At 41.0% G+C, this 1,153,433-nt stretch overlaps 2 protein-coding genes across 23 annotated transcripts; both read right to left on the bottom strand.

The window, feature by feature from the left end:
* Positions 1 to 303,536: 303,536 nt before the first annotated feature.
* On the bottom strand, positions 303,537 to 1,023,471 carry RYR2 (ryanodine receptor 2). 19 transcript variants are annotated; one of them, XM_075126918.1, is made up of 108 exons: positions 1,023,233 to 1,023,471; positions 846,168 to 846,287; positions 812,926 to 813,030; positions 784,386 to 784,406; positions 766,329 to 766,343; positions 760,150 to 760,224; positions 759,255 to 759,333; positions 757,292 to 757,404; positions 742,725 to 742,824; positions 738,803 to 738,899; positions 716,037 to 716,111; positions 711,027 to 711,183; positions 698,951 to 699,115; positions 697,203 to 697,324; positions 692,655 to 692,838; positions 691,497 to 691,632; positions 686,615 to 686,710; positions 658,396 to 658,514; positions 658,056 to 658,189; positions 656,091 to 656,332; positions 648,816 to 649,008; positions 646,473 to 646,689; positions 642,903 to 643,007; positions 637,411 to 637,514; positions 630,917 to 631,000; positions 614,762 to 614,921; positions 611,605 to 611,700; positions 603,389 to 603,536; positions 595,610 to 595,818; positions 592,885 to 593,059; positions 585,113 to 585,321; positions 583,058 to 583,404; positions 581,830 to 581,944; positions 580,834 to 580,994; positions 579,060 to 579,219; positions 578,703 to 578,789; positions 576,120 to 576,346; positions 573,001 to 573,802; positions 571,025 to 571,225; positions 569,872 to 569,977; positions 566,762 to 566,905; positions 565,764 to 566,037; positions 557,398 to 557,512; positions 556,457 to 556,589; positions 554,518 to 554,621; positions 552,358 to 552,493; positions 551,175 to 551,361; positions 550,113 to 550,215; positions 547,984 to 548,104; positions 542,281 to 542,450; positions 540,004 to 540,224; positions 538,145 to 538,235; positions 531,496 to 531,636; positions 529,870 to 530,033; positions 525,729 to 525,807; positions 524,865 to 524,954; positions 523,720 to 523,857; positions 517,495 to 517,572; positions 513,793 to 513,868; positions 508,876 to 509,002; positions 506,783 to 506,898; positions 501,195 to 501,259; positions 499,796 to 499,917; positions 496,538 to 496,587; positions 485,551 to 485,611; positions 483,665 to 483,903; positions 481,195 to 481,276; positions 476,851 to 476,981; positions 475,021 to 475,341; positions 473,032 to 473,272; positions 466,488 to 466,575; positions 458,103 to 458,195; positions 454,908 to 455,078; positions 452,854 to 452,913; positions 447,214 to 447,348; positions 439,437 to 439,471; positions 438,128 to 438,241; positions 436,558 to 436,654; positions 428,748 to 428,851; positions 427,959 to 428,010; positions 427,771 to 427,824; positions 426,985 to 427,008; positions 416,165 to 416,264; positions 414,610 to 414,689; positions 403,193 to 403,269; positions 398,594 to 398,667; positions 396,971 to 396,988; positions 385,866 to 385,946; positions 384,795 to 384,883; positions 383,979 to 384,107; positions 380,940 to 381,044; positions 378,667 to 378,748; positions 375,941 to 377,244; positions 374,884 to 374,951; positions 371,472 to 371,619; positions 368,825 to 368,911; positions 367,609 to 367,827; positions 361,900 to 362,030; positions 354,966 to 355,008; positions 352,957 to 353,090; positions 332,054 to 332,114; positions 329,853 to 329,999; positions 325,104 to 325,238; positions 320,239 to 320,395; positions 311,273 to 311,337; positions 309,736 to 309,836; positions 307,915 to 307,966; positions 303,537 to 304,825 (listed from the first exon to the last, which is right to left on the bottom strand). In XM_075126918.1, exons 1-108 carry the CDS (start codon positions 1,023,278 to 1,023,280, stop codon positions 304,730 to 304,732), a joined length of 15,039 nt encoding a protein of 5,012 aa, XP_074983019.1. In that variant the 5' UTR covers positions 1,023,281 to 1,023,471; the 3' UTR covers positions 303,537 to 304,729. The 19 variants fall into 19 exon arrangements, with proteins under 19 accessions (XP_074983019.1, XP_074983018.1, XP_074983022.1 ...); XM_075126917.1 differs by lacking the exon at positions 396,971 to 396,988 and adding an exon at positions 387,343 to 387,375; XM_075126921.1 differs by lacking the exon at positions 396,971 to 396,988.
* A 49,978-nt stretch (positions 1,023,472 to 1,073,449) lies between these two features.
* Positions 1,073,450 to 1,145,266, bottom strand: MTR (5-methyltetrahydrofolate-homocysteine methyltransferase). Of its 4 annotated transcripts, none has more exons than XM_048843781.2 (33): positions 1,145,092 to 1,145,266; positions 1,141,272 to 1,141,486; positions 1,137,960 to 1,138,049; positions 1,136,833 to 1,136,902; positions 1,135,735 to 1,135,827; positions 1,135,507 to 1,135,613; positions 1,134,891 to 1,134,950; positions 1,134,000 to 1,134,094; positions 1,122,495 to 1,122,595; positions 1,121,282 to 1,121,343; positions 1,119,813 to 1,119,880; positions 1,118,263 to 1,118,342; positions 1,116,213 to 1,116,325; positions 1,112,191 to 1,112,331; positions 1,111,164 to 1,111,349; positions 1,110,100 to 1,110,279; positions 1,107,124 to 1,107,240; positions 1,106,887 to 1,107,027; positions 1,102,513 to 1,102,602; positions 1,100,503 to 1,100,655; positions 1,099,741 to 1,099,848; positions 1,096,740 to 1,096,840; positions 1,094,973 to 1,095,040; positions 1,092,826 to 1,092,946; positions 1,089,238 to 1,089,319; positions 1,083,237 to 1,083,335; positions 1,082,052 to 1,082,127; positions 1,080,310 to 1,080,465; positions 1,078,767 to 1,078,963; positions 1,077,008 to 1,077,208; positions 1,075,814 to 1,076,006; positions 1,074,896 to 1,075,008; positions 1,073,450 to 1,074,751 (listed from the first exon to the last, which is right to left on the bottom strand). In XM_048843781.2, the coding sequence occupies exons 1-33, from the start codon at positions 1,145,126 to 1,145,128 to the stop codon at positions 1,074,665 to 1,074,667; spliced, it is 3,801 nt and encodes a 1,266-aa protein (XP_048699738.1). In that variant the 5' UTR covers positions 1,145,129 to 1,145,266; the 3' UTR covers positions 1,073,450 to 1,074,664. The 4 variants fall into 4 exon arrangements, with proteins under 4 accessions (XP_048699738.1, XP_048699739.1, XP_048699741.1 ...); XM_048843782.2 differs by lacking the exon at positions 1,145,092 to 1,145,266 and adding an exon at positions 1,144,687 to 1,144,803; XM_048843784.2 differs by lacking the exons at positions 1,141,272 to 1,141,486; positions 1,145,092 to 1,145,266 and adding an exon at positions 1,139,330 to 1,139,511.
* Between the last annotated feature and the right edge of the window lie 8,167 nt (positions 1,145,267 to 1,153,433).

The following is a 1,153,433-nucleotide window of genomic DNA, read 5'->3' as shown; positions in this document are numbered from 1 at the left end:
ACTGAGGGCTGCCGAGAACCTCTGAGGCGAGAAAATCCGCCAATAAGCGCAGGACCCACCAAGGCAGAGGAGGAACTTTGTTACAGTATCTAAGCCAAATTCTTTCTAAATAGTCTGGTTCTCCAGGTTTCCTAGAGGCATCAGTGCATTTGTAAGCATAAATCAAATTGTTATTCACACTTTTTCTCCTCATGAGCAGCTCAAGTGTTTTTATTGAATTCAGTCATGGATAAATGACAAATTATAAAAAGTAATTAAATATTTTTTATAAAAGTTTTTTGCTGAGTGACTTAAATCACTTTAAGTTATGAATATGTGCTTTTATGTAGGGCTTTTTGGCTAAGAATAAACTAAAGTGTGTATTCAGTTAATCTGTTCTGTTTAACAACCTGCCAACAATGTTAATAAAGGTATTTATGACATTCAAGTGGACAGCTGAACATAATGCATTATAATTCTGACTGCTTAGGGGTAGGTATACGTTATGAAGAAAGTATGCGTGAAGGATAATTTGATTCTATTACATCCACAGTCTGTAACAAACAAATACAGCAGCCAGGCTGCTACATTTTGTAAAATCTTCTCAAAAAAATTTACCTTTTGCCCTATAAAACCAGAACACACCTTTGAAACAGAAGCTGTGACTTAAAACGACCATCACAATTCTAGGTTTTGTTTTCACAAAGAACTTGACAAGAGAAAAAGAATCAAATGACAGCTGTTCCTCTCTTCCCTCTGATATGTTTACAGAATCAGGCTCAAATTATATTAAGTTCAGTGTAACTTTTCCCTGCATAAGGACTGAAATATATGGTCTGTGATGGCAGAATTGTCAGTTGTACAACTGAATGGAAATTCCCTTGGAAAGATGGTTTGTGAGGTTTTCCTAAGTGACTACTTGGAACATGATGTAAAAGGTAGTATTTTTTAATGTAAGAGGGTTCTAGAAATTGTATAAACTGGGGATGTTGATATTCTGTGAGTATCTTCCTCTCTCGTCCAAATACTTTGCTTACCCATCAATACTGGTGAGGAAACACAGCCAAATTCTTCAGTCACTTATAAACGTTTAATTTTCATTAAAGTACATGGGAGTTGTATGTACATACAGCTGTAGGCAGAATTTGGCCCACTGGTGATATATGATTCCCAAATGACCAATAAATTGGTGTCCGCTGGAAAAGAAGTGATTTTGAGACTGTACCATTATTGGTCATAATTTTCAGACAATACCCTAGCTTGCCCTGAGCCTTGTAAACATCTCCATTTTCAGATGTATTTATTTGGTTTCTAGGAAGTAAAAGGAAACTCAAAATTTAGGATTACAAATGCAAAAACAAATATGAAATTCCACTTTCTCCAGGTTCCCTTAGAAGAGTTAATGTTCTTCACACAAAATAATATACAAACACATTGCAACATATTAAGGTTCAAATGTTGGACAACATTCAGAGGAAAAGACAAAGGTTCTATTCAGGAAAGCAGCTAAGCATGTGCTTATGTCCCATTGAAGCCAATGGGACTTAAACACATGCTTAAGTGCTTCACTGAATTTGGGTCAAAATGAGAGGGACCTAAAATGCTAATAAAGCAGAAGTCCCAGAATGATGTGGGATTACTATAGCATACAGCCAAAAGCCTTTTCTATAACCTCAGTTTCATGTTTAGGCTTTTGTGGTAGCAGTATTATTATAATAAGTTGAAATAAAATCAAAATGTTGAAAGATCGAGATAGGTAAAAATCTAAAATAAGGTACAGATCCTAAGTATGAATATACTCAACAGGCTGTCTACAGAACTGAAGAAAGCACAAATGTATTGACTGTGTCTGGAAATACCAAAAAAAAATAAATAAATAAAGGGGGAAAAAAAAGGTTGGGCAGCTGTATTCAACAGAGAGCGTTAGAAACAAAAAAGACAAAATACTGATGACCCAGATTATCATATTTCCCAGACCTTATCAGAAAATCAACAAAATCCCAACTTCTTGCCAGCAAACATTTCTATTTCTTTAATAAAATGAATCTTCTGCTGAAGAGGTACCTCTGTGTCTGAAGGGTGGTATCTGATTTTAACATCTATGCAATTCTATGCTGGTTAATGTAATGACAGTATGTGGCATAATTCCTCAGTTAAAAGGTTTTTTTGCGGGGGGGGGGGGGAGTTTTGTGTGTGTGTGTCAGCTGGGACATCTGCTATCATGCAAAATGGCAGCTGTCCAACATGAACATTTGAAGTAGATTGGAGCATCACGCATTTCTGGTGTCTGACTGATGCTAATTTATACTAATATATTTCTTCTGCCTTTTTTGGTTTTGGAAGGAATACGCTGAAGCAATGCTGTCACTATCCTCAGTAATCCACAGTAGAGAGCAAATAGATATTAAGCAGTGAGCAACAGTGCTGCAATAGCTTATGTCCAAACATTATCATCATAAGTTTGCTTATTATACTTCAGCATCAGTTCCAGGTGCTATACATAAAATTGCATAACATCTTCTATTGTAACCCCGGTTTACAATCTCATAGATTTATAGACTTTACGGTTAAACGGGACCATCGTGATCATGTAGTCTGACCTCCTGCACATTGCAGGTCACAGAACCTCACCTACCCACTCCTGAAATAGACCCCTAACCTCTGATTGAATTACTGAAATCCTCAAATCATGGATTAAAGACATCAAGTTACAGAGAATTCACCATTTACACTATTTTAAATCTGCAAGTGACCTGTGACCCATGATGCAGAGGAAGACAAAACCCCCCAGGGTCTCAGCCAATCTGACCTGGGGGAAAAAGCCTTCCCAATCCCAAATATGGTGATCAGTTAGATCCTGAGCATGTAGGCAAGAACCCTGGCAGATACCTGGGAAAGAATTCTCTCTAGTAACTCAGAGCCCTCCCAATCTAGTGTCCCGTCTCCAGCAATTTAGGATTTTTGCAGTCACTCATAAATTACCTAACACTTCATCCTGTATGCTGAAATATTCCAGGTTTAGTGTCTACTTGAAGGGTTTTTCCCTTTTAACTTCAAGCAAAAAAAGTTGAGCTGTTGTACATCACAAGAAAAGAGTTTTAAAACAAAAATGTATATTTAATAGCCCTAGAGCCAAAACACCCAAGTTAAGCATCTGTTTAAGTGCCTTGCTGGAATGAGGCCAGAATTTGGACTGCACCCTTTAGGGAAATTCATGGTTTCTTAATGAGAAGGAAAATTGACTAGCAGAAAAACATCAGTGGTTTTCTGTAATTATTTCAAATTAATCCCATGAATTATTATTTATTGGTATTTTTGTAGCACCTAGGAACTTTCAATCCTGAATCATTGTACAAACAAGTCACAATAGAGACAATCCCTGCCTCAGTTTATAGGCTGCAGATAGGACAGATAAAATGGGATAGATGAACAAAACAGACAAATTGGATAGGGGAGGGTTGAGAAGATGAGGCATCTGAAAAACTAACAGTTGAGCAGAATGCAGAAGTCACAGGAAGATATCATTCCTTTTATTAGATTGAATACTAGAGCAACAGATCTTGGGAGAGTTCCTAGTATTTTATGCTAATATATACCCTGAATCCCTTTGTTTTTTAACGTCACTGTCACGCTCACAACTGTGAGTGCCTACCTCACAAGCGGACAGTGTCTATCCACATTGGCTTTTCACTGATGATGGTGAATGAAGAATGTACTTTTGAGTCTCTGACCTCCAGTCCTCACACACAATGGCCATTTGTTTTGGAATTAGCATTTTTTCTGATAAAGTCCTTTGTTAGCATTCCACAAGGCTTCTTTGATGTCTAATGAGGTCTTTAGTCACAGGAGTATTCACAATGTAAATGTTTGCTATCACGTTATGTCAGGACACAGATAAATATAAACAATGTATGTAACATCCCATTAGTTTTATGAAGTTTAGACACCGAATACACTTTTTTTTTTCTCTCTCTCTCTCTTTTTCAGCACTCTGGAGAGTAGGAGATTTAACAATCACTTTGATCTATGCTAATATGCAAGTGAATTGGCCTGAATACACTCTGACATGACCTGATCTGCCAGTGTCATAATCATCATAATCTTTCATATATCAATGTTCTGCAGCTTTTTCTAATTTAGATTGAATTTAGTAATTGTGTATTAAATTATCATAGGTGCACTCCTGTTTCTACAATTTCAAGCTCACCAGAGTGAAAATCACCTCTGGTGCTTTTCTTAAATTTGGAGACTCTTCGAACACACGGAGTCCAAGGATCGTGACCATAGACACAATGACAAGTACAAAGTCTTATCTGTACTACAGATTTTATGAAAGCAATAAGTAAAGTTGCAATACCCAGGCATATAGAAATCCTACAAAAAGCCATGCAGTGACTAAGAATGTGGTCATACTCACATCCTCAAAGATTTTCTAGGGTCTGGTGGATCTCTCAACAGACAATCATGCCAGAGGGATGGTTTCTGCTGGAGTTTTCCGTGGGGTCATCCCATGGGGTTGTCCTGTGGGGTCTTCCCACTTCTACCCAACCAGAGAACCTCTTTTATATTGTTGTTCTGACCATACCTAATAACTTATGCATTTGCATGAGAGGTTCAACCCTCTTTTCCTTATGTGTACTTCCATAACCCATGAATGTTGGGGTGTCCCATTTTTCATAAGTTGTTTCTTAGTTCCTCTTATTCTCACTAGCATCTATACACAACATGTACCCTGCAGTCAGGACAGGATATTCCATTATGGTATAATCAGGTGTCTCATGATCTTGGACAATATCTGGATGCTTATTGTAATCTAGTTTTTTGTAACTTTACCTATTGGCACATCTTTTACAGTAAACTTGTGACCTTACTGGCATAGGGTTATTACTAGGTCATCCACTCATGTCAAGCATTCTTAAGCTTATGGCCTAATATGGCTAAGCTAAAATGTTACAGGTTTCAGCCCATAAGCCTTGCATTCCAGCCCTGCTTCACTTATATATCTAGTACACATTTGTCACTCCTAAATACTTGTAAATCTTATACTTCTACAATCCTACAATTTAAATCTATTTATTTTACATTAATTATATATGAAATAACTTATGAATTGACCATAAGACTACATAACACACTGATAAATGGGTGATAAAATGAATAAATTGGCTACTGTTCTTATGAGAAAACTCATTGCACAGTGGATACTCTAACCAAACAGCATATCATCTTTGTGAAGAAGAAGAAGAAGAAGAAGAAGAAGAAGAACCTATGGTAAGGTTTGCTAATCTGGGCATAATTTATTGCCATTCCATGTGCAAATAAAAAAAACCTGCCTGACAAAATAGCCAATAATTCGTAAATTATGCAAGCAATTGCTTTTGCATTTTGGACTGCTTCATGCATATGCCCGATTTTAAAAACCAGATCCCTGGGGGCTACATCTGATTTCATTTACATCAGCGTAAATGATGCATCTGACGAAGTGGGTATTCACCCGTGAAAGCTTATGCTCCAATACATCTGTTAGTCTATAAGGTGCCACATGACTCTTTGCCGCTTTTCCATGGATATCAGTGAAGCTACTCCTGATATATTTTGGCATGAAGCAGAATCTTCTCTATGAATTGGAATTATACATATCTTTAGCATATAAAGGTATATTCTGTGTATACAAAAATGGTTAAAAATATGTTATGCATTAAAATTGCTTAAGTAGGGGGGAAAAACCACCAGCCATGTGATGATCACAATAGTCATGTTAACCTAACCATTCACACCTGCTCTTTGCAAAACAAAATACGATTAGGACTAACTGTTCCCCCTCCTAAGATTCATAAACCTACACAAGGCGGCTCTGCCCTGGGATGGGAACTCTGAATGGGATTCCAGGCTCTGAACTGAGATTAGATTAATTACAGCAATTAATTATCTCAGTGGGGGCAGCACATGTATTCAGCATTACAAATTATCACAGTTATGGATTGTGATACCCCTCTTCACCTTACTTCATAGGTCCTTTCCTTGACTTTAGTGGAACAACTCATGGCCCATGGAACTATTCACGGCGGGGAGTGGGCGGGGTGTGTGTGTGTGTGTGTAGAGTTATTTGATTTAAAATATTTGCACTGATTACAATAAAGTTTTATAATGGTGAAAGAAAATTAATTCTGCAAAACTGACAATTGATGATAGATTTCCATATACCTTAGCACAGGTTACTTGAACTTCATCACGCCGCTTTCAGATGTACTGAGTATGCCTTTAGATTGTAAGGTAGTCCCACAATAGACACTTTTTATATAAAAATCGTTAATTAAAAAAAGGAAGGCTGATAACCATTAGTTATTTTGAACATCCTGTGAAATGTTTCCCTCCTTTTCTTCCCCTTCTTGCCCCCAGAAATGAATATGGCCACAGTTCTTGTCACTGACTTAGTTAACCTGCTCTGCTGATCCTCTGCAGTAAAGCCCTTTAAGATTTCCTGCTGCTTGTGAATAAACTAACTCCATGTGTGAGTCAAGAACATGAGTAGCATGAAACAAATATCATGTGGCTCTCTTGATTACAGGGAAATCTAAGTGAATTCCTTTGAAAAGCTTCCTTGCAAGAGACGGCAGGAGAGCTCTGCAGTGAAAACATGAGGAATCTCATTGAAACAAGGTATTTATGTTCCCATTGAATACATAGCTCCGTTCCAAAACAGAGCAATTTTTTTCCATACCTCTTAATAATACATTCTGAATTAATTAGCTACACAATAATAAATGCAGCAGGAAATGGAGAAGAACCCACAGACTAAAAGAAATTAGCTTGGTTTCATTTGTCCTGTTATCACTTGCTCCTTTTTGAGTAACCTCCTTTACTAGTTGGTTGTAGTCTCTGAAACTGTCTCTCCAACAGAGAACTGAATGATTCCTAACTGAACTAGTGGGATAGAAATAGTTCATTGTGTCCATACTAACCCTGATGATTCATGTTCTGAACCACTGCAGGTTTGCCCCACCCCACCACTGGTGCCATTCCGAGCTGTTACAGATGCAACACGATGTGAGCACCTTTCTCATATTTCCTGGCATTGGTACCAGACGCAGATGTATAGTTTCTATGGTATATAGTGCACATTAGCATCTGTTCACACTTTATTGTTCTAAGTTTGTTATTTTGCCTACTTTAAATGACTTTGTCCAGCACAAGGAGCTCTACTTGCCTTATGAAGGGCAGGGGGCATGCCCTACAAAAGGCACAGTGGATCCCTTAGATCTCCTGCTGGACCAACTCTGGAGCTAAATACATTATGAAGAGCACATCCTGCCAGAAGGGGAAGAGTCTGATTTTATCATTTTTCACTCAGTCTATATTTTTGTTTTTTTCATGTTGTTCTCTTTTATTGTCTTTGCTAGTTATGCTTATGGATGCTTTGTTTTCTAGCTGATCTAACTGATCTTTTCTCACTTGTGTACCCTCCTGAGAGTCAGACTTGGGAGTGTCTGAGTCCAGATCTGGCTAGCATGCATCCCTCCAGGCCCCTCCATGTGAACCATATAGTTCTACTCACTTTCCTTCCCCTACCTATTTTGGCAGAGCCCTGGTATCAGTCCTGGAGAGATGAAGAGAGGCAACACATGAGTGCTGGTGCAATACAGGAAAGTAGATTAACTTGAGGGGAGAGAGAAGCGTTACTGTGAAGTCCATTGATTACCCTGCTTTGGGATTTTTTCTCTCTCTTTTTCAGCACTCTGGAGAGTAGGAGATACTGCTCAGAAAGGGTCTGAGTCTCCTGGGCAACCCTGACTAAAAGGAAACATTTGGGTGGGAATGACTCTATGCATGTGTATGTGTGCTGGTCTCCATAGGTGTATCAGTCTCTCCATGAATTAACCATCTTTTGTTGTTGCTGTTTGTATTTTCCAGATGATCCCCTGTAGGATCCTAACTAAAAAAGTTTTTAAATTGTTATTTCACAGTTTTGTTGTTGCTCCGTTAGTTAGGGTGTCTGTTTTGGGAGGTTTATTAATTTCATTTTTGGAGGGGGTTATTGTGAATAATTTTTGAGTTTTATGTAGATGTCCAAAAAGCAGTGGTTTTCAGGGGTTTCTCTATTATATACATTTCTCATTGCAGTAGTATATGATTAACATATACTTACGCAGGCCAAAAGAGAATTTGAAGAGCAACTAGCAAAAGATACAAAAAGTAATAGCAATTTTTAAAGTACTTCAGAAGCAAGAAGCCTACCAAACAATCAGTGATTCCACTGGACAATCAAGGTTTTAAAGAAGCTCTCAAAGAAGACAAGGCTGTTGCGGAGAAGCTAAATTAATTCTTTTCATTGATCTTCACTGAAGAGAATGTGAGGGAGATTCCCACACTTTAGCCATTCTTTTTAGGTCACAGATCTGAAGGACTGTCCCACATTGAGGTGTCAGAAGAGGAGGTTTTAGATCAAATAGACAAATTAAACAGTAATGAGTCATCAGGACCAGATAGTATTCAACCAAGAGTTCTGAAGGAACTCAAATATGAAATTGCAGAACTACTAACTATGGTATGTAACCTATCATTTAAACCAGCCTCTGTACCAGATGACTGGAGGACAGCTAATGTAACACAGATTTTTAAAAAAGGCTCCAGAGGCGATCCTGGCTATTAAAGGCCAATAAGCCTAACTTCAGTACCAGGCAAAATAGTTGAAACTATAGTAAAGAACAGACTTATCAGACGCATAGATGAACATGATATGTTGGGGAAGAGTCAACATGGCTCACCTCACCAAACTATTGGAATTCTCTAAGGCAGTGGTTCCCAAATTGTTCCGCCGCTTGTGCAGGGAAAGCCCCTGCCAGGCTGGGCCGGGCCGGGCCGGTTTGTTTACCTGCTGCATCTGCAGGTTCGGCCGATTGTGGCTCCCAGTGGTTGCAGTTCGCTGCTCCAGGCCAATGGGAGCTGCTGGAAGCTGCAGCCAGTACGTCCCTTGGCCCGCGCCGCTTCCAGCAGCTCTCATTGGCCTGGAGCAGCGAACTGCGGCCACTGGGAGCCGTGATCGGCCAAACCTACAGAAGCAACAGGTAAACAAACCAGACTGGCCTGGCAGGGGCTTTCCCTGCACAAGCGGTGGAACAATTTTGGGAACCACTGCTCTAAGGGCATCAGCAAACATGTGGACAAGTTTGTTCCAGTTGACATAGCGTACTTGGACTTTCAGAAAGCTTTTGACAAGGTCCCACACCAAAGATGCTTAAGCAAAATAAGCAGTCATGAGTTAAGACGGACAGTCCTCTGATGGATCAGTAGCTGGTTAAAAGACAGGAAACAAAGAGAGGAATAAGTGGTCAGTTTTCACAGAGGAGAGAGGTAAATAGCAGGGTTCCTCAAAGATCTGTACTGGGACCACTGCTGTTCAATGTATTCATAAATGATCTGGAAAAGGGGGATGAATAATGAGGTGCAATATTTGCTGATGATACAAAATTACTAAAGATAGTTAATCCAAAGCAGACTGTGAAGATCTACAAAGGGAGCTCACAAAACTGGGTGACTGGGCAACAAAGTGTCAGATAAAATTCAATGTTGATAAATGCCAAGTAATGCACATGGAAAACATAATCCCAACTATACATATAAAATGATGGTGTCTAAATTAGCTGTTACCACTCAAGGAAGAGCTCTTGGAGTCATCATGGATAGTTCTCTGAAAACATCAGCTCAACGAGCAGCAGCAGTCAAAAAAGCGAACAGAATGTTAGGAACCATTAGGAAAGGAATAGATAATTAAACAGAAAATATCATAATGCATCTATGTAAATCCATGGTACACCCACACTTTGAAAACTACATACTGTTCTGGTTGCCCCATCTCAAAAAAGATATGTTAGAATTGGAACAGCTACAAAGAAGGGCAACAAAAGTGATTACGGGTATGGAACAGCTTCCACCCAAGGAGAGATTAAAAACACTGGGACCGTTCAGTGTAGAAAAGAGTTGACTTAGGGGGGGATCTGATAGAGGTCTATAAAATCATGAATGATGTGGAGAAAGTGAATTGGGAAGTGTTATTAACCCCTTACACAACACAAGAATCAGGTGTCATTCAATGAAATTAATAGGTATCACATATAAAGCAAACAAAAGGAAGTAGTACTTCACACAATGCACAGCCAACCACTGGAACTTGGTGCCAGGGGATGTTGTGAAGGCCAAAAGTAAACTGAGTTCAAAAAAGAACTGGATAAGTTCATGGAGGATAGGTTCATCAACACGTATTAGACAAGATGGTCAGGGATGCAACGCCATGCTCTGGGCATCCCTAAACCTCTTACTGCCGAAAGCTGGGATCAGATGACATGGGATGAATCACTTGCTAATTGCCCTGTTCTGTTTTTCCCTCTGAGGCATCTGGTGCTGGCTACTGTCAAAAGACAGAATGCTGGTCTCGATGGACCATTGGCCTCACCCAGTATGGCCATTCATTTACTGTAATAAGTAATCTCTTTGTAATGTCCCCTAGTGCCCTTCAACATAGTACAGTTTCAAACAGAACTATGTTAAAGTGCACTAGAGAACTTTTAGTGTACAGCAGCATGGTCTACACAGAGCAATTAATGTTCAACATGTTAGCGTGCTTTACAAATCATACCCCCGTAGTCAGCATTACTGCTCCGTGGAGACAAGCCCTTAGATACCAGTAACCATTTCTGCTGTTTTTCTGGTGTTTATTGGATAAACACAGATTTCTTTTTTGTTTGTTTGTTTTGTATCAGGCTTGTTTTATTAGTGTTTACTAGTTAAAACTGAAAAGCAGAAGCCCTATCTTCACTGCACAGGGATTCATGTTCAGAGGGTAAAGGACTGGGTAGAGCCAGGAACAGCTGAGCTCCATGTCAGTTGCTCTTGGGCCTGGCTTGAATGGGGTACTTGAGGGGCTAGGAGAGTAGAAACCAGCTCTGGGTTCTGCGTGCAGCTAGCCTGACAGGTGACAGAGCCAGTATTCTGAACAGTCCCAGTTGCCACTGAAGAATGGGCCAGAGCATTCTTGGATATCCCTGGGAGGACTTTTGGAATGGTTTGCGCTTCAACCTGTCCACACTGACACTAAACCAGGGCAGGCTGAAACAGTTCTTACTGTATTTAGTCCTACTGAAATAAAATCCAGTCTAACTAGTATACAGCATGCATGTAAACCATTGGAGGCATATTTGTATGTGGTTGTTAGGGGGATTAGCACTGATCTTTGAATTGTATATTTCTCTAGCGTAGACAAGGTCTGATTGTGTGGATGTTGTCCACCAGCACAGAATTTGTTTCTGTTTGTCCCAATTTCAAAGTTTTACATTTCAGACAAGGGTAGGACAAAGTCATGTTAAGAATTGTAATATTTCTTGATCCAAGCTTGAACACGTACTGGTTGATAGCGTTTAAGCATTTTACTGGCAGGAAATCAGAGATCACCTCACCAGTGACAACTTTCATAAATTAAGCATTCTCTTCTAGGGAATGTTCATCATGACTTCCTGGCATCAAGGCTGTAGTGATGACCAAATAGATATAACGTATAATCTGGCTGCCCCTCTAACTGCTGCTCCTAGCTCTACCGCTGTGGATGGTGTCCTGGCAACAGACCTTGTGCGTTCCCCTGCACAGGGGAGGAGGGCAGGCTTTAGAAGACAGCAATAAATCCATTAAACCCTCTCCGAATATTACCCATTTGTGTGAGCCATTATTGTTGATGCCATACAGATGTTTTGCAGTCACAAGTGGGAGATGGTGGTGCTTGCAATTATAAATGATAAGAGCACAACAAAAGTTTCCTAGAGTTTTATCACACAACAGAGCCAGGAAAAAAAAATTGTCGCCACTGAGCGACATGAAAAAAATACTACTGTTTTAATACCTCCTAATTTCATTTTCTTCCCAGTAAAAGCTGGAGAATAGCGTGACATGTACTTTGGAGGATTTTCTTTTCTAATTTTATTACAATTGCTACTTAGTAATTGGATAGCAAGATAGAAAGAGAGATAAATATGACTATAAACACAGCAAAAGCAAATGAACTTCAGCATTGCTATGACACAGAACAATAACAATCTCCTGTTATTTATGGCATCAGCACTGCATTATCCCTCTGGACTGTTACTGCAATAATGGACTATACATTTTACTTCAGCTTCAGTTACTTGAGTAATACATCAATATTTGCTACGACCGCCAAGATTTTCATAAAGACAAGCAGTGATAAATAAAGCACCCATTCCAGAAACATACATCAGGAGCATGGCTATGTGCTCCATTTCCAGCTGACTTAGAGGCACTTATTAAAAGGAATCCCAAAAGGAGGTGGTGCAAAAAAATGATAAATTGAATCAGAAGTTTAGGAACATGAGATATAATTAGAATGTTAAATCAGCTTGGGACTGTGTCTTAATATATAACTGTGATTGTCTAGTGTGCTATATGCGAAGAAGTGGAATCTCAACACTTTCCCACACGAGCAGTGGGGATAATGCAGTCGGGTGGAAGAGGAGAAGCGGGCTGCAGTTTGCAAGTATAGACCTGGGGGTTTTTAAAGCCACAGCCCATCCTAAATCCATTACATCCATTATACTATGCGTCACATTCCTTCTAACAGATACATAGTGTCTCTGTGTGTATTATATTAGTATATAAATATATATGTTAGTAAGTGCAATTTTGCCTGATTCATGAAGATGGCCAAACTGATTCAGAGTAATTCAAATTCCTCCACACATAGGGCTGGTTGTTTACCTGCAGATAGATTTAGAGCTGGTTCTACTCTGTGCTTCAAGGGTTATGTGGAGGCAGAAGGGAATCCCCCTGTTCCTGGCTTTGTCAAGCAGCACCCCCTAGAGCTTTCCCTCCTCCGTGTCTGGTATAATAAAAGTTCCCCCTCCTGTTTCAATCTACTTTAACCACTGACTCTACTATATGTAGTATATTTTATTGCCTAGGGACAGCTCCATGTTTGATGAATGTTGCTGGTGTGAGTGACTGCAGGCTATTGAAAGACAGACATTTTCTAGTTTGCCTATGGCATATAAGTCCCTAAAGCAACATTTTCTCAGCAAAATTCTCTCAGTAGCCTCCTTTAGTATTTTTTCAATAGGGTGCCACCATGCCTTTGCTGAAGCATTGAGTAACTCAAAGGTTGAACTACTGCCAAAAAACTCCCAAAGAAACAATATGAATCTGTGTCAATTGTTAAGATTTCCTTGGCTTTAAATATGTTTTCCTTTAAAAAAAACAGGCAAATAGCATCAAATGCTTTCTCATTCCATTTAGCATCTCTGACAACTCTCATTTGCTCTTTCCATGTAAAGCAAAAATCCCATTAATTTCAATTTGGAGTTTCAGAGGAAAATTGCAAGGATCTGTGGGAAGGGGAAGGAGCCCACATTACATTTGAGTAGAAACATTTTGACCTGCATATGACCTGCAATTTGAGATCTCAGATCAAACATTAAATTTTAATGGTACATCCTGGGAGAACGAAATATTTCAGTTCCTACAATCTGTATACCAACTAAGCCAAGCACATAATGCATCTTCAGGCTTATGGAAACTAAAATCCTGACCCTGCACTCATTAAGTCAATAACAGTTTTGCCATTGGCTTCCTGGGGAGCAACATCAGACCCTAAATGCAGAAATCTTATTTTTAGTGCATTGCAGAGACTTTTTCCCCAGGCATGCCATTTCATGACACTATAAATTGGTGTAACTCTGCTGTTCTGTTACTACCAAAACAGAAGGGAGAAATAGAGATAAAACTAAGAAGCTGATAATACATCAAGAGCAGTCTTTTATTTAAAAATGTGTTAATCTCAAAAAGTTCAGGGGTTTTAGCCTCTGTTCTTATATATGGGACTATTTGTATGGAATGAGTCATATATCCATCAAATTCATACCCAAGAGACCGCTTCTCTGCGGGTACTACCAGAAATTAGAGATGAGCAATAATGCACAATCAATAATTTAGTCATCACATTTAGTTTGTTGCTAAGCTCATGAAATAGCCACAAATAGATCAAATATGTTTCTCATTTGGATACCTTTTTAAAACCTTTGTCTGTGGCTCAATCACATATTATTCTAAATTTGAGCTAGATGAATAGCTTCAAAGATTATAAAACCCAAAGGTATCCTTGTGACCATCTATTCTAACCTCCTCCATAACATAGGCCTTAGGATTTCCCTGAATTAATTCCTGTTTGAACTAGAGCAGATCTTTTAGACAAATCATCCAATATTTCCAGTGACTGAGAATCCACCACACCCATGGGTCAATTCCAATGTTTAATTACCAACACTGTTAAAAATGTGTGCTGCATTTCTAGTCTAAATTTGTCTAGCTTCAAGTACCTTGTTATATCTTTCTTTGCTAGGTTGAAGAGCCTTCTATTATCAAATTTCTGTCATTCCCCCCCCCCTCCCATGTAGGTACTTATAAACTGTAATCAATCACACTTTAACCTTCTCTCTGATATGCTAAATAAGTTGAGCTCCTTGTGTCTTTCACTAAAAGGCATGTATTCCAATCTTTTAATCATTCTTGTGGCTCTTTTCTGAACCCTTTCAAATTTCTCAACATCCATTTTGGAGTATGGACACTAGAAATGGGTGCAGTATCCCAACAGCAGTCACATTAGTACCAAAAACAGAAGAAATATAACTTCCCTACTCCTATTCTCCTGTTTATACATCCAAGGATCACATTAGTCCTTTTGCTCACAACGTTTCACTGGGAGCTCATGCTCAGCTGATTATACCCCACATCTTTTCTCAGAGCCACTGCTTCCCAATACAGAGTCCCCCACCCATCATTGCTTCATTACAATTGATCAGCTAAGTCACATGGTTTTGTCTGAGTTCCCGGAAGAAAGGAGCATGCAAGCATTTTTATACTGATGACTGAAATCCATTTTGAAATTTATTTTCTGTGACCATCCTGTCAGAAAACCAGAAGAGTTGAATGTTTTGTCAGAAGCAAACACAAATGGTGTAAAAATGGCCAAGGTTATTTCATTTTAAGTTAATATTCGTGCATGTTATTTGGCTTTATTAACTCAGCATGCAAATCTGGATAACACAGTGATAACAACAAATTAAATCTAATCTCTTCAAGAAGGCAAACAATCTCAAGCCATCTCTGCTAAATCCAAAAACACTGAGTCCACTCTGTCACACTAGTGTCCTCATGCCTTCCACTTATTTTTTATAATGAATGAGTTGATGCAGAACTTAAATCCTTACTCATATAACCCCCTTAGGTACTTATTTGTTTATAAAAATCAGATTTCCTCATCTTCCAAAAGTTTATAATTTAATAGGAAACAACCCAAGCAAGAGGAGAAAACACTCTAATTCTGTCTTTTGATGTATAACAAGTGCATCTCATTATATGTATTATTAATTGGTTGATAATACAGACTTAGTTAAGTAACTATTACAGAATTATTTAATTTTCTCTCAGTATTCTCTCTAGAAAAAATGTAAGGCCAAATTCTCAGCTGATATAAATCAGCATAGCTTCATTGCAGTAATTACAGCTACACCAGTACATACCAGCTGAGGATCTGGTCCAAAGAATTCATACATTCTGGTTGCTGACTATGCTGTTGCAGAGTAAGCTTGGTACTTCTTTCTGTTTCCATTTGGCTGCAATTTCACAGTGAAGAGTTATTAACAGATGAGAAATGTACCTCCAATTTTTATTTTCATAGTTCTCTTTCAGTGGGTGCCCTTGTAGGATAATCCAAAGGATACACAGCAAGTATGTACTTGTGTATTGTCAAGGCTGAAATGGTAAACTGCTGTAAAGTATGAATCAAGAAACACAATTTGACTGGCCCCTTCACCCAAACAGCTTGGGCTCCTGTAGACTTTCCTTTTTCCTCCTTTCACTTTTCCTGACTATTCTGGAGTGCAAAGCCTGACTCCCTGCCTTTGCCCATAGAGATGACATACTGAGAAATGAATTGAGAACATGCTGAGGCAAAATTTTCAGAGGCATATTTCACACAGAGATTTTCTGGGAATATTTATCAGGTTTCTGCTGAACGGTATTACTAATCTTTGGATCATGAAGATCTTAATTCACTCACTGCATTTTTACCATCAACTGCCTGCCTAGATAGAAAGGTCAGATAATGTATCTTCTGTATTCCCACCATCCCTTATGCTGTCAGATAATGGTAAGGGATCTCTCACAGAAGCAGCAGCTGTAACATATCTGGAAGTAACTATAATCATGATACAGTCAGGTTCCCAACATATTGTCATTGTTTTTTTTAAGATTTGGGGGCACAGTTGCAGTGCAGTTTGGGGAGTACCTCAAAGGAGAGGAAACAAACAGGACTGGGCATCTGGTCTCAGGAAGAAGAATTTTGATAGTGAGGGACTTGAGGACAATGTTATGCAGGGAATGTGTCCTCCCATAGAGCAGCAATAGGTGCAAGTAAAACCCTGAATAAAGAGCAACACTTTTATGAGGGTAGGAGAAGAGCCAAATGTGCAGGAAGTCTACAGGGCAGTGTTGCATTGGGAGTTCTCCCCTGATGCCAGATATATGCCTCTAGCAGGGGGATGATGTGTAATGCATGATGCCACCATGGCGCTAATGGTGAGACCTAGCCTCACAGTGGCATCATGAAAATAGATATTGCACTGCATTGACTTCCCTGGAGCTACACTATTTTACATTAGCTGAGGATCTGGCCTATTATTTTTATTCAAATGGATATTGAGCAGGAGCAGCATGACCAATGCAAGTTCTGTTTTCAGGTGGTTACGTTTCTCAGAACAAATGTGAAACTTGCGATTTCCCTCCATCGTATCATGGCCGGCAAGGGCAAAGTTCTGGAGGGCTTATCTGAACAAAGTCCCTCTACAAACTGAAAATATGACTGATGTGGGTGTGTGTGGGGGGGGGGTAAAGGGGTCAGGGCTGGGGTCTGGGAGGTGCAGGGGTCAGGGCAGAGGGCTGGGTGTGTGTGAGGGGGGTGCAGAGGTCAGTGCAGAGGGCTGGGGGCTCATGGCAGGGGGCTGGAGGGGATATGCCCTAATTCCACCCCACTTCCCCAAGGCCCCGTCCCCACCTCTTCTCTGCCTCCTCCCTGGAGCAGCAAGAGCACTCCAGCTCTGCTTCTTCCCCTCCCTCGCAAGGGCCATCAGCTGATTGGCGGCAGGGAAAGAGAGAAGGGGGGGCAGGAACCCAGCATGGCAGGGGAGGGGGGACCTTGGCTGCCCTGCAGCAGCAGCCAGCAGGACCAAGCTTCTTCACCCTGACCCCGCGCGGAGGGCGAGTGGAAAAGAGCAGGCCGGGGCAGGCAGGATTTTTAATGGCACGCTGCTGCCTGCCGCGGTCCCGGTCTGGGTTCAGCAGCGGGCTGAGCAGGGCCAGGCGGCTGGGACCTGGCAGACACCAGTGTGCCGTTAAAAATCGGCTCGCGTGCCATCCTTGGCACGCGTGCCATAGGTTGCCAACCCCTGCACTATTCCCTGATGCAGCATGTGGTGAAGGCAAATAAAATGGGACTATTTTAGTTTTACATGCTGCTTTCTGCAGACTGTGTTATCAAAACAAACAAACAAAAAATTCAAAAACCTACTCATTTTCTCCAAGTGTAACCTAGAATACAAGCAAAACCAGTATTATTTAGAGTAATACTCATTTGCATTAACTCTAAAGAAGAATTAGTAAGAACTTTGAAATTCTGATTGTCTTGTTAAGAGTAAACACACAATTTAGATTCTTGAAGATCGAATTAATAAATCCCTGATTGACACATAATTGAAAGTGTGATCAGCTGAACATAGCTGCTGGTTGTGGTGTAGCTGAGCCATCCTAGTGGTACGGTACAATACATGGTATAAAACCGTCATCATAATATTTTAGTGGTTATATGAAATACAATTATGCAAGCAAATTCCCAACAGAACTGTCTGAAAGCAATTTGAAAGGTATTTTTATTAAAAGCTATTTTCTTCCAACTTGCTTATGTTATGGTGGGAAAAGCTTTATGCCTTGAAGGATTTCTGAATGAAAGGGACAATTGTAGGGTATGTCAAGCTTTCCTCAATTATTAAGAGCACATCTGACACTTCAGTGAGTTGGTTCTCTCCTCTCCTTCCCACTGAATAACCAAAAAATAAAAATAAACAAAGACTCAGGGGGATTTTCCTGTGTTTGATAACTGGAAAATATTGATCCATTTCACTTTCTGTGTAGACACAATGTTACTGTTCGCAAGAGTGACCTGAACTATATCTTCTGATCTCCAGTCTTACACCTTCTAATTAAAGGCCTGCTCCTGCAGGATGAATGGGAAGCCCTCATCTAACTTGAGTCTGGGACGCTCAGCATCTATCAGGAAGCATTCAGAACCTTGCATGATCCAACCCTAAACAAATAGATGTTAGCAGACAAAATTAAAAGCATCAAATCTCTTACTATTCTGATTAAAAAGTGGAGTTCATAGTTAAGGGACTGGGCTATCTTTCTATTTAGATTGTTCATCACTGTGGTAGTCACAAGCTCCTCTTTAAAATAAGCTCAAAGTAAGTTTAAAATGCTACAATTCTAATTTGGTGGCACTTTGCAGTCACTTTGCAGAGAAATTCATTCCTACATGGGGTGCAAGGCAGCAGAGAATCAGACCCCAAATGTGTAGTAGCAGCAAACGGGTATTTCTTGGAATGACTGGAATTGTATCATTATTATTTATTTGTATTGCTTTAAGCACGTAGAGGCCTCACCTGAGAGCAGCTGGTAGGCAGAGGTGGGCAAACTACGGCCCGCAGGACCATCCTGCCCAGCCCCTGAGCTCCCGGCCCGGGAGGCTAGACCCCGGCCCCTCCCCTGCTTTCCCTCCTCCCCCGCAGCCACACTGCCGCGCGGGCAGCACCCTAGCCCACAGCTCCTCTCAGGCAGCACAGCGGCGTGGCTGGCTCTGGCATGGTAAGGGGGTCGGGGGGGTGGATAAGGGGCAGGGGGTCCCCAGGGGCAGTCAGAGGACAGGGAGCAGGGGGCAGTTGGATGGGGTGGAGGTTCTGGGGATGGGCAGTCAGGGGACAGGGAGCAGGGAGAGTTGTATAAGGAGTGGGGTCCCGGGGAGTGGTTAGGGGCGGGAGTGTGGATAGGGGTTGTGGCAGTCAGGGGACAGGGAGTGGGGGGGGTTGGATGTGGGGGGATCTTGGTGGCGGTTGGGGAGGTCCTGGGAGGGGGTGGTTGGGGTCAAGGAGCAGGGAGGGTTGGATGGGTTGGGGATTCCGAGGGGGGCAGGAAGTGGGACGGGGTGGATAGGAGGCAGGGGCCAGGCTGTTTGGGGAGGCATAGTCTTCCCTACCTGGCCCTCCATACAGTTGCGTAACCCCAGTCTGGTCTTCAGGCCAAAAAGTTTGCCCACCCCTGTGGTAGGCACTGTACAAACACATAACGCTTCAAAAAGCTTCCAGTCTATATGGACAAGACAGACAAAGGGGAAACAGAGACACAGAGAGGTGAAGTGACTTGGTGAAGGTCACACAGCGAGTCAGCAGCAGAGTCAGAAACAGAATCCAGATCTCCTGACTCCCAGTCCTGGTCCCCACATCCGTCAGAAGCATCGGATCTGTCTGTTATGGGCGGTGTCACCTTTGTCAGTGTTGTACCGTTCAGGGTTTCCCTATACCAAGAGAATTCCTTGCTGGCTGCTTACGCACCCCTTGAGTGGCTAGGGTTGACAACAGTCCCTTATTACAAAGGACATCCCTTATTTTGTCATCTCTGTACAAGACCAGGAGTTGCTGAGTGCTGCAAAAAGAAGCAAAAAATACCCCTGGCAAATGTGTATGAGTACTGCTTATGATAATTAATTATATCAGGAGGAGGGGTGGGGCAGGGGTGCTAAGAAAATAGTCCCTTATTTTTGAAATACAATGTTGGCAACCCTAAGTGACACAGAGGGATTTAGTCAGTAGAGAATAGTGGAGAAGCCGGCCCTGAATTAATTTTAGAATTCCAAGGACCCAAATTATCACCTACTGGCAGTGAGTCAAACTATACTTGCCTCTGGCTGTACTCAAGTCACTCTGATGGAAAAGCTGCACTTTCCGGGTTAATTGAAACCGTTTTCTCTGCCGGCAGAGAGATGGCGAGTGACAGCACTGGGATGTTGTGCGGCTGGACGCTAGTTATAGCAATTATGCTCTTGAGTAGTTTGGGTTTAAATAACTCTATCAGCCCCTGAAAAGTCAGTCTGTTGTGTGTCAAGTAAACTTTGTCCGCTTTGTCTGCTTTGTCCTCTTCGGCAATGCTTTTGTATTGCTTTTTTCTTTTTTTTTACATTATATGGTACATACAGACACATTGGGTCAGATTCCCTGGTAGTCTCTGGTTGCTGTGTGGTGCTCTGGCGATGTCAATGAGCTGTAAACCCAGTTAAACTGTCCAACTGAGCCAGGTTTATGATTATGCAAGGCACTGCATTTAGTCATATGGAATGGAAATCCATCAACCCCATGAAAAAACTCGTACTATGTGTTCCATTCTGTGCATCTGATGAAGTGGGCTGTAGCCCACGAAAGCTTATGCTCTAATAAATTGGTTAGTCTCTGTAGTGCCACAAGTCCTCCTGTTCTTTTTTTTATGTTTATGATTGTGTGCCACTGACGCAGCACAAAGCAGCCAGAGCATACCAATGAATCCTGATCCATTGTCATTGTGTATTATTCCAGACAAGATCTCATTTTCCATCAGCCTCAATTTGCAGAGTGAAAACTAAACAGTGATGAAGACAGAGCCCAAACATTTTACCTTGGTCACAGTATGTTTAATCCTTTTTCAAATCTGCACCAGGAAGGTGTTTGCTTCTTCAGACCCCAAATCCATCTTGCACCATCTGCACCTTCCCCAAGGTGATTGTGTGATTTCCACAATAATATTTAGCATTATTATAGATTAGGGAATAGCTTAAACTCATTTTAATTACTGGGTCAAGATGATTAGTGCTTTAAATACCTTTAGTCCTGAAGTATAAAGAGCCAGCAAGATGACATGCCCATTTTTATGTCCTGTTTTATGTTTAGAATCTCCTAAATACAATTAGATAATTAGCACGGACGGCCTTGCAGACAGTATTTCAGCAGAGTTTTAGCTATATTAATGATTACCCAGTGCTGTGCATAATGGTTTAATGAATCTATGATCCATAGAAAACAGGGCAATTTTTTGGCAGCATTCTCTAGCTCACTTTGGAATTGTGAACAGGGAAGTTAAACAGGGATTTCCAGCCTGTATATGGAAAGTGGATGGGGTAGACTGGGCCTTTTAGCTCATAGTCTAATGCCAGTGTTATTTTGCTAATAGTGATTGGGGGAATGGCATTCTTTTTGGATTACAAATGGAGAAGAATATGCAATATACAAGGGGCTTTTGATCATGGTGAGAAGTTGGGATGGGGGAAGATTGCCTGGTCTATATATACATAGTAACAGGAAAGATATTGATCTTGGTCTTCTACACTCTGCACCAGATGAAGTGAGAGGGTCGGAACCTTGAGCACCAAAGGCAGAAAACAAAGTTTTATACAGGCAGGCTGAAGCGTAAGTAATTTCTCCAAGACAATGCTGAGGTGCTGTGTTATAGGCCAAGAGAACCTTCCTATTAGCCTCCATTGAACCTGTTTAATTCTGCCCTAAGGAGCCATCCAGGGCAATTAAACTTGAGTACCTACAGTTCACAAGGGAATCAAGCACTACAAGGAATTGTCATCCTACTTCACTGAAAAGATCATGCACGTTTGGGAAGGCTTCTCAAACAGCCTGAATTTGCCCAGAATCACATTCTGAGAGGTCCAGAATGTCTGCAAAATTCAAGCTGTTATTTAAGAAAACATTAAGTTCCTAGCTTTTAGGGTTTCTGGAAAATCTTCCGGGTATAAAATAGTAATAGTACCTGTAGACAGAGAGCATGGAGCAATAACTCAAAGAGAGATGCAAACTTCCCATATTCATCTCAATGAGAATTTAACCCTAGAGACTACTGATGACAACTTAATTGCAAAAGAAAAGGAGTACTTGTGGCACCTTAGAGACTAACCAATTTATCTGAGCATAAGCTTCCGTGAGCTACAGCTCACTTCATCGGATGCATATAAATTCTAAGACTCCATTCCTGTTCTGTGATGCTTTGGCCGGGGACAGAACAGGAATGGAGTCTTAGAATTTATATGCATCTGATGAAGTGAGCTGTAGCTCACGAAAGCTCATGCTCAAATAAATTGGTTAGTCTCTAAGGTGCCACAAGTACTCCTTTTCTTTTTGCGAATACAGACTAACACGGCTGTTACTCTGAAACTTAAATGTCAACACTGCTCATAATTGTAGCAGAAATAACTAATTAATGTGCTTATATCCATTGTGATTGGATACTGCAGATGTTAGAAAAGAAAAAAACCTATTGAATATATTACTTAGTCCCCAGATTTGTTATCTCTCGGGAGAGACAGAGTATTCCTGAGACTGGGCAGAGTTGGAAAGGAAAGAACATCTGTGTGAGCTGATCGGTGGGTTGCTTCAGCAGCTGGGTGGGTTAGCTTGAGGAAGACATAGTTTGCAGGTAATTTTGCAAGCTTTGCTAGTCTCTGAAAAGGTGATTGAGGCTCTGCAAATCCTTTTCTTCACTTTTAACATCTGGTAAGCTGCTATTTTATGTAATTAAGAATATTAAACTTTGGAAGGGATTGAGAAATTTTACTTACAGCTGCTAGGGAAGGAGAATGGATGAAAAGTCTTTGCGTGAGGTTGGGGCAGAATAGAGGTGAAAGGGAATTATGGCCTTTGTCTTTATGAAAGGGTGGGTAAAGTTGAGAGAAGGTTAGCATGGCTTGTTTGGAGGATGTTAGGAGAGGCTAGAAATAAATGACAAGTGCTTTTGCCACAATAAGTCCCTGTGCAGGGCAAATTTAATTGACGCGATGCAACATGATTATGACAACAGTACTGGCATCTGGAAGCCTGTCTGCACTGGAGCTCAGGTGAATTGGTGTTATAGGATATCATTGTTTACTTGACTTAGGAGGGGTAAATCTATCCAAGTAAATTAAGAAATGAACCAAACTTTTAAGTGACTAATATCACAAGTGTCCCCATAATTCAAAAATGTAGTGAGACCAAGGGGATCTTATCCAGTTCCTCATAGTATTAACTTTGAGTTTAATGGAAGTGTCAACAGAGTGAAGTCTGTAGATTTGGCCTACTACATAGATAAATAGATAGATATAAACATTTAAAACTTCACAGCAAACCTAGTAAAAGAAGCATACATGATTATGACTGCCTGTTTTATTGCTTTTGTTGCCACTGTTGTGTTCTCTCTCTTACACTACAATTTCTCACCTTTGTATCTTTCTGCATCTTTTTTATTTCTAAAAAGCAGTGACACACATAAGCAGTTACTTTCAACATTGGTTTAGCTTACCTAAAAAGTGTCCAATTCTTTGATTCTTTGAACAGTAATCCTAGCCTCTCACTTGATTTCATTACCCACAAGTGCTTGTACAGTAGCATGCTTCCCATATAGTAACAGCATATGTGGACTGTAATTCAAACAATAAAAGTTATGGAAGTTTTATACAGATGGGAAAAGGGATTGTTAGACATAGATTGGCTTGTAATTATAATCCATTTTTGTACAAAGTTGTTTTAGCATTAACTAAAACTTGGGTTTTAGCATAAAAATTGTATGTAAGGGATGTTTTGTTTTTAATTTGAAAAATATTTGTTGATTGCAGAAAAATATTTTAAATGCTTTTGGTTTTGGTTTTGCTGCTAGGGACTGAACAAAATCTTTGGAGGTTTCCAGTAACTAATCCTACTGTTGTTTAAAATGTACGGGAGATTTTTTTACTGTCTGACCATTTGATACTGAAGGGTTGTGTTTATAAAATTAAGAACTAGTACCATGAGGACTCATTGTGTAGTATTCTTGGGGCAGTGCTGCAAAATGCAATGTGAAGAGGAACATGTGAAAGGGCTGCTATTTTTAATGTGATTGGAGGATTAAATTTAACCAGTAGGAGAGGTTTTGAAAATGTAATTTGTCTCCCGTATCTTGAACCATATTCTAGCACACATGCAAAGTTAAGAGTTTGGATCTGAAATCCTGATGCTGCCGTTGGGTGGCCTGCAACTCCCTTATCATTTTCAATAAAGTTGGTGCTTAATTATTTAAAGAAGGTGACCTTGCAAACCAAAGAAATCTTGATAGCTGTTAAAAACAAATTGCTGCATTGTTTATTCTTCAGCAATAGAAAATCAAAAGTCAGCTTAAATATTTAAAGACCATATTCGTAAATTTATTTTAAAAATATTTGCACAGACAGGTCACGTTCTTTCTTCTCTGTGTTTGTGTATGTGTAATCCTAATGCAGACTATACAGAATTTTGTGTAAAAGAAAAAAATAATGGTTTAGTTTGCAGTTTCTAGAGAGATACACCGTGAATTTAATGTGGCAATAAAAGAACGAGCATGGGGTAAATACATTTGCATGCAGTCTGGGTTTTGTAGTTCAGATGGTTTCTATACATCAATATATAAAACAGTCTGTACACATCATTCAAATGATTATTTTTATTCTTTGTTTTTATTGCCATAACATTTGGGAGCACTCGTCATGGAGCCCATTATGCTAGGTGTTGCACAACAAAAAGATGAAGGTCAATATTCAGGATCACAGATTTCTTAGGAAAAAAGCAGGACAACAAAAGCATAGTAGGAGTTCCTCTCATCAAAATGTATAGTGGCTGTGTTCCAAATATTCAGTTACACATTTCCCAGCACTTCTGTGGGTGTCGGAATGGCATGTCTCTGATTCAAATGAGTCATCCATTGCGGACTGTGACAGACATCTGGCATGTATTCTAAAGCATCTGTTACAAGTAGCCACTATACACATATATATATATTCTCTCTGGGGACCACTAAAATGTTAGCCGTGCAGAAGACAACTGGTGCATCATACATTCCAGGAGTCTTTTAAACAATTCCTGTATAGCATCAAATGTAATTCTTTAGAGGAAAGGTTACATTCCGTCCACAGTTCATTTTGTAATGGAAATAAAGAATAAGACAATAGAGTAAGACAGTATATCATTCAAAGCAATTTGGTTAATGCAAAAATATTTTTTTTAAATGTTAGAAGGCCTTGAACCCAGCTCTCCCACATCCTGGGTGTGTGCACTAACTACCGGCATAAGGAGGGCGAGGAGAAGGGAAAGAGCACCACCACCTCCTCCTCTGTGTCTGTGTTTGGCACCTCTCTCTCCTGCAGGGCCCAATCCTGTAGACATTTTCAGAGGCTGCCTCCTGGATCAGACACTGCTGACGAGATAGGAAGCTAGCTGGAGGATCCTTCCAGATCTTAGGCATTGAGCAATTTAGTGATGTCAACACTAAGACATGGCCACTGGCAGAAACTTCGTTGTCTAGGGAATTTAGGTACCTACAGTATTAGGTGGCAGCTGAGAAGGGGTTTTGAGGATCTAAATTTTGGATTTAAATGCCTAAAGTGGCAGTTAGGCCCCTAAATCTCTTCGTGGATCCTGCCCTCAGTGTCTAAAATGAGTCAGTAGGATACCGAGCTGTTTTGAAAAACGGGATCTCTTTTGAGAGTCTGATTTTTAACCTTGTTTGAAAGGATTGCAGGGTCATTCATGTACAGATGCGAAAATTATAGACATGTAATCCATAATCCTCAAAGGTAAACCAAGCATTTATAAGTCAACAGTGGTATAAAGGCCATGCAGAACTGATGTGGAGGTATGCTAGACATATTTGCTAAAAGTTGAAGTATAAATGTTCAGTTTACATTTAAGGATTATGGATTACATTTCTATAATTGTATAGTATTTTAAGTCATAATTGTGATTCATTCTCCACAACGCATAGAATACAAGCAGTAAAAGAAAAAGCAGACAGAAACCGTTAAAATCTTGGATGCACAAATATTTTCTAATTTTTTTTGTTGGGATCGTAATTTTTCCCAGACTTAGACTTGATATTTTAAAAGAATATTGTATAATTGTACCAGCAGCTGAAAACTTAGAGTGCAGATAATAATTGAAATGAGCCTGTCTTTCAATGCAGAACAAAAACCTAACTACTTACAGCTAATTGGCAGCATTTATACTTTCTTCTCTGGCAACACACTCTGAAAATTACCATCATCTAACCCTTTAGGTATCATTACACTGCTTGCACCCACTTTGTTTTAAGTGTGAACCTCATTCCTAGGGGAACCATCATTTGTCCCATCTTAGGAAAAACTGCTGGTTTTCAGGTCAGTCCTGGGCTCCAGGTCGGATGGCTAAGAAAAAAATCAATTCTTGGTGTTTGCTCAGCTCCAAGACACACAGTCATGGAGCTCCTGTTACAGCTGTGCTGGCTGCCTGGGCCTGCACTGCCAGGGCCTAACTCAGCACACAACCTGCCGTCCACTCCATTGCAGCACAGGGAATGTGGCCCATAGCCTGCCTGCTATAGTGAAAGGTTTCAGAGTAACAGCTGTGTTAGTCTGTATTTGCAAAAAGAAAAGGAGTACTTGTGGCACCTTAGAGACTATGAAGTGAGCTGTAGCTCACGAAAGCTCATGCTCAAATAAATTGGTTAGTCTCTAAGGTGCCACAAGTACTCCTTTTCTTTTTGCTATAGTGAAGTTCATCCAGTGTCCACCTGGCACTGACTAAGCTGGGATCAACAGTTACCATTCTTCCCTTCTCAACTCAGCATCCCACATCTCCAATCTCAATTACCTCCTCCCTCCATTCTTCTTCCTCCAGACCTTCCAACCCAGCAGCATAAACTGCTTGTCACTATTGTGTAAACACCAGAGGACATCGGCCTGTATCCACCATGGCCAGCAAAGACTGAAGAACACCCATGGACTGCCCCTGCTGCTGCAGGTAGGGGGACACCTAATGGAACCTCCATCAGGTGCTGGGGAAGGAAATATGGTGGATCTAAAGGAGTTCAGTTGGAAAGGGTGAGGAATTTTGGAGAAGAAAGACTATGAAGTACGTGTTTTTTTGGAGTAAGGGAGGGGAATATTTTACTTGGGGAATTTAACGTGTATCACTGGAGGTGGAAAATGTTTGGAGGATTCTCTTGTTAAACATTTGCCAATACATCATCATCAGTTGATACAATAAGATCCTTAGTCACTGCCATGAACTTTTACTGTCACACATCTAGATTTGTTTGTTACTTGCATATGAATCTTAATCCTACTTGTGTACCTTGAAAAAATGTCTACAGTAGCAACCCTTCTCCTGCTGGCCAACTTTTCTGATCAATGGGGCCAGCCTGTCACCCCCTGTTCCAGCCACTATGCATCACTTAGACTGTGTAGAGTGGCCAGTCTCTGGCCCCGACTGGTGTAAATTTCCACAGTGTTGGTGCGCTCTAAAATAAATTACCACTATGCTTTGACGGACTAGATTTGTACTGGTAAATGTCAGTAAACATTGATTTCACTATGCACACACAAACTAATGAAAAAACATTCTCATCAATATTAACTGAAATGTACAGATAGGCAAAGTAAGAATAAAGCTGCTTGAGAACTTATGAGAGTTTGATTTAAGGATATTTACTTTGTATTTGTTGACATGTGATGTTGACAGTTTGTGTTTTAAAGGTTCTAAAGCTTTAATTTTTTGAATCTCAACATCTGTCATTAAATAATTATTGTCTGACAGCCCCATAATTCCCCACAACTGTGAAAATTTAAAGAGATACAAGTAATTTTAAAAATGCTTACAACTCATGATTTTGCACAACGGTGAAAATGTAAATTGATAAAAATGCTTAAAAATAAACAGCAACATTATCAATCAGAATTATATTTAAAAAAATTCAAATTCTGCCACACATAGTTACATCTGACAACTCCATTCCCCCAATGGCCCAGGTAACATGCCAAGAGCAGGAGAGAGCATTTCATGGGAAGGTATGGGGCAGAGTGTACCCATGGTGCACCAGTTCTCAATGGCATATGGTCCCTTGTGGACAATATCCAGCTGGCACAAATTAGATCAGAACTTCAGCTGCTTTAATTTATGCCAGGCCTGGGCAGTTTATGTTCTCTGATTGCTCCATCATTCTCTCTGTCTCCTGTGTCGAGTGAATTTCTGTGCAGGGAAGAATCTGGAACTAAATATTTTGACTTTTCTAAACTGCTGATATTGTTTGTTAACATAAGAACTCCTGGTTCTGCCTGAAAAGAGCAACAATCTCTGTTTTCAGTCCTGACACGCTGCCTCTTTCCCTCACACTGACAGGTAATTTCGAAAGCTTTCCCTACCTTTTTTCTGTCTGCCACATAAATGAATACAGTCAAGAAGGATCAGAACGTCAGAACAACTAAACCAAGTGAGAGAAGGAAATGGCACTAAAAAAGGGAAGAGGGTTGAGGTTCTTTAGTCACCAAAGATGATCACCTGAAAGGCAAATCCCTAACTCGAGTGCTCTTCCCCATCCTGCAATATGACCTATTATACGCATCTCACACTTTCTGACTTACAGTTCCATTTCTGGAGCTCTGACAATCTTATAATTTTCTCATCAGTGTGATGTGCAAGAAACATTTATTTTTTTAAGTAAATTTTCTACATTCAAGAGAAATATAACCCAGCCTGAGTAGACAGACAGCAGGATTTTTGCCTTTAAATATTTATTCACCAAAAATCTATTTTTAAGAATATGATTTTTATTTATTTTGATGCCCTGCCTCACCTTTTCTTTTTAGTTGCTGTCATGTTTTATGTTAACTTCTACAAGCAGGCAGCTGAAGTTATGTTAATGCAGGGCATGGGAACCAACATACTGCCTCTTCCTAATAAATATTGCAGATGATTTGGGAATGGGGTAGTGATTAAAGCAAGAATTATAGGACCAGGCTACAGTCTATTTTAGCTGTCACACACCTCACAAAGATGTCTCCCTTGAGACAGATTTCACAAAGAAGATTCTTTAGTATTCTAATAAAAAGCAGGAAGCAATAGAGCAGTACACGACTGCAATACTCTACTAGTGTATGTTGCTGCAACGCAGAAATTGAAACAGTCAAGGCGTGGCGGGGGTGGGGCCTCGGAAGAAGGGGTGGAGTGGGGGTAGGGCCTGGGGCAGAGCAGAAGTTGAGCACCCCCTGTCACCTTGGGAAGTCGGCACCTCTGCCATATAGCTAACTGTACAGGTAGCCCTGTGACACAAACCATCTTGTTTCAGAAGACCTGACTTTCATGTGTCTATATTTAGGCGAGGATTTGCTCGTACATGACTAGGGCTGTCTATTTTAGTAATTATACTCAAAACAGATAGGTAGGACAGAGTGCCAAAAAGAGAGAGGGCCTGATTCTCTACTGCCTTGAACCATGTATAGTCTGACCTGTGGGTGTGGGTCACTACTGTTCAGATACAATAACATTCTACACCTGCTTTCCATTGGTGTAAACAGCTGAGCTTCATATGGTACAGATCAATGAAGAATCAGGCCCATGGCCACAAGCTGGGATGCGTTGATGTTAGTGCACTGGACTGGCAGTCAGCACACCAGAATTCTATTCCTGACTCTCTGTGTGACCTTGGCAGGTTGCTTGACCTCTCTATACCTCACGGTACTCATCTGTAGTATGGGTCTAATAAAAGTTATCTATCTTGCAGAAGTGGTGTGAGGCTTAATTAACATTGATAAAGCACTTGGAGATAGTCTTGAATGAAAGGCACTACACTGATGCAAAGTATTATTGTTAAATGGCTAAGCAGGAACATCATAATTACCAAAAATATTCCACATTGATTAAATAGACTGCATGTAAATTAACTACCAAAAGTACTGAATGTTATGGTATCATCTTATATGCATAGTTTACTATAATTTTCTTAGAAATCTACATATTCCTTTTAGATTTGATATAAGAAGAGCCTAAGGACATATTTACACCTTATGTAATTGTAATACACAGCAGCTACTATAATATAATATAATATATTTTCCTTTCAAATAATGGGGGAAGTGGCAAAAGGAGTTCTTGTTTGCCCACAGCTTCCTCTCTACATGAAACTCCCTTGCCTTGAGCCCAGTGTTCCCCTCCCTCCAACAGACTCAGGCTTAAGTCTTCTGAGGAGGTTTCTCAAAGATGTGTAACTTCCCCTCCTGCTTTGATTTACTCTCTTCTGGGGTTGGTGGCTCCTTTCTTGCTCCTCAGGATCTAGTACTTAGTCTCTGCACCCATCTTGTGCCTTGAGGGTCAACCTGCTGATCTTATACCATCCCAGTCCTGGAAAAGTCTTTTGTGGTGGCTGTGAAAACTGTGGTCCACTGTATAGCTTGCTAAAAAAATTGTGTCTGAAATTTTTTTTCAGCAAAAATTGCAGATTCAGCTACACCAAAAAGTTTTGTATCAGTTCGACCAAATTGTTTGTGTTGAACCCCCACTCCTCAAAATTCCAAAAATGTCCAGACATTTTGTTTTGACAGTTTCAAGATGAAATGTTCCAATTTTTCAGTTCAAAGTGGCTTTTTGTTCAGAAATTGTCTTCAAATTATTTTTTAAATGACACAATAAGCTCAAAATTGAAACAGAAAATAATGTTCGACCCAAATATATATTTTTTTTACTTTTCAATTTGCCAAATGTTTTAAAAAATTCCATTTTCCATTTGACCCAAAACTATTTTTTTCTCCAGAATTTCCAGCAAATTTAAAAATCCGTTATTCACAGAGCTGTAACCTAGTGAGGCTAAATCACTTGCCTTGTGGTCTTGGGAAGAAGCCTATTAGCCAGAAGACCTTGGTTCTAAACCCAGTCCTGATATTAGGTTGCTGTTCAACATTGAGCATGTCAGTGAAAAATCATTTGTTAAATGGGGTGTGATGCAGTGTAAATCCCACACAGGTCAACAAAGAAGGGTTAACAGAAGTCCCATTAGCTTACCTTGATGCACCTGAAGGGTTTGTCAGGCTCAATTTAGTATCAGATGCCACTGAGGAGGTCTGGGTGACTGCCATAAAGGAAGGAGTTCCGAGAAGTAGTAGGAGGAGATTCAGAGGTAAGGAGGTCCTGTGTCCTTTCTGTATGGAGCAGGCCCTGAAGAGAAACAGGATAAAAATCTTCTTCTATGTGGAGCGGCTAAAGAAGGACCCAGTTGTGAAAAGGTGCTATTTTTTTGCTTCATGTCTCTTGGTGAAGACACAGGAAGTAAAGTAAAATCCCTTAAGTGGGGCAGAAACTTTTGTTGTTATTCACTACCTGTATTTTAACACTGGTGAAGGACATTTTTCAGGACTTTGATGCCCTTGATACACTAGAGGGACCTGGCTGGAGGAGATGGATAACAATGCCATAAGGGGTTCTCTGCAATGGTAAAACCATTATGTGGGAATAACGATACTCACCCAATTCAAAGAGGCACTGTGACAAGTAAGCTAAATAATATTTTAGAAGTGAACGTAAGTCAGGAGTTCCTGGCTTCCAGCTGTCTGCTTGATCAAAAAGATCTGGTGCTCTCTAGGGGCCAGCTGTCATCATTGGGTAAATTCAGTCCTGCACATTTTCAAGCAAAAGCGTCTTCCCTGTTTTGCACCTTTCAGTGTGAAGCAATTCCAGTCTTCTGATGTTTTGCAAAAATAATGGAAACCTGGTTGAAAACTCCATACTGTGTTTTTTCTCCACAGTGTTTCATCAATTTCATCCCACTGGAAATATCTTGGCTGTTCTGACAAGGGAAAGAGACCTGAAAGCACAAAAGGAGTTAGGCACCTAACTCTCAGTTTTGGAACACACCTGCTGAGCCTGGTAGGTGCTTAAATGCACTAGGTGTCGATGTTTTTGCAGTAAAAGTTCCCTGCCTGCCTATGTTTCTGCCTCTGGGCAAGTATACTGCTACCTCTCTAGACACCCAGTCACCTATCTCTTGCCTAAGCCACAGAGTGTGTCACAAAATGCGGATAGATAGGCATTTGGCCACCTAGTTTGCTTATGGGGCCTGATCCATACAGCCTTGAAAATTTGCAGCTATCCATGGACCATGTTTGTGGCTCAGATGCAGATATTAATTTTGTGTCCACACAGGGTTCTACTGATCCAGTAAGTGTTCTTGGGGGGAACCTACCAGATCAGGCCCCTTAGGAAAGCTCACACAAAACAGGTAAGGGGAGGACTTTGTAATAACTCTTAGCCCATTTGTTAGTGTACTCACATGGGATGAGGGAGACTCCTGGTTCAAATCCTTCCACTCCCAGGGAACTATTTGACACCTCTCAGGTGAGTTCCCTAACCACTGGGCTATGGGATAGTCCCATATGGAGTCTCTTGTGTTGAAGTTGTTACACTTTTTGGATAAACAATGGAAAAGAAATTGGAACCAGGGGACTGGATCCTTGGTCTTCCATTGCCTAGATGAGTGCCCTAATCACCAGGCTATAGAGTCATTTCCATCTTTCTCTCTGGCCCAAGTGACTCTTTAATGGTGTCCCACATCAGACTATCCCATAGCCCAGTGCTTAAAGCACTTATGTGAAAGGTGGCAAATCCCAACTTCTCTCAAGTGAAGTGGGGGACTTGAAACGTGGCTCTCCCATATTCCAGTTGAAGAATCTAAACACTGGGCTACATGTCTGAGGGATGCCTACCTTCCCTACTTCCCTCTCTTCACCCTGATTGTTGCTAAAATGGTGCAGGTACCTAACACCAAGAGAGGGTTTGCAGCTGAGAATCCCAAACAGAGATAAGTGCTTCCTTGTCACCCAGATTCGGGTATCTTGCTCGAAGAGAGAGGCGGAGCTAAGCACAAACATGCCGCTGGTCAGCATCTCCCATTGGGTAACTTAGGCAGTTCCCTGTTTTGCTTGCTGGCTTTTGTGAATTGCAGTCTAAGGCACCTCTTTCTCCCCAGTCATTGTACGAGGCTTGGGCTTCTAAACCCAGGCTCTGTGAAGCCCAGTACATTTTCCAGGTGCCTAAAAATTAGGCATGGTGACCTCAGCATTACAATGCCCAACTCCTTTTGTGGATTCAGACCGAAAAGCCTAGTAATTGTGAAGACCTAGAGACAGATTCTGAATTTACATATAACAGTGTGAATCCAAGTAAATCTATTGACATCACCTGTCAATAGAGTTTACTGGTTTTACGTGAAAGAGAATGTAGGCCTTAGAGCCTTGGCAAGAGAATTGTGTTTCAATGATGTGTCATGATGGAGTGCTTTTGAGATCTTGAATTCAATCTGCGGTCAGTGGAGTAAGACTTGAAATAATGGTCTCTAATTAATCAACCAATGTTTGAATTGGGGTGTAGATTATAGCATATCCCTATAACTTGTTGAGAAAAAGCTGAAACACATGAGCGGGGGGAAATAATTTGAGGGCTGGAGTATACTGGGCATAAGAAGTAAAACTTTTGTGAAGTATGTTCGTACTCATTAAATTAGTTATTACAGCTGGGTGAAAATTTGTTAAAACATTTGTGTGTATTGTTTTCACAATTTCACACCCATGACATTTCTGTCTTTTGTAAAATTTTTCAAGATTGGCAATTTTCCTCACTTTAATCTCAGAATCTGACCAACAGGGTGGACTGTTGGGTTAAGATAAAAGAAACAGGAACATCCTTGTGTGAATAGCTTTTAAACATCTGTATATTTATTCAGCAAATTGGGCTTTGCATTCTCCAGTGGGTCCACAGACGGTTCAGTATCTGAACAGGATTCTTTACTCTAACTACTGATCTACACTACGAAGTTTTAATGATAAAACATGCCTTATTTTCACTTATCTTTAACCACCACAACATAGAAAACCCCAAGCTGAAGCTTGAATTTTACCTGTTTTCCAGCTTGTATGGACTTCAAGCTCTTAACCTCCCTAGCCAGACTGGCATTAGCACTGTGTACTGGAACTTGATGTCTGAATTACTTGAATAAGTTTTCTTACAATGCTGGCTTGGGCACCATATCAAGTTTCAATCGAAGAATGTGAGTATCTGAGCCTACTGACATGTCAGCAAATACTTAGAGCTTGTCTTCATGTACAGCGGCACTGCTGCAGCAATTTAATGAAGACGCTACTACACCCACAGGAGATCTGCTCCCATCGGTGTAGTTAATCCACCTCCCCGCGAGGCGGTTGCTCTGTCGACGAGATAAGCTCTCCCGTTGACATAGCTCTGTCTACACGGGGGGTTAGGTCGGTGAAGGGTGTGAAAAATCCACACCCCTGAGCGACGTCGTTATACCGATGTGGGTCGGTTGTGTAGACCTGGGCTTAGTTTGTACATGCCTCATTCCTTATTTGAGCACAGTTGATTGTATCAATACAGTATTCATCAGGATCAGAAACATTATCTTCTGCCACCAATAATATGAATATATGTGGGATGGATCCGAATACATTTGGAAGTGATTGTATTTATTACACTTTCACAGCGGTGACCTTTTGCAGGACCATTTTCTGCATCAATAGCTTTTTGTGTTTTGTGGCTTAATATGTTAGAAAGATGTTCCTTGTGTTTTTCCTCCCTGATTATTGCAAACAAGATGAACTTGATTTGGCTGAGCACCAGTGTTGTGTGATTCAATTTAAATTACTATAATCTACCAAAACTTATTTTAAACTTTCTCAGATAAGCATTCCTCTTAACCAAACATTCTAATTAGCACTTTGTGTTTAACAGCTGTTTTCCCTCCGGTCATCTTAAAAACCATAAGAGTAAACTCTTGTTTTCAAGTCATTTTGTCTTCAGATTTCCAACATTTAATTGCCTTTCTCATATGTTCTTCCCTTTAGCAACAAGGCTACTTTCCTCTGCTTTCCTGTTCCCTCTTAGCATAGTTCTAAATAAGATTGAAGCATTTTGTATTATTTTTAAGCAGCCAGTACTTAGTGCACTTTTTTTTTTAATCAGATCACCTCAGCTTGGCCATTGCTCTATTCAAATGAACACATAGGCCTTGAAGTTGGCCATCGAGCACATCTATTGCGTTTCTCTTAGATTACCCAGAGGATGTTGTTAATTAATTCAAAAATACTATACTACATTCCTGTATAATAATAGGAACTGTTATATCAAATGACAGGAACTGTTCAACAGCTCCTTAAAGCACTAAAGACAAATTAAATTGACATGCCAAAATACGATATATTTTTTTTCAACAGAAAGTACTGGCCAGAAAATCGCCCTTGGTAGACTGCATTCTGTCCAAAAGGGCTGAGATGAGGGAATTCTTATTTTGAATATGATAGTATCCACTGACTCCAATGAAGTTTGGGGAGCTGTTGTGTTAGGCACTCTTCAAACACATAGTAAGAGACAGTCCTTGCTAGAAAGAGATTACAAGCTATCTAGACAGAGTAGACAAATGGTTAGAGGGGATACAGAAGCACAGAAAGGTGAAGTGACCCACGCAGGGTCAGATTGCACATCAGTGGCAGAATTAGAAATCAAATTTACGCCCCCTGACTCCCAGTCCAGTTTCTTCTCCACTAGAGTTTTTACCTGGCTACCACCTCTATTTTATTTTGAAAGCACTGCAGTATGCAGAATGACAGTAGCTGATGAAGAGCGGCCTGAGGCTGTGCTGGTACTGAGTTGATTATGTCTTGGAGGAGAATAAAACTGCACCACCTCCATATCAGAACTGCCAGTTGTTAAGAGTGAGGTCTTTAACTGGGACTGCCAGCAAATGAATTCCAGATATTATACAGTATAGTAAGAACTGATTTACTGTACCAGGCACACTCATGCTGCTTTGGGAGCTGTGATTGCAGCAGGTGTTGACAATACCTGAGCTAGCTTTGATCTAGCAGGGCCTACAACACAACCAGTCTCTGGGCAACCTAACCAGCACAATTGGCTTGCAGTAGGCTGCCTAATTGGCTATATCGCCTGATTGGTTAGAAGGTTCAGCAGACCGGCCCTTAAACACAGCAGCAGTTCACTGGCTGCTCCCAGCATTTGCCTATGGCTGAGATTGGACTCAGCCTTGCCCGATTCCAGGTAACCAGGTTCTGGCCCTCAAATCTGATTCCTTGGCTAGTGATGTCTGCTCTAACCACTAGGCATGACCACCCGCAACCCAGTCACTGAGAGTAGGGAGGATGGGACAAATTCATGCAGTCCTCTGTGCAGCTGCAGCTTTGCTGCTATTTCAAGAATCTGGCCTGAGTTTTTTGCGGGGGAAACCCACAGCAGACAATCTGGCCTGAGTTTTTTGCGGGGGAAACCCACAGCAGAAAATTACTTTCATGTAGTTTGGGATTTCATTGTGAAAATTTCCCACAGCTTTACTAATACCTCCAAGATTACTGAAAATGAAAGGTTTCAGAGTAACAGCCGTGTTAGTCTGTATTCGCAAAAAGAAAAGGAGTACTTGTGGCACCTTAGAGACTAACCAATTTATTTGAGCATGAGCTTTCGTGAGCTACAGCTCACTTCATCGGATGCATACCGTGGAAACTGCAGAAGACATTATATACACACAGAGACCATGAAACAATACCTCCTCCCACCCCACTGTCCTGCTGGTAATAGCTTATCTAAAGTGATCATCAAGTTGGGCCATTTCCAGCACAAATCCAGGTTTTCTCACCCTCCGCCCCCCCCCCCCCCCCAACTCACTCTCCTGCTGGTAATAGCTCATCCAAAGTGACAACTCTCTTCACAATGTGTATGATAATCAAGGTGGGCCATTTCCTGCATAAATCCAGGTTCTCTCACTCCCTCACCCCCCTCCAAAAACCACACACACAAACTCACTCTCCTGCTGGTAATAGCTTATCCAAAGTGACCACTCTCCCTCCAATGTGCATGATAATCAAGGTGGGCCATTTCCAGCACAAATCCAGGTTTTCTCACCCTGGATTTGTGCTGGAAATGGCTCAACTTGATGATCACTTTAGATAAGCTATTACCAGTAGGAGAGTGAGTTTGTGTGTGTATGGGGGTGGGGGGGTGAGAAAACCTGGATTTGTGCTGGAAATGGCCCACCTTGATTATCATGCACATTGGAGGGAGAGTGGTCACTTTGGATAAGCTATTACCAGCAGGAGAGTGAGTTTGTGTGTGCGGGGGCGGAGGGTGAGAAAACCTGGATTTGTGCTGGAAATGGCCCAACTTGATGATCACTTTAGATAAGCTATTACCAGCAGGACAGTGGGGTGGGAGGAGGTATTGTTTCATGGTCTCTGTGTGTATATAATGTCTTCTGCAGTTTCCACGGTATGCATCCGATGAAGTGAGCTGTAGCTCACGAAAGCTCATGCTCAAATAAATTGGTTAGTCTCTAAGGTGCCACAAGTACTCCTTTTCTTTTTGTGAAAATGAAAGAACATTGCAAATACTCATTTACTTTTCACCATTGACACTGTTTGTTTCTGGAGTAAGCTTGGCTCATTTTGGACAGTGAAATAACTTGGATAGCTTCACTTTCTGGTTCTCATGTGCTGTGTGCTGTAAGACCCAGCTCTCTACATATGCCTTTCCCTAACAGCTGCAGAATGGACCAACCACATTTCTCTGGTAAACAGACAACTGCAGAAAATATCCACCTGAGAAATCAATGGTGTAAGGATGGAGGCATGGAGAGCCTAAACCTTTCAGACAGAAATTATGCCTTTTAACTATAGGAGTTCAACAAGACATAGAGGCAAAGAGGTTTGATTCAACACCACATTACTCCAGGTTTATGCCAGCTATGATTATGGGTATATTATAAATATGTAGGGCCCAATTCTGCTCTCATTTACACCAGTGTAAATCTGAAGTAATGTCCTGTGTTACCACAGACTTACACAAATGCAAATTAAAGAAAGAACTGGCTCATATTGCTAGTTGTAATAACAAAATATTTTGTTTGTGTTTCCAGCAGCACAGGGTAACATGAAATAAAAAAAATATTACCACAATCTCTTTAATTGACTTTTTAAAATTATTGGAACCATTGTAATTAATATTATTACCTTGGGACAGAAGAATAGAAACAACGAACTACAGTTTTTTAAAATAGTAAATAATGTGCCTACATGCTTAACAGTGTCTCTTTTAAAAGTTATCAAACACATAAGAAATCATTAAAAAAGATTAATCCTTTCTATAACTAAATATGTCAAATTGTAGAACAAGTGACTCACCTCATTTTGGTAAAGTATCTGAGGATTATTTTTATTGTCTCAATTTAACATTTGAGCTGCTTTTGTAATTCATATAATTTATTGCACTAAGCTATTTTAATATATATAATGACTGACATAAGAGTTATTTAGCAAAGGGAAATGAAAATAGCATCTATTATGAAAGTTGACTTTTAACGTTCATTTTTTTTCTTTTGATGTAATTTACCTTTTATTTGTTTTGCTCAATGCTGTAGTAGGCTAATAATGTAATGATGGTGATGAAACATGCCAGAATGTGTCTCTGTAATGAGGCTAATTTAACATCTTGTGCATTAAGTGAATGACATGTGACTATCTGTTTCTCATAGGTGTTAATAATATACTTCTGTCAACATCCTTGGCTAAATGAAGTGAATTCATTCAATGAGTTATTCTTATTATCTGTCTGTGTTATTGTCTCACTATATTTTAAATGTTTGTCTAATTTTATATGATCCAGAATACACATATACATGCGCTTAGGTTTATACTTTGTGATTACTGTAGTTGAAGTAATCGTTACTACTTCCAGTTCATAAAATTAAGCATGTGTAACACTTCGCAGGTTCAGGGCCTAAATTATTTTACAACAGTCCATCTGACTTTTAAGTTCTCTAGACATAAGAGAGTGGCCATCCAGAGCACACTATAGACCAGATCTTGCAAACTCTCACACACATACTTAGCTTTACTCATGTCACGTAGACCTCAGTGGAAATGTTTTCATGCCTAAAATTAAGTATGTGTGTAAGTGGTTTGCAGGGCTGACGCCTTGACTGTGATACAAACAGCAAGACATATCTGCAGTTTGTATAAGTGTATCAGCCTCACAATGGTACTTGTACATGCAATGCATAGGTTAATAACACTTTCAAATAAGTATTAAATGTAGTTTTAATGTATACAAACAAAAATTACATCCAGCAGTGAGGTCAGGCTGAATTCTGCAACATATGATATGATCAGAAGTTACACAGGTCCTCTGATAGCCAATGCTGTGCCCTGTCCATAGGATCATGCCGTAAAAAAAAAAAAAAAAATCTTCATGCTGGGAGGGCAGAGAAATCAACAACAGATGATGCACTCTGGTTGAATTATAGTGAATAAATAGGAAAGGAATTTAAGAACAACCTCTGAACTGAGGAAGCTAATCTCTGATGTGTAGGAAGTACTCACAAATTATTGTTTAATTGAGTAGAGTCTGGTTTAGGAGTTAATCACTGATAAATCCAACAAAACAGAAATTTAGGGAGAAACTATTAAAGAAAATATCCAACAAATTATTATTTTTTTTCTCAAATTTGGATTAAAACATGTCAGTGTTTCACTTTGACATTTTTTATTTAAAATAAAACATTTTGACATTCAGAAATCAAAAGGTTTATTTTCATTTTGTGGAACTGACCTGAAATGCTGGACCTGAAATGCTTGATTACAGAAGTCCCGAGGTGCCACCCCCTTCCCATCCCCCACCCCCCGCACATGGGGCAGAAGCCCCGATTTCCTCCTTCCCCTCCCCCCACGGTGGCTGAAATCTGGAGCTCTGAGCTCCCTGCCCCAGCTGAAGCCCCAAGCCCCGCCACACACCCAGCAACCAAAGACCAAAGCCCCGAGACCTCCCTGCTGAGCCCTGGAGGTTTTTATAATATTTGGGGGGCCCTCAGAACCAAACAGTTATGAACCCCCAGATTAAACAATCTTAATGAAAAATCAATGCAACTCAACCACTCTATTTTTAAATAGCTAGGGCTCAGTTGTCCTCTTACGTACACTAACATAAACAGGATATAATACCTTCAATGTCAATGTAGTTGAAGTGGTGTAGAACTGCTTTGACTGGAGAACTGGGCCTTTAGCTAAAGTGCTCCTTCCAGCTCTATTAAATAACTTATGAGCCAAACATTTCTTCTTACAGAAGGATTCTCTATGAATTCTCTTCTCTTGCCTCTGAACCACTATAAGCCCTTTTCTACTTTGTGAACAGAACTAGATGGCTCAGGGGACAAGGGCTGGCCTACGAAGCCTTTGATAACCACTATGGTTCAACAATTCAAGCTGGCTGACAGGTTGGTTGTGACTGAAACTGTTAACATGTGATGGCTGTTTCACGGCATATGTGAAATTAATTGGTATTGTCTCATTTAGTCCCTAGTGAGAAGTTCTCTACATCATATGCTCTAGCATCACAATTGACACTAATTGGCGTCCTTATTGGAACTTTGGAAGTCTCAGAAGAGAACCCACGGACTGAATGGATAGAAAGTCTGAACTAAATTTTCACCCTTCAAGGTGCCCCTCCAGGGCACAGAGCTGAGAATACATTGGAAGTGTATAGAGAAGGAACTCTGCACTGCTGTAACCTGTCCTATATGTTAGATGTGGATAAACAGCGAAGTTCAAACTACAGGGCTTGCGAGGCACAGTTCATGTGAACTAAACACACCATAGATTTTTTTGGAGAGATTTTTGCCCTACCAATTGATAATTCCAGTCACTTCTGTCTAAATCAGAAATTGCTAAGGATCACAATACATCAGCGTTTGGACTTTTTACACAAGCCGTACAGAACTGCTAAGTAGATATTAAGTCACTGATTAGATCTAGCAATCTGATTAAGAGAGGTGGTCACAGAGCAGAATATGCTTTGTCTCTGAATTAGTAGAGACTCCTTGCTTTGGGGAGTTTGCAGTCCAAGGATCAGATCATGTCTGCTCATGTATAAGTGTAAAAGGGGGTGAGGAAGCCATCAGGAACCCTCCGACTGTATTTTTTTCCAAGAGTCATTTAGATTTTTGGTGATTATTGCCCCAGGCTGCAAGTGCCAGGAGAATCATAGCATGGCCTGTGACAGTAAAAGATATGGTGGGTTGCGGGTAGTGCAGTGGCCCCACCTCCCATCAATTGCAACCAATGGCCAGGGTTTGACATTTGAGGAAGCACACCTTGCACTCTTACAGTGTGTGGCGGTTGTGTGCACTCCCCTGGTTCGCTCAGAAGCATTCTGCTTGCCTGTCCCCTATGCCTCCAGCTGCAACCACTGGTGCACTGTACTGCAACACACACCTATTGGCAGTGACTACTGGAGCCATAATCTGACCTCTAGCAGACATTAATACACACACCTAGTGCCCAGTGTCCAGGAATATTAGCTTCTAATAGCTGTTAAAGCAGATAAGAGAGCATGGAGATCACAGTTACTGAATTCTGAGTAAGGCTTTTGAATGGAGTGCAGACAATGTGACTGGAAAGGCCAGTCTACAACAATGGATTACACTTGGTCAAAGTTTTGTTTGGAAAAACTATGCAAATATTTAATTGATGAAAGGCACAACTTTTCCATTTATTTTTAGATTTATAAAAATATGCAAACAAAATACAAACAAGTTGACCAAAGGCAACTTCAGCTATAACTGCCCAGCCAAACCTGCCCTCAGACAATGTATTCAGAACTGGATAGCAGAAATGTGCTGGAGAGGGTTCTTGGGAGTTCCTTTTTTCAATTCTACCAGCAAATTGAAATATTTGTATACACTCCAGAGATAAATCCTCTCTTGCTGGAATGATTTAGAGATACATAAATGGTGAACTTCATCAGAGTCAGTGAAATCACCCTACCAGACGAGACTTATCTCTGGAGCTCATAAAAGTGCTTCTGAAGAGCATATTTTTTTGTCCATAGAGGGGTCAGATTTCACCAAATGGCAGACATTTTAAAAAGTCTTGCTAATATTAACCATATTTGTTAAATGCCAACAATGTGTTCAGAGCTGTACAGAACACAAAGGAAGACAGTCCCCTTCTGAGGGAGCTTCTAAACTAAGCCTTTACACTGCCAACACTAAGGCATGTGTTTAGCTTAAAGCATGAGAGCCGATCTGCAACAAGATCATTGACATAATGGGCCACCAAGTGTGCAGCTTCCTGGGTTGCCATTTTTATGGTAATCAGTATTGTATATTCCCAAACCTGTATTTTGTAATGAAGTCCAAATGATGGGTCTTACCTTAACTTGATTTAAGATATAAACATTTTTGGATAGGTTCAGTTAAGCTACCCAGAAAAAGGGTATTTTATCACTTATAGGTCTCCACAGCTATGCTTGGAGGAGAGGTCTATAAAACAAGTGATCTGTTTTATGCCACTGGGACTGTTGCTATCAATCAATGAGAGAATCTGCTAGTTGCTCTATGTTACCAGGATGCATTCTTATGGGTAAATGTGGAACATGCTCATCTGTAAAGATGCTTCTGCTACTTCAGAGGCTGATACATCTTTTGACACTGATGATGATGAATGGTGTGTAATGTCAATCAAAGAGGAGAGGCTACCAAGTCAGAGGCTCCCTGAACACCAATCAATCTCATGGCTCTGAAGCAGCCCTTTAAAGCCTTGACTTGTCTAACTAGCAGTTGACTAGCTAAAAGGCCATAGCATTAATTAATTATCATACTTTTGTTTTTACCATATACAATAGTATTCTGTTCCCCTTTATACATCACTTTTAAGTGACATTTATTTTGATATCGGAGATTATGATTCTGACTGGGATGGAATGCTGTGGAATATCATAATACGCGAGGGAGTCTATTTGCATGACTTGGTCACATTACTTGGAGGGGCTCACAACTGTGAATGCCAGAGCAGACTGTCAGAAAACAAGGGCAGACACCCCAAACTGGTGGTATGTTCTATAATTAGATTTCACCAAACCAGTAACAAATATGAACTCCTGCATCATTATAACAGACTTACCATAGAGTCAGACAGTCCCCTCAGACTCTCCACTTATCTTGCCACCCACACAAACTTTGTGATAAAAGATCACTTAAATGAAAAATCCCACCACATCAGGTTTCTCCCAGTCCCAAAAGACCAGTCACTTACCCCAGATCAGCTTGTACTCTGGATCTTACACCAAAGGCAATTCTAGCAGCCAATTCTACTGTAAACTAATGAAAGGTTTATTGGCTAAGGGAAAAGAATGGGAGTTACTGGAAGGTTAAAGGAAGTAAAATATACATACAAGTGAATCACAGTCAGTAACTCCAAATGGTGGCAGTGATCTAATAAACTGCCAGTTTCCCAAAAGTATTTCAGGGTGTCTCTGGGGATCTCCACTTTCTATTGGTACACTTCCCTGTAAGAGTCCAAACAGTTCAGACATGAATCCATGAATGAACCTTTTTTAAATCCATTCTTATATCTTCTTTTGACAGGAGACAAGCTCACAGTGTCTCTCACTACCCATATGTACTTTTCTTTTGATGACGCTGAGTGAGGAATGTACTTTGAGTGTTTGACCTGTGGTCATCCCACACAACAGCCATTCTGATAAAGTCCTTCATTGCATTTCACAAGATTTCTTTGATGTCTGATGAGTTATTTAGTTACAGGAGTATTTACAAAGTAAATGTTTGCTATCACATTATGTTAGGACACCTATAAGTAAAAACAATCCAAATAACATCTTTTGAAGTTTAAACACCCAAAACACTTATACATTGAACAATCACTTTGATCTAATAAATGAGTGAATTGGCCTGAATACACTATGACATGACCGGGTCTGCCAGCATCACAACCTGCTGACAAAAGTGAGTAGCAAATTGTGCTTGTCAACCGCACATATTCTTCTATCACAAGGGGGGTTGGCATCCATTTCTAATGGGAATAGTAGAATCTGATTTCTCAGAATTCTAAATACCACCAAATTCTAGTGGTATTTGGGATTCTGTGAAATCTTTAGAATTCCTCTAATGTTGTGGTTTTGTGAAACTTTATTGAATTTGGAATGAAAACGTTCATTATTTCACTCTATTACAGTTGCTCTAGATATTACTATATTTTTTATATTTTAAAATTAATAAAAACTGTCCAATTCTGTCTCAAGTTATATGCACAATTTTTAACAAAATGACTTTAATTTAAAGTCTGTAACAGTACCCTCACCTCACCCAAAATAAAATTATTCACCCACCAAGACTTATACTCCTAAGTCACTTAAGTACAATTGGGTGGTTGTTGTTTAGAAAATATGTATTTCTGCTAAAATGGAAGCCTACGCTGTGAAGACAAGGAGGTCTGGAAGTAACCTTTTGCTCAGATTCAGATATTAAAATGGGGAGTAGCCAAGAATTTACATTTTCCACACTCAAATGAAATTTGAAACTCAAATTTGTGGTTGCGTTCTAAATCTAGAATCCGCAATATACAAGAATGTTCTAAACATAATATTGCAATCTTATTTAGAATTCTTTTTCTGTAGATCTTAAGGCACTTCACAGAGGAGGATAAGTATCACTGTCTTAATTTAACAGGTAGGGAATAGTTGGGCAAAGAGAGGTGATGTAAAATGTAATAATTATGGGCTGGGATTAGCCCACAGTTATCTTGACTCCAAGTCTAGTGATTTCGCCACTGGACCACATTGCCTTCCTAAAGCAGGCTGAGTATGTTGCTACATTGCAAATTCTATATTCATGATATTTGACTTATAACAACTTTTAACACTTAATAAAGTTACAACGTGGGTTTTGTTGTTGGTTGTTTTTTTCCAGCTACTAGTCTATATATCTTTATTTAAGGACCACTAAAATGACACAAAAACTTAAAAAACAAGGAAGATTTATGGAAATAAGTGAATCATGGGTGATATTTCAAATTCCAAAAGGGGTTACAAAATAGAACCACATTTTTAGTTGTTATTGCGAGCATTTCTGACAGCAGAAGGAAGAAGTTTTGCTGAAATGTGGTATGTTTGTATGTATTTAATCCATGCTGGGAGTGGAATAATGATGCTTTAATAGCTTAAAAGACAGATCAGTGGAGAATGTAATGAGAAAATGAGGGCGATATAATAAATATACCGTAATTATAAACTCATGCTGTATTAAATTTAAGCTTCTGCTAGCCTCTTGACCACGTCTTCTGATCTTTCATTAGTACTGTAATGGGGCCAGCCTTTTTTTTATAGTAAGTACTATTGATTCATGACTCTGTGTGTGTGTGTGTTTGTGTGTGGGCCTATATTCCCTCATCAACTTTTCTCTCAAAAATAGAGCAAGATAAGATTAATATATTTACAAATATATGATGTAAAAATATATGATGTAATGTCACCCCCATCAGGTGGTGTGGTGGCACTGTGACAGATGAGTATACCTAAGAAAGCAATTCTGATTTTGCTTTTCATGTGGAATCTATAATGCAATACTGAATTCTCTCCATGTTGAGGGTTTAGTTTAAAGCAGCCGTTATTTCTCTTCACCACATGATTGACTTTGAAATTATTTCAACCAGAGTAGTGCTACAGGCTCCATTCTCACCAGAAAAGATAAGCCCTCACAAGCCAGAAGGCGGCATTTCCTCTTGCTGACCTCATCCTGTGCTTCAGAAGCACCTCTTCCACATGTGAACCCCACCGATCAAATTCAGTGGATAGAGATATTCTCTTTGTTACATTTTTTCCCCCTTTATGGCTGCTTCAGAACTCAGATATTCCTTCTTTATGGCTGCTTCAGGACTCAGGAGGACTGCAAGTAGAACCCTGCACAGACTCTTGACAGCACAACCGAAGTTCAAACTACATTAGTCATAATATAGTGATTTTTTTTCAATATATATGTGATTTGTGTTTACAGGACACATTGTCAAAGGCACAAAGGTCAATTGATTGTGAGTTGTTTCATTGTCAATGGGAGTGAGATGCCTAGCTCCCACCTGTGCACTTGAAAGTCTCCCCATACACCTTTTATATAGTGTATAATGTAGACAACCTTAAAAGAATGACAGTTTTTAGGCCACATTCTCTCCTATTCTACTTGGAGTCAACGTTTCTGACTGACAGATGTGCTGAGGTGTAGCAATCCCACAAGGGGTTAATGGGCTGCGTGGGCTCAGGCAGCTCCACCCCACCTCATCTGCAAGGCATGCAGAGACTGGAGGAGGAGCTTAAAAGGGGAGAACAGGAGTTTGCTTGTTACTAGGCTGGAAAGAGAACAGATCATGAGTCCTCAGCACAGAGGAAAGGGCTGACTGAAAGTGCTGCCCAAAGTCCCCTCCCTGAGGGATGGGAGGGCCAGATCCTTGATTTGCCCTGAGAGGGAATCAGTTCTCTCTGTTTATTTATGTTAATTCCCCTTTCTTTTTGTTGGTGGACTACTGTGGAAACAAAGAGACTTAAAAGTGACCTGGATGGAGGGCCAATCACAGGAAGAGACAGATGAGCTACTGGCAGCAGACACCCAGTCTGGGGAGCTGCAATGACACACCCAGACAGAAGGAGGTACCAGAGGTGAGTCAATCCCTTCACAGAGGTCAAAATGTAATATACAAAATGTGAAATAGTGGTTATTAATAAGCAATATTTCCCAGCTTAGAATATTACACAATGGAACTCAGGTAATATTGTGTATTAATTGTTAGTAAATATTGAATCTTTAATGGTGACCACTACCGCCAACACTAGGTGACAATCCATGCATTACACATGCCATTGAAAAAGCTGCACGCGGTTGTTAAGTTGCATATGTTTCAAGCTTGTATGTGTTAGTGTGGCAATGGGTCTTGATTACTGTGAAGAAGTTAGCTGTGATGCTTTCTTAATCATACTTCTTTTTCTGAAGTTGTTCAGTGTATGTATTCATTTTTCTAAGATTATCACTCTCTCCCAGAAACACAGAGTAGCTTTTATTGGCACCTGTTTGTTTTGTTTTTGTTTTGTTAGTTTTGCTTCAAACCAAACATAAGGCTTAATTTTGATAAGCACCTCCATTTCTGCAGGTGCAGTCGTTCAAGTAGTTAAGCATCCAAATAATAGTATTTATATCAACAATTAATTGTTTGCATAAAACTATAGGTACAGATATTGTAGGGGCAAAATCATGCCCATAAATTGGAGACTTTTCAGAAAAAAATCACATATTTTCAATGGTCATCACCCAGTTCAATGGGGTACATAACAAATAATTTGTGAAGCAATTCCAGGTATTACTTTTCATTTGTCAAAATTTCATCATGCTGCCTCATTGCCTAGCATTATCTTAACTATCCTGAATAATTTTGTGTCCTCTGCTAATTTTGCCATCTCACTGTCCACCCTCTTCTTAAACACTAATAAATATACTTTAACAAGTTCTCCTAGTATGGAATCTCATGGCTTCCCACCGTTAACATTTTGTCAGAATACATGTTCAATTTTCATTATTACTTGTAGATTTCTGTCTCTTAGGGCTAGTCTAAACTGCTAAATTAGGTCAGTTTAAATATAGAGCTCAGGGCAATGAAAAATTTCATGCAACATAACAAAATTGGATTAAGCCCCATGTAGACGCTGTTGGGTTGACAGAATAATTCTTCCATTAACCTAGTTGCCACCTCTTGGAGAGATGGATTTACTACCATAAGAACCCTTTTCGTTACTGTAGTAACTGTTTACATGCACTCCAGCAATGCCATTTCTAGTGTAGACATACCCTTAGCCAGTATCTAATCCATAGCAGAACTTCATCTCTCTTTCTAGGACTACTTAGTTTCCTTTGTAGCCTCCAGTAATATACTTTGTCAAAGACTTTTAATTTTATTTACCAGCTTCTTTTACAATGTTTTTGTTGACATGTTGAATGGATTTTAGTAAATTGGATAGGCATGAATCCTATGGTGGATTGTCCTAGTCATAGTGTTTTTATCTAGGCTGTTTAAAATGCTGTTTTTAACTGTGTCACACAACTTTCTGGGTAAAGAAGTAAGGTTCAGTCCTCTGTTATTCCTAGGATCACCCATAATGCCTCTTTAATGACAGGTAGATAAAACACTTGTTAGCGTCAATTACAGAACAGAAACTGAATTTTAATTAGTGCATTTTTATAGTCACTTCTTTCTTAAGTTCCTTGATTACACTGGGATGTAAATCACCCATTAGTGTTGGTTGTCAGCAGTGAATTTATCAATTTATTCTGGTATCTTCTCCTGTGACATTTAGTCTTCAATTATCCCAAAATTGGATTGATCTTAAACCAGGAAAATTGAAACACAAAAGGAATTTTGGAAAGTTACCAGCAGCTGAAAAAGAGAGTTAAAATGAAAATTGCCACTAAGATTGTTAGTGATCAGTATTACACCAATATAGGAGAGGCTTGGCTTTAGAGAACATGAGAGTCACTGATGAAAGCTATGTTCAGAACTCCATAGAACCACAACAATGTAATACTTTAGACATATACATATAAGAATTAGAAAGAAAAGGAGGACTTGTGGCACCTTAGAGACTAACCAATTTATTTGAGCATAAGCTTTTGTGAGCTGCAGCTCACTTCATCGGATGCATTCCGATGAAGTGAGCTGTAGTTCACGAAAGCTTATGCTTAAATAGATTGGTTAGTCTCTAAGGTGCCACAAGTCCTCCTTTTCTTTTTGCGAATACAGACTAACACGGCTGCTACTCTGAAACATATAAGAATTAGTTATACAAATGTGAGGGAGGGGGGACTTGATAGGTGGATCCCTCTTTACACTCTTTAATTATTACAAGATTTTTAACACCTGTTTGTACTTATGAGCACACAGAGCACTGGTGTGAATCTGCATAAATCCATCTAAGTCAATGTTACAGTAATTTACACCATCTGAGGATCTTGTCCTATATTAACAAAGCTGGCTGAAAGGTAAATTTTATGTGTTATACAGGCTTTACCATATAATTGTAAAGAATCACTGTCAAAGAATCATTGATGCTTGCCCAATAATCACTCATGTATACTCCAAATGACTTAATTAATGTATCTCCGCTGTCCCAAAACATATGAACTGTGGAAATTAATTCTTAAACGTGTTTGCAAGTGATTCGTCTCAAACATCATCTAAAAGAAAACATCTGTGTTTTGCTAGAGGCAGATGCAACATTTCTTTAATTATTATCTCTGTCACGTCATTTACGGAGGGGGTAGAGAGGAAGAAGGAAATGATGTAAGAGTTTGGGGCATTTTGTTCCCGGTAAAAAGCTCTTTGCTTTCACTCTTATAAAAGCTTCCACTGTATCCTCTTAAATTGCTGCTTAAACGTACCTTTGTTCTGATGCCTACAAATCACTACCTTCTGGCATTTGTTAGGAAAGTAGTAAGCTGTGACTTCTGCTTTTGTGCTAAACAGTTCATTTTATTTTTACTTCATCCTTCCGGCTGACCAGTCTGTCTGCTTTGCCTACCTGTTGCCTTATTTCTGATCAGAAGATAGTGAGCTCTTGGGGTAAGGACTGTGCTTTCATTAATTTTCTATATGATAGGGTGGTTCCCAAGAGCTACCCTCATAGAAATAATTATCATTGTCCCTAGGGAGACAATATGTAGTCCATTGCTATTTAGCAGACAGGTCTTGACCTGGAGCAATTATTAGTGACTGCGGGGACTCTGGTCGGATCCTAAATCAGTGTAAATTGGCATAGCTCCACTGAAGTCAATGGAGTTTTGTGGATTATACCACCTGAGGTTCTGGCACCTCATCTTCAGTTAAGACAAACACGTCAGACCTCAGATCTATGTATCCAGTGCTTTTTCTGAAACCATGGCTCCAATTTTGATCCCAGTGAAGTCAACAGGACTTCTGATCCTCTTCGCTCTGCATATTGTGTTGGCAATCTCATTAAGTAGGTTAACTCGTGAGAATTCCTGCCTCTGGTAACATCATGAATGCTAGGAGAACAGGCTTTCTCACAGTATGTCAGTACTTCTGGCACTTGTCTGAAGCTAGGAAGTGCAGTGATATGAAAATGAAAACTAATGGGGCGAAGAAAGTGTTACTCAATTTCTCGACTTCCAAAAAGGTTCTGGATAAAATCAGAAATGACTTGAATCTTTCCCACAACTCAAACAGATTTTTTTTTAAGTTGGAAGTCTTTGGATATATTAAAACTGGCTTGCAGATCCCTATCAACCTTTTCACCACTAATATTTCCTGCACAATTTCTTTTATTTGTTGTATAACTGTTTCATGGTAGAATTCCAATTTATATTGTGGGCGGGGGAGTTAATCAAAAAATGAATTTCCTCCAACTGTTCTCCCTGGTGTTTTTATTTTATTATTATTTTTGGGATGTGCTCTAATAGACATCTATTAAATGTTCCAGCTGAATACCTCATTTAGTAACATAAGTTTAAAAATATCCCCTTGATTGTCTTGTTTACACAGTACAGTTTCACTGCATGAATGAAACAATAAGGGTCATGACTTTGACTTCCTTTGATATAGTTGTTGACAAGGCTGGAGTCACAAATGGAAGAATTGATCAGCTATCGTATAGATTTGGTTAAATGCATACAGTATCTATTGTACCACAATCAGGTTGATTGTGATTTAATAACAATAACAGTTAGTTAGAAAGTCTACTTTCCATTTCAAAATATTTTCTTTCTTCTAGCTCTAATTGTGCTCTCCAAGAGGAATAATGCATGTGAAGATTTTAAATTAAATATTCATGAACTTGGCATGACAAACTTCAGATGCCTTAAAACTATTTGAGATTAATGGTCTTCATCACACCTATGTTCCCTAAAAGTCTTTGTAGCAAGAAGGCAGTTCCAGGCCAGCAAGCTGAACAGTGGTTCCCACCCTTTTTTGCTGGAGGCCCTGTATTGAGCTGGATTGCTCTCTAGTTACCTACTCGCTTCCCCTGATCACCATAATACCCCTATGAGGTACGAGTATTATTATCCCTCCATTGACACAGGCACAGAGTTCCTGATTCAACGAAGTACTTTAAGCATAAGTCAGAAACGTGCTTGAGTCATCCAATTGAAGTCAGTGGGTCTACTCACATATCTTGCTGATAGAAAGCCAGAGAGATTAAGTGACTTCACTATGGTCACAAAAGTCTAGACTAGCAAAAGTGGGAGCCCTGTATACTGTAACTGTAATACTTTACATTCATACAGTGTCTTTCCTTTGAGGACTTCACACTGCTTTTAACAGGTGACTATCATCATGTCCATTTTTCAGAGGTGGCAACTCAGGCACAGAGCTTTTCATTGATTTGCCAAAGGTCACACCCAAACCAGTGCTCAAGTCAGGAATAGAGCCCCAAAACTGTCTTACTTCAAACGTCATTCCTCTCATGTGCAGGTTCGCTAAAAATTACTGAAAGGCAAGGTTTGTGCTGAGGAGAGTATAACCAGGGGAGAAGCCACAAGGAAGGAGTAAAGTGGCCATATATTGGATGTTCCTCTTTAGAACGGTCTTTCTCCCCTACCAGCAAATCAGTGTTCATCATTTCTGCAGCAAATAGGGATTTAACCTGTGGTAAGGAGAGGAACCATATTTTTTTACTTCCTCCTCTAAGAGTTTTAACCTATTGCAAGCCGTGGGATGAAGGCAAACAGATCTACTTCACTCTGATGTTTATCTTTCCGTTTTGTCATTGAGAATACTCTCAGCACATTTGTAGCAGACCCTCCACTGCACACCACAGGTTATACTTTTCAAAAGAACATGGCACCCCCAATGGGGACCAGACTTTCAAAACAGCTTAGATGCAAGATAGCCATCAGAACAAGTGTGCTTCTTTCCCAAAAGATCGCAGCATAATGGGGGGCTTTTGGATGCTGAGCACTTCTGAAAATCGGTCTCTGAACTCTTTGGAAAGTCTGACCAGAAGAGGTCTGTTTCTGTCCAACCACCACAGCTCTATGTGGTCATTCCCCCTCAGGCAGGTCACATGGTAACTGGCTTAGCCATAGTACCATTGCTAATGGGAAGAAGGGAATGAATGGAAGCATAGACTGAGAGTATCTCAACTGTGCACAACTGGGGATAGGTGGGGTTTGGAACTAAAAATCGGCAGTTCCCTGGCTTCTGCAGCTTCCACTGGCCCTTCTCACTTTGGAATCCTTATGACTGCTGGGATGACTGGAAGGCAAGTGAGAACTCTGGCTTTTACAGAGTTAAACACCCTGCATGTAAGCTCCCCTTTGCACAACAAAAGAGTAAACAGGCCTGTGTATTGTTCTTGTAATTATAAAATATTTGTTGAGAGTAAATAATAAAGTTTGTCCAGCACCTACTGCTACGGGGTCTTAGTCCATGAGTAGGGCTCCTAGGTGTTACACTAACACAAATAAATAATAAATATGGTTGCTTTTTCTTGCCCAGCAACTTACTCTAGAAGATATCTTGTGCTTAGGAGACTCCTGCTGTCTCAGATTCTATCAGATCATTGCAGAACTCAGTCCTTCAAAACAAAACAAAACAAAAAGACAGCAACGTAATAAAAATGCCTCTCTTGGAATGCTCTCGGACAAATCCAATCAGTCATTCTATCCCCTGGAGATTCAGGATGCGCTGCCAGTGCAGAAAGAGACAATGTTGTGGGTAGGGATAAGAGGAGAGAGGGCGAAGGCTTATAAGGGGAAAAATAAAACAGGGTTTTGCCCATGGGGGAGCTAAAATCAACTTCCTCTATTGTCTTCATATAGTAGGTACCTGCGAGACAGACTCTTCTGTAGCTTCTCTAACTGTTTAGAGTCAGGCCATGAAAAAGGTTTCATCGCCCTTCAACTAAAGCTCTGCTCGTCATCAGGAATGAGACGCAAAAATCAGTTCCCCTTAGAGACACTGGTGATGGGAGAGAGTCCTGTGGATCCTCCAGGCCTTAGGGAAAGGGAAGCAATGAACACCTTTCATACCACTCCGGTACTTTGCCTCAGCAGTCACACAGCTAGAGCAAAAGATTTCTCTTCCACTAAGGCAGCCTATGAGGGGAGTGGAGCACAGCATACACAGATCCCACACTGTTCAGCAGCAAAAGCTCCTCTTAGCTCTGGCCTGGTATTTTCTTGTCTACTTCCCTCTATTTTGACAATTATTTTTTTGAAATGAACTAGCAATTTCTAATGTTTTTATACATCACCCTTACATTTTAAATAATGGAAGAGGTTTTAGGGGGGGTTGAAGGTGGGAGGTTACCTGTGCTTTGCAAAGGCAGCCCTTAGTCTTAAAAATATATCTCTATAAACACACACTGAAACCATATCACATTGTGAATCGATTCCATACCTTTATAGATCCAAAATCACAAGCCTTGTTTAAAGCTGAAGGAGCAATACAACAAAAACAAATGCAATTACTATGGCATATAAATCAACGCATAGAGAACAATGGCTAGAACTGGTTCTTCAACTCCAGGGGAAAAAATTCTTCCAAAGGAGCTAAAGGATGCCTCTAGCTGCTAGTAGTAATAACAATAGAATAATACCTAGCTCTTATATAGTGCTTTTCATCAGTAGATCTCAAAGAGCTTGTTAAAAGAGGTCAGGCCTATCATCTCCATTTTACAGATGGGCATAGAGAAGTGAAGTGACATGCTGGAAAATCACTCAGCAGGCCAGTGGCATAGCTGGTAAAATAATCCAGGTCTCCTGAGTTCCAGACCCGTCCTCTACTCATAGGTCCCTTGAATCTGTGGGCTAGCCACTAGAAGGCAACCTTACATCTTCATCTATATTTGGCTTCTCCTGTCTCAAATGTGTGCAGCCAAAAGCCCTGTGGGGAAAAAACCCCACCAGCTGGGTAGGTTGATCATTATACTGCTCAATAGCCTCTACTGATTCTGAAATGACAAGTGTTTGAGTAGTTAAATTTTAAATACATGTTCGTAACTAACCCACACTCTCCAATCTGTCAGCCATCTGACACTTTATTGTAACAAACTTTGCAATGCATGACAGATCATTTTACTGTTTCTTAAGACATTTTTGCAGCCCTTACTCCACAGCTTTATGTATTTGACTATTACTATCATTAATGAACAAGAATGCAAGTAGCAGTGGATTCAACAAGCCTGGTAACGTGGCAGAAAAATACAAGTTAAATACCTCACAGGATAGAAGGGTCTGAGGCTCATGTAAGGGGCATAGTAATTTATTAGAGCAATATGATTTTTAAAACTTCACTGTAGAATTCTTGGGAAAGTCTTTCTCCCTTTCTTGTGAAAAGACAGTTCTTTAGACAAATAGCTATGGCTCTGCATTTCAAATGGCTGAAGAGAGTCGGTTCCTTTACAGAGTAATTACTAGATAACAAAATTATAATCTCTGTCTGGACCATTGAACCTTGTTAAAGGTGACTTAAGTAATCTCAGGGAAACTGAAAGCCTATTTAGAGAATAATTATTGCTGCTTAATATCTAAGTAACACAGTGGGAGTGCAAATCCTAGGTAGAAATAGTATAATAACACCACCATTTCAATTACTTGTGAGTAGCCCCTATAGTTTTCTTCAACAGAAATCTACCGCCATTTGTGATCTCCAAGATCATATTGGGCCAAAGAATATATGGTCTGATTCTGCGCTCTTGAAGTTAATGGGAGTTTTGCTATTGGCTTCCATAGGAGCAGAATAGTGGCCTTAAAGTATTGCTTGCACACAAGTGCATCCGAGAAATTCTGTGTTTGTTTTCTATATGAAAAACAAATGGAAACTGCTTTTTCATTTGTCTTATGTTAAAAAAAATTGGCGCAGTGGGGCATATCCTGGCCTGTGTTCCAAGCCTGAAGCTATGTCTATACTAGGAGTATTTTACTGGTATAGGAATACCAGCATACTATACTGGCAAACATCTCCTAGTGTAAGCACAGTTTTACCAGTATAATAAAACCACTCCCCATGAGAGAACAAGCTATGTTGGTAAAAGTGAAGTTTTTCCCAGCATAACTGTGTCTACAGGAGGGGGTTCTGCTGGACCAGGACAGCTCCGTCAGTCAGGGATCACACCTCCTCCCCCACTGATCTGCAGGCACAGCTATACCAAGTACGTAGTATATTCACAGACTGAGCCCCACTCCTTGGTGTAAGAACTCTATAAGATTCAAGAGAGGAATCTGCTCCAGCCACTTCTACAACCCATAAGGCTACAGTAGCTTCTGTCCTGCTGTGCCTTACTCTGTTTGGAAGGTGGGGAGGAGGTCAGTGTATCCACATAATCATGGGTCCACCAGGACCCACACTTGTTCCTACCCCCCTCCTCAAAATGACTCACTACACCAGCATGGGAGGAGCCTTTTGCTAGGGTGGGCTCAACCTGTAGAGTGCAAATTCCCTACGTCAAGGTTTCAAACACCTTCCCTCCTTTCTGCTAAACAGATGCTGTGGATAGGGCTCTCTGTGGCTCTACTAGTATTTCCTCAGTAAGAAAAAATTACAGACCAGATTCAACGGTATGTGATGCAAAGTAGCCACAAACCTGGCTTAGCTAGACACTCTAATTGCAAATCTGGCCTGAAATACGTTTAAGTGCAATAATGCACTGTTGCAGAAATAAATCAGAGCAGCTGAGCTGTTCAGCTGACAATAATAGGACATGTATTTACCATTTTGCTAGAAGCTACAGCCACTGGCAATTTTCCCAGCACAAAACCAAATAGGTTTTTGACTCAGTTGTACAGTTTTTATACAGGAAAACAGATTCCTTCTGTCATTAATAACATTAATTGTATTTCCTCCAATGCACTTTATTTTTAGAGTCATACCAAAATAGATCTGATTAAAATAAATCAGCGTTTGGTGTATGGCTGTTTGCATGATGAAGTTGCTGAAGTGTTAGTGTATCAAGCAAATTCTGTTTACTGTTCAAACATAAATTCTTTGCAATATAGACCACAAAACATGCATAATCAGATATGAAGAAAATCTCATTTTATGGTAACCTTAGTCTACAATTGTATCCTGACACTGCACCCCATATTCTTCATAGTGATATTATGATATGAGTATAGCATAATTATGACGTATTTTATGCAATACAGGTTGCATAAGGTGTTTGGAAAAGTTATGATTTGCTGAATATGATTATCCTATTTGTATGCATGTATCATTTTTGTATCTGAATTTATAAATACAGACTATGTAACTGTACTTCAAATGTCAGTATTTTTCCACAAACTGATCTGGGAACCAAGTTTTGAAACAAAGGGCTCCGGTCATATGCTAAAGCTATATAAGGCAGGGAGTGACATCTTCTGTTGTTCTTCACTCCCCACACAAGAAGACTTATGGAAACACCTGAGAAACAAAGACTGAACTGGAGGAAGTACAGTACTTAACCCAGGCTAAGGGAATTTCTAGCCTGGGTGGGAAAGACCTGGGGATTCAAAGCTGTAAAGCCAGTACAGCTTGTCCCTTAAGAATCTGTAGCCTGCTTGTATCATCAGCCAGGTGAGAATTTGCTAATTTCTATCCTATGTTTCTAATAGTTTAGGCTCAGGTTGTGTTTTTGTTTATTTGCTAAGCAATCTGATTTGCTCTGTTTGCCATCACTTAAAATCTATCTTTTGCAGTTAATTTGTTTTATGTTTTAATCTAAACCTGTGAGTTTGGAGTGAAGTGCATGAGAATCGTAGCTCATGGGGCAAAGACTGTTGCATATTCCTTTCCACATTGAAGGGGAGGTGAACTGGATAACAAATTCATACTGGTTGGGATTTGGACCAGAGCAGGATGGTACAGCTCTGGGGTCCTAGGCTGGAAAGCTGGTCGTTATTTTGGCTGTAGCCTCTCTATGGTGGGTTCACATGCAGTGGCTGGTCCAAGAGCCTTCATGTAACTGCAGCTGGGGGAAGTGTGGGACTGGGAGCAGGTCTACAGCTTGTCACAGCAACACAGTGAGAGAAGGAGCCCAGGCTGGTGGGTCAGAGGGCTCAGTGAAACCCCAGTTCCAGGTGGCACCCTGGGGGGAAACCTGTCACATGCATAACAAGCATCAGTTTCTTGCACTTACTTTCCCGACATTGCCAAGAAGTGTTTTTTGTTTTGTTTTTTGTTTTTTTCTATGACAAATTCAGATCTTGGAAAACCTGCACAGGATAAACTTTGACAAACATCTTCAGTTATGAGACAGTTGGACATTTCTCTCTGCCACACCTGCGCAGGCAGCTGAGTAATGTCATGGGAACAACATTCTTCCTGTCAGGATCAGGATTAGTGTTCTCAATATGTGCCCTATGATGACTTGACTTCAACTCCATGTTTTTTTTAATAAAAGCAACTAAGCTCTCAAGTAAAAACCTTAGAGGATGGGGTAGGGAAGAGAGTTTCAGCCTTGCTCAGATGAATGGAATAGAGGATGGATGGAGACACACTTCTCACAAACAGAGACATTAGAGATGGACGAGCAGCGCTAGATTACTCAGTCCCATCTCCTGCCACTGCAATTTGTTCTAGGCAGCTAAATTCCCTGTAAGCTGCGAGGCCGCACCGCAGCCTATTTAGCACCATGCAGGTGCTCAGGGAACCCGCCCAGGGACCTGCTGTGGCCGAGGGAGGGGCGCCTCTGCCACAGCCCCAACTTACCCTGCAGCCTGGACCTGCCGCAGCCAGAGCGGCCCGGACCCAGATGTGGCCAGATCGGCCCCAGGTTCAGCCAGGGTGGTGTGGCCAGAGTGTCACGGACCCAACCACAGCCGGATCAGGTCCAGGTGCAGCCCCAGGCAGCCTTCCCCCAGCCCAGACCTGCTGGGGCCAGGGGAGAGGTGCCTATCCTGCTGCCCCAACCACAGAGCTCCCATGGCACGAACACGTGCCTCTTTCCCCTTGCCCCCCTTCCCCCAGCCCACGTGCTGCTGTGGGGAGAGAGCGCTGGAAGAAGTCCTCTCTTCCCACAGGAGCACCCTCCTGCACCCCAAACCCCTCATCCTGTCTCCACCCCAGAGCCCGCACCCCCAGACAGAGCCCTCACCCCTTGCACCCAACCCTCTGCCCCAGCCCTGAGCCCTCTCCCACAAGAACCCCTCGGCCCCACCCCCACCACAGGAATTTTGTGATGTGCACCAATATATTGAAGGTGATGTGTCACACATCACCTCCATATTGGTGCACATCACAAAATTCATTCTGCACATGGGTGGGAAAAATTAGAGGGAACATTGCTATACAGGGGTTTTTTTGTTTTGTTTTTTTTAGTGACTTATCCAGTTTAGTCCTTAAAAGTCTAAGGAATGGACCTTTCATTCCCCACATCTTATGGGAAACAATTCCATACCCTCATAATATCAGGTAGGTTTTCCTGAAATTCAACTAAACTCTCCTTTCTTAATTTCACCCCATACTATATATAAGGTATTTATATGGCCCCCCATTACTATACAGTCTGAGCACCTCACAATCTTTATTGTATTTACCCTTATAATGCAGCTGTGAGATAGGGAAGTACCTACTATCCCCATTTTACAGATGGGGAACGGAAAGGCAAATTAAGACTTGCCTCAGGTCAGACAGGAAGTCTGTGGTAGAGCAGGGACTTAAACCTGGTCTTCTACATCCTAGACTAGTGCCCTAATGACAGGAACATCCTTCTTTTTTAGTTTTCTCTCATAGCTGTAACTCTTATACTGCAATTTGTTTAGTCCTTTTGTTGGTGCTCAATAGCAGCCACAGCAGGAACCCAGAGACTGGTAATACAACTCTCGGCAATTTTGCCTCCCGCTCTTATTTGCCTGTGGAAATAATGTGGCTGCACTGGAGTGCTCAACAGTGCTCACCTCCTATGGCCCCCACCTCTGATCTCTCTCTCTCCATCCTCCCCTGAATTCTGTGGTGCTCTGTGTTTACTGAGCTCTACTGGAAATAGATCCATGAGGCAAGCAAGAAGGTAGTGATGATTCAAAGGGGGCACTGCCTATGGATCCATTACACAGATATCCTTTCTGTGCATAGAGGACCGTCTCCATGCATGGATCCAGGGAGCATCAGCCAGACCACTAACTCTTCTTCACTGGTTTCCCAGATGCCTCACTAGTACAGAGTAATATCCAATCACTCATTCAGGTGCAGAGACTGAAACTGTGTGATGCTCGGCATGAGGGACCCAAACCCATGAGCCACTATGTTACCCCTCTCAGCCTGAGCAAGTGAAAGCTTTGCTGCTGCTAAGCTATGTGTCAGCTTCCTGACACACAACTGGTCACCTGCCCCTGCCAGCAAACTTCAGGATTCTGCAAGGTAATGATCAGTGAACCCCAATTCCTGAGTCCTCTTGAGACTTCTCTCTGCAGCGTCCAGTCCCTCTCACTGGCCACTCACAGAAGTTATTACTAGTTTTGCTATGGCCAAAGAGCTTCTACGCTTCTGCTGGGTCCAAAGAGCTTCTTCGCTCCACCTTAATCCATGGTACTTAGATGATTTGTAGCAAAACTAAGAATAAATTGCTTGAAATTACTTAATCTATATTCTTTGCCAATAAAGAGTGAAAGATATATGATTATGAACAAAACCAAAAAACCCCTCCCTTTCTAGTGTCTACAATTCTAGTAAGATATAGCTTTGCCTAACATAGTTTCATACTCATACCAAGTTATTTGCATTCTCCAGCCTGGTTAGCAGGGGGAACCATCTTTTATAGATATGAAGCACTGGCTTCCTTGTTCTCTCAGGCGATGGATAATCCCAAGTCTTTCAGCCATTTCTTATATCCCCAAAGTTAATCTCTGTCTTCAAAGTGAGGAAGGCCTCGTGGGGACTCCGCTTATTGCATCCACCATGGAGCTGACACCATGTTAATTTTGCAGTCTCCTGTGATTTACAATGCAAATGATCTTTCTGCCGGCTCCAATGCAAATGAATACCTTTTGTCTCGGTCCTTGGCCACACCTGGCTCAATTTGCAATGGAGACAAAGAGGTGTTTGTCTTTCTCCTTTGTCTAGGGAGGAAAAAATCCTGTTTTGCCTTCTGTGTCTGTTTCTAGATTCCAAATCATAATATCGCATATTATCCATAATTTCATGCACAGTGTTGTTACATACATTTCACACATTAAATGACCATCATGTTGTTAGTTTCCAAATAATATATTACAAGACCTTTAAAATAAATATCATGACAAGAGTGTGAGAAGGGTATTGAGCTGGTCAGGTCAGCTGAGATTTACTGTTACACATGAGGGTGCCTCTTGCCATCCGGCACTGGGGTGCTCTTAGGGTCACACTATGATAACTATGATATGATAACAGGGTCTCAGTTCTTCCCTTATCTGTTCCTGAAGCTCCATTGACTCTAATGGGAATTTAAATCATTCAGATGCAAATATGACTACACACATTTACTAATAGAAACAAGGAATCACAAATAAGTGATATTTAAATATATAGGGCCTGATTTTCTTTTCTTTTTTTTTTTTTAGATGCCAGGATCTTATGTTGTGCCTGCCAATAAATGTATGTACAAATAAATATGGATGGAGTTCATAATATAGATGCTTCACCAGGTTATTTGAAGGTGTCTTTCGGTGTGTGTAACTATTATGAGTCTGCTTTTATGTACTACACCTCAATGTATGTTTTAGCCGAATAAAAAGGTCTTGGACTAGCCTACCAACACAGCAACCAATATGTTCTGCACTTCAGTTACAGTAGGGATGAAACTCATCAAAATGCAGATGCCCACATTAGGCTCTTGGCCTCTTGTGTGCCACACTCAGTACCCCAGCATGAGAGCATACAGGCAGAGTGACTTCAGAGGGAGTGTTTTCCTGGCTGCAGTGATGGATTCCGTGATAGAAAGGCCATAACTCATGGAGCCAAGGGGGAGGGAGGGGCGGGAGGGGCGAGAGGGTCACCAAAGGAGGGGCTAAGAGATCTAGTGGCCACAAATACTCACTCAAGGGACACAAGGAGGCAGCAGCCACTGTTTCAGCCTACAATGTGGAACAGCAAATATGGATGGGCTGTGCTACACCTCTGCATCCTGCTTATAAGTTCCAGTGGAGTGAATTAAATTCTCTCAGCCCCTGGAGGTTCCCTTCCCAAAGTCTGATTATTCTGGCCTCGTGCAGGAGAGTTGAATTGCACTGCTTATCTTTTAAACTGATTTCTTATATACATTTAAACTAAATGTGGCCAAATACTCCTCTCACTTCCACAAGAGTCTTTTCACCAGTGGAACTCCACTGATGTCAGTGGAATAACTCCTGAGTCACACTGATGCGAAATCAGGCTCTGACCCTGTTTTGTGCGTTCTGCCATACATATAATCAGCCTCACTGCTACAATTTTACGCAGACATTTTGAAAATACTCTTGAGGCTGTTGCATGAGGTAGAGTTCAGAGAAAACACTTCTTAATTTTCAGGTCATCACATTCCAACAATCAATATTTTAATTTATTGCGAGACAAGTACCAGTGTGTCCAGTGCTGTGATCATTATACATGTTCTTATGATGTGATGTTGTTTTATTTATAATTTCTAGTCTAAAAGAAATTATAAGTAAAACAACATCACAGCAACATTAGAACATGTATAATGATCACAGCACTGGACACACTGGTACTTGTCTCGCAATAAAGGGACAAATTCTGTCCTGATTTACATCGTACTAAATTCCATTGGAAAAATGTAAGGGAAAAATCTGGCTCAGAGGTTTACAGCATTTTTAATATTTACAGGCCGGACAAAATTCCATTGTTCAGTTGGGGGCAGCTCCACTTGTTAGGAACTGCACCCAAACCTATTTGAACAGACAAGGCTTTACCACACTCTTCAAGCTCCCACTGGCCTCTCCCCCTTAAGCAACCTGGGCTAGGTTTTTCTTTAACATGCCAGAGAAGAAGATGGAGAATTAACAGGAGAATAAAATAAATAGATCAGGCACATAATCCAAATCCAGGTGTTATAATGACTCGGGAAGCCATTCCACGACAAGAGGAGCTAAAAACCTCAACAAAAATATGAACAAATGGGAGGTGATATAATCTATCTGACTCACAGCTATCTTGACACTGCCTTATCTTCCCCTTTAGACCTGTAAGAATTATGACCTGTAAGAATTAAAAACCTGGGACTTATCAGATAGTTATAAATACCTGTGACGATTTATTTATGTCAAACAGAGGGTAGATGGTAGAATCAAAAGCCTCATAGGTGGATGCATGCATATTATTACTGCTATCAACATAATAATGAATATGGGTTATGCTCATTATATGGTGATCACCTCTGGTGCCAAAACAGTTGTTTTAAAAGAACTGAAATTACTGCACTGGGAATTCTGAGGATACCCAAGGGCAAATACAGGCATCTATAACTGAAATATCCATTTAATTTCTTGTCTCTCTCTCTCTATATATATATATATATAAAATGTCTATATATAAAATATGGACTCTTTATTTGTTTTAACTGATAAATACCAATAAAACACCCCCAAAACCAAAAAAGTATGAAATTGGCATTTATTTAATAAACACCTTTAATGGTTACCTATATCTAAGGGATTGTCTACACAAAGCAATAATGCAACTGGCGGGGATGTGATTTCTAAAGTGCACTATTGTTTTGCAGGTTGATTCGTTCATGTAGACCCTGTTGGTGTCCCCTTAAGTTGCCCTAGTGCGCTTTAACATAGTGCTGTTGAAAAGAGTAGTACGTTAAAGTCACTAGGGAACATTACAAACAGATGATTCATTACAGTATATATTACTGCAAGGAGTAATGTATATAAATTACTCATTACAGAATATAAAGAGCCCCTTCTAAAACTTCATGTAAAGTGTATTTTTGTACATAGCTAAAATGGTTTTTAACTATTTCCATGGCAAGCATAGGATTTTCCATGACTGCTCACCCGGCTGACTTTCTATGCAACCACTATACAGGGCCCTGATGCTGGCTCTCAGCACATGGAGTGAATTTCATACTCCTGTGAGTAGTCCTATTAAAGTCCTTGGCAGTTTTCAGTTGCTTGCAAATTAAAGTGTTCTTCAGTCTGCCCCAAATTAATTAACAATTGCAAATTGCTTGGCAGAGGAAACAACTTTGCAAGTGCTGATTGAGAGAAAAAAAGGGAATATGAGCCATCTCAAGTAACTGGTTTTGGACTTGGGTGGCTGTAGTAAAGGTATGGCTTTGGTACTTAGTGGTAAGAGCAATTTGTATTGTGCTGTTTTATGTGCCATGAATAAAAATTAAATCAAGTGACCCTGTTGTAAGACTAGTTTTAATAATTCAGCTGGTATCTCACTAGTCATCTCTTTCAACTAAATCCTAAAACTAATTGTCACATCTTTTGGTAATAGCTGCACTAAGACAGACACTGATCAATTAACAAGGGACACCTGAGTCCAGTTAAGGGCTGCCTGGGACCTTTAACACCCCACCCCTCCCCCAGTTAGAGAGGAAGAGGAGAGACAAGTTGCTGTAGGGCTAATGGTGGCAGTGAGAAAGGCTTCTCCAGGGTGGAAGGTAGCTTTCCTCCCTACAAGGGAATCTAACTGCATGCTCCCTTAAGGGAAGGACTGGCACTTGGGACAATAACAAGGCCACCTTCCACCCCCAGAGAAATGGGGGTAGAAAAAGGTATTTCAATTTGTTTTTTGTTTGTGAATTTGTTTCTTTTTGTTCAGTGGAGGAGCTTTTCTTGGGCCTGCCCTGAAGCCTACCTGGGAAATATTGAGACATAAACCCCAAGTGGGGAAGTAAACAGCATCTGGAGTCAGATTTCAGAGGAACAGCCGTGTTAGTCTGTATTCGCAAAAAGAAAAGGAGTACTTGTGGCACCTTAGAGACTAACCAACTTATTTGAGCATGAGCTTTCGTGAGCTACAGCTCACTTCATCAGATGCATACCGTGGAAACTGCAGCAGACTTTATATATACACAGAGAATATGAAACAATACCTCCTCCCACCCCACTGTCCTGCTGGTAATAGCTTATCTAAAGTGATCAACAGGTGGGCCATTTCCAGCACAAATCCAGGTTTTCTCACCCTCCACCCCCCCACACAGGAGAGTGAGTTTGTGTGTGTATGGGGGTGGGGGGGATGTGAGAAAACCTGGATCTATGCAGGAAATAGCCCGACTTGATTATGTAAAGAGTTGTCACTTTGGATGGGCTAGCACCAGCAGGAGAGTGAATTTGTGTGGGGGGGTGGAGGGTGAGAAAACCTGGATTTGTGCTGGAAATGGCCCACCTGTTGATCACTTTAGATAAGCTATTACCAGCAGGACAGTGGGGTGGGAGGAGGTATTGTTTCATATTCTCTGTGTGTATATAAAGTCTGCTGCAGTTTCCACGGTATGCATCTGATGAAGTGAGCTGTAGCTCACGAAAGCTCATGCTCAAATAAATTGGTTAGTCTCTAAGGTGCCACAAGTACTCCTTTTCTTTTAGCATCTGGAGTGTGGCTGACTTACTCCAGGCCCCCGGGCCAGAGGAAGAAGCACTGAGCCGGAGGAGGTGCCTTGCCATGTGCTCTTATTCATATCTCCCCAGAAATCAAGATAAAAATATGAAACAAGCAAGTGGCAATTATCATTTGCAGACCACTCATCCAGTCTAATATGGCTAATATCACCAACACAGCATCATTAAAATATTTGTGACAACAGACAGAGCTTAGAATACATGGAGTTAATGGTAGAGCTGGTTAGAACCTGAAATTCCCCTTCTGCTGGGAATTCCTAAAAATATCAATTGTGTTTTTGTTCTGAATCTGAAATAAAAAATTGACATTTCAAAGTTTCCCCTGGAACAAAATTCACTATAGAAAAATCTAAGTAACACTTTGTTTTGACCTTTATTGAAATGTTCTGACAGGGGGTTGGAGGTGCAGATCTGAAAGCTCTAACTGTGTTCGCATCGCATGTAGGGGGTTGTTACACTAGTTACCCCAGCTGGTGTAAATTGGCCTATCCCCACTGAAGTTAATGGCACTAGGCAGATTTATGCCAGATGAATATCAGGCCTACACTCAGTGTCTCTACTAAATTGATAAATAAAGTAAGATGAAAGCCAAAAAAACCTCAAGACAAGATGTTATAGTGTAGTCTTTTTAAGGGAAGATGCTGAGGAGAAGGTTGGAGGGCCTACTGGAAGGGCTGGGTTTTGAAGGAGAGAGGTTGCTTTGTGGCTGTCAGGATGGCCATTCCAAGTGCAGGAGGGAACATAATAGAAGAAGTAAAACTGAGCATAGGAATAGAGCCTGATTTTGGTATACTTTAGCTGAGCAATTGAGAACCTAATTACAGCACAGAATTCCCATTACCAGTCAGAGCAAAATTAGTCCCATTCATTTACTAAGCAGTGCTTCTGCCGGGGGGGGGGGGGGAGAAAAGATGGTTGCAGAGGCTGGAAGCAGCAGGTGGGAGGGGGTGTGAAGTGTGATATGGCAGTAGCCACTATGGAGGCATCAGTGCAGTCAGAGAAGAGACGGCAGCCTGGGACACATAACCGTCTTCGGGAAGAGTCTGGTAGGACAATTCATATTGAAATTGCATTGGTGTTTTGGGAGTTTCTTTCATGGTTTTGGAGGGTAATGTCTGGCATTTCTTTCACAGGCTTTTGCAGGGCTTTACTATTTTTTGTAGTGATTTCCCTCACGCCCTTGAAGACTCTCTTAGCAACACTGGTTGATCTGATTTTATTCAGTGTATAAGGTGAATCTGAAAGTGATGCAATGACAGGAGAGGAGATTCTACTTTTCAAAGCAGGGAGAAAGAGAATAAGTATAGCTGAGACCAGTCAACAAAATGGAAAAGAAGAAAATGTCACGGAAATGGTTAGAACCAGCAAGAAAAGATTAATCTTCTAGGTGAAACAAGGGCTGCAGTTTCATGCCCTAAATTACTTTAAATCATAGGTTTTCAAATTGTGGGACATGTATGTCCCCCCACCCCCATGCAGGGACCCAATTAGGTTATCAGGGGAGCAAGCACCTGATATGAAGTAGAACATTCCTACATCCTTGCTACTTTCTGTGGCGCAGGAGTCAGCAGAGGTAACAGGTTTCTGCAGGCAGGTGCAGTGGCAACAGCCAGAGCACAAAGGGAGGCTCCAGAAAGAGGGGTTGGAGAGTTCCCACCCCTGCAGTGCTTGTTATTCCCTGCCCCCTCACACAGAACCCGCACATGCCATGGACACTAGGCTGGTGGCAGCAGATAGTAGCACAGGGAGCGGGGTACAGGCAGCAGCAGTACAGGGGAAGCAACTGGAGCCAATGAGTAGAGTCAGCAGGTTCCTGATGAGGATTGTGGCCTGGCTGTGGGAAGAGTGGGGCTGCAGGAAGGGAAAACTGGGTGGTAGAATGAGAGAAAGAGGGCTGGGAGGAGCTAATCAAGGGAGTGGGGACAGGGCCCCGGGGGAGGGGTGCACATGGGATATGAATCTCCAAAGGAGGATGCAGTAAAAAAGTTTGTGAATCTCTTCTTTAAATGCTTGCAAATAAATGGGTATTTGGGGCACCCATATTTTTTTAAATAATTTGATCCCAATTACAGTGTGACAAATTCACAAGGGAATGAAGATTTCATATGCTTTATGGCCCAATTCTTTAGGTTTTGGGAGTCATAGCAGTAGAAGGGTGCTGAGAACCTCACAAGATTGAGCTGATTGATACTAGAATGATATTCTACCACTGGGCTATTTCAGTTCATCCACAATCTGATTGGAGCCTTGTTCATATAAATGCAATATTGCTGGCTGCATGGCACTGATTCTATTATTTAAACCATGTATTAATAAATACCTCTGATTTATTCACTTTTCAAGTACATTTCTCTAGGTTGGGGAAGTAAGCTTTGTTTATCTTGTTTTATGAACAAGACTCAAGGATGCAGACATAGATCTGACTTTAATGCTATTTCCTATATTTCCATCCTTTTCATCTTAAACTCCAAGCCCTTGTCTTGTATTGTGACCTTTGGCTATGTTGTTTAAGCCTATGAAGGTATGACTTTTTGAGAACAGGTCATATTTTATCCACGCCCACGCATGATGACTAATAAATTGTCTGATCCAAGCTTCATTCACATTCTTTAAAAATTTGGAGCAGCAAAATGCTTGTTTTCTCTTTTAATCTAACCTATTTGTCTAATTGCAAATTGTTAGACTGAAAAGTTAAGGGTCACACTTAATTTTTTTCTTTTTTACCCAATTTGGGCAAATAATCTACTTGCATACCCAGAGTCTTTGGTGCAGCTTAATGGACCTAACAAGTCTCCGAAGATGTTAAAGACAAAGGACATTATTGTTAATGTTTTTAATTAGATTTCATCACTGATTTTTAGTGGGAAGTTCTGATTTACAAATGATGGCATAACATGGCCTCAGAGATGGTTTAAGTGACTAGAAGTAGAGGCATAGAATTAAGAAACCTAAATATGAGAGAAACTTCCTGCTAATGAGAATTGTTAAATTGTGGAACTGTCTTCCAAGAAAAGGGGTGGAAGCTGCTGCAACTGGGAAATTTCAGAAAAAAACTGGACCACAATAGTCAATGTACAAGATGGAATAGGGGCCCAACCTTGCAGCCAGGAAAAACACCTTTGACTTCATTGGGTACTATGTGTAAGAAAGAACTAATGGATTGGCAGAGAGGTACTAAATGACCTAACAGGTCTTTTCCATGTCCTTCTGTATAACCTGAACATTATCCAATTCAGACACCCTTCCCAAAAAAGTTTTTTACCACGTATGTCTTGACCCTGTTGTGACATGGGCAGACCAGATGCCAGCTCAGGCCAAGGTCCCCCTCTCTCAAATGGACACTGACAAATACATAGCTGGAATCAGTCTAACTCACCTTTTTTAATATTGTTAAAAAAATTAGAATTAGAATATATTTAGTGTTTAGACTTTTTTGAATGCTTCTGGGTGGCTGCATGCATTAATCTCACTTATAATATCTGAGCATTTGTATTGTGAGTCTCTGACTGTAAATCACCAGTCAGGAAAAGACATTAACTTGTGTCAGTTGCTGGGCTCCAACAGAAGGTGTTTATTGCCCAAAAGGGATGGCCGGTTGATACCAGATAGGCTATTGTGGAACACTAAAGAGGACAAAAGATGTTTGTTGCTTTTGCCTCCTCTCTTCCCACACCCTACGTAAAGATGAGTCATGCAAGTAAATTCCTCCCATCAGGTCAGAGCACAAGTGAGGAAAGGCATAAAATTGCTAAGAAGGAACTGTATCTCTATGCTGCTTGGACTCTGAGGGGTCAAGTTTCTAGACATAAGCAAGGGATCCTCAGGTACTTATGGACATATAGAGCTTGCTTATTATTGAAGCATCTATTACCTTTTGAAATTTAAGATTTGTAATTCATTTTGTATATGTGTTGCCTGCTTTAACCTCATAAATAACTCTCATTTCTTTTTCCTATTTAACAAATCTTTACATTGTTTACTGTAGGATTGGCTACAATCTTTCATGTAACTCAGGAAAAAAGCCCACTGTCTTCTAACTGGACTGAAAAATCAAATCCACATCTAATCCATGTAGCTGCTAATTTGTATATGAAAAGAAAAAATTCTTACAGACCTTATAAATGTAGCTTTTATCAAAAATAAAAGATCCTGTCCTGCAGGATTCATTCCTTATTCAGGCAAAAGTCCCATTGACTTACCCAAATCTGCACGATTTGGCCCAAAGTGCCTAAATTACTTAAATTATTTTAGTTTTATTATCACACAAGTGTATGAAGATCATTATATCCTGTTGCATTTGTTAACTGAACAAAGAGAAATACAAATGGGAAAAGCTTTATTCCAAAAATTACTAACATGATGGAAATATATTTTCAGCAAAACATGGAAAAGGTTGGTAATTTCTACCTTGAAATACTTGCATCCTGTACACATAAGAGTCTCAAATACCCTATTTATCTTCTGTTAAAAGCTATCAACGTTCTATAGAGAAGTCGCATTAGCAGAATCCTTTCCCACACAATACTAGTATTCCAGCAGAAATCCATACAGTAGTATACACTGCATTTTCATTTGCCCATGCAGGAAATTCAGCTTGTTTCAGAACATAAACAAGATTATTTGAAATAACTTTTTGGGACACTTATCCTTGCAACAATGCATATGTACTTTTCTATTTAAAGTTCTGTGAGGAAATATGGAACCCTTTCATTCTTAATATAGAGCATTCATCCCCAGAGACTCTCAAGGATCCATAACTGACAGGTTGCTTAAATGGTAGAAAATTCCCTGTTAGCATATATTCTTCACCAATTACAGGTTTCAGAGTAACAGCCGTGTTAGTCTGTATTTGCAAAAAGAAAAGGAGTACTTGTGGCACCTTAGAGACTAACCAATTTATTTGAGCATGAGCTTTCGTGAGCTACAGCTCACTTCATCGGATGCATACCGTGGAAACTGCAGCAGACTTTATATACACACAGAGATCATGAAACAATACCTCCTCCCACCCCACTGTCCTGCTGGTAATAGCTTATCTAAAGTGATCATCAAGTTCGGCCATTTCCAGCACAAATCCAGGTTCTCTCACCCCCTCACCCCCCTCCAAAAAACACACACACAAACTCACTCTCCTGCTGGTAATAGCTCATCCAAAGTGACCACTCTCCCTACAATGTGCATGGTAATCAAGGTGGGCCATGTCCAGCACAAATCCAGGCTTTCTCACCCCCCACCCAGAACCACTAACCCAGGAACTTATCCTTGCAACAAAGCCCGTTGCCAATTTTGCCCACATATCTATTCAGGGGACACCATCACAGGGCCTAATAACATCAGCCACACTATCAGAGGCTCGTTCACCTGCACATCCACCAATGTGATATATGCCATCATGTGCCAGCAATGCCCCTCTGCCATGTACATTGGTCAAACTGGACAGTCTCTACGTAAAAGAATAAATGGACACAAATCAGATGTCAAGAATTATAACATTCATAAACCAGTCGGAGAACACTTCAATCTCTCTGGTCACGCAATCACAGACATGAAGGTCGCTATCTTAAAACAAAAAAACTTCAAATCCAGACTCCAGCGAGAAACTGCTGAATTGGAATTCATTTGCAAATTGGATACTATTAATTTAGGCTCAAATAGAGACTGGGAGTGGCTAAGTCATTATGTAAGGTAGCCTATTTCCCCTTGTTTTTTCCTACCCCCCCCCCAGACGTTCTGGTTAAACTTGGATTTAAACTTGAAGAGTGGTCAGTTTGGATGAGCTATTGCCAGCAGGAGAGTGATTTTGTGTGTGTGTGTGTGTGTCCCCGGGGGGAAAAAAAAAGGGGGGGGTGAGAGCCTGGATTTGTGCTGGACATGGCCCACCTTGATTACCATGCACATTGTAGGGAGAGTGGTCACTTTGGATGAGCTATTACCAGCAGGAGAGTGAGTTTGTGTGTGTATGGGGATGGGGGGGTGAGAGAACCTGGATTTGTGCTGGAAATGGCCGAACTTGATGATCACTTTAGATAAGCTATTACCAGCAGGACAGTGGGGTGGGAGGAGGTATTGTTTCATGATCTCTGTGTGTATATAAAGTCTGCTGCAGTTTCCATGGTATGCATCTGATGAAGTGAGCTGTAGCTCACGAAAGCTCATGCTCAAATAAATTGGTTAGTCTCTAAGGTGCCACAAGTACTCCTTTTCCATTCTTCACCAATGTCATTACTACATGATACATTTGGCTAATGTAAAAAGGTTTATCATTCCGGCATCACTTATCATTTTGTAATACTTGTTTGGTTATTGTATATCTTGCACAAAGTACATACAATACACCTGATGCATAAATGTATACATTTACCAATGAAGGAGCAAAAGAAAACTAAGTATTTAGTAAAAAGAAAAGGAGGACTTGTGGCACCTTAGAGGTTCCGCCTTTTCTTTTTACGGCTACAGACTAACAGGGCTGCTACTCTGAAACCTAAGTATTTAGTGGTGCCCAGAAAAGGATAGGAGAAGACTAATATAGAAATGGGGCTAAAGAGATTTAGGTTCCAGGCCAGGGGTAAAATTTTTGAATGTGCCTAAGTGATTTAGGATTGTTATTTCCATTGACTTTACATGAAATGTTGGCCTATGTTCATATGTTCCTAAGTAACTTAGGGCTAGAGTCATAAGAAAGTCCCAGGAACAACACTTTCAAGGCAGGTATGTAGGTTCCTATACATTTCTGGTGTGTGCAGATGTCTGTTGCCTTCCTGCTTATTGAATTCCATGTTTTAGTTCTGGTGTGTGTGTATGCAGCATTAGGTGTGTGCAGTTACTCGCAGCCTGCTGCTGCATGCCATTTGGACTGTTATGTTTTGTTCAGAGTGTTGCTGACTTAACTGGTTTCTGTTTATTGCATGTTTTGATTGACCACCTACATCTTGCATCAATTTCCTTGTGTTTTGGGATTGCTGTTCTGGGGCCTGTCAGAGTGAAACAACAGTGAATGGGGACAGATAGGCTCTATGATTCATCAAAGCCAGCAAGTTAAGCAGGCAACTACCTAAACTAGCCAATGGAGATGAGGATGAGAGGGGTGTCCTAAGCCTCACCCCTCTGACAGAGATAGGGCCTAAGTCCAGAGAGTTGCCCATCTCCACTAGTGATTCACAGCCTGGAACCCCTCTTTTGGAGCCAGATGACTTAAGTGTACCTTGTGAGAATAAGCTGGGCACTACCTCCAGCTGACTGTTGGGTGGAGTGAAGAAGGCACCTATCTTTTAACTCTTAGCCAGTGATCAGAGCACTCAGCTGGGATATAGAAGAGACAAGTTCAATTCCCCCCTCTCTGTCAGACGGTGGAGAAGTTATTTGAACAGGGCTCTCCCATCTCACAGGGCAGTGCTCTAACTACTGAGTTTTAGGACATTCTGATACAGGGCTTCCTCAATCTCTCGTGTTGACCCTGTTCTACTTTGGATAACTCACTAGAGCAGAGGGACTGGGTCCTAGCTCTCCCAACTCCCAGGTGGGCTGTAGAGTCCTTCTCTCTCTCTTGCCCAGTGACTAGATTCATACCAGCACTTTTGTGATAAAAGTATTCTATCTAGGCAGTGTAACAGCCAGCAAAAAGGAAATTCTGTCTTAAACCAGAGACTGACCTTGCCTTGAAGTGAATATAAAATTGTGAATATTTCCCCCCCTCCCTTCTAAATTAATATCACCACATCCTTCTGAGGAAACCAGTCTTGTTTGTATACTATAATTGAATTCAAAACAAACCCAGTTCTTGTGTCAAAACACACACCTCCTGAGAACAATCAGAAAGCAATTAAATTACAAGGTGAATGTTAGCTCTTCAGAAACATGACAAGACTTCGGTATGGAATCTCACTGAGAAGCCCGCAAACTGTCAAAATCAGCAAAAAGAAAAGGAGTACTTGTGGCACCTTAGAGACTGACCAATTTATTTGAGCATGAGCTTTCGCTCACGAAATAAATAAATTGGTCAGTCTCTAAGGTGCCACAAGTACTCATTTTCTTTTTGCGAATACAGACCAACATGGCTGTTACTCTGAAACCTGTCAAAATCAGGACAACCTTTTCCCCTTCACATTGAAATTGCCAAGGATGCCAATGCCCACATAGGGGGGGGGGGGTAATAAAATAACATATAGGGTGCAAATGTACTGACTGTAGTAATAACCCTAGAAAACAAAGACTAGTCCTTGCAGCAGCAGTCAGCTGCAGCTGGGCTCCCAAGAATAGGACACACCTTATTGTAAATGATAATAAGGAAAGTTGAAGGTTCTCTCTGGCCTGATTGTGAACTCACTTAGCCATAACACCTACCATGGCCTGTCCCCTGGCTTGGGTCTTAAGCCAGCCAACACTAGACCATTGTCATCATTAAGAAGGCTCAAGTAGCTCTGGAGCATACACCACAAGTCTCTTCTGGTGAATGTTACTCTCCTGCAGTATCACAACCGCAATCTCCCAATGGCCATAGTGGCAAACAAAGATCACCATGCCTCCTGGGCTTAATAATGAATCTGGTTTGGAAACTTTCCCATCAAGAAATATTCTGCAAACATTTGAAAATGTAAACTTCAATGAAGGAGAGGATGGCACAGTGTGATGTTGTGTAGACCATGCACATTGCACACACCAAGAGCTCCTTGCATTCCTCTATTCTGCCCACCCTGCACACAAGGTCTTTGTGTGCAACCTTCCCATCCCCTTCTATTTCAGGGAATCCCTGCAACTTCCCAGTCTCTCCGTCTTGCCAAGTTGCTCTGTGTGTCCCCTGTTACCCCCTCTTTCCATGCCAGGGGCTCTGAATACTTCTCATTGTCCTGCTATAACATGGTTCCTCACTCTCCCACCCCATGGTAGGGATTTATGCACCCATTCATTTCCACTTTCCTCCCCTGTGCTGCTCGTCTCCCCATAACAGGGTCTCCCATTCCCATCCCGGCCAGGGGTTCTGTGTGATACCTATTTTTCACATGCCAGGGGCTCTGGGTGCCCCTATAACCACCTTCTTCCTCCCCCCCGCCCCCCAGGGTCTCCAGTTATCCCCTTATGCTAGGAGCTGTGCAAACCCTGTTCCTCCTAATTTTCTTTCTCTTCTCTCTCCCTTTCCTGGTGTCAGCATTTTTAAATACTATTGCAAGGATGGGCAGAACTGAGATGGGGGAGTATTTTTATGTAAGCAGGATCTGAATGAGCTCTCCAGTGATATCCAGTGATGCACTGGGAGAAAAGACTTAGGAGCAGACTGTGTTTACATAGATGTGTCTACTCTGCCTAGGTGCACAGTATGATGGAGCTCCTTTGCCAAAATGATCAATTCTGGCTGACTTCAAGTTACAAATCACTCTAGTATTCGAAGGCAGGATTAACGAAATGCTATCCTTAATGTATGAGTGAAGGGCAGCAGAACTGTGCTTTGCATATCTTGATTGAGGGGGTCCCAGTGAAGATGAGAAGGGGCATGGGCATGTGTATGTATACCTACCTTGTGATGTGGATTCTGCCTACAGAGGCCTGGACACCATTTGACCTTCTCCTCTACAGTGTTTAGTCTAATCAGCTCTGTCTTTAAACTCAGTCATTGTTTCGGTTCAGTGATTACCAGAGCTGACTCCCTGATAAGCAGCTCTCAGGGCTATGCCTTAGACCTGGTGTAGGGACAGGGGTGAAATGAAAGACAATGCGGAGGCTGTACTGGCAGTGAGGTTCCCTGCTACATAGTGAAATCATTAGGAGCTGAAGTCACTAAAGACCTGGGTTAAGCAGTGAAGGAACCTCAAAACAAGGCATGGCAGAAGTAGCAGAAAGTGTCCAACAGAAGCAGCCCACAACCGGCGGCAGCAAGCAGCAATCGCAGAAGCGCAGTGACCCCAGAGACAATGCTCAACACCCCTTTCCCCCCACTTCTGGGGTGGGGGATGAACCCCTATAAACACATCTCTGAACTCTGGGTCTTTGCTAAACAAGGACAGCCAACTGTAAGTGGGGTGCAGTGCAGGAAGAGGGGAGTAATGTGTTAAAGCAAAGTTTATTCATTGGACTTTGACACCACAAGGTGGGAAACTGAGACAAAGGACACTGCCCAGCACATTGTGGGGTAGGGTTTTTGCTTATGGTCGCATGCTTTTGAATATGGTTGTAGTGTTTTCCCAGACTAATGCTTGGTTTCCCTTTCCTTGTATTAAAAGTTCTCTTTTGTTATACACAGACGCAGTGCGTGTTCTCTCTGTGTGTGTGTGTGTGTGTGTGTGTGTGTGTGTATAAATAAATATATATATATCAAAATATCCCCTCAAGCCCCTTCACCCCCTTTTCTGTTTTGTTAAGAACCTGATTGGTTTTTTAGTGTCCTAAAAATCCAAGGAGCTGGTCTGTGCTCACGTTGGGGGTAAAGGGGTTTGGGGGGATATTTTGGGGAACAGGAACTCCAAGTGGTCCTTTTCCTGAATCTTTGTCTAACTCCCTTGGTGATGGCAGCGATACCGTTCCAAGGACAAGGAAGAATTTGTGCCTTGGGGAAGTTTTTAACCTAAGCTGGTAGAGATAAGCTAGGGGGTCTTTCATGCGGGTCCCCACATCTGTTCCCCAGAGTTCAGAGTGAGGAGGGAATCCTGACAGCACCTCTTTCTCTTCTGCTGCTAAGAGTTGTGGGAAGCCGAAGGGGATAATAGGGGTTTATTCCTTCACCCACTTACTTCCCTGGTCCTTCTTGCATGAACAGAGAACAACAATACCCGAAGTCCGAAGGTGCAAACAATTCAATGTTTATTGGGGTGAACTTCCAGCAAGCAATGATTCCAGTTTCCTTCCTTAGTGTCCCCCTTCCCAGCTCTGACGCCACCAAGTTTTGCCTGTGTCCCTGTTCCCATTCCCCGCCCCCTTTAGCGAAACATGATTCCAATTCCCCAACCCCCATTCCCATTCTCCCACTTACTTCCTGATTGACTGCGGACTATATAGTAAAACTTGAGTTCTGCTTACCATACCTTAACCAATCACTTTTACTGAAATTTAATTAACCAATCCTAACATATTGTAACATGATTATTGAACCAATTATATCCCACCGACTTCATTGGTTAACACCCAACAAAAATAATTATACAGCAGACAGAAACAATCACAGAACCTGACGGAGATTATACAGACAAAGAATAGGGAAATGGGGACTACAGTGATAGAACAACAAAGAAATGAGGATTTCACACCCCAGCTATTGATAAGTGAGTTCTTGCCAGATAGGACGCTATCAAACTAAGTTTTCTTTAAATCTTCTAGGCTCTTCCTATTCTCTGGAGGTGATAGATTGGATCACCTTTTTAACAGCCCAAAACTACCTTATTTCAATGTGACTAGTTTGGAGTGTAATGATGTGACAATACACTTCCCAGTTTATGGCTGCCTCTGCTGCTTAGCTAAAGATCTTAGCCTAAGAACATGGCCTCAGACTGTCACAGTAAGAGAAGGCCCTTAGATAGGCAGACAGTGATTTTGATTCTTGTTTTGTACCTCTATAACTAGCTAAGTGATAAGAGTACACCTAAATTCTTAAAGTATAGGTCTTTACAGACAGGTCTGAATATCAATATCGTAGCAGAGGGTAGCGGGGCACTGTGGGTCCTTTCCCAATCCCCCGTGATGCATTGCTTCTCATCCCAGCAATCCTTGTCCTTCCGTCCGCATTTACCATCCGCTTTCAATTGTTTGTATACTGCGGATCCTGCCTCTTTGGGATCCTGAATTGTTGACCGGTATGCTGTTCGCTCTGACCAACACGTCACGAATGGCCGTGGAATTATTTCTAAAACTACAAAGGCAAGTGGAGTGCGACATTGATCTCGCCATGCGTAGTAGCTACAACATGAGATTGTTTGTGGCATTCACGGAGGTGCTGACCACAGTGGAACGCCGCTTTTGGGCTTGGGAAACAAGCACTGAGTGGTGGGATCACATCGTCATGCACGTCTGGGATGCCGAGCAGCGGCTACAGAACTTTCAGATGAGGAAAGCCACATTTATGGGACTGTGTGATGAACTCGCCTTAGCCCTGCGGTGCAAGGACACAAGAATGAGAGCTGCCGTGCTGTTGGAGAAGTGCGTGGCGATTGCACTATGGAAGCTGGCTACTCCAGACTGCTACCGATTGGTCACTAACTAGTTCAGAGTGGAAAAGTCTACTGTTGCATCCTGAGCCGAAAGACCATGACTCTGGGTAACGTGCGTGACATTGTGGATGGCTTTGCACAAATGGGCTTCCCTAACTACATAGGGGCAATAGATGGCACACATATTCCAATTCTGGCACCAGACCACCTAGTCACCACGTACATTAATCGCAAGGGGTATTTCTCAATGGTTCTCCAGGTGCTTGTGGATCACTGTGGGCATTTCGCAGACATTAACACAGGCTTATCTGGAAAGATGCATGACGCACACATCTTTTGGAACACTGGCCTGTTCAGGAAGCTGCAAGCAGGGACTTTCTTCCCAGACCAGAAGGTCACCCTAGGGCAAGTTGAAATGCTCATTCTGATTCTGGGAGATCTCACCTACCCCTTAATGCCATGGGTTGTGCAGCCATACATGGGGAACCTTGACAGCAGCAAGGAGCGGTTCAACAACAGGCTGAGCAGGTGCAGAATGACTGTTGAGTGTGCTTTTGGTTGTTTAAAAGCCGGATGGTGATGCCTGTATGGGAAGCTGGACATGGCCAATGACAATATTCCTATGCTTATAGCCGTGTGCTGTACACTCCATAATATTTGTGAAGGGAAGGGTGAAAGCTTCACTCAGGGCTGGACCACAGAGGCTCAGTGCCTGGAGGCTGAGTTTGAACAGCCAGAGACCAGGGCTATTAGAGGGGCGCAGCACAGGGCCATCAGGATCAGGGATGCCTTGAGGCAGCAATTTGAAGCTGAAAGCCACTAATATTTGTCTCTATGCTCAGACGTGCAGTGCTTGTAATTCTAGGAGGTGATTGGTGCAGATGATGCAATATGTGGGTTTAACATAATTGAATGTTGCTTTGCAGGGCTCTGTTTCCTTTCAATTAATAGAATAAAGATTGCTTTCAAACCAACACAATTCTTTTATTAAACAACAACAATCAGAAGAGAGAGTCAAACCAAAAAAAGCATTGGCAGTGAGGGGGATGGGGGAAGGGAAGGTCCCAGGAGGAGGAGGGGTACAGGGACAGCTAAAGATTTGTGTAGGTCCAGATAAAACCTTCTCCTTTTGAGTACAATGGGTACTGTACTTCAGCAGGGCCAAACTGCAGAGGGATGGGTGTTGAGTGCAGTTGATTGTCCCGCATTGCTGGACTGTGAGGGGGGAGGAGTGGAATGCTGCAGGTATAGATTGGAGCCAGGAGGTTGTTAAGAGTGTGTTGGTGTCTGGGGGGAGCATGGGAAAGAGTTTTTTGCGACAGCAGCTGCAGGGGAGGGCAGGCGCGGAGCTGCTCGGTTTGAAGAGCTAGTGTCTCCTGGAGCATCTCTGCTTGGCTCTCCATAACCTTTAAGAGCTGCTCCCAGGCTTCATTCTGGCTTGCAGCATTCTCCTTTCAGTCCCTCATCTCACTGTCCCGCCACTCCTTCAATTCCTGTTTCTTAGCGGCAGAGTGCATTATAACCTCATGCAGAAAGTCCTCCTTACAACTTCTTGGCCAATTTCTAATTCTTCGCAGCCATTCACCATGATGACACAGTGGCACGGGAAAGTTAATGGGGCAAGAAACAAAGCATCTCTGCCAAAGAACCATCTACATGAGTTTCCTGGAGATTTCTGAGGGAAATTCCCATGAAGTGCGGGAGTCAATCAACAGCCTATTCTGCTGCTCAGACGAGGCATGCGGTGGGAGACAAGCCTGCTTTCTGCAACCCTCCTGCCCCCAACCCTCGTGCCCCCAACTGCTTCAGCGATTCCCAAAATCAAATCCACTTACCAGAGGCCTCTCTCCTGTTTGCGCTTCACCAGCGTCTGACAGCTGTGACTGGGTAGCCTTCTCTGGGGTAGAAAAGAGCTCCTGGCTACATGCATCTCTGACCTCCAAGTCATCTTCTGCCTCTGGGTCCCCCTTCCTCTCCCCGTGCAAGATTTCCTCCTCCTGGTGCGTGAGCCACTGAAGTATCTACAGTGGTCTTCACAGTGGAGGTGGGGTCACCACCGAATATTGCGTCCAGCTCTTTGTAGAACCAGTAGCTCAAGGGCACAGCAGCAGTTTGCCTCTCCTGCCTTCTGGTAGGCATTCCACAGCTCCTTCACTTTGACCCTGCACAGCAATTTGTCCCAGTCATGGCCCCTTTCTGTCATGCATCGTGAAATCTGTCAGTGGGTATTATAATTCCTACGGCTGGAGTGCAGCTGGGACTGGACAGCCTCCTCCCGCACAAATGCCGATGAGGTCCAGCAGCACGGCATTGCTCCAAGCACGGGATCACCTGGTGCGTGGAGCAGGCATGGCCACCTAGAAATATGCGCTGAGACCATTGCTCACATCACCAAGCAAACAGGAAGGGGACTTTCAAAATTGCCAAGGAATTTAAGGGGTGGGGATGACGGTTGGTCACCTGAGGGCAGGGCATTAGAGTTCAAACCGATGACCAGAGAGGCAAGAACAGGCATTGTGGGACACCTCCCGGAGGCCAATCCCAGCGCTGTAATCGACCACAGTGTCTACACGGGCACCACAGCGCTGTAGCCCCGGAGCAGAAAGCTGTACCCCTCTCAGCGGGGTGGTTTGTTTTTTTAAAGCACTGCAACGGTGCAGTTTCTGCGCACTGAGTGGCGTGGCCGTGCGTACACCTCAGGAGTTACAGCGCAGAAAGCTGCTTTACTGCCCAGAAACTTGCCAGTGTAGACAGGGCCTTAGTCTGTGTCTACACTACCACTTTCAGCGCTAAAAATGTAGTCATTCGGGGGTGTGAAAAAACAGCCCCCTGAGCAACAAACGCTTTAGCGCTGAAAAGCGCCAGTATAGACAGCTACCACAACTCGTGCGGGGAGGGTTTCTTTTATCGCTAGGAGAGGACTCCCCCGGCGATGAAGCATGACTGCGCTGCCCACTTCACAGCACTGCCACAGCAGCTCTGTAATGTGGGCAGCGTAGACATGCCCTCAGAGTGGTGAAAGGGGTATAGATAAGTGTCATAGGATAAAATTAAACAGAGGACTGTTTGGCTGAACATACAGCTAAGTGTTCTAACTGTGAGGTCTATTAAGCTGTGCCTACAAGATAATAGGTGAAGGTTTAAATGCTTGGCAAGGCCAGAGTACTATACACTACATTGTAAAGAACACTCCTACACTGATTAAAGTGAGGAATAAGTGAGGAGACTGAATGAAAGGCAAAAATAGACATTGCATCGGATCCTCAATTTGTATAAATCTGCATAAAGCCAAGGATTTCTATGCTGCCTTCAATGGAGCTACTGTGATTTACATTAGGTGAGGATCTGACTCACTGTAATGTCTCTTTGTTTGTTTTGTTTTGTTTCCCCCAAAAAAGATTTTATTTCACTTCAAGCTGTGGATGCTCAATGTGACTAAGTGGGAATGTTTTGAGTCCTGTTTGTGCCTCAGTTTCTCCTATGTGCTGCATTGTTATCCAATGAGTGGAAGGGGATTGTTTGCTCTCTGGGAAGGCTGAGAGACATAGGCGTGGGTGTCGCCCAGCTGTCTGAGCCTTGGTCTCCATATCAGTGGAGCATAAGACAATGGCAAATCCAATTGCCAGGACATTCAGCAATCCCCAGCTTGAGATCAAAGGACTGGAGGGGTATGAGGTGGGGGACAAGAGCTGGCTGCTGGAAAGAGGAGGGGCTCTCACTTGGAGTCTGACAAAGGAGGCCAGGCGGGGAGACAAAGCTTGAACCAAGGGGTTCACTACGGTTTGGTGGGCTCTGGGCTAACCCGAATGGACTATGCTTTCACCTTCAGTTCTTTGTACTAACATAAGGACCTCCTGTGCTGTGTCACTACTAATAAATCCAACACTACTGTCGTGTCACTGCAAATGCTGGGTGAGGTGGATTAATTCCTGAAGAGCGTGCATGTCTACATCACATGTCTGTCTCAGTTAGACTCACTGAATGAAGCTCATGGTGTGAAGCAAGAGTATTGAAGGTCCAGAGGTCCATTCTGAGGAGGCAGTGAAGCCACATGGCTTACCTTGGAGGAAGAGTGAGAGACATGGAGGGCTCTGGCACACTGAAGGGGCTCCTCCAAGAGCAGTGGTTCTCCACCTACAGGCTGCTTGCATATGACATCCTCAGGGTCGTAACTAGGGCAGGGCAGGAGGGGCACTTGCTCCAGGTGCAGAGCCAGCCAGGTGGGTGTGCAAAAATGGGGTGGCATAGGATCAGGCCCAACAGCATCAGCCTCCCCCTGGCGGGATCAGGCCCAGCACATCTGCAGGAGGCAAGGGTGCTCTGTTCCCCCGTCCCCTTCCCCCCATAGGATCGTTGGTCCAGTGACTGCAGCTGGAGAAGGCTCCCTGGCACTAGGACAGCTGAGCTATGTGCAGCTGAGGTAGGAGACCAACGAGCAAGAGGAGGAGAGATGTAGGAGGAGAGATGTAGAGATGAGAGATGTTAGGGGTGTGGGGAGGAGGGTGCAGCTGGTACATGAGGGGGACTAGTGGCTGGGGGCAGTCCCTGGATGGGGGTGGGGTTTGAGTGCATAGGGGCTAGTCCATGGGTAGGGAACTGGATGCTGGAGGGGACCGTCCCTGTGCGGGGCGCCCTGGTTCTGCAAGGCAGGCATGTTTCCAGCCCAGTGTTGGGGAGGGGGACAGTCTCAGGGGGTGTTGGTGATGCGGGGTGGGAAGTCTGGAGAGGGGTTGAGGGGCAGTCCCTGGCAGAAGTAGTCTCGGTACATGGGTGACAGCCCTTGGCCGGGGTCTGGGTGCATGGGAGCAGTCCCTGGCTGGGCCGGGCGGGGGGGCGGGCAGTCTGGAGACAGGTTGAGGGGTGGGCCCTGGTTGGGAAGGTCTGTGTACATGGGGGGGCAGTCCCTGGTGGGGGGCAGTCTGCGGAGGTGCTGGTGGGCAGTCCCTGGGTAAGGGTTCTAGGTGCATGGGGGGGGGGGGCGGTCCCTGGTTGAGTGGGCACCCCGCATCAGGCAGGGCTCCGCAGCCACGCTTTCCGGGCACTCAGCCCAGCTGCTCTGCCATCAGTAGTTTGGATGTGAGGGTGGCAATACACTATGTCATGCCACCCTTACAGTAAATTAATTAATTTTAGCAGTTAACGTTTTGACTTATTTTGCTCATTTAAAATGCTCTCGGTAGACATTTACCAGTGTTGAAATGAAAGGCACTATATTGATTTGAATTGTATTGCTGTCATATAACAAATATTAAACTTTTTTTTTTGTAGGTGTACAGGTAGAATCATAGAATATCAGGGTTGGAAGGGACCTCAGGAGGTCATCTAGTCCAACCCCCTGCTCAAAGCAGGACCAATCCCCAACTAAATCATCCCAGCCAGGGCTTTGTCAAGCCTGACCTTAAAAACGTCTAGGGAAGGAGATTCCACCACCTCCCTAGGTAACGCATTCCAGTGTTTCACCACCCTCCTAGTGAAAAAGCTTTTCCTAATATCCAACCTAAACCTCCCCCACTGCAACTTGAGACCATTACTCCTTGCCCTGTCCTCTTCTACCACTGAGAACAGCCTAGATCCATCCTCTTTGGAACCCCCTTTTAGGTAGTTGAAAGCAGCTATCAAATCCCCCCTCACTCTTCTCTTCTGCAGGCTAAACAATCCCAGTTTCCTCATCCTCTCTTCATAAGTCATGTGTTCCAGTCCTCTAATCATTTTTGTTGCCCTCCGCTGGATATTTTCCAATTTTTCCACATCCTTCTTGTAGTGTGGGGCCCAAAACTGGACATAGTACTCCAGATGAGGCCTCACCAATGTCGAATAGAGGGGAACGATCACGTCCCTCGATCTGCTGGCAATGTCCCTACTTATACATCCCAAAATGCCATTGGTCTTCTTGGCAACAAGGGCACACTGTTGACTCTCATCCAGCTTCTCGTCCACTGTACCCCCTAGGTACTTCTCTGCAGAACTGCTGCCTAGCCATTCGGTCCCTAGTCTGTAGCGGTGCATGATAGTATGTGTGTGTGTGTATATATATAATAATATATCCACACAATATATATAATATTATTATTGTGTGGATGCAGCCCACATAACATACAGAAAGCCACATGTGTGGTGCCACAACGGTAAATAGATTGAGACTAGAGACTGTTCCGAAACTGGGGCCATAGCACCAATCCTGTGGATCTGTGACACTCCACACTTGTAAAAACCAGCCTGCTTGGTATCTAATTATGGAATTATTTCCTGAATTTTAGGCACCTAAGTTTGAAACTGTTGGCCTTATTTTAAAGGTAGGTAAAGATACATAAATACATTCCCCTCGTGGTGGTGTTCTATGTAAGCTATTGCCTGTCCTTGCCACAGGGATGATAGGTGATTGTGAATGAGAGGGAGGGGAGAGCTATGTTTAAAGTCAATGGAAGAAGAAGTTGTCCACATGACTGCAAATGATAGTGAAGTGTCCACAGGACAATCTCTCTGTTACAATGTGGGGCCAGGTTTACAAAGATGCTTGGGCACCTAAAGATTCAGAAGCCTATTGAGATTTACAGACTCACCTAAGTGAGTTAGGTGCCTAACTCCCATTGACTTTCAATAGCTTTTTAAATAGCTACATAAGTCTGGCCCATGGGCCATACTATGAAAACATTTGAGAAACCCTGGACCAAAGGACCAGTTGCATAGGTCTTTTCTTTTTTAACTTCTATGATGTTATACTAGATGTTATACTTCTATGATGTTATACTACATATTCAATTTGACTATGTGGCCGCCAGTATAACTCTTCTTTATAATGTAACAAGGTTCATTTCCAGGGGACATGATTATACAAAAGAATCCCATATTGGATGGGGCACAAAAGGAAGGTGGCACAAACATAGATATTGTCTGATGGAACTTCAGTGTGCAAAGCGATCACTTTCAACAGCACTATGCAAACTGAATGTTTTTAAATTGGGAAAAATATTGGGGTTGGGGGGAGAACCTACTGCATATCAGCTAATTAAAATTTCTCCTCAGTTCTGACAGCCTTCATTGCCAAATGAGCTTACCTTGAGGAGGAAGGAAATGTGCAAAGAGCATCAATTATGAGGATTAAATATGTTCAGTCGAGGGCATCAGAATTAATTTCAAAAGTTTGAATGACAGACAGTGAAATGCTATGAAGAGTGAAAGAGAAGAATTGATTCATATGTGGTCTGCATTCTTAAATGAATGAATATAAAAGGCTATGTGATGAGACAAATTAGTTTCATTTGTCCATCAGGGTAAAATCCCAAGCTTTCCACACCAGCTCTTTTTTTTTTTCTTTTCCCCTGCCCAAAATCAATGTAAAGGGGGGGGGGGGACACTCCCTAACTCCTTCCGTATAGCATTTCATTTCAAATTGATTTGCTATTACTGACTGAAATAGATGTATCAACCACCACCCCCAACATCAGTAATCTTATGGCATTAACCCATTCCCTGGTCTGAAGTGCTTACATGGAAGGGGAATGCACTGATCATCCAGAACTGTGTAGCTTGTGAACAAATCAGAGGATGAGTTAATTAAAAATGAGAACTCTTAAAATTCCCAGATTGTAGTTAGAAATCTCTCTCGCCTGAATTATTCTTTTAAGGATGGGAGATTATTAATTAAAGATTATCTATAAATATGGTTACAGGTTTAGATAAAAAAGCAGCTTCCTCAAAGCAAGAAGTTGGCAAAAAAGTAACATTGATATCAAAATGCTGATTGACACCAGTGATTTAAAATTCTGGCTTTCACCCAGTTGCTTGATTAAACAAAACCATCAACTTCCCTGTGTAAAAGATGAACTTTAGGACTTATGGAAAGGACTTATTGCATGATTGGAGCCAGATTCACCCCCTGATACACAGAGCACACTAACAAGGAAACAGGAAAAAAACACTAATAGGTACTCATCACATATCAGTCTGGCATGCCAATATTCCCAGAAATACATATTTGCTAGGACCGGCATCCCTGATAGGATTCAGCACAGATAAAAGGGCCAGTTTTTCATAGGACCAGCATCAGAGGAAAGAAACTGTTCCAGCTCCAAATAAAGCAGATGTTGCCAGATGCTGAACACTGCCTTTTGATGTTTAGATGGGTACTCAGTTTTCCATCACTCTTTTATCTCTTAACCTTCAGAGGCCCAAATGGGATGTACAGGTATTTGAAACAGCCAGGGTTGAGACTTCTAAAGTTCAAGGTTTTGCTAATTACATTTTTGTGTGCAAAACTTAGCCCTTAATGTCACAATGGGAGCTGGATACTGAACTCTTTGCCCCCCCTTCCCTCCCACACACACACCTCAGATTTTTTATTTGATTTTATTCTCTCTCCCTTTCTCTTTTTTTTTTAAATGCTCCTTTTGTGGTTTTCATTCTGCCTCCCACAGTTTTTGTGAGTGGCTTTTTTTGGTTTCTGTTTTGTTGTTGTTCTCCCAAAGGGACCCCAACAATAATAAAACTCTGTTTGACTTGAGCTTGCAAACCCACCTTGTCTGAGTAAGTATGAAATTAGATAAAAGTAGTTGAACATGCCTACTCTTAAATCTGTGACTAAAGACATTAGGCCAGATCTTCACTTGGTGTAAACTGGTGGTGAATAGATTCTTCTTACAGATTGAATTATTTAACAGGCAAGAAAGTTCCTTCTCCTTTCAAGAAGTGGTTGCTTCTGATCAGCATCCAGGCATTTAGGTAGAGAAGTGTAGTAAAGTTTTACTCCTGCTTTGACACTTCTATGGATAAAGAGTTTGCATCATTTTTCACTGCTCTCTATCTGGCACCATGAATAAACACTACAAATAAAGTTCAAATGGTTCATGCCCTTATACAACGCTATTTCAAATATGTCTACTAGAATATTGTCCCTTTTCACAGTTTCAGGACTAGATTCTTCCCCCCACTCACCCCCTTTACACTTGTGTAATCCCATGGAAGTCTGTGGAGTTCTATCAGTGACACTGAGGGCAGAATTTGCCATTAATCACATATCAAAATAGCTAATTATGAAGATTGAGCAATGCATTTTCTGAAATGTTTTCTATAGAAGATTGAGGGCTGTCATGCAGCACAGCCAGTGACTGCAGCCAATATGATGGATGTGATGATATATTGTTGCATGTCTAATTGTGTGCAGCCTCTTTTGAACATGTTCCCAGGTATGAGTTGCCCAGTTAAGTGCTTATGTGGAATTTTCAGAGTCCGAGATGGAAAGGCTCTTCCAGTTAAACTCCTTAAAGTAGTGGGAAGATTTGCACAAGGAATTACTCAGGATAGCTTTAAACATTCCATAGGGTTTTTTGCGCATAATAGCTCCACACCTAGTCCTTTTACATAAGACATATAAGTGCTTCGTCAGCAAGCCATCTGAAAAACAGAGCATTAGAAAATCAGACTTAAAGCTTTAAATCTTTGCCAGATTTCAAACAAACGAGAGAGAGAAAAAGCGAGTTAATGGCTCCCAGTGTGACAAACTATCCATAATCTTGATGCTGAATTAAAAGTGGACCTGAAGTGCCAAATGTATAATACTCCTGCTCAGTCAATTTGCCTATCTATGTTCTTTACTAAACGCATCACTGTGTTATCTGGTCTACCAAGGTAACAACTGCCTGGGGATTCCTGGCAAAGGGATCCTTCCAACCAATAAGGAGATCTTACAGGTCGGATATTATCCAGTCAGCCATGTTTTACTCCATTAGGTATTTCTTGGTGATTCTTTAATCACTGTCCCACAATGCTTCTACTTTTCAGCAGCTTAATGGGCAAAATCCTCAGCTGGTCTAAATGGAAGTCACGGGAGCTAGGTCATGTTCTCAGTTGATGTAAACTGGCATAATACCTCCAGACAATGACATTCAGGAAGTGCAATTCCTTCTGCTCCGCAATGAGGTAGAGGGCCATAACTGAGCCCATATTCTGTAATGTAGTATATCCAAATATAATGAAAGGGTTAAATAATATTCGTTACTAATCAGGTGGGAAATAAATGAAACTCCTGAATTTCTGTGTAACCCCCACTTGGAATTCTCCAACTCCTAGACTGACAGACTGAGCCTCCAGGGGGTCCTACCCTATGGGCCACAACAATAATGGCTACCAGAGCCTCTGACAACATTGCTCAGGATACCTGGGTTGAGGTGGAGGAGAGGTTAGGTTCTGGAAGGGACGGATGAGTCTGTGATTCTATGATTCCAGTTGAATTGTCTCCCAGTGCTGTAAGCCTATTTCAGCAAACTTTTGATGTAGTAGAAATTCCAGCTGGGTCATGAGGTTTAACAACAGTGCAAATATGCTTGGTCCACTTTTGTAGCTGACCAAACACCTCAATTCAGCAATATATAGAGGGGTGACGATTAGCAGAAAATCCAGTTAGCACAGACTTCCAGGGCTCACCCACAGGACTGGAAAGCCACCTCTTTTGCATTCTGGTACCTTGAAAAGTAGTATGTTCTCCAAATGTTGGCCAGCCTTTAAAGTGGAATATAAGCCCTGGAAGGAACTGCATCCCTCCCTCCCTCCTCCCCCCTGCCCTCCACCTCCATATTCGCATTTGAGACACTATGAGCATTTTGATTTTAAAAAAACAACTAGTACATGTCTCTTAGCATCAGGGGCTGCAAAAGTTGTCTGAGAACCAAGGATTGTCTAACAGCGGAATCGTGTAATGCTGAAAAGTATCAATATTGTGACCTTCCATAGCAAAGGTATGTTATGTGGGGGGATTGCTCAGCTTCTTACAAAGGAAAAAAAATGCTACCCTTGCCTTTGAACTGGCAGGACCTTTGGCTCTGGAGAGGAAAACCATTCTGTTGGAAGGGCAGGAGCAGCACCCCAAAAACTTCAGTGACCGACTGAGAAGGAGCCTGGAGGATCTGCTCCTGGAAGAACCAGGAGCTGTTTGAGTTTCAGAGGGTGAGAGGATTGGGATCTTCAGTAGGAAGAGAGACAGAGGAATTGTTTCATGGAGCAGCAATCATAGGGAACAGGAACATTCCCTGATGGAGAAGTTGATAGAACTAGTGGCTGAACAAGTGCAGGGTCTGCCTGCTGCCGTGGCCACTGCACCTCTCCATTCACTGGCAACTCCTCCTCTTCTTGCTCCTGCCCAGTCTGCTGTTGAGGCAGAGGCCCCAACCCCCGCCCCAAGTGACCAGGAGGAACCTGACGGACTTCAAGGACGCCATCACCTTAAATCCCTCACAGAGGAACCCTCTGCCTGTCTAGAAGGGGAACGATGAGCCTGTGGTGCCTGCCCCCCAAACTGGGTACAGGAGACATCCCCAGTTGTCTCTAGTCATTTCTCCTTGTTAGGGTGACAGGGAAAGCAAGGAGATGGAGTCAGAGATGTTAACATTAGGCCATTGTTCACAGATTCAGTCCCGTGTTGTTTCGTTGTTACATTTCCTTTTAAACATATTTCAATTACACTTTCCATGTACTACTTTTAATAAACATTACCGTTTTCTTGACTTAAGATGGACTCTCCTTCCTAAGTATGATGAACATAAGATGTATTTGGGTGTGGGAGTGGTCCCCATGATTCACAGCACATGAATGGGAAGGTGTAACCGTGTGGTGCCATCATACTGCAAGCACTAAGTTCCCTCTAAGCTGCGCAGCTGTGTGGCGGTCCTCAGGCAGCTCAACCACTGCCTATGGTTAGGAGTGAGCATGCAGGGGGTCACCCAAAAGAACAGCTGGTACAGTCACATGATAGACAACCATATCATTCTGGGGAATAGAGTTCCTTCTTCTCCCACTTCAAGTACAATCCTCATTTCCTCAGCACTCTGCCATCATGAACCTTTCCAGTGTTTCCCACTTTTGGTATTCATGCATCTGCCTCTGTGGTCTACCAAGCCTTGCAAAACAAATGAAGAGTAAACTTCTTGCTTCACATTCTCATTCCCTGCGTGTGGTGGGCAAAGTATAGGTATGGGGTATTGGGAGCCCCTGGGAAATCCCATCCTCTGAAATCAAGCGATTATTGCTGGAACTTTGCAGCAACCACCCATGGGTAGATCACAGTGTTAATTTCCTTGCAAAACTGAGCAACATGACCCTGGCAGTGGACTTGCCAACCCCGAAGTTATTTGCAACTGATTGATAGCTGTCAGGGTTTGCTGGCTTCCAGAGGGCAATAGCTGTCCTCTTCCGCATGGCTTCCCAGAATAAAGTATTCTGGTGCTGGAAGTGGGGTGCAAGCTCCATAAAGGTCTCTTTCCTCATTTGGAAGTTCAGACACCACTGCTTAATACTCCAGATTTCCAAAATGATGTGATCACATCAACCAGTCTGGTTCCCCTATACCAGAAGTGACGCCCCACCCATGGCAATACCAGCAGTCACCATATCTGGTTTGTATTAACGTTCCCCCTCAAGGTCAGCCATCTTCCACCTGCAAATTCCAGCTTGCATGTAGCCAACTGCCTTCTCCACCACATAAATATTTTTCCACAACAGGAAGCTGACACAGAACAAGGTCATCCATCATCCAGTTACAGCATGCCTTCCACCGAGTTTTGCAGGAGGGAGATGTGAGCAGGAGCTGTGATCAGCAAATGTGTGAAAACGGGATAGTACCATCTACTCATTACAAAGTGGTGCCAAGAGTGTCTCTCTGTGAGGAGTACCATTGCTGAAAGGGTAGCATCAACGTCGTGTAACAGTGGCCGTGTGAAGTGTCTACAGCTTTACACCCATATCCAGCAAGCATATGGAGACACTCTTGCAGGCACTGGCAGATTATCTGGCCAATTTAGGAGTCCACACATGAATGCCAGAATGCTGACCCTGCCATCTGCGCCTTCTCTTCCTCCTGAGGCCCCAGCCCCGGCCAGGCCAGAAGCCGGAGCCTGGCTGTAATAGGATGAGCATATTCCCTCTGCCTCCCTGCACAGAGCTGACCAAGCCACCTGCCGCATGGAGCTGGCCGAGCCACTCTCTCCCCCACCCCACGTGAGGAGCTGGCCCTGATCATCAGTTGGCAAGAGCAAACAGGACAAATGTCCAGTTTTGTCAGAAGAGTCAAGAAGGCTGTGGCAGGGCTTAAAAGGGGACTGTCCTGGCCAAAATGGAATGTATGGTCACTGTAGGTTGTAGTAAAAGCCACCCAGGGAGCCTGGACGGCTGTGGGGTGCCCTGGACCATCCACTTGCCCTGGCCGGGGGAGGGGGGAGGGTTGCCTGAGAGCAGCCCCCAGGCCGTGTCCTTGGCCCACCCAGGGCACGTGGAGGGTTCCCAGGCAGCTCTTACCCCAATCCAGCTTCCAGCCAGGCCAACAGGTGGGGCCATGGGGGAAGAGAAGGAGCAGGGCCTTGTGGAAGGGGGTTGGGCAGAGGATCCAAATGCTCTTTGTGCCCAGGGCCCCAGTAAATGTTAATCCATTTCTGTTTGCAGAAAACATATGCAAGTATGCACACAGTCTAGTAACCACATAAGCATGCCCGTGTACAAGGCCAGCCTTAGGGAAAATGGTGCCCTGGGCAAATGTGTATGTTGGCTCCCCCAGTTGCCCCACACCCTCTTCATCCCTAATCCCTGTACCCTTCACCTCTGCCCCCTAACCCCTGCACTGTGTCCCCATCATCCCTAACCCCCCTTCTGTGCCACTAACCCTGCACTGTGCCCCCTTTGCCCCAACCCCTGCACCACTTCTGTGCCCCCTTCACCTCTAACCCCTGCCAACTCCTGCACCCCTATCCCCTGCACTGTTCCCTCTTCACTCCTCAGCCCTGCAGTGTGCCCCCTTCACTCTTCACCCCTAACCCATGCACCTCCCTGCACCCCAATTCCTGCATCCACGTAGGGAAACTAACCTGGGTGCATAGAACAGCCAGCATTGCTGCTCACTGCCCCCTCAAATGCTGCTCCTCTGTGCACCGCTAGGGGGTTGTGAAGGGTGGGATGCAAAGAGCTATGTTAGGGCTCCCTGCATCCAGGTCACTTTCCCCACCTGGGCTGCTGCTCTTTTGTCCTCCCCTTTCACAGCCTAGGTGGGGAAAGTGACCTGGACGTAGGGAGTGCTTGGTGGTGGTGTTCCTTGCTCCTCTCCGCGCCCTCCCCCCAAGCCCCTTATGAGGGCATGGAAGAACTGTGGGGTGCGGGGGCAGTATCTCTGTGTCACTGCTCGCCTCCCTCCCCGCCATGTTTCTCCGCTGGGAGGAAGCAGGTAGAAATCTGGTGACCCCCCCACGCAGTGCTTCCCTGCCAGCCAGGAGCAGCGTCTGACGCTACACCAGTAGTGTGCACCTCTGCACTGCCACATGGAGCGCCTGGGTGTTCAAGCAGGTGGCCCATCCTGACGGGTGTGGAAACATAGCCAAAGAGACGAGTTTTAGTTTTTCAGCTTTGAGTTTAGGAGGTGAGAGAAAAGCAGAATGATTCAGAGAGTCTCCAATTAACTCCCCCTGTCCACAAAGGGAATCTTTCAATAGTGGTGGGATCTAGTGCACTGGCTACTGACAGCCAGCCAAGACCTTCACAGGACTCCAAGCCTGCTAGGAGCCAGGAAAAGCCATGCCCAGCCCAGGGTTGAAGATACAGTAAGAGAACCCTTTTTGTGTAAGCCGGCCACCGTTCAATGTGCTGCAACATCCTCAGGCTGCCATCTGCCTGGGAAGGTGCCAGGGAAGTAGTTGTAGGTTGGGGAGTTTTAAGAGTGCTGGGAGGTGAAGAATTTGTTGACGTGTTAATACAGTGTTGCTATAGTCATGTCTGTACCAGGATATTAGAAAGACAAGACTCTTCCTCTGGTCTGGGCAAGGTACTCTGAGTATTACAGCTATATACAACATGGAACAGATCGTTTCGCGTAAGTAGTTAGCACATGTTGTAAGGGACTATTCACAGTAGAGTGGACCCTTAACACCTCTGCAGTTTTAGGACAAAAACAGGGTGTTAATAGTCACTCTACCTAGAATGGTCCCTTACAATATGTGCTAGCTACTTATTCTAAACAATCTGCAAAAAGAAAAGGAGTACTTGTGGCACCTTAGAGACTAACCAATTTATCTGAGCATGCTCAAATAAATTGGTTAGTCTCTAAGGTGCCACAAGTACTCCTTTTCTTTTTGCGAATACAGACTAACACGGCTGTTACTCTGAAATCTAAACAATCTATTCCACTTTGCATTTCGGGAGTACCTTTCCCAAACCTGAAGAAGAGCTCTGTGTGGCTCAAATGCTTGTCTCTCTCTCTCTCACCACCAGAAGTTGGTCCCACCTTGTCTCTCTTATGCTTAGCTACACTTATGTTTTATAGCGCTCTATAAAAATCACCCCCCAAGCGCAGCAAGTCAGAGCGCTTTAAAGTGCTAGTGTAAACAGGCTCCGAGCACTGGGAGCTAATCCCCTCGTGGAGGTGGATTACCAGGAGTGCTGGCAGAGCTCTCTCCCAGCGCTCACGCATGACCACACTCGCACTTCAAAGCGCTGCTGCGGGAGCGTTCCCGCAACAGCGCTTTGAGGTTTCCAGCGCAGCCATGCCCTAATAGCCTGGGACCAAAACAGCTACAGCTATACTGCATACATCAGTTTAGGTTAAGCATTTATGGACTGGTCTAAGGGCACGGCTACACCTGCAGATGTGGAGTGCTTTGAGTTAAACCAGCCTTCAGAGAACACAGTAGGGAAAGCGCTGCAGTCTGTCCACACTGACAGCTTCAAGCGCACTGGCGTGGCCACATTTGCGGCACTTGCAGCTGCATTGGGAGTGGTGTGTTATGGGCAGCTATCCCAGCATGCAAGTGACTGCAATGTGCTTTTCAAAGGGGGGGGTGGAGTGTGACAGGGAGTGTGTTGTGTGTATGTGGGGGGAGAGAGAGTGGGTTTTGGGGGGGCTGAGAGCTTGTCAGCATGCTGTCTTGTAAGTTCAGACAGCAGCAGACCACCCCTCCCCCGTGCCTCTCTCTCTCTCACGCAGCATTCCCCACTAATGGTTGCTTTGTTTCGGAGCAGATAAGCAGCCGGCTGTCAAAAATGGAGCTTTCAAAGGGCATATCCGCATTCCTGCAGCGATCAAAAACAATGAGAAGAGTGGCCACTTGACTTAAGGGGATTATGGGACGTTTCTGGAGGCTGATCAGAGCACAGTAATGCAACACCTCATTCACACTGACATCCAGGTGTTTCAGCCAAGACAGAGCAAGCACTAATCTTCTCCCCGAGGTGGAGTATCAGGAGTGCTCTAGCCGTGGAGTCAGAGCACTCTATGTGTCTTGCCAGTGTGGACAGGTAGTGTGCTAGGGTGCCCGGGGCTGCTTTAATGAGCTCTAACTTGCAAGTGTAGTCAAGCAAGTGTGATTATAGGCAAATCAAAGCGGACCAGTCAGGAGAAAGCTGGGACCCCTAGAGAGTCTGCACCAAGAGCAGTTGCCAGGACCCCACATGGCCATACACTACTCCAGCAAGTTTTCTGGAGGCTTTGGGTCTGAAATGTTTACAATACTTCCCAAGGCACTGAGGGAGCACAAGTCAGAAGGGGCCCCTCACACATTCTTTTAGAAGAAGATGCCTCATGACCCAATGTCTCCTCACATTTGCACCCATGCAAAGTCTGATACAGTATGGTCTGAATCTTCATGATAGCTCCTGATCATAAAGAGCAATACATCTTTTAGAAGTATGTGGCCACATTCTTTGCTCCTTACTGGCCCCTGTGCACTGCTCTGGTGGCATGAAGAGTCCAGTAAGCAACTGAATCTCCCCAGCTAGGGACTCCCATCCACTTTTGAAAATTCTGGACAGGATATTTCAGCATAGATTAGCTGTGTAAACAGTACATACACAATCAGCAGCTGTAATCAAAACTCGCCACCTCATCTCTTTCCAGAAATTGGCCAGTGGCTTTTAGTTTATCCTTAAGAAATCGCTGCATTTGCATGCAAGTAACCTTCCTCACAGCCTCTTGGTGCATTAGGTTTGCTGTGGCTGGCAGTTTAGCAGTTAGTGAATCAACACTTTGTGAGTTGTTCAAAAACCTGTCCAGAGACATAGATATTGATTTTCTATGTATTTCAAATATCTTTGGAATTTTTCTTTAAGAAAAACAACAAATGTTAAATGCTGCTAGTTTCCCATTTAGTCTGCAGTCACTTCATAATGTGTAACATATATTATGTTAGACAGAATACAAAAGGTTTTGTTATATTAAACAGAGACGAGTTATTGAGAAATAATCCACTGATTGGCTGGTGAACAGAGAGCTCTTGTGAAATTAAAGGCACACTCTTTCCTCTAACCCACTCCATCTGAACTCCAATGGGAATCGTCTATGCATTTCTGAGGGCAGCATTTGGGCCCAGATCCACAAAGGGGATTAGGTTTTGAGATGCTGAACGTTGCGATTCCTAACTTTCAGATGCCTAGAAAATCACAGGAACATCACTGTGATCCACAAAGCCTGAGGGAGGTGCTATCAGAGATTCTTAGACAATAATAGGGAGAGATAAATGCCTTCAAATGTGATCCACAAGCCGACACGCTAGGCAAGGAGCCGCCTAAGTTAGTCAGTGAGAGACACTGGTCAGATGGGTGCGTGCTAAGACTTGCACCTCTCTTGGAGATAGGTGCCTGAGCACAGGCTGCAGGGAGGCACCTATCTCTGCTTGCGATTCATGGAGCGAGGGAGAGAGGTGTTCAGCTAACTAAGTCACATGTGGGAACCAATTAGATAGGCATGCTTAGAGACCACCCAACTCCACAAAGCAGTCAGGGGAGGAAGACGGACTCACCCAGGATATGGAAAACCCCTGTTTCATCTCCTCCTCCTGAGGGGAAGAAGGGATTTGAACAGGAATCGGTCACCTCTCAGTTGAGTGCCCAAATCACTAGGATATAGAATTATTCTAACTCTTTTACTGGCCCAACTAATATTTAATTAAAGTGGAACAGCTGGGAATTTCTCAGACTCTCCCATTGAAGCCCTTCCACTGTGAATTAAATACTTAAAAAGAGTCACTGGGCCAGCAACAGGGTACAAGTGAGTAAGACACTATTGCCTGGTGGTTAGGGATCCCATGTAGGAGACCCTGGGACTAGGTTCCCTGCTTCCGTGACTATTTAATGATTTAGCCAAACTGGAATTACATCAGACAGGAGAGAGTGAAAGCGCTCCACATCAAAATATCCCATAGCTCAGGATTTCCAGTAATTGCAATGGGCTTTGGATCAGGCACTTGGGATGGTATTTTTTCAAAAGAATTCAGAACCTAATTATTACTTATTTTCAAGTGCTCATCACCCACAACGAGGCCATCCCACATGCTGACATTTGAATATCTGGCCACTATGTTGGTGCTTAAACTGAACCTGAGATCTCTTGAAAATCTGGTCCCTCCCATACAGGGTTGGAGGAAAGAATTGAGCTTAGGGATCTGACCTCCTCCTCCCAGAAGCAGCCAGGCAAGATAGTTTTACAGCAGACAAAACTGCAGTGTGAATTGAAGTGTCCCACGTCTCCAAGGCAGCTCGCCTGGTTAAATCTGTATGGCATATCCTGCATGCATAGCAGCACGGTATGAATTTGGTGGCACTGCTGAACAGTGAGAGCGTTTGACAGCACTGGAGGTATGTCTACACAGCAAAAAAAACCCTGTCACAGTGAGTCTCAGATCCCAGGTAGCCTGAGTGACTTGGGATTGCGGGGCAAAAAATAGCAGTGTAGACATCCCAACTTGGAAGCCTGGAGCCCAGCTTCCAAGACTTGGTGGTGGCGGAAGGTGCCAGATCCTAAGCACAAAGTCTACATTGCTATTTTTAGCCCTGACGGCAGCATCCCTACAAACTCGGGCTCTGAGGCCTTGTCTACGCTGGCAAGTTTCTGGGCAGTAAAGCAGCTTTCTGTGCTGTAACTCCTGAGGTGTACACAGTGCCACTTAGTGCACAGAAACCGCACAGCTGCAGCGCTGTAAAACAAACCACCCCGCTGAGAGGGGTACAGCTTTCTGCACCAGGGCTGCAGTGCCGCGGTGCCAGTGTAGACACACTGGTCAATTACAGCGCTGCGATTGGGCTCCGGGAGGTGTCCCACAATGCCTGTTCTCGCCTCTCTGGTCATCGGTTTGAACTCTACTGCCCTGCCCTCAGGTGACCAACCATGAGCCCCACCCCTTAAATTCCTTGGGCATTTTGGAAGTCCCCTTCCTGTTTGCTCGGTGACGCATGCAGTGGCCTCCGCGCATCTTTCCAGGTGGCCCTGCCTGCTCCACGCACCAGGCGATTTCCCTGCTTGGAGCAATGCCGAGCTGCTGGACCTCATCAGCATTTGGGGAGAGGAGGCTGTCTGGTCCTAGCTGCACTCCAGCCATAGAAATTATGATACCTACGGACAGATTTCACGATGCATGACAGAAAGGGGCCATGATCGGGACACACTGCAGTGCAGGGTCAAACTGAAGGAGCTGCAGAACGCCTACCACAAGGCGCAGGAGGCAAACCACCAGTCTGGTGCTGTGCCCATGAGCTGCCAGTTCTACAAAGAGCTGGACGCGATACTTGGCGGCAACCCCACCTCCACAGCACAGGCCACTGTCAATACTCTGGTGGCTCGCGTGCCAGTCGAGAGTGGACTGAGCCAGGAGGAGAAAATCTTGGATGAGGATGTGGAGGGGGACCCAGAGGCAGAGGACAACTCGGAGGTCAGAGATCCATGCTGCCCGGAGCTCTTCTGTACCCCAGAGGAGGCTAGCCAGTGACAGCTGTCGGATCTTGGCAAAGTGCAAACAAGAGAGGAGGCCCCTGGTATGTGGATTTGATTTTGGGAATCGCTGAAGGGAATTGTTGGGGGCAGGAGAGGCGCAGAAAGCAGGCTTGTGTCTATATGATGCGCATACCACCACATGCCTAGTCTGAGCAGCAGAACAGGGTGTTGATTGACTCCCTCACTTCTGGGAATCTGCCTCAGAGATCTCCAGGAAACTCTCATGGAGATACTCGTCAATCCACTGCAGCAGGTTCTTTGGCAGAGTTGCTTTGTTTCTTGCCCCATTAAGGGTAACTTTCCCGCACCACTCTGCCATCACTGGGGTGGGGGGTAGAAACTATTACTGCACACAGGCAAGCTGCATTAGGGCCAGGGCAGAAGCCACAGTTTTGAAGAAGACCCTACCTTGATTCCCTGCTCATCCTCAGCGGCAAGATATCTTCCATAATCAGCACAGTCTGTGGAAAATGTGGGGACAGTAATGATTATAAGGCCACCCCTTCAGTGCTGGCTCTCCCCAAGGGCCATGTGCCCAGTATACAATAGGGTCCGGGAACAATGATTTTCCCTGCCCCTGCAGTTACTCACTATTTTGGGGGTCTTGTGGCTCATGTGTGCTTGCTTAGGGTCAGCCAGTTAGTGATAGGTATGTGAATAATGGCTGTGTTTTAAATCACTGAATCAGTGTTCTGTGTGTTGCAAACAATACTGTTTCTGTAAAATGTTGCATTTGGCTTCACAGATATACCCTTGGGAGCCCAGCCTCCCTCTATGTTATCACGGGCTGAACAGCTGCACAGAAATAGAAAGTGGCTATGAAGAACTAAAGAGGACTTTCTGTGTGACGTTATGATGCACTCATTGCACTCTGTGGCTGAAAAACATGACTTGAAGAAGAGTCAGTGAGAAGAGAGACCGAAAGGAGAACGTGGCACACCAGAATGAAGCCATGGACAGGCTCTTAAACGTTATGGAGCACCAAGTGGACACACTCCAGGTGCTACTAGCATTGCAAACAGAGCAGCTCCCCCGCAGCTGCTGTCACAAAACTCTTTCCCAGGTGTCCCCCAAACACCGCCAACACACTCTTATCAACCTCCTGGCTCCAGTCTGTACCCACTGCATTCCACTTCTGACCCATCACAGTCCAGCCCTGCAGACTCCCAGTACCCACTGCACTCAACACCTGTCCCTCTGCAGTTTAGCCCTGCTGAAGTACAGTACTCCAGAGGACAAGATTGCATATGATACCTGGACATACACAAGTCTTTAACTGTCCCAGGACCGTACCTCCTCCTTGGACCTTCCCTTCCCCCATCCCCCACAGCGCTGATGTGTTTTTTGGTTTGTCTCTCTCCTCCGGTTGTTGTTTTTTAATAAAAGAATTGTTTTGGTTTGAAAGCAATATTTATTCCATTAATTGAAAGCAAACAGAGCCCTGCAAAGCAACAGGCAATTTTCTTAAACCTTCATAGTGCATCATCTGCACCAATCGCAATCATCTCCTAGCATTACAAACACTACACACCCAAGCATAGCAACAAATATTAGTGGATTTCAGCTTCAAATTGCTGCCTCACGGCATCCCTGATCCTTATGGCCCCGCGCTGCATCCCTCTAATAGCCCTGGTCTCTGGCTGTTCAAATTCAGCCCCCAGGTGCTGAGCCTCAGTGGTCCAGCCCGAGTAAAGCTTTCACCCTTCCTTTCACACATATTATGAAGTGTATAGCACACGGCTATAAGCATAGGAATACTGTCATCGGTCAGATCCACATTTCCATATAGACAGCACCAATGGGCCTTTAAATGGCCAAAAGCACACTCCACAGTCATTCTGCACTTGCTCAGCCTGTTGTTGAACCGCTCCGTGCTGCTGTCAAGGTACCCTGTGTATGGCTTCATAAGTCACGGCATTAAGGGGTAGGCGGGATCTCCCAGGATCACAATGGGCATTTCGACTTCTCCTAGGGTGATCTTCTGCTCTGGCATTCACAATCGATATTTGTATTAATTTGTCAGCATGCTAATATCTCCCTTTTAACGTGATTCTATGTGACAGGAATTGTTTTAAGTCTTACCTGTGCTAATCATAACTGCTTAGAATCGTGCTGAAAATCCAGTTTATAGTATTTCATGTGATTTTTTGTTTATTTGTTCCTTTTTTCACATATCATCCAACTTGGAAAAACACACTAGAAAAATCAAGTTTTCTCTCTCTCTCTCTTTTTTTTTTTTTTTTTTGTAGTAATCATTTTCAGTTCCTGGTTCTCATGCACTTGCAGAATGACGTTTAGGTTCCTAAAGGAGAACATTTTTACACACACCCAGTCTGGCCTCCAACACAGTCCCTGTATGCTGCTGTGTTGGTTTGGAGGCTGTAGAGCTGCCCTAACAGATAGGGATTACCTCAGCATAGGTGAATGCTATGTCGTGAAAACATTTAATATTATTATAATATAATATTATTATATTATAATAAATCTAATTACATTATAAGAAAATTTGGGAATGAGAGTGTTCAAGCTACATGACAGTATCCCTTAAACCTATTTATTCTGTGGGGTTTGGGCACTTGGAAAGGTAAGACTGGCTCAATATTTAAACACACATGCAAGAAAACTAACGATAGAAAAATTGTTGTTATTTAAAACAATACTGTCAGATCCCAGCTTGTGTGAATCAACACAGTTCCACTGACTTCAATGCAACTATGCCGATTTACATCAGCCAAAGATGATGGTCACCCATTCCACATGGGTGGGGCCCAGGCTTTAAAAAGCACTCAGGCTCCCACTGGCTGGTAAGACAAAGGCAGCTGGGAGATTGGGGGAGTTTGCCAGCAGAAGGCAGGGAAGTAGGGAGTGTTGTTTTCTTTTCTTTTTCTTTCCTTACCTTGCAGGTACTCTACAAGGAAGAACCTGCAATGGGAGAAAAATGGTGTGTTGCCGGCACCACTGCTCGCTCTTCCTCTGCCTGCACCTGTGGGGCCCCTAGGCAGACAGGGGCATCCTGACCTTGGAGGCTTCTACCCAGGCTCTGGTCTTGACTTGCTGAGAATAAGGCCTGTGTCTCCCTAGCCAGGAGTGATGAAAGCTTCCTAAAAGCATGGGCTGGGGGGGCACTGGCACCAGAATCGTGGTGTGTCCCCCCACATTGCCCATTCCCCCAGCCCCCTGTACCACCTCTTCCTCCGAGCCCCCACCCTTGTGCCACCCCATCTCCCTGAGCCCCTCCGTGCTGCCCCTTCTCCTGAGCACCCCCCCACGCCACCCCTTCCTCCTCAAGATCCCACCCCCACTTGCTCCTTTTCACCCCTCCCCCATCACTCACCCTTACAGCCCATAAAAGGGGGGGCATGCTCCCCCCTTTTCTGGCATCCCTGTTCCTACCAATGAAAGCCAGATATGGGGTACCACTTGGTGCAAGTGTCATCTGTTGGTGGAGTTGCTCAAGAAGCAGGGTTGAGAGCTGCAGGAAGTTGCAGCTTATCTGCATAATCTGGAAGCACAAGGACTTCATCAACAGGACACATCCAGGATGGAGAATGCTAGCTGACTACAGATGACACAGCGGCATACCCCACCCAGGTCCCCTGTCCATCGCAGTAAAGAACCAGTATGCTGTACTGGCCACAGAAGCAGACCTCAGTGGCTGAGGAGGAGGAGCCGCTTGCCCCCAAAGCTCAGAGGCTCCCAGTGACCACGCCCAAGAGGAGGACGCATACAGTGCTAATAGTCAGGGACTCCCTTATGAGGGAAACAGCAGCATCCAACTGCCAAACTCACATGATATCCTGGGGTGTCCAGGATAGATGGATGCTGCTGTTTTCTTTTCTTTTGGTAGATGGATGCTGCTGTTTACCTCATAAAGGAGTCCTTGACTATGCTGCTTGCCTGGAGCCCACATCCGAGATATTACAGAAAGATTACTGGGGCTGAACCACTACCCCATACGACTCATCCACATGGGCAGTAATGACACTGCCTACTACGATCCTGAGCAGATGAGCATCAACTACAGGGCTCTGGGAGTGAGGATGAAGGAGTTGGTTGTGTACTTGTCCATCCTCCCGGTTGAAGGTAAGGGCCCAGGCAGGGACATACACATCCTGGAGATGAATGCATGGCTGCACAGATGGTGCCAACTGGAGGGCTGTCACCAGCCTATAGGAGCAGCAGGAGGGAAATCAGTGGGAAAATCTGCTCAACATCTTACATGTCTACATACAAATGCAAGGAATGTGGGAAATAAACAGGAAGAACTGGCAGTATTAGCATGTAAGCTAAATTATGACTTAATGAGCATCAGAGGAACTTGGTGGGATAAATCTCATGACTGGAATATAGGTACAGCTTGTTCAGGAAGGACAGGCAGGGAAAGAAAAGAGGAGATGTTGCATTATACATCAAGAATATATTCACTTGTTCTGAGGTCCGGCAGGAGGTGAGAGACAGACTAGTTGAAAGTCTCTGGGTAAAGATAAAATGGGGAAAAAATAGGAGTGACATCATGGTAGAGGTCCACTCTAGAGCAGCAAATCAGGAAGAGGGGGTGGATGAGGCATTTCTAGAATAAGAAACAGAAATATCCAAATCACAAAACCCGATAGTAATAGGGGACTTTATCCACACACCCGTTGGAAAAGTAATATGGCAAACCACAAATTTTCCAATAAGTTTTTGGAACGTATTGGAGACATCTTTTTTGTTTCAGAAAGCGGAGGAAGTAGCCAGGGGATAGCCATTTTAAACTTGATTCTGATTGATTGGTTGCTAATCTGAAGGTGGAAGGCAATTTTGGTAAAAGTGATCATGACATAATAGATCTCAGGATTCTTAGGAAAGGAAGGAGTGAGAGCAGCAGAATAAGGACAATGACTTCAAAACAACAGACTTTAACAAACTGGTGGGTAAATGTTCATGTGAAGAAAATCTAATGGATGAAGTAGTTCAGGATTGCTGGCAGTTCCTCAAGCAGAAAATATTAAAGGCACAACTAACAAACTATCTCACTGCGAAGGAAGGTTAGGAAGAACAGTAAGAGGCCAATATGGCTCCGTCACAAGTTCTTTAATGACCTGAACATCTCAAAGGAATCCTACAAAAAGTAAAAACCTGGATGAATTGCAAAGGAGGAATGTAAACGAATAAAACAAACATGTAGAGGCAAAATCAGAAACGTTAAGGAACAAAATGAGATACACCTACCAAGAGACATAAAAGGCAATAGGAAGACATTATTTAAATACATTATAAGCAAGAGAAAGATGAAGGAAAGTGAAGGTCCTCTACTTAGCAGGGAAGGAGAGCTAATAACTTATGACATCATGGCGGCTCAAAATGCCTATTTTGCTTCATTTTTCACTAAAAAGGATAATAGTGACCATATAGTCAACATAATTAATATTCACAACAAGAAGGAAGGAACACAAGCCAAACAGAGAAAGAACTGGTTAAAGACTATTTAGATAATTTAGATGTATCTGAGTCAGCAGACCCTATTGCAATTCATCCTAGGGTACTTCAAAAAAACTAGCTGAAGCAATTGTGGAACTATTAGCAATTATTGTTGACAACTCATGGAGGATGGGTGAGGTCCTAGAAAGGCAAAAATAATACCTATGCTTAACAAGGGAAACAAAGAGGTCCCGGGGAATTATAGATAAGGCTAAGTTTTTGTCATGAATATTTTTAGTACAAGTCAGGGACAGGTCGCAGGCAATACACAAAATTTCACGGAAGCCCGGGACCTGTCCCTGACTTTCACTAAAAATATCCCTAAAGAATTGGGAGGCGGGTTCAGCACCCACTGCTCCTGGCTCCCCGACCATTGCGGTCAGTGGGAGCTCCGGGGTCCCCAGCCACTTTAGGGAATGGGAGCTGTGGGGTCCTCCTGCCTTCAGGGTTGGGCTGCTGCAGGGTCCCCTTGCCCCTGTGGCAGCTGGGCACTCATGGGGGTCCCCCAGCCACTTCCCATGGCTGGGCAGCTGTGAGGGGTCCCCTCCCTACCCGCTGTAGCTGGGTAGCTTCGCAGGGTCCCCCACTGCCTGTTGTGGATGGGCAGCTGCGGGGAGTCACCACTATCAACCACGTCTGGGCAGCTTTGGGGGGGTTCCCCGCTGCCTGCTGCAGCTGGGCAGCTCCAGGGGGTCCCCACTGTTCCCGGCTGGACAGCTGAAGGGTTCCCCCACCAGCGTGGAGGCTGGGAGCTGCAGGGCAGGATGCAGGGAGGGGAGCTGGCTGAGAGGTCCAGCCCAAAAGAAGAAAATGTCACGGAGGTCAGTGGAAGTCATGGATTCCGTGACTTCTGTGACCTCTGTGACATAATCGTAGCCTTAATTATAGACCAGTCAGTCTAAATTCTATACCTGGAAAGATACTGGCACAAGTTATTAAACAATCAGTTTGTAAGCACCTAGAGAATAATAACTTATTAGGAATAGCCAGCATGGATTAATCAGGAATAAATTTTGCCAACCTAATCTAATTTCCTTCTTTGACAGAGTTCCTGGGCTACTGGATGGGGTGGAAGCAGTAGACTTGATATATCTTGATTTTAGTAAGGCTTTTGACACAGTCTCACATGACATTCGCATAAGCAAAATGGGGAAATGTGGTCTATATATGTTACTATAAGATATGTGCACAACTGGTTGAAAGACTGTAGTCAAAGTATAATTATCAATGGTTTGATATCAAACTGAGAGGATGTACCGAGTGGAGTCCCACAAGGATCTGTTCTGGATCTGGTACTATTCAATATTTTCAGTAATTACTTGAATAATGAACTTTGCAGATAACACCAAGCTGGGAGGAGCTGCAAGTACTTTGCAGGACAGGATTAGAATTTAAAAGGACCTTGAGAAATTGGAGAATTGGTCTAAATTCAACAAGATGAAAGTCAATAAAGACAAGTGCAAAGTACTTCACTTAAGAAAGAAAAATCAAATGCACAACTCAAAATGGGGAATAATTTGTGAAGTGGTACTACTGCTGAAAAGGATCTGGGTATATAGTGGATCGTAAACTGAATATGAGTCAACAATGTGATGCAGTTGAAAAAAAAAGCTAACATTATTCTGGAGTGAATTAACAGGAGTGTGGTATATAAAACATGGTGGGTAATTGTCCCGCTCTACCAGTTACTGTTGTGGCCTCAGCTGGAGTCCTGTTTCCAATTCTGAGTGCCACACTTTAGGAAAGATGTGGACAAATTTGAGCAAGTCCAGCGGAGAGCAACAACGAAACAGGTTGACAGAACCCGACCTATAAGGAAAGATTTTTTTTTCAATTATAATCACTACAATTGCAAAATAAGAATACAAATATGTAAATCTTCTAGCTCTAGTTTAATTCATTAAAACTAAATTAAATGAAGCCTTCATTTCTTTTGCATTTAGTTATAGCTACAGTACCTGCAATAAGAAAATCAGATTTAATTGCACAAATAACACTGGATAATCTGAGGATAAGCACAGTAATAAAGGAAATGATACACAGTGGGAATTTGGTTCCCTATACTGAATTAACTATTAGCTATAAAATGCTAATGAATAAATGCATTTCATTAGGACTCTAACGCTGATTCCCAACAATGGTGCCATTGAATTATACAACAAAAACAGCAGCGTTATCAGAAAGGACATATGGTGGACATGAAATTCCCAGGAAGGTTTGCCTCGTTAGCAATATGTTGTTTCTGTGGAAACACAATCATAACATTTAAAAAAAGTAAAGAGCACTATAGTATTAAATGCTGGCTATTCTATTATTTCCTAGTGCTGCATGGAGGTAAATATAAATAAAGCATCAAGGGTGTTACAGGTCAATGAGTCATGCCAGGTTTTTTGTGTGAATTGCATTTTTCCATTTTAAATCTGGTAAATTTAGGGTATAGGTTTTTGCATTTTCCATCAGGCCGACCGTATCTTTGTTTTGTTTCATGCATTGTGCCTCTAGTTCTGTGCACAAAATGTTTTTCTGCCACTCATGTTTAATCCTGAAACTGAAAAACATCCCTTACCCAAAAAGCTTTTTAACTTCAAAAGTAAATTCTGATTCTGAATCAACTCATGTGTACGTCATTAATTGTCGCTGCTTGCAAAAAAAAAAAAAATTACTAAAAATTTCAAGAGAGTGAGAGACACAGTCTTATGTGAGTGCTTTATCTTACATACCTGTGAGTAAGTTAGCAATATTCCTGCACGCCCACTGAATGCCACTTTTCTGAAATTACATGTCACTGTACCGCTACGCCCTTCTGATTCCTCAATAACACCATACAGGTAACTTAGGTCTGATGGACAGTAAAGAAATTCTGTGAAACTATATCAGCATAGTTATACCAGTGCAAAACCATAATGTAGACATGCATCACTGGTGCAAAGTGAAGCTTACACTGCTATAGCTTACTTTGATACACGGGTGCATCCCAAACTACCTTGATGTAGGTTCATGCAAGGCCTTACACTGTTTTTAGCCACCATTAATTAGTTCCAGACCCTAGCATGGCAATTGTATTGGCTTGAAATTGTCTTCATGTTGTCACAGATATCCTATAAGAACTAGACTGATTTCCATCCACAGCCTGTATAAAGCCCTTCCCGAAAGGCTAGACCCATGTACAAATGAAAGTACAATGCTATCTGTGGTTGGTATCACTTCTCATGTCTTAATGAAGCCCACTTGGTAACAGTAACTACGTGGCTGTAGTTAATACTCCATTCTGTCTTTGTTTTGTAGCGTTATGGTTGACCAGGTTTTAGAGCCCAATCCAATTGAATTCGGCAGATGTTGGACTGGGCACTTAAATCACAAGCTCTCTGGGCAGGGGCCGGATGGGGGCACCACGGCCCAGGTGTCGGGCGGCAGGCACGGCTGCGCTGGGGCGGCACAACCTCCCCTTGCCTATTATATCTGCCACCCAGTCAAATCAGTAGATTTCCTCTTCCTCGCTCTGTGCTTGACACTGTGCTTCACACCGTCTCCCCTGTTATGTTCTCCAGCAAGACCAATAACGTCAACATGGTGACAGACCGGCAATTGACCACCTCGTGGTCTAAAAGCAGCTCAAGCAACAATTATTGCTCTGTGACTGTCTGAGCAAACCTGATTCTCATGAGTAGTCCTCTTGCCAGATGAACTTGGCATGATCTATGGTCTTTTTTCCCCACATTTCTGAGGGATTTCTTCCTTTCAAAAAGAAAAGGAAAAACATCTTTACATGTTCTCCCTATTCGCTAACAAACAAATGCCCACCTCTAAAACCACAGGTAGAATGGACAACAATACAGAAAACAGGTAATTTTCATCTCTCTGTAGTAAAATGCTGGGAGTTATTTCTCAACTTCTTTTCCCTGAAATGCACGCACAAACTCTTTGCTCCCCAATTTTTCTTATGGCAAATGTATGTGACAGATTGACAATATCCTGTAATATTCTGAACATATTTTTGAAATTAAGATAAACTTTATTGAATTAAGTTACATGTTATTGAATTAGATTTAATACCTTTGGGGTACACTGTATTAAAATGTAATTACATATGTGTTATGGTGGCATGATATGTACCTTCTCTAGTAGGAGGGGGATGGTAATGTAATTACTTGGGTTATCAGCCCTTTGAAGACACCCCTGGGGACATATGCATATACTAGTTCAAACTGGATTTTCCAGAGACCAACAGCCAAAGAATGAAGTTTTGGAAAACTAGCCTGGGTTTAACCTGACAAAGCGCCTTCTTTCTCATCCAGCAAATGGACAGGGTCCCATGTCCATTGAGGGCCCCAATTCCTAGGGTAGGATTGGAAGGACTGGGCCTACTGAGGTCTCATAAGACTGTGTTTTGTTCTAAGTTGAAGCTCTCTTGAACTTGTAACCAAAACAAAGCTCCTAATTTGGGGTGTTGAAAGACTGCTCCTGCCAGACCCATGTTAGGTTTGGGGTGATCTCTGGTAAATCTACTAGCATGTAGATTCTTTTACTGTTGTTAATTTGGTTTCTCTTAAGAATAAAAGAGGCTTGCATAGGAAGTGCTGTAACAATTACAACTGTTAACCATCTCCGATGAAAAAGCAGGCAGGTGTGCTTGGGCAACCTGTCTGTGCTGGGAGTAACACAGTGACAGCAGGGACTTGTTACCATGTGTTAGAACACACCATGTGTTAGAACACGCCATATTTTAAAAATGTTAATTCCCAAAGAAACAAAAAAGCAATGTGACACATTCTCCTCTAGGTTCATTTTGCCTCATTAAGGTTTGCCACATCTGTGTGTGTGTTCTTACCATGTGTGTGTGTTCTTACCATGTGTGTTCTTACCATGTGTTAGAACACACCTTTTTTTTTCCTAATGAAGATGCAGACACAAGGGCAGGACACAATCTAGCCATACAGCATGCACACAATGTTTCTGAAACAGTCTCTTTCATCTAATACACATCATTTTCTTTGCACTGCTACGATAGTGCGACATAAGTAGTCTGGTGGCCTGAGCTCAAGGGAAGCAGCCGTGCCTCCTGTTCTAATTCTAGCTCCCACAATTACTCACACTCTGTGCTATGGCAAGGCCCTGAAATACCCACACAAAGTCTTCCCCTCCGTAAAATGGGGATAATAATATTTACTTATCTGTAGGGAAGGTGACTTATTTACTCTTTGTCATGTTTCTAGTCATGTTTGAAGTTCTAAGGTGCTAAAGAACATTTAGTCAAACCCTGCAGTCATTACTTCACTGGAACTGCCTTGGAAATCGGTGAGAGTTTTGCCAGAGTAGGGACTGTGGAAGTTGGTCCACTTTTAGAAGCCCAGAAAGCCAAAGTCAGTAGCTAGTATAGTCCAAAGGACTAGAAGGCAAATACAATTTTTAAAAGCCCTTCTTTCTCACCTGCCATGTTTAATATTTATGACAGCCTAAACAATAGAGATGTGTCACTATTCAGCAGACAGCTAAGCTAGCAATGCAGTGAACCTTACGCACATAAACAGAGCTTGACCTCAATTAATTAATTATGCTTTAGTCATTAGATAGTGCACCCCTCACTGTGAAGCACCAAACTAATGAGGCGCAAAAGTGACAAACTCTTAATCATCCCAAGAGATGTGGCAAACCTTAATGAGGCAAAATGAACCTAGAGGAGAATGTGTCACATTGCTTTTTTGTTTCTTTGGGAATTAACATTTTTAAAATATGGCATGAAAAGAATGAATGTACAGATTGTTATACTGTCAGGTTTATTCAAAGTCTGCATTTGTATGCAATTAAATTAGATGTAATAGAACCTAAATGATACTCATTAGGAAACTGCAGCTACCTAGGGCTTGTCTTTATGAACCGCATTGCAGTGGCTACAGTGAATTTTTCATACCCCTGAACAATGTAGTGATACTGATATGGGTCTGTGGTGTAGACCTGGCTCTAGAGTCATTGGGAGTTAAGAGGACTACACATTGTGTGTTTGTGTAGTATGTCTGAGAGCATCAAAGAAAGTTAAATGGGCGAAGCAGGGCTGTTTGGAGTTTTACAATCAAGTAGCATTTTATCACCTTACCAAAACTCTTCATTACTAAGCAAATGTTGTCCCCACTGAGTAATACACACATGAGGAAGTACCACGCAACAGCCCAGAGTCTCCCCTAATAGAGTCCCCTTATGCCACTCTGCATTGAATGCCAGGATATACACCCATGAGGCTTTATGTAGACAAGCTTTGGAAAAATTGGCCCAGAGTTTCATTTTGCTTTGTTTTTCCTTATCATACACCAGTCAGTTCATGGTGGTGTAAAATGAGAATAACCAAAAATATAGGATGTGCACTGTATCTCCCAAAACAGGATAATCTGCACCAAGTGCGTGGGCTGGTACCTTCTTCATTGGAGATGAGTGGCACAGGAAAGGCGGCAGGGCAGCTGGGTTCTTCACAGGCACACAAGCTGTAAAGTTAGTTTGGTAAGCTTAATAGTAATCATGCCTAATAATGCCTGGTCCAGCTCTGCAACTTATCTCTGAGGCCCTGGCCAGATTGCCAAACGAATGCACTGTAAAGAAGGCTGAGACAGCTGTAACTCATGCTTGAAGTATAAGTGCTCAGCCCTCCTCCAGCACATGTGTAGCACAGTTAAAAGAGATGTCCATGGACATGACCAATACTGCACTGGCCAAAAACCCCAGGGAGGGAGGCAATGCAAAAAGGACCAGTGTCTGGCAACGGTATATATGAGTCTCCCCAGAATACGGGTAATATACAGATTTCTCTGACTAAGGAATAAGAATATATATTCCAGAATATCACTGTATGCTTCTGTACTTCCCTGAGCGAGAAGTCTTAGAGGAATGGAGCTCTCTGCTTCCCCAATAGGGGAAAAGAGAAATGGCCAGCATTAGCCAGCTTCATTTACATGAATTATAATGTTGCTTAGCCATAGTTCCACCTTCTGTCTTTATGTTGCCTTAGTTGGAATTTATCTATGTTCCTATTATACAAATAATGGATTGTTACTATGAATGCACTCATAAAAGGCAATATGAATTGTGCAAGATGTGCCTTGAGGTAAGTGGGTCACCAGGCCTGTACAGGGAGTAGATCCTGGTTTAGGAATGGGATTCAAGCTTACCAAGAGGGATATAGAGTGTTGTGTCCGAGGCACAAGGAATTCATGGACTCAGGCAAAGGATCCCATTTTACTCTTAGTTCCTCACATGGAGATTCTGAACCCTGTGTAGAGAGATTCTGTGGGACTGGACTAGGCTGACCTGGGAGCAGTGGTGCAGAGGTGACTTTGCAACAAGGCCTAACTGGATCAGTCGTGATGGCACAGATCTGACTTCACAGTAACCTGACAGTGAAGTGGGGTGATGCAGAGCTGACCTACCAGCGAGGATCAGGCCAGCACCAGCAGAACTGATGTCACAGAACAGGACCAGGTAGCTACACATCGGAGCAGGACTTGCTGGTGCAGCCTCCTGTGGAGTGGAGCAGACAAGCAGAGGAAAGCCATTCTCTGGTGCCCCCTGAGTCTGATTGGGCCCTGAGTGGGATTTTAGATGAGTGGGGATTGTTTTATGTGCAGGAGGTCTGGACTTCAACAAACCGGACAATTAATACTTGGATCTGTGAGGATGGCCACACTTCTCATAGAATAAAATGAGCAAAACCCAATTAGTGTACGTAAATATCTATATGGTGATTCTTCTGTTTGTTTTATCCTCCAAATAAAGAGTTCTAAAGATTCCTGAGTGCATGTTCTCAGGTGTGCTGACAAGGAGCACTCAAGAAAGCAGGATTTATGGGACACCAAACTATCAAGGGATTACAATCAAGGATAGCAAGGTTATTAGGCCTACCTATTGTGGTACCATCTCCACAATGAAGTGTAACCCAGCAACAAGGTCCATATTCAATTTTTCTAGGGGTCCTTCTCTAAAAGATTTGTGTTCCCTTCGTATTCCCCATCTGCCCTCTCTTTTCCTACAGAAAGCTCAGTTTAAAGTGTTTTCACCTTTTTTTACTGGTGAAATGAAGTATCAAGAACACCCACTCAGTAATGTCCTACCTACAGCTCAAATGGTGTACAAATATATTAACTAACTGTGCCCACTGTGTATGGGCCTGTTTGTGCTATACACTGTTTACAAGGGATGAGGGATTTTGGATGCTGGCCATTTCAGTTCAAGTTTTTGATTTTTTTTTTTTTTTTTTTTTGTAGAGTGGGGGCGGGAAGTGGGGTCAGGATGGTCTTCTACATTCTAGGAGGGAGTGTAAGCTAATGAGTGAAACAGGCCAGGATATCTGGTTTCTTTCCCCCTCTTCTGGGAAGAACTTTGGCATAATGGTTTCAAATCTCTTGCTCTGAAAGCTTTCTCCCCTCTCTAATGCATGCAATCTGTGTTGTGTCCTTTAGGTCTGCAGTCTCAGTCATGCTGTTCAGTCTGTTAGTTGGAGGCAGGGAAAGAATAGGTCTGGGAAAGGAATGAGTATGTGTAACCCATGCCTGCTTGGTGGGGCACTCTGTCCCCCTCTAGTGGCAGCAAGACCAGCTAGAGCTTGATGAGCCTGCTACAGCCTTGGCTAAGAGACATATCTTTTAACTCATGCAGTAGAGGCTCAGGCTCATGCGTCAAGCTCGAGATCCCAGGTCTGAGCTCAGCAAAGGCTGCAGCAGGCTCATGCAGGACTAGCTTCCACTAGAGGGGGACAGAATGAAGATGAACATGACTCTATTTGATAAGGCTGTGGTTTAGGAGTTATTTTGGTTTTTGAAACAATCTCTTAAAAAGAAAATCTCAATTCTTTTCCACTTAGAAAACAGGCAACAGTGATTTCACTATTGCCTACATATTTCTGCGGAATACATTTAGTGATTTAATAGCTGTGCTTATATTATAAAATCTACCATGGTGAAATGAGCCTTAGAAATAACATTTTTATCCAACAAGTCCCTCTTTGCATGGTAAGTGTCACAGGCATTGTCCTGCATTGCAAATGACCTTGCCTGTCCCAGTTTAGTTCCACCAGCTGAGCTGTGTTTCTGCTGTAATATCAAGGGGCAGTTGTGAACAGAGCGACTGCAACACCAGAGCCACATTCTGTAAACCTGTATAAATAATTCTTTAGAAATCTCCAAAGGGCTGCTGTTGTGTAACTACCAACATGTTCTATTGAATGTACAGGATGTTCTTGCAATCTATGGACACGGAGAGGATTGGAGTTAGAGGGACAGAGCCACTTGCAACCGAATGTGATTCATAAAGCCCACTGGATGATACAGTTACACAAAAAGCTTATCAGAGGCAAGAATGGGGGATAATCTACTGCATAAAGGTATACAGTCTCCATCTCTTGATGCCTTCAAATCAAGGCTGGATGCCTTTCCTGAAGATATGCTTCAGCTAAAACACAAATTATGCTTTAGTCAAACAAGGTTTGGGGCTCAGTATAGGAAATCAGACCAGATGTTCTCATGGTTTCTTCTGTCCTTAAATGCTATGACTAATTCTTAGAAAGGAGGTGGGTGGGAAGGGAAATACCTTATACAAGTATCCTCCCTCCAAGATGGATTCTATGTTAAGTATTTGCTACATGGTCCAATTCTGGTCCAAAGGGAAAATCAATGCTCCTCAGAAGTATTTTAATAAGCCTTGGAGTGGGGAGTGAATTAGCAGGATCCAGAGGGTAGAAGACTCCATCAGAGTCAGGGAGAACACTCCGATGATTCCTTCAGCTCTGGTACTAGAATTTTAACAAGTGACGCCTAAGAGCCTCCTCCATTTCATAGAGGTGCCAAAATGATAGGAGGAGGAGTGTGTGATGGACTGATAGATTATGATTTTAGCAGTTCTAGATGTCTCCTCTTTCTTTATCTAAGATACAATAAGCGCGCTCCTGTACCCTGCCAAAGAAATTTCAGCTGCAGATGGCCCAGAATTTGAAAAGGACCTACTCAAGTCATTACACCGAGGTCTAAAATGTACAATAAGGTCTTGCTATTTGCCATTGAGTGAGAAATACTAGCCAGCTGTCTCTGAGGAAAGAAAAATGCCTTGATATTTCAAGGCCAGTAATTTAGGCTATTCTTTCTGTCCTCTGCTAATTTAGTAAGACTTACAGATGTGAATTTTCTTTAATATTAATTTTTAAATTTATGTTTGTATCATACAGGTTGTGCATAGGAGTTCTGGGGAGGAATTAATGTGATCCTTAAAACTATCACACACAAATCAGTATGGAACTCAATTGCTGATAGTACTTTCACAGATAGCTAGCTTTAGTCCACTCATTTGTGCTTATAATTCTAGCAGTTAATAATAAAAAGGGAGTCATAAAGGCAGGTTACTCAGATTTGTATATATTTATCAAAATAAAGGTTTTAATCTTGGGATTGTGTTTAACCAAGAAAAGAAATTGTGATGTACATCAGCTGAATTTTAATTCTAGGACCATATTTCACCTGTCTGTCCTGCAGAAAGGAAGTGTGTTTTTTTTTTATGAGAACTTAATGTTTCTCATTGGACAAAACCTTGTAAGAAAGGAGGAATTCAAAGGTTCCAGGGCTGTACATTATAAATAAATAAAATCTCTCCACCCAACCCAGTGAAAAGGTCTGAACCTAGTGAAATAATCATGACATTTGGCCACTACCTCTGCAATGAAAAAAGTAGTAGGGCAAAGGAGTTACATAACAGGGGTGAAGATCACCCATAATCCACACACCTGACATATGAAATTTCCAATATCAGTCATGCTAGGCTAATTCATTAATTTTATTGACACGTCCTAAGTTTTAAGGATAAATATAAATGTTTTCCCCACTACCAGACCTCAGGACACAATTAACATCTATTTTTCTTGATCTATAATTATAGAGCTAGACAGGAAGCATAATTTCAGTTTCTCAAAAATTGAGTTTCCTTAAAATTTTTCATTCCAAATTAGGACATAAAGCCAAACTCTTGCTTGTAACCTTTAAGATTAACCCCAAGAAAGCTGTTTTGGGGGCTTAATTTTTGTAATTGTTTCTTTTAAGATCTTGCAAAAAGCCTGAGTTCCAGATGTACTTTTTCCCTTTTTGTTTTTAATAAAATTTACCTTTTTTAAGAACAGGATGGGATTTTTTGTGTTCTAAGAGGTTTGTGCATGTTGTTTGATTAGCTGATAGCCACAGCTAATTTCCTTTGTTTTCTCTCTCAGCTCTTCCTCCGGACGGGGGCCGGGGAGGGGAGGCAGGGCTTGAGGGTGCCCCACAGGGAAGAATTCCCAAGTGCTCCTTCCTGGGTTCAAAGGGGTTTTTTTGCATTTGGGTGGTGACAAGGTCAGAGAAAAGCTGTAACCTTGGGAGTTTAATACAAGCCTGGAGTAGTACGTATTAATTTTTAGAATCCTTGAGGGCCCCCACCTTCTGCACTCAGAGTGACGGGGGGGGGATTCTGCCTTGACTGGGGGTTCCAAACTCTTCAGCTCTTGGTGTGACCTCGACTTTTATACAGTAGGGGCTGGAACTGCAGTCAAGCAACCGGACGGTGACGATCTGCTGGCACAATGCTTCTTGTAATGGGTCTCCTTCATGTGCATAGAGAGATTGTCAAAGGCTGGAATGGCCTTGCTGATGCTCTTTTGACTTCCTTTCCCCAAGATGACTGGTCTTGGAGGTTCTGGAATTTCAGTCTCCTCTCAGGTGGCTTGTTGACATGAAAGGCAAAGTTCTCACCTTCCCCTTGATTCTTGTGGTATTTGGACTCTACTTACTCCCTCCAAGGGTTTCAGACAAATCAGAAGGGAGGTCTACCTGTAAATCAGTGACCACCGCTAGCCCCACTCCCCAAACAATGAAATATCTGGGCACATGACTGGATACTTTTGAGGAAGTTATCGTGGTATTATCTGGGTGAAAGGTCTTGAGCTGACACTCTCACCAGTTCATGGAAAGTTCAATACAGCTTTATCAAAATAGCTGATTGCAAAAGAAACCCTAACAACCAGTCACACAATATTCATCCAGCAGCAACATTAAAAATATGTTTGAACAAATTTATGATCAGTTTCATCACCCCTAGTTCCTTCTTAAAAACAAGGTATTTACAATAACTGGAAGAAATACAGGCAGAGTAGGGGCTGGAGAAGAGCTCTGTGTAAGCTCAAAAGCGTGTCTCTCTCACCAACAGAAGTTGGTCCAATAAAAGATATTACCTCACCCACCTTGTCTCTCTAATATCAAGAAGAAACTCACTTAAAATGTACAATTTTACATATTATATAATGCCTGTGTTCCCATAAAACTATTCTCTCACAGACTACATACATATTACATTGTGGGATTCCCTGCTTATACCTCCAGTAACTCCACCTGGTATTTGTTCAGTTTATAAGTAAAACATAAATAAATAAAAATATTTCTCTTAACTGCTGTTGCAGAAACTCAGCTTGAGATCTGGAACTCAGGTGTTTTCCTTTCTGTGCCTCACATCATCACTGGCATTATAGATATTTTTTGTTCACAATTCAAGATCAAAGGTAACCTTACTCTCTGTGGCCTACATCCTGCATGCCTTTGCATGGCGCATGGCAGAGAATGCAAAGCTCTTGCGCTCCAGTGCAAGTATGACTGGAGGCTGTGGATGGGAGCAGGTAAGTTTAAATACTAGGAGCCATATTCTGCACCGAGAATTAAGTTCAAGTTCCTCCTATATTCCTCCTTTCTGCTCAAGAGTGCAAGGTACAAGGGTGATAGAATGGATGCACCAAGCAAGTTTGAATTCCTTTTCAGTCCTCACCATTAAATAAGGAAGTCCTTCCTATCTGAACACCTTCCACTTGGTAGTAGAGCACAGGTATGTGGGGGATGATGGGACTTTAAACATAATTCTATACAATACCAAAGTTATGCACCAGTGATGCATCTACTGAATTGCTCTAAACTGTACTTAATTTAATTTGTCCTCTGTGGAGAACAGCTTTGAGATGTTAAATACACCATATAAAGAATTGTAGAGTGACTATAAAAGCTTACATTCATCTATGATCTTTGTGAACTTTGCCGGAGCATTAAACTAGAGGTGGTTTGAAAAGCCACTGACAACCCTGAAACTTAAATTATAACAATTAGTCTCTGCTGCCTATTGAAAGGCATAGGAAATTAACTACACACAGTTTGAAGACATTTACAGCAACTGAATTGTAATGGTCAATCATTTTTAATGCATCCAGTTAGAATTTAAAAAGTTTTATACTGAGCTGCTTTATAAATGTTATTCAGTCACTTTATAAATATTTATTTTACAGAGTATTATTTATTCTATGACTTATAAACCTATTTTGGGTACTAATCATTGATGTGCCAACCAGTTTAGAGAAAATAAGAACCAACCCTGACCTCCTCCCTGCTCTCAAACTGCATTTGGCGCAAGAGCTGTGACTATTTTAAAACTTTTCGTTTTGCAGTTCTGATCAAGTTTCAGAGTAACAGCCGTGTTAATCTGTATTCGCAAAAAGAAAAGGAGTACTTGTGGCACCTTAGAGACTAACCAATTTATTTGAGCATGAGCTCAGCTGTAGAGCACAGGTATGTGGGGGATGATGGGTCTCTAAGGTTAGTCTCTAAGGTGCCACAAGTACTCCAGTTCTGATCAAGAGTGGAAGGGAGGCTATTTACGCTGTATTTCCAGCATGACTGGAGTAAGAAGTCACAGAAATATCACAAGATTGCCCATTAGTGCCAATAAAAAATTTTCTGTCACAAGTGCCTTTCAACAGAGAGGGACTTTAAAAAAAAAATAAAATAACCGGGAAAAATTCTCTTTTCAGAAAAAACAAATCTTTGGTTCCTGGGGGATGGAGGAGGTTAATGAAAACCTGAAATTTCAAAGAAAAAAAAAGATTTTGGTCATTTTGGATTTTCATGGGGAGGAAAATAATAGTTTCCCAACCAGCTCCATGGCCTATGCAATTTGCAGACTACAGAGGGGCTTGAGTAACTGTGGCTAAACATCTGAACTTCTAGGTGCTTGATCCTTGGGTCAGGCTGAGGTCTGCTTAGCGCAGGACCCCAGGAAGGCAGGAACAAAGGGGGTACATTGTCTGCATCATGATCTAGGGATTGTCTGTCAGCTGCTTTGTCTCCTTGCTCAAATGGAGCAACACGAGGGCTTCACCAATCTGTACTGGCTGGTAACAGCCTCCACAAGGGATCTTTCAGCAGCCAGTGATCACCAGAGGACAGCAGCATTCTAGCTCTATCCAATTCCCTGGCCGTGCCCCCAACATGCCAACTTCAATGCAAAGGGAGGAGGAAGTGGCATAGAGTAGCCTCTATTAGCTTTACACCTCTTGGAGAACTTGCCTGTACTGGGTACTGTTAGAGAGCTTATTCCTTCACTCTCCCACTTCCCTGGTCCTTCTCGCATGAACAGAGAGCAACAATACCCGAAGTCCGAAGGTGCAAACAATTCAATGTTTATTGGAGTGAACTTCCAGCAAGCTTAAATCCAAGTTCCTTTTTCCTTATTTTCGAATCCCAACTTACGTCCTGTTTGCCCCTAATTTATATAGTAATATTCTTAGCTGTACCTTAACCAATCATTCTACTGAAATTTACCTAACCAATCCTAACATATTGTAACATGATTAGCTAACCAATTATATCCCACCACCTTAATTAGTTTACACCCAGCAAAATGAATTATACAGCAGACAGAAACAATCACAGAACCAGACAGGGACCATGCAAATAAATAATAGCAAAGTGGGAACTATAATGACAAAACAATACAGAAGTGAGGATTTCACAACTACATCTATAAAGACATAAGGGTTTCCCAGCTGTGTCTATTTATAAGTGAGTTCTTACCAGACAGAAAACTATCAACCTAAATTTCCTTTTACATCTTCTAGGCTCTTCCCTTTCTCTGGAGGTGATAGATCAGATCACCTTCCTAACAGCCCAATATTGACTAGTTTGGAATGTGAGGATGTGACCGTATGCTTCCCAGTTTATAGAGTAACAGCCGTGTTAGTCTGTATTCGCAAAAAGAAAAGGAGTACTTGTGGCACCTTAGAGACTAACCAATTTATTTGAGCATAAGCTTTCGTGAGCTACATCTGATGAAGTGAGCTGTAGCTCACGAAAGCTTATGCTCAAATAAATTGGTTAGTCTCTAAGGTGCCACAAGTACTCCTTTTCTTTTTCCCAGCTTATGGCTGCCTCTGCTGCTTAGCCAAGGGCATTGGCCTAAGACAGGGCCTCAGACTGTCATAGTGAGAGAAAGCCCTTTCACAGATTCTTTCTTGTATACCTCTATTAGTAGCTAAATGATAAACATATACCTACATTCTTATAGGCCTTCATAGGCAGGCCTGAATATCTATATCCTAACAGGTACGTACTCAGCTGGTTGGTTAAGACAAGTTATGGCCTCTTTATACCACCAGAGTTGTGCAAAGGGGCGATACTAGGGGCCAGAATCTGGCCTCAAATCTCTCATGATCATGAGACAGCTATAAGTTCTAATGATTTCAATGGGCTCTACTCAGAGCAAGGTACTACTCACAGTGAATAAGGGTGGCAGTACTGTGTCCCTCAAAAAGTTCAATGGTAACAGGATTGAGCCTTTCATGAGCCCGAGAAAAAGGTAATACACAGAAAGATTTCTTTGGTTTCCCCTAGAATCCATTAATTGGGATAAAGGGTCAGAATTTCTAAGCTCAGTCTGGAGATTTAATAAAAACATTAAGTCAGTCTAATCAGACGCTGGCGATACTGAAAGTTATACTCATGTGGAAACAGTTTTCACAGGCCTTTATCACTTTGAAGCTGATTACAAAGCCAATTGAAGTAAATGGGAATCTTTCCACTCACTTCGATTGGCTTTGGATCAGGCCCAAATTTAGTAGCATCCCACAGGTCTGGTTTTACTTCATTTTTATTACTGCAAAATGTTTACACCAGGAATGCTGGCTCATGAAGCAGATGAGTGAAATGCTCTTTAAGAAAAAAAATTATTCCCATACCATTTTAAGCTTCAGTTTCTGACCATCATTTGATGTGTGTGTGTCTCAGTGGGTACTTAAAATATTGCTTTTTGCATGTTTATTTAAAGTTACAGCAAGTTTATCATTTCACACACTTAGCTGCTGGAATGTCTTTAAAAGCTTGTATGGGATATTAGATTACTCCTAACTGATCAAGCTTGCAATGTAGTTAAAATCTATTGGAGGAGTAACAGAACTATTTAACACCCTGTCTTTTCAGAGCTGGCATGGTATTTGTTCATCTACAGTGCCTGAATCTAAATTTCCGTTCCATAAACTTGCTGAATTTGGCTCCTCTCCAGAACAAACATCCTTTGTTGATTTAGGAAATAATGACCCCCGCCACCCTCTTTTCTCTCTCTAAATACTGCAATATAAAATGGTTACCACGCTTTCTATAACTGTTGTTCTTTGAGCTGTGCTGCACATGTCTATTCCATTGTAGGTGACTTACAAGTAAACACGTATGGAGGTGGGTTCGCAGACTATCTGAGTGGAGACTGTAGGACAACCCATCCAAAACTGGCATCATCTCTGGACTGATGGGAAGTAGTATTACAAGAAGCAGAAGTGTAGACTGAAGACCAAGTGTCTGTGATAGGCGCTTGCACCAAGAAAGCTGCAGAAGATACCTGTGCTCTGATAAAATGTTCTAACTGGTAGGGTTATATTAGCCAGATGGTAGCATAAACAAATACATGAAGAGATCCAGGATGAGAGTCTCTGAGCGGAAACTGGTGGGCCCTTAGCACTGTCTACAACCACTACAAACAACTGCATAGAAGATCTAAAAGATTTAATCCAATTCAAGTAAAAAGCTAAAGCCTCTCTCACATCCAATGAGTGAAGATTTTCCTCCTCTCTGTGCTCATGGTATTTCTGAAAGAGTGTGGGAAGTAGATTGCTTGATTAACATGAAAATTAGAGACTACTTTCATGAGAAATTTTGGATGTGAGTGGAGATAAACTTTATCCTCATAGAAAACTATGTAGGGGGCTCGGCTAGCAGAACTCTCAACCGGCCTATGCTTCTGGCTGAGATAACTACCACTAGAAATGTTTCAGAGTAACAGCCGTGTTAGTCTGTATTTGCAAAAAGAAAAGGAGTACTTGTGGCACCTTCGAGACTAACCAATTTATTTGAGCATGAGCTTTCGTGAGCTACAGCTCACTTCATCGGATGCATACCGTGGAAACTGTAGCAGACTTTATATATACACAGAGAATATGAAACAATACCTCCTCCCACCCCACTGTCCTGCTGGTAATAGCTTATCTAAAGTGATCATCAGGTGGGCCATTTCCAGCACAAATCCAGGTTTTCTCACCCTCCACCCCCCCACACAAATTCACTCTCCTGCTGGTGATAGCCCATCCAAAGTGACAACTCTTTACATAATCAAGTCGGGCTATTTCCTGCACAAATCCAGGTTTTCTCACATCCCCCCCCACCCCCATACACACACAAACTCACTCTCCTGCTGGTAATAGCTCATCCAAACTGACCACTCTCCAAGTTTAAATCCAAGTTAAACCAGAACATCTGGGGGGGGGGGGGGGTAGGAAAAAACAAGAGGAAACAGGCTACCTTGCATAATGACTTAGCCACTCCCAGTCTCTATTTAAGCCTAAATTAATAGTATCCAATTTGCAAATGAATTCCAATTCAGCAGTTTCTCGCTGGAGTCTGGATTTGAAGTTTTTTTGTTTTAAGATAGCGACCTTCATGTCTGTGATTGCGTGACCAGAGAGATTGAAGTGTTCTCCGACTGGTTTATGAATGTTATAATTCTTGACATCTGATTTGTGTCCATTTATTCTTTTACGTAGAGACTGTCCAGTTTGACCAATGTACATGGCAGAGGGGCATTGCTGGCACATGATGGCATATATCACATTGGTGGATGTGCAGGTGAACGAGCCTCTGATAGTGTGGCTGATGTTATTAGGCCCTGTGATGGTGTCCCCTGAATAGATATGTGGGCACAATTGGCAACGGGCTTTGTTGCAAGGATAAGTTCCTGGGTTAGTGGTTCTGCTGTGTGGTATGTGGTTGTTGGTGAGTATTTGCTTCAGGTTGCGGGGCTGTCTGTAGGCAAGGACTGGCCTGTCTCCCAAGACTTGTGAGAGTGTTGGGTCATCCTTTAGGATAGGTTGTAGATCCTTAATAATGCGTTGGAGGGGTTTTAGTTGGGGGCTGAAGGTGACGGCTAGTGGCGTTCTGTTATTTTCTTTGTTAGGCCTGTCCTGTAGTAGGTAACTTCTGGGAACTCTTCTGGCTCTATCAATCTGTTTCTTTACTTCTGCAGGTGGGTATTGTAGTTGTAAGAAAGCTTGACAGAGATCTTGTAGGTGTTTGTCTCTGTCTGAGGGGTTGGAGCAAATGCGGTTGTATCGCAGAGCTTGGCTGTAGACGATGGATCGTGTGGTGTGGTCAGGGTGAAAGCTGGAGGCATGCAGGTAGGAATAGCGGTCAGTCCACCCCCACGAACATGATAAAGTTCTGTGCTGACCTAGAATCCTATTTTCGACGTCTCCGACTCAAGGAATATTTCCAAAATACCTCTGAACAACATACTAATCCACAGAGGTCTCCCTACCAACACTACAGAAAGAGGGATTCTGGATGCACTCCTCCTGAAGGTCGAAACAGCAGACTGGACTTCTACATAGAGTGCTTCCGCCGACGTGCACGGGCTGAAATTGTGGAAAAGCAGCATCATTTGCCTCATAACCTCAGTCATGCGGAACGCAATGCCATCCACAGCCTCAGAAACAACTCTGATATCATAATCAAAAAGGCTGACAAAGGAGGTGCTGTTGTCATCATGAATAGGTCGGAATATGAACAAGAGGCTGCTCGGCAGCTCTCCAACACGAGTTTCTACAAGCCATTACCCTATGATCCCACTGAGAGTTACCAAAAGCAACTACAGCATTTGCTCAAGAAACTTCCTGAAAAAGCACAAGATCAAATCGGCACAGACACACCCCTGGAACCCCGACCTGGGATATTCTATCTACTACCCAAGATCCATAAACCTGGAAATCCTGGGCGCCCCATCATCTCAGGCATTGGCACCCTGACAGCAGGATTGTCTGGCTATGTAGACTCCCTCCTCAGGCCCTACGCTACCAGCACTCCCAGCTACCTTCGAGACACCACTGACTTCCTGAGGAAACTTCAATCCATCGGTGATCTTCCTGAAAACACCATCCTGGCTACTATGGATGTAGAAGCCCTCTACACCAACATTCCACACAAAGATGGACTACAAGCCGTCAAGAACACTATCCCCGATAATGTCACGGCTAACCTGGTGGCTGAACTTTGTGACTTTGTCCTTACCCATAACTATTTCACATTTGGGGACAATGTATACCTTCAGATCAGCGGCACTGCTATGGGTACCCGCATGGCCCCACAGTATGCCAACATTTTTATGGCTGATTTAGAACAACGCTTCCTCAGCTCTCGTCCCCTAAAGCCCCTAATAATAATAATAAAATAATAAAATAAAATAAAAGCCCCTAATAACATGAGCCACACTATCAGTGGCTCGTTCACCTGCACATCCACCAATGTGATATATGCCATCATGTGCCAGCAATGCCCCTCTGCCATTTACATTGGTCAAACTGGACAGTCTCTACGTAAAAGAATAAATGGACACAAATCAGATGTCAAGAATTATAACATTCATAAACCAGTCGGAGAACACTTCAATCTCTCTGGTCACGCAATCACAGACATGAAGGTCACTATCTTAAAACAAAAAAACTTCAAATCCAGACTCCAGCGAGAAACTGCTGAATTGAAATTCATTTGCAAATTGGATACTATTAATTTAGGCTTAAATAGAGACTGGGAGTGGCTAAGTCATTATGCAAGGTAGCCTGTTTCCTCTTGTTTTTTCCTACCCCCCCCCCCCAGATGTTCTGGTTTAACTTGGATTTAAACTTGGAGAGTGGTCAGTTTGGATGAGCTATTACCAGCAGGAGAGTGAGTTTGTGTGTGTATGGGGGTGGGGGGGGATGTGAGAAAACCTGGATTTGTGCAGGAAATAGCCCGACTTGATTATGTAAAGAGTTGTCACTTTGGATGGGCTATCACCAGCAGGAGAGTGAATTTGTGTGGGGGGGTGGAGGGTGAGAAAACCTGGATTTGTGCTGGAAATGGCCCACCTGATGATCACTTTAGATAAGCTATTACCAGCAGGACAGTGGGGTGGGAGGAGGTATTGTTTCATGTTCTCTGTGTATATATAAAGTCTGCTGCAGTTTCCACGGTATGCATCCGATGAAGTGAGCTGTAGCTCACGAAAGCTCATGCTCAAATAAATTGGTTAGTCTCTAAGGTGCCACAAGTACTCCTTTTCTTTTTACCACTAGAAATGTTCCCTTCATGGAAAGGTGAAGGGGAATGCAAGATGCCAGAGGCTCGAAACTAGGCCCCATCAATTTTGCTAGGACTAAATTCAGATCCCAAGGAGGAAGGGGTCTCATACATAAGGGTATAATCTGACTAAGCCCTTTAGGAATCGGGTGGCAATGGGATTTGAAAAAAGAGATCTAATATCCCCCAACACGTGGAAGGCTGAAATAGCCACGAGATCCATCCTTATAGATCGAATGGCCAAACTCTGTTTTAGATCTAGAAGAAAGTCCACCATGAGGTCTAAGGGTGCCCACTTTGGGGATACACCTTTCCTACAAGACCAGATGGAGAAGCGCTTCCACTTAGTCAGGTAAGTATTCCTAGTTGAGGGTTTTCTACTATTTAGAAGCACTATGAACTATGGAACTATGAAACCCTGAGTCAGCACTCTGTTCACAGCAGCTTCAATCAGGCATAGTAGATTGGAGCTGACGAGGCAGACCTGTGCCTAATTTGTGGATGGGGAAGAGCCCACAAATAGGCACAGGAAGGGAGTGAAAAGGGGGAAAGCAGGCAGTGAGGAGAGAGAGAGAGATTGCTCTTTTCCCCCTGCTTGTAAAGGCATGAGGTATGTTGTGAAGTTGGTTGGACTCAATTATAAACAAACTGCACAGGGTATTGAACCAGCACAAGGGTCGCTGCGTGGTTTGTCGACTGAGACAGAAGCAGGACCAAGGAGGCCCTGTTATAGTCCTTCAAACAGGACTTTTCAAAGGCTGACAGCCATGAAGCATCCATGCTGTCAGACGGAGAGCTCAGAGGTTGGGATGGAGCAGGCACCCCTGTTCCTGGGAAATTACATCTGGATCCAATGGGGGCGACAGGGGAGGTTCGACCAAACAGGATAGCAGAGTCGAATATGAGTGCTGATGAGGCCGTGGCAGCGCTATAAGAATGAGGTGAGCATTGTCTTGTTTCACCTTGAAGACAACTCCAGAAAATAAAGAAATCGGAGGGAAAGCATACAGGAGGGATTTCTTCCAGGATAGGAAACAGGCATCGGTCAGTGAGTCTGGGCTGAGCCATCCCCGGAAACAGAACCAATGACATTTTCTGTTGGTCCTTATTGCAAACAAGCCCACCTGGGGAGTCCCCCAGAGTTGGAACATGAACCTGGCTACGTCTGGGCATAGTGACAACTCATGGTGATCAGAGAAGGATCTGCTCAGCTTAACCACTAATGTGTTCTATTTCCTGGAAAGTAAGCAGCTCTGAGATTCACTGAGTCGGCTATACAGAAGTCCCAATTGCGAACTGCCTCCTGGCAAAAGTTGATTCAACTGTGCCCCTCCTTGTTTGTTTATGTAAAACATGGTTGCTGAATTGTCTGTCAGAATTTTAAAAAATTCCCCCACTATGTGGGGAAGGAATGCCAAGGAGGCCAGATGTACCGCTCTTAACTCCCTGACATTTATATGAATCTCTAGAATCTTAAGATGACCAAAGACCTTGAGTCTGCAGGGACCCCAGCCTGGAGCAGATGTGTCAGGGTCTAGAGTGAGGGTTGGTAGCAGGAGGAGAAAGGGAACCCCCCCACTCAAACTTTCAGAGGGTCCACCCACCAGTCTAGAGATGACAAAACTGGTAGAAAGGCCTTGGCCTTCATGAAGTCTAAGACTGTCCCCGATTAATTCTATTGTCTGTATCAGTTTTAGGATTGATTTGTCTCGATTTACTGGGAGCCCCAGCGTGTCAAACGTTGACAGGACAGTTCATATGCTGGGTAGGACTTGAGCCTCAGACTGACCTCTGATCAACCAGTCAGCTAGGTATGGGAACACATGGACACCTTATTTTTGTAGATGAGCTGGTGCGACTGTCATGAACTTTGTGACCACTTGATCCACTACTACATCTGCACAGATGCACTTGGGTTAGCTCCTGGCATCAAAAAGAGTAACTGACGCTTAAGTCCTTAAAGTTAATAATTTCCTATTTTGGAATATGAATTGTCACCAACTGTTAGAACAAAAGCTCCCTACTGTATTTGGAAATAAATCACCTTTCTGTTTAAAGGCTTTAAAAAAGAGCTTGCTTCAGAATCACTGCTAAAAGAAACTAAATCTACGATCAACAGAATAAATGACTGTATCATGTATACAGCCTATTGTAATCTTGGACTTCTTGTCGTGGTTTAAAGCAAATATATTTTTGTGGGTCGATAAACTGAATCTGGTGTAAACTCAGACAAGAATTACTAGAATATAACTCATGCTACTGTTCTCTGTAGATAACCAAAGCACACACTGCTTCTCCAGTAATGATGATAAGCATGCAGACATACAATGTATTTACTTCAGTTGGAAGAGGTACTTAAGCAGAAGCGGTGGCAGGTCTTCAGTGGCGGGTCCTTCACTTCAGGTGTGTTCTGCGGCACTGAAGGACCCGCCCCCGAAGTGCCGCCAAAAACTCTCGTGGGGGCCCCTGTGAGGCCCGGGACAAATTGCCCCACTTGCCCCCCCACACCCCTCTGGGTGGCCCTGGGTTATAAGTAGGCTTGGCAGAACTTGATTTCTTTTCTTATTGCAACAATTAATATCGATTTTTATTTTTAAGATTTTTCTATTTTTAACTTATTTTCCAGTTGCTGGAAATTATAGGGAAGTAAGGTTGGGGTTCGGACAGCTCTGACACCAGAGCTGCAGGGGGGCTCACTGCATGGCTGAGGAGCCCAAGAAAGCCAGGCACAAGGTGCAAGGCAGGCTGCAGTCTTGGCCTGGTAGAGCAGAGTCTCCCACCATGGCTGCAAGGAGGAGAGGGGAACAAGCCCCTGGCCATGGGGTGCTTCTGAAGAGTTCCTGGCTGGTGAGTGAGTGGAGCTTCACAGGGCTCCCTGCACAGCTGGGGGGGGGGGGGGGGGCAATGACATCTGATCCATGCAGGCAGAAGGTGAGAGGAAGGCTGCTGTCCTGGCTGGGCAGAGCAGAGGATTCTGGCACTCTTAGCTGATGAGCGAGAGAGCAGGTCCCTGACAGTGGGACTGCAGAGGGCTCCCTGCACTGCCACAGGAGCCATTCAGCAGCAGGGTGACCTACCCAGCTGCTGGGGGTTCATCCTCACCATGCCCCCACCACACCTTGCACCTTCAGGGTCTGGGTGTCACTGGCCCTGCAGCTATGCAGGGAGCACTCTGCAGTTTCGCTAGGGTGACCAAATGTCCCAATATTATCAGGACCGTCCCGATATTAGCGGCATTGTCTTATATAGGCAACTATCGCTCTTTCCCCACCCCCAAAAATTTTTTCCTGATTTTTCACACTTGCTATATCTGGTCACCCTAAGTCCTGCTGTCACGCACCTGCTTGCTCACTTGCCAACTGGGGTTTGCACGCTGTCTCTGGGCAGCAGCCGTTAAGCAGCAAGATGCCTTCCTCCATGGCAAGGGGCTACTCCTTTCCTTGCAGTCCTAGCCAGGAGTCTCTGCTCTGCTCTGCTCTGCTCTGCCCTGCCAGGACCGCAGCCTTCCCCATAACTTGTACCTACAGGGATCAGGTGCCACCAGGCCTGCAGCAGTGCAGGGAGCCCTCTGCAGCCTACTGTCATGGACCTGCTCCCTCCTTCCCTCTCTCCTGTGACAGTAGGGCTGCAGAGGGCTCCCTGCACTGCTGTGGGGCTGGTGACACCCGCTCCCTGCAGGCGCACTGATGGTTACCGATTTTTTTTTGGTTGATTTATTGTATCAGCTGAAATCTATGTTTATTGACATTTATTGACTGGAATCAAATCCTAACAAGTCTAGTTATAAGGCTTTACTGCTTAAGCAAAAGAAACTATATGAACAATCAGACAGCCTTTTACTGGAAAAGGGGAGATGGTCTTACCCAATGGAGTCCCTCACACTTCTTTTATCTTTGGGAGTGGAGAGGATATTTTTCATAAGGATCCTTTTCTTATTTTAAACACTCTGTGTAACACAGCAATGGGTAGCCATTCTTCCAATACTATTTATGCCTTCTATGATTAACCCCAGTGGCAAAAAAGACAATGATTATATATATAAAAACACATCATTAGTGTAAACAGCTACTTAGAAAATAATCTGATCATAAATAGTCTATTTCACCAATCCTGCCAAATGATATGAAGCAAAAAAACGTGTGAAGTGGAACACTCACAACGTAACACTTAAGCATCTGCACCCTGCAACCTACAAAACTGTTGGTGTCAGAATATGGATGGGAGGTGAGCAGTCAAGAGAGAAAAGTCATAAGAACAATGAACTTTTAGTAACAGAAATATAGTAAGTCATTTGTTTTCAAGTACTCAAATTATAATATGATAATGTTAATTAGTAAGATATTGGAGGTATTCTCACACCCCAGGGTCAGAGAAGTCTGTATTTAACTCAAAGATGGAAAAAGTCCAATTAGATCATCTTGTTTCCGCTTCTCTCATTAGCACTTTTAAGAAAAATAAAATAAATCAAATGATTTAAGAAGGGGCTTGGCTCTGATAGCCACATTTTCTCATCATTATCTCATCTTGCAGGTATTTGTTTCATTGTGTGAAAATGTGTTAGATGTCGCTGTGGACACAAATATCGTCTGCAATCTATAAATGGCTAGAACCACCAGAAAACTCACTTCCACAGAAACCAAAATCTGATAATGGCAGAAAGGGGTGATCATTCACAAGCTTCCTCTCAACCCTACTGCAATATATCTATAAATCAATACAACTTATAGTACAATGTTTAAATGGTATCAGCAGGGAACCCCAGAATTTATCATTTCAGATTGTAACAAGAATAGGTTACTTTTTCTGTTCTCTTAACACTCAGTGACACAAGAAAAGGGATTCATTTTGTGATGGTTATAACCTCATCTCATAATCCCAGTAGAACTACAAACCACTTAGGATGCTCAGCTACGAATGGCTTAAATACTTCACCTTTTAAAAAATCAGCTCCATCACCTGGATGGTTTGCTCCATTTTTTTTTAATTGAAAAAAAGAAAAGAAAAAACCCACCCCAAAAAAATGTACTCTAGCCTTTGTCAGTCTTCTATGCCTCATGGACGGCAAGCATGTTTTGCTGACTGAGGACAAAAAAGATGTCAGTGATCCCCTCTCAGACAGTGGATAATACCAGATACTTCAGAAGAAGATGCAAGGAAACCTTGTCTTGAACAAATATAGAATAACCTGTCCATAGAGCTGTTTCTTCCTAGCCTTCATAAATTAGCATTTGGTTTATGCCTTGAAAAATGAGGGATACCCTTCTATACTTACAGGTTTTATTTTGTCATTTTTTAATGCAATATAATATAACTGTGGCTATTCCTTAATTAAGTAAGGGGCCTAATTCTTTTCTTCGAAGCTTAATACACACTTGGCCTCAATATCTAGTGTCAAGCAGTACCAAGGCTTAATTACAACACATTATATAAAAATCTTTGCTTTCAATGTGTTACCTTTCATGGGATGTGCTCTATTTTTTTATTTTTAAGAGGAAGCTTTCCGGTGTGAATAGCTGTTTGTAAGTATTTGTCAACAGAAACTTACTTGGCTTGAGTTTTAACATTTATCTCTCCTTTGTCTCTTATTAAACATTCTCTGTCTTTTTGCCCTATATTCCATCTTCAAGAGAACTATGGAAACGTAGTACAAGTCATTACTCTGTCACACTCCTACACATTCTTTTTCTTATCTTCAGCAAAGAAAGTGAGTTACTTTTTTATTTGACAAAAACACAAATGCAAATTAGGCAATTTACCCTAATTAATTCACATTTTTTCTATTTCTCAGAGGTCTGACCTGAAGCTTCCCCGAACTTTCTCTGTTAGCTCTCCCTGTTGAGAGTCTTAAGTGCCACTAATCACATAGTTAAGAGTCAGCGAGGAAAACATGTTTCCGAGTAGCAGCCGTGTTAGTCGGTGTCCGCAAAAAGAAAAGGAGTACTTGTGGCACCTGAGAGACTGACAAATGTGTTAGTCTCTAAGGTGCCACAAGTCCTCCTTTTCTTTTTTCAAGGAAAACATGTCACAGTAAGCAAACGGCCCTTTAACATTCAACTCTGCTGTGTTGCAGAGGTTTCTTCTTTGCTAAGCAAAGAACCCTTTTCAAAAACACAAGCACAACTGAAAAAAAGTGGTCTTTTCAGTTGCCTTTTAAAATTTGTTTCCCTGAAGTTTCTATAGTGAAAAATTAAACATACAGCACCGCACAGTAAGGACTATATGTGTACATGCAGATACAAAATTAGATAAATGCCTGAACTATACACACAATTAAGATTATCTGTTGGGATTGATCTTGCTCTCATTTATACTAGCGTAAATCTGGGGTCTACTGGAGTCAATAAGAGCAAGGTCAGGACCAGGTTTCTCTGATACACGGTGATTGATAATACAATTACGTGAAGGTAGATGCAATAGAAGTGTTTGAAGCTTGAAAGTGCGAATCAGGGGTTGAAAGGAAATGCTGCCCAGTGTATACTGGGGCATCTGCCACCCCCCAGAGTTATAGGGCCAGTGTCAATAGTGGGAACAGCAGTATTTCATTCCTGTTCGCTGTTTTTGGTAAGAAGGAAATTCCAAAGTGGATCTAAGGTAGGGGATAAAATAGGAGTGTTGGGGGAAATGGGTCAGCTGGCCACCACCCAAAGAAGTCAGGAGAAAAGAAATGGCTTATCTGCAACTCCTCAGAGATATTGGATGAACTTGTAAAAGATCATGAAGCCACAGGAAAATAAAAAGGGTTGTAGGACCTTTCACAGTGTCTTATCTCCTCACTGGGAATGGCCTATTCCCCAGTTTCCCCATCTTGCTGTGCTTGAGTTTCTCTTTTTCTGGGGTAGTATAGCTTTCAGGCCAAACTCAAAAGTCCTTCCTTTTGGGGTAAATAAAGATCCAAACAAAAGAAATCCAAACCTTCTCCTCTTGGGCATGGACTCCATGGAGTCCTTTGCCCTCAGTAGGCCAAAGTCCTTAGCATCTCTGCAATCTTGACTTTAACCCCTTACATTGGGGTTCACATTGGATTCTGTCCTCCCTCTCAACTACATACCACCTCCAGCCCTAAGGTCTGAGGATCAGACAACCCTATTCAGAACCCATTAGAGATAGTCAGCTTTGGTGAAAAATGGGTGGATGCGCTTGTTAGGGGCTGCCTTTAAGGGATTATAGGAAAGTAGGCCAAGAGAGAATGAACTCTCCCTCACTTCAGGAAGGACAGAACACTGCTGCTGTAGTAGTGGCTGTGTCCTCCTTCCAAGATGGAGCACTAGATTTTCACTGGAAGATGAGTCAATTGGTCCTCCTCCTCAAGCTCTACTCAGTTTCCTAAAACAGGGAAAGCTAGAGCATAACCAAAAAGCTCAGGGATTGCTACTAACCTCACACTAGCAGACCGTAAGGCAAGGATTGGCAAACAGTCATTCTTAAATTGAATAATCCGATCACACTGAGCTCATTAGCTAGCAATAATAACTGGTTTCAGAGTTGCAGCTGTGTTAGTCTGTATCCTCAAAAAGAACAGGAGTACTTGTGGCACCTTAGAGACTAACAGATTTATTTGAGCATAAGCTTTCGTGAGCTACAGCTTCATCAGATGCATAGAATGGAACATATAGTAAGAAGATATATATATACATACAGAGAACATGAAAAAGTGGAGTAAGAGACTAATTAATTAAGATGAGCTATTATCAGCAGGAGAAAAAAACTTTTGTAGTGATAATCAAGATGGCCCATTTAGACAATTGACAAGAAGGTGTGAGGATATTTAACTTTAGGGAAATAGATAACCATTCTCTTCAGCAAATTTAATATGAATTCACTCAGCAGCAGGTCTTCAGGGAGATCTCCACCCTTCACTTAGTACCCACACAGTCAAAGCAGAAGACTGAGGGGCTGACAGGCTGATTCCCACTCTGGCACTTTGAGTGCAGAAGGTGGGGGCCCACAAGGACTCTAAAAATTAATATTTGCTACTCCAGGCTTGTATTAAATTCCCAAGGTACAGCTTTTCTCTGACCTTGGCTTGGTAGATGCTGCCACCAACCAAGTGCAGAACCCCTTTGAGAGACCAGGAAGGCTCACTTGGGAATTCCTTCCTGTGGGGTACCCTCAAGCCCTTTCACCTCCCCACCCCCACCCCTGGGAAGAGCTGAGGAAGGAGAAAGAAAAGAAATCAGCTCTTTTCATCAGCTAACTAAAAAAACATGCGCACAACCTCTTAAGACATAGAAATCCCATCCTCTTCTTAAAAAAATGTAAATTTTATTTTAAAAAAGAAAAAATACATTTGGAAGCTCAGGCATTTGCTAGATTTTAAAAGAGTAACTACAAGGATTAAGCACCAAGAATGCTCTCTTGAGGTCCCGCTTAAAGGTTACAAGCAAAACAAAAGCACATGGGGTTAGCACAGAGGAGTCCACAAAGTCCATAAAGAAATAAAAAGAGATAAACCTAATTCTGTCTTCTTAGACATTTCCTGATCTACTTGAATATCTGGGGTTACAAATGAGTAGTTTTTAGGTACAATACCGATAATTTTTTCATACCTGGCCCAAGATTCTTACAAAGTAGTTCTACCCTGTCTGCCTCTCCCCCCAGAGCACAACAGACAGACAAACAAAAGGGGAGTCTTGTTTCAATTTTAAAAAGTTCTAACCTTCCCATTGGCCTACTCACTTCCTTTTACCTGTGCATAGTAGTGAGACTTTTTAACCCTTAACAGGTAAAGCAATTAGAGAACAGCTACTAAGAAGGTTTTTATAGCTGCTAGCTGCATGTTCATAAAAGGGAGCTACCCCTCACCCCTTCATTTATTACAGGGGCCCTCTTGAAAGGGCTCCTAATTAATGAGAGAATGGCAGCTAAGGAAGATTACAATGCCCACCTGCTGTTTTGACTTAAAACTGACACTGTTTGTGGAATCAAAGACCGTTTTCACACTAGTACAGAAATATTTATAGACGCTGAGGAGGTTTTCCCCTGCACCTTCACAATCACAGAAAATCTGTAGGATATATATGGGATACACTGACCTTATCCTAACACATGATCCCTGACAAAGTGCCTACATAATTGATTTATGTTAACTCAGTAAGGTGGTGAAATCTCCTTCCTTAGATATTTTTAAGGTCAGGCTTGACAAAGCCCTGGCTGGGATGATTTAGTTGGGGATCGGTCCTGCTTTGAGCAGGGGTTGGACTAGATGACCCCTCAGGTCCCTTCCAACCCTGATATTCTATGATTCTATGATTCACTACTATCATACCCATACTGCCACCTCCGTTCCAGCTTGGTTTTCATGCAGTCAACATTCATGTTCAAAAATTAAGCTTTACAGCTTTACAGGAAAGAGTAAATAAATGGCAAGTGCAGCATTTAGTTTAAATAGACAACTAAAGCTTATGCTCAAATAAATGTGTTAGTCTCTAAAGGTGCCACAAGTCCTCCTTTTCTTTTTGCGAATACAGACTAGCACGGCTGCTACTCTGAAACCTGTTACAACGCAAAGAAAAGAGAGCAATTGTTTCTCCAAGGGAGCCAAAAAACAAATTAAAGAGTTCTAACCCCATGAAGTTAAAGGCATGATCCTTTCCTGTTTTATATGTGATGCTTCACCCACCATGATAAGGAGCTATAATTCTAAAATGAAAATAATTAATCAAATTTCAACGGGAAAAAAGAGCAAAAAAGTTGAATGCAAAAGGGCTGTCTTGGTTTAAAATCCTCCTGTGATAAATGTGTATTTTATAAGGCATGTACTATACCATAGTTAACTTTGCAATTGAGTGCTAATCTGTGTGGCTTTGTAGGAAACAAAGCAATCAGCAGCTGCTGTGGTTGATTAAATGCTGAAGCAACTCTGAGGCTTTAATCAACTTTAAAAAAATAGCTTTTTCATATCCAGTTGAATGAACATTTAAAATTAAGAACAAAATGGGTCAAATTAGAACCAAAAACACTGGAAAATATTTTCGGAAGCCCATTTATTGTCATGGAACGGGGGGGGGGGGAAGAGAAAGACAGACGGAAAGAGAAACATAAAAAAAGCAAGATACACTTCATAATGAGAAGAGCTAACTTTTGTTTGTTTGTGGAGAATATGTGACACTACAGCATTGTTCCGCATGTGAGTTATTGTTTGGCACCTTTAAGGGTAGGTTTGTGCAGCAGTGTGCAGAGTAAGACATTGCTCACCCAGCTAACACAGGTATAAATAGCAGTGTAGATAGCAAGCCACTGCCTAGGTGAGGGTGTGTGCCCTAAGGCCTAGAAGATGGCTCTCTACACACACCTCCCATATCTACACTGCTACTTTTAGCTCTACCGTGTCTCACTGCCTCGAGTCTGTGAGAGCCTTTCCCTGCCCAATGAAACACTTTGAGGGGAGGTAGTATGGAAAGACTCCAGCAGTGGGGAGCTGCAGGAGCCTTCTTCCTATGCCTTCCCCCCGCCAGAGCCTTTCACTGCCATATGTAACTACACATGGCAATGAGCATGTTCGCAACCTGCCTTTTACTGCTGCATATAGCTACATGTATTCTAAACAATGTGAAACGTGTAGACAAGACATTTGAAGCATCCGGTGAGCATCTCTCACATCAACATTGCAGGTTTCAGAGTAGCAGTCGTGTTAGTCTGTATCCGCAAAAAGAAAAGGAGGACTTGTGGCACCTTAGAGACTAATCAATTTATTTGAGCATAAGCTTTCGTGAGCTACAGCTCACTTCGTCGGATGCATAAAGTGGAAAATACAGTGAGGAGATTTATATACACACAGACCATGAAAAAATACACATTGCATATTCACAGCATCCTAGGAAAGGGGTCTTCTCCACACAGTAACAGATAACTCTCCAGAGTAACAATAAGACAATGAATGACATAAGTTGCTCTAATACACACGGGGCCAAAATCATGCCTCTATAACAAGATCCAATGGCTGGATACTGAAGCAAGATAAATTCAGATTGGAAATAAGGCATAAATTATTAACAGTGAGGGTAATTAACCACTGGAACAATTTTCTAAGAAATGAGGCAGAGTCTCCATCACTGGTAATTGTAAAATCAAGATTAGATGGGTTTTTGGGTGGGTTTTTTTTAAATATGCTCTAGTTCAAACAGGAATTAATCCAGGGAAGTTCTTTACAGGAAGTCAGATTAGATGATCACAGTGGCCCCTTCTGGTTTTGGATTGTATGAAATTCTATTTGCCTCAACAATTTTAATATCCCCCAAATGAAAAGAAAGACCACCATCATACTACAAATTTGCATATGTTTGGTCTTGGTTATAAATACAAATATAATTTAATGTTGCCAATTCATTTTACAAAAATTAAAAAAGAACAGTATATGTACATTAAAAAGAACATTAAAAAGAACAGTATATGTACAATAGGTCTGAACCTTTGCACGGCTTCAAATGTTGGGTACCCAGGAAGAGACAGGAGGACATCTTGAATACAGGGAAAATAAAAATTTAAGATGGATGCTTGGAGTTACAGGGATAGATCATGTTTGGAGTGAACGAATTAGGGAAAGTGTGAAGGTGGTACCAACTATACAAAAACTGAGGGAATCCAGGCTTAGATGGATTGGGCACGTGAAGAGAAGATCAGAAGAATATATGGGATACAGGATGTTAAACTTGGAGGGGAGTGTAAGAGAATGGTTTGAAGACCCAAAATTAGATGGATGGATGTCATACAAAAGGATATGACAACCTGCAGAGTTTCCAAGAAACAGCTTCAAGACATACTGTAATGGAGAAAACTCAAATTGCCGACCATATATAGATGGGACCAAGTCTAGAAGAAGATGATGCACAATAGGAATTTACAATCACTAGCCCCCAGCCCCTCCCCCACTGTTCCTCCTCCCCCACAGCCTCAGTGCACTGTGCCACCAGCACTCTGGCCCACCACTCCTGCTGGGCAGTGCGGCAGCGTGGCTGGCTCCGGTATGGTAAAGGGGCGGGGAGAGGGGGTAACAGGGGGCAGACAGGGAGCAAGGGCGGTTGGATGGGGTGGAGTTTTGGGGGGGCAGTCAGGGGATGGGGAGCAGGGAGGGTTGGATGGGGGTGGAGTCCCGGGAGGGCAGTTGGGGTCAAGGAGCGGGGGGGGTTGGATGGGTCAGGGGTTCTGAGGGGTGCAGGAAGTGGGAGGGGGCGGATGGGGGTGGGGGCCAGGCTGTTTGGGGAGGCACAGCCTTCCCTACCTGGCCCTCCATACAGTTGTGCAACCCCGATGTGGCCCTCGGGCCAAAAAGTTTGCCCACCCCTGCACTAGGATACTTATTGGAAAGGGATCTATATAAGCATTTTCATAAATTGTAAGGCCAGGAGAGACCAGAGGCCAGAAGATCATCTAGTCTGACCCATAGAATTTCACCCAGCTACCCCTGTATTGAGCCCAATAATCTATGTTTGGCTAAAGCGCATCCACAAAAAGAACAGGAGTACTTTTGGCACCTTAGAGACTAACAAATTTATTAGAGCATAAGCTTTCACGGGCTACAGCCCACTTCATCATGCACAGAATGGAACATATAGAAAGAAGATATATTATATTACACTGACACACACACAAATAAGTTGGCATACAAACTGTGAAAGGCTAATTAGTTAAGATGAGCTATTATCAGCAGGAGAAAAAAACTTTTGTAGTAATAATCAAGATGGCTCATTTAGACAGTTGACAAGAAGGTGTGAGGATACTTCACCTAAGGAAATAGATTCAATATGGGTAATGACCCAGCCACTCCCAGTCTCTGTTCAAACGCAAGTTAATGGTATCTAGTTTTCATATTAATTCAAACTCAGCAGTTTCTCGTTGGAGTCTGTTTTTGAAGCTTTTCTGTTGCAAAATTTCCACTAATAAATCTTTTACTGAGTGCCAGAGAGGTTGAAGTGTTCTCCTACTGGTTTTTGAATGTTATGATTCCTGAAGCCAGATTTGTGTCCATTTATTCTTTTGCGTAGAGACTGTCTAGTTTGGCCAATGTACATGGCAGAGGGGCATTGCTGGCACAGGATGGCATATATCACATTGGTAGATGTGCAGATGAACGAGCCCTTGATGGCGTGGCTAATGTGATTATGTCCTATGATGGTGTCACTTGAATAAATATGTGGACAGAGTTGGCATCGGGCTTTGCTACAAGGATGGGTTCCTGGGTTAGTGTTTTTGTTGCATGGTGTCTGGTTGCTGGTGCGTATTTGCTTCAGGTTGGGGAGGGCTGTCTGTAAGCAAGGACTGGTCTGTCTCCCAAGATCTGTGAGAGTGAGGGGTCATTTTTCAGGATAGCTTGTAAATCTGTGATGATGCGCTGGAGAGGTTTTAGTTGGGGGCTGAAGGTGACAGCTAGTGGGGTTCTGTTATTTTCTTTGTTGAGCCTGTCCTGTAGTAGGTGACTTCTGGGTACTCTTCTGGCTCTATCAATTTGTTTTTTCACTTCAGCAGGTGAGTATTGTAGTTGTAAGAATGCTTGATAGAGATCTTGTAGGTGTTTGTCTCTGTCTGAGGGATTGGAGCAAATGTGGTTGTATCGTAGAGCTTGGCTGTAGACAATGGATCATGTGGTGTGTCCTGTATAAAAGCTGGAGGCATGTAGGTAAGTATATCGGTCAGTAGGTTTCTGGTATAGGGTGGTGTTTATGTGACCATCACTTATTGAGCACTGTAGTGTCCAGGAAGTGGATGTCTTGTGTGGACTGGTCCAGACTGAGGTTGATGGTGGGATGGAAATTGTTGAAATCATGGTGGAATTCCTTAAGGGCTTCTTTTCCATGGGTCCAGATGATGAAGATGTCATCAATGTAGCACAAGTAGAGTAGGGGTGTTAAGGGACAAGAGCTAAGGAAGCGTTTTTCTAAGTCAGCCATAAAAATGTTGGCATACTGTGGGGCCATGCGGGTACCCATAGCAGTGCCGCTGACTTGAAGGTGTAAGTTGTCCCCAAATGTGAAATAGTTGTGGGTGAGGACAAAGTCACAAAGGTCAGCCACCAGGTTTGCCATGACATTATCAGGTATACTGTTCTTGATGGCTTGTAGTCCATCTGTGTGTGAAATGTTGGTGTAGAGGGCTTCCACATCCATAGTGTCCAGGATGGTGTTTTCTGGAAGATCACCGATGGATTGTAGTTTCCTCAGGAAGTCAGTGGTGTCTCAAAGATAGCTGGGAGTGCTGGTGGCGTAGGGCCTGAGGAGGGAGTCTACATAGAGTCTACCCTGCTGTCAGGGTGCCAATGCCTGAGATGATGGGGCGCCCAGGATTTCCAGGTTTATGGATCTTGGGAAGCAGATAGAATACCCCTGGTCGGGGTTCTAGGCATGTATCTGCACAGATCTGTTCCTGTGCTTTTTCAGGGAGTTTCTTGAGCAAATGGTATAGTTTCTTTTGGTAATCCTCAGTGGCATCAGAGGATAATGGTCTGTAGAATGTGGAGTTAGAGAGCTGCTTAGCAGCCTCTTGTTCATATTCCAACTTATTCATGATGACGACAGCACCTCCTTTGTCAACCTTTTTTATTAGGATGTCAGAGTTGTTCCTGAGGCTGTGGATGGCATTGTGTTCAGCATGGCTGAGGTTATGGGGCAAGTGATGTTGCTTTTCCACAATTTCAGCCTGTGCATGTCGACAGAAGCAATCTGTAGAAGTCCAGTCTGTTGTTTCGACCTTCAGGAGGAGTCCACGCAGAATCCTTCTTTTTGTAGTGTTGGTAGGAAGGATTCTGTGGGTTAGTATGTTGTTCAGAGGCGTGTTGGAAATATTCTTTGAGTCAGAAACATCGAAAGTAGGATTCTAGGTCACCATAGAACTGTATCATGTTTGTGGGCCTGGAGGGACAAAAGGAGAGGCCCCAAGAAATGACAGACTTTTCTGCCAGCCTAAGAGAATAGCTGGAAAGATTAACAATATTGCTGGGTGGGTTAAGGGAACTACTGTTGTGACTGCTTGTGGCATGTAGCAGTTTAGATAGTTTAGTGTCCTTTTTCCTTTGTAGAGAAGCAAAGTTTGTGTTGTAAATGGCTTGTCTAGTTTTTGTAAAATCTATCCACGAGGAAGTTTGTGTGGAAGGTTAGCTTTTTATGAGAGAATCCAGTTTTGAGAGCTCATTCTTAATCTTTCCCTGTTTGCTGTAGAGGATGTTGATCAGGTGGTTTCGCAGTTTCTTTGAGAGTGTGTGGCACAATCTCTCAGCATAGTCTGTGTGATATGTAGATTGTAATGGATTTTTCACCTTTAGTCCTTTGGGTATGATGTCCATCTGTTTGCATTTGAAAAGGAAGACGATGTCCGTCTGTATCTGTACGAGTTTTTTCATGAAGTTGATGGATTTCCATTCCATATGGCTAAATTCAGTGCCTTGCATAATGACAGGTTTCAGAGTAGCATCCGTGTTAGAAAAAGAACAGGAGTACTTGTGGCACCTTAGAGACAAACACACTTATTTGAGCATAAGCTTTCATGGGCTACAGCCCACTTCATCAGATGCACAGAATGGAACATATAGTAAGAAGATAGATAGATAGATAGATAGATAGATAGATAGATAGATAGATAGATATTTTGTGATACAGCTTGGCCAGAGGGCAGCAGGAGAGTGTTAGAAGGGAGCCTTCTTTCCTGTAGAGGGAAGAAAGTTTGCTATAAATTAATTAAAGTACCTGAAGCCAATTAAAGCACCTGAAGCCAGTCATGATAAAAAAAAAAAAACCCTGCTTGAGTTGGCATCTACACCAGAGCAAAAGTGAAGGAGTGTTAAATGCTTTCATGCTGATTAAGTAGACCTTTATATCTACTTTGCACATGTATAAATGACTACACAAGGTGCAGGGCAATGGCAAATCAAATGCCAGGATTCTAGTGGGCCAGATTCTGCTCTCATTTACATTGGAATAAATCAGGAGTAATTCCCAGTTTACACCAGTACAACTGAAAGCAGAATATAGCCCAGCAGGTTTAAAATCAGATAACTTCAAGCTGTGCGATCACCTTGCACTGGGTTCATTTTTGTCATACTATTATTATTTATAACGTTTTTGTTTGGTTATTTGGAGACTGCAAAAGATATTGACACTCACTCTGTCCAATAGAAAGAAGATTACAAATTCTGGAGGGCAAAATTCTGCTCTCAGTTATGACAATGTAAATGGGAATAACGCCAATAGAACATCTCCAGCTGAATTCAGAATTTGGCCCTAAATATGTTTATACAGCTGGGTCATATTCCCAAGCCACACAGAGGGTGCAGGTGGTTATCAGAGAACTTGGATTTCAACTTGTGAAAGAAAGATATTCTTTCTGTAGCAGCATTTAATTTCTTGGCAGATTCCGCAAGCCTTTGTGTTGAGAGCTAAGAGATTCCCTCCCTCTGGGCTGTCATGTGACTGAATCAGAAACAGCTTATCTCTCTTGCCCTTTCTACAAGCCACACACTCTACCTTTTCAGTCACCTTATGTCCTGAGACTTGGTTTACTTTAGCCTTTGGAAATGGAGTCCCTGAGTCATATCTATTTACGAATGATGTACCAAATTTACTTTTACATTTCTAGGTGAAAAAAGCCTCATTCACACGTTGTGGTTTTCCCCAATCTTACTGAGCCCTACAGTTTCATTAACAGAATAGGTTGGGGCCTCAAATTTTATAGAAAATCGTATGCAAAGGATTGAAAATAGCAGAAGAAAAAGAACAATCTCCAAATATTCCTTCCTCTCTTCCTCAGTAAGAGCCACAGAATCATTATCGGCTGAGCTATTCCAAATATTTGCAGTCAGCCCAGTTTGCCTTCAACCCACCTCAGATCCAAATGCATCCTGCTGTGAAGAGCTGTCATTGTACTTTACTACTGGAAAGATTAACAACATCTGAAATGACTTCACCAGTCCTGGTTCATTCTGTTCTGTGTCCCCAATTACATGATGACCTCTGAAAATAATTATAATTAATCAAAACTTGGCCCAGACACAAGCCATAATTTGGGATATCACTTGTCCCATTCAAGCTAGATCTTTACCCTGAATGGCTGGTAAAATCGAGTGAAGAACCTCAATGCAACCTGGGAGTATAAATACCTCCCTCAAAGGGACTCTCCTAGTGACCCCACAGCATGCAATAGTCAGACTGTTTCTCAAAAAACACATAATTAACAATTGCTATTTCCTGACCCTTCTCTAATCTCACCTTTTTAGGATGTCAGATAGAAAGTAATGGTGAATAAAATCTAGCAGTTCCTGATCTTGGCAATTGTGCTGGCCCACCCAAGCGGGGCTTCACATTTAGTTGGGGCAGAGTCTTGCTCTACTGAAGGTTCTTCTTGAGTCATGGACAAAGGAGAAACATCTACGCTACTAAGCATATCAGCAGCCTTTGGCATACTTATCAGGCTAATTGCTTTAAAAGTTGAAAAATAAATAATCCTACAGTGTGTGGCTATCATTAACAGTATCGACATTAATTTCATTCTGTTTCTTTAGCTTTCAACAAGAGTAAATATAACCAAATCCTGCTTATCTTATTCACATCACACAATGAACAGGGTTGTATGATAGGTTTGCCTACAATCACAGGGGACTGGACTTGATGCCCCAAAAGGTCCCTTCCAGTCCAATGTCCCTATGACTTCTGTGAGATTATTCATGGGTAAAGTCACCTATGGGTTAAATTCACACTTGTGCAAAGTCTCAGCATGAGGTCTATAAACTAATGTCCTACACTAAGATCCTAAGTGGCTCTGATGTGATGGATAGTCCTTGTGCTGCCTTCCCCTTGCCCTTGGAACTATAGCCCATATGAATCTTTATTCAAATAGGATTTGGTCACAGTTTGTAACAAAAATACTGTATTTCCACTTGCTCAAACTTGATTAAATATGTTCCTGGTCCAAATTCTGATCTCACACAGGTGAAAATTTAAAGTGATTCCATTGACCATGTATCAATCTCTGGCTATTTGTGTCTGTTCTGTGTTGTCCCAGTGACACAAAGTGTGTTTGTATAGCTGCTAGCACAGTAGAGCTAGGATCTTGGAATGGGTCCTCTAAGTGCTACAATAATATACAATCAATAAATAAATGCAATTTAACTGGCTAGATGAGATGGGTTTACGGCTTTTCTGTTCATACGAGTGATGCATAGTAGCTAGAGTATACTGGTGAATCTGCCTCCGAATGTATTCAATGCGGGGGTCACACCACACCACAATTACATCAGTACAAGAGCTGAATGTGGTCCATTGTTTGGTTAATAATCATAGGCTAGATGACCATGTGCACCAGAGCAGCTCTTGGCACACCCTGTGGTAGAAGAACTTTAGGCTGAGGTCTCTTGGGTCCCAGAAAAAGGCTCCCAAGGAACCACTCTGCTGGCCCAGATCACCAGAATGCATCTCAACCTGACCCCACCTCCTCACAGCCCTGATACATCAGAGGCATCTGGGAGGGCTTGTCAGCTATCTGAAGTTTCTGCTATGTTAGAAGAAATCTTCAACTATTGATTTAAGGTAGCTTTAAATCCCCTGAAGTAAAAAGGGGACTTCAGAGGAGCTGAAAAACTTGCCCCATACATTGATAAAGAAAAAAACTGGCATTTTTTTACCTGTTACAAATAGTATTTTGGCTTATCAATTAGTAGGAAATTTTTAAATGGTTTACTTTTCACAGTTTATTCTGTTTGTTTGCTATTTACATTTCACGCCACTAGAACAATTAAACCAAACTAGTGCAGGAGGTTTTTCTACAATCCCTTTGTAGTCTATTTTGCCTCTTGGTGCTCAGTAGTAGGGAGATGTTGCAAACACTCCTGGGATTGCTCATAGCCAAAATGCAAAGGTATCACTTTTAAAATTTCTAATACATTTGAGACAGCTTGAAACACAGCAACAAATAATCCGCAACATCTAAATTTTGGGCTTAGTCTACTTGTAAATATGTTTCATTACAATTAATAATCTGTCCAATGCTGTGTAGATGCCAGAATACAAAATTCTCCTAAACATGAGAACAAGTCTAGCAACTGCTCAGCTGTTTTTAGGAGTATCATTACCATTTTGCCAAGGTGTTTTTCCTTTACTGCAATCATGGATTCAGAGTTTATTTATTATAGGCAGAGCTGGTAACATTACTTATAGTTAAGCTTTCCTGACACTTCATTATAAGCCCGTTTTCAGTGCTTATAAAACTGTGTCACATTTTAGCTATTCAGACTGAAACTTTGCATGCTGGGCAGTCTGCCTAAGGCTGAATTTTTGGGGGAAAGTTTCAGCTAACATAGTTCAGCCATTTCTGAGAAAGGTTAGAGAAAATATGCTGTTTACCACTCATCTAAAAACCTTCCAACTGTTTCACTGAGCAACCCCAGTGCCTCCCAGCTTTGAAGCAGGGTTCTGAAGTTTGGCACAGGGGTGCCATTGTGGAAATGCACCCATATTTCACAAAGTTATAAGTCTCCGAACAATTTCAGTTTGCACATGCTTGGTAAAGACTTGATAGAACTTGGCAGGTAAATTCTCTGAAGAGTCAGTCTGCAATGAAAATGCTCCACTCCTTCACAGCTCCTACCTGCAGACCAGACTGTGCACCTGCCCTCCATACATAGCAAGTGATCCATACATGCTTCATGCTAAGTCTGCAGGAACTGAGCAGGACTTTCCATGGAATAATTCCTCCCAGCTGCAGGGCTGCACTCTGCCTCTGGGCACCAGAACTGAGAATACTGAGTGCTTTCAGTGCTCACCCTGGCTGGCATCCAAGCAGCAAGGAGAAGGAGGAAGCATCTAATTTTAATACAGAAAGGTGATAAATGGAGTGGATATGCACTGGGGTGAAGTGCGTGTGTGGGGGGTGGAGAATAGGGAGGTAGAGCCAGAAAATAGGGGGGTGGGTAAGAACAAAAGACGTTAGGAGCTGGAATTGGGGCACAGAGGTAGAATGGTCTATACCACAAAAGCACACTCCGCTCCCAAACCTGGAATTGAACCCAGGAGTTCTGAGTCTTAACATCCCTCTGTTGTCAGCAAATAGCTATGAAAGCCACAAAGTGAGAGTCTCATCCCCCTCTGCTGGCTGATCTAGATAAAGGATAACACTGAACTATTGCTACCACTTACTTCAGTAAGCTAAAATGGTAGAGATCTGTGCCGTGGACCTAAAGTTCTGAACCCATCTGATGACCCACAATGGCTGTCAATATGGTTCCACATGATAAAAGTTACGTTTTTCATCTTACTTTTTTTAAAAAAATATGAAATTACATCCAAAAACTATGCTAAAAGAATGTTAAGGTTGCGAAGCAGGGAAACTCCAGAAGTAAAGCTGCCTGGGCATTAGCATACAGTTTATTACATGCTCACACATTTTCACCACAGGACCCCTGCCTCATTTAGTGCACAGGATGAACCAGCCCTGGGATGAATCAGGTTGCATAGTGAAAGAGACTGCTGTCTATAGGACCCCTGTCTCATTTGTTCCAGGAGTTGGGAAGTGTGCAGCAAATGTGTCATTGAACTGAAGGAAGAGAAAGGATAGTCTTGTGGTGAAGGAAGTTGAATACGACCCTGGAATTTTATCCCTGCCTGGGCCACAGAACTGTTGAGTGATAGCAGGCAAGTCACATAAGTCAAAATGTTCAGTTGGCCACTAATTGCCTATTCTTTATTTTCTGATTATCGTGAGACATCTGGGGCTAGATTTGCAGAAGTGCTGAGGGTTCACAAATGCAACTGAAGTCAGCAGGAGCTGTACTTCGAACAAATAAAATACTATAGAAATGCAGAACCCTCTAAAAAATTAGGTCTACAGTGTCTGAAGTTGGGCACTCAAAATTAGTGGATGCCTTTGACAACTTTAGCTTTAATCTCTCTGTGTCTCCATTCCCCAGCTGAAAATTGGGGATAAATAGCACAACATAAACTCACTGAGCTGCTGTGAAGATCAATTAATTAGTGTCTGAAGAAGTCAGACACGAAAGTAAGGATCACCATAGAAATGCCCAGGAGGAAATAAATAATTCTGTATTCAGCGTAGGGTGTTAAATAAGGGCTGGAGCCACACACCAAATGAGGAGGCTAAAAAGAAATATTGAATAGCACTAGAGACAGCTGGAAACTGAAATTCCCATTCCAGGGGAAATTCTGAAACCTTAAAACATCCTTCATCCCAAACCAGAACAAAAACTGAAATTTCAAAATTTCCTATGGACCCCAAAATTCTGAAAAAGTCAAAAGAACATTATGTTTCAACCATTTCAAAATGTTTCCAAAGTTCCCCAAGTTGCTCAAAGCCTTGACAGCCCACCAGGCAGGGAGCTGGGCAGCTTGTGAAACCTGGGAACAAAGGTTGAGGAGCCATGAACCTTGGAATTCCTAGGAACCCTGCCTCCTACGCAGTTTGCCTGGCAAGCTGCCCTGGAGTCAGGAGTCAAGGAGCCAAGAGTCTGGAAGTCTGGGCTGCTGAGGAGCCAGGAAGGCAAACCAGCAGGGAACCAGTCAAGAGTTCCATTGTAATTTTGTCAAACTCAACACACTCCTGTGCAACATTTCAATCTCAGCAAATCAGCATTTTCCAACAGATAAGCGTTCTGATGGAAAATTTCCATTAGTTTTAATAACTAGGCTTTCACTTATTGAGACAGGGGTCCCGAGGAAAAAAATTGCATGAGATCATGTAATTCAAGACTGTCACAATGCACATGCAGAAAGTGGCTGAATTTAGGTCATACAGGTCTGTGAGGGGCAGGCTGTGTCTTGGGAGAAGAACCACAGCAGAGTGGAGTTAATTCTGGTGTTGGGTCTCTAGAACAAGGGGCTATGTGCTCAGGGAGGTAGCCCTGGGGCTGGTGTTCCAGAAGGGAAACAGAACTAGCTATGAGAAAGAAGGTGGCTGAGAAGGGAAACTGCAAGAAACAGGACTACTAGAGATCCCTGGGAGAGGAGGCTGTGAAACTCTAGGGCTTGGTCTACACTACAGAGTTAAGTTGATGTAAGGCAGCTTATGTTAACTTAATTATGTCAATGTCTACACTTCAGTACTGCTTCTGCTGAAGTAAGTGGCCTGCTACACCAACATAACTCCTTCGCCACGAGAGGTGTAGCGCTTATGTCCATATAAAAAGAAAAGGAGTACTTGTGGCACCTTAGAGACTAACCAATTTATTTGAGCATAAGCTTTTGTGAGCTACAGCTCACTTCACTTGAGCAAATGCTGTAGTTTCTTTTGGTTACTCTCAGTGGGATCAGAGGGTAATGGCTTCTAGAGAGTGGTGTTGGAGAGCTGCCGAGCAGCCTCTTGTTCATATTCCGACCTATTCATGATGACAACAGCACCTCTTTGTCAGCCTTTTTGATTATGATGTCAGAGTTGTTTCTGAGGCTGTAGATGGCATTGTGTTCTGCCGGCTGAGGTTGTGGGGCAAGTGATGCTGCTTTTCCACAATTTCAGCCCGTGCATGTCGGCGGAAGCACTCTATGTAGAAGTTCAGTCCGCTGTTTCAACCTTCAGGAGGAGTCCACCTAGAATCCTTCTTTTTGTAGTGTTGTAGGGAGGTCTCTGTGGATTAGTATGTTGTTCAGAGGTATGTTGGAAATAATCCTTGAGTCGGAGACGTCGAAAATAGTGTGACCTAGAATCCTATTTTCGATGTCTCCGACTCAAAGAATATTTCCAACATACCTCTGAACAACATACTAATCCACTTTCTACAAGCCATTACCCTCTGAGCTCACTGAGAGTTACCAAAAGAAACTACAGCATTTGCACAAGAAACTCCCTGAAAAAGCACAAGATCAAATCCGCACAGACACACCCCTGGAACCCCGACATGGGATATTCTATCTACTACCCAAGATCCATAAAGCTGGAAATCCTGGGTGCCCCATCATCTCAGGCATTGGCACCCTGACAGCAGGATTGTCTGGCTATGTAGATTCCCTCCTCAGGCCCTACGCTACCAGCACTCCCAGCTACCTTCGAGACACCACTGACTTTCTGAGGAAACTACAATCCATCGGTGATCTTCCTGATAACACCATCCTGGCCACTATAGATGTAGAAGCCCTCTACACCAACATTCCACACAAAGATGGACTACAAGCCGTCAAGAACACTATCCTCGATAATGTCACAACTAACCTGGTGGCTGAACTTTGTGACTTTGTCCTTACCCATAACTATTTTACATTTGGGGACAATGTATACTTTCAGATCAGCGGCACTGCTATGGGTACCCGCATGGCCCCACAGTATGCCAACATTTTTATGGCTGACTTAGAACAACGCTTCCTCAGCTCTCGTCCCCTAACGCCCCTACTCTACTTGTGCTACATTGATGACATCTTCATCATCTGGACCCATGGAAAAAAAGCCCTTGAGGAATTCCACCATGATTTCAACAATTTCCATCCCAACATCAACCTCAGCTTGGTCCAGTCCACACAAGACATCCACTTCCTGGACACTACAGTGCTAATAAACGATGGTCACATAAACACCACCCTATACTGGAAACCTACTGACCGCTATTCCTACCTACATGCCTCCAGCTTTCACCCTGACCACACCACACGATCCATCCTCTACAGCCAAGCTCTGCGATGCAACCGCATTTGCTCCAACCCCTCAGACAGAGACAAACACCTACAAGATCTCCATCAAGCATTCTTACAACTACAATACCCACCTGCGGAAGTGAAGAAACAGATTGATAGAGCCAGAAGAGTTCCCAGAAGTCACCTACTACAGGACAGGCCTAACAAAGAAAATAACAGAATGCCACTAGCCGTCACCTTCAGCCCTCAACTAAAACCCCTCCAATGCATTATTAAGGATCTACAACCTATCCTGAAGGATGACCCAACACTCTCACAAATCTTGGGAGACAGGCCAGTCCTTGCCTACAGACAGCCCCCCAACCTGAAGCAAATACTCACCAGCAACCACATACCACACAACAGAACCACTAACCCAGGAACCTATCCTTGCAACAAAGTCCGTTGCCAACTGTGCCCACATATCTATTCAGGGGACACCATCACAGGGCCTAATCACATCAGCCACACTATCAGAGGCTCGTTCACCTGCACATCCACCAATGTGATATATGCCATCATGTGCCAGCAATGCCCCTCTGCCATGTACCTTGTTCAAACTGAACAGTCTCTACGTAAAAGAATAAATGGACACAAATCAGATATCAAGAATTATAACATTCATAAACCAGTCGGAGAACACTTCAATCTCTCTGGTCATGCGATTAAAGACATGAAAGTTGCAATATTACAACAAAAAACTTCAAATCCAGACTCCAGCGAGAAACTGTTGAATTGGAATTCATTTGCAAATTGGATACAATTAACTTAGGCTTGAATAGAGACTGGGAGTGGCTAAGTCATTATGCAAGGTAACCTATTTCCCCTTGTTTTTTCTTACCCTCCCCCCCCAGACGCTCTTGTTAAACCCTGGATTTTTGCTGGAAGTGGCCCAACTTGATTATCATACACATTGTAAGGAGAGTGATCATTTTAGATAAGCTATTACCAGCAGGAGAGTGGAGTGGGGGGAGGTATTTTTTCATGCTTTGTGTGTATAAAAAGATCTTCTACACTTTCCACAGTATGCATCCGATGAAGTGAGCTGTAGCTCACGAAAGCTTATGCTCAAATAAATTGGTTAGTCTCTAAGGTGCCACAAATACTCCTTTTCTTTTTGCGAATACAGACTAACACGGCTGTTACTCTGAAATATGTCCATGTAGTTAGGGCAACACAGTGTCCAGGCAGACACTGCATTATTTACCTCAGCTGTTGGCCGAATGAGGCTGACAGCTGGAGTCCTCCTCCCCCGCCCCAGCACTGATAGCCCGAGCTGTCAGCGGGGTGCGGTGCTCACCCGGTGCCTGGTGTCAGTGCCAGGGCAGGGTGTGGGGACTCCGCTGAAATCATGCCTGTCAGACAGCTCTATCTGTCAGCACTGGAGCGACTGTCAGCATCAGGGAAGCCAGCTGTGAGCCACAGGCAGGGCTGAGGCTGTCAGCTCCAGCTGTTCGGGTCCCACAATGCTCCACTTCAGTCAGTGGAAGTGCTCTTCATGAGGATGCATACCGTGGACAGAAGGAGCAAGTGTGGATGTGAACGACCAATTTCATGACTGCAGTGGCTTTATGTCAACTTAACTTAAGTCAACTTAATTTTGTATTATAGACAAGCCCTAGGAGCTCACAAAGGGTGAGCTAAGGAGCTGTATTTTGTCTGTTATATGCGTATAGTTGGACAATAAACTCAGTTAAAAGGAGACTAGGCATGGGGAGAAGCCCTGCCATGTCACAATCCCCATTGTCACTTGGCACTGTTCAAAAAAACACTGAGGGATAGTCCCTGCACCAAAAAGTTTACAATTTAATAGACATGGCAGACAATGGGTGGGAGGGGAAGTGACCTGCCCAAGTCACACAGCATCTTCCAGCCTACTGCCCTATCCAATGAGGGTGCTCTGCCTCTCTCTCTCTCACACACACACACATCTTAAATCTCTATAGATTAATTTATTGAATTTTAAGAGGAAAAAACCTTATCCTTGATTAACCCTATTTCCCAAAACATAAATGGGCCATGTTCCAGACTTACATACCTGGACCCATTAAGAGTTTGCTCATTTGTTAGAACAGCTAATTTGACCCCTTCACTGTACTATCTGGTTCTGGATTACAAAATGTGAATTAAATGTTTCCCTTCAGATTCATGCACACCCCTAGTGCTTGTTTTGGCACTTCCCTCCCAGCATTCTGTGTATCCATGTCAATAGAAATTGCACAGTGAGCTGGAGAGCAGAAAGTATGCTAGAAAAGATCCATAGTGCAGATTAAAGCACAGAAGTTCCCAATTAAGTAAATTTTAGTAGTAGTTGTTTTTTTCCCCAATGACTTGAACTGCTTTCAAGGACAAAAGCAAATTCATATTTATTGTAAACTAAAATATAGGACCTGATTCACAATTGCATTCTATCTGCTTTATGCCACAAGCCAATCATTAATCCAGTGTAAGCATTTAAATAAGCTCATGGTTGCTTGCATCTCTGGAGTGGCAAAAGAAACTGGAGTGTGCCAGTGAATGCAGCCCTTAATTTTTTGTCACTATATTACTAGTGACCAGATTTAGCACGCTCAGACATAAAACTAGATATGATAAAAAATAAGCCCCTTTTCTTACTAGGTTTTAATTTAGGCATCATGACTGTTGTGATTCTTCTCATCTCTGTGTTTGTGCACCTCTTCTGATATGCATAAATCTTTTTTCCAGATTAACCAGGTCAGCCAAACAGAAGAATGCCCTCTATATTTTCTTTATGCTTTAGTACATCTAGGCATTGGGTCAGAGTCTCAGCTGAGGTAAATGCTACAGTTTATACCATTGCTTTACACCAGCTGAGGATGTGGCCCCTTTCTTTTAAATGGAGATTTTTTTAAGGAAAGTTCTTTGTATCAGGGAAATGTAACAACTACATTGGTTTAAGCTTTTTGGTCTACCAGTCAGCTTGGATTTGTTGATATTTGCAGTAATAATTTCTCAAAAGGCCATAACCTCGGGTCAGGTACTGGATAGAGCCTTCGGTGATGAAATGGAAGGGAGTGTGGCTTATGTCTCCCAGTATGCCTGGTTTTTGTCACATGATCCTCCTGTGACCTGACTCTGGTACTCATTTTCCCTCCTCCCCATGTGCAGAGGTAAGCAAAACCTGTGACAGCTATGGCTGACCCTGAACCCCTTGAAGAGTCAGCTCACCCTTTGACAGTGCGCTTCTTGGTAATAATTTGTTACTAGTTATTAAAGGGACACAACTTCAAAAAATACACACCTCTCTCTGATGACTTTTTACATACTATTGTTACAAGTTCCAGCTAAATTTACTTTCAGAAGAAAATATTTTCTTTATTTATCCATTTGCTTACTTTATGAAATTGATAGTGCTATGTACCAGATTTGCTTTATCCCCTGTACAGGTGGCTAGTCAGTTTCCTTTGCTTTTTGGGTCTCCCCTGTTGCACAACAAAGGGCTTACATTTATATATATCCCAGTTTTGTTATAAACCTCCACATGGTGCCAGAATCACACACTGAATAATAAAATGAGGTTATAAGATATTATAGGGGAATATAGAATATTTGGCTGCAAATGGATGCTAAAATATGCTGCCTAAGGTGCTTTGATTTCAGTTAGCCTGGGACTGGAAACAGAAGATCATCCATGACAGGCTTGATGTAAAGCTGAGTGAGGAGAATGGACAATATACTCTTGGACAGAAAAACCAGACTGGGAGTCAGGAAACCTGACTAGAGATGAGCAAAAGTCAAAATTTTCATCCCAGGAGAAATTCTGATATTTCAACGATTGTTTTCATTTAAAACAGTTATGAAAAGTCAAAATATCGATTATTTTCACAGAACAAAAAGTTTCAAATAATTTTTATTCAGAAACGTCAAAACATTCTGTTTTATCAAAACAAAACATTTCAACACTCTTGGATAGAAACCTTTCATTTTGCTTTGTTGAACTGAATCAAAATATTTGTTTCAGGTCATTTCATGATTAAACTGCATCTGCTTATGGAGCTGTAGTACCTTATGGGAGTTATGGTTCAGGTGCTCCTTGCTTTCATTTGTCCATTCAGTCGCAACTCCTTGGCTGAACTATATTTCCCATGATGCACCAGTCACCCGACCCTCAACTTGGACAGTGAAGACACCATGGTGCATCACAGGAGATGTAGTACAGCCAAGAAGTCCAGCCCAGAGGAGAGAATGAACTTTTACAGAAACTGGAGTTAGAATGTGTCCTGATTTTAGAAAAGGTTTGACAGACAGCACAAAATGCTCAGTGTGTGTAAAGCTAGCTAAAATGATAAAGCCATGAAAGGACTGAAAAACCTCAATAAAAGGGTAAAAGTGGCAGATCCTCCTCAAATTCAAAACACTGGTTTTCAGCTACACCCTACCTGATTCCTGTGGTTGCCACCTGAAGCCATATGTGGCAGTGGTTTAACAGGTAAAGCATGGCACTTGACGCATCCATGTACTGGATGTCCACCCGCTGAGTTGACACTGAGTTTGTTTGTGCACATTTCCCCCCTCACTTTTCAGAGTATTTGTAGATGATCAGCCATTTTCCTATTCCTCCACTCAAAGTCTGGAGAAGAGAGTCTGAAGAAGTCTAGTAAATGGAAAATCAGGAGAATGAGAGAAAACAAACGTAGGCTCAATGCCTTAGCTCTATGAAGGAAAAATTAGCTTCTTCTGTTATCTGTCAGCTGCTAAATGCCTTAAAATGGAGATTTATAGCGGACATGTATAACTTGGTCATAAAAAATACTGCTTGAAGATATAAGATGATGAACTCCTGAAAGGTTAGGGATGTGTTAACTCTCTTTTTAACTCATCTGCTCTAATTGCCAGAACATCCATCACATTTCCCGGTATCTTAGGGGATATGACTTACTGGGGGATCAGTAAGACTTGGCAGCAGGGAGGGGAAGAGAATGGATGCACCAGGAAACTAGAGGGACAGAGGAAAGGGCTGAAGAAACTAAATAGCAATAGTCAAAAATTTAAAAAAAAGTTTGTGAAAACTTTGAAAGTTTCTATTTGAAAGTGTTCTCAAAGAACTGATTTTGAACATTTTCACAAAAGGTCCTCCGTTTTTCCTTTTAACCTCCCCCCCCCCCTTCCCCCATTTTCTATTTTGTCACTATAAAAAAGGAAAAGGGGAGAGAGAGGAGGAGGGGAGCCATGGGGGGAAGGAATGGAAATTTTCTAAAGACAAACATTTTTTTAAAGTATCTGTTTCTGAAAAAAGGAAATTTTTCATTCAATAGTATTAGACCTTGTCAAAATCTAAGGGCCAAGAGGACAGCTAGAGAAGGCGGGGGGAGAATCTGATGCAAGGGAAAGGACATAATCATAGTCAGATGTTCTAGAGATCCAGAAAGGCAGCGGAAAGACTCCAACACACCAGGCATTGGGAAGTCGGTGAATAGTGAGAGAAAGGAGGGAAAAGGATCTGATCCCCTGGGGGGCTTGGAAAAGCAGTTAGCAGGGATAATAGAAAGAAGGTATTAAGACACACCAAGGATCAGGAAGGGCTGACAAATTATGTTAAGGTAAGGAAGACACAGGAATGGATGGATCATGGATATGGAATACCAGCTAGGAAAGAGAAAGGAGCGGGGGGGAAATCACATATTTGTCTGGTGCTGTCCCTAAGAGTAGAGAAAAAAGAAGAAAAAGTGAGAGAGGAAGAGACAGACAGGAAGAAAAAGAAAGGAGGTAGACCCAGAGAACAAACATACTCTTTAAGTAGCATAGCGACCCAGCAACTCAGCTCCACTGAGTGCTGCTAGGACATCAGAGTTGGAATGGTTAAACTCCCTGGCTTAATTCCATTGTGAATGTGGAACTGTGCATAAAACGCAGGCATAATCAACAATTGTATCATAATATGCCAAGTAACTGCTCCCCTGGATCAGTCAATTAAAGAATCCCCAGGTTCATATTACCATAATATACGCTAACTGCACCCAAGGAACCGTTATGGTGTACCATGCTGCAGTCTAAGGACTCCCCAAGTAGGCATTGTCAGGATACACCCTAAGGTTATTCATTCAAGTTATTATAGCATAGTGTTTAAAATCTATGTATTAAACACTCCCATAATAGGCACTGATGTGATAGAATGTAGCAGCTACTGCCAATAATGTCAGTCACCCATGGGTAACAGGAGAAAACAACACACTTTCAGTGAAATTGAAGAACCACAATCAAATCAAAGGAAGATACACAATCACTATCAGCGTCATTCGAAATTGTAATGGGAGCAGTTTTTCCTACTAGGATTTAAATGACTGAATTTGTTTTACATTGCATTATTTTGAGAGGTTTTTTATGGAAGACTGTGACAAAAGCTCACAAAATGGAACATTCATGTCTCTCTCAATCCTCCTGTTGTAAAAATGTGTGAGAGACAACATTTTTATTTCTCGGGCAATTTTGCACCATCGTTCTACATTATCTTTAATTTCCTCACCCTGATTGTTAAACACATGTAAAATGTAAAACGCCCCCAACCATGAAGCAACCATGAAGCAATCCTCACTTGAAAACAGGTTCATTTTTAAAAGTGGTTTTACTTCCAAAATTTTCTTCAACATTTTTTTTCAAATAATTCCAAAATTTTCCCCTAAAAATGATTACTTATGCTAGTGCATAAAATTGGGGGGGGGAGATTTGAATACTTTTGCATTTCATATTTTGCACTAATCTATACTGCTTTAAAAAACCTGTACATATGCAAGATTATATAATGGTTCCCAGTCCCTACAACAGGCCACTGTATTACATCAGGATGATTTAAGACTGGAATTATGATCAGCACCATTCTAGAAATCAACAATTACATTTTAATATAAAACAGAACAAGACAATTTAGGCGCAAGCACATAGTGATAGCCCCCACAGTACAGACAGCATCTACACAGGTCTAGGGTAGTAAATATGACTGTGCTCTGTCCACATTAGCCCTCCCACCATTGCTAACATGGGTGAAGCAAACTGCATTGGTGGTATTGCAACAGTGGCAGATTCCACAAAAATGCTTAGAGAAGTCACCAGAGTGCATTGTATTTCTAGCTCTTTCTCCCCCTCCCCCGACAGTCCTAGCAGTTACAGTCCTAGCTTTTGCTTCTGTCACTAAAGATAATGACTTTGGCCCGGTCAACACTAAAAGGGTTTGCCAGCATAGCTATACCAACACTCTCTCCTTGTGTAGATGCAGCTTCAAAGGGCAAAAAAATCCAGTGAGCAAAATAAACGAAAGCTCATGCTCATATAAATTGGTTAGTCTCTAAGGTACCACAAGTACTCCTTTTCTTTTTGCGAATACAGACTAACACGGCTGTTACTCTGAAACCTGTCATTATGCAAGGCACTGCATTTAGCCGTATGGAGTGGAAATCTATCAACTGCATGAAAAAACTTGTACAGATACAGACAGACATCATCTTCCTTTCCAAATGCAAACAGATGGACATCGTACCAAAAGGACTGAAGGTAAACAATCCATTACAATCTACATACCACACAGACTATGCTGACAGCTTGTGCCACACGCTCTCAAAGAAACTGCGGAATCACCTGATCAAGATCCTCTACAGCAAACAGGGAAAGATTAAGAATGAGCTCTCAAAAATGGATACTCTCATAAAAAACCAACCTTCCACACAAACTTCCTCGTGGCTGGATTTTACTAAAACTAGACAAGCCATTTACAACGCACACTTTGCTTCTCTACAAAAGAAAAAGGACACTAAACTTTCTAAACTACTACATGCTACAAGGGGCCACAGCAATGGTTCCCTCAACCCACCTAGCAATATTGTTAACCTATCCAACTATACTCTCAGCCCAGCAGAAGCAGCTGTTCTATCTCGGGGCCTCTCCTTCTGCCCCTCCACCCCCACGAACATGATACAGTTCTGTGGTGACCTAGAATCCTATTTTCGACATCTCCGACTCAAGGAATATTTCCAAAATACCTCTGAACAACATACTAATCCACAGAGGTCTCCCTACCAACACTACAGAAAGAGGGATTCTAGATGGACTCCTCCTGAAGGTCGAAACAGCAGACTGGACTTCTACATAGAGTGCTTCCGCCGACGTGCACGGGCTGAAATTGTGGAAAAGCAGCATCACTTGCCCCATAACCTCAGCCATGCGGAACGCAATGCCATCCACAGCCTCAGAAACAACTCTGACATCATAATCAAAAAGGCTGACAAAGGAGGTGCTGTTGTCATCATGAATAGGTCGGAATATGAACAAGAGGCTGCTCGGCAGCTCTCCAACACGAGTTTCTACAAGCCATTACCCTATGATCCCACTGAGAGTTACCAAAAGCAACTACAGCATTTGCTCAAGAAACTTCCTGAAAAAGCACAAGATCAAATCCGCACAGACACACCCCTGGAACCCCGACCTGGGATATTCTATCTACTACCCAAGATCCATAAACCTGGAAATCCTGGGTGCCCCATCATCTCAGGCATTGGAACCCTGACAGCAGGATTGTCTGGCTATGTAGACTCCCTCCTCAGGCCCTACGCTACCAGCACTCCCAGCTACCTTCGAGACACCACTGACTTCCTGAGGAAACTACAATCCATCGGTGATCTTCCTGATAACACCATCCTGGCCACTATGGATGTAGAAGCCCTCTACACCAACATTCCACACAAAGATGGACTACAAGCTGTCAGGAACACTATCCCCGATAATGTCACGGCTAACCTGGTGGCTGAACTTTGTGACTTTGTCCTTACCCATAACTATTTCACATTTGGGGACAATGTATACCTTCAGATCAGCGGCACTGCTATGGGTACCCGCATAGCCCCACAGTATGCCAACATTTTTATGGCTGATTTAGAACAACGCTTCCTCAGCTCTCGTCCCCTAAAGCCCCTACTCTACTTGCGCTATATTGATGACATCTTCATCATCTGGACCCATGGAAAAGAAGCCCTTGAGGAATTCCACCATGATTTCAACAATTTCCATCCCACCACCAACCTCAGCCTGGTCCAGTCCACACAAGAGATCCACTTCCTGGACACTACAGTGCTAATAAACAATGGTCACATAAACACCACCCTATACCGGAAACCTACTGACCGCTATTCCTACCTGCATGCCTCCAGCTTTCACCCTGACCACACCACACGATCCATCCTCTACAGCCAAGCTCTGCGATACAACCGCATTTGCTCCAACCCCTCAGACAGAGACAAACACCTACAAGACCTCTGTCAAGCTTTCTTACAACTACAATACCCACCTGCAGAAGTAAAGAAACAGATTGATAGAGCCAGAAGAGTTCCCAGAAGTTACCTACTACAGGACAGGCCTAACAAAGAAAATAACAGAATGCCACTAGCTGTCACCTTCAGCCCCCAACTAAAACCCCTCCAACGCATTATTAAGGATCTACAACCTATCCTGAAGGATGACCCAACACTCTCACAAATCTTGGGAGACAGGCCAGTCCTTGCCTACAGACAGCCCCCCAACCTGAAGCAAATACTCACCAACAACCACATACCACACAACAGAACCACTAACCCAGGAACTTATCCTTGCAACAAACCCGTTGCCAACTGTGCCCACATATCTATTCAGGGGACACCATCACAGGGCCTAATCACATCAGCCACACTATCAGAGGCTCGTTCACCTGCACATCCACCAATGTGATATATGCCATCATGTGCCAGCAATGCCCCTCTGCCATGTACCTTGTTCAAACTGAACAGTCTCTACGTAAAAGAATAAATGGACACAAATCAGATGTCAAGAATTATAACATTCATAAACCAGTCGGAGAACACTTCAATCTCTCTGGTCACGCAATCACAGACATGAAGGTCGCTATCTTAAAACAAAAAAACTTCAAATCCAGACTCCAGCGAGAAACTGCTGAATTGGAATTCATTTGCAAATTGGATACTATTAATTTAGGCTTAAATAGAGACTGGGAGTGGCTAAGTCATTATGCAAGGTAGCCTATTTCCTCTTGTTTTTTCCTACCCCCCCCCCCCAGATGTTCTGGTTTAACTTGGATTTAAACTTAGAGAGTGGTCAGTCTGGATGAGCTATTACCAGCAGGAGAGTGAGTTTGTGTGTGTATGGGGGTGGGGGGGATGTGAGAAAACCTGGATTTGTGCAGGAAATGGCCCAACTTGATTATCATGCACATTGTGTAAAGAGTTGTCACTTTGGATGGGCTATCACCAGCAGGAGAGTGAATTTGTGTGGGTGGGTGGAGGGTGAGAAAACCTGGATTTGTGCTGGAAATGGCCCAACCTGATGATCACTTTAGATAAGCTATTACCAGCAGGACAGTGGGGTGGGAGGAGGTATTGTTTCATATTCTCTGTGTATATATAAAGTCTGCTGCAGTTTCCACGGTATGTATCCGATGAAGTGAGCTGTAGCTCACGAAAGCTCATGCTCAAATAAATTGGTTAGTCTCTAAGGTGCCACAAGTACTCCTTTTCTTTTTGCGAATACAGACTAACACGGCTGTTACTCTGAAACCTATTCTGGCAAAAACACTTTTATGCCATTATAACTGTGCCGACACTAGTGCGTTTGCTGGTACAGAAAGGTCACAAAAGAGCCCGAACAAAGTCACACCCCAACATTATTATACCAACAAAAAAGTTTGGGTGGGTGCAGACCTGGCCTTAGCAAAAGAAGAAAAGTGCTTCAGCACAGTGGTGAATTCTCTTGAATGCCTCCAGACACCTCTACTGGGGTGGGGCGAGTCTCACCCTCACCAGAGCCATCAGTAAGTCCTGGGTCTCCAAACCTTATATAAATATCAACTAGAATTATGTAAAGAAAAGTATCCACTGCTGGAGGGGGCAGGGGAGAGGGGGGAAAAGGTACTGCTAACCCCACACATTCATAAATCTGAGTCAAGCCTCAAAAAAAGTGAGGTTGTTTCTTTTAAATTCTCATGATTTTTAAACCAGTGATTTGGTGGGTTCTTTTTATTGCATTCTGATTTTTGAGCTTTTAGAGGTCATATTTTCAGGTTATTCCCTGGTAAAGGAGGCTACTCCTCACAAGTGCCCCCTTGTGGTCAGACACAGCAGGGCCACTTTTCAGCACCTCCCCGGTGGCAGCTGCCATGACCCTGCAGTGGTTTGCCTCCTTGAGCCCCATCCTCTGGCTAAGCCATGCCTTTCTGTCCACCACTTTCAATAATATAGCAAGTTCCATAATAGGGTAGCCCTGTTGGTTAGGTGATGAGCCATCTGTGTCTTCCCTCGCCCAGATTCTCCCATTAAGGGTGGGGTTTATGCTTTCTTTGCATTCCCTGGGGGTTAGCAGAAAAACCCAGGCCTGCCCTCTCCACCAAGTTCCAATTCAGGGGCCAGTGGTATGCAGCTAAGGCCTGTGCCCAAAAGTGTTATACAGCTAAGGTTGCCAACCCTCCAGGATTGGCCTGGAGCCTCCAGGAATTAAAGATGAATCTTTCAAGATTATGCCATGTGATGAACTCTCCAGGAATACATCCAACCAATATTGGTAAGCCTATATACAACCCCTGGATCACTTTGCCTCCAGTCCCCTCTTTTCCAACAGGCAAAGTAATGACCTAATAACTGAAATCAAAGATAAAGTCTCAGACCTGACTGTTACGAGTTTCTCCCCTAAAGGTTTGGTAAGGTGTCTGCAACCAAAGCCTCAGGCAGCAGGACCTCTTGCAGTGGTCCTTCCCAGGAGTTCAGCATGTAGGTCAGTTCATCCCCACTATCTGCTCCTCTATTGTGCTGGCCTGTTCTCCTTTCAAGCTCCTCCTCCAAGCTTTGCAGGTGTGGTCAGGGTAGGGCCACTTGGACTTAGAGCTGCTGCTTAACCCCTTCCTTACCATAACAGGGTTTGTATAACCTGTCACATCTCTGCAGCTAAGAGGGCTAGAAACTTACTAGAAAGAAAGAAAGAAAGAAAGAAAGAAAGAAAGAAAGAAAGAAAGAAAGAAAGAAAGAAAGAAAGAAAGAAAGCTCTCAGCATTTAGTACATGCCTCCAGGAGCGGGGCCTTTAACCAAAACACCAAATATCATGAGACTTGTGATAAATTCATGGAATATGGCAACACTGAAAATGACAAAGTCCATTTTCAAGTTCCTTGGAGATCTGGAGGGAATTTTTATTTCACTACATTATTCTCCCCAGCAGGAAGCTCCCCCCTGCAGGACACAAGGGACCTGCATGAATAGACCCTCAGTGACAGAACTCAATTGAGGCATTTTTTGTTAATTCTTTAATTTAAAAATTATCAAACTAACAGTGGAAGAAACCTTCCGCCCACGCACCCACACTTTGAGCCAGAATTTCATAGATTCCATGCTTCAGGACTTTGCCATCAAGTGCCACTGCAAATCTCTAAAAAATGCAACACAGATTTTTATTTTGTTTCAATTTTAACAAACCTTGATCAGGAGTGCTCTGAATATTCTCAAGCCTCTTTAATCAGGCAGAGTCTGTGAAACATGTCAGGATGGCTTCTGACACTTGTGGAGTTAAAATGAGCCATGCTACTTTGTAAATTAAAGGAAATGTTTGGTAGGAAGATACAGGTTGAACTTCTAACTTGAGCTGAATTACTGACTCATTGTGTCACTTGGGTGAATCACTTATTCACCTTATGCCTCAGTTAATGGTAAAATCTTACTAAAAGAAAGGAAGAATCTCCCTGGAATCACCATGCTCCATTCTTAGCTGATTATCCTAGATAAATACATTTCCTAATAAGAAAGCTCATCCAGAAACATTTGCTAACTGGCAAAAAGAGACATTTTCCAAAGTGTCTAAATGACGTAGGAGTCTAAGTCCCATATTTAAAAGTGACTTGGACAATTAAGCATCTTCGTCCCATTGACTTCATATAGGGACTTTACAAAATTTTATCCTAAACCCACATAAAGAAATGTGTCAAAACAAAACAAAAACCACCCCACAACCCTCTGAAATGTTTATGACCACGGCTACAAACCACAAAAATATCAAACAAGAGATTTTCATATTGAAGGAGGAGATACAGAATGAGCGGGGAGAAATTTTTAAACCAGACTATGTGCTATAACAGTTGTAAAGCATCTGTTTACACTGAGACTTGAACTGAGACTTCATCTGCACAAGTAGCAGCTCAATTACTTGAACTAAAAGAGAAACTTAAATTAGCTCTGGCAGTCACACTCCTTTTCTCCCACGCAGGCATGACTGCAGAGTATGCTTGGTCATGTCCCAAATATCATGCCTTGGCTGAGGTACGAGCAGTCTGAGATGATAGGTTTGAGCAGGAAGCTTGGTATTTACTCAGAAGTATTTTGTGAGCCTGTATTTTTTGCAAAAACTTCTTACGATTAGTACTTCAGGTTCTATCAGTGCACACAAAGCTGCCCCTCACCAGTAGACAGCCTGGCTCTCTACTGGCTGGAGGCCTAAAGAGGGTGTGGCTACTGTTTCTAATTAAGATACTCCTTTTCAGAATGAGATAGGGCTTGGTTTCAAAAGAAGCAGAGGTCTCAGTTCAAGGGAAGTCAACTTCTATGGTCTTTCCCTCATTTGCCCAGCAGAACCATAGCAATGGTGGTTCTGCTTTTTGGACCAACAACTCCATAGCAATATTTGGTCCCTAGAAGGCAAGAACAATGCTTAGTACACAGTGTGCGAACGTGGCTATCTGAACACCATAGAACAGAAATAGTGGAGGCAGAACCAAAGAGAAAACTCTGCCATTCACTGAAAAGTGTGGCACTTTGGGGCCACAGGTGAACATTTTTCTTAAGAATCCCAACGCCACTGATACCTCACATCCAGGGCACAGAAGAGCTTGACTTCTGTCAGCAATAACATGGTAATTGCCAGCAGCCAGTCGCACTGGGGGGAAGAGGGGGGAAATTAGGGAAGAGAACCATGATCTTTCACACATATGACAGCATGCAGCTAGAGCAGGTCATACTTTTTGGGGGGGGAAAGCTGGGGGGGATGCAATGTAAGACTTTCATCCAAAAATGAGGTTTTGGCAACACCATACTTTTTAGTGGTTTTTTTTAAAAGAAATTTCAAATGAAAAATTCTCAAGACTTTTTTTGAGGGGGGTAACAAACCCTCTTACTCCCCTCCCCCCTTTTCACTAGAAAAGGTTGCAAAAGGAGAGAGAATTTGGAGAAACTTCTCCCCCTCCCCCTCCCCCCCTCCACCCACCTGCACTTTCCAGTAGGGAAAAGTGAAATTTTCCCCATTTTCTTTTATCCCCTTTAAAGAAGTGATGGGGGGAAAGGGATGGTGATGGGAAGGAGAACTATGGAATGGTAATCAGGAGAACTGATTCTGTCTCCACTTTTGACACTGATTTGTTATGTGACGGTGGGTCGATTGCTTATGGCCTGATTTTAATTGTAGCAAGTTGATTTTAAAAGGAGCAGTGGGAAATCAGGCCATTATACTTCCTGTGGCCAGTTTCTTTGACTGTAAAATGGGAATAGTGTTGCTTATGCATTGTGGTAATTTTGAGGCCAATAGATAAAAATGCTGAAGAGAAATGGAGGATGAGTTTGTGGTTGAACACACAGTGCTTGGACTCAATTCTCAGCTCTGCCACAAACTCCGTGTGACCTTGGGCAAGTCACTTAGGACCTGATTTTCACAGCTCGCAGTGAATTTAACTGGGGTTTTGGGTATATGCACCTTTGAACATCAAGACATTCATTTTTCTGGGCTTTAATTACCCATCAGTAAAATGGGGATGATAATCTTCTCCTTCTCCGACACTTTCTGTCTAGTCAATTTACATTTAAAGCTCTTCATGGCAGGGACTGCTCTTATTGTGTGTTCCTACAGTTGGACATATTGCATACCATGGGGTTCTGATCATGTTTGGGACCTCTTAGATCATAATCAATATTATTATTACTAATAATGGTTACATGTTATTTGACAGTTATCCCAAATATGTGCATGACATTCAGTTTTCAATATTCAACCTTTGTAAAGGCATGAATAAAAAAAAATCCAAAGCATGAAATGCTGGGGTTTTGTTCAAATTATACTCAGTGTATAAGTGAATTATGCCTTTGAGGCAGCTGCAAGACCTCCCTGTAGAATGTGCTCAGGTATCCCTGTTGCATACAATTTACTCTTTGGCAAAGAGAGTATACATTTGTTTTGCAATCTACTAAATTTGCAAGCATTAAATGGTTGTGCCCTGTTCCAATTTGAGAAAGTGTAATGGTGCACTGCTATTATGAAAAATCCCATATTTTGGATGGACAGAAAGACTGACAGAGAAGGTTTCATTTCCTGTGTTACTAATAGTTATAAACATCTAGGATAAGATTTTCAACAGGACTCAGCATCAGTCCAGTTCTTCCCTCCTTGAAGTCAAATACCAGCTTTGTAATTTTCATTAGTGTAGTCTACTTACAATGATTGTAGCTATCTGAATTAAACATGACTTCAGGACTTCACAAGAATATCTTCTTGTGAGACTGTGCAAGGTTTGATTTCATGAGCCAATTTTAAAAAGACTAAAGAGCCTGGTTCCCATTTGCATTAAGGTTCCTTTACACTGTTCTAGAAATGTAAAAAGAGACCTTAGTGTAGAGACTTTAACAAACAATAACCACCCTCAGACAACCTGATCACACCTGTGTGCCGAAATCTGAGGACCACTCATCTTGTGTATCCTGTAGTCCAAAGGCTCTCTACACTATGAGCTAGCATGTAACAAAGAGACAAAAGTAGCCTCCTTTCCCCAAACTCTGCTGCTGCATAAAGGCAGGTACAACTGCATTCCTTGTATTCAAGGAGTGCCCAAATCTAGCACCCACAACAACAATAGCTGGTGGGGAGGAGTGGGTGAGGAAAGTACAGCTGCTCCCACACAGGGAGGATTGTCTGCTGCACCCTTTCAAAACGTGTATGCATGCAGCCACTCTCACCCTGCACTGCAGGAGCCATTATATTGAGGGGATATGCCCACCCGCTATCAAAACTGAGCACACTCTACGGGCCCTTCTAGATCCTTCACTGATACTGTAACCAGGATGTCTATAGTTGCTATAAATGCCTTCTTCCATATGGCAGGACGGGAAGCTATAAACTCACCTGACAGAGAAGGATCTGGCCATGGAGGTCCATGGTTGTCACCTTCAGGCTTCACTATTCCAATGCACACTACCTGGTAATGAAAATATCCAATTAATTTAAAATGTATTAACCCAACTGGTAAGCATCACAAGCTTCCACAAATATATCAGCCTGGTGCTTCAGATCCTGCATGGTTCTCCTGAATAGTTCCTGGAGCTCTAGGAGATCCTGCAAGTGCATGTACCTAACAGGAGCCATCTGAGCCTATATATTTGGTAGTCTCATTTTAATGTCTCCAGCAATGGTGCTGCCTCTTACTCACCTGAGAGATTATTCCACAGCCTACCAGACTCCCACCATCAGAAATAGTTAGCCTAAACTTTGCTTGTGTGCATTTCATCTCAGTACTCCAAGTTATGCCCCTCTAAGCCTTGCTAAACGACTCCTCCCCCTTTTTGTTTCCTCCCTTTCCAGTTCTCAAGCACTCACTCAAGCACCCTAGAGCCACAGGTGAATGTTTCAGTCTCCACGTAGAGAGCACTTATTTTCATTGACTTTTTTAAACTATCATGCAAACATTTCAATTACAATTTCATTACAATTTCAATTTTTAAAACCCCTATTTCTAACAAACCATTAAAAAAAGGGGGTGTCTCGTGTCAGACTGGAGTTGTAAATGTTGTTTGTGAGTCATCGATGCTAAAAATATGGGCATGACAGAATATTGATATCCAGATCAAGTCTCCTTGGTAGCAGTCCAATAATAGATGTAAGCATGTATGTACTGAGAAGTATCTCTAAGGCCAATGAATGTTGTACTGTTCATATTAACAATGTGAAACCACACAGAGAACTGTATGCTACTAAATCATGTTTGTCAGATGGGTAAAGCAGAAACCATTTGTGGTCTGTCAATGGAGTTGTGTCCTATACATGAGATAGAGACCTGATTACCAATTGCCTTGCACCTTCTGAGTTCCCTTATCCCTGTGCAAAGCATGTATCACACACTATCATTGTGATTATTAGCATTTTATACCCACTTTGCACAGATGTAAACAATGGTGGTTTCAAGGCCATGGGGAATCTGGCCCTATAACTGTGCCATCCGTTGTGCTTCTGTAGTAATTCAGGCTCTGCTGGTTAATTTCAAAAAGAAAAAAAATCAGCTGGCTCCTGGGCACTATATAGAGTATTTATGACACAAGTTGGCATCAGAGGCATGAAGGGACGCAACAACTTCCAGGGAAATTCAAAAATACGGGGGGCAGGGGAGAGAAAGGAAAGCAGACTGCTACCGTTGTTACTCAGCTTAACTAACAACAAGAAAAGATGACTGACTGAAATTCTCAAGGAAGAAGGCATCAAGGCAGTAACTTTGCAAAACCCAGCAAGCTCCAGATGGTTGTCACTACACAGGGCTGCCTCAGCTGTTTGTGACATGAAGCGCACATTTGTGCCAAGCTTTCAGAAATAAAGTTTGCAGCGGTCGATGGGAATCACAGATGCTCTTTCTGAATGTACAGTATAGAATGTTAAATGTGTTCTTGCAGCATAGCCTCAAGAAAGAAAATGCTAAGATGTCAAAAACACACATATCTATCAAAATGCTTCCTGGGGGATTTAAGTGGTACAAGAATTATTCACCCTACAGTATGATTCACACCGAAAAATTGACCTAACCTGCTTTCAACATACTCTGCCAGGGGTGAACTCTCTCACAAACACACACACTATTTAAGAAGTCTCATCTAAGGGTCTTGTTATTTTACATAGATTTCATGTACCACCCAAATGTGTTTATGAGCAATGTTTACAAGAAAATTCTTAGCATTGGTTTAAAAATTCCCAGATTGAGAGACACGGAAATTATCTACAGAATCTATACAGCATGGGCAGCCGCAAAACAAGTCTCCCTCAAATGATCTACCAATATCTTTCATCCTGGACCCAAAAGACACAATCTGCAGGGTTAGAATAATTCCTCACAGCTATGTGTGACAGTAGCACTGAGTTATGCCAGTCATAGCTGCAGTTCTGTGATGGGAATAACTACTCAAACAAACGTTGGGTCCCCAACTCACTCCATATAAGGCACCAAAATGGTACTCGTGTGGTAATAAATTTTGGTCACTACCATTGCAAGATGGATTTAAACAAGCAACCTAGAACTTCTGATAGTCTCTTTCCAAGCCCCCTGTGTTATCTTATGTTCTTATAGGTTCTAAACGTAGCCAGCTGGGTCAGACCAATAGTCCATCTCACCCAGTATCCTGCCTCTGACAGTGGTCATGCCAGATGCTTCAGAGGGAATGAACAGAACAAAGCAATTTTGAGTGATCCATTCCCTGCCATTCAGTCCCAGCTTCTGGCAGTCAAAAGTTTAGGGACACCCAGAGCATGGACTTGGATCCCTGACCATCTTGCCAAATAGCCATGGATGGAACTATCTTCTATGGACTTATTGATTTTTTTCTGAACCTACTTACACTTTTGGCCTTCACAACATCTATGATGGGGTGGGTGTTCACCAGAAATCAGCACTGAAGGGATTAAGGTGGCTCAGAAAGGGTCAATTAACCTTATAGGCATCACTGCTAAACCCTAATTGAAGATGAAGTCCAGCTGGGCAAGAAGCTGAGGTATAAAGCCAACAAATTTGTCCCAGAAAGGGCTGGGTGGGGTAAGCTGGAGTGAAAATGGAGGATTTTCTGACCTTCAAATGATGATATCAGCAAAAAAGCAAAGCCAAAGAAGGAAATAAACCAAAATGTTATAATTGTAAGATCACTAGTCAAAGTAACACGATTAAGTGATGTTAACCCTATGAAAATAGCAGACTGGATTAAAAAAGCATAGGGGATATAGTAAGAGCCATGAACCTGCAAGGTGGAAATCTTATAGTTGAATGTAAAAACAAAGAACAAGCTGATAAACTGCTAAAAAAACTAAAACACTAGGACAAATTAAAATAAGTTGCCAGCTACCATAGGGAAATGAAGGGAGAAGTCTTTGGGGTGCTGTTAGAATGGAACAATGATGAGATAACCAAAAGGATAGGAGGAAAATAAAGTGATAGCAGGTAAGCAACTAACTAAACGAGGAGGAGAAAGCAAGCCATCAGCACCAGTGCTGATTACATTTAAGAGAGGGACTCTACATGAGAAACGAACACTAGGGTATCAGATGTTCAGAACTATGCCATATATCCCCTATCCCATAAGGTGTTACAAGTGCCAACTGTATGGGCACGTAGCTTCTGCTTGCAAAGGGAAAACAAGATGCAGTAAATGTGAGGGAGAGTGTCCCTCTGAAAATTGTACAGAAGGGACAGAGGTCAAATGTAGTAACTGTGATGGTAATCATCGTCCAGCATACAGAATGTACTGCAGAAAGACAAGCTAAAGAGATATAAAAGACAAACATTGTTAACAGATATTATGCGGAAGCTGTAAGGCGACTCTCAAAGTATTAGGCAGAGAAGGATGAGAAAATCAGCACAGAAAAAAATGGAACTGCAGACAGATTCTCATTCTGTAAAGATTATGATAAATACGGTGGAAGGAATAGGCAATAATATATTAGTGGTGGAAAAAAGGTTTATTGCATTTAGGAGAGCAGTGATAAATTGTACATCACAAATGGGAAAAAAATGAAAATTATATCAAGGGCAGTGGAAAAATACTTGTATGTTAGCAATTTGTCAATGAACTGTATTCATGCAAATTTTAATGAGGTTAATGGTGAAATATGACTAGTATGGGAATCACAATGTTTTGCTGGAATGTGCACAGTTTGATAGAACATGGTCAAGAACTAAAAGAAAATATCTTGGAAATGAAAACTAAAATCAGATGTTATATGTATCCAGGAAACATGGTTGATTGAAAAGCTTGCTTTTAAAATTCCAGGGCACATTGCCTCTAGGCAAGACTGACAACTAGGAAGAAGAGGAGGCATTTGTACTTTCATAAGGGTAAGACTGAACTACATAACAGTAGAGCATGAAGACACAAGCCTAGGATATAATGCTGTTGAGTTCCCAATGAAGAGAAATATTTCTTTAAGAATTTATAATATCTACAATCCATGTGGGAACTGAGAGCTCAGAGCTACAAGAAATAATAAAGAATGCTAAAAGACCATATATTATATGTGGTGACCAAACCAGAATAAATTGTGGTGAAGTAAGACAACTGATTAAAATGGTGCATGCTTACAAAACAAATGTAGTGGTTTCAAACGATGGCACTCCGACTAGATCGAATGCAGCAGGGTTTTTTTCCTGCTTAGACTGGGGAATTGTAACAGCAGATGTTGCAAGTAAATGCAGCTGGAACATATATAAGGAAGAAGGAATGGGGAGTGATCATTTCTCTAGACTTATTACTTTTCAAGGGCAATAAGGTAATGGAAAATTACCCACCTGGAATTTCAAGGAAGCCACCTGGGAGCTATTTACAAATTAATGTACTGAATTTGTGAATAATCATGTGATGACATGGAAAATTTCAGTGATAATGGAATAATGGGATTAATAGCAGTAGCTACTGTAGCCATACTTAAGATGTTGAAGTACTTCAAAACTAAAAAACTCACTTCCATGGTGGATGAGGAGTACAACATGGCAATTAGAAAAAGGAACAAAGCCTATAAAAAAAGCAAAAAATGCAATGAATGCCAAAAGGAGTACTTGTGGCACCTTAGAGACTAACCAATTTATTTGAGCATGAGCTTTCGTGAGCTACAGCTCACTTCATCGGATGCATACCGTGGAAACTGCAGAAGACATTATATACACACAGAGACCATGAAACAGTGGTGTGGGAGGAGGTATTGTTTCATGGTCTCTGTGTGTATATAATGTCTTCTGCAGTTTCCACAGTATGCATCCGATGAAGTGAGCTGTAGCTCACGAAAGCTCAGGGCAGTTTCGGGAGCAGTGCGTCTCATGGCAGTCTCTTCCTTGGATGGACTCCCTCTGTTGACAGCAGTCCCTAGGCAAAGTAAGCTTCTTCCTATTCACCACCCTGTCCTATGGTAAATTCCCCCCTTTAATCTCCTCCCCCTCCAGGCTGAACCAGCCTTGCAGGTGTATCTCATTAGCTTAGAACAGGCCCAGAGGAGCTCGTTGGCCTTCTACATACCAGGGTGAGGTTGTCCTTTCACAGTACACCATTGACCACATTATTAAATTAGAAACAGAAATGCAAAAAAGTAGGAGTCACAAAGATTTCGTGCTAACTACCATTCTAGGTATTGAAAGGGCATATGACACGTTCTGGAGGGACGGCTTGTTGTACAAAGTAAGTGGACTAGGGAAAGGGGAAGAATGTATGGATGGATTGGAGAATTTTTGTGTAAAAGAACATGCAAGTGAGAGTTGGGAAAGCTATGCTGAATATATATAATATTAAAAATGGTACACCACAGGGAAGTGCTACCATCCTGACCCTATTTAATATTATGGTAAATGATCTTCCAAACCAAATCAGTTAGGTATCACTCTAATTCCCAGGTTTCAGAGTAACAGCCATCTTAGTCTGTATTCGCAAAAAGAAAAGGAGTACTTGTGGCACCTTAGAGACTAACCAATTTATTTGAGCATGAGCTTTCGTGAGCTACAGCTCACTTCATCGGATGCATACCGTGGAAACTGCAGAAGACATTATATACACACAGAGACCATGAAACAGTGGTGTGGGAGGAGGTATTGTTTCATGGTCTCTGTGTGTATATAATGTCTTCTGCAGTTTCCACAGTATGCATCCGATGAAGTGAGCTGTAGCTCACGAAAGCTCATGCTCAAATAAATTGGTTAGTCTCTAAGGTGCCACAAGTACTCCTTTTCTTTTTTCTAATTCCCAGGTGACTGTAATCTGTGGGTTCAGAGTAGGAATACTGAGTGGCAGAAAGGAAAATCAACAAAGTGTTAGGGGAGACCTCTGACTGGGGAAGTGCATGGGGTTTCAAGCTCTCCATTGCTAAATCCAAAGGATAGGGTCTTTACAAAAAGGGGAGTTACAAAGAAATGCAAATTGTATCTATATGGAGAACAAATAGATATAGATAAAGGGTTTAAATTCTTAGGAGTAATATCTGATACTAAATTACTTTGGAAAGATCATATAAATTACATTAAAGATAAACGTTCAGGAAGGATTAACCTGCATAAAAGCCTTGCCGAGACTAACAGGGGTGAGGGGCAGATATGTAAAAACGGCTGATAGTATACAGAGCCTTAATCAGACCAGTTATTGACTATGGATGCCAAGCCTTTGGGTCAGCATCAAAATCAGAACATACAAAATTAGATTTAATACAAGCCCAGGCACTGCAAATTGCAAATGGTGCATTTATTACAACACCTGTATGTGCTACAAATAGCTGCTAGTGAAATGCCAGTTACACTACAAATAAAACTACTGAACCTTACTTTCTGAACCAGAGTTAATGGGAACTGCAATGATGAAAGGACCAAACAAATATAGACCAATGGATCCAAAAAAGAAAAAAAAAAACAGAAGAGGTAGTTATGACATATTGTATACCAACACTGGGAATTAGTACATCTAAAAGAATATCTGATTCTGTTTCTGTCATGGCAGCCAAACTTGTAGCAATAATGCTACCATTAAATTGGATCTGGGATATACCCACAGCAGCATGGGCCATTTTTTTAGATTCAATCTCAGGCCTGATACCCTTTTTTATTGCTATCTCAGTATGCAGAAGTTATTTAATCAATCAAATGATATTTCTAATAACAGAGTTAGTACTGATAGGGACACAGGTAGCATTAGCTTGGATCCCAGAGCATATTGGGATAACAAGGAATGAAACAGTGGTCAAAGCAACTAAAAACATCATTGGAAGGGTTTTCACAGAAATACCCTGGGTAAAGAGGAATTCAGAAGTCAAGTACAGAAAAATGTAAAAGAGGACTGACAAAAAAGGAGGATTAATGAAAGAAGAGAAAGAAGATTTTTTATTCAGTTGTGCCCTACCGTTGAGGATAATGACATACTTCAGGGTCCGGATAGGAAGGATGAAGTGCTTTGGTTTAGAGTAGTATCTGCCCATTGTGGCTTAAAAAATCATTGTCTAATAAATAGACACAACGCTAGACTATGTACACCCTGTAACGTGGAAGAAACAATTGATCACTTTTTATAGGTGTGTGAGGGCTTTGATAAAGCAAGGGAAAAGCTTTCTAAGGAATTTAAATGTCTAAGGTAAAAAAATACATTGTGTTATTCAGTAAAAACATTGGGGAAATGAGGTATTAAAAAGGGCTTGTTACATTATCTGAAAGATATAGGGCAGAGCGAGAGGATATAAACTGCTAATTATTGAAGCTGGTGGAGCCTATAGACTATCCAGTCAAATCTGCTTTGCCATAAAAATGAGAAAAAAGGAAAAAAGAAAGGGGCTCCAGGTAAAGTGTCTGCAGCTGCTCTCTGGGCACAGAGAGGTAGGTAGGAGGAAACCCCAGGGGAGCAAATGCCCTGGGAACCTGTCCCTGATGGAAGGAGTTTGGCAGAGGCATTGCAGGGAAGAAAGCCTGTGGAAGGCAGAGTAGGAAGAAGCCCAGGGAAAGAGCAGCAAATGGTTGCGACTGTGTAGACCTTGGTTGCTGATGTATGGACATTTGGTTAGGAGGGACTTTGATACACTCAAACGGGAGGACTATACTGACCAGCCGGAGGGCCAAATCAGGAAGAAGGAAGGAGGGACAACACAGGGTGAGCAATTGATGGGGGGGGTGCAAACTGGGAGAGAGCTAATCCCCAGATGTAGCCACATGGAGATGCCTCATGCAGCGACGTGTCAACCACTTTACAACATCCCATGACAATAAGTTTGACAGGTTGACTGTGTGTTGTGTAAAGAAATGCTTCCTTTTGTTTGTTATAAACCTGCTGAGTAGTATTTTCATTGGGTGACCCCTGGTTCTTGTGTTATGTGAAGAGTTAAATAACACTTCCTTATGCACTTTCTCCACACCCATTCAAAATGTTATCATATCTCCCTCTATTATATCTCTGTCATATCTCTCTCCCCCACCTTGTCATCTCTTTTATAAGCTGAACAGTCCCAATCTTTTAAATCTTTCCTCATATGGAAGTTATTCCATACTCCTAGTCATTTTTGTTGCTCTTCTTTTGACATTTTCAAATTCTATTTTTTTTAAAAAAATGAGGCAACCAAACTGCATGCAGTATTGAAAATGTGGCCATACGATTTGACTCTCAGTCAGCAGCACTCGTTAATTTTTACAGTCAATCATGGATGCAAATGGAAACAATGGATTCTTTTCTAACCCCTGCTGAGAGCATTTGAAAATCAGAAATAATTTTCTTAGGACTCAAGAAGGTTGCCATATGGATATCCCTAGAGATTGAAATCTTCATTTTAACTACCAAAAAATACATCAAGTTCAGTAAGAGCACACACTTCCCTGAACTGTGTATTCCTCGCACGCTTCTCCATACTCCAATTCTGGCCCTACAAGAAGGGATATTCTTTTTCATATGTACTCAGTGTTGATCAGTGGAATACACCCTACAGAAAATCCTCTGCAGGACAGTTGGAATTTTAAGAAATTTTGGAATTGTGTGGAAATCTCTATGCCTCAGTGTCTCCCCAGTTCCAGATAAAAGACAGGTCTCTCCCCATGGCCCATTGGCTTCTCTGCTGACGAGGATACCAATGCAATGGAAGTTTCATGATGAACACTTATCCATGAGGATCTGAAGTAGGTTCACCAACTTATTTCACATAGGTTTCCAAAAGGATGTGTGTTTTCTTTTATACAGGGAGAAGAATCTAGAGGAAATCAATGGATATTTTGAAGAGGAGGTAAAAGCTGATGGGAGAGTATACCCTTCATTTATACAGGATGCTACAGTGAAAGATGAGTACATGCAGTTTAAATCATTTTTAAAATTAATGCTAACCCTGGTGTACATGACATATGCTACTATCTCTTCTGTAATCAGTCAGTCCAAGAGATGGTTCCTGACATGGCCACTTCAGTTTAAAATAATGACAGAGATCCCTGCTGTATTCTCTGGGGAATGCTTGTTGCTAAAAATCATCTGAAATTCAGCCTGAAGTCTCCTGTAAATAGAGCAGCACTGAATAAACTGGAGAGAATCCCCGGGCTCCTGATGACATGATGTGAATTGAGCTTCAGAAAAGGATTCTAACATGGATAAAGAAGACTGAAGTAACCTCTTGAAGTTTGCTGATTGAAGGATATCTATCTAGACATTTATACCAAGCTCATCACCTTCCTACCTGAGCCTCTTACAATTTCTAAAAGTAAACAAAGCCAGGCCTCGCAGAATCCCACCAATCTCAGTTTTCAAGATCTTTATTAAGCCATTGGGGAAGCTTGTGGGACAATAGCAGACAAAAGTGCCAGTCGTTCCTGGATGACACCCAGTTTTATGTCTCCTTTATGTTGACTGTAACGAGCACCATCTCTTAGGTTTCTGGTGCCTAGTATCGATCAGCACATGGATGAAGATCAGCTGGCTAAAGCTGGATTCAGGAAAGACTGAGGAGATGTTGGTGGGAAGAGGACCCTGCTTTGAAGAGCCCACTTCCTCTCTTAAATGCCCATCTGCCCTCAGCTTGTCAGTCTGCAATCCTGAGATCTTATTGGACTCCTCAGTGTTACTAAATGCCCAAATAGCCATATCAACAAAAAATGCCTGCAGCCATCTATGATCAGCCAAATGATGGCACTGTCTCTGGTTGGACACAGATCTGGCCATGGAGATCCACGCAATTTATGACATCAAGACTTGATATCCCGCAGCTTAGTATACCTAGGACGGATGGCCCACACCAGCTGGTACAAAATGCAGCAGCTCATCTACAGTAGTTGCACCTTAAAAGTTCCATCCACTTTGAAAATTGTTACCTTCTTGAGAGGTATTCCCCACTAGTACCAAAAGTACTAGTAGAATGGGTAATATGTCAAACAAGCTGAAAATTTTAAAGCAGACCCACAGTAGTCACAGGCAAAAATTGCTGTGAAAACATCATTCTGATGCTCCTCCCTCTGCATTGGCTCCATATTAAATACAGAATCTGGTAGAACTTGCTACCAGACGAGGTAAGAATTGCCATGAGACTTACCATATTCAAAACTAATGCAAAATTCATTTCTTCAAACTAATGTTCTCACAATAAGTACTACTTTCAGGGCTTACATTCAGCTGAAGCTTGCAGGGCTTCAGCCCTGGTGCCCTCTGTGGGGCTAAAGCCCCAAGTCCTGGGGCTCTAGCAAATAGTTTATGAAAATTTGAGCCCTGACTACTTTCTCTCTCTCTGTCACATACAAACACACACACACAAACCCCAGAAAACCAACAGAATTTTAATTCTGTTCAAGTATTTACTCCTGGCTGTGGAAGGAAGGACGGGGTCTTATTGCTGTCTTTTTTAAATATTTGGAAAGTGCCTAGAGAACACAATGACAGGCACCAATATAAGAACCCAGATAGATATTTGTTCTGTATTCTTTAGTAACCTTGTCTTACACCTGCTTTCACAGCATGAAATTGCCTCATTACATTGACCTTCAGAGATCAGCCCCTGAATAGAAAAGAAGGCTGCATAATATTTAATGTGTATAGGTAAGATTATCTAAAGCACCTGAGTAACTTAGGAGCCTAACTTGATTTTCAATGTAATTTGGGCTCTTATGTCACCTAGATGCTTTAGAAACGTTAAACTTATTAAACCACAGATTTTCATTTATTTACATATGGTCTGAAAATCTCTAGTTTGTTAATCAGTCTTCACGATGGGGCAGTTTCTGCCTCCCTTACTCGCACAGGACCTAATACAATGTCATTGATCAGACACAACAATTAAATTGGACAGTGATGGGGAGGAGATCAGTAAGGAATAACTGAACAAAAGCACTGAGTTCTAAGAAGAGATGTGAAAGAACACATGGTGATTGCTTGGAACATAAAATGAGAGTATTTTTCCAAACTGTAAGAGTAGCATGAAAAATGGTTCAGATGTGAGTGGAAGGAAACAGGTTATTTACAAAAGCGTACTTGCTGAGAAAACAGTTACATTATATGTTTGCTGTGAAAATAACTTGTGCTCTTAAACCAGATATGAGCATAAATTGGAGATCTATGTAATATTGCAAACTAGTGATAAAAGTAGTGATCTAGATTTATTTTGCATATTTCAGACAAACAGCTCCTAATACTTTGACATACTTTACTTATTGTACATACTATATATCAGTCATATATTTTATACACATGTGTGCGTACATATACAAACACACTACATAATATATGAAATATATGATTATGTGGTGTGGTATAAAGGTTTTATCAGCATAAATTTGGATTTGTGCCATCCCTACCCTGTGGGAAATCCAATAAGTGATGCAATGAGTGATGCATGTCTTCACAAACAAGTGCTCTTAGAAACGTCATACCCCCCATCATGTATTCTGTACATAGAATGTGTTGACATATTCAGACATGTTCTAGAGAGTTTTTCCAAAACTAGTGGGATTATTTTTATTTTATCATATTTTTTGAGAAACACACAAAGTTTTTGATCCTGCAAGGTGCTAAGAACTGTGATCCAACCCAGCAAAACACTTAAAAACATGGGAGTGTTTAATCACGTGAGTAATCCCACAATGGAGCAGTTTGCATTCTGAAAATTAAGCAGGTGCCTAAATGTTCCACTGGATGGGGGCCAGAATGCTCCACATTTAAAAAGCACAGCAATTCTTTTATAGTCAGAATGACTTTTTTAAATTATGAGACATGCAAAGTACAAAAGAAGAAAAATAAAAGGGCATATCCAATGCCTGCTTCCTCTGAGACAATCTACACTAAGCTAAATAAAAACAGGGTCTCTGTCTGTAGAGTCCTTGGAGGATTAAAGAAACAATATAGAGAAAACGGATGTAACAGTTAGGTGGCTCAGCAGTGTTTGTCCAGCACCTAGCATGTTGGGCCCCAACCCTGAATGAAGCCTTTTGGTATTACTGCAGTACAAACAATAACAAATACATGACACTTCCCACTTGCAAAGCCATGCTCCCTTCATTATCACATGTTCAAATGTGCGGTACTCATGGCATGATAAATATATGTAACTCCCCTACCACTGCTACAAGTGTTATAGGAGCTTTAAGGACCAGAGAGTCAGGAACTAGGGCTACATATCATCCCAAAGTGGTTTACACGCTATATTTTACTAGGCAAAACACTGCAGGGATACAGGGAAAATATACTGCAGGGAACAAACCTGCTTTGGCAGTGGGATGGACTTGATGTAGGACTTTTCCATCAGTGAGTCCTGGGATTTATTATTCATTAAGTATGTGAATTGCCTGATATGACAGTTCTGAATCCTATGCTATCTGATTCCAGCAGATGTAATTTACAATTAGACCTACAACTCATAAAAAGCAAATGATTTCAAATAACTGTACTTATTCCAGTACACAAACAACATTTCAAAGGACTCCAGCTCCTACATTTTTAGGATGAGAGTCCTAAAATGTTATTTAAGGGAATGGGAAATTTGGGAGTGCTCGTTATTTTTCATAACGAAAGCTTTGATATTTTCTTTTCTTTTGGTAGATGGATTTGGAGAAAAAAACATCAGCAGCTTGGAGAATGTTAATTATAAAACCTTCCACCTTGGAATGTTTCCTGAATACAGAGTCCTGTGATTAAAGAGAAGCCAGTTCAAAGAAAAGGTTTTTGCTGCAGGAAATGAAATAATTTTAAAATATAGAAAAGGGAAAAGAAACAAAGGTGAAATTTGAGATAGCTTAATCTATGGAGCTAGTACAGGCGTACTCTTCTAAGAAATATAAAAGAGGAAACAACCAAAAGAAGAACCTCTAATTGGGAACACTGCATTCGCTCTTTCTCAGCCAACAGAATTCTTGTGCATGATAAAAATATTTCTGTATAGCAACTGAAACACAAGGAATGAGGAACTAATGTTGAAGCGGATAGGAGATTCAGTATGGATAAGTCCCCCAAAGTACAGACGCTTATCAAGACCTCTAGCTATCGATCTCTTCCCACTTCTAACCCATTTGCTGTATCTCCCCCTTTCTTCCACTGCTTGCCACTCTAATTCTTCACTCCCTCCGTTAAAGGGTAGTAATCTTTATGGCTGACCCCCCTCCAACACTGGCCTAAAGTTGGTGTCTCCCTTTCAGAGACTCCTAGTGTTACTTTTCTTTCTCACTCCTTTCCCCATCCAATAATTCTGTACCAAGCCCCCTTTAATAAAGCCAGTTTATGTCAAGTGGTGATATAAAGTACCCCCTGCTATCCATAGGCTGAGCTAGTACAGTCCATTCTGCTTCTAGTCCATCTACCCAGTGAGAATGAGAATGAACTAGTAAGTGAAATCTAGTTGCCCAAATGACACTGAAGTTTACTATACCTCGGCCAATTCATATTGTCTTTTTTAATTTGCTTAGCTCTCTTCTGGTCCTTAAAATCAATTTATTTTTGGACAATATTTTCATAAATGTTCTAACTCTGTACTCACTGAAATCAGTAGGCATTTTGCCATTAACTTCTGTTGGAGCAGTTACACCAACACTGGGTGCTTTTGAAAATCTTACCTTTTAACACAATGTGTGTGTGTGTGTGTGTGTGTGTGTAACATAAGTTTAAACCGAATCACATTGTGGGTGAAGTCTTCGGCCTCACTGACATCAGGATTTCACCATGTGTTTATTTGTCTTAAGTATAATATACTTTAGGTATCAATGCACCTCAGGAAATTTGGGATCTAATTCAGCATGGTTAGGCCATGAAGTTCTGCAGAATCAGAATTTGGAAACCCAAATCTTGTTGTGCGTTTCACAGTGTGTCTCTGTGAAATGCCTTGGCATCCTAAACTGCTTCCTACATCAAAACATTTTGCTAGGCCCACAAGGCTTCCATAGCAAATCATCCCTGCTAACATGTCCCTTTCCCCTACCCCCAACAGTTTCAGAACTTCTCCTAATTGCCTCACTAATTGAGAATTTCAGAGTCCAGCAATAATTCTATCAGTGTGTCCCAGAATCCCTGAGATTTCTAACTATGGTGAGAGGTAAGGTGAAAATGAATCAGAGTAGTGATGGGTGGACCTCACACGGCTTGAAGGTTCAGTTTAGATAAACATCCAAAAGCGCAGATGCTTTTCCAAAGTTGGCCCAAATTATTAGGAACATTCTAAGTCTCCCAACTGGGCCCAAGTTGCCAACTTCCACATACCCTCCCTTCTACAATCTCACTACTCCTGCCCCTGAAGATCTGCCACTCCAACAACAGGTTCTGTCTGGAGACTAGAGTGATGTGCTTCTTGCCTTACCTCATCTGGCAAATGTTGGTTTGTGGGGGTGTCATCCACCCCAGTCCTCCCCTTGCATAGCAGGTCTTCTGGGAGATGATTGACTGGCTCTCTCCACCTCTTTTTGTGGTCAAGTGTAGGTGATGGGACATAGCATCTGCTCCTTTAGGTCCTATGCTTCTTCACCATTTATTCCTCTGCACTCTGAGAATTTCTTAACATTTAGGGCCATCCAACAGTCATAATTTTTAACCCTGAAGAGGTGGTTTAACAAAAGATCAGAAGCTTGTTGACTGGTACCATATTTGACATTCATTTCAGTGCAGGATAAATAGATGCTAAGCTGACTTTTGATGTATCATAATTAAGGATCTACTTGGATTGCGGGATGATCTTCAAATAATTGCGGGTGAGTTGTGGACAAGACATGGAAAATTGCAGAAATGTAATAATGGAGCTTTATTAATAGTGGTAATTTGGAAAAGCTAGAGTAGACCTATTTTGTTTAAGAAAGAAATGAAGGAACAATATAAACACTCAAGTATTATGTTATGCCTGCTAATTTTTTTCATAACCAGACATTTTGCTGCAACTATATTACATTCATTTGGGAAAAAAAAGTGATGGGTACAATATAAATTTCAGAAGACTAAAAGTCTTAACACAACGGCTATAGAAATTGAGTCCAGTCACTTTAGCCTTTTACAGGCATTGAATGTTAATGCAGTACTAATTGCATATGCAAAATTGTAACCTCTGCCATATGAGCTAATTAAAATCAAAATTGTAGTGGAAGCCTAATATTTCAGGAGCCGCAATTTCTGCAATATCGCAAATGAAGTAGGGCCTTAATCATAATATATATACTTCTAAAATACTTTACCTATAGTATAGAAAAACAACATTCAAAATGTTTCAGTTACATTATACAGTATATATATAAATATATTGTACTCTGATGGCCAAATTCTACCTTCAGTTACACCCATGTCAATGCAAATAAGTCAATGGGACAAATTCAGAGCTGGTGTAAGCAATTGCACCTCCACTGAAATCACTGGACCAGATTTCCAGCTGGTGTCAGTAGGCATAGCTGTACCGAAGTCAATGAAGGTATGCCAATCTACAGCCGCTGAGAATCTGTCCCACAGTATCCAAGTCACATGTCCTTTGCACTATGGTTTCACCCCTTTCACAGATGCAATCTAAATTTTCAGTCCATGTGAGAGTTAACATTAAAACACTTGAAAGGCAAGTTAGACAAAATTATTTAATTTAGCCTTCTGTGAACATGTATGCACACACACACACACACACACACTGCGGCTTGGGTCTTTTAATCTGGTAGTGGTGAATGTAGTTTAATTTCAGAACAAAATATGATTGGAAGCAGTGTTGTCTGAAGCTCAGTAAATTAATGTAGCCAAATAGATTTATTTTATTTATTTATTTATTGGCACAGAGATTTTGTGACTTTGACACCAGAAAAAGCTGAATAACCAACTTTATTCATTTGCTCATTTGGTGGCAATTCACACAAGAGACTAGAAACAAGTGTTCAGCACTATGTTTTGACATTATTTTATGTACCATAGTTAAAATCTCATCTCAAAGAAAAGTTCTTGTGAAAGGTTTTAATTAAAAAAAAGGAATATATAATTCAATTTAGGAAAGTATTTAATTATTCTCAAACCTCCTCTAGGGCTTTTTTTTTTTCAGTTGTGTTTGTGTAATGATGATTTCCAATGCAAAATAATAAAGACCTCTTATTGATGTACTGTGCACAATTTATTTAGATGGAATATTTAGAGTTTTCTCTTGATCAGTTTGAATTGTATACAACACAGAATCCTCTGAGTATGTCTAAGCAAGGTACCTGACAATTTTTCACATCTTTATTGAAAAGCCTTTTTTCTTGATTCAAATACTACTCTAATATCATGAATTTCTTAATGCTTCTAGGCTATAATTCAGACAGACGGGTCCATTTTTGCCAGCAGCAGTTTGTGTTCATTTGATATAACATTTGTTAAGCTTGAAGACTGTTTGTTTCGACGTAAACACCTAGCTGACCTTAAAGTCATCGTGACTTTTGTGTGTGTTACCCATTCCCCAGTAGTTAGAAGTGATTATCCCAGGTTAGAATATGGACCTATAGAACAATTATTTTATTTGTTCTGTCAGCTGAGCTACCCCTGTTGTAAATTAAATAGTTTGAGCCTGATTCTGATCTCACCTATGTTTATTTTATACCAGTTTGACCCCCATTGGGCCAGATTTTCTGGGACATTTCAATTGCTTTGTTCTACTGCGTCAATGTGAAACAGCTTTAAACCCAGCTTTACTGAGGAGTTAAACTTGGTTTACAGCTATTTTGTACCATGACAATAGCACAAATCAGTGGTAACATACTAGTCCCTGCTAGTTAAGGGAATGGAAACAGAGCCTAGGAGCAGATGTACACTTGAAATGCTTCATTGATGCAGCTGTGCTGTGCCACTGTAGTGCTTTAATGAAGACAGGCTCTTCTATTGGCATAGTTAATCCACCTCCATGAGAGGCAATAGCTACGTTTGCGGGAGGAGTTCTCCCTCTGATATAGCGCTGCCTACACCGGTGCTTAGGTTGGTATAATACATCACACAAGGGTGGGGATTTTTCACACCCCTGAGCACTGCAGTTATACCAGAGTAATTCTGTAATGTAGATCTGCTCTAATATTCAAATCCTTGTAATAAAGATTAGCTATATTAGGAGGATTTACTCGGCAAGTTTTATGACTAGAAGAGTTTTAAATTATTTACCCCATGTAAATCACAAATTGGTATCTACTTTCCATGTGAGATGTTACGTTTTCTATTTGTCATGTGTAGGCTATCAGGATGACCTGAAAAGCTCAACCTAAAACAGCATCACATCTTGAGGTCTCTGAATCACCATTATGACACGGCATTGCATGCATTCAGGGATGCACAAGCTTCATTAACCAGATTGTTTATATATGAAATCTAGATGTCATTATGCTTGTTTCCCATAGTTTTCCATTTTAACAAGAAAAGAGAAGAGAAGAGAAACTAAATGAAACCACTCTACGGTCTTCTTAGATTTTGACTTATTTCTCCACATCCTGATGTGTTCTTCCTCTTGCTGATCCACAGTCTTCTTCTGGTGATGGGACAAATTAGCTGCTTTAAATAGTTCATGCAGTGCACAGCCAGTCCAGACTGGGATAGTACAAATATGGTCAAAAGCTGCTGGTAAGGATCAGGGCCTAAAGTTTTCTACTCACTTGGAAAACTGCCCTTTCAATCCTTTATCCTCTCTGTATTGTGTCATATCTAGGAGTTTTATTTCAGTTCCGTTTGAACACTTGCATAATCTTTTCCTTCTATGTGAAGATTTTCATCATCTTTTACAAATTCCTCTGACAATCTGAACTGATTGGACTTATAAATTGTTCAGGGATTTTGTATTTCAGTACATTTCTGGATGTGGGTAGCTCATTAGCTTCCATATTCAGACATTTACAACTTGAAACAGGCTCTCTTACTCTGGAGGGAGTATCAGTATTAAATCCTTAATTATCTGTCATCCCTGTCAATGTATTCCCACAAATTCTCAGCCTGTCCCTATAGCTTTTACTTCCTGATCTGTATAACCAGCTCATTTTAAACTTTCATGATCGGGGAAACCAACATCCTTGTCCTCCTTAAGTCATGAAGTCTTTCCTACGACTCTCCCCTGCTTCTCTCTAACATATTACTATGGCATGGTTTAAATCTAATGCTTCCTTTAAGAGTTCAGAGGTCTTGTATGAGTTTAGTCTTTGGGATTCTCAAGTCAAATAATGTTGCCATATTTGGGTCTTCATGTCGTGACATAGTATCAGAGCATGATATTACAACATTTTGTGTAAATATGGAGTAACACCTTGCTGTGATTCTGAATTGTGACTCACCACCATGTCACCATAATGCTTAAGATATAATTTCAGAATGGGTAGAAACCTTGTCTGATTAATGCTCAATTAAGTTAAAACCAACCCAGCCGTAATGAATTAAGCCACATAAATTGAGTATAGTTCTCCTCTGCACTGGTATGACCTTACTAAAACCAATGCAAAATGTCAGTGTATATCTCCAAATTGAATACAACTCAAAGACTTGTCTAAGACCTACCATGCACCGAGTACAACTGCACTATCCATTTAAAGTGACATATTACAGTCATTCTTCAGAGTATGGCCATAATGTGGGGTTGCATAAATAATTTCTCTCAGCAGCTTCCATAGCTGATTTCTTCAGTTCTGAATAAAATTGTGATTTTTTGTAACTGTCAGCCCTGCAAAGTCACACTCGGGCATATGAAAGTCAGGCACTGGCATTTCTGGCTGGTACATGGGCACCAATAATAATAGTTCTGCACTCTGGGGGTGAGGTCACAATTCCTTTGGCTGTGCAAGAGGTTGGATGCAATCCAGCTCCCTCTCCTATAGCTGTACTGACTCTTCAGGGCTGCAGAAGTGATACACATTGTTTTTGTCAGTAGAGTGGAACAGATAGTACCTGGACTACAAATAGGGAGAAGATCTGTAGAATAAGGAGGTGTTCTTCTTCACGCATTAATTTATTATAATAACAGCATGTGAATACCCACAAGAGACTGATTTTCATAACAGGCCAGATTACATCTCATCTTAATGACAGCGTCCAGGGGAAAAGAAGGCAAAAGGAGTCACAATCCCTCCCAAAGTTTCCCTGGGGTGTTTTAATTCCATGCCATTGCCAGATTCACTTACACAGAAGAAAGCTTCAAGTGGTCATTTCTGCTGGCATTCCGACTGCTTTGAGAAATCGCTTGGCAAAAAGTGTTTGGAGAACTAGGGCTATTTTGGACAGTGACAAGAGAGTTTTTTCCAGTAAATCAGGGAGACCTGTCATTACAGGATGATTGAGGTTTTTATATAAATATATAAACATGGCCACTTACAGTGCAGTTTGGGACATCTGAAGGCATCTCACAGGCAGCCCCAAGTTTGATAATGATGCCAAGACAGGCAGAGAAGCCACTGTTGAGTGATGAAAGGTTCCCCTCCCCCTCAGACTGAGCACAATGCCTCTGCATTGCTCTCACATAAACAGGGAAAGTCATGAAAATATCAGTTGCTTCAAGGGTTTTTCCTTAAAGGGAGTAAAATTCAGCATATTATGCTATTCAGCTTTCCTGACCAGATAAAGCTGCTCCTTCTCCCTTTTCTAGACGGCTCACGCACTGGGTAATACTCAAGCAGAGAACCTATCTGAAGCAGTTTCTAATTTCAGACCCAACTCTTAAAGAAAAAAATGTACACACCTTGAAATATTTGGAGCTAGAATGTGGCCCTTTTACTCACTTTGTGACATTTACTCATGCAAGCAGCCTCACAGAAGTCAGTGGGAGGAAGTACCAGTATCACCCACACTGGATGTTCAAAAATCATGAGTCAGGCTCCCACAAAACCCAGGAGAATGGACTAAAAAATCATGTGATTTTCAAAAAGTAATAAATGTTGAGTTCTTTTGATTTGCCTGCTGAGCCTTTAAGGTGCAATTTGGGTCATATATGCAGTCTCCTCAAACATGAGAAACTTACAAAAAATTATGAGATACTGATCTAATCACAAGATTCCAGGAGTTGGGGCTTTACATAAAGCATCAGATATCACAAGGCTCTCAATAAATCATCCAGAACTGGCAACACTGAGGCAACAACTTTGGCAACAACTTTATTATCAATAAAATAAATGGAGTGCATAGAATCATAGAATATCAGGGTTGGAAGGGACCTCAGGTGGTCATCTAGTCTAACCCCCTGCTCAAAGCAGGACCAATCCCCAATTTTTTCCCCAGGTCCCTAAATGGCCCCCTCAAGGATTGAACTCACAACCCTGGGTTTAGCAGGCCAATGCTCAAACCACTGAGCTATCCCTCCCCCCCAAAAATAAAAAAAAGTAGTTATCATAGAGTACCAGGGTTGGAAGGGACCTCAAGAAGTCATCTAGTCCAACCCCCTGCTCAAAGCAGGACCAATCCCCAAAGTTGCACAATACAGTCTTTAGTTCATGTATGTTTCCTCTGCCCCCCCCCCCCCCCCGCAATATGTTGAACTTCCTTCTAGGAGATGCTGCCTTTCTTGTCAATAAAGTTTCTTCCATTTCACACTTGAGAAAACAAAAATGATTCTCTGAGCAGAAACAAATCCTGGGTCCATGCCCAATGTGGCGTGAAAGAATAGCCTTTGCCACAGTCTATGCTCCTAAGACTAATAGTGCTATTTCTTTATATAACTTTTTTTTCCCTATTTTGACTTTTAGACTTACAATGATGGTTCTGATTGCAATCACACTGTAGTTTATGACACACTACTATTACAACATAATTATACAGTTGTTATGCCTTGGGATATTTGTAATTTCAACTAATTCATATTAGCAGGAGATTATATGATTGAATAACTTAGTTTGGAATCCTAATTAATATGTTACATTGTAATTACTCTGAAGTTACACTGTTTGACATGTGTACTTAGTACAGTATCCTGAAACAAAAAAGTCAATATACAGGTTTCATTTAATGGACCAAACTCTCTACAGATGTAAACTGGTAGCGTTCCTTTTAAGACAATAAACCAATTTACACTGACAGAATATTTGGTCCAATAAGCTCAGTGCAATTACAGCATAATTACAGTAATTATATTATGTTACCCTTACAACTGTACAGTTGTTATCCCATCCATTATTCTTGTTTATGCAAGATGGCAAAGTTAATATGAATAAAACCATTTTACAGATTTTATTAGAGAAGCAGATAAGGACAAGAACAGCACACACAGAAACAAATATAAAGCCAAGTTCATGTCTCCATAGTAAAACTCTGCATATCGACCTGGCTTTTGCCATAATAAATAATTCAAAACACAAAGCTAGCTCTTAATCCCTTAGTCAAGGAGGCAGAGGAAGTTGGATACTAGGTAACATCTGCTATATGTCATCTGTCTAAGAAATGTAATCCAACCCAAATTCCACAAATCTTGCCTTCAAACTAAATTGGCAAATGAATGTCAGTATGTGTCCAGTTTCTGGGTTCACTTTGTCTTTGGGAAACATTGACTGTTTTATATTATTTATATTTATATTCTTTTTTATCACTCACAATGAACAATTTAGTACAAAATGAAATACTTTTACTAGTCTGCTAGGTGTACATTTAATCAATTTCTTACAATAACTGACCAAGAAAATTCTTAATTTCAGTTCCTATTTTAATACATTTCCTCTGCTTGTCTTCCTTCTGTTGAGCAGTATTTACTCATATTATCACAAAACTTTAAAATAAAATAAAATAAAATAAAATAAAATAAAAGGAAAAAGTTGATCTTTCCCACAGGTTTTGCTGAGAACTTACATTTTGAGCACAGCCTCAATCAAAAAACATTTGGATCTTATCCAGTTTGGCATTAAAATTTTTCTTTGAATGAAGGAATGCAGCTCTAGGGGTGTTGAAATAATAGAGTGGCAGAAATCCTAAACACAGAAGCATTATTAAGATTTTTCTGCTCACTCACATCACTGTATTACCATTCTTTAAAAATGAAATCCTATGCACAAAAAATGCATCCAACTTGCACTTGGGGGAAAAAAATGTTATTCGCTCTCCAAATCAATAACCAGAGGAAACCGTGGTAATTTCAGAGCTCACTGAGTACCCTTTGGTTATAAAAATGCTTTGGTCTACTCTTTTCATGTGTTCACTTCTTTTACAATTCAGCAATTGATACAGGAAATTCAGGTCACCAAATCATATACAAATGTATATTTAACAGTCCATTTTTTTTCAAATAAAATCCCAATCAATTAAAAAAACTCTATCTATTATGTCACCCTCTCAGATGTTTCAACAATGAGCAATCTATTATATAGCATAAAAGGGCACCTAAGCAAAGAAGAAAGTTAACGCTGTGGGTGCATTCTGTTTTACATTGTTTAATTCTTTTAAGTCCTGATTCAGTGCTCATTGAATTCAATGGAAAGATTCCCTTTGACTTCAGTGGGAATTTGATCAACCATTTAATATCTTCCTGAGGATTTCTTTAAAGAATCATTGCATTAAATTGTACAGTAGATACAAAGGTCAGTAGATTAAACTGCAAAGTCTACAGAGGTGCTCAAGCCTGCAAAATATAGGAGTGAATTTCAAAAATGTCATGCTTTTGAAGTATTCAAATTGGGAATTTTGATTCAGGCACATCTCTGAGAAAGAAGTCTCAAAATATTTCCATAAAGTGTGTTTCATCAATAATGTGCCTGCTAGCACAGGGCTTCAAAACAGTACGCTTAGCCATTACTGCTCTAGCACAATGGCTTGTTTTCATTTTCTTTCCTGTGGCAAACATTTGGCGTAAAATCATAGACCCACTTTGTACTCTTGGTGGTAGTTTTGTGAGTTTATATGTCGTGTGTTACAGGCATACCATTGAATTACAATGGCAGTTTTTAATACCCAAATTCTCTCGTGCAGACAGAAAATGTGTTCTAGGAAGGTTTAATCCCATTCAGCCTGGCCAGCCAAATTCTGTTAGAAACTGATTTAGCCACAACAAAATTTAAACTGTGCATAAGCATAGCGGATAAACTCACTTGAAAGCCTTGTGAAGATGGGGCATCACATTGCCCGAAGAGCAACTATATCTCCTTGCAAAGTAATCAAGCTGGTCTCTCCAGTGAAGTCTTTTCATCAGAATACATACTCTCCAACAGCAAATGTGTCATGACAACAAAGAAAAAAATTATTGTTCTGCTTTAGAATTTATTGTACACTATGGCACCTTATACATAATCTTTTTAGTACATTACCAACAGTGACTTATTTTTATTGCAACAAACCACCATATGTTGGTTGTGATGAACTGTTCCTTTACACACAGCTAGAGCAGGATATAAACCAAAATCTGAATATCCCCAAACTTTGGGGGGTATTTGGAATCCACACCTGGATCCAGATCTGAATTTTGCAGCTAGGCTCTATCTCTAAAATATGGTAAACTAAATCCAAGATTCACACACCCCTTCATTTTGAAGGATTCAAAGTCTGGATCCTACTCTTGTAGCCTGGACCTGATTTTAGTCTCAACAGCTGCAATTGCTTTCTTTATAAAATAATAATCAGCAGTTGGTTTTATATGCTTTGTTGCTAAACCTGTTAAAAAAATGGCTAGTGCACTGATATTACCATTGTAATTCCAGTGACTTTGAACCTGCAGGCGCTGATAGCTCTCAAAGAAACAGATTTTTCAAACTACAGCTGGTCTCCCTTAATCTGATGCATTCTAGAACTATTGGAATGCCAGTTCCTTTGGTTTCTTTCATGCTTAGAAGGGAATACTACCAGAGGATTGAAACTTTTTGTTGTCTTTTATCAGTCCTTGACTTTTATCTTAATCAGATTATCAAGAATTCTTTCTTAGGGAGGATGATGTGGCCACTCGATGTATCACTAGAACAGGAATATGAGCACTTCTGATTTTTAGTTCAAGTGAGTTCATTGCTACTTTAAGGAGACTGATGTGGAGTGGTGAAGAGAACAGAGAAGCTACTTCACGGATAAAATTTATTCTTATGACAGAGACATACATGAAAATAGGGCAAAAGCTTCTTCACCAAGGGCAGTCGACGTAGTGGGACCTAACAAGATAACAGAACAGATACAGGAAACACTGAGCATAATGTAGACATCTCAAGGACTTGGACAAAGACCGCAAAGATCTACGCAGTTTAGCTATTAAAATTTCTCTTTCCACTTTATTTTGATTGGATCAAGCTATTTTCAACCTCAAAAAGGTGCTATGGCTTGAATTTTATATATCTTAAGGCATGGATACGATTTTCCAACCAACCATGCTACAGTGAAACACTCTTATGGGTCCAAATCCTTACTCATTCTCCCTGTGTGCATGGAGCCTGGCCACAGCTCTACATCCTGCCTCAGCTTGCCATGGAGCAGGGCACATAACCAGAGGGCACAGGATTCCTCATCAGCCATGGCTCTGTGCTTACCCAAACCCCATCGCTCCTCCAGAAGAGGAATCCCAGACTGCTCCCTGCAGTGTCAGATATTTATGGAGTGGCACTGAGGGAGGCAATGCCTACCCAAGGACCCTGTGGGAGGGGGAAGGCAAAAGTGACTATGCACAAAGTGCTATCAGATACACCAGGTAAACAAACTGAGAAAATAACGTCTCCTTATCACAAGTTGGATTGGGCTCCCCCTGATGGTCACCACCCCTGATGGCTGTGAGGAGAAATGCAAGCCTCTGGATTCACAAGTGTTTTAAGCTTCCATTGGTCTCAGGAGACTGCAGCACTGTTTCCTCCCTTGGCCTCTCTGGCATATTTCCTGGGCACCAATACCCAATCAGCTACCCCATCATGGAAATGGAGACCCTCATCCAACTGGCATTGGGACCCCAGGATCAGCGTTCACCCCCAAAGTACCCTAGTAGCTTAAAAGAAAACCTTCCCCAGAATCCAACTGAAAGAGTGAGCCTTCTGGATTCAGTTCAACTCTTTCAAGGGGCATATGGGAGTTTTAGCGTATAACACACAGAGAGACACTTTCCACAGAGACTAACACATTCTTTGCTTGTTACTTAATCACATGAAAATTACACAGACCCATACAAAAAATAATAAACCCTTGTGCATTTCCCTTCACTGTAGCTCACCCTTCTCTTGGGGGTTCTTGGGGGACCATCTGTGTTTAGGTAGGGAGGATTGTTTCCCCCAGCCATGGTTCATCCAGCTCCTGTAGCATCTTACCTCATCTTAACACAGTAGAAAATGTCCAAAGGAGAAAATAGAGAAGCTTCTGCCCTTTTATACTGTCCAATCACTCAGTCAGGTGTATCCCTTGTCAGCCTCAACAGGTGACCACAGAGTTCTAGGAGGTGACTTCATTGCTAAGAGAGCACTGAGAAACCAGTTCCTCTGGGCAGAAGCTAGCCTTTTGTCTAGGGTGTTTCCTTTTTGAATAGAGGACCATCATGATTTAATAATGCTCTACTATTAAGTCTTTGCCACTAACACTGTTGCAATTTTAGTCCAACATGCAGGTGAAAAGAAAACAGGAAACAAAAGACTGCACTTCCAAAATAGAGTATGCAGCTTGGTAAAGATATATACAGAGTTCATAATCTCATACAGAATTCACAAATTGTACAGACAAATTCCCCAGTTCATCACACTCCTAACCTCTTTCAGGTATAATAAACTGAGGTGCTACTAGCAACAACAGAATTTAGAGCATTCTAAATACCACCATGTGATTACAGAGTTGGCATTATCCCTTTAACAGAACATAATATGGCACTGGCAACTCAGATTAAATATTACAAATAAGTAGCAAGTAAAATTCCTGGTTTTATTTTGGATTTTTCCATAATATTTTGGTCTCAGATTCCTAAAAACACAAAAACATGCACTTGGAATTTCAAAAGTTGCCAGTCCCAGACTCTCCTATTACTATTTTTCTTGCCTCAAACAGAACTCCACAGCTTCCCTGATTTTGTTTGCTCTAGGCATCACTAATAGTAATGCTCCTGCATGTGGAGAGACATTATTAAGGGGAGAGAGACAGACAGACACACACACACACACACAAAGGCAATTTGTTGTTAAGCATTCTTTGTCCATAAATTTCTTTTGTAATTAGACTTACCTGAAGAATGCAAAAGTGATAAGATAACAAAAGGAAGGGCTGTATTAGAGCTGAGTTGAAAGGTATATTCTGTAATCAAGTATCCTTATCATCCATAGGGATGACTACTGAAAGTTATATGCACCCCTCAAAAGTTGTTTGTCCATTGCCTGTGTACCTAGCATGCACTATTTTTTTTTAAGTATTACATAATAATTATAGGTCATCAGAGGATTTCCTGTCCAGAGCACTGTGAAATAAATTGCATAAACCTATGAAATTAGTAGCTTTAATTGTGATATACATATATCTTTCTGGATTATTCTAAAAAACAGTAGCTGAACCTTAATGTTGTTTACTCATTGACATTTTCTGTTTGTTCTACAGTAGCATCAGAGACCCAATCTGAGATCAGTCCCCATTGTTCTAGGCACTCTACATACTCATGCCAAAAAAAACCCTAAAAACCTAAAGAGAAAAGAGAAGCAAAGGGTAGAAGAAAAGGGATCATTATTTTCCCAAATTTACAGAATGGGGTTTATCAGTGAGACATAGGCCCAGATTATCATGGACACCAAGGCCCTTCTTTTCCACCACTCTGGAAATGGAAAGTGGCTTTAATGGGGGAGTAAATTACATTTACACCCACTTTACAACTGCTTTCCACTGCCTGAGCAGTGCAAAGTGACATTTGGAGTACATCAGAATTCAAGCCTAAGGTTGTATCCTCTGAGATATTTGGGCATCTAATGACCACTGATTTCTTTTGAGAATGTGGGCCAAAGTGACTTGCACAATATCACATGGGAAATCTGTGCAAGAGCCTAGTGGTGAACTCAGATCTCCTGTGTCCCATCCCAGGTCAGGCCAGGCCAGGCCAGCCCAGGCCAGCACCTGAACCACAAGCCCATTCATCCGCCTTCCCCACTGGTGCCCCCAAGATGGCTATATTTTACCTAAGCAAATTACCAGTACAGCAGTCTAGCCCAGCCATGACAGATTGGTGTGCTACAGATAAGAAATTTCACAAGTTTCTTGCAAGGTTTACAGTCAACCTTCTTCCAAAACATATTATTTTTCTAAAATAGGTTTTGTTGCATTAGCATCAGATAGTGTCTCAGAAGAAATGCTAACACACTTGGCATAAAAAAAACTTTTGAAGGCTGAAGTTAAAAGCTGCCTTTCAAACAACTCAGTGAAAATCTCTCTGGGAGAAATCATAAAAATATTAGAAATAGCTAGTGTATCTTTACAGGTCATGATTAATTCCAGACAGTATTTTATATTTGATGTATACTCAAATAATAACCAAGGCCCACCCCAAATAAGAGGTCTAATCAGGTTCAGTGCTTACTTTCAGTTAAAGCTTTCTGAAGGTCAGGCTACATGTTGTTTCAATAAAGAACCTTGCATAGAAAAACGGAAGAAAAGTTTTACACTCAGGAAATGTAAGAACCTGTTACCCCAACTATCATTTCTCATTCTCCTTATTAGCACATTGCACACAATGAGAAGCCGGAACCATTTGGTAACCAAGGCTAGAAGTTTTTTGTACTATGCATTCATAGTTTATTCATGTAATGTAGAAATGAATTCACACAAGTGTTCTGAACATTCACTGATTCGACTCACCTAGCCTTCTGGATACTCTAAGCATGTTCATCCTCTGGGTATTGAACTGAAGGACAAGCTGAATTTACTTAGAACATTTCCAAATATCACTCCTTTCTTTTAAAAGAACATTTCCATCCTATCTTGCCAACAGGGCTTGGTCCAGCAAACAACCTCAGAACACATCTAGTAGTATCTGTGTATTTTTCAAACATATTTATCACATTTCTTTGAGGTAGGGAACTATCTCTCCCTTTTACAGAAGGGAAAACTCAGGCACGGAGTTTTGGTGACTTGTCCAGGGCTATATGGCTCTCTGAGACAGGCAGGAACAAACTTCAGATCACCCCACTGCCAGTCGTGTTTGTAATTTACAAGGTAGTCTTCCCTCCTTTGGAATATAACAATGATCAGTGCATGTGTCCTCAGCAGAAGTGTGGCTGAGGTAAATAGTGCTTCGTGGAAATCCCATTCAGGACTGTTGCAAGTAAAGGTTAAATTGGGACACTTTATTTTATAGTAGACATTTGACCCATAATTAGTTTACACGTGTCCTACCAGGTTGCCAGCAGCTTCTCTCTCCTTACTCCCGCACCATGCACAACTGAGGAAGAAGATACTTCAGGACCACATGAAAATGGCAGCATGGACTAGCTGCTCACAGCATCAGCCAGCTGCAAAACAGTTTAAAGCAACAATTCCCTGGGTGCAGGAAATGAGGAGCAAATGCATAGGCACAGACTTCCAGTTTTCCCCAGGGGTGCTCCAACTCCGCACTGCCCTGAGGTCCCACCCTACCCCCACCTCTTCCCACCCCCACTCTGCCCACTTCCCCCATGCCCCACCTGCCCGCCACTCTCCGCCCTCCCCAAGATACCAAACAGCTGTGGCTAGTGGGTGCTGAGCATCCACTATTTTTTTCGGTGGGTGCTCCAGTCCTGGAGCACCTATGAAGTCGACGCCTATGAGCAGATGCAACCTATATCCAGTTGTAATTCACCACTCTGAGACTCCTTCCATCTCCTCACTCGGCAGCAACCACTCTCTCCATCCCTCTCTACACAGCACTCCTTCAACCAACAGCACCTTGTCCCCTCTGTCACTCCAACCGACATCCCACAAACCACCCCCACCCACTGATTGCCAACAACTCTTCTGTCTTATAAATTATAACATAACACAGAGATCCAAATAATGTAGTCAAAACAAAATATTTTGACCTTATGAGATTTCACCTTTTTGTCTTTTTGATATCTTGGCTGGTGACAAAGTCACGCATTCTCCATACGTGTTCAGTCCTTGCACTCAGATGAGAACAGGGCTGATTATCTGGGCATCCTTCTTTTGGGAAATCCTGCATTTTCCTCATCCAACATGCCCTCCAAACTCTGAATATTGTATTAGTGTGACATCTACTGGAATACTGTGTCCAGTTCTCGTATCCACACTTCAAAAAGGAGGGCTTGGATTTGGGGTCTAAACCCCAAACATTCAACACAGGGTTAATTAAATTGAAATCCATAAAGAATTTCCAAGAATAAATAGATAATTCCAAAGTGCTATTTTGGTGCTGGATTGCCAAAGTAACCTTCTGTCCCAAGTACCACAGACTTCAAGGGCACCTTGTAGGACCTGGCCCTCCCTGACTGATTTCACCCTCAGATATCTGCAAATATTCAGATATCTTCCAAATATTCCCCCACCTAACTAGAAAATAGCAATGAGTGGTGCCAACCTTTCCATGAGAGACCACTTAAAGGACAGAGACTTCATCATATTTCGAGCACTGTGTCAGCCTCACTGAAGCACTATAGAAAAGATTAATTTCTTTTATTTTGTCTTAAAACATGGCTCTAAGCTTTGTTGAAAGGAGCACAGTGAGCCATCACAGCTCAGTATCTTTCACAGAGTAGCAATGGATTTTTCTTTTAGCCTCATTCAGCTACTGCTGTACCTACTCTCAACATGTTTTGAAGTTGGCAAGTTCTTGCTTCCTGTCGGAGTATCACTGCTGTGCCTCTTTCTACCGCCAGACTTGACAGAACAGTTCAGGTAGCTTTTTGAAAGAACAGGACTTTGCTTTACTTTAAGCGGGTAAAGGAAGGGATGTGAGATCAGATCCTGGTTCCATCTCCTTTGTGAATTTGGAGAGCTCCCCTAACATAGTTCATGCAAACAGAATCCCTGGATAGCATAAAACTGACTTAGCCAGCGATATGTGACCCAATCAGAAGCATGCTGAGGCAAGCAGGGGTGTAGTAGCAGGGGTGAAGCCAGAGCACACAGCACTCTGCCTATTCCCAGCCCACAGAGGAGTCCCTAAGGGAACACTCTAGATAATGTAAATTAGAGCAGCACTTAGGCTGCTCTAAATTATTCTTGGGATTCAGTTCAGCCACCTCATTGGCCCAAGGATCAAGAATGTGGAAAAGCAACCTAAAGACACCTTTCCCTCTCCATCCTAGAACCTGCACCAGGCACTGTTCACCCAATCCCAGGGTTCTGGCCCATGGACTTAGCAGCATCCATCCCCCCCCGAAAAAGGTTAGGTACAGTTAATGACACTATAAAATAAACATCTCCTCTGCCCCAGACAGACATATTAAAATCTCACTAGACAAATGTATATAGTTTATGTTTCCTGGAGACAACTAATTTTCATTCACAGATTCATTGTTTTTAAGGCCCAAAGGGATGATTTTGATGGTTTAGTGTAATCTCCTACATAACACAGGCTCTGAACTGTTTCCAGTTGAGTTGTGGACACAGAACTGGACACAGTATTCAAGTAGCAGTTGTAACAGTACCAAAACACAGAGGTAATGTAACTTCCCTACTCAAATAATCCACTGTTTATACATCCAAAGATTGCATAATCCTTTGGGGCACCAAGTCACACGGGTTGCTCATGTTCAGCTGATTATCAACCATGACTTCCAAGTCTTTTTCAGAGTCACTGCTTCCCAGGATCCTATAAGTATGGCCTGCATTCTTGATTCCTAGATGTACAAACTTGCACTAGCCATACTGAAATGCATATTTTAAAACACATTTTTAAAAATGTGTATGCCTCAAATCTCCAATGTGACAAAGTTCCTCCTCTACCTTGGTGGGTCCTGCGCTTATTGGCAGATTTGCTCGCCTCAGAGATTCACAGCGGCCCTCAGTCTGGCCGCTTTCATGGCTCAAATCTGCCGTTCACTCAGATAACCTCATCACTGGCCAGCATGGGGAAAAGGAGAAGAATAGTCTCTGCTGAACCACCATGTGGGTCAGGGAACAACCCAGAGACTTCCCCTGTGGCAGAACCCACAGTCCAGGTCATCTTCTCCAGTGTCTGATCAGGAATTGGGAGGTTTGGGGAGAACCCAGGCCCACCCTCTGCTCCAGGTTCCAGCCCAGGGCCCTCTGGATTGTAGCTGTCTACAGTGCCTCCTGTAACAGCTGCGTGACAGCTATAACTCCCTGGGCTACTTCCCCATGGCCTCCTCCCAAAACCTTCTTTATCCTCACCACAGGACCTTCCCCTGGGTGTCTGATAACGCTTGTACTCCTCAGTCCTCTAGCAGCATGTCCTCTCACTCCCAGCTCCTTACGCACCTCTCCCTAACTGAAGGGAGGTCTTTTTTAAACCCAGGTGCCCTGATTAGCCAACCTGTCCTAATTGATTCAAGCAGCTTCTTCTTAATTGGCTCCAGGTGTCCTAATTAGCCTACCTGCCTTAACTGATTCCAGCAGGTTCCTGCTTGTTCTGGAACTGCCCCTTACTGTCCCCTTACCCAGGGAAGAGGGATCTACTTAATCTGGGACTAATATATCTGCCTTCGATCACTCTTCTGTAGCCATCTGACCTGACCCTGTCACACCAAGTAATTAAACACCAATTTTTCCAATACTCTCAATAAATTTATTTCACAAACAGCAGCAAACAAATCCTGTTCAACTAATCTCCTGGTGGAATTTCCATGAAAGCTGACAGAAGTGAAAATCTACCACTTATGCGGTTTCACTGTGGGCCAGTGAATCGGAATTTAATGAAGTTTAATATTTTACTAACTCACTTTTGCATTTTTTAATATCCCCAATGCAATGAGACCCCCTAGGAGAGAGATTCAAGAGCAACATTTTAGGACTTTGGAAAATGCCACATCTAGACCTCCTGAGACAGAAGAATACATTACTCTGACCTTTAAAGATGAGGATGAGATGAAAATAAAAGGAAAAAAAGGGAGTAATCTTCCTGGGGTGGGGGGAGAAAGACAATTAATCCAATCAGATTTCAAGGTTGTGCTATTTGGAAGTTCCAAATGATGAGGAGTGACACCTGGAAACTACTTGATTAAGCTTCACTTGTGCCGCCATTGGCTGTATAATGAGGGTGTCCACTGCAATCTGACTGTGCTTATAAGAATGAGAAAGAGGTAGGATGGGGATGAATTACACTAATTGAGAGTGGCTCTGACTGTATGAGGTAACAGCTACGCCAAATAAACCAATCAAGCCCAAGCAGTTACATCGAGAAGAGTCTCGTGTGAAGGCTGCCAAAGTTGCAGCCATCATGTCTTCCTAAAGATTCTGATGGCAATAAATGAAGCTCCGGCTAGTTCATATGTTTTTATCAGATTTCTTCTAGGTGAGAGATTTTGTTATCAAGCTGTTGCAGAAACGTCCTAAAAGGCATCAAGATATTGACTTAGATAGACTGAGCAGAGATTTATACTTGATAGACGTTTGATTAAAAAAAAAAAAAAACACAACCCCGTCCTTTTTCTTAGAATAGCTATAAAGGTTGAGGCTTCCTGCGGTTAAATATTACAAAACGTACTTAATATCCTTAAGACATGAGAGGCAAACAGAAGGGTATTGGCAGAGTCCTGATGATCTCTCAATGATACAATGGGGCAAAAAGCTGCTTTAGCCACAAACTAAGTCAGGCTCGAGGGCCACATTTTAATCTGTCATTCAAATCTAATTCTGATTTCACACCAGCATAACTCAATTGACTGCAGAGGAGCTACTCTACATTTCCATGGGTGTAAATTAGAGGACAATCAAGCCTTTAAGTCAGCTCCCAAAACACAGATGGACCAAGCTTACTGAAGTTGTTGAAGAATCACATTTTAAAAACTGAACACATTTTGACAGGTTTCAGAGTAACAGCCGTGTTCGTCTGTATTCGCAAAAAGAAAAGGAGTACTGTAGCTCACGAAAGCTCATGCTCAAATAAATTGGTTCGTCTCTAAGGTGCCACAAGTCCTCCTTTTCTTTGAACAAATTTTGTCACTTCTGCAGAGACCTCTTGCTTGACATCTGGTTTCCGCACTCCAAATCAGATAACACAAACCTCAGGGATTTGCCAGGGGGAAGGGATTTAGAAATTGTGGAACAAAGAAGTAAAGGCAGAGAAGCCGACACTGCAACCCAGAGCCACAGAGGGATTTCTGCACCTAAATCCCAGATTTAAGGCAACATTCTGACCCATAAAACCACCATTTAGCTGCTGCCTAGCCCTGCAGGTGCCTAAACTCTCCCTCGTCCTTCCTGCTGAAGCTGTTCCACTTTGGATAAATAATTAAATAAACATTTGCACAGGGGGACTGGAATGCAGGTTTCCTTCTTCCCAGGCAAGTGCCCTACCCACCAGGACAGAGTCATTCCCATAAACTCTCTCTTTCTGGCCCCCTTTACTATTTAAATATTGAATCCAAAGTGGAACAGCTTCAGCAGGTGTGACCGAGGGAGCCCCACATCAGAATATCCCATAGCTCAGTGGTTACAACTTTGTACTGAGAGGTGGGAGACCACTGTTTAAATCCTTTCTCCCCATCAGACAGAAGGGGGAATTGAAACCTGGTCTCCCACATTTCAGGTGAATGCGCTAACCACTGGGATAAAAGTTACAAGGGAGGCATTGATACCACCACTTTCTCCTCTTCTGGCATTTCTTGCAAGCAAAGCCTAGGTGCTTAAGCCACCTGACTCCAGGAAAGGGTTTCCGGCAGTGAATTGCAAGCAGGCAAGCACTTCCCAATAGCCTGCCTAACTCTGTGAGTGAGGCAGATATAGGACCCACCCTTCTCATCAGCATCTTCCATCATCTATATTAGGCAGCTCCCTGTATAGCTGGCTGGCTTTTGTGGATCCTATTCTTAGGCACCTATTTCTCCCCAGGCATCGAATAGGGAGCCTAACTCGGGCTTTGAAGATTCCAGTGATTGTGAAAGCACCAAAAAGTTAGGCATTGCAATGCGGAGTGCTGCCCCTTTGTAGATCTGGGCCCCCTTCCTTAGGGCCAGTGCCAGTTTATGTCTGGCCCTTACTCAGCTTTGCAGAAAGAGGGAGGACAAAGGAGCTAAAATCTTTGTTCTGCCCGCCTAAGAATTAGCACTGGTCCCACCCACTCCCCCCAAACTGGGTACACCACAGAGAGAGGCCTGCACTATCCTAAAAGGCCATGCAAGATACTGCACACATGACCAGATGTGGGTAAAAGAAATATTAATCTCTGTCTCTCAACAAAAAGGTCTAGCCTACAAATACAAAGGAAACCCATTGTGTCTCCTGGGCATTAGAACAGATTTAATTAGTGGAGTCTCCGTCCCCAACCAGTGGCTGGAATAAACATTACTGGTGACAAACTCAACCTGGGACCTTCATAATCTCATGAGCAGGAGTTTTATTAAATGAGCCAAAAGGAATACTCCCCCAGCTAAGTCCACCAGGAGCTCCTTTAAGCCTGTCCCAGCTAGAAGTCACTCTTTGAATATATTAATATGCCATGGCTACAGGGAGTATTGTTTTTTTAAAAAGTCACATGCTGAAAAAAAAAGAGAGTTTAGTTTTACCTCAAGAAAGTCAGCAACATAAAATCCCTTAAAGAAGAAACTGTAGGGCAGATCCTCAGCTGGTGTTAATCAAATAGCTCCATTGAAGTAAATGGTGTTACACTGTTTTCCAGCTGCTGAAGATCTGGCCCACTATATTCAGAATATAGTTGTGCTTACCAAATCTGAGCAGCACCGAAAGAAATAGGAGGCATGAACTCATTTTTGCATTTACATCCTAATTACTCAATATAGAGTTCTCGCACTTCATGTGCCAATCCAATGCTCTGCTCTAGTACTGCAAAGGCGATCGCCCTACATGGGGATTCCTGCGGTGTGAGAGAGTCCCCAGTTGGCATAGAGTCAGTGTGACTGGTTCTTATCCCACTTACCAGCATTCCTCAAAGAAGAAGGTATGTTGGAAGCGTCAGGGGCCAGGACCCAAAACCTACAGTCTATTGGAGACAATGGGAGTTGAGGAAGCTCAAGCTGCCTTTGAAAATCAAGCCACTTATTTAGGTGGCCAAATTATTTATAATAATTAATTAATTAATTGTATCACCATTGAACAAAGTATGGATTCTGGTGCCTAACTTTAGGGATTGATTTTTAAAAATTTTCACACAGTTCCCTAAAAACACTTTGCACAACTTACTCAGAATTTATGTTACTTTTAGAGCTCCAGCAGACAGCATCTCTGCCTGCCAGATTGCTCATCATATACAGCTACACATTCCCCCAGTGACAGAAACCTGCCTCTTCTAACTCCACTCTAAACACATTACAATTTCTTTTTAAGAACTTGTGTGTGGTTCTCTCAGAAATATACACTACACATATTCCCAGCTAGGTTGAATGCAATTCAGTGGTACTCTCCAGGTATAACACATTGCATCAGCATTACCATGGTGTAAGAAAGTGACAGAACCATTAGCTATCTGCCCAAACAGTGAGACCTTCACAATGTGTTTGAAGTTAAAGCCCCTGTATTTATTTCTCATTGCTGTCCATTCCTGATTGAGCGAGAGGTTGCTCCATAGTGGGATGCCATTGCAGACATCTCTCTTACCCCATGGCTAGGCACATCACTCTCTGAAGTAAAGTCTTTTATCATTCCTGATCATTTAAAAAAAACCCTTTTCTCACATTCCCTCTCCTTGCTGACATTGGAGTATAAAGTCTCTCTCTTTTTCAACCACATTGGTGGCATAATCATGTTTTCTGGGTTTGAACTGTGTTTTTTGTCTCTGCGGGCTTGTCTACATGAGTAATTCAGAAAAGTTTACCAAATTAACTAATGGTAGAAATTTAAAGTGGGTTAGGTAAACCGCATTAAGCCCCATGTGGACATTTTTAGGCCTGGTCTACACTACAAAGTGAATTCACTTTGCATTGACCTAGTTTGGCATGTGTTTAAACTCAAATTTGTCTCCACCGATGTAAGTGCCCCATTATAGTGACACCAAGTCTCCAAGTGGCATTGAGCCGTGGTCAGCAAATTGAGATTGACGCAGTGCAAGTGTAGACACTGCATGACCTATGTTGACCCTAACAATCCTCCAGCAGCTGTCACACAATCCCGGACATTGACCACTCTGGTCACAATTGTGAACTCCACTGCACAGGGTTTATGGAGACTGGAAGTCACACATCCCCATTTAAAGCCCAAAGTATTTTTGAAATGCCTTTTTCTGATTGCTCAGCTTGGTGAGCAAGCCTCACAGCCCTTCCTTGTTGTGAACAACTACCCAGCAAACCATGTCAGCTTCACGCTCCAGACGCCCTATTGCCTGGAGTAGACACGAGATATTGGATCTCCTGGGCTTGCAGGAAGAAGAAGCTGTATAGGTACAGGCTGCTAAGGGATAATCGTAGAAATGTGACTATCTGCGAGCAGAGGCAGGCAAAGAGGCATGACAGGGATCAGCAGCAGAGCCGCATGAAAGCAAAGGAACTGTGGCAGGTGTACCAGAAGGCCAGGGAGGCCTATAGTTGATCTGGTGCTGAGCCACAGACCTGCCACTTTCCCAAGCTGCATACCATGGTTGGTGGAGACCTCACCATCATCCCACAGGATGGGAGGAAAATGGGAGACATGACACCAGGGCATCCAGCTTTGCCATGAGCCAGGACCTCTTCAAGACTCCTCTGCAGTCTAGTCAGTTCTGGAAGCTGAGCATGGGCAAGTCCGATGCAGGAGAAGGAACCTCTGGTAAGTGTGTAAATGCATTTCCCATTGCAATGTTTACATGTACTGATGGAGCCTGATCCAACATAGCAGGACCCAGGTAGCAACTTTTCATTAATTTACTCATACTAGAAAAAGTAGCAGTACAACAAACAGAGGTAGAGTTGGCATCTGCTTTTCATTCCCCTCTATAGTTAGATGGGGTGGGGGTATGTATGTACAGGGGATGGCCCTTGAATCCTTCTGAGAGATCTCAATGAAACTCTCTGGAGGTACTCAGCAATCCTCTCCTGAAGCTTTCTAGGGATGGCTGCCTTATTTCTTCCTCCACAGTAGGACACTTTCCCACACCATTGTGTGATGACTTCGTCAGGAACCATTACTATAAATAAGCTAGAGGCATACAGGCCTGGGCAGCTTCAGGACACCAGCAGCCACTCTGCTTTCTGTGCCTTTGTTACCCTCAGGAGCAAAATATCAGCTAACATCACCACTGCGTGTGGAAAATAGTGCCTGCACTCAGGGCCATTGCCCTGCATTCATTGTCATGGAAATAGGGACCAAAATTGTATTGTTTTGTGCAATTAAATGATTCCCTCCCTTCCCCTCCACCGCTGTTGGACCATACTCACCAAGACTTGGAATGGAGAGCAGTACTGTGGACAGGCACTTTGAAGCTGTAGTGTCAATAAGCATGTCTTGTTTAAAACTTTAGGGGAGTAAGAGAAGGGAGTTCTAAAACTTAACTTTCTCTTTACTTTCCAACTACACTTATGATATCTCTGTGTGTTTTATCTGTAGCTGCTTCTGTTGTGGCTTGGAAGGGGTCTCCCCTCCGCACCTGTGAAATGCCTGAGCCAGATAAGGAGGAGAAAGAAGAGTGACAAGCCGTCTGGTGTGGCTCACAACCAGGAGTGCCAAACTCAGGGCAGACTGTCAAGAAACAGAGCACAAACCACAAACTGGCTGTGAGTTCTTAACTTAGATTTCACCAACAAACAATGATTGTTAACTCCTCAAGCACTACAGCAGCCTTAACAAGGAGTCATAGACAGTCTCCTTCAGTACTCTGGTTTATCTTGCCACCCAGGCAAGCCTGCCTTTGTGAAAGATGGTCCCTTACACCAAAAATCTCATCAATACTTAGGTTACTTCCAGTCCCAAAAGACCAGTCACTTACCCCAGGTCAAGTCTGTGATGGGTTGGATCACAGAACCCCACTGGGGGCTGCCAACTGATGTGCCAAGACTACGTCTGCCCCACTTTCCCTGCCAGCTTGAGACTCCAGCACCCTGTCTTGTGGCACGAGACAAACCAGTCTGCTCCAACACAGACCTGGGGTCTGAAGCATGTGCCCCAAAGCTGCAGACTTAACTCAAAGCAACTTAAGAAGTGTTCCTGTCTTTAACACTCAGATGCCCAACTTCCACTGGGATCCAAACCCCAAATAAATCCGCTTTACCCTATATAAAGCTTGTACAGTGTAAACTCATAAATTGTTCACCCTCTATAACACAGATATGCACAACTGTTTGCCCCCCACCCAGGTATTAATACATACTCTGGGTTAATTAATAAATAAAAGGTGATTTTATTAAATACCAGAAGGTAGGATTAAGTGGTTCCAAGTAGTAACAGACAGAATAAAGTGAATTACCAAGCAAAATAAAATAGAACACGCAAGTCTATGTCTAGGAAAACTGAATACCTATAAAGCCTCATACTGAGAGGAATTACAGTAAGCTTCCTTTTACAGACTAGTCTCCTTCTAGTCTGGGTCCAGCAATCACTCACACCCCCTGTAGTTACTGTCCTTTGTTCCAGTTTCTTTCAGGTATCCTTGGAGGTGGAGAGGCTCTCTCTTAAGCTAGCTGAAGACAAAATGGAGGGGGTCTCCCCTCCCCAGGGTTTAAATAGACTTTGTCTGGTGGGTGGACACCCCCACGCCCCCTGTGTAGAATCCCAGCTACAGTATGGAGTTTTAGAGTCACATGGGCCAGTCACATGTCCATGCATGACTCAGAACTTACAGGTAGCAGCCATGGGTCGCATGCTACCTTGAACATCCTCAAGTAGACTTCTTATGTGGATTGGAACATTCCAAGATCCATTGTATGTTAAGTGCCTCTTGACTGGGCACTTAATTTGCACATTCCTTTCTCAAGAAGCTGACCAAATGCTTTACAGAGGCTACTTAAAAATCAAGCCAGTACACAGCCAATATCCATAACTTCGAATACAAAAAGGATACATATATACAAATAGGATTAATAGATTCAGTAGATCATAACCTTTACAGAGATATGTTACATGGCATATGTAGCATAAAACATATTCTAGTTATGTCATATATACACTCATAAGCATATTTCCATAAAGCCTTATGGGGGGCACGTCACAAAGGGGACCCTAGATCTCTTACCAAAGATAACACTTGTAGCTAATCCTATAATAAACTAACTAAAGGTTTATTAACTAGGAAAAAGAAATGTTTTATTTACAAGGTTAAAACTGGTAAACAAAAAAGTGATAGTGTTTTAGATTACAAAAGTTGATAGTAGCTGCTATAATAGGCAAGTTTTATATGGCTTTTGGGCTAGCCCAAGCTGAATAGCTGGGGATCCCTTGCTTACGCTGAGAAATCTTTGCCCCAAGAGTTCAAGCAACATAGGGATAAAGTTCCTTCTGGTCAGGAGTTCAAACTGATGGGACCAGAGGAGCATTTTTGCACGTCTCCTCTTCATGGGCATGGGGGGAGAAATCAACAAAGTCTTTGGTCAACTGATGTTCCACAATAGCTTGTCTGATGTCTGTAGACTTTCTTTTGTTGGTCAGGAGATGACACCCCTTGTGGTGAACTAGTATGTCACACTTGGTAATGCTTCTGTCTTGACTGTGGGCATTTCCACTTTCAGAGTAAACACTATAGTTGTATAGTTACAGAGAAAATACTTAAAATATTATCTTATAACATAGGATACAGATATTATAAGTGAGATTAATGCATGCAACAACTTTTAAGCATTTCATAAAGTCTAAAAAATAAACCCCTTCTTATGACTCAGATAGCTATCAATACTAACCCAAAGGTGCGTTAGACTGGTTTCCAGCTATGTATTTGTCAGTGTTCAGTGAGGTCTAGGGGCCTTGGCATGAGGTGGGACCTGGTCTGCCAGAGTCACAAAGAGGACATGGGAGGATATCTTTTCTGAGATTCTGCAAGCCAGCACTGCTTCAGACCGTGAAGAGAATATTTTAGATGCTATGGAGAAGGAAAGCGCAGACAGGAGAAGGCCCAGGAGTCTCAGCAGGAAAAGGAGAAGGAAATGCACCAGGATATAATGGGGCTTCTCTGGCAGCAAACACACATGCTGCAGACTCTTGTGGACCTACTGGTTCAACAAGCACGTGCTTGCATCCCTTTGCAGTCAGTGGAGAACTCCATTTTAGCACCTTCCTACACACCCCCAACATTCCACATGACATCAGGAGCCACTTCCCTATCCCTACCCCTACCATTCCATGCCGTGAGCAGTAAGGACAGCCACAGTTTTACATACACTGTTCCCTGAGAGCCACAGTCACTGTATGTGTAGCCAAAATGGACATCAATATTCTTTGCCATTGTTAAGTTCTGTTAATTTATTTCAGAAGTTTGTATTGTATTATTTTTTAATTGTACAGAGTTTCCATGCACTGGTTTTGGTATTGTGACAAAGTTCCTGCTCTACCTTGCGGGTCTTGCGCTTATTGGCGGATTTGCTCACCTTGGAGCTTCACGGCAGCCCTCAGCTTGGCCATTTTTCTGAACCCACAGTCCAGGTCAACTCCTCCTGTGTCTGACCAGGAGCTGGGAGGATTTGGGGGGAACCCAGGCCCGCCCTCTACTCCGGGTTCCAGCCCAGGGCCCTGTGGAATGCAGCTGTCTAGAGTGCCTCCTGGAACAGCTGTGCGACAGCTACAACTCCCTGGGCTACTTCCCCATGGTCTCCTCCCAACACCTTCTTTATCCTCACCATGGGACCTTCCTCCTGGTGTCTGATAATGCTTGTACACCTCAGTCCTCCAACAGTCCGTGTTCTCACCCTCAGCTCCTAGTGCCTCTTGCTCCCAGCTTCTCACACGCACACCACAAACTGAAGTGAGCTCCTTTTTAAAACCCAGGTGCCCTGATTAGCCTGCCTTAATTGATTCTAGCAGCTTCTTGATTGGCTGCAGGTGTTCTAATCAGCCTGTCTTAATTGTCTCCAGAAGGTTCCTGATTGTTCTGGAACCTTCCCTGTTACCTGACCCAGGGAAAAGGGACCTACTTAGCCTGGGGCTAATACATCTGCCTTCTATTATTCTCCTATAGCCATCTGGCCCAACCCTGTCACAGTATGTAATAAAGTTATATTTTTTGGAAAATAATTCATCACAACATATGCTACAGAATGCCTAGTGCTACTGAAAGCAGCCACTATTTGTTATTGCTCAGGGCAACAGAACTCAAACAATCAAGGACAAACACAGTGTAATAATTACAAAGGTACAGGAAGCACCGCAAAATTAATAGGTACAGTAACAAACAGTGTTATCATAAATATGCATAATTTCTAACAGCCACATCACATTTCTGTGTTTGACTGGCAAAGTGTTCTTCCAAGGCATCCCTCAGCCACACAGCTCCACGTTCACTATTCTAATAGCCCATGCATCTGGCTGTTCAAACTCAGCAAAGAGCTGATCCACCTGGGTGGCAACTTCTCCCCCCTTTTGCTTCACAGATATTATGCAGGACTCAACAGGCAGCTATAACCATTGGGATATTTTTCTCACTGAGATCCAAACTTATGAGTAAGCAATGCCGACATCCCTTCAATCTACCAAAAGCACATTCAACTGTAAATATTCTGCACCTGCTGAGCCAGTAGTTGGATCTTTCCTTTGTGCTGTTGAGGTGGCTGTTATATGGCTTCAGGGGCGAGGGGAGCAAGAGATAAGCTGGTTCCCCCAAAATCACTATTGGCATTTCAATATCATCAGTGGGAATCTTCCAGTCACAAAAGAATATCCCTGCTTGCAGCTTTCTGAACAGGCTTTTGTTCTTAAATATACAAATGTCATGCACTGTCCCCGACCAGACAACATTAATGTTAGTGAAGCTTCCCTGGTGATCAACCAACACTTGCATAACCATAGAAAAATAGCCTTTCTGTTGATGTACTCCGCAGCATGTGGAGGCAGGTGGAGGGGCTCAGGCTCCGCAGCCCAGCTCCTGGCTTGGCCAGGGGAATGGGGCCGCATAGCCACCACCACCACCGCCACCACCACCACACTTTTAGGAAGAATCCGTTGCCCCAGCACGAATGCTATCAACAATCTTGAATTGGTTTTCACTGTGTCCCACAGCAATCTGCCCTCCACCAAATCATCATGGCCCCTGCTGCTACTACAGTTCTTCTTGCAGCTCTGCAGCAACCAGCAAATTGTTCATCCTGGGTTTGCAATGCTCATTACAGTAGTGTAAGCCCATGAGGGCTCCATGCTTCTGTCAGAGAAGGCAGGCATCAAGAAACGAGGCACGGTTTAGCGGATTTTTTTTTAAAAGCACAAAATAATGGGATGTAGATGACATTATGGGATGGAGAATGTTGCATAATGGGAACTCTCCCCTGGCTCCCAATCACCCCCTGTGCAATTAGTTTCTGGCCCACCATGCATTGCCACAATTTCCCGAAAGACAGCACATCAGACCATGGCAAGATGCACATTGGGATACCTACCTATGGTGCACTGCACTGTGCATCAACACAAGCATTCCTGTTGAGTATGCTCAGTGTCAACATAAGGAGCCAAGTATGCATGTGCATGAATGATACATTGACTGTGGTGGCTTATGCTGACGTAATATATGTCAACCGAGTGTAGCCATGACCTTATTCACAATTAAAATTGCCTTTATTCAGTTTACTTTGATTGTAAGTGACTTCAGACAAACCAAATTAAGGCCACTTTAATTCTGAATAAGAGCAGCCACACAGGGATTTAATGTGGTTTACCAATACACTTTAAATTCACATCTTTAATTAATTTGGATGAACTTTTCTGAGACCCCCTTGTAGACAAGCCCCCAGTTTCTTCTTCTTCACTGATTCTATGCTTGGTAAGAATCTGCCTTAGCTTTGTGCAGTTCATCAGCGTGAAGTAGTCTGGTCATGTCTCAGTTCCTTACAGTCTAGCTTGTTGCTGGTTTTGATTTATTTCTCCTATTGCCTTTCATATTGGGATTTCATATGTGGGCATAGTAGCATAAGCAGAGAGGGGTAGAATTGTTTGATCTGCTTGTCTGGAGACTAGTGTTGCCAAAACAAGGAAATGATGTTTTCATTTGGACTTAATTTTTGAAGTGAAGGCAAAATTCACTGTTTTGGATGATGGCACCAGGAGTTGAATGTTATTTTCCTGTATGTTGAGTGGGATGGGAGAATAGATGCATTTCTGCTCAACAGCCGTTGTTGCTGGCATTCCTGTGTACATGTAATGTTTGTTTGGAGAGCTGAATATGTAAGGTTCACGGAAAGAGGAACTGTATTCTAGTAATCCCTGGCTGCTGGAAAAGCATGCCCTCTTAGCAAGTGGAGCTCAGTCCCATTTGAGAATCAGGCTCTAAATTCAATATTGTAGGGTCAGTCACACTGCTGTCATTTGCTGAGCTAAAGGTTCATCAACCTAGGAGATCTGCTCTTGCTTTGCCATTACAGACCAAGACTTTTCCACTTACACAGTAGATTAATGCCACCCACCATGACAAAGCTGTGAAAATCCTGTGCCTTTATTTCAGTGGGCTGTTGTGGCAAGGTGCATCATCTCCAAATATATGCTTATTCCACCTAGTGGGGGGTAGAATCTGGTTCTCTGCCTGTGCACATATTTATGTCTCCACAGATCTTTCCAGTGCTGGAGAGCCGATACTTTCAATTTTAGGTATAACCTTGAACACAGCAGGGAGATTCTGTAGGTGGAAGATATCAGAGTGCAGAGAGTCTTAGGTTAGGATATTTTGACCCACAGGTGTGTGTTTGGCCCTTTTTTCAGTAGCGAGGGACTATAATGTATTTTGCTTGTTCTTAATCCAGGCCACTGGAGCTGGTGGCCCAAAGCTCTGTGAGTAGGGTAAGTGCATCATTCTCCCTGTCTAGGGCTGTTCTCCAACATTAAAGAAAACACCATTGAATTTAAAGACAAATTACCCTCACTTTTAAACACAAGAGCTGAAGTGTTGGCTGCTAATGGCCCATTAATCTCTCAAGTATTTATTGTCCTCATCAATTAAGTCTATTTGATCTTGCGCTAAGTGGATCTGAGCTGTTTTAACCCTTCCTGTTCCAAGAGGGAGACATCACAAATAGGAGCTTATCTAGCAAGCTTTATTATTTTAATGTTTTCCAGCTGCTCCCATTACAGGGCCACTCCTTCCCCGTGCCATTCCCACATGGTGAACAAACATCAGCAGGTGGGAGGAGCTTGTTTTGGGTGGAATGCAGCATAGTCCAGTGGATTGGGCCCTGCCCTACAACTGAACTAGGTTCTGTTCCTGATTCTGCCACTGAATCACTGTGTGACCATTTCATTTAACTTCTCTGTGTTCAGTTTCCCCATCTGAAGAAATGGGGATATCACTACTTACCTCTAAAAACCACTTAGAGGCAGTGCATCACACTGGCCTGAGCTTTAGAGCACCTGGGTTCTAGTCCAAGTCTGCTACCAGTTTTCAGAATGACATTGAACCAATCACTTCTACTTCCTGTGCTTCAATTTCCCCACCTGTAAAATGGGAATAATGATAGCAACCTCCTGTGTAAAGTGCTTAGACATGTATGGATAAAAAGTGCTACATAAGAGCTAAGTATTAGAGAGAGATGAAAAGTGTCTTCTTTCCAAAGCACCTAGTGTCTACAGATACATTTTGCCTCCTGGCAGCAATAGATTCACTACAAACCTCTGTTGCCTTAAGTTTGAAGGAACCAATCTCAAAAATGTTGAAATAACAACTTATGATAATAATCCCATTTTGTTGACATGAGACCCTTTACCATCAATTTTTGCCCAGCCATTTATCAATTCAGTTCATGAATATGGACATCTATCACTATCTTGTGTAAAGTAAGATGAAAAAGACCCAAGTGCACTCATCTCCATGCATTTCTGAGGCACATAAACTAAACTCCAGAAAGGAATGGGTTTTTTTCCACTCAGATTTATTTTTTAACTAATGATATACATACGATTGAGTGTTTACAAGAAATTTAAGGAAGATTATCTTAAATCTATAGAAAGGAATGTTATTAAATGCAATCCTACTTCTGTAATAAGTAACAGCAGCTAACCTCTCTCAAAATGTTACTGAATTATGAAGGCAATATTGGAAGTTCTTTGGGGCACGGACCCTCTTTCTGTTCTGTGTTTGTAAAGTGCCACAGACTAGCATAATGGGATCCTGGTCCATGACGGGGTATCTAACCACAAAATAAACATATATAATAATAATTAATAGTAATAAACTATAAAACATCAAAATATTCACCAAATCTTTACAAAGATTGTGGAAAAGGCACTGCTAAACCCTATAGTTTTTGTTGACTGCAGAAAACCAGATACAATTTATAAAAGTTTTAAATTATGCATTAAGGCTATCTTTGTTGCACACATTCATAGGGCAGGTATCACCATGTATCTGCTCGCACATTACATGGCTTAAAGCTGTGTCAATTAACATTTTTTCCAGGTAAGAAGAGTAGACATACCACACTCCCCTGCAGGCCACAGCTTTAAAGAAAGACATGGCCAGTTTACTGAGTTCCCAGGATTTCCTTGTTATTTGAAAGCCAGAGCAAAGAGATGCATCTTGCTCAGGTTCAATTCCCATTAAAAGCACTAAGTGACCTCACTGCAGGGTGCTACACTCTTGTGGTGACACTTCGCCTTACCGGTAGCTACAAGTTTAAAGACAGGCATGGTCAGTGCTCCAAAAACTGTGGTTAACAAACTCCTGCCCTTATTGAGTTCCCTTTTCAATACACCACTGAGTTTCAGAAGCACTCAAATGCAGTGGGTCTCAAGTTGTGTGCCTGCGGGAGCACTTGCTCGTGGTCCCTGGCAAGCTGGCTCCTCAATGTCCAGCTGCTAAATCACATTTAAGGAAGCCCCAAAAGCATTACATTTTATTAAATTTATATCTGTATTTAAACGTTATTAATCTTCCATGGAAGCAATTGGTGCAGCTTCACAGGAATGTTATGTGAACATAAATGTGAGGGACCCTAGTCCATTAGAGAGTCAATTGGATGAGACATGTCCATGAAACATTCTGACTATTAACTTGTCACTATGAGGAAAAAAATATATAAAACAACTCCTGCTCTAATCATAAAGCTGAACTGATCACGTCATATTCACAACTGTACCAACACATGATCTCACAAATGCAGAATGATGATATTCATTGAAGGATCATGCAGAAGAGGCAGCTGGGCTGTGAAGGAGAAAGTTATTAAAAACGTGAACATCTGACATAGTAGCAAAAAGAATAGAAACAATGACTGCTCTGAGGAAATGACTTTCTATAATGATATTCTCTTGTAGCAAGATTATTTCAATATGAAAGTCTCCCTATAAAATTTTGAGCTTAACTCATTCCCTTCTATTTCCTTGAAAGTAGGGGAGGCCACTCAGGTAGATCTTGCTGGGGCTGCAAAAGTGGAAGAGAGGTTCTACTTCAGTGTCATCATTCCTCATGCCCTCCCATAACCTTACAAAACCCCAGGGTCAGAGTTCTGCAGAGCTTTCTGGGGGGATGGGGTGGCAGAACAGATCCTCACAGAATTCACCCTTACTTAGATAGCAGATATCTATGGGTCTACATTGCAATAGGAGGTATGATTGCAGTTCATGTACACATCAGCAAACTAACTTTAATCTACCTGGCTCAAGTACTGGACTCAGCAGTGAAGCCATGGCAACATAGGCTGTACAAACCCATCTGGAAGCCTGGTTAGTTACCTGAGTGGCCGACCCGCATTGAGCCTGTACTAGTGCAGCTTCATTCTTACTGGTACCCGAGATAGCTAGATAGTTAGCTCACGTCTGTCTACACAAGCTGCAGTCACACCCCTGGGATTGCAATGTAAGCACATCCGAAATGAATGCTTCTTAAATTGGCATTACCGCATTTGCACATTTGGACCCATCTCTGAGAAAAATATTGTGCACAGGAGGAGGCTCAGCAGGTATGCGGAGAAGGAGGAGTGGAGAAGAGGAAAACAGGAAGGCGCCAATGATCAGTTATGCAGGGGCTATCCTGGGAATTCCAGACGGCTCTGAGGGAGGATACTGTTTAGGCTGGTTGGCTGTTCTATCAGTGGTCTGGTAGCATTTTATAATCTTTCGGCATCAGAACCGTAGCTCCTAAATACCCTTTTCCCTGGCTTTGCTCTCTTCGTTCACAAAGTACTTGTCTACACTTGAAATGCTACAGAAGCACTGCGGCACTACCTATGCTGATAGGAGTAGGGTCTCCCATCAGCATAAATAATACACCTCATCTAGAGGGGGTAGCTAGGTCGATGGAAGAATTCTTTCATCAGCCTCGGTCGGTATAGCTACATCTCTCAGGGGTATGAAGACATAGCTATGCCAATGTAAGTTCCCAGTGTGGACCACCCCTAAGTATCAGTGATGACCTGAGTGAAAGGAGCAACAGGAAAGATAGCTACAACATCTATGGGGGAACTCTTGTGCTGAGTCTGATCATCAGCATCATCAGGAGGGGTTTCAAAATATTATAGCTAGATGGTGCAGCTATAGAAACAGTTCCAGGTGGTTGGTAGCTTGGTAAAGTTATGTTGCTTCCACTCATTTACGAGGTTGAGTTTTCCCAGTGACAAAGAAGGTTTCAATAACTTTGCAGTTATTTTATTTTGCTGAGTCCATTTGGTTATTTGCATGGGTGGTTAATTAAAAGTGTGATAGCTAGTTTAGAAATAGTGTAAAGCTACCAAGGCTAAGGATGAGTGTTAAGAAGTATCAAAAATAATTTAACTAAATAGAGCCTTTGCAGAATTGAGCTGCCCTTCTTCCTGGGGATCAATAGGGTAAGGAAACAGACCCCCAACCTACTCCTCTGCGGGGTTGACTTGCAGGAAAATTTCTGTGAGATGAACCTTGCAGTTTCTTTTCTCCTCCTGTGGGCGTATCTCCAGAAGGATACAATCTGGGCCTTGTTTTATTTTATTAAAAATCAGGAAACAAAATGTTCACTGCTTAGAAGTAATATAATCTACAGATAACAATATAGATGCAACTTTTTGTACTGCAGTAACCTTTTGTCTTTTACATTTCCTTTTGCAGAATGTCTTAATTTCAGCATGATCATTGAGGCCAGAACTTTAGCCTTAGCATTTCTAAAAAGATTTAAACATTATTGGCCATCTCTGAATGGTAAACTCACTACAGCACCAGGATCCTGGATGATCATTTGAACTTTGTTGAAAAGGTTTTTTTCTATGCATTTTATTGAGTTTCTCATCATTGTTTTTATATTATCTCAGGTTATCCCCTTTATCTTCATTACAGTTCACAGAGCCTAGATGACAGTTGATGGGTATGGAGGGAGGGGACGGCTTCACAGCTATTAGTCTGAAAAGGTTTTGTGGGCTTCTTTAGATCTGCCATTAAAGGGTCTGATTTTCTACTGGTTTTCACCTTGTACAGTCACAACTATGTAAACTATGTGGGTATAAATCGCTGCCATACAAGACTGACAGCACTGCTGTAAGTAGCTACACAAGCTGCAAGGCAATGAAGAATTAAGCCTCTTGTGTCTATGCTTAATACTTCAGCTCAAATTCCTCAGTAGTAATTCATACAAATGGCTAGAATCTCATTCAATAACTAGATCTGTACAGCTTTAGAGACAAAGAGGAAAGTTTTCAGAAGCATCTAAGAGTCTCAGGAGATTCTGAAAATTTTACCCAAAGCAAGATATTAGCACTTCTAGCAAAAGAGAAGAAAAATATCTATCCACAAAAGTATAGCACCATTACATTTCCAAAATTTAAGAACTGCAACCCTTCAATACTTTTACAATTTGTACAGTGAGCTACTATCATGGCAGTTAATCTATTTAATATTTTAGCGACCAACTAAACGTTTAATGATGCCATTAAGTCCCATGCATAGATGGAGCAAAACATTAGATGGGATTTGCTATACAGAAATGGAAAGGGAATTTTTTCCCATAGATCAGAAGCCTAAAAGTAAGACATTTTTCATATTTCTGTGTTTTTCCCAAATGCAAAAATCAGGCATGTACTTTCAAACTTTATTTAATATAGAGAACAAGAAAGAACAAAAGTAAGGTCTTCAATACTGAGAGCGCTCAATGTAAATCTCTTCTATAGAAAGCTACATGTGATCTCAGAATATTCTGCCTCTGTAGCAGAAAGGGGAATCTTAATTTAAAAGTGTTGATTGCAAACCCAAGTCATAATGGATTTAAGTTTCATATTCCACACACATACACATGCTATATGTAAATTCCTACAAGCAAAAATCAGGTATAAAACAGTTAAGGTTGCTTAAGGAAACACCCACCAATACTAACCTCTAAAAAAGCAAGAAATGCCCAATTAAGATATCTTCTCACACACATTGACCCCTACACACCACAGTCACCATTTTTAGTGACAGTGTCCACCCCTATAAATAGCTCCCATACACTTCTAACCTGTTGTGACATACGAGTGTTCAAACCAGACTGAGTAAGGAGTGTCACCCCTACCCTGTAACCTGGGGTGCCCTTCACAGTGCCTTGCTGTTGTAGCTTCCAACCTGGACTGCTCTCAAACAGCTTCCAGCATGTAAGTCAATCCCAACTTTGTCTGTATGTGTGCTGTAGCCAGCCAGTCATACCTTGGCTCTTACCAGCCTTAAACACACTTCCAGTCCCAGATTTCCCCCCAGAAAAGTATATCCTGTACTGCCCAGTGCTCTCCTGGGCAGTACAAATAATTAAGTCCATTATTTCTTTAAGGGAAAATCCAAATGGAGTCAACTTGAACACACCGGATTAGATAAAACAACAAAAGTTTATTAACTACCGTCCCACATAATTCACCTAATCAGCATGTTAGATTGCCAGAGTGAGATTCTTTCCTGACTCCTCAGCTTACGCCTGAAGCATGGGATTTGATTTCCCTTATGTTTCTCTGGATAATGTTGCTGTTAATAAAATTACTCAGTCATTTTTTCAAATCAAGCTCAAGTATTTGATTTGATGGCCTCCTGCGGCAACATAATCCAGAACTGATGTCTTGTGTGAAAATAATATATGTGTAAGGTGATATATTTGTTGTATATGCACCATAAAATTGGCTAGGGTATCCATGGAATAAACTGCTCAGCCATGTGATAAACTGTATTTATTATGCACCTTTGACTATGTTTTCTTCTGCCCATCAATCAATCTGCTCCAGAGCTAATTCTAATATTCTAAACCACTGAGCAGTTTCAAAAAGCCACCATTTAGAAAAACCCTGCCATAAAAAAGAGTTGCCCTCTTTCCCCCAAATATAGAATTACACACATGCCTAGAGACAGATTATATATACTCCACATATAGCACACTACACACTTATATCAAAACCTGCTGATCCATTTAAGACAGCTGGTCTAACCTACTACTTTAGTTATCATGCACCATAAAGCCTACATTGCTATCGTTGTAACTCAGAATTTGCTACTTTTATCTTAGTAAACCAGTTAAAAATATGTGGCTGACAGTAAATTTACTGAAAAAAATTATCTTGTTCTTCACCTAGTGAGACTCTTAACTACCACTCATATTTTACAGCTGCACATCATTTTTCATCACAAAGAGCTTTATGACCATGACTTGAGAAGCCTGAAATCTGAGGGAGTTTTTAGAGTGCAAGGAATGCAGTTACACCCCTGAATAAATTCAGCTTTTCACCCGCTCTAAGAGATAGAGAGGGAAAGTTTTGACTGAGGTTCCTACAGGACTACATAACCACATATGGTTTGACTTCGTCTGGGGTATCTGCACTAAAAAACACAATTGCAATTGTAGTCCTTCCCATTCTGTAGTTTCTATGTAAATTAGATAAAAAATTTCAAGTTGCGAACTGAAAGAGTCCTGAAATTATGCTTTTTTCAGTGAATTCATATGACATGTGTCATCCTCAATAACTAGAAAGAAACCAAGGTCTCTAAAGTTATAAACATTTTGCCTTATAGAGGAGGGTGAATATTAATTTTTTCTTCTTGTGTTTACACTTTTATTCTTTCCCCCCACCATAGTTTATGAAGAAAAAGTGATGCCATCATCATGTTAAAAAAAGTCAATTGATGGTTGATTTTGTGCATAAGAAAAGAATAAATTAAAACAACTAATTGTTGTCAGAGACCAGGATGTGGGTGGTCGTAGCTAGTGACTGGAGCAGGAATCAGTAGCCAGGAATCACAGTCAATGGTCAGAAACAGAATCAGAGGCCAGATGCCAGAGCCAAGGGGCAGAGCCAAAGTCAGACGTCAGGAATTGGAGCTGAGAGTCAAAGCTGGAGCAGGCAAGTCAGGGGCAAGGCTGGAGCAGGGTTGGCTCCAGGCCAGGAGCTGGAGCTATCTCAGCTGTGGTCAAATGCTTTGAGCAGCCACTGAACTACTCCTGCTGCTGGGCTTAAAAGCTGGTCTGCTGACTCTTCCCACCAATCAGGCAGTGTAGCCAACCAGGCAGTCTGCTACAAGCCAGCTGTGCTCATTCCCTCACCCAGAGACTTGCTCTGCTGCAGGCCTGAGTCCTGACAATCTTTCCCCAATAAGCAGTTAAAAAATTTGTTTTATAATTTAAAAAAGTCAGTGTACATTTTTGATTGTAAGAAAATGATACTTGGGAGGTTTTTTATCCTGTAAAGTCTTTTTGAGCTGTAAAAATGCTAAACATAGTGGAAATAACATTTCTCGCTTCCACACTATAAAACAAGATGCTATTTCCTCTTGGAGGAATAATAGTGTCTTTGTGATATATAGAGATGTGCGAAATAAAATAGATGATTATGGACTTGGCTAGGTCGGGAGCAATGGTAAATTAATGGGTTTTATATCAAAAGTAATTTTTAAACAGATATCTCTGTCTGGAGGCACTCTCTATCACTTCTGTTCCAAAATACTGAAAGTGCATCCATCATCCAAAAAAAATTGTTATGATACTAAGAAGCATGTTCTTCCTGTTTACCCTGAAGAAAATAAGCAGCACTAGTGAATAATATGGAAAGAAACCCAGTTCCATACTAATAACGTTTTATTTAAGCAGCTTCTGGAGTGCCAGAAGAGTATGTGTTCAGAGGTGTCAACATTTGTCTTTAACAGTTTCTACAGCAGGTCACAAAATCTCAATGAAACATGAAGACCTGGGGTGATCATTCAGTGAGACACATGGTGGCTGCTACTTTATAGGTGGGTAGGTGCTCTATGTTTACGTGGCAAGGAAGGAGTTAAATGTAATATTCATGCCGGTAGGGAGAAATGTAGCCATATAGCTTGAAACCAAAAGTTGAGAAAAAAATAATGGGAGAAAATTTTCACAAATATATAAAACGGTACTGTGTCTTGGAGATGAGGAGAAAAACCCAGTATAACTAAAATAAAGTGAACAGGCCAAATTTATCCCTGGGTAGCTACTGGTTGCAATGGAGTAACACTTTGGATGCCTTTTGCCCACCAATTATAATATTGATTTTTTTAAGATAATTAGCTATGAAAGGGTGTTGCAAAGAAAGAAATAGCACCAAAGCCATTTTACCTGCTGTAAACTCTCTATGTGAAGGGGGAGGGGATCAGAAAATATTAATATTTACATACATTTTTCACAACAGAAAATAAGCTGAAGCTTTTCATTGCTAATACCTAAATGTATAACATTTCCAAGAGTTATGAATTGCAATAGAATTTTATTACTATCTTAACTAACATTAAAAATCATATTCATTATCTTTGTAACCTTTCTGCTGGGTGCTTCTCCCAACAGAAGGACCAAGTTAATTAGAATATACCTGACTCATATCACCAAGATTTCATCCTAATGGAAACAACCCTGCAAGGCCCTGAATTTTGGCTAACTACTCAGGTCAAAGGGGCAACAATAGCAACACAGAATCGCAAATAGGGCTAATTGAGAAAAATCTAATATTCTGGCCATAAATTAGCAGTTACAGCCTTTTCCCGTCACACTGCCTGTTAAATCTGCCCATAGGGTACAGTGGCTACCTCCCTTTGAAGTACCTGCCCTTCAAAAGGGGAAAAGCCACCACCCTGTCCCAAAGACAGAGGGACCAGGATGGGGAGGAAAAGATCCAGAGCCTGCCTGTGTTAAAACAGAAAGTCTAAAGAGACAAGAGCATGGATGACACAGATAGGAGCGCAGACATTTAGTGAGCAGGCACAAGCTCAAGTGACAGATCAGCTACCCAGGCCAAATCCTCTCCTGGTCTCAGGCCAGTTCCTTCCACTGGGCAGATGTACACATTGCAAAAAACACTATCAAAGTTGTCTGCCTGGACAGAGATGGCAAATGAATGAATCGACATGGAAACTGAGGTATCCTGTCATGCCCACAGCGTGATGACCTCTTTAGGTCCAAGTAATACAGCTTGCACTGCTGCTGTCTGGGCTTTACCTGTTATTTTGGTAAAGGAAGATGTAAGTTTTTAGTGCTGCCAGTCAAGCATTAAATTCCATTTCCCCAAACATTCCCACCCCAATACCTCTGAACACGATTGTAGGCATTATACCTCTTCTTCTTCTGAGCTTCTATTGAGAAAACAAATCATAAGATAAGCTCTACCAGAGAAAAGCAATCTTTTCAACTTTTCAAATCTTTTCAACTCTTCAGCAAATACAGATCCTTCTTTACCAAAGGACCAGAATCTTTTCCATCATTATAAATTACATTTGGGGAGGGAAAGGTAGATATGTTGTATGTAGAGGGAGAGAGGTAAAATGTGGTTGTACTGTCATGTTCTTAATTTTCTGTTCTGGGGGGAAAATGGTATTTTGATTAACTTTAATTATTAAGACGAGCAGATTGTTTCACTCTGCCCAAAAAGACACTGTAATATTCATTTTTCATGAACAGCATTTTAATATAATGTGTGAAATATCCCCACAAAGATGTTTATCAAATCAGTGCCTATGTGGGGGATTTTAATAAGCCTGGCCCATAGTATCTCATAGATTACATCCATTCATTATCTAGTGTCTTGGCCAACTTTAATCTCAGTTCCCTAAACAATCTGCCTCCAGCTGTTATCCAACTTTGTCCTTGCAAAAGGTTTTCATCAATCCTGAAGAATTTCAGAAAACAGGCTAAATGTGTTGCATGATTAGGATGGGCATAGATAGATAAGAGGAAGAAAGCATTTGTAGCAGAAATAGTATAGGCTCCAATTCAGCTATACGTAAGGCTTTCCCTGTTCAGTAAATCACTTAAGCATGTGCTTAACTGTATGCAGATAGTTAAGCCCCACTGAGGAACCTAGAGAGTGTTTAATTAATTTATTTTCCAAACAGGTCAGAATAGCAACAGCATAACAAAAAGGAGTACTTGTGGCACCTTAGAGACTAACCAATTTATTTGAGCATAAGCTTTCGTGAGCTACAGCTCACTTCATCGAATGCATTCCTCATGAAGTTGATAGGTTTCCACTCCATACGGCTAAATTTAGTGCCTTGCATAATGACAGGTTTCAGAGTAGCAGCCTTGTTAGTCTGTATTTGCAAAAAGAAAAGGAGTACTTGTGGCATCCGATGAAGTGAGCTGTAGCTCACGAAAGCTTGTGCTCAAATAAATGGGTTAGTCTCTAAGGTGCCACAAGTCCTCCTTTTCTTTTTGCGAATACAGACTAACACGGTTGCTACTCTGAAACCTGTCAACAGCATAACGATACTCTCTGGATTTCCCCCCCCCCCCCCCCAAACTTAGTGAAGCCTGTATTTAGCCAATGCTGTCTAACCACTACATTCACTGTCACAAAGCAACATTTCGGAAAGTCATTTAAATAACCGTTTTCCAAATGTGAAGGCTGAGCCATTTAGTTTGTTGTGATTCAGGAGAAGAATGCAACATCAGCTTATTGGAGAAATGGGATATGTGCAGCAACTGGAAACCATTATACATTTAGAGTCCAGAAATGCTAAAATAAGATGAATGGTGTCACCTTAAAATGTAAAACATTGCACTTAATAATATGCTTGATAAAGTGCACTTATGTACATCATATTCAACTTCACAAGCTAGGAATGCAAAGAAGAGGATTGCCAAGAATTCCATGTAACTGATGACAGGAATGACAAACTACTTAAAATAATCAGAATACTATAGTCCAAATCCAAGGGAATTAAGCCATAAAATTGTAGATCCAGAAGATTTCTGTTAATGTCTTTGGTAGCTATCAGCTTTGTCTAAAGGAACAAATATCCTTATTTCCTCTCTAGGTCCCCCAAACTCTTTCAGTATTCAGACATACTAAAAGCTCAGCCCTTTCTATTCCAGAACAATTACCTGATCTCAGATACTTCCTTTCCAACTGCCTCTTCTCTCACCCCATTCACAAACTCTCTCCCCAGCTTAGTTTAAGTTGTTATTGGTGTTTTTGTCTCTTTAGAAAGAAACTATTTCACATTTAAAAAATTAGTTAGATGAAATGAAATTTTCTGCTTCTCCCAAAATAGAATATAGTTTAATATCATACTAAATTTCCCTTTTACTGACAAGTATTCTTTGACCACTAAGATTGGTGGATAGCCAGAGTGCTATGGGCTCCCATCCTCTCAGTTACCCTGGCACAACCCCCCTGCCTTCAAAAAGTTCTGAGAAACTCAGTGATTCACTGAATTCATATTGGTCCATCCCTTTAAATGAGATGAGAATTTGGCCCAGTGTCAATAGAAATATTCAGCAGTAATTAGAATGTGATCATATTTGTTTATGGTGTATACTTATCAAGTAACATATCAAATACTACTAACGTGATTTGTTTTAAGATTTAAGGTTTTGATCTTGCAAGTCACTGCCCCACTTTATAGAAAGTCAACCACTGCGTCTGCCTGAAATGAACTGAAGGATTAAGACTTCAGATCATATTTCATTTCCCACACACACACACACACACATTTTAACTAAATTGAACCCGTTCTAGGACGCTTGCTCCTTTGTAGAGCTCACTGGATGACTGGTATCTTGAAATCAATGGGGTTGGGCACGTAAATCTTTGAGGATCTGATAGGCCCAAAGGCTGGTACTACTGGCACTGATAAGGGCTTCTCATTTGACATGCACAAAGTGTAAAACTCTTACCTGACTGCAACTAAGTGACAAAGAGCATTTCAAGAGCTTATTCAAACGAGCCAAATTGTACTGACTGCATGATTGAACACATTCACTGGGACCAACCTATTGAAATCAGTGAAAGTTTTGACATTGACTTCAAGGGGATCACGGTTGTGCCCTTAATCAGAAAGTAGCATGGCAATTTGTGGAACTTAATGAACATCTAGAGATGTTTATGTGCCGAGGTAAAGTAAAGAGCCCTTTTCCCAGCCACTCATTAATTTACAGGAAATACTTCACCTGGAGGTCATGTTGCTATGAATATGATTTAATACATTAGGACCCTGTTCTGCCTTCCGTTAGATGGGAGTTAATTCCCATCAACTTCACTTGCCATTTCATTAAGATAACTGAGGGCAGAATTGGACCAGTAATCTATTCATGGCAAAAGTGTGAATCTTTAACTACTATGAGAAAAGTAGGACTTTATTTTAAATGTTCCATTAGGTTCATAAATTGAATTATGCCCACTATTATTAACACCTTTATTACTGCCACTATATGACTCAGTGCAGAAAAATATAGAGTTAACCTATTCTATGAATATACCTGTTTTACAAAAATATTGATTTATTTAATTTCAAACTTTAATACTTTTGAAATGAAGGAAAACCAGCCTTAGAGTAAGCATTTAGATAATAGATTTTTCTTTTAAAATTGATGTATGCAATTATACCTCTGGATCTTAAAAATGCTGTTTCAAGCAGGACTCTGTTTTGTAATGATTCATTATTTGCAGATCTGCCAGACATCAGGGAGTTTATAATACCTGCTTGGCAGCATCAAATATGATATATTGGGATGATTTCTTAGTACTCAAACAAATATTGTTAGCAAATTAAATACATGACTTGACTCAGAGGCAGTTGCTGTTTCACAGTCTAGATTTTGAAATGAAAGTATATGATTGACATTTAATAAAAAACTTGGATACCGTGGGTTTTGTGACTGGGCATCATCCTAACAGGATCTCATAAAGCAATACTCCTTATATTTTGTAACATCAACTTACACATCAACTTATTTAAGTCAGACAGCACCCATGGATCCCGGGTCTAAAAAAACCATGCCCATTCTAATGAAACAATGCAGGGGAACCTGTCTGATTTCCTCCATACTGGACTTCGTTCTCCTGTAAGTTTTTAATAGGTGGATGCAGCCTGTCTCTAAGCAAGCATTTTCAGATTTGCCTCCATTTGGGTAGTGGATTTCATTTTATTAAAAACTCAGTTTCAAAGAGTTAATTACGGATCCAGAGCCTGCTCAGTTGTTGTGAAATGATGTAGCTCCATTGGCTTCCCTGGTGCTATGCCAATTTACACCAGCTGCGGATTTGGCTCATTCACTTAGATATTGTTTCCAAGTCATTTTTTCTTAGTGTACAAGGTCTCCAACGGGGTCTGTATTAATTTGCATCATATTTGACCAAAATTCCGCTTGACAATTTGTAATGCATGTATGAAAAGGAAGGAATTAAACTTGATGCCTACTACTGTAGTTGCAATCATAGCTCACATTAAAATGTTTTTATTTTTAAATATGTTGTTTCAGACACCCAGTGCAATAAAGAGATTCAAATTAGACTCAGTTATACCTTGGCAATACTATTTATGTCAGTATATTTGCGTGCATGTAACTGATGACATAATTTAAACTTTTTTAAATTGCCAAGCCACTTTATTAGTGTTTTAAAGCAGTTTACTGTGTATGCAGCAGTCACATTTATTGTGCAAAACCACAATTGTAGTGATGGCTCTATGTTAGAGTCTGATAAGATACTAAATACAAGATTTCAGCTGATATCCATTATGTTTTCTATATTAAAGAGGTTTTTTTTAAAAAAAAGGTCTACCCTGATGCAAAGCAGAAGCTCTAGACTATTGAATAATGCATGTTTCAAAAAGCCTGCCATAATATATTTACATGAGTGTAACAGCTCCAGTCAAGTAACTGCTCTGCATGTTTAAAAGTCTGTCATGTGTAAACAGTCTGCAACAGTTTTGAAATTGCATTTGTGGTCAATTTTGTGAATTCAGTTCTGTCATGCCACCCCTTTCCCTTTGTTCTTTTGTGGGGTTTTTTTCCTCCATAGTTAAAGGTAACATAGTTAAACCAGATTTAAGTATGTTAAGGATCTGATTTAAACCCAGAAAGGAACAATATTTTTTGAGTTTTTTAGCTGTTGATCCAGATTCATGATCCAGGCTCTTTCATTCATAATTTTTTAAAAGAGCCACTCTGACCATTAAAATTACATATCAGTTTAGGTATTTATACATCATTTTGCTTGTTTTAATTTTCTAAATGTATGTCATACTCTAAACCACATGGTAATGGCTTTAGCTGGTCAAAAAATGCGTGTCAGTAACAGGCTTGACTGCACCTTCGACCCATCTCTGTCTTGAAGTGCACCCTCCTAAGATATCAGGCTCTGACTTTCACCTGCCCTGATGTGGAATCTCACTATGTTCCCACTTTCTTATATTGAGTCCCTAGGTTACAACACTCCTGTTTACCAACCATGGTAAATCAACAGGCCCAATAGGATTTGGCTGCCCCTGCGTGACTTCCCTTGTCTAGTGAGCCTAGGGTAACTTTGAGCAGCTTCTGAGTCACCTGCACATCTACCAATGTGATATACGCCATCATGTGCCAGCAATGCCCCTCTACCATGTACATTGGACAAACTGGACAGTCTCTATGCAAACAAATAAATGGACACAAATCAGACATCAAGAACTGTAAAACCAGTAGGAGAGCATTTCAATGTCCCTGGACACTCAATAGCACACTTAAAAGTGGCAATTCTTCAACAAAAAAACTTCAAAAACAGACTTCAACGAGAAACTGCAGAACTGGAATTAATTTGCAAACTTGACACCATCAAATTAAGCCTGAATAAAGACTGGGAGTGGGTGGGTCACTACAAAAAATAATTTTCCCTCTGTTGATACTCACACCTTCTTGTCAACTGTTGAGAATGGGCCACATCTACCATGATTGAATTGGTCTCATTATCACTGACCCCCACACTCGGTAAGGCAACTCCCATCTTTTCATGTGCTGTAAATATATACTGTCTACTGTATTTTCCACTCCATGCATCTGATAAAGTGGGTTATAGCCCACAAAAGCTTATGCCCAAATAAATTTGTTAGTCTCTAAGGTGCCACAAAGACTCGTTGCTTTTACAAAATAAAGTATTATTTAATCTTAGCAGTAGGAACAAAGCATAACAAGAAACAGGGTTTTAACATACTAGGCAATATGCTTCTCCTACCTAAAGCTTAGCATTTCCCTATAAACATAGGCAGGTCTAGCTCCTTAAGATCCATTCAGCAGGGCCTGTGTCTCTGTGTCACTCTGCTCCCCTCAAGTAATACCCAGGGGTGGCACAGGGGTGGGGCATCAGGGGGAAGGGATGGCACTGGGGGTGGGGCCATAGTTCAGGCACCGGTGGCCCCCCCACTTTTAGGGACCTTCTGCCTCTCCTGGTAGCACCCCAACCAAGTCCCTCTCCCAGGTCCTTGGGAACAGTCTTTATCTGTTTCAATGCTCTTTGTTTCAGTTTTCCTACCTGGAATGACCCAAATGCCACCACCTTGTGCCATGCAGATTGCTGGAACCAGCATGGACAGGGGTTAAACTTCAAAGACACTAAAACCTGTATTGTCTTTTGAGCACTGCTGCTTGGGTTATCTATAGCCATTGTGTGGTTACTTGCCAGATATTCAAAAAATATCCAGGTCTGAATTAAACCCTAGTAATCCTGTAGCAAACACCATAACAAACAGAACATATAATATTCATTAAATATTACAGTCATCTTCCAATTTCTTCACATTATGTGTCATTTTTAAATATATTTTTGTCCATTTTGTTCAAAATTTTTCATGAAACTTTTCATGAAATTTTGGTGGGGAAAATCCCCTGATTTCATTTTTATTTTTAATTTTCCCCCTTTCTCCCCACTACAAAAATATTTTAAAAAGTAAAAAGACACAGAAAGTGGGATTTTTCCCCACAATTTTGAACATTTTGCAAAACAATGCATATTTCTTGAAATTTTTCATTTCTAGATTTCTTTGAAAAATTCTGTGAAAAAAAATCTGTCATCAAAATCCCATTATTTTCAGTAAAAACAAACCTGTATCCAGAAAATTTTGAATAAGTTCTAATAAATGAGTACCCTCTCGACCAGTGACAGTGCTAATAAATCAATACCCTTATTAACGATGACCAAACTTTTGATGCCTATTTCATGTGAACACCCAAAATTTCAGGCAATCAGAATTAAAAGCCAGTTTTGAAAATGTGGCTCTTTCTCTCTCTCCATGGCTATAATTGTTCTTATTTCTCTAAAGCAGGTAGGCCCCCCTGAGAAACAAATCTCAGAGGAAAATGTAATAGACAACGTTAAAAGTAGATATCTCCTTCAAATGAGAAGCATTCTGCTTGTGGCCACCACTGCCACGCAGCCCTCTTGTTCACGATGAGTATCTGTGACACAGGTGGAACTACTCCAGAAGATGGAACAGAAGAGCAGTTAGGAACACAACTGCTGAGAAAGGAGAGCTTCACATACTGAGTTGTGCAGTGGCAGCAATGAACTGATACCGGTTTGGGTTCCCTTTACAGCCCACAGAGCATAGCGGGCATTTATATGAGTGGCAATGGGCCTCTAACCATGCTCCCTCCTGGCCTTCACTCCTACAAACCCATAAGTCTTCTTCCTCCCCCAAGGAATTTTCTCTCTTCACAAATGACCTGGGTCACATCTCTGCCCACCCAAACCACCTTGGCCCTGGTCCACAAGTTGCCCCTTCAGTCTGAGGGATTTGCAAAGCACTACTAGTTGTGAGCCTTGTCTGCTCCCCCATGGCAGCAGTTGCAGCCTGTGCTTCACAGCAGGGTTGTGAGTGGGGGAGGTAGTGTGAGGGAGCATTAATAGCCCCAAGGCTTAGATATCATCGGTCCCACCCCTTTCAGGATCCTGGTTTTGTTTGGAGAGGATGTGTGAAAGTTATAGCTTCAGTTGTGCGAGGAGTGCAGTTGGCAGCTGTGCTCCTACTGCAGCCCCTCTAGCTGGAGAAATACTTATTGGTGACCAGCTGAGCCCTCCCACCCCGCTTTTCTCTGCTTTCCCAAAAACCCCATGGCAGCCACGCAGTTCAGCCTTCTTCCTTAGTTTAGGAGACTCAATGTATCAATATAACAGTAAATAAGGAGGGAATTCAAATTCAGGGCAATTTGTAAAGACAGTTTAGCCTGAGTAAATATTACAGGATTGGGCCCTACATTAATATTTACACTAGATACTCCAAGAACCAACTTCAGCATGTCAGTAAAGGGATCTATGTCACCTTCATGTAGATATTGTACTTTTGTAAATGTACTTTATAGAAAATGTTCAGTAGATAGGTCTCCTCAATAATTCTGACCCTACATCATCTCTTGCCTGTGATCCTTTGTCATTTGTACTGTGTTAGTTTGAGTTACGTTGTATTCTTTTCAAGGCAGGGATTGTCTTCTTAACTGTTTTAAAATGCTTTCCACACCTCTGGTGCAAGGTACTTCTTGAAAATCCTCTTACACGTATATTCACAGAACAATTTCATTATAAGTGGAAACAAGTATAACCAGAATTGTAATCTGCATATTGCCATGCCCTAAAATAATTCCAGATTCTCATTTTACTTCTCTATAAACAAAATTTCACCCTATCCAAGTTTGCTGTGGATGAAATTAATTCCAGTTCAGAGGCTCCAAGCTAAAACTTCCCATACTACTTAAACTCAAATCCTGAGCAGCAGAGCACAGCCTGGATACTTGGCTCTGAGTTGCTCTAATGCATTGGTGAGTGGGGAAGGAGCACTGCACAAGTTATCACCCTGCCTCCAGGAGCCTGCAATTTAAAACACAAAGCTGGATCAAAAGAATCAGAGAAACCGAAGGATGGTGATAACTTCGACTTTTGACAGATACATGGGAATGGTGACAGAATTATGTTTATGTGAGTTAGGCCTGGTCTACCCTAAAAAATTATGTCAGTTTAACTATGCTCACCAGGGGTGTGAAAAATCCACACCCCTGAGCTACGTAGTTGATCTAAGTCCCTGTGTAGACCGCATTAGGTTAACAGAAGAATTCTTCTGTCAACCTAGATACCATCTCCTGGGGAGGTGGATTACCTACACCATTGGAAGAACCTCTCCTATCAGCACAGGTAGTGTCTACGTCGAAGCACTGCAGCTGAGCAGCTGCAGCTATAGTATTTCAAGTGTAGACAAGCCCTTAGCATTTGTCTTAAGAGAAGACATAGGGAGTTCTGTCATTGAATTCAGTGGGATCAGAATTTCACCCAGAGATTCTTATGTGAAGAGAGCGTGAATAACTGGAGCGTTATGTTAAGGCGGTCATTTGAGGCATAGGGGTCTTTTGGGGCACAGATGACAGCAAAGAAAGACTTGAAGATGAGATGGAGGGAAGAAAATGAAGGGAGCAATGAGGCTTTGCAAGTGATTAACATTATTATAGTAATATGTTGTCTCAGTGGTTAAAATAGGTTGAAGCTGGAGGGGAAGCACTCATTATACCAGCTATAGAGGACAGTAAGCTGTGCACGAGTGCAATTTACCCAAGCCAGGGAGAGAAAAGGAAGTTCCCTGTGCTTTAATCGCTAGGTATTCCTTACACTAACTACAAAGTAAGATAACACTATCTCTTTGCAAAGCCAGTTTTTTAAAAAATAAAGGTTAATGTTAGCCATTTTACACACAAACATTGGGTTTAACTGTTGGCAATGACTACAGTAATCCCTGCCTTTGCAGGAGGACCAAGATTTTAACTTTTCTCTCCTCTGAGCATAAATCATTTAAAATGGTCTTACTGAATAGGTCAGTTCAACTAATAATTTCCTTTATGTAACAGATGATCCCTGAAATCACACCAATAGTCCATTAACAGCAAGTAATTAGGTAAGTGTATCGATGAATTCTAAGGGGAATGAATCTGTTATAGAGAGTGTAGAGTTTCAAAAGAGATGGCTGAATGAGAATTTACATACATCTTTGAAGGCAGGTGTTAGCATTTGTGATAGGTGAACTGATGTGAACGCCATTTCCAATGCTGTGAAATTGATCATTGTGTCAATAATGGTGACTACCTCATTTTGGAGTTATGCATTTATTAACAGAACACTTGCCAGGCTAGATCAAACTACTGGTTCATTTAAACCAGTGTCTTGTCTTTAACAATGATTTTCAGAGCAGTGTTTATGTCTACCTATGATTTGTACATCTCCTAGCACAAAGGAGTTTCCAGTGGGCCCCAATTTGGGTTCTACCATAATAGATATATAAACAACATGTTTCAGAAGGTGTGAACTGCCATAACATTCAGTCTGTAGCAGCTTGCCTATGGCAGAAAGCACTTCCTAACCCAGAGTAATTCATACTTTATCTCTTGAAGCATGAGGATTGATAAATACATTTTTATATCTAGGTAATGCAATCGTAATAATATTCTTTTCCACCACAAAGACTAATCTTTTAAAATGTTATTAAACTCTTGGCCTTTATGATATGTAGCAATGATTTTTGCAGGTAAATTTTGTATCATGTAAAAAAGCATTTCCTTGGATCAGGTTTAAATTTGTTGCCCATTAATTTCATTAGTTGTGCCCTAGTTCTTGTACTGAAAACGTTCTTGTACACTATTAACCTGCTTCTATGGTAGGGTGACCAGATAGCAAGTGTTAAAAAATCGGGACGGAGTAATAGGTGCCTATATAAGAAAGAGCCCCCAAAAGCAGGACCGTCCCTATAAAATCGGACATCTGGTCACCCTAATCTATATTTAAAAACTGACCATTTATTCCAACATTTTTTCCTTTCTCTTCACCAGCTCTTAATCCAGCACCCTTACTCAATGACTCAAGATGCCTGTACACATCACTTGAAAGGCTTTTCCTTCAGAGAATTGCCCTCACTACCACCACCAAGAATGGTTTCCAGACCAGACAGAAGATGTGCACACTAGTCCTAGATGTTACTGCTAAATAAGATACAGTCAGGCACACAGACCTGCTGTAAAAATTATCTTTGAAGCTATTGAAGTGGGTTGTTGTTGTGGAACCATTGGTGATAGGCTGCCAGTTCCAAGTTTTACTTGGACAGAAAAACAGCTCCTAGAGGTCCGAAAACGATGGTCTACTGGAGGCTCAGTTCTAGCGCTGACACTTCTTAACCTCTTCACAAATATCCTTCCCGACACCATTGCCGAACATTTTACCGATTCAGATGACATCTGTCTGGCAGTACAAGACCAGAATATTAGTTACCTTGACGAGGTTCTGAATTCTGAAATGAAAAAGGGATGGCTATTGTATTCACTATCGTAAAACATGTCGACTTAAACCTACTACCAAAAAGACAGTTTCCAGCTGCTTTCATCTATACCACAGAAAAGCAAATAAACAGCTCAATATCTTCCGGAATGGACACAAGCTGGATCAGGACCCAAAGTCTGTGTATCTAGGTGTTACCCTGGACCGTATCTTTACTTTTAAGGAACACCTTACCAAGACCTTGCTGAAAATAAAAGACCAAAAAATAACCTGATCAGCAAATCAGCTGGTTCTATCTGGGGAACCAATGTGTAGACATTAAGGATGCATTTACACTTGGAACTCAGGGTGTGATTCCCAGCTCGAGGAGACATACTTGAGCTAGTTCTAATCGAACTAGTGTCTTACAGATAGAACGTAGCCGCAGCAACACGACAGATTAGCCATCCCAAGCATGTGTCAGTTAGAGACTCTCGGCGTGGCCAGCCCATTCCATAGCTGATGCTGCTACATTCTACTTTTAGCTCAATGAGAGCTAGCATGGTTATGTCTCCTTATAGTTGAGAATTAGACCTCTAGCTACAAGGGTCAACATACTCTAAGAAAGTCTGGGCTTGCCTTCTGCTATTTTGTAGCTAGTACGGCTCAGTTCTTTTCACACAGGACTAGTAGATATTCAGCTGAATGAAACAGTACATATAACAACAGGTACCATGAGATCAACCAACCTGTCCTGGCTGCTGATCCTATCCAATATTGCCCCTCCTGATATCAGGTGACATGCTGCCCTGCAGAACCTGCTCCTGAAAGTGAAAGATATGTCACATGTCTAAAGATGTGTTTAATTCACTGAGCTACAGTCTCAGCTCAAGGCACCCATTTTGGGCAATTCCCCTAAGGAACCCTGATATCACTGCAAGGTGGCATACCAGCTGGCAAGAACAAGCTTAGTCAATGCCTGTCTTGTGACAGACTCAACAGTCCAGACTCCTGGTTTTGACTTTTCACAACATCTTTGGGTGAAGTTCATTTGCTTCAGATGTGAAGAGATCAGAGGTGCCACGGAGGACTTACCAACAAACATGTGCAGTCTCATTCATGTCTCATAATTACAGTTAAAACGTGCTCTTAAGTGCTTTGCTAGATCAGCACCAATTTGAGGTGTAATCATTTCAAATATTCTAAGTTTTTGCAATATTTTTAAGCTACTGAACATAAAATAAATATACAGAGATTGAGAAAAAGAGCTAAGTCTGATCAGAAAAGAATCTATGAATTCAGTAATTCAGGTAAGCAGTGGGGGCAAAAGATCTATCTGGCTTTAAGATTAAACTTGATACGTTTATGGAGGAGATGGTATGATGGGATAACATGGTTTTGGTAATTAAATATTCATGGTAAATAGGTCCAATGGCTTGTGATGGGATATTAGATGGGGTGGGATTTGAGTTACCCAGGAAAGAATTTTCTGTAGTATCTGGCTGGTGAATCTTGCCCGTATGCTCAGGGTTTAGCTGATCGCCATATTTGGGGTCAAGAAGGAATTTTCCTCCAGGGCAGATTGGAAGAGGCCCTGGAGGTTTTTCACCTTCCTCTGTAGCATGGGGCACAGGTCACTCGCTGGAGGATTCTCTGCTCCTTGAAGTCTTTAAACCACAATTTGAGGACTTCAATAGCTCAGACATAGATGAGAGGTTTTTCGCAGGAGTGGTGGGTGAAATTATGTGGCCTGCGTTGTGCAGGAGATCAGACTAGATGATCATAATGGTCTCTTCTGACCTAAATATCTATGAACAATCTGGCCTACAGAGAGTATTTAATTTCCAGATAACAACTAGAGCAGAGTTTTAGAGTTATGTGGGCAATACAGAGCTTGATCACCTATAGAATGTCTTTATATTTCCTTTGATACCATCAGGCCTGATGCTTTTTCCCACTGTCAGGCAAACATGAGCAAATACCAATGAAACTGCACATGGCAAGCACAGAAGTTGAAGCATAGCACCCCGTGCACCCCAGCTCCCTGCCCTGAGCCTCCTGCAACACCCTGTACCCTTCCTGCACCTCAAACCCCTTCCCTGAGCCCCCTGCTGTACCCTGCACCCCCATGCACCCCAACCCCCTGCTCTGAGCCCCCTGCCACACCCCGCACCTCTCCTGCACCCCTCTTGCACCTCTGCCCTGAGCCCCCTCCTGCACTCCGCATCCCTCCTGCACCCCAACCCCCTTCCCTGAGCCCCTCATACACCCCGCACCCCTCCTCTGCCCCAATCCCTTGCCCTGAGCTATTCCTGTATACCGCATCCCCCCACACACACCCCGCACTCCCTCCCACACCCCAGCCCCGTGTCCCGGTCCTGCAGACAATTTCCCCACCCAGATGTGGCCCTCGGCCCAAAAATTTTTCCCACCCCTGACTTAGGGAGTGATCCAAAGCCCAACTAAGCCAGCGGAAAGATTCCCATTGACTTCAATAGCCACTGTTTTATAAATAGATTTCTCATCATAGTGGACAGCAGTTGACAGTTAAATGAAGGGGTTGAGCATAAATAAGCAAAAGGCTGTCCTACTGTAATAACTTAAGTGTCACTCTCAGAGGTGTTCCTGTTAGAAGAAAAAATATGTATTTTCTCTTATTCATAACGTTTGTGAGGCGATGCTTCCTCCATGATGATGATGACGACAACCTTTCACGCAAGGGGATCTTAAATTACTTACCTTACTGCTTGTACAGTCTACATCCTGTGTTCAGAAATCAGTTTGCTGACCACTGAAGTATAGTCACAAGAGGAAACTGAGGCAAATGGGAAAGCAAGTTAAGTGACTTCTTGACACAAAATGAGCTCAGTCTATTAAACCATTCTGTTTTCTTCCCTAAAGTAGCTGAAGTGTAATGCCTTCTGTGGGCCACAGTTTCTTCAACTCAGCAAACTATACATTATGAGATTTTTTTTTTTAATTTCTTGAAGAAAACCTGGCCCAGATTCTCAGCTATTGCTGAGGAACACTCATGGCAGCCCACTACTTCTGGGCTGGCTGTGTACCAGCCTGGCCTCCTAGCGTAACTTAGAGCAGCCTGAAATAGGGCTTGGCTGGCATCCACTGTTGTAGGAGCTAGAGGTCACTTGTAACTCAGCTGTTCAACTTTTCAAAAGTTTTATCAGAAGAAGGTTCACTTTTCCATTTTGACCCAAGCCATTTCAAAACCTGCTTTCAGTTCCTTTACCTCTTGTTAGCAACAACCTGGAACAAACGCTGCATCCACATTCTACTACTTCCCAGTTTTATTTGACAAGTTTTTATTTTGGGCTTCCGTTTCTATTACAGTGGTTCTAAAACAATCAAGGTATTTCAAGCTCATCTCAGCAAATCAAGCTGAATTTTACTGTGCACACTCATTCTTCAATTTATTTGTTCAAATCAGCAATTTGTTGCTTCATGACTTGTTTCTTCTGTATTTTCCTACCTAAGAAATAGTCTGTCCATGATAAATGAACAATCAGATACTCTGTTACTCTTCCACTCACTGTCTGTGAGAGTCTTCCTTACACCTAGCAACTCTGCTCTGTTACCATATTCCCATCTGCCAGCTTCTTTCTGCTGTATCCCTGACTATAAGCAGTCAAGTCTCCAGAAACATATGATCTAGCTCAATTCAAAATATGATCATGGCCTTCAAATAGTACCCATGCAGGTATAATCTTCACATAACAGTGAATAGAACATAGGGGCAGTATTATGTGGAGTCCTGGATTTGATCTTGTCTTGAAATTGTAAAAGGTCACTGTCATGCGGTTGGTTCCCCTAGGGTGCCCCCAAAGGGTGTGACAGCATTCTGAGCTCACCCAGCCTTCAGTCTTCAGTCTCCAGGTGGCCAAGAGCACAGGTCCCAGTTATGGGAGACAGCCCTCTGACTAAATCTGTTAAAGTCTACCCTTTCCGGGGTTATCAAAGATCAGAAGCAAAACCAAACAGAAATGAACACACATAGCATGGTAGGACTTTCTTCATTCAGAAAGCCTATGGTATCCTATAGCCCCATTCAATGCCCGCTGGCAAATCTCTAGTAATAGTCCCAAAGTAATGGTTCAGCCTCAGGCCCTTCTTTCTCTTGAAAGGGGTCACTTGAACAGCTCCTGCCCTCATCCAGGATCTCTTTAGGAGCTGGGGACTGAAAATCTGCTCTCCTACCAGATCCGCCACCAGTTGAACTGGGCTTTTCTCTTTTACAATTTCTCTCCAGGCCTGACACATCTTGCAGGTGTGTGGGGGGGGGGAGGGAAGAGGAGGGGCAGGGCTGCTTGATCCCAGAGCGGTTCATTAATGCTTGCCTGCTCAATGTGGGATTTATACACCCCATCATATTCACATTGAATTTGACCTCTACCACAACATCAGGGCTTCTGTGTGCACCTCATTTCAGGCCTTTGGGGAATCCCTTTCTATCAGCTGACTCCACCCTGAGTGGCAAAACTGTACTTCAAAAAGGCTGGCATAGTTACCAAGCTAAGGTGTATTTAATGCAATTTTTGTAGTTGGACAAACATAAAAAAGGAAATGGTATTGAGCAAAGCTGAAGCAGATGCTGAATTTTAAATAGAACAATCAAACAACATAGTCACATGTTTTATCTTTGATCACTGACTGCAGGAGGATTTTAATTAATAAAAACCCAGCAGCAATAGTCAACTGCATAACCTCACAAAGCAGAACACATTAGTTACAGCATGGTTTTTGCTGTTTTATTGCGTTAATAATTTACAATTGTCCCCCCACACAATGGGCCTACTTCATCCTAGTCTCATTCCATGGAAGTCTGTAGAATTAGAAAGGAAGTGAATTAGATTAATTGTGAATAAAACACAATAAAGTGCAGACAGAACAACTATTTTTGATGAAATAGACCTCTTAACTTCATACGTTAGTGAACACCATCCAAGGTGTGCTATAATCTTCCAAAAATTGTAGTCGTTATCGTGTATTATTCCTTAAATAAGAGTGTTGCTAAAACCTGAGAGTAACAGAGAACTTAATTAGTAGTGCTTTTTTCTTCACATAAATCAGTAAATGAGGTATGTGTGTGGCACACTCCATCCAAATTCCTAGGAAACCAAACCAGAACAACCAGAATGGAAATGTACACACTGTGCTATATGACACCAATGCAATTAAGGAATTGGCCACTGCAACCAACATTGAGAGGGGAACATCATGCCAGTCTTTTGTTTTGATGTGGACTACCTTTAGTGGAGAAGAATATTTAAGTTGGAACAAGCTATTGTAGGTATTGGACTGTGGGTCAACTCCTGCCATGAATTGGAGGATAGGCATTAAACAGAGAAACCACAACTAATGGGCAACATCAATCCTCATGATAGGCTGAAAGGCTTTTATTTAAGTCTGTGAAACTGCATTTCGCTGGCCTGAAGTCTATTAACCTTTATTAGTGCAGGGGATAGTTGACTCAAGTGACTGAATTTTAAAAGCACCCCTTAACACACATTCACACAGTAGATGAGCTCTGAATGAAAGATGACCAGAACAGTAAACTATATTTTCAAAACAATTTTGATCATGTACTTATTAAAATTCAGGAGATGTGTTTAAACTGTCTAAAACTCACAATCTGCCGTTTGTCTATTATGGTCATTATTCACCATGAGCCTGGATTTGCCTAATATATAATCCAATAATATAATGTAATGTTTTCTATACAAATAATGGAGACACTGTTGGAAAATAGGCTTATAATAAGATAAAGTTTAAACTAATGGTCAGAGGCTACTTAAGACAATCTGCCGCCCTAGGCAAAATTTCAGTGTGCCATCTCCACCTACGCCTACAGAAGTAAACGACAGACCCCAGCACTTCTGCTGCTGCTGCTCCCCCCGCGCACACACACACACACACACACACACCCAAACCAAGTGCAGATGTTTGGAGGCTGACAGGACAGAACGGGTCCTGGGGCGGCAGAGGGCACTGGTGACAGACTCCCCGCTCCCTCTGGAGTGGGAACAGTCTGAAACCCAGGTGGGCTGAGCCAGGCCAGGATGAAAGTCCCCTGGGCCTCAGCACTAGGCCTTGCAAGCTGCTGAGACCCACACCCTGACTTGGCAATCCCCCAGCTGTTTTTGCCCTTCTCAATAACCCTTTCCAGAAGGGTTGGCACAAGATGCCCAGAGCTCGAGATGGAAGTACTCCCCAGGTCAGCACCCCTTGACAGCAATAGTTCCTTCCTCTGGAGGCACTCAGCTCAACTCAGCAGGTCTTGGGCACGGGCAAGGGGCAGCTCCCAACCTGTCAGGCCCATTTAATGGGCAGGGCAGACCCCCTCACCTTGCATAAAGCCACCCAGGCTGGGGTTGCTGATCCCCCTAACACAGGGACAGGCTCCTTCCCAGTGGAAGAGTGGGGTTCGATGCACCTCAGCCCCCATACTTCTGGCATGGCTTTGCACCTGACTCCCCCAGTTCAGCCTCACATATCAGCCTCTGCACCACTATTTGCCCCTATTCTGCCCCCTGCTCCTGGCCTAGTCCTCAGCAAGACCCACACCTCCCAGTCCACCCTACTGCACCTTTCCAGGTGAGCTCCTTGCTGATAGCCAGGCTAGTGGCAGCGCCTCCAGAGCCCCGACATAGTGGAATTGAAGCAGCGGCTGCAGTTGCAGGTCAGGGTGGAACTAGGAGCTGGGGCAGGGTCTGAGGCCTGTCCAGGCAGCAGGGCTTGCAAGGGCCAGATGCGGAGCGGCATGGGCACCAACATGGAGCCAGGCAGGTCGCTGGGCTCGTGGCTGAAATGTGAAATGCAACCTACATGGAGCTACTATAAGGTGGGTGCAAAACCATTTTCAGAGAGTAGTTATCAGTGGTTCACAGTCATGCTGGAAGGACATAATGAGTGGGGTCGCACATGGATCGGTTCTGGGTCCGGTTCTGTTCAATACCTTCAGCAATGATTTAGAGAATGGCACAGAAAGTACATTTATAAAGTTTGTGGACTACACCAAGCTGGGAGGGGTTGCAAGTGCTTTGGAGGATAGGATTAAAATTCAAAATGATCTGGACAAACTGGAGAAATGGTCTGAAGTAAATAGGATGAAGTTCAATACGATTTCTGAGGATGGCAGTTTTCTGGGACTGTAGACTTGCGCCTTTAGGGCTGCCAATAGGTTGATCTATCTTGTGACCCCTATACCCAGCCTGTTGTCTGGGGCTGGTCTCCTGCTTTTGAGGCCTCTCAGCCTGGGCACAGTCTCCCTCCAGAGTTGATATTGGGGGCTTTTACCCCGCTCTGGGCAGCATTATAGTTGCTGAAGTATTGAGCAGGGGTTGCACTGGGAATGACTGATGCCCATCACCGCCCTATTGGGGCTCAGCCTGGCTTGCGGGAACCAGCTCAGAGCCAGGTGAGAGCCTCAGGTGCCCTGGCTTTCTCTACCCCTCACACCAGTTCAGCTTTCCACCTTGGTTCACTCCATGGCGGTGGGAGATGAGGCTGGTGGGGCTGCCTGAGAGAGAGAGTGGTCACCAACCAGCTGGGGCTCCAAGGAGCAGGAAGTGGCTACCAGCCAGGCTTTTGGGGAAAATGCTACTGCCCCTCCCCAGCTGCTCTCTGCCCCCAGCATAGATAAGATGGTGGCTGTGTGTGTGGCACAAGTGTCAAGCAACTCAGGCCTGCTCCTGGGTCCTGACTGCGGCCATCAGCACCAGCTTCTGGCATGAGACAGGCATAGAATCAGGCCCGCCGATGGGGAGGGGGGAAATTGCCATGGGGCCGAGGCGATTTAAAAGGGCCTGGGGGCCCCAGCTGCCACTGGCAATGCAGCGGGGCTAAAGAAGGCTTCCTACCCGCCCTAGCTAAGTACTCCATTTAGGAAGGAACAATCAATTGCACACATACAAAATGGGAAATGACTGCCTAGGAAGGATTACTGTGGAAAGGGATCTCTGGGTCATAATGGACCACAAGTTAAATATGAGTGAATAGTATAACGCTGTTGCAAAAAAAGAGAACATCCTTCTGGGATGTATTAGCAGGAGTGTTGTAAGCAAGACACGAGAAGTAATTCTTCTGTCTGCTCTGCGCTAATTAGGCCTCAGGTGGAGTATTGTGTCCAGTTCTGGGTACTACATTTCAGGAAAGATGTGGACAAATTGGATAAAGTCCAGAGAAGAGCAACAAAAATGATTAAAACATGACCTATGACAGAAGATTGAAAAAACTGAGTTAAGGTAGTCTGAAAAAGAGAAGACTGAGAGGGGACATGATAACAGTTTTCAAGTACATAAAAGGTTGTTACAAGGAGGAGGGAGAAGAATTGATTGGCTTAACCTCTGAGGATAGGACAAGAAGTAATGGGCTTAAATTGCAGCAAGGGAGGCTTAGGTTGGACGTTAGGAAAAACTTCCTGTCAGGGTGGTTAAGCACTGGAATAAATTGCCTCGGGAGGTTGTGCAATCTCCATCATTGGAGATTTTTTAAGAACAGGTTAGACAAACATCTGTCAGGAATGGTCTAGATAATACTTAGACCTGCCATGACTGCAGAGGACTGGACTAGATGATCTCTCAAGGTCCCTTCCAGTCCTATGATTCTATGCAGGTGCGCTGACAACGACTCCGGGCCCCAGGGCAGAACAGTCAATAGGCCCCCCCATGCACGCACAAGCTGCACCCGCGGTCCACCTCACATTTGGGCAGTGCTGAGCCTGTGCTGGCTAGTGCCCAGCAAGCTTTTCCGGCATGGCCAGGGCTTCCACATGCCTGTCTGGTAAGGTTGCCAACTGTCTAATCACGCAAACCCAAAGACCTTTGCCCCACTCTCTCAGTTAGACCATGCCCCTGTCCCACCCCTTCTCCAAGGCCCCACCCCTTGCTCACTCCATCCCCCCTCCCTCCATCGCTCACTCTACCCCACCCTCACTCACTTTCACCAGGCTGGGGCAGGGGGTTGATGTGCGGGAGGGGGTGCATGCTCTGGGAGGGAGATTGGGTGCGGGAGGGGGTGCAGGCTCTGGGAGGGAGTTTGGGGGCAGGCTCTAGGCTGGTGCAAGGGGTTGCAGTGCAGGAGGGGGTCAGAGGGTCGGTGCTTATCTCAGAAAAGCTCCCAAAAGCGACCGGCACACCCCTGTGGCAGCAGGTCCTAGGCAGGGGGCCCAGAGGGTCTCTGCATGCCGCTGCCCACTGGTATCACCCCCGCAGCTCCCTTTGGCCGCAGTTCCCAGCCAATGGGAGCTGCAGAGTCGGTGCTCAGGGCGGGGGCAGTGTTCAGAGACCCCCTACCCAGGGGCCGCAGGGACATGCTGGCCGCTTCCAGAAGCGGTGTGGAGCTGGGGCGGGCAGGAAGCCTGCCTTAGCCCTGCTGCAATGCCAGTGGTGGCTGGGGCCCCCAGGCCCTTTTAAATCGCCTCGGCCCCATGGCAATTTCCCCCCTCCCCATCGGCGGGCCTGATTCTATGCCTGTCTCATGCCAGAAGCTGGTGCTGATGGCTGCAGCCAGGACCCAGGAGCAGGCCTGAGTTGCTTGACCCTTGTGCCACACACACAGCCACCATCTTATCTATGCTGGGGGCAGAGAGCAGCTGGGGAGGGGCAGTAGCATTTTCCCCAAAAGCCTGGCTGGTAGCCACTTCCTGCTCCTTGGAGCCCCAGCTGGTTGGTGACCACTCTTTCTCTCAGGCAGCCCCACCAGCCTCATCTCCCACCGCCATGGAGTGAACCAAGGTGGAAAGCTGAACTGGTGTGAGGGGTAGAGAAAGCCAGGGCACCTGAGGCTCTCACCTGGCTCTGAGCTGGTTCCCGCAAGCCAGGCTGAGCCCCAATAGGGCGGTGATGGGCATCAGTCATTCCCAGTGCAACCCCTGCTCAATACTTCAGCAACTATAATGCTGCCCAGAGCGGGGTAAAAGCTCCCAATATCAACTCTGGAGGGAGCCTGTGCCCAGGCTGGAGGGCCTCAAAAACAGAAGACCAGCCCCAGACAACAGGCTGGGTATAGGGGTCACAAGATAGATCAACCTATTGGCAGCCCTAAAGGCGCAGGTCTACAGTCCAGAAAACTGCCATCCTCAGAAACCTGCTGTCATGGACAGCTGCTTAGTTTGCCTATAGCTAGAGCAGCCTCTGTTAATGACTGAAAATAGCAAAAGCGACTATGTCAGAAATTGATGCTAGATCTGAAAAGGAAATCTGGCATGAGAGCGAACAGAAACTTAAAACCATCAGCTCAGTGTCGAGCAGTGAATTAGAAAGCGGAGACAACCAGGATGTATGAATAGGTAGGCAAAGCAAAAATCTGAAGAACACTGTGGAACTGTATGACAAGTAACAGGAAACTCATTCAAATAAGAGTTAGAAAACTGAAGGGAAAAATACAGTAGAGGACGAATTTCAGAGAGATATATAGGTGGGTGATCTTGAAAAGCTTCAGTCTACTAAAAACCTGAGAGAAAAAGAGAGAATAAAGCCAAAGTTAAAAGAAAATTTCAAGTCAATTTGAAGAGAAGCAGTGATTCAGTGACTGGCAGGTGCCATCCAGAATAGCTGGGGCAGCATAAGTTAAAGAACAACTCCACAAATGTGAAGATTTAAAACCAAACACTGGATCCACAAGATAAGGTGGTTCAGGATAATTTAAATATGATCTCAAAGTGATATTCTATTATCTTTCTGTGTTTAGTGTGAAGTATCTTGGTAGTCTGGAAGAAGTGGGAAAAAAATCCTGTTTGTACAGCTCTGAAGAAACCTGTGCAACCCCTGCTCAACCCCTACAACCACAATAGGCCTGATATAAAAGAATGAGCACATATCTCTTTTTATGAGATGATAAACAATATTGTTTCCTGACATGAGACATCACCCATAAATATTAATAGGATTGCAAATGGCAAAGTATGGCAGTTACTTGACATAATATAATCCCTGATTCATCAAGACATTTAAATCCTTGTGAAGTCCCACTGAAGTCTAAGTGTTTAAAGTTAGGCGTGTGCATACTTACCTTGCTGAACAGTACTATGATCTTGACAGGCAACACTGAGAATTCTCATTGTTCAATCTGATTTCTTTTCTTTTCCTTTTTGGTCTCTAGTTTCTTCCTAGAGTCTGATTCTCATCTCACTCACAACAGTGTGACTGTGGAGTAACTATTGGAGCTCATGGAGTTACACTAGCATAAAACAGATGTAAATAAAGGAAGAATCGGGCCCATCATGGGCTGTTTTCCTTGCATTTCTTTCTGTTCCTTAATATAGAAGCTTCCACTCTTATTAAATTTGGACAAAGTTAAACAGTTTATAACTCTTTGGGGGCAGGGATCATCTTTTTATTCTGTGTTTGTGCAGAACCTAGCACAATGGAGTCCTGGTCAAGGACTGGGGCTCTGAGGTGCTACAATAACACAAATAATAAAGAAGAAGAATATAGTGCAGAGGAATGAATGCCTAGAATTATTTCAATTCATTGCAATGTGCAAGTTGCAGATCATGTTTGTGTCACAGCCCAGATCAGTAAGGGATTGTGTCACTGCCTGCCCTGCACCTCTGGGTGCCTGAAATACCACGCTTCAGTGGCTCACAGCCTTGACACCAACAGCTAGCATACAAGCATGCAGGTCACTTCTGGGCTTCCACCACCCAATAACTGTTTGCAGGATGATCCCAACACCCTCTCAGTCCCAAATGTCCCCAAAACCATCTGCTGTGTAGTGTCCAGCCCTCTAGCAGAACACTTACAGAAGTTATTAAATTCACTGCTCCCTTAGAGAGACAGAACCCAGCAATTAATTACTTTGAGTGTGGGGGGGGGGGGGATTGACAAACACTCAGTTTTAATCAAGAGTAAAACAAGTTTCATAAACAAAAAGTCATACATTTAAGCGATACCAAGTAAAAGAAATAAAGATAGAAAGGGTTACAAGCAAACAAAAGTTAAAATATGCTTCTAAGACTAAAACCTGATTTAACAAACTAGAGTCTCTTATTCAAAGAAGTGTTTTTCACCAAGTATCTTTTCCAGCATGGCTGACCAGACTCTCCAGCCAAGACCCTTCACAGAGCTCAGATGCTCAGTTCCTTTGTTTCCACAGGTGAAGGATGCCAAAATGGCTTTTCCTCTCTCCTTATATCTTTCCTAGTTCATTGCTCCTGCTTCAAGAGGCAGACAGGCTTCCTGTAGGTGCTGTCTCCACTTCTTCCCTCCCTCCCACATCAACATTACTTTCCTCACTTGCTCTCCTGATGGCTTTGTTTACATTGCATGTAAATGTGCTTTTCTTTGGTCACACCTAGTTTAATTTACATCAGTGATGCATTTAAGCAGGGGGAACCACCACATTCTTTTTCTGGAATGTATTTGGCATGGCTTAGGCACTGTCTGTCAGACACATTTTAAGAACATATTTCCAGCACATGTCTATAAAGTCCTTTCTGGGTTTACCGTACATACATCATACAAGAATATTAATGATCAGTGAGTTATTAGTTTTCCAGCAATATATTAAATGCCATCTTTTGAGTATATATCATGACAACAGTGTGCCAATTGGCATTGGGGTGCTCTTATGGTCACACACCTATAATAGGAAGTTGTGTGAAATAAATGACATCATTAAGGGGGTGGGTGGTTTTATTGAATTTTATCTGTTTAACAGAAAACTAAAAATGCTAAAGGGACTGTTGAAATATTATGCTTCGCCCTGCACATGCTGACAAGTTATGTACTTTGTAGATCATTGCTCTGTGCTTATTATATCAATGGCATTTAAAGCTAAAGATTTATTAAATGTTCAGTACTTCACAATATGTTATAATTTACAGCACAGTGATTGGAAAATACAAATTGTTATCCAAAAGCCCTTTGCCTAGCACAGATATTATTCTGTGTGGAAAAACACAAGATAAAGTGTTTTGTACAATTCTTCTTCTGCACTAAAGCTTCATCAATTTTATAACTACAGTGTTTATACACAGTGGCCCTATGATTTTTTAATGATGGAATTTACTTCACTCCCACAGGAAGCTTTCCTAGTGACAGATTACTGTCATCAGCCACCATCTTCTCTTGAATTATAGATCACCCAAAGGGAGAGACAAAGATGGTCTTCCCATACGAAAATGCTTACTGATGAAAGTTCTTGTCTACATGGCAGAGCCATGTGGTGTTTGACAAATATCGGAGCTAAATACCAGATCCAGGCACTGGGGTATCAGGAGCACACTTTAGGCAACAGTGGTTCTAGACTTGAGTCCTTTTTTATTTATTTATTTACACTAGGGACAAGAACCTACATTTTTTTCCTACTGAAGTTAACAGAAATTTTGAGTGTGCAAGGATTGTAGATTGAGGCCCTGATGGACAAATTTGTTCTTTGTTACCTTCACCTGTGCATCCCTATTGACCTCTGAGAGCGCTGTGGGTGCAACTGAGACTAAAATATAGCCCACAGTTCCAAATTCTGTGTCCATTACACCATTGCAACCCCACTGACATCAACACCAGTGAGAATGAGAGCAGAGGTTGGTTCCATGGGCTAGATCATCAGATCCTGAGCCTCTGACCTAAATTTAGCAAACCTGAAGTGATGGAGGAGCACAGGTGACTTTCTGCCCCCTTTCTCTCTGACCCTGGATGATACCTGTGGGCCATTCTAGCCCCTGGCACAAGTTAGAGCAGTATCAGTGCTATTTGTAGTAACTGTCCCCTGGAAGCAATCAATCAATCAGCCTTGGTATTTATATCATCTCCAATGCCATGGCTCTGAGTGACCATATGGCTGTGCAGTGCCTTGATTCCCTCTCTGAAAATGGGATGGGGTTGGGCAGTATCGTGTAGTCTGAAATAGCCCCAGTTTATTGATCTTAAAGGTAAACTGCAAAGCCCATCTTCTCTCCCTAAGATTTTGAAGAGGCAAGAGAAATATGAGAGCGGTTAGTAATGGTAGAGAGGGGATTGTTTCACTCTTAAATATGCCAGGTTTCTGATGGTTGGATTAGATGGAATTGCTGGAGCAGCAATGAATGGTATATTTTGATGATTGTATTGTAAATTATGTCAAGGGTGCCTAGAGCAAATGGAGAGGTGTTCTTGTTATAAATCTAAATTCATAAATAATAAGCACTAGATGGCTGCCTTGGGTTGCTGGGTTTTTTTCTTCCTCTGCTGAGCTCTGCTTAAAGAAATAAAAATTGCAAATCTTCTCTCGATATAATTTAATATTCAGGGACTAAATCATCCCTTCTTGTGAAAAAACTATGGGTGGTGTAACAACGAGAAAAAATGTCAATAGTTTTTGAAGCTGCAGAAATTCCATTCAGAAATCTTCCCTTCTGGGGAAGAGATTTGTAAGGACATTTCAAGAGAAGAAAGCATGACTAATTATACGTGTGCAATAATCTCTAAGGAAATCCCACAAGTGCAACTAAATGAAGGGCCTGTCCTTCTGTGCTGCTTTTGGGGCCCCTCCACATGCCCTCAGAGCTCACTAATGAGCTGTAGGATCACTAATACCCGTGTAAGTTCGGACGGTCTCAACCTGGAGACCCCAGCACCACCACTACCACACAGTGACCTGCATGGAACTCAGTTTAATCACTTTGTGAGGATAAACAGCAGGAGTTAAAATTGGTTCCATGGAATCGAGGGTCCTGATCTGGGTCTCACGTGCACTGGATTAATAGCAGTGCACCTTCACTGCCTTTAGTGAAGGTAACCCTGGATTTTGTAACTGAAATCAAAATCAGGCCCTATGTATTTCAGACTTGATACTTGGACAGCAAGCCACTGTCTGCAATTTCTCCTAAACAGAAAAGGTAGAACATTAAAGAGAAAAGAATCAGTCACAGCTTTTGAATTCTTGAGTGTTGATAAAATTCTTATAATGGATTATCCACGATTAACTGTAGTTAAAAGGAGAGTCAAACCCTGCTTATGCTTAATTTTAAGTCTTAAAAAGAAATGTGGTATTATTTGTTGTTGTTATACTTGCATTGCTCATTTTTCTTTTGAGACATAATTGGCTTGATTCTGACCTCACTGATACTGGTTTTACCATAGTGTAGGTGTAAACTTCAAGCAGTGCAAATTGATGTAGCATCATTTATTTTAATGGACCTACACTGATTTACACCAGCTGAAGACCTGGGATTGTAACTCCATTAATTTCAGTGGAGTTAAAACTCATTTTCATCTGCATAAGCAAGATCAGAATCAGGAACGATATGAAAATTGATGAGATTATTTTTCCTTTTGTTGTTCTTTATTGTTTATAGTTTAGTAACAGGGTACTTTTTAAGCCTTTGATTCATTAGTATTTATTTATGTAATATTTTAAAAATAACTAATACAATAAAGAAATGTTACTGTCTATTAACTACATTGATCTTTAGTGAGGTTAATGCTTTCACAATGAAAGTTCAGCTGCGGAAGTCACGCTTCAAATCTTTCCACTGATCTGAGAGACATTTCCTTTACATAAAGCATTTTGAAAAGTGCCCAAGAACTAGACCACAAGGGACTTAGACTTTGCTATGCACTTTGACGTGCCAGTTAGGTTGGGTCAATTAGGCACCCAACCTCCCTATACAATGCATAAGGAGCGTCACCTAACAATGGGATCCACAAAAGCCAGCACACTGGGCAGGGAGCCACGTAAGCTAGCCAGTAGGAAATGTCAAGGAGAAGGGTGGGTCCTAAGCCCTGTCCCTCAAAGGGACTTAGGCACCTAAGCCCAGGTCAGACTTTCCACTTGGGATTCAAACTCATAAATCCCTAGGCTGGTTTTTGGCCAAAAAAAAAAAAAGGTGGAGGAGGAGGTGGTGGTGTCCATACCCTCCTCCCCTTTTTAACTTTTAGCCTAGTGGTTAGAGCACTCATGTGGGATATGAGACACCCAGGTTCAGTTATCATCTCTGCCCAGTGTGGAGAAGGGATCTGTACTAGGGTCTCTTCTCGTCCCATGAAAGTACCCTAACCAGGCTCTCAATCTCTCCTGTTCCACTTTGTATAAATATTTAAACATGCACGGGTTGGAGAGAGAGTGACAATGACTCTATAACCTACTCTTTCCGCACCTAATGGGGAGAGCCGGGATCCAGTCCTCTTAATCTCATTCATCTTTAATTAAACATTAGACTAAAACATCTAGTTGGGGGTGGGGATAGCTCAGTGGTTTGAGCACTGGCCTGCTAAACCCAGGGTTGTGAGTTCAATCCTTGAGGGGGCCATTTGGGATCTGGGGCAAAAATTGGGGCTTGGTCCTGCTTTGAGCAGGGGGTTGGACTAGATGACCTCCTGAGGTCCCTTCCAACCCTGATATTCTATGATCTGTGCACATGTTCACTGGCAGAAACATAGGCACCTAAGAGATTTTCACAGAGGAAATGTAGTCACCGACTGAGTTAGCTGGTAACTAAGTGGAGGTTTTTATGTTGTCAGTGGTTCCTAAATGTTGGATTTAGGCACCTCAGGTGGCAGTTAAAGAGCTATGTTTTTGTGTGGATCTAGCACTAAGTGATTTATGTTCTTAAGTCCCATTTTCAAGAAAGACTTTGACCCTTAAGAGCTTAACTCATTAACTGTCAATGGGACTTAGCATCCTAAGTAGGGTGACCATATTTCCCTACACTGAAAACAGGAAACCCAGGGTGTATATAGATCCTTCTGCCCTAGAAGGTTTCCCCATCCCCTCCTCTCTGTCCCTCTCCCTGACCCACTCTGCTTCTATTTCCCTCATCCCCTGCCCTCTGCTCACCTCTCTGTACTAAGAGAATATGAGTTGCCTGGTGTAGCCACTGGCCCGAGCCCCAGCACCAGCAGCCGCTGCTCTCCGGCCACCCAGACAGTGCTCAATTTGTCCTAGGGCTTAGCCCCAGCACGTCTCTCATTATACATTAAGCACTGCACGGATGTCACAACTTTTTTTGGCAAAACTGGGCACCTGTCCCGTTTGCTCTTGCTTGAACGTTCCTCTGCACCTCCATAGGGCAAGAGCAAATAGGACAAATGCCCAGTTTTGCCAAAATGTCATGACATCCAGGACAGATCTTAAACAGCGGACTATCCTTGCCAAAACACGACATATGGTCACTTTACTCCCAAGGGCTAGATTTTCAAAGGCATTTAGGCATGTAAATATGCAGATAAGCACCTAGCAGGATTTTCAAAAGGGCTTATGTAAGGTTAGGCATTAACTCTCATTAGGATCATTGATGGATTATTTGAAAATTCCACTGTCACATATCTGCACCTTCAAGAATCTAAACACCTTTGACAATGTAGCCCTAAATATCTAAGTCATTTTAGAAAAATATTGTGGGATTCCAGGTATGTCCCTCATTCCAGGTGAGTGGCCTTATGACTGGTTATAAGCTATTTTGGCCTCTCTTTCTCTAGAAATTCCACCCTGGACCTGAAAGAAGTTTTGGTTTTGACAAATCAGCATTTTCCAACAACAACAAAAACTTAGTCTAAAAGTACCCAATCAGCTCTAGCGGGCAATTCTGCATAATGCATAATTCATAATGCATAGTGCACAATTCTGCACAATAATGCTGCACTACTGCTGTTTCAACTCCAGGCACAGATTTGTCTCATTACAAAGTGAAGGCTGAGAAATGAAGCAGTCAGTACTGAGGTGTAGACTGTGCCTCCTCGTAGTCTGGTCTGCTAGAGTACTTCTCACAAACAAAGGAAAGGGGAATTAGCAGTACGCAATGGGCCCCAGCCTTCAAGCAGGGCAGGGCAGCAAACAGTCAGGGCTCTGGCCTGCAGTCAGACAGAGCTGTAGTAGTTTATATGCCCAGCTTTCAGGTAGTGGGAGGCAACAGTCAGGGCTCTGGCCTGCAGTCAGGCAGGGATGAGCAACAAGCCCAGTCTCAGGCAGAGGTGACTGAGGAGAGGAGGCCTCCTGGCCTATGGAGGGGAAGTACTGCCACTCCAGGGGTGGTGTGGAGGGGTAGGGGGACACAGACCCACCCAACTCCACCATGTCCCGGCCCAGAGCCCTAACAGTGGCAGAGTGGTCTGACACTTGGTCAGCAGGGAATCCACCTGCAACACACTTACCATGTTTCTGGTGGCACCACAGCCAGACGGTAGTCTGATTCCCTTGAGCTGCTTCCTATTCTCCCCCTCAGGTGTACCTGCATCTAGGCTTCTCCTCAGTCTCCCCTGGATACACCACCAAGGATAGCAGTGACAGCCCCTCAGCGTCAGGAGTGGCACGGTTCTCTGGAGGGCTCATGCAGGTCCTCGGGGCGGCAGCAGTTCTCCTTGGCATCCCACTCCAACAGCGGGGAAGAAGCATTTGTCTCCTTTGGCAGCTCCCTCGCTCAACTGAGTTCCACCCCTCTGCTTCCAGCGTGGAAGCATGGCCGTCTTGGTTCCACCCACCAGGCGACTTGTGGCCTCCCCTCTGCATCTGCCTCTGAGAAAGGCCACGCCTCCTCGCTACATCAGGTAATACAGATTTAAGACCGACAGCTCAAATTTACCTCTGCCTCCCTATGCTTATGCCTTAAAAGAAATTATCCTCTTAGACTGTTCTAAATTACTGGTAATTTATAATTTCTATACAAATGCCAGTTTCAAATAGAACCTGTCACTCAGTGATTTACAGAATCATACACATTCCCCAAAAATGGAATTTAATTGTGAATGTCTACCAACTCAGGGACAGATATATTTCTCTCTCACTCAGCTGTCAGTGGGAGGATTGATTCTGGACACATTTATGAGATAAAACATTGATTTTCCCCTCACAGAAGGAATTTCTTTGTATTTGACTCCCTGCCCTCTCTCCTTTCACTCCTCTTCAACATAGTGAATTAAATCAAGGTGCTCTTAGAGACAAAGAGCTAGCTTTTGCCACTCTTCTGTGACCTGGACATCATGGGGCTAGATCCTTTATAGTACACAGCATGGTGACTCTCCAGCTGCTTTCCCTGAGAGACCAGGCACTGCTGTCTATCCTCCATCGGGGTATGCCCTGTTCCCCCTCATAGTCGACCTGCTGGTACAGACTGGACAGTCGCCAAAAGGTGAGTCCTGCTGTCTAGGTTCAAAGCAGCAAATAGTTCTACTGGGAAGCTTCAACCTGTTACTCTTATGGGGAATGTGAAGGAGGTTTTATTCAGCCCTACCCATTATGGTTATATGTAGTCTCTTTTGCATTACACGTGTGAGATTATGGGTTGTGAGCAATTTGATTTTAATGAGATTTATTGTTAGGAATTCCAGTCAGAACAATGTTTTGTTTTCAGCTCATGATGATGACACTCTCACTATTAGATTTTGCATGGAATTGCTCTGCTAAGTGTCTTGGATAGGCTTGGACTTTCTGAGGGACCATCCCCTCCACTCCCTCAGGATCAACTCCTGATGGCTCTGTGAGGAATTAAGCTCTCTTTACTTCAGTAGGTGCCCTAATTAAATGCCAGTTTAATGGGTAAAGAAGCATGGCTTCTTACAGGCAGAGTAGACAAAGGCTTAGCTCAAGAGTAGCAGACTCCCCAGACACCCTATAGGAACCCACCCTAAATCAAACTCTGTATGACATGAATCCTCATCTCTTTCTGCTCTACTTTTTCAGCCAACCTCACCAAGACATTCACTTGAAGCCTCTTTTTCACTTTGAAGCAGAACAGATGGAACACTGAATTTTCTATATAATATCTTTTCACAGATTTGACCTCAGCCCTACAAAAAATTTCCAACCCCCTCAATAGGGGAGAATTGCATTTTTAATTATACAATTAAATTGGAACTTGTAAATAACGAAAATATACCCATATCTGAAAGAAAATAAATGTCCTAATTCTCTCCCTTCAAATATACCAGGACAATGGGCATAATTCCCAATTTATTAACCTCACTGATATGCTATTAAGCACTCCAAATTTAAGGAGATGACTGATTCAGGTGTAGGACCCCAAACTAGCTCAGCTGTGCAATAACACTTGGGCTTTGCTGATTTGATATTCTTACTAGAGCGGGGCTGAAGAGGAGAAGAAGCAGGTGTCATCAATCATTGTTTCCAGCTGACTGACGTGCAGAACACTCACTCTAACGGTAGGGGGACTGTATAATCTATCATGAGGCCACCATCTCCTCTGAGAATCAATCCAGTAAACAGTGATTCCATGCTTCTCAGAATGAAGCACCCATGTTAATCAAATGGTGTGACACTGATGTGTCAACGTCTGCTGCAAGCAAGTTTCTGTGGAGATAGATTTCAAAGTCTGTCACCAAGCTCAGATTGCCAACTTCTCAATCAGATCCCCTTATCTGAACCAGTATGCCACTGGCATAGTTGAAGAAACAGACTAAGTCAGACTGCCAGAAGGTGGGTCTGGACAACAGATCACTCAATAATTGCACTGTTCTGTTTGTTTCCTCTGAAGCATCTGGCACCAGCCACTGTCAGAAGGCAGGATACTGGGCTAGATGGACGACTGGTCTGATCCAGTATAGTCATTCTTATATCTTGGATTGATAGTTGTCTCACTTCTTTCAGCAAGAAATCTCTGTTAAACAAAGCACTATAAGAGGTGGAAGCCACTCTGCTTACTACGCTGGCTCCCCACAGAAAACCAGGTCAATTTCAAGGTCTTAGTACTCTTTTTAAGGCTATCTTTGGCATTGGCCCATCTACCAAAATCTACCAAATCTACCATTTCACCTTGAGATCACAAGCTTCCTCTTCAGCCATGTTTCAGCACAGAATAATTCAACCCTCAGCACCATGAGAGGGTTTGTAGACTGCTGGCCCAAAAGTATGGACTTCCCTTCCAGAGGAAATGAGAATAACCATAGATTTTATTACTTTCCAAATTAAGTGTAAAACACACTTCTTTAAGCTTTCCTACAATATAATCAGTGAGAGAAACTACGAGGAAGAGGAGCCATACAAACACACACACAATTTTAAAAAAATCCAACGTTCAGCTACCTCCTAAGGAGAAATCTAGCCCACTTGTTAGATTAATTCTGGCATTTGGTGCGTTTGTGAGGTGTTCAGATACTACGGTAATGCATATTAAATAGATCTGGATACAGGGTTGGAGTCCAGGTCCCTCTGAAATGAAGGGGACAGGACAGAATAGTTTATAAACACAAGGAATGGCATATGAAGAAGAATGGCTTCTTCTTGTCACCCCATTCTCCTCACAGTTTTTCTAAAACTACGACCTTGAGGCAGGCTGCAGCAAAATTAAATTGCATCAGCACTAGAAGACCTACATAAATCACACAAGCCATCTAAGTAACAGCAACAGGAATAAAAAAGAAAGAAAGAAATGAAAGCAGTGTTATTGATTAGATCATCAAGATTTACATATGCTCCTGAGGCCCAATACCCAAGCAGCCGGTTTTAAAACTAAACATTTCTCAGTCACACATTTCTACTAGGCTAAGCTAATTGTCATTGTGGATAGGAGAATAATGGAACCTCAAATTAGCCTCCTCTGATAGCATGCCACATCTGTTTATCTGTCAGTGTGGTAATACACCAGGAGTGTTGAGTAATTTGTTTACAATAAAAGACCAATTCACTTAAAAGTTTTGCAGCTGAAGAAGTGCATCAGGAGAATAGCAACTTTCCACTGATTGTGTTGCAAAGTTAAGAGTTAATCAAACATCATTTGCAGACCATTAGTCTACATACTAGTAAAAACAATGATGCTCTTTCAAAATGATCACAAGCTAAAAACTGCTAACATTTACAATTGGTGGTTCTAGCAGTCACAGAATGTCCTTCTGCCTATCCCAATTCCTATCATTGCAGCAGTGGTTCTCAACCCACTGGCCTTCGGGCCGGGATGGTTTGTTTACCTGCAGCATCTGCAGGTTCAGCCGCTACCCTCGGCCAATGCCACTTCCCGCAGCCCCCATTGGCCTGGAACGATGAACTGCAGTCAGTGGGACTTGTGATCAGCCAAACCTGTGGACACTGCAAGTAAACAAACTGTCCTGGCCTGCCAGCAGATTTCTCTGACTAGCTGCATGCCAAAGATTGCCGATCCCTGGATTAAGTGAAAGAGAGCCTATCCTGGCAAGCACCCCACACTGCAGAGAAAGGTAAAAAAAAAAAAAAAAACCCAAGGTCACAGCTAATCTGACCTGAGAGAAAATTCCTTCTCTACCCCATATATGAAGATCAGTTTGACCCTTAATCATGTGAGCAAGAACCAGCCAACCAAATACTGAGGGAAAATTCCCAGGGCTAGCTCAGTACCATATGACAGGGTGAATATCAGAAAGTTCAGATAAATATCAAAATGTTTGGGGATGTTTATCTTTACCTCATCTAAACCATTTGAACTCATTAGATCTGCAGAACTGGACTGAATATTTTGAGAAGAGATTTCCTTGCAATGTTTTGATACTTCTTCCAGGAAATACAGAATTTCCAAACTGTAAAATATAATAAAAAGGAAAAATAACTTTTTTTTCAAACAATAGACAAAAGTTCCATTCAGATTCTGATTGAGTCAAGAGGGGAGATTATTATTTTATCTCAAGATGGGTTCGCATCAAAATATTCAAATCCAAATTTCCACCCAAATTTACCCAAAATTCAGGGTATGTAGATCCAGAATTTTGCTTCAGTCTGAATTTTATCAAAGCCCCACCCCTAAATTGAGATTTAAAATACAAGGACACAGACTTTCATGAGCTACATGGTGAATCAATCGTTCCACTCTACCCCCAATCCAGCTCCATTCCATCCCCATTCCATTTTGGCAGTAGAAGCCCTATTATAGAAAAAAAAATTGTAATGCAGTGCAAGGGTTTTTTTATTTTATTTTTATTTTGAAAGAGTCAACAAATGACTAAAAGAGGACAGGACTGCAAGCCATATACCTGTAGCACAGAAATAAGAGAGAATTATATGACATTTTGACATTCTTTCTTTGTGTCATACTTTATTAATTTAATCCTTATGTTTTTATCTGTAAACAGTCCTTAACTCGATAATACAGTAGCATAATACTTTAAATATGTTAATTAGCCAAAGCAATTTGTTGTTAAATAATGTATTTTCTGCTTTGGGGAATTCTTTCTTGGATACATGTCCCTCCCCCCCTTCCCCAATCCCATTTCATAATCAAGTTAAAGCAAATAGAACAAATCCTGAAGCCTTTACTCAGTTTTCACCCACTCCTTACTCAAGCAGACTCTGTTGAAATGAATGTGACCTTTGCCTGAGTAAAGTATGAATAAAAATGAGTAAGAATTTGGGCCACTGTTAAGATGAAATATCTTCCATTAATTTTCTTCAGTCTATTAAAATGCTGCAGGTTTGTATGGATGAGTTAAGACACACTCAGGAATGTTAAGATTTCTTCCTCAGCGTGGTACATATTTCACTTCAGGAGTTTTAGTCAGAGGCAAAACATTCCACAGTGTCAGTCTCCGCCACTGAAGGTGGGCTGAGAGAAATATCTATTCCTGTTTATCTCGGGCTTGGTTAATCATCAGGAAATTGAATCAAACCTGGCATGCTCACCAATCTCTCTGGGCAGATTTCTAGATGCAGTAGAATAATTGTATATAAAGGGCACTTCTATAGAGATGGAAGTACTACTAGAGATATCAGCTTTAACTTCAATAGGAAATAATATTAAACTTGGAAAAAAATACCTTAAACACAGAATAATAGTAATCCCTAGTGTAATGAAATCTTGAGGATGCTTCCTAATTATAAAATAATAATTGGGCTGAATAAACTTCAAGGAGAAAGGACAACTGCCTTGCTGACCTATAGGGAAGTGAGGAATATCATGCCAGAAAAGGGCTGATCCTGCTTCCATTGCTCAAAACTCCCATTCACGTTCATGGAGAACAACACTCTGGCCTGAGGAAACTAATGAATCAAAGCACCCTTAAAAGCTTTATTTAAACTCCTTTCCCTTTGAGCAGTTTGACAGCTTCACTTAGTTTTTCTAGTAGTTTCTTCCTCTCTCATTTAAAAATGATAACTTCCCAGTAACTACCCAGAGGGGTGTTGACTATCATATGAAAACTGATGAAGGACCAGAAAGCAAGACCCACCAAATCCACCATTATGCCCAAACATTTGGTTCTGACAGACATTTATCCTCAGTCTCTATTATGCCTTGATCTTTTTCTATCTATGTCCCTAGAGCTCCTTAACCTGTTTGTTTTCTTGTGTCTCTCCACTTACTGCAAGAGCACTAACTCACATCCTACAGCTTTGATCACAGCTTCTACTGATACTGACAGCAGGAAAGCTTTCCGGAGTGAAACAACACTGGCAAGCAGCAGGTGGAAATACAAACAAAGAGGCTCAGGTGTTCTAGGGACATCAGTGACACTACAGGCCAGAAGACAGCAGCTGGAGTACAAACGGGATCAGATGCACCAGCAAGAGCAAGAAAACACACAAATTAGTGACCTGGAATTCCACATATTTAGAACAAGAAATAAGAGGGCAAATTATACCAGGATGCCTGTCAAAACAATTTAGCAGACTAATCCACTAAGACCCTAAGATACCTTATCCAAATCCTGGATACTGCCAAAGCTCTTAATACTCAACAAACAGATAAAGGAAACCTCTTTCCTACAGTGCAGAGGCAGACTACACTTTCTGTAAGCCAGTGCATCTTGGAAATGTCGTCACTCGTTGAGCCAGTTTATCATCAGTTTCATTTCCAGCAGTACCACAAAGAATAGAGATACAAACGTAGTGGTATTTTTATGTAATTGTAGCATTCACTATGTGCCAGGCATTTTTTAAACATTCAAGAAGGGATGATCCCTATTCTGATGAGTTCACAGTATAAAGGACAGATAGACAAGCAGACACAGGTTGAGGTAAAATAATTGTCATTGTACATACAAGTCAACGTGATTCACTGTAAACAGCATAGCAAAAACAAGAGGGGGTTAAAGGTGGACAGATTAGGAGCCTTGTAGATAAACTCAGGGAACAACAATGGAATAGAGGGGATGGAAATGGGGGCTGCACAAAACTCAAGAAAGATAAATAGGGAGAACAGAGTCATTTAGCGTTTTGAAGACAGTGACAAGTGTCTGGATCCACAAAGGTATTTAGGTGCCTCAATCCCAGACTAAGGTACCTGAGTCCCAGTTTTGGCTCCATTGCAAACCACAAAACTCAAGCCTAACATCTGTAGGAGCCTTAATTCACCTAGCACCTAAGTTTTTGGAGGAAAAGGTCCCTCAGTGCCTATATTTCTGCTTCTAAGACACGCACATTGCAGTCTCCCTCTAAGCACTCAGGTGCCTATCTCCTACCAGAACCCCGGAGTGATTCACAAACCAGGCATTTGGTTGCCTAAGTGGCTGTGGGGCCTGATCCAGTAGGCATGCTCAGAGGTGCCCAAACTATTGGACTACAGAGCCATTTATTCTCACTCCCTCCCACTCTGGCCCAATGACTATTCCACTGTGGAAAAAAATACTTAAATAGTCATTCATTCAGAGAGAGAGAATGACTCTGCAGTCCAGTGATTCAGGCACCCACTGGGAGGTAGGAGACCCTGGGTCTAGTCTCCCCTGCTCCAATCACTCTTTCATTGTTTATTCACAGTGCAAAAGCCTCAACAAGCCCCACATCCGTTTATTACATTCCCCTGAGAATTGGAAGAGCCCTGTTCAAATCCTCTCCCTGACTTTGGATGGGACAGAAATTGAAGCTGGGTCTCCCACAACCCAGGCAAATGCTCTGACCTCTGGGCTAAAAGTTTTAAGGTGGACACCACCACCACCACTTCTTCCAGCTTGCTGCAGAACAGCATAGGCACCGAACTCTAAAGAGGGCTCCTGACTGTGACTCACAAGCCGAGATAGGCATCTATATTCATTAGACAGGTGGGTCTTAGCACACAGCCCTTTCATCAGTGTCTCCCATTGGCTATCTTAGGAGGCTCCCCACCTAGCATGCTGCTTTTTGTGAATCTCAGTATAAGGTTCCTATCTCTTCCCATTCATTGTATAGAGACTTAGGTTCCAAACCCAGGATTTGTGAATCACAGTGATTTTCCAGACAGCTAAAAGTTATGTGCTGTGGTACTCAGCTTCATAATGTCGAACACCTTTTGAGCCTGTGGGCAAAGAAGTTCTGATACGATGTGGATGGAGTCATTGGATGGATTTAAATAATCAAACTGATGAGCAAGGAAAATGACTTTAGCAGTTACAATTAGAATGGACTTAAGGGGACAAAGGGTATGTGTGGGAGGCAGGGGAGCAAGATGTTGTAATAGCAGATGATATAAAGCAATATGATGAGGGCCTAAATGAGATAAATGAGATTTGGCTGTGAGGATGGGGGAAAAAAAGATGGACTCTGGAGATCTTGAGGGGGAAAAGGTAGCAGGATTTAGATATGGCCTGGATGTGTGGAGCCAGGAATAGGGAGGAGCCAAAGGTAACTCCCAGAAGACTGTCGTAAGACAGTGATAGGGAAATTAGTAGTGTTGTCAACAGTAATAAAGAGAGGAGGAGGAGGAGGCTGGGGAGGATCTGGTCTGCCCATGTAAAACAAAAGTTGATAACAAAGCATGCAAGAGGGGATACCAGAGAGACACACTAAGATACAGGGTTAGATGCAAGTAGACAGCTCAGTGCTGGAGAGATCAATTTGTGATTCATCAGCATAGAAAACATAGCTGAAGCCCCATGTGCTAATGAGATTGCCAGAGACAAGGTGGAGAAGAGGATGAGCAAAGGACCAAGGACAGATCCTGGGTACAACTACAGAGAGTGGAAGAGAGTGGAGGAAGAAGGAAATGGGAATAATCAAAAAGAGAAGAGATAAATCAAGAGGACAGTCTTCCAAAACCCTGTGAAGACAAGATGTCAATAAGGAGAGGATGATCCAACTGCATCTAAAGCAGAGGATAGACCAAGGAAGATGAGGAGGATGACTTATATGGAGCTTAATGCAGTCTAAAGGGTCCACCCACAGAGTTCCAGTTGCATAGCTGACACTCAACTTTCTGACCTGAATTTTACCTAAGGACTTTAGAACTGGGCTCCAAATTATTTGAGACCTAAAAGTAAGGGAAGTTGTGTCATTCAAACATGGTAGTACTGCAAATTACTATTACTCGTCTAATAAAATGAAAATAACTGGCATGCACTCGCATAAGGTTTTTAAAAATCCTTTCTGTGATCATCATTGATTTATTCAGCCGGCAACCGTTACTTTTCAACTGAAAAAAAAAGTGCTGATGGGGCAATTACCCACTAGAAAGAGTTTGCAGCGCAACTCTGTGATTTACAGCAAAGCACTGATGATGAACGACCGAACCGCACAAGTATCATTATTATAGGGACCGTAACAAACCATTTTGCATTCCAAAATAATGGATTAATATTGGGAAAACATTGCTGAAGCTGGACTCTAACTCTCCAGCTGATAAAATACATAACAATGTGATACCAAATTATCCGATTATTAAATGAAAAACATCCATCTTTTTTTTTTTAGTTCAAGAATATTTGAAAGGGAAGAATAAAAAAAATATTTTCATGTGATGATTAATTTTCTTGGTATGAAATACCCTCAATGCATCGCAGAGAACTACAAACCTTAATACATTTAGAATTTCATTTGCAGAAAGACAGACAGGAGAAGTCTGATTCTTATTTGACAATATAAAGGGGCCTTACAGGGGGTAATTTACATCCAATTCACACTGCCAGAACTGTGTAAAGAGACTTCAGAATAAATGAGAATGAAGCTTTAAAACATTTTTTCAGAATTCTCTTACTGGCAATAAAACTCTCAAAAATCTATTTGACAGTCTGAGTTGGCAAAACTTAGGATCACACACATACCAGGAGCCAACATCAAATTCATGAAAATGTGCACCATATAAAAGTTACTCAGAAAGAGGGGAGAGAAAAGCATGATGATAACATGCTTTTGAAAAGGGTGGGAGTGCTGCGGCTGGTGTTGATGTACTGGGTTGTATTGTATGGCTAGGATTAGTTGGTGGGGTGAGGGTGTAGAGTGAAGCATGTGTTTATGCTCCTCTGGGCAGGAGACAGAATTCTCTCAGGGGCTGGTCTAAGATTATGGAATGAATTCCCCCAGAAACTAAGGACCATCACAAATCTCACCACCTTTCAGCTCCAGGTGCAAGGTGCATTTTTTTGACCTTGACATCTCTAACATAACCATAGGGGAGGAGTATATAAACACCCTACTAAAACAAGACATTCCACCGCACATGCTTCACCCATGGGGACCAGAGGAGCGAACAATCAATACATGACTGTCAAGGTTCCTTCCCCACTCTGAACTCTAGGGTACAGATATAGGGACCTGCATGAAAACCCCCCAAGCTTACTTTTACCAGCTTAGGTTAAAACTTCCCCAAGGTACAAACTATTTTACCCTTTGCCCTTGGACTTCCACTGCCACCGCCAAACGTTTATCTGAGTTTATTGGGAAAACGTTGTTTGGAAACGTCTTTCCCCCCAAAATCCTCCCAACCCTTGCACCCCACTTCCTGGGGAAGATTTGGTAAAAATCCTCACCAATTTGCATAGGTGACCACAGACCCAAACCCTTGGATCTTAGAACAATGAAAAAAGCATTCAGTTTCTGAAAAGAAACATTTTAATAGAAGAAACAGTAAAAAGAATCACCTCTGTAAAATCAGGATAGTAAATACCTTACAGGGTAATTAGATTCAAAACATAGAGAATCCCTCTAGGCAAAACCTTAAGTTACAAAAAAGACACACGGACAGGAATATTCATTCTATTCAGCACAGCTTATTTTCTTGGCCATTTAAAGAAATCATAATCTAAAGTATATCTAGCTAGATTACTTACTAAATTCTAAGACTCTATTCCTGTTCTGTCCCCGGCAAAAGCATCACACAGACAGACCCTTTGCTTTTTCCTCCTCTAGTTTTTGAAACTATCTTGTCTCCTCATTGGCCATTTTGGTCAGGTGCCAGCGAGGTTATCCTAGCTTCTTAACCCTTTACAGGTGAGAGTATTTTTCCTCTGACCAGGAGGGATTTTAAAGAGGTTCACCCTTCCCTTTATATTTATGACACGCCCCCCTAATCAGAGCTAGGGTGAAACACTGGCTGGGATTTCTTCCTGGAGCTCTAGGAAAAAACAGAGTTAATAAGACACATGCACCTCTAAATATACTACCAAGTACATAAAGACTAACAATATTTTCCACCTCAAGGACACTTTAACCAGTTGATTCTGGGAAACTTTCATGGGAGAGTGCATCAGCCACTTTGTTAGAAGCTCCTGAGATGTGTTGGACGTCGAAATCAAAATCTTGGAGAGATAAACTCCACCGAATAAGTTTTTTGTTATTTCCCGTGGCGATATGAAGCCACTGTAGTGCAGCATGGTCGGTTTGCAGGTGGAAACGCCGTCCCTAAACATATGGGCGTAGCTTTTCCAGAGCGTAGACAATGGCGTAACATTCTTTTTCACTGACTGACAAGTTGCTTTCCCTCTCAGACAGTTTTTTGCTGAGAAACACTACAGGGTGGAATTCTTGATCAGGTCCTTTCTGCATTAAAACTGCTCCCACACCACGCTTGGACGCATCTGTGGTTACTAGGAACGGATTGTCAAAGTCTGGGGCCCTTAGTACAGGGTCAGACATGAGTGTCGCTTTAAGCTGGTTAAAGGCCTTCTGACACTTTTCGGTCCACTGAACGGCATTTGGCTGTTTCTTTTTGGTTAGGTCTGTCAGTGGGGCGGCGATTTGGCTGTATTGCGGTACAAATCGTCTGTAATAACCGGCCAAGCCTAAGAAGGATTGAACCTGTTTCTTTGATCTTAGGACAGGCCACTTTTGGATAGTATCCACTTTGGCCTGTAGGGGGCTGATAATTCCTTGACCCACCTGGTGTCCAAGGTAAGTCACTCTGTTTAGGCCTATTTGACACTTTTTAGCCTTAACAGTTAGTCCTGCCTCCCTTATGCGCTCAAAGACTTTTTGTAGATGTTCCAGATGTTCTGCCCAGGAATCCGAAAATATGGCCACATTGTCAAGGTAGGCGACTGCATATTCTCCTAATCCCGCTAGGAGACCATCTACAAGTCTTTGGAAGGTGGCGGGTGCATTTCGCAGCCCAAAAGGGAGTACATTAAATTCATACAGCCCGAGATGTGTGGTGAAGGCTGACCTTTCCTTGGTGGATTCATCTAGCGGTACCTGCCAGTACCCCTTGGTTAAGTCCAAGGTAGAGATGAACTGGGCCCATTCCAGTTTCTCTAATAGTTCATCTATGCATGGCATTGGATAGTAGTCTGGGCGAGTTACAGCATTTAGTTTACGGTAGTCCACGCAAAAACGTATCTCCCCATCTGGTTTGGGAACTAGAACCACTGGAGATGCCCATGCACTGCCAGATTACACCCATCTGTACCATATCTTGGATCTCCCATTCTATAGCAGTTTTAGCTTGAGGAGACACCCGGTAAGGTTGGACTTTAATTGGGTAAGCATTACCTGTGTCAATGAAGTGGTATGCCCATTCAATCAGTCCTGGGGTGGCTGAGAACGTCGACACGTAGCTAGAGCACAGCTCCTTGATCTGCTGTCACTGCATACGCCCAAGGGTCATGGAGAGGTTCACCTCTTCCACGCCACCCACACTTTTCCCTTCGTAGTAGACACCTTCAGGCCACTCAGCATCATCTCCTCCTGTAAACTGACAAACCTTTAATTCTCTGGAATAAAAGGGCTTTAGAGAATTAATATGGTACACCTTAGGCTTTCGGTTGGAGGTGGGGAATGCTATGAGATAATTAACAGCTCCATGAGAATGACAAATAAGTAGTCATGTTGTTTAATACGCTACTGGAAGGCTCTCAGATATTACAGTGATGAGCATGATATAAGCACCTACATAGAACAGAACAGAAATGCTGTCCTGAATAGGTTCCCTTCTTGCATAAGGGCCTGAAATACAAGGTCTTTAGGGAAACACAATTACCCAGATTGGAATTTGGCAGGACACCAGTGTTCATACTTCTATTCCTACAATAAAAAAAAAAGCATTAATATTTTTAATTACCTAATGTGAACAAGTTGTATGTTTCATCCAAAAGACACATAAGGATGTTTGATGGCCCACAAATTATTCAGATTTTTTTTAATTGTCTCTTCACCTGCCGTTATGGGCGTCCCTATATTGTTCACATCACTGCAGGATTGTGAGACTTGTCAGGGGCTCACCAAGCAGATAATAATGCACCATAGTCCACCCTGTGTACAGGAAATCACCATCGAATAATCAAAAACATGTCTACCTCCACCATTTTCAATACATGTATAAATGGTATCTCTCGTGGTGTTTCATGGGCTATGCAAGGTTCAGACTCAGACTCAGTTTGGAGCCTGGCCTCTGGGACCCTGTGATGGGGTTAGCTCTCAGATCCCAGGCTCTGATCCTTCCCTAAATGTCTACACCACAATTAAAGAGCCACATAGCCCAAGCTCCATGAGACCAAGTCAGCGGATGCAGGCCAGCCGCGAGTGTTTAATTGCAGTATAGACATACCCAATATGGCTATCCAGATGAGTATGGACATATTAGGGCTATCTAAATTGCAGCACCAAGTGGAGGTAAGGGTCTTAAAACAGGGGCTGCACATCGAATATGTCCATATTGCAGCAATTGGACAGGAAGGTTGTGGCGTCTCCACCACCATATGTCAACCAGCAGAGATGTTAAAGTCCAAAACTAAGGGAAATAAGCTGCATTTGAAAAATGCAAGAGGTAAGCAGTGGAGGAAATATAAACAGGGACACACCTCTTCCTTTCCCAATGCTCCTCCAAGGGTGGTGCCTCTCCACACTGCCTTACTCCTGAAGTGAAATCTAAAAGCCTTAACTTAATATGAAGTTTGCATATTTAGTAGTGAAAGCCAAGGAACTGACTGATTTCTGGGATTCTTATGATGTTATCTTCATTGTTTCTACTATTGTATTGTTTGTTTTCCCCCATCTTCTGTGACATATTGAACTTCTCAGTAAGGGAAACGGGAGTTTTAAAAGCTTATCTGCATAATAAAATATGCTATCAAAAGCAGTAAATCTCTTTCTTCTATCCACTGTAAAAAGCTCTAGGGTGAAAGGTGGGGGCGGGGCATTGGGGAAGGGCGGGAATCGGGGTATACCCCCTCCAGCCCCCTGCTGTGAGCCGCTCAGGGCTGGGAGCGACCCCAGTCCACACCCGCAGCCCTCTGCCCTGACTCCTGCACCCCCCTCACACGTCCATGACCCCAGCCACACCCCCAGCCCTCTGCCCTGACTCCTGCACCCCCCCCCACATCCCCACCCCCACCCTGAGCACCAAACGGGAGCTCCTGCAACCTCCCCACCCCACATACCCACCTGCACCCCTTGCACCGAATGGGAGCTGCCCCAGGTAAGCGCTCCACACCCCAACCTCCTGCCCCAACCCTGAGCCCCCTCCCTCATTCTAGCTCCTGGACAGACCCTGCACCCCAACCCCCAGCCTGCTTCTGCACCCTAACTCCCTCCCAGACCCTGCATCCCCAGCCCTGTTCTCAGTGCACCCCCACCCTCAGCTTGGTGCAGAGAGAGACAAAGAGAATGGGCTAGAACCAGGGAGAAGGTAGGTACCCGCTCTGTGTGGGCAGGGGTGTGGGGGGGGGATCCTGTTTATCCCCTCCCCAGTCCTGCTGCCCTTGCAGTTTACCCCCAGCCCCTCCCTTGCTCCATGGCCAACTCTAGCTCCTGCCCCACTGTGTTTTTGTCCCCAGCCCCTGCCTTGATCCAGTCAGCAGGGACTAATTCTCCCCCCATGCCTCACTGCGCTCTTGCCCCTGGCCTCTTCTTTCCCCAGGGGGGCCCTCAAATATGTTTGGCACCAGGCCCACAAAAAGTTAATCTGGCCTGGGCCCTTTAAATTGTCCCCAGAGCCTTGTTGCCAGAGCCCTGGGGTAGTGGCAGTGGGGCTCCAGTGGCAAGTTAAAGGGCTGGGGCGGTAGCGGTGGCCCCAGGCCCTTTAAATAGACCCCTTTAAATCACCCCCAAATCCCAGGGCTCTCAGTTGCCTCTGCAGCTGGGAGCTCAGGGGATGATTTAAAAGGCCAGGGGCTCCCAGCTGCTGCTCCCACAGCCCTAGCCCCAGGCCCTTTAAATCCTGATTTAAAGTGCCTGGGGATTTAAAGGCCCCACCTCTTCCGGTTGAGGCCCCGCCCCCTCATCAGGAGTCCGGAGTACCGGTAAATCCTTTAAGTTACTTTCACCCCTGTATAAAAGAAAAGATTCTACCAATCCCAAGGGATCAGACACATTACCTCCCAAGTTAATGAATGTTTCAGATCTTACTCAGATACATGCTACAGCCAATTCTTATTAACTGAACTAAAATTTATTAAAAAAACAAGAGAGAGAGTATGGTTAAAAGATCATTGTACATACAGACATGAGTTCAATTCATTGGGGTGCAGATTCATAGCAGAGATGGTGAACTTCGTAGTTGCAAAGAGTTCTTTCAGAAATAGTACATAGTTTATAGTCCAGTGTCCAAAACTCATATTCAGGGCATACCAGCATAACTGGGACCTCAGTCTAGTGACTCAAACTTCCCCTGATGAAGCATAAACAGATCTGAGATGACAGAATCAGGACCCAAGGATCCTTTATACAATTTCATGTCTTTTAACAAGTTGGAGTTTCTCAGGGAACAAAAGATAATTAGAATGACTTTGAAGGAGGTCTATCACCAGTACTTAGCTATACGAATTAACATAAGGCAGTTTGCTTTTTCCTCCACCATTCACAGTACATTTCAAAGAGAGATGAATACTGAGATATCCCATGTTTACAATTCATTTAAATGCTAGGATCTTCTTTGATCCCTAAATTATCAGAATACAGCATAGACAGTGACTGTTGATTCCATTGTCCACCCTACTCATACATATGTAAATACACAGAAACACAAACATTATCTCCCCACATGTCTTTTGAGGGTTATTTATTTTGCAGGATGTTTAACCCTTTCTAGCCATGTGTCACACAGTTTATTTGTGTTAATTCCCCTTGCTTTTTTGTTTGTGGATTATTCTGAAAGGGGAGAGTCTTTAAAATGAACTGGCTGGAGAGCCAAGTCACAGGAAGAGGCTGGTCATCACACAGTCAGAGTGACCATTGGCAAGAGACACCCAGTGGGGAGAGAGAGCCTATTACATGCCTGGCCAAAAGTAGATGCCAGCTGTGAGTAAACCCATTCACACCAATCTACAATATAGATGAACTCATTTAAGAAAATATCTAAATTTGGCTTTGTGAGGAAAGATTGAAGAGCGTCACTGAGCTTTAGAAGTCAGACACCAAACAATCCCAAACCCGACAAGACCTGGATCACCCTTATTCATAAACTAGCTTGAATACAGAGTGCACATAAGAAAGAATTGACAAGAGACTTCTAGCAGACATGAAACTCATTCCTTGATCCTCTCAAAGAAATATGACGAAGATATATTACCGCTTAATCAGAGCAACTGCAGTCAGTCTAAGTTTATAATATGGTCCCATCTTTACATTTCCAGCTTTTCATAAGTTTCCTTAGTTTTCTTTGTAGTCGCCACTCTGTATCTAGAATCTTCCAGTTTTTAGTACTCCCAAGTTTCTGGACTTAGCATGCCTAGAGTTCTCCAGTTCCTGAATCCTGCAGTTCTTCTCAGCTCCAAAAGTTTTACCTTCTGTATGTAAATGAGGGGTACACAGGCAATTATTCTGATTAGCTTGTAAACAACTCGATCCTGGGTGTGTCTAGGGCATCTATTGTCATAATACTTACTTGCCAAATACAGTAATTGAGAATCTGAAAGCTGTGCATAATGGACACTGCTCTTCACCTCTCTAGGATTTTGCTTACTAGACTTAGTTTCTGGTTATGTGTTGTTAATCATTCCTTTTCAAATCTTCTTCTTGGTTCATGCTCTGGTTTCACTTTCCGATATCATAGATAGTAAATGTTCTCTTCTTGTTTATACTTATGTAAGACTGTCATAAATGTAAAGGGAAGGGTAAACCCCTTTAAAATCCCTCCTGGCCACAGGAAAAAATCCTCTCACCTGTAAAAGGTTAAGAAGCTAAAGGTAACCTCGCTGGCACCTGACCAAAATGACCAATGAGGAGACAAGATACTTTCAAAAGCTGGGAGGAGGGAGAGAAACAAAGGTTCTGTGTCTGTCTGGGTGATGCTTTTGCCGGGGATAGAACAGGAATGGAGTCTTAGAACTTTTAGTAAGTAATCTAGCTAGGTATGTGTTAGATTATGATTTCTTTAAATGGCTGAGAAAAGAACTGTGCTGAATAGAATGAATATTCCTGTCTGTGTGTCTTTTTTGTAACTTAAGGTTTTGCCTAGAGGGATTCTCTATGTTTTGAATCTAATTACCCTGTAAGGTATCTACCATCCTGATTTTACAGAGGGGATTTCTTTACTTCTATTAAAATTCTTCTTGTAAGAAAACTGAATGCTTTTTCATTGTTCTCAGATCCAAGGGTTTGGGTCTGTGGTCACCTATGCAAATTGGTGAGGATTTTTACAAAACCTTCCCCAGGAAGTGGGGTGCAAGGGTTGGGAGGATTTTGGGGGGAAAGACGTGTCCAAACTACGTTTCCCAGTAAACTCAGATAGAGTTTGGTGGTGCCAGTGGAGATCCAGGGACAAGGGATAAAATTAATTTGTACCTTGGGGAAGTTTTAACCTAAGCTGGTGAAAGTAAGCTTAGGAGGTTTTCATGCAGGTCCCCACATCTGTACCCTAGAGTTCAGAGTGGGGGAGGAACCCTGACAAAGACAAACTTTTAAACAGACAGAGGGATAAAGAACTAAATCCTAAACCATTTTATGTCAACATAATTATATCCAACTAATGTGCCACAAATAAAACAAAGCTTAACCACACAAGAGTTGCATTTGCCCTCGACCAAAACACAGTTGCTCCATCTAGTGACCTGGTGAGGTATACTTTAGACCTAAGTTTGCAGAGATTTCACCGTGGGTCTTTTATGACAGCCAAGAATCCAATGTATGGATATATGGTACTACTGCACTCATCAGTTCTTCTGATACAAACCCCATGTTTATTTTGATGTATATCCCATGTGATCTTATTGACCTCCAGGTGGTTGTAGTCAGAGCTCAGTCTGATCCCATGTCTGAGTTACAATGTGCATGGTGGTGTGTTTTGATACATCTATCTTGGAAAATAAATACACACACACACTTATTTAAATAGGCTTTATCCTTTACACAACAATAACATTGTTATTATAGGAGCAAAGTGTAAAAGAAATGTAGGGTATTCAGATGGATCAGGAAGGTGTCACATTCTAGGGTGCAATCCAGACCACTGAGGGGATGCCAACATCTGCCCTGTAACCTTGGGTGCCTCACAATGCTTTGCTGTTGTAGCTCCCAAAATGGGCTACTCATAACCAGCCTACAGACATACAGGTCACACCCTGAATCTGTATATAGTTGCAGCCCTGATTCAGCAGCTCTAACCCAGCAGCCTGCCAGCAACACACCAGTCACCATCTGGCTCCCACCAGCCTTGGTTACAACCATCAAGATGACCCCAACACACTCCCAGTCCCAAATTTCCCCAGAACTGTGTGCCCTGAAGGGTCCAGCCCTGTCCTGGACAGCTCAGAGAAATAAGGTGTGTTGCTCCTGTAAAGATATAAAAGCCACATCACAGTTTATTAACTTGACTGGGAGTAAATACAGAATTCCCTTCAAACACAGAATTGGTAAAAATGAAATAAATTTATTAACAAAACTTACACAGGATTAAATGAGTTCAAGTATAAGGAATGAAGATACAAAGAGTTACAACAAAACAAAATACACTTCTAGAATTCTAAAACTTAATCTAGTAAGGTACAATCTGCCTAAGCAGGTCTCTCACCTACATTCAACCAAGAAGGGGTTGATGTCTCTGGGAACTGAAGGCAAGGGCTCTGAACCTTGTGTCTATCTACTGAAGGATGCCAAAGATGGCTTCTGTCCTAGTTTATACCTTCCAATGTCCAATGAACTTGTTTCAAGAGGCAGGATGGCCTCACACATTTTTTCCCTTCTTGTGGGTTTCCCATCTTCCTGTATGATTTCTATGCAAATGGGGCTTCCAGTTTTTTCCTGATTCCACCATGCTTATTTTACGTAAAAGACAAGAAGATAGCCGTGACATCTCTTACTGTCTGGGCGGACTGTACAGCCTAATTTCAATGAGTATCCAGAATTCATTATAGAATGTTAATCCATACATTTCACTATATTAATTACCTGTTGTCATTAGCTTTCAGTAAAAAAAAAACCTCACTTATGCACTCTTATAATACAACAATATTATATACGATCATTTGATTCAATTGCTTATCACTTGAAGTTCGGCCCCCATCTTCATAGACCAGTAAACCTTTGAAATGGATTCTTCTGAGGTTTACCCCTTAAAGTCAAGTTCATTCAAACCGTGATGAAGGAGACATGGAGTCTGGTGGTGAAGAAAGCTCCATGTTTTTTCTTCCCCCACTTGTTTGCTGAAAGGCAAATTGTTCAACTTCCTGCCATCTCCTTCCCTTGCTGTCTTGATAGTCCTGTTTCTGCTTATATGTAAATACAGACCTTCATTGTCTTTGCCTGAATATTGGGCAGGTCAGAGAATCAAAGACACATTCCTTTGTCTAAGATAGACCTATTTAACAACTCCCCCTGACATACTTGATTTACACACACCTTATTGATAATTCCAGCATATATTCATAACTCTTAATACACATCACATACATACATCATGAAAGAATATTAATTATCATTGAGTTATTAGTTATCAGGTGAAAATGGGCAAGAATTATTATAATAGTGTGTAGGGTGTGAATACAGGGGCACTTAGTGTCACAGAAGGATAACTTGATTTTTATCCTTGACTCTCCAACTCTTTTATTGTGTTACCTTGGGCAAATCTCTTACCCTTCATCACCTTAGTTTTTCCAAGTATGAAGTGAAGATAAGATACTTACCCATTTTATAAAGTGCTTTTAAATCTACAAATGAAAGGCTAGTTGAGTGCCAAGTATTGTGATTAGAGTCAAAAGTAACCTTACGCATAAAATTGCATGCAAATTGGACCATACCTTCCAACAGCCTGACTCCTCTCACCTGACTGCTGAAATTCAATGCATGTCACTCACCAGCTGTTGCAAAATGCAAAGTTTAATATAGAAAAACATGAGTATCTTTTTATATTCCATTTAAGCAAAGAAAGCTGCTTATTTCTTTTGGAAAATAGGGACCTAGATGTGCATCTCCAAATTATGTTCTTGTCTTGCCAATGGCTGTGCTCTCCACCTGTACATGAATGTCTAAGGAATTAAACCAGTATTGTGAATATTTACAATAAATTATTAAATAGCAGTGACAATTTGAGCCAATGGGAAATTTATAGAGATTGATTGCTGCTTTACAAAAATGATTTGCATTCTAACAGGTGTTTTATTATAATGTCTGTGAAGCTTTCAAATGTAGGCACCAGGAATGTGCTCCATGCCATCAGATTCTTCTAAATAAATGTATATGATTACAAAGAAGTGTAACGAAGCCAGTGAAGTAGTGCTTCATGACCTCCATTTTGCCAGTGTATGAATCACTCATTCAGCAGTATCTTGGGCTGCGGTTGCCATGCCAAATGAGGTTAATGAACAGCCCACTGTGTTTCTTTGCCTTTGCTACCATATGGAACAGAACAATACAGCGCCACTTGGACGAGGCAGGTGCTGAAATGTGTCCAAGTGAACGAGTCTGTATACCTGAAAGAGTACAGCATCTATTATGCTCAGTCCACTTTTCACTTCCTTTTTAATTCCATCTCTGAATATTTCTTCTTTGCTTCCTTTGGTGCTCAGAGATCATTTGCATTTTGTCAACAAATTGCAGTGGAAAATCTGTTTAATTTCTTACCTCTTTCTCATGGGATACCATTAAATAAAGATGTTCTGGGATTTCCTTGAATCTAAGTTCCCACACTCCATCCATCACTTTGTGTGCGCGCACCTGTAATGGGGGGTCACTCACCACTGGGGGGCCCCTGTGGGGCTGGATCTGTGGATCAGCTCTCATCTGGTCTAGTGCCGTCCTCCGTCACTCACTCATCCCACAGCCCTTCTCACTTTTCAGGACTTGGGGTGCTCTCTGTGGCTCAGCCCTCCAGCCAGGTCACTGTATAATCCCCTCTTTCCAGAGTATCAAAGCTCCTCCAGACAAACTTCTGGATGCTGTATCAGACAGTCTGCTATGCCTGCCAATTCCAAGTCTATGCCACTTTTGTAGTGGCTGGCAGGGGTACCCAGGCCCACCTGCTACTCTGGTTTCCAGCCAAGGTCTACATGATCTCAATCCTCACTGCTCTTTCCCTGGGCTTCTTCCTACTCTGCTTTACATAGGCTTTCTTCCCCGCAACTTCTCTGGGTAAACGCCTTCCAACAGGATCCAGGACTTTTGCTCACTCCTTGGTTTCCTCCTACCCACCTCTCTGTGCCCAAAACCCAATTTCAGACACTCTCCCTGCAGCCTCTTCCTGGCTTTATACAAGCTCAGCTTGCTCCTGCCCAGCTTGGCAGCAGCATCAATTAGACTTCATCAGTCCCTGACTCTCTTCCAGGTGCAGCTCATAAGGTTAACTGGTGGGAGGGTGGACTCCCCATCACAGCACCTTAGGGTTGTACTAAAACTAATTTACATGGAAATTAAAACCAAGCTATATTAACAATGATTGTCAAACTTTCACTTTCTATTCAACCTATACCAACTATTTTAAAAATGTCTTATTTTAGGACACCAGTTTCACTGCAGTTCAGCTCATATTGGCCCACAGTGAGTGAAATTCACCCCATATGTCACAACCAGGATGTGGGCAGTCAGACCTAGTGGTCAGAGAGGAAGTTGGGCCAGGTCAGGTACCAGAAGGCCAGAGTCTGAGATAGGCCGGAGGGTAAACAAAGAGGTAGTCAGCAGGAGGCAGGCAGGGATGGACGACTGAGTCTGAAGTTTCTTACATGCAGGGTGTGAAGCAGACATAGACAGGCAGTCTGTGCTGTTGCTCAGACAGCTCCCCATCATGGCTTCCTGGCTTAAATATTGGTGCCAGCTAATCAGTGGGCTGTGAGGAGCTCCCACTCAGGTCCTGTTGGGCGGTACTTCCTGATGAGCCCTGCCTCACGGGGTCCTCCTGCAGGAGTTTAGCTTAAACCTCCTGTGGTGATGTGGAGGCATCAGTGGCCCAGAACCCCTCCCCCGCTGCCATGGTACCAGATTCTAGCCCTGCAGGATTGCACATCAGGCAGAGGGCCAGCAAACAGCCCACTTAAACCCTATTTAAATCCTCAGTTTAAACCCTCAGGTGGGATTTAGGTTATGCCTGCAGTAGGGGTATGATTCCCTGCTTGTGTACATCTACTCATGTTGCTCAAGAACTAGCACAGGTATAAATAGTAGTGTAGCTGCAGTAGCACGGCAGCAAGGCATGGCTGTGCTGGGCTGAGTGTGTATCCACCAGTTTCAGGCAGGTTTGTACATGGTATGGCTTAGACATGCCTCCGCTGCCACTACCAGTGTATATACTCACCCTAGCTCAATGAGAGCTAGAGCGAGCATGTGTATCTCAGCGGGGGAATCAGATCCCTAGCTCCTAGTGTAGACATAACCTTAACTGAGGCATAGGCCTTGCACTTCTGCAGGAGGTGAATTTCACCCAGTTTGAGCAGCCAGGTATAACTGGAGAGTTCCTCCACGGAGAAGGAAGAAGAAATCCTCCACCAGGCCACTGAATATCAGCGCAGCTCTTTCACAGTGACCAATCCACCATCAGGGCTGAAGTAGCCTCACTAGTGGTTTCCTTTCCTTTAACCACACATTGGGAGGGGGCTGCTGGATCAATATAATGACATGTCAGACTACAACTTACACCGGATCCATGAATCCTGCCTAAATGCAGCAGAAATACTCCTGCTCCACCACAAGATGGTCTTTCTTGACTACTTGCGCCTTCTGGGAAACCTTGATGCTAAGAACAAGAAAAATAAACTTTTAAGATAAATTGAGCCTTTATATGACAGTACTGGCCTCAATTTTTGAAAAGGGCTCCCCTAATCTGTGTGCACAATTTTTGTAATCTGATACACCATTTCTGATATCCTGAATACCACCAAATAATCTAGATTCCTCTCTCCCCTTATTTAAAAGGAAACTAATGTCCTCACTTCTTTCTATCTAGCTTTCTATCACATATCTTCCACTAAAACTCAATTTGACTTCTATGGGAGCATAATCAGGCCCACTATATATTACCTACACCCATGAAACCAGAAATCAGCAGTTACATTTTTATTTATAAACCAAGTCAGAGAATGTGTGTCTAAATCATATTATGTCCAGCTCTTATTGTAGATTATTTGTTGATTTGTTTTGTAACATGAAATGCCCGTCAGGGTGTACAAGAGGAGAAAAATCACTGAAGAGAAGAGATGACTATAATCAAGTTTAAAGACATCAGCTGATTCGTACATTTGACAAACATTGACTCTTCTTGGATTCTGAATAACTATGTAGAGCCTGAAGTTTGCAGATCGTTATAGACATTTTAAAAAGAAGAACAGAAGCAAATAAAAATAGTGGAAACTTAATTACCAAAGCTCAACTACTATATAATATTGATTCAGAAAATTATACTGTACTTATAAGCTGTATTTCTCATACATTGTAAGACCTTATTTTTTCCATAATTTGGTCCACTCATCTACATTGAGGGGGGAAAATCTATGTTGAAAGCATAAGCAATATCTGGCAAGTGTAAGTCAGTTTCTGAAGTCTACTTTATGTCAAATGTGATCATAACCATAAGATAAAAGCATAATTCAGATATGTGTGCAAGCATACTCATAGTGGGCTCTATTAATATCCCAGTGCAGAGAATTCAAGGAAGACTTATGTACTAATCAAATTCCTCTATAAGGACTTAAGTGGTAGCTGGTCAAAATGTTTCATTTCAAATGTTTATCCAATGAAAAACACCTTTTTTTGTCTAAAAGGAAATTTCTACTGGAAACATGAGTTTCTGATTACATATTTTGGTTTTTCATTGAAAAACCAAACACCTAAAAACTGAATTTTCAGGCAATAATCAATTATTGCAGTTTTTAACAATCAAAAAAATTCAGCCACAAATATGGTTTTCAGCTGAACATTTTCTGTTTTCGGGTTTCCAGTTTTTCAGCAACAACATGAAAACTTTTAAAGAAAATGGTCAAAGAAAACAAACTTTTGTTTTTGTTAAACTTCTCAGGAGGGAGGAAATATTTTCTGATCAGTTCTCTTAAGCACTACTTAGGCTTTGTGCTATGCTGGACCTTCACACAGGAGTGAATTTAATTCAGCCGGAGCTTCCACACACTAAGAGAGGTGATTAGGCCCCTAGAGAGGATAGTTCCTTTCTTTTCCTTAGAGATGCAGATTTTAGTCACCATTCATTCTTTGGATAGATCCATCGAAGTCAAAATCCTGGCTGTAGATTGGAATTGAAGCTCATAAAAGTAATCTCTTTTCATAGTGGCTAAATCTGAATACTCTCAACTTTATGAAAGTTCAAACACTTTTGGCATCCAGATTTGTGTGCCACATTATAACGATTCAATTTAGACCGAGATCTGGAAATAAGATTCTTGAATACTCATGTTATTGCCCGGACAAGGAAGTCAAGACAGGATTCTGTTCTTGTCCTTGCCATTGACTTAGCATCCAATACAACCCCTATTGAAATCAATGAGGATATTTCTATTGCTTTCAATGGGAGTTAGGTGCTTAACATGCTTAAGCACTTTTGAAAATCCCACTAGTTGGCTATCTGCATCTCCAGGTGCCTAAATATCTTTGAAAATCTGGCTCACTCTCTGTCTCTTATTTTCTCTCTAAAAAGGGGGTTAATAATATAGACTTACTCAGCATTGTAAAGTGATTTGATATCCTCACATAAAAGGCTCAGTGGAAATTATTATTATAATAAAATGTAATTGTCTTTATGAGCCTGACATATCACCTAGTGATGACTTCCTCATATGCTTCATCATATATCCAATTATATTTTTAATCAACTTAATAAAAAACAGCATCGATTATAATGCAAGTGAGCCTGTCACTTAGGTGGAATCACCCATTTGATAGCAAAGAATAATTACTATTTATTAGAACTGCATTAAAATTTTCAGAGTAGTTTTATAAGGTTCCATAAGGTCATATATTCACTCCAATCATTAATCTTCTCTAGGCATCTTTAATCAGGGGGCTCGATTCAGAGCCATTAAGTAATACGTTTGCCCTCAGATCTTAAATTATAATGCCCAGATTAATTTAAAAAAGAATCAACATGATTATTGAAGGATTCCCACATGTAAAGCTGCTCCCTGCTTCAAGTGAAGGATGACATAAAATTCAGGTTCACACTACACAAATTATAATATAGGCATTAAAAATAATTTGGGAGTCTGGGAGGAAAAGACCACAGGATTATATGCCTCTAGAATTTAAAATGAGGTTGTTGAAGTCAAGAAGTCATGAGATGGGTAGAGAAGCTTCTTGTAAAGGCGAAGAAAAGCACCAGGACTCAAACTTGTAACATCTAAGGTTGTCAGCTAAATTGTATGGAACAAAGAGATAGAATATAAATCTTTATTTAAAAACAAAACCGAGTGCAAAGCTTTTAGATACCATAGTGATCAACAAATTGTAATTTGAGCTGGGCAAAATTTTCCAACTAAAACTCTTTTTCACTGAATGATGAAGATTCAGGTCGACATTTTGAATTTAGCCCAAACAACAAAAAAGTGGAAATGCCTAAATGTTTTAACAGCTCCAAAACATTACATTTAGTGTGTGTGTATGTGGGGGTGGGGGGAACAGATTCACAAGGGGATTTAGGCACCATTCACAAAATGGAGGCGGAGGCACCCCCTGTTATAGCCAATAGCCCAGTGTTTAGGGCATTCACCTAGAATACAGGAGACCAATGTTCAGATCCACAATCTAGAGCAAGGACTTGAATCCAGCTCATTCCGCTCTCAGAAGAGTGCCCTAACCACAAGTCTATATTCTAAGGTGGGTGTCTCTTGGTCTCTCCTGTTGAAGCTGCTCCACTTTGGATAGCATACCTGAATAGTCATTGGGCCAGAGAAAGAACAAATAGGAATGACTCTGTAGCATGGTAGCTGGGACACTCACTGCAGGGAGGGGAGGGGACACCTGGGTTTTAGTCCCTACTCCAAGAATGTAAGATCCAAATTATTAACATTAACTATAATTATTTACTTCCAAATACTCCCTTTATTAATGTTTCTAACTCATGAGTTTAGAATTCCTAGTTTACCTTCCAATAGTTAATAACGATAATATTTCACACAAACTATTCCAGGCAGCACTCCTGCTGAGTGCAGCCCCAAGAAAGTGTTCCCACCTGTTTCTCACACCTTGCTGATGGCTTCACTTGAAGCTGAAGAATCTCAGCCCCACTGAGGACCAGGACCAATGATTGTAAACTCTTTGGAGCATGGCCTAGCTTCATTTTGTTTTGTTCTGAGTTGAGCATGACTAATCCCTCCCCCTTCCAGAAAAGAAAAAATGCAGAACAGTCATGGCAGAAAATAAGCCTGAATTCTTGCTCCAAAAATTTATTCATCTTAAGATTTCTAGAAGTCCCTGTTTGTTAGGTTGAAACTATAATAGTCTCAGATTGTATTTCAGCCAAAACGAGTGCAGAAGAACCGAAAAAGTAAGTTCAAATTTGAGTAACTTTAGAGATTCACATGTGGGTCATTTTAAGGGCTGGGCAAATATTTCTACAGGTCATTATTTTATTATTCAAACCAGTTTTCCCACCTTTAAAAGAGTGACAGGATTATGTTTTGCTGCAGTATGTAACAAGGTGTGGTACCACCTCATGCAAATAAACTGCTGGCTCATTTGGCAAGTATAAATCAGTTTCCAGCCTGAATTCAACAGACAGGAGTAGCCTTTTAGCAGAGGGAGCTAAGGACAGCAACATCATCTTCAGTGATTAAAAGGGATGACAAAACAGTTAATCAGTAATCAGTGTGATTGCCATTTGAAGCCTACATTTGCCTATTCTAACTATAGGGAAATAGTGTAGTACCTCCTACCACTTTGTGTTAGCTGTTGGCAAAGAGAGACCACTATACAGTACTTATACAGCAAAGGAAAATGCAAATGACATTTCAGACACTAATATGAGCTCATAGAGCCACTTGCAGCCCATTGCCTCATTCTGTATCACAGGTAGCACTAGTCTGATGTTTTTTCCACTTTAACTGAATTAAAAGCCATTGAGATTCTCAAAGACTCAGGCTGCAACACAATCAAATTATTCCACGTGTGGCAATAGATGTTTGTCTCACAGCACAATATGCATCATGCTGAAGGTTATCAAAGGCCCTGCATGTTTTGACAGCAGGACTGTCTGGCTATGTAGACTCCCTCCTCAGGCCCTATGCTACCAGCACTCCCAGCTACCTTCGAGACACCACTGACTTCCTGAGGAAACTACAATCCATCGGTGATCTTCCTGATAACACCCTCCTGGCCACTATGGATGTAGAAGCCCTCTACACCAACATTCCACACAAAGATGGACTACCAGCCGTCAAGAACACTATCCCCGATAATGTCACGGCTAACCTGGTGGCTAAACTTTGTGACTTTGTCCTTACCCCATAACTATTTTACATTTGGGGACAATGTATACCTTCAAATCAGCGGCACTGCTATGGGTACCTGCATGACCCCACAGTATGACAACATTTTTATGGCTGACTTAGAACAACGCTTCAGCTCTTGTCCCCTAACGCCCCTACTCTACTTGCGCTATATTGATGACATCTTCATCATCTGGACCCATGGAAAAGAAGCCCTTGAGGAATTCCACCAAGATTTCAACAGTTTCCATCCCACCATCAACCTCAGCCTGGTCCAGTCCACACAAGACATCCACTTCCTGGACACTACAGTGCTAATAAACGATGGTCACATAAACACCACCCTATATCGGAAACCTACTGACCGCTATTCCTACCTGCATGCCTCCAGCTTTCACCCTGACCACACCACACGATCCATCGTCTACAGCCAAGCTCTGCGATACAACCGCACTTGCTCCAACCCCTCAGACAGAGACAAACACCTACAAGATCTCTATCAAGCATTCTTACAACTACAATACCCACCTGCGGAAGTGAAGAAACAGATTGATAGAGCCAGAAGAGTTCCCAGAAGTCACCTACCACAGGACAGGCCTAACAAAGAAAATAAGAGAACGCCACTAGCTGTCACCTTCAGCCCCCAACTAAAACCCCTCCAACGCATTATTAAGGATCTACGACCTTTCCTGAAGGATGACCCAACACTCTCACAAATCTTGGGAGACAGGCCAGTCCTTGCCTACAGACAGCCCCCCAACCTGAAGCAAATACTCACCAGCAACCACATACCACACAACAGAACCACTAACCCAGGAACCTGTCCTTGCAACAAAGCCCGTTGCCAACTGTGCCCACATATCTATTCAGGGGACATCATCACAGGGCCTAATAACATCAGCCACACTATCAGAGGCTCGTTCACCTGCACATCCACCAATGTGATATATGCCATCATGTGCCAGCAATGCCTCTCTGTGTACATTGGTCAAACTGGATGGTCTCTACGTAAAAGAATAAATGGACACAAATCAGATGTCAAGAATTATAACATTCATAAACCAGTCAGAGAACACTTCAATCACTCTGGTCACACGATTACAGACATGAAAGTTGCGATATTACAACAAAAAAACTTCAAAACCAGACTCCAGCGAGAGACTGTTGAATTGGAATTCATTTTCAAATTGGATACAGTTAACTTAGACTTGAATAGAGACTGGGACTGGCTAAGTCATTATGCAAGTTAACCTATTTCCCCTTGTTTTTTCCTACCTCCCCGCCCAGACGTTCTTGTTAAACCCTGGATTTGTGCTGGAAATGGCCCACCTTGATTATCATACACATTGTAAAGAGAGTGATCACTTTAGATAAGCTATTACCAACAGGAGAGTGGGTTTGTGGGGGGGGGGCTATTTCCCCTTGTTTTTTCCTCCCCCCCCCGCCCAGACATTCTTGTTAAACCCTGGATTTGTGCTGGAAATGGCCCAACTTGATTATCATACACATTGTTAGGAGAGTGATCACTTTAGATAAGCTATTACCAGCAGGAGAATGGGGTGGGGGGAGAGAAATCCTTTTGTAGTGGTAAACACCCATTTTTTCATGCTTTGTGTGTATAAAATGATCTTCTATACTTTCCACAGTATGCATCCGATGAAGTGAGCTGTAGCTCACGAAAGCTTATGCTCAAATAAATTGGTTAGTCTCTAAGGTGCCACAAGTACTCCTTTTCTTTTTGATAATATTACTGCTTGTTCATAGATCAGAGGATATGTCAAGGGATGACTGCAGTGATTAGTAAGATTATGAAACCCAAGAGTCAAGCATCACTAGGGGGTTTAGAAGAATCGCATGTGGTTTTATATATTGCCCATAATAATTTTTTTCTGATGGACATAATTCCCAAGCAGCATTACATGGAATCTTTTGCTACTAGTAATATGCTTTGTCTGTGTTAAGTCTTGTCCTATCATTAATTGTCACCCACCACAGTGGAGCTGCCATTCACCTTGGCAAAATTACTTTAGTAAGATATTAATATAGCTAATATCATTGGTAACATGCAATAAAGAAAAAAGTCAGGAGGAATTGTGAGACATTTTCTCTCAGTAAAATGAATGCTAACATATGTGCTCTAGTTTACTTCCTAGTGCACAGCCCTTGGGTGCAATGCTGTTGAAAAATTCCATTGCTGTGGTCTCTACTCTCTTCCTCTTGCCAAACCATTGAAGATATTTTAAAAAATCAGTTTCTGTGTTTATTTTATTTTAAATGTTTCTAAATGAATGTAGTGCTAATGAAAGGCATGAATGGAGACTGACATCTTCTGTTCATCCACTGTATAGTACAGGTACAGCATTGTCAATAACTGTGCAAGCTTCCATACACAGGTCTGGCTTCAAGCCGTCTGTCCACAGCTGAAAGGCAATGAGAGTCAGTTGCTAATCACCTGAGCCAGCTGGTCTCTTCTAACCTTTATTTGCTCTTTTTTCCTGAGTTCCTTGCTGCCTTATGAAAAACATACGGCTCTGATTCTACACGTAAGCCAAGGTTCCTTCCCCACTCTGAACTCTAGGGTACAGATGTGGGGACCTGCATGAAAACCCACCAAGCTTACTTTTACCAGCTTAGGTTAAAACTTCCCCAAGGTACAAACTATTTTACCCTTTCCCTTGGACTTCCACTGCCACCACCAAACATTTATCTGGGTTTATTTTTATTAGGAAAGCGTCGTTTGGAAACGTCTTTCCCCCCAAAATCCTCCCAACTCTTGTACCCCACTTCCTGGAGAAGGTTTGGTAAAAATCCTCACCAATTTGTATAGGTGACCACAGACCCAAATCCTTGGATCTTAAGAACAATGAAAAACCATTCAGTTCTTGAAAAGAAACATTTTAATAGAAGAAACAGTAAAAAGAATCACCTCTGTAAAATCAGGATGGTAGATACCTTACAGGGTAATTAGATTCAAAACATAGAGAATCCCTCTAGGCAAAACCTTAAGTTACAAAAAAGACACACAGACAGAAATATTCATTCTATTCAGGACAGCTATTTTCTCAGCCATTTAAAGAAATCATAATCTAACGCATATCTAGCTAGATTACTTACTAAATTCTAAGACTCCATTCCTGTTCTGTCCCCGGCAAAAGCATCACCCAGACAGACACAGACCCCTTGTTTTTCTCCCTCCTCCCAGCTTCTGAAAGTATCTTGTCTCCTCATTGGGTCATTTTGGTCAGGTGCCAGCGAGGTTACCTTTAGCTTCTTAACCCTTTACAGGTGAAAGGATTTTTCCTCTGGCCAGGAGGGATTTGAAAGGTGATTACCCTTCCCTTTATATTTATGACAGTGTACTTTATTGTTCCATGGGGCAGATCCTCAGTGGGTATAAGTTATCTCTGTTCAATTCAATGGAGTTATGACATTTTACATTAAATGAGACTATTTCCCCTTTAAGTTTAAGCTTGTGGTGGAATTTCAAAAGCTAAAATTAATGAATGAAATTTGGACCATTGAAGTCGATCACAAAGCGCCCTTGACTTCAGCGTGCTAGGATTTCATCCTGTGAATGTATCATTCCCTCTCTCCAGATTGAGGAAAATTGGGGGAAGAAGAGGGAGTTAAATAAGGGCTATTCAGCACATTCTAGGACTCAATTCTCTTCTATAGTCGTATGTCATTAAGCATGGTGATTGCTTACACTAGGATGTCTCTAAAACTCTCTGTTTATTTTTCACATTGGTTTACATACATCAGAAAGGTAATGACAGTATGTGATAAAGAAAAGGGAAACTTTTCTGAAAGAGGAATTATTCATATTTGAAACCATCAGAAACTCCCCACTCAGCTATTCAATATTGGAGCGGGTCAAACTTTGTTTTAAAAACGTTTTTCATCAAAAAATGCCCCTGGCAACAAAATCTTTCCCAAAAGTTTGTCATGATTGTCAAAAAGATTTCATTTTCACCAAAAAAAAGTACTAATTTTTACATCTCTTTCAAAATATTTATCATAAAAGGGTTTCAAAATGTTTCATTTACTGAGCACTAGTCCTCAGTCAAATACAATTTGTAAAAAGTTCAGTAACATTCAATAAAGCTTTTAAATACCATAAAATTGTGAAACATTTTGGGGAAAAGAGATGTCCATTTTGAAAATTTCAAAACAAAAAACTTGAATTTTTTCCCTAAAACAGATTTTCATTATTTCTATTAGCTCTATCTGAAATTAAAGCCAACGTATGGGCAGAGAAGTTTTCTAAAAGTTTGAATGTTTAGTGCTTCTGAACATGCTGGTCTATTTGAATTCTAGAAGGCAGTGGGCGGAGCCCACCAAAGATTTGCCCCCTCTTGTGAGGGAGGATCCACAAGACCCAACTGGAAGTGCTGGTTTTATAGATTTAGCCAGGCCTACACAAGAAACTTTTGCTGATACAATAATGCCACATAAGGGTGTGATCTTTTATGACACTTTTATACCAGAAAAAAGCCCCCATGTAGATGCAGTTATATCAGCAAATAGAGTTCTTTTGCTGATATAGCTTATTTCATTTGAGGTTTGGTATAAATTATACCAGCTAAAAGAAATGTTTTAAAGGTATATGTTGTGTCTTCATTGGGCGGGGGAGGGGAAGTGTAGGGAGTGTTTGCTGGCATAGGTATACCAGCAAACCCTTTCGAATGGAGACAGGTCCCTAGAGACTGAAGTCAAGTTTTCAAAGTAGTACAGCCAGAGCAGCAATTATACAAGTTACCCCACATCACCTAGTGTGCCTCCAGTCTGTACGTGCGGGCCATTTTGCGACTGAAAGGACAGTTTAGTCTCTATGCTGAGGCAACCCAGTTTTCTGCTCTGATTGCTGCCAAAGGGGCCAGTTAGTGCTAATGGTAATGTGGAAGGTTTGGGGATATTGATGGTTAGGAGCTTATCCTAAGAGATTAACTCTCTGGGTATGGTAAAAGCCACAAAGGGAATCCTAATATTTATCACTGATGCTTACTCCCCCTTTCCTCTCTCACACACGCCTTCTTTTTTATTTGTTTTTACTAATTTCCTGTAATTAATTCCTTGCTGATTAGTTGTCTAATTTTGTGTCTTTAAAAAGTACATCATTGATCACCATACTTCTCAACATTACAAACAACAAATCTCAGATCACAGTATTGTTTCACTTGGCAACAACTGGAAAGGAAAGGCAGGTAATTATACACTGCTGTTATCAAAATCCCTTAACTGCATTCTTTAATGTTCCTTGGATTGCTAGATGACTGAGCTGTTTAGATTATATATTAATGTGACATTCTCCTATCTTCGTCCTCATTTACCAGAGGTAATACATGCTCATCTTCTCCACCAGTATGGGCAATGTATGTGTAGAAAACAATTCCTTCTACTTTTTAATGAACTCTTAATGGGCACAAGCTGGAGAGGCTGCCTGTCATCAATTTATATTTATTACACATTTACCTAAAGTGGTGGTGAATCATAAGAATAACTGTTTAAACTGCAGTGCCAACCAATCTCCATCATCTGTGTCATTACCTCCTGATTTCATTTGTCGCACGACTGTGTCCGATTGCATTAAATGCAGTAGTGTATGGGTCTTCAGTAAAACATTTTGGCTTTTGCAACTCCACAGATTTATTACATATTAATTCAAGATTTTAAATTTAGAAATGGGCACAGATCAAATGTTAAATCTGCATTTCCAAAGCCTGAACTTGTGTAGAGAGTTTTAGCTCAGGGGTCAGAGGCCCTAGATGTCAGTAACCGGTATGTGGGTGCTCATGCCTAACAGTTGGAGTAGGAGTCAGGAATTGGTAGTCAGAACCAGAGCCAAGGCCTAGGAATCTGAGTCAGGAACCAAAGCCCGGGGTCCGAGCTGAAAAAGTGAAGCAAGGTTGGACTGACTGAGGCACTGGTAATGTCAGAAGTAAGGCAGGCACAGGAGAGATTGCAGCTGCGGGCATGTGCATTGAGCAGCCACAGGTATGTTGCTGTTAGGATTCAGAGCAGCACCAAGCAGGTGGAGTGGTCAATCAGGTCGCCCTGCTATGGCTCAGCTGTGCTCATAGGCTGCCTGGAAACTGGGCAGGCACAGCTGCAAGATCTCGCTGCTGCTATTAGAAGCATGAGGAAAAATCTCAACCTGCAATTGTCATCAGATTTCATCCTGATTTTTAAAGCAGCCACAACAATATAATCTGAACTCCAAATGAATTGCAGACATAAAATAACACAACATAAACTTACAAAACACAGGCCATTTCTGAATATCAAGCCGTAAGTGTCCTTTCCAGTACTGTGCTTCTCATGATCCTATCAATTTAAATATTACAGCCCAAAATATCAATGCACTAACCTTGAGGTCATCATTTCAGATGTATTTGGTGGGTAAGGTGTAAAAAGTAATCAATTTTTTTCTATGGAAGTGAAGTAATGTTTATCCTAATATTCAACTGTACTTCGCTGCAGCTGCCTGTTGGGTCATGAATGACCCTTGATGAGTCCTGAGCCTTTTTGTATTAAATGTGGTTACAGTTTTTAAGCACTGTGCAAACATTAACAAATTTATACTTACAGGCTTTCTATAAGGTAGGTATTTTTATTCTTGATTTACTAATGGGGAAATTTAGCAACAAAGATGTTATACGGCTTACCTCACACAAATCCATGGTTGTGTCAGGAGCAGAACTCAGGATGCATGCCTCCCAGCTCTGTGCTCTACCCACCACACAGTAATGTCTCTCCTGAACTGGCTACCGCACAACAACATAGAACTCATCTTGTGCTACCAATCAACAACCAACCAAACAAACCAAAACCAGAGTGCTAATAAACAGGTAAGAATTTGAATGGAAATGCAAGGTGGATATGCAAAACTGAAGGAGAAATTAAACAAGTAAAAAAGTACATTCTAAATGTCAAATTGCACTCGAGAGGAATTCAAAGGAGGGACAATAACAGATAAATGAAAGAACCAGCTCCTTTAAAGATAAAGTGTCATCAAAGGAATAGAGGAATTGTGGCCATTCAGAATATAATTTTTAAATCGAATAATCAGTCCCTTTGAAGCAACTTGAAAAGCTCCAAATTAAGTTCTCATTCCATGTTAACGAAGTTGCTAGGGATCAGAACATCTAGAAGTCATTACAAAAAAAGTCCTCCAAACACAGAGATGAGGCATCAAGCCATTTTCTTTGGTGGGAGTCTCCTATGCTAAATGAGTACACAAGCAGTCTCCTTTATTCAAGTATGTCCCCTTGCAAGTGTAACTTCCTAAGCTGATGTGCAGGGGCAATGGGAGGGGTTAAGTACATTTCATTAAGGTCAGTGATATTGCCTTACCCTTACACGGAACCTCCATCATCCTTCATTCACAGCCAATAAGTGTGGGTAGGAAGGAGGGAGAGTAAAGGAAAACGAGGAATAAGATTGAAGAGAAAAAAAGGCGGCAAGGGGGTGGATGAAATTCTCCCTTTTGCTTAAAGGGAGCTTGGGGCGTTCTGAAAGGGAGAGGGAGGGGGGCTTTCGGATGGAATGCTGATGCCCAAAGATTCCAGGGCAGTGGGTGCAGGTTGTTGTGGGGAGCTGTCAGATGGAATGCTGATGTCCAAAGTTTCCATGGCAGTTATGAGTGACAGGTTAGCTGAGCGAGACGAGGGAGGAGAAACTATTAAGCACTGCTCTGTCCGCTTGGGGGCTCTTCCTCTCCCAGCCCGAACGAGAGAAATGAAGTCTCACAAAACCTCTGAGCACTTAAGCCAGGTGTGTGATGGGGTGTATGCCACATCCACATGGATGAAGAAGGTGCCAGAGAGGTCCTGGGAGCGGAGCAGGCCCTATCAATCATGTATGATAGGAAGGAAACTGCAGTCAGCATGAAGGGGTGCGTGGCAGTGATCGCCCTAAGCAGCAAGCTGCAGGAGTGACTCCTGAAGCCACGGGCAGAACTCTGAGCCCGGAGACCTTCAGCTGGACCCTACGGAGAGTGCAGCGAGCTCCCAGGGTGAGCCAGACAGATTAAGCCTGACTCAGTAGCCTAGCAGGGAGATATTTCAAAACACACTATGCAGGCACTGTATTGTTGGCAGCACTGTGAACTTCCCCACGCACACACACGCACTTTTGAGGGGTCCTGGGAAGAAGTTGAATGCATTGCGGTTTGTGCCTTTCCTTTTGATCACCCCATCCAGAGAGACGTAAGAAGGCCCACAAAGGGCAGGGCCACTTTGCCAGTAGGTAAGGAACTGGGGTGCCACACAAAGCAAATAACTGGGTGCAGTCAGGCTCTCTCACCATCCGGGAGAAGAACGGCAGGGGACTCGGTTATAGGATGAATAAAGTCAGTGCTAGACAGCATATCCCATGAACCCCTCACCAGCATGCTCAAAGGGCAGGTGAGCAGAGTTAGTGTTAGTAACTGTCCTGCATCAATAGATTTCTCCCAGTGTTATCAAGACCAGTGAATCCATTTCCCTCTCAGTGCAGAACAGAGAATTTTTTCCCACCTCACAGACACCTGCTGTCTCCCAGTAGAAGTAATTATCTTATTACTATTACCTCGTGATACAGGCATTTCTTGGGATACATTCACTCCTGCACTAGTGGGAACAACTGCACCTCTTGTAGTGTGACAAAACACATGGCATTTGTGCTACTTTCCTCTTCCCAGTTTCTACCAAGGCAGTTACAAAGCATTTTCTGGTCTCCCCAGGAAACTAAGTGCATCCTCCAGCCAACATTTGGGTGCTCCTTCCCAAGCCAGCCCCATACATTTTCTGGTCTATACTGTCCAACTCTGGGCTCCCATCAAAGCAGTGGTCACTGATCCATGCTGCTGATACGCCCCCTTTCTTGCAGATTGTCTACCACTGGGGATTTGGTATACAAAATGCTGTAACTGTTAGGATTTGTTTCCTGTGTACTGTACTTTTCAATTTTTTAGTAGGCTGTCAGTCTGCAGGGCCAGTGCCCCAGGAAGGCACATAAGTGTTAGTTTGTTTTATATACAGAGAAAACAGGCACAAAGAGATATTTAAGAGACTTATCTAATGTCACACAAGTCAACTGTAGTGTCAAGAATAAGCTCCCTGGAGTCATAATGTGCTGCTCTAGATATACCAGTTGCAAACTATCAATATGAAATAGTCCAAGATTAAACCTAGTGGGGACTTACTGAAGTTCAAAGAACGTATTATGTGTAAACCTAATAAACAAAATGTTAATTTCCCAGAAGATCAAAATGTAGGTTGAGCAAGTCATAAAAATGGCTTTCATTTCAAACCAGAAGAGTTCTTATATTATGTCAGTATTCAAAAAGGACAAGTGGGGTGAGCTGGAGCAACTGACCTCAATCCATGGCAAAATAATGGAAAAGCTAATATGGGCCTCAACTAATAAAGAAATTGAAGGATACAAATATAATTGGTGCTGATCAACATGATTTTATAGAAAATAGGTCATTGCAAGCAAACCTGATTTCATTTTTTGAGGAGCTTACAAGTTTAGTTGGTAAAGGTAGCTGCACAGTTGCAATCGGCTTTTGAAGACATTTGAATTGGCACAAACCACATCCTTATTAAAAAAAGATAGCACTAGATGGTGTCAACAAACCATGTTAAATGGATTAATAACTTGGTAACTAACTGATAGATCTCAAAAAGTAGCTGTCAATGGGGAATCATGATTGAATTGGAGTGTTTCTAGTGGTTTCTGCAAGGATTGGTACTATGCCAGATGCTCTTCAATATGTGTATCAATGAGCTGTAAGTAAATATAAAATCACTGCTGATAAAATCTGTGGATAACCCAAAGATTGGTGGAGTGATAAATAATGAGGATGACAGGGCAGTCACAGACAGAACAGTCTGGATCTCTTGGTAACCTGGGCCCATTCAAGCAAAATGCAAGGTCAAACATCAAGGTACAAAGAATGCAGGGCATACAACAGCATGGGGGGGACTGTATCCTGGAAAGCAATGACTCTGAAAAGGATTTAGGTGTCCTAATGGACAAACAACTCAACATGAGCTCCCAGTTCAATGTTGTAGAAAAGTTAACATGAACCTTGGATGTATGAACAGAGAAGTAGAAAGTAGGAATAAGGAGGTGATTTTCCCCCCTGTAATGGCATTATGAGCAATAATGGAATACTGTGTCCAGTTTTTATGTCTTTATTTTTTATTTTACTTTCATTATATTACTTTTAATGGATGTTGAAAAATTGGAGTGGATGCAGAGAAGAGTCACACAAATTATTTGAGACATGGAGAAAATGCCTTATGGTGAGAGACTGAAAGAGCAACATCTGTCTAATGGTGAGAGACTGAAAGAGCAACATCTGTCTAGCTTATCAAAGAGATGATTCAGAGGTGGCTTGATTACAGTGTATAAGTGCCTTCAAAGGCAGAAACTACTAGGTACTAAAAGGCTCTTTAATCTAGCAGAGAAAAATATAACAAGAAACAATGATTAAAAGGTAAAACCAGACACATTCAAATTGGAAATAAGGCACAGATTTTTACAAGTGAGGGTGATTAACCACTGGAACAAACTGCCAAGGGAAGCAGTGAATTCTCCATGTCTTGATGTCTTCAAATCAAGACCAGAAGATGTGCTTTAGTCAAACAAGGTATTGGGCTCAAAAAGGGGTAGCTGGGTGAACTTCTATAGTCCTAGCATCCACTTTTACTGCCATTTCTTTGAGTACCCGTTCTAGAGTATGAGGAAGCTGAATTCTCATTCACTGGAGACAAGCTTGCACTCATGCATTCTGTCACAGCCACCTAGTATTGTGAAATGGGGATTTCAGATCGCAGATGTGATGACAGGAAAGTGCACATGAAATTGACATCAGGCAGTGCTCCCAGTTTGAACTTATTATTAGAACTTTCCCCACTAAGAATTAGTATCTCAATTCCATACAGAAAGGAGACCAAATCTATTCTACCTCAACCCTTTTGGAGACTTTCCCAGAACATTTTCAATGAACAGTGAATTACATCAGAATTATACTGCATAACCTTCAATATTTGGGAGTTAAATGAACCATGAAAGGAGCTGTCTAAGTACAAGTAGGTAAATTACGACTCGTTTGTTCTTTTCTCTTCTAGTGCTTTTTTCTGAAGCGTGGCAAGGATTCCTATAAATGTAAATAGGTTTAATTGGCTTACATTTTAAGGTTTAAGTGGAAAATGTTGGATAAGACACTCCGCATACAGCTAACATTAATAGAGTGGCAAGGCTATACCATAATCTACTGATGCTCCATGTTTATTGCAGCTGAAAGTACCTGATAACATTCAGACTGCAGTACTTGCTGGAATTAATATTGTACTGGGGAGGGAGGTAGGCTATTTGTTTTTAATTATTCTCTTCTACTTTGTCCAATATGCATTATACTGGCTATCAGTAGCACATATTTTTTCTTTGATGTTTTTGCTGTTAGGAGACTTTAATGTCTCCACATCTTAATTAAAAGATGTTGACTTTTGGCAATGAAGTAAAATACAATTTAATACAATTTATTTTTATAGTATCTATACAAACAATATCCCAAAATACAGTGTTAAATACATGGTATAAATAATTCATAGCAATGAAAGAACGGCAATAAGAAGTATAGACAAAGGAGATGTAGTTGTTTTCAGATGGGATTTGAAAAGAGGTGGCAGTCAATGTTGCAAAAAAGCAAAGGAAGGCTTTTTTAGATGGCAGAAATTGCAGAGGAGAAGGCTCTCTCAGCAAAAGTAGTAAAATTATATGACATGACAGAAAGGAGGGTGGTGTTTTAGAAAATGGGATGGAACAGGAAGGGGAAAAGAGAACCTGCAAAGGAAACTGGTAGAAGTCCACTGAGGGCTCTTAAAACAAGGAGCGGCAATTTTGATCTGGATCCTAATATGACTTAGAGAGCTAACAGAGTCATTTAACAATATGGTCAAGCTTGTTTTAACATGTTGAAAGCCAAGAAGCAGTAACCAATAAAATCTCTTGGCAGTAGACGGCGCTTGTATGCAGTAGAAGGAAATTTTAATAAAAAAAAAAATCAAGAGAAAAATGGTAAATGTTGTATAGTAACCTAAACTGCAAGGATACAGATAACAACAATCACATATAGCCAGGTTTTCACACATGTTGAGATGTAATCTTCCATAAAGCTCTAGATAGGCTTCATATTACAGACTCATGTGAAACTGATGTTATTGTAGAATGATAACTCTTATGGGCTTCACAAACAAATTGGTTTGAAACTGGTTTCAGAGTAACAGCTGTGTTAGTCTGTATTCGCAAAAAGAAAAGGAGTACTTGTGGCACCTTAGAGACTAACCAATTTATTTGAGCATAAGCTTTCGTGAGCTACAGCTCACTTCATCGGATGCATACTGTGGAAACTGTTACTTCAGGTGTAAATACAGTTGTCACATCACACATGGCTTGTAATTTCAACAGGTAAATCTTGTGTCCCTAAAGACTGAAAATATAATGATGAGCATACAGAGGGTTTCAGGAGATGTCAGCACTGAAGTTAACTAGGGGAGAACACTTATCCCACAGAAAGCAGAAGTGGTTGTTCAAGAGGTATATTATTAAAAGAAAAAAACTAAAATCTTCATCATGACCCTGCTTCAACAAAGCATTTAAGCATATGCTTAACTTAAAGTGCTTAAGTTCTTGCGGAGTAGCAATGCACTTAAGCATGTAGTTAAGAGCTTTGCTGAATTGGGGCCTGTGTGATTATGTATAAAAATTTCAAAGAATGGTGTGTTTTGCTTATTTCTATCCCTTCTCTATTTCCGTTCATCTCTGATTTCTTTCCATCTTGAACTCTTTTCCCATCATCCTTATGTTTTATTGTCCTTCCACACCTCCTGTCTCACTTTTTCAACTCTTATCGCCTCTCCCACAATACGTTACAGAATGAAAAAAATAAGTGAAGGGTTAAAAGGGGAATTGAAAAATACATTAGTAGCAGGGTGTCAGGTTGCATTACCCCAGTCTGATGCAGGCCAGAATATCAGCCAAAGGGATTCTTATATTCTAAGTCAAGCAATTCAGAAATGAGCCAGCTCAAGGCTCCAAGTCAGTGTTGTTGGGGTTTTATCCAATTCTTTATTCTATCCTGCCATTTACCAAAATTCCCCCCTGCAGTGGCAATAGGATACAGTATTCTTTACTTCTCCTCCTTCACTGATTTTTTTTAAATTGCTAAGCACTGTTATGCAATTGCCATCTTTCACCCCCAAGAAGAAGGGTGTTAGAGGCAGTGTATGATCTGTTATATTGAAAGCACTTTAGGATGAACCACAACGTGTTATGTAAATGTAAAAACATCATCAGATCCATGACACTCCAGTCTGATCTGCAAGAGTCCAACATTATTTTGGAAACTCTCTCTTTCTGACATAGCAGAAGGATGGGCTGTTTGCTGAGCAATCATGCCCCTATTCTGCCACCTCACTCACATTGAGTACCTTATTGTATAATCAGATATACTCAGTGAGAGTAAGGGTGGCAGAATTTGGCTGTTGGTACTTACATGGCATCCATCAGGGTAGAATATGAGTGCCTCCTAAATATTAAAGAATGTATCCTCACAGCACAAAATTGTCATTATCCCCTGTTTACAGATGAAGAACGGAGAGACCTAGGATAAGTGAACTACCTGAGCTACAACGGGAAGCATGTGTAAAATCAAGGAACAGAATCCAGATCTTCTGAGTCCTAGGGCAGTGCCTATACCACCAGCCTTTCCGCTCATATCTTTTAAAATAATAAGTAGCATATTTGTGTTTCAGGCATCTCATTAAGCATGTATGTAGAGACCACTGATGTTTAACTCACTCTCTTTTTAAAGGTGATCTCCGTATAATAATCTCTGCATTGATAGTAACACAGATATGGCTCAAATGAAGAACTGAACCATACCCACAGTGTTTTTTTCTTTAAATAGGAATATTAGTTACCTGGTGACTTTATGGTATTTGTTCTTTTTACTAAGAAGTAGTTTTTTATGGTTGTCGTACTGATACTGGAGTAGTTATCAAACTAAAATCAGCTGATGAGGCTAAAAGGCTACAGGATGTCCACTCGTAACTATAAAAGCTGTTCATATTTATATGGCCCCAATCATCCCCAAAGCTGGGAATACACTCTTCATAGATTGGAATCTCTGGCTCACATCATTCCTTCCCATGTTGAAACTCAAGAGAGGAAGCAGTTAGTAGGAAGTCTCTGCAAGGATTTCCTAATGGAGAAATCCAATATTGCCCTGTCAGGGGAGAGAGGGAATGTTCCCCACATCTCTTTCCACATGGTAAAAGTCATAGCCCTGCCTTAAAACTTGGCAGATCCGTAGAAGGTCTCCACCTCTGCACTGGTTTGCCTGTCTTACCAGCCCTGCATGTACCTAGCACCGAGGCTCCATTTGAGTTGCTCTACCATGGATTCACCCTGGCTACTGCAGCCCCTAGAGTTCCAAGTGGGGAAACTCTGCAGATAAACTAATCTGGCCTCAGTATCTATTAGGCCAGGGAGGGGGCAATGTTCTTTTTTCTCTGTCTAACCCACTGGCACTGCTCATTTTTCTCTCTTTCACTATGCAAAGTCTCAAACACTGTGACGGGCCTCAGTTGGATCAGGGTAGTGGGGATGACAGTGGTACAGAAAAAGTTGAGTACTCCTCTCTGCACAGATCAGATGAGGTACAGTTCAGCTTTTGCACTTCCTTATTTCATCCAAAATCAGAAATGGCACTGAAATTTCCCAACAAGAATGGAGTTCATGATATACCTTGCTAACGAAAACAGCTGGTACCGGAAAGCTTGCAAGAAAATCTGTTCTCATCAGATTTCCAGTCCCATTTTGCAGGATCAGATTAGTATGATGGGTGGATCCTATGCTGCTTAGAGAAAGAGAATTCTAAAAGCTTTATACAAAGCCTTTATTTTAAAGTGTTTTCCTTAAGGCAGCAATTAAATTTTAGAGCCTTAATTACTTTATACATGAGCTTTGATCTCTCGGTTGTGACTGCCTTCAGTTCTGTAGAAGATGTCTAATTATCTTATCTAAGTCATTAAATATGCATTTGCTAAAGTCATTTTCTTTTTCCCAAAAAGATGTTTTCATAATTATTGATTTTCTTTCCTTCACAGATTATGATTTGTTTGTGTATTGTTATGTTTTATTGACTATCTATTTATCTTTGTGACCAAGTGAAGTCTTACCATCCTCCTTTAGAGACACTTTTCTTATAATGTGAACACTTGAAGTTCATGATTGCAGAACGAAAACAACATGACAATCAGTGAATTAACACCAAAGGAGGATACCTTTCCATCATCCTCTTTTTTTTTTAATTGTGTGACCCTTTGTGCAAAGTTTAAGAAAAGAAGACTAAGAAGAAAAAGAGTAATACTATATAGAGAAACAATGTGTGCATTTAGCAGCACTCACTGACCACTAGAATAACTCCTCTTCCATTAGTGGAGAAAGTGATCTGAAAAACAAACACTAGCTGACTCACTGACAGCTCAGATATAGCGTAAAGGAAAAACATAAGTCTAAACTGAAGACCACTTTGAACTCTACCTTCCAAATCTTTCCACCTCTCATGGGCACAGGGAGCTGGAAAAAAATCCCAGGCTGAGTGCTGATCCCTGAAATGAACTTAGTTAATTCTGCTTCTCTGGACTTTTGTATGGAATTTATTCTTTCTGCAAATGTATATGTTGTAGTGTTTTGGAAAAAATAATTTAAACTGTATTCAAAATTCTACCCTTGTTTATACCCTTGCAACTCCCACTAAAAAGTGCATAATTGTAACAGAGGGGAGAAATTAGCAAATTCATTCCTATTTATCTATATTCCTATCATTTATATGTGCACAAGTCATTTAAAGTCCAATTTAACTTTATGAAAATATATGGTCTTGATTCTGATCTCATGCCAGTGTAAATAATGAGTAACTCCAGAGCAATAAATGGAGTTACACTGATATCAAACCAGTGGAAAATCAGAATTTGGTTCTGTAATCTTATGATTTAAGACTATACCAATTTATTAGAGTTTTGAAGATTATCCCCTGTACTACATAAAGCCTCTCCTTCCTTAGGAATTTTATTCATGCTAGTGCCTTTTAATTGTATTATGCAATATCATTGACTGATGAGGCTCTCTGTAATGTACCATAACTTGAGATGCTCACAATTTGCATTACTTAAATTATTTATTTACCATTTCAGCTGGTTGTCCATTTCAGATATAACTATTGAAAGGGCTATAATGAGATTGGAAGTGATGGATCATGGGATACTTCCTGGGAAAGTACAAAGTTAAAGGTCGTGACAAATGACAGAAGATAACAAAAGAACTATAGATTGTTTGGCAAATGTGTTACATAATAACATTCTGTTTCTTCACCTTTCAAAGGGTGCCAGCAAAGGCATAGCTAGAATCCCTTTTGAGACAGCAAGAAACCGCAGTATAAACTTCAGCTGCGGCTGTCTCATGTGAAAAATCATGTAAATTGCCCACTTCAGTGGTATCCTGCAAAGCGTGTGAACCCCTTATGCATAACAATCTGTCCCACCTTGCGTTTAGCTGATTTCCTTCTTCGGACCCGAAGAAGAGCTCTGTGAAGCTTGAAAAATTTATCCTTACACCAACAGAAGTTGGTCCAATATAAGATATCACTTCATTTGCTTTGTCTCTCTCATATGAAAAGGTTACAATGATAAATTACCTGATGAGAATAAGCAAGTCTTTTTTCCTTCATAGCTTTGGTGGAGATTTCATTTCCTTAACATTTCAGCCATGAAAGTCATAGCTGATTCCTATACTGGTGACGTTTTGCTGAGGATCCAAAAAATGACTTTTGGTAAAATTTTTGAAAGCACTTAAAATGACTCAGGAGCCTAAGTCCTGTTGACTTTCAATTGGCCTTAGATTCCTAAGTCACTCAGGCACTCTTGACATTGTTTTATAGTCCTGTAGTCTTAAAAATTCCTGCAGTACAGGAGTGCTTTTTTTACAGGAACTCATTGCTATTCAGGGCTCCTGCAGGGCAAGAGCAATTTTCCATTCATGTAAGCATGAAATAACCAGTAGGATGTTTTTGTAAAGGACAAAGAGCATACTATGTCTATGGAACAAGTTTCCCAAGGAAATCAAGTGAATCCAGAGTCTGACTGTCTTTAGGAAACTCTACAAAACCTTCTCTCTCAAAAAGGTGTATCCAACGTAAGACGGACACATCGTTGACACTGCCTTCCACCCAAAAAAACCCAACTGGCCAAAACAAATAAACCTTGAAACAAATCAAGCTTTAAAAAAATAATTGTAACCCTTCTACCAGATGGTGTAGGCAGCAACAAAAGCTGGGTTCAACATGTAAGGTTTCCTCTTAACAATACAAAACAGAACTGGCTCCCATACACTCAGAGCATGGCAAAAATGTGCTGGTGGGACATGGATCCAAAACAATTAGCCAGATCCAGCCATGTTATGGCACATTGCTTCCATGCCCTCCTGGCCATGTCAATGGCAGTTTGAAGGACAAAGTTGTGTTTCCAACAGTCTTCACAAGACATGTTGTCCTTCTTGATGGAGCTGATGGCCCTTCCATTCATTGACCAGTCTATAATCCTAGCCCCAATGCAGCTGGCATACAGTTTGTACATGGTGGAGCAGAGAGAGATGGGTCTCCAATCCATCAGAGACTTCTTCCAGGAGCTGGGAGTGTGACAGAAGTGTTTGCACTTGATGAAAATGGCAGTTAGAACCAGGCAACCTGGATCTTGTTTTTTCAGGAAGTCGTAGTGAATGCCATCTTTCCTTGGGGCTGTGTTTTTTGTCTTCATAAGTCTGGTCATTATTTCCTGTGATGTAAAGATTTCTTCCAGACCCCCTTCATAGCTAAGCTGGGACAGAGGATGAAGGCATCCTGGACTACATAGTCGAACATACCACTAAAGTACAAGAGGCGGTTCTTGGATGGGATAGTACACTAGGATGAGAGCCTGTCCAAGATCTCTCTCATAGCCTTACAGCAGTTTGACTGGTATGGCTTCTGAATCCTGGATGCTGCTGCCAGATCGTACCAGCAATTGGTATTTCTTCTCCCAGCTTCCCTGCTGTAATTGTTATAGCTGGATGCAGGGGTTCTGTAAGAAGTCAGTGTGTTCTCCTGATTTCTCTCCCCCCCCATGCAATTTCTGCAGACAAGTCTTTAGTGAATCTGTCTAGAAGGAGGTCAAAGTCATCAAAGGAGTCTGTCCTCACCAACTCCTCCATCCAAGCAGCTTGCAATGGTGTGGCAACTCCCTTTCTAAGCTGCTGCTGCTCCTCTGGCTGCTCCATCTCAGAAGACATAGGCTGTAGGATTAGCCTGTGGCCACTGCGCATGACTTCTTTGTACTGAATCTTGAGGGGAGATCTCCAGTACAAAGAAAATGTGGAGGAGAGGGCATCCAGTGTTGCTTATTGAATGAGAAGTGACACAAGATTGTCTTGCGTTAGGAGTGGCAGGAGAGATATCCCTGTACTGCTAAGTAGGAGATCCCCCTGCACAAAAATCTGGGAATCTGAGGAGGAGTTCTTAGCAAAGGCCAAAGGAGAAGCAAACAGTGGAGGTAGAGATGGTTGTCTGCCTGGTTCAGAAGGTACCAGAGAACTAGCAGGTACCAAGGAAATATAAGATCTCAGTGATTGAATGGGGCATCAAAGCAGTCATTGGTGGTAATGAAGATAGCATTTGCTTTGGTGGTACCAACCTAGTAGATGGCATTGGTACCAAGGATGTTGACACCTTCAGAAGTACCAGTGTAGTAGTTGGGGACACCTGTTTAGGTCCTGAGGGTAGCACGGATTGCTCTGGACATGGTACAAACTTTAACAATGCAGAGAGTTTAGAGTCTCTGCTGATTCAATCCTGACCAGAGCCCTAGTACTGAAGTATGCTTGGTACCATGGTTCTTTGAAGAGCTTGAATTCTTCAATGAGCTCCAGGGAGCAGAGAAGTCCAGAACTTCAGTGGTACCATTTTTCCAAAACAGTCCATTTCTGTAGTGGCTGAGATTTTTTGAAGCAGGTTGTATGGGAGGAGCTCTGGAACTCCTCTTGCTGGGTGCTTTGCCAGTACCCTCCATGTCCTAATCCCAGGAAGATCTAGGCAAACAGGATACAGCAGTTGACAGGGCAATGTGCTTACACGAAGGCTGATGCACAGGGGAGCATCTGGACCTGGATCCAAGGCTGGTTGAAGGGAGGGCTCCATCATAAGTAGCTTCAGTTTTAATCTCCTTGTTTTTCCTGGATCTGCTCTTAAAGGACAAGCAGTTCTTGCACTTGAATGGTGTGGGTTTGTCTCCCAGGCAGTGGATTCAGAAGGCATGTCCATCACTGACCAGGTAGAATGCTGGCAGATGAGGCAGTGCTTGAATCCCGAGGATCTGAGCATACCACAGCAACTATTCATCCCAAGGAGAAGCCCTTATCAGGAAGGGGGAAAATGGTTGTTTAACAGAATAAAACCCCGAAACCAAATAGAACTATAAAACTGTAAAGTAAAGGGAAACTAAGTAACTGAACTAAACTAAAACTAAAGAATCCTAAAGGCTAAGGTCTAAACTACAGTCTAAGGTTGACATGCACATGCTGGATGCTCCATGTCACACCACAGGGCAGTTGAGAAGGAACTGAGTGCGGTTAGCCTGCGCAGTTCTGTATATTCTTGGTGCAGTGCACGGGGAAGTCTAGAGTGTGTGTGTGTGCAGGCTGAACAGGCACTGCTATCAAAAATCTCCCATCAAAGGCGCCTGTGTACATCAACTGAAGCACCCATATGGACACTACTCAAAGAAACAGTATTGCCTTCCTAGATGTGTGATCTGCCTTTGACAGGTGTTTGTACACATATGGTAGGTTCTAGTTCAGGGGTGGGCAAAGTTTCTGGCCTGAGGGCCACATCGCGGTGCGACACTGTATGGAGGGCAGGGTATGGTAGGCTGTGCCTCCCCAAACAGCCTGCCCCCCCGCCCCCCTCAGAACCCTCCATCCATCCAACCCTCCCCCCCGCTCCTTGTCCCCTGACCGCCCCCTCCTGGGACCCCACCCCTATCCACACCCCCTGCCCCCTGACAGGCCCCCCAGGACTTCCACGCCCATCCAACCCCCCCATTTCCCATCCCCTGATTGTCTCCCCCAGAACCTCTGCCCCATCCAACCCCCCCACTCCCTGCCCCCTTTACCATGCCACTCAGAGCAGCAGGAGCTCGCAGCCACACTGCCCAGCAGGCCAGAGCACCGGCAGTGCAGCAAGCTGAGACAGCGGGGGAGGGGCTGAGGGCTAGCCTCCCCGGCTGGGAGCTCAGGGGCCGGTGAGGACAGGCCCACAGGCCAGACGTGGCCCGCGGGCTGTAGTCTGCCCACCTCTGTTCTAGTTACTGCATAACTGCAGAATGGCTAGGTACAGTAGGTGTCTTTCCACAGTTTCATGGTTTGTCAATGGCTCTGGACCTGACCCTTTGTATGGGGTAACAAGAGAAGGAATTCCTCTCAAGCATTTTCCCCGAGAAGCAAAACATTGATCCATGACTTACAAAGACTATTACTGAGATTGGCCTTCTAAGGACTTGTCTTCACTAGACTATTTTAGGCAGTTTGAGGCCTACTGTTAAAAAAATAATAATAAAAAAAGCATACAGCCTGGATCAAATGTGTGGGGAGTATACACATGCCTTTACAAGCATGTTAATTACCTCAAGCTAATTGGTAATCAATTATCTCAATGTAAAAAGCTTGGTGTAGTCATACTCCAATTCCAGGTTGTCCAGGGTTAGAAGGTGTCTTAGATGTCCCCTGCATTTCTGTGCAAAGGCTAATCACAATCCATCTCTTCACAGAATATTGACTCATACATATAAAACTAATTAAACCATGAGTTAGGGATCACAATTTCCCTACTTACTGGTTCTGTATGATCACACAGCACAGGGAATTCTCTAATTAGCCCAGATTTGCACATCATTTACATGCGAAGGATCAGATAGAAAGGCCAAAATGCAGAGACACAAAAAAAGCATGATTTCCATCTATTTGGATATTAGTCATAATAGCTTGTGACTCTCTAGGGGAAATCAGAGGGTCTCTGTTATTATTTCTAAAAGCAAAAACTGAATCAGAAGAACAGGAGCCTGTATACAAAGTGGTCAGTTTAAAAAAATTACATCTTTGAAATATTTTGTCTTAACTAATCAGGAATTTTTGGTGTTTTGTTTTGACTTTTTTGAATAGTTGTTTCAAAGTATTGCAGCAAACCTCCTTCTGCAGGAACGCAGAAGTGTGGATCGTTGGAAAGCATAAATCAGGCTATGTGCCTGGTGATAGTAAAGAATAAAGGAGAATACCTTTCTAAGATTGATACAGAAAGGGAGGTAAAAATCTAAGAGGACTTGCTCATCGCTTTATTGTCATAATATTTTAGACTTCTCTGGCATCTTCCATCATAGTTGTCAAAGAACTGTAGGGAGCTGGGTTAATATTTTACACATGTGATAACTGAAGCAGACTGCTTGTGACTTGCCAAAGTCCACAGAATGTCAATGGTAGAGTGAGGAACAGAACTTTCAAAAAGGATGTTGATAAATTGCACAGGGTTCAGGGATGAGCCACAAGAATGATTAAAGGGTTAGAAAACATGCCTTATAGCAGTGGTTTTCAACCTTTTTTCATTTGCAGACCCCTAAAACATTTCTAATGGAGGTGGGAGCCCTTTGGACTGACTGAATAGAATTCAACTATAAATGCTGCATGTGCTCAGCATGCCATTTGATGCAGTGACAAAGGGCACCAGAAGTGGTGTTTTACCCACGAAAGCTTATGCCCAAATAAATCTGTTAGTCTTTAAGGTGCCACCAGACTCCTTGTTGTTTTTATGGTAACAACAACACTTCTCTATTTTGACCTGTAGGTGGTGGTATTCACATACTTTTGATTGATCAGAAAAATGGAATGCCTTTTCTGGGTTCTAAAACTTTATTTTCATAGTCACCTTTCGTGGGCCCCTTAGACATAGTTTGTGGACCACCAGTGTCCGCGGACCACAGGTTGAAAACCATTGCCTTATAGTGATAGTCTTAATGAGCTCAATCTATTTAGCTTAACAAAGAGAAGGATAACTCTAGGGTCTATAATTGCCTACATGGGGAAAAAATGATAATGGCTCTTCAATTTAGCAGAGAAAGTTATAACATGATCCAATGTCTGGAAGTGGAAGCTAGTCAAATTTGGACAGAAAATAAGGCATTCATGTGTTACCAGTGAGTGTAATTAATCATTAGAACAATTTATCAAGGGTCATGGTAGATTCTCCATCACTGGCAATCTTTAAATCAAGATTAGGTGTTTGCGCTGGGAATTATTTTGGGGAAGTTCTATGGTCTGTGTTATACAGGAAATCAGACTAGACGATCACACAATGGCCCATTCTGCCTTGGACTCTTGGAATCTATGAACTTTGGTCTCTGGACTTCCCATTGCATGCTCATTCCACTAGATCAGTTATCCTAAATAGCAGAGTGATTTTTGGGAGCTCTGTGAAGGACATTGTAAATTCTTATATTTTAAAGTTTTGTGGGCTCCACAGCAAGAAAACTAAGCATGTTGTATGTCATGTGACCCCAGTTTAAGGAGGGTGAATAAATTATGTCAAGGTCAGCAATCTTTCTACATACACTGTAACAAAAATAATTTGGAATTAAGGCATAATTTAATAGTAACTGTTGTGGGCCATAAACATTTTCAGATAACACACGAACGACTTAAAAACTATTCTCAGTAGGCATATCATATATATTAGGCCACTCACTGTAACATGTGCTAGAGATGCCTAGAAACTAACTCTTTCCTGTCGTTAAGTATTAGTGTTGGAAATCTTATCAGCTGCAATGAAGGAAGTCAGAATCTATTTCCTACTACTACAGTGGTGCCTGCTATGTTTCCCATCGCAACTTCAGTATTTTTCCTCGTTATTAGTAAATTTTCTCCCTTCATTGATTTAACAGAGTTGGTGAAATGGAGTCAATGGATTTATACTGAGGAAGAATATGGCTTGTTGTCAACAATGAGCAAATTGTCAGAAAAAGGATCATGTGATAAATGTAGCCTTCTTTTTTGCTCAGGAAGTGCTCGCAAATATTTTAGTAATTTGTAGTCTGTTGCCAGGTAATAGACAAAAAACAAATACAAATAATCTATTGTCATCCTTTCTCTTGCATTGAAGAGGGGAGGGAAAACATTCCTTCATAGCTGGCAGCATTCTATCTGACTGATGTCCATTACCACAGCACAGAATAGCAGCTGCATTAGATGTCCTCGTAAAAGACAGCAGTACTCAACTATGCCATTTCAATTTAGTGTGGAACTACAGAGACTACAGGTGTAAAAAATAAGTGTGTTCATTAATCTGGTTCATAACAAGAGATACCACCTTCTTCATAATTACTGCAAATGATCTCCCCAGTGATACTAGAATAGATCATGCACCTATCCATCTTAAGCATATCCATGGCATATATTTTCTAGGATGGTATTTGATGGAAGATTTATAATAATTTCAAGCTTCTTACCATAATTCTTCTCTTCCTTAAATAAACTATGCAAGAGCTAAAATAGAGGTGACCTTTTGAGAACATTCTCTCAGATATTCATTTTACCAGAACACACCAGTGAGTTTGATATTAATGGATGTTACCTAACTCCACTATGTGTTTTACAGTAATGATATTTTATAAACACACAAAATTGAAATTAGCTACCTTACAATGCAATGCCTACTTATCTGTAATACGTGCAAGACATCTCTGGACAGCTTTCAACAATCAAGTCATTTTCCTTTTGCATGTCTGTATTTCCACTACAGATACTTTAATCTTTGTTTTCTATTGTTGTTGTTTAAGAATGCTATACAGAAAAAACTGCTGAAAAAAAATTCATAAGGGTACACAACAGCACAACAATATCAATATTTGTTAAGTACTGTGATCATGCTTGACTGCATTAGGGATTTTCTGACTCAAATTTGAATGTGTGGATTTCATGCCTGGGTAGACTGGACCAATGATGTAAATGAAAAGTACTTCCATAGAAGTCAAAGATGGATGAAGCAATCACCTAGTGAGGAACTGTACAAAACCCATCAATTATTTTCATGAAGTGGTACATTTATATTTAACCCCTGGAAACAGGAGAAAAATCAATATGCATATTTTCCAGGGGGAAAAGACACTAAAGCCTGTCTACACTGGCAAGTTTCTGCACAGTAAAGCAGCTTTCTGCACTGTAACTCCCGAGGTGAACACACTGACACACCACTTAGTGCACAGAAACTGCACAGTTGCAGCACTGTAAAAAAAACCTATCTCGACGAGAGGCGCTGTGATTGGCCTCCGGGAGGTGTCCCACAATGCCTGTTCTCGCCTCTCTGGTCATCGGTTTGCACTCTACTGCCCTGCCCTCAGGTGACCAACCATGAGCCCGCCCCTTAAATTCCTTGGGAATTTTGAAAGTCCCCTTCCTGTTTGCTCGGTGACTCATGCAGTGGTCTCAGCGCATATTTCCAGGTGGCCCTGCCTGCTCCACGCACCAGGCGATTCCCCCGCTTGGAGGAATGCCGAGCTGCTGGACCTCATCGGCATTTGGGGAGAGGAGGCTGTCCAGTCCTAGCTGCGCTGCAGCCATAGAAATTATGATACCTACGGACAGATTTCACGATGCATGACAGAAAGGGGCCATGACCAGGACACACTGCAGTGCAGGGTCAAACTGAAGGAGCTGCGGAACGCCTACCACAAGGCGCAGGATGCAAACCACCAGTCTGGTGCTGTGCCCATGAGCTGCCAGTTCTACAAAGAGCTGGACGCGATACTCGGTGGCAACCCCACCTCCACAGCACAGGCCACTATCGATACTCTGGTGGCTCGCGTGCCAGTTGAGAGTGGACCGAGCCAGGAGGAGGAAATCTTGAATGAGGATGTGAAGGGGGGCCCAGAGACAGAGGACGACCCGGAGGTCAGAGATGCATGCAGCCAGGAGCTCTTTTCTATCCCAGAGAAGGCTAGCCAGTCACAGCTGTCGGAGCTTGGCAAAGCGCAAACAGGAGAGTAGGTCCCTGGGAAGTGGCTTTGATTTTGGGAATCAATGAAGTGAGTTTTTGGGGGCAGGAGAGTTGCAGAAAGCAGGCTTGTGTCTGTATGATACGCCTATCACCCAGGCTGTGGGTTTATAAGAGTCCCCTTTAGACAGTTGCTGGCGCTCCTCCAATCAGCTTCCTCTTTGTCCTATCCCAGCTATAAGCTGTTCCAAGAAGCCATGGTGATTCTTTTAGAGGAAATAGAAACAAGGCTGGGAAAAGAGCTAATTAAAAGGATCCCACCTCACCATCAAAGGCTCATGCCAAGCCACCAGCCTTTCTAAGATCAGTGGTTTGCTATCCTTTGCCATAATGCTTACAAATATTTTAACAGTGGTTAGGCTCTTGGTGTGCTGAGGCTGCCTATCATGCTGGTCAGTACTGTTTCATTGTTCACTTGTACATCCCTGTCTGTCTATATAATTTCTGCTGTCTCTCGTTTCATACTTAGATTATAAGCTATTTGGGGCATGCACTTTTTTTCCTGCTTGTACAGCATCCAGAGCTGGGGTTCTGTAGCGGGGTGGTCACCCACTCCTGCCTTAAAACTGCCCGGGGAGAGGGCTGTGGCAGGGAAGGAAAAGCGGGGCTGATTGGGAGAAGCAGCCTCAGCTGGGGCCATGCCCCAATCAGGCCATAACTGCCCTAATCAGGGCCCAGCTGGCCCTTATAAGAGGGCAGTGGGCCAGGAGCAGACAGAGTCTCCTCTAGCTGTGGAGGAAGAAGGGCCTGGCTGCTGGGGAGTGTACTAGGGTACCTGAGGTGAAGCAGGGCTGGGAGGCTCCAGACTGGAAAAGCCCCAGGCTACCGGCCTGGCAGATGGCCTAAGACAGGGTACTGGGGTTGCAACAGGGAAGCCCAAAGGTAGGCAGAGGCAGCAGGTCCAAACCCCCCTTGCCTATGATGACTGGCTTATACAGACTGCAGTCAGACCCAGTGAAAGGGGGCTAGATGGTGACTGGCAGTAGCCCATAGGCTGAGGCGAGGTGGGGATGGCGGGGGTTCCCCCAGGGAGGGGAGACCAAGATCTGTGGGGTATTGCCTAGAGTGGCAGCACCCTAGGTAAAAGGGCACTGGGGTCCAGGAGGGACACGGGGGCCAGCGATGGCAAGACACTGGCAGAGGGTGCTCTGGAGCTGGTAAAAAGAGCTAATTCCCAGACAGCCAGCAGGAGGTGCCGCTGGGTGAGTCTGTGCCCCGTTACAGGCTCCCAGAGTGGAGAAGGGAGCAGCTTCCTCTCTGCCCCAGCTTAGGGCTCCAGCCTCCTGCCCTGCATCCATGGTCTCCACTTCCAGTCTTCCCTGGCCTGGTCAACTCATATGGAGATCATTGCAAAACTGAGGCCCAAGAGCAGAATATTAAATCTGAACTTGTTATGGTGTAGCCCTTCTTGTGGTCTTCACAATGAAACATTTTGAGGAAAAAACCAGCAAATGGATCAGTGGCAGAGCTTATTGCAGGGTCAGTGTTTTAGACTGTACCTGTGATTCCCAACATACCAAGGAAATGTCTATTTCACAATGATTATTTCTCATATTAACATCTTCTATTTATTCTGCTAACTCAACATTTTCCATGTTTCCACTCTGCCCCTTGTTCTTCTAATTTTTCCAACAACCAATTCATTTGAGTCATACTGCTGCAATCCCATTCTGCTAGCAATGTGAAAAAATAAGTCTTTTATTCAGAATTTTTCATTCAATATAAACTTCATACTACATGATTCAGCCCTATTTATTTACCTTCTTTTAAACTGTTCTTAAACTCGCCTCCCATTTAATGTATTCCAAACAGAGATGCACTTAGATTCAGATAACTGCAGTATTCACTTTGAGTATTTAGTAGAAGCTCAGAGTTAGGAACATCTCGGGAATGGAGGTTGTTCGTAACTCTGAACAAAACTTTATGGCTGTTCTTTCAAAAGTTTACAGCTGAACTCTGACTTAATACAGCTTTGAAACTTTACTATGCAGAAGTAAAATGCTCCTTTCCTTTTTTCAGTAGTTTACGTTTAACACACAGTACTGTCTCTGCTGCTGCCTGATTGTGTACTTCCGGTTCCAAATGAGGTGTGTGGTTGACTGGTCAGTTCGTAACTCTGGTGTTTGTAACTCTGAGGTTCTACTGTATTATATGCAGTAATTTACCTTACACAAATTTGCTTTGGAAACATATAAAGGCAGAAAAGAAGAGGTTACTCACCTTGTGCAGAAATTGCAGTTCTTAGAGATGTATCCCTAGGGGTGCTCCACTTCAGGTGAACATGCGCCTCTTGAGGGGTATGCACACCTGCTGTAGAGCACCCATAGGGACAGTACTCAAAGAAGGTGTCATGTCAGCAGACAATTACATCTTTCAGTTAAGTGAGGAGGATTTACACAAGGGATTAGTTAGGTCCAATTTGGTTTTGTTTGTTCTTTTTACTTTTAGGAAATTTAAAGGCTGATATGTCAAGTGTATTTTGGCCCAGATCTTCCCATCCAATACCTGATGATATAGCTCCAAGACCATGTCATTGTAGATCCACGCCTGGTTGTACTGGTATGCAGGAAACTGTTATGGTGCTAAGTTCCACACTGTGCAGACTCCTGGCCTCCATTTGCACAACAGATACATGAAATTTGGCTCCCGGAGAACTTCAGCATTGGTGGAGAAAGTTCCTTTGTCCACTTATGTCAGTCATGTCTTTTTTGCCTGAAACAAGATTCCATACAAAAAAAACCCCATAAAGACAACCAGAAAGAACAGATAAATTGCAGAGATACCATTAAAATATCACAGGGACTACATAGAAAGATGTAGAAAGAAAGCCATAGGGAGGAGACAGCAAATTAAATATGAGCTTTTAGTGCAAAGCTATTGTGAAAAGCCAGTATTATTCTTGGATGTATTTGTAAATGATTACATGTAAAGTAAGAAATATGAGTGATACTCTATTAGCCTGGTGTGGCTCCATGTGAAATATTGTATGCAGCCTTGCCCGCAATTTTTTCGGAAGACTGTAGGAGAACTAAGGAAAATAAAGAGGGAATCAAAAAACAAACAAGGATAAGAGATGGAGACATATGAGGAGAGACTGAAGGAGCTACATTTATGATAATTAAAATTAGACACAGAACAGACAGTCAGCAAACAAATCTACCCCTGCTTTCTGAAATGCCGGCTACTGTCTCTTAATTGAGGTTGTACCAGATATTAAACTGATACTACATTTGGTTAGTTAAGAAAGAAGGAAATTCTTATCTTTGTTTTCTAGACTATAATATATCTAAGGACTGGAAAATTATCACAGCCAAGAAATATTTCAAGGTAATACTGTAAATGAAGGGAATTAATCACAGTCTCAGAGGATCGTAGCAGTTGTACCACTGGCCTGGAGATGAAAAATGAAAAAATTATTAAAGACAAAGAAAATGCTACATTAGTAAGAGTAACTTGATGGTGGTTCACAATGCACCATACCTGCAGCTCTTGAAAAATGGCTTAGACAAGACATGAGAGGGAAATATATAGGGATCAAACTTGTAAAATACAGAGGATGACAGCATCAGCCTTAAAGGACTAAGTGGATTTGTTCTTTCTGTGATTCTCTCATGTCAAAATCACTAATAAAATGACAGATGGATGTTCGTGATTGATAAGAAGAGACTGCTAGTGCTTGTGAAAGGTGCTACAGTGATCACAGGTACAACATAGATGGGGGCCTCCTAAGGTTCCTGAATCCTGACCACGAAGCAGGAAATCCCTTCCAACATCTTATAGAATCATAGAAGATTAGGGTTGGAAGAGACCTCAGGGGGTCATCTAGTCCAACCCCCTGCTCAAAGCAGGACCAACCCCAACTAAATCATCGCAACCAGAGCTTTGTCAAGCCGGGCCTTAAAAACCTCTAAGGATGGAGATTCCACCACCTCCCTAGGTAACCCATTCCAGTGCTTCACCGCTCTCCTAGTGAAACAGTGTTTCCTTATATTCAACCTAGACCTCCCCCACTGCAACTTGAGACCATTGCTTCTTTTTCTGTCATCTGCCACCACTGAGAACAGCCGAGCTCCATCCTCTTCGGAACCCCCCTTCAGGTAGTTGAAGGCTGCTATCAAATCCCCCCTCACTCTTCTCATTCCCCCCTCACTCTGCAGACTAAATAACCCCAGTTCCCTCAGCCTCTCCTCATAAGTCATGTGCCCAGCCCCCTAATCATTTTTGTTGCCCTCCGCTGGACTCTCTCCAATTTATCCACATACCTTCTTATAACGAGCTAGTCTTGAAATATTTTGTATAACTTGTTCAAACCTTAACCACAAGGGAGGGGCTGAAACATAAAAATGCAAATATTAATGTATGTACTTACAAATGTAATTGGACCTTAAAATATCTAATGGTACATTAGGTAAGTACTGTAATGGAATTCTTGGACATAATACAATAATGCTTTTTCAACGGGTGCATTGTCACATAGCCTTGTACTTCAGACTGGAAGTAGCTTTCTCCCATGCCACATTTCTGACTTCATTTTAATGTTTAATTCTTTCCAGACAGTTGCAAAAGAGTTAATTCTCTGCAGAATTTGGCAGCTGTCATGTGAATAAGCTATTAGTTATGCTGCATTCCTTTTTTACAACATCCCATTTCAGAAGCTTGCCAACAAAAATCTCAGGAAATCAGTTTAATCAGTGAGAAATAGTTTGTTAAAAGCTATAACATTTAAAGATTTCCCATCCTTTTGGAAAGAATCCAAAATGCAGTACTTGAATAGCTTTCCTCCCTTTTCAGTATCTGACAGATTTGTTTGAAGGATTTCATATTTGAAGAACTGAATATCACCATTAGAATTAGAGTGAGTTACTGAAAATTCACAATTTAATAAGAAAAACATAACACTCTCATTACATGTGTTTCCATTTTCAACTTTTTGGAGTTTTCTTATGAATTTTATGTTTTGAATACCGAATCCAGGTCCCTGTAGCAAAGTGTGGGCTTGTATCTCAGTGGAGGGAGCAGGGGATGCAAAGTAGAAGACATTCACACCCATGTTCCACAGTCACTCCATGAAGCATACCTCCACCCACTTCCAACAATGCCAGCCAAATCTTGCTCATGTGAATGAACCTGTTATCAGCTGGGAGGAGGCATATGTCCCTGTGAATGGGGGGTGGGTGGCTGGGCAGATTTACTCAGTAAGTGCAGATGTATATAATGAAATGTTAAGCAGGGGGAAGGATAGCTCAGTGGTTTGAGCATTGGCCTGCTAAACCCAGGGTTGTGAGTTCAATCCTTGCAAGGGCCATTTAGTGATCTGGGACAAAAATTGGGGATTGGTCCTGCTTTGAGCAGGTGGTTGGACTAGATGACCTCCTGAGGTCCCTTCCAAGCCTGATATTCTATGAGTATATGCTGGATCTGTCCCACCACCAAAGATTGGCCCATTGTACTTTAACCTGGTTTCACACACATTGGGTGCTACAGAGACTTGGGCTCAAACAGTAGAGAATGCAGCAGCAGCTTTCTGATGTGGAAGGTCGAGATTAAGGAGATATCCCTCTTCTATTCATATAATCTGTCTGCAAAGTCCATATTCTTCCTTCTGAATTTAGTTTTTGAAACAAGTACTTCATTGATCTTTAAAACTAAGTCAACACCATCAGCCTGGCTCTCAGGAGCAAAATCTATAACAAACCATTGCATGTACATATGTGAGAGGGAAAACCTCTTCTGCTAACATCTCAGGAGGACAGTAAATAAGAAAACAAATCAATTCCTGGCAGCTGTTTCCTATTTTTATAATCATAATTATAAACCAAAATCCTGGGTTCGAAGAGCCCTGGAATGTTAGGGTATTTGAAATCTGAACCCTGCTCTGCATCCACATTTCAAAATGACACCTGTATTTCTAGTCAGCTGAACTGAAAGCTTACATCTGAACAGTCCTGAAGGTTGGGAGGGATTGAAATATGTTTTTTGTGGCTTCTTTTCAACATCATATTCATACCAATTACTTCCCATTTCTCTTAGCTACAACTGAGTGCTAGTGAAGATACTAATTTGCCTTTATGACCGGATGAAGTTGTGGGCTAGGAGTGAAAAAGATGCAAAGTGGGATCACCACAAAGCACAGGAGAACAGTAATTTCAGCAGAAAGATGGCAGAGTGATCCTGATTGTTAAATCTGGTGTTAACTAGCAAACTCAATAAGAAAAGGCTCAAATGTTAGCAAAACCACCTTGCTTCCATTCTGAATTTCTCTTTTTATTTGTAAAGACTGTCATTACAATTGAAAAGGACTCAAAATGGACTGATGTACACATCATTGGTGCTTCATGATGGACCTGATGACTCCCTGAATGGATATTGCTTCAGCTTTGATTTTAAAAAATGGTCTAACAAGAAAATCTTTAACTCCACTATTGATCACAGGTGGCAAAAATGAAAGAAAGAGAAAAAGAAATTAAACCAAAACTACCGTTAAGTTCATAACATATACATTGTTGGCTGATGACACTGGTTCCAAATGTACAATAAAGCCCACAACACTTTATTACTATGAGTATGATTATTGTGATTGTTTTTCTCATGTTGATCAACTTGCTTTTGAAGGTTGTTGTTTTTGTTTCTTGGTTTTAAACTTGCATAATAAACATGCAATGAAATATTTCTTTTTAAAGTGTTTTTCAGTCTTTCTGTTTTCATACAAAGATTTCATAAAGTTGCAGTGTTGCATCAGAGCATTACCAAAATAAGAGCAAGAGCAAAAGAGGAAGGTAAATGTGAATTTAGCTTGATGAGAATAACCTACTCTTGTCCTGAGACACGCCACTGTCTTATTAAAAAGGTGTGCACAGTCAAACCCCTCCCCCCACAACCTCACCAAAACACAAAATAAATATTAACTGGGGAGAAAGGGAGGGCACAAAGAAAAGATAAGATGTCGTCATGCACTCATCTTCTGCATAGCTCAACCCACATATAGTAAGGCACTATTTCCCCACAACTTAGTGTCCAAAACAATCCTTTACAGTGCTTTGTGAACTATATAGTTTCTTCCAGGATGATGAAATAAATAGATTGAATAAATGTCACTACCACATTATCCCACGTGTATTCTCAGAGTCAAGGGATTCATCTGGCAGTCTCATAAAATAATTGCCTCTTTGTGTGCGTGCATGTTATGTATGTGGATTTATGTGTGGGTGTATGTTTTCCCCCCCATGAGTTGCTGTTTTAAGTTTTCATTGTTCTTTGCTCCATTGTTCTCAAAGCAAATAAACAGGAAAAAAAACCCAGCAAAGTCAGGTAATCAGAAACACAGCTTTGGTGCTCCAAAAAGCACACAGCTTTGGAGAATCGAGAAATCAGTTATTCCCTAAAGAGCTGGGAAATGGATGGACATATTTTCAGTGGTGATCCTCATTCGTATTTAGTTGAGCTGGTCTTCATACTGTTTTCGGAAGCAGTCACCAGCAGGGAAAAACTCCCAGCACCGTTCTTGATACATTTTCCATACATAGGATTCCTGCAAGACACAGGAGATTTAAATAATTAATCTGATTCAGTGAGAGTACATTAGCCACCCATCTTTCAAAAAAGTCTACACGCTGCTCTAAATTTTCTGATTCAATTCAAAATTGATCTGCTGTATTTGAACCTACATGTGATGGAACACAGTAACAACTGAGTTCATTTTAGTTTAGGCTTTTGGATTTCTATCTCCTGGATGAAAGTATTATAGAAACACATATATGTTAGGCTAGGGAGTAGTTTAAAGAGACTCTTGAAGAGCTCAAGAATTTTGACCTTTCTGGTGAAATAAAAAATAGAGACAAAACAATTAGTTTTGCTCTTTTATGTCCAGGAGAAACTTGAAGCTCAAATACAGTTGCCTGCAATACCAAACTGTAGCTAAGGATTAGTGTTTTAATGATCCTTAAAGGAACCCCAGCTGAATTTCTACATCAGCATTTCCAACATGCCTGTGTACAATGTATAAAATAATACAATGGCTTTAACGATATCAGTTTCTGGTAGAATCCATAAATGGGAGCAGTTCCCCCTAACTATAGGTTTTATCCCCACCTGTTTTAACATATAGTTCACTGTCCAAGGGCTCTAGTCTTGTCCTGATGTAAAGCGCTTATGCCAAATATATCCCTACATTCATTGAATCTGGTGTATTCCACATTTTAAGGGTGACTCTTCAACTTTTGAATAATACAGTAAAAACAAAACAAGACAGCATTTTATTGTAGCAAATACCAGAGCCAGGAGGATTCAGTTGATTAGATAGCTCAGAGGCCTCTCTCATTCCCCACCTCTAAATGAAAGCATCGTATAACTAACCAGACTGGAGTGATTATTGGTAGTCACTGTCTGGACTCAGTGTATACAGTGGGTCAAAACACACAATAAGTAACATCAAACAATGGAGCAAACATAAATGCAGCAGTATTTTTCCATAACAAATATTATCAATTTACAAAACAGAGGTAAACATCCTAGTCTAGTTTAACATGTCATTGTCCCAGGACAAAACACATATTCAGAAATAGTAAAACAAGTTTATAAAATGTGCACCCAGTCAAGACTGACAGGCTGTATATAGACAGAACATGATAATTGTAGTTCAGTATATTTGTCAGATTTCAAAGAGAACAGCTTAAACAAACAGAGCAAAAATGTGCTGTATGCCTGTGGTGTACTGCAATTTGTTGCTCTGACAGCAATCTGTGTGTGTGTAGGACCTGCAACTACCAACCACTTTACCGATCACTCTTACACAGCTCTCAGTGGGAATTCCAGCTGTCTGAGCATGTCTGGCACACTTTTTTCCTGTTGACAATTGTAGCTACAAGAGGCTTCAGGAAGTGTCAAAAGGTTTGGAAGAACATTTCGAAGAGCAGTGAAGGCAAGAAAAAAAAATCTTGGTAAAATAAATCTTTGGGGCTTCATCTTCCAAAGGGTTTACCTTTTATCTGCACCCAAAAAAGCATGTAGGCACCTACATCTGGACTCAAAATGTGAATGTTTGTATAGAAAGCAGATCTTTACATTCCAGTTTATACAATTCATGCACATAGATGCTCATTCAAAAAAGGAAAATGTGGCCTGTGAAGCAGGCCTAACAAGCATCCTTGCCAAAAATATGGCTTAATTTTGGTTGCCCTTGTGGAGGTGTAAAAGGAACGAGGGCGAGGAAAGTCTCTTCTCATCATGTGCACCTGTGCAAGATGCAACCCATGTCACAATGTTTGTCGATTTTGAACGCAAGGAAGCATTAGTGCCAACAGTGTTTCACGTAACAGGGGTGTTGTGAGGAATAATACATGCATGACTACTACAGTGAGGTGAGCTTTATAGGTACGTAGCTAGATAGAAAGACAACCCAAAGAGGGCATAGGCAGGGCTCCACCTCACAGTAGTGCAGCTGGTCAGCACTGTGGGAGAACCTATGATACACTTCCCAAAAAAAGAAGTAGGAGGAGGCTCTGAGTACACTCGCCTCAGAGGACATTCTCTCTGGCCACATCCCTCTGGTATGGTGTATCTCTCACCATCCATGGCTGTGCCATCTAAAGCCCCTGCAGAGTCCACTGAAATTAACAAAAAATAAACGAGAGTCCGCCATTCTCATCTGTTCAAGAGTGATTTGGAGGTGGTGTGCAGCAGTGTACAGTGTCTCTGCACGGCCCCTGTGCTGGATTGTTCCTTGGGTGAGCCAGCCCTATTCTGCATGGTGGTGATAGGGGGGAAGGGAATGGATCCACAGTCCTGCCTCCTTGCTCTCCAGGTTGGGGAGACAGAAAGTGAGCATAGGGACTAATAGGCTGAGCTGAGCAAGTGGTTAGAATTTCATTTTGGATAAAATGTTGTGAAATTTAAGAAGCTTTAGTTTTATCTGTTCTTCTCTTAAATGAATGTCACCTGCCTGAATTTCATGTGTATCTGGGTTGTGTGTCATTAATGGACACACTGTTACACATTGTACATGATGAGCAAATTCTCCTTCCCTTGCCAAATTTGTGAATGCTTATTCCAATCTAAAAGTTAGAATCCAGTTTGTTATCCTCATTAAAAGGTGCCAGCCTCACTATGATTGTCCTTATGTCTAATAAGCCTGTCTCTTATGGAAATCACCAGCTTTCAATATTGCTTATACAATACCATGAGAGACAATGGTATTTTACAGAGAAGGATGGCACTGTCCTGGCTTTGAAAAGAATACAATATAAATTACAAATGACCAAGTAAGTAATAACAATAACAAAGGAAGCAAGGAAGATAGTCAATAGGAAAAAGTCTAGTGACTCGTTATTTTAATGGGATGTACGTATCTTGTTAGTTGCAATTTTTCTTTCCTGCTTATTTTGGGGAGAAAAGTTTTAAGGGTACCAGAACAGGTGCAAAGGTGCTGAAGAGGAGGTTAACAATCAAACTCTGGCCAAAATAAATGAGTTTTAAGGAACGTTTTGAATGAGGTCACTTGTTCCACAGGGAGAGCTTCACACGATTGGTAAGAATTCTCATCTAGTTGTGCCATAGTGAACATTCCTAACTTTTATCACTAGCACGTTTTAAATAGTACTGGAGTAAACAGTGCTCACTTACCTGCCCTGTATGCTCTGTTTCATCTTTGTTAATGAGATACATCAGAAAAAATCTACAGACAAAGGTATTTTCATCAGAAACAAGCACAGGGAAAGATCAGAAAACCAAGGTCAAATACAGATGGATGTTTACCATTATATTTTATAGAATAAGAATAATTCTGTTAATGGATATACAATATACGCATGCCATTTAGAATTTTAGATATGTATTAAACCACATACAATCTCAACACTTCTGAGGTTCACTCATCATTCATTTTTACAAGCTGATTACAATTAATAATGGATGACCCTCAAAAGAGTAAGAGATTCAGGTTTGGTTTACTATAACCATACAGCAGTTATGATGCTTAGATGAAGCTTTCCCAATGCTTCTAATATGAAAATTATTACTGCATTTTCTTGTCCCAGACCAGTGAATTAGGGCCTTACTGTACACACTTATGCTGGTGAATAGTCAAGCATTATTCAAGATGATTAAGGGTTTCAGAATCAGTTTATTAAACAGTTTATTAAAGAGGGTGCTTTATTAGACCTTGTGGTTCAAACTAGTCAATACAGATAAAAATCTGACAGCAGAATATAACCCTGTGGTTTTATTAATACTCTAGGCTTGATGCTTTGGCATATTTACACACAAGTTGATGATTTCATAATCTAGCTCATTTTTATATTAAATCCATTTCTCTAGACATGACATCTCTCTCTATAAAATATAAACAAAGCACGACCACTAATTTTGGGTGCCCAATTTGAGGTACCTAGGACCTGATTTTTCAGAGTACTTAGCATTAGATAGAACTTTATATATTTAAATGCAGCTTCCATTGACTTTAGTTGCAGCTGTAAGAACCAAGCACTTCTGTCTCAAGTTGGGTATCCAGACATAGGCGCCGACTCTGTGGGTGCTGCGGGGCTGGAGCACTCACAGGGAAAACTTAGCGGGTGTTCTGCCCCCACCGGCAGCCAAGCTCCCCCCGCCCCTCCAAGCACACTGCATCCCTGCTCCTCCCCCTCCCAGCACTTCCCGCCCACTGCCTAACAGCTGTTTGGCGGCGCTTAGGACTTTCCAGGAGGGAGGGGGAGTGGGGATGCGGCACGCTAGGGGGAGGAGGCGGTAAAAAGGTGGGGCAGGGACTTGTGGGAAGCGGGTGGAATTGGGCCGGGGCGAGAGTGGTGCAGGGGCAGCCAGGGGCAGGGACAAGCACCCTCCGGGCAGAGGAGAAGTTGGTGCCTCTGCATCCAGATAATCAACAATACACAATTAGTGACCACTTGTGAAAAAATTAGTTCAAATGGCTTGATTAGCACCACACAGGAACTCTATAGCATAGACAGTGATAGAATCCAGTTCTCCAGGGCTGCATTCCCTGCCTTAACTGTGAGGCTGTCCTGTTTATTCTAGCTGTTCCCTGCTTCATTTGCTATACACCTTCCAGTTTCTGCAACAAGTAACAGTTTCTTTCACTACACAGTGCTAATTCATTCCCAGAGCAGGGCTCATCCTGTGCACTGAATGAGATAGAGGGCCTATGGAATAAATACTGTGCAATCATGCAATTAAAGACTGCATCATAATACATATGCATAGTGGGGCTGAATTAAGGTTGCACAGGCAACCTTTAAACTGGCATTTCCTATCACAATGAGAAAAATGGAAAGGAATCTTTCTCTGTATCTCTCTTGTTCACTCATACAGCATGAGTGCATATAAAATCTATACAGTGGTCTTTCTCCCTTATTTTGTGGGACTGATTAGTTAGTTGCAAGGGCTGATGGAAGTAATGAGTTATTGAAGAGTTCGTAGTTCTGTACTTACAGATAATTGGCCAAGTTGTGCTCCTGCAGGGTGTGTGTTTCAAAGCCATGGGGCACTGTGTCAAAGTAGTCATTGCCTATCCCACAGATAAAGCATTTGGTCTAAAAAAAAATCCAGAAAATATACACGTTGTTGAAATGCTCTATAAGAGTGCTAGCTTCTTTGGAAAAAATACCCAATAAGCACACAACAATTTATTTGGAAATTCTGAAACATGAAGTATAATGTGTGCTTAATAAAGACTTTTGCTTTAAGGACTCAGCCTGAGCCTCAGCCAAGCACATGAACAGAAATGTAATTGCTGTCACAATCACTTCTTGATGTTTGGTAAAAAATCTTTGGCATCAACAACTGAATGGGAATAGATTGGGAGAAAGGATGGCATGAATTAATCAAGGCTGAAAAGCAATTTTTCCTTCTTATTCTCTCCAGGCTACCTAAACGAATATAAGAGTCACTGTAGTCCACAGCAATCTTTACCTCAAAGGCAGTTATGTTTACCCAGCTGAAACTGAATACACCCTCAGTTGAGATTACAGAACACAGCAGGTACCTGATACCCTTCTGGACTCTGACAGTCAGATTTTAACAAGAAAATGGGAACTCTGCAGGAACAGAATACTTTCACTTAGGATATCCAAAGAAAATACACAAGTGAGATTAACCATAACAGGGGACTGGACAAGGTGACCTCTTCCAGTCCTATGGTTCGTAACCTGGTTTCATTAATGCTGAACATTGGGAACCTCCAAGCTAAACTCAAAAGGCCTTCACCAACCACTGAGGTTAGTTTTGTTCTATTCAGGCACAGCTGACAAAGTTAAAATAAAATAAAATCCTTAGCATTAACATAAAAAGACACATGAAAATAAATTGGTAAGGGTTTTGGTTAGTTTTGTTAGTTTATCACCTATAAAGAGCCAGACGTACCAAAGAGCCAACTGAAATTGCAGGTAGTGGACAAATAGGTCTAAATTTGTCCAGAGCAGAATATCAGTTTTGATGAACTGTGACTGTGTCCTGTGTGATTCTAACTAGTAGTGCCAAAGTGCAGTCAAAGATCTCTCTCTCTACTGTACCCCTTTCACAGTCAGAAATGGGCAACAGTGAACACTATTCTGTAACCTGGCTGTTAGCAGAGCACATTGATTAAAAGGAATGGTACTAAGACTCTTCTACTGAATGCTACAGAATTGTTTATGTAGGCTTGTATATGATATAGTAATATCTTTGCTCTAAGTCCATATTTGAAAAGTCAATCCGTCGAAAAGTCAGCCATGGAAAGTCATCTCAGCAGACCAGACTCTTAGTTTTATTTGTGTGACTTCAGTATAGTTTCCCTTAGGTGTAACGGAGGACAGAATCTTGGCCAGCATGCTGTTTGATACCGAACCCTTTGCATACTGCATACTTTCCTGTCAGTTTAAAATTACTCTCTGCTGAATCATCACATTTGGATAACGAATGGACATTCCAGCAACCAGCACTTTACTTAAGTATGCTATGGTGAAGCAACTAGGAGCTTATAATTTCTTACCTCCATGTCTTCTTTAACTTGTTCTTGTTGGTCTCTTAATTCTCCAAAAGCATCAATAATTAAACCTGGTGTTTAAATAAAAATGATACTTAACATTCAAGAGTACAATATGGCGAAATGTGCATACCCGTGGAAACCAAGGTTGAGCTCGGACGGAGTAAGATCAAATGGGAAGTTGTCTCCTGAAGTAGCAGAAACCTTCATATATTTTGAAAATCACTCTAGTGTCTAAATATGTGAAACAAAGCTGACTACACAAAAAGGAAACGAGTCCCTTCAACTAGGCTGGCAGAGATTTTGTAAAATACTTTTTAATTGGGTGCTATGGGACAAGTGGATTCCTGTTTTATATGTACAGCCCTAGCCTTTTCTTTTATAGAGTAGGTAAAAGGTAGACACACATTTGTAGGGTAATGGAGTCTTTATTAAAAAAAACCCCACTAAACCCACTAAGGATACTACTATATACTTAGCAGAGTTCATAGCTTTATTATATGAATACCATATATGAGAGATGGCCAGGGGCTATGTGCATCCTGCAGCTCCTGCGCTCACTATGCTTGTCGCTTAGTAATGGAATTCCATTAACAGAGCTCCGAAGAAGTAATGGGCCATGTCTTAGAGAAACAGAAAGGGAAAAAACATCCTAGGGTCAGAGACCTATATTATAAATACAAAGGGCCCGATTCTTCCCTCACTTGCACTGGAATAAATCAGACCAATGCCACTTAAGTTAATGGAGTTTCCTGCTGTAAAATTTGTGAAAGTGAGATAAGAATTAGGCTCAGGTTTTACAGTTAAGACCTGTCAACATATATTCAGTTAGTCACAAACAGGGAAACCAAACTGGAAAAGCAAACAGCATGAGATACACTGCTTGAGGATATCAGAACATGGAATTCTGTTCTTTACAAATGCCATTTAAAAACAAAAGTTTGCTTGAATCTTTGAGACAACACATCAGAATTGTAAACAATTTGCCACACAGCTGAGAACCCTTATCTAAACACACCTATAAGAAACTGGGAAGTATCCTCTCAGAGCAAAACTCATCATCTAACTAAATGTTAGCTGGTACAAGGCAATCGAAGATCATTATTTATAAAAGCAGTGAAACATCAAAGTCTTGGCTTGTGTTACTCCAAAAGGATGTATTTGTTGATTTGAATTTTTACAAACTAGAACTATCATAAAAGAATATCCTCTCCAATGCTCTGGGCATCCTGGACAATTTTGCACCACTACACCTTCTCTGGTACTTTTAGCCTGAACCAGCTAGGTTAAAATTAGCATGGGTATGCCTACACAAGCTGCAATCACACCTTGATTACATAGACACATTGTAAACAAACAAAAATCTTTTAAATCTCCTAGAACAATTAATACCCCAGCATCAGCATAAATACAATAAAAAATAAATGACTACCCACAGTCTCCAGAGTACCAAAGCATCACAACTAGCTCTATCCAACCCTCCATCTCCTCACGGCAAAAAAGGAAAAGTGGGTCTTGCAGAGTGCTCTGAAGGCTGACAAATTCAGGTTGTTATGGACTTGAGGGAAAGCAAATTCCAAAGATCCAGAGCCCTGTCAGCCACCTCCTCTCTTATAATGATTGGGCTTATGCTCGGGCATCTCCACTGACTACCTTGGGATAGTTTGCCACTTGGAGAAAGAAAGTCTCTGAGGTAGGTAGGTCGCAGGCCACTTTGGGCTTATAGGTCAAAACCAACCATCTTAAAATCCAGTAACCAACAGTCAGCCAGTGCAGATCATGGGGTACAGGTTTCCAGCTGAGTCTCAATCTACACCCTATTCTCTCTCAAATAATGAATAAGGCAATGACATCTCCAGCTGGGACAGTTTAAATGGAGATATAAAGCTACATGTCATCAGCACACTGAAGACATTGCAACCTATGCCTCCTCACTAACCTTTCCAAAGGCCTCATGTAAACAATGAACAAAAGAGCCGACAAGATGGAAACATGTGGAATTTCCCATTGGAGAATGCCCTCAGGCAAAGAATTGTCCAACATGTATGAGCAAATCAACCTGACAAAATGACAGATGGCACTATACTATGTAGCCTTAATTGCAACATCCCACCTCCCAGAACCCAACTATTTTGGCTGCATGGCAAATCCTTCAACTAATGATCTCAGTACGTTCATTCTAACAGGCACGCATGTTCATCTCTTCCCATCTGATATTGCTTTTTTAAAAAGTAAGCTTAGCCTTCACAAGAGACAATGGTGAAAAAACAGTTACCTACCCATAACTGCTGTTCTCTGAGATGTGATGCAGATGTGTATTCTACTTAGGTGTGTGCACACCCAGTGCAGCAGAGCCCGAGAACTTTGCCTGGCACTCATGACCTGTCCCCTTAGCCCTTCGTCTGGCCATATGAGTGGCCTGACCCTCTCAATTCCTTCACACTAAACGTCAGAACTACAGACTCCGATGCAGAGGGGACAGAAGGTGGATTGTGGAAAACATGTCTGTGCCACATCTTGAAAAACAACAGTTACAAGTAGGTAGCCTTTTTTTCTTCTTCAAGCAGATGCAGCCATGTAATTCCAGTTAGGTAATTTACACACACTACTTGTAGGAGGTGGGGCTCTGATTCTCTTTTAACAAGGGCTGCAGGACTGCCTTCCCAAAGTTTCCATCTGATCTGGATGCAGCAGTAATGGCACAGTGGCTTTTAAAAGTACGTACAGAAGACCAAGTGGCAGCCCTGCAAATGTCCAATATTGAAATGCCATTGATATTGCCTGGGCTCTTGTGGAATGAGTAGACATAGTCTGGGCTACTTCGTTTGTTGTCAGGAAACAAGAATGTATCCACCTGGAGCTCATCTGTGAAGAGACTATGTGACCGTTCATTCAGTCTGCATATGAAACAAATGAGATGAGAAACAGAAATGTTTGGTTTTATCCAGATAAAAAGCTAAATATCGCCTGACATCCCGTGTGTGAGATGTTGTTCCTCTGGGGTTGAATGGGGCTTAGGGACGAACACTGGTAAATATAAGCTCGGTTCAACTGAAACTGGGAAACCACCTTGGATGAAAACTTAGGATGCAGCATCAGGGTTACTTTGTCTTTAGAAAACTGCATGTAACGGTGCTCCATCGTCAAAGCCTGCAACTCACGCACCCTCCTTGCAGACGTTATCGCTACAAGGAAGGCAGTTTTCTGACACAAAGGGAGAAAGAAGAAGTTGCCAAAGGCTTGACAGGAGGTCTCATAAGGGCCGCTAAGACAGTATTAAGGCCCCACACAAAGGAATCATTCTTTAAATAGTGGGTAGAGACAAGTGATTCCTTTCAAGAAACTCACTGCCATGGGGTTTGGAAACACTGACTTCCCATGGATTGACAGATAAAACACTGAAACTGCTGCCAGGTGGGCTCTCAATGAACTAAGTGCAAGACCAGAAGACTGAAGATGTAACAGGTACTCCAAGGTTTCCTGGATACAATCCAACTTCAGTTCAACTCCCTGGGCTCATGATCATATCAAAAACCGCTTCCAATTGGCTGAATAGGTCACTCTGGTGGAGGGCTTCTTACTAGTTAGCAAGACTTGCCTGACTGCTCTGAAGATAGTTCTTCCTCCTCGTTAACCATGCAGCATCCACTCTGTGAGATGCAGGGAGCTGAGCATTGGGTGCAAAACCTGACTGTGCTGCAGAGTCCGGAGGTTGGAAAGAAGGGATATAGGAGGCTAAACTAATGACGCAATATTGTCTCGGTCATGCTAGAGCAATGATAAAGAGCTTGGTGTGGTCCAATTACATCTTGAGAATGACCCGCGGGATGATCAGGATTAGAGAAAAAGTATATAGGGGTGCTGATTCCCAGCTCAGGTGAAAAATATCGGTCAAGGAGCCCAGACTGAAACCCCCTCAGGAGCAAAAGAGCTAGCATTTCTTATTCTTTCTTGTGGCAAACAGGTAGATTGTCAGAATGCCCCAAACTGCAAAAACGAACCACCTGATGCTGGGGTTCAGAGACCATTTGCGATTCAGTGAGAAATCTCTGCCTAGGTGATCTGCCGGGTGATCCCAGGTAAGTGGTCAGCAATGGGAGTAATGTTTCCTCAGTGAAAAACTGCCAGAGTTTGATGACTTCCTGACACAGCATGTTGGAGTGTTCTCCCCCCGTCTTGTCACATAATACATTGCAGTGGTATTGTTGGCAAGGATGTGCACCACCCAGTCCCTGATGAGATCTTGAAGAGCCTGTAGATGGCATGTAGCTCCAGGACATTGCAGATGGCATGAAGTTCCAGGACATAGATATGCCGAAAAGCTTCCTGTTGTGACCACTGCCCTTGAACTTTCCAAGATGAACTCCCCAACATATTAAGGAGGCATTGGTGACAACAGTCTTGGTCATTGGGGACCAAGCGAAGGGAATGCCCTGGCACACATTGCCCTGAACCACCCACTATCATAAGGCATCTGCCGATCCTGGATCAAGTCAGACTAGTCTGTCCAAGCGATGACGATTCAGATGATAGACCAACTTCAGCCACATTTGAAGAGAGTGAAAGTGCATTCTGGCAAATTGGACTACCTGTGTGCATGCAACCAGATGACCTAGTAACCTCAGGCATGCATGGGCTGAGGTTGAGGGTTGAGACTGCAGTTTCAGACATAGGTGGCAAATAGTGTAGAATTAGTCAGTCGGCAGAAATGCTCTTGAACTTGTAGAGTCTACCAGGGTCCCAAAGAACTCAATTCTTTGAGTTGGAACCAATGTTAATTACCCATTGTTTAGGATGAAACATAGACAATCAAGAAAATGTAGCATGAAGCGAACATGAGAGAGGATTTCTTCCCTGGACCTGCTCTCAGGAATTAATAGTTCATATGCGGGAAGATATGAATGCCCTCTTCCTGAGATATGTTGTCACTACAATCATGTATTTAATAAAAATCCAGGGAGTGGAGGACAGACCAAAAGGGAGCGTGGTGTACTTACAATGACAGTTCGCCATGACAAACTGGAGAAACCTCCTGTGACTCAGAAGAATTGCTACATGGAAATAAGCATTCAGAAGGTCTAGGACAGCAAACCAGTCATTATGATTTAAGGCAGGGAAGATAGTTGATAGGGTAACCACACAGAATCTCACATATCTGATGTATTTGTTGAGATCATGGAGGTCAAGGATAGGTCTCAACCCTCCTTTGGGCTTGGGGATCAGGAAACATCAGGAGTAGAATCTCTGTCCCTGATGCTGTAGGGGGATCTGTTCTACAGCTCCATGCACCAGAAGAGACTGGACCTGCTTGAGGACCAGTGTCTTCTGAGAGGTGTCCCTGAAGAAGGATGGATTACGGGATGGGGAGGAGGGATGGAGAGGAACTATATGGCATATCCCAACCTGACGGCGCTTAGGACCCAGATGTCTGTGGTATTCGAGTCCTAATATGGGACCAGCATTGGGAATGAAGAGGAACTGAGGATCAGCACTGGTGGTATTGAATGAGACACACTCCCATTTGGTACTGAGGCTAAGTTGGTACGAAGTTCAATGAAGGGATCTGCCACCAAGACAATGATGGTGCTGAAGTATGCATCAGTGTCTACGGGGCCTTCAGTGCCAGGCCCAGTGTTGGCCTCCATTAAACAATCTGAGGCCTGGGCAGCTCTGTGACACAGCCAGGAGGTGCCAAGAGCACAACAGAGGATGAGGCAGTAGAAGTGATGGCACCAGAGCGCTCATGAATCAGTGGAGAGTCTGGGATTGAGAGCAAAGCAGGTCTGATGCCACCCAGTATGCTGCTGGCATGGAAACAGTCACTGCTAGTATCAACATCATGGATACCGCACTCAACAGATGCCCCATGGCCGAAACCAGAGTTGATGGTACAGGCTCTCACTGATTTCAGTCCGATACCAGGGAGAAGTTGGATAGACCTGCTCCATTCCACATGCCAGAGGGAGTATGGTGCAGGTCATCACTCCTCTTAGGAAATGAGGAGGAGTCTCCCCAAGCCCTGGAATGATCCCAGTTCATTTTATCAGACCCCTTCCTCACTGTACCAAAGGAGAGTGAATGACCTCTCTTCCTCTTGAGGGAAGTGCCAGAGCCCGAACACGGAATGGAATCGCTTGTCAGATCCAAAAGTGACCACTTATCAGATAAAAAGATGAAGGTCTCAGAGCTGAAGCAGTCTTCACGGTCTGCTCTACCAGGTGCCAATTCATCTGCAAGTCTCTCGCCACCAGAGTCCTTTTTGTGAATGACTTGCAGATGGATCATAACTCTCTAAGCTATTAGAGAGTTATGATTATATTAGCTTTAGATAAGCTATTACCAGCAGGAGAGTGGGGTGGGGAGAGAGAAAACCTTTTGTAGTGGTAAACACCCATTTTTTCATGGTTTGTGTGTATAAAAAGATTTTCTGTACTTTCCACAGTATGCATCCGATGAAGTGAGCTGTGGCTCACAAAAGCTTATGCTCAAATAAATTGGTTAGTCTCTAAGGTGCCACAAGTACTCCTTTTCTTTTTGCGAATACAGACTAACACAGCTGCTACTCTGAAACTCTCTAATGTTTTCTTCACTGAGACACAATAAATAGCTTGCATGGGGATCACTATTGGAGATGGTTCCCTCCCACGATGGACAATGCTTGAACCCGGCTGACGGCGCATCACAGGGCAGCTAACTACTCTAACTAAAACTTGTACTAACATGAAACTTAACCAAAGAAAAAGTTCTCAGAAATGGAGAACAAAAATCTGAGGTGAAGACACTGCAAAGAGCTCCAAATCTAGCCATGGGTAGTAAGAAGAAACTTATTGAATGGGTCAGAGGGCACTGCCCTTATATGGCCAGGGGAGGGCTAGCACTGCCCATACAGATACTGCTGGGCAAATTTCTCCAGCTCCGGTGCACTGGGTGCACCCATGCCTAAGCAGAATACACAGTTGCATCTACTCAAAGAATGCAAATGATAGGATTCTTACTGAAAATTTGACAAAAAACAAGTATTGGATATTAAAAGCCTTGATTTTGTATTCCTTTTACAGGAGAGACTCTGTCTTCATTGGAAAAAGATTGAAAGGCTTGTTTACTATGGGCCAAACACTCCCCTTTGTTCTTCAAAAGGCACACAGAAGGAGGGCAGATCTATTGCCTCTGCTGCTCCTCCATATCTTCTCTTCTGTTGTATTGAACTTCTGTACTGCACTCACTGTGCTAGTATATGAGTGCCTTGAAAGTGGGACAACTCATGGAACGGATCCAGAAGGGATAAGGGCCAAAATGGATTGGAGGTCAAGCTATACTGGAGAGAACCTCAAGAGTCAGTAGTCTTTTGCACTACAGGATCCTGCCTACATGCATCTCCTCCTTCATATCTGTGGCAGTGATATGCGGTACACCCATCTTGGATGTGTGGCCCCATTCTCTGAAGAGAAAAGCCACGATGGAGGAGCTAGTATTGCTCTTAGTGGCAATAATGCATTGTGATTAAAGCACTGTAGCTTGCCACAGACTTAAAGAGAAGCATGTCCCATTGTGATTGTACCTCAAAATGACACCCTGTACCTACATATTCACCACGGCTATGTGATTATGACATGTTTTGTCCAAACTATGCCTTGTGAGGTATCATTTGAGAAGTCATGATCCATTGAATATTACTATCCTATTGAATTGTATGTACTACCATGGTATGTGAAATTATGAAGTTTGCTATATGGTTGTTATTGAAATATATTGTGAGTCTGGGAGATGCCCACAACTAGCCTTCAAGTGGCAACAAAGGAACAACTAACATCTCCAAGACAGATTTACATTAGGACTAGCCAGTCATGTATTGAAGGCCCATTAAAAAGAATCCACTCTCCCAGTGAACCCCTCCTGAACCACGTAGACAATGCAGGCCCAGTGTCTCAGCAGGGTATCTAGAACACATGATCCCTGACTCCATGTTTTAGACAGTATATTTCCATTTACATTGTTTGGGGGTTATAAATTGGAGATTGTGACATCAGCCCCGGGCCTCTCTCCTCCCCCACCTACTCTGAAGGCAAAAAGAACATTTGAAAGAAAAGACTTTGAACTGGGGAGATTGGCTCCAGGCTGAGCAAGGAATTCAGCCTGTGAATTAAGAACTGTGAACTGCTTATAGCGTCTAGTGGGGTGAGAAAAACTGCTTGATGCAAATCTTTCTTAGTCCGACAAAGTTTAGAATTTAGACTGTGATTTTACTTTTATTTCTTATGTAATTAACTCTGGCCTCTATGCTTAACACTGATAATCACTTAAAATCTATCTTTCTGTAGTTAATAAACTTATTTTAATATTTTTTTATTTTTCAGTGAGTTTGTCTTAAGTGTTTGGTGAATCTGCTCAGATTACAAAGGCTGGTGCATGTCCACTATCTTTTCATGAAATGGCAAACTAATTAATGAGCTTACATTGTTCAAGAGAAGATCTTGAGCAGTGTAAGATGGTACATTTCGAGAGTGCAAGGCTGGGAAGTGTGGGGGATTTTCTGGTGTTTCCCTGTGTATGGTTCATGAGTGGCTTAAAGGGCATTCATGCAATTTAGCTGGGTGTGTCCCTGCATTTTGTTGACTGAGTGATTACAGCCTCTGGAGGGGTTTGCTGTTTGTCACTAGCAAAATATCATGACAGACAGGCCAGACTGGAGATTTAAGTGGGCACAGCAGTCCCACAATTCGAGGTTGTACCCCAGGTTGTCACACGCATCAAACAGTTTTTCCTCTGAATCCCCCTCTCCTTGCCCTGTCCTCACTTCTGGGGTTATGTGGAGTTGAGGAAAACATCCTACCTAGCCATTATCACCCCTCTTTGGTGAAATGTTGGTCTTTTAGTTCCCATTAACATCATGTATGTGGAGGGATGACTGTGGCACTAAGATTCCAGTGGTTTCAAATATCACTTCCCTGTGGCCACAGAGTATGAACACATACCTTGTATGATGGCTAGCAGAATGACAATTACAAAGAAGAAGAAAGTAATGTCAAAGATGATCCGATAGATCTCATATTCATCTCCTGCTGGATCCTCAATTTCATCACCAATGCCTCCGCCCGCACGCACTCCAACATACATATGAAACATGTAGCACTGGAAAAAAATGAGAAAATGAAAGAACACATAACCATTTAAAAAACCCATTCTCCAAGATTTTGGCTACTTATTATTATGTATTTGTATGACAGTAGTACCTAAAAGCCCCAACTGAGAATGGGATCCCATTGGGAGGTCCTGTAGAAACAGAGAGACTGTTCCTGGATTGAAAAGCTTACAGTCTAAATAAGCAAGGAAAAGAAAGGGCAAATTTGTCTATCTTATTTATTTAGAGAAGAGGAAGAGGAAACAGAGGCACAGAGAGGTGAAATGAAATTGCCCAAGGTCACACAGCAAGTCAATGGCAGAGCTAGGAATAGAAATGCAGTTTCCTGATTCTCAGTCCAGTGCCTTATCTATTAGACCATGCTGGCTCTCTTTTTTCCCCTCTTTTTTTTGGGGGAGGTGGGGTGGGGGTGGGGGTAATTTTACAGCAAGATTGGAAATGCTGCTGAGATTCAAGATGCAAAATTTCATGTTTTCCAATTGCACCATAAAACAAAAAGGAAAGAGTGTTACAACAATTTTACCTGATTGAAAAAAAACTGCTAATTGCTCGTAAGTTATATGGTCTTATTGTTTGCATAGCATGGCCTGGTGAAGTAAGCATGAGGCGACAATGCAGGCACTGCTATATTCTAATTCTGGCTCTGCAACTGAATTGCTGTGCCACCTTTGATACCGAAGAGTCTGACTCTGTGTCTGTAGATATAAAGTGGAGATGAGAATACGTATTGCAAAGTTTCTCTGAAATGTAAAGTGATAATTATTACTATTACTGTAATCTGTTGCCTTTTAAATAAAATTGTATTTCTTTATTCTTTCCCCATCTTCAGTACCTCAAAGGAAAAACAGCTCCTGAGAATCCTTCTTCAGAGGACGTGTTAGAGATGCATGAGATAATTAATGTGCACTTCCATTCTGAAGAGTGACTAGTAATAGCAATGTGGGGTGTCTTGTTTACCACATCACAATGATCTCATATCAAATGTGCTCAGTTTAAGAGTTAAAATATTTTTTTTCTGACTCCCAACCCTACAGACCCACTCTGGGATCTTAAGATCAAGCTGGGCTCTTTTCAGGAATGACCACAACTTCACAAGTCATGATGATTCTACAGTGCGAATGATGTTCTCATTATACTTGCACAAGACCTTCCAGAGCCTTGTACAGGTGGTACTGAAGGCACTGTGTCACCTGCAGGATCATTATTGCTGCTGATGAGGCTGCGTTAGAAAGAGAAAGCTTGTCTTTTCAGAGCCCAGGTTGAGTTTTGGAGGGGGTGGTCATTTTTATCTGTAAACTGAGTAAATGGGATATCAAATTGGTGATATGTAAGAAATACGGAATCCCAAAGGTGCCATTTACATAAGAATTTTTCAGAGTACAAATCATACTTTAAGAGAACAAAATGAAAGTTTTAAAAATGAGAAATCTGGATTAAAATCCTGCATCTTTGAAAAGCAAATCAAGATGTTACACACTGATATTAACTCATTTGGTCCGGAGGAAGGGGCAACAGTGACAGGTGGTAGAATTAGTATATGGAATTGTGCTCTGTGCGGTCCCAAATGCACATAGGCAGGTAAAGAACATAGCTAGCTGTGTGCAAAAGTTCCAGCAGACGGATTTCATGCCTGATTCTATGACCATTGCTTCCACTGAGTATTATTTTACTTCAGGAGTAGTCACATTTAGATCTGGGGGCTATATGCAGACTAAGTTCCTCCTCAACATACATAAGGATAGCAGAATCTGACCCTTTCTGATTAAGGGCAGTGCAAGAAGCTGCAATTCAGGGCAATTACTGTAATTTTTTTTTAGTCTGCAGGGGATGGGGCAGGAAGAAATCTATTTTGTTCAGGTTCATATACCACCTTTGTCACCTTGCAGAGGAACAGCCGTGTTAGTCTGTATTCGCAAAAAGAAAAGGAGTACTTGTGGCACCTTAGAGACTAACCAATTTATTTGAGCATGAGCTTTCGTGAGCTACAGCTCACTTCATCAGCTGTAGCTCACGAAAGCTCATGCTCAAATAAATTGGTTAGTCTCTAAGGTGCCACAAGTACTCCTTTTCTTTTTGTCACCTTGGTATCTGAGCACCTTCCAGTCATGCATTAAACAATTTCACTAACATCTGTCACATGTGGTTCAATTTCTTTCTCATCCTCCCCGCAGGGAGAAAATTGTATGTGTTTTGATAGCTTTTTGGTTTGGGGGGGCTGAATAATCGGCTTACATGTGTCATGCTATCTTATACAAACTGTTCCAAATCAGAATTTTTTCACTCTTTGAATTTTTCACTCTTTGGATTATTTTACACTTTCCCCTCCTCTTGTACTATGATCAGAATAGGATCACATCACATCTCCATGTTGCTATCATTAGAAATGTAACCTCAACACACATCCTAAAAACATTCTTCATTTGATCCAATCAACAAATATGGCAAGAAAACTAGGAGCCACTCTGCAAACTGCACAACTGCATAGTATTTCAGACAAATGGAACACCTTTGAACACGAGGGCTTTCCCAATCTGAAGCTTCGTTTGCAACTTGGGCATACTATTGTAGAATGGCAACAAACCCTGCCTGCTTATAAACTGTATTAGGTCCAGAATTATGTTGTTGGGTTTTTTTGGCACGATGGGGATGAAATTTATTTTTCTTTTGTGATGGACTGCTACTTGAGGAACCAGTTTCACACATTTGTCTTCCACTTGTAAGCACTGAAATAAAGTGGGCTTGATTGTGTTTTTGCAGTCTTCCCTGTATAAGTGGTGCATATGGTGCTGAAGAAAGACCAGTGCAGTAAAGACATCAGGCCTGAGAAAGTCATGTTTCCTTCCTTCATCCCCACTTTCTCCTCTGGCACTTTCCACTTGCAGAGGACAACCCCATAGCACTTTCAGTTTAGTTGCATTGACCAGTGCATTAGGAGAGGTGGCGTCAATGTTCCAGCCATTTCCACCTCTCCCCACCCACTTACATGGTCAGGGAGCATCAAGTCCACAGTCCCCATTTACTGCTATGCATTTAGACCCAAGTTCTGGGAAGGCCAAGCAGTTTCTTATTCCCCCTTGAATCCCAGTGTGGCCCTGTAGCACAGGCCACAATCTATCCCATTAGCAGTTTATCTTTATTCCTTTGATTTATCTTTATACAGAAAGTGTCCATTCATTGCATCTTGCCTTGCCTCCCTCCCATCCCTACAACCTCCACTCCCGACTGGATCAGAGGATTCCGAAATGCAATCGATTCATTTCTCTCTGAAATCAATTGGAAATTCAAAATGGAATTAATTATGTCAAGCTACAAAAGTGCCAAGGAGATATCGCACTGTCGGTTATGGTACTTATACTTGAAAGTGGATGTTCTCTACTGGCTAATTTACAAACATGCTAAAGCTAAAAAGAAAACCTTTCCATTTCCTAATGAGTATTCCTAATGTATTTCAAATCAAATGGACTTCAAAGCACAGAGAAAGCTGACAGGTATTGTGGGCCAAATTCTGATCTTGCACTCTTGTAAATCAGTAGTAGCTCCATAGAAATCAGTGGGATTACTCTGGATTACACTGGCATAACATAGAAGAATCTGGCCCTGTATGTCATTGCTGTACAGCTAGTCAAATTATGCTCTGGGTTGCACTGATGTAACTCTGCATTAGTTCCACTAAGTCAATTTTGTTCCTATAGTTTTCACTATAGTTTAAGCCAGTGAAACTGGGTGCAGAAATTGGTTCTTAAGAAGTATCCTGTGGAGAGTGTAAGGCTACTTCATCTTAATAAAATACCTGTAGAATGTACCAACACCAATAACTAGGTGCTAAGAAAAGGCATGAGAAATCCAAGAGCCATAATGTGGTATACAGTAACAGGAATGATCTTATAATTATTTTGTTCACAAATAGTTCACAGCACAGCAATTTGAGACTTACAAAGCCACGGCCAAAGGAGGAAAGTGCACTCCCATGGAAAATACCATAGCATTTTTACAAGGGTTTTTAGTAATGTTATTTTCTTTTAAATTTTTTCTGATTATTAGAATTTTTAAAAAATGTGGTATTGGTTATTAGGAAATGAGGTAAATAATATGTAAAAAATACATCAGAAAGTCATTACATTCCTTAGATTTTGTAATGATCTAGGCAACGTCTTCTGAATCAGCAAAATTTGACACTATCAGACCCTTTCAAATGGCAATTTGAAACAATTGGTAAATAACTGTCAGGCTAACATGCACCAGAAAGTTTCCAGTGACAGAGATGTCAACGGAAGACATCTAATCAACCAATTGAGGTTAGTGGGAATCATTGGTAACAGTTTACAATAGCCACACAACTGTCTGTATGGCCTGTAAAACTGCAGCATTCAGAAGTACTTTCATGCAACTTTTGAGAAAGCCTCATGCAGTGAAACAACTTTCTGAATTTGTTTGATTTTTTTAGTCTCACATAAATCATATCAAAGACTAATGTCACATTATTTCATCTTCATTTCATTTGTGGTCACGTTCTCTAACTCCTGCAGGTTTGTATTACATTTTTTATTCCTTCATGCTTCACTGATAATCTTCCTGTTGTGAGCAGCCATCCTTCTGGCTATAGGTATTATTCAGGAACAGTTGCATGAAAATAGGGGAGGGGAATAGGAAATATCATAATAACTTAAGTAAAGATGAGCAAAAAGCAAACAGACTTACTGTTAGCATATCATCACATTTCATATCTGGCATATCTCCATCTTCACTCTTGTTGTAGAATTTACGGAAAAAATTGAATGCCACTACTGTGTACAAGTAGACTACCACTGCCAGTAATCCCACTGTTAACACAAGCTAGAAGAGAGAATTATATGATGGATGTATTAATACCATGAAAGCATGCAGTGCAATTTTCTTATATGATGGGGAAAAGAGAGAAATAATAAACTACATTTACTGGCGAAGATAAACTCACTTTATTCACCCCCATCTCTCTCCCTCCCCAATCTGGCATTTTAAAAAGGAATTTTTGTTTTATTTTAGTAAAATATAAGTGTATTTTATGCAACGTTAGAGCATTTAAATTGGCTCATGAATGTTAAAATGTTTCTAGAACTCTGAGGCAAATGAACAAAAAAAATTAGCAAAAATGTAAATTCATATCCATACCGATATGTGCTCACATACAGACAGAAAAGAAGGTATTTCTATTCTGTAAGCTTAAAAAATACATTCCTGTTTCCTATTTATAGTATCAGTGCAGGTCACAAGTACATTCCAATGCAACAATTATTAAATTAAATACCAAATGTCTGGGAAATTAAAACGGTTGTAAGTCAATTCTGTGTACATACAGCATGTTTTGAGTTTGCCAGATACTCACTTTGAGCTTCTATCCAAAGATCTCAAAGTATTTTATGAACATCAATTATGTAAGCCTTTTACCTACCTATCCATGGATTTTAAGTATTATTCCCATTACATAGAATGGGAAGCTGAGACAGAGAAAACTTTCCCAAGGTCACAAAGCAAGTGTGCTGCAAAATAAGAAAGTCTCCAGAATATTCTAATTTCCTTAGCTTTTGTATGGAACAGTAGAAAATATGAGATCTTCGCTTTTGTGTTTGAAATTTTAAATGAGCAAAATTTGTAATGAATGTAGATTTAGAATGGAAGACAAATTTTTCTAGAAGTTAAAACCAGTTTTAGATTTACTGACCAATTAGATTTAAGAGTATTCTTTGATCAATCTGTAAATCAATGCCACTATTTGAAAGTGTTATTTCATCTCCATGCACTTCCACTTTGATGCAAAACTACACTTCAGAAGCAAATTGCACAGACCCGACTTGCAAAATTTGGTGCATCTTGGAGTTTGTGTAGAAAAGTGGCATTAAAAAAGTTTGCTATCTAGCTTGGTGGCAATCTCATAGTGACACAGTTTCAGTTATACCTGAGGGATCCTAGAAAAAACAGCACATTAATGTTAGTGTAATATCTTCTCTCATAAATGGCAATAAATCCCCCCAAGTCCTCAATTGCTAAAGCATTAAAATATTGACTTGAGCCAGATGAAAAGTAGTTAGAAGTGAATTACAATTTCCTGCAGCAAATATTTGAAAAGAATGAATATTTTAACAAATAATTTTCATAACTATCTGAATTATGAAGTACTATATCACCTTACATTCTATGTACTTAACTTGTAAAGGCTTCATGTAAAAGCTGCAGATCTGCTCAATCATATCTGGACATTTCAAAGGACATGTGGCTGGAACGCTAAAATTTGACCAACCTAAAGTGAACGTAACTCAGTATTGCAAGTCTCTCCAAACTTGCATGCATCAACCTTGCAAAATTCTACCTGCCCATTGGTCAAGGACAACTATTTTTTTTTGGGGGGGTGGGGGGGACGACAACAGGCAAGTAAAAGATAATAGTTTTTCTGTATCATTAGTCATCATTGTAATGGGCAAACAAATAGATATTGTGCTTCCCTTGGTAAATATGAGTCACAGTAAATGAAAAAACTTAGCACTGGTTTGTAATTCTCAAGTTGAAACCAGAGCAGGGTTTGCTTTTCTAACATATAAATTATCATTGTTTGCAACCTTTTAAAAAAGCAATTTTCTAGGCCCTGCAAAGAGAATCATGCAATTTTTCAAACAGGTTTAACTTTAAGGTCTAGTAATCATGTCAATGAGTGGCCATTGATCTTGTGTGACCAAATGTGCTTCTAGTTACCGGGCTAATCCTGATTTAAACAGGATTGACAGAGTACTGAATTTGGCTTTCTGTGTACACTAGTGATACTCACTATCTAACTGGGATGGGGCCTTTCTTAAATCATAGCAAGGGATATCAGTCACTTGCATTCACTTTCCTATCTTACATGCCACATCTCTGTGGCTGTCCTGTCCCATCTATTTTAAAAAACCAGAAACTTAATGTTATCTATGGTGATATTATAGCAGAGGTATGTACAATGTATGTCCATGAGCCTGTAGGGGTTGTTACTTTCCAGGACATAACTTTAAGACCTCAGCCCTTCAGTAGTAGCTGTATGAGCACTCTTTTGCCCACACAGATTTGACCTCATTATCAGGGCCTAAAGTGCTGCAATATAATAGTAATGCAATTATAAGCTCCCCACCAGAAGCTAAAGTATAGGGTAATTTCATTTTATTCATGCTCACACTCTATTTTATTATTCTAAGAGCAAAGGCTGCAGTAGGTTGGCTTGTATACCTGTGTGAGACTCACATTTTCTACTATACAAACCAAACTCATTTATTTAGTTACATCTTTAAAAAGCTCTTCTCCAGTGCTCTAGGCACTTGTTCAAACATTACAGTAAATAACTTGTCCTTTTGGAGAGTTGCTTCAAAGTGTTCTACTGGATAGCCATCTGTCAGGGACAGATTTCAACTCCCAGCAGCCACTGTAGCTGCTATGAAAAATAGATTAAAACACTTGTTTAAACATTTGTTGAAACACATTTAAATGAAGTTGTAGTGGCTACTGAGAGTGTTAACCATCCCCTGCACAGATCATGGAATGGAAACACAATGGGGACAATCCACTGTCCTACAAATATTTGAGGGACTCCAGAAAGACAAAGCAGAGACTTAGGGTGGCCACTCTTTCCTTTGCCTTAAAACATATTCCCTTATATTTCCTTCAAGTTTCAAGCAAATAGAACTTTGCACACATGGGGCCTACATAACTGTACATAGATCAGGCAAATAGATAGTTTTGCCCCACAAGTTTCCTAGAACAACAAATCTGAGATGAGAGGCAGAAAAAAAGTGATTTTTCACTATGTATCCCATAAAACTATTGAGAGGGAAGTCCTGGGTTTTCCTCAACTGGAAAATAAATTTTTAATCTGACAATTTCATATAAAACAAGGAAATATTCTCAGTTCAGTCTGTAATATCACTTTACTATAATCCAATATTGTGTAAATACAGTCTCTGATTAGCAGTATTTGAATTTTATCCATCATTTCCCAATTAAAGCAGCATTTCCAGGTCAGTGTTCTCCAACCCCCTAATTCTGAACCTAATTCTAATAATGAACCTCCCCTCCCAACATCCCAAGAACCCTATTGCTTCACTCTCAAAATATTTAGTTCTACAGACAGACTTTGTGAGCCCCAGAGGGTTTGAAAATCCCTTTAGATAAGAAACCTGATTAATAGCTTATCAATGTGTGTGAATAAGCAGGACTGTCTCCTGCCTTTCAATATGAGGGGCTGCCTCACTGCATAATTTAGACTATAAACAGTGCCTGTAAAATTGGTGATATGGACAACCTAGCTGAGGGCAGGATTCACCTTGCATCTAATAGCTACTCACATCACACTCATTCACACAGATGAGGAGCCTGCTAAAGACTTACATTCAGATTGCATTAATTTGCTTAAAATAAAGCATAGTAGTCCATTTCTATAAATCACTCAACAATTAAACTGGAGCCAGATAGATATAGTTTAAATTGAAATTTTTGTGATGCAAAATGCAGTCTGCCAGCTGATGAGTTACTAACAGCAAAATCATGGAATGCTGTTTTTGTGGTTTACATTGCTGTGGTCAAAATCACGCGTAGCCAACTTGAACAGTGTTGTGTTTTGTCAATAAAAATTTTAAAAAAACCCAGTGACTAATCTATCAGGATCTTTAATCCTGATGTGCATTGTAGGTGAAATTAACCCAAGCTCAAAGGGTCATATGTAAAGAATAAGCCATGCTTAAACTCTGCATTAAGGTACAAAATTTCAGCCCAGTCCCCCAACCTGTTTAATTTAGCTCGGAGCTGGATATATCCATGGCTGGGGAGGAAAAGAAGGCTACCGAGTAAATACATTGCCATTCTATGGCTATTTATACAGCTCCGACTGTAGTAACCACTAGAGTTCTAACACACCCTCTGCACAGAGAGGCATAATGGAAGGATCCATGTAGCAGCAGATCCTCTGGCCCTCTCTCTGCCTCACCCCTAGAATGGTTGTACACAAGATGACATTGCAGAGAAAGCTCCCAAACCCTTTCCTATCCCTCCTTGTATATCAGAACTGCATCAGCTGAGTTGCTAGGAGGGTGTCTGCACCCACAGAGGATGACCTGTATTTTCCCTGAAGTAAGTACTTGTGTGGGCCTTTTGCACTTGTTAGACTTTCAATATACTAGAAGCCAAGGATCATAGAAGAGTGCTGCTATAACAGAACTAAATTGACAGTAAAACTTGGTTATTTTCTTTAATATATGTCTGAAATATAACTTCAGACATCATGATTATCCTCCAGCCCAGCTTCCTCATCAATACAAGACTAAACTGCAATTAAAGAACATTTCTCCTTTCAATCCTTGAGAAAAGTTTTCCCCAGTCAGTTTGAATTCAGCCACGGGATGAACCTAACTGAGCATTCCTTCAGCAAAAAAGGGAGAGGGAGATGAAGCTTGATACCTGTTTGCCATTATGGGTTACTGATGACAGAATAGTTCGTAGTGTCTTGAATCCCATTGCAATGTCAAGGAGATGAGCAGCAAAGAAAAAGTTGTTGTAATGGCCAAGGATTGACATAGTCATATACCAGGCTAGGTAAAGGAAAGACTATTAGGAAAAAAAGAGAGAGAATTGCATTAGGAAAACAGGAAATGAAATCTACAGCCTTTGAGTAATAACCAGTCTTACCTCAGTCACAAAGTAAAAGAGAGAATTATATTAGAGCTCAAACTTGCCTTTCTGTTGGGTATTCAGGTATGGTGGTTTACTACAGTGATGCTTGCTAGAGCTGGTTAGGAGTTTGATGACAAAATATTTTTTGTCAAAAATGCCAATTTGTCAAAACTCAAACCTATTCAGAGGAAGAGTAAGTTTTTACAAAATTTTCAACTTGAAAATTTTTTGAAGTGAATTTCAAAATTCTCCTTACATTTAGTTTCAACATTCTCCAACCAAAAAAATTGTTCTTCTGATTCCAAATTACTTTTCGTTCAGAAATGCAAACAAATTATAGTAAATAAAATACAGAAAAATTAAAAATGGTTGAAACAGAAATGAAATATTTTGAATTATAGAAACAAAAAGTTTGAATTGACCTGAACCATTTATTTATTTATGGATTTTCAGTGTGCAAAAATTTTGAGATTTTTACTTTTCATCCCAATTTGGGACAGGAAAATCACTTCCTACAAAGCTTTAATGTTTGGATCTCTGCTATTAAAGAAGGACAAACCTTAGATCAGGCTTGAAAACACATGGATATTTATAAAATAAGTTCAGGTTTGTCAGGGTTTTATTTTTTATTCTGAATGCTGTTGTTGCAGATATTTATAACGGAATAAGAGCTTACGACTCCACAACCCAACTATATATGATATTATAGCATTTTGCTCTCAAATGGTCAGGATTATAATTTCACCCAGCATTCAGCAAGAGAAGTAGATAGAAGCTGAGGGAAGAAATATCTTTCATAGTTGGCAAAAGAGGTAAGAAAAAGTATGAGAAATATACAAGAAAATGGATGCGTAGGCGGGCTTACATCCAATCCAGCACTGGTCATGTCACTGCTTTGGTTTACCTTCAATTTCACATCAAACCAATCACCACATCTGTTTTTTTCACGGTACTGCTCCCCTTCTAGGTGTGGTTTATTACTATAAAATAATACTCTAAACCTTCCAGACCTCTTCTCTGGGCTCATTTAGTCCTTTCAATTTATGATGGACTTTAGCTTCCATATAACCCTCCCTCTAGACTCAAAAGTCTTTACAGTCCTCAATCAGAGTTTCCTCTTGCTTATAGTTCTCCCTTCAGGCTCACAGTCCTATGCACCCCTCCGACCTCAGCGGTCTCTTGTTCCCTGCAGGTCCCTAAGCCTGGGAAAGCAGGAGAACTGCCACCTGCCCTTTCCCAGTAAGCTCCCACCCCAAACTCAGGCTCAGCAGGCCTGCTTCTCAGTCACCAGTTCTCCATCCTTTGCATGCATTCCCTTTATCTGGGGAGGTGAACTAGGCCTGGGATGGGGGAGGCTGAGTCCTAACCCTCAAAGGTCGAGCTCACCCTGTGACAGGATATCATTTGATAGGTTGGGTATTTTTTTAACATGGAAATGAAGAAGAGTAGAGTTAATAAATCACATTCTGTGCCATATTCTTCTACTTCCAGATATACCAGTGTAAATCCAGAGTAACTCCACTGAAATCAACTATCGCTATCTGTACTTGTTCTAGTAATTCTCAGTGGCTCCACATATAAAATGGAAATAGATCTAAGCCTGGCATGAGAAATTGTGATTAAAGTTGATACCAACACTAAAATAGTTCAGATTCACTCTTTTCTAATTTTTACAAAATACCACACACAAATTGTTGCAAGTTTCTGTGCACAACTGAGGTGCACAAAAACAAATCAGAGAAAGACCCAGCTGAACTCTACTGAAGTCAAGGAAGTTTCTGCAGATTTTTACCTGTATAACTGAGACAGGAGTTTGGCTTCCTGTCCAAGTTCACAGGTCAGGGTTAAAAAGCAAAATTACCTCCCTTATCAGATTAGTAAATTGTTATCAGTAGCATACAGAAGTAATCAGATTCATACATTTCAACCAATTTCTCATGCTTAGAACTCTGTTTTATTTTATTATACATGTAGTAAAATGAACTTACATTATCAGTGAAAACAACTCCTAATTTCCACATCTGATACTTTACGTCAATGGAATTTAGCCTGCAAAAAAAGCAGATGCATATAAAAGTTCAGTGAGAAATCACACAGCATCCATTCTACTGTAAGTGCATTATCCTGTAGGTATAATAAGCTACAATTGTCCTGTTTCTCCTAAAGTTGAAAGGAATAGTAGAATTTATATAGAGAACATGCTGTTATTGTGGGATGTTCCTATCTGAAACGTTAGCAGGAAAATGTTTATATAAACAGATCTCATGTGTCTTTGTCCTACTGAAACCAGGGATGAGGGCTATTGAAAGAAAGGGGTATTAGGATACTACAAATGAAGCTGGGAAATTTATGAGAGAGGAAGATGAGAGGGTTTAATCATGGAGGAGAGCAAATTTAGTATGTTTAACAACAGCAGCAGCAACAAAATGAATGGCAACTCTCTGACTGTGGATTAGATTGTGCCATTCTGGCATAGCCCTGCACTGGGGGCAGTGTGGAACTCCATGCCAGCCAAAGCAGCATAACAGAAACTATCTCAGAGAGGCAGAATGCCACTCGGAGTTCCCCAGTACACAGGGGCATCACACAAACTGTTACACTCCACTTTATGGGCTGCAGCATGTAGCTTCTCAACCAGGCCAGCCAGTTCCACTGGCCAGCTCAGCTTCCCATTACTCTCTACAACTTCCCTGGTCTCTTAAGGCAACCGATGCTATAAGGGAAGGAATTAGGCAACAGTTTCTACATTTGAGTGCCAGGGTTGTCATTCTGTCCAGTCATTAGAAGAGCATAGAAGATTCTTTACTTCCTTCTTTACCACTACACACCCTTTAAAGGCTAAGTCAGAATCCAGTCTATACATGTATGTTGCATCCCTTTCCCCTCACTCATTGTCTGTCTTTGTCCTTTTTAGTCTTTACACTCCATAAAACAGGGAATAAGTCTTCTGTGTTTGGAGAGCTCCCAACACACCTTGGGTTCTACTGCAGTAATGATTGTGTTAAAACAGACACACATGAGAGATTTAAAATTAGGGATATTCATAGATAAAAATGAAATATTCATTCAGAAATCTACACCTGTTAGTATTTTAGTAAAATTATTTCCAAGGAATTTTCAATTACAGTTAGCATTCTATTACCAGTAAAAAATATTGTATATCCACTCTACAGTATTTACTCATTTGCTGTATTGCTACCAGTTACCGGCCGTTTTCATAAGAACGGCCATACTGGGTCCATCTAGCCCAGTATCCTGCCAGGTGCTTCAGAGGGAATGAACAGAAAAGATAATCACCAAGTGATCCATCCCCTCTCATGCTGTCCTTCTCCAACCATTCAACCCCTTCAGTGGCACAGCATCACTTACCCATGACCACTATGCTTCTCTCCTTCTTCCCCCTGAGATTGATTCTGACTTCTTACTCCAACAATCTCTTCCTCTCAACCCTGATGCTTCTTCCCCCCAATAGACCCCAAAAACTTAAAGCTACATTTTTTATAATACAAATAAACCATTTTTTGTAAGCAGGTGAGACAAGAAACTAACAAGAGCCATCACCATGGCTGCTTGCTTGGGCATTAAGCCCTATTACATGTTGAGCCACTTTCTGGTTCTTTATCTTTATGGAGTGGAAATTATTTGAGCTATCTGTGAAGTGTTTAGCACAAATAGACCCTATTCTGATTGGGGACTTTGTGGACAATTATAATGTAGATAATTATATTAAAATATTATCCACCTTCTCCATGTAATTATGAGCCAATTAAATGCTCCTTCAAATAAAGAGCAAACAACAATTATTAGTGTTAGATATAGTGTAGACAGGTGTAGTGCCCTTGTCATCTCAAATTGTGTAGTGGTTCTCTAATGGGTGCTTGTGAGAGTTTTACCTAAGGCCACTAACATAATGTAATCTACTCGGGGCTTAAACCCAGGTCTCCCAAGATTAGAGCAGGTTTTGTTAGATTCTCAATTTCATAGACAGGACAATTCACCAAAAATAAAATAATTTCTCTGCTTTGATTAAGTGTTAACCATTCAGAGAAGATTTTGCCATCAAATCAGTTGAACTTCCATTCGAAGTAGTAGTAATTATTATTTATATAGCGCATAAGTCTACAAGGAGATTTACAGGTCAATAAAAAAGCAGAAGACCAAGTTCTATCTTATGTGCACTAGTATAAATCAGTAGTTATTTCACAGAAGTCAATGAAGTAACAAGGATATGAAACCTATGTTGAGTGTGATCAGAATCAGGACAACATTCTCTGTCCAAAGGAACTTACAACATATTTAATTGTGATTCCGCTGATTTTACTTATAACAATGCCAATTTACTTAACACAGAGGAACTGTAAAGGTGGTGGTTGTTTGGATTAGTGGGAAATTTGTCCTTTGACTCATTCTCACACATATTTTTCACTATATAAATTTAATTTTACCACAGAAATGATACAGACGATACAGTAAATCATATACCATATTAACACTTATTTAGTCTCTTGCCACACGCAAACACGCATTGATTTCCATAGGACTGCTCACTGTGAGTAGAAATGGCACCATTGGATTTTTAATAAACAATCTCTGCTGACAGAAATAGAAATAGTTTTAACACAGAGAGAAGTATGGCCTAGTAGGCCACACATGGGGACTAAAAGTATTTGTGTCCTAACCCCAATTTTACTACTGATTTGGTGTGTGGTCTTAAACAAGTTCATTGACCTCTCTGTGATTCAATTTCCCCACCTGTATACTAATTATCTAGTTCACAGCACTCTAAATCATGTGAAAATTAACGTTTTTATGCAAAATACAAATGTTATTAATGTTTTTTTAAAAAATGTGTTGTTACTTACCTTCATACCCATAGCAATTTGTTTTCCATATCATCTCTTTACCCTATTTATTTCAAGTTTGCACATCACTTGATATAGTTGAGAAAATTAATAGAATGTTATCATATAAAAGTTACATGGGGCATGCTACTGCAGACACAAATCAAAAGGACAAACTTGCATGGTTACTAGTTCCCCTTGGAATATTATTGGCTAAGTTCACATTGTGTTTGATAGGCCTCTTGGTCAGAAAAGTTTTGTATAATGTAACTTTTTCTCCCCAGGACAACAAAATTATGCTGTCTTTGTATCTGACCACCTCCAAACTACTTAATGAGATCTCAGTGTCTGTCATACTTGAATGCACATTTGTTGCTCTAACATTCAAAAAGAATAAGCAATTGTTGCACTCCTATGGGTTTGAGAGCATCCTTGAACAGTGCTTCTGACATGGACACTGGCCTAGGAACAGAGAGCTTTAGATGACTTTACCTGGAGGGAAATAATAGATTCCTCTGAGGACTAGTTATTTTGGGTCTTGAGTCCTCCAACTAGATGACTGCTAGAGAGTACTCTGCATACGATGACCAGATGTCCCAATTTTATAGGGACAGTCCCAATTTTGGGGTCTTTTTCTAGGCTCCTATTACCCCTCACCCCATCCCGGTTTTTCACATTTGCTGTCTGGTCACTGTAACTCTGAACCTTAGTACAGTGAGGCAACAATGGAAGGGTATTAGGCTAGATTCTGCTGCCATTTACACTGGTGAAAATCTGAGCAACCCCATTAAATCTGTGCCATTGTTTAGAACATATCCTTCAAAACTACAAGACTTGACCCCTGCAGAGGAGAAGAGCTGGGCCCTATCTTGACTGATCAAAATAACATATTGCAGTTTGTCTTTTGGGATGTGATCTGTTTTCCTTTCAGAGTTGAAATATAAAATCTAAGAGCCAATATTATGGTTCAAAGCTGTTCAACTGTTATACAACCTGGTCTCTTGCAGTTTCCAGACCATGAACTGCAAGGTGACACTCCGACCCTAAACTGGATGAAGAAATGGGAACAGTAGAGCCAAAAGGTACTGCCACCGTCTGAGGACAATGTATTTAGGAATAACTCTCTTCACTGAGTGAAGATGATACAACAATATACCATGGATACTAATGGAAACTTAACTTTGACTGTAGAAGCTGCATTCTTAGATTCACAAAAGGGGTGACAACGATACAGGAAGGCCATCAGAACCCATATTGTTATTTAAGATCTGACTATTCCTACTGGTTGCCCTATTGCCTTGACAATGGCTTTTCTTAAGCTTTCAAGTTATCTTGCTGAAGGAAAGCAGAATTCACTTTAGAGTCTATAATTGCTTCCAGAAAAGTTAATACTTGTGTTGTTTATCCTGATATCTAATTTCCTGAATAGAGACTAGGTATGTGTAGGATATGGATTAGTCTTTGAGCCAAACAAGCTCTGATGATATAGATGTCAAAATAAGGGCATACCAGGAGCTCAATATGGTAAAGATAAACTCTTTTCAATCCCAGTCACTTTGGGTTGGATTTTAACCTTACAATCTAGCCCAATTAAGGGGCAGCATTTAGTTGAGCAGGAGCAGGGCACAAACCGGACTGAGATACAAATTCCTAATCATTCCCTGCTTTTCTCTTGCTTGGGGCAGGAGGTGGCATGGGGTGGAGTAAGCTGTGCCATTCCACTTTCCACTCATTCCATTTTGCATCAGTTCAGCTGTACAAAGCCCCACCCACTCCCTGTCAAACTCTGCAGGAGTGGAAGTAGGAGCCTAGTGGCAAGATGGGCAGCCTGAATAAGGGAGTAAGCAGCTCCTTACATCCCCCTTATTTTTCTGCATGGGCATGCACCCACAGAGGGCATGCACTCATTCGTGAGGCCAAGGTAAAAATTGAGGCTCTGCAGATATACTTAACGAAAAGGAGCTGTTGCCCAGTTAGAACATAGGAAACCTACTGTGTGAATCCTAAAGGTCAGGAGAACTGAACCAGTCCTAAAGGAGGGGATTATGCAGACCCTAGAAGCACCATTCAGAACTGGATGCTTCTGATAACTTAGGCCTGGTCTACACTGGGGGTTGGAGGGATTGATCTAAGTTATGCAACTTCAGCTATGTGAATAACATAGCTGAAGTCGACGTACTTAGATCTACTTACCGGGGTGTCTTCACTGCAGTGAGTCAACTGCTGACACACCCCTGTCAACTCCACCTGTGCCTCTTGCCCCAGTGGAGTACCGAGTCGATGGGAGAGCGCTCAGCGGTCGATCAATCATGTCTTCACTAGATGCGATAAATCGACCCCTGCTGGATCGACCATTCCAGGGGGAAGTGTAGACATGCACTTAGTGAGTACACCTCTCAAAATGCCCCTCATTTTAGTCCCAAAGTTACCTCTATTTCAGAAAAAAATGGTGTCCTCTCACTTTTCATGTTGACATTTTTTTAAAATCAAAAGTAAAGAATCAAGCAACAGAGGTTACAAAAGCATTATTTACACTACATAAACGAATCCTACAGCATTTTAGTTTATTGAGTGAATAATTTGGTTTCTCTCATTTTGGGTCTTCTTTTGCAAACTGCACCCCACATTTGGGCCTTGGCAGGTCAAGAGGCATTCTCTTGAATCCCGGAGGATCTGGTATTGTATGAAGACCCAGTTTCGGAGGATAAGAAAAGTAACGGCAGTAAAAACTTCCATTGCTTCAAGTCTTGTGTCCGTCTACTCTTCCTGCCTTGGATGTATCACTGGATTAACAGATACTAGAGACTTTTCATGAGGAGAAGAAAACGCAGTCACCTTCTTGAGGTGCATGGGAGAAAGACTAAGTGGAGACCAAGTAAGATCTTTCTGTCCGCTACCGACTTGGAAAGTCAATAGAGCTTTTTGGGTTCTGGATTAGGGTGGTTACTCTTTTTGGTTTGTGTTAGGGATGACCTATTTGTGCTTAATGGTTGTATGTTGTCATAAATATAAAGGGAAGGGTAAACCCCTTTAAAATCCCTCCGGGCCAGAGGAAAAATCCTCTCACCTGTAAAGGGTTAAGAAGCTAAAGGTAACTTCGCTGGCACCTGACCAAAATGACCAATGAGGAGACAAGATACTTTCAAAAACTGGGAGGAGGGAGAGAAACAAAGGGTCTGTGTCTGTCTGGGTGATGCTTTTCCCGGGAATAGACCAGGAATGGAGTCTTAGAACTTTAGTAAGTAATCTAGCTAGGTATGTGTTAGATTATGATTTCTTTAAATGGCTGAGAAAAGAACTGTGCTGAATAGAATGACTATTCCTGTCTGTGTGTCTTTTTTGTAACTTAAGGTTTTGTCTAGAGGGATTCTCTATGTTTTGAATCTAATTACCCTGTAAGGTATCTACCATCCTGATTTTACAGAGGTTATTTCTTTACTTCTATTAAAAGTCTTCTTGTAAGAAAACTGAATGCTTTTTTCATTGTTCTCAGATCCAAGGGTTTGGGTCTGTGGTCACCTATGCAAATTGGTGAGGATTTTTACCAAACCTTCCCCAGGAAGTGGGGTACAAGGGTTGGGAGGATTTTGGGGGGAAAGACATGTCCAAACTACGTTTCCCAGTCAACCCAGTTAGAGTTTGGTGGTGGCAGTGGAGATCCAGGGACAAAGAATAAAATTAATTTGTACCTTGGGGAAGTTTTAACCTGAGCTGGTGAAAGTAAGCTTAGGAGGTTTTCATGCAGGTCCCCACATCTGTACCCTAGAGTTCAGAGTGGGGGAGGAACCTTGACACGGTGGCAGAGTGGTGGGATTAACCTGAAATCATTTTGAGATCAATTTGAGATTTTTTGAACCAGAAAAACAGATTTTAAAAAGGAAAAACATTTTTTTCCTTTGAGGCTGCAGGAAAGGAGGTCCAACTGAAAGCAGCTAGTTTTTTCTATGCTTTGGGGCCAGAGCAGAGACAAAAGGGGATTATCTTTGTGAATTGCAGGTTTTCTTTGCCAAGAGGCAGGGTACTTAACTCCTGCAGGGAAATTCACAGTCTTCCAAACCAGACTTTTTTTTCCCCCTAAAAGTAAACGGGGGGGGGGGGGTGTTCTACCCATTTGCCTGGAGACAAAAGTGGGAAGAGGTTTTTTTTAGGATTTTGATTTTTTTTTTGTTTTACAAGGAGCACAGGTTTGAAAAGGAATTTTTTTTTCCTTTGGGCTGCTGATAAGCAGGTTTCCAAGTAGTTGGAGGTTTTTTGCTTTGATTTGAGGCCAGAGCAGAGACAAAGGGAATTGTCTTTTTCTGTAGGCTGACAATCACTATCAGAGAATAGGTATCCTATTCCAGCATAGCAAAATTTTACAGCCAAGTTTTTTTTGTTTTATTTCTAAACCTCGGGTGTAAAGTTAATTAAAAACAAAGAGGTTAGGACGACAGGATCCACGGCTCAACAAGAGCTGGAATTAGTCAGATTTCAGGCTGAGGAAAAACAAAAGGAACATGAAAGACAGACAGAACTCATGCAGCTGGAGAAGGAGGTACAGGAGGCTGCCCACAGGAGGGAAATGGAGGCGAGGAAGCATGAGGAGGAGGAGAAGGAAAAAGAGAGGAAGCATGTGGAGGAGGAGAAGGAAAAAGAGAGGAAGCATGCACTGGAGATGGAGAAGGTAAAGGCTCAGCAGAATATACCAACAAACCCTAGCAATCCTTCTCCAGGTACCACTCCCCATCCCAGAAAGTTCCCCACCTACAAGGCAGGCAATGATACTGAGGCCTTCTTAGAAAACTTTGAAAGGGCCTGCCTTGGGTACAGCATCTCTACCGACCAATACATGGTAGAGCTGAGGCCGCAGCTCAGTGGACCCTTAGCTGAGGTGGCGGCTGAAATGCCCAAAAGAACACATGAACAAGTATGAACTGTTTAAATCCAAGGTGAGAGTCAGAATGGGGATAACACCCGAGCATTCTTGTCAGAGGTTCAGAGCCCTAAGGTGGAAACCAGACGTGTCATTTACCCGACATGCCTACCACATTGTGAAACATTGGGATGCCTGGATATCAGGAGGAAGTGTTGAATCTCCAGTAAAATTGCCCTTCCTAATGCAAATGGAACAATTCTTAGAGGGTGTTCCTGAGGAAATAGAAAGATACATCCTAGATGGGAAGCCCAAAACTGTAATTGAGGCAGGAGAGATTGGAACCAGATGGGTGGAGGTGGCAGAGAAGAAGAAAACTGGTCACAGTTGGAGCGGAGACCAGAAGGGACAACCCCAGACCACACCCTATTACCGGGGGCCGCCCAAAGCCCCACCTACCTCCCAAAGAACCCTCCAGACCCCTTATCGTCCCACCACCCCGTTCTCCAGCAACCCTCCTCGCCCCAGTGACCCGTCAGCTGGACGATGTTTTAAATGTAACGAGCTGGGGCATGTAAAGGCCAACTGCCCCAAGAACCCCAACAGATTACAGTTCATTGCACCGGAATCACACCAGAGGTCCGCAGGCCCAGATACCTCCCAGATACCCTTGGAGCAGAGGGAAACTGTGAGTGTGGGCGGGAAGAAGGTCACCGCGTGGAGGGACACCGGAGCACAAGTGTCAGCTATCCATGCTTCCTTCATGGACCCCAATTTAATCAACCCAGAGATCCAAGTGACGATTCAACTCTTCAAGTCCAACTCTTTCGATTTGCCTACAGCCAAGTTGCCTGTCCAGTACCAGGGCTGGTCAGAAACGTGGACTTTTGCAGTCTATGATGATTATCCCATCCCCATGCTGTTGGGGGAAGACTTGGCCAATCATGTGAAGAGGGCCAAGAGAGTGGGAATGGTCACCCGCAGCCAGGCTAAACAAGCCGTGAGGCCTAGCTCTGTTCCGGAAACTTCTATCAGGACCCGGTCAGAGGTGATGGACCCGGACCCCAGGCCAATGTCTGTAACAGCAGTAGTGGATCTAGTCCCAGAGACCCAGACGGAACCAGTCCCAGAACCGGAACCAGCCGAACAACCAACACCAGACCCATTGCCAGCACTGAATCCAGTACTTGCAACCTCAACACCAGAGGGCCCCACCGAACCTGAACCGGCAGCAGCCCATAACCCTACACAAGAGGCTTAGCCAGAGCCTGAACCCCAACATAGTGTCCCAGCGGAGAGCGGTTCACAGTCAACGGAAACAGCCCTCTCCCCTACATCGCTTCCAGAGGGACCAAGCATAGGTCCACAATCCAATGAGTAACTGATGTCTCCAGTGTCAAGGGAACAGTTCCAGACTGAACAGGAAGCAGATGAAAGCCTCCAGAGAGCTTGGACGGCAGCACGGAGCAACCCACCGCCTCTCAGCTCTGCTGTAGAAAGAGGACTTTTATACAAGGAAACTCTTTCTGGTGGACACTAGGAAGACTGGCATCCTCAGAGACAGTTGGTAGTTCCAACTAAATACCGGGCCAAGCTCTTGAGCGTAGCCCACGATCACCCTAGTGGCCATGCTGGGGTGAACAGGACCAAAGACCGTTTGGGGGGGTCATTCCACTGGGAGGGAATGGGCAAGGATGTTTCTACCTATGTCCAGCCTTGTGAAGTATGCCAAAGAGTGGGAAAACCCCAAGACCAGGTCAAAGCCCCTCTCCAGCCACTCCCTATCATTGAAGTTCCATTTCAGCGAGTAGCTGTGGATATTCTGGGTCCTTTTCCGAAAAAGACACCCAGAGAAAAGCAATACATACTGACTTTCATGGATTTTGCCACCCGATGGCCGGAAGCAGTAGCTTTAAGCAACACCAGGGCTAAAAGTGTGTGCCAGGCACTAGCAGACATTTTTGCCAGGGTAGGTTGGCCCTCCGACATCCTCACAGATGCAGGGACTAATTTCCTGGCAGGAACTATGGAAAACCTTTGGGAAGCTCATGGGGTAAATCACTTGGTTGCCACTCCTTACCACCATCAAACAAATGGCATGGTGGAGAAGTTTAATGGAACTTTGGGGGCCATGATATGTAAATTCGTAAATGAGCACTCCAATGATTGGGACCTAGTGTTGCAGCAGTTGCTCTTTGCCTACAGAGCTGTACCACATCCCAGTTTAGGGTTTTCCCCATTTGAACTTGTATATGGCCGTGAGGTTAAGGGGCCATTACAGTTGGTGAAGCAGCAATGGGAGGGATTTACACCTTCTCCAGGAACTAACATTCTGGACTTTGTAACCAACCTACAAAACACCCTCTGAACCTCTTTAGCCCTTGCTAAAGAAAACTTACAGGATGCTCAAAAAGAGCAAAAAGCCTGGTATGATAAACATGCCAGAGAGCGTTCCTTCGAAGTAGGAGACCAGGTCATGGTCTTAAAGGCGCTCCAGGCCCATAAAATGGAAGCATCGTGGGAAGGACCATTCATGGTCTAAGAGTGCCTGGGAGCTGTTAATTATCTCATAGCATTCCCCACCTCCAGCCGAAAGCCTAAGGTGTACCATATTAATTCTCTAAAGCCCTTTTATTCCAGAGAATTAAAGGTTTGTCAGTTTACAGCCCAGGGAGGAGACAACGCTGAGTGGCCTGAAGGTGTCTACTATGAAGGGAAAAGTGCTGGTGGCGTGGAAGAGGTGAACATCTCCATGACCCTTGGGCGTATGCAGCGACAGCAGATCCAGGAGCTGTGCGCTAGCTACACGCCAACGTTCTCAGCCACCCCAGGCTGACTGAACGGGCATACCACTCCATTGACACAGGTAATGCTCACCCAATTAGAGCCCAAACTTACCAGGTGTCTCCTCAAGCTAAAATTGCTATAGAACGGGAGATCCAGGATATGTTACAGATGGGTGTAATCCACCCCTCTGGAAGTGCATGGGCATCTCCAGTGGTTCTAGTTCCCAAACCAGATGGGGAAATACGTTTTTGCGTGGACTACCGTAAGCTAAATGCTGTAACTCGCCCAGACAACTATCCAATGCCACGCACAGATGAACTATAAGAGAAACTGGGATGGGCCCAGTTCATCTCTACCTTGGACTTAACCAAGGGGTACTGGCAGGTACCGCTAGATGAATCTGCCAAGGAAAGGTCAGCCTTCACCACACATCTCGGGCTGTATGAATTTAATGTACTCCCTTTCGGCTGCAAAATGAACCCGCCACCTTCCAAAGACTTGTAGATGGTCTCCTAGTGGGATTAGGAGAATATGCAGTCACCTACCTTGACGATGTGGCCGTATTTTCGGATTCCTGGGCGGACCACCTGGAACATCTACACAAAGTCCTTGAGTGCATAAGGGAGGCAGGACTAACTGTTAAGGCTAAGAAGTGTCAAATAGGCCTAAACAGAGTGACTTACCTTGGACACCAGGTGGGTCAAGGAACTATCAGCCCCCTACAGGCCAAAGTGGATGCTATCCAAAAGTGGCCTGTCCCAAAGTCAAAGAAACAGGTTCAATCCTTCTTAGGGTTGGCCGGTTATTACAGACGATTTGTACCGCAATACAGCCAAATCGCCACCCCACTGACAGACCTAACCAAAAAGAAACAGCCAAATGCTGTTCAGTGGACCGAAAAGTGTCAGAATGCCTTTAACAAGCTTAAAGTGACACTCATGTCTGACCCTGTACTAAGAGCCCCAGACTTTGACAAACCGTTTCTAGTAACCACAGATGCGTCTGAGCGTGGTGTGGGAGCAGTTTTAATGCAGAAAGGACCTGATCAAGAATTCCACCCTGTAGTGTTTCTCAGCAAAAAACTGTCTGAGAGGGAAAGCAACTGGTCAGTCAGTGAAAAAGAATGTTACGCCATTGTCTACGCTCTGGAAAAGCTACGCCCATATGTTTGAGGACAGCGTTTCCACCTGCAAACTGACCATGCTGCACTACAGTGGCTTCATACCACCATGGGAAATAACAAAAAACTTATTCGGTGGAGTTTATCTCTCCAAGATTTTGATTTCGACGTCCAACACATCTCAGGAGCTTCTAACAAAGTGGCTGATGCACTCTCCTGTGAAAGTTTCCCAGAATCAACTGGTTACAATCGTCCTTGAGATGTGGAAAATATTGTTAGTCTTTATGTACTTGGTAGTATATTTAGAGGTGCATGTGTCTTATTAACTCTGTTTTTCCTAGAGCTCCAGGAAGAAATCCCAGCCAGCGTTTCACCCTAGCTGAGATTTGGGGGGTGTGTCTAAATATAAAGGGAAGGGTGAACCCCTTTAAAATCCCTCCTGGCCAGAGGAAAAATCCTCTCACCTGTAAAGGGTTAAGAAGCTAAAGGTAACCTCGTTGGCACCTGACCAAAATGACCAATGAGGAGACAAGATACTTTCAAAAGCTGGGAGGAGGGAGAGAAACAAAGGGTCTGTGTCTGTCTGTATGCTGCTTTTGCCGGAAATAGACCAGGAATGGAGTCTTAGAACTTTAGTAAGTAATCTAGCTAGGTATGTGTTAGATTATGATTTCTTTAAATGGCTGAGAAAAGAATTGTGCTGAATAGAATGACTATTCCTGTCTGTGTGTCTTTTTTGTAACTTAAGGTTTTGCCTAGAGGGATTCTCTATGTTTTGAATCTAATTACCCTGTAAGGTATCTACCATCCTGATTTTACAGAGGTGATTCCTTTACTTCTATTAAAAGTCTTCTTGTAAGAAAACTGAATGCTTTTTCATTGTTCTCAGATGCAAGGGTTTGGGTCTTTTGTCACTTATGCAAATTACTGAGGATTTTTACCAAACCTTCCCCAGGAAGTGGGGTGCAAGGGTTGGGAGGATTTTGGGGGGAAAGACGTGTCCAAACTACGTTTCCCAGTCAACCCAGTTAGAGTTTGGTGGTGGCAGTGGAGATCCAGGGACAAAGGATAAAATTAATTTGTACCTTGGGGAAGTTTTAACCTAAGCTGGTGAAAGTAAGCTTAGGAGGTTTTCATGCAGGTCCCCACATCTGTACCCTAGAGTTCAGAGTGGGGGAGGAACCTTGACATATGTACATTTGGGAACATATTTGGTTGTTCCCAGTCTTTCATTCCTGCACTTCTACACTTTTGTTATGGTAACAATTAAAACACCTTATATTTTATAAAACAGATTAAGAACTAGTTCTTCTCCAGAACTTTGCTTTTCTAAGAACCATTGCCACCACATTATCTAATAATTTCCATAATTAAAGAGTGAAATGGCATTATGAAATGATGGAGAAAATAGTTCTAAAATCCTCTCAAATACAGAAAAGTAGAAACTAAGACTGGTTGTGATGGTGAATTTTTAAAATTTTCAGAATGCTTATATTGGTGGCTAGTATGCAAATATCACCTGAATGATTAACTGCTTTAAAATAGTTGCAGGATTTCTAAGACACAATGTATAACTGAAGTATCAGGGGGTAGCCATGTTAGTCTGTATCCACAAAAACAACAAGGAGTCCGGTGGCACCTTAAAAACTAACAGATTTATTTGAGTATAAGCTTTTGTGGGTAAAAACTTCACTTCTTCAGATCAACACATGCACAAATCTACAACTCCATTAAGAAAAAAGTTAAGTCTGGCGCTTTTACCTTAGTTTCAAGTGAACATTTGCCTAAACACTATGGAACACAAAACCACTATGGCAACAGAGAGCCAAGTCTGCAATAGCTGGGATGTCACAGGTCATAGTACTGATGAACTTGCAGAGTCGTGCCATAACAGTTGTACAGAACTTGCCTGCACTATGTTTGGCAACCACCTGTGCTATTTCTCCATCACCTTCAAAAGCACCAGTATAATCAGAGTTTCTTTAAAGGTCCATTTCATTCAGCTACTACATGCAAAAGGTTTTTCTTTTCCAAATACTACATTTTTTTTCCTCCTCAGGAGGTCTACTGATGCTGTAATGTTAATTGGAATTATAACTCTGAACTTTTCAGCCTGAAACATCTTAATGTGCATAAATAAAAACTGTTCAAAGCACCTACAGGGAAGCACCAATTGAAGAATAACTATCAAGTTAAAAAAAACTTTTCATCTTTTAACATTTTCCTAGAATGCTGTCCAAATCAAAACTGTGAAGAGCCATTTTCAATCAGCAAGGCATATACATTAACTTTTTTCACAGGTGCAGTCATTTTCTGTTTAGTGGAAAGCATGTTGGTGGTGGTTTACATATAAATAAAACTGATATGAATTTAAAAAAAAACAACACAAGTATGTAGGGACAAAATTAGAAAGGCCAAGGCACGCAATGAGATTAAACTAGCTAGGAACATAAAGAGTAACAAGAAAGCATTTTACAAATACATTAGAAACAAGAGAAAGATCAAGGACAGGTAGACCCATTACTCAATGAGGAGGGAAAGACAAAAAGAGAAAACACAGCAATGTCCGAAGTGTTAAATGTCTTTTTTTTCAGTTTTCCCCAAAAAGGTTAGTAGTGATTGGACAACTAACACAGCAAACATGCATGTAAATGGGTAGGCTCAAATAAGGAAAGAACAACTTCAAAATTACTCAGACAAGTTTAGATATCTTCAAGTTGGCAGGGCCAGATGAAAGACAACCTAGAACATTTAAGAACTGGCTGAAGAGATCTCTGAGCTTGAGAGATCTCTGAGCCTAATATCCTTCTCTGAAAAGATACCAAGCCTTGTGATGGGGAGAAGCAGTAGATGTGATATATATCAACTTTAGTAAGGCTTTTGCTACTGTCTCACATGACCTTCCCATTAATAAACTAGAGAAATATAGCCTAGATGAACCTACGATAAGGTGGGTACACAACTGGTTAGAAAACAATACTCAATGGTTATCAACGGTTCACAGTCAAGATGGAAGGGCACGTGGAGTCCTGCGAAAATCGGTTGTGGGTCTGGTTCTATGCAATATCTTCATAAATGATTTGGATAAAGGCATATAGGGTACATTTATAAAGTTTGTGGATGAAATAAAGTTGGGAGGGATTGCAAGCACTTTGGAAGACAGGATTAGAATTCAAAATGATCTTGACAAACTGCAGAAATGGTCTGAAATAAATAGGATGAAATTCAGTAAGGACACATTTTTTTGTCTAAACTAAGAAAACATAAGAACAGCCATACTGGGTCAGACCAATGGTCCATCTAGCCCAGTATCCTGTCTTCTGACAGTGGCCAATGCCAAATGCTTCAGAGGAAATGAACATAACAGGAAATCATCAAGTGATCCATCCTGTTGTCCACTACCAGCTTCTGGCAAACAGAGGCTAGGGACACTCAGAGTATAGTGTTGCATCCCTGCCCATCCTGACTAATACACATCGATGGACTTATCCTTTATGAACTTATCTTGTTCTTTTTCAAACCCTGTTATAGTTTTGATCTTCACAACATCTCCTGGCAAAGAGTTCCACACGTTAACTGTGCATTGAGTGAAGTACTTTCTTTTGTTTATTTTAAACCTGCTGCCTACTAATTTCATTGCATGACCCCTATTCTTCTGTTATGTGAAGGAGTAAATAACATTTTCTTTCACTTTCTCCACACTTTCTCCACACCAGTTAAGACTTCATAGACCCCCCTTAGTCTTCTCTTTTCCAAGCTGAAAAGTCCCAGTCTTTTTAATCTCTCCTCATAAGGAAGCTGTTCCATACCGCGAATGATTTTTGTTGTCCTTCTCTGTACCTTTTCCAATTGCAATATCTCCTTTTGGAGATGCGGCAACAGGATCTCCACATAGTATTCAAGATGTGGGTGCACCATAGAAGTATATAGAGGCAATATGATATTTTCTGTCTTACTTCTATCCCTTTCCTAATGGTTCCTAACATTCTGTTAGGTTTTTGACTGCCACTGCACACTGAGTAGATGTTTTCAGAGAACTATCCACAATGACTCTAATCTCTTTCTTGAGTGGTGACAGTTAATTTAAACCCCATCATTTGTATGTATAGTTGGGATTATGTTTTCCAATGTGTATTACTTTTCATTTATCAATATTGAATTTCATTTGCCATTTTGTTGCCCAGTTACCTTTGTAATGCTTCGCAGTGTGCTTTGGATTTAACTATCTTGAATAAGTTTGTATTGTCTGCAAAATTTGCCACCTCACTGTTTACCCCTTCTTCCAGATCACTTATGAATATGTTGAACAGCAGTGGGCCTAGTACAGACCCCTGGGGACACCACTATTTATCTCTCTCCATTCTGAAAACTGGCTATTTATTCCTACTCTTTGTTTCCTATCATTTAACCAGTTATTGATCCATGAGAGGTCTTTCCTTCTTATCCCATGACTGCTTATTTTCCCTAAGAGCCTATGGTAAGGGACCTCGTCAAAGGCTTTCTGGAAGTCTAAGTACACTGTAGCCACTGGATCACCTTTTTCCACGTGTTTGTTGACCCCTCAAAGAATTTTAATAGATTGGTGAGGCATGATTTCCTTTTACAAAAGCCACGTTGACTGTTCCCCGACAAATCGTGTTCATCTATATGTTGGACAGCTGTTCTTTACTATGGTTTCAACCAATTTGCCTGATACTGAATTTGGGCTTACCTCCTGTAACTGCCGGGATCACCTCTGAAACCTTTTTTAAAATTGGCATCACATTAGTTATTCCCCAGTCACCTGGTACAAAAGCTGATGTAAGTGATAGGTTACAGGAAAAATCAATTGCACAAACAGAAAATGAGAAATGATTGCCAAGGGAAGAGTACTACCGAAGAGAACCTGGAGGTTATAGTGGATCAGAAACCAAAGGTAGGTCAACAATGTAATACCATTGCAAAAAAAAAGCAATCCTCTGGGATGTATTGGCAGGAGTGTTATAAGAAAAACACAAGAAGAAATTCATCCACTCTACCGAGCACTGATAAGGCCTCAGCTGGAATATTGTGTTCTGTTCTCAGCACCACACTTCAGCAAAGATGTGGACAAACAGGACAAATTCCAGAGGAGAGCAATAAAAATTATTAAAGGTCGAGAAAACATGACCTATGAGAAAAGACTGAAAAAACTGGGTTTGTTTAGTCTGGAGAAGAGAAGACTGAGGGGAGAACATGATAAAAGTCTTCAAGTACGTAAGAGGTTGTTATAAAGATCAGGGTGATAAATTGTTCTCCTTAACCTCTGAGAACAGTACAAGAAGGAATAGACTTAAATTGCTGCAAGGGAGATTTAGGCTAGACATTAGAAAAAACTTTCTAACTATATGGGTAATTAAGCACTAGAACAAATTACATAGGGAGGCTGTGGAATCTCCGTCATGGCAGGTTTATAAAAACAGGTTAAATCAGGAGCCCCATATCCTTCATAAAAATGGAGGGTGCATGAGGCCCCACCGCTTTTGTGGCCCCACGTGTTCCCCCGTGGCCCTACCCCCCATCAGGCCAGAAGCCGGGTGAGGTAAGAGAAACCCAGGGGTCCCGGGCCACTGTGGGGAGCCCTGGACCATCCACCCAACTTGGGCAGGCGGCCCAAAAGCATCCCCAGGCCCATGTCCCACCCACCCTCCCCCTGGGATGCACCACTCAGAGCAGGTGGAGGGTTTGGGACACCCCACAGTGGCCCAGGTCCCCTGGGCTGCTCTTACCTTGGCCTGGCTGCTGCTCTGAGGCCTCTGAGGCTCCACCCTCTGGCCAGGCCAGAAGCTGGAGCCTGGGGCACTGTGGGGTGCCCCGGACCCTTCACCTGGCCTGGCTGCGGGGCCCAAGAGCAGCCCTCAGGCCATTTCTCCACCACTTGGGGCTCTTTCCTTCTGGCCTGGTTGGGGGGCAGGGCCTCGGGTGAAAGAGGAGGGGCAGGGGCCTATCCCACCTCCCCTTTCCTCCCCACGGTTTCGGCACCACTGGGTTAGACAAACACCTGCCAGGCACGGTCTAGATAATATTAGTCCTGCCTCACTGGAAAGGGACTGGACTAGATGACTTATTGGAGTCCCTTCCAATCTTATATTCCTCTGTTTCTATAAGTGGTAACTAGATACAGCAAGATACAGCCTGAAATCCATGTTGATATTCTTTGCTCTGCTAGTCCATGAACAGTCTAGGTTTTTCCTAAAGGGTTTTGTTCTCTGAAGGCAGAACAGCAATGCTCAACATACATCCAGAGAATGACAGGTTTCAGAGTAGCAGCCGTGTTAGTCTGTATTCACAAAAAGAAAAGGAGTGCTTGTGGCACCTTAGAGACTAACAAATTTATTTGAGCATAAGCTTTCATGAGCTACAGCATCTGATGAAGTGAGCTGTAGCTCACGAAAGCTTATGCTCAAATAAATGTGTTATCCAGAGAATGGAATCTCTGGTCTTTACTGATAATAAAAGTTTAAGAAGTATGGGCTGGATGAATGGATTATAAGGTGGATAGAAAGTTGGCTAGATTGTCTCGCTCAACGGGTAGTGATCAATGGCTCCATGTCTAGTTGGCAGCCGGTATCAAGTGGAGTGCCCCAAGGGTCGGTCCTCAGGCCGGTTTAGTTCAATATCTTCATAAACGATCTGGAGGATGGTGTGGATTGCACCCTCAGCAAGTTTGCAGATGACACTAAACTGGGAGGAGAGGTAGATACACTGGAGGGTAGGGATAGGATACAGAGAGCCCTAGACAAATTAGAGGATTGGGCCAAAAGAAATCTGATGAGGTTCAACAAGGACAAATGCAGAGTCCTGCACTTAGGACGGAAGAATCCCATGCACCGCTACAGACTAGGGACCGAATGGCTCGGCAGCAGTTCTGCAGAAAAGGACCTAGGGGTTACAGTGAACGAGAAGCTGGATATGAGTCAACGGTGTGCCCTTGTTGCCAAGAAGGCCAATGGCATTTTGGGATGTATAGGTAGGGGCATTGCCAGCAGATCGAGGGACGTGATTGTTCCCCTCTATTCGACATTGGTGAGGCCTCGTCTGGAGTACTGTGTCCAGTTTTGGGCCCCACACTACAAGAAGGATGTGGAAAAATTGGAAAGAGTCCAGCGGAGGGCAACAAAAATGATTAGGGGACTGGAACACATGACTTATGAGGAGAAGCTGAGGGAACTGGGATTGTTTAGTCTGCAGAAGAGAAGAATGAGGGGGGATTTGATAGCTGCTTTCAACTACCTGAAAGGGAGTTCCAAAGAGGATGGATCTAGACTGTTCTCAGTGGTAGCTGATGACAGAACAAGAAGTAATGGTCTCAAGTTGCAGTGGGGGAGGTTTAGGTTGGATATTAGGAAAATCTTTTTCACTAGGAGGGTGGTGAAGCACTGGAATGCGTTACCTAGGGAGGTGGTGGAATCTCCTTCCTTAGAAGTCTTTAAGGTCAGGTTTGACAAAGCCCTGGCTGGGATGATTTAGTTGGGGATTGATCCTGCTTTGAGCAGGGGGTTGGACTAGATGACCTCCTGAGGTCCCTTCCAACCCTGATATTCTATGATTCTATGATAATTTGAGGTTCAGGAAAAATTCAGGTAAGTGTACAGTCTGATTTATGTGGAAGTCAGAGACTACTCTGGGGATGAACTTAGGGTACAGTCACTATGAAACTATCCTGATGGAATACAAAGTTGTGGGTTAGCCATAAGGGCCCACCTTACTCTTCTAGCCAATGTCATGACCACTAAGAAGGTAACTTTGATAGACAAATGGTAAAGTGAGCATGTTACTAGTGGTATCAACAAACAACTACAACCTATATTTGATGGTGACCTCCTCCTGAAAGAAATTTTTCCTAACCACCCCCTGCCCCATTTCTGGCCTTCAAACAACCCCCCCCCCCAACTTCTCCAAGCTCATCATCAGAAGCAAGATCCCCACAGACCAAGATAACAATCTGTAACCTCACTAATCCCCTCTTTGTCCTATGACTCCAGAGGTGTTAACAGGCCACTCTACCTTGAATGGTCCCTTACAATATGTGCTAAAAGAAAAGGAGTACTTGTAGCACCTTAGAGACTTACCAATTTATTTGAGCATGAGCTTTCGTGAGCTACAGCTCACTTCATCAGATGTATACCGTGGAAACTGCAGCAGACTTTATATACACACAGAGATCATGAAACAATGTTTCATGAAACAAGTCTGCTGCAGTTTCCACAGTATACATCTGATGAAGTGAGCTGTAGCTCACGAAAGCTCATGCTCAAATAAATTGGTTAGTCTCTAAGGTGCTACAAGTACTCCTTTTCTTTTTGCGAATACAGACTAGCACGGCTGTTACTCTGAAACCTGTCAATATGTGCTAACTACTTCTGCTAAACAATTCATTCCACCTTGCATTTTGCTGGTATGCTGGGAGTTCCTTTCCCAGACCAGAAGAAGAGCTCTGTGTGGCTCAAAAGCTTGTCTCTCTCATCAACAGAAGATGGTCCAATATATTACCTTACCCACCTTGTCTCTCTAACATCCTGGGACTGACACGGCTACAACTACATTGCGTAAAACAAATGAAGTAAAGTTTCTAAGACTACACATCTAATTTTCTAAATTATACAGGATTCATGGCATTAACCACACGTAATTTCTTTTCACTTGTTTTTAAAATCGGAATGTATGATGTACCACAGTGTCCATTTTTTCTGGCTGATTAATATTGCATGGAACCATCAAACGAAGATAATAAAACTTCCAGCACTGCTGTCATTAGGTCTTATTAAAATAATGGCAATATTATGCATTCAAACACTAATATAACAAAATAAATCCACAGCCCTAAAATAATTTGCTGTCCTATGACTTCTCTGTCTACCGTATCTCTCTAACTTCTGTTTGTCCATGACATTCACTAAATCATAAAATCAAGAACATTTATCATGTACAGAATAAGTACAGCATAGGTGCAGACTCATTTTCCTTCGGAGTGCTCCACCCCCCTCCGCCTGAAGCCTCGCCCCTCGACCCCGCTCTCGCTCTGCCCCCACCTCTCGAGGCCCCCATCCACCTGCTGTCCTCCCTGAGCCGCCAAACAGCTGATTGGGGGCAGCGCTGAACAGCTGTGGGTGGTGGGTGCTGAGAACCTGCTATTTTTTTCCCTGGGTGCTCCAGTCCCACAGCACCCACAGAGTCAGCACCTATGAAGCGCAGCCACAACATTCAAAGCTAAATAACAAAATTCAAATCATTGGTTTTAATTTATACACAAAAACAGAAGGAAGTACTTACACAGCAGATAAGGAGCTATCTTTCTTTGGTTTCTTTTTTTCTCGGGCATCGCTAAAATCCAGAGCAGCCTTGTCCATTCCTAGTAACTCACTGATTCTGTCCCGGCCATAGAACTCCCCATATTTATCCATAACCTAAAGATTAGAGGAATGTTCAATACAATCAGTTGGGTGGGAGCATGGTAATGTTTTCATTATTATTTTTTTTTACATCTTATTAAACTAGATATAATTGTTTCCATCTTAAAATAAGTTACTCTAAATATGCTTATACAGCTGGTTGCAAAAACAATTAATTTATAATTTTTTTCAACCAAAAAGGGGACAATAATTTTTGCACAAATGTTCACAATTTTTTCAATCAGCTCTAATGTTTAATTATATAAACACATTTAATATACTTTTAATAATGTGTACAAAATATGTATTATACATACACATGTATCAAACAAAAAACCTCATTAACAGGACTTACAGTTGAAAATGAGTTTCAGTGAAATCCAGCTAACACCCAAAAATATTATTACGTCTATGCTCACATAGATTCTGCCCCTTTCACAAAATAGCTGCAAATATTAAAATAGCTGGACATGAACAATTACGGGATGTAACCAGTTCCCCATCACTTCCGAATACTTTATTTCTCACTCTTATCGCACAGGATTTACTTATTTTTAACCTTTACACAAATATACCCAAAGGAAAAAACTACAGACTACAGGCACATAACTGAATAAGAAATAGTATTGTATAGTCTCCTAATAATTTGTGGTTTAGACCTTGGTGGATATTTTTTGTGCATTTTAAGGTCTTTTTTTTTTGTACATGCATAAAAACAGCTCTGCATGATTGTGATTAAGGCAGTATCCTGGGGAGCAGAAAAGTGTGTGAAACAAAGAACCCTTCCTTAACACCACATTTTGCCTCTTTAAGACACGTCTGTTCAGAGTATTTCTCTACCCCAGCATACTAAACCAGGCATTCTACAATCTGATTGAAAACATAATCCTTTCTTTTTCCCCTCAGCTTTCCATTGGCTACTTTTTAATACATTTTCATTTATGAGCCCCTGATTAGCCTTCCCAGACAACTTTAGTGCAGACTTTTGCTATCTATCTATCTCCCAACAACCTTCAAATGTACAAATGGCATCTTCCTCAGCAAGGCTAACAAAACATAATTTTTTAGCCAAGGTAATAATTATTACAAGCCAAAAAAGTGAGAAATATTTTAAAAGTCAATTTCTGATAAATTTTCAATAAAAAACATTATTTCTCTGAAATCAGTGGAGTCACACCATCATGAAGCCTGTGTGACAGACATGAAACTGATCCAACAACTTTAAAACTCCTTTTTTGATCTTTATCAAACTCCTTAGAAAGATTTTTTTCCTGTGAGGATATTGTGATCTATAAAATTATCAGGAAGATCAGGGTTTTTTGGTGGGAACTGGAGAAGTGGCTGACAGTAATATTTATAAGAAATTAGCATCAATGTCCATATTTAAGCAGCTATCACAACTCCTTAATATTATCTATCTGTTGATGGATAATCTATAAATAGGTAGATATGTATGTACACACACACAAAACATACGGTTGCGTGTATGTAATATACACACATACAAAATTTCACACGCATCTTACATTTCTGATTTTTATTTAAAAAGGCAAATAGACTCATCGACTTATAGACTAAGGTCGTAAGGGACCATCATGATCTGTAAATTATGTGGAACACATTTTCTAAATTAATTGCCCAACCTGTATGCAAAAAATGTGTAACTACATATACAAAGTGGGTAAGAAATTTAAAATAGTGTAGAATGGTAGACACTGTAATCTACAGTGCATAAGCATTTTATATATATATATATATATATATATATATATATATTTTAGAGAAATGTACCATCTTCTATTACAACAAAAATCAGCACAAAATTCCAATAAACTTAAAAAAAATGAAAATAAATAATAAAGCCTATTGAAAAACAATATAAAGCATTACCTTTCTTTTAACAAACTTGTCCCAATAGTTGTTAGGAAAAGATCTGAAAAAGACAGAGGAGAAAATATACTTTGGAGGATTATTAGTGGACCGAGAAGTATAAAAAAATAACAAGAGAGAGAAAATACACACACATTGGTCTGGTCTTGCAATCCACAGACAGGCAATTCCTGTTGAAGGCAGTTAAGTTCTCCTATGTAGGGGCTCCAGAAACATTGTTGGAAAGTGATGTAGAATTCCTATATCTGCAGGGTTAACCTAAATCAAATACAGAGCGTACCTAGCTGGCAATTAAAATGTTGCCATAAAAATGATGGTGGCATTCGCCCTGTCTAATGTGTAGAGTTTATAAGGCTTGATCTTTCCCCATCAACATCCACATTAAGCCATTAGAGAACACTGCGATATGCTATGGGCTCACTTATCATCATTATTTTTATCTATTATTTGTACTACCATAGCACCCCAGTCATGGATCAGGCACTGTACAAACACTGAACAAAAAGATAGCTTTGCAGATGTTTATGGGGGCAGGAGGATCTTCTCCTAAGCATGAGGGGCAGCATGAGAGAAAGGACAAAGTTGCTTGTTTCAAAATTTTAAAAGTGGGAAATAGAGGTCTGATTAGAGTGGGAACTGACATTTCAGTATTGAATGACAGATGACAGGAATGTAAAGGATTGATGGTAAAGAGTCTTAAAAGTGAGGACCAGCAGCTTCTCTTTGATGTGAAAGAGAAGGGGGAGCCAGTAGAGGGATTCAAAGAGAAGGGTGACATGGCCAATGCAACAGCACAAGAGAATTATCCTTGCCAAATCATATATAAGCGGGGCAAGACTGCATTTGTCAAGTCCAGAGAAAAGGCTGTTGCAAATACTGAGATGTGAGATGAAAGCTTGAACAAGAGTTTCAGTTGCGTAAATGGATAAGAAAAGCCATATCTTACATATGTTATGCAGAAAGAATCAACAAGATGCAGACATCCTGGATGTGAGGACCTAAAGAGAGGTCCAAATCAAAGATTATGCCCAGGTTATGGGCTGGGGTGACAGACGAGGAGTGCTGTTGTCCATGGCTAGACATCAACTAAGATATCCTGAAAGAAACCAGTGAAGAGAGAGAAGTGGCGGAGGGGAGGGTCTGAGGAGACTAAGGTAGCAAAAAGGTGGCTGGAATTGTAGACATGTAATTCAATTAAGTTGAAGAAGTAGAGTTGTTTAGCTAGGAAGATGGCAGAACTGAGAGGAGGGAATGAATTTGTAGTGGAGGAAGTAAGTATGGTCACAAGATTTCTGCCAGTGATGGTCTGTGGGAACAGGAGTGAAGGACATCCTTCACATGTAAATGAAACACAGCTACACTAAATGCATCTGCTTCATCTGGAACAGAAATTTTTTTCACCACAAATATCATAGATCACTTCTAATTCAGGATACAAGTCAGAAGAGGAATGCACTTTGTAAATCTAGCAGAAATCATAACTGTCCCCTCAATCTAGGGCCTCAGCACATCACCTTGTCAATCAGTGGGCAATCTTTGATTAATATTCAATTCAGTTCTCTGTCTGTCTATGTATACATGCATTTATAGGGTCAATTACTGTAGTATCTAGGTGACAAATACAAGAATTTAAGCTTCAGCATTCACTGTGCAGGGCTGCATGCTCACCTAACCTGCTGATGATGTTGTATGCCATGCGATGTCTTTTCTTTTGGGTGGAAATCTACTGGGAGTGGAAAGTAATTTGGTTCATGATAGAGTTGGGTTAAATGATGAGAGTGCAATGCTCTGAAGGAAGAAAGGTCAACCTGAAGTAGGAAGTTTCACAGTTAGACTTTTTCTCTGAAAATTACTGGTATCTAGATCAGATTAGCCTTGTTTTGGATACCAGCAACTTCAGTGTACCTGCTGATGGCAATATTTGTTGAATGGAAGAGGGAGAGGTGATCCATTAGGCAGTTTATCCTTCCCCCACAAGAGACTTAAAGATGAGAACTAAGAAAAGTAACTATAAGAAAATAAAACAATATATAACAAATGGGAAAAGGGGTAAACTGATAGCAACGAATATAAATTAGAAGCTAGCAATTGTAGAAAATTGATAAGGGAAGGAAAAAGACACAGAGAAATCAATGACCATCAAAAGCTGGGAATGGGTGACAGGGGATTGATCACTTGATGATTACCTGTTCTGTTCATTCCTTCTGGGGCACCTGGCATTGGCCACTGTTGGAAGACATGATACTGGGCTAGATGGACCTTTGGTCTGACTCAGTATGGCCATTCTTATGTTCTTATGTTCAGAGCAAGAAAAATAAGAAGTTTAAGTATATTAGGAACAAAAATGAGCCTAACAATGATACTGATCCATTGCTCTATGGAAATGGTTGAATTGTCAATAATATTATTAAAAAAGTCAGATGTTTTGAATAAATATTTCTGATTTGTGTTTGGGAAAAAGCCAGATTATGTATTCAGACCATAAGATGATGATGACGACATACTTTCCATTCCAATGGTAACACAGGAGGATACTAAACAGCAACTACCAATGTTAGACATTTTTAAGTCAGCAGAACCAGATAGCTTGCATCCAACAGGTTTAGAATAACTGGCTGAAGAGCTCTCTGGACTGCTAATGGTCATTTTCAATGAGTCTTTGTACACTGAGGAAGTTCCAAAGGACTGTAGGAAAGCTAATGTTGTGCCAATATTTAAAAAGGGTAAGCAGGTAATTATAGACCTGTCAGTCTGATATCAATTCCAGGCAAAATACTGGAATGGCTAATATGGAACTTGATTAGTACAGGATTAAAGGAGGGTGACAGAATCAATGCCAATCCAAGATGGGACTGGTTCTTGACCCTGTGCTATTTAACATTTTTATCAATGACCTGGAATAAAACACAAAATTATCACTGATAAAGTCTGAAAATGACACAAGGATTGGGGGAGTCATAAATAATGAAGAAGACAGGTCACTAACTCAGAGAATCTGGATTGTCAGGTAAGCTCAGTGCAAATAAACGATATGCATTTAAATATGGTCAAAGGTAAAGTCATACCTCTAGGAACAAAGCCTGCAAGCTCTACTTACAGGATGGGGGCTCTATCATGGGAAGCAATGACTGTGAAAAAGACTTCAGGCTTATGGTGGATAATCAGCTGAACATGAGCTCCTAGAGTGATGATGTGGCCAAAACGGCTAATATAATTCTTGGATGTATAAACAGGGGGATATCAATTAGGAATAGAAAGATAATATTACTTCTGCATTTGGCACTGGTTGAACTGCAACTGGAACACTGTCCAATTTTGGTGTTCACAGTTCAAGAAGGAAGCTGAAAGATTATGGGAGTTCAGTGAAAAGCCACAAATCAGTAAAGATTTGGAAAACACGTCTTATAGTGAAAAAGTAGAAGAAATCAATCTATTTAGTTTAGCAAAGAGATGGTTCTGAGTTGACTCCATCACAGTCTATGGGTGTGTCTACTTGTGATAAAAAAAATTAAATAATCGGCAGCACTGAGTTTCAGAGCCAGGTCAGCTGACTTGGGCTCACAGGGTCAGGCTGTAAAGCTAGAAAACTGTAGTGTAGACATTTGGACTCAGGTTGGAGCCCAGGTGCTGAAACCCCACGAGGGGGGAAAGGTCTCAGAGCCCAGGCTCCAGCCCAAGGTCAAATGTCTACACTGCAATTTTATAGCCTCGGAGTCTGAGCCCCGTGAGCTCAAGTCAGCTGACCCAGGCCAGACACAGCCATGCCACAGATCTTTTATTGCACTGTAGACGTATCTTATAAGTACCTACACGGGGAATAGTAATTTGATAATAGAGGACTCTTCGATCTAGCAGACAGAGATATAAAATGATCTTATAGCTGGACGCTGAAGCTAGGCAAATTCAGACTCAAAATAAGGCACAGAATTTTAACAAGGTTTGGGACAACCCATTAGGGTTGTGGTGGATCCTCCACTGGAAATTTTAAATCAAGACTGGAGTTTTTTTCTAAAAGACAAGCAAGTCTTTAAACAGAAATAAATAAATTCAAGGAAGTCCTTGGCCTGTGTTATGCAGGAGGTCAAACTAGATGATCACAATGATCACCTCTGGCCTCACAATTTATTAATAAGATCTTGAACTGGACATGATACTCAATGGGGAAACCAGCATACTAGGAAGAGCACTAGCATGACATTTTCTCAGTTACTTTTATGCTTAGGAGACAGAAAGCTGTATTTTGGACTAATTGCCATGTCAATGCAGCTTCCGACAGCCCTAGGAAACAGGTATTGCAGCAGTGCAACTTTGAGTTAGCCCAGGGGGTGATCTCTGTGATCAAGTTAACCAGGAGTGGGCTTCGTTTTCTTCTTAACTGGTGGTATAAAAACAAGTTCCCAGCCTCTTTATCAATTTGGAGTAATTCTGGTGTAAAACTAGGTTAAGTGTGCCTTAACATCTGAGCATTTACGCCACAGTACTTGGACTAGTGTTCTCAACTGAGGGGACTGTCACAGCCATGAGCCTCTGCTAGATCTTTGAAATAATTTCACCTACCCACTAACTTTGTCTTCCTCATCCACTTAGATGACTAGTTGCAGCAGTGGACAGAAACACTTTTCCACCTCTCACAAGCAAGAAGACTGAAGACTTTGTTATTGATCTATGTCTGTGTTACTTCCATGCTGGATTACTGTAATAAGTTCTACATAGCAGAATCATAGAGTCACAGAACTGGAAGAGACCTCGAGAGGTCATCTAGTCCAGTCCCCTGCACTCAAGGCAGGACTAAGTATTATTTTCAAATGCCTGTCCTCTGAGTGAGATGACACACAGGAATATATTACTTCAAGTCCCTGTGTGCTGCACATGGCTCCCATTTCATTTTAAGTATTTGGCTCTCATTTTCAAAGCCCATAATGAAACAAGGGGCCCAACCACCTCAAGAACTGCCCTTTCTTTGCTAAGACCTTCCCCTCAATAAAGGTAGCAATAAACTAACAGGTAAGCTCTCTCTTTCTCTCTGAAAAAAAATAACACAACAAACCCACAAAGGAACAGAGAAGAGAGTCCTACTTGGATGACAAAGGGAATTTTAATTCTTCCATTGATGGCTACGTATCACAATGATCAGCACACTACAAATAGATACATCACTGTATCTAACTTTCTGTTTACCACCATTCATCTTTCTATTTTCATATCTCTCAATTCCTTTTTCCTGTTATCTTCCCTTTCCCCCCATGTCATCCTCTTTCTGGACCCTTTTTAAATGTATTTTTCCCTTTGCTCACCTCTTCTCTTCACTCTTCCCTGCTTTTATATATTTTTCCCTTTCTTGTATCTCCCTACCACTTCCTTTCTTTTATTTTCTTTCATTCTTGACCTGCAGACTATAGAACACTCTGTAACCTAACAAGAGCCAGAAACTACTCTTCAGTTCTGGAGAGAGGCAGGCCACAGCAGAGGAAGCTCTGTAGCTTTTTAATAATGTCTGAACAATTTTATTATATCTGAGTTTTCCAGATACTGTATATGTCTTCAAGTGTTATTCTTATTCAGTTAAACAATGCAAATAAAGTTGCTATGTTAAAACCATTTAATTATCTTTTCAAAAAACATAACAAGAAAATCAAGTATTCTGAGAAAGCAACATCTGTTTCTATTTCTCACTCTTCTTACTCTGCACAGCAGTACAGTACATTCTGAAGGCAGACTTTAGCTAGCTTCATTGTGTGTGTCAAATTTAAGGATTTTTTCCCAACCTGAAGAAGCTTTATTTTGTGTGCATGTTTTTGCCCAATATTTTTCTACTGTTTTGTGTCCTGGTACAGTGTTAGCACAATGGTGATGAACTGGGAAATAACTTTTATGTTTCATGAATATTGCACCTCCCTCTGTGTATATGTTTACGATGAGTTACTTGTTATAGAATTAGCTAAAAAGGGGTTGTTAAAGCAACCAAGTGGGAAAGAGAAAACTACGATAGAGCACTCAGAATAGCCAGTTTTATAGCTGTGAAGAGGTGACACCTCAGCCCCGATGACATAGTTGTTTTGCCAAGGTCAAGAAGAGAGAGGTAAAAAAAAACCCACTAAGCCACCGAGGCCTAGACAAGGGTGGGAGGTTAATGAGTGGCCAGAGGCGGCCCTGGGAGTGTCAGCGACAGCTGACAGGCTGGCAAGGGAACACAGGGAGATAGAGAAAGCCTGCTGGGAGCAGGACAGTCTGTTTCTCCCAGCAAGAGAGGGGGATTAGCTGGGTGAAGGGAGTTTACAAAAATCTGGCAAGGAAAGATTGATGTGTAATACCCATGCCATTTATTGGTTCTACACTTTGTTCTGCATGCTTTGTACCTTTGGGGGAATGAATAAATAATACTTTGTTTGGAAGACATTGTTTCTGAGTTGCTTTAGTCAACTTGACTGATCACAGGTCCCCAGAGCGAAAGGGCTTACAGGTGCCAAATTGAGTTTGGCTTGTCACATCAACACAATTAGGATTGATGTCCAGAGACCCAGTCCCAGAGTGGCTGGACCATGTGGTTCTTCCCAGAATGAGGTGCAGGAACCTGGGCCTGTCACCTGAGGGGTACACTCAAGGCAGTCTAAAGGGTTCCAAAGTGCAGTTCACCCAGTATCTATTGCAGTCACACTTGTTAGTAAATATAACACTCACCAACTTGAACTTTATTTTGCCTTGTTTTTTTTGCAGGACAAAAGTCATTTCAGATTCAGGCCCTCAGAACACGGACTAATAATCATGATCTACAACAATTCCTACAGATGCTTACAGTCTATTAGATTATTTTGCTGGAAGCCTAAACCCCATTGCCATCATCCTCTTCTGCAAAACTTGAGAGCTAGCTATATACAATGTGTGTATTCCAGAAAATTCTGTACACAGCTCTAAAAGCTAAAGTAAAAACACTCACTGTGTGTTGATGACGAGCCTGTCCCACTGCCCTTTAATATCATCTTCTGAAGGCTGTTCTGTAATGTACAGCCCATCAAATTCCAATTTCCTTGCAACTTCCTTTTCACGCTTAAAAATAACCAGGGGAACCTGCAGTAGAAAAATAAACATATTAAAAATTAGTTCAAAATCAGTGACAGCTCTGGGAGCTACTATCTTTTAAGAACAGCTAGCAGCTCATAAAAATTGCATGCACAGATTGAATAAGCTAAACCAGCAATCAGAAGGAAAAATTACATACTGCACATAACCTACGGTAGTCTTTCAAACAGTCAAGTATTTGACTAATGCCAGTAACCTGAGTATGTATAGATGAATGAGGCCCAGACCCTTTCGTGCCATACAATGACTTTGCACTGCACTGTTTCAATACTGTGGCCTCAGGAAGGCTCAGACAAATGCAAGGGGGCTCCTACAGTGGCACAGAGCCAATATAAGGGTTTGTAGATCACATACCTTCCCTGCTGTCAGCATAGCAGGGTGAAAAGGGACATGGCTAAAAAGTGAGCATATTGGGCATGCTCCTATGTCAGGCTCATCTGGGGTTGCATTAAGGCACCTGCGGCTGTTAAAGATTGGCATGAATTAAAGTAGTCCTGAGGCTGCTCTTAAGACACAGCAGGGGAAACAGCTGCACTGGGATGAAAGTAATGCAAAAGACATTGTTAAACTACTTTTGCACACCACCTCCTTGAGTTGTGCTCGGTGAACTTTGCCTGCCCCTGAGGATCTGGACTGCAAGGCTCTGGAGCAGGGTTGGCCTTACCATGAGGTGAACTGAGGCGGCCACCTCAGGTGCCAGACTGTGGGGTGTCGGGGGGCACCAGTAGGACCCAGAGTGTAGACAATTGTGTCTGCTGCTGGTGAATATGTATTCTCTCTGCTCCAGATGCACAGAGATGGTGCAGTGCTGTGCCGGAGGAAGGAGGGCACAAGAGACATAACAGGCAGGCAGGAGAAAAGGTGAGAGGAATAACAGAAAGCAGCAGGAGCCGCACGGAGAGAGAGGAGGAGGAGCCTCTTAGGTACCTCTCTAGTACCCCCAGGAGCCTGGACTGATTAACACCAGCTTCTCAGGGAGCTTCCTGTTTCCTGCTGCTTCCCTGAACCCACTTAAGGAGAACAGGCAGTCAACCGAAGTAGTAGGAGCCAGTTAGGCCCTTAAGACACCGATATCTTCCCTCACTCAGGCCCTGCTACCAGCCTGCTTATTTGTCCCCTTCAATTGAGTGTTGAGAGCCACTATAGCTGGCACAGAACAGCAGTCATGAGTGAAAGAAGAAAATGCCCCTCTGGGGCAGCATTCAGAAAAAGAAAGAAAGGAAAGGAAGGTTTTCTATCTAAGCAGGAAGGAGCTCTCCTGAGATACATAGACACACATGTTCACGGTGAGCCTTCCGGCCCCAGTGAGGATGTGAGTGGTGAGGAGATGCCTGATCTTCCAGTTAGTCAGACTGCAGGTGAGCTGGCAGCTACTGCAGCATCCATATCTCCATCTCAGATGGATGTAACCATGCACATTCCTGAAGAAAAGTGTAGATCAGAGAAGACTGTGGCGGAGGTGCAAGAAACAGCTGCTGCTGAGTTTAGTTCCTTAAGTCTCAATGGTCCAGGACTGTGGACCCACTTGATCAGTAGCCTGACGGACTTCCTTGTACTGCATGGGCCACAGCAAGTGAAAAACTTCATGTTCCCCAAAGACAATGAAAATAGACGTTTCCATCCAACACATTACTGGTGTGAAATCCCCAATGGTGACAAAGTGGAGAGGCCATGGCTTATGTACTCAAAAACCCAGAATGCTGCATACTGTTTTTGTTGCAAACTCTTCCAGTCTAGTATTCCAGCCACATTGGGTTCTACAGGAACAAAGGACTGGAAAAATCTATCTAGAAATCTGGCATGCCATGAGAAGGCAACAAATCACCAGAGAGCATTCCATAGGTGGAAAGAGCTTGAGATGAGACTAAGGTTAAAGACCACCACAGATGATCAGCATCAAGAGAAGATTGCATCATAGTCTCTTTACTGGCAAAATATTCTGAAAAGGCTCACTGCCATTGTTAGAATGCTTGCTACCCAAAACCTAGCACTGCGTGGCACTTCAGATCAGCTATATATGCCAAACAATGGAAACTTCCTTAAAATTGTGGAGCTGATGGCTGAGTTTGATGCTGTACTCCAGGAGCATCTAAGAAGAGTGACAAGCCAAAAAATGTACACACACCACTACCTTGGAAAAACAATTCAAAATGAGATCATACAGTTACTGGCAACAAAAGTCAAACAGAAGATTGTGGCAGATCTGAAGTCAGCAAGGTATTACTCTGTTATTCTGAACTGCACACCTGCCATCAGCCATATGGAACAAATGACTTTAATGGTGCGTTTTGTAACAACAACAGAACCTAGTGAAAATGTCCCTGCAATGGTGACTGTCAGAGAGCATTTTCTAGAATGTATTGACATTGATGATGTCATACCAGGAGCTGGTATGACAAATGTGCTTCTTAAAAAGCTAGAAGATATGGGAATTGCGAGAGCTGACATGAGAGGTCAGGGCTACGATAATGCTGCCAACATGAGAGGAAAGAACAGAGGAATACAGACACGGATCTGAGAGTTAAAACCTTGAGCTTTTTTTGTCCCATGCAGTTCTCATTCATAGAACCTAATGGTCAGTGATGCAGCATCAGTTTCTAGTGAGGCTGCTGAATTTTTTAATGTAATTCAAAGCATCTATGTATTTTTCTCTGCATCAACTCATCGATGGCAAATTTTGAACATCTGGGAACATCCTCTCTGACACTGAAACCACTGAGTACCACACAATGGGAAAGTTGAGTGGAGGCGATAAAGCCTATCAAACAGCAGATAGGGAAGATAGATGATGCCATAGTTGCCATTATGGAGGATAATGCTATGACAGGAACTGTTCGTTGGAGAATAATAGCACACGGAAATGGAATCACCAGAAACATACATAACTTCAAATTTATGTGTGGCATGACATACTATTTGAAATAAATGTTGTAAGCAAGAGACTCCAAGGTGTTGACCTATACATATATCTGGAGCAACTGGACAAAGCAAAGTCATACCTACAGTCTTACCGGTCAGATGAGGGATTTCAAAAAGTTCTGAAGAGTGCACAGAAGATGGTACAGGAACTTCACACTGAAGCTATTTTCCCACCCATTCAAGAATACAAGAGTCACTGAAGAAGAAATTTTGATTATGAGGCACAGGATAATCCCATAAGAGACCCCAAACAACAATTCAAAGTAGAATTCTTTAATCAGGTGCTAGATTGTGCAATACAGTCAGTTGAACATTTCATGGAACTCAAGGAACACAACAATACATTTGGGATGTTGTATGATATTCCAAAATTCCTCACTATACCTGAAGAAGACCTACACCAGCAAGGCAGGGCACTAGAGACAGTGTTGACACATGATGACATGCGTGATATTGATGCGAGTGATTTAGGTGATGAACTGAAAGCCCTTTCAAGATACATTTCAGCAGGACCAACTCCAAAGGCTATTCTGGAATATATGTGTACAAATAAGATGACCACCCTCTTTCCAAATGGTTTTGTTGCTCTGTGCATACTTCTAATGCTTCCTGTAACAGTTATCATTGGAGAACGCAGCTTCTCCAAGTTGAAGTTAATAAAAACACATCTACACTCCACAATGACACAGGAAAGGCTGGTCGGCCTTGCAACCATCTCAATAGAGCATGAGCTGGCCCAGACTGTGGACCTTCAGCAGGAAGCAGTTCAAATCTTTGCAACCAAGAAGGCACGGAAAGCACCACTTTGATTATTCAAACAGATAAAAACACCAGTGTTTACTATGTAGACAAGAAAAGTTACATTTGCTGTTCAGGCATTTGAAAGATAAGTGTTACTTAAAATTTTTGAACAAGGCATTTTAAGTTCTTAGTTCTCCTTTATTGAGGGAGGTAGCAGAGCAGTACCATAAGAGGAGAAGAACAGGAAGAAGGCAGAATTGAGACCTTTCAAAGTTTTGGCCCAAGCGAAGGGGCATGGGGGCATCATTTGAGCTCCCCGACTCAGGTGCCAAAATGTTTTGGGCTGGCCCTGCTCTGGAGGCCTTCCCTAGAACAGAACTTTCTCTAATGAGCTGGGTGACATTCAAGAGAAGTGCCTCCCATTGGGACTGGATGCGGCTGGAAGATCTTTAAGTTCCATTTGAATGGACTTTCCTCAGAAAACTACATTCTGGTTGCACTAAAGCATTAATTACATATGGAGGGCTGTTTTATTGAACTTTTATTTTGAAAAGTGATTCTCAGCATTATTTCTGAATTTCCCCAAATTCACCTTTTATTTATCCACCCCACATCAGTGACTCTGCACCTAAACCATTCCCTACAGCTGGACAGCATTATATTGGAATGATAACAATTAAAACTATATTGCCTGATAATAGGGTGGATATTACATTCGATATAATAACTGTAGTTCAAATATTATTTGAAGACAGCTTCATAAAAAGTGTTTAGTGGATTTTACTCACTCCCATTTTAACAGCAATTTCCAGACACAAATCTTGCACACATATAAAAAGCAATACAGTTGAGATGGATTTTTTTTTTAAAAGCAATGTGTGTCTACAGCGGCCACAGGCCGAGACTAGAACTACTCCTTTTAAGGACAATGTCTTCCATTCAGGGCATCAGGAACTGTTGGAAATCATCATGGCAAACAGTTACTTTAATAGTTTTTTAATTCATGTCTACCAAGAGGATAAACATAAAAAATTATTTTTTGAGAGACATTCCATAAAACTCACACAGAAAAAAGAAAGCCATATCTCAAAAGGCAGGACGTGGAGATGGTACTGTGTTTGCCACCTGACACCCAATCATGGAAAATGCGTTTCACTATGTATTGGTGTTGTGGAAGTATTTAAAGTGCATAAGGAAATCTGCCACCTAGTAACCATTTGCCTTCACTTGCAAAGCAGATCCTGTCTCTTTGGCAAAGAAAAGGTAACCGATTAAAGATAAGATGGAAAAATAACTAGAAGCCAAATAATTTCCTGCAGCATAAAAACCTGTGCAAAGAGAAATGCTATTCATGTGCCTCCTTTGAGTGGAGCTGCTGATCTGTTGCATTCCACTCCTGATAAAACATGACTGGCAGAGGTGTAAAAGGGACAATAGGAAGGCCTTGATCAGTCAGAAACTCTAGTCCAACTACCACACACCCTTGGCAATATACGCTTCTTGTGCAGCACAGCCGGCTGACATGCAATGCTGCCATTGTAATCCATCCTCCTCTGGTCACATGTATTCCCCTCTACTTTTATTTGAAAGCCACAGGTGGCACCTCAGTCAGAACAGGGCTGGATTAATGTACATGGCAAATGGCCATGTGTTGAGCCTATGAGAACATGCCATACGGAGGGATTCCACCTCTCTCAAATGACAGGCCTCACTTTCTGAATTCTTGTGAGGTTCATCACATGCATAACTTATTTATAGGGGAGGCCAGCAACATAGTGGCTCTTCATGGGAGTCCCCACCCTGTTTGTGCAAAATTTCTGTGATTTTGTTCCACTGCACATCACTCAATAGAAAGGAGCAAAGAGGCCTACAAAAACAAACAGTGTTAAATTCCTCGACCTCTTACTTTCAAACAGTAATATCCAATGATGCAGAAAAAGGAGATGACTGTGTGTAGGATAGCCAAAATCCGCAGTGTGGGTTCCATATAGCCACTGCTTTCTTCAAGGACATAGTGCACAGCGATGATCCTATGGGAGCCACTTTCCAGGCTGTTTAACTTGGAGTCTTCCTCAGCATTTACCACAAGAACTTCCTTTTCTTCTATCACAGCAGAGGTGGAGACCTGTTCAAATCACTCACAGTCAGTGGGACAACTATTTCATTTGACAGGAGTTTTGCATTTCTACAGGCTAGGTACTATAAATCACAAGAGACAAACCAAGGGTGATGTAAATGGGGGGAAGGGAACCTTTTTTTGTGACAAAATCTCCTCTAGAAATACCTCAGAGATCCCTCCACTTTATTCCACTGGGATGACTGGTTTTGCCATTCCCTCACCATAGAAAAGCTGCCCCGAACTTGACGGATCACTTGGGATCCATGAGAGGCCATGGTCCTCTTGGTGGAGGCCTTGTAACACACACTGTAGTTCTGACCAACCCTGATCTGAATCCCTGATAGCATGGCTCTGCCAGGGACTCGTCTAGGTATGGCAGCTTCCAGGGACAGGAGAGAGTCATCAGTGGAAAAGCGACTATAGCCTGGAGCAGCATTATCTAACTACCTTTTGAAGGACTGATTTATGCACTCCCTCCACAAATTGCACTCCCTCTCTTTGTGCAGTCTCTGAACTATGCAGACCAACTGGGGCAAGGTCTAGTGTGCGGGCCGAGAGGGGCTGTGCTCTGAGATGGACTTCTGTGATGAGGAAGGTGAAGACCCTCAGTGTGCAGGCCCAGTAGGCTCTAAGTAGCCTTGTGCCTTATTTAATTTGAGTATTTAAATCGTTAACCCTTTCCTGCCTTGTCTCTGTGTGGAGAGGTCAGACATATAGATTTTTGGTATGTGTGGCATGTTTTATATAAGATTCTCTGATTGTTTAGAATTGTACTGATGGAAAAAATATTAACAGAAATTTTAATAGAGGTATCACTTTAACAAAATAAGCACTCAACACATTTGAAATATTAAGTCGACCCTTAATCCACTAGGCTATGCATTCTTTGGCTAGTTTTAATTGGAAGTTAGTGTGTTAATTTGGCTACGCAGTCTCCCATATTTTTCAAATTCATGTAATTATGCAGCACAAGGGTTGATTAGTAATAATACAACAAATTTACCTTATAGAAGAGCAGGATGAAGTTGATGGCAAAAGCAACAAACAAAGCCAACATCCTCATGTTATAAAAATTGCGAGCAAAATAGTTCTGAAAATAAAAATAAAAAATACAGTTTATCTATAAATTATTTATATATCGAGTTTCAGAGTAGCAGCTGTGTTAGTCTGTATTCGCGAAAAGAAAAGGAGTACTAGTGGTACCTTAGAAACTAACCAACTTATTTAAGCATAAGCTTTTGTGAGCTACAGCTCACTTCATCGGTGAGCTGTAGCTCACGAAAGCTTATACTCAAATAAGTTGGTTAGTCTCTAAGGTGCCACTAGTACTCCTTTTCTTTTTATATATTGATTTAGTCAACTTTGATGAACTCATAAAAATTACTTCTAAGAACCTTATGTTATAAAAATTATTCAAAGTAGCCAAATCTAGAAAACTTGCAGAGTTTTACTGTTAAAAACCCTCAGAAGAACACCTCTTCCCACAATCCCCTCCAAAAATTGCTTGCATGTTTACCAAGGTTTTCAGTTAGAGTGGGAGAATCATAAAACCCAGCTGAATTTGGAACCAAATCTTAGACCTTGTGAGGAGTGAAAAGCTTGGATAACTTGGTCTTGAAATTATGTTGTAAGGCCACTGTACTTTCTAGTTCCAACTGCAACAGGATTGAAAGTGGAAATATAGTACTTTCTAGTTCCAACTGCAACAGGATTGAAAGTGGAAATATGGGAAATCCCATGGAAATCCTGCTCCCATAAAGTCTGTAGCCTGACGTGGTTTGAACAGTTCAGGTAAGTTTCAGATGTGCAGCTAAACTTGTAACCTAACTAAATCTTTTGGATCTTTCCAATGGCTAATTTTTAAAACATCCATAGTTGCTACTCTTATCTATCTCTACACGTATATAAAAAAAATACAATAAAAGAATGCTATAGTTGCAAAGTGAATCACTCAAAAAATCAGGGAATGTTGAAGATAAGGCTGGACGTGTAACTGTAACTCTCCACCCCCTTTTGTGAATGCATTACAATTTACAAGATGGCATAAATATGTATTTAAATGGGGGGGGAACTGTATTATTTGAGAAATATGTTCCTTTAATTAGTCTTATTTTCCATATATATGAGCTTTCAAGACAGTTTTAAAAAAGTAAATATTTCATGCAAAATGTACGACATCTCTTTTACACAGATTTAAATCTAGTTTATACGAAGTACTGGGTTTTCAAAAATTCTTTAAATTGGTTTGTCATATGCCTCATAAATTTCTATCTCTCTCTCAGTAAAGGTAAAATTCTGCAGTCCCATGTGCTGCTGTGAAAGGTCTCACATACAAGGGAAATTGTCTATCACTGCCCTAGGGGCTAGAAAGCAGAGAGGCAGTGAAAGGTGACCCTGAAGACCCTTGAACACTATGGCCTCAGTAGTAGCTCTTTTTACAGGAATATGTGTGGTCGAGTTGTCATGCAGGCAGGTGCAGAGCTAATGGATTAGAGAGTTGCTTGGATCCATGGGTGGCTGGGAGAGAGCAGAGGAAACCTGATATACCTTGTGGTAGTTGTCATGGAAAGGCTCTGTAGCCACTACCACAGGTCTGAGACCAAGTTTCTTCAACCTTGTGCCTTTCAGATATTGAGCAAAGCCTCTGAATAGTGCCGGAGCCTGAGAGACAAATGTAATTTACCTGTGAGAGAGGATACTGCCATGCTTCTGAACTCATCAAATTTTGCTCTGAGTTCTGAGATCTCTCCACTCTAATTTTCCCCTTCATAGATTCCAAGGCTGTGGGAAGTGGCGGCCAGTACATCCCTCGGCCTGCACGGCTTCCCGCAGCCGCCATTGGCCTGGAGCGGCGAACTGTGGCCAGTGGGAGCCACAATCGACCTAACCGGCAGACGCGGCAGGTAAACAAACCAGCCCGGCCCACCAGGGGGCTTAACCTGGCAGGCCGTGGGCCATAGGTTGCTGATTCCTGATCTAGTTTGACCTGTTGCATAACATCAGCCACAGAACTTCCCCCGAACAATTCCTTTTGAACGTCAGTATATCTTTAAAAAAAAATCTTGATTTAGAAATTGCCAGTGATGGAGAGTCCACCATGATCCTTGGAAAACTGCTCCAATGGTTAATTACCCACACAGCAGACTTGTGCTGCTTACTAATAGGACTTCACAGCTGCAATGCAGCTATGAACATTTGTGGCAAATAATTTTCAAGATTGCATATAATTCTTCCACCCCCTAAAAATACAAAATACATGTGCATCCATTCCCAGCCACAAACCCCCACATTTGCATTCACAAATTGGGTAACTGCATATACAACTAACAGCTTGTGGGGAAAAAAAAAGAATGGTTTTGTGGTTATGAAGAGTGTACACGCATATTTAAAGGCACACATTACACGCAGCTTTGAAGAAGGCCATTAATGTTTTTCAAAAAAAATATATAATTTTGCCTAGCACATTGGTATTTTCACTGTCATTTTGTTTTTATGCCTTTTTTGGGGGTGGGTTGAGGACAGAGAGTGAGTGAAGGTTGCTACAGCTTTCTCAGATGCACAGACACTTTCTGCAGTCCTTTGTAACAAGTTCCTGGTACACATAATTGGCTAACATGCAAGTACTCAGTCCAATGTAGATAACATCTTACAAGAAGTTTCTGCTGGTATGCTATGATTTTCTTCCAGAAGGCTGATTCCTGCACTTCTGGTTCTCCATATCTGTGTGCATGAAGCTGTCTCAGCTTCTGTTTCCCTTTGTCTTCTTTGGCTTTTTCTTCCTTTTCTCCATCTTCTCCCCTGAGAAAAAAAATGAGCTCATAATGTGTGCTGAGTCACTGAAGATGACTAGAGATCTATTATAAACTTTTTCCCCGCCCAGATGTTTACAGTCAGGGGTTGGCACCACCATGTTGTGCGACGGACACGTGACAAAATGCCCATACTTAGTGACGGACATTGGGGGAAGGGGGAATTATGTCATTCAGTCATTCAATTTTTTGAAAAATTACCATGGACATCAACATTTTTACCACGGACACATTACTGACTCCTGTTTACAGTCCCACCACAGTAAGGGGGAAATCCTGTCCCCTCATGAAGCCACAGTCGCCATGATTCGTGCAGGGAAGAAGACGTGAAATGAAGAGGAATTCTCCCTCTCAGGCCACAAAGAAATGGCAAAAATGTTCTGTGGGTGATACTGCAGCCACTGCATTACAGTAGCCTCTCTTAAATGAGGATATTTGATTGGTGAATCCAGGTAATTATGGATCCATCTGCTCCACCCTTCCTATTCCCAAGCCCCACTCCATATTATTGTAGTTAGTACCAATAGAACTAAGCTCTGTAATGCACTTTGGGTGGCTCTCCTCTACCCTCAGCACTACATCACATCTGCTCTGGTGAGGACTCCATGGTGCAGAGAAAGCAGCAGGATAGCACCATAACATAATATAGTTGACTTAAAACTTACAATACATTTATGTTTTGAAACAGAATAACTGAAAAGCATTTCCTCCTCTATTTACGAACCAAGTCTTGAGTTTAGGATTCTGTATTTCCTCTCCAACAGTCATGGATACCACAAGCACTTACTCAAATGGAGGAAGGAACAAGAATTGATTGTTGCAATTTCAGGTGTTTGTCATGTATCAGCTATACTAAGGAAAACGAGGAATCCTGAACTATGGGATGTAGTTTCACTCTATGTTACCAGTTAAAACCAAACACTGTATTTTGTATTCCATTACATTTATTTGATTTTTAACTCAGTCCTTCATTCTATTACTAATTTGGGACCTAAAACAGTGTTGCACTAATTTAGAAAAACAAAAACAAAGAGAAAGGCTGAGTTGCACATTTGAAGAAAACTGACAAAGTTTGTGCTGCATAAAAATTTAAGAGCACTGAACTGTGATCCTGCAGTGAGCCATGCCCACACAGAATTTTGCTAAAGCCAAAACAATATTGGACTGACAAGGTTTGTAAAATCAAAATCACCCTGGTTTACATACCTAGCAGCTGCACACAGTTCATTAGGTGAACCTGTACCCAAAGACTTTGCCAAAGACCGTACACCTTACTATAAAATTGTTCTCTGGAACTTATGTGGTTCTGTCTGTATGTTTAATGCTTCTAGCCACTGTGTTTGCCAAGAAAACTTTAGATATGGACTAAATAATGCTGGTCAAACATTTTCTGATGGAATCTTTTTCTCCATTGGAAAATTCTGATTTTATGGAATCAATATATGTTGTGGAAACATTTTGACTCTGTCAAACCTTTTGATGGAAACCAGTCAGGCAAGCAGGTTGACCAGCCCATCTGGTTTCCTCTCTGCCTGCCTACAAGCTGACTGGAGGGTCGGCAGGCAGACTGCTTGGGTCCCCAGCCTCCCAGCACACTGGGCAGCCTGTCTGGTGATGGCTCCCTCAGCTGCCCGGCTTCCTGGGCTTACCAGCTAGTCGGCTCCCTGGGGTGCCCATCTGGCAGTTGGGCTGCCTGGCACCATAGTTTACATCCAATAGAAAATTTTCATTTTCAACTTTTAATTCCAAGTCAAAAGGAAAAACATTTGGAAATGTGACATTTTTCATAGGACAGGAATTCTGGTTCTGGCACAGCTCTAGAGTTGAATGTAAATCAAAGCATTTTCTTCCTTAATCAGCAGATAGCCTGGAACAATAGTTCTAGGAGTGATAAACTCCCTCTTCCATCTTAAAGGGGTTTTAACTCTGAACCTTAAAAATAACTATTAAATTTCAGGCATGTTCGCTTTTGTCCCACAATCCCACTCTGCCTCCCAAACCTGCTCAAATGCCAAAGGCCCTAACTATTCTCTGCCAAAACCTCCAGGGTTCCCCTTGGTGTGTGTGATGACATGTGTGGAAGATTGAAAAGTGAAATCTTTGGAACAGCATACAATCAATTGCATTCAGTATCACAAACAAATGCACGCGGGGCTACTTACATATTTAGCCTTCTAGTTTTAAATTCAAATGCTCCTGTAACTATGAGTCCGGTGGCACCTTAAAGACTTACAGATTTATTTGGGCATAAGCTTTTGTGGGTAAAAAACCCACTTTTACCTATGAAAGCTTACGCCCAAATAAATCTGTTAGTCTTTTAAGATGCCACCGGACTCCTCATTGTTTTTGTGGATACAGACTAACACAGCTACCCCGCTGATAAATGCGCCTGTGGAATTTCTGCACCAGAATGCTACAGAAGCTGGGGTTGTTGAAGTAGACATTAGGTTCAGTTTTATGTGGAGTACATGGGGCCTTGAACACAGGAGAACTTAGTTCCAAGTGATATTGGGAATTTGTCTGTTCAAGCAGCCCAGCCCTGGCTTGTACATACAGTGAAAGTTACACTCTTAACTCTCCTGGGAAGGGAGGGAGGTAGTGTGAGACTATATTATGTTAGGTTTCAGAGGAACAGCCGTGTTAGTCTGTATTCGCAAAAAGAAAAGGAGTACTTGTGGCACCTTAGAGACTAACCAATTTATTTGAGCATGAGCTTTCGTGAGCTACAGCTCACTTCATTCAAGCTGTAGCTCACGAAAGCTCATGCTCAAATAAATTGGTTAGTCTCTAAGGTGCCACAAGTACTCCTTTTCTTTTTATATTATGTTATGGTACTATCCTGCTGCTTTCTCTGCACCCTGGAGTCCTCACCACAGCAGATGTAGTGTAGTGTAAATTCTAGTCATTAAAAGACTTATCATAGAGCAGCACTATAGAGAAAGCTGACTGCTATCCCAGGTGTCACATAAATACAGTGATCACAGTCGGAAACAGGACTGGGAAGGATGGACTGGAATAAAGAAAGGCATAAAACCACCATAATGGCATCAATTTTATGCTGGTTTCACTGCATTGGGACTGTGAGGGGCTCCTTTGCCAGCGAGGATGATGTGCGAAAGGAAACCTACATTCAGACATGTGAGATGTCTCTATGACACAGAAATGAAGTAGCAAGGGACTACCTGTAAAGAAAACTGACTTCTCAGAAAAACAAACTACAGTTCTTAGGAGCAAGATCTAGGGTTATACCTACTCTGCTTTTTCAGGTTCCGATTTAGTTTCTTCTTTCTCCTCCTTTTCACCTTCATTCACTTTCTGCTCCTTGAATGAGTCAGATAAAAAATGTCATAGAGTTTAAGGCCAGAAGGAACCATTAGAACATCTGGTCTGACCTCCTCTATATCACAGGCCACCAACACCACTTATCACCGCACACTGAACCCAACAATCAAACTGAGATCCAAGTATTACAACCTACAGGATACTAAATTGGTAAGTGAAACAGGAAGAGACTAGGAAGGGCTGACATGTACCATTGATCCAAGCCCTGCAATGGCAGGGAAATGATTAAGTGATACCCAGATAATCCTGGCAAGTGACCTGTACCCACAGGCTGCAGAGGAAGGTGAAAAGTCCCCCAGGTCACTGCCAATATGACCTGGGGAACAATTCCTTCCCAACCCCATGTATGCTGATCAGTGAGACCCTGAGCACATGAGCAAGAACCAACCAGTCATGCACCTGAGAAAGAGAATGCTCTGTGCCCTCCATGTCCAATGTCCCATCTCCATTCCTGATGCTTCAGAGGAAGGAGATTGAAACAAAACCCTCCTAGAATACCTTGATGAAACCCTGAAGCATGAACTTTAGGAACACAAGACAAAACAGAAGTGTGCCCCAGGTTGAGCTCTTCCCCTTACCAACACAAACAACCTCATCTACAAAGTCTAAGCAGCATTATACGGTATGCAGCCTCCAAAACATGGCTAAAAGGCAACAGTCATACTGCTGAACATCAAGGCATTTTTTATTAACCAACGCTACAGTGAGGGAAAATGACATTTCCTTTTGCATTTACAAAAGACACACTGAATTTTGAATTTAAAAGCAAACCAAATAACATTGACTAGTCTGAGCAGCTTCAAGCTCGTGATCCCAGAAAGACTAAACTTTGGTAATTCACTGTTCTTCTTTAAAAAGCATGCCACACTTAAGAAAAAAACTAAAATCACACAAACATAGCTGTAAGTTTTATTTCTGATCCACACAGAACAGACTGAAACACGGTGGGTAAAAATATAGTTTGTTACCTGAATTTTTTCCTGCATCTCAGGTAATGGAAGTAAGGAAGGTGTGCTCAACAAATCACTCAGACCAGCATTTGGATTATGAGGAATCAGCTTATACTGGCCTCCTTCTCTTTTCAAATCCAAGCCAAATATGTCTGAGAGTAGGTCACCATCATCTGATAAAGCTGTCAGATCAGTCAGATCTTCTGCTGGCAATGCAGCTTCTGTGGGTTTCCTCTCTCCCTCTTCCCCTTCGCCACGTACCTCATCCTGAGTGGGATCTGGCATATTGGCTAAAAGTTCAGCTACCTTGATCTTCTTAGCCCCTTCTACCAAGCTTCCTCCGAGTAGCAAACTGTACATGATGCGAAAGAAGCCTCGGAAAACACTACAGGTGAAATGCAGTAAGCCCATCAAGATGCTCCAGTAGGAAGAAAATAAAGCCATGAACATGTCCTTCATGGTCATTTTCTTCATTTTCTTCATCTGCTTCTTTAGACTCTTCATGCTGAGCATTTTTGTAAGAGTCATTATATTATACTTGAGGGCTACCAAGGCTGACTTGACAGTCACAAGGGAGAAGAAGCCCATTCTAGGGTCCTGTTCCTCAGGCTTATCTTTTTCATTCTCTTCTTTATTTGTGGACCTCTCATTCAAATCTGACTCAGAGATCTGGGCAGCTAGCTGCATTTCAAAGATGGTATCCTCACAGAAATTAACAAAAAGTTCCATCTTTTCCTTCTCTCCTCCTTCATTTACTACATCAAAGATAAACTGCCTCTTTGACTCTTTAACCTGAGGTTTCTCCCACTGAGTTCGACTTGACTCACTTATTTCAAAGTAAACTCGCTCAATGCGCTTTGCACTACCCATGATTTCTATGCGTCCAAGGAAGGGCTGAAAATAATTCAGAACGCTCTCTGCTAGCTCAAGAAAAGTCTGTAACCGGGTATCATGGCGCATGTGCTCTGAAAGGTTGGTCAGGAGAACAGCAACATTGAAACCAATGTCTTTGGCAGGTTCATGGAACCGTTTCACAAATTCCTCATAATCCAGAGTCTCATTCTCATCCGTCTCAGTGCAAGATAGTAGAAACTCAGTTTCAGACTGGGTGTAGTGCTTATGGCTTTCCATGGCCTTCTGAAAGTCCCTCTTTGAAATTATACCCTTACCATCAGGGTCATATTCCTTGAATGCATCAGATGAAGTTAAATCCTTCAACTTTAAAAACATATCAAAAAACTTCAGAATCATCTCCACGTTGTTGGAAGACTCCACTAGCATGTCAACCATCTGCTTGCCAATAGTTCCATTCACAACATTACCTAAAGGTGGCAACATGCAATAACCAGTCATTGGTGACAATGAACATTTTGGCAAATAAAAGCATTTAATAATGATTACTGAAATCATCACATGGTAAGATTTACAAATTACTAAATGATCTGGTTGCATGCAAGTCTTCAGTGTATAACTATACAGGTTATCATTTAAAAATACTATACCAAATCAAGATCTATGCGGAAAGACTGAAAAAACTGGGTTTGTTTAGTCTGAAGAAGTGAAGACTGAGGGGGCCATCATGACAGATTTCAAGTACATAAAAGGTTGTTACAGGGAGGAGGGTGAAAAAATTGTTCTTGTTTGCCTCTGAGAATAGGAAAAGAAGCAATGTGCTTAAATTGTAGCAAGGCAAAATTAGGTTGGACATTAGGGAAAACTTCCTGTCAGGCAGATAAGCACGGGGACAAATTGCCTAAGGAGGTTGTGGAATCTCCGTTATTGGAGGTTTTTAAGAGCAGGTTAGACAAACACCTCTCAGGAATGGTCTAGTTATTACTTAGTCCTGCCTTGAGTGCAGGGGACTGGATTAGCACTGCTTTTGAAAGAAGGAGATAAATGTCAGTATGTATACATCAAAGACTTCTTTCACATTTAGTAGAGTGCTGAATGGGAGATGGAATTTAGGAGTGACATTAAGACTTTTTTTGCCATTCCTCTGACGAGCTTAGATATGCTGTGGAGATTAGGCTTTCTGGTTCTGAGGGAGAAAATAGGTATCTTTGGGACGATCTTTGTTCATTCAATGCCTAGCACAATGTGGTCCTGGTCCTTGACTGAAGGTCCCAGTGGCCACTGCTAATCAATAAATAAAGCCATATTTTACAATGGCTGTATGCTACTGCGTGAAGTTGAGGTGCAATAGCAGCTTTTGCAAATGTTAAACAGGACAATCCCCCAGAGCCATGATAGACCTACCCAGGTGAATTCAAAGCCCATTCTTTCATGGTTATGGTAATTGTCAATACAAAAAAAGTGTGATGTTAAATGCAGCACACTGAAGTTGCTAACACACAGTAAATAAAACAACTGATAAATAGTGAAGCTTCCTTCTGTAGCAAGAACCTTGGATTCTAGCTTCACCAGCAAATAGCATCTCATTTGAACCAAAACAGAAGCCAAACACATGGAAATAAGTAAATCTTTGTAATGATTCAAACTGAGCTGGCATGTGCATAATTAACACTGATTTAATTAATTTATACATTATTGCTCACCATGTAAATTATAGTTATAATAATTCCCATGAGCCTTTAAAGATCAACAACTCTTCTGATAATAAACTAATGAACATTAAAATACTAAAAAAGGAAGAGACATTGGTTTTGCTGTGAAAAAAAATATGCAGAGGAAAAGACAAAGTTATAATACTTGCAAAATAAACTTTTAAAATAAATTAAAATTACCTTCCAGCATAGACAACAACATGACCACCATATCCTTCTGAAGATCCATTAACTCTTTCAGTAATTCAATTTGACTGGAATCCTGCAAACATGAATCCATTGTAAATAAGACTATTTTGGGCCAATATTTTTAACAACCTCAACCCAGCCTCTGATCTTGCATGCACATATTTTGCACAAATAGAAACTTGTCCTTGTAAAACAGGTATTTTACACATACAACTGCCAACTTGAACTAGTGTTTGTGTGTGCACATGTAGGTTTCATTTAGGGAAAATCAGACTGAGAAGCTGAGAGGCCATTAGTGTATTTGGCCCTTTATGTCAGATCTGAAAATAAAAGGAAAACACATTTATCCAACTATTTACTCTCATATAGTAGCAAAACACATACACACACTCTTATATGTTTAGAAGAAACAGCAATTTAATACAGCCATAGTGCAAGTTGAGCTACTATGGAGAATAAAGAAAAGAAAAGCTTTTCTGATAGTATGCAGCTGTGTTGGAGTTGAAGAGATGATGTCTATATAATACTTTATGTTTGCTAAACTGATGTTAGTGTTGGGATGATCAGGTTCCCACCCACATGGCCGTAAGAAAAGTGTCATGACAGCAATAGCATTGAGTTACAAAGAGCTCAAATAAGACCAAAAAAAGTGACAGATCAGTCATAGTTGGGAACATTTTATAAGAAGTAAAACAAAGTTATTAAACTTCAATTACATAGAACTTTGACAATCTTTAACGATTTCATCTGAAATTTCCCCATGTTCCCCATGTTTGTGCCTCATGCATATATTTCACCATAAAAAGTTCAGTGGCTTCCAACTACAAAGTTAGGGAAAATGAGTAGTTTTGCTGACGTTCAAATCTATTTCCAACCATTCTTGGAAGAGCTCTAGGGCCAGCCTCTATGAGGTACACCAAAGAGGTACCATTTGCCAACCCCAATGAAATCCACCCAGATTTAGTCAATTTATGAAAGACTCTGAAAATCAGTATTTACACTTGTTCCGAGGAATTTATTAAAACTTTGCTATGAAAATACCTGAGCATCCCATCTGCATTAGGCATGTTCAAAGCCTCAAAGATCTCTCAATATGTCAACTATACTGAGATACTGAACATGCTCCCAGTCCCCAAGAGCTTGAGCTCCAAATGGGAAAAAGACATTGCCACTGTCCCGTAGACTAAGAGGAAACCATCAGGTCTAATCTAGCAACTAATATTAATAATTCTATAAACTTCCCTCGCCCTATTATTAAGCAAAGCCTCATGGCTATGACATAACATGATCACATTTTTTTTTACCATAGGAGTCCTGCATCATTCAGTGCAAAGGATGAACAGTGAATAAAGCAGAAAGCAGAAACTTTTAATAAGAGAAAAGGATGTCTTCTCATACTTAAAGCACTGCACTGGGACCCAAGAGGATTTTACTCCTGGCTTGGCCACAGACTTTCCACACGCTGTGGAACAAGCCTACTTTTTCATTCTTAAAATAAGTATATTTTGGTAACCATGACAATATGTGTAGGCTTTTGGTACACCTCTATTTTTGTACGCGTCTCCTCTTTATCATTTAGGAAAGGCTGCACTCATCACAGTGCCACCTGCTGTGAGAATATGCCTATTCATGAAGACAAAGAATGTCTATAGCACTAAGAAGTTCAGCAGAACTAAGAAATCAACCTTCACTCGACACTAAATCCCAACTTTCATCTCTGTGGTACATGCAAAGACTGGATTCTTAAATCATATCAGAATCTAAAATAATAATAAAAATAGCCAAAATCTTGGTCTTCAGAGCTCTATAACTTTAAATATTATAAAAGTAACAACAGAGATTAAAAATAATGATAACAACAATAAAAAAACATTTCCCACTTGTTGGGCACCTTTAATCTGAGTACATCAAATTATTTTTCAAATATTCCACCACACCCCCCGAGACAGGTAAGAAGGTATGTATGACTCTGCTTTACAGATGGGGAAATTGAGGCACAGAGTGACATGCCCAAAGTTACAGAGGAAGTTGGTGTCTGAAGAATGGGTTGGATCATAGGAGTTGCTGTGTCATTCTGTAATCACTTGGCCAAGTTTCTCTCCCACTGGTTCATAGCCTATACTGCCTCAATTCTTCTATATTCCCTTGCATTGTTGTTCTGGTCACGCTCTCTTAATATGAAAATAATTTGTTCGATCAACAATTCAGCTAATGTATTGTAAAAAGTTAGTAACTAAAAAATAAGAAAAAAAAGTACATGATACCTGAGATAGTTTCATCTGCATGTGGGCAAACACATGAAGAAAACCAACCACTGCGTCCCACAGCCTGCTGTGTGCCAGACTCTGCTGGTTCCCTGTACATGGACCCTACCATGCAGATGACAAGAAAAGGAGAACAGGGTTTATATGCAAGAGAATTACATCAAACATTAGGATAAAATTAGAATCAGGTTACCTAAAATATGACCAGCTGAGAGCTGCTACACAAGCATTTTAGGAACTGTTAAGGAAAGTGGAAACATAAATGGAATGACAATTTCATTTGATAACAATTACTGTAGAATATCCCTACCACTTCCTTTGCTTTAAGGCAACTAAAGCCACATTTTCAAAGTTCTGTGTAAAAAGGGAGCAACAAAAAATGGATCTCAATGTTCACGGAAGAGTACCAGTTTGCACCTTTAAATTGGAATCTCATGAGGGGCACAGATGTTTAGTCTAATTCTCCTCTACTTAAGCAAGTGTAAATCAGGACAGGTTTCAGAGTAACAGCCGTGTTAGTCTGTATTCGCAAAAAGAAAAGGAGTACTTGTGGCACCTTAGAGACTAACCAATTTATTTGAGCACAAGCTTTCGTGAGCTACAGCTGAAGTGAGCTGTAGCTCATGAAAGCTTATGCTCAAATAAATTGGTTAGTCTCTAAGGTGCCACAAGTACTCCTTTTCTTTTTGTAAATCAGGAGTAACAATGATGAGGTTCTGGTAAAATTATTTTAAGAAGAGTTGAATCAGGCCTCTTGTTTTTTGTTCAGCAAGTTTCACCTGTTGTAAAACATTGTCTGGTGTTACAATGCTATAATAATATTTTTACAAAAATCAGATGATATTTCAAAGGACAATGAATAAGATATTTATTAACACTGTGAACAGAATAGTTTGGGTGTAGCGGGCCAAATCTGTTAGAGCTGTGTGTATACATTTGCATATCACCAGCCTCTGCTAATACTTATTCAAGCTAGTACTTTCACAATTCACTCCTATGAAGTCTAAAATAATACAGATTTCCATAATGAAGATTTGAATGTGAATAAAAAAGTATAGTCTGTATGCTCAGTCTTTAAATAAATCCTTCCCAAGAGAAATTACAATGATTAGGGGCCTGAATCTTCACTCATATAGGTTTCATAGTCCTGTAAGTCCATTTAGTTTCAGTGGAATTACTCCTGACATATAATGTGATCAGAGTCTGTCCCTATCTTTTAAGCATTAATTTTTGGGATAATTTCTCAAAAATAGTTATCAGGTAAAGCTACTTTTTGGCTTATCAAAATGATCCTTTCATTGATTAATATAATTGCCATGATTTCATATAGTGTAGTTTTAAACACTCTCCTGACAGTTGAACCTCAACTTCCATAATGAAAATATTGTGTAATCAGCAAAAAGGCCCCAAATTATTTTAAATCACTTCATATTGTCATAAGCAGCATTTCTCACTCGATTATTTTACATGGGAAAAGACTAGTATATTGTAGCATACTGGTAGTGACATTCACTAAAAAATAGATGAATTATATGGGACCTCAATCTGCACATAGAGTGCCCACTTATGGGGAAAGAAGTTCTGTACATGGATAGAGGATCCAATATAGTATAGGATGAATGGCAGTGAACCTAACACTTTCCACTAACATTTATCACACATCCTTTTTTAAGAGAACAATAAAGGGTACATTAAAATTAAACCTAGGAGAATTTGATTGCCATTTTTTTCTTTAAAAATTCTAGCTAGTTACATAGAAAAGAAAAACTACATTAAATAACGTTATGAAGATTGCAAAGTCAAGTACTCAAAAGTTAGGAAATGACAGAATTCAAGTTTTTCCATAGGACCGAGCTTCCAAGGGGAGTAGTGGTGACAAAAAACCTAACTGGCTTCAAGACTGAACTTGATAAGTTTATGGAGTGGATGTAGCCGATCTGCAACTGCTAGTAGCAAAGACCTACAATGATTGGTGATGGGACACTAGACTGGAAGGGCTCTAAGTTACTACAGAAAATTATTTTCCAGATGTCTGGCTGCGGAGCTTGTCCACGTGCTCAGGGTCTAACTGATCACTGTATATGGGTCCGAAAGGAATTTTCCTCCAGGCCAGACTGGCAGAGACCAGGTTTTTATTCCCCCTCCTCTGCAGCATGGGGCATGGATCACTTGCAGGTTTAAACTAGTGTAAATGGTGGGTTCCTTGTAACTTGAAGTCTTTAAATCAAGATTTGAGGAATACAGGAACTCACAGAGGTTATGGGTCTTTTATAAGAGTGGATGGGTGAGCTTCTGTTGCCTGCAATGGGCAGGAGGTCAGACTAGATGAACATGACGGTCCCTTCTGGCCTTAAAGTCTATGAGACCCCTTGCCTTAGTCAGTGCACAGAATGGATGGTTCTCCATCCATGGCATGGAGACAGCTATTCCATTTTTTTCTTATCCTTCAATGTGGCGCTCCATATTTTGTTGCACCCCTTCCAAGCCCTGCACTCAGTACTGAATTATTAATTTCTTCTAGAACTTTTTTATGGTGCTCATTACATCCTGCCAGCAGTTTCTTCTTGTTTATTGCAAAGAGGGTCCAGGTCAGGCAAGTCTCTGCAGATCTGAAATGTGGCAATATGTCATGGGGAAAGAGTTTTCTCAAGCAGTGTATTCAGAGCTTTATAATCAAACTGACAAGAAGCCAGAGCACTGACTGAATATGCCATGATATTCCACTTACTAAGCACACAGCCACATTCTACATTAGTTTTACTTTTCAGATAAAGCAAACGTGAAGAACATAGTATGATACATTGCAGTAGTCCAGTCTTGAGGTGCAAAACAAATTATAATGGCAAGGTTCCTGTTGGAAAGAAAAGGACACAACTGGCTACATACTGGGACACAAGAAGTCTTGGTTAGCAAAAGAGGAGATAATTCAATGATACGTGGGAATCTGCTAGATTCTTAGTTTGCAAAAAAATAACAAATGGCTACTACACATATTTCAAAACATTATTTCTTACTAATTTCATGCAATGAGCAGTTTACCTGAATATACTCTGTGAGAGTATTGAAGACCTGTTTTGCAACTTGAATTGCTTTGGAGAAATTACGTTGTCCTTGCTCATCAATAACATCCTTCCCAGAATAATACCAGTAGAAATCACTAATTGATTCCTATAAAACAGATGTAAGAAACAACACATGCAGGTCAGATATTCAAACTGCCACTCCTGTGTTCATCAGCATTTTCATAAAGTAGACTTTAAAAGCAAACTTCGTTGTGAGCAAAAAAAATATCCATTTATTCATATGGATTTAAAATAATCTCAGACATTTTAGGTATCATCAACATAATGCATTTTCTCTCTCATCTCCAGTGAAACCCACAGGGAAAAACAAAACAAAACCAAAAATCCCTTCAAAATCTAACTTTTGTCTAGATTACCTGGTCTTTTTGTTTATTTCAAGTTTTACATACACATATGGGCCCTTAAACTGACTAAATCATTAACACAGTGCTGTGTGCTGTTCATGTGAACAATGTGTCTTTATACTGTCTGCCTGCCAGCTAGCTAAATCAAGGAACTGAATATTCTTTGTGCACAGAATTCTTCTTTCCATCTCCCTTAAAGAATGTCAGCTGAAACTTCATCAAAATGAGCTCCAAAACATAAAAAGGTTTATTGTTATTACCACCGAGCCTCTAAAGAACTTGCAAGGACACACAGTAATACTGACAACAGCAACAACAACTGAAAAAAAGGTTGATTTTCCACATACTGGAATTTTTAGAAACAACAACAAAAATGCTAAAATACAGCTACCTGTATTTATTTGCAATTAGTATGTAAGATGGTTTACCTGAACTCTCAGTAAGTAATCCACAGTGGAGATGATAATATTGACAGTTGTGTTGTTACCAGTTTGAGTTCTCAAATAATTCTGAAAATCTAAAATGAGAGGATGAGTTCAAATTAACATTTATTTAAATCTCAAATATTTTCAGAATTATTTATTAAAATAAATTCTGGTACAATCCATTGGTCAAAGCCTACTTTAAAGGACTGAAACATCTTCTAAGTAACTTTCCTGTTTAAATCCATATTTTAATTCACTGAACCGTTTACATCTGCCTGAATGGTACCATCTTATTGAGGAGATCAAGTAACAGTTTACAAGTTCTAATATCTGGTTTCTCCTGTGAACATATTATAAGTCTGACTTTGATCTCACTTATATCAACTTTACACTGATGTCACTACATTAACGTCACTAGAATTATTCCCGATTTACACTAGTCTAAATGAAATCCGAATTAAATCTTATGCCATTACTGATGACAATGATATGAATATGTTTGACAGCTATAAACTGGAATCTTTTTTTTATAATACCACAAAGTATATGAGTAAGTGAACTAATATTAAAAATACTTTAAAAGAAATTGCTAGTATTTCCTTATGTTATATATGAAAAACTATTGTTCCTCCTTCAATGAAGATCTCCCATATGCTCCTGGGATGACATTTAAGCCCCCTAACCACCTTCAGTGAGAACCAGAACTCTAAAAATACTTTGCATGCCAAAGTACAATATGTTTGCTGCAAAGCCCTCCTTTAAGACTTTCCTCCCATTTAGTGATCAGGAGCTAAAACTAGAGTAAACTTCATTTTCTATTTAATTTACCTTTCACATAGTTCATGCTCCAGGAGTTTTATCATTTTGTGAGCCATTTTTTTCTCCCAATGTTTAAATGAACAAGGAAACTTGACATTTTAACTCCACATAAATATTTTTCTTTCATGTACAGTTCAGCTACTCAGGAACCTTTCATAATATTTCCTTAAAACTTGCCAAGCCTTCAGCACTGATGAGCTTTTATCCCTGGTTACCATCACCTTGGCTCAGCTGACTGGCAGCCTGCCCACAAACCTGAACTGTGTCCTTCACAAAGCAACTGGAGGAATCGGAAGAGGTCACAGGTGAATTCGTCATCCTGCATTACTTTTTCTCCTGTGGAAAGCCCAGATGGAGGTACAAATTATCACAGACTGTCAACTAGCTCCCCACTTCCCTTACCAAATCTCCATATTTAATCTAAAGTCACCATTAACAAACATATAAAATGCAATTTATAGCCACTATTCTATCTGAAGCATGGCATGTGGCTGGCAGATAGGTGCTATTTCTCTTCCATAAGAAAAGAACATTTACATTTCAAGACACAAATTTCTCTCTATAAAATGCAGCAGCATGGGCTTGGCAACATTTTAGAAAAAATCCATCTTTTACACTCTTCTTTTATTTTTGTTGGCATGAAGTCTGCATCATGTACAAAGCTTAATACTGGATTTACTTTGTTCCAATGTTTGATAAATATTGAAAAGCCTGAAAAATTAATCAAGTATTGCAGAAAAGAAGACCTCTAAAAATATATTTTTAAAAGCAAACTAAGCCAACAACTTTATAGACATTTATGTTCTCAGAAAACACTTAACCTGGGATTTTCAAATGAGTCTAAAAGAGTTAGGCAACCAATTCTCATTGAAAGCCAGGGGATACTAGCCACCAAATTCCCTTAGTTCTGGTTAACCAAAGCACTAAGTATGTGCTTAAGTGTTTTTTCTGAATAGGGATGGACTTCAGCGTGTCCTTAAGGACTCTTGCAGAACTTGGCCCTACAGCCTAGTTTTTCTATAGATAGCGGTTATCCAGGTGTCTAGAGCTGTAAAAGATCTTCAGAATTGCTGAAGAAAATCTGGTACACTAACATGGTATCCATTCAATTAATTGTATCAGTACAGAGAGTCAACCTGGAAGTTTAAATGAGAAAAGGGGAAGCATTAGTGGCTCTAGGAAAGATCAGGGATTAACAAAGTAGAACTGGAAGCTTGATAAATTCGCACAGAGGGAAGACATAATAGCAAGCAAAACTACACTGGAGTATTAAAGGCAAATGATTTCATTATTAGGGCTTTATACAAATATTTTGGGGACAAATGGTTTCTTGGCAAAAATGGAAACAACTTTTTTTTAAATATAGAGAATTTTAATGTGCAATCATTTGTTACTTGTAGATGATGGCATAAAAATAAAAGACAAAAATGCAAGTAAATTGAAAAAGTACAGTATATTAATTCTGAAAGTTTTCTTAAAAATAGGAGGCATTTTGGACTGGTACCTGAACTTCTAAATCCAATGTGATATTAAGAACATTATCCTTTTCAGTTGGTGAATAAAAGAAATAATGAGAGTTAAACAAAAATATAAAACTTCTCCCAGACTGGGAGTGCTTGAATTAGAGAGATAATATATATGCATATATAATGTATAAACAGGAATATGATTGGATGCTTACTGTACATAAAAATTATGAATGATTACAATTACAAATAGCCAATGGACTTACCAGTCCGCAGTCTGTGACTTTCAAAGTGAGAGGCTTCAGTATAATGGTAGGGTTAGGAAGCAAAACCATTTTGAAAACTAATGTGAACATTAAAAGAAGTATATAAAATCATTTCACTCTTTTCCCTGTTGGCCAGCAAGACACAATATTTGGTGACCAAACCAAGTATCACCAGGTGTATATAAAAATGCGGCAAACATAGGGAGACTTAAAATATCTTTTTTTCCTCCCCCTAATTCTTGCTGCATTCTCACTGAAATGGCAAAAAGAAAAAAAAGGCATAGTCCTCTCCCTGACAATGAATCAAGTACTACAGATGATGTTTAACACAATTTGTCTCTGGGTCAGACATTAATACCAGATATATAGCTTTTCAACTGTACAAGATTGAAAATCCTTTCAACTAATTAAATAACAAAACACAAAAGACTAAAAGAGGCTCCTGTGCATACAAGTAGTATATTAATCAACAGTACTATATATGAGCTCAATTCTGCAAGATGCTTAAACACTTTGCTGGACTTGGAATGTTCAGCATCTTGCAATATTGAGCATTTTATTTTTATAACTCAGTTGGATTCCTCATGTTTTAATATTAAGTATGTGCTTAAGTGCTTTGCTGGATTGGGGCCAGAATGCTCAGAACCTTGCAGGATCGAGTATTACTTTTGCAGAATCTCAATTATCTCTATGGAACCTGAGCCTGCAAAAACATATGCATGTAACTTTACTCACGTGAGACTTCAATGACTTCAAGGGGACAACACATTTAAGGAAAATTAATCATAGATAAGTGTTTCCAGGATCAAGCCTACAAAAGGCCTAACCACACATTCCTTGAGTATCCAAATCTCTCAGACTTCAGTGGCAGTTTGGCATAAACAAAGAACACAGATCAAGACTATTAAGGAAATATTAAAAAAAAAACCTACCTGCATTAATAATTTATAATAATTCCAGTAAAATTTATTTATATTACTCTTACAGTTAAAGATAGGTTCAATATAACTTTTTTTTAACAGAGCAATATTTCACATGTATTTTATGTAGCCCACCCCACACGCACCTTTAAAAAAAAAAGTTTGCCAGGTGGATATTTTCTTTTTCTTCTAAGTGAAATTTAACTCTGCCATGTGGGCTAACTGACCACTTTCACTTGGAAAAGGTGGGCGGTGGGGGAAGGGCATAATAAAAAGTGACAGGAAAAATAAGTTCAGTAGACGCAGCAAAATTAGGCCCTCAACTGAGGAAAATATTTAAATATTTAAGCACATGAACACTTCAGCATGCTTTCCTGAATTAGGGCCTAAATGAGATGTGAATGTTAAAGAAGTACAGTCACAAGAAAAAACAGTGGCTTTTCTAAACAAACTACTGTACAAAGCTTGGTAGGAGCTTTCAACAGCACTTAACTGCACTGGTTTCTCACTTTCATTTCTCACTCAAAAAGTTTCTCAAAAACAATTAATATTCATATTGACTTTGATAATACAAGGTGCTGAGCACTCCAGACATGAATTTTAATGGAATATTCATGCTTGAACAGAGCACATACTTAAGTCCCTATTTCAGCAAAGCACTTAAAAGCATATGCTTAGCGAGACCATAGTGCTTATAACCTGGCAATACTGAGTGTCCCAGGCCTGACTTTTAAGTGGTTGTGTGTGTGTGTGTGTACTGAATATTAAAAATATATATTAATAAAATACATAAAAACAACACTAGATACAAGTTTGGTGCTATTAAAAACTTCAGCATCACTTTGACTATGGTGAGAGGGAAAGTCCAAAGTAAGAGGAATGGTTGAGGAGGACTTTAAAAATATAAATCTTTTGATAATGTCCTTTAAACTGGCTGAAAATATTTATTTTCCTTTCCTCTTCTACCATTTCACCTCCCTCTTAGTACCTCTTCACTTTTGCTTTTCTTTCTTTTCCCCTTCTCAGGTTTTGGAGACATTCAGGGAAGGTGGGGAGGGACAGGAAAGCCTTGAATTAAATGATAGCAATATTCCTTTATAATGAAATCATTTCCTGACACATCAACTTCACTATAAGAATCAGTTTGCTGTAAAAGAAATTGCAATTTGCACACTGCAAAGCATTTGGGTCTTTCATTCAATGTCTCTATACAGAAGGTTTCATAATTTGAGTTACTGTAAGTGGGTTTCAGAGGAACAGCCGTGTTAGTCTGTATTCGCAAAATGAAGTGAGCTGTAGCTCACGAAAGCTCATGCTCAAATAAATTGGTTAGTCTCTAAGGTGCCACAAGTACTCCTTTTCTTTTTGTAAGTGGGTTTTCATTGAGATAATGCGTATTCAGAAAGACTGTCTTTTGAGGTTTTACTGTTTCAGTTTTATCCTCCCTCCTTCTAATATATTGGATCTGATCATTCACAGTACCTCATGGAAAATGTATTTACATCTGTGTAAAATGAGTACAAATCATACACAAAATTCTACCAAGTCAGAAAGGTAGTGTTGTATGCCCCCCATCACAAGGAACAAAGGCAGTGGTGAATCAGACCCATAGATTCCTTTTTAAAAACAAATGATATACATGTTTCAATGTTAATCACAAGCAGTTTTGAGCAGTATGCCTGTACTGATTACAGAGATCAAATTCTTCTAACCAGTAAAATATCTGACTCTCTTTTAGAATGACAAATCCTTGGCACTAAAAAAACAGACCATAATCTGACTCAGAAAGAAATGCTGGTAACATCAGCATTTTTTCAGGATAAAAACATTATTTAATAACTACAGAGAGGAGTCTCTTTGGAAACTACAAGTGACACCTCTGGAATTCAGATCCATTTCTTTGCTTAAAATCTAAGCAAGCCACTTTTGGCGTCACATACACAAATTCATGCCTCCACACACAAACATTTATACATATAGTGTACTTACAAATATACATATTGCATATAGCATGACTTAGGGAGGTGAGTCACTGCTTAGGTTAGCTGCAATTGATGTGATGTATATACTATAGTACATTTGCTTAAACATGTAACTATTTGGTTAAAATGCTGCCATTGCCCATGTTGCACATAAATGGTATGGTTACACACATGAATGGCTTTATGCCTACAGTGTGTGCAGTTGCGAGTCTGATAATATGATGTATACAAACAGAAGCAACGTCTGCAGTAAAATAAAAATAAGATTGAATGTAACAAGCATATGTATCTCCTTGAAAGTGTTTGATTCTCAGTTCATTAATTCTTTCATACCCCCCCATTTTGAAATCCCCACTGCTACTAATAGTTAAATAAATCTGTGGGACATTATATATTAAAAATATTTACCATTCTAAAAGGCACAAAGGCCCAATTTTGATGAATGCACAATTGTCAAACAACAAAGATCTGCCATAGTAACACCAGTTAATTTATTTCCACTAAAAGATTCAGAAGTTGTTTGGCTGAGTTACCAGTGCCACATGTCTGTCATTGTCTCTTTATTGCCCCACAGTTACAATAAATCTCATAGGAAACAGATCATTTAAGAGCTCAAACCAGATAAAGTAACCTACTCCCCCCCCCCCCCACTGAGCCACGCACAACTACCTCTGCTAGCCCAAGCAAACTAGTATTCGTGTAAACAGAAGTGCAGGGCCCTCATAGCTGGAAACTCTGCTAGTGAGATGAGAAGATGGAAAGGATTGCTACAGCACAGGCTGAAGCAGGCAACTCTCCCAAGCAACAGGATGCAGTAATGCTAGCAGGAAATACACCGATTCAGAACACTCCCTTATCAGCTTCAACAGCTTATAAATATTGCTGATATGAATTTAATTTCAAGATGTATGTGACTGCCACTAACACGAGGTCATGTCCTGCAAAAACTTAAGCACATGCTTAAAGTTAACTGCTAAAGCAGTACGAATGGACCTCAGTGTAATTGAGAATCAGGCTCAATGGCATTAAAAACATGCTTAAAGTTAAGAGAATGAGTATGTTTTTGCAGGACTGGGGCCTATTTAACTAATTTGTACTATTATTGATTTTTAACAGCTCTTCTGTATTTTATTCTATCTGTGTTATCAAATGGAATGTATGCCAGTCATGCAGATTGGTGAAAGGCTAATCTTTAAAGGGACAACAATCAGGTCACATTTCCCACAATATTTAGATTTTATAAAAATAAGCTTTTTAAGAACCTAAGACAAACAGAAATAATTCCATTACATTAAAAAAATCCAACTGAACACTACACACTTTATTAATCAACATTTCCCTGCAGTGTTTTTCCCCCAAAGATTCCAGCACTGTACTGGTATATAAGACTATCACAATAAAATTGGCTAGAAACTAACTACAATTGTTCAACTGGGGAGAAATTAAAAAAAGCACCTAACAACGTAAAAAGAAAAAATAAATTTTGATATTAAAACAATTTCCTTTTTATAATTTACATGTCATTCACAAAACAGATAAAAAATTTTGTTTTTGAATTGATTTGGTTTTGATTTGAATTGATTCAAAATTGATTTTCAAATTTACAATATCTGTTTAAGAGATGTCAGCAGATTATAATATTAGATACTTTGCAAACTGTATTTAAAGGTATCTTTTAAAAAGTGGAAGTTAAATCCTATTGAGGAAAACAGAACGGACCATAAACTCTGGCAAGTGAAGTGTAAAACTATAATTAGGAAGGTCAAAAAAGAATCTGAAGAACAGCTAGACAAAAACTCAAAAAGTAACAGCAATTTATTTTTTAAAGAACATCAGAAGCAGGAAGTCTGTTAAACAACTAGTGGGGCCACTGGACGATCAAGATGCTAAAGGAGCACTCAAGGAAGATTAGGCCATTGCAAAGAAACTAACTCTTCATGGCTGAGGGTGTGAGGGAGATTCCTGAAGCTGAGCCATTCTTTTTAGGTGAAAAATCTGAGGAACTGTCCCAGATTGAGGTGTCATTAGAGGTGGTTTTGGAAAAAAATGATAAATTAAACAATAATAAGTCACCAGGACCAGATGGTATTCACCCAATAGTTCTGAAGGAACTCAAATGTGAAATTGCAGAACTACTAATTGTGGTATGTAACATACCATTTAAATTAGCTTTTGTACCAGATGACTGGAGGATAGCTAATGTGATGCCAATTTTTAAAAAAGGCTCCAGAGGTGATCCTGGCAGTTACAGGCCGGTAAGCCTGACTACAATACCAGGCAAATAGTTTGAAACTATAGTAAAGAACAGACACATAGATGAACATGATTTGTTGGGGAAAAGTCAACATGTTTTCTGTAAAGGGAAGTCATGCCTCACCAATCTACTAGAATACTTTCAGAGGATCAACAAGCATGTAGACAAGGGTGATCCAGTTGATATAGGGTACTTAGATTTTCAGAAAGCCTTTGACAAAGTCCCTCACCAAAGTCTCTTAAGCAAAGTAAGCTGTCATGGGATAAGAGGGAAGGTCCTCTCATGGATCAGTGATTGGTTACAAGATAAGGGAACAAAGGGTAGGAATAAATGGTCAGTTTTCAGAATGAAGAAAAGTAAATAGTGGTGTCCCTCAGAGGCCTGTACTGGGACCAGTCCTATCCAACCTAGTCATAAATGATCTGGAAAAAGGGATAAACAGTGAGGTGGCAACATTTTCAGATGATACAAAACTACTCAAGGTAGCTAAGTCCAAAGCAGACTGCAAAGAGTTACAAAGGGACCTCACCAAATTGGGTAACTGGCAACAAAATGGCAAAAGAAATTCAGCTTTATAACTGCAAATTAATGCACATTGGAAAACATAATCCCAACTATACATAAAAAATGATGGGGTCTAAATTACCTGTTACCACTCAAGAAAGAGATCTTGGAGTCATTGTGGATAGTTCTCTGAAAGTATCCACTCAAGGTGCAGTGGCAGTCAAAAAAGCTAACAGTGTTGTGAATCATTAGGAAAGGGATAGATAATAACATAGAAAATATCATATTGGCTCTCTATAAATCCATGATATGCCCACATCTTGAACACTGTGTGCAGAAGTGGTCACCCCATTTCAAAAAAAGATACACTGGAATTGGAAAAGGTTCAGAAAAGGGCAACAAAAATATTAGGGGTATGGGACAGCTTCCATATAAGGAGAGATTAATAAGGCTGGGACTTTTCAGCTTGGAAAAGGGACGACTAAGGGGGAAATATGATAGAGGTCTATAAAATCATTACTGGTGTGGAGAAAGCAAATAAGGAAATGTTATTTATTCCTTCTCATAACACAAGAACTAGGGGTCATCATATGAAATTAATAAGCAGCAGGTTTAAAACAAACAAAAGGATGTATTCTTCACACAATGCTTTCAACCCCTGGAACTCTTTTCCTGAGGATGCTGTGAAGATCAAGACTATAAAAGGATTTTTAAAAGCACTAGTTTAAAACTTTAAGTTCATGGAGGATAGGTCCATCAATGGCTATTAGGCAGGATGGGCAGGGATGCAAAACCATGCTCTGAAGAGTCCTTGGCCTTTGTTTTCCAGAAGCTGGGAACTGGCGACAGGGGATGGATTACTTGATGATTACCTGTTCTGTTCACTCCCTCTGAAACACCTGGTATTGGCCACCGTAGGAAAGCAGGATACTGGGCTACGTGGACCATTGGTCTGACTCTGTACAGCCATTCTTATGTTCTTAAAGAACACCATTCTAAAAGTTAACAATTTTAACAATAGTTTTATGCATCTCTCTAAACCTCATTCCATTTTATAGTTTAAAAATGAATGGATTATTCAATACGGCTGAGAAAACAAGTAGAGTTTTGCCTGTGAAGCCCTCAACTACTGTTTAAGTGTCCTTTCTATAGAAATGCTGTTGTGGAAATTTGAGAGTCTTCTGAAGATAAAAATCAACTGGCCTTGAACCAAAGGTGACACTGTAGCACATGACAAATATTGTCAGGCATCAGAAATAAAGTATTGTTATCTTTTGTAATTTAAAATTACATGGCAGTATTTTAAAGCTGTCTCTCAAGTGAGATCAGTCAAATGCAATTACAATATTCCTCTAACAAAGGGCAAGATTCACAAAAGGTTTAATGAAATGAAAAATGGGTCTAAAAATCTATTTTCAATTAGTAAAGAAGTTCCTCTAAATCTTAGTATTTTTTTCAAACATACTACTATTTAGTAGGTTGTAGAGATTGTATTAAATGAAGAATATGAATATTAACTCCAATTAAAATAAAATCAATCTCAGATAATTGTAGTAAGTCTATGTTTTTAAGGAGACTGCTAATCAATCTTCTATTGAAACTCTTAACAGGATAGCTGCACAGTCTGATGGTTAAAGGAAGAAAGTGGATGTCAGAATTTCTGGGTTCTTTTCCCAACTTGGGTAAATGACTTGCTATGTCATCTTGGGGAAATCACTTAATTTCACTGTTTTATTTATCCATCTATAAAATGGGTATAATTATGGTTACCTATTTTAGAGGGGTTTGTGGGGCTTAATTGTTTGTAAAGCCATTTAAAGTTTTCAAATAAAAGGTGTCAAGAGTATTATTGTTGTTAATATCAACAGATTTCAAAGTGATTAGTATTTCAGGGATATTGTATTTGGCTAAAGCAGAACTCCAGTAGCCTGACCCAAACTCTCTTTTCCTTGCTGCATTGTAAGTTTGATCTATTTAACCATACATCACAAACAACAATAATGATTTTAGGCAAACCACGCCAGTCATATAGGAGGGTATGTGTTTCAAATGGCAAGTAAGTTTTACAGAAGTTTCCTCACCAGCTAATTGTGAATCAGGTTTAGGAAAAATCATTCTGACCCAAGAACATATTCAAGTTTCTTTGTGAAGTCTTGTTAAAAGAAAAAAAAAATCCTGTACGAGAAGAGTGCCCAACAATAGCAAGATAATGCAAGTGTAGATTAAGCAAATGCATTCCATTATCTGTTAACTAAAGAAAGGGCTTTGGGAGGAGAGAAAAATTGCACTTTCAAGGTTATCATGATCATGGTGAGACAGTATAGACAGAGAGAATTAAATGAAAAATGGAAAACCATCAGATGGGATAATGAACATTTGTGCGACTTTGATTCTGAACCTTTTTTTGTAAAACAAACATGACAATCAAAACAAATATACATACAGAAAGATACAACATTAAGTACACCACAAAAACAAGTAAGAAACACATTTGCTGAAGAACCGTCAGTGTTTTTACCAGTGGGGGTTCCAGGATTTTGTACAGGAAGGTGGTACTAGTGAAAGAGGAATCAGGACAAGGAGCTTAGGTGGTGATAGCACAAAGAGAAGAGTTGGAAAAGGGCAATAAATCTTACATCCATCTTAACTCACTGCAGGATTTTCTGCTAATGCCAATGTGGAGATGGGAAAAGAAATCGAGTTTTACAGAACACCACCGCTAGCTAGAGGTCAAAGCCTACTCCCATTGAAGTCAACAGGAGTTTTTAGAACTGACTGGAGTGAAAACTGATTCAGGCTCATAGTCAGTAATAACAAGTTAATAACTCACTGAAAAATGCCTGCATCAAATGTAGAAGTCGTAAGGAACAGGTTATAGTATGTACTCTGGACCTCACTCCATTCCCCTAACAATCAACCACATGCTTCTGAATCTTGGAGTAAGTATCTGTCCTGTAAAACGGAATGGAAAAAATATATTCTCCCTGGGTCACCCAGTCTAAACCTTGGTGCTGTCTTGGAAGGACTTTTTAGATGGGTATTTGTAGGATTGCTAGCAATTATGAGAGCTCAGCTACCCCATAAAATATAGAATGTCTAGCAATCATTCACAGCAGAATCTATCATTTCTCCTCCAGACACAATGGCTGGGCTTTCATAATGCTATCAGGCATTAATACCAGTGGCATTGGGCTGCCTATAACTCACATTCAGTGAATTAAAGTGAGCGTGCTCAGTGACAGATGAATTACTGTTACTCCTTGCCTCTAAGGGATACACATTTTCTCTGTTGTATGAAAAAGCTCTCAAAGTGGCAAATTATCAGGAATAACTGGTAACATCCTGATATAACCCTGAAAAGAAATAGCAGAGGTGTTTTTTGTTTTGTTTTTAAACTATCAGCTACTTTGGCAAGTACTGTAGTAGAAAATGAATTCTGACTGCATAGTGTAAACCTAGCCAGTGGCAGCCAACATCTCCTTTCTATCCCAACCTCCAGCCCTCTCTGGATCCACCACTGATTTCCTGTGATTGCACAAAATCAATGCAGCGATAAAGCCACATTAAATGCACAACAAAAATACTACAGCACAAGGGTTTATATATACAGATATATACTTTTTTAAAAAAACATCCAACCATTGCAAATACTGGGCCCACTAAAAAAACAACAACCAAACAGAAAAATAAATCAAATAAATTAAAAAAAAAGCTTGCTGCTCTTACATCTAGTGTGCCAGTTACTGTGCAAATCCTGAGAAAGGGAGGAAGAACAAAGAAGTGGGGAAAGTTGGCATAAAAACGGAAGAGTTTGGAGTACACAATTATAATAATAGAAAAGAATCCACTTGTTTAAAAGCCACATAGGAACAAAAAAAAAAACTCATGGTGTTCAGGAGCTGTACAGTGCTGACACAAAGCTAACAACAGGAAAAAATAAATAAAAGGCAGCTTGTTTTAATAATTACCACGCTCATGAGTGATGACTGAGGAAGGGAGGACAGGACATTTAGTTAAAAGAAAACAGGAAAAAAGAAAAAAAAAGTTGAGAATTTGATTTTAGCAGATACAAAACATACTCAGTATTGGTTTTGGCGAATTAGTTCTGCACTAAAGAGAAAGAGCAAATACAAACAAACAAACCAAAAAATTCTCAGATGAGGCAGCATGAAAATACCTTGATATGAGAAGAGTCACTTATGCAGTTGTCAAAGGGTAGTTTATAGTTGCATGCCAAATTTGTAATTTCTAATAACTTTGGTAGATGATTAAAAGAAAAATGATCCTGTATCAAAAAACCCATTTCAAAAGCCAAAATTATTAATAATAATTTCAAAATATATATATTAATGGAACTTATGCCCAGAATGTCCAAACATTCTGGAGAATAATTTGCAGAGAAACATGAAAGCAATGGTCAAACCAGCCTATGCCTTACAAGACAGACAGCACTTCGTGAATGCACAATCCAGAGTCACGGGGTCAAAGTTTATTCATGTAAATTGACTTTAATGAGATTACTCAAATGAGTCAGGCAAGGAGGATATGACCTACAATTTATTAAGCTATGGGAGCACTTTTGCTGTAAGAGAAAATAATTTTAGAAAAGTACTTGTGATCTGTCTTAAAGGCATTCAGTCAAATTAAACAATGTGATGCAAGAACTTGAACAATCAAGAAATATGTCATGTAAAACAGCTACAGGCACACTAGCCAAAGACATACACAGTGAAGCAGGTATGAATTACGACCTCCAAAATACAATAATGAATATACAGTCAAGCTTTTTTTCCCTTGTTTTTAAGAATTAAAACATATAACAGGATTAGCTAGTTGTAGGATTTAAACACACACAAAATATTATGAATGAAGAATGTAATTGGGAATAGAGAAAATGTGCTTTGGTAGCACTATTATCACATAAAAAAATTACCCTATTGGTTCCAGACAACCACACTAATAGGATGACAGAACACATTATGTGACAAAAGAAAGAAACTAGCAATGAACTGACCACACAGAAGGTAGAAAACCCAAACTGTTTCAAAATCAGAAGTAAACATAAAATATCAGAATATTTCCCAAAAAGACAAATTACACTGTAAAACAGAAACTTTCACAACCAATGTCTTCCAAACAGCAGCTACTGTTCCTCGGACCTCTGATATTTAATGTATTGCTTGCTAAATTGTCTATTTTTCATTCAACCAGAGATAATTTAATAAATCAGTTGGGAGCCCTTCATTTTATTTTATGCTGAAACTGGTTAGCGATTTCGAAGCTGTTTGATATAAACACTGCTGTTTGTGATTGGAATCTCCTTTCAAATTTATTCATAATATTTTTTTTGCTACTTCAAAATGTTATCCTGCATTCCTCTGAGACATTCCCTCACTCTCAAACGTGCTCTACTGATCTTTTATTGTCTAGTACAGTCTAAAGTAGGCCAGTTAAATTATAAACTATCTGAAGAAATAATATCTCAACTTCACGCTTAAATATCTTGGTGCAGATTTACAAGGGTCCTTGACTATACAGCTTTGATGAAGAACAGTAAAAAGAAAAAGGTTATTTTCATAAGATGATAATACCTGATCCCTCTTCTGTCACCATGCCAAGGCCCTCTGCTTTGTTTTGGCGTTCAAATGCATTTAGGTCAAGAACGCTGCAATGAGAAAAACAATATAGCATTTAGATTCTTTGACAAATCCAAAATTGTATCTTGTTGATTTTCAAAATTATGGAATTAAACTTAGAAATATAATTATCATCTTAGCTGGAAGATGGGAAATAGAGTTTAGGAGATAACTGAAATGTAATGTCACTAAAGCCAGGTACGCCATTCTTTAACAATGGGCCAAATTCAGTTACATGGTTGCACATTTGGAGAAATTCCAGTAAGTCAATTAAATTACACTGGGTTTACTGTGGAAATGTTAGCAGAATGCAGCTCATTATGGTTTACTGAAAAAGAAAGTATATGTATATTATCTACATATCTCACGTCATAAAAATAATACATTATTATTTGCGTGTACACATAGTCCCCCATTATCTACTGGGAAATTACATAGTTGTGTAAGCCCACACAGGTCACTGTCTTGCCACACCGAAAGGAGGACAGGAAACATTTTATATGGATTTAATCAGACCCCAACTTTATTATGGGATGTCTGGGACTACCTGGCAGATAAAACTGTACAGTGCAGGTTTATGCCATAATTACTGGGGAGCTTCCCCCTTTTTCTTACTGTTCTGTTCTACATGGAGCCATGCGGCTGAGACATGCTGAAGTGTTGTGTGCCCTCCTGCTTCAGCCTGCTCCATGTAAAAGGGAGACTTGAAGCGCAGAGCTGCCCCTTTTAAACCCTGCATTCCTCGGGGCTTTTGCAGCAGTTTTCAACCTCTCCCCCCCACCCCACCCCCAGCCATAAAGCACGATTCCCTTCATTTCACCCAATGTATTTTTACATTTTCAATTTATTTTGGTTTACTAAGATGTTTAAAGGTCTGTAGTACCATGCGGATGTACTCTGAAATCCAGATGGCATCAGCACAGCAGGCCAACATCTCTACATTGTTATGGTAGAGATAATTAGATTTTTTTTTTTTACTGAAATATTTTTCCATCAATGTTTTTTTTGTTTGTTTTATTTTGGTGGAGAAAATGTAATTTGCTATAGAATTTTTCTTATTATTGATGGGAAATTAAACAAGTTTGCATTTTGTTTCTGTTGGGGGGGAAATCAATATGAATAGAAAGAAAAAAATATAATTTCATTTTGAATTTTCCTAGGAAAAATCTAAACGTTTTGAATGAACATTTTCAAATAACTTTGAATTAAATATTTTTCAATGGGTTGGGGAAAGACGCCTGTTTTGCTGACAACCTCTATTCTCTAGGCTGCTTAATCCCAAGCAGCAAACTCCCGAGGGAGCTGCGTTACTACTGGCGCCCCCACCTCACCATCTTCTGCAAAATAGACATAGCCAAAGGGGTCTCTATGGTTAGTTATGGTGTTTTTGGAAGTATTTACTATCATGTGGATTTCCACTCGTTAATCTGTAGAGACCGGAAGGAAACATTCAAGGTAGAGAAGCTTTTCACCAGCTCCATCATTGCCCTCAGGGTGCAAAAAGTGCCATGGAATTCTATAGGTTTGGGGAAGAGAGAGTTCATGCCATAATGGCTCCATCTCCTGCCTTCCCTGGGTTTAGTTCATTGTGCCCTACTTTACAACCTGCTCTCCTATGAGCCACACAGAGAAGAAATTATACAGCTCCATTTATCATAAATCTGTATACTTTGTTGATGGCTCATCTACCTTGCTGCAGGGATTCTCATTGTGACAGCTATTTTGTTCTTTGGATAACATAACAAAGGTGATGATCTGCAATCCCAGATGGGTTGTAACTTTCTGATGAACACTTCATATTTTATTTTTTTCTTTGCCAAATTGATCTTTATATTTTTCCAAAACTTCATAACCATTGTTATCATTCCAAAATATTCTACTTTTAATGAAAAAATACTTAAAACAGCTATTTATTTTCAGGAAGAAAAAAATAATATAGTAGTTAGTCCAAGCCCTAGGACATCTGTCATGCAGCAGATGGTGCAAAAGAGAATCTTCCAGCAGCCAGATAAATCAGGATTAGGGATGTTTTTCACCAGCCTGGAACATAGCAGTCATAATGTAACAGTGACTTGGGCTCAATTTTAACTTTCTGTGCAAGTGTCTTTATACAATTATTGTATTTATTTATGCACTGCATGCTTATTACAAACACATTCAGAAACACGAACCTGCAAAAAGACCATAGAATGTCCTCCTGTCCACTCCAAATCAAATGACTCAGTTCCCTTCCCCACCTTCCAAAATTCTATTAACTCCCTCCCCACACAGAGGCCTCCCTGGAATTCTTGAGGAAATGACCCTTGTAGAGTTCCTTGAAGGTATTCAAATCTGGGCTCTGTTGGAGGATGGGAGTAGATGAGTTCCAGAGTCAAGGACCCCTCAATGAGAATGCCTTACCACTAACTCTGCAGGCTATTATCTTGGACACATCAGTCAATTACAAATGTCATATCATGTGAGGAGAGAGTTTGTGGCTAAGGTAGACAAGACCCAAATCATATGTCATTTATATGTTAGAACCACCACTTTAAATTTCACCCCCAAATTAAATGGATTCCAATTCACATCACAGGCCCCATGTGCAGTGCACTCTTTGCACAAAACATCCAAAAATCCAATATCCCTAGACTGCAAATGTGAGTGGGAAATGGTGAGCAGACATTTCCAAATGGTTTAACAGCCTGTAAACATCAGTGGGACAACTCAGAAAATAAGGTACTATTTGTTGTAAGGGTGGCAGAATTGGGTACACTGAAATCAAGGAATAAGTCATGGCAGCTGGCAAGGTGAGTAGCTGTGTAATTAGTCACAGGGACTCAGAAGTGGGGTACAAATATTCAAAAAGACAATGATTTACATAATCCTGCCTGAAAGCTGGAGATAAGCATAGCCCCAGGACAGTCTCACTATCATAGCATCATAGAAGATTAGGGTTGGAAGAAACCTCAGGAGGTCATCTAGTCCAACCCCCTGCTCAAAGCAGGACCAACCCCAACTAAATCATCCCAGCCAGGGCTTTGTCAAGCCCTGGGCCTTAAAAACCTCTAAGGATCAAAATTCCACCACCTCCCTAGGTAACCCATTCCAATGCTTCACCACATTCCTAGTGAAATAGTTTTTTCCTAATATCCAACCTAGACCTCCCCCACTGCAACTTGAGACCACTGCTCCTTGTTCTGTCATCAACCACCACTGAGAACAGCCTAGCTCCATCCTCTTTGGAACCCCCCTTCAGGTAGTTGAAGGCTGCTATCAAATCCTCCCTCACTCTTCTCTTCTGCAGACTAAGTAACCCCAGTTTCCTCAGCCTCTCCTCATAAGTCATGTGCCCCACCCCCCTAATCATTTTCTTTGCCCTCTGCTGGACTTTCTCCAATTTGTCCATCTCCTTTCTATAGTGGGGAGCCCAAAACTGGATGCAATACTCCAGATGTGGCCTCACCAGTGCCAAATAGAGGAGAATAATCACTTCCCTTGATCTGCTAGCAATGCTCCTACTAATGCAGCCCAATATGCCGTTAGCCTTCTTGGCAACAAGGGCACATGTTGACTCATATCCAGCTTCTCGTCCACTGTCACCCCTAGGTCCTTTTCTGCAGAACTGCTGCCTAGCCATTCGGTCCCATCCTAAGTGCAGGACTCTGCACTTGTCCTTGTTGAACCTCATCAGATTTCTTTTGGCTCAGTCCTCCAATTTGTCTAGGTCACTCTGGACCCTATCCCTACCCTCCAGCGTATCTACCTTTCCCTGCAGCTTAGTGTCACCCATGAACTTGCTGAGGGTGCAATCCATCCCATCATCCAAATCATTAATGAAGATGTTGAACAAAACTGGCCCCAGGACCGACCCCTGGCATACTCTGCTTGATACCAGCTGCCAACTAGACATCGAGCCATTGATCACTACCCGATAGCCAGCTTTCTATCCACCTTATAGTCCATTCATCCAATCCATACTTTTTTAACTTGCTGGCAAGAATACTGTGGGAGATTGTATCAAAAGCTTTGCTAAAGTCAAGATATATCACGTCCACCGCTTTCCCCATATCCACAGAGCCCGTTATTTCATCACAGAAGGCAATCAGGTTGGTCAGGCATGACTTGCCCTTGATGAATCCATGTTGACTGTTCCTGATCACTATGGCTACATTCCAGGCTTATAGGAAAGGCTTTTCTCTCTGTGGTCATTTCATGTTCCTTTTTCTCTCCCACAAAAACGTTTTTGTATTTGTATTTTATTTTTGGCCCAGTTGCTGTTTAGCTGGGAGGGTTCTCTGGGTGCTTAGCCCAGCTTGGTTTAATTTTTTCAGTTATTATTTATAAAGACCCGGATATTGCTTTGAGTTAGTGGTTTATACATTAAATTAATTATTATTGTTTTGAAACCCTAGGAATATGAAAGGAAAACAATTTTGTGTGTGTCTATGTGTGTGCATGTGCTCCTTCCTGTCTCACCAGGTAATTCTTCCAACATTCTACTGATGTTACAAATCCTGTAGAAAAGAATCTAGATACAAAATAATAGATGTATTATAATAGATATTGTCTTACCTACATGACTGCATAAGACCAGCAAGGCTCTGAAAGAAGCCCACATCCTTTTTGTCCTTGAGGTAGTCGAGCATTTTCTACAGCAAACAAACCACATAGTATAAATGTTAAATCATTGGATATCTGTTATTCTATGCCAATTAGGCAGTCTTGTGAAATAATTCTGATGGCATTTATAAATTAGATAAAACAGATCAGTTGACTAAAACCTTGGTACCACAAGTCATGAGGATATTTTGTTACTGACCAAACCTTCCAGAGGAGGCTGCCATCATGACATGGACACTTTTAAAGGAATTATAGGAAATAACAACATTCACTAACCTCAGCACATTCAGAACTAAATGCAAACTTTAATCTTTGACTTAGCTTTCTGCTAGTTCATTCTACACATGCACACACACAAACTATAACTTAATCTATTTCTCTAACAAGCTGGAAAGGAAGAAAGAAGGAGAAATTGTTATTTCTTTTTAAAGGCATTTGGAAGGTTCTCTGACGTTTTGGTGATGACAGTTTAGATAGAATTACCAATATGAAAAAATAATTTCCATGGAATGATATTGCAGTGTTACAAATTCAGATTAAATAACTGTGATAGAATGTATCCCTCTGTCCACACCCTATTATTATAATCTTTGTACAAGGTATGTCTTGTAAGGTATCATTTGAGGTCTCACAATCTGCTGGTCAATATTGTCCTGATAAAATGTGTATGGCAACATTGTTTGTGAAGTTACAAGATTTCCCTGTATGATGTTATTTACATATGTTCCAAGCTGAGATTGGCAAACAAGTCAGTCTCAAACAAAAGAATGTATGCTCTGCTTAATTTGCATTTAAGCAGTAACCAGACCATCAAGCATGCATGCAGGAAGGGAGACAAAGGGAGTTCAAACAGGTGAGAAAACCAGCAGGAGATATCCTTACATGTAGATTCCTGAATCTCAGCTTGAAATAAGAAAAGGAGTACTTGTGGCACCTTAGAGACTAACCAATTTATTTGAGCATGAGCTTTCGTGAGCTGTAGCTCACGAAAGCTCATGCTCAAATAAATTGGTTAGTCTCTAAGGTGCCACAAGTACTCCTTTTCTTATTGCGAATACAGACTAACACGGCTGTTCCTCTGAAACCTGTCAGCTTGAAATGTTTTCTAAGAGAGGGACCTCCTCTATAAAAAGGATATAAATGCCTCCAAGGGACCCCCCTTTCTCTGTCCATCGATTTACTACACAAGACAGGACAAAAGAAGCAGCCATCAAACTGAAAAAGGGGTCCTGGCTCAAGAAGTTTGGCCAGTAAGACTGCTGAGAGCATGTAGTGAGAAAAACTTTGCTTTGAATTTACCATAGTTTGTTAAGTTAGATACTAGCTGCATTTTGTCTTTATTTCTCTTGTAACCATTTCTGACTTTTATGCCTCATTATTTGTATTCACTTCAAATCTCTCTCTTTGTAGGTAATAAAAACTCGTTATTAATCCAGGTTTCAGAGGAACAGCCGTGTTAGTCTGTATTCGCAAAAAGAAAAGGAGTACTTGTGGCACCTTAGAGACTAACCAATTTATTTGAGCATGAGCTTTCGTGAGCTACAGCTCACTTCATCAGATGTTTACCGTGGAAACTGCAGCAGACTTTATATACACACAGAGAATATGAAACAATACCTCCTCCCACCCCACTGTCCTGCTGGTAATAGCTTATCTAAAGTCATCAACAGGTGGGCCATTTCCAGCACAAATCCAGGTTTTCTCACCCTCCACCCCCCACACAAATTCACTCTCCTGCTGGTGCTAGCCCATCCAAAGTGACAACTCTTTACATAATCAAGTAGGGCTATTTCCTGCATAGATCAAGGTTTTCTCACATCCCCCCCACCCCCATACACACACAAACTCACTCTCCTGCTGGTAATAGCTCATCTAAACTGACCACTCTCCAAGTTTAAATCCAAGTTAAACCAGAACATCTGGGGGAGGGGGGGTAGGAAAAAACAAGAAGAAACAGGCTACCTTGCATAATGACTTAGCCACTCCCAGTCTCTATTTAAGCCTAAATTAATAGTATCCAATTTGCAAATGAATTCCAATTCAGCAGTTTCTCGCTGGAGTCTGGATTTGAAGTTTTTTTGTTTTAAGATAGCGACCTTCATGTCTGTGATTGCGTGACCAGAGAGATTGAAGTGTTCTCCGACTGGTTTATGAATGTTATAATTCTTGACATCTGATTTGTGTCCATTTATTCTTTTACGTAGAGACTGTCCAGTTTGACCAATGTACATGGCAGAGGGGCATTGCTGGCACATGATGGCATATATCACATTGGTGGATGTGCAGGTGAACGAGCCTCTGATAGCGTGGCTGATGTTATTAGGCCCTGTGATGGTGTCCCCTGAATAGATATGTGGGCACAATTGGCAACGGGCTTTGTTGCAAGGATAAGTTCCTGGGTTAGTGGTTCTGTTGTGTGGTATGTGGTTGTTGGTGAGTATTTGCTTCAGGTTGCGGGGCTGTCTGTAGGCAAGGACTGGCCTGTCTCCCAAGACTTGTGAGAGTGTTGGGTCATCCTCCACTCTCACAAGTCTTGGGAGACAGGCCAGTCCTTGCCTACAGACAGCCCCGCAACCTGAAGCAAATACTCACCAACAACCACATACCACACAACAGAACCACTAACCCAGGAACTTATCCTTGCAACAAAGCCCGTTGCCAATTGTGCCCACATATCTATTCAGGGGACACCATCACAGGGCCTAATAACATCAGCCACGCTATCAGAGGCTCGTTCACCTGCACATCCACCAATGTGATATATGCCATCATGTGCCAGCAATGCCCCTCTGCCATGTACATTGGTCAAACTGGACAGTCTCTACGTAAAAGAATAAATGGACACAAATCAGATGTCAAGAATTATAACATTCATAAACCAGTCGGAGAACACTTCAATCTCTCTGGTCACGCAATCACAGACATGAAGGTCGCTATCTTAAAACAAAAAAACTTCAAATCCAGACTCCAGCGAGAAACTGCTGAATTGGAATTCATTTGCAAATTGGATACTATTAATTTAGGCTTAAATAGAGACTGGGAGTGGCTAAGTCATTATGCAAGGTAGCCTGTTTCTTCTTGTTTTTTCCTACCCCCCCTCCCCCAGATGTTCTGGTTTAACTTGGATTTAAACTTGGAGAGTGGTCAGTTTAGATGAGCTATTACCAGCAGGAGAGTGAGTTTGTGTGTGTATGGGGGTGGGGGGGATGTGAGAAAACCTTGATCTATGCAGGAAATAGCCCTACTTGATTATGTAAAGAGTTGTCACTTTGGATGGGCTAGCACCAGCAGGAGAGTGAATTTGTGTGGGGGGTGGAGGGTGAGAAAACCTGGATTTGTGCTGGAAATGGCCCACCTGTTGATGACTTTAGATAAGCTATTACCAGCAGGACAGTGGGGTGGGAGGAGGTATTGTTTCATATTCTCTGTGTGTATATAAAGTCTGCTGCAGTTTCCACGGTAAACATCTGATGAAGTGAGCTGTAGCTCACGAAAGCTCATGCTCAAATAAATTGGTTAGTTATTAATCCAGTGTGTTTAAATTGAAGTGTCTGCAGAACTATTTGAAATAACAAGTTGGCATATTTTTATCTTAAGAAATAACAGACTTAACACACAGTATTTGTATTGTCCAGGAGAGGGCTGGGCAGTACAGGACATACGTTTCTGGAGGAAAAGCGAAGACTGGTATTGAATCGGGGTTACCCTGCAATATAGTCAAGGCTGGGGAGAACCAGAGTGAAACCCAAGTGTGGCTGGCAGGCTGCAATTACGCACAGGCACTGACGGTGTGCCTTGCATGTTGGAAGGCTGTTTCTGAGTGGCCCATGTGGGAACTCCTTCAGCAAGGCATCGTAAGGCACCCAAGGTTACAGGGCAGGGGTATCACAGCTACTCATCAGTCTGGATTGTACTCCGGTGTGTCACAATGACCATGTACTGTGACAAAAAACTAGCATTCAGGAGGTGGTTTTTATCGATAATGACATCACAAGGTAATTGGTCAGAGTATGTATTTTTAAGGTTCATGAGTACTGACAGGTATTTCCAGTCAATCCCATCACTACACAGAGAGATGAAGAAACTCATTTTCTGGCCTAATCCCGCCCAACACTTTTTGTAGCAAACCTTCCCCCTTCTCTCTAGCAGCACAATGAAGAAAGCAGCAGAGTTGTGGTGGGGCAACGGGGAGGAAGGGCTGGCAATATTCAGCCCTTTCAGTGCAACAGTACACAGTGCACTCAGGGGAGGGGGGCAGCTGGGACTGTTAGAAGTCGAGATCCCCACGAGAGCTCCTCTTTCCATTGAAAGTACCGTTGCCCTTCAGCTAAGGGGCAATCAATTTCAGGATCTTGCAGAGGGTCAGTTTTTTATGTTGGTGAAAAACTCGTCACTGGGTTAGGTCTGGGGTAATTTTCACGTACAAATATGTTTTTATCTACACTGTGTCTTGTTACTGCTAAAATCAGATAGACCCAATCACACACAGGCAACCCTGAAAATCCCAGCTCAGTCACCCGAGCTATCACCAAGAACAGTTGCCTTGATCACTGTCCACATCTCTCAAACCATCCTTCCCCCTGCTACACTACTGTCCTCTACCCCTTCTTGAAACACTACCACTCTCCACTGAGGAGCCAGAAGAGCATCAGCAGATTCATCACACGACCCTTTGCTGACCTATTATTGTTCAGAAGATTTATTATAGGTGGTGAAGGAAACACTACCTCTAGTTAAGGTTGCCAAACACTTTCCTTTATCAGTCCCTGGTTTTGGTTGCTTATAACTTCACCAAACTAGAAGAGTTCAGCATCTCAGAGAATGAGGTAGGCTTAAAATATCTTACTGCTGTTTCTTTGAGAAGCCACTACATCTTCATTCTTGGGAGCAGGGACTTGAAATTTGGCAGCAGGGTCACAGAGGTATCAGGGATGTGTGTTTTGCCATCCATACAAAAATTCAACCAAATTTGACCAAATTATAAGCATTTGCTAAGTAGAAACTTATTATAGGATGCTATCTAAATCATGTCAATTTTGTCTGGACTGCGCATGCTCCATCCTCTCACAGCTACTATGTGTAGACTGGTTAGTGCCACCCCCACTATCAAAGTGTGTGTCTCCAAACCTCACTAGTGGCAGGTCCACACAGAGGATAACAAACAGTTATCCTACAAGTTACTCTGTTAGCTCAAGTGGTAGAGGGCTCTGCTGTGGTTCTGAACCCTGCCAAGGATCCATGTTGGGGGGACAATATGGTTCCCTAGGATGAAACGGTTATGTTTTTAAGGTAGGTTTTTTGCACAGGCAACCTTAACTCTGGCATTTAATTAACTTCTGGGTGCTTGATTCTGCAACCTTAATGTTGTTGTAACACAGTTTGTCTAGATGTAATTATAGGGCAGTACTCAGACTGACCCATGCTCACAGGCTTCCTATTCAATCCCTTTTAGGGCTAAAGAACTTTAGACACAAAGAGTATAGAATATACTGAGCACTTCCAGCTCAGACCTCTTCCCCACCTCCGGAGCAGCATCCAGACCTCCTCCCCACCTCCGGAGCAGGGGCCCAAACAGGGGAAAGCTGCAGCTGAGGGAGTAAGGAACTTGCCAGTCTGTGATTTCAAGGAGGCAGCAGGTAGGTGCCTGTGACTGAAGGGGAAAGGAAGAGCAGAAGGGCCTCTGGCCTGGCAAGGTAGGATTGAAAAAGGAAGCAGAAATCTGGGGGGGGAGAGGGGGGCAAAAGGGAGGGGGAAGTGCAGAGAATGGCTGCTGGCTCATTTTCAAGAGGAGCAGGCGACCAGTGGTTGGAATGGCAGAAGAGAAATCATGGAAGGGGACAGAATTTATGTATTGAGGAAGAGGGAAGAGCTCTCAATTGTTTAGTTAGCTGATTATATTTGGGAAGTAGCGGGTGAAGGACAGTGTAACTAATGGTCAGCCATAGCACACCCACACCGCTTATTTTGGGCACCAGATACCAGTACTCCAGTTTTTTTGCAAGGATAACGCCACTGAAATCAATTGGAATATCTGGGCTACACCAGATATAAGTGGAATAATACAGTGGTGAGTCAAGCCAGATAAGCGTAAAGAAGTCATGAAGTTCAGAGCCAAAAAGAAGCAAATATAAATATAAGTGACACCCTTGGGTTTGAATAAAAACTGAAATACTACAGTCCTGGCCCCAAACCAGTATTGCTGTTAAAAGTACCCATCTATATTTAAAGCTGAAATTCAATCACCTACTAACCTAATGCTAACAATAGTATAGTTTCTTATGATTCAAAATTACATTCATTTGGCAATAAACCTCTTAGAGATCCTTTCATTCATTTCATCATGTAAAATTAGAAATTGTAATCTTTGTGTTAGCCTTATCTCTCTTTTAAAGGAAATAATAATTTGAACAGTCTGACCAACATTGAGGAAACCCAACCTGGATAAATTGTTCTAACCAAATACTACCTAGTGCCAAAGCTCCAGTTCTCGAGCAAATAATGAGAGAAGCTAGCCAAAGCCAAACTACAATCTCATCTAATTGAAGCTAATATTCTAGACCCAGCACATTCTGGATTCAGGCCATGACATGGAACTAAGATTGCTTGAACAGCAATGATGGATGATCTTCTGCTATCAATGGATACAGCGCAGACATCCATTATCATCCTTCAGGACCTCTCTGCAGAGTTTGACACTGTCAATCATCAGATAACACTTCCTTGGCTGAGAAGGGGTGGTAGGGATCCAGGGTAATAAATGTCTTCAGTCCTTCATGAAGGGACACATCCAATGAGTAGTTATGGGACACTACACCTCCATTACTAGACCCCCTCTCTTGTAGAGTCCCACAAGGATCAATATTCTCATTCTCTCTGGTCCTTTTTAACATCTACATGAAGCCACTAGGTGAACTCATCAGTTGACATGGACTCAAGTATCTGCAAAATGGAGATGACATACAGATCCCCCTATCTATCCCTAGGAGGTGCTGTAGCCATAATCAACAGGTCGGATTATGAACAGGACGCTGCCAGGCAACTCTCCAACACCACATTCTACAGGCCACTATCCTCCGATCCCACTGAGGAATACCAAAAGAAACTACGCCATCTGCTCAAGAAACTCCCTGCTATAGCACAGGAACAAATCTACATGGACATCCCCCCCTCTCCCGAACCCCAACCAGGGGTATTCGATCTGCTATCAATGATCCATGAACCTGGAAATCCTGGACGCCCCATCATCTCAGGCATTGGCACTCTTACAACAGGATTATCTGGCTATTTGGACTCTCTCCTCAGATCCTAGGCTACCAGCACTCCTAGCTATCTTTGAGACACCACCGACCTCCTGAGGAAACTACAATGCATTGGTGAGCTTTCTGAAAACACCATCCTAGCCACCATGGATGTAGAAGCTCTTTACACCAATATTCCTCATGAGGATGGACTACGAACTGTCAAGAACAGTATCCCTGATGAGGCCACGGCACACCTGGCAGCTGAGCTTTCTGACTTTGTCCTCACGCACAATCATTTCAGATTTGGGGACAACTTATACCTTCAAGTCAGCGGCACTGCTATGGGTACCCGCATGGCCCCACAGTATGCCAACATTTTTATGGCTGACTTAGAACAACTCTTCCTCAGCTCTCGTCCCCTAGTGCCCCTCCTCTTCATCATATGGACCCACGGGAAGGAGGCTCTTGAAGAATTCCACCTGGATTTCAACAATTTCCACACCACCATCAACCTCAGCCTGGACCAATCCACACAAGAGATCCACTTCCTGGACACTACAATGCAAATAAGTGATGGTCACATAAACACCACCCTATACCGGAAACCTACTGACCATTATACATACCTACATGCCTCCAGCTTCCATCCAGGACACACCACACGATCCATTGTCTACAGCCAAGCCCTAAGATACAACTGAATTTGCTCCAATCCCTCAGACAGAGACAAACACCTACAAGATCTTTATCAAGCATTCTTAAAACTATAATATCCACCTGGGGAAGTGAGGAAACAGATTAACAGATCGAGACAGGTACCCAGAAATCGCCTACTACAGGACAGGCCCAACAGGAAAAACAACAGAACATCACTGGCCATCACATACAGTCCCCAGCTAAAACCTCTCCAGCACATCATCAACGATCTACAACCTAACCTAGAAAATGATCCCTCACTCTCACAGACCTTGGGAGGCAGGCCAGTCTTCACTTACAGACAGCCCCCCAACCTGAAGCAAATACTCACCAGCAACTACACACCACACCACAGAAACACTAACCCAGGAAAAATCCCTGTAACTAACCTTGTTGCCTACTCTGTCACCATATCTACTCTAGCGACACCATCAGACGACCCAACCACATCAGTCACACCATCAGGGTCTCATTCACTTGCATATCTACCAATGTGATATATGCGACCATGTGCCAGCCATGCCCCTCTGCCACGTACATTGGCCAAACCGGACAGTCTCTATGTAAAAGAATAAATGGACACAAAACAGACATCAGGAATGGTAACATACAAAAGCCAGTCGGAGAACACTTCAATCTTCCTGGACATTCTATAACAGATTTAAAACTAGCCATACTTGAACAAAAAAGACTTCAGAAACAGACTTCAAAGAGAAACTGCAGAACTAAAATTCATTTGCAAATTTAACACCATTAATTTAGGCTTGAATTGGGACTGGGAGTGGCTGGCTCACTACAAAAGCAACTCTACCTCTCCTGGAATCGACACCTCTTCATCAATTATTGGGAGCGGACTACATCCACCCCGATTGTATTGGCCCTGTTAGCGCTGGTTCTCCACTTGTGAGGTAACTCCCTTCTCTTCATGTGTCAGTATAATAATGCCTGCATCTGTAATTTTCACTCCATGCATCTGAAGAAGTGGGGTTTTTTACCCACGAAAGCTTATGCCCAAATAAATCTGTTAGTCTTTAAGGTCCCACTGGACTCCTTGTTGTTTTTGTGGATACAGACTAACACAGCTACCCCCTGATACCAGATCCTCCTATCTTTCACCATATATGACCACTCCATCACTACCACAGTGGCCCAGTGCTTGAACTAGCTCAGATCATGGAGGAAGAATAGCAGGTTGAAGCAGAATCTGAGGAAGACAGAGGTAATGCTAGTGGACAGACAAAAGCATTTTGAATAGCATGCAGCCACTGCACAGTCTCCATTAGATGAAGGCCCACATCCACAACTGGACAATTTAATCTATAGTTTAGCAGTGCACTTGGATTCCTCACCGATGCCAGAGTCTCGCATAACAGCATCCACAAGTAACACTTTCTACCTCCTTTAGTTGACCAGAAGAGACTGTGCCATCCTGGCGGACAGTAACATGGCCTCAGTTATTCACACTCTCATCACTGCTCGGTTGGATTACAGCAATGTGATGTATTTGGGAATGAAACCTTTTGTGTTTAGGAAACTTTAACTAGTACAGAACATTTCCTCAGCAACACTGGCTACCAAGGCCCATCAAACCCACCTTCCACTGTCTACGCTGCCTTCTCTAGAATTTCAAATCAGGTTCAAGGTCTTGGTCCCATCTTCAGGGTGCTCCATGGCCTCGGACCAGGATATCTAAGACTACCTAAAGATCTGGGATGAAGACTGTGGTTGACAGCTACACTCCTCTGGCACAATAAAACTTTGTATATGTAAGCAGAGTCAGGATGAGCTCCACCCTGACATCTGGTGGTGAGGTGTGGCAAGTTGTGGAAAAGAACTTCAGGGGCTGATCTCATTTGCATAGGCACACCCACCCCACCTAGAATGAGGCCATAGCTGCCCAAATGGTCACTTTGGCTGCTGTGGGATCCCCAGTGTCTTTGTTATTGGGGCAGGAAGAATAAATTGTTATTACCCTGATTATGGGAACTGTGCTTGGAACTGTACTTGGCCTTTTGTTATGATGGAGGGACTCACCATCAACTAAGTAGCACTCGCTCGGCAAGGGTCATGGGTTCCAAAACTCTGTGAATTGAGAGATGCTGGGGACAAGTATTAATACTTGGTGGCATGGGCCCCTTGGTGAGGGCCTTACATGCTAATTGCACTTCCTCCTCTCTCCACTGTGGAATATCAGAGCTAATTTTGATTTCATTAGAAGTCTAGTTACATGCTGCTGAGCTCACTTTGGGCTAATAGTGCACCAGCACTGAGGCTCCCCTACTACAAGCTGAATTCACCAAAGAGCTGAACTGACTAAGAGCTGAAATCACTGAACATTGTGTTAAGCAGTGGGGGAGCCTAAAGATATATTGCGGAGCCGTTTGTGGGACAGCTGGAGTGCCTCGTGGACAGGCTGGTGGAGCAGTTCATAGGACGGTGGGAGCTGCTTGTGGACCGCAGAACGGAGCTGAGCGAAGCAGTTCGTGGGGCGGCGAGCGGAGCGAAGGCCTATGGAGCTGTGGGGCGGTCAGCTTCAGATCATGTAAGGTGCCTCTTACCTCCGCCCCCATCTCCACCCAGGTTGGGAGGTAAAGCTCTGTAGATTAACTTTTGAACTCTGGGGCTGCCCTGACCAGGGACAGAGACTTTTGGGTCATTGGACTTTTGTGTCTTTGGGTGATTTGGGGTTGCTGGACTCAAGAACCAAAGGGAAAGGGCATGCCCCAATTTGCTTGGGGTGGGTTTTTTGCTCATGGGTTGTGTTATGAATCCTGTTGGTGGTGTTTCCCCAACATAAGGCCACATTGTTTCTCTCTGTTATTAAAAGACTTTTTGCTACACTCAGACTATGTGCTTGCGAGAGGGGAAGTATTGCCTCTTGGAGGCACCCAGCGGGGGTAGTATATATTTGTCCCAGGTCACTGGGTGGGGGCTCGAGCCGGTTTGCATTGTGTTATTGGAATGGATCCCCTAGATATTGAACCCGGCCCTTGTTGCTGCCAACTCTGACGGGCAGAAGGGTTACATATAATAAAGGTAAAGCTCATCTGCGAGTGGGATAAAACTGCCTAAGGGAGCCAGTCTGAGACTTTGGTGTTAACTCCCCCAGGAGCTAAGGACCATGACAAACCTAACTGTCTTCCATTCCAAATGTTAGCTCCATTTCTTTGACCTTTTCTGCTTTCACATAAACACACAGCAACATGTATATTTAAAAAACAATAAAAAAACAAACCCACCAAAACAAGAAACTCCACTGCACAGTTCTCCCCTCGGGAGAGGAAGGCAGAACACATAACACATGACCAATGTTAGTCACATCACGTAATGTGCTACTGGAAGGCATTCAGATACTACAGTGACAAATGTCTATTAAGAACCTACATGGAATAGATTGGATAGAATGGAATGGTTTACCCTCAAACACTTTACCTGTTGAACTGTAGAATTTCCTCCATTTAAGATGGCAATCCCAAGCTTTAAGGTGGCTGCAACCATGGGACCCATCTCACCTTGAAAATATTAAACCATTATTTTAAGTTCATATTTAAAAAAACAACCAACCAACCAACCTATTCTAACTTACCCTGCCTTAGGATGTGCACAGCATGGAGTGATTTACATGGAAGTTTACAGGAGAGGATCATTTAAATAATCTCTCTTGTAAAACAGACACACACATTTTTCCTTCACCATATCTATTGTGTGATTTAGGCCAGGTCTACACTACTGCTTGTCAATATAACTTTTGTCGCTCAGGGGTGTGAAAAAGCCACCTCCCTGAGCAACACAAGTTACACCAACCTAAGTGCCAGTGTAGACAGCACTATGTCGCGAGCGATGCTCTCCTCCTCTTGCTGAGGTAGAGTAATTATGCCAACGGGAGAGCTGTCTCCCATTAGCATAACGCATCTTCACCAGACATGCAATAGCGGCACAGCTGCATAGATGTAGCGCATCTGGTGTAGACTAGCCCTCATACTCACTAAGAATACATAGATAAAGACTGTATTAAAAAGGAAAGAAAAAGATGAAAGACATGAAGAATTGTCATCAAAGAATATAAATTACTCTTCAGTCATGACAGCCTTGAGCAGCTGGTTCTGAGGTTGGATGCATAATTTAAAACTGCCTTTTCAGTTTAACAATGCGTTCTTACTGTATGCCCACATAGACAAAACTTTGATACTTCCTCAAGGACTAACTGTGCGGTGAAGAATTTAAATATAGTAGCTAGAGGAAAGTTGGTTAGTTTTGCTTATGAAGGAGAGAGTTGTTTAAGTAATAGTGCAGTAGACACAGCACAGAAAGGTAGATGACAAGGAGAAATGATTGGTGAAAGAAGGGGCCTAATCATAGGTGTAGTTTGACTTCTATATTTGGTGAGACAGCTCCAGTCAGCCAATAGGGCCATGCATGGAAGGGCAAATTCCGCACCTGCCTGAGGCTTGCCGTTTTGGGGGTGGGCAACACCCCCCTACTCCCTCCCAAACTGCACCTGTAGGCCTGATGAACAGAAGCCTAAAAAGTTATACTTCTTAGCAATATACAGTGAAAGGATATCGACGAGGCAGGGGATGAACTGATTATAAACGGGCATGGGTGAACTTGTTCAGAAAAAAATCAGAGCCTGTGCTAAGTGCACAGACATATAAATCCCGGTAATTCTGGAGCCTCACTTTGTCATTACACATTCCCAGTGCACATCAATGACCTCCCCACCATCTTTCACTCATTTCTACATCATCTGGGCTCCAGCCAGGGCCAGGAATACAAAAATACCACAAGAAAATTTCTTGTGATTGTTTTTCAGCAAACTTTTGCAGAATCAACTTCTAATCATCACCTAAATTTGGGGTATTTATTTGAAAATGAACCTAATTTAAGGTGTAGCCACCAATAATTACAAGGAGCAAGTTCTAGAGCCAACAAATCTTCAAAAAATAATCCCAAAGATTGTATATGTACATAAGCGGTAGGTCTTTACCTTTGCTGGCGCTGATTGTTTGAAGCACCATCTCTGCAGCACCCCGATCATGCAGTCTTGCTTGCTGGTACAGAAGCTTCTGTTTTTCCATTTCTTTTTCCTGAACAGAAATGCCAATCATTTAAGTTGAGGACTTCAATGACCATCAGCTCGCCAAAGATATTTTGTTATCTCTTAGTATATGGGCTCTAATGCAACATCATAGACCTATTCAACGCACACACAATGCTACTGAACAAATATTTAACATGTTCAATACTTCCCTCTGTGTTTTTCTTTTTATCCTTTTAGTCCTTTGTTTATCGGGAAGGAGTTCTCTCAATTGTAAATCATTTGGTTAGTTCAAAGCCCATATTCACAGTATATATGTACTGCATGTATCAAACTTGCACTTCTGTGCTATGTTTTGTGCAACACTTTATACTCTCTTAATAATCTTCTACAGCATGACCATAACTTGATACTGCTCAGCACATGGCTCTTGATGTGCAAGTTGTCCCTGAATGATAGAATAGCTTCATCGGGAGCTTCATTCATCTGGGAAAATTTGTTCAAGAAAGAATAATAGGCAGAGTTGTATATTTCAAGTAAGATGCTGACTTATAATACGAGATAGATTTCCCTAACCCACAACATATCCCAAAAGGATATAAGACAGAATACATTGTGCCTTTATATTTTGCATTCTCTGGTGGCAACAAACAATACTGCATGGTGCTGCTTGAGCAATGGCTGAAGTTTGCTCTTCATTATTTAAACTACTGAAAACATAAAGAGAAAACATAGAGGCACAGCTAATTCCAGGTGGGTATGAGCTTTCACAAGGATAACTGAAGGTTGCTGGAGAATTGAAAATGACTAAGCAGCGTAAGTTGCAAAATGGAAGTTGCATAGAGCCCTATGACTACGAGTCCATCGGATGGCGTGGTAGAAAAGCGTAGTCAATGGGGCATGACACCATCAATTAGTATCATGCCCAAAAACACAACGGCCAAAACACATATGACCTAAGAGCAGGAACAGCTGCAGCAGAGGTAGCCAGAGTGACAGCTTTGCTGCCATAAACTTTCCATCCAAAGTACAGAAAATAGACACTGGAAGATGGAAGAGGTTTAAAAAATGAAGGCTTGCTAGATACAGACCATGAAAAATAAAAACTAAAAAGAGGTAAAAAATAAAATGGGTTCAAATGAATGAAAAAAGAAACTTTAAAATCAAAAGCAAACCAACACAGACATTTATGCTGTTACCAGAGAGTTCTCGCTGGGGCTGGCAAATTTGTTTCTTAAATCTTTGATAATATCGTGCTGCGGAAACAAAATTCATCAAGTTTTTTTTTTCATACTACAGTTAGAGCTCCTGTGGTTAAACTTTTCCCTTAAATTATGTAATAAGTCGAAATGGAGGCACAGAAAAGAAAAAGAAATATGGCAGCTTTGCTTCATGTGCAGCCATGCTAACGTCTGAAAGGTTTGCCTTCATGTTTAAACCTCTTCCTGTGAATTAAAAAACAGAACAAAACCATACACGTACACACAACCAAATAATCATTATACAAAACCAAATAATCATTACAACACAGTTTCAATAAAGCTGCAACAAAATATTTTCATCCGCTTCAGAGGTCATGGAAAATCGATTAACATTTGATTTTTCTTTACATTTTCCTTTGTTTATTTTTAGACCCAACAATCTTTTCTCTCTCTTCCATTGCAAGAGTCACTTATTTACTTTTGTCTTCAGTCCTAGGTTTATTATGAAAGGACCTTTCGTTGGTAGCCGGATGAGGAAAGCACAGTAACATGGAGCTCTACCTCCATCATCTACAGACCAAGAGAATGGGTAAGTATGATGCCTGCAGTTGCACAACAAAAGAGAGGCGGGAAGATGCCTGGTCAAAAGGGTTTAAAACCAGGCTGGAGAGAAAGGAACTTCATGGGTTTTTGTATCCCGCTCTGGGAAACTCAGACATATAGATAGTTGCCAATGGCAGAGTGGTTCAGCAAAAACAAGATATGAAGACGATCAGTCCTTGGATAAGAGCTTCTAAAACTCACATTTCCCCTCTCAGTCTGGCTATATTTTCTGGTGCACCTTTCTCTAAAAAATGAAGGAGCAAGTGTGTACATGGGCTCAGGAGAGAAGGCAACCTGCCAGGAGTACAAAAATATGCCAGACCACTAGGTGTCCTGTTCAGGTATTATCACTTCTCTGAGGTGTCCACATTCCTAGATACAGTTGCTACTACTGAGGCAGCTATAAGGCTGGCAGTTGTATTTAATTGTGTTCACTCAAGCTGATCTGAAGGAATCTTGAGAAGGTGTTAGCTTAGTGAATTAATTTGACCTCATTCATCACACCATCACAACCACACACAAAAAATCATGCTAAAAGAAAAGTTTGGGATAATAAAAAAATTAAACATTTCACAGAGAGGATATTTTTAAAACTCTGACACTAAAAAAAATCAGTTATTTCTTGTGTGATCTTAATTTATATCATATAAATGAATATGAACACTGAGAAGTGTACATATGTGGATTTTCACCCTGAAGGCTTTCCCCAGCAAAGCTGTGCATGAGCTAGGAGTCTTCTTCATCATTATCTTCATCAGAAGTAGAGTCTGTTCAAAACTTAGACATTTTTTCTGTTTTATTCTCAAAATTTTAATAGGTAAAAAGCAACCACATGGCAAAGGCAGATGCTAAATCTGCCCTGTATTTGTATCACAACTAAAAATTAATTTACTTATGGTTATGCTACAGTGGTATCTGATAGATAAAAGTATAATATATCTTAGAATATGTAATAATTACAGTACATCAAAATATTACAGGTTTGTAATTGCTGAGAAATGTTGACATTTTTAATGTTAACCACCAACTCTCCACTACAGGAAGACCATTTGTATTGTCTAAAGTTTACATGCCTATAAATATTTTTTGTGGGTAAGCATATGACCAAGATTTATGATGTTACTTGCTCATTTCTTTGTATTGCATGCTTGGCTTGTTTCTTTCTTGTACTGTGGACTATAGATATTCAGAAGACTAAGATAATATCAAGAGGAGTTTGCTCTTTTGTGACGTAGCTAGTGATTTTGGATTCCTAATGGAGGAACTATATTTTATTCACCGAGTTGGATGCTAGAAGAAAGGAGTCTTGTTTAAAGGCCACTGTTGTCAAAGATTTCAAAATTAGGATGTGGCACATGCAATTAGTCTGTAAGAAAAGCGGCTACCTGCAAATGCTTTGGGACAGGCTGGTTTTAGAGTATGAGTTCTAGGTCCCTGCTGAAAAGGAGATTGACCAGAATTATTAGAATGGGAGACTATTACCAAGAATGTTACTTTTATTTGACTTTCCCTCTTAGTAGTGGTATTGGTCATTGTAGGATAAGCGCCTCCGGAATCTGTGCAATCAGCAGACAATCAGCAGACCCAAGGTAAGAGGTCTGGATTCTATTTTCATTTCATTTTGGTTTCAGTCTCTTTTCCAAGGACCACAGATGTGACTGAAATTCCTAGTTCATGGTTTATTAACTTTCCCATTTTCAGTAGTCTTCTTTCAAGCCACCAGCACTGCATACTGACAAATGGTCTTGAAAAATTCCATAATTTCTCTGGTTACTTACCTATTATCTGAGAGGAAAGACTGTGATAGATGTTATGTTGTTTACAGCAACTTGTGGGTTTCTAAGGGCTTTACAATTTTACTTTCTTCAGGAGGCATAAGACATTCATTTTAAATGATAGTGTAGTTGACTGAACCCGACAGGAAGATATACTTACGCTTCTCTCTCTGCATAAAGTGTAATTTATTTTTTAGTAGTTCTATGGGGGGAGGGATAGCTCAGTGGTTTGAGCATTGGCCTGCTAAACCCAAGGTTGTAAGTTCAATCCTTTAGGGGGCTGTTTAGGGATCTGGGACAAAAATGGGAGCTTGGCCCTGAGGTCCCTTCCAACCCTGATATTCTATGATTCTATGACTGCTTAAGCCTAATTCTTTGTAGTTGTTATCAAGGGACTGAAGAGCAAATTGGATTTGATGCAGGTTTTTTTGTAAGTAAATCTATAAAGCCTCATAGGTCTTTCAAATCAAAGAGCTGGGGTCATACCTGGGATTAATTTGGACCAAACTTTCATATTTGGCTAACATGGGTGTGGTAAAATTTTAACTTGAAATATTCAAGCAGGAAGGTACTGTAGGGAGCCAGGTGATATTACGCGTGAGCAGGAACTGACAAGAGTGGAGCTCTGGAATATTATATACTAACACAGCATGGCTCTTTGTCTCTTTCTAGTAGCTATCTCGCATAGGAAGGTTTGAGTCTACTACTCATGGAGTACTACTGCCTTTGAGCTCATGGATCTGGCCCGTTAGCTCAAGCAGTTGACACTTGTGCTATTAGATCCAGAGGCCTAGCTTCAAGTCCTAGAGATAGCCAACTAGGGATTTTGTTATAGTAGCAGGAGCTAAGTACCAATAAATCTATAATACTTATATAAAAAGTTATGAACATGTTCTGAAAGTCTGAAATAACTGAAATACATAAATGAAGATTAAAACAGAATAACCTGAGAGAAGATAAAAAGGAAAAGAAACAGTTACTTTAAGCTCATTCTGCAATGATCATATCTCCTTTAATTTATCCTCAGTTATCTGCTTTCCAAGATCTCCTCTGTCCTACAGCAGTAAAGGTCTCCTCCATCTTGTATGGTGTAGACAAGCTAACGCAGAGAATAAATCCCATTGCAGTTCTTACACAAGCAAAATGTTCATTTATGTCAGGGGTTGCTATGCATGGGGTCTTAAAAAAGTCTTTATGTTAAACCTTTAAATTTGCTTCATTCTACATTATGTTCTCTGGAGTAAGTCTGTTTTTAATCCTAAATTACACATGTTGAAATATACATAGGGAAAGTAAATGGACTGTAACACAGTGACTACTCAAAGCTTAAAATGTAGGCTTCAGAAGTGTGTGTGTGCACGCATGTGTGAGATAAAATAAACTTTTCCCATTCTGCTTGACAAAAATAATTTAAGTATTGCAATCTCTTGCTGCTGGAAGTCTGGTCCCACCAGATTTAGCTTTTCTTCTGGTTAAAAGTGCATTACTGGGATAATACCCAGCTGAGTTGAAACATCTTTTCTACACTGGAGTCCTGCTAGCATTATACAAAATAACATAACACAAAAGGAATTTTTCAAAGCACAGATGACAAAGAATGAGAATGAGGGAGGTAAAAGCAAATTCAGAAACTATCTAATTAGCACCTACAGGCAGGTACATGTATCATTAAAGTACAGTAGATTCATCTTGAAAGCAAAATTCATAATAAAAAAATTCTCTGCAATTATAAAAAATGATTTCCTCCTCTACTTGCAAAGCTCTCTTTTTTATACTTTGTTTCTTCTGTTTAAATTCTTTCCATCTTTTCTCCCCAGAAAGACAAATTATTGGCAACCGCTCCATGATGTCAAAATCTTGATAGAACTGCGGGGTGTGGGGAATGTCACTAAACATGCAAGTTTCAAAATATTGGTACATGCATTATTTGTGGATCGGTGACTGCCTCAAACTTTGAAGATGTTCCTTTGGGATTTTTAGTTTGATCTGGTGCACTGTATACAGTATAAATGTGGTAGGGGATTGGGTACTGTAAACATATGATTTGTGAACAATTCAGTTATCAGGACCGTATGTATATGGCAAGGAAAGATAGAGTTATATGTGTAAAGTGGAGAAAACTCTTTAAGGTTACTAAGACCATTCTTATAAGCTTCTTGGAGCACAACCAGGTCTTCCTTTCTATTTTTTGCCACACATGCTGATACTCAACAAATATTAATGATACAATGAAAACGTGGCTAGTCAAGCCATTTATGGCTACTTTTACCAGGCGTGCTGAGAATGCCTACGTGCTTGATTTCCTGGGTCTTAATCTGTGGTAGTTGCAAGGAGATGAGAAGGGAGAAAATGAAAAATAACATTCGGTCATAGGATATTTTGAAAAAGGAAGAAAATTGGGTTGAACTTTCTACTCCTGAATTTTTAAATTTTGCACCTAAAATAGCAGAAGAAAGATAATACTTCTTTGTATATAGTAGAGAAAGGAAAGATACTACAGTGCCAATTATTGTGTGTTAAAAAGTTATATGTTTTTAAGATGTGTGTTGACAAGCATCAACCAGCAGTACTTAGTGTGTTACTAGTGTCATTGGCTCTGTTGATCCTATCCCACAATAAATGCATTGATAGAAAATTTTTATATGATATTATATAGTTAGATTTTGAGAAATAGTATGTGACCATGTATTTATAGGTTGTATAGGAATGCACCTGAGGGCGGAATTAGGGTTGCATAATCAATCTAATTGTTTGCATTTCTGGATTTTGAACAGTTAAACGGAAAACATTTTTATTGCACGATGTTACATCTATATTATATATATATATATATATATATATACACACACACACACACACACACATATATATGTGTGTGTGTGTGTGTGTAGATACTTGTAATTTAACAAAGACAACATAATATTAAACAAAATACTACTCTGAATTCAGTGAGCATTAAAGCAGAGGTAAAAATCTACAGGAACAAAGAAATTCAGAGTTAAGACTCCCACTGCACACTTATTACAGCAAAATGGGACTGAATTGTCTCCACGTAGACTTGCCTCAACATCTTTATTGCTTTCATTTTGACATTAGCATTGCCATGCCATTGCAACCTCATCCCCATAGACTTACATTGATATTGTTTTGTTTCATGTTTCCTGCATCCATATACTGGTTTGCAATGTTGTAGCAGTGTTATACTTGCAGTGTTGGTCAAATGAGATCACTCAAAACACTCATTCCTATTCAAATAGATAGGAATGTACAAGATTACAAGCATGCTCTGAAAAGAAACACACTTGGCTAGCAAGCTTGCAAAGCTATGTCTTCTGTGTTCCAATATTTTTTTCCTAAAATACTGAAAAGATAAATTCCCTTAAATAACCTATAGAGTTATACATTATTTCAATTAATCTCTTTATTTACACCATGGGGTGGAAGGGGAGAGTGACATCTTTGAAATAGTTGCAAATTATGTTTTTTGCATCTGTATTATTAAAACAGTCCAGTGAAATTAAAAGATTTTTACAATCCAAGTTGGGAACCTATTTAGCACATCTGAGTCCGCGGTAATTTGAAATGGTTAATATCTCAAACTCTCCTTCCAGGCTGGGAGATGCTCAGCAAGTTGGGATATGCTCAGTAAGATAATTACGTAACTACTCTGTTAAAAATAATTAGGGGACAAATAAGGAAGTTACCAAACTCATCACTTGATTATCGTGGCATGTTTGTTTGCACCATCATGGAGGGGCAAAATTGTCCTCTTCTCTTTGACCACTGAGGGCTTAGCCAGAACCAGTTTGGTTCCTAAGTGCTGCAGTATAGGATTTGAGAGCCCATATAGAAGGTTTGAACCACCAATGCCCCATGCAGCCCAGCTTCACAGGGGATCACTCCATGTCCCCTCACTCAGTGACATGAGGTGGTCAGGATTGGTGAATTTTGCATATTCACTATCTGTTGCTCCAGACAACATGCAGCAGACAAACAGCAACAACAACAGGCCTCAGTATCAGCTTTGGAGTAGCTCCACTAATGCTGTCTAGCCTATGACAAAAGGATCTCCTCCCCTAGTACTCCTTCGCCCCCGCACCGCCCCCACCAGCATGTTGCTAGGGTCGGGGGATTGGGCTATGACAGAGTAAAACTTTTGGTCTTTTTTGTCAGCTTGATCTTGCATTTGTTATACAGGCAAAATATCCATTGGCTTCAGGAGTTTTTTTCTAAGTGCCAGTATGGGGTCCTTCGTTCAGAACAACTTAAGGATTAAGCTGTGCATAAAGCTATGCAACAAATGTATCCATTTGTCTCTTCAAAAATGTTTCATGCAGACTCAGAATGGCAAATTCTGCATTCTCCCTTTGACCGTAAGAGAAGATGTGAATATTTAGTAGCAGATTTTTGGCTCTAGATTTATATAGGATTTGTAGGGTGACATTTCACCATTTCTGTCAGTGAACACAACTTTGCTCAGAAATTCAAATCTCTTGCAACAAATTACAAATTTGCCACACTATATTTTCTTCAAGGAAATATTGGTTGTTTGCACAGATCCATTTCACTCTAGAATTTGGTATAAAGAGGTCCATCATAAAAAAACCTTGAAACTCCTAAACATAGAGGGGAATCTTGAGCTGGAATTTGTGTTATGTTGATATTAGTTTCTTTGTTGATAAAGTCAAGTCCCTGGGATTTGGCGAGTTTGACTCTATAAAGTGTGTGCAGACTTTATTTGTAATAGGGTTGTACCTAGAATGTGTGTAAAACTGATGAATAAATCACTGAACCAAAATGAGAGATTTTAGAAAAATAAAATTGACTAGATAATAGAAGTGACAACTGGGGGTGTCTAAGTACCTTAATTTCTATATACAAAGCCTCTGGCAAGAAATCAAATTCAATGTGTGGATCATTTCAATGGGACGAACCTTAGTTACATAAAATAAATTTGAGAGAGAACCTCTTCTTAAAATGCCATACAAAAGTCTCAGGATAATGTCTCCTTCAGCTATCAAGATAATCAACAAGTGAAACAAATTCTCCTCCAGATATACATACTGGGCTCACACTGAAGTAAATGGAAGTTCATCATGCAACATGGGAAGGCAGAATTTGGCTATTAGTTCCCCACCTTTTTACAGCCCTTAACAGGCAAGTTTTCTGCATATTTCTGCATCTTGCTCTGTTGGCCAAAAATCACTCACATTCTATTAACGAAATCTTACTAATGAAAAATAAATTCCAAGGGAGCAAATGCAAGAAGTCTGCATGCCAATATTGCACTGGGGTGCAAACAGGCACTTACTAAGGCCTGAACATCATTACTGCGGGTTTATATTCTGACCTGTGTGCTGCTCATACAGAGGCCCCAATATAGATTATTCGTGCCAAAAAGCAAGAGTAAACTGCACAGGACATGGGCTGACCATGTCCCTTGACTTAAAGCTGTGTCAAAGAATGACCCTTCTGAGGTTCTGATTGAGAAGGAATTGCAGAGAGTTGAACATCAACCACATTGTACTGTCACTATTTTTCCAGACCCACAGAACATGGAATCAGTGGACGGCATTCAACATTGGGATCCTAATCAGACAACTGTATTTCTAAGCCTTAACATTTCCTCTTATCCTGCAGGAAAGGAGTGTGGGTATTTTAGAATTTATTGTTTCCTTGCTTTTGTGGGTTTGTGTCATGCATGCTGTAGGTGGATCAACTGCACCTGCTTCCACACAATGTTTTTTGTGTATTAGTTTCCTAGGCTTTTTTAATGCTTTATTTAGTGGCGATTAGACAAAAGTGTGCAGACTTGTGGGAGGAAGAAATGCAGCTGATCATGGAGTATATTTTATCTGTCAGCACCTATGAATAAACTTTCATGTATTAGCAGCTGCACAAGAAACTCCCTCTTTTGTAAGATAAAATCTGACAGAAAAACATAACTCCCGATGGAGCAGGTTGTATGTGCTCTCAGTCCCATCATGTGGCTGGAGTCCTGTGCCTGCTGCCAGGAGCCCAACCATCAGTCATGTGCATTCCTAGTCCCAATCAACCATCAGATTTGTATGCACCGTGCATAAACTTGAAGTTATCAGGAAAACAGCAATTAAAAATGGCCCTAAATCCAACAATCAAATTACCTCTTACTCTAGATCTACCCTGGACACACCAATCTAGCAAGTTTTTTGTAGATAGACAAAGTTTTTTTAAACAGATTTCAGTCAACAATGAAAAGTAAGACTGCCAAGCAAAAACTTCAGCTGGAGCTGAAATACAAAGTCTTCTGTTAAAAATGTATGAAGAGAAATCATACAAAGCCTATGTAGGAAATTCAATGAGCATAAAAACTAACTCTATGTGAAGTTGCACACCACCTGGCTACACACTTTTTGAGAAAAACAGAAATAAATGCCCCGTTTTAAGCTCATTTTAGATTGCAACCCTAACTATAGAGTTTCTACCTGGTGCCCCATAATGAAAGATAACAACCACCAACCATTTTCATTGAACATGTTACAAATATTTTAGATTAAATGACCAACAGTCACTTAATCTACAATTCTATATTTAGATCTTTCAATTAGTGAAGAATTCGGAAAAAGTGTCAATTCACTCCAAAGAATTTAAATTGCAGAAAAGGTAACACACTTGATATTAGGCTGTGAACATTGGAACGACGACTTTGTTGGATGAATCCTGGATTAATGTGATGCCACACAAAGTTGGCTTGTTAAAAGAAAGCAAAAGTATGACAGTATTCCCTTCCGATCTGAAGAAGAACAGTTTCAACTATAGAAATTAAAGAGTGATAACTGGAAAAGAAGGAAACTGACATTTCTTGGAATAATGCCAGCAATCATTTTTTTAAAAGTACCATTGGCAAGAAGATTAAGATAATTATGAAAAAAATAAAAAATAAGTCAAAGGTCATTCCATTTTCCCTAGAAGGGAAAAATGTTTTTGTATTTAATGGGGTCAAAAAGTTTCATATTAATCAATCCTTGAAGTTTTAAGATGAATACATTTTTGTTCAAAATGAAGGGTGCTGTGAAGATAAGTTATGCGAAAGCTGAAAATAGTTAGAAATATTTTAGACCTTTTACATGAACTTATCCAAGATGTTGGATCTAAAAGCTAAAAGTCACAAAATTAGACCCAGACAAATACACACACTTTTTTTTTTTACCTTGCTGCGTTGTGATCCTGTGACCTTAAGGAAGGGTGAGGACAAGAAGTGAAATAGCAGTAAGAAAAAATATCCAGAAATATTTTGCAGATAAGTGATTGATCAAACACATATGCAGATCTCCTGTCTCTCATTTCTGTGCTTTAGTCACAAGACCATGTACCCCCTCATATAGTAATCACGATTACAAAGTCAACATTAATCTACAGTAAACGTAGAGTAGTGTCTGAGTTAGTGCAGTTACTTCCTATTCTAAACATCGGAAATAACATGCTACCTGTGGATAAATATTGACCTTTTCTTAACATTGCTCTATAAACAGAGATGCAAATAATGTACTAATTACTGCTACTATATATATATGATATTATTGCAATAAACACTATTCTTTCAATATTTCTTACCCATCCAAACTCAGTCACCATTGAAAATCTTGTCAGACAGTTCTCATCAGAGTTTCAGAATGATTTGTGGTTCAGGATAGCAATTGAACTGTTACATGTTTGTCCAAATGGACTCTTTTAAGGTTCACTCATCAATATATATATATATATAAAATGTGTGTGTGTGCTTGTATGTATATAATTATGTAACACTATCTTTTCTCCTTCTGTTTTACTCCTATGAATCTGATTACTCATATTTGTTAATCCATCTTGTGACATGCAGTTCATTTACATAATAAGTTGCAGGAAGCCATGAAGCAAGAAACATAAATGTCAGTTAGAAGCTATGGAATAATGTATAATATGAAACAAGAAACAAAAAAGAGGACTTCAAACTTACTTCAAAACTCTTCACTTCTTCTTCACCATCATCATCCTCTTCATCATGACAGCTCTGAGACCATGTAAAAACAAAACATTCACAAATAAAGTTTGCTTTAAAAAAAAAAACATGGCCACCAAAACTCTTTCAATCTCCCTTACATTCTCTTATTAAAAGGTAAATGCAAAAGATGGGGAAAAAGTTACCTTTGCCATAATGTCAGCATATGCCATATACAAGTAATCTTCCTCCAGTTTGCTAGGGAATAGAAGGGAAGAAACACTGTAACCATCAATGTAATACAGCATCTCCATAAACAATTGAAAACCTCAAATATTCAGAAGAGGACCAGAAAATTGAACATTTTTAAATAATTCTAGTTTCCAAGAGCACACCTTTTAAATAGGGTGTCCTGATTTTTGTTTTTAACCTCCTTTAATTTTTTATAAGGGTATTTCTACTCTCTTGTTAATTATAAGGGTTTTTTCAGGAAAAGAATGAACTAATAAACTAATACAGGCTGAACAGTGAAATTGACTACACAAATAGAGCTGAACAAACTGAAAACACAATTTTTTTTCTAACTTCTTTAGTTGTAGGATTGTGAGGAGTTACTTCTAGCTATATTGTAAATCCAGCATTTTCAGATAACATAATTTTCAAGCTGTGGGTATCCCTTTCAATGTGGAATACAGACATTACTGAAGACACCACGGGACAGATTTTCAACAGCAACCATAAATGTGACATTGACATTTGTAGGCATATCTGTTTGTTTGCAGAAAATTGTATGTACCCGCTTCTCAGTTATGGTAAGGCCTCTCTGGCAATATAATAAAGAATCAGGTCTCACATGTGCGGTCACATGCAAATCTGTCAGTGCTTGCTTAGCACTTTGAATATGTGACATATTGCATGGCAAAGAGATGCAATTTAAAAAATGGAAGCAGCTAGAAATTTTGCAAAAATTTCACAGCCCCTCACACCAACCTTACCATTTTTCAGTTAAGGCTGTTCGACTGAAAAGCAGAATAAGCTGATGCAGCGGATCAACTCTTTTAATGCCTTCATCCTCCTCTGGTGGCTCCGCTCCAGGTTTCTGTGGAGAAAGAAAATTGGAATAGAAAAAAATATGTGCATTCTAAGTTATTTGTTGTGAAATCTGTCAGACTGTGAAAGTCGTATTAGATATACTATAATAATACATATCATTTGGGCTCTTTGAATACATGAACTGAACCTGTCCTAGATAGCGAGGATTTAAAAGTCCAGCTCCATGGAGTACCTTTGGGAACAGGTAGGCTAGGATCCTGAACACACTCAAACCATGAAAGTCCACAGCCCTGGATCACCCCATTCCTCATAAAAGCTACCCCCCCCTTTCCTGGATACCACCCCAAACCCTGCCACTGCTGTTTTCAGGATTAAGTTGGGGGGTAGCCTGAACACAGTATGGGCTACCACCCTAAGGCTGACAAGGCACTAACTATCTGCTCTACCTTACTGTAACCGCCTGCCTCAGCAGAGTGAAGAATTTTTCCTTGTTCCTACTACTTTATGGTGATTATTGTGACCTGCCAACCATGCTGCTTCTTGCTCCCTAAAGAGCCTGATGCATTGTGCAGTGGGGGAGGGGCTGTAACCTAAACTTGCAGGCCTCCCCATCATTTTAAGATGGGTGATTTCATGTCTACCAATAACACTCTTCAAGTTGGCAATGGTGGATCCTTTGACTAGTCCACATTTTTACTGTTAATGTAGATTTTTCTTCTCCTCGCTTTAAAGCTCTACATTGGCCCAAGTTTTTACATGCTTAGAAAAGGGCATCTTTGTCTGGTTGGTAATTTTTTCTTTTAGGTTTACACTCCTCTAGCTAGGGCTGACTTTTCTTTTAACAATTATTAATAAAGTGGCAGTTACCAGAGCAGCCCCTGAAGGTTTGGATTTGAAAGTATCTTCAAAGCATAATATTTAACCTGGTTTTATGGCCCTCCATGAATTAGGAGAAAGCCAACTTTCAATTTGCCAGCATAGTACTTCAGATAGTTTCAGTCTGCAAACCAGGGGTCCCCAAAACTGTAATATGTTGACCATCAGTGTTCCAGAGAACACTTGGTGGTGGTTCAAGGAGAACTGCCTAAGCACATAGTGCTGGATCCTCCTTGTTTCCACCTGCTCAAATACATTAAATTACAGATAAAAATATGCCCAATGCAAAGCTGAGATTAATATTCCATGTCAACAATTGTTGCCACAGGCATGTTATTTGATCACAGTAGGAGGGGGTTGGCCATATGATGATTGCAAGGAGATTAGTGTTCAAAAGATTGTCTCTCTGTTAAGTGGCACACATTATGAAAAAGTTTGGGAATCCCTGCTTTAAACTTCAGGAAAGAAATCCTCAAGGAAAATACACTGGAACCCTATTTTACTCTGAGATATACACGTGCAACTCCCATTGAAGTCAAAGAGAAGTGAGTAGCACATTGGGGCAGAACAGAGCAAATTCTATTTTAAACAACTTTGATTATATATGAACACTTTCACATTTCCCTTCCTTTGGTCTTTATTATTGAGGGTATCTGCTGATAATTAATCTACTCCTGAGATTTATAAGAACTTATGTAAATCTTTTTTGAACCCCATTATACTTTTGGCTTTTACAACATCCCCGGCAATGAGTTCCACAGGTTGACTGTACAAAGTGTGAAGAAGTACTTCTTTTTGCTTGTTTTAAACCTGCTGCTTATTAAATTTCATTGGGTTATCCTGGTTCTTGTGTTATGTGAAGTAATAAGTAACACTTCCTTATTCACTTTCTCCACACCATTCATGAATTTATAGACCTCTATCATATCCACCCTTAGTTGTGTCTCTTTTCAAGCTGAATAGTCCCAATCTGTTTACTTTCTCCTCACACAGAAGCAGTTTCATATCCTTAAATGTTTTTATTGTCCTTCTCTGTACCTTTTCCAATTCTAATATTGTTTTCTGAGATGGGGCAATCAGAACTGCACACATATTTAAGGTGTAGATTTATATAATGGCATTATGATATCATATGATTATGATATTTTCTGTCTTATTATCTCTTTCCTAATGGTTTCAAATCCTTATTCCTTCGATAAATGTTTAATCCTCTCTTTCTGACTGTGAAGCATGAATTCAGTTGGGGAATAAGGAACAGTAACCATTCTTATTTTTAAAACAAACACTGATCCAGTTTTAAAATGTTTTTAGTCACAAAGAACACACAGGATACATAAGCAATTTAAATGTAATTAGAAAGTATTTCATAGTTACTCACAAGGAATCAGTTGTTCACTTTCGACTTTTCAAAGAAAATGGGGACTTTCCCATACTTACAAATTAAAGCTGAAATTCACCTATGCAGAATTTCAGCAAGAGCTTAAGGATCACTTGAGACCACTTAAGACCTCAAAATAGGTGCTGGTCCTACACACAAAGGTGAATTTCACTCAGAGAGATTTTTCTCACATAATAATATAGTGAGTTACTAGTAGCTATATTTTCTATAACTTTATTAAAAAGATGAACACGCAGTATAAATCTTCACTTCACCGAATTGCTTTTAAAAAGAAAGGTTTCAGAGTAACAGCCGTGTTAGTCTGTATTCGCAAAAAGAAAAGGAGTACTTGTAGCACCTTAGAGACTAACCAATTTATTTGAGCATGAGCTTTCGTGAGCTACATCTGATGAAGTGAGCTGTAGCTCACGAAAGCTCATGCTCAAATTGGTTAGTCTCTAAGGTGCTACAAGTACTCCTTTTCTTTTTAAAAAGAAAGTACACTTTGTAAATTCCCACAGATAATTCTATTTTTCTAAAAGGAAGAGAGATGTAAGATCTAAACTGCTTTGTGAATTTGTTCCTGAAGATCTTACTCAGGCAAAATACCAGATGACTTTCCATTATAAGGACAAAGGAAATCACCCTGTCAGGAAAAGGCAGCTAAGCCTGAAAAAGGACACCATATTAAATTCACAAACAACAATTGTCAATTTTCACTCCAAGAAACTCAAAGTACTTATGCGCATTCATAAACGTATCCTCACTGCTTCTTTGTCATCCTCATTATTCGTTTTACAGATGAGTAAATTGAAATATTAAAAGATCATGGGTGAGATTATCTGATCTGCTCCAGTCTCTTCGCAGAGGAGCTGGAAAGCCAGCTTTGACGGCTAGCTGTGGATTCCATACTCGTATGGCACAGAGATGGCTTCTAGGCTATCCACTTCTAGCCCTTCTGGTATTGAGGTTGCGGCTAGGGTGCTGCTGCATTCCTGTTATCCCCAGCTAGTTTACCAGTCATTTGGGCAATAGCTAGCAGGTGTAGTTTAGAGCAGACCAAATACTGCTCTAAATTGTGTGAGTGATTGGATCAGTATTGAACTGGGCCAATTATCAGTGAGCTACAAATGGCTCATTCACAACTCGCCCCCCATTCAACTGTACCAAGTACTTACTGGATGTGGGTTTGGCTCCTACCTCGTCAAATATGGCAGTGCCTGTCTCATAATGCCTTTAAATTAGCCCATTTTCAGTGAAATAAGTCACCATTGTTATTATCCAGGACCAGGAGTGTGCACAAATGTTTAACAATACAAATCAGTGCTTACAATAGATAATTATGTCTGAATAATGCAAATTATAACTGCAGTCATATTTGATCATCATAGTGGCACTTTATTCTCTTTAATTAAATGACAACTTTCTATAACCCATGATTTCATCATCCAAAATACCTGCCTAAAGTTATAAAAACTGATCAAGCTAAAGAATGGAAGTTATGTTCATTTTTTAATCCACGATATTGGATTTCAAAGGCCTACTACAAATTAAATGTAGGATCAAATTTACCAATGACTGTGTTAAGTGGAATTCATTGCATTATTATACTGTAGCATGACAACAAGAACAAATGGATTTTCTGGTGTTTCTGGAATGCAAGGGTTCTTAATTTTCAATGTATTAATTAATAAAGTTGTGATTTATATTTATTTAAATCTAAAATTCACTACCTGTACAAACTTAACAAAAGTGGGCAAAACAAATACTCTAGGCATTATTTTAGGGAAGTTCTATGGCCTGTGTTATATAGGACTTCAGACTAGATGTTCACAGTGGTCCTTTCTGGCCTTGAAACGTATGAATCTATGAAAAAAATTAATTGGGAACATTGTAAATTATAGTGTTTCTAAATATTGAAGTGCCACATAATATAAGTTGAGTTACACTAACATTAATTGATTCAGTATCATTCCTGTTAAATAACTGCACTCAGTAATAGTTCCTCAACATAGTTTATTGCCAGAAGTCATATAATATCTAGTGTATCCATATAAACACAGGTGCATATATGATCTGTGTCTTTTTATTAAATATAGGAACAGTGTTTTTTGTAACAGTAAATTAAAAAAAGGAGGGCATGGTATGCCATCTGATTTAATTTCAGATAAACCCCCATTTGTAGTAGGGCACCACAGTCAAAATGTTAAAAAATAAATTCAAAATCTCAATTTATTTTTGTGATACTTTTCAATAAAAGTAAACTTTTCCTTGCTACAGCGTGACCCTGGTGAGAGACTTCAGGCTGAAACCAACATTGTCCTTCTCTTTGTGAAGGGAGCGGCACCCTGAAATGTATTGATGCTGATATCATTACCTCATACATTAAAATGTGACAATGTTGAAACATTCACAAGAGGAGAAAATGCAGCTGTGGCCAAATTGCTAGTGTCATCCTTTCAATGTAGGGCTGTGCTTTTCTTTTGGGTTTAGCAGTTGTGGCAACTCTGTCAGACTGGAATAATCACAATTTGAACAGCAAAATGTTGGCCCATCCGTGGAATTTTAAGAAGCCAGGGAATAAGGGGCAAGAAAAGGTGAATTCCATTTCTATTATTGGAGGAAATAAAGTAGAAATACTGATTTCCTTTCATGAGAAATTTTCCAGATTACTTTGGTTTTTATAGCAAGTGTCTGACACCCTTGGCTGGCCTTCTGCATGTGAACAGGGTGCCTGAGCCTGCAAGGAGCTTCTAAGATTGGGAGACTGTATTGTAATTTACGGTGCTAACTTCAACAGTTCCTTCCTCCTCCTACACCAGCAGCAGAAAGAAGCTGGCATGGATGGAATGCATGCTGCCCTCTATTAAAGGGCACTGCAGGAGCCAATCTGCTTTGTGTTCCCCAAAAGGCATACTGGTGTGAGCCTTCTAGCCATCTGCTGGCACAGAGTTTATTTTGATCTTCCCAGAACATACACACATATCATGCTGAGATGAGGAGGAAAGGTGGCTAGATAGTGAAGAGAGAGCCTTTCATGTTATTTTAAGTTAGTTACTGTACCAGATGTCTGCATACACACCCACACACTGCTGCCACAAAACTGTCACTTCTTGCAATTTTGGGGAATGTCTCTGGGGTCACAAAGTAGTTCTGACAGCAAGGGTGAGTGTAAAGACTTTCTGTTATATATTTTGGTTAATTCATCTATGAACATTTTGTGTTTTCTTTTTCCAAGCCCTTACAGTTATTTTTTCTTTCCCCTTCTATTCTCCAGGCCATTTTGCCTTGCTTTTTTAATTTTTGAAAATACATGGGGGTGGATATCAGAGAAATAAACTCGTACATGAAATAAATATCACCAGGGGGTGTCTATTTCCAGTCTTTCTCTTGGTCAGTGAATGAATGTTGCAGCAGGAGCCCCCTCCCCCACCCAAGAAGATGTGCTTCTGTGCTCTCTCCTGGATGCAAGGTTAGTTGCACATAAGTGGATTTGAGTTTTAAAGATTTTGCAGGAACAGTGGATGTCAGGGCACAGCATGTTCAGTAGTTCAGAAGTTGAGCAGTCTGCAGTTAGGCTGTGTGTATTGCGAAAAACAACTACAATAATTTATCCATTGTTTACTTCCAAAGATCAGGAACAATTCCTTAAGTGTTCTTTCTAGAGGTTTCCATTTGTAATCATTTTAAAGAGGCACTAGCTGCTATTAAATGCATTACCCTCTTTGTGTATGTGAATTTATTAAGAGTTATATCTGTAATAAAAAGATTTTTTCAAACTCTTCTGTGCTATCATCTGTCTAGGGAATATAACTAACAGCATGAGGCCAAAATAGACAGTCAAGTCACGGAACACTATACACACAAGGGAGAAAAGGCCCAACATTATGCATAGGTGGAGGAAGCAAGGACCAGTTATGCATGGAGAAGGGTCTAATTATGTTCTAATCACTCTAACATCTTCTACTCTTTAGTTTATGACAGGTTTCAGAATACCAGCCATGTTAGTCTGTATCCGCAAAAAGAAAAGGAGTACCTGTGGCACCTTCGAGACTAACAAATTTATTTGAGCATACGCTTTTGTGAGCTACAACTCACTTCATTGGATGCATTAGTGAGCTGTAGCTCACAAAAGCTTATGCTCAAATAAATCTGTTAGTCTCGAAGGTGTCACAAGTACTCCTTTTCTTTAGTTTATGTCATTTTCCAGCTTCTCATAACCACAATAGATCCTACCAATAAAAAAAAATAGGGAAAGAGAAATGCCTGACATTAAAGTGTTAAATTTGTGATACTTGAGCACAGGAGGTTATATAAGTGTTTAGACTCTGAATAGACTGGCTGTCTAATCCTCACAAAATCATAGTTAATCACGTAATAAATTAAGGCTTTTTTGGGGTTAATATCTTATTATATTATTCTATTCATTTCTCTTTTTAACAATACTTCTGCAATATTCTGTTTCTCAAATTCTGGATAATCTTCAGAAATCTTCGGAATTGCTCAAAGCTATTAAAGACAATATCTACAAAAATCATTGTTAAAATATGCTTTTCAACTGTATGTTATCTTATGACTATATTACAAAAAGTGGAGAAATTTAATTTGTTGTTATAAAGTTGCTGAAAGCTAGATTCTGAACTGATTATTTTTAAATAGCCTGTTGTAAACAATTATTGTAGACAAGCAAGAACATTGTTAAATATTTTCTTTTTTTATAACCACTGTTCAGTGAATTGCAATTCTAACCTAATCAGGAACATTTTATTTTACGCTGACAATGTAATGCATTGCACAAAAAGGGATCTACAGAAAACTGACTTCAACAAAACTAACTAGTTTTTAAAACTTAGGCAAAAAACTATTTTCCTGCCTACTACTAGTAGAAATCTCATTTACATTTTGGCAATTTACTGATCGTATTCCCTCTTCTGTTTCAATCTTTGTCTGCTTTCAAAACAGTTCACAGTCTCTCTCAGCATAAACTCAAAACAGTTAAAATTAAATTAAACATTTTATTTCTTAATAATAGCATTTTATTTCTTAATAATCCCTTACCTTTGTGTATAGAGGGGACCCTTCACAAAATGTTACGACTCATACCTGACTTCAGTGTGCACTGCATTGGGCCCTCAGTGTGAAAGATGGGGCTGAGCCATCTCCTCAGGACTGGTGCCCTTCACCCAGGCCCTACAGAGTGGGAGGAGGCTCAGCAGTGGACAAGAATACAGAGCCTATTTGCCGATGGCTCCCAGGATCTGACGGGTTTGGAGTAGGAACCATGGCCTTTTCTGCAGGGCTCAAGCTCTCCCTCCCTAATAGATTTCCTTTCCCTAAGCAACTTCTGTGGGTGCTCCTAAGGGAAGGTCTGGTCGGGGCCAATACTAATACCCTGGTTTTATATTTTGTTCTTTTTCCTTAAATACCTGTCTGTTCATTATACATGATTATCAATAAATATAATCTACAATCCCATTATCCCGGCACCCAGAACATACTGCTAAATCTTCTATCAGTTTATCTTCAAAGTAATGCTCTTCTGTTTCAATCCAAGACTTTTCGTAACCTTGAAGAAAGAGATTGACAGCTCGATGCCTAAAAAAAGAATATTTAAAACAAAACTATTAATCTATAAAAAGAAGATTTGCTCAGTATAAATTCATCTTATTCAGAGAATTGTGCAGCGAGTACAACAACCACTTGCACAGGGGGGTAATATTTCCTGGTAAGACCTGTCAAAAAATATCCATTTGTTTAATTAAGACTGCCCTAGAATTTTCAATGATGTCCCCTATTCAAAAGTGTCTGGCATTAAAAACATCTACACAAACTAGCATCAGAATTTTAATAAATTATTCCAAGATCTAATCATTCAAGTATCTTTTGAAGCAATTAAAAATAGTAATAGAGAAATACAATCCTTTCAGCGACGATGATCTTGTGGGATTACATTAGTGTGTTTCATCTTGACTGTAAAATTTTCATTTAACACTATACTGCTGGGACCAGCAGCCATGAATGACTTTTTGTTTGGACTGGTGGCCAACTAACTGTATTTTTAATTTTCATGATTAAACTTGCATATTCAAAATCATAAATTAATTTATTCCAAAATAAGTAAAATTAAATCAATGCAGAGTAAAGTGAATTTCGCACCATGTTTTTATTTCAGAGATACTTGCAAGATAATAAGCAAAAACAAACTTTTTGTGTTTATAATTGAATCAACGGCGTATACCCAACAGAATAATCTTATGAATCCCCTCATTCATTTCAGCAATCATTTTCAAATGTTTGGGGTGAATGAAGAATGAAACAGAATTAACAAAAATATACAAGTCCAGAATGCATATATGCAGAAGCCCACTGAACCACTTTTAAAAAGTAAGAATAAATTAGTGGCAAAGGTGTCTCAGCCCCTATATCTAACAGTAGTTTCCTTTTAGAAGCAGGTACATAAGGCCAGAATCAACCCAATGTGACAGCCCAAACCATTGCCACCTTCCCTGGGGCGGAACCACAGACTCAGCCTCTGCAATTGTCATTGCTTTTGTGCTTGATACAGAATTCCCTTTTCCTGACTGAGCTTGGCAACAGGCCAACTGATTTCTTGGCAGTGGTAGCATGCTGTACAATGGACACACACATTCTAGAAATACTTTTAGCTGGACTTGGCCAAACAACAATGTGTCTAGGGGAAAATCCTTCCTCCACAGCCACTGAGATTTCTCGAGTCATGGATTCTGAACTTCTGCTACACAAGGAGGAGTAGGGTACACAATCCTGCGTTTGGGCCATGAGCTCGATCATTGCATTTGGGTGTAAAAGCAGACCAATAGGAAAGAAATTTATACCCAGAGGAATGTAACAGAAGGGTTCACAGAGAAGGGAAAATCATGATCAGCTTTTTTTCACTTAGCACTTTTAGCAGCTCTTTTCAAAAGACGTATGACAAGAATGTAATAAATCATTGTAAATTTTCATTTTGGAGATAAAAACAGAAAGCAACATTATAGAACCTTGGTATGTGTATTTTCCTTTGTTTGAAGCTTGCCACTTCATTCTTACCTTGGCAGATTATACAATGGAGCCATTCTAAAGCAGGCCACTACTGCTCTTTTTCTCTGTTTGGACAGCAGTTTGTGCCACACTGCCTTTTTGGACCTCTGAGGATGCTCAACCTGGTAGACAAATTACACAATGAAAAATAAACAATGCTTCTTTTCCTTGACTGACTTTTAATAAAAAACTAACCGGGGCACAGTCAGAGAACAGATAACAGAAAGTAACTGGCAAAAATGTTTTCTACACATTATTCAAGTGACCAGACAAATATTATGTGACCGACATGATTCAATGTCCCGTCTGGACTCTGCATTATTTTCCTCCTTTACTCTTACCCTAACCCTAGGCCATTTGAACTAGAGATTAGTATGTCACTGAGGCCATCTCTCATGTAATACTGGAATTCAATGAAAAAGAAATTACTTTTACTTATGTTTAAAATGTCTCTGTTTATACTACTCTAACTACACTTGCTGTGGCTGGCATTGAAAAGTAATGAACTTATCTATCGATCCCAATAACCCTGTATCCCCTTCCTTAAGCATGAATGGTCAGGATGAACATAGGGTGACCTAAAACACCTCAGTTGTGCCTGTGAATGCTGGAAATTAACATAGCTTTCTTTGTGACATATCAGTTAACATTTTCTCCTAAAACAATTATTTTATTCTACTCAAAACTATGTAATTCTTACTCAAGAATCTATTTTTTTTCCCATGGACCACCAATTCAGACAGAGTCATCATGCTGTTTGACTGTGCGCCAGTGTATTCAGTTTCTCTACCTCCTCACATCATCAAAAAGGACAATGGAAGTTAAATGTCACCTTAATGAAAGGTTTGATGCTCTCATGCATAATAAAGGAAACTATAGTACTTTGAAATGCATGACAATGAGAACATTTTTAAGGATACAAAACTGAATTTAGGGAAAGCAGTTATTAAACAGTATTTTATTAGTTTAGTGACCCATTCAAAATAAATAAAACTCACAAACAACACACCTAGCAGCTGTGAATGGAATCACTTAATTTAACAGGCAAAGAAATCACAGGGCATCCACAGCACAGTGGAGAAGAATTAATCTCAGTGAAAGACAGATTAAAGGCCACAGCCCCTTCCAAAAGAATGAGTAAAGTGAACCAAAGTTGTTATGAGAAAGGGTATGAAACAAATCACTCTGTTGCATTCATACTGAGAACCACAAAACAAAATGAAGCCATCAGAGCTATTAATACTCAGCCAAGCACACCCCAATGTGAAACTCATTAATAATATATTTACAAACTACAATAAAACTCTCTATACTTCCCAAACAGAAAAATCTCTGGCGCATTTTAGAAGATTGCTGGAAGTAATAAAAATAGAAAAAATTAGACATGCACGAAAGAAAAAAACCTGATGGCACCTCCCTGCAGATGCAATAGGCAAAGCTTTCTGCATAATGACATCTGGAAAGCACTGGGATTTGCTGGGCTATAACGAAGTACCATAAAAATTAATGGAACTGATTGCTCCCATGGCTAATATTTTTCACACAAGATTAAAGAAATGGAACTACCCATTTAAATGAGGGAAGCAAATGTATATGAAATACATAAAGAGAATAAAATACACAAGGCCATACAATGAAACATAATATGAATTTAAAGAGAAATGCATTAGAAAATAAGAGCAGGGATGTATGCAGACTGATCAGTTTAAAAAAATACACAGATTTCTTTTAGGGCTGAATGGTAAAGGGCAGCTACTGGTGTGAAGGAGAGAGAGTCTCAAATAATGATCTCAGTGGATCCAAAACAGGATGTGATTTGGGTTTTACAGTTACTTTAGTGTAGGAGTGTTAGAAAAATTTAAAGTAACAGAGAATCCCAATTCAGCAAGGTTCCTTAGTCTCTTGACATCCATCGGACTATTCACTTGTTTAAAGTTAGGCTGTGCTTAAGGGCTTATGTACACAAACATTTAGTTCCTGGCAAGTTGCAGTATGAATCTACCATGCACTAGCCTGACATGGAATGTCTACATAGACCCTATTAATACAACTGTTTGTTAGTGTGCTTTGATCTTCTGTTTCAAAGAGAACTAGATCAAAGTGAATTAACAGATTGTTAAAAGGCATCAGCAGGGTCCATGTGGACAGTTAGTCCACAGCAAGCTAGTGTGAGGCAGGTTCACACCCCAGCTGGCCATGAATTAATTGTTTGTGTAGATAAGCCCTGAGTAATTTGCTGAAGTGGGACCAGAATTCACATTGATAAGTAGAGTGTTTGCAGGATCAGGCCATAAATGGATACAGATACTAAATCTAACTAATGTGCATCATGAAACCAAACTCCTGAACAGAGAGAATTCATTGCTAGACGTTTTTGGCCAGTTCCAGTCAACGTTGTACAGACTGAGCTGTGCAATGTACATTCAGTGGACCAGAGAAGCTTACCACTTATATCTACTTTAAGCGGAGCATGGTAAATTAAGTGGGGGAAATAGACTCTCAAATATAATCCAGTGAATGAAAAATGCGTGAAGAGTCCGTATTTAGAATTTTCAGTTACTCCTATTGCCTCAGCCAGGAACAGTGAGACTTCAGTGAACCCCCAGTCCACGTCAAGACTGGACAGATATAAAAGTCCCTCTTGGGTCCTATACCATGCACAGCTTGACCTCACTAGAGAATGTGGGCTATAGTTTATTATCTATTACAATGTTAATAAAAAAAGGTCACATGAACTTATAATATAAAGCAAAATACTAGAAAACAAGAGAATATAAATACTGGTTGAATTCTAAGGTGGGCAGATCCCAATGGTGAATTGTGTGACTTTGCACATGCCGCTCAATCTCCAAGGGCACAATCAACTCAGCTAAACACAGGAAGAAGACAAGAACTTGAAGAAAACCAAATGTCTGTAATTACGTTTGCTGAAAAAAATTTAAAATATTATTGAAACAAAGAGGGAAAGTTATTGTGGTTAAATTTGAAATGATGAAAATTCCCAAACTTTCATGAGAAGTCACCGAGATAACTCATCGTTTTGAATTACATTGTAATAAAGAAAATTACTATTACCAGTAGTTGTTTCTAATAGCTGCCTCTCTGATCTCAGGAGATAAGTTACTATAAAAGATTCCCACCCTTGGGTCCAATTTTTCAGAATAAAGCTACTGAATACTCTCCTAGTTCTAATTTTAAAGCTACTACACTGCCTCATCAAAAAGTAGTATCTACTGAGGAACAGCTATGGTCCCAAATGCCTTTAATAGTCAACTCATTTTCTGAGGAAAGTAATGATAAATATCACCAACACTGCAGGGAAAATAGATGGGTGAAATGGGTGAGTAAATTGGCACCTAGTATAATAACTACAATAACTTCTGAGAACAAATATTACAGGTATTTTTCCTTTTTTCAAAGGTATTTTTTTCTAATATAACCCTATTCCTGGGATCTAAAAAAAATGCAAGTAGTGCCCTAATATATGTTGCTATTAAACATAATAATAATAAAACTGAAACCAGAAACAGACATATTTTAATTGCATGTCAACTTAAGAAATATATCACTAACAGAAAAAATAACAAGATCAGAGGATTTTAATGATGAGAATTATAAAACACTTCTTAACAGATGTAAAAGATCATAGAATCATAGAAATGTAGGACTGGAAGGGACCTCAACAGCTCATCTAGTCCAGTCCCTTGCACTAAGTGAGGACTAAGTATTATCTAAACCAGTGGTTCGCAAAGCCGGTCCGCCACTTGTTCAGGGAAAGCCCCTGGTGGGCTGGATTGGTTTGTTTACCTACTGCGTCCGCAGGTTCGGCCGATCACGGCTCCCACTGACCGCGGTTCGCTGCTCCAGACCAATGGAGGGGGGTGGGAAGTGGTGCATGCCAAGGAACGTGCTGGCCGCCCTTTCCGCAGCCCCCACTGGCCTGGAGCGGCGAACCGCAGCCAGTGGGAGCCGTGATCGGCCAAACCTGCGGACGCAGCAGGTAAACAAACCGGTCCGGCCCACCAGGAGCTTTCCCTGAACAAGCGGCGGACCGTCTTTGAGAACCACTCATCTAAACCATCACTGACATGCGTTTGTCTAACCTGTTTTTATAAACCTTTAATGATGGAAATGCCACAACCTCCCTAGGCAATTTGTTCCAGTGCTTACCTACTCTTACAGTTAGGAAGTTTTTTCTAATGCCCAACCTAAACTGTCTTTGCTACAATTAATTAAAGTTTTTTTCTTCTTGTCCTATTCTCAGAAGTACCAGGAGCCAGCTTCCTCCCTGGGAAGGAGCAGTTTCCTCCTCCCTGGTGGTGCTACTGCACTCTTCTCCAGCTAATGACTAATCACAGAAGCATCCTAAAAATGCATTAGCAGGGTATGATCTGAAAGAGCTGACGTACTTCCGGAACCAGAATTCAGGCCACGATGCTATCCAAGCAATAATTCTTTGTAACTATATAGAGAACTCTATGTGGTTTACCTGTAAATCTCCTGGACAGAAACAGATCTGAGGCTAGCTACCAACTCTGCCACTTTTGTGCGCGCGTTAACATACCCACTAGTTTCAGGCCTGTGAGAAAACTGCAGTGACTGATGCAGTCAGACTGCTATTTAGACATGGTTTCCCTGTATGCAGCTTGACCTATTGTAGAAGCAAAACAAAACACAATGTGGATTTTTGTGTAGTACACTCAAATGATTTTTCAACATCTAATTCGTAAAGAAGGACCTGCCAGATTGTGCATGATGACTTGGACAAACTGTTGGGGTTCGTGGGCTGCTGAAGATGAAATATTGTCATGCTCTTGGGAAGGAATTTCAGATGAATCTGTAACACTACCTAACTTCTGAAATTTAGCATAAAATCTATCAACTTGCAGGAGAGAAGCTCTTCCTGCCCTTTCAGGGAGCTGTGAGATCCCACCCCTTCTGCAGCCACGAGTTCAGCAAAGAAAGAAACTGCTGGGAGAGTACTCCCAGAAACTCAGCCATCAGAAACAGACGCAAGCAGCTGCAGGTGGTACAGCTGCCCTATGGGAAAAGAGGGGAGCTGAGACCCAGCTGGATTTACCAAGGTTATCTCAGGACCCAGACGCAAAACTGCAGGGAGATACCCAGTTCTGGGACAACAAAACCAATCTGGTCTCACTCCTTCCCACCAGTCATGGGAGCTTGCAGAAGAAAGAACCTCCTGAGAGGGGCCTCCCAGAAACCTGGCCAGCAGGAGCAGAGAAAAGCAGCTGCAGCAGGGACCTTTGGACCCTGATGACCTCATCAGTGCCTGATTGATTATTTCAGTTTTCACTCTGGACATCCTTTTCCCCAAGTGGCTGTTATGTACAACTCCTTCACTTACAGCCTCCTCACTTTAGCCTCACTACATCTGCCCTCCTTCTTCCCTGGCTCTCCTCTTTTCTCCTAGTCCCTTTACACCTCACTTCCATGTACCTTCTCCTTTCCTTCGCCTCCTTTTTTAGCGAACATTACATTTGTTAATCATCATTGTTCATTCTGCTTGTATGGTATATTCCTTTCCTCTTGTCTACTTAGACTGCTATCTCTTCAGGGACAAAATAGTCTCTTACCTGTGTTTTGTACAGTGCTTCTCACAATTTGTGAAAAACTGACAGGGGAAGCCAAGTGACACAAGAAGAACTCTACAGCCTGCAGAGTTAAGGACAGTAAGAAGGAGTTTTCAAGATATTTTAGGAACTAAAAGAATCCTGACAATGGCATTGGTCTATTACTAGATGGAAATGATAGAATTATCAATAATAATGCAGAAAAGACAGAAGTGTTCAATAAATATTTCTGATCCGTATTTGGGAAAGAGATGATATTCTCATCATATGATGATGACGACGACGACGACACCATTTGCATCCCACTACTACCTCCAGACAACGATAAACAGAAGCTATTAAAGTTAGCCATTTTTAATAAGCAGGTCCAGATAACTTGCATCCAAGAGTTTTAAAAGAGCTGACTGAGGAGATCACTGGACCGTCAATGCTGACTTTCAATATGGTTTGGAGCACTGAGGAAGTTCCAGAAGACTGGAAGTAAGCTAATGTTGTGCCAATTTTTAAAAAGGGTAACCAGGATGACCCAGGTAATTATAGGCCTGTCAGTCAGACATTGACCCTGGGCAAGATAATGGAGCAGCTGATACAGAACTCGAGTAATAAAGAATTAAAGGAGGGTTATGTAATTAATGCAAATTAACATGGTCTATGGCAAATAGTCATGTTAAACTGACTTGATTTTTTTTATGAAGTTACAAGTTTGATTGATAAAGATAATAATGTTGACGTAATATACTTGGACTTCTGTAAGGCATGTGACTTAGTAACACACATGTTGATTAAAAAACAATCATGTAAAATTAACATGACACACATCAAATGGATTAAAAACTGGCTAACTGATAGGTCTCAAAATATAACCGTAAATGGGGAACCACCATCAAGAAGGTGTGTTTCCAGTGGGGTCCCACAAGGATTGGTTCTTGGCCCTATGCTATTTAATATTTTTATCCATGGCCTGGAAGAAAACATAAAATCATCACTGAAAGTTTGTAGATGACACAAAAATTACAGGAGTGGTAAATAATGAAGAAGATAGTCACTGATTCAGAGTGACTTAAGAGTGCTTGAAAAACTGGGCACAAGCAAACACTATGCGTTTTAATATAGCTAAATGTAAAACTATGCATCTATGACCAAAAAAATATACACCATACTTACAGAATGGAGGACTCTATCCTGGGAAGCAGAGACTCTCAAAAAGATTTGGGGGTCATGGTGGATAATCAGCTGAACATGAGCTCCCAGTGGGATGCTGTGGCCAAAAGAGCTAATGCAATCCTGGGATGCATAAACAGGGGAGTCTCAAGGAGGAGTACAAAGGTTATTTTACCTCTGTATTTGGTGCTGATGTGACCACTGCTGGAATAGTGTGTCCAGTTCTGATGCCCACAATTCAAGAAGGATGTTGAAAAATTGGAGAGGGTTCAAAGAGCCACGAGAATAATTAAAGGATTAGAAAACATGCCTTATAGTCATTACAGTCAATAAATATCTACATGGGGAACAAATATATAATAATGAGCTCTTCAGTCTAGCAGAGAAAGGTATTGTAAGGATCCTGGGATTCATTAAATAACAAACCAGTGAATGAGTAAGGAATAAAACTTTTATTAAAACCTAAAGCGCATCCATATTGAACTACTGTACACAGTTACCCTTTGTTCTCAACCCCCTGCTTCCAGGGCACATTTCAAAATTCCTATATTCATAATACTGCCCCTTCTGAGGGAGCCTCTCTAAATTATAATATTTCACAAACATACCTCTAAAGATATAACATGACCCAATGGCTGGAAGTTGAAGATAGATAAATTCAGACTGGAAGTAAGGCATAAATGTCTCATGGTGAGAGCAATTAACCACTGGAACAATTTACCAAGGATCACGGTGGATTCTCCACCTCTGACAATTTTTAAATCAAGATTGGATGTTTTTCTAAAAAATCTGCTCTAGGAATTATTTTGGGGAAATTCTTTGGCCTATGCTATACAGGAGGTCAGACTAGATGATCACAACAGTCCGTTCTGGCCTTGGAATCTACAATGGGCCCCAATCTCTGTTGGGTTCCCTCAGCACTAAAGTAATGCAAATAATAAAAAATAAATCAGTAGGTAAACCTTTAAACTCATTCACTATGCAAACTCATATTTTAAACTCTAAGTGTAAAGTCTTCCATATTATAAACTGGAAGCATACAGCCCAAAGGGAGGCTTCCTTCGCTGACCAAAAACTATGTATAGTGTAAATTATCCACAAAACCATCTACTAGCATTGAGGTCTCAGACACCTTTTATTCTTCCATGTCCCATCATTTGAAGTTATGATCTAGGGTCACTGAATTGTACATCTGTCCAGCATATACCCCCATTTTATGGGCTTTCTGGGCCAAACTCACCCAGAGATACAAGTGGCAAAAAGTGGTAGAGGGAGAAAGGATACGTACATAACTTAAGGAAGCCCCCAAAATGGGAGGTACTACAGTAAGGGCATAAGGGGAATGCACTCACTAAACATATCCCCTAGGCACTTTGCCAGTGGGCTTCAATGCAGACCCCAGCAGACATTCTCATTTGAATCCCCACTGGAGTGCAGCAGGCCAAACTGGCACTGAACAGTGTAGTCTGTACTCATTTCTGTACCAGCAAGAGTGAATTTGACTCCTGTCTATTGACTAACAGTTTGTGGAATTATTATCAGAACATAGCTTGTGTTGCCAAGCAGTTTGGATAATCAAGAGTTTATTGTATTTCACAGGAAATTTAATTATTTTTAAATGTACATATATTTACTCAGATTCATTTTACCAGCAGCCCTCACCTGGATTTTGAAAGTTATAACAGATACTTTATCAACAGGGTATCTCTTTTAAAAGCTATTTGAAAAAACAGTTTACAGTAATTAGTTCTTTAAGATTACAACAGGACAAGAAATCTATTGATAATCTGAATAGCCAAACTTCATATTAATACACAGCTTGTTACCAGAGGTTTGGGCAGTTTGAGATTAAGTATCCTTCTATGTAGAAAATCTACTGGGTCCAGGAAATACTAATGGGAACAAAATGAAAAATGTACTGATCTTGAGAAACTTCCATATTTTGTTATTTAACATAATGTTTATCAAATCATGGTCCACAGACCATTAGAAGTCTGTGGAGCATTTTTTGGTGGTGAATAGACAGATGGCTGGTCCGATAGTGCCAGCTAAAAGGCACTATAAGAGTTAAAAATACACTTTCCTAATAATACTTTTCCAGGCAAACAATTGCTGGAGGTGCTGCAAGGAATTTATGTGATCACAAAGGATGAAGATTGCCAGAAGCTAATCTGTCTGTTAAGAGATGGTTCATACTATGAAAACATTTGAGATCCTCAGGTCTAAGCAGAGGATGCTTTTTTTAACCCACAGTTAAGAGTGTGAAACATTACCTGTGATTGCAAATACTTCCCATCATCTGCTTTTTAAAGTAGGATGTTATAGGACTGAAAAAAATCTAACCTGTTCCAGGTGGAAAAGTACATTAGCTATATGCAGAACTCTTTCCACGGTCTTCTCTGGATCTGAAGTATCTTCGGTCCTGTTTGGTAAATCTTTGTAAAGGGCCATCTGCCACCTAATGGCAGGATCCTCGAGCTGCAAGAACAAGATATTTCACACATAATCTAAACAAAGTACTCCAAACACAAGGCTCAAACAGTTTATGAAGTATTATTAACACTGCTTCTAAGACAACAGAAGGTCTTTTTCTTTTGCTAAACCTTTCCTTTTGAGTGTCTAACTGTAGCAGCCGGTACTGCTGTAATGTGGCACTGTTCCTTGTAAAGCAATGGGGCAATGTATGCAAATAGAACTACTTGGCTACTGATTTGCTGAAAGTTTCTTGAACACTTAAAGGGGTCTAAAGAGATAATATACCAAGGAGGATGCCCAGTCATTAGGAACAAATCACCACCAGCAGAAAAGGTGATAAGCATTGTTTATATGGGATGTACAGCAAAATACTACGTTGTAGAGAAACTTTTATACGTTTGTCTCAACATCAAATCAAAGAGTACTGACTATGCTGCTGCATTTGGCACTGCTTAGCACTTCCAACTATACTGCTTTTCATTATGACTTTATTTATAGTCTTTGCACATTAGCAGTGAACAAGATTAAAGATTTTTGACTTGCTTTTGATTGTTTTCTTGAATTTTACCTTTTATCGTTAATGGCAAATTTCTAACATGACAGTAGTAAAATTAAAAAGATTAAAAGATTAAAAAATGTAGCCTGATGTACAAAGCAAAAGTGTTCTTTTCACCAGTTGTTTCTATTTTAGATGTAATTTTAAGGGAAATAAGTAGTTTTCTGCATTTCAATGATTTGCAATTTTACACCAAAATTAGCAATCTCACTTTAGTTCTTTTGTCACCCCAGTATTTGTGCTAATAAACATTGATGCTTGAAACACTTCACACACACAGCTATCATTAATTTTTGTGTAAGTGACATTGGTGATAGCAAGGCAGCCTGGTACATCTGATAACAGATTTTACTGAGAGTTATGAACCTGGGTTCTATTGCTGGCTCTGCCATCAACTGTGTGTCACTTTGGGCAAGCCACTTTATTTGTCTATGCCTAAAATGGGGATAATAATGCTTACTCACCTTTACAACACTTTTTATGATGTATGGATGAAAAGCGCTATAAATGTGCTCAAATTATTATAAACTTATAGGTTTGCTCAGTAATAATTGATTATATCCTAGAATCTACCTTTCGGTTTTTGCATTTCTTAACAGCGGTCACATCCACCACAGTCTTTGTGTGAGCATATGATTGGATCATCATGACTGCATAGTCCACCAAAGACTTATTAATTGCAGGCAGAGTGGTCTTTTGAATTGAGGGCCCGCTGCTTTCAAGCAAGCTCTTTTGTTTAGGTAGTTTTCTATGGACACAAATGATTGATATTTCAAGGATCGAGTTAGCATGCTTGGAGTAAGACTTTGGTGACTGGATCTTCATCCATGTCAAAATGATGATGAGTCTTGTCAGCAGTTTCTTGAAAGAAAGGCTTGGTACTGAGTAATAGCATGCAGGCATGCAAGGAAAGGGAAGGCAGAAACAGTGAGGACAGGGGAAGACGAATGAATGATATGGACAATGCAACATATAAAACAAAAGAGACAATTTATCTAAGAAGGTCCTCAACCAATGCAAACTAACAAAGTGAAATAAAACAAACAGAAAATTACATTTAAGCATTAGGAGATTTATTGCACAGAACATGGTATCAAGTGAGAAGTGTAAGTAATACCATTTGGGCAACACTATAAAACATTTATTAAGAAAATAATGCTGCTGTTGTGGAGGAACTTTCTGCAAGCAAGAAAACTAGCCTTCCCACAAGGAATGAGAGTCAGTTGAGAAAAGCAGCTTTCCAAAAACAGAAATAAGTCCTAACATAAGAGATCCTGGATCATTAGGCCTATGTTTCTCACATGTGGATCTAGGTTGAGAAAGAAAAACAGGCAATTCCATGAGAAAAACAAGTAATCTGCCATTCTCTATTACAATAGAAACAAGATGTTTTGAAGGCGTCAGGGATACCTGAAGCCTTAGCATAACCGAAGGTTAATAAACTCAGAGAAACATGAAATTACCTACACAGATAGTTCTGCTCATTTTGAAAATTGTAAATATGCTTTAGTGTAATTAATATCAGGGCAAGTCATTCAAATATAATATTTTAGAAGTGTTAATTAATGCAAAGGAATCATACATTTTAAACTAAAATCTCCTTTTAAAATTTGACAGTGTTTATTGGTTTCAGAAAGAAAGTTCTTTAAGGCTATGAGGCACAAAAGTGTTTAAGAAGAACAAGTTTTGAAAATTAGGGTCTTGTATTTAATATGAAGTTACAATTGTAACTACACGTTTTTTACATGCAGTTTAAAGGAACAGTTTGAAAATATAGTTTCCACTGTCTAGTGATGAGAGATGCATATTGATTTAGGATAAACTTTATTCATTATGGTGAGCAAACACTATTGTTCTAATCCAAACTCTCCTCCTCATCCTCAAAACCATTTTGCAAATAGGAAAAGAAAAGCACATCCCTGGAGAGTTTGTCAATGGAAAATCTATTCTTTTACTTTAGATTCACTGAGGTTACTCTAGCCTTTATCACCAAGACAAGCTTGGATTTCATTAATAGGAGAAATCAAGAAATCATTTTCTTTCAATGGGTTTCAAACACAGGACACAGTATGCTAAACAGCAGCAGACTTCACACTAAGAAAAGGAAGTTTCTTGAGTGAAAGCATAGGCTGAGGTCAAGGTATTAGCAAGTGTCATTATCTTAAGTCAATCATGAATGCAAACATCTTAATGGGGGCATACAAAATAAAACCCAGAAGAAATTAACTGAAATTGAACACACAAAAACTACTGGAAATGGTAGACTCAGAGCTAGAAATCAGCATGAAATGAACAACACTTAGAACTGGGAAAATCATAGAATGGATTGAAAATGTCAGGATAGAAATACCTCTTCTCATTAGGGAAAAAACGCTGCTCAACTTTATGCATAAAATTATGTAATAAACACGCCAATTTGAAATCTGCCAGGTCGTTTATTTAACAGCCATTTTGCATGAGTTTTACCAAGGATCTCCACAACTCCCTTTTTCATTGCCTTCTTAGATTGCATATTCCTCTTTGCTCCTCAAAGTTAAATAGCTTTTCCATATCTAAAAGGGCCATTATCTTAGGCACTTTCCGGCTCAGAAGATGGTACTGCTACCTCTGGGGAAACTGGGAATCTCCTGTCTCAAATGGTATAAGCTTTCAGTGTCTAGTCCTACAGAGTCAACAAGATATTGGACCTTAAAATTTGGTGTGTTTTTAAATCATACTAAGATATACACCTTAGTCTTGTGAGATTCCCAGTATTCCCACCATCCATAAATCTTACATCATTACACTTCAGTGCTATACAAACAACACAGGACAATGTAAGAATATTATCAAGAAGATCTACGGTAATTTCATACTCACTTAAGTGATTTAGGAGCCTAGCTCCCATTTTCAAAAGTGACATACCTATTTAGGTTCTTAAGTCCCACAGGCTTTTGTCAAGGCTGAATCTCCACTCTGTCACTCCAAGTGCAGAAGGTGGGGGTCCGCAAGGATTCTAAAAATTAATACTTGCCACTCCAGGCTTATATTACACTCCCAGGGTTACAGCTTCTCTCTGACCTTGGCTTGATAAACACTACCACCGCCCAAATGCAAAAAAAAACCCCTTTGAACCCAGTAAGGAGCACTTGGGAATTCCTCCCTGTGGGGTACCCTCAAGCCCTTTCACCCCTCCTCCCCCCCCAGGGAAGAGCTGAGAAAGAAAACAAAGGAAATTAGCTGGGGCTACCAGCTAATCAAACAATATGCACAAGCCTCTTAGGACACCAAAAATCCCATCCTGTTCTTAAAAAAAGTAAATTTTATTAAAAACAAAAAGAAAAAAAATACATCTGGAACTTAGGCTTTTCCTGGATTTTAAAAGAGCAATTCCAAAAATTAAGCACTCAAACTAGCTTTCTTGGGGGTACAGCTTAAAGGTTACAAGCAAACAAAAGCATCAGGGGTTAGCACAGAGGATATCCACAAGCCAAAATAAGAAATAAACCTGATAGCGTCTAACTAAACATTCCCTATCCAAATTATTTCTTCTAGGTATGGAAGTTACTTTTTCATATCTGGTTCAAACCTTACACAGCATTGCTGCTCTGTGTCCCTTCAGCCCAGAGAACAACAGACAAAGGGAAAGTTTCTTTCCCCATCTTAAAAAGTTCAAGCCTTCCCACTGGCTCTTTTGGTCAGGTGCCCACTTTTTTTTCTTTACCTGGGGGACTTTTTAACCCTTTACAGGTAAAGCAAGTAAAGAACAGCTACCAAGAGGGATTTTACAGCTAATTGGCTGGCTGGGTGTCCATCAAAGGGAGCTATCCCCCACTTTATTTATCACAGCTTTCAATAAGACAAGCTTCTCACATTATTTTGGTACATAAATGCCTAAGGCTCCTAAACACAAAGCTGTTTTAAAAATGAGACCTAGGCTCCCAAATCCCTGGGCTCTTGACTTTTTTCTTAGGTGCCTAAATTACTTCGAAAATGAGATTCTGGCTAATAAGTCACATTCATGCGTTTGAAAATTCATTCCAATCATTTCACAAAAATGTTAAAAAACTAAACACTTCGACTCATTGAGCCAAATCTGCTGTTCCTTGGGGAGGGAGGCAAAAGTGAGTTTAAATCAAATTTGAGCCTCCAGCCCTGGAAAAAATTAGAGCATCTCAAGTCTACCGTACTTTGTGTCAGTTTGTAGCTTCTCCTGGGCCAATGCGCTCTAGCCACACTTCCCTTTTTCTATCACACCCTCTATTCCAGGGCTGCAAAGCAGGGGCAGTGTAGTGTCATTGTGGCAACACTTTACCAACCGGGAAACTCCCTTATACTGGGAGTACTCCAAAAGGGCTGGTTCTGCTTTCTTTATAACCCAAAATGTCATAAAGAGGCCTCAGCATTCTGCAGATTCTAACCCAGGTACGGGATGGCAGATTACAAATAGAAGAGCTTTTTCAATCTCAATTGTCACATTGCTATCCACTCTGAGCATATCACATTGCTCTACACTGCATCATTTAAGGCAGTGGGATCCTGGGGGTCTGCAGATTATGTCTAAGATTTACAAAGGGGTCCGCACCCTCATTCAAAATGTTTTAGGAGTCCGCAAATCAAAAAGGGTAGAAAGCCGGTGATTTAAGGTGTCAGTGTGATGAAATAAGAGATTCACCCTAAAGGGCCATGCATTATTATATATCAGATACATACTGTTAATATAAATGTAGCAGCTACCAAATAATCTGAATTTCTGGCAGAACATTTACAAATACTCTCTGAGCAAATAGCTGGATTTTTGGGTGCATAAATTAGGAGTAACGTGTAGGCAACATCAGATGAAGCTGAGACACTTGACAGCCTAGAGAAAGGGTATTCTAAATACACATTGGCTGGTCTTGAACAACTGAAGGGTTTCTGTTAGTTTTATGAAAAAAGAAAAAGAGCATACTTAAATATTGCATTTAAATTACCTTGCCCTGCAGATGAAGATTACTGTGGATAATATCCCTAACTTCATCTTCAGTGTCTTTCTGTGAAGGAAAAATACATTGTATCACATACATCATACAGAACATTCACTGAAATAAAGCAATTACTTGTGTTAAACAGGGACGTCCTAGGCTATGCATACCATGTTAAGGAGCATTCTCTTGGGATTAAGATAGGCCTCAGAACTTCAGGATTCTATTCCCAACTCAACTGTGCTGACCTAGACACTTGACAGCCGCTATGTACCTCAGTTTAACAAACTGTACACTGGGGATAACAATATCTGCCTATCCAGCGGGCATGTATTGAGGGTTAAGTATTATTCATATCAAGTACTTTGATATCCTCAGAGGAAAAGCACTGTATAAATGCAAAGTATTATTCTGATGATGTCTTATTCAAACACTGGGCAAGATTATGACTTTTATCCTTCTCTAATGTAGGTAATGACTTAAAGAGAGCTGCATACCAGCTGCAGTTCCTGAACATATTGTGCTGGAAACTGGTACAATAACTGCAAGTATTTGGAAAGCAAGAGCATAAAGTGGCCCCTACATACATCCTTTCACTGGTGTATGCTTTCTTTGCATCTGCACAGACGAAGCTGTTTTTGTCAGTGTGGAGGAAGGAGAGGCATTGTACCCTCCTTGTCCCTACTCTCTTTGGGGTGTCTAGCACCACTGTCCACATTGGTCCCCTCTCCTCTTAATTCTTATACACTAGGAGTGGCAAGACCAAGCTTGTGTCTGGACCCTGCACCAAGTGCAACTGAAGGCTCCCGGGGCCTACCTCTTAGGTATCTGGGTATGGCTAACCCCATTTTAGCTCTCCGGGAGTAGGTCTAGATTCCATCATTTATATCTGCAGTTATATTTATAGCTACCTATAGTCATTCAGCCCGTTGCACGATCATTTGCATTAAAATCATCATCATAAATACAGTCTGGAACCCTTTGCCCAAATCAGTGTAATGAATGGTACCATATGTAATTCTTTGTTGCCCACTCACCACTAAACAGAGAAGGACGGTCTTCTCAGACTTGAGTTCCCTTCCCCTCATCAAAAACCGGTCATTTTAAAACAGTATAGCTGTCTGAAGGTCATATATGCTTCTATGACATAAAAGCATTGCAGCTGCACTGAATTGTGATCATACTGTCAAACAAAGCTACTTGACTGTGGAATCATTCCTAAAAGTACCATCTGTATGACAGTGAAACCTCTAGGCCAATATAAAACTATGTAACCAATTGGGAGTGGTGAAAGTAGTACTGTATTTGGGAATCAGTTATGTTAGTATATTTATAGTTTCTATCTGTATTTCTAACTAACCAAAGTTTGTTAATATCTATTACTGGCAATTTTTCATAAAAAAAAAATCAAACAGAAATAACTTTGTTATAATTGAACCAAAAAAAGTAGTTTAATCTTTGCCCATTCCAAGGCTTAGCTAGAAAAAAATACACTTACACAAAGCAACATATCCAAAAAAACATTTTTTTCAGCAAATCAAAATAAAATTAAGAGGTGTAAATGAATAACCATGGTGGTCATCCATGGTAATTTTTTACATAAGAGAGTACTGTACACTACTCAGTTATCACTGGGAATCCTTACAATTATGTCCACAAATCAACATTTAAATAATAAAAAACAGGTTTTAATGCTTTGCATTTAATTGTAGTCATAATTTCTTACTCTCTTGTCTGCAGGGTTGCAAAGACAGAACACTCAGCCCCAAGAAAAGAGTCTGAGAACGTCTCACATTTCTTACCGATCAATTCTGGAATGTTTTGATAGTCCTCTAAATTGAGTTCCATCTAATCCTTTTAAGCATGATCATTAGGGTCTGATCCAAACCCCACTGTGGTCAATCAAAAGACTCAATGGGCATTGGGGTCAGGTCCTGAGGATAGAGAGGATTAAAGCAAGAAAAAGCAGGGAAATCTCACAGAACTCTGTTAGAGGAACAGTGTAATGTCACTTCTCCACTGCCCCAGATCTAGAAGAAAAAAAACACATGAAGAGGACCTACCATGCTGAATCTGTTTTTGGCCAGTGCAATTAACTCTTGGTCTCTGGGTGCACAAATATTTAGACCAATAGGTAGTAATCTCTTCAGTGCTGCTACAATGAGAGATGTCTGCACAGAATACCGGTCCCCTTTTCGCTTCATTTTCTTTCTCTCCTGATCAGAAAGAGCTGCCTAGAGCATATAACAAATATTTTATTATTATTAAATATTTACATCTGCAATGACATTTTAATTTACATTTTTCTACTGTTGCCTAGTTCTGACAATTTCATTACCATCTATCCAGTTCCATCCTCATCCAAAGATATTGCTCACTATGCCACACTGCCCTGTGTTTCACTCAAATACTTCATAAACATGAATATTTTCTAGAACAACTGTCTTTTTACTTGATCCCACACACTTATTTCCCTTCCTATATGTGACTGGACACTGTTCTTCAGTAGACACACTTGTCAATAGTCCTTTTATGTCTTTCCTCTTTGCAAAAATGTGTCATTTCCAATTTCCAGTCTCTGAGTCCTGCCTTCTCTGTTTTTGTTGTTGCTGTTTAAATACCGCTACCTTTTCTGGGGGAATCACCATAGTTTACCATAGGAACCACTGAGTTCTGGCTGAAAAAGTGGTGACAGTAAACAAAAGTGTTGTCTGGAACCATGGAAAAAAGTGTTGTCTGGAACCATGGAAAAAATTGAAGTATCTGCAGCAGAATTTTCTGAGCTGAACACTAAAAACCATAAGAACATTTCTTTATAAAACACAGCATTGTCTTCTGGACTGAACACAGTATTGAGAATCAGACATTCCAGTGCCAGTTCTGCCACCAGTTTACATGCTGTCTCAAAGGACTTACTTCGGTTTACGTCAGTGTAAAGGAGACCAGGAAGGTGGCCTTCCTCACCACGGGGGTGTTTTCAAAATGAATTCATTAACATTCATTTCATGCTTTGATTATGTAAAGTGTTATGTAAATACTGAGTATTATTTTAATTATACATCAAAAAGTGGAGTTCTCATCGGCTTTTGTTTGATGAGATTTTGCCATGTAGGAAACAGCAAGGCCATGTGAAATTAATGGGTCATAGAAGCTGGATTGTTTAGCTGTCTGGAATTTCAAAGAATCATGTGCATTTCAAAAGATGACATTCAATAGTTTTCTCCTGTTTGAAGACAAACACACATAAAGGGATACATGAAAAAATAAGCTAATGGGTGAAAAATAAGCTATTGTATGAAATGTTTGACATATATATGTGAAAAATACAAACTGATTAATTAAATTCAATGTTTATTAGTGGATATGCAGCTTTTGCAAAAAGAACCCTTTGAAGTGACACTTATTTAAGTGACTAAAAAGGAAATGGAGAATAAAATATAGTTTCATCATAATAATGCCTTGTCTGAATCAGGGTTGACAGATGAAAAGCTGTGCATCCAGTTTCATGTACTCAGAGTACACTGGTACATTTAGAAACTTCTGACACTTCCATAGCAATTTAACTGTGCTGTAACTGAGAGAACCCATTCACATTTACATGTTTGACCCGAATGTAGTCAATGGGGTGGCATGGGTGCAACTGAGATCAGAATTTGACACAATTTCTGGGAAAACTTGTTCACATACACTACATTTTTCTGTAATAAAACAAAAACTATAGAATACATGATAAAACTGTAGAGTTATACTTAACAATTAGACAATAACTGTCTAATATTTCTACCTTATTAATTAAGGGGAATTAACACATACTGCTAATGGGAGACAAGAGAACAGAGTATGTAAAATATCCTGGAAACAGGAACTGGGTTTTAAAATATATTGACTGTGTGTCCAAGGAGATCTGACTGACCCACGCCGGTAGATGCACACGGGTACACTATCAGCATTTCCCCAGAGAAGACAGGGTATTTGGACATTTTATCTGATTGAGTGAGGAGAGAAGATGAAGGAGGATCACTAAGAGGCATAGGAACACAGGACCATACAAATTGCCATATTGGATTAGACTAGCGGTCCATCTACTCTGGTGTCCTGTTTCTGACACTGACAAATATTAGATGCTTGAACAAAATATGCTAGAATCCCATGAAAGGATAATTATGTAACAACCTACAGGGAGGAAAGGGGAAGTTAAATGAAAAGTTAAGTTAAAAAAATTGTTTTGATTCTCTGTTCAGGTTCTGATGCAGCCCTCTTCACCATTGTATCTCAGCACCTTGCAGAAGTGCATTAAATGATGTGACTAGCAGTTGTCATATGTGACGTTCTGTCTTCCCCATATTTTCTCTCCCAGGGGAAAATTATGTGAGGTTTTATTGGATGGGGAGGGGTGTTAATTTAAAAAAAAATTAATGTCTACTGTGCTATACATGTTTGTTATTGAGGACCACATCAAAGTAGTAAACCTTGCACTTGGACCAGAAAGCTGGGAAGTTTGTGGAAGTTCATTCTACAGCCTTGGACTGGCCCCAGAAAAATCTCTATTCCTGATCCTCCTAGTTAGTGATTTGCTTATTCCTTTAAGGATGAGGGATTATGTCTCGCTGAGTTCTGCTCAGCACAGGACTCAAGAGTTGGGGAAGATAAGGAGGCATTATACCATCTTTCTAAATCTCCCTCTCTCCCCTCCCCACACCGAGTCTGGCTGCTCCAAGCTGTAGCCAGCTGAAATGCCTGCTCTCTCTTACCTTCATCCTGGTAACTACAGATATTCCCTGTAATTATAGTGGGGAATAACTCTAGAAATGGAAGACATGCACACACACTTTGCCCACGGTAGTAGGCATAATTGCATCCCATCATGCACCAGAGGCCAGATCCTGCATTGTTAGCCTACCCAAAACTCCTGTGGACTAGGACATTGGAGTGCAAAACTAAGGATCAGGTCCAACACCAGTAAAGAAGATAGATCAACTACTGTGATATGTGCAGCCAGTGATATAATAATCGCATGGCCTTTAAGCACACCTGATATTTCTATCCACCCTAGCCAAAGCAAGTAGCAGCAGCACAGTGAATTTTCAGCACTACCGGAGGGACCATCATAAATGGCAGGACCCTGAAATTTCACAGGAACATTGAATTTAAGGGATTATAAATGCGGAGACTTGCCGTTACAACCTACAAAGCTAAAACACTAAGAGGAGAGAAAGCAAGACGGGATAACAATATTTAAACTTTGCAGCTCATTGTACCTTAGACATCTTGGATTTGGTGTCAGTAATAAGGAAAGACATGTTGTTGATTTCATTCTGTACCACAAAATTCTGCTCTTCCCTTTTGAAATTCTGAAATGTTACACAGGAGATCTCAGTTAAAAGCACTTATTACATGTGAGAAATCTGTCCATACAAGTCTTGAATAATAAATATGGGTTCACTGGAACTCTGTAGATTCCACAAAGTTACAGTCTCTATGTTTTTAACGGATTCTCAAGAATATGCTAAATTCTGGCATTATTTATATTGGACAAATCTCAGATTTTTATCCACTCTGAACATAAAGTGGATCTACAAACAGATATCCCCTGATTTAAATGAAAGAGATGTATTTTTATTCTCGGAAGGGTCTGGTGCAGCTTTGAAAATCTATTAGGGAAAAGAGAAGGAAGGCAAAGAATTACCAGGAGCGAATGATATCAAAAGATATGATTGAAATTTTAGCCACAGTGCTTAGAAAGCTCTTCAGAAACTATTGTTGTATAAAAGAATATGATTGTGCAACATAATTAATTTGTATAAATGAAGTGAGCATTTTTATATCTGAAGTGAGCTTTAATTTCAATATTTTTTTCTCTAACACCTAAGGGAATATAAATTTCCAACGCGATATTAACATTTACATCTGAGCAAACAATATTTCCAATAACCTGACTCATTGAACTTAAACTTACCCTTTTAACATATGCAATAAGACTGTCATTACCAGCTTCTTGAACTGACAAATTATGTTTATCAGTTGTTGTTTTTTTAAATGGACTTTTCATTGTGAACAACAGCCCACTGTGGATATTTGAAATTCCAGCTGTTAGTTGTGATGAATCACATAAACCAGCGGTTCTCAACCGGGGTCCAGGAGTCCTTTCAAGGGGGCCGCAGGGCCCCGCAGCTGAAACCCAGAGCCTGATACCCGGCGCCCCTGCAGGGCTGAAGCCGGGAGGCGCGGGGCTGAATCCCCGAGCCCTGGTGCTCCCTGTGGGGAAGAAGCCCTGAGCCCATGGGCAGAGTTGGAGACATGGAGGACATTGTGCCCCTCTCCCCCCAACTGCAGTGCAAGAGCAAGGCAGTCCCGGTGGCAGCTCCACACCTCCCCTGCACCATCTCGTCTCCTTGCTCCCTGGCCAGCTTGGAGGCGGGAAGCCGGAGCTGGGCAGTGCAGGACAGTTGCTGCTCTGGTTGGTGCTATGGAGCAGGGAGTGGCAGCATTCCCTTCTCTCCTCCTGGTGCCCCGGGTTGAAGCTGCTCCTCAGCTCTCAGCCCCCTTTGCTCCTGCAGAGGCAGGCGGTAAGAGCCACCCAGATGGGGAGACCCGGCTCCGAGGCTGGCAGACCCTTCTGGGAACAAGGACCGCAAGGGAGCCCTCCTTGCACACAGCCCCTAGCTACTCTACTCCCTGCCCCCTGAACTACCCCCCTGCCCGCACACAGCACCTACCTACCCCCTCCCTGCACCCACAGCCAGTGTTCCCTCTAATTGTTCCCACTCATGTGCAGAATGAATTTTGTTATGTGCACCAAAATGAAGGTGATGTGTGACACATCACCTTCATATTGGTACACATAACAAAATTCATGTGGTGGGGGTGGGGCCTAGGGGTTCTTGTGGGAGGAGGCTCAGGGCTGGGGCAGAGAGTTGGGGTGCAGGGGTGTGAGGGCTCTGGCTGGGGGTGCAGGCCCTGCGGGGGGCCAGGGATGAGGGGCTCAGGGCTGGGGCAGAGGGTTGGGTGCAGGGGGTGAGGGCTCCAGCTGGGGGTGCAGACTCTGGTGTGGGGCTGGGAATGAGGGATTTGGGGTACAGGAGGGTGCTCCAGGGCTATTGCGGGGAGAGAGGACTTCCCCCAGTGCTCTCTCCCCACAGCATCATCTGGGCTGTGGGGGAGAGGTGCTGGGGTAGAGGTGCCTGTCCCCGTTGTGGGAGCTCTGGGGCTGGAGCTGCAGGATAGGCGCCCCTCCCCTGGCCCCACCAGCTCTGGGCTGGGGGAGGGCCACCTGGGCCGTGCCTGGGACCGGGCTGCTCCAGCTGCGCCTGGGGCCGGCCTGGGCCATGCTGACCTGGCCACGGCTGGGTCCGGGCTGCTCCGGGCCACAGGGTGAGTTGGGGCCAGGGGAAGGGCGCCCCTACCCCACCAGGTTCCCGGGTGGGTTCCCTGCGTGCCTGCACAGAGCTAAATAGGCTGCTGTGCGGCCGCACAGCTTACAGGAAACTTAGCCCACAGATACCCCATGTGCACACAACTCCTAGGTACCCACTCTCTGCACTACGTGCTACCCCCGTGCCTGCACACAGCTCCTAGCTACCCCATCCCTGCACCCTAAGCTGTTTTCAGACTTTCTGAGCTGAGCCCTCCCACCTTTGAGTGATCATTTTTGGTTGTGTCTCCCCGCAACCCAGACAGGCTGGGTGGCCTGATGACGTGAGTCGGGGGTGGAGGTGGCGCTCCCTCCCTGAACCCAGCCATGCAGAAGGGACTTGAGCCTTGCTGGCCCCTGTCCTCTCAAAACAGAAGTCAAACTACGCCTATGCCCAAGGCCCCTGCCCCAAGGCCCTCCCACTCCCACTGGGCCCTGGAGTTTTCATCGCGTGTTGCGGGGAGCCACAGAGAGAAAAAGGTTGAGAACCCCTGATATAAACCACATGGTTTTACTTCTGTCCTCTGGCTGAACTAGTGTAATTTTTATAATTTGGAAGAAGGTTTAAGGAAGCCACGTTGTCTTTTAATCTCCTGTAGAGGTATCAGTTGATAGAGAGGCAGCAAATAAACAGGATTAAGGAGTTTTAGATAACTAAGCACTTTCTACTCTTGCCAACAGTAAGTTTGGCTCCAGACATCCTGCTTAAAAAAGTCCGATTACTGTAAAATATATAACCCGAGTGCAGAAATTAAATTAAATTTTGTCTTCTGACATTCACACACAGTCATTGTGTTTACTGAACTATAATTCAATGTCACTAAATAAATGCATGTGTACACATGGTCCAATCTATGAAGGTTGCCATCAGATCTTTATCTAACTTATTTAATTAACTCTGTGCTATGGCTCTAGTGAGGGATATTTGGAACACTGGATACTATTTTGTACGACAGGGAGGCAATCTCATATAGTATAGACCACTATTAGTGTGAATGCTAGAGTATGTAAGCTTCCAAATTCACTCTGTGAGCATTCATGAGTGTGAAAATTGATCTCTCAAACATTCAAAGGAAGTGAGCACAAAAATGGATGCAAGCACCGCCAAAGCAAATTCATTTTAAAGTTTGAGAGAGTATTCACAAAATTGTTCTCTTTATTCTCTGAGCTCTAATTATATGACATATTTGAAATATATAGATAGGAATATTGTAGAAAGATCTAAAAATACAATGTCATTACTAGGGCTGGCTGGAAAACAGGAGTATTTTGTGAAAATGTTTCAGGTTTCAACATTTGCTTTTGTTCTACAACAGGACAACACCAAGACCCTTTGGAAAAACAGAGCAAGAAAGACAGCCGAGTGATTATGGCACAACCCTGAAATATGACAGGTTTCAGAGTGGTAGCTGTGTTAGTCTGTAACAGCAAAAAGATTGAGGAGTCCTTGTGGCACCTTAGAGACTAACAAATTTATTTGGGCATAAGCTTTCATGGGCTAGAACCCACTTCATCAGATGCATGGAGTGGAAAATACAGTAGCAGGTATAAATACACAGCACATGAAAGGATGGGAGTTGCCTTACCAAGTGGGAGGTCAGTCTAACGGGACAATTCAATTAACAGTAAGATAACAAGGGAGGAAAAATCACTTTTGTAGTGATAATGAGAGTGGCCCATTTCAAACAGTTGACAAGAAGGCGTGAGTAACAGTAGGGGGAAATTAGTATGCGGGAAATTAGGTTTAGCTTTTGTAATGACCCAACCACTCCCAGTCTTTATTCAGGCCTAATTTGATGGTGTCCAGTTTGCAAATTAATTCCAGTTCTGCACTTTTAGGTCTGTTATGAGTGACCAGGGAGATTGAAGTGTTCTCCTATTGGTTTTTTGAATGTTACAATTCCTGATGTCAGATTTGTGTCTATTTATTCTTTTGTGTAGAGACTGTTCGGTTTGGCCAATGTACATGGCAGAGGGGCATTGCTGGCACATGATGGCATATATCACATTGATAGATGTGCAGAGGAACGAGCCCCTGATGGTGTGGCTGATGTGGTTAGGTCCTATGAAGGTGTCCCTTGAATAGATATGTGGACAGAGTTGGCACTGGGGTTTGTTGCAGGGCTTGGTTCCTGGGCTGGTGTTTTTGTTGTGTGGTTGCTGGTGAGCATTTGCTTCAGGTTGGGGGGCTATCTGTAAGCGAGTACTGGCCTGTCTCCCAAGGTCTGTGAGAGTGAGGGATCGTCCTTCAGGATAAGTTGTACATCCTTCATGATGCGCTGGAGAGGTTTTAGTTGGGGGCTGCAGGTAACGGCTAGTGGCGTTCTGTTACTTTCTTTGTTGTGCCTGTCTTGTAGTAGGTGACTTCTGGGCTCTGTCAATCTGTTTCTTCACTTCAGCAGGTGGGTACTATAGTTTTAAGAATGCTTGATAGAGATCCTGTAGGTGTTTGTCTCTGTTGGAGGGATTGGAGCAAATGCGGTTGTATCTTAGAGCTTGGCTGTAGACAATGGATCGTGTGGTGTGGTCTGGATGAAAGCGGGAGGCATGTAGGTAAGTATAGCGGTCAGTAGGTTTCCGGTATAGGGTGGTGTTTATGTGACCATAGTTTATTTGCACTGTAGTGTCTAGGAAGTGGATCTCTTGTGTGGACTGGTCCAGGCTGAGGTTGATGGTGCGGTGGAAATTGTTGACATCCTGGTGGAATTCCTCAAGGGCCTCCTTCCCATGGGTCCAGATGATGAAGATGTCATCAGTGTAGCACAAGTAGAGTAGGGGTGTTAGAACAACGCTTCCTCAGCTCTCGTCTCCTAAGTCAGCCATAAAAATGTAGGTATACTGTGGGGCCATGCGGGTACCCATAGAAGTCCCGCTAACTTGAAGGTATAAATTGTCCCCAAATCTGAAATAGTTGTGGGTGGGGACAAAGTCACAAAGTTCAGCCACCAGGTTTGCCATGATAGTATTGGTAATGCTATTCCTGACAGCTTGTAGTCCATCTTTGTATGGGATGTTTGTGTAGAGAGCTTCTACATCCATAGTGGCTAGGATGGTATTTTCTGGAAGATCACCAAAGGATTGTAGTTTCCTCAGGAAGTCAGTGGTGTCTCAAAGATAGCTGGGAGTGCTGGTCATTGGATCATTACAAAACCTAAACCTAATTTCCCCCATACTAATTTCCCACTACTGTTACTCACACCTTCTTGTCAACTGTTTGAAATAGGCCACTCTCATTACCACCACAAAAGTGATTTTTCCTCCCTTGGTATCCTACTGTTAATTGAATTGTCTCATTAGACTGATCCCCCGAAATATGAGACACCCAGGTTCAAGTCCCTTCTTCTTGATTCAGAACTCGCATCTTTGTGAAAAGTTTCAGTTTTTACAAATTGGCATTTTCCAACAAAAAATGTTTTGAAAATTGAAAATTTGAAAATTGAAAATTTCCCAACCAATTCTAGTAATTACACGTCTTGAATTAAAATATTAGAAAGTGTTCATATTGAAAAAAAATCACGTACACTTGATTAAGCACTATAAAATACTACAACAAAACTTCTATATATTTTACCTTAGCTATTTTCGTTTGTTTTACATCAAATATTGTCATTGACAATAAAAAGATTTTACAAAATATGCTGTTCAGTTTGCACACCTTAAATGATTTTCCACATAACAAAATAATAAGCTAACCTAGCTAAACTTTGACGCAAACCTCCAAGGCATAAAATCAATTACTGATGACAATGACTTTGCTGAACTCCACTGCTTACCTACAGGCAAACAAACTTTCTAAATTCAATCAAAAGTCTTTGCATTTGAAAACTCTGACAGATTATAATAAAGCGTAAACTTATCCAGTTTCCATTTCAAATATTAATTATATTAGATAAATGATTGTTTCCTCACATTTGCATAGTGAAATGGCATAAAATGCAAACTGCATCACAATTAGATAAAAAATAATTGCCTAGATATTATCATATTGGTAATTCTGTCTATCTTAGGTTTTTCTACAGTGAGCATCACTCGAGTACCACTATCTAAAATCCTGATCCAGCAAAGCACTTAAATATGTGTGTAAATTTAAGCATGTGAGCAATCCCTTTTAACTGGCATGCTTAAAGTTATTAACATACTTATATGTTTTGCTGAATCAGCACCTAATTGTTGAACAGGTAGTTAGGTTGTGCCTGGTGGGCTTCATAGATAATGTTAGGTAAAATACTTCTAAGTACAGAAATGCTACAATACTATCACTCAGACTTGCTGGTCTGTGGTTATAGTGGTAAAAGCAATTTATGTAAAGATAACACTTCTTCGCTCACCTATTCCCTGTGAGTGTTCAGTCTCATCTTATCGGCAGTTTTCTGTTAGTAGTTTTACTGCTTTTTACTCTTGCACACATCGTGAGCTGCATTCTATTCTAAAGCACGTATCATCAGTGAAGTCCATAGCTTAATTCTTAATGCACAATCTTTGTTGCTGGTGTATAAGCCAGAAAAAACCCAGGTTGAGATCCCAGGACAAGTTTTGCAGGAATGGCATTAAGAGGAAATCTCCTAACTTGCAATTTAGCAAACTTCAGCTAGAAGTCACCAAAGATATGTTTATACTGCAATTAGGCACCCATGGCTGGTCTGTGCCAGCTGGCTCGGGCTTACATGGCTTGGGCTGCAGGGCTGTTTAATTGCAGTGTAGACGTTCCAGCTCAAGCTGCAGCCTGAGCTCTGGAATCCTCCCACCTTACAGGGCCCTAGAGCCCAAGCTCCAGCTGAGCCCAAACACCTACACAGCAATTAAACAGCCCTGCAGCCTGAGCCCTGCAAGCCCAACTCAGCTGACACAGGCCAGCTGCGAGTGTCTAGCTGCGGTGCAGACATACCCCAAGAGGCAAACATGGAATGCCAGGATGTCTTTTACAGTGACTTTTTAAAGCAGAACCCTGATTTAAAACATGCTGAGCTATTTGTCTGTCTGCTCTGTGCACAGAACTCCCATTGACTTCAGTCAGACACCTTCTCATACAGAGCAGTTACTGAAATGGCAAAATAAGTGAAATGCTTTCCTTTAAACTCTCTTAAAGAAACAGAAATCTGCAATGCAGTGTTAAGTCAGTGGAAGTAAAGTTACACACTCTCTTCAAAGAACTTCTGGATTTCATGTGTGCCAGTCTCATCGAGGATTCTTCGGTTACATACATTGTATCATAACCATGCCTATAGATTGAAGGAGGCTGGATATCCAGCTGTGGTGGGTAGATTTTATCATTTTGTGGTGAGTTACAACAATTTAAACTGATTGATTAGCTACATATTCAGACAAAGAAGGGAGTTCGGGGGGGAATAAAAATATAAGGCTGGTGGCAAGAACTCAGTAATGACCATCTGTATAGGAGCCTTATGAAAGAAATATGAGTTCTCGTGAAGAAATACATATTGTCAGAACTACAAGACACGACTGTATTTCTTCAACTTCACAGAACTTCAGAAGTGGCAGGAAATTAACAGACTCCTTGTCCACAGACTCCTCTCCATCATTGAGTACGTTTTCCCATGCAACCATTCAAAGATCATTATTACTGGTGGCAAACCGGAGACCCAAATTAGGACTACTCATAGCCCTTGCAGCTCTCAAGTGGAACAGACTGGCTACAAGGGATGACACGTTTAGCATCTTACAAGAAAAAGAGGATGGCAAACTCCTCATGATGAAGCACTGCTATCTGATTAATGGGGAGACAATAATGCCAGCCTCAACAGAGAAAGTATGATCCATCCTCACGGCCAGAAAAAAATGTGTCAATGGTGATTTATAAGCAAGGAGGATAAATTGCGTTTGAGTCTATCTTGGAACGTTGCAAAAGGAAACCTCAAGTCAGGCAATCAGAACCAGCTTCCCCACACACTGTGGGATTGTTACAAATTATCCCATGATAATTCCCCCACAACCAGTTTTGCTTGAACGACGCACCCAGCTGTATGATCCAATAAACTGATTTGCATCAGTAGAGCTATATTGCATTGCACTATATATCTATCCTTTTTGTGTCATATGGTTAAAGCAATTGGAATACCGTTAAAGAAAAAAAAGAAAAAGGAAATTGACGTGGGCAGGGAGTAACACACAACTTGCACCTCCTTCTCAAGGGATGGACATTGCTGTTAGTTAAATAACTGACCTATCTGCCAAGAAAACCACAGTAAAATAGAAATTGTAAAAATTTACTTACGTGGGATTTTGACCAATAAATGAATACTTCAGCCACCATGCGGAACAATTCCTCTGCTTCTGAGTTGGGTTCTTTCAGCCATTTTGCCCTAAAATTAGATAACAAGAAGGAAAAAAAAAAACTTGGCGATGATCCTTTCTGGCTTGGATAACGCAATTTTAACATTTCGCTTTGAAATCAATTTTTATATGACATCACCAGGAAAAAAGCAGAACGTTATGTGCATGTGTTTTAATTTATGCTAAAGTGGTCTTTTGATGCCCTACTTCAACATCTGAATACAGTTTTCCCATAATATCAATGTGGCAGGCTCCGACCTTGTCCCCGTGGGTCCCACACTTCCAGGCGGTTTAGGCTAGCTTCAGAAGCTCACTGCAACCCTCCATGTAGCCCTTCTCTCTCTAGGGCCAGGGATACAGTCTACTGAGCCCTTTTCATCATAAGCCAGCAAGTAGGTTGGTGAGAGAATTCCCACAGTCTCTGTTGCTCCTACGGCCTTATACCAAAACAGTTTAGCCTCCTGTCCTGACAGGGGCATGTATCCCCCTCCCAGGAGGTAGTTCTGTAGTGGTGGGTTGGGGGGAACCCGGGCCTGCCATCTACTCCGGGTTCCAGTCCAGGGACCCTAATGGTAGCAGCTGTTGGCAGCCAACCTTTCACTGCCAGAGTTGCTACATTTCCCTGGGCCACTTCCCCACCGCTCTCCTGTTTCTCCCTTCTTCACCCTTACCTATGACTTGAGGGTGTCTTCATTAACCAGCCCTTCAGCCTCACTTCCTCTCATCTGGCTCCCTGGCTCTCCTCTGCCTGACTGGAGTGAGCCCTTTTATAGTATTAAAGGGGCCTTAATTAGAGTTAGGTGGTCACATTAGCTTAATGGCCTGACCTGACTCTTTGTAGGTTAATCGGAGTCAGGTGTTCTCATTAGCCTGGAGCAGCCCCTGCTCTGGTCACTCAGGGAACAGAAAACCATTAATCCAATGGCTAGTATATCTGCCTTCTGCTACTCTGCTGTACCCAACTGCCCTGGGTCTCTCACATATCCCTCCCCCCTGCTCAACACCAAGGGGTTGGGCAGCGTGGGATGCCAGATAGCGTATGCATGATAAGCCATTGGCGTTACCATGGCAACTCCCTGCTCTGTGCTGTATGCGTAACTGGAAAGGTTGGAGGGATAAGAACCACCTGGTTACCCTTGTGTTCCTTTCCTTGTTCCATTGCATCCATTGAAGAGGGGCATGGTTGGTCAGAAGGATAAATCAGCGCCCCAGCAGGTAATAACGCAACGTTTCCATGGCCCATTTTACGGCAAGGCACTCTCTCTCTACCACTGCGTATTTTTGTTCCCTCGGAAGGAGTTTCCTACTGAGGTAGAGAATTGGGTGTTCCTCTTCCCCAACCATCTGCGACAGGACGGCCCCTAACCCCACCTCGGATGCAACTGTCTGTAGGATGAATTCCTTGGTGAAATCTGGGGCTATCAATACCGGGTTACTGCAGAGGGCAGTCCGTAGGTCCGCGGATGCCTTCTCCGCTGCATCGGACCATCTGACTGGATCAGGACCACGGGCCTTCACTAAGTCCGTTAGGGGACTTGCCCTTGTGGCAAAATGGTGGATGAAATACCGGTAAATCCCCACCACCCCTAGGAATGCTCGGACCTGCTTCTGATGACTCAGCCGTGGTCAATTTTGGATGGCCTCTAACTTATTCAGTTGGGGTTTTACCAGACCTTTTCCTACCACGTAGCCAAGGTATTTGGCCTCCGTGAACCCTACGGTGCACTTAACACGGTTCACCGTAAGGCCAGCTTGCCTGAAGGTATCAAGGACTGCCCCCACTTTTTCCAAGTGGGTCTCCCAGTCTGGGGTATGAATCACATCATCCAAGTAGGATGCAGCATAACTGGCATGGGGGCATAATAACTTGTCCATGAGGCGCTGAAAGGTAGCTGGGGCCCCATGTAGTCCAAAAGAGAGGACCGTATATTGGAAGAGACCCTCTGGTGTAGAAAACGCCCTCTTTTCCTTTGCATCTTCGGCAAGGGGAATCTGCCAGTACCTCTTAGTCAAGTCTAGGGTTGCCAAGTACTGGGCATTCCCCAGATGGTCCCCTAGTTCATGTATGTGGGGTATAAGGTAGGCATCAAACTGGGATATCTCATTTAGTCGACGGAAGTCGTTGCAGAACCTTGTGGTGCCATCAGGTTTGGGCACCAACACTATTGGGCCGGACCACTGACTGTGGGATTCTTCTATGATCCCCATCTCCAGCATTTTCCTGACTTCCACTTTTATTTCCTCCCTTTTGGCTGCTGGCACCTGGTAGGGCCTCATAGTTACTCCGGCCCCAGGGTTTGTAATGATGTGGTGATATGTCCCGGTTGTGCGACCCGGCTTTGCTGAGAATACATCTTGATATTGGGTGATCATCTCAGTTATCTCTTTCTTCTGGGCTGTCGTTAGATCAGAAGACACCCTCACCTGTTCAGGATTTTTGGGTCCAGCTCTTCTCAAACTACTGTGCATGCCTCTCGCGCATGCCAGGGTTTCAGAAGGCTGACGTGGTATATCTGCTCTAGTTTTCAACGTCCCGGTTGTCACACCTTGTAATTTACTTCCCCTCTGGGTTCAACTATTTCATAGGGCCCTTGCCACTCAGCCAACAGCTTATTTTCGGCCATGGGTACCAGTACCATTACTCAGCCACCAGGTTGAAACTGATGAACCTTGGCTTGACGGTTGTAGTAGGTTCTCTGGGCCTTTTGGTCCTTCTCTAGGTGCTCCCTCACTATGGGAGTGACCCGGGCTATCCGGTCCCTCATCCGTAGCACATGATCTATTACGTTCTTCCCCTCAGCTGGTTCCTTCTCCCAAATTTCCTTGGCTATGTCCAGGATGCCTCGGAGGTTGCATTATGGAATCCAGTGGAAGCTTGGGGGACCTCATGGATGGCAAACATGAGGTACAGTAGTAGGTTGTCCCAATCTTTCCCATCCTTGCTTACCACCTTTCTTATCATGGCCTTGAGGGTCCAGTTAAATCTTTCCACCAGACCATCGGTTTGTGGATGGTAAACTGAGGTCTGCAGGGTCTGGACATGTAGCAGGGAACAGAGGTCCTTCATCAACTTGGACATGAATGGTGTTCCCTGGTCTGTGAGGATTTCTTTTGGTAGCCCTACCCGGGCAAAGACTGCCACTAATTCTTTGTCAATGCTCTTGGAAGCTGTGTTTCATAAGGGGACAGCTTCTGGGTAGCTGGTTGCATAGTCTAGGATGACAAGCACATACTGGTGACTTCTGTTCGTTTTCTCTAGCGGCCCCACAAGATCCATGGTGATCCGCTCGAACGGAACTTCGATGATCGGCAGGGGTACCAGAGGAGCTCTTAGATGTGGACGAGGGCTGTGCAGTTGACATTCGGGGCAAGAGGCACAGTACCGCCAGATGCTTCATGTACCCCTGGCCAGAAGAACTTCTGTAAGATTCTCCCCTGGGTTTTCTCCACTCCCAGGTACCCTCCAAAAAGTGACTGTGAGCGACGCTTAATATTGCCTTCTGGTGTTTCTGGGGTACAAGGAGCTGGTGTACCTCTTGCTCCTGCATTTCCACGACCCGGTATAGGAGATTCCTCTTGATCACAAAATAAGGCCCTGGCCCCCGGGCCTCTCCCTCTATAGGTACCCCATCTATCTCAGCCACCTCCTTCCTGGCGTTCTCGTACCTTGGGTCTTCCACCTGGTCCCGTCCAAAAGTCTCTCTCCCAGGGCTTATCAGCCCGCACTCTGAGGGATGTGTCTCTGCCCTCTCGGCTGGCTCCATGAGGTTGGGGTTGGAAGCGGTCTCTGACCCCTCCTCCATCTCGAGGCCCTCCCCTTCGGTTGCCCGTGTAAGTCTGCCTACAGAGGCGGCCCTCTGTCTTTGTATCAGGATTTGGGTACCCAAAGCCTTGGCCGCCCTTCTTTCTCTCTTGGTCTTCCTGCCTTTCCACGGGACAGGGAATAGCTCCTGGGAAATTTCCACAAAAAATGGGAGGTGACATTCTGCCGCAGAAGCCTCCTGAAGTTCGGGGAGCTCCTCTCCCTCCAATTCCTCCTGTGGGAGCAAGTTTCCAAACCTGGGGAAATCTCTACCTATGAGCACGGGGTACGGGAGGTTTGGGACTACCCCTGCTTTTACCCCAGTGACATTTCCCTGAATTTCAATTTTCACTGGTATGATGGGGTAGCAACTAACAGTCCCATGGACATGGGTTACCCCCGTATGCTTACCCTACATTAACTGGCTGCGCTTCACTAATTTACCAGAAATTAGGGTGATAGCACTCCCCGAGTCTACGAGTGCCATAGTTTCTACCCCATTCAACTTTACCTGCCTTGTATATTTATGTGGGGTGACTGCAACCCCTACAATATTGAGTAGGCTGCATGGGTCTAACCCATCCCCCAGGTTACACTGCATGGACTCTAGACATTGGGGCACTGGGCCGCTATGTGCCCCAACTCCCAGCACCTGTAACACTTATAATTACTTCTAGTCACTCCCCTATCACGTGAGTTAGGGGTTTATTCCCAGGGTCCCCCCCTCTCAGGGCTTTTCCTTCCTTCTGGGTTCCCGGCTTGTTTTTGGTCCCCCTCTTTTTCCACCTAGGACTCCCTGGGGATTTGGCTACCCGACCCGCCAGGGTCAGGGTCAAGTGTTTGCTTCGTGAGGGCCTTCCTTGGGGAGTTGGGTCAACTCCCTGTCTGTCATCCGTCTTTCCACCAATGTGATCATTTCGTCGTAGGTGGATGGATCATTCTGGCATACCCATTTGCGGAGATCTGGCGGCAGTCCCTGCATGTAATGGTCCATTACCAAAGTCTCCAAAATCTCCTCTGGGCTGCATGCCTTGGGCCATAGCCACTTCCGAGCGAAGTGTATGAGGTTGAATAGTTGGGACCTCGGAGGTTTATTCTCCCTGTATTTCCACTCCTGGAACCTCTGGGCCCATACCGCTGCCGTCACCCCGATCGTGCTAGGATCTCTGCCCTCAGCCGGGAATAGTCAGCGGTGTCCTCGGTGGGCAGATCAAAGTAGGCCTTCTGGGCCTCTCTGCACAAAAAAGGGGTGAAAATGCTGGCCCACTGCTCCTGGGGCCAGGCCTCATGCTGAGCAGACCTTTCAAATGAGAGGAGATATGCCTCTACATCATCCTCTGCTGTCATCTTTGGCAAACAACCGGTTGCCCTCAGGGTTTGGGTCCCATTGGACCCCCAGGCCTAGGTGGTGAGGATCTTGAGCTGGTCCATTATCTTGCGCAGGAGGGCTCGATATTGGGTTGCCTGGCTCATTAATAATTGGTTGGTTTCCTGCTGTAGCCTCATGGACTCCTGTTGTGCCATTGCCTGAGCCCGGGTTGCCTCCTGCTGGGCCGCCGTGGCTTGCACCAGCGCTCTCACCACCTCCTCCATTGTGGTACAAACAAAAACCCCAAACCAAAAACCCTAGTACACTTTTTTTTAAAAAATCTCTTTGTTCCGCCATGCTGTGAACAATCACAATCCCACTACTGACACCAGTTGTGGCAAAGCTCCGACCTTGTCCCCGTGCGTCCCGCGCTTCCAGGCAGTTTATGCTAGCTTCAGAGGCTCACTGCAACCCTCCATGTAGCCCTTCTCTCTCTAGGGCCAGGGATATAGTCTACTGAGCCCATTTCATCATAAGCCAGCAAGTAGGTTGGTGAGAGAATTCCCACAGTCTCTGTTGCTCCTACGGCCTTATACCAAAACAGTTTAGCCTCCTGTCCTGACAGGGGCCTGTATCCCGCTCCCAGGAGGTGGTTCGGTAATGGTGGTTTGCGGGGAACCCGGGCCTGCCATCTACTCCGGGTTCCAGTCCAGGGACCCTAATGGTAGCAGCTGTTGGCAGCCAACCTTTCACTGCCAGAGTTGCCAAATTTCCCTGGGCCACTTCCCCACAGCTCTCCTGCTTCTCCCTTCTTCACCCTTACCTTAGGGCTCCCTCACCAATGACTTGAGGGTGTCTTCATTAACCAGCCCTTCAGCCGCACTTCCTCTCATCTGGCTCCCTGGCTCTCCTCTGCCTGACTGGAGTGAGCCCTTTTGTAGTATCAGAGGGGCCTTAATTGGAGTTAGGTGGTCACATTAGCTTAATGGCCTGACCTGACTCTTTGTAGGTTAATTGGAGTCAGGTGTTCTCATTAGCCTGGAGCAGCCCCTGCTCTGGTCGTCAGGGAACAGAAAACAGTTAATCCAATGGCCAGTATATCTGCCTTCTGCTACTCTGCTGTACCCAACTGGCCTGGGTCTATGTCACCAGGTAAAATGCAATGGGAAATTATTTTTTGTGATTTTGCTCCAAATCCCTTCCCTAAAATTGAATGAAGTCTGCAATAAGGTACCATTAATTTCACTTTAAAATTGATTGTGTGAAGAAAAGTTATTTAAATTCAGTGTAGAACATAATTAAGACACAAAATGAAGTATCAAGAAACATAACTAGGTTTTGAAAGGATTCACTAAGTTGTTTCTTTCCACGTACCTGTTATAGTCCACAAATCTAATCAACAAAGGGTAGAAGGCATAGAGGTCCCGTGCCAAAATGGTGAACTCATCTAGGATAAGCAGTTCAGCCTCAGACATGTCACCTCTGCCTTCTGCTCTTAGATGGTCTTCATCTGATACAACCATTGCTGCTTTTTTCTTCAACTTATCCATCAGTGGCAGGAAGTGGGTCTTTAAGAGCTGGGGCTTCACTTTGCTTATGATAGGCTGGGAAAACACTATTTAAGGCAAATCAATACTATAATAAACACTTGACCACAAAGCGTAATCTAAAACCTTTACCTTTTTTATCGTGTATTTTATTTTAAAGAACTAGGGTGAAATCCTGGTCCCATTTAAAGTCAATGGGAGCTCTGCACGGACTTCAGTGAGGCCATTTGCGGCAGGGAACATGTTTGCCTATGTTGTTTTACAGTGACTATCAAAATGGGGTTCCAGTCCTGGATGTTAACAAAAACATAAGCATCAAAAACAACAGAAAGAAGACAGTAAGCATTGAAAACTCATGTGAAATTGAATCAGAGGGCAAAAGTGACTTTTCCAGGGAGGAGAGAAAGTTTTACAGGGTGACAAATCAACTGTGTTTTCAGCCTTTCACCTTTGTGATTTTGAATAAGACCCAATGTAGTATCATCTTTCTTTAAAAAAAAAAAAAAAAAAGCCTAACAGTGAGCTTTGAACTGCCACCCATCTCAAAGGAGTGTGTGCTGAAGTGGAAATTCTGATAATATTTTTATGATTCCTATGAGTGCCTCAGTTTCCCTGTGCTTTGCATTGCTATGCATGGAGTGTAAAAAGCTGTCCATGGGGCAAAACAGAGGATATGAGGTGTTGAGTCATGCAACTGTTAGGGTGATATGAATGGGTCATTAAAGGATTGGCTGAAACCAACCCATATCAATGGAAGATCCAGAAAGAGAATGGGAACCCCAATGGCCAAGACATTCACATTTAGCAACCAACAGCCAAGAAGAAGGAGATTCCCTCCCATATCTCTGCACGGAGAAGCAGAGCAAAGGCTCCAGCTGGAGAACAAAGGGGAAAGGAGTCAGGTGGCTGGGTTAAGAGCTGGCCTTTGGAGAGACACAGGAACACACACACATGGGACTAGGAACTGAGACTGAGAGAGAGCCTAGATAGCTTTGATGGCAGCATGGCTCAAGGGAGTCCTGGCCTAGCATTGGCCATGCTGAACTCTTAACCTTTGCCTCTCTACCCTAACCTAAGGACTTCCAGATTCTGTACATCAGGTGATAAATAAATTGTTGCTTTGTTTGGAAAAGGCTGCCTGGAGTCGCTGCAAATAATCACTAAGAGCACTGCACCCTGAAGGGGCACAGCACAAGCCTTCTGCAGGAGTCTGGCTTTGGCTGGACTCGCTGCAGGGAACCATAGAGACAGATACAGTTTGTGGGTGCCTGAAGGCTCAGTTCTGGATTCTTGGAGGCCACAGGCCTGCCTCTGTGGAACTGTGTGCATCCTTGGGGCCCAAGCACACTAAAGGGGTCATACTCCCAAGGAACTAATTAGAAACTGGGGCACAGAACAGACCCTGTGGAATGGTGATAGGGTGTTAGTCATAAAGCCTTATGACAACACTTCAAGAACCAGATTTTGTAATAGCACGCAACTGCCTTCTGTACATATAGATAAATGGTGGCACAAATATAATTCTTTTAGTTCAGTAAATGGCATATTACAATGCAGTGATGGCCATGGCTTATTATGAAGTTCAACATGATATATACCAATTATTTTAAGATATAGTATCTCTCTTTCAAAGAACTGCTGTTTTATTGTCTCATTTAATTAGACTTTATATTATTCAAAGCGGCTGTAGAATATGGGCTTGATTCTCCTCCAACTTCAAGTGGGGTAAATATACAGTAAATCTATTGACATCAATGTGAACTGATGTAAGAGACAGAAGAATCAGACCCAAATTATTCATATCTTTAAATCTTACCTGCTAATCTCTTCATCCAGGCTCCCTCATCAATACCCAGGTTGTTATAGATGATTTTCAGTATGTTACCCAACAGAGTGTTCATGTGCTCTGAGGTCAAGGCTGTGCAGCACATTTCAGCCTTGTCGGGATTGTTTTCTGGTCCATGTTCCCACCAGTGTGACATGTAGCTACACAGCATAGGCAATATCACTTCCATTATATGTGGCATTTGTGTGTAACGGATACCAGACTCTGCCAATTCCACAATTTCTTCCATTAACTTCTCCAGGGAAGGAATTTTTGGACAAACCTCTTCTACACTGATTGGCAAATTGAGAGCTAGAAAATAATAAAAATAAAATGTATCACAAAGAGAAAACACATATAAAATATTTATATCCAAATGTTTTTCCATTCTACTTTTATTTTCTCTTTCACAGCATGTCCATCTGGCAGATAAAGCTTGCGATACAAAGAAAGAGTGCTTTTATGGAACTGAGTAGAGAGTTATACATTAGCTTCAATGGAAGTGTCAACTTGTGTAGTAAGATTAGTGCCAGTACTAAAGTTGGAGCCAAACTGTTTGTATCTGCCTATACTCTGGGCTGTTTTTCAAAATCAGGCTACGTCTCATTTTAATACTGAATACATCATACATATTTGTTCACAGAGCTGCATTAATGCTTGCTTAATTGAAGTTTGGAAAGCATTCTGAAATCCTCAGTAAAAGTATATTCAAATTATTATTATTACTATTAATAAAAGGATATTTCTTTCCACAAGAGATAGTATAGGCTAGTGTGGATGTACTAAAATTACCAGAACATATTACCTATTAATGTAGACACTGACATTTGCCAGATAGACTACTGTAGCTCTATAGAAGAATGAATCAGTTGCTCTTCTTTTAAAATTGAATGGCTGAAGTTATACATAAGATGCCATTAAGTAATTGTTGTATACTATAGCATAGTGTTTTTCATTTTGCAATATTTGTAGTATGCATTATATTTAGAATGAGAAATAAAATAAAACTATATTCTACTACTATGAAAGGTAGCTGTCCAGTTTTTAATTTCACCCATGGTAGTTTGAAATAATACAAGTTAATCAACAGAACCTCTAAAATATTTGCAATAGGAACAGCATAAGGCACAGCTTTAATTCCCCAATTATGTTTTTATTAAATAGCCCTCTGAAGGGGGCTCTACATTAACAAATGTTTACTTATTTATATTTGCCTTTGCTGTGGTATTTCCTACACTTAAAATACAGAATACACCATAGCAAACAATTTATGTCATGCTATCCTAAGTATTTACTTGTTAAGGGCATACAGTGTATCAAAATATTTAGTCCCAATTAAAGATACGGGTAAGTCCCAGAGATGGAAGTAAGAGTTGAGGCTGAAAATGAGAGATGAGGAAATAAAACTGTTCATTAGGATATGCCATTTTATTACATGATAGTAGGCAGTATTAAAATCTCTACCTGATTTGCCATATAAAATAAACCTTATATAAAACCACTTATTTATATACAATACAAATAGCTTCTGTGTTGCAATGTATCAACGTGATCAGAATGAGGAGGAACTAGTTTGGCAAGTTAATTCCAAAATAATAATAATATCTCCATATGCAACACTGGGCAGCTCAAAAAGGAATGAAAAAATTGAGTTTTGCAAGATTTAACCTACCATCTAGCAAATGAATATAAACAGATCAATAAATGAAAGGGAGGATTGTTGTAATAGAAAATGCATGTAAATATGCAGTGAGTAAGACAACCACAATTGTGTGTGAAATCCAGATGTTAAAATGCCTGCCTGCGAGGGTCTGGATATACCTGCTCTGTCTCTTGAAGACTTGGTGTTGTAGATAGAGTAGGTATTATGTTTGTTCAGATGAGTTTCCAAAAAGGCCACAGGGAAGGCACCAGCAAAAGCAGCCAAACATTCTCCTAAGGCTGAGCGCTGCCTGTGAATTCACAAATGCTCATTGTTATTTATACACACATATTTTTTTCTGAATATACTCAGAGCTAGTTCAGTATCATCCTTACTTTTATTATAAACTATAGTCTTCTCAAAGAGAGAATCTGCTACATGGTTATTACTACTAACACAGTAACAGAAAAATCCATTTAACAGATATCAGAGAACATCAACTTTCTGCCATTACACAAATAAAATGTTATATATAAAATGTCAAAGCTGGGCCTACTTATATTTGCCGAGAGCTACCAAGGAGCACACAAGGAAAACACAGCACTAGTATAATAACAATAACGATAGTAATCCTATTATTTCCTCTCAATTTCAGATAATACTGACTAAACAGTGTCTCCTATTGACCGAAAGCTACTGAATAAACTGATGGATCAAGAGGCCAAATGTTACCATCATAATATCTAAATCAGTGGTTCTCAAAGTCGGACCGCTGCTTGTTCAGGAAAAGCCCCTGGCGGGCCGGGCGGGTTTGTTTACCTGCCGCGTCCTCACGTTCGGTTGATTGCGGCTCCCACTGACCGCGGTTCACTGCTCCAGGCCAATGGGGGCTGCGGGAAGGGCATGCCAGCACATGCCTCGGCCAGCGCCGCTTCCCGCAGCCCCCATTGGCTTGGAGCTGCAAACCGCGGCCAGTGGGAGCCACAATCGGCCGAACCTGAGGACGTGGCAGGTAAACAAACCAGCCCGGCCCGCCAGGGGCTTTCCCTGCACAACTGGCAGACCGGCTTTGAGAACCATTGATGTAAAGGGTACATTAGATCCCACAGGCAAGTCAATTTTATTGTAGTACGTGACTGTCAAAATGACTATCAGGTGTTGTACCATTCTGAAAAGCTTGAGGGCAGCTTTAAATAAAGATGGCTTAGTATCAAGAGATGAACAAGCCATTTCTAATTTCTTTTGGACTAAAACATGCACGAGGAAGTAACAATCAAACTGGAGAACTTGAGGAGATTCCTAGAAGTCACAGAAATTCTGCAGTTTTGTCAAAATCCTGCCTTCCTTTCTGACTCAGGAGAAAGGAGAAACCTGGAATTTCTGCTGTAACAGACTGCCATTGAATTCCCAATCCATAATACCCACAATAAACATAGGAACTTCAGCTTCTGACTCCATCATATCTAACTCCACTCTCATAGCTATTTACCCTCCTGATTTCCTCCCTGACCCACATTATGTCCTCATGAAAAGAACATGTTTCACATATATCTGTAAGATAGCATGCTATTCGCTTTCTATATGCATTGATGCTTGTGGACTATAATAGATGAAAGAGGCCACTTCACTTTCACAATAGCTCTTGTATGAGTCAATATATAATTTCATATAAGACCAATATGTAAAATATAAGCCACTTAGAAAGCATTCACATATAATTGCATATATTTTTATTTCACATTGGAGAGTAATTATTTTTAAACTTAATTCTATTTGTGATTAGATGGGGTGACAAGTGGGGGTGAGGTCAAAGGCTGAGGTGGCCATGTTTGTTATGAGCACAGTGTTATAGATAGATAGCAGTTCTGAAGGCAGTAGCCATTTGGAGTACAGTGACTATGTATGTCTCTCTGGAGTTACACATCCTTCCACTCTTATTGGATAATAATGGCTCTTTGATAGAGTACAGAGATTTCCAGACTAAGGGCTACTGAGAAATAACGTCGGTCATCATGCAAATCAGAGCCCTTTTACCAGAATGCAGTGGTTTGTAAAAGAAACAAGTTTACATAGTACAGAATCCCTGAATTTTGATAGCTGAAACAATGCAACTTATTTGACTTGACTTTAATTGACTTGTTGCAACCTTACATTCTGACTCCCAAATTGGTTGCCAGGAGTCCGGTTTTCGAACGGAATACCCAGTCGAAAAGGGACCCTGCAGGCTCTGGTCAGCACCGCTGACTTGGCCGTTAAAATTCCAGTCGGCAGCGCAGCGGGACTAAGGCAGGCTCCCTGCCTGCCCTGGCTCCGCGTGGCTACCGGAAGCGGCCAACATGTCCCTGCAGCCCCTAGGCGCAGGGGCAATCAAGGAAGCTCCACGCACTGCCACCGCCCCGAGTGCTGGCTCCTCAGATCCCATTGGTGAAGAACCGTGGCCAATAGGAGCTGCAGGGGCGGCACCTGTGGGTGTGGGCAGCATGCACCATGCACAGCTGCCTTGCTGCTCCTATGCCCAGGTCAGGACCCCTTCCCACACCCCAACCCCCTGCCCTATATCATAACCCCCTCCTGCACCCTAAATCCCTCCCAGAGCCCACACCCTGCACTGCCTCTCACATTGCAAACCTCTGCCCCAGTACTGAGCCCTGTCCTGGACCTCAAACCCCTCATCCCCGGTCCCATCCCAGATCACACCCCCAACTGGAGCCCGCACCCCCTCCCACACCTTGCCCTAGTCCAGTGAAAGTGAGTAAGGGTGTGGGAGAGCGAGCAACGGAGGGAAGGGGGATGGAGTGAGTGGGGACAGGGCCTTGGAGAAGGAGGAGGCATGGGTGGGGTCTCAGAGAAGGGCAGGGGCGAGGTACAGGTGTTTGGTTTTGTGCGATTTGAAAGTTGGCAACCCTACCCGTATACAAGCTATGAGATTTAATGGAAAGGGGTAGAGAAACAGACACCCTGGCAAGGAAGTGGTCATTACACTCCTCAGTGCTATTCTGGGTCTGCTACTGCTTTGCTGTGACCTTGAGCAAGTCACTTGATCTCTCCTATTTGTCAGTTTCCCCCCTGGCAGACTGCAGATCAGGGTGTGCAAACTAAGGCCGAGGGCCAGATCCGGCCCCTCAGGGCTTTGGATCCGGCCCGCAGGATTGCCCCCCGTCGTGCCGCAGGCCCCGTGCCGCTCTCAGAAGCGGCCGGCACCATGTCCCTGCGGTCCGGGGGCAGGCAGAGGGCGTGGCGTGGGGCCAAGGCAGGCAGGCAGGGAGCCTGTCCTGGCCGTGGTGCATGCCGCTGCCACCCCGGAGCTGCTTTAGGTAAGCGGCGCCAGGCCAGAGCCCAAACCCCTCCTGCATCCCGCCTCCCAACTCCCTGCCCTGAGCCCCCTGTAAAATCCTGCACCCGTCCTGCACCCCTCCTCTGCCCCAATCCCTTACCCTGAGCCCGTTCCTGCACACCACACTTCCCCCCACACCCCGCACTCCCTTCCGCACCCCAACCCCCTGCCCCGGCCCTGCATACAATTTCCCCACCCAGATGTGGTCCTCAGCCCAACAAGTTTGCCCACCCATTCTGTAGATAATTAAACCTGCTGGGATGTTGCAGAGTGTTGTAAAGTTTAATTAGTGTTTTGATGAAAGTACACACGGTTATGAATAAAGTTCTCTCTCTGCCTTGCTTTATGGCCTATCTGACTGATTCTGTAGAATCACTGATTGTTTTCAACAGTGATTTTTTGAGAATGAGTCCATCCAGACCTGATTCAAGAGTCTTGAATTGTATAGCTCAGATCCACCTCTACTTGAAGTACAAATGCAAGAAATACATTTTTGATGCATTATGATTTTTTCATTTGATTTGTTAATAGAATCATGAATGAACAAAATTCAGTAATTCTGACTGGGTGTCTTACCCATTAGAATGAAATTGCAAAATGAATAGATAACATTTTATTTACAAAATGTAAAAACACCACGTTTCTGTAGAACAAAGGTAAGTTTTTAACATCAGTCACGAACAAAGATAAATGAGGGATAACCATAAAGTACAGTGAAGTTAATCAATCTACAAGGAACAATTATAACAATAATTGAAATGAAAATTTGCGTTTTCCCCTTCTAGAACTCATAAAATTCTCTAAGTTCTCCTTGTAATTATACTTGTATACTGCTTGTATTATACAAAAAAAGTCAGATCCTGCAGTCCCAATGCAAGCATGAAATATATTTTAGAATAAGAATCTCTTCGGTTTTAATTGAAGACTATCTTTTTACATAGTTATATGCGAATATTTAAATTTTATTATACTAAATCCAGTATTCTCATTATTATCACAACTCTCTTTTCTATTAGGGGTACTTGATTTTGCCCTGCTCTCACCCACAACTTCTCTCTACACTCCTTTTTGTGCTTTATTAAAGCTTCCACCTGAGAAAACATTCTAACGAAGAACACATGTGGTGACTACTTATACGATTAAGTGTGTATATGAAGATTCCAATTATGTACATGATTTTTCATCTTACCGCTCCACATAGATACTCTTGCTGGTTCCTAGAGAGTACAAGCTGGCCAATATTCTGTAACAAGAGACCTGAACATCTTCCACTAAGGGAAAGAGACAAGGAAGAAGTAAAAACAAAAAAAAAAGGTTTTAATGCATTCCATTTTAGTCTACACAGTGGGTTTAAAATATAGAGACAATCTAATTATATTTAACTTGACAACCTGCATACTAATGAGTTCAAGCTACCAAACACCAACTATAGAAATCACTGTGTAAATCCAAAAAGTAGTCCTATGGCCAGATGCTGACATAGCTTTTTATGAAAAAATGCCACTTAATTCAATAGAAAGCATATACTGAGAACAATATCATATTTAATGTACCATAAACGCTCTCTATTTTGCTGTGAAAAATGGCAAACCATCTTTGTTAGGATAATGCATAGTTATAGAAGCTGAGACTTGATTTATTAAATAATCTATGCACTACAGTGTACTGAATCTTTTCCAATTGCTAGCAGTGCTTTAAAAGCAGGGAATTCTCACAGCAACTATCTAAAGTGTTAAATGAGTAAAAGGAAAATATAATCAGAGAACTAACCAATTTAAGAATGCATTATGCTTTGTAAAATATACAACAGTAGAAAAATACTCTTGCGGAACAGATTTTTAATTTTGTAAATTATAGTTAATGATTAATGATAGTATCTCATTTTTAGACAAAGCTACAGGTAAATAGCATCTAAATGATGTATTCATTAGTCAGGCAAGGGAACCAAAACACCTGATCCCCAAAACAACTTTTCTGTTCATTGCTTGTTTTCAGGAATAACAATCATCACATTATGCATTCTAGTGTAAAGACCAACACTGTTTTTCTATGTGCAGCTGTAAAAAACTGAATTGATCAAATTGGAGAGTAAAACAGTAGAGATGGTTTTTCAGTCCCTCACACAGTATGAGGCAGAGGCAGATATTTTTGATTGGCTGGGCTGACATTCTAGCTAACTCCTCCCACTTACGAGCCACTCCAGAGAGTCTCTTCTAAAGCCAATAACTGTCATATCTGAATAAAACACTTTTTCAAAATTTATTAACAACAGATAAAACTGCCCAGCATTAAGAAGTAACTGCCCAACTGAGGGAAAAAATACACAAACTGGGATGACAAGGAGGGCCATCTCCTCCACAGCGAAATGGCTGTTATTCCTAAAACACAATGTGAAGAGAAGTGGTGCTTGTGTGCATTACATAAAATAGGTAAGCACAGTTTAAATTAACCAACAATTCATACTATTAGTGGGTTTATAATAACTGAATAACAATCAGATAGAATAGGTGATTAAAATCTTGTAAGTAATAAAGTATCAGAGGCTACTGATGAAATTCTATCAGGATCAGAAAACAAAAAGGAGTAGGAGTATACCTGATATTCTATAGGTATAGTCCCACAGCTTTTAAGTTTTGGATTATGTTAATTAGACACTGAAATTAAATGTCTTCAGCCATCATTTATAAAGAAATAAAAATTATAGTATAGCATCACCCAGTCAAATTATAAATATCAGAAAACCATTTTCCACAGAGCTATTTTATATTTTCTCAGGCATAGAAAATGCAGATGACTGACTCTGATCTTTTTCTAGATCCTCCCTGAGTGGACTCCTTCCTCGAAGCTGGCCAGCTCAGAAATGGAGAATTGTTGAAAGAGAAGAATTGCTGCCCACAATAGAAGGGGAGCTGGCTATTAGAATTCCCATGGGGCTTCTAAACAGTACAAGATTGAAACTCTGCTTTGTGGACTGTAAGAGGCACTGTGAGAAAACAGCTTTAGTCTCTCCAAAATGAGGTGATTTACAAAATGTACGTTCTACATCAACTGTGCTCCTACACTCCACAGAAATGGAGCTTCAGAAGTACCTCCCCACATCAGACCCTTGCAGATGTCTTCAGCAGTTCCTCCTGTTCTGCCTCATGCACCCATTTGACACCCCATCAACTGAAACAAGGTCATGTTTGCAGCTAAAGTCAGGTGACATAACCTTGCTTGAAAAGTTTGAATGAATGAGGTTGCATTACAACAGATATCATCAGAGAACTTCAAAGTTCTATACAAAAATTAGGTTTGCAACACGCCTGTGTGATAAATATTATTATTCCCATTTTACAGATGGATAAACTGCTGCAGAGTGAGACTCTGTGATTTATGCCAGATCACATAGCAAGTCTATGGCAGAGCCAGAAATATAATCTAGATTTCTAATCCTATCTTCTAACCACAAATCCACACGCCTTCCCAAATTTGTACACAATGAGATAAAACCTGCATACCTTATTCTAAGCTTAAGACAAATTCTCATTTAAATCAGTGAACATTTTGGCAGAGTTTTGTCAGGATTTGTCCCCATATATTAGAAGCCAATCTGTAATAACCCTCAGTACAAAACAAGAAAGATCATTAGCTGCCTGGCATTTCTAAATAATACATACATATTATGTCTTCTCCAAATTGATGCTGTCCAATGTGTTCAAATAATGAAGAGAGCACTGGAAGGAGAGCCACTGTGGTGTAGTTAATGATTTGTGTCACTCCTTTTGGCTGATTTCTTGTGTGTGTAAACTGGCCTTGCTTAAGATTTTCCATTGTCTTCTCCAGATCTTCTGCGGCATTATCCAAAAATGCTCTCAATGCCATTTTAACAGACTCCAGACCAGTCTTCATCACAGTCCTGTGCATTACATATAAAAGAATTAAAGATCATATTCTGTTAGAGAAAGCACAAAACAAAGTCTATTCCTGACTGATATAAAAAAAAGACACACAAGATCTTGGGAAAACCTTCCTATTGGGTAAAATCTTCTTTCCCACAAGAAAGCAATTCAAGCAAGCATGTTCCAATTGAAAAGCAGTGTCAGAGTGTCACTCTGCAGACCAGAAGGGATTTCAATTCATTTTACATTGACTCGGCTTCTTAAGGAAAGGGCTTAAATGCTTCATAAGAACAAGGAATGAGGAAGCCTGCTAAATCATCAAAATAGAAAGCTTATGGTTGTTTGAAGCTGCAAGCCAAAATGCTACCCATAGCCAGATTTTGCTTCAGCAATTTTAAAAATCAGAATGGGTTTTCTGAAAGCCACAGTTAAAATCTGTAGTAGAAAAAGAGCAACATGAACATGTTGGTCATATAACTACAATCACTTGTATGCAATATTGTAATTCAGTGTCACTGTCCTCAAACAGAAACACAAGGCTAGCTGAGTTGACTGTAGGGGTCCTCTATTCATAGCAAAGTACAATTTCACAGAGTTTTCATTGTGATTGTGTGAGAGAACTCAGCCCAGGTGAAAAACGCTAGATTGACAGCCCAGGAGACTAAAGTAACCTCTTTTATTCACAGAATATGTACTGCATGGGTGGCAGCAATGCAAGCTTCCATATACAGCTATATAAAAGTGCCTCAATCCTGACCTGGAGGGACCTTTCTATGGGTATGCCTTCACTGAAGAGTTAACTGGGTGACTGGCACCTGAGTTAACCTAGCCTAAGTGTGGGCAGCCATACTGCAAAGCCATACTCAACTCACTATATCCTCACTGCTACTGCACTCACCCATGTGTCACCAGGCCTTCTGGGGGGGCACATGCCACGGTTCTTAGCGCTGGTGTGAGCTGCTCTGTGATTCTTCTACCTAGTGAATTGTGGGAGAACTTGTCTGTGCTTCTGGACATGTCAGGGGGAACTGTGAGGAGGGCATCCGAGGACTATCAGCACTTGAGTGGTTGAGTGGGCACTTTACTGGCTTGAACAAATGCAACAGCCACACTTTAGCCTATAGACCCAGCTGAGTCAGCTAGCCTGGGCTGAAAACACCACTAAACTCAGGTCAGAATTTTTGTGTTTGGACAGGTTAAGGGCAAATCTCAAATAATCACCCGAGTTAGCTCAGCAGTAAAAACATACTCAAAGAGTGAAAGCATGCCTCACTCTATGCCAATTCAATTCTTGACTTCTCTGATCATGAGGTTGTAAGCAAAACAGTAATTTATTTCCAATAGTTATGACAGTTTTTGAGACACTTATTCACTTGAGACAAAACCCATGAATAGCCAGCAGTTTTTGGTCACTACTGAACTGGCCTGGAGTTGGAACAGTGAGCTAGAGATGAAAAGCTCCATGTTCTATTATCAAACCCTTGGGTTATCAAGAACAATAAAGAAACAACATTCAGTATAGGAACTATTTCAGCAGGACAACCCTTTTTTATTTTAGAAATTCTGTGGCCATGTACAGCTAATCAGCCCCCCAATTCTACTGTACATGTGCTATTCAGTTTTAAGTGATTTTTGTATACTTTAGAAAATGTATTCAGCATTACCTTGCATCCAAAGTCTGGCCAAGTATATGAAGACAGTTGACTATTGATGTTGCATCATTTCCTAAACAGGAAGCAAAATGATCCACCAATTAAAATGAGTTTGCATTAAAGCATTCCTATTTTTGTTAACTTTTGTCATTTTCAAAGAAGCAGTAAATGACACAGCAGGGGCACAATTCAGCTTCTGCGTGATTTTAACAGTCAAGTTAAAAACATGCAGTTTGTTGCATTAACTTTATTTACACAGACAATAAAGCATTTCTGATCAAATAGCTGAGGCACTCAAAGCATCTCTCCCTCAAACATCTGAGGCACTCATGAAGCACTTAGATGTGATGCTAATTAGAGCTGCAGTGTACTATTTGTATTTCATTTAAGTTGTTGAAAATTTCACTTTAATTGATTCCAGTTTATCTGAGCATTCATTTTCTTTCTCTCAGGTAACAAAGGTTATCTAATGCTCTCAGTTTGGTGCTGCCTCACTGATACAAGAAACAAGCATTCATATAAGATGACAAAGATGTTAGACCCTGAACATAGCAGCTAAGCTGAAGTGATCTACTACGGGATCTTTGAAATCAGATATATCTTCCTGAAAAGCAACACAAATACTTCTCACAACTCTTGCAGTTCTCCACCTAATGCTCTATAATAAACTTTTTTATGATGAAGTATCAAGCACAAATTCAGACATTGGCATAAATGGATATCATCCACTAAAATAAGGAGTCTCATTAGTTAACACACAGGGCAGAATTTGGCCATACATACATGATCCATATATATTATTTCACTGTTTTAGAGTTAATTCCCCCACCTGTTTACAAAGATGGATTTCTCTCTCTCTTTCCTTTCTACACTTCTAAAATTACTTGGTCTTCAGGAACCAACAATTGAGTAGTAGTATGTTTTTAAACATTGATTTGTACCTACAATGAAAAATTATGTTTTTCAGTGAAATAGAGATTTTCAAAAGGCAGACCATAGAGAACTAGATGCAATGGTGGCATTTGGGAGGGCTTCTTTACATTACTCATAATTAAGGCTCCGATTTACTCACAAAGATCACAAAGATCCATGACTTTACTGGACCTCTGTGACTTCTAGGGCTTCAGGAGAAAGAGTGGGGACTGTGCGCCCCTGCCCTGCAACTGGGGCTGGCTGGAACCAGGACCCTGCAAGCCCCAGCCCTGCTGCTTCCTCCGGGGGGCTGCAGCAGGGGCCAGGGACTGTAGCCGTAGCCCGAGACCCACAACTTCCACATGTCTGGGGCTTGGTGGGAGCCAGACCCATGCGCCCCAGCCCCACAGCTTCCGCCAGTGGCTGCAGCCAGGCCATGCTCCCCAGCCCCAATATGTCCTGGGCTTGGCGGGGGCCATGGGCCACAGGCCTGTGGTGTCCCGGGCTTGTGGGGGCGGCAGCCAGGCCGTGCACCACAGCCCGTGGCGTCCCGGGCTTGGCACAGGCTTGGTATGGGCCATGCGCCCCAGCCCCACGGTGTCCCGGGGCTGTGCGCCCCAGCCCCACAATATCCCAGGCATGGGCGGACTGCAGCTGGGCCTGCCCCAGGGCTTCCACCAGCGGCTGCAGCCAGGCTGTGCACTCCATCCCCACGGCGTCCTGGACTTGGCGCGGGCTGCAGGCCCCGGCCCCATGGTGTCCCAGGCTTGGCAGGGCTGCAGCTGGGGCCGTGCACCCCAGCCCCAGGGCTTCTGCCAGCAGCTGCAGCCAGGCCATGCGCCCCAGCCCTGCAGCTTCCATCGGTAGCTGCAGCTGGATCCATGCACCCACTCCAGCCCCACAGCATCCCGGACTTGGTAAGGGACACATGCCCTGGTCCCACGGCATCCCAGGCTGGCGGGGCTGCAGCCATAGCAGTGCACCCTAGCCCCACAGCTTTCACCAGGGGTTGCAGCTTGGGGTGCACGTGCCCCTTGCGGCTTCCCAGTGTCATGTGCCCCCATGCTGGGGCTTGGTGGGGGCTGCAGTGGGAGTCACTCACCTCTGTCCCACAGCTGGGCCAGCTCTGGAGCAGGGGCTCTCTGCTGCGGCCATATGGTGGGGGGCTTGGCCTGTCAGTCCCCCCACATGGGACTCCACTCCTTCCCCCTACCTAGCCCTGCCCCCACTTATTTGTAGTAAAGTAATGGACAAGTCATGGGCTCCATGAATTTTTGTTTATTGCCCGTGACTTGGTCATGATGTTTACTAAAAATAACCATGAAAAAAATTGTAGCCTTATTCATAATCTCACAGCAGGAACTGGTTGATACATTCTCTTATTTACATTCACAGCAAGAGTCCTGTGCTTTGCCAGGGTCAGCTAGTCTCTATAGTGAGGGTCAGTAGGGTGGAGTCTACTATAGTCTAAACATGCTGAAAACTAGCCAATTTTTAAGACTACCCCCCCACGAGTTGTGTGCGCGTGCTTTCTTTCTGATAGTAAAAATAGGAAAAAACTTCACTGGGTCATATCAGACTTACACTGAAGTAATATTAAAAGATTAAGAAATTAAAGAAAGTTTAAAAATTCCAAAAATTCTAAATTAAGGCCCTGCCTGAAAAAAGTGTATTAACAGGATTAATTTAGCTTCAGCAGGACCATTCACGTGCACAAGTCTTTGCGGGAACTGGGACTTAGGTAGAAAAACCAACCTTAATTCACTACTCTTCATTTAGTTATTGTTATATAATCACAATTCATTTGGAAACCTCTGCCCAACATGTATTAAACATGTTTAGAAGACAACAGTGGTTACACCACTGATGATCTGTCTACACTAGCACTTCCACTGTTCCTATTACTTGTGGGGCCATATATTTTTGAGAAAGACATCTAGTGTAGACATAGTCTATGATAGCTATATTTTTGCAACAGAAAGGGGTGACTTTTTTTTTTTTTTAAGAAAGCTTAGCAATTGTGGAGAGAACTAAAAATCACAAGATCCGTATTGACATCTTTTGACATCTTTTACTATTCCTAATGGTAAGCAGAACATATTTTTGGAGGATTGTGGTGTATGTGCTTCAGTTCCACTCCTATAACCTTCCTCATGTAAATTAGCACAGCAGCAACTGAAGGGTACGGCCTTCCTCCACAACTATGCTTTCCCAAATAGACCATAGCATCACCAATGTCTACCGACTTTTTAACTTCAAATATTTGAGATATTTGGAAAAGCATCCGAAGTTCAGATGCTTATCTGAACCCCTTTGGTCTGGAAATGTGCCTGGAAATTTTACAAGAATGAGGTCCATTATGAGATTTCCAGTACTTCCTTATTTTGTTTTGCCTGGAAACATTGTGAGAAGAAACTTTCATGAGGTATTTTCAAAGCCCAGGTACTGATTCTGGATGTAGCTAAGGAAAATTGAATTGCTAACACTGTAAAAAGCAAACTAAACATTTTTGAACTTCACATATATGTTTTGTTTGGACCTAATTTGGAGAAAAGTATTCAAAATAACTCAGTACTTATTACACTCAAAGTTATAGTAAAACTACTGCCAGTAATTGGGAGACCCATTATACATGAGAGAACTTTGTGGATTAGCATGTATGCTCCTTTCCTCCTGGATTGTCTGCCCTAGGTATGTCAGGAAAAATTATGCTCTTACTTACATTGGTGAATTTGGCCCAACATCTTCACAGCACTATTTGCTTCTCAAACATAGGAGCAGGGACAGTGAGAATTCTGGGCTTTGCATTTCTTTAGACTTAGAGCATTTAGTTGTTTCCACTCTGTTTTCAACACATATAAGCACAAAAAGCAATTGGGGTGCCCTCGCTTTTAATTTATGTATATATGCCACTAAATTAATAAAGACCAGACCAATCTTTTTTTATTTCAAAATGTGGGGAGACTATTTTGCTTCTAGGCTGAGACCACATATCAAATTTCAGATCACCATGATTTTTTTAAATGAGTTACAAATACCTGAAATTAGGAGTTTCTAATTAAGTGAATTCTACTGATGCAACACAAAGTTCTACAGCAGTAACACAACTGTGGCAGGTCTGCCCAAACAGACCTGTAGCCAGAGCACAGTACTAGAGCCTAATGCAGAACACATTCTTCTAATCCATAACATAGCCTTTCCATTATAAAACACTTTAAAACAACAGGGTACAGTAAATCAAAGCTAAGAAACCACTAGACCTTAAAGGAACTGCATACTTAAGTAACTGCTAAAGGAACAATAAAAATTGCAAGTGCAAAAACATTTTCACTTAAAGAGTTCAGGCTAAAAGCATCCTAGAAGTTAGTGTGATCACTAGGTATCTGAATGATTGTTCAACCCTGGGCTACAATCACAACAGATCTCATAAGCAAAATGATTGGGTTTAATCAGCACTTGGATGGGAGACCTTGAGGAAAAAATCCTAGATACTTCAGGAACTGATGTTAGTGATTAAATTCAGTGTTAACACCCTGCACTCAAAATCCCATGGATACTCATCTCCAGGATGCCTTAATGGAGGGATTTGTGCCGGTTCCCAGGAAGGAGCAAACAATCAGGCAGAAACAGCATTCCCTCCCCCTTATAACACCACAGAGTTTTCCTCCTGAGTAATATCCTCTCTGTTCATGAAAGTGAATGGGATAAATCTGGTCAGTTAGCAGCATGACTAACATTTGTTTCAGACAGTATGTCACTTTGTCATCAATAGTGAGAATAAAGAATTGGGCTGATACACTGATAGCTCTGAAAATAAAGAGAAAGCATCTCATACCAGAGTTAAACAATATTGAAAAGTAAATTAAACTATTCATAGAAAAAAAAATTTAAATGAGGAAAATATAATTTCAAAGGCTCATTCCACTGCAAATAATTTGTGGAAAATTCAACCCATTAATAATAATGAAAGTGCATAAATGTACTCTCCTGAGTGCACAAATACAGCTCTCAAACAGTAAATTATCCTTGTTAAATCTCAGTTATCCAATAATCAGCATATAAGAAGTCCATGCTGAAGAATAACCTTAACAAAAATACTAGTAATTGTGACACTGGCAGACCAGCCAACCTGTGTATGACCCATAACAACTTAATGAGGCATTACAATTGTATCAGGATTAGGGTGACCAGATAGCAAGTGTAAAAAATTGGGAGAGGAGGTGGGGGATAATAGGTGCCTATATAAGAAAAAGCCCCCAAAATTGGGACTGTCCCTATAAAAATCAGGACTTCTGGTCACCCTAATCAGGACAATTCACTTGTATGTGAATTTCAAAGAGATGTATTAGACCAGCAATCATTAACCCATTCATTTGCAGTAATAGAAATCAAGGGTAGATGCTAAGTCTGTGTTTACCTGTATCCTGAAAGAAGTTTAACAATGTAACCCAATTAGCTTGTAGATGCTTATTCCTTTCATGTCTCAATTGCTTTTACATTGTGTGTGCAACTGTGTTCAGTAGACCTTAAGATCAAAGATGTGAGACACTGCATGAAATTAACAATATTACATATATTGTCTTCATCTTATTTATCCAGGATATAATCTATGATCGCATTCACCTTACATTAATCAGTATAACTAGATTACCTGTGTATGCACCGTAAATAGAATGTTAACTTCAAAGTGATGGGACAGTGTGCTCTCAACAAAGAAGAAACCTCAGTCACATGTTGTGCTCAAAGCACTTGAAAAACCTGCTTCAGCTATAAAGAGAAACCTCATGCCTGATCCTTTCATCTCTAGTCGGCTAAACTTTGAACATGGAAAGTTTAATCTGTGGGACTGAGATCTTCCAAGTAGTTACATGGAATACTCTGGAAAAGGCATGGAAAGACTCTAGCAGACTCTATATCTAAGCTGCATTTGGATTCTAACCTTTTAGGATAATTCCAAAGAGACTTTTGCAAGCCAGCAGATGGATCAGGATCACAGCAGTGATGTTATATGAACACTGAAAATCACTTGTATGTATATGATTCCTTAACCATTTAATAACTCCCTTCTTTTCTTTTATTAATAAGTCTTTAGTTAGTTTACAAAGGACTGGCCGCCAGTGGGCTATTTGGGTAAGATCTGAAGTACATTTTGGCCTGAGGGTAAGTGCCTGATCCTTTGGGATTGGTAGAACTTTAAGTATGATTAATAGGGTTTTCAGGAACCTATCACTATATTACACTAGACTGTCTAGATGGGAGCCAAGGGCTGGAATGCCTAAAGGGGACTGTGTTTGGCTTTTTGTTAACCAGTGTGCTACTGCAGAAGCTCTTTGGTAGGTCTAATTATAGCATAAAATACCATTTTGGGGGATTGTCTGTCCTATTTCTTGCAGTCTGCCCTGAGTCTGGCATTCTCAGTGTGGTCCATCCAGGCACCCAGTCACAGTAATCCAGTGTGGTTAACACACTTCAGGTTCTTCTGTATGGCAAACCATCATGCTTAGCTTCTGATTTTGTGTGGCACTCTCCTCAAAATTAAGGCAACACAGCTTTTACAAATGTCTTTCCTTTTACTATACACAATATGCTAATCTATCTTTGGGAGTAGTGTACAGATCCCATACCACTCATAAGAACGGACATACTGGGTCAGACCAATGGTCCATCTAGCCCAGTATCTTGTTTTCAGACAGTGCTTGGTGCCAGATGCTTTGAAGGGAGTGAACAGAACAGGGTAATTTATCTAGTGCTCCATTCCCTGCTGTCCAGTCCCAGCTTCTAGCAGTTGGAGGTTCAGGGACACCACTACAGTACATGTAGTTAATATCCAGCTAGTAGCAAGTCCCATACTGAGGCTACAATTAAGCTTGTTTTGTTCATTCAAACACACATTCCAAAACACATAAGAAGCAAAGTAAATTCCTAGGACCTGACTATATTCCAGATCTGCATGTGGAGCTCTTCCTCTTCCAGACAGGTCTTGTCTTCACTAGAAAAAAACGTGAGTTCTTAAATGAAGTTAGCTAACATAAATTCTAGTGAAGAGAAGGCAGTTGGTCGTTTTCTCGTGTGTTAGCAGCCCCACTGTATAAGTAGGGGCATAGCGAGCAGATCGAGGGACGTGATCGTTCCCCTCTATTCGACATTGGTGAGGCCTCATCTGGAGTACTGTGTCCAGTTTTGGGCCCCACACTTCAAGAAGGATGTGGATAAATTGGAGAGAGTCCAGCGAAGGGCAACAAAAATGATTAGGGGTCTGGAACACATGAGTTATGAGGAGAGGCTGAGGGAGCTGGGATTGTTTAGCCTGCAGAAGAGAAGAATGAGGGGGGATTTGATAGCTGCTTTCAACTACCTGAGAGGTGGTTCCAAAGAGGATGGCTCTAGACTGTTCTCAATTGTAGCAGATGACAGAACGAGGAGTAATGGTCTCAAGTTGCAGTGGGGGAGGTTTAGATGGGATATTAGGAAAAACTTTTTCACTAAGAGGGTGGTGAAACACTGGAATGCGTTACCTAGGGAGGTGGTAGAATCTCCTTCCTTAGAGGTTTTTAAGGTCAGGCTTGACAAAGCCCTGGCTGGGATGATTTAACTGGGAATTGGTCCTGCTTTGAGCAGGGGGTTGGACTAGATGACCTTCTGGGGTCCCTTCCAACCCTGATATTCTATGATTCTATGAGGTGAAACTCTAGGCTCCTCCAGTCTTTATTTCAACCTACTAATACACATGAAAACTACAAACTGCCCTATATAGTCATGAGGATTTTACTTTGTGGTATTTACCATATGTTAGCTAACGCAGATTAAGAACCAACTGTTTTTCCTAATGAAGATGCACCCACAGTAGTTAGGCTCAGCTGTTTCTGTGGCACCTATACCCTCCATCACATAGATCCAGCAAAGCCCTCTCCACACAATCCACAAATGGAGGCTGGTTGGGCTGGGATGTACAATGCAAACTGTCTTCCGTCTAGCATCACAGACCTTATATGAAGTTCACAATCTCAGTTTTTACAGTTTGCCCATTATCAATCCTACAAAAATAATCCAAGAGATTAATCCATGAAAGACTACTCCTGAAAATATTTCCCCAAAATGTAAAATAATAGAATACTAAGCTGGACAATCTATCAAATCATGCTAACTGTGACTGTCTTGGTAAGCACCAAAATAAACCAACAGAGGTTGTAACATTCTGTGGAAAAGCAGCCTACCATACATGAAGAGCAGTGGTGTGACACACTTTACACTTTACTGACATTACGCCACAAAAAGATGAAACAATCTCTCACATTTTGGGCATAGAATCATAGAATATCAGGGTTGGAAGGGACCTCAGGAGGTCATCTAGTCCAACCCCCTGCTCAAAGCAGGACCGACCCCCAATTAAATCCTCCCAGCCAGGGCTTTGTCAAGCCTGACCTTAAAAACTTCTAAGTAAGGATATTCCACCACCTCCCTAGGTAACGCATTCCAGTGTTTCACCACCCTCCTAGTGGAAAAGTTTTTCCTAATATCCAACCTAAACCTCCCCCACTGCAACTTGAGACCATTACTCCTTGTCCTGTCATCCACTACCACTGAGAATAGTCTAGATCCATCCTCTTTGGAACCACCTTTCAGGTAGTTGAAAGCAGCTATCAAATCTCCCCTCATTCTTCTCTTCTGTAGACTAAACAATCCCAGTTCCCTCAGCCTCTCCTTGTAAGTCATGTGTTCCAGTCCCCTAATCATTTTTGTTGCCCTCCGCTGGACTCTCTCCAATTTTTCCACATCCTTCTTGTAGTGTGGGGCCCAAAACTGGACACAGTACTCCAGATGAGGCCTCACCAACGTCGAATAGAGGGGAAAAATCACATCCCTCGATCTGCTGGCAATACCCCTACTTATACATCCCAAAATGCCATTGGCCTTCTTGGCTACAAGGGCACGCTGTTGACTCATATCCAGCTTCTCGTTCACTGTAACCCCTAGGTCCTTTTCTGCAGAACTGCTGCTGAGCCTTTCGGTCCCTAGTCTGTAGCGGTGCATTGGATTCTTCTGTCCTAAGTGCAGAACTCTGCACTTGTCCTTGTTGAACCTCATCAGATTTCTTTTGGCCCAATCCTCCAATTTGTCTAGGTCCCTCTGTATCTTATCCCTACTCTCCAGCGTATCTACCACTCCTCCCAGTTTAGTGTCGTCTGCAAACTTGCTGAGGGTGCAATCCACACCATCCTCCAGATCATTTATGCAGATATTGAACAAAACCAGCCCCAGGACCAACCCTTGGGGCACTCCGCTTGATACTGGCTGCCAACTAGACTTGGAGCCATTGATCACTACCCATTGAGCCTGACAATCTAGCCAATTTTCTACCCAACTTATAGTGCATTCATCCAGCCCATACTTCTTTAACTTGCTGACAAGAATACTGTGGGAGACTGTGTCAAAAGCTTTGCTAAAGTCGAGGAACACCACATCCACTGTTTTCCCTTCATCCACTGAACCAGTTATCTCGTCATAGAAGGCAATTAGATTAGTCAGGCATGACTTGCCCTTGGTGAATCCATGCTGACTGTTCCTGATCACTTTCCTCTCATCTAAGTGCTTCAGAATTGATTCCTTGAGGACCTGCTCCATGATTTTTCCAGGGACTGAGGTGAGGCTGACTGGCCTCTAGTTCCCAGGATCCTTCCCTTTTTTAAAGATGGGCACTACATTAGCCTTTTTCCAGTCGTCCGGGACTTCCCCCGATCGCCATGAGTTTTCAAAGATAATGGACAATGGCTCTGCAATCACATCCGCCAACTCCTTTAGCACTCTCGGATGCAACGCATCCGGCCCCATGGACTTGCGCACATCCAGCTTTTCTAAATAGTCCCGAACCACTTCTTTCTCCACAGAGGGCTGGTCACCTCCTCCCCATGCTGTGCTGCCCAGTGCAATAGTCTGGGAGCTGACCTTGTTCGTGAAGACAGAGGCAAAAAAAGCGTTGAGTACATTAGCTTTTTCCACATCCTCTGTCACTAGGTTGCCTCCCTCATTCAGTAAGGGGCCCACACTTTCCTTGATTTTCTTCTTGTTGCCAACATACCTGAAGAAACCCTTCTTGTTACTCTTAACATCTCTTGCTAGATGTAAGTAATTTCGTTTCTCTCATGGTTTTGTAAAACGATTAACAGGTGAACTGTGTCCACTTTGCTTATCCCAGAAGTCTGAAACTTCAAAACATGATGCCAAGCTACTTTCCATTTTTTTTTTCATTTTACTGATTACAAGAAGGGTTTATAAACTTTTGGAATATCACAGTGCGGCAGCAAACAGATATTTTCCCTTCAAATAGAAAGGAATATATGGGAACTGGGTTAAGAACTGTATTTTTTAATCAAATTGGAATCATCCAGATAATTATCCAAATGGATAATGATGGATGCTGAAGTCCTCACTGCTCCCATTATAGAAGATACGTACATAGGGACAGATTTTCAGCTAGCCTTCTATCAGCATGACGTTAGAAAAGACTGCAGAGAGTGAATGATTGTACCATGGGTGTAGAATAGACAATGAAGTGATTTTCACCAGGCAGAAATTAAGGACTCACCCGACCACTTTTATAGTCAAGTGATGTCTGAAACATGATAGACATGCAGATCTAGAGTTAAGCACATTTGGGAGAATGGAAGAATTCCATGGAATATCAGCTAAGCATTTCAGCCCACAACAGACTTTGCTTTAGTGACTTTCAGAGATAAAAAAATGTGCAAATGCTAATCTGTTTCGACTTTAGCAGGCCAGTACTGAATAGGTATACAGCAGCAAATACTTTTATAATGATCTTGTTTGAATTCTGTTCCTTGGTAGGACAATGAGCCTGAGAATCGATCTCCTCTTAATCAGATTTACACACACTTTTTTTTATTACTACAAAAGCTCTTTTGTCCATCTAAAAACTGCTGTGATCTAACAACCTAAAGGATCATTAGTAGCCCATGAAGACCATGCATTGAGCCATGCAACATGCAACAAGGCAGTACATAACACAGCGTAAAAATGGCAAAGTAAACCAAGTGATGGCCATGCTAGTATTTGTCAACGGTCTCCTTACCAAACAGTGAAATCCTATGCCTGACAAGAACTCCAAGTTTGCAGAACAGGCTGAAGACAAAAGAAAAATAAAGAGAAGAAGGGGAAAAAAGAAAAAAAAAAGGGAGAAGAAAGAAAAATAACAGCTGATATATGAGCAGGAAAAAGCAACATGATGTCACGCAGAAATTCTCTGAGCAGAATGTGGGACTGAGAGTACTAAAGAAAGAGATTTAAAGTGCATATCCTTAACGAACACGGTTAAATAAGCACATATTCTAATTAAAGAAACAAAAAACTGAAAGCAAAGCTAAGTAATATAAAAGCGTTCTATATGAAAAACCACAAGGAAATAATCATTGAAGTGTTACAAACTAAAATGCAGTCAGTGGGCTATTCAAAATATCTTTGAAAATTTGCAGGGGAAATGTAAGGAAATCAGATTAATAGAAATGTCTGATGGTAAATGTTTAATTAGTCCAATTTGGATCTCATCATATTTAATAGATTAAATAATTAAAATGAAGTCTTGTCCATTAAAACATTTAACTTAAATGATTTAAGATTAGAACTAAATAAACAATAGTTTAAGTGGTTAAATCAAACAAAATATGGATATGACCACTGGTTTTGTTTAACATGTTTAAATTAATTTTAGCACTGATGAATGGTGCCCAGTTGAGAGCAATGGGTAATAAAGTTTTATGTTTATTCATAGAAAAGGGAACAGCAGTGCAAGCTTCCCCACACTGCCCCCCAACCATTGACTCAACCTTCATCTCCATCTCCACAGAGAGAGTAGTTCACTCTTCTTGGCCCAGTTCAATCCTTTGCATCTTTTAGGAGAACATCACTCCGGGTGTATGTTGGTGTCTACTGTGGTGTCATTTTCTGTGGCAAGGACCTTAGTCCATTAGAAACTGTATTAAGAATATCATCTCATTTTACTTTGGCCACCAGCATCCTGGGCCTAATTCCAACCACTGATGTCAAAGTGAAAGACACTATATGTCCCATTATCCAGCCCCTGACCCATCTAGTCCACTATGAATAGTTTTTCAAAAGTATCTTATCATATATAATTCGTTTTGATTTAAACAGTAACACATTAAATAGAGGTCAATCTATTCCTCCTGCCAGTGTATGAGCACAACACTCATCGACTTGAGTAGAAGCTGTGCTCACATAGTTGAGGCTGGAATTGAGCTCATGAAGCATGTCTAGCATGCCTAGTGTGACCCAGCTGGCAACAAAGCCAAGGGCCTGATACTTGGGCTCATATGCAGAATCGATCCTACAAAATTGCAGTACTAAGAGGGGCTGTCTTGCTAAGTAGGCTGGTCTTAACAGAGCAGACATTAAATCAAAGTCAATGCCATCAGACTCTGGTCACTAATAAGGTAGAAGTTAATAATTCCATGGTACTTTATATAAAATGCTGGGGATAACCTCAGTGTCTTGGCCCACATTCACTCAATTAACACATCAAGATTTAATGTCCAAGGCCATGTGTGTTTGCTGAGCACTAAGTGGTTGTTGGATTTGCCTACACAATTACTACATTGCCATTATCAATTCAAAACTCATCTACTTTACTACCAAAAAGAAAACGTAGGTTTTGTTGGGTATTTCAAAAGACAAACTGTCTTTCCGTCCTGGGAAAAACCTACATGAAGCCAGGGTCCAAAGGAAACTGAAAACAATTAAGAAATAAAAAACAGCTTTGGTGAATCTCATACCCCTTCCTAAGTTCAATACTGAAATTAAACCTTCCCTCTTGAGTTTTACCTTGCCTTTCTCAAGGCCCCTGAAATCTTTGAACAGCTAGTAGGATGGTTCATGGCAGAGGACTGTAAGATGGAGTTCCTATAGCCCTCGAACATTCATCATCAAGAATTAATTTTGCAGGCTAGTAATAGATGGTTGGTCAGATGTGTTACGGTGTCTTTTAAATTCCTTGAAGGACTCCAGACAAAGCAATGTTAGAAACAAGATGTCAGAATAAATGGGCCATTAGTTTGCTCTAATATGCCAACTATTATGAGTCATGTTCAATAAGGCTACCAGAGAATAGCCCTCATGTAAACACGTCAGCCCTCCGTATCTGGGTCACCTACTGGGGTGTGTGTGCTGATCTGCAGAGAACATCAGTCTGTGAAAGCCCTACCTAGTGAACTTTGGCTCAAACTGTAGCAGCTCATGCTTGCAGCTCTGGAGAGCCCCAGTCCGTTCTCCGGCATCAGCCAAGATGGTGGCTAAATATGCTGACTGATTCCTGCTGACTCATTGTGACTGGTGTGGCTTTTTTAACTCCACCCTTAGTTTAGAGCAGCAGTCCCCAAACTTTTGAGGGTCACACCCACCCTCACCCCGTCCACACCCTGGGGTGGGGGGCAGTGGACAGAGGTAAGGGGACTGCAGCCAGGTGCAGTTCCACTCCCAGCTCACCCCAGCCTTGGCCTCGGCCCCAGCCCTGGGCCAGGAACTGAGCCGCAGCTAGTGGCTGAGGTTGAGAGCTAGTGAGGTGATGGGAGCAGAGCCACACTGAGTCTGGAGATGGGGTCAGGCACAGGGCTGGGAGCCAGGGACACAGGTGGGGGCGGGACCAGAGCAGAGCTGGGAGGGGCTAGTGGCGCTACCTCCCTGCCCCCTGTAGGGGCTGGCATGGGCCTGCCACATCCCCCTGATAGTGCGCCCCACACTTTGGGGACCTCTGGTTTAGAGGAGGTGGAAGTGACAATTTAGCAGGAGTTTACATAAGACAAACAGGTATCTGGAGGTAAAGCCTAAGAAGAGACAAGCTTCGGGAGAAGGGTTGGGCTGAGACTTATGTTGTGTTACTATTATTAAGAAAGTCCCAGAAAAGATGTGAGTCAAATTATACACAGAACATCTTGACTCTTCTCAGAGCAGGGTGAGAATATGTTCTCACAATCTGCCATGGTTAAATTTTGTTCTTGAAAGTATTTGTGAAATTTTGCATGAACAGCAATTTTTGCACAGTCTTAGTACTTGTCTGTACTGTACATGAGTAAATTTAGATTCCTGTCCACCTGAATAACAACCACTGCTTTTTAAAAGTAGTATTGGATTCAGAGTCTGAAACACACACAGACTTTTGTGTGTGTGAATTCTCCCTTCTAACATCAATGAATCATCTTAATACAAGAAAGAAAATGAAAAACATTAGATCACTTGTGTTTCCATAAGGCTACTTTACCTCCCCTAACTAAGCTAAAACCTGCCTACACATCAACTGTTGTTCTTTATTTATTTGTACCTTGTCACCATTTCTTTCTCCTTGTTAGAGGCATGTCCCCCGCTGCTCAGAGGCCTGCTTGCTGCAGATAGGAAATACAGCCGATGATTTTTGAAATACTGATCAATTAAAGGGAGCACAACCTGAAATACATCAGAGAAAAACAGGCACGGTCAACTCAGGGCTTCTTGTGCTCTAGTTCATAATATTCATTTCACATCACAGTTTCATGGCAAGAGGGATTTCTTAACATGTAACATTTTTTTTTCTCTTTAAATTCTGTTTATCCTTAAATTCCCCTTCTTTTTAAACAAGTATTTAGGATGTCAACCAAAAACATGAACTAAAGTGAATTTCTACTTTCCTCCTGGATTTTTAGGAGGGATATGAAGGGGGAAAGGTTATTTATTTATATTTCTAATAAAATATATCTATAATTACTCCAGATGCCTTTGACATAGCTTAAAAAAAATCTAATCAAAACAGCAGCCAGCCTGAGAGCAGCTCCCTGCAAAACTCAGTCTCCAGCAAAACTAACTGTTCTCCCCAACGAACATCTTTTCCCATCATTCCCCCTTCTCCTGCAAAAACCTCCCATGCCACCAAATGGAGTTTAACCCATAAACAGAGCCTACTGTTCAGTGCCTATGGCTGATCCATCACCAGGCATGGATTCAAAAAAATAAAAATAAAAAATTCCAAATCTTATTTCATTTGAGAATAATTTTGAAAGGAAAAAGCAACATGAGTTCCCCAGTGGATGAAATTGCAGATGGTGATATATTTTGTGACAGCACTTTATAGTACAAAGACTATAATTTACTGCTAGGGAATCAGGGTCAGAGAATGTTGCAACACCTGTCTGCTTATTCATTAATGGATTGAAAAGGCACCTTGAATATGCACACACCAGGCAAGCTTATGAGTGCCAAAGGTGTAAGCAGAATTTCCTAATGTACAAAAGATAAATCCTTTTTGGCACAACCAGACGTCAAGATAGTTTTAAAACAAGGAAAGAAAGCAGGAAGGTGACATTGGGAAATATCTAGTTGTATTTTCTCCAAGTATAGCTCACATTAACTGTCTAAAGATTATATAATAGAGACACAGTCTACCCTCCTTCATAACTGGGCGAAACCAGTACAGGGAGAACGTGGGGAGCTTATGAATACCTAGCATGATATGCTGTATACTGTAAAGAAAGAAGATAAAGGGAATTTAAGGAGAAAAATGTAATTTTTTTCATAGATATATTTCATGTGATAGTCTGCTCAAGCTGTGTAGCTTTTCATCTGTCAACAATATAACAATAAAATTCAATACACATTTAATGTAGACCAATGCAAATATAACAAGAACAAACATGCTTCTTAACAAGCAGTTTCTGCACTGAAAAGGGATAAGCAAAGATATACTCTACTTTGGCAAAGAACTTGATTTCTTGCTCATAAGGGAACTGTTCTCCTTTGCCTCTGCTGCCACCATCTGTGAGTAGGAAGAGTTTAAGATGCATACTAAATAAATAAAATTACATGCTATTCTATACTTTAAATATGCACACTTCAGAGGAAGTAATTTGCTTCTCTTCTTTAGGGCTAGGTTTTAATATGCTTCAGATAATATATATTAGTTACATATGTATTTTAAGACTGCTTCATCCGATATAAGATACATTATAAAAGGGGGGTAAAAATCAGGAGCCAAAACCTCTGGTGGTGTATATCAGTGTAGCACCCTGGAAGCCAGTGGAGCTATGTCTAGTCAAGAATCTGGCTCAATGTTCTTATTTTTGAAAAAGCTGGTAATGTCCTATAAAGACCTTGCTAACATATATAAATAAAGCTAAAAGTAACAAAAAAAGAAATCAGAGTAGCTTTTAATTTACTTCATTTGATACAAAAAAAGCCCATCCAGAATTTGGGGCCCCTACTTGATGTAGCCAACTTTTTCCCCATTATAAAAGCCTGTCTTGGGAGCCACTTCATGACTTTTTCTGTGGAAAGGCTGTGTCTAGGACAAGAGTAGCAGGAAAGGAAATTTGACTCTGTGTTTCAATCACAGATCTAGCACTCAGTTCTCGTGGCCTGCTGTTGTGGTTCTCTTGTTCAGTAGCAGTGCTCAGTATGATGCATACTGAGTGTAAGCACAGAAAAAAAACATAAGAAATAAAAGAATAAAGGAGAGAAAAATCTCTCTCTCTCAAATCACATAACTGAATTCCACAGAAAGAATTAAAGTTAGATTAGGGAAGCTCAATACCTCAAAAGAGTAATTATATATATGAACTACAAAGATTATGATTAAACCAGCTTTCCCCCATAATTTACAAAACTATTGGATTTTGATTGCATGGTTAAGAATTTTCTGTCTAAAGAATGCAATTAATTAAGAAGTACTCACTGGAGAGTAAACTTACTTCACTTGCCACACTACAATGAAACTCAGATACCATTTGATAAACACATCTGTTGCAATCTGCAAAATCCTGATAAGCAATTAGTGTTAGACACATGTCCAAGTGAAGCAAAAAACCTGTAACTTTTTCCACCCCATTTGTTTTGCGAAGAGGAAGGGAAATAAATCATTCTTTTTTTCAAGGAGTTTGAAACATTTACCGTGATCAAATGAGCAACAACTGTTCATTGCACAGAATAAAACACATGCTGTTTTAGACGGCTCTGAGCAGGTAAGAGTCTTCCTCACTTTAACAGTCCAGAAGGTTGAAAAAATTTAACCGGGGCTTTGATATTGTCCAACCAGTGTGGCAAATTACATGCACCAGGAGTAAAACCTGTGATAATGTAAGAAGTTATATGAACGAACTGCATCCTTTTTTAAAGTTTATTAGTGTGCTCTTTCACGCATATTCAGGGTTGGAATGCATCTTATAGGATCTGTCCTGTATAGGGAGCATTGAAGAGCTTCACTGTCCCAGTGGAAGCACAATTCCTCCCAGACCTTATCTAATTAGGCATTTTTCATCTGATTCCCCCAAACAGTGTGGTGTAGATAAGCTGAGAGAAGAAATTATGGGAGCACTAGTGTAGACAAGGTACTTGGGGCCCTCTGGTATTTTACACCACTGTGTCCTCCAGGCAGCGGCGTATTAACGCCTAGGCCAACAAGGCCTAGGCCTAGGGCGGCAAATTTGCAGGGGCGGCAAATTTATAATAGCAGCCAGAGGCTGCTTCCCCCGGTGCCGGTTCGCGCCCTCCGCCCCCAGCCCCGCCCCAACTCCACCCCTTCTCCGCCCTCATTCCCCACCCCCTCCCTGTCCCTAATGGTCCCCTTCCCCAAATCCCCGCCCTGGCCCTGCCTCCTCTCCTGAGTGCGCCACGTTCCCCCCTTCCCCCCTCCTTCGCGAAGCTGTTTCGCGCACAAGCACTGGCAGGGAGCGGGGAGAAGCAGGACCTGGGGGCGAGCTCAGGGGAAGAGGCAGAGGCGGAATCGGAGCGGAAGTGAGCTGGGGGGGGCAGCAATTATTTCTGGGCCTAGGGGCGGCAAAATCATTAATCCGCCACTGCCTCCAGGACTACTTTGACCATGGTTAAGACAACACAGCAGTTAAAATTAGGGTGACCAGATAGCAACTGTGAAAAAATGGGACATGGGGTGGGGGGTAATAGGCGCCTATATAAGAAAAAGTCCCAAAAAACGGGACTGTCCCTATAAAAACGGGACATCTGGTCACCCTAGTTAAAATGCTAGCAGTTACTACCCCGATGGATGTGTGCTAGTGTATGTCAATGATAGGAAATTTGAAGAAAAATGCTCATGCAAAGAGGGTGGATGACTGGGCACTAACCTGGGACATGGGAGACCTGGGTTCAATTCTCTACTCTGCCACAGACTTCCTGGGTGACCTTGGGCAAATCATTTAATCTCTCCGTTCCCCATCTGTAAAATGGGGTCTACCTACCGGCATGTTGTGAAAATAATGCTAAAGACAGTGAAGGACTCATCTACGATGGTAATGGGGGCCACTGAAGTGCCTAATCTAGATAGGTAGATAGCCCTAGAGCTCCTGTGAGCAAGGGGAGTGCAGAGTGGATGCACTACAAGAGGATACAACATGTGCTTTCCTGAATAGACGTCCCAAAACCAGGGGAACTTGTTCCACCCTCCCACTCTACAGACTTGTGCAGAAACCTCTATCTAGGATCAAATTCACCCAGTTAACTAAATGGGTAAAGTGAAATCAATGGGAAATCAGCAGACTGATCTGTTTCTAAGGGCTATATAGCCCCACAGTTCAGACTGCGGGGGGCCTGAATTGCAGTGTGCACTAGCCTGCGGCACTGTAACTCCTCTGTGTGGACTCTATGGGCACAGACTAAAAGGTACCAAGTTTGCATTAACTTAGTGCTGTTTAAATAGGACTACATTACCATGAACTAGGTTTGTGCCTACATTGTCCACACAGGGGAGTTACTACACAGCACACTAGTGTTCACTGCAGTTCACACTCCTATAGCCCAAATTGTGTGTAGACAAAGCCTAAATCTCAATGCCAGACTACCAATCATAAATTAAATTTCCTTCTCTCTACTTGTCTACTCATGGAAATGTATTCCTTAGAGGTGCATCTCTAATCTGTCACTATTTATGCACTGTGCATCTTTCACTTACATTGTGCAAAAACTGGCATGAATTCTTTTTCTACTTAAATGATGTCAAATCTTTATTCTCCTGTTGGCATAACTCCATCTTGCTGGAAAGGCATGCTGAGGTGAGCTCACTTTTTATGACATTTCTGGGGTTATGCATGCAGGGCTGAACATTCAAGCCTTGTGTTCAGCCTCAGAAAATGCTTGGGGTGGGATGAGGGGGAGAAAGGACATTCCTTTCATATGCTCATGGACGTTTCAGAAGCCATTGTGCACATGTTCCACTGCCAGTAGGATTTACATGGCAGCGCAGGTGCCTGGTTTGATTTGCTCCTTTAAAAGCAGATGATAGTGAACCTTGACCGACTTGGAATAAATCGGGGTTAGAGAGTCACAGTGTTTTGTGAATTAAGGAGAAGGGAGTTTACATTGAATGGAAATTGGAAGTTCTTCATCCCAGCTGGCCAGCCCTCCCTCCCTCTCACCAATAGTTGATTCCCTCTAGTCAAGTCCGAGAACTCTCTACTGGTGTGTTTAATGAGGGCCTGATGTCTCCTCCCTCTCCCATTGCCTCCCAAATGAATCTTCCCTGGGTTCTATAACTGCTAAATAGGGCCGATACACCTCCCTAATCTCCAAGGTAATTATGGAAAGGAGAGAAATTGGCCAAACTCGGCCAGGTATGGCATATGGCTCTGTAAAGCAAGCAAAGCCCTGAAGAAATAGTGCAATACTGTAGCTAGCAAATCCTCAGAGGTTCCCTCACAGTCAACACTAGGAAGTGAAGCCCCATTATGTCCTTTGTGGTTACTAGAGAAATCTTGAATTGGAACACTAACACCATGTGGAAACTGAATCTAGCCACGAGTGTGGTGGCTTACTTGTTTAATGGAATACATTGGCATAAGCACAAGGAATCTGAACTTCCATGAGCTACACTAGTTGCCTGTGGGGTTTTGAGTAGAGTGTAAAATATTGATTTTCATGTATAAAACTGTAAATAACTCAGGAATGTGGTTCACAACCTTTTCTATACTGGGCCTTTCCCCACTCCCCAGAGCCTCCCCCTCACCTAGCTGGGATTCCTCTCACGTTTAGCAAGATGGAAGGTGCAGGGGAGTCATGACCTCCTGACATCTGGCTGTGACCCCCAGCTTGGCTTTGGACTTATCGACCACAGACACCACTTCTCTTCCCTTGCCTTACTCCACAGATGAGAACAGCAGAGCCACTTGAACCAAAGTCTCATTGGTGTAGATGAGAGGTGGATGCTGGTTCTCTGTGAGAAACCCATAGCTTTGGAGTTCACTCCTCCCTACATGCTCTTGGTATAGCCTGAATTGGACGGCCTGCAGGGCACGTGAAAGAGCTCATTTTTTCTAAGCTTTTGAAAAAGGGGGGGGGGGATTGTGAGGGAGGAGAACTGATGAGGAGAGAGGCAGGTTTCATTTTTATTTTGCCTGGTTTGCTGATTGGGGGATTTTATGATTTAGAAGTGATGTTGAATTATGGTGGAGTTGATATTTGTATTTATATTTTATGGAAAGGACGTCTATATTTATTTATTTATTTAAAAGTATAAACTAGGGGGTAATTAGCTCTGAAGCTTAGTGTAGCACCATCAGAGAGGAAGGTTTACTTCTACTGTTACCCTCTGAGAACTAGGAGTGGACAGGCTATTTCCTCATCTGCAAACATGATACTGCCGAGGTTTTTTTTGAGGGAGTGGCCAGCTGGTGTCCCAGGAAGATGGGGTCACCAGGTTCAGTAGGCAACTGGAGTCATACAGAATTGTAAGTAAGATGTTCCAGAATATGATGGAAGGTTCCAGAGAATAAGAAAATTATAGGTTTGAATTCATCGATCTGAAGGGGTTGGTTTGTGGCCACCTGCTGCACACAAATATGCAGAATATAGATTATCACCACAGAGCAAAAATTGCAGTTTTTTCACTGCTTTATACGCAGAGTCAGGAGACATAGTTTGTATTCCTCACTTCAGCTCTAGCTCTCTGAGACTCTGGATAATGATATATTCATTAATGTTATATTACTACTGTTGATAGTAATATTACAAATCTTAAAGATGATATGATTCAAAGGATTTAAGTTATCATATGGGTAGGCTGAAAGCCTTTTGTCTCAAACCTATACCTCAGGAGTGACTAGATGAAGTCTGAAAGGGCTACCCCACAGATAAGATGTTAAATCAGTCTACTATGCTAAGTTCTATTATAGCCATTGTACTGACACCTTCCAAAAAACATAATTAATGTCCTTCAGAAAAAGACCATACACTCTAAGAAAAGGATATTTTTGGAAACTATACATTTGTTTTTAATTTTTTCAATGCAAATTTCATCAGTTAAAATATTTAGTAAAAACATAAGTAGGTACTATACCAAACTCCAGAATGTACTGATGGGCTTCATCCACGTATCTTATCAGCTGCTGAAGGAAACTGTAAGCGAATCGTTTCTCAATGGAAGGTGTGTCTAACTCCAGGTCCTTTAATCCTCTGAAATAAGAAATAAATAATTTCTCACACACTGAAGGATGACTCAATGCAGTCTTAATTCACTAAATAGCCCAAAGCTACCTACTCTGGTACTTCTCAACTGTCTGTTAGGATAAGAAACATTTCTTATTTGGAGCCAAATTTTCTTCTGTCACACAAATTTGTCTTCTTTATACCTTTACTTATACTTTAGCCAGTTACACAAAAATACAGATTCCTCAAATAAGGCTTATGGAAAAACGGTTTTGCTGAAGATATTGCTCCCACATTTTAAGCTTCTTTCTCAGTTATGTGTTACTGTCTTACATTGTTTCCTAAGCTTTGACCCCTCCAAGATGAGTAATTTTGAAGCTACCAAAATATTCATATTCACAGAAAAAAAATTCAGTAATAACAGTGCATCGAAACTCAAGTTTTATTTAATCTTTCTCATTGAATTTTTGCCAAAATGGCACTAAATTTTTGTCAGCAGTTCACTCTTTTAAGTTAAACTCATAGGCTAAAATGTCCATAACTGGATGTCTGAGGTTAGACACCCACACACACATTTATATCTTGGATGGTTTAGACACAACAAATCCTGCATGTACGCAGAGAGTTAGACTAGATGACTCTTGTGGTATCTTCTAACCCTATGATTCAGATAGCTAAATAACACCCTTAATTTTCAGAGGGAGTTAAGTGAATAGGACATCTGAGGATCAGGGCCCCTTACTGAATTGTGATTCCCAATCTGGGGCACCCAATTTTGAATTGTTTTACCTTTGACAATCCTATACAGTATACGACTACTTCCCAATGATTGTTAACTACAATATAGCAGTAAATTTAATCTAAAGTACCATATATTCAACTACAATGTAGTTTGAATTTTAAATGCCTCTCCCCATCTCAATGGAGAGAAGTTTGGTTGGATCAGCAGGAAATGGCTAACTCCTAGAAAGGAAAAGAGAGAGCTCATGCCGACATACTGGAGCTAAGCTTCTTCATGCCTCAAAATGCATGTAGGAATGTGCCTCAAGGAGGGTGAGAGATTTTTCTGCCTCTCATCCAGGGGAGATGAGGGGAGGTGACTGGCTCTCTCAGCCAACCCCACCTCTATGTAAAGCCTTCTTGGGCCTCCAGAGACTGCTATTTCTGCAGAACAAACAGCAGCTGAGCAAAATGGAGCAATGTCTGGAATGACAAACTGCAGGAGAGCTCACAGATGTAGCAGCTAGGGACAATTCTGACTTCCACATGCCCCCGGGAGAAGAAGAGGCAGGACACCCCACTCCACGAGTTAGGGACTGGGCAGCAGCAGTGGCAGCTGGAGCAGAGGCCAGCCCTGAGGCAAGAGGTAGAAGATCAGCAGCAGCAGCTGGGGATGAGTGGAGACAACCTGGCAGAAGCAGGAGGTCAATTCACAGGCTACCTCTAAGCCACAGAGGGATCTAGCCAGGCTTTCCTAGAGGGAAATAGAGTCCTGGCCAGCTGAGGTGGGCAGAAACGATTCCTTGGTACTGGGGCAGGGAGGAAATTGTAGGCTTGAGGCCTGTTTCCCCTCACCCTCTGGATAAGACAGTCTCTCAGCATCCCCAGGGCAGTGGAAGGGGCTGGGAGTCCTCCCCTAAGTGTGGGATATAGAGTAGAAAGCAGGAGATGGAGCAGGGGAACCCAATGGAGCTGAGAGTACTCAGATACAGGGGAGCTTTCTGAGGAGCACTGAATAACTGACGTAGAATACCTCCCAGAATTCCCCAGTATACAGGGATTAGAATTCGGCCTGGGCTCTGTAAGCTAGGTTGGGAAAAGTTTCTGTTTCCCCACCCTGCCCTTACCATGTACTCATGTAAGGGCCAAGCAGATTTGTTCCCTCATTATCTTAAAAAAAACGCTTAAGCTTAACACTCCTTTAGATCCTTTTATATTAAACAAGATATTAAGGAGGGTTAATTATCTGCTGTGAAGCAAATTCTGTATTGGATGTGAATTTACCTGGAGACAACATATCCATTGATCTGTAGAAACTTGAAAATATCCTGTGCTTTCTCTCGGTCTTTGGCTTTTTCTTTGGCTGTCAGCGTGTCATAGGGAACCAGCAGAGGATGGTTGCCTCCTCCTACTACAAAATGTCAAGAAAATGACAAAGTAGTTAGAAAACATGTGGTTAGATGGCACGTCCTTGTTTGTAACAAGCCTGTGACAACATGCAGTGCTTTGTAGGTCACTCTAACAACTAGTAAAATACATGATAGGTTCCTCTTTACTCTAAAGTACCAATAATTTACTTTTTTGTTTCACTAAGCACATTGTTTTCCCACACGGAGTATCTGAATATACATCTGAAGTATATTTATAGACCTGACTACATACATATTTGTAACTTAGTCAAATGTTCCCAAGACCTGCAAACCTCATGGTAGAAAGAAGCATCAACATCCTTGATAAAAAAAAATTCTAGTAGGGAAAAAGCACTTAAAAAGTTACAATTATGACTTCTCATTATGCCAGTGATTACGCTTCACAGCACATCACCACTCCCTCACTGCTAAAACTTGTGTCTGGTTAGATTTTACATTTTTGCTTTTTTCTCCTCTTTCCAAAGAAAATGTCCAACATGATCAGCTGTAGTTATCTTTAAGAGCTCACTATAGTATAATTAGTATATAAATAGTATAATTCAAAAACACTGCTGCTAAATACTGTGTGTCATTGGCTAGTCATACTGAAGTCACTGGCAGAAACTTCCAGGGGGACCAAAATTTGCCCCTTTGAGAAGCAGAGTTCTTTGCTTTTTATAAATACAGTGGTAATAACAAAGGGCTCACATTTTTAGCAAAATAAAAGTGTATCGAGATAAATATCAAATTGTGATGTGGATCTATTTTATAGTAATACAAAAGTCAATACTACATGGAAAAATGTGCAAAGCATGATATTCAGGGATAATTCAGACAACTGCTCACTCTGACCAGCTTTTTGTGGTGGAGAGAGAAAAAAAGATAATTAAGGAAATAAAATTTAAAATTTTCCAGAAAAATATGGCTTTATAATTTCTCACTGGTTGCACATACAGTCAGTTTTTCATGAGTATAAATCCATAAGATAATTATTACAACTACCAGTGTGCATATTTACATAAAAACATTATCTTTGAGTTTTTCTTTGGACTTAAGAATTCATTGGCTCTCAGTCCTTATTTCTCACCCAAAGTCACTATTCTTTAACAGCCCACAATTAATTACTGCGGAAATTACTATGACGTCACAAAAAATGATAACTTCAGGTAAGTATTTTGCTACCACAGCAAGTCTCTAATGAAAATATAACAGCAAGGAAGCAAATCCAATTCAGAAAACACTACACATAAGAAGAGATGTTTTCAAAAAGGAGATTCTTTAGAATTTTTCAGGAGGTCTGAGTAAGGTCTTTAAAATGCATGAAAAATGAAATCCTGGCAGACAAATCTATGTTTTCTCCATTAAAACAAATGGGTGCAGATACTAAATTAATGTCAGGAATTTCTGGTTTTCGTGTCATGTTTCACACATGCTGCTGAGTTCTCACTGCTATTCCTTTAGACAGACATGAAAAACACATACAAAATAAATAGACATCCAAATCCAATGTAAATCATAAGAAAGCAAAACAACCGAGTTTTTCATTAGTAAGAAAAGCTTGTGCATTTGAGGGAGATGTGCATACGTGAAAAATGTTTAATAAAATATAAAACTGTATTTTCTGACGAAAAAGTGTCAACATACATTATACAGCTGACTGCATGAATATCAATTATAGATATTGGGTGAAATCCTGGCAGCACTGCAGTCAATGGCAAAACTCCCATTGACTTCAACAGAGCAGGGTTCAACCTTTATATCTAAGGCCCCAATCTTGTAAACCCTTAGCCACGTGAGTGGTTCTTATTCATATGAGTATCTCCAGAGAAGCAAATGGGACACCTCATGTGAGTAATGGTTACTCATATTTATAGGAGTTTCATTTACATGTTGCTATTTTTACTTTCTTACCATTTACAGAGTCAAATTTCTAAAATGGAAGTTTTGTAATTTATTATTAGTTTCTTAATTGTTTGTAGATTTCATACAAACTTTTTACTTAAGTTTCACATTTAAAATGCTTATTTATACTAAAAAAACCAAGCTTCATTACCACCCTTATTGCAAAAACAACTCAAACACGAAATTAATAAGAAAATATACCATACCAAATTTACATCCAGCACTATCTTTCTATATATTGAACTGCCACAAGTCAGGAAAAATGAAATTCTTTGACCAAGTTCCATCAAGGTTTCCAGTTTGAAGTCAATGGCACTTGTGCTTCTAAGTCACTTAGGTGTTTTTGAAAAGCTCACCCTTAGGTACCTAAATATAAGCTTAGAAGCCTAATTTTAGACTCCTGGGGGCAGATCCTCACCAAGTATAAACCGTACTGTACCATGTACTGAAGCACAGGATCTTTCCTTTATTTTTGAAAATTTTGAACTGTGTATAAAAAAGTTCACAAAAACTTAACATGCTGAAAGTATTGATGACTTTTCACAAGTTATCAATTTTGTTTAGAAGTGGCCAAGATTTTGTGTCACTAAGACAAAAACTTTTGATGAAAATACAGTTTTGGCCCCTGTTGCTGCAACACTTATGAACATGCTTAAAGTTTGGCAACATATGCAGCTGCACTGTAGTGAGTGGGACTACTCATGTGAGTAAAGTTTTGTACTAGCCTAAGTGGTTGCAGTGTCAGCGCCTTCACTTTCAACATTTTTGTTTCCTATATCAGTTTTATAATATTCAAGGTAGGGAAATTTTCAAAAATTTCCAGCATTTATGATTTAGTTGACTATGAATTTATATCTACAATTGCAATAGCACACATTTGAATTAGGTTTATAAAGTCTCTATCTAATTTAAATTATTTTTCCAATCAATGATTTAAATTGCTCTACCTTGAATGAGATGCTACATATTCTGTATGCAATGCATGGAGAATCTCACTGGATAAAATGCTCTACAAAATTAACATTTTAAAGCCTCCCAGGAAAACCAGAAAACTACAGCTTTCTGGAATCATGCATTTTCCCTCTGTGAAATAGCAACCCACATAAATATGCCCACACATCAAAAAGACTCATATTTCATAATTAAAGACAGTGAAAAGATCCACATGTACAAGGCGAGAACTCTATAAAGAATATTATTGTACTGAATGTACCTGACCATTAGGTGACAGCAGAGGATCATAATTTGAAAGATCTTTCTGCAAAAAGATCTTAAAAAAAACATACAAGATAATATAACCCTATGTATATACATGACCTGTATCAGACAGCTAAATTATTAGTCTGCCATTTTCATCTGTGGGAAAACAGATATATTCACTATATCACAAAATGGCAAATATATTGGAAAATTGTAACCATTTTTCACCTGCCAAACCAATCCACACTTCTTACCAAGTAGCACATACCCTCTCTATCATTCATCATAACTCCCTGCAAGGTTTTCAATAAAAACACACCCCTCTTTATGCTGCCTTCCTTGCCTGTAAATCCCCTTAGTTAATGAGTGCACAGCAGCAACACCTCTGCCTTTTCAGGTGTCAAATACACCTCCCCGTTCCAAATGTCTAATCATCCTGCAACATTCTTCAAAAGTCCAAATCCCCTCCCCGCAAACTGGCTATTTAGGTTAGATAAATTTTATTTTAAAAAAATCACAAAGAAACTGAAATGAGGGGAAACATAATGTAAGATATGGAAATTCATTCTCTTATTTATCCAACACAAGGTCACCCAGATAAGGCCTTACTGCTCAGTAATACTAAGGCTTCATTTACACATTCACTGACAACGGTTTCAAAATTCTGCCTTCAGTCATACCCATGCAACTCCATTTGAGTCCGTAGGATTGCATATGATTAACACAGTGCAGTCAGCCAATATCTATAGAGCTCTAGTTTAAATACGTGAATAGTGGTGTCAAGCCATCATTAAAACACTAGCTACCACTGTACCGTAAATAGAAACTGAGATAAAAAGGAAAAAAAACAATTTCCATATTAGCTCTTTGCCTTGACATCTTTTGATGAGAAAAAAAACCTAAATTCCAGTCAGTGAAATGTACAATGCCATCACTATTTTTTTCCATGTAGCAATTAAACAATTATAACATCTACAGAATAAAATGTTAGCATTAAGGCGCAAAAAATAAAATAAATAAAAACCTTAACTTTCTTTAACACGGAAGAAAACATAACAGGTAACAACTATCATGTATAGTAATATTTACCATCTGGACCAGAAGAGATTAGACAGAGTACACTATTTTCCTTGTAAAGCCAAGGAACTAATCTAGGTTTAATCATGTTTGTCAATTTAATCTGTAATGAATATAATTCTTGATTAATACATTGCTGGATAACTTGGCAATATGTAGAATAGTATGAATGAAGTCTAATTCCTGTGACCAAGAGTCTGGTATCACAAGGGAAATAAAATAAATAAAAGAAACCAAATGCAACACAACCATCAAGATGTTTACAAGTCTTAGTTAAACAAGCTCTTGCCCTCTCTTTTTCCTTATTGAATTAGTCTAATTCTCTGGGTATGGATGTCTCATTCTGTATTTCCATGAAGTGTCTAACACGTTTCTGGATGTTCAAAAATAATAATGATCATGATAATAAAGTAATTTGAAAATTTTGAACAATTGTTCTGTCTCGATGTCTGATTTTTCAGGTCAAGTTTAAATAAATGGTTTAATTTCTTTTTTAATTTGACCTTTTTTAATACTGCATCATAAACACATAACCTAAGTTGAGTCACTTTGAACTTAAAACACCTCAAAAACCCCCCCAAAAACAAACAAGCAAAAAACCAGAGATGATTACCTTTTGCTTCCAGTTCCATTTTCTTTTTCTTTGCCCATATGTTATGGTAGTTTTCAGCCATCATCTCAGCCATTGCCTTAAGAAATTGGAGAAGTTAATGATTAATGTTATAAATCTCAAAGAAAGGTAATTTTACAGTTTATATTTAATATCAAGATCTTGCAATGGCATTGTAATGTAGGTAATATATAAAATTACATTTAAATGTTCACTCGCAAACTATCATTTTTATTGATAAGTCAAGCTGACAAATCTGGAACTCAACAGCTAAACCCAATACAGTTATTTATTCTACACTGAACTTCTCCCTCAACCTTGCACAAAAGCCAAAGAAACCAGTTTTGTATGAAATACTACATCAGGCGGGGGAATGGAATCCATCCCCAAGCTGCAAGTAGGCACAGAGAAGCTCTCTCCCTATGTTCCTGCTGCTCCAGTACTTAGTCTGTAGTGTGTCAGCAATGACTGTGCACCCCTTACATGGGTGTTTGTATTCACTGGATCCAGGTAATTGTGGATCTGCTGCCACAATCACAATTTCACTTCTCATTCCTTTAGGGGACTGGAGAGCTCCCATATGGGCTGTACCCTTAGATGCTCCTGTATCCCTGGGGTGAGGCAAATTTGTCCTTCTTGTTTTAATGTTCATCTCATCACAGTTTTAGTATGTCTTGATTAATGTTGTAATACATGTTTAGGTTCCACATTTCTCACCAGTAGAGGGAGCTATAATGAGGCTGTCTGGGCAGGCTCGGCAAGTGACCTACAAGCCATGTGTATAACTTGAGAGAGATGGGGTGGGGTTAAGTGCTTCTGTGTGTTGAGAGGTGACAGACTTTGAACAGAGAGGAAGTTTTGTCTGCAGGCATCTAGTACGCCTTGCCCAGCTTACTTACTTTAATGGTTGTATTGTAGCTTAGGAGCATTCATTTGGATTCTATTGTGGTTTTCAGTAAATAGTTAAAACCTACCCAGGTCTCTCAAACTTAACTGAATTGCTCTAGGGGAAAGAGCAGTTTGTAACATTCCTTTTGGGCTATGATATGTAGACCTGGTGCACAGTTCCTATTGCCTTCAATGCAATGTTTCGTTGCCCAGAATATATGAAAACCAGTCCACTCATTTAGGGGACTATCTATGGATTTAGATGCAAATTTTGGCCATAACTTGTCTGCATACTAAGACAATCTCTAGGAAAAGATGGGTATAGTAGAGCACCTTCATAGGACAAAACACATTATTTATATATATTTAATTTAACAATTCCAAAAATCCAAACACCCACTTTTTACTACTGTCAAAGCAGTTGCCTTTCCAAAAGCTACCAACTTAAGTCAAAGTTGGAGTATGTAGGCTAAGCTCTTACTTAAGATACATTAAAACCTCAAGTTACACCAAAATGAATCACACCTCATATTTCCCCTTATCTCTCACAAATGCATTGCTCATGCGCTTGAAAATTACAAGAGAAATTGTAACCTGACATAATGATGCAAATGAAATTTTAGTTAAATTTGTTTAGTTCTGGTGATGTTATTGATTGCGGAACAAAAGTAGGCTTCTAACCGAAAGCTAGCTTCAAACATAACTGGTGAAACCAGTTACTCTCGATCATAAGGACCGTCAGTATTGACTTCTAACTCACTGGAGGGCTGTAAACAAAGGGAAATTATCAGTGACAAACGGCAGATAGTGTGATGTAAAATCATGAGTATGGGATTGGTATTCACAAAGTCCTGAATTCTAAATTCAGGTCTAGTTCTAATGCCAGTTATTTGCAGTTTGGCCATGGGCAAATCACTTAGCTCCTCTGCTTTAAGTTTCCCAATCTGTAATACTGTGATAAATGCTTATCCACATCCCAGCAGTATTGTGAGGGTTAACTAATGCTTGTATGGCTTTTTGAATATGTGAAGTCCTGTATAAGTGATAAGCATAGTTATAATAATGGAGTAAGTCCCCAGTGGAATGCTGCAGGAACTAGTGTGACTCAATTTTATTCACCATCTTTAGTAAGTATTTGGAAGTTTAATGGCTTACTAGTTAAAATATAGCAAGGATACTTAATTGGGAGAAATTGCAAACGCCAGGGAAAGATACACAGAAATCTACAGTGGTTAGAAACAGAGACTGGAAACAACAAAATAATATTTAACCTGAGAAAATTCAGCCTGAGACTTTGGGGAAAAATAAGCTAAAACACAAATATTCGAAGTGACAAAGATATTGAACTTGGAAAGCAGAAATGCCAAGAGACAGCTAGGATTGGTAGTAGACCTGAAACTAGATCTATTAGAACTCTGCAGTACAATAGTTTATCCACTAAGTGATATTTTAGGATTGCATATGCAAAAAAACCAAAAAACAAAAAAACAGAGAGACCAGGTAATAGTGCCACTCCATACAACTCTGTATAATGCATTCAGTTCTGGCATCTCAATGCCAGAAATACACAGGAAACTCAGAGAATAGTAATAAACATCATGAATAAGCCAAAGGGATATAACTAAACTACAAACGAAAACCTAATTATGTGTAGACTGACCACATAACAGCCAAAGGAGAAATGATAATCATCTACAAGTGCTGTGCATCTGACCTGTGTTCAGTAAACTCCAGAGCAGGAGAGAAAATGCTTAGAGGAGTCACAGGGGATATTAATTAGAAGTAATGGCATGTAATTAAAGGGGAAAATCAGAAAAAATGAAATAGCAACAAATCATATATTTTAATACCCATAAATACTCCACTGTCAATACTTGTTATGAAACTTACATAAATTTCTGCATCCCCCGTTGTATCAAAGATACATAGGAGGTTTAAGTTAGGCACAGAGAAAGAGGGATGCTGAGATTGTGGATGTGCTAAGTACCACCACTTCTCTTTTCCATTTCTACAGTGTTTCAAAACTTTCATTTTGTTATTAGAATTGCTGGGCAAAGAGCCTTGAATTTCATTTCACAATGGAAAAAACTAGAGCACCTTGTTCTTGGTACCTGACTTCAAGTAATCAACCTGGTGACTAATCTGGATATGACACTTGCAGGAAGTTATTTCTAAGGGAACTGTGTGTGGTGGCCATCCTGATTTATCAGATGATAAACAATATTGACTTGGTAGTTCTTAATAGTAGTGGAAGCATTGGTATAGGTCTGTAAATCAACCACAGCTGATAATATTTCTGGAAAAAATAAATACTTTTAAAACACCATTGTCCATTTATTTATCACTTCAAAAGTTATTTTATTTTTACTGGCTCCTGATTATAAATCTGCTGAAAGATTAAAATTTAAAATCATGCCCCAGTTAATTTCTCTTTTTCCTTCTTCATAAATACAAGATGGTTTTTCATAAGGCTGACTCATGACCTGGCATTTATTTATTTTAGAAAGAAGAGTAGGCGAGGCATTTATTTTGAAAAACATCATACCATGAACTTTGCTAATAGCTACACATAAAAATTAAAGACTGATCCTGCAAGCCTTTGTGTGCGGAACTCCCATTAAAATCATCAGATTCTCTGCACACAAGGGCTTCCAGGGTCAATTGTCCCCTATATAAAACGTTAGTTTTTCAGTGCCTTAACAGTGCCTTTTGAACTGACTAAAACTACAGGACGCTGAACTTTTGTTTTACATAAATCCACAAAAGAAAATTTAAGTAAAAAAAAAATACAAAAGCACTAACTACAATAAGACTTACATGCAGATCTCTGGAGAGGGTAACATTGCTCATGTCGATAGCTCGAGGGGTGTAACCATGGGCAGCATCTACAGACACCTGAATGACAGATGTGCAAAAAAGCAATGAAGTATTACAAATACTAGGTCCTAATAGATTCATGTCACCTAGATATTTGAGGCAATCGAACAGCTAAAGAAAAAACAAACTTGAGGTAGAAAGGAGCACTTACATATCCATTGGCGGAAAAACAGAGAGCATTACATTAGAGTTACATGAGTTTTCTTTTTTTGCCTAACAGCAATAATACTAAAAATGGAACAGATTAACTGGAACCACGGGTAGATTTAAGAACGCAGATTAGTCAGATAACTGGCAATGTCTGCATTGTAACTATTTCCAGAGAAAGGTCACAATCAGGCAAAAATCTCTCCCCTTTGTCATAGGATGTCCTGGAGGACATCTTCAGAATACAACGGCTGGCGCAGGAGGTGTGACTAGGATGTCCTATGTCTTGGCAATCCCTGGCAACCATATAAGCTCCTCTGAGCCTCCACTAGTCAGTGTAAATTACAGCAGCCTTTAGGGTATGCTAATATACCCCAAGAACTAGCCTGGCACTCAGTGGCCAGTATTGAGGGGGGAGACAAAAGGACACATTTATATCACAACCCTTCACGGAAGCTGTGCCAAGCACTTACAAAGCTGACAAGGAGCCTAGCCTGCATGTAGAAATTGGTATTGGAGCTATATTGAATTGAAGCTATATTGTCTTTTCTACAACCTTTTGTATTGACAAAATACTGAATCCATAGTAACATTTCATAATGACAAAGCCTAATGCTTAAGCAGTGTGTTTAAACAGAACTGAGTTCTCTCTGATTACCCAAGCATGACTTTAGAAATGGACTTCAAAATCTGGATGAATTCAACAATGTGTCGAAAGGCCATGATATTTTCTCTCAGACTTGTATTCTAGGACAGCATTTTTGATTCTGAAAAGACCAATACTTCCATGTAAAATTAGGGCAATGTGAGTGTAAAATGCTACCACATTTCTTGTGGTGATGTAAATGACTATCCATAGGGTAGGGCAACACAGAGCAAGGCTCCTACTTTCTGCCACGTGCTTTTCTATTTCATCAGGCAAAATTAATACATCAAAGAAAGGCAGAAGTATGAAAATAGTTTGTATTTTACTAATATATCCAAGTCAATGTCATCTAGCAGTGTTGCAGGCCACATGTCTTTTTTTAAGTGAGAGTAAAACTGAGATCATCAATACTGGTCTTTCTTTTAAAATTATTTTTAATTTTAGTTTTGGCTGTCCCCGAGACTCTTCTGTGGCACATTTAGAGGATGCCTCCTCCCACATTCCCTACATCATCAGAAAGAAGGAGCACCTGGGACATACTGACAGCTTAAAGACAAAAGATTGCTTCTTAAAATGGCAGCTTCAGCAGCCTAAGATGCCCCTGAAAATATTTTGGCAGCATGGGGAACTAGGGAAAATACCTCTTCTGTCACAAGAGGCAGACAGTTTCATGGGGGGAAATCAATCGTCTGGCTATGCAGACTCCCTCATCAGGCCCTACGCTACCAGCACTCCCAGCTTTCTTTGAGACACCACTGACTTCCTGAGGAAACTACAATCCATCGGTGATCATAGAATCATAGAATCATAGAATATCAGGGTTGGAAGGGACCCCAGAAGGTCATCTAGTCCAACCCCCTGCTCAAAGCAGGACCAATTCCCAGTTAAATCATCCCTTCCTGAAAACACCATCCTGGCCACTATGGATGTAGAAGCCCTCTACCCCAACATTCCACACAAAGATGGACTACAAGCCGTCAGAAACAGAATCCCCGATAATGTCACGGCAAACCTGGTGGCTGAACTTTGTGACTTTGTCCTCACCCATAACTATTTCACATTTGGGGACAATGTATACCTTCAAATCAGTGACACTGCTATGGGTACCCGCATGGCCCCACAGTATGCTAATATTTTTATGGCTGACTTAGAACAACGCTTCCTCAGCCCTCGTCCCCTAATGCCCCTACTCGCGCTACATTGATGACATCTTCATCATCTGGACCCATGGAAAAGAAGCCCTTGAGGAATTCCACCATGGTTTCAACAATTTCCATCCCAACATCAACCTCAGCCTGGACCAGTCCACACAAGAGATCTACTTCCTGGACACTACGGTGCTAATAAGCGATGGTCACATAAACACCACCCTATACCAGAAACCTACTGACCTCTATTCCTACCTACATGCCTCCAGCTTTCACCCTGACCACACCACACGATCCATCGTCTACAGCCAAGCTCTACGATACAACCGCATTTGCTCCAACCCCTCAGACAGAGACAAACACCTACAAGATCTCTATCAAGCATTCTTACAACTACAATACCCACCTGCGGAAGTGAAGAAACAAATTGACAGAGCCAGAAGAGTACCCAGAAGTCACCTACTACAGGACAGGCCCAACAAAGATAATAACAGAACGCCACTAGCCATCACCTTCAGCCCCCAACTAAAACCTCTCCAACGCATCATCAAGGATCTACAACCTATCCTGAAGGATGACCCATCACTCTCACAAATCTTGGGAGACAGGCCAGTCCTTGCCTACAGATAGCCCCCCAACCTGAAGCAAATACTCACCAGCAACCACATACCACACAACAAAAACACTAACCCAGGAACCTATCCTTGCAACAAAGCCCATTGCCAACTGTGTCCACATATCTATTCAGGGGACACCATCATAGGGCCTAATCACATCAGCCACACTATCAGGGGCTCGTTCACCTGCACATCTACCAATGTGATATATGCCATCATGTGCCAGCAATGCCCCTCTGCCATGTATATTGGTCAAACTGGACAGTCTCTACGTAAAAGAATAAATGGACACAAAGCAGATGTCAAGAATTATAACATTCATAAACCAGTCGGACAACACTTCAATCTCTCTGGTCACTCGATTTCAGACCTAAAGGTTGCAATATTACAACAAAAACACTTCAAAAACAGACTCCAACGAGAGACTGCTGAATTGGAATTAATTTGCAAACTGGATACAATTAACTTAGGCTTAAATAGAGACTGGGAGTGGATGTGTCATTACACAAAGTAAAACTATTTCCCCATGTTTATTTCCCCCACCCCCCACTGCTCCTTGGATGTTCCTGTTAACTGCTGGAAATGGCCCACCTTGATTATCACTACAAAAGGTTTTCTCCCCCCCGCTCTCCTGCTGGTAATAGCTCATCTTAAGTGATCACTCTCCTTACAGTGTGTATGATAACACCCATTTTTTCATGGTCTGTGTGTATATAAATCTCCTCACTGTATTTTCCACTGAATGCATCCAATGAAGTGAGCTGTAGCTCACGAAAGCTTATGCTCAAATAAATTGGTTAGTCTCTAAGGTGCCACTAGTACTCCTTTTTTTTTGCAAAGCTAAAGTGCTGTCACAACGTACATAGAATAAAAAATTAATGTATATTTCAGATTTGTTTACAGTTGCAGTCAATTTAGTTGTTACTTGTACCACTGAGAGATAACAATATTTCCAGAAAGAGGCATGATTTTTAAATTTACAAATTCTATTTAAAGTTTAACCCACTGGTACAACAAAACAAAGTTACAGCTTAAGTTTGCCACTTGTGTGGATAACTTGAAGGACAAAAGGAAGCTGGTTAACTGAGGCAGGTTCCCTCATTTGACCATGACCATTTATCTATTCTCTTTTCCTTCCCATAATCTACATACTGTTATTTGACAATGGCATTATTACCACTAGGCAGATTTCCCCATATTCCTCACTGATTTTTAAAAGATGTGCTTTATGAAGTGTGACAAAGTTCCTGCTCTACCTTGGTGGGTCTTGCGCTTATTGGCGGATTTGCTCGCCTTGGAGCTTCACGGCAGCCCTCAGCTTGGCCGTTTTTCTGAACCCACAGTCCAGGTCGACTCGTCCTCTGTCTGACCAGGAGTTGGGAGGATTTGGGGGGAACCCGGGCCCGCCCTCTACTCCGGGTTCCAGCCCAGGGCCCTGTGGAATGCAGCTGTCTAGAGTGCCTCCTGGAACAGCTGTGCGACAGCTACAACTCCCTGGGCTACTTCCCCATGGCCTCCTCCCAACACCTTCTTTATCCTCACCATGGGACCTTCCTCCTGGTGTCTGATAATGCTTGTACACCTCAGTCCTCCAACAGTCCGTGTTCTCACCCTCAGCTCCTAGTGCCTCTTGCTCCCAGCTCCTCACACGCACACCACAAACTGAAGTGAGCTCCTTTTTAAAACCCAGGTGCCCTGATTAGCCTGCCTTAATTGATTCTAGCAGCTTCTTGATTGGCTGCAGGTGTTCTAATCAGCCTGTCTTAATTGTCTCCAGAAGGTTCCTGATTGTTCTGGAACCTTCCCTGCTACCTTACTCAGGGAAAAGGGACCTACTTAGCCTGGGGCTAATATATCTGCCTTCTAGTACTCTCCTATAGCCATCTGTCCCGACCCTGTCACAGAAGTTAGATAACTTTGCCTCATGGCAGCACTGGCTCAGATTTTCAAACATGAGAGTTAAAAAAAAAGACAGCCATTTATGTGATTGGGTCTAAAATATCATCAGTCTTCATAATGACACATCTTCTGAAAATATTTATATGTATGTACTGGAGAGTCAATGGACCCCTTTGAAAAATGCCTCCTGTTTATCCTTAAGAATACCTTTCAGGGCAGTGTACTTAGAATTATGCACACAACTCCTATGAACAACGGAATGTAAACATATTCCTTCATTTCTCTCTGATACAAAATAATATTTTCCTAATTACAACAGTTCAAACAGCGCTGTACATAAAAATGGCCACATTGGGTCAGACCAATAATCAATCTAGCCCAGTATCTTCTGACAGTGGACAGTGCCAGATACTTCAGAGGGAATGAACAGAACAAGGCAATTATAGAGTGACCCATCCAGTCGCAGCTTCTAGCAGTCAGAGGACACCCAGAGCATGAGGTTGCATCCCTGACCATCTTAGCTAATAACCACTGATGGAGCTATCCTCCATGAACTTACCTAATTGTTTTTTAGCACAGTTATTCTTTTGGCAACATGTTCCACAGGTTAACTCTGCATTGTGTGAAGAAGTACTTCCTTATGTTTGTTTTAAACCTGCTATTATTTTCATTAGGTGACCCTTAGTTCTTGTATTATGTGAAAGATGAATTAACATTTCCCTATTCACTTTCTCCACACCAGTCATTATTTTATAGACCTCAGTCATATCCCCCCCCGTCATCTCTTTTTGAAGCTGAACAATCCCAGCCTTTTTAATCTGTCCTCATATGAAAGCTGCTTCATGCCACTCATCATCTTTGTTGCCCTTCTCTGTACTTTTCCAATTCTAATATAGCTATTTTGAGATAAGAATTCAAAGTGTGGGCGTACCATGGATGTATATAGTGGCATTATGATATTTTCTGTCTGATTATCTATCCCTTTCCTAACATTCCTAACATTTTTACCTTTTTTGATTGTTGCTGCATACTGAGAAGATGTTTTGAGAGAACTATCCACTGTGACTTCAAGATCTCTTTCTTGAGTGGTAACAGCACATGAAGACCCTATCATTTTGTATGTGTAGCTGTGACTATGTTTTCCAGTGTGCCTTACTTTGCATTACATTATCATAATTGACTCTAAACAAAGTGAAAAATTTCAAAAATTGCATAAATTTTTCAATCTCAATTTAAAAAAAATGTTTAATACCAAATTATGTGGGAACTACTATTGGGAGATCTAACAAACTGGACATTTTCAGCTTGTTACTTCAGTCTCTTTGAGATGTATTTTTTGTTTACACAAAGTTTTTTTTCCCCTTTTTTTAAAACCACAAGCATTTTTTCACCCTGGCACAATTTGTAAGCATGGTAACAGATTTTGCTTAGATTTTCATGTTTGGGCTATGGCCAAAAAGGGAACATTACAACTGAAAAGGAGAGTTTTCATGAAGTTTTTGAGCATGTGAAACAAGACGTTAATAGACGTGAACTTTACGTTCAAGTGAGTGCTATAATAAAGACACATGGGGGAAGCTCAAGAACATCTCAAGCAGATTTTGACACTTACATTTTAAATACACCATTCCGGTAAAAAGACAGAGACACACACAATATCAGTACATAGTCTTTAATAAAATGGCTTGAAGCCTGTCACAGTACTCACCTGACTTGTCTGAGATATGCGACGTGTCCGATTATAAAGGGCCATACTATCTCCTTCCCTTGTCCTTTCAATCCGCCATCCCCAAGCTAGCATGGTTTTCAAAGATTCTTTGATTGGCCACCGATAAATTTCTTTTTCCTAGGGTAAGTACACATGGGAGTGACTGACTATCTTGATGATTGTATAACTGAATGGAATAAAATCTAATGCACTATTACTCGCCCTCTGCCCTGTTGTGTAGCACTGCAAATTTACATCCATTGAGACAAATTGCAAACAGCCTGCTGTGGGATAGAAACAGCAAAGAAGCAGTCTGTGCATGGATAAGAAGGCCAATTAAGAGAAACAGTAAGGACAACTATTTATTCCTGAACCACTTATGCAAACCAAATCATATGGACATGTGATATATGCATTTTTTCAGTATCACGGATGAGTAAGGCTACGTTTTAGTCACTGGTATTTTTAGTAAAAGTCATGGACAGGTCACGGGCAGTAAACAAAAATTCACGGCCCATGACCTGTCCATGACTTTTACTATATACCCCTGACTAAAACTTGCGGAGGGCTGCCTGGGGGCATCATGGGTGCTGGGTGAGGGTGGCCTGGGTGTTCGGGGTGGGGTGAGGGTGGGCGGCAGCTCACAGCTCGGGACCTCCGCTGGTGCTGGAGGGCGGGGGGGGTTGGTGGGGCCAACAACCTGGCTACGTGCTCTCCCCACCCGCACCCCCTGCACCAGCGGAGTTTGGGTGTGGGTGTGGGAGTGGGCAGGGGGTTGGGGACAGGGTGAGGTTTGCTATCACATTGTAAAAACAAAGCGGAGACAAGGCACTTTAGTTTTAACACAAGATAAACTCAGTGAGGTCAACCATGATTGGGGGCTATGGTGCTGACCTCACCTAGCTACCTCGCAATAAAAACTACAAGTGTTTTGTCTCCATTTAGGATTGTACAGTGAGGTAACAACCACATTAGTTATCTTGCTGTGTAAAACAAAACAAAAAAAACAAACAAAAAACATCTTTGTGTCAGTGAAGACAAAGACAAAATGCCAAATTTCACAAACAGCCAGTTGCCTCTTACCAAAGATAGAGAAACAAATGTTTAGAAACATCTGTGTAATGAAGAATGAACAAATTCCTCACCTTTTCTGATAATAATTTATATTGTTTCATTAATGGCTGCACCTTGGAAGACTCAGAATATGTTTCACCATATATCCATCCATTTGCAAACTGAAAAAAGTGAAGGAAGAAAGGAAAAAGCAGTGAGAATATGAAGAAAGAATAATCAGAAATCTTATATTTATTTACTTATAAAAAAGAATTGGGGTAATGCGTCTGTAAGACTATTTTCTTATTCAAGTCTAAATCTTTTGCTCCCTTCCCCACCACTCCCTCACAACCTAACCTCCTGCCCTCCCCCCCTGCGTGCACGCACACAAACACAAACACACACAGTGGAATCAGTTAGGTCCAATGTCATTTTTATTTCTGAATGTCCAGACTTTTGTTATTTTATCACAACATTTATGTTATCTTAAAGTAAATACATTTGAATATACTTTCTTATTTACTATTCTGCCAGGGTGTCTCTATGAATAGGGACAACACTCTTTGAGGCAGACAGCAGATTTTAACACCAAGCCTGTGGTTTTTACAGAGATATAAAATGTCTTTTGAAAAAATAAAACTTAAAGTGTGAAGTAACAAAACTACTTAAAAATCTACCAATTATATTTTTCTCAAAACAAACACACACACACACACACACACAAACAAAATGCTGGTATGTTCAAGTTCTGACCAGATGAGTGCAGCTACAGAACTCTTGAAAAAAGCAACTCAAGATAAAAATGATGATACAGTCTTAGCCAGACATCACTAATGTAATGCTACAACAACCCCAAAAACTTGAGTAAAAACTTAAGTAGAATCCTCAGAAAATATAGGTAGAGCGTTAATATTCTGAATGCACCTCAGAATATTAAGAAAATAATATAATGTTACCTTTTCCATTGACCATTTATCATGAGAATGTTCTGCATATTTGTTAATGAAATATTCTAGCTTTTCAGGAATTGTAATACTGAAAAAGAAAAAAAAACAAATTTCAATACATTATATATGTTATAATTTGAAAGGGTTCTTTTAAAGAAAATTTCTGAAAAATTATAGAGCACTATATACTGCCAGTTAGAGTGTACTGTTGTGCTGCATTCCCCATACAGAAAAGGAGGACTTGTGGCACCTTAGAGACTAACAAAATTTATTTGAGCATAAGCTTTCGTGAGCTACAGCTCACTTCATCGGATGCATCCAGTAGATATAGAAAAATGTTAGGACCATTATACAAGGCACTGATGAGACCTCATCTTGAATACTGTGTGCAATTCTGATATCCCATGTTTAAGAAAAATAAATTCAAACTGAAACAGGTGCAGAGAAGGGCTACTAGGATGATCCAAGGAATGGAAAACCTATCTTAAGAGAGGAAACTCAAAGAGTTTGGCCTGTTTAGCCTAACCAACAGAAGACTGGGGGGAAATATGATTGCTTTGTATAAATACATCAGACGGATAAATGCCAGGGAAGGAGAGAAGTTATTTAAGGTACGTGCCAATGTTGATACAAGAACAAAGGGCAATAAACTGGCCAGCAACAAGTTTAGGCTTGAAATTAGATGAAGGTTTCTAACCAACAAAGGAGTGACATTCTGGAACAGCCTTCGAAGGGGAGCAGTGGGGCAATAAACCTAACTGGCTTTGAGACTGAGCTTGATAAGTTTATGGAGGGGATGGTATGATGAGACTGCCTACAATGGTGTGTGGACCATCAGCGACTGCTAGTAGGAAATATCCTCAATGGCTGGAGATGGCACACTAGATGGGGAGGGCTCTGAGTTACTACAGGGAATTCTTTCCCAGGTGTCTGACTGGTAAGTCTTGTCAATGTGCGCAGGGTCCAACTAATTGCCATATTTGGAGTGAGAAGGAATTTTCCCCTAGGCCATGTTGGCAGAGACCCTGAGAGTTTTTCACCTTCCTCTGCAGCATGGGTCACTTACAGGTTTAAACTAGAGTAAATGGTGGATTCTCTGTAACCTGAAGTCTTTACATCATGATTTGAGGACTTCAGTAACTCAGCCACAGGTTATGTCTTTATTACAGGAGTGGGTGCGGGAGATCCTGTGGCTTGAGATGTGCAAGAGGTCAGATTAGATGATCACAATAGTCCCTTCTGGCATTAAAATGTATGCGTGTAATGACGTACAAAATGTGCTGAAGTTTTCTGATATGGATTTAGATTATTAACATCAACTTATTTGTGTTTTAACATATATTTCAGTTCCTATTTTCCAGAAATACAGTGCATATTATATACATAATATAAATTCACTGTCAACCACTTCTTGTTAAAGCAATTATAAACCTGCAAATTTCATTATATAGTTGAAATACTGCAGTTTATAGCCACTCAAAAAGGTACAAATTTCAGATCCCATTGAACGCCTAAAAGCCATTCAATATGAAAAATAAAAAAATCAATATGCAAATAAACTAGCGATCTTTCAGGTGCGCAAGAGGGTACTGAAGTTGAGATTGATTTACCACTACAGAAAGAGCAGTAATACTTTTCTTTCAAACAAAAACAAATACTACAGTACAGTGGTCACCAACCGGTCGATCCCGATCTCGGGGCTGCCACTAAGACAGGCTCCCTGCCTGCCCTGCCCCCACACTGCTCCCGGAAGCAGCCAGTGCAGCCCTGTGGGCGGAGGGCAGGGCTCTTGCAGAGGGGGGCAGCATGCGGAGCCATGTGCCGCCCGCCCCCTCCCCGGGACCACAGAGGCACGTTGGCCCCTTCCAGGAGCGGGGGGGCCAGGGTAGGCAGGGAGCCTGCTTTAGAGATAAGTGCTACCCCTAACCCCAGCCCTGAGCCCCCTCCCGGAGCCAGCAACCCATACCCCCTCCTGCACCCCAAACCCACTCCTGCACCTCAACCCCAGCCCTGACCCCCCTCCCAGAGTCAGCATCCCCACGCCCTCCTGCATCCAAACACTCTGCCCCAGCCCTGACCCCCCTCCCAGAACCAGCACACTGTACCCCCTCCTGCACCCCAACACTCTGCTCCAGCCCAGAGCTCCCTCCTGCACCCCAACCTCCGGCCCCAGGCTCAACCCAGAGTCCCCTCCCACACTGCGAATCCCTTTGCTCCAGGCCAGAGCCAGCACGCCCTCCCAAACCCTACCTGAGCCCAGTGAAAGTGAGTGAGGGTGGGGGAGAGTGAGTGACGGGGGGGTGGGGAACAGAGTTAGTGGGGTGGGGCTTTAAGGAAGGGGCAGGACCTCAGGGAAGGGGCAGCGTAGATCCTGGGTTGCCCTTACATTCAAAAAGTGATCTTGGGTGTAAAAAGGTTGGAGACCACTGCTACAGAACATTTTCTAATGAACAATTTATCATATAAAGCAGTCTCCTACACCTGTGCTCTAGAAAAGGGAAATTGCTGACTGATAATTGTACCCTCTTCTCCCACTCTATGACAGCGGATTAAGGGATAGACAATGTTATAGTGCCGTCTACTGGGAAGCAAGGAGAGTCTGTCCTGTAATCCTTTGTCATAGGGTCAGAGAAAAGAGAGATGTACACCAGTAATTATTCCAAGCAGTTAACAATTAGTGTAGTACTGTGCAAAAATTTATCGAGGTATGAAGTAGGAAGAAGCCACAAAAGATTCATCATGTGTGCTCAGCAGGGAGCTTGGGGGGGGGGGTTTAGGGGGCACAATACAGTACTCTGCATGAAGTCACAAATTGAACAAATTACAGCCTGCAGCCATATCACCTATAATCACTTCTAAACGGGGTCAGGCCTGGTTAGTACTTAGATGGGGGACTGGCAGGTAAACAGCTCATGACGGAGGTGATATTGGTAAGGCAGTACTTTCTCTTTGAACCAATACCTCACCAATGCCTTAGTATGGCGCGAAGGGGAAACTGTGATGCTTCAGATGATGTCTTTTGAAAGAGGTTAAAAACCAGTCTTGACAAATTATTGTCCTTGAAAGTCCCATAACAACACTTTTTCACAGCCAGGAGTGTGGCCACCAGAGAGTTGGGCAAACTCTAATTATTTGGTTATTTATATTCTGTCTACCTAAAATTCACTCCAGCAATATCAACTGGATAAAGTAATCTTCATTTCATGTCCTAAATGGTTGTGTAGGACTGTTATGTAGTTAGACACTTAGCACATTACACTTCAGAGGTGATTGTACTTTAGTGGTGGGCAACATGATTCCTCTATTCGGGCTAGATTGTGGCTTTTGCAGCCATCGTCACATTATGGGCGTGTGTGTGCATAAGCCCAGTGCACCAGCGGCAGCTCTTTGAGGTATTCTGCCTGTTGAGTGCTGAGATAGACAGAATGTCTATAAGGGCACTTGCGAAGCCATGCCTACAAGTAATCTTGTTGAAGAAGTAGCGTGGTGGTCTTATTTCTGTCAAGTTTTTATCATCATTGTGTGTGCAGAAGTATGGGGCTATGGTCACATCCAGGATATTAAATCCATTTGGGCTTTGTGCACTTTGGGTGTATAAAATCACTGGCTCTTGCACTCATAGGACACAAACAGTGGGATTCTGGCTGCCCATTGCAAAGATGTGGCAAGCTAAAGAGAGCGCTCCTTCTGGCCACTCCCCATCTTGGCACACCTGTGCAAAACAGCCAGAACATGGGCTGTAGCTTGGAATCCTTCTGGATAAAAAGGCATTACATCAATGTACAATCACCACCACATTTTGCAGAGTAATATTTAAGTGGCAGTCACAGGAATTTAGCACTTGGCTCCTGTTAACTATTAATTACTTTTACAACTCCCAAAAGTGTGCTAGGTGCTTCTGAGAATGAATGGGTTCAGGTAATTTAATTGCCATGCTGAAAATTTATCTCATTTGTGGTAAGGCGTCCAAGGAATATATAGTGAACCACTTGTGGCTTTCATGTTTTACAACCAAACAAGACCCCCATTCTATCTTAAGGATGGTAATTCAAGATGGGCATGCACTTATGTGTTTTCTTTACTACCATATTTCAATTACAGGCTTAAACTGTTCATGGTAAAAATGAGCTGCAACAGAAAAAGTTCATACTTTGAGGTATCAACAGGTTGTGGGTTAAAGTTCCCATCTGAATCCATTGAAGCCTGTTTTTCCATCATACTGACATAATTGGATTCCATGTAGTCTGGGGGTAAAGCTCCTGCAACTGCACTCAGGCAGGGCAAAGCCAGTTTGAACAGTTCCTGTTCATACTTCTGTGAAGAAACATGGGATAAAAAGACACAGTGGTGAATGGAGATTATTTCTGTTATTGCTGAAATTGACTCATCATTATAGCCATACATGAAGCCAAATTGTAATGGAACAACTTTTTTACTCAATGTGAAACAGACTCTCAGTTCTGAAAATAAAAAACTGACGTCTCAACTACACTGAAATACGACTGAATACTGAAGCTGGACTTAGGACCAAATCCTGCTTTCATTGAAGTCAAATGGAAAAACGATTATTCACTTTGGTGGGAGCCGGACTGGTCCCGCACAGGGTGCCAGAACAGAGTAAAGCAAAGGAATATCCAACACTTGTCCAAGAACCTGGATTTTCTATACCAAATGGCTTCCCATCATGGTGAAATCCGCATCAGGTTGGGGGAAAAAAACACTATATAATGTCCAAATGCATTATCTAAGTCTTGTTCAGCAAAGGTATAGATGATATTTCAAAGATAGTTGAGCTCATGTTTAAAATTTTTAAATGATCATGAAAAAACAGCTGTAATAAACATTTGCATGATTTAAATTTATTAAATTATCAATAGTTTTTCTTCCAAGGAGGAAACAAGTCCTGAAGAGATAATATGATGGTACTTATAACAAATTAAACTTAACTTCTAGATACATTTCATTAGCGCTACTATAGTGTATAATATAGGGCCTGATCCTACAAACTCATACTCGTATAAGTAGTCCTTATTACAGTGAGTGGGTGCATGGAACTAAAAGGTCCTACTGTGTAAGCAAGGATTAAGTATGCTTCCCTTCTTAGACTATAACAGCCAGAGGTTGTTAACCTTCAGGACACACTAAAAGGCCCATTTTTCCTCCTTACCTGTGATGAGATAGGTGACGGGGAGGACTGAATAGAGGTGGTGTAGGACTCTGGTGGGGATTTGGTGAAGAAGTGAATTAACATTTGTTATATTAATGCTGTTGCTGCATGAATTGATTTCACCTGTGGTAAGAGATGGGTCTGTGTATCGGTGTGTTTTTAAAGATTGTCAAGGTAAGATCATTGGAAGGGCTCTCTTTTACTGTACAGTAATAAGAAGTCATATAAACAAAAAGACAAATAAAATGTAAGGGTATACAGGATTGGACCCCTACAGGATTGCATGGATACTGTTTTATTTTTTAAAATGATTATATTTATCATGGAAGCAGCATATTCCTTGACAAATGGTTAAACTTAAGCATTTTGAGGATCTTATAAGTGTACACTATTATTAGCGATTTGATTAAATAGTATTAAAAACACATATAGCTTTAGCACATTCGATGTTTGCAGCATAATCTGTTGTGCATGTATTTTTCTTAATTGATGCAGAAGAATTTATAATGTAATTACATAATTTTGATGTAATTAATTCAGTTGAAATAAATACTTTGAATAGAAATGATCAGCGTACGTTGTGATCATGGAGAACTACATAAAAATTACCTTTTGAGACAGGGCATCAAAGATACCCCAGAACAACTTTCTGGATAAATGAAGTTCTTCTTCTGATGCAGCACCAAAGTTGCCCCACCCACTTGGCAGGCAATAATACTTCCAGCATCTTTCGTAATGATTTGTCAGCAACTAGAACACAAATATTTTGAAAGCATCCAAAATATATAACATAATTGATTGTGTTTATCTATCTTGACTTTCAAACACTATTCGATCCACACAATAATTACAGACTAGAACAGTCTCTCAATTCATTCAAGAAGTTCATGTTCTAATATACTGTTTGCCTTTACAATCCAATAAGGAAAATTATTAATAATAATTACAATTTAAAAACAGTGGCTAAGCATTTTACAGTTTTCCAATTCTTAATATTCTGTAATTCTTTTAGATTTCAGATTAATGTTACTGCTTAACCTTAGATGGCACTTGTTGTAACATCTGTGGTCTAGTGCTTAAGCATAGGAAAGAAGGTGAGGTCCTCACCCTATTGAAGTCAATGGCAAAGTTCCAACAGACTTCAATAAAGCCAAGATATCACCCAGAGTGTTTGCATCCTGCATTTTATTCTGGACTCTACAATGACTGCTGCAGGAAGAAAACACAAGACATCAGGAATGTGATTTAACTAGGCAGCAAAATTATTAAGCAATACATCTTGGAACTATCCAGCAATAACTCATCCAGTGCAGGTCATCCTTCCTTCTGTAATCCGTACAATTTGGTAGAAGGCTTCTGTAAACCCCCAACCCCTCTCTTCTGCCTGGTTCCAGCATCCCCTTGTATGAAGGATAAGTGGATAGGGAAGAAGGGGTTGTCTCCTTACTGTACCGGACATTAGGAGCCCCATCCCCATTCTCCACCTTCTTTAGGAGCTGCCTTCTCCTAATCTGCTTCAAATTCTAGTTTTTCAGGGAACCAGACTGTCTAGTGAACAAACATTTGCACTGGACACCTGCAAAATTGTGACAAAATGAATTTAAAAACCTAACCTCTTTCCACCAGCTCCCTCGCCTGCTGAGAGGAAACTGAAAAAAACCCTACATTGCCCACACCAATTTGGCACTAAGGGAAAAATTCCATCCCAACCCCAAAATACATCTAGTATGATGCTCACAGCAAGGCCCAAAAACCTGGTCCTCCTCTAATTCCAACTGGCAGAAATGGGCACAGAATGGTGCCCTGGAGAGGGGGAAGGGTTTATAAGCTCCCCCTTGGGTGCACAGTGGCTAATAAGTTTATGTTGCCCCCTTCTGACCCAAAACGTCCCCCTCTTCCTGTCCTCAAGTCCACAAAGAGACTGGGTTCCCATGAGAAGGGGAAGAAACAAGGGGGAAATCTTTAAAGGGGCCAAGGGATTTATTTTCCTCCCTGCTCATCCTTCCCACCTCTGAGGCTGAGGAACAGTGAGCATTTTGTGATCTTTGTCCAATCCGTTCACCTCTGAGGCACTGAGTTTACCCACCTGTGAAACAGGTATAAATATTACTTACACCTCGTGCATCTCAAAGGTGCATTCTTAAACTTAATTGAGATAAAGTGCTCTAAGAATTTAGATGAAAGATGCTATAAAAAGGATAAATAATTTTAATCCTTCATGATTCACTTAAAAACTGAAAATTAAAGGCGCTCAAAGAAATAAACTCCTTGAAACATGACAATTTTTGCTTTTAACTTTAACATTGATTGTAAAAGTTGAAAACAGACTGCTGGAGATTATTTTATTTCTGCACATAATTTACTTTCTATACAATATTTTTTCTCAGAAATCCTGGGGCAGTCTTAAATCTAAAGAAGTTATTTATGTTGAGAGCAGCATGCCATTTATCATCCTGAAGGCATATTGATAGCATTGTTCTATGACAGAAGTTCTTAACCTTTTCAATACCATGACCCTATCTTACACCAGCAAAGAGTTTCAGGATTCCCCTTTCCATCTCGCTATAAATGAAAAGGAAGGGTGGTCAGAGTCCCTTGGACCTGTTTGCCCCACCCTGAGGATCATAACCCCCAGGCTGAGAATGTACGCTCTATGAAACTTTTGTGAAAGGCAACAAAAGTGAATTCTTGATATTTTGAAATTGCTTTCACCAGGAGGCCAGCAGCTATAAAGTAAAATTTTTGTCAGCACTGCAAAAGTTGCTGAGTCAGACTCTTAAAAGCAATAACAGAACATCAGGGGGCTGCATTATAAAAGCATGATTCCATTGTGTCTGGAATACACCTTTTGGAAAGCTCTTGGTCCCTATTTTCATTCTATTTTAGTCTTCTGGGCTGGAATCTTGAGATTATCATAGCTTCAAAATAACGTCACTCATGATGTGTTAGGATATAGATATTCAGGCCTGTCTGTAAAGGCCTATACTCTAAGAATTTAGGAGTGTTCTTATCACTTAGTGAATTATAGAGGTATAAAAGAAAGAATCAAAATCACTGTCTGCCAGTGTAAGGTCCTTCTCTTACTGTGACAGTCTGAGGCCCTGTTCTTAGGCTAAGATCTTTGGCTAAGCAGCAGAGGCAGCCATAAGCTGGGAAGCGAACTGTCACATCCTCACATTCCAAACTAGTCATGTTGAAATAAGGTGCTATTGGGCTGTTAGGAATACAATCCTGTCCTGATAATGCCTATCGCCTCCAGAGAAAGGGAAGTGCCTAGAAGATGTAAAAGGAAACTTAGTTTGATAGCATCCTGTCTGGCAAGAACTCACTTATCAATAGCTGGGATGTGAAATCCTCATTTCTTTGTTGTTCTGTCACTGTAGTCCCCATTTCCCTATTGTTTGTCTGTATAATCTCTGTCTGGTTCTGTGATTGTTTCTGTCTGCTGTATAATTAATTTTGCTGGGTGTAAACTAATTAAGGTGGTGGGATATAATTGGTTAAATAATCATGTTACAATATGTTAGGATTGGTTAGTTAAATTTCAGTAAAATGATTGGTTAAGGTAGAGCTAAGCAGAACTCAAGTTTTACTATATACTCTGTAGTCAATCAGGAAGTAAAGGGGAGGAAATGGGAACAGGGAATGGGAGTGGGGAAATTGGAATGATGTTTTGCTAAAGGGGGGACATGGGAACAGGGACACAGGTAAGGCTCTGTGGTCTCAGAGCTGGGAAGGGGGACACTAAGGAAGGAAACTAGAATCATGCTTGCTAGAAGTTGACCCTAATAAATATCGAATTGTTTGCACCTTTGGACTTTGGGTATTGTTGCTCTCTGTTCACGCGAGAAGGACCAGGGAAGTAAGCGGGTGAAGGAATAATCCCCTAACACGATGTATTGTCACTAAAGTGGAGGACTCTTTAGAATATCTAAAGAACAGTTGTTGGCATGGAAGTTAAACAACAGATATATCGTTATCTCTTTACTGGAGAGTTCCAGGGAATAAAAGAAAAAAAATATTAAGCTAGATTTTTTTGTTCATCTATTTCAACAATCTTGCAGAGAGAGAAAAAGTTCCATAGTTAGATGACTCAAGTAAACAAACAAAATATTCTGAATTACAGCCAGTATACAAGGCACTGGACCTTCATCTTCTCATAAGTCAGAACAAGTCACGAGACGCAAAACTTAAAATGTTCATAGTACATTATAATAGAGATACTAAATTCAAAGTTATAACTCCCTAAAATCTTCAGAAAGTCCTGTAGAGAACAGACGAAAGGAGGATTTTGACTCCAACCAAAAATGTAACTATATATCTGAAGTCCAGGTGTACTGCTCCCATGGATTTAAAAAGAGAACCCAATGTTGTAACTATTTTCATAACTAAACAAAGATCAAGATATGTAATGGGAATCACCTAATTCTTCATCACACCTGTTGAATCATAGCTGTGACAGATCTGACAATTTCCTGCCATATCCTTATTGAATTAAGTTTAAATACCTTTAGCGTCCATTGTATTAAATGAATGAATTAGTGGTATTGTGGGGCAAGACTGTATGTAACCTCTTGAGGAGGGAGATGTGACAGATGTGAGAACTGGGGGTTCAAAGGACCACATTAAACAATGTGCCAGACAAGAATGGACTTTTTGGAACAAAAAGCATTACGTGGTTTTCCTGGGGAATATTTAGGGGGAGGTGAATGCAAATCCCTCAACTCCAGTTATGCAAAAACCCAGTCTTTTGGGGCTATGCCCTGTGTGCTGCTGATCTATTACTGAAGACCAAGATCAAAGGCCTGAGCTGTAAAAAGAAATGGCTGCTCTGCCCAACCCATGTGCAGGTTCTGAGACAGTCATGACCTTGTAACCACTGGGACAATCCAGCTATGGGTTTTGAAGGACTGACACCTACCAGAGCCCAAGCTTGGAGCTGGGGTGATCTCTGGTAAGCTTTTAGAACACATGTAGGTTTTTATATTGTTTTTAATACTTTTTCTCTGTAATGCTTTCACCTTAAGAATAAACCTGCTTGCTTATAACAAGCTGTGTGGTTCCTTGTAATTGAGGGCAATCACATTGTTCATAACCTCCGGAGAGAAAGCAAAACGCAGACACTGGCCTTCCATGCACTCTGGCTAGCTGAAGATACCACAGTGCAGGCAAGAAACTCTGCAGCCTGGAAAACCCCCAGTCAGGAGGGAGAGAGGCACAAGTCTCTACCCAAGAGAGGTGACAGATGAAATTAAGTATGACCTGCTTCTTATAAAAGGAGGGAGAAAAGGCAAAATAAAAGGAGAATAGCTGAATGCCTTGCCGAAAGCTGTGTTGGGAAATCATCAGAAGTGATTTTTCATAGTTCACTAAAAAGCAGTAGCATATACAGTGGTGAATGATTCAGCTCTTGGCACACTAAGGCTTTACTCTGAGGACTCTGTGTTGGGGATATTGTCTAAGTAAGGATATAAGTGTATGCCTTCATGGAACAGAGCCGCAACCAGTATCAACAGGAGACGATAAAACCTTTGGAGCCCGAAGACAACCTGAATGGTAGGAAAAAGATCTGGATTCCTCAGACGTCCCAGAGTAGCCCACTATCAGGCCTCATCCTCAAAGGAAACCTGCACAACACTTCCAGAAAATGAGCCCGGGAGCTCAAAATTCATAACTTTGCTAGACACTAAAATTCACGGTCTTAAACAAGACACTCGATTTATGGCTTATTACAAAATTCTATAACCCACTAACCTCCCTTTTTGTCCTATGACTACAGGGGTGTTAACAGGCCACTTCACCTTGAATGGTCTCCCTTAGAGTATGTACTAGATACTTATGGTAAACTATCAGCTCAATCTTATATTTAGTGGTGACACTCTGAGTTCCTTTCCCAGACCTGAAGAAGAGCTCTGTGTAAGTTCAAAAGCTAGTCTCTCTCGCCAACTGAAGTTGGTTCAATAAAAGATATTACCTCACTCAGCTTCGTCTCTCTAATATCCTTGGACCAACACAGCTACAACACTGCATACAAAGAAAATGAATCAGTTTTCTGGTAGGAGAGAGACTAACACAAGAACCCAAGCTGGAGATCCTGGGGAGACACCCAGAAATTTACATGACCTTTGTTCTATTTATGCCTTGGAATCATCTCTCTCTTACCCTCTCTCCATCTTGTTTCTTTTTTACAAGGTGTCATAAATATAAAGGGAAGGGTAACCACCTTTCCGTATACAATGCTATAAAATCCCTCCTGGCCAGAAACAAAATCCTTTCACCTGTAAAGGGTTAAGAAGCTAAGGTAACCCCGCTGGCACCTGACCCAAAATGGCCAATGAGGAGACAAGATTCTTTCAAATCTGGAGCGGGGGGTACAAAAGGTTTGGTCTGTCTGTGTGATGCTTTTGCCAGGAACAGATCGGGAATGCAGCCTTACAACTCCTGTAAAGTTCATAAGTAATCTAGCTCGAAAATGTGTTCGATTTTCTTTTGTTTAATGGCTTGTAAAATAAGCTGTGCTGGAGGGAACGTATATTTCTGTTTTTGAGTCTTTTTGTAATTTAAGGTTTTGCCTAGAGGGATTCTCTATGTTTTGAATCTGATTACCCTGTAAAGCATTTAACATCCTGATTTTACAGAGGTGATTCTTTTACATTTTCTTTAATTAAAATTCTTCTTTTAAGAATCTGATTGATTTTTCATTGTTCTTAAAATCCAAGGGTTTGGGTCTGTGTTCACCTGTACCAATTGGTGAGGATTATCATCAAGCCTTCCCCAGGAAAGGGGGTGTAGGGCTTGGGGGGATATTCTGGGGGAAGACGTCGCCAAGTGGGCTCTTTCCTTGTTCTTTGTTTAACGCTTGATGGTGGCAGCATACTGTTCAAGGACAAGGCAAAGTTTGTACCTTGGGGAAGTTTTTAACCTAAGCTGGTAAGAATAAACTTAGGAGGTCTTTCATGTGGGTCCCCACATCTGAACCCTAGAGTTCAGAGTGGAGAAGGAACCTTGACACAAGGGCTTGAAGAAAGGACAGAATTGGAAGAGGAGTCAGAGATGAGGCATGAACTCTATGCTTCCATGTGGACTGATCAGAAGTGAGCGTTAGAGGCTGTCACAAAGAATACTTTTTCTCCTTGCTTCCTGCTAGAGAGATAACATGATATTGTCTCATCTACAGGATGGAGGCAAGGCAACATACAGGAAATAGTACATTGTATAGAAGAAAATTAAAATATACTTTACGGTAAACCACACATACCTTCAGAGGCATCTTTGTTTGCTCGTTTAATAGAGGAACATCAAACACTAATCTCCTTAGCAAGTGTTGCATCATGGAAGGCCTCAATTGGCTGCAGGTAGACAGACAGTTTCAACAAAGCATACAAGTAGCTTTTATGCAATAAATAGACAACCCATTAAAGTAACCACACACTCCAAGGATCTGTGCCAATTGTCCTACTCCTTATGGATTTAGGAATATCTGAAAGTGATGTAATTGACACAGCAAATTAAAAATGCGTGGGAAGGAAATGAAGAGCAAACAATAACAGATGCATACTAAACAAAACTTCCAGAATATGCTACTTCCAGTGTGAACCATATAAAAAAAACTGTGAAAACACAAGCTCTAAAATAGAGAAGAGAAGGACAGGCGCAAACCAGAAAATGTAATATTCTGATACTGTATTTGATTATCACCGTGCATACTGTAACACATAAAAAAAGCACATAAGAATAATCTTTTGTATTGTATTCTTGCATTGAAGAAGCCATATAAACTAAGTTTTGACACTGTGGATGTACTATATTAGGGCCCAAAGAGTATTGGGCATCAGCTGGAAAGAGAACAAACAACAGGGATTTATCTATATGCCACTCTATAATAGGCAGAGAATATACATATAAAAAGTCTCTCAATAACAGCAAACCATGAACATATATGATATTGACATTATCAAGATTAAAATATTATTATTAACTACATTGAACTAAGGTTTAGGAAAAATGACCTTTGAGAAAAGGTTAAAAAAACCGAGCATGTTTAGTCTTGAGAAAAAGACAACCGAGGGGGGACCAGATCACAGCCTTCAAATATGTTAAGGGCTATTAGGCAGTAGGATAAGTCGTAATTGGATTTATATGCATCAAGAGAGATTTAGGTTACATATTAGAAAAATCTTTCCAACTATAAGGTTAGTTAAGTACCAGAATAGGTTACCAAGAAGTGTTGTGGAATCCCCATCACTGAAGGTTTTTAAAAACAGATCAGACAAACATCTGTCAGGGATTGTCTAAGTATAATTGGTCCCGCCACAGCATGGGGGATGGACTAGATGATCTCTCATGGTCCCTTCCAACCCTATATGTCTATGATTCTATAATATATGGCATAAAGAATTCAGTACACTGCTTTTATTTGCCCTGAATTTCTTTCAGTGGGACTTAGGTTCCTGAATGCTTGCACATTTTGAAAATGAGACCTGGGCACTTTTGAAAATTTTGCACTTGGGCTGCTAGATTGAGAAGGGAGAACATAGGCAAACATTCCAAGATGGAAAGAAGGTGACGCTAACGCAACTGATAGGTTGGAGAGTGTGCTGATCATGAACTACTATGTAATTAAAGATCAGCTAGGATTTAAAATGTAACTGATAACTGAATAGCTTCAGCAAGCAATATAACCTTCTATAATAAATCACAACATGGAATTATCAGTTTGCAATGTTAAAAATGTTCTTAAAAATAATACTCTATTATGTTCATAATTCCCTATTTATATAGACTTTTGTCCCCAGTACAGTGCATTCTTTTGGTTTTCTTACTGAGGTTAATTAAGAAGAGTCTGTTAACAGAACAATAACTGAAAAATCTACATGTAATTACCAACTGTGCAACATGAATATAGTCAAGTATATATTTATTTAATACATCTTTCCCAGACTTCAGCAAAATGGAAAAATACAGTCTCTAAAGGGTGACAGTGTATTCAATAAAATCCATAACCATGCTACTGATAAAAGGTGATATGTAGTTAGCTAATCTGCCTTCGTGCTCTCGTATACATCACATCTCAGTATAGCAACTCATCTTTCTATGGAGTCTGGTATATTCGCTTACCCACAAATAGACAGTAAACATTCTTCAATGGAATCCCGCTGAGCTTTGGTAAGAGAGCAGCCCTTGGAGAGTCTGTACACAGTATGTAATAAGGAATCTATGAGGGAGGCATGGTGCTCTGTGCCAGCAAAAAGAGGAGCACATCTGGTCAACAAAGGCAAGACTGCAGTACAAAGGTATCGATTCAGAGCCAAGGCCATGTCTGTAGCACTCAGAGCAGCCTACGAAACAAATTAAACCCAAACAATGAGACTTGTTTGATAAATATTGTTACAAAGGAAAATAACTACATTTTTCAGCTTTTGCTTATATAGTAGATATAAAAGGAATTAATTTTCAAAGGCACAAAGGGAAAACTCTCCTCCCTACATGCCATGTATGATACAATTACACACTAATTTTTCAAATATACTATAATTATTTTGTGGAAAATGTCAAAGAAGAAGGTGAAAATTGGATAAGCAATGAGACTTAGTACACGGAGAGACAGACAATATACATCCTACAGCATGCACACTCCATTCTAATCTCCTATATTCAGTCACTTGTTACTTTCCAAACATGTCACTTGATATGTAGAGATTTTTCCAGATGAAAAAAAATGAAAAAAAAATATTTAAAAAAATTCGATTATATATACTATTTTTTCCCTGAAAAAAACATGCTATAGAGAGTTGGCAAAAATGGGGATCTACAAAATGTTAATCATTATTCAACTTATAAACTGTATGATATATAGATACACAGATATTATATATATAAGTGGGCTCAAGCTGCAGAAATTATTTTGAACTGTCTAAAGTTCATGAACCATTTGACAAGGGGTTTAGGGTCAGCCATTAGGAAGACTAGAGCTGCTTACAAAATTCAGATGCATTTTTAGATTTTGAACACACCACATATTGAGGTACAATAGAAGGCTTTGTTTCAAGTCCATTCTCTCTCTTTTAAACACACAAGGCAGTGTGTTTAAAGTATCACCTCTGGGTATTCACATCTCTGGCAATGTTGAGCTTTGAAACCTTCTGGAAAATAAAGGCAATTGAGGCACTGAACAATCAAAGTTGAGGTTATGCATTTTCCAATTGCCTTGATTCCTTCTGCAAAACTCAAGCATCCTATGAAGTCAAAATTCCTGGAAAGGTTCACTTCTTGGAATTGATGTTCTTGGTGTTCATAATAAACCTGGGCCCTACAGCTCCAAACCATCCAATAGTGACTTGTCTGGCATTTAAGTCAAAAGCAGCTTTCCTTGTTTCTTCACAAAAATGCACTTGTTTATACTTCATTCACGTTTGCAAGTTCTTTTCCCATTACTCTGAGGACTAGAAACTTTTTTTTTAATAAAAACTTAAACTCTACAAAATCTGATCATATCAAATATACATCCAGTGGACTATGTTTCTGATACCTCTGCTCTAGGGTGCGCTCTTCCTGTTGCCAGCACAATTGTATATGATCTGTTTTCTGTAACTATAGAATGATGATCTGTTTAAAAAACAAGTTTAAAGTTCCTGAAATGAGACTACTAACATATAGTACCTTCTCGTTCAAAGTATCTGCTTCGGATGTAGAGAGTTATAACTTACTGATTAATGACAAATATTTTCCCTTTTAGCCTTGCAGAACAAACACAGCCAAGAATAATATGGATTTTATTCCTTATCCTTCAAAAAAGGGCAAAAATTCTGTGCCACTGGTATTAATGCTCACTTCTCTTCAGACTTTTTTGCCACCTTCCATCTGGAATCTTGAAGCCCAAGTCTCAGCCCTCAGACTCCCCTTTTTCCTTCTGGTCATATAGGAAAAATTACAAGGGACAGACGTCTGAAAATAGGAGACGGGTGATTCCAAAGCAGAAATAGGACAAGGTCAAGAGAGTTCGAGAGGTAAGAGGCAGACCCAGATCACAGAATTCTGGAAAAGAAATCCTTTATTCCTGTTCCCTAGGGAGAGGCCCTTAGTTATATCCACAGGCACCTGATCTGATTTTAGATCCAGGACTCCGGCTCTGAAAGTTTCTTTGCTGGGAAAGACACTGAGCCTCTGCGGGCTGGGGCCCTGGGCTTGAGGTGTGAAGGCTCTATAAAACAAGCATAATTTCTGGAGAATATGCATCTTTGCTGTTTTTTCAAATGTTCTCAAAGGTCAGCAGCACCATGGGATGCATCTAGCAAGTGGGAATGGACAGAGGCCACCTTGAAAGAGAAGAATGTCATTTTGTGAAGTGCTTGACAAGCTGAGGGAACTGACAAATCAAAGAATTTAAATCTTTACCGTGTCTAAGGAAGCAGCGGCACGGAGATCTGGCAGAAAGCCAACTTCAAGGAGATGTAGAAGGAAATCCTGGTCCTCAATTCCATAGACTCTGTCAAGGAACAAAACCATGGCTGCCTTGTGATCTGGGCAAAACCCCGCTGACATGTCAGGTTCCACCACAGTACCATCTAAAAGGAAGCAATAAGGCTTCAATAAAAAGGATTATTCTGCATAGGTAAGGGTATTGAGTATCTGTTAATATCTGAACATTTTCCACATGTTTATGTTACACAAAGGCAACCAGTTCATAGCTTGACTGAATAAAATGCGTATGGCAACCTAAATCCAGGTAAACCTTATAGTATAAGTATGTGGTCTCATACTCTGGGTGTCAAAGCAGTCACGCTACCTGACTCTCTTATGTAGCATAAGAAAAATACCCTGTAATATATAGTGTTCACTAAAAAGGTCCAATGAAAAGTGAGCAGCAAAATGATTCTGACTTGTATATCCCTGGAATGCAGCACTGGTGAGAATACCTGAAAGGCAGGTTCATTAACAAAGGGAATGAGAACAAGAGATTACAAGAAAAAAATCTCAAAAAGGACCATTTACTAGAAGATCTTAAAAGGTGATGGAAATTCAGAGCTATTTTTTGAGCTTTAGGAAGTTTATACATGAAAACTATCCTTTGATAACACAATCAAGATGCTGGTAGTAAAGGATCTGTATAGTTATGTTTGAAAACATAACAGAAATGCTAATCCTTTTGATATTTTCTTTCCAAATAATTCTTTTTATTCCTGTATTTTATAGAGTGCTGTTTAGTTATAACTTCTGTCTATAATATGTTCTTATTTGTAAGGTAAATTAGCATTGCTGTGTTTATAACACTGTATTAGAATCAGGATATTCTTGTGCTGTAAGTGCTGCACTGAACCAAGCTGCATCCATGCCTGCAAATGCAGTGATAATTCTACTAAATGCCAGCAACATGGGGCTGACCCTGCTCCTGCCATGAGCCCTATGTGGGCTGACTTGGAGTCCCATTGAATTTATTGGGTCTCTGGTGTGACTGGAACAACAGAGACTTGGTGGGGTAGCTCACATGACTGGAGCGCTGGATGGGTATAAACTGTTCAGGAAGGACAGGCCGGGGAGAAAAGGAGGAGGAGGAGTAACTGTATGTAAGAGAGCAGTATGATTGCTCAGAGCTCAAGTATGAAACTGGAGAAAAGCCTCTTGAGAGCCTTTGGGTTAAGTTTAGAGACGAGAGAAACAAGGGTGATGTCGTGGTGGGCATCTGCTATAGACCACCAGACCAGGAGGATGAGGTAGACGAAGCTTTCTTCAGACAACTAACAGCAGTTTCCAGATAACAGGCCCTGGTTCTCATGGGGGACTTCAATCAACCTGATATCTGCTGGGAGAGCAATACATTTTTGGAGAGTGCTGGAGGAAACAACTAGGGGACATGCTCCTCTTGACCTGCTGCTTACAAACAGGGAAGAATTGGTAGGGGAGGTGAAGTGTGTGGCTACCTGTGCAGCAGTGAGCATGAGATGGTTGAGTTCAGGATCCTGACAAAAGGAAGAAAGGAGAGCAGCAGAATACGGACCCTGGATTTTAGACAAGCAGGCTTTGACTCCCTCAGGGAACTGATGGGCAGGATCCCCTGGGAAGCTAATATGAGGGGGAAAGGAGTCCAGGAGAGCTGGCTATATTTTAAAGAAGCCTTATGGAGGGTCGCAGGAACAAACCATTTCAATGTGCAGAAAGAATAGCAAATATGGTAGGCAACCAGCTTGGCTTCACAGAGAAATCTTCGGTGAGCTTAAACACAAAAAGGAAGCTTACAAGAAGTGAAAACTTGGGCAGATGACTAGGGAGGAGTATAAAAATATTGGTTGAGCAGCAGGGGTGTAATCAGGAAGGTCAAAGGACAACTGGAGTTGCAGTTAGCAAGGATGTGACGGGTAACAAGAAGGGTTTCTACAGGTATGTTAGCAACAAGGTGGTGGTCAGGTAAAGTGTGCTACCTTTGCTGAATGAGGGAGGCAACCTAGTGACAGATGATGTGGAAAAAGCTGAAATACTCAATGCTTTTTATTGCCACGGTCTTCACAGACAAGGTCAGCTCTCAGACTGCTGCACTGGGCAGCACAGTATGGGGAGGAGGTAAGCAGCCCTCACTGGTGAAAGAATAGGTTAAGGACTATTTAGTAAAGCTGGACATGCAGAAGTCCATGGGGCCAGATCTAATGCATCTGAGGGTGCTGAGGGAGTTGGCTGACGTGATTGCAAAGCCATTGGCCATTATCTCTGAAAACTCGTGGCAATCGGGGGAGGTCCTGGACAATTGGAAAAAGGCAAATATAGTGCCCATCTTTAAAAAAGGGAAGAAGGAGAACCCGGGGAACTATAGACCAGTCACCCTCACTGCAGTCCTTGGAAAAGTCATGGAGCAGGTCCTCAAGGAATCCATTTTGAAGCACTTGGAGGAGAGGAAGGTGATCAGGAACAGTCAACATGGAGTCACCAAGGGCAAGTCATGCCTGACCATCCAGATTGCCTTCTGTGATGGGATAACTGACTCTGTGGATATGGGGAAATCAATGGATGTGATATACCTTGACTTTAACAAAGCTTTTGATACAGTCTCCCACAGTACTCTTGCCAGCAAGTTAAAGAAGTATGGGTTAGATGAATGGACTATAAGGTGGATAGAAAGCTGGCTAGACTGTCGGGCTCAAGAGTTAGCAATCTTGGAGCCGGTTTTGTTCAACATCTTCATTAATGATCTGGATGATGGGACGTATTTCACTCTCTGCAAGTTCGTGGCTGACACTAAACTGGGGGGAGAGCTAGATACACTGGAAGGTAGGGATAGGGTCCAGAGTGACCTAGACAAATTGGAGTATTGGGCCCAAAGAAATCTGATGAGGTTCAACAAGGACAAGTGCAGAGTCCTGCACTTAGGACAGAAGAATCCCATGCACTGCTACAGGCTGGGGACTGACTGGCTAAGCAGCAGTTCTACAGAAAAGGACCTGGGGATTTCAGTGGACAAGAAGCGGATATGAGTCAATGGTGTGCCCTTGTTGCCAGAAGGCTAACAGCATACTGGGCTGCATTAGTAGGAGCATTGCCTGTAGATCGAGGGAAGGGATTATTCCCCTCTATTTGGCACTGGTGAGGCCACATCTGGAGTATTGGTTCCAGTTTTGGGCCCCCCACCACAGAAAGGATATGGACAGATTGGAGAGAGTCCAGCAGAGGGCAACAAAAATGATTACGAGGCTGGAGCACATGATTTATGAGGAGAGGCTGAGGAAACTGGGCTTATTTAGTCAGAAGAAGAGAAGAATGAGGGGGGATTTGATAGCAACCTTCAATTACCTGAAAGGGGGGACGTTCCAAAGAGGAGGGAGCTTGGCTGTTCTCAGTTGTGACAGATGACAAAACAAGGAACAATGTTGCAGTGGGGGAGGTCTAGGTTGGATATTAGGAAACACTATTTCACTAGGAGGGTGGTGAAGCACTGGAATGGGTTACCTAGGGAGGTGGTGAAATCTCCATCCTTAGAGGTTTTTAAGGCCTGGCTTGACAAAGCCCTGGCTGGGATGATTTAGTTGGGGTTGGTCCTGCTTTGAGCAGGGGGTTGGACTAGATGACCTCCTGAGGTCTCTTCCAGCCCTAATCTTCTATGATTCTATGTTGGGCCCATATGTGGGTGCAGGGCTATGCCCAGGAGGAGTTAGTTGCAGGATCAGGATCACAGTGTACATCTAAACTAGAGCTGGAAGGTGTAAATTCCAGTTTGAGGAGATATACCGGCACTAGCTCAGATCAAGCTGGCACACTAAAAATAGAAGTGTAGCCACTGTACATGGGCCATGGGAGGGACTAGTCACCTCAAGTACAATCTGATCTGAGTACATACTTGGGGCAGCTAGTCCCTCTCACCTCTGTGGCTACACTTCTATTTTTAGTGTGGTACCTCAATCAGAGCTAATGTGGGTATGTTAGAATTTTAACTTACCTTCCAGCTCCAGTGTAGGCATACTATAAGTTCTGCTGGAGATAAAGAACAAACAACAAGATTGTGGTGCCAGAACTAGGGGTTAGATTACCAGTCTCTCAGGAAAAGAGACGGCGAGTTGGATTTTTAAAAAATTTTTGTAGAAAAATAGAGAAAATATGTTTGTGGGTATAAAGACATGGATTGTCCCTATGTTCCCATTGGGGAGCTGCCGATGTGCCACACCTTAATTTCCCCTGATTGGGACAGCAATAAATTCCCTTCAACAGCCCAGGGCAAGGACAATCCAACACACACTAACAAAATAGCATGTCCCTTCTAACAAGCTTTCTGGACAGGAGCCGTCACAATAAACGGTTTGTAAGGTTCTCACCTCAGCACCCTAGTTCAGAACTCCCAAATGTTGAAGTTGACAAAACAAAATCTGACTTTGGTGTGGTTAGTCTGTCAGAGAAACCACCACCCACTGCAACCTGCAGGGCTCCTTGTCCCCCCACCCTCCCAGGCTCACTTAAGCTTTCTGCTGAATGCTGTTTAACGCAGCCTCACCCTAGGGCAGGGCAGTTCCTCCTTGATTACACCCCAGGCTGTCAGGGTCCTGTGCTCTAGCTTTTCCTTTAAAGGAGCAGCACACTCCATCACAGTGGGATTATTTTAAAAAAGGTCTTAAGGGGTTCTTCGTATCTATTTGTTAGTATTTTCCAGAAAAAAAGAAAAAAACTTTATCTGAAACCTACCAAAAAAGAACAGCATCTTAAAGGCTTAAAACAAAAAAAAATTCCTTAAAAAGCAAACAGAATGTGCTAAAAGTAAATAGTATGTGCTAAAGTGGGGATCAAGCTCCAGTTTCTGGTGTCAGCATCACAGCCGTACTGTCACCCTTCCCCTCCAGCAACACAAACATGGAGGAGCATGAACAGCCTTTTGATACTTGTGCCCAGTGCACATACTTCAGGAAAGAAGGTGCTCCCAGTGCTATTATAGATTCAGAAATGGTAATGTTATGGCACTGTGATAAAAGTAGGGCTCTATAGTAAAAAGTGAGGGGCTTGTTCCATTCTCTGAGTGTCAATATATTCTGAAAATACAGAAATGTTGTGTTTTATTTGCCAAGAATGAAAACAATAAATAATGTTTATGGTATATTAAATGGAACGGTTTAAATTAAAAAAATCAGATAGACTTTTTAATAAAAGCCAGATATGAACAATAGAACCTGTCTTAAGTGTTACCACAAGAAGCCAGCTAATTTTGCTTGCTGAATAAATTGCACAGGAAACCTAAAGGATACATTAAACTAGTTCCTTAAAACAGAGGGCGCTTAGAAGGTGATCCTTCATGAAACTTATCTTGTTCTATTCCCAGTAATTAGCCTTCTCTACTTTCCCTCCTGTGCACCTTTAAAATTCCCACTTTGTCTACCATTATTAGATCTGATGGCCATTGTAGACCCAATGACGATCCCACTGAAATCAGTGGAGGTTTTGCCACTGATTTAAAAATGGACATAGAATCACTATCTAGAAAATCAAAGAAAGTGGTATGACTTTTCTAGTTCACATCATGAATAATTAAATTCCCCAGTGTGGGAAATATGGATATAAATATTCACATATTAATAGCAAAATTCAAAAGAATGAGTTGACGCGGGAGAAAGAAATGCACTGCAATCATCTTACCTTTAGCTATTGTTGGCATGTGGAAAGGAATGCTAATTACACCCACCAGATCTTCCAGGGGAATCAAAGACCGCAGAATTGACCTGATCCTAATGGCTTCCCCTTTGCCAGCATGGATTAGCTAATGGAAGAGTAACAAAAAATTAACATTTTTTTCCCTGTAACTATATTTGCCTGCATACTCTAGAAACCTTCAGAAGTACACATTTACAAGAATGAGTGCTGAGCCAAATGATAAAAAAACATACACATTTCACACAATATATATTTCATTTTTTTTACCCAGATGCAAATTTGTGGGACTTAGTGCTATAAAGGTTTTATTATTAATGTAAAATGACTACATTTTCATGGTGAAATGCTGAGACCCCTGGGAAGAGGGCAGGGTGTCAACGTGTAGTAGGCTTGGTGAAAGAAAATCCATGAGATGCTGATGAGTTCAGCTATTCTATCATCATCAGCTTCACTGTCTTAGTTAGCTTACGGCTCCTTCAGGGTGACCATGGGTTTATGAAAACTAGTCAAAATAATGACAGGTTTCAGAGTAGCAGCCATGTTAGTCTGTATCCGCAAAAAGAAAAGGAGTACTTGTGGCACCTTAGAGACTAACAAATTTATTTGAGCATAAGCTTTCGTGAGCTTTTATTTTATGCTCAAATAAATTTGTTAGTCTCTAAGGTGCCACAAGTATTCCTTTTTTAGTCAAAATAATGTTTATTCTTCAAACAAAACAACACAAAAACACATACAGAGAATTTATAATATAGATACTTCCAGTTTTTGAGGATGCCTAACCCTGTATAAACCTGACATTTGGGGGAACCTGTGCAAGACAGTGTTATTTAGAGAAATGAGGCCATAGTTTGAACTTCAATGAGCACAAGTGGTTCCTACCTTATACTTCCCACTCCCACTTGTTAGTTTGCCTCATCCACTTGTTGCATCTAGTCATAACCCAGGCCCCAGTAATGAAAAAAATTACATACATATTTAAATATGGGAGTAGCCCTAATAAATTTGGCGAGACCACTGACATGCATCAAGTTAAGCATATGCATAAGCCTTTGCAGGACTGGGGCCTAGACTGTAAACTCTCCGGGGTGGGGTCTGTCTGTTTATCATATATCTGTATAGCTCCTAGCACAAAGGACCCTGATCATTGACTAGTATCCCTAGGTGATGCTAATACAGTACAAAGATCATGGTGGAATACCACAGTCTATCTTTGGGAGTGGAATTGATTGTTCATGTTTTAATGGATGGCAACATCATTTTTACTTTCTTTTATATGTGAGTGATGTGAGTTCAAGTGTATGTAATGCGAGTAAAAAAATACTGCTTGTTGTTTAAGAAATAGTTTACAGCTGTGAAAAGAGAGGGCAGTTTGGTCTGGATAGTCTCACTACCACATGGGAGAACTTAGTTCAAGAGTATCTCTTTGATGCTTCAGGCAACTTTATGGGATATTTTCAGTCTCCTCGTAGGAAAGGAGGCAACCTGACATTTTGCTTTGTTCCTGTTAGCGACTGCAGAAATGCACAATGGGTTTCAGTGAGAGACAAAACAGGGAAGATTCAGGGGTTCTCCAACATTTTTCTTTGACTAAACCTTCTCGTGTATTCGGGCAAAATGGTGATCTTAGAGCCATGTGGTATATCTTGACTGATGATTCTCTGCTTTCCCTACAAGCCCATACATACTGGTACACCCATTGGAAGTTCTGCACATGTAATAAGGGAAAATTACTGGAGCTCAGATGTGCCACACAGATTCTGAAGGCAGAATTTTGCCTCTGCACAGGTTACATGGAAATCCTTAAGAAACTGGTTTCAGAGGAACAGCCGTGTTAGTCTGTATTCGCAAAAAGAAAAGGAGTACTTGTGGCACCTTAGAGACTAACCAATTTATTTGAGCATGAGCTCAACTGGCAACTGGACATTGGTTTTAACTAATATCAAAATGATCCCACATACAGTTTATTTAAATCACATCTGCACATTTAAATATTATACTGGCATAACATTGTTTCAATACTAAGGGATAACATGTATTGCAGTGAAAAGGCCAATGAACTAAAATACCAGACTATCAGTAAGAAAACAGCTGTACTTGCAGAGACAAAAACTTACATGCATTTCAGGGGCACAACGTCCTAAGAGGTCAATCAAAGCAGCATAAAAGGTCATGATGGCATTTCCCATGTGGATAGTGTCATCTTCTTCTTCCATCTCACTTTTTATTTATTTGTGACAGGAAACAAAATACAAAAAAGACAAGAGTTTTTCATCAGCTATGAAATCAACACAAAGTTGGAGCCAAAGTCAGCTCACACTTACACTGGTTAAAATCCAGGGAGACTCCATCACCCTCAGAGAAGTTATTCTGGATTTATACTGAAGCAATTGAGAGCAGAATTTGGTCCTCAGTGATCATACTGACATTTCCATTCTTACTTTTTAACCTTTCGTTTTCTACTGTGCAAGCTATGTAATCCAATTTCAAGCACTCCTCTTTCAATAGGGGCAGCATTGCAGCAAGAGTAAAGTAACTAAGAAAGAGAATCTGTGTTTGTGGAGTAAAGATGCATTTTTTTTAACCTGAAAATATCTAAGGCAGCCATGTTGAGGCTTGGGCTGGATCCCCGGCTCTAGGACCCTGAGAAGTGGGAGGGTCCCAGAGCTTGGGCTGCAGTCTGAGCCCAAACGGCTATACTGCATTTAAGCAGCCCCTTAGCCTGAGCCCCACAAATCCTAATCAGCTATTATGGGACAGCTGTGGGTGTCTAACTCCAGGGCAGACATACCCTAAGACTCCATCCAGCCCTATGGTGTTTGAGGAGAACAATAGAGGAAGCACAAGCTACATGCAGTCTCTCCCTAACTCCACAACAGGAGACTGGTTCCTACCTACACCTGACTGATAGGAGCAAGAAGGAATCCTAAAGATGCTGTGCATCTTGAAAATAGTCATCCAGACTGACATCTGTGAGTTCAGGGACAGTTGCAGGGGCCTCACTTGGCTGAAGATGCACACCCAATGGAATTTTGGGAAGAGGAGAGAATATTTCCTGCCCCACATCGTCAGATTATGTGATAATATTTTAAAAATATGGTAAAAAGAAATACTGAATTCCATAAATAGGATTATAAAACAAAAGGTGTAGGTAAACTGAACAGCCCCATTGCACCTACAGAGTTTTACTGGATCCATTACTTGGGGAAGGTCCATCTCTAGTAGAATCTTCTGATATTTTTATTGCTTCCTCCATGGCAGCAAGTAACCCGTTACCTCCTTCCCCTCTCAATGCTGGACCAAAGCACTCAGGACGACGAATAAGTAGCCTGACCACAACATTAGCATTCTCTTCAACACTCTCTCCTAGCATCATACAGAAAAAATATTGGTAAATGGATCCATTCAGTATACATCTGAGATATGATCTGATATAAGGTGGGTGATGAATACACATTACATATGCATCAGTACAAGGCAGATTGGACTTAAATATGAAAGACAAAATTCAACTTTATTCAGCTGTTCTTAAAAAAAAATCAGATGTATGAAATTGTGTAATGCCAATAGAAAGAAGCAAAGAAGATTAGTGTTTACATATTTAAATTCTTTCACTCTTCTGTTGTTCAATTCTGCCTTCAGAAATTTCATATGATTAACACTTACTTGATATTGTGAAATCAAAGAGACGGAAAGTGTTAGACCTTGTGTGAATTTCATCAGCATATAGCTAAAAGATTTATAAATGAAACTCAACAAATCTAGTAGCATGGTTATAAGCTATTAGACCAATAGGATGAAGCTGAATTTTATATTACACGCACACAACTTCTGATGATTATTGCAATGAAAGTTAAGTATACATTAACAGAATATTTATTTCACTTAATTTTAAATTAAGTTATGGTCCAAAAAGTGACTAACACATATGCCATTCACCTGTGGTAAAATTCGTACCAGTGCCAGAGGGCTAGTGCAAGAATCAATGCACCAGTTAAACACTTAAACCAGATCTTATATAGGCTTCCTGAGCCATATAAGTTTACTTTGTTCGTAATGTCATGACCTTTGACTGTATCTGTAATTTAAGTGCCTGTCTGTGTGGCGATTTAGCGCCCAGCAAGCTGGGGCATGAACCTAGAGTGCTCCAATCTGCTGTGTACTAAGAGGCTGTGCGGATCCTGCTGCTATGCACTACAGAAAATTTAGTGTGCTATAGCAGTCCACATAGCAACTTAGTGCATGGCAAGCTAGAGCACAGTAGAGTCAGACCTCAGCTTTCTGTGCAATAGATCACCATGTAGACAAGCCCTCAATGACAAATTTTACATATACAATTATTTAAACATTACAGAACAGTACCATTGCAAAAAACTGCAAAGCGAAGAAAATCCAGATACCGCTCTCCTTCAACTGGATTCCATCCAATGTCTGGATATCCCTTAAAAACCAGCAAAGGGCAGCTTTGCAAACCACATCCAGCCAAATAGCGAACTACCTAAAAATAAGGTAAGATGAAAAAAGACAAACATTTATTGTTGAAAAGGAGAAAGTTACTGTTTTTAAAAGGTAGTTTACTCAAACTCCCTCCAATCTGGCTTCCACCCTCTAAGCTCCACTGAAATGGCTCTAACTAAAGTCTCGAATGACCTCCACTTGGCCAAATCTAAGGACTAGTACTTCATCATCATCATCATCCTCAACCATCATCTACCAAACATGATCTACATCATGAAATCTTGTCCTCTCTCTTCTCTTCCTTCTTCTCTCATCATTCCTTCAGCACTTTGTTCAGCACTTCTCATTTCTGCTCCAACTTTCAGCGAGTGTCCCAAATGACTCTATTCTTAGTTCCCTCCTGTTCTCGCTTCACACTCTATCCTTATTCAAAAATAAGTTTACAACTAGTCTCTTTATCCTGACACCTTTCAGATATGCTCTTCCATTCTAACCAATCTCCTTCTGTCCAAACTAAACTCTTGGCCTGTTGTTTTTTTGGACATCTTACCGATATCCAGGCATCAACTTAAATTCAATGTACCCCAAAATGGGCTCTCATTTCCCTCCTGTCCACCAACCTGGCCTCTTCCCACTTCCTCATTTCTCACTCACCATCGACAACAATTCCATCGTCCCTGAGACACAGTCCTGTCACATGGGTGTCATCTTTGATTTGGCCATTCCTCTAGACCCACAAATCCAGGCTACACCTAAGTCATCCTGCTTCTTCCTGAACATCTCTAAGATCCAGCCTTTCTGTAAGTGCAGATAAAACTCCCATCCAAACTTTCTTCATCTCAGGTCTTGACTACTGCAATCACCTCCTTGTTAACCTTGGAAAATGCCATCTTGCCCTTCTTAAATCCGTTGATGCTGCTGCAAAAATCATCCTCCTGACTTGGAGTTCCAGTTATCTCACCCTCCTACTTCTCTCCACTAGTCCCCCTCCTTCTCCACATCAAGCACAAATTACCTGTCTACACTTGTATGGCCCTTCAGAACTTAGCGCCATTCTACATTTTATGATACTGAGATGTCCTCTCTGCTTTATCACCAACCTTTAATGACCACTAGTTGAATCTTCCTTTAAACACATTTGCACTTACTCTCAGGCTGCTCTCACACATGAGAGGAATGCCCCAAAAAAATCTGCAAAGCCCTTAACATTTTCTTCTTCATGGGAAGATCTATCGTAGAAAATTTTGCCAGTTTGACTACACCAGAACACCTGAACCAACAAAACCCTCCCAGCGCAGACACTGTTATATCAGTATAAAATTGCTTATACTCTTACAGCTTATGCCAATTTGGGGAACAAGCATAAGCACTTTTATGTCAATATAACTATGCCTACATGAAAACAATGAGGAGTCCAGTGGCACGTTAAAGACTAACAGATTTATTTGGGCATAAGCTTTCATGGGTAAAAAACCCACTTCTTCAGATGCATGGAGACTACACTGCAGCTTTTACTGATTAGCTATGTCAGCAAAAAAATCACTCCCTTATCCAACATAATAACTATGCTGGTAAAACTTTTAAGTGTAGATTAAGTCCCAGTACCTCCTTAAAACTCACTTCTGTTGTGATGCCTACAAAACACTTGACAGCGGCTAGGCAGCTGTAGTGCTGTAATGGTTGCTTATTAGGTTAATCATAATTGCTACTTTGTGCATCCCCATATGTGTTATCTTTTGTCTCATACTTTAAAATGAAGCTCTTTGGGACAGGGACTGTATTTTTGTACTTGGCCTAAGACAATCTGGTCTGCACCAGGACTGGGGTCTCTAGGTACTACTGCACTACTGCTACATCATAAAATTTTTCCACTGAGTAAATGTAAAGTTTTCAAATTGAAAATGTTCGAAAGCCTAGCATAGATAATACAAACAGAAGTATCACATGTCCAAGAAATATATGACTTCAGGTAATCCATTACTTGTAGTTATAGATGCTTGTTGATTCATATTTTATGTACCTACACACACCCTGGGAAAATGCTAGAAAAATACTATCATTAACCTTCTCCAGGTCAGGCTCCCTTAAAGCTAGTGCAAGTTCATTGTTATCCATCACAGATGCTGCTGCAACATCTAGAGGGGTTGATCCTCGCATAGAAGGGGAAGCTGTTAATAAAACAGTTGCCAAAGTTAGTAATTTAAATAAAAAATAATAAAGATGCAATAGCTTATAAAAATACAAACGTATCCAGAGGACAAATATATTTACCATTAAAGTTATAATAAACCATGGGGCAAACATCTGAGGTTTGGGCATTAATAACCAACTAGTAGCTGAAAGTCCATGCAGTTGTATGTGTATAATTTGTAATATCATGTGTGAAGAATAAAAACAAGAGATGGCTGACAACTCAAAAATGTGATGCTAACAGACCACGAACCCCAGTGATGACTGAACCTGGTGATATTCTAAACAAAAAGGGCTCTCAGCTGTGCCTGCAGGGAGGGGCTATGCATGCCTGTTCTATGTATTTGCCTGTTTGTGTATGCTGGTTGTGTTGTTTTGTGGGTGGTTGCGTTTTGCTGGGAGGGTTATATGTATGGGGAATGAAGCAAGTGTGTTGCCATGAGGGGCTTTCAACAATGCTTGTAGCTGTTTTTATCACTTCATACTGACAAACAGACATTCTAGACGCACTCCAGGGACAATCCCAGAATTTTATTACACAGATACCACTTAACTATTTTTTTTTACCAATACCATTATTAACACTATAATATAAGCGTTCATGGTGCTGAAATTTCCAAGTGTGAGGCCCATATCAAGTCCCCTTGTAACCTTGTGTTTTCATTCAATGAGAACTTTATGCAAAATTATCTTTTTAGTCTACAAATACAAATGCTTCATTTCAGGTGGAAGATGATTATTGTTTTAGAGGGGAGGGTGAGTGGGAAGTTTAAAGAAAATCCATTTAGACATGGTTTGAGTTATGGATAATTGGGAAATATTTTTCAGATTTAAAATAAAAGGTTTTTTTTCCCTTTTCTTAAAAAAAATGGAAATTAAATGAAACCTCCCCAATGTTAACATAATATTAGCAAAAGATCTCACAGTAACATTGACTAAGTCCAGTACAAACACAATTTAACTGTTTTCACTCTAAACATACTTTTGGGCTATGCTTCTGACATGTAAAAATATGTTAAACATGAAAAATTTGGTAACTAAATTTTTGAGCATCAAAATAATCAGATACAACTATGTAGTCCAGAAGAAAAGCAGTAAAATAAAACAAAAGTGGCATTTCACATTTCTGAGCCTCAGCATAAGCATCGTGGACAAGCTAATGTTAGCACGAAAACCTTACATTGGGATTCAGTTGTGAACTGCCTACCACACCCATGTAAGTGAACAAGCACCAGCTACTCTCCCACCCTCCTTGTACAGGTGGGCAGGCTCTTGGCTCTGCCTCTTCCCTGTACAACCCAGAGCGTCTTGGCCTGTGTGGGTAGGGAGAAAAGCTGTCCCAGGAAAATCCCGGTAGAAAGGGGGAAGCAGGCATTGAACAGTGACTCTTACAGTTAAACTGTTCTGTTAAAGATCTTCAGCTCCTAGAGCAGCACAAATAGACTCTGCCCTTTACATGGGGAGGAGGGAAGGGGGTAATTACAAGGTGCAATCCAACCCAAAGGCATGAAATGATATTTTTGCTGAAATTGTGTCCATAATTTTGAATTCATGTAGGGTGGGCGGTTGTTTATTTATGGGGTTTTCTGCATTAAATAATACAATTGCATAAGGTCTTTTTCACATTTAATAATATAGAAACTTCAAGTTTAAAAAAATAAAATCATGCTACCAAGCAGAATGTTGTGTTTTAAACATGGAGTTTGAAGGTTTTTGTACTGTTTTTCTGTTTGTTCATAACTTATAAATCAATGAAAACATTTAAAACTGTATTTTACACACAATTTAGGATACATTTTATGTTACTACTCACCAAGTCCAACACTGCTGTTTTCCAATAAGTAACTAAGATGATCAAACATAGCCTTTTGATTCTGCCTGCTGATGCGGCAGAAATAACATAGAAAACGACAGCAATTTGCCACCATCTTAGGAAACGTGATTTCCTAGACAAACAAGACTAAGTTAGAGTTGCAAAAATGTCTAAAAATCACCAAAAAATCATCATATGCTGGGTCCTTTTACATATTTGTCTTCACATACTTTTTTTTTGTGTGTGTGTGTGTGTGTAAACACAATTAGGTAGGTACCAATCCCACAAAATGATCTTCCAAGGGCAGATCCCATTGAAATCAACGGGACTCTGGGCAAGTGCATGGTTCATTAAGTTTAGTTGCACAGATTGTGGCCTTAACAAGAAAGAGAACTGGATTCACACCTAAACCCTAGATTCAAACACTGAAATATGGGAAAGTTCAGATGCAGAGCCTGATGTTACAGCCATCTCTAATCAGATGTTTCCAAAAAAAATCTTACTCTAAAACACTCTTCATTTTGGAAATCCCTAAGTATCCTTTTTGGTTTTTATATATATTAGAATCTTTTCCACATACCATGCAGATCAAGAATCCTTTGAAACCAATACCTATAAAACATAGTAGGTTATAAATGCTTTTGGCTGTCCTTCCTTTCCCATGTGAGAATATAGTACTGCTCGTATCCTATTCTAAATTCACAAACAAAAATGGAATCCTTGTAATGTAATATTATTAGGATAATAATTAGAAGATATACAACTTTTTCAGGAAAAGGTGATTCTACTCACTAAGAACTTGACCTTATATTGTGCCAATGGGAAAAGAACAGGAGTGTAGGGCTCTCAGCACTTCCATGAGTTTCTGAGCACCTTGCAGGATCAAAGCTTTAAAAGGCCACATTCTAAATTCCCTCTCTTCTGCCAGTGAAATTCTTTACCTTGGATTCTCCTCCTCCGAGTACATTGACCATCACATCCATGACAGTCTCATGCATTCCTAGAGCCCTCATAAGATTAGGATGTTGGTAAAACACTTTATTATTCATGATGTCTCTATAAAGAAACATAATAAGAAAATGGATTAAAATGTACTGTTCAGGGAACACATTTTAATTTCTCTGTCACATGATACTCACACAACTACCAGTCTGAAGAACAAGCCTGCTCTTGCAGTTCTTACCTAGGTATACCGCCCTGTGTTTGCACAGGGACAGAAGGACTGGGCACAAATAAAGTTAAGTGTTAGAAATTATTGAATTTTATTGATTGATTTCAATCCTTGTAATTTAATGAAATTCTAGAAAATGCACAAAGGATTGAATGCTTATTTCACTGTGTATTACTTACATGGAATGTTCGCAAAGCCACATGATACAGAGATCATAAGTCAAGTTAGAGGCCTTAGTTCAAATCCAGTGGAAAATACCTCGTCATGATGATGGCATATTTCCTCTCCTAACAGGTTAGCTGGATTTCAGCACATTCATACAGTTTGTGCATTCAGTGCACCTGAATTACATACATACCAATTTGATAGAACAAAACTCCTAGGGCTGTCAGAGGGAAGGGAGCAGAGCCAAAGAGGTATCATTCCGCCAGCCTCCGACTGCGTGCTGGACACCATACAGTCCATGGGCTGAGGGGTAATGTGACTGGATGGCATAGAGGGGGGTGACAAGTAGAGCTATTCTCTGCTGCATCATTCCAAATAAAACCCACAAGGAAATTGGCCAAGGGGCAGGCAGAGAGGCATTTAGTTCTGAGTGGGTGGAGGAGATACCCAAGGGGTCGTGCCAAGGTCTAGCACCTTTCACAAAGGCCCCAGAATTAGTAGCATTTCCTCATGGTTTTAGGACATCCATAAGGTTAGAGGGTCATGACCAAGGACATTGTGGATTCTTCATCACTTGAAGTCTTGATTTAAACACTGGATGTCTGTGTAAAAGATATGCTTTAGCTCAGACAGAAGTTATGGGCTTGAAGTAGGAATTATTGAGTGAGGTTCCATGGCCTATATTATGTAGGAGGTCAAACTATATCATCATAATGGTCCCTGCTGGCCTTGAAATCGGTGAATCTAACATTTCCCTGACATTCCCACCCCATAGTGTCACCCTCTTCTTTTTTTTTTTAATAACTAAAGCCTAAATCTGATATTTACTCTAATTTATTTTCATGCCACATAAATATCGCTTAGTACTGTATACTACATAATTTACATAGATGTAACCAATATGATAATTCATAATTATAACATCCTGGATTACCCCTATAAAATTGGTCAGACTGCTAGACGTGTTTTTTAATTAAAAAAAAAGATTTTAATAAACAACAGTCATAGTGGAATAAAAACCAAATACAGTTATCTCACAGAATAGCAATAAGATTTCCACAAAGAGGAAAACAATGCCGCAAAACAGGAGCTGTGGGTAAATGATATTAATAAATTAACCAGTCTAAGCCCAGTCCTTCAGTCCTTACTCCCACTGAAGTCATCGTGATCTCAGCCTGAGTACAGAATGGAAAATGGAACCCGAAGTGATGTGACAATGGAAGCTTCAATTATCCATTAAATAACAATTATTCTGCAGTCAGAGTTTCGAAGATTCATTCTGTCTAATTAAAAGATTGTACTATACAGGACAGAAGTGAAGGAATTTTTTTTTCCAGTAACAGAATGCACATTTGCAAACATTGCCCCAAATAACAGCACTAACAGTACTTGTACCATAGAAATGTGCCAGTTACATCTCCAAGCCTTAGACGTTTGCCTGTGGAATCTCCTATCAAGATCAGAAAAGAATTTAGAGTCTGGATAGGAAAGAGAATTTACGACATGTCTACACCGCCACACAGTTTGGACTACAGAGGTGTGAATAGCAGTACACACCAAAGTACTGTGCTGTAACATCCCTGTGTGGCTGCTGCAGGCATGAACAAAAAGGTTCCTAGTTCACATTAATGTAGTTCTCTTCCAACAGGACTACACTGATGCAAAATAGGAAACCTTTAGTTCATGCCTGCAGTAGCCACACACGGGAGTTACAGTGCTATTCACACCCCAACAGCCCCAACTTCAGGGCAGTGTAGACATGTCTTTAGTTCCAGTTATCCTCCTGTCATCAAGTATTAGCCACATAAAGAACAATAATCGTAAGAACTTTACTGGTTTTCCAATAAATGTTAACTTAAGTGAACTACTGCTCAAGAGAACATTCTTTCCTTTCTAGTGCACTTCAGCAATGCAGCTTTAAACATGAGCACCAATTTTGAAAATTATGGTGTCAATATTATTTTACATAAAGATAGAGATGTCTAATAAACATGAATATTTTTTACAGTACAATTTAAAAGCTGTAGCAAGCCTACAAATTATATACAACGTAGAAATAAATTTGAAAGCAATGTGCCTCAGGTCAGAGGAAAAATGACTAGATAATTATAAATGAAGCAACAGTATTGTTAATTCTCCTGCTAATATTGTGAGTCTTGTGATATTTGCTGTTCTTCTTTTAGCTTCTGCTCCTGGAATTATATGATTATGTAACTCAGCTTTAGTTAAAAAAATGGTTGTGAAGAAAAGCTTGAAAACATGAACACTAAAATCTAAAAACCAGATGCATCAGCCACACTACACAATCTCTGTAGTGTAGCTGGCAGCTGTGTCATTACTAATAGTGCTTAACTCTATTAGCCCCTAATGACTTAGGTGCCCCCTCTGCCTGTTCCCCAGACAAGCCTTCAGGTCAAAGTTGCTATGGGATCTGTACCAGGAATCTCCAGCCAGGAAAGCTGCTCCTGCTACGTGCCACTACGTGCCTGGCATCTACTCTGTGTGCCCTGGGCCATGACCTTTTTAAAAAAGAGGGGCAAATCAAATCTTTCAGGGAGGCCACAGGCAGGCTGCTTTGGCTGTGTTCAAGAGCCTTAATTGCTTACTACTCTGAATAGCCATAAACTCTTCTATCTCTACACCACACCATGGCTTAGATTTTCCTCCTTCATTGGGAACTGAGCCGTCCTGGACATATAAGACACTTCAAGGATGGGCCAGTGGTATCAAGGACAAAGACTCTTTGAAAGCATAACTCTTACAATACTTGGCATAATTACTGAGCATATTATAAAGTGTGACAACTGAAAGACTCTGCTGTATTAGCTTATCTGCTGTATCTCTGAAATAACACTGTGATGAAAAAGACCTGAAGAAGAGCTCTGTGTAGCTCAGAAGCTTGTCCCTTTCACCAACATAAGTTGATCCAATAGAAGATATTATCTCACCCACCCCGTCTCTTTATTATGATGAAAAAGAAAATTGTGCCTTTAAATGTGATTGAGCAGTGCTCCCATTTATCCACTGGAAGAGACAGATAGTTGACACTAAAAGAACAGGAGTACTTGTGGCACCTTAGAGACTAACAAATTTATTAGAGCGTAAGCTTTCATGGGCTAGAACCCACTTCATCGGATGCACAGAATGGAACATATAGTAAGAAGATAGATAGATAGATATACACATTACAGATAAGTTGGAAGTTGCCATACAAACTGTGAGAGGCTAATTAATTAAGATGAGCTATTATCAGCAGGAGAAAAAAACTTTTGTACTGATAATCAAGATGGCCCATTTAGACAGTTGATAAGAAAGTGTGAGGATACTTAACTTTAGGGAAATAGATTCAATATGTGTAATGACCCAGCCACTCCGAGTCTCAATTCAAACCCAAGTTAATGGTAGCTAGTTTGCATATTAATTCAAGCTCAGCAGTTTCTCACTGGAGTCTGCTTTTGAAGCTTTTCTGTTGCAAAATTACCACCCTTAAATCTTTTACTGAGTGGCCAGAGAGGTTGAAGTGTTCTCCTACCAGTTTTTGAATGTTATGATTCCTGATGTCAGATTTGTGTCCATTTATTCTTTTGCGTAGAGACTGTCCAGTTTAGCCAATGTACATGGCAGAGGGGCATTGCTGGCACAGGATGGCATATATCACACTGGTAGATGTGCAGGTGAACGAGCCCCTGATGGCGTGGCTAATGTGATTAGGTCCTATGATGGTGTCACTTGAATAAATATATGGACAGAGTTGGCATCGGGCTTTGTTGCAAGGATAGATTCCTGGGTTAGTGTTTTTGTTGTGTAGTATGTGGTTGCTGAAGAGTATTTGCTTCAGGTTGTGGGGGCTGTCTGTAAGTGAGGACTGGTCTGTCTCCCAAGATCTGTGAGAGTGAGGGATTATTTTTCAGGATAGGTTGTAAATCTGTGATGATGTGCTGGAGAGGTTTTAGTTGGGGGCTGAAGGTGACAGCTTGTGGCGTTCTGTTATTTTCTTTGTTGGGCCTGTCCTGTAGTAGGTGACTTCTGGGTACTCTTCTGGCTCTGTCAATCTGTTTCTTCACTTCAGCAGGTGGGTATTGTAGTTTTAAGAATGCTTGATAGAGATCTTGTAGGTGTTTGTCTCTGTCTGAGGGATTGGAGCAAATGTGGTTGTATTTTAGAGCTTGGCTGTAGACAATGGATCGTGTGGTGTGTCCTGGATGGAAGCTGGAAGCATGTAGGTAAGTATAGCGGTCAGTAGGTTTCCGGTATAGGGTGGTGTTTATGTGACCATTGCTTATTAGCACCATAGTGTCCAGGAAATGGACCGCTTGTGTGGACTGGTCTAGCCTGAGGTTGATGGTGGGATGGAAATTGTTGAAATCATAGTGGAATTCCTCAAGGGCTTCTTTTCCATGGGTCCAGATGATGAAGATGTCATCAATGTAGCGCAAGTAGAGTTAGGGGACGAGAGCTAAGGAAGTGTTGTTCTAAGTCAGCCATAAAAATGTTGGCATACTGTGGGGCCGTGTGGGTACCCATAGCAGTGCCGCTGACTTGAAGGTATATGTTGTCCCCAAACGTGAAATAGTTATGGGTGAGGACAAAGTCACAAAGGTCAGCCACCAGGTCAGCTGTGACATTATCGGGGATACTGTTCCTGATAGCTTGTAGTCCATCTTTGTGTGGAATGTTGGTGTGGAGGGCTTCTACATCCATAGTGGCTAGGACAGTGTTCTCTGGAAGATCACCGATGGATTGTAGTTTCCTCAGGAAGTCAGTGGTGTCTCGAAGATAGCTGGGAGTGCTGGTAGCGTAGGGCCTGAGGAGAGAGTCTACATAGCCAGACAATCCTGCTGTCAGGGTGCCAATGCCTGAGATGATGGGGCGTCCAGGATTTCCATGTTTATGGATCTTGGGTAGCAAATAGAATACCCCTGGTCCAGGTTCTAGGCATGTGTCTGCACACATCTGTTCCTGTGCTTTTTCAGGGAGTTTCTTGAGCAGATGGTGTAGTTTCTTTTGGTAATCCTCAGTGGTTTCAGAGGATAATGACCTGTAGAATGTGGAGTTAGTGAGCTGCCTAGCAGCCTCTTGTTTATATTCCAACTTATTCATAATAACAACAGCACCTCCTTTGTCAGCCTTTTTGGTTATGATGTCAGAGTTGTTCCTGAGGCTGTTGATGGCATTGTGTTCAGCACAGCTGAGATTATGGGGCAAGTGATGCTGCTTTTCCACAATTTCAGTCCGTGTGCATCGACGGAAGCAATCTATGTAGAAGTCTGCATCCCTCACAAGACTTGACACACTTATGAGAATGACAGTGAGGCTTGAGCAAAGATTAAAAACCATCAGCCTTTTCATTAAGCCAAATATCTTGGTCTGAGCTCTCAGATGGTCAAAAGCTATTTTACTGCTTGCTGTACTCCCTGGATACAGGAATGGCTAGAGGCAACAGAGACATATTTGTATCTTCTTTACTGGTGGAACATAATAAGAATGGAATTGTTTTCCTTATTCCTTTTAAACATCTAGCTATGATATATCTGCCTCACATTTGGGATAGAATGTAATTGGTCACTGCACTTACAATAATTGATACATTGCTTTCTTTTCAGTGAGCAGCTATTACGGACTCTGCAAGTGTTTGACTTTGTGAATCAATTAAACTATAATCTCTGGTTTCAACTGCATAATTTAGTTAGAAACTAGCCATCTATCAATCCCACAGAGGTGCTATGTACATGGCCCTACAGTTACCTCTTGAACTGTTAAGACAAGGTACTTTGAGCTCTTTCCCATGTGCATAGATCACTTAAGGGCTATCTTAGCAGTGTGTGTGGATTTAAGAATGGATATAAGATGATACATAGAAAAAATGTTTAGGGCAATTTGAAAACGTATATTCCAAGCTTTGGTAAAATTATACTAATACATCAGATATGTCATGGGCTTAAACTTGTAGATAGAACTTTTTTGTGGATAGAACTTTTCTGAAGAGGTTGAGACAAGTCAGACACAACATTTCAAAAATATAAGAGTTCAAAACTGAGCTGATTTCATTTGAGGTGGGATCACCAAGGGCAACCCTATAGGCCCTCATAGGAGACTCCTCAATCAAAGGTAGGTGGAAGAGTCAGAGGAGATCATGGTCTGCTCATACCAGAATCTCATACCAGATGGGCAAAGTATCAGACCTCCACAACAAATATAGATCATGGAATGCTGCCTCCACGAGGTCCTGTTCAGAACCAGGACTACATATGGATACAGGAGAACTGTCAGGGTAAAGGGAGCAAAAATGACAAACAGATCCCTGACAATGAGTTAAGGCATCCCCCAGTTCCAACCTTTCTTGGATCTGGAGGTCTGCTTGGAGCAGACAGGTGCCTGGATCTGTGGCTTTTATGATACCTACAAGTTCCAGTACCTGGGCCTGAGAACTCACATGTTTCTCTTACGGCAGAGGGGACTAGATCTGAGGACTCCCTATGGTTATTAATCGTTTACCTACAGGGAAAAGGTCAGAGTTTTAGTGGCTTACTTGGTAATTCAAATAATTAAAATAGTACTAACTACATTTTGAGAATTAAATGATTAAATATATATGAATAATGAAATGCAAGTATAATTAGACCTACACAGAATTACAAATGGAAGAAAATGTAGGGAAGTTCTAATTCAAGTAGACAGATGCTATCTCATTAATTTAAGATCATTTTTGACCATACTTATCTACTGACTGTCATACTCTGGAGGGAATCTCACTGCTGCTCATAAAAGTACATTGCAATAAAATAATGTCACCAAATATATAATGCTTGAATCCACATAAAAAGAGAGAAAATGTAAGAGGCAAGCTGACCAGCACTTCCTGTGAGGTACAGAGCATGCTCAACTCATCATGCAGAATCAGAGTTAAGAGATGTGTACATAGTGTAATTGCTACTGAAAAGTCAAATATATTTCACTAGTTACCACCAAAGGCATTTTTGAGGAACTAAAATGTTCCCAATGTGTCAAAACAATGGTGCAACTTCATACATAAAGTTGGGGTTATTTAACCAGGACTGACAATGCTCTGGGTCCACAGTCAACATGAGGGGGACATAAAAAAGGGATGTGCATTCTAGGTGTGCTCTACTAGGTGTAAGGTCTAATAGTGGGCAAGCTACGGGAGTGGTAGAGGAATCGGTGTGGGGATTAAGGCTGGGTAAAAACTTCTTTCTTGTTCTCCTAGACAACTAATGGCTGTTACATAGCATTCAGGGCTATGCTGCTTCAAGAGGAGAAAAAACACTGCCTCAAGCAACAGTAAAAAACAGAAGTGGAAAATCCAATTTTTCCCTTTTAGTGAACTCAGAAACATGAATTTGTGCTGGCAGTTAGAAGATTTATGGAATAAACTGGTCTGAGTGCAATCATCACTCTTTTGGTAGCTGGTTCCAGCAACGACAAAGCCCATTAACATCTCACAAATAAATGTATTCTCCTTAAACTCAAGTGGATGAAACCTCTGGCTTTGGTGTTGAAAGTCCCAGGGTGATCTTTACTGATGGCAGGGCTACTTATATGAATATGCAGCCTCTATCCATTCAATTTATAGAAAGGTCTAAATGCTGAACCTGATTGTATCCTTTAAAGTGAAGTTACAGTGTTTCAAATAGGACTGATATATTACTGTAGAACTGTAATGCTCTTCACTTTTGCTTCTCCCTTCTATGAATTTTCCAAAAAGATAAGACCTTATAGTGCAGTTTACTACTATTCAAAAGACATCTTTGTTAACAATGCTTCAAAGCCTAGATCTTAGAACTACTGAAGCTCCTATCTATTTCAACCCAAAACTTCCCTTTTAGCCTCCTTAAACCACAGAAATCATATTTACAGTCAAACAATATGCTTAACCCAAGTGATAACAATGAGACAAATAATTGGAAAGTAAGAGATCTGTCAATCAAATGTTACTGTACTCCAGTGATTTACCCTAATCCACGAATCATAAGCTTCTCTTCCTCCTTGCCCATTCTGACGCTAAGCAAGGAACGGATCTGGCCCAGGGATGCCAAGAGGTTGATTGTATCTTCCACTGATACACCATTTATGGTGTAGGTCTTCGGTAAGCTTCGAACCAGACCACCGATACCATCATACTGGCGATGCAGCAATACAAACATGGCCCTCACTAACTCCGGATCCTCTATTATTGACTCCTGAGCCCAGCGTACCATGGTCTCTGAAATCAATTGCTGAAGAGTGGCTAAAAAAGAATGAAGAATGAAAAAAATCAGAATTAATTTCTCATGTTTCTAATAACAGTCTCTTTGAATGCATTATGCAGCATATTAGAATTAGCACAATCAAGAAAAAAAATTATTTTTGTTTTCTTAACAGGCTGAGGTACAATGTAATACATTGTGTCAAGAGAAAAATATGCCATTATAGGGAAAACAAGCAGTAATATTTTGCTGCAAGAAGCTAGCTTTAAAATAATAGATATCACTTCCACATATGACAGTGTAAAAGAGCACGAAGATGTACTGGATCCTCACTGGAGAGTGACTTTACAGCAGTGGCCAGCTCCACTTCCAGATACTTTTTCCATGAGTTTTGAAAGCATGAGTTTTTATTATTATTTTTTTATTATTATTTATATGGTAGTATCACCATTGTCAGCTCCTGTGTATTGGACTATTAATTTAGGATACAGCAATACATATCTTATTTTAAAAAAAGTAAGTGTTTTGGCTGACATTTCAGACAATAATTGGGTTGAAGCAAAGATCCCATTGAAAAACCAATATTGTACACTCCGAAAACTTCAGTTAAGCCTGCTTTGAGTCAGAGCCATAAGCTTAAAGGTACACACAGAAGCTTCCCTTAAAATCTAACTTCCTATGACACATAACATATACGGAGATGCCAGAACTTTCCACCCCCTTCCCCTTCAGAGCAGGACTACACTGGACTTTAATTTTACTTACAGGGCTTCTTAGCATCATTATCAGCTGGTTTCTCATTTTGTTTCTTCTTTAAATATGTGACTTTTTCTACTAGGTACATCAGGCGACCTCTAATGGTTAAATCACTGTTTCCATCCAGGGCTCCATCTTCATCTAATTCAATTCCTGAAAGCAACAAATATTAAATCGCTAAAAAAATACAGTTGAATAGATGACAGCTATGCTCAGTGTCCAAATGTGAAAATATACCAAACTGATTTTGTTCTGCTCTGTTAGCTAAGTGTCCCACAAACAAATACATATATAGTACTGCTTCAAAAGTTATACCAGTTTAAAGGTTAGAGTAGAGGACTGGGAGCTGGGAATCCTGTCTGCTGCTGTCATTTAGTCAGTGTGTGACTGTGGGTCAGTCTCTTAGCCTGTGCGTGCCTTAGTTTCCCCATCTGCAAAATGGGATAATACCTGTATTCCAGGGGATTTAGTGATGCTTGACTGAGGTTTGTATTTTGAGATCCTCAGTGGAAAGGAATTATAGAAATGAGGGCATTGGCATGGCTGTTAATTCATTTTTCAATGAGTAGGTATGAGCAAGTAACTCCATTCATTATATCATGGCACATGTGATAGGCAGCTATAAGGAAAAACAAGGTGTGAAAATGCAAAATATGTTGATTTGATGCAAGATTTGTTCTTCATTTTTATGGTTTCATCTAAAATAATGTAACTGAAACCTAAGGGTTTGGTCCAGGATGATAACTAATATTAAAGTGTCATGACTATATGAGTTCAAAGTAAAAATGACATTCAGTATTTTTTTTCAAATTCAGAATTATTCAACTTTTAAAAAATATGATGGTCACTTTTACAGCAGGATTCTACCTCACATTAGATCATTCTGCTTGCTCCTTTGGTATTTTTGATAAAGAAGTTGGGTTGTTTTTAAAATACATTTGCCTTTTTTCCATTAATCCCTTTGTGGGATGTGATCTATTCTCTGTTTTCTTGCTTTTCACCCTAAGGAAAATGTTAATGCATAAGTCATTGATAAGACTACAATTAAGACATGGGTATTTTTTAGTAAAAGTCACCTGTCCATGATTTGTACTATAAATACCCCTGACTAAATCTTAGCTGGGGGCTACTGCTCTGGGGAGCCCCTGGGAGGCTGCTTCTCTGAGGGGCCCCTGGGGCCAGCCCCACTGGCTGCTGCTCAAGATGTCCACGGGACCAGCAGCACCAGCTGCCGGGGACTGCTGAGCAGCGGCTGCTTCGGCCGCCCCCCGGACCACTGCTCAGGTGGTCCCCGGGGCCAGCCATATCGGCCGATGCTCGGGAGGTCCCCCGGGCCAGCTGCCGGGGGCCACCGAGCAGCGGCCGGTGCATCTATCCATGGGGCTGTCTGGGCAGCTGGCCTCTGGGCCAGCTCCTTTGGCAGCCCTGGGGTCAGCCACACTGGCTGCTGCAGAAGTCACGGAGGCCACGGAAAGTCACGGACAGACATGGAGCCCTAGTCATCAATAATCACATATTTTAAGAATTATAAACTGGTTTGTAAGGAAATTGCAATCTGATTGGTGGAAATTCCTTTTAATTTAAGTAATTAACAATAATGTAACTGAATTATCTAATCCAGTTAGAGTACAGAAACACTCCTACAGTTATTGATGCAAAAAAAAAAATGCCAGTTCCATGTGTCTGATTTGCAGAATATCAGAATGATTATTTCTTAACCAATACACAACATATGAATTCCCAAATTATGACTGGTTGACAGTCATCAGTAGCCAGTTATCTACAACCAAGAGTTGCATAATCTGTGTTTGTTTCCTCTTGACTACATAAATCTATGTACTCTGCCCTACTATAATCCCTCTTCTCATTGGCTTCTGTCTAGGTCTTTCGGTTTTTTGTAGCTTTTCTTTTCCATTTAAAATTGGAATATTTAATTTGAAATGTCATAACAACAACAAGAGTCCTTGAAGGTCCCTCCTGTTAAAGACCCAATCCTGGAAGAAACTCAAGGCAAAAAAATCAATTGGGTTCTAGACAAGTATGAAGGCCTGAGTAGCAGAGTCCCTTCCAGGATCAGGGCCTGAGTTAGGAAAAAAATAATAATCACATGACTCAGCTGCAGCTTTCTCCATGCGGGAGGGGAGGAGGGAGAATTTAAATGTGAAGCAGCTCAACTGCCACCTCCCTCTGCTGCTTGTCAACTGCTGGCTCCTTTTACAAACTGAGCAGCTAATTTTTCCTGTTTTCTACAGGTGATTTACAGAAGAAGGCGGCATGAATAACTTTAAATAGAGAAGTGGTGATTAACCACAGCTTTGTCTTATCAGTCTCTAGGAGACTGAAGCAAAATTTAAATGGAAGGAACCTCTTCACTGGATCTGCAGTGTCCACAGATGCGTGTTTAACATTTGAAAAATTATTTTGTTTTGGTTTCTTGGCATTTACTTTATTTTCTTACAATGGTCAACATTTCGACACTAAAGAGACTGTTGCATTTCATGTAATTATTGTAACAAAAATATTTGGACTGAGCTTAAGCACCATTTTCTCTGTCTGTCTTCAACAAAACCCCCAGCCTCAAAGTTTTTAGTAAGTGAACTATAATGTTTTTTTAGCATGTTCATTTTTCATTTTCATTTGCCTTTGGAGAACTGGAACAGCTGTTATTGTGGTTAATAGGACCACAGTTATTTTGATAGAGTGAAATTCACCTATTGGTGAATGGGAGCAGTTTACCTATGGTACTGGGGGAAAAGAGGAGCAACAGCTGCTATTCTAGCCCCAGATTATTACTGAAGAGCTATAGAGCTTCCCAATACCCACAGGAGCTAGATTTCATTCACTAACCTCTGAGGAGTACCACACAAGTTCCATTTATTTGGAGCTTGTGTGGGAGGAATGAAATTTCCTCTTGTCGACTAAAATGTAACGTGTTTTCTTCTATTCTGATCAGATGAGAGGGTGCACTTGTATTATAATGACTGAGGAATCCACACCCCCTTGTGTATTATTTAGCTACCTGTTGCTGACATAATTTAATGGGTAGCTTGGTTTTGCTGAAGTTATTGAATCTGGCTAATACAGTTTCAGAGACAAGAACATTCCAAAATAGGGTTTACCACAATGTGTCATTAAGTCCTCATGGAACTCCAAGAGTTGATCTCTAATTTCTTCAGAGCAAGGACAATCACTTTTATCATCCTTAAAATTCAGAAGCATGTTAATCTTAAAAAGAAAGAATACAAAAGAAAGTTTAAAGCTTTGGGAGCATCTTTTTGAACACTTTGCAGTAGGCTAGAAGGGAATACGGAAAGCCAAGGATGCCTGGAATCCAAATATGTACTTAGAAGACCAATAAAGTATCCACAAGGTTTACAGTTAATACGCAAATACTGCATTTCTTTTTGCACATTATCTCCATAAATATGTGCAGATAACAAATTTTAAAACATTTTTTCTATTATAGAAATCTTTTAGGTAAACTGAACTACACAAATACCAGAGGAACTATGATTTCTGAAGAGGAAAAAAATCAGGCATTTAAGTAGAGTAGGTAAAAAAAGTAATAAAATGAGCATCAGTGTGAACTGGCGGCTAGAGCACAGGATAGGATCAGGACTCCTGGGTTCCGTTTCCAACTCTGCCACTAATTAGCTGCGTCACCTTGGTCAAATCACTTAATCTCTCTGAATATCAGTTTCTCTACGTTTAAAATAGGTTTAAAAGGGTGTTGTAAAGTTTAATAAATGAATGTTTGTAAAGCATTCTGAAATCCAGAAATGTATGTCTATGCTAAGTTTTATTATTACTGCAGAACCTCATCTGAGAACTGTCTACTTTCCTATAATGCCATTGTATACATAGACAGAAGAGCATGACAAGGCTGTACTCTAAAAGCTTGTCTACACTGGGAAATTACACAGCACTAGACAACGCTAATACATATGAATGAACACAACATATTACTCAGTGTAGATAAAGACTAACATCCCGTGGTGTCATGTCATGATTAGCCCTAGTGTGGACCTTAGGGCTCACCACAACCGGCTGACTGACAATGTTAAACATGACCTATCCTTGACTGCACTGAAGTTGTACATCATGTATGTTTCAATACTTGATTTACCAGCATAGAAAAGGGTGAGAACCGAATGAAAATTTGAATGTTAGGACACAGCACTCTGACTGGGCTGGGATCCTACTTCCCTGCTTTGGCTTTTCTGCCACGCTCACAGTCTGGAAAAAAGAATAACTGCCCATTTTAAGTGGTACCTGCTCTTGAGGTGGAGACCGAAACTCTCTTGTTTTTCTTGCTGTCAGTGCGGCAGACATGTTTAAGGCCTGCATAACTTCATTGTATCGGAATCGCTGATTCTCTTGAAGCTTAAACACAAAATCATCAGAAAATGCTACAATGGCTTCTATCCGGTGACGTATCTGGCAGTCACAGAGGTACTGGAGTAGGTAACACATCTGAGAAAATATCAGAAAGAGGGCAACAAAAAGTAGACAAACTTTTAAAATATTCTGTTAACATATAACTGAGTGTGGGTACTGTAGACTTCAAGTGATAAGGCAGAACCTGTTATCAGATGAATTGACAGTAAGCTGCGATACAGCCATGCTTGAGTTAGTATTGGGGCTTATAAATTGCCATCTGCAGGAGATCTATCTGCCTCAGAAACATATACAAGGACATGGGAATTGTGCTAGAGTGAAAAGATAATAATATAGATTTAGACCTTGTCTATATAGCAATTTAGTGCACAGCAAGCTGAGGTGTGAATCTACAGTGCACCGGCCTGCCATGCACTAAATGGCTGTTTGGGCCCTTAGTGCTCTTAGTCTCTATTTCCAGTGGATCATCTTTTGCATTTGTACATGGAAGCTGCAGAATGTCCTATTAAATTAGTTCCTTTTAGAAATTAATTCTGACTAGATGACAACAGTTGGTGCTAGGCTGATGGCTAAAATAATACCATTTTATTAGCAATTTAACTCCACAGTTTACTACCAGTAAATATCCCCCTTAGGCCCAACTAATAACCACAGGGCAGCTCAAATGAGAGAGTACAACTTACAAAAAACAGAAATGTATCTGAATGTATTTGGTTAAATGTTTCATCAGCCCTCTAGTTTTTTTGTTTTGGGAGAGTGTGTGCACCTGTGCAAAGGAGATAGCTCAGTGGTTTGAGCATTGGCCTGCTAAACCCAGGGTTGTGAGTTCAATCCTTGAGGGGGCCATTTAGGGATCTGGGGCAAAAAGTGGGGATTGGTCCTGCTTTGAGCAGGGGGTTGGACTAGATGAACTCCTGAGGTCCCTTCCAACCCGGAGATTCTATTAATTCCTTTATCTTTCTTTATAAAATAATCACATCCATCTCTTATTCATTAAAGGTGAGGTCACCCAGAACAAAGCCTATGCACCACTTTTATCCCAATTAATCTAATTTGATGGCTTCCAGGGATTTAAGTGGTACCTAGGCCTTGTCTGTCTCTCTGCTCAGGGGTGAATTTCATCCTAGAAACTACATTGTGCCATTTAAGATTCCTTATAGAAAGGGGTATTGCACAGTCACACGGCTTCAGTGCAACAATGGGAGGCCTTCTGCCTAAACTGACAAAATGACTCCCACAGCTTCTGGGCATGCAGAGGCAGAATGACTATGTCTGCTACTATGCCAGTGCCGGTTCAGCCTTTTGTTGTTGTTGTTATTTGGTTGGTTGTTTTTTTCCCTCTGCTCTGTTGTTTGACCAGCCCTTTTCAGTCACTGCTCAACTATGTAACAGCCAGGAAGAAAATAGCTCTTAGAAGGTGCTCTCACTTGGTTATCTACTAATAGCCACAATTCTCCAAAGAAAGTTGAAGGGAAAATGTAATACATTATATATAAGTCGCTGCTTCTAAATTTATAAAACGACAATTTTTTTTTTTAATTCAGAAGATATTTCCGACCTAATTATGTTTTATTTATGTCAGATTTGGTTCGAAACAGGTCTCACAACGTCCACCAAGGCTACTGTTATCATAGGGCAATAAAGGGGATAATGCAAAATTATATCATTAATAGCGATTATATTTTTAAAACACAATGTAAAAATGCACTACAGATGCACGTGTGCCTGCAATAAAGAGTGCATGGCTTGAAATATGCTTCAAGACTGCTGTGTTCCTTGAAATATTTGAATGAAAGGAAGAAGGAAGTCTGAAATATACAAACAGCCACTGATACTGTCTCAGTCATTACCTGTAATTTTACTGGTTCAGGAAGTTTCATTTGAAGAAGGCCTTCCGTCAGCACCTGCCCCCCTTTGACTTCTTCCTCTCCTCTTTCTGGCTTTAGCTCCTCTGTACTCAACTCCTTCTCTGGCACTTCACTCTCATCCTCCTGGCTCATGCCTTCCTTAAAAACGCTGGGCTCAATCAGCTGCAAGATGTGTTTCAGATCCCCATTATGGAAGACTCCCATGATTAGCAGAGTGTAAAAAAGCTTGATGAGAGGGACAAATAGAAACTCTGTCGTACCCCCTACTGGATCTCTGACATGGAGGTTGCCCTCTTGAACAGCCTCAGTCAGCATCTCTATAGTTTTGGCCTTTAAGATATCCAGAGGAAATTCAGGGCTAAATTGATAGCACTCGCTGCTAATGCTTACAAAACTGGGAGACGAGAACTGGATTCTAGGTCGTAGTGAGGTGCTGAGTCCTATACCAGGGAGGCCATGTTTTTTGTTCTCATCAGGGAACAGAGTAATGCTCTTGGTCTCATCTGTCATCGGAACAATAAATTCATTATTCATCATTAACCTGGCCGTGGCATAGGTGTTGAGGTGGATGTCAATGAGTAAGTCATAATAGCCTGTGCGAAGCAAGCCTGGCATATACTTATTCTCAATGCCATACAGAAGCTGAGATTCATCCACATGGCTGCACATAGCATGTGCCACCCGGTTGTTCCCTAGAGCACAAACAGCTGAATACAATCGGAGGGTATGATAGTGAAATTTCAGCAATTCTTCCTGTTCTGTCAGTTCTAAAATATCTATAGACCTGTAGAGAAGAAGGGAAAATAGAGGAAGTTCCATATCAGTGCAGTAGCTAGGAACATAGGACTCAAAAAGCAAGAAAGTTATTCAGAATTCTACAATTGTGCAATATGGGCAAATTAGCCATTGCTCTGGACCTTGAATTTTTGACTTCCTAACTTTCAGGTATTTAAATTTGCAATTTTATAGACAACAGACGGCTTAAAAATCATGAGCCAAGCCTTGAAATTGTTTAGACTGTATAAAAACTATCACTTCAAAAAACTCCAATCGTCTTCAGTGGGAGCAGGATCAGGTGGAATTATTTAAAACAAATTTCCCTTTAGATTTACATTTGAAAAAAAAATTAGATAATTGAGAACATAAAGACAACATTCAAATTAAATTTTTACTATTCATGCTACTTATTTAGTTTTCATTTCAGGCTGGACAACGAAAATAGACTACTCACTTTCACTTTTGGTTTCTCATCATCATTAATGTAATATTCTAGGCAATTTCACTTTCAGGTTCTTGTAGATTAGCACAATGCTGCAATATTTGGGTCACAAATACTGTGGGGGGGATGTATTACACTTGTTTTGAGGTTTTATTTAAATGTTTCCTTTAGAATTTAACATTAATAAAATCATGGACATGCTTCTATTGGTCACAAGTTTTGTAAAAGCTTACTTTTACAAAAAATAATTTTGGGGTTTTTCATAACATAAATGTAAGTTTTTGCTTTCAATTTCCTTTTTTTAAAACAAAAGCAAATAAAACCTATATGCATTGGAGTTGAGTAACAGTCCTGCAAAGTCTTTCAGGTTTGAAACACAACAGCAATGGAGATTTCAAAACAATCTAGTTCATGAATACCTCTTGCTCTCATCTGTACATTTTTAAAAGTGAGATTAGATCATAATACAAGCTAATCACTTTTAGGGCTAAATCCTTCTCTCAGTGCCAAGACCAAAGTGTCAGGCATGCACAGGGAGATTTCACAGGGGCAAAAAGAGACACCCTGCTCTGCTGCCAGCATGCCCCTGTCCTCAGACTTGATTGGTACTTTCAACTACCTGAAAGGGGGTTCCAAAGGGCTCTAGACTGTTCTCAGTGGTAGCAGATGACAGAACAAGGAGTAATAGTCTCAAGTTGCAGTGGGGGAGATTTAGGTTGGATATTAGGAAAAACTTTTACACTAGGAGAGTGGTGAAACACTGGAATGCGTTGCCTAGGGAGGTGGTGGAATATCCTTACTTAGAAGTTTTTAAGGTCAGGCTTGACAAAGCCCTGGCTGGGAGGATTTAATTGGGGGTCGGTCCTGCTTTGAGCAGGGGGTTGGACTAGATGACCTCCTGAGGTCCCTTCCAACCCTGATAGTCTATGATTCTATGGTATCTGAGCTAGCCTCTCCAGCACACCGGGGGGTGGCTAAGCCACACCAGCTCCAGACCTGCTTCCTGTGCTGTGGAACCAAGTCCGTTCCACTTCCCCTGAGGCCCTTCATAGCCCTGGGAGAAGTAGCAGAATTTGCCCCACAATATTTTTTAACAAATATACTCAAGCTGCACACGATATTTTGGTTTTTCACTACGGACCACAATGCACTAATTCTCACTCTCCACATATCTCATGCATAGGTTTGAAGATAATATATCTGAAGATAATCAAAACAGTCCATTTGTTCTACCGAAATTGAGTTTTGATGAGCCTTAAAGCACACAGCATATCAGTTGTTTGATTATTGCTAACACAAAAATCCAAATAAATTACTAGACTACAAAAAAAAAAAAAGCACTGAAAAACTTTGTACACACACAAGCTACAACTGAGGCTCCCTCCCTTCTGACCTATCTAATGTTTTGTAAGGATTAGTTTCAAAATTTACCAGCAGCTTTGTACATATTTCCCCTCTCAGCAAAATAATATACAAAACAAAATCAGGTATGCCTTGTCTACATCTCTATGTAGTTCTGGCGTCCACAGAAGCATGTGCTTCTCCCTGAGGAGAAGAAACCCAAATCTGTCATAAATGCTAATTGGCAACGTGTCTTTAATTCAAGAGATCTCTTGTTGTTGAACACGACTAGAAACAGTTTATTAAAACCAGTGATTATATTTATGTGACCCAGTTAATAATTCACTAATTGAATTTAATTGGGGCCCACAAGAAGGGATTCCTTTCTATGTCAGAATATATTATTTGTATTTATATATATTATACAAATGCAAGAGAGAAAGGGAACTGACTGTCTAGCAGACTATTTTCTTGCTACTTGTCTGACCTCATAAAACCCACACCTACTCTCATTCAGTTTATACATACAAACAAAGCCAACCTGTTTTCTTCTGGGATATGGAGAGACATGAACTGCAAAGGATCCAAGCACTGTACCATCCAGCCTTGACGTTCACTGACCCGTGAGATATCAACCTTCAGAAAGTGGTTTGGCATTCTGCTCCACAGCACATGGGTCAAAAACTGGACATGGAGACGGGGAGGGCATTGAGGGACTGGGTTTTTATGCTCGCTTTTGAACAAGCCAGCAGACAATGGCATTACATTCTGGAGACAGCAAGAGAAGAGACAGTTAGCTTTATAATCACTATAGGACAATGCAGTGTATGATAATACACAAGACAAATGTGCTACAAACAGATATGAAATCAATGCAATGAAACAAGCATAGTATGGTAGGAATGTCGCATTTTATGCAGCTCCCAAAACAGGCTGGGGACTGGTGGTTCTCAAAGCAAAATATAAAACACTAAATAGAACTTGCCTAAAGGGATGTCATAGAGGTTTAATATCTAGCTGCCCTGAAACCAGAGATATGAAATCCAGTAATCCTTACGCCCGCTGAAACCTCAGTCTTTCATTCCTCTGAGACAGAGTTCAAGTTCTGTGCAATTCAAGTTCGCTAGAAGCAAGCAGTTTGGGTGAATCCTTGAAAACTGAAGCCCAATCTCTTCTGTATGGACATTAATGATCCCGTGGCCCTATTTGTAAGAGTAAGGGTTTGCCCTGGTATTTAAACCAAAAATTGTACCCCCATCTCCACCATCACAAGTTATTATGTTCTCCTCCTAATTCAGAAGAAGCTAATTTCAGCATGAAGAATAGGATTTAAAGGCTTCCATGGAACCTTAAAAAGTCTGTGTTAGTTCTTCTGGGCTGCAACCCTTTTCATGAGACTACACAGTATCCCATACATATAAATTGACTCTGAGCTAAAACAGACATCAGTGCATTGGATATATTTAAAAATGAAAATTCTCACCATTTTTACCTACACAAGTGTACATTTGAATTCTATCATTTTGATATTATTTATACTACCAATACTGATTGTTTATATTGCGATAGGACCAAGAGGTCTCAGTTAGGATCAGGGCCCCCTTGGGCTGTAAAAGCACATAAGTGGCAGTCCCTTTTCCAGAAGGCTTGCCACTCTCTTCTATTACAAAAAATCACTTCTCAAGACTTGTTGCTGATTGTTAAAGCCAAACCAAGGTCTTAATAAAGGCATTTTGAGCTTCAGAAAAATAGGCACTGAAGACTAGATTCGGCTCTGGTCCTCTATAGATACACAGGGCAGTAAGGCCTCTACTACCCCCTGTCCATGTCCAGCCACCAAGGACATACCCAGATCGTGCCTCTGAGCAGGGGACAGGAGAGATAGCAGGGGCTGCCCAACCTATACATCCAGCGACAAGCCTATGGGAAGGGAATGGACATGGAGTGGATGAGTCCTTAGTTTGCACAGCAAGCATTACAACAGTTAGAGTAGCTGGCTGTGCGGACAGATATGGAGTATGCTACATCGCCAACGGTATTTTATGAAATTACTCCCTGCAACAAGAGAAAAGATGGAAGAAGAATCGTGCCTCTCGAAGCCACAATTGTTCCTGATGCTCCTCCTGAGAAGGCACAGCAACACACTGCTGCACAGTAAGCCTGGAGACTCAGGCCATGTCTACAATAACACTTATGCTGGCAAAATTTTTGTCGCTCTGGGGTGTGAAAAAATGCTCTTGCACCGACATAGATTGTTGAGCTGGTTTTATTAGGTCGATGGGAGAGCTCCCTCCCATCAGCATAATGCATCTACACGAGCGCTCTTACAGCGGCACAGCTGTATCGGTACAGCTGTGCCACTGTAAGCTTGTAAGTGTAGACATGGCCTCAATCCAGCACTAAATATCCCAAATCATTAAATTCAGCTAATACACACAGTAACTTTTGTGATACAAATCTGTATATAACTATCGTAATTGTTCTTTGCTACAGAATGACAAAATATAACCAGGCTCGGGGAGTGAAATATGAGAGTTATAGAAATTGACTAAATTTGCAGTAGTGACCGATAAAATGAGCATATAGTCCCTTTCACAATGTGAATAGTACCTCACACATTCGCACTGCAGGAACGTGTGATTTTAGAATCTTTTCACAAAAGGGTGAGATTCCTCCACAATGTTCGCATTCATTTTAGCTGTGACTACCTTACATGTTCATACCATAGATGTGATGGCTTCAGAGAAGACATGATATGATCTAATGAATAAATAGTGCATACTTTAAAATTGATCTAGTCATTTTTATTCATTGCATGACATACAGCATGAAGGGTGACAAGCATAAGAAATAAATATTGCATTTACAGTTTGGAAATATTTAAGTTCTCAGATGCAACCTTAACAAAATTGTTTTATTCTGTGCCATAAGATCAAATTTCCAAGCCTACTTGCAGGCAAGAACCAAAATATGTGCCTTACAAAATGCCATACTAAACAATTGCACAAACAAAAATATCCCTAACACCGGGAACATACTGAATTCAACAAAATAGCAACAACTGGATATTATCTGATATAACAATTAAACTTATAGAGAAACGAATAAGTGTGGTCTTATTTACCTTTATCCTTCCCAACTCAAACTGGAAAACATTGGGGCTTGTAGCTTGTGCAAATACTGCAGGAAATAACTTAGTACTTGGTTCAACCTAAATCACAAACAGAAATACACAGTGACACAAGATAGGAAAACACCATCAATGCTAGGAAACCTATCACTTGTGTCAACTGCTTGTAGGTACAAACTACTTCGTGAAACTCTAGAAGATCATAATTGGGGTTCAGAAGAGAGAGAAGATTACAATCGCATCAGAGGCAATGTCTTTTCCTTTCATTTCTATTAATAAATAAGGCTAGTAAAATTCAATCTACTAGCTTTTCTCATCTGGATGAGGTGACAAAACCAAATAAATATATACCTGATAATAGGTGCTCAGTTCCTTGCCATTAGCAGTGAAGGTTAGCAGACCACTGGCAGCATCGACCACGCAACCAATCTCTAGTCCATTGTTGTTGCGTCCTTGTCCAGGGCTCATGCTCTCTCCAGCGCACACCATATAGCAGTTGCTGCGTTTGATACTGAATTTCAAGAGATACATTTGTGGCTAGCAGGTGAGCTTGTATGGGAAGGTAGAGTTGTAGTCTGTTTATTCAAATTAAATTACACTGTTGCAACCATCAGGCTACTGCTGAAACTGGAATGTTGTATTAACGTCATGGTTGAAATCCTGGCCTTATTCATAGCAAAACTCCCACCGATGGCAATGAAGCCAGAATTTCACACCATGGATTTTCCAAAGTTCCGTAAAGATGGAAGAATTATTTCTGACAAAACAAGAACCAGCCCAAACCTTTACATGAACCAGACAAAAGAGATTCCAGGAGTTAACATTTTAAATCATTTATTTTTATGCATCCCTGAACTTACAGATTCTGACCTGCACCATAAGCAGAAATGCCGTGAAAGCATAAGAACAGTCAGCCTAATTCTGGCCTGACTAGAAGCAGGACGTACCACAATTCTAACAAGAGACTGTTCTCACTTGACTTTGCAGACTGAAGATTTTGCAGGCTCGGGGCCTGAATGACTGAAATGGCACACAAAGGCGGTACTGCTTCTATTTTTCAATATACATAATTTTGATCAGGCAATTATTTCACGTATTCTTTGCAGTGGAGATACAAACAGGTAAATTATATTAGTGATGAAACTTTACTGCACCTTTACCTGTCATCAGTTATTTTACTTTCAATAACATGGTACTACATCCATGGATCTTGAATTCACGTTTCCAAACAAAAACATAACAGCAGCTATACTGGGTCAGATCATTGGTCCATCCAGGGGTTCTAAACCTTTTCCGACAACTGTACCCCTTTCAGGAGTCTGATTTGTCTTGCGTATCCCCAAGTTTCCCCTCACCTAAAAACTACTTGCTTACAAAATCAGACATAAAAATACAGAAGGGTCACAGCACACTATTACTGAAAAATTGTTTACTTTCTCCTTTTTATCATATAATTATAAAATAAATCAATTGGAATATAAACGTTGTACTTACATTTCAGTACATAGCGCAGTATTAACAAGTAATTGTATGAAATTTTAAGCTGTACTGACTTCAGTAGTGCTTTCTGTGTAACTTAATGTAATACTAGGCAAATATCTAGATGAGTTAATATATGCCCTGGAAGACCTCTGCATACCCCATTTGAGAACCACTGCTCTAGCCCAGTATCCTGTCTTTTGACAATGGCCAATGCCAGGTGCTTCAGAGGGAATGACCAGAACAGGTAATCATCAAGTGACCCATCCCCTGTCATCCACTCTCAGCTTCTGGCAGTCACAGGCTAGAGACATCCAGAGCATGGGGTTGCATCTCTGACCATCTTGGCTAATAGCCATTGATGGACTTATCCTCCATGAATTTATCTAATTCTTTTTTGAACCCAGTTATACTTTTGGCCTTCACAGCATCCCCTGGCAATGAGTTCCACAGATTGACTGTGCATTGTGCGAAAAAGTACTTCCTTTTATTTGTTCCTGCTCCCTATTAATTTCATTGGTTGACCCCTCAACATTTACAAGCCTGATTCTCCTCTGTAATTCCCATTTTATACCAGGTGCTAGATGTTTAAAAACATACCAAGTATAAAACAATTCAATTAAAAAGAAAAATAATTGGAACCAACCTCTCATGAACCTTTCCTTTTTCATCCCCTAGTGTCACTGTAACGGTGCGTACTCTGTCCAAGTCAAAGGTCATGTCATATTGATGGAAGTCAGATGTAATCCAGCCCACCCAGACATTAGCAGGTTCTTGCCCAGGAAATATTCTCACTGAGTAATAGTACTGTCAATAAATTAACAATATCGCATGGTGTTAATATCTGGTGTATGTTATAATTTTGATTCAGAATTAATTTGTTGTTTTAAAATCTCGTAGTTTATTTTTCACAATCTAACTGGGATGAATCAGCTTTTGTGAACAGATATAGTCTTGTTTGAGAGTAATTCATTACTAGAGCAATGGAAGAATGATGATTGCTTTGCACGGACATGTTCTTCAAAAAAGCGGTCTGATTTAAACTGAAAGACAAGAGGATAAAAAAAATGCATGCAGAAACATTGGCGGTATGTTCACATTACAGTAGTAGAGGATTAATAGACATACAGGTGCATTATAATGCCTGCAAACTCTGGAAACACAGTAAACTGAGCAGATTTAAGGGGCTGAGCCTGTCACTGATCCATGCACAAAACTCCCATTACTTTCAATGGGACTTCTACATTTCATACTCTGAATCAGGATCATGTATTTAGTTGTTGACTCTAACTCTCTATGTTTGAGTAGCTCTGGGCTTGACTAGCTGTTTCAAAATAGGGCCATATTCTGCCCTTGTTCTGTTGCCCATGGAAGTTCTTTTAAGCACAGATCCAAGCTAAGTTAAGTCTCTTCAAATAGGAGTTGTTTTGGATTTGGGGCTAAGTAGGAGGCAGGTCAAAATGGAATGAGTGTGGTGATCTCAAGTTTTGTTACACAGTACTACTGCAGAAAAGTGCATAAAAAATATGGCCTGGAAATAAAAGGGAGAAAAATTGAATGTGTTCACTGTGACTCCTACTAGCAAAAGTAAGCAATTGTTAGAAAAGCAAATAGCAAAAATATGAACACTGCGTTGCCATACCGTAGAAGTATGCATCAAGTAATCATAGTCATCTCTGTCATCTGCCAGAACATCCTCTGTGAGCCGTGCCGAGTGGCTTGTGCTGTAATCTGGCTTTGTCCTTCTGAGCATAAACCTGTAATACAGCAAAGTACTGAGGACGGAGTAAAATCACAACCTATATCAATTCTGAGCAAATCAATACACACAAACACGCACACACACACACACACAGGAATTCCGCAAATATAAATTACCCTAAAAGATTTAGTAGTTGGGTCCAGATTGTTATTTATTGTTTACATCAGGTATGGGTAGAATAAGTGCTTTACAGAAGACACAGGGTAAAATTTTCAAACTTGCCTAAGTGACTTAGAAGCTTAAATCCTATTCTCAAAAGTCATTTAGGAGCCTAAGTTCCATTGACTTGAAATGAGTGTTTGTCTCTTAAGTACTTATGTCATTTATAAAAATGGACTTAGGCTCCTAAGTCAGTATGGAGCTTTTGAAAATTTTATCCACTGCCCCTATTCTAAAACTTTACAATTTAACATAACACAACAAGCTAGGGGGCGAGCAAAAGTAGAAAGGGAATGGAAGGATGAAGGTTTCAGTAATATGTCTGGACAGTTACTAAGTTAGGTATGTGTATCTCATGGATCAGATGGGGAAGGGGAGGGTTTGTTTGATTACCTCTGAAAACGATAAAGATATAACATAGTGAATATTCTTGCCTCACTTAATTGGGGCATGGGGAAAGACCATGAAAGTTCAGATGTTCACCAAAGCTTATCTAAATATCTTTGGCCTTTGCTGGAAGTCTTATAAGCATCATTTTCTGATGAAATTTCCAGTATTTCCTAGTTTTGACAGGATCAGAAAAAACCCTCTGGCACTTTTAGAGTGCCTTTCATCTGAGAATGTCAAAAGACTGCATTTAGCCTCACAATACCCTTAGAGGAAGGCTTCTTTTATAGATTTCTGTTTCTTCTATTTAACAGATGATGAAAGTGAGGTACAGGGAGGTTAAATGATATGCTTATTGTTACACAATGATTCAGTGGTGGTGCTGGGAATAGAACCAAGGAGTCCTGACTGTCAGTTTAGCACTAACCACAACTTTACAAACTCTCCACAGAAAACTTTTACTGGTGATATGGAGAGGGATTTAAAATGAATTTTCTAGTAATGTTTAAAGCAAACCCTACCCACCGTATTATGACAAAAACAGATCAAATATGTTACTGACCTTTGTTTAAGACGTGAAGGTTTCTCTTGAGTGTAATCCTTGTGGTTATTGAACTCTTGTTTTGTAGCTTCTTTTTCTGCCCGATCAGGCACTAGGTGACCATGAGCTGTCTTCATCAGAACCTCAAAATCAGAATCAGCATCATAATCCTCCAAGTCGCTTTTTGGGCCAAAAAGACCAGTGCCTGGCAACCCTCCTGCTGATGTTTTGGAGAATACTTCTGCACACTCAATTGGCATGCTCAAGCGAAAAAACATGATGCCTATTTTGCTGTTCTGTGAGCCAAAGGACTTCTGTGTGACCTTCAAACAGGGGGAGCTGTCTACGGTGCCATCTATTCTCATCACCTATCAAATATAAAAGCTCATTTATTATAAAAGTAAATGTCTTCTCCGCCTCCTCCCAAATGTTCCAGTTTGATTTTTAGCATAATATATTTAAAGTATTTAGAGTTACAAAATGATTACATGTTACAATATGGCCTAGACATTTAATTAAACATCAGCATGCCCTATAGCAGCAAGAGCAGGTAAATCCATTGACAAGTGAATGGAATTGCTTCCTTTTAGCACTTATAAACTGGATATACAGTCAAAGACTATCCCCACTATTTTTTGCAATAGTAATCCAACCTTGGCCAGTATGATCCATAATAACTCAAACACAAGGCACAGATATAAGAGAAAGAACAATATTTCTTTTTACCTATGCTTCCTGATATACTTCAATAGGGACAGAGTTTCTATTTCATTCAAACGTGGCTTTCATGTGGTCTGGTAAGAACTGATTGCAATTGTATAGAGTTATATGTATTTTGAAAACGTATGCATTTGTACAGATTTTTGTTATTGGATAAAACAAACAATCTGCAAATGGCCTATTGTCTATGCACATGGGTCCATATATAAATTGAGTAACAATTTCCGTTGAATTCGTGAATTTAGAGTATTACATTGAATTTGTGCACGAGAGCATAAAAAGGTGACCGGAATTTCGGTTCCTGTATTTAAATGCCTGTGGAGGACAGTCAGCAACAGTACATGTAGAACTCTGAAGTGTCTTTATATATTACAGTCCATATTTTGAGAGAGAGAGAGAGAAATACTATTAAGATCGCAAAGGTGAGGTCACAGAAGTTAGGAAAATACCAGAGATGATGGTTACCAAGGCAGTCTTAACTCTGCTCCCTTGTGCGTATGCCTTATGATACAGGGTAATATTTTCAAAAGAACCTAAGTCATTTAGTACCCTAAGACCCAGATTTTTAAAAGTGTTTAGGTGTTCCTTTGCTCAGCTGACTTAGGAACCTAAGTCCCTTTTGAAAATGAGACTTAGGAGCCTAAGGCTCATTAAAAGTCAATGAGAGACTCCAAAGAGCCTGTGTCACTTTTAAAAATGATATTTAGGAGTCGCAGTGCTGATTAGAGAAAGGTCTACGTACCTCTAAAAACTGAGCTTAAGTCACTTAGGTGCCTGTGAAAATATTACTCATAATCTTTGACTTTTTTTTTTTGGGTAGAATCCTTGTCTCATTCAGTGTGGAGTTTGTATAGAGTGCAGTATAAAACTTATGGGACAACAAGATAAAAGCAAGTATTAAAAATTTACCTCACCCATGGAGCACTATCTGATCTACACTATTGAATGAAGTAGTAATCTTTAAGTTTAAAACAATATAATTAAAGATTGTTTCATGATGTACTCATGCAAAGGGGTAGCATTAAGGTTGCGGAAGCAACCTTAACTCTGGAACTTTCAGGCTTTTGACAGCTCAACTTGGCAAGCTTAACATATTATTTTATTGTTTATTTAGGAGTCTAATACATTCATACTCTTCCAAGAGATCACTCATTGGCTGACAGAATTCATCATCATGTTCTCATTGAGCTACAATCATAGTTTACCAGGGTGAGTAAGTGCATGTCAGATGCCAACACTGATATCCATATTCAAAGGGAAGGCTGAAATAGCAAAGCAGCAAGTTAACTGTAGAGTTCATTTAATTAAAACAAATTCCTGAAAAATTAACAGGAAACCTTAATGTAGAACACAAACCTCAATGTGTTCATGGTTTGGTGGCACTGGGAAAAACTGAGGGAGTCTCTTGCTCAGCCACATGGTAATGTCTCTGTTTGTATTAACAGCAAAGGGTTCATAGCCTTCTTGTAAGCCACAGATAGTAAAATATTTCAGGGAGCTGACATCTTTGCCAAAGTTCATTCTTCCCACTTGAGACAAGCCCAGGCTGCACACAGGTATAAATCCTATAGAAAGACAGAAAGAAAGAAAATTTATGCATCCCATATATTACAGAAGTGTTTTCTTGACATAACACAGTCAGAAATGGTTTGGGATAAAAATGCGTGAAACCCAAAAAGTACAAACTCCTGTATTAGGGCGTAGTAGTCTACCTTCCAGGAATCAGCAAGCAGCACATCTCTGTTATTGTTCTGTATACAAGCCTCTCTAAAAGGAGATGCAGCAAGAAATAATATCACATACCAGATAATTCACTGTTCAGAAATATCAGACAGTGATTGTCATATTGACCATAAGGCCAAATTCTCTGCGGATGACCAGTGCTGCCAGCGCTCATGATTTTACAAGACTTACATTATTTGATTTTGCTCATCAAGTTTCAGCTCAGAGTTCTGGAAGTTTTGGTTTTTTTTTTAAAAACAAGAACCTCACCTTTCCTTTAAAAAAAATGTTTCTGGCCCCAATGGCTGCAGAGAAAAACTTGAAAACATGGCCCAAAGGTAACCTAAAGGTTTGAAAACCAGACGGGCAAATAAAAAGAACCCACGTTCATTTCTTTAAATCTCATTATTTTTGTACCAATCTTATGATATTTTGGGGTCAGATTCATGACTTATGAATGCTTAGGGTAGGCAATATTGTACTGTAACTTCCGTGAAGTTGATGGATGGGTTTGTCCCTGTGTAGCATCAGGTGCAAGTTTGGGGCACAACGCAAGAACAAGATTGGTCTCTTGGTACTTCACATCTAAGAGAAGACCCTATTCATTAAAGAATGAAATTCACTCCTGTGCTGAGTAAACACAAGACCTATGCACCACTTCAAAAATTACATTAAGACATCTCTGGTTGTTAGGTTCAGTCTGTTATTTTAGAAAATGAAGAAAATGTATTTTCTTTCTCCTGTTCATCCTTCTTGTTCCCCTTTCATCTAACAATACTATTGAAAACTTATTTGACCTGTCTGCTAAAAAAAATAATCTATTAAGTTTAATAAAAGTGTCAAAAAGGTAATTCCCGTATTGCCCCCCAAGAAATGTAAATCTGGATGCTCCACTCCATTACGCTGGTAGAGGTGAGTAGAATCTAAGGAAATTGGGGAGTAGAAATGGCAATGGTCAACAGGCAGAGCAGCTGGATCTTCCCATTCTTTGGGGCCCCTGAAATTAGGGGCTATGCAGGATGGGAAGGAGCAGAGCCTCCATTCATGACATGCTCTGCATACACAAGTAGAAGAATGTCACAGCCAAAAGCCACAGTGGTTAATGCTGTTCTGCATTAACTTCCAGACTTCAAAACTTCCTTTGAATATTTTATTACAGATAAAAGAGATTCACTGTCATTTACATGTATGTTAAGCATGATAAACATAAGGCCAGAAACTACAAGCCATAGACTCTAGTCGGTAAGATTAATATCTGAACTTCTATCTTTGTGGCCAGGCTCTTAGTAATGAGACATCAGTTTCATACACAGATAATGAGATTGCTCAATCACTGTGATTTATGACTACTTTTTATTGCAAATCTATTAAATATCTATTGTTAAAATATTATACAAACCATTTCTCAGCAGAATACGAGAACTAAATGGGAAAAATCATATTAAACAATTTATAACAAGAGGAGTTACATTTGCATAAATCAATATATATTTAAATTAATATTTGCCTTGCAGCTTAACTTACAGGGAAGGTAACATGCACGCTGCAGAGTTCAACGAACCATGAATGATTGCAAATGTTTTTAGGCAAAGCCAAAAATCACAGCTCTGTCTGCAGTAGGATGACAAATCTTGATGCATCACTCAAGAAGAGTTGTTCTTGGGAGCAACTGTCCCTGGGGGCAGCAGTTAGTGTAGTTACAGGAAGGGTGTTCAGAGAAGACAGCATGGACCTCTGTAATGCAACTCATCACTTGCAAGTTTCCACTTTATATATGGCAGGAGAAACCCAACTAGATATAAGTTTATCAGACTTACAGCACATGCCTGCCTGCCTAACACCTTGTCTCCCTTTACCCCTGTTTCTTATTGATGTAAAGCACTTTGAGAGTTCTTCAGCATGAAGGTCAACATATGAATGTCAGTCATTCTTGGGTAGAACTGCCCAGCGCTGAGCAGGCATTCAAGAGGAAGAAGGAACAAAAAGCCTCCCTTCCCATTTCTCCCCTTGCAAAAGGGGAAAGCACAACTGCAATTCTTGTGCTAAGGGAGCACAAGGACAGTACAAAAGTAGGTACCGCACAGCAGCATAAATCTTTCCAGAGTGGGTGGTATTATAGCCCTGCCCCACACTCCACAACAACATGCTTGTAAAGAGTGGTGCCAGGATTCTCCTCCCCAGGCACTCTAAGGAAGCAGGCACTGGAGGAAGTGATGTGTCTCAGTGACTCAATGTCTCCTGGAGCTCTCAGTGGAGCAGTACAGCCCTGCACCATCCTCAATATAAAGAAGTCTTTAAGTAGCATTGATATAACATACACCTTGATGCAAATGACTCTGGAAACAACATACAATATTCCACACAAAACCTGATTTCATTTTTTTTTAAATAGCATTATAGATTGAAAACTATGAGTGCATGCCATGTTTGTATGAGGAGTTTTGGAACAGTCAGAATGCTATTGAAGTTATTAGTGACAGTACAGATGAAGCATTTAAGAAACTGTAGGTGTATTTCTTTGATGTAGATAGGATTTTGTCTGATAAAGGAAAAAATATATATTTAGAATGAAATTTCTAAGAAGTCCCTGTCATCCACTCTGAAGAAAAAAAAGTGATCATGTAAAAAAGAGCTCCAAAATTTACTCAAAAACAGGAAAGTGGAAGAATCAAATGCCGTCTACATCAAATTCATGAGAGTTTGCAATATAAGAGCAGCTAGTTAAGGTGGGTTTTAGCAAGAGTCAATGTTTCATGTGAGGAAGTGGCAATATTTTTACCAAATTCTGTATCTACAGCTATTGGAGATCCAACTCAGATAAGATAGTCCCTTACTACAGCAATCAGCTCATAAATGAAAGAGCTTAGTTATGCATAATACAGGTAGTGGCAATTGCTGTGATGAGCAGAAGCAGGCAGGAAAACAGTAGGAGTGTAGAAGCTGAGTATATAATGAAAATGCAGTTCTGCATCTCATCACCCCTAACAAGAAAGGGAAATGAGTGGTGTACAAGATGACACACATACATTATTAATTCTACTACATGCATGCATGCATGTCTGTCAGATCTGGAGTAGCATTCTCACAGAGGCACACATTATTAGAAATATAGTACACATTTGCTTCTCATCACACATTCACTAACTTGGTAAAATGAATAGGAATCATAACCTTAGCAGACACCTTTTTTTCAGAGATACCTTAGTACAATAAATACATCTGTAAGTTGTCTTTAAGTTACGCATATCTCACCACGCAGCCTACGTTGCAATGAATTTTGAACTAAATCCTTACCCAGGAAAATTTTTCACTTGACATCAATTGGCTAAATGCAGAAGGTTCTCATTAACTCAGTAACCAGTCAGTGTGACATGCAGATGAGAATTCTGTATCATCAGCCCAGTTCCACAGGCACCAGATTAATCACCAACTCATTCTGCAATAGCCAAAATCCCCCAAATACCCCACAGTGGACCAGTATTTGCTGTGGTGCCTCATAAATTGAGTGAAAATGGTTGAAGATGCCTGTGGCAGCATTAATTTGCTCCATAGGTTAAATCCTGCCTTGACTTACATGCAATGCAACCACACCAAAGTAGATGCAGTTACACAGGGCATGAGTCAGGGTAGGATTTGCCTCTCCCCTCTCCTGCAGGTTGCTTCTGGCAGATGCATATTGAATAAGGGATTTGATCCTGACTACAACTCCATCCACTTTTTCCACATCCAAGGTGAACCACATAATGCCACCCTTTGCTCACTGCAAAAGGATAAGGGCAGCATAATTTCTGTGTAATTTATACTCTTTTGGAGAAGACAGGGTGCAACTTGTAACCTTTTTGCCACATATACAGTGCAGACATGAAAATCATACTCTGAAGTTGCATTGGTGTAACTGGGGACGGAATTTGAATCATACTATTTACCTGGCTGAATATTCAGAATTATAATGCATGAATACACCATACCTCCTGCATGAAATCTCTCTTGCACAAACATAAATAAATGTGCAATTATCATTTAATAGTTATGTTTACTACTGACAAGAATGATATCTCACAAGTGGTACCGTCTGCCATAATTCTGTGGAACTCTTCTTGTTGGCAGTAGACCCTAAAATAGGGGCCTGTGAACCTGATTGGTAACTTGGCAGAGAGCCATGTTCCTTTTTCCCTGTTTGTAAATATGTTATAACACTAGCACTGGCTTATAAGTAGGCTGTGTCCTCTAAAGCAGGGCAGATGGCTCTGACAAATTGTTATCTTTTTACTGAAGTGAAAAGCTTCATTCTGCAGCACCCTAAGTCTCCAACTGCCTGAAGCTGGGAGTGGACAACAGGGGATGGATCAGTCAAAATTTCCCTCTGAAGCATCCAGTACTGGCCACTGTTAACCTCTCAATTACCCTATCAGTTCAATGCTTGCGGTGGGGGGTGGAAGAGATCATTCTTGCCTGCTTTTTGAGGGTAGGTCTACACTACAGCAGGAATGGACACTGAGATCGATCCACCAGTGTTCGATTTAGTGAGTCTAGTGAAGACCTGCCAAACTGACAGCAGATCACTCTCCAGTCGACCCCTGTACTCTACCCCCAACGAGAAGAGTAAGGTAAGTCAACAGGAGATTTTCTCCCATTGACTCCCCACAGTGTAGACCCTGCTGTAACTCGACCTAAGGTACGCCAACTCCAGCTACATTATTCACGTAGCCGGAGTTGCGTAACATAGGTCAACTTTCCACGGTAGTGTAGACATAGCCTGAGTTACAGCTGTAAGACCTTGTTCAGTAATAAGGGCTGCGAAGTTCACAGAATTGTGTACACTAGTAGGTGGAAGCAGGAGTCTTCTACTCACACTCACCACACCTTCTTTGAGTGGGGAATGTAAATGAAATCAGGAGCAGCTCTAGGGCAGCACTGACAAAAATGAGCACTTCCTCTTCTTATGGCAGAGCTGGGAAAGCTGATGCAGGAGTAGTCATTTAACCTTCATCAGTTCTACTAACTCTACATCCTACTAAAATAGAGGCCAAAGAAAGTACAATGTAACCTGTTATTAAAAGCTATAATTTTGAAAGCACAGTAACATACTCTAAGAGATGTGTGCTCATCAGTCAATGTAAGCGTCCTTAGCATGTAGAGACACATGCCATTTCAACTGACAAATGCACACGCAACAATGTGCTATTGTTCAATTACATCAACTTACTTACACTCTGTGAATATGGCACAGAAAATATTTACAGTGGGGATGAATGCACACCATCGCAGACTAGAAAACTGAAGCTTTTTTTTTAATTAAGAGAGAGAAATAAGAATTTATTTTCATGACCCCAGAAAAGTGCTGTTATATTCAGCATTGTGTAGCACGGGGACAAGGCCCAAAAAGGAAAACCATTGTCCCATGACATGAATATGGGACAGGCAGCAGGGAAGTCATAGAAAGAGGATTTGATTCAAAGCCAACTCAAGTGAATGGAAAGACTCCCAGTGGTTAACCGGTCTTTTGATTAGACACCTTCTGCACTCTATGAACTGCTCCACAACACTTTGATGACAATGTGGAGAGGAACTTGTGAACAGGATAGGGACTCTCTCTTCTATATATGTTTCTATTACAATGGGATCACACTCAGTGCTCTATAAATAATTAATATCAGGCAAGGCTTGAGGAAGCCCATTGTCTCTTGTATGTCTGCAGAAACATCTCTCAGAGTTGTTTCAATGCCTTTTTGAAACTGGAAGCACAAATTGCGTCACATAATACTGCAAATGCAGACAGAATGAAGCAACTTTGTGTTCTACATTGAATATTTTAAGGGTGAAATTCTACTGGGCAATACAATCATGTTTCTAGCAAGCCATTTAGAGATTATTTACCAATATATGTATCATTCAGAAAAACAGAATACAAACTTTCAAAATATGCAGTGAACAAACACAAATCTCCATTAACAGGGATCTGTCAAGTCTGAGAGATTTAAAATTCCATCTAGCACTTTAATTTTTGTTTGTGGGTGTGTGCATTTTTCTGAGCACCACACTAAATTATTCAGAAACACTTTTATCAGACATTTGCAGCCCTACAGTGGTTCTGCAACTGTAGATATTAAAATCAATTCTTAATTCTACATCCCTGTCACTGAAGCAAACTTGAGAATTTAGGCCTAATCCAAAGCCCACCAAAGTCAATGGAAAAACTTTTAATTGTAAAAATCAAAATCAGCGCTCATCTTCTTTGCACCAACATTTAATTTACCTTCATTTTTCTTTTGAGGGCCTGAAGATAAACCTCAGAAACAACCCCCCCCCCAAGTGCAAATATTGTTACACCCAACAGTGGTTTGATTACTTATGGGAGTGCTAACAGTCTGCAGCCAATTGCCTAGAAATGGGACAGCAAGATGCACTGTTTACCTGCGGTACAACAGTATAATGGCACAAGACATGCCTATTTGAGAGCTGTCTTATACAGGAATGCCCGAACGGTATTGCCATAGCTGCAGTGAGTGGCGGTACTTGAAGTGTAGACCTCTTCGGATACAAGAAAAGGTGCAGCTTTCTGCAGGAGTGGCCCACAATTTTGGAACCTATTCCTGTCCTTTGTACAAAACGGATTAGGTTTGTTGCCCTTCAGGACAGACTGAAATGTTTATTTATTTACTTACTCAGATGTGACTGAAAGTTTTCTTTAGCAGTTGTACCTTTCATTGTTGATTGGCTTCTCCCAAAACACAAAGTCTATTACAAAATCTTTTGCCATGATGCGGTGCAATGGGTATGTGGTGTTTGTTTTGTTTTTATGTTATATTGGCATTAGGATAATTTTTAACCATTATTTATATTGTAAATGAAAGTTTATGCATACAAACCCCAGGGATGGGAAGTGGGTGCACATAAGCCCAATTAGGTGATGGGGGAAAGAGAGATACACGTAAGCCTGGTTTGATGGGAAACAGAAGCACATAAAACTTCTTTATCAGGAGAAAAAAGAAAAGGAGGACTTGTGGCACCTTAGAGACTAACCAATTTATTTGAGCATAAGCTTTCGTGAGCTACCAGTTCTGAAGAAATGCCTCAGTACTGTAACAAAATGATGAACCAAGCTGCTCTAACTGAAATCACTAGTGCTCAAGATCAGCATCATACAGTAATTACTATTCTATTTCCACTGATGTTCACCCTTTTGCCCAATGCAGTTCTCAGCTAAATGAGAGAAAGCAAAGATACTGCAAAGCAATGCCAAATAACAAGTATTTTTCTGCCAAACTATGCTGTGCACATGTGACAAAGCTGCATTCTCATCTGCTTGTACACCCACAAAGAGCATGTTAAAAGGATGTCAACCCACAATAGGCATAATCTAGCAACAAAAGCAAGTTAACAGCACAAAGCGTGCAACCACTTACCATCACCAACCTCGAAGTCCTTGAATGCAAGCTCTGAACCTGAGTCATCGAGCAGGATTTCACCATTCAGGGTGAACATCATGGTGTGCTCGTTCATGTCAACCATACATCCCACAACATCCCCTGCCAGCCAAGAGCGGCCAAAATGCTCATTACCCTGGTGCCACCGCTGGGCCTGAAAAGGATTTCAGAGAAGGATAAAAACAATGAGAGTATTTCCCTCCCCCTCAGTGATATGACTAATAATCATCCCCCGCAATTAACACAGCACTAGAATTAATACTTTTACAGCAACTCATTCTGAAACAATGCTCATAAGTATCACAATTACACTTTGAGAGTGGCAATCCTACAATTAATTTTGTTGAAGCTCTCCGAACATCAGCATTGTAAAATGAGGCCCAGTGAATAGATGAGTTAAATTGATATTTCAGCATATTAGTAACACATGTAAGAGCATATTTTATTTTTATTTGGAAGATCTACAAAAGGTCTGTCATGAAAATAATATGGTCTCAATTGCAAAGTTAAATAGCTGCTTTATAGTATTTTTTAAATTACTTCCATGCAATTGTTTGGCCTCTAAATTTTATGCTTCCAAGCAATCTTCAAAAATATGTTATTCTTAATGAATTTATTTAGATTTATGCAACATGCCTGCCATGCTCTCTATCGGCCTGAACATGCTGAGCAATTCTTGGAAGTGATGAGCACCCTCAGTTCCCACTTGTTTCTATAGAAGTAGTTGAGGGCATTCATTACCTCAAAGAGTGGCTCAGCACCTTGCATGACTGACCTCTAGAGGAATAAATATTGCAGGTCTGGATGGATGCCTGTTGTGGAGTTTGCATAAGAGCAGAATCTAAATAAATACATACAAATTCTTAGAAAATTTACACAAAAAACCCCCATTATCAATGTACCTCTTCCTAACACACCCATTCTATCAGGACTAAGTTTCCATCCCTTACTCCCACTCCTCAAAAGCCTGGGAGAACACATGAGACTTGCGGCATGCCCTGAAAGTCAACAATCTCAAGCTCTCTTTGACCAAGGGGGGAGTGAATTCCAGAACTGACGAACCTTCATCTAAAATCCCTCCTGTAAACAGCCTCCCAAATAAACTGGAATCTGTTAATTCCAGCACCTCAGCTGATCTCAACTTCTGTGGTACAAGAGGATAGAGCCATTCTTAAAAGATAGTCACAGCTAAAATCCTTAAGAAATGTATCAGTCAAAACCAACACCTTATACAGCACCTGGAAATCAGATGGGAACTGGAATAGAACACACAGCAAAGGTAAAATGTGCTTCCTGCAGGAAATACAACTAAGAAGGGGGATAATGTCCATTTCATTAATCTTAGCAAAACAAAAAGTATTACTAAAATCCCAATATTGGCTTACAAATAGACTGAAGGAGTTTTTACCTGAGATTGTATTAGCTTGGAAAACTTGACTGATGACATGGTTTATATCTAAAAGAAGGCAGGGAGTAGCATTCTCACTGCTGCTTTAGGTGTTAGTGATCTTACACAGTTGCAAGGAAAACATCAAGGTCCCAACTCAGGATTTAGCAGGACAATTGATTCTCAGCTTTTTATTGTTATCATTTTCAAATATATTCAGTGCTCATCCTCTGCTAATGATAGGACACTGTGAATGGTTATTTAATTTGATCAGTCATTTAAAAAATTCTGACTTTTCAGTTCAATGTTAAGGCATCTCAATTTGTATCATACAACACTGTCAAATAGAAATGCAGTAACAACAATAAAATAGGGCTGAGGTAGGCTTGCTTGACAATCTGCAGTTCTGAAATTGAGTTTGTGAAGAGTAATGCTAACTTCTGTCAAGTATTATAACAACAACATAACTGTATTCCAACTCCAGACACAAAATGCAGTTAATATGCATTTTTGTACTAAGACATGAGTCACCACTAGTCTAGATAGCAACTGTTATCATGGCAGAGATTTCACATGCCTTCACACTAAAATGATGTTTTACTGCCACACTTTAATGAGTCATTTGACTCTTGTGAAGGATCAAAAACCAGCGGCATAAAAAAATGTTATGCTTATCTACATATTACCCATACAACTAGATTTCAGTCTTTCATTGTTTCTTTCATACTGAAGTTGGAGCTAGAACTACCTGCTTTCTCATACTTAATTTGTGCTAAATACTATCAGAAATTTCCATTAAAATTTAGTCTTCATTTTCATAACTTTTACATTCCTATATTCTTAACCAAATTCAGTCCAATGGAATTACTGCTGACAATGAAAATCACATTCTCTTTCCTATAGCGATTTCCTATCGGGAGATCACTGCACTAGGATTCAGGAGAAATGGGTTCTAATCTCAGCTCTCCCAATGACTTGATTTAGGGTAAGTTACTTAAGTGCTCTGTGCCTCAAATACACACCCAATTTTGTACAGCATTTTGAGATTTTCAAACGAAAAGAGCTATGAAAGTGCCAAGTGCTCTTACTGTATTTTTGCCAAGTAATACGGTTCTACATTCTAAAATATTATTTTACCTTTCATTTCATCCAGACCCTAAAGAGGATTCTTAATATTTTCAAACACTGAAACAAAAGCTAAGGCACAGAAGGGCATTAAGCTGAAACAACTAGAATAGGAAGAAAAAATAAGTGATTTTTGTTAACAACTTACTGTCACTACTTACAATCAATCCCACCAAAACAAACTATACAAACCTTGAAGCCATCAAAGACAAAAGCTTGCTCATCTGAGCCAAGTTCCTGGTCTGGCTGGCAGCCTGGCCTGGTCCAGCCAACTCTCATGTCTCCTGCAGTGACAGCCTCAAACTCAAAGTACCATTTTCCAGCCTTTACTGCGTAAGTCTTCTCAGTGCGGAATATCCGGAACCTTTCCATTATCCCAGTGCACATGTCTGACCTTGTAGCTGCAGGGGGAAAAAAGGGCCCTTATGTTTATCTGATAACAAAATGAAAGCAATGAAAATAAACGGAGATTACTGTATAGTATCCATACCTCTCAACCTTATAGAAAAATATTAGGAAGTAGATAATGGGATTTAGCAATGATTTACCATAAGTCATGATGCTGTATAGCCAAGAATTGAAGCCCTGAAAGCTCAGTTAATCCAGTGAGCTAGTGGTACCAATGATTGGTAATGCACATGAAAATATCAGAGACTCAGATTTTAAAGGCCAGAAGGTTAACTATGAACATCTACTCTGGCCTCCTTCATAACACAGACTACAGAATTTTTACTCAATATTCCTACTTCAAGCCCATATTCTATGGTTGAGATAGATCATATATTTTTGAAAGACATCCCATTTCGATTTAAAGACTTCAAGAGATGGAGTTTACACTACATCCCTAGATAAATTGTTCCAAAGAGTAATTACACCTCACTGTGAAAAAAAAGTGCTTTATTTTCAGTCTGAATTTTTCTAACTTCAACACCCAGTCTTTGGATCTTATTACGACACTCCTTGCTAAATTAGAGTCCTCTACTATCAGAAATCTTCTTCCCTAGTTGGTACTTAATCTGATATTTGATATGTTAATTAGATAGAGCTTCTTAAATCTCTCAGTGTAACACTGCTGTACAAATATTTATTTACTGTAATGAGTCCTACCCACAGTTATATGTGCATAGCTAAGGGTACTTGGACCATGTTATTTTAGCATCCTTTTTCTGCAGTGGGAGGAGTGGGCAGAAGGAAAGGATACATTTATCTGCATGAGTCTCTAACACACCAGATGACCACATTTCTGCATTAGAAAAAATATCACAAGGAGAAAGGGCAGAGGGTTTGAAAAAACAGATGCCCTTTAAAATACAGTGTAGGACAAATAACTGGCATTTCTTATTATAATAAAACTGACTCATCTGAGGTTAAGTGGGTGAGGTCATATCTTTTATTAGACCTACTTCTATTGGTGGGAGAGAGAAGCTTTTGTGAATACACAGAGCTCAAGGCTGTAAACTGTTCAAGGATAAAAGAAAAATCAATGTTTTTATGATGCTTGAAATCAGACCCAAAGAGGTATTTAGAAAATATTGCTGAACACTGAAATAACATATACGTTTTCAATTGAATAGACTATCCTTATTCACTTCCCATCTGTCATATATATAAAGGGAAGGGTAAACACCTTTAAAATCCCTGCTGGCCAGAGGAAAAAACCCTTTCACCTGTAAAGGGTTAAGAAGCTAGGATAACCTCGCTGGCACCTGACCAAAATGACCAATGAGGAGACAAGATACTTTCAAAGCTGGAGGAGGGGAGAAACAAAGGTTCTCTCTGTCTGTGTGAGGCTTTTGCCAGGAACAGGAAAGGAATGGAGTCTTAGAACTTAGTAAGTAATCTAGCTAGATATGCATTAGATTCTGTTTTGCTTAAATGGCTGATAAAATAAGTCATGCTGAATGGAATGTATATTCCTGTTTTTGTGTCTTTTTGTAACTTGAGGTTTTGCCTAGATGGATTCTCTATGTTTTGAATCTGCATACCCTGTATTTACCATCCTGATTTTACAGAGGTGATTCTTTTACTTTTTCTTCAATTAAAATTCTTCTTTTACGAACCTGATTGCTTTTCCATTGTTCTTAAGATCCAAGGGTTTGGGTCTGTGTTCACCTATGCAAATTGGTGAGGATTTTTATCAAGCCTTCCCCAGGAAAGGGGGTGTAGGGTTTGGGGGGATATTTTGGGGGGAAAGACGTTTCCAAGCGGGCTCTTTCCCTGTTATGTATTTGTTAAGACGCTTGTAAAGTCCAATAAAAAGTCCAAGAGCGAAAGGTAAATTAGTTTGTACCTTGGGGAAGTTTTAACCTAAGCTGGTAAAAATAAGCTTAGGGGGTTTTCATGCAGGTCCCCACATCTGTACCCTAGAGTTCAGAGTGGGGAAGGAACCATGACACCATCCTAAACTGTTGTATAGATATTGTGTCCTATTAAACAGTTGCCCTGACTGCAACAGGTAAAGAACAACACACAAGTTTACAGGCTAAAAGGTTACAGGATAAAAGTATCACATTTTCTGCCTTAACATACGTTTCCTTCAAGACTACTATGGCTACATAACAATTCACTCAAGAGGGGCTCAGCATGAAACACTATTTCAAAAATCTCCAGTAGACGGACACATTAATCTTACTCTTACCACTGACATTATTATGCAAACAGTGTGTCATGTATCTTGATCACAACAGATGTAAACTCCACAGAAAGATTAGTGGTACATGGCATAAGTGAACTATTGTAGTTCCTAAACAAGAGAACTGTGGAGTGGTTGGGAAATGCATGGGTTTAAAAAATAATCTAAGTCAGTAAATAAAATGTATTTAGATTTTAAAAACGAAAGAATGTGCATGTGTCACTTTGAAGTGCATGAATAAATCTATTATTCTCTCCTCTTTTTCCCTTACAACTGACACTGAGGTTTCACACTTTATTTCTAGCCTCTGACCCACTCCACTACTCTCCTGAGCCGATACCTGTCCTGGCCTCCTGCTTTCATGCACTCCTCTTCCTTCCTCCTCAACCGCCAACTCTTCTCTGGCTCCATCTCCTCAGAATGTAAGTATATTATGGTTTCCTCAACAGACAAAAAAAGCCAGCCATTGATTTTGTCTCTCTCTCCCATTATGCCACCACTCCCTTCTTCCCCTCAGCTCTAACCTTATTGAGTATGCAACCTACAACCATTGCCTTATCCTCTCCAACTTCGCTTCTGTCCTCCTCACTCCAACGAAACTGCGCTCACAAAGTTTTCTAATGCCCTCTTCTAGAAAATGTCTCAAGGTTTCTACTTCACCCAGAACTTTCTTGATCTCTATGATACTTCTCATACCTTCTTGACATCTTATCCTGTCCTCTTCCTATCTCTCTGGCTGATCCATGGAAAGAGATACAGAGGAGGAGAACCCACAAAACGATGTACCCAAAGGGCTCTCATGTTGGCTGCCTCCTTTTCTCACTTTACAACCTCTCTTTCATCCTCTTACACAGCTTCAACTACCACCTCTAAACTGATTACTTGCAAACTCTCACTATTCCTAACTTATCTTCCCCCATTCAGTCCTGCATTTTATCTGTTTCTGACACTTCCTTCCAAATGTCCCATTGTCAACTTAAACTTAACACAGTCACCCTTGTGCAAAGTGGGTGTAAATGGCAATGATCACATTTTACAAAGCTGTAAAGGACTACAAGGCACAAGAAGGAGAAGGCCCCTTGTTGCCTTCCCAATACCCATATTCTCTGTCATTATAGACAATGTCATCATCTTACCAGTCAGTCAGGCCCACAACCTGGGGCTCATCCTTTGATTCTTCTGTTTCCCTTCTCCTGCATATCCAGACTATGTCTGGATCCTGCTACTTCTTTCTCCATAAGATTTCTAGAATTCATTCTTCTACATACAGCTAAAACGCTTATTCAGGGACTCGCTCATCTTGATTACTGTAACATCCTTCTCATCTCTGATCTTCCTGTTAGCTCCACTGCTTCCCTTCAGTCTGTACAAGACATAGCTGCTAAAATCACCTTTCTTGCCTGCTGCTTTGACCATGTCAACAACCCACTCCCCATCTCACCTCTCCAATCCCTCCACTACCTTAAGTCCCAGCTTCTTGTTCGAGCCTTGAAGATTCTATGTAACTGTCTCCTCTGTACTTATCTGTTCTTGTCTCTTTTCCTGCTTTCCATCCCCTCTTCTCCACCCTGCCAGTGATGCCAGCCTCAGCAAAACTGCCCTGAGCTTTCTTCCTCACAGCTGTTTATAAATTGCATTTTCTATCCTTGCTGCTCTACATGCCCACTGCCCTCGCAACATCAAATGCCTCCTGAAAACCCCCGGTGTCATAACTCTACAAGAAATTAGCTGACTACTAATAGCAAGGTTGAACAGAAGTTGGGAATAGTGTATATATCGAATTAAAAAAAACAACTAAACATCACCCAACAACTTGTATGTTTCACCCATTGCCCCTACACTTTGTCTGATTCACTGTATTTTTAGATGCCAAATAGCTCTGTATCTTCTTATGATGTTTGTACAGCATCTAGAACATTTGGGGTGCTACTGGAAGCAATAAATAACAATTAATAAGGATACAGCTGAAGATACTCCATTTGGTTAACAAAGGCTTAAAAAAAAAATCATGAACCAAAAACCAGAAAACCACTAGAGATCTCTAAATCCTTTTACAATACACAATACAGAATTTGAATGACGAAGAGGGGCTTCCCACAATGTTTCAAAGGAAAACATCCTATGTCAGACAAGAAAACCGGAGAAAGCAACGATTCTGCAAAACAATCATATTATGTAACACACATATATAATATAGCAGTTTAACTCTATCAATTCATAGTATTGTCATATTCTAAAAAAGAATAAAAATACCCCGCCACAAGCTTTTCAAATACCTTGAACATATTACTTAGAAAAATGAAGGTTTATTCTTTATTTGCATTTATTTAATATTATTATTCAAATTTTATTAAGTCTAGGCACTAAATTCAGCATGTAATACATTGGCATAAAAACTAAGTAGTATGCAACTAGAAACATCCAATTTAGTACAAACATAATAAAATAACTAAAAAACAGGACCCACTTCTGCAACACTTATTCATGAACGTTAGGGCTAAAAGCATCTCAGAAGTGTGGTATTTGTGTGTGTGAACTGTGAGTGTGTGTGTGTGTGTAACAATTGCAAAGTAAACCCCAAGAAGGGGACTCCATACCCCAACATACACCACAGAAGAGTCCTCCATGGCAGTATAAATCTCCACACTACACTACAGAGGATGCAATATCAAGCATTTCGACAATCGATATACACAAGCATTGGTTCATGTTCTCTCAAGCATAATGTATTCTAAATAAATAAAATAGAAGGATATTGATAAAGTGAATTCAATATAAAATTACCTTATTTCACTTCATTTAGCATATTCCTAGGAAAACCTAGTGAATATGAAGGTATTTTGCATAATTTTCTCCATCCCAGCAGGCTCATATATTAATTGCAAAATAATTTTTATATGCATCCATACTCTTCCTCACATTAGCCTTATACCCCCACCCTCTTGCAAATTTTATTCTTACTAAGAATAGGAATATTTTGTGTGTGTTCCTGGGGGTAATGACCATTCTTTCTTCTTGGTAGCCTCATATGTACTCACCCACTTTCCCATCACGACACCCTGTTAAGCTTCCTCTGCAATGCCAGTCAAGGAGAAACCTCAAAGCAGTTTCTCTCTGAATTCTCAGAGGAGAACAATGGAGGTAATCAGGCAATTTTTCTTGGGCATTACCATTTCTGCTCTCAAGATTTCTGGCATACACCTATTTAAATCAGCACCTAAAATAGGGTTCTGAATATTTAAATCTTATAAATTGGGTTTAAATAATGCTTTCTTTTCATTATTCTTTCCTTCAGGATTATTGTAAACACAGAAAGCTCTTTTTAATAATAATGAGAAGTTAATAACTGAGACTTATGAGTTTCATTCTACAATTCTACCATAGAAACACAGGCCACACATCTTGAAAAATAATTAGCTTTGGGCCCTGATGCAATCTACCGGATAGCTGAGAGTATCATTAATTAAAATATATGCAGACTTAAATGTTTAAGTGTAGTGAGAGCCATTCTGTTGAATTTACCATCTGTTATCTAATGAGCATTGCTAGTGGGACAGTGCTGTACAGTACATAGAGCAACTCTCAGTCCTTAGTTTGCTGTCTAAAATGGACTAACAGCACATTTCAGACGCCAGCCATTTAGGGGTAATCTCAAAGTGGTACGGGCATATTGCCTTAATGATTTCATTATGTACTTATGTTTTGATGAAGTTAGGGACATCTTCTTAACTATCACCGAAGCACACAGAAGAGAACACCCAAGCACCAACATGCATACTCAAACCTGTCAGTTTATTTCCAAAGCTATGTATCCTAGAGCAAGCTTTATAATACATAATTATGAAAGCTTCCCTAAAACATACTTTCTCTGCGTATATCCAGTTTATAATTTCTGATTTTTTCCCACAATGTTTTTTCCCTGCAGCCATTATCTATTTTATTTCTTTATACAGCTGATTTCTTTTAAGAAGCAATGATAAAACATAACATCTCCTCTGAGTGGCAGGTTATCTCCAGTAGGTATCAAATGCCAACTAAGGAAATGATGCAGGAAGTATCTTCCACAATCTAGATGTTCTGTGATTAGAATACTCATGAGCAACACTGCACAGTCTGTTCATTATCTGTAAATTTAAACTGACTGGGAAAGTGACCATCTTTCAAATAAGGGCACTCACAAATTGATCAGAAGTCCTTTCTAACGGCTCCCTACTATTAGAGCAATCATCTAAAAACTATTATAAAAATGGTGTCACTAGAGTCACAGTTTACAAGAATTTGTCACCTATTTTCTTGTCTTTGAGATTAGTTCTTGCATTGGACATTAAACCAGGATGAAACACTGGACAACAGCTAGCTTGCTACTTGCTTAAAAGTAGTTGAAAGAATATAAAGGTTCATTCTTTCTTGAACACACATGCGTAACATCCAGTACTGCAGCCTTAAGAAAAGTTATGCCCATACATTAAGAAAGTAAACAAATCCTCAGCTCTTAGAGAAAAGTATTTCAGAGCCAATGATTTCACACAAACTAAGTTAAACTGATGTGTAAGAATAAAACAAAGTTCTCTACAGTCACAGGAAGTTTCATTGACATTCAGGTCCACACTAAAGGATCCTTTGCAGTATTGGGAATTACATTATTAAATTTCTTATATACAATATGTGTAAATTGGTTCTGAATCTGACTACAACCAAGCAAATTCACCAAATTCTGAGGTCCTTACTCAGTTTACACGGAGTTCTTTTACTCAGTTCTTCAACGGCTCTGTTGTGAAAGCTTGATGTAGAGGTTGAGGCAATGCTTGATTCAGACACCAGTTCTTGTGGAACACTACCATAAGGCTGAAGGACTCAGAAGATTGATTAGCATAACCCAATGGCCTGGGAAGACTTAGCGGAGTCCCTACATGCTGAGGTGTTTTTGGGCACAGAGCCTTTCTGGGTACCCATTCCCATCTCAGGAAAATAAGACACGGACTGAATGCAGGGTCATCAGGCAGACCAGAGCTGGAAGACAATAACTCATGCCACCTCTAAGAAATGAAGCTTAAGGCAATGTTCCTTGGCAATAGATGTGCTGCTAGCAAGTGACTTGAATGTGGAACACTTTCCTGATTTGGAATAGACATTGTGCTTGTTCATCAATGAGAGATGGGCACAGCTTGAAGCTAGTGGATTTGGTCATCCTCAGCAGCCCTGCAATGCCTCACGAAACAGTTCAATAGGGCTAAAAAAAACATAATAAACTTAACAACAAATAGATATGCCTCCGTCATTACCAATACCTACTGTAACATTACATGGATTCTTGAGAGTAAAAAAATTAAATTAAATACCGTGATCTTGATCAGGAGCCTCCAGGTTGTAACCATAGCCAAGAAGGGTGCGGACGGCCTCCCGGAGGCTATCTTTGTTTGACTTCTTGGTACGATCATCCAGAAGGGCATATGGGACAAGGCGGGGGTTTCTTCGATTCTTCACATCCTACATAAGGATAAGTTATTAAAAATCATTGCAGTTTCAGAGAGACCAAGCTAAAATGAAACATTTTTCTTACAAATAAAATTGCAAGGACAGATAAAATGTACAGTAGCTTCAGTTTAAAAAATATGATTTGCACAAAGTGAAATGAAGACTTGCATAACACCACACATGCAACAAGCATCTTGCAGAGGAAACTGAAGTTCTTGAAATCTACACGGACACTGAATTCAAAAGAAGCAAGTTATTCACAAATATTGATATTTAATGGCATGGCGTAAATTTTCTTTCATTTTCCACCAAATAATTTAATGGAAATATGTTCATGCAACACTAAGTGTGAAAATCAAGAACAGAAATGAATTGTTTACTATCTAAGATTTTGCACTCTCTTTGGAATGGGGATCATGTTTTTCTTCTATTTGTACAGCAACTAGCACAATGGTGTCCTAGTCCATGACTGGAACTCCTAAGAGCCAACATGATATAAATACTTGATAAATAATAGCACCAATGTTACACTACCCAAAGTGAATGGCTGGTTTGCCATTCATTTGAATGCAAGCAGGATCATCAGTCTCAAGATTCTTATCTTTATGTAGAAGAACAAAACTGCCACAACACCAAAATGTAAAACAACGGCTGCTTCTAATGTGAAATACTCAAGGCATATATTTTTCCAAAAGAAAGTATTGGATTTTACAGTTCTAGTAAGAATCCAAGTGTAAATGCCCTTCCCTCAGTGTGATGCTCTAGTGTGGAATTTTTTTAGCATAACATAAGATAAACAAACACAGCTCTCTGCTCCCAGCGGAATGAAGCTATTAAGTGAGTTAAAGTTTGTTTTTAACATAAAGTTATTTTTTTTCCTTTGCAAAGGTCATTTCAATTGCAAATGTTGATTATATAGTCTATTTAGTATACATTATGACAATTCTAGTGAGTATTATAATTTGCCTTTCTATGTTTTCACTTTTGCACTTGAGAGTCTATTGGCAGTGGCAGAAGCAGTGCAATAGATCTCTCCATATCCTTACTAATTGTGTAGATATTAATTTTTAAAAAAAATTAGAGGTTAAATCTGCCATAATAAGTTGACTATTGTATAGGAACAAAAAGCAAAGATATTGGGAACTTTCTACTAATGGGAGATACCAACAATTGTGAAAATGAAAATATCACAAAATATTGTCTTAGTATTTTATTCTATTATGGTTCTGATTCAGAATTTTTCAGCTTTGCTCCTGTACACACTCACACACATTTCTGCATCCTCAAACAGCAGATACGTTTTGGTAGTACAAATACTTGTGGCTGTTTTCCTTCATTAGCTATGACATATCTAGCGATCTGATTTAGGAGCACCCTGGTAACTAGATACTTAAAGTGTACTAAAATGTGTTTTTTGCATGTCGAAAGGCTCAATTCGTTCCCAATGCAAAAGGGAAATTTGATCTTTCCTGTGGATTTTCTTTCTAGGACAAGCCACAGCATAAAAATTACATAACCTGGATGTTAAATGTTATGTAATGTATGGATGTTACATAACCAAGGGGATAACAGAATATGTAGCAGACACACAAAAGGTGAGGTGCTGCTCTCCCCAAGAATGTTACAGGTCACTCATTTGGAGGAGCAGTGACACTGTTGGTGTAGAGATCATGTTTTTTATTACGAACTATAAAGAGCCCTTTTGTGGCTCTCTAGCCACACATTCTCAAACCATTTTGAGGGTGACCTCTACTCTTCTGTAGACACATCATTTGGTAGATGAGTGTTGCAGAACATGGCACCTCCAAAACCTTTACGTTCATTTTCAATTTATATATAAATTCAATCCTTCTTACTCTCCTAAGGACAAGTTACTGCTTTATAATATAAAGATTGCTGGGACAGAGAAGGGAAAATTTGGTCTAACCTGTGAATTTTTTTTCTAGAATCTTCCAGATTTGAAAGTCTGATTCTCCATTGGAGGACTGCATTACGTGCAGAGGTTTTCTAGTAATTACTTACTTTTTAAATAATTTAAATGACAAGAGTAGGTTTTCTTCAGGGAAACCCTTAAATATCTTGTCAGCACTACTACAAATGGTTTGAGTTAAATAACATTTGTTAACTTTTACATATAGTTAGTTTTTTCAGCTTTGGAAGCTATCATTCTATCAAACACAACATTAGTAATTTACACCTGAATTCTGGATTGCTTAAGGAAAAAAGCATGGGGACTAGAAAAGTACCTGCAAATATATGCTGGGAATGGAACAGAGAGATATAGGAGGACATGAATTAACATGTTTGAGCATATATAGTGGAAATGCAGGTTCTAAAGGCTCGTATCAGGCAAACAATGCTCCATACCAGCGACAGCTACCAGGAAATAGGTAGAAGGGATAGCCCAAAGAAATGCATACAAATAAGAACAATGTGGGCCATCTAAAAGGCTGTTAAAACTACTATTAGAAACAAAAGGATCAGGCCTATCAACCCTTCACAGTAGAAAGCGATAGTAAGGTGTATATGTGCATACATGCATGCTATAGGTATGTGGCAGGCACACAGAATGGATAAGTGATTTAGTGAGGGCCACATCATATATAGAGAGACTTGTATGAGAAATGCCACATAAAAGATAGTATGTGAAGGAGTGAGGCTGCAGAAGCATCTGTAGAACATTGTCCATAGCAGCACAGAATAACAGTGTTAAACAGCCAGTTCACACAAGCAGCTGTAAGGAAAGCAACTATTTAAAAGATCCAAAAGGAATCTCAAAGTCAGAGTTGTGCACTTTAGAGGTAAATCAACAACAAAGTGCTATTTTCCTATATAATCCCCTACTAAACCTCTTCTGTAATGACATGCAATAATGCAGCTTTCAATGGAACAACTTACGAGAAACCTGTCATTACGAGTATGGTATGCAATTAGATTTAATGAACCTATGCACTGTTGTGCTCGGACACTGCTGTGGAGTTCAACAGAAGTGCAGGTCATCAGCTAAGTGGTTTAAGGAGAAGACAGACAACTAGACACACATTACAGCGCTTCTCAAAGAAGAGGAAATAAAAGGCACAACCACAGAAAGCATGTAATAGGAGGAATATCGGAAAGACATGGATAAGCAACTGACATGGTCACAAGTTAAGTGATTTAGAACATCAGGTATTTATATATATCTATTCCATTTATATATATATCTATTAGAGGGGACCTAATTATTTCGTTCTCATAGCCATGGATGCTGACAACAAATGGATCAAAAAATGATTAGTAGTCACCTTCTATCACTGAATTTAAGAAAAATTCTCTTGAAAGTGGATTCTATTCAATATCAAAGGAGCTATTCCAATAAAGTTCTATGTAATACCTCTTTATTTGGCACTGGTGCAATTGCAATTGGAATATTGTTTCCAGTTCTGATACCCACAATTCAAGAAAGATGTTGGTAAATTGGAAAGGATTCAGAGAAGAGCCATGAGAATGATTAAAAACTATTCCTTATAGTGATAGACTCAAGGAGCTCAATCTGTTTAGCTTAAAAAATAGAAGGTTAATGGGTGACTTGATTACAGTCTGTAGGTACCTATACGTGGAAGAAATATTTAATATTGGGCTCTTCATTATGTCAGAGAAAGGTATAATACGATCCAATAACTGGAAGCTGAAGCTAAACAAATTCAGACTGGAAATAACATAAATTTTAAACATTTTTCACCATTGGAACAATTTACCAATGGTCATGGTGGATTCTCCATAACTGACCATTTTTAAATCAAGATAGGATTTTTTTTTAAGATATTCTTTGGGAATTATTTGGGGGAAGTTCTATGGCCTGTATTACTCAGGAGATGATCACAGTGGTCCTTTCTAGCCTTGGAATCTATGAATCTTGAGTTTAGCTCCCTACTGAAGACCCTGCTCTTTCAATAACTTCATCCCTGTTGAAGAACACAAGAAGGAAAGCCAATGATTTTGACTAACTGCAAGTGTAAGCAGTAGGATAGCTGCTATAGCAGTCCACCTATTAAGCCTCTCCCCTTACTCATCACTAGTAGTTGTAAATTGTGGCATGGGACTTGCAGGAGACAATGGCAAAATGTGGTATGATTGAATTCAGGTATTGCATAAATAGGATCCTGCTCCCAGATATCTTGAGTAACATCCCCACTAATAGTCCTTTAGCAGGCAATATTAGTCCTATAGAAGAGAAGTACTGGAATAAATGATCCCACTCAGGAAATACATTTCTCCACATATGATCCAAAGACACACAGTTCCTCAGAAGGTATATAACCCAGTTACAAATTTACCCCAGGGGTTCACACAGAATAGTACCTTGAACCTGCACTCAATTACTGTGACATGATTATACAAGAGCTTCTCCCAGGTGTCCTGCCTGTGGCACAAATGGTGTCTGCGCAGTTTCTATGCTAATCACCATTGGCATGATTGTCTGCAGTTCTATCGCAACCATGGCACATTAGGCCTGTGCACAGCACATGGAATGAAAACTGAGTAGTTTATTTGCACAATACAAATAAGCTTTCTGGTTCAGAGTAATACATGTGTCCTACACTCCACTATGTCTTCTGCAGTTTCCACGGTATGCAGCCGATGAAGTGAGCTGTAGCTCACGAAAGCTTAGGCTCAGATAAATTGGTTAGTCTCTAAGGTGCCACAAGTACTCCTTTTCTTTTTGAGAAATATTCTAGTTTGCCCAAAATGTATGGTGTCATCATAATTACTATGGTGTCTTGGTTCTGAAATTTGTTTATCCACATAATTCCTATATATATTGCCCACCGTTGTCATGTTTGACCTTCAAATACCACTTTACACTTCCAAGATATGGCAAAAGATCTGTCTTTTTACGATGCTATCTGGACAATTCATTCCACTTCTGAGAGTTCCCACTTTTTCTACTCTTACTAACATGAATCTACTGTTTTATATCGTAATCTTATGACAGAATTTGGCCCTTACAGAACATCTTACTGATCTAACAAAACAGCAGAAAAGGGGTGTGAATGTGTTTGTATTTTTAAAAGATATGTGAAGTATCAGCTGCATCATTTTTCCCCCGGTAGAAGCCAGTGACTGGCTCTGTTCCTCTTGTGGTGTCACAGCACTAGAATTGTGTGTGTCTCGGTACCAGTCCCTCCCCTCATTGCCAAGATATCTGAACACCGCAAGGGCAGGAGGACTGGATATTCCTATTCCAAGGAACGGATTAGCTTTTCTGCCTTTTCAATGCCCTGTGCCACAAACAGGACACATTGCTGTTTAGCGGTCTTCGGGGTTGATATACAGCAGTATAAATAATGGCAGGATAAATAATGAAAATGTAAAATAGTCATGTAATGCCAATAATTTTTAAAAGACACACCTCTGTATACTTTAATACAGCAAAATCAATTTTCACGTTTGAAAGAAAAGTAAGTGAAAAATTTTGAGTTGGAGGTTTTTTCCTTCCCCGTGTCTATGTTTCATTCACCCATGCGTTCTGATCACTTCCCCCTTGTCGTCTCAACAGGAGGGAAGTTTGGTCAGACCAGCACAGGGTTGGCCAACTCCAGATCAAACAATGGTTTAGAATATTTTATATATGTGACTGAAAATTGTTTGACCCTGTCTTCATGCGAACCCACAGTGACACCTGTTGTCTACCATGGGTAATTTTTCCTACAATACACAGGGACATGGTAACCTATGCTTCATAACAACTTTAAAAAAAAACATCCTGTCTACATAAGGTAACAAGAATTTATTTCATGAAAACTGCTTTTTAATAACGGTTTTCTAGCACTCTCATTTTTGTGAAGTAGTGGCTTCAATGTCTGGGTCCTTCTGCAACAGAACATAACCAGACTGAAGAATGAAAAGGATGCCTTGCTGCAAAGTTATTAGATGAAGTAATGTACCATTTCTACTGTCTTTGAGGTCACACTTAAAAAAAAAAAAAGCTCCATGTACAACATAGTGTATATAGCTGAACCCAGTGTCTCTAATCATAACATCAATATGGCCTATTTCCTACTTGTCATAGGCATGCCTGCCCTGTAGCCCTTCCCCCCACCCAGTTGCCACGCATGGGGCTGCAGATGTTCCCTGCCTCAGTTTCCCCTCACCAGAGTTTTCTCTTTCTCTGGAATTCCCATGGCTTAAGCCTTCTGGCAGGGTCACTCTGAGTTTAATCCCATACATGGGTAACAAAAGTCCAAATAAAAATCCCAAAGAAATAAAAGGTTCTTCTGCCCTGCTTGGGCTCCCCTTCAGCCCACCCTCTGGGGTCAGTTCCCAGTTCCTTCTAGGTTACCTTTGAGTGTCTCTGGCTCTAAGATAGAGCACTGACTTCCAGACTACTTCACTGGAGTGCTTCCAGACCCTACTCCCTATGGTTCCTTCTTCAAATTGAGCTGAGTTTTCTCAGCCCCTTCATGAGGCCCAGATGTTTCAGGCTGTCATCTGACCCCAAATAATCCAGTCCCCTTAGGCTGGTAGGCAGCTAATTATGGCACAGGTGGGACTGAGTGAACAGGGCTGGTGAGCCCCAGGCCTCTTGCTCTTTAAAGAGGCAAATAGGCTGCCTACACTCCCCCTGCCCCACGGGTAGGCCCAGAGGTCCAAAAAGGGAGCAGAACTAGTGTAGTACTGCTCCACAAGGGTGTCAAGCTACAAAGAGCCAACGCAGGAGCTATCAGCAGCCCCAACCACGCTACACAGCTCTACATCATGAACATCCATTTATGCTAGTGCAGAGAGAGGTCTTAGAGGTCTGGTGGACTGGAGAAGGGTCAGGCTATAGCAAGTATACCCATAAGTATGTGGCTAAACTATGTGGAGCATGAAGCGGGAGAGAGTAACAACTGTGGAGACTGTTATAGTTGACCTAGAGTATGTTTACATTGCAATTAAAAGCCCCTGGTCGGCCTGTGCCAGCTGACTCAGGCTCACAGGGCTCAGGGTAGGGGTCTGTTTAATTGTGGTACAAATGTTCTGGCTTGGGCTGGAGCCTGAGCTCTAGGATCCTATGAGGGGGGAGGGTTCTAGGGCTTGGGCTGCAGCCTGAGTTGAAACATCTACACTACAGTTAAACAGCCCCTGAGTCTGAGACCGAGCCCTGCAAGCCCAAGTGTCTAATTGCAGTGTAGATATACCCTTCAAGCATAGCTCAGGGCTTTGCAGGATGGATTCTGTCTCCCACCCTCCAACTCCAGCAGAGAGAACCCAATATTACAAACCCCAAGCGTTTGATAATCATAAGTCAGTCCCCAACACACCATCAGACTGGCTTAATTATCATGAGATTTTAAAAATAATGTATTTTGAGTTCTTTTGCTCTCTGATCTTTAAACCATTAGGATACATGTTTTCCATCTAATCTCTGCAACAAGGGCTAGAAACCTACTCTTTTTTTTAAATGAAAATTGAAGATCTTCAATATTCATCTGACTCCAGAGTCTAGGAAGTTATGAAAAGCACCAAATATTGCAAGATTAGGGACAAAAGTACAAGAGTTTGCAATAATGTAAACCCCATTTTTTCAGCAGGATTTAGACATAAATGCCCCCTTCCAAGCTGAAAACTTATTTTTAATCAGTTTGATCACAAATATGGTTTGAAGTTAGAGAGATGGTGAAGTACTTAAAGACATTTGGGACAATGAATTATGACATATCCTAGGCCAAACACCATCGACAGATAAGGATAAAATGACCCATAGTACAATCCTAATTACTGAGTTTACCAGAGATATATTTCGTCCCGTTTGCCTTACCTATTCAGGTCACATTCATCTCCCTCAGTTCAGAGAAAATGATCCGTCTGAGAGCAAACATGTTCTTCCTTAAAGGGACACTGTCAAGTATTTTCCTATTTTATTTATATCTATATATATATACACACACATTTGTTTTTCACGTACCATTGATATTCACTACCCTTCCATAAGATAACAAAATTATATTTTTCCTACTTGTTTTGTCCTTTTTCATTTCATAAACACTTGTTTGTGCCTCCTGCCTTATTTATGAAGCACAAGCTAATGTGGCTCTGACTTATTTACAGTACTTACTTGTTTGTGATCAGTGTCAGCATTGATGTCAGCATAGTTCTGGGAACAGGATTTATTATTTAACTTGTGCTCCCTCTGCTGGCTGGCTGGTTGGCTCTGCAGCAGCACAACAAAAATACTGGGTACAGTCATGCATAAACAGCAGCTATCATTTGTTAAAAATGTCCTTGTAAGCAGTGGTGGAGTGAGGAGACAATATGTAGAATCTGGAGGGCATTTCCCCTCCACATTATAATAATAAAAATAGGTTATATTTGGAACGTAAACTACTTGACAGTATCCCTTTAATTTGTAGCAGTTTTAGAATCACAGAATTTTAGAAATTAGATATAGAAAAGACCTACTATATAATTTAGTCCATCTCCCAGCACAATTGTTCACTATGATATATTTTCTAATGATTGGTTCAATCAACTTTCAAATCTCGCCAAGCAATGAGTTTCCTTCCCCAGCAGACTATTTCACAGAACTATTTGATCTCACTATGTATAATACTGTTTAGCAAACCATCACATTACCTTATGCAGTACTGTAACATGTCACAGTAACATGACGAGATGACAAAAGGTAGCCCATGGTATAACCCAGTGTGGAAGCTAAGCAGAAGCACATATTAGCACAGATATCCATTAGCAGCTATGTTATGTGTATGACAGAATGAAATGAGAAGGTTTTGTTTTTGTTCCAATCTGGAACAAAAACGATTTTTGAAATGTCAAAAGTTGCTGCTAAATGAAATTGTCATCCTCCAGTCAGTTCTACTTATGAGGAATAAGTGCCATACCACATCTATTCTTTACAAAGTGGAGCCTTCCATATCTACACACAGGCACACAAAAAGAAACACACAGAGACCCTGTACATATGAATAATCTGAATAATGCAGAGAAACTGTATCTACCACCCATTCCTGCTCTGCCTCTTTCCTCTCCTCCCCAACCCAACCTGATAACATTTAAGAAATTCTTAGCTGGCCTCACTTACTTCCTTTATCACTAAGTATCTCAGTAATTCAAAGAGTATATAATTTGGTGGCAAAGTTTATTGTAATAAGGTTGGCAAAATTAGTCATTCTACAGAAATTCAGATGTACAAAGTAAGCTAAATTGCTCTCAGGACCTAAGGAACCTCAACCTTTACACCGAATTTACCTTGGATTGTCTATATTTTGCTAATACATTACAGTTTAAACCACTGTGTTAATTAGCAAATATAAACACACATTTTTGATCTACTGTGTTCTTAACTTGTTATTAACTGGTCCATTGTATATGCATTACTAGATTTGATTTTAGGCAAAGCAAAGCTTCCAGTGATTCTACCAAAGCTATAAGAATACCCCCATTTTTCACGACTTTAAATCCTCTCAATTCAAGGCCACGAACTGCAACCATTTGGCTTCTGAAAGTAGATGAAATTATGGGTTGCAACCTGGAAATCACTGATAGCATTCTTTAATTTGCCAGTGATGTTGCAGTTGAGCATTAGGAAGCATTCCTTCATTCCAGGCAATGAATGCACTGCCTTCACAAAATCAACATGTGAAATTGTGGATAGAAAATACATGTGTCCACTTCTCCTATATGGCAATGTAGGTAACTATTTCTCTCATAGTCTATTAGGCCAACTCTCTATCGGAAACATAAAGGCACTTTAAAATGTCTGCATTAACACTGCATCTGTGAATGTAAAGTACATGATGGAATTTCACCAATGCTGAAGATGGCCCTGAATGTCTATACAAAGGATATCAGAGCCCATATTAAAAACATCCAAATGTAAACAAATATATTTGTTGTTAGTTCGCAAGCTGCTTAGACCCAAATATGGAAGATAGGTTTATACAATGACTTGCAAAGCCCCAAAATGAAGATACACTAATTGAGGGTGCTGGAAATGATATGTGGCATATTTCTTCAACATAAACAGTCTGTCAAATGTGATGAATAAAATTAAGTGATTCACTTAAATAAAACTGTAAAAACAGCAGGTTGTTTACTGACAGGAAAGCATTGCACACAGAATTAGTTTTGTTCTTGCATGTCAAACAAAATTCAAGATGTACCGAACTGCACTGTATAACTTGAATTCTTAACAAAACCAAAATGCAGATTTTGCAGGCAGAAAACAGTTGTGGTTCCTGCAAAATGCTGTTTTTCTTTTCAGAATGTCTTTTTACCCCCCAGCACAAATCCATGAAGACTCAAACTTTTTCCCAGAGGGTGGATTTTTCTATAGTTTCACTGTGAAATGCTACTGTACATTCTTTGGCAAAAGTGAAGATACCTGTCCTAGTTTGAATTCACAAATAATCACTACAGGGTTGGTGGATGTGGTCCACAATAGAAAACTGATACAGTGGTTAACCGTTAATAGTTACCACAATAGATTACATTGTACATCCATGGGATTTTTATAATTATTTATCTTTGTATAGAACAACTAGAGATCTTGAGTTTTGCTGCTAACAATCCACCATGCTTTATTTTTACTCACTCCTGACACATAGAAAAAAACTCAGCACCAGAACTGGCACTTGAAACCCAGGTTGCTAGCCTCAATGAAGGAGCAAAAATTTGGATGGGCCATGGAGACTGAATTACCCTCCCACCCTTAACAGTGGTCTGCTAGACCAGATATGATGCATATTGTAGGGTAATAAGTAGAAGTTTACACTGTTGCTACTTGGGGGCTTTAGCTGTTCAGTGGACAAAGAGAAAAATGTAGTCTCCCGGATGAGGGTATGTAAATTATTTTCCTACTGTAAATCATTGCCTACACTTCCTTAAGGGCTCAGAGGACAGCATTTCAGAGGCAGAGGGGAGCCCAAGACTTAATCTGTATGCTTTAGACAACACACAAAGAAATGCCACATCCCTTCCCCCAAGGTAGCTGTCCAGAGAATGCAAAGACACACCACACATTTCATTATGGCTTCCATAGAGAGTACTCTATGTGTAGAGAGTAAATCATTTATTGCTGGCAAGCTTAGCTATAATATACTTATTAACAACAGAAACCCAGATGCCAATAGTTTGCCCTCTTGACTGAGAGGCTAACATTCTGACAGTGGTTTCCTCTAACCTCATATCCCAAATTCAATTGTACAATACCTCAATATGTGGCTGAACTTTCAAGTGTCCAAGTTTGCTCTTACCTGCTGGATACCATATGTCCAACCCTGCCTGATACGGTCCCTTGCCCACACATTATGAGCATTCTCTGCTAGTTTATCCACCATGGCTTCTTGAGAGGGGGTCAACTTGATAAAGCTCAGATCCATGGGAGCAGGCTTGTATCCACTTGATAACTGGTAACTGTCAAACAATGTAGAATTTGCAATTGGTGATTTAAAAAAAAAATCACATATTTCACTGAGAAAACACTAACAGATATTACATAGGAAAACTACTGCATCTACTGATAAAACCACAGAAATACAAATATTAATAATCCAGATAAGATCTAGGTTATAAGAATAATGCATGGAAATAATGCACAGAAATTTAGCTTTGGTTTCTATTTAACGATATCTAGAGTGACTGAAGAAGTCCATTTCATTAGGCAGTAACATGTGTTATTGGATGTGTAAGTGACTCAGAATTACCGAAGTCCAAAAAAGGTTTAATATACTTATTGTGGCATTTCTTCACATGCTTAAAGCAATGCAGAGATTAAAGCTGATATCTATGGAGGTTGACTAGATGATCATAATGGTCCCTTCTGACCTTAGTATCTATGAATCTACTATATGCCCCACCCCCACCCCCGATCACAGTATCTAAGCACCTCACAATCATGAATAGATATCTTCATCCTGGGAGGTAAGGAAGGATATCCTTGTTTTACAGATGAAGAACTGAGGCACTGTACAGATTAAGTGGCTTCCCCAAAGACACACAGGAAGTCTATAGCTAAGCATGTAACTGAACTCCGGACTCTCCTGGCCCAGTGTAATACCTTAGCCACTAGGCTATCCCTCCAGCACTCAACTTCCTATGACTTGAATAGGAAGCACCGCAAGTAGAGCGCTGAAAACGGGGAATGTAATGAACCTTGAAGAGTTCCATGTTATCATTTTATTGTTTCCCCATTAGCATTATTTGTGTGCATTTCCTACTCTGTCAATGTTTCCCTGGGGGCAGGATTCCAATAGCATTCAAAGTAGTATTGTGAGGCCCATGCTCAAGAAACCAACTCATGATGTTGACAACCTGGCTAACGGTCTATCATTTTTAGGGAAGGTCATCGAAAGCCTATGACAGGCAAATATAAAAGTTTCTTGACATTTCCTTGACACTGGTCAATCTGGCTACAGGGCTGAAGAGGTGACAGAAATTGTATTGGTTGTGATTTCACTGACCATTGCTAGGAGGAGATCATCAAACTATTGAATAGACTATTTCACTGGACTGAAGTGTCCACCTTACAGAGACTATAAATGATGCAGAAAATTATGAATGCTAAAAAAACCCCGAATAATTAATTTAATCAAACTATGAAGATCTATTGCCAAGAAGTGGGGGGGAGGAGGAATTAGAGGTGAAATCACATGTATTTTCAGTAAAAGAAAAAAGGTACAAGAAATTATTTGTCCCTACTACTTGATCAGTGTCAAAAATAAGTTTATTGTAGACGTGGTAATAGAATCCAGAACTCCTAACTTTTAGTCCTGTGTCTTTTATCTTGTTTGTACCAGAGACACTATCTATAGGGAGAATTGAATGGCGGGCCTCTCCCTGTAAACTGTTATCTTCACAAGATGAGCTATGTTCACTCATTTATGTCTTTCTTAAAAGCCTTTAAATGTGATTTCTGATAGCAAAGTATAACAGACCTCTATGCAAAAACAGGTATCATAGCATGTATTTAATATGAATTCTACAGTAATCAGACCTTCAAAGGGCCAAACAGAACAACACCACATCTTTGTTTTAATCTTTAGTTCACTTCTGCTGATACAGCACAAGAAATCAATTTTCAGTGATGGTTATTCCAGACGGTTTTTACTGTGCCCTTATGTCATAAAAATGCTTCAAAGCATTAATAAAGCGTTACGCAAATCACTGAAATAGTGCTAGGAAAATCTCATACAGTAATTTTGGAACTCGTGTCTTAAAAAAGCAGCTAGTTAATATAGCCGGATTTTTTTTTAAGTACATTGAAATACTGCTATGCTGATGGTTAGAGTTCAGAATAAATGACTTACCCAACATTAATAAGCTGTTGCTGCTTTTTTTTTTTACCTGTCATGTAACTCATAGCTCTTTAGATCTGCCAACAGATATAAAAGAGCTGAAACTGAGTCTTCATTCTACATTTTTATTTTCTGTGAATATTCTCACTGGTGGGTTGGATAAGGTTCTATCAGTACAGTCACTTGCTCTCTCCACTACTGCTGCCTGTCGTTCAGTCCACCTGTATGTGGTAAACCATTTAATAAGATGCAGCTCAGCAGAAGTGGATCAGCCTATTATTTTGTTAAGACTTTCTTTCATAAGGAGTCTGTTAAACTGAACAGCCAGTTAAACAAAGAGATAAAACGGGCTGATTAACAGATTTTTTTCGCCATGAGCGCAGATAAAACATGTACCATTTTGGTCACAAAGGCATGTTGGTCTGTCGGAAAACACAGTTCTGGTTTCACATAAATTATACACATTAAAGAGCTGCCAACTGACATGGGAAAACAATAAAAACACTGAATTCAGAGAGTTTAACTAATCCGGATATTTTCTTGTATCTCCCTTGACTAGAGAATGAGAATACAATATTAACTCATCTTTTTTATCCATAGATCCTAAAGTGCTTTGCAACATTAATTAAGCTTCATAATACCCTTGTGAGGTACCTACTGCATAGTTCACTTCAGTAACAACTGGGGACATAAAGGGAAGAAGCCTACAGTCTAACAAAGTCTCTTAAACCCACATACTAATAGTTATTCTGAAAATAATTTCTTGTTCAATTTATTGCCCATGATCTGTAGATGCTTTTCTAAACTGTGCTTGTAAATGCTGTAAAACAATAGACTGGAATTAAAATATGTTTTAAACTTTGCAACTATTTTAAATTGTATAAGCCCTACTCTATTTTCCCTCCATCTTCCCTTTTTGACCCTCCTTTAATTTTGCTATAGTCAACTGAAGTCTTATTTTTTCAGATAATCATGACAAATAGGAGCTCAGAGGAAGGGTAAGTTCAGCATGATTGCTGGAATATTAATTGGAAACAGAGGTTTGTAATGAAGACATCACACAATCTGAACTAATTTATCAGAGGCATAAACATGATCGTGATGATGGTAAATGTAAAATGCAAAATGTCCCAATCTGTTTTCTGTCCAACTATAAAAATACTTCTAAATAACTTATCAGCAACACATTCTCATATGTAATTTATGTAGTCTCAACAGTTACCAAAATTGATTTAGTTTGTTAATTAATTAGCTTTGTCTGGCAACTGTAACAAATATATCTAATTCCTGGTTTCTGTCAATCAATTTGTATTCATGAGATCAATTTATAGGCTAACATTTAATTGTTCTACATGCAAATCATCTTCTCAGCATGACTTACTACAGAGCATTTTAATACTCCTGTTTGGGGGAATCAGTGAGGTGGCAAAATCTGCAGATGATACAAAACTATTCAAGATAGTTAAGTCTCAGGCAGACTGTGAAGAGCTACAAATGGATCTCTCAAAACTAGGTGACTGGACAACAAAATGGCAGATGAAATTCAATGTTGATAAATTCAAAGTAAAGCACACTGGAAAACATAATCCCAACTATACATAAAAAATGATAGGGTCTAAATTGGCTGTTACCACTCAAAAAGAGATCTTGGAGTCATGGATTGTTCTCTGAAAAATCCGCTCAATGTGCAGTGGCAGTCAAAAAAGCAAACAGTGTTGGGAATCATTAAGAAAGAGATAGATAAGAAGACAGAAAATATCATATTGCCTCTATATAAATCCACGGTACACCCACCTCTTGAATACTGCCTGCAGATGTGGTCGTCCCATCTCAAAAAATATATATTGGAATAATAGAAATGGTTCAGAAAAGGGCAACAAAAATGATTAAGGGGTATGGAATGGCTGCCATATGAGGAGAGATTAATAAGACTGGGATTTTTCAGCTTGGAAAAGAGACGAATAAGGGGGGATATGATAGAGGTTTATAGAATCATGACTGGTGTAGAGAAAGTAAATAGGGAAGTGTTATTTACTCCTTTTCATAACCCTAGAACTAGGGAAAAAGAAAAGGAGTACTTGTGGCACCTTAGAGACTAACCAATTTATTTGAGCATGAGCTTTCGTGAGCTACAGCTCACTTCATCGGATGAAGAACTAGGGGTCACCGAATGAAATTAATAGGCAGCAGATTTAAAACAAACAAAAGGAAGTATTTTTTTCACACAACACACAGTCAACCTGTGGAACTCTTTGCCAGAGGATGTCGTGAAGCCAAGACTACAACAAGGTTAAAAAAAGAACTAGATAAATTCATGGAGGATAGGTCCATCAATGGCTATTAGCCAGGATGGAGAGGGATGGTGTCCCTAGCCTCTGTTTGCCAGAAACTGGGAATGGGTGACAGGGGCTGGATCTCTTGATGATTACCTGTTCAGTTCATTCCCTCTGGGGCACCTGGCATTGGCCACTGTCGGAAGACAGAATACTGGGCTAGATGAACTTTTCATTTGACACAGTACAGCTGCTCTTACGGTCTTCTAAAGCTAAATTTCTTCTCAGAAAAGATTAATGCAATGGTAGACGACTACATACAATTAAATGTCAAAGAGCTTTTGTGTTTTTCTACTGTATTTTTATATTTTATACTTATTTTCTGACATAAAGTATGTGACACACACACATCATAAGTGCAAGATATGACTAGTAGTATATTTTAAAATTAATTTCTATTTAATCTGTCTTTAGTCATACAAAAAATGAGATAGTATTCTGTTTATTTTCTCAGAAAAACATAAATGTTGTTGATTGTGCCTATGAAAAAATGCTGTGCATGTCAGTGAAAAAAAAATCTGTGTAACTAAACATGACACCAATTTTCTCCTTTGAGTTGTACCTAGAGCTTTAGCACGAATCAAGTTAAATGGAGCTGAAAAGTCACTACGTTGCAAATGATATAAGGGAAACATATGCAATTTATGACCAAGTTCAGGGGATGTTAGCTGTAAACTCCATTTCTAAATCTGCTATTCAAGCACCTCACAACAAAATGGGAAAATCTCAGTTGACTGCACAGAGAAATATTAAGAATGTGTTTTGTTGTGAGCATGTCTTTAGAAGCTGACAAGGGAGTGAATTTTCAAATATAGTTCCCTTTGTCTTTCCTTTCAATTTGTCCTTGTCTTGTAGAGGACCAGGCATTTTCCCCTCATTGTGTGTCTCAACAATGAAGTCTCAGTTATGACAACATGGTTAAGGAAAATTGTAGCAATCATTTATAGTATCTGAGATAGTTAAATAGTCTACATATTTAATAGTGTACATAATTTATATATTTTATAGGTTTACCCACTTTTTAGGAAAACAAATGACAAAATTATTCTCAGTGAGTAGTATTTAAAGAACCTGTGTTGCACTAAAAATGAATGTTCAAAATAAGTCTTCAGGAATATTTGTCACTCTTTCACTAAATGCCAGCATAAATAATATTCATGTCATTGCATCACCGCTTGCCCATGTACATCTTCTGCTCTTTTCCTAAGAGACACTAAATCCCAAATTGACAGGTTTCAGAGGAACAGCCGTGTTAGTCTGTATTCGCAAAAAGAAAAGGAGTTCTTGTGGCACCTTAGAGACTAACCAATTTATTTGAGCATGAGCTTTCGTGAGCTACAGCTCACTTCATCAGATGTAAATCCCAAATGTCATGCCACCTTTTGCCTTCCAGCATCTCCAGAGATGGGGACTCATGGACCCTCCCAGATCTCCTGCCACTACCATCTACCAGATTGGACTTGATGAATAAGCAGGCATTTGGGAAAACAGATTCGCCAAGCAGTGCTTTGCGGGGGCTCCCCAAAGTATTTGAAAATGCAGTACTTGACTACAGAAGACTGAGTAGGACAAATGGCAATTTTCTTTCATCAAGAAAAAGAGGTGGCTGATCATACGTTTCTCACAGTTTTCTGTAATTACTCAGAAAATAGATACTCAACTCGCATAAGGTAAAAATAACTGCACAAATATTTGTAAGATCTATTAAAGATCTTTTGGTTACACTAGCTCTATATGAAAGAATAGAAGCTCTTTAATGTTTCATAAAAGAGCATAAATTATCTACATATCACTTAAAAGTGAGAATATCAGCTGCATCGGTATGCCATTACTGATACCGCCCTCCAATAATGACATCAGAGTGGGAAAGTCAGAAAACATGGGATCCAAATTCTGGCCCTCAAACTGATTTTAATGGGATGTAAATGTTTTCACTGAGCACAGGATTTGTCATGTGGGTTTTAAACCAACTCCAGGAGCTCAGGCCAGAGAGCAAATGGATATTTTAAAATGAAAACCATGGAGCAAAGTCAAAGATAGTATGGATCTACCTCACTAATGTCTAAAATCTGCCCCCAGATATACATGCAGTTTTGTGTTATGTGCCTGTATTTGAATTGCACTAATTACATAAAAGAACAACAGTTTTGCCCCTTTTCCCAAGTGGGTAGTCAATATTTGGGGCCTTGATGGAATCTTTCCATTAGGAGGAGAAATTTATTATACAAGTCAGGTGGTTCTTTGGTGCAGTCCTGTTTATTTACAAAGAACATACATAAAGTCCTGTTTTCCTGAATCCAATAAGAACAAACAGGAGGCATTTTCCTTGCTTGCAATTTCCAAGCCTGCCTCTTCAGTGAGCATTCTGCCCAAAAGAAGTCCCCTCTGTTAGCTTCCTCACACAGCCACACTCACACTGCTTCTCTTGGTGTCCGCTTGCTTCCCCTTTGCTTTCTGTTTCTGAAAAACACACACACACACCCATCTCCACTAATCATTATCCCAGCCACTGTGACTGCAATATGTCCCAGGGAAACCCCTCCTGTTTTCTCTCAGTTGGTTCTTCCCATGTGGCCCAGCACTTTCTGCATGATTTCTACTATTTCACCTATCCTACTCCATATGGAGATTCTTACTCCATAAAAGACCTTATTTATTTCTTTGAATGGTGGCTAGCACACCCACCAGTTTCAGTGAGGTATGTGATTGCCCACAGACCAAAGACATGCTTGCTGGCAGCCATCAATATCCTCTAGCACAACAATACATTCTTTAATTACACCTCTGACTTGTGCAGTACCTTCCATTAAAGGGACTCAAAAGTGGTTTATAAACATTAATGAATTAAGCTCACAACACCATCGAGAGGTATTTAGGCAGTTTTACAAAGCATATAGAATTAAGTACCTGGTTTACAGAGTGGTTTGACCACACTCATCTCAAAATGAAGTCAGCGGGAGCTTCTTGTGGTGTAACAGGTTTTATTGCAACTTGTTTGTTACATCTCTCTGAAAAAGGCCCTAAGTAACTTGCTCAGGGTCACGCAGGAATTCTATGACAGCACCAGCAATAGAACCCACCCCTCTTGGCTCCCAAGTCTTGTGCTTTGGCCATAAGACAACTCTTCCCATTTCTGTTACCTTTAACTCTACAAAGCTCTACTGAGAGGGGGCGGGGGGGTTCAATCTAAGTTACGCAACTTCAGCTAAGTGAATAACATAGCTGAAGTTGACGTACATAGATCGACTTACCGTGGTGTCTTCACTGCGGCGAGTCGACTGCTGCCACTCCCCCATCAACTCTGCCTGCGCCTCTCGCCGAACTGGAGTACGGGAGTCAATGGGAGAGCGCTCAGGGGTCAATTTATTGCATCTAGACTAGACGCAATAAATCAACCCCCGCTGGATCAATCGCTGCCCACCGATCCGGTGGGTAGTGAAGACATACTCTTAGAAACACACAGTGGAGTAACTAGACAGCATGTTGTGACTTCGGAATTAGAGAGAGAATAAAATAGGAGGCGTGTATCTCTCCAAATGGTGGCAAAATTGCTCTTTCAACAAAACAACCATGCACACCATGGCCATAACTGAAGGCAAGTTTGATCCTCAAAGATAAGATAGGAAAAATACCCCAAAGATAAACAAACAAGTTACAATAAAACCTGTTACACCACAAACTGTTGTGAGAGTTCAAGGAGCTAACAGAAAAATCACTACAGCATATCCAATTATTATAATTTTCTTTTGACTTGAGTTTGGCCATTCTGGCAGGGTGACTATTCTGTGAGCATCCATCCACCTTCAAGCAAAGATTACCACCCATGAGAATGTACACTGAGTATCTACTCAACCTACATTGATCATAATGTGAAACACTACCACCCTCCTGTCCAGAATCATTATGAGATAGAAGCATGTGAAAAAGAATTAAGTTTAAAATAGTTAAATATGAAAAACAAAATGAACAAAAAACAATATTAAAGTAACCACTTGAGTTTATTCTTCTTTGAGCCTCACAGGGGAATCATGATATTTTTGTGATTAGTAGCCAAATGCACAAAATGTTACACTAATCGTACATCTCGGTATCCAAAACAGTTACAGAAGCCAAGTTAACATTAATAATACTGTACCACTGATCTATTGGAATGAGCCTATTCATGAAGTAAGCTAAGAAACCTAAAACCAGAAGACTGTTGAGGTACAAATGAATAGTACAACAAAACAACCATTTAAAATGGGCCAGATTATATTCAGATACATGCACACAAGTCTTACTGGAACTATTTCTGCTCTCAATCTCATTGTGTAACCCTACTGAGCCAGTGGGCTTCCAGAGGTGTAAATGAACACAATTTCTGATAATCCTCTCTACAGAAATGTTAAATGTGTACCTAAGGGGAGAGTTTGACCCAGTGTTAGAAGTTTTTTATTTGAGCTACCTTTGTTTTACAAAATAAGATCTAATCAACCGGTTGGTTTGTGTTTTGCATCATGACTCTCTCAGATGTTTCCTTGATCAACATACAACAAATATACCAGAAAACTCTCTGCCTGGACAGTCGCCAGTGAAGTTAATGGTAATTTTTTTTTTTTAATCTAAGGGTAGAATCTAGTCCCTTAATTTTGAAATAACATTTTCAAGCTTTCAAGCACACAGAGAAATTTATAACTAGGAGAAGGTTCCCTGTGAACTAACAAGCAAGCCTGACAGTTTCCCACTTAGAGATCTGTCCTACAAGGTGCTGAGTATTGTCAACTCCCAGTTAATTCAATGGAAAGTAAGGACACTTTGGCATTTCACAGGATTGGAACCATAAAGATTTCAGTCAAAATGTCAAATGGACCATCTTAAAAAGTTTTAGTTGAGAACACAGAACCTTTTAAGGAGAAAATACACAGTAATATGCATTATGTGGTCTGGAGAGGAGACTGTTAGTTCACCAGTGACATGACATCTTTAGCTGAGATGTAAAGATTTACATTAGACATATATCCTCATAATATGCAACTTTATTTTGTCCCAATTATTTTTAAGAATAGTTTTACTAAAATCTTTACATATTAGTCTAACAGATGAAGAAATAGTTTGGAAAATAATACAATGAACAGTTATGTACAAATGAAGAGATGGATATTTAGGATGCATACATTACACTGTCCAGGAAACTCTGTTTTGGAAGGCATATGTATGAGATGTTGGAAGCATTTTAAAAGATTAAAATGAGAGTGAAGAACTGAAGAAAGAGTAACATAAGAGTGACATAAGCAATATTAAAAAGGGCCTAAAGGATTCCATGGGTAGTTTACCTGTTCACCTCACACTCATGCACATGACTTTAGTGAGACTACTCACAAATGTCAGGCTCAAAGGGTAGTGATCAATGGCTTGATGTCTAGTTGGCAGCCAGTATCAAGCGGAGGACCCCAGGGGTCGGTCCTGGGGCCAGTTTTGTTCAACATCTTATTAATGATCTGGATGATGGGATGAATTGCATCCTCAGCAAGTTCACAGATGACACTAAGCTGGGGGAAGAGGTAGATACACTGGAGGGTAGGGACAGGGTCCAGAGTGACCTAGAAAAATTGGAGGATTGGGCCAAAAGAAATTTTATGAGGTTCAACAAGGACAAATGCAGAGTCCTGCACTTAGGAAGGAAGAATCCCATGCACCGCTACAGGCTGGGGACCGACAGGCTAAGCAGTAGTTCTGCAGAAAAGGACCTAGGGATTACAGTAGACAAGAAGCTGGAGATGAGTCAGCAGTGTGCCCTTGTTGCCAAGAAAGCCAATGGGATACTGGCCTGTATTAGTAGGAACATTGCCAGCAGATCGAGCGAAGTGGTTATTCCCTTCTATTCGGCACTGGTGAGGCCACATCTGGAGTACCGTGTCCAGTTTTGGTCCCCTCACTACAGAAGGGATGTGGACAAATTGGAGAGTCCAGCAGAGGGCAACAAAAATGATTTTGGGGGCTGGGGCACATGGCTTACGAGGAGAGGATGAGGGAACTGGGGTTATTTAGTCTGCAGAAGAGAAGAGTGGGGGAAGGGATTTGATAGCAGCCTTCAACTACCTGAAAGGGGGTTCCAAAGAGGATGGAGCTAGGCTCTTCTCAAGTGGTGGCCGATGACAGAACAAGAAGCAATGGTCTCAAATTACAGTGCGGTAGGTCAAGGTTGGATATTAGGAAACACTATTTCACTAGGAGGGTGGTGAAGTACTGGAATGGGTTACCTAGGGAGGTTGTCGAATCTCCAGCCTTAGAGATTTTTAAGGCCTGGCTTGACAAACCCCTAGCTGGGATGATTTAGTTGGTGTTGGTTCTGCTTTGAGCAGGGCATTGGACTAGATAACCTCCTGAGGTCTCTTCCAACCCTAATATTCTATGATTCTATGCAGGACTTGGCCCAACTGATCCAACTTCTGAATCATTTGTCATTTCTTTGAGTCTAATTTTGCACATCTAAGGGTCTGTCTATATGAGGAGTTATTCCAGAATAGCTATTACTGATTAACTACATGTTAACTACTGATTAACTTCAAAGCTATTGCTGATTAACTAGATGCTTTAATCCCTAATTCCACTTTCTGAGTTAAACTAATTCTGAATAATGCACATGTCCTACAATAAGGGTGTCTTCACACAGTGAATCAGGAATATTTAATCCACTTTAAATTTACACCCAACCTTATTCCAGATTAATTTACATGTCTAGACAAACCTTTAAACAGATCTCCCATTGAAATCAAGGGAAGTTTTGCACAGGTAAGGTCAAAACCCTTAAATACTGTAGCATGAATGGAAGGTATTAGCTTAGGCTGCATGTGAAAGTTGTGATACAGATGAAAGAAAATGTCCCCAAACTTCTAGCTGTCATGCAATCTATTACACTGTGACTATAGCAGTGGTCTCCAACCTTTTTACGCACAAGATTACACCTTGAATTTAAATGCAACCCAGGATCTACCCCGCCCCTTCCTGAAAGCCCTGCCCCTTCCCTGAGGCCTCGCCCTCCTTCCCTCCATCACTCACTCTCCCCCACCCTCACTCACTTTCACCAGGCTGGGGCACAGGGTTGGGGCTCAGAAGGGCTGCAGGCTCTGGGCTGGGGCCAAGGGGTTCGGAGTGTGGGAGAGGGCTTGTCATAAATATAAAGGGAAGGGTAAACCCCTTTGAAATCCCTCCTGGCCAGGTGAAAGCTCCTCTCACCGGTAAAGGGTTAAGAAGCTAAAGGTAACCTCGCTGGCACCTGACCAAAATGACCAATGAGGAGACAAGATACTTTCAAAAGCTGGGAGGAGGGAGAGAAACAAAGGGTCTGTGTGTCTGTCTATATTCTGTCTTTGCTGGGGATAGACCAGGAATGGAGTCTTAGAACTTTTAGTAAGTAATCTAGCTAGGTACGTGTTAGATTATGATTTCTTTAAATGGCTGAGAAAAGAACTGTGCTGAATACAATAACTATTTCTGTCTGTGTATCTTTTTTGTAACTTAAGGTTTTGCCTAGAGGGGTTCTCTATGTTTTGAATCTAATTACCCTGTAAGGTATCTACCATCCTGATTTTACAGGGGGGATTTTTTTATTTCTATTTACTTCTATTTTTATTAAGTCTTCTTGTAAGAAAACTGAATGCTTTTTCATTGTTCTCAGATCCAAGGATTTGGGTCTGTGGTCACCTATGCAAATTGGTGAGGCTTTTTATCCAACATTTCCGAGGAAAGGGGGGGTGCAAGTGTTGGGAGGATTGTTCATTGTTCTTAAGATCCAAGGGTCTGGGTCTGTAGTCACCTAGGCAAATTGGTGAGGCTTTTTACCAAACCTTGTCCAGGAAGTGGGGTGCAAGGTTTTGGGAAGTATTTTGGGGGGAAAGACGTGTCCAAACAGTTCTTCCCCAGTAACCAGTATTAGTTTGGTGGTGGTAGCGGCCAATCCAAGGACAAAGGGTGGAATATTTTGTACCTTGGGGAAGTTTTGACCTAAGCTGGTAAAGATAAGCTTAGGAGGTTTTCATGCAGGTCTCCACATCTGTACCCTAGAGTTCAGAGTGGGGGAGGAACCTTGACAGGGCTCCAGGCTGATCCTGGTGCGGGGGGTTGAGGTGCAGAAGGAGATGCAGGGTGCGGAGTCTAGGAGAGAGTTTGTGTGAAGGAGGGGACTCTGGGCTGGGGCAGAGTGTTGGGGTGCAGGTGGGGGTACAGGGTGCTAGTTCTGGGAGGGGGCTCTGGGCTAGGGTAGGGGTGCGGGCTCCCGCTGGGGAGCGCTTACATCGGGCAGCTCCCAAGCAGTGGCGCAGTGGGGCTAAGGCAGGCTGCCTACCTGCCCTGGCCCCTCACCACTCCGCAGTTCCCCATTCCTGGCCAACGGGAGCTTCAGGAATGGTGCTTGCAGGCAGGAGCAGCAGGCAGAGACCCCTAACCCCCCACCGCCACCGGGGGCCACAGAGGCGTGCTGGCCACTTCTGGCAGCGGCGTGGGGACAGGGCAGGCAGGGAGCCTGCCTTAGCTCTGCTGTGCAACTGGACATTTAGCAGCCAGAAACTGCAATTGACTGTCAGAGGCTCTGGGATCGACCAGTTGAATACGACCTACCAGTTGGGGACCACTGCACTATAGTATTATTTTATAGAAAAAAGTAGTCAAACTGGCTTTTTTACTCCACGTGGTGTGACCACACCATTGTTAGAAAGATGACTGAGCCAGCCAAGCAGAGTCTACAAAAATGCTAGTATTCCACTACATAGAAGAGAGCTTTATTAAAATTACATTATTGTTGCTGTAGGACTGCACTAATCCTGCTTCCACATAAACTTTATTCACAAAAACTAGCAGACAAATTGTATATCAAAATATTGCAGGTGGATAGCTTCCTGGTCATTACAGTTACACTATTTCTTGACTGGATAAAAGGACCTTACATCTGGAAAACAGTACAGGTTTAACAAAAGTCTACCAAAACTGAGTTTACAAGTGCAACCAAGCTCTGACAGCATCACAGAGCAGAGCATATGTAATATTTCTTGTGATAGGCCACAAGCTTTCTGTTGTGGTGGCCATTGTTTCCCAGTAACAAAGTGGGTCCATATTGCGAGAGAGTAGATGGAGTGGGTTTAGTATTGTCTTTGTAGTGACACTATACTTGTCCAGAATTAATATTTGAAGTCGTGGGAATTGGGTCCATGTTTTACACATTTATTTTCTGGGCTCCAGAAACAAAATTAAAAGGAATATAAAAGAAATGTCATTGTTCCAATATAAAAAGCAGAAGAACACAGTCAGAATGTCACCACGTGCTGACACCTGTTGGCTTCATCTGGTGTCTTTGTGGCATGGCACCTTCATGTTAAAATTGTGTTGCTGCAGTAATCATAAAACTTTTAAAAGCATCCAGAACAGGTGAATGAATCTTTCTATCAATCTGGATAATCTTAATCCAGCCATTCTAGCTATGGTAACATGATTTTTCCAACATGGCTCAAGTCTCAGTGCATCACTGAGTTTTATATAGATTTGCACACATTTCAGAATCACCACAACTTCACCAGATATTACTTTTGTATCTAACCATGTTTCACTGGCCATTTTCCATCCTCATATGCTCAGTGAACCCCAATTATGTATTACATTTCTCAACTAGTCAGATCAATCCAGAGTAGCAACTCATTTCATGTATTTTGCGTGAAGTTTGAACATTTTGAGTGCCTAGTGGCCCATAACAAGTGGCAATTCCTTACAAGCTTTTGTAAGTGATCATGCTATTAACCTGATCTACTCATCCTGTAGCCACTGAAATCATGGGAGTTCTGCATGTTGAATGGCTACGAGATTGTGCGCTATAAAACCAATGTACCACCCTGAGGGTTAAATTGAGTTCATTGGGGAAGACCACTGACTTCATTGTGATTGCATGGTTATAACTGACAGAAGAATTCGCTCATCTGTATTTTCTACCAGAAGGGATGTCAGTAAGTCTAGGCACATATGAATTGATCCTTATTCATTCAAGCCATCATAATACAGCAGTGACCTCTTCTTCCACTTTAATACAGAAATCCTTGTTGCTTACTAGTAGCTCCTAATGTTTTGGCAGAGTTTCAATGAATTCTGCTAGTTGGGTACAGAAACCGTATCTCTATCGCAACTGTTATCATTCTCAAGTGTTGTAGCAGGTAAATTAAAATGATGGTCAGATTAATTCAAGATTCCTTCAGAAGGCCCAAAATAAACCTGATACAGAATGTAGTCCAACCTAACACCAACATAGCTAGCTCCTAATCCTGAAGTCCTTACTGAGTTCTTAGTCAGACACAACTGTATCTTGATGTCAACAGGAATTGTCACAGTAATATTATTTTACTATTAATTTTCTTTAGAATATATTTTTTTTAGGTTTTTTTTCTGCCCACATCTCAATTTAAAGGGTCATTTGTTGGGACCTCTGTTTTTTTCAGAGGCAATGAAGTTATGATCTCCAGTCCAATGGAATTCAAAAACACTGAACATTGTCATGGATAGAGTGGCATAGTTCTTGTATTACCAAGTATGATTTCCTGTTACCTAGATATTGAATACGCACCTTAGTTAGTCTTAACTCTCCCTTTTTCAGAATGCCATTACTGAAGAAGAGTTTGGGGAAGTTTATCCAATTCCCTATTTTCCTTTCTTTATTCTTGCAAAGAAACTAGCTGTAGCCCACAGGAGTCAGTGGGTAGTGACATTCTAACTTTGATCATCTTTTTGAGTTAGAAATTATAGTCCTTCATCCCCTTAAATTTTTTTTCTTGACTCCAGAAAACAAGTATAAAAAACATACCTGGCTCCGCGTGGCTCCCCAGAAGCAGCGACATGTCCCTGCTGCTCCTAGGCGGAGGAACAGCCACGAGGGGTTCGGCGTGCGGGAGGGTGTGCGGGGCTGGGGCATGGGTGGGGGGTGTGCAGTGCGTGCGCTCTGGGACAGAGTTTGGGTGCAGGAAGGAGCTCGGGGCAGGAGGTTGGGGTGCAGGGGGGGGGTTGGGGTGCCAGATCTGAGGGTGCTCACCTCAGGCGGCTCCCCACAAGCAGCAACCTGTCCCTGCTGTTCCTAGGCGGAGACACAGTTAGCCTCCACCCGCAAGAGCCAATAGGAGCTGCGGAGCCAGCACTCGGGGCAGGGTGGCGGCAGCGCGCAGAGCCGCCTAACTGCACCTCCACCTAGGAACAGCAGGGACAGGTTGCCACTTGTGGGGAACCACCCAAAGTGAGCATCCCCCGGATCCAGCACCCCGCACCACGCCCCCACACCCAAACTCCTTGCCTCTTAGTTAACCGGAATTTTTCACTTACCAGCACCCCACATTCCCCCAACATCCTGGATAAAAAAAAGCTTTTACTGAATATGTATGTATATGAGGGGATTTTGAAAAACACCTAATGAGTTAGGAGCACAAGACCCAAAGAAAGTCTTGTGATGATAGTTGGTAATATGAACATGCATGACGTACATGCAGTGCAATGGTATGCTTGGACCCATGTTTTATTCACTTATTTTCTGGGTACCAAATACAAAATCAAAGTAGATGAAGGAGGTCTGTAATACATTTCCAACCCAAAAAGCTGAAGATCACAGTCAGAATGTCACTATATGCTGACTCCTGTGGGCTACAGTTAGTGTTTTCTCTTCTCCCTCTTCCCTCCCTACCTTTCCTCCATACACACTTATTAGAACTCAGTCTCCTCAACTCTTCTTCCCTCATTAAACAATAAAACAAAATAAAAAGGATGTGTTTGAATTTTGACTTACTTCTTAGGAAGTTTCAGTTTTTTCACTTTTTCTTCAGCATATTCATCAGCAATTCCTACATGACAACCTAATGCCAACAGGGTTCTGGAAGGCAAAACCAGTGATAAACTGTCACTTTTATATATTGGTTTCTGTTATCAGATATACAGAACAGGACCCTTATGTCAAATTAGGCCTACAAGAACTACAACATAAAATTCCTTTTTTATGTAAAGATTCTTACCGCACTTCTTTTGAGGTGTGTGTTACACACTTCTGTGTACTGTTGGAAAACTTTATTAGGATACTTCTAAGTAGCCTATTTAAAATGTTAGATCAGACTTGTTATTAGAAAGGAGCTGTCATATGGGTAAAAGTTTCAAATACATCTGACTAAGATAGTTGGACGAAAAACTCCTCCCCTCCCTCCCCCCCAAAAATGTTTATTAAAAGTAAAAAATTATATTGGTCAAGTACATTTCTGTTTCCATACAATTCCAGAAAAGGCTCCTCAGGTAAGCAGAGCAGATACTAAATACTCTCTTTTGAGTTAAATACAATATAAATATAATACGCACAGCTGTAAATTGACTCTGAATAGATTGGTATAGCCTTCTGAATTTTTTCAATATACCATCTAAAAATCATGACTATAAACTGTCATTCTTTTTGTATTTCCTGATGTCTTGAGACAATTAGCAACTCTTATTTTCTCCCAACTCATAATCAAGGAGTCCATGAAACACTGACTTCACTTCCGAAAAGGAGGACGATAGGTTGTTTACTCCAGGTAGTGTCAATACTGCTCCTTTGATATGCCAGAGAACTTGGTGGATGAATGAAACAAGGTGTTCCTTTCCCGAAGACACAGAGCATACTACCTCTGCAGTGATCTCAGACTCTGGCCAAGCCAAACAGCGTACTGATACTCTACTTTTAACTTTCTTTCTTTAAGTGGGACTCCCATTTTGGCTTTTAAAAAAAAGGTGGCACCCTTGTCATATCAAAGGATCAAATACTAGCAGGAGTCAAAGATCAGAAATTCTAGGAACGTGCATTCAGTTTATTTCTCTAGAAAATGTTTGATTTTTAAATGCTATTGTTTTGAAACAACACCACTACACTTTTTTCAGCATGGAACCAAATAAACTTCTGCAGCGGCATGTTATATAACATACACAAGTTTTTACTCAGCCAATGAATACAACCCCCAAAGGTATCACAGAAAGAAATCGGAGGGATCACGAGTCATTGAAATTTTTAGTGCGATCTAAAAAAATGAAAACTTCACTACTCTGCCTACTTTCCACACACCTTTATCCTTCAAGATTAAATATTCTCCATCCATCTCTCAAAATCTACACACAAGTGAATTATACAGGTTTATCACTGATACATTTTTATAATTACTTTTATAGTAAATTTAAAGGAGTCCTGAATTTTTTTTCTTTGAATAAACGGTCATCAACCTGAAAAGGCTGGACAACATTGTCCTACGCCATGACCATTTTATCTGATGTAATCGAACCTCTACACTTTATAGTCCTCTATCACAGGCTGAACAGACAGGTTATTCAAATCCACAGGCCTACAAATGATCATATGTTGCCTTGTGAGGACAATGCGTACAATCTAAGGGTCCACAGTTTTTGTTCTGGTTTGCCAAAAACTGTGATTACATTTTCTTGTTGTTATTGTTAGCCTAAAGCTATCAACTGAGGAAAGACCAACATGTTTGTGACAGACTGAATGACTGTTGTTTTACATTATAGTATGCTGTAAAAGTTCAGATAGATATATTTTATTGACTTTTATCACACAGTCTGAGGGCAGGAACATCTCCCTTTTAAGTACTGACAATTTACTAGTGGGATCACTGGTCTCAGTTAACATCTTTTTAGGCTGCGTTCATTTCTAAGATGATATGAAAGGAAAAACATCAGAAAATGTCACCTGTCGTCTTTAAAATGTGATTCTTTTAGGAAGACAGACTTCAGATATTTTAACTGGCAACTAGTGGGCTTATCTGTGCTAGAAAATATTTTAGCTGATATTAGAGGGGTAAGTGTCAGACCCTAATTTTTCCAGTGTCAGAGTTACAAATTTGCTGTTAGTAAGATGGCTGGATATGTTTTAGTTCTCTTAAAACTACAGAAGTGTATAAGTCCTCAAGTTTGGACCCAGATTAGAACTTTCCCCGAATTTGAGGGTGTTTTTATCCATAACTTTGGCTCAGACTGATTAAAAGAGAGACCCAAGAGATATGAAATCGGGATTAAGATCCCAATTTTCCCATCACTCAAAGGGCTTGGGATGGAAGGTTTGATTTGGGCTGATTCTAGTTATACCATTCTTTCTTGATTTTACTTTCCGGTGCATACTGCTGCTCAGGGTGTTATGCAATTCCATATTTATTTCTCCTTGCAGATGGATCATATGCTTCAACTGATTATTAAATCTTATTTTTTCTACTGTATGAAAAATAAATAGTATTGTTATCTATTATGAACCCAAATTTTCTATTGGTTATTTTTCAATGAGGAATTATGTTTGTTGGTCTATTTTTTAAAACTTATGCTCAGTCCCATAAATTTGTATTTGTTTTTAGTATCAAAAAGAAAAAATAAGCTCTGAAATAGAACTTATTAACACTATTTTCAATTGTTGATGCACAATACAAGACTAGATGATGAACTGAGTTATACCACTGACCCTCAGAAAACAGAAATTTAATCCAGGACAAGGGGCTCAGTCTTCTACATTGCCTCCAACTTGCATGTGCAAAAATATTCTGACATTGCACAAATAACTCTTTGATAGCTGAAGACTTACTTGTCAATCACCAATACAGTATTTCATAGCGTATAAATGTGTATATTAGACAAGAGGCTCAACCCTTTAATCACATCACTTTCTCCTATCCAGGGTAAGACTAGACACTAAGACCCAGATTCTCCATTTCACTAAAGCCACCAGCTGGAGATTCCCATTGGAGAATGCTCATAGGGAGCATCTGCTGGCTTACAGCTAACAGTGTATCGACCTTCTATGCCAGCTCTCCCAACCATTGCCAATGTAAGGGGAGGGGAGGTGTGTTGTGGGAAGGAGGTGTACGGGAAGATTTTGGCAAATCAGTAAAATGCCTGAAACCACCATTGCTTATTGCTAACAGTAGCCAAGTCAGCAGGCAGCACTGAACCACTACTGCTTATCGCTATAAGTAGCCAAGTCAGCAGGTCGTAAATTGGCCATGCAGCCTTAACGTAACCAAGGCAGGAGGACAGGGAGGTTCAGGTGCCACAGACAAGGCGGCTTGACCCCACATCCTTCCTGCTAAGAATGTTAAAATTGCTGATATATGTATTTTAGAAAAATAGGAAGTCTGTCTATATGTGCCCCCGGGAATGTTTGTCAGGGCCCCAAGGCATGGACACATTGAAAAAAACAAAACATATCTGGTTAAATTGATGATCAAAAGAAAACCTCTTGCTGGACCTTTAAAAACTGCTTGCTTAGCAAGTTTTCTTTAAGGGATATGTCATTGTATTACTAAGGGGGAAAAGTTTGAGGTAGCTGCACTTCTCAGAAGGGTTTCTTCTTGGACGCTCCCTCTGGATGCATCTTGGGGTCCCCACTGGCAGACGGAAGTTTGGCCAGCGGGAAGCCTGTCACGGTGCCACTCGAAGGCCACACTCAGCTTCAGTAATTATCTAGGGTTTGGGGTGTTTTACTAACCTGTTGCGGATGTGTGTAAATGCTTGAGACTAAGTAAAGTTTAGCTTTAAATGAAAACACTCTTGTGTTGTCCTGTTTGTGCCAGCCATCTATCGGTCGGACGGCCGTGTCTCCCTTATTTCCTGACACCACTTCGCACACAGTAAAAGTTACCAAGAGCTTTGGATTAAAAGAACCCCCGCTAGCAGAGGTGGAATGGGGAAATTGAGTTCTGCTACACCAAATCCTCCCTGGTATAAGAGAGCTTACCCAAGCAGAGTAAATTATAGCAGTAGCCTTCCTGCTCTAATTTGCATCCAGACCAACTGGCACTGAATCAGGGAGCCACAAGTGGAGGAAGAGGAAACTGGGGCCTTGAGTCAGATTATAATCACCCTTAAATTTACAATTCACATAGACACACTGAAATCACTTGGACCTCTCACAGACTAAGGTATATAGTATAGCATGAAAACCAAATAAACATATTTTAATATTAAACCATTTTCAAGTGACAACTCATTCTTGAATTTTGATATTTTACAGTTTATATTATTTTTATACTTCATATGTGTGAAGGTGTACCATAATACTATCAAATATACTGAAATAGAAGCATAACAAGAAGAAAAGATGTGGCAGATGATATGATTCAAGTCTTTTTTGATTTCTGCATCTCTGAACAGGTAAGGCTGGCAGAAAACTGTCAACAACCACAAAATTAATTAAAGTGCAGAGCTATTCCTCAAACCTCGAGACAGTGCTTTCAAGTTTTGAACAAACACTCTAATACAAAATGTGAAGACTATGACATTGTTGTGTAAAGGGTTATAAGAAGCTTTAAAAAAAAAGATGCTTCCTTTCCCTCTTTCTCCCTCTCCCCCCCATTGAAGTTGAGTACTAATAGATTTAAAACCTCAGTTAAAGGACTATTCAAGCTACACTGAAAGTACCTTCAGATTCAAATCACTACAGGGGATATTAAGAGTGGATTAATGCACTATTCTTCCACTCGTGTAGACTAGCAGAAATGAAAAGAGTCTGACACTCTCATTCTAGTTCCTAGTGGATAAATTTCTACATGACAAAGTCACCATAATACAATACAACTAACAGTGTGTGCTTAAGAAAGGTCCAGTATTACAAAAGTAAGGCTCTTGCAGGACTATAATCAGATGCATTATTAAAGCGGCAGGGTGGGCAAGTTGCTATACAGTGGCCCTCCATTCACTTAACTAGCAGATTCTATATATTATGAGTAATAAAAATATCACTATACAAAACAACTAATTTCATATTATACATACACAAAATGACTTATGTTTTTTCCCAGGTCAGATTAGAAGGCTATGAGGACCTGGGACTGTAAAAATGTCAGGACCCCATAAAAGCCATGATGGGTATTCAATGGGATATTATTAGTATACATTAAATGTTATGAGAGACTGTGGCTTCCTATGTTTATGTCATGGTTCTATAAATCCAACAATTAATCTGGCCCTGAGACTGAAGGCAAAATTGATGGCATCACTTTTGGAGTTTCACAAACTGGACAGAGATTATCTTGGAAAATGACAGTGCTGTACTGATTGAGAATCCCATGAGCTGTTCTTGAAATGTTGCCACCTAGCTGAACAGAAAGTTGGGCTGATTTTCCTGCATTGGATGGAGTTCACCTTATAAGTGGATACAGCCAAAACATTCTTGCCAGAAACAATTTTTCACCAGTGCTCATAGAAGAGCAATTTATTTTAACCAAGTATCTGGTATTTCCAAAACGTGTTCTGGGGAGGATGCTTCAAGCCCCCTAAAAGTTCTTTGCACCTACACTCCATGGGTATACACTGAGTCATACTCTCAATATACACAGCATATTTTTCTTAGAGGAAAGTAGGAACATTTCCATCAAAGTGCCACTTAAAATGTATGTTGATTCTGCAGGGTCATCTCTTTTCTAAATTAAGGTTACAAAAAAGGCCATATATTTAAACTGGAAAACAAATTAACAAACTGCAGAGAAGAGAGATAGGGAAAACCGATACACATCCTAGTTTTGAGGTTTTTATCACAGGTAAGGAGAGAATTTTCAAGAAAGTCTCTTATTAATATAGTGGCAGCATCACACTGCAGATGGAGGATGAGCAATAGTGACCAGCTGAAATACTCTAGCATTCCAAGTTGGGAGGGTCTGTAAAATTCACACATGTATGTGCTCATCGGCAGGTCGGAGCTGGTGGCAACCATCCAGATAAAGAATGCTGAAGTAAGTCTTATCCAGCTTCTCATGACCACAAATCACTGTTTATTGCAAAACTGTGCCTAAAGAATGAGAACTAAACAACGTTAAAAATAAAGGGTTCCTCCTACTTCTGTGAGGTACACTTTGGACCCACTTCTCACACCTTCTGTCCCAGGGGAAAATGGCTCTCCTTGTCCTTTCATCATTATCAAAATGTCATTGTGTTGGTGTGACAATCTCAAACATACCAAAGCAGGCAGTGCTAGTCAGTACTAATAGGAAGTTGCTTTGAGGCAGGGAGATAATTATTGTTATAATACCTTGGAGAGTTTCAAATTCCCTGGAGACTGAGAAATGGACTTTCAGTACCACAGTTTGTTTAGCTAGTATGGCCTTTTCTAGTCTCAAGTCTATTATTCATCAATATACCGTAGTTTGTCGTTTCTGTATTACTACCCTACAGATAAACAAACTTCATTGATTGGATTAGAATTTATGACACCACAGCTGCTTAGTTGCATGAAAAAAACTTGCTGTAAGACTGTAGATGGTAGAAACTTACTTCAGCGTCTCAAGTGACATTTGTAAATTATAATTTCGTTCCTGCTCTGGCAACTTTGAAAACTCTACCAAGCACGGGTGTTGTCTTTTGTTGTCATCTCTAACCTGCAAGACAATAACGGAGAGAGTTTAAATGTGCCTTAAGAACCATAGTAATGATTAAAAAAAAAAAGACCCTCAAAACTTGGGACTGATCGTCAGCCCTACTGAAACAGGGTATTTCTTTGATCCAAAAATAGCCCCAATTTCAGAACATAAAACATTAATCATTAAGGAAGATTGGCAAAATTTGGCTCTCAGTAAATAAGACAAATCCAAAATGTAATACATTTTAAACATGAGCATCAGTACATATTATTCAGTAGTTCACAACAGGTACACACTGAGACAAACATACTGAAATAGACTTAAAAATATTATTCAAAGATAACCAAGACATTAAGGATTGCATAGAACTCAGCATAATTTGACAGACTGCATCATAAAAAGTCAGTTCAAATATCATTTAGGGACTGTCTGTTCCCATTCTCAGAGTAGTTTGTGCAAATTTGTGTATGGGACTTACATGGCTCAACTGATGTGCATAATACAGAAAAAAATATTCCATACTAACAATGATATTCAGTTAAGGCTAAACCTCCCCTTCTCTTAATTCAGGCAATATGTGTTTCAGAAAATGACTCAAAGATGGCCAGCAGGATACCAGCAGACAGAAACTGTAAAGCACACATACAAAATTGGCATAAATAATGTACTCTTATTAATGGGAGGTAGAGTCAAGAAGGGAGTCATTTTCAAAACCTTTTCATTTCATCCAGTCATAGCTTTGCCAAAAATATTCCTTTCAGGCTGAAACTTTCCATTCTTAGCTTCATTCTGACATCAGCCTCAATCAGGGAGTGGAGCCTAAGAGTTAGAACAATAGACAGGGTGACAGATGTCATGAGTATTATTTCTAGCTTTGCCACTGAAGTGAGAAAGCAATAACCACTGTGGTCTCAATTACACCATCCATAAAAAGATGATAATACTTCACAGGGATGTTTCAAGGCTTGAGTAATTCAAGTTTGCTTTGCAATTATTAGCTAAAAGGTGCTGTGTAAGTGAAAAGTACAATAATTGCTGAACTGAAAGTACTTTTAACTCAACAAATTTAGTTCAAAAGTTTTTCAATAGAGGGCTAGAATGCAGGGGGAAATGGATGTATATTTTTTTCTTTGGCACTCATACAAGTTTGTTGTTGAAACTTGAATTAACTTTGCTTCTTGACAGATGCCAGTCTCTGAAAATGGCATAGTAAACATGAAAATTTAGGTCACCAGTTCTGCAGAAACATTCAGAGGGGAGAGCTCTGGGGAAAAAAATCCCTGAACACAAGTTGAGGATTCTTCTCCTCTCTACTGCCCCTGCACCTGCTGGAAAAAGCTGCAATACCTACTCCTAAACCCAACAGATCCTTGGGAGGGCCAGGTGCCTTTCATTCTAAGGCCCTGCGTCCTTGCAACAATTCAACCCCTTTCAATCCCTGTTAGCATGGCTTCATTGGATCCACACTACCAGTGATTCCCTTGGTTGCAGCCATCTTTGCAGGGCTTTATGAAAAACAATACAGATGCAACCCTTTCCCATGCATTTGTGTAGGGACTGAAAGAGATGGACAACGTGCATCCTTCTGGCTCCATCCCAAACTACCAATCCTTGTGCACTTCTGTAGGATCTAGATTAGGGGTGGTACCTTAGAGGTAGATGGCTGAACTCTTTGTTCCATATGGAAGTTGGGGGATTCCCATGCAGAGGATCCCTTCTGCGTGCAGATACCCAGGAAGCACAGTCTGGTCCTTAGTAACTTTCTTTCGTTTGGGTCATTTAAATTTTGAGACTCTGAGAAGCAGCATCTTGATTAACATTTTCCATTTGGTCATGTCAGCGTTTGTTAAATGGCCATAGGTAAACTAAGGTAGGGAAAGGGACATGTGCCAGTGCTTCCTGCAACTATACAACTCAACTGGCCAAAAGTTGAACCGAGGTGTATAATGAGATGCAGCTACCCTACAGTCTGACAGCTGCAGTAACCTCCACACAGTGGATCTGCCACTGCTCTACCCACTGGTTTCAGGTTGAGAAGTAGGAGCATCCCATTATCTCAGAATAGATCCTCATATGAAGTCAGTTCACTCAGGTGTTTTGACAGAGAATGAAAATTTAGCCCTCAGTTATACAGGAGCCTTGTTAAATAACAAAAGAATGTCACTATATGATATTTTACCCAACAAGAAGTCCTTCGTATTATTTTAATACACATTTTTAATTTACTATTTCCCCCCCAGGGAATGAGAAAATGCAGTGGATTGGTTATTGTGATATTCATAATATTTTGTGTATTTAGACTGCCACAAGCACGTAGGAGCCTGATCTCAGAGGTGTATTCTGCTCCCTTGATACCAGTGGTACAATTACCACTGACTTCCATGGGATCGTGATCAGATCATTTATCTCTTTGTGCCTCAAGGTTATTTCAAATCTATAAAATTAGGATCGTAATACTTACCACATGGGGCTGTTGTGAAGATAACTTCATTAATGATTATAAATCACTCAGATCTTTTTGCTGCAAAAGCGAAGTATTACACTATTGCTATTAAAAAACAATATTTATATTTCAGAGTAGCAGCTGTGTTAGTCTGTATTCGCAAAAAGAAAAGGAGTACTTGTGGCACCTTAGAGACTAACCAATTTATTTGAGCATAAGCTTTTGTGGCCTAAAACCCACTTCATCGGATGCATGCAGTGGAAAATACAGTAAGAAGAGTAAGAAGATATATATAGACACACAAATAGAACATTTGTATTATTATTTAAACTGGATTTTTTTTACTTAAAGCTATAAATAGGTTTTTGTTTACTTGTTCCAAGAAAAGAAAGGCCCTCAATGAAGTGCAGATAGCAAACCATGTACAATTAGTTCCCAACTCTTAGCCTGATCTGTTCTTCTAAAATGCTGAATTTGCAGTCGCAGTTAAAAAATAAGAAAGTCTGTAATAGTTGTGTTGGCATGAAGGTGCTGCCAAATAAGTTTTTTGGACCTCAGAAAAAAGTCATCTACTATATTTAAAGTGATTGCCTGGCCCAGCATGTTGCATCAAATCCAGGAGCTTTTCCCTTCAATTTTTATTTAAGTTTCTTAATGAAAAAAAGCAGAAACATCATAACAATAAGTCCAAACGCAGAATGAAATACTACAGATTTTTTTTTAAAACTTTGTGTTCTTTCGCAGATGTGGTACTGCTAACAAGAAATTTGTTCTCTCATCAGACTCTCTCTGTCTTATATATGGAAAGTATCAGCTCACTATCTCCTATGTATCAGTAAATGAACTGGACACCATTTGCCATGGTACTTACTTACCATAGCTTTTTCATATCACAACACCCTCAAAATATCTTTAGTCATCGTTTCTGACTGATTCCTTTTCATTTTTTCTGTCAAACTCCGTGATAATGGTTATCAAGCTGAACTGAACAGGTTATTTATTGATTTTTAACATGAACGGAATCTACATGGAATATTTCTTCAGGTTAGATGGATTACATAATGTTCTTTGGCCAGACAATGGAAAGATTTACCCACTCCCACATGGAGCAAAATCATTGGAAACTGATTTGTACAGTCTGAGATAGAGAACACTGAGATAAGAATTGGATGCACTTTTTAAATGTATTTTGAAAGCTTTCAATTTCAGAATTTGCTCACGGTATATAGAGATCCACATGGGAAAAGGACTCAATGCAGGGTCCAATGAAAATCCACGCTTCAGTCATGAATTGAATTTACTTAGTCTTGGATCACAGCTTCTTCCCCCCACGCTCTAAACTTGAAGTAAAATCAAAATAGTACTGTAAGATTCTTCTGCTCCACAAACTGTAAACATTATTTGATAATAAGATTGTGTGTTCAAAGTATGTTTGTAGGTTGTATGTATTTTTTTCTTTTTGAAAACAACAACTTTTGCATTTTGAATATGTTGCTCTCCTCTGGACTTTCTCCAATTTGTCCACATCTTTCCTGAAATGTGGCGCCCAGAACTGGGCACAATACTCCAATTGAGACCTAATCAGCGTGGAGTACAGCAGAATAACTACTTATTGTGTCTTGCTTACAACACTCCTGCTCATACATCCTAGAATGATGTTTGCCTTTTTTTTTTCTGCAACAGTGTTACACTGTTAACTCATATTTAGCTTATGATCCACTATGACCCTCAGATCCCTTTCCACTGTACTCCTTCCTAGGCAGTCCTTTCCCATTTTGTATGTGTGCAACTGATTGTTCCCTCCTAAGTGGAGTATTTTGCATTTGTCCTTATTGAATTTCATTCTATTTACTTCAGACCATTTCTCCAGTTTGTCCAGATCATTCTGAATTTTAATCCTATCCTCCAAAGTACTTGCAACCTCTCCCAGGTTGGTATTGTTCGCAAACTTTATAAGTGTGCTCTGTATGCCATTATCTAAATCATTGATGAAGATATTGAACAGAACCAGACACAGAACTGATCTCTGTGGGACCCCACTCAATATGTCCTTCCAGCTTGACTGTAAACCACTGATAACTACTCTCTGGGAACAATTTTCCAACCAGTTATGCACCCACCTTATAGTAGCTCCATCTAGGTTGTATTTTCCTAGTGTGTTTAGGGAAATACATAAACAATAAAATCATAGTTTAACATAGGCACAAAAAGAATATAACTCACATAAGGGGTTGAGGGACAGTTGGAGATTTCCTGGCAACTCTCTTTCCTTGAGAGTCCACAGAATTATTTTTTTCCATGAACACTCAGACTGGGACTCTAGCAGGTGCTTGTTGATCAAGGGAGGCAAGGCATGCTGAGGAGCACCGGTTCTGTATGGCTTATTCCCTTGGCAACCCAGTGAGTTTACCAACAGAAGTCCATCCAAGAGTTAATCCTGATCTTTACTTCATTGACTCCATGACCATGATTTCCACTTCTATCGGGGAGGGAAGATAGTGCACACCCATGGTGGGGGAGATAATGACAGCATGCCCCTGACATGTTACAGGAGCCTTACGGCTGCTTTACATTGCACTGCACTGCCCCCCAAAAACTGTTTTGCAGCCAAGACAGATGTGGTGCTCCACTTGCACTCTTTTCCTCTGACGGTCTCCTGCCCAAGTGCAAGTTGAAAAAGAAGAGCCAGCTGTGCTGTTTCTACACCAGCCTGGGAATCCACACCTCGCCAGTTAGACTGACTTTAAAACTCACCATAAAGCAGCCTTAATGGACACCAGGATTTAGCCCAATAGCTTTTGCTTTTTGGCTATATGAATACTGTTGGTTTCCAACTATTGGGGAGAAGGTTAAAATCTACCCCGTTTTAGCAATGGAGAAAATCCAGTATGATCAGAGTGGTGTCACCACACAGTACAAGAAGAAAATAATTAACAGAATGTGAAATTTAAAAAGGTACTTACTGGGCCATACTGCCAGCCAAGTTCAATTTTATTCATAACCCAGAGTTCATGGATGTTCTCCGCTAATTTTTCTCTAATTCTTTCCAGGTGAGGAGGCAATACAATCTAAAGACAGAAGAGAGACAGAGCCTATTACAGATAAATTGTACTACTGTGCAATCCAGCTACTGTACTCTCATAACCAACATTGTTAATGTAAATAGTCAGTTAGACTAAATTAGAGATCTCTCAAGCCAACCATAATGAAATTCATATGTTTTTCAAGTGCTCTTTCGACAGATACATGTTAATCTATGCATTTCTGAGTATTTTATGGCTCTAAAGATGGGCCAGAAAGTGGAAACGGAGAAAGAGATGTAGACACAACATGAAAAAAAAATTCCTCCAAAATATCTAGAAGCTGTCCAAACTGACAGTATTTCTTCAGTTACCTGATAAAACACTAACACAAATGTCCATTTTTCAGCAAAATGCTTTCCATAACAATTGTTTAAGGGAATATAAATACTACAGACTCCTCCATTGGTGCAGGAGCCCCAGCCTGCCTCAGAATCATAGAATATCAGGGTTGGAAGGGACCTCAGGAGGTCATCTAGTCCAACCGCCTGCTCAAAGCAGGACCAATCACCAATTTTTGCCCCAGATCCCTAAATGGCCCCCTCAAGGATTGAACTCACAACCCTGGGTTTAGCAGACCAATGCTCAAACCACTGAGCTATCCCTCCCCCAGGGGACAGAGAGGTTCTGATGTTTTGGTGATAAGTAGGGCACGTGGCGCCTGGGGAGAAGGAAAGATTCCCCAGTATCCCCCACGAAACTCCCCAGTACACAGTGCAGTTCCTAAGACAGTGAGTGCACTGGAGACAGAATTGGAGTCTAAAAGTTTACCAACGTTTTCCTAGAAAAGCACTTTGTCATTTTGCCAACACAAACTTAAAAATTCAACAGTTTGTCTACAAATGTACGGAATGGAAAGAAAAACTGAATTTTTAGGCAGAATTTTGGGGAGTCTCTGACTCCCGCAACACATTAAAGATCATGAAAATAGGTCAGCCTTCACTTTTCATAAAAGCAGTGACTTGCTCTTGACCAAAATGTCACCTCTCCCCAATGTTATTCAGTGAGCTTTGTGCAAGTTTCTGTCCTCAACTCCAGTCACGTTGCTCTCATACCTGCCTGCTAGCTCCCCTCTCTACACTGAGTAGGGAAGAACCAGTAAGGTCACACACACAATGTAAGTGTCTTGATGGGAAGTGCTGTATAAATATGTACAATGCATTTTCACTCTCTTCCAGAGCTTATACACTATTCTAATGGTGGCCTTATAAGAATCTAAATAAATGTGTAGGTAAGTTGTGCTCACAAAATATATCCCACATTACCCACTAGCTTCAAATGGGTACTGAATCTAGAGAAAACAATTACAGATTCAATATGCTATATAATCATTGGTACTATTTCTCGAAGGGCTTTCTTCTCCCATGTAGTTTTGCAAAAACAAGCTACTTTTTTTGGAGACTGAATTCTTAGGATATCTTTTGTTCCTGTAAAATAGAGGCAATGGTAGTCTGGGGGTTGGAATTTACATTTTTACCCCATCGCATTTAGATGTTAACACTGAACCCTAACGATGATGCTATTAGCGTGAATACTGTTGACTATTTTACTGCTGATAATTTTAGTATAAGCTGCTAATGAATGTCCTGGTCTGTTGTTCAGGGTGCACTGGGAAATACTACGAGGGAACAAAAGCAGCCACCCTTTCACACCAAACACACTATTTTACAGGGTAATGCTATAAATGGTGGAGCCCTTACAAAGTTCCATGGCCTGTCCTTAAATTATCCCCAGAACGCCAATGTTAATGTTAGCCAAGACTAGGAAAGGTCAGGGGCAGGAAGGAAGAAAATCTGCCATTGGGCTTCCTTCCAAGAGTCGGGATTGCGTTGCAGGGGAAGGGTCCCCTTCAGTTTTGTGATTAGCAGGCAATTTTGATTTGTCCTCCCTTTGGCTGATCCACCTTGCTGCTGCTTCCCTACTCAGTGCACAAAGGGGAGCTAGGAGGCAGTTATGAGCGTAACTGGCAAAAGTCAGAGCAGGAGTGGCACTGATCCAGGAGCCTGATGCGGGGATGCATGAGAAAAAGAATTTGCCACTGAAACCACTCCACTATATCGGTGAGATGAAGCAGAGGTGCTGCCAAACAAACTTGCAGAAGATCAATCTTTTGGGGCCAACTTTGAAGAAAGAGTAGGATTGGGAGGGGACTGGGTAAAAAAAGCCCTGTAAGGGAAATCAGGAATACAAATCACCCTAGCTCTCCCCAAAATCAGTTCCACTCTCCTGCAAAAAACAGACTCCTGGAACATAGTGCTAAATTATTAACAAACCTGATATTACATTACTCACCACTATTACATGACAGGACCCACAAAACAGAAGAGTTATATTTATTAAACATACAAATCTCCAGCAAGCTGTCTCAGAGTCATTACTGTATAAAAGAGCACTGTCAAAACATGTATACCTCAGCCTTAGTCTACCTTAAAAGCTGCATATTACATAGCTGGACATGTGCTGTCTGTTTCACAGGAGGATTTGTTCTTTCTTGTTCAACCATTTTATGGCTGAAAGTTCACTAAAAGTGAACATTTAGGGCCTGATCCTGTATACACTGAAGCCAATGGCAATATTTCCATTCATTTCAGTGGGAGCAGGATCAACAGGCAGGCCATTCATCCAGTTTTAAGCCAGACAGTCCTGTTTTTGGAAAGGTTTGTCCCTGCCTGGTGGTACCGTGGAGAATGTCATTTTGCTCCATCCCCACTGGTGCGACCTCACATGCCTGGTGTGTGGGAGGTCATGCCAGTGGGGGCGGGCCCACACCATTCCAGAAGTGTAGCAATGGCCGGCATTCTGGGGATGCGTCAGTTGCCTCTCTAAGGATCAACCCAATTAAACAGACTACTTGCTATCTGTTGTCATAGCTGGAGCTAGAAGCACATTTCTCTTTAATGTTAGCCTTCATTTGTCAACTTTTCTATTTCTCCATAATAAATACCGATATTCAATAAAGCACAAGGATAATGCAAGTTTAATTTATACCATTTTCTGTGCATAATGAGCCAAACTCTGCTCTCAGTCACATGGCAACCTCAGTAAATAAAACAGGGTTAAACGTGGCCCAGTGCATCTAACATGATCACAAGCCTTCACCTTTAAAACATTGTATCAATAAAAAGTTCAATAATAAAATACTTGTATCATCCCCACAGTTACCACTACTTCAAAGGTCACTCTGTTTTAATCTAGTTTCACTCCAAGGATAAAACAACATGTGATGTCCTAAGGCTCGTGAATGTGAAATAAATAAAATTTCTAAAAGGTAGCAACAAGTTCTTTATTGTGCTTTGCATGTCCCAGTATTCTCAATGGTTAGCAATAAAATGTACCAAATCAGCACAGAAAGGAAACCCACATGTTTGAAACAAGTTGCAAGCTCAAACATGAAGCTAACCTGAGCCTGCAATGTCTATAGTTGAGAAAGACTGTGGTGTTTAGTTCCCTTACCTGGCTAGTATCCACGGGAACTGGTGTGAAGGCTGCTTGGGATAAAGAGATGGTTGGACCCAATAGGTCTCTTGTACATTGGTGATCCTGTTTGTATTCTCGGCTATGTTCTACTTTTAGCTTCTCTTTTGGTAGAACAGCTTCAAAGCAAGGTGCATACCCAAGTGGAGGCAGGAATTTGAATTCTCCATGGCGGCCTCCAAGCAGAAAACGTACCCTGTAAACAACAGCAGCAATTTATGCAATCATAACACCTCCAGTACAAATCTGTGGTTAGTCTTTTGCCCTCAATGGCAACCTAAAACCTGCAACTTCTTCACCATATTAAACATTTTCCTCTCAAATGTAACCTGGTAATTAGCACTGGGGATTGTGGGGAGAAAGAAGGAATGAAGAAGGAACAGGTGCATAACTAGAAGAGATTTAGCCACTCCACGAGCTAATCTCCACCTTTTATTCAAGAGTTTTAGAGAGATGGAGGATAATGGAGAAGAAAGTGAGAGAACACCAGCTTGCTAAAGATGCCTAGAAGTCAATAACCTTCCAAGCATCCAAAGTTTGGCCACAACCCTGGAGACAGACAGATTGCCAATCAGAGCTAAAACTAGGCCCAGAACCTTTCCCTCTGACATCCCTGAAGTTTGGGAGATTTGAAAAATGAGACCCAAAAACTCAATGGAAAATCATTCCATACTCTCTCCAATAGCATGTGAAACCTTCAGAACATAACACAAAAAAACTCATTTTACTTTCAAGAGTACAAGTTTTCCACATTTCCATGTTCTGTAGCTGTACAATGATGCCTATCACTTTTGCCACTGCAAGGCTCTCTGAGTACAGAGATGAGCATAAATTAGTGATACAAAACTGAGAAATTCATCTTGGTGCAGTGTGATTTGGAAGATACCAAAAAAAAAAAGTCAATTAATCCCTAGTGTAACTATAATGGCTTCAGTAGAGTTACACCACAGGAGAACGTTGTGTATTTGAATTTTATTCTATTCTGGTTCTTATATGGCCCTCATCCCAGTAGTATCTCAACACCTTCCAGAAGACCATTGAGCTATTTGACTAATATCATTCACATATGGTTCTTTCTTTCTTTCTCCTTCTCTCAAGGAGAAATTATGTGGGGAGGATTTTTTTAATATAATTTGTTATATGTACATTGTATTATATGTATATATTAGCAGAAGTAATGTGGAAAAGTACACTTTGCATTTAGAATGAAAGGTATGATTGATGATGGTTAATTCCTGTAGGAGTTTGTCCCACAGTCTTGGAGCGGTTACAGCAAAGCTTTGGGCCTGCATAGATTGGATTTAGCCTTGCAGTATGTGGTTCCATTGTGCCTGGGCAACAGGCCTGCAGACGGTACTCTGGATCCAAAAATGTGAAGCAATCTTTTCGGTAGCATGAGCCCAAACCATTGAGCACCTTTGAATTAGAGGACCAAGACCTTGAATCTCAGTTGTTATTCTATTGGAAAACTGCACTGTGAGCAGAATACAGGTTAAATGTCCTAGCAGTAGCCTGTGTTGCTGAAGAAACAAGCTACTGCATTCTGTACTAGTTGATGGTCCTTGGGGGCCCACAGCTGCATATGCAGGAAGATAGCATTGCTGTAGTACAGCCAGGAAGTGACATGAGCATGTGTAACTGAGGCCAGATTATAGGTGCTAGAACATTTTACTGGAGAGACAAGGTAGATGAGGTAATATCTTTTTATTGGACCAACTTCAGTTGGAGAGACACAAGCTTTCGAGCTTACAGAGAGCTCTTTTCCAGGTCCCAAAAGAGCCAGCTTTTAGTTTTAGTTAGAACATTTTACTGGTAGACGATACTATGAGAGTTTAGCTTTAGCAAGAAATCCCAGAGTGCACCTAATCAGCAGACAGAACTGACCAATTGTGCTTGTGTATCTTCAACTAACAGAGACTACACTGCCATAGGTGCATTATGGAAAGTACATTTTTTTACATTGCAGAAATCAGAAAAATTCATGTACATAAATGGATGTTTTTCTTTTAGTTTGGCTTAAAGGCTGGCCTGGCACCAAATGTTAGCAATGTATGTTGTGCTGGCAGCTAAGAAAGGAGACAGAAGATGTTGTTAAATCCTAAGTGGAGTATATTAGTGAACTACCTGAACATGTTCGCATGCTGACAAATGCCAGGTGCACTATCCCTTCAGGACTCCTTTCAGCTCTTACCTCACTCCACCTTTATGGAACAGGCAACATGCCAAGAAGGCAGATGTCAGAAAGGGAAATGAGGGGGATGGTAGCAGGGGAATAATTGGACATGTTCACTGAAAACAGGAAAAACTACAATGGATGCTAACTTTATTCCTGCAGCAAAGCTGACAACTGGAAAGAAGAGGCCATCTATGTTGAAATTCTCAAACATCCCTTGAACTGGTTGACCATTTATCCGGAATGAGATGCTTGGGGCACTCAGATCCAAACAGCAGCTGATAACATCATCCGTTCTTAACAGATGAGGATTGGGAGAATTCACTGTCCGTGCAATACAGCCTATGGAGAAAAGGAAACACATTTAGAACAACTTTAGAGAGTCACATAGAAAAGGTTTCACTAAAACCTAAAAATTTTACTTAAAAAAAAATAATAATGAGGTAAACATATGGAGTACATGTGCCTGGATTCAGAGATATCAATACTAGATTATCAAAGAATTAATAGTAAACTTGTAATAAAGTGCAGATATGCACTCACTGGCATCTGCAAATATTATTTTAATTATTGCACATTTGTGCTTAAGGCATCTGGAAATAAATAATGGTCCTATTTTGAGGCTCAAAAAAACTCATAAAACTGAAATTTTACCCCCATTTACACCACAATTCCAAATTCCAAAAAGTGGATTAAAACCTGAAGGAGAAAAAAATACACCTTATTAAAAAAATGCCTACATTAGCTGGCCAGGATCTTACCTGGGCTCTCTAGGGATGCTTCTGAGCCACTGACCAATAGAAGATCAGTATTTCAGACTTTTGGTGCTTGTTGCCAGGGTGGTTGGAAATAAAAGTCCTTCATATCACTACTGAGCATCCAAACCCCACAATCACAATAGGAGCTTGTGTCAAAAATTCCTTCCTTTTATATTCTATGTAAATATAGTTTAATGTATACACTCAATGAACCCAACTCCCCAGAACATTAATTGAAGATGAAACTAACAATGCATGTCACACGTTTGCGTTAGAAATGTGTATTATTTTGACTTTTGTTTCAGTTATCAAATTCTGTACAACGTATGAAGAGTGCTGAATATCTTAATCATAAAAATAAAATTAGATCTTCTCTTCTATCATCAACGAGCCCATGATATAGTGTGGAGTAAAATATATCAAAATGCTAATCTATAATATGTCTCATCATCCAAGATAAACATAAATTTGTTCTTTGTAAAGTGATTTGAAGATGTAAAATCAGGAAGTATCATTATTAAGGGCCAGACTGTGGTATGCTTGTTTACTCTGTGGAGTACTGTACTACTCAGCATAAATAAAAGGTATCATAATCAAGCTCTAAAACAGAAATAATGAAGATTAGTAAATACTTTTTCACCATAGAGGTGTCTGTTACTTTGCTCTGATTTCAATTAACCCTGGAATGTACCATTCTCTTCCCCTGCACCCATTTAAATAACACATCTCATTGTATTACATATAAAATTCCTGATCTCCAAGAAGAGTCATCTACAGAAGAAATTGGAAGTAAGATATAACACACTTCTGGCATTTTGTTTATCTATAACGTGAGATATGGGAAGAAATATGCAAGTGAAAAACCTCTGGAAATGGATTTTAAAAATGAGACCTATAATTTTTGGAATACGTGGGGCAAAGCAGAGTGCATATTAAGTACAGAACCCTACAGTTAAACTGTATTAGCCACTTATGGTGTCAAAAAGGGCTAATGTGACCCTTAGTTACATAAACTGAGTAGTAAGCAATAGCAGAAAGGTGATTTGATCTCAGTATGCTTCATTGGTAAAACAGATATTAGAATACTACATACAGTTCTCATTAGTGGTGCAAATGTAATCCATTTCTTACCGGGGGGGGGGGCAGCAGAAAATGGGAGGCACGTGACCTCCTCACGTGACTCTCCACATGATTCCTCCCCGCCCCACCCCCAGCCTGATGCCTCCACGCTCTCCCTGTCCCCTCCCCATGATCCACCCTCCCTTACCCTAGGGAGAGGTGGGTCCCTGTCCTCCTCCCTCCCACTGCACTGGAGACTTCAGAACCACAGTGCGAAAGGAGCAGAACTTGAGGCTCCACGCCTGCAGCTCCTCCGGTGCGGCTGTACCACCCAACCCTTCCATGCAGGGTCTCCTCTGTCTGTACAGCAGCCCTCCCAGAAGACAGGGCTGGGGGTGGGACTGGGGGCGGTACAGCTGCCAGCGTGAGGAGCTCCTGGCGTGGGGCCACCTCTTAGCCCAACTTTCTGCTCTTTTCCCCACTGCGGTTCTTGGGAGAGCCCTGTGGTTCAGGAGAGGACACGCTGCGTGGGAGGGCTGGGGGCAGTACAGCTGTGCCAGAGGACCTGCCGGCATGGGGCCCTTGTCTTTCCGGTACGCTATAAAGATCTTGCTGGTATGGCGGACCGGACCGCCCCACTTGCACTGCCAGTTCTCAGGTCCTCCCTGTAAAAATAAGGTTGAAAATTCGATAAGGTGCAAAAAAGAGCCACAAAAATAACTTGAGGAATGGAGAAAATGCTTTACAGTGAAAGACTTATGCTGAACAGACTGAATTCTTTATCAAAAAGAAGATAAGCCCTTTCTGTGCCAATGAGCTTCAGGAACCTCCTGGGAAAACAGTGCTCTCTAGGACCTCATGAGCACCCATCACCTTGCAACTCTGAGATTACAATAGGTTGTGTGGTCCCCAGATGTCTCTTTTCCTTCCTTTTGGTGGCAAACTGTGGGTATAGGGACCTTTGCTCCATGCCCCAAAAACTTTACTCTGTCTTAACAAAAAAAAAACAAAAAAACCTTCCTTTTTTGTAAGAGCAGTTGTGATCGAGACAATTTTAACTTAGCTTTAGATAATATTAGGTCATTTGAGATGTTGGTTGTGCAGTTTAGATTCACAGATCATCCCCGGCTGAGCTCTGAGGAATCATTTCCAATACAGACTCTAAAGACCTGGATAAAAAGTCCAGGTTTAATCATTGTATGTCATGGCCTTCCATTTTCCTGGAGTCAGGTGCCCATACCTGCTGCCTTATGTGTTTTGAAGATTCTACTCTCCAGAATCTTGTTTGATGTTCAAACTCCACCACTTTTCCCAGGCATTTGGAGGCTGAGTAGCTTGAGGGGGGATTTTCTATTGGAGCATGCGGTGGAGAGTCAGTTAATTACTTTACGTGATGGCTCTGATCAGGCTTTTTGTTGTGGCATGAAATTACTTGAGACTGGTCATTTTAATTTTTCTCATAGCAACGAAAAATATAAGTGACTGTTAATTGGATCTTCTTTTTATTCAATAAAAGAATAATTGCTTCTAATCCTGGAAATTTTCTCAGCAAAAATGGAAAATAAAAATATGAACGTACAAATCTACTTTTTTTAAAATCAAAACTGACCTCTGTTATCTTCTTCTACTCAGCAGAGGCACAAGTCACAGGATCAGCTGCAAGTCTTTCTCCATGTATTAAATAGTAACAATCATAATCATAAGTAAATCTTATATGTAAATTGGAAGAATAATTTCTCCTCTGTCTTGTTTTATGGTAACTGGCATTTCTTCCCTAACCTTTCCGGGATCAGCACTAAGAAGCAACAGCTTAATATGTTACTAGATATTTGAGTGCAATTTATCATGGACAAAAAATACATACTGTATGTTACCCCTGCTGGGACAAAAACAGCTCAAGGACATTATGTTACATTTCACTCTGGAAATGCAACAGCAACCTTAAATGAAAATGAGATTACTGGAATCCTGGAAGAGGAACAAAGTACAAGAGCACTCTTGAGAGAGAAAATTTCTACTGTTTTCTCTCAAAAAACAAAACCACTCTCTCCCACTCCATTCATTTTATATTTAAGTAGTTTCTGGCTTCTAAAGTATTCTCTTGCCTACAGTACCTCCTGCCCATCCCAGAGCTCCCGTGCTGCTGCGTCTCTGAGATATTTCATTATGATTCCTTTGAAGCTGAGGAGGTCTCAGGCTCCAAACCAAGCCCAAACATCTACACGGCTATTTTTAGCCCCACAACACGAGTTTGAGTCAATTGATCCAGACTCCAAGACTCACTGCCACGGTGAGGGGGGTTGTTTTTGGTACTATGTAGGCAGACCCTTAGAGTTCAATTAATGCTCAAGTGCATATCCTATCAATTCAACACTTAAAAACATCAGTTGGGACAACTAACATCCAGACCAACCTCAATTTACACGCCTTACCAGATCAGAATATCCAAATGCTCTCACACACACCTCGACGACACAAACATCCCTTTCATTTCCAACGTACAGTGACCTATAAGGTCCAATTCTTCACAATCACACAGCTCTAATTTCAACCCCAGCTAAACAGAGAATTAAAAACTCGTAGTTCTGTGGAGGAGAAGGTACCTTCTCCATCTAGCAAGACTTCTTTAGTTCACCAGTCTAAGTCACTGGGACAAGAGCTCCAACTGGCAAACTTATTCAGTTTGCAGGAGACTCAGAAGAAAGACATGCCGGGGATAGAGGTTTAAAAAACAAACAAACCTCAGCTCAGGGGATGCACATGATCAGCACAGATGAGGAAAAAAGGGAGACAGTGTCAGAGAATAGAAATATATGGATACTGTGCTATGCATAGGCTTTCTTGGCATAAGTTTATGACAAATATGGAGAACATATTTTTCTCTGTGATACTTGATATCACCACAGTGGCCTCAGTCAGCAATAGAATAAGGTTTTTGCAAAAGAAAAAACAAAACTGATTAATTCCAATAGTATATCCAGTGCCTCTCCTACAGTTAGCACACAATACTTCTCTCATGTAAGGGTAAAAACTATGATTTCAGATTAATTCTATCCTGGGCCAGTGACACTTTTATGATTGGATTTCCAGTCTAAACACACAAACATTCATGAGACATGCAGTCAATCTAAATTTATGCAACTAAAATATTTATATCACTGCTAAATAGTCTCTGTTTCTTCCATCTTCCCTACCTGGTGAATATCATATCATATTGTATTCTATTAAGATAACCCATTCACACACATCACATGCATACATACTTAATATCCAGCATCTAAACTTCTCAGAACATGTCCTGTAATGGCATCTACAGGAGTGGTTTACACATTTACACTGAGATTTTTCGAAGCTGCTTAAGGATTATGTCCAAATCACCTGGGTGGCTTTGAAAACCCCACCATCAATGCATTCCCTTCTATCTGAACAGAAACACAGAGAAGTACTTTTAAAATGTATGACACAAAAGTTTCCTTCCTATATATTCAAACAAACTCAATATGCATCACATACACAGAATGGATAGGCCAGTATGCTTACGTAAGTCCCCATTGTCTGGCTTTAAGAATTTCTAAACATTTGAACTAAAATGAGTATATCAAAGAACCCCCCCACCCCAAATTGATATGGCCTAAATATCTCATGTTGGTTTTATAATATCACAGAGGGATTAGAAATCCAGTCTACCACTGTGAGAATGCTTGTCAGACTTCATTTTCTGTACCTTTGAAGTTTTAAAGCAAAGCTTTGGAATGCACTGTTAAAAAAAAAAAATGATTCCATCTATAAATTGCATTGTTTTGAATTCAACTATCTTTTAGATGAGAGTAGTCAACTTAAAAAAAACCAGAATGGAACTCTGATTCTGCATTTTACCCCAAATGCCCTAGCATTCATAGAATCATAGAATATCAGGGTTGGAAGGGACCTCAGGAGGTCATCTAGTCCAACCCCCTGCTCAAAGCAGGACCAATCCCCAATTAAATCATCCCAGCCAGGGCTTTCTCAAGCCTGACCTTAAAAACTTCTAAGGAAGGAGATTGTACCACCTCCCTATGTAACGCAGTCCAGTGTTTCACCACCCTCCTAGTGAAGAAGTTTTTCCTAATATCCAATCTAAACCTCCCCCACTGCAACTTGAGACCATTACTCCTTGTCCTGTCCTCTTCTACCACTGAGAATAGTCTAGAACCATCCTCTCTGGAATCACCTCTCAGGTAGTTGAAAGCAGCTATCAAATCCCCTCCATTCTTCTCTTCTGCAGACTAAACAATCCCAGTTCCCTCAGCCTCTCCTCATAACTCATGTGTTCCAGACCCTAATAATTTTTGTTGCCCTTCGCTGGACTCTCTCCAATTTATCCACATCCTTCTTGTAGTGTGGGGCCCAAAACTGGACACAGTACTCCAGATGAGGCCTCACCAATGTCGAATAGAGGGGAATGATCACGTCCCTCGATCTGCTCGCTATGCCCCTACTTATACATCCCAAAATGCCACTGGCCTTCTTGGCAACAAGGGCACACTGCTGACTCATATCCAGCTTCTCGTCCACTGTCACCCCTAGGTCCTTTTCCGCAGAACTGCTGCCTAGCCATTCGGTCCTTAGTCTGTAGCTGTGCATTGGGTTCTTCCGTCCTAAGTGCAGGACCCTGCACTTATCCTTATTGAACCTCATCAGATTTCTTTTGGCCCAATCCTCCAATTTGTCTAGGTCCCTCTGTATCCTATCCCTGCCCTCCAGCGTATCAACCACTCCTCCCAGTTTAGTATCATCCACAAATTTGCTGAGAGTGCAATCCACACTATCCTCCAGATCATTTATGCAGTTATTGAACAAAACCAGCCCCAGGACCGACCCCTGGGGCACTCCACTTGATACCGGCTGCCAACTAGACATGGAGCCATTGATCACTACCCGTTGAGCCCGACAATCTAGCCAACTTTCTACCCACCTTATAGTGCATTCATCCAGCCCGTACTTCTTTAACTTGCTGACAAGAATACTGTGGGAGACCGTGTCAAAAGCTTTGCTAAAGTCAAGAAACAATACATCCACTGCTTTCCCTTCATCCACAGAACCAGTAATCTCATCATAGAAGGCAATTAGATTAGTCAGGCATGACCTTCCCTTGGTGAATCCATGCTGACTGTTCCTGATCACTTTCCTCTCATGTAAGTGCTTCAGGATTGATTCCTTGAGGACCTGCTCCATGACTTTTCCGGGGACTGAGGTGAGGCTGACTGGCCTGTAGTTCCCAGGATCCTCCTTCTTCCCTTTTTTAAAGATTGGCACTACATTAGCCTTTTTCCAGTCATCTGGGACTTCCCCCGTTCGCCACAAGTTTTCAAAGATAATGGCCAATGGCTCTGCAATCACAGCCGCCAATTCCTTTAGCACTTTCGGATGCAACTCGTCTAGCCCCATGGATTTGTGCATGTCCAGCTTTTCTAAATAGTCCCTAACCAGCTCTTTCTCCACAGAGGGCTGGCCATCTACTCCCCATGTCATCTACATACATGATTTATTTTGATGCTGCTAGATACCACAGACTTACTGGAAATGGCTGCCCCACATCCCTTTATCGAGAAATTAAAAATGCTTTACCTGACCACAGATGAAGACCATCAAATCCATAAGAGTACAGGTCATCGCCAACACCATTTCCACCCCATTCTTCACCTCCCCCAGGGTAGGGTGAATAGCCCTCTGTTGAAGCCCAGCCCACTCGAAGATGAGTAGCTTCTGCTGTCACAAAGGGCTCCACATAGTCCACCATAAGCTCATAGTACCATTTTCTGTATTGGGCGGAGCCTTCGCTGATCCCAAGGAAGATATTGGGTCTCATGCTTAAAACAAAGGAGGAAAATGGCTAGCCATAAAAACAGATCAGAAGAACATGTTACAGTAGTTAGATTTCTTTTTCTCAATTTGTGTTTACCACTTATTGAATGTATGTCTTGTTTCATTAGAAGTGAAGAACAAAATGAAAGTTCTTCAAAATTTCTGGTGGAAAAGCTTCCCATACAGTTCAATCAAAATTGTAATTTTCAGCAATTAAACCAGCACTACTAATCAAATACCTGTAATAATACTGTGCACTTTTAAGTACAGTAGAATCTTGGGAATAGTGGTTGTTTGTAACTCTTATGGTTGTTCTTTCAAGTTTACAACTGAACATTGAGTTAATATAGCTTTGAAAAATATAGCTTGTACTATGCAGAAGAAAAATGCTGCTTTTAACCATCTTAATTTAAATGAACCAAGCACCAAAACAGTTCCCTTTCCCTTAATTTTTTTTATTTGTTTCTGCTGCTGCCTGATTGCATACTTCCGGGTCCAGCTGAGGTGTGTGGTTGGCCAGTCAGTTCGTAACTTTGGTGTTTGTAATTTTAAGGTTCTACTGTACAACTTTACTAATTCACATTGCACACCTTCAAATTTGCACACACAATAATGACAGCCTCTTCCCGCACCAACAGAAAAAGTATAGTGAGTAGATACTGTAGAATGGTCTCATTCTGCAGTACTAGGACTTTATTACACTTATAAAATGTACTACAGAACACTTTACTGTGAAATGTTATAACTAAAACTACAATAAATTTGTAAAATAAATGTTCACTTATTCACCAATTTGTAAATCCAATAATTCATAATGGTATACCAGCCATTCGTGCAAATTAGCAATATAGATCACTAAAATGAGGTACAGAAGTTCATTCATAGATTTTAAGGCCAGAAGGGATCATTGTGATCATCTAGTGTGACCTCCTGTGTAACACAGGCCATAGAACTTCACCCAACGATTTCACAAGTCCATAAATTCTGTTTGAGCTAGAGCCTGTGGTTTTTTGTTTTGTTTTTTAAGGAAGGTATCCAATCTTGATTTTAAAAGACTTTTAAAAAATCTGTTATCACATTTCAGAGTAGCAGCCATGTTAGTCTGTATTCTCAAAAAGAAAAGGAGTACTTGTGGCACCTTAGAGACTAACCAATTTATTTGAGCATAAAAAATTCCACTGAATGCATCCGATGAAGTGAGCTGTAGCTCACGAAAACTTATGCTCAAATAAATTGGTTAGTCTCTAAGGTGCCACAAGTACTCCTTTTCTTTTTGTTATCACATTGTTATCATTCACATTTTTATATTTACATTTTTCCTCCCACTCAATGATTAAATGACTTATTTGCTTGTATAGGACCCTTCACTTGAAAGGTCAAATTCTCTCCTGCATAAGCATATGCTCAGTGTAGGAATGGGGGTGTATCAGGGAGCCATTTAGAGCTGTCCGGTTCTCTAACTACTGCAACACTGCCCCAGAATTAAGTTTAGGTTTGCTTTTACTTACGACAGCTGGCTATAGTTCCTGTTCAGATTCTTATGGATATAATTTATCAAAGCCACAATATGCCAGTTAACGCATTGTCTTTAGAAAGATTCACAGAGGTGATTCCTGTGCTATGGTTAAATAGATTTTTCTCTTAATGACTGCAGATATCGTCTTAGCACAAGAACTCAGATTCCTTTTGCTTTGCTGATCTATATTTAAGTAAATATTTTTCTTTTACCTGCTCACATGGTTCACAAGGCGTGTCTGTAGGAGGAGATCTCTTCCTGGTAGGAGATTGTCACAGATTAGATGTTGATTAGACCGCACAGCGACTCCATGGCATACACATAGAGAGCACAAGACATCTAAAACCTATAAAAGAAATTAAGTTCTTTTCACTGTAATTTACTTTTCATATTAGAACATTAAGAATCAGCATGGACTACTGAAGGGAACTGTATTGATACCCCATCCCTTCGAATGAGATACACATTTTACCATTTGGAATTTCACTTTTACAGATAACCTGCTTTTCTTATTCAGTGCAGTTCCTTTATTCAGAGAAATATCTTACATACCTTATGGTTTCTTCCATGTTTGTCCAAAAGACAGATAATCGATTTAATATGTCCTTCCTTAATAATGTTTAGAGCTTCTGGACTTTCCACCAACACACAGTGCAAAACCTCCAGAATTCCTGAGAAGGTAAAAAATAGTAATCATGTATTGATTATATAATCTCACTAGCTGAAAGTCTGTGCTATTGCCCCCATGAAATCTGTAGAGTCATGTGACTCCTGGACAAAAATATTAGGCAACAAGCATATGAATGCAAAACATGTAAAAATTGCAATTTAATAATGTGCATGTGACAACTTCAGTGCACTTCACCTAACTCAAACATACCAACCTCTGTTCTAGTTCTTTGTACCCGAAGCACCATTTCCCTGACTCCCCCACTCTCCAACTGCTCTGGGGTTTCTCCTCTGCCCAGGTCCCAGTAGCACCACTTCCCAAATTCCCCCTCCTCCACCCACATCATGCTGCCCCTGGACCCTCTCTCTCCTATAGGGCATTACATGAAGGCAGGGCTCAGTGGCAGGGCAGGTCTGCATCCTCAGCCCCAGGGCTCTAGAACAGAGTGCTGCCAACATGACCCCTCCTGAAGACTGTGGGAACAGGGAAGCTTCTTGAGTCATCCCTAAAATCCTGGGACTTGTGATCAGTTTGTGAGAGCTGGCAACACTACAACACTGCCTTCCCCTGGCTGCTTGGAGGGGACCCCCCTTACCAACCACTACACCCAGGCTGGGGGAGCTGTTGTTCTACCCCCTCCATCTCCCATCCCCACCACTATCCTCTGTGCCCAGCTTAGCCTCTCTCCTGTCCCCAAACAACACAGCACCCCATTCCCCTGAAACATCATCAGACTCCTGGTCCTCCCCAGCACCCCGCTCCCCATCATTATCCCCATTCACCTTTCACAGAGTCTCTACTTCTCCTCACATTCCCTGTGTAGTACATCAATGATAGTGTGGCAGCCATTGTGTGTGTGGGGATGGCTTCAGTCGCATTGAAAACAATGGGAGGAGGCAGCCAACCTCATTAAGGGCAGCCTCATTCCCCCATGCGGATAAACTGTAGGGAAACAGCAGCCACTTGCTGGCTTCAGGCCCATTGACCAAAACAGGAGATGGGTAATCCACTGTCTGTCCAGTCACCCTCATATAACCAATAAAATTGCTGCATGCACGTTAAGTAAGGGTAATAATCGGTTGAGCCACCTCCAATATCACAAAGGTCTAAAACTCTCGGCATGGCACAGATACATACTTTATACCTGTGTGATGTACAGCTACGGTAATTCATAAAGTCAAAGTGACTGAGAAATTAAAAAATTGGACAGTAACAGACTGAAAGCTCTCAACCATGCTTGTAGCAGCTTCCATCACTTCACACTGATTTAGACAGTTTAGGCTTCAGAGTGACACAGAGAGTGACATCCCAGTAATCTTATTATATAGATAACTACACATGGGCGTCACTGCACATTGCATTTGCCCAGCAATCGACCAAGTTTTAAAATTGCTGCCTTCAACAGTATACAGTGAACAAATAAAATAAAAGAATATCATGTTGATATTGTTACTGATAGGCTTAGCAGAACAAGTGGATTTAGGGACAAGGTTAACAGAAAAGTATATATCAAATGTATCTGCAGAGATCAAAGTGAATTGTTCACAGGCAAAATATGAGAGAATTCCTGGCCCCACTGAAGTCAATGGCAAAACTCCCACCAACTTCAAAAGGCTCAAGATTTCACCCTACGTATGTACTACAGACATAACACACACACACTGTGTGTGTGTGTGTGTTTGTGTTTATATTTTCCCGCAGCATAATATTGTCTGAAATATGTAAAAAAAAATTCAGTCACACTAACAATGCACCAAAACTGAAACTTTGAATCCTGCCCAATGCTGGAGGAGGGGCAGATGTGAGATTCCTAACACAGTGACCCGGTGTATGTCACTGTTTTGGAGGGAACGTTCTCGCAGCCGGAGCAAGACATCCTGAAGCACTTCAGAGTAGCAGCCGTGTTAATCTATATCCGTAAAAAGAAAAGGAGTACTTATGGCACCTTGGAGACTAACAAATTTATTTGAGCATAAGTTTTCGTGAGCTACTGCTCACTTCATCGGATTCATGCAGCGGGAAATACAGTGGAAATTCCACTGCATGCATCCGATGAAGTGAGCTGTAGCTCACAAAAGCTGATGCTCAAATAAATTTGTTAGTCTCTAAGGTGCCACAAGTACTCTTTTTTTTTTGAAGCACTTCATACGCTCTGTGTATATCACAGCTAAGCAGGGATTGAAAACTGCTGTTGTTTAAGAAGCAAACAAATAGAATCAGGATGAAATTGAGACACACAAAGAACTAAGAACCACTAAATCACCTGTAGCCTCCCAATTAAACGTAATTACCATCCCAATAAAGCAGCAGTCATTGCCATTAAGAATCATTAGACTTAAATCCCTACAATGTGCAGTAAGACAGGATCCCATGTGTACTGGGTCCAGGCACCATTGCTTCAGGGGGCCTCCAAATTTGGCAGCCATAAGCATCATGCATGCAGTTAATTGCTATCAACTGCTGCTGTTGCTGCCTCCTGAAGAAACAAGTCACAGCATTGAAAAGGAGGGCTGAGAAGCAGTATTGAGCTTAGCAGTTACACAAGGTCTAGTGTTAATCCTGTCATGTCATGTCTCTTGTGACCTTCTGCCTCTCCCCCATCCCTTGTCTCCAAGATCACACCCTGACTCTCTGAGTGAGATACATGCTCTCTTTTCCTGGAAGCGGGCAGTGGTAACACCACAGCATCTATTCCCACTCTGCTATGGAAGGAAGCACCACCCAGTACTTCTCTGTAAGACCCAGCTGCATAAGAGATGTCACATCTTTCCTGTTAGTACACAGAGTGAAGGGAGGAATAAAAGATCATCTACTACCTCAGAAACAAGAGCACCCATCACACCAAGCATCAGAGAGGAAGAGGACAGAAATCCCCCATGTTCTTGCAGATAGGAATGGAGGATGTATTTGCTGACCTCACAAAAACTAGAAATGAAGAATATTCCCATTTGCTAGTGTGTCAGTCGGAAGGGGAAATCCTGCCACCACTCCTCCCTGCAGCTAAAAGGGCAGAGATACACTCTCACTCTTCTCAGAAGCTAGAACGAAGAAAAGCAAAAATAACATCACTTCCACCAATCAGAACTCCTCACCCCTCAGTGAGGGTCCTCAGTGCACAGGATGGACAGTGTGTAGTGAATGAGTTAGAGGACACTTACTGAAGAGTAAGGATAAATATAAATACTGGTCATCTGCCGCATCCATTACACTACATCTGTCATGCACACTGAGGGTATGAAACAAATCCCATGCAAGTCAATGAGATTTTTAACACTGACTGCAGTGGGCCTAGGATCAGGCCCTAACTAAAGAAGAAATTATAGCATGTGACCGTGACACTGAAGACTACAGCATGAGGAAACAACTGTCCTCAGCATATAAAATCTAGAACAAGTTTCTGTCAAAACTCGGCAAGCGTTTGCCAGAGGGGTGTAGAAAGCATGCTTCTATGACTTTACGAACATGTTTTTATTATTGAGTTCCAATTTACTCACAATAAAAAACACTATTTGGACACACAAACGAAGTATTCTTCAAGTGACAAAAGGTTTACTCAGATTTATTGATGTGAATTTTGTTGCTGTTGTGAGGAACAGAACACCCAGATGAGAGAAAAGAAGCAATCTAAACCAAGGCTATTACACCAACCCTCCAGTAAGGATGGAGAGAGCAAAACAAATTTAACACAACATGCTGACATCTTTTAATGAGAAAAATAAATGCTTTGGTGGACAATCTGAGGAACAACAGAACATAGTCTGGCATGCAATAAGCTGTTTGTGGGGACTCAACGAATCTAAAAATATTCTAAGCTACCTAACAAAACAAAAAATAACAAATATCTGAAGAAAACACATCATTATAGCGTTTATGAAATGCCACATTATGCAAAGTAATCAGTGTTTCTGAAAATAAAACAAAAAAGAAAAATTGAAATACAGCAGGCATGGAAAGAATTAAAAGTAGTTAGTATCTTTCAAGTGGCCTTAAAATGAACCCACTTGCATTAACTAACTAACTTCTTAATGTATGAAAGAAATATGGAATAATATTATAAGCATAATTCAGGAATCCTTTATGATAAAGTAATCTATGGTCTCTATAAAAATACCATAAAGTTCCCTTCTAGAGGAGTTGCAAATAACTTCTCTAGTATATTTGTATTGTCAAAGCTAAATAACTTAATGCCATTAGTAGCTTTACTGTAGGAATAAGCCACAACAGGCATGTATTGGTAGGCTAGTGATACATGCTTCTTTGTGACACATAAAATGGAAGGCCCAAAACCTCCAGAGAAATTCATCGGTATCTAACTCCTGGTGTGGTTTATTGCTTTTAGTAAGAATGCTAGTTTTAATTTTAAAATAAAACAAAAACATTTTACATTAGTTTTATTGGGGGAAGGTGTGTAGGTTGTGCAATGTATCATCCTATGAAAAATAAATGCTAGTAGAAAGATAAAACAATTGCAAAGAAAGGATTAGGGATACCTTTTATTAAAAAAAAAAATTTAAAGGTTTTTCTGGCTTCTTCAGACTCCTACCTCCACCTACTTATCCTCTATGAGCCAGGGCTGCTCTGTCTGTAGCAATGTATGGCACAACAGCCAATTTCAATTCATTTGATATTGAAAGCCCAGATTAGTTTTATTCCCCAATAAAATGTGAGCTAATAATTGTCACTGGGATTTTCACGGACTTCACTGAGAACTGGATCAAGTCCATAGTAATGCTGAACAGCCAGCCAAGCTCACTGAATAGAGGAGGGTAAATCTTAGGGCCAAGGGCAACCACTCCTCGTAGAATGGAGTCCTAGTCGGTGCAATATTAGGCCTGAAATTTCAATGCACAGAAGTCAGCACATTCCAACACAGTGTTAGTTCAGACACATTTCACTGCCTCACTGTAGCGTACATTTAACAGCATGGCCATGAACAGTAATCCAACAGTACTCCACATGTCATGAGATCCAGTGTTACTAAGTTATGGTTACTATGGCAACCATAACTTTTGAATTTCCAGGCTTGTGTGATAGAACAACACTAAGATTATGGATTCAATCACAATATTTTGGGTTTATTTTCAAAGATTTTTGTTTGTTTTTAATACAGTAAAAAAAGCCTATGTTGAAGAAGTAAATGATGTTGAATAAGCAAGTATTATCTCCTCGACTCCATTTCCAGACCAACCAGCCACCTCTCTATCTATCACACATTATCACTGTAGCAACCGAGCCCTGGGTATCAAACATAGAAAAAACCCTACAGATGCAGATGCTCTCCCGACAGCCATATCCTCCCATGGACAAGTGCCCTGCGTTCTTGGACAACATCTTCTGAATGTGTAACTTGATCACACATTGATTGAAATATGCCTATTTGTTTATGGTAAAACAAAATGGGCCTGTCCCTCTCTCCTTGGAGCTGCCTAACAGTGATCCAGTCAAGAAGAATGTGTTTACTGCTATGAGTTCCTCTAACAGAAACAATGGAAACACACAAAGCATCACACCAACAACTCTATCTAACAGAGATTTGAAACCAAGGATGTTTCTACTTTTACATGATCTTTTCATCCACACAAACAACAGTGGGATGTGGAGGGTTTTAATTATAAATGCTGGCAGGAGATTCTATTTTAATGGGTCAACATGAAGTGGAGAAAGAAGTTTGAAGACTAGCAGATAATTTCAGTCAGATGCAGTGATCCCTAGTGTATGAAATTTGAGATACCTAGAATAAAAATAATTGTTTTTCATACGTGTCTTTAAAAATTATTTCTCCCTTACTTACTCAAAAACTAATCTCTGCTGTTTTCTGGAGATCAACATTTAGAAGATTAACAGATTTTCAGTTTGCACTTTACAAGTTTATCCAGTATGCTACTGTTTCTTTAAATTTTTAGAAGGATTAGTTAATATCAGCTGAAGTTTATTCCAGACAGTGAGACACTACACTTGTTTTAATTTATGCATTGAAGAGACAGAATATTTGCATTTTCCACTCTGTTTCTTCTGTGATGTCTCAGTGCTAAAGAGGTCCAATCCCAAACACCTTTTTACTCACACAAATTCTCATCTTTTAATTTTGCTTCAATAAAGAACTCCAGATCAGGACAAAAATAAGAACGGTTTCCCAGTACTGGTTTCTGCTTTCTTCAGGCCTGGTTTAATTTTTAATCTAATTTGTATCCCACATAATTTTTTTACATATATGTTTGACTTTTATAATCAGTTTCCAATTCTACAGCATTCAAGAATCTGAAAAAGTTTTAGAAACATTAATGAATTAAGCTACACAACACTCCCAAATGGCAGGTAAATAAGTATTATCATGGGGAAACTGAGGCACAGAACAGTTACGTGACCTCCCCATCATACAAAGCAAATCACTAGCAGAGTGAGTAAAGGCACTAGGAACTGCCGCCTCTCACTCTTGCACTCTAATCACCAGTCCACACTCCTAGCAGAAACACTCTCTTCTAGGGCTAATTGACATCTAATGGAATTTTGCTAGAAGCATTATTTTGGATACAACAGGATTGTTTTTAGTTTAGAATTTTTCCATTTAAGACACTCTTCAAACTAAAGATGGGACAGAATATGAAGGCTAGTTTATTAAGCAGTGTATGTCTTCATAAGCACATGACACCAAAGCTCAATAATCTGCATTCCACAGATGGAATTTAAGGGTTTGTGTTTTTTTATAAAGCTCTAAAATACTGTGGGCAGTCTCTCTCACCATTTTAGACTCACATGTATGTAGCCTGCAGAAGTGTAAGCCTCCTCAGTAAAAAGGGGTGGGGAGGTATGTCAGGAGGGGCACTCATCTGTGGAACCTACCAGTCTTTGGGACAGGGACCTTGTTTTCAAAGAATTAAGAAACTAAACTGAATTGTTTTTATTTTCACACTGGTATGAATAACCATTGCACTGTTGTCACTGCATGATGGAAAACCCAATGGAGGCTGTTATATGAGAGTTTTAAATGTATATTACATTTGTAAGTATTCAATCTTTTCTTACTGATTTGCTTCCTTGAACATTGATTTGCTCTCACTGGAAGCAGGATAGCATTCTAGTTCACTTCAGTGAAGGGAGAAAATCCAAATAACTGATCAACATGTTTCCAATATGCAAAGTTAACCTAACAGACATGGATAGTATTGAGAGTCAGGAGTTGTCCTTCCTCCCCTCCACAAGTGGGCAAGCAAAATATAATAATAAAAACAAAAAACCCGAGCGACATAGAAGTATGGTGCCTCCTGGAAGTAGGCATGTCCTGCTCACCCGCCCCTAGAAACGGCCCTGCTTGGAGTGTTCCACACAGAAGGCAAAACAATTCCTTAGCTCAAGGGTTAGGGGTCTGTACTGAGGATCAAAACTGCCTCAATTCAAACCCTGCTGCCAACTACAAGGGAGGAGAGTCCTTATGGTTGAACGTTAGCAGGCCAAGTGCCAGCTCTTGCCAAGGCTGTAGGCATCAGCTAAGCACTGACAAATTCATAGCTGGAAGCCAGACCAGCTCACCTGTATGTTCATGTTGTTCAGGATCGGTGTTGAACTTGTAAGAATATATTCAGTGTTTAGACTCTATAAGATGCTTGTAAGTTGCTGCATGCATTAATCTTACATGTAATGTCTATATCCAGTGCTATATGGTTTTTCTTCATCATTGTAAAAATGCCTGCTCTGAAATTTGTGAACAGAGTCAGAAAAAGTGGTTCCCCTCCCCATCCAGAAGAACTATCAAGACCAGATGAACCATTGTGGAACATCGCCATTCAAAGGCTGGTAGAATGGCCCTCTTACACCCATGACGGTGCTATGTGCAAGAAAGCACGTCCCAGGAGTTTGAGTTCTGGAAGGGGGAAATAAAGATAGCTAACATGAAGATTTTTCATCTCTTTGCTGTTTGAACTCTTACAGGGGCTGGAGCTAAGAAACAAAAAGCAGAGATTCATGGGGTCAACCTGGGTTAGCCCTAAAAAGACATTCAATTCTGACAGATTACATATCTCTGTCACCTTTTGGAACCATAGACTGAACTCATTTGTGTATAGATGTTGCCCGCTTTAAACTGAAAATAACATTTCTTTTTCCTAGTTAATAAATCCTTCATTAGTGTACTATAGGATTGGCTACCAGCGTTGTCTTTGGTATAAAATCAAAGGTACAGACTGATCCAGGGTAAGTGACTGGGAGCGACCTGAATATTTTGTGATTTTTGGTGTAAGTGACCATTTATCACTGGAGTGCCCAAGGAGACAGTCTGTGACTCCATGGTAGGACTGTTACAGCGATCCAGGAGTTCACATTTGTTACAGGGTTGGTGAAATCTAATTATAGATTGCAACACCAGTTTGGGGTGTCTGCTGTGATTTTGACAGTCTTCCCTGAAGTTGGCACTCATGATCATGAACCCCTTCAGACAGCATGACAGTTGGAATTTCTGTTTTTCCACTTTTCTATAAATTTTAGAAGTATGATCAGGAGACTACAAATTTGGTTTTCCAGGCCGGCTATACCCTATATGTACAGATCATGTCCTTTATTAAGAGGGGTTTTTATGTTTTTCTGGGGTTTTTTGGTGGGTTAGCTATTTTGTATGCACAATAAGGTCACTTCAGATATAAGATGCTGTGTTTTGTTTTAGCTGGTCACCTTCCTTAGCAGAAGGCTGTGAAATCATAAAGCATTCTGAGTTAGGTGGCCAGAGAGCAGCGGGCTGCTGGCTGGGCACCCCGCTCTGAAGGCAGCACTGCAACCAACAGCAGCAGAGGAGTAAGGGTGGCATGGTATGGTATTACCACCCTGACTTCTCCACTGCCGCTAGAAACAGCACTGCCTTCGGAGCTGGGCACCCAGCTGGCAGCTGTCGCTCTCCCCTCTGCCTTCGGAGCTGGACAGCCAGAGAGCGGGAGCTGCTGGCCGGGAGCCTGGGGGAGCAGGCGAAGGCGTAAACCACTACAGACACAAAGAAGGGGGACGCTATGAAACAAGCTTGAGAACCCCTGCTGTAGGACACACAGATCCACGCACTCCACATCTCACATGAAGTCTCTTATTTACAGATAAATATTGGTCTGAAAGTGAAGTTAACTTCTTTTCAGTCTTAAAGATTTTGATTACTTGTATTCCAACCAAATTCTACCTCATATCTACTTGACTCCGCAAACTACATCCAGTAAGCCCGAGGGAATATAAATTATATATGGGAGTTTTAAAATGACTTTTATATCATTTTTTAAAGTGAGAAGAAAGAATCTAAATGGTTTATCTTTAATAAGATTTTCAGCTCAAAACCCAAAGGCCAATTAGGATTCTAAGTGAGAGATTTGAGAATGATCTACTTCACATAAATATCTTAAATCTGGAGATAGCTAACATTAAGGCTTCCTAGCTTTCTAAAACATGATGGTACCTGCTTGTGATTTACAGATATTTACAAACCATTGCTAATTAGAATAAGAATAAAATAAATTTAAAATATTTTATATGTTGAAAGATTTTCAAAAAGTTACTGTTACTTATTATAAGAGATAGGATCAAATTCTGTTAATCTGATTCACATGAATACATTTATTGTCTTCCATGCAAGTATGCACATAAGTAAGCAAGCACAATTTTGCCCAAAGTGTAAGTCATTCTTAATAAGGAGAATGAAATGTAGAACTAAACAAAGCCAGGCTAATCTTGGCTCTGCAAAATCTCAAGAAATACTCTTCCCCGCCCCCCCAATCAAAACCCAAACAAGGGGTGATCTAAAACTGGATCCTCATTCTATTTAAACTCCAGAGTTTAGACAAATTATTCCGGTTTTAGACTCTCTTTTCTGAGACTCTTTTGCCAAGTAAGGTGTTGTGGTGTTTTAAGTGTTACTGTTATTATAACCAAACTGTCTGGCAGCAGAGAGAATAGACAATTCTATTTTAGAAAGCTTGCCTGATTTCCTGGCAGAAATGACCACATTCCCCTGACATATCTTCAAAGTGGTTTACTTGAAGAACAGAGAGTCTACACTCAAATATAATTGACCTCAAATAGCTTCTTCCTTCTGAAATCTCCTTTGTAATGCAGTTGGGATTCAGACAGGAGTGCTGAAAACGGCCTAAGCTTCAATTTGGTGAGTGAGAATAAATCAGAGAATCACTGGAAATGTACTTATTATGGTCCCAAATGGTTTCATGCTATCATTTCATGTAGTGGTACTTATAATGGGAATATTAACAGATTACCATCTATGGTCTTAGAAATGGCACTTTGTATCCTAACTACTCTCACTGAAAGGCATCACTGAAGAAATGGATGTTCTGCTTAGAACCATACACATCTTCAAGTCCTTATTTTCACTGGAAGAAATTCAAGAAAACATTCACTCCGGAGACAAAATTTAGAAAATTTCCATAGTAAAGCTGAATTAAATTTCAATCTGGCCAAGAAAAATTACTATTTTTCCTTTACAAGTGGCACTTTAGAAAAATTGATTATTTTAGGGGAATACATCATGTCATTATACTTTGGTTAAAAGATGTAATTTCAAGAATCATTTATTCATTTTGTATACATATCACTGCAAAGCATGTGGTATGTATACTTTCTGGCACCAATCCAAAAAACACAAAGCTTAAAGTTAAGCATAAAAGTCCTCTTAATTTCAATCAGACTATTAACATGCTTAAAATTAAGCAAATGCTTAATTGTTTCAGAGGCCAGAGCTCTTGGTAACTTGCAGAATTGAGCCCTAGATGTTATTCTGGAAAACTCAAACGTACGAGTGAATTTGCAGTTCATGCTGGAATCAGGCGGCCAGAACTAAAGTGACCTACTTTTCATAAGACTGATTCAGAACAACCTGAATCTGAACTCTTGTACCACAAATAACAATCTTCAAGACTTCTGTGACCTAGCACAGAAGCTGGATGCATTAGATTGATTGATTGAAGCTGGGATTTTCAAAAGCACCTAAGTGATTTAGGAGCACAAGTCCCACTGAAAGTCTATTAGGTGTTTCTGAAAATCTCACCCCTAAACTTTTATACAGTGCTTATCACTAGCTCCAAGATCATAAAAGCACAAAAGTTAACATTTTAACAACAAAGATTTCAAAAATCTTTCCAGCCTCTACTAAGCTCCTCAATAGAATGAGCCTCGTTATGCAAAAGAATTGAACAGCCAACTTTTTAATAAAGACTCCTTTACAACTTATAAAATACACATATGATCCCTTTCTACATTATCATAAAAATGAATTTTCAAAGTTAAATTTTCAAAAGTGACTAGTGATTTTGGATCACAAAAACGTGATGGTTGGATAGTGCCCAACTTGAGATAAATTAAAGGGAACCTGATACGTATCATATACTCAGGTACCTTTAAGGGGATTCAAGTTGTTAGGTTAATTCTCATACTGTCTTTCGGACAGCGAACAGCCACCAAATGCATTGTGTGTCTCCTGGTGACCTGTCCTGAGCCAAATCTGGTGCGTTACTAGGTAGGATGCCTGTGAGAGACAGATGTCCATTGATGACATCCAATGATTGTGTTTTAGGTCTTACAAGGGAATGGGGACCTTTTTCAGTGGGATTCAAATTGGACCCACCTCCCCGCAAAAAAGTCTAGGCACCCAAAATCCTAAACTGTTTCTGAATATCATAATCCCAGTATGTTACATAAAATGTGAAACAATCTATTATAAAATTATTGCATTGTCGACTATTCAAAAAAGCTTTCAAAAGAACAAATAAATCGGTACTCAAACTCTACGCAATTTCTAGGTTGTGACAATAAGGGATCTTAAAAGTGGCTCTGTCAGTTTTTAAGCGACTGATTTTCTTTTCAACTCTCTCAGACTCAAGTGTTCATGAAAGCAAGGAGCTGAAAGAACCAACCCAGTAGGTAGCCCCAAAATAATGCCAACAACTTCCATCTTGCGCTGCAACATCTACATGTAAAGGACCTTTTCTTCCTTATATGAAAGCACCCATGTTCTTCCAGTACTGCCAGCACCAGTGACGTTCCCCAGCCCTTAACTGCAGCAGCCCTCTACTAGGCATCAGTGCTATAGGGAGCTGCCTGTGCATGCACTAAGGCATCAACGCTGGGAAAGCCCAGGCAGCAGCACAGAGACCTCAGTGCAACCTTAGCTCCATATACAGTTGCTGCCTCAAATCCCCAGCTGCATTAAAGAGGAGTGCCACGAGGAGCCAGGAGCACAGCCATATAGGGGCTAGGTGAAATCAGCACTGCTGTGGGGGCAGCAGGCAGGTGTGGATGGAGACAGGTGTATATTAGCATTTGTGCTCCCCCCACCATGCTGCACCTTCAGATCTCCTGCCAGAACTGATGAAGTGAGCTGTAGCTCACGAAAGCTCATGCTCAAATAAATTGGTTAGTCTCTAAGGTGCCACAAGTACTCCTTTTCTTTTTACTATGAATCATAGAATCACAGAACTGTAGGACTCGAGGGGACCTTGAGAGGTCAACTAGTCCAGTCCCCTGTATTCATGGCAGGACTAAGTATTATCTAGACCAGTGGTTCTCAAACTAGGTGTCACTTGTTCACGGAAAGCCCCTGGCGGGCTGGGCAGGTTTGTTTACCTGCTGTGTCCGCAGGTTTGGCCGATCGTGGCTCCCACTGGCCGTACTTCACCGCTCCAGGCCAATGGGGGCTGGGGGAAGGGTGACCAGCAGGTCCCTCGGCCCACACTGCTTTCTGCAGCCCCCATTGGCCTGGAACGGCGAACCGCGGCCAGTGGGAGCTGCAATCGGCCGAACCCACAGACGCGACAGGTAAACAAACCGGCTCAGCCCACTAGGGGCTTTCCCTGAACAAGCGGCGCCCCTAGTTTGAGAACCACTGATCTAGACCATTCCTGACAGGTGTTTGTCTAACCTGCTCTTAAAAATCTCCAAAGATGGAAATTCCACAGCCTCCCGAGACAATTTATTTCAGTGCTTAACCACCCTGACAGTTAGCAAGTTTTTCTTAATGCCAGCCTAAACGACCCTTGCTACAATTTAACCCCATTCCTTCTTGTCCTATCCTCAGAAGTTACCAAGAACAATTTTTCCTCCCTCCTCCTTGTAACCTTTTATGTACTTAAAAACTGTTATGTCCCCTGGGTCTTCTCTTCTCCAGACTAAACAAACCCAATTTGTTCAATCTTCTGTCACAGGTCATATTTTCTAGACCTTTAATCACTTTTGTTGATCTTCCCTGGACTTTCTCCAATTTGTCTACCTCTTTTCTGAAATGTGGCACCCAGAACTGGACACAATACTCCAGTTGAGTGGAGTAAAGTAGAAGAATTGCTTCTTGTGTCTTGCTTACAACATTCCTGCTAATACATCCCAGAAGGATGCTTGCTTTTTTCCAAGTGTTACACTGTTCAGTCATATTTAGCTTGTGTCCCACTATGACCCGCAGATCCCTTTCTGCAGTATTCCTTCCTAGGCATCATTTCCCATTTTGAATGTGTGCAACTGATCATTCCTTCCTATGTGGAGTACTTTGCATTTGTCCTGATTGAATTTCATCCTATTTACTTCAGACCATTTCTCCAGTTTGTCCAGATCATTTTGAATTTTAATCCTATCCTCCAAAGCACTTGCAATCCCCACCCAGCTTGATTTTGTTCGCAAACTTTACACATGTACTCTCTATGCCATTATTTAAATCATTGATGAAGATATCGAACAGAACCGGACCCAGAACTGATCCCTGCCCTTCATGTGCCCTTCCAACTTGACTATGAATCACTAATAACTATTCTCTGGGAATGGTTTTCCAACCAGTTTTGCACCCACCTTATAGTAGCTCCATCTAGGTTGTATTTCCCTAGTTTGTTTATGAGAAGGTCATGCGAGACAATATCAAAATCCTTACTAAAGCCAAGATATACCACATCTACTACTTCTCCCCCATCTACAAGGCTTATTGTCCTCTCAAAGAAAGCTACTAGGTTGATTTGACATAATTTGTTCTTGACAAATCCATGCTGACTGCTACTTCTCACCTTATTATCTTTTAGGGGTATGTCTACGCTACAAAATTAGGTCGATATTTTATAGAAGTCGATTTTTAGAAATTGATTTTATACAGTCAATTGCGTATGTCCACACTAAGCGCATTATGTCGGCAGAGTGCATCCTCACTACCATGGCTAGCATCGACTTATCTGTAGCTATCCCACAGTTCCCGCAGTCTTCGCCGCCCACTGGAATTCTGGGTTAAGCTCCCAGTACCCGCAGAAAATTGTTACAGGTGGTTTTGGGTACATGTCGTCAGTTGCCCCTCCCTCCATGAAAGTAATGGCAGACAATCGTTTCATGCCTTTTTTCCGCGCAGATGCCATACCACGGCAAGTGTGCAGTCCGCTCAGCTCAGCTCGCCAACACCGCCGCTGTTGTGTCCTGGGTGTTGCCGACAGCAGACGGTGCAGTAGGACTGCTAACTGTTGTCATACACTACTTCCGCTGCAACTCTGCTCTGCTGCTATTGTCTCAATAGCGAATTTCTCCATGTTGTCTGCCATGGGCTCCCAGGTACGTGTATTCTTCCTCGGGAAATGTGCGCAGTGCTAACCATCATCCTCCACTGCTTCCTCTGCAACTCTGCTCTCCTGCTCTCTTGAATTCACCTCGCAGGTCCTCTCGTCATTCTCTATAAATATCTATTCTCGTGGCATCTGTCGTCAGCCACCGCTTCTGCTGCAACTCTGCTCTCCTGCAGACGCCATACCACAGCAAGCATGGAGCCCGCTCAGATCACCATGGCCATTATGAGCATTGTAAACACCTTGCGCATTATCCTGAAGTATGTGCAGAACCAGAACCTGCAAAAGCAGGTGACGGCAGTGCGGTGATGAGAGTGATGAGGACATGGACACAGACTTCTCTCAAAGTACAGGCCCCGGCAATTTGGACATCCTGGTGGCAATGGGGCAGACTCATGCCCTGGAACGCTGATTCTGGGACTGGGAAACAAGCACTGACTGGTGGGACCGCATAGTATTGTAGGTCTGGGATGATTCCAAGTGGCTGCGAAACTTTTGCATGCGTAAGGGCACCTTCATGGAACTTTGTGACTTTGGACAGTAGTAAGGAGCTGTTCAACTATAGGCTGAGCAAGTGCAGAATGGTGATTGACTGTGCATTTGGGCATTTAAAAGCACTGTGGCGCAGTTTACTGACTCAGTTAGACCTCAGCGAAACCAATATTCCCATTGTTATTGCTGCTTGCTGTGTGCTCCACAATATCTGTGAGAGTAAGGGGGAGACATTTATGGTGGGGTGGGAGGTTCAGGCAAATCGCCTGGCCACTGATTACGCTCAGCCAGACACCAGGGTGATTAGAAGAGCACAGCAGGGCGCACTGCGCATCAGAGAAGCTTTGAAAACCAGTTTCATGACTGGCCAGGCTACGGTGTGACAGTTTTGTTTGTTTCTCTCCTTGATGAAAACCCGCCCCCTTGGTTCACTCTACTTCCCTGTAAGTCAACCGCCCTCCCGCCTTCGATTACCGCTTGCAGAGGCAATAAAGTCACTGTTGTTTCAAAATCATGCATTCTTTATTAATTCATCACACAAATAGAGGGATAACTGCCAAGGCAGCCTGGGAGGGGTGGGGGAGGAGGGAAGCACTGGGTTGGGTGGTGGATGGGGGGAGGAAGGAAGGACAAGGCCACACTGCACTTCAAAACTTATTGAATGCCAGCCTTCTGTTGCTTGGGCAGTCCTCTGGGGTGGAGTGGTTGGGGGCCCAGAGGCCCCCCCCCACCCACCCACCGCGTTCTTGGGCATCTGGGTGAGGAGGCTATGGAACTTGGGGAGGAGGGCGGGCGGTTACACAGGGGCTGCAGCAATGGTCTGTGCTCCTGCTGCCTTTCCTGCAGCTCCACCAGATGCTGGAGCATATCAGTTTGATTCCCCAGTAGCCTCAGCATTGCTTCCTGCCTCCTCTCATCGCGCTGCCACCACCTCTCATATTGCTCGTCCCTCCTGTTCTTGCATTCATTTTCTGCTTTCCTGGACTCTGCCATTGTTTGCCTTCATGCATTGTGCTGAGTTCTTTCAGTGCAGGAGGACTGCATGAGCTCAGAGAACATTTCATCGTGAGTGCACTTTTTTTGCCCTCTTATATTCTTATCTTTTTTCACCTCTTTATTAGCCTCTGGGACGGAGATGATAGGGGGAGCACTGAAACATTTGTAGCTGTGGGAGGAAAAGAAGGGAGAGTAGTATTTGAATAGACACGTTTTAGAGAACAATGGGTAGATTCTTTCACTGTGAACCAAGCTGTTAACATTACACAGCACATGTGCTTTCGGTACAAGGTCACATTTTGCCTCTTATATTGAGGGCCTGCCGGTTTGGTGTGAGAGATCACACACGCAGGGCCGGGCAACAGAACTCGACTTGCAGGCAGCCATGGTAAGCCACACTCTTTCAGCTTTTTCAGTCTTCATAACATGTGCGAATGGTTTCAAACAGCAGAGCCCCCCTTTCCCATACCAAGCACCCATGGGGTTGGCCATTTAACAGGAGGAGCTGTGCTGGCCACGAATGCATCCCAAATCTTCAGGGCAAATGAATCATTAAACACGCTTGCTTTTAAACCATGTATTATATTTACAAAGGTACACTCACCAAAGGTGCCTTCTCCGGCTTCATGGTCCGGGAGTCCGCCTTGGGAGGGTTGGGAGAGTATTGGCTCCAGGGTGATACACAGTTCCTGGCTGTCGGGGAGAATGGTTTCTCCGTTTGCCTGCTGTGTGCTATCCTCATCCTCACCATCATCTTCTTCCTCATCCCCAAAATCTTCATGCCTGTTGCATGAGACTCCCCCCTTGCAGATGTCCAAGGACAGCGGTGGGGTAGTAGCAGGGGCGCTCCCTAGAATTGCATGCAGCTCATCATAGAAGCAGCATGTTTGGGGCACTGACCCGGAGCGGCCATTTGCCTCTTTGGTAGGCTTGCCTGAGCTCCTTAATTTTCATGTGGCACTGCTGCGGGTCCCTGTTGTAGTCTCTGTCCATCATGCCCTTGGAGATTTTGGCAAATATATTGGCATTTAGTCTTTTGGAACAGAGTTCTGATAGCATGGATTCGTCTCCCCATACAGTGGTCAGATCCAGTACCTCCCGTTGGGTCCATGCTGGAGCTCTTTGGTGATTCTGGGAAAGCATGGTCACCTAAGCTGATGAGCTCACCACGCTGGCCTAACAGGAACTTTTGAATTTCATTTCCCGGGGTTTTTCCTGTGTACCTGGCTAGTGCATCTGAGTTGAAAGTGCTGTCCAGAGCACTCACAATGGAGCACTCTGGGATAACTCCCTGAGGCCAATGCCATCGAATTGCGTCCACACTACCCCAAATTCGACCTGGCGATGTCAATTTCAGTGCTAATCCCCTCATCAGGGAGGAGTACAGAAATCACTTTTCAGAACCCTTTAAGTCTACAAAAATGGCTTCGTCGTGTGGATGGGTGCAGGGTTAAATCGATCTAACGCTGCTACATTAGACCTAAATTTGTATTGTAGACCAGGGCTAGCTGTTTGCAAATTGATGGCTTCATTATTTGCTTCATTTCCTTTCTGGGTACTGAAGTTAAAACCTGATTGGTCTGTAATTCCGCAAGTTATTTCCCTTTTTATAGATTAGCACTATATTTGCCCTCTTACAATTTTCTGGAGTTTCTCCCACCTTCCAGGACTTTTTTAAGATAATCGCTAATGGCTCATATCTCCTTGATCAGCTCCTTGAGTATTCTAGAATGTATTTCCATCAGGCCCTGGAGACTTTAGAAAGAAAAGGAGTACTTGCAGTACCTTAGAGACTAACAAATTTGTTTGAGCATAAGCTTTCGTGAGCTTTAAGACATCTAACTTGTCTAAGTAATTTTTAACTTGTTCTTTCCCTATTTTAGCCTCTGATCCTATCTCATTTCCACTGGCATTCACTATGGTAGAAGCCCAATTGCTACTAAACTCCTTGGTGGAAACAAACAAAAAAGTTATTTAGCACTTCTGCCATTTCCACATTTTCTGTTATTGTTCCACCACCACCGAGTAACGGGCCTACCCTGTCCTTCCTCTTGCTTCTAATGTATTTGTAGAATGTTTTCTTGTTACACTTTATGTCTCTAGCGAGTTTAATCTCATTTTATGCCTTGGCCTTTCTTATTTTGTTTCTACATACTTATGTTATTTCTTTATATTTATCCTTTGCAATTTGACCTAGTTTCCACTTTTTGTGGTACCCTTTTTTGAGTTTCAGATAATTGAAGATTTCCTGGTTAATCCAGGGTGGTCTCTTACCATACTTCCTGTCTTTCCTACACAGTGGGATAGTTTGCTCTTGTGCCCTTAATAATAGCAGTTTTTCAAAGAGACAACTCTCTTGAACTGTTTTCCCTTTAGACTTGTTTCCCATGGGATCTCACCTACCAACTCCCCAAGTTTGCTAAAAGTCTGCCTTTTTTAAATCCCTTATCTTTATTGTGCTGTTTTCCCTCCATTACTGTATCCCATCCTTAGCATGGGATTCAAGAGGTTAAAGAATCCACATCCTAACTTCAGCACCAGCAGCTCCCATCAGTGTCTTTGGTGCCCTCTGCAGAAGCCCCAGGTACGGGGGATGGGAAGATCTGGGCTAGGCCAGAGGAGGGAGTGGACCAATTCAAGCTTGGCAGAGGTGGTCTTAACACCTTAGTATTTCCTCACTGCCACGCACCCCATAGGAGTACTGGGTGTCCACTGTCGGCCAAACCAGCCCCCACAATTCCACAATCATGAAGGCATAAGCCACCTCCCTTCAGTCCCAGTAGAAATTTTTCACAATGAAGAATTCCATCTAAGTAAAGAATTCCATACGAAACTGATGAAATTCCTCAACTGGATTGTGGGAAATCAAGGCTATTTCTATTTATTTTTAAAAGGTGATGCTAAATGGCAGAGCCAAAGAGGTGATTTTAACACAGGTGTCTGCTGTCTTGCACCAGGAGTCCCCACTTTTGTAAGCTCCTCATCAAAGGCAGTATTAGACGTCACTGCATGAGGAGACCTGCATGGCTCAAGGTCCCAAAGTGACAACTCCACTTCCCTCACTAAAGAGAATCAGACTTCTAAACATTGGCATATACTGTCAGAATACCCCGTAAAATGGTGGAAGCATCCTTGTAGAATCACTCATATCAGTTGTAATCACCCCCTGCTGAGACATGTCACTACTCGGTAAACAGTTGTGACAGCTGATCCCTGTTCCTATGGTGAGAGCAGTGCTTGCCCTGACATTGACTGAATATTTTCCCTTGGCGTCTCAGGGAAAGAGAGTAGTAGTGAGGGACAGGGATATGTGTGTGTTTCTTATTACAAAACTAGGGGGGAAACTGACAAATCAGTTGCTTAGGGATATGTCTGCCTCCACAGCTGCTGCTGATCCTTTGAAGGTGACTGAGGCAACAAATGTAACAACTTATACAAAGTGATGATCCATGACTATAGCATTAAGGAGGGCCATTCAGCAATGGAAATATGCTGTTTTGACACAGGAATACCACAGAAAAAGGCTGAAGAGAACAAAAATGTGCCTGTGACATTGAAAACACAGCACGAGGTAACTTTTCCAATTTCTATGATTCTGATTCATCTGGTCAGCGTTGTGCAACATTCAGGGCACAGAGGGCGGGCACCAATGCCCTGGTGGCACTTCTGCTTTAATATGTCAACTGACAAGTATATATCGGCATATGGGAGAAGCATAAAAAAAACTATTTATTGCTGGAGAGGAAGCAGCAGAGGATGGAGCAGCAGGTTAGAATTCTGATCAGTCTTCTCACAAGACATTTAGAATCAATGAATGATGCAAGTGAAAGGTGGCTGATTATGCTGCTGCCAGTTCACAGAGCAGTGTTGCTGGCATCACAAATAGCGGTAGTATGCATTTTATACATTATGTTGGAGCCCCCTGAAATGGCTGGCACCCCAGTATTGGGACAAATAAGATCCAGTTGCCTTGTATCCCAGAGAGAAACAGTGTAACAACCAAATGACAACAACAAGGGATGAAATATGACTCAAATCAAACATTCAAAAATGCAATCAAGTCACTGTTATTATTATTATTGCTGTGATTACTCTAAACCTCTTATGTTCTTAAAGCTCCTGACTTCAATATGTTGAAGATTAACGCACAAAAATACCAGAACCACATGTAGATCTGTGTGAAAAAAGTGGCACACCTTGATGACAAGTGCAGTTCCATATAACCACAGATTTGTGAACAAGTAAGCAGGGCAAACTGAAATCATGACATGACAATCACAGTACCCTGAATGAAAAGGAGTACTTGTGGCACCTTAGAGACTAAGTACTCCTTTTCTTTTTGCGAATACAGACTAACACGGCTGCTACTCTGAAACCAGTACACTGAATGTTGTTCAGTTCCATTACCCTTCTGCTCCAACCCAGAAGTCTTAAGCCCCTCCCTCCCAGAGACTCAATACCTAAAAGTTATTGCTGATCCCACTACTAATGGTCAACTCTCAGAGTGCTGCATTATATTACTGTAAATGCCATTATGTCCATACTCATTGTGAAAAAATAATGAAGAACACACTGAAGAACACAGGAATTGCCATATTTTATCAGACCAGTGTGTCACAACCAGGACATGAATGGTCTGACCTACTGGCCGGAGCTGGCGTCAGGAGTCAGACAGGGTTAGGTTCAGGGGTGCTGCCACACCTCTGGCTTGAAGAGATTTCAACCATATACAGAGGTTACAGTTTTGTTCAGTGACTTTCAAACCCCCGCTATACAAATTGTTCCAAAGCCGCTGGTCAGGTTTCCAGGAAATCACAGTCCGAGACAGGCCAGAGGGCAAATCAAGGTCAGGTGTCAGTGAGGGTCAAGTTACCAGGAGATCAGCAGTAGCCAGTAGGAGCAGGTATCTCAGGGGAAGCAGTCCAAAGCAGGAACAACCTAGCTGCATGTACATATTCCTGTTCCTGTGCTGGGTTTATATAGAAGCTGCCAACCAATCAGGACCCCCAGCATTCTGCCAATCGGATTCCAGGACTGGGGTCCTCTATGGAGTTCAGTTCCTATTCTGACAACAACTAGCAGGTCACTGGGTGGCAGGTTGGAGCTTACAAGTGCTAACGAACCCTCTGGACCATGATGGTTCCTGATACAGTGGTTGTCAATGACAGTGGCTAGAATCAGATGTTTCAGAAAAGAAAGTGCAAGAAATCCAATACTAGACTATTATATAATAACCTGACTACAAGAAAAGTTTTTCCCCCCAGCAGAAAAATAGTTGTTGGTTGGCTTATGCCTTTTATAAGGTTAATATAATATATCTTATACATTTTAAGTTATGTTATGTAATGGTGATGTTGTTATCCATATTACACCAAATAAGCGTTAATAGAATAAGTTAAGACTGTTAATGTTGCAATGTCAGACAACCAAATGTTAGGAAATTCTAGAATTAAGATTGCCTGTACAGCTGTAATTTGGCCCTCTTGTGTATATGCGTTATGATACAGTCTTTAATTACATGGTCACGTACTATTTTTTTCCCCAAAACTGGTATTTCCTAACATCTGTATTTTTGACTTTGCAACTTTAATGTTCTTTTAACAAAGATTTGTGTAGCTAGTGTAATAGGCAAGCTGAAAGCAAACTGAGAAAAACATTAAAGCTAATGGAATCGTGCTGATTGATCTTCAGCAGAGTGGGAACCTTTAGCTCTATAGCATAGCCCTCTGCCATGGGAGCTAATGGAGTGACTGATAGCAATAGAAGCTTGTGGGGTACACACACTTTGCCCTTGGCTTTCACAACTATTTGCTGATACCAGAGGAATGGTGAGAATTAGGCTTCCTTTCAGTTCTGGAGAGGAGAATACTCTCGTGGTCACAGACCTTTCTGCACCTATTCTCCCCAAGCCTGACCTCTTCTGCCCATCGTACCTCCAGTCACTCCATCTCCTCATCCCATTCCCAGTCTCTTTGTCCAGCCAGTCTCATCTCCCCGCATGAAATGTTAGTCTTCACCCCTGCTTGAGTCTTCCACAGCCAGGCTCCTTGTCCCGCTCTCCTTGCCCAGCAAGGTCCAGACTCCCCAATACTCCCAGTTCCTCATTTAAACTCAGCCTCTCCATCCATTGGTTCCCAGTCTCTTTGCCAAGCCAGTCTTCCCCATTCCACCCCACCAGCTCCCAGACCTTCATCCCCTGCCCACCAACTCACAATTTGTCACCCATCCAAATGCTTGTCCCAATCTACTCCCTATGCTCCCCCAAATCCAACTCTTGTGTCCCCTCTCCATATTAGTCACTCTTCCTCTTCACTGCAGGGGCACCAGCATGAGAAGCATTAAGGAGTAGAAGAGGGAGTCTCTCTACTCTCTGTTCCAGGACAGTGCAACAGCCACCCACAGTCGCTGGAAGCAGCAATTACAGAGGAAGTCCCACGCAACCTCTGAATCCCCGGGCTGCAGCATGCCCAGAAGAGATGAGCTCTTCATAGGACTAGGGCTGGTTAAATACAGGTATGTTTCAATCATATTTAAAACAAGTTTTCTTGACAATTTTAATTTTTTTTTTTAATTCTCCAATTAAAATACAAAGCCAAAAAAACTTAAATTGATTTTTTCAACTTTCAGTTTGTTTTCTGTTATTGTTTCCCCATCCCCTTTCTGTCCCTTGTGCCCCCCCTTTTATTTTCCCCCCTTTCCATTGTGCAGCTGAATAGATAGATGAGTGGGAAAGGTAAAAAGTGGAGATTTTTCATCAAAAAATCTGAAAATCTGGAAAAATGGCCATTTTTCATCAAAGACCAGTATTTCATGAAAAATTTCAGCCAGCTCTATCTAGGATGCAGTAAGTCAGTCAGGATAAGCCTATCAATCATACCCATTTAAAGCATTCAAGTTTCTAAATAATTCACCAAAAGCTACATAGCAAATGCATGTCTTTCTTTCCTTCGTAAAGGATTAATGGCTTTTGCTCCTGGTGAGGCTTGTGAATTGGTGGTGAAAAGAAATTTGCGCAGACTATGCAAGTAGTGACAGAAGAGTCTACTATGTTCAAAAGCCTCAAGGCAATAAAAAACCCCTATGCACTAAATTCATATCAGATGTGCGTGTGCCCCTGATGTTGACAATAATGAATGTCACGTATGCTTCTTTTAAAATTTGTTTATATCCATTCTTCCTTTTTAGTTAAAGCTGAAATTTGCAAGACAAATTATTTTGGCAGAGAACAGAGAAGTTAAATAAAACTGTGCTATTCTCTGCTAGATTGTTAAATTATCTACACTCTTGAAAAATAGCTCATGAAAAATGGGAAAAGAAAGAACGGTTATATTGATATCCCTTTTATATTTTTTCCTCAGCTCACCTGTTTCTCAGCTCTTCCTCTCTGTCTTATGACTCACCCCCAGTTTGCAAGTTATTCACCAAAAGAACTCAATCTTTAACCAAAACAATAAAGGTATACACATTTTTGTTCTGCATTGCACATGGAATTTTGAGCAAATCTAAGAGGTATGGAATTAATTTGCATGAAGTGTACAAGACAGGTGTCATAGTAGTCCTCTTTTCTTCCCATAAATACTTTATTTAACCCACTACATTGAAAGCGGGGGAAAGAACAACAGGCTAAAAGGTTATGGTCATTTTTCTTTGCAATATTACCTGTAATAGTCATCATATTACTTCGCCTTCACATCAGTAATGTGACTGTCAGCATGGAAAGTGTTCTTGGGAAACAGTCAAAAATCAATCTCAAATGTCTAGACCCAGCCACTCCTCCCTGGATCCCAATTTATAGCTGTTAAGTCAAGATTTGATTACAATCTACCCAACTGCCTGTGTGACATCATACTGGTACATTCTCAGTTTGACAAAGATAATTTTTAAAAGAATGAAAAAAATTTATTTAGAACAGAAAAAAATATAACTATTACATCAACAAATTAAAAAAAAGAACTGGATTAACAGCCCTTAAATTAGCATTTTAATTTATAGAAATACAACCCTGGTTTCTGGCTTGGGATGCAAGACATTCTCTAATGCTAGAAAATTTGTCACCGGTATATTTTCTACTGGATCAAAATGAAGGAGGTGGAAACAGGCAAAAAAATAAATAAATAAATCACACTATCAAATTTTAAAAAACAAGAGTTTTGTAATAAATAAGCAAATTGACTGTTTTAAACTAGTGGGAAGTGAGACACTTCGGTAAAATAAATAAATATCTTTCAAGTGGTGCCCAGATTCCCAGGGATGTACACTTCAGAGCTATAAAATAAAATGCCTTAAAATATTTACTGTATATCTCATCAAGCCACCCAGGCCAACAGAAATTTTGTTTTGACTTAATGGAGTTCTAGAAATATTAAGGTCATGTTGAATATGCATAGCTAAGCAGAAGAGTACTGCTGAGCATCCTAAATGCCAATTATTTATTATTCCGCACAACTATTCCTTTTCAGTACAATCCACGGTACTACTCAATCAATTTCCTAGTTTTGTATGTTCGAAGGCGGTGGTTCTCAAATGTATTTGATCGTGCCTTACTTCTTTGTGTTTGTAATAATTTCTGCCCCGACCCCTGCCACACAAGTACATATAGAGCTGCCTAGCTCTGAAGGCAGAGTGAAGAGTGGCGGCTGCTGGCTGAGCACCCAGCTCTGAAGGCAGTGCCACCGCCAGCAGCAGTGGAGAAGTAAGGGTGGCATGGGATGGCATTACCACCTTTACCTCTCTGCTGCTGCTGCTGGCAACACCGTACTATGCCACCCTTACTTCTCCACTGCTGTTGGTGGTGGCACTGGTTTCAGAGCTGGGTGCCCAGCCAGCAGCCGCCACTCTGTGGCCATGCAGTTCTGCAGACAGAGTGGCTTCTCGCACCCCTCCACTTCTCCAGAATACATTCCACACCACCTGCAGTTTGAAAACCTCTGTTCTAAAGTTTTAAAAGAATTACCTTGAATGTTGGTAAGTTAAAAACAAAAGTATGTTGAGCCGGCAGAGTAACATTAATGATAATGTGAATCCCATGCTTAGTTTATTACTTCCAGGGGAGGTAGAAGCAGGGATCCTTGGAAGTACAATTCAGCAATCAAAGGTACCTGGGTCCATCATTATTAGCTTCTCTAGAGAAAGTGCCAGTTGGTCACCCCAGACATCAAGATGTGCTGGGCATCTGGCACAGGGCCTAATCAAGATAGTAAGGAAATTAGGTAATTACATGGGGAATAACTGAGATACTATTAAAGAGTCTAGGTATAAGCCAGGCAATTTCTGACCCACCCATGCTCCTTCCTGTTCACCTTGTACAAGGCTAACTGTGAGGGGTGGAAAAATGATCAGAAACAGAAAAGGGAAGAAGTGGAAAATGTATGTATCCAAGATAATCTCAGTGGTTAATACTTACAATATCGCCTATGTCTTTGTCAATTTATTAATTCCATTTTGGTTCTGTGAATGCCATGTTACATTTCAACCTCCACGTTGAATATAAGCTTTAATGTCGCTTTGAGCATTTATTTTTAAGTGGAAATTTAACATATTATGGAAAGACTATACAGGGGAAGCTGTGACAGAGCAATCAAGAGCTATCAACACTGAATGTGCCTACCCTAGTGGAACAATGGATTTGCTACCAGCAGAACCACTGACCGAACGATGCTCTGCCCAGAAGCCCTGAGTTATTTCACCACCAGAAGACAATCAGGCTAAGAAGGCTGGGAAGGACACTCAGGAGGATTGCATTCAGCAGTTCATTGTTTTCCATACATCTGGAACTCGATTGTGCTTTTCAAGGGAGAAGTGTGTGTATAAGAAATTCCTTTGCTTAGCCTGTAATTCCTTGCTTTACTGCCACAGTGTCCATGAAGAGCATAACTAGGAAACCAGAGCTCCCACAATGAGTGGACTCTGAAGAATGTATCTAAGCAACTGGGGCTCTGGGGAGCTGTGGCACTGGTTCCAGAGTCAGACTGTGGGCTCCTACTGCTGAAGTACTTGAGAGCGTGCATGAGACTCCCCTAGAGCTAGGAACAGTGATCAGTCATTTCCCAGACCCAGGGGGTATTAGATGCAGATGGGAGCAAATGGCTGGATCCAATCACAACAGACATATGCACCACTTAAGTCCCTCTTGGGCTTTTACACTGTCTCTCTGGACTGGGGTAAGCTTCACCCAAAATGATTTGAGCAAAGCAAACTCAATTTAAGACATAGGTGCTTAAAGATAATTCTTAAATGCATGAGGGATTCAGTGGTTGGAGAAGAGTTAGACTTTTTATTAATGCTTTAATTATTATTATTTTGTTATTTTGAAAAGCAATCAGCAGCCTTAAATGTTGAAATAAACAGTATAACAAAGACCTACTCCTTTTCGACAAACTTACTTGAGGGCCATCTTTCATGGTAGCATTCTGCACCCATACTCATTGAATTATCAGCCACTTTATAAAGTGCTTTGGTAAACTCTTTCCCTTCCCCCTCCATCACCCAAATGACATGGATAATCTGACCAATACCAGCACTGTTGCAATTTACATAGTACTACCAGATTTTGCATTGCCAAGATCTTTTGGAGATATAAAACCAAATCATTAAAATACAAAAATAAGAATTCTTCAGTATCACATTTAAAATAAAACTTCGTTCTGGCTTTAAATATGCTGATAAAAGTAATATTCCCAATAACCAAAACCAGAGTTTCAAAACAGGCAAATGTACTTTATGAGGAAAAAAACATAACCAATAGTTAGAGCCTTCTGACAACCACACATATTATTTGAGAAACCAATCTACCAATGAACTTGGAAGGTATTGTACACTAAAAGTCCTACCTTAAAGCCAACACAAAGATTTGCTGGCAGGATATGCTGTTTGGGGACTATTCATGTGAGCAATCCTGCTTATGTATTTTGCATATCAGTGATAGTACCTCTTCAGAAGGAAGCTACTTTCCATAAGGTTCCACTGAATTTATTTTAGATATGAAGAGAATGCCTCCTGCATTACTTTCCACAGTGAAATAAATTCACTAGTGTATTTGAGTTGTTTGAAGAGTGACTTTAGGCACATAAACCTGGGGAGTACTTCCTATCTGAGCCAGTCCAGCAACAAAAGTTTGTATCATACAAAGCATGAAAGACTCTAGAACACTGTAAGCTTATAAAAAATCTCATAACTAGGCAAGGTTGAGCCTGAACAGTGATTAGCTGGGAAACCTTCAAGAGAAATTCAGGGACTACAAAAATCATGTTAATGATTCACAAGGTGGCACCTTTCCTCATATCATTATAAAACCAATGCATACATATCATGCTGAGGGCAATTGTTGACAGGAAGATAATCTTCTGCATGAACTGTAGAAAAAAAAGTCTTAATCACCCATTAAAAATCCAGTAGCACCTTTCAACAGGAATAGGCTTCTGACTTTGGCAATCATATTCTCACTTATCAAATACAGTTACCTAATTGTGCCTATATTACAGATGCACACACCCCGTGGTTCTTGAGAACAACATACACTATATAAATTTAAGATATCTACCATTATAGTTTGATAGACTTATTAGAACAAAAATAGACTTTGACGTGAAGGGAATTATAGACTCTATTGGTGAAAGAGACAACCCAGAAAAAATAAAATTGTGAACTTCACAGTTTGGGCTGAGGTCCTGTTTGCCTCAATTGGAAAATGGTGGTGATAATATAAAAAGGTAACCAAGGATGAGACCAAATTCAAATGTTACTCACAATAGAAATGAAAGAAAAAGGAAAAAAACCAACAACCCTAATTCATTGCTTTCCATAGATCTCTAGATTGACCTAGTTTTTATCACTATACAGTAGTAAACATTAAAAGAGAATCAAAAGTATATCTAGAACTACAATGATAACCAATGAAAGTTGTGGGTCAAATCTTGCTTTCCCCACTCCAATCTATTATCCCATCCGCACAAAAAATTCAGAACAGTATGACTGAATGAGTGCTTGATCATTTCTTTATAAATTTTTGAAGAAGAAACTGGGAGGGATGAAAAAGGAGATACGATACTGAAAAACATACCAGAGGAGGCTTCCAATCTTTCCAATCTGCTGATCAACCAGTCAAGAGATCCAGAAAATTGAGCACAGTTTTTACGATTCCCCCTAATAAGTGCCGCTATTAAAAGAAGAAAAACAGAAAAAAAAGTTAATAAATGTGTCCAATTCTCATTAACAGAAACCCCATAATTCCTGTGATGAACCGTGATCCAACCAACCAGATGCAAAACAACTTGGCAAATGATTCTATTGAATAATAAAATTTGTAGGATTTTGTCATCATCAAATTGCCCATCACTGTAAAAAAAATTTATCTAAAGCCAACAGTCATCTTCCTAGATCCCTTCTTGAATATCAAAGTAGTCCATTTTGAAGGAACAAAAAGTAAGTCCATTGGTATTTCTGAACAAATCCTACATAGCATTACTGTTGGAGGAGCAGGAGGGTATTGGAAAGGAGGAGGGGGAACACACAAACCTAAGGGGACAGTAGGATTTACCTTGTACTGGCAAAATAAGTATGTTCAAGAAAGAAAAAGAAAAAAGATGACAATTAATTTTATGTTCAGGAAATGTTTGTCAAACTTTCTGCCCTTATGGGATTTGTACTTCACAGTACTATAAAGGTACAATATTAAAAAAATTTGATCGGGAACAAAGGAACTTCTACATAAATTCTAAATGGAAGAATTATGCTACCATCACTTATCTCTAAATTAAGGAGACCAGAAGAGGTCTCTGATGGTAACAAGGCTTCACTCTTCAAAACATCATGTCTTAAGATAGTTTAAAAGAAGCATTTACAGTGTTATCACAAGTAGTGTTAAAGTCATCCAAAAAAAAAACAAAAAACCCTGGGCAAAGTTCATCCTTGGACAGAAATGGAATTACAGATGGTGAGAAGTAAATATGGAGAGGAGTACACAGTGATAATTTCAGGACTTGAAGAACCTCACCTTCTTCCCGGGGGGGGGAAAATCCTACCAGGGACTAACAATTCCATCTAGAGTGTGGAACAGTGCAAACTGCTGTTCTTATGCAAGCTTCACATGCAGCTCTACCAAAGCATCAATCTTAACCAGAAACTTCCCCTGCCATTCTCGTCAAGAGAGATTGCTGATCACATTGGGAGACTGTGTATATTTCAAGGGCTAAGGAGACCAGGTCTGTACCTGGCTTTGCCACTGATTCACTGTGTGACTTTGGGCAGTCTCCGAATCACCCTATACCTCAGTTTCCCCATCAGTTAAAAGGGCTAATAATACTTGCATAACTTCCTAAAACACTTTGTGAGCTACAGATGAAAAGCACTCTATGAGGGCTAAGTAATATTGTTTGGTTATTAGTTATGTTATATTGCGCTATGGTTTTGAGATATTGATTCAATGCCATTAGGAAATGCATTTACACCCTTAGAATTGTGGCCTCAGTATGATTTGAAGCTGGGTCTGCTGCAGACATGAAAGGCCAGGGTATGAATGCTAATCCTTTACATCACTAAACCAGTGAGTTGACAGAGTGGTTTTAGGGAAGCAGGGGAAGAGAGGCTGAAAACCTAATGGTCTGTGGCAAATCATCTTTCTCTGTTCCTGTAGAACCACACTCTGAGTGGGAAATGGTGATCAGAGAACAGTTCCACTAAAGCTTTATTTAGAGGCATTCAGCTGTAGCTGTAGATAATTTTAGTACTGTTCAGGTAACCAGCACAACTAATCACAAAGCACAGAGAATCCCTAATGGCCTATTATGGCAGAAGTGATATAGAAGAGATGCATTCCTAAAATCACACATTTGAGATATAAAATTCATCAAAATTACAAACGCTCACATTCTACATAGAAGCTAACTCATTTAAATATTCTTTTTTCTTAAAAGGGTCATTCTTTGTAACAATGAATTATAAGACCATGTTTTGAGCTAGTATATTTAATAGGCTATCAAGCATTTTGATTACACATTTCATTTTTCAGAGAGTTTCTGAGCCATAGCATTTTTAATGTTACTGTAGTGTTTAGATGCTGCTTGTAATTATTAGAACTGGGAGCACTGGCTGTTGGGAGTCTGAAAGGACAGGAAGCAGGAAGGGAAGTTGAGGAGGCGGAGTGAGAGCTACCGAGGGTGCAGCAGCAGCTTGGTAAGAGATTTCCACTTTAAAAATAAAGTCCTGTTGACGTTTGTTAGTACCTTGCCTGGTTGCTATAACATTTTGGCGACGAGGAAGGGATCTTCTGCCTCTGAACCCACCTGCACCCTTTCTACAAAGCCCGGGTGAGCCTCCAATTGCTTTTAATGCCTGGATCCATACGTTTGAGACTTATCTGCTTGCAATCAGTGCTACAGAGATTTCTGAAGTAAGAAAGTGTGCTCTGCTAATCCACTGCCTTGGAGCAGAAGGGCAGCGTATATTTTACACTTTTCCCCTTGCAGATGATAAATATGAGACTGCACTCACAGCATTAAAGAACTTTTTTGTGTCAAAAGTGAATGTAGTAGCTAATCGCTACAGATTTCACCAGCGTGTTGCTTCCCTGAGGAGTCTGATTGTAACTTGTGACTTTGGGAATATGGCAGATGAGATGATTAGAGACCACCTCATTGAGAAAACAACCATGCTTCCTGTAAGGGAACACTTACTTCTAGGACCACAACTTACACTAGAAAAAGCAATAACCATTGCTACTCAGATTGAGTCAGCTACAGCTGAAGCCAAAATTTTGAGCATGGATACAGGAGGCACAGTCCATGCTGTGACTCCTTTGCAGAAAAGTTCACTATCGCTGCAGACAAACAATTACAAGAGGAAAACTAATGAAAAACCACCGAATGGCCACTGGAATTAAGTATTCCAAAGAGCTACTTGATGAGCACACACTACAAGTAATACAAAGAAAAACATAAATGCAAATATATGTAGTAGCCACTCCATTCATTTATTAGTGATAGATCTGGTTTCTCCAATATTGCCACCATATACCCTATTTTGACACCTGATGCTCTCTCATTCCCTCATCACCATCTACCACTCACCCACATTCTCAGTGACCTAATGTTGATTTTCTGTCCAACCTGATAGACTTTTGTTCCCCCACCCTTTTCTCCTCATTCAACTTTTAGCCCTGGATCAACTCCCCCACTTACCAGAATGGCCACTCACTTCACCTTGTCTTCATTAAAGAGCGCTCCTTCTCTGATCACTCAATAGTAGAGTTCCTTTTCTCTGAACACTATCCACTTCCTCCTTCTGTATTTCATATTTTCCCTCTGTCCACTGCCCTCACCTGGCTGTTCTGTGACCATCAGTCCATTGATATCTGTGACTGCTCTGCCTCTCCCAGCCTCCACTTCTCCACTATTGATTCAGTACTCTCCCCACCTCCCAAGATGCATTTGCCGCTCTCTATTTTACACCACAAAATGCTTTCCATTTATTCCCAACATCCAATTCCTTTTAGACTTGATGCCAAATGCCTCTGAATAAAGTCAAGATGCTATGCAGGCTTCCATCCACTACAACTTTGTACTCTCTCTTGTTAATTCAAACAGCAGCACTGACTCTCATCCCCACAAGCTTGGCTGCCTATTCACAGCCTTCAGCTCCCTCCCCTTAAAAGCCTTTCAGACACCTCTTCCCTCTCCACACAATATCCCACCAGCTTTCTGCAAAAACATTGATCAGAACTACTGTGATCCACCTCCTCTTTTTGCTCCTTTTCCCCCTCATCCTCTGAAGTTTCCCACCTAATCTCCACCTCCAAAACCTCCCATATGCCTCAGTAGTGACTGGGACTGGTGAGGTGAGGAAAATGGGACTGTAATGAGGAGTCGGGTGGGGAAGAGACAGGACTGGGGCAAGTTGGAAGGGATGATTTGGGGAGTTGTGGAGGAAAATGGGCAGAAAGGTCTGTGCTCACTAGAGAACACTCCCCTCTGGAGCCTGAATGAGACCCAAGATTCCCGAGTCTCACCATTCCTTTGTGGCCAGCAAATATCTGAAACCCACTGGCAAAGTGTGTGCAACATCCCCCTCCAGTGCTGGTCTACATATAATGCAACATGATTTCATGTAGCAAAATCTCTGCTTTTATCTGATCCACACTGTGAGGGAAAGAATGGAACAGTCCTGTGGCAGATTTTGTCTGTTTTATTTGAAGAAAATGGCATCTATTTGAAAGCTGCTCACAAGGTAAGAAATGTTCAATTAGTTTTGGCAGAGTATGGGTGAGGCAGGAAAATATAGCAAAATAAATGCAGTTTATTATGTTGATTTTTAAGTTTATTCCATTGGTTTAGAAGTGAAGGATTTATTTTTATATAGTCATTTTGCCCACAACTGAAGAGCAGCCACCTCTGGGATGAAAATCAGTCAACAGGAGCAGCATATAGTAACAGAGCAGAAAATGAAGAATACTGTATCCAATTGAAATTATTGGGAGAAATGTTCAGGAAACAGAAGGCTACCACATAAGTGAAAATTTGGCCAGGACACCAAGACCCTTACAAAGAAGGTAATGGGAACTTTAATGACCACAGGTAGTCAAGATCTTAGTTTTACATCATCCAGAAAACAGCACTCCCCACTCAGAGACTGTGCCTTTATGCGTGTTTATACAGAACCTGACAATGTTGACTGAGACCTCTAGGCAACACTACAATATAAATATTTTTTCCAACAATGTGCAAGATACAAATGCAAAAATCATGGATTTGTCAAGATATCCATTTACTTTAATCAAGGCATACTCACTTCATTTTATTCATAACTACTCTTCCACACTCACTGAAATGGAAGGTCTTCTCCAATATAGTCCCTAGATAATTTCAGTGGTCTTTGGTTTCAGATTTCCATTTCACCTGAATAGATTAGTTTGCTGTCAAAAAATCCCAGACAACCATAATATGTCTTACCTAGTAATTCATACAAAGAATTTAGAATAGATTTCCAAGTCTCTCCTGCTTCCTTCCCAGCTACGTCAGCAAAATGGGCTGCACTGCTGTACACGTGCAAGCGATCAATGCATTCAAGGACAAGGTTGATCATACCCTAGAAATAAAAAGTTCAGGTTTTCAGAGAAGAAAATATCTCTTCAGTACAAAGATGTCAATGTAGATTAAAAGACGACAAGAAAAAAAGATACATGACAAAAAAGAAAAATAAATGTAAAACACAAAGTAGATATGTAGCAGATGCAGCCAGCTATCTCTGGGGGAAGTTATTAAGGAAAATGCTGAAGAATGTTTTACAGTGCTTTGTTACTAGCATATTTGCTCTATGAGTCTTCCAAAGTGAAATTAAATACCTGAGTTCCAAGATCAATTACCAGTGGCACCAGTGAAGTAAGTGGGATAACTCTCATGCTTAAACTAAGGCACGTGCTTAAGTACCTTGCATAATCCAGTACAAAGAGAGAGAGCTAATGAGTCTTTTATGACAGTAATTACTAATTACATTTGAGGGGAGAACATAAGATCATAATTCAGGGATCCTGAATGGCACCTTAGTAATTCTGATGTTCAGAATATTGTATTTTTTTTAAAAAGGGAAAGGAAATAAAACCTTTAATTTCCCCTCCAAAAAATCCAAATAAGTACAGATCACAGGCAGGAGCAGACCCGAAAAAAACTAATGGATATCCCACATAAGCAAAACTAGTATCAGATGTGCAGCCATCTCAAAATAAAAATAAATTTTAAAAAATTACTGAAATGATTTATCAGATTGGATTCTGACAATTGATGTACTGCAACAGAAATTTACTAAAAATAGGCTCAGCATTACAGGTTGCCAGTTACATGAATCATCCATGAAACTCACAAAAAGAAATTAGATTTTCAAAATGATGCTATTAGTGCAGATAGTTTAATATCAAAATGTCCTCCCAAAAGCTATTTTCAAAATTGAAAGTGTCCCCTCTACCATACTGAGCTCTATGGTTACTCCTAAACCTGGGTTTCCCACAAGACACCCAGCTACCTATAATGTTATTGTTAGGTCAAACCAGGTAAAAACCCTACTGGCGTACACAAAGTGGGAAGTACAGTAACAATGTAAAGAAAAAATGTTACCTCTTCCTGGAAGAGATTTTGTCGATTCTTCAGTGCTCTTAGCCTGTTCTGTTTGTCTTCATGTTCTAAATGTTCATCTGGCAGGTGGAAGTAGCCGATCAAGTCCTGAAGGCTCAGACTGACTGACTCAATGGGAAAGTCAACTGTGGAAGACTTCACTTTCTTGCTGAGAGCATCAAGGCCCCTAAAGTGAGTTTCAAACACTTCTCTAAGTTTTGAAAATGAATTGATTTGTCATTGTCTTTTTTTCTCTTCACTGCTTTAAAATCAGACCTGAGTTCTCTGCTCTAAGACTGTCCTCTCAATGCTTCCTCCTCGCCAACAATAAGTCAAATGCATTGCGAAAAGAGAATTGGTAAAGGAGACTTATATCAGTTCCATTCAGCTTCATATTTGGAGTGATGAAGGAAATACCATGGACAAAACAAAGGAAACACAACTTTTACACCTGCTCAGAGTGTTTCTGTGTTATCAGGTCTGTCAAGGTTCCTCCCCCACTCTGAACTCTAGGGTACAGATGTGGGGACCTGCATGAAAAACCTCCTAAGCTTATCTTTACCAGCTTAGGTCAAAACTTCCCCAAGGTACAAAATATTCCACCCGTCGTCCTTGGATTGGCCGCTACCACCACCAAACTAATACTGGTTACTGGGGAAGAGCAGTTTGGTCGCATCTTTCCCCCCAAAACCTTGCACCCCACTTCCTGGACAAGGTTTGGTAAAAAGCCTCACCAATTTGCCTAGGTGACTACAGACCCAGACCGTTGGATCTTAAGAACAATGAACAATCCTCCCAACACTTGCACCCCCCCTTTCCTGGGAAATGTTGGATAAAAAGCCTCACCAATTTGCATAGGTGACCACAGACCCAAACCCTTGGATCTGAGAACAATGAAAAAGCATTCAGTTTCTTACAAGAAGACTTTTAATAAAAACAGAAGTAAATAGAAATAAAGAAATCCCCCCTGTAAAATCAGGATGGTAGATATCTTACAGGGTAATTAGATTCAAAAACATAGAGAACCCCTCTAGGCAAAACCTTAAGTTACAGAAAAGATACACAGACAGAAATAGTTATTCTATTCAGCACAATTCTTTTCTCAGCCATTTAAAGAAATCATAATCTAACACATGCCTAGCTAGATTACTTACTAAAAGTTCTAAGACTCCATTCCTGGTCTATCCCCGGCAGAAAACCAGCATATAGACAGACACACAGACCCTTTGTTTCTCTCTCTCCTCCCAGCTTTTGAAAGTATCTTGTCTCCTCATTGGTCATTTTGGTCAGGTGCCAGCGAGGTTACCTTTAGCCTCTTAACCCTTTACAGGTGAGAGGAGCTTTCCCCTGGCCAGGAGGGATTTCAAAGGGGTTTACCCTTCCCTTTATATTTATGACAAGGTCACTTACACACTAAATGAAGAGCTAGAACTAGAAAACATTCTGAAGGAATCACTGTAGGAGCAGGAGGAATAGTTACCAATGAAGAAAGAAGGATCTCAGTTACAGAAAATAACTCAAAAACATAACTAACACTTATTATGGCCCTGCCCCTCCTTCCTTTGAAGTGAGCTTTGCAACTGACTTCAGCAGTAGCAGGATTGGGCCCTATGCAATAATCTTTCTATTAAGGTCACCAACTGTTGAGGTCCCAGGCCTCGAGTCAGCAAGATTCTTCAGAATGTACCCAACTTTCAGCATGTGAGCAGTGCCATTGAAGTCAACGGGATTGCTCATAGGGTCAAAGATGGGGGGCATCTTTAAGCAACTTGTTGGGGTCTACGATATGATTTATTTTACAATGTGAAATTCTCAGGCAGAAATAACTATCATAGTTCTTTATCCTTTTTGCAACCTCTTATTCAAAGTCAATACACGACAGTATTTTCAGACAAAACAGTAATTTATGGTTTTACTTACCTGGGTGAGCTAGAAAGAACCAAGCTACAAAAACAAAATCTCAATAAATAGCACACAATCAATTTACTGCACAGTACAATAAAGTATGTCAACATACACAAAAATGGTGAATTCTCATAATTATTTCCAAAAGAAATCTAAGAAACATGCTCCTTCAAAGAAATTCGTAAATAATGCTTTGAAATACGATCTAATTCAATTTGTGCTTCTTAGAATAAGATCATGCTAAAACTGGGTTGTTAGAATAGAAATATGGATGCCACTTGTACTTCTACATAATTTCTCTTCTTCAGCGTTACCTACATTTTTTAAATTGTTACCATAACAATACTTTTTCTCTCACTTTTTCCTGTATAGCATTCTTAGGAGCTTCTAAGAGAGCCTTCACAAAAAAGAAACTATCAAGGGCTTTACTCTACATTCTTTATTTTGAATGTCACATAATAGGCAACTCTTCTAGCAGGCACTTCTGTCTGTCACATCATGAGTAAATGGAGATTTACGTTTTCAATAAATTAGCATATCTATATATTATGGGCGAACATGGATCCAGGCCAGACACACTTGAAACCAATATCTCAGCTCTCTTTTGGCTTTGGGAAGGGAGTAGCATGAGACTCACTCATTATTTTGCTACTTCCAGCTACAGTCAGAAACAATACAAGAATGTCCTTTTGTGAGCTATTGGGTTAACAAAGAGGTTCAGGAATTAGGCTCTTACCAGTGCCATTTAAGAGAGGGTTCAGAGTGGGAAAGTTTACTATGCTGAGTTGCCTACAATTCTCTCATTCTCAGCAGGCCAAAATATTAATTGATAAAACAATTTATATACACTCCAAGATATTAGAGAAACAAATAATAACAACATAAAAGACAAAAAAGCAAACAAAGGGAGCACAGTGGAAAGAGAAAACTCAGTAAAATAATGATCTAATGGTGTGATGGGAAGGAGGAAGATTCAGGTTTTTCAGAAGAAAACATTTACAGCAAAATATTGAGATTACGAAGAAATAAAAATAAAATCTTTTTAAAAGATATAAATGGTAGGTGGAGATGTCAGAAATCATGACAATTCTAATGGTTCTAGAATTCCAATTCTTGGATTATTTTAAGACGGAGGAGGGAGAGGGATATGTTCTCTGAAAAAATTTTCCCAAAAAGTTCTAAAATGTTTTTGCAGAATCTCTCATACATTTCCAAAAAACTCAAAAGGTTTTATTTGTAAATCCATATTTGTCCAGGTTTGAAATTTCACAATACAGCAAAGAGTAAGAACTTAACCCCTGATCTAGCAAAGCACTCAAGGCCACGATTAATTTTCACATGAGTAGGTCCTTTGACTTCTTCTGGAGCTACTCTGAAGGTAAATTTAAGCTTTACTTAAGAGCATTACTGGAACTGGGCCTAAGTTTGCAAAGTAAAATGATACAGCAAGGCAAGCAAGACAAGGAGGAGGAGAAAAGCAATGGAATTAAATTAAACATTTTTGAATTTGAAAAATGACATCTCCAATTAAGTAGTGTGATGGAAAGGGCTATATCCTGCTTAACCTTACATAACTATATAAGGAGCCCATAGGTAACGAGGTAGCGAAGGCAGATATCTTGCAATGCAGATGAGGACATGGCTCTAGTGTGATCCTGGCATAGCCTGCTAAGGACACTAGCAGCTGCAAATATACCATGAAGGAATGTACATTCATGCCCACAACCCAAGGTCTGAAGACGAAAGTGCTTTGCTTGTTCCAGCTTTATTTTTAACCAGCATAAGGCAGTCTGGACACCTGGCAAACTATCCATAGAGTGGCCTTGAGCTAGTGGTATAGTTGAAAGTGTAAAATGAGATTTTAGTGGAGAAATAAGAATAAAACTTATATTTTGTGCCCCCAAATATATATGATAATAAACTGATTTTTTTATTTTTCTTTTGTGTCTTCACAAAACGATTTTGAAGGCCATGGTTTAGCTAACAGCAAGCTTATGACTTCACTCTTTAGTGTTGATTAAAAATCACTAAGTTTGGTCATAAGGCAATAAGAATAATATAAAACATATCAGCCAAAATGCAGTCACACTCAATATTTTATTACCCACAATCAGAACAAATAAACAAAATCATAAAAAGCTCTAAGCAGGAAGGATGATTGCAATAATTGGTGCCCATCTACAACAGTTATTGTACTGTACTGCTACTATTTTATGCAACAACACTATTCTTTCATTTTTCCTGGCAAAACCATCAATTTGTTTGTTGATATTATATTACCACATTTTAACTGTAGTTAGAAAATAAAGCACCTCATGGCCTGCTTGATAGCCTCACAAATTCTGGCAGATGAAATTTTTCTTTTATGTTTAGTTTGAATCGTAATGTCAACGTTAATGTTTATAAATTTATATCAAGGTTGAAAGAGAAGGGAAGATTAGAAATGGAGAAAATAAATGGACAGTAATTCTTCTGCAGATTCCCCTTTGCTTATTGTTGATAAAGAATTACAAGGCCTATTATTGCAAATATTGGTCTATTTTTTTTTTTTGCAAAGCTAAATTGCTCACCGTGATGTCAATGATCATTTGGGGTGGGACATGGGAAAGGAAAAGGACGACAAAAAAGGTCCACAGTAAAACATACCTTATAAACCTGTTGAAAAGGAAGACTGTACTACGGATGACTCGTGCTGTATGGGATTCTTCATGCTGAGATCTGGACAAGGTCAAACCATCATCCATGTGGCCTTCATGGTGCATTATAGCCTGCAAGACAGAGACAAAGACCAGCTATTGCAAAGAAAAACAGAAGGAAGTTCCATGTTCCTTATTTGTAAAATATGTAGTGAGAGGGGAGGGGTGGAGTAAATACAAAAATACACACAGAGAAACCAAAGTTAATCAAAATCAGATTAGCCTGTAATTTAGTGCCTGGTACCCAGTTATACCCTGGTATTACTTAAAGCATGTCCAGTTCCATGACAATTTTAGTACTACCACTTCTGAAAGGCTTACCTACAAAGCCATCAGAAGTCAGTGTTTTCCACATTAAGGTCATATCAAAATATATATGGCTTTACCTCCATAGGAAAGTAAATATATGGGAATATATTAGGAATGGGAAACATAAGAACTATGCTGAACATCAGCTCTTTCCCCTTATCCACCTGCACATAAAACCTTCTAAAATTCAGCCACGTCCAGAAATGGCTGACCCTGGATGCCAACCCTTTTACTGGCCCTCTTTCTTAGTACACCCTGGATCACTAGAGAAAAGCCTAGATTTGATCATGACTAGCTATTATGTTTTTATTATAACTTCAAATTTCCTGTGTGTGTGAGAGTGTAAAATCTTAATCATAATATTACATTGTTGTTGTTGCCACCTTACTTGTTAAATATTGAAAGATAAATTTAAACATAGAAAGGCAAACTGCTGGTGCATTTATCCGATGAACTCATTCAAATAAATTGATATTTCAGACAAACATTCACAGTGAACACAGGATTTATTTTATCTCAGGCATTTTCTTCATTAAGAATTAATGTCATGCCATGTTAGAAATTTAAAAATAAAAAAAATGTGCAAATATAGCATCTGAAACATGGCTCAAGAGTGAAAAGCACCTTTTTCCCTCCTTTTCAATGCTCCGATAACCACAAATAGAATCATCATATTTCAGGGGAAAAAATACACCTCTGGACTGAAAATAAGAATCAAAAATTTCTGCACAAAAGGCAATATTTTCAAAACATTGCCCACACCTGAAAGCACAGATGTTCAGTTCAAGTGCTTTCTCAACACAACTATAGACCACTGGAGAACAGAATTCTACATGGTACTGTTAGCATTCTCAGACGGTTATATGGTTCTTTCCTGCAATGAGCCAAACAGCTTTCCTTTGAGCACTATCAAATTCAAGAACATTTGTAAGCTAACAGCTGTAGACTAACAGGAGTAGTTGGATTTAGTTTTTAACTTAAGGAATTGATGCAGGCTGCCATCTTGATTTTCAAGACTTTAGGATGATCTCCATTGCAAGAAATGATGTGTTCTTAACTCTGGTTAGCTAACCCTACGGAGCTTACTCAGGTTAAAACAGTGAAGGCACAGTGACTTGACTTTCAACACGGGTTAGCAGCTCGAGTTAAAAGTCCTTAGGGGAGCCAAACTGCTCTGTCTTCACTGCTATTTTAACCTAAGTTAAGACCACACTTTTATTTTATTTTTATATTTATATTTATTAGAAGACAACCCCTAATATTTGATAGAAAGGAAGGCTTAAAATATTGAAGATGTAGAAATTAACAGCAGCCTTTGATTTTCTTCAATTTTTCCCATGTCGCACACAGTTGTGAGTGAATGAAATGTATCCTTACTCACGGTCTTACCTTGCGTTGCACAGATCCCATTCTTACAGACTTTGCATCCACAGACTGGTACGTGAGCCACAGGCCTGTGTCTGCATGTTGTATGTAGCATACTGAGTCACCATACTTTATTTCAGATGCTCCCATTCCATCAACCTCTTTTCTCATCCCTATATCCAATTTTTCCTAAAGTGAAAAAAGGTGCAAGCCCAATTAATCAATAAACACAGCAACAAACATTGAATGCTGGATGTTATTTTCATTGGTTGAAGGAACTGTAAGAACACTGTAGACATTGTTGTATTCCCTCATTGCCAAAATGATTAATAAAGGGGGAAGTAATAAATACCACTAGCTTGTCAGCCAAATACTTGAATGAAGAGAGAGAGAGAGAGAGAGATTTTCTCTGTACAAAATCCAGGTGAACATTATTGAAGAACATATTTTATATTCTATGATCTGATTTTCCAGTCAGTTTAATCCCAGTGAGCTAGCATAAAATGGTATAAACAAAATGGAGAATCAGACCTTATATTGGTTAATCAGATTTCAGTTTTACTAGCCTATGCTCTCTGCAGAGCATTCCTCAGAGGTACAAATTCTGCTCATCCTACTCAATCTTCAATTAGCAGGAGTTCTGCACAAGCAACACCAGTACGACAGATCTCAAAGTAGTTCAGGTAAAGAAAACAAGAAAGTCTGCTCCAGTATACAACTATGTGTCTGAAAACACGAGACATAACAGGCATACTGGGTCAGACCAACGGTCCATCCAGCCCAGCATCCTGTCTTCTGAGAGTGGCCAATGCCCGACACTTCAGAACACGGCAATTTCCAGTGACCCATCCCCTTTCATCCACTCCCAGCTTCCGGCAGGTGGAGGTTTATGGGCACCCAGTTGCATCCGTGACCATCTCAGCTAATAGCCAATGATGAACCTGTCCTTCATGAAAGTGTCTAATACTTTTTTGACCCCACTTATGCTTCTGGCCTTCACAACATTGCGTGGCAACAAGTTCCACGGGCTAATAGCACCATATAAAGAACTACCTCCTTTTAAGCCCACTGCCTATTAATTTCTTTGGGTGATCCCTGTGAAGGGGTAAATAACACTTCCATACTCAAAAAGAAAAGGAGTACTTGTGGCACCTTAGAGATTAACCAATTTATTTGAGCATGAGCTTTCGTGAGCTACAGCTCACTTCATCGGATGCATACTGTGGAAACTGCAGCAGACTTTATATATACACAGAGAATATGAAACAATACCTCCTCCCACCCCACTGTCCTGCTGGTAATAGCTTATCTAAAGTGATCATCAGGTGGGCCATTTCCAGCACAAATCCAGGTTTTCTCACCCTCCACCCCCCCACACAAATTCACTCTCCTGCTGGTGCTAGCCCATCCAAAGTGACAACTCTTTACATAATCAAGTCGGGCTATTTCCTGCATAAATCCAGGTTTTCTCACATCCCCCCCCACCCCCATACACACACAAACTGGGGGTGGGGGGGATGTGAGAAAACCTGGATTTATGCAGGAAATAGCCCGACTTGATTATGTTAAGAGTTGTCACTTTGGATGGGCTAGCACCAGCAGGAGAGTGAATTTGTGTGGGGGGGTGGAGGGTGAGAAAACCTGGATTTGTGCTGGAAATGGCCCACCTGATGATCACTTTAGATAAGCTATTACCAGCAGGACAGTGGGGTGGGAGGAGGTATTGTTTCATATTCTCTGTGTATATATAAAGTCTGCTGCAGTTTCCACGGTATGCATCCGATGAAGTGAGCTGTAGCTCACGAAAGCTCATGTTCAAATAAATTGGTTAGTCTCTAAGGTGCCACAAGTACTCCTTTTCTTTTTGCGAATACAGACTAACACGGCTGTTACTCTGAAACTTCCATACTCATTTTCTCCACACCATTCATGATTTTATAGACCATCATATCCCCTCTCCCCCTTAGTCCCCTCTTTTCTAAGTTGATCTTTTCAATGTCTAATCATTTTTGATGTCCTCCTCTGTACCTTTCCCAATTCTAATACATCTTTTTTGAGATACTGCATGCAGTTCTGGTTGCCTATTTGAAGTGTGCCCAAACCGTGGATTTATGGAGTAACATTATGACATATTCTGTCTTATCTATCCCTTTCCTAATGGCTCCTAACATTATTAGTTTTTTGTTTTTTTTTTACTGCCGCTGCCCATTGAGCGGATGTCTTCAGAGAATTATGCACAACAATTCCAAGATCTCGAGTGCTAACAGCTAATATAAACCCTATCATTTTGTTTATATCATTAGGATTATGTTTTCCAATGTGTATTTCTTTGTACTTAATATTGAATTTCACCTGCCACTTTGCTGCTGTCACCCAGTTTTGTGAAATCCCTTTGTAAGTCTTTGCAGGCAGCTCTGGACTTAACCATCTTGAATAATTTTGTATCTGCAAACTTTATCACCTCACTGTTTCCCCTTTTTCCAGATCTTTTACAAAGATGTTAAACAGCCAGGTCCAAGTACAGATCCTTGAGGATCCCACTATTTCCCTCTCTCCATTGTGAAAACTGACCACTTTTTCCCACCCTTTGTTTTCTGTCTTTAACCAGTCACTGATCCATGGGAGGACCTTCCCTCTTACCCTGGGTTTGCTTACTTTGCTTAAAAGCCTTTGGTGCTTGTCAAAGGCTTTCTGAAAGTCCAAGTACATTATATCAGTTGGATCACCCTTGTCCACATGCTTGATGATTCCCTCAAAGAATTCTAATACATTGGTGAGGAATGAATTCCCTTTACAAAAGATGTGTTGATTCTTCCCCAACATATCGTGTTCATCTGTGTGTCTGATAATTCTGCTCTTTACTACAGTTTCAACCAATTTGCCTAGTGCCAAAGTTAGGCTTACTGGCCTGAAATTGCCAGGACTGCCTCTGAAGCCTTTTTTTAAAAAATCAGCATTACATTAGCTACCCTCCAATAATCTGACAGAGGCTGATTTAACTGATAGGTTACATACCACTGGTCCCTCATCTCCAGCCCCTGCCCTGAGCCAGGATCTGCTGCGGTCTTGACCTGGCGGATTGTAAGCAGGCCCTGCAGCCCAGTGGGAGCCCTTCCAGTCGCAGTTTTGTTATCTCTGGCTATTCTCTCATAGCCCCAGCCACTGCTAGCCTCAGTCTCAAGGAAGGAGCCTGTTTCAAAAGGTCTCTGAATAGTCCCACAGTCCAGTTCTGCCTTAAGGAATTTCTCAATAAGGTATGCTGCCTCCTCCAGGCAGGTTACCTGGTAGCATATGACAAAACTTCTCCTGTACCACCATCTCCACAATTTTCTGTGGGGAACATACCTCGGGCTTTAACCAGCAAGAACAGAAATCCCATAACTGTTGAGCCTCTGCTCAAAGCCAAGAGTCTGGGACAAATTCTTCCAATCATAACTAGCAAAAATATCCTTCTTTGCTGGTCCCAAATAGTCCACATGCCTGCATTCAATGCTCGATAGGCCTTTGGGGAGGTCCCCTCCATAGCACCATGTGCAGTCTGAGCCTTCCCTGTCAAGGACAGGGTTTCTTTTGATGGCCCACACATCTTAGGGCTATTGGTGGGCACCTGCCCCCTGTTCAAAGATCTCCAGGGAGGTCTCGGGGTTCTCCTCCAGCCCCATCTTAGTGAAGAAATCCTCCCCGATACAGAAGTAACCAAGGCATCACCCTCATCTGAGAGTTCCAGCCATCCTGATCCAGCAGTTAGAGCAGAAACCGCTGCTGCTGCCGTTGAGACTACTGTTGCTGCTTGTGCTTGTTGTGTTGTTGCTTCTGGACCAAGAGCTGCTACAGCTACTACAGTGGCTGACATCATTTCCCCTGCCATTTCAACAGGGCCTCCCTACCTATTTCTGTCTTCCGGCTGTGGTAACTGTTTGTATGTATTCTCCACCAAGTGTCAGCTGGCGGGCACAATGTATTATTTAAACACAAAAACGTGAAGTAACACAAAACAAAGCGATTCCCCTGACCAACACCAGCTGCAGTCTCCAAAGGTCTTTCCCTACCCCTGCTCAGCTACAAAGAGGGCATGCCCCTTCCTTCAGTCCCCTGCAGAGTCATGTGACAGGCTGGTAGCTGTTAACCTTCTCTTGGCTGTTCCACCCTTTCACCCCAATGCTTTGGGAATGACCAGAATGGTTCTAGCATAGCAACAGCAGCAGTCTGGGGACGCGGCTTGATAGTGAAGGCTGTCAAGGGATGTTTGTCTTGAATTAAAGAGAAACACAATCTCCGAGTTAGTGAGGGATTTGCAATGCATTGCTTACGTAAATGGAGTAGTCATGAGTATCATCAGAAAGTTTTTGTTCACAAATATGACTGGATTTCTACCTCCTACAAAAATTATAAATGCATTCTGAAGCACTTGAAAAAAGTTCTAAATTATTGTTCACAGAGAATTCTTAAACTTAAGTTTGGTAACATTAGGCATCCTAAGAAAATATATTCATTGATTCACTTCATTAAATTGCTTTTGATGCAGATTTTAATCTTGCTCTGTTTGAATTCCTGGGGTGATTTAAATTCTTTTCTTCCTCCAGCCAATTATTTGATATATTGTAATAGTTGACTTGTTCATGCATCTGATACTGATTGTAGAATATACTTTTAGCTCATAATTAATTCATGGATATTTGCTATAGATATATTATTTGTTCATATCATGTCTCTTAGTGTTGTATTACATTACATTATTTTAAAATGTAATACAAATATGTGGAGATAACAAAAATGTAAAAATGTGAAAGCTTTTATAATAGGAAGCTGTGTGCAAATACTGATGCAAGAATCACCACATTAGGTCCCATTGTTACTTGAACAAATGACTGCCCTGCACTGTAAGCAGGGTGGCCTTTGTTCAGGCTTGCTGGAGGAAGGCAGTAGTGCTTTATGGCGGTGGGGATGAGGGGGAAACAAGGTCAGAACCTGCTGTAAAAAGGTGGTGTTGGTCAGCTTTGCAGCCCTGATGCACCCCCTTGGAATGTAAGGGCGGAAGGCTTTAAAGGTGCAAGTTCTGGCATTGGAAACCCCTTTCTCCACACAGCAGGCAAGGTAGCAAGTTGTGTGCAAATACTGATGCAGTAATCACCACATTAGGTCCCACTGTTACTTGAACAAATGAAAAGCTGATTTCAAGCTTCTGAATTGCCAAAAAGCACTAGTCTTTTTTAACTAGAGGCATTTATCCATGTTAGTATGCTGTACTTCCACAGTCCAAGATTGTCTTTTTCAGTTTGGCTTCTCTAAGACTTTACTACAAACTTTAAGCATAGGAAGTTTTTGTCTCTCTCCTGTGGACAAAAGGTGGAAAACGTCTAACAAAACCACAATTTGAAAGAGTGGCTATCTCAGGTTCTGATGTCCAGAAACAGATAAAATCAGTATTATAAAGAGGACAGGACTCCACTGAACATGGGTAACTATGGTAGAAAAAATATATTTACATTTGTCCCTACTAACATAGGGTATTATAACACTCACTGCATTGTTTTGTTAATTCAAAATGTGTATTAATAAATGTACTCTGTAAAGTATCATCTTAACATGATATATATGGAAAGGGAAAGGAAAGTTTAAATTAAAATATTCAGTACTTTCTTTAACAAATATCCAACCGTTATAGAGAATAAAGACACGGCTAGAACATATCTGAGGTGGAGTGGAAGCTACAACAATGGTTAACATCATTCACTTACTGTGTAAGGTTGCATGCTGACAATGTGAAAAGCACGATCTCAGTCCCCACCTCAATCCAAAGAACTTTCCTTGGCAACTAACAAACAAGTCAAGTTTTTGTTTAGAATGAACTGAAACACATTCAGCTTAACTCTTTCCATAATTGTTATCAGTGTTACAAGGCACTCCGGGACCATCAGCTATTGCCCCATATAGGTCATGCCTATATCAATTTTATAGTATTTTGAATTCTATAGACAGCATGATGATGTGTGAAGAATATAGAGGCTAGGAAAGCTAGGGAGTGAAGGATGGACTGTGGTAGATGGGAAACTGGAAAGGAGGAGATGTGAGAGGAGGCATGGGTATAGGGGAAAGTGGAAGTAGCATGGCAGAGAGGAGGCAGTTGTATGCTGGGCTGCACATGAGAGTAAGAGGAAACTGCAGGGTGCTCCAGGGAAAGTCAGAGCAGGATGATGCCTTCCTGGTAATACATACGCAGACAGTTTAAACAGGTTCAGAGGACTCATCATATGATCTAATATAAACCACCTCATCGCTGTCAGAGAAAAGGTTGAAATTATCACACTATGATTTGGTAGTGATATGATGCCTGCTAGGACAATCTCCACATTATGAAGGACCCCATGCCACTTTATCTGTAATGCTACAGCCCTTAATTACATGATCACATGCTATTTCCCTCTTTCCCCCCTCCCCCAACTGGACATTTTCCCCAGTGTGATTAACTTTATTATATTTATAAAGCAAGAACTCTGCATAGTTATATCTCCACCGTACTGAAATCACACTTGTGACATTTTTCAGAGTAACAGCCGTGTTAGTCTGTATTTGAAAAAAGAAAAGGAGTACTTGTGGCACCTTAGTCTCTAAGGTGCACAAGTACTCCTTTTCTTTTTACTTGTGACATTGTCAGCACACTAACTTCTAAAGCACGCTAAAGTTCAGAATTCTTCACACTCCATTCATTAAATCAGAATACAAAGAACCGAATTCACTGATATGCTCCACTCCAGTGTAGTAAAGCAACCATAAATCTATCTTAACTGGACAATTTTAGTTTGAACAATTCTAACAGAAACTTCCAAAATTGAGCCTGGTGAACAGCTCTCCCCAAAAGGAAATCGTCATAAATACAGGTCTTTTTCTGTGCATACCACCTTGTACTTTTAAAGGCTAATGTAACATAACTGTATCTTAATATCAGTGTTGAATGTGCATGATTCAATATACTTAGACTTGAAAGTGTGTTTTTACTTCAATATTTCTATATAGTGCCTGTGCAATATGCATACTAAAGATTCACATAATTAAGTTTTGCTCTTGGAATTTTACCCTTTATCATCATCCCCTTCCCGTAATTTTTGTGGCATTCCTTTGACGTTGACATTCTATCAGATGTCAATGAATAGAAAGCTACAGTATGACTTGTGTTTTCAAGTGACATTTTAATGGATTTCCTGAGCTCTTTTAAAAAGAGTCAGACTGGATGCGTAATACTCACAAGTGTATCATAATGCAGCATTTTATTAAAATTGACATATTTCAGCCCCCTCAAAAATCAGGGGGTGTTGTTTAAAAGTTAGTGGGAGAAAAGAAGAGACTTTTGTATAGAAAGAAGAAACATGATAAAGCTGAATATTTATTATGTAATGATATTTTTCCACTACACAAAAAGAAAATGCTAAAGTCTTATTTACAATATACAAACCCCACACATTTAAACTACTGCAAAAGGCATATTTTTATGGCAGTTTTGCTTACTTACTTAGGGCTGCAATCCTGCAAATAGTTCCACTCTGGCAGACTCTGCTCCCAGAAGCCAAAAGGACATCCACATGGAACAGTTTGCAGAAACAGGGCATATGAGACTGTTCAATAACCTCTACATTCTATCAGCCTTATTGACAATTAGAATTGTTTGCTTAAATTATTTCAAGAGAAAAAAATTATATTAAACTTATGTTTTACATTAATACCCGAGTCCTTACTCAATAGTTCAGTTCATTACTATAGGTTGATCATTGTTTTACACATTTTGATGGGGGCACTTACACATTTGGACATGGCATTTGACAAGACAGAGTTTAAGACCCAGTCCTTGGATGTAAGAAGCTGTGTAGCTACAGCCAACAACCCAGCAATTTAATTAAGAAACCACGGAACTCCTTCTGATTTATCAAGTCTGTTTAGAAACAAGCACCTGACTCCTTAAAGAGCTGGGGAATTTAAAACAGCAGCCAGAAGAACATCTCCTCCAGCATCTAGATATAGACAGATGGTATATTTCCCTATTCTCTCCCATGGCAGATTTTCAATTACAGCATTCTTTAGCTACATCTTCAGTTTGCACTCTAGTGGATAGAAGTTTTAATTTCTCTTTTGAGCTGTGATTGGGGGGAAAAACCCTTATAAAGCCCCAGTCAACTTCTAAATCAAATTTCCAGCTGAAAAATTTGTTCTTGCTATTATAGCAAGCACCACTAAAGATTACTACAACTCAAATAGAAAATCTCTTTTTTTCCCCAGTTTGTTTGCCTTGTGACTATGTATATAGTTAGCTTCCCTGATTTGTCACTGGTCAGGTGTCCTACCCTCATGTAGAACTCTCACATGAATGGTCCTCCCCAGGCTCTGCAAGAGCATTTACCAGTGACAGCGGCAAAGCTGAAATTGAACACACTTCAGGCCAGCATGTGCACACAAATGTAAGGAGGGGTGGCCCTAGGTATGTTGCTCCCAGGACCCTCCAATGATCCTTATAAAACACAACAGTGAGCAGAAAAAGGCCCAAACTTATTCTTTATTTATTTAAAGGAATTTTTAAAACCTCAGGACAAACTATTTAAAATGTGCCCTCTCTGACAACTTGAGATTATCCCTTTGACTATGTCCATTCCACAGCTTCCACAAGCTGGTGAAAAAGCTACTATATTGACCAACCTCACACAAGAAATAGGAGAAATTCCCATTAATCTTGAATCTGTAATCCTCTGTTAGTAGAGTATAGTTGTGTATTCCCAAGCTACATTAAAGGATGCAGTTATGGCATTCAGCAGCCCATAAACAGCTACATATAAAAGAGTTGACGAATACTGAATTCTGCATCAGTATTGGTTTGAATTACTGACCTCAAACAATTGTTTGTGAGAAATATTAAAGAAAGAAAGAGAGGGAACTGACAAAAATTTAGATTCAGTATATAACAGAAATGGGCATAAAACAAATCCACTGATCTGAATGCCTGTGAACTTTACATATGGATCAGAACTAAGTGGTTTGGAAGTTTCTCACATATATTGGTGGCCCGGGTGTAGGAGGAGGAGAAATGGTTGTAAATTTAAAAGAAGAAATAAACTATCTTAAAAACCGAATGCATTTTAGTTCTGTTTTATTTAACAATGATCATTCTTACTGAAATATATAATTGGTCAAAAACCTGACTTTCAGAAAATAATCCTTCCCACGTGAAAATGCTGTTTGTTGCTCACAATATCAATTTTCAAATTAAAATTCTAACTATTTAATGTGTGATGAAGTTTTGGGCATCACATTTCTTTATTTTGCAAAGATGTTTAAAGAACATTAATACGAGAGAATATTCTGATTTTTTTTTCAGTTCCTTCTGCCAGTCAAAACCGGATCCTGATATCTAAACTGTAAATAGCCCCACAATACATACTGTGTTCAATTCATGACACAAGCCATAACAGTGCTTTCTCAATTGCACCTGCAGTTAGTTATTGCCTGCAGAGGTGCTGGTGTGTACCTCTGACGTCGTGGAAGGAGGCATTATAACCAAAGAAGCACTGGAATGAGGGTGAACAGGACTTGCTGCCCCCGTAGGAAAAATGTAGTTGGCTCTCTTGACATATTCCTCCTGCTGATGTTCATCACTGTAGAGGTAGTCAAGGCCATGCCCTACTCAGATACATTCCTTCTGAGCTGACTTGTATTACAGGCTCATGAGCACAGAGCAAAATTTCAGCTGCTTTCTCCAATTCAGGGGAAAGAGACTCCAGACTTCCCTCCTCTAAAGAACTCATTCTAGGATAGCTATGATTTGACCACACTTAAGTTTGATACCATCGAGCAAGATATCTGTAAACTTTGGGTTAATTTTTCCCCCACTGCTAAATCTGAGGCCTGACAACTCTATTTCACAGCAAAACATGACACTAATTTAACAAGTTCTGAGTTGCAAACTAAGTGTAATGAATTCATTTTCAGCAATTAAGTGCAGACATCCTATGGTCTTTCCCCAAGCTTTTCCACAGTCTATAGTTAAAATGGATTTTGATGATCACAAAATTAACATCAAGTCAGAGGTCATCTCCCAATGTGACTTTTCCAGCAGGTTGTTGGGCTGTCCCTGAAGCAGCCCCAGAAGGAGACTGACTAGGGGAGTCACAATTGCCTTGTGTTCACCCTACTGCTCCTGTGAAGGAGTAAATTGTGCCAGGTCTATACCAGCTGCAGCATATCCTCCCCAGTGTGCCACTATAATTAGAGAGACAGATTGCAGATTTTTCCTAGTTACGACTCCTTCCCCCACACCTACATGAAGTGGGAGGGATGTAAAATATGAGGAGCCAATTTCCCCCTGCTGCCAGAAAGCAGTAATAGTCAACACAAGCACAAGAGAACATGTTAAGTCCCCACTGGTCTCTTCAGCCAGCACATAAGATGGGCCACAGTCTTGCCCTTCAGTAACGGTAATAATGATAAATGCTCCTCTTTAACATAACAGATTATCAAAACTTTTGGCCTGAGGCCTCCAAAGATTCTAGAAGTTGGGTTGCCTCTCAAATAATAGCTTAAAAACCACTACTAACTACCACTACTTTAAACACTGCATTCATAACAACTGATGCAAGCTTACTGAACACTTGGATTAAAAATAAAGGAAGTAGATCTCAAGAAATTGGATGTTGTAATTCTTAGAAACTCAAAGATTAAAATGCCTCAACAAGCAGAGTACTTTAACGAATCAAGACACGTGAAGCATTTCCTAGGCTGAAGCCTTCACACACGTGCATCTTCTACTAAATTAAATGGAATTTCTGCCCGTGTAAGGAATACAGGATCAGACCACAGGACCCCTTTCTCTGGGTAAAATGTCTAGAGTGGCAAAAAGGGGCAAGAGCAGAGAGGAGGATCTCAAACCAGAGTGTAACTTTTTCAAAGCCCACAAGCTAGCTTCCCCTCCACCCAAATCATCATCATGTATCTGAAGCTTTAGAGCATTCCCCTAAGAATTCTGTATAAACAGGATTTCACTGTTTTTCCTGCCATGTCTGAGGATTCTACTGTCACAGTGCTCTTTTTCACTATGTTTTTCTAATTGGGAGAGAGAAAGCCATTGTCTGAGCACCCAAACTATAGCCACCAGATCTAGCCACCAAAAATCCCCAACGCCAGATTACACAAAAAATATATACCCAATTTCAGGTGCCTAATTATTGTTTATGACCCTTAGTGTACAATGGAAGAAACTATACAATGTCTAAGGAAAATTCCCACAGAAATGTTAATACAATTGTTAAAATTTGTAACAAAAAGCAAACATTGTAAAGGATAAACTAACAAAAGTACTAATTTTGGAAAACGAAAATTTTCACTGATATTAGGCTGCAACTGCAAACACAAATTGAATCATAGCACATTTTAAACTGTTCACTCACTACACAAAAAATGTACACTTCCCTAATTTGAAGTACCTACAAAAAATTTTAAACGAAAATGCTGAATACATAATTTCAGCTAACCTAAATGTAGATTAGATTCACAGATAAATCGTTTAATTCAATAAAACGGATTTCTTCATTTAATTTAAAAGAAACAATCATGTAACTGCCTCTCATCTCACCAAACGAAGTAAAAACAGTGAAAGAACTACGGAAGTTCCCAGAAAAATTGTTAGAGACACCTGGAGATTTTTCATAAGTGGGTAAGCAGAGTAACAAAACCACCAAGCAGCACTACCCAAGGGAAATAATGTAATATAGCTTTTTGGAATTAATTCTACTATTCTGAATTTCCTTATTTATAGTGAAAAGGTAGAAAAATAGGAAGGATTCAGCTAAGTCATATAGTGGAAGATGTATAAATGCCACAAGGAACGGACAAACGTAATTCAGTTCATAGAAAGCCTAAGGTGCAGCATTGAGTCTGGGCTAACTGAAAGCTTGAATACAGAAGCAGATAATAGAAGAGGCCCACAGGGATAAAAACGCAATTGAATGTTTGGTAGCACCTTCACTTCATTCATTTCTCTATTTTTTCCCTAAATGTATTTGAATGCTCATTAAAAGAGAAATCAAACATTGCCAGGCACATTAATGCTGCATTTGTTTTGTACCTTGGAAGACCGAAAACAAAATGCTGTAGATTTCACGTCAGCTTTCTCTTTGTCCGTAAGAAGAAGACTCTTGTCATCCATGAGGCTTAAATATTTCCCTGTTGTTATATGTCTTAGTCTGAATAGCTGTCCCCATCTAATGTGGCTTCCACTCCACCTAATAAAGCAAGTTCAAAGAAGGATTCTTAAACAAAATGTTTAAAATTTAATGTTCTAGACCAAACAAACATATTTAAAGATTCATTATTATTCAGATTAGTTGCAAAATCATTGGCACAGAATGTCAAAGTCCACCCGTCATAGTACAGTATTAACAGAAAAAGCTACAACGTTTTTGGCTATCTGACGCGGTATCACTCCAAGAGGTACAATAAACTCATGTTTAAATTAACCTGTTAATAAAAAGTATTATGACAAAAGAAAAAGGTAAATGAATTATGACTTTTTCCAGTCCCAAAGAAGTGGAGACAGGAGGCTTTGACTAGAATCAAGAACACCATCAGTACAGTTTAACAGGTTCTTTTTTTTTTTTTTTTAATCTTTTCACTGGTGGAAAAGATTACTTCTCTGAGCTGTATTTTCTGCACTGACAAAAGGAAATACCATCCGAATGGCTTGAAACCTGCATATGCAGTGCCTCTCCCCTGTGCCACTCTGCCATAGCTCAAGAGAAGTCCTCTCAGGTATAATGAAAGGAAGCTGTCAGTGGGATATTTGAGAGGAAGTTTAGTCCCCTTTCGTTACAAAATAAAATTCAGATGTTGCAGAAATGGCTGCTTACTGACAGAAAAACAGAAATAATTCACAGATGGATTTCAGTAACTAGAGGATTTTACAGATACCCTGTTGCATCCAGGAGAGGAGATCTCAACTCCAAAGTATGAGCCAAGACCAACCAGGTCCTCACTTCAACATTTTATCCACTTGTAGCTAAGTTCACCGAGCTTCCCAGATCACTCCTCTGCTCAGCTGTCTGTGCCCTCAGATACAGTGCTCACAAAATGATTATAAAACCAAACAACAAGAGCCTGCCCATATGCTTCACATTCTGCAGGAGATAAAGGGAAAGAAGAAGGGATGCTCCCACCCTGGAGTTCCACTCACAGTGGACTTCAAATTGAGGCACAGAAAGAGCAGGGTTCCAACTCCCTGCTTCAGACTGAGCCTCCTGTACTAATCTCCTGGCTGTACTCCAAATGTGTCGAGGTACTCCTCCATCAGCTTTCTCTCATAGGAGCTCTCAAACTTTACTTAGAGTGGACACTTGGGAGGGAAGGGACCATTCTTTTGTTCTGTGTTTGTACAGTGCCTAGCACAATGGGGTCCTGGTCCATGACTGGGGCTCCTAGGTACTATCACAATACAAATAAAGAATATTCCATTTTGTTTGAAACAGCTCAAACTCATCATTTATGGGTCAAATATCACTGACTGGTATTGGTGAACCTACAGATATTCTATTTCAACTAAATCTAAATTATCCCACATATCAGAAGCTTGCATTGCCCCTTTTTGTTTTTATATAAATTCGTATGTACTTTTAGAATGAGCCCAAGCACATTACAAAACAAATTAAATTCCAAAACAAATTAAAAGTTTTTCCCTGTATGTGTTTCATATGCATCTGTACACTAGCCTAGGTCCTATTCAAGGCACATCACATACGTCATTATCACTGTAGACTAGTGTAACAGATTTAGACTATTATCTGTGCAATAAAAATATCCATTTGTTTAAGCACCTCTTCATAAGTACTAGGTATACTGTCTGTGTAAATCCTGAAAACACATTTGGCAGCCATTTTCACAATATAAGTAACCTCTTGGCTTCCATTTTCTTAAAGAATTGGGGAGGTTCTTGGTTGTTTTAAAACACACTAGAGAGACAGGGTTTATTTCTGTCGCCTACTCTTTTTTTTTTTTTAAATGACAGTAAAAATGTTGAACTCTGCTGTGAGATTTTTAGGTGGGGAGGGAAGGAGGATTTATATCCCATAAATGCACTCCCCCCCATTAAGTCTTTTATATGGCAAGGTGAGCACCCACTACCAAAACACATCCAATACATACTACTGCAGCTGGCATGAAGATTCCATCATTCAACCATATAAAGACCCAGGCCCTGAGTCTCAGTGATCACTGAGTTGCAGCACTTGGGCCAGGGAAGGCAAAAGTGGCTGAATATCTCTGCGTTCCTCATTATGGAGCCATGCAGGAGCCTACCTTAGAGCAGACTAGGGCTGCTCTAACTTACACTCTGCTTCACATGACCATTATGGACTATAGGAAGAAGAGAATAGCTGAAGTGTAATACACTCCAACCACACTTCCAATTTGCCCTTGAGAGATGGCAGCAGAGCGTGCACTGCCCTTACACTAGCTCTAACCACTGAGGAAGCTTTCTGGGTAGTGAATATTCTGAGCAGGCTGTTTCTGACCACTTAAAGGCCCCCTCTGCACAGCCAGAATGGCATAAAAGCGCTTTAGCATAACAGACTCAAGCCCACAGACTACTGTGGGCAAAACAATGATAAACGCTACCACCAGCTGCTCTGTACAAAAGATTCCTAACAGTCTGGTGTGAATTTACATTGAGACTGGCTACGGAATCAAAGCTGTGCAATGCTTCAGGGGGTTCTGTGCTAGTGAAGAGAATTCAAAAACAAGAATGGAAATTGTATGGAAAAAATTATATGGAAAATCCCATCAGCATAGTCTGGGGGAGGAAGCTGGACAGCCAGAGCACAAGTTCCAGGTTGTAGTGGGTGGAGAGGAGGAAAGACAGTGATTTTAAGAAAAAAGAGAAATTGGGAAAAGGAAGTAGGACTGGGGAACAGTGATGGGTTGGTGCCAGGGCTTGCACAATTGTAAAAAAGAGGGGGTGTTGATTTATGAACCAATAGCAATAATAGTCTTAGAACCAATCTTATTAAGAAATATTCTTCTAAAGACAAGATGAATAGCATAAAACAAGATCTTTCAAGAGCTCAAGGTTCCATAAAAGGAACACTAAGCTATTCCAATTCCAATGTATTTTCCTTGCAATTACTTAGGCCTTTCTCTCATTTCCATCCACCACTTGATCTTTCCTTTTCTAGTCATAGCCCGTGCTATCCTTCCCTCTCTGATAATTCTTTGCCTAAACCCTATCTTTTTGCTCTGTCCAAGCCTTCCTCTCCTATTCTCTTCTCAGAGGAAATACTGAGTCCACTTTCTGTTGTCACAACCTCCCTCCCTACTGGACTTTCAATATCCAGGTGCCTGTGCCAGGGTTTATATTAGTGGAAACATGCATAAATCTGGGCTGTTGTATATTTCCTCTATGTTGAATCATAAAAACTCCCAGATTCAAGTAACCTTTCCGAAAGTTTCAAGAATGTGTAAGAATGCACATGCATATTATGTTACTCCATCTAATGTACCAGGAAACTCTGTGACCATATCTGCACACAAAACCGTGTAGTATACTACTTACTAGAGCAAGCCTTGCCCCCGCAAAAAAAAACATCTTACAGTCCAAGCCTGGAAAGACATTAATCTAAGTAGCCTCATGACTTCTATGGGATAAAGCTAGGTATGTGCATAAATCTCTACAAGATTGGAGTCCTAGAATGTAAAATGTTGGGTTTACTCTCACTAATCAGCACTACTTATTGTGGTGTTTGCAGGTCTGAGTCATTGATAGAGAGATTTTCAGGACAGGAAACAGATTTTAGTCTTTATTTGTTAAACATGTAAATGTTGCACAATATAGTGTTGTATAGTAGTAATAACAAACATATATACAGATTAGACTGATTTGTCACAAATCATGTGTCCAATTCGATACATTCAAAATTTACTTCTAATCACTGATGCACATAAATTTGTCTATTTAGCACCAGCTGGAAAGTTATAAGATGACACCTTTGGTAACAAAATAATACATCTGAAATTTGGCAATAATTATGTCCCACCCAAAAAAAAAAAAGTTTAACATTTTGATAGTAACAGTCATGTTCCTTGTAAAGAAAGATTACTCCTGTCAGGGCTGATTGTATTGCAGATTCTTCTGACAAGTTCTCTAAACCTGCAGTCTGTACACATTGCCTGTCAGTTATGCCATAAGACTATCAAATTGTAACATAACTCACTGTTCCTGTTCCATTATTTGCCAGGTGGTACACACTGATGGTAAAATACTACCCTGAAACATGTGAAGAGAAAGGTTTGGGAAACAAAAAGGCAGCTATTCTCTCATGGTTTCATTGCTGTTGCTCAAGCACAATTTAGTCCAAAAGCAACTAAAGGGGAGTGGAGGGAAATCCTTCCATTCCCCTTATATATATATATTCAACGTCTTTTAACATCATCCCTTTAAATGGCATGCACAGATTAAACAACATCATTAGAGTGTAACATTTCCCCACAGCTATTGTCATTTAGTCTCTAAAATGATAATTTGTCACTTCACATTTTATCATAACTGCATACTTGTGAGTGAAACTTTAAGGCATGCTTGTATATTACAGTCACAGCTAAATAAGACACAATTCCCAGCAAGCAATCCAACTTTACATCATACTTTTGTGCGAGTTTTTCGGTTTATTTGGGGCTTTTTAAAATGCATCAGAAATTTATGGGGACAAAGCATAGTAACATAAAATCTTATTGGAATATGACCACCATGCAGGAGCTGTCCATAACCATAAATGACTGGAAAAGGGAAAATAAAACCACAAATATTTGAAATTAAAACAGAATAATAGAACCTGGATGTGATTCAGCAACATATTTAAGCACACACCTATCTTTAAGCACAAGTAGTCCCAGTGAAGACAGTGGAACTATTCATGTGCTTGAAGTTAAGTACACGCTTAAGTACCTTGCTGACTCAGGGCTTTCATGTTTGCTTCTAGTTTTTACCTACTGTGCTATTGACTTAGAGACTGACCCTACTCTGACTGAAGTCATACAGCTGATCGAGTTTGATTATATTGTATATATTTTTTCTTTGCATATTGTTACTTACGCAACTCTTAGAGTCTCTAGTCGCCAAAGGGAACGAGCATGAATCGACACAGCACCACCTTCATAATGGACAGTTCTGTAAATCAAACAAAGCAACGTTCTGAGATGAAAATTCTGATATCTCTTCTTTAACTTTCAATTTGTTCGGTTAATTGAGGATTTTTAATTTCAAGGTCCAAGACAATCCAGTTAACTGTTATTTAACAATTATGGTTATCAAACTCAAAAATAACTTGTCCCTTAAATGTTCTGATCCACTTGTTCATATACATTATTTTGTTTTTAAAATGCATAATTTTATCAAACATTTCTTTCCACTATCACATTTATACCACATTCAAAAATGTAAACCTCAGTGTTTCTAAGAATCAATTTGCCAGGGGAAAAAATATATAATCTGAAGATTAAAACATTGAATAGCAAAACTCAACACTAAAATAGATATTTCAAAACCAGAAGTAAGATGGTGGTGTTCGAATTTCTCATTAAAAACAACAGAATAACACAAGAAGTTACAAATGTGCCAAAATACTTATTTGAAGATAAGGAAGGACTAATTCCAACTCCAAGGCGTCAACGGGAGGCAAATAAAGCATAAGAGGAGCAAATGTTAAAATATTAATCCAGGGCTAAAAGATAAAGCTAAAATGTTGGGGAAACAAGTTAAACAGAGGGAGCCACATTATTGACATCCTAGATGAATGAGGTTTCAAATTATGTGAGAAAAAAGTAACTCAAAATAGAAGCAAAATATGCTTTGTGTAAATTCAAATAAAAATCACTGACCCAGATAACTCCTTCCAAGATCCATGCACAGTCAGTCTCCTCTCTGTGCGCATCTACCTCAAGAAAAGGTGTATGGGCAGTTCCTTAACATTGGGGGTAAAATCCTGGCCCTCTCAAGGTCAAAGAGTTCTGTTGACTTCAGTAGGGCCAGGATTTCACACCAGGTTTTTTGTTTGTTTTTTTAAAAATGGGATTATAGCTAAATTAGAAATAGGCTTTTAACCATTTGCTTGTTCGTCTGTTAGTATGATCTACGCAATATGTTAGGATGGCATTGCTGATGAGCCAAACAATGGACCTGATCTTGCGAGTTCTTACTCAAGCAAAACTCCCATTGACTATATACATTGTAATTAGTGGATGGTTTGCCTGAGTAAGGACTGGGATGATATTTTTAAGTAGTCATGGCCAGCCTTTCAGCTGGCATATACAGTCAGAGTTCTATTGACTTTAATAGATCTTTGACAATATGCACAAGTTGAGATCTGGCCTTGATTTCTGGCAGGGGCTCCTTTTCTTCCCCCATCCCCTCCCCCCAAGTACAGATTGACACTGATCCTTTTAACACTGTTCCATTTATGAGAACATATCAATTATTTTAATAATTTGGATCATCCTAAAAGCTTTTTTCTTTATCAACTGTAGGTGTTAAAAAGAATTAAAGCTCATTTATGTCAAGGCAGATTGCTTCTTAAATATTATGAACCAGATGACAAGCAAAAGAAACTTTTGCCATATTGTATCTGAACTTATATATTCAGAAGTTTGCCTATGTCAGTACGTGGCATTTTTCATAGAGCTGTAGTTGGCTTAATACTTTCATACTGCATGAAAAAACAATATTACATCAAAGTAATATCACTGATCATGAGTCCTGATGTAATGCCTGGAAAAGGTGTAAGGCCTGGAAAACATTTGCACTGGATAAAACCCTGTGCTGGTTTCTCACCATCAAGTCTAATATTTTCTATATTTAATTTCCTGGGTCTGTTGCAGGAATAGCTTATCAGCAACAGCATGAGGGGCCTCCAACAAGCTCTCAGACGTCTCTGCAGAGGGAACAACAGTGCCAGTTAAATCTTAAACTTTTATTGAAATCAACCCTCAAGAGCACAATAAACATTCTGAAAACCTGTGCTCCAAGTCAGGTACCATGATTTCATGTTTTGTTCTTTTTTTGTACATGGCCTACCACAACAGAGGCTCTACTAAACAACACATAAGCAGCCACACACTGTTTAAAATCATAAAATTCTTAATTAGCCTTTTGCTTATTTCCCTATAAAATTAGCTGACATTTCACAAAATACCAAAATTCAAGACTGATGCTATATGTGGTTGGAATTCTTTCTTTCGAATAGTATAAAGGCTTGTTCTAGCAGTTAGAAGGCCATTAAAATGTGTGTGAACTCAGTGAACTCTGTGTGATATCCTGAAACCTGCAGGAGACAAAATTATTTCTAATGTTGGAAAGCCTGAAATATGGCACTAATCTCATACTCTACAGGTATTTGTTTGGCAATGATCCAGGATGGAATATATAATGAATCCCAGACCAGTGTAATTTAAAATACCTTTAGAAATACATGGAGTGAAACTGAAAGAATGGGTTCTTTATGGTTGAACTGATTTGTTTTATGTCAACGTACATCCTCTTTCGTCCTCAAGATCATTCAGATATCCTAAGGGCCTAAAGCCACTGGCTGCCCCACTAACGGGAAGGATGAGTCCTGGAATGCTCACCTGGGAGGAATTTGGAGGCTAATGGGAGAGGAAAGCAGGCTACAGGGAAAAAACTGGGAAATGTAAATACAGTATTTAGCAGCCTCTTACTGGAAAATAGTTTCTAGCACATTCTCACCCATTTTCTATGAATGAATATGGTACCATGGAGTAATCTCTCTTTGTGCTGTAGCTTGTCTATGAATAATGCTTTGCAGGACTGCAAAGTGAAACTGAGTGCTTCTACCCTGAAAGAATGAGTAACTCCATAATACAAAGAGAGCTACCCTCAGGGCACCATCTGCATTTAAGAAGAGAAAGCTACAGGATAGGCACAGACAAAAGTAAATAACAGATTGGCCAAATAATGAAAGTTTATTTTTTTAACATTAGAAATATAATTTCTCTGCCCAATGTGAACTTCTAAACAAAGCACACACAAAAATCTCCCAAAGCCAGGAATACTTGCTCCATGGCCAGTCAATTTATTCAAGAGAAAGGGTGGCATGCTATATGTACAATAATGAACACTCAAAGCCCTATATCTGGGAATTAGGAGGGTATTTGTTTGGCGTGTGAGAGTGAGGAGTAGACAGAGCTAATGTAAAATAAAGTCCCCACTAGTCTAGGCACAAGAAGAACAGGTCCTATCCAACCCTCGGATCATCTAAGAAAACTACCTTGTAGATGTGGTGGCTGTCACCCCTAACTCCCAGTCTACAGAGAGGAGCAGGGATGCCACTACCTTCTCAGCTGTGGCAGAGGACTCACTGAAATTCTACAGTCAGTCTCCCTCACTTCATAACTGTCTGCAGCAAGTTGCTACCCCAACCCACCCCATTATGACCAGATGTGGTGTTGTGGCAGCTCTGCCTCAATTTTCCCCCTCCCTGCCAGACTGTCCTTTGGCCTACTCCAGCCATAGGAGTGCCCTGTCCCTCCAGCCAGACTACTTTACAGAGTTCTACCCCTTCTGGGTCCAAGAGTCCTTTATCAAAGTACTCAAGTAATATATACAAAATCTAAACCGTCAGCCTGGCTGGACTCAGCAGCCAGCCACCTCATTGCAGGCATGCCTCTGTTGCTTTAGACTGTTCTTCTGTCCCTCAATCCACCACATCATTCAGGGGCTGGCCCACTTCTCCCCATAGTCATGTATTCAGGGAGGCTCCAACTGGGCTTCCAGCTAGCCCCTAGAGAAACCTGTCTGGTCTTCTCCCCTTTTTCTTCCTCAGACTTCCAGGCAGTTCCTCAGAGAGAGTGAAAGTGAACTCCCTCACCTCCAACTTTCCTCCTCCCAACTGGGCTCACCCAGCTCTTTAGGGAAACAAGCCCTGATTTCCCCTAGCTGGACTTTGTTTCTAATTAGGCTAGGCCCACATTCCAGGTGCAACAGGCAGATTAATTGGCCTCTCAGATCCATATTAATACTTTCACAGCATGTGTGGGGTAAACTCCTCATCACACTGCTGTTTGGTTTCAAACAAAGGCAGAGTGAAATCTGTGGCCAAACAAACAAATTTTATTTCTTCCAAAGTAGATTTAGCTTTTCTTAAATTGTAGCATATATAAAACTAAGAAGCTACTATCTTCAGTTACATCAGTGCAACCTTGCTGAAATCAACAAGGTTACACAGATAGGCAGAATTTGGCTTGAAACTTAGAATGTTAGACAAATAACAGATGTGTGTGCGTTAACATGAAGTCTAATCTTCATCTGTTACCTTCTTCCATCCCCAGAAAATAATTATTAGAATTTACTTTATATCAAAGTGGCTTTCACTGTTGTTCCATTTGATGTACCCCATTACTACCATTTATCTAGTACTTACAGCAGTTCAGAGTCCAAATGAACTGTGTTTCATTACATTTTAATCCTTACTGAAGGAGACCCAGAGTTTTTACAGTAACCCTTAACAGCAGGTGACATTACTGGGATAAAACACTCACTGCTTTCCGTTACACCTGTGCAAATCTGTAATAATTCCTTTGGATACTAAGGAGTTATTTCAGATTCACACTGGAATAATGGAGAAAACAAAAATATACGTTGTTAAGTGCAATAAAGATTCATATTACTAAGTGAAGAGCAGTACAGAGAAACAAATCCTGCAATAGTTTATATTATTCATAATCTGATAAATACAGACAAATATAATGGCAACAGAAAATGAAGAGGGGGCAAGAGCCCACACAACAAGCCAGGCTCCTCTCCCTAAAAGAGGAGAAAGAGAGTATAGTCAGGGCCACAAAATACATTCCTCTTCCCCAGTGAGGCACTCCATAAAACACTCCTGCCATTTTCCTTTCCTTTTTCCAATACACCCTTTAAATATTTTTTCTAAGCTTAGAGACCCATGCCATTAGGCATTTTTATTTCAAGAGAACATAGTTGTAATAAACTCAGAGTCCTCAAGAGTCTGACGTTCATCTTTACTACAGATCTTTAGCTTGTTCAGTTAGTCTGTATAACGAAGCTAGAGAGACAAGGTGGGTGAGGTAATATCTTTTATTGAACCGACTTATGTTGGTGAGAGAGACAAGCTTTCAAGCTTACACAGAGCTCTAGGAAGACCTGAAGAAGAGCTCTGTGCAAGCTTGAAAGCGTCTCTCTCTCACCAACAGAAGTTGGTCCAACAACAGATATCTCACTCACCTTCTTTCTCTAATATCCTGGGACCAACACAGCTACAACAATACTACACACTATAATGAAGCTGTCTTTTGTCTGACCTATGGCTGTTTATTAAGCCTAACACAACCAGTTCTTCTTGATCATGACATTAATCTATTTAATTCCTCCTAATACAAAGTCACTAGGGCCTAGAACTTGCTAATTTGCTCACTAATTCCTTGGAGTTCACATACTGTAACTACAGCACCAAGGACAGCTCATCCTTTCCTCTGTTCTTCAGCTCTCTGAACAATTCTTGGCTCCACACTGCACAATTCTTGGCTGTAAGTGACATTACTGGGACACAAAAGTAGGGGCTAACCAGAATTAATCATGTTCCCACTTGCTGATTCCTAACACACTTGTGCTTATCTTTGTGAGATGCACAGCAGGAGTTTGCACTTCATGACAATTGGTAAATCTCAAAAAGGCAGCAAGACAACTGAATATCCAATTACAATAATGAATTAATTACATGGGTTAAAAATAGATTACTGTATACCAACTTCCCCCAGAGAACCATGAGCCAATTCATATTCTTATTACAATATTGCAGAGCAGTGTGGGGACACAGCAGCCACACCAATTAAATTCACTAACTGCAATGCAGGGCACTAAATGAGATAATCTATTCCATTTTGATATTGTTGAAATTTACCTGATTCAATAAAAAGCAAATATTAAATTATACTGTGAGGAGATAATGAAGTACAACCAAAATATTTGAAACAAATCTAGATGTCACAAATGTTAACAGCTTTTCTTTTTATTTCTCAGTGTCAAAAATGTTAAGATCTTATCTAAACAGCTTTCCTTTTTATTTCATATTTTTAATTAACAATTTTCTTTTAGTTTTATATGCATAACAGCATGGTGCTTTGCAGGGATTATAAATGGATTAATAAATAAAATAAACTTCAAGGGCTTAGTTATAGTTCTTAGAAAAAGAACCATACTGGGGTCACTAGGGGATGGCATACTGCCTACGTAAAGGTGGCTGGAGGTTTTATGCCTCCAGAGATCAAGACCAGATGTAATGACTCTGGAGACACTGGAGGAGGTAGGCTCACCTATGAGCTTTGCTATACTTTTGAGGAAAAAAATAGCTTGTATCCTCCCAACACGGAAGTTCTACTGCACAGGGAGGTTGGAACTATGGCTGTAACCTCATTTCACCCTCTAGGGCATGGAGCACTGCCTGTGGCAATAGCTGCTCCTTTTCTTCTGGGAGTGAGACAGCGCAGACACCGACTGCCTCTGTTCTGGAGCACTAGAAAGTGGAAGGAAAGCCCACACTGTGCTCTCTACCACACTTCTGATCACAGAAGCTCAGAGTCGGAAGGGACCTCAGGAGGTCATCTAGTCCAAACCCCAAGAGGAGATTATTTATCTCAGTTTGAATTGGCAGTCATTTTATTTAAGAGTAACATGGGTTTATTGTAACTGTCTAATAAAGTCGGTGTCCTGGCACAATTCTAGTTCAGATGATGACATTCAAAGTTACACTTAAAAGCCAATTATATAAGATAGTCTCTTCATACCCTGCTCAAACCTGCTGCGTGTTTTCTATGTACTCAGATAGCCATTGTATTTCACACACAGGTGGCTACACGCTTAAGTGATGGACCAAGTTGTTCTGTGTTTAGTTTATGAATCCACTGGTAAAGTGTGTGAAGAGCTTGGGGTCCTTCTGAGTGAATATATAATGCAACATTGTTACCTTTAAGATTATGGGGGGTTTTAAAAAATCAAAGAAATTGTCACTTGTCAGTGTGAATTTTGGGAGCTCGAGCCTTAGTCATAAATAATCCTTTCCTTGTGTCAGATATCAACCTTTTCTGGGTACAGTGCATATTTGTGAAGTTATTAATGCTATATCTAAGAAAATGTTTACAGTTGAAAGAGACTGATATAGGTTCCATTACCTGTAACAAATAATTTGCCTTTTTGGATTGTTGACCCATATATGCTAGGCTAAGATAGGTATATTAATATATGTGGTGTGAATTTTATATATCTATATAACATTTCTAGCAGCTACATAACCTAAATTGGCTTATGTCTCTCTATAATTCTGTTCACTTATGCTACATATGCCACAACACCTTGCATTAGCTGAAAAAGTAAATCAGGATCACAACATATGGGTGTTTACTATAGAAACAGGTAAGGAGTTACTTTCACAGGCCAGTACTGGAATATCCCAAATGCAAAGGAGAAGATTCATGAGTGTTCTATGCTGGTACAAACCAAGGGGGTGCCTTCATCCCCTTGGTACTTGGAATGCATGTGTGCAGAACACAGAGATAAGGGTAACACCATGGTACCAGAAAAACAAAGTGGAAAGTTTCTAGTTTCAGATGACACACACAATGCATTTTTACCTGTAAACACATTGACTAAAAAAAAAAATAACAGCTTTAGGGGTATAACTTCAGGAGCACACCTTCTGTATAAGGTGAATTTAACAACACTGAATGAGACTGCTTCCCAAAAACTGGTATCTTATTGAACCTTTCTTCCTATACTATAGTATTATTGACTTTTAGCAATAAACCTGAATGGCATTGGTTATTTGGTCTTTTAAATATATTTCATACCAAACCAAAGTGTGATCAAGCAATTGACTATACAATGTATCAACAGGATCTAATCTCTGTTCAGCCACTTTGAATATGAGTTTCTTTACTTCACACACTGCCTATCCAGTTCTGAGTCTAGCAGAAAGTCCTAAACCTCATTTGCAAATCCTTAACTGACCAGGACCTAGAACACTTTAGACTAGAGAATTCCAGGTACTCCTCAAAAGGAGGGGAGGCAGAGCTGTTGAACCAGTTTCCAATAAATGAGGCTGAGCCTAATACAACTCTTAATACAGTAATTTTCCTACTGGATAATTTAGGCTCCTGACAAACCGAAGCCTGACCCCTCCAATGAGATCCTGTGTAGAAGTCAGGAGATCCATGATCCCTCCCAGGGGCATGTGTTATATAATATGACATTTGTGGAAGAATCCCATGGTGCAGGATACTTTAAAAATGCATATAACAGTCAGAATAGTAAATTACTTGTCATCTGTAATATTTTAGGTCCTAATCCTACACTGAGAACTGTATGGGTAAACCTCACAGCACAGAGCCCCACTGAAATCAAACTCCCTCCCCAGTGCCCTGTGCTGGACTGGCATTCCATTTTATATTTCTTAGTAATAAAAGACAGCTGCTCATTCTTTTCAGAGGGTAATTATTATCGTTACAAAGAGTAACAATTCTAGCTCATTATGATGATCATGGTCTTGTGATGAGTCAGTGATTTTTTATAATAAGCACCTTAGAATTGGGACCTAAAGAGGAGCTGGAGAATCCAGCATGGTGACCCATCTCACCAATAATGCTGCTGTAGACTGGATCCCAAAATTCAAAGATGGGAAAAACAATTAAAATAAGAATAATAATATAGTTATTGTAGGGCTGAAGCCCTCTATGTAAGTCCTTTCTGTTTCTCAGTCCAGTACTATATTAAGTGTCCTCAACTTTGCTGACTGCTTTTAACTTTACTATCAGTCCTTGTTGGACTGACAAAAGACAAGTATAGGAGGGAATTTCTCTCTTAATTCTTTCCTTCCTGAGACAATATATGCAAGAGTATTTCTCTGATTTCACAGACAGACTACAGGAAAAGTGATTACTTACCAATCAAAAGACAGATAATTTTTGGGTGGGTTTTTGTTTTCTTTGTTCCCCCACCCAAGACCTATAGCATAGTGTCCCTTTCAGAATTTTAGTTTTGAAGAAAAAGCAGTTATGATTTTGAAATTCAAGGTCACAGTGGAGAGATTTCCATATTTCTGAATAAGCAATCATAGAATATCAGGGTTGGAAGGGACCTCAGGAGGTCATCTAGTCCAACCCTCTGCTCAAAGCAGGACCAATCCCCAATTTTTGCCCCAGATCCCTAAATGGCCCCCTCAAGGATTGAACTCACAACCCTGGGTTTAGCAGGCCAATGCTCAAACCATTGAGCTACCCTCCCCCAAAAGCTATCAGTGTTCACATGCTGTGATATCGCTGTCAAATCGATTTTGAATTAATCGATTTACTGATTCATTTATTGGCTTCCTATTAAGATCAATTGTCCTTAGAGAGCTATAAGTTAACTTTGTCCTTCACTCAATCAATGAAGAAAATGTGCTCATCCAGATGGGAAGAGGGGAGTTAATACAGTCTGGAAAAGATGAAAAATAAATACTTCACACTTTTATTTTACGACGTGGTTATTGCGCACAGACCTGATGCTTGACAGTTGAAATTGTGCAGATAAACAGTCCGAATACTCAGTCGTGCCCTTGCTTGATTTGAGAGGAAAAAATGTAAAAATACATAAAGATAACTAACTGAGGAGTCACATATGAATGTGCTCATGGAGCAACTGCTAAAATGTTAGCAGAGCCTAATTAACTCCCATACCCTTTTATACGTCCCTTTTGCCTTAGTACTAAAAGGCTGGGCCAGCACAGGGGCTGCTGCTCTCCTGCTGATTCTTGGTACAGTTTTCAGGCAGGACTATTTGTAACTATTTGTTACTTTTCAGTGAAAGACTCACAAACCAAAAGTCTCCCAACAATTTGCCACAACATAGTATGCACACTATGTTAAAGGCATGAAACACTATGTCTGCAGGTGTGAAAAAGTTATGCATTCCCCCAGTTTTAAGGCCTCTAAATTCTTCCTGCATTCTGCAATATACTGAAAATGTCAAATAATCCTTTGAAACAATGTAAATTTCTATTTTTTCCCACGGCAACTATACAGCCAGCATAATGTAATTAGATACGTTATTTTGTTAACCAAATCTTGCAGAAAACACTGTCTGCAGCCAAAGCAGAACAGGAGCCAGGTTGGAATTCATCCTCTTTCTCCGCAGCCCTGAGGCATCCCTCTTTATCTCTAGCCATGTAGCCTAAGATAGAAAGGAATTCCAGGGAAGGAGGAGCCAGCCCCAAGAGCCACACAGACTCTTTAGCCAGCAGGGGCAAACATAAGCAATAGCCTTAGGAGATTCAAAAGCATGAAGAGGATATGAAGCACAGCCAGGTTTACTCCTTCCCCTGGGAACTCCCAGAACTATACAGGATTGATTCCCCCCTACACTGGAGATACTAAGACCCAGGCAGCACCTTCCCCCCTGCTACTCCTAGCCATGTGGACTCAAACAAAGAAATTCCAAGGAAGAACCAGCCCACAGGGCTACAGAAACTCAAGCCAGCAGGAGCAAAGGCAAGAAGCAGGGATTGCGGAACAGTGATGTCACATCAAGCCACATTTCCACAGTTCTGACTCAGGACATTTCCATGTGCTGAGTGGATATTTGCTTCCCTGTTGCTCCCTCCCCTATAATCCCATCAGCTCAGGCTTACTCCACAGGTTCTCCATGCTCCCCACCTTCCTTCCCTGCTGAATGTCCTCTTGCTTTCCTCTGTCCCTTCTCTCTTCCTTTTTCTTCTATTTACATAATCCCAATTTAACAAAATTCCAACTAAAGATTTTGAAAACAATGAAGAAATCAACCAAGCTCTACCCCTGGAAAAAATAACTGTGGCTCTAACACAATGTTTGAAAACTGTAACTCACTTCCTTCTGCATGTGCATTCTATCTTGTTTCTCGATGTTGTGTCTGTTTTACCTAAATTGGGGCAGGAACTGTTTATTACGCTAGGTTAACAGAGTTCCTAGCTGGGTTTTTCATTGGGCTCTACACAAATAATGATACAATCATAATGAGAACCCAACGTCAGAACCTAACTGGAAATATCTTTACATGCTAACAAACAACAAGAGCAATTTCAACATACACTTGTGGTATAAGGTTGGCTTGTTTTTAAAAAGGACAAATACAAAAAATCCACATTTACATTCATGCAAAGTTCCAAAACAAGAGAGTCAGGAAACACAAAATTTAAAATTTCTACAACAACACTAACTTGGCCGCATTGCGCATCATGTGTATTTTATCACACACCTTCAAAAACATAAAATTAAATAATTAAGTTGTACAGTTAACAAGAAAAATAGCAACATCTGTTATGTGGTTGAGTAACATTGCTGGAGGAATCTTACACATGTGTATTTCCTGACTCTCAAAAAAAAAAAAAAAAAAAGCTGTACATCCTTAATTTAGTATTAACACAGCATCTTGCTTTCAGCTGTTTAATTAAAAAACAATTCTATGTAATTTCTCACAAGCAATTCAGTGCATGTCTGCTCCAGACACCAACTTGCCCCCTAATTACAATAATTTTAGATATGCCCTGGATGTTATGAATTCATAAATAAATCCTCAAAATTATAATCAACAAATAAAGAAAAAATGCAGTGTTACAATTTCAAGAGAAGACACAAAACACAATGCAGGGACCATTTCAAGCTGCTTGGAATCCAAACAATGTTTTAAAGCTTCTGTGTCAGACAAAAAGAAAAGGAGTACTTGTGGCACCTTAGAGACTAACCAATTTATTTGAGCATGAGCTTTCGTGAGCTACAGACAATTCTCCAAAAACAGGATTCAGAAACATTGTTAACAAATTACTCAAATTTAAAGAGGAAGAAGATAAGAAGGGATTCTCTAGCCATTACTTGAGTTTATAATTTTTTCAAAAACGCTGGTAAGGAAACCATTTAGCCACAGCAGATTCTTAACATCATATTTAGATCATGCTGATGACTTGAATTAGACAGCAGGTGAAAAGGTCATTTTCTGTATGCTGACTGCACAAAAAAGAATGCATGAAATCATGGCCCTGTTCAAGTCAATGGCAAAACTCTCATTGACTTCATTGGAACCAGGATCTCACCCATTCTTTTTCTTCTTTATTTCCATCAGTACATATTCACAGTAGATTCTGCGCCTCAAATACTGCTACAGTACAATATGTTTCTGTTACACACTGTAATACTCCCTAGGGATAAAGGCAAAGAAAGTCAGGGAAAATCATACCTATGAACAGTGGGGGGGAAATGCACATGGCAGGGGAGGGAAATAAATCAGAGAAAAGAGTTGAAATTATTGCAAGTTGCACGCTTCAACAAATTGCATTCAGGGAATGGCCTATTTTGTTGCAAGCTGCATAAGTTCCACCGTAAAATTATGAATATGTGAAATATCTTGGATGCAAAACCAGACATCTGCCCAAACATTCTGCTAAGGAAAGGGGAATAAGTAGCAGATAGCAAAGTGGGTCTAAAGTAAAACATGGGCCATGCAAGGAAATGGGATGAAATAAGAATGGAAAAAGTAAAGGGCATTTAAGAGTGTGTTTCCTGGGACTATTTGTCTTCAGAATGCAGAGGCCTTGAAAAGAATTGTAATCTATGCACTGGTGGGTCAAATATGACCCAAAGTTCAGGTTTTGTAAAATCAATATTTCACAAAACTTACGTCCAATAGAAATATTTCTGGAAATACATTTTAAAAATGGAATGAAAGCACTTTAAACATAAATATATATTTTCATTCTACTATTAGAGTTGCCAACCCTCCTGGATTGGCTGGGAGTCTCGCGGAATCAGAATTGATCTCCCAGTGGCTACTGAAACCAATCTGGGAGATTTTAATAGACCGCTAAAAGTCCGGTTGGCGTGCTGCCCTCCCCCTCCAACCGAGTTCCAATTCCACAGCTCCCATCGATCAGGAACCACAGCCAACGGGTGCTGCAAAGGGCGGTGCCTGCAGGCAGAGGCAGTGCACAGAGCCGCCTGGCCAACCCTGAGCCTAGGAGCCGGACATGCCGGCTGCTTCTGGGAGCTGCCCAAGGTAAGTGACACCCAGTTGGAGTCCACACCCCAAACCCCCACCTGTACCCCAACCTCCTGCCCAGCCCTGAGCCCCTCCTGCCCCCAAACTCCCTCTCAGAGCTCACACCCCAACCCCCTGCCCCACTCCTGAGCCCCCTCCTGTACCCAAACTCCCTCCAAGAGTCCGCACCCTATCCTGCACCCCAGCCCCCTGCCCCAGGCTCAGCCTGGAGCCCCCTCCCACACTCCAAACCCCTCGGCCCCACTCCCCAGCCCAGAGCCTGCACCCCCTCCCAGCCCCCTACCCCAGCCCGGTGAAAGTGAGTGTGTGCGGGGGAGAGCGAGCGACGGCAGGAGGGGGGATAGAGTGAGCAGGGATGGGGCCTCAGGGAAGGGAGTGGGACAAGGGTGTTTGGGTTTGCGCAATTAGACAGTTGGCAACCCTATTTACTCTATCATTATGCTTATGCATGAGAAACTAAAAGTGAAAACAACTAGAAGTGGGTCTTAAACAAAGAGAAACTAATTAATTTTCATTGTCCAAAGTTAGAGAAATGCAAAAGTATTTCAGCATAAACAAGTAAAAAGTTTAAACTAGTGTAAATGGTGAATTCTCTGTAACTTGAAGACTTCAAATCGTGATTTGAGGACTCCAGTAACTCAGCCACAGGTGATGGGTCTATTACAAGAGTGGGTGGGTGAGGTTCTGTGAGCTTGAATGTTCAGGAGGTCACACTACATGCTCATGATAGTCCCTTCTGGCCATAAAGGCTATGAGTCTATATCATAGACTATCAGGGTTGGAAGGGACCTCAGGAGGTCATCTAGTCCAACCCCCTGCTCAAAGCAGGACCAATCCCCAATTTTTGCCCCAGATCCCTAAATGGCCCCCTCAAGGATTGAACTCACAACCCTGCGTTTAGCAGGCCAATGCTCAAACCACTGAGCTATCCCTCCCCCGCCCCAAATATAATATATCTGATATTAAAATTTGTTCCTATTGTAATAATCAAAGGAATTATCACTAACACAGAGATGAAGAAATGTGCTTTTAAACTGTATGATTTTTAACTGGACATGCTGCCTTCAGCCATTGCAGTTATAAAGAATATTAGAGGAACAGGTTTTATTCCAAAGCAATATTCTTTTCAAGTTTTAAGAGAAAATAATACATCAAAGTATATTTGGTAAAGCTCTCTGAGGTTTTTTTTGGGAATAGACTGCTGGTAGCTACTGTGACATCTTGATCCCACTGACTTTTATAAATGAGATCAGTTTGTATAATTTTAATATTTTGCTTTCCTTCAATTAATTTCATATCAATGATGCATTCGTCTTTTGTGGAAACCAGCTAGCCTTGTTGTATCTTATTATTTAATATATTTTGGGGTTTTTAAACACACAATTCTTTGAATCGTAAAATCACTGATGTCCAGGTCCCATTAAGGCTACATCCTGCAAGGTGCTGAGCTACTCTTACAAGATGCTGGGTTTTTTCAGCTGTGACGTAAGGTGCTCAACACCATAATTAGTAATAGCTACTCTATTTTTTTCTGCTTACTTTTGGATTCATTTGGATTCATGGAAAAGCCAGCCATGCCTCACTTGTGTGTGATCATCTCAGGTTCAAAATTTAACTTTAAGTAGATGCCCAAACTGCAGGCCTCCCTGTGCTCTACTCAGAAGGGACTCCACTTACCATCATCCTGGATGTGAAGAGCTACCACTCTATTCCTCTGTATCCCTCACTAAATAAAGAGGATAGGTAGCTGTCCTACTCATATCGTCCCTCCCACAGTCTGCTGTCTCCCACCTGCCTCTTATATTCACTTGCCCCCAACAGTTCATGAATCACAAAGAGAAAGGCACCAGAGCCAAATCAACCCCAGCTCCCAGCACTGTACCTCAGGAATATACCGTCTTGCACTGCTCAAGATGGGCACTTCCTCCGGTAAAGATAAAAATTTATTACCATTAAAAGGTAGATTTTAAGTGATAGGCAAAAAGTCAGAGTTAATTACCAAAAGAAATAAAATATAACCACGCAGTCTAAACTCTCAACCCTATTAGACTGGGTAACAATTAGATTAAGCAGTTTTTCTCACCCCATTGGATATCACAGTCCTTAATATACAGGTTTGTTCCTTAAACCTGGGCCAATCTCCTGTATTGGAGTCTTGTCTTCTTCTCAGTGTCTTGGTTGCTTGCAGCGTAGGTGGGGGCAGGAGAAGGGCCTAGTATGTGTCTGCTCTATTTGTTTTATGCTTCAGACCACATGCTCGGAAAACAAAAGTCTGGGCATGTCTGGGGGCATTGCTAAGTCTCCCCAAGCAAGGTTGAGCAAGGTGTGGCCTCATACAGGTGAGACATTGCATCGTAGCTCCCTTGCTAGACAATGGTTGTCGATGGGTTGATTGATACCCCACCTGGGTGTTGGCTACTTTCCTTGCTGTTGCCTTTGGGGAGCAAATGTCTGGCTGATTCCCCAACTTACAGCATGTTTTAATGACCATACAGCACAATTCTCATAACTTCATACGCATTAATTAATTAATGCAATATATATATATGGATAGAGAAATGACTTTCAGCAGGTCATAATCTTTCCCCTGATTCCTTACAAGGCATGCTGTATACGTAAGATCCCAATTATATAAAAATGAGGACTATGGGGGTTCCAGGATGTTCCCCCAAGGTATAGAATGTCACACCCTGCATTCCTTTCAATCTGCCCCCCACATTCCCTTGATACCTCATAGTTTCCTAACATCCCAACTCCCTGCTGCCCACATAGTCTTAATCCCTGCTCCTCCACATTCTCTTGTGTCTTGTCTGGCCCTCACATGTCACAGCCTCATTTCAGCCACATTAGAAACAACATCAGTTGACAGCCATCTTGTTGATTTCAGTCACACTGACCTATAATGAAAGGTGGCAGCCATTTTGGTTAAGGATAAAACTTCACATGGGTGTAGGCAGAAATTTGAAATTCATGGGAATCCTTAAAACAAAAACTCCAGCCCTGGAGCACCCCCAGAGTCAGCGCCTATGTAATGGGCTCTTCAGTCTAGCAGAGAAAGGTATAACATGATCCAATGGCTGGAAGTTGAAGCTAGACACATTCAGACTGGAAGTAAGCAGGAAATTGTCAAGAGTGAGAAGAATTAACCATGGGAACAACTTACCAACAGTCATGGTGGGGTCTCCATCGCTGACAATTTTTAAATCAATTGGATGTTTTTCTAATTTACATGCTCTAGGAATTATTACGGGGAAGTTCTATGGCCTGTGTTACACAGGAGATCAGACTAGATCCCACAATGGTCCCTTCTCACCTTGGAAACTATGAACAATCCCAACATTCACTTTTTCATTTATTTTATGGCACACACCACATTTTTGTGTTTTGTCATCAGGGTAAGTTAGCTTCAAAAACAGACCAGAAAATAGTTGTGTATAAATTAACTTATTTTTTAAAAAAAACAACAGCTTTAACCTCCTTCCCCACCCACCTCCCAAACAACAATATAATCTATTTGCTTACTATTAGTGCATCTGTAAACTTCATGCCAAATGCACAGTCTTGCAACTGGCTGCAGAATCTGTCCCCAGCCACAGAAATGAACACAGAATCTAAGCTTTCATATTACAAATGTTACAGGCCTGACTCTCCACCCTATAAATGTGTTACACCAGTGTAACTCCTTTGAGTATGCAATAATATATTTTGTGAAGAAAACCTTCCAAACGTGAACTGAGTGTAACCAATGCAGTGATGTCTGACTTGTCTACAGGCAGGCAACTGTGAAAGGTATAAACTATCTCTCATTCTCCTCAGGTGTTAACTATGATACCTAGTGATGGAAATGTAACATCAGTATTATTGACTATTGTACTTCTGATCATTTAAGCAGACAAATTCAGCTAATATCTTATTCATCATTGCTGAATGCAGAGGCCAATACTGAGGTGGGAGATTGAGAGAAAGCTAGTTGCTGTCAAGGGTGCTCAAGTGTGGAACTAGGAGTTCAAGTCCTGCCAAAAAAATATAGTCTCTTCCAATCCAGCTCACAAGGAGAATGAAAGAGGAGATGCATTTTCCTACCCCACACCAAAAACCTCCGTCTCTTACTGTGAAGCTCTCATCAGGAACCCAGAACCATAAGCCATTGTGTTACCTTTCTGTCTCAGCAAGAGTGAATTGTGCTGGAAATTAGACTGTGTCCCCAGATCCCTGCCACACCAGTCAGTACACCTCACCAGCAAACTTCTTGAGATTCTGACAGGCTATATCTTGCCCTTCAGATAACATGGAGTGAACCCCAATTCCCAAATTCTTCAGACACACCTCTCTGCAGTGTCTAGTCCTTCTTACTGCGCACTCACAGAAATTATTAAGTTTGCTGCCTCCACACAGACAGAGCACACACCAGTCTGTTAGCTTAGGACTTACTCTTTACTAAATAACAGCACTGAGATGGTTTATAGTAAAACTAAGAATATGTTTATTAATAAAGAACAGAGACTTAAGTGATAATAAGAAAAAGAAACAGATTTGTTTACAAACAAAAACAGAACATGGTTTCTAATGACTAAAACTTAAAGTTTAACACGTTGCAATCATTGCCTAAGCAGTTTTCTCACTTACATCAAGTTACCAGCATCACTAGCACCCTAGGCCAGAGGATCCAACTTTCACTTTTCACCAACTGAACAAGAGGGTGCTGTACCCTAGGTCCCCAAAGTGATGGATAACTAGAATGTCCTTTTCCTCTCCCTTATATTTTCCAAAGACTACTGTCTTTGTCTCTGTCTAAAGAGCCAGGAAGACTTCCTGGGATGTGCACTCTGTCCCCCGATGTGCTCACTGGTTTCCTCTGCCACTTATTACCTTGATGGCTTTGTTAACCTTCTATGTAAATGTACTTTCATTTACCTCAGCCTGTATCCAAGCTCGTCAGACAGGTAAATCCACATTCCTTTGTCTATGGCAGACTTGATTTATGCACTGCCTCCAAAACACATTTTAAGAACATATTCCCGGCACACATACATAACTCTTTATATACAACCCGCACATATATCATGCTATGATATTCCTAACCAGCCCATCACCAGTTTACAAGATACCTTTTGGATATATATTACAACAACGTGTTGGGGGTAGAGAGTGTGTTATATGAGTTACATTATAGTGGGCCCTCTGCCAGTGGGCATCGCGGGACTCTGAGGGTTACAGTTAGCTACCAAAACCTCCACTTTAACCTTTAGCAATTTCTATAATTCAGTTACGAGTCATGTCTACAAAAATCTGAAATCTGAAAATTAGGGGGGCAGCATGAAACAATGAATTTAATAACTTGAGAAAAACAAGGACTTTTGAACTGAATGTATTATTCCTTCTCCTATATAATTCTATTAAAAAAAACTTTTTTTTTTTAATTTACCCTGAAGCTGCTGTAGAATTTCCAGCCTGCCTCATTGGAGTGCTACAAAAATCAACACTACATACTTCAGATCTCGCTTGCTACAGATTATACACAGCCTTGCTTAATATGCATATAGATTGGGGGGGGGGGGCAGAATAGTAAAATACAGCTTTAGGGCACCATCCCACTATGTTCTGTACCCTCTGACCTCAACCCAACACATGCTTAGATTAAGTATGTGTGAAGCCCCATTTTAAGTGCTCTTGCTGGGTCGGGGTTGGAGTGCTCAGCTCCCTGTCAGGTCAAGTCACAATATCTATGAAAAATAATACTGTTGCCTCTAAAACACCACAGTATTCTACCACTTGAACTAAAGTATCATCACAAACAACTTTTTCCATCCTCCCCACCCCCCACCCTCCATTCTGCCCTCCAACTAGTCGTTAATTACTCGATGGGTTAGGTATCTACAAGTTCAAGATGAACCTGCTTAAAACTGCTCCCTCATTTGCATGTATTGAGGCAGACTAGTCTGTCTCCTATGAATACATTATAAAGGCTAGTGAAGCCTCTTTTACGAGCAGTCGTTCCACCTGGCATTTGTGGCAAAGGCACTGCTCCCAAAAACTCTATCCTACTTTACCGCATTGATTTTTTTTTCTAAATTAATGAATACTGTCAGAACACTTAAATGAGCTTTCAGACTTTCTTCCCTTCTTCACATCTGTACTTTTCAACAACCTACACAAATTTTTAAATAGTTTTAAACAATTTTTAATAAGGGACATACATCACCACAAACAATACAGCCAAATTCCAATCATATTACATTGGAGTATAAGGAGTGTAAGGGTTTGAGAGAGGGTCACATGTTGCACACAATGCTTGTATTATTATTGATTTTAGTAACCTTTAGAAACCTACTCAACCTACCTACCCACATGCAAATTCAAATAAATTTAACATGCACTGGAAAACATAACACAAAAATAAACTGTTAAAACAAAGCTGTCTGGTACAGAAACCATCATACTTAAATGATTTATTCATTATAGACATCTGATGCCAGGCAACAAAATCCAATAAAGTTGGTATTTTAGGGCTATCTAATCTTTTGAGTATTTGAGAAAAAGGTTTAGGAGAAAAATATCTTTTTATTCACTAACTGAGCAAATCTGATTCAGAAATCAGTGAGTCAGAATGGGTATAGGATCCTGCAATGCAATTTTTATGCTGTCATTTTGAAAGGTAGAACTGGTCTTTGAAGACTTACTGAAACAAAACACAATTCTAGCTTTATGATTAAAGCCTGCCTTCAGACAATTCCAAAAGTTACCAGCACAGATGATGCAGAATAAACATACCTCCAAATATAGCACAACTTTAGTACATATATTGTGTACAAAATGTCCTATATCTAAGGCAGTGATACTCAGACTGAGGCTCATGAGTTGCAAGTGGTTCTTTAATGTGTCTCCTGCAGCTCTTTGCAACACATGATATTAAAACACTGTGATTTAATTATTAACCAGTTTAAGTTATTAACCAATTGGGATGCTTTTACTATGTTGTCAACCAATTGTATTTGATAAAATAATAATACTAGGTGAGTTATTTTGCTGTGTGTGTGAGAGAGAGAGAGAGAGAGAGAGAGAGAGAGTGTATGTGTGTGTGAGAGAGAGACAGAGAATGAATTCACACTACTGTGGCTCTTTTGGGTAATGCTGATTGCTAATTTGGTTCTTGAACCACTGAAGTCTCAGTATCCCTGATCTACGTTGATTAAATGCATGAGAAATAAGGGCAGGGCAAATAATTAATCCTACAAGGCTAATAGTGAATCCTACAAGTTTACCACCCACCAAAATTGCCCAGACCTTTCTGGGTGTAGCCCTGTCAGTAGCCAAATGCCACATGTCAGATATAAAGTATGCATACATTTCTAACAACTGAAATTAGGCTCCACAAAAATCTTCCAAAGATGAGTGCATCCTCCTGTCAGAGACCGGGGGCGGGGGAGGGGAGTACTAGTCCACAATAAGATATAAAAAAGATTTTATGCAGTAGCTAAGTTTGTGAATATGTCAAGAGGAGAAAAATGTGAGACATGTTACTGTGTTTCCTAATTTCGGAATGCTGGTCTTTGCACCCTTACGCTTCTTTTAATGTATGGGATTTTTTATGTTGTATATTAAGTTTAAGAAGAAATGTAATTCCCTATCGTTAAGGTACAGCCCTATTTTCTTCTTTAATTTGTGTTTAATTTAAAGCTCATTAAATCAGCACTTGATGCTGCAAGCCCTTATGTGTTATCTCACTGCAGTTAAAGGAAGCTTTGCAGGATTTACACAAAAAGGTGGACGGGCAATATTCAAGATCCTCCCCCTATTTCTCAGTCTATTCACAGTAGCACTTCCTGGGGGGAAGCAACAATAAATGCTTCACCATATGGGCCTATTATATAGTATCTAAATCTAATACATGCAATGGTCACACTTCAAAAAAATTTCTCCATTTTGAAACCATTCTAGGGTTCAAGAGATATTCCATAAACTTTAAATGGGGAATACCACTGGAACTAGTAATACTGGGGGGGAACGGACTTAAGTGCGACCACTGTAATTCTTTTCATTAGCCTAAAAAAAAAAGTTTTACCCAGCAAGGGCTATCTAATTTCTTTTAGCTGTCTTAGAAGACAACTTGGAAGGGAAAAGTTTTGTTTTATGAGCAAGCCTAATATGGAAATTAGTGAATCACAAGGAATATGGGGAGAAATATTTTTGAAACACTAAGAGAAAAATAATTCTTTTGATTATATGCTGTTCCTATTTTCCTATATCTAAGCAGCTTTTCACATCTGTATAAGTGTATATCCTATCCTGGCCTGCTTCTCTCTATAACGCCTCTGCTTGCATTAATAGATTATGTAAACCGTTTTTTTTTTTTACTTCTTCACTTTTTTTCCCAACTTTTCAAACTTGCCAGCAAACCAAAAAAAAACAGTTATCTGCCCTGCTATAGTGCCTGAAACTAGACTCACAAGCCAGTATTTAGCCACCTGAATCTGAGCTCAGAAGCCTACCTTCAGTCACCCTTTTCTTTAAAAAAAATCTTTGACTTATTTATTGTGTTTAAGAGGCAGGAGAGAGAACCCAGAAAAGCAGACATGCAAGGCAAAACCTTAAATCTGCAATGCTATAAGCAAGAATGAAGCAAAACATAATCCAGGGAGCTCTGGGGCATATCTAGCAAAATGGCTACCCTACAAACAAACTGATAGGTTACAAACAAAGTAATCTACTGTCTTGAGATAACAATTTACTTTGACTGCTTAGAAATCAAACAATTATTAAAATATTTCAGGAGTTATATACAAGTATCTTCTCCTCCATGTACTAGTTTCTATAATCATTCAGCTAATTCAACTGAAGAAATAATCTGTCCTGATAAATCAGTGCGAAAAATCACATTTTCATACAACATAAAAACTACATTTTGGAGTGACAGACCATACTATTAATTTATAGTTCAATAACACCTCAAAAGTAAAGAATTCTGATTTTACCTCCCATTTGAGTCATCCATCTGACTACTCATCTGAGACACAGCAACTCCCCAAATACTGTTCCTTATCACCATGCTGAGGTAGTGGTGAAATGTAATGATTCAAAAGACAGACTCACACACTGAACTACCATTACAAATTCCAGCTGCATTCTAGATTTCCTTCAGAGGCTCCTATCAAAGAAATACCTATGCCCCCCAGCTTGTAAGATCTTGCTATATCACCTCCTGAGGTAGTGTGTATGCTACAGAATGGATCAGTAGTGAAAAAACTGATGAAGTTTGCCTACAGGTCTTTGTGGACATTAAAGAATCAAATCAATCATAAGAAGAGTACATAGTTAATCCTGCCATTCTGTCCATCGCAACAGGTCAGTTGCTAGCACAGTGGGCGTGAAGGTTTCTTGGCATTTATGCTCCCAGATTTGGTTTTTGGCTAAGGACACAAGCAAAAAGGTTACTCAAGTCATTAATTTAAAAGTTGCTAACTTTTTAAATTGAATTTGTTTCCGTTTTCTTCTGATTTCAGTTGACCTGCTTGATGTTCCTAGATTAAGTCCACTTCCAATAGAGTTTATTTCTTTTGCAACTGAAAAGGAAGTAAGGTTAATGAAACTGAAAAAGGGAACTCCAGAGGAGGCTGTAAGTTTCATACCAAGAGTTAATCTCAATGGGATCTCTCCTTAGGATAAGCGATGGCTGTATCAGTCTAACATGCTGAAATATTGCAATATCAGTGACAGTCAAAGTTAATTCAATAAAGCTTGTTACTCCTGTATGTGTTTTAGGCTTCAAGTCCTACCTTCGCTGTTCTTCTCCATGTTCCCCTGAAGGAACAGTCAGGCATTCATCCATGTGACCATGCAATAGCCTCAGCACATCACCTCCTATCAGATATCCTTGAACGAAAGGAAGAAGAGAAAGTCATGGATATTGGTCTGAGCTGAACCACAAAAAACATGTTCAAACAATGTTAAAAGCTCACTTGCTGGCTGGCCTCAAAACAGTCTCCAATTGTTCCCCATATCCATACCATGGGTGCATATACAGATCTGGGACCTGCAAGCACACACAAGTGTGCATGGTACACAGCACATGTGAAATTGAAGACAGTAGTAATAAATCCCTAATGAACTCACTTAAATCTCAAAAGTAAAAGTAAGAACATCAGGAAATTAGAACCTTTTCCTTCAGCCCCATTTTCTTTGTGCATGTGGTACTAAAAACTGACAATGTTATGATAGCCTCACAATGCCTTCCTATAATAGGATGAGCTAAGAGGACAGAGATTCAGTCAATTTCCAATTCAATTCAATGAGATTTTATTACCCTGAAAAGCTATACTAGTGTTGCCAAAATGTAATAAATTCAGTGCCTAACCATGAATTTCTCCTTGCTAGTATGGATTTATATCAGGATCTGCATCTGTACATGATTTGAGGGCTTAATTGCCTTGGTTTTACTATAGTAGCAAAAAGGAAAGTAAAATTGTCATTGGCATCCTACTGGTATAAAATCTTTGTATCAGATATTTTGTCCTTGGATAGAAATAGATTTAGCCACATTATGGAGCCAATCCTGCCTTTATCTCCCTGGGTGCAGCACTAGTGCCCGCTCTTTCATGAGAGAGGGAGCAGGACTGGGTGCTTGCATCTCCAGCGCAGCAGTGCCAAGCTCTTTGCATGGCCATGCTCCAGGAGTAGCCTCCACAGAGCGGTTCTACTGCCACTATGTGACGGGGTATGTGAATTCCTCGCCTCCTCTTGCACAGGTCTTCCCAATGTCCTGCCGAGATCCTCAGCCTCGGCACTGGGGACTCAATTTGCCCCTTTGCGAACCATTCTTCATATGTATTTGATGCACTCATATGTTCATAACCCATTTGTTTTTCTCCCAGGTTTTTCATTCATTCATTCAACAGACAGCTGAACAGGTAGATGCAGGCGATGGGAGCGTTTTCCTTAACAGGAAAAAAATTGATTTTTGTTTTGTTTTTTGAAAGTAGGAGCGGGGGAGAATGTCCCACCCTCCTCATACTCAAAAACAGTTATTCTCGATATACTTTTGTTCAACTTTTTGAAAAAGCATGTATCTTTGGGTACAAAACAAGCCTGGAAAAAATTCAGCATGAAAAGTATTCATTTCAGAAAGTTATGAACATGTGAAAATAGGATGCTAGAAAGGAAATAGTTACATAATCTTATAACAAGAAAGGCTGTGACTGCTATAGATACTTTAGCCATATTGCAAAGCAATTACAGTGTACAGAATTTCAAATATAAATGTTAAAAGTAGCACATTTATGAATATTTGAAATCTAAGTATATACTAAGAAAAAACCCTTTCAACCCTATATGCTCTTGAGCAAATTCAGTGCCTACATTTATGATTCAATATTGGATTAGCATTTGGCTTTCTTCTCTTTTATTTTGAGATAGTACAAATTTATTTGGGGAGTTTTCAGAAGTGAACTTTTGATTTGTAGGTAAAGGATTTTGATATGATAGCTTATTATGATTCCTTCGGAGTCATTACCAGACACATTTTAATTTTGTGATATGGATCGATATTGGGGTTAATACAGATATGTGTATTCAGACGTATGCCCATCTTCAAAAGGCAAAACACTGCCCAAAGAAACTCTTTGTAAACTGCCCCCATGCAATTTACAGTACAGTATTGTTTGACTTGTAGTTAAAGACCCACTTCCACTAAGCAACTTACGTTTGCTGATTCCTTAACACAGGTTTGTGAAAAATAGTGCAACCAAGTTTTACAAAGTAACAAATTCATTTAAGTTGGCTACAAATTCCTATTTCACATAATGGACTTATGTACATTTTTACTTAAATAAAAGCCATTGTTATGTTACTGAAATGTTTCAAAAATCTGACACAAATGTCTTCTTGTTTCTACAAACTAATGTAAAACAAAGAGCTAAAGTTATAACAGTTTTTTTTTAAGAGAATGGAAAATTTTGATCCAGAACAGGTGTTCTCTGGAATTACGTATACCTAGAACCAATAACTTTGCAGTTTGCATTCAACGATGTCAAAGCATTTAATAGACACTAATTAAATGAATGTCACCTTGCACTCTGGGATAACAATTATCCATATTTTAATTATAGATAAAATAAGGCACAGAGACCAAGGTGATTTGTCCAGGGTCATACACAAAATCAGTGCTTTAACTTCAAGATCACCCTTCCTTCACAAAGGACATAGACTTAATTACAGTAGTGATTGCAGGCTTTGCTGTAATAAAGTCTTCACTACTAATAGTAATTGTTTCTGACGTTACCCAGATGATCACCTATGCAAGGGAAAATGCTGCTCCCAAAAATTAAGTCAAATTAGGTAGTTAAATGCCTATACCTATAAAAGGGACAAAAAGGAAAAATTGTATTGACTTGAGTTTCAATCAAATGCTCTGATACAAAAATGCAAAACTGGCATCATTTTCACATGATTGTCTGTGGGTATAAACACCTCATCTGCTACTACTTTTCAGTCATGCTAGACTATGCACTGATAATTGCCTAACAATTCACTGTAGGCAGACACCATTTTATTCAAGCTCTGAATGTGTAAAATGGCTCTGTTACCCTCACAGAACAAGGAAAATGAAGATAATTGGTGTTAATGACAGTGTTAATCAAATCAGAACAAAACCAGCAGAAATACCTTCCAGAAAAATCTGTCAGTTAAAAAAATTTAAACTGGTGGGTGTTATTTTGTTCTGTTTATTTTTTAAAAAACACAATACACCCTGCAGTAGATTGGGAAAGTAAGTATGTCTGTGAGTTTGCTAAAAGGACTGTCAGTACAGTATTTATAAAAGTAAATGACAAAATTAACTTTCTACAGAATTACAAATTATTGAGTTTTCTGCCATAAGAGATTATTTTGTAAGAAGGATCCCTCTTTCTCCTCTGCCTCCTTCCACAGATGTACTAACGTGTCATGGTGTTGAAATTCAGGAATCCTTTGCCCAAATTTCACTTCAACAGTTGAATAAAAATTCTTTCTAGACCCTAAATATAACAGACCCATTCTACAGCCTGTCCCATTCCTGGCTCTTCCTCATCCATGGCCCGTCTCAGTCCCATTCTCCTCACACAAACAGTCCCATTCTCCTTGCCCAGCAAGTCCTAGGCTCGTCCTTCAAGACAGATGCAGGGAATGAACCCAGGCCCTTTGGATTTAAAAGCATGAACATCTGCTGCCTGAGTTAAAGAACAAGGCCCTTAGCTGGAAGCAGTAGCAAACTCATAATCCTCTAAATGTGCTCTAACTATTAGAGGTGGACAAACAGCATCACTGTGTTAGTGTGGAAATATAGAAATTGTTTGGTAACCTAAACATAGGGGTCACTATATATATTGCAACCTTAAGATTGATATGAGAGAGTAATTTTAAATTTGGACTGTAAAGTACTCTATCATTTATTTTCAACATAAATGTGACTTTAGGATAAAAACATTTAGTTCATTTTTTTCATTCCTCAGAAATAAGTGTGTAGAAAATCATTATTATACACTTCAGCACAGTTTTTATTCTTTGTTTTTGGAACATATTTTTTTACATCCATTTGTGAGATCAAATGTTCATGCAAGGGAAACCCCATTGCTACAGTACACTAATCATTGGCAGATTTTTTGAGGGGGGTTATTTAATTCACAGTCCGGGGGACTCTAATAACTAAAATCAAGTCAATCTTACCTTGGGCTACTTCACTTCCTGAACTGATTGGGGCTACACTCCAGAGTGTTTGCTGGAAGGCTGCATCAACATGTAAGCTACCATTGCCATAAGACAGATGCTACACAAAGGAGAGAAATTAGATATTTATTACAGATTTTAAAAATTCCTATCAGATTTTAATTAAATCACATGGAAACATTCATTCAGTATTCACACACAGGAATAGTCTCCCTTGACTTTCACAGGCCAGGCTTACATATTCAGTACATTCTATCACAGGGACACATGTACAGTAGCTACAAATGAAAAATAAATCCTCTGACCCATCCAAAATTGTTATATAATCCAATCCTGATTCATTAAATTTTATCTCTACATATGAAGCCCAGCAATATGTATCTAGGTCCTCAGTTCACAACATACAAGCATCTGCTCCTGTCCTGTAACATTATGGTTTTTATGTAGGGTCAAGCAGGTCAGGGAAGCCACACCCTATACATGGCAGTTACAAGAGAAATCCAATGAGGGGAGAATTACAATAATCTAGGCTAGATTGGTAGAGGTGCGAATGCCCCAGGCATAGTCCACATTATAGAGAAAGAGATAATCCATCTAAACACCACAGAAATGGCGAAGTCTGCCATAAAGTTAGCTGATCTTAACTAAAAGCAAGGAGAAAACATCCTGGGTAGGAAAGATTAGTCTTATCAAAATGGAAATCTGCCCCTGTTTTATATATATTTTATATCACTTCCCCTTTGATATTCCCAAAATTATTTTTCAAGATATTCAAAAGTCTCTTGTAATTTTATTTAGCAGTATCCTGGACCATGAATCCATCTGATGATTTTCTGACACCTGAAAATGAAAGGTGGTTTAGCCCTACTCAATATACAACATCACTGGAATTTACACTTGTTATCATTTATAGGTTGGCTATACTAGAATAGAGATTGTTTATGACTTCTTCCTAGGAGGGTAGCAGAAAGTCTGGTGCCAATTCATTGCCTCTTTCACCACTACTAACATCTCCTCTGAGTGTTTAGACTCAGTGGTTGCCTATTCATTTCAATCTGGGAACAGATTATAGATTTTCTAAATTTGGCACTGGTTTATTCATCCTCCGTGCTTCTCAATGCACTTGGGGATGGGGGGAGGAGATATGCGTCAGGATTTACATCTCATGAATTAAATGTATGTCTAAACTGCATTCACCATGCCAATCTATATCTGCTGCACCAATCACCAAGTTTACTCTGCAGAAGTATGATGCAGATACAGGTTCTCCCTGATCCAAGTAAGGTCCAGGTTATATTGAGCCATTATAGAGGAGAAAATATCTATGTGGAGGAGAAGTAGGCAGAAAAGGGAGGAAAATACCCTCTGAAACAACTGAGTGAATAATGACATACCTAGTCACTGTTTCCAGGGAGTAGCGGAGGCAGCACTAGACTAAACCCATAACAAGTCTCTATTTGCATTAGAAAGGAAGTCATATAAGTGATTCTGCAGAACATAAAGGTTCTTGGTGCTTTGGAACAAAAAACAGTTTCTACTAACCTTTCTGGTGAGATCCAAAAACAAAGAAATCTTTTAGCACTTCTGCCATTTCCACATTTTCTGTCATTGTTCCCACCCACTCCCCCATATTGAGTAACAGGCATATGCTGTCCTTGGTCTTCCTTTTGTTTCTTATGTATTTGTAGAATATTTTCTTGTTATCCTTTATGTCTCTAGCTAGTTTAATGTCATTTTGTGCCTTGGCCTTTTTAATTTTGTCACTACATGTGTCTCCCTTTTTTTTTAATGTGTAATCTGTTTTGCTAATGTACTCTCTACTATCTTGGAGTGAGTGCCTAATACACTTCTCTCCTTCTCAGGTTTCAGAGTAGCAGCCGTGTTAGTCTGTATTCGCAAAAAGAAAAGGAGTTCTTGTGGCACCTTACAGACTAACCAATTTATTTGAGCATAAGCTTTCGTGAGCTACTTCATTGGATGCATTCAGTGGAAAATACAGTGAGGAGATTTATATACACACAGAACATGAAAAAATGGGTGTTATCATACACACTGTAAGGAGAGTGATCACTTAAGATAAGCTATTACCAGCAGGAGAGCGGGGAGGGAGGGGGGAGAAAACCTTTTGTAGTGATAATCAAGGTGGGCCATTTCCAGCAGTTAACAGAAACGTCTGACGAACAGTGGGGGGTTGGGGGAGGGGAGAAAATAAACATGGGGAAATAGTTTTACTTTGTGCAATGACCCATCCACTCCCTGTCTCTATTCAAGCCTAAGTTAATTGTATCCAGTTTGCAAATTAATTCCAATTCAGCAGTCTCTCGTTGGAGTCTGTTTTTGAAGTCTTTTTGTTGTAATATTGCGACTTTTAGGTCTGTAATCGAGTGACCAGAGAGACTGAAGTGTTCTCCGACTGGTTTATGAATGTTATATTCTTGACATCTGATTTGTGTCCATTTATTCTTTTACATAGAGACTGTCCAGTCTGACCAATGTACATGGCAGAGGGGCATTGCTAGCACATGATGGCATATATCACATTGGTAGATGCGCAGGTGAACGAGCCTCTGATAGTGTGGCTGATGTGATTAGGCCCTATGATGGCGTCCCCTGAATAGATATGTGGACACAGTTGGCAATGGGCTTTGTTGCAAGGATAGGTTCCTAGGTTAGTGGTTCTGTTGTATGGTGTGTGGTTGCTGGTGAGTATTTGCTTCAGGTTGGGGGGCTGTCTGTAGGCAAGGACTGGCCTGTCTCCCAAGATTTGTGAGAGTGATGGGTTGTAGATCCTTGATAACCCTCCTTCTCAGTTTCAGTTCTTTATGTGCCCAATCAGCAACCATCACATGGCTATCTTTTAAGTCTGTTGTCTTATCTGTTTTTGCTGTTTTTCTAAGTAGTATGAAGATATATTTTGTTGTCTCAGACATTCTACTATTAAAAGATGTAACTTGCAATAATCCTACAAAGCCGGCACCCTACATTGTCAGAATCAGTTCCATTAATAGGTATTTGGGGACTTCTGATGTACTGTAAAGACTACAGAGAAGCTATTGAGAACTGTCCGGTAAATAAGAACTTCGATTTTTAATTATTATTATTTACTTTACCAAATTAACAACTGTTCACATACAGTAACATTTAGACAGTTATCAGAAGTGTATTTTAAATTATTGGACTGTAACAGTAACCAAAGTAATGAGTGCTTTAGAAAATCCTAAACTAAGTTACCTAGATCAGACCTGAGGAGCAATGGCAGATTCTTGACACCAGTGACTTTAGCATGGGCCTTCATTTTTTTTTTATTATATCTGACATACATTAAGATTGCTGGGAGACAGTCTACAACAGGTAATCACTAAAATAATAGATTTCAGAGTAACAGCCGTGTTAGTCTGTATTCGCAAAAAGAAAAGGAGTACTTGTGGCACCTTAGAGACTAACCAATTTATTTGAGCATGAGCTTTCGTGAGCTACAGTGAGCTGTAGCTCGCGAAAGCTCATGCTCAAATAAATTGGTTAGTCTCTAAGGTGCCACAAGTACTCCTTTTCTTTTTGTAAAATAATAGAATGTCAACTACCAACAGCATAATGGTGGTATGTCATCCCATCTTTCTGTTTCCTGCCTGGTCTCTCTGAGTGCATATCTTACTGCTATGACATAATACAAGCATTGCAAATCTGCCTACTGAGCTCCCAGCTCATTGAGATGAATCAGGTAACAAGCATTAATGTGAATAGAATGCTATCTCCTAGTTATGCTTTTTCCACAGGACACCTGCCTCATTCAGTGCATAGGATGGTTTGTTCTCACTGAATGAGCAGGTACTTTATACTTTCTTTTCTCTTCATTGTTCAGTGTGTGGCTCCATGCCTCGCATACTGTGCACTATTCAAATCCTGCTCTGAATACAGAATTATTAATTTCTTTATGGGCTTTTCTATACTGCCCATCACTGAATCACCTGAATGCTTCACCAACATTAATGAATTTATCTTTCCAACACCCCTGCAAGGAAAGATGGAATAATTATTTCCATTTTAGAGATGGGTGACTGAAGCACAGAGGCTATTCATTATTATTAATCTGTATTACCGTAGTGCCTAGGAGTCAGAGGTGGATTACTGTTTCGTGGGGCCCTGGACCAGAGCAAGTGGGGGGGAGGGGGCCCTCAGCATACCTTCCACCTGCAGGCTTGCCCCCCATTCCACCTCTTCTGCCTGTAGCCTGCCACAACTGCACATCGTTCTGCCCCTTTCCCCAACGGCCCCTCCCCGTTCCACCCCATTCTGTCCCCCCCAACCGTGTCCCCCATTTGCTCCTTTCTCCCCCCTGCCCTTACTGCAGCCCAAGACCGGAGAAGTTCTGTCTCCACTGCCAGGGCCCTGGGACCGCAGCTGCAGCACAGAGCCAGAGCTCCTCCAATCCCAGGCCCGCAGCTTCCCCTGCTGCCCCACGCTTCTGCACGGGACCGGGTTGCCACTTCTCCCGCTCCACCCACCCAGCACTGCTGCCAGGGAGTGCAGCATTGTTAGGGCATAGGGGTTTGCCCCACCCCGGCACTTGTCTGCTGGGAGCGCAATGCCCATTTTTCTGGGACCCCCGCAATTGGCCGGGGCTCCTGAGCACAGGCCCTGTGGGCCCATTGGCTAGTCTGCCACTGCTAGGAGCCGTAGTCATGGTCCAGAACCCCACTGTGGTAAGCACTGTACAAACACGTGAATATGGTCTGATTTTTCAGAGAACCTAGTATTTTATAGCATTTTATTTCACCGCCCATCTGGCGTTGACTTCATTCGCAGCTGTCATTGCTTAGAACTTCTGCAGACCAAAGGTATCTCAAGTTGGGTACCCAGAAAATTAGCAACATATGTTTAGTGGCCACCTGTGAAAAATTTCATTTAAGTGACTTGCCCAGTATCACATAGGAAATGTGTGGCAGAGAGAGAATCCAGTTCTCCTGGGAAGCATTCGACTGCCTTACCTATGAAACCTTCTTTTATCTTCTTGCAGTACCCTGCCTCATTCACTGCACACCTTTCAACTTCTTAACAAATGAAACACAGATCCTACAGACAACAGCCTCATTAACTATCCAACTTGACTCACCCCATTAGCACCATCCACTGAGTGCACTGAATGGTCCAGTGAAAAAAACAGAATGTGACCATGTAATTAAAGATTATATCATGCTGTTTTTAAAAAAGCAAACTGAAAAAAAACCTCAGAAATTCCACCCTATGGAACCATACTCTGAACCATACTCCCACACTGATCATCAGGGTTAGAAGCTTTAGATGCAGAGCAGAGGCCTCTGGCACTTGACATAACAAGTAACAGAGCAGTAGCAGGTTGTCACCACTGCATGGACTGCCAATACAGGAAGAAGAGGCATACATTTTGCCAGTGGGTTTTACAGTTATGGGCAGACAGGAGAGGAATGTTGAACTTAGGATTCCTAAATTCTATTCCAGGTTCTGAGGAAAACCCATGCTCTTCCACTAGTCTGTCCCTTTCCTGCCCCATGTCCTCCAGGCTGTCCTTGTCCCAGTTTCTCCACCCTCCCTATTTCTCTCCAGGGTCCAATACCCCCAACACCACCATTTCATCCCAGCCCCCCCACACCACCCACCCTCCTCTTGTCCCACTCTCCTGTCCACCTTTGTCCCAGTCTCCCACATTGCAATTCCCTCATCACTCCGCTGAGGGATGTTTTCTCCTTGCTGCCTGAGAGCCATCAAGGAGACAATGACAGCGGAAGGGAGAGAGTCTCCCAGCTCTCAGTTCCTGCACCTGGCACCACAGCCCCTGCTGCCAGGAGCCAGGTGGAGCAAATGCAGGTGAAGTTCTGCTCAGCCCTTGCAGCTTCAGAATGGAGCATGCTCAGTACAGACAAATCTTTGGAAAATGAATCAGTCAGACTTTAAGATGTCTCTACTGAATATGTGAAAACATTTTCAGGGGCTGATAATTTGGATACATTTGGGCTGATTTTCGAGGAGATGGCAGAAGGTACATCCTTACAGTGAACTAGCTGTAGGACCTTTTTCAAGATGGGCAAAACTACATACTTTTGCCCTAATCTCATTCTGAGAAACAGCTGAACCATTTTCACTGAAATTAAAAAAAAAAAAAAAAATCCGACTGAGGCAGACACCCATCACGGAAAATTTCAGCCCAAATTCTTTGGCAAACTAAGCAGCAACTGAAAATAGTGTCTTGTAATGGACAGCATCAGGCAACCTTAGTTGCTAGCTGCACCCCCTCTAACAGGAAAGGAATCAGACCCAAAAACAGCTGTTAATCAGTCATAGTGTTTAAATCAAAGGAAAGCACAATATTTTATAAATATATGTAAACTCTGCAGCCTATCTATGATTTCTGAAAAACTGAAATCTCCTCTAGCACAGCAGGTTCTCCAATAATTTGTAGCCTCATTTAACATAATATATATTGGCCTAAAGGAAAACAATCTCTCACAATCACAGCTCTGTTCATTGGTGTTCACTGCAGAATCTTGTGCATTCTGATTTACTGAAATGCTTAAACATGAGAAGGAATCTCTGCAAGAACCTTCAAGCCATGCCTCTAGTATCACAATTACATCCAGAAAACAATAGCTCCAAATGACTAGCTCATTTTATTTTAAATTCAGCACTCAAGGCATGCACAAATGCTGACACGAGAGAAATACAGAGTGCACTCTGGAAACAGGCAATATATTTCAATCCACACATTTCCTTCACTCAAGGAAAAACATACTTAAATACTTAAATGTACTTAATGTTTCTGTACTGAAGAATGTGCTGGTGTGCACAGACCAAAATAAGAAGAAAACAAAAAGCCTGCTGGAGGCTTCCTTACAGCTAAGCCATGTCAGTGCTGATATCTGGGGCCGGTTTTGTTCAATATCTTCATAAATGATCTGGAGGATGGTGTGGATTGCACTCTCAGCAAATTTGCAGATGATACTAAACTGGGAGGAGTGGTAGATACGCTGGAGGGGAGGGATAGGATACAGAAGGACCTAGACAAATTGGAGGATTGGGCCAAAAGAAATCTGATGAGGTTCAATAAGGATAAGTGCAGGGTCCTGCACTTAGGACGGAAGAACCCAATGCACAGCTACAGACTAGGGACCGAATGGCTAGGCAGCAGTTCTGCGGAAAAGGACCTAGGGGTGACAGTGGACGAGAAGCTGGATATGAGTCAGCAGTGTGCCCTTGTTGCCAAGAAGGCCAATGGCATTTTGGGATGTATAAGTAGGGGCATAGCGAGCAGATCGAGGGACGTGATCGTTCCCCTCTATTCGACATTGGTGAGGCCTCATCTGGAGTACTGTGTCCAGTTTTGGGCCCCACACTTCAAGAAGGATGTGGATAAATTGGAGAGAGTCCAGCGAAGGGCAACAAAAATGATTAGGGGTCTGGAACACATGAGTTATGAGGAGAGGCTGAGGGAGCTGGGATTGTTTAGCCTGCAGAAGAGAAGAATGAGGGGGGATTTGATAGCTGCTTTGAACTACCTGAAAGGGGGTTCCAAAGAGGATGGCTCTAGACTGTTCTCAATGGTAGCAGATGACAGAACGAGGAGTAATGGTCTCAAGCTGCAGTGGGGGAGGTTTAGATTGGATATTAGGAAAAACTTTTTCACTAAGAGGGTGGTGAAACACTGGAATGCGTTACCTAGGGAGGTGGTAGAATCTCCTTCCTTAGAGGTTTTTAAGGTCAGGCTTGACAAAGCCCTGGCTGGGATGATTTAACTGGGAATTGGTCCTGCTTCGAGCAGGGGGTTGGACTAGATGACCTTCTGGGGTCCCTTCCAACCCTTATATTCTATGATTCTATGATTCATCTAGTGGTAGCTGATAATTATGTGCTCTTTAAATTTCTCAGCCCTTCCCAAGTAGCAAAAAAGGCTTCCTTTCTGGTGCAACTTGAGAAGTGTATGTTAAAGATTATACTGCAGCTATTAAAGCCACTGCTGCACTGAAGGAGAGAAAAGGGTTCAGGGGGCTACCACACCAGTAGCAGTGTCTGGAAATATTCTGCCTGCAAACAATGCCTCCTAGGGTGCTTCAGGACTACATGACACCAGCAATGGCAACATCATTGAAGCAGGTTCCGTATCAGCTAGTGTAGGAAATGGAGGTCACAGATTTGCTCCAGCTTCTTTGGAGCATGTTAGACCCTCCAGTGGGGCTATCACCCTTGCCCTTTTCTTCTCTTTGCTTAGAGCAACGGGGGGGGGGGGGGCACGCAACCCTGGTGTTGCACAATGAGATTACCAGGGGGTATGAGGACCTGACAGGGTCACACTGAACAGCCAGAGTCAAGAGGGAGCTCTGTTTGGCGAGGCTCTATGCAGTCAGTCTTAGCTGCTTGGACCAGGCTCCCTGACCGTCTCACTCCCCCACCACTGCAGTTACCTTCCTCTGCTGGGAGGCCGGTGGGGACACTGAGTGGGGAGCTGAAAGCTACACCCCAGAAGTACTCATCCTCTGGAAGAGAGAGCCCCCTGCTGACCCCAGCCCTTCAGCACAGCCCCATTAGCTTCCGCTGCACAGGTGGGGAGCGAGACAGGCAAGGAGCCGGGTCCCAGCAACTGAGACTGCCCAACTGCTACAGGGAGCAAAAGACTTCCGCAGCTGCACAGGGTGAGTCCCCCCTTAGAAAGAGGGGGGCATGCACGGGACACGCATCTCTGATGGAGGGCTTGGCAAAAAATGTTGTGGAACCTCTGGCTTAGAGAACCAAGTTGCTGACTCTTGCCCTCCAGGTACCCTCTTTCTCCCCAACTCCATGCAACTCCGCAGCAGCATCCAGAATATGGCTCTAAATGAGTATTGACCCTGTCAGCCATGGGAGAGAGGGACATATTTTATTTCTCAGAGTATTGACCCTTGCCAGCCAACCAAGCAATACCAGTAGGTTCCAAATCATGTCTTGAAAGGACCTGCCTCACAAAAGCTGTGCTTCTGAGAGGGAATTCAATGGAATAGAAAGGATGTCTTCACAATTTTGCTTAGTTCTCCTTATAGAGACTGGGATCGGGCAAAGGGAATGTGATGTAAAATAACCGTGGTATGGCCATTTTTATGCCAGGCATGGAATCAAAGTTCACATAACTGTATTTACAGCTAGTTAGCCTCATGCTTTCTGTTCTTTATACTGCGGGAGGGAAGAACATTTGATTTTAAGATTATTTTAAAGTAAGCAGTCTTCAAAAAAAGCATAAGGGAGAAAACTGGCTTAGTGCCTTCACAAACAAAAATCACTGAACAGCACCCACCCTGCTAATTTGGCACGTATAACTTCACTTCTGATTCAACTTGTTTTGTCCAAGTCAGCGGACATACATGATACTGACAACGGTGGATGCTGTCAAAAGAGCATTTAGAAACTATATTTGCTTACAAGAAGGAAGAGAGGAACAGGGAGGGAAAGTAAAATCCCTAATATTGTAGCTGAGTAAAAGTTTTCATAACACAGCTAAAAACTTGACAAGTTTGTATACAAAAATGAAATGGAACCCAGGATCACCAAAAGATCTCTGAACCTTTTGAGCAAACCTGAGTAGAGGTTTTTTGGTTTTGTTTTGTTTTGTTTTGCGGTGGGGGGGGAGTGTGGGCGGGGGGAAGAACCAGCCCCTTGCATTCTGGGAAAAGAGCTGAAAATTCCAGGTTTTGACCCAAAATTAGGCAAAACCCAAGAAATTTTAGTAGGATTGAACACTTTGCTAAACCCCAGTCCCTTTACATCCATCTGATGGAGCAAAGCAGCCAGAAAGATAGCATAAACAGCCAGCCAGGGACCCCTGGGGCCATGGTAAGTCCTTAGCTGTTGTAGAGCTGGGACTGCTAGATATACACTACCCCTTTCCAGCCTCCCCCATCTACAGTAGGGAATGTCAGAGGTGGGGGGGGGGAGGTTGTAGCCTGAGTCTAGGAAATATATAAATATAGGAAATACCACTCTACATCAGACACAAGGTCCAAGGTCCAACTAGTCTTGCATCATGATAGTGGCTATTTCCAGATGCTTTAATAGGCAGCAGGTTTAAAACAAACAAAAGTGAGTATTTTTTCACACTTTTCACAGTCAACCTGTGGAACTCCTTGCTAGAGGATGTTGTGAAGGCCAAGACTATATCAGGGTTCAAAAAATAAGTTCATGGAAGACGGGTCCATCAATGGCTATTAGCCAGGATTGGCAGGGATGGTGTCCCTAGCCTCTGTTTGCCAGAAGCTGGGAATGGGCAACAGGGGATGGACCACTTGATGATTACCTGTTCTGTTCATTCACTCTGGGGCATCTGGCATTGGCCACGATTGGAAGACAGGATACTGGCCTAGATGGACCTTTGGTCTGACCCAGTATGCCCGTTCTTATGTTCAGAGGAAGGAGAAAGAATGCCTCAGTAGGCAGATGTGAGATAATCTGTCCCCCATGTTAGGTATCAGCCTAATCTCTAATAGTTTGACAGTTTAATATCCCTTCCAAATTCTTATCATAATTAATTATGATTACATAAAAAAGCCTATCTTAAAAAGGAACACTATTAAGGTTGTACGGTCAAACACTCAAAAATTAGGAAATACCAGAAATGAGGTTGCCTGTGCAACCTTTATCCAACACATACAGTCTAATTACATGATCACATATTATATTTTTCATATAAACCCTGCTTTGTTCGGTGCATAGGATGGATGGTGTTCACTTAATCAGCAGCTATTCAATTTTATTTATTTAATTTAATTGTTTTATTCTAATTATTCAGTGTGTGGCTCCAGGACTTATTTACTAAAAGCTATTCAAACCCTGCTCCGAATACATGGGCAAAACTATGTATTCTTCCATCCGCATTTCCACAAATGACTGAATCACTTGGGCTGAAATTTTCAGACCAAACTGTTAAAGTTTAGCCAAATCATAAGCAAGTAAAAAGAGGGTCTCATCATCAGAACTGTTGGGCAAGCTTAATAATAGGCTGCACTTCAAACCCCACCTGTAACAACTTTGGTTATTCCCTTGCACTCTCTGATTGCAGGCTCTGATTGCATAATGGTTCTTGTATTCAAGACCCTTTTATGGCATAAATAAAGATTTAGAGTGAGTACCTTTCCTATTTCACGAGCAGCTGTTCCTTTGTCCTGGGAGGGTGACAGAGGTCAGCTGCACTGTATTAGAAAATCTTCCAAATCAAGATACATAATTTTTTGAAAGGAACCTCTCCCTGCCCCCAATCAGTCAGCAATGCGGAAACATTTTCAGGAAGAAGCTTCCATTACTAAAGAGATCAAAGTATTAGTTTCCTGTATTTTAAGTCATTGTTATCTTGGATGTGAAAGAGAAGCAAATCTCAAGACTTCTTAGATTTGCATAATACAGTTGCAGACCCGCATTATACTCAGTACAGTAACTATGTGTCTCTTATGATGTAGAAATTATTACACTGTATTGAACATCTCTGCACTGAAATAACTGCAGTTTTCAAGTTTTTAAATTAACTTTCTGTACTTTTCTAACACATTACTCAGCCTGAGCATCACTGACCTCATTGCTACTAATTCTCATTTTATCTTCATCATTCCTCTTGTACTTCATTTTCATATCTATGGAGTTTGTTCTGAGGGATGTTTAAAAGACTAACAATTCATTGTTATCCAGATCCTTATTAACTTGAAATACACAAAGTGTTAATTGAATGTTAAAAGATTGGCATATTTGAAAGCTAGCAGTGGTGAGCTCTGCTATCAACCACACATATTTGGCACACATCAGTGAAGCAGCGGTTTTTAAAAATACACATGAGATGGTGGTACATCCTGGCAACATTTAGACATGTTTACAGAACTCTGTTGCCCCAACAGGGAATACAGACTGGTTATGGGTCCAATCTAATGGCCAGCAACATTTATAAGAGAACATCATTTTGATCTACACTGACTGGGTTGGGCAGAGTCATACCGTCCCTGAAAGGAAGTGGTCACAGCCCAGTGCAGATACTATAACAACACTTTGCTTTTATGGAATGTTTTTAATCAGTACGTCAAATCACTTTAAAAGAGATGCGACCCGTGCCTGCCGATAGTGGGGGGAGGTGGTGGCGCGGAGTGAGGGCAGCAGCTTCAGCAGTGTTACTGAGCATGATCAGTACAAGCCAAGCTGCAAATCTGCAGGGAGAGAAGGAGGACTTGTGGCACCTTAGAGACTAACCAATTTATTTGAGCATGAGCTTCCGTGAGCTACAGCTCACTTCATCGGATGCATACCGTGGAAACTGCAGCAGACTTTATATACACACAGAGACCATGAAACAATACCTCCTCCCACCCCACTGTCCTGCTGGTAATAGCTTATCTAAAGTGATCATCAAGTTGGGCCATTTCCAGCACAAATCCAGGTTCTCTCACCCCCTCACCCCCCTCCCAAAAACCACACACACAAACTCACTCTCCTGCTGGTAATAGCTCATCCAAAGTGACCACTCTCCCTACAATGTGCATGATAATCAAGGTGGGCCATGTCCAGCACAAATCCAGGTTTTCTCACACACCCCCCCCCCCACCCCCATACACACACAAACTCACTCTCCTGCTGGTAATAGCTCATCCAAAGTGACCACTCTCCCTACAATGTGCATGGTAATCAAGGTGGGCCATGTCCAGCTATTACCAGCAGGAGAGTGAGTTTGTGTGTGTATGGGCGGGGGGCGTGAGAAAACCTGGATTTGTGCAGGAAATGGCCCATCTTGATTATCATGCACATTGTGTAGAGAGTTGTCACTTTGGATGGGCTATTACCAGCAGGAGAGTGAGTTTGTGTGTGGCGGGGTGGAGGGTGGGAAAACCTTTGTGCTGGAAATGGCCCAACTTGATGATCACTTTAGATAAGCTATTACCAGCAGGACAGTGGGGTGGGAGGAGGTATTGTTTCATGATCTCTGTGTGTATATAAAGTCTGCTGCAGTTTCCATGGTATGCATCCGATGAAGTGAGCTGTAGCTCACGAAAGCTCATGCTCAAATAAATTGGTTAGTCTCTAAGGTGCCACAAGTACTCCTTTTCTTTTTGCGAATACAGACTAACACGGCTGTTACTCTGAAACCTGCAGGGAGAGAGTGACCCTGCCCCGCCACCACATGCATTCCCTGGTCAGAGCAGGAAAGAGACTTGTGTCTAGGTGTCACAACACCTCAGCAAAAAAAAAAAAATGCAGAACTAGAACTCAGGTCTCTTGATTTACAGCCCATTGCTCCACCTACTGGACCATAATGCCTCCCTAACAATGCAGTAGTTCTTCCTTGGATTTGGGACAAGACTGTTCAGCCGAGAAAGTGTGTCACATACTTTATTACTGCTGGTAAAGTTATTAATTCTCCACACTCACTTTTTACACTGCAAACAGAAAGCAGTCTTTGGCAAAAGAGATCTGGCATTGACCACCCTCTTATATGGAAGATTATGCTCACTTCTGACGTAGTAGATAGTAAGCAATCTATATGCATTGCTTTCCATCCCTTCCACCTACCCCCAACAAATAGCCAAGATGGCAGAATTACAACACAATAATTCTCTTGTATTTTAGGATGTAGTGTGCTCTCTTTCTGCCCTATACTACGCAAGATGGGATGATACAGCCAAAAAGATTTACACAGAACACCAATAAATGGGTGTGATGAAAAAAAATTACTCTAAATTATCTTGTTTACCAAAATATATATATGGCCAAGTAGGTTGTAATAGCCCCAAAGAGGTTACTTATAGACTATAGGTAAAAACACACTTTTTTGCTTATGTATTTTTTTAAAATCTACACTTTTCTCAGTCTTAATCATATCTTATTTAAATCATAGATGGACTATATCTTGATATATTTCCAACTTTTTCTTTAAAATACAATTAACAATGAATTTCACAAATTACAAATGGTACTTGTGATACAAACAAACTAAAAAAGCACTGAAATTCAAGGCCTGAGAAAGAAAAGAGGAGTTAGATTACTATTGTAATGATGTAAGATTATTCCCTTCACAATTAGATGAGTTTAGACTCATTATCTGTTTTTAAATGATTATTGATTCATTGACCAGTTTGTTTTACAACCTTAACCTTATGCAGGTAGATTTTTTTTTAATTCTGATATACAGTTTTATTTCATATATGAAAAGGCTGTTAATCTCAGATCTAGTATACAATTCCACAGTTATGTTAGGATCTTCTATAGTATGAATCCATAATTACTATTTCATTTTCATACAATTAGTAAATTTATGCAAGAACCAGTAATATCAATATCATTATCCTATATACCAATGTCACTACTTCCAGACCTATGAAATTTTGGTTTATGTAATGATATCCGTGTTAGCTCTTATGCTCAAGCAATATTAACAGCTATTTATATCTTATCAAACACTGAGATTGTATTATTTAATCTATACTTTAGAGAAAAAATTGCAAATCAAACTGCAGAGCACTAGCTTTATTAATTTCCTTGTCATTTTCTGGAACATCATTTCTATAAGACAAGCACAATCTACATATTCTTACTGTAGCACTTACTAAGTATCTTTCGGAAGATATACTAACTAAGATGAGGTCATCTCCAACACGCACTTTTTCTCCCTCTGATCGCTGTTTGGAGGCAGGATGTATGGTCCACCAGCAGGCTTCACCTTTGTTGTCATGGGTTAATGAAAGAGACATTAGAAAGGAAATGCTTGGGATTATTCTTATTTCTTCAGTTTTATTTGGATTTTTTAAAAATTCCTTATTAATGTCCATATGTACTTTAATACCTTGTATATAGTTAACACTTTGTTTGACATACCTTCCAGAAATATGATTCATGACAGTATATTCATCAGCTAAATCACTAGGGGTAGTCAATCTCTCTGATTTTAGTTATCATCTGTAAAATATAGGCAATATTTCCTTTCCCCCATCCTAGGAGACTGAGTTATAGAGATATTAAAACCTGTTATATTTGAACGTATTTCTTAACCTAAATACAAGTTCAAAGGGTTTATTTTTAATGATTCAAAAGGTCTGAGCCCTGATGTCCTGACCTCGCTTTTACTCACTTGGGCAACACCCCCCCATCCACCTTTCCCACCCCCACCCCCAGGCTTGAGAGTCCAAGCTTCAACCCAAGTCTCAATATCAAAGCACCGTCTACACAGCTAGTTATAGAGCACTAGCCCCACTAGCACAAGTCTGTGGACCCAGGCTCAGAGGCTCACTCCCAGATGCAGTGCTGGCCTACCCAAAGTCGATGGGTTTTGACTGGCTAAGGACAGAACAAGCTGTCCTTGAGTTATCGCTCCTGCATTACCCATAAAAAAAAATCAGTTATGGCTCAGAGGCTTATATCCTTCCCTAGCAGAGATGGGAATATTGAAGAGGATACGTGCTCAGCCAACAGAGTGTAGGAACAACTCACATGTGTTGGAATAACGGTCTGGTAATCATAGAATCATAGAATCATAGAATATCAGGGTTGGAAGGGACCCCAGAAGGTCATCTAGTCCAACCCCCTGCTCAAAGCAGGACCAATTCCCAGTTAAATCATCTGTAATGATCTGTGATGACAAGATAGGACTAAATTCTAAACTCTTTAGAAAATGCAAACCAGTCTTCTTTCACTAAGAGAGTTTCCTGGTCACTATGTCACAAGGTTTTGAGTAAGGATGGGGAAAAAGAAATTCTCCTCTGAGAACGAGGGCATAGATATTGAGGGGAAATCCACCAATGAGGACACAAAAGAGATTATCAAAAATTAACCTGCTAATTTAACAATGTTTACTTTTACTACGACTATAGTCAATTCTTTGTTCTAACTCCACTAGAAGGCACTGTACATGTAGCTTTCACTCATAACAAGAGTATTTGTTAATTTGTTTGCAAATTAGTTTCCATAATGAAGCCCGTTTTCAGCTTTTGGAAAAAAATTGTTCCTTTTCAAATATATATTATAAAATCTTACTAATTAAACAATTTTGTAGCCCTGTGAGCCTTGTAGGAAATTGTCTCCAGTCAACAGCAGCAGCAAAGGAGAAAACTCATCTGTACCCCTCACCTAACTTTAGTAAGCAGAGGTGATTTCTCTCTCTCCCTCTTTAATATTAAAAAAAAAAAGAAAAAAAGAAAAAGAAAGAAAGAATCAAGGAAAAGCCAAACCACCTACATTACTGCAACATTAATGATGTAGAATTAAAATAAAAAAATGCACAAGGATTTTACCGCAACAATAACTTGGGCATGTGCCATATCCTTAATATCCTATGGCATGCATTTTATAGCCTAAAAAGACACATTAAACTACATATTCAGTATGAAAAAAATGGAATATAAAATATTGCATATGTGGAATATGGCCATGGTAACGTTGTAAGAATCTTAACTTCTGCACCTTTAACTTTGTAATCACACCTTTTTAAAGTAGTTTGCATTTATATCAATTTAATCTAATGATCAAACAAAAGGAATCCTCAGTGGCATGGGGTTCCTTAAGAGATAATTTCACCTGTTGTGTCTTCTTGCAATCCCACATCAAATGCCAATTTATCCATCGAAGACCGTGAGGTGGAGAGGCAGCAGAGATACTACCGGAAAAAAATAACATGTATCAGTAGTTTTTCTCGTGCCTGATTCTTATTCTGTTACAAGCCATCAGCCAGCTATTACAGAACTTTATATCACTTCTTGAACAATCCTAACCACTCTATTTTAAAGCACCAGGATTTTAACTGCCTGTTAATGAGAACAGCACTTGAGCTAAGATTAATGTTCTGAAATAATGTCATCAGTCTTCGTCTATGTCAGCTTTTCAGTGAAAAACAGGGAGAGCAATGCTGGCAAGAACAGAATGATTAGATTTCCACTGGAGTCTAATTTCTAAGATTTTGATGGGTCTTTTAGGAAGCTTTGAACTTGGAAGCTCCAGAAAGGGATTGAAAATGGCAAGATTTGTGTCTGAAATATATGCAAGGTTCTGTCTCCTTGTCCATTCAATCTCTGGCCTGTGTTCAAATTGTCAACCAGATGGCAGTTGTGGCAATACTGTAGGTTATGTAATGTGAACTATCGCATTGGGAAAGGAAATGAGAAGTCATGAACCCATTTAACATAGGTCAACAGACAGGGATCAGATATTAATTATTTTGGTCTGTATCAACATGGGCTGGATTTCAAAAGAGAACCTACAATTGAAAGACTCTTTCTCCTAAAGACCAGTCTCCTAAACCATTTTGTCTCCATATGTTCAGTGGGAGAAACACTTCTCTCGTGTGAATAATTCACAGGATAATTTTAAATGGCAATAGATTGAGTGTTATCACTTGTAGCTACCATATACTGACAGAAAATAGATACCAACACTGGCATCAACATCTACACATCAAGGTAAAATTCATACATACCATGCCACTGTAGGAATGGCGCAGCAATATTGCATGTCCATAGAGAAGCGTTCGATGACCACCACCTTGTGCAGTCTGTACAGATAAAGAAAAGTGGTTGATGGGCAGGTTAGATTAAAATTAGACCCTTTTACCAAACATAATTGGTTTCCAGGTAACATTTCCTTTTATTTCCATTCAACACCCTCAAACCACAAAGGTATCTGCCCCCTGCTAGTTAAATTAATTTTTTGATACAGATGAAGTTCGATGATTTGACAGTAGTTAATATTGCCAATGTGTTCTCTTTAGCTGTGTAATCCAGTCACGAAACCTTTGCTGCTTCTTACCATAGTGAAATTTTAATCAGAATATATTACTTCAGTTGGAGACTTTTCAGAAAAGACTTGGACAAGTGATTCCTGAATTAAACTGTCATTTCATATCACATGTTCTTATCTGACTGATATGGGCAAATTATGGATTTTGCATCCAGCCATAAAACTCAGTACAGATGTTCTTTGTAGAGGTCTTCGGGGAGATAAAAATCTTTCCCCTTAGGCTGAAAATGGAAGTGAAGCCACTCTTCAGGCCTCAGGAGTGATGTAACTTTGATGTGTGTTGTGTTACCTTCCATATGGGAATGGCCAGTGCATCTGTGTAGCCACAGATCAACAGGTCCTCTCAAGCCCCCTCCAGCCCAGATTCCTGAAATATTGTCCCCCATTTCCCAAGCACTATAATCACACTTCTTCAACTGCATTCAGGGATGTCCAAATTCGCAGATGTTTGCCTCCCGGTGTCCAAGTGATATCAGACAGCTTGCATTGTCTGACAGGACATTAAAGCCAAAATGCTCAAAATTGCCCAATTTTTCATGCCCATCCTGAGAAACCACTTGTTGAAAGTCAACAGGATCTGTGAAGGGTCAGAACGTTCAGAAATCAGGCCCAAGGCATTTCAAGTTGGACATCCAAAACTGGGAATGATACTCTTGAAAATGCCAACATGAGTGCACATTGTCTTGATGAAAATGAAACTAGCCAAGTAATAAAATCAATGTTAACACAAAGACACTGCAGGTAAGCAATTTTTTACAACACTGAGATGTTTTGTTTTATATATAATCAGAATACTCACTGCCTGCCAACAAAAACTAATAATTTTTGTTACAGCACGAGTCACTTTTTAATAGAGTGGACTTCATTACAGTGCACATTTATTTTCACAGCTTCCTGTACATTACGTATCATCCACATGTAAATATGTTTTAAGTCTATAGCTACAATGGTTTTATATAAAGATGTAACCAATGTTAGACTTTGATGTAAGAGTACTCCCATTTGAAAGCCCAAGTTTTTATTTTCTCATCCACAGCATTTCCAATTTCTCTTCCATCAAGGTGGAGTGAGCTCTTAATTGACTGGAGCTTCAGATTAAAAAAAGTGTACTGTACCCAGCTAAAAAATGAATTGGCAGCAACAAGACGCCATTATCTCACTGGCAGTTTGATAGCAATGCTGAAGCTCAATCTCACTGAATTGCCATGGTGACAACTCTCAATTTTTCCTCAAATAACAGTTTTGCTTCTCCTAAGTTTTACCTACCACAATCAAACATTCTATCATGAAGGCAGACAGTTTGTAAGGACAAACAACTCAAAAGTAATAATTTTAGTGTTTTTAAGGACGATCCATGGATCATGGCATGTACTTAATATCAAGTTTTTGGCTTTTGTCAGAGTATCCTTTATTTTCAATAAAATAAACTGGGCATATATAGAGGTACATTTGTAAAAATTCATGGAAGATTCTCACTCAGTAACGTGTTGTTTGGGACATCAAAGACTGTGAATTCTTATTACAATAAACCCCAAGTCATGGTTTCTCTCACAAACACAAAGTCTTAATTATTATATATAAAAACCTAGCTGGAGACACTAATTGTCCAAAGCCACATGATGATTGGATGGTTGGTACTTTAAGGATGTCACACCTGTGTTTTTTCTACTCCATAGCCTTGCCTATATATAGAAGTTGCACTGATATAAATTCCATCACTTCAGTGAAATCAATACAGATATTTTGGTGGAAAGCATTCCCACAGTTAGGCTTACACCAGTGCATGCTGCAACACCTGTGTCCCACATAGCAGCACACTGAACCGATGTAAGTCTAGTGTAGTATAGAATGGTGTTCTTATTCCACGGACCCCTGAACTGCCTGCAGGCTCACTGCTAGATGGGAAGTTTCACACCATAGTGCACAATACAACTGGCATCTAAGGGAATTGAAGGAGTAGAGATCAAACACACATAACCTCTTCCATTGTATCCTAGAAGGCATCTGTTGTCTGCCCCAGTCCAAACTCTTCACTGCGCATGTGGATGACGGACAGAGGAATGCAGTTCTCATAGAATCATAGAATAACAGGGTTAGAAGGGACCCCAGGAGGTCATCTAGTCCTGCTCAAAGCAGGACCAATCCCCAATTAAATCATCCCAGCCAGGGCTTACCTCTGTAGGTAACCCATTCCAGTGCTTCACCACCCTCTTAGTGAAAAAGTTTTTCCTAATATCCAACCTAAACCTCCCCCACTGCAACTTGAGACCATTACTCCTTGTTCTGTCATCTGCTACCACTGAGAACAGTCTAGATCCATCCTCTTTGGAACCCCCTTTCAGGTAGTTCAAAGCAGCTATCAAATCCCCCCTCATTCTTCTCTTCTGCAGACAAAATAGGCCCAGTTCCCTCAGCCTCTCCTCATAAGCCATGTGCTCCAGCCCCCTAATCATTTTTGTTGCCCTCCACTGGACTCTTTCCAATTTTTCCACATCCTTCTTGTAGTGTGGGGCCCAAAACTGGACACAATACTCCAGATGAGGCCTCACCAATGCTGAATAGAGGGGAATGATCACGTCCCTCAATCTGCAGGCAATGCTTCTACTTATACATCCAAAAATGTTGTTAGCCTTCTTGGCAACAAGGGCACACTGTTGACTCATAGCCAGCTTCTCGTCCACTGTAACCCCTAGGTCCTTTTCCGCAGAACTGCTGCCTAGCCACTCGGTCCCTAGTCTGTAGCAGTGCATGGGATTCTTTCATCCTAAGTGTAGGACTCTGCACTTGTCCTTGTTGAACCTCATCAGATTTCTTTCGGCCCAATCCTCTAATTTGTCTAAGTCCCTCTGTATCCTATTCCTACCCTCAGGCGTATCTACTACTCCTCCCAGTTTCGTGTCATCTGTATCTCATATCCATTGTTAGATAGGAAAGCCAATCCTTTTATACTGGTGATGATTCCGAAGGCAGATAGATTTGCCAGAGGATAACCGGAGTATTGATGCCATTGAGGAGTTCCTGGTTCCACACAGGTCAATTCTTCATTGAGTGGTGTGGTGTTGGATAGGAATGGGAGGACTTCTTGCTCCGGTGTTACTACATCAGTGTAAGTACAAGACCATATTGCCACTACCTCAATTTAACTAGTGATGTAGAACTGTGCCAGTAAAAAACAAAAACAAAAACAAAAAGAGGAAGAACTATATGAAGTTAACTCATGGATCTACTGGTGGGAGACAGGCATGTGTAAATGTATGACTGCTCTTACCCAAATGAAGATATCAGTGCAATTTTCTATGTAGAATAAATCGTAGTAACTTCTGATACTCTTTGGAGCATGACCACAGAACTGTAATGCTTGAATAACTGAACAGAAGTCCTAATTGCATCTCCTTTAATATATAAAAATTTAAGCAGTTCCAGTCACCAAAGCCAGCAATTAACAACATCCCACAACTGCTGAATGTGTGAAAAGAAAGCAAGAGCTAAAGTGCATTGTAATGAAGAATTATTCACTAAAAAAACTCTGAGTTTTTAAGAACAAGTTAACAGCTTTTTTGCAGCTGCAAAAACTAATTTTATGATGGGTACCTCATGAGAAGGGAATTATGGTAAATGGTAAGTGCAATGATTGGAATTGTAAGGAAAAATTGTTGTGAAGCTCTAACAGGAGTTAAAGTTGATTAAAATAATAATCAACTGTTCCATATTAGAACCTTCTAAAATATGGGCCCCATGATCTACACGAAATATGGAAAAAAACAAAAATGCTACCGATGTTTGGCTGACCACTGTATAACACGTAAACTTTTATTTTCAGTAAGAGCAGTTATTAAGTACAGAGAGAGTGGCAATACCTTCCTGTGATTTCTTCAGCAATGTCTTCTAAAGCAAAGACTACAAGATACAGTGGTAACTGTTCCAAATGTCGATTTTTTTTTAATGGCAACTACTCTAATGTTTTTAATCCAATGCTTGTAATCTTTAAAACAATATGTATTGATGTTGTATTAAAATGTAGTATTCCTCTCATAAAAACCTGAGGCACTGCATTATTTCCCAGAGCAAATTGGGCCCTCAAGGCTGCAGATAATTTATTACTATCATAGGCTTAAAATGCTAAAATGGGCTTAAAAACTGCCACATGACAAATACAGTAAATAGGGAATTATGCACAAGAACATTGTTGACTACTCTTTTTTTAATGTCAAGTTCTTGATACCTGTCAAGTGTTGATGCTGGGTAAAGCTAGTCATTCCACCAAATAGATATGATTTTATTGTAGGAATTGTAGTTGTAGTTGCCTTTAATTCCTTTTTCTCCATACAGAGAGGTGAATGGAGGACACTTTAATGCTGTAAGAGCTACTGCAATGACAACATTACACAATTCTTGTAAATCCAAGTTTGGTGGGATCTTGCTCTTTAACCTTCAGGTCACTGATTTGCCCAGTTTTACTCCATTCAGACTCAGAACGTTTAGCTCATTAGCAAAATAATACAAATAGAGACTATAAAAGTACTATTTCATGTTACAGAGAGAATGGGGGCTATTAATAAAAACAACAAACACAAAAAAAATATTCATGGGGGGAAGCTTTCCATGCTTAGCTTATCTATGCTCCACCTATAGATTTAGAGAATCAGTCTAAAAGGAGGAGATTTTCAAAGGCACTAATGGCAGTTCTGGTTCTACAGTGACAATTTGGATGGTGATAATGGGGCAAGCAAGAGGTGTACCATGAGAAAGGATCAGTAAGTATACAGATACAGGGTGGAGACATTATTCCAGCCCATAGGCTAGAGCAGCAGATACAGGAATGGAAGGTTGCGTGCTGTAATCCCAAACCCAGGTTGTGGGTTTACAACATATTGAATTATTCTACCTTTATTCAGTTTAAAAGAATTTCACTTCTTTCAGAGAATATAAACCAATAAATACATTGGTAGTCAGATACATTGGAGAGAGAGATTACTATTTAGAGGAAAGGGCAGAAAATAGACAAACACCACATTTTGGATAAATCACTGAATAAAAACTAAACCTTTCAGGGTTCGTGTGAACTTTTCAAAACCTTTTGAAATTTACCTAGCACTTCCTTATGCCATAAGTAAAAGAGTTTCCAGAATTAGGGCACCCATATCCAGGAATGTGTTTATTCAGATGACTTGGGGGTGGAGATGCCATTGCCATAGAAGAGCTCAGCCATCCCAGCTGACGTATTAAACCATCATGGCAGCATTCCAGATACAGCAGAAGCAGAATGCGTTGCACCTGTTTTCAATATGTTCCATTATTTTTTTTACTGGGACATTTACCTGTTTATTGCCACAAGATGTATTATTATGTGCCAAACCCTGTATGACACCAATCCCATTGACTGCGTAACAACTAATTGGAAATCGCAGAAATTGGCCAACCATAAAAAGAGGTGATTCAAAGAAAGAATAGAGACAACAAATATATAAAAGCTATTAAATATGTATCAAATGTTATCTTTTCAAAATCATTAAAATACAGTTTAGCAAAGGTTGGGAAAGTTTTTCACCTCTTTAGACAATTGCTTTAAATATTTTAAAACAGTTCTTAAGAAAAAGTTTATCTGCCACTGTTAAAGTTATGCCTTCAAATATTATTGATCTACACAGTCCTGAGTGCCTGCCTCCGCCCATCCATGATCATAAAAAAAGCCTTAAACTAAGTTAGTGTGGTTTCTAAATCCAAAGCTTTCAGAAGTCCAAGAAGTAAAAATCCGGTGAAAGTTTGATATTTACTTTAAAAAATAAGAGATAAATAATTAATTAAATGAAATAGTCAAAAGTCATACAAAGTACAATACTAATTTTTTAGCTTGCTTACCTTCATCATAAATTTCTGCAGAGCCATGGGGCCAGGGGAAAAAAAGAGAAAACATAAAATGAATATTTGCTCTCAGTCACTTAAAAATGTGTTGTGTTTTCCTTAAAATAGTCAACAAGATGCACTGAAGTAAAATCATATTTAAAAGCAGAATTTACCACAACAATTACTATACAATTACAGTATATGCTAGAAAGCACATCTGCTCAAAACAATTCTTCATAAATTCTGTACAATAATTTCCTCAATTTTAGTCTCATATTAAAGCATACATCAGACTAAATAGTTTTTATTGTGTAAATTAAAATGGAGTGCAGTGAACACAGGGGTCACAGTTGAAATATTTTAATAATGTGCTCTGCAAATGCCTTCTAACTTCACTGCAGGTTTCCACATTCAAAATGCAGTGATCCAGACAGCAACACAACTGATAGCAGTGACTATGTTATAAATAGCATGTACATAGCAAACTAAGAAAACATAATTGCTACTGCTATTTCTTGCATATTAACTCTAAAGAATAACTCCAAATGCCATATGCACTATGATGCCAAAGAATTATGGAAATGCATAATATAGTTTTCAAATAACTCATATATGAATTAAGTTGGCGGAAGAATTCTTCTAGTTCTACATAGTTAGAATACGTGGTAACTACTTATGCTAAACTATTGTTCCATCTTGTACTTAGCTGTGATACTCTGAGTCATTTTTCCAGACCCGAAGAAGAGCTCTGTGTAGCTTGACAGCTTGTCTCTGTCACCAACAGAATTTGGTCCAATAAAAGATTATCTCACCCCACTTGTCTCTCTAGTAACCTGGGACCAACATGGCTACACCATCACCCAGTAAGAGGTAAAACTAGTTCAAATTATTCCTCCCAGTGTGCTTTACCTAGCTTTGTCAACATTTAATTTCATCTGCCATCATGTTGCCCTTTCCTACTAAGTCCCTCAAGAACCTCAGTTCTCTGCTTGTCACTCACCTACGTAACTGTTATCCACAAATGTTGTGCTATCCTTGCTCAGACCCTTTTTTAGGTAATTAACAAATATATTAAACGTCAGTCCAAGTACAGAACCTTGTTTTCTGTCCCTTAGCCAGTTTCCAACTATTTACAGTACCTTTATTTCTTATCCCAGGACTCCTTAGAGATTCCTTAAAAGACTCTTGAGAATGCCTTTATCAAAGGTTGGTTGTTATGGTCTTTTTTCTTTCTCTCTTTTTTTTTTTAAAGCCCAAATTAAATTTACCACTTGGTTCACCTTTGTTGACATGATCAAGGAATTCTAGCAGATTATAGAGACAATTTTTCTTGATAGAAGCTGTACTCTTTTGTCTCTATCATATCATGTTTGTCTGGGTATTGTATAACTCTAGTTATTGTTTCAGCCAGTTTGCATGGTACTGAAGTAAGGTTTATTAGTTTATAATCCCTAGGATCACTTCTGTGCCTTTTCTAAAGACAGCCCCACTGGCCACACACACTACTACACGCCATGTGCACCAGAAATAACCAGAGGGAGGATAGCCCTCAAGAGCTTTCCCCCAATCAGTAGTACTGGAGGGGCAACTCTGCATGGCAGGCACCTATCTGCACACAGTGCCTGCTTGTAAGGGGCACAGCTGTACAGTGCAAGCCTTAGGGGGAACCTCCGGACACACCCCACAAATTGGTACCACTACTTATTGAACAGAACTAGAGCATTCTAGATACATCTGCCACTACCTGGTGAGAGAAGGTTCTTTTAAAAAAAAAAAAAAAGTGTCTTCAAACTACATCTCCTATCTCTCATTCACTGCAAAAGGAGAATGCTGACTTTCAACAGGATTAACACACAGCTGAAAAAAAATCTGCCATTCAGAGAGGGAAGCGTGCAACGTATAACAGTTCCACAGCTATCGCAACATCTCCCTACACTGAGACACAGAGCTCCCACGCTACTGAAATATCAGCAGATGGCTTTGATGGACTCCCAGGAATGTGGCGGGTGGGGGGGGGGCATACGTTGGAGGCACTACTCCGTGTATTCTGAGCTCAGGGGCGGGAAGCTAGAAGTGGGGACACTCTTCTGCTCCATTATATTTGTCCCTCTCCATGCCTCACAGTGGAGGCAAACACAGGGCTCTTGGCTAGGAAAAATAATCCTGAATTTATCTTTGGAAATTAACTACACAGAGTTATACTATGAGATATCTTAATGCCATCCTAAACAAGGACTTCAATACTGACCTTGAGAGATATTGCTTAAAGACAGGATTATATTGAAGTTTTAAAAAATACATAATATAGATTTATAAAGGCATGAAGTCTAACAGGGGAACAGATATTAAAACAATGAGTAAAATAACATCACCCATAACTAAAAAGCAAAACGAAAGAAGAGAATTAACAGTAGGGAAAAGTTTTTTCTAAGTTACATGCAACTCCACTGGCCTGTCAGTGAAGTTGCAATAGTGCAATTGAGATCATAGTTTGCCCAAACATGTTTAGTCACATACACCTATGAAAAATGACTATATGTTTCCAAGTCCATTACAATAACAAACAGTACATACAAAATCAATTTTAAGGATGCCACAACAATAAGCTCTATATTACAGGCATTAAAGGTCTGAGAAGTTATTGATTTTCATTTTAGTAGGGTTACCAGAAACAACTGTGAAAAAACGGGACAGGGGTGGGGAGTAACAGGCGCCTATATAAGAAAAAGTCCCCAAAAATGGAACTGTCCCTTTAAAAATGGGACATCTGGTCACCCTGCATTTTAGCCATTAAGGCACAAAATAATATTTTATTACATTCTGAAATTTCAGGATGCATTGTAGGTTCTCCTAATATTTAGAGGCATGGACCAGAAGACAGATTCAGTTCTGATGATACTTTGAGTTCTGAGATATTTCTACAATGAGAATTAAAGACTTTAGGTGAAAACCCAGCCCCACTGAAGTCAATGGGAGTTTACCATTGACTTCAATGAAGCCAGTATTTTCCCCCTAGATTCATCATTAGAGTTCATCACGAGGTGTTATACTTTAGAACACACTCAACTGGTATTTCATCTAGTAACCAGTTTACTAAGAAGATGGCTATAGTTGTGACTGTAATTTATAATACAGTCTATTGGTCTATAAAAAAACAGATCATTGTTCAAATGCCTCCCTCTATCCAATGGTGCTACACAATTCTTTTTTTATTCATCTTTACATTGAGACCGACTCATAAGGCATTGAACTGTAGTTCTCAATACAAATTAAAATATTTTGAACATTTAACACGTTTTGTTTTTTCTCTGAAGTTTTGCACATATGGATTTCCATAGATGTGCTGCTTGGTAGAAGAAGAATGTTTTTCCAGATACAATATCATACCAAGGTCCTGACCACTCGAAAGAGATGAAGTATCCTGACCTGATTCCAGTTTGGATAATCCCAATCTGCCGGCCTGAATTCCCTACATTCAACCGCAAATGGTATTTAATCTCTTGGGGCCAAATCCTGGGAAGAGAATCAAAGCCTAAGTACAGGTTTCAGAGTAGCAGCCGTGTTAGTCTGTATTCGCAAAAAGAAAAGGAGTACTTGTGGCACCTTAGAGACTAACCAATTTATTTGAGCATAAGCTTTCGTGAGCTATAGCTCACTTCATCGGAAGCATTCAGTGGAAAATACAGTGGGGAGATTTATATATCTAGAGAACATGAAACAATGGGTGTTACCATACACACTGTAATGAGAGTGATCACTTAAGGTGAGCTATTACCAGCAGGAGAGCAAGGCGGGGGGAGGGGAGAGAAACCTTTTGTAGTGATAATCAAGGTGGGCCATTTCCAGCAGCTGACAAGACCGTCTGAGGAACAGTTGGGGGGGGGGGCAGGGGGAATAAACATGGGAAATAGTTTTACTTTGTGTAATGACCCATCCACTCCCAGTCTTTATTCAAGCCTAAGTGAATTGTATCCAGTTTGCAAATTAATTCCAATTCAGCAGTCTCTCATTGGGAGTCTGTTTTTCAAGTCTTTTTGTTGAAGAATTGCAACTTTTAGGTCTGTAATCGAGTGACCAAAGAGACTGAAGTGTTCTCCGACTGGTTTTTGAATGTTATAATTCTTGACGTCTGATTTGTGTCCATTTATTCTTTTATGTAGAGACTGTCCAGTTTGACCAATGTACATGGCAGAGGGGCATTGCTGGCACATGATGGCATATATCACATTGGTGGATGTGCAGGTGAACAAGCCTCTGATAGTGTGGCTGATGTGATTAGGCCCTATGATGGTGTCCCCTGAATAGATATGTGGACACCGTTGGCAACGGGCTTTGTTGCAAGGATAGGCTCCTAGGTTAGTGGTTCTGTTGTGTGGTGTGTGGTTGCTGGTGAGTATTTGCTTCAGGCTGGGGGGCTGTCTGTAAGCAAGGACTGGCCTGTCTCCCAAGATCTGTGAGAGTGATGGGTCGTCCTTCAGGATAGGTTGTAGATCCTTGATGATGCGTTGGAGAGGTTTTAGTTGGGGGCTGAAGGTGATGGCTAGTGGTGTTTTGTTATTTTCTTTGTTGGGCCTGTCCTGTAGTAGGTAACTTCTGGGTACTCTTCTGGCTCTGTCAATCTGTTTCTTCACTTCAGCAGGTGGGTATTGTAGTTTTAAGAATGCTTGATAGAAATCTTGTAGGTTTTTGTCGCTGTCTGAGGGGTTGGAGCAAATGCAGTTGTATCGTAGAGCTTGGCTGTAGACAATGGATCGTGTGGTGTGTCCTGGATGGAAGCTGGAGGCATGTAGGTAAGTATAACGGTCAGTAGGTTTCCGGTATAGGGTGGTGTTTATGTGACCATTGCTTATTAGCACCATAGTGTCCAGGAAGTGGATCTCTTGCATGGACTGGTCCAGGCTGAGGTTGATGGTGGGATGGAAATTGTTGAAATCATGGTGGAATTCCTCAAGGGCTTCTTTTCCATGGGTCCAGATGATGAAGATGTCACCAATGTAGCGCAATAGAGTAGGGGCATTAGGGGACGAGAGCTGAGGAAGCGTTGTTCTAAGTCAGCCATAAAAATGTTGGCATACTGTGGGGCCATGTGGGTACCATAGCAGTGCCGCTGATTTGAAGGTATACATTATCCCCAAATGTGAAATAGTTATGGGTGAGGACAAAGTCACAAAGTTCAGCCACCAGGTTTGCCATGACATTATCGGGGATACTGTTCCTGATGGCTTGTAGTCCATCTTTGTGTGGAATGTTGGTGTAGAGGGCTTTACATCCATAGTGGCCAGGATGGTGTTTTCAGGAAGATCACCAATGGATTGTAGTTTCCTCAGGAAGTCAGTGGTGTCTCGAAGGTAGCTGGGAGTGCTGGTAGCAAAGAGCCTGAGGAGGGAGTCTACATAGCCAGACAATCCTGCTGTCAGGGTGCCAATGCCTGAGATGATGGGGCGTTCAGGATTTCCAGGTTTATGGATCTTGGGTAGCAGATAGAATACCCCAGGTCAGGGTTCCAGTGGTGTGTCTGTGTGGATTTGTTCTTGTGCTTTTTCAGGGAGTTTCTTGAGCAAATGCTGTAGTTTCTTTTGGTACCCCTCAGTGGGATCAGATGGTTATGGCTTGTAGAAAGTGGTGTTGGAGAGCTGCCAAGCAGCCTCTTGTTCATATTCCGACCTATTCATAATGACAACAGCACCTCCTTTGTCAGCCTGTTTGATTATGATGTCAGAGTTGTTTCTGAGGCTGTGGATGGCATTGTGTTCTGCACGGCTGAGGTTATGGGGCAAGTGATGCTGCTTTTCCACAATTTCAGCCCGTGCACGTCGACGGAAGCACTCTATGTAGATGTCCAGTCTGTTCTTTCGACCTTCAGGAGGAGTCCACCCAGAATCCTTCTTTTTGTAGTCTTGGTAGGAAGGTCTCTGTGAGTTGGTACGTTGTTCAGAGGTGTGTTGGAAACATTCCTTGAGTTGGAGACGTCGAAAATAGGATCTTAGGTCACCACGGAACTGTATCATGTTCGTGGGGGTGGAGGGGCAGAAGGAGAGGCCCCGAGATAGGACAGATTCTTCTGCTAGGCTAAGAGTATAGCTGGATAGATTAACAATATTGCTGGGTGGGTTAAGGGAACCACTGTTGTGGCCCCTTGTGGCATGTAGTGGTTTAGATAGTTTTTCTTTTGTAGAGAGGCAAAGTGTGTGTTGTAAATGACTTGTCTAGTTTTTGTAAAGTCCAGCCACGAGGAAGTCTGCGTGGAAGGTTGTTTTTTTATGAGAGTATCCAGTTTTGAGAGCTCATTCTTAATCTTTCCCTGTTTGCTGTAGAGGATGTTGATCAGGTGGTTCCGCAGTTTCTTTGAGAGCGTGTGGCACAAGCTGTCAGCATAGTCTGTGTGGTATGTAGATTGTAATGGATTTTTTACCTTCAGTCCTTTTGGTATGATGTCCATCTGTTTGCATTTGGAAAGTAAGATGATGTCTGTCTGTATCTGTACGAGTTTTTTCATGAAGTTGATAGATTTCCATTCCATATGGCTAAATTCAGTGCCTTGCATAATGACAGGTTTCAGAGTAGCAGCCAGGTTCGTCTGTATTCGCAAAAAGAAAAGGAGTACTTGTGGCACCTTAGAAACTAACAAATTTATTTGACCAGGCGGTCTGTGCTGCTGGACAACAACAACTAACACAAATCAGAGAGTTGGTCCTTATTCTCCCTCTAATATGGATTTGGCCCACTAGATGGGTGCAGCATACTGAACCACTGGCCACTGACCTAACACAGTACTGACCTTCCCGCAGAGAGTGTAAGGGAAATGCTATGCAAGTTTCTCTCTGGGGATTATAGGAAGTGTACAGACTCTTCTGCTTCTGCTGCCCCTCTGTGAAGCAAACACGCAGCTTTGCAGCTGTCTGGAGCATTTTTACCCCCATTGTGCCTGATTTTTTGGTGCTAGGTGAAGTGAGTCCTGTGTATGTAGTTTACAAAGTGCTCTGCGTTCCCCTGATGGATGAAAGGGGCGATATAATGTAAAACATTATTTGATATTATCTACTGAAGTAGTTGCCATTTTCATAGTTTAGACCACATTTTAGTACAGAGAGTGTTTCCTTACAATACCCCTTTTATTCTTTATCGTAACATGCCTCTGACAGCTATAGTTATTGCTGTTATATGAAAACCTAATATTAGGAATGTCTTTGGTGTATTTTTAGCTTGGTTTTATTGTGGTTTAGCTGCTGGGAATAAAAAGAAATAGGCAATCCAATGGCAACAGAGTTTTCTGCAGTCCACTGGTGATGCATGGACAACAGTTCTACAGCATGATGTTGAATAGTAAAGGGGAAAGGATTCATAATAGAATATTAGAAAGATATTTCTACTGGTGCATACAAAAATTCAGACCTCACATCAATTCAGCCTTGGAGAGAGAAGTGCATTTAGGCAATCACCACATTAATTTCCCTTAAATGGAACTGAGCTACAATCTCAAAAGTAAAGAGCTTCATCAAATCACATAATCCATAATACTCTTAGATTAATTTAAAATAATTATTTTTATGCAGGACTTTCAGTTCTGGATTAAATTATGCCTTTAGGCCCTGGTCTGTAAAACAGTAATTCCATATTAAAGACAACTTTTAGTATAACTCTTTATTTGAGCCTCATGTGGTTCTCTCTTCCATCCTTCTCTCAATTTTCACTTAAGTCATCGAGATGTGTATATGCCTAAATTGGCTGACCATGTGGTGACCTAGCTGAGACCCTTGTTCTTCCTCCATTTGTCCTCCATATATTTCAGGTGATGTCCAAAATAAGAATGTAAGTTCTTCAAGGAAAGGGCCATGTCTTTGTATTTGTTCTGGAACATTCTTAACATGGTTCTACCCATAATAACATAAAATATCTATACTTCTATAGATGTACTTAGTGATACAGTGCACACAAGAAAATTCTCACAGAACATTCACATTCTCAGATGACTTGTTAAAAACATTTGAAACTGTGGTAATTAGCCCTCCTAAGCTATGCAACTAATTACTTTTAAATGATATTGCAGATGTATTGTACCCTTTGCTATGCTTTGCTGAAGCTTAGTTCCTCGCTGCCATTTTAACCTCTGAAACACCCCCAGTTTCTTTTTTCTGCTCATCTCCAAACTGTATTTCCTAGAGGCCAGGTCTTCTGTTTTATTCTGTTCAACTCATTTTCTGTTCCTCTCAATCCAGATTCTCTGTTACCTAACCAAGCTCCATGTGGGATTTGAAAGTAAGTGTTTTACAAAATATCTAAAATGTGTTCCTCTCTCACTGTAAAAGATTTACTTGCATACCAATGTGAAGAATAGCCTTATCACCAATGTACATGTGGGCTGAAACAAACAGAACTCATTTGAGGGAGAGAAAAAGGCTAGTATTTGATTTCAGCAGAAAAGGTTCATCAATTTGATTTTTCCTTAAATATTTAGGGCACAAGTGTACACCACTGAAGTCAAAGGGAATTTTGTCATTGACTTCACAGGGTGCAGGATAAAGCACCTACTCTTCAGCATTTTAGCATTTAAGAAAAATATCTCTTGCTTTCTGAAGGTTATGTAAAGGAAACATTTTGATGAGGATTATCCACATGGATTTAAAAAAAAAATCACACCTGGACATATGAGGGTCAAATTTTCTGAAGAGCTAAAATGTTACCATTGCTTTCAATCAGAGCTGTCGGGTGCTGAGCAATTTTGAAAAATCTGGCCACTATATTTCTTTGTCTACATGGGAGCTAAGCTCTTTTGAAAATCTCGAGCTAATTGTGGGTGCTGTGCACTTTTCAAAATTTGGCCACTAATACATAAGTCAACACCAAGTTGTTGGGATGCTGCAGACAGATCTGGATGCAGGAATTTTTAGCGCTTTCCAAGCAACAAGGAATAAGATTTATTTTTATTTCACATTTTAAATTATGTTAAAAAGGAAAAGGGAAAAAAAGGAAAGATGAATGAGAGAAATTTCTTGCATAAGAAGAGGTTACCTGTAACTGGAGGCTCTTCGAGATGTGTGGCCCCTATTTGGATTCAAAACGTGGATGAGCATCCACGCCATGTGCCAGAGCTGGAATAGTTTTGTAGCAGCGCCCATTGACCCTCACATGCATCATCTCTGTGCTTGCATCCAAAGCTATAAGAGGCTGTGTGGGTTGACGCCGCTCCAGTATCCCTCTTACCACTACACAATATAGCCTGCAGCAGAGGGGATGAAGGGCAGGTATTGGACTCCAAATAGGAACCACGTATCTCAAAGAACCTCCCGTTACAGATAAGTAACCTCCTCCTCTTCTTCAAGTGATGGTCCCTATATGCTTTCCAAACATGGGTGATTAGCAAGCAATGCTCAGCATGGAGGTGGGTACGAGGACTCGCAAGAAATTACAGTCTGAAGGACAGCGTGGCTGACTGCCGCATCTGCTGTCGGAGGAATAGCATAGTGAGTGGCAAAGGTGTGGACAGAGCACCACATGGCCAAATGCACCAGTTCCAGAGTTGGACAGCTTCTGCACATAGAGAAGAAGACCTGGAGCCACCTTGCTTGTTGATATAGACAACTGCTACCACGTTGTTGGGTAACATGAATGGGAGAAATGCCTGACAGACAAGACAGGCAGTTCTCAATTCCAGGACATTAATGTGCATCCTGGCCTCTCTTGGTGCCAGAGGCCTTGGACTGTATGACCATCCAGGTGGGCACCCCAACCAGTAAGGCAGGAGTCTGTGGTGAAATTAGCATGGGGGCTGGGAGATGTAAACAGGGTGCCGACCAGGACCTTGCACAGGTTGGTACACCACCTGAGGGAGGCCAGGACAATCTGGGGGAGCAGGACGGGCCTGTCCAAGAGGTCTGTCTGCAGTTTGTAGATCAACTTGAGCCATAGTTGGAGACAGTGCATGTGGAGGCAGGCATAGGGCATTATGGGGGTGCAGGCCGCCATGTGGCCAAGGATGGAAAGACATTGATGGACATAGGTGTGCGGACTGCAGTGTAAGTCCATAATGAAAGAAGTGAGAGTTGCAAATCAGTCCACCGGGGAGAAAGCCCAGATCACGAGAGTGTCCAGGTAGGTCCCAATAAAGGTGATCCACTGAGTAGGTATGAGGACTGATTTTTCCTTGTTGATACAAATGCCCAAAGGGCCCAGACAGCTGAGAGGAGTTGGTTGCATGTCATCACAATTAGGAGCCAGTCATCCAGGTAGGGAAACACGGAGTGGCCAAGGCACCACATGTGGACTGCAATGACGGTGAAGACTTTTGTGAATACCCAGGGAGCGGTGGCGATACCAAAGGGGAGCACAAGAAACCGACAGTGGGAGTCACCAACATTGAAACAGACAAATCTCCAGTGAGCTGGGTGAATGTTGATGTGGAAATACGCATCTTTCAAATTGAGAGCCACAAACCAGGCTCCCTGGGAGAGGGAGGGGATTACGAGCGGGAGCATGACCATCCAGAACGTGAATTTTCATATGAACCTGTTGACTAACCAGAGGTCCAGGATCAGACAGCGGCCACCTCCCTTTTTCAGAATAAGGAAATATGGTGAATAAAAGCCATGGCCCTGGTAACACAGGGGGACTAGTTCTATGGCACCCTTCCAGAGAAGGATGTCTGCTTCCTCTCGGAGGAGAAATCCATGGGAGGGACCTCCACAGCCACCATGGAGAGGGCAGCGAGGGGGGAAAGAAGAATTCTATAGAGCACCCCCGGTGAATGATGTGGAACACCCTGCGGTCCATGGTGTTCATGCCCCAATTGTGGGCAAAGAGGGCAAGACAGCCCCCAAAGATGACCTGGAGCCCCATGAAAGGGATAGGAACAGTTTCTCGGTTCTCGATGGAGGAGTCAAATCCGCTGCTTAGATTGATGTTGCAGGAGGGTTGATGGAGCGGAGGTGGTAGCAGTGGAGTAGCAAGACCACTGAGCACACTGGTGATGGTGGGATGGCTCCTGCTGTCTTTGAAAGTAGGGAGGATAGAGGGTGTGGGGCATAGGCAAAAGGATGACCTCTGCTGCCCATGAGATGGGGTATAAATGCCGAGCAACCACAGCGTGGCACAAGAATCCTTCAGTCAGGGTAGGGAGTCATCTGTCTAATCACTGAAAAGTTTATGGTTATAAAAGGGGAGGTCCTCATGCGTGGTCTGGACCTCCTTAGAGAACCCAGACGATTGGAGCCAGGAGTCTCCGAATACACCAGAGAGCATGATGCATTGTCAGCGACATCCACAGCTGCTTAGAGGCTCAGCTTGGCAACCAATCTGTCTTTGTCCAGCAGCATCTGGAAGTCTCACTGCTTGTCTGGTGGTAAAAGAGCCTGAAACTCCGAAAGCTTGGAGTAGGTGAGAAAGTCATATTTCACCAACAGGACCTGATAGTTGGTGATACAGAACAGGAGTCCCACAGAAGAATAAACTTTCCTGCCTAAAAGGTCCAGCTTTTTTGCCGCCCTGTCTGGAGGAGTGGACTTGAGGTGTTGTTGGCAAGTGCATTCGGTCGCCGCATGAACTATCAGTGATTTGGGGAGTGGGTGAGTGGGGGAAAAGGAAGTGTGTGCCCTGAGATGGGACAAAAATACCTTTCTGCATGTTTAAGAATAGGGCTACAGGTGGCTGGTGTATGCCAAACCGACGGCACTAGTTGCAGAATGGCCTCATAGACAGGGAGGGCCATCTGGGAGGGTCCCGGCAGTGGCAGAATATCCAGGAGCTGGTTTTGTGGGTCCTGGATCTATTATACCATGAGGCCAATGGCCACAACTACTTGCTGAAGCAGGTTGTAGTATTTTTCCTGGTCATAAGGAGGAGAGAGGAAGGGTGGAATCAGTGCCTCATCCGTTGACAACAAGGCTATGGTAGGGACCGATAGTACCAATGGTACTGGCTGCGCTAGGTCTTCCCCAGGGTTGTCATAAACTGAAGAGGGCATGGTGTGGGCAGGGGATGGTCGGTAAGATGTCACTGGCGGAACCCCATGGTCCCGATACAGGTCCTAGGGAGGCCAGTAGGGTGAAACATAAAGATCACCGGTGTCAACAAGCCACAGGGATAGTGGAACCATGGCTCGGAAGTAGAGCCGGATGCCGATGGATAGCGCAGTTGGTGCCTGGGATCTGGTCTGCAACACTGAGTAGGGGGAAAGGAGGGATCCAGCTCTGAGAAGCACTCTGACTCTGAGGATGGTCTGGCAGGGGAGGAGCTGAGAGTGCTGGTGGTGCAAAGCGGGCAGAAGAAGGGTGCCAGTCAGCAAGGAGCAGGAGAAGTTCATCCACCAGAGAAGGCAGGAGTGAGGTGCCTGGGGTATTGGAGAGCAGTGGGGAACCAGGGTATGGGAGCAGAAGCTCCTCAGGAGGCATCAGCTATTCCAGGTGGCCGGACGTATGGGGAACCACACACGACAGTCCAGAGGGGCCCAGCAGCGTCGACAGTGATGGCAGTACCAGACTGGTGAGCAAGGCTGGCAGCAGCACTGACGGATCACATCGGTGCTTCGCCTTGTGCTCGGTCCAGGGCTGCTTGGGAGTTGGAGCAGCTGGATCGGTGCGTGACTTTTCACCCAACCTGGCTCGGCTTGTGGAGGCAACACTGTGCTGTGGAGCAGTCCCTATGGGGGAGCTGCCCTGATGTTCACGTCACTGCTTCTTATGTTCACAGTGTGGCTTCATAGGCTATGGCAGTACCGATGGCTCCAGGGCCTGTTAGGAAGATAGAGGGGCGCTCACTGGCAGCGATGGATGCCGTTCTGACAAACCCACCAGTCCCACATCTAACTGCACACATGAGCGCATAGCCTACTCCACTAGAAACCTCCGGAGGCGAAGTTCTCTAGCTTCTTGTGTCCTGGGTTGGAACAACTGGCAGATGGTGCAGCCAGAAGCAAGGTGGGCTTTGCCGAGGCAGAAAAGGCAGAAAAGGCACCAGAAAAGGCAGAAAAGGCACTCGTCACTCACAGAGAAGGAACGCAGGCACAAAGTACAGTTTTTGTATCCAACTTGCCAGGTCATGACCCCTGGGAGCGGGGGGAGCTCCCTGATGGGGGAAGAAGTCCAATGGGGGAGCCTAACTAGCTGAGTCGATCAGACACTATATGCAACTAATATAACTATAAACCCTATATACAAGGGGAAAAAAGTAGGCAATCAGCTCTTTTAGCAAGCTAAGAACACCGAAGAACAGGGGTTCTGACTCTGGCTATGCAGCAATAAGAGGGGACTGGAGCGGCGTTGACCCGCACGGCCTCTTACAGCCTTGGATGTAAGCACACAGACAATGCATGACACAAATGTGGGTGAATGGACACTACGACAAAAGTGTTCTGGCTCCAGTGCATGGCACGCATGTGCATCCACCTTGGGAATCCAAATAGGGACTATCACTTGAAGAAGAATATATGATTTTCTTTCATCTTTTCCTGTCAGTATTTATACTTCCTTCATCTTAAAGAAAACATACCAGGAAAATAATGTGCCTACATATTCAAGTATGAAAGTGATATTTTTCAAGCAGTTGGACCCTGCAGTGCTGTCTTGTATTGGTGGCAAGGTCTTGGGGCCCCACCACTTGATCTGCTGTCCACAATTACACAGAAGCCTGTCTTTTGTAAACTCCAAAAGTATAACTGGGTTAAAAAAATTACATAAGTTCATGGAGGATAGATCTATCAATGGCTATTAGCCAAGATTGTCAGGGACACAATCCCATGGTCTGTGTGTCCCTAAACCTCCAACTGCCAAAAGCTGGGACTGGATGACAGGGCCTGAATCACTAGAAATTGCCCTGTTCTGTTCATTCTCTCTGAAGCATCTAGCATTGGCCACTGTCGGAAGACAGGATACTGGGCTAGATGAACCATTGATCTGACCCAGTATGACCATTCTTATGTTCTAAGAGGAAAGATAAATCATGCAAAAAAAATCCTTTTAGACTCTCTATTCCCTGGATTTACACATTCAATTTTTTTTTGATAGCTTGCATTTTCATTCGCATTATTACTCGTGGAATGCATAGCAACCCCTATATTAAGATAGCCCAAGCATTTCCATTCTGAAAAGGGCATTTCCAGTTTCTTTTAACTTTCTCAAAAGTGCATCTTTTCAGTTGAAATTTGGTACACTTGTTCTCAGTTATCTTTTTCCTGAAAGTTTCACCAAAAATAGTTGAGCTGTTTTCAAACATGAAGGAGTATGGGGAAAAAAGAGGCTTTTGTGTTATTAATCTTTCTGAACTTTTTATGAGATGCTCTTAGTGCCTCAGAGGATGGTGATGGAAAGATAACATTTTGCAGCTACATAGACCCTGATCCAGCAAAGCATTTAAGCATATTCCTGTTTCTCTGATCAGGGCCACTGAAAACCTTTCTCTGATCAAAAGCCCACTTAAGACAATGGAAAGACTTCCATGGGCTTTGGATCAGCCCCACAGTTTCTAGATTGCAGATATGACTTTCAGCGATCCGATAAAATCATACATATTTGGCAGAGCAGAAATAGTTTAAAAAAATTCACTCATGTGCACTGGTTTATGTTTTACAACAAACAACAACTATCTACTGGTGTTCCATGGCTACGCACACCTGCATAAATAAAAAGAGTGGAATTTTCGAACAAGTAAATTATCTCTCTGCATTCTATATGATTTGTTCATGCATAAGGAAGCTGAATGGAATTTCAATTTCCTGTGAAACAGTCTGTGAATGGATATATGGAATGAGGCAAGGGATCCAGCCTCAATGATCACGTATTCAGTATATTGAACAGCTTTCTGCTACTGTCTAGCAAATAGTTGCACATTTCTTATGCAATTTTCAAGTTGCTATGTTCCTTTAATATTAACTGAATTAATCCAATGTAGAGCTGGGTGAAAATTTTTGGACAAATAATTTATTTGCCAAAAAAATGTAGTTCCAGTTGAATTGGCCAAATAGTTTCAACTCCAAAACATTTTTTGGGATTCAGATGCAATTGATCCCTTACAATTTTTACCCCAGTGGTTAGAGCATTCACCCAGGTTCAATTCCCTCCTCTGCCTGATGTGGAAAAGGGATTTGGACTTGAGTCGCTCACATTGCAGGAGAGTGCCCTAAACTGGTGGGTTATAGTATGGGTCTCTTGTTTTTGTGAAGTGGAATAGCATCAACAGATCAGTGGAGCAGGGATCTGAACATAGATCTCCCAAATCCTAGGTGACTACTTAACCACTACGCTGTAAAGTAATTCTCTCACTCTAGCCCCATGACTATTCATTGTCATTATGAAAGATTATGAATTGCCACTATGCATGACAATCAATACTCATGGAGACATAGAGAAAACAAGTTTTCCTTAGATTTTTTTGGAACCAAGCAAAAAAAATAATCAGTTATTTACCAAGCTCTAATCCAAAGAATATGTACCAAAAAACATACTGAAGGCCAGATGCCCAGCCTTGGTTAAGTCCTCTTAGCAACCTCCAGAAGTGCAAAAGCCACTTCAAATTACCCTAAAATTGGGGATTTTCCAAAAGCTAGAGGAATTTCACAATGATTTAAAGCTAGCACAGCTGGCTTTATACCACCTACTCCACACCCTCCAGACAGGAAGCATTCCAAACTGGGCTTTAGCAGAGATGGTCAAGACATGGGTGCACTGAGTTAAGAACTGTGACTAATCTAACTTTCACCAGGGGTCAGTTCAGTCCCAGTATCCTGGGAGATATAAGGTAGCTTAGAGTCATCTTTCCCATCCCAGCTACACATGCTTGGCACAATTAGGATCCAGCCCAAGATTTCTGATGTTATGAAAAACAGGACTTAGCAACTTGAATTAAACTTTTCTCCAAAGCAGAAATACGGAGAATGTTCGGATATCCGGCTTATTCTTATAATTGGATAAGTATCTTCAAGAATAAACCAAAATTATTATTTTGATTAAGCAGTAAACAGTGTCAGAATGTGCATTATTAGGCTTCCAATTCACATCTCAACTGCTTTGTAAAGCACAAGGACCAGGGCCAGATTAACCTGTCACTGAGTTCTAGGCCCCTACTTTCTTATGGCTAACAACAAACAGCCATGCAAGTACACCCACCATGGCCAGGCTGCAGATTTTCTGGAACCAGCTTCTCATCCTGCTGCTGCTCAGGGCAGTGCTCACCATGCCGGAGGGGCAGCCAAGCCAAATCTGACTGAGTGGTGTTATGACCTGGTGCACTGGATTGCAGAACTACAGGATCAGCTGCCCATCCATCACAGTGAGCAGCACCCTGAGCAGCAGCAGGATGAGCTGCCAGTCCCAACAGATCCATACCATAGCTAACCCAGTCACAGTGAGTATGATGCGTGTTGCCACCCCCCATCCCCCCAAGAATTTGAGTCTGAGCCACATGCCTCGTTTGCCTATACGTTCATCCGTCCCTGACAAGGACAGGTGCTTCTACAGCTTAATACGGTATATCCTGGTGTGGCATATTACAAACAATGTATTTATCCCAAATCCCAAAATGTATTTTACGCTGAAAAAAGCTTTTCTATTTACTACTATGCCAGAAAAACAATGCCGGAAGTTGGTGCAAAGTTGTGACATCACTAAGAGATTCCAATCAACTAATAAGAACATGACTTTGGTCATGGCCCAAGTTACCTCTCAATTACACTGATGCAATGCCAATAAAAACAATGGAGTCACATGGGCTAACCTGAGAGGAGCATTTGGCCCTCACTGTTTAAAAATACACTCCATTCCCTATCAACACTTAGTTCACTAATGCTTTATAAAGCATTTGAGATCCTCTCACATAAAAATTGTTCCGCTACCCTTATATTAAGCAAACACTTACAATTAGACTGTAACAATCTATAACTGTTGAATTAATATTTATTAACCAGCTATTAAATATGTATTAGTCCTCTATAAATGGAACCTTAATAAAAAGTGTAACTATAGGACTGCTGTTCTTCCCATTTACATACAGGAACAGGATGCCACAGATGTTCCAGATTATTTGCAGATAAAATTAAGGACTGATGAATCATGAAGGTCTTTAGACTTTCTGGGCCAAATTTTCAAAAAGGCCTCTACCTTCTTTCCATTTGCATGTGCATAAACACCTTCACCCTTAGGTGAGCAGATGATAGAAATTACATAGGATAATTACACAGGAAAAACCTATTTGTGCAAATGGATTTTTAATATGGAAATTATATCACGTTTGCACAGAGACCTGCATCTCAAATCCTAATACAGGCTGCCACTTGTGATGCCCTGGCTCGGGCACCAGCAGCAGGGATAGGACCTAGGACAGTTGATCAAAAGCATGACCTTCAACTGCCTGAACTAAAAGATCCAAGTCTTATAGCTCAAAGGCTTTATCAGATTCAAACTCATATGTGGTCCAGCCATTAGAGGGGGAGAAGGGACAGAGAAACACATTTTGTAAGCATGGATTACACACTAGTGTTGAAGGCCACTTTTTGAAAGTTTGACCCTGCTGGCTTGAAATAGTTCAATACATTACATTTAGTAAGAACTTATGTCTGGAACACAAAATAAAACATTTGTGCTGAGAGATTTTTCCCATAACATCTATAAACCATTTATATTTATATATTCTGTAGCAGCTGTTCACCATTTTAAAATATTCAGCACACACAGAATTTGGAGCTGCATAAAATGACACTATTATTTATCAGTATTAATAATTATCTTATTGCCATGCATTGCAAAATTACAATGTGTGCATTGGAAAGACAGTAAGGTTTTACAGGATGGAGTTAAAACATTAGATAGCAAGGCTCAAAATTGTAAGGCAACAGTCAGAATTTTATAGGGCTTAATACTACAAGAGAAGTTATAATTACAAAAGAAAAAATAACAAAAATCCTTTCTGTGTGTGATTTTTGATGGAAAAATGATTCAGAAATCACCAGACCCTGCCTGGTGTAATAGCCTCTCTTTTGAGCCCTGCAAGTTCAAGTGTTATGACACACACAGGATACCAAAAACAGACATTAGAATTAATGGAAAATATGGAATTTTTTTGATCAAGCAAATAAAAGACAGAAGCACATACCCATTTTTCCACATCAACTAGCTGTAGAAAGAAAAAAGCAAAAAATCAGTCATCTATATCTTTGAATATAGTGAACCACAGTTTCAAATTTTCAGAAATCTCTAACAGGGATGATAAGTAAGAAGCCACTGCCCATTTACTTCCCCTCCTCCCCCACATGCCAACAGCTATGTTTTTCTGAATATTAATTTCTGCAAAGTACTTCAAATTTTGAAAGCCTAAAATATCGACCATGAAGTCCGATAATTAACTACAAGATTAACACACATTTGGAGTCGAATTAATTCAATACTACATTCTAGAACACAAATCTAACTGTATTCTGAAGTACGCCACAGGCTTCCAATATGTACTGTACTGTACTACACTAAAGAATCTGCCTGTTCTCCCCTCTGTGCGCGCAACTACAACAGTACACATTTTGCTTCAGAGGGTATAATGGTTTCCCTCCAATGTTTTTCATTTTAAGGGAGTGCTATTAGATAGAAAACTAATATGAGGTGAGGGTATAGCAACCCTAATCTCTGCAGCAATGTCACCTGGAATATATAACGCCCAACATCAATGGACATTACGTGCAAAACAGTAGAAAACAAAACACCAAAATGTCATTTTATACTTTTGTAAGGGGGAAAAAAACTGAGTCAATCAGTTTCAATGTTTAATACGGTAATTAATTTAAAAATTATCACCTGGGAAAATGTTTGGGCCCTCTCTATAAAGTTTCAGAAAGACAAAGGACTGTCTACTGAAATACACTGGCTGCCACTAAAAAAAATAGCTCTGTATTTCCTTATATTTAGAATAAAAAATACTGCAATACAGTAAATCATATGCCCTAATGTTTTACTCCTAACTAATGCTGCTGATCTTTTGTTAACGAAGACCACTGTAGTAGTTCTTCATAAATTTTCACTGAATGCTTTAGTGCAAAATATGAGTAATTTCAAACAAAAATGTTTCAGTTCCTTATTACCTGAGGAATCCCTATAATATAATGATCGCTCAGGCCCCAAATGTAGGTTTTATTATAAAAACTGTTCAATAAAAATCAAATATTTTCTCTTTTTTGATGATATATCATTTCAGTTAATAGAGAGTTTTGGATTTCCAACACTACCACATTCCACTAATGGAGAAGAGAAACTGTTATACAACTTTCAATTTGTCATTCGTTCTTAGTTTTCTGGGATTTTGACTGTTTGGACTGAGATCCATTATGACAATTCTAAGAATTGTCGATAATATGTGTTACCTTAACCCTGAGTTTGTTATCTACTGCAGTCAATATTAGAGAAATCCTTTCAAAATTAAGATAGGATACAGAGGGACCTAGACAAATTGGAGGATTGGGCCAAAAGAAATCTGATGAGGTTCAATAAGGATAAGTGCAGGGTCCTGCACTTAGGACGGAAGAACCCAATGCACAGCTACAGACTAGGGACCGAATGGCTAGGCAGCAGTTCTGCGGAAAAGGACCTAGGGGTGACAGTGGACGAGAAGCTGGATATGAGTCAGCAGTGTGCCCTTGTTGCCAAGAAGGCCAATGGCATTTTGGGATGTATAAGTAGGGGCATAGCGAGCAGATCGAGGGACGTGATCGTTCCCCTCTATTCGACATTGGTGAGGCCTCATCTGGAGTACTGTGTCCAGTTTTGGGCCCCACACTTCAAGAAGGATGTGGATAAATTGGAGAGAGTCCAGCGAAGGGCAACAAAAATGATTAGGGGTCTGGAACATATGAGTTATGAGGAGAGGCTGAGGGAGCTGGGATTGTTTAGCCTGCAGAAGAGAAGAATGAGGGGGGATTTGATAGCTGTTTTCAACTACCTGAAAGGGGGTTCCAAAGAGGATGGCTCTAGACTGTTCTCAATGGTATCAGATGACAGAACGAGGAGTAATGGTCTCAAGCTGCAGTGGGGGAGGTTTAGATTGGATATTAGGAAAAACTTTTTCACTATGAGGGTGGTGAAACACTGGAATGCGTTACCTAGGGAGGTGGTAGAATCTCCTTCCTTAGAGGTTTTTAAGGTCAGGCTTGACAAAGCCCTGGCTGGGATGATTTAACTGGGAATTGGTCCTGCTTTGAGCAGGGGGTTGGACTAGATGACCTTCTGGGGTCCCTTCCAACCCTTATATTCTATGATTCTATGATTCTATGATAAGCTTCCTATGTTTTTAAATAAATTAAGATGAATAAGAAATAACGACCATGCTGTACAAAAAAAAAAAACAGGTAATACCTAAAGCCAAAAGAAAGCAATAAGACAAAAGATATCTTACTAGATGAAAAGGAGTAGTCAGGTTAATTTCACTTGAGAGTTTGCCATTCATCATCTTGTTTTCTTGACATCCCTTATGCTGAAATTGTACGTATGTGCTATTTTGCTTCACAATCAGATGGGAAGTTGATGCAAGAGAGAGCTAAATTAATTAAAGCTATATCATGTTGCCATGGTTCTTCTGGAAGTTTTTCTGCTAACCCAAAATTTACTTAAGTGAATTAGGCAGCCAGAATTGTTTTTGGGAAGGCTGTGAATCCACTTAAAGCTCAAGCTGCATTATTACTTGTATTAATCAATTGCCTCCTTATTGCTGACTTGTCTATTTGTTTTAGCAGACAGCAAAAACATTTTACAGTTTCAAGAGTCAAGCTTAATTTTAGACCACGTTCTCAGAGGCTGCAGTACACATTGTACCCATGTACTGGCGCTCTCAAAACCCTACCTTTGCAAGTACTTGCAGGCTTTTGAACATGCAAAAAGGACCTGTACAGATTGGTCTATGAGTGGAATTGTTTGAGTTGTACACATTATGTATATCAAGCTTTGCAAGCATAATGGTGCATGGGCAATTTTGTGGATGCACCCCTTGCACCTATCTTTGAGGGAATGACCCTTAATCTAGTGTAAGAATACACATCCTTCCATTGGAAACCCTTCATTCTTAACTATGGCCAAATCCTGCAGCCTTTAGTCCTTACTCAGGCAAAATCATCACTAAAACTATATTACATACACTCATTATTCTAGGAGAGCCTCTCACTCTTGTTGTAAATAGTGAGAATGCTGGGGTGAAATCCTGGTCTTGATGAAGTCAATGGTCAAACTCCTATTGACTTCAATAGGGTCATGAAATCACTCTACTGTAGATATAGCAATATATTTTTCACAGCATGGTGATAAACACACCAGCAGCCATTCTACACTAATGCTGCCATATTTCTAATGCTGGTGCTGTCAAGGGAAGTTGCTGGAGGCGCAGTACTTTTCAAAAATCAAGCCAATTATGTAAATGCCTCAGTACTGCCTTAGGATCCTAATTTTTAAAAATCTGGCCTGTAAATATTGACATTTTCTTCTACCATTATTTATTATACAGGACATATAAACGAAATATGGAAGGCAATATAAGCAGTGTGGCATAGACTCTAATGTCTCTATTACAACTTTTGCCAAAAGAAAGAAAATAGCTTTAACTAAGGCTGGATGACCACTATGCAAAATTTGATGAACTTATGTAGATGTGGCCAGCTAGCAGATCCCAAAACAGGAGACAAGAGTACTTTGCCCAGAGATTGTTGCTGCTCCTAAGGACTGGATTTTAATGCTTAACTGACAAAGGAATATTTCTTGAATTTATGTAGGAAATGAATGCTATTACAGTTATGAGGACTATCTGAATTAGAAGTACAGTACTAGTCCACTAGAGAACACTCCAATCTGCAAATTAAAAATAAACTCATCTGATTGGAGATAATCACCTTTAAGAGGCCTACTCTAAGGACAGGGGTATATGACCACCTCCTGCAGGAATTCAATATGTGTAGTGCTATAAAGAGCAGAATGAGGTCCAGGGTTATATTCTATTACTTTGTGGGGTTGGAATTAGAGCTGGACAACATTTTTTGTACAAAAAAAAATTGTCAGTGGAAAATACAGATTCAGCAACACTAACGTTGAGCATGAGTCAGTTTTGCTGAACTGTTTTGATAAAAAAAAATTCAACATTTTTTAAATGAAACATTTTGATTTTTCAGTTCAAAGTGACTTTTTATTTCAAAATGTCTGTTTCTCATGAAAAAATCAAAACCATTAAAAATTAAAATTGAAACAAAACTTTTCAATTTTGTCAAAATAAAATATTTCATCAACCCAAAAATAATTTTCAATTTACCAAAGAGTTTAAAAAAATTCATTTTCAGTTCATCCCAAGTGATTTTTTTTTCACAACTGCCAACAAGGAAAATATATATGTTTTTCTACACAGCTGTAGTTGGAATAAGGTTGATACTCCCATGAAGCATATAATATTAGGATTCGTACAATATTTTCTTTTCATGACCATACTGACAACATACTACAGAGCAGTCACCTTTTGCTTGCACACACTTGTACAAGCACAATAAAGCTCTCCTGAAGGAACTTAAGGCTGTTTCACTGGTTTAACATGGTAGTTAGCTGTGGACTTTGCACCAACCAATGGAATAAGTTCTATTTCTTGGCATCTCTATTGGAGTCCATGAAAGAAATCATCATATCACCCAAGTATTCATTTTAAATCTGTCAGGTCTCAGATGAAGGACAGGTTATGCGACAGCAGACCGCTGTGAAATCCAAAGTTTCAATTCTAAGTTAATCAAGCCTGAAAGCCATAGTCTCTTCAGCCAGAAAGGCATAAACACTATCACTGCTACTGTCTCATTCCTATCTTTTGTATTGCTGTGAGTAGCAGTGGAAAAGGTGAAAAGACATGTAACAGGGACCTTGCCCATTTTGCAAGAGGTCATTCTCCATTTCACCTCCCAGGTCTTGAAACAGGGAAACAACAGGGCACTTTATTGTTTCCAGATGCAAACCAATCAAGAACCAGCCCACCAAACTGACTTACCATGAGTGAGATATTTCTGGGTGTAGGAGTCACTCTGCTAATCCAATTTTCTACAATTTAAGTTGTGGTGTTCATCTCCTCCTCAGTGAGAAGTGCACATTCAGAGAGGAAAACTTTGCTCCACCCACGATGGAACTTCTCTCTCAGAGGTAAGGCTGATCACATTCTTCCTAGTGATTTATGAAAACTCAATCAGACATGTTGACTGCCATGACCTACACAGGTCTGTTATCTCTAGAAAGGATATTCCTTCAAGACGTCAATGTATTATTGTGCTCTAGCTGGTGGATGTTGTGTTCTCTCTCTTTTTGGTATCCATTCCCTGACATGAATTGGGAAGATCCCTTAAAAAAATTGATTCTCTGCATTCACCGGGTGAGAGAGTACAGAGTATACAACTAGACCTGGATCTCTTCTAATGAATGAGATAGGGTGGGATGCAGAGGCGTGACCTGGAATTATTGGACAGAACTCATCTGAACTCTAGAATATTGAAGCATGCCTGTGTGTGATATCAGAAGTCTCAACAGGCTCCAATAAGAATTGATTTTCTGTTTCTGTGATGCTACTTGTTTTCCTTTATGGCCATCTTTATCTTCTGTTAACATTCTTCTGAGATGGGATCTGGTACCTGATAGCATTCATCCTCAGCCCAGGCCTAGGATTGATTTCTCTGGCACCATGTGAGTGTTCATCCTGAATCCAAGAACTATATCACTGTGTATGTGTGTTTCAGCTTTGTCTCTGTACTGAATTCTGTTCAGAAAAAATTGTCTCGGAAGAGATAGATGAATTTTCTTCTTCCCTAATGCTAATATTTCTTGCTACCACGTTCCTGGATACCCCAGGAGCACATGTAAGATCAAATGGCAATAATCAAAGCTCGGGGTGGGAGAAAAGGAAGGCTCCCATCCATCTGAAAAACAAAAATAATTGTCTGAGAATGGTGACATGGGAATGCTTTGAAGGTAAGCCTCCAGGGAGAATTTATTTAGCTGTTTCAGAGAGGGCCCTGCTCTGTTTGTCCCCAATTCTGAGGGTAGAAATAGGATGCAGAGTGGGTTGTAATATTCTGATCTAAAGTAGATGATGGATGATTTTATTCGTGTCATGAATAAAACCCCCTCCATAGGTTGCTGAGACAGGGAATGGGGTAACACTGTTCCTGTAATTCTTCCACAGTTTCACAGGGTACCTACCCTCCTTGGACATAAGAATGTAAGAATGGCCATACTGGTCCATCTCGCCCAGTATCCCATCTTCCAACAGTGGCCAATGCCAGGTGCTTCAGGGGGAATGAACAGAACAGGTAATCAAGTGATCCACCCCCGGTGCCCATTCCCAGCTTCTGGCAAACCTCTAGAGGCTAGTGATACCATCCCTGCCCATCCTGGCTAATAGCCATTGATGGACCTATCCTCCATGAATGTATCTAGTTCTTTTTTTGAACCCTGTTATAGTCTTGGCCTTCACAACATCCTCTGGCAAAGAGTTCCACAAACCTGCTGCCTATTAATTTCATTGGGTGACCTCTAGTTCTTCTGTTATGAGAAAGAGAAAGTAACACTTCCTTATTTACTTTCTCCACACCAGTTATGATTTTATACGTCTCTATCTCTCTCCCCTTAGTCATCTCTTTTCCAAGCTGAAAAGTCCCAGTCTTATTAATTTCTCCTCATATGGAAGCTGTTCCATACCCCCAAGCATTTTCGTTGCCCTTTTCTGAACCTTTTCCAATTCTAAAATATATTTTTTGAGATGGGGCGACCAGATCTGCACACAGTATTCAAGATGTGGGCGTATCATATTTATATAGAGGCAATATGATATTTTCTGTCTTCTTATCTATCCCTTTCCTAATGATTCTTACCGTCATTTGATCAAAGCTATAGGTAGCTCTTTTTGTTCCCAGACTTCAATCTGAAGTCTGATTCTGACAGCTGCCCTCTATTGCCTCAGAGCTATTAGCGCTGCACTTGTTCTAGCTATGACTTGAAAAGAGGTATTTTTTTCTTGTTGCACTTCATTGGAATGCTTCAGTCTGTCATACGACTGTATTCCTTTCTACGGTATCTTGCAGAAGTCAGGATTGTATGTCAACTTTTCTGACTCTAAATAGCCTCAGCTTGCCATAATGTTTCCCAGTACATCACTAGCTAGAAACCAAACCCCATATACATGCATGAAACAGGTTTGAATGCCACTTTTTTCCCTCTGCACCCAGCTATGTATCACTGTCCTGTCCACCCATATTAGTGTTCCTTGTGAAAGCATATGGGGGCACTTGCAGTGTTAGATGACAGTTCATATTTGTTTGTTTATTGCTGGCCTGATACCACTTGAAGAAGGGGGCTGAGGTAATGCCTGCCTGTCCTCAGCTGCCCATGAAGGGCCTGCATCATGAAGAGTCCACTCTTTAAGGTAAAGCTCTCCCCTGCTTAGATATGCAAAAACCCTGACCAGGGAAAACAGCCATATTTATGTTGGGTAGCAATACCAGTTACATTTGGACTAGTGCAGAGGCCCATTATTGCTCTTTCTAATGTTGGCAACATCTGTGCTATATCATGTGCCCTCTCCCCATGGTGTGCAGGGAAATGAAGCGCAGCTGAGCACCGCAGTTCGAGGTGTGGTAGCTGATCCAGGCTACAGGGAGATCTTCCATCTGGTGTGCTGCCCTTCTGGCTTTACTCCCCTCATGGAGAAAGGAAGGAGCTCCTTGGCCCAGAGCCAGCATCTTTCCAATCCCACCCACTTCCTTTCCTTCCCAAGGGAAGGAAGCCAAGGCAACCCCACCCAGACTGGGCTATGAGGGAAAACTTTGCCCACAGAACCAGCTGAGCTCCCCAGCAAGACACTCAATTAGTCAGGGGGAAGCAGGATATGCAGACCCTTGCTTTTGCTTCTGTCTTTCTTTCCTCGGCCCAGCTCACCCCTCGACAGGGCATCAGCCTCTTCAAACACTTCACAACAGGAAGCAGAACTGAGAAGACAATCTCCCCACAGATTTGAATCAGACTGACACCAAATTTGTTAGTCTAAGATTTGAACAGAATTTCTCTGAGAAAAGTTCTGCAGCAGGAAGGGCTGGCTGAACTTCAAGCTGTTGTGATGGCATTAAAAACTGGAGGGAACTTCATGAGGTGGGCCTTTCCCCTGCTGCTAATGACTGAAAGGTCTGGTTCTGTCCCCCAGGCTGAAGTACCCATGGTAACAGAACTGTGGACATTACCACAAGGAAGAATGGAGAGCAGATATAAATCCAACCTACTCCTATCCTCCACTGTTTTCAGCGGAACACAGCAACTTTGGCAACTGGGTACTGCACACTGCAAATTAAGTCTTCATATTCATTATTTTGCGGGGGGGGGAGGGAGGGTGTTATTAAAAGAAAATAGAGGGGAAAGTCTATTCCTCTCACTGCTCAACCAACCCCTCAGAAGTCTCCTCTACAAAATCATTCTTGCTAAGACAATTATGAAGAGATGCAAAAGAGCAGACTTCTACACAGTGAAAGTGACAAAGTACATTTCAGACAAAACATCCAGGTCTTTACGTGAAAAAGAGCATACAGGCATAGCCATTATTTAAAGTTTAGAGAGCTAGACAAACACAGCACTGAGCTGCTATACTGGGATTTGATCACATAGATTGTTACCATTAGTGGGAGTAATGAGGCTAAATCCTGGCATACGGCACTAAACATGTGCCCTTTAGACTTGATTACGAAATGAGTGGCTTTAAAAAAAACAAAACAAAACAGAACACATTTGTGAAAAAAAGATGGATTTAAATTTAAATCATAGACAGTCACCAAAGCAAGCAGGCTATTTGTGGTGGCCCAAGTAGAGTTGGGCAGAGATCTGGGGTAACAGATCTAACCTCCTTCCCCTTGCTGCAGTAGCAGGACTGTCACATCCATAAGACATGACCCCCTAAAGTCTGGGGTGGAGACAAGGGTTAGCAGACAGATCTGAAATATTCATAAAATTATCAGCTATACTTGGACTCCTTCCCAAACCAATCATTTTCCTCCATTCTAAGACTGTCAAGGCTGAATCCCCACTCTGTCATTTTGAGTGTAGAAGGTGGGGGCCTGCAAGGATGTTAAAAATTAATACTTGTCAATCCAGGCTTGTATTAAACTCCCAAGGTTACAGCTTTTCCCTGAACTTGGCTTGGTAAATGCTGCCACCACCCAAATACCCCCCAAAAAAACCCCTGAACCCAGGAAGAAGCACTTGGGAATCCCTCCCTGTGGGGCACCCTCAAGCCCTTTCACACCCCCATCCAGGGAAGAGCTGAGAAAAAAAACAAAGGAAATTAGCTGCTGCTAGCAGCTAATCAAACAACATGCACAAACCTCCTAGGACACCAAAAATCCCATCCTGTTCTTAAAGGTAAATTTTATTAAAAACAAAAAGGAAGAAAATACATCTGGAACTTAGTCTTTTGCAAGATTTTAAAAGAGCGATTCCAAAAATTAAGCACCCAAAATAGCTTTCTTGGCGGTTAGCTTAAAGGTTACAAGCAAATAAAAGAATCTGAGGTTAGCACAGAGGAGTCCACAAGCCTTAAAAAATAAACAGAAATAAACCTAATCATGTCTTCCTAAACATTCCTAATTTACTTATATATTTGGGTTGTTAAAATTAGTTCTTGATATGATCTGATGGTTTTCATATCTGGTTCAAACTTTACACAGCGTTCCTGCTGCCCGTCTCTTCAGCCGAGAGAGAACAACAGACAAAGGGAAAGTTTCGTTCCCGATTTTAAAAAGTTCTAGCCTTCCCATTGGCTCTTTTGGTCAGGTGCCCACTTTTTTTTTTTCTTTACCTGGGGGACTTTTAATCTTTTACAGGTAAAGCAAGTAGAGAACAGCTACCAAGAGGGATTTTTCAGCTAACTGGCTGGGTGTCCATCAAAGGGAGCTACCCCCCCACCCACCCCTGCCACACACACACACTTCATTTATCACAAAGGCATAGAAAGTCATTTAACTGTGTTTCGCTGCATACAGGGAGTTCACATAGGGTTTCCTCACATCTTTGCACCCCTCCCCAAACAGACACAGAGGAATCCAACTGACTCGACTTCCTACTGAGCCTTAAGTGACCGAGGAAGTGGGTCAGATTTTGCCCTTTGTACACAGGCTACCCTGAAAATAAAATCAGATAATAGTTTCCTGTTCAGTGGTGTGAAAAACAAGTCTTAAACAGGACAACCAGGAGAAGTGATTAATTAGCCATGACTGGATGATTAGCTAGGAGTTAATAGGCTCATAATACAATTAGGTTGGGACACAGTTTTAAATGAGGGGTGGCCATATACAGCATTTGCTTGAAAAAACTAAGTGATCTAGGAGTTGGAGTGAAATCTGTGAAATTAAAATTTCAGTCCTCTCCCATGGTAGGAAAATGGGTTATATTTCATATGCATGTCCATGTACACTGTGGGCAATCTGACTTTGACATTCTGTTATTAAGACCTGACATGGATTAAAGAACGTGCAAGAAGAGTCTGTCAATATTACTCTCAGTATCAAAAAGGGTGAAGATATGCTCACACCTTACAATTAGGACACCGTATTAAAAGTTACTACATGAGTTTATTCTATGGTTGGTTAGCTTCTCATATAGTCCAGAGACTATAGTTTAATGCCCTGCTTTCAGAGCTCTGATACACAATATCTTTTGGGCATGAAAAAAGATGACAATTTGATTAGCATAGTTTACTACAAAATCATCATGCTTTTTATAGAACAAAACAACGGCATCCTGGAGACTGGAAACTGTTGCTATCGGGGGGGGAATTCTGATCTTGGATCCAGAGAGCAGACCCTGACTCTGTTATTCTACTCAACTCTATGTTAAGAACTGTTATCAATAACAGTTACCATGTATCAATATCCAAGAGCTATCAATTCCACTTGAGAGGTGGAGGCGGGGGAGGGAGGTATGTTACAAAAGGTATAACCAAAAATAATGGGATGAAATTAGGAAAGCAAAATTTAAACGAAACAAGGGAAACTTAGTTTCTCACTTGTCATACAGACAGAACGATTGTGTTTGATACAAAAGGAATTCAAAGTTACATTGTTCACCACTGAACCCTGAAGTCAGTGGTTGTGTCCAATATAAACAGGTTCAGGTCATCCAATGACAGTAAGCAGAACCTTTTACAGTTAGAAAGGTGTGACTAACTGGTAGCACACTTAGATTTATTTGTTTAAGACTGAAAACCACTGGTCTATGTCTATGCAGTCACCTCTGGCAGTGGACAGCAGCAGCTGATTATCTCTACCTAGCAACACAAAATAAGAGTTTAGAATATGAACTGAATACCGTATCCAGCTGAAATTTAAGGAGAAATTTAGATGCGTGGTTTTGATCTGCCTCAGTTGGAATTTAGTAGAACGTTTCATGAAAAGTGCCACAAATGGCCAGGTCTATCTGTGCAAGTCTCAGCCAAAATGTAGCACACCTCTCGCAGCATAATGACCCTGAAGCAGCTTAGGCAGAAATGTTTAAAAAGAGAAAAAGATGCCCAGTTGGTGGCTAATGTGTCAATCTTGTTCATATGGGGAAGTCAAACAAAACGTTCTAAGGTTCTTTGGACACAAGCACAATACAAATTGCATGTATTTGTCCTAGTCAGTTCGATTTCCATACTATGTTCACCATTCTAGTGTCTGCATGGACATGTATTTTGGTTCAACAGGTCCTTTCATCCATTTAAGAAAGAGGATTTCATCCACGGTTAGTTCAAATTTTATTTGCATCACCAGTTAATTACATGCAAAAATCCTGCTTAAAAGAACATTATTAAGGTTGCAAAATTAAGCTCTCAGAAGTTAGGAACTGCCAGATTAAAGTTTTCCCCCTTGTGCATGTGCATTACAATACATTCTAATTACAGAATCATGTAGTATTTTTCTCTGCTGACAAGAGTAATGATGAGACTCAAGAGATCTTGGGTTCTAGGCTTTAAAAGAAAGTGGGTTCTAGTGGGCACAAATGCTTCTGCCTATTTACCCCATTTCTTCCCAGTCCCATTCTCCTCACCTAGCCAGTCCTAGTCTCCACTCCTCAGGCTTTTCATCCCAGTTCCAGTCTCCTTTCCAAGTCACTCAGTCCTCCCACCCCCCGTACTCCTCATCTGATCTGTCTGTCTCTCCCCACCTTGCCTCTAGTCTCCCACCTTGCCACATTCCCTGTCCCCTTTAGTTCCCAATTTCAGACTCCTTCCTGAGGTTCCTCATCCAAGCACGGTCTCTCTCCCTCCACCATTTTGTTGTCCCAGTTTCTTTGCCGAGCCAGTTCCAGTTTTATCCCACATCCCACCTCCTCATTAGATCGGTCTCCCCTCTCTCCTGACCTCCTACCCCATCCCATTGATCCTCAATCCCAGGCTACCTACCCAGCCAGTCCTAGTTTCAATCCCAACTCCTCATCCAATCTCAGTCTACCCCTCATCCCCATTTGCCTCGTCAGTCCCACACTTGTCCAGCCTCTCCCCCTGCTTGCCAGTACCAGACTCAGTCCCCACTCCCTCCTACCAGACTCAGGTCCTAGTTTTACTCCCCTCAGGCTGTTTATCCTAATCAACTGCCCTTGCAGATCAAGGTCTTGACTGTAAGAGCATCCCAATGACAGAGGACAGAGGGGTGCTCAACAGACACACTCCGTGCAAGCTCATATACTGGCTGGGAGCATCGGCAGACAGACAACTACAGCCACAGAGCATTTTAAGGCACTCAGGGTTCCAGAGCAATAGGTAACCACCTCTCACTGGTTTAGGTTGACCCCCAAAATATACCAGTCCTCTATCCTTTGAAATCAGGAAGCTTCTTCCTCCACATTACCCAACCCAGCAGGGGTGACACAGACAGCATAGGAGAGACAGTTTCCCTGCTCTCAGTTCCTGTGTCCGACTTTGGCTTGGCCCACAGCAGTCCAGAGCTACAACTGCAAGGAAAGTCCTGCTCAGCCCTGCACTGGGGGATGTTCAGTGAGGACAGAATCACCAGGGAAAATAGCTGCTAAAAGAAGTTGCTACTGATCATTTGCATACTACAATTTTTCAAAAGCTTACAACGTAGTGAAACTTGGGCAGATTTTTAATGGGATGGAAAAAGTCACAGCCTTGACACAATGGCCATCCCCCTGGCCAAATGGCAAGCTTCTGCTCCAAAGCAGAAGAGTACTTGTTATTTTCAAATAAAAGGTTATCCAAATTCTTTAACATGAACAAAACATTGTGTTCTTCCCTAGCCTCATTCTCAGGAACAGCAGAACCATTCTGACTAATGATTTTCCAAACAAGTTCTGCCTGTGACACATACAAGGCTTGGATAAATGCTTTGGATAAAAATTATAAGCAACTGAAAAAAGGGTCATATTACTGAAGGTGACAGGCAACCTTAACGCTTAACCTTAACCCTCAAGGGAGAGTTAGTCAGGCAGCTCTTTCATGATAGCTCCTCTGTTGTCAGTATATCAAATCATAAGACCAATTCAGAGATGAGTCTAAGGGAGTCTTGGTCAGATCCATCAGTGTGTATGTTACACCGTTTTAGCCTCCCTTATACCTCATCATTATAGCCTCCCTTATACCTCCCTTATACCTCATCATTATACTAAAGTGTAACTTACTCTCCCTTACCATATCCCTTCTGAATTTGTCCAGTGAGACAGTGTACAGGAGTCTAAATTGGTTTAATTCAGTCCAATGGTCCAGAGCAAGGAAGTAGCAAGAAAAGCCTCTAAGAGGAGGTGTATAATTTTGTGGGCTGAAATAGGCTACCCTCATTCTGAACCTATGACATATCCTGGCTCCTCACAAGTAAATTACCTGCCTTTAGACTCTTTTATATCTAACTTACACCATCTTACATATCACCTCTCAATTTGACTTAAACTGGAGAAATCTAATAAACCAGGAAGAAACCAGTACTACTTAAATTGATGGAATCGTAAAATCTGTTCTGAATTGGGAGGCAAAAGGGCTGAAAGTTCAACTCATAAAAACCCACTTTTACAGCTAGGAGAGTTGGTCATGAATCAAAAATCTAAAACTGCTTTAAATATGGCAAAAAGACATAAGATAAGGCATTTGGGAAATTGTTCCTATTGCATAAAGCACTGGTTAATGTTTGTAATCTCCAAATCCTCAGGAGGTTTGCATCCCGTGTTAACAAAGGGTTTAGAGGTTTTAGATTTAAGTACGAAACCATTTCAAAGTGGTTTGTGGCAAATTTAAAAAAGACACATTACACAGGAGATCTGTTGCTAGAAAGAGAACCCTAATGCTTTCCTAAGTACTCCAGTATATGACAACAGACATTTCTTCTGCCTTATTGAGAAAGAGATATTAGATCAACTGGAAAGTGATTATTTTTAGATTGTGAATGCTGCTCCCCCTTCCCTTCCAGTGGGTAAGTGTTTGAAGAGTCTAGGTGACAGAGTGCAACTTTACCTATTGTACAAAAGAGTCTTTTGTTAGAGGATAATTTTTATAAAGAAGATTTGGTTTAAATCTAACAACATGTGTGAAAAGTCACTGGGGTTTCAGACAACAGTGGTAAACAGGGGGCCTGACAGGCACAGAGCGTTTCTTGTGTGTACATTTCCCCACACAAAGTCCACAATATGGTGTGTGCTGTGCACTGTGGTATGGATGGCAAGGAGCAGGGGTTTGAGCTACAGACAAGTGTGCACGCATACACACAAACCCCTGCACAGACACACATACACATACATATACCTTGTCTACACTGGTGGTGGCAGCACATAGGGTATATACAGCTACATGCCGCAATGAAAAGCAGGCTGTAGATACCTGGGACAGGGAAAGGTTCTGGCAGGGGAGAGCTGGCAGAACCTTTCCCCACTTCCTTCCCCCTGCCAGAGCCTTTTCTCCACAGCTGGAGCCTTTCCTTCCAGTGGGGAGGCACCAGGATGCTAAACTGCTAAAAACAGCAATGTACACAGGGGGAACACTAGTTGGATGTATAGAGAGCAGTGCAGGGTATAAAGCCTAAGGTTCTAGCATGTCTATACTCTACTCACCTATGCAATGTCACTCCATATACACTGCTATTTATACCCATGCTAGTTAGATGTGTAGTGTCTGTATGCTACACGTTGCCCAAAGCGTAGATGGTAACTTAACTGCCAAAATAAAAATCCCAAACAAAACCATTCCTTCCACTTCCCACCACCAGTTTTTCCTTTTACGTATGCACATCTAGGCTGTATTCTCCCCCTCCCTGTTGCTCCTGGATGCACCAACTTGGTGTTGATTACTGGAGCCACCGGCAGGGGTTGGGCCCAGACCTCCTCTAGAGACACCTGGGGCACAATACTGTAGGTGCAGGCAGCCGGTGAGTTCCCCACCTTCCCAGGGGCAGTGGGGCCCAGGCTTCAGCCCTGGGGTGGAGAGGAGGCAGGCTCTGGCTACAGGGCTTTGGGCTCTAGCCCCAGGCTCTGGCCGCACAGCAGCAGTCCCCAGGCTCTGGCCACACAGCTTTGGGCTCCATCCCGGAGTCCCATCCTCTGGCCATGAGGCTTTGGGTTGTGGCAGCAGGGATTCAGGCTCCAGTCCCCTACTGCTTCCCCAGGGCTCCATCCAGGACTTAATTTGTCCCCAGGTTGCCAGGGCTGAGTAAGTCTGCTGTGAAAAGTGATACGTGTATGTTTGTTGATAGCACTTTACATAATAGATTTATTAGCTAGCAATAAATAAATTACAATGATTTGGGCATGTATACATGCATACTTATTTGGTTTTCCTAAAGCTAATTAAGCATTTTAGGAAAAAAGTGTGTGAGCGGCCACCAGCAAGAGTTGGTGGCCGTATTCTGAGGCCACCAAAAAATTTGTGCCGAGAACGCAGTTTAGACTCATCACATTAAGTGCTGAATATGAAATACAGCCCTAATAATAATAGAAATTAAAAGATCAGCAGCTCATTAAGTTTATTTTCTGAACTTTGTTTTTTTTTAAGGCCTGAACTTGCAAGATGGTGATTTCAATGGGAGTCAGAGCATTCAAGACCTTGCAAGATTGGGCCCTTATGAGTAAAGCAGACAAACTTACTCAGCAATATGAAATATTGCTAGGATTTAGCAAGCAACAAAAATAGATCTGGGCAACCAACAGCGTTTTCGACTTAGACACCTCATGCACTTGTGGGAGGTTGGCAGACAGATTACTCCCTTGTCTCCTCACAACATCCTCTTGCATGGTTATGGTAGCACCACCTTTTTTCCTGTCCATTTTCTCCCTCTCGTCCTGTTCTGTCCTTTTTTGTTTATTTAACTTCCTTTACAAAAAGAATTGCTCTTTATCTGGCTTCCTTTTCTCTTGTAATGCCCTTTCTCTGTTCCCCCACAGTATACTGTGGAAAGTGGTAGCCGTCATGAGGTTGGGCCCCATTTGAACTCAGCTCAGCTGGAAGAACAGAAAGCATAGGTCAGCATGCTGTTGCCTGAGCCTCTAAGGGCTGGTCAACAGAACAAAGTTAATTTGACCTAATGACATTGCTGAGGGCTGTGAAAAACATCATGCCCTGTGTAACATAGATAAGCTAACCTAACCTAAGCCGCAGTGTAGAATTCTTCTGTCAACCTAGCTAAAGCCTCTCAGAGAGGTGAATTTACTACACCAGTGGAAGAACCCACTGATGCATTTCTAGTGTAGAAGTACCCTAGCTCTCAACATATGAGCTGCTCCTACGATTGGCTGCCTTAAGTGGCCGCAGTGGGAGAATAATGAGATCATGGGCACCTTTCAAGGGGCTGTGTCACTTTACCTGCAGCTGTGGTAGCATGTTTGCAAAGGGAAGCAAAGTGGCACTTGGGCCAGGAAGCTATCCTCCTCCTTTCTCCTCTTGCCCTCCAGCTGGTTTCCAGGTGCTGCCCTCTCTGTGCTCACACCACCAGATTTGGAAACAGTGCTCCAACAGAACACTTTGTGCACTGCTGTGAATCAAAAAGCAGTGATGGGCAAACTAAAAAACTTGGTTCTGATAAGGACCTAAAAGAAACCAAAATAATTTAGGGACAGTATCCAGACTTTTCTAGCCTCTAAAAAGCTTCAGTTTGGAGTTTTGGGAGAAGGTTGAGGTTCATTCTTATTTCAGCCTGACTGATTTGTCCATCCTTACAAATAAATTGATCTATTAACATAACACTGTGGGTTTTAGGCTCCCTGCAATCAGATCTGTGCGAGTGGGCCCAAGCATAACCCCACTGACTTGAATGAGGCTCTGCACAAGCATAATGGTCTGTCCACAAAAATCCAATTGCAGGACAAAGGTCTTAAATCAGGAGAAAGTCCATACTGGCTGCTGAAGCACAGAAATGGGAGACAGGAAAGCTGGGTTCTATTCATGACTCTGCCAAAGTTTTTGTGGCCTTGGACATGTTCCTTAACCCATCTGTCCCTCACTTTCCTCATTTATAAAAGACAGAGATAACACCAAGAAAGGTGCTACAGAAATACAGAGTACTATGTACAGGGGAGGATTAATTTTCCTCACTCGAATACAGTATCTCCACCATTTGAAAGGTGTTTGTAACCCTCCCTTGGAATTTGCAAGCTCCTGAATTGCCAGACTGAGCCTCTAGGGGGCCCTACCAAAAGACTACAACTACAAGGGCTACAAGAGCCTGGCATTTGTGGACAGAGGGATGAGGACAGAAGGGATCTAGAAATGCTTTCTGAGGCCAACAGTGAAGTTTCTCCATGGGGTCATCAGCTGGACAAGCAGTCCATTGACCCAATGACAGGACTTTACTGCCCCCCAGCCCAAGGACAGCCTGACTTAGAGAGACAACAGATTTAGTTTCAGTTTTGAGTTTGGAAGCTGAGAGTGACACCACAGCTTAGTGAGTCATTACTGAACTCCCACTCACCACAAAGGGAGTTCTTGCACTGCCATGAGATCTAGCTGCACAGATTGGGCAGTTCCCACTATGCAGCGACCAGCATCCCCAGAGAAAGATCTGACCTGGCACTGGCTACTGTGAGCCAGCCGAGACCCACACAGGACTCCAGATCAGGGAGCCAGCAAGCCTGGTAGGGGTTAGGAGAGGACCCTGCCCCACCCCAAGGTGAAGATAAAGCAAGGGAACTATTTTCATACTTTTGCTGGAGCTTTTGTTAATGTATTTTATTTATCCCTTGTGTACTGGGCTTTACGCTCCTTGCCAGCTAGTTGTATTGATTTTCTCAAGGGACAACACCCTCTGCATGGCACTGTGAGGAGTCATCTTAGATAGAGGCATTAGGAGCCAAAAAAGAACACAGGATCCAACCCATGAGAGGAGAAGGGAGAAGCTGCTCCTAATATTGGTGATACCAAGCTTCCAGGAGAGAGAAGAGCAGAGTCTTAAACCGCGCCTCGGGGAGAGCTACATTTGTTATTCCCATTATACACTCAGGGAATACCTGTTTTCTAAGAATAAAAACTTTTTAACTGTACCCACTGTTGGTAGTAACATCAAAGGAAATTTTGTATCAACATCAGCACAGAGGAAAATTCTTACCACTAAGCCTATAGTGGGACTGCTATTATTTCAGGCACTCTAAAGGCCAGATTTTGCAGGGTCCTAAAATATCCACCACATCCTACCATTCAATGATTCTAAGATGATTGTTTCGGGTTTTCTTATCAGAATCATTTTTAAAGGTTTGCATATAGATTTTAAACCCTTCTCCCTTCTTTAATGCCCCTCCAAAAAATATACCCTTCCACACACACTTTTAAAGGGTTGCCAACCCTCCAGGATTGCACTGGAGTCTCCAGGAATTAAAGATTGCCATGTGATGAAGCTTCCAGGGATACATCCAACCAAAACTGGCAACCCTATCTCTCTCTCCACGCACACATATTTAGCCAATTAAATTAAAAAAAGAATTAGAAAGTCATTCTGGTTGTGAAGATTAAAAATATTATCCTTCATCCTTCCCTACTTCCTACCTACCCTTAGATATGGAATAGGGAAGTGTCAAGAGTAGAATAATAAAGCATTTAAACAATAGAACATCCACTCCTGTCTTGCAGGGTTTTGTGTTTATTCTTTTATTGGGTCAAATGAAAAAAAGTGGATAGCTCTCTAGTATTTCCCAAACAAAATAAAAAAAATTGATTATTAAAGAATAGCCACACATCAAAGGATGTTATCTGACCATACAAACAGTTGTTAAGTAGAGTATAACATATGTTCTCATTGGTCCTGTCATTTCATTTAAGATATTGTAGATTTAATCAAAGGTGAAGCTAGTGTGGCTTCAAATTTCATGTTGCAAGTGGAAGCTGCAGATCTGCTGTTTATATTACAAGTTTGCGTGTGCGATTGCAGCATGTCTTCCATCCTTAGGCTTTTAATAACACTTCAGAGCTGCTCAGTGACAACCGCCTGGAAACCTCACAGGTCTTTCAGATACTCTGTCAGACCCTACAAGCTGTGCAGGGATGGACTTCATCCCTTCCCAGATTCTCCTCCCTTCTGTTCACCATACCAGACCCTTTCTCACACACATAACTATACACACAGCAGACTCAGGTGCAGCTGAGACAGCAACTGGCTGTATTCCAAGAATACCACACAGCACCTAACGGATGAGGTCCCAGGCAGCTGTTGCATTGAGCGGATGCTGGCTGGCACGCGCAGAGTTCTTATATAACTGGTGTGGCATCCTCCAGTGGGCCACAACCAATAGGGGGTAAGCTATACTAATTCAATTAGAAGTCCTGGACAAACTGCATAAGTTCCTTGCACAAGGTTAGTGTGAAGTAATACTTTGTAAAGCTAACAGCCGATAGCTGCAGGTATCACAAAATTATAGCAAGTGTGCATATTATAACTGATCTGTTTATATTTTAACTGCATATTTACTTATATTATTGTCAAACATTTTCCCCTAAGCTTATAAATATTTGGTTCTTATATTCTCAAAAATAAATATTTAGCTATCTGCTAAGTTCTCTTCTTCTTTCTTGTCACTTCCCTGTTCAGGATCGGCAACTTTTATAGCCTTCTTCCAAAACTCATGATCATATGCCAGGCTGTCATGCAGATTGTTCTCTCCAAGATCTGCCAATATTTAGTCCACATACTGAGCTTTTGGTCTCCCTGTTGGGCAACTCCATCCACAATCATTGCAAGAGCAATCCTAGCAATATAACTCTCTGATCTCTGCTGGACATGCCTATACCAACATAGCCTAGGCTCCCTCCCCCCTCCCCCCAAAGCTTGTCTTTAGTTGGAGTGACCTGCCTTAAGTCCCTCACAAGCTCTTTTTGTTTCCCATCATGGAGTGTCCTTAATGTCCTTTTAATGTATTTTTATGTATTATAGGAATTATATGCCCAATTCCTACACTAAAAATGCATTAAAAACATTAAAGTTGTAAAATCAAACTGTCAAAAGTTAGGAAATGCCAGAATTAAAGCTCCCTATACAACCTTAATTTGACTCACTAATGCATATGCATTATGGTACTTCTTAAATTACATGAGCATACACTATATTTTCCACAGGCCTCTTCCACATTCAGTGCACAAGATGGATAGTGCTCACTTAGTGAGCAAGCTACTCAATATTTTGTTTTCTCCCCATTGTTTAATGTATGACTCCATGTCTTATTTACTTTAACTATTCAAACCCCTGCTCTGAAGACATGAATTTCCTCATGGACTTTTCTATGGTGCTCATTACTATAGTATCGGAGTGATTCAAAATATTAATGAAATTTATTTTTACAACACCCTTGTACAACAAGGGGCTTGTAGTCTCCCAGCTGTACAAATGGGGAACTGAGGCCCAAAAGCCCAAATTCACACAGATACTTAGCAAAAAGAAAAGGAGTACTTGTGGCACCTTAGAGACTAACCAATTTATTTGAGCATGAGCTTTCGTGAGCTACAGCTCACTTCATCGGATGATGATGAAGTGAGCTGTAGCTCACGAAAGCTCATGCTCAAATAAATTGGTTAGTCTCTAAGGTGCCACAAGTACTCCTTTTCTTTTTGCGAATACAGACTAACACGGCTGTTACTCTGAAACAGATACTTAGGTGTCCAAAGAGTCATTGAGCCAGAGAGAGAAAGCCTCTCTGCCAAACTACAACTGATGAGCCATATGCGGCTCTTTTACAGTTAAAGTTTGACTCATGGAGCCCCTCACACACTCCCCCCCCCCCTTCTCCACCTACCAGACTGGAGGGAAGGAGCATAGGTGCCGACTCCATGGGTGCTCCAGAAAAAAATTAGCAGGTGCTTAGCACTCATCAGCAACCAAGCTCCCCCACCACCCACAGCACCTCCCGCCCACAGCCATGCTGATCAACTCCTCCCCCTCCCTCCCAGTGCCTCCTGCATGTTGCGTAACACCTGTTCAGCAGCATGCACAAGATGCTGAGAGGGAGGGAGACGAGCAGGGACGAGGCATGCTCAGGGGAGCAGGCAGGGCAGGGGCAGAAAGAGGCAAGGTAGGGGGAGATTGGAACATGGGTCCCCCACATCCCAGACGAGTGCACAAACCACTGCACCCCACATTTACGTGCCTGTCTCCGGTGAGAAGGGCAGAACTTAGGACAAACCCCATTGGTCAGCATCTCCCATTCGCTGGTGTAAGTGGCCTTCTGCTAATGTGCTGGCTTTTGTTGATCGTCTTCTAAGTCATCTTCCCTCCCCCCCCCCCTCATTGTAGGGAGCCTAGGTGCTGAACTAGGCTTTGTGGATTGCAGTGTTGTTCCAGTGATTTTCCAGGTGCCTAAAGATTAAGTATTGCAATGCGTTGCATCACAGCATCTAAGTCCTTTTGTGTATCCAGGCCAGAGAGATTAAGGTCAAAGATTTCTTCTAATTTTGTGTGCCCAATTTCAGACACCAACAACCTGATTTTTCAGAGTACTCAGCATTATATAGCACTTTATATGTTCAAAGCACAGCTCCCACTGACTTCAGTAGCAGCTGTTAGCTCAGCACCTCTACAAGTCTCCAGTCAGGCAAATGCAAGCTCTGGAGAGGAGCACTCTCTCATGGACACAGACTCTTGCTCCTTCCACCCAAGTGTGATCCCATTCTGGCCTATCCCCCACAATATGTCGCTGTCCCAGTTCTGTCTTGTCCCAACCACTGGCTCCTTGGCCCAATCCCATTCTCCTCACCTAGCCAGTCTCAGTTTCCACTTCTCAGTTCTCTCATCCTGGTCCCAGTTTCACCCTTCCAGCTTCCCCTTCCCAGTCCCAGTCTCCCTGCCAGTCTCTTGTTCAGTCATTTTAGTTCACCCCCAATCTTCCAGCTCCTTGTCCTCAGTCTCCTTGCCCAGCTAATCCCAGTTTTTTATCCAATTTGTCTTTCTCTCCCTCTGCCCCACCCCAGTCTCCAGGCAACACTACTACCCACATTCTCTAGTCCCAATCTCCCTTGCAGAGCTCCTCACCCAATCTGTGTCTGCCCCACCCAGCTCCTTGTCCCATTCTCTTTGTCCAGTCAATCTCAGTTCTTTTCCCCACACCCTGGTTTCTCATCAAATCTGCCTCTCCTCCCTCCTAACCTTCCTCCCCCGCTACACTTGTTCTCAGTCCAAGTCTTCTTGGTGAGCCAGTCCCAGTCTCCTGCCTGGCTCCTAGTTTCCTTGCCAGCCAGTCTCAGACTCCCTCCATCCCAACTACCAGTTCCTGTTTCCCACTTCACACTCTCCTGCCAGACTCCAATGCCAGTTCCTGCTCTCCCCTTCACTCTGCAGACTTCCTGTCCCAATGTGCTCCCTTCACATCTCCCACAGGTCCAGCTTTTGTCCTCATTGCATTTGAATCAGGCAACTTCCTCCTCCATGTCGTCTGGACCCAGCACAAGGATCAGAGTAAAGGAGAGAGTTTCCCTGCTCTCAGATTCAGAACCAAGATATGGACCTGACCTGTTCATCATCAAGCCAAAGATGCAGTTGCAGGAAAAGCCCTGCTCAGTCCCAGGCAGTGAAAAGAAAGGCCACACCCACCAAGTTTCAAGTCCCTGTTCCAATACACAGGAGCGATAGAGCTTTTCAAATAAAAAGCCCACCCAATTTTTTTTATGTGGAAAACACATTTTTTTCTAGCCTTGTTGTCAGAAATGGCTGAAATTTTCAAAAACAGAATTCAGCCTGAGGCAGATACCCATATGGAAAATGTCAACCTAAGAGGTAAAGTTTAGCAAAGTTATAAGCATCTGCAAACAGGGTCTTATAATGTGATGTGTTGGGTAACCTTAATAGATGGTGGTACCTGCCCCTATTATAATAATCACATGTCCTCTTAATAGTGTCATTTTTACTCTATATAGTCCTCTCTGTGTAGAACTTTTTCCATGACTCTAATCATCCTTGTCAACCTAACCTACATTGGATTTCACCTGTCACAGTGTTCCCAACTGTGTAGGCTAGTTAGGGCCTTCTTCAGTTCTTCATAATCTTTTCTAGTCATGACAAACTCTGTGTCATCTGCAAATTTTGCTACATAACTTTTCATCTTTTTCTTTGGAACAATAATATTAACCATGTGTGTGTTAATGGTGCTAGTAGAAATCAATGGGGCTTCAGTTTCCCCATATGTAAAGGTGGGGAGAGGGGATCTACATCACACAGATGTGAAGACTTTATTCATTATAAGGAATTTTGAGATCTTTGTTTGAAACATGCTTTTTAAAGTATGATTCATTTTTTAAAGGATTTTTTTTTTTTTGCTTTCACAAAAAGACACTGGCTACTGACAAATTTATTTGACAAGCAGCTAGTTTCATCTTTCATTCTACTACAATGTATTTATTATTTTAAAGAAAGATCAAATAAATATCTGATGAATAAACAGTGATACACAAAATTAAATTAACCTGGCAACAAACGATAATTTACCATAATTGAACATGAGCAGAAATACAGCCTTTATGCTAGCTAGAACAAAAACCTGCTTCTCTCGTGGCTGAATTAAGTTACATTTGTCCTTTGTGTTGTGTTCCCTGAAACAAACCCAATTATACCATGATACAAGTCATTTGCTCTCCTTTGTCCTATAATATTTCTTCTACTCCTCTGTATTTATGATTCACCTACATGAGGCTCGCTAAGCTAGTACCTTAGAGTTATATATTAAACACCCGCCAAAACAAGTCTAACCAAAGTATACAAAATGTAACTGACGTACAACTTGCCAGTATCTTTTTATGTGAATGTGTGAGAGAGAAAGATCAGTATGTACTATACAGGTAATGTCTGTCCATCACAGATATTCATAAAAGTGATTCAGGCCAGGAGTATTTTCTTTGATAGTAACATTAGCTATGTCTGTCACAACGGTATGATGCATTCTCTTCTCACTTTGGCCTGCAAGGTGGAGCCCTGGCCCCGGTCATTTTTTCTTGTTTTTGTAAAACAGTAGTGTCTAGACTGAGGCACCAATCAGAATCCATTTTCTTAGGATACGTAGAGTGCAAATAGAATGGGAGAGTCCCTGCTCTGAGGCAGGCTTATTTCAACAGTTCTGGTATACCCACCCGCTGAACAGGACCTAGTTCTGACAACATGGGAAGGAGGGTAGGAGTGTGTGTGAGAGAGAGAGAGAGAGAGTGTGCGCGTGCATGCGTGCACGTCAGGGCATGAAAGTCTGTCATGGATTTGCTATTCTTATCAGAAAAAATTGAACAGAATTCTCCACAGCAGGATGTGGTCAGGTTTGGGTTTGCAAGTGACTTCTGAGTCAGATCAGCTGCATTGGTTGAGATCTGGCAGGTGCTGTAATCATGGAGAGGGAACAGGACAGGTCCCTGTATATTCTTTATGATGGGGCTAGTTGGCTTTGGGGTGGGTTTCCTCATGACCAGCACTCCTGCCTTATATTTCATTTTTTTTACTTTATTAGAGAATCACGGTTACTAGTGGAAATGTAGGAGGGCTTTTGGGGGCTTGGGTGCCATTTGTAGAGAACAAGTAGTGTACACACACACACGTGTATATATTTATATATTTTGTACAAGATCATTGGCTAATGATGAGATAAATTAGAATGATGTTGCAAAATCTCTGTCATGATATATTAAGATGACCTTATACTAATACTCAGGAGTCCACACAGTATCTGCTTAGAATCTTCTGAATGAGACATAATGAGAGTGAACTTGAAGTACATTTAATAGACTGCCACATCTTCCCAGTCTTCATTCCACATAAATATTTGAGTTTCTCATTGTCTTCGATTATGTGGCTCTAGGGATATGTATGTTATAGTTTTAAACAAACAATAAAATTTTGTAGAATTTCATTTACTGTTTCCTGTCAAGTGGTCTTCATTGCTAAATTTCATAGTGAAATTTTCAAATAACAAATACTTTGTGTTTTACTTATTTTTCCATTGTATACAGCTGTTATGCTTTAATAGTTGATATTATGCTATATGACAATGGCATAAGATTTTTCCCCCCCCAGATATTAAGGAGACTGTATCTTAATGCACATGCAGATGGGAGCTAAATTAAGGTTGCACAGGCAAATTTAATTCTGGCATTTTCTAACTTTTGCCTGCTTTTCATTGCAACCTTAATAGTGTTACTTTAATGTATTTTTATGTGTAACTAAATATATAAATATGTATGGCTTAGAAAAGGCAGAATGAACTCCTTTTAACACTTTGGTTTTTGATGTTATTTTAAAAAAATTAAAAATAAAAAAGGAATACTGCTTACTGGAAATAAAGGCAAAGTGTTTTTTACAAAAATGACCACCATGAAAATATAATAAATAATCAACCTGTAGATTTCAAAGTCTCAAAATATTGGGGGCAAGAACTAAGCAGGATATTTAAAAGGGCCGTAAAGAATTGTCCCTATTATTCTTCATGGCTGAGCGTTTGAAGGAGGTACCCCGACTGTCAACAAGCTTAACACATAAAGCAAAGGAATCTGCTCCTAAAAGAGCTAGGTTATTTATGCACAGCAATATCTGATTTCAGCCTTACTTTGTGTAAATCCCACACACTGATCTCTGCCGAAGGTACACAATTCTCAATAAGGACGATGGACTTCTTACAATATCTGGACAAGCCTTACACCTGATCTGGAATTCTTTGCGCACTCAAATCTGCAGCTAAAGTCCATGGCATTTTTCATGTGTAAGGAATCCAGAATCAGGCCCTTTTTTTGAAGATGATGTATTGCTGATGTTTTTCTTACCTGTATCAGAAGTGGGGATACTGAAATGCTAACTACATTTCACAACCAACCACAATACAACATGTGTCACCATAGCAAAGCCTTGCCTAATCCAGTCTCAGTCAGCCCCTTTCTCCTTTTTGGGGTCCCTAGTAATGGCACATAGACTTGTATTTCATTCAAGTACATTCCCTTCTTGAGGTTCTGGTTTATTAAAATAGATCAGTGTCATCTCAGATCAGGCTCATCTTTCCCAGACTCGACAGTCTTTCAGGCCCTTGCTGGGCTCAGCAGTTCCTTCCCAACACTACTGCCTGGTATTTCTTAAGCCGCCATTTTTGTAGGGATGCCCCCCCATGGCAATCAGCTCCAACCAAGCCTTTCCAACTCACAGATATAGCGAATCCCTCCCCAGGTCCTCACTGACCCTGGATCTCCTGAACAAGCCTTCCCATTCTTTGTGAGTGTCTCTCAGATGCTCTGCCTAGGCACTCTGGGGAGTTGCCAGTAACCTTCCCTCTTCCCAGAAGACTTGAACTCTCATGGACTGTTCCTCGGCTTGCCTTCTGTTGCTCATCAGGCTGGATTCCTAATCATATGTTCTCAATGTACTTCTGGACTGAGAGATAAACTAATCACAAGTGCTCCTTCAAAAGGCCAGCTTGCCCTGTGACTGCAACTTACAACTAAAAAAATTATGGCTAGACAGAAAGTTTGCCAATAGAACAAAACATTGTAAAAATACGAAGATTAAGAGCAAAAGAAAAATGTTTAATACTGGACTTAAAAACAGTCCCTTCTCGTGTTCTGTTGTGGCCCTTCTGAAACCAGAATAGAGAAGCGAATCTTATTTTTTCCTCAGCGTGGTACAACATGCACATGCTCCCTTCCGCCATGTGCCGCAGCTCTGGATCCCTCTTGGATTCACCCCAATGGTACTCCTGCTATTGTTGGCCCAGACCTATCCTTACTGGGGGCAGAATGAGAAGTCACAGGAACACAACAACTGAGTTCCTCAAATATTGTCAGGTTTCAGAGTAGCAGCCGTGTTAGTCTGTATCAGCAAAAAGAACAGGAGGACTTGTGGCACCTTAGAGACTTATGCTCAAATATTGTTGTGGACATATTGCCATCACTACAGTTCCATTGCAGCATCTCTGGACGTCATTTGCAATTGCACAGTTTTGGGGGTTTTCTTCCGAGGGCGGGGGCAGTGTTGACAGCTCATGCTTTTTTGGTGGATGATTGCAGTACGTGCTTGCACTCCTGGTGTATGCTTTCTCCATGGATTTGCTTGCTATTAGTTGCAGTACTTGCAAATTCCAGAAAGAGCAATCCCAGCCTGTAAGTATGTAATTACGCGCAGATCTCAAACATACTACTCTGTGTACTGCTGTTGCAGTTAGTCCTTGGAACAAATGCTCAGAGACACCACATGCTCTGAAGCATGCATGGGAATGTTCCTGGATTTCATATCCCAACTATCATTTTTTAGGCTCAATGCCTGACATTTTCTGGGACTGACTACAGCATATTAGTTTGGAGCTTCCTTTCTCCCAGGCATTCTCAGAGCTTCCGGGGGGTCTGTTTTTCTCCTGCCAGCTATCTTGAGTGACAGATTTGCTATTAATCCCTTCCACTGTTTTGTCTCTGTATGTTACTCCCGTGCTACAGCCACTCTTCCCTTGCCACTCTTCCTCAATTGCAAGCAGCATTCAGGATACAGTCCATGCAAAGTATGTGTGCAATCCTAAATTATGTGACTGTAAGGTAAATGAACTATCCTGTATACACAAAATTAATCATACTATTATGATTTATTTGTAGACAGTTATTTGCTACTCAGAGTTGCTATTTCCTTCATCACTCATGAATACAAGGATGCCTAATTTCCGTATTCATCTAACACCTCTGATTAATATGACATCTTCAATTTTAAATCTGAACTAGTGGACATTTTTGCTCAAGCCACATAGAATAGTGTCATCTTTTTAAACGAATTAAAAACATGCCTGATTCTGCATTTTAATATTACTGCGTATTTTGATTTGATACAGTGGTGTTTATATGCCACTAGGATGCTCTACAGGCACATAGCCCTGCATTTGGATAGGAGCCTTAATTCTTCTTAAGCCATGATTTAATTATGTGTCTAAACTATGATTATTTTGTTATAGTGATAGTAAGAATGCATTTTCCCTAAGCCACCCTTAATCATAATTTCTCAAATCCTACAGTCAGCTCACTAATTTAGGGCCTCATCTTAAGAGGTGCTGAACTCCCACAACTCGTTGACTTCAATGGAAGTTGCAAGTGCTCAGCATTCCTCAGGATGAGGCCCTTACTGTACTGAAGAATGAGACTAAAACTACACAAAAAGGAAGTCATCATGTTAGTACTGTGGAAGAAATGTTATATATCCCCAGTTGATCAAAAAAGTCTAGGTTGGATTACTTACCCCTTCTGCTTTCTCCTCAGTGTTAGCCAGCATTTCTTGAAGAGCTCGCACTGACAAGGATTGTTCCAGCACAAAAGTACAAATGGAGAGATCCGGTGGAACATTCTAATTGAAGAAAGAATACAAGATTACGTTAATGATGTGGTTGCCATCAGCCAAAGGTTGCTATAAAATCGCTTCCCAAAGCTTCCGTTGCACTCTTACTGTCTCATTGAATCTGAACGGATCTACTTCTAAAGCACGAACACAGAAAACAGAGCGATTATTACACAATTTCTAAAGAGGTGTGTATACACAGATCTATTTTATCTTAAAAGCGGTTTATATATTGTACAATATTCCAAACAGAGCTACACTGAAACATTAAGGTTGCAAAGTTAAACACTCAACAATCAGGAAACGACAAAGCCAAGGTTGCCTGTGCAACCTACTGAGTCAGTGTGTGTTATGTTCCTGATCCACAGAGGATATGGGTCTGTTACCAGCTCACGCTGTAGCGACTCATGCATTTAGAGCTAGAGGTCCTTGGTTCAATACTCAATATATCAGCCAAGATGGTGGCAACCAAACCTACATTCCTTACCTTTCCTCCCTAGAGTGCATGCACTGTGACGCAATCTTTAATATCACAAGCTGGACAGATAAAACAGATCAATAGCAATCTATAATATAGGCAGATACAAGTCTAAATGCAGTTTTGCAGATTTCAGGTGTTCTTGCTTTGCACATCTTCATAAATACTGGCTTTATTTACTGCTTATGGTAATGCTGGGGTTTTATTTATTTTTTTAAACATATTTGCTCATAAAGGTACCCTACACATAAATTAGCTTCCTTATCTACTGTCTTGACTACTGCAACCTCTTTCTCTCTGGCCTCCCTGAAATCCCTACCTCACTCCACTCGGGTTTTTTCTTCTCACAAGCACTACTGTACTTTCTTCTAAGCAACCCTTTACGCATGGAACATTATTTATTAACATTACCATAGCACCTTGGAGCTCTAGTCCTGGGGCAGAACCCCATTGTGCTAGGCACTCACCCCAAACTAGCTTATAAAGCCACTACCTTCTTTCAAATCCCTCCCTTCAGACCCACTTCTACTATGATTACTATGAGGAACTTCCAACTGTCTTCATAATACTGTAGTATCCTCAGCACAGGGACTCTGCTTTCACGCTGTGTTTGTACGGCACCTAGCATGATGAGCCTCCAGTGCTGACTGGGATCTCTAAATATGGCTATATGAATAATTAAAATAAGTAATACATTTATTAATTAATGGATACTTATTAAGAGAGATTGGGAAACTCAATTTTCCAGTGAAAAGCAGGAACATATTTTTCACAAAACATTCATGGGGAAAAATTTCCTATTTTTGGACCTACTCTAGTTGGTTAATTAAGAATTAGAGGAAAGAGAAAAAACATGAGTTTTTGGCTTGTGTATTCCATGTAGATACCATTTGGGTAAATATGATCGATACAGGATGTAATTAACTAACTCTTCAATATTCTAAGAAGCTTTAAAAATATTGCAAATATGCATTTAAAAAGGCAGACCAACACACCTTCTCTATTTCCATTTTAAAAAACCATTCAGGAACATTTGCAAATATTTGCAAATATGTAGGAAGCTTGGCATAAGAGATTCAGGACTACGATAGTGAGAATCTGACTCAACTAGAAACTTATAGACATTTGTTGGTGATGTCCCATTGCAAAATAAAGATATTATCAATCTATACTAGATTAAAATGGCAAGAGTAAAAGTCACCAAATACCTGTCATTTCCGGTTTGTGTCCATGATCCTGATCCCATAAATTGGGGAATAAGAACCTATATGTAAAGCCCTGGACCATCCTGTGAACTTTCCCAAATAACAAGAATCTGTCACAGGGAGAGAACATCCTGTCTGAGGGCAAGTCTATACTACAGCATTATCTCAGCACAGCTGCACCGATGTAGCAGAACCACTGTGGCACTTCTGGTGAAGATGTGCTATGTCAATGAGAGAGCGCTCTCCTGTCGGCATAACTACTCCACTTCGTCGAGAAGCGTGATGTAGTGCCAGTGAGGACAGCACAAAACTTGCGTCACTGGGGGCGGGGGAGGAGGGCTTTTTCACACCCCGAGGGACGTAAGTTAGATCAACTTAAGTGGTAGTGTAGACCTGCGCTGAATGTGTTACTTCTGTATTGCTCTTGTTCAGCTGAAATACAGTGGCCCATACAACTTTGATAACCTCAACTTTTGTGTTGCCAGGGAATGATTAATACAAACAGAAGGTAAAAAAGCCACATATATTTATAATTGTGTGACTAGATACATGCAACACCAGATGACCTCTCAAGGTCCCTTCCAGTTCTATGATTCTATGAACACTGTTTTTAAAAACTAAGCACGTTTATATCCACACCCCATTTTACTCTGAATGTATTTTATCTCCTACTCTGAGAAGGCACCAGTCCTTTTTATAAACTCCTGATTAGATAACGAGGCTCACCTTTCCTTAATTGTATCAGTTTCAGCAAGTAATCCAGTTGATTTCTTTTTATTCTACCCACTCACTCTCATGGACCAGGGAATTTAGTTGTCAATCTCAGACTTTCCAAGGGAGCAGAGGTTCGGGTGGAATCCACAAAGGGCTTAGCATTGCGATGTATCTCTCTCTGGCCTGATGACTATTCCACTGTGCATATATACTTAAATAGTTTATCTGGCCAGAGAGAGACAGAAGGAATGTGAGAGAATAACTCTGTAGTCCAGAGGCTGGCACACCACTGGGCTGCAAGTTATAAGGCAGGCACCATCACAACCTCCACCTCCAGCTAAATTTTGAACTGCACCCAATCTGGGACTAGTGCTCAGAGGCTGCCTCCCAGGATGGGCCCCGCATGTGACTTAGGCAGCCGAATGCTTGTCTTTCTCCAGTGTGTGAATTGCTCCGGGGCTCAGGCCGGAGACAGGCATTCAGACACCTAGAGTGGGACAGCAATTCACATACCCCAGGGCCTAACACCTAAGGTACTTTTACAGTGGAAAGTTAAGTGCCAAGTGAGTTTAGGCACCTAGGAGGCCAGGTGGCTGCCATGTGAGAGTTTTGTGGATTGTAGTGGTGCTGAAGATGGGAAGTTAGGCATCTGAACTCCAGAATAGGGCACCCAGGTTGCTTTGTGGATAATACTCTTCATTTCTTAGGGCACTAGTCGCCTGAACCTGTCTCTGTGCCACTGTCCAGGTCAGGGTGGATTCCCTTTAGTGAGGAAACAGTGATCATCAAGGCTAAGAAAGCATTTCTTGGCACATACAGAACTTGCATGCTTTGTCACAGTCTAAGCTTATCTAAGAAGTATAGAATACAGATAATACAAGCTTGTATTATTGCAAAAAGTTGACATTGAAAAAATCAGGTTCACAGCCCAGCATAAAAATGGATCACAAAATTAAGCAGAACGACTGTGTATGAAACAGTAATGCCTAAATTACAAGCTAAGAAAGTAAAATCTGATTGCATGTGGGGACTTTTCTTATGTTAATCAACGTATTTCTACTCATACTCCTACACCTTTCCTTCGTGTATCCAGCACCTCTCTTTTCCTTTGTTCTTGCTCTTTTCTTCATATATTAGTTGTATAATTTAGTTTCAGGAACATTTTACTGAGTATTGTAGATCTATTTTACACCATATATATTTTGCATTACAAGACTGTGTTCACTGAAAATTCATGGACTTTTTAAAAAAAATAAACCCTTAAATATAAAAGTTAGATGTTTGCAAATTCATTTTCCTCAAGTATCATTCCCTCTATGAAAAAAATGTTAGTGTATCCGTAATACACAATACTCATTAAGAGCTCATAAAATGTTACTTATTATCCCAAAGTTTAAAGCAATCCTACTCTGTTTTAGAACCAATACACATTTCATTACCCTCCAGGATTTTATTTAAATAAACTAAAAGCAATTTAGCAAGAGACATGGTAGATCACCTATCACTGGCAATTTTTAAATCAATATTAGATGTTTCATAAACGAACTGCTCTAGAAATTATTTTGGGGAAGTTCAATGGCCTGTGTTATACTGGAGGTCAGAGCAGATGATCACGGTTTTCCCTTCTGCCTTGGAATCTATGAATCAAAATATTGCTTGCATTTTAAAGTATTACCCTACGCTAAGAAACTCAAAGTTGAGCAAATGTTTTCTTGTTTTCTTAGAAGTATAAAAATAATTTAAAGTAAAAACGTGCCATCACCCTGGTCCATGGCATATATTAAAAACACACATTCAGTCAAACTTCCAACATCAAAAAAAGCCTAAGTATGTATAAGTTTCATTACCACTCTCCTTACTATGGTTTCTCAATAGCTTCCTAGACATTAATATGGCCTATTTTGTCATAGTATTAAAGCACCACACAAAACTTTAGTTTGTCCTTACAATGCACCTGTGACATGGAGAAGAATGGTTATCCCAACTACACGGTGAGAGAACTGAGGGCTCAAATGTAAAAGATGTTATTCACTGCTAAGAGGTCCACTTGGTAAACACTTGAAGTTTTCCATTCTAATTTAATCTCAGAGAATTGAGCTGCCTGTAACATTCCAATCCCCCCACCAAACCCTCCCAGCCATGGTCAAATAAAAGTTCAAACAAACGTCTATTCCACTGTGCTCAGAAGTCAGCTATTCTGGACCTGGTACACTACTCTTTTTACTGCTTGTTTTCCAATAAATAAAAATCAGGTTAATTGTTTTCAAACCTCTCTTTTTACTTTATCATCAACTCTTACAAAAAACTTTCCTCTTGTTATCCTCACTTTTTCACATCTACCTGCACTGGGAATTGCATTTCCTAGCTGCAGTGTAGCCACACTCATTGCCTTCCATGCGAATTGGGACTCTCAACTCACAGGATGAGGCCCTTATGACATAAGGGCCCAATTCACAGGCCACAGAAGTCAATGGGAGTCTTGATACTGGCTTCAGTAGGCTGTGCATCAGGCACTAAATGAGCAAATTTAGAGTTATATTAGGAACATTTTGCTACAAAACCATCACTACCCACCAACTCATCCCTGCGGTGCCACACAAAGTCACAAACACCAGTGACCAGTTGAAAATTTACAACAGCTTAATAGTAACATTGAATTATTTCTAAGTTCCATGGAGGATAATTGCTACCGACACTAGCAATTATTACCTCTGTATTCAAGCTAGAAGTCAAATATTGTTGGATCATATTAAAGTACTTCTGTATCAAAATCACAAATGAGTTTGATTCCCCTTAATTAGTAATATCCTGGAATTTAAACTAAGAGGTCTCTTGGTTTTTGGTACTGTTTCTCTCCCTCTCTGTGTGAAACTTGCAAGCTGCTAATTGTGTTAGTACATTCTAAGACAGAGTCTGTTCTCAAAGCAGTTCTTTGTAACAACAACTCCTCACACAGAGATAGACTCAAAGCAATACTCTGTACCAACAGAAACAGCACCCAGAAACTCCCCGCCCTTTTGTTGTATTCATCTCGCTTTGTTAACAATTGTGATTAAAATAGAGATAGAGGATGTATGTGGATGGATGCTTGGTGCGGATAATAACTAAATGATCAGGGAGGTGCCAGCCTAAGAATCCAGTGTCCATCGGCTGATGAAGACGTCAAGTGGAAATAACCAGAGGACCCCCAGAGGGCAGACTGGAATCCACCCAACAGCCTCAAGAATGGGAGAACCAAAGAACAAGATAACATCTGGCAGCACGGAGCCATCAGGAATGTGCCAACTGCTGATTGATTCAGCAACAGCATGATGAAGCAATTCCCATAGACTGGCATAGGAAGAAATTCCTATAAAAATGGACTCTAGAAAGTGAGAACTTTGGGGTCTGATTCTGCAAACCAACTTCCAGGAGCATCAGATGAGCATCTGACAAGGGCCTGCTCCCTCCTCATGTCCAGGCCACCTGGCCAGTGGCTTGGCATGAGCAACTCTAAGGCTGGTAACTATGATAACAACTTTGCAGAACCTGTGTGTGTGAGTGTATGAATGAATGTGTGAATATAAATATGAAATTGAATGGAATGTTATAGCTATAACTAACTGCATACTATGATTCTTTCTGTATTCACAATAAATGTGGCATTTTGCCTTTTCCGCTTTAATAAGATCCTGCTGGTTTTTATTTTATTGGTATAACAACATCACTGTAAAATCTGCTAAAGTAATGGTTGTATTCAAATCAGTTTATTTGAAGGTTATTTCACGTACATTTGCAGAATTGGATAATGTGCGAATAATGGCCTTTAACATGAAATATGGCTGATGACTTCAAGAGCAGCAAGTAATGCTTTACCTGTTTCCATCTGAAGTATTTTTAAAGGACTAGATTTTCTTTGTTAGTTCTTGTTTGATTATGTACCATCTATATTATAGAAAAGTTGTCTGGAAAACCCAGTCATAATCATACACTAACATGCATATAAAAACTTAAACAAGTAGGTTTTCCAATTATCAGACCAGCAATATATTAAATTTCAAAAGATGATGCAGTAGGGATAGGGGAATGAAAAATAAACTATATCGGAATAACTATTAAACTTTGCATCATTGATTATGATATGTGAATCTCGAGGTCAGTAAGGTTAACCAAATTCATATATTTTAACTCATTCAACTCTATTCAACATAAGGAAATATTGTATAACTGTCTTTAATATTTACTACAATAGTTGGTTTGTTTAGAGATAATTACCTACATTCTAGAACTCTTTGTATAATAACCTCTCTGGGCATTTTACTATGCTTATTGCCACAGTATCTCTGTACTAAAACACTCCATGTTAATATTTGTGTAGTAAAATGTGCTTCACTGGCATACCTCCATGGGCAGCCTGATATGCCAGTTAAGCAACCATTCCCTTTATTAGAAGCCTATTGAACGAGGCTTTAGCATTACTGATCATGAATAAAAGACAATGGGTGGATTTTTTCCATATTATTTCAGGATCTCTATTCTAATTCTGACTCATCACAGAAACAACCCTGGAAGAAAATAGGCACATATTCAGGATAGGCTCTGTCAATTTTAAATTAAGTTAATTTAAAATAATGCCAACAGCCACACTAGCCTAGGCTGGCAATGAAGGCCATGGACTCAAAGCTGTCCCTTGGTATGATTAGTCTGCTGTTCATTCAGTAAAAAAAAAATCTATGTATCTTTTCATATGAAGGGGGTTATGATCTACTTGCACAAACAATGTTGACCTCAATGTCTCATGAATGTGTGTGTAAAACGGAAGCACCATCATCTTCAGCTGTAAAGACGGTTGTGTCTCTTCTGCTTTCTCTCTGTTATAAGTTATCAGCAAATTCCCTGGTTCCTCTGATGGAGCCCATGACATTGCTTTTGCTGTGACATCCCTCCACTTCCAATCTTAGTTGCTAAGATGAACTGACTTGATGTTTACACAGGTCTAAGATGTTCAAACTCAGGTACCTAAAGTTAGGTTCCTTATCAAGTGACCTGATTTACAAAATTGCTGAGCATCCACATCTTGCACTGACATTAATAGGCACCATTGCTGCCCAGCACCTCTGAAAAACTAGGCCATTTTGGTGCCTAACTTTGAGAATTGAGTGGAACAGTGGGAATGAGGGTTTAAGCAGAACATCTGTACCCCTGTTCATGGGAGTAGATTGACAGAATTGGAATGAATTACCCACTTCCAAACCTGCTCAAACTTCCAGAGCCAAAAATCTCTTTTTTCAGTCCTACTTATTCTGCCTTTTTTGAAGACTGCTAGTGGAAAAGCCCCTTGTATGTGTATGTGTGTGTGGTTTTTTCTTTTTCTTTCTTTCTTTTTTTTTTTTAAGAGACTAAGATATAGACCATATCAACTTTTAAAAGTCAAAGCGAACAGGGAATAGCAAGCCAAAACTGTTCCTCAGCCAGCATTTATCCCATGGATTATCTGATGATTAATGGTTCCATCCCTACTAAAACTGTGTAATAGGTGTAAATGTAATGGGTATGCTTTGTACATAAAGGCTGAAACCATGGGGCTTCCCCAACAGAATGGTCATTCCCATGGTGTAAGCACTCCCATGGTGTCAGCTCACCTGTATTCATCACAACCAAGACAACGAACCATTTCTCTCTTAAGTTTATGAAATGAAAATGACTTTTTAAAAATTTGTGATGTAATTTAAAGAGATTTTGCAATATTGGCGCTTAAAGAGCTTGCTGGAGCCAGTGCTAGGTTCTTTGGTGCCCTAAGCCAACAGAGGATGTGATGTCTTTCATTCCATTGTTTCCGGCTTACCTTCTCCTAACAACCAAGTCAGCCCCCTCAAAACATCATTCATTTGGGTCCCTCAAGCTTCCAAATACTCTAGAAATCAGATTCAGGAGGACTAGTGGATATATAAGGCACTCAGATGTTACCATGTAAGGGGCAGTCAGTTTCTAGGATCCTGTATACAGGTGCATAGCTCTCTCTAGACTCAGACCTGTTATAAAGCACTCAGACTGTGAGTAAAAAACACACCACTCTGGCTGCCATGGGAGTCAGTAGAAAACAATATAGTAGATATAAATCCAGAAATATAAAATGTTGGAGTGTCTCTCTGCAGCAGAAGGAGCTAAGAGCAGGGTTAGAGGAGTCCTTAACACAGCAACCTGAGAAAAAGCAAGTTCAAGAAGCAGCACAGGTTCAGGTTTAAATTTTGTTATTTAAGTTACCAATAAAGGAATGGGGTAAGTATGGACCATATCAGTGTGCATACACTGAATTAGAAGGAGGATATTTGAGAGAAACCCATTGGGTATCATTAGAAATAAGTAAAATCTGGATACCATAGATACATCTATCAGATTTATTAAATACTCTGCAGTCAGAAGATGGTGGTTTGTCTGGCTATGCCGAAAGAATGACAGGAAACATTAGATATGGGTTTAATCAGGCTGCAACTTTATTATTAGACAGATGTCTAGGACTAACCCAGCGGCTAAAATATGTGCAGTGCAGGTGCAAAATTTATGTCCCTCCAGCAGAGTCACTGCCGGGACCTTACCAATTCAGGGGGAGGGGGGGCTTTCACCAGCTCCCCCCCAACCTTTTCATCCAGGTCCCTCCAGCAATTCCCTTGCCCTGACCTTATCAACCACAGCCCATCATAGGAGGGGTTAAGGTGGACTATAATGATGGGGGGGTTGGCTCCGTGCTGTACCAATCACAGGAGTCCCCAACTGCCCCCGGCTTGCTCTATTACCAAGCACCTCTCCTTAATTCCTTTTCCAAGCCATTTTTTCATTCTTTTGTGCCTTAATTTATGGAGTACCTGCACTGAACATCCACCATAAGGAGGCACCAGCCATTAGCTTGGCTGCCTCCTCCCCACACCCACCTGCATTCCCAGAAATCTCCAAATGGCCTTTTGCCTAGCAGCCCTTCTGAGGATAAAGGACCCATTGTCCCATGTGTGATTGTTGAGGGGCACCAGCAGCTGCATTGTCCTTGACCCGGTTCTGCAACAACCGCCCTCCACGGAGGGCCTCATAGGTGACCCATCCTCCGGATCCTTGAATAGACAAGAATCCTTAAAAGAAAAAGGAAACAACTTGTAAGCTGGAGCCAAAAATCTGCATTCCACTGACCACATCACATTCCAAGGTTCCAGAGAGCCCGTGGCATGTGCTGGGTTCACCGCTATCCCTTGTTGGAAGCTCATGAAATCTGTGAAACTGGAAATGAGACAAGGCGTCTGCTATGCCATTATTCATGCCCGGCACGTGCTTGGAAGAAAAACAGATGTTGAAGGTTAAGCATTGTAGAACAAACACCGAGGAAGGCGGAAAAATTCCCCACTGCACCTGGCCAATATGGTGGTAAGGGAAAAATTCCTTCCCATCCCCCCTTAGTGGGGCTAGCTAGCCCACAGCAGATATAGCTAAACACCTGGCATATTTGTGACCTAATTTGCTGCCCAGCCTATTTGAGTGAAGAGGGGAGTGGCCAGGCCCAGATGACCTCTTTAAACCCCTCATTCCTAGGTGATGAGTCATCCACAACGCTGACTACTCTTTCAGCAGCTTTACGTATCCCCTCCTCCCCCAAGCCAGAAAGCATTGCCTTCTTCTCCCGGCCAGCCAGCTAAACTTCTCCCTGCTTAAGTGCAGGGCGGCGATTAGTAATAGCCTAATGACTGGATGACCACACAGTTTTCTGTGCTGTCTCCTCAGAAATGAAGTACCATAAGTCAGATGCCTATGTAGCTCATACCTAAAGATGCCCTTAGACTGTTTTGTTTCCATGCTTCAGTAGCTACCTAGCTGATTACCATCTCAGTTTTCTGTAGCTGTTCTCACAGACTAAGAACACCACACACTCACAGGTGTCTTGTTACCATTTGGAGACTAGTTAGCATGCCTATTGTTGAAATCAGTTGTTCCAGTTGTGATGGTCCAATGTCAGTCTCAATCAGCCTTCAATTAGCATGATATTGCTTCATCTCTTTATCATATCTCTGATGTGGTTCCTCTACATCCATAATGGGAAGGAATATCCTGAAGTGTGAGGGCTGTAATTTCAAAGCCCTATCCAGATCTAAATCACCCTGAAGCATATCAGCCTTAAGAAGGAGAGTGTCTCAGGTTTTAGAAGGATCCATGTTCTCTGCGTCCCATCTCAGACTTCATGAAGTGTCTGGATTATTTTGACATTAGATTTGTGCTCTACAGATTTCCTATTCATTTCAGATCACTGAAAGAAACTTGTAGAGTTAAGTGGAGAAAAGACAAATAAGTGGATGTTTGAATCTTTCCTTTGAGTTGACACTACAGTTGTCAACTAACAAAGCATCTTTGTTTCCCAGTTTTCCACATTTTCTACTGCAGAATCCCCTCCTAAAACATCTAGCAGTAGAAAAATCCAACCATCAATGAATTAGCAAAAGGTATGCACAGAGAAAAATATAACTGTCCTGGAACAAGCAGTGCAGTAGTTTGTCTCAATTTATCACCAGAAATCACTCTTTCACTCCCAGACAGGTTAGGATGACAGTAAAAAAGACTGAAATCATCTCCTTGTCTAAATTCCAGATGGTGAGCATCAGCTGCTACCTCGTGACAAGAACTGAATCAGGGTGGGCAGTGGAAACGTTCAGTTTGTTGACACAGTTTTCTCCTGATAGTTCCCTTTAAAAGTCACATACAGTCTGTTTCCAATGGCATGGTCACATTAGTAAGACATTGTTTTTCCGCACATTTGTAGGCAGCTCCTAAGCCTTTACTGTAGTTTTTGTTGTTGTTACTTCCTCATTTCTACATGGGTCTTGAAAACCTGCACCTTTGGCATCTTTGCCTGTTAAAGCCACAGGTAAGGTGTATTTTCTTCTAATATTTTTCCCCGTCCTTCCCAATGGTGGTGAAGTTTTAACACTGGTGAGCCACTGAGACACAATGATTTCCCTTTGGTGATTATGTCTCCCGGTTTGGTCTCTGAAATGTTAAAACTCTTAGCAGTAGATAACAGTGACATGGCTGGGGATTCACACGTCCAACATTTTAACCTTATCAGACAAACTCGGGTCAGTCTGCCTGGCAACCATGATAGCAATAGGAACTGCCGATGAGGGAAAACTCAAATGGACAATATCTTGTAGTAAATCACCATAAGTACAAATGTACTAATTTTGCAAGTAATTAGGACAACCCCATGCCAATTAATCAAAAATAGAATCCCATACAGTGGTTCACAGGCACATATACAAGTTAACAAACATCTTGTTTCACTGTACACTGATCAAATGGATTCTACTGTATTATGTGAATCTCATCTGAGCAATTCAAATTTTTTGTAAAAATACAGCTCACTTTAATTTTTAAAAAGTATTAGCTCCTCAGTAACTTGCATCTGCCACATAATTAGCAGTCTGCCACATCTGAGAGCCACTGAAACTTGGCCTTGCCGCAGAAGTTAGGTGTGTAGATCCCTGTTGCAGGAAATATAAGATCTTGCTTATGGATACAAAAGTCACATTGAATGTCTGAGTCCTGTTTCGTTTTGTAATGCTTTCAGTTATTTCTTATACATTCAACACTTGTACCCTGGTTCAGTGTTGGCATGATGATCATAATGTAACCTTGCTTGTTTTTAATCAAATAAATCAGTTCAAAATACCTAAACCATCAACAAAAATTACGTTTCTGTCAATGTCAAACCTCATATAGTAAAAGGAAACACTTAAAAATACTATAATAGCAAGAAATTAACTGAAAAACAATATCCTGCAACAGGCCAGAAGAATGTTTGAGAGCTGTGTAAAATGGCCATAATGCAAATGAGAATAGGGCCATTGCATTTTGCTTCATTTAGACAATATGATTTGATTGGCCTGCTTCTTGAGTTCTCCTCAGTATTTAATGGCTCCTGCCTTTGACAAACATTTCCATTTCATAACATGTGTTTTTCTCAATGGCAAAACAGAAACACTGCATCATTTTGCAGCAAGCTACTACACGTGCAAATCAGAGTTAAGTACAGAGAAGCCAATATATATGATCATTTAGGAGTCATTGCATTGCTGTGGTGTTTCTTTTTTTCTTGCCTCCCCCTTTTTTTGTCTTGTCATCTCAAGTTAGCACACAAATTTTATTTATTATCTGAAAAATCAGTGTGGCAGTCTCTTGATCAGACTCTCAAGATGGAGGTTTTCCACGGGACTAATTATGCCTTTATATTATTATTTTTAAAAGTTTTACTAAGTAACTGTTGTTGGTAATTAGAAATAGTGTGTGGAGTATATTTTTATGTAAAAGAAAATTGAAAGCTTTTGTGCCAGCTTTTTTATTTTAAATTCTCAAATGATATGACCATAACAGCACATTTCAAATTAGGTTTTACAATGGAGTACTCTGTATTTGAAATGTAAGCAAAAAAACAAATATTTTTTGGAAAACATATCAATACTTTTATTTATTACGGTAATAAATTTAATCACTTTCATTTGCAGAGGCAGCACTTTAGAACTTTTAGGAAATTAATTTTTGATATAGCACAAGCAAATTATCTATTTTGTTTCCATGGTGATGAATTAGTTTTGTTTGTTACACTAGATCTGTTTTGCTGCTTGAAACATGGATGGAATCATTTCAGTCTCTACTGCCCACCTAAGAAGTCTTAATAAGGAAGACTATAAATGGTCCACAAGAGCCATTATGAACAACTGAGTTAATCACGGGATTTTAAGGAGTCTAAATGAATATTTATGGCTCTGATCCATTCTTTCAATTTCCATTCACTTTTTTAAAATCAACATCAATCTAAGAACCGCACTATACAGTGTCTTTTCCTGGGTTTGGGGGGGACAGATGTCTTAATAAACCACCAAAATACATTTAAGAAATGTATTTTGGTGGTTTATTACAGTGCCACACTAGCAATCCTCTATTATCTGTGCCTTAACTTCCCTTTAAATTACCTTTTTGGAGTTGAAATTTCTCTTGCTTTTCCTCGACTAAACAGAAAAGCATACTTTAATATGCACCATTCTCCTCTCAAATCTACAAAATGGATTTTTATTCCAATTTTCTGCTTTCTGCACAGGTACAAATTTCCTATTGACATCAGTGAGAGATTCATTCCTGCAAGGCGAGTTGAGATAGAGATCCACTGTATGGAAAGGAGAATCTAGCCTTAAGCTTGAAGGAAATTTGTTTAGCTGATTTTAAGTTACAAGCATAAAAAATTGTTTTATCTATTACAACATTCTTTAGGCCCTTTTTATTTTTAGTTACTTTGTGCTGACTTTTACACTCAGTCTTTCACAGTTGGGGAGAAGCACAGTAGGATAAAAAAATTACCAAGCAGCGTTTTCAGCTCAGTATATATGGACAGACGAAACTCAGCAACTTCCTTATGAATGGAGAAAAGTCACTTCATACCAATCTATAAACTACACAGCAACTCAACTGAAACAGATTTTTATAATCAAATGTGCTAAACAAAAGCAGAACAGATTTTTTTTGTCCCAAGATGTTGAAAATTAAAGTGCATAAACTGGTCCACTGAAGGAAAAATCCCCAAAGATTAAGGTACAGCGGAAGATACAGACAGTCCTAACCCTCATTCTGATTAGTTGGTTTGGCCTTCTCAGTATCACCAACTTCCAACAGAGAACAGCTGGGACCTCATTGCTGAAAGTCAAAGCAAAACTTTCTATCACCTTTGGCCAAGATCAGACTTGTTGCAAGCAGGTGCATTTCCAACTAAACTTGATAGAGATGTACTTGTCCTTGTCTGGTCTTAATATATTACATGTGGAAGGGAAAAAAGTCAGGGAACAAAGCTCACAGAGGCAAGCTGGCTAAAGGGAAGGAAAGCAGATGGAAGGGCGGGAGGACCGCCCCAATAACCCGAGAGCAGGGTGCCCTTGGGCTGGCAAGCAGAGCAAGAACAGATCTCAGCAGCACTGTGGAGCTGAGTGTATTAGAGACTGAGCAGGATCTGTCTGCACTGTGGAAGCACTGTCTGGTTTGCTGCTGGGGAGAAGGCTTTTCAGTGGGATAGAGGCAGCTGGAGAGCAGAAAAGCAAAGCAAAGATCTCATTTTAAAAAGAGGTATTGTTGTAGAGGATGGCCTTCTGCCAATTTACTTAAAGTTTAACAGTGGGGTGACAGCTTGTGGGATAGATGGCTACAGTTACTAAGGGTACAAAGCCTAAATTGGGTGGGTGGCCAACAGCCATCCCGTGGAAGGACCGCACACCCATGTGCACTCTGAGGAGAAGCTCCATGATTCAGTGTTCTTGGTCACCTAGGAGAAGCAAAGCCAAGGCAGTCATAGATTAGTCCAGGAATTCTAGTCACCTCTTCAGCCTTAAAACTGAACTGCATGTGCATGGATGTACATGCTGGCTTACAAATGCATGTCCAACATCCCAAGTGTCACTTACTGTGCATATATCATATCAGAGTCTCTCTCATCATACAGGGTTGGTTATGTCTTCCCTTCTCTTTAGTGCTCTCAGCATCCCATGTTATTTACTCTGTCCAAAGTTTCTACAACTGCCATTTAGAAACAAAAAACAGTGGCTATTTCCTACAGTCTCCAGTGTTTGGATTCAGGCTGGTGGTAAATACACCAGGTGTAATGCTGTAAACTTTAGCTATTTAGTTAGTATTTAGTCTCAGAAGTATTTCAAAAGTCAGGCACCTTTTGTCTTCCCTATGATACAGGAGCAATCTCTTGTTGCAAGCCATAAAGTATCTTGAATGGTGAAATCTGGTTCCCTCTGTTGCTGCTGCTGCAATCTTACATGAAGAATTTGTAAATGCTTGGAGCTGGATTCTGATCTCAGCTGCAAATCTGGAGTTGATTCCACTGTCTTTCAGTGGGTGGTTCCAGATAACTCCACAAAACAGATAAAGTCAAGCTCTAAATTTACACCACTGTAACAGAGCAAAATCTGTCCCGTAAGGGTGAATTCTGTCTTTAGTTAGTTATGCAGATTTAGTTGCCTTTTTTAAAAAAGTGACAGGATTGGGTACATGTATCTGAGTGTAGAATTTTGCCTAACCATTGTCTTTTTGTTGTTGTTGTAAGACACATGGTACCAGGACTAGGAATGTGGTTCAGTTTTGAAAGCAGCAGCAGGATTTATGTGCCTATATATACACCCACACAGCATGTACACACAAGTTGAGCATTTGATTACTGGTGTTGAGGACAGGAAGGTACAGATACTCTAGGGCAATCTAAAAAAAAAGATCAAAAATAGAAAAAATTAAAATACATATTCAAAATAGCTGGGACGGTTCTCTCTTATGTCTCTAAAGGGAACTATTTCTCACTGAAGTATACAGTGCAAAAAAGTCATCCAAAATTTTTAAGTAAAAGTTTAATTAATGAGCCATTGTTCCAGTAGTGATCAGATCTGTCAGGAGGCATGCATATTAGTATTGAAGTGCTACTGATGCACATCTCTGATTGCATTTGGCTTTCCTTCTCACACCACACATGCAACCAAGGCATGCAGCAATATCCAGCTAATGCACTCTACCACGGCTCATTGCTATGCTACCATCTATCAAGCTAGCTTTGGGATGGCATCATCCTTGGGAAGTAAAAGTTGTTATGAGAGCACTTAAAGGGCTTCATGCTGAGTCAGAGTTAAGACTCAGCTTCAGTGATACACATTGCCCACTCCAGGCTTCCAGATGCAGGACAGTAATTTGCTCATGGAAAGTAAATTTTAAATGGTCAATACCATTACCCCCGCCCCAACCATATATCAATTTGCTACAGAGCTAATTTCAGGCAGGACTGAGGCTTTCAAAGGAATCCAAGCTTACTGACCATTAGCCATTCTTCCAGAGTCCATGGAAGGAACAGGAACAGCATTTCTATAAATTTGCTGAGAGAGAAAATCTACATTGCAGCACTTTCCCATTATTCATACTTGTCTAATGGATATTTAAATGATTTTATAGGCAATCTCTTTCATACTTCACATTTCAGAAAGTATAATATTTTGTTTTAGAAAACCTCATACAATACTTTTCACGTAAGTTTTGTACCCAATCGTTCTCTTCTTTTTATACTATACTTCTGCTCTAGCAGTCAAAATATTACAGACCTTGATATTATAACAATTTGGCTTTGCTCTTTGCTAATGATCAATCCACAGCTTAGACATTAAATTAATCATAGCCTAGTTAATTTTAAATGGGTTTTGATAATTTATGTGGTTATCATTAACTTTGATTAACATCTCCCAGAATAATTGCCTCATTTATTTCTGGTCGCAAACGTTCCACAGTTGAGTCGTAACTTAGAAGAATACCAAGAAATACTGAAGTTTTTCCAACCTTTGCTACCATTAAGAGACATTCAGATTGGGGTGGATGGCTCATAGGATTTGTATGGGAGCCCAGATCAAAGCTGGCCCAAGTTCGTAAAGATTCAAAGTCATCGTTTCTTATGGTTATTTGGTCACATGTAACGTAAGGTGGTCCTAGTGGGAAGGTAATCACAGACTGTCCCTTTTTTTTTCACATCAGCAAAGAGATCTAACAGCTTGAAGTCTGAACTAGCCTCTCACCCCTAAACATCTTCCCTTCAGTAGAGGGCTAGGATACATGGATGGGGAAAGCTTTCATTACTGCTGTTAGGCTGGGGACTATAACCTGAAGAGGGACTCATCCAAGACCTTCCACGAACACTCAATTTGTTTATGAGATTTTATTTATTAGTAAAATATTAAAGCCTGTTGCTAAGTCAAACTGATCATTTGGGCAGGAAAGATTAGATAGTAGCTATCAGTATGGGCATCACCATACTATTGTGACATTACACCCTTCCATTCCTTTTAGTGACAAATTAATCTCAGTAGGACTGACTTGCTGTGAATTTCATATCCACACATACATTTGAAGAACCTAAAGCTCAGCAGCTCCAATGTCCTCCAGGTTACACGTGATTAATTTAATTTGGGCATTCTAAGGCTATGCACATAGCCACCCAATCAGTGTGCAAAACCAGGGCTCAGACAGAAAGGACTATGAAACTCACTTCAGCCTATAACTGAAATTTGGAAGCTTTGGAGAAGACCCAAGACACTACAAAGATAAGAGATGAGAGAAAAGACTAGCCTGAACTATCAATCAGGAGAAAAAAAAATAGTATTTGGCATTTATATACAATCATAGAACTGGAAGGGACCTCAAGGAGGTCATTAGTCCAGCCCCCTGCACTCATGGCAGGACTAAGTATTATCAAGACCATTCCTGACAGTTGTTTGTCTAACCTGCTCTTGAAAATCTCCAATGATGGATATTCCCCAGGCAATTTATTCCAGTGCTTAACCAACCTGACAGGAAGTTTAAGTTTAAGATACAGTTTAAGCCCATTGCTTTTTGTCCTATCCTCAAAGATTAAGAAAAACAATTTTTCTTCCTCCTCCTTGTAACAACCTTTTACATACTTGAAAACTTATGTCCCCTCTCAGTCTTCTCTTCTCCAGACTAAACAAACCCATTTTTTTCAATCTTTCCTCACAGGTCATGTTTTCTAGACCTTTAATCATTTTTATTGCTCTTCTCTGGACTCTCTCCAATTTTTCCACATTTTTCCTGAAATGTGGCACCCAGAACTGGACACAGTACTCCAGTTGAGGTCTAATCAGTGTGGAGTAGAGTGGAAGAACTACTTCTTGTGTCTTGCTTACAACACTCCTGCTAATACATCCCAGAAGGATGTTGGCTTTTTTTGCAGCAGCGTTACACTGTTGACTCATATTTAGCTTGTGGTCCACTATGACCCTCAGATCCCTTTCTGCAGTACTTCTTCCTAGGCAGTCATTTCCTATTTTGTATGTGTGCAACTGATCATTCCTTCCTAAATGGAGTACTTTGCATTTGTCATTATTGAATTTCATCCTATTTACTTCAGACCATTTCTCCACTTTTTCCAGATCATTTTGAATTTTAATCCTATCCTCCAAAGCACTTGCAACCCCTCCCAGCTCAGTATCATCCACAAACTTTATAAGTGTACTCTCTATGCCAGTATCTAAATCATTGATGAAGATATTGAACAGACCCGGACCCAGAACTGATCCCTGCGGGACCCCACTCATTATGCCCTTGCAGCATGACTGTGAATCACTGATGATTACTCTCTGGGAATGGTTTTCCAACCAGTTTTGCGCACACTTTATAGTAGCTCCATCTAGGTTGCCTTTCTCTAGTTTATGAGAAGTTCATGCAAGACAGTATCAAAAGCTTTATTAAAGTCTAGATATAGTGCATTGAAGCTATAGATTTCAAAATGGTTTTCTAGAGGCAGTTAAGCATTATTCCTATTTTACAGATGAGGTAGAGATGACAATTCTGTAGGGCAAGAACGGTGGAGGTGCCAGTGTGGTTTGTGTGTCGTGCACATCATGTGTGCCTATATAGATTTTAAAATCTATATACACCTACACAGATAAAAAGCCCACTTTAAATAATCATGCTGGTGGTAGACTCAAATAGTCTTTAGCTATATAATCATACTATTCTTTCATCAGGATCCTTAATTTTTGAAGGCATATTTGTCCTCAGTGAGACAGCTATTTATTAACTTTGTGAACCCTAAAAAATATTATATTTTCGCTTGTGTATTTCAGCCCCTCTCCACCACAGTTGGGATATTGTTATTTAAAAACAGCTTGCATTTATTACTAAATTGTATATCCTCCTCACTCAGCCAAATCAAGGCCAATGTTCACTGGAGCAGTGAAACATCTTTCCAACTTAAGGAGAGCTCTCCCTGCCCAATTTTAGATTTCTACCCCAAACCTCCGAGAAGCCTGCACTGTCCAAAATATGGTCACAACCCTTTTTTTCCTTTTTCCTTTTTTTTTGGTGGCAAAAGTATACTTTATTCATTCCCTTTGCTGTCAAAACAAGCCAAATGTTTTTTGTTCAAACTTTGAGGAGCCGGGGGGCAGGAGCAGCAGGGCAGGAAGAAATATAGTCTTTGGGCAAAACGCAGAATCTGGAAAATTTCAGCTGAAAAGATGAAAGTTTCAGAATGGTATAAGCAAATGTAAAAGTTTTTGGAATGGAAAAAACTGTCTTCATTTTACATGTAAAATGAAGACAATCTCAGAGGCATATTGGGAGAATGTACTGATTCATAGGCCATCTGATTCATGCAAGTAGTTCCATTGGCTTGGGACTATTCACACAAGTCAGGTGAACAAGATTTAACCCCATGTTTTGTAGTGCTTTAAAAGTATTCAGTGCTAAGCAGTAATCTGTTTTACCATGGCTACATGAACAAATTAAACAACTATCCTGTAAAGTAACAGCTTTCAAGGGCCTACTGTAAATTAAACACTTGTAATTTCGTGTGTTCTGAGTTTAAAATATACAATATTATAAATCTGTCAGTGATTCGAGGATCTAGGATTTTCAGCTACATTATCAGCATAATTAAAATGTAAGAGTGTTTTTATAACTACTGTACGTGTATTAAAATGTATTCTGCTTTAAGCAACCGAGAGAAAATTAAAATTTCTGAGCCCTACAGTGAGAACTTCATAGAATATGTCACTGCAACTTTTCATTAGCAGTTCTATAACAAAATAAAATAATAAGCAGGACTACAGTGGTATTGTACTTAGAGCCAGCAGCCACTATTTTGTTACTTTCACCAAACAGCTGTCACAGAGCTGGGAGGAAAATGTCTTTTGTCTATAAAAAGCTCAGAATGTTCCTACAGTTACTTGCACTATGTACAGTCAAATCATCTATTGCCTGTCCCACTGCACCTTTTCCCAAGACTTGGTGCTTTTGTACTAAAAGACCAAAAAAAAAAAAAAAATCCAACTGGATTTGCAAAGGCTCTGTTTTGAACAGGATGTGAAAGACTCCCTGCCATTGTTAAACAGATTAACTTGGTTAAAGCAGAACATCACAAACTATAATGAAACAACAAACAACTATTTCTAACAGGAGAATGACGACACAACAGGAACGTAAAACAAGTGGATTCCAGAAACTAGGCAAATACTCGCTAATCCAGTTATGCGGTTGTATGGATTGTCAGATTTGGCAATTGACTTTGTTACACCAGATTTCTATTTTCATGGCAGTATCTCAGTCAAGATTCTCCAGCATCATAACTGATTTTCATTTTGACTGAACAGATCCATAGATGTATAAACAATAGCAGAGCTAAACAAATAGAACAATTTCCCATAAATATTTATTCAGATTGGACAGTGAATTTTCATTTGACAGTATTTGTGAACCTTTCAAGTTTTGCCAAAATCTGAGTTCTCTAGATCTCCTCTAGTCCATTCAATTTGTGCATCATCGTGCCAGGTTACCAGAAATATTTTGGAAAAAGCATATTTTTTTGAAATCATGAACACTCAAATATTTGCAAAAAATAAACTACAAATTGTAGATTATACTGAAAATTCACAATTCATGTAATACTGGTTAATTACATAAATTACATATTTTTTCCCCCGACTGGATGACTTATGCAACTAACCAAAGAGTAACTTCAAATTAAAAGTATCACAATCAAATATGCAACTTGTGTTATAGTCTGTGGTGGTTGGTTAGTTATATTTATTACATAAATTAACAGATGAGAAATTGTCTATTTGATTGCAATATTTACAGTTCCAGTGGTCTGCATGCAAACAGTTACGCAAAATTTTGCAGATAATTTAAAATATATCAAACTGTCCAGACACTTCAACAATGGGTGATGGGAGTGAATCAAAGAAAATTATATGTTGTGAATTACTAGAGATAAAGAAAAAGCCTATTAGGTCTAGTCTATTCTCCCTGTCACAGTCAGGTTGGCTCCCTACATTAGATTTTCTGGTTTTGTCCAGTTTTTAATGTGTCACGCAATCTTTTAAGGTCGCAGTGTTTCCAACACCTCACTTGGGAGGCTCTTCTATAGTAGCGTTCCAAAAGATTCCTGTAATTGCTTCTGCTTCAAGCACAACGTTACACCATTCAGTGAAATTCAGCATTGGTTAAGGCATGCAATATTCCGAGTACTTGGCTGCACAAAACCTTACTCTCAGTCCCCTATGTAATTCTTTATCCTATCTTGTTCATATACCTTGTTTACAATGCCTGAATTTCTCTCTGATATGGAAATTATGATCTCCATAATCTGAACCTTAAAGGATTATTACTGAGTAATAGAGAAGATTCTTTTGAAAAATATGCCCTTGAAAATTCCATATGAACTGACCGATAGCAACATAATATTTTGAAGTAATAGGATAAGTGGTTGGGCTCTGAAAAGGAATTCCCATTCCTTGCTGAGTGTACACTTTGTTTCTCCATTTTTTTTAAATTGAAAAAAAAAACAATAGTGGCATTTATAGATAAGCCTCAAACTTAAACACATGTATGCTATTGACTAACAAGGTAACAAGGTAAGCTCTTCCAGAGAGCAGCCAGTCAGAGACTCCAGCCAAAGCAGGAACCTCTGGACATTCCAGGCAAAACTGGACAGTGTTCTCTGACTTTCTCTGCCCTGTGCTGATAGGCTGTTTGCTCCAACTCTCCCCTTTCCTCTCCCTCACAGTCTCTTCACCTCAGTTTCATTCCACACCTGCCCCTCTTACTTTCTTCATTTCCCTCTCCCCATCACCTCCCTCTCCTTGTCTATTCTTTTTCCCTCCTACGTAAACCCATCCCCCAAAAAAATCAATAAATAATTGTGAACATGGCATCTGCTGCCACTACATTGTTCACTCTACTTAGACCCTTCCACAATATTTTCTCATTTTTCTCTTGTATTCCCCCGCCTGCCTCTATCTATAGTCACTTGTTTTGTACTTAGATTGTAAGCTCTTTGGGGTAGGGAGTCTTTTTTGTTTTGTGTTTGTACGGTGCCTAGCACAATGGAGTTCAGGTTAATGACTGGGGTTCTTAGGAACTATAGGAATAGAAATAAAATACAATACAATACAATAAAATAAAATGAATAAAGGCTTAAGCAACAAGTAGGTTGTATACTAATTCTTATTTTGTGCTGCTAAATCTAAAGTTAAAAATTAATATTTAGCCTCTCAAATAAAGGCTAGATATTACAGCCAAGCACCAGGATCCATCCTGTAGCAATGTACTCTCACTTCCAGCTGATCTGCTGCACGGGGAGCAAAGTTCAGCTGCTGGGAACTCCCATCTGTAGAATGAGGAAGAAGAAACCTTCCCAACTTCACATTTAGTTGCTCTGTATGTTATGATAATTAGATTCCTTCTGAACTTCCTTTAAAGTTAACAGTGCCTTCAGCATAATTTATGATCATCATAGGAATCACCAAATTGTTGCAATACAGACTGTAGCTGGAATCCCTTTATTAGCGACTACTGAAATAGGGGCATTCAGGCTATCCAGGAAACAGCTGTAACAATAGTGTAAGTTTATCCATTTAGTTGTGTCCACCATAAGATGAGTGATTACTATCTCTGAGTCTAGGTCATATCTTACTAAACTGTGTAAATGTTTTTCTGGTTTATGGTTTTGTTTTTTTTAAACAGGAGTGGGGCTAGGAAATCTGAGATTCCATGCCTGCCTTTGTCAGATTTTCTGTGTGATCTTGGGAAAATCAATTAGCCGCTCAGTTTTCTCATCTGTAAAATGGACATGGGCATAAATAATACCTCTCTCACAGAAATGATTAATATTTAATTAATATTTTTTAAACAATTTGATAACCTGCTATGGATTGTGCTATAGACATAACTTTATCATCTCTATAAGTACTAGGCCAAATCCTCAGTTGATCTAAAACTGCATAGTTCCGATGCCATTTTACATAAGCTGATGATCTGGCCCATTGTGGCTTGCATTGCTTAAGAGGTATATGTTATAATCCTAAGGAATATTGGAGAAGTTTGTTGAGGTAACATCTTTTGTTGGCCCAACTTCTGTTGGTGAGAGAGACAAGCTTTCGACCTTACACAGAGGTCTTCTTTAGGTCTACCCAGATTTTTGATGACCTCTGTATAAGCTCAAAAGCTTGTCTCCCTCACCAACAGAAGCTGGGCCAATAAAAGATATTATCTCACCCACCCAATATCTTGGGACCAACATGGCCACAAGACTGCATACAATCCAAAGGAATACCACTTCACTGTATAATTGATTCAGTTTGGCATTCCATGCCTGTAAGCGTTGCTCAGTGTTTGAAATAACACTAACTTGCAGTTTACCTATGCTTTATCAGTGTGCCCAGTGGGGACGATTGCGAACAAAAATTGTGTTCATATTGTGTTTTGAGTAGCCCTGTGCAGAGTTTCATCTAAAATTTCCACACCTCCTTTATGTGTTATGGCCCAAATCCACAAAGGGACTTAGGCACTGCAATGCAGAGCATCACAACGCCTAATTTTAGGTGCCTAGAAAATCACTAGAAGAACAATGAGATCCATAAAGCCAGAGTTTGGCACCTAGACCTCTATATAATACATGGAGAAAAAGATAAGCACCGAAGAAAAAGGGATCCACAAGAGCATACATGCCAGGTGGGGAGCTCCCTATGCTAGCCAATGAAAGATGCTGCTGAGAGGGGGTGTCTCCTAAGCCCCCCACCGCTCTCACAGCAATAGTTATATAAGTCTGGGCTGCAGGACAGCACCTATTTCTGCTTGGGACCCACAGCCCAGAAGCCTTCTCCTACAGTCAGGCAGCTTAGGCACCTAAGCCATTTCTTGCAAGCAATGCCAGAAGAGAAGGATGTGGCAGTGCCTTCCTTATAACTTTTAGCTCAGTGGTTAGACCATTCACCTCGGATGTGGGAGGCCCAGGTTCAATTCTCCCAACCCCACTCTGTCTGATAGGGAGAAAGGATTTGAGCAGGGGCTCTCCCACCTCTCAGAAGAGTCCCCCAACCATTGGACTATGAGATAGTCTGAAACAGGGATGCGTCAGTCTCTCTTTGTGAAGCTGTTCCACTATAAAGAATTATTGGGCCAGAAGGAGAACAATTTTATAGGTTCATGGGTAGAGCACTCATGGGGGGGAGGGGAGGGGCGGGGTTAGGAGACCCATGGTCCCTCAGTCCTCCTGCTCCAATGCCTATTTATATGCTGGGTTGGGGGGAGAAATTGAACAATTTCACATAACCTGCTGCTTGATTGTTCATTTATTGAAAGACATATTAGCTTCATATACACTACCTCAAGAGATTGACTGAATTGTCTGCATCTAGCAAAGGGAAACTTTTGAAAAGCCATTTTTTGATACACAAACTTCTTGCAAGTGGCATTTAGATGTAGCGTGATCTTTATACATAGTTGAAAGTAAATTATCCTCTCCAATGAAGAGCCCAGTTCCAGGAGGTGCGGAGTTCTGGCTCCTGCTGAAGTTGGTGGGAGTAGCAGGAGCTCAACACATGTAACACGACTGGGTCCAAAAAGAGCAGGATCAAGCAATGTGGCGAGTTCACTTGCCAAACACGATGGATGAATATTGTCCCTGAGCTTTCTGTAAAATTTCCTCATACCTACCCCACTGCTAGAAAGCTTGTGCACTGCGTAAATGGAGTAGATTAAAGAGTACCATTTGGTTTTGTATTACTACTAGAACCTACTATGCTTCTCTGTTTCCACCAACATCTCCAGTTTCTTACAGGCTAACAACTGTTTGTTGAACTAGAAAGTATCTTACTCGCTGTTTTGTGAAGCGGGGAAAAAAGCTAAAATAGTGGCAAGCCTGGGACGTTCTGGGAAGAGTCTTTAGTGGTGATCTTCAAATAATTTTAATCAGCTAGAATGTGCCTTCACTGCATGATGCCCTTTATTATATCGATTTTCTATGCACCCATCATAAGCTCTAGTTGCATAAACAATTTACTTTTAACAGGACAGGAATTGTAATTAACCAATGGTAAAGCTTTAGAACACTTCCCCATCCCCTATAAACTAAAAACCAAACTCCTTGGATTAAGCAGTGTCCCAATCAGTCATGCAGCAGGGGTCCCAGTGGACTCAGGGATGGGATTAAAGGTAGGGTTGCCAACTTTCTAATTTCAGAAAACCGAACACCCTTGCCCAGCCCCCTTTCCCCACAGCTCCTCCCCCACTCACTCCAGCTCCACAGAGAGAGCTGCTGCAGACCCCCTCCTCATTCCCTCACCACTGGCCGGAGCCTCCAGCGTCCCTTTTCGACCGGGCATTCTGGTCAAAAAACAGACAAGGTTGCCTTCTGGCAACCCTAATTAAAGGGTGGGAGGCAGACCGCATTCTGCAGCTGGGACAGAGTACAATTTGACACTCTCAATGGGCAAAAGGGTAGGGATCAAGAGAGACATAATTGGGAGACTACGGTGAAATAGAGGGAGTTGCCAGAAAATAAGTTTTCCTTTTCTTTGCCTGGTTTATTTCCTGCTGCCTCTAGCCTGTAGGGTGGGCCCGCATTTGTGCTTGCTGCCCTTCAGTAGCTGGTTATATAAAGACTAAGAGCACTAACCCTATAGCAAGCTAACAGCTTTACTTCAAATTATAGATGCCAAAAGTCAAGAGATCTATTCCCCAGGAAGCATGAGTGCAGTTTAGCAGACAAATGTAATGTCTGTGTATGCATCCAGTCATGGACCACTACAACATGACTGAGCTGAAAGAGCACAGATCTTTCCTAATGATTAGCTGGGGCAGGAACAACATAATCATCAATAGCTGCTTTTCAAATCAGACAAGTACAGCAAATTCCTCCTACTCAAAACATAATTCACTGAACAACTATCACGGCTAACAAGTTATAGGATGAGCTAAAAAAGAAACTCAAAAATTAGTGGAAGTCAGAGACTAAAATAGTAGTGGGATAGTGAGCTAGCTGGCCCGTAGAAAAGAAAAAAGAAAAACCTACTGTGAATCAGTTTATGTGCAACTGATAGAAGATTAAATCCTTGGATGAATAAAGGGACATTTCCCATTCACTGCTTGCTAAGACTACGTATGTAGCTCTTGTGGACATTATGGAGTGATTATTCATGTAACGCAAGGCACCAGAGCAATACCCCTCCAAAAGGAGGAGATTTTTTTTTTGCCAGTCTCCTTCCCCTGCAATCCTTAATGTTATTTCAGAAAGCATGCACGGTCGGTAAAACAACGCTACATGAAACACTATTTCTGTAACCAGAAATCAGCCCCAATACGCCTCTGTTCATTCAGTTCCTGCTTCGTGAAACCTAAAGGTGGTCCTTGATTTTCCGAAACTATGGTAGATCACTGATAAGTGCAAGGTATGCTTTACATGATAGACACCTGTGCAGCTCCCCCAGCTACCATGGGAGTCATGCATATGAATTCACGGGCAGGATGTGGCCCTCGCATTGTGAGAATAAGTTTTTTTTAAAAGTCTGCCCCCAGTTAAAGCTTTCTGTCTTCTAACAAAGCCATCATTACACCTAATTAGTTAACATTATGCAACAAAAAAAAATGCACAGCATCAATCCCACTCATTCCAGAAACTAGGACAGTCATCTGACATCGACTCTCAGCTCAAAGAGCAAACAGCTAAGACAGACAACTCCAGTTACTGCAATAATGTGAACAAATTTATAATTAAGATCCTAAATTTTACTATACATATTCAGGAACTTTAAATACTATGCTCCCTAAGAACAAATGATCAGCTTCTATGATGTCTACTTTAGCCGCCTGAGAAACGAAGCATTTTTCAAACTAAATGCTCTGACAAAAGCATTTTAAGGGCTAAACCTAGTTATAAACTAACTTTTATATTGCCTTAAATTAAAAAAGATATACCCACAGTGTTTCTATTTAGTACCCTCCTTCTGCACTCTATAAGCTCCCAATATGGAAACAAAAATATGGAGAAGCCCACCCCATAACACCAAATATTTTCCCAAATATGTCACTTTTGTCTGACAACTCAGTAATTGCTTCTGAAACCTTTATAATCAACCCCTCTTCCTCCCTGCATTTCTACCATTGATGGTAGATGAAATGCAGAACACTAGCATGCACTGAATTTGTTGAAATATTTTCCCTTTGCATTATTAACAGACCTATTTGCTCCACTTCAACTTTTAATTTATTCCACAAACTTAGGCCACTTTCCTAGAAATTAACAAAACAATTTAAGTTGCCATAAAATGTTCAGAGCATTAAGTGGCAAAAGCAACAGATGGAGACGGTGGTGAAAGGGGACAGAGGTCATCCAAGAAGCTGATATTCAGACTTCCTCTTAACATTTGTATAACTCCACTCTTCAAGCTTTGCTGACACATGAAGTAAGATCACCATTTATTTCTTCATTCTGTGATAATTCCTGAGTTTGCAAATTAGTGGTTTAATTAGTAGTGAGGTTCTACTGTAAAGTTCAGAGAACATACAGCACCATTTTATTCCCTTTATATGAATAATTCATAACTCTCAACGTGGTTCTACTGCATAAGGGTGTATTCTACCTTAAGGAATATGCACTAGAAGGCTGAATTTGGATACCTGTGAACACAAACAGGACAACCAGTGCAAAAAACATTCACAGCGTATGCAGCTTGTCCAATGAAAATACAAAAAGGGCATTGCTTCAGTTTGCTGAAAAGCAGCATATCAAATACACATTAGGTCATCCTTAAAAAGTGCCAGTAAAATACATGTACATACGCAAAAAATAGATTACTGAGCATGCACACATCCATTTCAGACAGAAAATGAGTTACATGTTGGCCCAACTTCCTTGTTTGCATCTGTATATTTGTGCTCTCAAGTGCTATTACAGTACTTATTTGCAAATAAAATAATCTGCAGGCACAACTTAGACTCTGGCTTTTGTGTCTCATAACGGCAATATTTTCATTGTATGTTAGTTTACTTAGGCCACGCTTGTGACTTGGCACAACACTGCAGGGAAGTAAGGAATAAGACCTCCACTGCAGACCCTGTCCAGCTGTGCCAGGTTTACCCAGATTATGAGCCTCAGTCTGAGAGGGCAACAACGGTTATGCACCTGTTAGCTCCCCATGAACGAGTGAGGTAAGTTGGAGTGTAAGCGGACACATGGTTTCTATCCCCTTATGCGTGCCACAAGATGTTAGTCCAGTGACAGATAGTCAAATCACTTAATGAACAACTGGAAGTGCACAGGTGAGGACCCAACAGAATAGAATAAGCTGGAAATAAGATGAGAAGAGAGTATGCTACATCTACTACAGGGCCAATAATTCTTACTCTTCCCCTCCTCCCAGCACAAGACAGAAGCTCCAAAGGAACTTAACTTGTCTGAGGGAGAGATCTTTTCTGGAGCTCCTCCTGGGGCAGCACAGCTACCCACCACCCCCTACAGAGGAGAACAGTATATTAATGGGTTAGTGGCTGTGTTTATGAGCTCCATAGAAGAAGTGAAACATGCAAAAGGATACGACTGAGAAAAGAGAAGGCGGCCAGAGCAGAAAACAGCATGATACTTTTATTATTACCTCTCATCCTCTCTCCTCTTATTTTTAGGTTTATTACAGTAGTATCTAGGGTCCAACAAAGACCAGGGCCTCACTGTACAACACAATGTATAAACTGATTAGTAGACAGTCCCCATTCAGTAATTCATTACACCCATCATTGAATCCTGTCTTAGGGGTAGTGACTGAGCACTCCCACAGTATAAAATAATTATACCACCATCACTGGGAGAGGGAGCTCCCTCACCCTCCCATCATGCATAGCACACCTAAAAGCAAACAAGTAGTAACGAGAAGGAAATACTCACTCCGGGCCTGGGCCTGCTCCCAAGGAAATCAATTCCACCTCTGTTACTGGTTTCAGTGGGAGCAAGACCAGGCCCTTTGCGACTGACCCAGCTCCCTTTGAAATCAATGGCAAATCTCCCATTTACTTCAATGGGTACTGGATCAGGCCCAATGTCCTCAGAGTCTGATAAACACTCAGACCCCCAAGCTATCAACTAAACCAAAGAAAAAACTAAGGAGACTCTCACTCACTATCCCCCACCAAATTAACGAATCAACAAGAAGAAAAAATTCTGGAATCTCACTAAATACTTTGGGATGACTGAATTAGTGGAATCACCATGAGGGGGGCTACCCCAAACAATGTTACCCCAAATAAGTGCCAATAGAACCTTCACTCCATATCATCCTACTTTGTTTATGATGTTTTACAAAAATAAAAACCTAACTTTAGAATAACAAATTTATTTGAGCACTTCAATCTCTCTGGTCACTCGATTACAGACCTAAAAGTCACAATATTACAACAAAAAGACTTCAAAAACAGACTCCAATGAGAGACTGCTGAATTGGAACTAATTTGCAAACTGGACACCATTAAATTAGGCTTGAATAAAGACTGGGAGTGGATGTGTCATTACACAAAGTAAAACTATTTCCCCATGTTTATTTTTCTCCCTACTGTTCCTCACACGTTCTTGTCAACTGCTGGAAATGGCCCATCTTGATTATCACTAAAGGTTGTGGGTTTTTTCTTCTTCTTCTTCTTCTCTGTCCTGCTGGTAATAGCTCACCTTACCTAATCACTCTCATTACAGTGTGTGTGATAACACCCACTGTTTCATGTTCTCTGTGTATATAAAATCTCCCTATTGTATTTTCCGCTGCATGCAGCCGATGAAGTGAGCTGTAGCTCACGAAAGCTTATGCTCAAATAAATTGGTTAGTCTCTAAGGTGCCACAAGTACTCCTGTTCTTTTTGCGGATACAGACTAACTTGGCTGCTACTCTGAAACCTAACTTTAGAATGTTTTTGTAGCTTTTTAAAATCTTTGAGACTATTTTTAAATATCCTCACTATTTATAAAGCCAGGATATCTTAGTTCCATGAGTCCAAATTGCAGAGGGTTCAGAGGGATAGAAAAATTATAAACAGTACATTTTAGAAAACGCTAAAAAGAGATATATGATTTATAGAAGAACTATTATAACGTCATGATATTTAAGGTCTGCCAGCAAGAGGGAAAAAATCCCTTATGCTATTAGAAAAGAGGGATTCTTAACTCTCTAGTGACAAAGCTGCCATTTCTGGCCCTGGTGGTTCACAAAATATCAAAACTCAAACCCAACAATAGTGGAGGGCTGCATATTCCCAATCCTGAACTCCAGACTACTGTAAGGTTGTGTTTGGGACAGGGGAAACAAGTTCCACATGTGGGATGAAAAATATTTTTGGAGGGCTAATATTGGAAAGGACTACTCCAGTACCATGCATTTAGATCTTAAGAAGAATGGCTCACTTTAGAAAGCATAACATTTTTTCCATATCAGTGAGATTTGTATATACAAATAATGACCTGGTCTTCAAAACAAAGAAACAGATCCTATTGGCTACAGAAATGGATTAAATGTCCCTTTAGTTCTATAAAGCCTAACTAAGGTCTGGGTTTTCCACACAAGGAATAGAGCTGGTTAAAAATGCCCTTCACCCCCAAAAAGTGAACTTTTTTTGCCAAAATTTAGAAAAATTTCTACAAGCTCTAACATCATGAAAGCTACTTAAAATTGAATTCACCTGCAAAAGAAAAAAATAGGTTTGTGCCTTAGTTGTCACAAAGAAGCAACAAAGTAGGATTGGAAGTTTTTCCATTTTCTCCTTGCTTGTTGAGTAAAAATTCAAGACTTGTCTACCCTAAGGGTTTTTTTGTGTGTTTGTGTGTCTCCTGTAAAACTCTGAAGAGCTGTTGGAGAACTAGAGTATGACATGAGTGACAATAATGTGAACCTTGAGCAACTGAGGGCTTGTCTTGACTAGGGTGTTTACCTCACGTTATTTGATTGAGGGAGTTACCATGTTTTCAAATTTATTGGCAAAGGCTAGTCTGGACACTCCCCAACATTTGTTCAAGGACACAAATGTCTGTGCTGACTTGGACTGAGAATAAAAGGTAGCTGTAAACATTTTTCACTTGGACTATTACACACCTATAGATGAGATCTGGCAAGACTGATTTACATTTACTGATAGTTGACTTCTAACTGATTTTTTTTTTAATAATCTACCTTGTCTGGCCTCTCAAAAGGTTATTATTATTATCTATATTACTGTAGTGTCTAGGGACGCCAGTCATGGACCAGGACCCCATTGGGCTGGGTGCTGTACAAACAGAACAAAGAGAAAGTCTACAATATCCACAAAACCCTTTTAAATGCTCTTGCCTAAATAACAACACATACTTAAGTATTGTAGAGATAATGTTTTTGCCTGCCCATAATGCCTCTCTCATTTTCTCTTTCTCCAGTCAGCTTTGTGTTGCTGGTCTCATAATTCTCTGGCTCTCTCAATGCTTCATTTCTTCAGATGGGCTCATTTTAAGACTTGTAAGCCTTTGAAAAATTAAAAACAACGACGGCCTTTAGTCTTCTCCCCTTCCCCCGCAACTCTTACAGAGCTAACAGAGTATATGGTGACTTATCAGGCACCTGGAAAAGATGGTACTGAAGAATTGGAACTGCTTTGAAATTTATACATTCTCTTCACAGTCATGAACATTTTATATGAGATTGGATGTTTACTATCCAAAATTATTGAATGATAATTCACTCATTAAATAAACTAGACTTTCTGGCCTTAGAGGCAGCTAATACTGCAGTTCCTTCTATCCTGAAGTATTTTTATAATTAAAAAGACTCACTTAAAATGGAACAGCATGAATGAATTCATCCAGATCATTGCTATTATAATGAATCATTAACATTCTAATAAAAATTTTATGATGATGAATAATACAGTCAAAATGATGAGACATGGAAAATAAAGCATTACTCTGCAACGTATGAGAGATAATGTATTTAATGATAAAGTGATGCTATGGAAGTTGGTAGGCTAAGTTTTGGGGGTTTTTTTTTAAACAACCTCAATACTGATCCCTTCTGGAGATCTTACTTTCTAGATGCTTTTCATATATTTAATTCGCTCACCAAACATTTATAACTGATCTGGAGAAAAAAATATTTATAAAAATAGAAACACGTGGCTACTTAATATCAATAAATATCAGTTAACACAAACAGCTGTCTAATTTCCTCCCTTAGAAATGGCTTTTTGATTTCAGTGAGAGATAGCCAAGTTTATGAACGCAGAACTGAATCTCAGTGTGTGAACACTCATTTGTTGAACAGCAACCTTCATTGAAAAAAAAATCTTCTTATCTTTACCATACTATATGTACTATATTATAGAAAACCATTATGTAGGTTGGATACAATTTATTTGATATTTGCACCAGGATTGTGTATCTTGTCACATTAGAGAGATTCAAACAAACAATTATCCCAAAGCAAACAGCACAAAATAAACCCTTACTTTTATCACATATACCCACTGGTGGGATAAATATCCTCTGGCAACAGCCTCAATGCCACACTAAAGAAATGCATCTTTGCACTGCACTAAATTTGCTCTGTAGCACACCAAATTAGCACACTAGTGAACTGGCAGTAAGGAGCAAAATCCTAAGATGAGCTCCCTCTGCCAGATGTGCTTCAAAGACCAGCCCCCCAGTATATTGCAGTCATCCAGCCTATAAGTGACAAAGGATTCAGCCTGCAAGTGTCATGAGGGATTAAAACCTTCATTATGGTATCTGGAGATTTATTTGACTTGCCCGTGCCTTTAGATAACTTGTTTACTATATGTCACAGCAAGCAATATTGTACCAACAAGAAATTTTCCCCTTGTTAATGACATTACAAACAGCGCTACATTCAGACAGCTTGCTATACCTTAGAATTTGAAGTGGATTCCAAAAAACAGAGCCTGTTGCCAAATCCTTCTGCCGCAAGGCACAGTTTCTGTTGCTCCTTGTGAACAGTTGCAGTGCATTGCAGAACCACTTCATCATCCTACAAAAAACAGACAAAAATTGAACATGGTTATGGTTTCGATCCTATAGGACTTTGGGAAGCATTTACAAAGGCATAGCTAAACATCAGAAGTAATCAGCCACAAACAGCAATAGAAGTGAATCCCAAGGTAGCTTTCATTCCCGGAAGGGAAAATTTGGATGATTCAGAGGGAATCACCACAATAATGCGCTAAGATGCATGTTGTTTTGTTTGTTTTGAATTATATTGAACATCTCATCTATTAATATTGATTTTTGTTTCAAGGATAGACACAACAATGATTGGGGCCTCTAATCCTACTATTACTGTAGTCAAAGGAAATGTTGCCCTTGACTTTCACAGATCCTAATTTAGACCCCAATCCTGCAAAGGAATCTGTTCCCAAAGTCTTTCAGATGGCTCCCTTTCCAGTTTTGGGGCCTTAGATGCCGCAGTAAAACATTGCTACAATGTGTTTATATTCTAACACCACATTTCTTTTTAAGAAATGCATCACAACAAAAATAATGTACTAATGTAATGTAATAAACACTAAACACTTTGCTGACTCTGACTTATGAAACAAATGATAGTTTTTCCAGAATAAATGTCATTCAGGTGACTATGAAAAGGTTGCACTTAACATCAGGTGCACAAAATATTACCTAACAAAAATGTAGATTGATCAATGCAACCAGAAGCAGGTAGGAACTTGTAAGTATGAAACTCATTTTTATGGTCATCAGTGCAGTTCTTAATTAAACACACACACAAGCTGCTACATTTCTTCTATGTCCTATATGTAGACCAAGCATTTTCACGATAAATGATTGAGCTTCAAGTTGCTGGAGATAATGGGGTATGGTAAAGTTAAGTAGTGTTAATTCCCAGGAAATGCTATGCATCTCAACCACTTCTGTGAAATATTTTATTGACCCAAGAATCTCTTTACTTACATTCAATGGCTCTTTGTAGCTAGACATGTGCTGCTTACAAGATAATTTTAATTAACTATATAATATACCTGAATGTAACCATGTAATAACACCTGGGGAAGAGTCACTTAAATGTCTATTGAACTCACAAGGAGAGCAGAACTGGGGTGGGAAAAATGAAAATTCTTATCTACTCTGCTCACCATTTTTTACTCCTATGCAAAGGAAGGTTGTATATACTATGTGAACCAAGGGACTTTTCATCCTTAGCATCAGTCTGTGGATTCCAGGACCTGTTACTAATGCATTTTACATGACTGCTTGGCACTGAAAATTCAAGAATTTGCTGAAATATATTACTGCCCAAAAATAAATAAAGCCTCAGTACAGCAGTACATTAACTTCACACATAAAAGAGCTGGGCGATCAAGTATCTAGAAACTAGTACCTCTCCTCTGGGTGAACTCTTCTTATACCCTGTATCTATCCACATGGGCCTCTTGTACACCAACTTTCAGTACTTCAGAGCTGCTTTGTTCATTGAGAGGCAAAAAAAAATCATTTCTAATAAAGCCTTAGTTTTATAATATTAAAATAAAAACTTGAATGCTAATTTTTGTTGTTACCAGTCTGGAAACTTAAGTCCTCTCTTTCTCCAAAGAACACATTCATAGAACCTTTTCCTGTCCCCTTCCCCTAACCAATCCAAACCCCACTCGAACAGCAACCACCGTTACCAGTTGCCATTGGTTCACCCCACTGCCTGCAATGACCCTGCCAATAGGGTGTGCAAAGCAGAGTGGCAGTGTAGCCTTGTGGCTACACCAGAGACAGGGAAGTGAGGAAGTGCAAGTTCTCTTCCCAGCTCTCTCATTGATTCGTGATCTTTCTTTGTGCAAATAATTTAATCTCTCTGAATCTCTGTACCACTCTGTATAACGGAGCTAGCAATGACAATCCACCTTTGCATAGCGCTTGGAGATAGAGTATGAAAAAGGTATTGCATTTGCACGCCATCTATCATTATTATTTGCTTAAAGCAGCAATAACTAAAAGGGTTCTTTGGCTTCAGAAATGCAGTTCCCTGACACGCAGCACCACGTTTCCAGACTACTGCTACTTCCACCTGGCCATGCCCCCATTACTGGTATACAGCCCAGAATACATGTTGGTGTGGAGGAGATGCTGATAGTTACAAGGTAGGAGAAAGCATACAGTGTAGCTGACACACCCCACCACACACTCCCTTAACCCATTTTATACAGATTTTCTCTGATTTTGCTATCTTGTGCAGTGGAACATACGGCCCGTTGCCCTTAAATTTGTAGCTCAAAAACAAAGTATGCTATCTTAAAAATAAGATAAAAATAAAATAAATAAATAAAAGTTTGAATAGCTCCTTCCAAATGTACTTCCTATGACTTAATAGGTTACCATGAGATTTTCACTGACTAGAATGTGAATCAGACATGTTTTGCAATGTACACAGATATGTATAAATTTGAAATACATGCCGTATAATCATGGAGTGGTTGAGCCTCTCATTTTAGTTAGCAGCTTGGGCTTGATGGAACTCACGTATCCATATTGTCCAAAACATTTGATGTCTTTGTCAGAGTAAATCAGAGTCAGATTTAGTTAATTATAATGCTCATTTGAGTTAATTTTCATTCTTGTGCATGCCACAAGAAAAGCATCTAAACAGTAATACCCTGAATTCAATCTTCTGCTTTTGTTGGCTGTATGTTTAGAGGAATCTGACATATTTGCACCATCACTGCACTGCAGAATTGGACTCAGAAAAAAAATCCCATTCTTTTTCTATAGACTTTAGAACTTTAAGTAGACCATTTTCTGAGTATCAGTGCATTTTTCACACCTATTTATAGATCAGGGTATGTTCTCCCATTAACATATTCCTATAACCATAGGTGTTAAAATATAGAATTTCCTTAATTGTAGTTGTTATAAAGTCACTACAAAAAGACCTTGTGACATTCAGAACAGCCCCAGGGCAAAAGGATTGGGCACCACCCTGATATCTAGCAATAAGTTTCAGCTTGCATGACCAGCCCAGTGTACCCCAACTCACTATTGTTATAACCTGTATCTAAAAGGTGTGATGTCATTGAAAAGCTCATAACTCACTGATTATTAATACAATTGTGTAATGTAGGTGCAAGCAATTAATGCAAAGTGACAGACGCCAGCACCTTGTACTTTTGTGGAAACTCCTGACAGATGGAAAGTCAGCCGTGGCTGGAAAGAGAAACTATCTTGAACAAAGCCTACATGTTGGTAAATTAAGTTTTAGACTTTTAGATGCAGGTTTTCACTTTTGTTTGCTTGTAACCCTTTCTAAGTTTATTCCTTTTACTTGGTTATCACTTAACTTATGTCCTGTTGTTAATAGGTTTGTTTTATTTTACTATAAACAGACCCAGTTCTGTGTTTGAAACTGTTTACCCCAGTTGAGTTAAAAAGTGTGATGTGAATGTCTCTTTACAGGAGCAACAAATATTTCTCCGAAGTGGACACTTCAGGGCACACAGTTATGGAGAAATTTGGGACCGGGAGTGTGTTGGATTCATCTTATTGGCAATGGCATTGGAACAATTTGTGTAGTGGGGGTGCTAAGAGCCATTGAAGAAAACTAAACCCTGTATATGATGGAAACCACTTCAAGTCAAGCAGTGCGGCAGCACCCCCAGAACCCTTAGTTCCAGCACCCCTGCTTATTGGTTGTAACCAAGGCTGGTGGGAGACAGAATGGGGCTGTGGGGATGTAGACAGGCTGCTGGGGCCAGAGCTGCTGAACCAGGGCTGTCTAAGCACATAGACACTCAGGGTGTGTCTACACAGCAAAGAAAAACTTACAGCTGGCCCATGCCGGTCAGTCAGCTCAGGCTCACAGGACTTGGACTGCGTGGCTTTTCACTGATGTGTAGGTTCTAAGCTCAGACTGGAGTCCAGGCTCTAGGACCCTGCAGGGTGGGAAGGTCCCTGAACTCAGGCTCCAGCCCTAGTCCAGAAGGCTGCACAGTAATGAAACAGCCCCATCCCCACAAGCCAGAGTCAGCTGGCACAGGCCAGCCATGGGGTTTTTCTTTGCTGGGTAAACACAGCCTCAGGGTATGACCTGCAAGCTTCTTGCTGATTGTGTGCATCCCAAGCTGGGAGCTACAGTAGCAAGGCATTGTAAGGCACCCAGGGTTGCCGGACAAGTGGAGACACCTCCACACTGGATTGTGCCCCCCAAACCCTGACTGGACAATGACACCTATTTCTAATTTCCTCTCAGCCCTCATGTAAAGAGGACTGAAGTATGCCTTATCCTAACTATTTAATGGGCACTTAATGTACTTTTCAAATATTCTTAAATCTTTAATTAGGAAGTTTCCCAAACTGGTTCCATTCCTTCTTTAACCTTCTGAGCACTTTTACACCCCATCCATTATGTTGGAGAGGTTTTCTGACATCACAATTTTAGCCGTCAGTCACCTGTCAGGTTCAAATTGATAAAAGCACTTTATGTCTCAGATGGGTATAATTGCATCCTTCTAAAAGTTAGGTAATCACATTTTATTAGATATTCCTACTCCTAATCACTTCTCTCCTACCCTCCTGATTTTCTGCTTAAAGTCCTTTGGTACAGTCAACAGTAGTTGACAAAAACACCTTAAAAACATTTAAAGAATTCAATAATTCTAAATACCTCGTACACCCTCTAAATTGTCCACAGTCATTTGAATGCCCCATGTCCTCTCTCCTCCTGGAGAGAATCTGTCCTAAAGGTCACAATACCCCCAGTGATGTTGGGAAGTATTGTTATCTCCATTTTACGCAAGGGAAATGATTTACACAGATTGAATCACCTACCCCAGGTCACACAGTATCTGTGGGATAATAGGAATTGTATCCAAATCTCTAGTATCCTTCATCACAGTCTTAACCACAAATCATTTTTCCTCCCAAGCTCACAAAGAATTTGTATCCCTGCTAAAGGTAATGCAGTACCCACCCACAAGTTCTCATTTTAGAGTCATGAGAAGGTTGCAGGCTAATCTACTTATCCACACTAGACCTCGAATGTCAGCCAGTACCTAAATAAATCATTAAATTATAATGTCTCTGCCAACGGAAAGATATCCTGCTTTGCATTACGGCAAACAACAACACAGTCCCAAAGAGAATGGAGAGGATGCTACAGCTGATTATCCAACAGTGTGACATTCCAATAACTTCTTGCATTGTTCTGGACTATAACTGGATTGCTCATTTTTGAGTGTGTTCCTTAAAATAACCTTCTTCAAGCTGTATTCTTCAAACTGCATTTTTGAAAAATGGATAGATACTGTGTATCCCACAAAGTCACTCTTGTTTAAATATCTAACTCTGAAAAAGCCAGGACTACTATTGAGCCAATAGCAACAAGTAATCTAAATAATAAGATTTCTGTGTGTCACCCTGAAGTCTAACATGTCTGAGTCACTGAGAAGCAAGGGAAGCAGCTACAAGCATGGTTGAGAGCTCTCTATTCAGAATGTCACGGTGTTGAATCATCACTGAGTTTTGTGGTCTGTTGCCATCCAATTTTTAATTTCTCAGCCATTTTGACTAGGAATTACACCCATGCAATGTACAGCTTCAGTAAGACATAGCTATGTCATGCCAAGAGTCCTAGACCATTGTGATATCAACGGTGACTCTCACAATCACCACTCATACTCTACAGCTAATTTGCATGCAACACTTTCATTGACTGTAGAGGAAGACTGGAGAGATGGTGTCTATCTTTGCCCAACTGCCACAGTTCTTCAAAAACCAACCCCACACAACAATCAGCACAGACATCTACAAACACAGAGAGACCCTCTCCATAGCACACCCTCCTCACTCACCACCTGCATAAATCTCTCAGCACAACTCCAGACAACATAACCAACCAGCCCCAGCACACACAAATCAACACAGCCCACCCTCCTTCCCCACTTGCACAAAACACACAAAAACCCCAGACACAAAACACAACCACCACACACAGTAATCCCTCACTGCAGCATACACCCTGCATTAACCACCTACATAACTCACCACGTCTCCCAGAACTACCCCATACCACAACTCAACACAAATCTCCCAGCATACCACACACATTTACTAAAAAAAAAACACAGAGCAATAAAGCCATGGGTCATCACTAGTAGGATCTTAATATGCAATATAGCTGTTCATTATAAGCTACTTAATTACTTAATAAAATGTTTCTACTTGGTGGAACTATACCAGCAACTAAATGATTCAGCAGAGGAAAAGAACCCAGTATCCATACAATACTATTTAAAAAGAGTCCTAAAAAGAAAAAGTTTGCCAGTTCACAGCACAAGACATGGCAAACTACATGCCCAAAGAGACACACCAGAGGGCCAGGTTAAGAGAAGAAACTGTTTTCTGTGGGTAGCAAATATCCACAGACAACTAGCATAGGCCTATAATAGATCTTTATTTCTTCTGCAGCGCTCAGATAATCTCTGTTCTCCAACCTAGTCTCTCCTGATTACTTGAATGAGTGGCACGCATTTCGTGTAAAGGGTGGCTGATGGCACATCTTAAAGCGTTGGCATGCTATCTTTTATCATCAGATCATTTCTATTATTGATCATTTTTAAGTCACAGCTGAGCATGAATGATTTCTTTGAAATAATCATACTATTTTGGTTTTGCCCCTTTAAGGCCATGAAAAGTAACACTATGTGAGTAGTCAGACTTGCCCAGTCCTTGAGCTGTCCAGAGCGGAACTCTGGTAATTATTTTCAAACCCCTGGAGTTTTTATAGCATGTTGGGGGCACGGGGTGGCTCCAGGAAATACTCTAAGAATTTAAGCCCTGGACTTGACTAATCCTTAACCTCCTCAGTATATTACAACTATGTAAAGGATTACAGCTGGCTGACTGAATTCCCACAGATCATTGTTCAAATAGGCTTAGTCTACACACATACCCAACCAGCCCCTCTATTACCTTTCATAAATGCTCCATCAGCGGTGGGGGAGGGACCAGGACATTTGCATTCTGTGTATTTCTGACACACTGTTTGGTAATAGTTTTTGAACAATCCTGTCTCATTTTTAATTCTGCATTGAACTTTAAACATTATACTTTTCAAAATGTTTATCAACCATGCCCTTTGCCTTTCTCATCATTCATGGACTGACATTCATTTCATAGTGGCTAGACTCTACAGAGCTTACCAAATACAGTGCCGATCATTTAGCATTGAAACAGTGTCAGTGATCCATCCAGATGTGTCTCAGATTTTAAAATAATATGCACTTGAATAGCACATTACACCCATGGATCTCAAAGCATTTTCCATACATTAATTAAGCTTCACATCAACCTCCTGAGAAGGAAGGAATGTGGAGGAAGTGTTCACTACACAAGTAAAATGCAGTCTGCTCTTAAGTGAAATGCAGCTGTTTTTCCAAACCCCCAAGTTGTGCAGCTGGGTTGACTTAATTTTTTTAGTTTAGGCCTGGCCTATGGTTAATAAATTTCCTTGCTAAGCCAATGTTTCTTGTCCCAACTATTTTCTTTGGAATTTACTAGCTCTCTCTATTATTGCACCCTTCCTTTCTCTCTGTCAGTCTGTCTTTCTCCTTCCTGCATGCTATTTGCCCACCCACCTCAATTCTACTACTCATCTGTACAATCTTCTTTCCATCATTTTTGTCCTTCTCTGTGCTACGACCTAATGGAGAGAGTTGATTAAAACATCACACAGTCTGTTTGCAAGTCTGCTTTAAAATAAGAATATCTTTAGTAGAATCTGAGTCTCACAAGCATCTAACCACTGAAAAACTTCAAACCCAGGACACTCAAAGCAATAGTTATTGCCACACTTCCTCTTTTGCAGATTATTTTCAGTCTGAACCCTTTTAACTGAAAGAGAACAACTAACTATTGAATTGGTAGGGTGAGGAAGAGAGAGAGAGAAAAAAAATGCATGTCATATACACTGCATATGACATTTCCTGAAAATCCTTTAAATTACATGCTTGTCAGATTAAAGTAGCTACATTTCAAATGTGAAAACCCAACATCATTGATTAATACATATTTTCAGAGTGCCTAATGACTATTCCATTTGTTCATCAGAATAGTTCAGTTAAGATAAAAAGGAAGGGTATCCAATTGTTTCTTCCTATACAAAGTTACCCTGGAAAAGATAGATAAGGGAAATAATGTTATACTGTATAAATTACAATCCCTCTGAGGATTTACTCTGCTTCTATAAAATGTAATATAAACTTTTCTTCCATATGTCCAACCCCTTCTGATTATTAGCTCCAAGTTTGTTGCTTTAACTATGCAAGAGAAACAAAATACTGTAGCTTCTACTACTACTAAGGGTTTTGCATGAAAAGTTGATGATAGACAATCTAGAAATTTGTTGCAAGTAAACAGTTATTTACAGGAAATATATATAGCAGTACATTGAATAAAATATCTGAAAAACTTTACTACTACTTTTCCAGATGCTTCAATATTTTACAGGATTTAATAGCCGCAAGGAGGATATAGTAAATAAACATGTAATATTACTTTAAAGATTTAAGAAGTGGTTTGATGTAATTATGACATGCTGATGTGGTAATCATGTTATCCAATACAAACCACATCAAAATGAAAAATCTGATGCAACTTTAACTATGGTCTTGCTCATGTTCCATCATGGTACTACTTTATTCTGAAAATACCATATAAAATACTTGGAGACTGTTAAATCTGCAAAATTAAGCACCTAATGCCTGAAAATGTCAAAAGTTATGGCTGCACATGCTGATTTAGTTCTGCCCCTTCATATTTATGCATACAGGGCTTGATCCAGTTCGTACTGTAGTCAATGGAATCTTTCCATTGATTTCAATAGGCAGAGAATCACGCCCACAGTGCAACTTTTAATCACATACCATTATTTCTGCAGAACTGTGTATCATTCTGCAGCTAGACAGTGTGCAATGAATGACGAAGGAGTTCACACATTTGTTTTAAATTAAAGTATTACAACAGAAATCAAGACAACTGCACACTTGTTTTCTGCCTAACAAAATTTTAGAATAATTTATGCTTTACAAATATTGAGTTAGCCTAACACCACCCAGGGGAGGTAGGTATTATTCCATGAAAAGATTAAGTGACTTGCAAAGAAGGCAAAGGAAGTCTGTAGCAGAAGCAAGAGAAGAACCCAGATTTTCTGACTACTAGGCTTGTGCTTTAGCCACAAGCCCACCCTCCTCCCCTTTAGCAACACAAGACTGCGTATAATTAATACTAATAGTAAAATTCCATTTACACAGTAAATATTAGTGCCTGCACTATCCTGAGGGAAAACAATCCTAGAGATGTTGGAAATGTTAGAGCTAGAAAAAGAAGCTGTCACTGGCCTACTCAGGATATATACAGTGTTGATTCTTTAATAATTTGTCTTGTCCTGTACAAAGAGTCATTTTCATAGGCATTAGATAGTCTTCCTCAGAAATCATCCTGCAGGACAGGAAATCACCTGGAGTACAAGTGAAATTGTGAAGACTACTGTTGGGGACACTGGGGCATGGCCACTAGGTAACTCGAGGGGGTGGAAGACCACGAGTGTCGATGAAGCCCCCTCGCACTAGGCCCAGGTGTCCTTGCCCCCCCCCCTGCCTGGAGGCACTGCAGCAGCTCTGCGTACTAGGCCCAAGCGTCCTTGGCCCCCCCGCCTGGAGGCACACACAGCAGTTATGCTGAGACTCTGCAACAATATGTTGCAGAGTCAGACTGCCTGAAACTAAGCAAGGCCACACAGGGGAGATATGGAAGAACAATGCTGAATAAAGCAGCTTTATGTATAGTTTAATAAATGATACAGAGAACCAGGGAACTAGCTGGGAACTGGATTGGCTGGCTATATGGATACTTGGGGCAGCTTGCTATTGGATAAGTATGCTGGGAAAAGGGATGTATAAAAGCCTGTGTAACTTCCTGCTCTGTGTACAGGATTTGAGATTCAAATCTCCCTGTACCTATTTGAAGCTTCAAATAAACTTTTCTGCTTCTCCACCCCGTTGTGATTATTGGGTGTAGCACACCGGGTAACGAACCACTCAAGCTGTTGTTCAGCCTCTCGGCACTGGGTGCCGGCAACACTACTGTAGTAGATGGTGGTTTTGTTGCAGTAATCGATACAGCCTCTAGCAGCAGCATAAACCAGTTGGTTCCACTCCCTTTCCCAAATTGCTTTCTCTACTTTAGTCATCTTATTACTTTATAAGTTTACAGCTGTATCATGCTGATCCACAATACCAGATTTATTTGGCAGTAGAGAAATTGTATCTCAGGACATTTAGATTCGTAGTTACTGCATGTGTCATAAAAATAAAGGGAAGGGTAAACCCCCTTTGAAATCCCTCCTGGCCAGGGGAAAGCTCCTCTCACCTGTAAAGGGTTAAGAAGCTAAAGGTAACCTCGCTGGCACCTGACCAAAATGACCAATGAGGAGACAAGATATTTTCAAAAGCTGGGAGGAGGGACAGAAACAAAGGGTCTGTGTCTGTCTGTATGCTGGGTCTTTGCCGGGGATAGACCAGGAATGGAGTCTTAGAACTTTTAGTAAGTAATCTAGCTAGGTATGTGTTAGATTATGATTTCTTTAAATGGCTGAGAAAAGAATTGTGCTGAATAGAATAACTATTTCTGTCTGTGTATCTTTTTGTAACTTAAGGTTTTGCCTAGAGGGGTTCTCTATGTTTTTGAATCTAATTACCCTGTAAGATATCTACCATCCTGATTTTACAGGGGGGATTTCTTTATTTCTATTTACTTCTTGTAAAAAACTGAATGCTTTTTCATTGTTCTCAGATCCAAGGATTTGGGTCTGTGGTCACCTATGCAAATTGGTGAGGCTTTTTATCCAACATTTCCCAGGAAAGGGGGGGTGCAAGTGTTGGGAGGATTGTTCATTGTTCTTAAGATCCAAGGGGCTGGGTCTGTAGTCACCTAGGCAAATTGGTGAGGCTTTTTACCAAACCTTGTCCAGGAAGTGGGGTGCAAGGTTTTGGGAAGTATTTTGGGGGAAAGGACGCGTCCAAACAGCTCTTCCCCAGTAACCAGTATTAGTTTGGTGGTGGTAGCGGCCAGTCCAAGGACAACGGGTGGAATATTTTGTACCTTGGGGAAGTTTTGACCTAAGCTGGTAAAGATAAGCTTAGGAGGTTTTTCATGCAGGTCCCCCCACATCTGTACCCTAGAGTTCAGAGTGGGGGAGGAACCTTGACAGCATGGTATAAAACCTTTTTGTGCCAGAGCAAGGACACACTGGGCCTACCAAACAACAAGCCCTGAGTATAAGGTAGAAAACCTTTGTGCACCTCTTGAACAGAGCAACATTACATGGGCAGAGCAGAGATTTTATCTAAGCATGGTATATTGACATAGCACAAAGTGCGAGTTCTAACGCATGTCAGCAGACAGATTCTAGAGCTGCCAGAGCAAAAAGAAGATAACCTTAGTAGGATCCAGCACAGCACAGAACTGAGTAAAACTGAGCAAGTGGTTCAGCACATTTGGGTAACAAGAAGATTACTCTCTGTGATCAGCAGAGTGCTTTCTTCTGAATCACACTGAGTTCAGTGTCAGACCCTGCCAGACCAGATGCAAAAACCTGCAGACTTCTCTCCACTGCTACAAACGATCAATGCTCCCCACAGACACACTTTCCAGATCCATGGGTCTGACATGCTCACCACAACAGGTGGTATACCTTATCAAATGCGCTCAACACGCCAACAACTATGTGGATGAAACCAATCACTATGCTCTTGAATGAACTCATACAAGGAAATGATTAAAAAAAAAAAAACCCTAACACACCACATCAGCTGTGGGAGAACACTTTTCACAACTCAATCACTGTATCTGACCTATCAATACTCATCCTCAAAGAAAACCTGCACAGTGCTTTCAAAAAGATAAGCCTGGGAGCTTAAGTTCATAACTTTGCTAGACTCTAAAAATCATGGCTTGCATAGGCACACTGGATTTATGGCTTATTACAACAATCTATAACCCACTAATGCTGCCACCACAGCTGCGTCCCCCTGCCCTTTCTTTTCCCCAGAGGAATGTTAATGGGCCAGTTCACCTGAATTGTCCCTTGAAATATGGTTTAACTATTTATGCTAAACAATCTGTTCCACCTTGTATTTAGCTGTGACAATTAGAGTATGTTTCCCAGATCTGAAGAAAAGCTCTGTGTAAGCTCAAAAGCTTGTCTCTCTCACCAACAGAAGCTGGTCCAGTAAAAGATATTACCTAACCCACCTTGTATCACTGAGTTAAAACTGACAGCATTGCTCTTCAATCACCACTATAACCTTCAACTGTGGATTCTTACAAATCTACAATTCTCTAGTGACACTAATGGTGCATGGCAAACTGAAAACAGATTTCTGCATATGACTATAGTCATGTTATACAGTTTCCTCCAGAGACTATCATATTGAGTCAATATGAATCAATCTCAGATTTGGTTTCAGGATACAATGAGCTTGTGTGTGCAAGTTCTTGATGGATTCCTAATATAAATATTCTTGGAAATGATAAATGAGTCATCCCAAATGAAAATGTTATTACTTTTCCACTATCTTTGTGGCCCTCAAGCTTGAAAACGTCAAGTTCAGTTGTCAGTTTCTAATGACAATTATTATATCTGTCTACAATCATTGTTAACAATGGCAACCCTATTATCTAACTTTGTTGACAGATGTGGTGGAAGATATTTTCTATAAAACATATTTATCAATTTATACATGAAACCAGCTGCAGGATTGATTTCAGCTACTGAACAGCCCTTCTCAAAACACACTGGGTCAAATTCATCACTAGTGTAACTCTGCTCAAGACTTCAGTGGAGAACTCGGTTGTTTACACGAGGAATTAATTTGACACACTAGCCTAAGGGCTTATCTACCTGGTAGGATAATGTGCTGCACAGGTGTGTAATGCACAACATGTTAGTGTGCACCAGAAATCAATTAGCCCATGTAGACCCTGCTGGGGCCCTTTAACACAGTGCTGGGTGAAACAGTACTATTTTAAAGCACGCTAGTGTGCACCAGCAGGGGGTACATGGACCAATACACAACATGTTAATGCCATTTAGAAATCATATCCCCGTAGAACATATTTTCCCAATGTGTTGACAAGCAACAAGTCTTGCTCCCCCTCCACTGAAGTACTATCAGACTGAAACCAGAGGATCAGGTATTAGCAATGGTTGCTATTCTACTTCAATAATAAAACTTGTTAGAAAGTTTCTGTGTAGATATTCAGCTGTATGTTAGGAAATAAATAATGTTACTACGGAGACCGGTCCTTTAGATTAAAAACTGGGATTATTTTGAATGCAAACAACTAGAACAGTTTTTAAATCCCTTAAATAAACCTTTCCCTCTGAGACACTCATTCACTGTTGTGTGCATGTTCTCATTTCTTAGAGTGAAATTAAAGATAAGAGCTCTGTCTACACTTCAGAACCTATGCCAGCGTAGCCATCTCATGGAGACTCATTTAAACCGACTGAAGGCATTTTTCTGCCAGTGTGGGAACACTATCACGCAGAACAACATTAGCTAGGTCAACAGAAGCACTCTGTTGGCATAGCTGCAGCTACACTGGGGTTTTGTTGGCATAGCTATGTCGGACAGCGATGTGGGGTTTTATGCCAATATAAAAAAATGTGACTGTAAACCAAGTCTCATTCTAGTGTCCATCTGTTTTCAGCACTGTACTGCACTGTCAATATATTTATCCTTCTTTCAATCTGAAACTGCCTTATTTAATGAAATGAACTGCTCCAGTTCATCCATTTCTCATCAGAGGCCTTCTCCTTGCTATGAGAAAGCCACTGTACCTTTGATGACTATTTCCTTCTTATGCTCAAATATGCTCAAATAAATTGGTTAGTCTCTAAGGTGCCACAAGTACTCCTTTTCTTTTTGAGAATACAGACTAACACGGCTGTTACTCTGAAACATTTCCTTCTTGTACTCTAATTCCTTTGGAAAGTTTCTTTGGCTGGTTTCCTCAATTTCCTGTTACTATCGTTGACATGCAGTCCATTCCCTCCTCCAGAAATTAACAAAAAGATTACATATGAAAAGGTCATGACAGCCATACATGAATAATTCTCCTAGGCATGTCAATGATTCAATTTCCAGCCAGGTTGAAAGGCCACAAAAAGGCCATCAATTTTTAACAGCTTTCCCTCACTACCTTCCTGATCTGGATTTGAAATGGTAACCTGAAAAGTGTGCCCTATTACAAACCCTTGAGCAATCTCAACCCTGACAACACAGTTCTTAAGCATTTCCACCATGAGAACAATTGAAAGAGATAAACCATTAAAACGAACAGTTTCCAGGCCAAACCCACCTCCAATCAGATGGCTAGGCAGCAGTTCTGCAGAAAAGGACCTAGGGGTGACAGTGGACGAGAAGCTGGATATGAGTCAGCAGTGTGCCCTTGTTGCCAAGAAGGCCAATGGCATTTTGGGATGTATAAGTAGGGGCATAGCAAGCAGATCGAGGGACGTGATCGTTCCCCTCTATTCGACATTGGTGAGGCCTCATCTGGAGTACTGTGTCCAGTTTTGGGCCCCACACTTCAAGAAGGATGTGGATAAATTGGAGAGAGTCCAGCGAAGGGCAACAAAAATTATTAGGGGTCTGGAACACATGAGTTATGAGGAGAGGCTGAGGGAGCTGGGATTGTTTAGCCTGCAGAAGAGAAGAATGAGGGGGGATTTGATAGCTGCTTTCAACTACCTGAAAGGGGGTTCCAAAGAGGATGGCTCTAGACTGTTCTCAATGGTAGCAGATGACAGAACGAGGAGTAATGGTCTCAAGTTGCAGTGGGGGAGGTTTAGATTGGATATTAGGAAAAACTTTTTCACTAAGAGGGTGGTGAAACTCTGGACTGCGTTACCTAGGGAGGTGGTAGAATCTCCTTCCTTAGAGGTTTTTAAGGTCAGGCTTGACAAAGCCCTGGCTGGGATGATTTAACTGGGAATTGGTCCTGCTTCGAGCAGGGGGTTGGACTAGATGACCTTCTGGGGTCCCTTCCAACCCTTATATTCTATGATTCTATTCTATGATTCTATGATTTCACACAAACACACACACACACACCCCACTAATCAATGGAACAAAGATTATGATGTCTTAAAATCCTGGTTTGAAAACTTCATAACCAAAAACACAAGCCCAAGAATCCAGCTATCAGGAAAATAACCACACACTATACAGCAGAGGTCTACTGGTTAAGTCACTGGACCAAGCCAGGAGGTTCTGTTTCCAGCTCTCCCACTGACCAGCCATGTAACATTGGGCAAATCACCTCCCTGTACTTATGTTTCTCCTCCCTTTTCTGCTGAGACCGTACACTCTCATGAGACAGGGGCTGTCTCTTACTATGTGTTTGCTGGTGCCTCGCACAGTGGGGCTCTGATCTCAGTTGGGGCTCCTAGGATATCCTAACCGCACAATAACACAGCACAGTACAAAAAGAAAGGAGTAAACAGTGTGAAACATTTCCTTGTGCCGCATGAAGCACTTTACCTGGAATTATAACCACAGTTTGAGTGGCCATAAAGGCTGACAAACATTTATATCTCTGCCAACTTGTACCTGTTGGGATTCAGATATGTGACTCACAATAAGCTGGATATTACAGCAAGAAATTAAGCTTGTTGGCTAAATTGTAGATTTAAGATAGTTAGAACTAATATCTCATGGAACATTTAGAGAAACACATTTAATACCTCTTCTCCCCATCTTTCCACATCGATGTGGAGATAGGCCAACCTGTGGCTCAATGTGGACATGCAGCCCGTCCATCTTAAATACCATATTGTTGATATTAAATCTGCTATTTGAGATTTACTGATAAAAGCACTGTACACGCGCACACACACATTATTTCCGTGAAGCATTCTTCTGGTTTTGTGGGTTTATTAACTTAATTTGGAGGGGTATTTTTAGCAATTTTTAAATTCTATGTAGATATCCAAAAATTAGGGGTATTCAGGGCTTTCTTTGTATATTGTAATGAGTAGTGTAACAACATACATTACTCCTTACAGTATATACTCCATTACCATACTGTAGTGAGTAATGTCTTTGTAATGCTCCCTAGTGCACTTAAACGTAGTATTGTTTCAAAGAGCACCATGTTAAAGCACACTGGGGAATCTTTAGCACGTACCAGCAAGGTCTACATGGACCAATTACTGCACAACATTTTAGTGCCCTTTAGAAATCACACCTCTATAGTCTGCAGTACTGCTCTGTGCAGACAAGCCCTTGGATACATGTAACCATTTCTGGTGTTTATTTGATAAAACACCAATTAAAAAAAAACAGGATGTTTTATTGGTATTTATCAATTAGAAATGAAAATCAGAAGCCCTAAGCATTGGCAACTCTATTAATGCATGAGAATTTCAAAGTGAAATTTGTCAGACTATAAAGGAACTAAAAATACTAGTCTATTTCCAGAGGCCAAACGAAGAGAAATTAAAACAGCATAGATAGTATATTTAAAATTTTCAGGTTTAATAATCAGATGTGTTACTTGTAACAAAGGTAAGGCAACTTGTTTAAACAAATAATGTTAATCTTATTGTTTTCCTTTGAGTGATTCCTGCTACAAGAAAAAAAATATAGGTTATAGATTGTAGCAAGGTTCTGTGTGCCCTGCAGCTGTTGAATTTACGAGGGAATCCACTTTATTCCACCCTTTCCCACAGACATGTGCTCCAGAATCTAAGCTTTCAGTTTAAAACCAAAATGTTGCTAGTCATAGTGGTTGTGAAGATGATTTCAGTATGAGCCAAGTAAAAAAAAAAAAAGTTGTCTGTATAGCCTAAAAACCAGTACCCATGAGAGGTGTGAACTGCATTTGTAAGTATTTTACCATTGTGGCAGATGTATCCAGTTAATGGGCTATAATCCCTAAATACCACACCAATGCCCCCAACTGCGCTGTACCCAGCTACCAGAATGTCCAGCTTACTCCCTGGCAACTTCTATGATGCAGTTGTGCGCTGTCAAAAAAAAAAAATCTGTATCACAAAATAAAGTATAAACATTTAATATAAAAAACACAGGGATTACTATTTTGACTGCTTTATTCATTTTCACATATGGTGTTTTAAAATTTTCTTATTTAATTAAGCTGCGACAGAATGTTCATTCTGTCAAAGTTCAGGATCTCTGCTGAATTTAAGTCCAGCTTGTCAGGGAGTGCACGAGGCCATGGTTTTCTATGTGTCAGGGAATCTGTGTTTCAAAAAGTGCTGCAACTGGGTTACTGCCATGTTGACACTTAAGAATGCCAAAAAAAACCATCGTCAACTAGAAATGAAATACAACTGTATAATGTCTGAATATTTTCTGTTCAAGTTTTATTTTTCAGTCTATGAAAGAATGTTAGTTAATAAAAAAAAACAATTCAAGATTAAAATATTCAAGCCACTAACATTATATGCTGGTCTGCTCAGATCTACATAAGAAAACAAAGCAGGCAGCAGTAGAAGACTAGATTATTATATACTGTGTATGTCCAGTTATTAACAGAACATTTAATAAACAGATCCCAGTGCATTCTGTGTTAAAGCAATCTTGTAAAATAATACAAATGTATGAGTTACTAAAAGATTTTTTACCCCTCCCTGCAGGATTACTTTTAATATTTAATCATTTCTCTGTAGTCCTTCATAGAATTACTGCAGAGCTGAATGCTTCACAGAAAACTGAGAGACTCCACTAGCATGCTGCATATTGCGGCAACTGCTAACCAAGAAAAATTAAGGGGCCTTCAGCTACATAGTAAATCAGTTTCCTAATATGAGGTGCTCACACCCACAATAACCCTTTGCAACTTCTAGTCAGGTGCAGTATGCAGGCAAGCAAGCAGAAGCTGAGAAAAGAAAAAAAAAAGGTATAGAAATGCACAAATCTTTCAAGCTTGTGAATATGATGTAATGTTCGGACAATGTTTTCTACTTCTTCCCCAGGACAAAAACGCAGTGGCTATCATAAATGAGCCAGGGAATGGAAAATTGTTACTAGTAGGTACCCAAAACACCAAGATATCTGTCATTTATTTTTACTATAATTGCATTGGAAATCTCTTCACTTGCATAGTTAGGTAAAAGCACAAAAATCAAACCTTATCAATCACCTATTTTAACATATTTTCTTCTTCTGACAATATTTACAGGATATGATGCACTTCACTTTCCACCCGCCCTCAAAAATAACACACAGACACTAGAAAAAGCTTTGCAATAGTCTTATAAATGATTGCAAAGTGAACTTTCCAATGCTCTAAATTAAAAAAAAATAAATATCAGGCAAAGGTCAAGTCCGGACCAATCATAATCAGAAATGTTAAGTATCAAATGCGGGCATGTTAACATGTTGGTCTCAACTTATTTTCAGTATTACACATGGAAGGGAAATTTTGTCATCATTTCATTTGTGCTCTGACCACCATGGCACTAAGAATGTCATTGTGGCACAAGTAGAATGTTAAGCTTCACTTAAACAAGCTTAAAGGATTCTCATTCAAGGAGATAGTCCCTAGGAAGTTCTTATGGTGAGAACTGCTGAAGTAGACAGCTGCTTCTCTGTTTTACTAAAAGTAAAAATTAAATCACTACTAAGATTAAAACATATGAATCAACCATTTTCCGGAGGCAGCTATCTGCTGCCCTGCTTGCTTTGAGTGCACTGGTACATTTATTAGATGTAAGAGATACCAGTGAAAACTGAATTAACATTTTAACCAGGAAAAGTAGATTCAGAATAATGGTTTAATCACAGGTGAGACAACATTAGTCCAGGATAAATTTAAAGTGTAGGCTTTCTATTAAACATAGCTACATGAATATTTTTTCTAGCTTTCCCAAATACTCTTGATGCCTGAACAGCTGTATCTTACTAAAGATTAAAAAATTGTAAGGTATAGTGCTTAGTTTGAAAAAAAAAATTGTAGCTAGTCCAAATCGGACACTGAACAAACACTAGCGTGCCTTCCTCTTCACAAGATTAGTTTGCAGTGACTGTTTCATTCTTTCATGCAAACCAACTGTTGTAACGTTAAACGTTCAGAAGTAGGAACGATACATGGCTCTGATCCTGCAAATACTTATGCACGTGTTATTTAAACTATGCAAATAATCCCACTGAAGTTAAACACATGCACAAAGGTTTTGCTTGTAAAGGACTGAGGCCTGTGATCATATTCAAACACTTGACAACAGAAGTGTGAACTATTGTGTTAATTTACAGCAAATGTTAACCTCATTGCTTCCCAATTATTGGATATAAAAGGGAATGACAGTGGAGTTTCATTCTTAACTTTCCTACTGGCTCACTGCATTACTTGAGGAAAGTCCTTTAACATCTTAATGTCTCAGTGGTAAAATGGCAATCTACTTAGATTCTTCCCAAAATGGTTTCAAGACTTCATTAAATAGCACTTGTAATGGGATCCCTCCAATATAAATACTAATACATCATAAATTCATGTTAACAGTCAGCTTTAAAGGAACCTTATGCAAAATTTGAGTAGCTATTGAAATTAGGTATGTTGTGAATGATGGAAAATATCACATCTCTTCCATAAAGAGCTTTTATGTTCCATTATTGCCCATTACCTTAGCCAAGGAACAGATAACTAAGATTGAGGGACCAGTCTGGCAAACTCGCTTGAAGCTGGCCCAAGTGAACCACTGTGTATTCAGATTAAACTGCTGAACAGTTATCCCAGTTCTACCTATAACCCAAAGATCCCTGCATCCCCTATCATGACTTCAGAATTTGGCCTTTTATACTGGAGGCTTTGCACTCTACCCCATTTCTTCCTTTATCTACGTTGCTGTAGACACATTGCATCTTCAGTCCCTGCTTGGATCATGGGATAGCAGACAGCTGCTGTGGACATCATGTTAAGAGGGAAGTAGTAACAGGAATTTAGAGCCAGGAACTGGGCTAACTGATGAACCATCTCTAAGGCCTAGTCCACACCTAAAACTTAGGTCAACCTAGCAACATCTCTCAAGGCTGTTAAAAAATTTCACTCCCTATATGACTTACTTAGGTTAATCTAACTCTGGTATAGATGCAGCTAGGCTGCCAGAATAATGCTGTCAACCTAGCTACCGCCTCAGAGAAGTGGATTACCAATATCAACACAAAAACCCCCTTCTATTGACATAAAACCAGTCTACACTACAGTGCTACAGCAACACAGTTGTAGCTGTGCCACTGTAGCATTGACATGCCCCAAGATATTCCTCAAGGCAATTTAAAAATGTAGTAGAGAGGCGGTGAAGACAGGGGAGAGAAAATGCACATTCTTGGAGGGCTGTAGGAGCTCCACAGCGCTTGCCAGCTTCTTCAGACAATAGTAACAGACTAATGGCATGCTGCTAGGCCAACTGGACTTTTTTTTTTTTTGGTAATGGCTTAATATAGAGACTATTATACCACGATTTAGGTTAGTACTAAAATTTCAGTATCTGAACAGTTTTTCTGTTCAGACTTAAGGTTTAAGACATAGGGACATTAAGAAATCGATCACAGTCACAGCAACGTCACAGAGAAATGTGTTTATTATAACAAAAACTTTGGACATTTCTAAAGGGGTAGAACATATTGTTCACATTACAGCATAATGGCCAGAGATAGTGCAAGACATTTACATATATATTTCAATGCAAGACCACTCCTGAGAATTGAAGCTATAATTCAATGTTTCTGGTTTTACTAGGCCTCCATTCACCAATAATGCTACTTCAGCAGCAATTAGACATAACAAGTTTGCCCTTTCCCATCTGTTGCCATATATTTTAGCAGAATTTATGGTTACCTAGAGAGTCTCATAACCCTTTTCCAACAACGCAGAGATCTTAATACCAGAGATATAAAACAACCCACTTTGGAAGGTAAAGGTGTATATATTGCACGCAATATTGGGAAAAGGTCAACATTTTACACCTGAACTTGGCTTGCACATTATACTGCATTGTGCACAGCATCTATCGCAGTATCAATTAGTCTTGGTATGTTCATTGTAATGCACAATCTTACAGCAAAATCTACAAAGGCAGTAAAAAACAAGTAGGAGCCAAATCTCAAGCTTGCACTTTGCTGCACCGAGAGAAGGCAGCCCTTTTAGGGCATTATCCCTCAAGATACTATAATATGCAGGAGTCAAACCAATTTAAATCAGAGAAGCCCCAACACAGCTGAGAATCAAGACATGACAGCAGTAATGAATAATCAATAGTCTCAATGCCTCAGAAATAACACTGGAGAGGTCAGGCCAAGAAACAATTAAAAAACTTGATCAACAATGCCCATAGCAGGGAAATGTAACACAAATCTCTGAAAGAGGTATGGAAATAGACATTAAAGGTGAATATTAAGTTAGTAACCAAACTACTGGATTTTATCCTTCTTTAAGATTAATATTTACCTACAATCAAAATCACCACAAGGATAAACAATTTAGACAGTACAGTGTTTTAGGGGCTTCGAGGACAGGACTAGATTAGACAGACACACTAAAGGCTTGATTTTTTAACACTAAAACCAATGGGGGTTTAGTGATTGACTTAAATGGGAGCAAGATCAACCGCTACTACAAGTAGTTACTTGTGATCTTAGCAGTGCAACTACACATTACTAATTAGATACCTGTTGTGGGTATCTTGTAGACAAATTCTACTTAAAGTGAATAATTTTAAAACCAATCAGAACAGAGTAGGACAGTTTATTGACAAATGAAATAAATGTTGTGCTCAGGAGGAACTTGCTCTTGGAAGATGCTCAATACCCTCTATTTCAATGCCACAAGTACTCCTTTTCTTTTTGAGGATCCCCATAGTCATTTTGTACCCTCACCTCACGGATATCACAACAGGTTCCTCCTAGCTCATGTCCCCATTTCCACAGTAATCCTCTGGATGATTAGGACATACATATCATAGGCAGGTTTCAGAGTAACAGCCGTGTTAGTCTGTATTCGCAAAAAGTGAGTACTTTACACATTGTGTAAAGAGTTGTCACTTTGGATGGGCTATCACCAGCAGGAGAGTGAATTTGTGTGGGGGGGTGGAGGGTGAGAAAACCTGGATTTGTGCTGGAAATGGCCCAACCTGATGATCACTTTAGATAAGCTATTACCAGCAGGACAGTGGGGTGGGAGGAGGTATTGTTTCATATTCTCTGTGTATATATAAAGTCTGCTGCAGTTTCCACGGTATGCATCCGATGAAGTGAGCTGTAGCTCACGAAAGCTCATGCTCAAATAAATTGGTTAGTCTCTAAGGTGCCACAAGTACTCCTTTTCTTTATATCATAGGCAGCGACTACTACAGTTAAGGACGCAAATACACAGTATTCACATGTCCTTCAGCCCTTTTTGAGTTCCATGAAAGTAAAAAATACATATTCTCTCATTTTAAGAAAATAATCTAAATTCACATGTGCATGGAAAGGGCTGCAGTGAAAACAGTTGAAGTTTGAGATTTGAAATCTGGTGTGGAACTAATCCTCACAGGATTAGTGTTTTTGCTTGGCTTGAAACAAAAAAACAAAAAAGCCAAAAACAAAAAACCCTTTGCTTTGATTCACTAAGTTATAATAGTTTAAAATGTAAATATTGAACATATATCCCATAAAAAACATTCACGTGCAGAGATGCTCATCTCACATGGTTGATTCAAGAAATGTACACACCTCTGGTAAAGCTGATGGGCTTCTGTGCTCCATAAGACAGCAAGCAGCCCTGCTCCAGTCCAATAAAGCCACATAAGCTAGTAAAATGTGCAAGCCAAAAAGAGTTTTAATTTCTTCTATTTCTAAACCCATCTGCTTTTTTTTTTTTTTTTTTTGGGGGGGGGGGGGGGAAGGAACCACCTAGGAAACTAAAAACCAACAACTGCAACGTTAAGCACGCAAAGGTAAAAATTACAAAAAAAGTCAGGAAATGCAAAATTTAAAGTTCTAAACATAATTGGGCTGCAGTGCTCATTTGCTCTATTTTTTATTTTCTTCTCTAGAAATATGTAAATTAAGATATTGCTGCCTATGCCCAGTCCCTAAAAGGTGCTAAGGACCTGTGCAAGATGTTACTTCAAAGGGAAGAGACAGGATTCATCATACTGTACGGAACACTCAGCACCTGGCAGGATCAGTCCTGGGTCATGACTGAAGGATCTGGGCCAGATTGATTAGGGGAACTGCCTTCAGCACAATCACAGAAATAAGTCCTAGCAAAAACACCTTTAATTGAAAATATTATAAGAAAATGATTTTTTCATTTATTTTCAGAAGCACCGAAAATCCGTTCAGGTGACTACATCTATTCCAGCTTCCCTGCATTGAGCTAGGCTTCCAATTAGTTCCATTCAGCAGCATTAAAAATGAAAGGGGATAGGGAAGGAAATCAAACATAAAACTAAAAATCTTAAAATCTATTTTGATGCTTGTTGACTAATGGTACATGAAGCACCAGTTACACATTGACACACTTATGAGAATCCATCAAAGCATTGATATACTTTTTGGCATGAAGCCTGTACACCACCTAACTAATTGTTTATTAATAAACATACTACTTTGTTTTCCCAAAGTGTCAATTAAAGCATAGTAGTGCATGCACAGCTGATGGGTAACACCAGCACACACAAAGTATATTAAGAAAAAGAGACAGTCAAATATCTTTACCAAAAAAATATTTGGGGGGGAGGGTAAAGGTAAAGTAAAGAAGATGGTTATACAATAAGTGCTGTATTATACCGCTCAGAGAGGACTGTATAATATTTATATTTGTTACAAAGTTATCTGGTCTTACTGGTGGCTATTTGTAATTATTATTATTTAACACATATTGCAGCAACACCTAAAGGCCACAACCAGGGTGCACCCCATTGTATTAGGTATTGAACGAACATATTACATAAAGGCTGCAGTCTCCAAAAGCATAGCAGCATAGTCAGTGAGAGCCAAGAGCTACTTATCTTCAGTGTCCTCTTTGCAGGCTGGAGCCAGAGATCCCTTTATAATGAAAGAATAGCCCAAATGCTGGGGTTTGCAATATCTGATGGAGCTATGTGAACTTGACTTTAGTCTTGTGGCCTTTTGGGAAATGGAGTTTAGTAACTGGAAGCTGTTTAGTTGCAAGCAGTGTTGATTTTTTGCTTAAATTAACGAAGTGACTCTACTAACAGAGTTTTTGTACTGTATTAAAGATCAGGGAAGAGTTACCTGCAGCTCCTGGAGATAAATGGTTTTTGCGGACAAACATGGTGTTTGTTTGTTTTTAAATGGAGAAACTGATTTTAATTCTTTTGGGTGAGAAGTTAAGTAAGTTCATACTTTACTTCCGCCAGCAGCCTGTGGCTACTTGTAAATTGGAAAGACTCCTGTGGACATCAGTGGGGCCAGGATTTCACCCTCAGTGAGGAGCACAAGTAACTGCCTCTGGTAATTGTTTCTATGCAGCTGGACGCCTTTGCCCACACGGCGCTCAATTGGCATCCGTTGAATCCACACTGGCACATGGGTTCTGTTACACAGACCCAGTTGTAAGACCAATATAAGAAAGTATAATAAAATCTTGGTCTCATGGGGAAAAAAATTCTCATGTGATTCATAGAATCACGATTTTGTCACAAATTAATAAGCCATCTTAAACTGTTAGCAGTAACTTCTTGTATTTTGACTATTTTTCTTCTTTATTTTTGAAATAAAGAGATTTATATAATGCTTTCCTAGTTTTTCAGTGAGGGATCCCAGCCACTCATAACATTATATTTGGTTCTCTTGTATCTGTCATGTACTTGGATTCTGAAAACATGCTGTATTTGTATATGTAAATATTTACACCTACGTGTGTCTTCTCCATCAGCAAAAGATTTTCTTTAAAGAAAGATCATCTACCTTTCCAACTGATCTAACCAAATATTAATATTTCCCCTTCACCACCACATAAAATTCAACCTTCATGTCCTTGTCACCAAAGCCCTGCATAGCTCATCCCACTTCCTTCTTGTCCAGCCTAGTCTCTTAACAGGTTAGCTCCTTCCACCCTCCTCTGAGCTAATAATGTTCAAAAGCACGAGTACATCTTTGTCACAAGAAAAAGAAGTAAAGATGATAAACACCAACTATTTTCAGAAAACTGAGCTAAGTATCTATTTAAATTAGAGGTGCACCTAATTGTACTGAAGGAGGTAATAACTCAAAAAGACAACAAATCCCTCGGGCCCAGATGGGTATAAGAAAGCAAAGATTAAAAAATTAGCCTCTTTGCTAGTTAGATAATGCCAATTAATACTGAGTGTAGGACCCAAACATGCAAGTGTTGAGCACCCTTTTCACGACATGATTAACACTGTGTAGTAGCTGCAAAATACAGTGTCTATGGAGCTACCGACTTTTGTGCTGCTCCACGGAACATTTTACGTACATTTGATTAAGTAATTGGTTTATTGTAAATAATTTGCATATAGCCACAAATTCAGCTATCATCTCTAAAGGTGGTGATTCACAGATCTATCCCTCTACTCCTCCTTTAAGCCAAACTTCAGGCCAAACTAAAAATCTTGGCTTGTCTTTCTGATATCTTACCATGAACGTCCAGCTGTCAATTTAAGGTCAAAATAGCCAAAACAGAGCTCTTAAACCCAAGCTCTCCCAGCTCCCTATGGACACCACCACCATCCTACCTCTCGCTCATGTCTAACCTGTGCACTAGTTCTGACTGCCCTCTCCCTATATCTTCACCTTCACGCTATGTTTAAATCTTGCAGATTCTTCCTGTGTAACATCTTTAAGATACGCACGGGCTTTCCTCTCCATCCACCTATCTAAAATTTTCATCCAAGCTCTCACCATCTAGAGTTTTGATTATTGCATCCTCTTCTCTGGCCTTGACAAATATAATTGTGCCCTCCTCACATCCATTCAGAATGCTGCTGCAGTGATCATTTCCCTAGCTCATTGTTTCGACCAGGTCATCCCTCTTTGCACTCCTCCTCTGGCTCTCTGCCTCTCCCATACACTTTTGCTGCTGATGCCACCTGCTCCTTCTCATGCTTGGCTCCAGCTGGAGAAGCAGAGGCAAAGAGACCATCTGGCTGCTTGCTCAGTAAATAAAACAGTGGCTCCTGGTGGCTTCCAGCAGCCACCCGACAGCCCAGATGAATGTGTGACATCACCAGAATGTGTCAGGTACCAAATGTGAGATTGATATGGGGCTGCTAATTACCATGCATCAACTACAGCTCATCTTATACAGCAGTAGACCACATAAAAACTCTCACTTGTGAAGACCTAAATCAGATATTAATTAGAGCAGATCACAAAATAGGTTTTCCCTCATTAAGTTTTGATGAACAAAAAATTAATTTGCATTTTCTTTAAATTTTTTCAAGTTTTTTTTTTTTTTAAAAAAAGCTAAAAATATTTGGGTAGTTGCCCAAAAAAACCCAATATTTTTCACTGTTCAGGCTTTGTTTTTCAAACACAAATATGTATATTTTCAAAGAAGATTAATATTTGTGTAAAGATTTCCATTTTTATGGGAGAAAAGTAATTTTCCATTGAAAAAATGTTTTGACAAACTATTCAACCAGCTCTAATGCTAACTTTATACCGAGAACATTGGCCTCCAGGCTAAATAAATTCATTCCTCATCTGGGTCTCAAGAACTAGAAAGGGTTCATTTCTGGCTGCAGTTATCTTTTGTCACACTTTCCTACATGCTTAGCCTGTCTACTGAATCCTTTTTTATAATTAGATACAGAAAATGCCTTTGTGTGATTGTTTTTCAATTTTTCATTATTGCTAAGTTTTTATTTAGAATGTATTTTTAAATTGTGGAATGGGGTTCTTTAAAGTCTGAAAACAAACTGGACTTTTTAATTTGCAGATGTAAATGGGGCAGGAGGCCCTCTCACCATTTTTGTTTTCTATGGCAGGTTGTAGGCGCTGCTCTAAGTTAAGTGCTTCCATGGACCAGCCACCAAGACATTCTCCCCTAAGAAGGAAAATGCTTCCTGGAGCTCTCTTGTGCATGAGGGACTGCACAAAATACTACAACAAGTACATGGGCAACATAAGGGGAGGCAACTCCCCTACTTTCCACCCATCTCTTGGGGCACCATGTAATCTCAGACGTTATCACGGAGCACAGAGGACTCCAGTGCAAGGCTGCCCAGACCTGATGGAGGTGAAATACAGGGAGCAGGCAGCTCCTTACTTCCTCCATTAACTGTGCACCCACAAAATGTAGTCCTATATTAATTGAGCTGTTTGCCTGCTTGATAAAGCAGTGTGGTCTACGTGTTCGCTATTTGCGGTATGTAATTGTATCTCTATTCACACCTTTCAGTCTCTACCTCAGGAGTGGGGAACCTATAGCCTGGCTCTGACCTGCTGCTTCATTTAATCTGTGCTGCGGCAAGTCTCCGCGCTCCAGGCCAGAAGACCTAAGCATCAGTGCCCCTGGAGCTGTAAGCACAGCTCACCGGGTTGCCAGAAGTCCGATTGGATTCGCGCAGCTCCAGGAAGCGACCGTTATGTTCCTACAGCCCCTTATTGCTCCTGCTCCTGGGAAGTTCCGCACGCTGTCCCTGCCCCCAGTGCCAGCTCCACACCTCCACAAAACCAACATCAGTATGAGGGCTTTGAGTCCATGAGTTTGTAGCAAAGTGGCTACGTTTTAGGCTTATGCAAAAGTGAAGCAAAGTAGTACTAATAAGCACTTACACGGCACTTTTCCTTTCCATGCACTTTACAAACAAGCGTTCAGAAAGTTATTAGAACAGAACTATGTTAAGTAACAAACAACCACAATTCTGCAACTGGATCTGTGTTGGCAGACCCCTACAACTGTTCAGAGCTCCACTGAATCCACCCCCTACATCCAATTGCAAGACTGGAGCTAATGTTAGTAATAACACTTTAAGTTTATGTACCTTTTTCAGTCCAATGATCTATTCATACAAAGTAGATTGGGGCATGACTTCATCCACTAGTGAAATGTAACCACTTCAGAGTGGAACTCAGCTTTTTTTAGGAGAAGGAATGAAACCTTCTCCAGTTGTTCCTTGAGGGGGGATTTAGGCAGGCAGGATGTAAACACATGACTTGAAATTAAACAAAGACTCAGGATCTACAGCCTCTACTCTTTCAAAATACCAGTGGACCCTGTATCCTCACACATTGTCATGATTTGTGTTTCATGGCTTCTCCAAAAGGTAGCAGTACTAACAGCATAGTACCCTCCCATCCCCCCAAGCTCTATGCTAAGGCACTTGCTAAGGACTTACTCAAAAGCAAAGATCTTGATCTAGTGAATCACCTACACCTGTTATTACAGCAGCTGCTGTTCCATAGAGGTATCCCATGTTAGTACTGATCAACATTCAATCTGGCTTACTTTCTGAAAATCAAGGAGGACACACAAAGCCTGGCCACCGTCAAATAGCTGCCACAACCCTATCTGAATATATTTCTAAAGAGATGTTCCCCTTGCATTCCCTTTCTTTTACTTTCATTCAAGCAGGCAAATAAACCCTGAAAAAGAGAGCAAAATGAATGAGAATGTTTGGTGGTATAACACCACTGTGGGCTTGATCCTACACAGCGCAGATGCTGTGTTTTGAATATAAGCATAAACTACAACATGAATATAAAAAACCAGGGACAGAGGAGACATGACTCATCAGCAAGCATACTGCTGCATGGCTACCAAGTTGCTTTTTTGCCTAGAAGATGAGAGAAACAGGTGATGTCTTTTAGACATAGAACCATAGGATTAGAAAGGACTGCAAGGATCATCTAGTCTAAACCCCAGCCAAGATGCAGGATTTCTTGTGTGTCAACCATCCAAGACAGATGGCTACCCAGCCTCTAAGACCTCCAGTGAAGTAGATTCCATGAACTGCTTAGGCAGTCTGTTCCATAGTTCTACTGTTCTTACAGTTAAAAAGTTTTTTTCCTGAGATTTAATATAAATCTATGATATAGTTTGAACCCATTGCCGCTGGTCTTGCTCCCCCTGCAAGAGAGAACCATTCTACCTCCATCTTTTTTATGGCAGCTATAATGTCCTGCCTTAATCATCCCTTTTTAAAAATAAATAAAATAAACAACCCACACCCACACCCAGTTCCTTCAGCCTTCGCTCATACAAGCTTGCATTCCATCCCTTTGATTATCTTTGTCCTCTCCTCTGGATCCTTTCCAGTTTCTCTACATCCTTTCTACAGCAGTGACCAAAAGTGGATACAGTACTCCAACTGAAACCTAACCAGCACTGAGCAGAGTGGTACTATCACCTCCCGTGATTTGCATGCTATGCCTCTGTTAAATCAACCCACAATTGCATTGGCTTTTTTTTTTTTTGGCGCAACAGCATCACATTGATGACACACATTGAGGTTGTGATCCACCACAACTCCCAGATCCTTCTAAGCAGTGCTGCTGCCAAGCCAGTTATTCTGCATTCTGTATTTGTGCATTCGGTTTTTCTTCCCTAAATGTAGCACCTTACATTTGTCTTTGTTGAATTTCATTGTCTATAGCCTAGTTCTCCAATTTATCAAAATCCCTCTGAATGTTAGCTCTCTCCTCCAAAGTGTTTGCAACCCCTCCTAGCTTTGTCATCTGCAAATTTGATTAGTATGCTTTCTATTCCTACATCCAGGTCACCAATAAAGATGTTCTGTCACACCAGACACAGAACTGATCCCTGTGGAACCCCACTTGAGACCTCTTTCCCATCTGACATCATGGAATGCCCTTATTCTACCCACATATGCCCACTTTAAGACTAAGGAAAGCTGGTTCACAAAGTTCTAACACTTCTACTCTGTGCAGAGAAACACAATGTTGCTTAATCGACATGGACATTCATAGCTTCTGTTCACCCTCACATTGGAGGAGGAGATCCTTGCATATTGTGCATGTAGCACAACAAGGATAGAGCTCTAAGTATTCTGAGGAGAACACAGGGTATAAATTCTTTGTTCTAACAGACAGAGATCCTGGCCAAAACCTTTTCAAACCTGAGTGCCTAATGCGAGTATTCTAAATCCATATCTAGTCATCTAAATGTAAGTGACCTCACAATGGACACCCAATAATTCTTTTGAAGTAAAAAGGATCTGGGGCTGCTCAATTCCACGCCGGAGAAACCACCCACACACCCAGAATAATTTATATTTTACATGCCTGAATATGAATTTGGCAGCCTAACTTTAAGCAGTCAGCACTGAAAACTTTGTCCTCTGCCTTTTCTATATATAAAATAAATGTATACTTAAAAACTAAAGTGATGTGCTCTTTCCTTGTACCTATCTGGAGAGAGAAAGATCAAGTAAGATCAACTTGGAAAACTAGATGCTCTCCTGCACCGAGTGAAAAACTGCAAAGATACAAGCCCCACATTGCCAATTAATTTGCTGACATCTAGCACTGCACACCTGTCTTAAGAATTCTAGAACGTCCCAAAGAGACCCTTTTGGTAACAAACAAAGCCATGGCCTTGTTTCAATTTCATCCGTAAAGACATGCCTCTGCCCCAGCATGTCACTGACCTGCCTGCGACTCCAGAATGCAATAACTATTGCAACCACCACCCTAGTAATAATGTATCTCTGTCTGATCCAAACTGAAGGTGTTTAGAATATAGATTATTTTGGGAGGACTGGCTGGCTAAGGGTTTACCTGTAGGTGGTGGATTTCAATCTAAACCAGATCAGTAGCATGGGTCACTTACATTTGCAATCTGATAGCTCTTCTATTCTGTGGCTACGTAACAAGGAGTCTGGTGAGCTATTCACATCACAGAACATCACTACAACTGTCTAACCATGCTGGCAGTCCCAGTAGAGGTGCCATGGACTGAATTAGCATTGAAACTCAACTATCCTGACATCCCTAGAGATGGCCACTACAGGTCAGGTTTGAGGCTCGTGGCAGGCAGGGGCATCATGGTGAATCTGGCACAAACACTTCCCATTTCTTTTTCATACCTGTTCTGTGCATACACAGAGGAACTTGCATCTCAAGGGCTCTCAACCACATTCCTTTCATGAACACTAAATTCACACACACACAAATATAAACATTTTAAGAGCATCAAACCCACTCTTAGCCTCCTGTTTGACTGCTCCACTCCATAAGGCCACACACGAGGACTGGGCTAAAGTTTATAGAATTAACGGGCATACTATGCTGAAACAGTCGTCTCTCCTGCAACCTCCTAATCCACCTCTTGCGGCATCTGCCACTCACAACAATCTCCAATCGCCATCTGTTCCCAGATGGTTCCTTTGCAGGTACTCACCCACACCTACATCCAAGGTGAAGTGGTCACAGGGATAGCAGTGACTGGGGAACCCTAAGAAGGGACGCTACAGAGTGATGCACCTTTTGCTACATCTACCGCTGCCTTAGTCCAAAGCTTCCTTTATATACTCCAGTCCAGACTAAAACTGAGCCAGTAGAAGAAAAATAAAGAACATTTCTAGAAATTTGATTTACTAACATGGGGAGGAGGGGAAATAGACCCAAATTTAAAAAAAAAATCAACACCCTGACAGTAAAACAAAAAGATGATTACAAAAGGTGAAAAAAATGCCTTCCCCTAGGGAAGGAGGATGGGAACACGCAGCCCATTGTAGAGGATGAGGACTATTTTGTGCAATAAGATGCAGTGGCCCTTGCTTTCTGAAGTTTTGCAGCAACACCCTGCTGAGTAGATAAGTTAGCACCCAGAGCTATAAGCACACATCAGATGTATACCAATAAGCTAAAGATATCAGGCAAACCCAAGGATACAGTGCAGATCAACAAAAGAGGGATATGGAGATGCTGAGGAAGAGGCAGGAGATATAGAGGAAACTAACTGGAATAGAATACAAAATGTACATATCATAAGCCTACCTAAGAGGTAAGCGTGTCTGAAACCCACAGATTCCTTCTAGTCAGGGTTACCAGATGTTTTTAAGAATCTCTGTAAGGAAGATCAGATCAATACAGATTAAGGTGGCAGGACAAAATGCCAAAAGGATAAAAATGTCAAAGAACTATAATAGTGAAAATACACAAGGTGAAAGTGATAGAAGCAATTCAGAAAAAAGGAACAGTGTGAGAATACATGTGACAGAATTTGTTGTCTGACACATTTTAGTCAGCTACAAAACAAGAAAATATTAAATTCATAGAAGTAAAGAAGCTACAGCAATTGAGCATTAAGTTTGTGAGGTATCAAGCAAGTAGTGTTATAAGTATATCATAGAAATGTAATTTATTCATTCTTCACAAAAAATCAATGGCCCTGATAACTTTCCTGAATAATCTATTGGTAAATGTGACACCTCAGAGGAGAGATGCTGAGGTTTAAGCAAGAACACACATCAGTACTAGCTTGGCATGCAGAGAATTAGGTTTAGTATAAGTAATTATGATTTGGAGTGAGGTTTTTTTTCCCCCTCCTTTTCAATACTCTTCTCCATGGGTACAGAAGGAGAAATCATGGTAATGTCATAAGGTTTTTATGGATTACTGATTTTAAGGGCAGACAGTGTGTTTGGTGCTGTACAAGACAAAAAGATATATAATCATATTTTTTGTGATCATAAGAGACAACTGACAAAAGCCCATCTGTGTTTCACTACTCTCTCAGCAACAGGCCTGACACTCTCACTACACTACACACAGTAGTGTCATTATTTAAAAAGGTGACATGTAATATATCATTTGAAATCTATCACACTGGTCATTAATGTCACTGTGAAAGGTTTGTAACAACTCTGTAGGTGAAATTAAGGATACTCTCCAATATGTCCTGGAGACTGTAAACAATCTAAGGAGACAATACAGGTTTCTTCTATATAAAGGGGAAACTAAATCTGGTGGTGAACACCCTCTCCAGGAAAGAGGACTCTGACCTGTTGCCTCCGGTCAGCTAGTGGCACCTGCAGCTTTGTAAAGTGGGAAATGTGACCCTAAGAGGATCCCAAAGCCAGAGAGCACGGGGATTCTTGATATCTAGCACTGAGTTTCAGCTGGCTTGACCAATGTATCCCTACTCATTGGTGTCAAGATCTGTATCTAAAATGTTTCTTGTAATAGATCATTGGAAAATTAAATGACACTGGTGATTAATATAATTGTGAAATGTATGTATTAACGCTGTGAGAAATAATGAACATTCACAGATATTATGCCTTAAAGTCTCTGACCAAACACAGAAACAAACAGGTTTTCACCCAGACAGGAGGGAAGACAACTATCTACCTGTCCCTAATTAAATTAAGCAAGGTGTGACCAAAAGCCGTGGAAGCTCTATTTACATACAAAATCAACAGGAGGATGGAAAATCCACAGGAAGAGAAGAACAGCACAAGGTCATCTTGAGTCTGAGGACAAAACATGGAGTATGGTTCTAAACTTAACGTGCTGCATCAGCACAGCTGCACCGATGCAGATATGCTGCTGTAGGGCTTAAGTGAAGACACTCCTCAGCCAATGGAGAGCCTCCCCATCAGTGTAGTTAATCCACCTCCCCAGGAGAAGGTAGCCATGTCAATGGGAGAAGCTCTCTTGTAGACAGTGCTGTCTACTGAGGGGTTAGGTCAGTGTAACTACATAGAATCATAGAATATCAGGGTTGGAAGGGACCTCAGGAGGTCATCTAGTCCAACCCCCGGCTCAAAGCAGGACCAATCCCCAATTAAATCATCCCAGCCAGGGCTTTGTCAAGCCTGACCTTAAAAACTTCTAAGGAAGGAGATTCTACCACCTCCCTAGGTAATGCATTCCAGTGTTTCACCACCCTCTTAGTGAAAAAGTTTTTCCCTAATATCCAACCTAAACCTCCCCCACTGCAACTTGAGACCATTACTCCTTGTCCTGTCCTCTTCTACCACTGAGAATAGTCTAGAACCATCCTCTCTGGAACCACCTCTCAGGTACTTGAAAGCACCTATCAAATTCCCCCTCATTCTTCTCTTTTGCAGACTAAACAATCCCAGTTCCCTAAGCCTCTCCTCATAAGTCATGTGTTCCAGACCCCTAATCATCTTTGTTGCCCTTCGCTGGACTCTCTCCAATTTTTCCACATCTTCTTGTAGTGTGGGGCCCAAAACTGGACACAGTACTCCAGATGAGGCCTCACCAATGTCGAATAGAGGGGAACAATCACGTCCCTCGATCTGCTGGCTATGCCCCTACTTATACATCCCAAAATGCCATTGTCCTTCTTGTCTACAAGGGCACACTGTTGACTCATATCCAGCTTCTCATCCACTATAACCCCTAGGTCCTTTTCCGCAGAACTGCTGCCTAGCCATTCGGTCCCTAGTCTGTAGCGGTGCATTGGATTCTTCCATCCTAAGTGCAGGACCCTGCACTTATCCTTATTGAACCTCAGATTTCTTTTGGCCCAATCCTCCAATTTGTCTAGGTCCCTCTGTATCCTATCTCTACCTGCCACCGTATCTACCACTCCTCCCAGTTTAGTATCATCCGCAAATTTGCTGAGAGTGCAATCCACACCATCCTCCAGATCATTTATGAAGATATTGAACAAAACCGGCCCCAGGACCGACCCTTGGGGCACTCCACTTGATACCGGCTGCCATCTAGACATGGAGCCATTGATCACTATCCATTGAGCCCGACAATCTAGCCAACTTTCTACCCACCTTATAGTGCATTCATCCAGCCCACATTTCTTTAACTTGCTGACAAGAATACTGTGGGAGACCGTGTCAAAAGCTTTGCTAAAGTCAAGAAACAATACATCCACTGCTTTCCCTTCATCCACAGAACAGTAATCTCATCATAGAAGGCAATTAGATTAGTCAGGCATGACCTTCCCTTGGTGAATCCATGCTGACTGTTCCTGATCACTTTCCTCTCATCTAAGTGCTTCAGGATTGATTCCTTGAGGACCTGCTCCATGATTTTTCCGGGGACTGAGGTGAGGCTGACTGGCCTCTAGTTCCCAGGATCCTCCTTCTTCCCTTTTTTAAAGATGGGCACTACATTAGCCTTTTTCCAGTCGTCCGGGACTTCCCCCAATCGCCATGAGTTTTCAAAGATAATGGCCAATGGCTCTGCAATCTCCAACTCCTTTAGCACTCTCGGATGCAACGCATCCGGCCCCATGGACTTGTGCACATCCAGCTTTTCTAAATAGTCCCTAACCACTGCTTTCTCCACAGAGGGCTGGTCACCTCCTCCCCATGCTGTGCTGCCCAGTGCAGCAGTCTGAGAGCTGACCTTGTTAGTGAAGACAAAGGCAAAAAAAGCATTGAGTACATTAGCTTTTTCCACATCCTCTGTCACTAGGCTGCCTCCCTCATTCAGTAAGGGGCCCACACTTTCCTTGGCTTTCTTCCTGTTGCCAACATACCTGAAGAAACCCTTCTTTTTACTCTTAACATCTCTTGCTAGCTGCAGCTCCAGGTGCGATTTGGCCCTCCTGATTTCATTCCTACATGCCCGAGCAACATTTTTATACTCTTCCCTGGTCATTTGTCCAATCTTCCACTTCTTGTAAGCTTCTTTTTTATGTTTAAGATCCGCAAGGATTTCACTGTTAAGCCAAGCTGGTCGCCTGCCATATTTACTATTCTTTCGACACATCGGGATGGTTTGTCCCTGTAACCTCAATAGGGATTCTTTGAAATACAGCCAGCTCTCCTGGACTCCTTTCCCCCTCATGTTATTCCCCCAGGGGATCCTGCCCATCAGTTCCCTGAAGGAGTCGAAGTCTGCTTTCCTGAAGTCCAGGGTCCATATTCTGCTGCTTACCTTTCTTCCCTGTGTCAGGATCCTGAACTTGACCAGCTCATGGTCACTGCCTCCCAGATTCCCATCCACTTTTGCTTCCCCTACTAATTCTTCCCGGTTTGTGAGCAGCAGGTCAAGAAAAGCTCTCCCCCTAGTTGTCTCCTCCAGCACTTGCACCAGGAAATTGTCCCCTACATTTTCCAAAAACTTCATTGATTGTCTGTGCACCGCTGTAGTGCTCTCCCAGCAGATATCAGGATGATTAAAGTCGCCCATGAGAACCAGGGTGTGCGATCTAATAGCTTCTGCGAGTTTCCAGAAGAAAGCCTCATCCACCTCATCCCCCTGGTCCGGTGGTCTATAGCAGACTCCCACCACTACATCACTCTTGTTGCTCTCACTTCTAAACTTAATCCAGAGACACTGAGGTTTTTCTGCAGTTTCATACCGGAGCTCTGAGCAGTCATACTGCTCCCTTACATACAGTGCTACTCCCCCACCTTTTCCACACCCCTGAGCAACATAGTTATAACAATATAGGTCTGTAGTGTAGACTTGGCCTGAGTCTGGGAAGAGAAGGAGAGAGAAGAAGCCATCTTGGCATCCATCGCTGAATGGACAAGGGGCCAGAGCTCTTGCAAGCTGAAAAAGATGGGCTGAAGTCTCTGGAAAGAAAAAGACTGGGAAGAAAGCTACTCTGAACCAAGGTTGTAGCTTATTGAGTTAAGCCTTAACCCTTAAAAAGCATATTTTTATTTTTGTTTGTTTGTAACCTTTTCTAGCATTATTCTTTCTAATTGACATCACTTAACCTACATCCTTTTGATAATAAACTTGTTTTTTTTACAACGAAAAACTCAGTGCTGTTCTTGAAGGGAAGGGTGTATTTACCCCAGTTAAGTTAATAAGCTGTAATGTGCTTTTGTCTCTTTAAAGGAACAAATGAACTCTAGTATTTCTTGGAGTGTTGCAGGAGAGGGCTGAACACTTCAGGGCAAATAGCTTTGGGGGAAACTGGGAGTGTGTTTGGGGTCACCCTTGCATACGATGTTACTAGGCAGTGACACAACCCCTCCTTTGGTCTGGATTGGAGCCCAGAACATGACAACGACATCTAATCATAATAGTTGTGTTTAATATAGCAGCACCTCTTCCAGCCCTCACCCTAGTGGAAGCACTCAGATCTCCACATAGTAGAAATGCAAACAACCACAAATACCTCACCCACTTCAGTATTATTTGTATAAGGGCAAAACAAAAATATCATAGAACACAGTCTAAAAACTCAGTACAATACTAACAAGACAAAATGATGGGGAAAGGAGAAGAGTCAAACAGGGAGGCTAGCAGTGGCTAAATCCGAACCTACACCCTGAAAATGAAGCACGTTTAGTGGTCTTTTATAAGCACAGAAGAATGAGGTGAGGCAGATTATTAATGGGAAACAAGTTCAACACTATAGGAGGTAAGACAATAAAGGTTTAGTCACCTGCAGATCTACAAGGTGTTGGATGTAAAGTTAAAAGGCAAGTGGTATAAAAGCACAGATACCCACCAGGCTGAGGCTCTCAAGAAGGTACCATTGTGCAACAACCCCCATGGCTGGGTCATCCGTGGGGAACGAGCCCTGCACCTCTGCATCTAAGTGCATGAGACTCTTGCCTGAGCTAAAGGACCAGATCCATTCATTGAAAGGCAGTAGCAGACTCAAACTTCTTTATGTGATCCATCTGCTAGAAGGAGACAAAGACCCACAACTGGGTTATTATATGGGGTGCAGGTTGTAATGGGGGTACAGTTTGGCACCACATGGCTACTAGAACCCCACCCAATGCATTCTCCTGTGTTCTTGCTCCAGAATGTTTTGGTTTTCATGAAATGTCATTGCCTGGCTCAAAGACAGAAGAAGAGGGTTAGCTTTAAAGCCTACTTCTAGCCATTTAAAGAGGCCCAGCAGATAGGGCACAGGACAATGAGTCAGGAGTGCTGGGTTCTGGTCAAAGCACTACCACTGGCCTGTTGTGTGTCCTTGGGCAAGTCACTGTGCCTGTTTTCCCATCTGTATAACAGGGATACTTACTCACCTTTGTAAAACATGATATCAATGGAATTTGTGTCCTTAAATCATGGTGCCCTTTACTAGACTAAATTTAAATTTTAAGACTTTCAGACTAAATATAATGTGCCTTTTCAGTAACATGGCAAACTATATTTCAATTTATTTTCTTTAAATCTAGCAAAAACATTTGAATAGCATGCTTTGAGTCGAAGTTCAGGGTCTGGTACAACCGTATTGGCGGCAAAAATTGTGTATGGCATGACATCCCAGAGGTAGATTTCAAATATTGACTATAATTTCTAAGCATTAAACCTGGTGAAATAATATTTTCATCTGACTCACATTTCTCCTAGATTTTAAAAATCTTGGAGTATAGGTATGTTGAAATTTATTAAAACTATTTGTGGTCAAAATGTAGAACTTAATTTAATTAACTGAAATATTGGCTATCTGCAAAAAGAAATTTGAGAGTTTTCAGAAAACAACAGTCCTAGGATATGTCCAGATGCATTAAAGAAAAGGAGAGTAAAATTATTTTCCCCAAGCTTCAATTTGAATTCCCTTTACTGCTCTAGTCTCACTTCACCACCATCATGTGTCAAAATGAACACAATCTAGAAAATGACTATAAACTTATAACCAAATCCTTTACTTCTGACCTAAGTATAAAAGATACATATTTTTCCCCAAGTCATATTTCTTCCCTTTAGACCTGACCACTAATGGATGGTTAGGCTGAAATTAACTACCTTCTAAGAGACTCTCCCCCCATACTCTCGGGAATCTTCCCACTTAAGGGAAAAGTGTCTCAGTTTTAACATAAATACATCTTTCTAAATTAAATACTGTAATAGTGAAATTAAGCAAAATACACAGTTATTCCCACTAACAAAAGCATTAAATACTATGCTGAAATCAGTGAGACAGATAGATTTAGAAAACAGAACTCTACCTCAAACAGCCGTAAGAACGTAAGTTAGAGCAACCCCAAGGAACAGAACAGATGAGAGGCGGAGATAAAATTGAAAGCAGAAGTAGGGTATAGGTTTAAAATTTTCAGAAATACTTATTAAATACAACTAAAAATACATAAATACTTCCCTAATATAAAACTTTTCCATGTGTAAGGAACTGCTGTAGCTGACACAAGGAAGTTACCAGTGAGAGTCAGTCAGTCAGTTTCACTCTCTCTCTCAAATATATATTAATTATATAATGGTATGACATAATGGTATGACAAGAGACACTTGCCAATGCTGGTCAGCTGCAAAGTTCAGCTAGTACTTTGTTCCTGCTGCTCTTCAAAGATGGCAGTCCCTTGTGAGAGCAGATGCTCTCTCCAGTACATGCAGCTCTAGTCTCTGCATGCTCTCTAGATAGATTGTCTGAGCACACTAAAGACTAGGAGACCCATTGTCAACTCATTTACTTAGTCAGCAAAAGAAAGAAAGAAACAATCAAAATAAAATCAAGGATAATGCAGTATCAGATATTTCTTAGTATACAAATAAATGTTCAATATTTTCTGAGACTAATTAAATTTCAATAGTGAAACCTGATCACAGCAGTTGTTAGTAAATCTTGGCTTAGAAATGGGGTGGGTTTGTCTAGTGATAACTATCAGTTTGGTGAATCAGTAAAAAGGTGAGACTAAGTGAGTCCCTACTGCTCATATGAGGGAAGGAAATAGCTCAGCTGTTGTAAAACAAACTCTCATTGCATAATAGGCATCACTGTTTTTCGTCATCTGTTTCCATCAGAAATTATTTTCCCTAGCTGGTCTGGTGGCTTTCTGCAAACTGCCCTAGATTTGCAATAAATCTATGATCTTATTGCTCACCAAACAGCAGAAGCAGAATATGGTACCAAAGTCCATATACCTTGGGCTCTAGAGAAATAGCAACATTTACAGGAGATTATGTTTATAGAGTTGACCAGCATTAGCATGGATCTCCAGGAAGATGCTGATCCTCCTTTTGTTTAAAGAAGGGTTCTCAAAGTCCCAGCCCACAGGCCATCTGTGGCCCAAGAACCTCCCCACTGCGGCCCATGGAGGAGAGACGCAGGCAGACACACTGCCGGCAATGTCAGCTGCAGGCTCCCCTCCTCCACTCCCCAGCTCCCATTGGCTGGGGGAGAGGTACGGAGATACCATCACTAGTCACTGGGCAGAATCAGCCATGGAGGCAGCATCATTAGTTGCCGGGCAGAGTCAGCCATGGAGTCAGCGTCACTTTTTTCCACAATGAATATAAACAAGTCAAAATACCAAACAACTATCTGATGCACACCTTGCTGCAATCCTGACGGTTTCAACTGCTCAGTCACTGAGGCCAAACATCAACAAACTGAAGCATTGCCAGGTGTCTGGCACACACTAAAATCTCTGGCAGGTGAAGAATTGTATAAAGTTGTATCCCAGTTTTATTATTTCTAAGAAGTTCAAAATAAAATACACAATATAAACGTTTTCTTTTCTAAACACCAACTTCAGTAACATTATTGGCCCGCTGGGAGGATTTGAGGACTGGCACTGGCCCTAAGGTAAATGGAGTTTGAGACCCCTGGTCTAAAGTGAATACCACTGCCTCAGAGACAGATAGGTTCCTGATTTATCTAGCTTCTGATATGGCCCCAGTCACCATATTATCTGAATGCCTCTGTGTTAGTGAATGAATTTATCCTCAACACACCTGTGAGGCAAGAAATTATCTCCATTCCCAGGTGGGGAAATGAAGCATGAAGAGATTAAGTGACTTGAGAAGAGTCATATAGGAAGCCTATGGCAGAGTCAGGAATTAAATCTATGTTTCCTGAGCCCATGTCCACAATTTAAAATTATATTTCCTCCCATATGGTTTACACCTGCGCCCCGCCCCCAAAGGAGAAGGGGAGGGGGGAAAAAGAGTCCTAGAATAAGTGTAGGGGAAGCTTAAGACAGAAGACCTTTGGAATACTCAGGATGAAACAAAAAATTTACAAATTCATAACTACAATATGAACCAGCTTTTAATTGCTAATGTTCTGAGATTTGTATCTTAATTACGTGTAAGTAACAATTTTTGCCTGAATATTTAATATTCTACAATTGAGACGCCAGAGGAATTTCTCTGCAATTTTAATGAAAAAGCTATTTTCAAGGTCTAGGGGCACTTGGCTGATGCTGCAGAGACGTTCTATAAGCCTGAGGATACAGGATGGACTCAGAATACAAAAGTTGTGATAGCACTACAGAGTCACTATTTTTTATGTACTGGGAAGGAAGTTTTGAAGATAACCACTCAAACTAGATCCTCCGGTATGTAGAGATTTCAGATACAAATCAAAACAGATTCAGATCCCTGGGATGGGATAAAAATGGCAGTGTGTGGAAAACCTAACAACTCCGTTCAATCTGGTGCTGGTTTACTTCCCAGAGAAATAATACCTTTAAAAATTATATTTTTAAATCACATTTCATAGAAATAAACAGTGTATCAAACCAATCAATGTGAATGTTGAAGGGAGAGACCTACATTTTTCCAGACATACCTTATACCATCGGTTTATTACTACAGATTTAAAATATTTTATTTAATTTTCCCCCTCATATCACAAGCTAGCTACAAAGCTTTTAAGCTCTCTGAATGCTCCACTTCCTCCTTTTCTGGGGTTCTTTCTATTTGGTCTTCTTGACAAAAGTTTGATTTTCTTAACATGCTTGACATGGCTTCTAGCATCACTCATGTTGGTGAAAAGCATCTTCCTCAAGAAATGCTCTCCTGACATTGTCTCAGTTTATACCGAATAGCTGCCTGAACTAAACATGGAGCTTTTGAAGCAGACATGACTTGATTACATTTACGTAGGAATTCTGGGTTCTCTCTTGTCCTAGGCAAATCCCTGAATCTCTCATATGTAGCAATAAGGATTGCATAAGCCTCTAATCGCCACATTTTCTGAAGCTACTCTCGCCTAATTATGCACATTTTTCCAATTCTGTACAATGGATGCCTTTGAAAATAAACCTTTACATTATGTATAAATACTGCACTATAGTCTAAAGAGGAATTACTGCAGTATATTTGTTTACTTAATTTTTTTAAAGTTACTGTGGGCACTATTTAAATGAGTGGGGGAAAGAAAATGTTAATAAAGTCAAATGTGATATGTATGACTGTATGGCACCAATGTGAATTTAAACAAACGTAGGGGGGAAAACAAACGTAGGGGGGAAATCTAGATGCAATATAACCCATTTGTTTTTAAATGTTATGATCTTGCACAAGACACTTTGTCAATTAATATGCAGGAGATAGACAGACCACAGCAGAGTGTTAAATGGAAAACAACTATTAGTCTAATTAAAAGCAGCACCTAAATAAAAGGCAACACACCACAATCTCTGTCCTTCTTGGCTATTGACATGCTTTAGGCATACAAATAAGCTAAAAAATTCTATTACAAAGCATAGAGTTGTTTCTCAATTAATAAATTATGCGTTTTACTTCAATACTGGATGTAGAGAGCTTTCTGAGCTATTTCTCCTAAGACATATTATGAAGAAAACTGAAATGAGGCTGCTGCTATCTGGTAAAGTATAATTCAGAGTTTTAATCTGGAAAGGATTTGTGTTGATGTAGCAAACGTTATACTATCTCTCTAAAGGATATTAGTACATATTTAACACCACTAATAATGGGTAAATGAGGTACAGAACTGTACTCAACAGCACATGCATACACTAGAATAGATATCAGTAATGTGTTTTTGTTGTTGCTGTTTTTAAGTTGAAGGAAATGTTTTTGTACTATTGGGCCAGGTTGTTATGCAAACAAGTTCAAAAACCAACAACTCTGATTTCTAATTATTCTTTTCTATTCAAAGCCAGTCCTTAACAAAACACTTGATACTTACATGGACATGCACAGACGAATCAGTTATGCCTTACAACAACCCTGTAAAGAAGATACATTTTAGCCATTTCAGAGATGAAGACGTGGAAGAGAAAAATTAAGGCTAACATTTGCAAAAGTGACCTGTGATTTAGGTGCCTCCCTTATTGAGTGCCCCACGTTAGACACTTCAAACCTTACTTTCAGAGACAATAGCAAAATGAAATCAGTTGCAGTAGGTACTCCATACCTCTGAAATCAGGCCCTAGGTGTGTCTAATTGAGCACACAAATCGGAAGCTACTCTTGAAAATTTTGTCCAACATGACTTACTTCACTGCACATCAATGATGATGAGGTGAGGCCTCATCTGGAGTACTGTGTCCAGTTTTGGGTCCCACACTTCAAGAAGGATGTGAATAAATTGGAGAGAGTCCAGAGAAGGGCAACAAAAATGATTAGGGGTCTGGAACACATGAGTTATGAGGAGAGGCTGAGGGAGCTGGGATTGTTTAGCCTGCAGAAGAGAAGAATGAGGGGGGATTTGATAGCTGCTTTCAACTACCTGAAAGGGGGTTCCAAAGAGGATGGCTCTAGACTGTTCTCAATGGTAGCAGATGACAGAACGAGGAGTAATGGTCTCAAGTTGCAGTGGGGGAGGTTTAGATTGGATATTAGGAAAAACTTTTTCACTAAGAGGGTGGTGAAACACTGGAATGTGTTACCTAGGGAGGTGGTAGAATCTCCTTCCTTAGAGGTTTTTAAGGTCAGGCTTGACAAAGCCCTGGCTGGGATGATTTAACTGGGAATTGGTCCTGCTTCGAGCAGGGGGTTGGACTGGGTGGCCTTCTGGGGTCCCTTCCAACCCTGATATTCTATGATTCAATGACAAATATGACTTTTGGCACCATTTAATTCAGACAAGTTATTTAAAGAGTCACTTTCAAAGAACTGAAAAACAAGAGAAATCTGTTAGGAAAAGGAATCCTAGCCCCATGCTATCCATCTAGCTTAGGTATTGTAGTGGCACTCATCTTCATAGTATATGGACACCTTACAATATTTATCTTTACAAGATCCCTGTGAGGAAGGAAAGTGCAATTATCCCCATTTTACAGATGGGAACTAAAGCACAGAGAGATGGGCAAGTCTACACTATGGGGTTAAGTCGACCTAAATTACGCAACTCCAGCTATGTGAATAACATAGCTGGAGTCGAAGTAGCTTAGGCAGATTTATGGCAGTGTCTACACCACACTGGGTCGATGGGAGAAACTCTCCTGTTGACTTACTTTATGCTTGTCGTTCCAGTGGAGTACTGGAGTCAACGGGAGAGTGATCAGTGGTTGATTTAGCAGGTCTTCAATAGACCCACTAAATCAACCCCCGGTGGATTGATCACCGCAGTTTAGACATGCCCTAAAGTGACTTGCCCAAGGTCATAAGAAGTCTATGGTGGAGCAGGGAATCTAGCTTGCATCTCCCAAGCCATAGGCTAGTGCTCCAACCACTGCCTCATGCTTAGCCCACTAGATTATTGTAAATAAAGAGATGAGGAATCAGAGAGGCAGGAAAAAAGGGGGAGACTCTGGCAGAAAGCTGGTGTAGTAGAAACAATGGAATCATGTCTAAAAGAGGAGAGGAGAGAATGGGAGTGGGAGACAGAAAGAGCCTAAATTTGGCAGAGAGAACAAAGCTAGTTGGAATATAGAGGGAAAGGACCTACTTAGGAAAATTCATACTATTTTTTCCTCCCAGATGAAGGCTTTGATTTTACTGTTTTTGTTCCCTTCCATTTTAACCGCCAAGATCCAAATCCTGAAAACTGTACTCAGTTTCTACTCTGTCTTTATACCAGTAAATCATGTGTTGATGTCAGTAGGAGTTTTGTTGCATTCAGGACCCAAATAGAAACTGAGTAAGGAATTCAATATTTGCCCCCACCCCTCCAAGATACAAAGCATCTTTAGAAATTGTAGACATCATATTTTGTTTTCAATCTGACTTGAATCACCAGGATATGGAGGCACACAGCGAGAATACAGGCTTTTTAGTAACACAGCTTTGGCACCAAGCTATGATGTAAACAGAAGACCTTTTCCATCAGGCTTTTAGATGGTTAGCACATCATTTTAGGAAATTATTCACTGTATGTGTTTTTGAAGTAAAAACTTTTTGTGCTAAAAATACTTCTCACAGTCAAATGCTTATTTTTAGTTTGGAACCTGACCAAATATGAGATATTGACCAGATACTTCTCCCACCCCACCTCCATACACCTGTGTTGTGCTTCTAGGAATGTTTTCTTCTTATGATAAAGAGTTAAATTCATCCTGAGCATGTGTGCGAAATGATATCGTTACATTCTTGACAAGTAAATCACAGTGCTTCTTCAAAGCCAAATGTACCAGTCTCTTGGCTACTCAAAATACAGGTTTACAAATCATAGGTTCATAGAAGAAAGTATACAGCATTACAAACATTTAGTCTGACCTCCTGCATACCACAAGCAGTACAATTTCTTCTCTCCTATGTAAGTGAACAATATATTGCCTACACAAATAAATCAAGGACAATTACGGCAACAGTTCAATGGGGATATGACGGTGGATTTGTTTTAAATCACTTTAAATCAGGAAGACTCGATTTAATCATGGATTTCTACATAAAAGTGCATTCTCGTTGGTTATAATCTTCATACATATTCTTCACTACTCAGAGATAGATGTAGGTTTCATTTTTAGAAGGTACACACTATACATTTTTAAATATATTTTGAAAACTTTTCAGATTAGTTTTACAGCTATATCAGAAAATGAATGATTGTTTGGTTATTTCATTTACCAAAGGTAGCTGAAGCAGATATTTATGAAGTCATTGGGAGTGAACTATCATTAATATTTGGAGGATTTTCTTGCCATGCTGTATTAGGTGGAGAACATCACCAGACAGACATTTAAATTGTTTTATTTAATAGAACAACAACATTATGTATTCTGGATTTTTTTCTTCAACAGCAAACATAACAAAACGAGCATATGAATTTTTGAATTTAGTTAAACATTCAAGTTTTTTAAAATCAGGGTTGTTTTTGTTAAAACTGTTTTTAACTAAAATAGTTAAATGAGATTTTTTTAAAAATTGACCGTGTCAGCCAGGTCAACATGAGAAACTTAAAATATTGGCTTCTGCAGCTAACTCCATCATCTTCACCTTCATTTTCCTGTTTGTTCATAATCTGAGAAAGAAAAACAAGCTTTCCTGCTTTTTCAGGACCCAAATGATTTCTCAATTTGGAATGAATTCGTCCAAAGGAAGAAAATATTCTTTCTACACTGGCAGAAGAAGCTACTGTTGTTAAAAGTGAGATTATCACTTCAACAGTCTCTGAATCCAAGTGCTTAAGTGACTTCCACCAGTTCACTGGTGTGACTTCCTTTAAAACATCAGCAAACATGTATTTCTTGAATGGTTCACCCTTAGCTCTGAAGTTTATTATAGTTGGCATTATGGAGGGATGATTGCTGGATGTCCATGTCATAGCCAACTCCCCTTCTTCAGCAGTTATGGTTTGACCCTGGTACCAAGTACTGAGAATATTTGCAAGAAAATGAGCTGGAGATAGTGCTTGTCCCAGTCGTTTTTTAAAATGCTTGTAACTGAACTCTGTCATTGCATATTTCTCTTTTTAAGAACTCACTCAGTTCCTTCCAAATTTCAACAGCATCAGCAACAAAACAGCTATTTCCCTGCATTTTGTTCAAGGCTACAGAAATAGGCTTCAGGGTACCCAGCATGTGTTCAACATTTCTCTTAAGCCCAACGTTGAGAACTCTGTCTGTGACAGTGCCACCTATTTTTTCATGATTTTGTTCACAAACTGTCATCAGATTAGGCCAGTTCTTGAGACAGTGCTCAGAACAGTCCACTACGGAGTTCCATCACACGTCTTGTGGGAGAGTTAGCTTGGTTCCTTCCACTTTTTTCAGAGCAGCTGCTGCAAAGTGGTTGTTACGGAAGTATTTTGCAATTTCAACAATATTAGCCTTTATTTCTGGAACACTGAAGTCTCTGGCTAGGAGGTGCATCAAGTGAGCACTGCAACCGTATGTTATTAGCCTGGGACTCTCTTCACTCTCTTCTAAATCATTTCTTCTCATCTTGGATACATTTGCAGCATTGTCTGTGACTCCATACTAAACATTTGAATTTTTTTCCACCACAGTTAGTTATAGCTTTTATTGCTACTTTTTGTAAGTATTTGCTGTGTGTGCGCATTTCCTGATGTATCAATTGTTTCTGTAAGGAAGACATTCTCTTCTTCTGTTGTCACACAAGCACGTACAACAGGATCATTGTTGACATTGCTCCATCGAGATTCAGGTTCACAATTTCACCCTCTAGACCTTTTGCACACTGGTCAATTTCTCTTTCATACACTTTATCCAGCAATTTGCCTGTGACATCTGCTCTGTTGGGTGGACTGTATCCTGGTCTTAATGACTGAACCATGTTAATGAAGACTGGGTTCTCAATCATATGGAAAGGAGACTTTGTTGCATAAACAAACCAGGCAATTTTTTCATCAATTACCTCTTTTTGTAATCTGCTGGTTCTTATCACAAACTTATCTATGGTTGTTTCTGGATGATGGAGATTTTTTTTTCTTTTTGCTACAGGTGATATACTGTGGCTGTGTGACACACATAATGTGACTGACTCACTATAATTGGAAGATAACTCTGAAACTATAGAAAATGATGGTGATCTTGAAGGTGGATAGTCTTCAGAGTCCTGTATGTTGTCGATGGATTCTCCTAAACAAAATAAGTCAATGCAGTTATTTAATTATTACCATACTGCTCATTTAGTATTACTCATTGCCTTCACTGATACTCAGTACTACTTTAAAGGTGAAATTGTAAAAGGAAGATCTGCCTATTTCAGCTATTTATTTTGTATCACAACTGCATCTAAAAGGATAGTACCATAGTGCAGGGGTGGCCAACTGTGGCTCCAGAGCCACATGGCGCTCTTCAGAGGTTAATATGCGGCTCCTTGCATAGGCGCTGACTCCAGGGCTGGAGCAACAGATGCTAACTTTCCAGTGTGCCAGGTGGTGTTCACTGCTCAACCCCCTGTTCTGCCCCAGGCACTTCCCCCACTCCATCCCTTCCCCCAAGACCCCTGCCCCTTCCCCCGAGCCTGCCATGCCCTCATTCCTCCCCACCCACTTCCCCCCAAGCCTCCTGCGCATGTGAAACAGCTGACTGCGGCAAGTGGGAGGTGCTGACTGGTGGGGCTGCCAGCAGGCGGGAGGCGCTGAGGGCTGGAGCTGATAGGGGGCTGCTGACGTATTATTGTGGCTCTTTGGCAATGTACATTGGTAAATTCTGGCTCCTTCTCAGGCTCAGGTTGGCCACCCCTGCCATAGAGTAGCAACTATATTTTTTGCTCAACCATGAGAAGTCAAGAATAGTCCAGAAGGAAGACTGGCAGTCCTGAAGAAAGAAGTATGAAATAAAGAAGTTTACCAACCTGAAGATCCTGCAAGATCAGACATGTTCCATTTATCATCTTCAACGCAGCTTCCTCCTGAGAAGGCACACTTCTCATGATGTTGTTTCATTCGGACAACCAGGGCTTACATTTCTTTGTTGCACTGTTTGCATTTTGCATGCATGCCTGTCTTACCCACAGGTAGAGGAACTGTATTAAAATATTCCCATACTGTGTCTCTTTTACGGCCTGCTGCTATTATAGGTTTTCCCTTCTATGAGAGAATGGCAGAATCAAATCACTGAAGGCTACACTCAGAAAGACCTCAAGACTTCTGGAATATGCTGCTCAAACAGTTTCATTTTTGTTTCTACTGCCTGTCCCACCCTTCTCACATTTATCTCCAGACTTCTTCTCCTTGTCCAGATCTATTCTGCCCCCAACAATCTTCTATTCATTGAATTTTTTGAAACTTTGCACTTTTAGAGAGGTAAGGGATTGATTCTGTGTACACAAGTTTGCAGAGGCACAATAGGGTTGAGGTCTGTTATTTCTCACCTCTATATATTATTTATTTAAGAACATTTTTGCTGTTAACAAGCATGTTATCTCTGGAGACACAAATCCACAGTTTGAGACCTGCAAAACAAAGCATCTCTGGTGGTATCTTCTAGAATGAGCACTGAGTCCCATTGGGTAGATAGAAAGATTAACCTAAAGAATCTATTCAGAAGCCCCTGGAACCCCATAAGATTGGGTCCCTTAATCCATGAACTATTGGAACTCATTTACAAAACTTTTCTTAAACATTTCCTGAATATATTGTCTCATGCTATAGAATTAGAATTTATAATCCCTATTCCATGATGAGATATCTTTGAGCTACAATGTATCTGTAGATACGACTTTTGAGGAAAAAAGCATTTTATAAAAAATCAGGTTTAAATTTAAAAAAATCTGATTTTTTAAAAAAATAATTGATTTTTATCCACCCTGGGATGTGAAAAGTTACTTATAGTACAAATACATATAATAAAAAGAAATCAAAAATACCAAATGCAATACAGTTGGTAAAATACTCTGAAGATAACAACATGCACAGCTGGAGTGGAAAAACTTCATAAGCTGAGTTGAGGTGGTTCTCTTTGTAGAAGAGATGGTATGGTTATGGTCAGCTTTGGTGAGAGCTGGGGGGACACTGGAGATCTAGGTAAGGAATAGAAGAGAATCGGGATATTGGGGGGGAGAAAGAATGGAACTGGTAGTTATTGCCAGTTGGTAAAGTTCTGTAGCAGAAGAAATTAGCAAATTCTGTAGAGATGATGGCAAGCTGAGAGATGGGTGGGAGAAGGAATGAACAAACAATTACTGCCCATAATGCTTATTTCAAGAGCCTCTGAAAATCATTACATATTTTTCCTTAGGGGCAAGTATCTTCTCAGTGTGTTCAGCTTGCCTGTATCAAAGCTATCTGTTTTAAACCAAGGAGAGTCAACTACAATAATTTTGTGGCATTAACTTGTATTACTTCTATATTCATGATCAATAAATCATATACTTCATCCTACAAGTATCCTTTTTTATAGTTTTTTTCTATCAGCAAAAAAACCTGGGCACAGATCATTTTGGCTCTCCCCCAGACTCTGTCTCCCTCTCCCTCCCCCACCTCCTTAACAGCCATAACACGGAGAGTTGGTCGCCCTGTGGTGCTACTCTCCTGGTTTCTACTTGTTAAATCCCACCAGAAGATGGCTAAAAACAAATATTTTCCTAATGTGAGTTTCCTATGAGAGGAACTACTGTAGTTGCCAGTCGACTAGGATGGGATTATGCAAGGGAAGGGAGGTGATCCACCCAGTTGCAAATGGGAGAAGAGATGCCCCCACAGGACAAACGGTTGAAGTGTGATCCACACTATCAAAAGTCTTAGAATTCTTGTCACAAGACTGGTTTCAGAGTAACAACCATGTTAGTCTGTCTTTGCAAAAAGAAAAGGAGTACTTGTGGCACCTTAGAGACTAACCAATTTATTTGAGCATGAGCTTTCGTGAGCTAAGCTGTAGCTCACGAAAGCTCATACTCAAATAAATTGGTTAGTCTCTAAGGTGCCACAAGTACTCCTTTTCTTAGCTCACGAAAGCTCATGCTCAAATAAATTGGTTAGTCTCTAAGGTGCCACAAGTACTCCTTTTCTTTTTGTCACAAGACTATCACAGTCATTAGCCAACTGGTCATGAAAAATCCATTAAGTTTCAGTATTCTGTTATTAATATGCAGCAAATACTGTATTTTTCAATTTTGCTCTAGGAAGTAGCTTTTTCAATTTACACTAAACTTGGCAAACTACAAACTGGAAGAGAGAGAGTCAAATCTTTCCTTACAAAGACTCAAGTGAATATCAAAGAGCTTTAAAGCCCAGTTGTGCATCTCCATTGCCAATCTCACTCCTTAATATAGGTGATGCAGTAAAACATGTAGTTGTAGCTACACTGTTTATAGTGCAAATATAGTAATGTGGTCAATGCAAAAAACAGAGGGACCAAATCTACAAAGTCAATGGCAGTATTCCCAAAACCATGCTCTAAATTAATTAATGCATTATTGGTGAAAATTTAAGCATAAAGTAAGTTTGAAATTACAGATTTGCATCAGCTGCAACTCATTCTATTTGTACGTATAATACTGTTTTTATGATAAGAGAATAAATAGCTTGCATAAATTCTTTTTCTTTAATTACATGGGCAATGTAAGAGGTATGCCTGCTATAGAAATTATGAGTCAAACTCATCCCTGGTATAACTCCATTGATTCTGATAGAGTTATAGGGTTAAATTCAAAACCTGCCTAACTTTAAAATGGCTTGACTTTTGTGTCACTAAATTCAACTATAATGTTGTATTAACAGAGATTTTATAATTGAATTCCTTGTTTGCTTTTTTCTAATAGTGAAAGAAAACACTGAATGTCCTTATACTGGACTAAATACAAAGTATGTCCTTATTTCAATGTACAATACAAGATTCAGATAATCATGTACAGAAATAAATGCAGAGAATGCATGTTAGAGGGTTCAGATAAATGAACACTTGTATACCCATCCCCTGTTTTTAATAACTTGGGACTTTCCACTGAAAGATTTAACAAGATACAGGAGTGCAGTATGTGATTTTTCAAACACTCAGTATCTTTACTTTTATTCTTCAAATATGTAAAAGAAAAAATCAAGCTTGTGTGATGCATGTAGCTACAGAACTATTATTCTTATAAGGGCAAGACACGCAGGAGTGCTGATAATTTCCTGGCATGGGTGAGGATCACAAAAGGTTATCACACCCCTGTAACACAGCAGTTGTCAGTATCCAGTGGCTACTGTTAGATAGAGAAGTCATAACTACTACTCCTTTAAACTTCTAAATCTGGCAGGCTCTCCATTTTAGCATTTCCACTCAAAATGTAAACTACCATAGAGTCACCATAACCATAAAAAACACTGTTCTCATGGAGACTTTATATTTGTTTTTTCAATAAGCTGATATCACAGTCATTCAGATTGAAGGCAGACTGTTGCTTTTTACTTTAGATCAAGAAAAACAGAGACAAAGGTATGGTCTGATTTTCAGATGTTTTGTGCACTTATAGCTGAACATGCTTGACACTTCCAAAAACCAGGCCTACAGTTTCATAAAAAGAGCTCTGTGTATCAAAGCACTGTTTGCTCGCTCTGTAAGCGTCCAGATGCTATGACATACTGACAAAAAGAAGTCTAGCTGAGATCCCCAAAAGGATAGTAAATGAAACCTACAAACATAGGTTTTAACCTTTTCCCTTTAACTAAATTTTCTACCAGCATTATTTTTTATTAATTGTTATTAAGATAACCTCCAGTTACTGAGATATTACCAAATGGCTTATTGCCTATCTGGATTTGTAATGAGATAGCTTTCAGCACCAGTTCAGCTGAACCCACTGTGGATTCTCCTTGTCAGTGCCTAGTTTAGCCATTGTAGGAGAGTCTGAACCGCAGTATTTCTGGCACACAATGGCTGCCTGGTTACTCTCCAAAGCAGGCTACACTCTTGTGATGCTTAATATTGTATACTGCACTTGTCACATGGCAGCTACTGTTGTAAAGAATGCACATCAGTTTCCATCTAAATCTTTTTCTAAACACAACTTTTAAAAAAGTACTCTTTGGGGTAAATTTTACATACTTGGTCTGACCTAAAATGAACTCTGAATAAAAACCATTTAGCTTTGAGTTGAGAATTAAAGAGAAAGGGGAGATACTTCCCTCTCTCGCCCCCCCACTCCCAACTTAAATACATTATGACTGATTTTTTTCCAAGGGCAGGAGAAATAACTTAAAATTGCTATACTTAACAGTTCCAGTTTAGCATGTAAATAGTACTTAAAGAGAAGTGTGTACTTGCTAACTCAAAATTATTAACATCAGTGTTTACATTTTAATGAATATTGAACTGAAGTAGAAGGCTCTACATGAATGTAAGTGTATTTTATTGTTTGTATTAGTTATCAAGTTAAGAGCAGCAACACCACTTCCTTCTTCAGTTACAGTTTAATAGGATTTAACTTTCTAGAATTTAATTTAGTTAAAATTACATCTTCTTAAAACTAACATCCTGGTCCAACTGAAAAAAAGTGGAAAAACTCCACTTATCTTCCATTAAGATCTGGAATAGACCTTATATAACATATATTTCTATCCAATAAAGGGGCTTCTAAAGAAAAGAAAAAAATACTTGCATTTACACAGCACTTCATATGTTCAAGACTCTGTAGACATTATCTGACTAATTACGATTGCACACAGTCAGCAGTTAATTAATGAGTAACAAATACATTTTATCAAGATTAGCTTCTTCCTCTTCTGGAGCAAATATATATCTAAGCACTTATAAGTGGCTGAGAGCTTGATTCAACATGTAAAGATCCAGAGAACTAGAATCCTGTTCTGCAGGGCCACAGGTGACCAATGCTTTCACGCCACAAACCTGACAGCTATAGCAGAGCTGTGATCAATGTCTTATAAACCTTGGGGATTAAGCACCACAGGAAGTGCCTTCCATAGAAGACCTGTTTGGCACTACTCCCCTATATCTCCATGACCTCCAATTGGTCCAGGAATACTATCTGAGCACGGAAAGTGTTCCAGGAAGCTTGCTGTACAACCTGGCAGTAACCAGCCTGTTGCTACAACAGACCCTGCACTTGTTCCTTACTTCAGACGGACTATGCTCTTCATCTCTAATTCCTGGCTAGATACCCTGATTCTGGGTCTGACATTTGGCCTCCCTCACCCTCCCTGTACTGTGATTACTGCAATGGAATGTTATTTCCCAGAACAGATGGCTGAGAACATTATTCTTTCCTTATCCTTCCTCCTCTAAATCTTAACCAAAGCCCCAAAGCCTAGTATCAGTACATAAGCAGCCAAAGAACTTGAATTTGTGCTCCTAAATCAACTACGCACTTTGGAAAATCCCACCCAAAAAAAGATTATGCCCTTTCTTCATAGTCTGCTGCAGATCTATTGTTGAAACAACATACTTAAGCACATACTGAAAGAACACATTATACGCTACAGCTTTTGTTAGTGAGCCTCATGGATCCATCCAACAGTCTAGATCCATCCTCTTTGGAACCCCCTTTCAGGTAGTTCAAAGCAGCTATCAAATCCCCCCTCAGTCTTCTCTTCTGCAGACTAAATAAGCCCAGTTCCCTCAGCCTCTCCTCATAAGTCATGTGCTCCAGCCCCCTAATCATTTTTTTTGCCCTCCGCTGGACTCTTTCCATTTTTTCCATATCCTTCGTGTAGTATGGGGCTCAAAACTGGACACAGTACTCCAGATGAGGCCTCACCAATGCCAAATAGAGAAGACTGATCATGTCCCTCGATCTGCTGGCAATGCTCCTACTTATACAGCCCAAAATGCCATTGGCCTTCTTGGCAACAAGGGCACACTGTTGACTCATACCCAGCTTCTCGTCCACTATAACCCCTAGATCCTTTTCTGCAGAACTGTTGCCTAGCCACTCGGTCCCTAGTCTGTAGCAATGCATGGGATTCTTCCGTCCTAAGTGCAGGACTCTGCACTTGTTCTTGTGTGGAATGGTCCAGGCTGAGGTTGATGGTGGGGCGGAAATTGTTGAAATCTGGATGGAATTCCTTAAGGGCATCCTTCCCATGGGTCCAGATGATGAAGATGCCATCAACATAGTGCAAACAGAGTAGGGGCACTAGGGGACGAGAGCTGAGGAAGCGTTGTTCTAAGTCAGCCATAAAAATGTTAGCATACTGCTAATCTGATGAAGAATAGGACTTTTAAATGGTGAACAAGTTCCTCTGATTTACGAAATTCAGTAAATCAGGATTTCTTAGTGTAAGTACTAGAATTATGAGCTACAAGTTTTGGAACCAATATTTCTACCAATGGAATAGATAACACGGTAGCTAACAACTGCACTGCTTTCTTTTAGAAATTCTTTAAATAGTGATACTTTTGCAGGGAACAGCTGAACACTTTTTAATCACTAATTTTGTTTAGTTACAGAAAACTTACACAACTGAGTTTAAGATATCTTAAAGAAGAATTTTGGCTTGATAAAAGTAAGCTCTTTAGATATTTTAGTTGTATCTTAGAAACATTCCAAAAAGAGGGAAAGAGATCTTTGACTTTTGTTTTTAAGTCAAACATCTCCTCTCTGAGAGAGGACATGCAGATAATCAGCCAGAATTCATGATCCAGCAGGTAAATTTTTTCCCAAAAAATCGTATTTGTTAGCAGCTTTTAAATACAAAATCTTTCTGCACAGATTTTTCTTATTATAAATTGGGGAAGATATCATCAGGAAAATGTATTCAGAATGTAAAGCACTAAGCCATGTAACATGGCATAAAACACTCCGAAATTCATAGGTGTGTGCATCAGAGTTTTTGGTTCTGTCTGCTATAAAAGTAAGAGGTTGTTTTTTTAGCACTTGGAGCAGTAAGTGCAGTTCTATGACCTGTGCTAAGGGGAAGGTCAGAGTAGGTGATCACAACAGTGCCTTCTGACCTTGAAATCTGTGACTCAATCAGATAATTTAGACCAAGACCATATTTCAAACACTCCCAAACTTGCTGTGCCATCTCTAATTATGCTGTAGTCCATTAGGATTAACATATCACTTGTTTTATAGTACAAAGAACAGTAATACAACAGGGTCTCAATTAATAACTCAAATTACATCCCAATTCAGCTCAATATTTGAGCTGTTTTCCAGAAATCAGTTAAGTTTCTGTAAAACTGATAACATTTGTGACATTCAGTTTGTTGTATAATTTGAAGTGACTGCTGATCGCACTGCTTCTTACACACACATCCCACCTTTGATCTAACAAACATAAAAGTTTTCTTAACACTTCATACAGATAGTGTGGCCAATGTTAAACAAAATTCTATGTACAGGGATTGTCAAATCCTGCATCTGCTTCTTTTTTAAAACTACATTTTGAAAATGTTTCCCATTGATGATTATTGGTCTTTGCATATCTGCTTTAATTTTAGTTTGCAAAAAGCCAGATATGACCCTAATGATATTTTTCTGTCTCTCACCATCATCTAGTAAGGTACACTAACACCACATCTTCAGTGAAATGCTGCAGTCATATTTAAAGGTGAAGGGTTATAACTTTTTTCCACAAATCAGCTAGAATCTTTTCTTCTGTCATTTCAACCGGCTCAGTGAACAATGATCCCCCTTCATGAAACGGATATCTAAATGGAACTCTAATCCAGTTATTCAGCTGCGAGCACCACTATACTATAGCACCGGCTAGATTACAGAAGTGACACTGTGTCCAACATTGCTAAATTGTGTCTTTTGCTATGTCATTGACTTGGAAGAATGGGTTTATAAGCTGTACACTCCCTGCACCTATGTGGCCATACAAATATGTTTCGGTTGTACCAGTCATTCATCCTCTCCATTATGTTAATTTACCAACTCCACACACAATGTTTCAACTAAGAACAAACCTGCTTTGTAGCTCACTTTTCTGTTTTGGACAGGCATATAGTTTCTCTTGTTGAAATGTGGAACAGTCACTATAAAGTTGTTGAGTGAGTTTGAAAAATAGATTGTCATCACATAGGTACTTAAGTTACGGAAAAAGGGTACCAAAGAAACCATCTTTTCATTTGAAATAGTATTATTACACTGCATGGTCAGGTACCAGATTTTTTTCTAAATTGATGCAATAATATGCCACCAATTTAATAAGACTGAACATTTGCATTAATTTTTTTTTCAGGACATGAGCTAAATTCTGTCCTTAGTTATCCCAATATAAATCCAAAGTAACAACCCCTTGACTTATTGAAGTTGCTCTGGATTTGCGCCAGAGCAACTGAGAGCAGAATTTAGCCCAAGGTACTCAACATTACACAATTTTAAAAAGTCAATGTGAATGCTGTATATCTAGAAATTAAAGCTGAATACTTTATCATAAATTCTATTCTTAAGGTTAAATCATCTCAGTATTCAGAGTCTCTGAAGAAAATTATTCCACTGTTATGATGGAAGCACAACTGGACACAATTCAAAAGGCCAACATGGAAAACAGAGGCAGTGGACTTTTCTGCAAAGAGTTTTATAGGTATTACTGACAGTTTTTATTAGGCTTCATTTTAGAAAATCATTGTGTTTCTCTTGCATGGTCAACCAGCACAATTCCTTTTAACAGGTTTTTTTTTTTGCAGTGAGGTGCATCTCTGAAAGCTCCAGGTTGGTACAACATCTTTTTCTTAGGTATAATTTGTATAATCCAGCTCTGCTAATAAAACTAAATAAATACTCACAGTATCGTGAGGCAAGGAAGCAAATCTAGCTCGTTTTTACTTGTTTTCTTATTTTTGCAGCAGAAACATTAATATTTTACTTCTGTTTTTTTCCCCATGGATGATCAGTTAATTTTCTAGCAACGCATTTACAAACTAAGCATGTTAAATTAATGCTTTCTACAAGAACAGTAAAGCAATACCAGTTCTTTCTCTTAGCATTTGCAAGAAGAGGGGAAATTCCACCCTTCCTCCCTTTTTAAAGGTCAGTCACTAAAGGGGAGTGGAAGACACACCAACTTGTTTTCTTACCTCTCCCTCCATTTGACCTCGCAACTGATTATCTCAGATTCTGATGTTAGCTAATAATGTTTCACAGAGTTTGACCACGCTATAGGCACAAGTCTCTAATGGTAAAAAGCATTAAGTGGCTACTAGAAATTCTTCCTTCCTGTCACACAGATGTATTTGTGATGTAGTGCCCAGCGTGTGGCATGTATTCCTGGATAGGTTAGATAGCTGTTCTCCCAACACTGGCTCTCCAGTATGTTGGATCCATTGCCATATTAGTATATCGTTATGAAAGAGGTCTTGGTGGCTTACACTGGTGTTTATCAGAGAGTCATTAAAAAGTAAGATGTGGGTTAAAGCAATCTCCTTTGTCTGACATTAAAAAAAATCCAACACCACCACTCCCCACCCACCCACCAAGAGCTTCCTGTGCATTGAACAGGAGTTACACCAAAGGAATCCTGATAGCCACACACATCTTCAGAGAATGGAGGTAGGGCTGGAGCAAGGGTTGTGAATTTAAACACACAGTTTAACTACCCATGAGAAATTCTTGCAAAGATAGTGTGAGGTTACGTCTACAGCTGGAGCTGGGGGAGTGTTATTCCCAAATTGAGGACACATGATTTCAAGCTAGCGTGCTACAAATAGAGTGCCCAGGCCATAGGCACATACTTGGGGCTGAAAGACCTGGCAGTGCAAGTGGCAAGATGGGCTACACTTTATTTAGTGTGCCAGCTCAGAGCTAACTCGAGTACATCTCCTCAACCTGGAATTTACGCACCCAGCTCTAAGTGTAGACATACCTGGGTGTTAAGCTTCAAATAGTCAATTTTTGGCTGAGAGTCTGTGAGAGCCACAGGAAGAGAGCTGCTGCTTGCTTAGGGACAGGGCAGAATTGCTGGGCCCAAGGTCTCTACCAAAGGAAACTAATTATTTGTGTGCTGTTTTTACCATCCCTGCTTCAGAAAACAGGACTCAGGTCAGAGATAGTGGAGGAGGCAGAGTGAGGGCTGCCAGCTCCAGCAGTGTTATTGAGCATGCTCAGCACAAGTCAAACAGCCAATCTGGGCAGGGCACATGACCCATATGACCCCCTCCCATGCGTTGCCTCTGACTCTGGTAATTTTTGTAGCCCAGTTTGTTTGTTTACACCATGCACACATCTGTTTTTGCTCCAAAGCCATGAACGACCCTGTGAGGCTCCAAAATCTGATTCTGCTTAGCAGAGGGGCAACGTTATCAATATTGTGAATATGTCCTCATTCCAGTTTCTTTTCCATCTGTAGCAGAAAGGGCACTGGGGAAGAATATAGACAAGCTCTGCAATGAAACAGAGACAAATAAATAACTGCAGTGATAATACCTTTTCCTTATTCTAATAAAGTTTCTCGTTCAATATTAGAAGAAAGGAACTCTTCACAGTGATTCTTTACCATTGTCATATGAAAATATCAGCCTTTTGCTTTAACTTCTTTGCTCCCAGTCAGAATTAGTGGTACATTCAATTGAAAGTGAGGAAAAAGAAAACAAGAAAATGGATCCATTTAACACTCTCCTCTCCATATCTCCAGGGACTCTGAGATCACTGGCCTGTGCCACCATATCTACACTGTTATTGTTACCCGTGCTAGCTAGATAAAAGATAACACAGCTATGCCAACCCATGCTATAGTCACATCTTCGTTTGCAGTGTAGACATACCCTGAGTTTCATCATCAAGTCAGGTAACTGCAGCAACACAGCACCCACCAGCCCTGAGAGTCATGTTAACTAATGACAGGTTTCAGAGTAGCAGCCGTATTAGTCTGTATTCGCAAAAAGAAAAGGAGTACTTGTGGCACCTTAGAGACTAACAAATTTATTTGAGCATAAGCTTTCGTGAGCTACAGCTCACTTCTCACGAAAGCTTATGCTCAAATAAATTTGTTAGTCTCTAAGGTGCCACAAGTACTCCATGTTAACTAATGTTGCTAATTCATGGTGAGGAAAGAGTATTAAGCCAAATTGGTATAACTGAACTTAAAGCTATTTAAAAAAACTGTAAATGACTTTTTAAAAACAGCTTGTATAAATATTAGTTATTGTTAACACTGTGTTCATCAGTGTATATCTAGAGAAGTATAAAAAAATTAAAGAGGAACTCTTAGCTACAACTCCCACTCCCTCCTTAAGTCCCCTGGCACCTTTCCAGATTAGTGAGATAGCGTAAATTTCTAAAATACACAGCAAAATAGGCAATTTCACCACAACAAATATTTTATAAACCTGCAAAGCAGCGTTGAGATTACAAGGTTTGCGTGGCATTCTTTCCACTGAATCTTGATCAGAGTTACAGAAAACAAAGCAGGCAAAATAATATCCCTTATTTCCTTACACTGGCAACATGCACTGAAACCATGCTCAAATCACAGACAGTTTACTGGTGGACCAACGAGCTCTTTTACACACACTGCTTCTCCCTACCCTCATCAAAGCCGTAAGCCTGCCCACTGCTGCTGTCTTTACTCTTTGGAATGCCGCAGTGGAACTAAGCTTGCCTTATCAGCACAGGGCTCTCTGGGGACCTAAGGATGCAGGCTGCATCATCCGCAGCCTATTATCGCTGCAGCCATTTGACACAAGTACATTCAGATGCTGAGCACTTGCTGCAGGCCTTGGCTTCAATCACAATACACTGTATAAAGCAAACTGGAGTGGAGGGAAGCTTTCCTTATTTCTTTTCATAGGCGAACAGGGATATGGGGAGCTTCTGCAATAAACACACATTTATACTTACTGCATTAATAATCTACCTGAATAAAGCTGTGGCTCTTATTGCGATACAGCTACTAAAGACATTTCAGTATTAATCTGAATAGCTTTATTCATGACATGGATTGTGATAAGACATTTCCTGGGAAACAGAGTTACACATTGGCAGCAAATAAAACATCATGTCACTCACATGTCATTACTGCATTTAGTTTGTCAGTCACCGGCAACTTAGTAGACTTAAAGGATATACAGTAAGTTTTTTCTGCTGGTTTTTTACACTCCACACACAGTTGTATGGTGTAAATGTCTTCTGAGGTGACCATGAAGCACCTAGACTTATTAGTAAAATGCAGTAGGTGTCTGGTCCTGCAAACCATCCTGCACTCACTTGAGGCCTGAACCAAAGCCAGTGAAAAGACTCCTCTAGGCTACAGTGGATTTTGGATCAGGCCCTTGAAGCCAACAGGACTACTTGCAAAATTAAAGTGTATGTTGCAGAATCAACCCTATAACTTGGAAAGAACAGTTATCGGAATGCACCATTGTGTCACACAGAAGGTATTCCAAGATACAGTGTGACTACACCTCGGCTACATAATCCCCAAGCAAAGATATCCCATAAGGAGTTAGGGCTTCGCACACCTCTGAGCACCATAAAAATAAAGAATTTAGTAGCCCTTTCTTCATAACAAAATAGAAAGACATCGCTGCACAAAGAGCGTGCAATCTAGTTTTTAGGTACAATGCAATGCGTGTCAGTAACAAATGGTAGGGAGGCTACAGAGTGAAGAGCAGCAGTAACAAGCACACACAAGAACATAAGAATGGCCATACTGGGTCAGACCAAAGGTCCATCCAGCCCAGTATCCTGTCTACCGACAGTGGCCAATGTCAGGTGCCCCAGAGGGAGTGACCCTAACAGGTAATGATCTAATGATCTCTCTCCTGCCATCCATCTCCACCCTCTGACAAACAGAAGCAAGGGACACCATTCCTTACCCATCCTGGCTAATAGCCATTAATGGACTTAACCTCCATGAATTTATCCAGTTCTCATTTAAACCCTGTTATAGTCCTAGCCTTCACAACCTCCTCAAGCAAGGAGTTCCACAGGTTGACTGTGCGCTGAGTGAAGAAGAACTTCCTTTTATTTGTTTTAAACCTGCTACCCATTAATTTCATTTGGTGGCCCCGAGTTCTTATATTATGGGAACAAGTAAATAACTTTTCCTTGTTCACTTTCTCCACACCACACATGTTCATATACCTCTATCATATCCCCCCTCAGTCTCCTCTTTTCCAAGCTGAAAAATCCTCATCTCTTAAATCTCTCCTCATATGGGACCCTAATCATTTTAGTTGCCCTTTTCTGAACCTTTTCTAATGCCAGTACTGTACATCTTTTTTGTGATGAGGGGACCACATCTGAATGCAGTATTCAAGATGTGGGCGTACCATGGATTTATATAAGGGCAATAAGATATTCTCAGTCTTATTCTCTATCCCTTTTTTAATGATTCCTAACATCCCATTCGCTTTTTTGACTGCCTCTGCACACTGCGCGGATGTCTTCAGAGAACTATCCACGATGACTCCAAGATCTTTCTCCTGATTAATTTTAGCTAAATTAGCCCCCATCATATTGTATGTATAGTTGGGGTTATTTTTTTCCAATGTGCATTACTTTACATTTATCCACATTACATTTCATTTGCCATTTTGTTGCCCAATCACTTAGTTTTGTGAGATCTTTTTGAAGTTCTTCACAGTTCTCAATCCATGAAAGGATCTTCCCTCTTATCCCATGGCAACTTAATTTACATAAGAGCCTTTGGTGAGGGACCTTATCAAAGGCTTTCTGGAAATCTAAGTACACTATGTCCACTAGATCCCCTTGTCCACATGTTTGTTGACCCCCTCAAAGAACGCTAATAGATTAATAAGACATGATCTCCCTTTACAGAAACCATGTTGACTTTTGCACAACAATTTATGTTCTTCTATGTGTCTGACAATTTTATTCTTTCCTATTGTTTCCACTAATTTGCCCGGTACTGACGTTAGACTTACTGGTCTGTAATTGCCAGGATCACCTCTAGAGTCCTTCTTAAATATTGGCGTTACATTAGCTGTCTTCCAGTCATTGGGTACAGTAGCTGATTTAAAGGACAGGTTACAAACCATAGTTAATAGTTCCGCAATTTCATATTTGAGTTCTTTCAGAACTCGTGGGGTGAATGCCATCTGGCCCCAGTGACTTGTTACTGTTAAGTTTCTCAGTTAATTCCAAAACCTCCTCTAGTGACACTTAAATCTGTGACAATTCCTCATATTTGTCACCTACAAAAGACAGCTCTGTTTTGGGAATCTCCCTAACATCCTCAGCCATGAAGACTGAAGCAAAGAATTCATTTAGTTTCTCTGCGATGACTTTATCATCTTTAAGTGCTCCTTTTGTATCTCAATCATCCAGGGGCCCCACTGGTTGTTTAGCAGGCTTCCTGCTTCTGACATACTTAAAAAACATTTTATTACCTTTTGAGTTTTTGGCTAGCTGTTCTTCAAACTCCTTTTTGGCTTTTCATATTACATTTTTACATTTAATTTGGCAGTGTTTATGCTCCTTTCTATTTACCTCACTAGGATTTGACTTCCACTTTTTAAAAGATGCCTTTTTATCTCTCACTGCTTCTTTTACACGGTTGTTAAGCCACGGTGGCTCATTTTTAGTTCTTTTACTGTGTTTTTTAATTTGGGGTATACATTTAAGTTGAGCCTCTATTATGGTGTCTTTGAAAAGTGCCCATGCAGCTTACAGGGATTTCACTCTAGTCACTGTACTTTTTAATTTCTGTTTAACTAACCTCCTAATTTTTGCATGGTTCCCCTTTCTTAAATTAAATGCCACAGCGTTGGGCTGTTGGTGTTCTTCCAACCACAGGAATGTTAAATGTTATTAAATCATGGTCACTATTTCCAAGCGGTCCTGTTACAGTTACCTCTTGGACCAGATCCTGCACTCCACGCAGGACTAGATTGAGAGTTGCCTCTCCCCTTGTGGGTTTCTGTACCAGCTGCTCCAAGAAGCAGTCATTTAAAGTATCAAGAAATTTTGTCTCTGAATTTTGTTCTGAGATGACATGTACCCAGTCAATATGGGGATAACTGAAATACTCCACTATTACTGAGTTTTTTATTTTGATAGCCTCTCTAATCTCCCTTAGCATTTCATCATCACTATCACTGTCCTGGTCAGGTGGCTGATAATAGATCCCTACTGTTATATTCTTATTAGAGCACAGAATTACTATCCATAGAGATTCTATGGAACATGTGGATTCATTTAAGATTTTTATTTCATTTGATTCTACATTTTCTTTCACATATAGGGCCACTCCCCCCTCCCCCCCCCCCACTGCACGACCTGTTCTGTCATTCCGATACATTTTGTACTCCGGAATGATTGTGTCCCATTGATTGTCCTCACTCCACCAGGTTTCTGTGATGTCTATTATATCAATATCCTCCTTTAAGACGAGGCACTCTAGTTCACCCATCTTATTATTTAGACTTTTAGCATTTGTGTACAAGCACTTTAAAAACTTGTCACTATTTATTTGTCTGCCCTTTTCTGATGTGTCAGATTCTTTACGTGAATGTTTCTCAACTGATCTGGCCCATACTTTATCCTCTTTCATCCCCTCCTCCTGACTAAACCCTAGAGAATCTCTATCAATGGACTCTCCTCTAAGAGAAGTCTCTGTCCGATCCACATGCGCCTCTGCAGCAATTGGCTTTCCCGTATCTCTTAGTTTAAAAACTGCTCTGCAACCTTTTTAATGTTAAGTGCCAGCCATCTGGATCCACTCTGGTTTAGGTGGAGCCCATCCTTCCTTTATAGGCTCCCCCACCCAAAAGTTTCCCCAGTTCCTAATAAATCTAAACCCCTCCTCTCTGCACCATCGTCTCATCCACGCATTGAGAGACTAAAGCTCTGCCTGTCTACCTGGCCCTGCACATGGAACTGGAAGCATTTCTGAGAATGCCACCATAGAGGTCCTGGATTTCAGTCTCTTTCCTAGCAGCCTAAATTTGGCCTCCAGGACATCTCTCCTACCCTTCCCTATGTCATTGGTACCTGCACGTACCACGACCACCAGCTCCTCCCCAGCACTACACATAAGTCTATCTAGATGCCTCGAGAGATCCGCAACCTTCGCACCAGGCAGGCAAGTCACCATATGGTTCTCCCTGTCATCACAAACCCAGCTATCTAGGTTTCTAATAATTGAATCTCCCATTACTAACACCTGCCTTTTCCTAATGACTGGAGTTCCCTCCCCCGGAGAGGTAACCTCAGTGCGAGAGGATACCCCAACATCGTCTGGAAGGAGGGTCCGAGCTAAAGGAAGATTTCCCTCTGTTCCCGTTGACTGCTCTCCTTGTCTGGGCCTTTCATCCTCCTTAACAGCGCAGGGGCTGTCTGACCGGAAGTGGGACAAATCTACAGTGTCCCAGAAAGCCTCAGCAACACATCTTTCTGCCTCCCTTAGCTCCTCCAGTTCTGCCACCCTGGCCTCCAAAGCCTGTACACAGTCTGAGGGCCAGGAGCTTCTTGCACCAAATACACACATACGCCACCCGCCCACAGGGCAGGTAATCATACATGCTACACTGAGTGCAATAAACAGGATAGCCCCCATTCTGCTGCTGGGCTTCTGCCTGCATTTTCTCCTACAGCTACCTAGGTTAATGATAGGGTTTTTTTTAAATCAAGACGTTTTGATTATAGTTTAAAGGATTTAAAGAATGGCAAGTGTACCTTGCCCCTTTCCCACTCCCTCTCGAAACTCCCTGTTAGTGGTCCCTGGTTGCTTGCTCACTGCTTTATAAAGCCCCGGCCTTCTTGATAGCCCTCCCCCTGACTAAGGCTCAGCCAATGAACAGAGGCTTCTAGAGTTCAAACCTTGTTTAGAAGCTCACAGCTTCCAACTGCTGGCCACAGCACATGGTCCTTCAAACAAACAAAACAAACAAGCTCAGCACACAGCAAGTAACCCCCGAAACACAAACACATACTACAGACAGCCACTTACCCCAAGGGTCTCATATTTGCTCCTCCTTCACCTGGAGAACTCCCTCTCGAAACTCCCTGTTAGCGGTCCCTGATCGCAAAGCTCCCTGGTCGCTTGGTCACTGCTTTATAAAGCCCTGGCCTTCTTTTAGGCACACACTTTTAGGCATAAGCATTATCTTGATGGCTCAATAAAGCGTTGACGGGGGGTTAAATAAAAGTTATGACTCACACCTTGTGAGCATAAATGAAAGCTGTTGAATGAAGAGAGGGTAGCAGTTTAGCTAATCAGAATGAGGTAGAGATTTTATGTCTAAGAGAGCGGGGGGAGGGGAGGAACCAGAGGTGCTTGTGGAAGAAGTGTACAAACTTGGAATCATAAAATGACAGATTGGAATAAGAGGTTAGAGGGGAGTTACATGATCCTGTGAAATAGCCCCACTGAAGTCAGGGTGTAAAGTTAAACACCTGTTTCTTTGCAAGATCAGAGCCTGGTCTACACTTAAATTTACATTCACACAGCTGTGTCAGCCAGGAGCATGAAAAATCCACACACCTGAGCAACACAGCTGTGCCAGCCTAAGCCCTCATGTAGACATGCTAGGTTCAGAGATGAAGGCTTCTTTCAACTTGTCATTCAGGGAGGTGGGGTTCCTACACTGACAGGAAAACCCCAGCTGTTGCTGTAGGCTGTGTCTAAACTATGGGGTTATGCCAGCATAGCTATGGTGCTGTAGCTATCAGTATCCTTTCATAGGGTATGTCTTCACCATGGGGACAAGGACAGATGTAGGTAGGGATGAAGCAACTGGAGAGCCCTGATTAAGAGGATCTGCGATTAGAATGTTTGTTGACATTGCAGATGTCCTGATTCAGTAAGGCCTCAGCAACATAGGGTTTTTGTACCAATAAGATGTGAAGTTCTACTGAAATTATTAAAGCATTACAACCCCAAAGTGATAATGCAGTTATCTTAATTCCCTTACAGAAGAAAGTTGTAGTGCTATAAGCACCTTAATAACAGTATGTCTGCCTCCATACTACATTATAAGATAACCTATCACTATAGTTAAAATGTTTTGTAAAAAGAAAAGGAGGACTTGTGGCACCTTAGAGACTAACCAATTTATTTGAGCATAAGCTTTCGTGAGCTACAGCTCACTTCATCGGATGCGTTTAGACAAGCTCCAAGGATAGTTTAAGTTACTCTTAAACATGGAACAGAATATCATAATTGGGAGGAGAGAAGGAAGGGATGGGGAGATCACATGTGCAAGATCATGTGAAATTTAATAGAAAGTTGATTTCTCACATAGATAGATCTGTGAGTTGAGATTCATGTTAAATTACTTTGTTTTCAAAATCTCACTCTTTTGAAACTATATCACAAGAGCTGACAAGCTCATGATCTAAATTGGGTATTAAAAATGCACAATGATTTGACAATATGCTTCCAAGTAAGCTACGCTTCTAGTTCATAAAGCATATGTCCTGTCCATACTACAGCAAATGCTAAGATACCAACAGCATTTTAAAAAAGAAAACCAGTTTGATTGCAGCTTTCAACGCTTTGCCCTGAGCATTGATTATGCATAGTGGTATTAAAATTGGTACTGAAAACTGTTGTGAAGACAAGGGACCAAATCCTGCAGCTTTTACTCAGGTAAGGAAGGGTGGCAAGAATAGGTCCTTTTTACAGAAGTGGACTGAAAACTTCAAGTGTATTCAATTTTATGTCTGAGTTACTGTTCAGGTTATGAAAGAAACTCACTAAATAGTTATTTTTACTGTTAATTGTGTTCATAACTCAAGTGATCATTTTAAAAAAATGTTTCTACACTAAGGTTAACATTTTTGAATGTATGCACTGTTTTTGAGTGCCTTGATTTTGGGACCAGGATTTTAGAAGGGTTCTACACACACAGTTGGGGCCAGATTTTTCAGAAGAGCTCAGCTTCCCCTAATGCACCAAAATACATGGCCAGATTTCCAGAACAGGTCAGCAAATTATGTAACCAAGGGTGCTCAATTCTTTTGAAAATCTGTCACAATAGAAGCTGCTAGACATCAAGCCCTTCTGAAAAGCTGGTTGAAAACAAACCAATCACCTTCCAAGCACCCCCTCATGACCTGAGGTCACTCTGCTGGCACCCTGCCTCAGTTTCCTTTTTCAACCATAGGATCGTTCTATCAACCTACTAAACACCTCTTCTCTGACCCAACCACACCCCTTCTTTGGGATAGATTCATTAAAATAACAAAATCAATTCCACAATAAAGTTCACAGATCTTCAACAAGGTAATACTCACTATCTTTCCCAGTAGGGTTTTGCTACCTGGGATCTTTTTCCTGAACACTCAGGATCCTCTACCAGAGCCTGACCACTCTCAACAACTACTCCCTGCATTAGCTGAAATCTTATTCCAGCTTCATACTGTGTCTTTCTAAGCACCCTGCCACCGCTACTCTTTATAGAGAAATCCTCTACTCAGTTCCCAGCTGATATCACTAATTAAACCCATACCCCATTCCAGGTGAGGCAGGCAGAGAATTATGCAGGGTTGGCCAGCTTCAGCTCTTAAAGGGGCAAGACCATACATTACAACTGGCTCTTATCTAAGTGCCAACACTAGGAGCAGAGCTCTTTTTAAAATCTGACTCCTTGTGCCTGATCTTTGGAAATGCTGCAATGGCACCTCGGGGAAGCAGTTGTTCAGGTGCCTCGTGCTCCCATTCTCCTCTATGAGCTAGTTTGCCTGGCCAGACTACATCTCATCTGATCTACCACAAGCTCCCCTCACCGTGATGTATCTGCCTGGGTAGCCCACCACTTAGAGGAGAATGGGGACATGAAGAAACTGAACTAAACTCCCAAGAGACATCACAGCAGGCTATTCAAATCAAACTGAACAAATCAAAACATTTTGCTTTTCAGGCATTTGTTTTTTCAAAAAAAAAAAAATATATCCATGGAAAGCAGACTCTTCTTGCAAAAAAAAAAAAAAAAAATTGGTGCCCCAATTAGTCCTGCATATGAAGGTACCATACCAGCTTAAGTGGCGTGGCTGTGCTCTGGAGACTACCATGGGCCTGGGAATCCTTCCTGCCAGGCCACAGAATGGCAGCAGATACACTCCACGGACATTATTTCAGCTGCAGACATTACCCAAGCTAGTACAGCACTTCCCACCTGTGCAGGAGTATGGTGGGTGGATCAACAAAGTCACACTTCCACCAACATGGCTATCATTTCCCGGAGGCCCATCTATCCCGAGAGCATGCTGAGGCACTGAGAGCTCCTACCGAGCAGACTTTCACGCCACATAGGCAGTGAAGACTTCCTATATTGAGTCCTTAAATCCTGCCTTGTTCCTTTCCACAAAAAAAGCTCACTGATTCTGGAATTTCAGAGTCCTTTGCACTTGTTGAGGAGTGGGCAGGATATAACTCAGATACCCACAGTGAAGGGTTCAATATAAAAACCCTATAAAATAGAGTGAATATAGGTATTTATAAATAATGTTTTCAATATTTGGAGAGAATTAACAGGTACCTGAAGGGACATGAGAAAGGAACAAAGAGCAGCAGTTCTATAATGTAGCCAACAGCCACCCTTATCTTTAATTAATGAGCACAAGGATCAAAACCGTAGTGTTTTAAGCTGGAATGTTTAACTGCTGTGCAGCAACAACCACTGTATTTTATTAAAGGTGTTGTCACCTTAAGACTCCTGGCAGGTTACAATGTGGCCCTCAATTGGGTAAAGTTTTGGCAATCTCAATATATTGTCTTTGTGAAAAGCATATATTCACTTCACACTACATAATGTTTCCTGTCTAGTTCTATAGTCAATACTTATTACAGTCTGGTGATGAGGGAGGTAGGTGTCTCATATTTCAGAGAGGAAATGGATATGCTTCCTTTACATCTGTTTCGAATATGGTTTATATTGCTAACAACTTTGTAAAACCATACACTTACACTGATCATTTAACAGAAAATAAAATGATAAGGGCCTCTGTGGGTGAAAAACTATTTTAAAATACCTTCTCATTGGCTAAATTAAGCTAAGCTACACAGCAGATATTTTATTCATATTTATTCAGATATTTTATTCATGGAATCTCTTGGGATTCTTCAGAGCCAGGCAACTCCCTGCCCATGGTAACCAGACTTTTAGTGACAGGTCCCCTTTTCCCCATCACCTTCAGATAGCTGAAGAGGGCATTGGGACAAAATCTATCTCCGGTTATTGTTTAGTAAATTGTAGTGTAGAGGTATAAGGCTTTCCCTATGACTTCTTTGTTAAATGTGGGATTTTGTACCAAAGTTCTGCAGCCATTTCATGGTATTGAACATATCTAGCTGTGCCTCCTAATCAGCTCTTTTTGGAATGTAGTTTATTTATGGTGTGTAGTTTTCTATCCGTGCCAAAAGGATTTTTATTTAATGCTATGGAGGTCATAACTCCATATGATTAATGGAATGATAAAAAATACTGAGATAAAGAGAAAGTTGTTTTTTTATGTATTTATTGCATGCTTTGTGGCAGCTAGGTACATTTGATGTGCCAAGAGAAAAAGTATGGAATATGACCCTTATTCACATAAATTCATTTCATACACATTTCCTCTCCCATGCACACCAAAAGACGGCTGAATAGATAATGGTTCTGATAAACTGTCAAGATAGAATATAATAAACTGATAACATACATATCAAAAAGAACATTATCAGACAACAATTAAATATAACATTTAGTCATTCTCTCGCACCCACTCCTGAAGTTAGTTGAAAAAATTATTCAAATATTTTTAAACACCAATTAAATAAACATTGCCAGGAATATCCTTTTTAAAACATTTACAGCCTGCACTTTCCAGTGCTCTTCAAGCAATGGATAAAAGTACCTTTTCACCTGATATACAATCGTAAATGAAACTTAAGGGTTGTCACCAAGTGTTTCTGAAAAATGTGTCATTTTCTCATTGTGCTGCCAAGTAAGATTTAATGCCTGCAGTATCGATACTTTTTTCCATCCTTTTTATTTAAAAGCAGGTTATTTTGTCAGTTCCAATTATTGCTGAGTCTCTAAACACAGGTTCAAATGCTGGCCAAAAATGAATTAGAAAACACAAAGCAAGGTATTCAGGACAGCAACTAAAAACCATTAACTCAATAATCATTGTATAAAGTTTTAGGAATCCTGGCAGCACCAGGACTGCAACATGGGTATGCACCCTAAATACACACAATATGCAGAGGGTCACAGAATTGACACTCTAATGAAGGTCATTTCAGTTAAACTCTTGTTTTCACTCTTAAGTTAAAACACTGACACACAGGCTGAAATTTCTCTATCAAGCCAAAGAGAAATTTCTTTAACAAGCTTCTACAAAATATGATGTTCCTTTTGATTTATGCTGCCTTGAAGAAAATGTTTCTATTTTTAAAGTCTTCCCACATTTGTAATTTGAAGAGCTTTAAAAAAAAACACTTTTCTATGTACTTATTCCTCAGTGGTAATTAAATATTCATGGTAAATAGGCCCAATGGCCTGTGATGGGATATTAGATGGGGTGGGATCTGAGTTACCCAGGAAAGAATTTTCTGTAGTATCTGGCTGATGAATCTTGCCCATATGCTCAGGGTTTAGCTGATCGCCATATTTGGGGTCAGGAAGGAATTTTCCTCCAGGGCAGATTGGAAGAGGTCCTGGAGGTTTTTTGCCTTCCTCTGTAGCATGGGGCACGGGTCAGTTGCTGGAGGATTCTCTGCTCCTTGAAGTCTTTAAACCACGATTTGAGGACTTCAATAGACATAGATGAGAGGTTTTTTGCAGGAGTGGTGGGTGAAATTCTGTGGCCTGCGTTGTGCAGGAGGTCAGACTATATGATCATAATGGTCCCTTCTGACCTAAACATCTATGAATCTATGAATCAGTGCAGGCATCTGAAATATTTTTAAAGAAAAATACTTTTACTGTTATTATTATTATTTTATTATTGAATTTTATTCCATTGATACATAAGAACTCTGATCAAGGATCAGGGCGACTTTATACTTGGCATGGTACAAACAAAAGAAAGATCTTTTCCCAAGAGGAGGAAGAAACAGAGAAATGAGATGAGGAGGGTTGGAAGGATCAAGTAGCAATAAAACCAACAGAGGATAGCAAAAAAGCAGTTTTACCAAACAATTTTTTCAACATATACCATACTGTGGACATACTGGAGTGTTTCCCAAACGGTGGGTCCCAACACACCAATGGACTGGGGGAAGGGTCTAGGTGGGTCACATGTGCAAAGGTGATCCCCTTGCACTCTCACTTCCGATGTGCAGCAGCAGGACAGAGGAAGCACTCAGAAACAGCAAGTGGTGGTCAGCAACCTAGTAGTGAGCACCTCACCGGGGCCCAGCCACAAGGAAAGACAAAGCAACTAGGGCTGCAGAAGGGGGAAGGGCTGGGAGAGTGACAGCAAAGGGGTTGGGTGGGGGGAAGCCAAGCAGGGAGATGTAAGGCTGCAAAGGGGAGGAGAGAAGCAGGAGCAGGGGTAATGGTGTGCCCTTAAAAAAGACAGAACGCAGTTGGTGGATCACCACAGTAAAACATTTGGGAACCACTGATCTATTGTGATGCACAAATTGAGAACAACAAAGACAAGCACCAATGCAGCAGCCAAAGCCCTAGGATAAACATCTAGCTGTCAAGGCCCACAACTAATTCTGGCTGGGAATTTCCTGATGGAAAACGCAGTTTCAGCAAAACTGAAATTTTCCATGGCTCTCAAGACTCCTCAGGCTGCCCGGTTCCCTGGCTTCCCAGCAGCCTACCTGGTGGGGAGTCTGGGAGCCAGGGCTTCCCAGGCTCCCCAACTCTGTGGCAACCCCACCTAGCATATCCAGTTTTTTGTTCCAATTCAGCATGAATATTTTTTCAGAAATGCAGGATGGAAACTCCAGCTCCTGCACAGGTCTATCCCTAAACCTGCTCAGCTGCCCATCTGTGAAACAGGGATAATGCTTATCCACTTTTCTAAAATGCTTTTAAAACATTGGGTGAAAGGGGTTATATACAAGCAAAATTCTTGCCACAATTCCCAACCTCCAACCTTTGGCTACTGACACTTGTGGCTACTAATATTGTCTCTGCTTCCTTATACTCCCCTGTCTGTCTGTATCCATCTGTTGTCTCTTGTCTTATACTGAGATTGTAAGCTCACTTTGTTCTATGAGCTGTACAGGACTACGCAGAGTGGATTCCTGGTCCTTGACTGGGCTCCAAGGCACTACAATAATATAAATAATAAATAACACAGTGTAGCCTACAATCTGGGTGCCTGCAATGGGGTGTTCACTCCCACACTAGCCCAGAAAGGGTAACTGTGGCTCAGAAGGGGTTAAATAACCAGAGAGGCCACACCTGAGGGAGAGTTAGGCTTGATAGGAGATCTCTGATTGGGAGAGGAGCCCAGCTGAGCAGCAGAGGTGGGACTAGTATAAGACCAGAAAGAAAGGGCAGAATGGGGGCTGCTGGGTGGATGCTTGCAGTCATTCTCTGGGCTGACTCAGAGGGAAAAGGAGAACACCAGGGGGAAGCAGAAGTCCTGGAATCCTGGCCCATATGGAATGGTTTAGCCAAAAGGGTGATACCTTGTTATAACCCCTGTCTTGCAAAGTTTCTTTTTTACCTTTAAGTGGTTTTGAATGTTCCCTCTGATAGTTTCCCATTCAAAGCCTTAATATTGCACAAAGGTAATTCTTGAGCCTTGCATTGCCTCACCAGCCCAAAAAGGCAGGGTGACCAATCCCTCTTGGCCAAATGGGCCATCACTGAGACACATTATCGCCTGGTGACTAATTTCTACTCCAAGTCCATAAAGTATACTTTCAATATAAATACATTATTCCATAAATATTACCCATCCTATGAATCTTGACAAGTTGTAAGCTTTCTGTAAATACCGTACATGTTACTCTTTATGGATAAATATCCTGGGAGGTAAGTTTGGTAGGTCTGAGATGAGGGATGTTTGTAAAAAACAGGGGACAGTCTGCAACAGGGTGTCTGTGTCACAGTGACCAGGCCAGCCTTAGGGAAAATGGCACCCTGGGCGAACTTTCTTTGATGCCCTGTAAGTATTTCTCCCTGCACAGCCGGTGGCTGCTCAGCGGACAGAGCAGCAGGCAGAGCAGCAGCGGTGCTGCAGGTGTCATGCTGCTAGGAGGGCGGAGAGGGGATTCGTGTGAGCACCTGGCTCCCGCCCTGCCGCCCCCTTTGTCCCTTCCCCCCACCTCCTGGGTGGGCATGGCCCTTTTGCGGCCTCTTGACCATGACACATACACCATGGCGCCCTGAGCAGTCACCCACATTGCCCACCTGTAAGGCTGGCTCTGACAGTGACCAATAACAGTTCTGTCCCCTGTAAATTGATTGTCTGATATGTGAACAACATACAGGCTTTTTAGGGGTTATTTTAATATATTGGACAGGGTTTTTCTTGTCTGTTTTATGTAAGGTAGCTCTAACTCATATAATCTTGTCTCTTTTCTCCAGATGAAATTCTTTCATGTGATTTTTTTTATTGCAATCTTGAAAATCCATTCATCAGTGAAATGTATCCATTAAACATGAGTTTACAGAAATTTCTTAAAACCTGTCTACCCAGACACATCAAGATGATTTTCCATATATGGGGCAGAATGCTAAACAAAGCAGTCTTGAAAAAGAAGACTTTTAGTATCCATTATTAATCAACACAAAACAAACAGTGATGAAAACACTAGTTGATGCACACACTATACAGTAACCCAAGGAGTTAAATCCATAAGGAAAAAAGAATAAAAGCCTGCTGCTTTCCTTTTGCCATTGTAGCATCTGCTCTTTTAATCACACCTACACGTTCTGGCCTAATACTCTCCTCCATGTTGATGTACTGTGTTTCTCTCTCTCATCCCCTCCCTTTTTATTTAATCTAGAAAAGATTATGAAAATAACCTAAAGACAAGGTTGTACATCTTAATCCCTTTCTGGACAATATTGAAAGAAGGAAAGGAGCTTAAAGTTAATGTTTTTCATGGTGTCACAACACAGAAATGCTTTGCTCTGCTACAATCTTAGTATGGTGATTTCAAAACACCAGAATTCACCTTAGGGAGGACCGAACACATGATGTATTCATACTAAATGTGCAACCTTGAGCTGTGATCTTTTCCCAATCTCACAGGGTATCCCTGCTCACTAATTGGAGACCTTTGATTGGGGGAAAAACCCACACTGGTGCTAGAGGTGGCATTGACAAGTCAGTGAGTGGCACTGTTCTCTCTGAATCAATACTGACCCAATGCCCCAGGAGTGTTGGAGTGTCATTTTTTTAACTGAAACAAAACAGAGAGCCTAACCACTTGTGATCAGAACAATCTCAAGGTACCTTTTGTCAGGGTACAAAATGCCACTTGAGTAACTGCATTCAGTTTACCTAGATTTGCCCTGCAAATTTAATAGGATATCATATTATTCTTCAGTCACTTCACTAAAAATGTTGAGTAGTGTTGCTGTGTGCTGAAAAAGAGCCCATATATTCCACCTCAGGAATTTTTGTGTAAGTTCAGAAGGATAAATCAGCTAGACCAGAGGTTCTCAAACTCTGGTCCATGGACCACCAGTGGTCCGCAAGCTCCATTCAGGTGGTCCGTGGATAGTTCCCTCTAAGGTGCACACCTGGGCAGCCCACACAAGAGAATGAAGGGCCACCCACCTAATTAGTGGAGCCGCTAATTAAGAGCCTGGATCCTGGAAAAGACACACATGCAAGGTGAGGTGGTGCCCGTAGGGGGAATACAGGGTAGGTGGGAGGGGGCAGTGGGATGAGAATAGGGGTGGGGGCAATTTGGGATGTGCAGGGCTGCAGCGGCCAGAGAAAGAGGTGACCTTCCCCAGCTCCAGGGCTGTGGCTGCCAGGGAGGGACGGCCATCCTTCCCAGCCCCAGCTCGGGGGCTGCTGTGGTGAAAGAGAGAGGGAGAGACTCCCCCTCCCTAGGGGCTGCCGCAGCAGGGGAGAGAGGGCACATCCATTGCATTAGAAAGGTATTAGAAAGGTACTGATATTAAAATATGAGTTGTGTGCTTTTATTTGTAGAACATAAAAACATTAATTATTATTAAGTTTTTTTATGTAGCACTTTTATCCAACGCGCTTTACAATAGTTAGCTAACGGTACAAACAACATTTGGAAAGATCATTAAGTGGTCTGCCGAGAACATCAGCAATTTTCAAGTGGTCCGTGGAAAAATAAGTTTGAGAACCACTGAGCTAGACAACTGTGCATGCCCAGCTGCGTAGTGAGTAAAACAATGTTACCACTTGTTAATTAGCACCCTTGTTAGCAGGCTCAGAAGAGAGGTCAGATTTAGTTATCTGCTTTTGCCAACAAACTGATAGCTCAATTAACATTTTTTGCAGTCCATCACTAGGACTCACTCCAATGTAATTCCTCAGTTTTGATATGGAGGAGGAGCCTTGTTTTGTAGAAAGATGTTATACCAAAGTTACTGAGTGACAACGTCTCTGTCGGGAAAATTTTGATGATCTTATATAATATAACCCATTTTATACAAATCTGGCAAAAACTCAGATTTAAGTAACCAGTTGCTAATCAATCAAACTCATTTGAAAATGCCACAAGACAAAAGAACTTTTTTTAGCTTCAACTTGACAATTCATCTGTTCAAGAAAATTAATAACCTCAGATACTCTGATTCCAATATGTTTAAACTCTAATATGAAGCTCTTGGACATAATGCTGATGATACAGCTTGTGTGGCCATGTAGAATAAAGCACATCACTCAACTGATTTGTAACAAAATAATTAAGTGACAAACATGGTTTACTCTTGATTTAACTTTGTACAGTAAAGTGACACTTATTACAGTACTTCACAGTCTGTTCCTCCCTCCTCCTTTCCTCTTCACTAGTATGTATACAAACTCAGTTTAATATTTTAAAGGCATTGTTTGGTAGCAGTATTTTTTCTTGATGCATCTTGATTTCTATATCCATGTCCAAACTGGTTTACACAGGATTTTCCTATGGATACTAAATGCTCTAGACGACCATCATCCAAAATCTACTTTTTCAAATAATTAAAAGAAATACCATAATTCCAGAATCTTAAAGCCAAACTATGAAGCAGTTGAGGCAAAGATACATAGTGTACTGAACCAAGTCAACACTTACCAAACTTCTGACCTACCAAAGGTACACAAGGATTTAAAGGACTATGGAATCTCTGGTTTCAGAGGAACAGCCGTGTTAGTCTGTATTCGCAAAAAGAAAAGGAGTACTTGTGGCACCTTAGAGACTAACCAATTTATTTGAGCATGAGCTTTCGTGAGCTACAGCTCACTTCATCAGATGTTTACCGTGGAAACTGCAGCAGACTTTATATACACACAGAGAATATGAAACAATACCTCCTCCCACCCCACTGTCCTGCTGGTAATAGCTTATCTAAAGTGATCAACAGGTGGGCCATTTCCAGCACAAATCCAGGTTTTCTCACCCTCCACCCCCCACACAAATTCACTCTCCTGCTGGTGCTAGCCCATCCAAAGTGACAACTCTTTACATAATCAAGTAGGGCTATTTCCTGCATAGATCAAGGTTTTCTCACATCCCCCCACCCCCATACACACACAAACTCACTCTCCTGCTGGTAATAGCTCATCTAAACTGACCACTCTCCAAGTTTAAATCCAAGTTAAACCAGAACATCTGGGGGGGGGGGGGGGGTAGGAAAAAACAAGAAGAAACAGGCTACCTTGCATAATGACTTAGCCACTCCCAGTCTCTATTTAAGCCTAAATTAATAGTATCCAATTTGCAAATGAATTCCAATTCAGCAGTTTCTCGCTGGAGTCTGGATTTGAAGTTTTTTTGTTTTAAGATAGCGACCTTCATGTCTGTGATTGCGTGACCAGAGAGATTGAAGTGTTCTCCGACTGGTTTATGAATGTTATAATTCTTGACATCTGATTTGTGTCCATTTATTCTTTTGCGTAGAGACTGTCCAGTTTGACCAATGTACATGGCAGAGGGGCATTGCTGGCACATGATGGCATATATCACATTGGTGGATGTGCAGGTGAACGAGCCTCTGATAGTGTGGCTGATGTTATTAGGCCCTGTGATGGTGTCCCCTGAATAGATATGTGGGCACAATTGGCAACGGGCTTTGTTGCAAGGATAAGTTCCTGGGTTAGTGGTTCTGTTGTGTGGTATGTGGTTGTTGGTGAGTATTTGCTTCAGGTTGCGGGGCTGTCTGTAGGCAAGGACTGGCCTGTCTCCCAAGACTTGTGAGAGTGTTGGGTCATCCTTTAGGATAGGTTGTAGATCCTTAATAATGCGTTGGAGGGGTTTTAGTTGGGGGCTGAAGGTGACCGCTAGTGGCGTTCTGTTATTTTCTTTGTTAGGCCTGTCCTGTAGTAGGTAACTTCTGGGAACTCTTCTGGCTCTATCAATCTGTTTCTTTACTTCTGCAGGTGGGTATTGTAGTTGTAAGAAAGCTTGACAGAGATCTTGTAGGTGTTTGTCTCTGTCTGAGGGGTTGGAGCAAATGCGGTTGTATCGCAGAGCTTGGCTGTAGACGATGGATCGTGTGGTGTGGTCAGGGTGAAAGCTGGAGGCATGCAGGTAGGAATAGCGGTCAGTAGGTTTCCGGTATAGGGTGGTGTTTATGTGGCCATTGTTTATTAGCACTGTAGTGTCCAGGAAGTGGATCTCTTGTGTGGACTGGACCAGGCTGAGGTTGGTGGTGGGATGGAAATTGTTGAAATCGTGGTGGAATTCCTCAAGGGCTTCTTTTCCATGGGTCCAGATGATGAAGATGTCATCAATATAGCGCAAGTAGAGTAGGGGCTTTAGGGGACGAGAGCTGAGGAAGCGTTGTTCTAAATCAGCCATAAAAATGTTGGCATACTGTGGGGCCATGCGGGTACCCATAGCAGTGCCGCTGACCTGAAGGTATACATTGTCCCCAAATGTGAAATAGTTATGGGTAAGGACAAAGTCACAAAGTTCAGCCACCAGGTTAGCCGTGACATTATCGGGGATAGTGTTCTTGACGGCTTGTAGTCCATCTTTGTGTGGAATGTTGGTGTAGAGGGCTTCTACATCCATAGTAGCCAGGATGGTGTTATCAGGAAGATCACCGATGGATTGAAGTTTCCTCAGGAAGTCAGTGGTGTCTCGAAGGTAGCTGGGAGTGCTGGTAGCGTAGGGCCTGAGGAGGGAGTCTACATAGCCAGACAATCCTGCTGTCAGGGTGCCAATGCCTGAGATGATGGGGCGCCCAGGATTTCCAGGTTTATGGATCTTGGGTAGTAGATAGAATATCCCAGGTCGGGGTTCCAGGGGTGTGTCTGTGCGGATTTGATCTTGTGCTTTTTCAGGAAGTTTCTTGAGCAAATGCTGTAGTTGCTTTTGGTAACTCTCAGTGGGATCATAGGGTAATGGCTTGTAGAAACTCGTGTTTCTACAATCAGATGTCAGATGTCAAGAAATCAGATGTCAAGAATTATAACATTCATAAACCAGTCGGAGAACACTTCAATCTCTCTGGTCACGCAATCACAGACATGAAGGTCGCTATCTTAAAACAAAAAAACTTCAAATCCAGACTCCAGCGAGAAACTGCTGAATTGGAATTCATTTGCAAATTGGATACTATTAATTTAGGCTTAAATAGAGACTGGGAGTGGCTAAGTCATTATGCAAGGTAGCCTGTTTCTTCTTGTTTTTTCCTACCCCCCCCCCCCCCCAGATGTTCTGGTTTAACTTGGATTTAAACTTGGAGAGTGGTCAGTTTAGATGAGCTATTACCAGCAGGAGAGTGAGTTTGTGTGTGTATGGGGGTGGGGGGATGTGAGAAAACCTTGATCTATGCAGGAAATAGCCCTACTTGATTATGTAAAGAGTTGTCACTTTGGATGGGCTAGCACCAGCAGGAGAGTGAATTTGTGTGGGGGGTGGAGGGTGAGAAAACCTGGATTTGTGCTGGAAATGGCCCACCTGTTGATCACTTTAGATAAGCTATTACCAGCAGGACAGTGGGGTGGGAGGAGGTATTGTTTCATATTCTCTGTGTGTATATAAAGTCTGCTGCAGTTTCCACGGTAAACATCTGATGAAGTGAGCTGTAGCTCACGAAAGCTCATGCTCAAATAAATTGGTTAGTCTCTAAGGTGCCACAAGTACTCCTTTTCTTTTTATGGAATCTCTGTGTCCTTATTTAATCCTTTGCCTCTGTTCAAAGAGATAAAGGAGGAATCTGAGGGCCATAATCTACTGGATTTCTCCATGGATTTTAGAATATCCGTAAGGACGGCAAACTACTCTGCATTATTTTTTTTTGGCAATCATCCCCTGCCTCCACGGGCTCTGCATCACAACTGGTACATCTACATTGCAAAACAAACCAACAGCAGCAAGTCTTAGCACCTGGGTCAACTGACTCCAGCTAGTGGGGTTCGCGCTATGAGGCTAAAAATAGCAGTGTAGACATTCCGACTTGGGCAGCAGCCTGGGCTCTATGACCCCTGCTCCCAAGAAGGTTTGATATCCACAGAAGTTAGTGCTGACAGGGTCAGTTTGCTATACATAATTCTTATGGGTTTCTCAGGGACCAGTGCTCCATAGAATGGATGTCCTTCCTGCTCCAGTCCCCACATCTGCCTCACAAAACTGCAGCACCCAAGCAGCAGGGGTGTCTGATTATCATTTGTTTACTGACCAGCAGGATCATATGCTAGGATAATTTTTTTCTACAGCCTTTAAAGCAAATCACACAAGGAATTTAGGAAGTTTTTTTAACTAAGAGTTGATCTTACTACTTGAAACGACTTGATTTTTTCAGTCTGTATGTACTGGCAAGGACTTGTACCTTTGACTATTGGGAGGTTTTTCTTGGTGGAATTTTTTTTCACTTATTAAAAGCAGTCAATAGAGCCAAAGTTATACTCGGAGTCAACTCAGCATATCAACTTTTACAGAGCTCAGGAAGTCCACTGCAGCTGGAGATGGACTTCCTAACTTGCCCAAAAGTTACACATGGGCTTTTAGAACTCCATGTGATGCAGCAGTTCTACTGCAAGCTTCCTATTGTGCCTATTACAGCCCTATGAAATTCCAGTAATGTGTGCATAGCATAGAGATATTCTTTAGGAAGCCAGCAACCAGCAGATGCAGGTTTCCTAAAGCACTTAGGAGTCTACAGTAGAAAGAGGTGCTGCTTTCAAGAGAGCCCTCATGATCTAGAACAGTTTTTCAACCTGGAGGTCACAACCCCAGGGAAGTCACAAATACGTATCAATGGTTGCAACTATTCTGTCCTTCTCACATTGCTAAACGGGATGGAGTCCCAGATAGACAGAAGGGACGGTCACAATATGGAAAAGGTTGAGAAATCCTGAACTAGAGATTAAAGGAATATGCAGTGAGGGCTATCTAAGATTCCCAGATACCTTCCTGGCAAAGATTAAGCCTCACCAGTGGAGGACAACTTCTCTGTTCTTTCCAGTACCATTCACTCTAGATCTTTCCCCCAACCAACCAGCATTAAGTCCATCTTACAAGGTTTGATCTTCAACCATCTTGTCTTCACCCAAGTCCCCGTTTTGGTCAGCCACTAGGAAAGCAAACACACTTTACCATCCAGATTATATGAGAAAATGAAAAAGAACAGATAGTACATCTGGCCATACTTCCTCACTATCTCCCTCCAGTAGCCCCATGGAGTGCAGAAGATGTGACAAAACAGAACCCTGCACAAGAGTTCCCCAGGACTAATGAGCAACTGCTCAACAATTATCTTCTGGGTGAAATTCGGGGTCTATGCACCAGTTAAGTAAAACTTCACTCTTCAAAATGGGTGGTACAGATAACTTGTGCTAGATCTCTGCAAAGCATAAATTCCATCCTAAGAGAGAGAGGAAAGAACAGAACAATTGAAGACTGATCCAGTTTGGAAAAAAAATTCCATATTGATATCCATAACTAATATTTCTATAACATATATATACACATTTTATATATAAAATGTATGCTATGGAAATATTATATAAATAAATACATATATAGCAATTCGGGGTTGTTTTTTAATCAGGCAAGACAATTACTAAAAATGATATATTCATGTAATTCTCTGTGCAAGCACATTACTGTACTTTTCTACTAAAAATTTCAATTTATTTTGGCTGTGAGATTAAATGTGTGCCAGAGAGAGCATTCACACACTGGTCTGTGACAAAGGAGAAAATAATTAAAGCTATCATCTTGAGCATAGTGATAAATTGAACATGACTGGAGGTGCAGAATCAAGTCCCTCTACAACTTCATGACTAAAAGCAGCAACTAGGACTGTTGATTAATCGCAGTTAACTCATGTGATTAACTAAAAAAAATTAATTGCGATTAATTGCAGTTTTAATCGCACTGTTAAACAATAGAATACCAACTGAATTTTATTAAATATTTGTGGATATTTTTCTACATTTTCAAATATATTGATTTCAATTACAACACAGAATACAAAGTGTTCAGTGCTCACTTTATATTATCATTTTTATTACAAATATTTGCACTGTAAAAATGATAAATAAAATAGTATTTTTCAATTCAGCTCATATAAGTACTGTAGTGCAATGTCTATCGTGAAAGTGCAACTTACAAATGTAGATTTTTTTTTGTTACATAGCTACACTCAAAACCAAAACAATGTAAAACTTCAGAGCCTACTAGTCCACTCAGTCCTACTTCTTGTTCAGCCAATCGCTAAGACAAACAAGTTTGTTTACATTTACGGGAGATAATGCTACCTGCTTTTTATTTACAATCTCATCTGACTATGAGAACAGGCGTTCGCATGGCACTTTTGTAGCCAGCATTGTAATGTATTTACATGCCAGATATGCGAAACATTCATATCCCCCTTCATGCTTTGGCCACCATTCCAGAGGACATGCTTCCATGCTGAAGATGCTCATTAAAAAAATAATGCATTAATTAAATTTGTGACTGAACTCCTCGGTGGGAGAATTGTATATCTCCTTCTCTGTTTTACCCACATTCTGCCATATATTTCATGTTATAGCAGTCTTGGTTGATGACCCAGCAAGTGTTGTTCATTTTAAGGACACTTTCACTGCAGACTTGACAAAACGCAAAGAAGGTACCAATGTGAGGTTTCTAAAGAAAGATACAACACTGGACCCAAGGTTTAAAAATCTGAAGTATGTTCCAAAATCTGAGAGGGATGAGGTGTGGAGCAGGCTTTCAGAAGTCATAAAAGAGCAACACTCTGGTGTGGAAATTACAGAACCTGAACCAACAAAAAAGAAAATCAACCTTCTACTGGTGACATCTGACTCAGATGATGAAAATGAACATGCGTCAGTCCGCATGCTTTGGATCGTTATCGAGGATCAGCATGGACGCATATCCTCTGGAATGATTGTAGAACCATGTTGGGACATATGAATCTTTACCACATCTGGTACATAAATATCTTGCGACACCGGCTACAACAGTGCCATGAGAACACCTGTTCTCACTTTCAGGTGACATTGTAAACTAGAAGCGGGCAGCATTATCTCCCGCAAATGTAAACAAACTTTTTTGTCTAAGTGATAGGCTGAACAAGACATAGGACTGAGAGGACATGTAGGCTTTAAAGTTTTACGCTGTTTTATTTTTGAATGCAATTATTTTTTTGGACACAATTCTACATTTTTAAGTTCAACTTTCATGATAAAGAGACTGCACTACAGTAATTGTATTAGGTGAATTGAAAAATACTATTTCTTTTGGTGTTTACAGTGCAAATATTTGTAATCAAAAATAAATATAAAGTGAGTGCTGTACACTTTGTATTCTGTGTTGTAATTGAAATCAATATATTTGAAAATGTAGAAAACATCCAAAAATATTTAAATAAATGGTATTCTCTTATTGTTTAACAGAGCGATTAATCACGCAATTAATTTTTTTAATCTCTAGACAACCCTAGCAGCAACTACCTTTAAAAAAGAGAAACAGCAACTAAATGAAAGATAATACATATGCCTGCTCACTTGCATCAAACTGGCACAACTACAGTGATTAATCTTAAAACAGAATGTCGCCAAAACGTAATACCAACAGTGGACCTACATGTGACTTGGGCAGACCAAGTGCTAGCTCAGGCCAAGATCCCCCTGTCTCAACTGAACACTGCCAAATACATAGCTGGAATCAGTCTGGCTCACCTGTGTGTTACTATTGTTAAAATGGGTATTAGAATTACCCACCTTTCAATTCTTGTACTGATCCCCATATTGTCCTCCTTAAGTTATGATTTCTCATGTGGTACAATATCTAATGCTTTACCAAAGTTTAGATAGAGAAATGTGATAGATCTAATCTATCTAAAAATAACTTATTAAAGAAAGATATCAGGTTAGTCTAGCATGACCTATCTTTGGTAAACCCATGTTGCATTGTATCCCATTTTCCATTTACTTCCATGTTTTTTATTATTCTTTCCTTAAAATTTTGTTCTAAAGCCTTGCATGCTACTAAGGTCAGACTAACAGGTCTGTAGTTGTCCAGTTCATTTACCCCGGCTTTCTTAAGTATAGGTACTACACGTGCTAGTCTTTTGTCACAGGAGCCCACCGCCCACTTGGTAGAGTTCTTAAAAATCTTTGCTACTGAACTTGCAATTTCATGTGCCAGTTCTTCAGTTCTTACAATATTCTGGGATGATGATTATTCTGTCTCCCCAGCTCCCACCTCTGAGTTTTACTTCCACCTCTGATTTCCATTTCCATCAGCCACCCTGCCTTTGCAGAGGTATAAGTAGAGTAATGCCTTGGGCCAGAGAATCAAAGATAAGGGAACAGCAACTGTCCTCCCCAAACAGCAATGCAAGGACGCTGGCTGAGGTCATTGAGAGCATGGTGAGAGAGAACAAATGAACAGCACCTATTTTACCATAACATCCAAAATAGACAGACAACAATATTCACATAACAAATGCTCAAAAGAGCCATCCCAAACTTTGAAAGAAATTTGGAAGTTTAGCAGGGAAATACAATAAAAATATAGGAACAGCAAATAAAATGGCACTAACTTAAAAAAAATAAGAAGAGACAGCTTTTACCTCCTTCCATTTCTCTTCAGTTTCTCACCATCCTTCTCTCTTTCCCCCACACAATTGTTTTCTCTCATTTTATTCAGGTTTCTCTGCTTCTTCTTCTCCCTGAGTCTCTCTTCCTACCCTTTCAGCACCAGCTTTCCTTTTATTCTCTATTGTCTTTCATTATTTTCCGTCTCCCCACCCCCCAACAGTGTTGTCCACCCCTCACTTTCTTCCCCAATATGTTATCCTTACCCTCTTGCTCCCCTTCTTCCATGGGGCTGAACTTTATCCCCCTCAGCCCTTCCCTTTGTTCCTACTTCGCAATCCATTGTCTCTCTGAACCTTCCACATCTCTTCCTCCCTCAAGACTGCCTTCTCAACACCTTTTTGGTCTACAGCTTCTTCTCCCCCGCACATCTGAATCTTTCTTTTCCTCCCTGCATCTCACTTTTCTATGGCCCCTGCGGTGGGAATCTACCCTAACATGATCATTCCCTCCAGTCTCCCACCCACCTTGAGATTCCTCCTCCTTCCTAAGTGTCCCCTTCCCCCTAGCCCTTGGGTCTCCTCCTCCTTCACCTTAGCCATGCAATCTCTTGTCTTTCCCTAGGGTCTCCTATGCCCTTGAGTATCTGCCCCCTCTCACTACCCATCTCTCTTTCCATCACCACTCTCTGACAGTGACATGGTCTTTACCACACACCCAAATTCTCATAAGCATCAAGCCACCAAGCCATCAAGAGAGGGTTGGAGGGCTGATATACTGCACTCTGTTGGTGCCTTTGCTCCTGGTCTATAGCGAGTCACAGACAGAAGTATAATGAAAATGCAAATTCCCCAACTGTAATCCCATCTGGCTCCACTTCTCAATGAGGGTTTTTTAAAACAAAAATAGTGTAACTGCAATATAGAAGCTTATATATTTTCTTTTGTCCTTTAAAACACAGCCAAAAGGCAAACGTCTTAGAAGCAAAGAGAGCAAAGCCAAAGGAACATATAACTTGCAGCTCATCAAGATTTTAGTTTAAAAAAAAAAGAAACCGCTCCCCTCCCCCCAAAAAAGCTATTAAAAACTTAAACTACAGACAACGCAAAACACAAAGCAGCACCACCATGACATCCTGAATTAGCCATTAGGCTATCTTCTCTTTCCCATCATTCCCTTATAGATAAAAATGGAGACCATCCATTCACATTTAAAACAAGACTGTATGTTTTTTAAAAAGATATGCTCGCTGATTTATTTGGGGGGACGTTCTATGGCCTGTGTTGTACAGGAGGTCAGACTAGATGATCACAATGATCTCTCCTGGCCTTGGAATCTATGAATCACATAAGTCTTCACAAACCCAATTAAGCTGAGTTTTTCCCCTTGTTGTACTATCTTCTTAAGTTAGCACTCAGACATAAAATGGGTAGCGCACCTCAGGATATCACTGTTGGCCTAAATGTGAGCCTTTTTTGTAGCACTCCAATCTGTGAAATGAATGACACACTATGAAATGTGGGAAAGAGAAATTAGATGCTAGATTTAGTGACAAAGAGATGCTAGAATGTACCATGACTGTAGATGCCTCCCCTGTATTTTTTACAAGGCTGCCTAACTTTCCTGTGATATCTGATACCTTCTCCCACACTAGGCAAGTAACCACTTGGTTCTCTCAATCCTCATAGACCCAGTTACTGATATAGTTCTATTCCTCTATGACTACAATCTACATCTTCTAATGACTGTACTCAGCATAACTGGCTCCCCCAGCTGTCCTCTTCTTTCTTGGAGTCCTTCTTCCAGAATTTCTGCATCTTCTTCTGAGGAATCAGGGCATTTCTCAGAGTATGTCTTTGTCGTGGGTACACAAGCACTTATTGGATCACGGGATGGATAAATTGCTTTTTGGCCTCTTAAGCTTAGTAATTTACACAGTCGCAACTTATTGCTGAATCCAAATATGGAGAAAATACTTATTCTTCCAATTGTACAATAAGGAAACAAATCCAAGGTCACCTTAGTTGGGGAGTAAATGTATAATTCTCAAGTCACCTTGCAGCTTTACAACTTCACCTGTATCCACCTCTTTATGCACCACACTGTCATATCATACTGAGCCAAAACCCTTTCTAATATTTTGCATTAAAGTTAGTAAACTTCTGGCTGGAAGATCTGATCATTCAGTTTTTTTAAGTTGGGGTAAGGAAGTTTATCTATGCACTTAACTGGTCTCTGGAAACTGTTGAAACATAATATTTTGGGGGAGCTGGGGTGGACGACAATTCCCCAAGTGCTAAATTTTCACTGGCAATGCTGTAGTTACACAGACCTGTTAACGTTAACTGGAGTTGAGGAAACAACTTGCCAATAACCGAAATGAAATTACAACCAGGGTTGTTTCCACTTTAGCCTGTTTGTGATAAAATGCACAGCACAAGTCCATATGGCTACACAAGTGTCTTTGTTGGAAATGTTTTATGATACATATAGCAAGGGCACTCTAGGCAGACTGTATAACAATTTCCAGAGAACTGTAATTTACTATAAAAGTGGGGCACATTGGCTGCCTTCTTGCTTAACCTTTAAGCAAAGTAGAAACATCAATTAAAAGATACATCATTAGATTATCATCTCTGTATTTTTATAGCAGTTCTTGAAAAGACAGTTCCCTGTCCCAAATAGGTTAGATGCAACCCTTGATCCTATGGCATTGTATAATGTTATACATTTATTTGACACACACCCCAGTTCCATATACTTTTTAATAGACATCCACAGTGCTGGTGCTTGTGCATTTTCTTAAAAAACAGGCTTACTATCTCCTATTATTTTAAGACTTATCTATGTCATCTTGTCTTTTATTCTCCATTGTTTATAATATCTTCTTAGAAGATGGAATTTAAAACTCTTTTTAAAACAAAATCTAATTGTCCTTTTTCATTTAACTAATATTGATTCCCTTTCCCCCTTCCCATGCACGTAGCTTAAGTTAAACAAAGCCATCTACATTAACAACTTCATAAAGCTCATAGTTTATCTGTGTACTGGCTTCATCAGGTATCAGAAGCCCAGCTCTGGGAATACTGTGAGGGAAAGGGGTAAAGTTCTGGTTACAGGGAGACAAGGCTGTATCAGGGGGACTCTTGGGACTGGAGGCAGTATCAACACAACCTACCTCCTCTCCTCTCCTCCCTCAAATGGCAATTCTCACCTCCTTCCTCAGACAGGGAAGCAGCAAAGGAGAAGATAACTGCTGCAGCACATGAGATCAGAGGCAGCAAGAAACCAGTACAGGGCCTGTACTGGTAAGTGAAGTGGCCACAGATGTCAGGAGGGTGGGGCGTGCCACCTTCTGGGGTGGAAGATCTCTTTTGATCTACATTGGGGGATGAGGTGAAGACTAGAGAGTTGGAAGGAGTCTCTCCTGGGGAGTGAGAAGCAGCATGGTCTTATGCATAGGGCAGTGGACTGGGACTCGGGAGGTTGTATTCCACACTCTGCCACTGACCTACTGTGTGACCTTGATCAAATCACTCCAGCCCAGATCAACAAAGGTATTGAGACCCATTGATTTCAAACACCTTTGAGCATCTGGGCCGCCTTCTCTCTGAGCCTGTTTCCTTCCCTTTCCACCCTTTGTCTGTCTTGCCTATTTAGATTTTAAGCTCTTCAAAGTAGAGATTGTCTCACTCCATAGAGTGCCTAGCATAATGGAACCCCGATCTTTGTTGTGATTTCAAGCCACTACTGTAATACAAAGAATGACCAACTGGAGGTAGGAACAAGATGTAAGATGAGTTTATTCAGCTCTTTTCTATTACTTTAGTCCACTCAAAAAAATTAAGCAGCCTTCTCTGCAGAAAAAAATTAGTAAGCTAATAATTTTCAAATGTCTTTGCCAGTGCAACTCCTGGACCTACACTATTTTGTGTGGAATATAAAACTGTTAAATAAAACAAAACTGTTAAGTAAAAATATGTGAAAATGATTTCTCATATACCAGAAAACACAAACACACACACACACACACCCCTAGTGGTAAATTTTGCAGCTTTCAAGGGCAATTCTTTGCCACTTGTAGATAGAGAGAGAGATTAGATTAGATTAGATTAGATAAGATATGTGGTCTTTGGAGACTCCATACATTCCAAATTTCACACGGGAATGCTGTATACGTGGCTAGACTTCTCTTTTGAAATGAAGTGTTCTTAACTCATATATAGCTTAAGTCAACACAGAGCAAGTAGAGGGAGCTGGTTCTACACTGAATTAAAGGAGCAGAGAGGTTTTGTTGAGGGGTTCTCTTTTTTCTTAGAAATCATTGGAAAGGTCATAGTCTGCTGGACACAAATTCTATTTGTCTGAGAATAATAAAGAAGGTCAGACCCTGCTACAGATGAAAGTCCTTCAAATAGACTATGAGGAACCTAGCTAACAAGTGGCAATTTGTTACTATATGCAATCAAGCCTTTCAGCCCAGCAAAACCTTAACATAGGGCAAAATTCCTGAGTTACTGCAATAAATAATATGGGAAACTTTCAATGATGTAGGAATAGTTTATTTTAGCAGACCTAATATATTATAAACTTAAGTTACATCATTCAGCTGGGTAGCTTCACAGAAATTGGTGAAAAGAGGTGTCATTGTGCCTCCCTGTGCCCAAGATGGACCCTTATGCCCCAAAAGGGAGAACAGGGGGCATGGCAGCTGTTTGCTCTATTTTGGGACTTCTACTAGGGTTGAGCAGCTTTAAGATAAAATCCAAGTTTCACAGGAATTCCACTGGCAAAGTCTGCCCAGGGGCTTCGCTGAAGACATGCACCTCCCCAGCCATCACTATTTTTCTACTAGTTCCCTAGTCTCCCAAGCAGAGGGGAGGTCGCAGCTGCTTTCCACTCTCACAGCCTCTCTGCCCAGTGGACTTACCAGTGCCAGAAGCCTCCACTATAGTCTATGCTAGCAAAAGCAGACAGATTTGAGGCAAAGATTGCCAGTAATATTTCTCTTGTAGATTTATCAGAATAAAAGGAAATAAGATTTCATGTGGTTTAGAGGTAAATTTGAGGCACGCAGAGAGATGTTTGAGATTATACTGTATGGACCTTACTGTTGGACTGTTTTATACATTTGTATATTATTTGGGGACATAACAGGATTTTTTTCCCTATCTTCTGATCTTACTTCCTTTGTCTTTGGCTGACCCTCAATGCAGCAGCTTGTCTCAACCCTAAAGTACATGAGCAACCCCATGTAACTCTATAGGGAATCTGTAGTGAATTTCCATTGCACTACCAGTAAAGTTATATCATACATATTATTGATGCAGTGCATTGGTCCGAAGACCTAAGTCAACATTATAGACTATGGAAAATTACTAAAAATAGCAACTAAATTAATTCTAAATTTATCTTCAAAATCGTGTCCATGATCCCACTGACTGACAGAAAAATGTCATTTTCAGACAAAAATATCAACAAGTTAATACAGTTCTAAAGATATTGGGAAAAAATAGAATAATTATTATTAATCTACTCCTATACCTCTTTCCATGTTCTCTCACACAAAGGCTAAAAGCACTATAATCAAGGTCTGAATCACGAACTGAGTTTGAAACACTTGCCATTTGCTATTTTGAGACTTTTGTGTCACTATGATATATTTTGTGGTTCACAATAGGATAAGGAGTTTTTAGTTCAACTTTGGGGCTTATTGTAATGATAGTGATGGTCTAAAAAAAATTCAGAAACATCGTTAACACAAACCATTTGTTTGCAACTTTTCTTGGTGTTACAGATTCCTTATCATTTAGTCATTCTGACTCCTAACACTTACCATCTCAAGCAAAGTTCAGTTAACAACTCAGATAATGTCCCCCCCAGCAAATGCAGATAAACTATAATAAGTCTGCTGTTTGAGAGCCTGGAATTGTCCAGGAGCCCTTTCCATTTTAGAACTCCTACTTTCATTAGATGGTAAATATTGTCACACTATAATTTTACTCCTAATGGAAGCTTGTATGCAAAATTCTGAGTTCTTTGGGACTCCCAAAGGAAATATTCTTTTGTGATCATGAATATGCCACACAATTACAGTATATACTGTTGTGTCATATATGGGTTTTTGATAGGCTAGAATATGAATGAACAAATTCAACATTTTTCTAAACCACTGCACTGCATAATTACAGGGAAAAATTACAAGAGTCACTCTGGGATAGCAAGCTCCTGATGAGACTCAAATGCTATCTACATTTGTTCTTTTCTCTAGATAGCTTAAAAGCTTGTCTCTCTCACCAACAGAAGTTGGTACAATAAAAGATATTGTCTCTCATAAATATTTAGGTATTTCTAAATGGCTGATATAAATATCAGCAAGCAGGTTATAGATCTGTTTAGTTAAGAAATGGAACTTTAGATTGGAGGTTTGTATGGGGGTGGGTTTGTTTGATTGTCTTTGGGTTTGGGTTTTTTTTGTTTTACAATGTTCCCCATTAAACACAAGTCTGATGCATTCACAGAAGGTATACAGCACATAACAAGTGGACCACCAAATTCTGCACCGGCTTCAGCTACAGGTAAGCTGTAGCCCATGTAGAGTGCATTGCAGTAGTCCTATTCTGAGTCAGAGTTTAAGGCCAGAATGTAACACCATATCCTCTAGTCTGACCTCCTGAGCAATACCACCACCCAGTACCCACACACAAAACCCAAAAACTGCAATTAGACCAAAGTATTATAGCCCACAGGAGATTAGACTACTGTGTACCCCAGGGAAAGAATAGCAGAGACCTAGGTGAACCAATATCTGAGGCCCTTGCAATGGCTGGGAAGTGATTAAGTGAGATGTACCCAGATAATATGCCTGCAGTGAGATATACCCAGATATTTGCCTCCAGAGGAAGGTGAAAAAATCCCCAAGGTTACTGCCAATCTGACCTGGAGGAAAAATTCTTTCCCAACCCCACATACAGCAATCAGTTACACCCTGAGCATGTGATTAAGAACCATCCAGCCAAGCACCTGAAAGAGAGACTGCTTGGTACCACCTCAGAGCACTGGCCCTTCTCATCCAGTGTCCCATTTCCAGCTGTGGCCACCTCTTATACTTCAGAGGAAGATCGAACAGCTCCAGAATACATTGAGAGTGGGTGGAGAGAACCCTTCCTGACCCCTGCAAGTGGTCTGTTGAAGCCCTGAAACATGAAACATAAGATATAAACCAAAAGAGACCCCCCCCAGCTGCCACACCCTCCCCCCACAATCATAAGCAGGGATCCTAGTTTTCCCGTGGTAAAAAAAAAAAATCTCTGGTTAAAAAAACCATAAAAATCCACAGTTTTCCGCAACTAAAATGAAATGCTGAACATTTCCCTGACCACAATATATACAGCTATCAGTTGAACACAATGTTTTATTGATATAGTTACAATTTTTAAGCTGACAGCCAGAGCCCCAATCATTCTCCTGATTACCCAAATGTTTGATGATCTGGCCCCAGTCCCACTTAGATCAGATAATCAGGGTTCCACTGTATATATTTTTATTTTTTCACAAAATGTAAAAACTAAAGATTCTCTGTAAAAAACACAAAATCTGTGTTTTTCCGTGGCAAACAGATTTCTAGAATCCCCGATCATAAGCAACCCTATTATACAATCCAACTTAAATTTGCCCAGCTCATGCTGAAAACAAATTAAGTTGTTTGCTCCCCACAACCCCTATTGGGAGGCTGTTCCAGAACTCCACTCCTCTGATGATTAGAAACCTTCTAATTTCTAGCCTGAATGTGTTCATGGCCAATTTATACCCAACTGTTCTTGTGTCAACATTATTGTTTAGTTTAAATAGTCCTTCACCCTCCCTGGTGTTTACTCCACAATGTATCTTCTATAGGCAGTAGTCATATCCCCTGCTCAGCCTTTGTTTGGTTAGTCTAAGCAAGCCAAGCTCCTCTAGTCTCCTCTTGTAAAATACGTCCTCTACTCCCCTGATCATCTCTGCATCTTTTCTAGTTTGAATTCATCTTTCTTGAAAATGGGTGACCTGAACTGTACACAGCATTACAAATGAGGTCTTATCAGTGCCTTGTACAATGGCATTAATTCCCCTCTATCTCTACTGGAAAAACCTCATCTGATACATCCTAAGATTACATTTACCTTTTTCACAGCCACATCACATTGGTGGCTCAGACATCCTGTGACTGACCCACACATCCATGTCTTTCTCCTCCTCTGTCACTTCCAACTGATGGCCCCCAGATTGTAGCAGAAATTCTTACTATTAGACCCTAAGTGCATGACCCTACACTTTATACTAAGGAATTTCATCACATTTGTCCCTCCAATCTTCAAGGCCATCCAATTCTTCCTGTACACTATTCCAATCCTCCTCTGTATTGATGATGCCTCCTACCTTTGTACCACCAGCAAATTTCACTCGTGCACTCCTACTTTAATAAATAGGACAACAGTAACTAATAAAAAACTGAACTGAATAAAAATATTGAATATTGAGGTGATGAAAGCATGGATGACAGCTGCAAGATCCACACCTGGAAGAAATCATCCTAATTTGTTTTGCCATATGAAGATGAAAAAAGTAAATCCAGCTATTGCTACTACCTAATCGTCTAATAACGGCTTGAAGTCTAACCAGATTCCCAACTAGGGCCATGTCTACACTTACCGGAGATCAATGCTGCTGAGATCAATGCAGCGGGGGGTCAATTTAGCAGGTCTCATGAAGACCTGCTAAATCGATCACAGAGCACTCTTCGGTTGACTCCAGTACTCCACTAGAATGAGAGGAGTAAGGTAAGTCGACGGGAGAGCGTCTCCCACCAATGCAGTGCGATGCAGACACCGTGGTAAGTTGACCTGAGCTACGTCAACTCCAGTTATGTTATTCACGTAATATGAGTAACGTAACTTAGGTCGACTTACCACGGTAGTGTAGACAAGACCTACCCCACAGCAGACATAACCTCACTTGGAGGAGCTGATATTATGTATATTGTTGCTTCTCATTGCATCCTTCAACCAACCATCACCACCTCAGTCTTATCCAGACTGAATTATGCCCTGCTAGTTTTCATCCCTGCACTAATCTCATCCAAACACATTGATTTTAATGACTGCTCTGGCCGGTCAGAGTGGAGGCAGAGCTGAGTGTCACCAGCTCTGCAATCCATCTCTCCTCCTAAACCTCCCAAAGGCCTTAGCTGCTTTTAAACATGAGGGGTAACGACACGGGACCCCACATGGGAGCATGAAAGAGCAGCAATTGCCCACCAATTCTCTTTGGTAAGGCCAGCAAAGTAACAGGGGACTCTGCAGGCTGGGGAACATATGGGTACCTCACTTTTTCCCCAGTCAACTGGCCACGCTGGGACATGAGGAGGCACTGTGATGTATTCAGAGTTGTGTTTTAAAAGAAACACCCAGAAACATTTGAAAATGTATATTATTATGCCTTTCTGACGGATTGTTTTCTGCCTATGGAGGTTGCTTGAAAGAGAATATTTCATACCAAAAGAGAAGAAACAGAAATGAAAACGTTTCCAAGTTGGAAGCTGATGTTTTCTAATTTAAAAAAATGTTACTCACTGTTTTGTATTTTCTTCCTCACCCAAACAATCAGAAAGGAACAGTCCTCAATTCACACCTCTGGTTGATCTGTTAGGTATTTTATCACCCATAGCCTAACACACACACACCTGCCTACTCCCTCAGAAACGCCTGCTCATAATTTAGTCTGCTATGTGTCATTCCTAAGAGTGATAAGATTATTTTACAGAATAAAAGCAGTGTTGCATGAAGACATTTAAAGAGTGTTGTCATGTTTCTGCCTGCCATTATCTTTACCAAAACCTGGCGTAAAGAGGGGGAAGGATTCTGCAAATAATCCATAAATAATTTTATGATGGGATTTCAAAAGGCAGCATATTACTGAAAAGAGATAATGGCCAGATAGTGATTTTATGTTATTATTTTAAACCTAAGGCTGGATGAAGTAATACATCACTGGAAATGAGTGTGCCTCCAACTGGTATTGTTTTCTGTGCTTTTATGTGGTTTCAGAAGCTAATAGAATTTAACTGTTCTATCTCTGACAAGCTGTACAATGCCATTTGGCACAGATGCAAGCTGCAAAAACAGAAGTTTGAAGATCGAAGCTCATTAATGGCTTCATTATATTAAGAGAAAGGAAGGCTGTAATTAGTCTGTCACCATTCCACTTTTGAAAGCCTACAATGACATAATTTGGGTGTGATCAAATTGGAATCGCTTGAGTATATTTTTCCAACCATATTGTACATTGATCAATAGGGGTGTATATCCACTAAGCCTTACAGTTGCCTATTGCTTAATCATACTTTACATCACAAATGAAGTATCTTGTAGCCTTTGTAAAGATATTATTTTCTCATTACCATGAGATATTTTTCTGTTAAGGCCCGGATTCAGGAGAGCATTTAAGCACATGCTTAAATCCATCCCTGTCCAGGAAAGCACTGAAGCATGATTTAAATTCAAGCATATACTTAAATCCCATTGATTTACATGAGACCTGAGTTAGATCTTAAATACTTTCCTGAATCTGGACCCAAAATTGTTAAAGTAAATATTAATTTAAAGATAGATCTGTGCAACAGATCTAAGTGCATCTCTTACAGTGTATTTTATAGCTCCTTTTGACCTCTGGATTGTTCAGTAGTTTTTGAAAATTAGGCAGATATCTAAATATGGTTTTAAGAGCCTAACTTTAGATGCTTATTTTTGGAAATTTTGGCCTAAAAAAAAAATCTTAAAATCTGTTCTCCACCAATAGAAAAGAACAGAATTAAATTTCTGTAGGAATACAAGATGCCTCTCATACAATAAAGAAAATTTTAAAAAAAAATTGAAATTGAAATTACAGAAAGTTAATTGAATTACATGTCATCTTGAATTAGGCATAATTTAGGTTATACATAATGATATTATATATGAATGCTAAGGATGTGACTAACTCTTTGAAATTATATGGTTACAGTATTTTGAATTACATGTTTGAAGAGGGGCAGGGAATCCAGTAAACTCCCTTCTATGCAACTGCATTTGCAATGTCTGCTGTGTTTAAAAGGATTGCCCAACAAATTTCCCTAAGAAGTAAAGTAATAGTAATTATTACTGGTAATTAATTTCACTCATGTAAAATCAAACCCATGAAATAAATCGTTAGGATGTTTTAACCGTTAAGGTCCAAATTTTCAAAAGGAATCTCTAATTTTCGGTACCTTGAGAAACCTAGGCCCTGAATTTTAGAGGTGCTGAGTATCAACAACCACAGCTGAAGTTACTGGGAGCTGTGGGTACTAAGCACATCTGAAAAGAAGACACTGAGTGTCAAGTTGGACACTCAGGAACTGGGGCATCCAAAACTAAAGGGTATTTTAAATAATTTGATGCTAAATGTGGATTTACCTTAAAGTGCAGATGATTTCTCATGAAATAAATCATACTCCTCAACCCATTATCATGAGGTTCTTTATTAATATGCTATCTAAAAAGTTATTTATTCAGGGAACACATTGTAAACTATAAAATTGATTTGAGCTTCTTCAACTTGTTGTATAAAGTCGGTTGGAAATGATATAAAAACCAAATGGCCACTTAACTTTTGATTACACATTCGGCCAAAAATAAAACCACACAGAAGACACCGGATATTCAATCATACTTCAGTCCAAAAGTACATACTTATGTCAGTGGCTGGGGGTGCCCCATAGTCATTTTCAAAACAACTTGCAATTCTTTAGCATTCATGCTTTTGTGTCTGTCTTGCACGAGACAGACAGTAAAAGAGAAACCATTATATGTATTATTCAGGGCATCCCACAGGATGTTAGGAACTTTATAGAAAAGTAAAAACACACTTCCTGCCCCAAAGAGCTTCAGACATAAGTTAATGTGTATAAATTAGGTCAAAATGACTACTAGTCTCAATAAGATACAGTCACTCACTATCAAAAGAATACAGAGAAGCCTCACAACCCCTGCAACAGAGCCAATTGCCAAATCAGACCACCCTGTCACTGACAGAAATCTACCTCGGTTCAAAAGAGACTGCTTGCTAAGAGACAAGTTTAAATTAATATGCACATACACCTCCCATTGACTTCAATTGGAGCCCCTTATGGACATCAGAGGACAAAGTATGCCACCTTGATTAGCATGGGACCAGTGTCACCCCTCCTTTGCAAAGCCTGGAAGGGATTAAAGGAATAGCAAACAGGCAGTGCAACTTGCAGAATGAGAGGAGTGGCACCTAAGCAACTCACTCCCTTTCCCTATTAAAAGTTGTTCTTCCGCAACCACCACTCAGCTGTGGCTCTACTGAATTTGAGAACAATATGACTGATATGGGGAGGAGCCAGGGACAAGCCTCTACATGGAATGAATGCCACTAAAAACTGGCATAAATCCTTAAAGAAGTTACTGATGCTTTGTGCTTTCTACTCGCTTTGGGGAAATGGGGGAGAGAAACTGTTCAAGCACAGCAGGGAAACCAATGGCAGCAATGCTCAGGTGACATGCTGCCAGGGGAGAAAGGAAGCAGCAAGGCGAGACAGGCATTCTGTGTGGATGTGAGCTTGGGATTGGGTTCCCTGTGAACCTTCAGACTCAGCACTAAAAGCCATGCAATTCTGTCTCTTCGTGCAACCAATAATCTTTCTCCCTTCAGTTTTAAGAGTCTTCTTCCTGTGCCCGTGTGTTTTTCTGCAATAGGGGAGCATAAAGAGCTATGGCATTTATTCCACTTACTGTACACTATTACTTCTGCTTTTACCAGTGTCTTCATAGAAATAGGTTTCAGAGTAGCAGCCGTGTTAGTCTGTATTTGCAAAAAGAACAAGAGGACTAGTGGCACCTTAGAGACTAACCAATTTATTTGAGCATAAGCTTTCATGAGCTACAACTCACTTCATCGGATCCGATGAAGTGAGCTGTAGTTCACGAAAACTTATGCTCAAATAAATTGGTTAGTCTCTAAGGTGCCACAAGTCCTCCTTTTTGTCATAGAAATAGCATTTTATAGCAGAACTTGTGAAATTAAGAAGTGCTGATTAAGCACTTAGATATTTGTTGAGGCAGGGGTTGAATCTTCCTCTAGTTTTGTGCTATGTTGAACATGCTGTCAGTGCTTAACAAAAAAAAAAGTATATAGTTTAAAACAATCTAAAGATTTATCGAAGACCTGGCTTATCCCTATATTTATTCAATCGTGAAATTCAAAACAACTGCCCCTTCAGAAGCTCACTCTATCCTCCTTGGTGATTTCATGTACAAGCAAAGCAATAACTAACAGATCATCCATTTTTCCTATTTCTGAGCGTTCTTGTAAGCTATAAAGGCAGCAGCCTGCACTTCCCCGATGGTTCCACAGAGGTTGACAAGCACAACAGGAAGAAGTTTAGCAGGTTTTATATAGATATAGCACAGTGTATCTTACTAGGCCGAGACTATATGTTGGCTGTAGTAATCACAAAATTGGTCCAAAATATTAAAGGCAGAGAAATACACAAGAAAAAGTTACAAGAAGAGGTGGCAGGTGATTGAAGCAATCAGAGGGATTTTAACTACTGGTTTACTGACCTCTCAGTATTTACTAAGTAAAACTACTGGTTTACTAAGAGCTTTAGTACTGTATGACCTTCAGGGCATATTATTCATATTAACTCTCCTGTACGTAACTAGTTTTGACCTCTGAAATGTCCTTAAGTCTTTCTATATTACTGAAGTTACAAAGAATGTCAATTTAGTACTGGCTAGTGAACCCAGAACGGTAGATTTTTTTAAAAAATGGGCTGTATAGCTAATTACCAAATCTGCTGGTTCACAGGCTACATTGCTTATCAGCAAGATTTAAATGTTCATACATGTTAACTCTACCTCTGAACTCATGACTGGCCAAAACAGAAATGTAATTTTAAAAGTAGCTATTTAAATTAAAATGTCTAGAATAGGGAGTAGCCTGTAATAAAGCTGGGAAATAGGATGCAAAAATTAATATTAGAAAAGAAAACTTGTATCACCCATGTCTATTATTGCTTTTACTAATGTTAATATGGCTTTACACAGTTCTGCATTTTTGTACAGCAAAAACTATAAAATTAGATCAAAAAAATAAAGAAAAAAAGGTAGACATTAGTCTGGTACATTTTGTACCAGAAGAATGAATGAAATGACATTCAGGGAAAAGCTGAAAGGTTGTGTATTCCATTAACCTGGTTATGTTGAATGTTTCTCTGGAAGGCAAATACCATCATAATATACCTGGCCCGAGAACTGTACAATATTATTCTACCATGTGTGTGTGATAAGAAAACGAAGGAATTCTTCCTGACCCTATCTGGTGATAAATTTATAACCTGAAGAATAAAGTTTGATAGTCACTGTAATTTCCCTCCTAGCTTGTGATACTTCAGATGCTGCTCTTATTCACATAAAAACACACATTTTGTGATAAAAAGGCCATGGTTGTTTATATGCTAGAAACACAATGTGTGCTCTTTTATCATGTAATATTATTATTATTTTATTTGTATTGCCAAAGCACCTAGAGACCTCAGTCAGGGATCAAGGCTCCATTGTGCTGCGCCATGTACACTGATGTATTGTACAAAAGACAGTCCCGGCCCCAAACAGCTTACAGTAGTAGCATATGACAAGAGACATATGGTGATAAACAAGCAAATGAGGAAGAGAAGGGAGAAAGGAGACAATTAATAACGTTTGGTAAGCACTGACACACACAATCGTCAGGGGTGGAGACGATTGATTGCTCATCAGTGATGGTGCCTCAATGACCAATGCGGTTATGGGCGTGATGATGATAATGATAATAATAATAATAATTAATAATTAGCAGCCACAGCCTACCAACTGCCTAGACACTGTCAATATTTTGTAGACATTGTAACAGAGAAATCTGACGGACAACAATCTGGTAGTTTTGGATTTTTCAGGGATTTTCCTCTATTTTATGCCACTATTTTATGTTCAGAATTCCCATTAACTTCAATGGAAATTTGATGCTGATCATTGAAATGGCCAGGCCATAACTGGATAGTGAAAATATTTTGTAAGGGGATTGTTGATTAACTTTCTGAGTAAACCCGCTTCTCACCAACTCTACTACCCGATAAAAGTGTCACATTTGTGATACTAAAGCCAAGCCACTTTCAGTCTCTCCATTTAAAAATCCCCATTTTAAAGGATTTATAACTTCACACACGTGATTAGTTCCAGGTTGAAAGTGCCAGAGAGTTTTCTCAACATAAAAAGGGAAATGTCTTTGTAAAATCTGAATAAAAATTGGTTTGGCCAGCATTTTTTGTTTTTTTAGGTAGCTGACAGTTGAAAAACAAAAGATCTGATTCTGATTCCACTTACACTGGAGTGGGTCAGGAATAATTCAATTAAACAGTAAGTGAAACTGGCATAAAACAGAATAATTGAGATCCAAATCAAGGCCTCTACTTTTCAGTTTCTTAAAAGACAAAAGAATATGAGAGAGATGGAGAGAGAAGGAGGGTGAGTTATAGAACATTAACTTGAACAGGCACTTAAGAGTAAATATATTCAACGTGCTCCGCAAGTTTCCCAATATCCCAGCACATTGTGCTAATATCAGTTGAATGGATATTGTGGGGAAAAAATAATTAGGCACAGATTTGAGACATTTTAAAATGTGACTATTCCACATGTGCAGCAAATTAATTAGAAGAAAATTTTCACTAAGGGTCCAATCCTGCTCCCATTGAACTCAATAGCAACATTTACACTGATTTCAATTATATATAATTAGACCCTAAGCCTCTCATTTCAATGAATAAACTAACCACACTGTATAACTGTCTGATATTTCTCATGATTCTGTCAGCTGCAAAAGCAGCAAATGGGTCTAAATTCAAGAACGTTAGCATATTGAGATCCATCATACTTGAGATGGCATCTGGATTTTATTACATTGGTGGAATACCATCTATTATTAATGGGTTCTTTAATTTTCTTGGTTTGCAGAATAATGGGATGGGGAACAAAGTTAATCTATCCTTATATACTTGTCACGCACTAAAATGTATAGCATGCCTCCGGACAATGCACAGTACAGGTAAGGTACAGTATATGCTGCAATAACTAGGCACAGTGGGATGGAGATTGGAGTTTCACAATTAACTCAAATTTATTTGCTTTAGAATATTAAAGATGTTTCACAAAATTTTAAAAATAATTTTTCACTCACTCAATCTCCTTTCCACTATCTCATGGAAGATTAAAATCTGAATGTTTTCTTAATGGCTTAGTCTCTCTCTGTTTCGGGAACTGTTAGTGAATTGGTTGTTATGGTACTTCTATTTTTAAAAGAGCAGACTTCTGTCTTCATCTAGATCTGGAAGCACAAGCTAAATGAGAATCAAAAAGTATTTAAAAATCAGTATAATGGGAAATTATGGAGCAGGAAAGTACATTCAGAGTGTGCCTGTATCCCAAACTTTATTGTTAGACTAACAATAAATTCTGCCATTAAAAAAAAATCATTTTGAAAACAAACATAGCTTGAAACAGGATGTTTGCTATAACAAGTTTTAAAGTTATATCCCTTTCTGGTCCTATACATCTTGAAGCATGAACATTGCTGTTATATATTTTTCTCCTTTTATTTAAAAAGTTATTTAGTTACCAAAATTTTTTAAAGTATTCATGTTTCATTATTGGTTAAAATGATGACTGCTACAGAATTTCTGCTGCATAGAATCATACAATATCAGGGTTGGAAGAGACTTCAGGAGGTCATCTAGTCCAACCCCCTGCTCAAAGCAGGACCAATCCCCAACTAAATCAGCTTATGTCAACCTCCAAAATCAAAATGGGAAACCTTTCCCCTCCCCTAAACTCATAAAACTTTATAAAAGTGCACATTTTCAAGTAATCACAGAAAGAATAAACGTAAATCAATATAATTTCCTACCTACATGTATAATTTCATACATTGGTATGTGCAGACATAAATACAATTGATAGTGTCATCTAAACACAGTACAGCACAATACTTTGACTTTATCAGCTGATATGCTAAGTGCATTTTGTAGCACTGAAACCACAATTAAATCTTCAGCCCTAACTCTTAATAGCATGGTTTATTTTTCTGATGATATTGTGGTCAGCAAACACAGGAATTTTGTATGTTTGCTTCGTTTATAAGTAATGAGGCACCTGAATTTTCACTTGCAGTTCTTGAGAGTCCCCTCTATCACTTTCAAGAGAAGTGCACAGTTGGACAGGATGAGAGGTATGGAATTAGACCAGGGGTTCCCAAACTTTTCTTCCCTGAGCCCCACCTGTGCAGCTGCAATACGCATAAGGCCCACTATTAATACTTCTTGAGGAAATTATTTATTACATACATATAAACAATAATGCTGTAAATAAACAATGTATGTTTCCTTTTCGTTTTAAGGTATACAATTGAATGATAGAAACCCCTAGCAACATCCAGTCAAAGAATTGCTTCAAGATCTTTGAAACCAAACAGTTTTAGTAAAATTACATTTTAAAAAACGTTGAGAGCCAAATGTGGTGTTCAAACAGGAAAAACACAATTTTGTATAAAAACTGAACAAGATTACATGAGTCACGTGGCTTTAAAGATTTACTAAGAGCTTGACCGGAGGATGCAGTTACAACTTGCCCCCCTGAATCACCCAGGACTGTGTCGCGGCCCACAGCCCATATTTGGGGATCCCCTGATTTAAACCACTCTTGGGGAAAGTATCTCATATCACAATGACAGACAATGCTGTTTCTGGCAAGTTGGACTGTCTCTATTCTTTTTTCTCTGAATACCTTTTCTCTATTTTTTTCCTACCTCTTCTTTCCCTCTTTCCCCTTGTTTCTCTCCACTCTCCCCCTCACCTTCACTTCTCTTCTGTCCCCGCCTCATCTTCATCTACCACCCCTCCCTTCTGATCCCTCCTGCTTCACTTTATATTTCTCTTCTCTCCCAAGAACAGGCTTTCCTCTCACCATCTCTTCCCCATCTTTCTGTCTTCCCTTCTTTAACCCTACTTTTACCCTCCAGTCTCTGTGCCCCTTTTCTTTCTTGCCCCGACTCCACTCTGCATTTCCTTGGTTGTCTCCATATGGTTCTCTCTACTTCTCCCTTTTTTTCTATCCCTGTGCCCCTTCTAACCACCCCTCTGTACAAAATCCCCTGTGCATCAACAATGGAAGTTTGGGTCCCGCTTTCTTACACCTTACAATTGGCACCATAGACTAGTTCTAAAATTATACTTGACGTTCCCAAACAAGAAACTTGTAGATTTTATTATGAAAATTACTTCTAACAGAACAGTGGTCATCAAGTGTGGAGATGGTTCAAGTCTCCCACATTGAATGAACAATGGACTTCCACAGGAATCTGTACTCATCCCAAAGCTCTTTAGCATATATATACACAGCTGACCTGCCACCCACCTTGGCAACTAGGTTCGTGTACACTGATGACATCTGCCTGGCAATAGCTAGAAGCTGTGAAGAGCTGGAATCCTGCCTGTTATCTGACCTTGACATAACACTTTACGAAGTGGGGACTTAAATTAAACATGCTGAAGACACTAACATCTTGCCAACCTGTTAGCTCATCGACAGCTGCAGGGCCTTCTGAACAATAAGCCAAACATTTCTGAACCATACCCTCCTTATTTATGCCCTCTGTCTTTTTGACAAACTATCGAGAAGACATGCACCAAAATCCAGTCGTAAGTTGCACTCCTCCGCAGGCTTGCTGGCAACTCATGGGGGCGGGGGGGAGGGGGGGAGTAGCACTGCAACCATATCTACCAATGCCCTAATTGTTGCACTTGCCAAATACTGCATGGCACCCTGGGTCTCCAGTTGTCAATGTGGCAAGTTGGAGTCAGTGATCAACTCTGCCCTTTGTATCATCACTGGTGCGACCCAGACAACTCCAGTTTTCAACCTTCTGGTCCTGGCAGACATTGCTGCCCCAGCAATTAGGCAGGAAGGCCACATGACTGTGTGTAGCCAACTATCAAGACAGCCTACTTTACAATTTCATCTCAAAGTCACATCAAAAATGCTGATTCATATCAAGACACCCATTTTCTGAAATAGTTGTGCTTCTCAGACAGTGCATCAGACACGACCTTTCTAAGGAACAGTGGCAACAGGCAGTGCAGGACTATATTTTGGATCGATGGTGCACTTCTTGGCAGATAGTCAACTCATATCTGCATCCCCTAGTCTCATCCCAGATCAACTCTCGCATGCCCCTCAGAACACACATGTGAATCAAAAGATCCTTCTTCATTACAACATTGTAGTCACAGGAGGAGATTAACTTACATCTTTACCTTTGGGGCTTCTTGCGCTTCCCATCCTGCCACTATGGAGCTCAAGAATAAACACCACACCATCTGGTTATGGACTGTCCTCTTTATCATCTTGATGGTGGATGGATGCGCCTGACATCTCCGGATGATGCTGCTATGATGGATTGGCTACATCACTTAGTCCAACACCTAATTCATTGTTTGTGCTGCCACGCAGTGCACCAGGCACCGTCTGGTGTCTCCCCCTCATCATTTTGAGGATTAGCTCGAGCTAGAGGCCCTCCTTCCACAGTTTCTTTTCCCCACATCTTGATTCGATCCGTGGCTTCACTCACTCCCATATCTGCAGCTCTCTCCTCATGGCTTGGCCCCCTAGACAGGTCACTTAAGTCCTCCATGTCAAGGTTCCTTCCCCACTCTGAACTCTAGGGTACAGATGTAGGGACCTGCATGAAATCCTCCTAAGCTTACTTTTACCAGCTTAGGTTAAAACTTCCCCAAGGTACAAAATTATTTTACCCTTGGATTTCCACTGCCACCACCAAACTTTATCTGGGTTTATTGGGAAACGTGGTTTGGACACGTCTTTCCCTCCAAAATCCTTCCCCAATTCCCACTTCCTGGGGAAGGTTTGGTAAAAATCCTCACCAATTTGCATAGGTGACCACAGACCCAAACCCTTGGATCTGAGAACAATGAAAAAGCATTCAGTTTTCTTACAAGAAGAATTTTAATAGAAGTAAAGAAATCCCCTCTGTAAAATCAGGATGGTAGATACCTTACAGGGTAATTAGATTCAAAACATAGAGAATCCCTCTAGGCAAAACCTTAAGTTACAAAAAAGACACACAGACAGGAATAGTCATTCTATTCAGCACAGTCTTTTCTCAGCCATTTAAAGAAATCATAATCTAACACATATCTAGTTAGATTACTTACTAAAAGTTCCAAGACTCCATTCCTGTTCTGTCCCCGGCAAAAGCAGCATACAGACAGACACAGACCCTTTGTTTTTCTCCCTCCTCCCAGCTTTTGAAAATATCTTGTCTCCTCATTGGTCATTTTGGTCAGGTGCCAGCGAGGTTACCTTTAGCTTCTTAACCCTTTACAGGTGAGAGGAGTTTTCCTCTGGCCAGGAGGGATTTTAAAGGGGTTTACCCTTCCCTTTATATTTATGACACTCCCCTTCCGGGGAATCACAGTCTTTCTAGACCCTGCTGTCTAGTTGACCTCTTCCACTCCCTTAGACACTACCCAGTGGCTGGGGGGAGGACCTGGGCCCACCCACTGCTCCAGGTACTGGCCCAGGGGCCATCTGTAGAGCCCTGCGCAAATACAAATTTATATCCATGAATGTGGATATCCACGGATATAAATCACAGTCCGCAGGGCTCTCCCAGGAACTGCAGCAGCAAAAGGAGCTGAATATGGGGCTGCCGCTCCTAGGAGCCAGGGCCGGCAGCTCCTCCAGCATTGCTGTACCGCCCCCAGCCTGCCCACTGGGGCGGACACAAGGCTCGCCTGTAGCTGTCCCTGGTCGTGCTCTTGTGTTCAAGCGGCATGCATGCCCCCAGACAGGAGATGCAGACAGCTGTGTGGAAGAGGCAAGGCTGGGGGTGGGGCTGCCAGCATGTGGCGCTGGCTCCTGGAAGCGGCAGCCCCATGTTCTGCTCCTTTCACCGCTGTGGACCCTGGGAGAGCCCTACGGTTCTGCCAATACCGATTTATATCAGTGGATATCTGCATCCATGGGTATAAATTTGTATCCATGCAGGGCTCTAGCCATCTGTACCACAGTCACCTACAGTAACTCCTCACTTAATGTTGTAGTTATGTTCCTGGAAATGCGACTTTAAGAGAAATGATGTTAAGCGAATCCAATTTCCCCATAAGAATTAGGTTCCAGAGAAATTTTTTCACCAGACAAAAGACTGTATGTATATATATATACACACACACACACACACACACACACACACACACAGAGTATAAGTTTTAAACAAACAATTTAATACTGTACACAGCGATGATGATTGTGAAGCTTGGTTAAGGTGGTAAAGTCAGAGGGTGGGATATTTCCCAGGGAATGCCTTACTGCTAAATGATGAACTAGCAATTGGCTGAGCGCTCAAGGGTTAACTCGTTGTTAATGTAGCCTCACGCTCTACAGGGCAGCAAGAATGGAGGGAGGGGAGACAGCATGGCAGACAGAGACATAAACCGTGTGTGTGTGAGAGAGATGTGCATTGCCCCTTTAAGTACGCTGACCCCACGCTAAGTATACTGCCCTGTTAAGCAGATCAGCAAGCTGAGAAGGCAGCTGCTGTCAGAAAGCTCCCTCCATCTTGAGCCTTGTCATGTGTCCCCTCTGCTCTATGGAAGATTGGGTAAGCAGGGTGCAGGAGCAGGGGGACACCCTAACATCAGCTCTCCTCTTCCCTCCCCCCCCCACCCGCACAGCAAGCAGGAGGCTCCTGGGAGCAGCTCCAAGGCAGAGGGCAGGAGCAGCACATGGCAGTGGGGGGAGGGACAGCTGAACCGCTGCAACTGATAGCCTGCTGGGCGGCTACCACACAGGGACCTTAGGGGAGTGGGGAGCTGATGGGGGGCTGCCGGTCCATCCTGGTTCCAAGCCCCACTAGCTAGCTGCAACGGGCTGCTCTTCCTGCAAGCAGTGGACAAAGCAGGCCGCTGCCAAACGACGTTATAAGGGAGCATTGCACAACTTTAAAAGAGCATGTTCCCTAATTGATCAGCAACATAACAACAAAACAACATTAACTGGGATGACTTTAAGTGAGGACTTTAAGTGAGGAGTTACTGTACTACGTTCCTTTGCCTCGACTATCGCTGCACTTTCCTGAGCCATGTCCCTGAGGCCAGAGCACCCTACTCAGTCCCAGCTGTCCTCTGGAGCTCCTTCTCTACTCCCCAGATCCCTGCCTGCACTGCTCTGTCCAAGGTACTAAAGGGTTGCAGCCTACTAAGGATATAGTCTTCTCTCCTTGAGCCCCCAGCAGCTACTGATCCTGCTCTGGCCCTGCAACTCTTCTTATATGGGCTGCTGGGCCTGGATTGGCTGCTCCTCACAGTGCCCCTCCTATTGGCCACTTCCCTGCGCAGCCTCCCCAGGCCTTCTTTAACCCCTTAAATACCAGTGCAGGACACACGCCCCATCCCAGTGCCATCAGAAGACATACTTCAGAAGGTTAACAGGACAGTAAATCACTACAGCACATCAACTTGTCAAAACAGCTGACTAAATACAAACATTATTCACAAGATAAAATCTAAATCCTCTCTAAATAACTGTTGTACTAAAGGGAGGTTTCCCTGCCCTAATGCACCTAATTAACGTTATGCACAATTTAAAAGGTTAAAATAAAGATTATCAGAGTCCTCTGAGTTCTTAAACTTCTTTCTAATGTTTCCTAAACCATACAAACCTTATTTCCTTCTTTACAGATAACAGGAGTTAAATCTCTTCCACAGCTTATCTGCCTGCTTTGGAGAAGAGAGTGGGAGGAGGGCAATGCTGTCAAGTCCTTCATAGCATTAAATTATTCCAAACAGCAGAGACCCTTGTGTAACAATGTTACACTTCAGAGTTTACTCCTTTATGTTCCAATAGAGACATGAAGTGGGGTTCTGTTACATTTGAGTTATACCGCTATACTGAGCTATTTATTCTGAATCAGCATAGAAGGCGATTAAAACATCTAATGAAGAGGCAGAAGTTTGTCTTGCACTACTTTGGAGAAGGAATGCCTGAATATTGAAAGGGTCTACACTCTGAAAGATGGATTTCTTTTCACTGGTGTTTATGCTTCCCACCCCCAGGAGTGATGTGGGAGATTCAACCACTGCAATCCCCAGAAAGCACAGCCTACTCATAACTGCCAGCAGGGATTCAACTAGAACTGTACTGCAAAGATCTAGCAGCAGTCTGTTTCATCAAATATTCAGTAATGCTTTCAAAGCCAAATAAAGATCCTATTTGCTGCTCCCCCCCCCCCCCCAACTATCCCCTTTTGTAGGTTTCCACGACCTTTATGTAAAAGATTTGTTGCCTAAACTGTACTTAGGAAAAAAATCATCTGTAGCCACATCATCTCGTGTTATTTTATATAATCTATGTAATTATAAGACCAATAATAAGTAATTACCACTTAAAGGTAAGTGAAGTCTCATAGTCAGAAGCTAAGAACCAATAACAGTAAGAATGTAGTGATCTCTCTTCCCTTTCTGTGAACTAGTGGAAAAGCAATGAAATTGTCTGAAGCTGATGCCAACTTCTGCATTGCAGATAAATTCAAACTAGTACTGAAATTAGCTAGAGCAAATATGCTCCCAATGAAGATTTATTAGAGGGATACTATACAGAAAAGAGTTATATTAGAGCAGAAAAAAATAACTTTTACCACTCAATGATGGTTGTTAGGTTGTTAACATTGAAAGCATTTGTAAAATGTAATGTTCACTGTTGATTTTATTAGTTTACTCTTAAATTTTATCTAATTTTTTAAATTAGATTAAGAAAATTAGAAGTTAAATATGCCTTGCTCTGAGCATGCGCTGCCGCTAGAGGAGATGGCTCTTTGTTTAAGTCCTTTGTGACATAGCGGGATTAGCCATGCTCATCTGAGACCCTTATGGCTGATTAAGGAGTAGTATCGGTGGGTCCAGAAGCAATCCTCTGACATAGGATAAATGCTTCCTTTTTTATTATTACTACTATTTAGTGAGTTACTGACTGGTTGCAGCACATGATTGTGTAGTCCTCACTCACATCACCAGTTGTCACAGGCAGCTGGTGAAGATATTTTTGGTGGAGGGAGAGGGACTGTGCTTGCCCTGCACTCATCCCGCAACAGAGGCTCCTGTCCTTCAGGGCTGATCCCAGTTCTGCATTCCAGTCAATTGGCTCTCACCACTCAGATTTGGAGGTGCCTGCCACAAAGTTACTTGATGAGCACATCTGGATGCAGAACACCCCTCCCCACTCCCTTCCTGGTCCTAGTGCAGGAGCCTCAGGACTTCCTCTTCCCCTCCCACCAGGACTCTCTGCTCCCCCCATAATCACCTGAGGATCTTCTCCCTCCTCAGGACTACCCTTCACCCCCTAATCCCTTCAGGATCTCTCCTCTTCCCTGCGAGCCTCATCCTGATCCCCAGTGTGGGGACGCTAATCTCTGCTCCACACCACTATCATCTCCTCCACCCGGGAGACCCCAATTCTTCACTCAGACAGGCCTCTCCTGCTCCTCTGCTGGGGCTCAACAAATGCCATAGCTTTTCTTCCCTAGCCTGAGGCCCACTCTAGATCTGGCTGCTGAGCCTTCCTGCACAGCAGAGCCTGCTGCAACCAGCAACTTTGCAAATTTCAGCCCTCCCAGGACTCAGGAATCTCGCTCAACCTGTTGGGAATCCAGTGTGCAGGTGGCCCACTCCCCCCGATGAAGTCCTGCCCAATCCCATTCCTCGCCCTGCCACCAGCGGACACAGGACTTTGCCACCCAAGTGGAAAGGTGCACAGGCAGCAATGAGGCTCAGAAAATAACAATGCAAAGAGAGATTCGGAGGGGGCGGCGCTCTATCTTATGATATTCTATGATTCTATCTTGTCACCTACTACCTATGCTAGTTATGTGTCTCATGTGCACATATGCGCACAGTTTTTGTTTATTCACTCAGGCAGAATTTATTGATCTCAAAAGGCATTTGTGCATGTGTTATATATGTAGGTACTGTTCATCTTCCTCACTGATTTCAAAATATCAAAGCAAATGTGCTTTGAACACCAAAAAGAAGAACTTTTTCAGGAGGCATTCGGAAAGGATGAATCATACTCACCATGAGTCTAATTACTGAACTCAACAGAAGGCATATAAATGCACTGTCACATTTCAAACTACATTTAATTTGATAAAGATTTACCATGATTACACAAGAATACCTCCTTGTACTTTATAATCTGAGTTACTAAATACAGAGAATCTGATATTAGTAGATTAGAAGGCACTTTTTATTTCCCAAGTATGTGGGAATGTGTTGTTGATGTAATGTATTTACATACCTTTAAACTATCAGAATCATTAAAGTGCTCTGAAAAATTACTATGGCCAGCTGAAACAATGATTAGAAGGTTTCATCTGTGCTTGTCCTTTTCCTAATTCATCTGTCATTAACAAACCAAAACTAGCAAACGAACCATGTAATATTGTTTCCAATAATAGCCTCAGAAAGACTGCTTTGTTACAGATAATTATTCAGAAGCTATCGAACTAGGGTATCTTGTAATATAGCCTTTTATAAAAGAAATCTCTGGAAGCCTAGACCTGTTTGAATTTTCACTCAACCCTTCCACACCATGGTAGAAGAAGGGCTATTCAAATGCTAATCAAAATTAAGAAATTTCATTACACTCTAAAACCACTGAGACAGTAATAATGTAGACATGAGAGAGCTTCTATGTCCCTGTCAGAATCAAGATTGCCCCATTTTCTCCATTCACACCACAGCCTGTCCTCAAAGCTATATTCACCATTCTTCTGGACAAGGGACAAGAGGCTCCATTCAAAACTTGTCAATACTCAGCCCTTAATTACCCCAAGGAGTCACTGTAGGAGGACATAAGATAAATACCTATAGTCTTCTCCCTGTGGTGATCATATCATCATTACTCCAATCCAAGGAATGAGAGCCTGGACTAGAAGTGAACCCAGATATCTCCATCGGACACTTTAGTACACTACTGCTTGCCAACCTAATAACCAGAACCTATTATAGAAAGTTCAATAGAATTTAATAGGGAATGTACCAATAGGGATTATAGAAAAGTAATAAGGGTCTATAGAAATTACTTTTAAAAAACAGAATTTAATAAACAAATCTTTCTATAGGCTTTTTGAATCATTGTATACCAGCAGAATTCCATAGCAGAAGTATAGTTATTTATTACATTTTCTAGAATGTGTCAAAAACTATAGAAAAGGTTGTTCAAGGATTTTTCAGTACAGGTTGTCTTTACTTCACTTAACTTACAAATGCAAATAGAAATCAAGTATCCTCTTTCTCCTCCTGCCCCTCACATTCAAAGAACCCCCATTTAAGCAACTCTGACTCGCTAGCATTTAGGATATATTAAAAGATTTAGTACCACTTGAGAGGTCCCAGTTCACATTTGTTTTAAAAAGCTGACATTGTTTATACTTATAATGCTGTATAGTTTTTCCCAATCAAACAATAACCCCAAACACTGTTTCTCTAACAAGACAAAGAACACTGTCTATTAAGGTGGCTTGTATCTCCCACTAATGTAACTGGGAATTTTTAGTGTGAATGCATGGCAGACCAGACCTGTTTTATTTTATTAGAATATGTGCAAGGTTAGACAATGTAAACAAAGTAGGAAACAGGCTATTTCATCTATCAAAAGAAAATATATCAAAATTGTAAAGAATTAAACATTCCTACACAATTCTTGCATTCAAAATATAACCATTCACTAGAAAGACTAAAATTACATTTCTCTGTAGTTTGGGGTGGGTGAGAGGGAGTTCCCACTGACTTCAGAAGGCATTGTGCATGCTAGGACTGCAGGATCCAGCCCAATTTAGAAATGAAATCTGAATTTTTTTTTAAAGAGACAGAACATACTTAAATGTGTTATTCCAGAAAGGCTTTTCACTCACTTTTAAGAATTCAGTACTAATTGACAGTTCAGTCATACATAAGTCACCCACAGTGTAAGGCTGTACACTGAAGTGTACCACCTCAAAAGGAAGCTCAGGGAGGAGTTCCCCCTAGAGAAAGCAGAAATCTTTCTGCAGTTTCCCAGCATGCCGGGGAAACACTCCTACTGCCACGCCACTTCAGGGGTTGTAGCTTCTCCATGGCCCAACATCCTCCCTACCTCTTTTGGTGTGTCTTTCACTCTAGGAGCTGCACAGGGGGTGTACAGGGGCTACAACTGTGCCTGACTGCTACAGAGGTGCAGAAGGAGGATACCTTGCATACCTGTGGAGGAGCAGGCCACAATCTAATAATAAATCCTGCCAGTAGCAGCTGTAGCACTTGTCAGATGTTTTGTAGGACTTTTAAAACTCAAAAGATATCCATCCATATTTTGCTATAGGTTTCCACAGGTCCCAAATAATGGGGAAAGTGAGAAAACATCATTATTTGGGAATTCCTGAACTTTGAGACAACACTAGGAAAGAGAAGCAAAAGACATCTACCTAGACTCCTCCTGCTGGTGAATTAGTCATAACAAATTTCTTTGAAAACATATACCAGTGAGAAGTCAGTCCAACCCAAGTTACTCTACTGCTTTTGACAAATACAACCAAAGGTGAAACAGTAACATATTACATTGACAAAATCATAATTCAACCTACCAGAAAATCCGAAAAATCATTTTGCAGTATTCTTGGAATGGTTCAGAACACTAAGTGCCATTTACATCTTATATCCTCTACCTCATACTGCTCCCAATATTAACTATAACAAAGCAGACTCCCATTAAAATAGCTGATGTGATTTCTCACTTCCCAAAGCTTGCTGCGAAACCATTACTGCCTCAATTTCTAAATGTCAAATGTATTGGCAGCTGTATAATAATTTTCATAGCAAAGCTTATAAAAATTGTGCACAATTTTTATAGATTGTGATTTCCCATAATTCCCATCTATTTACCCAGCTATCATTACAACTAATAACTAAGTTTTAGAAATCTGTGTAAGTCACCCTACATACGAATCACCAAAAAAAATAATAATTTAACTGACCAAAGCCTGGCATAAAAAAATGTATACAATAGATCAAAGGAATTAAATGCCATATTTACCCCAACTTTTTAACAGGCAGGGGCAAGTATGAGTGAAAATTTAGGGAGAATTCCCTTATTTACCATAGCTGAAAATAGATTGTTATGACCAGATAAATTGGTGTCATATATAAATGATTATGATATTATTCATATTGAGCAATAAGTCAGTAACTGTTTGTTGTTTATAGCTTCCAAATGATCTCAAATACCAGTAAATATCTTCTTATTTGCAACTGTAACAGGGTACACTCCATTCCTATCCTCTGATGCCCCATCTCAGACTCTGTCCAGCAACTTCGCGTGAATTTATTTATATTCGAAACACCGATATAGTCTCACGCTGCAAAGTATTAACACTATTTCCTGCCCTTTTGTACCGAGCCAGGAACAGATGTCTCTCTTCCTTGACCTTTCAGACCACTCCTGACTCACCTAGCCCAGCTCCTCCCCCTCATCCTTCCTTTGTCTTCTTTTTTATCTCTCAATGAATGGCTAATTCGTTCATCAGCCTTCTCAGCCTGATCAGCTACATATCCCCAGTCACCCTTCTCCAGGGGAACTGATCGGTGCCTAAGTGATCAGAGTGCTGGCCCACCCTAGACCAAAAGGCTCTCCAGATGAGGCACCCCCCTCCATTTGTTAAACTTTTGAATACCTTATTTTTATTAGCCCATTTCATGACTTTGATGTATGATTTGCATGCATGATTAATCCCTGTCATATAAGATGATAAATTTGCATGCTAGGATCTGTAAATCTGTATTTATTCATGCCAGATATAAGCAAATAAAAAAATTGTTTCCTCTAACCTTATACAAATTTTTTTAATTTTAAGAATAACTGAAATGAAATAACTGAATTTATGCTTCGCTCCTCAATTTCTTCTGCACTGGGATGATCGCTACTGCCTAAAGCCCAGTCTATGTTGTTCTGTTTCAAATACTTTCCCATCAAATTTGTCCCTTGCTGCAACCAAGATTTCAGTTGAAATTGTCGCTTCCTATACTGAGCCCCTGAAGGCTTCTTTGGGGCCATCTTTTATTTTCTATGGGGAAAAACAGACAGTATTAGGGAGAGTAAAAGTCTATGTTCCACCTCAGAAAATCATCAAACATTAAGTGTTAAGCATGGCAAAAGAAGTAACAGTATTTACGTGTCAGACAAGGTCAGCTCCCACACTGCTGTCCTGGGCAACACAGTAGGGGAGGAGGTAAGCAGCCCTCAGTGGTGAAAGAACAGATTAAGCAGTATTTAGAAAAGCTGGACGTGCACAAGGCCATGGGTCCAGATCTAATGCATCCGAGGGTGCTGAGGGAATCGGCTGATGTGATTGCAGAGCCATCGGCCATTCTCTTTGAAAACTCATGGCAACCAGAGGAGGTTCCGGACGATTGGAAAAAGGCAAATATAGTGCCCCTCTTTAAAAAAGGGAAGAAGGAGAATGCGGGGAACTGCAGACCGGTCATCCTCACTTCAGTCCCTGGAAAAATCATGGAGCAGGTCCTTAAGGAAGCCATTTTGAAGCACTTGGAGCAGAGGAAGGTGACCAGGAACCATCAACATGGATTCACCAAGGGCAAGTCATGCCTCACCAACCTGATTACCTTCTGTGATGGGATAACTAGCTCTGTGGATACGGGGAAAGCAGTGGACATGATATATCTTGACTTTAGCAAAGCTTCTGATACGGTCTCCCACAGTATTCTTGCCAGCAAGTTAAAAAAGTATGGGTTGGATGGGACTATAAGGTAGATAGAAAGCTGGCTAGATTGTCGGGCTCAGCAGGTAGTGATCAATGGCTCAATGTCTAGTTGGCAGCCAGTATCAAGCGGAGGGCCCCAGGGGTCAGTCCTGGGGCCTGTTTTGTTCAACATCTTTATTAATGACCTGGATGATGGGATGGATTGCACCTTCAGCAAGTTCACAGGTGACACTAAGCTGGGGGAAGAGGTAGATACGCTGGAGGGTAGGAATAAGGTCCAGACTGACCTAGACAAATTGGAGGATTGGGCCAAAAGAAATCTTATGAGGTTCAATAAGGACAAGCGCAGAGTCCTGCACTTAGGATGGAAGAATCCCATGCACCGCTACAGGCTGGGGACCGCCTGGCTAAGCGGCAGTTCTGCAGAAAAGGACCTGGGGATTACAGTGGATGAGAAGCTAGATATGAGTCAGCAGTGTGCCTTTGTTGCCAAGAAGGCTAACGGCATATTGGCCTGTATTAGTAGGAACATTACCAGCAGATCGAGGGAAGTGGTTATTCCCCTCTATTCGGCACTGGTGAGGCCACACCTGGAGTACCGTGTCCAGTTTTGGGGCCCCCACTACAGAAAGGATGTGAACAAATTGGAGAGAGTCCAGCGGAGGGTAACGAAAATGATTAGGGGGCTGGGGCACATGATTTATGAGGAGAGGCTGAGGGAACTGGGCTTGTTTAGTCTGCAGAAGAGAAAAGTGAGGGGGGATTTGATAGCAGCCTTCAACTACCTGAAGTAGGGTTCCAAAGAGGATGGAGCTAGGCTGTTCTCAGTGGTGGCAGAGGACAGAACAAGGAGCAATGGTCTCAAGTTATAGTGGGGGAGGTCTAGGTTGGATATTAGGAAACACTATTTCACTAGGAGAGTGGTGAAGCACTGGAATGGGTTACCTATGGAGGTGGTGGAATCTCCATCCTTCGAGGTTTTTAAGGCCCAGCTTGACAAAGCCCTGGCTGGGATGATTTAGTTTGTGTTGGTCCTGCTTTGAGCAGGGGGTTGGACTAGATGACCTCCTGAGGTCTCTTCCAACCCTAATCTTCTATGATTCTATTTCTTTTATATTGTTGTGTTGATAGGGGTTCGATAGATATCTCCGCTGTCTCATTAAATATGTCCTTTACTAGTCGCTACTTATACTCTTGAAGTCTTAAAACACCAGTACACTTTCACAATTACACAATAAAACAAGGTTCACAATATTGAAGCTGGGGTTTCACTTTGTTCTTATATCTCACTGATTGACTGGCACGCCCTGCCCCTTATATACTCACGTGGGCATGGCTGACAACATTCTAGGAGGTTCGAGGAAAATGTAGTTCTCAGAAAGCCAGGAAGGTTCCATGACATGCTACAAAGGTCCAGAACATTCTAGGAGGTTAGTGAAAAATGAATCCACATACAGAATACCGGAAACATTTTACTTCAAACAAATTCTATTTTCCCTTTTGTCGCTAACAACAAAAACAGCACCTCGAGCCTGGCGTCCCCCAAGCTCAGCACCTCAGGTGCTAAATCCAGCCCTGGGCTCACCTGGTTAGTTTCCCACACTCTGTCACAGCAACCAATCCTTAGTCCTCTCATACAAAGTCCTTTGGGACAGAGCTTTTATTTGGTGTTGCTACACAAGTTTGGAAAGGATGTGAACAGTGATATTGCTGCAAGTACAGGGCAGCATGCAAATGTGGTCTATTAATAATAAGGTGCCAGGCAAAATGTAATGAGATCTGCTTCAGATTTCCCTCAACCCTCAGTTCCTATACAGCCATTTCAGTGTAAGCACATTATAAAACAGTATCTGCTCAGCCACTAAGCATTTACAGTCCTCCAGTGTTATGAAACACTATGTTACCAGCAGCAGCGATGGCAGCATTTCATGCCTCTCGCAGAGCAGTGAGGAATCAGTAAAAGCATATGAGGAGGCTATTTAGCTTCTTTGTGGTAGAATATTCCACTGTAATATTTTCACCAAGGGTGTTCTTACATTTAAATATGCTGCAATGCCTAGAATAACAACTATGGGAGGGAAACTGTATGATTTATAGTATGTTAATCCTTCCCAATGGGGATACATATCAGAGATGTGTGGGATTGTTGGGGACACTGGGCACTACACTAGGTAACTCGGGAGGGTGGAAGACCACGAGTGTCGAGGAAGCCCTCCTGTTCTAGGCCCGGATAAACCAAGGCCCCTTTGGTCCTTGAACCCTCTGTGATCCTGCATAACTCTGAGGAAGCTAGCAAACAAACAGACAGGTTTGCACACGGCTTGCCAGCCAAGGCCAGCTTTGGCCTGGGAAACAGATAGATAAGGCAGAAATGTTTAGTGAAAACCAGTAACAAATAGGACCAAATAAGGCAAGACTCAGGCAATGTTCCTGAGGAAAAACACAACTGGCTGCTTTAGCTGATTGGCTACGGTATTGTACAGGGCAACAGGTAATTGGTTGCATAAGCTTGTGTAGTGAAGTAGGAAAAGGTATAAAATGTATACTGGAATCTGCTGCACTGCTGCAGGATTTGAGACAGCTTAGTCTCCCTGCACCCTATTTGGAGCTCCAAATAAATCTCTCTGCTTCTCCACCCTGTTGTGGTCATTGGCGCGACGCACACCGGGCAAAGAACCCAGCCGTTGCTTGCCTCGGGCACTCTCTGCCGGCAACAGGATTGTAGCTTCATAAGTAGCATGGGTATCAGAGACTCCTTGGTTTTATTTTGCAGGGTTTGCCCCAGCTCCAACACTCACAAGACCCATCCCAACTGCATTTATTAATTTATGGTACAGATGCTTTGAGAGGACACCAGACATTTGGAATCCAGCGTCCTAATGGTTCAGAGTTTAAAAAAACATAATGACAGTTAATTATTGACACTTGTGACTCTTTTGGATGATTTTACAGCCAGCTTTCTCACTCTGAAATGTGATTTTCTAACATTGTAAAGAAGAATGTTACATTTTGTAGAAAAATATGTATTTCAAAGTAAAACATACAATTTACATGCAATATGAAAGTAGCCCTATGGGTGGTATTAAGGAAAACATAGAGCCACGCAGTCAAAGATTCAACGTCCAAGTTGACCATTTAACATATGTGACAATTATTGGATGCAACAATAAACAAAATGGAGGAACAAGAAGTGTATGTCTGATTTTTGCTTGAATATCCTAGCTATAATAAATACAACCACTGCACATCTAGCACAAATGTTTGTTTTATTAGTTTGTACAGCACCTACCACAATGGGATACTGATCCCTGACCGGCACCTCTAGGTGCTACCACTGTATAATTTATTTTTAAAAAAACAGACTGGACTTTAACTATGAATGAGCCACATATATCTGAAGAATTCAGTGATGCAGTAAATACATACTATTTCAGGCATTCATTATAATTTCTAAATATTCAATATTTATATGAGAGAGAAAGTGAGTACTTGATATAGGGGAAAAAATAAATATCCTGTCTTAAGAGCTTAAGGTCTAACATGACAAGGGAAATAGATAAGAAAAATCAGTTCTGCTAATGGAAATGGTGCAGAGATCAACCTGGAGACAGAGGGATAGACAGGACCTGCCACAATGGAGAAGTCCAGCGTAACCAAGGCAACAGATGACAAAGGGTAGACACAGTTATTGGTATCAGGAATAATGAAGAAAGAATAGATTCTAGAGAAATTATAAAGGAAAGAAATATGATTTAAGGAGAGTTCATATATGTGAGGAACACAGACTCAAAGATGATGGTGAGAAACAGGGCGAATGGTACAGCTGTCAAAGATCACAGAGAAGGGCAGAGGTGGAGAGAGGATAGAAGGAAAAAGGACAAGATTTGTACAGACTGAGTTTGAGAGGGTGATGGAACATCCTTGGTGAAATGTCCATAAGACATTTGGAGAAGGGAGATTTGACAGAGAGAGAGAGATTATGGTGCCAGATAGGGTTTATTTAGTCATGGAGTCATGTAATCAACTATTGCAGGGAAAACACAGAACTCTAAATTGAATGCTTTGCAGGTAAAACCCATCTATATACTGTATGTAGGGTTTTTTTTATCTGTGACAGATATAAAACTGATCATTTTATGTATAAAAATAATGTCAGTTACTAACAAATTTGAAATGTTCACTTTATTTAGTTACTTCATTGTATTATCTAGGAGAGAACACAACAAAAATTTCTTATAAAAATGTAAGAAGGAATTGCACAGTTCTGTGATGCATAATATGGATCTGAAGTAAGACGTATAACACACTCTGGTTGGTCCATAAAGGTGTGCGACATCTGAGAACATACACAGGTATATTAGATAGGATTTTTTTATTTTTTTAAAAGAAGAGGGACAAAAACCAACCACTGATTGAGAGGGTTAGGAAAAGGCTTCCCTGATGGGCAAGTTATTCTATAATTATCCAGCATGGGAATTCTAACACTTTCCTCTCAAGCATTCTCTCCAAATTCTGGACTAGATATACCACCAGTCTGATCCAATATGGCAATTCCTATGTTATTAAACTCCAGATTATAATATGCTTATACATTCATTTAGGAGGTATGTTAAAATATACTACCACTGTGAAAGCAAAATGTAGTCATACATAGGGCCGAATTAACCATTAGTCTAATAAGGCTATAGCCTTAGGCCCTCCTATTTTAAGGCCCCACTGGTCAGGCAGGGGGTGCGGCCAGGGCTGGGTGAGGGAGGGCAAGCTTGCTCATGCAGTCCCGTTGAAGCGCTCCTGCCAGCAGGAAAGGCAAAGCAGCCCGCTGTGGCTTGGAAGGAGCTCAGCCAGCAGTTTGCGGCTTCTGCTCCCTCCTTTCTGCATCTCCCCGCGCTGCATGAACACACTGCCAGGTATGCAGTTAACACTGGTGACCGGACACTGGTGCCAGCTGTGGGTGTAGTTTGCGCAGGCTTCCCCCTCCCGCCCCACCGCTCTCCCCACCCCTGATTTCTCCAGACCTCTGCTTAGCTGTCAGGGAGGGAAGAGGCTCCCTCTGTCCCTTTCCTCCGCTGAGGCTGGTAGGCAGCTCCAGGACACTGCCTCCTGGAGCCATCATATTATATGTGTGCTGTGTTCCACTTCTGGACAACTGGTGAGTGCCTGAGGGCGGGGGGGCAGGGCAAGGGGCTGGCAGAGGAAAGAGGCAGTACCAGAGCGGTAGGGTGGGCAGCTTGCACAGAATCTGCACACACTCTATCCAGCTCCATCCAGAACTACTGCCCCTTCCATGTATAAGGAACGAGTTCCTACACATTTGTAGGAAAAACAAAACAAAACATCCCATTCTGGATACCAGTACTTTAACTTTTACAGTACCTTCCATCGAGGGGCTTCAATATTTATGATGTACTGTGTTCAATACTGTATTGAACTGTACTAAAAATCAAAAAAATCCATTTTTTTTCTTTGATGTCTTTTTGTGTACTGGGATGCACAGGAAACCAAGTTCTTTCCTTATGCTCAGCCTAGTTCCACAGGCCAAAGCATCTTTGTACTTTTAAGGGTTGCAAAAGCACTGGAGGAAGCTCAACACACAATGTTGCAGGTTTCTCCCTCCCCTCTCCCTCAAGGATTCTAAATCCACTTCTTAGAAGGCTATGATAGAAAGACTGGATGAACAGGCTAAAGGTAGGTTCTGTCCATTTGCTGGTTCTCTAGCAGTTCAATCCATCATAAAAGTACTTCACATTTAATTTCTTTTGAGTTTCATCCCAAAAACTTAAAGCTAAATAAATGGAAAATGTTGGGTAAGCATGGAATGTGTGTGATTCAAGAAGGAAATGAGAACACAGGCCAATTCCTGCTGACAGTTACACCTGTATAGCCTTATTGACTTCAGGGAGAACAGATTTTTGCACAAGAATAGATTTTGGTCCCTTCTGCTTTTTCCCACCTAGTATAAGCAGAATCTCATTCACTTTCCTCCCCTAAACTCTGAACACTTTAAGGGGAAAAAATAAGCAAGGTCTGCTTGAATTACACATGCAAAACAGGAAGCTCTCCTTTCATACTACACCAACCTTAATCAAACACCAGACCTGATGTAACAAGGGTGTCACTACAGCAGCCTTGGTTGGGGGCAGAGAACACAACAGAGAATAGGTCTGTTTTGTCAACTCCATTCAAAAGATGAAAGGGTTTAGATTAAGTTTGTTTAATGTTTGCATAGTGATTTTGAAGAGTTAACATAATGCAGAAGTGATAAATATTATGACTGGGCAAGCATCTAAAGATCTGAGTCACGTCCAGCTGTTACCTTTTTCTTACAGATAGCTTAAAAAGAAACAAATGCAAACCATAGGGGGCTGGTGCACACAGAACTCGTGCTTAAAAAACCTTATGACAGAGCTGCTGACCACACATTTCAGAATAGATAATACTTAGTCCTGCCATGAGTTCAGGGGACCAGACTAAATCACCTCTTGAGGTCCATTCCAGTCCTATGATTCTATTCTATTACTCTAATTGTGGAAGAGCTCGGTGACAGAATGGCCTGATGTGGTGATCACTGGAGACTAACTACACAAACTGGGTATCATCCCACAAATAATATTTGGGTTCAATGTGAAAACAGTAATTCATTGTCCTCAGCCAGTGCAACACTGGGAGGCAGCTTTCAGAGCAAGACAGCGTAAAATACAATGCCACCCAATGTAATTTTCCCACTACTACTTCCTCTGTTCAGTGGATTTTACACCTGAGTGGTTTTCTTTTACATAACAAAAGGGTATGTGGTGTAGAGTCCATAGCTTGGGGGAAACACCTGCAGCGCTTGGCTTTGCACTGTGTCATGTGGAGAACTGAGGGCAGAAAAACAAGGTGGAAAGAGGTGAGCAGGATCAGGAACATTGCAGTGTTCATCCTCCTACAGATGAGCACTCCACTACCTGGGAGGAAGGAGGCCTAAGAGAAGGACAGTGTGGCATCCCTCGTCCTACCTCTTACTCAGAAGTATCTGTTTGAAGAATTGAGTGTCCTGAGAGTAGAATAAACTTGTTAAATTTGCATACATAAATAATATGTAAATATGTATGTAGATAAATGTTTGATGACTTCATAATTTTTTTTGCAATACGTAATTCATACTTAGGCCCTTCCCTCACATTAGCTTAGGCCCCTCATAACCTTAATCTGGCCCTGTTCATACATATAAACAAGACACAATACTTGATTCCTGCTACCTTGCAGTTTTGTACCTTGTATTTTCATTTACGCTTGTCCAAAGTGAGTAGAAACACTGCCAAATCAGAGTAGCAGTGTTCTATACTCATTTTTATAGGCGTAAATGACTATACAAGGTGAAAGGCCATGGAGAATCAATGCTATTGTATTTCCTACTCCTAAATATATTTGAAGATGCAGTTTCAGTACATTTTCTATTTCCTCACACAATGTTAATCTCAGGCTCTATGCAGTTATAAGTTATTCACTATAAATAAATGGCTAGGAAGCCTGTCTTCAGTTCAACAGGCAGAATAAGGCACATGGCTGATAAAAAGCACATAGAGACAGATCCTCAGTCAATAGTGCCAGACAGTAGCTAGCCCATGGAGTGCACAAAGGAAGAAGGGAAGGCATATAGGCCGTGATTCGTCACTGTTTCAGCACTGAAGCTGGTACAGGGACAGTGGGAAGACAACTAGTTCTGCCCTTAATCTGGGGTTGTGAAGTATGGCTCAGTAGACTATTGCCACAATGGGCACTTTAGAAGTGCAGAATAACCAGGGTGTAAGAGGGCCCTGTCCACTCCTGACCCATACCCAGAATACCCCCTGCGCTACAGATTCCTGAAAGAAGTGAGGAATTTAAGAGTTGGAGGAGCTGGCTCAGTGGTTCCCACAAGAAGCCTCTTGCACCAGAAGCATGGCCCCTCCTTACCCCGCACATAATGTGCGTGGCTGCTTAAAGCCCACAGAGAATTATATGGGAACAGCGGGTTACAGAAGGTTCAGTCCTAATCATTTTGGCATAAACGCAGATATGGAAATCCTGCCCACGGTTAGTTCAGCACACACACAAGCCAGCAAGAGAAACTCAGCAGCATGCATTGTAAGACGTGCTGCTCGTATAATCCCCAGAGATGTATGCTCTTTTCGGCCATTCTTTCTCTCTTACTTTAAAAAAAACACACACACACACTCTGCACTAGTCTGCAAAACAGTAATAGATACAATGTGCTATCTTATACTCAAGTCTCATTACTTTTATATCACTCTCTATGTGCAGGGGTGCTGTGTAGAAAATTCTGTGTAGAATTTACACAGTAATACGTTTTACAATTATAGCTCAGCTACTGCTGCACCACATGTAAGAATACTTCCCTGACTGCTCTGAAAGACTCAGACTCGGTCTACACTACAGACCTATATTGCTATAATTATGCTGCTCAGGGATGTAAGAAATCTATACCCCTTAGCGACCCCTATAGACAGTGCTATGTCAACAGAAGAGCTTCTCTCATCAACATAGCTAACACCTCTCTGGGAGGTGGATTAATTACACCAATGGGAGACACTCTCCCATCAGTGTAAGAGCATCTTCACTTAAGCGCTAGAGTGGCACAGCTGTACTGATGCAGTGTATTAAGGGTAGACCTGCCCTTTGCGTTCCTTACAGCTGTAGTTCATCAGACCCATGCAAGGAAATAGCAATATTACAGGCAGAGCAACTTTAATTCAGCCCTCTTGTGCACATGAATTATGATGCAGCCTTTAGCTACATAAGTATGTATTCTTTTTTCCACAAGACCCTGACCTCATTCAATGCACAGTATAGATTAGGGTAGGCAAACTATGGCCTGGGAGCCACATCCAGCCCTTCTGGGGCTTGCCCCGCTCCAGGTGTGCCAGGGCTCCACACGGCTCCCGGAATCAACAGCATGTCCCCACTCTGGCTTCTACACGTAGGGGAAGCCAGGGGGCTCCATACACTGCCCCCACCCCAAGCGCCGCCCCCACAGCTCCCATTGGCAGGGAACTGCAGCCAATGGGAGCTGCAGGGTCAGTGCCTGTGGACGGGGCAGCATGCAGAGCCACCTGGTCATGCCTCCGCATAGCAGCCAGAGAGGGAACATGCCGCTGCTTCCAGGAGCTGCTTGAGGTAAGCGCTGCCCGGAGCCTGCACCCCGACCCTCTCCCATGCCCCAACCCCCTTCCCGCCCTCCAAACCCCTCGGGCCCAGCCCGGAGCACCCTCCTGCACCCCCAACCCCTCATCCCCAGCCCCATCTCAGAGCCCGCACCCCCAGTTGGAGCCCCCACACACACACCCAAGCCCCCTGCCCCAGCCCGGAGACCTCTCCTGCATCCTGAACTCCTCATATCTGGCCCCACCCAAGAGCCCGCACCTCCAGCTGGAGCCCTCACCCACTCCCACACCTCAACCCCCAATTTTGTGAGCATTCATGGCCCACCATATAATTTCCATACCCAGATGTGGCCCTTGGGACAAAAAGTTTGCCCACCTCTGGTATAGATAAGGGGCTCATGAAGTAAGCCCCTTTTCAGTATTTTCTTTCATCCTCATTGTTCCATGCATGGTTCTGTATCTTATTTACTGTACACCATTCAAACCCTGAAGACAGACTTGCTAATATCCTCATGTGTTTTTCTATTGTTCTTATCATGTAGTATCTCTGTGCTTCATAAACATTAAAGAATTTCTTTAAAACTGTCATATGAGATAAAGTCGTAGTCTTATTCTCATTTTACAGATGGGTAAATAAGGCACACAGAAAAATTACAGAGATATAAATGTGTCCGCTAATTTTAGGTGTCCAATTTGAGAATGCCAAGGGCCTGATTTTTCACAGAATACTTGGTATTATGTAGTATTTAATATGTTCAAAGCACAGCTCCCACTGACTTCATTTGCAGCTGTGAGTGCTCAGCACTTCTGCAAATCAGGCCCCATCATCTCAAGTGGGGCACTCAGAAAATGAGGATATACAATTAGTGAACACCTGTGAAAAGTCTGGTTAAAGTGACTTGTCCAGCATCACATAGGAACACTGTGGAAGAAACAGTCACATACTCAAATTCTCCAGGGCAGCATTCATCTGCACTAATCATGAGACCATCCTTTCTCTTCCTGCAGCCCCGTGGCTCATGCCCTACACAACTTCCATGTTCAGCAACAAATGAAACAGGGGCCCTACAGGAAACAGCCTCCTTCACTATACAACCTTGATGCACCCACAGAGCAGGTCCATCCTGTGCACAAAAGAGCATGTGATCATGTAATTATCCTGGTACACAAAAAGGGGCCAAATTAAGGCTGCAGAGGCAGTTTTATTGTGTTGCTTAGGCTATTAGTGCTCTAATCAGAAGCATGGATTGGACTGGGCTTTACAGCTACAGACAGATAGTTCTAAGGAGAGCTGGATGGAATGTTTTGGACAAAATGCAACTGGGGAGGGTTGGAGAGACCTTATGGCCTAGGATATTGGAGACCCAGGTTCAAATCTCTGCTCTGCCTGATTCAGAGTGATCTGTGATTAAAAAAAAACCCTGCTCTCAACCTGGCAGAGCGTAGGCTCAAACTTGAGTCTCTCCCGCAAGAGCCCAGTGTCCTAACCATCAAGACATAGACAGTGGTGTTGGAACAATTTTTATAGTGGGGGTGCTGAAAGTCATTGAACAGAACTGTAGATCCGGTATATGATGGAAACCACTTCAAGCCAAGGGGTGCTGCCACACCCCCAGTACCCTTAGTTCCAGCACCCCTGCACATAGAGAGTGATATACACCAAGCGTAGCAGCAGCTAGGTAAGAGACAGTTTGGTCTGATTCGATTTTTAAAAGGAAAGTAAAATTTACAAGCTCTAGGCTGGAATTAGGCAGTCCAAAGACAGTAATATTTCCCAGAGAGGCAAGAGATAATTTAACTTGCCAACCAAGCCAAAGTAGGCTTCATAGTAAACTGAGCTACTCGATTATTGCTGCTGTGAAACAATTTTATTTGATTTTTGAAGAGAGGTAGTTTCTCTCTAATATTTTGTTTAAATCTTTCAGTTGCAAATTTTGCTGCTGCTGTCAGGAGCAGGAAGTTTAATTTGCAACTCAATTCTTGATTTATATACTGTTTTAAATACATTTATATAAAAAGTGCTTGGTCTTTAACATGGCCATAATTTTGGCTCAACCTACATTTGACACTCACAGAATGAAAGACTTTCTAAAGGAACTTGCAAAATTTCTTAGGGAAGTGTCCCAGGCTACATCTACACTAAAGCACTTACAGCAGTGCATTTGCACCACTTGTGGTGAAGATGCTCTCAGCTGATGGGAGAGAGCTCTTCTGTCAGCTTAATAACTCCTGCATCCACAAGAGGCGGTAGCTACGTCAGCAGGGAAAGCTCTCCTGCCAACACAGCGCTTTCCACACCGACACTTAGGTCGATGTAATTTACGTTGCTCAGGGGTGTGAATAATCCACACCCCTGAGCGACGTAAATTATACCTAAGTAACTTGTAGGGTAGACAAGGTCTCAGAAATGCACACAGAAAGCTACATTTATTACTGTACGTGTTGATGGATCCACTGACACTTCTGTAATTGAGCAAGCATTATCATGCATCAGATTTGTGCAGGATGGAAAACCCTTTACTTTTCTTGTTGATATAGTAGATTTGGAATCTGGCATAGCTGATGGCTGACAACCGGGTAATTAATAACAACTTTCGAAGTTGCGGGGATCAAGGCAGAGTGGTGCTGTTTTGCATGATCAACTCTATATTTCAAACCAAATGTACATCATTCATAATATCACTTGAGTATTAATTTTTTTATTTGAATTTGAAATAAATTGCTGCATAATCTCAGTTCGCGCTTGCAATCTGACTGGATGTGGCAGCGGCATTTTAATTTGTGTTGAAGTAAGTGCAAAGCTAAATGATCAGATATGCCAATAAAAAGAGAATGAAAGTGATGGGCCTATCACAGTAATTGAAAACAAAACAGTTTGCAATAGAGAATTTGGGGATTCACCCAAAAATTGGAACAGATGTGTTTTGTTTGTTTGTTTTGACAGATAAGCACATTTGAAGTCTTAGCAGCCCAGAACTAGTGATTGAAAAAGATTCTTAGCCTGCTACAAAATTCACCTCTTAATCGCTTCAGTTTATCATTCTTCACGGGCCTACAGTCAGACAGTAACCAGCCAGAAAAAAATTATTTCTTTAGACAGATAATTACTTGTATTGACAAAAGGAGCAGAGCAATTCTCTCACAGTGTCACTAAGCTATCAGTGGCATCCAAATGAATATATATATCAGTGGCAACCAAACTAATATATATATATATATATAATTGTACGAGATAGTAGTAGTATGGGGCCGCAAGGACAGCTAGCTTGATATTCTTAAAGGAATTGTGTCATTTGTGGTAGCTCTAAAAATCACTCTGATGTGCACGCATCTTTGAACAATACCACGTCTGTCTGTTGCATCCACTTGTTTCTTTCTTGTAAGCAGGTGGGCTATTCTAAAAGGGAAAACTCCTCTTCTCAGACAAAGTATATGTCAACATCATGCCCAAAGAATAGAGCATGGAGGCAAAGCAAAGGGGCTCTGATGTGCATAAATATGGCAGACAAACCCAGTGTCTTGGGTTTATTGTTTGTAAATCACGTGGGGAGAAATACTGGCCCCGCCAAAGTTGGTGGCAAAATTCCCATTGACTTCAATAGAGCCAGGATCTCACACTCAGTGTTTTAACAATATTGCAGCCCATATTTGGAAAGAGCAACAGAGTTATACAGCATGTCAAAAATAGTTTTTACTGCCGGCTTGCGGCAACACCAGAGCTGGTGTCCCTAAAGCAATAGTCCTGAAAATGAAGACCTGAATCCAGAGCTGGCTACGGGCCAGATCTTTATTGAACCCAGCCAGGAGGAAGTCTAAGCTATGTTGGATACTTCATTCACTAAAATCCACTGTTAACGGTACAAGACCACTAGACAACACGGTTTCAATTAAGCAAACAAAGGATCTCCCCCTACTGTAGAGAGGTGAGTCTTTGTTTTCCTAGTCAAAGTGTGTATCATCATTCTGAGCAAAGAGAAATCACTTGACAAATACATCACTACTCCTACAATCAAACACTGTTAAACACACAGGAAACTTTTCAAACTTAAGGTAGCAATTTTATGTTTTAGCAGGCAAACTCAGTACAGCAAGAAAAACAAACAAACAAGCCACAGGCAGCAGGTAAGTATGAATAATCTAACAAGTGATGAAGTGAAAAAGGACCAGTCACATTTTGAGATGTAGTACAAGGTTATTACACCAATTTAGTTTTTTTAAACTTGAAATTGTCTGTACATTTCTTGTTGTTTTTAAAGTGTATAAGTAACAGAACAGGGCTTTCTTTACATCAACATTGCTGCTTTTATCTCCATTACTGTATCAGCAGTGCCCAGAACTATCAAACAATGTTGGCAGTGTGCCTATAAACCCAATTAATCACACTGATGACTTAGTAAAATGCAAGAAACCACAAAATTAAGATGAAACAAGTATGATATGCTCTGGCTGATGGTTATAGGTTTCAAAAATAAATGCACGTAGAAAAGTGAATGCAGTTACCAAAATTTCACTCATAAATCAGACATTTGTGCACACAAATATCCTGAATTGTCCATTATACACACAGATACTTTATTTGATTTGCATGCCGAGTCAAAATAATTGCACATGCAAGTTCCATGTTAAATGCATGTGCATTTTTTAAATTTGGCCCAGAGGGTGTGCGTACACGTATATACATACATATGGTATCTATCTATATTCTCCCTCTTTACCCACACATATAGTTTGTAACGTTCTCTGGGTATCTTCAGGTTGAAATAGATTAGGTATGATTATTAGGTAAACTACAAGAGAAGACCAAGACTCCAATGTATTATAATTTTGGTTTCATACAGACAGACAAGTTTCAAGACCTTTAGCAATAACCCCAAACATACAGCATGAGGCAAACTCCATCAGAACACCTTCCATTCTCTATTTGGTACTCCAACAGTCAACAAAGTGACATGTCTATAATATAACTAGAAATGATAAATGCTATGACATCACACAGTATGATTTTAATGGCATTGATCTGTAGATGCAGCTATCAATAATAGACTTTTTTGTCTCTATCTTTTGCAAAATCATAATACAAAAGTGAATTGAAATTTGATCACTTAAGCAAAATAAAATATAAATCAATCATTTTTATGTCAAAAGCTTTATTTTCTAATATACTAAGTAACCCAAGTTTGCGTGTTTGTAAACACACACACACACATGCAGCTACATATATGTTAATACATATACATTGAAAAGATGGTACAATATCAATTAAGTGAGGAAATATATCTGATACTAGTTCCTAGTTAAATACATCAAAAGATAATTATAGCCACCTCTGATTGCATTGGAATCCTAACCAAGAGACATGAATCACAAACTGAAACAACTATACCTCTACCACATGGTTTGACTCAACAAAGCAATGAGGAGTCAGTAATCTGACATTTGCCATCAATTAAACTACTAAAATAGGTAGATTATACATCAAAAACCAGTACTGGAAATAAATTAACGGAAAGAATAAAATGGAGGAAACCCAAAAAGAAAACAGGCAATAAGATACACTCTGAAAAGACCTGAATAAAGCAGACTAAGGGATTGTCTACACAAATAATTAGCCTGCAGAAAGCAGGGGAATGAACTTACCCTGCACTAGCCTGCTGCTAACTAAGGCCCTGTCTACACTGGCAAGTTTCTGAGCAGTAAAGCAGCTTTCTGCGCTGTAACTCCTGAGGTGTACGCACTGCCACGCCACTCAGTGCAGCACTGTAAAAATACCACCCCAACGAGAGGGGTACAGCTTTCTGCGCTGGGGGTACAGTGCTGCGGTGCCAGTGTAGACTGGGCTCCGGGAGGTGTCCCACAGTGCCTGTTCTCGCCTCTCTGGTCATCAGTTTGAACTCTACTGCCCTGCCCTCAGGTGACCAACCGTCATCCCCACCCCATAAATTCCTTTGCAAATTTGAAAGTCCCCTTCCTGTTTGCTCGGTGATACATGCAGTAGTTTCAGCGCATCTTTCCACGTGGCCATGCCTGCTCCATGCACCAGGTGATCCCCCCGCCTGGAGCAATGCCGAGCTGCTGGACCTCATCGGCATTTGGGGAGAGGAGGCTGTCCAGTCCTAGCTGCGCTCCAGCCGTAGGAATGATGATACCTATGGACAGATTTCACAATGTATGATAGAAAGGGGCCATGACCGGGACACACTGCAGTGCAGGGTCAAAGTGAAGGAGCTGCAGAACGCCTACCACAAGGCGCGGGAGGCAAACCGCTGCTCCGGTGCTGTGCCCATGAGCTGCCAGTTCTACAAAGAGCTGGACGCAATACTCAGTGGCAACCCTACCGCCACTGCAAAGGCCCCTGTAGATACTTCATTGGCTCGCGTGCCAGTCGAGAGTGGAGGAGGAGGAGATCTTGGATAAAGAGGGGGAGGGGGACCCAGAGGCAGAGGACGACCAGGAGGTCAGAGATGCATGCAGCCAGGAGCTCTTTTCTACCCCAGAGAAGGCTAGCCAATCACAGCAGTCGGATGTTGGCAAAGCGCAAACAGGAGAAGAGGCCTCTGGTAAGTGGATTTGATTTTGGGAATCGCTGAAGCGAGTTGTTGTGGGCAGGAGGGTTGCAGAAAGCAGGCTTGTCTCCCACCGCATGCCTAGTCTGAGCAGCAGAACAGACTGTTGATTGACTCCCTCACTTCACGGGAATCTCCCTCAGAGATCTCCAGGAAACTCTTGTGGAGATACTGGGCAACCCGCTGCCGCAGGTTCCTCGGCAGAGCTGCTTTCTTTCTTGCCCCATTAACGGTAACTTTCCTGCGCCACTGTGCGGTCACGGGGGGTAGAGAAGACCATTGCTGCACACAGGCGCGCCGCATAGGGGCCAGGGTGGAAGCCGCAGGCTTGGAGAAGACTCTCCCTTGATTCCCTGCTCACCCTCAGTGCCTAGATATCTTCCATAATAATCACATCCTGTGGAAAGTGTGGGGACAGGAATAATTATCAGGGCCCCCCCATATAATGCTGGCTCTCCCCAAGAGCCACATGCCCAGTGTACAGCAGGGTCTGGAAAGAGGGATTCACCCTGCCCCTGCAGCTACCCACCATTTTGGAAGTCCTGTAGCTCATGTGTGCTTGCCTGGGGTCAGACAGTTAGTGACAGGTGTGTGAGTACTGGCTGTGTTTTCAATCATAGAATCATAGAATATCAGGGTTGGAAGAGACCTCAGGAGGTCATCTAGTCCAACCCCCTGCTCAAAGCAGGACCAATCCCCAATTAAATCATCCCAGCCAGGGCTTTGTCAAGCCTGACCTTAAAAACTTCTAAGGAAGGAGATTCTACCACCTCCCTAGGTAACGCAGTCCAGTGTTTCACCACCCTCCTAGTGAAAAAGTTTTTCCCTAATATCCAACCTAAACCTCCCCCACTGCAACTTGAGACCATTACTCCTTGTCCTGTCCTCTTCTACCACTGAGAATAGTCTAGAACCATCCTCTCTGGAACCACCTCTCAGGTAGTTGAAAGCAGCTATCAAATCCCCCCTCATTCTTCTCTTCTGCAGACTAAACAATCCCAGTTCCCTCAGCCTCTCCTCATAACTCATGTGTTCCAGACCCCTAATCATTTTTGTTGCCCTTTGCTGGACTCTCTCCAATTTATCCACATCCTTCTTGTAGTGTGGGGCCCAAAACTGGACACAGTACTCCAGATGAGGCCTCACCAATGTCGAATAGAGGGGGACGATCACGTCCCTCGATCTGCTCGCTATGCCCCTACTTATACATCCCAAAATGCCATTGGCCTTCTTGGCAACAAGGGCACACTGCTGACTCAGATCCAGCTTCTCGTCCACTGTCACCCCTAGGTCCTTTTCCGCAGAACTGCTGCCTAGCCATTCGGTCCCTAGTCTGTAGCTGTGCATTGGGTTCTTCTGTCCTAAGTGCAGGACCCTGCACTTATCCTTATTGAACCTCATCAGATTTCTTTTGGCCCAATCCTCCAATTTGTCTAGGTCCCTCTGTATCCTATCCCTGCCCTCCAGCGCATCTACCACTCCTCCCAGTTTAGTATCATCCGCAAATTTGCTGAGAGTGCAATCCACACTATCCTCCAGATCATTTATGAAGATATTGAACAAAACCGGCCCCAGGACCTACCCCTGGGGCACTCCACTTGACACCAGCTGCCAACTAGACATGGAGCCATTGATCACTACCCGTTGAGCCCGACAATCTAGCCAACTTTCTACCCACCTTATAGTGCATTTATCCAGCCCATACTTCTTTAACTTGCTGACAAGAATACTGTGGGAGACCGTGTCAAAAGCTTTGCTAAAGTCAAGAAACAATACAACTACTGCTTTCCCTTCATCCACAGAACCAGTAATCTCATCATAGAAGGCGATTAGATTAGTCAGGCATGACCTTCCCTTGGTGAATCCATGCTGACTGTTCCTGATCACTTTCCTCTCATGTAAGTGCTTCAGGATTGATTCTTTGAGGACCTGCTCCATGATTTTTCCGGGGACTGAGGTGAGGCTGACTGGCCTGTAGTTCCCAGGATTCTCCTTCTTCCCTTTTTTAAAGATTGGCACTACATTAGCCTTTTTCCAGTCATCTGGGACTTCCCCCATTCGCCACGAGTTTTCAAAGATAATGCAATCACAGCCGCCAATTCCTTTAGCACTCTCGGATGCAACTCGTCCAGTCCCATGGACTTGTGCACGTCCAGCTTTTCTAAACAGTCCCTAACCACTGCTTTCTCCACAGAGGGCTGGCCATCTATTCCCCATGTTGTGATGCCCAGCGCAGCAGTCTGGGAGCTGACCTTGTTCGTGAAGACAAAGGCAAAAAAAGCATTGAGTACATTAGCTTTTTCCACATCCTCTGTCACTAGGCTGCCTCCCTCATTCAGTAAGGGGCCCACACTTTCCTTGGCTTTCTTCTTGTTGCCAACATACCTGAAGAAACCCTTCTTGTTACTCTTGACATCTCTCGCTAGCTGCAGCTCCAGGTGCGATTTGGCCCTCCTGATTTCATTCCTACATGCCCGAGCAATATTTTTATACTCTTCCCTGGTCATATGTCCAACCTTCCACTTCTTGTAAGCTTCTTTTTTATGTTTAAGATCCGCTAGGATTTCACAGTTAAGCCAAGCTGGTCGCCTGCCATATTTACTATTCTTTCGGCACATCGGTATGGTTTGTCCCTGTAACCTCAACAGGGATTCCTTGAAATACAGCCAGCTCTCCTGGACTCCTTTCCCCTTCATGTTAGTCCCACAGGGGATCCTACCCATCCGTTCCCTGAGGGAGTCGAAGTCTGCTTTCCTGAAGTCCAGGGTCCGTATCCTGCTGCTTACCTTTCTTCCCTGTGTCAGGATCCTGAACTCAACCAATTCAGGGTCACTGCCTCCCAGATTCCCATCCACTTTTGCTTCCCCCACTAATTCTTCCCGGTTTGTGAGCAGCAGGTCAAGAAAACCTCCCCCCTAGTTGGCTCCTCTAGCACTTGCACCAGGAAATTGTCCCCTACACTTTCCAAAAACTTCCTGGATTGTCTATGCACTGCTGTATTGCTCTCCCAGCAGATATCAGGAAAATTACAGTCACCCATGAGAACCAGGGCGTGCGATCTAGTAGCTTCTGCAAGTTTTAAATCACTGAATCAGTGTTCTGTGTGTTGCAAACAATACTGCTTCTGTAAAATGTTGCATTTAAACTTCACAGAGAGGACCTTGGGAGCCCAACCTCCCTCTTTGTTATTGGCAGCAGAACAGCTGCACAGAATTAGAAAGCGGCCAAGAAGAACTAAGGAGGACTTTCTCCATGAGGTTATGATGCACTCCGCCACTGAGAAACAGGAATTGAAGGAGTGGCAGGATAGTGAGAAGAGGGACTGAAAGGAGAACGTGGCACACCAGAAAGAAGCCGCGGAGCAGCTCTTAAACATTATGGAAGGCCAAGTGGACACGCTCCAGGCGATACTAGCTCTTCAAACTGAGCAGCACCACGCCCGGCCTCCCCTGCAGCCGCTGTTGCAAAGCTCTTTCCCATGCACCCACCCACCCACCCACCCACACACTCACACCCCGCCACCACACTCTTATCAACCTCCTGGCTCTACTCTCTACCTACAGCATTCCACTCCTTCCCCCTCACAGTCCAGCTCTGTGGACTCCCACTACCCACTGCACTCAACACCCATCCCTCTGCAGTCTGGCCCTGGCGAAGTACAGCACCTGATGCATTGTACTCCAGAGGAGAAGGCTGCATATGATCCCTGGACATATACAAATCTTTAGCCATCCCGGGACCCCTCCTCCTCTGGAGACCTTCTCTTCCCCATCCCCCTCCCTGCTGATGAATTTTTTTGTTTGACTCTCTCCTCTGGTTGTTGTCTTTTAATAAAAGAATTGTGTTTGTTTGAAAGCAATCTTTATTCTATTAAGTGAAAGCAAAAAGAGCACTGCAAAGCAACATACAATTATGTTAAGGCCCCTTCTTGCATCATATGCACCAATCACCTCCTAGCATTACAAGCACTGCAGTCCCAAGCATAGCAACAAATATTAGTAGCTTTCAGCTTCAAATTGCTTCCTCAAGGCATCCCTGATCCTTATGGCCCCACACTGTGCTCCTCTAATAGCCCTGGTCTCTGGTGTTCAAACTCAGCCTCCAGGCGCTGAGCCTCTGTGGTCCAGTCCTGAGTGAAGCTTTCACCCTTCCCTTCACAAATATTATGGAGTGTACAGCACGCGGCTGTAAGTATAGGAATATTGTCATCGGCCATGTCCAGCTTCCCATACAGGCATCGGTAGCAGGCTTTTAAATGGCTAAAAGCACACTCAACAGTCATTCTGCACTTGCTCAGCCTGTTGTTGAACCGCTCCTTGCTGCTGTCAAGGTACCCTGTGTATGGCTTCATAAGTCACAGCATTAAGGGGTAGGTGGGGTCTCCCAGGATCACAATGGGCATTTCGACTTCCCCTACAGTGATCTTCTGATCAGGTAAGAAAGTCCCCGCTTGCAACTTCTTTAACAGACCAGTGTTCTGAAAGATGTGTGCATCATGCACCTTTCCGGACCAGGCTGCGTTATTGTCTGTGAAATGCCCACGGTGATCAACAAGCGCCTGGAGACCCACTGAGAAATACCCCTTGCAATTAATGTACTCGGTGGCTAGGTGGTCTGGTGCCAGAATTGGAATATGTGTGCCATCTATCGCCCCTCCGCAGTTAGGGAAGTCCATTTGTGCAAAGCCATCCACAATGTCACGCATGTTGCCCAGAGTCACAGTCTTTCGGAGCAGGATGCGATTAATGGCCCTGCTCACTTCCATCAATATGACTCCAATGGTCGACTTTCCCACTCCGAACTGGTTAGCAGCCAGTCAGTAGCAGTCTGGAGTAGCCAGCTTCCACAGTGCAATTGCCACACGCTTCTCCAGCAACAGGGCAGCTCTCATTCTCATGCTCTTGCGCCGCAGGGCTGGGGCGAGCTCATCACACAGTCCCATGCATGTAGCTTTCCTCATGCGAAAGCTCTGCAGCCACTGCTCGTCATCCCAGACGTGCATCACGATGTGATCCCACCGCTCAGTGTTTGTTTCCTGAGCCCAAAAGCGGCGTTTCACTGTGGTCAGCACCTCCATGAATGCCACAAGTAATCTCGTGTCAAAGCTACTACGCATGGCAAGATCAATGTTGCACTCCTCTTGCCTTTGTAGTTTAAGGAATAACTCCACTGTCACTCGTGACGTGTTGGTCAGAGTGAGCAGCATACGGGTCAGCAGATTCGGGATCCTGCAGCCCGAAGAGGCAGGGTCTGCAGTACACAAACCATTGAAACGTGGCATCAAATGCGGATGGAAGCATAGGGATTGCTGGGATGCGAAGCAATGCATTAGGGGGCACTGGGACTGAACCCAGGATGCCCCATGACTCCCTCCACCTTCCCATAAGTCTTAGCAGAAGAAGAGAAAGAGGTGCTCTGTGGGATAGCTGCCCAGAGAGCACCACTTCGAATAGCGCTGCAAGTGCCACAAGTGTAAACACGCTCTTGCGCAGGCAGCTGTCAGTGTGAACACACAACAGTGGCTTTCCTTCGGCGCTCTCCGAGTGGCACTGCAACTGCCAGCGATGTAACTCTGCCAGTGTAGACCTGTCCTAAGGCTATGTCTACACTAGAGATCTTACAGCAGCACAGCCGTACCAATGCACTTGAGCCGCTATAAGATCGCTTTATGGCGATGGGAAAGAGCTCTCCCGCCGACATAATTAAATCACCCCCAGCAAGTGATGGTAGCTATAGGGTGAAGGTCTCCCGCCGACATAGCGCTGTGCACACAACCACTTATGCCGGTGAAACTCATGTCACTCAGGGGGGTTGTTTATTTCACACCCCTGAGCGACATAAGTTTTGCTGACATAAGTTATAGTGTAGACAAGGCCTAACTCTAGTGTGAACTTTGCTGATGCATATTAACAGTTCATTAATGTACTCTGATTAGTCCCATTTCAGAGAGGACTACCTCAAATTGAATTAACGAACTGTTAACTCACAGCAGCTGTGTCTACACAGATAGTGGGTAGCGGACTAGTGTGGGGTAGATTCATACCCCAGCTTGCCATGAACTCATTTTGTTTGTGTAGCCAAACCCTAAAAAGTACAATAATTTTACCATTGGTGGGGCCCATAAGAGTGATTTATGAATGAATTAAACATGTAGATGGATGGAAAGGAGAATCTGGCTCTAGCACAAAATACAAAGGCAGAAAATATTAATTGAAAAACAGGTTGAGAGTCTAGAACTACCCATGCTGAACTTGACTGAATCTGTTGCAAGGTAACCTGTGGTATTGCATGTAGTATTAGAGTGGATTCATCAATAAACAGACCTGATGAAACTGAAGCTTGCATGAGCTAATATGCAAATTAAACTCTGAGATAGGACTGCTGGCACTTACCTTGTGTATAGTTATGGACCATTCTAAATATATTTTTGATAATGTATCGCCGTAACAACACCTGATGGCTGGAAGCTGAAGTTGGGAAAAAAGTCAAAGTGGAAATAGGATGCAACATTTTAACCCTGAGGACAATCAATCTTTGGGACACGTTATCAAGGGAAATGGTCGATTCATCTTTACTTGAAATATTCTAATAGAGATTGGATGTCTAGTCTAAGACACTTGCCCTAGTTTAACCACAAGTTATTGGGCTTGATAAAGTTCACTTAGGACTTCAAACACCACCCACTGAAGTCAATGGATATTTGATCAGATCCTTACATAGTAGGGAAGAATAATGCCCTCTAGTCCAGGAATCACTAGGTGAAACTCTATGGCCCGCATTATGCAGGAGATCAGACCAGATGATCACAATGGTCCCTTCTAGCCTGAATCTATGTCCCAGAGCTAAGTTTCTGATGTTTTGTAGTTGAAGGGCTACCTTTAGTTGTGTTACCTTTAGATAAAGAACTAAAAAAAAAGGCAGAGACCACAAACGTTACCAGACAGCCTGCTCAATTGATGATGGGAGCTAGGTTCAAAAGCTGAAGGCATATACAATTTTAGGTTTCTGGCAGCTGCTATGTATTTAGGATCCACCTCTCACAAGGTGCTGAGTGCCCTCAGCTCCCATGAAAATCAGTGGGAGCTCTAGGTGTTGAGCACTTGCCAGAAGATGTTCAGCACCTCACAGATTTGACTCCTTGGAGCCCAAAGGCTTTTATCAAAGTTGCCATAGATAAGCCTTGGGGTCCTATGGCTAAGCACACCTGTTTGAATTCTTATCCAGCTCGTACTTTGCTATGCTCAGAACAATGCTTTAGTAAGTAACTGAACTATTAATGTCATGTGACAGGGCTACTTTGGACCACCACAAACAGGCTGGATAATTTTGAGTTTACAAACACCAATGAGTTATTTATTAGATCCCCTCTACCAGTTTATCAGTACAGCGGTAGCCTGGTGCAGCAACATACAAGTGGACATAAACTTCCCCCTTAGCTACCTCTTTGGGAAGGGACAGGGTAAGATCTCTAGATCCTGGGGCTCCTACCCCCTGCCAACTCCTCCCCTTGTACTTAATTCCTCTCCTTTAACTGTTTCCACCTGACAGGTTGATAGTTCTCATTAGCTCATCAGCCTCTGCCCAATTAAGCCATTAAGCACTCATCTCCCAAGTAAGACCACTTCAGGGGGAAACAACTAGTACATTCGTGACCAGAGTGCCAGGTCAGCTCTAGGCTCCTAGAGCTCCATCACGTCACAATAATAGAACATGCAATGCAACACTAAAATACATAACTGCTACTTCCCCCAGGGAGGGGCATACCAGAAACAAAAAAATACAGCTAAAGACTGTCGTTTTATCTGAGTAGTTGAACTATCCCTTGCCAAGTAACGCAACCTAGCAATTTAGCAATGTTTTATTTGAGTACTTGAACTATCTATTGCCAAGTCATGCTGTGTACTTCCCATAAGCCCAGAAGACCTGAGTAACACTGATCCTTATACTCATACCACATTTCAGACTATGATTTCTTGAATTATCATTATCCAGAGGAGAAGGAAGGGGCTTTTCTGATCACTTCAGGAAGGGCATTCAATATGTAAGGGACAGCATGGAGGAAGGTAGGAATATGCTTGCGTAAGAAGATGATGTAACAGGGTATGCTGAGTCATGAGCTGACTCAGTACCCTATCACTCAAATCCCCACCATTATAGCTTAATTGGGACCTAACTTGAAGATGAGTTAACAAGTGGAGATGCAGCTAAGGGGCTAATTAGAGGGGGTGGCAACCGAAGCAGCTGGGAGCAGGTAAATTGAGAGGAAGCAAGATGGGGGAACCAGAGAATCTGAAAGAAAGCAGAGGCAGGCACTGCTCCCTTTCCTAGAATCAAATGGGAAAGTTAGGTATGGAATTTTAATAGCACTACAGGTTGTAGCCTTCTGGAACAAAATAATAAAGCACAGCGCTGGTGAAGGAGACCTGAAATGGGTGTGGTCTGTACTTAAGGCCGGAGAGGATTCCCAGGGGGCCATTTTGTGACAAATGACAAATAGGCAGACAAGAATAACATCAGTGCAAGAGCAGAGGATGCAGTCAAGTGACATGATAAGAGTTTCTAACAAATCAGGCAGTGATCGAGTTTCTGCTAGAATCCATATTTACAATGATTTACTCTATAAGAAGATTTATTTTACCGATAGGGTTGAGAAAGTCACACACCGGTAATTTATACTTTACCTTTCAACTAAAAAAGAGTGATCAAAGTTCCTAGGTCATTTGGGTGCTCAACTTTTAAGAACGCCCAATGTCAAGCTGACTGTACTTCATCAATCAGTAAGACAATTGTGGTAACTAATAATATAGTTTAATGAACAGTAATAATTTGTCACTGCTAGCTCAGCATTTCAAAGTGCTTTACAACATTTAGTTAATTAAATCTTACAACCACCCTGTGAGATGCATGTTGTTATCCCCATTTTACAAGTAGAGCAAAGGTGCAAATAAGAAAATCCCCATATTTGCCTTTTTAAAATGTCATGATTTTTCAAGCCTGGCCCATGATTTTTGAATGCTTGGGGCTGACGAAACTGAAAATGTAAACATTTCACTGGATCCCAAAGCATTCAGGGTTTTTCTGTGGAGAGGTGGGAATTAGGGGCCTTCATCTCAGTCCGTAAGGAGCTCAAAACTGCTCGCTACTCATATCCATATAGCATATCCCCCTACTTACAGATGTTCTCATGTGCATTGCACAACTTCCCCAAAAACAGCTCCTGTGTTTTCTCTCTCTTCTTTAAAATCTCTCCAGTGGGTGTCTCACTTGGTAGGATTATCTGTCCCACAACAGTGTAGTCAATTTTTCCCCAGGTCAGATTGGCAGTGACCTTGGGAGAGGTTCATCTTCCTCTGCAGTAGGGGCTCAGGTCATTTGGTAGGATTATCTGGATATTTCTCACTTAATCAATTCCCTGCCCTTGCAGGAGCCTCAGCATTGGGCACCTCCGCCTATGGTCCAGAACAGTTTAGTCTCCTGAGGGCTGTAATACTTTAGTCTAATTCTGATAAAGCAGCATGGGCTGTGGCAGTGTGGGGGTGGCTGGATGGTGGTTAGTGGCCTGTGATGTACAGGCAGTCAGATTAGATCATCTGGTGGTCCCTTCTGGTCAAACTATATGACTATGATGTTATATACTGGAGCAGTCCAATTAGCCCCTATATACTGTAAAACTGACTAGACCCAAAACTAACAGTCTATTTTCATTGTCCACACACCTTTATGTAGTACAAAAAGGGAACCCACACCATAAAACTCGAAAAATAAATTAGCTTTTTAAAATTCTTTCCTTACTAATACCTTGGATTATTAAACAACATTTGTACAGTAAATTGTTTAATATAAATATTTTTAACCTGACATTCTGATAAATTTGTTTTTCGTCATTGAATATAGTTCTTCATGAGAAATACACTAATACTGGGATGATTTATTAGGAGTCAGATTTCCCAAATTAAAAGGATACCAAAATGGTAAGAAAGGAACAATATGCCTAGGTAATGCTATTTCTCCGGCTTAATGAGATAGAAAGGTTATGCACCAGGAACTGTAGTTCTCCAATGTGGAATGAATGCCCACAAGAACTAAGGACCATCAAAAACCTCCCCACTTTCCACTCCAAGTGTAAGGTGCATTTCTTTGACCTTGCCTTCTCCACTAGAAACACATGTATATTTATAAAAAAAACCAAACACCTCGACCAAAACAAGACACTCCACAGCCCATGCTTTTTTCACTGAGCAGAGGATGAGAGAACAAACACCACATGACACATATGTCGTCATGTTGCTTAATGTACTATTGGAAGGTGCTCAGCTATTACGGTGATGAGCACAGTATAAAAACCTATATAGACTAGAAAGTGTATTCTCTTTGCATAAGCACAGTCAAAGTATGCATACTGGTGCTGCAAAGATTCAGGAATCTTCTAGAAAGTAGTGCCCATTGAGGCCCACTTCCAAATTGAAATATTTGGACCTAAGCCTATAAAAGGACCAGAGGTCCCTAAATTCCTCGGGTCCTTCTGCAAAACTTCAGACTTTTGATAAAAGAACAATTTCCAAAGACAAGGGGAAGGTGAGCGGGGTGGGTGAAACTGCAGAGACAATACATACAGAACTAAACTGAAATTTTCAAAACTGAAAGGTTTCTAGAAATTATTTTGAATAAAGCTAAAAATAATTCCTTTGCAAAGTCTATGGAACAAGCAATGACTTCAATGTTATTTGCAAATATCTAACATTGTTCAAGCAGTTCTACTCAAAGAGGGAGATGGGGCACTTTCCATAAAAAATTATATTGTAAAATTGTAAAAGCTGCAATTCAAAGATAAAAAGCAACACTGTTTATATTATCACAGGTATTAATGACAGACTGTACAGAAGGCTTATGAATAATGATAACCATACTGCCTTTATAACAGTGGAAGACCTACACGAGGAGTGCTCCTCCTTTTGGGACTCTCAGACAATTGCCCCAGCCTGCTCTATGTTTATACATCCTCTGAGAAAGTTATCCCTGTAACCTTGGTGTTAAGCAGAAGCCGTGTTCCTACTTAGCCTGTCTATAATTATAATTTAATCATTTTATAGCTCATTAATTTGTATCTTCTTAGGGACTGCAAGAAAAATAAACCTCTAATATTAGTCAGCTGCTTAATTCTACAGCCCCCCATACATACACATGACCAATAACTGCAATTAGCTGGAATACAGTTTTTTGTTACTGTTTTTATGGGATCTGCAGTGAACTAACAGTTGGGTAACCTTACATAACACATTTAAGTACGAGACATCTGCAAGTGCGCTCTTGCATATTAAACGTGCTGCATAGAATGGCTGCTTTAAGATGAGAAACATCCCTGTTGGGGTTTATTCTTCAGATTCCACCTTAATATGGTATTTTTGCTCTTGTTAGAAACATTGTAAATTACAGACCTGGTAGTATGGCAGCCAACATCCCTCAGAGTGGTTTTGGTTGCTTTTTCTTGACTCAGAAATGTACAGGAGCTAGTTCACATTTCAGCTGGATCAGATACGCTGGGTGATAACATCAGTGTTATTTCTGACAGTGAATAAAGCTGCCTATTGCAGTCCCTTTTGGTTTTATTTCAGCCTAGTAAAATCCAATTAAATTCCTGGATACTGATTATGCTGGGGCGGGGAAGAGGAAGAGATGAAAGGAGACTTTTGGGAAAGCATTCTATCACTGTATTTCAACACAATTAAAGAGTCTTGATCCATCTGAAATTTAATGAAGGTGGCCTCCAAGTGGCAAAGAGAAATTCAATTTCAAATGCCTTAATCCAGCAGGAACACCTCTGTTACTGAAGTTTCAAAGATATGAGGGTCATCTGTACGTTACACTACTCTACCACAATGCATTGTAAGATTTTATTAATACATTGCTCTAACCTTTCCTTATTTTCCACTGCTCAAAAAAGATGAAAAAACCACATGTAGCAAACACACTACATTTACTCTGTTTCATAGATTACCCATTGCTAACAGAATGATCACATTATAGGAATTCACTATTGATACTGGAAATATTTCATCCAAAATCATCCACAATATGGATGATATATTAAGGCAGTTACTGTCCTAGAGACCCAGAATCTGATCATAACAAGGGAATTTGGTGTTTGACTTTTAGAGTCAAAACTCAGATTTAATTATGCTCTCACCAAATATCTTGTATTTCATTTGACTACTTCTTCAGGGGGAAGGTTTGTTTCCTTGATCCCTCTGTAATGCTTACAGATTATAGATTTCGTAGAGTTTAAAGGCCAGATAGGACATTTAGATCATCTAGTTTGATCTCCTCTTTATCATAAATCATTAAATTTCACGAATAACCCCTACACAGAGCCCAATAATTTTAGTTAGACTAAAGCATTTCAGTCCTCAGGAGACTAAACTGTTGTGCGCCACAGGCAGAGAACAGGAAAGACCGAGTTGCTACCAATGCTCGAGGCCCCTGTGATGGGAGGGAATTGATTAGATGAGATACTCGCAGGTGTTATGGTAGTATGTTTTGAGAGTGGTCGGGGCAGACTGCTTCCCAGCCTCCTTAAATTGGTGTTCCATATATTTATGGAATACAGATACACAAGCAGGAAGAAGGAATAAACAAGTTCATCTTTAGTCTAACATAAAAATTATAGGCTACCTTGATATACATACACAGGAAACATAGGGGATAATAAAACAGTTCATGAACTATTATGAAACATGAAACAAAAATACTTTAGGCATATACAAGAAAACTATTCCAGAATTTACTTATTGCCCAAAAAACATCTTAGATCACCTTGGAAACATCTTCTGGGAATTTCTCCCACTTTTATTCTCTTAGGTATTCTTAGGACTAATAAATCCAATCATTATTAGGCAACTCAGGATGTTCCATCTGCAAATATTTCCCTTACCCCAGATAATCAGACAACTCCTCAGTTTCTAGTTAAATAGTACATGGCATGTGCATCCATGTATTTCCATGGAGATGCCATCTTCAGATTCTTCAGCATGCGATTAGAGCCGTTCTGCATCCCACTCACCAACACTTAAAACTTGAATATGAATGTATCAATTAGCTCACAAATTTCCCTTGATTTTTAATCAAATAATTTTGTTCAACTATGATACTACTTGAGGATCTACATGCTCCTGCCACCACTCAGCAATCAGAGGCCAAACATTTCCCTCTGTATTGTAGATGTACATTTCATAAACTATAAAGCCATAATAGCCATCCTTTTAGATCAGTTTTAGCAATTTTTCCCTTAATTTTTTTTTTTAATTTTTATAAAACTGTGGCTTCCTGAAGTGAATCTTCTGTTTCCCAGTTCTTTTGTTTTTATTCAGAAATGTCATGAATACAAGACATTAATATGCATTTTATTGTTTTAAATTAAGTATTTGCAGCTCCATACTGTTGGGGTACCATTAAAAACCACTAAATACCAAGGCCCAAAAAGCAAAGCACCTCAAAATTGGTAGCAGAAAAAAAATGACGAGATTTGGCAATATACAAATATAAGGTTTCTGGACTTAGAGTAATGTAAAAATCCCCTGACAAACTTGTGTTTGCAGAAGATAAGTAATGTTGACATTAAAGAATCATAGTGTGCTCTCCAAACCTCCTCTCCCTGCCTCCTAATAGATGAAGGGGGAAGATAATAGACATATACCAATTTATAACCTTGAGGTATAAAAATGAAGGAGTGACAATGACGAGATTAAGAAGTATTAGCTATATTTTGAATTAATGGTAATGATGGATACTGAATAAGTATAGATAAACTAACATATAGGCCAAGCCCTTTCCCGGCATGAGTGTTTTTTGCCAATTTTTCTTCTATATAAATTGCTGATTTGTTTAAAATGATATTATTACTGGCAATAAAAGTAATGCGTCATGTTGGAGGATGTAAGCAAGAAGTACAAACATTTAATGATAAATAACGCCCCCCGCCTCACACACAATTCTTTAGGAATCATCCAGACCAGTAAGGGGTTCTGTCACCACCAGCCTCATAACTTTCAGTGTCTTAATGATATGCTGCTGTGATTCAGCTCTCTGACACCAGGTGCCAGCCTACAAGCATAAGGACCCACCCTGGCTTCCACCCGCCTAGTTCTTACGGTGTGACCTCAAACAATTCCTATTTTATAGATGGAAAAAACAGTATGCAAAGATTACAGTGATCTGACTAGGACACACTGCATTGTCGTGCCAGAGCCAGAAGTTCTGGAGGTGCTGTTTGCAACTCCATAGTTAAGGTTGAATTCCCTTTTTTGCACTTAAAGCAGAGATTCAACTTCTGTTATGTATGAAAAATACAGTGCATCCTCCCCAGATTTACAACATTTACTCTTTTGAGTAGAGAATATATTTTCCTGAAAATAGAACTCAGCTCTCCTGACTCCATTGCCTCATCCAGTCCTTAGCCCCCGCAAAGTCCATCTCCCCAAGTTCTTAACTACCAAACACCTGGACTTCTTCTCTCTGGTTCGTCACCCCCAAAGGTGTGAAATCTGCTCCCAGTTGTCAGTTCACTTTGGCACACACATTCTACACAGTTTGCACATCCGAGACCTGCTTGAGATAAAAATAAACAAAAGTTTACTTACTGTAAACACTGTATCATTGATCTAACTCAAGGATTGGCAACCTTTGGCATGCGGCCCGTCAGGGAAATCCGCTGGCAGGCCGGGACAGTTTACCTGCAGCATCTGCAGGTTTGGCTGATTGCAGCTCCCACTGGCCGCGGTTCGCTGAGGGATGTGCTGGCTGCCGCTTCCCGCAGCCCCCATTGGCCTGGAACGGCGAACCACTGCCAGTGGGAGCTGCGATCGGCCGCGTGATCCCTGCTCTAACTGTACTGACAGTTCTGCGGCCTGACCCTTATTCAGAAAAAATTAACATTGGACTTCAGTGGGAGTTTTGGTTCGGTATGGAGTGCAGGAGCAAGCCCAACATGTGGGGAAATTTTTAGTTTCTCATTAACTAGGTTCGGCATCACTCTGCTGTAGCTCATCATACAACAGCACATCATTTGTTACTAGGGGAAAATTTCATACAGTGGAGGAAACTTCAGCTTTGTAAATTTCAAGTGAAACATTTCACCTAAGGACCCTAGTCACTTCTTAGCCAGAGGGACTGGTACATTTCTCCTTTTATTCTTAAATCAAAGCTGACTGCAGGCTTCCAAATTTTATAACAATTTATTTATGCAGACTGACCTTTGTCTGCAGTCGTAACCACCAAATTCATTTTGTTTCCAGTGCAAAGAACAGAGTTCTCTGCTAGTCACAAGAGTTCTATACATAACACAATCTAAAAAGTATCACATAAGACAAATTTCACTTCTATGAACCTTTTTCCCTCGTGCCCTCAATAGCAGCCATTGGATATTATCCCTATATGTTTACTCTTCTTGAATTCAAAGTAGTGTACAAGTTATAATAATTTACATACTCTGCTAAAATGCAATAATCTAAAATAGAAAAGCTAACCAATTTCTGCAAACAGAATTTCTTCAGTGGTAGTTGCTGCTTCACCAAATGTTAAAGGAATCATTCCAATTCTTAGAGAATCTATTTTAAATCTGTTATGCTATTGATTCTAGAATATCTAAAATAACCATAATAGAGCCACTAACGGTCAATTGGTATTTTCATTATGACCTCCCTCACACACACCCCATTTTAAAAAAAATATGTACTTTATGTTATGACCTTTTCAAAATACGTCAAGTTTAACCTTTGGATTGTATTTGCTAGCCCCAAGACTTTAATGTGAAGGTTTATTCCAAAAACTGACTCTCTGAAAAATGACATCCTGGATTCCATGTTGTCAAGGTTCCTTCCCCACTCTGAACTCTAGGGTACAGATGTGGGGACCTGCATGAAAGACCCCCTAAGCTTATTCTTACCAGCTTAGGTTAAAAGCTGCCACCACCAAAGTGTTAGACAAAGAACAGGGGAAGCACCCACTTGGAAACGTCTGCCCCCAAAATATTCCCCCAAGCACTACACCCCCTTTCCTAGGAAAGGCTTGATAAAAATCCTCACCAATTTGCATAGGTGAACACAGATCCAAACTTTTGGATCTTAAGAACAATGAAAAAAGTAATCAGGTTCTTAAAAGAAGAATTTTAATTACAGAAAAAGTAAAAGAATCACCTTTGTAAAATCAGGATGGTAAATACCTTACAGGGTAATCCGATTCAAAACATAGAGAATCCCTCTAGGCAAAATCTTAAATTACAAAAAGACCCAAAAACAGGAATATACATCCCATTCAGCAAAACTTATTTTATCAGCCATTTAAACATAACAGAACCTAATACATATCTAACTAGATTGCTTACTGACTCTTTACAGGAGTTCTGACCTGCATTCCTGCTCTGGTCCCGGCAAAAGCATCACACAGACTGAGAGGACCCTTTGTTCCTCCCCCCCACCAGCTTTGAAAGTATCTTGTATCCTCACTGGTCATTTTGGTCAGGTGCCAGTGAGGTTATCTTAGCTTCTTAACCCTTTACAGGTGAAAGGGTTTTTCCTCTGGCCAGGAGGGATTTAAAGGTGTTTACCCTTCCCTTTATATTTATGACATATGTTTATTGCCTCTCAATGGCTCTAGGTCAGATGTGCCCATTTCATAACTAAAAATGCATTTTTTTTCTTAACTGCCAGCCCTGCAAATCCAATCTATAATCCAAACATCAAAATGAGTTTTTTCCTTCTTGTGCGTCATTAACAATAACCAATAAACTCCATTGTCTTCAGTTTATGCTCTCAGTAACACCAATGCAATCCCATTCCCTATTGTGGGTTTGTTCAGATGTCAGTAATTTTAATTTATTGAATAATTCCACTGATGGTACCAGAGGAATCCATCTCACTCTTAGCTGCCTTGTCATATAGTGTAATTAAAAAACTAAAAACCCTTATTATGCTCACGAAAGCCACTTATCAGAGTAGAACCTCATTTTAATTTATTTTTTGGGGAAAGTTCATTTAGTCCCATACCATATTCTTATAGATTGGAAATGCTGTTAAGTATTATATCTTTCCCTCTCCCACATTTCATCAACAGTATCCCCTCTTCAGTCCTCTCAGGGTATGTCTACACAGGGATTAAAAACCCATGGCTGGCCTGGGTCAGCTGACTCGGGCTCCTGGGCTGAAAAATTACTGTGTAGACATTCAGGCTCGGTCTGGAGCCTGAGCTCTGGGACCCTGCAAGGATGGAGGGTCCCAGAGTTCAGGGTCCAGCCAGAGCCCAAACATCTACATGGCAATTTTTAGCCCTGGAACCCGAGCCCTGAGAGCCCAAGTCAGCTGATCTGGGCCAGCCGTGGTCACGCTGCAGGGCTTTTATCCCAGTGTAGATGTTCCTTCAGTTTCTCCTCCTAGTGTATCAGTGTCGATAAATGCAGCATTGCACAATGGAAGGAATAATATGAACCATTCACACTTGTTGATGGTTTCTAAAATTAACTGTAGTCACTGAGAAAATAGACCCAGGCTTCACTGTAGCCAATTTAATTAAAACACTTGCTTAGTGCACAGCAGTGGTCAAAAACTAGCAGGAAAACAAAAATAACTAGTAATCAACGCCTAGTTCTTACATAACATTTGTGTCTATCAATCTCGAAGCAAGATTTTCATTCCTATTTTATAGTTGGAAAAAACAGCATGCAAAGATTACAGTGATCTGACTAGGACACACTGCATTGTCGTGCCAGAGCCAGAAGTTCTGGAGATGCTGTTTGCAACTCCACAGTTAAGGTTGAATTCCCTTTTTTGCACTTAAAGCAGAGATTCAACTTCTGTTATGTATGAAAAATACAGTGCATCCTCCCCAGATTTACAACATTTACTCTTTTGAGTAGGTTTCAGAGTAACAGCCGTGTTAGTCTGTATTCGCAAAAAGAAAAGGAGTACTTGTGGCACCTTAGAGACTAACCAATTTATTTGAGCATGAGCTTTCGTGAGCTACAGCTCACTTCATCGGATGCATACCGTGGAAACTGGAGGAGGTATTGTTTCATGATCTCTGTGTGTATATAATATCTGCTGCAGTTTCCACAGTATGCATCCGATGAAGTGAGCTGTAGCTCACGAAAGCTCATGCTCAAATAAACTGGTTAGTCTCTAAGGTGCCACAAGTACTCCTTTTCTTTTGAGTAGAGAATACATTTTCCTGAAAATATAACCCAGCTCTCCTGACTCCATTGCCTTATCCATTTGATCACACTGCCACCCTGGCAAAAATAACATTCAGTATTCCAGGCAGGGCCTTCTTTATCTTTACTCATACACATACAAGCGAACAGCTGTCAGTCAGCCTACCTTCAGTAATAACTAGTATACGAAGAGCCTCCTACAATGATTCTGGAAGCGGTGCGAGGCCCATGGGCCAGATACAAATCCCTGATGGACCGGATTCGGCCCACGGGCCTTAGTTTGCCCACCGCTTGTATATGTGCATACTTATTTGCTTTTCCTAAAGTTAACTAAGTGTTTTAGAACAAAAGTGTCAGTGCGGTCACCAGTAAGAGTTGGTGGCCGCACTCTGAGGCCACCAGAAAATTTGTTGTGAGAACCCCTGAATTCTAATCAACCATTCTAGGGATCAGCAGTACAGCTCCAGTGCCTTCAACGCCCACTGAGTTGACATAAAACCATGTCTACACTACCACTTATGTCGGCAAAACGTATGTCGCTCAGGGGTGTGAAAAAACACACCCGAGCGACATGAGTTTTGCTGGCATAAATGGTAGTGCGCACAGCACTATGTCGTCAGGAGAGCGTCTTCCCCCAACATAGCTACCACTGCTCATTACAATGGTTTAATTATGTCGATGGGAGAGCTCTTCTGTGCCACTGTAAGCTCGCTCGAGTAGACATGACCAAAGACACTTAATACCACACAGAAGTGCTCAGCACCTTTCGAATCAAGTCCTGCCTGAGCAAAATGTCTTATTTTGAAAGCAGAACTGATGTTTTCTACAGTACTCAAAATAAATGCCCTGATCTAAAAATAACAGCAATGATACAAAACCAATCTCCGAATTTCAGATACAACCAAAATGAACTTCCTCTGTTACGATAAAAAATTAAATGTAATCTGTGTATTTATGAAGCTTATAAGAAGTAGTAATTCTCCTTAATGAAAAAAAGCTTATTTATCCCTGAGAAAAAAAGATTGCTTTTTTCATGGTGAAAAAGAATTTGGGGTCTAAAGTAACACTTGAGTAACTTTCATAATACTGAATCATACAGCTGATAACCTCTGTCCCAGTTAATGGTAACTGGGGTACCCTGTGGATGGCGCAGATAACATGATACAAATTATTTGGGCCATTTTAAAAGTATACAGTTAAAACAAATGTTCTTATAGAAGAACAGTATTTCAGCATACAAATAGAGACAATCCAGTTCTTTAGGGAGATTCCTAATCCTTCCCAGAAAAGAGAACAATTATCAGAAGGGGTGTGCTACATAATCTTACACCGGCAGTCTATTAAGACCCAAGTACTTAGTGGCAAGTTCAAACATCCAAGAAATAACTTAAAGATTTTTTTAAGAAACCTTTATCAGTGCAATATAGCTCTTTGAAACTACCTGTGCAAAGCTGAGGACTATCTTTTTAGTTGCTTGCTCAGGGTAAATATTAATATTTGTAAAGGTTAACGGACCGAGAGTACAGAAAATGGGCCTCTCCTGTTGTATGCATTTAGGCTAAGTTCATTGTAGATAGCTGCAGTACAACATTCAGTGCTTTGTACTTTTAGGGACTGGTTACGCCTCCGTTAAGTCAATGGGAGTTCTACAATTAACTTAAGTGGGAACAGGATCAGAACCTTAGCATCCTCAGTGACCATAATGGGCCCGAAATGGTTTGCAGCTCTAATTGGCATCAAGAGGATATGTGTGTTATAATCAAGGGCAGCTTTAAACTCCTTTGAAGGATCACCTCCAATTCATAAGTAAATAAAACTGTACCCTAAATCTCTCACAGAGACTATCAAACTGGGTCATAGGTAATGCTTCATGGATACAGAGTAGATGGTAGTTTAATATCTAGTCAAACAATCAATTAATTTCAGTTAGGACTGCTGGTAGAAATTAAGCCATGAGGTGAAGATCCAGTGTTTTACTTGTGGCACCTTAGAGATTAACCAATTTATTTAAGCATAAGCTTTCGTGAGCTACAGCTCACTTCATCGGAGCTCACGAAAGCTTATGCTCAAATAAATTGGTTAGTCTCTAAGGTGCCACAAGTCCTCCTTTTCTTTTTGCGAATACAGACTAACACGGCTGTTACTCTGAAACCAGTGTTTTACTTGCAACCAATGTGCACTATGACTTTGTAAAACAGAATCAGTTACAGGTCTATGGCCAACAATCACATGGTATCATCAATAATTTTTTCCTAGCCTTTTGCGAACGAAATATTCCCCTACAGTGTATTCAACGTGTTACATAAACCCGCTTGTCTTCTACATTTTTGTTAAATTATCTCTTCTCCTCTTCTCAGTCAGTAAGAAAAACATCCAACTAGAAATTTCCAAAGGCATTTGATGGTTTTCTGTGGCAGATGATTCTATTTCAAGGAGTATAATGCTGTTATAAATCCATTTCAGCCTCACAGCTGTTCATTCTCCCACTCCTCCCCAATAAAATCATTGTGAAACAATACAGCTACTAATATCTAGCCATAACTTTTGAATAAGAACTTACTACAGCAATGTGCGCTTCCCAAGCTCTAGATGTGGTTCCAATTGTCAACCTGTAATTCTGTAACAGATAAATCACCATAAAAAAAGCCACTCACCAACAAAAAATCGCACACGTACATAAAGATACGTCATTTTATTAACTTTCAAACTCCTACACTTGCCACCTAAATAAACCCTCTGCTTTATTGTTTATATTGATCCATGTTTACTTACTCCATAAGTAAATCAAAAAGTACAGCATGGCTTTTTTTATGTGAACAAGAATGTGAATGCCATAGGCAGAAAATAAATCAACCTTCCAAGTTCTAACAATTTCTAACGTACAGTATTAATTGGATTACTTTACAGGATTAGAGTTTTAGGAACACTTGAACTTCTAACTTAAGAAGTTCTCAGAGTGGGTGAACGTCACTCCTATGCAGAGGGCCAGCACAAATTGTTCATAAAGCTTTGCGTTAGCCCTCCGTAGTGAGGTGAATTTACCCAGTATGAGGGGCAACTACTGAATGTGGCTCTGTCAAGGTTCCTCCCCCACTCTGAACGCTAGGGTACAGATGTGGGGACCTGCATGAAAAACCTCCTAAGCTTATCTCTACCAGCTTAGGTCAAAACTTCCCCAAGGTACAAAATATTCCACCCTTTGTCCTTGGATTGGCCACTACCACCACCAAACAAATACTGGTTACTGGGGAAGAGCTGTTTGGAAACTTCTTTCCCCCAAAATACTTCCCAAAACCTTGCACCCCACTTCCTGGACAAGGTTTGGTAAAAAGCCTCACCAATTTGCCTAGGTGACTACAGACCCAGACCCTTGGATCTTAAGAACAATGAACAATCCTCCCAACACTTGCACCCCCCCTTTCCTGGGAAATGTTGGATAAAAAGCCTCACCAATTTGCATAGGTGACCACAGACCCAAACTCTTGGATCTGAGAACAATGAAAAAGCATTCAGTTTTCTTACAAGAAGACTTTTAATAGAAATAGGAGTAAATAGAAGTAAAGAAATCCCCTCTGTAAGATCAGGATGGTAGATACCTTACAGGGTAACTAGATTCAAAACATAGAAAATCCCTCTAAGCAAAACCTTAAGTTACAAAAAAGATACACAGACAGAAATAGTTATTCTATTCAGCACAATTCTTTTCTCAACCACTTAAAGAAATCATAATCTAACACATACCTAGCTAGATTACTTATTAAAAGTTCTAAGACTCCATTTCTGGTCTATCCCCGACAAAAGCAGCATATAGACAGACAGAGACCCTTTGTTTCTCTCCCTCCTCCCAGCTTTTGAAAGTATCTTGTCTCCTGGTAAAGGTAAGCGAGGTTACCTTTAGCTTCTTAACCCTTTACAGGTGAGAGGAGTTTTCCTCTGGCCAGGAGGGATTTTAAAGGGGTTTACCCTTCCCTTTATATTTATGACAAGCTCTTAGTTTGAAAGTGAAGATTTTTTACCTGTGTTTTTCTGAGAAGTTCTAGAACTACCAAATGAAACAGAAAGACATTGTAACGTAAGAGACATAAATAATTCAGAAAATAAAAAATGAACATTTCCAATTTTGCTTCCCTAATGGACCCATAAGGAGTTCATAGGGAAGAGGAAAACCAATAAATGTGTTAGATATTCTGGACTACTACTACATGGATATACTAACAACAGACTAATTGACACCCCTAATGGTGTCTTTGTGATCATTGAAATACTGAGTGATTCCATCAGTCAAGACTAACAAATAAATTTATCTTAAAGAGCCTTATTCAATTTCCATTGAAGCCAATGGACAGACTCCCATTGACTTCAGTGGAAATTCTAGCAGGCCCCAAAACCACAAGCCAGGGCTTCAATCAGGATTTCCGGGGGGGAAAGAATAATTCATATTTTCTGATAAACCAAAAGGTCCTTTGCTATACTGTGCTCAATAAAAAATGCCAACTTTGCAGATTGATACTGTATCTTGAAATGACATCTGCCTAGAAATTTCAGTGGATTAGAGTTGATGTTAGAACGTCAATCTAAAATAAAACAGCCTCCTATGCCAATAAACCATTTACTTCCTAAATTCAGATGTGGTTTACTCAAAGAATACATACATTAATTTTTACACTGTACAGTCTAATTCTCCCCATGCCACCTACCCATTTTTCTCCTTCCTCTCCAAAGACATCATTTCCCTACTTCCACTTGTGACTAAACTTCTGATGGCCCCCTACGCTTTCCACCCCAAGCCAACTTTTCATTCAGGAGAAAGCCAGGCAGCATACTACACCATTCCAGAAGAAGGGAAAGTTCACCTGGTAGGACACAGTGTCTCCCCTCACCCCACCTACCTCTGAATTAAAACTGAGTGTTCCTTGGGACTACCAAAGTGTGCAGTGGATACTCGCTTTCTCTTTTCCATAGACAAGGTGGAGATGGGGAGGGAAATTAAGGAAACAGGACTAGAAAAAATTATCTGCCACATATTAACTAGCCAATAGCCAATTTAAAGCATGATGGAGACTTCTGTTTGTGGGGGAGAATTTCAATAATCTTCTCCCAGTCTACGGGATGTAATTTTTTTTTTTACCGTTATGAGTACAAATGCATGAGCAAGAGACCTTGCTGAATGCCACTGGCGTGTTTTTCTTACTGAATCTAACCAATTTACAAAGGGAAGAGAGAAAACCAAACTGCTTCCAAACTTCCAAAAAGTCCAAGGATATGTACACATTTGAGTTCATCCATAAAATTAACTCACACTTTTCAAATGCCTCTTCAGATTTATGTTATAAAATCTGTATGTTTTAGGTTTCTTATGACTAGTGCAGAGAAGAATCAGATTTCCACCCAAATAATTATATTGTTTGAAGTCTCCAGTTCAATCATGTATAGCTGATGGCTCTGTTAAGCATTTCAATTTGCATATCGCATTCCACAACTCCACAGTATTCTTACACCTGATCCTGCATATCCTTACTTGTGTGAGTAATCTTTATTCACGCTTTCAAATATTTACGAGTGCTGCCTACCACTACATTCCAGACACAAAACAAACAAAAATGTTAAAAATCTTACAAAATGAATCAACAAGAAATTAAAGACTCTTTATTACCCACATTAATCCACCAGCATTACGCATAATCAAGACTATCAACAAGTATCCCCCATAAAACCGCATACCCCCCTGCTAACCATCTCCCTTCTGAAGAGCTAGGGGAAACTGATCAGCTTTGCAGCATACTCTGGAGACTCAAGCTCTATCAGACCAACACGTGGAGGGCAGGAAAAGGTAATTCCAAACTTAATAATATCAACCTCTTATAAAAAGCCCCGTCACTGAAAATGCCCAGGCACCAGTCCATTAAGGGCTTGATCCTGCGCCATTAAAGTCCATCGGAGTTTTTCCATAGCCTCGAATGAGCGCAGGATCAGACCCTAACCCAGGGAACTCTAAGGGCAGGCCTCACAACGCTTAAAACACTGCAGCGGCACAACTGCTCTGCTGCAGATGTTCCCCTGCACTGCTTCAGGGAAGATGTTACCTGCGCCTAGGGAGGGCTTCTCCCATCAACACAAGTGAGTATCGCCCCTCTGAGAGGCTGTAGCTCTACTGACGGGAGAGTTCTCCCATTGACTCAGCGCTGTCTACAAAGGGGAACAGTTCTATGCCACTCAGGGGTGTGGTTTTTTCACACATAGTTATACTGACCTAATTTCCTAGCATAAACCAAACCTAAGATGAGCACCTCATTTTATCTCAATGACTGTACCAACTCACAGGAAGAGGCATTCTCTCAGGTAACAGGAACTAAACCATTTAGTGTTCAGTGGATGAAAGCCAACACCCTGAAAAGCACCTAGAAATGAACTAGAAGCTATCACAGATCTCCCAGTACAAATATAACGTCCTTCCTGAATGGGGCACCATTCACCATTAAAATGGTGAATTGGACATGTAGGTGTAGCCTCAAGGACACCACGCTGCAGAATTAAATCTACTGATTTAAATGGGGCTACTTCTGTGATTAAAGGTTTTCAGCATCACTCCCATACTAAAGAAAAAATTACAGGAGTTATATTAGAGGTATGTACAAGTGAAAAGGCATTAGCTCTAAATGTCTTAACTGTTTTCTTTTTGTCAGACTCCTAATATTAATTACTAATAGGTTGGCAGGGTTTTTGTTGTTGTTTTTAATTTAAAAAAATACTCTTTATTCAATATATACTATAAAGAACAATTCTGTGTTGACAACTTGATTTACAGCCTTTTCTCTTTTCAATCTTTAGCTGTTTCTACTTATTTACCAAATAATCTGTAATGGTTCTGTATATAATACATAATGACTTTTTGAAAATGCGTAAGATTCACTGGCTCAGATTTAAAAAGTGATTAGGGAGTTAGTAAAGCTGAGATTCCTGACACAATGGATCATCTAACATGCAAAGACCAACTCAGAGCCATGTAGTTAGCAAACCATTAATTCAGCAGACTGCTTTTCAGAGCTATTACACTGTACTGGGTGAATGCCTACAGTATTTAGGGAATTTTCAGTTTCTGCCAATGTGGCCACCAGTCATATGCAGTAAATTCAAGTGATAAATGTAACATCAACTTTTTTCCCCGTTTTATATCAATATATTGCTCAAAAGCATTTCCCAGGATTAACCATGCGAGCTAAAGACAAGCATAGTGTGGGGAAGGTGTTATGCAGATTTCCACACACCAGTGTATAAATGCATCTCAACTCTGATCCATGTTATCCTTACTATTCCAATTCTGGGCTTCTAATGAGCACATACATACATTCACACGTCTGTGATGGTGTTGTACTCTGGATCCTGTGTTTAAGCAGGCACACTCTATGAATGCCACTATGTGCTACTTTTAATTTCCTGGCAATAACACTTCTCTTGATGTAACTGGCAGGTTCTTTGTTCGCCATCAGGCTTTTTATTAATAGTGCTAGATCTCTCTCATTCTACTGTTATGCTAGATAATCATATGGTGTATAACTTCAGCTCTGCTTTGAAATATTGTGGTTATACAGCATGTCTGTTGGAGAGCTCGTCGATGGACCAGCGTGTGCCACGTCACTAGCAATATCTTTACTGTGGAAAATGTCAATTAGGGATAAAGGTTAAACTAGGATTTATTTAATATGTGACCTTAAAAGAATTTGAATCCCAGTTTCCGAGATTAAGGGCTATTGTACTACTTACGATGCTGATAGAAATATTTTGTGTGTCTCCAGAGTCATCCCTATTGCACATTAAAGCCTGGATCAGATATAGTGAATTACAGTATTTATCTGCAGCTCCAACAGAGGGGAGAGTGGTCAGTCTTTTTTGATACATTCCACAAAATTAATTGGTGAGTAAATGCATATACGAGTGGTTTAGGTCCATGCACAAGTACTATCAGGTTCACTTTACTATAGATACATATTTAGATATATATTCATACAATAAATATTAAGTCACATAATTTACAGCCATTTTTATTCTTCTTCCTATAAATAAAAACAAGCTGCAAAGAAAAAAACTGGAATGTCCTCAGGATTGTGGTCGGACCAAGAGGACACATTCATCTATCTAGGTATTTAAATGGCCCCTATCACCATAGTAACTAAGCGCCTTATCTCGGACTGCTTCAGAGACAAATTCCTCGTGCCTATATCAAGAGGTTTGATTATCTTGTGTCCAGCCTGTTCTTTCCAGTTGCACTATTAATTATATTGATTTTTAACTAGGACATGAACATGCAGCACACAAATCCATTAATTATTCTCAGTTTTATGCTAATGTTTATTAATACTGCCACAGTGTTCATAGTTATTGAGGATCATATCAATCCAGTGTTTACCATGTTGGTTACATAGTCCATTCACAGTCTGGCATTATTCTTTGTACACCTTTCTAATTTCTTCCATTCTTCCATATTAACCATGTGTATAAGGTCTTTGGCCAGCATTATCCCTTGGCAAGCCCCTTGTTAAACTCACACAGAAATTAATGCCAATCTTATGCAGTTTCGCACAGTCAGATCACCTGAGAGAAGGGTTTCACCCAAGCATGGATGCCCCCATTATACACAGAGCCCAGACTTTACAGTGAATCCTCTGGAGCGGCTTCCATTGAGTCAGAGAGAAGGGCTGAACCAGCTCTCCTCACTTTCTTCTCCTGCAGTAATTCTGACGGTCAAGATCTGACCAATTTTGCGTCCTTTTCTCACATTAGACGAGTGAAGGGGCCCATGCTTTTGTGCTGCATCTATTAACATGATGTCTTCTGAAAAGCTGAACTATCATGAACTATCATGAAAACAGAAGTGTCTGTAATCACCTGACCACTTACCGCTTTCCATGACCTCACAGTGTTTAGAATATGAACAAAAAGTTGTGTCATGATACTACAAAAAATATTCTACACATCAGAAACTCACTAATACACATTTCTTGAGTGGTCACCATTATAATGTCAGCTGTTATCACACTGTGGTATCTAACACATGGCAGTATCTCCATACTTATAACAGGAAATAATTACAATATTTTAAATGTTACAATGTAGTAACCACTGGCTTTAGCAAACACTAATTCAGATCACAAAACTGGAAGTCTCTTCCCACTTTTAATTAAATATTGGATAGTGGATGCTGTTCTGAGATCTAATATTACTAAGGCTTTGTTAGCTTTATAAAAATCTACTACAGTATATTAAATAAAAAGAAAAATCTATAATTGTCAAAATAAAAGGACATGGTACATTTTGCAGTGCATTATCCTAGTTACTCTTTGCTTATTTCAAGTTTGGTTGCCAAAAATTATGAACCTAAATGCATATTTAGGCACTAAAAAGTGCCCTGATTTTGAGAAGGGTTGAGCAACCAGCACTGCCATTCAAGTCTCCAATTCACAATAGATGCCTCAGTCTTAGTGTGAATTAACAACATTATATTATATAGTTATTTCAATAATGTGAAAGAACCATATCATTAAGCTCTCTCACTTTAGCAGCATATTTGAAAAATCTATTTACTTTACCCAAGAAGAAATTTTAACACCATTATATAATAGTGAAAATGACAACACCTCACCCACCTTTTCTCTCTAACATAAGGAAAAGCAAGAGATATCAAAATAAATGAATTATTATACAATTATCAACTTATCGGCATTCAAGATTACCAGTGGTTTTATAAAACAAATATATAAAATTACACTACTACCAAAGCTGCTTTGCATCACTGTTGGCCTACACTATTTTTTGGGTAGTCATCATTTTTTTCTGTTAAGACACACAGACAGTGACTTCCCATAAAAATGTTCCACTTGTGTTCTTGATATCATCACTGTGGTATTCCCTACAGCTAGAGAATACTGCAATAGCTCTATTTTGTTATGATGGCAATTTTAAGGGCAATTAATCTAAATTACTGTAAAAATTTCAGTTTGGGCAGCTAACCCCCTCTTGCCTATTCTTTGATCCATTTCTATGATGTATACATTTCATCAGGCAACAGGCATTCCATTTTGAAAGCAGTCAAATACTGCTGTCACGTGAAGTATACTGCTGAAACACCCCAATGTGGCTTAAATGTTTAAGTTTACATGAACTTACTATAGGTCTCATAAGTAAGGGCAGAATAGAGACCAGAGATAGCAACAATGTTAAGACAAACACAAAAGCTACATGAGTCTATTCTCACACAACTAATGAGAGAATTTACTGAGCACAGTTAGTTTGGGAAGTGAAAGTAATCCTTTCCCCTTTGTCTACAATGAAGGAAGATTTAGCACAGGCTTTTTCCGACTGTTTGAATGATGGAGAAACTAACTTCACATACTAAAATCAATTTTCAGCCCTACTTCTTCACCAAACCCAGACCAATTCCCTTGAAGATTTATGATTTTATTCATTACATCTGATCACAGGGCTTTTCTTAAGTTTTGACAAAATCATAAAAGGAACTTGCAAGATGTCAAGACTGAAAATCTTCAGTGGCTTTTACTTTTTCCAACCCTTTTACTAACTTTTTTTTTAGTTTGATATTTTTCAGGAATGATCATAGCTATGAACTCCATATTTTTCATATTCTCTTTCTCACTCAGAAATGATGTCTGAATATTCTTTCAAGATTTCATGAGAGATTTACAAGGATATTAATGCCTTCTAACAGGTACACGCAGATATCCACATGACTTAAGGAGAAAAGCTAGACCTATATGAAATCTGTATGTTTGTAATATAGACGTGTTCTTTGAAAAGATATATACTAATCAGGGCTTCTGGACTATTTAGCTTCCCCCCTCAGTGCTCCAGGAAACAGTCAAATAGCTCAGTGAGGCCATTACTACACTACAGAGTTATGTCGACTTAAGTTAGGTCGACGTACAGCCACCGCTGTAATTAAACCGCTGTTGCATGTCCACACTATGCTCCTTGTGTCAGTGGAGTGCGTCCACAGTAGCAGCAGCTCTTGCATCAACATAGAGAACGGTGTACCAAGGGTAGCTATCCCACTACGCAACTCGCCACCATCTGCCGGAGGGGGTTTTGGGAAGGGTTTGCAAAGCCTCCTGGGGGCAGTTTCAGCATCCCATGATGCAGTTTTCTCCATCCCCTCATTCTATGGGCTTCCTATTTTGCGCCACTTTTCAACAACCCTCTATAACCTGCGCACTCACCAACTCTGTCAGAAAGCCTGGATCCTTCACTGCTTTCCAGTACTGTGGTGAGCATTATGAACACAACACACCTGATCCTGTAGTATTTTATGAGCTACGAGTCTGATGATGATGCCTTCGTGTCTCCCTTGCTCTGTGCCATAGAAAGAAACAATTTAAGATTGCTGAGCAATCTCACGGAGCAGCTGCACATGGTGGACCGTCAGTTCTCGGCTTGAGAAACAAGCACTGAGTGGTGGGATCGCATAGTTATGCAGGTATGGACTGCAGAATTTTCAGATGTGCAAAGCCACCTTCCTGGAACTGCATGCAAAGCTCACCCCTGCCCACCTGTGTAAGAGAGCTGCACTGGGAGCGGAGAAGCGAGTGGCAATCGCAGTGTGAAAGCTCGCAACACCAGACTGCTACCAATTAGTTGCAAATCAGTTTGGAGTTGGGAAATCAGCTAGGGGGGTTGCTGTGATGCATGTGTACAGGGACATTAATCGCCTCCTGCTACAAAGAACTGTGACTCTGGGCAATGTACATGAATTAGTGGATGGCTTTGCAGCAATGGGGTTCCCTAACTGTGGTGTGGCGATAGATGGCATGCATATCCCTATTTTGGCCCCAGACCACCTTGTGGTAGTAATACTCTATGGATAGTAATTCCATGCTCTAATAAGAATATAACAGTAGGGATCTATTATCAACCACCTGACCAGGACAGTGATAGTGATGATGAAATGCTAAGGGAGATTAGAGAGGCTATCAAAATAAAAAACTCAATAGTAGTGGGGGATTTCAATTATCTCCATATTGACTAGGTACATGTCACCCCAGGACGAAATGCAGAGACAAAATTTCTCGATACTTTAAATGACTGCTTCTTGGAGCAGTTAGTACAGGAACCCACAAGGGGAGAGGCAACTCTCAATCTAGTCCTGCGTGGAGTGCAGGATCTGGTCCAAGAGGTAACTATAACAGGACCGTTTGGAAATAGTGACCATGATTTAATAACATTTAACACTCCTGTGGGTGGAACACCTCAACAGCCCAACACTGTGGCATTTAATTTCAGAAAGGGTAACTATGCAAAAATGAGGAGGTTAGTTAAACAGAAATTAAAAAGTACAGTGACTAGAGTGAAATCCCTGTAAGCTGCATGGGCACTTTTCAAAGACACCATAATAGAGGCTCAACTTAAATGTATACCCCAAATTAAAAAACACAGTAAAAGAACTAAAAATGAGCCACCATGGCTTAACAACCATGTAAAAGAAGCAGTGAGAGATAAAAAGGCATCTTTTAAAAAGTGGAAGTCAAATCCTAGTGAGGTAAATAGAAAGGAGCATAAACACTGCCAAATTAAATGTAAAAATGTAATATGAAAAGCCAAAAAGGAGTTTGAAGAACAGCTAGACAAAAACTCAAAAGTAATAACAGAACGTTTTTTAAGTACGTCAGAAGCAGGAAGCCTGCTAAACAACCAGTGGGGCCTCTGGACGATCGAGAAAAATTTTGAAGGAGAAAGTAGTTAAGGACATTGAGGTCAATGGTAAATGGGACAAAATACAACATGGTTTTACAAAAGGTAGATCGTGCCAAACCAACCTGATCTCCTTCTTTGAGAAAGTAGCAGATTTTTTAGACAAAGGATATTTAGTGGATCTAATTTACCTAGATTTCAGTAAGGTGTTTGATACGGTGCCACATGGGGAATTATCAGTTAAATTGGAAAAGATGGGGATCAATATGAAAACTGAAAGGTGGATGAGGAATTGGTTAAAGGGGAGAGTACAGCGGGTCATACTGAAAGGTGAACTGTCAGGCTGGAGGGAGGTTACCAGCGGAGTTCCTCAGGAATCGGTTTTGGGACCAATCTATTTAATCTTTTTATTAATGACCTCGGCACAAAAAGTGGGAATGTGCTAATAAAGTCTGCAGATGATACAAAGCTGGGAGGTATTGCCAATTTAGAGAAGGACCAGGATATCATACAGGAGGATCTGGATGACCGTGTAAACTGGAGTTATAGTAATAGGATGAAATTTAATAGTGAGAAGTGTAAGGTTATGCATTTAGGGATTAATAACAAGAATTTGTTATAAGCTGGGGACGCATCAATTAGAAATAATGGAGGAGGAGGAGGACCTTGGAGTATTGGTTGACCACAGGATGACTATGAGCTGCCAGTGTGATATGGCCGTGAAAAAAGCTAATGCGGTCTTGGGATGCATCAGGAGAGGTATTTCCTGTAGAGATAAGGAGGTGTTAGTACCGTTATACAAGGCACTGGTGAGACCTCATCTGGAATACTGTGTGCAGTTCTGGTCTCCCATGTTTAACAAGGATGAATTCAAACTGGAACAGGTACAGAGAAAGGCTACTAGGATGATTCGAGGAATGGAAAACCTGTCTTATGAAAGGAGCCTCAAGGAGCTTGGCTTGTTTAGCCTAACCAAAAGAAGGTTGAGGGGAGATATGATTGCTCTCTATAAATACATCAGAGGGATAAATACCGGAGAGGGAGAAGAATTATTTAAGCTCAGTACCAATGTGGACACAAGAACAAATGGATATAAACTGGCCATCAGGAAGTTTAGACTTGAAATTAGACAAAGATTTCTAACCACCAGAGGAGTGAAGTTTTGGAATAGCCTTCCAAGGGAAGCAGTGGAGGCAAAAGACCTATCTGGCTTCAAGATTAAACTTGATAAGTTTATGGAGGAGATGGTATGATGGGATAACATGATTTTGGCAATTAATTGATCTTTAACTATTCATGGTAAATAGGCCAAATGGCCTGTGATGGGATGTTAGATGGGGTGGGATCTGAGTTACTACAGAGAATTCCTTCCTGGGTATCTGGCTGGTGACTTGCCCACATGCTCAGGGTTCAGCTGATCGCTATATTTGGGGTCGGGAAGGAATTTTCCGCCAGGGCAGATTGGAAGAGGCCCTGGAGGTTTTTCGCCTTCCTCTGTAGCATGGGGCACGGGTCACTTGCTGGAGGATTCTCTGCACTTTGAAGTCTTTAAACCATGATTTGAGGATTTCAATAGCTCAGACATAGGTGAGAGGTTTATTGCAGGAGTGGGTGGGTGAGATTCTGTGGCCTGCATTGTGCAGGAGGTCGGACTAGATGATCATAATGGTCCCTTCTGACCTTAATATCTATGAGTCTATGAGCTACAAAAGGAGCACTTAAAGATGATAAAGTCATTGCAGAGAAACTAAATGAATTCTTTGCTTCAGTCTTCATGGCTGAGGATGTTAGGGAGATTCCCAAACCTGAGCAGTCTTTTATAGGTGACAAATCTGAGGAACTGTCACGGATTGAAGTGTCACTAGAGGAGGTTTTGGAATTAATTGAGAAACTTAACAGTAACAAGTCACCGGGACCAGATGGCATCCACCCACGAGTTCTGAAAAACTCAAACTATACATACAATATGATGGGGGCTAATTTAGCTACATCTAATCAGGAGAAAGATCTTGGAGTCATCGTGGATAGTTCTCTGAAGACATCCACGCAGTGTGCAGCGGCAGTCAAAAATGTGAAACTGCAGAACTATTAACTATGGTTTGTAACCTGTCCTTTAAATCAGCTACTGTACCCAATGACTGGAAGATAACTAATGTAACACCAATATTTAAGAAGGGCTCTAGAGGTGATCTTGGTAATTACAGACCAATCTCACAAAACTAAGTGATTGGGCAACAAAATGGCAAATGAAAATTAATGTGGATAAATGTAAAATAATGCACATTGGAAAAAAATAACCCCAACTATACATACAATATGATGGGGGCTAATTTAGCTACAACTAATCAGGAGAAAGATCTTGGAGTCATCGTGGATAGTTCTCTGAAGACATCCACGCAGTGTGCAGCGGCAGTCAAAAATGTGAAACTGCAGAACTATTAACTATGGTTTGTAACCTGTCCTTTAAATCAGCTACTGTACCCAATGACTGGAAGATAACTAATGTAACGCCAATATTTAAGAAGGGCTCTAGAGGTGATCTTGGTAATTACAGACCGGTAAGTCTAACGTCAGTACCGGGCAAATTAGTGGAAACAATAGTAAAGAATAAAATTGTCAGACACATAGAAGAACACAAATTGTTGCACAAAAGTCAACATGGTTTCTGTAAAGGGAGATCATATCTTACTAATCTATTAGCGTTCTTTGAGGGGGTCAACAAACATGTGGACAAGGGGGATCCAGTGGACATAGTGTACTTAGATTTCCAGAAAGCCTTTGACAAGGTCCCTCACCAAAGGCTCTTACGTAAATTAAGTTTCCCTGGGATAAGAGGGAAGATCCTTTCATGGACTGAGAACTGGTTAAGAGACAGGGAACAAAGGGTAGGAATAAATGGTAAATTTTCAGAATGGAGAGGGGTAACTAGTGGTGTTCCCCAAGGGTCAGTCCTAGGACCAATCCTATTCAACTTATTCATAAATGATCTGGAGAAAGGGGTAAACAGTGAGGTGGCAAAGTTTGCAGATGATACTAAACTGCTCAAGATAGTTAAGACCAAAGCAGACTGTGAAGAACTTCAAAAAGATCTTACAAAACTAAGTGATTGGGCAACAAAATGGCAAATGAAAATTAATGTGGATAAATGTAAAGTAATGCACATTGGAAAAAAATAACCCCAACTATACATACAATATGATGGGGGCTAATTTAGCTACAACTAATCAGGAGAAAGATCTTGGAGTCATCGTGGATAGTTCTCTGAAGACATCCACGCAGTGTGCAGCGGCAGTCAAAAAAGCGAATGGGATGTTAGGAATCATTAAAAAAGGGATAGAGAATAAGACGGAGAATATCTTATTGCCCTTATATAAATCCATGGTACGCTCACATCTTGAATACTGCGTACAGATGTGGTCCCCTCATCACAAAAAAGATGTACTGGCATTAGAAAAGGTTCAGAAAAGGGCAACTAAAATGATTAGGGGTTTGGAACGGGTCCCATATGAGGAGAGATTAAAGAGGCTAGGACTTTTCAGCTTGGAAAAGAGGAGACTAAGGGGGATACGATAGAGGTATATAAAATCATGAGTAGGGTGGAGAAAGTGAACAAGGAAAAGTTATTTACTTGTTCCCATAATATAAGAACTCGGGGCTACCAAATGAAATTAATGGGTAGCAGGTTTAAAACAAATAAAAGGAAGTTCTTCTTCACTCAGCGCACAGTCAACCTGTGGAACTCCTTGCTTGAGGAGGTTGTGAAGGCTAGGACTATAACAGGGTTTAAAAGAGAACTAGATAAATTCATGGAGGTTATGTCCATTAATGGCTATTAGCCAGGATGGGTAAGGAATGGTGTCCCTTGCTTCTGTTTGTCAGAGGGTGGAGATGGATGGCAGGAGAGAGATCACTAGATCATTACCTGTTAGGTTCACTCCCTCTGGGGCACCTGGCGTTGGCCACTGTCGGTAGACAGGATACTGGGCTGGATGGACCTTTGGTCTGACCCAGTATGGCCATTCTTATGTTCTTCTGTGATGGAGTACATCAACAGAAAGGACTACTTTTCTATGGTATTGCAAGCACTGGTGGATCACCAGGGTCATTTCACCGATATCAACATGGGCTGGTTAGGGAAGGTGCATGATGCACACATCTTTAGGAACACAGGCCTGTACAGAAAGCTGCAAGCAGGGGGCTTTCTTTCCAGACCAGAGGATTACCATTGGGGATGTGGAAATGCCAACAGTGATCCTGAGAGACCCAGCCTATCCCTTGCTCCCATGGCTCATGACTGGCTCAGCAGGAGCGCTTTAACAACAGGCTCAGTAGCTGCAGAATGACTGCTGAATGTGCCTTTGGTAACTTAAGGGTCACCGGTGCTGTCTCCTCAGCAGGCGACCTCAGTGATGGCGATATCCCCCTGGGCATAGCTGCCTGCTGTGCACTTCATAGTATCTGTGAAGCAAAGTGGGAGAAGTTTCCCCAGGGGTGACACGTGAAAATTGAATGGTTGTCTGCTGATTTTGAGCAACTAGATACCAGGGCTATTAGAGGGGCTCAAAGGGGAGCTATTCAGATCAGAGAGTCTTTGAAGGAGCATTTTAATGATGAGCCACAGTAATATGTGTTGCTGTAATATGTTGAGTCTGACACTAGTTTTTTCCACCGTGGTATGAACCTTGTAATGATTGCTGTGTGTGCACTACAAATGCACCTATTGCCACTGTCTGTCAATGTCAGCAGCAGTTACCATGTGTTGGAGAATAATAAAGATTCAGTCACTTTCCATAAATTGATTTTTATTCCACACCCATCCAAACATACCAATGTCATGCTGAGGTAAATGTCATACACACAAGGAAAAGTATCTTTAAAGGGGAAGGGACACTGAATTCTCAAGCACATATGCCAATGAGGCTCTCACAGCGGGGTGTCTGTCCTGCTGTCATTGTGCATGATCTCCCATGGGGTGGAGTGCCTGGGGTACTGCTGCAGCCACAGAGGATATGTGGAATGGGGGAAGGTTGTCGGGAGGTCCTGAAATGCAGTTCTCTATGGGCTGCAAGAGGAGGCGAGCACAGATGTGTTCAGCCTGAAATTCAGTCAGCGGCTGCAACGTGTCTGTTTGCTCCCTGAGCAACATTATCATCTGGCCCTGGCCCTGCTTCCTTTCCTCAGTATCCCTCCACATTTTCTCATTGATTGCAGCACCTCCTGGAACATGTCTTCCTTAGACCTGTTCTTTCTTCTCCTGATCTAGCCGAGCCACTCCGCCAGTGTGCATGAAGAGACCTTCAAGGCCACATCTGCAGCTGCTAAAGAAACAATGGACAGAGGTCCTATTGTCAGTGCACTTCCAACACTGGATCCAAACAAATTACAAGAACAACTTTCTCACTTTCCCTTGAAAGTCAGAGTACAGTGGTAGCCTCAGCCGTGGTAAGTATGGCCCATGAGGGGAGGGGGAGAAGGGGATGAATTGGGACAAATCAGAGGTGGGGGTAGCACTGGATTATCAGTACAAGCACATAGGGCTATTGTATTAAATACTGGCACTGGGGATAAATTGGGACATGGGGCAGGGGGATTGCACTGGATTATTGTACTGAATACTAGCACCATTTTCCTGGGCCAGTGGTAACTGTAGCTAGTATCTCACTCGTGAGGGTAATCAAGACTGCAAGGGAGCACTTCTGCATGAGTGTGGCTGCAGACTGGGTCCAAATGCTGCTAGCCTGTGTGCTGCAATAGTGTCTGCTGAAGTAATTGCCAAATGGCGCGGGAAAGTGTCCTACCATGGAGGAAGAAACAAGACAGGCTTCCCAAGAGACCTTCAGCAGAGGACTAAAGATTACCTCCAAGAAAGTTTCCTAGAGATCTCTATGGAGGATTCACGTGACATCCCAGTGTGCATAAACAAACTTTTCTGGAGGCCCCCTCTGCCTAGCTGTACAGGGGAATGAGAAACAAATAGCAACTGTACCCATACTGGTTATTTCACTATCTCTTCAAGCCTGATTAAAAAAGCAGTACGTGAACAGATGCGTCCCTGCAGTATTGAAGCAAACTGAGTACTTACCAGAGGTTTCCTCCCCTGCATTAGGCTCAGCACAGCTGGACTGCTGGGAGTAGCTAGATGGCTCTGGAGTCGGAAGGAGGTCCTGGCTCCCCACACCACCAGATCTCCCTGTTGTCTGCCCCCCCTCCTGTTCTGCCTCCATTTCCTCATCCAGCATGTCATCCTCAGGGTTCACTCCAGTGGCTAGGGACTCCAGTCCCCCCTCACCCCCTGAAGTATCCATGGGGCTCTTGGCAGTGGAGATGGAGTCACCACCGATGATGCTGTGCAGCTCCTTTTAGAAGCAGCATGTCTGTGGCTCCACACTAGAGCGACTATTTGCCTTTCTTGCCTTCCAGTATACCTGCCTAAGCTCCTTGATTTTTTACATGGCTCTGCCATGTGTCGCTGTAATAGCCCTTCTTCTCCATGCCCCGAGCGATCTGGCCACAGATATCGTTTCTGCGGCTGCAGCGGAGCTGTAATTGCACAGCCTCCTCTCCCCACAGACCCAGGAGATCCACCGCCTCTGGTGCACTCCAGGCAGGAGTGAGTTTTCTGCACGGAGCTGGCATGCTCAGCTGGACAGTAGTTTTGTTAGTCCTCCACTCCGAGCAAACAGGAAGAGCAATTTCAAAACTTCCTGGGGCTTTAAAAGGAAAAGAACACATATCTGTGTACCTGGCTACAAGGCAGAAGAGTTCAAAACAGTGACCAGAGCGGTCATGGTGGGCATTGTGCAACACCTTCTGGAGGCCACATAGGTCGATGCAAGCGACACAGTGTCCACACTGAGACTGTGTCGCTCTAACTACATCATCCTAAGCACTATGCCTCTTGTCCAGGGGGTTTTATTAGCTTGGTGTAGCAGGTGAATTAGAGCAGCGGAAGGAGCATTGTAGCATGTACGCCTCCATAGTTAGGTTGACATAAGCTACCTTACATTGACTAACTTTGTAGTGTAGAAAAGCCCTTACCTTGGTGAGTACTTTTAAAAGATCAGCTATGAGCTAATTTCCTTGTACAGCTCCATCCCCCCACCCCCACCCTAAAAATTTAAGAAAATGAGTAGTGTCAGTGCCTCTCTTTTCTTTCCACCCCATTCTGTTCCTCAAAAGGTAGACACCAAGGCCATGTCTACACTACCACTTATGTCGGCAAAACTTATGTCACTCAGGGGTGTGAAAAAACACATCCCCTGACCACCATAAGTTTTGCCAGCATAAGTGGCAGTGTGCACAGTGCTATGTTGGCAGGAGAGCTTCCCCTGCCGACATAGCTACCAGTGCTCACTGGGGGTGGTTTAATTATATTGATGGGAGAGTCCTCTCACATCAGCACCCAGCAGCTACATGAGAGATCTTACAGCGGCACAGATGCATCAGTACTGGAGGTACAAGGAAACCAATTCATGGCTTAACCACTCCAATACTTGTGATTTTTTATTTCCATTCCACTCATTCTGAAAAGTGGCCCTGACCTTTTTCCTCATGCTTAAAAACATTGTCCTCTGCACAGAAACCAAGTCTGCAAAATATCACCCCAAAAAGTTATTTATTACCTCCGGACAAGATTTAAGGGTCTGATCTTTCTTACATTGTAGTCAACAGCAAAATTCCCATTGACTTTGATGGTACAGGATCAACCTCTTAACTTTTCAAAACACAAATAAAATTGCTCTGTTTTTACTTCCACTTTACCAGTGAAAGGGAAATCCATCTCTGAAAACATATACAGCTTAATTTTCCCAGAACTGCTGCACTAAGGGATTCATCAGATAAGCCATAAAAGAAATCTCATCAATCCATATTGGCAGATTTGGGGTCTTTCCATGGTATGTTTATTGGATTTGCCAGAATTGAGATTATATTTATAGAATAATAAGTACTGTGAGTACATTTCTAGGCATTCTGCCTGCAAACAAGAGTCTTAGGTTGAAATCCTAGCTCTACTGAAGTCAATAAGAGTTTTGCCATTGACTTCAACTGAACCAAATTTTACTCTTAATACATATAATAGAACGTCACTAACTCATGCTGACTGTAAGACCCACTGCAACTTAATATATTTTACAAATTAGTAAGCAAAACAAACATTAAAAGCAGTGACACTATATCACAAGGTGTATTTTGTTCATAGTGTAGGTTAATGTTAATGATTTATGTCAATACCTCATAATAGACTAATAAATATACCATGGTGTATTTTTGTGGTAGTTAATGGATCTTCATAATATGAGACCTCATTACAGCATCTGCTATTAAATATTTGCTGAGTGAAATGGAGACAGATGGCTGGTTTTGTGTACAAATCAGCAAAGTAAGATTTAGAGAGGCACAATTGCACACTGCAGGAAGAACACTACCGACTTGTTTCATCACCAGCCAGTCAAACTGAAACAAAGTCACACCAAGACAAATCTGAACTCCTCTCACACATTTCATTAGGATGAATTAATTTTAAAGCTTAGCGAAAACTGCTCAATCATTAACAATATTGAAACAATGGACAAAAAATCCAATTTGAATCACTCCATTTTTATTAGAAATTATAACAAGGTCCAGTTTTGAGTGATTGCAAAGATGCCATCCCCCTCTCTCCCAAACACTCTCAGACACCCCTCACAAAACCAAATCCAAACCCCAAATGACTTAGTCAATTCAGGAAATTCAAGCAATATTTTAGAAGTAATTTGAAAGGAACAACATAAACTTACGTTTCCTGCCTGACATTGTTTAATCTACTATTGTAACAAGTAACACCTGTAACTGAAAAATTATAGAAAAAAAATCTGTATTTTTTTAGTTTATTTTACTTGTACATTTGACATCACTTTGTGTAGAGTCATTTTCAATGTTTCCCCATCTAGTCAGTTTCCCCTCTTTGGTCCTGATTCAGAAAAGCACTTAAGCATATGCTTAAATCTATCCTTATGCAAAAAAGCACCTTAAGTACTTTTCTGAACCAGGACCTTTGTGTGTACCTTTCATACAGCAACAGAGGTGAGAAAACCAACTTTTAAAAAAAATGATAGGTGACTGTGTAAAACCACAACACTTGGCAGGGGAACTCATAAGCAGATGTAATACTGAAACTGTATTAAACTCATATTTTGAAACCGACTAATTTACAAGCTAGTAGAGTTCTTTTAAATCCTATAGCTTTTAACTCCTGTGAGAAGCCCCACCCAAGCCCTTGATCCAACAATGAACTCCATACATGGCAGATTTTAAAATATATTTATATATTAAAAGGAATAGAAATCCTCATGCCTCAGGACATTAGTCAACTAACTGATGAGGATTGGAAAGCAACTTTCTTGAACCTCTCTTTGAAGCAGCTGATAAAGGCAACTCTGACACATAAGGCAGTGAAGTAGATTGATCACTGGTATGGTCCAGTAAGAATATTCCAATATTCACATCAAGTGTTCAAATACTTGAACCAGTTTGTAAGAAATCAAGGTATTTTTTGCATATAGTTCACAAACAAAAAGAGGGCTAAATTTGTTGGATAAGTTGTTCACTACTTATAGTCCATTCAGCTCAATTCCAAATCAGAATCTGAGCTCATATTTAGTGCTGACACTGCAGTGCAGTATTGGAAGGAGGAAGGTGGATACATTGCAATGCTAGCCATTCCATCCCTTTTATGAGATGCTGATCTGTGGTCCTTCATAACAGTCTCCGGTGAATATCCAGGAGTCACATATTGTGAGTCATAAAAGGTACCTTTTAAAAATTGACAAGAGTGTTCTGCTCAATGTACTCTCTCAATAAAACTGGTTCGAACACCCAAGGCTGTTTTTGAAAGGTTTGCTGAGTGTATATATGTGGCTGTGTTTTTACACATGGTCACTGCAACAACCAGAATCTAAGTCATCATCATAAACCACTTGAAGATACCTGGTATATGAAAAGCACTATAGAAAAATAATGCAGTACTACTGCTTTCCACTCTAGGATACACTTAGAAGAAATTCAGCTCATGTTTATTTTCCTTTTTATTATCTGTAACAATTTACATGAAGGCAAGATCTTGAAGATCGCATCAGCTCCTGTTGTTTATCTTCCCTGTATTTCCACAGTGGTTACTGTGAAAGAAAGACCTCAATTCAGGACAGCACTTTAGTACATAACTTAAGTATGTGCTTCACTTTAAATCTCATTTAATTGCTGTCCTGGAAAGGAATTTCCTGAATAGAGGCCAATGTGATCTTGAAATACTTGGTGTTGTAGCCCTCAAATGTTACTGGGCATGGCACTCTTTTAGACTCAAACTTAAATCCACACAAAACCTAGTGGTCTCCTACTGTCATGATGTTACAAATTGTTAAATTTTGACAGTGAAGTAATAAAGTACTTTATTCATGCTTAAAAAGTGAATCCTGCATAATTTCACGCTTCCTGTTGAAGTACTTTTTAAACTGTGTCTCTGATTTTGCATCCCTGTCACACTTTTTAAGGGCCTATTTCACATTTTGGCACTGGCAGATTGAGAGCTATACTGGAGAACTATAAATTCAGGTGGGAAATGAGAAGCAACAGATTTATTTTTTTTAAAAGACAAACATACTACTTCATTTCTAATTACCCTTTCAACAAAATGAAGGCAGGCTAAGTAAAGAGTGGAACACTGAGTGGAACACACAGATTCCATTGACCAGCTATATCGAAAGAAGGACAGGAGACACTTGATATGGATTTAATCAGGCCGCAACTTCATTATTAGATGTCTGGTACTACCCGGCAGATAAACATGTACAATGTAGGTAACCCCCTATTTATTCCGTAATTACCCAGGGGGCTTCCACCATCTCCCCCTCATTTTTCCATCCCGGTCCCTCCAGAAAAATCCATTGCCGGGACCTTACCATCCACCCCCAACTCATAGCTATAAGGTGGGCTATAAGAAAGGGGGTTTGGCTCCCTGCCGTTCCAACCATAGGAGCTCCAAATCCCCCACTGTTCCATCCCTTCAACCAGCACCTCCTTTTTAAGTCCTTTACCAGGCCATTTATCTGGTCACTGGATGCTTTCCCTATGGAGTACTTGCATTGACATCCGCCACAAGGAGGTGCCAGCAATTACCTTGGCCACCACCCCCACAACCCAGTCAGAACAAACATCTTCCAATAGCCTTTTGTATAGCAGCCCAAAACATGACCTGCCCCCCCCACACAAGTTTGATAGGTGAACCCCCATCCTCCCAAATGAACTCAGTTGCCCCTTGCACTATGCAAGGATCATTGAGGACTCCTACAACTGGGTTGCAAATGACATGTACTGCAGCACCCACCCCTTCCTGATGGGCCATATAAGTGACCAGCATTCCAGATCCTGAAATTGGAAGAACTTTTTACAACTTTCTTCATAGCTGAGCCATGTACCCAGAGCCAAGGATCTGCATGCCACCGCCAATCTGATATGCCAAGGTTCCATAGCACCGGCAGGATCTACTCAAGTTCGTCACTAGCTCCTGCCTGGTACAAGCCCTCCGCAATCTGTTGAACTGAAAACAAGACAGGCCATCCGCTATGCCATTATCCACCCCGGGCACGTGCTTGGAAGGAAAAGAGATGTTACGGCTTAAACATTGTGGCACAAATGCCCTCACTAAGTTCATAACCCTGCAATTCTTCAAAGAGATGATTCCGTTAGATCTTGAGAAAAGAGATTTGCTCGGGTTGTTATCTTTTTCTTTTAGGTATCACCGTTATTACAAGCATATTGATATTAGCTGCCTTGCAGCCTGTTGAGAGGGGTTGCAGCACTGCTGGTTTTGTTTCCATGTGTTGTAATTGTGTCCTGTTACAAATATCTGAAAGAAGAATCTAGCTCAAACTTTACAAAATGCTACAGAACTTGATATCCCACCAAAGTCATCCCTATTGCTTTTGGGGAGGCTCCTTGGGAACATTTAAATTACAACATAATTACCCCCTACTTTAGACATATGATTGCTCCCAAACTTTGTTTACATCACAGGTTAAATCAAATTCAGGAGGTGATGGCGTTGGAAAGCCTGAAAGCATCTTTATCCAATACAAAGGATACAGTTACCTAGCGCCCTCTTGAAAGTTTAAGATTAGCTTGGTTCCAGTGATAGTTTATAGCTCTGTTCCATAGGTCTTTCCTATGATGGTTTTAGAGAGTCCAGGTTAGGGTTGTCAACCCTCCAGGAGTGTCCTGGAGTCTCCAGGAATTAAAGATTAATCTTTAATTAAAGCTTGTCATGTGATAAAACCTCCACGAATACCTCCAACCAAAACTGGCAACTCTAGTCCAGGTTTGTACCAAGAAGATCAGCCTTTTCACATATGTATTATGGAAGGAGTCTGATTGTTAATATGAAAAGATTTCCTGTTCTTCTTCCCTGGAAGTCTGAATTACTTTTATTTCAGACAAATTATACATTCTGGTAAAGAATTTCATGTTATTTCTAACTGTTATGAGCTATAAACAGTTTATATTCTTGAATGTAAAGACTGACATGTGGATGTTTATTTTGTACTATGCATGCTCTTTTGTTTCTTAACATTAACAAGGATTAATACAGATGGGGGCTCTCCCCCCTCCCATCAAATCCATGCGGGGCACAAGCAACTGCATGCATGCATTTGATGAGGGGAGCCAGAAAAGAGGAGTTTGTTTCTGGCTGAAAATTATATATCTAATATAAGATTATTACCAAATGGAATGTTAAACAAAGTTATGAGTCTGAACACCGTCCATGCTGAGGTGTGAAATTCATAGGGCTAAAAAACATTTCCCTGAGGACTAGCCTAATGATACAGAAGCAGCATTCTAGTCCATGTCTCAAGGATTCTAAAGCAATTTTAGCATTGCTCTTCCAGCGACTCAAGGCAATAAAAGGTTACATTCTCCTCTCTAAATGGGATGTATCAGACTTGTTGCAAAAGGAATCAAGAATCCACACCAGCAGAAGTTTTGCAGGGAGCCATGCATGCAGCCATCTTGTCCAAAGAAGAGGTAGCAAACAAAGAAAAACAGGGAGATTAGACGAAGTAGGAGAGACTAGAGAGGAAAGGAACACAAAAATATAGATCAATATAGGGGACACACACAAACTCAATTTACTAGTTGAATGTAAAAAAATAATTTAAAAAAAAAATCAGTGGGAAAACTGTACTTGTAAAGACTAAAACCCCAATTTTCTCTCTTTAAATATAAAATGTCTAACATATGATACTGACATTCCAATGCAAAACTTCATTTATGCTGCAGAACCTTTCCAATTTCATCTAAAAAGTGACTTTTAAAAATGCAGCAGTGATTGTATACAGCAGTGTGCAAAGAATGCTAACTGAAGTGTAGTGGGGTTTATAGATTATTATCTGCTATGGAATTACCTGAACACAGAAAAGCATTTTACAGAGGATCACAGACTAGGTCCTTCATGGTATGTTTTATCTACCAAACCATTAATACACCCCTCTATCCCTAATAACCAATTGATTAAAAATAAAGACACCCAAATTGCATTCATTATCAGGAAATATTCAGTTCGCAAACTAAATATTTTATCAATCCCATGTAGAAAGTATTACAAATGAAATATTGAGCCCTGGGAGGTTAGTCAAAAATTGCAAACAATTGACTAAGACATTAGGGTGAAGCCTGTTTAGTATTTAAAAAACAAATGAGTTTTCCATCTCTTTTCATACAAATGTTCCCAGCGCAAGTGTACAGGGGAGGGAAAGGGGTAGATTGAGGATTAAGGCAGGTCACCATATAGAAACAATTTTAGATTGGTAATTCAAAACTTCACAAAAAAAGGAAATGTCTAATGCCCTTTTTATCTGTATGTCTAAATCCCTCCATCAAAAAACTTCCCACTTCTCCAAATTGCCACCTTCTTCAAGGTCATTTTCTTACCAGGCCAACATTCTAAGAATTTTTAAAGGATAATCCCAGGCTAGGATTGCCTCTTTATTGACAGCAGGACATCCGTTATCAGAAGAGTTCTTTTACGTAATGAGCTGCTCCTGTCAGGGTCTGTAGTTTTTAACATTACCCTATATGTACATAGTGTGACATTAGCATGCACATTGCTTCCATTTCCCCATTTAGCATTTCAGATAACACCTCCATGAGCTAAACTTAACATTTAAACCTGCAGTAAACCTGTAAGTGCACAGCTCTTCCAAAATATTTGTACCAATTTTAGCACCAGGAAACAACAACCAAACTCTCACAGACTGTGAAGCCATATCTTCTTTCAGAGAAAGCTGAAAAGCAAACTCAAATCTATTTGCCAGGACTGCAGTACATGCCACATAATATTAACAAGAAAAAAAGTGGACAGTTTTGTGTTCCCTTTTTCAACATTGCATAACAATTGTACTCTCAACAAGACCGGATGTTTTGATGGATTCAAAAAATATTTAGAGTAGATTATTCTTTTAATGAATCCAGTTTGAAGCAGACAATGTAATAAGAGAATTATCCAAACCAGCCTTCACAATGTTGAAAAATGATACAAACATGCTCTGCCATATACCAGCTACTTGAGTTGTTTCTCCTTTTTTCCCACGCACCTTTTTCTCATTACTTGTCACAAATCAAAAATGTTTTCAAAATGTGACTGTGCTAAATAAAAAGAAAAATGAAGTTTAAGCTACACCATACAGTTTCAATGTCTCCACATATGCAAAGTCTACACTGCTCTCAAAACTACCTAAATATTTGTGTATAGCAATATTCAAAAACACCTATTTGTAAAACTTGCTAGGACTTCGTGTATAAATAGCACTTGGGAGATGGTGCATGAGGTGAATAAAGGCAGTGGTTGATGAGAAATAGTCCAAAATAAGCATAATCAGCATTCATAATACAGAGCCAAACTGAGGGAAGAAATGCTTGGGCACTTTAAAATGTACTGCATTTAAAAAGCAAAAGAAGAAAAAAAAGGATGTTTGTGAAAAGATGTAAGTACTAATCCACCTTCAGTGATGATAATGCCTGCAGTTGTTCGGTTTTTTTGTGAGCAGGGGGTGTTTCTGCTTTTCATTTTGTTTTTGCAATAGGCACTACAGTTGCAGCTTTGAGGCTGAGCACTGCTGCTTGGTTAGTATCTGCAGTGTACAGAACAAGTCAGAGGGTGGAAGGGGAGCGCTGAAAGATACTTAGGGGGAAACGGTGTTGCTGCCGAGCCTGTGATGCTGCCTTGCCCGGCACCACTCATTCTCCAATTGTCCGCTAGCAAGAGCCTGCCCTGCCTCGGGGCTCAATCCAGGAGTAACCACAGGCGAGCCAAAGCCACCGCGCACGTTACTTTTAATTGTCACCGCATTGCTAACGCACAGCTGAGAGCCATGGCTGCTCCCTCGCGCTGCATTCCCACGCAGGCACCCGGCCAGCCACCCAGCCCAGCCCCAACACTTCTCTCCTTCCAACCACCACGCAAGGCGGGCCGCGGCTCCCCGGAGCGAGCCCTCCGCTGCCCCCACACACATGCACCCCGACACCGCTCAGTGCACGGCGACGCGTTCTGGTTTTCTGCCGCGGCGCGTGTGCGCGCCCGGGAGAGCCGGCGAGAGATGGGGCAGAAGGGGAATTCCCGGCAAGGCTCTCCCAGCCCCCCCCAACTCCCCCCGGGGAGTGGGGCTTCCCCAGCACCGTGGGCACAAGGCTCAAGCTCCCCCTCAGCCCCTGCATAGGCACGACGCTTGCAGGACATAAGCTCCCCCTAGTCCCTCCCAGCTCCGGGCATGCCAGGTTCTTCCCCACCCTTCCCACGCGCGCCAGGCACCCCTCGGCCCCCGCATAGGCACGGCTCAGGGAGCCCCCCTCAAACCAGTGCAAGGCGCACGCTCCCAGTGCAAGGCGCACGCTCCCCCTTGGCTGCCCCCCCACCACCACCACCACACCTATCCCCCTCCCCCGCGCGCCCCACAGCTCCCCGGAGCGCGCGGTGCTTACAGTTCGCAGGAACTGTATCTCGTCCTCGCCCTCGCCCCCTTCGGCCATGGCTCCCCCTCTCGCCCGGCGGCGGTGCCCGGGCTGGCGGGGCTGCAGCGGGGGGAGAAGCTCACGCGCGGCCCCGCGCCGGACTGGGGGAAGTGGGAGCGCCCCGGAGCCAGCAGCCCCAGCCCCGCTGTGCCGGTCTCGCTCTCTCTCCGCAGCGGGTTGACGGCGCTGCCCGATCTCCTCAGTGCCAGTGCCTGGAAGAGGAGGGATGTGATTCACTGCGGGGGGGGGAGGGCGGAGCTGCTCGGCTCCCCCGCTGCTGCAGGTGATCCGCAGCCGGCTCCCTCTGCAACGCAAACCTGCGGCCCAGCGCCCCTTACTGGCTACTCGACAGATAGCCTGTGGCTGCACACCGGGCCCACAGACAGTGTCACACTGCTGGTGTACCACACTGGACGTTGCGGGGCGGGGGGGGGCGTGCTGCAGACGGTGGGCAGCGTTTTCAAATGGCCACTAGCTGTGGGCGCCCCACTTCGGAACTCCCCGACCTCCCCCGCAGGGACCCGGTTTGCAAAGGTGCTGAAAACCCACAGCTCCATTTAGGAGCCTCTGAAACATTAGGCCCTGCCTGTCTCAAGTTGCACACCCAAAACTGAAGCACCCAGAAATAGTGGCTACTTTAGCAACTGGGACCCGTGGATGCGTATCTACACAAGGTTTACATATTTTTCTGTACGTATAACATGCACAGAAAATGGAGGGTCTTTTGTGTGTGTAGGCTTAGGGGTTGTGGGACTAGTGACCACTATAGTTGACAGGTTTCAGAGGAACAGCCGTGTTAGTCTGTATTCGCAAAAAGAAAAGGAGTACTTACAACATACTAATCCACAGAGGTCTCCCTGCCAACACTACAGAAAGAGGGATTCTAGATGGACTCCTCCTGAAGGTCGAAACAGCAGACTGGACAATAAATTGGTTAGTCTCTAAGGTGCCACAAGTACTCCTTTTCTTTTCACTATAGTTGAGTTTCCATTCTAACCTCCTGTTTTCAGTTGTTTCATAACTTTCAGAAACTTTCATGCTGATATTTTTTAATCTTCATCTCTGATTGACAATTTTTTTTATAATTATGATCAAAAAATTCTTTAGGCATTAGAGTAGGAGGATAGTCAAAAAAATACATTTTCCCTATTGTTTTAATTTTTTTTAAAATTCTTTTGAACTTTTTTGAAACAGCTCTAGCTACAAAACTGCTCTAACTGTGGAAAGTTGAAATTGGTCAAGAAGTACTCATTTAATAGAGGTGCCTTGTGATTCGGGTGAGTTTTGAGTTTTTGCAAATCACACTTCATGCACATGCACTGAACTGAAATGATTTTTAAACACACTTTAGACTAATGATAAAAATATGATTAGATTTCCTTGCTACAAATTTTAACCATATTGCAACCGGGTCTTCTGTTTTAACTATATTGTAATTGGGGCCGTTGACTAAGGACCCAATCCTCCAAATATACACATAAACAGCCATATTGAACTCAATGGGACTACTCATGTTTGTAAAGTTCTTCTCATGTGTAAATATTTCCAGGATTAGGGCCATGGCTAGATTGTAGTACATATACAACTTTCCGTTGTATCATTTAAGGTGAGCAGCTAATGGGGAAAGTGCTACACTTACTGCACATGTGAGAAGAGCACTATAAGAAAAGAATGGAAATTATATAAACAGCTCACAGAACCATCAAAAGGCTGAAATGTTTTGTATAATTTTCAGCAAAACATCATCAGGAAATGTACAAAGTAGCTAATAGCAAAGATTTTTCTGAATAACTGTGGGGAAAGAAAGATTAACTGTAATTGAAAATACTGTTTCATGAATCATTCACAAAGCAGCACTGTACACACACACACAAATACACTGCATATGTGTATAACATATGTACCCAAAACAAAAACTTATTAAGGCTGCTCAAGTGCATACAGTATATCATCAACACAAACATAAAAAACCCTGAAATCACTAAAGTCCTCAACCACCATAGTTTTGTCTTCTCCATATTATTTCCCCTCTCTCACACATACACACACACACACCCCTCCTCTCTTCACAAAATTTGCCACCTTTGACTCCAACCGAGTAGAAAGGTTAGAATTGTTTTCAAATTGTTTAAAATGTTGCACTGGTGTTGTGTTGAAGCAGGAGATTAGTGTGTATTGTGTAAGGTTTTAGTCAATTGTGTTGTGTTGGAAGATTAAGAGAGGGAATTATTTGCTAAGTGGAAATAACTTGTGATCGTGTTAGGAAGTTACTGTAATGTCTGTAGCAGTGCTATTTAGGTGAGGTAATGGGAAAAAAACACACATGCAATACCAAACTTTGTTAGTAATTGACATTTGTGGGTGTCAGTAAGGCTGCATGTTATGTGTGGAGCTGGAACACACCCACACATGTGTGTTCCTCCTACAGCTGTCAAGGTGCTTCAGTCCTGCTCTCCCTGGTGTGCATGGGGAGCAGCTCCAGGGGCTCTTGACACACTGCCATCCCAGACCTTGCTGGGGGGGCAGTTCCAGGTGCTCTTTATCCCCATCTCCAAGAAATGAAGGGAATCAGCTGCAGGGTCTCTTCAACTCCACACTTCTGTCCTGTGAGAACAGTGTTGGCTGCTCCCTCTACCCTAGCCTAAAACTTCTGTTGGCTCCTATGGGATAGAGAGCTCCATCTGTCTCCTGGAGCAGCCCTCATAGACTCATAAATTTTAAGACCAGAAAAGACTATCATCAGCGTTTGGTCAGCCTTCCCGCACATCGCAAGCCACAGAACCTCACCCACCCACTCCCATAATAGGCCCATAACCTCTGTCTGAGTTACTAGAGTCCTCAAATCTTGATGTAAAAGACTTCAAGTTACAGAGAATCCACCTTTTATTCTGATTGGATGCCCATCCCCAAGAGGTAGGGAAGAGGGAAAAGCAGCCAGAAAGGAGGGAGAAAGAGCCAAAAAAGCTTCTGGGCAGAACTAAAGATCTCTGAAGGCTGGAGTTTCTCATGTCATCCCCAGACTGGCTCCAGCAGAAGCCCAAAAAGCCCATTAGTCGTGATGAAATCAAGAGAGTGACAACACTGGTATTTATAGATGGTGGGCGAAGGTGAGGTGATGTAGCAAAAGCAAAATCCTGGCTGTCAGTTGCAAGGTTGGGATGAGGAGTTAAGTAGTGAGTTCCTGACTTTTAATGTTTATGGGGGTGGCTTTTTTAAAAGTTTGTTGTGTTTTGATTTTATGTCTCCAATGTCATTACAAGTTTAATTGACAAGTTTCCATCAAAACATTTTTTCCATGGAAAATGGCCTAACAAAAATATAATTTTTTATCTGAAAATGGAGTTTATAAAAAAAATGGATTTTAATTGAAAAACCAAAAACCTGAATACCATTTTTTTTCTTGTTGGCACCTCAAAACAGTTTTTGTTTATTAAAAAAAAAAACAGAAAAAAATTATCAGTTTTGGACGTTTGTGGGTTTTTTGTTTTGGGGTTTTGTTTTGTTTTTACAAAAATCCAAAAGATTTTTAAAAATTCAACAAAAGTGGGGGAGGAGGGAATTCCTTTTAGTAAAACTTTTTCATAGGAAAAGTAATTTCCTGACCAGCTCTAGTCTATGTCAATGCTGATAGTTACTCACATTGGGCAGCTATCAAAATGGAGGTCTTATAATCTGTTTGTCATATATAGCTCTGTTCCTCCTACTAGACCCCCACACAGCAGCACTCTTCCCCATGTCCTGCCTCAGAGCCCTGATTTTGCCTCCCCATATATGATCCACATCACCCCCCCCCCCCCAACTGGTCCCTTCACAGCCCTATTCTTAATGTTTTCCCCCATAGCCCATTCCAAAATATGTTTCTCTCTCACCCAACATTCCCAATCATGACCATGCCACCCTATTCCCCTCCTACATTCAGACATGAACATGCATCACCAACATTAATACATATCATTGTTTAAAAGCTGAATGTGGTAGGAAGTCAGGTCTCTCCACCTGAAACTTTCCTTTGCCAAATCACATCAAGTTTCCTAAAGGGAGAAAGTGGCTCAGAAATAGAGTTGCTACCTTTAGTCCTGAAGCAATTCAGCTGCAACACTTCCCCTTCTTCCACAACTTGAGTGAGAAAAGGAGCATCAGTGTATGAAATGCTTCCTGATGCTGCTACCTTGATACACTGAGACAGCAGAACTATAGAGAGCCCTTGGTACGCCAATGCGTGAAAGACAGGCCCTTGCTCGCACTGAACAGCTGCTGCTTGCTGTGCTGAACATCCAAGACCTCAGCACCCAAGCAACAGTGTCTCTGTTGAGATACATCAGTGTGGAGACCCATCATACTGTTAGTGTATGTTGTTAAATGTGCAATGTGGCCAAGTTAACATTACTGTGAGAACCATAACATTTTCATTTCCTGGATTTTGAGCATATGAACTCATAACCTTAATATTATATTAACATAAGTCTTTTGAGTACGGGCATAGATATGTCTATCTCTCTAAAACAAATGTCCCAGTGCAGGGGAGCCACCACAGAGTTTCTGCCTACAGTATTGGTCAAAGGCATTGTGCAGACCCTGTTGACAATACAGCCTATAAGAAATTCACAAGTTTTTCTTCACTTCCTGTCTCTAGTGGCATAATCTACTATATGCACAAAATAAAATATAAATATTTTCTTTTTCTCCCAGCAAAAGGGTAAAATAACTTGAGGACAGAGTTATAAAATTATCCAATCTAAATAATTCTGATACAACCAAAAATACATCCATCTTTACTATTGAAACTAATACAAGCCTGAAAAATGCTTATGCTACAATGGCTATCACAGTACAGAACCACTGATTTTTTTTTTTAAGTTCTGTGTGTTTACACCTATATTAATTTCATGTTCTTAAAGGTAAGGAATCAAACAGTACTGGTATGCATGAGACAGTACAAACAGACACAGTCCAGACCTTCTCACACTGCTCTGTCAACATACCTCAGAGCTGGCTGACAACACTTCTGATAAACCCTGAGCAGAGAACCAGTTAAGATGAATTGTGTAAGACAGTGAGGGATTGTTTCTCCACCCACTTACACCATTACAAATCAGAAGTCAATGGAGTATAAAATCTGTGCCTGTAAGATCAAAATCAGACCCTGACTCTTTTGTCCTGTGGACAAATGGTGACTAGGGAATAGAATTAGAGGATCAAACTCTTTTCCAAACAAATTTAAAATAGGATTTCATTTCAGATTAGCAACGGTTAAAGACTGGGGATGATTAGGTACCTAGAGCAAACAAAGTAATATGCCTGTTTACCTAGTCAGATTTAATAATGTATTGCATTTTTGTTTTGTTAGTGTGTTTGTACAGCATCATGAAAATGTAAAGCACTATATAATAATATTACACTATTGTTTAAATGTTATATGTACAGGTGCAAGGCTCCAGATATACGACACATACACACAAGTATATTTACTTTCGTATGTTATCATCTCAAAAAAATAAAAGTGAGGTTCTTTTCTTTTTTTATGGGGATTCTGATGTTCGTAGATAGATTCATAGATACTAAGGTCAGAAGGGACCTTATGATCATCTAGTCTGACCTCCTGCACAATGCAGGCCACAGAATTTCACCCACCCACTCCTGTGAAAAACCTCTCACCTATGTCTGAGCTATTGAAGTCCCCAAATCGTGGTTTAAAGACTTTAACTCACACAAAAGCAAAGTAGTACAGAATTAAGATTGAAAATGCACTCTTAGCCCACTGTAGTATGCCTAATTACAGGAAATATCTCCCAGTACTATGTGTTGTACAATGTGTAGCAGTGGGTTAGAGGGATCCTGCTTCCTATTGTGACAAATGAAGCTGGTGAGTCTGTTGCAAGGTATAATGTGGAGTGCACCTGAGGCAGTGCCTGAGACTCTACAACTGATGTGGATAGACTGCTGAAATGAGGACAGACACACAAATGGTAAACACAGGGGGAGGTGCCATCCCCCCCATCACCCATACCATCCTGTACCAGTGTAGCCACTTCGTTCATTTTTATAATTTAATTGTGTTATTGTTGTGATTAATTCATATGTTATGTCATATAGAATCAATGTGTGATGAATAAGTAGGATAGGATTATAGAGGTATAGTTAGGACAAATAGTTAGGAGTGACAAGTCTGTGTTAGGTATATAAAATGTAAAGCCATAATTCAAGGCCTATAGGCTAAGGCCTATAATATTTCAGCTTAGCCACATTAGGCTGCTGCCTAAGACTGGCCCTATGCCAATAAACCCAAAAGATTACTACAAAGGAAATGCCAATAGATGATGTTACAGAAAAATAGACTGCAATGTACCCATCTAGCTCACAAGACACCTGATCGTAACATCACGGGAAGTTCTGTTCTGACCGCAGGTTACCATGGGAATGTGTTCATAAATGTTAATAAGACGCTAATAAGAAAAAAGGGAACTAAGAAAACACCCTATGAAATGTGAAGCACCCCAAAATTTATGGGGTGGGGAAGTATGCATAAGGAAAAGGAGGTTTGGAACCCTCATGCAGCCCTACACAAACCACAAACTCTCCCATCACACACACCCCAGTGGTCATACCAACCAAGATGAAGAACATACCAAGAACCAACATGTCATCTGAAGGTTCAAGTGGTGTATCTACATCCAAACATCCCAAAGCACAAATACAGCTACCTACTGAAGAACCAGCATTTCCACAAACTAAGGCAATTCCTGATGTTTGTCAGTCAAACTTTTCCCATTTATTGAAGTTACAAAAGACGACTACTGGTGCACCTCTTGCAAAAAGCTTACGAAGAAGGAAAGTTTCCCACTGCCGCGATTGGTAAAACTGGAGGAACTTGGTGTGCCAGTCCAATCAGCAAAGCCAATGCTGACAAACTACATGAAAAGGCTGCAAAACACCAAGCCTCCAGACTGCATCGACATTCAGAAAGCCTTATAAGCCAGTCATTGTCAAAGCCAGTTTTAGAAGTACTTAATGAGGCTGTTAAGAATGCTGGAGATATAACACAGTTTATGTGAACCAACTTGACTGTTGCATCATACTTTAAGCAAGAGATACCACACACTACAAACTGGAGGCCAATGTTAAGTGCATTGCCACTTATTAACCCTGAAGTTGGACACTGGTTCTGGTTGAAGCACTTACATGAGAGGAAAGTGATCAGGAACAGTCAGCATGGATTCACCAAGGGAAGGTCATGCCTGACTAATCTAATTGCCTTCTATGATGAGATTACTGGTTCTGTGGATGAAGGGAAAGCAGTGGATGTATTGTTTCTTGACTTTAGCAAAGCTTTTGACACAGTATTCTTGTCAGCAAGTTAAAGAAGTATGGGCTGGATGAATGCACTATAAGGTGGGTAGAAAGTTGGCTAGATTGTCGGGCTCAACGGTTAGTGATCAATGGCTCCATGTCTAGTTGGCAGCCGGTGTCAAGTGGAGTGCCCCAGGGGTCGGTCCTGGGGCCGGTTTTGTTCAATATCTTCATAAATGATCTGGAGGATGGTGTGGATTGCACTCTCAGCAAATTTGCGGATGATACTACTCTAGGAGGAGTGGTAGATACGCTGGAGGGCAGGGATAGGATACAGAGGGACCTAGACAAATTGGAGGATTGGGCCAAAAGAAATCTGATGAGGTTCAATAAGGATAAGTGCAGGGTCCTGCACTTAGGACGGAAGAACCCAATGCACAGCTGCAGACTAGGGACCGAATGGCTAGGCAGCAGTTCTGCGGAAAAGGAGCTAGGGGTGACAGTGGACGAGAAGCTGGATCTGAGTCAGCAGTGTGCCCTTGTTGCCAAGAAGGCCAATGGCATTTTGGGATGTATAAGTAGGGGCATAGCGAGCAGATCGAGGGACGTGATCGTTCCCCTCTATTCGACATTGGTGAGGCCTCATCTGGAGTACTGTGTCCAGTTTTGGGCCCCGCACTACAAGAAGGATGTGGATAAATTGGAGAGAGTCCAGCGAAGGGCAACAAAAATGATTAGGGGTCTGGAACACATGACTTATGAGGAGAGGCTGAGGGAACTGGGATTGTTTAGTCTGCAGAAGAGAAGAATGAGGGGGGATTTGATAGCTGCTTTCAACTACCTGAGAGGTGGTTCCAAAGAGGATGGTTCTAGACTATTCTCAGTGGTAGAAGAGGACAGGACAAGGAGTAATGGTCTCAAGTTGCAGTGGGGGAGGTTTAGGTTGGATATTAGGAAAAAAATTTTCACTAGGAGGGTGGTGAAACACTGGAATGTGTTACCTAGGGAGGTGGTAGAATCTCCTTCCTTAGAAGTTTTTAAGGTCAGGCTTGACAAAGCCCTGGCTGGGATGATTTAATTGGGGATTGGTCCTGCTTTGAGCAGGGGGTTAGACTAGATGATCTCTTGAGGTCCCTTCCAACCCTGATATTCTATGATTCTATGATCTGTGACAACCCACATTTTAGAAGAGTTAAATGCTTATAAATTGGACACCAAACATTTAATGGAGCTGAAAACTTCTCTAGACATTGTGGAGTACAAGCTTTGCTTTGAGAAAATTGTAAGTCTAATCTCTCCTATACACACTCCAGAGGCCATTTTAACTTCAATATCCAAAAAGATAATGGAGCAGATGATTAAGCAATCAATTTGCAAATACCTAGAAGATAATAAGGTGATAAGTAACAGTCAGCATGGATTTGTCAAGAACAAAGTATTTCAAACGAGCCTATTAGCTTTCTTTGATAGGGTAACAAGCCTTGTGGATGGGGGGATGGGAAGTGGTAGGTGTGGTATAGCGAGTACACTTATAAAGTTAGTGGACAATACCAAACAGGGAGGGGTTGTAAGTGCTTTTGAGGATAGGATTAAAATTCAAAATGATCTGGACAAACTAGAGAAATGGTCAGAAGGAAATAGGATGAAATTCAATAAGGACAAATGCAAAGTACTCCACTTAGGAAGGAACAATCAATTGCATATATACAAATGGAAAATGACTGCCTAGCAAGGAGTACTGCAAAAAGGGATCTAGGGTCATCGTGGATCACAAGCTAAATATGAGTCAACAATGTAATGCTGTTGCAAAAAAGGCAAATATCATTCTGGGATGTATTAGCAGGAGTATTGTAAGCAAGACACAAGAAGTAATTCTTCTGCTCTACTCCATGCTTACGAGGCCTCAACTGGAGTATTGTGTCCAGTTCTGGGCACCACATTTCAGGAAAGATGTGGACAAATTGGAAGAAAGTCCAGAGAAGAGCAACAAATTATTAAAGGTCTAGAAAACATGACCTATGAGAGAAGATTGAAAAAATTGGGTTTGTTTAGACTGGAGAAGAGAAGACTGAAAGGAGATATGATAACAGTTTTCAAGTACATAAAAGGTTGTTACAAGGAAGAGGGAGAAAAATTGTTCTTGTTAATCTCTGAGGATAAGACAAGAAGCAATAGATGTAAATTGCAGCAAGGGAAGTTTAGATTGGACATTAGGAAAAACTTCCTAACTACTAGGGTATTTAAGCACTGGAATAAATTGCCTAGGGAGATTGTGGAATCTCCATCAATGGAGGTTTTTAAGAGCAGAGATTTTAAGAGCATAGGCACCTACTTCATGGGTGCTCCAGGGCTGAAGCACACACGGGGAAAAATTAGTTGGTGCTCTGCACCCACCGGCAGCCAAGCTCCCTTCCACTCCCCCATGGTCCAGCTCGCCTCCGCCTCCTCCCCCTCCCCTGAGCATACCGCATCCCAACTTCTCTGCCTCCCTCCCAGTGTGGAGGAGGTGGGAGAGGAACAGAGATTTGGGGAAGGAGTCAGAATAGGGGCAGGGAGGGGGAAGAGTTGCAATGGGGACTTTGGGGAAGGGTTTGGAATGGGGGCAGAAGGGGGCAGGGCAGGGGTGGAGTCGGGGTGGGGCTGAGGGAAGAGGGGGGTTGAGCCCCCACCGGCGTGAGCAGAAGTTGGCACCTATGCCTGTCAGGGATGGTCTAGATAATACTTAGTCCTGCCTTAAGTGCAGGGCACTGGACTAGAAGACCTCTCAAGATCCCTTCCACGATTCTATGATCTACTCACCTAGCACAAGTATGAGCTGCAGAATGTTCAAAAAACATTTAAAAAGCCACAAACTTAATGTCGTCATTATACTCTTTTTTTTCAGCAAGAGTCCAAAAAGACTGAACATCTTGGAAAAAATAGAAGATGCTCTGGGACTGAAGTTCAAATTAGTCCAACCTGGAAAAACTGTCTGGTTTTCTCATGAGCAATTCTGCGCTCTTGTCTTAAAATTACTCCAACCGTTATTACTGGCTTTGGAAAGTATCTACCAAGATGGGACAGATCTAAATAGGCTGGTGAACTACTTTTCCTACTACATTCAGAGAAGACAATCGCCATTCTCTGTCTTGTAAGTCTACTGCTGAAACCACTTGGTTCATTAAACAATGCCATCCAGGCATCTGCTACAACAGTAGTAGATCTTTGTCCAGCAATTTAAGCTAAACTTGGATCAGTCAGAGAGATATCCATTGAAAATGGAATGGGAGAAGCTAAGACTTCAATCCAGAACTTGACTAATGAAGACAGTTATATTGAATCCTTAAGTGAAGAGGAAAGAAGTGTTTGTTAAACCAGCTGAAAGAGTACACAGACTTGATTTTTACAAATCTACAACAGCAACTTCTGGATTCTACTCAATCTCTACGTAGCTTTTACAGATGCCTGTCTTATAAAACGCAAACAGTTGAATAGAGTGAGTCACTACCAGCAATGGGGCTGCTGTGTGACCAGGAAGAATCGAGAATCTGAACACAAAGTGGAATGTCATATGACAAATGAATGAAGATTTGACTTCAACTTCTTTTTTATCATCACTAGTGGCTTGACCCGATCTTTATGCTATGTTTCCTGTGATGAAAGAAATAGGAATTCATATTTTGCTACTCCCAGTCATGACAGCAACAGCTGAGCATTCTTTTTCATCATTGAATAAAATTTTATGTTCTGAAAGAAATCACCTTCTGCCTGATCATGGGACTGAAGTAATGTGCATATCTGTAGAAGGACTGGAATTACAATGCACACGAGAAGCCACCAAAAATGAATGCACTGCATTCGAGAAGTTTATTAACAGAGTTGTGCAAAATTACAACAAGAAACCAAGAAGGATATAGATGTAGTGTTTCATAGAAGGCTTGAGTAGCCAAATATAATTCGTGTGATGCCTTTAAAACATGAGTTAAATCTAATAAAATTGGCATGAGACATTTTCCAGTTTTTACTATAGGGCCATACACGCCACCTTTGCCCTCATGGTCTCATCCCTTGGCCCTCACCCACCACCCCTGTAAATTTGAATGCACTCCCTAGTTTCAAGTTTTGGCGAAAATACTGGTCTTATGCATATGCATAACGTGTTAGGCCTCGTAAGAACAAAAATATAAAAGAGGTTCCCTGGTGGGGCTAAAGTGGGAATACCCTGAGGAAAGACGTCATAGGGAAGATCCCAGCAGGAACCACCCCTTTATTGATGACCACCTGTTGAGAGACTCTGTAACATCTTTGGGTATGTGAGTATGAATGTGGCATTGGCTATTACTTGGGCTCTCTCAGGTTGTGTAGATGTGTATATGAGCATAACTTATAATACAAACAAGATTTTTTATTTGTAACTGTGGTTGTGGTCACTGTATTTGTTCTTCGTGTGCTCCTAAGAGTCTCCCAGTCTAAGAGAATCTTAAAGGGTAACTTTCACACAATTGATCTGAAACTATGGCTGCACAGGAGCTGTACGGACATTATAGTTTATCACAGGGCTATCAATCAATTCAGTTTTTTTAAAAAGGCTACATCAGCATTCAATTGGCTCCAATGTGAGGGTCCTACCATGTAACTTGGGGTTGGTTCTCCTCAGCCTACCCTCCAAAACTCAGCTCACTCTGAGTCCTACCACCCTACCCACCCCCCACAGAAGGACAGAGGGTGCAAAAGGCTGGAGCCCTTGACCCACAAAGACCACAAGATCTCATCCTATCCTGTGAGCCCAAGGTCCATCACCAAAATTCCAGGTCTTTTACCTCTGGGAACTATTCATTTTTTCCTTTTAAGCACACTGGAAACCAGCTGCAAATTGTGATGAATTAACAATTTTCATAGAATCATAGAATATCAGGGTTGGAAGGGACCTCAGGAGGTCATCTAGTCCAACCCCCTGCTCAAAGCAGGACCAATCCCCAATTTTTGCCCCAGATCCCAAATGGCCCCCTTAGGGATTGAACTCACAACCCTGGGTTTAGCAGGCTAATGCTCAAACCACTGAGCTATCCCTCTCAACCCAAGTACCTCAGTTAGGTACCAAGCACGTTCCTACTTAACATTCTGTGGCTTGAAGGTGCTGTGAGGAAGGCAAAAAACTCCCAAGTCTTCTGCCAATTAGCTCCTGGCAGAAAAAAATCTTTCTCGACCCCCCAAAAGGCAATTGGCTCGACTCACAGCATCTGTCAACCCAGAGTCCCATTCCTAATTTTGGTGGGGCTGCTGGAATGGAGCCAAAAGAAGCTTCACTTGGCCCCATTCCAAGTTAAATCCTGGGAGCTGGGGAATGCTGGCCAATCAACTTCCTCCCCTCCAGCTGGCCAATGGTTGCCAGAGACTTCAAGGGGGTGGGAGCTACCTGGCTGCTAGGACTTTCCCCTTTCACCTCCAGTCCCATCGAGTTCCCCCACCCACTGAGGCAGGTGGATGGCATTTCTTTCCCCCTATATAGAAACCACAAGGTGTTCTTCAGAGCAAAGCTCAAAGCTTTTCATTTCCCTTTTCAGTGTCAGTGTGTGGCAATATTAATTGGCATGAAGGGAGAATGAGATTCTTTTTTCCTACATTCTTTTAGCTTTGGAGTTTATGTTGCCCTTTTAGATTTTTTTAAAGTTGTTTTCTGTTAAAACCCCCAGATGCCTTTGAGTTCTAGGCTCTGAAAAAAATAGTTTATTTTTAGATGCCCTATTTCTTAATGCATGTACAATATACATTAAAAGTGGAATGCTAAAGGTGAAATTTCAGCCTTAACTCCGAATATCCTTGCGTCTGTGGGTTTATGCTCTGCTAGGAGATTTATATAACTTACTAAAACAATACCCTGAATCCTCATGGGCAACTTTATTGTCACATGCATGTGTCTTTGTTCCACTCACTTTACTTACCTTTAAATTCAAGTCACATTCCTGTTTGTTTGGGAAAATCATTATAAATCAGTCTTGGGAGCTGATTCCAATTTCCCTAACAGTTGGTGAAAATCAGGAGTAATTTCTTTAAAGTCTAAGGAGTTGCAATGGCATACAATTTTTGTAAGTGAGATCAGAATCAGGTCTTTGATGTTTTCAATAAGCAGCTGTATTTTTAATAATCCTGGTGTACTCTGAATGATTGTATCCTTCAGTTCCTAGACACGGACCAAATTCTACTTCTATTACACCCAAGCAAATCAATTGCTAGGTCTAGAAAAGAAATTGGGAAGAATTCAACCTGTGATTTTTATGAATCAATCTGGTTTCCATTCTACCTATGCCATAGTATCTAAGTGCCACATAAAGCCAGTCTTCATTTCTGTCCAAAATATGGCCCAGTGGAAGTCAGCTGGAGTAGCCAGCCTGCAATTGGTTTGACCATTTACAAAAATATTCTTCATGCAGTTGGTTGAAATTTACTTTTTTTACAGACTCTCTGGGAGATGCCTTTGTCAATATTCAAAAAATTGTCTGGAGAAGCTGAAATAATGAGTGTTGGTTGAAATTTAAATGAGTGGGAGTTTTGCCATAGACTTCAATGGGTCTCTTTGAAAGTAGTTTGTTGCTGACTGTGATCACCATTTTAGGCTAAAAATGTTAGATGGATTACACAGAAGATACATAAATGTGAAAGCTGATCCCCAGATGATTTTTATTTTATGTTTAACACTGTCTTAAAATGTTATCTTTCTAAACTGTTTCATACATCCTCTAGGCTTGATAATGCATTCCTTATGGTACCCAGAATTTCCCATTGCAATCAATACGAGTTTTAGTTGTGCAAGATTTGCTAGATTATAAATCTATGACTGTACATGATGTAATTTTATATTAAATCATTTAGAGAGATCATGGTGTTGCTAAGCCCATTAGAACAATAGAAAGCAGCTGTCCTTTTACAGTTGTTTCTCTAAAGTCAGTGCTTAGGTTCTTTATTGTGATTTTTTAGTTACTTACTATTATAGTGTTGTGCTGGCAATATTTTAGGGAAGGTTGACATGGTATTTCTCTTTAAACTGTTAGTTTCAGTTACTTACGCATTCTGGAAAGATGAGGGAAGTTCTCCTCTCACATTAGCCACAAGCCTAAGAGTGATTTAATATTTTTTCCCCTGTGTACACACCAAATTTGACAGTGACTGGCTACTCTGGAGTTCAGCTTGTTACATTTAGTTTTAAAAGAACTTCACTATTAGCTGACAATGATTTCTGAACACACACAATACTAACAAAAAAAGAAAAGGAGGACTTGTGGCACCTTAGAGCCTAACAAATTTATTAGAGCATAAGCTTTCGTGAGCTACAGCTCACTTGACAATACTAACAGACATCTTCTTCCTCAAGTTAAAAAAAAATAGCTAGCTTCAAAGAATATTGACTGTTTAAAAAAATCTGGGCTTTTTTTTTTTTTGTATTCTTCAATTCTGTGGTGCACAACTGTTCTATAAAACTGAAACTTTCATTTTAAATAGCTGGTATATTTAGATTTCTTATGGTTGCAAAGAAAACTTCTGGAACTGATTTACCACTGCATCATTCCAGTTTTATACCCATAGGGAATCAAGTCCTCTGAATGTGAATCAAGCTTAAGCTGATGCACTGTTGGCTTATCCCACCTTCAGGCAACCAAAACAGTAAGTCTGAGACAGGTGTAAACTGCTCCAATTATCAAAGTGACTGGTTGATTCTGAAGTCTAATGATGATAATATAAACCTCAACATTGTTAACTACTTCACTGCTGATCATTTCAGCAGGAATCTTCAGTTAATGTGCTGTCACATAATCCCAAACCACATGCCATGCCTCCCCAGGTGACAGAATCCTCACTATCCCCATTGCCTTCATCTTGCCATGATAATTTCTACAATGAAGATGTGCATTGTCAATACCCACACACATTGGCACATTGAAAACTGAGTGGCAGACTGAAATAAAATGACTCTGATACATCAGAATAAATAAGTGCCACTGTACTGATTACATTATACATTTTTATATTGAGTTCAATAAAAGTCTTCCTTCTGGAATCTACCTGAAGCTGTTGCTTCATTGCCAGTCTGCCATACTGGAGTGTAGCAGAAACAGAGGGCTTTGCTGCTGAACTGAGGTGCAGTTAGCACATGGGGCCTTGCTTCTAATGAAGAGCTGCAGAGCTGTGTCTAGCGTCAGAATGTAATACAGATTATACATAGATGCCCTTACTCCAAAGAGTTTGCATCTGAATTAGGATGAGAACAAACAGAAGATCATACATAGGCAAGAAGAAGGACACTGTGATTGTGCCGTCATTTAGGAGGCTAGTGCGCGTGTCCTAAAGGGAGTGACTTTTTTCTGGTTTTTTTTAATGTCAAATAATAATTTTTTCCATCTATCAAAGGCAAAGGTTTATCCACCTCTTTGAAGAAGTGGGGTTTGAGAAGGGAGGAGGCATGGCACGCTGAGTCAGGAAGTACTCTCCAGTCCTAGGAAGAGAAGGTGTGGAAACAAGCATGGGAGCCATTCAATGTCACTAGAGGAACACACAAAACTTTGGGGTAAAATAAGAAAAGAACCAAAAGGTAGTGGAATTGGGAATAAACACACCCTGCTCCATAAAACACTTCAATTTTGCACCACTTCAAAATATCCGTAATTACTAGTCTTAACCCCTAAATTATACTAGGTGTGAATACACTTATCCCATTAAAATGAAGATGAAGAGCTTCTGTTTCTCTCTCTGTAATCTAACTGTTTGCATCTTTCCTACGTATTCCCCCTCCAAACTCAGTACCCCATCTCCATGGTAACCCCCCACTATCGCTTCAGTTAATTAACATGGCAAGGACGGGGGGGAGGGAATTTTAAGCCCAGACATCTGCACTGCATTTAAACAGCCCCTTAGCCCAAGCCCTGAAAGCCCAAATCAGCTGGATCAGGCCAGCCACAGGTTTTTAATTGCAGTGTGGACATAACCTAACTTACACCAGGAGTGAGCACTACAATAAGAAAAGCACAAAGGTGGCTTAAAGCCAGTTTTGGTCCCATCTTGTTCCTATGCCAAGTGTAGTTCAGTTGAAATCGAGAATTTGGGCCATTTAGGGTACCTCTACACCACCCACGGCAGCGAGCTTCCCAACATGAGTGGACAAACTTGGGCTTGTGGGGCTCGCATAGTGCTCTAAAAATAGCTGTGTACTCTGTTCTTTGAGTTGTGGCTTAGGCTGAAGCTCAGGCTCTGGTGCCCAGGGTGTGGGGTGGTCTTCGTAGGCCAAGCTGCAACTTCAAAGCACTGTCTATCGACAGAGCTATTTTTAGAGTGCTAACATGAGCCCTGCCAGCCCAAGTCTGCCAGCCCTGTCGAGGAGGCTCACTGCCGCAGGCTGTGTACATGTACCCTAACTTTACCTCCATCTCCTCCTCAGAGCCATCCCTAGGGGACGGTGAATTGGGGCCGGATCCCATGCTTTGGGGGTCGCACGGGGCAGCGCTGCATGGGCAAAGGGTGAACCGCTGACTGGGTGAGGCTACCCCCCAGCCCTGCCCAAGGGGGAGTGCATGCCCTGGAGCGAGAGGGCACAGTGCCGCTGCAGCTCCCCAGGCCCAGGAAGGAGGGCACCGCCGAAGCGGGGCCCTGAGGGTGTAGAGTGTGGGCAAGGACACACCTGGCACCACCTCCCCCAGCCTTCCCTACCCACCCCCACACAGTTGGTCCCAGAAGTGATGTCACTTCCACCCCAGGCCCCACACCCCCTAGGGACGGCCCTGCTCCTCCTTTTGATTGAACCCTGAAACAGAAGAATGTGAAATACGTCAAATATGCCATCATGTTGCTAGTTATAACTCCACTGTCCTTTGCAAAAATTTCTGCTGACCGTCTCAGCACCAAACCATTCTGAATACTCATACATCATGATGGTGCGGTCTCTGAGCATACCAACACTGAGGGCAATGGCTGACATCAGCCGTGAGCAGAAGGCAGAATGGGAGACTAAGAGTAGGTATAACCTATTTTAGGACCCTTTTTGAATGTTTTGAAACCTGACCAATGTTTACATAAATCTAAATCTATTGTCTTTTTAAATACACATTTGCTAATGCCAGATATTGCTTCTTTACAAAAGTTTGCCAGCCTAGTTTCCTGTTTGATCCTACAAATGAGCCTGAACCCGAAGCCTGTGATCAGAGGGCACTTAAGGTTTTCTGGGGCCCTGGGCCATGACAAGTGGAGGAGCTCCTCCACACCCCTTCTGCCTGCAGTCCCGCCCCTGTTCCACCCCTTCCACCTCCGGCCCCGCTCACAGCCCCACCCCTTTCTGCGCCTTCCCCCGGGGCCTCACCCTGTTCCACCCACGGTCCCCACCCAGTCTGCCCACCCCACAACCCGTTTGCTCCTTTCTGCCTCCCCCGCACCGTGGCCCCAACACCGGAGAAGCTCTGTCCCCATGCCACAGTCCCAGGGCTGTAGTGGGGAGTGAGAGCTCCTCCATTCCCAGGGCCGCAGCAGGGGTCTGGGTGCTGGGGCTTCCCCTGCTGCCCCACAGCATCTGCCAGGGACAAGGTCAGGGGATCACTGAGGGGGCTTCCCCTGTTCCACAGCTTCTGCTGGGGTCAGGGGTTGCAGCGGGTGGGGGGCTTCCCCCATCCCATAGTTTCTGCTGGGAGTGAGGGTGCTGCAGGGGCTTACCCCCACATTTGCCAGGTGGTGGAAGCCGGGGGCTCCCCAGTTGGTTGGGGCCCCTGGGCATGGGCCCATGGGCCCAGTGGCTAATCCGTCACTGCCTGTGATCCAAACACCCCACAAACCTTAGAGCACTAGGTGAGTGGAGTGTGGAGAACTGAAATTTAGATTTTGGATCCATCATTATTTACCATGCAAATATCTCACTCATTTTAATACCTATAGTGATGACAAGCGCAAAATTGTCACTGGAACTGGGCAAACTATTCAGAGCAAACAGATTTTAATTTAGCCTTTTTTCAGTTAGAAAGTGATCTGCAAATAGACTGTTTTACTAATGTATTTGATATTCATAGTTATTCAGATATGTTATACAAAAATATTTCAGGCACAATTTTGAGGATTATTCATTTGTATTCTGTCTTAGGTTATTCATTATTTGTTATTGTGGTGTTTACCTAAGTCACATGGGATTGTTTCTGCTTCCTGGATGACAAATATCAGAGGAGCAAGCAACAGATACCCTGTGTGGACACAAATAACGGTCTGTGTGCCAATACAGATATCCGCGTGAAAAACAGCCAGACATTCTCAAAATATTTGCATGAAAAAATAAAGCATTCCGCTATTTATTTTATCACAACTAATTTTCACTAGACAAATAAGAAGGTAGCTCCCCAAGTTTCATTGTTAATTATTTTTATTTTTATTATATTTCAAACAATTAAACAGATGATTTACTTTTTTTTTATAATTAGATTGATTCCGAAACCTAAATTGCATTTTTTGTCCAAGTCATTCTGATAACCTTGCTGTCGGTTACCTTCTTTCTAAAGGCATATGTGAGCTTTAATTTCCACTTGACACTAAAAGTTGTGAATCTAAACACTGCTGGAGTAATACAGGGGAAAAAATGACTCCTAAATTATGATTAAGCTTTGCAGCAATAACGTAGTAAAAGCCCCACAGAGATAACACAACAAAAGTCACAGAGATTTCATTCCCGTTGAAATAGAGCTCTAAATTATTATTATTATAGATACAGTATCTGGACAATGACATAGAATTAATAAATAATCTGAATATTATTGCTTCTTTCAGTAATGTTTTAAAATAACTTAAAGCATTAAACAAAACTATAAAACCAAAAGGCAAATAGATTGGAAAAATAGTGACTAATATAAGTGATTGTCCTTAGGCTAATTCCTTAATTGGAGTCCAATATCAAGCACTGCAGGAAAGCAAACAGCTCTGTCAGAACTTCAGGCACTCTTACTGGAACATCATATTTATAGTTACTATATTTCAGTCCTTTCTGCAATTAAATAGAAACCTCTTTTCTGAAGGCTTCTGAGGAAACTATATGCCACAAATATGTTAACGTTTTATTAATTGCGCTTTCATCCTCTAAAATTAATAATATACACTTCACCTCTGGTACTTGGCCTGAAAGTGAATGTTTACCTAACAACAAGAAGTACTGGGGGTGGGGGGAGGAAGTACAGATGGTCCTAAAGCCAAATCCTACCGCTTCACACTCTAGAAGTCCCAGAAAACTGGGAAAGGTCTTAGCAACACAGGAATTGCCAGACTGTATTAGACCTTAGTCCCAACTAGTCCAATAGCCTGCCTCTGTCAGTGGCCAGCCCCAGATGCTTCAGAGGAAGGTATAAGAATCCCACAGTAGGCAGATGTGAGGTAATCAATTTCCTCCTCCTCCCTAACCCATATTAGGTCACATCCTGGTTTCTAATAGTTAGAGATTGGTTTAAGCACTGAAATAGGAGGTTTAATATCCCTTCCAAAATGTTTGTCATTAGTTATAACAATTCTGGATATCCTTGTTATCTATATAAAGATCCCTTTTTTAATCCTACGTCCTTGACCTCAATGACTTCTTGTGGCAATGAGTTCCACAATCTAACTTTGCATTGTGTAGGAGAATATTTCTTTTTAAGGGTTTAGAATTTGGCACCTTTTAATGTTATTGAATGTCCCCCTTGTTCTTGTTGCATGAGACAAGAAGAACAGGAATTCTTAATCTACCATTAATTATTTTACGTTTGTCTATTGTGTCCCCTCTTATTTGTCTCCTTTCTCAGATAAATAATTTCACTCTTTTCAATCTCTCTTCATATGAGACTTTTTCCAGCCCCCTAATCATTTTTATGCCCTCATCTGAATCTCCTTTAGTTCTGCATCCTTTCTGAGATGGGATCACTTCACAGTAGTCCAGTTGAGGGCACACTATTCAGTTATATAATGAGATAATATTTTCCATCTTATTTATAGTCTCATTCCTTATGCATCCTAATAATCTTGTTTGCCTTTTGGACTGCAGTCAGATCCCTTTCCTGAGATGAGACTGTTAATTTAGAGCTATGTAAGGTGTATGAAGAGTTTAGGTATTTGCCTCAAATGCAATTTACTTTGCATTTATCAACACTGAATTTCATTTGCCATCATGTTGCCCATTTGCATAGCTTATTTAGGTTTCTCTGAAGTTCCTCAAGTCCCCTCTGATCCTAACTAACCTAAATGATTTTGTCATCTGCAAATTTTTCTACTATATTACACACACCCTTTCTAGACCATTCATAAGTATTAAACAACACAGTGTCACATATGGTAGAGGCAACCAACTATAACCCTTTTTGTCATGATGAAAATTGGCATTTAATCTTAATCCTTGATTTCTGTCTCCTAGCCAATTTTTGATCCATGACAATACTTTGCCTCTTACTCATGATTACATAGTTTCTTTAGCTACTTCTTGTGAGGGACCTTGCCAAAGGCCTTTGGGAAGTCTAAATGAATTATGTCAATTGGTTTCCCTTTATCCACTATTTTACTGACATGTTCAAGATCCTCAATAAATCTGTGTGCTTGTCCCCAGCCTCTGTAATGGTACAAAACAATAGCCTTTGAGCAAGTTCAAATCCAGATTGTGACACGGGCTGATATCGCTCTCTCCTCAAGTTCTGAGCAGCCACTTTCCAAAGAAACAGCAGGGCACCAAGCAGTTTGCCTCCTCTTTTTAGATCAAAGGTCTGCAAATTATAAATCCATCTTTGGTTCTCTGAAGCATGGTTAATTTTACACTGTCACAAATTGTAGTTAGAACAGACCATTTAATCAGGTTACAAAACATGTTAAAGGTCCTATCTCCACTACAAATTGGAACCATATTTGTAACATGATTTGGGGACAGTCCTGTCGGAACTATGTTCCCAATCTGGTTATATGTGTGGTGGAGACAGGGCTTTAATGGGTGGAACTGACACTCTCCAAATTGGATTCAACTACAGGATCCTGAGTGCTTAGTCCACTGAGAATGACTCTGTCTGGTCCTGGTCTCTCAGGTTTACTCTTGGGATACAGACTGCCTGTCTGGTACACCTTCTTGGAAGTGGGATCTCATCATTCAAGCCCAGTCCTGAACCCATCCCCCTCCAAGTCTCCCCAGTAGACTAAGCAAAACTCCCCAGAGCTCCAGCCACTTGGGCAGTCAGATTTAGGGTTTAAACCTTCCAGAATACGACAGGAACAGAAATGCACTCAGAGACTGTACAAAGTAACTTCTTAAACACAAAAAGAAAAGGAGTACTTGTGGCACCTTAGAGACTAACCAATTTATTTGAGCATAAGCTTTCGTGAGCTACAGCTCTTATGCTCAAATAAATTGGTTAGTCTCTAAGGTGCCACAAATACTCCTTTTCTTTTTGCGAATACAGACTAACACGGCTGTTAATCTAAAACCTTCTTAAACACATACACTTTGTTCATAGAGAAGGCATAGAGACTTACAGATCCATGCTAAAACAACGAGTCCCAGGGTCCCCCAGACATCACTCCTCTGACTCAGTCTTCTCTTCCTGATCATAGATTCTCTTCTGCAGCAAGCTTTCTGCAGCTTGAGCTGATCAGGCAGTCAAAAGATTCCCCAGCTCAGATAGCTTGCCACTTTATATTTCCTGAATTTCCTGAATTTCCCAGCTTGAGTTTTTAAGAACCAGTTCTAATACCTCAGTTTTTGTTCTCCTGCTGGGAAATTTCCATTGCTCCAACCCACCCACTGCAGACAAGTTGAGGCAAACTGGTTTTCCCTAGGCTGCAAACATCCCATTATTCTAAGGTGCTCCCATCTGAATGGAATTCAGGTTAAGCACTCTTCATTGATCCAGGTCTGGGAGATGCTTGACATCAGCCCTGGTAGCAGATAGCTGATTCAATATTCACTGAGTATTGAAGGATACAGCAATTTTCTTTAAAATCCCTCAGGAGTTCATAAATTGTACATACGTTATTGTAATCACTTATGATGATTTCAGCAAAGAAAAGGGGGTTTACACAAACAAAATCAAAAAGAAAACAAACACATAATTTAAGTTATAATCTAGCCCTCTGGGAACTGCGTGGAGCACTCTTGCCAGAAGCCTTCTGTATTCACTATTTTCTAGGTAACTTTTTGCAAAGTTTCCTAGGTTTCATCTGTGTGCTCAGTTGGGTGTTTAGGCCTCCAACCCTGCCTTCTTAGTCCAGCCTTTACACCTGAGTGAGAACTAAGAAGGGAGGTAACCTCTTGGGCAGAGGCATATTAACGCCTAGGCCAACAAGGCCTAGGGCGGCAAAATTGCAGGGGCAGCAACTTTACTTCCCCCAGCACTGGTTCGTGGCCTCTGCCCCCTTCCCTGCGCCCCTTTCCCGCCCCCTCCCTGCCCCTATTGGTCCCCTTCCGCAAATCCCTGCACCGGCCCCGCCTCCTCTCTTGAGCACACCCCATTCCCCCTCTTCCCTCCTCCTTCATGAACCTGTTTCGCGCACAAGCACTGGCAGGGAGCAGGGAGAAGCAGGACCCAGGGGCCCTCTCAGGGGAGGAGGCAGAACAGAGGTGAGCTGGGGCGGGTAGCTGCTGGGGGTGGGGGCGGCAATTATTTCAGGGCCTATGGGCAGCAGAATTATTAATCCTCCACTGCTCTTGGGTGCTGGTGATTATACAAGTCTTCTGTAGCCCGTCAGATGGAGTGTAGGTTCCTTTCTAGCACAGTATGATTTTCGTCTTCATGCTGAAGGGTAAACTCAAGGAGTCAGAACCTGATTAGCTTTGGGCTGTGAGTAGAACACAGCAATGCCCATGAGACAGTGAAGTCTTTGACTGCAGCTGATATTTTTCAGCTTAGTTTTTGCTCTTCTCTAGTGAACCCTAAAGTTAATGACAACATTTTGTATCTTTCCTTTCACTGCATTCATCTTCCCAGTTGCTAGTCAGTGGCAGCACTTAATGATTTAACCAGCTGGAGCCTGTTAACCTTCCATCTATGGCATCTGATTTTCTTCTTTATGTTAACAAAGCTGATATTTTACATGTGTCAGGTTGATGGGATTTAATATATCAGATGGTATTTTATGCTCCCATTTTACCTTGTTAAATAACTATGAAAAGTTCAAAGTGTCTCAGTGCCAATGAAGCAGGAGCTGGGCCATAGATAGAAACCTTAGGTCAAATCCATCATTGTCAAAAGACTGTTCCTCCATTGAAGTCAAAGGATTTGCACCTTCTTACACATGGCCACATTTTGGCCCTCTCTCTTTAGAAGTTGCAGAGTTTGCAGCACACAGCAGCCTCTCCCAGTTAGAGCTAAACTCCTGGTATCCACATTGTGAAGAAAAACAGGTGTGTTGGCTAGCTCAGGGCAAATGACACCTGCTCAGATATGGCAGCCACATCCCTCCACCTAGCGCTCTCTTGAATGCTAAATAGGAATCCTGCCCAGAAGTTTTTGAAGACTGCTGAGCCTAAGACTTAGAGAAAAGAGAAACTTCTTGTCCTTCCTCTCTCCTCCCCATACTGTACTGGCATGACATAACACTACTCCACCTGCCCTTTGAAAAAAGCCATCTGAAAAAAGCAAATTTGCAATGGGTGATCAGTGAATTCCCCAAAATACACTAAAAGGTGAACATAGGTAAAACACAGTCCCTTCCTTGAAGAGCTGGCAATCTAAATAGACAAGGCAAACAAAATACAAGCGAATGTGATGTGTTGTACCTCAAAGTAGCACCCTGTAACCCTCATATTTCTAACTGGTAATGGTTGTGATATTTCATACAAGACATGCCTTGCAAGGTATCATATGAAAGGTTATGATCTGCTGAAATTCATTGTTCTGTCACAATGTGTGTATCATCATTATATATGGAATTATGATATTCTGCTATATGGTTCATATTGAAATATGTTGTGTGTCTGGGAGACGCCCACAGCTAGCTCTCCAGTGGCAACAAAGAAGGTGCCCCACACCCAAACGGACATGAAGCGACCATTGACCAGCAAGGGAAATGTAAACAAGAGACTTACAATTCTGTAAGAGACAGTTGTGCAAGCACCAGATAATGGAATTGCTCAACTCTGACTCAGCAGGGCCCACCAAAAAACGTCTGGGCCAGCATCTTCCCTGGGACATGAATTAACGTATAAAATAAAGGACAGTGGCATCATGAGACCACCTCTCTCCTCCCCCACTTATGCTGAAGGCAACAATGGTGATGGGAAGACAAAGACTTAGAACTGAGGAGATTGGTTCCAGGCTAAGAGGGAAATTCAGCCGGTGTATTAAAAACTGTAACCTGCCTGCATCATCCAATGGGGTGAGAAAAGCTGTTTGATCCAAATCTTGCTTAATCTAATAGAGGTTAGGATTTAGAAGGCATGTTTACTTTTTATTTTCTTGCGTAACTATCTCTGACCTTTATGCCTACCACTTATAATCACTTAAAATCTTTCTGTAGTTAATAAACTTATTTGAATGTATCATCTTTTCAGTGAGTGTGTCTAAAGTGCCTGGGGGGATCTGCTCAGATTACAAAGGCTGGTGCACGTCCACTACCCTTTGATGAAGTAGCAACCTAATTAATGAGCTTGCATTGTTCAAAAGGTGTTGTTGAGCAATGAAAGACGGTACAGTTCTGGGGTGCAATGCTGTGGCTGGGGGGGATTTGCTGGTGTCTCCATTTGTATAGTTCATGAGTGTCTTCATGCAATTTAACTGGCTGTCTCTCTGTATACTGGTGGCTGAGTGATAACTGCACGTGGAGGGTTTGCTTCTTGTCACTGGCAAAGCATTGTGAGACAGCCAACGGTGGAGAGTTTAGGGGACACTGGTCCCACAGTTCGAGGTTGCACCTCAGGGATCCTATCACACTCACCTTCAGTCATGCCTGCTTAGTTCCCAGAATTAGATCATCAGACCTAAGGTTTCTGTTCAGGTAGCTCACGTCATCTTTATAAACTACCAAAGAACTTTATACATTACTCTGATGTCAACTAATTAGTTCTGCACTGCTTGAGCCTGTTAAACAAGACACAGGGTATCTGGACTTACACAAAAGAGTGTATTAAAATCTCAATAATAAACCCATGATGTTAAATATATTTTTTCTCAGATCATAATTGTAGCCTTGTTCAAACAGTTTCCAACTTCCCTCCTGAGCATGGCCTTGATGGTATCAAGGAATTTTATGAGCAGGGTCTTTTCTGGAGCAACTATATGGACAGCATATGAAGGTGAATTTAAAAGAGTGAGAGAAGGCACCGTGCAAGAATTAAATTATCAAAAATAAGCATGACAGAATTTTCCTTTATGGAAACACTTACCTTGTTGAAATATTCCAAGCAAGGTAATTTACAACCCAGCCATGGACAAAGCACAATAAGAGACATTTGTAATCCCAAAATTAGAAATAATATTTTTAAATTATAGGATTAAAATAAATTATAAACAAACATCAGGCATAATGCGGTTTTGGAAAATCTTTGCCTTTCTTATTTTTTTGTTGTAACTTTTCAAAACATTTAAAAGTGTTTGTTAAAATAAACAGTAATAATTGTTGCTTTTTTAAATCATACAAAGTTTCCATCACATGTTATCACTGCCTTAAATTACAATATTTTGTGAAACTAAAAAATTTCCCCCCAATGTTCTTTATTGAGCAGTTTGTCTAGTAACATTACAGTTACTGCTCTGCTTGGAGAAATTCCTAAGGGAATTATGGAATGATACTGTCTTTTCACAGAGGTTAAGAACTTCCAACAGGCCTAGACTGAATTTAAGTTTCCAAAATCAAAGCAGAACATGTCAAAAGTCTCTTATGTGGGATATAGGGTGTATTCTGCACACAAACTACTGCATAGCCTTTACACTAAAACAGGGGTTCTCAAACTGGGGGTTGGACCCCTCAGGAAGTCACAAGGTTATTACATTGGGGGGTCATGAGCTGTCAGCCACCACCCCAAACCCTGCTTTGCCTGCAGCACTTATAATAGTGTTAAGTATACAAAAAACTGTTTTTAATTTATAAGGGGTGTCACACTCAGAGACTTGCTATGTGAAAGGGGTCACCACTACAAATGTTTGAGAAGCACTGCACTAAAATGTGTGTAAATATAGCAGCAACAAATTAAGAAATGATGTAGCTTAACTTACATTTATTCAGATACTTACTTTTTTATATTTTTATGTTAAAATGGTGAATGATGCATTTCTTATTTACTAGATGAATTTTTTACTTGTAATTTGTGTCAATCTCTATTTGGATAAAAAATAAAAATTCAATAAAAACAAACAGCATTCATTTTTAGTTTTTTAAAAACTACCTTAAATGTGCTTGTTACCACCTTTTTTTCTCATCACAACATTTTGCATTTAAAACTGACTTATTAAATAAAGGCCACATTATCTGTAGTTCGTGTATTGAACTGATTGTTCAGGTTACAGTGTCCATCACAATTTTTAGAACTAGTAGATCTCATCCTCTCATAGTCTGTTTTTATTCCTAGATTGGAAGATGAAAACAAGCTTTTCTGCTTTTTCAGCTCCTAACTGATTTCTTAATTTCAAATGAACTAGTTGAATAAACTGAAGAGAATATTTTCTCTGAACCTGCAGAGATGCCACAGTTGTTTAAAACAAACAAAAAACCCACCACCTTGTTTAGCACTTCAAACTCTCATTCCAGGTATTTAGTCAATGACTTCCAACCTTTCAGTGGCTTACTTTCTTTAACACTGTGGCAGCAAACAGATATTGCTTAATACTTATTAAAATCATTAAATACTTTTTAAAAAAGTTTAGACCTTAATATACATTGCCAATTTCAAATTTAATTGGCAATTAATTTTAATAAACCTAACTTGTATTTAAATATTAAAAACAGGTTTTAAATATTAAAAAAACCCAATTGTTTACTCATGCAGTGTGCCGTCATCAATGACAGAGGAGGAGTCAAAATGACATTCTTTTTAACATTAAGAAGTGTGATAGCCTCTGTTGTAAAATAAAATCTCAGTGTATAGAGGTATATGGTCTGATTCTCAAAGACTGTTTAACACCACTTTGGAAGTGTAAGTTTGAGCCTACTTTAAGTTTTCTTTACACTGCCAGAGCAGCATAAAGATGCCCTAATGTAAATAAGAATCAGCCCCAATCAGGACCTTAATGGGCAATCCATCCATTTTGGATCTAAGTTTGCTTTTCTATAAAATGTAGACTGTTCCTCCTGCTGATACAACACCTTGTAATTCCAAAGTATTTGCATGTCATAGGGGTCTGTCATAGTCACTGAGTGGTGCTGATTTGGGGCAAAAAGGCCATTTTTCCAACGAAAAAACTTTTTGTATGAAAAATTTCAAAAAACATTTTCATAAAAATTGTCAACATTAGACCGGCTGTTCATAAATTTTCCATAATATTTTATCATAAATATGGTTACTGACAAGTTTGTTTTCTTGAGGGAAAACTGGACTGTTGGTAAATGAAATTAAAACAATTTTGATAATCACCTTGATAGATCAGTCCTTCAGCCCTCATATAGATTGCACCAATCACAACACATCTTCCATTCTTTTCATAACCTGGCCTTCCTTCTCCATGTGCGGCCATGTCTTTTCACCATAAAATCTTCCCATCTCTTTGGAGGTTGGCCGAGTGGTCATTTCAGTTCCCGTGCGTACCACTCAGCGACAGCTGCAGTCCATCAATTGTCAGTGAGCCTCGCTATATGCCAGTCCCAATTGCATTTTACTATGCCTGCTGTCAATGACGACATCCTGAACTCCACTCCGCTGTCTGATCACTTCATTAGGGACTCAGTCACGGATTGAAATTCCCTGAATTCTTCTTTCCATCACCCTCTCCATGACAGACAGTTGCTGCGCTCCTCTGTCTTCATCAGCACCCATGTTTTGCTGCTGTACAACTTTGCTGGCAGTACTGCTGAGTTGAAGAGACTGGCGTGCTTTGCCTTGTTGATTTTTCCTTGGAGGACATCCTTGATAGAACTCAATGCACACCAACCTGCTTTCTTTCTTCGTGAGAATTCACCCTCCTGATCGTGGCACATGTTAATTTCTTGGCCCAAATAGACATATTAATCATAGAATCAGAGTATCAGAGTTGGAAGAGACCTCAGGAGGGCATCTAGTCCACCCCCCTGCTCAAAACAGGACCAATCCCAACTAAATCATCCCAGCCAGGGCTTTGTAAAGCCGGGTCTTAAAAACCTCTAAGGATGGCGTTTCCACCACCTCCCTAGGTAACCTATTCCAGTGCTTCACCACCCTCCTAGTGAAATAGTTTTTCCTAATATGCAACCTAGACCTCCCCCATTCTATTTGTTCTCCTTTGATTGTTATTTGGGCTTTTGGCAAGGTATCAGACCACATACATTTAATTTTGGAGCAGTTAATTTTCAGTCCGACTTGACTGCTTTTTGTGTTGAGTTCTCACAACATTTTCTGTAGCTTAACAGTATTTTTGGCGATCAACACAATATCATCCATGAATCTGAGATGGTTTAACTGCTCTCCGTTGACGTTGATTCTACCCTTCCAATTCATCCGCCTCATTACCATTTCAAGGCAGGCTGTGAAGAGTTTTGAGTTTTTTACCCACAAAAGCTTATGCCCAAATAAATCTTAGTCTTTAAGGTGCCACCGGACTCCTTGTTGTTTTTGTGGATACAGACTAACACAGCTACCCCCCTATACACGTCTCCTTGTTTCACACCTTTCTTAACTGGGATGCGAAGGGAGGTATCAAATAAAGTTATATCTGTAGTGCAGTCAGAATTTGCTTCTTTTAATGGTTTGATATAGTTTGTGTCGATGTTCTGCTCTGCAAGAGCTTTCAACACTGCATTGATCTCTACACTTTGAACGCTTTTTCCATAGTTGATGAAGGAAATACCTAAAGGGAATTTGTGTTCCCTTGTGTGTTCCAATAGCTGGTTTATAGTGAAAATATGGTCCATTGTGCTGAAATTACTTTGAAAACCTGCCTGCCCCCTCAGCTGTTGCTTGTCCAGACGCAGAGAGTCAGTTTGTTATTATTTTAGTGAATAGCTTGTAGACATGTGAGAGCAGGCATATTTCCATTCTTTAGATCTTCACAATTGCCCTTCTTGTACAGCAGGATGGTGTTGGACTCCTTCCAGCTAGATGGTATCTTCTGCATTTCCAAGTAACTGCTAAACCTCTGAGCAAGGGTTTCCCAGAAGTCTTGGCTTCCAGCTCTTATTTCGATTGCCCATCTCTACCTGGGACTTTTCCTTCCTTAATTTGGTGAACTGCATGTCAAACTTCACTGACGAGGACTGGAAGTATGTCATTGGTCTGTTGAAGTGTTGGTACAGGGACATTTATCTGAGACGCGAACAGTTTGGCTTGAAATCTTTGCAGATCACTTCCATCCCTGTTCTGTCAACTACTGGTTTTCCATCCCTGTTCTTCAGCACCATTATTGTTGACCTGTACAACATCAATTCCCTCTTGCATTTTTTGAGGCTTCTGCGATCTTCAGCCATCTTTAAGAGTCTTTCATTTCGGTACTTCTCAAAGTCCTCCTTTAGTCGTCGTCTTTTTATCAACTTGCAGAGGCAGGAGTACTCAAGTTTTTCACCATCATTTTGTTTCACATTCCTCTGCTTCTCTAGCAAGTTCCACATTTCCTTGGAGATTCTTCCCTTTGCTCATTTTGGTTTTTCTTTCTCAGATAATTTCACACATTGCCTCAATTTATCAGTGAAGTTTTTATAATCCTCATTGCAGTTATCTATAAGACTCCAGTCTTCCTTAGAAATGTTTGCTTCCAAGATTGCCTTATCGAATATTTTTGGCAGCTGTCTCTGATTTGCCGTCTGTAGCGCTTTCTTCTCCACCTTTTCGATGAAGTTGAGCCATGCTCTGAGCAAGCGATAGTCACTACCGGGGTTAAATGATGGTACTATTGGGATGTCTTGTACAATGTGCCGCTTATTGATCAAGAATGAGATTGACTATATTATGTTCTTCGCATTGAGCACAATCCATGTTCACTTCCTCTTGGCCTTCTTAAACCAGGTGTTACCAATAAACATTTATTTCATCTCTGCCAGAGTTGCCAGTCACTCACCTTGTGAATTCCATTCGCTGATACCATACCTTCCAATGAACTTTTCACCTCCTTTCCCACTTCCAAGTTTAGCATTGAAATCTCCCATCATGATCGTATACGTGGATTTTTGAGCAAGGGTTTCCTCAAGCTCCTGATACATTCTTCCACATCATCATCTTTGCTTGTGCTTGTGGGGGCATAGATCTTAATAATATTGAGGGTGGTGTTCTTGTTCAGATGGAGGTGTAGCACTCCAATGCATGATGACTTGAATTTGTAGGAGATGATTTTTGAAGACCATTCCTTGTTGATGATGAAGCTGATTCCTCCAACGGTCCTTGCACCTTCTCCTTTTCCCAACATGGTAGTACTTTCATTTCTCCACTTCACTTCCATCTCCTTTCTTGGTTATGTTTCGCAGAGACCAAGGATGTCACAGGCTGTCCTTGCCTTCTCCTCCATTAGATGGTTGAGCAAATCATCTCTTGTCAGTGTCCTGCAGTTATAGGTGCACACTGAGAGGGCAATCTTTTTCTGGTCCCTGAGATTCTTAACAGCCTCCTGTCGACTGAACTCCCCACCAACATTGTAGAGCGTACCGAGGAGCACACAAGGAGTTGGGACCTATTTATTCGTGTTGTTTTAGCCAGTTCTTCATCCACCCATTGGCTATGCTGTCGGTGGCGCACTTACCTCCTCAACTTAGCTAGCACCCAACCTCAAGGAGGAGGACAACTGATCCATTTGGACTTCTGTGACATGGAAACAAAGTTGACATGTTGAAATATCCACAAAATTGTTTCCCATTGTTTGTCTGGCTAGATCTCTCTCTTCATAAATTCCCAGGCCAAAAGGACCATTGCAATCACCTAGTCTGACTTCCTCTATAATACAAGCTGAAAATAACTCCAAGCGCATATCTTTAAGAAAAATAAATTTTAAACTCAAGATTGTATTAAGTTGTCAGGGATGGAGAATCCACCATGACCCTTGGTAAATTGTTTCAATGGTTAATTACTTTCTCTATGTCAAATGTAGTCTTATTTCTAGTCTGCATCTGTCTAGCTTCAACTTCCAGTCACTGGATCATGTTGTACCTTTCTCTGCTAGATTGAAGAGCCCAAAACTCAACCTGACTCTCACCAAATAAGAACAGGGACCATGAACTAGAAAAATCTGGGAAACCAAAACCACAGTCCAATTAGAGATGTAACTATGAAATCACTGAGAGACTGGAGCATAGGATACTTTCTACTCTACTGTCCAAAATGTGAGTATGTGATGCATGAACTCAGGTTAGCAGGAATGATAAATGATTGAGGAAGTGATGAAGAAAAACTGAATAAAACCCTGGAAGGTGGGAGAGAAGAGTGGGAGGAAGAGGGGCAGAGACAGATTTTAGTTAGTTCTCACAGAGCAGCCTCTCTCTTTTCCCACTTTGGCATCACTTGGAGAGAGAGAGAGAGACAGACAGAGAGACATGGCATCTGTCTATATTTGGGGAGTAAAAAAAGGTGTGTTTTTAAACTTTAACTAGTGTTAGCAATCTAAAATTCCAAGGGCTGTGCTCTCTGGAAGTCCTAGCACCATCAACTGAACACTGCCACTGCAGCCTCATCTCTGCTCCTCCTGGGGCTGTTTCATCCCCCTCCTTCCAGGCCTTGGGTGGGTGGCAGGGTCTCCCCTTTCATGCTGTTCATGGGCCAGTCCACCCCTTCTCCTTGGCTTGGCGCAGCAGAAGAAGAGCAGGGAGTTGTTCCATTACTCATAGGGAGTGAGGGAAGACACCCTATACTCTGAGATCTTTAGCTCCTTCTCTCCTGAGAGAATGGCTTTGGGTTTGGGGGTGGGGGGCAGAGAGCTCTTCCTGTAGCTCTGATTGGTTTCTCAGCCCAAGGGTACAAGCAGCCAAGCAGAGACGCTCTTTCCCGGCCCTCCCCCATCCCCCCAACTCTAGCAAATTTCAAAGCTGCAGCTTCCCCCTTCATCATGCGATAGTCTCTAACCCCTCACTTGCAAAATTTGGTAATAGTGGGTACCTAAGACATTCTATTACCCAACACCACACCAGTCCATAAACATAAACTGCTGACAGCAGACCTATTAAGAAGCTGTAAGTATTGAGATTCACACTGATTCAACTTCACTGGGAAGACGAAGTTGCTTCAGACCTCTTTCTCTCCAAATCAGTCAGTGTGTGTATAAATTTTCCATCTGTGTCCTCTGTCAAATTGTGTTGGGTAAAATTGTTTTTTCCCCTTTAATCTTACCTCTCTTCCTTCAGTTTCTGCTTTCCATACAGCAGGTGGATGATCTATTATGTAGTATTAAATTATGTGCTTTCCAAATTGCTTATATTTGAATATTAAGTCATAGGAGTAGAGTAGTAAAACAGAAGTGCCACCCTAACACATCCCCATGTATTTCAATAGAATAAAAAGCATCTGGTGCAATATAAAGGAATTATCAAATGGCAAAGGGAAAACAACTTTCTTGGTGGACAATTAATTAAAATTTTGATCACAGCATCAGAACGAAGTATGATACTTAACACTTTTTTCTCCGGCTGTCTTACCCACATGCAGTTTCTCATTTATGTACAAAAACCTGAAGTGTATTGAAAATGTAATACCATAAAATAAATTAATTTCTGAACATTAAGTGCAGATTAATGTAGTATTAGACCCCATATTTAATTTACTTAACTACTTTTGAATTTTCCTGTGCTAGAAAGCTGCAGAAAATTAGAGGGGCCTCACCTGTTTTATGCCACTCTTACAATATAAAACATTGGGGCCTCGCATAACAAATGTGCAGGTCTCTGCTTCTGCAGAACTCAGGAGATCCACAAGAGTGGAAAACCTACAGCTGACTAGAGGCCTGTGGACAGTAAATAAAGTGACATGCAGGGACCAAAGAAAGCCCCACTCGTGTGCACCTCAGAAACTCAAGAAAAACTGTGTACATCAATGCGGTGGTATGCTCTGCATCCTCGTTTCAAGATCCCACTGCAGTCTGCGCACGTGCGCACACACACAAAAAAGTGATCAGAGAGAGCAAGAGAAAAATTAAACTTGTGCACCATTACAGGTCAGCTAATTCCAAAGGACATAAAAATAAGAAATAAAAAGCACAATTAAATTAAAGGAAATCATAGCAACTTTATAAAATCAGGATTAGTCTCAATGTACTCTGTCTCTGGATTCCAATAAACTTTATTAAGTAAATTACATTAATAGGTAAAAAGTTACAGAAAGTAAAATAAAGCAAGATGGTTATGACAGCTGAAGTTAAACCTAAGATCTTAACATGGAATATTTAAAGTTTTATCAAGCAGCAATAATCAAACCTTGTTAAATCATTTCACAAATTCTTATCACAAAGTGGTGATTTTAGCAGAATATTTTCAGTACAGAATAGAATTACAAAAGTGAAGAATCTTTTATTACAGATCTCTGTTCAACACTTAACAGACTGAACTGTTTTCTGCAGTTATTACATTCTGAGCTTTTTAAAGCTTCAGGGGATCCCTAAAGTGCTCAGGGGTCTGTGGAGATGCTCAACTCTTGAAGATCCCTGTGAATATAAATTCTGCAGAGTCCTCTTCATCCCACTTTGGAATTAGTCAAGAGGAAGAGTGAGTAAGCCCGGCTCCCTATTGATCTTAAAATTAAAACTTTGCCACTTTTAAACACATACCTTATGTTAACTTTCACACCATCCAAACAGCACCCCACAAACCACCTCAGCTTGCCCTCTAAACTACATCTAATAATATACACATACAAAACCATCTATAAATTTTCAACAAGTCACACTCCTTTTTCATACCAGACTTCAAAAATGGTAATCACAAAACTGCACTTCTACACTAACAGTATTGATAGCTAACATTTGACAGAAATTCCTAAATAAACCTTCCACATCATCATCCCATGGCTTTCATTTAATACACTATAAAAAAAACAAAGAGATAAATATCACTACTGCCACTTATATCAATATGCTCAACTATCAAAAAGTACCCTAACACAATGGGGGCAAATTGAATATGCAGTGTAATTTGGTTGGTGTGACAGTTGAAGCAGAGTAGGTACTTGAAAGTTGCAAAATATGGGGATACCCTACCTACTAATTTCCAAACAAACATTTAGTTTTGTTTGCTTCTTTTTACAAGTATGATAGGGAGCTTTAAATTACTTGAGGCGTTATCTGGAGTAAGCATTAACAAACCTTGCAACTTTAAACTATCTCAGAGTTTTTTTGTGTGTAATACAAATACATACATTCCTTCCAGTTACATCTTGCACTCCTAGTCGGAAATAGTATTTTATCAGGAATAGTAAACTATGATCATACAGCATTGTATTTAAGGTTTTTGCTTCATGGAGTCCCAATTATTCCTCTATACATAGTGAGTAACCTGTTAGCAAAAACAGAAGCACACATTATATAGTTGGGCAACTAATGTTTTAAATCAAGTATTCAGAACACATTTTCTAACAATGATTATTTGTTTAATCTAAAAGCAGGTAAAACACATTTGAGATATTTTGTAACTTATGAAGTTGAAATCAACATTTAGATGGAAATTCTTCAGTTCTTTTGACTATTTGTAATTGGGCAGCAACTCAAAATAGGTAGAAATTTAGTTCAATTCTACATCACATAACAGACACTGTTCAGGTATTAAAAGAGGGTTTTCTTAAGGGTTGAGAGAAGGAAGAAGTGTAAATAATGTGTAAATAAAGTGTAAATAGGTTCTTCAGGGGCCTTTTTAGGGTGACCACAGGCATCTTGGTTCTTTCTTATATCCTTTCCAAATGGTTCTTGAATTTTGAACAACTCGCTGTAGACAGACTAAGAATGTGATAATGATTACGTACTAATAATCCCAGATTCCTAAATAAAAATATTAAAATGGCTATGAAGGAATTATAAAAGGTAAAGTTTCATAAATTAAACCCAAAAGCCCTGTCTTGCTTTTTTACTGGAATGTGAACATATGATGCACAAAGCATACTTTCTAGGCTGACTACTAAGACCTTTTCTTGGGAGACCATACATGCTGTTAGATAAGATGTATTATCAATGTTCCCTCATGTTGCTAAAGGAGTTATAGAAACAGTGAAAGGATGCAGCAGGAAACTGTTCAATCATTGGTGTTGTGGTTCATCAACAATTTTCTTTTAATACAACTAATAAATTAAAATTCAGTTTGTTATATACTTCTGCATTTAACTGCATTTAATAGGAGAGAGATGCTAGTCACTTTGTTGACTTTATCCTTCCAATGAATTTAGATGATTGGGTGATGGACATGGTTATAAACCTGAAGAGAACAAAAAAAAAGTTTTCTACAACAATATTTATTACAAAATAAAAGGAATATTTAACATTGCTCTAGAAACGTGATTAAAGAATTCAGTTTAAATTTAATTCACTATGTGAGATTATGGTATAATTTATGTTGGAAATACCTCATAATTATTGGGATGTCCAATTTCTCTCTTCTCTCAGCATGTACTTAACCTCAAAAGTACAGAATTCCAAAACTGCCAAAGAAACCTCTCTTTTGGAATTTACCAGCAACTGCTGCAGAATGTCTCATCTCCAGCAGTGAGGCGGGTAGAAGCCATGAAGGTTGGCTGCAGAATTCCAGGCAAGCTGGGAAGGGAGGGTGATGGGCCGGGACTCTGGACAGAGTTTCTCAGGCGCACAACAAATAGTGATTGATTAAACTTGTACCCTACTTACAGCAGTGACCAGCAATCACAGTAGCATGTTAAGAGACTAAAGGGTGGGGACTCGATCCCTAGTTACAGGGAGGTCATCCTGCCCAAATTACTAAAATGCTTCTAATCCCTCACATAGATCAAGAAGGGATACAACCTAGACACTGAGTTACAGGGTGGTCAGTCAAATTTGCCAACTTATGGTGCATTAATGCCAAGTGAGAGGGGGGCAGAGACCTTTCCCTCAACTACAGGAAGGTCACGCTGGTAGAGGTAGCAAGTGCCCCAATACGTCCCATAAAAGAGAGAGGCTTGTGACATGCACCCTAATTATAGGGTTTCCACGCTGACTAGACCGCCCACAGAGACCTGAGCCTCATTACAGGGAGGCCACACTGCTCAGGGTTCTAAAGCACACAATATCCCCCATGAGCCAGGGCCACGTGACTTACAGCCTTATTACAGGGTAGTCGCTCTCACTAGCCAGCCACAAGGGCATCATAAAAAGGCCAAAAGGGTCAACCTGAGCCCTGTTCACAGGGCGGTCTCACAGCTCAAAGATATGTTCCCTGCCTAAGAAAGAGGATAGCAACTCTTAGCCTAATTATAGGGTAGTCACTCAAACTAGCTGAAGAAAAGAGCATAATTGCAAGAGACAAAAGGGAAGAGATCTGAACTCTGGTTACAGAGGGGGTCACATGGGCCATGGTACAAAACTGGCTCTCAGGAGAGATGGCGCCTACACCCCAGTTACAGGGTGGTCACACTGGCTAGACTGCCAATGGGCCACAATTCCAAAAGGGCAGAGACCTAAACCCAAATTACAGGCAGGTATCAGTACCAATGGCACTAAAATAGCCCTAATCCCTTCTAAACGAGAGGGATTCAACCTGCACATCAATTACAGGGCGGTCCGTTCCAATTAACCAGCTACAGGGGCCTAATGCCAAGAGCCTAAAGGGCAGTTTCTCCTGAATTACAGGCAGGCCACATAGCTCAAGGTACCAAATGCCTCAATCTGTCCCATAAAAGAGAGAGAGGCTTGTGACATGCACCCTTATTACAGGATTATCATGCTGACTAGACTGTCAACAGGGCATAATGCCAGAAGGGCAACACAGCAAAGACCTTACCCTAAATTAAGTCACTCAGGGTTCTAATACGCTCAATATCCCTCATAAGCTGCAGCCACGTGACTTGTACCCTCATTACAGGGTAGTTACTCTCACTAGAAGAGCAGAATACCAAGAGACCAAAAGGGCCGACCTGAACCCTCATTACAGGGAGGTCATACTGCTCAAAGACATAATCACCCACCTAAGTAAGAGGATGGACACTGTCATGAATATAGGGGGAAGGGTAGCAACCTTTATGTATGCCAGCCCATTCAGTAGCATAAAATCCCTCCTTGGCAGCTGTACTAGATTGCCTTACCAGTACAGGGTTAAAAGCAGTTCAAATAACCTAGCTGGCACCTGACCAGAAGGACCAATGAGGAAAGAGAGAGAAGTTAAGACAGCCTTAGGAGAAGCCTTGGCAGACTCTATATAATCAAGGCAAACTGAGCGCAAACGAGCGAGACAGCCTTGTTTTCCCAGAGTCTGCGGACTTGGGGAAAATGCTTTGCAACCTTAACTATGACACTTACCTGCTTTCGTATTTTAGAAAGGAATATGCACCACAGTTCTTAGGAACACTTATACCTGTTTTAGTTTAGCGAGGGGCCTGGGCCACAAAGTTTAGATCCAGATCTGAACTTGTTTGGGTTGTTCCAATTCAGGGTTTTGGTTCAGTATCCATCTCTAATTTCAGTATGCATATTTAGTGAATGGGTCTGTTCTTGCTCAGGAGGAGATGCCATTTAGATGACACTTCAAAGCAAGGATTCAATGTAATTCGAAGTACAGTAGGATTGAGACACAGCAGCACCATTAGAAAGCGATTTAAATCAATTCTAAATTGTTTAATTTAGCATTTGATTTAAAATCAGCCATTTTCTTTTCAATTATAGATCTTAATTTATAACTCCAATGCTTCCCAATTTCCAGTGCCTTTACAGCTTTCCTGACATTTCTAATTTTACTGTTTGTAAGATAGCATGATGAGCATCAGATAGGGCATAACACTTACAAATGCTGAAGCCAATTCTTTCAATTCCACCTTGTAGGAAACAAACACCTTCCAAACTGATTGGTAATTATTCATTTTTATTTTATTTTAGACACTTTTAGAAACATTTTAGTGATTTATTCTTCTATGTAGTTAGACAAATTAGCAACCCGTTCCTGCTGCTATTGCCTTCATGGGAGCAGGATCTTGAGCCTAGGATATTTTTGATATTACACTAAAGATTTCCTTTACACTGACATTGTTAGTTACCTCAGAGGACCTTCCTTTCTGTCTGCTTTCACTGACCATTACTAGTTAGGTATTTTATCATACTTACAAAAAGGACTTATCCCTCACAAGCCTATGGAAACAGTGGCCAATTTGGGCAACCCGAGAAAGCTCTTTATGGGAAAACAGTGAGAAGATGCATAGCCATAATTCATCACAAAGAAGCAGTCACAGAGAGATCACCTCTCACTTCTACTATCCTAAAAACAAATCAAAGCAACAGGCCATTACAAGGAATGGAAAAAATACGATTCAGTCTCTAGTGGACAGCTAATTCCTGTCCATGCCAAACAGTAAAACAAACAAATAAGATGCAGGTATTGAAGAGAAGAACATTATCTTTTGTTTCACTCTCAAGCAAAGTGACTTTTATGCAATGGGAAAGTGTATTTCCCCTCTTCCATTTCCAATGTGAGGCATCAGAACCATATATTTCTTAATTTTAACCACCTGGATTTTGGCGTGGTGAAGGGTGAGGGGTAGGCTCACCTGTAAGGAGGGCAAGAAAAGGGGGGACCCAATCCTGTGGGGGACTGCAAATGTCACATATTGCCTCTCCCTGGATCTACTGTAGTATTCCACCTCCCCTCCAGTACAATGGTCCCCAGTGCAGGGATCACCCCTAAAACCTAACATGATCTTTCCTGCAGTTGAACTTTCATAATCCAACTTTCTGGGGGAAGGAGGACCCCAGTGAATGAGATGGGGGGCACTGTTAGATTGGGGTGCGCCCAAGGAAGAACCCCTCCTTAGGATTCCTGCTCCTGATGACTAATGCCCCCATTTTTGGCGGGGAAGATCCCTACTTTGAGGCTATTATGAAGGCGCTAAGAAAGGCCAGGGGCAGGAAATTTGCTTGTCCTACCCCCAGGACCGCCCTGGGAAAATGGGGGGTACTTTACAGAGGCTGGAGTAATCCTATAGACTCGCATGGGTTTTGTAATGCTCACTGCAAATCTAAGAAGTGCAAAAATAAAGCACCTAGGTACAGAAAAAATTGGAAGTTTCTTCCAAGTAAAAAAACATTTTAAATGGAAAGAGGATAAAAACTGTTCAATAAGAACCTCGATGATTAAGATGTCAACCAAGCTAAATTATTGTCCCCTTGTGAATAACTCCCATGAATCCCTTATTTATACGGTATTAGGATCTTTCATACAATCAGACTTAGTAGAATTTAATCCACACCTCAGTGGAACAACAAATCATCCTAATTAACAAAATTTCTGTTATAACAGAAGCGGGTACTCTCTGATGTTTTACAGACCATGTAGGAACTATAGTGAAGGATAAAATCCTAATAAAGCATGTAAAGATTTACAAACTGTATTATCTATGCACAAAGGGCATAGCACGTAAAAGCTATGCACTTTAAAGTTTAAAATCCATTTTCTCTATGCATGTGAAAGAATATTTATGCTGAGCAGCATTCACTTAGAATAATTAATGACAATGCTCTTTCAGCCATCTCTCTTACAAAGCACAAAGGTTTGCTTATAAAATGGCATGCATGTTAAACAGATATTTATGAAATAAGTTCCATCCTGGCTGTCTACGTTAAGCAGACACACCCTATTATCCAAGCAATATTGACTGTACTAAGCAACTATGGGGTTATCAAACTACAAAAGCCTATTTTTTCTAAGCTGCTATTCTAATAGCAGCTGCCTTCTGATTAGCCAACAGCTTCCATCAACTCATTCCCCTTCTGTGCTGTTATGTTCAAAGCTACCGCATTGTACCCCAAACTACACATAAAAATTAAAGTTTTTCTTTTTTAATGCTGCCCAGTTATCATAGCACTGTAAATGTTTGTATGCATCTTGACATACATCTGGTTTGCTTTTGTGAACGATGACTGGTAGCTTTAGTCTTTTGAACTGTAGGAGACATTTTATGCTCAGACATGTTTTTGCTACTACTGGGTTATTACTCAATTATCATGCCTTTAAAGAAATTAGAGGTGTTAAGCTATGTTTTGTGTCCAGCAAGGCCATACAGGTGTAATAGCTAATGTTAATGGATTATTCAACAAAAATGTACCACACAAGAAGGACCGCTACAATTTTATGTCATGTCAATAATCATTCCTCTGGCAAGAAAAATGCGTAGGTGTCTGCTGTTTAGTATTACACTAGCATCTGCAATCTTAAGTAAAAGGTTTCATATGTCTGGTCATAAATGATCATTCAAATACTAATTGAATAATTTCTAGATAACCAAGGCACTGTAACTAACTCCTTTTTTCTTTGAAAAAGAATAGAATGATAGGACTGGGTGAGTACTCTGAAAGATTTGCTCAGATTTTTAGGTGAATTTGTGTTTGTCATTTTCATGCCTCCTTTCTGTATTTGAATTTGGTGATCATTTATGCACTCTATAGAGTTAATTTAAAAAAAGTACCATCAATATTTCACCGATGAATAAATTAAAGTAAATAATTGTGAATTATTTGGTCAGCTCTGTCTCATAATCTTACATACATAAGAATCACATTCCCACTGAAGTGTAAACACCCCTGAGATAGAACGGCGCATCTGTTAACAGTACATAGCAATATTACACAATAGTTTAGAACAAGAAATGGAAAATATCACTTACAGAGGGGGGAAAAGGAACTGTATTGATCTCTTTTCATTACTAGTGATAAAATCCACTGTGAGCAAGAATGTGAGAGTCTCCTTCTGATGTCATTTCTAGGCCTCATTATGGGCTTTGGCCCAGATCCATAAAGCTATTTAGGCTCCTAACTTCTATTAAAATGAATTGAAGTTAGGAGCCTAAATGGATTTGTGAATCTGGGCCTTTGTTCTTTAGATTATTATCTCTCTCAACTCAGCCTTTAATGTATTCAGGTTGATAGCTGTCTGAGGGATGTAGTCAGTACTGATGGCTGGTAGAATGGGGAAGCTCATAGTAATTGCAAAGCAAGATTCTTGGAACTTCTTGTCTGACACCTGAGGACTAAATAATTTATCTTGAAACTGACATAGAAACAAACAGTTGATAGGACGTATATTTGCTTTGAAGTCAAAATAATCAGCGTTTTCTTTCTAGAGTTTGCCCTTATATCTTTGTCTCTACTCCTGTAGGCATGTTTGGCAGTTGTGACACTAGCTGCTGGCAGTATTCAAGATTCAGGGTCTCAAGTAGGCAAACCAGATATTCTTTCATTCAGAGCACAGTGAGGACTATGTTAAAAGAACAGTTAGACAGTAACTACAGCCAGCCAAAGGAATGGAGGTTTATAATTAAAGACTCAGACTTCTATTATCTAGACCCAAAGCATACTGCTTCTTTTAATCATAGAATCATAGAATATCAGGGTTGGAAGGGACCTCAGGAGGTCATCTAGTCCAACCCCCTGCTCAAAGCAGGACCAATCCCCAACTAAGTGTGAAGTAAGTGTGAAACCTGTGCCTAGCCTCTACCTCCACCACATGAGAAGGGATTAGAAGTATTGGGAAAATACAAAGCATTGAATACTTTTACAAAGCATTGAATACTTTTACCAAGCTTTTTAGAGCAGCATTCTTTACAAGCTAGAGATCTGCTGGGACCCCAAGAACTCCAAAAGGGACAAAAGCTCTCTATAGTAGTTGCACTTGGATATCTTGGTTGTGTATTTAGCATATGCCAGAACCAGGGGCGTGAGCAGGAATAAAAAAAATTTGACCACTTTGGAAGGGGCATGTTCTGTGATCTCGCCGTGGCCCAGGGGGGCTGGAGGAGCTCGCTCTCCCTGCCATGGCCCCAGAGCTGGAGAAGTTCTGTGTCCCCACTGATTATTGGCGGGGTATGCCTCTGCTTGCCCCCACACCCTTTGGGCACGCCTCTGGCCAGAACCTAAAGAGATTAAATAAACTGAGTGAAAGGAACACAATCAATGGTGAATCTGCAAGCCAACAACCAGCGTGTCGTCGTCTTTCTTTGGGAGTTTTATATGGGGAAGGGCAGATTAAAGCTAACTGATAATCATAATACTTAGAATTGTACTTGGGTCATAAAGAGGGCCATACCAAATTCATGGTCATGAAAAATGCATCATGGACCATGAAATCTGGTCTCCCCCCGTGAAATCTGGTCTTGTGTGCTCTTACACTATACTATACAGATTTCCCAGGGTTTCCCAAATGGGGTCCTGGCACAAAAGGTGGTGGGGGGTTCGCAAGATTATTTTAGGGGGGTTGTGATATTGCCACTCTTACTTCTATGCTGCCTTCAGAGCTGGGTGGCTGGAGAGTGGCAGCTGTTCTGAAGGCAGCAGCGCAGAAGTAAGGGTGGCAATACCATACTATGCCATCCTTACTTCTGCGCTGCTGTCAGTGGCTCTGCCTTCGGAGCAGGGCTCCTGGCCCGCAGCAGCTGCCGTTCTCCAGCCACCCATCTCTGAAGGCAGCGCCACCACCACCAGCGCAAACATAAGCGTAGCAGTATCGCAACTCCCTACAATAACCTTGCAAACCACCCCCCCACACACACACACACACGCACAACTCCTTTTTGGGTGAGGACCCTTACAATTACACCACCATGAAATTTCAGATTTAACCCAGAGAGGAGCAGCCAAGAGGCTCGCCGCATGGAGATAGCGGAAGCCATGTGTGGGCAGCAGTGTCCGCCATTGCCTCGAGGGCCGCCCTGGCCACAGTCGTGCCCTCATCAAGGATCGCTCGGAACTCCTTCTTGGAAGCTTCAGGGAGTGACCCTTCGAACTTGGCCATGGCTTGCCACATATTGAAGTCATATCATCCAAGGAGGGCTTGGTGGTTGGTCACTCTCAGCTGAAGGCTGGAAGATGAATAAACCTTTCATCCCAAAAGATTCAGCCTCCTCGAGTCTTTATTTTTGGGTTGTCCTTGCCTTTCCTTGTGGTTAACTGCCTCAACCACAAGGGAATTGGGGGCTGGGTGGGAGTATAAGTACTCATGCCCTTTGGATGGCAAGAAGTACTTGCCTTCACAGTCCTTTTAGAGATAAGGGCCAGGGAAGAGGGGATCTGCCACAGGGCATTAGTGATCTGAGAAACCCCTTCATGAAGGGGTAGAACCACCCTGGCAGGAGCCCAGGAGCAGAGGACGTCAAACAGAGTCTCCGAGGGCTCTTCCAATTCCTCTGCCTGAAGCCCCAGGTTAGAAGCGACCCTCTTCAAAAGTTCCTGATGCACTTTGGCATCATCCTGAGGAACTGGGCGAGGGGGCCCTGCGATAGCCTCCTCTGGTGACAGTGCCGGTGCTGTGGGAACCTCCACGTCCACTCGTGGTCCAGCAGCTTGCTCCCCTGGGTCCTCCTGGACCTGTGGGATCTTACCCCCCAAAGTCTCCAACACCGGAGTGGGACAGGATACTGAGACCGCTGGCCTCTACGAGGCTCCCGACACTGATCAGACAGCCTGGGAAGGCTGGGTGAACCCCCCAGGGTTCCACGGGTACCATGGCACTGGCCACTGCTTTTGGGGCCATGGGACATGTTTTGGTAATGTAGTCAGCAACGTCGGTACCGGGGCTTGTCCCTCAGTCAGGGAACCTCGCTGTGAGCTAGAGTTACCAGCAGAGTGGTTGGTCCTGGGCGACCAGGATCGGGCTGAGCGGTGGCTCTTGTCCAACCAGTGCCAGTCACTGCGTCTCAAAGCCAACCTGTCCAAGTGAGACTGCCTTGGTCAGGCTCTCGGGGACCGATGGTGTTCGGTGGATCTGCGCGGGATACCTGGCAATCCACGCCTCATGCTATTCAACCAGTATCGGGATGTTGAATGGGACTGGGAGTAACTATGAGCCAGTTGCTGGGAGGATCGTCCTGAGTAGGGCAACCTTCATTTTGAAGATGGGCAATGACGGCCTGGCGATCGGCGGTCTTTGGTGCCCGATCAGTGTTAGGATATAGATATTCAGGCCTGTCTGTAAAGGCCTATACTCTAAGAATTTAGGTGTATTCTTATCACTTGGCTAGTGATAGAGGTATAAAAGAAAGAATCAAAACCACTGTCTGCCAGTGTAAGGGCCTTCTCTTACTGTGACAGTTTGTGGCCCTGTGCTTAGGCTCAGGCCTTTGGCTAAGCACCAGAGGCAGCCATAAGCTGGGAAGCGAACGGTCACATCCTCACATTCCAAACTAGTCACATTGAAATAAGGTGCTATTGGGCTGTTAGGCACTATCAGGACAGGATTGTATTCCTATCACCTCCAGAGAAAGGGAAGTGCCTAGAAAATGTAAAAGGAAACTTAGTTTGATGGCATCCTGTCTGGCAAGAACTCACTTATCAATAGCTGGGATGTGAAATCCTCACTTCTGTATTGTTTTGTCATTATAGTTCCCACTTTGCTGTTGTTTGTCTGTATAATCTGTGTCTGGTTCTGTGATTGTTCCTGTCTGCTGTATAATTAATTTTGCTGGGTGTAAACTAATTGAGGTGGTGGGATATAATTGGTTACATAATCATGTTACAATATGTTAGGATGGGTTAGTTAAATTTCAGGAAAATGATTGGTTAAGGTATAGCTAAGCAGAACTCAAGTTTTACTATATAATCTGTAGTCAATGAGGAAGTGACTGGGTGTGGGTGGGCATGTGGGTGTGTGAGATGGGAACAGGGAATGGGGGTAAGAAAATTGGAATCATGTTTTGCTAAAGGGGGAGATGGGAACAGGGAATGGGAGTAAGGAAGTTGGAATCATGTTTGGCTAAGGGCAGGAATGGGAACAGGGACACAGGTGTAAGGCTCTGTGGTGTCAGAGCTGGGAAGGAGGATACTAAGGAAGGAAACTGGAATCATGCTTGCTGGAAGTTCACCCCAATAAACATCGAATTGTTTGCACCTTTGGACTTCTCGCATGAACAGAGAGCAACAATACCCGAAGGACCAGGGAAGTAAGTGGGTGAAGGAATAAGCCCCCTAACAATCGGTACCAGGTCCTTGAAGATGGTCAGGACCGATCCTGGAGTTCTTGCCGAGTGACACATGCCTCAGAGGATCTGTGCCAATCTACTGGCGAGGTATACCTTAAGTCCCTCAATCAGTGCCCCCAGTGTGGGGACCAAAGAGGGCTCCGCTGATCCTGCCTCTCCCATCCTGAGGCATGATGGCTGTGGGCGGGCGAACGCTGGCAGGACATCCCTCTCTATGATGAATGGTACCACTGAGGCGGGGACACGCATAGGTCCCAACGCGGGTTTTCCCATGTTTTCCCTGCAGGTGAGGATGGCACAGGGAGCATCAGGAACTCCTGAGCTGCTTGAAGGATATCGCGCTCTTCCTTTGTACTAGGTTTGAAGGACTTGCAAATACCTCATTAGATGCCTAAGCACCTTAGGCAGCTGGGTATGTGGATTGCTGACGGGCATAGGCCATTTGCAGCGATCGCAGGGCTTAAAGCCTGGGGACAGAGGCATACCCCGACCCTCTCCTGCATCCCATTTGGGACTAACAAAGTGTTTGAGAACTACTACTAAGGGTAACTAAGAAAACTACTAATTACATATAATTAGTTTACAGGATTTCAAAGTTTGCAAGAAAAGAGAAGGAATCAATGCTAGCCGAAGCAGCAGACGTTCCAGCATCATCACTGGCGGAAAGAAGGAACTGAGGGTGGGGGGGGAAGCCAGTGGCGACCCTGATACTGCGCCATGCATGTGCCACTCCAGAGGGCACCAGAGCCAGTCCCCTATGGATACCGCCCAGGGAAAAACTTCCAGCGCTGGTGCATGTGGCAAGCACACACCCCTAATATGGAATGGACATGAGCAAGCACTCAAAGAAGAATATGTCTATTCTTCATATTCATCTAACTGGAACTGTCTGTTTAGAGAGACTATCAGAAAAAGCCAAAACTTAATTGAAAGCCACTGCAGAACAGTAAATTATAAACTCCTGATTGGGTGAAGAGTGGGGGTTGCTGTTTGTATTGTATTTGAGAAGCACTGCATCTCAGGAGCACTTATTTCCTGAAATCAAACCAGCTGAGCACAGACAAGATTGAGGCATGTATTTAAAAAACAGCATGATTTATGGCAATAAATCAAGTATAAATTTTACCAACATATCTCTAAAGAGCAGTTTGTTAAATTAGTCCTTTGCCTGTCCAATGCAGCTTTTCATCTGTCTGCTTTCTGAAAAACCACTTTGCTAATCTACAGAAACATCCGCACGTTTGTTCTCACAAGGTCAGGGTACAGAAATGCAGAAGGAATCTATCAGCCACAAATTCACCTTTTCAGAATGAACCAACATTTATACTTTACACATGACACGATGTAGTTCAAAACAGATTTCACCATCTTTTTATAACTTGAGAAATTTTCATCTTAGAATAATCCAATCATCTGTGTAAAGAGATACGTTTAAAAGTGTTGGTTACTTATCAAACTAATGCACACTAAATTCTCCAGTTCAGTTTGAGTTCACAATGGATGCTCTCTCAAGACATTAAAAATGTCAGTTTAAGGCAGTATTGCAGCTGTAGACTGCTGGAATCACTATGCACTTCCAATGGGAGCCTCAAAGAAAGAGACAGCAGGCACGTATTTGTGATAAATCTTGGCTCTAAACAGTAGGAGGGGTCTTCAACTGCCAGCCAGAGATACAGTTCTAGATTTCTCCTCCTGTTCCAAGGGTCTGAGCTTGTGGAAACTGATATGCTCAAGCTGTGATGCTTACTTTATTTAATTATTTAGGCAGCCCATTGACTAGTTTCACTTTCAGAAATCTTTGAGGTCGACCAATCAGGGTACAATCCATGCCTTATACAGAACGGAGACGCCGTCACCAGAATTGAAGCTGACTACTCATGGCTGTAAAGTGCGTACGTCTGGGCAGCATTAGATCCAGTATGTGCATTAGCATTAGTATGTGCCCCCATTTAGTTAAAAGGGCCAACAGATTGAAGTTGCAATGCAACAAAGCATTTAAATATATGATTAACTTTAGGCATATGCTTAAATCCAACTGACTTCAATAGGAATTAAGTACATACTTAAGTGTTTTGCTGCATAAAAGATCTGAGGCATTTGTTTACAAAAGTACTCACAAGATGCTGCATTGACTTAGCAAATGGGTAAGTGTGGGAGCAGGCTCGATTTTGTGTCTATAAGCCTTGACAATGACACTAACATGAACTGAGGCCTTCATGACTAACTCTAAAAACAATCATCCTGAAATGGCTGAGAGTGGTTTTGTAACACTGCTTACTTTGCACAAACAGCAAAGGTTAAATGGTGGATTTTACTCTGGTGCTCAGCATCCTTAAGGCTTGTTACTGTATTTTGTTAAACTGCATAATTTAAAATTATTGTGGAATTAAACTCCGTGTTACTAAACTGTACATTAACTATGGTCACTCTTTATTAAGATGTGTACTCCATCTTACTACTGTGTAATAAACTTTTATACTGAACGCAATTCTAATTAATAGTAGTCATAACTCCTCTTATCCAACCCAACCATACAAAACAGTTCAGGAAATTAAATACAAAAATCACATTGAGGGTCAGATAAGCACCCGAGAACAGCACCATTATAGGCAGAGTTAGTAGTACTGCCTATTATTAAGGTTACCTGTTCCTTCCCATTATAAGATCCTGTTTTCAATAGCTTATAACTTTGCCAAACTGCAATAGACTGAGTTACTTTGAAAATTTTCAGCTAAAATGGTTCCACTCTTTCTGAGAACATGGCTAAGGAAAAAAACATTCTTCTGAAATGTTTAAAAAATTCTGGCGACCTTTTCTTTGAAGTTCTAACATCCAATGCTTTAGAGCGGAGACTTGAAATTTGGTAGAGGAATGGTCTCTGTGGCAGGCCCAACTATGTGTGCAGCAGGGAAGAGGAAATGGCTAAATGATTAAAAATTAAAGCCCTGCCTTCAAGTTAAAATAAAGCACCAGGGAGAGCAGATTTCAAGTCCCATCTTGAGAGATCTGAAAAAGGACAATGTTTTCAGGAAAGACTTAGAAGACAACTTTAACCACCGCTGTCTCAAATTTCAAAGCAGTATATTCCTTTCATATTTGAACTTAACGTCTTTTTAATAAAAGGAATCCCCAAGGAAAGTAAACAAAGTTTGCTTTTAAAAAATCATCGATTTGCTCACAAGGTAAAACTATCCAAAGGACGGTCTTTTCTCTCAGAACCTGCTGTGATTCTTTTGAAGGGATCAAATTAGTGTCTCATCAGTTAAGTCAACTGACATTTAGGACCAAGCTTTTAAAGGAGGCCACAGTTCGTGAGCCCACAGAAATGTATTAGCACTCATTACCCCTCTAAACCCTATTTACACATGAAAAAATGAATCTCTGCCTAACTGGCTTTTATACATGCAAAATTACACATGTTGCATGTGGAAATGGAGATTTTTGTGGGAGCGATGACTGTGTACATTTTTATGGACAAAGCACTTGCATGAGCCTTTGAAGGTTGGGCTCTTGGGATTTCCTAGTGGTAAGTACCAACACAACATTGTCATATCCACTATATCTTTTCATTTTCTTGTAACACTCAGAGTAGTCAGCCTGATCCTGCTTCCACTGAAGTTACTGGTAGTTGTGTTACTGTTATCAGTGGAAGATCAAGATGTAGGAGCCAGATTCTGATCTCATTTATACCAACATAACTCCAGAGTAATCCTACTGACTTCAATGCAGTTACTTTGGAGATGTGCCAATACAAGCAAGATCAGAATCTGGCCTTCTTCTTCCATCTACCAGCAAGGGGGGGAAAAAAGATATGCCAGTTTTTAGCACCTAGAAAAGGCCCAACTATAAATTCTGAGCCGGGAAAATTAAAGATTCCAGCCATTAAAGATTAACTTTCATAGGGAAAGAGAGACATTTTAGGACTGGATTTTCATTTGTACTAAAGCCCTCTGATGTCACTGTGGCAGTGTACAGGGGCCTCGCATTGTGAAGGGACCCGAGTGTGAATGAGAATCAAGCCTTTCAGTCTCTTGCTCTATGTAGTTTCTATTTACAAAAATAATCTCTAGGTGATTAAGTGGGGAATTTTCCAAAGCACTTAAATGAGTTCAGAGCACACTCACTTTCGTGCTTGGGAAAATCCCATCCAAAGACTTAAACACAGAATCATAGGGCAAAGTGTATATTAACTACAAAGTAGGTCAGATTTTATTGCATATTTTATGTCAATGATCTACTTTAAACTGAGGTTTGACAAGGATAGCACTACCCATAGACAGGTTTCAGAGTAACAGCCGTGTTAGTCTGTATTCGCAAAAAGAAAAAGGAGTACTTGTGGCACCTTAGAGACTAACCAATTTATTTGAGCTTAAGCTTTCATGAGCTACAGCTCACTTCACCGATGAAGTGAACTGTAGCTCACGAAAGCTAAGCTCAAATAAATTGGTTAGTCTCTAAGGTGCCACAAGTACTCCTTTTCTTTTTGCGACTACCCATAGAGTAATATTTATTGTTAAAGGAGTCATATATGCATTTTTTTTAGTACATTTCAAAAGTCAGATGAAGGTTAATATTGTAAGGCAATATTTAAATACCAATTGATTACTAACAATATACTTAGAAGGGGGGGGGTCTCTTTACAACACAGATCATTGTTTTTGACAGATACCAGACTTAGAAAGCAGGACTTTCTCCTCAGTGTTTCCTAAAAGTTATTAAATACATAGCTCTGAGCTAGACTAGTCCCTACTGCAGAGATTATTAAAAAAACATTTATAAACAGTGAATTTATTCAAAATTAAATATTTAGAGACTAAACTTGTAGCATTATCTATTGCTTACATTCAGATCAGATGACTAAGCACAGTAATTTGATGCAAAAGTTTTGTCATGTAACAGTTTTTCCAACATGTTTTTGCTTAAAAAGTAGTAATTGTGTGAAAACACATAGCAGATATTTCCAAAGGCCTTTTCTTCATTATCAGTAAGCAAAGGTATTGCAACCACAGCTTGAATATTCAGGCACCCAAAGACTTACCTGCAAGTAACATATTAAAGTCAGTAGCTCTTTTCATCTGCAAAGTAAATTTCACAATACATACCAGTGAGGTAGGAAATATTATCCCCATTTTACCACTACAGACAGTGAGAGTCAGAGAGATAGCATGGTTTGCCCAAAGCCAGAGAAGGCCTGTCAGAGCTTGGAGTATTCCAGGCTTTCAATTCTGTGCTCAGTCACACTATTTAATTCTTTAGGATAATACAGCATTACTGGGATTGTTTCAACTGGGATTGTTTCAGACCACCACATATCTTTGGTGGTTACAACAACAAAAATAATCAAAATAGCCTTAGTGATACAACCTTCTTTCTGATATAGCAAGATTGCTATACGAGCATGGGGTCTGGTGTTCTCCTGAATACAGGAGAAGCATCGGTATAATGAGGGGGGAGAATAGATCCCAGGTTGTTCCCTACCCACTAAATAACCTCCCCATTACTTATGAGGAATTCTTTTATTCAATGTCCGTGTCTTTTGACTTGCTGATACACACGCCATTTAAAGACCAGAAACAAAATTCCGCATTATTTTACCCAGTCATTTGCTTCAGTGCAAACGTTTGTCCCAAGATTATTAAGGTGTGAGCCAGTTCTCAAAACCTCCACAATGGAAAAGAAAACCCTGTGATCTCTACATCTAGCCCAGTTATAGTATTTGGGCACAGAAATGCACAATTATGATTGTGAGGTCTGTAGAAGATTTCAACTACTTTGCCAAAAATTAACAAAGAATTAGACAAATATGTGGTGGGTTTTTTTTGTGTGTGTCAGCAGGCGATACTACAAAGTGAGCAGCCTCCAAAGCCCACTGAGAGGTTCTGTCAATAGATGCAAACGACAAGATTCTAAGTCCAGCTCTGTTCTGTTTCTGGAGAAGAAATGGGAAAGAGCAAGGCAGAGACTTTCCCCTGCCATCCCACAAACAGTTATTCCGAATCATATGCCAGGATGGGCCCCAGCCATTTCTCAACCTCAGCCACTGGCAAGTTTTTCCTCAGGGCATAATCTTCAACCTGCAAAGAAACCGGAGAAAGATTTTAACACATTGATTAGTAAGTCTCCATGATTCAGTGTTTCCAAAATACTCAGAAAACTGCTTGTTTCAACTATTCAATCAGTTTATTTGTAGCTCAACTAGATCATGGAATTCAAGTTACCTGATCCTTACATATTTTACCAACAGCAAAGTATTTGGATTTGGGGTTGGAGAAGTAGAGACCTGAAACTGCGGAGGCAGGTGTCATTGCTAGTGATTCAGTTAACTGAATACCTGAAAGAAAAAACAACATTTTGTTTAGTAACTGATAGTAACAGGCATAAATTTGGGAGACGTACTGTTTGGCAAACTGAAAATTCTGTGACAACATTAGGCAAATTCAAAAATGCAGATTTTTAATGAACTAAACAGATAAATAAACAGTAGTTCAATATTTCTTGTGTTATTTATTTTTATTAAACAAAAAATTTTCCTTGGGCACTACATTTTCAGTTTTCAATATGCTGCATATTTTTGTATCAGCAATGCAGGTCTGCAATGTAGAAGTTCTCAGGGATAAACTAGACATTTTGGCATCTGGGAAGGGAGCATTAGGGGTTTTTGGCACCTAGGAAGGTAGTTTGGGATTAGCAGTGAAATAGCTGACCTTTAAAACAGCAACACGAGAGGAACAGGGCAGTTCACACTTTCTAAGAGGTCCTGTTTGAGGCTCTCTGCAGACTGAGGAACACAGCACTACATTGATCTACACTCTGTTCACCTTTGGAAGGTTTGCTTGCGGCCATAAGGACATTAGAAATGTTTTTTTAAATGCAAACTAGATTCTCCTACAAAATTCTCTAATACACAAGAACACACTAAGATGACACTGTTCCATAAAAAAAAACCCCTGGCTGCAGCAAAGGAACAGGGGCAGGAGGAGTGGGGGAGGAGAGGGGGAAAGAGAGATTTTCCAACTGTAATTAATTGTTTTGATTTTTGTTTTTATGCAGCTCTGCATTGAATACTTTGTCACAGAGTTTTAACTCCTTATTCAGGTTTCCCCTTATAAAGGGGAAATAAAAAAGGTTGCAGGGACCTGTTGCCTCCTCAATGTTTGCAAGTTTCCACATGGTGAGTTTTTCAGTGTGGTCGGGCTGGCTCGGGTACCCAGGAGCTGGACGGATTCCATCGTATCTGATCCTGCGCAAGTCTGAAATATCCAACTGTTCACTGTTGCAATAAGCCCAGAATTCTTTTCGGACCCTTTCATGGAGCTCCTCTGCAAATGCCTGGGAACAAAGAGTAAGTATTCTTTTAATTTGCAGAGATTGCCAACAGCAGCAATTTAGTCCAGGCCAGAAATGACATGGTCAGATTTCATGTACTTCTTTGTAGGGACTCTCACCATGGGTAAATAAGCATCATACAAGCAAACTGATTCTACTGAAACACACACAAAGCACTTCTTTCACCAATCCTGGGTTTTTTTGGTGGTGCTTGACAAGCCTGTGTACTGGAGATGGGAAGGAGGTGGCTGGTAACCGGATGACAATACAGGGCCGAGCTGTAGAGAAGATGTTTAGACCTTGCCTACCCTGTACCATTTGCCCTGGTTCGAGCCGGTGGCGTAGCTGCACCATCACAGACTTCTAGTACAGACACACAAAGCTGCTACTTGTGTCAGAAGAGCTTAGCTCTGTTTGAAACTGGAGAAGTTCGACTGATGCAAATTCCAGCTTTCCTTGTTTTCACTAGAAGTTTGCACCAGAATCTGGCACATGACTGGAATCAGGACAAACACCCACTGTAGAGAAGATCTTAGACATAGTGGGTCAAATTCTTCCTTTGGATATACTTGTGCGGTTACCATTAAAGCCAATGGAATCCCTGCATTTGTATCCAATGGTAGAACTATTAGGTCATTTTAGGGTCCAAAAAATTATCTGAGGGAGTTAGAGATACTTTTAAAAAAGAGGCCCAGTTTACAACCTGTTTAAAGCTACTTGCTTTTTTTTGAGACTTGACCCTGAAACTCTCTCATGATGGAAAAAAGTCTGGAAAGCTGCACTGAGTCTCAGATTCCCTTGTTGCTCATGCTGACTATCCTCTCTCTCCTCAAGACACATTCAGTGGCAAGAAATCTTCCATTTCACATTTAATGAACAGGACGCACTGTGTCACACAACACCCACTTTAATCTAAGAAGGTGAAGAGGTGGCTGTCAAGTGAGCCCAGTGGAGAGTTCAAGGGAAGTATAAGCGGCCGTCCAATCTGTAATAAAATTTGTTACCTCTGCTATACGATCTCCCAGTGCTTTCACCATTATGCTGTTGTAGTCATCACACTGTTTCTCATATTCCTTGCACAGCTTGTCTACCCCGAAGCAGGCCACAGCGAACAGGCCTAAATAGTCACGAACACCAGAATCCACGGGGGCTATAAAATCAGAGAGGCAGTAATATGGGTCTGTGCAGGAGGAGTCTTTTTCGGCCTAAAATTAAAAACAACAACAAAAGTTGCATCAACGAAGAAAACTCGGGGTGTGTTTTTTGTTTTTTTTTTTTAAAAAGCACATTGCTCAGGCAGGCCTAGAAATGGGTCCATCTATTTTCCCTCAACAGGAGAGAAGTTGTTTTTAAACCAGAAGGACTTCTAGATACAAGATATTCTTATCAATATCAGGAAGCAAGTACTATAGGCCAGGCCTAGATGCATGATGCCTTCTGTCTGGTCTGAATCAGAGACAACGCTCTCCCTTCAGTTCTGTGTGGTGGTTCCACAAATCAGATACTGGTATTGTCCGCACATTAAAGGAGGACAGGCTATGGGAAGGAAGAGATGTCAGGCAGAGCTGAAGAGAATTTTGACCTTGATTTTTTGCAACTAGCAAATTAATAAGGAACAATATAACACTGGCCACTGGGGGATACAGCAGGTCAATGGAGAGGCCTTTTCCATCTTTAACACTGTTTGACATGAACAGAGGAAACTGTCAGACCGAATAAGAGGATTAGTAAAACAGGCTATAAAAAAAAATGCTGTCAAACACACAAAACAAAGCGCGGGGGGGTTGGGGAACTTTCCCCCCTAATCTCTCTCAGTTCTAGTAATCTTAAGGTTTTCTTGTAACAACAGCAGTAAAAAAAATTTCAGATGGAAATGTGGTTTGTAAACTGACAGTGATCATCTAACAATGCTGTTATCTTTGACAAAATCCCGCCGCATGTCTCACAGAATCCACACCTGTACACAAAACTGTGCTCCAGAAATTCAGTTTTCATATTTTTTTTAATTCGGTTTCTAAAGATCATACAGATAACTCTGAAAATATGAACTAAGCATAAACTGAACCAACATTATTTTCCTGGGATAGCTTGAAACAGTAACTCTGAGAAATCCAAACTTCTCCATTCACCTGAATGGGGTGTTAATGCAAACCGAAAGATGACCATTTAAAATGTCAATAATTAACTATTTTGCTACTAATCTGTTAACAGAAATGGCTAATAAATGTGTTTATTCTGAACTGTTTCCCCAGGTGAGAATTAAACAAAAATAAAGACTGCAGATAACTGCAGGAAAGACATTATTATTAATGTTCAGACTTAATTCATTCAAAAAAAATCTCATTTTTAGTATAAATTAAGCTCCCATAGAATTTCCAGTTTGATGGAGGATCTTGGTGCAAAATTTAGGTCGGTACACAGGGTCTTGATTATGAAGTTATGCAGCACCATAGATGCACAATGGTGCTTTATGGCTGCTAAAATATTAGAAGAAAAAACAGAAAATGAATCTGAAAAGATGAAATCTAAGGAGTGTTCTGTAATACACTGTTTCACCATTCACAGATCTTATGTTATTAATTAATAATAATTTTTGAAAAAGGCAGAAAGGGGATCAGGAGATGACTCTTCCTTTGTAGCTTGCTCTCAGATTATAGCTAACTTCATTTTCAGCATGAACTTTAACATAATCCCTTTGTTCCAACTTCACAAGCCAACACAAAAGAACTTTATAGTAGGTCAGCAAATACTCCATCTTCCTACCTGTTGCCTTAAACCGTAAAATTTAGCTATTGGTTCTGAAGATTGCAATGCTTCTTCTGTTGCGTATAAATGAATATCATCTTGAACACTCTGCGCTGGCCAGAACCCAACCAGGCCCCTGGCTTGCAATTTCTTTTGGCTAATCAAAGTTTTTAGTAGGGTTTGAGCATCATCATAAACTCTTTTAGCTTCTTCTCCTATTAAAAAAAAAAAAAAAAAAAGACATAACTTTAACCAGCTTTCCAGCTTCCCCCTCCCCACTTTTTAAATAAATACACTTTCTGGATAATCCTGCTGCTATTTCCTCAGTCATTTTTCTTATTGGATACTACTGTAGCATTTTAGCTGTTGCTAACAGAGAAGGTGTCAGTGCGGTCATGGTTACACAGTTGTAACAGTACACCTTCTGCACAAATACTTCAGCCAGCAGAATTCTAGTACAGTAAAAAAGGTGGAGCAGAATAAGTGAGGTGGGCAGACTGTACATGAAAGTACCTAAAATACCCCAGAAATCATTAGATTGTGGTTGGGACCCCCTTAAACCCAAACACCTCACAGACACTGTGCTGTAAACCGTTACCGGTAACCATGCCATACTGCTTTAAAAGAGTGAGCCCAAGTGTGTCTTCTTATCCAAACACACAAGACCACATAAACCAGTAGTTCTCAAACTTTTGTACTGGTGACCCCTTTCACATAGCAAGACTCTGAGTGCGACCCCCCCTTATAAATTAAAAACACTTTTAAAAATATATTTAACACCATTAGAAACGCTGGATGGAAAGCGGTGTTTGGGGTGGAGGCGGACAGCTCACAACCCAGTTTGAGAACCCTTGACATAAACCATCCTCTCGTCGATAGTCTCCATTCCTTGGTTCCAGTGAAATTGGGAGCTATTTACAAACTCTGCTACTGTATATTACATACTTCATGTATGTTACATACCAAATTATCTGGCTTCCCAATATAGTCAGAGCCCAGTGTGGATACCAAATTTGTATCCGCATCCCATCTGTGATCCACAAACATGGTCCACAGCTATCCGCATGTGCGGATGCAGATATCCGCCGATATAAAGCAGATATCCACCGATATAAAGCAGATATCTACAGATTTGCAGGGCTCTAAATATAGCATAGTAGAAAGAACACTAATTTTTAGAGGTTTGGATACAATTGCAGCTTTATTACATATGTTCCAATGGTCTTCTTTTAAAAGTACTTTTCAGATTATACATAATGGGACCCAGGGCTTCTAGTGATGTCGTCCAACAATGAATATAGACATATCAAGCCCTCTAATTTTCTTCATCAAAATATTTTCCTTTGTTTTGACATACAAGCAAACTCTTTACAGTTGGGGCCTAAATATTTCCCACTCACTTTTCATTATTAATCTTTTGTACCAACATTTTATTAAAATACTTTCTAATTCAATTGAAGTTGCTCATGTGTATTTGTGAACAATCAGAATACCGTATATATTTTAAATAACTGATCTGTCTGCATTGCCTTCATACAAGAAATGCTATTTCAATACTCACCCACTGCTTTATCATTAAAAATTTTAGGAAATCCTCGGTTGGGATATTTGCCCCGAAGTTGCCAGACATCAAAAAAAGGCTTCCAGTCAATGTATTCCACCAGCCTCTCCAGGTTATAATCTTCAAAGACTTGAGTGCCAAAGAATTTAGGTTTAACTGTAGGATTTTAAAGTAGTTTGTCATTAGGGTGTATCAGACATTCACATTTCACATATTGCTGAATCTTTTACAGACAGTAGAACTTAAGAGTTACGAGCTGACCAGTCAACCACACACACCTCATTTGGAACTGGAAATATGCAATTAGGCAGCAACAGAGAGAAAAATAAAAGCAAATACAGTACTGTGTTAAACATAAACTACTACAAAAACTAAAGGTAAAATAGCATTTTTCTTCTGCATAGTAAAGTTTCACAGCTGTATTAAGTCAAATGTTCAGTTGGTAATCTTTTGGAAGAACAACCATAATGTTTTGTTCAGAGTTACAAACATTTCAGAGCTATGAATAAACTCCATTCCTGAGGGGTTCATAACTCTGAGGTCCTACCGTACACAATACAGCAAGGAAACAAAAATCATCACTACCATCTATAACTTAGTTTTCTCGTTCCCAATGCTTTTGAACCGTTATCAGCATGTGTGCGCCACAATGAAGTATTTAAAATGGTCATCCTGCAGAAGACTGTCACAATAAACTGAAGTAAATCTAACTATAACATCACTATTATCTGATACACCAGCCTAGAAGATTCTCAGGCATTAGTCTTGACATATGAAATTTAAAGTTCCTTCATTAGTTTATCCAAATCAATACTGATTGGTACTTAATTGTGTTGGACTTATGAAGTTATTTTGTTGATCATAGGGCTTAGAATATGTCAGAAGTGGGCAGATGCATAGACAACCTTCCACTAAATGCTTTCTATATTGATGCTTTATATACAACTCTTCTACTCAGACACAGCCCAGTTCACCAGCATTGTATGCTGTGGAGTTCCACACAACAGCTAGTCGGGAAGCTACGGGAGCTTTTGCAACTCCCACACATCCACTAGGATGGAGATGGTGAAGGTACATGTGCAGTGGTATGGTGTAGCTATTGGTCCAGCATTTGCACCTTCCTACCTTCTCTGATACCTTAGTAGGGACCTTTATAAAGATTAGTTACTAGAAACTGAGTGCTGCATTTTGGCTCTGTGAAAGTAGGCACTACTGAGTGCATACCTAGAGAAGCTGTGGAATTTCCAGCATTGGAGGTTTTTAAGAACAGGTTAGACAAACACCTGTCAAGAATGGTCCAGTTATTACTTAGTCCTGCCTTGAGTGTAGGGCACTGGACAGGATGACATATTGAGGTACCTTCCAGTCCTACATTTTTATGATTTGATTGTATGTACTATAATGGATCTTTGGTTTTAAAATGATGTACAACACTCACTTTTCGGCAATGTATAAAAAAAATAAAATGTTTAAATGGCTATGTTTTTCACAAGTTGGAAATTAGAAGAAACAAAAATAAATGTAATGGGACCAAACATCTGCAAGCAAGAGAAAGAAAACACTTCATTTTAGGCCACTGATCTCCCATTTGTGCAACAACGATCCCTTCAAATTCAACAGATACCAATTTATTTTCAAGTCATGATGCTCCCTCTGACAGGAACCACACAGCTATATCCAGTGAGGTTATCAAGTAGTAAGCATTCAATTAAAAAAAAAAAAAAAAGAAGCAGCAAACTGACCAGGTTTATAGTCTGACAGCCAGTCATTATGGAAACCTTTTCTCCTAGCTTGCTCTAATGACAAATATCTTCTTTCCTGTATGGAAATAAAAGATACATTTGTACAACCTCTCAGCTTTGAGCAAAGTAACTTCAATGGCCTTGTTACAGTCTGAAATGATTTCGTTGAAATTAAATCTGTCCTCAGATGTATCCTCATCATCTAGCAAGTACCTTGGTAAGACTAAAATAAAACGTACTTTACAATGAGCTCATCAATTTACTGTACTACTCTTAACTGACAGACATTTCTAGTTGATTTAGCCTATAAGATTATCAAGCATTAATCTCCCCACATAAATTTAAGTTCCTTTGTTAAAAAAAAAAAAAAAAAAAAAAGAGAGTACAGATGCATAGGAAGGTGCTGCATTTTATCTCTGTTGTCTAACCTTGCTCAGAGCAAGTCTAGACGACAGCCATAAAGACCACCAGTGGTTCCCGGTACACAGGATGAAATCCTGGCCCAGTGAAGTCCATACAAATTTTGCCATTGACTTCAATGGGGTCAGGAATTCACCCCTGGTCTACACTATAGTTCCAGGAGTTGCTGCACCAGTGGTAGTGCAATTATGGGAAACTTTAAGCAAGGTGCTCCCAGCAGAGGACCCTAAGTTTTGAAATCAACTTCACTTGCAAAGAGGCCAAAATCAGAGCTGGTTGACCTTTGAGAATGCTTCTTTGTCTGCCTTCTCAGACAGAGGACCTAGGAGTTGTCTTTAGTGCATTCCATACTCTCATCCCTCATAGTCAGTTTGTCTCCAAATCAATTTTCTCTCTCCCAACATTTATAAAACTCAACAGTGGCTTTCTGTCCAGAGAGCTAAAACTCTTGTCCAGGCCTTCATCTCAATTACCATGCAGAGGCACAAGAAGCATTGAGCACATTAGCTTTTTCCACATCCTCTGTCACTAGGTTGCCTCCCTCATTCAGTAAGGGGCCTACACTCTCCTTGACTTTCTTCTTGTTACCAACATACCTGAAGAAACTCTTCTTGTTACTCTTAACATCTCTTGCTAGCTGCAACTCCAGGTGTGAATTGGCCTTCCTGATTTCACTCCTGCATGCCCGAGCAATATTTTTATACTCATCCCTGGTCATTTTAGAAGGGAAAGAATTTATATAATACACAATGCAGTTTTATTTACCTTGAGAGACTCATAGTGGTCCTGTCTAATATCTTCATACTCCTCTATTATTTCTTCAAAGAAATCATCTTTCAGGTTTTCATCTAGTAGCTGAGAGCACTGAGAAAGTAAAAGGGAGTTTTAGCAGTAGGAAAGCTGCTGCAGCATGGACAAGTTTGAACTTCAAAGTGAGTCATCAGCCTTTCATATTGTAGCTTCTGTGGGTCTTGTGACTGACATAGCAATTTCCTAAAATATCTTTGGGAGGCCTTATTGAATTAAGTTTTAGTACATTTGGGGCCCAGTATATTAAATTAATGGTTTATGTATTATTGTGGACCAGGGTTGTACATAACCTCTCTCTGGGAGGGGACAGGATGTGAACCCTGGGAAGCGTTATGAACTTCAAAGAACTATACTGAACAATGTGCCGGACAAGAATGGACTTTTGGGACAAACAGTGTCAAATGGTTTGCCTGGGGAATCTCTACTGAAAGGTGAATACAAATTACCCACCTCCATTTATGCAAAACCCCAGTTGTGGGAAGCTATAGCCTGAGGAGGGGACCACCGTCTGCTTACTTTCTGTTCCTGAAGTCTCAACATCAAAGGCTCAGGCTGAATTAAGGAAATACTGACCTATTCACGGGTATTATGAACTTGTAACCACAGAAAACCCCCTTTATGGGGTTTGAAGGCCTGACTCCCTGCCAGAGCCCTTGTTGGAGTTGGGGTGATCTCTGGGGTAAGCTTATTAGCATGTCTGTAGAGTCTTTTGTTGTTTTAATGTTTCCCCTGTAATGCTTCCACCTTAAGAATAAATGTTTTGTTGGGAAAGAGCTGTGTGATAACTTGTGACTGCTGGCAGTCACCGTCAGGAGGGAGGGGAGACATGGGTGTGCGATCAAGAGAGGTGATGGGTAAGGAGCCAGGAGCCTAGAGCAGGTGCCTTTGGTGGAGCTCCGAGGGGGAATACAGGTGCGGTTGCCCTGAACTGTGACAGTTCTTATCTAGATCAGGATGATAACGAAAAGCCCAATCCCATCACTAAACTACCAGTGAGCTAGTAAATCATCATATTGTAGATGAGAGACTAAGTCAAACATATTAAAACAATACTTCAAACTAACACTTTGAGGCTATACCTCTAGCCCCGCCATTGTCATCCATTGTCAGCTCTCTGGCCTTTCTGAGAGTGCCGAAAGAAACAATCCCCATAAAGGCACAGAGTCTGATGCACCCTGCCTCCCTCTCCCTTGCTGTCAAGACTCCCTCAGATGGGACCAACCCTACTCGTGCTTTGCTCCCCACTACCTGCACCCCTTTTGCTCCTGGCCTGAAAGAGCTGTTGGAAACCACTTGCAGATGGAAGGACGGGGTGGGGAATCCCTGCAGGCATGATTCTAGATATGTCCCCACTTGCCAGCAGCCACCCCCGACTATAAAGTCAAAATAAAGCCCAGGACATTAGTTGATGCCCAGATAGCATCATCCTAGGAATTAGCTAAATGTTAGTCATTAGTTAATGGCTAGCATAAGGGAAAGGAACCAATTGAAAATGGCCAATACTTCATACACGGAGTAAAGATTGAGTTAAACCGCACCTACCCACCCTGTCACTATGGGGAGGTGGCAAGGGGTGCTGTAACCCACTGTCTTCACCGCCAAGGGCAGCATCTGACACAGAGTGACAGCCACCCAGGGAGGCTCAGAGGATAAGAAAAGAGACCCAATTCTTTCTCTCCCCAATGAGGAAAGATGCCTGCAAAGAAATTGGAGGATGCACAACACACATTTGTTGGGGAGGGTACAGGGAGAGAAGGCACAGTATGCATGTGGGGAGAGGGCAGAGGCACTGTGTGATAGCACGTTCATCCCACACCAGCCTTGAAGCGGTTAAGGGCCTCAGAAGGGTCCCATTAACCATATAGGCCGCACTGGGGGGTGGCTGGCAGGGAAGGGGAGAGTCAGGCTTCAATGACATGCATTAACAGAAGATGCGGTCTAGCTAAGGCAGGAGCAGGCTGGGCTTGTATAAAGCCAGGGAGTTGAGAACAGAAGAGGGCTTGAGGGAGAGGGTCTGCATTCACTCTCTGGATATAGGAAAAGCCCTGGGAGCCTAGCCCTGATGGAAGGGGTTCAACCAAAGGAGTTGTGGGGAAGAAACCCTGTGGAAAGCAGAGTAGGAAGAAACAGAGGGAAAGAGCAGCGAGTGTTGAGACTGCGTAGACCTTGGTGGCTGCTGACAGGGTCCCTGGGCTGCAATGTGGAGTAGTAGATGAGTCCAGCTTCCCCTACCAACCTCTGGGGAAGTGGCACAGTCTGGGAATTGGCACAAAGCACTGCCTGGGACGGTGCACAGACTGTTGGTCTGGAGGAACTCTGATACCACAGAAGGGGAAGACTACACATTGACCTTGCCAGAGGACTGAGTCATGAAGAGGGACTGCTGTGAAGTACGGGAGGAGAGACCACTGTCGAGACAGAGTGACTGACAGAAGTGGGTGCCGGACCAGACGAGAGCGATCCCCAGATCCAGTCACAAGGGGATGGCCAAGAAGTGAATGAACCTCACCTCATACAGGGTCAATTTGCTGGAGATAGGAAGGAAAGAAAGAAGTGGGTGTTATAAAGCATGTTTTGACTGTGTATCTACTGGAGTTAGGATGTGGCTCCTTGAGTCCTTGACATGATTAGGACATGTTCTTTTTTGTCCATGTTACCAAAAAGACACAATGCCTGTACGACAGTATGAGAGTTCAGCCTGGCCGAGGAAAGTGCTGAGAGGAGGAGACTGCTAACAGACTCTGAGCAGGCCCAGGAACCAGGCCAAGGCTCAGCCAGAGGATTCCACATTCTTTTCTATGAGCAATTTTCCTGTTCTGAGGAACAGCACATACCCCATAACTCCCTGGGTAGGCAGTTTGAATGCACCAGCATCCATCTTAGCACCACACTGCTATCTTCTAGAATAGTTACAGAACAGAAGCCAATGAATCAGCAACTAGCCTCACCCAATTCAATAGCTTGTCACTGCAAAATGCCTTGAATTATAATCAAGGTCTCTTAAATGATTCCTTATGTCACTGTAGTTGTGGAAACGGGCAGTTAAATATAATGGGCTAGACAATCATAGTAATTGAGAAACAAGTCAGCCAAAGTCAATCAGGAAATCGTAAGAACATCTCAAGTGAGCAAACTGCAATTAGGAGATTGGGGTCTGTGTTAGCATCTTTTTTCAGTTCTCAGCTGCAACCCCAAACTCAGGCAATTCAACAGTATATTAAAGAAACTTTTTTCACAATGCTGCTCGGATTTTGTCCATAACAAGCATTTTCTTCCCACAGAACAGGCAGGGACACTGATGCACAGAAACCTTATGTCTCATTGGATCTGCTTTAGTCCAGGGACATACACATAAAGGCACTGCAGAGGCACAGGGTTTATCTTTCATGCCAGGAGCTGCTTCCCCTGGGAATAGCCCATCAGAGGGTGTTTCAGAAGAGGGAATCCAGTAAGATAATGCAGACCCCCATCAGCATTAACTCCAGTGGGGAAATCTCTGTGGGACTGTGGGTAAGGGACAGGAGAAACACCACCACGAAGTGCAGCTGTCCTCTGTCTCTGCCAACACTTGGCAGATCCCCTTCCCAAAAGTAGATCCTGAGGCCTACAGAGAAGTTTCCCTGAGGTTTGGAGGATATGGAAGAGAAATGATGACACTCCTTTCCCCCCCCCCCCATCCTCAAGGTTTTTATTTCCTTTACCCCAGGAGGAGATTATTAGGTCCTTTGAGCAACTGTCTTCTCTATCATCAGTCATTTTCAATCGCAGTTCTTTAAGTCTTTACTTTCCTTTAAAATTTAAAGCATGCAGTCTTTAATGACAGAACATGTTAGGAAAAAACTCATCACTTAACATGAACTCTAGACGACAGGATCGTTTTAAAACTAAGACTTAACATTTGAAATTCTCAAAGCTTCTTCAAACTTCTGGCTTACTGAAAAAACAGAGAGTCCATAAAGTTAACGTATACTTTGCTTTTACGCATCCATCGTGGAGTACGAAAATGATATTTTTATGGAGTCAAGGGGGCAGATCTATAAGATACAGTACTGTAGGTGTTTCCCAAAAAGAAATTACTCAATGTGAAGAATCAAAGTTTGAAAAAAGCATAAGCCAACCCCAGGATAATATATTTACGAGCAAAAGCATGTAATTTGAGATTTCTATGATTCATATCACAATTTACATGTGAACATAAGAACGGCCATACTCGGTCAGACCAATGGTCCACCTAACCCAGTATCCTGTCTTCTAACAGTGGACAGGACCACATGGTTCAGAGGGAATGAACAGAACAGAGCAATTTATCAAATGATCCATCCCCTGTTGTCCAGACACAGATTCTAGCAGTCAGAAGTTTACAGACACCCACTCACTACTCTTTCCCTCTGTTTCTTCCTACTCCGCCTTCCACAGGTTTTCTTCTCCACAACTCCTCTGGGTGAACCCCTTCCTTCATAAACAGACTCCTAGGGCTTTTTCTGTGTCCAGCATGGGTTGTGACCCTGACCACCCTGGCTAATAGTCACTGATGGACCTATCCTCCATGAACTTACTTAATTCTTGTTTTAACTGTTATACTTTTGGCCTTCACAGCATCCCCTACCAATGAGCTCCACAGGTTGACTGCATTGTGCAAAGAAATAGTTCCTTATGTTAGTTTTAAACCTGCTGCCTATTAATTTCATTGGGTGACCCCTGGATCGTGTGAAGGGGTAAATAATAATTCCCTATATACTTTCTCCACAAATTCACAACTGTATAGACCTATCATATCCCCTGTGCTCCAGTCATCTCTTCTCCAAGATGAGCAGTGCCAGTCTTTTTAATCTCTCCTTATATAGAAGCTGTTCCATACATCTAACCGTTTTTGTTGCCCTTCTTTGTACTTCTTCCAATTCTAATATATCTAGTTATATATATAATATATCTTCTTTGAGACGGGGTCACCAAAACAGCACATGGTATTCCAGGTGTGGGCATGCCATGGACTTATATAGTAGCACTACGATATTTTTCTGTTCTTAAAATATTTAATTTTGTCCATGACTGCTTTTCGCATTCAAAAGCAGCATAACACCATACAAATCTGATATAGAGACAGTGTGGGGGAGTTGCAGATATTTATTTTTCATCACATTTGGATTTCCTTGTGTGCATTGTGTTTATTTATGTAGATATTATACTGGCAATTGATATGGATTAAAACAATATGCCTTAAGGCAATGACCAGCTTCAACAATGTACAGCAGTGCTGGGTCTAGGGAACAAATCTTACTTCGTATCACCATGGGGCCAGCTTTCAATGTGAGAGATGATTCCAACTGATAAACCAGTAAGTTCCTATGGAATAATTTTTTAATCCTTCATTTCATCCATATATTGGCCACACCCTGATAATGTGGAATGTTACTTCCAAGCGGAAGTTGCCTGATGTCCAGCTCATGAACTGGCCTGACAAAAACCTGAAGCACTGCTTCACTCGCTGACACACTCTGAAAACTCCCCTGCTTGGCAATGAACTCAACCCAGCGTAGAAGATAGGGGGTATCCCTGACCATGGGTTTCCCTCCTCTTGGTGACAGTGTCATGATGAGTACTACCAGGCAGGCCTGGTCTGTAGTAGTTAGCTTTTAAAAAGCAGGAAGAGGCTTATTGGTGACATTCTTAAAAGTTAAAAGCTAACCAAAGGGACCTGAATGGTTGTTCTGCACATGCACCCTTTGCTAAGGGCCGGCTCAAGACTTAGGCACCTCTTCCATTCCCACTTAGGCTCTCAAAATAGGCTTCAGTGGGATTTCACTAGTGCACAGGCCTTGATCTGGCCCCATGAACAGGGTGACTTTTACCCACAGGTGAACTTGCAGGATCAGGCCACTTCATATAAAATATACAGCACTATGGGAAGGGGTGGGGTGGGTGTGTCTGAGCGGGAGAACCGCGATCCAGAACTTACAACCACCACACTCTTGGATGCATCAAGGACATGAATGACCGGTGCGCTGTACCGTGGGGCAATTTTCACAGCTGTATGTGTTCTGAAATGGGAAAACAGAACAAAAGTAAGTGTTGCAAACCAAGGTACAAGTCTTTTCAAAACCATGATGCACTGAGACACTTTCAAGGTTGTGCTTTTTATAAAGACTTTAAAAAGCCAAGATTTCTTCTGGCAGACAATGAAATCGTAAATTTACAACTAGAACAGAAGATGAAATTAATCCATTCATGTGCTGTAAATTGATCAATAAAAACACAGATATAATTTATATGTATAATGGCACTTTCCAAGGGTATCAAAATTCTTTACAAATATTGAACCAAATTCTGTGCCAGCTTCCCCTACACAACCTCATTGACTTTCAAAAGGTTGCAATACAGAACAGAATTGTGCTCATCAATTAATTGAGCCTCATAATACCCCATGAGGTTGACGTTTAAGGCTAAATCCACTAGAAAAAAATATTATAGTTCCTTCCGTACATCTTACAAGTACTTCTGTTTAAGTAGGTTTCAGAGTAGCAGCCATGTTAGTCTGTATCCACAAAAAGAAAAAGAGGACTTGTGGCACCTTAGAGGCTAACCAATTTATTTGAGCATAAGCTTTCAAAAGCTTATGCTCAAATAAATTTGTTAGTCTCTAAGGTGCCACAAGTACTCCTTTTCTTTTTTCTGTTTAAGTAGGCCTCTTGTCCTTTAACAGTGTTCCGCTAACACAGACAACTGATGTACTGAGATTGACAGTACATAAGGCATTCTATTGTAGGTACATGTAACAAACCCACAGCCGTTAGAACCAAAAGCACAAGCACCCACTCACCTGAACTGAAGGAGGAACTTTGTAATGCGCACATTAGGCAAGCTGTCTGAGCAAGGTCCTTGCTAGAACCAGTCACTAGAGGGAGACATGGTCTCTCTCTCACACACACACACACACACACACACACACACACACACTCATATCTTGCTTGCAACTGCTCTAGGGCTTCCAACACCCTTAAACTCTTGCTTCCAGTACCACCAAATTGCACACTTGGCTACCTGTGGTACTTAGTTTTGACAGTTGTGTCCAGTACTGCAGTAATTAAAAAATGAATTACACACATAATTGTAACATGTAGATGTGCAAAATGTATTGCACACCAAAACAGGAGAACAAAGGGCAAAAGGATGGGTCAGTGGTTTGGGCACTAGCCTTGTTCTGGGTTCAAGCCCCTGTTCTGCCACTGACTTCTTGTGTCACCCTGGGCAAGTCACTTCTCAATCTGTGCCTCAGCTCCCCATCTGTAAAATGGGGATAACACCACTTCCCTAAGTTACAGAGGTGTTTTGAGAATAAAGACTGAGACACACTCAGATACTACAGTAATGGGGGCCATTACTGTACGAAAGAATAAAGATTAACTGGATAGGCATGGCCATCTATTTAGATGCTTATATGTACTTTAAACATTGAGTACAAGTTTAATTTTTAAACTTTAAGAATCTAAGACCTTAGAATTATTTCCGAAGTGTAAATAAAGTGAAAATAATTCCACATTTTTGCACCTTCAATTCTCCGTGCTGAAGTCTTGAGTTGTGCATTTAACAACGCAATGTAAAAAATATAGCCCATAATATGAGTTGTCATATTAATCTTTATATGCAGTAATGTTGTAGCACTGCTGGTCCCAGGATAAGAGAGACACAAGGCGGGTGATGTATGTATTACTGATAACTTTGCAGTATAAATTGTGAAAGCTACCTCTTTTGGATCTTAGTTTGGTTTCTTTTGATAACCATGTCTGGGATTTCAGTCATCAAGGAATAATATTTGCTTAAGGTCCAAACCTCTTCCGACCTTTATTTTAATATGCAAAGGTGGGAAAAAACCTGAATGGACAGATACATGGCACCGTTATATAGTGAGAATGCATCTTTTTAATATTTTTAAAATTATCTTTCATAAAATCATCAAGTGTAATACATTGCCACTATGTCTGCAATTACTAAGAGACATTTTAGTAATAATGGAAGTATGTGCTTCTCAAAATAAAGACGCCCAACTATGTATATCCTGTCTGTGGATCTATGCATCTCCTTCTCCCTCAGCAAAACTTATTTTCCCCACACCCAAGCAATGACTGTGTTTGTAATATTGACATTCATCTATGGAAAGGAACTAGAATGGGTGCAACTTGGACTCAACAGGGTGAGTGCAGATGGCTCTTCATAAACAGCCTTTGAAGTGTATTTGTCTGAATGTAAAAGTAAATGTGTTATCTTACTTTGAAGAGTAATAAAGAAAATGCCTCATTCTCCAAAATCTGTGATGAAGCATGTGCCTTTGATTTAAAAGTCCACATACATTTTACATGCATTGTAGTCTGTGTCTGCACATCTGCATATACACAAAACTACAACGTATAACAAACTGTACATATGTAAATTACTCTCCAAAATCTGAAATGAAGCTTACATCCTTGTCGTTTACTTCATCTTCATATGAATGAACTGTGCAAGGCTGTTTCAAAATGACTGTGCATTGGGACCCACAAATGACTAACATTTAGGGTTGGAGGCAGGTAGCCCTCCACTAATTAGGACAAAATTGCTTGGCTGAAAGTCTCAATATTTGAAATCTCAACATTATAGGCAATGAATGAGACCCATGCAAGTAAAAAGGTTATTTCATAGATTTAAAGGTTGCTGTATTTTAAAGTTTACATCACAATGGTGGTCTTAATCTAGTCAGTTCCTGTAATGTTACTGAACCATCTTGCCAAGGCCACTTGGTCCAGGACTAATGGAACCACTGATCAGAATATGCACAAGCTGCTGGTAAAGAAAGAAGCAATACTAATGCTTCCACAGGGTCAAGAACTGACCTCTGCCATCTCCAGAGTTCTCACCTGCTTACATCTATTGAGAAGGTTAATATTAGATGTCAGGTGTCAACATTGTTTTTTAGAAAATCGTAACAGTAACACCATTTCATTTTAATGTATGCAAGAAAATGAGATCACAGTCCCAAAACAGACTACCAAATTCAGTATTTAGTGGCATGTGTGCAAGTGGCCAGAATGTGTCTTTCTTAGCCTGCTTCAAGGGGACCCGGAGTTCAATCCTCAAGCTGCTGCACACACTGATCCTGATCCAGCAAAGCACTTAAAAATAGGCTTAAACTTTAAGCGTGTCAACAAGCCCACTGAAGTCAATGGAACCATCATCTGCTTAAAGCCTAGCTAAAGGGGAATCTGCATGGTGACTGATCTGCAAAGGGACTTGCCATGATGATGATGACAGCATCATCATGATACGATTAAAGTTAAGTACACTCAGAAGTGCTTTGCTGGATCAGAGCCAAATTGCTCAGCTCCTTCCATGAAGGTGTTGTGAGGGTGGGGATCTGGTCCATGGTGGTAAAAGAGTTTTGGGTTCCTCGAGATGAAAATTATAACAGCAGCAGTACATGGCGGAGAGCAGAGTTACCCTTCTATGTATTGTTAAAAAAAAAAATCTTATATTTGATGGTATTTTAAAAATATCCTCAAAATATCTTTCTTACTTAGATGTAGTTGCTCCTCCAATCAACAAAGGAATCTTGATCTCTAATCTCTCCATTTCCTTGGCAACAAAAATCATTTCATCCAAAGAAGGTGTGATCAGACCAGACAGGCCAATTATATCTATTACAGATTAAACAAAAATGGGTTAAAAAAATTTACTTAGGAAAGTAGTATTACACAATACGAAGTTTAGCTACAGATGAAAAATTTTAAAATCAGCTTTGTGCTTGAGACACCAAAGAGAGAAAGTGTACTGTAAAAACACAGCAGTTATTAATAAAAGATAGTATTTCAGAAGCACTGGGTGGTAGTTTTGACCTAAGTGGAAGATACAAAATTTTCAGAAGAGGCAAATGATTTTGATTGCCCAACTTTAGACATATTGGGCCTCGTTCTCAGAGTATTGAGTATACGCAGCTCCCATTGACTCCAGCTGGAGTTGGGAGGTGCCCACCAGTGGCATCTCCCAACCACCTTGAGACCTAAGGTATCTCAAGTTAGGCATTCAAGATGGAAGAACCAGATGGCAGAAACCACTTCAAATTTTGGTCAAGGTACCACAGTCTCAAAATTTAAATAAGGCTGTGATGGGGTGTATACCGCGCACACACACTGAAAGAGTTACTGTGAGCCTGAGAGGCCTGGCTGTAGCTGGAGTGTGGAACAGGCTCAGTTAAAGATGAGTCCCAGCTGAGAGGTTATAGTTTAAAGGCAGAGCATCTGGAGCAGAAAGGCACTGCAGGGAGGAGAGGCAGGAACTCTGCAGTCACTTTCTGGGACTAGAGCAGTTGTGAGGAGAGAGACCGAAGTGAGATTTGGCCCTGGGATCCTCCATTAAGTAGAAAAGTCTGTCAAGAGGCCAGGAGACACATGGAGCAGCCACCAGGGTGAAGCACGCTCCAGTGGTGAGCTCTGATAAAAGTGCAGAACCTATACTTCCAAGGAGAAGGTCTGGAAAGTGCTCAGCTGAGGAACAAAACAGAGCACCAGAGAGGGATGAACGAACAAGCTCAAAGGCGGCAGAAGTGGGCTTTTCTTTTGTACTTTTACTTTGGAATTTGATTGGGAGATTCCAGGGGAGAGTCCTGCAAATCCCTGGCCCTTAGAGAAGAGTGTGAGAATAAGGCCTCATAAAAGGCTATGGTTGGAAGAAGCCCAGAGAGGGAGCAGGGTTGGATTTGAATAGACAGACCTTGTCTGTTCGCTACAGGACCCTGGGCTGGAACCCAGAGGAGTGGGAGGGCCTAGGTTCCCTTACCAGCCACTGGAGAAGGTGGAGTGAAGCCCCTGAGAGAAAGACGTGAGGACCAGAGGGCCCAGAGTTAGGGCTGAGGACCTGATACAAGGTTTTGGACTTTGGTTTGCTGCACTTCTTGTTACCATGGAAGAGGTGGACTTAAATCATGACCTGGGCAGAGGGCTGAGTTCCAGGAAAAGAGAGCACCACCAGGCCAAAGTGATTGTTGGCCAGGAGCTTTAGAGGTGACAGAACCTGCTACACCATGCCTAGCCATGAGAGGACACACTAGTGGTGAGTGCGCCCTTTCAAAAAGGCATAAGGAGTTGGATTACTATACACACAGCCCTTGGGGACCCTCATCTACCATACTGGTGCTTTCAAACCCCCATCTGTATTCCTGCATAGTTCACGTCCTCCAAGCCACAACACATAATTTGAGAGTAACTGGGACTTGGTCCAGACAAGTAGTTCTTTATTGTCCTAGAAAGATGAATTCTGGTTTTAACATGCACTGGTTTACAAGTTCAGAATGGTACGAGAGGCCAAGAGTTCTATTCCTAACTCTTTTTCTGACTTGTGACATATTGGAGAAATCACTTAACCTCTCCAAGCCTCAGTTTATCCATCTGTGCAATGGGTATAATAGGATTTACCATTTCACATAGGTATTATTTTGCCAAGTGTTTTGAAATTCCTGGATAAAAGGTGTCAAGTAAATACCAGATACAAGTAGCAACAACAATAAAAAAAGAATAAGTACTTAAATTCTTACTTATCTATGGTAAAATCTTTACACTGCCATGCTATTCATAAGTTTCTCAAACTTTAGAAGTATGCCTCATCAGCAATATAATTCAAATGTGTTTAAAATCAAACAGCTGAAAAGTACAAATGAAATCTCTGTACCTGCTTTGTTTTCAATAGCAGCTCTCAATATCTTATCACACGGAGTCATGACTCCTAAATCGATAACTCTGTGAAAAGAAATGTAATGGTACAAGACTTCCTAAAGTTAACAAAAACAGAGCATTTTTGAATGAAGATCAAAACACTTCATTATAAACCACTGGTCCAGTACTGCAGCATTGTATTATAGAGGAAGACCACAGAAATCTGAAGGCAAAGGTGGGGGGGAAAGGGGAGGTGGTCCCTTTTTGCAGGTTTATTATTCTGGAAATACTGGTGACCCTGGAGGACTTTCAGCTCCTGAACGGATTTCAGAGGATAAAGTATCGGGGAGAGGAGAGGACTGAGAAATTGCACAGTCCGACTTTTTTTAAAAAAATGTCCACATTATTTTTATTTATGTAATAAACAGGGATGGAGGGGGAAGAGATGTGAACAAACTAAACACAAATAATATGGAAAGCAGTGCTGTTTTCATATAACAATTTTGGTGGCAAACAAATGTATTTTAAACTATGATTTTGACAGTATTTAACTTCACTCATTCTTCCATTTTTTTTGTTCAAATTTGTTGAACTTTTGTTCAAACACTAATGTAGTGAAGGCTTTTAAAAAGTAGTAAGCAATAAGTTACTGATGGTAAAACATTACGGTGGTAAATTTTAAGTGTGAAGAGAGGAACAGAATAAACAAATACAAAAAACTAACATCAGGGCTCAAAAAATCCACTTGCTTTGGGCAATTGAGGCAACCTGTACCATAAACTTACGTAGAACTTATGTTTTCCTTTACAAGAAAATTAACTTTCTATTCCTTATGACTGTGTAAATAACTTTCCAAACACACTTACAGTAAACCAATATAGTGTCACCTTTCTGAATCTGCACAGGTAACTCAAGTGCCTCTGTTACTGCTCATAACCATGCAAAGCAGCAGTAGAGCAAGGCTGACAAGCCTCTGGTCAGTTCCACAAGCTGCTATTCACAATCATGTGGGCAGCAGGGAAAGCAACAAGAATCATGTCAGTTCCATGCTGCTTTGGCAGACAAGGAGTTATTCATGGGGAAAAGAAGCCAAACAAAGGGGGAGGGAGGAGCCAAGTATCCAAGTACTCTGCTTGCTGCTGACCTCCACACCCCTTGCAACAGCTAGGATGTTTTGCATAAGGGACAAAAAAAAAAAAAAGGAAGTTTAATCTTCTTTCCAGCAGCTAGAAAAGGGAAGAATTTTAGATTTATAAGATGCCTATCAGCCAGAGGCTGATATGAAATACAGGTCCCTGCCCCAAGCAGTATCCTGGGACAGTACCCGGTCTGAAATCCTCGTTTTTCCTTCTTCCCAGCAACTGATAGCAGGAAGCTGGGTTTTTCATGTGGGTACTTCCCCTGGATTTTGATGGTGGGGCCTCAGTGCTAGGTGAGCCTCTCAGCTTAAATTTAAAAAAAAAAAGAAATTATCAACCTTCTCAAAGACCTTCAAGTTTCAAGGGCTTGTGGCTGTGAAGAAAAAGTTGAAAAAAAGGACCTTAAAGGTTCAAAAGCAAATGGCACATAAAAGTAACCCATTTATTTTTCTTCTAAAACCTTGTGGGTTTAAGTCAGTTTCCTGGTTCTTTTTGTTGCTGTTTTTAACTCATAGGACTAGCAATCCTGCCCCTTGCTTTTTGCCCTATTCTAGTTTCTTCTGACACAACAATTTTTATTATAATTTAGAAGAGAATATTATACTGTAAAGAAAACAGGGACAAACAGCTAAGCTAACAATTACCTGAAATTGTTGCAGCCTAGTACCACTCCCACGATATTCTTGCCAATATCATGTACGTCTCCTTTTACAGTAGCTAGCACTATTGTGCCATGGTAAGGGTCCTGCAAGATGAACAAACATCTCAGTATTTATAACTGTGAGGAAGGCTCAATTTGTTTGTACCGCACCCAGCATAATGGGGTCTTAGTCCACGAGTGGGGTTCCTAGTGCTACTGCAACACAAATCAATATTAAATGACAATTATTAACTGAAAAGTAACTGATTTCTGAGACCGATTTAACTGGTAAAACTGTTTTAGAGCTGAACCCTATTTTGTTCAGGGTTACACAGACTTGAACTTGTGTAGTACCGCTGCTCTAAAATATAACAATTGCACTAATATTCTAGTTTAATTAGATAAAATATTTAGAACGGAGAACGACTGCTCAGAACCAAGTGCACGTTTGTGCCTCGAGGATAATTTTGATTTATTTGAATGTTGTACTGAAAGGGAAGTGAATTATGGATGGAAAGGAATTGAGGAGTAAAGTTTCACACACACCAAAAGAGTTAGAATCTTCTACAACTCAGTAATAACGGGCCAGACTCTCTAGACCAACCTGGCTATTTTATATGACTCAAGCTGCACAAATTGGCCAGATTTGGGACATCAATGGCCAGCAGAGAATTCCCCTTAAAGATCAGAACCTACCAAGGGTGTAAACCTAGACGAGGGAGCTCCAGCGCCAGACGCACCCCCAATGCTGGCACAGAGGGCACTGCCAGTGATGTGGCAAAAGTAGAGTCCCCTATAGTGATTCTCCCTCAAGAACCGTATGTCAGGGGCATACCTTAGAGCAGTCCATAGGCTGCTATAATTCCATGTCTGGACTGGTGCAGGACAGGGAGCAGTCATAGGCTCCATGATGGCTCCCCGCTTCCCTGCATCAAGCAGAGCCCAGGCAGAGGGGAGAATATTGCATATTAAAATACAACTAGAAATATACATTTTGAGTATCTTCTCTCCTATACGGATCCAGGAACAGTCACCAGATCTCCTCCTTGGGGCCTCCGGTGCCTTTTCTGGGCTTGCTAGAACACTTTCCATTATGCATCTCCATAAATCTCAGCGTGCCTACTAATGAAGTGTTCTTTCAGCAATCACTGCTGCTCTCACTAATAAGTATTTTTGTGAAGTGCTTGCATCTCTGATCATCTACAAATCCTTAGCTCCTCAAGGATATTGCTGTTTACTAAAATCGCTAATCTCTTAACAATACTTCTCTCTTTTAGGAGAGAGGGCATTTGAGAACACCACACCTAATGATGGTTCACTAGGAAACATCTTAGAGGAACTACAGTGATGAATTTTGCGGAGCGTTTTCTGTTGGAATACATAAAAATAAATTTAAAAATCTATTTAATCAAATGAGTGGCGGGGGAAAACTATATGAAAGTATGATGACCTAGTAACCACTATAGACTTAGCCAGTGATGAAAGCTCTAAGGAAATAAAGACATTAAGGGGAAAGGAAGAAATAAAATCTATACTAGACAAGTACTTTATTTTAGATGTACTCTATTTAAACATGGTCATTTTGATTGCTGCAAATGAGGTGGAGTGCTCCAGTAATGGCTACGGACCCAAATTACTCTTTTTATTCTGCTACTGGCTGTGGTTGCAGACCTTTTGTCCTCTCAGTGACTGAAATGGTCCTGGAAGGAACCATGAAAAAGTGAAGTCTGTCAAGTGGGCAAACGTGCTTTCAGACGGAGGCTGCAAGGCATTCTCCTCCTGCTCAACAGCTATCTCCAGGAGCAGTATTTCCAGGGGAAGACTCTATAGCTCTCACCAAGCAGACGCTGCAGGAGGGACTGCTCAGTCTTGCTCATTTTTCTCCCACCTTCCCCATCAGAGCAGCAGTCTTACATTGAGCAGGAGCTGACTCTTTCTTAAAATCCCTCAAACTCTGTTAGCTTCCCTCTTTGGTGACACAGAGTTCACCAAATGCCACAGAGGTCACAAAGCTCACACGGGGCCCAGTCCAGATTCTTATTGGCACTGGATCAGATACAGGCAGTCACCCTAAGGAGGAATACTAGGGTGCACACAACTTAAAATAGACAGGAGTTGGTTCGGAACAGAGAGCAGCAGAAGCAAAGAATATGTTGCTGCTGCGAATGGAGGGGAAGGGAAAAAAAGTCTGCAAAATCATTCTCCGGCAGGAGAGAGAAAAATCCATGAGAGATGGCTAAGGGAGGAGAAAGAGGAAAAAAAAGACATGCTCTCTCTCTCCCGTTAAATTATACGGAATTTTTTTCTATTAAAGTCCTTCTTTCCAGCATTTAAAAAAAAAAAATGTTTAACCATTATTTCATGAAAGGCATAACCATGTAAAGAATGGATAACAAATGGAAAATAAATTCTATATCAAGAGGCCTTGATGTCCGCAGCACAAAACTATAAATCCATTGAAAAGTATTCATCTAAGGAAAAGCCCAAGAAAACTTACAAATTTTAGGTTTACCATTTCTCTGGATTTCTCCTGATTTTTTAAAATTCTTTTACATTATGCTGCTGCAGAAGTTTCCATTTGCCACAACATCTGCTGCTGACAAACTGCAGAAAGCAGATCTTGCTGCAGAATTTGGATCTGACATCGCATCCAGGCCCCCGATAATTGGCAAAGCCATATGGGATTTGTCATTTTCAGTTTACCAGCGTTATTCCACAAATTCTGAAGTTCAAACTAAAAACATATACGACATTTCAGACCCAACCACAGAAGTTCTGGTGTTTGGCTTCAGGTCACAGCCATGCGGAGCCTGAGCGTGCCACGTGATTTGGACTCCTAGCCCTAATTCATACAAGATCCACTTGGAACCACGCCTAAGTTCACACACTGAGGTGTGCCTGGCCTAGATTTCAGGTTTTTAAAACAAACAATTCATATAGATCTATAGCCCAGCTTCAGTGAAAGATAGTTTTACAGAGTTACAGCACAAGAGAGCACAACTTACCTCTTCTTCAATGCTGACGGATTTAGCTCTCTTTTCCTCTCTTTCCTTTTCCATGAAGGGAATGAGGTGGCCAACTGCCTTCTTCATAACTCGAGCAGACTTTATCACCTGAATTGACAAATGGAGGAAAGGAGTGTCAGACACAGAGAAACTACAGCCCTTCAACAGCCTGTTTTTCTAACCAGTCACAGAAAACCTGCAAACCAAAATACACATTTGCAAACACAGATCCCACTCTTGCGGTGAGCTCCATGCTGTCCAACTACTGCTCCATGCAGAGCCCCACTGAGTGCCTGGAGCTCACTGTAGGAACAGGGCTGTGTGGCCCAATCCTGACAAGTGCTTAGTAACCACCAAACATAAATAGCTCAATGTGAGTTGAAGGAGCTCACCTCTTTTCAGGATCAGGCCCTTAAGTAAAATCCACTAAAGATGAAATTACAATGCAATGGTCAAAGAGGTGCCCACCAAGCAGCATGGAAAAAAGATGGGGAATTGAAAAGAAAGAGAAGGAAACAAAACAAAAAACCCAACAAAACCCCACCTACAAAGAAGGGTCATGTGCAATGAAAGAACAAAAAACATCATCATCTTAATAGCTACATCTACTTTTTTAACATTTAAACATTCCACTTCCTTTGGAAAGGGAAGCTGGATAGAACCACTTATGGACACTTATTATAAGCAACAACTGGATAGATAATAGAGAGGCTAGGCTAAACTTGTGGAAATACAAGAGACAGGGATTATTCTAGTCTTTACCTGAGGCAGAAACATCTTTCCAGCACCAAAAAGATCACCAACAACTTTCATGCCATTCATCAGGGGCCCTTCAATTATGTTCAGAGTTCTGGGATATTTTTCATAGTTTAATCTTGCCTCTTCTGTGTCCTCAATGACGAATTTTTCAATGCCCTGAAAAAAAATTTACAAAATTTATTTTATATATATAATATATATATATATATATATATATATAAAAAAATAAAAATCCACACATATATACACACACACTCTGTGCGTGTATATGTGTGTGTGTGTGTGTGTGTGTGTGTGTGTTCGTTCGTGTCGGTGTTCTCCCCATAATTTTCAGAGTCCTTTTAAAAAAAAAATCACAAAAGCAAAAATTGATCAACTTTAGACTGCTTATCTTCAAGAATGCATCATAACTATCTTTCAATTACTTTTTCTTGGACAGCCTTGCTCTCATTAAAATATGCATAAGATACTCCTGAGGGAATTCTGTGCCAAACTTAAAAGTTCTGTGCCAAAAAAATTAAAAATTATGCACACAATATTTTAAAATTCTATAAAATTCTGCAAATTGTATTTGTCAATAAATAAATGTGGCTCCAGCAGGCAGTGGGGAGCAAAGGCCACTGACTACGTTGAGGTGGGAGATCACCCTGAAGCCTGCACCTCCCCCAGTACAGACACAAAGCAGTGAGGCTGCACCTGACCCTGACTCAGTGCAAGGGCTGGCCCTACCCCTCTGCGCCAGTTATGGGCAGGGAGGCTCAATCCAGCAGAATCCAAGTGTGGTGGGGCTTGGAGTGTGGGAATCCAGGTGTGGGGTGAGACGTTTCTGCGTGGGGCAATATGTGGGAAAGTGGCTCAGTGGGAGATCTGGATATATAGGGGCTCGTGGGGGGATTCGGGGTGCCGGGGCAATGAGACTCTACGGGGAGGGGGACAGTGGCACGTAAACCCATGTGTCCTCCCCATGATTCACCTCTGTTTGGAGGGGGGCAATCTTCGGTCCCCCCCCCCCCCGCCCAAAACCCTGCACCCAGGGTGTGCAGTCACACAGAATCCCCCCAGAAGTAATAAGAACATAAGAATTGCCATACTGGATCAGATCAGTGGTCCATCTAGACCAGTATTCTGTCTTCTGATAGTGGCCAGTGCCAGATGCTTCAGTGGGAATGAACAGGGCAATTTATAGAGTGATCCATCCCCTGTCATTCAGTCCCAGTTTCTGGCTCTCCAAGGTTTAGGGACACCCAGAGCATGGGGTGGCATCGCTAACCTACTTGGCTAATAGCTACTAATGGACCTATTCTCCATGAACTTATTTAATTTTTTTAACCCAGTTATACTTTTGACATTCACAACATACCCAAGCAATGAGTTCCACAGATTGACTGTGCACTGAATGAAATACTTCCTTGTATAGGTTTTAAATCTGCTGCCTATTAAATTTATTGGGTGACCCCTAGATTTTGTGTTATGTGAAGGGGTATATAACACTTCCTTATTCACTTTCTCTATGCAATTCACTATTCTTCATTTTGTATGCAATTAGTAAACTGTCTACAACAAGCATCTATCCAAACACTGACTAATCATGAAGTTACATAATTATATTTTGTGCTAACTCCCAACATAAACAAATCTTTTTAAAGAGTTTCAATGGAAACCAGTTTATGATTACATGAACGCTGCTCTTCATCGCATTTGCAACCCAAACATACCAGCATCTTTTTAACGGAAAGTGAAATGGAGTAGAAACAGAACATTAGAAGTGAAGCTGACCAGTCAATCCCCATTCACCTAGCTGAGTAAATTGCAAGTGAAAGAGTCTAAGCAGTGAAAACTAAACATGATTATTTGTTTGAAATTACTTGTGTTATTAGTAACGTAGGCAAGAGAGATTATGAATTTTAAGCCAACAGTGGCCTTCTTAAGGACTATATCTTGGTAACAGCAGGTGGGCCACAGGTATGATATCTGCATACTTTGACTACGTAAAGTAACTTTATATAAATTCACCTTGACAAGTGAGTATTCCAGCCTTTCCTCCACGGTGCTATCCCGCCATTCATCAGTCTGTACCATTTTCTTTCCTCCTTGGACATGAGTCTAAAATGGATTGAGAGAGAATTGGAGTCAGTGGGAATTTGACTGGGTACAGGACACAGTCATAACCTCAGAATCTGGTCTTTTATTTTTCTAGGAATCAGAATTTAAAACTTCACACACATCCCACACTAAACGTTTTTAGGCCTTTGAAAGTAGTATTGTTTATACAAGTACACAAAGCACTATGCGTCTGATGCTCTACTGATAAATAAAACTGACACCCTCTGAAAAGCATGTTGTAATGAAGATGTAGACACAAAAAAAAGACTAACACTACCACCACTAATAAGACATGCTGAAAGTACTCAACTTTAGGTTTCTACTTCGGAATGTAATTTACATGGATCCCAGGCCAGCCCACTGCACAATTCATTTTAAAATCCTAAATAATTAATTTGGAATTAGTTCAGTTCTGCTGGAGTAGAGTTTATGTTACGCCACGTTCCGGATTACTTTTGAATTAAAAGACATCCAGAACTATTTCATGCTGGGAAGTTTCATCAGTACAAAATAGCCAACATACACTTTCTTTCTCTCATTTCAGGCTTTAGTCCCATAGCAGGATTTGTTCTTAAATACACAAATATCCACCAGAAAGGTACATGGTTGAGGAAACAGAAGATCATTACATCCATCAGTGCATTTGGTTCAAGTCAGTTTGCTTTCTGCAAACTGTTCCCATGGTGCATTTTGAAAGAGAAAAATTGCCCTAAACACTCCCACATTTCATTGACTTCTGATTGTCTCATCCCATTGCTTTGGATGTTTATTATCAGCCTTTTAAAGGTAGGACCATGTATTTGTATTGAGCTCAACTGACTTTAAAGTTTCTGCAGAGCTACCAAGCCTTACACCACTTTATTCTCTTCTCCCATAAACCTTCTGATCTTGTTCTACCCTCTTCATGAAATGGCCCTCAACCCTTTTGGATGATCCACAGAGGAAACTAGATTGGATCTCATCTATAGAAAGAATAAAGTCAGCTGGAGCCAAAGTGCTCTCCTTAATGCCTTGTCTACACCAGAAACTTGGAAGCATTTTTCTGCCCCAGTGTTACCTACAGTGGTAGTTGTAATGTACACAGCAAGCAGGTGTTCTCTCTGTGTCAGCTTCCCCTGCAGATAGCACAGTAGCTGGGTCAAAAACAGAGATAACCGAGAGGCCAGATGAGGATGGCACATTTATACGGATATAAAGGTGCTTGAGGGAAGCGAGACTCCAATTTGCAGAGGGATGAAACAGAGAAGAGAACGTTTAAATAACCAGTGGCCAGTGTAAGTCAGAGTAAGAGGAGACTAGAAAAGGGGAAAATCACATGTTGCAGTAAATGAGATCCAGGATACAGGCAACAATGATTATAGATTGGTGAAGGCTATGGGAGTCAAGCACAGAGAGGATGAGTACATCATGGAGGCCATCACTCACCCTTTGAAATCCCCAGTACAGAGAAACTTGGCAGAAGAGACATTAACAAGAAGTCAAATAAAAGAGGGAGGCAGGGTGGATAAGATTTTTGAAAGGGAAGTGGTAAACTAGAGAGAGTTTAAACAGTAGAAGGAGAAATGGGGTTGGATGGATGAAAAAGGAGCAAAAAAGTAATAATCTTGTGCTGGGCCTCTGGCCATGCATTTCAGTAATGGGATCAATTTTACTCACAATTATGTAGCATGTAATTAATGTATAGAATTTGCTGCTGCGCGGGGGGGGGGGGGGGGAAGCACACACTATGAATGGATTTTTACAGTAGGATAATTCTGGACACAAAGGATGGAAAACCATCTTCACTAAGGATGGAAACACTCCCATTGACTTCAATGGAGCCAAGATTTCACCCTAAGAATATTGCAGCTATGCAAGAGATGAATGAATCTCATGTTTCAGGTGCAACCTGATCCCGCAGGGGAGGTGGGACTGACAAAGAGGAAATCTCCACCCCCCCCCACACACCCCCAGTGTGCAGCACTGGACGACTGGCAAGGTGCATTGCTACAGGCAGGGGAGGTGGAGGGAGGCTGCCTCACTCTGAAGCGCTGTTGGAGGCAGGATACCGAAGATGGACTTAGTCTGATCTGGTGTTGCAGTTTCCATGCTCACTGCATGTTAGCACTGTAAGGATTTCTACAGTTGACATGAAGGAATAAAGAAAATATGTAGGCTTACAGGGTGCAGCATCCAGTAACAGTTAAATACCCTCTGCAGAGCAGAAATCAAAGCAATTACACATGCCACACCAAATCAGTGAAACACACATATGAAATACATTTTTGAAGGGTGAAATTCATTCCAATGCACAGGGCCTGCACAAGGCCTTATATACCACTGAAGACTCAGGGAAGGGCTTTAGTGGTATAGTACACACAGTCCTGCATGGTTCCCCTGCATAAGACTGATCTCACCCAAAAGCTTTACTGAAGCACAATACAAAGCTCTAAGAAAGTGCTATACAAAAACCCCAAGCCAAAGTTCCTATCTCCAGTGCAGGCCACATTTCAAAGCTGTCAGTTGTGGATTTTCTACAGATCCCCTACTGGAATTTTATGTTAAATTTTCATTCAGGTTTTAGGGATGTGCTGAATAGATAGATTCTCTCTTTTTGGTAAAGAGCATGGGACTGCTCCAACTTCTGCAATAAAAACATCTACCCTGAGAACTGGGTAGAGAGTCCAATATCTGATACAGTAACAATTCACATACTGAGACTGTATTTTTCCATGCTCTTAAGATTTACCAGAAGAAAGAGCTCATCTGCTTTACCCAACCATGTTACTGCTTTTCAAGCTCTATTTGCATTCAAAGTCTGCCTCTTGCAGAAACACTTACGTGGTCCCTCTTGAGGGCTGTTGAATAGGATTGATTGGGCTATTAATTCCCTTTAACATTAAGGGACACCACCATAAATTAAGACATTTAGCCTACTGGACAGAGATATTTCTGGTTTAAAATAATCCCCTTTGGTTCTTCCACCACCACCACTTCGGGCCAAATTTACAAAAGGTATTTAGATGCCTAACTCACGTAGGTGCTTAGTGAGATTTTCCAAAGCATCTATTTGAATTTTTAGGTTCCAGAATACCTTTGTTAACCTGGCTTTTAAACTATTTTATTTTTCACACCCTTTGGCTCTTCTATTTCACTGTAATGCTCTAGTTGTTTTTTTATTCCTCCCTGCAACTGCAGATACCATAAATATCCACAGTTTACCATCACATCCAGGAAAGAACTTGTAAATCAACTGGTATTAAAAGAATAAAAGCATTGTACAAAACAACCTTAGTAATAGTATTAAGTCTTACATAAAGTGTGTGCTATGAGGACGAGGGATAACATGGATAGAAAAAAGTTTTCCTGCTATTTATTTTAAATTTACTGCCCTTGTTATTATACAGGCATGGACATAGTTGTGTCCTACAGGCCAAACACAATCCATGCATTTCAATAACACATCCTATAGTCCCCCTCATCTTTAATAAGGGGTGTGGCCTGCAGTCATTCGAAATAGCTCTTCAGTCTGGTTTACGATTATTCTATAATGTGCCTAGTAACTTACTTGGAAATCCACAGGAGGGTTGACACCAGTTTCAATGGGACCAGAATTTCACTTTAAGTCTATAGGGTTGTTAATCTGGCACCTTTCATATTCCTTTAGATAGGTACTTACATGGTCCCTATCACCAGTCTCTCACAAATGCATCGATTAACATAACACCCCTGTGGGGTCAGATAGTTTTAGCTGCCTTTTACAGATGGGGAGATGAGAAAGAGAGGGACATTAAATGACGTGTCCAAGAACACACAGGAACTCTGGCACAGCTGGCACCTGAATGCAAATCTGAGTCCCACTAGAATGCCTTTACCACCGGATCACCTTTCAGGCACACACAAAATGCTCTCTGTCCTCCAAAAAGACATGTAGGGGCTGGAGTTGCAAAAGAAAGAGCCCTCTTCACTTCCTGGGATGATCCCAGCCCCTAGTGCAATATGAAATTCTGCTCCAGAGGCAAAACAGTCTCAACAGAAGGTACGTTTGCCACAGGCTCTCCTTAGGAGTCAGAAGGACTCTGATTTGGTAGGCACCTTCAGGGCATGATGTAAGCGTATTCAATTTGGTTCAGTTTTTTTCCCATTTGCTTTTAATAACGCAGCTGCTTACACCAACTGGGCACCTTCTACTACTCCGTCAGAGGCTACATAAATGTGTGTTTTAATCTTACCTGGTGTGTCAGCACTTAGATGCAACAGCCTATGTTCTGTAAAAAGGTTAACAATGACATAACACAAAGTTACCTGGGCATAATGTAAAAGCTTCTCTGTTGCATCTGGGTCTTTATTCCAAATCAGATTCTCACACAGCTGTAGAAGTTCCTTGTGAATATCATCATACACTGGAAGATTCCCTGCATTCACTATCCCCATGTCCATGCCGTACTGAGAGTACAGAAAAAAGATCAGCAGCAATATCCATAAAACCTCACACCACATATCTGTGGAGCACAAATAATGTACTCAGAAAGCACATCATACCTTAATTGCATGATACAGGAAAACTCCGTGCATTGCTTCTCGAATGGCTTCCATCCCCCGGAAGGAGAAGGACAGATTGGAAAGGCCTCCACTTATTTTAGCTCCTGGCAGTGTTTCCTAGCAACAGGATCAAAATATCAGCATGGTCAAACTTTACAGAAGTGATTCCTAAAGAGGTGTTGGAGAGGATCTAATGATCCACAAAGAACTTGTTCCAGGTCTGTGCGGTGTTGGCAAGTCATATGGTGATAGCGCCTCCCTTCCTCTCCTTGGTTCCAACTGCTTCTACAGTTATCCAGGCTCTTCCTTGCAGAGAAGAACTTGAATATCTGTAGAAGAAGCTGGAAACAGAAAAAGGAAGAACCAACCTAGCAATACATAAGCAACTTGTGTGATTCCCAAAGGGATGACGGGCTATTATGAATGGGATCGTGACTGGGAGGGGTGTTCCACATAATAGTAAACAGGAGGGGAGCTACTCTCTCAAGATGTGTTCCACACTATGAAAGTCTGACAACTTCTGCTTTCTACAACACTAACATGTTCACTTTTCCTTAAACTGAGCAAAGAAACCAGGAAGAAAAGGGATCCAACATAGTAACAACTCACAGATTATCTTTCTCAACAAAAACTGTAAATTAATTATCTGTCATCCAATATTAACTAGATCCTGTTTGTTAGATTTTTTTATTAAGAAGAAGGGCTGTCACTGCATTTTTTAGTCAAAACTCACAGAGCAGCCAGGGTAAATTTAGTAAAAGTCACAAGGTGAGGGTAAATGGAGCGTAAAGTCACAGGAGCACTATTTAAAGTGGGTGGAGTCCTGCCCCCAGAGGGTAAGACGTTGCAGAACAAGCCCACCCCACACTCACCCGGCAGTGGTGGCTCCTATCCTGCGGGGCTGGTCCAGCTCTGCCCTCTGGTCTGTTGGCTCTCGTCATAGCATGCAAGCAGGGCCTGTTTCCTACAATGCCCCCACTCCAGCCCTAGCACCACCAGATCGCTTGCCCCAAACTGGGTTGTGGCTGGAAAAGTGGCCATACCATGGCCCAGGTTCCCTGCTACTCCTGCCCTAGAAAATCCCAGACACACAGAAAAATCCTGTCCACAATAAAAAGTAATAGACAACTAGGTGGGGGGGGGGGGAACCCACAGCATCAATGACACTTACCACCATGACAAACCTGCAGCCCTATTAATAAGGCCCAAGGTCTAGGGCCAAAAGTAGCTGCAAAGCTGAAGGTTTGCAGCAGGGAGGCTAAAAGCAGCAGACATCCTGTGCAGGAGGATTCTGCCTCCTCTGCTCATTGCAGAGAAATCTCTGTGGGAGGCTTCCACAGTTTACTAGAGGAGAGGGAGGAAGATAGTGACATGGCCAGTGGATCTGTGAATAGACTGCTTTGCGGAGGTACGGTGAGTCACATCCATACTACTCCTCAACAAGCCCTACTAGCAATCAACACCTGACTGTAGTGAATGCAATGGAGATCTCTTCCCACTCTACCTCAGAGAACTCCTCTGTAGTTCCCTGAAATCAGAACTCTGATGTTTATGGGATTAGCACTTAGGACAAAAAGTTAATGGGTCAAATAGCATTTTGGGGGCAATTACCATGCATCTCTGATATGGATTAATTCATTAATTCCTTAAAACTGAGAAACTCTCAGACTAAGGCCAGAAGGGACCAGCATGATCATCTAGTCTGACCTCCTGCACATTGCAGGCCACAGAACCTCATCCACGCACTCCTGTAATAGACCCCTAACCTCTGGCTGAGTTACTGAAGACCTCAAATCATAATTTAAAGACTTCAAAATACAAAGAATCCACAATTTTTTCTAGTTTAAACCTGCAAGTCACCCATCGCCCAGAACACGCACATCTGTTGACTGCCAACACTTCCAAGGTTATCCCTGGTTTTGGAATTATTTTGTGATTGTTAAATATCTGGGTCAGGTTTTGGGCAACTGTGGTTCTGAACAGCTCAGACTATGGGAGTGTAGAAATAAAGGACCCTCCAAATCATTGTCTTCCCAAAGGGAATCAATCATTGCCCTGCTACTTACATACCCAGCATCCGCCTGCCTTCTCTCAGCAGGCCTGTGTCCCCACTTCATACACACACACACTTAACTTGAATTGTGTTTTTTAGGGAGCAGCTGACAGCCCTCTTCTGGAAAGGTGGACAACTAATCCACCTCTACATCCTGTAACAACCAGACCTGGAAGAGCTCCTCCATTCTCAGTGCTTCCGCTGCCAAAAGTGCCTTAACACGCAACGCTAGAGTCATGCCACAGGAATACCCTGGGCTAGCTTGGAATCCAAAAATCTCATCTGGTGACTGGAAAGGCTTTCTGAGTTCAACTGATCCTGGACAGAGATAGGACAGGGTGTTGCCTGCTCATCTCCCAGAAAATATCTCAAATAGAATCTGTTTGCAAGGGCTGGCAACAAATAGAACCCATCACATTGCCCCCTCAAATATAACGGTAGAATGGGTGACATGCCTTTATACAAGTGATGCCCTTTATTTCTGGGTGTCCCAACAGGTGTACTGTGACTAAACAAAAAGTAAAGAAAGTCTTACATTAGAGCATAGACAAAAACCTGACCTAATCCAGCCACAATAATTGAACTTAATTAAACAAGTCAGCTTTCACATGTCTTGAGAGGGGCCTTTTGGCCAGTGCGCTGACATTTTATGAATGTTACTTCATTTCATTAATACCAATATATTTATGGTACAGTTTATGGACTGAGCTAAATTGAAAGCACTACATAATGTATAATGTTTCCTATTGGAAGCATAGCAGTGTTGAGAAACTACTGCAGTTCACAGGAGTAGTCCACTATTATTAATTTAAGAAGTAAATTATTGTGAAGCACTGGGGATTTTTTAAGTAGATCTGCATGAAGTTATAATAAAAAAACAAAAAACAAACAAAAAAAACAGCAACAGCCAAAAAACCCCTCACTTTTATGGTTTTAGCTGCACTGATGAAGTTAATTGCATACAGGTTATGTTCTTCCATTCCAGTCCCTATGGTCAGAATATTGGGGTCAAAAATTATATCGTTTGGATTGAAGCCCACTTTCTTCACAAGGAGGTGGTAAGCTCTGGTGCACACTGCAATTTTAGTTTCCGTTTCTGTGGCCTGGAAAAATAAAAGAAGGGGTATGAAAAGAAAGCATTTCTGCTGTGTAACACAAAAGAGACAGGATGGAACCAAAGCTCCAGAGCTAAGTTGGCAGGTCTCTCATGAATCAGAGTTACCAATTCGAACACCATGAACTTGGGAAAAGATGAGATTTTGAGTTTATAAAGTCCAAGTTTAGGCATGTTCAGAGCTGAGGGGTCTTGGTTCAGTCCATTAGAGAAAGGAAGTAGGTTAGATCGAGAGAGACACTCCACGGTTCCGGTATGGGCCCCATTTCCAGCATTGCAGCAAAACTTAAGACAGCTCTGGCAAGAACAAAACTAATTCACAAAGAGATCTGAGCTTAGTTCTCTCTCTGATCCATATGCCAATCAGTTTCTGAACTAGAAACCTGAAGTGGAAAAGAACTATAGAATTTAAACAGAAATTGTATCTCTCTGCTATAAAATTCCTGTCTACTCCACTGCCACAATCGTCATTTAGTACAGATGGCATAGCCTTGTGGCACACCAATACCGCTGCTACTACTGGCAGACCTTGGCCTCTTATGATGGGGCCTGGGGTTGCTCTATATGGCTCAGGTCTGATTCTGTCACTCTTAGTCTTATAGGAATGGTATATTCAATTCAATCAATCCCGTTGTTTCAAATAGACTACCCACATGGATATGGTGCTATCTCAACACAATCAGGCCAACAGGTCAAAAATGTCTCTAGATTGGGTGGGCGGGGGACGAAGAAGGTGTTACTAAGATTGTATAGGCCTCTAATCGTATTTGACCCTAACTACACCGCACTTTACCTCCTCCTCCTCCTATGGGAATAGGGTACCGGTCATCTCAAAAAGTGAAATCTGTCACATAATAAGAAAGTGACACTCACTTGACCCACTTCATCAAAAGCCATGACCACCACAGCTGCCCCATACAACTTAATCCTTCTTGCTTTTTCCAGGAAATCATCTTCACCTTCTTTCAGGCTGATGCTGTTCACAATGCATTTCCCTTGGCAACACTTCAAGCCAGCTTCAATCACAGAGAAATTTGAAGAATCGATGCATAACGGCACCTGTATCCAGCAGAAAGATAAAGAGGGGACGTGCAAATTAGCAGCAAATTTTCCCTGAGAACCATCCACCAACTTAAACAAAAGGCTGGAAAAGCAAACACAAAATTCATCAGGTTTTCAAGCCTGCTTAAGGATAGGAATAAAAAACAGGAGAAATCTACCAACAAAATAGCACCCAGAATACTTGCTTTCAGTGCAAATCTCAATGCAACTCTAAATACAGAGCTGCTATGGTGCCTCCATAACATGCACATTATACAGAGATCTCTCTCTTCCCTGCTCTCCTCCCCTGCTTATCTTCCAGCATGCAAGTATTGGTTTTTAGAAAGCCAAATTCCTTGGCATCAGCAGGTTTTAGTATCATGTGGGAGAACCTTCCTATATCTACAGTGAACTCTGGACCCTTGTTCCGCAGACAGATGAGATTTACGTATGAGAACACTGCTAAGCACAGCACTCTACTGCTAGTTTATATTGTGCATAGTGGTTTTAAAAAGGACTTGATATTCTGCTCTGCCAACCAAAGGAAAAATGCAGCATGCCTTTGAGTTGGCAATAAAAGACAATGCAGCTCAGAAGGAGTGTGCTTAAAATCTGTGTTTCTGTGGGAGGCCATTCTGCTGCACGCCACTTAGCACATGTGACACTATTCTAAAGGGAAGGAAAGAACCCAAAATTCTGTTGCCTGTGGCTTTCCCATCACAAAACTAGTGCAGGATAACTGAATGCACACACTTCCTGTTTACTAAACATGACAGTCTGTATCAACATTTTACCAAAATATGATTCACATATCAACAGAAATCTGATTGAATGTGCTGTGGGATGAATCAAGTACAACCTTAGCAATGTCAGGTTCTGAAGCAATGAAGTTACAAAATCTGGCCATAGCACTTGGCCCATCCAGCATTCCATCATCCATATTGATATCCAAAATCTGGGCTCCCATCTCAACTTGGGCCTTGGCTACACTCAGAGCTTCCTATGGAGAGATTTAAAATGAATAAGCGGAACAAATGAGTTAGTCATGATGGAGACATTATTTCACTTTCCCAAACAAAGTTCTCTGAATTCACCCTATGTTGTAGATTATCAAAATGAGAGCGTCTCCTTCTCCGATTAGTTTTATAAAGGTTCCTTTGTCGACATCAGATAAGTAGGTGTCCTCCCACATATCCTTGGAGCTTCAATCAGTGTGTTGTAAAAGGTCATGAGGCTCTAACTCTTGGATCTTTGAGAAGCCCAGCTGTCCGAAGTCTCAGAGGTTAATTGCTCTCACGGGTGAGGGATGTAGCTGAGCTAAGCTACACCGGCAGACTTTGTATAAAAAGTCACTTGCTAGGCAAACCTGAGAGCCACAAACAGAGGCATTTCAGAGGCAGTTAAGAGTGGGAGTGAGAAAGGCTTTCCTTCCAACTCTACATGCAATATTAAGGAGGCCAGACATGGAAGAGTGGTGGAGGTGTGGCCACATGCTCTTTTCTGCCTGAAGCCAAAAGAGACTTCCTGTGCATTAAATGCAAGTTGGTGACTGCGCTGGAAGAAAAGATTTGCAGTTTGGAGGGGCAAGTTGAAATGCTCCTGGGAATCGGAGAAGGTGAGCAGTTCCTAGATAGCCAGGTTTGGGAAAGAAGAATGGATCAAAGAAGAATAGAACTGGCCACCAAAGAATTGGAGAGAAAGTCAGTGAGGAGTCCTGGCAGTTCATAACCACCAGAGGCAAGAGCTCAGTGGCATTCCACATTGCTGGAGATAGATGAGAATAGGCAACCTGTGGCCACCAGAGAAAAGAGGACCAGAAGAAATTCCACACAAGCTTAAGTTTCATATGGATACCAGGTCCTCCATTTGGAAACTGTGGAAGATACCTCTCAAGATCCAGCAAGTGGAAGCGTACTCCGTTTAGGAAGGAACAAATCAGTTGCACACACACAAAATGGGAAATGACTGCCTAGGAAGGAGTACTGCAGAAAGGGATCTGGGGGTCATAGTGGACTACAAGCTAAATATGAGTCAACAGTGTAATGCTGTCACAAAAAAAGAGAACATCATTCTGGGATGTATTAGCAGGAGTGTTGTAAGCAAGACACGAGAAGTTAATTCTTCCATTCTACTCTGCGCTGATTAGGCCTAAACTCAAGTACTGTGTCCAGTTCTGGGCGCCACATTTCAGGAAAGATGGGGACAAATTGGAGAGAGTCCAAAGAGCAACAAAAATGATTAAAGGTCTAGAAAACATGACCTATGAGAGAAGATTGAAAAAATTGGGTTTGCTTAGTCTGGAAAAGAGAAGACTGACAGGGGACTTAACAGTTTTCAAGTACTTAAAAGGTTATTGCAAGGAGGAGGGTGAAAAATTGTTGTTCTTATCCTCTGAGGATAGGACAAGAAGCAATGGGCTTAAATTGCAACAAGAGAGGTTTAGGTTGGACATTAGGAAAAACTTCCTAACTGCCAGGGTGGTTAAGCACTGGAATAAATTGCCTAGGGAGGTTGTGGAATCGCCATCATTGGAGATTTTTAAGAGCAGGTCAGGAAAAGTTTAGATAATACTTAGTCCTGCCATGAGTGCAGGGGACTGGGCTAGATGACCTCCCAAGGTCCCTTCCAATCCTATGATTCTATGACACAAAAATTTGGGGAGTGGTAAATAATGAAAAATACAGGTCACAGATTCAGTGCAATTTGGATCACTTGGTAAACTGGACGCAAGCAAGCAATATACATTTCAACACAGCTAAATGTAAATGTATACATCTGGGAACAAAGAACGTAGGTCATACTTACAGGATGAGAGACTATCCTGAGAAGCAGGGAAACTGGAAAAGATTTTGGGGAGAGTGGATAATCAGCTGAGCATGAGCTGTCAGTGTGATCAGCTGTGGCCAAAAGAGCTAATGTAATCCGGGGATGCAAAAAACAGGAGAATCTCAAGGAGTAGAGAGGTTGTTTTACCTCTATACTTGGCATGAGTGTGAATGCTGCTAGAATACTGTGTCCTGCTCTGGCGTCCACAGTTCAAGAAGGATGTTGATAAACTGGAGAATGTTCAGAGAGCCACAAGAATTAAAGGAATAGAAAACATGACTTATAGTGACAGACTCAGAGCTCAATCTATTTATCTGAACAAAAAGAGAAGGTTAAGGGGTGACTTGATTACAGTGTAAGTATGTAGATGGGGAACAAATACATAATAATGGGCTCTTCAATCTAGCAGAGAAAAGTCTAACCAATCCAATGGCTAGAAGTTGGAGCTAGACAAATTCAGACCGGAAATAAGGCTTAAATTTTAACTATCAGAACAATTTAGAGTCATGATGGATTCTCCATCACTGACAATTTTTAAACCAAGATTGGATATTTTTCTAAAAGAGAGATTCTCTAGGAATTATTTTGGGGAAGTTCTATGACCTGTGTTATACAGGAGGTCAGACTAGATGATCACAATGGTCCCTTCTGGCCTGGGAATCTATGAATATACCTACCCAGAAATCATTAGTACTGCAAAGCTGTTGTCATTTGGTCTGCAAAAATGTGATGATTTAGTCACAATGGCCTATTAGTGCCTTCAATTTTAAACACAGTTAGCAATGGGTTTTACTGAAAACTTTACATGGTCACAATCAATTTTAATTGCAAATGATTACTGGAAAATAGCCTCCTGGAATGGACTACAGTAAGGACCTGTAAGTCACAAACTAAAATCTTCTTAGCCTCTAAGGGTAGATCTACACAGCAAAGAAAAACCCGCAGCTGGTCTGTGCCAGCTGGCTCGGGCTCACGGGGCTCAGGTTGAGAGGATGTTTCTTTGCTGTGTAGACTTCTGGGCTCGGGCTGGAGCCTGGTCACTAGAACACTTCAGGGTGGGAGGGTCCCAGAGCTCAGACTCCAGCCCGAGCCCAGAAGCCTACACAGCAATGAAACAGCTCCACAGTCTGAGCCCCACAAGCTCGAGCAGGCCAGCCGTGTAGACATACCGTATGTACTTCATTATTGGAGGCTGTTCTCTTGTTTATTAAGCTGCAAAACAATGTGTGTGTTAGGAGGGGAATATTAGAGTCCTTCTTCCGTTATTTGAATGCTTATGTCTGTTTGCTTTGTTTTTGTCACTTGATTGATCTGGGGGGCAGAAAACCAAACCACCTTTCTATTGCTCGCAGCCCCAACAAACTGTGGTTCAGTTTTCCTCATCTCATGCCAGACTCAGCTGCTACATTTTAGGAGGTCTCACTCCAACCAAAGCTCTTATCTCAATGGTATGAAATAGAACAACTTACTTTGGGGGCAAATCTTCAGGTGGTATAAAGTACCATACTGCCATTTGCCTCAATGGAGCTATGACATTTACACCAGCTGAGGATCTGCCACTTTGTCTTTTCATTTTGAGCTGGCACTGTTCTAAGTTGTAGTGACCAACTTTTCTTGGGCACCTTTCCTATAAACCGCCCCATCCCACCCCTTCTGCTCCCCCTCCCCCTTTCAATCTCTAGCTCCAGACTGCTGAAGATACAGCACAAATCAATAAATATTTATTTTCTTTCTATTTTCTCCCTGGCTATATAGCTAGTATTAAAGGAGAAACAGCTCTTTCAATAACACTAGCTAACAAAGAACTTGGCAAAACCCTAACTGTGGATTCATCAACAGCTATTATGCTCAGCCAGGAACCTAAGTAAGGAAGAGCAATGAGAAAAAACCAGGAAAACTAAAGAGGAGATTTTACCTTCCTATAGCTGGCATGGGAGGAGGGCTATATGTAGACCTAGTAAGTAACTAGTAATACAATGCAATGGAAAAATACTGTAACCATATAATTGTTTAGAAAAAGTAGTGTTAGAAGCCTAACTTAAATGGGATGCTCACTTCATAGTTGCCTGCCATGATGAGCTTAGCAAACTTCTTTGATCCTGCCACATTGCAACGTTCACCAATGTTAACGAAGTTGGTGTATGGGCCAATTCTGAAGGGCTCAAGACCTTAAAGAGACATTTTAGAAAAAATTTGTAAAAATGCAGAGAAAAAATGGAAACATTGTAGAGAATAAGCAATTTATTGTCAGTCCAAGAGATAAGACCAGGTTTATTTGTGGGAATGTGGATCCCTCAATTTATCAAGCTGAAACTGGAAATACATCATTTCGTCCGCAAAATTGTCATGGCAATGGACAAAATCTTTTTCAACAGCAAAATTTTTAATTGCAGGCTCTAGCAGCTGTATCTCCTTTACAAAGGGTCAGAAAATACTGGTGTAGGTGGGCCATCGCACGAGTATGCCGATAGGAGACAGCCTCTAGAAGAAAGAAACTCTACACAGCCACACCCTCAGGTATCTCTAGCATCCTGATCTTGTAGTTCTTCTGGGCATATCCCTCCCCATCAACACCAATGGGGCTTTGCATGTGGAATGGCTGCAAGGTTGGTCCTTAGAACTTTGTAGTTGCACTATACACCATACGTAATAAACCAGCCCTAGCTGTAATTTTCAAACTTAGGTGCCTAACTTTAGGCACCTGAGTAACTGGCTTGAGTTTCAGAGACAGCGATCAAATGCAGCTTACATGGAAACATGTCAATGGAACCAGAAGGTGCTCAACACCTCTGAAAATTAAGCTACTAACTGTATCCAAGCTTGAAAACACTATCCCAAATTATGAGCACCACAAGTTAAAATAATGATAAATGGCATATAATATTAATTCCTCAAGAAGATTAATTAATAATGCTGAAGACAGGGCTTATTTCCAAACATGCAAATGCCTTCATGTGACTTCATACTGTGACATTAAATCCTTCTGCTACCACTTTGGAAATGTGCCCAACAAGGATGATGAGTAACTTACTAACTGACTCCCAAGGGCAATGGCTAATTTGTCTAATTAAAAATTTCCCAATTCATTAAAAAAATATTTAGAAGCTTTTGTCCGCAAATACTGTATATTGGCCTTACAGCTGGATTTAAGAAATATATCAAACAAGGTTCCCATTACACAGGAAACATAAGGTGGTATGGCCCTTTAAGAGTCTGCTCTCTGTCTGTGACTAATTAGCTACATCCCAAGATATGGGTCTGAACCCAGAGATCAGGCAGTATCCTGCAGGTCTTTGATAAAAGGACAAGCAGCAGCAGCTCAGTTGAGAGTAAGACCTACAGGGACCAGTTAGGCTCCTACTGCAGACCCTAAGCCAAGACCCAATTTGTTTAATGTATGCTGAATTGCTTTGGTTTGGAGAAATCAAACCCAACCCTGAAGAGACAGGACTGAAATCTTGCTACTGTTGCGAATGTTATATGGTCCCCTGGCTAGAGAGCCGGCCCAGAGGCTTATAGAGGGTTTTGGCTAGCTGGTGTGTATAGAGGCAAACTGGGTTCAAAACCCACATTCTAGATTCAGATTTACCATGGGTTAATTCCATCCGCACCAGTCAAGCGGTGTTACAAACCTGAACCAGCAGCATGATACAGTTACAGGGCATTTCCCTAGGATCAGGAGACCTGGCTTCTATTCCTGGCTCTGCCACTCACCTCCCACATGACCTGCAGCACATCAGCTCACCTCTCTGTGTCTAAATTTCTCCATTTGCACAAGGGATAAGCATACTTATCCTTTTGTGCGAAGTGCTTTGAGATCCATTGGTGAAAAATACATAGGCTATTATTAAACAAGACTGAGGCCAGTGTAGGTCGGGTCTAAGAGACATTTCTACTGATTATGAAGTTGATAGTTTCACTAATTATTTAGCTGTAACTCGAGATGGGCCCAAGCTGTGAACTTTGGATCTGCATACACAACTTTCAGAAGCCGGTGTATTTGGCTATGGAGTTGGGATCTCGCCCATCCTTTCTGGTCTCTAGAGAGCAGTAACTCAGTACATGTCACAAGATGAAAGTCTCAAGCTGTTATGCTCTCTCTTACCTGACAGCAGCATATATCCTTCTGAAACGAAGGAGGGGGGAATGCGAGGTTTACATGTTTTTACTGCTTCAGCAATCTCCCTGAATAACAGAAGGAGGCAAGAAAAAGCTCCGGAGTTAAGAATATAATTTAATTAAAATCAAAATCCTCTGTGTAATATTCAAATGAAATGTACTAGAAAGAGACACCCCTCTCCTCTGTAATTCAGCCCTGCCAAAGGGTAACACATTTCATTTTGTGCAGCCAAAAGCAAAAATAAATGTTCTTCAGAAATATGTTATATCCAAATTGTAGTAAGTGTATGGAGCTAAAGACTTCTATCAGATACAAAATGGAAGATCACCACCCCCTCATTTACTTATGGGTAAGGCTACGCTTATGTCATGGAGGTCACCAAATCAGTGACTTCCACAGACCTCCATGACATTTTCTGCTTCAGCCCCTGGGGCCAAGGGACTAGAGCTGGCAGCCAGCGGGTCCCCGGCACGGTTACATTGACGGGCAACAGACTCCTCAGGTGGCTCTCCTCAGGATTCTGGCAACAGCCTCGCAGGGGGAGAGGGGGAACTCCACAGCTCCCAGCCACCATGGCGGCAGAAGAAACCATGGAGCTGCACCAACAAAAGTCACAGACAAGTCATGGCTTCCATGAAATTTTATTTATTGCCCATGACCTGTCAGTGACTTTTACTACAAATAACCAGGACAAAAATCTTAGCCTTACTTATGGGTGGACAGAGAGATTCTCCACACTACTGCTCAGCCCCAGAGGTTCCCATCCAAAATCCTGACTTCTCGAACATGGATTATTGTGTAGCAGCAATAAGGGATGGATTTCACTAACTCTCTGAGCTGGGATGCTTCTCCTAATGGCCCTGAGGCAACCCAGGATGAACACAACTAATATGACAGCATGGCCGTCTTCCCTCTCTTGGCTTCACAATCAACTAAGGGTAACGTGCCATGCCTCCTACACTTACACAGGGCATCAGAGCAATGATGGCTCAGAAGGGTTAGCTTTTCCCTATCCCTGTGGGAGAGGGGGTCTGCCTCTTGTGAACACTGAAGGAATAAATGCAGGAAGGATGTCTTCCAAATTACTATTTCTAGTGAGGCTGTACTGAAACATTTCTCCCGACCAGATGGGACTGTCATTTTAACCCTCTCAGATCCTTGCCATGGCTTTGTCTCTTTCTTCCTTTTCCCTTTAAAGCAGCTTTGTAGTATTATCCCACAAAAGCTACAGGAGCAGCACAGCAGAGGAAGGAAAAGGAGAACACAGGGTTTTATTCTGCAACAGTTTTAGTCAAGACAGGGGACCAGGTATATTACACTTGTTTTTACCACCCTCCAGCCCCTGCAACAACAGGCTACTAATGCAGGAGCACAACACTGTCTGGCCCACAGGCTACAGCAGCTCGATCTCAAGTGGGTTCTCTACTCTTTTTGTGAAGAGGTCTTAACCCAAATCATGGAACTCCAGTTTGGAGGAACAGGGACATTTTCCTTTCCTGTGCATTTGAATAGACTAACATGACCTGTGAAGTTACCCGATATGTGCTGGAGTGGTACCACAGCAACCTCCAACTATGTTGACCAAACCATCCAAAGCAAAACTCTGTGTGCAAGGAAAAGACTATTTAGTTTCAAGTTGATAACTGCATCCAACAACAGGCAATTCACAAAAACGAAGGTAAAAAAAAAAAAAATCTATATTCTCTAAATATCAAGCAAGCTAAAGCTCCCTAAAAAAACCGAAATGAAGCAATGTTACTGAATTAAACCCAACTCAAAGTAGTCCATTGAATTTTACCCCTCTGGTTTTCAGTATCATTACTTCCCCGTAACATTTATTATTCCTTCCTCTTTATTCACTCCCAGCTGCTAGTATGGCAACCCTCTTGTCTCTGGCCTAAAAGCTGTGGACCAAATTTGCAAATGTGAGTGTAAATCAACACACAAGGCCAAATGTTCCACATTGCTTCAGATGCTGCCCTCCTGATGACACTTTAAAGCCCACACCCTTCTGCTAATCTCAGGTGGACAGCAAAGGTCAAATACCACTTTGCAGAGTAATCAATGGAAAAACCGGTGTCCTGGACAGCTCTTCCTCTCCCAAAAGTGGTTATAATGGCTATGACTGTGCGAGATAGTGCCAAGTGCATAAAGGCTGCTCAGTTTGCATGCACAGTACTTAACTCCCTATTTTACAAATTGTTTTGAAGCACTTGCATATTACAAGATAATATACAAAACTCAATTCACTTTTATTTTGATTACTTGACAGTTAACAGTCAGTAGCTAGCTTCCTCCTCCATCAGTGGGAAAATCCTCTTGGAAACCAAATTTCCAACTGTTGTAATTTGTGTTGCCTGCCAACTCAGGCCAGGGTTTCTCAACCTGGGGGTCATGATCAATTGTCAGGGGGTTGTAACCACCCTGCCCTTCCTTTATTGCTCTATAAGATCTTTGTTAGATGGGAGGGGTGTCCCAGGATGGAAAAGGCTGGAAATCATCAACATAGGTTAGTGTTACCTAAGTGAGTTTCTTTTCCCACTGCAGGTTTCCTGTACAGAAACTCGGAAAAAAAAAAAACACCCACCCACTGAGATTTATGTTCACAGTTAATCACAAAAGAGGGTAAGCTATTTCCAAAAAGAGAGGGAGTGAGAGAGTGAAAGAGTGCAAATGCTTGCAGATCTCACAAGCTAAGCAACCTTCCTGCTACTTAATGGGCGGGGAAAAAAGCCAGAATGACTTAGGGTTTCAAAATTCATTAAATAGAAGTTTCTCCTGATCTGAGTCAGCAAGTGCCACTACTCAACAAACTGGTTACAAACTGCTGGAGAAAAGTGGTGTTTGTAACATACAAAAGAGACCCCAGCTAAATACCCAGGTGATACTTGCCTGAGAACCAATTAACAAAGTGCTACAGTAAGACCGCATAAAGTAAATGCAGAGACAACCATGTTACTATTACTGTGACAGGTAAAACCTATTCATGAGAAATATTCCCTACCTTTATATGCTTGGCAGTCACTTCAGGGGTTTCGTCGTAACCTCCAAAGGCATTGGGGAGACCTTGAGAAATATTTTTAGATTATTACAATGTGCTTAAACCACACAAAGAGGAGACATTTAAAGCAGCTGCACATGTAGAACTAAAATGCCTTATTGCACTTGTGATCATTCAATGAGTTATTAGTTGCTCCTGAAGGTGACTTCACTTGTGATTCCTCATTACAACTAATTTTTTTTTAAAATGTTAAATTCTAAATGTTTTTCTAACTCACAGTAGTCATGACATTTATTTCCTAAATAGTTGGAAAGTGGAATGCAGTAAGGTAGGAAGAAAGTTTTGGGGGTTGTTTTTAAAGGAATTATTTCCTTTAACCTAACACCTATGCTGCTATAGCTACTGAGTGCTGTTAAAGTGCCATCATTTCCTTTCAACTGAGCAGTTGCTACACTTCTAATAAATAAAAAATGTATTAGTCTTTTCTTAATTACAGAGTTGGGAGTAGTAGTCTGACCTGGCCTTAAACTACTTGCTTTTCAGAGTAATTATTTTCTTTTCCAGGCATCAAATCCTGCCTCTAAGCGGGAAATAAAATTTTGGATAGTAAAAGAATAAAGAAAAGTTTTGGAGCAAACTGCTAGAATATCAGATACTTGAGCTGCTAGAAAATAAAATCAGTTTACATATGTGTTACCAAAGGAGTTTTGGGTAACGGAGGTTTATTTCCCATCCATCCCTACTTCTCTTTCACAGAAAATGTTTGCTTAAAGCTGCTTGGGGCAATAAAAGAGCCTGATCCTTCAAACTTTATTCACATAAGTAGCCCTTACTAAAACAAGTAGCTTGAATGACTTCATTGGGACTACTCAGAAGAGTAAAGGTTGCAAGATTGAGCCCCAAAAAGATTTAAATTATCCACCATTCACCTGAAACTGCTCCGACTGAAGTGGATAGGTATAGCTGCTCAATTAAACTTCGAGATACACCCTTTAATGAGAATGATCAAATAATTCACACTATACAAGCTTCTAGGCCAATAGCAGCTTTTTTGGGGTGCTGAAATATAACAAAAAAATGGAGTGAAGATGATGAGCTACTACATTGTGTACACTGTGACTGACCTGTAAATTATCTACCTGGTGTATTAATTCTAGTGGTATGGAAAGGCTGGACTAGTTCCCTTTGTGTGTACACACACGCACACAACACACACCTGCATTGGGATAACAGATGATGTAGGCCGTCGTACATTTCCCAATTGTTTCAATGAAGGGCCTCATTTCCACTGCCCCTAATGCACAGTTTAAGCCAACACTGAAAAAATAAAAATTGCATTTATTCCTGGTTTAAAGCAAAAACAAACACACCACAACAAAGAAACACTGGCAACAATGGTACTACTCTCCCACTAGTAACAGTATGTCTGTTAAAGAAAGGAAACAGATTTTATCTATCTCTATGTAAGACAGTGTACAAAGTACCAAATGTGTTTTTGATTGGTGCGTGTGTATATTATATAAAAAATTTCTTTATACAGAAATTAGATACAGTGCTCCTGACAGCTAATTTCTTAGTTATTATCTACTTAAAAAAAAACAGTTTTCAGGTGCCTAAGTAGCCCCTGAAACCACAGTTAAACTTGCCCTCCCCTACCAAAATCTGAAATGGCTCCCCTACTTCCTCCCTGCCTGGTTCACATCTACAGAGTGCGGCTCTCTGCCATGTGCCTGCTGCAGCTGCACGTACTCTGGCCCAGGCTGACCACACTAAGGTTTGCAAACTGGTTGGGGCTCAGGAGCTGCAGAGAACCAACATTCATCCCCATTCCCTCCTCCAGCTGCTGCTAAGGACAGAACCCAAAGGTTTTGGGTGATACCTCCTACAGTACCTGTGGCTCAATTAACCCTCTCTAGCATTGAGGTCCCCTGCTCCAGATTGACCACAGTGAGAGTTGTTGTATTATAGCTCTGAGTCTCCAAAACTTCCAAATAGCTGACTTTGCCGTGTGCAAATGGCTAAATTTAAAATATAATCACAGAATCTTAGGACTGGAAGGGAACCTGGAGAAGTCATCTAGTCCAGTCCCCTGCACTCATGGCAGGATAAGTATTATCTAGACCATTCCTGACAGGCGTTTGTCTAACCTGCTCTTAAAAATCTCCACAACCTCCCTAGGCAATTTATTCCAGTGCTTAACTACCCTGACCATTAGGAAGTTTTTCCTAATGTCCAACCTAAACCTCCCTTGTTGCAATTTAAGCCCATTGCTTCTTGTCCTATCCTCAGAGGTTAAGAACAATAATTTTTCTTCCTCCTCCTTGTAACAATCTTTTATGTTCTTGAAAACTATCGTCATGTCCCCTCTCAGTCTTCTTTTCCAGACTAAACAAACAATTTTTTCAATCTTCCCTCACAGGTCATGTTTTCTAGACCTTTAATCATTTTTATTGCTCTTCTCTGGACTTTCTCCAATTTGTCCACATCTTTCCTGAAATATGGTGCCCAGAACTGGATGCAGCACTCCAGTTGAGGCCTAAATAGCCCAGAGTAGAGCAGAAGAATTACTTCTCATGTCTTTCTTACAACACTCCTGCTAATACATCCCAGAATCATGTTCACTTTTTTTGCAACAGCGTCACACTGTTGACTCTTATTTAGCTTATGGTCCACTATGACCCTCAGATCCCTTTCCGCTGTACTCCTTCTTAGGCAGTCATTTCCCATTTTGCATGCATGCAACTGATTGTTCCTTCCTAAGTGGAGTACTTTCCATTTGTCCTGATTGAATTTCATCCTTTTTCCTTCAGACAGTACACGCTCAGATTTAAAGTCATTAACCATTCATATTCTTTAAATAGTAATTTTTCCCCAGAAGTTTGCAGTTGTTTATTGTTATTATTAGTTTATTTATTGGCTTAAGTTTTTTCCTGTTGATTTTCTGTGAATAAATGTTGCACCGGTGAGCTGACATAGATGAAGTTTAAAACTGATCCGTATATATTTTTATTCTTCTTTTAAGGATAACAGATAAAACACACATTTAAGTGCATATTGTTAAAAAAAAAAAAAAGTGTGCCCACAAGATGCATAGCACAGCTCCCCCCACCTCAGTCTAGCCCACCTCAGCTCTCCCACTGGGAAGAGGCTGGAGCTACCCCTGCAGAACTCACAATATATATTACTTTCCTCATGCTATCTAGCAACCTGCTCCAATTACTGTATATACTTGTTCATAAGCCGAGTATTTTTGGTAAAAAGGTGATGCATCAAAGAGCAGGGGTCGGCTTATAAAGTGGTCTACACCAAAATTTGATTATTTTAAACTCTATGAAATCATTGAATTGAATATCTAATATATTGTAATACTGAGCGTCTGCAGGCATGGAGTCCCTCAGTTCCCTGTGGCCGTGGTTCGCCGTTCCCAGCCAATGGAAGCTGCGGGAAGTTCCCACTGGCTGGTAACAGCAAACCGTGGCCACAGGGAGCTGAAGGGCTCCGTGCCTGTGAACGCTCCAGGTAAACAAAACGTCCCGACCCACCTGCGGCTTACTCTGATGGGCCGGCAACCAAAGTTTGCCAACCCCTGAAATATAGGGTCGGCTTATGAAAGAGTCACGCAGTTTTTAACCTATCCATCTTGGGGGGGGAGGGGGTCAGCTTATAAACAAACGGGCTAATGAATGAGTATATACAGTAAGTACCGCCCACTTTCCTCAGGGAAGTATGTAAAAGCTTCATTATGTTTGCAACGTCCCATGGGAACATCTTAATTTTGCTCTTCTAGAATATTAGCGTACTGAGGCACAAGCCTGCTGCAACACTGGGAATGGTAAAGCAAGGTTTGAAATCAAAGTGCAACTGGAAAGTGACCATATATCCTGGCAACATTTGTGCCTACTGCTTTCTACACTGTAGGTGTGAAAGTACAAGCAGATCCAAAATGCTAGGATTTAATGAGAAAGAGGCACTGCCTTCTGCTACAGGAAAAAATGGAGACGACAAAGATCAAAGAACTGCCTTAACCCATCCAGTTTAGAAACATTTTTCCTTGCTAAAACATTTTTAAAATTTGGAAGAAACTGCGTGCATCAGTTAAGTTGTCTAGTGACAGCATTAAGCTTGTACAACTGAATTTACTCACCAGATATATCCTATGCCTCACTGATTTAGACATAAGAACATAAGAATGGCCATACTGGGTCAGACCAAAGATCCATCCAATCCAGTATCCTGTCTTCCAACAGTAGCCAATGCTCGGTGCCCCAGAGGGAATGAACAGAACAGGCAATCAAGTGATCCATCCTCTGTCGCCATTCCCAGCTTCTGGCAAAGAGAAGCTAGGGACACCATCCCTGCTCATCCTGGCTAATAGCCATTTATGGACCTATCCTCCATGAATTTATTTAGTTTTTTTTTTTAACCCTTTTAGAGTCTTGGCCTTCGCAACATCCTCTGGCAAAGAGTTCCACAGGTTGACTGTGCGTTGTGTGAAGAAATACTTCCCATGTTCGTTTTAAACATGCTACCTATTAATTTCATTTGGTGACCGCTAGTTTTTTGTGTTATGAGAAGGAGAAAATAACACTTCCATATTCACTTTCTCCACAACAGTCATGATTTTATAGACCTCTATCATATCCCCCCTTAATTGTCTCTTTTCCAAGCTGAAAAGTCCCAGATTTTTTAATCTCTCCTTATACGGAAGCTGTTCCATACCCCTAATCATTTTTGTTGCCCTTTACTGAACCTTTTCCAATATATCTTTTTTGAGATGAGGGGGACCACATCTGCACGCAGTACTCAAAATGTGGGCGTATCATGGATTTATATAGAGACAACATTATATTTTCTGTCTTATCTATCCCTTTCTTAAGGATTCCCAACATTCTGTTTGCTTTTTTTCCACTGCCGCTGCACATCGAGTGGGTGTTTTCAGAACTATCCACAATGACTCCAAGATCTCTCTCGAGTGGTAACAGCTAATTTAGATCCCATCTTTTTATATGTATAGTTGGGATGATGTTTTCCAATGTGCATTACTTTGCATTTATCAACATTGAATTTCATCTGCCATTTTGTTGCCCAGTCACGCAGTTTTATGAGATCCCTTTGTAGCTCTTTGCAGTCTGCTTTGGATTTAATTTATCATCTGCAAATTTTGCCACCTCACTGTTTAAGCCTTTTTCCAGATCATTTATGAATATGCTGAATAATATTGGTCCCAGTACAGACCCCCGGGGACACCACTATTTACCTCTCTCCATTATGAAAACTGACCATTTATTCCTATCCTTTGTTTCCCATCTTTTAACCAGTTACCCATCCATGAGAGGGCCTTCCCTCTTATCCCATGACAGCTTACTTTGTCTAAGAGCCTTTGATGAGGGACCTTGTCAAAGGCTTTCTGAAAATCTAAGTACAATATATCAACTGGATACCCCTTGTCCACATGCTTGTTGACCCCCTCAAAGAATTCTAGTAGATTGGTGAGGTACGATTTCCCTTTACAAAAACCATGTTGACTCTTCCTCCAACAAATTATGTTCATCTATGAGCTGGACAATTCTGTTCTTTACTATAGTTTCAAACAGTTTGCCTGGTACTGAAGTGAGGCTTACTCACCTGTAATTGCCAGGATCACCTCTGGAGCCTTTTTAAAAAAATTGGCATCACATTAACTATTCTCCAGTCATTTGGTACAGAAGCCGATTTAAATGATAGGTTACAAACCACAGTTAGTAATTCTGCAATATCACATTTGAGTTCCTTCAGAACTCCTGAATACCATCTGGCCCTGGTGACTTATTACTGTTTATCTATTTGTTCTAAAACCTCCTCTAATGACACCTCAATCTGGGACAGTTCCTCAGATCTGTCACCCAAAAAGAATGGCTCAAGTTTAGAAATCTCCCTCACATCCTCAGCCATGAAGACCGATGCAAAGAATGCATTTAGTTTCTCTGCAATGGCCTTATCGTCCTTGAGCGCTCCTTTAGACAACATTACAGCAGAGATCTTTCACATGCATAAGCTTCTTGAACAATTTCACCAGCATGAGGCACAAACACATTTTCTTTCAACATCAGATAGGCAAGTGCCACTCTTAGGGCCCTCTCCTGAATCCAAATAAAGCCAACATTCCTACACTGATGTCCAAGGTAATGCTCCAGGCATACAGAATAAGACCTTTAACATACTTTGTTCCCTGATCTCCCATTCACAACAAGCCATGCTTCTAATGGACTCCAAGTCACCCCTTGTCATTGAAAAAGTCAGAGTGCTAAACTGACTGGCTCTTACATTGCTTCTGAGGGATAAAGGTGAAAGGAGCCTTCCCCTAACCAGGCATATCAGCAGTAACTCCTAGTGGCTGAAGAGGGACAAAAGCTACCCCAACGGGATGGGACGGAGACAGGGGGGTGCTGGGACAAGACCATGGCCAATAGCCAGCTGAAGTAGCCTGCCACAGAGAGGGCTGTAGGGATGGTACAGTGTGTATACTCCCATGGAACTTCCCACAGTTCAGGGGCATCTCAGCTCGGGACTGGGGTGGGTAGGAAAGAAGTCAAATCAACTACTGTATGTTTCTTACATGTACCTGGGTGGGAATTATGCAGGTAACTGAATCAGAGCAAAAGAATTTGCATGCTGACTGTGTGATTACTGAGAAGTAACTATACAGGCAGTATACAAACCACTGGGCTCCAGTTGGCTTCTAAACAGCCAGAGAGTGGGGATCTGCATACTGTCCAATTATTTTTCCATAATTGAACATGCAACTCCCCTTACTCTAACTGGTTGTGGCATAAGAGTTAAGTATGTAACTTTATAGCTTTTCTGAACTCTGTTTGGCTTGGAGCATTCTATTTAAATATACCATAGATTTCAAGGGAATCATTTTACCACCCCCCACTGATTTTTGTGTTTAAGCATGTACAGGTTACACACAGATAAGTCACTTATATGGACCCCCAGACACACACATCATGCACTATGGAGCAGGGAATGTGTCATTACAAAGATGGGAAGACCATTTATTTTCATGATATAAGGAAGGGCTCAGTCAGGATAGCTGAAGCAAAGTAAAGATAAGGATAGTTAATGAGGCCATCCATGCCAAATGTAGATAACAGTGTAGATGCAATTGCATTTATGTCATGTTCGATTTATAAACTGGCAGTTCAGGGTTTTTTTTGTTGTTTTTTTTCAGGTTGTCTCTTCTTAGTAACCAGCTGCATTTCCCTCTGCCTTATCCCAGCTCCATCTGTCTCTCTCAACACAGGCTCATCTGTCGTTCTCTCTTTGCCCCACCTCAATGGGGAGATATTTTAGCGGCAAGTAGCGTAATCGATGAATGAAAATATTTTGACACTCTCACTGGATTTACCACGTATCAGGTACCAAAACCATTTCTTCAGACCTTCTGAAGGAGGGGCGATCAGTGGGTTATCTCAAGTGCCTATACACAAAAGCACAAAGCCTGGGAAACAAGCAGGGAGAACTGGAAGTCCTGGCAAAGTCAAGGAATTATGATGTGATTGGAATAACAGAGACTTGGGTGGGATAACTCCCATGACTGGAGTACTGTCATGGATGGATATAAGCTGTTCAGAAAGGACAGGTAGGGCAGAAAAGGTGGCGGAGTTGCACTGTATGTAAGAGAGCAGTATGACTGCTCAAAGCTCAAGTATGAAACTGCAGAAAAACCTGAGAGTCTCTGGATTAAGTTTAGAAGTGTGAGCAACAAGAGTGATGTCGTGGTGGGAGTCTGCTATAGACCACCGGACCGGGGGATGAGGTGGACGAGGCTTTCTTCCGGCAACTCGCAGAAGCTACTAGATCGCACGCCCGGGTTCTCATGGGAGACTTCAATCACCCTGATATCTGCTGGGAGAGCAATACTGCGGTGCACAGACAATCCAGGAAGTTTTTGGAAAATGTAGGGGACAATTTCCTGGTGCAAGTGCTGGAGGAACCAACTAGGGGCAGGGCTCTTCTTGACCTGCTGCTCACAAACCGGGAAGAATTAGTAGGGGAAGCTAAAGTGGATGGGAACCTGGGAGACAGTGACCATGAGATGGTCGAGTTCAGGATCCTGACACAAGGAGGAAAGGAAAGCAGCAGAATACGGACCCTGGACTTCAGAAAAGCAGATTTTGACTCCCTCAGGGAACTGATGGGCAAGATCTCCTGGGAAGATAACATGAGGGGGAAAGGAGTCCAGGAGAGCTGACTGTATTTTAAAGAATCCTTATTGACGTTACAAGGGTAAACCATCCCAATGTGTAGAAAGAATAGTAAATATGGCAGGCGGCCAGCTTGGCTTAACAGTGAAATCCTTGCTGATCTTAAACACAAAAAAGAAGCTTACAAGAAGTGGAAGATTGGACAAATGACCAGGGAGGAGTATAAAAATATTGCTCGAGCATGCAGGAGTGAAATGAGGAAGGCCAAATCACACCTGGAGTTGCAGCTAGCAAGCGATGTTAAGAGAAACAAGAAGGGTTTCTTCAGGTATGTGAGCAACAAGAAGAAAGTCAAGGAAAGTGTGGGCCCCTTACTGAATGAGGGAGGCAACCTAGTGACAGAGGATGTGGAAAAAGCTAATGTACTCAATGCTTTTTTTGCCTCTGTCTTCACGAACAAGGTCAGCTCCCAGACGACTACACTGGGCAGCACAGCACGAGGAGGAGGTGACCAGCCCTCTGTGGAGAAAGCAGTGGTTAGGGACTATTTAGAAAAGCTGGACGTGCACAAGTCCATGGGGCCGGATGCGTTGCATCCGAGAGTGCTAAAGGAGTTGGCAGCTGTGATTGCAGAGCCATTGGCCATTATCTTTGAAAACTCATGGCGATCGGGGGAAGTCCTGGACGACTGGAAAAAGGCTAATGTAGTGCCCATCTTTAAAAAAGGGAAGAAGGAGGATCCTGGGAACTACAGGCCAGTCAGCCTCACCTCAGTCCCCGGAAAAATCATGGAGCAGGTCCTCAAAGAATCAATCCTGAAGCACTTACATGAGAGGAAAGTGATCAGGAACAGTCAGCATGGATTCACCAAGGGCAAGTCATGCCTGACTAATCTAATTGCCCTCTATGACGAGATAACTGGCTCTGTGGATGAAGGGAAAGCAGTGGACGTGGTGTTCCTTGACTTTAGCAAAGCTTTTGACACAGTCTCCCACAGTATTCTTGTCAGCAAGTTAAAGAAGTATGGGCTGGATGAATGCACTATAAGGTGGGTAGAAAATTGGCTAGATTGTCGGGCTCAATGGATAGTGATCAATGGCTCCATGTCTAGTTGGCAGCCAGTATCAAGCGGAGTGCCCCAAGGGTCAGTCCTGGGGCTGGTTTTGTTCAATATCTTCATTAATGATCTGGAGGATGGTGTGGATTGCACCCTCAGCAAGTTTGCAGACGACACTAAACTGGGAGGAGTGGTAGATATGCTGGAGGGTAGGGATAGGATACAGAGGGACCTAGACAAATTGGAGGATTGGGCCAAAAGAAATCTGATGAGGTTCAACAAGGACAAGTGCAGAGTCCTGCACTTAGGACGGAAGAATCCAATGCACTGCTACAGACTAGGGACCAAATGGCTAGGCAGCAGTTCTGCAGAAAAGGACCTGGGGTGACAGTGGATGAGAAGCTGGATATGAGTCAGCAGTGTGCCCTTGTTGCCAAGAAGGCCAATGGCATTTTGGGATGTATAAGTAGGGGCATTGCCAGCAGATCGAGGGATGTGATCGTTCCCCTCTATTCAGCATTGGTGAGGCCTCATCTGGAGTACTGTGTCCAGTTTTGGGCCCCACACTACAAGAAGGATGTGGAAAAATTGGAGAGAGTCCAGTGGAGGGCAACAAAAATGATTAGGGGACTGGAACACATGACTTATGAGGAGAGGCTGAGGGAACTGAGAAGAGAAGAGAAGAATGAGGGGAGATTTGATAGCTGCTTTCAACTACCTGAAAGGGGGTTCCAAAGAGGATGGATCTAGACTATTCTCAGTGGTAGTGGATGACAGAACAAGGAGTAATGGTCTCAAGTTGCAGTGGGGGAGATTTAGGTTGGATATTAGGAAAAACTCTCTCACTAGGAGGGTGGTGAAACACTGAAATGTGTTACCTAGGGAGGTGGTGGAATCTCCTTCCTTAGAGGTTTTTAAGGTCAGGCTTGACAAAGCCCTGGCTGGGATGATTTAATTGGGGATCGGTCCTGCTTTGAGCAGGGGGTTGGACTAGATGACCTCCTGAAGTCCCTTCCAACCTTGATATTCTATGATTTACTCTCACAGCAGGAGCTGACATGAGGCTGGCACCATGTAACGTTTTGATTTTGAAAGTACGCCTATTGGAAACCTGGAGCATGCTTACCCAATTTAAAGGCAAAACGTTGTACTTCCTAACCAATATCACCCTCAGATCAGCTCAGCCCCCTCCCCCATCCCAGGCAAAAAAGTCTGAGAAAATTAAATGACCCTTTCACCATGCCCCAAAGGCCAACAACCTTAGGCCAGAACTTGGTGAAATTACTGCGGTTAGTATAATAAGCAGCAGTTACAGTGCACCATTACTGTGGCCATCTCTTCTCTTCCCCCATTTGTTTGTTGTAGCCACCAGTTGTCTCTTGTCATTGGCAATGGTTGTAAAGCTCTTTGGGGCAGGAAATCTCTGCGTGTAAAGCAGTTAGCTCATGAGAGCCTTGCTTCCCCGAATGTGGCTTCTAGATATGACCACAATACATACATACAAACAGGACTCTGTCAGACCAAGGGAGGAAGCTAATCCCACAACTGAGGGCTGTTCATAGAGAATACCCTGCCACCTGTCCTCAGACGCTCAATTGTAAGAACTGTAACCAGCAGTTCCTCAGCCAATATCAGCTATGCTGATTGTGCACAGAGTGAGTGTGTATAAGATCCTTAATCAAAATCAAAACAGTGACTTACAGATCAAACTCATTACCCCAAATCATGTTCAGGAGCAAACTGAAAGCATGTGCAGATGTCCAAGAAAGGTATAATGTGCTCCCTACAGGGAGCACAACTAGACACAGACAGCCAGACTCATTTACACCACTTTGGTAACGTAAAGAGACCTTAAAGTGGGGTTAAGTGTAACTCACTCTCATTTTAATGCTTCGTCTGCCATGGCAGTGTAAAGTGGCATTAGCATAAATCGGAATCAGGCCCAGAGTACTGTATTAAATGTTGTTTAATACAGTCCTAGTTTCTGCTCCAGTGCTCCTTCTATCCTCCCTAGAGACATTAGAGTCATGAGTACCTTGTCTGAGGCTGAGATCTGTGCCAAGCATAGATCTCTATGCTGTGATAGTGAACGAATCAAGCAGCACCCTGTTCCAAGCAACTCCATATGTTACTTCTGCAACACAGTCTGGTCTGGGAAAGTGGATCTTCAAGGGGGGGGGAGGGGGGACATGTCAGAAAAGCTGGGTTCGTTGTATGTTAGTGCAGTCTCACACTTCTGCATCACGGAGATGACAGACTATTTTTAACTGGGATTTTGTTGTAAAAAAACCAAAGAATGGCTTGTCACGACATACACCGAGTACGTGTCTAATAGCAAATGAAAATATTTAACACTGCAGGAAAATTTTGCTAACTACAGGCAAATACATAAAGATTTTAAAAAAAGTAAAGAGAGAAACAGGGAGAAAAGGATACAGAAAAGCACAAGGATGGGGGGAAAAAAGGGGAAAGCATGGTTACATGCAGGGCTCTGTCTTATGCAGCGGCCAAATTTTACAGAATCTAAGCTTTCATATAAAAAAAATTTTTAGCATTTATGTTTGCATGGAGAAGAACATATTTTTATTAAATAATCACCTAGAAGTGTCAAGTGTTTTTCAGAACAAATACACCTTTTTGAGAAAAAAATTTAGTGAACATTTGGAATTTTGGAAAAAATCAGGGAAAAGGATGCTGCAACGACATCTCATGACCTGGCCCTATGATCTGACACTGGAATCTTTTCTTTACTTGTTTCCCCCCTTTTTTGTAACTATTATTTGTTTCCTTCACCAAATCTATCTAGGCCCAGTCTACCCCAGATATTAACTGTTTGCAAAGTAAATTTGAAAGTCTAGGCTTCAAATCCAAGCACAGCTTCTGACATTAATTTTAAAACAGTTTGGTCTTGTCTATATCAGTCAAACTCCATTTTCCAATATGGTTCACAGTCCAATGTGGATCAGGCCTCAGTTCACACATTATTAGGGGCGAAGAAGGTAGAGAAGTGACTCTCTTCAGAGAGACAATGGAAAAGCAGCTTCATCTCTCTACATGAGAAAGCAGTTATTTCACCTCCTGCCTACTTTTGAAGACAGATATCATGGGACTCACTTAGGTCCTGGCTACACTGGGTTCAGAACCACACCACTAGCATTTGAATATTACTGTGCTCATGGCCAGTTGTTAGTTGCAGGGTTCTAGCACCATTTCCCTTATCACCATGGACAGGAACTTTATTAAGCTGCATAACAGTAATAAGGACTCATAAAAGAGGGGTATGCTACACCATGGTTCTCAGGAAAAATAATTCCTGGTTACACTAGACAGGGAAACTACACTACACTAGCGACATACACGGTTAAATATGGTTGCAGATAGCATGGTTAAGAATCTCCTGTTGACGGGGCCTTATAAAACTTACCATTACTGTCTGGTCTTAGAATAATGGACTCAAGAAAGCACATTCTCTTACCAAAGTGGCTCACTGTGGGATACACTAATGACAAATGCTTCTCCTGTCTGGCCAGAGAGAGTGCGTCCACTCTTATCTACAATAGTTCCAGAAACCTAAAATACAAAAGGGATTGGAGGTGGGGGTGGGGATAAGAACATATGTTATTAATACTGCCCTCTCAAAAGCCAAAGCAAGATGAAGAGTGTTTGGTTCCAAGTGATGACAGGCAACCCATGCAGGAAATCAGAATATTTTTTTCTGTGCAACCTCCCCAAACGTTCTAGCAAGTAGAAAGAAACTTCTGACCAAAGAGCTTCAGAAGGCCACTTTGCTAACCTTTATTTTCAATAAATAAATAAAATCTCTTGGGATGTACAGTTTGTTGGTTGATGTTAACAGCTAAGGATCCTAACTGCAATCAGAGCCCGCCTCCTTCCCTCACCATCCATAACTTCTATATCTGTTATTATTTAAGCCCAATCCTGCACTGTACAATGCACAAGCAGATCCTTGGGCCCACATGGAATCTCCCTGAAGTCACAATACAGAGAAGAATTGGGCGCATTAGATTGTAAGCTTTCTGGGGAAGGTACCAGAGTTTCTTTTAAAAAACTCATCTGTGAAGGGCCATGAGAAAGTATGAAGCTTTATAAATAATAATGCTTTGACCTCAAATTCTCCTATAAAATACAGAGAGTAATGTTTTCCCACTGTCCTAAGGATAACAATACAAAAAAAGCAATTCTAGAAAACATACTGACTTTTTGCATGTTATACTGTGTGTGTTTTGTTTTTAAAAAATGGACCCATGCCATCACCAGCTGAGCTGCCACCTCAGTCTTGTTAGGGAACCACACATAAAAACATTAGATCATTTCAGCTAAAGTTAGTAAAATGTTTTGTGCTTACAAATATTGGTCTGGGATCATACTCTTCCTCAAACAGTTTCTTGAGAGCAAAGAGAGCTGCCTGTTTAATAATAAAGGTTACAACAAGTTAATTCAAGTTAAGGCTTGAATAGCCTTTTGCACAAAAAACTTACTATACAATATTGCTAGAGATTCTGGAAGAATTTACTACATTCAAGGGCATTCCTTCACGCCCAGAAACCTCTAGGTTTTCTCACATATTGTGGTGGTATCCAGCAGCTAGGCAGCCCGAGGCTCTTTTAGACCCAAAAAAATCACACCAATGCACTTGCTAAGATTTGTACACTGTTATTCGTCACTCACATTTACAGCATGTAGGATAACCAAGCTTTTAAAGTCTCTGTGTGTTTGTTACATACATCTACTATATACGTCCAGAGTGTGAATTTAATGTGTTTCATACAGTTGCATATATTCTCAATGCATAACCCCTACATATGATCCATTTAGTCCACAATAGTTTCCACAGAATTTCAACATAAGATGGATCAGTAATATATAGGGAAAATTCTTGCCTTAGCTCCCACACCAGAATTTTTTATTTAGGCATTTAATAAAAGGTTCAAACCACTTCCAAGTTTTCCCAAAAGTCTCACCTTGGCATTGGCTGTATCAAATATGGTTTCTACTAACAAGATATCAACCCCTCCATCTAAGAGTCCTCTGGCTTGTTCTTGGTATGCTTCAACCAGCTCATCAAAAGCTGTAAATAAAAATTAGTTTAAAGTGGTTTGTCTCATATCTTTATGACATATCGTTAGCTAAAGACATCTTCTTGTAACGTATCATAAAAGGTAGAATAGAATTAAATTACAAATACTTACTGATGTTCCTATAGTCTGATCTTTCCACTGAGGGAGACACAGAGAGCGTTTTGTTTGTAGGACCCATAGCACCAGCAACAAATCGTCTACTCTCTAGACAAGGGAAGAAATGTCACTCATCAACTCTAGCCACCTACAGTCATAATATTGTAACCATCACTTAAGACAGCATGGCAACAATGTAGATTTAACTCAGAGTGTCCTGTTCCAAAAGCACAAGTCCCCACCACTTGGGATAGAGGAGAATCTAAATTAGCTTTGGATTGTTGAGTAGTTCTGATTCTATCCAATAAGGGTCAGCAGTATTTACAAACAATGCCATTGCAAGCCATCAATTCAGTCCAAGCTTTATGGCGCTGTGCTGTGCATTTAAAAAAATCATCAGGCAACAAAGAGTACTTTAAGTTGCCTGATCATTTTTAAATGCACAGCACAGCGCCATAAAGAAATACTGCAGTGCAATATAACAGATATTTGAATCGCTACATTTAGTTACAAAGAACAGTGAACCACTTTAAAAAAAAAAAGATGTGCCTTAATTTTATATTTTTATTATATTTAAGATCCAAATCAGGGAGGTATTGTCTGGACAATCTAATGACAGGTTTATAAACAGAAAATGCAGCTTGGTGTTAGAATGAGAGAGAAAACTTGAAGACTTCTAAATTACGTTATCCCTTTATCAAGTGTTCTTGTTAGATCGGTAGGTCTCTACTAACAGAAATGTAGATGAAGAAGTCATTTTTAGGAACGACTGCCCATTTAGGGCTGATGCTGTGAGCTATTGAGTACCTCCTGGCAGATGCTGGGTGAAATAATGCCAGGTGGATTTCAGTGGGAGTTGTGGACTCCCAAGAAGCACTCAGCACCTTGTGAAAGAACCAGAGTAACATTTTGCATATCTAAATAGCTTATGAGTCACTCATGCATTAGGCTCCTCTTGGAAGACAATTTGCAGCATCATTGCTCCCAGATGCAACCAACTGCACCAACCCAAGTCACAACATTTCAAAGCTTGTAATGAGACGATAGAACATGTAGAAGGGAATGTTTGAATACAAAGAGGAAAAAAAAACCAAAAACCAAACCACCATTCACCTGTCTGAGCAGTCACATCATCAGCTGCTTTTCTGGCCACCTGTGCTGAGACTTTGTTTAACTGATAAACCTGGAACAATGACAGCCAAATTACTGTGTGCTAACAGAAAAGGCTAATTCTGTACATTATGTCTCTTCTATGAAGAAAACTAACTAAGAAACTTACAAGAGTCAGTCACCCTCTTCTGTGGCAGCATGCAGTGCATTCTAAGTGCTCTATACTATAGACCAGACAAACACATGAAAGCATTATGGCAAAACTTTAAAAAAATAAAAAATAATAAAAAAACCCACCACACACACACACACACCTCTGGGGTACCCCCAGCATGGGGAATTGCTTTGTTCCATCAATCTCAGAAAGCAAACTGTAGTGATGCGATTATATGACGGATACCATTCTACTACGTCTGTGTCTAAAACTGATATTGTAAAATTAAATGATGGCAAAGGGACTAATGGCCAGTTCTGTAAGATACCGAAGTTAGCGGGAGTTGTCACCTTGAAGGAAGGGGCCCTATGAAGGTAAATGTAGCTTATTGGGAACAGCAACTCTGATTTAGATGGCATGTTCCCAGGTATTGTCATGCCATCTGCTGAGATATCATTTTAAAATGATGTGACTGATAGGCAGCACAAACCTGAGCTTAAGAGAGTTCTAAGCACTGCAGCAAAACTCTTACTGCAAGCAAGACAAACCTCTGTGCCAAAGAATAAAATATACATACAACGTTAAGAGACAAAACACATTTCCAGTGTGGCACCATCTTGTGAAACTGGAAGCACTGAAGCAGAATGTTCTTGTTCACAGAATGAGACTCTTCTGCGAATACTCAACTGATGAAGCCCAATACAAATTATTACTGTCTGTGCCTTCATTGACAACTGTCCTATCACAAGTATAATTTTCATCCTAATATTACCGTAATAATAGAAATGTGTTATAAGTAAATGGGATATTTTTCTGCTGAGCACCAGAGACCCAACCAATCTCACCTGTGTGCCCAGAGACAGTGTGCAGTTAGCAATAAACATAAATCTTGTGGTCTCTGGGGACTAGGTTAATATTGGCTGCTGGGACAACAAATCTTGAATATCTTAACATGTAAGTGGCTTAAAATTCTTACCAGATGCTCAAGGTCATAGTCAGCTTGTGCAACTTTGGTGCTGCTGAAAGTGTTTGTTTCAATTATATCAGCCCCAGAGAGCAAGTATTCCTGCAACAATAAAAAAAACAATTGAGAACTAATGATTTCAGATCAGGGGATGGAAAAGAAGGGAGTCAGCGGATTCTAACATTTTGTGATTTTCAGCTGAAGACAAAGGATAATTGCCTCCGAATTCACAGAAGACCAAATCCTACAGTTCTTACTCCTGTTGCTTTGAAATAGTGTTTAAACACATTTGAGGTTACTCAGAGTTTTAGTGTTTAAGGTTATATTTATAAATCGTTTTTAACCCTTTATAAACTATCAAGGTTCCAATTCAAGATGGATTAACTTAACTTTAAGCGTGTAAATAATCTCACTGATATGCTTCAAGTTAGACAACCTTCAAGAATCAAGGCCTAATAGATGTTATAAACACATAACAGGCATGAGTAGCGTATGTTATAGATGGCTGCAATCAACCTACTGAAGCATTTATTAAAATGGAATTAACAGATGTTATTAACTCTTTATAAACTATGTATAAATGTACCCTTAATAAATTATGACCATGTTTGTAGGCTGGGGTTGAAATTCTGGCACCACTGAAGGAAGGGGGGAAATCAGCTGTATGTTAGGCCTTTCAGCAAAATGCAAATGAGCAATCACTGTAATTCCATTTCAACACTCCTGAAGCATAATAAGCTTTCACCTATTAGGTCTGATCAGAAAGGCTTAGAAATGAAAAAAGGTTTCTAAGATAAACAAAATATTACTCCAATACAAATATCATTAGGGTTCACTATTGTGTGGATTTTCTTAACGGTGCGTGAGAAGATGAACACACTTCAAATGCTAAAGGAAAATTACATGATGATTTTTATATTTGGGTCATAAAAGTACTGATGTGATTACACTATTGAGTATACACCATTGGGATTTTTCTAAATGAAGAAAAATGAATTTAATGGTAATTAAGGCAAATAAAATTTCAATCAAACAGATGGTGGAATAGGAACATATCTAATGTTAAAGACAATATTAATTTTAAAATTAACTAACAGAAAACTGATAGTTCTCCTCTCTACTCCCTATTCTGGGCACACGCACGTACACACACACACACAGAGTTGTGCAGATCCAAAGGGCACAATGACATTTATGATATCTTTTACACACTTGAGTTTCACTTTCACCTCCAAAATCATTTATTAAATGACAACAATTTTGACCCTTCAAGCTCTTGTCATTTTATCAGGCACAGAACATTACTGAACACAGTATATTAGTAGGTAACAACGCACTTGAACTGGGAAATCCACTTTGACTTTTGAAAATAGACTACTCACCATCTCTTCCTGTTGGAGCTTACTTATCAGTTGAAGGACACGTAAAAGCTATTTAAAGGCACGGGGCGCTTCTGTGTCCAGTCCACCATATTTAAAATTTAAGGAAGTTGGAGGGGCAGTTTTAGGGTTATTTTCTATAAATACTTGAACCTCCAAGAATTCTGAAGAGCTCAAACATAGGTCTTTCCACACCTGTAAACTTCATCAGATGAATTAGTTGGGAGGAAGGAGATGACAAACTCTGGAGCTCCAGCCTGCAGAATTTCCAAAGTTCAGAGTCAATCCAGTTTGGTTGACACAACTGGGTCACTGAGCAGACACCGCTATAGAGCTTTTTCCCCTTAAATCTCTATAGGGCATTTAAGTCACAGCTTCTTTTTCATTTTTGTTCTTTAAAGATTATGAGGATTACAGTAAAATGTTAGATTACTCTCTTTATACTAAATTTTAATATTTCACAGTAAAAATATTAAAATAATGGTGATTGTGAAATGCTCAAGGAGATTAAGAGAGCTATAAAAATATAAAACTCAGTAATAATGGGGGATTTCAACTATTCCCATACTGACTGGGTGCATGTCACCTCCAGTTTGGATGGCAGAGATAAAAATTTCTAGACACCATTAATGACTGCTTCTTGGAGCAGCTAGTTCTGGAACCCACAAGAGACAAGGCAATTCTTGATTTAGTTCTAAGTGGAACACAGAGAGTCTGGTCCAAGGGGTGAATATAGCTGAACTGCTTGGTAAAGCAACCATAATGTAATTAAATTTAACATCCAGGGGTGGGGGTGAGAGAGAATACCAAGAAAGATCATAATTGTAGCATTTAACTTCAAGAAGGGGAACCACACAGAAAAGAGGAAGCTAGTTAAACAGAAATTAAAAGAAACAGTCACAAGAGTGAAATGCCTGTAAGCTGTGTGGAAACTTTTTCAAAACACCATAATAGAGGCTCAAATTAAAAAAAAAAAACAGTAAGAGGACCAAAAAAATGCCACCATGGCTAAACAAAAGAAGCAGTTACTATGCAAAAAGACATCCTTTAAAAACTGGAAGTCAAATCCTACTAAGGAAAATAAAAAGGAGAATAAATTCTAGCAAGTCAAGTGTAACTAGGCAGGCCAAAAAAGAATTTGAAGAACAACTAGCAAAAAAAAATGTAAGAACATTGGAAGCAGGAAGTCTGCTAAACAATCAGTGGGGCCACTGGAAGACACAGGGGCTAACGGAGCACTAAAGGAAGACAAGGCCATTGAGAAGCTAAATGAATTACTTGTAACAGTCTTCTCTGTAGAGGATCTGAGAGATCTCCAAACCTGAGCCATTCTTCTTAGACGACAAATCTGAGGAACAGTCCCAGATTGAAGCGCCAGAGGTTTTTAGAACAAATTGATAAATTAAACAGTAATAAATAACCAGGACCAGATGGTCCTCACCCAAGAGTTCTGAAGGGATTCAAATATGAAATTGCAGAACTACTAACTATGGTATGTAAACTATCACTTAAATCACTTTCTGTACCAGATGACTGGAGGATAACTAATGTGACATCAATTTTTTAAAAGGCTCCAGAGGCAAACATAGCAATTATGGGCCGGTAAACCTAATTTGAGTACCAGACAAACTGGTTGAAACTGCAGTAAAGAACAGAATTATCCTATACATAGATCAACATGATTTGTTGAGGAAGTGTCAAAGCAGCTTTTGTAGAGGAAAAACATGCCTCAGCAATCTATTAGAATTCTTTGATGGGTCAACAAGCATGTGAACAAGGGTGATTCAGCTAATATAGGGTATACTTAAAAAGATTAAGTAGAAGATGAGGGAAATTCAGAAATTAAAAAAACACCATTAACAGTTAAGGTTGCACATAGAAATCATTCAGAAGAGTCAGGGTTTTTTTTAAAATCAGAACACTCAGAAGTCAAGCGACACAATACCTTGTGAATTTTGTAGATTATATCAGGCTGAGTTATACTCAAAAGGTCATTGTTGCCTTTCAGATATTTTGGATGATCCTTAAATTCTTGCCCTCGAAAGTCCTCTTCTGATAGTGCATGCTGCTGGATCATGGTCCCCATGCCTCCATCCAAAACCATAATCCGCTCCCGCAAAATAGAGTCAATTTCATCTTTCAAGCTCTTCTTGGTATTCACTATTAAAAAAATTACAGTTAAAACAAAAGAAAGAAACTTTGAAATTCCTTTATCCCTCCCCCCCCCCCACAAAATACATAATTTTTTAAGTATAAGTACCTTGAATTTTCAAAGTTAATTTCAAACAAGAGTTATTTATTTTATTATAAAATAATGATCAGTTATGGTACTGCACCTGAAGTTGTGATATTTTAACATGAGCAAATAATATGTTATAGGTCTCTGACCCTACATCTGTCTGAGCAGAACCCTGCCGCAGGAGCCTCACTTGAGTAAATGCAGATTCACCTGTATGGAGTCAGCTGCAGAAGTGGGGCCTAAGTAACCATTTCCATAAGCAACTAGGCATATAGATGTTGACCTAACCCTTCCATTATATCAGCACTTTTTCACTGCAAATTTTGTATCTCTCTTTGTACATGGTCTCTCAGGGCCCTACTCCTGCAGTCTTTACACAAGCAAGACTCCTACTGAACTAAGTGGGAGTTTCACCTGAGTAAGGACTACAGAGTCAGCTCCAGCCTTACAGACTTTATTTCCTTGGTAAAGGTCTGGGACACACCCAAGTATCTCATCTGAACTGGATTTTCAGTTATAGATTTATTTGATCGGACAATTACCGTGCTCCAGTGAAAAAGGCTGCCTGATTCTTTTCAGGGCTAAGTGAACACCTTTTAAAGTTTCCTTATGCAAACGTAACATGCTTTAGCAGTGAAGAATTCATCTACTACCCAAATACAAATATAACACAGTTGTTAGTGATGCTTGGACAATGGACATTCATGCATAAAAAGAAACACAAAACAATTAAGGTTTGTTCCGAAGCTCGTTGTTGAAGACCACAGAAAGATTCACATTTACTTCAACACACTTTGGATAAGGACCTTAGGTCCAAAATTTGGGTTTTGTTTAGAAAGAAAAAAGGGGAGGGGGGATTCAGAACTTAAAATGAATAGAACTGTGTCCTGACTTTTAAGTGAATATCAATAATATTTTTTAGAGATCCACAAACACTGCCTTGTGGTGTTAGAAAGCAAACCACAAGCATTGTGCTAGTGTGAGGAAAAAAAACTAATAGAGCTGGTCAGAAAAAACTCTGATGAAATACTTTTCGTCAGGATTTGCCGATTGCCAAATCAAATCATTTAGCAGAGAGACCATTGGTTTCCTCCCAACCTGCCCACCTGGTGAGCTGCTGGGGACTCCATGATGTGTGTCTCCAAGGCCACCCACCTCAGAATCAAGGCTTCATAACGTTTTGCAGAGAATTTTGATTGGGGGGGGAAAGGGGGGGATGTTATTGTAAATGGGAATGAAACCAGTTTTGGAAATATGGAAATCCTCCCCCCGCTGGTAATAGCTCAACTTAAGTGATCACTCTCAAATAAATATTATACAAGGTAACCTATTTCCCCTTGTTTTTTCCTACCCCCCCCCCCGACGTTCTTGTTAAACCCTGAATTTGTGCTGCAAATGGCCCACCTTGATTATCATACACATTGTAAGGAGAGTGGTCACTTTAGATAAGCTATTACCAGCAGGAGAGTGGGGTAGGAGGAGGTATTTTTTCATGCTTTGTGTGTATATAAAAAGATCTTCCACACTTTCCACAGCATGCATCCGATGAAATGAGCTGTAGCTCACGAAAGCTTATGCTCAAATAAATTGGTTAGTCTCTAAGGTGCCACAAGTCCTCCTTTTCTTTTTGTGAATACAGACTAAGACGGCTGTTACTCTGAAACCTCTCCTTACAGTGTGTATGATAACACCCATTTTTTCATGTTGTGTGTGTATATAAATCTCCCCACTGTATTTTCCACTGAATGCATCCGATGAAGTGAGCTGTAGCTCATGAAAGCTTATGCTCAAATAAATTGGTTAGTCTCTAAGGTGCCAAAAGTACTCCTTTTCTTTCTACAAAACTGAATTACTTTTCTCCACCGAGTGTACTTAATAAACAGTAAGTGGACCTAACCACTTCAACGTCTACACTGAGAAAAATGCAAAAAATAAGCCAACAGTAAAGAGTGAAAAATTGAGTACATTTTAAAACATTCTTTCCATCTGAATCATCTAAACATGGTTCTTCGGATCACAAAAGTTAAAAACAAAACACACAAACAACCTGCTATATTAACAGTCTCTCTAGCCATTTGATCAACTGCAACTGTCTATTTGGACCCTCATCCTGCAATGATTATGGGAAGGGTCCTTCCAACTTCAACAGAGCTTTGTATATGTCCACATACATGCATCTCCCTACAGTACCAGGCCTTAAAGACTGGCGAATAAAACAATCTGTTGCTTTATATAAAAAAAAAAGTAAAAGCACATGCTTTTGTACAGTCAATGAGCAAAAGGCAAGATACACTGTGACAGACACCTGCAAAAAGCTTCTTCAAACATAAACAGGAAATAGCTTAGTTGCTAAGAGCAAGAAGGTTGAGAGAGAAAACCAAAACAAGCAAATTATATGGGAATGCTGTGTTAGTGGGTAGTGTGACTACCACTAGTACTATTTTTATTTCAATCAATACTGGATTCACATATTCACCAACATGATGAAAAAAATCTGCACAGTACTTCCAAACCTAAAAGTTCAAATACCCCACTAATCACTCCTATCCTCCACACCACCCAAATAATGGATAGGTTTAGAATTTATGAAACTTTTTTACAAAAAAAAAAAAAGGGGGGGGGGAGCATTTCTTCAATCTCCTATATGGTTTTTGAAACTTTAGTGATAATCTGCCGCCCCTGGCCTTTTTTCTGAGACCATTTCCGGCTGAAAATTCCACTTTACCTGCATGCAAAATGCACGCACAAAAATACAATGCACCTTTGTTACAACGAACCCCGGGGGGGGGGGTCCTAAGCCATTTGTCTGCTATAGCCAGGGGGCTATGAAAGCGAGGTGGCGGGGGGGAGACAGGGCACTCTAATCGACACTGTTAACAACCGAAAAACTATGTTTAGATAGCTAATGGGCATTTGAGGTCAAATACAAGATCATCCGAATCCTGGGCATTTCCAGTTTCCGCTCACTAGCGTATGAGTTAACCAGCAGGGCGACTTGCATCATTTACAAAGTTTGTTTAACCCGGGGGCACGAGACCCTGCCAGGTACAGGCAGGCCGATGAGTCAGAGGCAGGTTTCTAAAATTCAGGCGCTCGTTAAAAAAAAAAAAAAGTTACGCACGAGGATCATCAGCGGGTGGAACAAATCCATTTCACTGTAAAACGGGACAGCGCGCCTCGGTTTTCCAGGTAACGGAGAAAATGAGGCAGGAGCCTCCCCGCCGGGAAACCCAGAGCAGCAAATTGCTCCTCTGAGCCCGGGAGCACACGCAGCCCGAGCACGCTCGCCGGGCGGACAGCAGAGGCGCTGCTCTCCGGTTGCACGAGGATTGCAGCCGCTCCCCCTGACCCCAGGGTCTTGGCAGAGGGCGACACTCAGAGCCCCCCGCCCGGGCGGGCGGCCCCCGGCTCCCCGCAGAGCCAAGGGCGAGGCAGCCCCGCGTCCCACGCGCCACCCCCCAAGCCCAGGGGACCCGCCGCTGCAGCCCCCGGCGCCGGGGCACGGCACGCTCGGCCCCGTAGTTACCCGGCCGCTGGGGGAACTTGTAGCCGGCGGGCGACATGCCGCAGCTGCAGGGCCGCCCGCTGCTGCTCCTCCTCCTCCGGCAGCGGCGGGGCGGGGCCGGGGAAGTGAGCCTGGGCCCGAGCCGCCACCTGGGCCGCTCCCCGAGCGCGTGACACAGCAGCCGCGCCCGGCGGCTCTGGGCGGGGGTTGCCGCCGTGCGGCAGGGGGAGCGCCTCAGTGAGGGGATGAGCCGGCAGCTGCCGCCGGGATCTCAGAGCAGCAGGGCCAGGGCCTGGGCCTGGGCCTAGGGAGGGACCCACCTCTAAAAACCAGAGAGTACTGGGCCGTGAATTCATTCCCGTTTTGTCCTGTGACAGACCCAGCTCCATAGCCCTGCATATCCTGCGCTGCTGGGGGCAAGTACAGGAGTATAAGAATGGCCATGCTGGGTCAGACCAGTGGCCCATCTAGCCCCGTAGCCTGTCTTCTGACAGGGATCAGTGCCAGATGCTTCAGAGGGAATGAACACAACAGGGTAGTTAGCTAATGATCCATCCCAGGGGCTGGCAGTCGGAGGCTTTGGGATGCCCAGAGCCAGGGGTGTTTGTGTTCTTTCCACTGCCTCCCTCCCAGCACTGGTTGTTTCCACCCTTCTGGAGAGGCTGCAGTAGACTGAAAGGGAAAAAAAAAAGTCAGTTGAAATGGCTGATCCACCTTTGACAAGATAGAGCTATTCTTGCATTACTGCTGTCTCTGGGAGAGGTCCGTCTGATCCAAGTGGCCCCCAAGAAGCTAGCACAAACCGTGGTTCTATAATATACCAGTGTGCTGACATTTGCAATACGCCAAAAGCTTACTGCCAGCTTTTGGTTTAAGGTACTTAAATATTTGTAATTAGCCAACACAGCACTGGTTACAAACCCTCTGTGGGACAAAAAAGACCTAGAAACCCAGATAACTTAGTGCTGCTAATAAGTATCACAAAATCAACTTCATGAGTCAAGAAAAGGGATTATTCACAGTGAAGAAATACAATTTGACAAATTAATTATGCTAGTATATACAAGTAAGAAATTTAAACTTATAACTAGACAAATAGCAATATAAAATTGACATTTGTTAAAAAGAACAGAGACTAATGTGGTCATTAGCTCATATTAGTATTTATAAAGCTTACATTAAACCAGATGAAGAATCTGTTTTTCCCTTATAAATGTAGTGGAGGAGAGCAGGAACAAGATGTATCATCAGGTAGAATGAACTCTTTCCATATATGAAAGGGAAAAAAATTCCATTAATACAAATATTTGCACATATTTCTGTTATGTAACTTAAGTGGAATATTACACGCATTAGCCCATTTAAAATTAATAACATGAGAAGTCAAAGTTTTCTCTGTGAATGGCATCTAGTACAGGTACTTTAACGTATCATACTCAAAGATTCTGGTCTAATATAATAAAGATTGCAAGATATGGCTGAAAAAAATTACAGTTTATTTATGTACCTTAGCTATTGTCAAGGAGCTGATTTCAACAGTTATAGTGTATTGTAAACCTGAATGTGTATCCTTAGAACTTGCCGCTAAATGAAATATGCTTCAGACAGATGAAAGTTACACAGTGAATTAAATCTAGGAGCCCTGACGTGATGAAAGCTGCTATGGTGGAGGAAGCTACAGTATGTCACAAAGAAGAATCAGAAGAGATCACAAAATACATTATATCAGATAAATAGATTTATGCTAGAAGGAACCATTATATACATCTGTAGTCTGACTTCATGCATAAACAAAGGCCATAGCATTTTACTCAGTAATTCCTACAGCAAGCTTTATAACTGGTGATTGAACTAGAGCATACCTTTTAAAAAGACATTCCCTCTTGAAGTAAAGACCTCATCACTTTGGAGAATTTATCACAACCGTTGGTAAGATGACACCTCCATCTACCCCCAAAAAGCCAACCAACATAAAACCCCTGAAATAAATCAACTGTAAAAACCATAACAGTAGAGAGCAAAAATTAAAAACACACACTACCCTATGCAGAGATTTTAACCAGATAAAGGAGAAGTGCCAAAGACTCCATGAGGGCAGTCCACTTTGCTATTGCTATTAGTTTTGCATGGAAGTTGCTCAGGCCCCAATCCACAAAGGTACTTAGGCACCTAAACCTCAGATTTAGGCACTGTGATCCACAAAACTCTCACTGAACTCTGTAAGCACTTAAGTTTCTGCCTCCAAGCTTGTGCACAGCATTCTGTTGTAGTGATTTAGATGAGCCAAAGGCGTTAGCATAAGCCAATCATCGTCCAACATTAAACAGTTTTAAACAAGGTTCAGGGTTTAGTATAAAGTGACCTCAGCCTGGCAAACATACCATTAAAAATCCTTTAAACCTTTTATTAAAGATACAGAAAGGAAGGAAAAACAGTCAAGCATTTGAAATGCAAGGTATTAAGTAAGACTTCCTTTTTAACAGCATCCCTTCTGCCCTTTCCCTTTAGCTGGAGAGAGTTTTTAGAAGGAAAAAAACCCCTTGTTTGACTGTCTTTTAGATGGTATCAAAGACAGTAATAACCATCCTTTTGGGGAAAAGAGAAATTTGTTGATCTGGGCTGGAGTTGTTGTTACTGCTGTTGTTGTTAAAGTCCTATCCCATTTCCTAAGAAGACAAAGCAAGACACACACAAGAGGGGAGAGGAAAGAACAGCAAGGAGAGAAAATGAAACTTCTGCCTCTAGTGTTGATTCTCAAATGTAGCCTCACTGCTGTCTGGAGAAACACAGGCCCAGCACACAGTCTGATCAGCCACTCCAAGACCTAGTAAACTCATATAAATATGGGCTGTTTAGGGTATTGCATTTAGTTGCCTCTTTCTGGTCACAGGCTTTCAGCAGTGTTACAAAATATGCTAAGCCAGACTCTTATTAGGCAAGTGAAGAAATATGGTAGTAATAAGAAAAAGGACACATGAGAGAGAAAGGGAGACAGACAGTCTCACATCCCAGGTGGTATTCAGGATTTAGCTGGTAGAGGTGGCAATGTCATCTGGCTCCCTCTCTCTGGCCCAGTGCCGTCAGGACATCTCTCAAGATTAGAATGAAGAAGGTCCAGGATCCCAGGAAATGGTAGGAGTGGCAGCCATGACAGTGAAACTTGCCCCAGTAGCCAATCCCCCCCCGAAAGTCTCTCTCTTTAAGGACCAAAAAGGGAGTGGTGGGTGAAACAGCCCATCTCCTCTTTATTTTGTCCTTCAATTAGGTCTAATATCTGGCACACCAATTTTGGTTCGTTAATTTCCAGTCCACATTTTCTTGTTTTACAAAGCATGATCTTAACACAGTTCTTGAGTTATGTCAGTAAGCCCCTTTGTTTGTACTAATTCAAAGAAGCCTATTGATTCCCTTTCATACCTTTTCCCATCAACATTTGTTGTTATAGGTGATTGTGACATTTTATGAACATTCACATACTTTTTACAGCTGAGCTCACAATTAGGGTAAATTTGTAAGCCCAATTATTACAACACACCTCACTGTGGGTGTCTGGACACCTATCGCCTTAAGTCCCAGATTCACAAACCAGGGGAAGATGGGCATTCAATTTATCCACCCAAGTCACATGCAAGGCCTGATCTGGTAGGTGGCCTCAGAGGTCACCTACAAAATCAAATCCTAGTCCAAATCCAAGGAGAGCAGTTTTTAGCCTGATAATTAGAATACTTGCCTAGCATGTGGGAGACCCAGGTTCAATCCCTCCTCCCCGCCCCCCCACCTCTTTGCTAGAAGCAAAGAAAGGATTTGAACAGGGGACTCTAACCACTGAGATGTGGGATATTCTGATGTAGGGCTTCCTCAGTCTCTCCTGTTGAAATTGTTTCACTGTGGATAAATGAAAAAGTGATTGTAATAGAGGGACTGGACCCTGGGTTTCCCACCTCCCACATGGATGCCTTAACCAGTGGACTACATTTAAGTGTTTGTTCACAGTAGAATAGTGATCAGGCCAAAAAGACACAGTGAATGAGAATGACTCTGTACTCCAGTGGTTAGGGCACCCCAAATAGTTGGGAGAGACAGGGTCCCCAATCACTCTCTCACTATTTATCCACAGTGGAACAGCTTCAACAGGGGAGATTGAGAGAGCCCTATGTAGGTGCATACACGCAATATGGTGTCATATTGTTTCAGCTACAATTAATTTAAATATACATTTATCATTAGGATTGAATTTATATTTGAGCACAAGACAAGAGATTCTTAATTGTTACAGATTAGGGGATCTGGGGTTCCATTCCTTGGTTTCTTTATTTTTGCTGAATATTACAGAGGTAATTGGTAACTATCCTTATATTTATACTTTCCATTATAAAGGATTATTGGAACTTTTTCTGCTAAGACTTCTAACATCTTCATTGTTTACAGCAGATCTTTGAAATTCAGCAGTGAGGATGGCCTCAAGCTAGAGAAATACCTAGTCTCAGTCCCATGAAATTCAGTTCAGATTTAGCTACATTAGAGCATTAAAAGATCATTGCCTTTCTGTTGCTTTCAAACCAGCATCAGCTCTGCACTGGGAACAATTGGGAGCTGCTAGAGCAGTGAGGGAAGAGCCAGACTATCTCACACCAGATCTTGCACATAAACCCACTGTCCTGTCCTATCCCAACCGCTCTGGGGGCAGGGCAGGGATGGGACTCCCAACTCTGGTGGGGGGAAATGAAACCCTAATTTTGCCCCCTTATGTGTATCCATTAGGATACACAGTCTTTAATTACATCATTACATGCTATTTTTACCATAGGAGTCCTCACTCATCCAGTACACAGATGGGACAAACAAGGGGACTGAATAAAAGGTTGCATAGGCAACCATAAATCTGGTCTCTACTTTAGAGAGTTTGACTTTGAAACCTAAATACATTCAAGAAGAAATGTAATGTTATATATTTGGTAATTGTTTATTAATGGCACTCTGGTTTGTCTAACACAGCAGTTCTCACACTGTGGATCGGGACTCCAAAGTGGGTCGTAACCCCATTTTAATGGGGTCACCAGGACAGGCTTAGACTTACTGGGGACTGTGGCCGAATCATGAGCCCCACTGCCCAGGGCCAAAGCGGAAGCCCAAGGGCTTCAGCCCTGGTCAACAGGGCTCAGTTTACAGACCCCCTGTCTTGGGCTGAAGCCCTTTGGCCTCCCTACACGCAGGCTTTGGCCCGCCCCACCCGGGACTACGGGGCTCAGGCAGGCTCAGGTTTCAGTCCCCGTCCATTCCCCGCGGGGTCATGTAGTAATTTTTGTTGTCAGAAGCGAGTCGTGGTTCAATGAATTTTGAGAACCCCTGGTCTAACATACAGACAAACCTCTAGTGTACAAAAATACCATAAAACTTTTTTATAATAGCTCTCATGTACCCATCTCAGAGTTGGGGGGGGGGGTGGATATCGAGTATATAATCTGTAAAACAGGTGAAACGTGAAATATTTCAGAACAAGAGGGGCAATATTATTTGCACTCTGATAGCACTGAGGGACCCTAGTCATGGCTTAGAGCCCCATTGTGCTAGGCACTATACAAATAAATAAATAACAAAAAATTATCTCTGTCTTGAAGAGTTTATACAAGTTAAGAGCCAATGTAAGTTATAATTCAATAAAGCAAAAAATATTCTCTAGCTAGTGACATTGAGGCAGTCACCAGAGTTCTAGAAATAGCAGCAACATCAAATAATAATGGTCAGTTTGGGCTGACTTTGTTTCACTTCTGCATCCAGCTGACCACATGCAGATTCCACAGACATCACTTTCTCCAGACATGTGCATGCAAAATGTCTTTCATGCTACTCAGTCCAAAGGCAGAATTGTACTATGGTCCCAACATAATACCTGTCAAAGTCAGCAGAAATAGCCTGATCCAATGTCCATCAAACTCAACAGCAATCTCTAATTAACGCTGTGACAAGCTGTTATATTCCCTACCAGCTACCAATAAGCACCCAAAAAGCTGCAACATTCTATAAACTTCCAAAGAAATAATTTCTTACATGATCTTTAGGACAAAAGGTCAACTGGGATAGAAAGAAGGGCAAATACAGCACCAGTAGGAAATGTTATTTAAATCAGTATCTGTTCTACATACAATATAGTTTTATAACATTTGTGCAGGTCTCTCTCAGCATGCACAGCACCCTGGTTTCTGCAGGAGACTGGAAATTTTGTGAGACTGAAAAACTAACCTCTTTCTAATTGCATCAAGATGAAACTTTAAATCCAAATAAGTATTTTAGCTACCAAAGGATTAAAATAATTTAAATCAATTTGAGTTCTAGTATTTCAAATATGTTTGGGCCTGGTTTCGGCTTTTTCCCCTTCCAGAAACAGCTCAGCTTTAACAAGGAAAAAATTTAAAGTCAGTCTTTGAAGCGAACTAAGGCCTTGTCTATACTACAGGGAAAAGTTGATCTAAACTACGCAATTTGAGTTACGTGAATAGCGTAACTCAAGTCAACATAGCTTAGATCTACTACCGCAGGGTCCACACTATGCGATGTTGACAGGAGATGCTCTCCTGTCAACCCCCATTACTCTTCTCGATCCAGTGGAGTACAGGAGTCGATGGGAGAGCGATCTGCAGTCAATTTAGTGGGTCTTCACTAGATGCATCGAGCACCACGTGTCAATCACCCGGTAAGTGTAGACAAGCCCAAACTTTTCTGGTTTGGTTTGGTAGAGTGCATGATTCTCTAGTCATGTTACTTTACATCGAATGTAACTCCTTTGAGTTACAGTACCCCTCTTTGTGTTGTCTTGTGGATTCATAAGGAGGCAGCACAGGCTGGACTCTTAGAAGTAAGACTTTATTAGAACTAAAATAGAGTTACCTAAAACAGGGAGAGCCGTGCGCTCTTAGCTGTATATCTGGTGAAGCTGATGCTGGACTGCTTCCAGCTGGTTCTCTTTAGCCCCAGTCCAGCTCCCTCTAATGTGTCCTCTGCTCTTAAAGGCATAGTACATACGCCTAATTCTCTTATGTTGATGTAAGAGAGTAGGGAATCGAGCCAAATATATTAGAAAGTGAACTTTGAGCAGTTGAGCCTATCCATTAGCCAATTCTATTATATCCATTACAAAACTACTTTCATCTCTTGTGTGATCAATCTTAATTCATATGAGGCTCAATTTCAACTACTTTTATTCATATGAGTAATCTTTATTCAAGCAAGAACAATGTGAATCTTTATTTCATCAGTGTTGCAGGATTGCACCCCTATTAATGCTTTCAAAAACATACAGCTTGAGTTCTCAGAGAAGAACAAAAAACTAATCTGATTTCTGACCCCCAGATTTTGGCACACTGTTTTGTACGGCTTAGCAGTGATTTGTACAGTTTTATTGAGTATGGATTCTTTCCCTGTTAATGATTGTTACGCTTGCCCTTTGTACACAGCATAGGCCCTGTGTGCAGAATTTCAGTTTTATTTAAGAATTAAAATTTTTAGTCTTCATAGTTGTGAAAGTGAAACAATAAAATATTAAATTAAAAATAATTTTTAAGTGAAAAATATTAAATTGACATGAATGGAACTGTGATGGCTAAGACATTAACATTTTCTATTCTAAGACTGACATTGGCAGAAACACATTGGGTGGGATCTACAAAGGGACTTAGGCATTGCAACACCAAATGTCACAATGCCTAACTTTTAGGCACCTACAAAATCACATGAACAACACTGCAATCCACAAAGCCTGAGTTAGGCTCCCTATACAATAAATGGGGAAAGACTGAGGCACCTAACAACAGAAACTACAAAAGCCAACATGCTAGGAGGGAAGCCACCTAAACTAGCCAATGTGCTAAGCCCCTCCCCGCTCTCTGAAATAGGTGCCTATGTCCCAGCTGCAGGGAGGTGCCTATGTCATCTTAGCGAGCCAGGAACAGGAATCTGCTGCCTGGAGTAAGGCAAGTTAGGCACCTAAACATCTTTGTGAGGGAATGAGTTAGGTGCCTGCCTCACTCCACACAAAACAGCCAGAGAAGGAAGTGCCACTGCCAGCATCCACTTCATAACTTTTAGGCCAGAGTTTAGAGCACTTGCCTGGGATGTGGGAGACCCAGCTTCAATTCCCCCTTCTCTTTCAGAAGGGGAGTACGGATCTGAATAGACAGTCTCTCACCAGCCTGCTCTTACCACTGAGCTATTCTGGCATAGGGCTGTCTCAGTCTCTCCTGGTAAAGCTGGTCTACTGTGGATAAATACTGAAAGGATTATTGGAACAGGGGGCCTAGACCCAGGGTCTTCTACTTCCTAGTTGTGTGTCCGAACCACTGGGCTACAGAGTTGTTCTCACACTCACT

This window comes from Caretta caretta, chromosome 3 (assembly GCF_965140235.1).
Source record: "Caretta caretta isolate rCarCar2 chromosome 3, rCarCar1.hap1, whole genome shotgun sequence".
NCBI classification, from domain to species: domain Eukaryota; kingdom Metazoa; phylum Chordata; order Testudines; family Cheloniidae; genus Caretta; species Caretta caretta.
This window is presented reverse-complemented; position numbering and strand designations above follow the sequence as displayed.

Bases quoted from the DNA above. Each gene is read 5' to 3' on its own strand.
- RYR2 (XM_075126917.1), bottom strand. From the start codon at position 1,023,280: ATGGCCGAAGGGGGCGAGGGCGAGGACGAGATACAGTTCCTGCGAACT. The intron at 473,273-475,020 runs GTAAGATTTAAA...TGCCTTAAATAG, and splicing joins CTGGATGAAGAGATTAGCAG to TGTTTTCCCAGCCTATCATA. The intron at 377,245-378,666 runs GTAATTTTAATT...TGCCACCTTTAG, and splicing joins GTTGTTGTCTATGCTGGAAG to GTAATGTTGTGAATGGAACT.
- MTR (XM_048843781.2), bottom strand. From the start codon at position 1,145,128: ATGTCGCCCGCCGGCTACAAGTTCCCCCAGCGGCCGG. The intron at 1,136,903-1,137,959 runs GTAAGAATTTTA...TCATTGTTCCAG, and splicing joins ACTATGACCTTGAGCATCTG to GTTTATCAGTTAAACAAAGT. The intron at 1,107,028-1,107,123 runs GTATGATGTGCT...CTGTACTCTCAG, and splicing joins TCCTGTATCATGCAATTAAG to TACGGCATGGACATGGGGAT.